This window comes from Ambystoma mexicanum, chromosome 6q (assembly GCF_040938575.1).
Source record: "Ambystoma mexicanum isolate Mex_15411 chromosome 6q, UKY_AmexF1_1, whole genome shotgun sequence".
Classification (NCBI taxonomy): Eukaryota; Metazoa; Chordata; class Amphibia; order Caudata; family Ambystomatidae; genus Ambystoma; species Ambystoma mexicanum.
In genome coordinates, this window is record NC_090937.1 from 1,599,939,865 (window position 1) to 1,600,959,468 (window position 1,019,604).

A 1,019,604-nucleotide genomic window follows, 5' to 3' on the forward strand; every position below is an offset into this window, starting at 1 on the left:
GAGTCACTATACACTGTCACTTCCTCTCCTTTTGATTTTTTAAGCACGATAATAAGTGCTACCAATTCTGCACCCTGTGCTGAAAAATGAGATGGCAGACTTATGCTTGCCACAATTTCAAATTCTCCATTTTCTCCATACGTCACTACAGCTGAACCAGTCAATTTTTCCCCATTACTTCGATACATTTTTTGAAGAACCATCAATAAAGAGGGTCTCTCCTACAGGTAGCGCATTTTCTTTTACACACGGTACGTCTTCATATGTCACTTCATAACTAGTGCAGTCATGCACATGCTCACCTTCTGCCATGGGTCCAGCTACAAATGTGACAGGGTTCACTATTCAGCACCTGACTATTTTGATGGCAGAATTTGATATAACCACCTCATAAGCAGATGCTCTTTGATATGTCAGCGTACCCTTAGGTTTCTAACGTACCCTTAGGTTTCTCCAAAACAGCAAACAATGCATGCTCAACAAACAATACCATAGAACACCCCATCACTATACTTGCAGAATTCTCAATGGAAAATGCGTCTGCTGCCAGTGGTTGTTCACAAGGGAAGTGACCCCTCATTACTAGGTCCAAAATCCCACTGTAAAATGCTAAGGGTTTGTACCCCAATGTGGTACTCTGTGAGAGTACTGCTGTCATAACTTTGCCATTTGTATGCAAAAATAAAAATAACTCCTCAGAATAATTGGGAATCCCTAAAACCGGAGCTGTACAAATTGCTTTCTTCAGCTCATCAAACCCCTCCTCCATCTCCTTAGTCCATTCCATCTTTTCCTTATTTCCCTGTGCCTTTTTCAGAGCCTGCAATAAGCGTCTTGTGTATGAGCTGTAATCAAATGCCCATGCTCTTACATAATTACACAGTCCCAGAAATTGTTGCATATGCTCTATCCTGTGCGGTTTTCAGTTGTAACCTTATTTCCTTCATGTGAAATTAACTGTCCTATGTATACTACTTCCTGACAGTACTGTCATTTCTCTTTATCCACTTTATATCCTTTGAATCCTAGGACAATCATTAACTTAATTGAGTCTCATCTGCACTCCTCCTCTGTCATGCTGCAAACTAAAATGTTATCTACGTACTGTAACACAACACTTGGCAAATCAATATTCCTCAGATCCAAAGATCGATGGAGACTCACAATACCCCTGAGGCAAACGTGTGCTTTTCAGTTTAGTCTGTCTGAACGTGAATGACATAAGATCTTGGGACTCTTTATGCAACAGGATAGATAAAAACTCATTTTTCAAATCAATAACTATAAAATATCATGCTTCTGGGGGAATACTACACAGAATCGTGGCCTGATTCGGAACTAGAGGAAACTCTGCCTCTACGATCTGATTTATTGGCCTCATGTCTTGAATTAAACGCCATGAGCCCCCCCTTTGATTTCTTGATAGGTTCCATGTGGTATTGCATGGTTACTCTGATGTCACTAAAATGCTCTGTTCCATCATAGCTGATATAGTCTTAAAAATCCCCTCGTCTGCCTCTCGAGACATGGGATACTGTCTTGCTCAAGTTAAAATTGCTCCTGGCTTCAGCTTAATCTTTACTTCTCCCACCCTCTGCAACAGGCCCACGTCATAAGAGCCCATAGTCCATAAGGATATAGGTATTTTATCCATGTCTTCATCAAAAAATGTAGGGTGCTGCCACACTAGCACCATTCGCTGTTGAACCTCATTTTCTGTCCTGATCCAATAAGTGATACACATTTCAAACACTGCTTCATCATCTGACGGGTCGTCTCTAAACATATCCTTGTCAGAGACATCAGTCAATCTATATCCCTCCCCAATAGCAATCACTGTTCTCCATGGCTTACCTTCATCATCAAATTCTTCGAGCATGGTCAACTCCCCTTGCTCTATGGCTGCCTGTAATCCCAACAAAAATGTCTGTCCCCCCTCTTCATCCATAGGTATCTGTGGCCTAAATAAAAGTTCATCAGGTATTCTCATAGTTTTACCCACTAACCCAGGTAGCCACGTTAACAAAATGCATACCCCATAATAGGAAGCCTCAGGCTCCAGCTGCATCCCTCGCAAAGCTATTTGCCCTGTAAATGCCATGATAAAATCACTTACATTTAAAAAAATGTATTCCTGGTGTAGAACACACTGGGCCTCATCACGAGTTGGGCGGTAACGCCGGCGCTAATAGCGCAAGCTATCTGCCCTACCGCCAAACCCCCAGTGCTATTAGTGCCGGATCATGGGTTTGGCGGTAATGGAATTCCCCATTCCCCACTGAGCCCATTCGGGAATGCCCCATTTCCCATTGGGCTCAATGGGGAAATTTTCGTGCTCATACCGCCGGTGGATTTCCCGCTGGTGGTATGAGCGTGAATTTTCGGCGGATTTCCCCCCAGCTCAGAGCTGGGGAGAAATCCACCGAAGCCCTGATTTGGTGGACCCTTAAATCTGGCGGTAATAGCGCGACCGCCGGATTTAAGGGTTACCGTCAAACTCGTGATGAGGCCCACTATGCCTACATCAGTGAAAGAAATAGTCATATTTAACTTTGCCATTAATTCTCGATCCAGTATATTAACTGGCGTCTGTCTCAAATATAATAATGGAACAGACATATCACATTCTCATATAGAGACTGGCAATTTCTTGCTAAAAGGAACTCTTCTTGTAGCTCCAGAGAACCCTTGAGCATTCATGGTATTTCCCGACAATGGGCTGCCCCAGTGTCTTCTAAAAAAGAAAAGGACTTGCCTCCTATCGTGATGTCAACCCGTGATTCCTCTTGAGGATTTGGCTTTACAGACAGTACTGAACACATCAAGTCACCCTGTGAGCTGTCCTATTGTGGGTACATACTTATTCCCGTACCTGTGAACGGATTCCCACCCTCGATGGTGACACCGCCTGTTCTGGGAGTCAATAACTGCCCTGTGTTTGCACTCTGCTGTATTTGCATGGGTGTGAGCTGTGACTGCCCTTGCAGCGGAATCTATGGTGCTTGCTGTAATTGCAAAACATGTTGTGTTTGCAGTACTTGTGTCTGATACACTGTCTCATCTTGGGTGAACCCATCCCTACTTTGTCGGCTATATGCTGGAGGATAAGATGCCCCCCTTCTTGAGAACTGCCCATTCTGTACATACCCTTGGATCCCACATGTTTGTGCTATATGTCCTGTCATTCCACATGTCCAACATACAGGAGGGCGTCTCCTAACCTGCATGCTCTGATTATCATTCTGTACATTTTGAAAGCCTCCTTGATTATTCTGGAAGCCTCACTGATTATTCTGGAAGCCTCCCCTTCCTCTGAAACCTGTTCCCCTGCCTCTTGGCATGAACCTGTGTCCTCCTTGATCTGACTTCCGTTGGTTATTCACCTGTGGCATAACTGCTGTCTGTTGTGATCCTGGCCCTTCTCTGCCGGTTAACATTGCCCCTTCTATAGCATATTTGAACAACTTGTTCTGCACTTAGCTTTCTCGATCTTCCTAGTGTCCTCTTTCTTCCAAGCTCCTGGAGAAACTGGCCATCTCCCAGCTCAATCTCCACACTGAATCTGTTGGTTGTCTTCATGACCATCAGTCTGGCTTCAGAGCTGCCAGAAGCACGGAAACAGCGTTCCTGAACATCCGTGAAGACCTGCTCTCCAACCTTGCCTCCAACACCCTGTGTGTCCGCATCTTGCTTGATCTCTCTTCTGCCTATGATACTGTCAACCATGCCATCCTGCTCAACCATCTCCATGAGAACCTGGGTATCACAGGTCAGGCTCTGGTGTGGCTGACCTCTTTCCTCTCCGACCGACCCTCCCAGGTCCAATTTGGGTCCTTCCTCAATGATATCTTCTCTGATATCTTTTTCTCTACCTATGGTGTCCCCCCAGGGATCTAACCTCTCTCTCTGGCTGTTCAACCAATACCTGGCACTCCTTGCCCACTGCATCACTGCTCTTGCCCCAATTTTTGGTGCTATGCGGATGATACCCAGTTCATTTTCAGGCTACACTCGGCCTCCTCCTCACCTTCCCTCATCTCTGACTGTCTGTCTGCTATCCAGGAGTGGTGTGCCACCAATGAACTCTTTCTTAATGCCAGTAAGACTGAGAATTTACTCACTGGCACCTTCCGTGCAGCTCTCTGGTTGGCCTCTCTTGGCCTTCTTCCTGCTCCCGCCTGCAAGGCTAAAAACTTCGGGGTCATCTTCGACTCCACACTCTCCTTCTCTCCTCACATCTCTGACGTCTCTAAGAAGTTACACTACCAGCTACACCTCCTCAGAGGTATTCTTCCTTTCCTCCCCTTCCCTCAGAGGCTCACCGTCTCCAGAGACCTAGTTTTCTCTAGGCTGGACTATTGTAACTGCCTCTATCTAAATCTACCTGCCTCTACGCTCCGCCCTCTTCAACTTATCCAGAATAGGACTGCAAGACTTGCCCTTGGCCTCAAGCCCAGGGATCGTATCTCTCCAGGACTGAAATCTCTGCACTGGCTCCCAGTGGCTGCAAGGATTAAGTTCAAAACCCTCTGCATTGTCCACAAGGCCTTCTGGGGCCTGGGGCCGCAATACCTTCAACTCTCTCTTCACAAATATCTTCCTTCTCAAGCTCTTTGCTCATCCTTCTCCAACTCCCTCAGGGTCAGTCGCTTCTCCAAGCAATGAGTTGCTGGTAGATCTCTCTGTTCGGCAGGGGCCTCCCTCTGGAACAGCCTTCCTGCCTCCCTGAAACATGAGGAGAACCATCTCCGGTTTCGGAAGCACCTCAAAACCGTCCTCTTTGCTTCTGCCTTCTCTCCCCTGTTGAATTCCTGGCTGAAACTGCACTGGTTACCTGGCCACCCTTTCTGATCTTGGTCCCAGGCTCCACCAACTGCACACCTGCACTGCCTCCCTGGCAACCCCCGCACCTGGGGACAGTTATTCTGTATCCCTACAGTCCTCCTACCAGTACTTATGTCTGCTCTTACCTTGCACTTTCCACCATCAAGCCGTTTTATTATCTTATTATTCTACTATCCCATGTACTGCACTTTCCACCCTCTATTCCCCCACACACTATTCCCTTTCCCCCTTCCCATTCACTTGCGCAATCTGAATGACACCTGGCCTATTAAGATTGTTGTCTGTCTTCCCCCTGTTTCCCCCCCTTGCCTCGTCGTGCCTCGAAACACTCGTGTATAGGCGCATTATAAATGCCATATCATATCATATCTAATCAATTCTTCTCTTGCAATAATTGGCAATGGTGTGCAATGTTCATTTGTATTTTTGGCCATGGTTTTGGCTCCATACCCAACAGATTTTTAAGTTGTCTCTGTAACTGTTCTGGCAATCTCTGACATAGAATATGGTAGAATACTGGTATAGATTTCCCCCACAGTTCTCACGTTTCCAATGACTACTACTCTTGAAAATTCTGAATGTAAAGAAGCAGATTCTTGCCATCCTGAATTCTACATGACATAATTGCTCACATGTCTGACGTGTCCGGATACTAGCCTCTAAGCACTTTCCAGACTGCCGCTCTACAATTATTAAATAGTGTGCCATCATGCTCTGTGTTGTATGCAGTAACGCCAGCATATCCTGCTCTCGCCCAAATATCATCAGCCCTTTCCCCAAGAATAGCAGCTAGAATACCCTTAATGTTTCCGATAACTAGAGTATTCCCTCCAGGCATCTTCTCTAGCTCATATATCCATTTTATCCACACCTGATATTAAGATTGGCAATTTACATCTTAAATTGTCCTTATCCATTTGGGGCCATGGTATATACTGCAGCCTGGCCCCTTCTTTCTCTAACAAGAGGAATCTTGAAATCCCCAAATCACAATCGCCTCCCATCGTCTGCCTAGCCATAGTAGGGACAATGGTTCCTGATCGCCTTCTTCCTGGCAATGACATTAGTCTTCTTATGTATGGCAGTGATTCTCCCCTCTCATTATGAGATCGCCCTTTAGGTCACTTTGAGCACGTCATAGGCTCTGGTGTTCTTTCTTTAGATAGGCCTAAATCTGACCACCTAACTTCCTTGTCTTTCTGAAAACATCACTCTGACCCACACGCACTAGTTCCTTCCTCCCCACGGAAGGTTTCTCTGTCTTTGTCTGACATATCCTGTCCCCAACTTGTATGCCTGCCCTCTTTCTTAACCCTGTTTAGAGTCAGCCTGTCCAAAGACAAAGCTCGGTGTTCGAGACTAAACAGACTTCCCGCCCTATCTCGTGACTGGGAAATGCCAAACTGATCATCTTTCCCTTTGTTTTTCAATTCACTTTTTGTTCTCATCTCGCGATATGCTTTTGTGATTCTGTCTCCTATAGTTCCTAACTCAAAATCTTCTTCTATGTTTACCCTAGAAGGTCCTGGCATTGGTTCTTGCGGTGGGAAGAACTCTTCTATGTCCTCCCATGCTACTACTGGATTTGGGTCCATTAACTTTTTCTCAATGCAATCAATGTCGCATGCTTTCTGTCTTCTCTCTTGTTCCATTGCCTCATCAATAGCCCTTCGGTTTTTTGCTTCTTCTCTAACCCTTTCTTCTTCTTGTCTCTTCACTTCTCTTCTCTCATTTTCTCTATGCACTTCTTTATCTATGCGTCTTTGCATTCGATTCCCTCTCAATTTCTGTTCTTCCTCTTCTTCTCTTTTCTTTTCTAGTCTGTCTCGTTCTTCGATCGCTCTCTGCGTATTGTCATAGTTTCTTTGCTCAACTGCTCTTTCTTCCTTTCTTAACTGCTTTTCCTGATACATTTGTTCTCGTCTTTGTCTATTCTTTCGTTTACACTCATCCTCTTTCAATCATTTCTCTCGTTCCCTGTCTTTTTTGTCTTATGGTCTTGATCTTCCCTTTGTCGCAATGCCTCAATGCTCTTTCTATCAAGTTTGATGAGCGCTATCTCATCAGTTTTGTGTCTCTCTCATTTCTGTCTTTTAATTTCTCATTTTATGTCCAGGGTCACACCTGTTTGTTTGCTTTTCTCTTTATCCTGAGGCTCTCTCCATGCTTTCGTCACTGCTATAAGCAGGCGGTTCATATGTCGGATTACTATATCCTGCCTCTGCTTTTAGCTCTCTGAGTGGATACACGCCATCATCTTTTGTACTATCGCTGTTTACTTCAGGCACGGTAGGGGGAGCAGAAGGCTCCAGACCCCCCTCTTTACACTGGTTAAGCATCCAGTCTTCAGGTCTTTCTTTTCGTCCTGATACATTTTCCAGAGCTCTAAGCTAGCTAACCATTTTCCAACTTCTTCCCTGTGTACGCAGCGTGCAAGTGTGTGTTCATAAGTTGCAGAACTGCTTTTGACTCTGATCCCCATTGTTGCCATGGCATGAAAATGTTATCTGCCGTACCCTTAACCCACTTTGCACTATATTGTTTCAGCTTGGGTGCATGTTTTGGCAACTGTTTGCAAAAGTGTATGAGCAGAGTAACTTCCTCCATTGTGACAACTCTCAATCAACGGTCGATACTTAACCATGCCTTACACAGATAAACATTTCAGTAAAACAATACAATATGAGCGTGCACCAATCGTCGCAGCTCCAAGACTCTATGTCTCACTTTTCTTCAATCTACCTATTAAGTCAATACTCTCAATGACTAAAAAAAAACAAAAATCATTTTTTCTCTCGTCTTCTAAACACAATCTGCTACTTGTTGCTCTCTGATATTTCACTTTTTCCTTCACACATAAAATACATAACACACAATACACATAGGGTCTCATTACACGGATGGCGCTAGGGATTTACCGGTACCGGTAAGATACCGGTACCGGTAAATCCCTACCGCCTTACTACGAGGTCCCTTTGTGTGTTAGGGGATTTAACGCCTGCTTTTTGCAGGCGTTAAAATCCAACCCGCTAAGGGACCTCTGAGCTAATTACGGCACCGCAAAATTGCAGTGCCGTAATTAGCGCCTTCCCCATTCCCTTAGAGCCCTATGGCGCAGAAATGGGAATGGGGAAGGGCAATGGCGGAAAGGGGATTAACTGCCCCTCCAACCTTGGAATGGGGCGGTAAATCCCCTTTCCGCCAAGGCGGTGACGGTATTTTACCGGCATGAGCCATGGCGCTAATAACGCCATGGCTCACGCCTACCGGGTAATGAGGCCCATAGACAAACCTGCCAGCCCACATATATCTTTCTGACAATGCTCCTCGTGGCCACTTGCCCCTAAAAAGACTCCTGATAGGGAATTTGAGTTGCTTTCTTTAACAGATCTATCTGTTCGTAACTTGTACATCCTCTTGGATTCTAAAACAATTCCTTCTGACGTTCCTGAATGCAGGACTTTGGGCTCTCATATGGATCGGTCCTCGTCCATTTACTTCACTTTGTCGCTTGTCGTCATTAACTTAATACCCAACCAACCCGCCTTAACTTTCCCCATGCAAGGTTTTCTTTTGCCACATTCTTCAATCTATTCATCATCTGTTTTTCAGCTCCTGAACCTCGGGACTGTCTCCTCCTTAACCGTCCACTATAGCCTTTGGTCCGCTCAGCTGCCTGTAGACACTTGGAGGGGATTCCGTTAAAAAGGGACCCGACCCACCTATCTTTAGTGACTTGCAAGGTTTCTACTAATGACCGCTATCCACAGTGAGCCTTGTGGCCCTCCAGCTAAAGGAAGGAGGACACTTGATAATCAGAGACCCTTAAAAGCTTACTGGGCTGAGGGGGCCTTTAACCATCCTCTCTCTGCTACCACGTGAACTCAGAGACCTGAGTCCTTTAAGCCAACGTAGTAATATTTAGAGGTGGACGGGGAGGCAGAAGTTACTCAAACATCAATAATGAAACGACTCAGGAAATAGGCAAAACTTGGTTCTGTTTTAATATCAATTATCTAAAACAGGGAGTACAACGGACATCATCCGACGTCACACAGCATGATCTCAATACATTTGAGAAAAACCATAACTTTTATATCAACAATTTGTCGTCACTGACATCACACTACGTGGCAAACTACAAAAACCTACGAGTAACGGTGGTTGGCTTTTCGAGGAACATCTAAGTATGCGTTCTATATAGCCGTGGGTTGTGATTGGGTATCTAAGGTCAGGTGGACAACTAAGCCCATCCCAAGTGAGTGGTCATCTTCATAATCACAAAATACATGTTGATTAATTGGTTAAATAAACTATAGGTCTCTTTACTACGTGGCCCTCTACAATTGGTTGGCCCACTTGTACCATTCTGGAATATTCACCACGGTAACAGCACGCAGGTTAACATCCCAGGTGCATGGGGGTTGACATGGTCTTGCCTCCCCACCAATTAGCCCAACATCTATCATCACTCCTTCAGTCTGACAGTCAATTAAGGCTTTGAACATGTCCTTGCCAAAGCTGTCTGTGCCTGCGAATTAAAGGGAGTGTGGCATCTTCTTGTCTTCAGGTTTCGGTGTAGCTTGACCCAAGCTATTTCTATCTTGATCATCTGACTGGAGACCACTCTTTCGAGCCTTTTGCTACATTTAATTCCATTAAATGTGAACTTTTTGACACCTTCAGTGTTTTTTCATACTGCTTGAAACAGAAGTTTGTTCTTTTCTCACGTTTGTTGTAGCCTTTTTGACAGGCGCCCAACTCACGGTAGCCTCAACTTCTTGGTGCTAGGCCAGCCAAGCCTTTCTCGAATTTCTCCTTCAGCATCAGTTTTATTCCATCTGTGCCATACTGAAATCCTTTCTAACCATGGGGTTTCAAGCCTTGCTAAAGTGCATTGTGGTATAGCCAGATTCTATACGTTCCTATGTATATACATTGGCGCATCGCCGATATCTGTTCACTACATAGCCAGCCTTATGAATTAATTTCCCTACTTGCGTTTTAGCATCTGTATAGGTGTAAAATGACTTTGCATTTTATTCGGTGCTTCTTTGCACGAGCCTCTTCAATTCGATTGCGAAATGTTGCTTCAACTTCCGTGCTCTATCTTCAATTTCTATAGAATGTCTATGGGCCTAATTACACGGTAGGAGGTAACCATGCCGCTATTAGCAGCATGGCTACCCCCTTACCGCATTCCGGGTCTGGATAGGCGGTATGGGGACTTACCGGGTCATTCCGACCCTGGAGGACCCGGTAAATCCCCATGCCAAATACCATTCCCCATTCCCATTTGAGCCCCCATAGGGCTCAATGGGAAGGGGGAAAGAGCTAATAACGGTACCTCAATTTGCGGTACCGTTATTAGCTCTGAAGTCCCTCAACCGGTCCCGTCCTTAGCGCCTGGTAAAACCAGGCGTTAAGGACGGGACCCACTGAGCGACCTTGTAGTAGGGCGCTAAGGGATTACTGTGTAATGAGGCCCTATATCTTCTTATCATGTGTGTCTTTTCATGGAGCGTCAGTTATGATTTGTTTGATGTCACCAGTCTACTTTCTCGTTCATATGCACGCATCTTCTGGAATCACATCCAAAAGAACACTTTGTGCATGTGTATAGGGTTTTCTCAATGGGAACCTTGTCTCAAGGATTCTTTGTGTTAAAGGAATCCTTACTGGTACTGCACATGTCGTTACTTCTGATTCCCAGCATATAGACAATAGGGGGCAGAGATTTTGGTGAGGGTACTTGGCTCCTGCACTACACCTGTGTAAAGTCTTACCATTTCTTCAAGCTCACTTTCGTCCCGTAGTGACGGCTTCCTTGGATATTAGCCGGCTAGCCTATTGTAACTCTCTATTTCTTACTCAGCCCCTATACCTAGTTCACTGACTACAGGTACTTCAGTACATTGCTGCCCGGTACTCCATATGGTTCTTTATTTCACCAGCCCTCTACTCACTTCAATGGCTACCTGTACTGCAACGGGTACAGCTTAAGTGACTCTCCATGGTTCATCTGTCCTCTCATGACCTAGGAGGAGAATATGTGCAGAAAAAATCCACCCCTACCAACTGTCCTGTGTGCTTTGCTCCAAGTTTGCTTGCCTCCTCCCGGTGCCTCGTTATCATTTTGAGCGGGTAGGTGGTCGATCCTTCTCAGCGGCAGCAGCCAAATTATGGAATCCAATCCCATTCACCCTTCATGCCACAAGTAATCATCTTGCCTTTTGGCGCTCTCGAAAAACCTACTTGTTATAAATATCACAATATTGGGCTCAAAATCCTGTTTTGCCCCTTATACTGCCAAGACGCTCAAGCATATGCATGCTTCATAAATAAAGATAACATAACATAACATCTAGTTAGCTTAAGAAAAGACATAGGACCACAGCCACATCCCACAGACGTGAATACTTTGTCCTCAGTGGGAAAATGGAATTCACTCTTCTGAGGAATTTCTCCCTTTTTTACTCTCCCTTTTCTCTCAGTTCCTATTTTTATCCTCCCTAATACCAACCCGCAATCTCTGTCATATGAATATTATGTTTGTGAATTATTGCATGGTATATGTTATACCAACTACTTTTGATTTTGTCTAAAATGCTTTTGTTACACAATAAATGTGCTGAACATCATATGTCATTTTTTGATTAATAATGTTTACTGTGATTACAACTGTATGAGAGAAAGATTTAGCCCTGATTTGAAAAAAGCTTCAGTATAGCCGAAACACATGTCATCAATAGGGGCATGATAAGAAAATACTCATGTATAGCTAATATCTATCAAATTATTGGCGCAAAACTCCTGGAGTCTTCTTCTTTACAAAGCCAACATTAAGTTGGAGGCCATACTCACCTCATCTATTAGGAGCATGTTCATTTGTTTCAAAACTCTGTGTAGCTCCATAGCAGCTTCTGCTGAAAGTTTGTAGTAGTCTAATTTGTTTTGGTGTTCTATTGGAGAGAGTACCAATCAGTGTAATGTTACACCACCTATGTTGTAGGTAGCTAAACCTGTGGGGGCAGAACAGCTGAAAGCTTGTTTGTCAATTGTTGGAGGGACTTGCAGATGATTTTTATTAAGAATGTTTTGCCTGAACCAGCTTCACCACTTACATACAGGAGTACATGTTTATAGTTTTGACAGTTACAAGTTTTAGTTTTGTCCTGCACACCATGTTCAATTTCTTGAGTTACTTCTAGGAAAATGCTACTCTGTTCATCATTCAGTTGTGATTTCAGTAGAGCAAAGTATTCTTCAGTTTCCTCATACTGACACATGGGGCCTCATTATAACTATGGCGGTACCGCCATAGTACAAGTAGTGCTTGCGGGAGCCTGATAGCCCGCCAGGTCTGACCTGGCGTGCTGTGCGGCACCTGCAAGTACAACTCATCAGATGCACCGGCACCATCATTGACGGTGCCGGTGCATCCGAGATTCCCATTCCCATTGAGCTCTGTAGGGCTCAAATGAGAATGGGGATCTACCAGGACCGACACCCACGAAAGGGCAATTACCGGGTCCACCAGACTCACCATGACCCGGTAATTGCCCATTCATGGGTACCGAGTCCCGATGCCACTTGGTTTTACAGGCACGGCTACCGCCGGGGCTGTAATGAGTCCTGTGGTGTTTTCTACTTCAGTCATGGCTAATTCTGCCTCATTTACTAAGAGTGGCTCACAAAGTGGTTCTTGGCTTCCTGTAAGAGAAGGTTGACTGCTCTCTGGAGTGTCTACATTTTGTTGTGCTTGAAGGTTTTCTTCTTGTTGGTGTTCATTGTCCAACATGTTTTTGTACTGTTTTAAGTTTATATCTGTTATAGTGCTTTCACTTGCATTGAAAGCATCTTCATAGGAGGAATGGGTGTCCAATAAATCTTCTTCTTTTCTCCATCGTTTAAAAAGTTCTCTATGTTGAGGCATGTTTAATGATAGCTTCATATGATTAATCAGGCTGCATTTGGTACGTTTAACCAGGCTACTCCCACAACTTTTCACTATGTATTTACCTTTTTTCTCATCTGGTTTAATATTATTTTTTTTATAGGAAGTTTTGGGCTATGTGGTATAGACACATGGTTTCCAAAGCAGTACTTCTTTTGGGTAGTATGTGTCCAATAACTTGTTTTTCAAAATGTCCTGCCTGTTGGGTTCATTTTTGGCTATTCTTTCTATCTCTTGGTACTTTTTTTGTGGATGCTGCAGGACCAAGGGCCTCATTAGGAGTGCGGCGGTAAGGGTTAACTGTGCCGGTAAGGATGCTGGTGCCGTTAACCCCTTACCGCTGCATTCCGAGGTCCCTTAGTGAGTCCAACTAAGGATGGCTGGTAAAACCAGCCATCCTTAGCGGGAACCGCTAAGGGACCAGGGAGCTAATAATAACAGGCCCGCTATTTACAGGCCCGTTATTAGCTCCCTCTCCATTCCCATTGAGCCCTATGTGGGCTCGAATGGGAATGGGTATTTTGAATGGTGACTTACCGGGTCCTCCAAGGTTGGAATGACCCAGTAAGTCCCCATTCAGAGAACCCGGACACTACTTTGGAGGCAGCCATGGTGCTAATAGCACCATGGCTACCTCCAAACTCGTAATGACCCCCCAAGTCTTAATCAGACTATGGGCCTCATTACGACCCTGGCACTCCCGTAATGAAGGGTGCCGGTATGGGATCAGCACTGTTTGTTACGGATGCCCTATTACGAGGTCCCTTTGCGGCACCCACTCAGGACGTCTTGCCAGACCAGACGTCGTTAGCGGGTCCTGTGAGGGGACCAGGGAGCTAATAAAGGGCCCGTTATTAACGGGCCCTTTATTAGCTCCCTCCCCATTCCCATTGAGCCCTATGGGGGCTCAAATGGGGATGGGTTTTTTCAGTGATGAATTACCGGGTCCTTCAATGTTGGAATGACCCGGTTATTCCTCATTCAAGGAACCCGGAGCTGGAACCCGGTATGGAGGCAGCCATGCCCTTATTAAGGGCATGGCTGCCTCCATACTCGTAATGAGTGACTATGTTTTTCGATTTCCCATAGAAGGCTGTGCCGGTTAAACGGTCTGATGCATCATAGCAGCCACATTCTCTATGGGAGAGTATTTTTATGCAAAAGCTGTATCATTTTTGTGACCGTATTTTGTCAGATGATATGTCATCCCAGAGGTCTTTTAGCTCTGTTTTCTAAGCTTTGGTTAAGTAGGCTGTGACATATCATGCAACTGCAGTGGAATTGTCTGCAATGTACTGCACATCTATGTTTGCATTCCACAGGAGGGCAATGATTGCATTGTAATCATTGATGTACTTTGATGCATCCGTTCTTTTAATGCAATATGGGCCTCATTATGCCCCTGCGGTACGGTGACAACGGTGCCGGTAAGCTTACTGGCACAGTTGTCACCATACCGCCATACTATAAGTTCTGCTTGCGAGTCTCGCTCTGCCTGCCTGGTCGGACCTGCGACACCCGCGAGCTCAACTCATGGATGCACCGGCACCATTATGAACGGTGCATCCATGCTCCCTATTCCCATTCAGCCCTATGGGGCAGAATGGGGAGCCCCTTATTACTGACAACCGTGAATGGGGAATTACCTGGTCCGCGGAACTAGGCATGACTGGTAATTGCCAATTCATGGGTGACGGTAAAATCACAGGTGTTACAGGCACGGCTACCGCCAAACTTGTAATGAGGTCCTATGTGCTCTTAGGCGATTTGCCTTTCACACTGTGGGCCTCATCACGAGTTGGACGGTAACGCCGGCGCTAAAAGCGCCAGCGCTAATAGCCCTTCCGCCAAACCTCCAGGCGCTATTAGCGCCGGATCACGGGTTTGGCGGAACGGTTATTGAGCCTATTCGGGAATTCCTCATTCCCCATTGGGCCCAATAGGGAAAATGTGTGCTATTACCGCTGGCGGATTTCCCGCCGGCAGTAAATGCGCCGAAAATCTGCAAATTTGCCACAGATTTCCCCCCAGCTCAGAGCTGGGGGGAAATCCGCCAAGATCATGGACTGGCGGACCCTTAAATGCAGCGGTAATAGTGCTACCACCGCATTTAAGGGTTACCGCAAAACTCGTGATAAGGCCCTGTGTCTAACAGAAGACATGAAGCTGTTTACTTGTCCTTTTGCTGAAACTGGTCGAAGGAAACCAAAGCAGCATTTGGTGTAGTATTTGCCTTTGTTTTTATATCTGTGCCAATACTTGCCATATTTGTGTCTTTGAAACTGCAAAATGTGTGCATGTAGGTCACTATGTGCACTTTCTGAAGAGATTTTGCAAGTGACATATTTGTGAATGAACTGCAAAACAGTGGCATTACTGTCCTGACCAAATTTAGGAGCATCTTTAATCCACAAAAGCATGTGGATGTGTGGTGCTCCACTGGATTGATATTCTTTTCTCCAAAAGAAGTGTTTCACTTCTCCCAGGTGAGGAATTATTTTATTACAGATGAAATGCAGCATGGCAATAAAGCGGTTATGGAAGTACCTTGACACATATACGGTCAAGAGAGCAGAGTTCTCATGGTACTTTCATGTCTATCCCTGCTTTGATTTTGTTTGCTATACGTAGGAAATTGTGCAAGTCTTCTCATGCATACTCTGCACAACTTAAAGTGACAAACCATGTGGATAGGGCAAGGTTGCGCAGCATACACGATACATCTGCCGGACGCCGGAACCAGTATTCTTTCGTACCACGCATGTTTGCCAAGAGGTTTGTAATACTTGACCATAAAACCTCATCTTTGTGATGCACCTTTTGAAGGAGCTGTGTAGCAGACATGTTTAAAAAACTGGAATCTGGTTTCAATGTGTGTAACTCAGTAACATAGAGTTGCTAATTCACTTTCAAAGAGGAGGTGAAATATATATTCATCGTTTTGTCTTCAGAATACATGCCACCTCATACCCATGCATTAAGCAACATCATAACACATCTCCTCCCTTTCCGATGACAATCCAAACAAGAGATGTCCAACACAGGCAACATCATAACATATCTCCTCCCTTTCTGATGGCAATCCAAACATAAAATATCCAACAGAGGCAACATCATAACACATCTCCTCCCTTTCCGATGACAACCAAACAAGAGATGTCAGCCACACTCGCACCCCTCCTTAACACAGGCAACCCCACCAAGGAAAAGTGCTGAAATGGAGAGCCAACTGAACACTTCCAACATGTGCATACCTCTCCTTGCCTGACATCGCCAAGAAAGCAACACCCATACCAAGGCAAACTCGCAAGGAGAATTTCACTCCAGAGAAATATGCCAGGCATCTTTTAGAGATGATGCAACTCAAAAACAAAATCTAGGGCGACATCACTGACCACAATAGTGAAATTCACCCACAAAACTCATCAACACACTAGGAGTTGCTACCTCCTTACACTTTGTGGCACTCACCCACACACTAGGAGTCGCTACCTCCGTACACCTTGTGGCACTCACCCATACTCTCGGAGTTGCTGCCTCCCTACACTTTGTGGCACTCACCCACAATACAAGGGGTCGCTATCTCCTTACACTTTGTGGCACTCACCCACACACTAGGAGTCGCTACCTCCTTACACTTTGTGGAACTCACCCACAACACACGGAGACGCTTCCTCCTTACACTTTGTGGCACTCACTAGGGGTGTCACGGTATTAATTTTATGACGGTACAATAACCTTCTTGCCAAATGACGGTATATCATGGTTTTCGCGGTATAGCAGGTGGAGTTAACTAATTTTAACAAATATTTTCTAAAAGGTCATAAATTGTCAGATTTATCATCACAAACAATACCAGGCACCCAGGGCCAGATTTGGGCTTTTCAACATGCTTTCCACTGAAATGCCACCCCTTGCTTCCACCAAACACAAACACACGTGTGGAGAGGAGGAGGTGGGGGGAGCCCTGCTGCCACTGGCAAAGCAAACTGAATAGCTTTTCTTAAGTGGTCATTTAGGGCCTCATTACACGGTAGGAGGTAGGGATTTACCGGTACCGGTAAAATACCGGTACCGGTAAATCCCTGCCGCCTTACTACGAGGTCCCTTAGCGGGTTGGAGTTTTAACGCCTGCTTTTTGCAGGCGTTAAATACCAACCCGCTAAGGGACCTCGGAGCTAATTACGGCACCGCTAAATTGCGGTGCCGTAATTAGCGCCTTCCCCATTCCCATTGAGCCCTATGGGGCAGAAATGGGAATGGGGAAGGGCAATGGCGGAAGGGGGATTTACCGCCCCTCCAACCTTGGGATGGGGCGGTAAATCCCCTTTCCGCCAAGGCGGTGCCGGTATTTTACCGGCATGAGCCATGGCGCTAATAGCGCCATGGCTCACCGCCTACCGTGTAATGAGGCCCTTAGGCTTTTAGCTCCCCCACTGGCTACTGGTGAAGATGAACATGTTGCCATCTTGATAACCTGCATGCCACAGATCAATGGAGTCTGATGGTAGTATACGCTTGTGCGCATACACACACACATGCACACGCACTCTCTCCTTACGTTACAGCCCTTAGTTTACTTCCGGGCCAAAAGGTGTTCAGTAATCACGGACATGTTACCCTTTGGTATGGCAGCAGGGAATACCCACAGAGATGAGTAAATTTCGCAGTGTGACTTATTATATGTAAATTCAATGATAGAACCAGGGAAATCCCCCATTGTCATATGTTTAGAAAACCTTATCCATTATAAATATATAAACACCAAAGTCTTGGGAGGATAGCTCAGCGGCAACGTGCGTGCATTGTAAGCAAGATGACACGAAGCAACACAGGTTTGATCACCGGGTCCGCGCTTAGAAACCTCTGGGTGTTTAAGCACGTTATAAATACGCAACTAAGACAAAAACAATTACGCAACTAAATAAACAAAAACAATTTCTTTAACAGCGCCTCGATGCCCGCGGGCTGGGTGAGCGCTTTAAAAAAAAATGTAAACAACAAAAAAAAGCAAACCCTTTTCCTTCTTGGCACCGTATTTATTCTTCCTATTGCTAACATACTGATTTTGTGTCAGGCACGTGTGGTTTATGGAATGGCATTAAAAACTGCTCAAACTGAAACTACTTGGCAGACGGCACATCCAACAGTGCAAGACCAAGACTGTGCAGCACTTGCTTACTGCAGCCTTTCCAAATCAGATTGAAAAGCACACTTAACGGTATGAACGGTATACCGGTATAAACAATGTGACGGTTATTATTGTTCGATTAATTGGTTCACGGTATCTTTAACGGTATACCGTAATACCGTTACATCCCTAGCACTCACCCACACATTAGGAGTTGCAACCTCCTTACACCTTGTGGTACTCACCCACACACTCGGAGGCGCTACCTCCCTACACCTGTGTGGCGCTCACCCACAAACATTCCACATCAGATGGTACTTAGTTGACCATGCACCCTTTAACCTTAATCACAACACAGGAAGTTTATCCTAAGAGTCCATGTTGCTATTAGCAACGTACCCTAAAATGCCTCAAGAAGGTTAACTCTAGCCACTCTCACACCCTACACTTTCACAAAATGTGCATATTCAGGAAGTCCAAATGAGTCAATGTTTAACCTAAAATGCCTCAAGGATGTTAAACCTAATACATTTCAGCTCTCCAATCTCGCATCCAGTGCACTTCTATCCACACCTGCCTCTTGTACACCTTGCATGCACAGCAATCCTTAAACTGTTAAATTGTTCGCTTTAAACTGCAAACTAGATTCATAAACAGTAAAGGGTACACCAGACTGCCTGGATCAAATTTCCTCCTGATCTTGAATGACCACCGTTATCTCCAGTGAGCACATCGTTATTCCCAACAGACCGGAAATCACTCCGCAGCCATAACTCTCGTAGGGCGACCTATTGTTTACTTTACAACTGCCGAGTGAAAATCAATCCACCAAACTTCACAATGAGCTAATGTCCTTTAATTCTTCCAAACTACTGACGAGCACAGTTGCGAGCCACACTTCCACTTCCGTCATCCGTACACCGCCCATTTCTTCCGGGTCACGGCGTCTGTGGGCACACGGAAATGAGGGTCCTTTCCCAGAGTGCTTTGCCAACTCTACATGTAGAAAATGTGTCGAATAATCATAAAAAGCCCTTAAGGTTCATGAAAAAGGATAGATTTTAAGTGTTGGAGAACGTTGTTTGTTTAGAACTGTTTGATATTTCTTAGTTTTGAAAGACTCTATCTTTCCAAGGCTTATAAAGTCATAAAATGATGTGCTAGACAGAACTCTCAAATGCGAATGTGCTTAGACCAATAAGCCGGCATGTCCCTGCACTTCGGGTGGTAGTGACCGCAGGCTTTAAACACAATTTTTGGAAGCCTCTTCTTAGTGGAAGAGGCCGAAAGAAGTTTATAATAAGAATAAGAGCATTTATGGCTTGCAGAAGTCAAAGGAAGTGTGTCTGTGTGACGTGTTTAACAACGCAACATTCTCTGATGTCTTCTACTAACTGCCCCGAGACACAGGTTAATGTCAGTGTTTATATAACGTGAGAATAGATATTGGTTTCATTCGAGGGTAAACTGAAATGAGTTTCAATAAATTACACCGCATTAAATGCACTCCTGTAACGAGGCTTTAAATGTCACGTCTGTAGGTCACATGATAAGGCGAGATGACAGGTGAGTACAGAGTCTCTATGTTGTATTCAAGGCCTGTGGTCACTTGCTTCAATGTAAAGGCACCATAGACTCCACTCCTTCTCCACCGTCACTCCCGCACACTCCTCCTCTCGCGCCGTAGACTCCACTCCTTCTCCACCACCACTCTCCCACACTCCTCTCGCGCTGTAGACTCCACTCCTTCTCCACTATCACTCTTGGACACTTCTTCTCTCGCGCCGCAGACTCCACTCCTTCTCCACCGGCACTCCCGCACACTCCTCCTCTCGCGTTCCCTCAGGGTGGTGCTGCATTCTGCAAACAGCATCGTTCCCAAGGCGCTACATGACACAGCAAGAGACCTGAGGCCACAAGACTAGTACAGCAGAAGTGTAATAAAAACCTTTAGCACCCAGAGGCAGCCAAGCAGAAGGCTGGGAATGTGTTCTGAGAAGCGTGATTTCTGCACTCCCTGCACATCACTGACATTTCCTTGCTTGCTGTCTACACACATTTTAGATTCCGAGCACCTACCAATGTCTGAGTGTTGCGCTTCCTGCACACCACTGCCATTTCCTTGCTTTCTGTCTACACACACTTTAGCTTCTGAGTACATACCAGTGTCTGAGTGCTGCACTCACTGCGCATTTCTGCAATTTCCTTGATTGCTGTCTACACACACTTTAGCTTCCGTGCACCTACCAATGTCTGAGTGCGGCGCCCTGTGCACATCACTGTCATTTCCTTGCTTGCTGTCTACACACACTTTAGCTTCTGAGTGCATACAAGTGTCTGAATGCTGCACTCCCTGCACATTGCCGCCATTTCCTTGCTTGCTGTCTACACAAACTTCATCTTCCGAGTATCTACCAGTGTCTAAGTGCTGCGCTCCATGCACATCATTCTTGCGTGCGGTCTATATACACTTTAGCTTCTTAGTGCATACCATTGTCGGAGTGCTGCGCTCCCTGCACATCGGTAGCATTTACTTGCTTGCTGTCTGCACACACTTTAGCTTCCGAGTACCCACCAGTGTCTGAGTGCTGCACTCCCTGCACATCACTGACATTTCCTTGCTCGCTGTCTACACACACTTAGCTTCTGAGTACGATGCTCATTGTTGTGTGTTGCCAATCCCTCGCTTGCCACCCACACACTATTTAGCACCAATTACACGCCTGCATTTCAAAGAGCCCGAGATTTGCACTCTCTGCTTTTCACCTGTTTTCCATTTGCACCCCTTTTATCACCGGTGATGAGCACGCGCTGGTAGAGGCGCTGCTTGCTGCCTGTGTTAAGGGAACCACGCTTTACTCAGGTCATGAGTTTAGGTGGCAGGATATTTGCCGAGTACCTTGAACCACAGGGGCAGGAGTGTCCTTTTGCCCCTGTGGAGATTCTGCAAGTATTTGCATGGGGTGATGAACACACACACACACACACACACACATATATATATATATATATATATATATATACATACATATATATATATGATTGAGTGCCATGCACTTGTAAATTAGGTACAGTGTTAGTCAGGTGTCTTGCAAAATTAGCCAGTGCTGCTCTCTTCAAAGATGGAAGAGCACCTCATCTATGGTCCCCCAGAACCTTGAATGAAGGGTTTGAGATGGCAGGCTAAAGCTGTTTTGTGAGAGAGGGTGGGAATTTAGAGAGAAATAGTGGATTCTAAATCAGAATGCTGCAAAGACAGCTCAGCAGGTTAGGCGACTAATGCTGAGATATTATATCAGTATACCTCAATCCTACGGGCATATACCCAGAACTTTTGTTGACATAGATGATGAAATATAATAGCACATCTCATTAATTGGGCCCCAAAAAAAGGAGCAGCTCAATTCTAACAAAGAACAGGATATGCGCATTTCTGGAAATCATGGGCAGTTTCTGCACCTTTGAAAGCCACATCCACAAACAGAATGCGCTTTTAAAATCACAGAAAAGAGACACAGTCCCCTTTGCATGTTGAGAACTGGAGCAGGGTGATGCACAAAACATGACATCATTTCTGACACGCATTTTCTTGAATTGTGACAGCCACAGCTTAAACCACAACTGTCCCACTTGCATTTCCAGCCCCCAAACAGGGGTGGAAATGCTATTTGTTTTGTTTGTATTTCACAATGATGGGCACTTTATGGACCCATCACATGGCTGAGAAATGGGCTTTCAGCAGTGACGTGTGTGATGGGGTTGTCATGTATGTGAGGTGGCTGGCCAGTGCTTCTTTCACCTTTGAGAATACAGTGACCTGCGCATTTCTAAAACGAACGTAATGGAAACAAGCATTGGCAATGCCAATAGTTGTGGCATTTATTGTTGTTTATTGCATTGTATATTTAGCATAGAAGAAGGAATGAAGAATAACAGCACTGGGAGGAAGAAATTGTAGCATGGGAGGGAATGCGGGGTAACACCGGGGCGGGGATGAGGGAGGGCACGGGGGGGTGGAGGAATAAGGAATACATGACAACATGAGGAGGGAAACAAAAATACAATAGATTAAAATCAGGCCAGCAACAGTACATACCACAGTGCACAACATTTGAAGGAAGGAATGGCAGCGCAAAGAGGTAGGAATGACAGTGCAAGGAGCAGGAATGACAGCACAATGGGGAAGGAATGAATGGGACACAAATGACGAGGGTATAACAGGTCAAGGGGTGTAGGGAATGACAGAGCAAGGGGGAAGGGTTGGCATTGTAAGGGGTGAGGAGTGACAGCACTGGGGGATGGAATGACGGGACAAGGGGAGAAATAAGAGTGCAAGGGGAAGGATTGAGGAAGCAAGGTGTTAAGGAATGACAGACAAGGGGAGGAAAGAATGACAGTGCAAAGGGGAAGACATGTCGCTGCAAGGGGGAGGTGTGACAGTGCAAGGCGCAGGAATGATAGCACAATAGGGAAGGAATGTAGTGCAATGGGACACGACTGATAGCCCAATTGGTGAACGTATAACAGGGTATGGAATGACAGAGCAATGGGGAAGGAATGCCTGTTCAAGGGCAAAGGTGTGACAGCCCAAGGGGAGGAAGGATTGACAGTGCAAAGGGTGAAGGGATGACAGAGCAAGGGGGAAGGATTGACAGTGTAAGGGGTAAGAAATGGAGGTGCAAGGGGGAAGGTGTGACAGCCCAAGGGGAGGAAGGAATGACAGTGCAAAGGGCGAAGGGATGACAGTGCATGGGAGGAGTGTATAGAAGGAAGAATGCAAACAGAACCCTGAATACCATTCAGTTTTATTTCAGCGACTGAAATTGAAAATAAAATATTGGACCGTCGACTTATAGAGCAAAAGTAAAAGAATATAGGCAACAAATTGGTTGTTGTCCTAATTTGTACTGTTGATCTCAATGTCATTTCTTATTAGACAACTGAAGGTTGTCAATAGTCCTGCACCTCTTCAACGAAATTCATTGTTAGGACATCTTTTGGTTGTATGTAGAATGGCAGTCTTTGGTCATTGTGTTAAATTGCAGTGTTGATATGAATCTGATTTCTCATGAGGACATCTATATGTTCCATTGATACTGTACATCTCCGAATTAAATAGGCTGCTTCATGGACATCTGTTGTTTGTAGAATTGCAGGCTTTGACCATTGTCCTGTATTATTGTTTCGATCTCAACGTGATGTGTTATAAGGACATCTGTATGTTGTCAGTGGTACTGCACCTCTCCAACAACCTACAGATGTCCTCACCACGTATTTCATTGAAGAGATGCAGTACCCCCGACAACCTACAGATGTCCTTATAACAAATCATGTTGAGATCAACACTATAATCTAGGACCTGAACAAAGGCTGCAATTATACACACAACCTACAGATGCCTTCACAATGTGTGAATGATTACAGCCTTTGTTGCGGAAAGGAGCTCTACCTCTGTGTGCAGTGAACAAGCAACTGGAGGCACACAGTGGAAGCTGAGCACATACCAAATGCAGATCACTGTGCCCAGCCGAAGGAGCAAAAATGTTATATGTAACCCTCATGCCCATTGGCAAAATTCAAGTAAAACTCACAATAATTGGCTTAAATAATGGAAGGCCATGTAAAGTAACAAATTGTTTTTTAAATAATTTTCATTTTTCAGAGTAGACTTTGCACACCAACGTATATTTCCATAAATTCCACAACAGTTGTATACCAGAATATATTACAGGGCCTGCGGTAGCTGCTCTGTAGTTAGGTTAAGTTGCTCAACCCATAGGAAGAGCAATTTTTAGGAGGCTTGTAACTTTTCCACCCTCGCCCCCAGACTAGTTCTCAGGAAACTTTACAAAAAAAGTATATGCCCCTGTCAGAATGAGTCTGCAGGGCTTAGTGAGGTTTCCTCCAGGGGGGGCAAAGTTATTGGGTGGGTCCCAAAATGTGTGCTTTTTCCCATAGACGCAATGGAAAAAATGTTTTGATCATGTCTGCAGCCAAAACCGCGAGACCGATTTTCACCAGATGTGTGGCAGCAGACGGCAGTGTGTAACTTGTGTGTACCACCATAGACTATAAGAGTGCCCATTCATCTTATGCAACTCTTGTCTCTCGATGTAACACCTTTGTTGCAAGCCTTTGTCTGGCAGCGTGAGACTGCTTTTCTTTCACAGCTGCTATTTTTCGGTTCCTCATTTGCTCGGCCGAGTCACGTGTTCAGAGACTGTGTTTTGGGCTTCTGCAGCTCTGAATTATTCTGAATTAAGGAGATTTATTTGCATTTATTTCTGCTGGTGTTTCTGTCGTTTAGGGAATGGAATGTCACTTGAACCTTATTGGCCTTGGCAGCAGGTCTTGTCCCACATGTTTGCTTCTCTGCACAGCCTGAATTTGCTCAGCGCAGCTCCTGCCGAGGGTCTGTGGCCTGCTGTATTTTCCCTAAGCCATGGCATGGCTTCTACCTGGTTGTACTATTCTATATCCTCCATATGTTAATCGTGCATGGCTCTGTCAGGTCCCATAGGTGCTGCTGCAGCTCCATAAGGTTAATTGCTTATAAGCATCTGCAAGCTTATTCAGGATCTCTTGCTTCTTGTGGTTTCTGCATGCTGCGTTTAGGCTAATGACAAAATAATAAATGCAAAGACAGTATATATATATATGTGTCTTTTCTATAGCTTACTGAACTGTTACGCATGTGTTCTTCATGTATTCAGGTGTGTGTTTGTGTTCCGATGTGCGGAAGGCACGCGTGCTTCCTGTATAATGCATCTATGTTGTGGTGTCTCTAATGACGTCAATGACTTTGGCTTCTTGACGTTTTAATCAACACTGTCAATTGAAGGTTCCTTAGTTGCTCCATGCAGCTCTTCATCCACTCTGGGTGATGTTTGCACTGCTCCTGGGCTGTATGGCTTGCTGAGTGGGTACCTTTCGACATACTTGTCAATCATGGGAGCACTGAGAATTGGTCAGAAATGGTATGGCCGATCGCGGTATCTCCTGTTCTCCTTCCATGCCATGTACCTTATAGGAGAGGTAGCAGGGGGAGGATTTGTCCATCCCTCTTCAATTGGATTGTGAAGTGGCACAGGTCAAAGAGAAGTGTGTACAGGGAGTACACATGCAGGGCACAGTAGGAAACATGGGGACAGAGGGAGTTGAAGGGTGGCAGTAAGCACACATCATCACTGTTGGTTATGCAGATGCACAGTGAATGCATGGAATCAATCAGTACATACATTCAGACTGAATGAAACACTGCCAATGGGTAAAGTGTGTGTAGCACGGTCCATTCACTTCCAATCATGGTGTCACTTATCTAAGTGGAGATAAAGGAGGAACCCCGAGTATGCACTCATAAAAAAAATGACTGAGTGCTGTCTCTATCTGATCCCGGGAGGGGATAACTATGAAAAAAAGATGAGATTGAGTCCGGTCTGATATATTGGCAAACTGAAAGGAAAGGTTTCTTTCAGTGATTTAAAAACAGTTTAATAATCACAAACAATCAGGTTATACACAAATAATAAAGACATGAATTTCTAAAAATACATGACTATAAAAATTAAAAAAAAATCAGGAATTATTCACTGGTTCTGCACAAATACAGGTTGCCACAAAAGTGGCCTGGGCGCCATAACATTTATTGCGTTATGGATTGACTTTTGTACACTGTTCTCTTCTGGTTAAACACGGTAAGGACAGAACCAGAACTCATACATGAAACTCATTGTTCAGTTGTTACAATTTTAACACTGTATAATAATTTCACAGTATAGATTTTCAACATGTTTCAGTTCAATATTACAAAAATGTGGAACATTTGTCAGGAGTAGTAGGCCAGATGTTGGAAGTGTATTAATGTGCTATGGTGCTTGAAATGGTTTCTACCTGGATTTTCTAAATGTCCTTCACCTGTCAGACAAAACAAACATACAATAGAGTAAGCTAATGTTCTTAAACTCGCTAGACTGGCTCAATATATGAGTTAAATGCCTAAGTAGGTTGCTAATTACCTGCCAAAGCGCTCTTGAGGGTGAGACCATTGGAACTAATGGTAATCGGGACTAAGGTACCTTCTTCGTGGCGCCTAGTTAATAGAAAAACATAGAATCTGCTTATAATCGCTACAAACAAGCCACAGGGGGAAAGAACCCAGTTGCTAAAACAGACACTCAAACATATAAGTTGGTGGAGAGCTAAGAGTCACCCACCTTTCATGGAACTAGTGTGTTTTACACTCTGGTATGTTGTTCAGTGGGGCCCTGCAGATTTACAGTGGCTAGTTACTGTCTCCAGGTGCCTTCTTACTTTAGCCTTCCTCAATGGCTCTCAGGTTTTAGTAAAATGCCTAAAAACAGCTGGAACGGGGTAAACATGTAACTTACAGATTAAGTGCCTCATACGTAATAAGTGCGGACATACTCTATTCAGCGCGGATGCAATTACCTTACTATTAGGTCTGTATGCATATCGGACAGTCAGTGCTAGTATCAGTTCTGCTGCCATCTGTGCGTTCACGTGGCGGCTGAAATAGCAAAGATCTGAAACCAGCGTTAACCTAAATGTGGCATTGCTCTGACTGCACTCACTGTAAGTGAAAGTCAGCATGAGGGTAGTGCTGAGTGATCGCTCACCTGGAATTTAGTAGAGCATCCATAAGGGTCAGGAAACAGTGCCTCATTACGGGTCCGGCAGTAACCGTGTCTGAAATTCCGGCAGGTTACCGCCAGACTCGTATTACCATTCCGCCTCTGTGATTCCCGGAATTACCGGGGCATTATGACCCCAGCGACCCAGGAATTCCAGAGGCGGAATTCGGTAAATCCCCATTGATTCCCATAGGACTCAATGGGAATGGGGAAGTGGAAACACTGGCACCATCTTGTGATGGTGCTGGTGTTTCCACGTCCGCCTGCAGGCCAGACCAGGTGGGAATGACACCTCCGCCTGCAGGACTCGAGATCACCCGTGATGGAAACAACGGTGGCGGCGGGTTTACCGCCACCGTTATTGCCATACCCGGTGATTCCTAATGAGGCCCAGTGTTTACTGCGGCAGTAGCTGCATCCTGTGAGGCAGGTTCCTTCACGAAAGGCAATGGTTGCTGGGGCATCAGGAGTCTGCTTAGCCCTAATAAAACCTACTTCTATGTCATTAGCAGTGCTCCCATTCTGGGCACCATATTGGAACGGCTCACGTCCTTAATCATGTACCTACGCAATTAGATACTGACTGTATACAAGGTGCCATATGGGAAATGAATAGTACACATTACCATCCATAAAATACCATGACTAATGTTAATTTACAAAACGGGCAGGTTCCGCAAGGGATAATCCCATAGAGGATGATGGTCACTCAGTAGGGCGAGGCCTAAAGTGCTAGATCGGTACGTGCCCATAGGGCTCTGAAAACTCCTTGGCAGATAGTGAGGAGGCTCAAGAAGGGTCTAAACAGGTGCATTGTCCATCAATTCAGTGTACAAACCAGATATACATGAAGGTGTGTGTTCACCTTGGGATGGTGCAGGAGGTGCAGAGTGGTGGAGGTAGTCACTGCTATATTAGGTGGGAAAAAACGGGGGGGCAGGGATGTCTAGGTTCTATATATGGATCTGGTGTTCTCAGTCTTTAATCTTATGCCATTCAATGGCATCGTTCAGTCCCTGTATTTCACTGCCCATGATATAAATTGTTTCTTGTTCCCTTTTTAGAAGTAAATTCTCCATATGGGCAGCATTGTCTCCCTTGAGAACTTGAAGGACCGTCCAGGTGAAATCTTCAAACCCGTGATTCTTCTCCGTGAAGTGGTTGACCATGGGGGCCTTGTCTACTTTATTCTTGAGGCAACTCCGTTGTTTAATTATTCTGGTCTTAATTTTCGTTTAGTTTTACCCACGTATGGGAGTCCGCAATGGCATCTTATCAAGTAGATTACCTTATTTATTCAGAAAGACTTCTTCCACTGTGTCGATGGTGGCCTGTTGTGGAATATTGGTATACAGTGCCAAAATAACAAGTCCTACAGGCAGAGACAGTCCTATCTCCTAATGGATCAGTATCATTGTGGCTGAGAGTTCTTCATTGATGACAGTTCTCATGGCCTTCATCTCACGCCTCAGGGCCTCTTTGTGTGCCTGAGCGTCTGCATGCAGGGACTCCTGCATAAACCTCAGTCAGTCCTTGATGTTTGCCTCCATGCACAGTCTGTGGGAGCGACATGAGGACCGCATGACATGCAGCTGTTGCTCTACCCAGGCCGCTGGTGGGGTCATGGACTTGGCCATCTTATCCATCCCCTCTGATAACCTGTCCAACACATTCCCATGTCGGAGGGCTGCAAGCAATATCTGCTGCTCCCACTCTGTCTCCCCAGCCTGCACACATCCCCCGCCTGCCGGAGCCCATGGCAGCCTGATGCAAGGGACCATGCCTGTTGCTGTGCTGGCGCTGTCATTAGCTGCAGGTCTGCAACCCTCCCTTTGACTTCAGCCCCAGGAACTGAAGCCAAATCATGAGCAGCTGGCCTTGTAGCCGTAGCCACCACAGACTGAGGGCAAACCACTGACTGGCTTTGTGAAGACAGCTGGCCCACAGCAGACCGAGAGGCCCCATATGATCCACCCATTGTGCCCCTCCCCTTTGCTCTCTCTGAGGGATGCACATCAAGTTCAGCATCAAAGCCAGCTCAGTCGGAAGAGTTAGAAGAGTCTGCATCACGACTCAGGATGGTCTGGAGTACCAGAGCGTTCTCACGGCCTACCACGCCCCCCACTGGTTGTCTGACGCACCCTTAACTCTTCCTCCTCCTCCACCTCCTATGCATCTGGTGCATCCTCACCTGCACATGGACAGAGAAAGACATATTGATAAATGTTCAAAGAGACAACAATGAACATATGCTTCGGGGTGCAGTCTAACAACAAATGGCAGGACACTCCCCATCAGATATAGTGCATTTGCTGACTTTGTTCAGTAAGCAACAGATGCATCGCATATTTTGACCCGTGACACCCCACTACCCATCATGTCCATGCCAGCAGTGGACACATTTACATTCAACAGTGGCATAAACGCACAATGTGGGCCATTCAACAGTCAATTTGCCACACATAGCAGGGGAAACGTAATGCGCATGTGACATTTGAATGTTCTATGACATCACATGGCAACAGCCAGAAATCCACATCCACAGACAACACCTCGATCAACACATGACACACTAATCAAGTCTGGGACAGGGAACTGGATTCAATGAGGACCTGCCGAAAGGTGTGGAAAGGGAGAAAGCCCATGAGTAGGTACAGCCGAAAGTGTGCCTTTTAGTCAAGGTCCGTGAAGGGCAGAGAGACGGAGAGTGGATTGGGCTATGTAACAAGATCCACTGAGCCACAAGAGGATGATGGGAGTGGCCCCATGGAGTGGGCCCAGAGTGTGGGAGTGTAAGAGGGAGCAGGCATCACAATGAGTAGGCTTTCTGTGTCACAGAAATTGAGTCACTGTGGAGGCTGTCTGTGGCCACTTATGCAACTTCACTCTGCGAACACCACCAGGTGATATGATATGATATGATATTTTATTTACATTGCGCTCATACACAGGTGTTTCAGAGCGCGACCAGGCAAAGGGATGGAACAGTGGAGAAAACAAACACAGCGATCTTACTAGGCCCAGTGACATTGAGAACACGCAAGTGCACGGGGAAGGGAAAAGGGGGAAAGTGCATGGGAGGGGGGAGAAATTGGAACGTGCAGAGCATAAGAGAGGACAAGATAAATAATAAGTAAATAAATAAATACATACAGTGATCAGAAATACTGGTAGTGCAGCCTGTGCGGGCCAAGTGCAAGGTTGGTCAGATAGGGAGTATCTGATCAGTGCAGACAAAGAGTGGGGGGGCTGTATGGGTACAGATACAGGCCCCAGTGCAAGGGGCGGTAGGGGGCAGTGCAGAAGGGCGACAGGATGAGCAGGTACCAGAGCCCGAAGGGCAGACGGTGGCCAGGTGCAGCATTGCTGAGAGAGAAAGCAGAACAGCATGTGAGAAGAGGGGGAAAGGCAGAGGCGAAGAGGAAGGTCTTGAGGAGCTTCCGGAACCGTAGGTGGTTCTCCTCAAGTTTCAAGGTGGCAGGTAGGCAGTTCCAGAGGGAGGCCCCCACAGAAGACAAAGATCTACCACCAGCTCGTTTCTTTGAAAAACGACTGACCCTGAGGGAGTTGGAGGTAGAGGAGCAAAGGGCTCTAGAGGGGAGGTATTTACAGAGGGATAGTTGAAGGTAATTTGGACCCAGACCTCAGAAAGCCTTGTGGACAATGCAAAGGGTTTTAAAGTTTAATCCTTGCAACCGCAGGGAGCCAATGAAGGGATTTCAGAGCTGGAGAGATACGATCCCAGGGCTTGAGGCCAAGGACAAGTCTTGCAGTCCTGTTCTGGATTAGTTGTAAAGGGAGAAGAGTGGAGGCAGGTAGATTTAGAAAGAGGCTGTTACAGTAGTCCAACCTAGAGATGATCAGAGCTTGGGAGAAAAGGAGCTTCTGAGGGAAGGAGAGGAAAGGAGGAGTGCCTTTAAAGAGGTGCAGTAAGAAGTTAGACTTTTTGGAGACATCAGAGATGTGTGCGGAGAAGGAAAGTGTGGAGTACTTGAATTTCTCTTTTACTCAATTACCACTTTTTAAACATAAAAGTATTAAGGGAAAAGGATACACTAATAATTTTAAATGAACATTAAAACTGCATTTTTCAGCCCGTTGCATTTATATTTTAATGCCAATCACGTTAAGTTTAATCTATATTTGTAATTGTGTGTTGTAGTGTAAATGATGATCCACAGATCACGCCAATTAACATGTTGTAAAGAGTGTGTCAAATAGTACCCTGCTTAATTTGCATGTTCAGTTGGATCAATGATTGAATTGTTTTAATATTTGTTGGGGATGTTTCTAGTGCCATTATGTCTCATGTAGTCACAAGGCAACAAGATCCTTTATAGATGACAAACGAAAGGTCAAGTCCTGCCTGACCCTGTCTTGACCTGCCCTGACACACCCCGCCTCTCCTGGGATGTGCTGGGACCTGCCCTGACACTCCTCACCGTTCCCTGAGTGTGCTAGGACCCTGACACTCCCCGCCTCTCCCTGGAGTGTGCTGCGACCCGCCTGTGATGTCACGTGTCACGGGAGACCGGGTCACGTGCTGGGGGTGGCGTCAGAAATAAAGGTATCACCGGAACTGGGCATTGCGCGCCAGACCGGGTTTATGCACTCAACAAGCTGGTTGTGTATTAATTGTGCGCGCTACTCTCTGTGGCCCAAGCGGGCCTGTGTTCACCCAGCGAGTCTCCCCCTCACCAGAGGCTCATAGCACAACACTGGCGACGAGGATGGTGCTCTGTACCCCACGCACCCATAATTTTTATCAACGCTTACTATCCGACTGCAACAACGCGATCCGGTGGGATGTCGCAGCAAATCCACAAAGCCAACAACCCGTGTGAGGATCGGACATCCATGCGTGGTACAAGCACATGCCGACACTGATACTACGTACTTTTGTTCACCTCGCGCTTGCTGCGTGAACGTTCCAACATCTGCGTATGCTCGCGAGCAACGTCCAGGAGCCCCTGCAACGTTCCACAGGCTTCACCATCTCGCGAACACCCACAGACAACGTCTGGGTGCTCAGACAACATTCTACAAGCTCCACAGATATTTGTTCACCTCGCGCACACCTGCGAGAAGTGTAACGAGGCACAACTACACGCTGGGCCCAGTATCACGTCTGCCCAGACCACTGAACACGTGGGAGATACAATCTGCAGAGGTCATCCGTCCGGTTTTGCCAAGGAATACCAGGTGAGAGGGGCCCACGACTCACAGACCCCCATAGACATAAACAAAAAATGGGCACTTTCTCACCACCTGTAAGGCAGCCAAACAGCATGTGCTCCCACATGCGCTGGAAGGCCAGACAACAATCTTTCCCGTGCTCAGCTAGCCGCTCACCAAGCTCCCCCGTACAGTCAAGTCCCGCACAAATGCAAGCCCATCGAGGGCAGGAAGAATCCCCTCTGACAGGAGGAGCATCAACCCCAACCAAGACCGCCCAGACCCAGCTCCTTCGACCCATTTGCCCCGAGTGCTGCCATCCGATGGGGCATCTGGCTACAACAATTCGAGTTGCATCTCGAAGCCAGGGAGATCGTCACTGAGAGAAGAAAAAGTACTTTCCTCCGACTTAACATCGGGGCAGCGACGTTACGCCTTTTCAACACTCTCCCCAACATTGGTGGTGCGGATGACTATGACACCTCCAAAGCGGCGCTGACATACAAATTCAAGCCTGACCTTAGCCCCGACTATTAGAGGTTCCACTTCTGCATGGCCAGACAACGCAAGAGTGAGACAGTAGATAACATCCATTCAGGTCTATGAGAGAAGGTGGTAGGTTGCGAATTTCCTAACAAAGAATTTGCAATTCAGCTCGAAATCATAAATGGAATCTCGTCCAAGTAGCTGAAGAGGGCCATTTTGTCAGAAAAGAACATCCCGAATCCTGGAAATTGGACGTCTTCGCGAACGCACCGACAACCAAGTGGCAGTGATCGAGGCCGCAATCCAACGTCTAGACGACCCTAAAAAAGAAGAGGAAATTGCTGCCATCAAGAGACGCCAGAGCAACTGAGAATAAGGGGGAAGAGGCCAAAACCCATCCAGGCCCGACCTACCCCAAGGACGATAAAGCTCCTGCAAATGGTGTGGTGGCCCATGGCACCGAGGAGAGCCATGCCCCACATGGGGTTCAACATGCCAAAAGTGCAACCGCCTCAACCATTTCGCAGCCGTCTGCCTACACCCACCATACAGAAGAGACCGAGAACAAACACCACAACAAACACAGGAACACCGAAGAAAGTTCACCCCGCAGGAAACCACCCGCCAGCCGAGCAGAAAAGGGAGAGCGAGAGCCGTGGACCATGCGCAAAGATCACCAGACAGCAGTGAGAGCGATGAGAGCGTCTCACCTGACAGGCGCGACAAAGAGAGGCAAAAGTGAACAGGAAAGAGAAGGTACACCGCGTGCATCTCATCTCCGCAGTAGAACCACGGAGGTCTAAACAATGGAAGAGACCCTCTTGCACCATTATCTGTGACAGAAAACCGATAAAAGTGGTTATCGACACGGGAGCAACCGTCAACGTAATGCCAACAGTGACGTTCAACAAACTCAGCCCGAGGCCAACGCTCCGAGACAGGAAAGTACGGCTATTCGCCTATGGTTGCAAGAAACCGCTGCTGATGCAAGGATCATTCCGGTCTGACCTCTCCCACAACAATACTGCTTGCAGAACTAGGATTTAAGTTGTCGATGCCGGCTGCAAGACTTGCCTAAGCTGCAGAACAGCTGTAAAAACACGAAATCCAGAAGGTTCTGAACATCCTAGAGGGGACGACAAACATCAGTGATGACATAATTGTATATGGAAACAGCAGCAGAGAACATCATGAAAGCCGGCCGGCGGTATTGCAACGACTCGAAGATGCAGGACTCACACTGAGCGTGGAAAAATGTGAGTTTGGCAAAGAAGAACTCTGTTTCTTCGGCTACATCTTTAACTCCAAAGGGGTGTCACCTGATCCAGCGAAGGTAAATGACATCAAAAACACAGAAACCCCACAAACTGCCACTGAAGTTCGAAGCTTTATGGTCATGGCAATATATTGCGCTAGCTTTAACCCAGACCTTGCTACCCTAGTGAGCCGTCTCAGCGAACTCACAAAGGAAGACCAGAAGTGAGAATGGTCACCTCTACACCAGCAAGCATTCCAAAAAATCAAGGACTCGCTGTCCACCTCCACAACATTGGCTTTCTTTGACATTGAAAGGGACACTGAACTCCTTGACGACGCAAGCCCCGTGGGCCTAGGGGGTGTCTTAACTCAAACGGATAAGGAAGTCAACATATACCCTATCGCTTTGCCAGCTGTGCATTGACCAAAACCGAACAGAACTATGCGCATATTGAGAAGGAGGTGCTTGCGATACTCTGAGGATGCCGACACTTCAAAGTTTACTTGCTGGGCAAACAGGTGAAGGTGTACTCAGACTACAAAACCCTCATTCGCATCTTCAAGGGCTCTGCCCCAGACCCTCCCAGCACGAATCGAGAATTGGATGTTACAACTACAGCCTTACAACATTGAGGCGGAGTATCGGTCTGGGGCAGACAACCCTGCTGACTATCTACCCGCCACCCGCGGCCCCTTACTGAACAAGAGAGGAAACACGCTGCAGAGATGGATGAACACGCATGTCACGTCGTTGCGTACACCCGACCATGGGTCCTCACATTACAAGAAGTAGCATACGAGACCAAGGCAGAAACCATCTTGGCCCGTACCACACAAACCATCCAGATGGGGAACTGGAAGAACTTCCTGACCACGACAACCCAGAGCGCAAAGTCCCCCCAGGATAAGCTACAAGCCATATTCGGGATCTGCCACGAGCTCACCGTAGCCCTTGAAGGAGTAATACTAAAAGGACATTGAATTGTACTACCAACAGTGCTAGAAGAACGAGCACTCAAACTAGTCCACAGTGGGCACCAAGGGATTGTAAAGACTACCTCATACCTTAAGTCCAGAATGGGGATGCCCCGCATGCAACAACGGGTCATGGACCTTGTTGAATCTTGTGCAGCCTGCCAATCTACTAGAAGAACTGAAACTCCAGAGCCAATCATCAGAGCCCAAAGGAGCAACTGCACCATCACGGGAGAAGGATACCTGCTGGTCCTAGTGGATGAATTCAGTCGTTACCCGGAGGTCGAACATGTAGCATCCACTAACGCAGAGACGATGATCCTGGCATTCGAAAAGATATTTGCGTCACACAGAATCGTGACTAAATTCAAGAGTGACAACGGCCCTTCGTTCACTAGCCAAGAACTGCATCAATTGTTTCAAGATAAAACTGCTGAAAATGGTGGCTTTTATACTTTCCAAAATAAATACCAAATCAAAGAGGACTATATACAAATAAAACTACTAAAATGGATGACATATTTTCCCCACAAACTATCACAATTAGCTACACACAAAGAAACAATAAAAACTTCAAATCAAATAAGTGACAAACTAAGTACATAAAATAACGCACACAATTCAAATTCTGTACTGTATCATCCATATAAAAATATGTCATGATGCCTACCCCCGGGCATCCGGATCAAGCCCATCAGCCCCGGGAGCAGGCATCCAGACATTTACAAAAACCCCAGCAGTCCCAGCTAGGGGCTGTCTGGGTTCAGTCCTGGCACCGTAGGCACCAGGCTCATAATAAAAATCAGTCCTGGCGCCATAGGCGCCAGGCTCATAGACATTACTTACCTCAAGCAGACCATGCTGCAAATAAATCCAAGCCAACGTGAGGCCTGGATGGGACTATTTTACTACAGGGACTATTTTTTACTCGGGTGTGGTCCTGGGGAACTTCTTTCCTGGGACTACTTTGGAGGCTATTTAAACCACGCCCGAACAGCAGCACATGCTTCGTGTTATTCTGCATCCAGCAGCGTGACTCTCACCGTGCCTGCAGCCAGCATCCAGTCTTCTGACACGCCCGCATGCCTGCAGCCAGCAACCAGTCTTCTGCCACGCCCGCCTCGAATCCGGAGCTCCTAGAATAAAGAGGAAGAAAAGGACAAGGTTAGAAAACGAACCTATTTCAAATTCCTCACCTGATTCCGGATCCATTTCATCTCCCGACCTGGAAAGTACATCAGTCCTGCACGTGTCGCTTTGCCAGCTCCAGCACGGCGCCATACTCACCAGTTCTCACAGCATCTTTTGATTCGGCATTGTCTCCATCATTTCTTCGCCGTACTCCGGCACCTAGGGGCACAAGAATAACAAGGTGAGCCAAGGGAATCAACAAATACATCTTACCACCATAGACTTACCTGATTTGCCACCGGCGGTATTATTCTCCATATCTTCATATGCCACATCTGTAAAGAGGGACAAAAACAACACGTTAACGCATGCAATAGTTACCGGACAGCGTTGGGTAACACAGACTCTTACCTGAACGCCAGCAGCAGCTACAAGACCTTCTTCTCACAAACTCAGTTGCAACTTAAGGAAGGAAGGGGACAAGAGTGAACATCGGGCACATTGAACTCTTTGAACTTGATACTTAGCAATCCCGCCTAGGACTTCAGAGTCAATGCTTACCAGAACTCTCCCAATGCCTTCAAACCAGTGAAGTAACTGGTATCTACGCGCCCCTGCAAGACATGCAGGATGCAGAGCTCATCTTTTACAAACATAAGGTGAGGTTACTAAGGGGATATCGGAGGTGATTAGTGGGGGAGAGCGAGAACAGTTGGGAGGCCATCACTAAAACCCACAGGCAGCTAATCCCTGTCTCCACTTGCAGGAAAATACTTCTTCGGATCCAGCAGACAAGACTAGGCGGGCCAGTCCAGACAGTCATCTCTGCACTACGCATCACGTTGACGGAGACCGCAGCTGTCCGGGTCTGATCGACACCCCTGTGGGGTCCAGGTAAGCGTAACAAAATATGATTATTGCACTGAACATTTATATTTATAGACGTGACTTTAAATGCAACTGTGGTTCCAGCCACAACAAATAAAACGCAGAATAATATTGATGCACCTACGCATGTGCGTTTCATAGATGCGGTTATACAAAAAGCCCCTTCTGGACATTTGCTGATAAATCCGGCTAATCACAAAAAATACAGTTCAAAATTGCAATTCCACTCAACCAAACTCCAAAAACTGTCCCCAACATACCCACCGACCCCCCCTAAAACCCTCATAGTCCTCTTCCACTCCCCTAGTCTCTTACAATCCCCCACTCAATTCATATAAAATGCCTCTCCACCCAAAATGTCAGATAGCCGCAACTACCACACACCCAGAAACACACGACATGTCATTTGCCCAAATATAGCCACGGCTGCAGGGGGGAGTGTGGTGGGGTGTGGGTATCTACCTACTAATTGCAATGCTGTGCACTGGGTGGCTGCTGTATAGTCGCGAATAATATCAAAAGCACCATAAACCAACTAGAAACTACAACACACACATCAAACATACCCTGCTCATACAAACTACTAGAAATACAAACTAGGACTCATTTTCCTGGAAACAGAGAAATACTACAGATATCATAGCTGGTGTGACAACTGTGTGGCTGATTGGAGACAGTTGTCTGTTTTGGTTGCTGGCTTTTTGTGATAAACTAACTATTAACATGGACCTAGGTTTGAGAGATTTTAAAATTAAATGGTTTGGATTGCGGGGAATGTGTTAGTGCCAAGTCTTTCCAAAATTGTTAAGTCTGAGAATTAGCAGACACATAGATGCCATACTAATTCACTGAGGAGGCAATGATTTGGGGAATGTACGAGGGTTGTCCTTTACTTCAATATTAAAACAAGACATGGGAAAAATAATCAAACTATTTCCTCACACCATCTTTATCTTTTCCAATCTCACTCAAAGGCAAAAGGGCGACGGACCACCAGATTTAATGGTAAAATTGAGAAATCCCGGAGAAATGTTAAAAAAGCAGTTTCAGCAATCATGATAGAGCACAACCAATTATGGATTTGAACAACATACAGTTCAACATGGCCAATTTCAATAGACATGACAGAGTACACCTAACTGATGAAGGAAAAGCAGTGTTCCTGCATAACATCAAAACAGTACTCCTGATAGGCTAAAGTTCTACACTCAGTGTACCACAAAACAGTCTTAAGGACTACACATCGTACATGAATACACAAATACAATAAAACATGTTTTATTATACCCGCAGCTACAGTTCATTAACAGTTACCAAAACCGCAGTTACAAAAGTCACTTAAAAGGGACACTGACTTCAAGTTTTATACTACAATCCAGCTTAAATGATCAATACAGTACAACACTACTCATGTACTTATGTAAGGTAACTGAAAAATAATAAAGCATACAAAAATACATAATAATAAAATAGATAGTTAACCATTTCACAGCCACACAATATAATACGATAATTAAGAATACACAACCTAAAATACATTGTATGGCACATTTAAAACTAGACTCCAATTGTTCTTTTACATATTAATTTTGTTAAACTATTTTCTTCTATTTTCTCCAAAGTCTCACATGCTCAATGCAAAATAAAATAGACTCTCTAATACATACCAGGTCACTGACCATGGCCTTTAGCCATGGCAAGGGACTTTTCACCACCAGCGTCACTATACCTATACAAATAACTTTTGAAAAATGAATGAAACACAGAGACCCCCAAAAAATATAGCTGCAAATACAGAACTATTCTTACCTGCAAGTACCTATAGTCCTTCGTAGCCTCGGAAATAACCGTGAATATCTGCAAAATGACCAAAAAAAGAATGCTTCTCTGTCACCAGGCAATCACCAAGAGCCCCCATCATCTGTGCCAGTTCCCTTCGTTCCCCAGCCAGCCTCCTTACCTCCCCTGCCCTCTCCCTTTGACCCCAAAACACACGCTGCTTCTATGATGCAGTTTGCTTTCAGATGTCGGCTATTCGCGGCTATAGCCAAGGCTACTGCAAGGTTTGTGTTGCAAACTCGGTCACTCGACCCCCTCCAACTTCCAATTCCAATTTCCAACCAGTGCCCTTTAGCCACCCCCCCACATCTGCCATTTGTTTGTTTTTGACCTGTCTATAGCTTCTCACGGCGTTTCATTTTCCCATAATCTCAGTGACAGTCCCGAATATCTCTCGCATCAAGTGAAAAACAAGATGACAATCGTTTAATGTCTGAAAACATTGATCCTGCAATGCACCATGGGAGATATCTCTATTTCTTCGGGAAACAGTGGCACCCTCTTCTCCGTCCAATATTTTAATAAATGCTGCACAGAATAACCCCAAACCATGCATGGCGTGCGAGTCAACACTTTGTGCCCAAATTGTTTCGGACCCGGTCCAAATCCATCCAGCGGTTTAGGCTATGGACTTTTGCAAAAATTGACCTTTTCTGTCTATGGGAAAATGAATATGAAGTAGGCCGTACTTTTGGAGAAAAAAGAAACTATTGACACTTAATAATGTTCTTCTTTTTTAAGGAATCTTTACAAAACTTTGCAATCTGGGGGATGGCGCTGACTTTTAATCACATTCGAAATTTTGGCCAAATCTGTTACTCGAATCCAAGGTTATTAACAATAGAATTTTGAGGGGTTCCTATGTGTCTCAGACTCACCTTACCTATTGCTGTCCTGTAATTTCTGGCATAGAACTGATGTATAATTTATTAAAAATATATGTTGGTGTTCAAAGTCTATTTGAAACTGAAACATGAAAAGAATTAAAAAAAACAATTGGTTACTTTACCTGGCCTTCCATTATTTAAGCCAATTATTGTGGGTTTTACTTGCATTTTGCCAGTGGGGATGAAGGTTGCATATCACGTTTTTGCCCCTTCAGCTGTGCAGTGATCTGCCTTTGGTATGTGCTCAGCTTCCACTGTGTGCCTCCAGTTGCTTGTTCACTGCACACTGAGCAGAGCTCCTTCCAGCAACAAAGGCTGTAATTAAACACACATTGTGAGGACATCTGCAGGTTGTATGTATAATTGCAGATGTGTTCCACATCCTATATTATAGTGTTGATCTCAACATGATTTGTTATGAGGACATCTGTATGTTGTAGGTGGTGCTGCACCTCTTCAATTAAATACTTGGCAAAGCAACTGTAGGTGGGTGGGGAGGTGCAGTACCACCGACAACATACAGATGTCCTTATCAAGTTGATCTCGAAACAACAATACAGGACAATAGTCAAAGGCTGCAATTCTACAAACAACAGATGTCCTTAAAGCCTGTTTAATTGGATATGTAAAGTTTCAATGGACCATACAGATGTCCTCATAAGAAATTAGATTCATATCAACACTGCAATTTAACACAATGACCAAAGACTGTCATTCTACATACAATCAAACAATGTCCTAACAATGAATTTCATTGCAGAGGTGCAGAACTATTGACAACCTACAGTTGTCTAATAAGAAATGACATTGCGATCAACAGTACAAAATAGGACAACATCTAATTTGCCGCCTATATTCTTTATTTCTGTTCTATAAATCGACAGTCCAGTGTTTTATTTTCCATTTCAGTCATTCCAAATTGCGGGAATAAATAGTATTCAGTTCTCTGTTTGCATTCTTCCTTCTATATACTCCTCCCCTGCACTGTCATTCCTTCACCCTTTGCACTGTCATTCCTTCACCCTTTGCACTGTCATTCCTTCACTCTTTGCACTGGCATTCCTTCCTCCAGTTGGCCTGTCACACCTTTGCCCTTGTACTGCCATTCCTTCCCCCTTACACTGCCAAACCTCCCCCCTTGCTCTGTCATTCCATACACCTTGTGCCTTGTTATGTCTTCTCCCCTTGGGCTATCTATCATTCGTGTCCCATTGCACATTCATTCATCCCCTATTGGGCTGTCATTCCTGCTCCTTGCACTGTCACACCTCCCCCTTACCCCTACATGTCTTCCCCTTGCACTGTCATTCTTTCCCCCCTTGCGCTATCATTCCTTCCCACCTTGCTTCCTCATTACTTTCCCCTTGCACTTTTATTTCTCCCCTTGTGCAATCATTCCATCCCCCAGTGCTGTTATTCCTTACCCCTTGCACTGTCAATCCTTGCCCCCTGCTCTGTCATTCCCTACACTCCTTGCCCTGTTATACCTTTTCCCATTGAGCGATCATTTGTGTCCCATTGCGCATTCATTCCTTCATATGTTGTACAATGTTGTTATGTACTGCTGCTGGCCTGGTTTTAATCTATTGGATTTTTGTATGCCTCCTCATGTTACCATGTATTCCTTATTCCTCCATCCTCTGTGCCCTCCCTCACCCGCCCCTGGTGTTTCCCTGCATTCCCTCCCACGCTATCATTTCTTCCTCCCTGTGCTGTCCTTCTTCATTCCTTCTTCTATGCTGAATCTACAATGCAATAAACAACTGTAAATGCCACAACTATTGGCATGGCCAGTGCTTGTTTCCATTACGTTTGTTTTAGAAGAAATGCGCAGGTCACCTTATTCTCAAAGGTGAAAGAAGCACTGCCCAGCCACCTCACATACATGATAACTCATCATACACGTCAGTGCTGAAAGCCGATTTCTCAGCCCTGTGATGGGTCCATAAATCATTGTGAAATGCAAACAAAACAAATAGCATTTCCACGCCTGTTTGGGGGATGGAAACGCAAGTGGGACAGTCATGGTTTAAGTTGTGGCTGCCACAAATCAAGAAAAATGTGTGGCAGAGTCCGAAATGGGGAGCTGCTCCTTTTTTTTGGCGCAATTATTGAGATGAGCAATTATATTTCATCATGTATGTCAAAAAAAATTCTAGAAATATGTCCGTAGGATTGAGTTATAATCATATAATATAATATATCAGCAATAGTCACCTAACCGGCTGAGCTGTCTTTGCAGCATTCTGCTTTAGAATCCACTATTTCTCTCCAAATTCCCACCGTCTCCCCCAAAACATCTTTAGCCTGCCATCTCAAATTCTTCATTCAAGGCTCTGGGGCACCATTGATGAGGTGCTCTTCCTTCTTTTAAGAGAGCAGCTCTTGCTAATTTTGCAAGACGTGTGCTAACACTTCACCAGAAGCCTTGCAGGGTCCAGTGAGTTACAAGAGCATGGCACTCATGCAAATACTTTTAGAATCCCCTCAGGGGCAACTAGGCTGCCACCTAAGCTCATGACCAGAGCAAAGCGAGTTTCCCCTAACATAGACAGCAAGCAGTGCTTCTATCGGTGTGTGCTCATCACTGGAGATAAAAGGGGTGCGAGTGGCAAACAAGTGAAAAGCAGGGAGTGCAAATCTCAGGCTCCTTGAAATGCATGTTTGCAATGGTTGCTAAATAGTGTCTGGGTAGCAAGCGAGGGATTGGCAACACACGACAATGAGCACAGTACTCAGAAGCTAAAGTGTGCGTAGAAAGCAAGCAAGGAAATGTCAGCGATGTGCAGGGAGTGCCGCACTCAGGCACTGATAGGTACTTGGAAGCTAAAGTGTGTGTAAACAGCAAGCAAGGAAATGGCACCGATGTGCAGGGAGCGCAGCACTCAGACACTGATAGGTACTTGGAAGCTAAAGTGTGTGTAAACAGCAAGCAAGGAAATGGCACCGATGTGCAGGGAGCGCAGAACTCACTGGTAGGTACTTGGAAGCTAAAGTGTGTGTAGACAGCAAGCAAGGAAATGGCAGCAATGTGCAGGGAGAGCAGCACTCAGACACTGGTATGTACTCAGAAGCTAAAGTGTGTGGAGACAGCAAGCAAGGAAATGGCAACAATGTGCAGGGAGGGCAGCACTCATATAATGGTAGGTACTCGGAAGCTGAAGTTTGTGTAGACAGCAAGCAGGACAATGTCAGCGATGTGCAGGGAGCAGCACTCAGACACTGGGCATCATCACGACTTCGGCGGTAACCCTTAAATCCGGTGGTAGAGCTATTACCGCCGGATTTAAGGGTCTGCCGAATCAGGGCTTTGGTGGATTTCGCCCCAGCTCTGAGCTGGGGGGAAATCCGCCGAAACTTCGCGCTATTACCGCCGGCGGGAAATCCGCCGGCGGTATTAGCGCGAAGATTCCCCATTGAGCCCAATGGGGAATGGGGCATTCCCGAATGGGCTCAGTGGGGAATGGGGACTTACATTACCGCCAAACTCGTGATCCGGCGCTATTATCGCCGGGGAGTTCGGCGGTAGGGCTAATACCGCCTGCGCTAATAGCGTTACCGTTACCGCCCAAGTCGTGATGAGGCCCACTGATAGGTACTCAGAAGCTAAAGTGTGTGTAGACAGCAAGCAAGGGAATGGCAGTGATGTGCAGGGGGAGCAGCACTCACATAATGGTAAGTACTCGGAAGCTAAAGTGTGTGTAGACAGCGAGCAAGGAAATGTCAGTGATGTGCAGGGAGTGCAGCACTCAGACACTGGTAGATACTCAGAAGCTAAAGTGTGTGTAGACCACAAGAAGGACAATGTCAGTGATATGCAGAGTGCATCAATCCATCTTCTCTGAACACAGCCTTCTGAGAAGATCATACAGCATCCGCGATGCTAAACTCTTTACACACCACAATGAAACACTCTTGTGACTTCCGAGTACAAAAACTGCTCTATCTCACTTTATAATTCTTCTGATGCCTCTTCTACTAACCAAAAATTAAGTTTAAAGCCAGCAGTCACTGCCACACAAAATGCAGGCACACATTTTATTTTTTAAAAAATATCTTTATTAAGTGCTTAAAGATGATACAAGGGTAATAAATTCAATTCAATAAGGACTTTTGTGGCAATTACATTCCCCCCTCAAAGCAGAAGGGGTAGTTTCAATTTTACTTTGGGCGGGTACATATATATTTTCTTTTCAGAGACTGTGGTTTACAAAATGTTCGTGTCAAAGTGCCAAACCAGCTGCAAACTGAACATGGCAATAAGCGCATGCTTCTATTCCGTTATGTACCCTGGAAAGATAGTGTGCTTTACAACTAACGAAAATCAAATAGTTATAAGCAACATACGTTCTTTCCAGTACCATTTTTTTCTTCATGAACATAATGTGTTAAATAAGATTATGCAACACATTTTTTGTACATGTCTAATTGGCACAGCATTCTGGGTAAAAGGATATCCGCTACATCGGTGGTGATTGCACATGATTTATTATTGATCCAAATCTTCTGCTGAGACTGGAGTCAATATTTCCAGTACTTAGTCCAATGTCAACATTTTTGGAGTTTATAGAGGAATTTATCAGTCACTTACCGTCGGGAACTTGACATAATATACCCAGGTAGACACACTTTGCCTGTGTCATCGGAACAAAATGATGCATTATTCAATAGCAATAGGTTGAACTTAATCTGTCATCTTTATTTTAGCATTATTCTTACAATTGTTTACTCCGATCGAAATTATTGTCTTTTAATTGCTGCCAGCGATTTTGGATATTTTAAAAAAAATAAACATAACCACATGTAATCATCTTGTGTATATGGCACCAGGAAACACTTGTGTGTAGGCCTTTACAAATGTCCAGTAAATAAATATGGTAACTATCTGTGAAAATCTAAATCTGTTTCGTGTACTGACATAACTTTGCCAGCACACTCACGGGAGAGGTCCCAGCACACTCAGGGGAGAGGTGGGGAGTGTCGGGAGGGTCCCAGCACACTCAGGGGAGAGGTGAGGAGCTCCGGACGGGTCCCAGCACACTCAAGGAAGAGGTAGGGAGTGTCGGGAGGGTCCCAGCACACTCAGGGGAGAGGGGGAGAGTGGCGGGGGGGGCGGTCTCAGCACATCCAGGGGAGAGGTGGGGACTGTCAGGGTGGGTCCCAGCACACTCCAGGGAGAGATGGGGAGTGTAAGGGTGGGAGTGTCAGGAGGGGTCCCAGCATACTCGTGAGAGGTGAGGAATGTCAGGGTATGTCCGATGGGTCCCAGCACACTCGGGGAGAGGTAAGGAGTGTTAGGGCAGGTCCCAGCACACTCCTGGGAGATGTGGGGAGTGGCAGGGCGGTTCCCAGCACACTTGGAGGTGGGGAGTGTCAGGGCGGGTGCCAGCGCACTCCTGGGAGAGGCAGGGAGGGTCAGTCAGAACTTGACCGATTGTTTGACATCTACAACAGCTCTTGCTGGTTTTTATGAGACATAATGCCACTAGAAACGTCCCCAACAAATATCAAAACAATTCAATCATTGATCCAACTGCGCATGTAAATGAAGCAGGGTACTATTTGACACCCATCTCTTTACAACATGTGATCTGTGGTTCATCATTAACACTACAACCCACAATTACAAATATAGTTTAAAGATATTATGATTGGCATTACAATATAAATGCAATGGGCTCTAATCAGAGTCAGGAGGGAGAAGTGCAGTTTTAGGGCCTCATTACATGGAAGGCGGTAAGGGTTAACGATCACCGGTAAGGGTACCAGTGACCGTTAACCCTTACTGCCTTACTACGAGGTCCCTTTGCGGGATCCGACTTTAACGGCTGGTGTAGACCAGCCGTTAAAGTTGGGACCCGCAAAGGGACATTGAAGCTAATTACGGTACCGCAACTTGCGGTACCGTAATTACCGCCTTCCCCATTCCCATTATGCCCTATGGGGCAAAAATGGGAATGGGGAAGAGCCATGGAGAAAAGGGGAATTACCTCCCCATTCCAAGGTTGCCGGGGCGGTAATTCCCCTTTTCTCCATGGTGGTACCGGTATGGTACCAGCGTCAACCATGGTTTACCGCCTTCCGTGTAATGAGGCCCTTAATGTTCATTTAAAATTATTAGTGTACCCTTTTCTCTTAATACTTTTATGATGACAAAGTGGTAATTGAGTAAAAGAGAAATTCAAGTACTTCAGGAAAGCACCTACCCCTACTTTAAACTCAATACACTTTGCAGTTGCCAGTAATCATATGGCTGCTGTCTCATCAATTGAGTACAAGGATTAGCAAAGAAAGCAGTTTTGGATTTTGTACAGGAAGTTGCCTTCAGTAACAATAGTGTCTTAAAAGGCCCGATTGATGGAATTTTGTGCACGATTCAAAGTGAATTTTCACTGCTGAAAAGTGACCTTGCACTGCGACGCGTGTCGGCCATGCAAAAAATTCCATGAATCCTGTTTACTTGCAAAATCTACAAACGGCACAGGAAAGCAACATGACAACATGGAGATCCTTAAATCAACATTTTAAACAAAAATAATATCATTGTATCTTAATTTTCCACATCCTTTATTGAAAGCTAGAAGTCCCAGAATGCACAGTAATGCAACCTGAAATATCAATTTAGCCACTGTATTATCTGCACTTTAAGATACACAATAAAAGGAGTGTAGTAAACTCAGAGCTGGAGAATCGTTGGCCCCTATTCATGGAACAGAGCACATTAATCCTGCAAGGACCGCGTGCCAAGAACAACACTGCACGAGTTTGCAGACATAAATAAATCTGCCCGCACAGCTTATTCATGGATCCAAACATGCATTTCTAGCAGACAAGCAAAGGGAAACAAGCTGCGCGAAGAACGCCCACAGCACGCCCCCACGCAAACCTAAAACATATCTGAAGACCAACCTTTCCGCAAAGCACTGTGTCCACCTCTGACACAAAATCCAGCACCCCAGCTACTCTGTGCGAGGTCCCACGTATGTAATGGCTGCACCTCAGCTAATCTGTGTGAGGTAACACGTAAGTAATGGCTGCACCCCAGCTACTCTACGCAACGTTCCATGTAAGTAATGGCTGCACCCCAGCTAATCTACGCAACGTTCCATGTAAGTAATGGCTGCACCCCAGCTAATCTACGCAACGTTCCATGTAAGTAATGGCTGCACCCCAGCTACTCTACGCAACGTTCCATGTAAGTAATGGCTGTACCCCAGCTAATCTGGGCGAGGTCCCCTGTATGATATGATATGATTGGTTGTTTATAACGCGCTCAATACCCAGAGGTTTCTAAGCATGAACCAGGAGCTCGAACCTGTGTTGCTCTGTGTCGTCTTGCTTCCAAGGCAAGCACGCCTCCTGAACGGCTACACCCCAGCTACTCTACATGAGATCCCATGTAAGTAGAGGTTGCACCCCAGCTACTCTGCGCGAGGTCCCATGCAACGGTTGCACCCCACCTACTCTGTGCGAGATCCCACATAAGAAGTGGCTGCACCTCAGCTACGTTGCGCGAGTTCCCACTGAATTTAGCAGCAGCTACACAGTGAAACCACCATGTACATGTCACACAGTAAATCAATGTGTTGCAATGTGACCTATCATTGTGCCCATATGTCATTGTAATTGCCTAAAAACTGATATAGGTGAATGACTTAGGAGGGCACTAGCCCAAGACATCACTGACCAGACAGAGTCACATGTGATGTCAGTGCATAGTAGCAAACAACATGCAATGAATCCAGGGACTGAGGTCAGAAAGCACAGCATGCTAAGCCCCTGCAACTAACATAATTTGAACAGGTATGTTTTGGGATGATGTAATGGAATTCTGAAAGTATGTGAGCCAAGCAGATGTATGATGTGTACAACCACATATAACCAAAGTCACATGTGATGAAGAAGCAATACAGTGGAAGAGGTGTTGCATGACATGAGACCACACACTGGGGGTAATTATAAGTAGTGCTACCGGCGCTGTTGTTGCCTCACCGCAACATTGTGAGTTCTGCTCGCGGGTGCCGCTCTGGACGCCTGGTCAGACCAGCCAGAGCGGCACCCGCTAGCAGAACAGGATGGTAACAACGGTCCCGTTATAAACGGGACCGTTGATACCATCCTCCCCATTCCCATTGAGCCATATAGGGGCTCAAATGGGAATGGGGACGTACCGGGTCCCGCAAATGGGAATTATGGCCCGCGAATGGCCTGCAAATGTCCGAATGGCGCGCTAATTCCCATTTTGTGGGACCCGGACCCGAGTTTGGAGGTAGCCATGCTGCCAATAACGGCATGGCTACCTCCAAACTCGTAATGAGGCCCACTGTTTATTAGCTGATGTGTGTTGGTTGGTGTCCATGCATTGTGAGGCCCTCCCACACCACCCTCATAAACAATTGTTGAGTGTACGCTACCCCTCCACAGTTTTCCCCAAACTAATTAATTCCCCTTTTGGCAGAACACCAGAGGATGAATTTTGTTAAAATTAAAAATCAAAAAAGCTCACTTCTCAGTGTGTGCTGAAAACTATAGCCTATAATTGAATTCAGTAATCCTTGTTGACCAGCTGACCCTGACTTCTATAATGAAGGGGGGTGTCTTTGTTCTTAAATCAGTCCAACCTTTTATCCAGTTTCCCCAACACAGGCCTTTCAGTAAGGGGGGAGGAGTCTGAAATCCAAAATTCCCCAAAGCATTCACATTTTCTGTCCGACTTCCAAACAACAAAGCAAGGGGGGGTCTGAAAAACAAAGCGATATATCACCCTGTGTTTATGTTAAAACAAATGTTTGGGGTGAAATGATATTATTGATCAGGGTAATTATTTTGTGAATTGAAATTTACAGAAGGGGAAGAATTTTGTCTGTGTTCTTTTTTACTCACTTTTGTGATTTATTTATGCAGAGAAACGTTGATTGTGTTGTGCCACGGGTGAAGTGGTGTTTTTGATATTTTCGTGCTAATTGCTAATACTTTTAATTTAAATAAATACCAATATATTTCCCGTACACCGGCCTGGTTCTTGGGTCATTATTATTAGCTCAGGGGAGAGGGATCCATGGGGCATGATATGTGTCTGAGATAGGGCTAAAAAAAAGAATCTGTTAAATAGTATGTTGAATAACCATTTGGGTGGGGAGGGAATGGACTCCCTGTGTTGAGGGTGGCTTCTCAATAAACCATTACAAAGGTGAGAGTCACATAAGAAATGCACACCAAAATAAAACAAAACACAAGAACAAAGAGGCAACAACTTTGTGATGAACAACGAGAAAATGTATTAACAATATGTACACTATCAAAAATCTCTACTTCAATAGGGGGAAATGTCCAAGGGAAAAAATTAACCAAATCATTAAACCACACAGTCAACTAATTACATAGGCAGCAGACTCAATATTGTGTCATTATGTCCTCTGGGGCAGAGTCACATTCTTCATCCTCCACTTGTAGGCGGGCCACTCTCTGGTCCTGGATGGCTTGCAGGCATTCCCTCATCCTCCTCTCCTCCTCCCCCGCATCTCTGCAAGCCTCCTCCAGAATCTCAACTCACCTGAGTGTCCACAACCTCTGCCCTGGCCACCCATGCCACCCTAGCCCGCTACCTCTCCACCATCAGCTGCATTCTCAAATCCATCCTGACGCACACCATATGTTTGAAGCGGTGGTGCTCCTCCTGCCAGTTGTCCGAACCTTGCTGTGTAGCTTGCCTTCCCTGAAGTTGTTGGGCCCTGTGTTACTTACCCCTGGACCCTCCTATAGTACTGATGCCTGGTCAAGCGTACCCTGCGCATGCACCCCCACCATCTGGATATCATACGGTGGGGGGGGTAACGTACCAGCACTGACCTGATGTGCAAGCTGTCGCACTGATGCCTTTTTCTGTCCATGTGCCTGTGCAGGCACAACGACCACCTCCTCTGTACTTTTCTGGACTTTGACCTTAGGCAGGGATGTGCTGACCCCCAGACTGGGTGGTGTGGGTAGGTCAGGAGGAGAGAGGGCCGTGATGGGAAGTGGCAAGGAAGGCCCCCAAGAGGACGACTGGGACACATAGGAGGCAGTGGAGGAGGGGCAGCTTAATATGCCAGCGCACAGAGACCACCCAAGACCAGCGCATGTGACAGCTGGGACATCGAGACACACATCATTTGGTGATGATGTGAGAGGAGCTCACAAATCCCTCTCACATTATCCAAATCGCACCTGGACCACTTGCTATCCCAGCCAGCAGGGCATGCGACATCTCAGGACTAATCAACGTGGCCCCAAAGGTGGGTCCGGACTGGGTGGAGGCATCCACGACAGTGGTCACGGCTACATCAGATGGAGCAGGGACAGGAGGCTGGTCAGCTCCCTCCACGGTGCACTGCACATCCTCCTGTCCCTGGCACAGGGGTGCAGCCTGAACACCCTCCTGGATATCCCCACCCGACTGTAAGCTGGTCTTCATCTTCCTCCTTCACCACTACCACCTCCATTTCACTAGATGACTCCAAAGAGCCTTCCTCCCTGGATGGCCCCTCAGTCCCTGCACCCTGGGCCACAGCCACTGCACATTCCCCCTGCACAACATCCTCCTGGGACATTCCGCCAGAAGCTCATCATTTATATATTGGGCCATCTGGCTGCATTTGTATGATACCCCTGGGTAAAGCATCTCTGGTGATGTACAGACTTTACTTTACTTTATTACATTTGCATAGCGCCCGCCACTGACCCGGAGGCTTAAGGGCGCTAACGGTCAAACAGTACAAACACATAAGCAGAGGGGACAACCAGCTGGGAGAGAGAACACACAGCTTAAAGAACCTGGACTTGAACAGAGCAACTCATTAAAAAGGAAGGTCTTAAATCGCTTCCTGAACAAGGTGATTGAGGATTCCTCCCTCAGTGTCAGCAGCAGACTATTCCAAGACACTGGTGCTGCTGCATAGAAAGCTCCTTTAGTAACTTGAGCAACTTTACATGCAGGAATTTTCAGTTGGGTTGTGTTGTTGGACCTCAGGTTATGGCTATTTGACTTGATGACCAGTTTGTCCTTCAGATACACCGGCGCTGTGCTTCTCAGACACTGAAACAAGATTAGCATCGGCAACAGATTCTCTCCTTGACCGGGATTCTTCTCGCCTCCGATATGTTTTCCCTTTTATTCAGGTCCATAACCACACTAACTGCATTATTTTGCAGTACCTGAAGTCTATTGACTTCAGTTTTAGGTATCCCAACAAGGAGGCTGCAACAGTAGTTGATTCATGCACCAATCAAGGCTCTTGCCGATGTTTCACCACTATCTTTTTAAATAAAAGGACTTGTGTGAGTTAGCAACTTAATGTAGTAAGAGGCAGACGACACCAAGCTACTCATTTGAGCCTTCATGTTTGAATAACAATCTTGTTCTTGAATTTTATTGTACAGCCTTCATTCTGGAACTGAGTATATTCTTGCAGGTTTTTGCCTCCGTCCCAATGAGCAGCAACTCACTTTTTCCTATATTGAGAAAAAAGTCATTGAGACACATCCATCTATAGATTAGGCCATACATCCTATTAATGTTCCACACATCTTCTTCAAAAATGCCTGTTAAAGGGATGACACGTTGTATGTCGTCGTCGTAGTTGGCAAATTCGATGTTATTCTTTTCTAGTAAGTCCAGGAAAGGGGCTGTTAATATGTTATAAAACATAGGCGAGAAACATGCCCCCTGTTGCCCTCCTTGATACAACCTATTGGGTTCAGCATCTGCCAGAGTGCTACTCACTCTCCATTGGCGGTCACTAATCAATGATTTGACCCATTGGGCTGCTGATGTAGCAAAACCTGCCACCTTCCCCAACCTGGCGCTGAACAATGTAAATGCACTTCTGGTGTAATAAAAATGTCTTTACCTTGTTTACCTTCAGGCACTCCATTTATAAGCACTATACATATCCTTCATTTAAGTCCTCCTATAAAAAGAATTGGCAAAGCCAACAGTCGCCAGTTAATACCACTACAGTAAAAGTGCCTTTCCAATGCCTATTCAAAAGCCCAAACTGTTGGCATTGTGAATGCTTGTTTTCTCCTGAATCAAATATACACTCAGATGGGCTTGGTGGATCAAGCACTGGCCATTTCCCAGCCACCCAGGTATCTTCCACGGATCTGCAGCCAACACCTTAACCAACTTGCCAACACGTTTCAGTTGTTATCAGGAGCAGAGGCTTTCTTATGCATGTTGGAACAATCCCATACTGAAGACCCCTCAAAGCACTTGTCACAGTTAAAGCCAGCAATACTAGAAAGCTACCTTTGAAAGATTTGTTTATATCCCTCACGCAAAAAATAAAGTTTGTTGTTATGTGGATAGTCGAATGTTCTTAAAATCATGCAGAACAATGAGCTAAACGTTTGTGACAAAAGGCCAGATTCATGGAATTATTTGCGTGGAAAGTAGGGTACCTGCGCTCCAGGTACAGCACCTGGTGTAGACATGCGTAATCCTGTTCATCAATTCATGGAATCAAATGCACTGGACTCTCATGAGACTTGTGTGAAGGCCGCGCAGGCCCAGCACGTCTATGCGAGTCGACGAGTGTCTTGCGTGAGATTCCACACAGAGTGTGGGCCAAGCCTGCACATTGACCAAATGGGGAAGAACGCGTGAAAATGTGGGTTTGTTGAGGAACATACATGGCCAAGGAATCGTAAGCCTATCACCACGCAAATACAACCATATTCATGGATCCGAACTGGGAACGTGGGGTTGCGAAAAAGTACACTCAAATCCCGAAAGCCATATGCCACATGATAGCAGGTGTAAACGTCAATGTGCATTCAACTTGCATAGGAACAAATGAGTATAAAGCACTCAATACACAACAAACAAATGTCTACAGCCACGATTAATCCAACAGTATTCAGAGCTATCGTGCACAGACACTGCAGGGGGAGGAGGATGCCCAGGGCCCAGATCTTCACTACACGCACTACAAGTTTTGGGATGTCAGATGATCAGGACTACGGCAGGTGAAGGTCCCCCCGCCCCATATAATCCTAGACCTTGTTAGAGAGTGGTAAGATTCACTAACATCACCCACCTTCTGCTCCCAGGCACTTTTCCTGCTAGAAAAAGTGCTGACTGTAGTCCATTTCCTTGCCACTGTGTCCTTCCAGCGGACCACTGCAGTAGTTGGTGGGATATCACAGGCACCCAGTCACGCTGTCTACACCAGGTGCTGTCCTCCATAACAGCACATGCATGTGTGCACAGGCACATATATATGCCCTGAGCACTGGCAGAAAGGCAGGCAGTCATGCATGATTTCTATGCGGTTGCATGCTTTTCCTGTGTACTAGATGCAATAGACTGGACAAATGTTGCGCTACGGCCACCTCAATTGACAGAGCACATCTACCGGAACAGAAAGCACTGGCACTCCATTAATGTGCAGGTAGTGTTTGATGCCAAGGGAATAATAATGGAGGTCTATGCTAATTAACCGGGAAGCTCACATGACAGCTACATCTTCCACATGTCACCTCTGCACCGGGCCCTGGTATCTGGAAAATATGGCAACGCATGGCACATTGGTGAGTATGAACGCTCATGCACATGTATGCATGTCACACACTGAACAATAAACCCTGCAAACAGTTGATAATGACTACCATGTACACAATTATAGGGGACAGTGCCTACCTACTGACTACCTTTATGAGGACACCCACCCGGTACCCCACAACACCAGCTCAGGTGAGGTTCAATACTGCCCATGTAGCCACTAGGAGCATAGTGGAGTGCACATTCAGAGTACTAAAGTCACACTCCCATGATCACTCTGGTGTGGTGTTGCTATATGCACCACCAGTAGTCTGCAGAAACATTGTGGCTGCATGTGTCCTGCACAATGTAGCCACACAGAGTAGTGTACCAGTGCACATTCATGTGGCACACCGAACGCACCCACAGGCACCACCCTTGCCCATGTCTTGCCAAAGGACACGTGGAGAGGCTGCACGCACACAGCTGGTACAATCATACTTCACAAAAATACCAGCCCCTGTGGAGTACCCACAGTGAAGCCACCTCCCGGGTGGCATTCATTGATGAATTGGGGCCTATCCTCTGTGCCCACAACAACACCATGAGAATGTACAACTGGGAGTGCAAAAATGTGTGTGTCCATTAGACATAAAACAACATCACAAGTAGAGGCCACAGAAAACACTTGTAAGTGGTAGTATGTTACTACCACTTTGTGAAGTGTTGAGTGAAATCATGCTCGAGGCTCAGCAACTGTACACATGCCAAAAATATAAGAACAATTAAAAATATGTTGATGTTGAAAAATGCATGAACTAGACAACAATCAAATATTAGCACCCAAATATTCATGGCTACCAAAACAAATATTCTACCAAATAAGCAAAAAACAATATTTCTGAAGACCTGTGAGACCATGTGCACTACAGGTACAATCATATCAATGTAGCAGTGAGTGTGAAAGCAGGGGTGCAAGACTGCATATGTGACATTCATTTCACCCCATATCAAAACAACCACTGAATAAGACACAATTGACCATATAGTGGTTTTCACACCTCAAGGGCCACATTTACAGAAGCGTCAAATAATGGTGCAATTACACATGACAACAGTCTGTGACTCATGGCCCAATATGTATGGCAAAGATGAAATTAACACAGGCATAGCAGCTTGCACCAACAGCGCCCATGTAGTACACCCAAAGGGGCACACCACAAGCATCAAAGTCCTTGACAACTGTCACGTGGACAACAACAACTGTAATGCATGTAGACACCAAAACACATACATCATACCACAAGTAGGACATCATAGTACAATATAAATGCTAAAAAGGTCAGGTGATAACAGCCCTGGAACCACAATGCATGTTGCCCAACAATGAACACGTTCATTCGCCAACTCATTCCCTGACATTCACTATGCTCACAATACACAGTCACATCAAAGCATTCATGTTGAATCTTCAAAAGAAAAGTGCACTGGAAAATAAATGCACATCTTACCTCATTCCATATGTTACTCTCAACTGGTCTCTGCGGGGACGTTGGGGCACAGTTGCAGCCCTCCCTGCAATGGCTTCTCTTTGTCAGGTTTCTTCCCCTGCTCGTGTGTTATGGACCGAGCTGGTTGTTGGTACAGCCCCTGCGAGGATACGAAAGTTTGTGAGAATGCTATGGATCAACTGCGATGTCCCTCAAACACTTCTTCCCAGAATGTGGTGTTATGCGCCGACCAAATAGTCTCACCTGTGCAATGATGATGGCGCGCTCTCTGTCCTGCTTCTCACTGCAGCGGCGCTTTAGATGAACTGAGTTTCTTCACTGGTCCATGTGCGTGGCAGCCCAGACCGGCTGTGGCTGAACCACTCCAAAGTTAATATTCTTTCAATAGAATCTTTCCGAGATTATTGTCCTTTTTCCTTTTATAATGTCTTTCCTTTACTTTCTCCCAAAAGGTGATATGAGGCCCAGTGGTTGTGGTGATGCAGAAGTGAGCCCCAATGGACGAGAAGGAATTCACGACATTCCAATAAATGGTAAGGCTGGTTTTAAGGTCAAGCGTGAGGATTTGTCTGAGCGCGACCTTAACGTAATGTCTTTAGCGATTTTCTAACCTTGTTTTGTCTTTTTCTCTTGCAGGTGGGGTTTGCTGATGTCGGACCGAAGTACTGCTACCCGGGGATGGAACTGCCGGCCTATCGAGACTGGAGCTGGAATCTGGTAAGGATGCGCTCCGAAAGCGGTTACTGCTGGGGTCAGGTTAGGATGAGCTTCGACTGTGCTTGCTGCTGGGATCAGGTAAGGATACGCTCTGACTGCTGTTGCTGCTGGGATCAAGTAAGGATGCGCTCCGACTGCAGTTGCTGCTGGGATCAGGTAAGATTACGCTCCGACTGCGGATGCTGCTGGGATCAGGTAAGGATGCGCTCCTACTGCGGTTGATGCAGGGATCAGGTAAGGATGCACTCCGACTGCGGTTGCTGCTGGAATCAGGTAAGGATGCGCTCCGACTGCAGTTGCTGCTGGTATCAGGTAAGGGTGTGCTTCAGGCGGCGGTGAGCGTTATGCTGCTGAGAGCAGATAAAGCGGAGGAGGCAGGGGACTTAGACAGACGAATAAACCCGTTGGCCAGGTACTGATCCAAGTAAGACTTTAGATGTTGGTTTTCCTGCTCAGTTAGAACGTAAATTCGACTGCAGGGAATTTGGGCTCTGGGCACTAGATTGATTTGGCAATCGTAAGGCCTGTGTGGAGGCAGGGTGTTGGCTTGTTCCTTCTGGAAAACATCCTGGTAATCCAAATATTCAGGTGGTAGGGAACCAGAGAGTCCCATAATAGGTTTGGTCTTGGGTTTCAGGTTACTCACTTTTGTGTTGTAGCAGGTGTCAGCACATTCTTGACAGAAGGTCAGAGCTCGTTTTCTCCAGTCGATCCTAGGGTTGTGGGTCTCCAGCAAGGTATCCCTAAAATCATATGGAACTGAGGAGCACCAATTAGATCGAAGGTGATGTCTTCCCGATGACCATCCTGGCATATCAGCATGACTTTCTCTGTATACTGCTTTACTGGGCCGGATGACAACTGAGAGCCATCCACTGCTATGACGTTTCCGATTTCAGCTTTTGTCGGAGAGGAAGGTCAATTCGTGCAGCTAGATCTTGATCTATATATATTTCCCAACACTCCACTGTCAATGTATGCCTCCAAGGTATGTACCTTTGACAGTTGTTGGTGGATGACCAAAGGTACCGGGATGACCAGATGTGAGGTATGTACAGAATCCTTCTTCTCGCTCGACAAGTGGATCCCTACGCTTGTCGGGTGTTGGAGTTTTCCGGAATTCGTTCCTTTTCGTCATTGCTGCTGTCCGTTGTGCCAACTAATTTCTTGGGTGGTTTTATCAGGCATTCTCTGAGGAAATGTCCTGCTCCTCCGCAATATAAACAGAGCTGTTGTTGTCTTCTTTTCTCTCTTTCACCCTTGGTGATAGGACTCCGTACTCCACCAATCTGCATTGGTTCAGTTTGTTCGTGGGTTTTAGTTTGGTTGTCCCGGGGTCGTATATAGACCGGCCTCCCTTCAGTTCTTGTGCGCTCCATTTTTCGATTCAGCAATCTTTGGTCGAGCTGCACAGTCAGGTTGATATATTCTGCACAATCCTCCGGGGAATTGACCACTTGGGCTAGAACATTATTTAGTTCCCCACACAACCCTCGATGAAAGAGTGTGGTCTCCTTTTCTTCTGGCCAAATTCGTCTGTGCTACAAGACTATTAAACATGGCGATGTAGGTCAACAGGTCTTGTTTCCCCTGCCTGAGAGACAATAATTCATTGTCGAAAGCTTGTCCTTGATTATTCCCAGCGAACAATTTCTCCATCTCCTGCTGAAATTTCCCAAAGTTTTGCAGTAGGGGATCATCCCGGTTAACTAATGGTATCGACCAGTCCGCTGCACTACCTCCTAATTATGAAAGTACAAAGGTGACTCTGGCTTGATCGTTAGGAAAGCCCCAGGCCGGCACAAAAAATGGAGGCGACATTGGTTAATGAATATAGCGTACTTATTGGGGTCGCCGGTAAAACGTTCGGGGGAGGCCAATGGCACTGTACCTGGGAGAACCACTTGAACTGGCGGTGAGGGCTGCGGCATGGGAGGTGGGGCAGGCCCAGGCAATGGAACCTGACCCGTGTGGGTATGAAGCATTTGTCTTGCCAAGTCGTCAGTTCGTTCTCGGGCTACTACAAGGTCCCTCCTTAAGGCATTGACTTATTGTCTGGAGGCATGGACTTCAGCCCGTAATTCCCCCAGTAACTGGGCCAACTGATTGGTTTCTGAGGTTTTCATAATGCCAGGCAGAGATTCATGGAGGCTTTGCTTTCTGTTACGCTCACCTGGTCTCTGCAGGGACGTTGGGGCATGATTGCATCCCTCCCTGGAATGGCTTCTCTTTGTCAGGCTTCTTCCCCTGCTCATGTGTTATGGACTGCGCTGGTTGTTGGTACAGCCCCTGCGAGGATACGAAAGCATGTGAGAATGCTATGGATCAACTGCGATGTCCCTCGAACCCTTCTTCCCAGAATGTGGTGGTATGCGCCAATCAAATAGTCTCACCTGTGCAATGATGATGGCGCGCTCTCTGTCCTGCTACTCACTGCAGGGGCGCTGTAGATGAACCGAGTCTCTTCACTTGTCCATGAGTGTGGCAGCCCAGACCGGCTGTGGCTGAACCACTCCAAAGGTAATGTTCTTTCAATAGAGTCTTTCCGAGATTATTGTCCATTTTCCTTTTATAATGCCTTTCCTTTGCTTTCTCCCAATAGGTGATATGAGGCCCAGCGGTAGTGGTGATGCAGAAGTGAGCCCCAATGGACGAGAAGGAATTCACGACGATCCAATAGATGGTAAGGCTGGTCAAGCGCAAGGATTTGTGTGAGCATGACCTTAACGTAATGTCTTTAGTGATTTTATAACCTTGTTTTGTCTTTTTCTCTTGCAGGCGGTGTTTGCCGATGACGGACCGAAGTACTGCTACCTGGGGATGGAACTGCCGGCGTATCGAGACTGGAGCCGGAATCTGGTAAGGATGTGCTCTGACTGCGGTTACTGCTGGGGTCAGGTTAGGATGCGCTCCGACTGTGGTTGCTGCTGGGATCAGGTAAGGATACGCTCTGACTGCGGTTGCTGCTGGGATCAGGTAAGGATGCGCTCTGACTGCGGTTGCTGCGGGGATCAGGTAAGGATGCGCACCATCTGCGGCTGCTGCGGGGATCAGGTAAGGATGCGCTCCGACTGCGGTTGCTGCTGGGATCAGGTAAGGATACGCTCTGACTGCGGTTGATGCGGGGATCAGTTAAGGATGCGCTCTGACTGCGGTTGCTGCTGAAATCAGGTAAGGGTGCGCTTCAGGTTGCGGTGAGCGTTACGCTGCTGAGTGCAGATAAACATAAAGCGCTGGCCTGCGGGCGGGGCAGGCTTAAATAGCCTGAATCCAGCCATGCCCCTCAGTTCTGACTCATGGCCCCACCCTGCCACACCTAACAGATGCTGTACGTGCGGCCCAGCTCCTTCTCAAGGCCACACCCAAACTGGATGCACGTGGAGTGGAGGCAAGCACCTTGCACAAAATAAAAGTGTGCAGCGCACACTTATTCATGAGCCTGGTGCCAAAGGCGCCAGGACTGGGTCCAACTGGACCCTTTAGGTTGTGGGGTCCGTGGTCCCTGGCCAGTGACCATGAAACCATGTCAGCCAGCAGCAGCTGGACTGTAGAGTCCTCCAAAATCCCCCTCTCTCGACCTGTTAACGAACAAACTTGTCTGCAGTGTCCTGTGTACGCATCCAGCATGAACTTCCTCCACAATTGCTGGATCCATCATTCTATGGAAAATTCATCTGTATAGAAATACAAATCAATGTGAGAGCAGGCAACACATCCTTGCACCTGATTGACCTGCAACAAATGCATACAATAACTCACCAGCCGATCATCACCATGCTCAGCTGTCAAAAACTCCTCTGACATCTGCCGCCTCCTGGAGGAACTTGACCTAGATGTCCTCGGTCTCACCGAGACTTGGTTCACGGCCAGCTCTGTCACGAGCTTTGACACTTTCTTCCCTGGCGGCTACAAGATCCTCTCTGCGCCCAGGTCCAACGGCTCCAGAGGGGGTGTATCCTTGATCTTCCCAGAGTGGATTCCTGCCTCTGTCATTCCTACGCAGGCCTACTTCTCTTTCGAATGCCTCATCGGCAGGCTCTCTCTCTCTCCTAGCCATTCCCTTACTGTGGCTACAATCTATCGGCCGCCTGGTCAGATCTCCTCTTTCCTCTCAGAGTGGGCTGACCTCTCCTCTTTCCTCCTGGTCTCAACCACTCAACTCCTCCTTCTGGGAGACTTTAACATCCACCTGGATGCTTCCTGTCCTTCCTCTGCACTCTTTAGTGACCTCTGTGACTCTCTCTCACTCTCTATTCTCCCCCCTGGCCTGACCCACTCTGCAGGTCACACTTGTTATGCTCACCTGGTTCCCACAGGGGTGTCGAGCGGAACCGGTCAGCCACGGTCTCCACCAATGTGATGCGTAGTGTAGAGATGACCGACTGTACTGGCCCACCTAGCTTCGTCTGCTTGACTCGTAGAAGTAGTTTCCTAAGGTGAAGAAAGGGAATTAACCACCTGTGGGTTTGAGTAATGGCCCCTCACTGCGTTCCCATTTATCACCTCTGCTATTCCCGTTCACAAAGCTCACCTTATAGTTGTGAATGATGAGCTCTCCATCCTGCGAGGTACGCAGGGGCGCGTTGATGGGCAGTTACTTCACTGGCTTGAGGATATTGGAAGAGTTCTAGACAAGTCTTGGCTCCAAACCTCCTGGCGAAGGACCGTAGGTATATAGTTCTAAAGAGTTCAAAAATGTCTCACAATCACTCTTGTCCAATCCCTTTGTTTATCTTGTAGCTCAGGCCCAAAAGAAGATCGTCTTGTGGCAGCAGAAAGCGTTCAGGTAAGAGTTTGTGATATGCCACAATGTCCGTTTAAATGATGCCAAGGTTTAACTTGCTGCTTTCTCTTTCCTTACAGGTGCGGCGTAAGAAGATTTGGCGTACTGGTGAATAATACCTCCAGCGGTAAAATCAGGTAAGCATATGGTGGCAAGGGATTGTCCTTGTTTGTTATGTCGGCTCACCTTGTTGTTCTCTTGTCCCCCTTAGGGGCTGGAATGCGGCAACACAAAGATGGAGACAGCGCCGGCCCGTAGAGATGCTGCGAGGAACGGTGAGTATAGCGTAGTGCTGCTGCTGGCAATGCGGCGTGTTTAAAATAAAATCTGTTTCTGGCTCGAAGGTGCGATGAATCCAGAATCAGGTAAGAAACCCAATAATGTTCTGGTTCTAACCTTTCTTCTTCTCTCCCTTCTTTCTAGGCGCTCAGGACTAGAGGCGGGCGTGACACAAGGCTGGATGCTGACTGCAGGCACGGTAAGCGTTACGCTGCATGATGCAGAATAACGCGAAGCGTGTGCTGCTCTTCGGGCGTGGTTTAAATAGCCTCCAAAGTAGTCCCAGGTAAGTATTCCTCCACAACCACACCCAAGTAACAAAATAGTCCCTAGGTAAAGTAGTCCCTCCCAAGCCTCACATGGGCTTGGATCTCTTGCAGCATGGTCTGCATCAGGTAAGTTTTAACATATGAGCCTGGCGCCAGGACTGATGTCCCATATGACCCTGGCGCCATAGACACCAGGACTGTACCCATGTAGCCCCCAACAGGGGTTGCTGGGCTTTCTCCGGGTGACATGATGCCTGCTTCCGGGTTTGATGGACTTGGTCTGGATGCCCAGGGGTAGACATCATGACAACACTCTGTATGTTCTGATCTCCTCAGACCATCCCCTTTCTATCCCTCTCACCACTCCTCTCTCCTGGAGTGATCACTTTCTCCTTTCCTCCCAGCTCAGCCTCTCTACCCCCCAGGCTAAGCCAATGCCAGCACTGCCACCCACCTTCATGGTTATCCGACCCATGAAGCGTGTGTCAGTTGAGGCGTTTGCCGCCACTTTCTCAACCTCCCTCCCCACTTGGCTGACTCACACCCTGACACACACTTTTCATGCTCCATTCTGCTATATCGGACACTCTCGATGTTCTTGGCCCTGTCATGAGGATCCGCTTGAAGCCCAAATCCAAGTGCAATTCCTGGTACGACTCAGACCTCATCACCCTCAAACGCAAGTGCTGGGTGGCTGAGCGAAAATGGCGTCCTTCTGGTTCATCCTCTGACAAACTGGCCTGCCGCCTGCTCCAAAGGCAATACCGGCTCTCTGTCCGCACCAAGAAGAGAGCTCACATCCAAGCCCGCATCTCTGAAGCATCTAACAACTCGGCCAAACTCTTTAAAATCTGCAATAAACTGGCCAATCATGCTGCAGTCTCTACCTCTCCTGTCCCTTCGTAGGCCCTCTTCATGGCTCTGGCTTCTCATTTCATCTCCAAAACTCAGGATATCCTGTCCTCTCTCTCTTCAACTACCCCTCCCACCTCTACTCCCTGCTCTTCTGCTGGACCTTCTTTGGCCACCACTCCTCCCTCCTTCTCTGCCTTTCCTTTGTTGTCCCCAGACGATGTTTCTGGACAAGTCTGATCTATGAAAGCCTAATCAAAACAGGTTAATCCCTATTCCTCCAAAACCATCAAGGACCACATTGACACCCCAGCTTCTGCTCTGGCCGATTTCTGCAACCACTCCTTTGCCACTGGAGTCTTCCCATCCCTCCTGAGTGCACCCTCCCTTGTGCACCCTCTTCTTAAGAATCCCTCTGCTGACCCATCCTGCCTGGCTAATTATCGCCCAATCTCCATCACTCCCTTCCTGGGCAAATTCCTGGAAAAGCTAGCAATCTCCCAGCGTAATCTTCACACTGAATCTATTGGTTGCCTACATGACCATCAGTCTGGCTTCAGAGCTGCCAGAAGCACGGAAACTGCTCTCCCGAACAACCGTGAAGACCCGCCAGGAGAGAAGAAGGGACAGGAGAAAATAATTTCAAAGAGGAGACTGTAGCGGCAATGAGGACATACATGTCTGACATCATAGTGGGTGATGTCATAGATAAGGCTACCTCGGGATAAAGATGGAGACATGAACACCTCTGGAAGGAGCATCCTTGTTTGAGAGCACAGAATGTACAGAGCTAGAATAGAACAACATGTAGTGGTACATGAAGGACAAATGAAGGTGAAGCAGAAGTTCAGACTGGCAAATAATGTGGACATGTGAAAGGTCAATCACCAGCTCTACATCAGCAACAACACAGGAAACACCCAGCATAGCATGCACATCACAAAAGACCCATGTACGCCAAATCCCTGCAGAGAAGGCACTCCAAACATATACCCATACCATCCAACAACAAAAATAGACCCCTGTGCACAACACTGCAAATGGACCTCCAGACAACATGCAGATTCACCTCCAACACAACACACACCCTGATTGAGACTGTCCCAGTAAGGGAAAATGGATTGCAGGGTGCACTTGCAACTCACACGGGGAGAACAGATGAAGACAAGCTGTGGGGAGTGGACAATCTCACACATGCATGGGTCCTCAATGTGAGCATACAATGTTCACTCACTGAATGAAGAAGGAATCCAAACCAATGAACATGGAACACACCCTGGGGCAGATAACCAACATAATTAAACACTGTAACAAAAGTCTCATCATTGTGTAATTTAGAAGCAGTCACGGGGACACATGCACATATTTGGGCAAACCGACATGCATCAAATGTGACAAGCATGTCCTGTAGAGTCAATGTACACAAAAGGCCAGAATGATTCTCCATAGGCTACGTCATGCAGGGCTGTAGCGGTGGATGAAGATGCATGAGAATCAATGTGTGTGTGTGGCACATGTAAAGCAGTGGCATGTCTGGGCAGGTCATGAAAGTGGAGAAGGAGTTGGATTGTGAAGTGGCACAGGTCGAAGAGAAGTGTGCACAGAGAGTACACATGCATGGCACTGTAGGAAACATGGGGACAGAGGGATTTGAAGGCTGGCAGTAAGGACACATCATCACTGTTGGTTATGCAAATTCACAGTGAATGCATGGCATCAATCAGTACGTACATTCAGACAAAGTGTGTGTAGTGCTGTCCATTCACTTCCAATCATGGTGTCACTTATCTATCTTTCATGAAAGGTACCAACAAGATGGAAACCAAAGTGCCCCACAGCACTTAACAAGGTCTCGCACAACTAATGCCAGGCAGCGGAGGTCCGTAGCTCCTGCGTATTGGGCTCTTGGAACACAAGAGGCTTTACCCATTTGTTCAACAACCCATGGGCAACTAATCTTCACCTCTTGTGTCTACAAGAAACATGGCTAAGAGAAAGTCTGCTCTTAGAAGGATTTGAAATTGCATTCAACCCGGCGATTATACAACCAAAGGGAAGACCCATGGCAGGTCTGTTGATGGCAGTAAGAAAAGTCTCAGGTTTCAGGATTATTGACTCACGAAACATATCGCCCTACATTCAGGTGTCTACAATCAGTGTTTTTCAGCCAGAAAACACTAAGGGCGTCTGTTTATACATTATTAATGTATACTGGAATCACTGTGCGAAAGATGCGACTTCATTCCTTGACAAGTAACAGCTGCAATGAATGAATTATTAGAAAAGGAATGCAAGTTGAATCTGATCGTGTGTGGCGACCTAAATATCGCTTGCACCAAGAATACAGACTCCCATGGTAGTATGAAAAGCCAATTGGAAAAAAAGTGTCCGAATGGTGCCAAGAAATGGACTTACGTGGACTGCTCATGCTAAACGGACACTGTGGGCGATATTCCAGCTCAGCCCACATGGAGAAGGCAGGACCAAACATCGGTCCTTGACTATATATTTGTTTCTGAAGAAATCCACAAGCGAGTGTTGCAACTCGATGTCCTAAAAATGACTTACAGCGACCACGACATGATGAAACTTACAATTAGGAACCAGAATCTTCCCACTCACGAGAGCTGGCCTTAATTGGTGAGCACAGGCTCCAGCAGGATCCGCTTAAATCTTCTCGCCACCGAAGTAGCGGCCATAACATCCAACTTTATGGAAACCACAGAAGGCCTGGAATACCAGCATATCCTGGCCCACTTTGTAGAACGTAAACACAGCTTGAAACATGGCGAACTACATTCAAAACACAAATTTGATGTGACCGTGCTTCAATGCAAAAGACTAAATAGACAAAAAATAAGGAAGATAAAAAGGCCTCACAATGAGCTTACGAGACAGAACATAAGGGGGATCAAGCAAAGTTACAAGAACTGGCGTAAATCACACGCGGCCATTATGATGCAAAACGACTCAGAGAAAATGCTGGTAAAAATGGAAGGGAAAAACTCAGCCGAATATTGGAAACTGATAAAAAGCTGCCTGGTACCTCAATGTGCCCTACAGGCCAACGCAGTTCCTGAAAAAGTTTGGGTAAAGTTCTATTCAGCCCTATTCTGTAAGGACGCAACAACTGTAGTGAATGACTTGTCGACCTCAAAAAAATGGGACCTGGAGTTCGAGAAAGAGGACATCTTACTCGTAATTAAAAGGGTATGAGATTCTAGAGCTCCAGGCCCCGATGGGTTAACGAACCACACGATTAAACACAACCCGAGCCAATGGGCAGATTTTTGTGTTACTTTATTTGAGCGTATTGTTGCGAGTTGCTCAACCGCCAAGTCATGGAAGAGCGCTGTGGTGGTCCCAATCATTAAAAAGGGGGACCGAACCAACCCTGTAAACTACAGACCCATAGTGCTCCTCGATGTCTTGAGGAAGATCTATGCAACTCTCCTGCAACTAAAACTCTTGAGGTGGGCCAACGCCACTAACCATGTAGACCCGAGACAAGCAGGGTTCGTAAGGGGGGCTGGTTGCAGCCTAAACCTGCTTCTACTGAACATTCTAAAGATGGAAGTAATGAGAACAAACACAAAGATCTATCTGGCAATGATAGACCTTGCGCATGCGTTTGATAGCATGAACAGAGATTTGTTGTGGAACAAACTAGCTAAGTGGACCTGCCCTTCAAGTCTACTGGGTGCAATTCGGGAATTGCACACGGACAACTCCATCAAGATCCGGCTTGACATACAGGGCACGTTGTCTACCAAAATTGATACATACAAGGGCGTAAAACAGGGCTGCCCCTTGGCAGCAACCATCTTTAATCTGTTAATATCTGATGTAAATGAGATTCTAAGTGGCATGAACACGTTCCCCCCGAAAATACACGGTACTCCCATTGACTATTTAGTATACGCTGATGACCTTGTACTGATAGATCAGACTCCAATAGGTCTGCAGCGTAAAATGAATCTCATAGACATCTATACAACATCCAATGGGCTGTCCATTAACAAACAAAAATGTGAAATCCTGATCTTAGAGAAACTATCAGGTTCGCGGGGAAGAGGGACAAAGTTCAAGTGGCATATTGCCAAGGAGCAAATCCACAATGTAAAGCACACCACATACCTAGGCATGAGGATTAGTGCGAGTAGAAATGACGCACCTTGGGCAGCAATGGCTAAAAGCAAGTGCAGACAGTTGGCGTGCCAAACATCCCTGATTAACAGCAAATCTGGAAAATTTTCGCTAAAACCTACCATTGCATTTTTTCAACAAAAAGTTATCCCTATATTAATTTATGGAGGAGAGAACGCATTTGGGTGCGCGTGGGACCTATGGAACACACTAGAAAACATTTTTTGGACAAAAGTGTTACACCTACCGAAGGGTACCTCAACCGTTTGTATACGGTACGAACTAGGTCTCATCTCTATCCACGCAAGAGTCTTGTGGAATCTTTTGAGTCTATACCGAAAAACGATGATGAAGGTCCCGGCACCCCAAATTAGCATCTTGCATAAGCCTGATTTAGATAAAGAGTACACAATCCTTTCTAAATGGAATAGTCCCTGCCAAGACGCACTGAATGAGTACGACATCACTCTGTCAACGCTAATGGACAACCCGGAGTCGGCCAAGAGGAAGATCTGGAGAGCTGATTGGATCAACACCTGTGAATTACGTTCAAAATCTAAAACGATGGAAGAAGCACCAGGAAAGGCAAAGGCCTATGACTATCGCCTTACTTATTTAACATGCTTGCCAAATCAGCACACAAGAGCTCTTTGTATGCATTTTAGATTACATGCTTTTCCAATGAAAGACCGCTTGGGTATGTGGTTGAAGTGCTCAAAAGTTAACCCTATGTGCTGATTCTGCAATAACGACAACAAAACTCTAAAACATCTTATCATGACATGTTCGGAATTTGACCAACAAAGAGGTCGTACCTTTGGCCCAGTGATTAACACCCATCATACAAGGAGCACTGAAGAGTGGTGGAAGGTACTCTTTGAGGGGCTCAATAGAGCAGCACTGTTTGCCCTGATAACCTTTCTTCAGGTGCTAAAAACTCGGTTGGACGAATCCGAAAAAAATCTGAGTGACTGATGTAAAAACAGTCTAGTCGATTCAGTGAGTAACACGATCTGAACTGGACTAGTTGAAGTACAAGGAAGGGAGGGTAGGAAGGGTAAACGGTAATGCTGTCACTTGTCATTTGTTATGTACTGTTTTGTATTTTTAAAAGTTGTACAAACCAATAAAAATAAAAAAAAAATAACAAAAACGTATCTAAGTGCATCCACCCAAACAATGCACACGCATCGAAGTGTAACTGCACATACTCACACATGCATGTCTACAGACACACATCTGCCCAGACATTCCCAGGGACACAAGGTTAACCCACCAGTATGTAAAGATGTGTACTGCATGCAAATACCATGGTGACCAATAAACTGACACAACATGCGAGACAGTGCACATGCTTACCTGCTCACTGAGCTGGCATGATGTGATTCCCTCATCACATCCACCAGGAACTGTGCCTCCAAATGCGTGAGAGGAGGGCCACTGCCTGGCAGAGGGCATGGGGACCAGGGATGTGAAAGTGTGCATGGTGGACCTCCCATGGAGTGCCGTCACTGCATGATTCTGTAGCACTGAAAAAACAAGGGACAATCCATTACAACAGCGGAAATTCACAATCATATATACAGCACACATGTGTAAAGATTCCCTCAACCCAATGTTACCTGCACATGCCCTCCTGCTGAGCACGATGCAAACATGCCAGTTAACATCACTGTGCTTGGCTGCTTGTACACAGCGGTATTCATTATACCCGTGAGAGTGCAATTGCACATCGCATGGTCCAATAAAAGCTATTCCACCTTTGAAAGTGCAAAACAAAAACATATGCCAACATCTGGGCCAGGGGAATACCAAAAAGAAGGTGTACATGGAGAAACAGGGGGTACCAAAAAGAAAAAATAAGAACACTGCCCATGGACAAAATTTTTATTTTTTCTTTTTTAAATAGTCCATCATGAACGTGGGGGATCCACCCAGGACGGGTGAGGGGTAGGGTGCATGTCAAACTCCACATGAGTGGACACCAAAATAAGAGGAAAAATAAATATCCCCTCCATGGGTTCATGGACCTTGCCCCAATGGTGGACAAGGATGCTGGTATGTGCTGGGTGCTGGACCCCCCATCCTGTGTTTGATCTGCAGGTGGCACGGTCAAATGCACCAGCACAGTGGGTTGGTGATGTCTCCATGCATTTCCTCATGGATGGCGGAAGAGTCTATATGCACGCACATCCATGATGCAGTGAGTTGTTCAGAGAGTGGCAGCCTGAAGTCCTCTATCTCCTCATGGATCAGTGTCCTTGTGGCTGAGAGTTCTTCATGGAAGGCAATTCTCATGGCCTTCATCTCACGCCTCTGGGCCTGTCTGTGTGCCCGAGCATCTGCATGCAGGGACTCCTGCAGACACCTCACCTTTGCCCTCTTTGAGGGATGCAGATCAAGTTCAGCATCAAAGCCAGCTGCGTCGGAAGAGGCAGAGAGTCTACGGCATTACTCAGGATTGTCTGGAGCACCAGTGGGTTCTCACGGCCTACCACACCACGTACCCCACTGGTTGTCTGATGCTCTAATTAACCCTTCATCCCCCTCCTTCTCCTCTGCATCTGGTGCATCCTCACCTGCACATGGACCGGGAAAGACATTTTGAGACATGTTCAAAGTGACAACAATGAACATATGCTTCAAGGTGCACTCTAACAACAAATGGCAGGACACGCGCCCCTCAGATATTGCGCATTTGCTGACTTTGTTCAGTAAGCAATAGATGCACTGCATTTGCTGACAAGTGACACACCCCCTACACATCATGTCCATGCCAGCAGTGGACACATTGACATTCAACAGTGGCGTAAATGCACACTGAGGGGCCATTCAACTGTCAATTCGCCACACTTAGCAGGGGAAAAGTAATGCACATGTGACATTTGAATGTTCTATGACATCACTTGGCAACAGCCAGACATCCATATCCACAGAAAACACCACGGTCAACACATGACACACTAATCAAGCCTGGGAAAGGGAACCGGATACAATGGGGACCTGCAGGAAGGTGTGGAAAGGGAGAAAGCCCATGAGTAGGTACAGCCGTATGTGTGCCGTATAGTCAAGGGGCCTCATTACGACCCTGGCGGTAAGGGGTTTACGCCAGCGTTAGCTGCGCCGACCCCTTACCGCCAATTACGAGGTCCCCTAGCGCCATGGTGCTTTTAACACCTGCTTTTAGCAGGTGTTAAAATCCATGGCGCTAAGGGACCATGGAGTTAATTACGCCACCGTAATTTACGGTGGCGTAATTAACGCCTTCCCCACTCCCATTATGCCCTATGGGGCAAAAATGGGAATGGGGAAGGGTAAATGGGGATTGGGGACTTACCGCCCCGCCAACCTCGGAATGGGGCGGTAAGTCCGCCAACCACCATGGCGTAAACGTAGTTTACGCCATGGTGGTAAAGTCACGGCCCAGGCGGTAATTTACCGCCTGGGTCGTAATGAGGCCCAAGGTCTGTGAAGTGCAGAGAGACAGAGAGTGGATTGGGCGATGTAAACAAGATCCACTGAGCCACAAGAGGGTGAGGGGAGTGGCCCCATGGAGTGGGCCCAGAGTGTGGGAGTGTAAGAGGGAGCAGGCATCACAATGAGTAGGCATTCTGCGTTACAGTAATGTTGTCACTGTGCAGGCTGTCTGTGGCCACTTATGCAGCTTCACTCTGCGAACACCACAAGGTGTGTTGACAGACAGATGTGATTGCATTGTTATTGTTATTGTTATTTTGCACTTATATAGCGCCTTATATACCATTGGTATGGTCTGAAGGCTCTGGTAGGTTGAACGCCCTTGGGAACCGAAGTTCATATCAGTAGAGAGAGTCGAGAGAGTTAAAAAGGTGCGTGTGAGCACCGGGTATGTGTACAGCTCGTGCAGTATCGGTGTAATAGCTGTTTTCTAGCGGTAGGTGTGGTGGTTGAGAGGTCAGGGGTATGTGTTCGTTCTGGCAGGATTTATCCAGATCGGATGTGGCTGCGTTAGGCCTGAGGAGAACGCCTCGCTGGGGGGTGCGTAACCAGCAGTGATTACTTAGAGTGATGTGGGGTGAGCGGCAAATGTTGATATGAGAACAGTTATACCGAATGGTGTCATAGTATCTCTGTGTTCTATTTGAGTGGTGATGTAAGGAGAGAGTAAGCGTGTTGGTGAGATATGATGGGTTACATGGGGTACACTTCTATATTCAACTTTCCACGGGAGGCTCTTGGGCGTACTTCTTGATTCACAGAGAGGCTACAGGGCACACTTCTAAATTCAGCGGGTTGTTGGGCACATTTCTAGAATCACAGAGAGGCTATTGGGCACACATCTAAATTCAACTTTCTAAGTGTAGTTCTAAATTAAACTTTCCACAGACAGGCTATTGGGCACACTTTTAAATGCAATTCTATATTCAACTTATCACAGAGTGGGTACACTTCTAAATTCAACTTTTCACAGAGAGGCTGTTGGGTACACTTCTAAATTCACTTTCACAGAGAGGATATTCGGTATGCTTCTAAATTCACTTTCACAGAGAGGCTGTTGGGTACACTTCTAAATGCTGCTTCTAAATGCACTTTCAATGCAATTTTCTAAATGTACTTCTAAATGCAACTTTCCACATAGAGGCTATTGGGCACACTTCTAAATGCAACTTCTAAATGCAATTCTAAATTAACTTTCACAGAGAGGCTGTTGGGTACACTTCTAATTCCCTTTTCACAGAGAGGCTGTTGGGTACACTTCTAAATTCACTTTCACAGAGAGGATATTCGGTATGCTTCTAAATTCACTTTCACAGAGAGGCTGTTGGGTACACTTCTAATTCCCTTTTTTACAGAGAGGCGATTGGGTATACTTCTAAATTTACTATTGACAGTTCTATCCAAGTGTGGGCATGCTAACTTTCAAAATTCCATCTAAGGGTGGACATGCTAATATTCACAATTCCATCTAAGGGTGGACATGCTAATATTCACAATTCCATCTAAGAGTGGACATGCTAACTTTCATAATTCCATCTAAGCGTGGACATGCTAACTTTCACAATTCCATCTAAGAGTGGACATGCTAACTTTCACAATTCCATCTAAGAGTGGACATGCTAACTTTCACAATTCCATCTAAGAGTGGACATGCTAACTTTCACAGTTCTAACCAAGTGTGGGCATGCGAATATTCAAAATTCCATCTAAGAGTGGACATGCTAACTTTCACAGTTCTAACCAAGTGTGGGCATGCGAATATTCACAGTTCTAACCAAGTGTGGGCATGCGAATATTCACAATTCCATCTAAGAGTGGACATGATAACTTTCAGAATTCCATCTAAGTGTGGACATGCAAACATTATGGCAGTCTATGTTATTTGGATGTAAGATAGAGTGGCATGGGCTTTCAGGAGTGGAGTGATTGCTCTACTCCCCACCCACACCACACTCACGGTTTTTTGGTGGTGTCTGTTAGTTGCTGGCTTCATTGGCTTCCCCTGCGGACACCTGCAGACACATCTTGGAGCCGCCTCTGTTGGAGCCGCCCTTGGCCTTGGGGCCCTTAGCCGCTGGGGGCTGCCGGGCAGAGGGCTGCCCTGGGAGGACCTGTGATGAAGGGCTCACGGCCCAATCAGAGCGGGGGTGGGCGGGTTGGGGGGCGGGAGGGGAGCGGGAAACAGGAAGAGGGTGCGGGGTGGGAGAGGGACGCTCCAAGGGCCTGGGGGCCTAGTAGGCTCCATAAACGGAGGCATGCCCGGAGGGCTTCCTTACCTCGCGACGGCCGCCTGCACAGAAATGCAGGGGCCGCCGCGAGGAGGGTCGCTAGACCCTTCCAGCTCGGGCTCACGGCCCAATCAGAGCGGGGGTGGGCGGGTTGGGGGGCGGGAGGGGAGCGGGAAACAGGAAGAGGGTGCGGGGTGGGAGAGGGACGCTCCAAGGGCCTGGGGGCCTAGTAGGCTCCATAAACGGAGGCATGCCCGGAGGGCTTCCTTACCTCGCGACGGCCGCCTGCACAGAAATGCAGGGGCCGCCGCGAGGAGGGTCGCTAGACCCTTCCAGCTCAGGCTCACGGCCCAATCAGAGCGGGGGTGGGCGGGTTGGGGGGCGGGAGGGGAGCGGGAAACAGGAAGAGGGTGCGGGGTGGGAGAGGGACGCTCCAAGGGCCTGGGGGCCTAGTAGGCTCCATAAACGGAGGCATGCCCGGAGGGCTTCCTTACCTCGCGACGGCCGCCTGCACAGAAATGCAGGGGCCGCCGCGAGGAGGGTCGCTAGACCCTTCCAGCTCGGGCTCACGGCCCAATCAGAGCGGGGGTGGGCGGGTTGGGGGGCGGGAGGGGAGCGGGAAACAGGAAGAGGGTGCGGGGTGGGAGAGGGACGCTCCAAGGGCCTGGGGGCCTAGTAGGCTCCATAAACGGAGGCATGCCCGGAGGGCTTCCTTACCTCGCGACGGCCGCCTGCACAGAAATGCAGGGGCCGCCGCGAGGAGGGTCGCTAGACCCTTCCAGCTCGGGCTCACGGCCCAATCAGAGCGGGGGTGGGCGGGTTGGGGGGCGGGAGGGGAGCGGGAAACAGGAAGAGGGTGCGGGGTGGGAGAGGGACGCTCCAAGGGCCTGGGGGCCTAGTAGGCTCCATAAACGGAGGCATGCCCGGAGGGCTTCCTTACCTCGCGACGGCCGCCTGCACAGAAATGCAGGGGCCGCCGCGAGGAGGGTCGCTAGACCCTTCCAGCTCGGGCTCACGGCCCAATCAGAGCGGGGGTGGGCGGGTTGGGGGGCGGGAGGAGAGCGGGAAACAGGAAGAGGGTGCGGGGTGGGAGAGGGACGCTCCAAGGGCCTGGGGGCCTAGTAGGCTCCATAAACGGAGGCATGCCCGGAGGGCTTCCTTACCTCGCGACGGCCGCCTGCACAGAAAGTAAACCCATAGGAGCAGGTGACAACTGGAACATGCAACTCTGCAAGCACCTATCTAGCAGTGCAGGGTGAAAAGCAACAAGAATGTAGCACAGAACGGTACATGTAGGTGTCACTTGGTGCACATGTACCAGGGGAGTACCCTGTGGGGGATGTGTCCTGCCACTCAGACATGTCCCACAAATGGCAGCCACATGGCATACTCCCAGTATGATGGCATTTGACATGAGTCTACATCACTGAACATGCTTTACCCAGGGATGTCATACAAATGCAGCCAGCTGTCCCAATATACAAATGAAGTGGGTGATGCATGACTGGCGAAACATAGGAGGCGCAATGACGGACACTCACGTGATGTGTCCTCATATTTTTTTGAATATTTTTATTTATCAGATATTACGACTTTTTTTGTAAGTCTTTAACCTTTACACAAACCACGTTAGATTTCCCCCAAGAAAAAAAATACATTAAAAGAAATTATCCAATTTTGTCACCATTCGTTGTCATCACGTGTTTGGAACACCTCAAAGAAAGTTCCCAGCATGACAGCTCTAAGGTCCTTCAATGCCTTAGAAAACATAACTAGATGTTTGAGAGTTTCTGTTTCGTTCATTGATTTACACAATCTGCATTCAGTGTTCGTTTTGCCATTTTCGTTCCTTATGGACAAAATGTCCAAATTGGGATACAGATTTTATCAAAATGTCATGAATTTAGTTCTGAGCAAACTATTTGGGCACTTTGTCAAGTATTTAGGTAGAACGTGATAGGGCCTACACACAGCAATTTCTTGGTGGCAGAATGTCACCGAGGTAGCTTTTTCTTTCAACCCTGCCTCCGCAGTTTGACCTTTATGGAGACTGGGTTGGGCCTTAGCTGCTCTTCAGTTGTGGATACATATCTTAATTCTTCATGACAAGCTCCTCTCTGGTCTTGGAGATCTTTATCTACATCTCCCACAATACCTTCCTTTAACACACCAAAGCCTCGAACTGGGCCCTCCAGGATACAATTACGGAACAAGCTCAGCTTCTTACAGGTGATCTGCGCATGCATTGAGATCAGACCCAACTCCTGGCTGATCACAGAGGCAGGTACACAATTTTGTATTTTCAGTACTTTTTTCCAGGACAGGGCTTCCTAAGTGTTCCATAATTTTCCTGGAATTTCGGTGAACGTTCCACCCCAAAGACCTTCCTTGATTAGCCAATGTCTATGTTTTAGATCTGAGTATATTTACTTGAGGGGTCTCTCTCTTTGTCTCGATTTCCGGCCTCTTGCCCTTGATCCATTCACATTCACATTCAACCTATTATCCTGTAAATACAAGTTATGGGAATTTAATTGGTGTTGCAAACACACCAGGGTTTGATTTAGTAAAACCAAATCGTGAGAGTACATAAGATGGTGAATAGGGGTCCCATTTATATTCATAAGGAATCGCCTTATCTCTTTCAATGAGGCAGAAAGGTCAGATAGGAAACAGTTAAACAAAGAGGGGGCCAGAGGACAACCTTGTTTTAGGCCTCTTGATGTTTTTATTGAGCTCAACAGGTTGCCTTTTTGGTAAATCTTAATCTGCAGCTCGGTGTCAGTGTGCGGATACCACCATTCGGCTAATTCATACCACAGCCTTGGCCGATTTATCGTGTCTAAGGCTTTTGATGGATCGATAAAGGCCACATAGGTCTTCATTTCACATGGAATTGAACCTCTTTTTCAAGAGGTTAATTAGAAATACGTTTAATGCAGTGTTCATTCCCTTTACAAATCCTGACTGGCAATTATTCAACCCTCCTGATGCAATGGTCTAAGAGTCCACACCCACCAAAACTAATTTGGCAAACATCTTTCTATCACATCCAACAATGCAATAGGGTGATATCTGGTAGGGTTTGTCCTATTGCATTTCTTAAATATAGGCACCACTATAGCTTTTTTACAAGTGGCAGATACTTGCTTTAATTTCTCTGCACGCTCAAATAGGTTGTCCGTGAACTTTGCCCACAATTCCGGTTCCTCTTTGAGGATGGCCTTCGTCAGTCCATCTAGCCCAGGTGCTCCAGAGCAACTGGCCTTTGTAGATCGTAGATTGTAGTGCATAGATCTCTTCTTCCTTAGTGGAGAATGACCACCGCAGCCCTTCATTCAGGGCATCGTTAATCGCTGTGTCTTCTGCCTCTTTAAATACTTTTTCAAAGTGGTTTATCCATTCCACTTCCGCAACTGCGATAGATTGTAAGGCGACTATCAGAGTATCTATTGAATTCAGCAGCGACCAGATTTGTCCCATATTTTTCCTTGAGATTTATTCCAGCTTTTGTTCGATCCTCCTGGATCATTTTGCATTTGTATGATTTTACCCAGTTTTATAGAGTGATTTTCTGATTTTAATCAACTCACAAACTTTCGAGCCCTACCACAGCTTGCACCTGCTCAAGGAGGGTGAATTGGTTTGTGGCCTCCTCATGCTGTGTCAGCTGCTTCTCCTCTGCTGGACCCCTCTGGTTGCCAGTGCAGAGGACAGGTTGACACTCAACTTGTGCTTGGTGCGCCTGGTGAGATAATTCCAGCGCTTCTAAACTTGTTCAACAGTGTTCATCTCCACCCCTAAGGCATTTATCTGGTCCGTGACACGCTGCCAATGCACCAAACATTGTGCGGCTGTATGTGTGCTCCCCGCATACAGGCACATGTCACAATGGTGATCGGTCACTTAGTCAATAAGGACCTGTAGCTCCTCATCAGTGAAGATCTCCTTCCTCTACAACCCAGTGGCCTGTGCGTGTCTTGGTGTTGAGCCTGTTCATGCTGTGCAGGGCATCCCTTCCTGACATGAGTGGCATGGGGTGTTGGTGCTGCCCCTGTCTGGGGGGACCCATGTTGGCATTCAGGTGCCCGGCCACCTGTGGCCTGGAGCCTGCCATGTCCTCCTGCAGCTGGGTAGATGTCTCCACACCGGGTCTCCAACCCCTGGAGCTCAGGCAGATGTCTCCACACCATGTCCATGACCCACTTGGGCAGGTGCATCCACACCATGTCCCTGACCCCATAGGGCTGGGCAGATGGTTCCTCACCACATCCCTAAACCATCTGTCCCTTCTCCATCTGGGGGCCTTTCCACTCATGTCACACTCATGTAACAGGTGTAAGAGATGAATGAGAGATGAATGGAAGGCACACCAAGTAATTGTCCTGGGCAATATGAGTTAGGGAACAGTCTACATGATGTATGACGTAGATGTTTGGTCAAACAAGGCTCAAATGTACCCCAAACGGAAAAGAAACAGTACACTATATGCAGAGGCACCCTGAAAAACACAAATTCTGTATGTGATATGCAGAAAGCTTCCACAAAATGAGGAAGCGGTACGCGATACGCAGTGGCACCCCCAAACACACAAAATTGCATACGCAATACCTGGAAAGCGTCAGAAAAATGAAAACGCGGTACGTGTTACGTAGTGACACCACCAACCACAAAGATTATGCACACAACACACAGTACACAAAAACATGTGTGTATGCACATAGGCAAGCACCCCCCCAAAGAAAATGGGTACGCGGTACGACTTCGTAACTCCTCCGGATCGTAACCTTCACGCACACAACTAGTGATGCACGCCGCTTGACTTATGTTACGGCATCATTGCTGTGAGCCGTGTAAGCGTGTCACGTAGGTGTGCAGCGTCACTGCACGCAAGCTTTAACTTATGCGTTAAGTGCTGCTACTCTGCTGTCAGATGCTGCGGATGGGAGACCCACACCACTGTTCCTCCTGCCCAAACTGCTGTTTTTGCCTCCTCTGGCCCTGCTTTGTCTCATTCAGCCCTATAGTGCTGCTGCCTGCTAGAGTGTAAGTGCCTAACTGCAACCTGTGCTGTATTGGTGTGCCAGCTGCCCCACTTTTGCCTGGACTCGTGTGGTGGCCCCGCGACCGTCTCCTCAGTAGTTTCCAGGACTTCCACCTCTGCCAACACCATCATAGCTCCACAACACCTACCCATGATCCAGGAAGACCATACCTGCCTCGGGTGTGCCATTTCTGCCGCATCCACATCATCTGGAGATGGCAGCACCACCACATTGAGTAAGAGGGCGGGTAACTTCAACAGCACCAAAGTTGGCATCCTTGTGGATCGGGTCCTAGGTGCCTATGAGGCCCTCTTCAATCTAGCTACACAGCTGGGCATCAGTGCAATGCTAAAGATATGGGACGACATCACAGCTGCCATCAATGTGGAGGGGGTAGCAGTCCGGCTCAGGAAGATGGGACGGAAATGCTGGGACGACCTCAAGACCCATAGCCATACTAAGGTGTTTGCAGCACTCTCCACGGAGCCCACCATGGAGGTGGACCGTGCCGGCTGCCACTGGTTCACCCAGGTACAGCTGCAAGTACTTGAGAGGTTCTATCCGGACCTTCACTCCTGCTCTTGGCCTGGAATACTCATCTGGATGCCTCTGGTGAGTACTTATCTGGGACAATGCTCTAGGGCATATGTGTGGCATGCATGTTTGCAGATGCCACATCCTGTTTGTGGCTTGTGCATATTGTCAGATGCAGCTGATTGCTAACTCATGCCAATGCAAGCCATTTTTGGCATCAGACAATGGTATGCTGCCATTTACATGAGGATTGGCAGATTGTGCATACATGGCTTGTTTTTGTGCATGTGCCGTGTGTGAGCATGTGCAAGTGCATGGACATGAGAGATGTGGACATGCTATGTTGTGGTCCTGTGAGTGACGTGCATGATGTAAGAGTCAATGGGCCTCATTATGAGATTCGCGGTAATGGAAAAACGATGCCGGTCCGGGAATACTGGCACTGCATACCGCTCCGGCCCATTACGAGTAGACATCCGGGTAATAGCACCACCCCTAAGACCGTGATCCTCCGTACCGGCATGTGCGTGGTCATGTACCCCTTCGGGCTGGCAATACCGGGATGCCGCTAACATGAGGACATCACAAGTCACGCGGACATGCACCTACTGGCATCTCGAAGGCGGTAATTAGGGATACCACGATGCCGGCATTACCGGCATCGCGGATCACCCGCTAACAGCAATGTGCTTTGTTCCCAACTGCCACAGGTGCACACAATCAGCACAGGTGGAGGCAATGGAGTCTGGCCCAGCACAAAAGGAGCACACCCACACACCACACCCCTTCCGACACCAAAATATTCCCACTTGCAGTTGCAATATTGGGACTGGAAGACATGCTTGCATTGCTACTCCATGAGCAACAACTACAACAGGCACCACAGAGGAGACGCAGGAGGAGAAGGAGGGTGAGACAGGCCCAGCAAGTCCCACCAGTGCAGCCAGTGGTACCATGCAGGCAGCCACCAATCCCTCGCATAGAGCCAGTCCTTTCAACCTAACTCCTGTGCAGATCCACACCCTGTATCGCCTGGACCGGGACACCATTACCACCATTGTGGACATGATACACAACGGCATTGTCAGCCTGATTGAAATCTGCACCGCCATCCCCCCGCTACTGAAGGTAGTGTCTGTGCTCCACTTCCTGGCCACAGGCACCTACCAGCACACAGTGGGGCAGATGCATGGCATATCACAGCCTTTTCTTTCACGCATGCTGAACCAAGTGCTGGATGCCCTCCTGAAGCATACAAGCGACTACATATCCCTACCATGAACTGCCCAGGAGATCTCTGACACTAAAATTGGCTTCCATGCACTGGCAGGCATGCCAAATACATGCCATGGAGGTGGTATACCGCAATCGTAAGCTATACCACTCCGTCAATGTGCAGATGGTATGTGACTCCAGCAAGTTCATCACACACAATGGCTAATAGATATTATGAATAAAATGAAACCCTCGTCATGTGCAGAGAATGTTATCCCTGCGAATATAATACTAGAACATAAGGCACAGTTTGCACCGGTCCTAGTGAAAATCATAAATGCCTCTTTTGAGGAGGGTTCTATACCTAATAAACTAAAATATTTTACTACCACCCCTCTGATTAAGAAAGTAGGTCGGGATCCCAAAGATCCAGCTAATCTTCGTCCCATCACGAATGCTAATTTCTTGTTGAAACTAATGGACAAAATAGCTACCATCCAATTACAGGAATATGCCAAACAAAATGAGGTACTCCACCCACAAAAGTCAGGCTTCAGGGCAGCTCACAGTACTGAGACTGCTATGTTGGACCTACAAAATCACATGCTGGGGTTATTGGACAAAGGAAGAACAGGGGTCTTAATGTTGTTGGACTTGAGCGCAGCCTTTGATTTGGTTGACCATGAGCTGCTAGCCAAGGCCTTAAGGGATAATGTGGGCTGCTCTAGTACGACACTAAGGTGGTTAATTTCCTTTCTCACTGACTGTCAAGCAAAAGTACATTGGGGTAACAATTTTTCTGACCCTCTGGCTATAATATTTGGCGTACCACAAGGTGCGAGTCTATCTCCAATGCTGTTTAATATCTACATGCGCAGTTTATGCGACCTTTTGATGAAAGCAGGCGTTTTCTTCACAAATTATGCGGATGATACGGAGCTGGTCATTGAAATAAATGGGTCTTACGAGGAGGACAGTAAAAGAATAACATTCGTCTATAGTTTAATAAACAAATGGATGCAAAACAACTGGATGTGCCTTAATGACACAAAAACTGAACTCATGCTTTTTGGACATAAAAGCGCATTGGAGAAATTGGGAAAGGAATATGGGAATTTTAGGATTAATGAAGCTACAATCCAGGTATCGGACCAAGTAAAAACACTAGGAATGATGGTCAATTCCACATTGAACGCAGATGCTCAGGTTAATTAGGTCAAGAATACGGCCTACTACCTACGCCTTATGAAGGCCATTCGACCCTATCTGGAGGAAAGCAAAATAGAAATAATAGGAAGGGCAATCGTATTATCCAGACTGGATTATGGTAATGCCCCCTTGGTGGGAATAACCGCTAAGGATTTAGGGAAATGTCAAGTCCTAGAAAATAATACTGTAAGGATCGTCAAAAACCTAAGAAGGCACGATCATATTACTCTAGCTAGACAATCCTTACACTGGCTCAGAGTAGAAGAACGCATTAAGTTTAAGACCTTGACGCTCGTGCACAGGTGTCTTTTTGGTAAAGCACCCATTTACCTCAAAAATCGACTGATGCCGTGTGCTCTGCAGAGAAGCCTAAGATCAGAGGGCAAAGGACTGTTAGTAGTTCCTGAACACAGGCTTAAACGAGGACTAGGCAGGTCATTTGTGGCACGTGCTCCACAGTTGTGGAACAGCCTTCCACAAACTCTAAGACTTGAAGAAAGCCACCTCACTTTTAGGAAGAGGTTGAAAACTCTTCTATTTAAGTGAACCAGATCACCAGCATATTGATCACCAGCATATTTCCTGCATTATCCCTTTGATGGCTCGACACCGAGCAGAGTAGGGCTTCATGTATTTGTTCGTTAGTCTGTGTTCGTGTTAAGCGCCCTGATGCCCAAGGGATGCCGGTGCTATAGAAACAAACACATAACACATAACATAACATAACACAACACATTGTTGTGCCCGATATCCCAGATCAACTCATGATTCAATGGTCCTGTGGAACTCCACGATACCAAGCTACATGGAGCGACATGCAGGACGACGTGCCTGGTTGCTTGGTAAGTTGCATGACAGGCACATGGCAGTGTAATTGGGGGGGGGGGTGATGCACATACCACCTGGGTGAGATTGGGGTGGTGACTGGACAATGCCCATACTGCAAAACACTGTGCCCAAAAACATCCCAACCTGAACATGAAACCTAAACGTCATAGAAATGACGGATGCTGCACACCAATGCCAATATGCCAGACTTGCAAGCAGCCCACATCCCTCGACATGTCCACTGCACATTATCAGACTGTACCCTCTGTAACACAATGCAACAACATGCTGAGAGTATGCACAATGTACATGACCGCAGCAAAGCACAACACAGGACATGCATCCATGAGTGCGCACATATCAATCCCACCAAGGGAATACACTGATTGTGACTGGCCCAACACCTCAGTAGCACTGCATGTCACCATGGGAATAATAACCGATGAATGATAAATCATGATGTAACTTGTGCCAATGCAGCTAGTGAAAATACACACGAATCATTCCACATCACCAATATGATTGCAAATGCAGCGGTAGGCATCCACAGTACATGAGCACCAGCATGGAAGTGGACACCCTGCATCATCTGGATGACGCAACCCACACCTGTAGACCATGGAACAGCACACATTGTGGCCAATATCTGCAGGCATGAGAGTGATAAGTACAGGTGCCATGGTAGAAATTGACTCACATACCTCATTTTGCTCCCATGCAGGTGATGCTGGCTATCCCTTGAAGCCGTGGCTCCTCACCCCTGTTCGGAACCCACAGAAAAGGCACGAAGAGGACTACAATCGGGCCCATACCCGTACCCGTTTGGTGATCAAGCACCCCTTTGGCCTGTTGAAGGCACGGTTTCGCTTCCTCAGCAGGTCAGGTGGGGCACTCCTGTACGGGCATGAGAAGGTGGGCAAGATCATCATGGTATGTGCCATGCTGCACAACATGTGCATCCGATGGAACGTGCCTCTGCCGCCTGAAATTGACCCGCAACCACCAGGTTAGGATAAAGATGATGAAGAAGAAGAGGTTGCACATTAGCCAGGTGGCGATGCACATGAGGGACGTGCTGTGTGCCAGTCTGTGATAGGCCAATATTTCTAAAACACATGGATGCAGAGGGTGCCATGGATGTGGGACTCTGGCCACTGGGTGTGGGGGTACATGGACACTGTGCACTGTAAACCAATAAAGCACACATACACAATAAGCAACTGGTGTATTGAACAGGTGATACATACTAAGTGCATTGACCCTCAACCTCACACACCCCCCTGACCCCCTTCCCTCCCCCCACAATCCACCACAACTCCCACCCCCTTCCCCCACAACTCCCCCACACACCCCCTCCCCTTCCCCCCACACCTCCCCACACACCCCCTGCCCCCACAACTAACTTCCTCCCATATCTCCTTTTTTTTAGCTGAGCAGGTCACCTGAGATCTGCTGGGAAGACCACATCACCATTCTGGGCCAGGGTGTCTGCCAACATATTTAGTTCATCCTCTGAAAAGCGCACCTTGCGCTGACGGGAGGAACCTTTCTTGATGGCCTTAGGCATTGTGCTGGTGATGTAAGTGGTGGTTTGTGGATCCAGGTCCTGTGTGTGGAGGATTGCAATGGATTGTCTTTTTCAAGATGGCTGCCGTTGCATTTATCGTTCCGGCGCAATAACGTTACTTCCTGTTCTGGTATTACTGGGCCCGGTATTGCCAGGCCCGGTATTGCCGGACCCGTTATTGCCAGTGCCGTTCTTTAGGGGTGGGCGAAGGCAGAGGAGGTATCAGCGCTTTGCATGATGCCGCTAATGGGGGTTTTAGGGTTGTTACCGGCATGGCGGTATGGCCGTTATCGGCATGGCGGTAAGTGCATGCACACACTCTCGTAATCAGCCACTATTTGTGGCATCAAGGCTACTCTGACACGTTATTACCGCCATGCCAGTAATGACGGATTTTTACCACGAATCTCGTAATGAGGACCTATGTGTGGCACAACTGATATTTTATCCATGCAGGCATATCTAATGATAGTGACACATGTGCTTTGATGCCTGCGTGTGTGGGGTTCATGCACTGACGCCTCCGGGGCTGGGATGTGACATATTCCACTGGATTTGTAAGACAAGTGTATGTGTGTACATGCAATATTAATATGGTTGGCCAACTGACATGTGCAGCAATTTGATGAAATACATGGCTGGCGGTACATGTTGCTTACTTGCAGGTCATGCTGTGGCAGGTGGACAATGGTGACTGTGTTTGTGTGGGCAGGTGCCCTGGTGCTGTCTCCATGACTATTGCTGCAGGTAATTCTTGTGTTAGTTGCTCATTGATATGGTGGCGTTACCTGTTGTAGGGGATGTGTTGTTGGGCACTGTACAATATGTTTTGTTCACATGTACATGGGTCATGACTATGATTGAGCCTTCACACTCCAATCATGCCACATTTTCAATGAAGTTTGCCAGGGCACACACATGTGTGAGTGTGCATTGTGTGTGTGTCAGTTCATGGTTGTGACATGATGCATGGTTTCTCTTGTTAATTCTGTGTATGTTTAGTGGTTTCAATGTTTTTTTTAAATGTTCTACAGTTACTGCAGCTCATGAAGAGGGCATAGGCATTGTTGTGGAGCTGAAGGGAGGGACAAAGCCACCAGGCAAAAGTGCACACCCTTGGCCAGCCCTACTGGAGTCTACATCATCAAAGGGTAAATTGACTGGGGAGTGCTAGTTCCATCGGGTGGGGCTGCTGGGGGTATGTCCCAGGAGATTGCTGTGGAGGGGGACTACTCAGTGGATGTTGGCTGTGGTGCAGGGATGGAGGGTCCATCCAGGAAGGAAGGATCTCTGGAGTTATCCAGGGAGATAGAGGTGCTGGTGGAGGAGGAAGATGAAAGCCAGCACACAGTGTGCAGGCTGCACCCCTGGGCCAGAGACAGGAGGATGTGCAGTGCACCTTGGAGGGAGCTGACCAACCTCCTGTCCCTTCTCGCTCTGATGCAACCGTGACCACCATCGTGGAGGCCTCCACCCAGTCCGGGCCCACTTTGGGGCCACAGAGATCACCCCTGGGATGTTGCATGCCCTGCTGGCTGGGATAGCAAGGTGTACCATTGTGATTCATGATGATGTGAGAGGAATTTGTGAGCTCCTGTCACATCATCACCAAACGATGTGTGTCTCGATGTCCCAGCTGTCACAGGCGCTGCTCTTGGGTGGTCTCTGTGCGCTGGACCTTTCACCTGCTCCCTCCTCAACTGCCTCCTCAGTACCCCAGTCGTCCTCCAGGGGGCCTTCCTTGCCACTTCCCATCATGACCCCCCCTCCTCCTGACCTACCAACACCACCCAGTCTGGGGGTCAGCACATCCCTGCCTAAGGTGGAAGTCCAGGAAAGTACAGCGGAGGTGGTCGCTGTGCGCGTCCGGGCACATGGACAGGAACAGGCATCGATGGGGCAGCTGGCACAACAGGACAGTTCTGGCACTGTACCCCCCATCGTGCAATATCCAGATGGTAGGGATGCATGCTCAGGGTATGCTTGACAAGGCAGCAGCTCTATAGGAGTGTCCAGGGGTAAGTAACACAGGGTCCAACAACTTCAGGGAAGGCAAGCTACACAGCAAGTTTTGGACAACTGGCAGGAGGAGCGCAGCCGCTTCAGGCATATGGTGTGCGTCAGGATGGATTTGAGAACTCAGCTGATGGTAGAGAGGCAGCGGGCTAGGGTGGCATGGGTTGCCAGGGCAGAGGTGGTGTAAAGAAGGACACTGAGGTCGGGTGGAGACTGTGGAGGAGGCTTGCAGGGATGCGAGGGAGTAGGAGAGGAGGATAAGGGAATGCCTGCAAGCTATCCAGAACCGGAGTGTGGCCCGACTGCAAGTGGAGGATGAAGAATGTGACTCTGCCCTGGAAGACATAATGGCACAGTATTGAGCCCGCTGCCCATGTAAATAGTTGACTATGCGGTTTATTGTTTTGTTTCATTTTTTCCCTTGGACATTTCCCCCTTTAAACATAGAGATTTTTGATAGTGTATATATTGTTAGTACAGTTTCCTGTTGTTCATCACACACTTGTTGTTATCTCTTTGCTCATGTGTTTTCTTTTATTTTACTATGCATTTGTTATGTAACTATCATGTGAGTTTGGGGTAAAACTGTGGAGGGGTGGCATATGCTCAACAATTATGTTTGGGGGTGGTGTGTGAGGGTCACACAATGCACGGACACCCACCAACACATAGCAGCTAACAAACAGTGTGTGGTCTCATGTCAAGCAGTACCTCTCCCACTGTATTGCTTCTTCATCACATGTGAGTTTGGTTATATGTGGCTGTACATATCATACATCTGCTTGGCTAACACACTCTCAGAATTCCATTGCATCACCCCAAAACATGCCTGTTCAAATGATGTTAGTTGCAGCTGGGGGGCAGTGCTTTCCAACCTCAGTCCCTGGATTCATTGCATGCTGTTTGCTACGATGCACTGACATCACATGTGACTCTGTCCGGTCAGTGATGTCTTGGACTATTGTCCTCTTAGGTCATTCACCTACAGCAGTTTTTAGACAATTGCAATAACACATGTGCAATAACACATGTGCACAATAATACATCACATTGCAACATATTGATTTACTGTGTGACATGTATATGGTGGTTTCACTGTGTAGCTGCTGCTAAATTCAGCCATTAGTTATGTGGGACATCTCCCAGAGTAGCTGGGGTGCAACTGTTACGTGGTACCTCGCGCAGAGTAGCTGGGGGGCAGTTGTTACTTATGTGTAACCTTGCACAGATTAGCTGGGGTGCAACCGTTACTTATGTGGGACCTCGCACAGAGTAGCTAGGTTGCAACCGTTACATACGTGGGACCTCGCGCAGAGTAGCTGGGGTGCTGGATGTTGTGTCGGAGGTGGACACAGTGCTTTGCGGAAAGGTTGGTCTTCGGCGATGGTTTTGGTTTGTGTGGGGTCATGTCATGGGCATTCCTCGCGCTGTTCAATTCCCTTTGCATGTCTGATAGATATGCACATTTGGATCCATAAATAGGCAGAGCGCGCAGATTTACTTATGACCGGAGGCTCGTGCAGTGTTGTTCTCGGCGCGCGGCCCTTGCAGGATTAATGCGCTCTATTCCATGAATCGGGTCCAATGAATCTCCAGCTCTGAGTTTACTACACTCCTTTTATTTTGTGTCTTAAAGTGCAGAGCATACAGTGGCTAAATAGATATTTCAGGTTGCATTACTGTGCATTCTGGGGCTTCTAGATTTCCATAAAGGATGTGTTATTTTGGCTTAACATGTTGATATAGGATTTGCATGTTGTCATGTTGCTTTGCTGTTCCGTGTGTATATTTTGAAAGTAAACTCGATTTGTGGAATATTTTGCAGGGCTGACACATGTGTTGCAGTGCAAAGTCACTTTTCAGCAATAAGAACTCACTTTGAATCGTGCAAAAAATTCCAAGAATCAGGCCTTTTAAGACACTATTGTTACTGTAGGCATCTGCCTATCCCATGTCTAAACAAAAGCCAAAACTGCTGTCTTTGCTAATTCTTGTATTCAATTGACGAGACTGCAGCCATATGATTACTGGCAACTGCAAACTGTATTGAGTTTAAAGTAGGGGTGGGGGCTTGCCTGAAGTACTTGAATTTCTCTTTTACTCAATTACCAATTTTTAAACATAAAAGTATTAAGAGAAAAGGATACGCTAATAATTTTAAATGAACATTAAAACTGCATTTGTCCCTCCTGCACAGTTGGATAACAGACTGAATTGTTTTGAAATGTGTTGGGGACGTTTCTAACGCCATCATGTCCAAAGTAGTCACAAAGCAACAGTAACTTTTGTAGAGGACTAACGGAGGTCCTGCCTGTCCCTGTTTGACCCACCCTGACACTCCCACCCTGACATTCCTCAGAGTGTGCTGGAACCCGGCCCCTGACACTCCCACCCTGACATTCCTCAGAGTGTGCTGGAACCCGGCCTGACACTCCTCACCTCTCCCCGAGTATGCTGGGACCCTCCTGACACTCCCACCCTGACACACCCCACCTCTTGTGCTGGGACCCGCCCGACACTCCCCACCTCTCCCCTGAGTGTGCTGGGACCTGACAGACACTCCGCACCTCTCTCCTGAGTGTGCTGGCACCCGCCTCACACTCCCCACCTCGCCCCGAGTGTGCTGGGAACCGCCCTGCCACTCCCCACATCTCCCTGAGTGAGCTGGGACCCGTTGGACATGCCCTGACACTCCCCACCTCTCTGTGGTGTGCGCTGGGACCCACCCAACACTCCCCACCTCTCCCCTGAATGTGCTGGGACCTGCCCTGACACTCCTCACCTCTCCCCAAGTGTGCTGGGACCGTTGGACATGCCCTGACACTCCTCACCTGTCACCTGAGTGTGTTGGGACCCGCCTGACACTCCCCACCTCACCCCTGAGTGTGCTGGGGCCTGCCTGACACTCCCCACCTCACCCCAGAGTGTGCTGGGACCTGCCTAACAATCCTCATCTCTCCCGAGTGTGCTGGGAAAGTTGTCAGCACACGAGGCACATTTTTATTTTCAGAAAGAGCAGTTACCATATGTATTTATTGGACATTTGTAAAGGCCAATACACAAGCGTTTACTGGAGCCATATAGGCAAGAAGATTACGTATGGTAAACATGTAATGCATGAAATCACTGCCAGCGATTAAAAGACAGAATCATTTTAATTGGAGAAAGCAATTGGAATAAGAAAAAAATAAGACTGACAACCCTGAAAATAAGGTCCATTTGGAACCTTTTGTACTTTGGTATTGAACGTAGGATGTTATGCCGATGACACAGGTAAAGTGTGTCTACCTGTGTATATTATGGTAAGTGCCCGAGTGTAAGTGATGGATAAATTCCTTTATAAAATCCAAAACTATTGGCATTGGACTAAGCAAAGTGCTGGAAATATTGACTCCTATCTCAGCTGAGAAGATTCAGATTGATGAGAAATACCGGATATCCGAATACCCAAAATGCTTTGCCGGCTCTACTTGAGAAAATGCGTCGCACAATCATAATAAACCCTTTATTTTCATGAAGAAAGTAGATTGTATCATAAAGAACGGATGTTGGTTAGAACTGTTTGATTTTCCTTGGTCTCAGAGTACTCTATTTTTCTAAGGTAACCCATTTTGACACACAGTTCTAGAAACTTTTCTTACCCAGTGTGTTCCTGCACCTCGTGTGGCAGTGACCGTTGGCTTTAAACTTAATTTTTGGAAGCCTCTTTTTAGTAAAAGAGGCGTCAGAAGAAGTGTGCAGTAAATTTTAGAACAGTTATTGCACGTGGAAGTTACGGAGTGTTTCTTCGTGATGGCGCTAATCCAGGGAGAAGGGGGTGCGCTTCTGCGTGATGTGTGATTGGGCTAATCCAGGGAGAAGGGGGTGCGCTTCTGCGTGATGTGTGATTGGGCTAATCCAGGGAGAAGGGGGTGCGTTTCTGCGTGATGCAGTGATGGCGCTAATCCAGGGAGAAAGTGGTGCGTGATGCAGTGATGGCGCTAATCCAGGGAGGAGGGGTGAGTTTCAGTGTAATAATAATAATAATACGTTTCAGTGTGATGCAGTGATGGCGCTAATCCAGGGACGGGGGGCGTCAATTCGCCCAGGGAGCTGCTGTTGGCTAAGGCTGGCCCTGGCTGAGGCACAGGAGCTGCTGCCTGCCAAGGCTGGCCCTGGCTGAGGCACAGGAGCTGCTGCCTACTAAGGCTGGCCCTGGCTGAGGCACAGGAGCTGCTGCCTGCCAAGGCTGGCCCTGGCTGGGAGGCACAGGAGCTGCTGCCTGCTAAGGCTGGCCCTGGCTGAGGCACAGGAGCTGCTGCCTGCCAAGGCTGGACCTGACTGAGGCACAGGAGCTGCTACCTGCCAAGGCTGGCCCTGGCTGAGGCACCGGAGCTGCTGCCTGCCAAGGCTGGCCCTGGCTGGGAGGCACATGAGCTGCTGCCTGCCAAGGCTGGCCCTGGCTGAGGCACAGGAGCTGCTGCCTGCCAAGGCTGGCCCTGGCTGAGGCACAGGAGCTGCTGCCTGCTAAGGCTGGCCTTGGCTGAGGCACCGGAGCTGCTGCCTGCCAAGGCTGGCCCTGGCTGAGGCACAGGAGCTGCTGCCTGCTAAGGCTGGCCTTGGCTGAGGCACAGGAGCTGCTGCCTGCCAAGGCTGGCCCTGGCTGAGGCACAGGAGCTGCTGCCTGCTAAGGCTGGCCTTGGCTGAGGCACAGGAGCTGCTGCCTGCCAAGGCTGGCCCTGGCTGAGGCACAGGAGCTGCTGGCTGCTAAGGCTGGCCCTGGCTGGGAAGCACAGGAGCTGCTGCCTGCTAAGGCTGGCCCTGGCTGAGGCACAGGAGCTGCTGCCTGCTAAGGCTGGCCCTGGCTGAGGCACCGGAGCTGCTGCCTGCCAAGGCTGGCCCTGGCTGAGGCACAGGAGCTGCTGCTGGCCCTGGCTGAGGCACAGGAGCTGCTGCCTGCCCTGAGGCACAGGAGCTGCTGCTAGGGAGCTGCTGCCTGCTAACGCTGGTCCTGGCTGAGGCACAGGAGATGCTGCCTGCTAAGGCTGGCCCTGGCTGAGGCACAGGAGCTGCTGCCTGCTAAGGCTGGCCCTGGCTGAGGCACAGGAGCTGCTGCCTGCCAAGGCTGGCCCTGGCTGAGGCACAGGAGCTGCTGCCTGCCAAGGCTGGCCCTGGCTGGGAAGCACAGGAGCAGCTCCTGCTAAGGCTGGCCCTGGCTGAGGCACAGGAGCTGCTGCTAGGCAGCTGCTGCCTGCTAAGGCTGGCCCTGGCTGGGAGGCACATTCTTATTTTCACAAAGAGCAGTTACAGTATTTATTTACTGGACATTTGTAAAGGCCTACACACAAGGGTTTCCTGGTGTCATATACAGAAGAAGATTAAGCGTGGATCTGTTGTGCTTAGGAATTGAAAGTAATATGTTATGCCGATGACAAGGGCAAAGTGTGACTACCTGGGTATATTATGGTAAGTGCCCGGGCGTAAGTGTCTGATAAATTCCTCTATAAAATCTAAAACTATTGGCATTCAACTAAGCAAAGTATTGGAAATATTTACTCTTGCGTCATCAGAAAAAAATCTAATTAATAACAAATTATATGCCATCTCTTCTGTACCTGTACCGGATATCCTTGTACCCAGAGTGCTTTGCCAACTCTACATGAAGAAAATGTGTTGCACAATCATAAGAAACCGTTTACTTTCATGCACAAAATCAGATTTTACTTGAGGGCCGTATATTGCTGAGACCCCGGGCCTCTGCTGCACGTTTAAACCCCGCTTGAAACCCTGCGGGGGCCGCGAGCGAGGCGGGGGCGAAGGTGAAAGCCCAGGCAGAGAAGCAAGGCAACCCCTGACCTGGTGCAATCAGGGGGAGCTGAGCTTGGTAACCTGGGCTGAGCTGGAACCCCCTCACCTTACTCCAAAAGCCCCTCACGGGAGAAAATGTAACTGGGTGTAATAAAGAGGCACACTAATATGGAAGTGGGTAAGAGCTTTATTCGAGGCCACCGGGTAGTCACAGTGGAAGCACCAACTGGCGAGGCACACTAATATGGAATATACATAGGTTCTAAAGAGACTCGTGCATGTATTACCATAACACTGGGCAAGTTGGAATCAGACGTGGGGAGGAAAAAAAAAAAAAAACAACAGCAGCTGCTTGTTAGTGGAAAAGGCATGAAGAAGTATAAATACGATTCGGAGCGCTTGTTGTTGTGAAACGGGTTTAGATTGTGACGCTGTATGATCTTCTCTGAGGTCTTCTAATGACTGTCCCGAGACACCAGTTAATTTCCATTTTTCTATAACGTGAGAGTGGACATTGGATTCATTCGAGGGAAAACTGAAATGATTTCCAATGAATTACACCCCATTAAATGCACTCCTGTAACGAGGCTTAAAATGTCACGTCTGTAGGTCAGATGATAAGGCAGGTGGCAGGTGAGTACAGAGTCTCTATGTTGCATTCAAGGCCTGTGGTCACTCGCTTCAATGTAAAGGCACCATACACTCCACTCCTTCTCCACCGTCACTCCCGCACACTCCTCCTCTCGTGCCGTAGACTCCACTCCTTCTACACTGTCACTCCCGCACACTCCTTGTCTTGCGCCGTAGACTCCACTCCTTCTCCACCATAACTCCCCCACACTTCTTCTCTCGCGCCGCAGACTCCACTCCTTCTCCACCGGCACTCCCGCACACTCCTCCTCTCGCGTTCCCTCAGGGCGGTGCTGCATTCTGCAAACAGCATCGTTCCCAAGGCGCTACATGCCACAGCAAGAGACCTGAGGCCACAAGACTAGTACAGCAGAAGTGTAATAAAAACCTTTAGCACCCAGAGGCAGCCAAGCAGAAGGCTGGGAATGTGTTCAGAGAAGCTTGTTTGCCGTGCTCCCTGCACATCACTGACATTTCCTTGCTCACTGACTACACACACTTCATCTTCCGAGTACCTACCAGTGTCTGAGTGCTGCGCTCCCTGCACATCACTGACATTTCCTTGCTCACTGACTACACACACTTCATCTTCCGAGTACCTACCAGTGTCTGAGTGCTGCGCTCCCTGCACATCACTGACATTTCCTTGCTCACTGACTACACACACTTCATCTTCCGAGTACCTACCAGTGTCTGAGTGCTGCGCTCCCTGCACATCACTGACATTTCCTTGCTCACTGACTACACACACTTCATCTTCCGAGTACCTACCAGTGTCTGAGTGCTGCGCTCCCTGCACATCACTGACATTTCCTTGCTCACTGACTACACACACTTCATCTTCCGAGTACCTACCAGTGTCTGAGTGCTGCGCTCCCTGCACATCACTGACATTTCCTTGCTCACTGACTACACACACTTCATCTTCCGAGTACCTACCAGTGTCTGAGTGCTGCGCTCCCTGCACATCACTGACATTTCCTTGCTCACTGACTACACACACTTCATCTTCCGAGTACCTACCAGTGTCTGAGTGCTGCGCTCCCTGCACATCACTGACATTTCCTTGCTCACTGACTACACACACTTCATCTTCCGAGTACCTACCAGTGTCTGAGTGCTGCGCTCCCTGCACATCCGTGACATTTTCTTGCTTGCTGTGTACACACACTTTAGCTTCCGAGTGCATACCAGTGTCTGAGTGATGCATTCCCTGCACATCACTGACATTTCCTTGCTTGCTGTCTACGCACACTTAGCTTCCGAATACATACCAGTGTCTGAGTGATGCACTCCCTGCACATCACTGACATTGACTTGCTTGCTGTCTACACACACTTTAGCTTCCGAGTACGGTGCTCATTGTTGTGTGTTGCCAATCCCTCGCTTGCCACCCACACACTATTTAGCACCCATTACAAGCCTGCATTTCAAGGAGCCTGAGATTTGCACTCCCTGCTTTTCACCTGTTTTCCACTAGCACCCCTTTTATCACCGGTGATGAGCACGCGCTGGTAGAGGCACTGCTTGCTGTCTGTGTTAGGGGAACCTCGCTTTACTCAGGTCATGAGCTTAGGTGGCAGCATAGTTGCCGAGTACCTTGAACCACAGGGGCAGTAGTGTCTTTTTGCCCCTGTGGAGACTTTGCAAGTATTTGCATGGTAGTGATGAACATATATATATATATATATATATATATATATATATATATATATATGATTGAGTGCCGGGGTCTTGTAAATCCCTGGACCCTGCAGGGCTTCTGGCACCTCTCCTGGTGGGCTCAGGTGAAGTGTTAGCACACGTCTTGCAAAATTAGCCAGTGCTGCTCTCTTCAAAGACGGAAGAGCACCTCACCAATGGTGCCCCAGAGCCTTGAATGAAGGGTTCGAGATGGCAGGCTACAGCTGTTTCGTGAGAGAAGGTGGGAATTTAGTGATAAATAGTGCATTCTAAAGCAGAATGCTGCAAAGACAGCTCAGCAGGTTAGGCGACTATTGCTGAGATATTATATGAGTATACCTCAATCCTACGGACATATACTCAGAACTTTTGTTGACATAGATGATGAAATATAATAGCACATCTCATTAATTGGGCCTCAAAAAAAGGAGCAGCTCAATTCTAGCAGGATGTGCACATTTCTGGAAATCATGGGCAGTTTCTGCACATATGAAAGCACATCCACAAACAGGAAGCGCTTTTAAATTCACAGAAATGACACACAGTCCCCTTTGCATGTTGAGAACAGGCGCAGGGTGATGCACAAAACATGACGTCATTTCTGACTCTGACACGCATTTTCTTGAATTGTGACAGCCACAGCTTAAACCACGACTGTCCCACTTGCATTTTCATCCCCCAAACAGGGGTGGAAATGTTATTTGTTTTGTTTGCATTTCACATGGTGGTGTGAGGGAGGGCACAGGGGGTGGAGGAATAAGGAATACATGGCAACATGAGGAGGGATAAAAAAAATCCAATAGATTAAAGCCATGCCATCAACAGTACATACCAACAGTGTACAACATTTGAAGGAAGGAATGACAGTGCAAGGAGCAGGAATGACAGCACAATGGGGAAGGAATTAATGTGCAATGGGGCACGAAGGATAGCCCAATGGACAAAGGTATAACAGGACAAGGGGTGTAGGGAATGACAGAGCAAGGGTGAAGTATTGGCAGTGTAAGAGGTAAGGAATGGCAGTAGTGGGGGTTGGAATGACGGCACAAGGGGGAGAAATAAGAGTGCACGGGGAAGGAATGAAGAAGCAAGGTGGGAAGGAATGACAGCACAAGGGGAGGAAAGAAGGACAGTGCAAGGGGGAAAACATGTAGGCGGAGTGTTTGGGAGTGTTCTATGTGGCTGACCCTCTGCTGGATTGTGCTGCAGTAACTCTACTACCTCTATCTGTGGAAGGAGGAGCTCTGTGATAAAAACATCACTTTCACGCGGAGCGTCGCGGAGCGTCGGGGAGCGTCGGGGAGCGTCGGGGAGCGTCGGGGAGCGTCGGGGAGCGTCTGGGAGCATCTGGGAGCGTCTGGGAGCGTTTGGGAGCGTTCGGGAGAGTTCGGTGAGAGTCCGGTGTACCCCCGGATCTTCGCAGAAATGGACCTGAAACACACACCCTGCATTAATCTGCAGACCCCCGTTTCCAGAGCACGGCTACGGAGGCTTCATTCTGCCCCCGCTCAATCAGACTGCCACATATTCAGTCATGCAACATTATCTGTAGCAACGGATCTGCTCGACGAAGTGATAGATTCCAGAGACTCCATCGACCAAACGGTACGTGAATATGCTGAAGGAGGGGATGGGGAAGCTCCTATTTGTGAAAACTTGATTAACACTAACATTCAAAATGCCCGCGGATGTGATAGCGATCCGATATCCCAACGGCAAGCTGGCTCCTCGAAGTGGCAAGATGACATTAAGTTTGGATCTGGTAGAGGATGTCACTTGTCCGTTTTGCACTCTCCTATTGCTAATAATAAAGTACCCCTACCCTCCCCCCTTTTCTCACCGTACCCTTGTCCGTGTCCCCTGTACGAGTTGTAGTCTCCGAGCCAGCCGGTCCTGCGCTTGCTCTGCCCGCTGCTACGGCTTCAGTACCATTGTCGGCGAGCTGTCGTGGGCAGTCCTGGGGAAAACTTGTTGATCCCGGCAAGTGCCGATGTGCCTGTGCACTTGAGGATCTACGAAACAGCTTGACGCTGTCGTCTGTCGGGAAAGCTGAGGGTGCGGAGAGCCTAACGCAACACCCTGGTAAGGCCCTGAACTCCCTGACCGACAATTTAGACGACACCCACTACGAGCACGTATGGAACGTAAATACTGCAATCACTGCGCAAACGACTTTGTGTACATATCTCGCTCCATCTGTCGAACTGGACCGGGCGATTGCCAGTAATGATATTAATGACTTATACAAGCTGCTATCCAAGCCACTCACAGCTCCCCCCCCTTCACTTAGAGTGCTAGCCTGGAGAGTCATCCAGAAAGGCAACGAAGCCCAGAAAATAAATAATCCAGAAATAAACAAAAAGGCTAACCTATCACTGCGAGATAATAGCCCAAGTCCAGCGAACCCAAATCAAGCTACTGGTGTTTCTGATCCTTGTTCCAAAAACGATGGCTTAATGGGCTCACAGAGGATCTCTCAAACTGAGAACCCTACACCCAATAGCTGGAATCCTGCGCTTGATTTTCTTACAGCGGAACCCTATCATCCGTCCCAAGAGTTTGTGGATCCAGATCAAAATCCTCAAGGTGAAACTCGACAAGAAAGGCGAAATTCACTATTCCTGGCAGACAAGCTACTCAAAGACCTCAAAACTCTAAACGCGAAGATGACTTCTTCATCATCTATGAGGATTGAAAAACAAATAAATGATCACACCGAAAAAATAAAAAACTACGTATGTCAGAAAGACAGTGGCATTGTAAGCTGTGATAATCTAGAAGACATAAGCGCAGTGCCCCGAAGCTTGCAACAAAATATCTATCGCCCCAATAAAAGGCGAAGAGTAACGTCAAGCGCAGCACCCATTCCCTGCTCTCAGAAGCGATTAAAAGTAGGTGATTGCACACAAAGGAAACAATGCTCCACACATAGTAGAGTCATGGAGCACAGAACCCAAGGAAACTTGAAATCGATTTCCACACCATCTGACTCAATTGACTCAAGTGATGATTCCTCTTCCGACTCAGAGTATAAAAGCCCAACAAAAGGCCCTTACAAACGGCGCTTTCCAAATCATAATAAAAATAGACCAAAGAGCCCAAACGCAAGAAGTAATCTTCAAACTGATTGCTTTGATTTGGTCGAACAAGTAATAAATCAGTTGAGACCTAATATCATCTCTGCACTAACAATCACAGTTGCTCCATTAATAAAACTCTATGAGCATCTGAGTGAAAGTCTGAAAGATCAAATCTCGCTCCTGGGATCTGTAAATGTAAAATTAATAAACATGGATTTGGAGCAGAAACTAATGAAAAACCAAATACTAAATAACACCAGTAACAACGTTGCCTTTGTTGAGCAAATAAAAGAGCAATTAAAAAATAGTGCTGATGACAAACGCCTCTTAGCTGAATTAGCAAGGGAAGCAATATTGATTCTAAAAAATCAACAAACGACAAATAAAGAAAATTGTGTGCTGCGGCTTGCGGATGGAGTCACTTTATGTAACGTGGAAAAAAGAAATACTATCCTGCGCCCACGAAATCATGAAACACAAATGAATTCAAGAGTGGAAATAGCCCACGAAATTGATTCAATCCTACCAACAACAGTTAATACTGAGTCTTTATGTGTCAAGGCTGCAAGCAACACGGATAATATTCTCGTAAATCCAATAGCGGTGACATCAGAGTTGAACGCTATTGATCTTGAAGCGATCGAGGAACCGATGGACATGATTGGGTTTGGCGCCGTCGTAAGTCCCGAGCCTCAAATAGGAACGACTGCCCCTGATGTTAACAGCAATCAACAACAAACACAAGAACACACCGAGAAAAATGAAACTTTTGCTATTTTTGATAAAACTAGAAGAGTAAGCTCACTTAACGAAGGTGCACTCAAAATAACTACTACAAAGCAGACCAAGAAATCAAATAACAAAAATGTGAACAATTTCCTAAGAAATATTAAATCTTTGAATGTGACAATTCAAACTGATTCAAATAAATTACCATCAATGAATAAGATCCCGGAGCAGAGAACTCAGCCAACTCAACCAAGAGGAGCGGAGAAGATCGAGGAAAGACAAGTTTTGGCACTCAAATGTGACGATGAGGAGGTCAAACGAATGACAGAAGAACTTGTCAACCTATCAACCTATGAATCAACTGATGATGACCTGATACTTAATCAAGAAAGTGCAAGTGATGAGAATCTGTTGATAGGGTCACCTATCAGTGAAAAAGATCAAAGTAGTCCTCCGGATAAAATAAAATCAGCACGAATATGCATAATAGAAGAGTCACCAGAAAAAAGAGAAAAATGCGCATTTCAGTTTCAGACTTCCGATGACATAACATACATAACAAAAAGACGTATGACCTTAGACGAAAGATGGGCCCCAGGAAACCTAGATCTCAATGAGAATTTGGTCCATGTTCAGAACAAACAACAAAACATAAAAACAATTATGAGAGAATTATGCCCTGAAAAAGAAGTGAGTATAAAATCGATACTATCAAGGAAGGAACGGGATCATACCCGTCACGAAGAGCTACATGACTCCTGGAGACATGATAAAAGAGTATCGTTCAATAAACAAAAACCGTTGATGAAAAAAAAGCAAGATATAACATCTAATTTCTGCATACTCTTGGAGAGAAAGTTCTCATCGAATGATGGCCTGATTCTAAACAGACATAATGTGCTTCAACTCTTGAATCATCTTCCTCGACTTCGTGTAGTGACATCTAATGACATCAAAACGGTCGAATTCATTCACGAAGACATTACTGACCGTGTACTATTGCACTTTATTCTCGTGCAATTAGAGATGTAATCGTTGAACACTCATTGGACCTTGATGATCTGGGCTTTGCGATACTAGAGCCGTGGGGGGAGTTTCCTTCTTCTGAAGCTAAAATCACCAAATCGGAAACCATTAAAAAATCTGTAGAACTGAAAGACCAAAGACTCACCAAATCTCCTCAAATCTTGAAAAAATACTTAAACGCAAGGGAACTCGAAGAAAAACTAAACGTGTCCCGAGAGGACGGGATCCCTAATCAATCTAAAAAAATTAAAATCACATTTGATTGTTCTGAGAATGAAAATTACTTACAAAGTTCGAATGTCAACAAACCCGAGCGTAACGTGGATGAAGCTTGTTGGAACTGGGTAGCCAAGTCCTTAAATTCCAAAGAGCACCAATAACGCCAGCAAGAAATCACACCTTCGTCCTTACAGGTTGGCGTATGGAACACAAGAGGTTTCACGCACCTGTTTAACAACAGTTTGGGGTGTCTCAAACCCCTACATATTATCTGCCTGCAAGAAACATGGCTTCTGAATGAACCAGCTGTGGGAGGTTATGAAATCGCCTGGAATCCAGCAATTAGACAGCCAAAAGGAAGACCTATGGCAGGGCTCTTAACACTTGTAAAACAGAATTTAGGTCTCCGTATACTGACGAGCTTAAATGTGACCCCTTATATTCAACATGTGAACGTTACTACAAACTGGAACCTTACGACCAACGAATCTTTTCACATAATAAACCTATATTGGCAACACGAAGCCTCTGATGAATGGGAGTATCTTGATGCAATAGGGGACCTGGTAGATTCTATTATGTCAAAGGAAGTTAATGCTAGAATTATACTCTGTGGTGATCTCAACATAGAACTTCTCAAAATTCCGAAATCGCAAAGACAAACAACTATGCCATTGATGAGACCTCAACAAAAAAAAATCAGTCTAATCCAAGCATGGGAAGAGGAGATGGAAGTAAGAGGTATGATAATGCTAAACGGCTGCACGAAAGACGACATACCTCCTAAGGCGACATGGAGAAATGCCAATTCGGAATCAATCCTCGATTACTTCTATGTCTCAAAAAATCTAATCACTGACACTGAATCATTGAAGGTAATCAATATGCAAAATAGTGACCACGACCTGGTAAGAATTACACTTCGATGCATCAAAAAGAATGCACAAGAAACATGGTGTCAAGATGTCACTAGTACTCCAGGCAGAAATCGGCTAAAAATAAAAGAACATCAGATTACCTCAATGACAAGAACATTAACAAGGGATCCAACAACAAATCTGGATCAAATTGAATATGTAACCTTACTACAGGCCTTCATTGAAACTCCTGGTAACGGTAGAATAAATAACTTTAAGAGGCTACATGTTTATGATCAAGAGGTAGTGGCAAAAAAACGTGAATTGAGGCAAAAAATTAGGAGGCTGCAAATATATCGTGACGCGAACTATCTCCACGATAAAAAAGAGTTGCATAAAACATATAAAAATTGGCTACGAACACATAAGAACACGATGCTACAGAATGACGCAGAAAAAATGCTCCTAATACTGGGTAGTAAAAATGGACGGACGTTCTGGGATGTGATAAACAACCTGGCCACTCCTCAACAAGCTATTCAGACCAATATGGTGAACGAAGCGACATGGTTTGAACACTTTACAAACCTATTCACCAAGAATACGGATAGCCGCTATGCAGATCCAAAGCAATCGGAAGCATGGACACTCACAATTGAGAAGGAAGACATTCTCGATAACATCAAACGGCTAAGTTCATCCAGAGCCCCTGGCCCAGATGGCCTCACAAATTATTCGTTGAAATTATATCCTGATGCATGGGCTGAGTTCTGTTTTATATTATTTAAAAACATTATTGAAGAAAAAAGAATTCCTACATCGTGGAAACGAGCCATTATTGTTCCCATTTTCAAGAAGGGATCGCGAACAGATCCAAAAAATTATAGACCTATCGCCCTTATGGACGTTGTTGGAAAGATCTTTGCAACCCAACTACTAGCAAAATTGACCCAGTGGACAAAGGTTGCAGATCTAGCCGACCCTCGCCAAACTGGCTTCTCTAAAGGAGTTGGCTGCGGGTTGAATATTATGATCATCAACTTATTAAAAATGGAGGCGATTCGAACAAAATCAAAAGTGTATATGGCCTTTGTGGACCTAGCACATGCCTTTGACGGAATTGATCGAGAGCTATTATGGTCCAAACTTAGCAAATGGGGTTGTCCTTGGAGCTTGCTTGCGGCGATCAAACAACTATATACTGACACCACTATTACAGTTAGGCTAGATGCACAAGGATCACTAACTGATCAAATTAAAACATCGCGAGGAGTAAAACAGGGCTGTCCTCTTGGTGCAACCCTGTTCAACGCCTTTATCTCAGATATTGGAAAGGCATTCGAAACAACTAGATCCTTTGCACCAAAATTGAATAATATAAAAATTGATTACATTCTATACGCTGATGACATTGTGCTTATGGACCTTACTCCGATTGGATTACAGAGGAAATTACTAGCTCTTAAAGAATATACTGATGCAAATGGTCTTGTGATAAATCCAACTAAATCCGAGGTACTGATATTGCAAAATTCAGTTGGAGCAACCAACAAAAGAATTTTCAACTGGAAATTGGAGACTCAACCGATATTACTTGTAAAGGAAATCCAATATCTCGGTGTAACCATAAATTCCAGCATACAAGATACAAATATGATCAAGAAAATTCGGCGGAAATGTAACTCATTAACAGCTCAAGGAGTCGTACTTAATAAAAAGTACGGGAAATTCACCTTGAAGCCGGTCATCGCATTTTACAACTTAAAGGTCATTCCGGCCTTGATCTTTGGTGTTGAAGCTATGTTTGGATGTCCAGCTGAGACTTGGTCCTGGTGTGAGAATTTCTTCTGGGGAAAGGTACTATCATTGCCAAGGGGGACTCCAACAGCTTGCATTCGTTACGAAGTTGGATTAACCTCAATCAATGCAAAGGTAACGTGGAACATGCTGTCAATCTATAGGAAGGTCCTGGGAGCAGATGACCTACCACAATATAGAATCCTCCGAAGTGACGATGGTTCATCTAAAGCATCCGTTCTCCAAATGTGGAAACAATCTGGCAAGAACACTTCTAAAGAACCCAGATGCCGTTAAAAAAAAACTGTGGGAGCAAGATTGGTGTGAAAATCAGGATAAAAGAGCAACACACAGATGCATGAATGAAAATGCAACGGAAGAAAGGGCTTATAACACCTTGCCAAAATACCTCCAACTATTTCCATGCCGTAAAAGACGATCCTACTATCTTAAATTTCGGATGAACTTGTACAAAACTAAATCAATTTTAAAGATACAAAGTGAAATTAAAGACGCTGCCGAGGATTGCAGATTCTGTAAAAAAAAGAAAGAAACGCTGAAACATCTAGTCCTCTTTTGTGAAGATCTAAGAGGTCTAAGAACGGCTTTTCTGGGTTCTGAAATTCACAAGAGGCCGACCTTAGATGGTGAAGATTGGTGGAATGTGCTCTCCATAGGCTCGGACTTTAAACTTGTCATTCCTCTAACATTATTTCTAGAGAAATTGGAACTGCAGATGCTACAGTCACCTGTCACGTAGCACATATAGATACTAAAACAACTAGAAAGAATACAGTCTATCTATCTCTCTAGAGACACTTGAATAATTGAGTCACCAACTTAATATTAATATTAGACGTACAGGACATAATATGGTCAATAGATTTACCCCACATGTGTGTTGTTTAAAGCTGTTTCTGCCCATCCTCTGTTATGGTTTTTAACGTTGTTATGGTTCTCCTCTGCTTTGCTCTGTAGTTTTATCTTTCTTTTCGTTTCCTTTCTTTCTCCTTTTCTCGTATTTTTTTCGTCTTTTTTCTTTTATTATTGTCAATCTAAGTTGAAGGTATGAGTTTGAAACATTTTCTAAAAAATTTATTTATTTTTAAAAGTTCGTAACGAACTAAATAAAAAAAGGAAAAAAAAAAAAAAAAAAAAAAGAAAACATGTAGGTTTAAGGGGGAGTGTGACAGTGCAAGGAGCAGGAATGACAGCACAATAGGGAAGGAATGAATAAGCAATGGGACAGAATGATAGCCCAAGGGGAGAAGGTATAACGGGGCACGCGGTGTATGGAATTACAGAGCAAGGGGGAAGGATTGACAGTGTAAGGGGGAAGGAATGGCTGTGCATGGGCAAAGGTGTGACAGCACAAGGGGAGGAAGGAATGACAGTGCAAAGGGTGAAGCAATGACAGCGCATGGGAGTAGTGTATAGAAGGAAAAATGCACACAGAAAACTGAATACTGTTCAGTTTTATTTCTGCAATTTGGAATGACTGAAATTGAAAATAAAATACTGGACTGTCGACTTATTGAACAAAAAGAAAGAATATTAGATGTCCTATTTTGTACTGTTGATCTCAATGTCATGTCTTATTAGACAACTGAAGGTGTCAATAGTCCTGCACCTCTTCAACGGAATTCCTTGTTAGGACATCTTTTGGTTGTATGTAGAATGGCAGTCTTTGGTCATTGTGTTAAATTGCAGTGTTGATATGAATCTGATTTCTTATGTGGACATCTGTTTCTTCCATATTGGTACTGTACATCTCCGAATTAAATAGGCTGCTGTAGGGACATCTGTTGTTTGTAGAATTGCAGCCTTTGACCATTGTCCTGTATTGCTGTTTCCATCTCAACGTGATTTGTTTTAGGGACATCTGTATGTAGTCGCTGGTACTGCACCTCTTCAACAACCTACAGATGTCCTCGCCACGTATTTCATTGAAGAGGTGCAGTACCGCCGACAACCTACAGATGACCCTATAACAAATCACGTTGAGATCAACACTATAAAATAGGACGTGGAGCAAAGGCTGCAATTATACACACACCCTACAGATGCCTTCACAATGTGTGTATAATTACAGCCTTTGTTGCTGGAAGGAGCTCTGCTTCAGTGTGCAGTGAACAAGCAACTGGAGGCACACAGTGGAAGCTGAGCACATACCAAATGCAGATCACTGTGCCCAGCCGAAGGAGCAAAAACGTGATATGTAACCCTCATGCCATAGCTCTCAACTCACACGCTTTTGGCGGGTGTCACCCGCCTTGTAAAGGGCTGACTCACCCGCCAAACCTCCTGCACGCCCATTCATTCTAATGGGCGTCTCACCCGCCAAAAACAAAATTGGGTGATTTCACCCGCCTTTGCAACACAAATGGTTGAGAGCTATGTCATGCCCATTGGCAAAATTCAAGTAAAACCCACAATAATGGGCTTTAATAATGGAAGGCCATGCAAAGGAACAAATTGGGCCCCATTACAACCCCAGCGGCAGCCGTGTTTTAAATTCTTTTCATGTTTTAGAGTAGACTTTGCACACCAACGTATATTTTCCATAAATTCCACAACAGTTGTATACCAGAATATATTACAGGGCCTGTGGTAGCGTCCCTGTAGTTAAGCTTAAATTGCCCAACCCATAGGAAGAGCACAGAGAAACTGTGGTTTATTACTTCCAAAACTAACAGGGATCAGTACACGGATCTAAGGGTGTCCAGGGACTTCCCAATGATTCCTGGCTCACAGTCCAGTTTTATTCTACTATGACGTCAGAATGATGCTACAATTTGGGCTCTTTTCCAGCAAACCTATCACAACCTGGGATTGGGCACCGAATGATAGTGGACCCAATCAATACATGTTGGTTTACTGGCTCTCGCATGTCAGGTGTCTGACCTGGACCATCCCCAAAAAATACTACTTCTATAATGATGCGGTGTAAGGGTCTTACTATTGGTTCTTGCCCATTACTACCCTCCCCTAGGGTACTAAACTGTGATTGGCTAAAGCTGATGTCCGCCAGGCCTGGCATCCAAAGTGATTCTCAGCTTGTGGTGTAAGTTCTGAAGGTAATAAGAACAATTATGTGTCTGCATTATAACTTGTGTGTGCCACCATAGATTATAAGAGTGCCCGTTTATCTTATGCAACTCTTGTCTCTCGATGTAACACCTTTGTTGCAAGCCTTTGCCTCACAGCCTGAGACTGCGGTTCTTCATCGGCTCGACCGGGTCACGTGTTTGGGCTTCTGCAGCTCTGAATTATTCTGAATAAAGGAGATTTGTTTGCATTTATTTCTGCTGGTGTTTCTGTCATTTAGGGAATGGAATGTCACTTGTATCTAAGTGGCCTTGGCAGCGGGTCTTCACCAATACGTTTGCTTCTCTGCACAGCCTGAATTTGCTCAGCGCAGCTTACGCTGAGGGTCTGTGGCCTGCTGTAATTTCCCTAAGCCATGCATGGCTTCTACCTGGTTGTACTATTCTATATCCTCCATATGTTAATCGTGCAAGGCTCTGTCAGGTCCCATAGGTGCTCCTGCAGCTCCATAAGGTTTATTGTGTATAAGCCTCTGCAAGCTTATTCAGGATCTCTTGCTTTTGTGGTTTCTGCTTATGCTGCGTTTAGGCTAATGACAAAATAATAAATGCAAAGACAGTGGGCCTCATTACGAGTATGGCGTTCCGGATACAACGGCACCGATAAGCTTAATGGTGCCATTGCATCCGGACCACCATACTATGAGTTGTGCTCGCGGGTACCCTTCTGCACGCCAGGTTGGACCTGGCGGGCAGAGCGGCACCCGCGAGCACAGCATGTCGGATGCACCGGCACCATTATGGACAGTGCCAGTGCATCCGACCTCTCCATTTCCATTGAGCCCTATGGGGCTCAAATGGGAATGGGGAGTTCCACATTACCAGCACCCGGCAATGGGGACAGACCGAGTTCGCCAAGGTCGGAATACCCACGTCCGTCCCCATTGCCGGGTGACAGTAAAATCACGAGTTTGGCGGCAGCCGTGCCGTTTTTAATGGCACGGCTACCACCAAACTCATAATGAGGCCCAGTATATATTTGTGTCTGTCCTCTAGCTTATAGAACTTTTACGCATGTGTTCTTCATGTATTCGGGTGTGTGTTTGTGACCCAATGTGCGGCTGGCACGTGTGCTTCCTGTCTAACGCATCTATGTTGTGGTGTCTCTAATGTCGTCAATGACTTTGGCTTCTTTACATTTTAATCAACACTGTCAATTGAAGGTTTCTTAGTCGCTTCCTGCAGCTCTTCATCCACTCTGGGTGATGTTTGCACTGCTCCTGGGCTGTATGGCTTCCTGAGTGGATACCTTTCGACATACTTGTCATTCATGGGAGCACTGGGATTTGGTCCGAAATGGTATGGGCGATCGCGGTATCTCCTGTTCTACCTCCGTGCCATGTACCTTATAGGAGGGGTAGAATGGGGCGGATTTGTCCATCCCTCTTCAATTGGATTGTGAAGTGGGACAGGTCAAAGAGAAGTGTGCACAGGGAGTACACATGCAGGGCACAGTAGGAAACATGGGGACAGGGGGAGTTGCAGGGTGGCAGTAAGCACACATCATCACTGTTATTTATGCAGATGCACAGTGAATGCATGGCATCAATCAGTACATACATTCAGACTGAATGAAACACTGCCAATGTGTAATGTGTATGTAGTGCTGTCCATTCACTTCCAATCATGGTGTCACTTATCTAAGTCGAGATAAAGGAGGAACCCCGAGTATGCACTCATAAAACAAATGACTGAGTGCTGTCTCTATCTGATCCTGGGAGGGGGTAACTATGAACAAAAGATGAGATAGAGACGGGTCTGATAGATTGGCAAACTGAAAGGAAAGGATTCTTTCAGTGATTTAAAATCAGTTTAATTATCACAAACAATCAGGTTATACACAAATAATAAAGACATGAATTTCTAAAAATACATGATTATAAAAAAATAAAAAAAAGGAAATATTCACTGGTTCTGCACAAATACAGTTTGCCACAAAAGTGGCCTGGGCACCATAACATTCAATGCAATATGGATTAACTTTTGTACACTTCTTCTTCTGGTTAAACACGTTAAGGACAGAACAAGAACTCATACATGAACCTCAGTGTTCTGTTGAAACAATTTAAACACTGTATAATAATTTCACAGTATAGATTCACAACATGTTTCAGTTGAATATTACAAAAATGTCGAACAATCATCAGGAGTAGTAGCTCAGATGTTGGAAGTGTATTAATGTGCTATGGTGCTTGAAAAGGTTTCTACATGGATTATCTAAATGTCCTTCACCTGTCAGATAAAACAAACATACAATAGAGTAAGCTAATGTTCCTAAACTCTCTAGACTGGCTCAATGCATGAGTAAATTGCCTAAGGAGGTTGATAATTACCTGCCAAAGCGTTCTTGAGGGCGAGACCATTGGAACTAATGGTAATCGGGACTAAGGTACATTCCTTGTGGTGCCTAGTTAATGGAAAAACATAGAATCTGCTTTATATTATAATCACTACAAACAAGCCACAGGGGTAAGAACACAGTTGCTAAAACAGACACTCAAACAGATAAATTAGTGGCGAGCTAAGAGTGACCCACCTTTCATGGAACTAGTGTGTTGTACACTCCGGTAAGTTGTTCAGGGGGGTCCTGTGGATTTACGGTGGCTAGTCACTTTCTCCAGATGTCTTCTTACTTTAGCCTTCCTCAGTGGCTCTCAGGTTTTAGTAAAATGCCTAACAACAGCAGGGATGGGATCAACGTGTAACTTACAGATGAAGTGCCTCATGCGCAAGAAGTGCGGGCATACTATTCAGCTGTGATGCAATTATCTTATTATTAGGTCTGTATGGATATCGGACATGCATTGCGAGTATCAGTTCTGCTGGCATCAGCACATTCACGTGGCGGCTGAAATAGCAAAGATCCAAACTCAGCGTTAACCTAAATGCGGCATACCTCTGACTGCACTCACTGTATGTGAAATTAAGCATGAGGCTAGTGCTGAGCGATCGCTCACCTGGAATTTAGTAGTGCATCCATACGGGTAAGGAAACAGTGTCTACTGCGGCAGTAGCTGCGTCCTTTACGAAAGGCAACAGTTGCTGGGGCAACGGGAGTGTGTTTAGCCCTAAAAAGACCTACCTCCATGTCGTTGGCAGTGCTACCATTCTGGGCGCCATATTGGAACTGCTCACGTCCGTAATCGTGTACCTACGCAATTAGGTACTGACTGTATAGAAGGTGCCATATGGGCAATGTATATTACACATTACCATACATAAAATACACTAGTGTACCATGACTAATGTTAATTTACAAAACGGGCAGGTTCCGCGAGGGATAAACCCATAGAGGATGGTGGTCACCAAGTAGGGGCAGGCCTAAAGTGCTAGATTGGTACGTGCCCTTACGAAAGTCCATAGGGCTCTGAAAACCTCTTGGCAGATAGTGAGCGGGCTCAAGTAAGATCTAAACATGTGCATTGTCTGTCAATTCAGTGTAGATACCAGAGATACATGAGGATGTGTGTTCACCTTGGGATGGTGCAGGAGGTGCAGAGTGGTGGAGGTAGTCACTGCTATATTAGGTGGGAAAAACAGACGAGGGATGTCTAGGTTCTAGATATGGTTCTGGTTTTCTCAGTCTTTAATCTTATGCCATTCAATGGCCTCGTTCAGTCCCTGTATATTACTGCCCATGATGTAAATCATTTTGTGTTCCCTTTTTAGAAGTAAATTCTCCAGACCGGCAGCATTGTCTCCCTTGAGAACTTGAAGGACTGTCCAGGTGAAATCTTGAAACCCGTGATTCTTCTCCATGATGTGCTTGACCATAGGGGCCTTGTCTACTTTATTCTTGAGGCAACTCCGGTGTTCAATTATTCTGTTCTTAAATTTTCGATTGGTTTTACCCACCTAAGGGAGTCCGCAAGGATCCCTCTCCCCTGAGCTAACAATGAGCCAAGAACCAGGCCTGTGTACTGGAAATATATTGGTATTTATTTAAATGAAATGTAATGGAAATTAGCACGAAAATATCAAAAGCACCACTTTATCTGTGGCACAACACAGTCAACTTTTCACAGCATAAATAAATCACAAAAGTGAGTTAAAGAAGAACATAGACAAAATTCTCCCCTTCTGTAAATTTCACTTCACAAATAATTACCCTGATCAATAATGTCATTTCACCCCAAAATGTTGGTTTAACATGAACACAGGGTGATTTATCGCTTTGTTTTTCCGACCCCCCCTTGCTTTGGTCAATATTGGGAAGTCAGACAGAAAATGTGAATGCTTTGGGGAATATTGGAGTTTGGACGCCCTCTTTACAGAAAGGCCTGTGTTGGGGAAGCTGGATAAAAAGTTGGACTGATTTAAGAACAAAGACATCCCTCTATCTTATAAAAGTCGGGGTCAGCTGGACAACAAGAATTACCCAAAGTGCCAGGCTATTATTAAAGTCTATGTAAAAAGGACGAGTATACTCGTCCTTGGCATTTAAAGGGTTAAATTATAGGCTATCGTATTCAGCGCACACTGGGAAGTGAGCTTTGTTAATTTTGAATTTGAACAAAATTTACCCCATGGTGTTTTGCCAAATGGGGAATTAATTAGTTTGGGCAAAACTGTGGAGGGGTGGCATACGCTCAACTATTATATATGGGGGTGGTGTGGGAGGGCCACACAATACATGGACACCCACCAACACACAGCAGCTAACAAACAGTGTGTGGTCTCATGTCATGCAGCGCCTCTTCCACTGTATTGCTTCTTCATCACATATGAGTTATGTGGTTACCAGTCATTTGGTCGAAAACCAAATGATCGAATGCCATTTGGTCGAATGCCAAATGGCCGAAAAAATGGTCGATTTTTTTTTTTTATGGGGGGGGTTCCCCCCTAACCCCCCTTTTTCTTTATATATTTTTTTTTTACCAACCGAAACGAAAAAAATATATAAATAAATAAATAAAACAATTCGACCTTTCTTTTTTCTTTTGATCTTTTATTTTCGACGAAATGACTGGACACCGAGTTATGTTATATGTGGCTCTACACATCATACATCTGCTTGGTTCACACACACTCAGAGTTCCATTGCATCACCCCAAAACTTGCCTGTTCAAATTATGTTAGATGCAGGGGCTTAGAATGCTGTGCTTTCTGACCTCAGTCCCTGGATTCATTGCATGTTGTTTGCTACTATGCACTGACATCACATGTGACTCTGTCCTGTCAGTGATGTTTTGGGCTAGTGCCCTCCTATGACATTCACCTATAGCAGTTTTAGGCAATTGCAATGACACATGTGCACAATGTGTTACGCTCACCGGGTATCCACGGGTATGCCACCCAGCCCTGGTTGGATGATTTGCACTCTCGAACCCTCCCCCGGTCCCTTGGTAAGGCCTCTGGTTAATGATGGGTCTTAATATTGTAGAAGGTGGATGCTCCGTCCTGCTCCTTGTGGCAGTGGCACGTAGATGTGGGGGGCGAGCAGCGACCAAGTTACTTCACTGGTGCAAGCCCCCCCTGTGGGAATCCAGGCCTGCTGCGACTCAATGGGCCTCATTACGACCCAGGCGGTAAGTTACCGCCTGGGCCGTGACTTTACCACCATGGCGTAAACTACGTTTACGCCATGGTGGTTGGCGGACTTACCGCCCCATTCCGACCTTGGCGGGGCGGTAAGTCCCCAATCCCCATTTACCCTTCCCCATTCCCATTTTTGCCCCATAGGGTATAATGGGAGTGGGGAAGGCGTTAATTACGCCACCGTAAATTACGGTGGCGTAATTAACTCCATGGTCCCTTAGCGCCATGGATTTTAACACCTGCTAAAAGCAGGTGTTAAAAGCGCCATGGCGCTAAGGGACCTCGTACTCAGGCGGTAAGGGTCGGCGCTGTTAACGCTGCCGTTAACCCCTTACCGCCTGGGTCGTAATGAGGCCCAATAGGTTTGCTGCTTTACAGTCTTTATATGCAGTTCTTATGTTCCTCTTAGTTTGAATAATAATGTCTTACTTCTTTTCTTTTAGGTATGGAAAGGTATTTTGGAGTTGTCATGCAGTTTGAAGATGAGCATGGGCCGGTAGGCGAAATCGCAGTGTGCGCGATGCTGTCTGGTGAGTAATGCACGATGCGCGGCGCTGTTTCGCCTTTTATATTGCTAACCTGTGTCTTTTCTCTCCTTGCAGGTTGCGATGTTCCTCGCTGAGCGCCGTAATGTTCCAGCAATGATACTGACCAGGAGATGACTACCCAGGTAAGAATTGTGTGGCTTTCTTCATTCGGAAGGAATCGTGAGTAAACACTTACTAATGCTGTCTTTCCTTCTCCTCTTTCCAGGTTATGGTATTCCAGGATGCATGCAGTGCCGGATGATGGAGTTCGTACCTTCAGGTAAGTGGAACTGAAGTCGGCGATGAATTGAAGACAGGATACTGTTCCAGGTAAGTTTCGTAGTGTTCTTTCTCTCTCTGCAGGTCCTTGGTTTCAGGTAAGCTGGCATCAAAGAACTAGACACGGTGAGCGTTACGCTGCCCACAGCAGAATAACACAAAGCATGTTCTGCTGTTTGGGTTTGGTTTAAATAATCTCAGGTAAAGTAGTCCAGGTAAAATAGTCCCAGGCCAGCCACACCCAAAGTAGTCCAGGTAAGGTAGTCCCAGGCCTGCAACACCCAAAAGACTAGACCGCATAGCTCAGTTCCTTGTAACTGAGCTATGTGTGTGCCTCCATGTTGGCTGAACCACCCCCCTAAGTTAAATAGTCCCAAGTAAATAGTGCCATTCTAATGTTGGTCTTCATGATGGTCATGAGCCTTGCGCCAAAGGCGCCAGGACTGACTCCAAGGGAGTCTTGGATGAGGTTTTAAGGCCTTTGACCTGGCCCTAACTGGAAGGCTGACTTGCCAGTGAGGGCCAGGGGCAAGGGTCATGACACAGTGATAGGTCACATTGCAACACATTGATTGTGTAACATGTACATGGTGATTTCACTGTGTAGCTGCTGCTAAATTCAGCCATTACTTATGTGGGAACTCGCACAGAGTAGCTGGTGTGCTGGATGTTGTGTCAGAGGTGGACACGGTGCTTTGCGGAAAGGTTGATCTTCAACTAGGTTTCTGGTTTGCATGGGGGCGGGATGTGGTCATTCCTTGCGCAGCTCTCTTCCCTTTGCGGGTCTGCTAGAAATGCATGTTTGGATCCATGATTATGCGGTACGTGCAGATTTACTTATGTGCGCAGGCTCGTGCAGTGTTGTTCTCAGCGGGCGGCCCTTGCGAGATTAATGCCTCTTTTCCATGAATCGGGCCCAATGAATCTCCAGCTCTGAGTTTACTACACTCCTTTTATTGTGTGTCTTAAAGTGCAGAACATACAGTGGCTAGATATTTCAGTTGCATTACTGTGCACTCTGGGACAAAGGATGTGGAAAATTAAGATAAAATAATATTGTTTTGGTTTAAAATATTGATTTAACAATTTGTATGTTGTCATGTTGCTTTCCTGTGCCGTTTGTATATTTTGCAAGTAAAGCCGATTCATGGAATTTTTTGCATGGCCGTCACATGTGACGCAGTGCAAAGTCACATTCAGCAGTGAAAATTCACTCTGAATCGTGCAAACAAATCCATAAACCAAGCCTTTTAAGACACTATTGTTACTCTAGGCAACTGCCTATACAAAAGCCAAAACTGCTGACTTTGCTAATCCTTGTACTCAATTGATGAGACAGCAGCCATATTATTACTGGCAACTGCAAAGTGTATTGAGTTTAAAGTATCAGGGCACTGTACAATGGTATGATACACACATGACAGTTGCACATGAGTGTTCCAGGACCCTCATCTGGTTGTCGGTAAGCGGACCCGGCACCCCTCTGCATCCGCTGCTTCCAAGAGGCGCGTGGTCTTCCTGAGGGTCCTGGACCTGAAGTCCTCCAAGCGCTTACGGATGTGTGGTAGGTCCCAGGTTGCCACCCCTCCGTGTTGACGGCAACCAGGATGTCCACCCAGATCCTTCTCTGTCCATCCTTGTCGGCGCATGGTCTTCCGAAGAGGGCATCATAATGCACCAGGACTTGCTCCACCAGGATGCCAACCTCTCCTGCTGAAAAGCTGGTAGCCCTCTGCCTCTCTTGCTGGGGGTTGCCAGTGGTCTCTGATGGTCCTTCCACCGACATGGCAACCCCCGAGGCAGGTGTGGGTGTTGAACTGGGTCCTGGTGCTGGGCTGTGGACTGATGGCACATCAGTCGGAGTCTTCTGTTCCAGCAGGGGTGGTCGCACAAACTGGACCCCTGCAATGGCTGACGTGCAGGCACCAAATAGCAGGGCACGTGGCCAGCAGGCAGGGAGGCAGCAGCAGATGGCTGGTGGGAGCCGACTTGGGGCAGGAAAATGTCCTTCTAGGCAGGAGCATGGTCTTCCGTGTGTTGTCACGTGGCCAGCTTGAAACGAAGTGATTCAGCACGTGAAAAAATGGCACATCCGCGTGTTAATGCATGTAATTCGTGGAAAGAGCCTAAGCGCGTAAGTGGCGTGACGCGCGCAGGTGTTTCCCTCGTCACGGGTTAAAGGTGAGCGGGGCCAGCAGTTCACTGTACGTGCCTTTCCTGGAGACCGACGCTTGTGTTGCTACTTCTGGTTGTTTCACGCGCCATCACTACTTTACAGCGGGTCAAGGAGGTATCTCTTCTTTTGGTGGGGGTATTGGCTACGTGTGTTTTTCATTACCACGCTAGTCAGACTGTGAGTCGCGCACACTATTTTCCCCACTGCGGGCCCCCCTGTGTATCACGTACTGTTTTCGAGGTCATAGTAGCCTGCATGTCCCACGCGTATGTGTTTTTCGTGTCCGTGGGTGCCACCACGTACTGCAGGAGGTTAATTCCACACACGTGGGCTATCGGGGGTTGCATGCACGGTTTTACTGCAGTTTTGGGGTGCCTGAGCATTGCGTGACCTGTCACTTTATCACCGGGGTCACATACAGCCTGGCAGGTGCACATGGGTGCTGTTAACATCTTGTATCCAACCCCCTTCACCCCAATTGCCCAGGACAATTGTCGTGTACACCTCCCATTGGCACTACTACATCTATGCCGGCACTACTACATCTGTGCCATGGTTGGGAGGCCACGAAAGGTGAGGGGTGCCTCAGCTGAGCGTACTCCACGTGGGCAACGTGGTCAGGGAAGTGGCCGGGGTGACCAGGGTGTAGGGGTACTCCAGGGTGCCCAGGGTGGCTAAAGAGGGGGAAGAGGCAAGGATGCACCACTTCAGCACGATGTTGTGCCACGTGTTGGTGCAGTCATGCCACCACCCCCTGCGGCTCCGGGAGATGCAGCTCTTGCATCTGGCACTGGCGCCCATGTGACCCGGCAGTCGGTTTCATCGACTGCCGCAGGCCCAAGGGTAGTGGTAGCTGCAGGTGCAGCTGTGGCAACCACCACCCAAGCTCAGGGTCGGCCAGCGCATGCTGCGTTGGCACCTGAAGAGTCCCAGGATGATTTTCAGGAGGTCAGGAGGCACACCGTAAGTGCACACAGGGCTGCCCTGACTGAGGCATGTATTCCTGTGGCAGTGTTGTCATCTGCTGCCCTGAGCAGCCGGGTGTTGGCAAGTGCATGTGCAGATGCAGCTGACACCACCCCGGCTGTGAGTCTACCATCCAGGACAATCCCGGTCAATGACAGGGCACCCAGCAGCCACTGACGCAAGTCAGGGCTTCCGTCTTTGTTCCACCTACCACTCCCTCGGTTCAATCCACCAGCGCCACTGCCCATACTGATCAGGGTGGCATTTGCCAGCCAGGGTCCGGACCACCGCCCAAGAGGAGGAAGGTTGCATCTGCAGCAGAGGCTGGGACCCCAGACACAGCTCCGGCCTCCGGCACGTCGAGGAAGAAGCCTTTCTGCAAGTAGGAACTGGACTTCCTTGTGGACTACGTGTCGGGACACGACCGTGATATGCTAGTGGGCCAGAATTGTCACAGTACGGCTGCCCAGCGTTTGACCTACTGGAAGCATGCTGCGGAGGGTGTCAGTGCAATCGGACATGAGGTGCGCACAGCTCAGGAGTGAAAAAAGCATTGGGATGACCTCCGACGCTCTGCTAAGCAAAAGCATGCCTCTAATTATAACATGACTCTTGTGACAGGCAGTGGGCCTCCACCTGAGGAGGAAGATCTCACTTCGCACGAGTCAGTCGCTGCAGAGTTCATACCAGCAGAATTGTGCGAAGGAGTGGGAGAGATGCTGGACTTTGATGTCCCGTCCAGTGAGTGTTGTCGCGTGTTTGTCCAGAGCATGTGTGGTTTGCTTGTGTGATGTGTTGTGCTTGACTGCCTTTACATGCTATGTGTACATGGTTCTCATGTGCGAGTCATACAATGCTTCGCTGATGCGTGCCTGCTGTGCAGGATGCTGGACATGTAGAGCAGACGGGGACTGTCCTCATCACCACACCTACACCCTGCTCACATGCTAGTCACCTGGCTGCCCCTCCGGTCCAGGTTCCAGCTCACTGGCCCTTCTGCATGTAGCCTGGGGTGTCTTTCCACTCAGCAGTGGGACTATCATCACATGACTGACGTGCATGTGTGTTCTGCCTGCATGCATGTACTCCACGTAGGCATGCTCCCTTGCCCCTCCATCCCCCTGCATCCCAATATCACCATGGCACTGGTGGGTATCATGTTGGAGTACTGCAATGGCCTGTTCAAGGCTCCTGTGTACATGCAAACTTCAACCAGCCAACCTGCCAGACACATCCAGTGGGTTACATCCTTTGTCCTTGATGCAGGGTGTCTCACTCGGACTGTGCAGATGGCAGATGCTCCGCAGGGACATAGTGCCCATTCATGCTCCATCTGCATTCCATGCGTCCCCCTATGTGTCCTTGCCCGGATGATCATTGTAGTACTTGTCCAGGATGACATACATTTAATGGCATTTGATCATCCATTCCATGCTGTCCTGCATCACGCACATGTTTAGGGTGTCACAGTCTGTGTAGGGCACAGGCCTCCCCCTGTTTTAGGCCCCCTGACTCTGTCCAACTGGTGTAGTGTCTTCTGCACACGTGGGTGTACTACTGAGGGTTCATTAAGCGTCCTGCTTACTGTCCCATTATCATCTGCTGTGTTATTTGACTCAGATGATGCAATTGATGCTAGTCAACACTGTCTGCCAATACACAGGTCTCTGGTCACCCTTTCGCTGCCATGCAATGCCTCCCTGCATTTTCAGTAAGGGGGGGTTTGCCTGCAGCCATGGAACCCATTGCATGCACATTGCACGTGATGCCTGAACTTGCCCTTACACTGCCTTCATGTTTATTGATTGATATCATAATGTACTTGTTCATGTGAATAGTGGGTAACATACACGTGTTCTGCACTGCATCAACCCACTTCTGAGACGTGTTACACCGTTCTACGTGCCTACTCAGTGCAGCAATGTCAAAGTAACCTGGCATGTGTGGTCAGATTTTCAACCCCTTCACTGTCATGATGCCACGGGCACAGGTGCATCCTGTGACACATGTACTCAGTATTGGAACACCCTAGTGGGTGTTTAGCAAAGTTGATTGGTCAATGTGCGGCCTATACGAATTGGTATAGGCCGCAGATTGATTATAGGCTGCCAATCGGGTTGTTATTACCGTGGAGCTGCCTGCAAGTGTGTATGTGTACACTTTCACAAACATCAAAGCAAGCAGCGTTGTAGCTGCTTGCTTTGCTGTATTGGATGCTGTTCATGTTCACAATACAGGTGTATAGGGAAAGGGGTGTTTTTGACCCCTTTCACATGTACATATGCAAGTAGCTTCAACGTTGTGTAGTGCAACATTACGGCTACTCACTTATGTGTGTGTGAAAGTGTTCATTTACACATGTGTCTTCCGCAGCTTTTTTTGTAGTACCGTAGGATGGCGGAAGAGGTAGTCCGCAGGGTTCAGGTAGCCCCCGGACCTGTGGGCAATGTCATAGTCATACACCTGCCACTCCTGCAACCTCATGCCCCACCGCTCTATCCTCGGGGGCATCTTGGTGAGTGGGTTGCCAAACAGAGATAGGAGCACTTGATGATCAGTGATCAAGGTGAACTTCTTGCCAATGATAAAATTGTGGAAATGCTCGCAAGCCCAGACGGCGGCCAGACTCTCCTTCGCGGCCTGCGAGTAGGCGGACTCCAGGGCAGACTGGGCTCTACCGGCATAGGCCATGATGTGTCTGGGGTTAATGTCGGCCCCGCTCGTCTGGGCCAGGATGGCTCCCAGGCTGTTAGGCAGAATCCTGTGCAGTTCCCTAAGGGAGCACTACAGAAGATTAAGAATACAGGTATGAGTAATAAATCCCCTTTGGTATCAGTCTGTACCACAAAGATTTAGTTGGTAGCTGTGGTTAAGCAGTCAGACTTATCTCAAGAGGAAGATGAGCAGTATTCAGGGTTTACACAATAGGACTACAGTACTATGGCACAAGGAAACACTGACCAAAGCTTTGTATTAAAAAGAATATATATATTTATTTTACACACTTCTAGTTCAACACATTAATCACAGTTAATAAAGTAAGTTAAAATCAGTCAAGAAAAGTATAGACAACTCCCTAGTTAAATTGTAGACAAGTTTGAGCAAGAGTGAAAACTGAGCAAAACGGCAAAGTGAAAACCAAACACAAATGGCACTCTATCAATTTCTCACAAGGAAGGGAAAGCACAAGTTATACAGGAATATCTTCTTACACACCATAGCAACACTTCCCATAAGTTTGTGAACAAGTTTAGACAAGGCAATACTTTAGTATGTATAGTACTTAAATGAAAACCGAGCAAAATGGCACTTCACAAGTTTTAAAAGTGGGAAGAAAAAGGTAGGTGCACCAACACAGTTCTAGTTGAGAATCAATCCAGAGAAGGCAGTTCTAACAAATTTAGCCAGAGTCAATAGGCCTGTGCCAGAGTCAGTGGTACAGGGCAAAGGGCCCAGGAGCAAAATGTTCTTGTAGTTGCAGTCAAGTCTTTGGTTAACGATTCGAAAAGGTGGATGCAGAAGATGAAAGACAATGTTTAGAAGATAGGGGCGGCCAACCCAACAGGTAGGTAAAGTATTTAAAACACCTTTAGCACTATCACACGAAAAGGGCGGACTGGCGGAACAATGTACCTTGAAATGTAGAAGAGGCTCCTGCGGTGGCTGGTGTTCCTGGCAGTTCCTGCAGTTCGGGTGATCCAGCAGAGGAAGAGGGACACTCGTCGTGGAAGAAGGTTCGAGTTACTGCACTGCCCAGGGATGAAACCAGCCGCGGTGCTGCCCAACGAATAAAAGGTACGTTCCTTTAAATCGCGGTCCAGGTGGACGGGTGCCTGGCTATCCAGTCTCCGAGTACAGGGTACTGGCGATTCGACCAAGGCAGGTCCAGGAAGGCGATTGGCAAACTGGATGGCCCCACCAGCTCAAGGGAAGAAGGCTCTTGCAGATGAAGATCTTCTCTCGTCGTGTGGAGAAAAGTGGTGAGACGCTGCAGCAGGGCTTCACCGGTGATTCAGTCATTGCAGATGTCTTTGGCTTCTCTCCTCTTCGGCTTTTTAGTTCCAGTAGCGAAGTCTTGGTCTTCCAGTCCTCAGGACCCTGCTTTTATGCAAAAAGATCCCCATTCATACAGCCTAGCTGTCACTCACACAGTGGAGTGGTCATCTTGGCGGGAGTCTATCAGGGCAGAGTGCGACATGGGTTGCTGAGGCAACCCTGTCCAGGGGTCCTACTCCCCCTCCCACACAATGGATCCTCCCCAGATTCAGTGGCGCCGAAAGGAGGGCTTCTTGGCAGAAGCCCGCCAAAAGGACGAACAAAGGATCCCCGACCTGGGTTAGGAGTTTAGAGAAAGACACAAGAAAGAATTTATATTAAAGTTCTGGCAAATAAAACCTACCAGAGTAAAGTTAATAATAAAATGAACCGGCGGTATGTTAGAGGCTGTCAGTAAAAGCGGTAGCTTCGAACAATGGGAAAATCCCATAGGGAAATATTTGCGGTCGAATATTTTTGTTAGTAACCACTGCCACCAGCCAGCAACTTTTGAGAGAGGGACTGTACGGTACACTCTCGAAAATGAACACCAGGGAAAAACTATTAACCCTTCCCTGTACCTCCATAGTAAGATGGGTTGTACTGGTTTAGTTCATAAAAATTGACTAGTAAAGTCAATGTGGACTTTACATGCCCTTGGAGACATTAGTCAGACCCAGGGTATGGAGTCTATGTTTTGGGGTCACTATGACACCCCTGTGTCACTGCACCGAGGGTGCTGTGTAACACATTTGTATAAAGATGGTTCCTATGAGGGTGAGATAAAACCCATAGACATTAAACACAAAGAAATAGCCTAGAAAACACATAGCAAATATGCCTCAGAGTGGTAAAAAGAGTCACACGTTTAGCAGGACTCTATAGGTAAGGGAAATTAGCCATAAGATGAGAATTCTCCCTAACACAGGCCATCCGGGCTGGCATCAACAGTAATTTCAGTGTGCCAGGCCGGGTCGAAATGTGTTAGGCATCAAACACCTGTTGACATGCAGGGGTCCATTCAAACACACCTTCTTTTTGTAACAGCTTCCTGAGTGGATCGGTAATCGATGCATAATGAGGAATGTACCTTGCGCAGTACCCAGCCATTCCCAAGAAGGATCGGATATCGGCCACTTGCTGTGGTTCCTTCAGTCTCGTTATTGTGTCGACCTTTTCAGGGTCGAGTGTCATGCCATTGCTGGAAAAGATGTGTCCAAATAATTTTAACTTGGATTTGCTAAAACGACATTATTAACATTGAGTGTGCGTCCAGCGGCCTGGACCGCTGTACAGGTAGCAAGGAGGCGGCATCATGTTCCTCCTTGGATACACCAAAGATGAGAATGTCATCACTATAATTCAGCGCTCCGGGGTTCGGCCTTATGATCTGTCGTACAGCCTCCTGAAAAATCTTCGCCGCCGAGGAGATTCCAAAGTTCAGCCACCGATATCGGAATAGACCATTATGGGTGGCGAATGTTGTTATGACTCTTGAGTTAGGGTGCAACTCTAGCTGATGATATCCCTGTATCAGGTCAAGCTTAGAGAACATGCAGGCATTGTTGAGTTGCACAATTATGTCCTCTATGCACGGTCCCGGGTGTCTCTCCCTCTGGATGGCGATATTGGTCACCCTCATGTCGACACAGAGGCGCAATCTCTTGCCATCCTTTGGCACGATGACTAGAGTGAGACCCACAGAGTGGGGCCGGTGGCAGTCTCAATGATGATGTCCGATAGCAGCTGGTCCAGCTCCCTTAAAACCGCCTCTTGGAGGTAGAAACCAACTCGCCTGGGGTGTTGTGGGACGGGTCTCACGGATGGATCGATGTGCAGCTTGATCAGCGGCCTCTTTAGCCTTCCTCGGACTGTACACAGCAGTGGAAATGTTTCCATGATGTCAGATTTGGTGATCAGACCCCGAGGGTCATCAGTCGCGACAGCTCTCACCTTGTTTTCCGGCCTCTGGTTGACTGCCGCTGAAGTGATCACTTCATCAGCCCCAACATATATGTCGATGAGCCCAAGGCATGAGGCAGTGTAGTAACTGAGGAGGCATCGTCCTTTCGTGGGGCATCGGATGACGTGAATGGTTGTATCAATTTGTTGTCCTCTGAAGAGGAGGCAGCGTTTGAAGTGGCCGATGGCATGTTGAGGTCTAGCTGCGCCCCACTGGAAGATTCTGCTCCAGTGAGTGTTTGTCAGGGATTTGAGGGTACTCTTGCTCCCCCATGATGTTCACTGTTGCTCCAGAGTCTATTAAGAAATGAAAGAGGCAGTTGCCCATCTTGACTGGAATTTGTGGGGCCTCTCTGGCCTCCTCGCTGTCCTGGATGGGATTAACATATTCATCCTGTGTTGAATGGCCGTAGTAGAGGGCGTTTGGGTTGTGCATGGTGGTGTATTGGCCATCTTCTTCCAGGTACCCTTCCGGGGGCTCATCGTATTCATCTGTCAGTTGTTGTGGCTGTTTGTGGTATCTGTATGCTTGTGGGTAGTCTGGTTATTGATATTCATCCACTGCTCGTACGTACCGCTGTTGATTGGGCTGGTAGAACCTCTGCTGAAAGTATTGAGGCTGCAGCGGTTGGTATGGCATCCTGGGAGGCATCTGTGGCCTCGAGGTTGGAAACGGCCTCCCCTCGCAGCAAACGGATTGGAAATGGCCCTCTCGCCCACAGTTGGCACATCTCTGCAACAGGGTCGGACAGGAGCCTGAATGCAGAAACGCCATGCCACATCAGTAGCATTGCCTCTGTTGTCTGGGCCCTGGTTGGCTGGGTGGCCTGTATATGTTGGCACCCCTCTCACCTTGCCGGGGGGCTGCCTGTTGAACTGTTGCAATGAGTTTGGTACCATCGTTCTTCGGTATCGGTGTGCCAGCCATCGAGGCAGCCTGGGTATCTACCCTCTTGAATATTCTTACGAGTTCGCTCACTTCTGGGATCATGAGGGTTTTTTTAGTAGTTGTTTCTTAAGCAACGGTGATAGGCAGCCTTCGATTAATGTATCAAACTGGCAGGGGGCCCCTTTGACTCTCAAGCGTGTTATATACTCATCTACCGTCTCGTGTGGCTTCTGCGTGCATTGGTTGAATACATTTCTCTCATAGTCTCTGTTGTGTTCAATAATGAGTAGCCTATCCAATGCAGCGATCAGGGAGGCGAAGTCAGGTTGATCGGCCGTCGGGATAGTCTTAACAATTGTCTTCACCTCTCCTCCTACTAAATTGAGGAAGACGACTCGTAGGTGAGGGGAGTCACCTTCTCCGGAACCCCTGACAAAGTGGTGGAAGTCTTCCATCCATTCGGTTCACCGAGGACCTTTGTTGGCTTATGGTGTCATGGAGAAGGGGAGAGGTATGCGCAGCTGCACAGATTTCATGCTGCGGGTGGGGGGTGGTGAGTTTGGTACACTCATGCTGGCAGGTGTGCCTTTACTCTGCGATAGAGAGCTCAACAGCCGGCGCCCTGGTCTGCAGCCAGCTGTAGGTTCGGCAGGGGTATCTTGTCTGTGGTCCCTTAAGTGCTATGGCTTACAGGGAAAGTGCAGCTTGGGCGTCACTTGTAGATCTTTAGTCGATGCGGGCACATGTGGCACGTTATGCGATGTTCATGGACCTGGCGTGCCCACTAGGTCTTCAGTCTCTGTTGTGTTTGTTTTTAAAGGCTTGTGGAGGTGCTGAGTATGAGGAGCCCACTCATTTCTGGGCCGGATACCTTCTCGGCAAATATCCTGAAGCGTGAGCCTCACTGAGCTCACGTGGCACAGGGCAGTGCAGTGCGGGAGGATCTGCCCGTGTGCAACTGCTCCTTGATGTTGCAGCTGGCCTTCGGGCAGTGTACGCTGGGAAGACAGCCAACAATGTCAAAGCTGGAGAATGGGGCAAGGTCCGCCTACATGCGTCGCCTGTGTGCTCCTGTGCTGTAGGTGCAGGCTATCGCTGTGTAGGGCCTTCGCGTGTGTTCCAGCACCGCGGGCACAGGCCGCTGCTGTTTAGAGCAGCAGGATGCGCACCTGCGCTTCAAGCACCCGCCTGTTGGGCTGCACAGGATGCTGTGCGGGCTGGGCGCCTGTGATCAGGAAGGGTGACACGGCAGGATTGCCTGTCACTGTGTGCAGAGGGCGGCATTTCGTGGAGTGAAGGAGTGGACCCGGTGGGATCACTGGTCGCAGGAAAGGATGGAAGCAGGGTGGGATCACCCACAGGAGGAGGACTCCAGCTCACAAACAGAGAGATCCTCGTCACCAGTTGTAGCAAGGACTGGCCTGGCATGCATTCAATAAAAGGTCAGAGCCGGAGGGACATGGAAACTCAACTTTCTTTATTCAAATTCTAACAGGAACTGATGTGCCCACAGCAAACCTCTTCCCTCCCCTCTTGCATCACAACACACGCCCCTAACATGGCAGGGCCTGTGCCTTAAAGGCACAGAGCAGTAACAACTCCCCCCAGACAGCAAAGTTTTGTTAAGATTATTTAAAAAATAAAAAAGTTATTGTCAAAGGTTTCTTTTTTCTCCAAAAGTATGGCCTACTTCCCATTCATTTTACCATGGACAAAAAAGTTCAATTTTTGCCAAAGTGCATAGCCTAAACAGCTGGATGGATTTGAACCAGGTCCGAAACAATTTGGGCACGAAGTGTGACTCGCACGTCATGCATCGCTTGGGGTTATTCTGTGTAGTATTTATTAAAATATTTGACGGAGAAGGGGGTGTCCCCATCCCCCGAAAAAATAGAGATATCTCCCATGGTGCATTGCAGGAACATGGTTTTCAGAAATTAAACGACTGTCATCTTGTTTTTCGCTTGATGCAAGAAATATTTGGGGCATCACCAAGGTTATGGGAAAATTAAATGCAGTAAGAAGCTATAGGCAGGTCAAAAATAAGCAAATGACAGATGTGTGGGGGGTGGCTAGAGGGCACTGAGTGAAATTTGAGAGTTGGAGTGGGTCCAGGGACCAAATTTGCTGCCTGAAGCTTGCTGTAGCCTCGGCTATACCCGCGAATGGCCAACATCTGAAAGCAAAATGCATCACAGAAGCTGCGTGTGTTGTGGGGTGAAAGGGAGAGGGCAGGGAAGGTGAGGAGGCCGTTTGGGGAGTGGGTGGAGCTGGCAAAGATGACAGGGGCACTTGGTGATGGCCTGGTGGCAGGAGGGCATTCTTTTTTACAGTCGTTTTGCAGATATTCACGGCTATATCCGAGGCTACGACGGACGATAGATACTCGCGGGTAAGATTAGTTCTGTGTTTGCAGCTATATTTTTTGGGAGTGTCTGTGTTTCATTAATTTTTTTAAGTTATTTGTATAGGTATAGTGACGTTAGGGGTGAAAAATCACTTTCCATGGCCAAAGGCCATGTCAGTGACCTGGTAGCTAATAGAGAGTCTTTTTTATTTTGCATGTGTGTTGTCAGACTTTTGAGCATGTGAGACTTTGAAGAAAAATAGACCAAATAGTTTAACAAAATAAATATGTAAATGAGCAATTGTAGTCTAGTTTTAGATGCGCCATACAATGTATTTTAGGTTGTTTATTCTCAATTATGGTATTATATTGTGTGCCTGTGAAATGTTTAGCTATCTATTTTATTGTTATGTATTTTTCTATGGTTTCTTATTTTTCAGTTACTTTACATAAGTACATGAGTAATGTTGTACTGTATTGACCATTTAAGTTGGATTGTAATATAACACTTGAAGTCAGTCCCCCTTTTAACTGACATTTGTAACTGAGGTTATGGTAAAAATTAATGAACTATAGCCACGGGTATAATAAAACATGTCTTATTTTATGTGTGTATTTATGTATGATAAATAGTCCTTAAAATGACTGTTTTGGGGTACACTGAGTCTAGAACTTTAGTACATCAGGAGTACTGTTTTAATGTTATGCAGGAACGCTGCATTTCCTTCATCGGTTCGGTGTACTCTCTCATGTCTATAGAAATTGGCCATGTTGAACTGTATGTTGCTATTCGAAATCCATAATTGGTTGTGCTCTATCATGAATGCTGAAACAGCTTCATTAACATTTCTCCAGGATTTCTCAATTTTACCATTAAATCTGGAGGTCCATCTCCATGTTTGCCTTTGAGTGAGATTGGAAAAGATAAAGATGGTGTCAGGAAATAGTTCGATTAGTTTTCCCACATCTTGTTTTATCATTAAAGTAAAGGACACTCCTTGTACATTCCCCATATCATTGCCTCCACAGTGAAATAGTATGAAGTCTGTGTGTCGCTTTTGGAAAGAATTGGATCCAACACATTCCCCGCAATCCAAACCATTTAATTGTAAAATCTCTCAAACCTAGGTCCATGTTAATAGTTTCTCACAAAAAGCCAGAAACCAAAACAGCCAACTGTCTCCAATCAGCCACACAGTTTTCAAACCAGCTACGATATCTGTAGTATTTCTTAGTTTCCAGGACAATGAGTCCTAGTTTGAATTTCTAGTAGTTTGTAAGAGCAGGGTATGTTTGATGTGTGTGTTGTAGTTTCTAGTTGGTTGATGGTGCTTGTGATATTATTCACGACTATAGAGCAGCCGCTCAGCGCACAGCATTGCTATTTGTAGTATACCCACACTCCTCCCCTGCAGCCATGGCTATATTTGGGCAAATGACCAAATGACACGTTGTGTATTTTTGGATGTGTGGTAGCCGCAGCTATCTGACATTTTGGGTGGGGTGGCATCTTATATGAATTGATTGGGGGATTGTAGGAGACTAGGGGAGTGGAAGAGAACTATGAGGAGTGGAGGGGGGCTGGTATGCATGTTGGGGACAGTTTTTTGAGTTTGCTAGAGTGGAAATGCAATTTTGTATCCGTATTTTTTGCGATTAGCTGCGGTTATCAGCAAACGTCCAGAAGGGGCTTTTTGTATAAAGGCATCTATGAAAAGCACATGCGTAGGCGCATCAATATTACCCTGTATTTTATTTGTTGTGGCTGGAACCACTAGTGTATTTAAAGTCGCGTCTATAAATATACATTTTCAGTGCAATAATCATATTTTTAGGTGGAGGATACAGTACAGAATGTTCTTTGTGTGTGTTATTTTATGTACTTAGTTGTTCGCTTATTTGATTTGAAGGCTTTATTGTTACTTTTCTTTGTGTGTAGCTGACTGTGATGGGTTGTGGGGAAAATATGTCATCCATTTTAGTCGTTTTATTGGTATATAGTCCTCTTTTTTACTATTTATTTTGGAAAGTATAAAAGCCACCATTTTCCGCAGTTTTATACTTTTGATTGCAGAATTCTCCCTGTGTACATGACAGGAGTGTGTGTGATGTGAAAGTATGTTTTAAGGTTTATTTGCAGTGTTGTGTGTGTTAGTTATAGTAGTTACTGCTAGTAGATGGTATTTATTATCATTTGTTTCATTGTCTCTGATTGTGAGTCAAGTATTTTTTAATGTATTTTTTAACTTTCACTAACATGGATCTACAAAATTAGATTTGTCAATCAGTGGCATTTATATGTAGGCATTCCTTTTTTTCATGTTAGTGAGGTTGAAGGTTTACTTGATTGTATTTGTTGTAATGTTAATGCAGTTTCAGCTATGCAGTACTCAGCTGTTTTGAGTTTTCTGTGAGGTAGTACAATTGATGGTGTTTTGTAAATTCATTTTTTCATTTCTTTTTTTTGTTTGTTATAGCTGTATCATTCTCATCATCCCAGTGGATTTCCACCGATGTTGGACAGTTAACTTCTGTGAAAGGTCAACCTATATTCAAAATATAGTGCTAATGCTGTAGATAGGTGCAGCACATTTGTAGACAGTTTTAACCTGTTTAGCACTTCTGATGATTGTTGAAATGCAGTGCTGTAGGTGTTTCAAGTCTCTGGTTTGATTCCAGAATTCTCACTGTGGAGATGGCAGGCGTGTGGCTGATGTGCTGCTTTGTCTGCCTCTAATGCTTGAGCCCCATGCATTTCTATTTTGTGGTGCTTGTGTGATTTTTTGATAGGTATCATGCACATCATTCTAGTGGATTTGTAGCAGATGGTTTGACATTTCTCAAACGTGGTTACTCTCTTGACTACCCATTCGTGGCATCGTCTATGCATGACTTGGATCATGGAAAGATCGGGAGTCAGTGAAAGAGGAGTGCATGTAGTTGACATTGTTGTTGAAGTTGTTGAGGCATCATTTGTAATTGGTGATGTTGTTGCCCTCATGGCTGGAGGTTTTATGTAGAGGTGATAGATTTGTAAATTTTCATGCGCACAGGAACATAACGATGAAACAGAAACATTGGGCCTCATTACGAGTTTGGAGGTAGCCATGCCGTTTTTAAGCGGCATGGCTACCCCCAAACTCGGGTTCGGGTTCCACAAAAGGGGACTTACCGTGCGCCGTGTCTGTTGGCCGGGGTACTGGTGTCTAGTGGGTTGGGTGTTGTGGCCATGCCACAGGGGCTGTGTGGCATGTAGAATTTGATTGTGAAATGGATGTGTTTCACTTGGGGACATTGCTGCGTTGAAGATGACTCTGCAGGAAGGGACATGGTGGGTGTGACAAGTGTGCAACTGGTGTCATTGATGTGTGCATCTTGACATGAGGTGGATTTGGCCATGTGGTGGTACGGCGGTGACGCCAGTTGGACAGTGATGTGTGTCTGTGTGCATGCAGATGGTACTTGTGTAGGAAATACAGGGGACATGTGGGGTGTGTCAGTGGGGTTTGTTTCTTGTCTTCCTGCCAGGTATTGTACTTGTGCGGAAGGAGGTTGTCGGTGGGTGGAATGGCAGCAGGGATCTTGTGCCACTTACTTGACATTTGGACTTGACCAATGGCATTGGGGATACAAAGTGTGTGATGGGATTATGGTTACTGACACTCACCGGCATCATCGGAAGTCGCTGCTCCCATCTCTGCATTTTCAACTCCCTCTATGCTCGCCATGTGGAGGACGGTGCTGCAGGTCTACTCCCACGCCTGCAATTTGATGTGGGATGGCGCGCCACTTCCTGTGGCCAGCCTACGGCTAACATAGGATGTTAGTGCCAATTGCAGGAGGCCAGGCAAAACGCAGAGGCAGGCTAGATTGCTAGCAAACAGGGCGTCCATCTTCAAGAAATACCCATGAGCATCGGCGCATGCAGGAAAAAATATTATGTGCGCATAGAACCAACAGAGACCGCATTAACCACACTGTGGGATGAGTGCTTTGCTTGGGGAATGAGTATTGATGAAATCAGGCAATGAGGCGCGTGCTGCGTGCGTGGCAGCAAAACTGCAAAAAATACAGTTTCTTGTAGAGCAGATGAAAAGAATTTCCCTAGATGGGCTTACCTTCTTAAATGGTGGTCATTGAGGCGGGATGCAGTGGGTGCCTGGAGGTAGCACTTGCAACAGCAGGTCAATGACTGAGTGACTTCCACACTGGCAGAGAAGTGGGCCTTTGTGTGGGGGCCGTCTTCCGCCTCCTGGTGTTGTAGATTGGCTAACATATAATGTTAGTAGCCAATTGCAGGAGGGCAGGCAAAACTCAGAGGCAGGCTAGATTGCTGGCAAACCGGGCAGCCATCTTCAAGAAATTCCCACTGTTGGGGGGTGTGTAGCGACCCCCGGCGCATGACCGCAAGCCCCCAAACCACAAGACCGAGCCGGACACGTCCTGCTGGGTTCGGGCTTCCCGGTCGCTCTGCGCAGCCGGGAAACGCCACGTTTATTTATGTTGCACGCGGCGGCGTGCAACGTCACGCCGCCGCGTGCGCGTCCGTCATCGGGCAGCGCCACACTCCTCCTTTTTCCGGGAGGACAAACAGAACATAACTAAACACTGCAAACCAAAACACAAGTTACCTCAATAACATTTTGAAAATGCCCGATCCGGAGGACACCCCTTTATCGACAACCACCCGCGTCCCCTTACTCCACTAGTTATCTCCATCACCGTGATTAGCAAGATGTCCAAGTACGTAATCGGTGAGGCTAGCAGGTTTCCCTCGCCCAGCCCTCTGGGGGTACCTCCTGCTCACCTCCGGCACGGGTGATTTGTTCAAAGGTATGGGCCGGGGAACCAGGCAGACCGGGTGTTTCATCATTGTCCTCAGGGACCTCTCCAGGATCCGGCTCGGGAGGCGGATCAGTTCTTGGATCCCACAGCTTCTTGAAGAAGCTCATGTTGCGCGTGACCGCAGACCGGCCGTCCGAGGCAGTGACCATGGGCCTCTAGACTGCGACCACGTCCTGCGGCTCAGGTTCGTATGGCAGGGAGAGCTTTCCATGTGGATGTCTATTGCGAATGAGGACCTCGTCACCCGGCTCCAGCTGCTGCGGGCGAATCCCTCGCCGAACATTTTCTTGCTTGATTTGTGCTCGCCGGTCCAGTTCGACTTGTTGGTCATCGATCACCCCCGGTTCTTTCTCCCCCACTTCCGGCAGCAGCCCCCGAGGGCACCGCTTGAACAACGCCTCTGCCGGGGCTACTCCGGGGGATGCATGGGGCGTGGTGCGGTACACCCGCAGACACTGGTACAGGGCTCTCTGCGCAATTCTAAAAGTCTTGTTTAGAGTCCTCATGAGCCTTTCCGCTTCACCATTGGCCCTTGGCAAGAGGGGCGTGATCTTCCTGTGCACCACCCCACAGCTCTCCATCAGCTCCGAGAAGCGTTCGCTCTGGAATGGCGCCCCATTATCCAAGCACAGCATGTGTGGGAAACTATGGGCCGCAAACACCTTCTCTATGGCGACCACGACATGCTCAAAGGCCACCGACTCCACGAACTCCACCTCGGGGTATCTCGAGTACTCATCGACCAGTACCAAGAAGTGGGTGCCCATCGTGGTGGAACCAAAGTCCGCGTGGACGACCTCCCATGGTCGCGTCCCCCGAGGCATGGCCTCAATGACCGGCTCACGCTGTAGGGGAGAGGCAGCCTGACACCACACGCAGGCTGCCACAAAGTCATCCACTTTCCGCTAAAGTTCCGTAAACCATACCTTCAGCCTTAGGCGGGCCTTGGTCTTGGCAGCGCCTTGGTGACAACGATGTGCCAGTGCAATTACATCATCCACCTTTGATTGGGGCACCACGATCCGATCTCCCCGGAGCAGTAGGCCAGATGTTGAAAACCATAGTTGATCGCGGACCTTCCACAACTGCTCAAGTCCGGTCCTGGCCTCTTGCGTGTGCCCTGCCAGAGCCTCCAGCACCGACTTCCAGGACCCCTGCTGCATGGAGTGCCTCAAAATCTTGAAACACTCGTCATTTGCCGCCGCCGTCTCCAGCTCTTGAAGAGGCATGGCATTCGGCATGGCCGCCTCCACCACCACCCGGACATGCTCGTCAGCCTCCTCCGCACAGGTGTCAGGTTCCTCTCCTCCAGGTGCACCTGGGTGTCTGGAGAGGTAGTCCACCGCATTGATCGCCCCTGGCCGGTATACCAGAGTAACTCCATACTCCAGAAGGGCGAGCATCCATCGGTCAATGCGAGCCAGAGGTTTAGATGACGACCCTGCCAAGATGGGAAGCAGCGGCTTGAGATCTGTCACCACCGTCACCAGGCGTCCGAGGACGTAGAGACGGAAATGCCGGCATCCCCAGAGCACCACCAGTGCCTCGTGCTCGATCTGCGAGTATCGATGTTCCGTCTCCGACAGCGCTTTGCTGGCATAAGCCACCGGACAGACACCCCCATCACGGCCAACCTGCGTGAGTACGGCGCCAAGGCCAAACGGGCTGGCGTCAACGATGATCTCTGATGGCAACGCAGGGTCAAAGAATGACATGGTGTCCTCCGCTGCCAGGGCCCCTCTGATGTCATCAAATGCTGCCTGTTCCAGCGGGCCCCAGTTCCAGATGGTGTCTTTCCTAGTCAGTGCCCTGAGCGGTTCTGACCTGGAGGCCAGATTCTTTAAAAACCTCCCACAGTACGTGACCATGCCCAGGAAGCTCCTCACCACGGACACAGACTCCGGAGGCTGGGCCTTCTTTATGTCCTGCACCTTCTTGGGGTCGGGAGACACCCCCCTTCAATAAAAACAAAGCCGAAGAATTCTATGGATGGCCGCAGGAATTCACACTTCTCTTTGTGGAGGGTGAGGCCCAAGGACTGCAGTCTCTCGAATGTCTTCCCCAATCGCCTTAGATGGTCCACCTCCGTTCTGGCGAACACCAGGATATCATCGCTTATATTCAGAACGCCCTCTAGATCTTCTAGGGCGCCCCCAATGATGTTTTGGAACACTTCCGCCGCCGAGGACACACCAAAACTCAGCCTCTTATAGCGATAAAGCCCTCGATGTGTGGTGAATGTGGTTATATATCTCGACTCGGGGTGAAGTACGACCTGGTGATAGCCTGCCCGGAGATCAAGCTTTGAAAAGAACCGAGCACCCTGTACTTCCGCGATGATGTCATCTATCGTCAGGGTAAGGTGTCTTTCTCTTCTGATGGCCTTGTGGGGAGCATCATGTCTACGCAGATTCTGACAGCATCCGGTTGTTTGGGCTTCCGGGCCACCACTATTGGGGACACCCAGGGAGTTGGCCCCTCCACCTTCTCTATAAAGTCAAGATCGACCAGGTTATCCAACTCCTTGTCAATGTGTTCGCGAAGGTGAAAGGGTACCCTTCGATGCTTTAGGGCGATGGGTTGCACCTACTCATCAATATGCAGCCGCACGGGGTCCCCGGCCACATGCCCAATCCCCTTGAACAGAGCAGCATACTTCTCCAGCAAGTCATTGATGTCTTCCAAATAAACGGAGTATGCAAAGCTAACAATGCTGGGGGCCTCCGCTGCAGCACAACTCAACAAGGTATTGGTGCTCACCGGTGTCACGTAGAATCATGCCGTGATATGGGAGCCATCGTGTTCCACCTTTGCTACAAACACACCGTTCAGAGGGATAGGGTCCAGACCGCCAAAAGCAGAAATGCGGGCCTTAGGGGCAGCCAGCTTGGGGGGCTGATCCATGGCATCATAGTGTCCACATGCCATCACATTGACAGACGCCCCGGTGTCCACAAGGACGGGAACTGGAGATCGATTTACCTCAACTACGCACCTTGGCTGTCTCCTGTTCTTGCTTTTTAGGACCCCCACACTTGAAACAAAAAAGATGTTCTCTTCTTCTTCCTCGTCCAGTTCCTCCGCCTGGGCCTCCATTTCGCCCTGATCCACTTGAGCGACATTGGGTGGCCGACTCTGGCGAAAGAAGCTTGACCTTCCCGGGCCCCTCGGCACTAATACAGGCATAGCCGCCTTGCATACTCTTGAGAAGTAGTCTGGTAACCCGCACCGTCCACAAGTCTTTCCTACCGCAGGGCACTCTGCTGGGTGAGGCAGGTCGTACCCACATTTTTGGCATATCTCTCGGGGACCGCCGCCCGGTCTTCTGGCGCCTCTGCACATACTTCCTCGGTCTTGACGGAGCGTGACCCCGCCTCCATTCTGGCTGCTCTCGCCTCCGACACCTCATGGTATCTCCCCAGTTCCAGGATGCACTGGAGCGTGATGCCTGGTTCCCTCAGTACTTGGTGCCTGAGCTTGCCTGATGAACACGCCTGGATGAGCATCGTCCTAATCATGTCCTCTGCATCGCCCCAGGCACAGGCTAGCGAGAGGCGCCTCAGGCACCCATAGAAAGTGTCCAGAGTCTCGTCGTCTTTCTGCTTGGCCGACAGCATCACAAAGCGATCATAGTCCGCATTGGCGAGAGGCAAAAAGTAGGCCTGCAGAGCAGCTTTCGCCTGACCATACGATTCATCCCCTGGTGGCAGCGACTCAGAGATCTCCTGAACAGAGGGCCCCGCCAAATACAGCATGGTCGCCAGCCTCGTGTCATCATCTACCACCTGGGCAGCTCTGAAATACATATCCAGGCGGTCCACCCACCTCCTCCATCTGGGCCCCAAGCTGGAAGGTGGGCCCGACACATCAAATTCCGGGATGGGCTGAAGTGCCGCCTGAACACGTACCTGAGCCATGGCAGGAGGGATCTGTTGAATAGCGGGTACTGCCACTGGCTGCACGGGAGGCAGGGGACATGGAAGACCCGCCTAACTGACAGGAAGCAGCTGCACCGGCTGCACTGGAGGTGGTGCGCGCGGGGGCACCGGCGGCGCACGTGGAGGCCGCTGCACCGCCGTTGCTACTGCCTGTGCACGTCTTGGTTCTCGGTGTCACTCATGGGTTCGACCGCATAGGCACCCCTAGCATGGAGGCCAGGGGCCGCAACTCAAACTGGCAGTAGAGTCCAGGTAATCATGAGCAGTCTCTGTCCAGCATTCACCACAGAAGAAACAGGCACCGCAACACACCTCTGTGATGGTGAAGAGGATGAAGATCAGTGGGGCCACCAGTCTGATGATGAAGATACACCAGTCTGATGATGAAGATGATGAAGAGGAACTTCTCAGCCTTCAAGTGTTCCAAAAATTAGAAGAAGAAAATGTGTGGGCTATGCAGGCCCAGCCATTGCAGCCCTCCTTCTTGCTTTCACTCGACGTAGAAGACCCACAGGATCAAAAATAACCAAAAAAGACATGTACACGTGCTTGCCATACTGCCTGCAAGCAGAATATCCAAAAAGTAGGCTTGGACGCTCTCCACGGGCCAAACCGGAGCTCTGTGAAGTGTTGCAGCCTGATTAGCAAAATGCCCACCAGCCGCGTGGGTAGTGCACGGCCTGCGGCTCGGACCGAAGTCTCAGGATGACTTCGTTACAATAATTAAAAAATTGTCGGATCGCTCACTGCCGGGCCCAGGCAACATCTCCCATCCTCGTCGCCACTGTTGGGGGTGTGTAGCGACCCCCGGCGCATGACCGCAAGCCCCCAAACCACAAGACCGAGCCGGACACGTTCTGCTGGGTTCGGGCTTCCCGGTCGCTCTGCGCGGCCGGGAAACGCCCCGTTTATTTATGTTGCAGGCGGCGGCATGCAACGTTACGCCGCCACGTGCGTGCCCGTCATCGGGCAGCGCCACACCCACAAGCATTGGTGCATGATGGAAAAAAGATTATATTCACATGGAGCCCATTGTGGGATGAGTGCTTTAGCAATAAGACGGTTTTCTTTTTTTACAGCAGATATTAAATGGTGGTCATTGAGGTAGGATGTGTCTACCTGTGTAGATAAGTGTCTGGGAGTAAGTGACTGGTAAGTGACTGATAAATCCTCTGTTAAATCCAAAAATATTGGCGTTGGACTAAGCAAAGTACTGAAAATATTGACTCCCGTCTCAGCAGAGACGATTCGAATAATAAATGATATACATGTAAAATGTATCACATAATATTTATAAAACCTTTCAAGAAAAAAATAATTAGTAGTATGAAGAACGTATGTTGTTTAGAACTGTTTGATTTTTGTTAGTTGTTAATGGCTTTATTTTTGCAAGGTACATAAAGTAATAAAATAATGTGTTAAAATCACGCTTTGAATGAGATCGTCATGTTTAGTTTGCTAGTCGTTGTGTTCCTGCACTCCGAGTGGCAGTGACGTCAGGCTTTAAACCCAATTGTTTTGAAGCCTTTTGTTAGTACAAGAGGCATCAGCAGAAGTATAAAGTAAGATAAGTAACGAGTGATTCAGTGTTTAGTGGGTACAGCAATGCTGATGCTGTATGAGCTTCTCAGAAGGCTGTGTTCTGAGGAGTGTGATTGCTCCACTCCCTGCATATCACTGACATTTTCCTGCTTGTTGTCTACTCACACTTCAGCTTCCGGGTACCTAGCAGTGTCTGAGTGCTGTGCTCGCTACACATCACTGCCATGCTGTGTACACACACTTTATCTTATGAGTACCTGCCAGTACTCTGAGTGCTGCGCTCCCTGAACATTGCTGACATTTCCTTGCTTACTGTCTACACAATTTAGCTTCCGAGTACATACCAGTGGCTGAGTGCTGCGCTCGCTACACATCACTGCCATGTGTGTTGCCAATCCCTCGCTTACCACCCACACACTATTTAGCACCCATTACAAGCCTGCATTTCAAGGAGCCTGAGATTTGCACTCCCTGCTTTTCACCTGTTTTCCACTCGCACCCCTTTTATCCACAGTGATGAGCACACGCTGGTAGAGCCACTGCTTGCTGTCTGTGTTAGGGGAACCTCTCTTTGCTCAGATCATGAGCTTAAGTGGTAGCATAGTTGCCTGGTCACTTGAACAACAGGGGCAAGTAGTGTCCTTTGATTCTTTTGATTCTGCAAGTATTTGCATGGGGTGATGAAAAATGAAACACGTGTTTGAGTGCCATGTTCTTGTAAATCACTGGACCCTGCAGGGCTTCTGGCACCTCTCCTGTTGGGTCCAAGTGTAGTGTTAGCACACGTCTTGCAAAATTAGCAAGTGCTGCTCTCTTCAAAGACGGAAGAGCACCTCATCAGTGGTGCCCCAGAGCCTTGTATGAAGGGTTCAAGGTGGCAGGCTAAAGCTGTATTGGGGAGACGGTGGGAATTTGGAGATAAATACTGGATTCTAAAGCAGAATGTTTATTTTTTTTAAAGTGTATAAAGGTAATTACACAACACAGTGATATAACATTGGTGTCTGGGCAATGGGCCTGGCGGTCAGCAAGGAGAAATGTGTACTGCATGGCTGAAGTGGTAGGTTTGAATGGGAAAAAATATTTTGCTTGCGGTTACAGCCTGAAGTGGTGGACTAGATTATAGCAAACTAGCGCCACAAGCATCAGCATGGACCAGAAAGCATATTTTTGGAAATATGTGCTGTGTTTTATTTTTCCAAAGTGTAAGAATTTAAGTAGAAAAACAAGTGATATACATTTGGTGTCTGGGTAGTGGGCCTGGCCGTCAGCAAATGAAAATGTGTACTCTGATTTGCTTATTGAGGAAAGCGGCATGGCCAAAACCCATGCCCAATGGATTTGAAGACTGGCCATGGCTGCAAGCTATGAGCACTGGCCATTGGTTACATTATTAGGGTATAGTTGACACTGAGCTAGGATACAGGGTAGGTGCAGTGAATAATAGGGGTGGTTTGGTGGGACTGGGGTCATGGTGGAGCCTTATGTCATAGGCAATTGAACAATGATTTGCATCCCCAGCATGCGCTGCTGATAACGACAGACATAAGTATGTGTTGCTAAAAATATGTTTCTTATAGGAGGTTTATAGTTCTTTGATATAGAAGAAAAGAGAAATTATTAATAACTTATATACAGTGATGTAAGATGATGAAACATGTTTACTTATAAAAAGCTATTAAATTGACATAAAAAAACGTTGTTAAAGGGACGTTGTGGTTAAGGTGCATGCCACCCTTGGCACCAGTAGTTACCGAGTGGCATCCCACCTTGGCATCCCTTGGCCTTTCCCTCCGGGGTTCTCATGAGCACTTTACCATCCGTACTGCCCCTTCTATTTATGCACTTCTCTCACTGCACAACACATATGTGCATTTATAGCTTCAATGAGTAAATATTATTTTGTATAAGTAAAGGAAATGCAGCTGCAAAAGATTTATTGAAGATTATTAAGTGGCAGTCGGTGTGTGGAAGCTTAATCTGTTAATAGGGTTATATGACCAGTTTTTGGAAGTGATTGGTGGATGGATGTGTGACTGTTTGAAAGCAGGCATTGAGGGAGTGTTACAAATGTAAAATTTAAAAGAGTAGAAGGGCAGCCCTGTGCGATGGTCTGCACATGCCATCCGGGTCTTTCAATGATCCATGGTCTGGAAGGGGGACTTTGGAGACCGTGGATAGTTATAAAGGTCCATCGATTATGTTCTTTATTATATGCTAAAGAAAAGTATGTTTGACAGAAAATTGTTCATTCCACTTAGCATAATACATCATGCTAATGGAAATGTTGGAGAATCTTATTGAGTCTAACTACATTACTGAGAAATGTTAAGTAGATGTAGTCTAGAAGATGATTTTTTTTTCTCAATTTTTTAACTGTGAAAGCAGGTTCCTAAATGAACCTTTTTTTGTGTTTTTTTTTATTGCTGGAACGGTCAGAAATAAAAGTGGGGAGGGAAATGAGGGAAGAGGCACCAACCACAAATATGGTGGGGCAGGAGGACAGGGGAAGATGTTGCGTGTGTGTTACATTTAAAGTAGGGGTTAGTGTTTCTCATGCTCCTTGGTTACAGCTTCAAAAGCACTTCAAAATCATTCCCCCCTGCAGAGTCATGTGTCTTCACAAGATAGGAGTCAACAGCTTCTTTTATCGCTTGCAAGGTAGCTGGTGAGGCTTTTTGTCCCACAGAAGTAGGCTGTGTGGTTACAGTATTGGCTGAGGAAGATGAGGTACAGGAAGACAGCCTACTACCTGCTAAGAAAGGAACAACCTTTCTGAGAGCATTGTGGTGATTGGATTTGGGGTGGTGGTGCATGGAGGTGGTCCGTAAGAGTACTGCCCAGTTAGTCCATGTTAGGATATCAATGTTACATAGATGGAAACAAGTTGCCCAGAGTTATTGCATATTATAATGTTAGTATGTTGCTGTGTGTCCGTGCGCTCGGAATGTGGATCCCTAACCTCAGGGGTTCTGGGTTCCGAGTGCGAGAGAGAGACAGGGATAAGACAAGGCTGTGGACGTTGGTGGAGTCCCTCCCGGGGGTCGTCACCGGATATAAATAAAAGACCTTATTTATAAAACTACTGAATCCCTGGTGATCATTGAACATAACAACTGGCGACGAGGATAAAGGATTTTTCAGACGACCCCCGGTACGATCAGCTAGAAAGGCTACGGATCGTAAAAGAAGAGTGAGCGGCCACGCATCGACATACGCTTGGGAGAACTGTTTGGATTACAGGCACCCGAACTGGAATACAGGTACCGGCGATAATTAATTATCACAGAAAATTACAGTATGAAAGACTGGTAGAAAAGAAGTCAACACGCGAAGTGTTTACATTTAAAGCCGAAACACTTGCGTGCGCATTCTAATCCGGATCCGCTATACGCACCGGTAGCGTTCCACAGCAGGACCCAACGACGCACTGAGTCAGCTGAAAAGAGGACCCTACGGCGTGACGAACGCCGTGATCGACGTCTACACGCAAAAAAAAAAAGAGAACGCACATACGGAGTGGCAGCCAAAGTAAACAACGAAGAACAAATCAGCACAGCGGAACGCTTATCGACGCATCGCTAGACGATTAACAGAGAGAGGAAACCAGCTGGACGCCGGGCGAATTTATGCTCACGAACGTTGCAAGACTGGCAGAACGAGCGGACAGGCCCACATACTATAACCTAGCTGGTGAGTTACAAATTTCACAGTATTTACAAGAGTGAAAGAGGGAAAGTTGGCAAAAGATTAAACCAATAGTACCACAGCATAGTAACTACAGTCACCGGCATCATTAAATAATGGCAAATGTTCCAGCTCCGGTGTTTTTCTTATCTTCACCTGGAGAACCCAGAGTACGATGGATAGATTGGAAAGAAGGTTTCCACAAATATGCGTTAGCAGTGTTTGGGCCTAATTATTCTAATGAAAGGAAAGAAGCCTTGTTATTTCATTGTCTTGGGACAGCAGGTCAGGAAGTTCTAAGAAAATTACCAGAACCTATAGATATACCAGACACAGGCCCATATGAGAAGGCATTAGCCAAGCTGGACAAACATTATAAAATAGAGGAAAACATCATTTTAGAGAGGTACAAATTTGCCACCAGGGGGCAAAAGAATGGAGAGAACATAGAAGATTTTATTACAGCTCTGAGGGGATTAGCGGTGAAATGTAGATTTAATCAAATAATGTTCAAATGCAACAACGACAATATTAGAAAAGAACTATGGAAGGAGAAAGATCCCACATTGGATAGAGCTATAGATATTGCAAAGATGGTGGAACACACTGATAAATGTATAAAGTTACTCCAAGCAGACAATCATTCAAACATTGAGAAACCCAAGTTGGAGGAAAATGAGGGAGCAGTTCAGAAAGTATCAAAAGTTAATCCGAGGATGAGCTCAAGTTTTCCAAGGAAACAGTTCCAGGCTGGAAAAAAAGGTGAAGATCGACAAGAGAGTAGACCTCCAGTGGGGAAAAGTTGGAATCGTCAAGGGTTAGTCAAAGACAACAAGAATTTTTCCAGAGAGTCTAATTTCTCCAGAGGTTTTAGAGAGACAATGACAAACAGAGATTCCACAACAAGAAGGTGTTTCCGGTGTGGGAGTTTCTCACATGTAGCATCGGACAAGGAGTGTTTTGCAGTGCACATTATATGCAACAATTGTGGCATACGTGGACACATTGCCAGATGTTGTAAAAACTTTAATTCCAATTCAGGTCAAGTCTTTGATGTTAGTGTAAATAATGAGGAAGATGATTATATAGAAGGTGGTAGAGAAGTGGTGTTTATGGTGAACGCCATTGATGGGAAAGTGAAGAGGAAAAAGCCTTATGCCATAGTATTGGTTAATGGGATACAAATATCGATGCTGATGGATAGTGGGGCAGACTACACATTAATAGGAGTGCAGGTATGGAAAGAGAGATTTAATTGCTGTACATTACGAGAAAACAAAATTAAGGCGAATGCATATGGTGACAAACCGATAGAGATAATAGGATATTTTGACGCTAAACTACAGTTTAAAGATAGGAAAGTCACCACTACTATTTATGTTGCCAACAAAGGGGGAGAGTTACTCTCGTGGAGTGATCAAGCTGAGCTAAAAATCAGACTTGAAGCAGGTCATCCCGAACAGGTCTTAACAGTGAGTGGTGAGAGACTGATTGAAAAGGAACAAAAGCTTGGATGCATGAAAGGATTTGTTCATAAGATACGACTAAAAAAGGGGGCGGTTCCTAAGATTGCGAGATTGCGCACCATTCCCCTGGCACTCAAGGAGGGTGTAGAAGATGAATTAAAGAGAATGGAGAATGAAGGGGTTATTGAGAGAATAGATTCTTCAGAATGGGTGAGTCCCATTGTGGTAGTCAGAAAATCCTCTGGATCTTTGAGGATATGTATTGACTTAAGACATCTGAACAGTATGGTGGTGGCAGATAGATTTCCATTACCCAGGATAGATGACCTACTTGTGGGTGTCTCTGGATCCAAAATATTTTCAATTTTAGACCTGAAGTCTGCTTATCACCAGATAGAATTGCATCCAGATTCCAGAGATTTAACAGCATTCATCACTCCCAATGGATTATTTAGATGTGTACGTATGCCGTTTGGCTTGGTGTCAGCTGCGAGTGTATTTCAGAGTATAATGTACAGGTTATTAAGTGGAGAAAAAGGGGTAATGTACTACCAAGATGATGTTTTAGTATGTGGCAGTGATGAGGTGGAACATGATAGACGGTTAAAAAGGGTGCTAGACATATTAGGAGAAGCTGGTCTAACAATAGCATCAGAGAAGTGTACATTCAAAGCAAGTAAAGTGGTTTATTTAGGTCACGAGATTACTGCTGAGGGAGTTAAACCCAAAGAGGATGCTATTGAAGCAATAAGGAAAATGGAAGATCCCAAATCTAAAGCAGAAGTGTTGTCGTTTTTGGGGTTAGTTGAATTCTATGGCAAATTCATCAAGAATTTGTCAGGCATGTCAAGACACATGAGAAGACTTACTCGCAAAGGCGTGATATTTAAATGGAGTGAAGAATGTAAGCTGGAGTTTGAAATGATAAAAAAGTCCATAACCAATGCTCCCATTCTAAAGACATTTGAAGAAGGGAAACCCACAGTACTATTTGTAGATGCCAGTGAGTATGGCATAGGTGCAGTTCTGATGCAAGAAGATTCTGAAGGTCTGCACACTATAGCATTTGCCTCAAGGTCACTTAAAGATCCTGAAATTAGATATTCAGTAGTCGAGAAAGAAGCGCTGGCTTGCATCTGGGGAGTTGAAAAATTCAAAAGGTTTCTGTGGGGAAGGAAATTTAAGATTTGCACTGATCACAAACCACTAGTTAGTATTTTTACAAAAGGTGGGCTGGAAGGAGTATCGAGACGCATTATGAAGTGGGTCACGGCTCTTCAAGGTTTGCAATTTACCATGATTCACATTAGTGGGGAAGTCAATGTAGTGGCAGATGCCTTGTCAAGATCTGTTCACGGAGAAGGCCATAGCAGTATAGACCAATCAGATCAGGAAGAAACATTTGAGATTTTCCAGGTACATGATTCCCTAAAAAAGGACGAGTGGGATAAAGCTAGTAGTGAAGATTTAATGTACCAGAACATACTAACATTGATTAAAGAAAACAGAATAATGAACTATAAAGGTGACATGGGTGGATTTGCCAGAGTTAAAGGAGATTTATGGATCAATGGCAAATATCTACATAGAGGACATCAAATGATAGTTCCTCAAGGTATGAGAAAACAGGCATTAGAAATAGCCCATGAGGGACATTTAGGTCTAGCTAGGACTAAAGGTATAATAAGATCTGAGTTCTGGTGGCCTGGAATTGATAAAGATATTGAAGAGCAAGTTAAGGAGTGTTCAGAGTGCTTGGAGGGAAACAAGGGTTTAAGCGTACAAAAAGTACCCATGGTTATCAGGGAAAGTCCGCGGGTACCATGGGATGAGATAGCTATAGATCTTTTAGGACCATTTAACATAGGAGGGACCAGAGACAGTTATCTGCTGGTGGTCATAGATTTACTGTCCAAATGGCCGGAAATATGTCTACTTAGAGACATATCCAGCAGCAGTGTTACAAAATTCTTAGAACAATTATTTTGGAGAGAGGGTTTTCCTAGGAAATGTTTGTCGGATAATGGATCCCAATTAGTATCCAAGGAATTTAGAGAATTTTTGGAAAAGAATGGAATTGAACAGGCAAACACCTCTCTCTATCATCCCCAAAGTAATGGTTGCGTTGAACGCTTCAATAGGACACTGATGGAAGCCATAAGGATAGCGGTAGCTACCGGTGGGGATTGGTTTAGGACAGCGATGGAAAGGACATTCCAGTATAGAATAACACCTCATAGCGTCACAGGGCTAACGCCATTTGAGATTTTGAGAGGTAGGAAACCTAATTCACATTTATGTCCTGGATGGATGGGAAAATCCAAGATGGTTGGTGTGGAGGTGGAAAAAGTGAGGAGCAGAATGTATGAAGCGGGAGTTAAATCTAAGGAAAGATATGATCAAAAAAATTGTTGTAAGGAATTTAGGATTAATGAAGGTGAGTGGATCAAAATCAAATTACCAACCAAAGTTCGCAAAGGAGCATCTTTATACTCTGAGCCTAAACAAGTGGTAAAGGATTTAGGCTCATCAGTACTGGTCAGAGGTGGTGGCATTTGGAACAAGGAGAGAGTAGCAATTGTCAAGTTCAGCAATGGAAGGGAGTGATGGACTTGCATATGGTGTCACCAAATCCATTATCTCCTACAGACATAATATTACCAGTACAATGTAAGATATTTTCACTTAGTCAGAGGTTTACCTTATCTTAAGTTTATAGCACATATGTTTCAGTTATATGTTTAGACATTGTTTTTTAATCATTAGTTCAAGGAAAGGAAGGAGGTGTTAGGATATCAATGTTACATAGATGGAAACAAGTTGCCCAGAGTTATTGCATATTATAATGTTAGTATGTTGCTGTGTGTCCGTGCGCTCGGAATGTGGATCCCTAACCTCAGGGGTTCTGGGTTCCGAGTGCGAGAGAGAGACAGGGATAAGACAAGGCTGTGGACGTTGGTGGAGTCCCTCCCGGGGGTCGTCACCGGATATAAATAAAAGACCTTATTTATAAAACTACTGAATCCCTGGTGATCATTGAACATAACAGTCCACTACTGGGTACAACGTTGCACTCAGTGCATATCACTTTTGTTAGCTTTCGCCTTTGATACATTTCCAACAGTGGTAAAGAACTGCCACACCCATGATTCTATTTGGGTGCTAGAGGCAGGCACTTCCTCTACTTCATCTTCTTGGTCCTCTTCATTGTCTTTTGAAGTACTGCGCTTCTTTCGTTGTGTAGGTATATATATATATATATATTCAGTGAAAAAAACTTTGTTAAAGGGACGTTATGGTTAGGTTGCGCTGCTAAAAACCTATGAAATTCAGTGAAAAAACTTTGTTAAAGGGACGTTATGGTTCCAAGTAAAACCGAAAAACCCTTGAAATTCGCCAGTTATGGTAAGCTAAGCAACCATAACTCACGCCACCACCGTGCACTGCTATGACTAACACCCAGGACATCAAAGATGACATCACAAATGTCATTGATGACATCACTGATGACATCACATGTGTATGTACTTCTCATGAAATATGTGTAGAATGGATTCTTATTATGTTGCGAAAAAAGTGTCAAGAATCATTGCAAGAAATATACCCTAATAAGTGCATTGAACGATGCATTGATATAAATAGCATCCTATTATGGGGTTCTATCTAGTATACTAAGCTACTCATACAGAAACATAACATTGTGTGCAGCGTACAAGATGAAGGTATGATATTCGTAATGTTAATATGTTGAATAATGAAATGATAATTGTTTTCTTAATAGATTTTTGTGTACTGTGAAATATGTAATAAGTAGCTAATAAAGCCCATGTATTACATAATTGCCTTACTATAGACAAAACACAAAGACACAAGAACACATACCAATATGGGTATATACAGGGAAAGTGAAGTTAGCAAAAAAGCAAAAGTAGTAGCAGAAACAATTCATAACTTAACTGATTAGTTTCATGCAAATAAATGATTGCTCTGTTTCAAAGCTGCTATTTACCCTATGTATATGTATCACTTGATGTGATTGGACCCTAAGGAAAGTAGTGTGAGTACAATGTATACAAATATGACCATATACAGGGAAAGTACAGCCATAAAAAAAAAAACAGAACTATCAGAAAGTGCTCATAAGTCTAGTGATTATCTTTATGCACAAAAAGGATTGCTGTCTTTCAAGCTTGTGTTTTCCCATATGTATATGTTTCATATGATGTGACTGTACTCTAAGGGAATTACTGTAAGAACCTACTAGAAGGATATGTCTACAAATAAAATAAAATTCTTAGTTTCTGACTGTTACTGAAGAAAACCATGTGGCCTAGATATGTCAGCAAAAGAAAAAATAGTGATCCAGACATGTGATGTCATCAGTGATGTCATCAATGACATTTGTGATGTCATCTTTGATGTCCTGGGTGTTAGTCTTAGCAGTGCACGGTGGTGGCGCGAGTTATGGTTGCTTTGCTTACCACAACTGGCAAATTTCAAGGGTTTTTCGGTTTTACTTGGAACCAAAACGTCCCTTTAACAAAGTTTTTCCACTGAATATATATATCAATGCCAAATTGTGAATCCATTCCATTTCAGCAACTTGTACAAAATGCAAACCATGGTAGATTATGCTCTACCTGCAATTCAGATAATCGCTCCACGTTAGTAATACAAACACATAGTAAATACGTAATACTAATGCTTCTACGTTACAATGCAGATGGTACCAAAAACAACTGCAAGCTGACTGGATTCACACATAGTCAAATATCACTTGGTAAGAAAACCTTCACAACAATAGGTATAATCTACCACGAAGGAGCCACAACCAATTCAGGGCACTACACGGCATATATAAAAAAGAAATGTGGATGGTTTGAATGTAATGATAGTACCATTACTCTAAAGCAGAGATTACCAGCAAATCTTCCAAACGCTTATTTGATGTTCTTAAAACCAAAATTTGATAAATAAACTGTATTTAAAACTTTAAGTAAATTTGTGTTAAAAAAATATAAACTGTTAGAATACTCCAAAAGCTATCTAACTGCTCAAAGATTCTACAACAACTAATCAGATAAATTAATACCACTAAATTAGACCAAAAAATACACAGTTAGAATACGCCAATTGGTATCTAACTGTCCCAAAATTATAAATGTGTGTTAAAATAATATAAACTGTTAGAATACTCCAAAAGCTATCTACCAGCTCAAAGATTCTACAACAACTAATCAGATAAATGAATATCACTAAATTAGGCCAAGAAATACACAGTTAGAATATGCCAATTGGTATCTAACTGTCCCAAAATTTAACAATATCCAAATAGATAAATCAAAACCACTAAAATATATTAAAAAAATAGACAGTTAGAATACGCCAATTGGTATCTAACTGCTCCAAAATTTTATAATATCAAAACAAATGAAGAATCTGTTACTGCTCCAAAAAAATACAACAAAGCAAAGTATAAAGCATTCGCCAGAAACAACAAGTGAGCACTGAAAACAAACAAATAAACTGTAGCATAACAGAAAAAGGTTTTTTTTTAATCCAACATGGATTTTTTTTTCTCCCACAGACCCAATGATTTTAGCAACAAATACAGAAACTGAGCAAATTGCACAGTACTCTGATTTGTACTCTACTAAATATGAGGGTCGAAAAAAAAAAAAAAGTATATTGCTTATACAATGTAATAAGTCATTACAAACTACTAATACTAACATGCTATTTTCTTTTATCACAGAAATGAAGAAGAAAACATGGACTCCCATTACTAGACCAAACAGTAAGTATACAATAATAAGGACAACCATAGCAGCATATCACATCCATAGTATCTAATACCTTTGTTCCTTATACATTTGTTTTTCACCCAAAGTTATAAGCAAATATGAATGTGATATGCTGCGGTGCTTGTTGCCATGGCCAAATGGCCATGCACCCAAGACTCTATGCCCTGGCAACAACCACCGCAGCATATCACATCCATAGAGTCAAACATTTCAACTATGATGACTTTGAACTTGCCAGCGAACATTACGGACACCGTTTTCAGGACACCCCCTACGAACATTTCAGAACAACGCAATAGTTCTTAGAACACTTTCAACTTAACAATGAACAATACGGACAGCGTCCTAAGGACACCCCCTACGAACATTCCAGGACACCGGGAGTGTTCTCAAAAACGTCTTCAGAACACCACCATTTTGTTTATTTGCGAACATTTCAGGACACCGCGGGTGTTCTTAGAACACATTCAACTTGACAGAGAACAATACGGACAGCGTCCTCAGGACACCCCCTATGAACACTCCCCGGACACCGCAAGTGTTCTTAGAAGCATCTTCAGAACACCACCATCTTGTTTATTTGCAAACATTTCAGAACACCCCGAGTGTTCTTAGGATACATTCAACTTGACAGAGAACAATACGGACAGCGTCCTCAGGACACCCCCTACGAACATTCCAGGACACCGGGAGTGTTCTTAGAAGCTTCTTCAGAACACCACCATCTTGTTTATTTGCGAACATTTCTGGACACTGCGAGTGTTCTTAGGACACATTCAACTTGACAGAGAACAATACGGACAGCGTCCTCAGGACACCCCCTACGAACACTCCCCGGACACCGCGAGTGTTCTTAGAAGCGTCTTCAGAACACCACCATCTTGTTTATTTGCGAACATTTCAGTACACCGCGAGTGTTCTTAGGACACATTCAACTTGACAGAGAACCATACATTTGTTTTTCACCCAAAGTTATAAGCAAAAATGAATGTGATATGCTGCGGTGGTTGTTGCCAGGGCATACAGTCTTGGGTGCATGGTCAGATGGCCATGCACCCAAGACTCTATGCCCTGGCAACAACCACCGCAGCATATCACATCCATAGAGTCAAACATTTCAACTATGATCTATGGGAAACTTTTAATGTCCGCGAACAATGTGAGTGTTCTTAGAACACTTTGAACTTGCCAGCGAACAATACGGACACCGTTTTCAGGACACCCCCTACAAACATTTTGTCATGATGCCTACCCCCAGAGCACCAGGCCAGGCCCAGCACCCCCGGAAGCAGGCATCATGCCCTCGGGTAAAAGCCCAGCGGCCCCTTATAGGGGCTCTTTGGACTCAGTCCTGGCACCTTTGGCGCCAGGCTCATGTTGGACATCAGTCCTGGCGCCATAGGCGCCAGGCTCATAAAGGGAGGTGTTTTGTGCACTTAACTGATGCAGACCATGCTGCACGCTTCAAGCCTACCTGAGACCTGAAAGGGACTATTTTTTCATAGGGACTATTTTTTCACTCGGGCGTGGCCAGGGAAGGACACATACCTAGTTGAGGAAGGATACATACCTGGGACTTCTTTGGAAGCTATTTAAGCCACGCCCAGACAGCAGCTCTTGCTTCGCGTTGTTCTGCTTCCTGCAGCTTAACGCTCACCGTGTCTGCTCCTGCTCCTGGACTCCACCCACGCCTGCCTCGAACCTGGAAGACCTGCAAGGAAGGAAGAGAAGAGAAAGGTGAAAACCAAGGACTATTTCAAACTTCTTACCTGCATCCGGAATCTTCTCGCCAGCATACCTGAAGAAAGACTTCCATTTAAAAGCATTGCGTTGCTCGCTGCAGCGCCACGCTTCACTCACCTGTCCTCGAGACATCTCCCGGCTCCATCACGGCTGTCAGCATCGGACGCCACATCTCTGCACCTAGGGGAGAGAGGAAGAAACAAAAGGTGAGCAGAAGGAACACAGAAGGAAAGCCTGATTAACAGCCATAATACTTACCGGCTTTTCTTCCACATTTCGGGTCGGCGCCGCCCCGTTGGCAGGTACCGTACCCCGGCCCCTATGGGGAAAGGACAAGAGACATTTCTGGGGAATGATAAGGACATTTAGAGGGATCCCCCTCATCACTACTCGCCTCGGCAGTTTAACCCCTCGATGCATCGCCTTCATTCTGCACCTGAAATAAAGGACAGATCACAGGTTAGAAAGACAACATAAAGGGGGCCTCACTTGAACTTTGAACTTTCATACTTACGGCACATCGCTCAGGAAAGTCAAGTGGATTTTGCCAGCGCCATTCTGAAAACCAGTGAAGTAACTGGACGAACACGTGCCCCTGCACCAGAAGCAGGATGGAGAGTTCATCCTTCCAAACCATAAGGTGAGCTTAAACCGGGGTTTGGAGGAAGTTAGAGAGGAACGAAGGGGGAAGGGGGAAAGTGAGGAGCTAGCACACTATTCTACAGACTGTTAATCCCCTTTCTTATCTGCAGAAGGATATTCCTACGGGCCAGGCAAGCACGATTTGGAGGTCCTGTCCAATCAGTGTTCCGGGTCCTGCGCATCACGCTAGAAGAGGCCACAGCAATCCAGACTAGACCAGCGCCCCCGTGGGAACCAGGTGAGCGTTACACATTTCAGAACAACGCAATAGTTTTTAGAACACTTTCAACTTAACAACGAACAATACGGACAGCGTCCTAAGGACACCAAAAAGTAGGTAAAAAAAATTAGTGATATCTGTGTTCAGTTCGCGGACACACTTCTCTGTTCACTCCGCGGACAGTGTCCTGATTGGCCAATCGTCTTGCGTGATGTTCGCGGACATGCAACGTGTTCGCTGATTGGACGGCGTGGAGCGTGAAGCGCGTCAGATTTTTCGGTAGCGCCCGCCATCTTGGATTCGCGGACGTCCGCGGACAGCACGGTGAAACTTTGTTCAAAATGTGTATTTAGTAGAGTGTGTAGGAGTGTTTGGGGAGGGTGGGAGCGTATGAGATAGGATGAAAGTTGTGTTTTTTATGTGTTAGACGTTCTTTTTGTGTTCGATTTGTTTGCGGACATCACGGGTGTACTGAAATGTTCTAAATAAACTGACTGGGGGGTGTTCTAAGGACTCAATATGTGCCCGTTTTGTTTGCAAGCAGGTGTCCGGGGAGTGTTCGTAGGGGGTGTCCTGAGGACAATGTCCGTATTGTTCTCTGTCAAGTTGAATGTGTTCTAAGAACACCCGCGGTGTCCTGAAATGTTTGCAAATAAACAGAATGGGGGTGTTCTGAAGACGCTTTTAAGAACACTCGCGGTGTCCGGGGAGTGTTCGTAGGGGGTGTCCTGAGGACGCTGTCTGTATTGTTCGTTGTTAAGTTGAAAGTGTTCTAAGAACACTCACATTGTTCGCAGACATTAAAAGTTTTCCATAGATCATAGTTGAAATGTTTGACTCTATGGATGTGATATGCTGCAGTGGTTGTTGCCAGGGCATAGAGTCTTGGGTGCATGGCCATTTGGCCATGCACCCAAGACTCTATGCCCTGGCAACAACCACCACAGCATATCACATTCATATTTGCTTATAACTTTGGGTGAAAAACAAATGTATGGTTCTCTGTCAAGTTGAATGTGTCCTAAGAACACTCGCGGTGTCCTGAAATGTTCGCAAATAAACAAGATGGTGGTGTTCTGAAGACGCTTCTAAGAACCCTCGCGGTGTCCGGGGAGTGTTCGTAGGGGGTGTCCTGAGGACGCTGTCCGTATTGTTCTCTGTCAAGTTGAATATGTCCTAAGAACACTTGCGGTGTCCTGAAATATTCGCAAATAAACAAGATGGTGGTGTTCTGAAGAAGCTTCTAAGAACACTCGCGGTGTCCGGGGAGTGTTCGTAGGGGGTGTTCTGAGGACGCTGTCCGTATTGTTCTCTGTCAAGTTGAATGTGTTCTAAGAACACCCGTGGTGTCCTGAAATGTTCGCAAATAAACAAAATGGGGGTGTTCTGAAGACGTTTTTGAGAACACTCCCGGTGTCCTGGAATGTTCGTAGGGGTTGTCTTTAGGACGCTGTCCGTATTGTTCGTTGTTAAGTTGAAAGTGTTCTAAGAACACTCACATTGTTCGCAGACATTAAAAGTTTCCCATAGATCATAGTTGAAATGTTTGACTCTATGGATGTGATATGCTGCAGTGGTTGTTGCCAGGGCATAGAGTCTTGGGTGCATGGCCATGCACCCAAGACTCTATACCCTGGCAACAACCACCACAGCATATCACATTCATATTTGCTTATAACTTGGGGTGAAAAAAAAATGTATGGTTCTCTGTCAAGTTGAATGTGTCCTAAGAACACTCGCGGTGTCCTGAAATGTTCGCAAATAAACAAGATGGTGGTGTTCTGAAGACGCTTCTAAGAACACTTGCGGTGTCCGGGGAGTGTTCGTAGGGGGTGTCCTGAGGACGCTGTCCGTATTGTTCTCTGTCAAGTTGAATGTGTCCTATGAACACTCGCAGTGTCCTGAAATGTTCGCAAATAAACAAGATAGTGGTGTTCTGAAGAAGCTTCTAAGAACACTCCCGGTGTCCTGGAATGTTCGTAGGGGGTGTCCCGAGGACGCTGTGTGTATTGTTCTCTGTCAAGTTGAATGTGTCCTAAGAACACTCGCGGTGTCCTGAAATGTTCGCAAATAAACAAGATGGTGGTGTTCTGAAGACGCTTCTAAGAACACTCGCGGTGTCCGGGGAGTGTTCGTTGGGGGTGTCCTGAGGACGCTGTCCGTATTGTTCTCTGTCAAGTTGAATGTGTTCTAAGAACACCCGCGGTGTCCTGAAATGTTCGCAAATAAACAAAATGGGGGTGTTCTGAAGACGTTTTTGAGAACACTCCCGGTGTCCTGGAATGTTCGTAGGGGGTGTCCTTCGGACGCTGTCCGTATTGTTCGTTGTTAAGTTGAAAGTGTTCTAAGAACTATCGCGTTGTTCTGAAATGTTTTTAGGGGGTGTCCTGAAAACGGTGTCCGTATTGTTCGCTGGCAAGTTCAAAGTGTTGTTAGAACACTCACATTGTTCGCGGACATTAAAAGTTTCCCATAGATCATAGTTGAAATGTTTGACTCTATGGATGTGATATGCTGCGTGGTTGTTGCCAGGGCATAGAGTCTTGGGTGCATGGCCATTTGGCCATGCACCCAAGACTCTATACCCTGGCAACAACTACCACAGCATATCACATTCATATTTGCTTATAACTTTGGGTGAAAAACAAATGTATGGTTCTCTGTTAAGTTGAATGTGTCCTAAGAACACTCGCGGTGTCCTGAAATGTTCGCAAATAAACAAGATGGTGGTGTTCTGAAGACGCTTCTAAGAACACTCGCGGTGTCCGGGGAGTGTTCGTAGGGGGTGTCCTGAGAACGCTGTCCGTATTGTTCTCTGTCAAGTTGAATGTGTCCTATGAACACTCGCAGTGTCCTGAAATGTTCGCAAATAAACAAGATAGTGGTGTTCTGAAGAAGCTTCTAAGAACACTCCCGGTGTCCTGGAATGTTCGTAGGGGGTGTCCCGAGGACGCTGTGCGTATTGTTCTCTGTCAAGTTGAATGTGTCCTAAGAACACTCGCGGAGTCCTGAAATGTTCGCAAATAAACAAGATGGTGGTGTACTGAAGACGCTTCTAAGAACACTCGCGGTGTCCGGGGAGTGTTCGTTGGGGGTGTCCTGAGGACGCTGTCCGTATTGTTCTCTGTCAAGTTGAATGTGTTCTAAGAACACCCGCGGTGTCCTGAAATGTTCGCAAATAAACAAAATGGGGGTGTTCTGAAGACGTTTTTGAGAACACTCCCGGTGTCCTGGAATGTTCGTAGGGGGTGTCCTTAGGACGCTGTCCGTATTGTTCGTTGTTAAGTTGAAAGTGTTCTAAGAACTATCGCGTTGTTCTGAAATGTTTTTAGGGGGTGTCCTGAAAACGGTGTCCGTATTGTTCGCTGGCAAGTTCAAAGTGTTGTTAGAACACTCACATTGTTCGCGGACATTAAAAGTTTCCCATAGATCATAGTTGAAATGTTTGACTCTATGGATGTGATATGCTGCGGTGGTTGTTGCCAGGGCATAGAGTCTTGGGTGCATGGCCATTTGGCCATTTGGCCATGCACCCAAGACTGTATGCCCTGCCAACAACCACCGCAGCATATCACATTCATATGTGCTTATAACTTTGGGTGAAAAACAAATGTATAAGGAACAAAGGTATTAGATACTATGGATGTGATATGCTGCTATGGTTGTCCTTGTTATTGTATACTTACTGTTTGGTCTAGTAATGGGAGTCCAAGTTTTTCTTCTTCATTTCTGTGATAAAAGAAAATAGCATGTTAGTATTAGTATTTTGTAATGACTTATTACATTGTATAAGCAATATACTTTTTTTTTCGACCCTCATATTTAGTAGAGTACAAATCAGAGTACTGTGCAATTTGCTCAGTTTCTGTATGTTGGATTAAAAAAAAAAACCTTTTTCTGTTATGCTGCAGTTTATTTGTTTGTTTGTTTTCAGTGTTCACTTGTTGTTTCTGGCTAATGCTTTATACTTTGCTTTGTTGTATTTTTTTGGAGCAGTATCAGATTCTTTATTTGTTTTGATATTATAAAATTTTGGAGCAGTTAGATACCAATTGGCGTATTCTAACTGTCTATTTTTTTTATATATATTTTAGTGGTTTTGATTTATCTATTTGGATATTGTTAAATTTTGGGACAGTTAGATACCAATTGGCGTATTCTAACTGTGGGCCTCATTACAACCTTGGTGCTAAGTGCACCAACTTTACCACCATGGTGTAAACTTTGTTTACACCATGGTGGATGGCGGATTTACCGCCCCATTCCAAGGTGAGTGGGGCGGTAAATCCCCATTTCCCATTTTCCCTTCCCCATTCCCATCGTAAATTACGGCGGCGTAATTAGCACCATGGCAGGTTAGCGCCATGGATTTTAATGCCTGCTAAAAGCAGGCGTTAAAATCAGAATCAGGCGTTAAGGGTTAACGGTGGCGTTATAATGAGGCCCAGTGTATTTTTTGGTCTAATTTAGTGGTATTCATTTATCTGATTAGTTGTTGTAGAATCTTTGAGCAGTTAGATAGCTTTTGGAGTATTCTAACAGTTTATATTTTTTTAACACAAATTTACTTAAAGGTTTAAATACAGTTTATTTATCAAATTTTGGTTTTAAGAACATCAAATACGCGTTTGTAAGATTTGCTGGTAATCTCTGCTTTAGAGTAATGGTACTATCATTACATTCAAACCATCCACATTTCTTTTTTATATATGCCGTGTAGTGCCCTGAATTGGTTGTGGCTCCTGCGTGGTAGATTATACCTATTGTTGTGAAGGTTTTCTTACCAAGTTATATTTGACTATGTGTGAATCCAGTCAGCTTGCAGTTGTTTTTTGTACCATCTGCATTGTAACGTAAAAGCATTAGTATTACGTATTTACTATGTGTTTGTATTACTAACGTGGAGCGATTATCTGAATTGCAGGTAGAGCATAATCTACCATGGTTTGCATTTTGTACAAATTGCTGAAATGGGATGGATTCACAATTCGGTATTGATATATATATTCAGTGAAAAAACTTTGTTAAAGGGACGTTATGGTTAAGTTGCGCTACTAAAAACCTATGAAATTCAGTGAAAAAACGTTGTTAAAGGGACGTTATGGTTCCAAGTAAAACCGAAAAACCCTTGAAATTCGCCAGTTATGGTAAGCTAAGCAACCATAACTGGCGCCACCACCGTGCACTGCTAAGACTAACACCCAGGACATCAAAGATGACATCACAAATGTCATTGATGACATCACTGATGACATCACATGTCTGGCTCACTATTTTTTCTTTTGCTGACATATCTAGGCCACATGGTTTTCTTCAGTAACAGTCAGAAACTAAGAATTTTATGTTATTTGTAGACATATCCTTCTAGTAGGTTCTTACAGTAATTCCCTTAGGGTACAGTCACATCATATGAAACATATACATATGGGAAAACACAAGCTTGAAAGACAGCAATCCTTTTTGTGCATAAAGATAATTACTAGACTTATGAGCACTTTCTGATAGTTCTGTTGTTTTTTTTATGGCTGTACTTTCCCTGTATATGGTCATATTTGTATACATTGTACTCACACTACTTTCCTTAGGGTCCAATCACATCAAGTGATACATATACATAGGGTAAATAGCAGCTTTGAAACAGAGCAAAAATTTATTTGCATGAAACTAATCAATTAAGTTATGAATTGTTTCTGCTACTACTTGTGCTTTTTTGCTAACTTCACTTTCCCTGTATATACCCATATTGGTATGTGTTCTTGTGTCTTTGTGTTTTGTCTATAGTAATGCAATTATGTAATACATGGGTTTTATTAGCTACTTATTACATATTTCACAGTACACAAAAATCTATTAAGAAAACAATTATCATTTCATTATTCAACATATTAACATTACGAATATCATACGTACGCTGCACACAATGTTATGTTTCTGTATGAGTAGCTTAGTATACTAGATAGAACCCCATAATAGGATGCTATTTATATCAATGCATCGTTCAATGCACTTGTTAGGGTATATTTCCTGCAAGGATTCTTGACACTTTTTTCGCAACATAATAAGAATCCCTTCTACACATATTTCATGAGAAGTACATACACATGTGATGTCATCAGTGATGTCATCAATGGCATTTGTGATGTCATCTTTGATGTCCTGGGTGTTAGTCTTAGCAGTGCACGGTGGTGGTGCGAGTTATGGTTGCTTAGCTTACCATAACTAGCGAATTTCAAGGGTTTTTCGGTTTTACTTGGAACCATAACGTCCCTTTAACAAAGTTTTTTCACTGAATTTCATAGGTTTTTAGTAGCTCAACTTAACCATAACGTCCCTTTAACAAAGTTTTAATCACTGAATATATATATATAACATTTGTGGCTGTGTAGTTTTGGTTAAATTGCTAATCCCATAGGAAGAGCAGTTTTTGGGTGGCTTATAACTTCACTCCCCCTGGACGAATCCACACCATACTTCGCAATATGGCCCGCTCTGAATTTTTTTGCAAAGTTTGGTGAGGTTTGGTCCAGAGGGGGAAAAGTTATAGGGGGGGGGGTCCCAAAATGTCTTTTTTTCCCATAGACTGAATGGGGAAAAACTTTGCGCACGCCTACAGCCCAAACCGCTGGATGGATTTTCACCAAATGTGCAGCAGGAGCTTGGTCCCGAAAGCGTGCTTTTGTAAATTTGGTCACAACCCGTCCAGTAGTTTTCTTTAAAACGACCAAAAAGTAGGTCAAGTTAGTGATATCTTTGTCCGCTCCGCGGTCAGACTTCCCTGTTCGCTCCGCGGACCAGATAACGATTGGGTTATCGGCTGCGTCATGTCAGCGGACATGCGAGGCGTTCACTAATTGGACGGTGAAGAGCGTGAAGTGCATCAGATTGTTCCGATGCACCCGCCATCTTACATCCATGTTTTGGTGTCTGCGGACATCATGCTAAAACATATAAAAAAACTAAACATTGCAATTGTTAACCTTCGCAAATACTGTCTCGGAAGGTGAGGGTTGATGAGGCGGGGATGGGATGTGGCAGTAGGAAGAAAAAAAATGGTGTTTTTTTTGTCACGAAAGGCATACAGTACATTTCAAGTCGTGGCAGAATATAATGTCCGTAAAGTACAGGCAAAGTATTACTGTGTCTGTGTTACAATGCATTTAAAATAACATTGCAGTCAAACTGGCGCTCTAGAGTTTGAAATCTGAGGCAGACATCTGCAGTGTTTGATGGAAATAGCGGATCTGCAAGTGTATGGGAGTAGCAGTTCTCATGAATGCGTTGACCCATGTTGTTGCAAAGTGAGAACGTATTTGGATTATGCGTGAAGGTCACTAGCTTTGCATTTTTGTTTGCGAGCTCAGGAGTTTTGTTTGAGAGTTCCACGCCTGGGACTGAACCCATAAGGGTCAATTGTTTTTTTACCTTGAGCGAATGGAAATATTCAGAGAATGCAGGGAGTGGAAGTTTGCAATAAGGACAATTTGATAAGGTTATGCATACTAAACGTTTGTAAGACACATGTAATATCAGTTCATGAAGATTCTTTGGTGCAAGCACATTGCTGTCACAGTTTCACAAAGAGAATGGAGACATTCAATAACGTGTACGTTTGCTTTTGACGACTCTACACCGGAACAAGATTTAATTTTTTATTACCAGAACATTAATTTTGGCAATGTAACTGAAGTACTATTTGTTTGTGTAGTTGTCATTTTTTTGTAGTTATGGGGAGTGCACAATCTCGCTGTTTGCAGACTATCACTAGATTCACCCATGTTCAATGCTAATATGCCTTTAAAATGTCATGTATGACCACATCGATGTGTGTATCAGTTTCCATGTTGTTTTTGTCCTTTTTTGAAATTATTTACTGTGTGTAGTAATCGTTAGTTTAAACTGTATGCCAAATTAAGTAACCAATAGATGTATTGTAATAAAGGGTGGGTATTGACAGGTATTTTCTGTTATCTCTTCCAAACAGTTACTTGCTGCCTTACTGCGATTGCCATGGATTCCAGATGCCAAGTGATGGCTTTTATGGACGGCAGATGCACGTACTCGTGAACGCCTGCATCACTGTGACTATTTTGTGGGACAAACGCGCAGGCCCCTTGTATCCGTATGCTGCACTGGCACTTAGGAGTAACATAACTTCTTTTATGGTGGTCTAGGCCCAAGTCCATGTCGACGCCCTGGAATTCACTGTGCGCCCGAAGCAGTTCCTTTCTTGAAAATGAATACTTTGTGTATGGGAAAAGAACAATGTTTGCCTCATGATTAACATTTTTGATCACGCGCCCAAACACAATTTTGCATTTTGCTTGCATATGGGAATAGTCTGATGGTCTCTGACACTTTATTGTGAAATAAAAGTACTTTACAAATTGTAAAGTGTTACTGTTTTCTTTAAAAAAAATGATTTATTATTTCAAATTGTGATGTGCTATGTTGTACGTCAATGTGTGATCATTTTCAGGTTCTGCGTCACGGCACGTAGGTGCTTATGGGCGCATTTGGCTATGCTGGAGAGGAACGTTATCGAGAAAGGTGTTGAATATCACTAGGGTTGGTTATGTGGGGGTTAGGGGCGGGCCATATGATTTAGTGACGTCAGGGTGATTTATCTTAGCCAGATGCAGCAATGGACAAGATTAGCACAAGATGGACGCGCTCTGCTGTCCGATTTCGTATTTTTCTAAAGAGGAAAAATTGGGTTAGGTACACTGAAAATGTTTGCGATACATCAACGTTTGTAGAAAAATAGATGGTCGAACCCTCGGGATAACAATGGGCCTCATTACAAGTACTCCGGTCCGGAATTAACACTGCCGGTAAAACCATACCGGCACCGTTTCCATGTCCGCGCAATCATGACCCGCGGCCCCGGTAATAGCACCACCCTAAACCGCCACCGCGGAAATAGGGTTCCCGTTAAGTCCGTCTGCACGGAAACCCCTCCGTTACCGTCAACACGAAACACCGTGAGCATCACAACTAGCACGGACACGGAAATACCGGCAAAAAAATGGCGTAAATACCGTGATCACGGTGGCGAAACCGCCGCCACCGCGAACATGGCGTTATACACTGCCTGCTGAACTGAATCAGGGCACAGGTGCACCAAATCAGCCCAGCTGGACCTAGCAGGCCACTGGGAGCCTGCAAAAGGGCCACACCCAGCCCAACACAACACAGAACCATGCAGGCAGCAGGTCTAGTAGCACTGGGACTGGGCCTACTCAACCAACAGGCAGCACTGCACATGGTGGCAGTAATGGCGCAGAGGAGGAGGCGTAGGCGGAGGAGGCGCAGGCGGCAACCAGCCAACCCTGCAGCTATGGCAAACCCCATTGCCCAGCCAGCCCGACCCCGCCTCCAGCCACCAATACCACGCATCAGGGCCTCACCCTGGAACCTCACCCCAGGACAGATCCACACCCTATACCGACTGGACCGTGCAACAATCCTGCACATCACCGCCATGATTGTGGACAACATCAGCAGCCTAATTGACACCCCCACTGCCATCCCCCCCCTCTTGAAGGTTGTCTCAGTTCTGCATTTCCTTGGCACTGGCACCTATCAACACACGGTTGGTGAGCTGCACGGCATATCACAACCGTATTTCTCAAAAATCCTGGTACAGGTACTGGATGCCCTGTTGCGCCATGTGTCGGAACACATAGCCCTACCCCGCACCCTCCCCGAGGTCATTACCACCAAGTTGGGGCTTCCATGCCATAGCAGGCATGCCAAATTGCATAGGCGCAGTTGACTACACCCACGTCGAGCTGACAGTACCACATGCAATTGAGGCGGTGTTCCGCAATAGGAAACAGTATCACTCTTTGAATGTCCAGATGGTTTGTGATGCCATGCAACTGATTACACACTGCTGCGCACGTTTCCCAGGCTCATCACATGACTCAATGGTACTGCGGAATTCCACGTTGCCACGGTACATGGAACGCTATGCCGGACAAAGCACATGGCTATTGGGTGAGTACAGCTGACGATGCTACAACCCTGTCGGAGTGGTGTGTGTGTGTCCAGGCCAATGAGCATTGTGAGTGTGCCGCTGTGACCGCACATGCATCACCCCCCTTCCATCTACCAAATACACAGCGGATGCCAAACATCATGAAGGAAGACATGACAGGGCACCACAATGTGCCCGTGCACACGCTGCCACAGCCAATCCCCTCACTGTCCCATGAACCCTGTGCCACTGCAGACACCCACCCTCAATTGAAACACTGCCCCAAAAAGCATGAGAGGCGTGTAAATGAGACGACGTGTATTTACTACTTCCGTACAGTGGAGTCACTCTGCCATGTGTGGACAGCACTGCACCATGACATGCACACAATCAAATGTCACCCGCAGGGCACAGTAAACATGCAAGTTAATGTGTAGGCCCATATGCAGTCAGCGACATACCTCGTGATGCCCAAGACATACCTCCATACACTGCATGGTACATATGCATGAATGAATGATGATACACGAATGCACAGCAGCAGATGAGGACATGATGCCACAAACACTGACATGTTCCCCCATCTACATCCCATGTAGGTGATGCGGGATATGCACTCACGCCATGGATGATGACACCTGTACGGAGACCAAGGAACAGGCATGAAGAGGCATACAATAGGGCACATATCCGCACACGTGGAATGATTGAGAGGACATTTGGACTGCTGAAGGCCCGTTTCCGCTGTCTGAGCAGATCTGGCGGATCACTGCTGTACAGCCCAGTGAAGACGCTCGTATGTGCCATGCTGCACAATATATGCCTGCGCAGGAACATCCCAATGCCACCAGACGCAGATGAGGAAGATGGGGATGGGGATGGGGATGGAGATGGGGATGGGATGGCACCGCCTCCCCCTGGGGGTCCACATGATGGCCAGAGAGCACGGGATGCCCAGATTCGCATTTACTTTTGAGTCACAGCACATTCACAGAAATGCACAAACATGGTGACGACAATGAATTAATAGTTGCACTGCAAAATAAATGATCAATGTCCACACATGTATGTCTTGATTTGAAATGGTGATGTATTGATGTGATAACAACAGGGAAGAAGGTGCATTGGTTAGGGAAGCTGTACACCCGGGGCCACCCACCACCCAAACATGCCCACCCCCACCCAGAGCCCATTGTCCAAACCCCCAAAACTACCTACCCCACCACCCAAACGTGCCCACCCCTCTCACACCCTTGTAGTCCACATGTGTCCTGCACTGCCCCACACACATGCCATCACTTCCGCGTGCGCTTCTGTGCCTGTGCAACCTTGCCCGAAGGACCCGTTAGCCTACTTGAGCGCCTCCTTGGACTGGCAGTAGTGGAGCTGGATGGGGTGGTAGTGTTTGATGGGCCAGAATCTGGGATTGAGGGCATCCGTGCCAGATTTGCCTGTTGGCCAACCAACATGGCCTCTACAAGCCTGGAGGTGTGGTCGTTGCCCTCCCGCACATGGCGTGCAAGGGTCACTATGGTGCTCGCAAAGCGTCCAATGGACCTCGACAGGCGACGCACTGAGGCGCTGTAGCTCTCCCTCTGCAGCCTGGATTCCTCTAGCTGCCTCTCCACCAGCTGGGTGAGGGTAGCCTGCTGGTCCTCCATCCGCTGCATGCGGGCATTCAGTTCGGCCATGGATGGGGTGGGCGACCTCATGGGACTCCCCAGTGAAGTGGGGCTGAACCCCAGCTCATGGAAGGAGCTCAGGTCTTCCAATGTGGGCATCTCCCCCTGTGGCCCCGTTTCCGAGTGCTCTTGCGGGGCACTGTTATCACTGCAGGCCGCCCCCTCTGCAGTGCTGCTGCCTTCGGTGTTGTGTTGGGTGGCCATGATAGGTTCCCGTGGCACCTGTCTAGACTCAGCCAGTGTGGAGACGGTGGGGATGTCGGTGGTGGTGGTGTGCCGCACATCTGTAGTGGCTGGTAATGTGGCCAGAGGTGCAGAACTGCCGGCAGCATCCTCCTGTGTGGTGGCGGTGGCTAGTGTACTTGCCGATGCAGATTGGCTGGCCTGTTGTGCAGTATCACTGTCACTTGAAACGGCTGTGGGGACACAAAGGGCATGCAATTAGTGTTGTTGTGGTGGCAGATGGGTGCATCACATGCGTCATTAAGATTGTACATTGAATAGTGTTAGTCACTTGCATATGATTGCTGGTGTCTGCATTCAGTGATATTGGTTGCCATACGGATCATGATGGGTCCTTTGGCCCACACATGCACTGCCTGGGGGGGGGGTTTAATGGGTCCTTTGGCCCACACATGCACTGCCTGGAGGGGGGGGGTTGTTAATGGATCTTTTGGCCCACACATGCACTGCCTGGGGGGGGTTGTTAATGGGTCCTTTGGCCCACACACGCACTGCCTGGTGGGGGGTTGTTAATGGGTCCTTTGGCCAGTACTCACAACTACATATTTACATGTGGCATTCATGTTTGGGCACTTACCGGCATCTGCAGGTGGGCTCACTCCTGCCTCAGCCTGCCCGATCCCATGGATTCCCTCTAGGTGGAGGACGCTGCTGCAACGCTCCTCCCATGCTTGCAGCCTCAGTGGGGAAGGAGGTCCTCCGCCTGTCCCACTGCTGCGTTGGCGGTGCGTGGAAATGAGGTTGCGTACCCTCAGCCTCAGGTCGTCCCAACGCTTGTGGCAGTCCTTCACGCTCCTCACTGCCACGCCCACGCCGGTGCACTTGCGTGCAGCTTCGGCCCACACCTCCTTCCTCCGCTGCTGTGTGGCACGCCGTTGGTCGGCGCTGAACAGCATCTCAGCATTGTCCACAATGTGCTCCACCAAGACGGTTAGCTCCGCCTCGCTGAAGCGCTGTTTGCGCTGCCTCTGAGCAGGAATCCTGGCAGACATGCTGGTGGTCCCTTTTGGCTTCTCAGAGTTAGGATTGTGCTTGTGCTGGCTCTGGATGGCAATGGATTGTGCTTTTATATGATGGCCGCCTCTCTGTTTCCTGTTTTGGCGATCATGGTATTTCCGGTTCCGTGTCCGTGGTGGCGGAGGCGGAAACGGGTTTTGCGCCACTTGTGGCTTCGTTATTTCTATTTCCGTGGGGTTTTCCGTGACGGCGGTAACAACGTTTCCGAGTCCGTGTGGTGCGCGCGACCGACAGCGTGTAATCGGACGGTTTTTCCACAACCTTGCGGACATGGAAACGTTTTTACTGCCGTCACGGATTTTGCACGGTCCCGGACTGGCAGGTTGTAATGAGGCCCAATATCTTCTGAGCGTTCCACTTGTGCAACTTATGAAATAATGTGTGGGAAGGTGAGGGTTAATGCTGATGGTTGGAATACTTCTGACGTGATTGCGAATTAGTTCACAAAGTTTGTTGGTATTTTGTGTACACATAATATGACGATTCATTTGTGTATTCTTTTGACAGTTTTGAAAAAACAACTGGGTGGATTTACAGTAAATGTGCGTAAGGCTGATAGGCAACGACCGAAAATCATGGTGTTAGAGATGTGGCAGTGTTTTTGTATTTGACAAGTGTCGTAATGTACTTTAAAAAAATAGCGGTACAGCTTCTGTGACTGAGGGGTAGGCTGTTGCCATGGGCAGTGGGCAGAATGTCGGGGTTATGGTATAAGGTCATGATCCGGACAATGTGGCTATTGGCGATTACCAGAAGGGACAAAACATAGGATTAAAGTTGCCATCTCCACCTGGGACTGGATTTGTGGTACAGTTGTTGCACATTGGGATAAATTTGCAAAGGGAATAGAAATGTGCTCATGGCAATATGGTCACAGGGTTTAATTTTTGCTTTTTGCAGGCTGCAATGGAAAGCGAAGAAGGGCCCTGTATGGAATACTCGCCTTCCCTTTCTATGGTGGCCATCTTGGAAAAGGATTTTCTTTCCTAACCCGGGACGCCAGAGGCGTCCAGGTTTAGGACAAAAAATTATGCATGGGTTACTGCTTTAGAAATCTAGATTGTTAATGGCATTCATCCTCCATTTTAGGGGCGGAAGGGGGTAATGATCCAGAGACCTCGTTATGCACTCTCACTTCGATTGGGCTGATAACTTGGCCTGCTGGCCCTTTATCCACCATTCCAGTCCCTGGAACGGAGGATGAACTCTACAATATTCCCATTAGCATAACACAAACTGCAAATGGAAATGTTGGAAAATCTTATTGCGTCTATGTACTTTACTGCGAAATATAAAGTAGTTGGAGTCTATGCATTTTTTTTTAGTTCCATTTTTAACTGTGAAAGGTGGATCATAAAGGAACATTCATTTTGTTTATGGATGGCTTTTGTTTGGGAGGATAGCTAAAAATGAAAGTTGCGGATGGAACTGAGGAAAGAGGCACCAAACAGTGATATAGAGGGGTAGGTGGATGGGGGAAAATGTTGTGCGTGTGTTATTTGTAAGGTAGGGGCCAGTGTTTCTCATGCTCTTTCATTACAGCAGTGGTGGTGGCTCTTGGGGAGGAGGGATGGCATTAGCTGATGCCATTTTAAGATAAATAGCAGTTTTGCTAAAAGTATGTATTGTGTACTAGATTGTTAATGGCTGCGTACGAATAGGTGTTGGAGTTGTGCAAGGGAAATGTTGATGTTGCAAGTTCCTACAGCAGTACAAAATGTACTTCCACACTGTCCACGAGGCACAGACCTTATTGTGAAGTGTGTATGGGTTTTCTGACAGATCACCATGCTGTGCGCCAGTACATGGTCATGTGGCATTCTTCGGAAGGTGTGCAATGCAGTCAAATGTTCATTTACATTTTGGTTATGTGCCACTACTGGAAACATATCAAATTCAGTAAAACAAAAAATTATCGGGACGTTATGGTTAAGTTGCGCTAGTAAAAACCTATCAAATTCAATAAAAAAAACTTTGTCAAAGGGACGTTATGGTTAAGTTGTGCTACTAAAAACCTATAAAATTCACAAAAAAAAAATCTTGTTAACGGGACGTTATGGTTACAAGTTTAACTGAAATACCCTTCAAATTCGCTAGTTATGGTAAGCTAAGCAACCATAACTCGCGCCGCCATCGTGCACTGCTAAGACTAACACCCAGGACATCAAAGATGACATCAAAAATGTGAAGGAGTTGGTTGTTGTACCTTTAGCGGTATTGTTGAGAGATCTCTTATAGATTCTGTTATTATTAGTTGTCTTTTTAAAGGTTTCTTTTTTTGAGGTACAGGGTACATATCTAGATGGGGAGGTGTATTGTGCCCATGGCCTGTTGTATTCTAGAATGCAAGGAATGCCAGCGTTGACTTTGTTTGCATCAAAGTTAACTAGGAATAGACCATTGGGTTTGCGCAGACATGAAAGTGCTACGTGACTCATACCTTCTTTAAAGACAGCGCTGCCAATGTCAATCAATGCTTGATCTAGGGTTAGACCTTGTGATTTGTGAATAGTGACAGCATATGCAAGAGTAAATTGCTCTCTGCGTATGTACATATCTTTGAAAATAAGAAAATGTGCTATTGTCTGGCCAATTTTATTTTTCCTTCTGCAAGTTTGTCAAAGTGGATTATGTCAAACTGAATGTTGTTGTCGTGTGGATATGTTTGTAAGCAAACAACTGTATCAATTGCTCCATTGACTAAACCTTGTTCTACGTCAAGGTTACGTTTTAGAATTACTCTGCAGTTTAGACACAAAGTCAATATTTTTTCCAATCCAGCTGTGTTAGAGATACATTGTTCTAAGCGATTTAGTTGTGCCGTTGCTTGTTGACACATAGTAAGTGTCATGCTGTGCACTTCTAGTTTGTCCGTGGAGTTGATATGCAGTATGGGTTGCATTTTTTTTTTCAACACTGTCTCATTAAATTGACTACAGCTTGCAAGGGTTGGCTTTAAGGACATGCATTTAAGATTTTGTTGAGTTAATTGTTCCATGACATCAGGAGCAGATGTGGTTCGTCCATATAGCTCATGGATTCATCTACTATTTAAGATGGAATTTGCATCTTTAATAAACAGACCAGTTCTAACGCTTTTTAGAATGTTAGCATACGTGAGGTCTGCAGACTAACGCATGTTTTGAGTTAGTTCTCTGTGGTGAAAATGTTGCCAGAGATTTACATTTACATTACTGCCAAGGGTATTGTGGCAGGGTATTTCTCTCCTTGCAAACCCTTCTTGGTTTTCCTTCTTTCTCCCCTCGTTCAGCTGCCGACTCGAAACTGCTGTTCCTTCGTGTGCTTTGCCTCACTCAGAGTGTACTCTTATGCTTCGCCTTTTATCTGTGTGGGGAAGTTTATTGGTAGTCAGGTGTAATTGATTGTCAGTAATTGCTTGACTTTTCCTGACCATAATAGCAGGACATGTCAGGACATGCTCGGGTGTGAGTGTTTTTTCTCCCAGAGTGGGATGTGTCTGTGTGAAAGTGTTGGAGAAGGGAAAGGGGGGTTAAAGATTCCACATATCGTACCTGGTAGGATGGGGTAAATGGGTTACAGGGGGAGGGATACCACATCTCACCATCCGGTGTCCCCTCCCCGAACAACTCTCACCCAGGTGATCTTCCAGCACTGGTCCACCCCTAGGAACTGGATCCAAAAGCGATGGCCGTATCCTGGCCACCTAGATGACAAATCCCTGAGGACTAGCAGATGAGACACCTTCTGGTTTCTCACAGTATGTACCAGCATTTCTCCAGATTTCTCCAGCCACTATGTTGTTCCTCGAGACTCTGGCAGCTTTCGTATGAATGGTGGGGTCTGCATTGGTTCTGCAGGTGTCTCTCTCTGCCCAGCTGCACAACCTGCCTTGCAAGTGGTTCACCAGAGCCTGTATCACCCTGAGGTATGTATCGGCAGCAGCCCAAATTGTCCTTCTAGCTTGGACTGTGTTTGGGTTCTTCTTCTCCTCGCTTCATGTCTTCTTCCCCTTTGGCTTCTCTGTGGCTGCCCATTGCAGGGTTCCTGCAGTTCCTCCTTGTAGGATCTCTCACTCTCTCGCTCTGTTTCCCAGTTGAGTTCCTTTTGAACTCCTGCGCTGGCCTGCTGTATTCGTTTGGGCCAATGATATCTCGTGAGAAGCTAGACTGTTCACTCTGCTTCTCCCGAGTAATCCTTGGACTCTCGATGATCTTCTTCTTAACAGCACTCACTTTCAACCCTGATACAAGATACTTAGTATTCTCTTGTGTTTTAAGTATGTCAAGCAAATTAAAGTGACTGACCTGGCAACAGAGCACATTTGCTCTACCTAGAGAGGGGGAAGGAGGATTATGTATTGGAGAGAGGGTTGGATGTATTAAGGAGGCAAACATGTTCCATGAGACTAGTCATCCCCAATCGCATAGGGGCTTACCTCCCCATATGCTCCTCCCTCAGAGGACTATTGTATGGTGAACACACCACCTTCCCCCTAGGGGAGAACGGATGACATCCTCATATTCGTCACATACCTTTCCCTTATGCTGCTAGTTTCCTCATCTCCAAGTGCAAAACGTGACACAAAGTCTACATTGCCATGCTGTTTACCTCTCCTGTGTTCGGCATGAAAGCAATATGGTTGAAGATCAAGAAACCAGCACATAACTCTAGGGTTTGTGTCTTTATGGAGGCTCATTCACAGAAGGGGTGAAAACCACAGACCCAGTACAAACCATCTTACATGGAGTACTGGAAAGGGTTAATACTTATCCCTTTTTGTCTGTTTCTCTTGGAGCATTGTTTTGCTCCCTTTTCATTAAGACTTGGCTGGTGGCAGTGGTAACTACCCCATTTTCCTACCACGGTTATCTTAAATAACCTTGGTATTGTTTTAAGCTATCTTGGTAGCCTCGAACTTAAACCCGCTAGACCATATATGTTTTATTACGGTTCCGGCTGGGTTTATTCTCCATTTCTTTTTGTAAAAGTCTTTCTTGTGTCTTACGATGCGCGCCAAACCAGGTTTTATTCCTTTGTTCACCGTCTTTTCGCAGGCTTCTACGCAGAAGCCCTCCTTTGGCGCCTGTAGGTCTGGGGGGGCAGGATGTGAGGGAGGGGTTTAGGACTCCCTGCACAGGGTTTCCTTGGAGACCCATGTCACACTCTGAACTGATTGGCTGTGGTGACTGTCCCAGCGGGACAGCCACCCTGCTGTGTGATTGACAGCCAGGCTGTGTGAATGGGGGAAAACTGCATAAAAAGCAGGTCTCTGGGTCTGGATCTGGAAAGGCAGAGTCGCCACTGGAATGAAAGAACTGACGAGGAGCTGACGGAAGAGGACCCCTACCATGACTGAACCGCCCGGTGAAGCCCTGCCGCAGGTTCGAATCCTCGAACTCCAACGACAGAGAAGATCCTCCAGGAATCTTCTTCTCCTGAGCTGGTGGGACCAACGAGTTTGCCCAAACTGCAAGCCAGGACTCACTCCTCTGGTCGAATTTGCTGTACAGAGCTACAGTGTGCCGGATAGCCAGGAAGGTCGGACCCTGCTTGGGTTTTAAGGAGCGTATCTTTTATTCATTGCTTTGCTCTGCTGCTGGTTTCTTCCCTGGGTAGTGCAGGACCCTCCAGTCTTCCTACTTCGTGTCAGTCCGACAGTCACTTCAGGAAACGTGAGCCTGTAGGAACTACCAGGAACGTCCACCTCAGCTACAGCTTCTTCTCCATTGAAAGGTACTGTTCAAATCCGGTTGTTCATTTCGTTCAGCCGTGGTGCAAATGTGTGAAATCCTTCTCCAATCTGAGGGCTTGTCCTTCTCTACTCTTTAAACTAACTTTTCTACCGACCAACTTCGTCCGGAACTATTGACAAAGACTTAACCGCGAACTACCGTGAACTGTGTGATCTTGAGCAAAAGACTTCTGTCCTATTGACTTTGGCCCTAAGCCTTTTTGATTTTATTTCCATCAATATAGTTCCTCTTTCTAGATTGCCCTGCTTACTTACCTGTTGGTGCTATTCAATTTCTGCCTAACTTTGTCTTTCCATCCCTTCTATATTTGTGGAGTGCCATTTTGCTCCCACTTCATTTTACGAGCTTAACTTGTCTGGAACCTATTGGGAGTGGTGTGGTGTATTAAGAGTGTGATTTCTAGACTGCTTTACTTTAGTGAGATGTTATATAACTGATGTGTAAATAAATGTATATTCCTTTACTCAGAAAGCATGAGTCAGTGTGTGTTTGAATCATAGTAATTGCAGTCCTTTGTGTAACTATTGATACTGCTCGCTTGGTCTTGAGATAAGTCTGGCTGCTCAGCCATCGCTACAACTTTTGCTGTGTAGTACAGGCTTGTACCAAAGGTGAATTTGTACTGTCACTTGTAGTCTTAATTGTGTGTGGTGTTCCCAAAGGGTACTGCATATAATTCTGCCTAACACTGGTGTACAGTGGTGAGGGTCAAGTATAGTAATTACACTTAGAGTGCTGCTATTACCTTGGATCAACTAACCACAAGGCTAGCATCACTAAAAAGCAATATTAATCATGTCTGATATGGAAAGCTACACTGTGGATTATTTAAAAAATCTGTGTAGAGAAAGGAACCTCTCTTACCAAATGAAAAAAGTCTGAATTGATTGAAAAGTTGTTAAAGAACCGAAGTCTGGGGAGTGGGTCTGAAATACCTGACTCTCCAGCAAATGTGGAAAATAATGAGGATGATAATGTGTCTATTATTGATGAGTTAGAGGAAGTAAATGCGTCTCCTAATGTAGGCCTCACTGCTCTCTTGTCTGCTCAGCATCCTCAACCTTTGTCCACTGGGACCCCATCAGGACCTACACTCAGTCCTGAATTCATTGCTCTAGAAAAGATGAGGCTTGAATTGAAATTCAAACGTTTAAATGCTCAAACTCAACAAAAACACCAAGAACTGAAGCTCAGAGAAATGGGGTTGAATCATGAACTAGAAATGAAAATGTTATCTCTTTAAAATGCTTCTCTCCCAGAGTCTTACAGGTCTTCCAGTCCTAAGAGACCCGGTATGCCTAAAGAAACTGTGGGTATGTATGTGGTTAAGCTTGATATTTTGGATTGGTTGTAAATGTTTGAATATAACCAAGGGATTCAAGGTCTTACAGGGAATCAGTTGCTTCCTTGGCTCTTCTCTAGGCTACCCACTGTTGCATCTGATGTTGTAATGGAGTTGGGGGAGGAGGATAGGATGGATTATGAGTTTGTGAAGCTAGCTTTAATTGCTAGATTTGGGAAGACCCCTTCCCAGTACCTTAAGAGGTTTAAGACCCCCAAAATGCATGATGGTACCACTTGGGCTACTTGGTTATGTGAATGTTAGAAAAACTTAGATGGTTGGGTTAAGGGTTGCAGTGTAAACACTTATGAAGGTATGCAAAATCTTGTTATGTAGGAGTCAATTTATGATGCCTGCTCTCCTGAGCTCAAGCAGCACTTGGCTGATTCTAAGGAGATAGATCCCAAGAAGCTAGATAAAGCTGCTGACTTGAGGGTTGCCAACAGGGCTAGTCACAAGGATTCTGGAGCAACTCAGAAGAAGGATGAGGGAAAGCAGCCAAAGAAAGATAACAAGGAGAATTCTAATACCTCCAATCCAAAAGAGGGCAACAAACTGCAACATAAGGGTAAACCACAAGGGAAACCAAATCAGGCTAGTGTACCATCTGGACCCAAACCCGATGAAGGTCAGAACAAACCCCCATTCATCAAGACATTTGGGAAATGTTATGTTTGTGCGTCAACTGACCATGTGAAAGGGGATCCCAGATGTAAGGGGAAACCTTCAGGGATCCACACTGTCCCCTTAGCCTTCTCCCCAGAGGAAGAAGTAAAGTACCTATGACAAGTGGAAACTTTCACCTACTGGCTGATGAACCCATGAGAGTCTCAGCTAGTGTTTCTTTAGTGTCCCTGGGCTTGTGGGAACAACAGAATTTAAATGTCTATAATTCCATCCCAAATAATACTAAAGAGTATTATAAAGATAGTGTTCTTGTGAATGGCAAGGAGACTCCTGCCATAAGAGACACTGGAGCCAGCATAACTGTGGCGGTCAAATCATTTTTCAAGGTGGAGGATGTTGCTAAGGCACCCAAACGCCTCACCAAGTTAGCTGGAGGCCCTGTGCAAATGCTTCCCCAGTTACCAGCTCTCATCCAGTGTAATGATATGACTGTCAAAATACATGTTAGTGTGCAGAGTGAAGTGCCTGGGAGAGACCTGTTGGATAATGACCTGAAAACTCTTGGAGTGGTGTCAAGCACCCCCAGGCGTCCCAGTAAGAGGAGACAGGAACTAACTAGGCCTGCAAGAGAGAGGACCTTGAGAGGCTCTCCAGAGGAGTTGATAGAGCAAACAATTACTCCCACTCCACAGGAGTTGCTCACTGCTATTTCTAGAAAGAATGAGGCAAAGGGGAAACCCAAGACCTCAAGGAAAAAGTCCGACAGCACCCCTGTGCTACCAACAAGGTCATCCCCAAGATTGTCCAAGATCACACCTGTGATCCCTCCACCTGCTGAGGCAGAGTGTGAGGTGCAACCTTGTGTGGTTGAGCCAGTTTCTGAAGAATCAGATCTGGAAGAAGACACTGTTTTAGTTGGAGATCTTGACCCTGTTGACCATCCTGAGCTGCAGTCTTTACTGGCAGAAGGTGGACCCAACAGGGCAGATTTCAGCAGAGGACAGAGAGAGTGTCCTACTCTTGAAGGTCTTCGACAACAGGCTGCTAACCAACTTGATGGCCAAGAAGTTGGAAAGCACAGGTTAAGCTGGGAAGATGGCGTCTTCTACAGTGAACCAACAGTGTCTATCCCTGGGAACTGCAAAAGAATTGTAGTACCCCTTACCAACAGACTCAAGCTCCTACAGTTGGCCCATGAGATACCTTTGGCTGGTCACTTGAGTTTCAAAAAGAACAAGGAAAGGCTCTCCTTAAACCTCTACTGGCCTAAGATGGGTTCAGAAGTTGAAAAATTCTGTAGGAGCTGTCACACTTGCCAAACATCTGGCAAGAGTGGAGCCAAGATTGTGGCACCCCTGGTGCCTCTCCCAGTGGTGGGAGTTCATTTTGAGAGGGTGGGCATCGACATTGTTGGTCCCCTTGACCCTCCCACATCTTCAGGGAACAGGTTAATCTTGGTTGTAGTAGACCATGCTACAAGATACCCAGAAGTTATGAAGTCAAACTCGGCAAAGAATAGTGCCCAACGGAGTTGCCTAGAGGATTGAGCTTTTGCGGTTTTCAAATATTGCAGGTTTCGGTGATCTGTAATCACAGTAACGGTGTGTCGGGCCCCTAGAAGATAATGCCGCCAAGCTTTAAAGGCGGACTTGATAGCTAGAAGTTCCTTATCAGTAATAGTGTAATTGATTTCAGGAGGCGAGAATTTGTGGGACCAAAATGCCACGGGATGCAACTGATTGGTTACTGGGTCCTTTTGTGATAGAACTGCCCCCATGGCAAGGCTCGAAGCATCAGTTTCAACGATGTAGGGGAGTTCTGGGCGAGGATGTTTTAAGATCAGGGCAGAGATAAATCTAGTCTTCAAATTCTGGAAAGCTTGTTCCGCCTCGGTAGACCATTCAAAACGTTTGTTTTTCTTTAACAAGGCGGTGATGGGCTGGACTATTAGAGAGAATTCGGGGATAAACCTGCGGTAAAAGTTAGCGAAGCCTAACATGCTTTGAACACCTTTTACGGAGGATGGCGATGGCCATTTGAGAATTGCATCGACCTTCTTTGAATCCATACGCACTCCGCTAGGTGATAATATGAATCCCAAGAATTCAACTTCAGTCACGTTGAAAACACATTTTTCCAACTTAGCGAAAAGTTTGTGTTGACGCAATCTCTCGAGGACCATTTTCACGTGTTTCCGATGTTCAGTTTCCGATGAAGAATAAACGAGGATGTCGTCAATGTAAACAACAACACACACATCTATGAGCTCTCTGAGGACATCGTTCATAAAATATTGAAAGGCGGCCGGGGCATTGCAAAGTCCGAAGGGCATGACTTGATATTCAAATAGCCCATACTTGGTGCGGAAGGCCGTCTTCCATTCATCGCCCTCTTTTACTCGTACCAAGTGGTAGGCTCCTCTAAGATCCAGCTTTGTATATATGCATGCTTTTCTGACTTGGTCCAGGAGTTCAGGGATCAAAGGTAACGGTGATCTGGTTCAGGGCGCGATAATCTATACAAGTTCTAAGGTCCCCTTCTTTTTTTGGAACTAAGAACAAAGCTGAGGAAGCAGGGGACTTGGAAGGACGAATAAACCCATTCGCTAGGTATTGATCCAGGTATTGTCGGAGGTGAAGATTCTCAGACTCGGTGAGGGCATACATTCTACTACAAGGAGGAGTAGATCCAGGTATCAGGTCTATCTGGCAGTCATAAGACCTATGAGGAGGTAGAGAGTTAGCCTGATCCTTCCGGAAAACATCTTGGAATTCTAGGTATTCAGGAGGTAACTGGGGAGCCTCCGAGGAAATTGCTGCCAGTGCAACACCAGGTCGAGGGTGACAAGTAGAGACACATTCTGGAAACTGAACCGTTCTTGCTCGCCAATCGATCTGAGGATTGTGCTTCTCTAACCAAGGAATTCCTAGAATAATCTGGAACTGAGGGGCCTTGATCACATCGAACACGATCTTCTCATGGTGTCCATCTTGACTTACTAGCGTCACTTCTTGAATGGTATGCGTTACTGGTCCGGAGGCTATCTCCGTACCATCCACCGTAGTAATGACGTCCTTTACAGCCTTTGGACAAAGAGTCAGATTCATCCTCAAAACCATTTCATGATCCACATGATCCACATAATTGCCGATGGCACCGCTGTCGACGTAAGCTTCAATCGCATGTAATCGATCCGGATGTTCAGGGCTAATGAGGACCATAGGTATCACGAAATGCGAGGTCACTGAACTGGTTTTAACGCTCGGCAAGAGGACCTCTATTCTTGTCGGGCGAGGTCGTTTCCCTGCTCAGAGTTTGTGACCCTGGTAACTGCAGCTCCTACTGCCTTCTTGGCTGGTTTCACCGGACAGTCTCGAAGAAAGTGCCCCGAGTTAGGGGCATAATTGCAGCTGTTTTCTCCTTTCCCGCTCCTTTTGTGTTAGTGGTCCTTCCAGGCCCCCTATTTGCATGGGTTCCCCGGAGTCTACTCCTTTGGTAGGAGTTGGTGGTTTGGAAAATACTCGAGCATCAAACTTGGAACGATCGGCCTTCCTGTTCTGCAGTCTGTGGTCAATTTGAACGACTAAGTCAATATAGTCCGAACAGTCCTGCGGGGGATTCACTACTTGGGCTAACACATCTTTGAGCTCTCCACGTAGACCTCTATAAAACAGCGTAATCCTTTTGTCCTCAGGCCATCGAGTTTCCACTATCAGTCTGTTGAAAGACGCAATATAAGCCAAAAGGTCTTGACTACCCTGTCGCAATGAAAGGAGCTCATTGTCCAAGGCCTGCCCCTGTGAATGTCTTGCAAACAGTTTTTCCATACTGAGCTGAAAAGCTTGAAAATCATGGAGAACCGGATCATCTTGATTAACTAGAGGGATCGACCAGTCTGCCGCATTGCCACTAAGGTACGAAAGCACGAAAGCTACCTTAGCTTGATCAGTTGGAAAGGCTGCTGGCCGGCATAAGAAGTGCAACCGGCACTGATTAATAAATACTGCAAACCTCTTTGGGTCACCAGAAAATCGTTCGGGCGGAGCCAGAGGTACATTCTCAGGTAGGTTGATCTGCACTGGGTTCGTAGAGGATGTTGAAGGAAGATTTGCCCCTGATGCGGGTAACGGAGTTTGTCCAGCTTGTGACTGTAGCAATTGTCTAGCGAGATCGTCTGTTCGCTCCTTGGAAATAATCAGTTCCCTTCTTAGATCATTTGTTTCCTGACGGGCTGCATGCACTTCTGCTCTTAGTTCCCCAAGTAACTGGGCTAGCTGGTCGGTATCCGAGGTTTCCATAGCGCCTGGGTGGGAGTTTTGCGGTAGTCTTTGTGTTCTGTAACGCTCACCTGATTCCCGCAGAGGCGCCGGTCTTGACTGGGTGAATGCCGTATCTTCAAAGGTGATGTGTAACACACGGTTGGCTCTTTGGGCTGGACCTCTGTGCACTGTATGTCTGACTCAAAGAGTAAGATGTCTTAGGTAAGTGAACGCCGAGCTCTCCATCTGCCTCGGGGCAGGGTGCCGTAACCAGTTTCTTCACTGGATAAGGGTGCAGGCCTCTTGACCTCAGAGGACTGCTGTCCGTCGTTAACTGCACGAACGGTAGGTTCTGGGCACTTCAAATGTCTTAAAAGTCTTTTGTAATGATATCGCTTGTTTTGCAGGGTTCTGGCGATGGCGGATGGTGGGCTGATGAGAGTTGAGGATCGAACCCACGTGAGGAATAGAAGCGCCTGGAAGCACGTAAGTAAGCGCTTGTAGCCTGCTTCACGATGCAACTAACTGTCCCTTTTATCTTGCAGGTACAAGTTCGGAGCTTTAGAGAAGCTGAAAGGTGCTGGAATACCCACTGGATTCGGCGTGGGAAGGAGTAAGGGCACGTGAGTAATAAAGTTGCCCAATGTCTTTAAACGCACCTTCTTTTGTCTTTCAGCTGCGGGATGCAGCGCCGAAGGCCTCCGGAGCGTGCGAAGAGCTGGTAAGCTTTTGTCTTTCAGATGCCGGAATGCAGTGCGAAGACCTCCGGAGCATGCGAAGAGTAGGTAAGCCTTTGTCTTTCAGATGCCGGAATGCAGCGCGAGGCGTTGGTGACAGCCGATGGACCAGGTAAGAGATGCGCTGCCACTGAAGACCGTAGTGCTAACCTGTTCTTTCTTTGTCTTTACAGGTGCTGCTGAAGACTGGATTCCAGGATGGTAAGCCTTTGTTCCCTTAGGCCCAGGATCAGAAGCAGAAGACACGATGAGCGTTCTGCTGCAGAGAATGCAGAATAACACAAAGCAAGATTCATCCATCGGGTGTGGTTTAAATAGCCTCCTGTAGTGCTTAGGTGTCTCCTTCCACAGCCACGCCTAGGTAAGAAAAGAGTTCCTGCTTTCCAGAAGAGTTCCAGTGTTCTGAACCTAGGGAATGGCTCCTGCCCACCCAACAGGAAAAGTAGTCCCAAACAGAAGAGGATCAGGGGTTCAACTGGCAAGTAAGTAAGCAGCATGGTCTGCTGCAGGTAAGTCCACCCAAGCATTATGAGCCCGGCGCTTCCAGCGCTGGGACTGGGCATCTTTATGAGCCTGGTGCCACTGGCGCCAGGACAGGGTCCAAAAGGTCCCAATTGGGACTGGCTGGCACTCGGAACCGGGGTTATGGGTCTGCTTCCAAGGGAGTCGGGCAAGTCCTGATCTTTTGGAAGCAGAGATCATGACAATTACCCTGTCATTTTAGGACTACCTTGGCTACGAATGCATAATCCCTACATAAATTGGGCGGCAGGTTCACTCTTTCTGGGATCAGAGTTTTGCCTCAATAATTGTTTGGGGAAAACTAGCAGGGTTTTTCATCCAAGACAAGAGGAGAACAGACAAGTCACTATTGTTGGGTCTGTCATCGGCCTGCCTTCTGAGTACCGTGATTTTGCTGAGGTTTTTTCCTCCTCGGAATACTCACTGCTTCCCCCTCATTGCAGAGATGATTGTGTTATCGATCTTATTCCTGACCAGCCGTTACCCTTCGGAAGGATGTACATCCTCTCTTCATCTGAGAAGGTCGCCCTAAGGGAATACCGAGATCTCAATCTAAGGAATGGACTTATTACCGAATCTACATCTCCAGCGGCAGCCTCACTATTCTTCGTGCCCAAGAAGAATTCTTCGGAACTTCGACCCTGCATAGACATCAGAGGGTTGAACAAGATCACCATTCCAGACCGATACCCGATGCCTTTGATTCCAGATATTTTAGAGGCCGTCAAAGGAGCCCTCATTTATACAAAGCTGGACTTAAAGGGTGCTTACCAACTTATCAGGATCAGAAAGGGAGATGAATGGAAAACGGCCTTCCGCACACCGTTTGGCCATTTTCAATACCAAGTCATGCCATTTGGGTTGTCCAATGCCCCGGCCATTTTCCAGCGATTCATGGATCATCTATTTTCGGATTTACTATTAAATTCTGTTATCGTTTATCTAGATGATATTCTGATCTTTTCAAAGGACATTTCTGAACATCAATCCCAGGTCAGAGAGGTATTACATAGACTGCAGAACAATCATTTATTTTGCAATCTGGAGAAATGTTTATTTCATCAGCCCCAGGTGACCTACCTGGGTTATATTCTTTCGGCACAAGGTATCGGAATGGATTCAGACAAGGTTATGGCGGTACAGAACTGGGCTAACCCTCGATCAATCAAAGAAATTCAACGTTTTGTTGGGTTCTCTAATTTTTATCGTTGGTTTATCCCCGACTTCTCGGCTCTTACTCAGCCTTTAACCAACCTTTTAAAAAAAGGAGTTCCATATGTCTGGAATGAGGAGACGCAAAAAGCTTTCGATACCTTGAAGAAGAGGTTCACTTCAGCGCCCATTCTCATGACTCCAGATCAATCTCGCTGTTTCATTCTCGAAAAAGATGCCTCCCAATATGCCTCGGGTGCTGTTCTCCTTCAAGAGGATGATCAATGTTTGGAACGCCCCATTGCATATTTATCCAAGACTCTCTCTCCGGCAGAATTAAACTACACCGTTCTTGAGAAAGAGCTATTGGCGATCAAGAGGGCTTTCGAGGAGTGGAGACACTTGCTATTGGGAGCTCAGTTTCCAGTGGAGGTCCGTACTGACCATCAAAACTTAAGGATCCTTGAATACGCTCAGACATGCAACAGCCGACAGGCTAGATGGGCTCATTTTTTCTCCCCTTTCAGGATCATATTTTCATTCATACCTGGGCGATGTAATTTACAAGCTGATGCCTTATCGCGTAAAGAGATCACTCATCAATTATCGGTCAAACCAGAACTGATTTTTCCCCGTTGTGTTCTGAACATCAAAAGGAATTACAAATCTACGGATTTTCTCAAACGTCTGGAACAAAGCTCTGTGCCCTCCATTTTGAAGAGGTTAACTAGGAAAGAGTTGAGCCTCTTGTCCAAAAAGGAAGGGTGTTATTTCCGTGGTAAACAGGTTTTTGTACCCACTAAATCCTTACAAATGGAAGTTCTAAATATGTGCCACAACTCTAAATCTGCAGGACATAGAGGTAATGTCAATACCCGTGAATTGGCCTCCCGATATTTTTGGTGGCCTTTAATGCGAAATTACATTTTAACATATGTCAAGTCTTGCCCTGTCTGCCTGCAAAATAAGAGTCCTAGACATTCTCCCTTCGGAACTCTGGTCAGAATGCCAATACCCACTCGACCTTGGGAGATTATTTCGACAGACTTTATTGTGGATCTTCCAATTTCCGAAGGATGTTCGACTATTATGGTTGTAATTGATTCATTTACCAAACTGGCTCACTTTCTCCCCTTCTCTGGTCTCCCTTCGGCGGCTCAAATGGCACGAACTTTCATTTCCCTAATTTTTTCTCTTCATGGTCTACCTGAGACTATCATCTCCGATAGAGGCTCTCAATACACATCAAAATATTGGAAACAGGTCTGTCAAATTTTGGGTATCACCCGGGCTTTGAGCTCCGGGTATCACCCACAAACCAACGGTCAGACTGAAAGATTGAATCAGACCCTGGAAGGATACCTATGGAGCTACATCTCAGCAGCTCAAGATTACTGGCTAAGTTTACTACCAATCGCTGAATACGCTTATAACAATGTGTATCATTCCGCGATTAAGACCTCTCCTTTTTTTTGTTCCTATGGATTCCATCCTGCTTCTTTCCCTGACAACAGATCTTTGGATGACAAATGTCCAGACGTGAAGTCTCTCCTGGAAAAGATACATCGGGGTCAACACGCAGCCTCTCAGGCTCTGAAACCTACTCAGGAAAGAACAAAGAAGATGGCAGATCACCTCTGATCTAAAGCTCCCGTAATACGACCTGGAGATCTGGTTTGGTTATCTTCCCGATTCCTACCTAGACACCTTAGGCCTTCCAAATTTTCTCCTAAATTCATGGGCCCTTTTTGGATGATTTCGGCCATAGGGGCAGCAGCCTTCAAGCTGAAGTTACCCAAGACATGGGCCTGGATACATCCGGTTTTTCATGTTTCTCAGCTGAAACAAGACATTCGAAGTACTTTCCATCCTATGGTTTCTTCTCACCCACCACCTGTTCTGCACCATACTGATGCGGAGTACGAAGTCTCAGAGTTATGTGACTCACGTATTCACCGTGGAAGACTTCAGTATTTGGTGGACTGGAAGGGCTAAGCCCCTTCTGATCGGACTTGGGAATCAGAATCCAGTATCTATGCTCCGCAGCTAATTAAAAGGTTTCACAAGAGACACCCCGGTAAACCAGGGGGTAACGACTTTAAGAGGGGGCATACTGTTACAACTGTCCTGTGGAATCGCACTGCTGCACACTTCCAGGAATCGATATCCGTGACACCCACGGTTCAACCCGGAATCGGAACTCTCAATGTGGAGGATCCAGAGACTGTAAGCCGCGCTCTAGTTGTTCCCGCTCCCCGGACCGCAGGATTAGCTCCGCCCCCAAATTCCGGAATGGTATTTCCGGTAACAGGAACTTCAGCACTACTCGTTGCTTCTCTATTCAGAGTCGCGCTGCGCATCGTAAGTTCGCTACCTTCTTATCTGAAGTAATTCTTCTGCTGCTTTTCAGTGGATCGTTCCTTGTAGCTTCAATCCCTTTTCTCCTTACTTTTCCGTTTCCTGAAACTTAGAGATCTCAAATTCCTTCCGAGCCCAGTGGATCAACAGGAAGTCACCTCCCGGTGCTCCCAACTGTTCTCTCTGGTAGTGTTTTGTTCTGTCTAGCTATTTGTGTTTCTGTGTCTCTCACGGGGTTTCTCCCTCTAATCTTGCTTATCTTTATGTCAACACTAGATTTCAACTTCAGACCTCCTATTCAGTCTTCAGTCCCCTCGAGCTCAAGCCCTCTATCCTGCTCATTACAATTCCTCCCTTGGGCTATCACCTGTAGGTAAGACTCCAATTCCTACAACATTCTTTGCATCTTCGTGTCTTTAGTTTTGGACATATCCTAACCTCTTTAATATCATATAGGCGCATTGCCAAACTTTTCACATCCGATTGAAAAAGAAAAGCTTAGAAGGGAATAGGCTTGTCAGGGTAAGCTGCCTTTCTTATCCCTATCACTCTACTATTAGAGATTTGATATCTTTACTTATCTGAAATTCTATTCTGTTTCTATCAGAATCCTCCCTGACAAGATTCCGGTTCACAACCCAACCAGTGTGACCCTCCACCAGCCACTGCAGGAATCCACGCTCTCCAGCAGCACCTCACGGGGTTTTTTCCCTTTGGGGTTTCCTCTGGAGACTTCACTTCAATCTAGCCTTTGGCTGGGTTTGAGAGGGGTTTTCAGGTAATTCCCTCCTGCTTCTATTTCAAAGAGAGCTGACCATCACGGAGGTAGGTGTCATTCTCATTTGCCGAGAGATAAAGTGCTTTGTTAGTATAAAGTTATAACAGGATTCCATTCAAAACTGTCATGGCCACTGGGAAAGAACCATCGACTCCACAGCTTAACGGGTCCAGTTGGACCCAGTCCTGGCGCCTTTGGTGCCAAGCTCACGAGTAAGTGTGCCCTCCATACATTTATTCTGGTGCAAGTGCTGGTTTTCCCCTGCAGGGCCTCCACATGCCTTCAGGTTGGGTGTTGCCATAGGAGTGAGTTGGGCTGCATGTGCAGCATCCTCAAGAAGTGGCAGGGTGGGGCCATGAGTCAGAACTAATGGGCGTGGCTAGAGCCAGGCTATTTAAGCCTGCCCACCCGCATGTAAACGCTTCGTGTTAATCTTCTTATGGCAGCGTAACGCTCACTGCCGCCTGCAGTGCATCCTTGCCTGATTCCAGCAGCAACCGCAGTCGGAGCGCATCCTTTCCTGATTCCAGCAGCAACCACAGTCGGAGCGCATCCTTACCTGATTCCAGCAGCAACCACATTCTGAGCGCATCCTTACCTGATTCCAGCAGCAACCGCAGTTTGAGCGCATCCTTACCTGATTCCGGCAGCAACTGCTGTCAGAGTGTATCCTTACCTGATTCCTGGAGCAAAAACAGTCGGAGTGCATCCTTACCTGATTCCAGCTGCAACCGCAGTCGGAGCTCATCCATACCGGATTCCGGCTACCAGCCACAACACTTACCCAGGAATCCACTTTCAGTCAGCATCACTGCGAATCCAGGCATCCATCATTCTCCGGCAGATCTCCGGATAGCAGCACTGCAGTCCGACATCGGCAAACAATTCCTGCAAGAGAAAAAGACAAACAAGGTTAGAAAATCACTAAAGACATTACGCTAAGACAAATCCTCGCTCTTGACATTAAAACCAACTTTACCATCTATTGGAACATCGTCAACTACTGCTGGGCCGCATATCACTTATTGGGAGAAAGCAAAGGAAAGACATTATAAAAGGATTGAAAGGACACTTACCTTGGAGTGCTTCAGCCACAGCCGGGCTTGTCTCCCACGCACTTTGACCAGTGACGAAACTCGGTCCATCTAAAGCGCCCCTGCAGTGAGAATCAGCACGGAGAGCTCCCCATTATCATTAAACAGGGGCAGTGCCAGCAATCAGCACAGTCCACTACACACAAGCAGGGGAAGAAGCCTGACAAAGGGAAGCCATTTCCCGGGAGGGCTGCAACTGTGCCCCAATGTCCCCGCAGGGACCAGGTGAGCTTAACAGAATGCAAAGCCTCTCTGAATCTCTGCCTGGGCATTATGGAAACAGACCAGTTGGCCCAGCTACTGGGGGAATTACGGGCAGAAGTCCATGCCTCCAGATAGGAAACCAATGCCTTAAGAAGGGACCTTATCGTAGCTCAGGAACGAACGGACGACTTGGCAAGGCAAATGCTTCAGCCCCATGCAGGTCAGGTTCCCATCTTCCCATTCCAGAGCCATCACCACTAGTTTAAGTGGTTCTTCCAGGTGTAGTGCCACTGGCCCCGCCCAAACACTTTACCGGCGACCCCTGTAAGTATGCTATATTCATGAACCAATGTCGCTTCAATTTTTTTGTGCCGGCCTGGGGCTTTTGCTAACGATAGCACAAGGGTCGCCTTTGTTCTCTCATATTTATGAGGCAGTGCAGCGGACTGGTTGATACCATTAGTAAACCAGGATGACCCTCTACTCCGAGACTTTGGGGAATTTCAGCGGGAAGTGGAAAAATTGTTTGCTAGGCATACTCGAGGACAAGCTCTGGACAATGAACTATTGTCACTCAGGCAGGGAAATCAAGACCTGCTGACCTACATCGATACCTTTAATCGTCTCATAGCACAGACAAACTGGCCAGAAGAAAAGAGGACCACACTCTTTTATCGGGGGTTGCGTGGGGAACTTAAGGATATTCTAGCCCAAGTGGGCAATCCCCCTGAGGGTTGTGCGGAAATCATCAACCTGACTGTGCAGCTGGACCATAGGTTGCAGAATCAAAAAATGGATCGCAGAAGAACTGAAGAGAGGTCAGTCTATATGCAACCCCGGGACTACCAAACCAAAACCCACGAACAAACTGCACCAATGCAGATTGAGGGGTTACGGAGCCCTATATTCAAGGCAGAGAGAGAGAAAAGAAGACAACAACAGCTCTGTTTATACTGTGGGAGAGCAGGACATTTTCTCCAGGACTGCCTGGTAAAAACCCCAAGAAGATAGTGCAACGGACCATGGCAACAATGAAAAGGAACAAAATCCGGAAAACTCCAACGCCCGACAAGTGTAGGGGTCCACGTGTCGAGCGAAAAGAAGGAATCTGCACAGACCTCACATTTGGTCATCCCAGTACATTTGGTCAACCATCAACAACCGTCAAAGGTACATGCCTTGGAGGCATATATTGATAGCGGAGCGGTGCGAAATGATATTGATCAAGAACTGGCTGCACAAATGGGCCTTCCTCTCCGGAAAAAACTAAAATCGGAAAACGTCACAGCAGTGGATGGTTCTCAGTTGTCATCCAGCCCAGTGATGCAACATACTGAAAAAGTCATGCTGATGTGTCAGGATGGTCATCAAGAAGACATCTCCTTTGATCTCATTAGAGCTCCCCAGTTCCAGATGATATTAGGAATGCCTTGGCTGGAAACCCACAACCCTAGGATCGACTGGCGAAAACGAGTGCTGACCTTCCCTCAGAATGTGCTAACATCTGCTACAACAAAAATTTGAAGAGCCGGAAACTCAAGGCGAAACCTATTCTGTAGCTCTCTGGTTCTCAACCCCCTGAATATCTGGATTACCAGGATGTCTTCCAGAAGGAGCAAGCGAACACCCTGCCTCCACATAGGCCTTACGACTGCCAAACCGATCTGGTGCCCGTAGCCCAAATTCCCTGCCGTCGAATTTGCGCTCTAATGGAGCAAGAAAACCAGCATCTAAAATCTTGGATCAGTACCTATCTAAGGGCTTCATCCGCCCGTCTGAGTCCCCTGCCTCCTCGTCTCTCATTTCGTACGAAAGAAAGAGGGCGACCTAAGAACTTGTATAGATTATAGAGCACTTAACCAAATCACAGTTAAAAACAGATACCCCCTGTCACTGATCCCGCAGTGTCTAGGTCAGGTGAAGAATGCTCAAATTTACACAAAACTGGACCTACGAGGAGCCCATCACCTTGTGAGAGTTAAAAAGGGAGACGAGTGGAAGACAGCATTCCGAACCAAATATGGGCTTTTCGAGTACCCGGTCATGCCTTTTGGGTTATGCAATGCCCCGGCTGCATTTCAATTCTTTATGAATGATGTGCTACATGAATTATTGGACGTTTGCGCTCTTGTCTACATAGATGACATTCTTATTTACTTGGCTTCCAAGGAAGACCACGTCGGCCATGTAAGAGCAGTTTTGGAAAAACTTCGACTGCATCGGCTGTTTGCCAGATTAGAAAAGTGTTTCTTCCATGTTACAGAAGTTGAATTCTTGGGGTTCATGTTCACACCACGAGGGGTACACATGAACACACACAATTTGGAGGCTATCCTTCAATGGCCATCACCAATATCCACAAAAGGAGTACAAAGTGTGATCGGATTCGCCAATTTTTATCGTCGGTTTATTCCAAGGTTTTCGCAGATAGTTCATCCAATTACCTCTTCACTGAGGAAAAATAAGAAATTATTCTGGTCTCCCGAAGCAGAGAACGCCTTCCAGCAGCTGAAACTTGCTTTCACCACGGCAGCAGTTCTTCGACACCCTCGACCAGACATGTCATACGTGGTCAAAACAGATACGTCCAATGGAGCGGTATTATCGCGAAAGGACCTTGACACAGGACAATTGCATCCCATAGCATTTTTGTCCCATAAGTTCTCTGCACCAGAATTAAACTATGCAATCACATTCCAAGATGGTGCCCGTTGTGAGAGGATGCGTCTGATTGCCTCTCCTCCTTGGGCTCCAAAATCTAGCCCATTAATGAAGAAACACGGACGATCCTGCACCCGCTAGCTTACAAGCGGGACGCAACGGAAGGCTGCCCCCCCCGAGAGGATGACCGCATGGGATTCACGGTGCTCCGCACCTGGAGGAGGGCCCCCCATACAGATATGCTGTGCCGTGCCTGAGCCTTGCCGGCGGGAGAACCTGCGGCTCTCAGTGACTAAGCCTGCCCGCCGTCGGATCAGCCGGTCCGCAGGCGGAGAGTCTGTGGTGCGGGGGGCCATGGCCAGAGAAAGCAGGAGCGGAGACAGGGAGCACCTGCGCAGGAAGCGAGCGGCCTCGGGCCTGCCGGGGCGCATCAGATTCCCTCTTCGGAGGCCAGGGATGCTGCTGGGGAGAACCGGCGCTTGCACCGACCCCCCCGTGGGACATACCGTGTGCTGTACAGGAGCGGGCATGTGTCGGAAGGATCCGGCCCGCTGCTAGAGAAACGTGGGGACTGGAACCCAAGCGGCGGCGCTCTGAAAAAGGGGGAGCGTAGACTGACACCAGCGCACCCCATCAGGCGAGCAGCAACCCCCAGGCACAGTGAGGGGGAGGCCGAGCGAAGGCCAGAGGAGATGAGAGCAGCCCTGGGTAAGCGCCACGCCCCCAGCGGTGAGAAAAGTTCCACACTCAGCATTGTGGAAGGGCCCGAAGGCACCCCTAGTAGGACCATCTACGGACTGAGTGTGGCCTATACGCCAGGTTTTGGATGCCCCCTTTCTACATGCACGGCGAGGGGCCACACACGCTAGCAACATAAGGTAGGGAAGGCCCATGAAAAGACACCCCGCTGGGCTCTTCTCAAGGAAAAAATAATAATAACAAATTTATAAATAAATAAGAGTACCGAGGGCCCAGGGACATATCTCTGGTGAATCATGACACGGCCGCAATCCCCACCAGCTACCTACAACCTCAGCCCTGATGGTCAAAGGCAATTAGAAATAACGTGAGACAACCCCTCAGTCGTCTGGGTTTGGGCCCCGCCTCGGAATCGACTGCCCCACGAGCCCCCTCAGGAGTCAAAGCACGGAAGAGCCCCCGGGGACGGCAGGAACAAGCCCTGCAAGGCTCACCATAATCAGCCCCAGTACGGAGCATAAATGTCCAAGACGCGGCGGGATCCTCCATGCGGTCCCCCCGCTGAGAAGCCAGACCTGCGCCCGTGTCGGAATACTTCCCCCCATTGGGCCCCGCCTCGACCCGCGGAACGATGGAGGAAACCATAATGAATAAAGCAGACATGCAAGCGTGTTTCAAAGACCTGCAATCGCAGTTACTAACGTCCGTCCAAGAGCAATTCAAGCCCCTGAGGGGAGAGATGGTACAATCCATCCAGGAAATCAGACAGGATGTTATCAAATTGGGGGAGAGAACTGACACACTGGAAAGAAAACGTCAGCAAGTAGAGGACGACACCCACAAATCAGAGACATTAGACAGGATAGCCCAGACCACCATGTACCTCGAACAGCAATGCGAGGATCTCGAAAACAGATCGAGACGGTCCAATATCAGGATTAAAAATCTACCTGAAACCAAGGAGATCCGGACCTGAAGTCTACAGTCACGCAGCTGTTCACAGGGATCCTAGCTGAAGAAATCGACCCAGAGGTAGGGATCAACCGTATCCACAGAGTGGGTCCTAAAAGAGGGGCTGAACCGGGAATTTGACCCAAGGATGTGCTGGTGGCCATGACATCATACACCCAGAGGGAGCAGATACTGAGGAAGGCCAGGAAATCCCCGCCGACGAGGGTAAACGGTCAGGAAGTACAACTATACCAAGACTTGGCCCAATCCACCCTGCTTAAAAGACGGTCAAATATAGATGGACATTTCCATTCGGCCTCCTATTCACATGGGAGGGAGTCCAACACAGGATCACATCCAGTGAAGAAGGAGAAAGGTTACTGGGTATACCAAGCGGTATGGTGGGGCACACCAGGATCCCCAGGGGAGTCTCAGGGGGCCAAACCAACAAGAGGGATGGGAAACAGCGCATAAGAAAGGAAGAGTAAGGAAGGCCAGGCCGGGGGACATGCCAGGGAATATCTACACCAAGCATGAACTATGTCCCGCCGAAGCACCTTCAACGGGAGAAGAGGAATGCGGTTGATGCGTCCGTAAGTTAAAAAGCGAGCAGGAGAGAACCAGGAAACACTCGATGGAACTGTTAGTGGGGTTTAGGACTCCCCACGATGTGTTAATGAGGGAAAGCATGAGCCGGGAGCACTGGACACCTCGTCCCAGGGCACGTAGTAACCCGACCCTGACCTCAAGGGTAATTTTGGGGGGGAGGGGAAAGGGGTGAGTTTCCTAGTTAAAGGCTTTGAGGCGACACTTGGGCAGGACACTATCTACGGCTGACAAAAGAGGCGACCCTGACTACTTCATCCACTAATCTCACAATGACTACGCCACATAAGGTCCCGGTGATAGTGCTATCGCAGAATGTACGGGGTATGAACACCCCCATAAAAAGAGCCAAATTGGACAGACAGGCCTGGAAGCAGAAAGCGAACATTCTACTGTATCAGGAAACGCATATTAAGAAAAGTGATAAAACCTGCCTCAAGATAAAGGGGGCGAGACATGTCTTCCAGTCAAACACGGAGGGGAAGAGAGCGGGAGTCCTGGTGGCCATAAAGGATACCCTGAAAGTCCAGATACACGATCATAGATCCAACGGGGAGGGAAGAAATGTCTTCCTGAATATTATGGTGGAGGGGCGAAGAATCACTCTGGCGTCGGTCTATCCCCACAATGTGGGCCAAGAGACTTTCCTCAAGGACATGATGGGTTCTCTAGAGCAATTTGCGACGGGTGATATGGTTCTGGGAGGGGATCTGAATCTGGCCTGGGACCCCTCTCAGGACAGGTCGAACAGAACTAGCGAAAGCATAAAGGCACCCTCGGAGGCACTAAAGAGGCCATTTGAATCCCTCTCCCTAGCCGATGCCTGGCGAGCACAGCATGGGGACCAGCGGGGCTTCACACACTACTCCCACGTCCACAACTCTCTATCAAGGATAGACTACATATGGGTCTCTACGGCCCTCCTGGGCGCAATTAGAGATGTGGAGACGGGCCCTATCATCATATCTGATCACGCCCCAATAACTATATCCTTGGCACTCAAGACCAGGGAGTCAAGGGTGTGGGCCTGGCGCTTCCCCTCGGAGCTTTTGCAGGATCCAGTACTGACAGAAGGCATCCAAGGCAAGGTTGACACATACTTCATTGAAAATGCCACTGGGGAGACCCCTCAAGATACAGTGTGGGATGCCTTCAAGCCAGTCTTGAGAGGTGAACTAATAGCACTGAAATCCAAGAGAGAGAAACAACTAGGGCAATGGGAGAGAGATCTGGAATCCCAACTGCTTGAAGCCCAGAAGGAGGCAGCGGTGCACCCTAGCAGGGCCAAAAGGTGGCCCATGCAACACATCCAAGGTCAATTAGAGCTTCTACACACCCAAAAGGTGGGCCATGCGCTCATGAAAACAAAACAAAGATTCTACATCCTTGCCAACAAGGCAGATACCCTACTTGCTCGACAACTCAGGGAGGTGACCAGGGAGAGATCCATCTGGCGTTAGTGGACCCCTCGGGCGCCCGGAAAACGACCAACGACGAAATTGGTGAGATTATGAGATCCTTTTTTCAGGGCCTATACACGACCAGGGCCGCATCAGAGGAGGACCAAGAACGTTACCTTCAAGGGGTTTCCCTCCCGCGTCTATCTGAAGAAGCCCGGGAGGTGTTGGACCTGGATATCTCTCAGGAGGAGGTCCTGCAAGCCATCAAACAACTCCCCAAGAACAAAGCACCAGGCCCGGATGGGTACACTGAAGCCTTCTACAAGAAATTCCGACATGCCTTAGCTCCCAGACTCACAAACCTCTTTAACACATTCAAATCAAGGGGTAATATTACAGCGTCAATGAATGAGGCAAAATGAGTGCTCTTTTTGAAGCCGGGAAAGGATCCCACCCTCCCAGGATCGTATAGACCTATAGCTCTCATTAATCTTGATGCAAAGCTTTTCACGAAAATCCTGGCCAACAGATTAACGGAGCACTTGTCCTCTTTGGTGGATGCAGATCAGTCGGGCTTTGTCCCTACAAGGCAAGCAGCGGACAATACCAGTAGAGTATGTCACATAACTGAAAAGGCCGAATGCACAGACATGAAAGCTATTCTAGTTGCTCTAGACGCTGAAAAAGCGTTCGACGGGGTCGAGTGGTCACAGCTCTTCCGAACAATGACACACATGGGCTTTGGGGACTCATATATGGGGATGTTGAAAGCAAACTATAGAAGTCCATCCCTAAGAATAGCAGTCAACGGCTTCCTGTCCAAAGCGGTTGCACAGACGAGAGGCACAAAGCAGGGATGCCTGCTTTCCCCTCTCTTGTACGCTCTGTTTCTAGAGCCCCTCTTAGCAAGGATTCGACAACAGCGCCTCATTAAGGGAGTGCAGATGAGCGGCGTAGAGCACAAGACAATGGCTTTCGCCGATGACATGCTACTGGCATTGACCGACCCTATCAGATCCCTCCCCACACTGATGAGTGAGCTGGAGGCATTTGGCACCATCTAAGGCCTCAAAATCAACAAAAATAAATCAGAGATACTGAATCAAGATCACCTACCTCGGAGTGAAACTCACCCCCAAGACGAATCAACTACATGCTGCTAACTATCCGGACCTACTCACCCACCTCCCGAAGCTGCTGACGAGATGGACGCCGATGTCCACATCGTGGTGGGGGCGCATCTCAGCGGTGAAGATGACGATCCTTCCTAAAGTCCTGTATTACTTCCAGGCCCTTCCAATCAGGCTCCCCAAGTCGTTCTTTCGCTCTTTAAATAAAATGGCATCCGCATACGTATGGCAACGCAGAAGACCGAGGGTGGCGGTGACCACAATGACAGCAGCGGTTCAGGAGGGAGGCCTGGCCTTTCCACACTTCAAGCGCTACTACGAAGCGGCCCAGCTGCGTGTTGTTAAGGAGTGGGTGGCAGATGTCCCACAGACCGAGTGGGCAATGCAGGACATGGCGGTGGCCGGGGGCCCACTCTCGAACCTCTTTGGTCACACAAGAGGTACAGACATACAAACACGCAAATACGTGAAATCCTGGGCGCCCCTCTCAACGCATGGGACGCGGCAGTAAGGAGAGGAAATCTGACGACTCACCCCTCGCCGTTTACGGCAATATTCCACAATCAGATTTTCCGCCGGGAATGGACCCGAAGGCCTTTACATCATGGAAACAGGTGGGCTGCATAAGAATTGGAAACATGTACAAAGGCATGACAATCAGGTTGTTTGAAGAAGGTGTACAAGTGCTGGGAGTAGCGAGATCAGAGAAATATCGATATGTCCAATTGTGCCACTGGCTGTCTTCCCGGACCAAAGAAGAAGCAGGAACGAGATACCTGACGCAATTCGAGACCTACCTGATAACAGACCCAGAAACGTGCGGGTTGATATCGAATCTCTATGCACCCCTGAACTCGCAAGGGGAGGCAGTACGCTGGCTGTACATGAAGAGGTGGGAGGGGACTCTGGGTATGGATATTCCACGCCCTCACTGGGAGGGAACCTGGCGAAATGTAGCCACCCTGACAAACTCCATCCACCTGAGGAAAATGTGGCAAAAGGTATTGTTCCAGTGGCACATCACCCCGAAGAGGCTGAAGGATGTGTATCCGGATATGGATGGTCTATGCTTGTGTGGTTGCTGTCAAGTAGGAGACTGGAAGCATACGAGGTCAAGGCGCAAGTGGGGAAAATGGTCCAGTGGGCCCAAGCTCTAGGAGACAGCATCAGGCTGGCAGGCATTTGGAACCCCACACAGAAAACACCCCCCAAGTGCCAGCAGAAGGTGGTTATGGTGTTGGTCGTCGCGGCCTGGCTGGTCATAGCCCAAGGCTGGAAGCAGCAGACGCCACCGACACAGCTCCAATGGCTAAGAAAGGTATGGCACTTTATAACTATGGAGTGGGTAACATGTAAACTGCAGGGAACCACCGAGAACTTTCAGACGAACTGGGGTCCAATTCTACAATATCTCCAGAGTGACTATATGCTCCAATGGTGCCCTCATAACATTCGCATTCTTAATTTGTTTTGAAGCCTAAATTTAGTGTCCTTCTCACAAGACTGGTTGTTAAGTCAAGTCATCCCGAGCCTAAGGGGGTGGGGGAGGGTACGGGAGAGGGATGTTATTACAGTTGATCCTTGTTGTTATTGAAAAATCAATAAATAAAAGAAAATACATTTTTAAAAAACTATGCAATCACTGACAAGGAACTGTTAGCGATTAAGGGAGCCTTCAAAACATGGAGACATTGGGACTCATTACGAGTCTGCCGGTAACCGCGGCGGTAAAACCGCCTGGTTACCGCCGGACTCGTCTTACCATTCCGCCTCCGTGATTCCCGGAATTACCGGGGCATTACAACCACGGTTTTCCGGGAATCACGGAGGCGGAATGGTGTTAATCCCCATTCCCATTGAGTCCTATGGGACACGATGGGAATGGGGATCATGGAAACACCGGCAGCATCTCGTAATGCTGCCGGTGTTTCCTCGTCCGCCTGCAGGCGGGCGGTGTTAAACCCGCCAGGTCGGACCTGGCGGGAACATCAACTCCTGCATGCAGGAGTCGGGATAAGGCGGTCCGGAAACAACGGTGGCGGCGGGTTTACCGCCACCGTTATTTCCAGACCACCTGATTTATAATGAGGCCCATTATCTTTTTGGGGCAAGACACATGGTCACAGTCATCACAAACCACCGTAATCTACAATACTTGAAGACTGCCAAGGCCCAATCCTCACGCCAGCTTCGCTGGGCTCTCTTCTGTGCAGAATATGATTTTATCATTACTTACAGACCAGGAGTACGCTATGGGAAAGCAGACGCTCTGTCGCGCATGAGTGAGGACAAAGAAGCTTTCACCACATCTGAGCCTGTGGCCATCATTCCCAAAGAATAAATCCAAAACCAAATCACTGCAACCACCTGTTTGGATGACTTGAAAACCGATCTCCAATCTCGGATGAACCAAGCAGCACAACAGGAGTGGCTAGCTAGAGGAGACCAATACACCATCAAAAATGATCTACCTTATTTTCAAAGGAGACTACATATTCAGGACAAGAAAGTACAAGACCAGAAAATAGAAAACTATCATGATTCATTAGCAGAAGGACACCCAGGGATTGCCAAGACTCGAGCTAAAATACAAAAGGGCTACTGGTGTCCAACCTGGAGAAAAGACATTGCCGAAGTCATTGCGACCTGTGGTGTCTGCACGCAACACAAATCTCAGAAGATAAGTCCAGCAGGGTTACTATGTCCTTTGACTGTACCACCAGCACCATGGCATACGCTGTCTATGGACTTTATCACTGATCTTCCTCCCTGTAATGGATTTAACACTATCCTGGTTATCGTGGACTTATTCTCTAAGATGGCCCATTTTATTCCATTGAAGGGACTTCCCACTGCTTCCGCCCCTGCTACTGTGTTTTTGTACCAGATTGTCAAGCTACACGGATTCCCATCGGAATTGATCTCAGATCGCGGAACACAATTTGCTTCAGCACTTTGGAGGAGCTGCTGCAAAATAGCCAAAATTAACCTCTGGTTATCCACTAGTCATCATCCCCAATCCGATGGTCAAACCGAATGGACCACCCAGACCTTGGAGCAATACCTGAGGTGTATGTTACAACAAACTGAGGAGTCCTAGAAAACAGTCCTTTGGTTGACCGAATTCGCCTACAATAACTCCATCCATGCTGGCACCGGACAGACACCATTCTACACAGTGCATGTTCGACATCCTTGAACGTCCACTTTTGATTCACTTGACGAATTAGAAATGCCAGCAGTTACAACCTTGCACAAAACTATCACTCGAATCCTTAAAGAAGCAACTGAAATTCTGACCTGAGCCAAAGAACAACAGAAAAAATGTGCTGATCGACATCGAAGAGAGGCTCACCATTATCAGGTCGGAGATGAAGTTTGGTTGTCATCCAAGAACATTCCTTTGAAAGGACCACAAGCCTTCCGTCCCAGGTACCTAAGACCTTATCCCATCAAGGCCATAATTAACCCTGCTGCCACGAAATTGGATTTACCCTCTAATATGCGGATCCATCTGGTGTTCCATGTCTCTCTCTTGAAACCAATGAAACCACGTACTCTGATTGAGGCACCACCCGAGTCTGACATCATAGAAGGAGAACCGGAATACGAGGTCAAGACTATTCTGGATTCCAAGATAGTGCAATCTAAATTGTACTACCTTTTAGACTGGAAAGGTTATGGATCTGAAGACCGTACATGGGAACCTACTGAGTTCGTCCATGCCCTACGGCTAATCAGACCATCGCAAAAACCCCGCCAAGCCAGGACCAGGAGGAAGAGCACCCGTGAGAGGGTCCTTGAGTGGGAGTGCTGTCATGGCCACTGGGCAAAAACCACCGACTCCACAACTTAAAGGGTCAAATTGGACTTAGTCCTGGCACCAGGCTCATGAGTAAGTGTGCCCTGCACACTTTTATTCTGGTGCAAGTGCTGGTGTTCCCCTGCAGGGCCTCCACGTGCCTTCAGGTCGGGCGTGGCCATAGAAGTGAGTTGGGCTGCACGTGCAGCATTCTCAAGGAGTGGCAGGGTGGGGCCATGAGTCAGAACTAATGTGCGTGTCTGGAGCCAGGCTATTTAAGCCTGCCCCACCCGCATGTAAATGCTTTGCGTTAATCTGCTTATGGCAGTGTAATGCTCACCGTTGCCTGCAGCGCATCCTTACCTGATTCCAGCAGCAACCGCAGTCAGAGTGCATCCTTACCTGATTCCAGCAGCGACCGCAGTCATAGCACATCCTTACCTGATTCCCGCAGTAACCGCAGTCAGAGCGCATCCTTACCTGATTCCAGCAGCAACCACAGTTGGAGCGCATCCTTACCTGATTCCAGCAGCAACCGCAGTCGGAGCACATTCTTACCTGATTCCAGCAGCAACTGCAGTCGGAGCGCATCCTTACCTGATTCCGGCTACCAGCCACAACACCTACCCGGAAGTCCGCTTTCAGTCAGCATTACCACAGATCCAGGCAGCCATCATTCACCGGCAGATATCCGGATAGCAGCACAGCAGTCCGACATCGGCAAACAATTCCTGCAAGAGAAAAAGACAAATATGGTTAGAAAATCACTAAAGACATTACGCTAAGGTCACACTCAGACAAATCCTCGCGCTTGACCTTAAAACCAACCTTACCATCTACTGGAACATCGTGAACCCTCTTCCCTTCCATTGGGGCTCACTTCTTGCATCGCAACTACCGCTGGGCCGCATATCACCTATGGGGAGAAAGCAAAGGAAAGACTTTATAAAATGATACAGAAAATAATCTAGGAAAGACACTATTGAAAGGACACTTACCTTCGGAGTGGTTCAGCCACAGTCGGTCTGGGCTGCCACGCTATGGACCAGTGAGGAAACTCGGTCCATCTAAAGCACCCCTACAGTGAGAAGCAGGACGGAGAGCTCACCATCATCATTAAACGTGGGCAGTGCCAACAACCAGCGCAGCCCACAACACACGAGCAGGGGAAGAAACCTGACAAAAGGAAGCCATTTCCAGGGAGGGCTGCAACCGTGCCCCAATGTCCCCGCAGACACCAGGTGAGCGTAACAAATACGCTCTGCATTGTCCACAGGGCTTTCTGGCGTCTGGGTCCAAAATACCTTCAGCTATCCCTATGCAAATACCTCCCCTCTGGAGCGCTTCGCTCCTCTACCTTTAACTCCCTCTGCGTCAGTTGTTTTTCAAAGAAATGTCCTGGGGCTAGATTTGTCTTCAGCTGGGGCCTCCCCCTGGAACAACCTTCTTGCCACTCTAAAACGTGAGGAGATCATTTTCCGGTTCCGGAAGCACCTCAAGACCTTCCTCTTTTCTTCTGCTTTCGCCCTCTCCCCTGCTGATCTGTTCTCTCACTGTGCACCTAGCCACCCTCTGTTCTCCGGGCCCAAGTACTCGTCACCCTGCCCCACCCCGCACTGCCTTCTGGCCACCCTTTGCACTGGGGTCTGTATCTGTACCCATACAGTTCCCCATTTTTCTTCCTGCACTTATCAGACCTACCCTGTCTGCTTCCTTAAACCTAGCACTTTCAAATTGCTTGCTGCACTACCACTGTTTGTTGCCTTTATTATTTATTTATTATTATTTATCTGTTTCTCCTTTGCTTCGCACTTTCCACTTCTCCCCCTTTCCATGCACTTTTCCCCTCCCCCTCCCCCATGCACTTGCACATTCTCAATGCCACTGGGCCTAGTAAGATCGCTGTTTTGTTCACCCCTGTTTCCCTCCTTTGCCTTGTTGCGCTCTGAAACACTTGTGTTCGAGCGCGATAGAAATAAAATCTCAATATCAATATCAATAATTAAGGCAGAGATCATTGGTGACACACCATTCCTGAATTGCGGCCAGACAGTCTAGTATGAGAGAAGAAGCAGAGTGAGACACCATTCCTGAATTGCGACCAGACAGTCTGGTATGAGGGAATAAGCAGAGGTGGCTCAGGGGAGCCTGAAAGAGAGCTGAGTGTTATCCGCATAACATTGAGAATTGGAGCAGAAAGTAGTGATGCAGTGGGCAAGAGGTGCAGGTAGTGGTTGAAGAGCCAGTGAGAGAGGTTAGACCCCTGGGAACACTACACGTAAAAAGAGAGATGGAAGTGAGTAAAGACCCCAGTTGGACCTGAGAGGGTCAGTCTGTGAGAAAGGTAGTCTACCAGGCCAGGGCCTGACGAGTAATACAAAGTAATACCCTGCACTGAAAGATTCACCTGCTCCATCTCAACTTTACATGTTATTTGTGACGGAAGCTTGCACTGCTGCTGGTCCACTTCTGCGTCTGTGAGGAGCCTGGGTTGTTGAGGCCCATGCTTGCCTGTTCTATGAAGGTTGATCTGTTGGACCTGCAACATTACTTGTTATTTGTGAATGAACCTTGGATTGCTGTCGATGTGTGCTACATATGTGAGAGGTCTGGTTAGCTGCGGCTCATGTAGTGCCTATTCAATACCCTGCACTGGAAGAGTTACCTGCTCCACCTGAAACTGTTTCTGCCATTTGTGAAGGAAGCTTGCACAGCTGCTGGTCCAGTTCTACGTCAGTGAGAAGTCTGGTTAGCTGAGGCTCATGCGGTACCTATTCAATACTCCGCACTGGAAGAGTCATCTGTTCCACCTGCAACTGTTTCTGTCATTTGTGCAAGAAGCTTGCTCCGCTTCCCATACCACAATGGACCCTTACTGTGCTAACCGGTTCTCTACAAGGGAGCTTGCATTTATGTCCTGCCCCTTCCAAGGCCCTCTGCACGGCATTGGCTTATCACTTGAGCTCCAAAATGTAGGACATCCTGTCCTCACTCTCCTCTTCTCCCCTCCCTCCATCTCTCCCTGCTCTTCCTCTGGCCTCCTTTTCTGCCTTTCCCCTGTTCTCCGCAGATGAGGTTTCTAGACAAGCCCGATCTATGAAAGTCTTGTCAAGACAGATTCACCCCTGTTCATCCAAAACCATCAAGGACCACATTGACTCCCTTGCTCCTGCCTTGGCCGACTTCTGCAACTACTCCTTCGCCACTGGATTCTTCCCATCCCCCCTGAAGCACTCCCTTGTGCACCCTCTTTTTAAACCCTCTGCCACCCCCCCCCTCCACCTGCGCGGCTAACTATCGCCCAATCTCCCACTCCCTTCCTGGTCAAGCTTCTAGAAAAGCTGGCCATCTCCCAGCTTAATATCCACACTGAATCTGTTGGTTGTCTTCATGACCATCAGTCTGGATTCGGAGCTGCCAGAAGCATGGAAACTGCTCTCCTGTACATCCGTGAAGACCTGCTCTCCAACCTTGATTTCTAACATGGCCTGTGTCCTCATCTTGCTTGATCTCTCCTCTGCCTTTGACATGGTCATCCTGCTCAAATATCCCTGTGATAACCTGGGTATCACCGGGCAGGCCCTGGCTTGGCTGACCTCTTTCCTCTCTGACCGACCTTCCCAGGTCCAACTTGTGTCCTTCCTCTCTGCTACCTTTTTCTCTACCTGTGGTGTCCCCCAGGGGTCTAATCTCTCTCCCTGGCTGTTCAACCAATCCTTGGCACTTCTTGCCCACTGCATTGCTGCTCTCTGCCCCAACTTTCAGTGCTATGCGGACGACACTCAGCTCATTTTCAGGCTACCTTCAGCCATCTCTTCTCCGTCCCTCATTACTGACTGTCTGTCTTCTATCCAGGAGTGGTGTGCCACAAATGACCTCTGTCTTAATGCCAGCAAGACTGAGATTCTCCTCATCGGCACACCAGCTGACTCCTTTCCTGTCACTCTCCGGACGGCCTCTCTTGGCTCTCTTCATGCTTCCACCTGCGTGGCTAAAAAACTTGGGGTCATCTTCGACTCCACACTCTCCTTTTCTCCTCACATCGCTAACGTCTCTAAGAAGTCACACTACCAGCTGCACCTCCTCAGAGGTATTCTTCCTTTCCTGTTCTTCCCCCAGAAGCTCACTGTCTCCAGAGCTCTGGTTCTCTCTAGGCTGGACTATTGCAACATCCTCTTTCTAAATCTGCCTACCTCTACTCTCCGCCCTCTGCAACTCATCCAGAACAGGACTGCAAGACTTGTCCTTGGCCTCAAGCCCAGGGATCGTATCTCTCCAGGACTGAAATCTCTGCACTGGCTCCCAGTGGCTGCGAGGATTACGTTTAAAACCCTTTGCATGGTCCACAAGGCCTTCTGGGGACTGGGGACTGGTGCCTCAATACCTTCAACTCTCTCGTCCTAAATATCTTCCTTCACAAGCTCTTCGCTCATCCGCCTCGAACTCCCTCAGGGTCTGTCACTTCTCCAAGCAACGTGTTGGTGGTGGATCTCTTTCTTCGGCTTGGGCCTCCTTCTGGAACAGCCTCCCTGCCTCCCTGAAACTTGAGGAGAACCATCTCCAGTTCTGGAAGGACCTCAAAACTCTCTCTTTGCTTCTGCTTTTTCTCCTCCTCTCCCCTGGTGACCTGGCTGAATCTAAACTGCACTGGTTACCTGGCCACCCACTGATCTTGGGCCCAGGTCCCTCCCCCGCCAGTCGCACACACCTGCACTGCCTGCCTGGCAATCCCCCGTACTCAGAGACTGTTTCTGTATCCCTACAGTCCCACTACCAGCACTTGACATCTGATGTCTGCACTTACCTTGCACTTGCCACCTGCTGGCCGTTACTTTACTTATTGTTATTCTATTGCCATGTACTGCACTGTCCCTTCACCCTCCCCACCCGCACTTTCCCTTCCCCCATCCCATGCACTTGCGCAATCTGAATGCCACCTGGCATAGTAGGATCGTTGTCTGTCCTCACTTTGTTCCCTCTCCCTTGCCTCGTTGTGCCCTGATATACGTGTGTATTGGTGCGTTATAAATGCCATATCATATCATTAATAACCAATGCCATTTTGGCAAATATTTACAGAATTATACTATAAAATCAATCATTATGCCCATATTTTAAATTTTATCATGGATCTGAATCCCCTCAAAGAAGTGAGTCTCGCTGGCACACTTCACTCGATCATGCAATTTACACATACATCTTTTTTCAGGTTCAGTAGTTGACATTTCCTTTACAATGATAAAAATGGTTATCCTTTCATCAAATACCCACAAGTTTTCATGCTAAAACGTTTTCAACATCCTCCTGACCTCTTGCAAGTAGGTCCATATAAAGAATCAGTGTCCAACGAAGAACAATTTTGAGCCATGGCACTTAATATTTTACAAATTGGGTACTCGCCACAAGGGTCAGTTCAACAGTGCAGATGCTAGAGATGGGATGGACAGTTCAGTTTGCGTGGCTCAATATGGTGTCTGATGGACAGGGCTCTATGATCCATCAGGGTCAGTTTGACTAGCGATGGAGGTCAGCAGCCAAGATGCTGCCGGGGTGAGTGGTACTTCAAAGTCGGCAGATGCAACCACATGCTTGTAGTTGTACTAGTAGTTCAAGCCAAGGCAACAAGGTGCTCAGATAGTGTGGTGTGGCAGTGAACAGGTTTGAATGCACCGTTCGAGTTTGAAGATCTTGGTGAATACCAAAGGCAGCTACACAGGGTAATTATGATTCAATGTGGGTGAACGGGCTAGAAACACAGCATGCAGTGATTCGATGGCAGGAATGCTGGAATCCTGGCTGTTTCGGCTCTCAGGTGCTGTCAGTCCCATCAGGGGTTTTAGTGTAATCCTTGTTCCTGTGATCCCAAACAAAGAAAGGCTGTTTCACACTTTCATTGGTCCTTTCTCCATGATGAGGTCCTGAGCAGGATTGTGAATCGCAGAAATGCTGCTTTTGTTTCAGCAACAGGTTTACCTCCAATGTGCCAGAACTCGCCTCTGCCTTGGTGACTCTGTCGACACTTCACTGGTGGAGTGTTTGGAAAGTTAACTCTCCCAACAGAGGTCCAACGAAATTCTACCTTACTCTTTTGTTCAACGTGAATCTGAGAAGGATTGGTTAAACCCTCAATTCTAAAGACAAAAGTCTATATGTGACTGGACTAAAAGCAAACCTACTTTAAGGGTTCAATCCCAGTCCTTGGAGCCGGTACACTTTGTCTTCTGGCATCCCACTTGGAGTGCTTTGCACTACAGTAAGTGGAGTGGACAGGTAGGGTAGAGGCAGAAAGAAACAAGATGGTGGTACCTTCATCCAGCTGTAAGGGGCTCTCTCTACCTACACTAACCTGGACCTTCCATTCTCAGTAGAATCAAAGGCCCTTTTGGTAGGCAGCACCCTGGTGCGAGGCTAATCCTTTTGTGAATGAGTGTGCCCTTTGATTCTTGTTCCCAGGACAGCTTCCTATGGAATTGCTGTCTTTCTTGGGAGGGTGTTAACTGCCCCCACTCCAAAGGAAGAAAGAGAGGCAACTCCCAAGGCTACAGTCTTGCTGACACATAACCCCTGCACAACTGAGATCAGCTCACAGGGCTGACACTTATGTGATATCAAATTGATGTGGCTTTGTTAAGCTTGAGAGAGGATGGCCACCATACCCGGAAACCAGGTTTGGCTTATATTTAGGTTAACGTATCACCAGGACAACATTCTCATAGTTATGTAATGTTTGAGAAAAGGAGTGCATATCTTGAATGCGGCCCCCGCAGAGATGTGACTGCTACTACAGCTGTCAAACGGGCACCTGTGTCCTCTGAGCCTGCTCTGTGCCACTGGTAGAGCGGGCGCTGCATGTCAAGCTACTCATCCAGCATGGCACAGGTGTGTACTAAGCCTTTAGCATGGAGCTTATGAAAGGGTTAACTGATTAGCTGATTACCCTTTCTGAGATGGACTTACTGTCATCATTGTATTCATTTAATGAAAATCAAAATGGGTTTCTACACCTTGCCAGGTGGCAATCCTTTGCAGTTAGTTTACAGCCTGGCTGGGTGAAAGGCGAAGGGCAGAATTCTTGCCACTCTACGTACTTTTTACTGTGGTCTGATGTTTGTTGTTTTTCTCAATGGAAATTTCAATTAGAAAGTATTGGAAAAAATACTTTGCCTTTTTCAGCCCTCTCCACCGTTCACATCACGTTTCCACACACAAAACTGAAAGACCTTGATGAGAGAGCCCTTCTGTAAATATGCCTTTTCTACTCTCTCGTTTTATTTAATTTAATTGTTTTTTTTATAATACGCCTAATATAGTACCAAAGTTTGGTTTCTACGTGCAGATCTGGTATTCGAACCTCTGTTGCTCTGCATGGTCTTGTTTCTAAGACCAGCCGTTGCCCCTGTGCTATCCTCCTCATGTAGCAAGTCCTCTATCACCTGTGTTTGAGAGGCCTGTTTTTGTTCCTTTCTATGAATGCAGAGTTTGCTAATGTGTTCTAACTGATACCCTGTATTGCTGCATAGTTTTTCCATTTCTGTAAAAGATGACCTAGTGAAAATGTATTTCGGATGTGTGTTTGTGTTTCCATTTGTACATGAACACTGCAAAAAAGAATATTTTCAGAACACCCAGGCTCGGATTGTGATCATTTTACATTTCACATAATTGCTATGTATTGGACAGTGTTTGTAAAGCCAGGACTTGTTTAGCGTGGATGCTTGGCTGCCATATCAAGATGCTTTAGTAACAAGTTTGGGGTCAAGGATTAGAAAAACTTATGAATATCACTTCCTGGTTTCATTCTGCTTGACTTACGGCTGTCTGCGCCCCCTCCTGGGGGTTGGGCGGACTCTTTACCAAGGGAGGGGAAGAGAGCTCGTTTAGGCATGACATCCCAAGAAATAGACATGCCACTTCCAAGGTGGTGCTTCCTGGCCACAGAGGAAGATGAGTGGGACGTATGAGACAATCAAGGAGGGGGACATTCTGCTCAGTCATGAAAATGGGTTTAGGGAAAAAATAGGGGTGGAATTTATACAGAAAGGGGGGGCATCAGTCAAAAAGGATGGAGGTTTTTTAGCCGGACTTTGGTAATGAACGGTATGAAAATAATAAGGAACTGGATGGTCTTTGGTTGCTGTATAGGATGAAGGAACAAGACTGAGCGGGTTTGGGCAGAAAGCAAGGAGTTTGGCTTATAGATGAAGCAGTGTGTCATGGACAGTAGGTGTGGGGTTTGGGAGGGAAGACTCTTGGCCCATAAGGGTATTGGATATGGGCAGGACTTGAACAGTAAGAAGAGCGGCATCAGCAGTACGTGGACTATGATAAGGCACGGGAATAGCAGAAAACGCGCCAGACCAGATCACTTGCCACGGAAATTGGCAAAGGTTAACCATTGCTTCCACTCCTTTGAAACCATCAGAAATATCAATTATTTTCAGTGCTTACAGTTGAGAGCTTTCGGTGCAAGATTAGAATTTCAAGAAACTCTGTGACGAAACCATCCTGAACGTACCTCCACATTCCCTTCACTGCTGCAAAGCTCTCGCAATACATATTGGGCCTCATTACACGGACGGCGGTTACCATGGCGCTAATAGCGCCATGTTTGCCCCCGATATTTTACCGATTCCGCTTTGGTGAAATGGGGAATTACCGCCCCATTCCAAGGTTGGCGGGGCGGTAATTCCCCATTCACCAAGGCCCTTCCCCATTCCCATTTGAGCCCCCATATAGCTCAATGGGAATGGGGAAGGCAGCAATTACGGTACCGCAAATTGTGGTACCGTAATTGCCCCCAAGGTTCCTTTGTGGGCCCGTTCCTTAACGGCTGGTAAAACCAGCCGTTGAGGTCGGGTCCGGCAAAGGGACCTCGTAGTAAGGCGGTAAGGGTTTACCGGTACCGGTACCCTTACCGGTAACGGTAAACCCTTACCGCATTCCGTGTAATGAGTAGAGTTATCATTTGTGATTGCAGCACTATTTCTATGACGTTAAAGTGCCTATCCTAAAAATCCAAATTTAAACTAACAATATTGGATTCATTTTATATGAATTTGTAATCAGCGCTGGACCAGAAAACAGAATAGTCAAGGTAAATGACAAAGGCCTGTTTTATTAACAATCAATATCAATCAATATCAAACAGGGACAGCTACACACACAACATCTTCAGCTTGACAGTGGAATAAATGTACACAATGCATCATAACCAACATCATATCACACTTCTTGTTGCGAAAAACCTACCGGATGGTGTGATTGGGTTAGGGGAATCATCTAGGTATAGAATACAAAAGGGTTAGTAGGTTGATTGGCTAGACCCTATCTGATGGCTCCACCGAGACCCTAAATTGATAACGGTGAATGCATGTAATCTCTACACTAATGGGTAGGCTGGTGCAACAGTTGCAAAATGGCGTTATTAGAGGACGGGGATTGGTTGGCAGTGATCTTACCAACCTTGACAACTTGGCAGGTCACACATGAGCAACAATTTATGGTGGGGGAGCGGCATCCAGCTGCTGTCTTTGTAGATTACAAGATACCATCTCTGGTTGCCTTGGCCACATGCCAGAGCCTCCAGCTTTGAAGTAAGCTCGATCTTGTATCTTTATTCTGAGAATTTAAAGTGAAGGAAGGTCCTGGTCAGCTTGTGTCTGGAGTTAAACTAAAGCCTCTGTTCTCCAACTATTAAACACGTGTGAGTGGACCACGTTTGGAATTGTTCTGCTCGACATTTAGGATTTTAGCCTGTTTTAATGTGGGTGTCTTTGCCCTTTCTGTGCACTGGAGACTTGTACACGCTTTCTTACTTTCAATATTAGTGCGAAATAATGAACACCTGGTCTTCATGGGTTATTTCCTTATTTACTCTAAGAGAAATATGCCTTGCTCTTGGGAATTGTTATCTTCCGTTCTCCTCTGTGCTAGTCCAGGCCTCCCTTTTCTGTCGTAACCTTGGCATGAGTTTGTGCAGCCACTTGTCTGACTCACTCAGATTTATATTTTCAGTTGGTTCAACGAGTCTGATTTCTCTGCAGCCTAAAGGCTTCTCCTTGTCTCTCATTCACTCCAGTTTGGCTGAGCCGTCCATTTTGTCCAAAATGTCTGCCTGTTGTCTACATTTGTGCGTCTGGCAGAGAGGTCACTTGCTTTCGTCATCTTCGGTTGCATCATGTTTATTTCTTCTTGAGCTAGCAAATGTATCTCCTCTTCAATGGATCTGGTGTATGGCCGGTAGGGTTGCCTCAGTGAGTAGCGTCTCTTGTGCTTGCTGTCTGGCGGAGGGCAGGAGACGGACGCCATGAGTGATTCGAGCCTCTTTTCTCTTTGGTATAGGGCCGGGGGCTGACTCTCTGAATGACACATTAATCTTACTCTCAACAGCCTTACAAGGTTCAAAAGGTGGGAAGTGAAAAAGAAGTTACAAGCTGTTGACTGGATTGTATTGGAATATTGGGATAGGCAAAGGTAGCAGCAGAGGTGGAGGGGCAGGAGTCCGTGTGGAGAAACAGGTACGTTTTGATGCTCTTTTGGAATGTGGTGGAGGATGTAGTGAGGATGTGAAGTGGTAGGGTGTTCTTTGCTTTGAGTGCCTGTAGGGTAAATGCTTGTTTTTGTGTACATGTTAGTTTGCAGGGTAGAATATGTAGGAGATGATGGCTTGCTTGTTTGGTGTGTGTGATGTGTGAAAGATTGTCATGTAGATAAGATGGGGCCTTGTTGCGAATGGCTCTAAATACATTTCAATGTATTTTGAAGGCAATTCTGTGGAGTACAGGGACCAGTGGTGCTGGGCAAGAGTTGGAATGATGTGTGAATGTTTGGGTAGGTGGAGGAGGAGTCTTGCTGCTTGATTTTATATGACGTGCAGAAGGAAAGGCTGCAGTCAGGTAGTCTAGCGAGGAGGCCATTATTGTAATCCAGCTTGGGCAGGATCAGTGTTTTGACTGCAGTGTGGAAGTCGTCAGGGGGAAGGATGTATCTGTTTTTGTGTAGCAGGTGTCATTGTAAATTGCAGGTTTTGGTGGAATCAGATATGTGGGCCATGAAGGAATGGGGTGAGTGGATGGTGATGCCAAGGGATTTGATAACTGTGGAGAGGGATATTTTTGGGTTGTCTGTGGCGGGTTCTGTGATGCAGGGGTTGAGGTTGGGTTTGTGCCCGGGGGAGGTATCCCATTTTCGGAGGAGTGAGCTGGACGAAGTGCTTGGTCATTATCAGTGATGCTGGTGAAGAGAGACAGCTTTTGTGGGTGTGCAGTTGTGAAGGGGAAGAGATGTGGGAGTAATTCTGTGCATCATCTGCTTATTGGTGAAAATTAATGTTGTTTGGTGAGGGTCTATTTAAGAGATTCAACATATTGGTTGAAGAGGAGTGGATACAGGGAGGTTTCTTGCAGGAACCCGTTCTTGACTGTGGTGAGGTTGGAACAATAAGGGGGCATGCCGACAAAGTGTGTTCTAACAGTAAGAAAGCAGGTGAACAAGTCGAGGAGTGTGCCTGAGAGTATCAATTATCCTGTGGGATAGGATGTGTGTCTCGGGAGGATAGCTTAGGGGCAATGTGCATGGAAGCATGATTACATGGAGCAACACTGGTTCGATCCCCAGGTCCACGCTTAGAAACCTCTGGGTATTAAGTGTGTTATAAATAACCTATCATATCACATCATATCAAAGGCTGCAGACAGATGGAGCAATATGAGTTGTGCTGTGTGTCAGTGATGTTGTGGAGGCCATCGTGGATATGAAGTGTAGCAGTCTTGGGATATTTCCAGGTCAAAAGCCAGATTGGAAGGGACTGTTTGTGGTGATGTGTTGTTGAAGATGGGTTGTCATGAAATGTTGCTTGATTATGGTAGGTATGGTAGGATGGTAAGGCTCAGCAGTTTTCGGCCAGTTTTTGACTAGTGCAGTGTCTAGGGATGCTTTTTTGAGGAGGGGAGATTTCTGCAGTTTTGAGTTCAGAGTGGATGTTACCATGTGAGAGACAGGAACTGGTGATGATGAACCAATGCGGGCAAGGGTAGTGATTCTATGGATGTGGCTTGAGGTGGGCATGCAATTAGGAAGGGAGCAGGTTTTGTTTGTGTAGTGAGGGTGATCAGGACATCTTTGTCGATGGCAGGAATGTGTCCCATGTGTTAGAAGGCTGGGGGGTCGGAGTGGGAGAGCAAAGCGCAGGGCTTGCATGATGTGTATTTTAGATTTGAAGTAGCCCATTGGGGAGTTGCATACAGAAGTTGATAGGGGTGTGGAAGGTGTGGATGAAGGATTGAAGAATGTCCTGATGAGGTTGAATAGTCTCTGTATGATTGGTGGCAGATTGGTGTTCTTGGTGGTAGTGGGTGGCTTTGCCATGGACTATGGCTGTTTCGTATTTGTTGCAGCAGAGTTTGAGAGGTGTCCTGACGTCAGGGTATGGGTTACTTAGCCAGGTTATTTCTAGGAGTCTGGTGTCCTGCTTGATACAGAGAAGGTAACTGTTGAACCATGGTGTTTGCTGGTAGTTGCTGGGTTTTTGTGTTTGAGGGGTACAATCTTGCTTTCCATTTCTGAGCTTTCCTTCATTGTCCTTCCTCTCCCATTCTTTTTTATTCCTTTGTCTCCTGCTCCACAGTGAATGTCCCAAAGACATAACTGCACACCTGCATCTACCCAAGGCGTAGCAAACAAATAGCTCTGTGCAAAATCTGAAACAAAGACTTAGAAGAAGTCAAGGAAGGTGACACGTTCCTGCTAGTCCCTGCAGAGCAGAGTGCGGCCTTCTGCATATTAGGCCAGAAGATCCTGCAGAGTCACCTTTGGGTAATACCCCACGTCTACAGTGCACTTAATGTTTCAAATATAGTCTCTTCCTGTCAGATTAACAGCAGAACTCCTGTGACGTTCCTCCAGAATTGATATATCCTTAATGGCTTCTATGTGGAAATTACCTTGTGGCTTTTAAATTTCTATTCTTTTAATGGCGGTACACACAATACCCTAAATGCTTAACTCTTACCCAATCTCTCTCTCCTTCCCTCCTCCTCCTATATCTCCTAACCCTCAAAAGATACATACATGTGTTCATGCCACAAGGTGATTCCAGTGAAGCAAACTACCACAATGTAATTGACTTTGATGAAAATACAATGAATGCTTAAACTCCCTGTCAGATCTATATCTGCATCCTTTGACATTACCACAGGCCTTTTGTTGTGCGTTCTGCAGCCAGGAGGCTACTGTATGAATGGCATTCAATCACTAACTTTGAAATAACTACACTGGTTTCCCATCAATTTCAAGAGCCTTTTCTGACTTGCTTACAAAAACATCCATAGATTTGACCACTAGCACTCAAGCAATAAGCCATCAAACACACCAGCATCTTTCAATGCTATCAACATTAATGCAAACACTACTTGCTGCAGAACCCCCTCCCTGACCCACAGTAGTTGAAAAGGAAGCAGAGGCATGCAAGTCCATAAACGTGAGATACACATTACCTTCAGAAAACCATCACCCTGAGTTATGGGACAGATAACATGTATGTCTTCAATAGTAAATCATAACAATCATATAAATCGCCTTATTGCTAGGTTTACTGACCCCTCTGGAGGGAATAAACCACTACAGCATCTCAAAATGATTTCCACTCATTAGACAATGCAGTGCAGGAACTCCACAAAGTCAGTGTTAAAGTCTGCATCACATGTTCCCACATTCTCAACCTATTCTTGCATAATGTCCAGAAGGGTCATTCATGACTCTTCTGTGCATTTTCTCAGTAGAACAGCAGTGGTTTAAACTGTAGTCGACTCATACAGACTTCCATCCACCAATCAGGGATGAACATGCAATTTAAAAAAGACATGTAATAGCTTATTTACAAATATTGTACCAAGTATTTCTGAAGGACCACACATCTGACATAATGGCAGCAAGCCATAATCCAGGTTCACCCCACAAAATCTTGCATACCGTACTTACTGCGTGCAGCAGACCTATAGGGAATACTGCAAGACTCAGAATGTGTACATTTGGACTACTTGGGACTTCCAGAGGATCATAACTGTGCTTCCCTATATATTGGCACCTTCATGGTAAGGCCTGCTGCTATAAAACACGTCCTCACACTCCTTGAGTTTAATCATTTGCATTCTCGTTTTGCATTTCTCCATCTTTGGGCCGAATCAATAGAATTATTAGTGCTGTAATTATGGAAGATGCGCGCCAAACTGCGTGCAAAATCCCATTTGTCGATTCATGGAATCGAATTTGCTTGGCACTGTTTTGTACTTTGGCCAGACTTTGCGTAGGTTCGGCACGTCTTTGCGAGCGGCCGAGTGCCTTGTGCGAGATGCCACGCAGAGCATGGGTGTGGCTTGTGCAGGGAGCAGGGAAGAGGGCAGACCTTGTAAAATGAGGAACAACAAGGGAAAATAGCGACATTACAACAGACGGGCCACAGGCAGTCCATTGCACGTTCCCTATTGCATGGAACCATATGTATTCAAGAATCAAACCGCGCAACATCTCGACAGGGAAATGGCCACTCAAAGACCTCATTCTCTCTGCCACCCGAAGGCAGGCATACAGACACTTGTGCATAGGATTCACCACGCATAGGTAAGATTGGGTGTCGGATTTAGGTGTGTGTGTGTACGCAGCAGGGGTTCTAATCTAATTAGGGGTGCGCGTGCGCAGTGTAGCGGGAGGCAGGTATGGTTTACAGGAGTTTGCATGCAGATTTTCCAAGTTTTACCCGAGATACGATAAACCATATGCATGTTGTCGGGGTGCCTGTAACAGTTGCAGGGGATCCCATGCAGGGTCCCGAGATGCAGGCCCGCTTATGGGGAACCCCACGCACTGTTTTAAGGGTGCATGTATTTGCACCCGGGGAGCATGCTGTTTCTGGCTGTTTATGCTTGGTGTGGGGCTGTGTCAGGGGCAGCCGCGACTTGCAAATGCAGTTACTTTGTGCAAACAATTCCATTAATACTGGCATTGAAAAGCAGGCTGGATGCATATCTGAGGTGGGTGCTTAACTCACTGAGCTATTTGTGAATGTTTCCTAAATGGAAATGGTTCAAGTGTTCAGTCAACCTTCCTGAATCCTAAATGTGTAATAAATGAAACATAAAAGCGGCTCTTATACTGTGTAATACAGATACTGTTTATTTGAAAAATCACAGAGGGACAGCTATTACGAATGACATTGAAATAATAACACCTCATTTATTTGAGAACAAGAAGGCATGTTTTAAAAACCACACTTCTGTGAAGGTCTTAAATATTTGAACATTTGAGCTATCATTAAGCTATGTTCCCTCTTGTAAGTCAATCCCTGTCACAAGAACTCAGAGAAAGGTAAAAAGTGTCCACAATTTGCATCATGGCTGGAATTCTCTGATCCAGGAAACGTAAAGATCTGGTGTACGCGGGTGCTGTGCAAGCCACGCAGTCGGAAGCTTGCTTTCTACTGGAAGTTCCTTGTGTGGATGGCGGGTTTCCTTGCCTCCTCAAACTACGGTGTACATCCTACTTGATCAGTGTATGCCCAATGTGGTGTCTCGCAGGGGACTACCATGTTTAGTGTTAAGTGTTAGATGTGCATCATTGCCCCAGGCTGCCCCACACAGCATGCATGCACGCAGCACAAAGATACATTGACACATCTGCTCGGTATGGGGTCCCGGCGGCGAATGTCGTGTCTGGTCCTCCTTTATTCAAACTCGCATGCGTGAGCTGGATCAAGGCTTGTGCATGCGCACAACAGTATTACGCTCCGTAACATCCCTCCTTTTCTCTCAACAAGAAAGACAACAACATATTAAAGGAGAGTTCCGGGACTTTTTTTTTATTGTCCCTACGGTTCGGCCATGTGTTTTTAAGCATAACTCGGTAGATCGTGGAAAACTTTCCTAAGGACCTTACCCGACTTTTCGTCCATTAACGCACTCGAAATCAGCCGCCATTTTATGATAATCCTATCACTTGCCGCATCGCCCTGGCTCACCTGCTTTTGCGGCACTAAATCAAATCCCCCGCCCCTGAAACAGACTTGATCAAAACATTCATATTCCCCGCCTCTATCCGTGACGTGACTGAGCTGCGTAGGCAAACGCGCCCAGGCGTCTTCTACGCGACTCCACACAGAACCAGGAAATCAACACAGATGAGCTCAAACAACACAGCGCGCCACAATTGGGAATATGAAACTGTACTTTTAAATTAAACCGCAAGATTGTAAATTTGGTAAAGTAAATTTATTTGACATCAAATGTTTTGAGAATATTCAGCGATTAGCATTTTTATTTGCACATGTTCCAAAAAGTTCCGTTTCGAGGCACACGATGTTCCTTTGCTGTACACAGGGTCTTAGATCATCTCACAATACAGCGCCACAATTCGGAATATGAAACAGTGGTTTAAAAGCAAACGGCAAGATTGTACATTTGGCAAAGTACATTTATTTGACATCAAATGTTTTGAGAATATTCAGCGATTTGCATTTTTATTTGTTCACGTTCCGAAAAGTTCGTTTCGAGGCACACGATGTTCCTTTGCTGTACACAGGGTCTTAGATAAATGAATTTTTATTTGCTCTCGATCCAAAATATTTCGTCTTGAGGCAAGCGATGTTCGTGTGCAGTAGACATGGTGTTGGTTTACGATAAAATAAGCTCTTCGGTCGCACTGATAATCGCATGGCTGTTCCAACAACGAGGCACTAGGCCACCACAACGGTCTGTATGTTGCATCTAGCCGTTAGTACCGCGTAAGGGCATACTTGTACTTGGCGATCGTCCCATAAAATGGTCAGGGTGGTAACGTTGTTCACGCGGAGAAGCAACTGGCGGTTAAAGAAGCCGTCCGCCGGTGTCTGGTACTCGTGACACATGCAGTAATGCATGATGTACCTGTTTGAAAAACATAAACAATGAAATTAGTCTCACCATCAGATCTTTATTAAAATTATTCATTTTATATATTCGGTCGGTAAATTATTTCATAGCTAGGACAGTGCAACTGGGTTTTAAACGTCAAGGGGGGGCTGTAGGATACTGAGACAGTCCCTCAGTGCAGGGGTTGACAGGGAGTGCAGGTGGAGAGTGGAAGGGCCCAGGACCGAGATCGCAGACAGTGGACCAGTTGTTGCAGGGGAGAGGGAGAGAGAAAGCAGAAGCAAAGGTTTTGAGGTGCTTCCGTAAAAGTAGATGGTTCTCCCCAAGATAGTGTGCGGTACAAAACAACATGCCACATAGAACGAACAAGTACAACTTAACCCGTCTTTAAAGCAACTGTATAGTAATTAAATTGCGGTATAAACTCATCTAAAGAGTTACTTACATTATATTTGCATTTTCCATTGCGTCTGTGCGTAGGGCAGCCCCGAAATACCACTCCTTCTATGCCGACGTTATTTCTTCTAATGAACGAACATGAAATGGCTTTCGTTTCTGAAATTATATTCATTATCGTTTCTTACGTGGTCCAGGCCTGTCAAGGTCAAAATACAATAGAACCTTATTCTGAGTCGTGGGCCATTCTGGCACCCGAGAAAAAATCAAAGCAGCTGACCTTCACTTCGAACGAGCACACATTCCAAGTTAGCTACATTCAGTGTAAGGCATTCTCACAGGACTTGAAATTTACACTCCATCTTTGCATTTTGTCTGCGTGCTTTGCAGCCACACAGAACCATAAATACGGAGAGATTCTATATTTATTGAAAAATGATTTATATTACTGTTTGGTTTAATTTAATGCGCAAATGAACAAGGGTGGAGAGACACATTGCATGTACACTGAGCAATCACTTTTATTTAGACAATACATAGATACACATATTCAATGGGCCTGCGACATGAGGAGACTTGAGAGAACAGACAATCAAATTACAATCATTTAAACCGTGATGTGTATTTCTCAATGAGTTCTTCTTTAGGTGGACATGGAACAGATGCAATGTTGGGTGGCAATGCAGTTGTCCCCTGCACAGGTTCGTTCACAACTCCATTTATGTGCCTATCTAGGACGTCAACAATAAGTTTCTCAATAAACTCATATTGCATATCCTCAAACACTGGTTTGATCACCCATTGTTTACTTCTTTTAGTGAAGGCCTTATTGTAGCGAAGCATCCCTAAAGTTCCGGTCGTCCTACTTTGTTGACGGCCAACATTATGGTTATGTGCCAAGACCGCTAAAAGAGTCCGATTTATCATGCCCTCCATGCCAAAATGCAATCGTTTTGGCCTGTACTTTAGGCACATATTGTGGAACACCTCCAAATCTCCTGTGTGGCAGAATTCCGTGAGTCCACTCAAAGCTTTTGTTATAGTTTTATCAAATACAATCTTTTCAATGGCTTTGTGAGTGGGTGATGAAGGAATCAACCACTTCTTCTTCCGTGCCTCCTCTGTGGACAAATGGCCATGTTCACAATTGTGGAAATGTTGGTTCGTGTTCCATCGGTGAACATTTGTACAGTGTGGCATTACTGACCGCCATTTTTCCAGTAGAATTTCCAACGACCCTCCACATGTTTTTGAGCTCCACCAAAGATGGTTGCTGATTGACTTGGACCACTGTGAAATACCTTGCAATTCTTTTTTTTTACCTGCAGCCGACAATTTTTTATTGATTGATTTTGCAAGATGCCAAACGTCAAATTGGTGATTTATATTTTTGTACTGTTCTCTCATTGTCTTGGCAATTGAAACGTGTCTGTCCGTGGCTATCAGGTCGATCACCATTCCCCGCGATTGTAGTTCTTGCAATGATGCTACAAAGCCAACTTTCTCCATGGCCACTGAGGATGTACTTTGTGACACCTGCACGACCACCGAACTCACAATTTTCTTACTTTCCATGTCCTGAAAGTGGTAGGTGCAGTACTTGGCTGAAAATCCTGGGCTGTCGCACTGTCCATCACCGGCTAGCCTGAACCGTTTGCCCGCGAATGTACTATCAATAGACATTTTTTCCATTCTCCAAGCTTCGCTAATGGCTGGAAATAGATAATCGGTTTGGTATTTGTAGAACTGAGTTTTCGCAATGAAATGGATTCCCACAAACTGAAAGAAAGACTCTAATTTTTTAAAACTTGAACCACTAAAAAGTGCAGCCGCTGCACAAAGTAGATTGCCTGCTGGCAGTTGTCCCAGCATAGGTTGTGCAGACCATGTGAAAGGATGATATTTTGTACAGGTGGCATGTATTTTAAGGTTAGTGCCTCGAATTGCACGAGTCACATTAATCAATGGCTCCCCACATACTTCCCCACCTACCAAATGCCCACATTTAATCCGAATAATAATATCAATCAAACAACTATCGAATACAATGAATTTGGCCTCTTTCCTTATACTGTCACTCTGCATCCCAGCTGGTTCGGCCTGTAACGTTGAGGACATGTCACTCACATGAAAGGTAGAATCTCTGATATCGTCTTCCGCTATGTTCAGTGATATTGATGGTGTTTCATTGTCGTCTACTTCATTCTCTTCCATTGCAACATCTGTTCCTTCTCCGGCGATGGGTGAATAAAACAATTTCTTCAACTTTCTCACCGTCTTAGTTTTTGCGGGTGTGGATTCTGTGAATTGATCTCCGACTGCATCCGAACTACCAGGAGGACATTCACTATCAATGGCTGGTGGTGGTATAGCTCCGTTGTCAATCACTTCATATTCTTCCCATTGGCACGATGCTTCTCCAGTCTCAAGTCCCTGCCAAAAGGTTTGACAAGCAACATCTCTCGTTCGCTTCACTGTCTGTGTAGATCTAGTTCGTACACCCACTCGCAACTAGAGGACAGATTGGAAAAGGGGTGTTCAGTTTAAACACAACTTACAGTATTGAACTATTAACAGTGAAAAACAACATAATATAGTGACCAGGACACTAACCTTCTTTTGCTTTCTTTTCTTTGAAACTTTCTTGCCTCGAACTTCAACATCAGGACGCTGTTGCTCCGACTCGTGTGTGCATGTCTCCACTTCCTCTTGCGCTGCAACGACTATGTTTTCCTGATAAGCACATCCATCACGCACTGACGCTCCATGGACTCCCTGAAACATAGAACTTTCATTAGTATGTATAATAATATCGAAAACACAAAATGTACTTGGGGACCAATACCCACGTACATCTCAATAGCAAAACACGAATGAACGCTTTGTGTAGAACATTCAAACGACAATTATTCACGCATTGTTGATCTAGTTAGATGGAACTGTCAAGATCCATACCTCGGGCTCCTCATAGACTTCCATTGATGATATTATTGAAGATGATGCTTCAGTGACTCCCTGAAACACAGTAATTGCATTAGTATGGTTTTCTATTTTGATAAAAAGAACAGAAAGTTTGTGCAGGCGTGAACGGCTCATCTAAATAGACCTGCACAAATGATCAGTTGTCTAAAATAAATAATGGATATCTAAATATGATTCGATTTGCTCGATCGTTGGAAGTGTCACCACCCAGAAATCTGCATCAACTACTAGGGGTGATGTTCTTGTAGAAGAAGCTCCGTCATCTCCCTGAAACATAGTACTTGCGTTAATAAAGAAGGAAGTATAGCGGATGTAATCACGTCATATGATCTCGCTTGATCGAGCTGTCAGTATCCATACCTCGAAATGCATAAGAACATCAAGGGACGATGTAACTGCGGTGCACACTTCTGCAAGCTGTTGCGCCGACCCGTAACTGCACGCTCCCCCTTCTTCTTGGACTAATGCTCCATCGACTCCCTGAAACATAGGACTTTCATTAGTAATGAACACAATATTGAAAAAAGAAGACACATAGGAGGGCGACTACAGAAGGACATATCAATGGCTAAAAACGAAAGAAACATTGTGTGTAACAATCACGCTACAAGAATGCAAGATCTGATGATCTCCTTCGATGGAACTGTCCTGAAACGTACCTCGAGCATCTGAGTGACATCAACGGTAGTCGTCAATACGTTGGACTCCTCAGCATCTCCCTGAAAGACAGTACTTGAATTATTTTGGATAACAATAATTATAACTGAAAACAAAGACTAGAGGACGAGTACAAGGGTGTACCATTAGGTAAAATAATTACACGATAAATTAAAACTATTGATTTACATGCCTAAAACAAGTCAGTGGCAGAATAGCCAAGTAATATTACCCGATAGGCGCTTGAAGTGGCTGATGACTGCAATAACGACACGGATGGAGAATCTTCCGCCTTCATATTGAGTGGATACATAAATGGGGAAATTATTGTTAGCTAATGCTACACACTACCGCAAGGCCGAGAGATAAATACGTAAACTTGACTCACCAGTGGAGGGATGTGGACGAATAGAGTGGGAATAGCGGTTGAGAGCAATTTTCGCCTCGCTCGCGGTGTGTTCTTCTTTATTAGCAATGATGTGGAGTACATGTCAGAGGTAAAGTGCCTGCTGCAGATGCGGTATCGATCACCCCTCTTGTCCGCAAAGACTTCTAGGACTCTACTTTCAAGCTCAGAGGGTGGATATCCGCAATATCGGACCCATTCTCTTATCTGATCTATTGTCTTAGGGAAAACATGCATTATAGTACCTTCAGATTTATTATGGGTCTTCGAAGGACAACCGCCAATGGAACAGGCAGGCATTGTGGAAAGTTCTGAAAAGTAAAGATCAACAATTCTCTATGAATACCAATGTGTTAAAAAATTAAATACATAAAAGGTTCAATGCAAGGTATGTTTTGGTTTTTGGAACTATACACGGTATTCACATGCGGATAAGTATTTGAATAACTTTAAAAAAATACAAAAATAATTTGACTAAACTCAGAACATGTGACTAGTTCCTTGCATGTACTGTCTTGAACGAAAAGAAATTGGACGCAAAATGAGTATGGTACATGGCCTTACCTTGACGAGCAAACAGTTAGATGCAGGGATCAGAGTAGTTTCTTGTCGTAGAACAGGGAGCAGTTCACAGGTTGCAAACTGATGAGTTTGCTCAAAGTGGTCACGGAAGTTCACAGAGACGAAGAGCAGACAACCAGCACCTTCACGGGTTGACTAGCAAAGCGCAAAGAAGTTCTCATTAGAAATATGAAGTGGGTTATAAAGAATTCGAAACAGGGGTGTGTTTGTGAATGAATGACGTGTGGGGAGATGCTTGGCAGGAGACACGGGGTCTGGCGGTAGACATGGGAACAACAACCCATGCTCTATAGACCACTTTGAAGTGTACATGGTCTTTGGCACCTCTTGGCCTTTATCGCTCCCTGACAGCTCCACTTGCCAGCGCAAGTACCCCGGTGCGAACTGCCTTTGATAGGGCGTGGGGTGGATTGGGGCGGTGGTCGTGCAGACAAGACACAGGAAGACTCGTGAATGGAGACACACTTATGTGGATTGCAGGGGGCCGTCCAGCGTGAGGGGAGATGCTTGGCAGGAGACACGGGGTCTGGCGGTAGACATGGGAACAACAACCCATGCTCTATAGACCACTTTGAAGTGTACATGGTCTTTGGCACCTCTTGGCCTTTATCGCTCCCTGACAGCTCCACTTGCCAGCGCAAGTACCCCGGTGCGAACTGCCTTTGATAGGGCGGGGGGTGGATTGGGGCGGTGGTCGTGCAGACAAGACACAGGAAGACTCGTGAATGGAGACACACTTATGTGGATTGCAGGGGGCCGTCCAGCGTGAGGGGAGATGCTTGGCAGGAGACACGGGGTCTGGCGGTAGACATGGGAACAACAACCCATGCTCTATAGACCACTTTGAAGTGTACATGGTCTTTGGCACCTCTTGGCCTTTATCGCTCCCTGACAGCTCCACTTGCCAGCGCAAGTACCCCGGTGCGAACTGCCTTTGATAGGGCGGGGGGTGGATTGGGGCGGTGGTCGTGCAGACAAGACACAGGAAGACTCGTGAATGGAGACACACTTATGTGGATTGCAGGGGGCCGTCCAGCGTGAGGGGAGATGCTTGGCAGGAGACACGGGGTCTGGCGGTAGACATGGGAACAACAACCCATGCTCTATAGACCACTTTGAAGTGTACATGGTCTTTGGCACCTCTTGGCCTTTATCGCTCCCTGACAGCTCCACTTGCCAGCGCAAGTACCCCGGTGCGGGCGGTGGTCGTGCAGACAAGACTCGTTTGCCGTAGGGCCTCACCAAGGAGAGGCCATCTAACTGCATGTAAGAGGCAGGCTGCAGGATCTAGTACATGGAAGGCAGGGGGGTGAGTTTATAAATACCTCAGCCTCCCAGGAGAATATATGGGTGCAGTTCACCCTGGAGACCCTGAACAAAGTGGTGTGGTAAGTATTTTTGGGGGAGGAGGCAAGGCCGGGAGGCTTGATGCCAACCCGCAAAATAACATATGTATGTCTGCTGCATATGGGTTCAACGGTTATGTGGATTGAAGGTGGGCGGCCAGCGTGAGGGAGGATGCTGGCCGGAGACATGTGGTGTGACAAGACAAGGCACAGGAAGACTATTCAATGGAGACACACTAGATTCATTTAAAAAATCAAAACAACCATTGTTAAAATATATGTTGGGTTTTATTTTAGATCTTAATTTCAATTGAACATAAATAATAAACATTACACATTGTAAAGTTGCGGTTGCAGCACATCCCGGGAAAAGCCACGGTATTGTTCACTGTCGCTGGGGAAATGTTGTCTAATGGCAAGTACCGCACAGGCAGGTATTACTCTCCGAACGCGGTGTCCGAGCCTCCCGTGAAGCCACCAAGTGAAGCAACGATAGGCCACCAGCCTGTACCACCTGTGAAAATGAAAGATGCAAACTGTATTAAAATGACAACTTTCTTATCACTGTCGATTCAGGTACAAAAATGTCATTCTGCTTTGAAAAAAATTCTATCTAGAAAATGCACAACATGGAACCAATTTACATGCATTCGAATGATATGTAGATGTAGTTTTATATGTGGGAGACGACCATGAAATAGTAGTGGCATCACTGACATCACAACCAGAGTATACTTACTCGTTACTCGGATTACGCGGACGAACAGTGCCGCAAAGTTCGTGCATAAGCACCATCATCATCCTCAACACTGTCCGTGAGAGGCAGGCTTCCCTGAACTCTGGCAGCTCGGTGATGCATTGCGGACTTGGCTCGCCTTCCGAAATGTAGGCCAAGCACCCGGAATTTTCACGGCAGCAGCAGTTCTCCTCCTCAGTTGGCATTAGCTCGCAACGATTGCACGTGCACCAGGTGGAGACGCCGTCCATGTGACATGGTCCAGGCTCTTCATCCGTTGACTGGTCCTCCCAACTGCCGTCCGAATCCCCATCGTTTTCGCGTGCTTGCCTTTCCAGTAGTTCTTCCTCGGTGTACTCGGGCTCGTACATATACGGCATTATTGTAGCCATTGTGTGGTAAAGAAAGTAAAATAATTTATAGCGGTGGTACTGGTATCTGTTCACACGGGCTACAATCAACGAAGGTAGCTGACCAGAGCACAGAAACGAGTCACAGAATACTCAAAGTAACACAGCGAGAGTAATGGAATCGAAAATCTGCTGCTGTGTGTTGTGAAACGGTGTGTTTATACTTATTGAGGAAAGAGGCGTCCTGCCGTTTCCATGGCGACACTTCATTAGCTGAGGCGCAGCGATTGTTGACACGAAACGTGCTTTGGCGTTGGGAAATGGGCGGTACGCGTCTGCTGATGTCAGCCTCGGGGGCGGGGGATTTGATTTAGTGCCGCAAAAGCAGGTGAACCAGGGCGATGCGGCAAGTGATAGGATTATCAGAAAATGGCGGCTGATTTCGAGTGCGTTAATGGACGAAAAGTCGGGTAAGGTCCATAGGAAAGTTTTCCACGATCTACCGAGTTATGCTTAAAAACACATGGCCGAACCGTAGGGACAATAAAAAAAAAGTCCCGGAACTCTCCTTTAACAATACAACAACTCAACATGAGTTAACTCGTGCCGCGCCGGACCACTCTAGGCTTCTGGCTCCACGACATAGTCTCGGAATTGAGCAGGACGCTGCTGCCCTTCTCTGCTCGGGTATCTCCGGCAGCACTCTGTGGTCGGTAGTGGCACTTCTCCTGGTGCAAGGCCCCCCCCTCCGTCTGGTATCTCTGTTAACGGGAGGGTCTCTAGATCTGCCGGCTTGGGCATCTCTTGCGTAACCTACGGTGGGTTGACTTCGATTTTCTTGATTTCTTGATGTTACCGTCCCTTGCCCGTTGGCTGCAGTTACCATGGACCCCTTCACATGGGTCACCCGTAGGTGTTGCGGTTCGAATGTGAGGGACATCTTTCCTTATCAGCACAGTGTCCCCTACAGTGATGTTCTTTTCACTGAGGTTCCTCCGCTCGCTCTCTTTCTCGCTCTTGGCCTGCCGCTCCTGCCGGACACGCTCATCGTCAATTACCCCGGGTGTTCTTCCTTCCAACTCGGGTATCAGCCCTCTCGGGCAGCGTTTAAACAATGCCTCTGCCGGTGCAACCCCTGTGGACTGGTGCAAGGTCGTTCTGCATTCTCTCAGGAACTCAAAGAAGTTCTGGCGTAACTCCCCTCCCCCATTTAGTGAAGCGCAGAAGATTTTATTTAGGGTCCGCATGAACCTTTCCGCTTCTCCGGTAGCTCTTGGCCAGAGCGGGGTCACTCTTCGTTGTCTGATACATCTGTCTTCCAGGAATTTAGAAAATTGTTGCCCCTGAAACGGCGGGCCATTGTCTGAGCAAAGTTCCAGTGGGAACCCGTGTGTGGCAAAGATCTTCTCAATTGGCAAAATGGTGTGGTCACAAGCTGTTGACTCACCCCACTCGATCTCCAGGTATCTGGACCACTGGTCCACCACAGCTAGAAATTACATGCCCCTTCCCGTGGACTCAAAGTCTGCATTTACAGTTCCCCATGGCTGCTCGCTTCTCTCCATGGACCGTATTGGGGGACCCCTCTCCGCTGGGCTGGCTGCTTGGCAGGGAACACATAAGCGCACAAATTTGTCCATGCGACTCTCCAGATCGGTGAACCATACCTTGTGTCTCAGGCGTGCTTTTGTTTTCCACGCCCCTTGATGCCCATTGTGTGATAGTTCTAGCACCCTGGCAACCAGGGTCTGTGGAATGACAATCTGCCGTCCTCCTAATATGAGTCCATCCTCCGGCACAGAGAGCTCATTATGGGCTTTCTCATCACCTGCATGTCTTTCTGGGCCCCCGCCTCTCGTCTGGAGTTGTTGGTTAACACATCCTTCCATTCCCTGCTGCCTATGGCTGATCGGATGACCTGAAGCACCTATTCGCTAACGGACGCCTCTACTATCTCTTGACATGCTAATGCCACAGCATGGCGGCCTCCAAAATGCTGCAGACCATTTCATTGCTCTCCACCACTTCCACATTGTCTTGATAGCGGCTGTCCCCAGGATGCCGAGACAAGTAGTCCGGCGTGTTAGTGGTGCCAGGCCGGTGTTGCAGTTTTACCCCGTATTCGATCAGAGACAACATCCACTGTTCAATTCGTGGGGGCGGTTTTGATGAAGCCCCTGCCATGATTGGTATTAGTGGTTTGTGGTCTGTGATGACCACCACCGGTTTGCCCAGGATGTACAGTCGGAAGTGTTTACACTCCCACAATATTGCCAGCAGCTCCCTTTCAATTTGCGAATACCTCCTTTCCGTATCTGAGAGAGCCTTGCTGCCGTATGCGATTGGGGGCATTTGACCTTGGGCATCAGCTTGCAACAGTACCGCACCCAGTCCTACCGGACTAGTGTCCCCCACAATCTCACATTCCCTTTCAGGGTTGAAGTATGCCATTGTTTCATGGCCCGACAGCGCTGTCTTGATGTCTGTAAATGCTTTCTGTTCTTTGGCAGACCATGTCCGGGCCACGTCGTTTTTGTCAGCGCCCTCAGCGGCTCCGATAGAGACGCCAAGTCTCGAATGAATCTGCAGCAATAGTTCACCATGCCCAGAAAGCTTCTAATTTCAGAAGGTGACTCTGGTGGTGCTGCCTCACGAATGCCCCGCACCTTTTCTGGGTCTGGGGATATACCCCCAGCATGGAAGACAAAACCAAACAACTCAATGCGGTCCCTGAAAAACTCACACTTCTTCTTGTGTAGAGTGAGGCCCAGGCTTCTGTCCAGTGCTCGTTCCAGCCTTTTCATATGTTCAGCTTCCGAGGAGGCAAATACAAGGTTGTCATCGCTCATGTTAATTACTCCCTTCAGTCCGGCCAGGCCGCCGTGAATGACATTTTGGAACACCTCAGCCGCTGACGAGACTCCAAAGCTCAACCTTTTGAACTGGTACAGCCCTTAATGTGTGGTGAAGGTCGTAATGTAGCAGGATTCCGGGTGTAATTCCAACTGATGGTATCCCGACCGTAGGTCTATTTTGGAGAACACCTTAGCTCCTTGTAGCTCACCAATGATGTCATTCAAAGTCGGCGTAAGGTGTCTGTTACGCTCACCTGGCTCCCACAGGGGCGTTGATCGGAACCGGACAGCTGCGGTCTCCACCAACGTAATGCGTAGTGCAGAGATGACAGACTGGACTGGCCCGCCTAATTTCGTCTGCTTGACCCATAGAAGTATTCTCCTGAAAATGGAGAAAGGGAATTCTAATCTAATGATAACACCTCACTGTTCTCCCCAGTAATCACCTCCGATATTCCCTGTCGATAGTCTCACTTTATGTTTTTAAATGATGAGCTCTCCATCCTGCGTGGCATGCAGGGGCGCGTAGATGCCAGTTACTTCACTGGTTCGAAGGAATTGGGAGATTTCCAGATGAATATTGACTCCGAGCTTCCTGGCGAGGACTCGTAAGTATAAAGTTCAAAAGAGTTCAATATGTCCGATATTCACTCATGTCCCATTCCATTCTTGTAATGCAGCTTAATCCAAAAGAAGATTGTCTTGTGGCAGCTGATGACGTTCAGGTAAGAGTCTGTATTACCCAACACTGTCCGGTAAAAGATGCATGCATTTAACTTGTTGCTTTCTCTCTCCTTACAGGTGCGGCATAAGAAGATGTGGCGTGTTAAAGAATAATGCCTCCGGTGGTAAAATCAGGTAAGTCTATGGCGGTAAAAGAGATTGTCTTTGTTGGTTCTCTCGGCTCACCTTGTTATTCCTTTATTCCCCAGATGCCGGAGTTCGGCGAAGAAGTGATGAAGGCTGCGCCGGATCAAAAGATGCTGTGAAGACTGGTGAGTATAGCGCGGCGCTGCAGCTGGCGATGCGACCATGAAGAAATAATGTTCTTTTTCCTGTTCGAGGACGTGATGGATCCGGAATCAGGTGAGGAATTAAAGTAATGTTCGTATTCTAACCTTTCCTTCTTCTTTCCTCTTTTTCTAGGAGCTCAGGATTCGAGCCGGGCGTGGCAGAAGGCTAGATTCTGACTCGCAGGCACAGTGAGCGTTACGCTGCAGGATGCAGAATAACACGAAGCGTGTGCTGCTGTTCGGGCGTGGTTTAAATAGCCTTCAAAGTAGTCCCAGGTAAGACGTTCCCCCAAAACCACACCCGAGTAAAAAATATTCCCTGAAGTAAAGTAGTTCCATTCAGGCCTCACGTTGGCTTGTATTCATTGCAGCATGGTCTGCATGAGGTAAGTAAAGCATATGAGCTTGGCGCCTATGGCACCAGGACTGATTTATTTTATGAACCTGGTGCCTATGGCGCCAGGACTGTACCCAGATAGCCCCTAGCCGGGGATGCTGGGCTTTTAATAAGTACCTTGATGCCTGCTCCCGTGGCTGATGGGCTTGGTCCTGATGCCCAGGGGTAGGCACCATGACAGTGTCTTTCTTTTTTGATGGCGGCATTCGGTAAACGCATGTCAACACAAATGCATACGGCCCTGGGCTGTTTAGGTTTCGGCGCCACCATAATTGGGGCTACTCACGGGGTAGGGCCTTCCACCCTCTCTATAATGTCCATATCAATTAAAGACAGCAGTTCTTTCTCTACCTGGGCCCTCAGATGAAATGGTATTCTCCTGTGCTTCAGGGCTGTAGGGCTCACCGACTCATCGATATGTAGTCTGATCGGGTTGCCCTTCAGCTTGCCCACCCCTCGGAAGAGGTCTTCATATCATTCTACAAGGCGATTGACGTCGGTTTAGTACACCAACATAGTGAAATGGACAATGTCCAAAGCCTCAGAGGCTGCGCAGCTCAGTAGGGAAGGAGGGCTCACATCTGTAATGAAGAACCTAGCCTTGATCGTGTTTTGTCCATGGGTGACGGGCGCTATGAAGAAACCTTGTATGGGCAGAAGTGTGTTCCCCCCAAAGGTGTAGATCCTTGCTTTGGATGTTTCTAGTTCCGGCGGGCCAGGGAGGGCCTCACAAAGTTCTGCCGCCAGAACACAGACTGAATCCCCTGTGTCAATCAAAAGCGTCATTGGGGTGGTACCAATGTTGACCATGCATGTGGGCTGCCTCCTTTTCTTTGCCCCTGTGGCAATGTTGGAGATGGAAAATACTTCCTCTTCATCTTCTTCTTCTTCTGCTATCTCCAGCTCGTGTACACCCTGTTCAATTGCGGTGACATTCCTGAATATTCTGGAGTTACCACCGCTCACTCTTGCAGGTCCCCTACATCTGCCGCATACTCTCGTTTTAGCTGGGCGTTCGCCTCCATGAGGCAGATCATATCCACAGTATTGGCATGATTGAGGGCTATTGGAGTTGGGAGGGCCATCAGCCCTTTTCTGGCCCCATCGTGTCTTCGTAGGAGGTGGCCTACCCGCTGCGAAAGCATCTTCACCTCTTACCGGGCAGACAGCAGCATCCATCTTGGCACCCTTGCTCTCGGCTAGCTCATAGGCATGCCCAGTGTCCAGAATTTGCGCTAGCGTCAGGCCGGGCTCTCGGAGGACCTGTCTCCTCAACTTTCCGGAGTGTCATGATGCCTACTCCCGGGAAGCCAGTTCAGGCCCAGCGTCCCCGAAAGCAGACATCATGTCCCCAGGGAGGGACCCAGCAACCCCTTATAGGGGCTCTTTGGACATTGTCCTGGCGCCTATGGCGCCAGGCTCATAGAAGGCATCAGTCCTTGCACCATAGGCGCCAGGCTCATTATGGGAGTGCTTGGATGGACTTACCTGATGCAGACCATGCTGCTGGATCCAGACCTCCTTGAGGTCTGAAAGGGACTATTTTACCTATGGGACTATTTTACCACTCGGGCGTGGCTGAGGAAGAATACTTACCTGGAACTACTTTGGGGGCTATTTAAACCACGCCCAGACAGCAGCTCACGCTTCGCGTTTTTCTGCATCTAGCAGCTGGACGCTCACCGTGTCTGCTCCTGCATCCTGGCTCCAGCCACACCCGCCTGCAACCTGGAACACCGGAAAAGGAAGGAAAGGAGAGAAAGGTGAATAATTGAACTTTACCTACCTCCATCCGGAGCCCGGAACCATCACTCCGACGATCCTGAGAAAATACATTATTTTTAGAAGCGCATTGCATCGCTCGCTGCAGCGCCGCGTTCCACTCACCTTCACGAGGCGCCCTCGGGCTCTTCAGCGACCATTGGCACCATCCGCTGCCTTTCAGCGCCTAAGGAGAAAAAGAGACAAAACAAAGGTGAGCGAAGGAACAGATTGAGGAAGGCCTGATTCTTCCACCTTACGACTTACCTGATTATAGTTGGGACAATCTTTCCTCACCTCGGGTCGCCGCCACTTCTTTGGCACTTCCGTACCCTGGCCGCTAAGGGGAAAAAGACACACACATTAGTGGGTGAAAGCAAGATCACTAAGGGAACATCCATCAAAAAGACTCACCAGAGTTTACCTTCGGCGAATCCATTCCTCTACGCGGATTCTTCATTCTGCATCTGAAATAGAGAAAAGGACAACGGACAATTAAGGCTTGAACTTTTGCAACTGAATACTTACGGCCTCATATCGGAAAAGTGAAGCGGAGTTGAATACTCACCAAACCCGAGATCCAGTGAAGTAACTGGAAATCAATGCGCCCCTGCATCGGAAGCAGGATGGAGAGCTCGTCCTTTCAGACTCTAAGGTGAGACTCTACGGGGAATCGCGGAGGGGGTTCGAGGAGTGTGAGAGGGCGAAGGGGGGGAATCCGACACATTATCCAGCAGACAGTTAATCCCCTTTTCCATCTACAGAAGGATTCTTCTACGGGCCAGACAGGCGAGGTTTGGGGGTCCGGTCCAGTCCGTCTTCCGAGTCCTGCGCATCACCTTAGAAGAGGTCATAGCAGTCCAGAACAGGTCAGCACCTCCATGGGAATCAGGTGAGTGTTACACGGAGCTACACCCTTGAATGAGTTGGTTCCGCACCATGCCTTCCTCATTCTCCCACCTGCAGGTGCTGGCCAAATGTCTCAATCTTCCACAGAACTGGTCTAGTTACTCATCACCCAGCTGCTTCTCTGCACACATAATGAACCTATCGTAGTCCACGTTTGCCATGCGTAAGAAATGACCTTGTAGGGCTAGCTTGACAGCTGCGTAGGTGGTCACTTGCAAATTTAATGACTTGAATATTCGGTGTACTTCCGTCCCTCCTGAGTATAACAATGTTGACACTTTTGCATCGTCCTCTGTCTCACCGGTGGCTCTAAAGAACATTTCAAGCTTTTTAACCCATAGTAACCACTTGGGTCCAGGTTTGGAAGGGGGCATTTAAATGTCAAACTCTGGCATGGGTGCCAAAGTGCCTTGTTGTCGGCGTGGCACTTGCACCGGGGCAATGGCCGCACCATCTTGTTCACCCATTCCTGCAGACCGCACGAGCGCCCCATGTTACTGTGTGAGGCCGCAAGTCTGTCTCCTCCTGGATGTGATAGAGATTCCCCACTCACTTGGTATGATAGCTTGACCAGTCCTCCTCTCAGCATTGGTCTCACCAGCAGGGTTGGCTTCCCAGTTATTCTTTGAAACCCCAGTCGCAGGAGAAACACACTGACCTTTGTAGCCTCTATTCTGAGGCAAGAATCCTAGTGTCCATGCCACCAGCTGCCCAGCCTAGCAAAGATGTCTCTTGGGGGACTCTCTCCCTGCAATGAAGAATCCTGGCTTTGTGGAGTGGGCTGTGCCGTTGGGGTGCTAAAAACACCTTCAAAGTGCAAGAAACACGGCCACCGGGTGACCGACAGCCGTGAAAGTTCCAAACATTATAGTTATGAAGTACACGAACAGCGCACAAACACCCTTTCGGGCAGCAACCGTCGTGTATACAGAGCTAAAATGGCTGCCAACTGGCCATGTATGATTCGGAGCTGCGGAGTGTGTCGGAACTCCTCATCCGACGTGTAAATGCCTTTTGAGGATCTCGCACACGCACACGCAACATTTCCTCTTCGCCAATGTTAAATGCACATCATTGCCCCAGGCCGCCCCACACAGCATGCACGCACGCACTCAGCACAAATATACACTGACATGGCTGCTCGCTGTGGGGTACTGGCGGCAAATGCCGTGTCAGGTCCTTCTTTATTCAAACCCGGAACAAGGCTCGCACATGCGCACAACAGTATTACGCTCCGTAACATTCAGCATGCATCGAACTGCCATCTACATCGGTGCTGGGATGCTCTCTGAAATAGCAGACTGTCTGTCTGTGTATATCAATCGTGAAGGCGGAGTGCCTTCTGGAACGGTAGACTGCTGATGGAAATCAATTGTGGTGGCTGAATGCCCGCTGGAATGGCGGACTGCCGGTAAGCGTTATTTGCAGTGGAGGAATTCCTTCAGGAACCTCTGGGTGCTGGCAAACGTGGGCCTCATCTCCTCTGTGTCACCAGTTCTTTTATTGTCACCCACACCTCGGATGCACACGTTCTTGCATTCACTCAGAGAGAAACCCGGAGCCCAGCCAGGGTGTGACCTTCTCTTTATTCCTCCTTTACCTACTGCCCCTTTTCCTTCTCTTCTCTCACCCCTCCTCACCCTCCTTTTCCTTTCCTCCCTCGAGTCTCTCCTTTTTTAAGGTCATCCCCGCTTTAAGGTGGATGCTTTGGATTACTCCATGTTAAGGAGAATTCTCAGAAATGTGCTAATGCCTCTCTATCTTAAGAGACCCCCAGCCCTTTTGCTGGACTTTTTAATTTTGAACCTGGAAAGAGTGAGACCTTTTTCCCACTCTCTCATGTTTTTTCAATCTGATTTTTAACTCTGTGGGGGTCATTACGACCCAGGCGTTAACCATGGCGCTGTTAGCGCCATGGTTGACGCCGGTATTTTAACGATTGCGCCATGGTGGATGGTGGAATTACCGCCCCATTCCAAGGTTGGTGGGGTGGTAATTCCCCATTCACCATTGGCCCTTCCCCATTCCCATTTTTGCCCGCTTTGGGCTCAATAGGACTGGGGAAGGCGCTAAGTACGGTGCCGCAAATTGCGGCACCGTACTTAGCACCAAGGTCCCTTTGCGACACCCTACTTTAACGGCTGGTCTTCACCAGCCGTTAAGGTTGGGTCCCGCAAAGGGACCTCGTAATCAGGCGCTAAGTGTTTAATGGCGCCGTAGCCTTTTACGGCGCCGTTAAACACTTAGCGCCGGGGTTGTAATGACCCCCAGTGTGTTTTTGGAGTCTGACAAACTCCCGAGGCATCTTTTTGCATTGTGTCACACGGCAGCTTCAGTGCAGTGACACAAGGATGTCTTTTAGATTTCCCAAAGTTTAAATATCTTTCTCTTGGATAACTACTGTTTCCAAGAGCAGTGAAGTGAAATTGACTTTACTTACCATTGTAACTTTCGAGACCCAGCACACACTATCTTACAATAGCGTGCTGGAGGTGATACTTAGTAGCCCCTTTGTCTAGCTTCTCAAGTAACCTTTTTTATGTTATCCTTTATGCAATTAATGGCTCATGGCAGTGCTTACATTTTACTACTGTGTTGTGTTTTTACCGCGGGCTGCGTTCGCATCCACAGTAAAGCAACCATGGGTTCCATTTTTGTCAAAATGGCCCTGATATTCTTTTTTCGCCATTTCGTGTTGTTTTGGTCCTTCTTGAGATTTACTCTGTGCACCAAACCATATTTGGTCCCTTTGTTCATTTTGTCTTTGGCGGGTTTCATGAGTGAAACCCGCCTCTGGCTCCAGTATGTCTGGTGCGGGCAGGAAGTGAGGGAGGAGCCCAAACTCCGTATGCTTAGTCACCTAGGAGACCCAAATTCACTCTCTAGTGATTGGCCAGCTGACTGTCTGGCAAGGATAGCCACCCTGCTGGATGACTGACAGCTGGGCAGGAATGAATGGGCGAAACCTGCATTAAAGGCGAGGCTTTTTGGCTTGGATGGCAGAGTTGACTACTGGATGAAGGAATCCGAAGAAGAGCTTGATGAGGACGCCTGCTTCATATCCTGGACCGTTGGTTTGCCCGGTGAAGCCCTGCTGCTGTGCTGAAACTCCAAGTTCGCCTCGACAGAGAAGCTTGCGAAGACGACTTCTCCCCTTGAGTTGGTGAGACCAATCAACTCCAAAGTAAGCCACCTGGACATCCTTCTCGAAGCTGGTGGAATTTCCATTGCAGTCGTTGCTGGAACCAAATAGCCAGGGAGAGGAACACCAGCTTGTGTGCGTTGCTTTTAAGCTGTTCAAGAGCTCCAGGAATATCCTCCGGACTCCCAGGAAGCAGGACTGACTGAGCCCCCTCATCAGAGTGCGCAACCCCAGATGCAAGAAAGTTCCATCTCGACAGCCTGAAACCACGGTGGTGCTGTTTGCGGTGGACACGAGGAGCTGAAACACTGAAGTGCTACTTGTGCGAAGTTTGACGGTTGCGGTCAGTGACCGTCCTGTTGCGGTGCAGGTGTCTCCAGAAGTCCTCCCTCTTGTCCCCACGATTGAGGCCCAGGAACAACAGGAGCAGCAGAGCTGCACAGGAACAGAGGTCACCAGCTGCTTCTTTTTCTTCAAACGAAATGTACTGTAAAGTCTGAGAGAACTTACCTCGCACTGTAGATTTGCTTGCTCTTCTACTTCACAAGTCTCCCGGCTTGTGGCCCTACATTTGATTCTTCTTTTTCACCAAAGACTTCTAAAAACATTGTGCAAAGACTTTTACTCACCTTCAAGAAGTGCTTCAGCTACATAGACGTTTGCCCATTGACATTGGCTTAGCCTGGTTCCCTGAATGACTCTTCTCTCCTCTGTTATACATTGGGGGGGGGTCCAAAAGTATTTGCCTGCTTAAAGAAATATTTGTGATCTCTTGCTTATTCTAATAATTCTTTTCTTTGACACTGCTTAGTCTGAATGCAAAAGTAATATATTTATGTCCACAGTGCCTAGTTATTTTTGTCATCTGAGGGTGTAGGAATTGTCTGTGTGCCATCCCCAATGGTTCATTACTGATTCTGAGAAACCCGAAGAGTGTGTATTTCTGAAGTGTATTTGATTGTTGCTTTTATATTGCTCCCTTCTGAAGAAGGCTGTTTACATGACCGGTAAATACATTAATAATTGTTTTATCAAGAAACCTTGAGTATCAGTGTTTGTTTGAATACTTGTCACTGTGAATCTCTGTGTAACTCCACTACTACTCACATTGATCCCTCTCCAGATAAGCCTGGCTGCTAGGCAATGCTACCAACCTGTGTACTTCAGACTTATATCAAAGGTTGGGTCCCTAATGCCAGGAAGCTGAAGTTGTTGTAGTACACCCAAAGGGTACTACCCGAAATTTCTATCTAACACTCCACAAAACACATCAGCCCAAAGATATTATAACGCATACAAATACAAATCAAAAACATGGATAACAAGCTGCGGAAGTGTCTATCTTTTCTACACATATAAAAAGACAGCGAGACAAGTTAAGAGCTTTAATTCACGGCTGTTTGATGTGTTGATGTACCTCTTTCAAATAAAAGGGCTGAAGTCACACTTGTCTCTGAAGTTTTTATTCAATCAAAAGCTGAAAAACAAATACAATTAACACATTTGTTATCAAATAGATACATTTGCAGAATGGAAATGATTGTTCTAAATTACCTTAATACACAAAAATAGCTAACGTCATTGATAACATTGGTGCATTTAACCTATCACCTGGCATCAAGCTGTTTTTGCAGGTGGGGATGGCTTTTTGATCAACCTGATTACCTGCCACACACTTACAGGTGATAATTTGAATTTCTCTAATTTCCACAGGTGTTTTTCCGTTTTTGTGTTTGTTAACAATTAGATTGTTTTTTATTTTTACACGTGTGTTTTGAATTTCCATTTCAATTGTGCCTTTGGTTCTTGTACCTAATTGAGTGCCTCCCAGCTGCACAGCCTCTTCCATCCTTAGCATCTGCATAGCCTCTACGGTTAAAGTGTTTCAAACATCAACAATGACTTAATTTCTTCCTTAATAGTGATTATGCGATATATGAACTATTGCATTGAAACGTTTTATCACAGGTCACAAGTTATCAATGAAGCAGGAACTCACCACACACTTATCATTACCTCAATAATTTGTACTTTTGTGTTTGCCCCAAACAGTCATTGCAGTAATTGCTGACTTCATATGCTTCTTATATAAACTGCTGAATCCTATTTGTACAATTCTAATCTCTTCATGATTTTGGACATAAAACCCATCAAACTCATTTAACAGGAAAACACACGTCATGTGTTACAAACACAACATATAAAACACTAGGACATTTTTAAAAAGTAGCAGGATTTTCTGCTCTTAAGTGCCAGGCTATTATGCAAGTCTATGCAAAAAGGACGAGCATACTCGTCCTTGGTACTTACGGGATAAAAAATGTCTGCTATTGTTTGACCATCATTTGTTGAGCCTCACTATGTAGTACAACGAGTTGTTTATTTGTGTTCCTGTTCAGGGCATGTTAACCTTTGCATTGGTGCACAATGTTTTCATTGAAAATTCAAAAAAATATATTTAAAAAAAGAAATGTACTATTTGGGGCCAAGGACCGAACATGTATCTGAATAGACATAGATTATGAATTTCTTTTGTTTATCTTTGTCGGATTCCTTTGCAAAATAAACTTTCTTCTCTATTATTGTATGTTGTCATGGTTGTAGCTTGTTTGTGTATTTATAATTTACTTCTCCATATTGGAATAAAAAATGTACAATTTCAATAATGATTCCCTGCAAGGGTATGAGTGGTTGAATGTTATTTTGTGTGGTATTAAATATGTTGTATAGCAGAGCCTCGGGTATATTTATTAGCCACTCGTTCACCAGACTGTGTCTAAATTCTGCCGTAACAGTGGGTCTCACTAATGAGAGATACATCAATGGGATAAGCCAGGAAAGCAATCTCTTTGTCAATGTATAACTGGTCATAAAATTTGATCTTCCAAATAAAATGCCCTTCAAATGTCTTCTGCGGCAGAGTTATCTACTTCCATCGCCTGAATCCCAAAGCAAAGTGAATTACTTGATATGTTGTATGATTCACCGGATCTACCCAGCTGTGGAGCACAGGTGTTTTGCCTGTCCTGCTATGAGATGATTTGGGAACAATATTGCTTCTACATTAGGGCAATCCTGAACGCTGAACAAGTTTTGAAGAGAGGCTTGGATTTGATGGTTTCTTGAAAACCAAAGCTATGGTTATTGCCAGACGGCTAATAGATCACTACTGGAAGAATCCTGAAACCCCCTAAGCAACCCAGACTAAATGTACACAGACTTTTATTTTTATGAACAGGTTCAAATTACACTTGGCATGAAATGCTTCCTTTTCTCTATCACTGTACGCACCTTAATAATTGTGTAACTGTATTTATTCATTACATCTGTTTACTTTTTAATATTACATGGATATATTTGACAGAGCTTCTCAAACGAAATTGCTGTTTAGGGCTTACTGGACGCCGGAGAAACTGTTCAGGAGGCAGCTGTTGGATAACAATCTGTGCTGGAAGTGTAAGTGCTCCAGGGGATCTCTCGGTCATTTAATTTGGTCCTGTCCAAAAACAAAGGAGTTCTGGGAAAAGATTTGTGAGAGGTTAAGTTTGGTCTTAAGCATCGCGATTCCCATGAATGCTTCGCTACTGATTTTAGGTGATGACTCTTTGCTGGATGAAATTGACTTTGGTAAGAAGGTTTGGTTGCTGCGCGCATGTATGGTTGCTAAAAAAATTCATTTTGAGGTCCTGGAAGTCAAGTAATTGCTTTAATATTGATGATTGGGTGGAGGAGCTTCTTACTGTGTCATCGTATGAAAAAGCTATTTACAAAAATGCAGATGAATTTGGGAAATTTTGGGACATTTGGAGCTGTTTTCTTGATGTCTATGGATGAATAAGATTTTTAATTCTGAAGCGATCCATCCTTAACTTTGTATATTGCTTTTGTGGTTACTTATCTGTACTTTTATGAGATGATCTAGTAATTACATTCCATCTATTGCATTGTTTACTGCATATGTCATTTCCGGTCTTTGGCTTCATTGTTTTCTTTCTTTTTCCTTTCTTCCTTTTCTTCTTCTTCTCTCCATTTCATGCACCTCTTTTTTCTCTCTTAAATTTGACATTTAGACTGACTTGGTTTATGATGAACTGTTTAATGTGTTTTGCTATGGTTGACTATGCTTGTGGTTAATTAATGAGGAAATGTTTTGTTCTTATTTGTTGTGGTGAAATAAAAATTTTGATTAAAAAAAACAAAACATTTGATCTAGAAGGTATTTTATCGCAATGTTGGCAGATGTCTGCAGTGTCGGTGTGGGTAATGCCAGACTTGCTCCTACCACTTTTAATTCTTGTGATTACTTCTAAATGAGAGGATATTCATGGCAGGTATTAGGCTTCGGAAATAAGAGCATGTAATGTTCCACCTTCATCATGTTGGGTGATCACTGACCCTCCTTAAGTGGTGCACTCCTTTTTATGAAGTGCAGGATAAAGTGTATGTAGGTCAATGTGTAATATTCTTTGCACATATTGTTTTGTGCTCTTCATTGCAATTAACATCATTATTTAACAAATATCTTCCTAGACTAGCAGCGGTCTGCAATTTTTGGCCCCCCAGATATTTTGGACTACGACTCCCAGTGTCATTATACAGCAAAGTCAATGATGAGGGATCATAGAAGTCGTAGTCCAACATTTCTGGAGAGCCTCAGGTTGAAAACCCCTGGAGGATTCATACAGCTTCAAAGAAATGTCATTATTATAAAATGTAATGGTACTCAACCTACCAACCTCTGGCTGGATGAGTAACTGTGTCAGCACTCCCGGGAATTCAATGATGTGTCCTGCCTGCAGGTCACAGAAGTCTACAATAGTCTGAGCTTTCTCACCAATTTACCAACAGTTGATAGGAAAGGAGAGATGGCATTGGAAAACCTACCTTCAGTGCAGGGCTGGTGATATCTGACTGCTGTGCTGGAATAAGATCAACCACTGATTGTATTGGTAAGAATGTGCATATCTATGTAAAGAAAGGTTGCAGCATCTTACGATATAAAAGTTTATGGTGGGTCCCCGGAACATTTTAAAGACCTTTAATTGACTTTTTATGTTCATTTTGAGATGCAATTTTGTAAGGATTTCAATGTTATTCCATTATTTTCTCTGTTAGTTTCAGATGGGGGGTCATGCTATTTGGAGCTCATGGGTTTTGATTAATCTTTGGTTCATGCATCAGTGTGGTTAGGATGGCGTTTAATTCTGATGAGTTCATTTGCATTGCTGTAATTAAGTTAAGCTCAGTCTACTTTGCATGCACGTTAGCCACAGGACAGGGTGGAGAGGTTAGAGGTGATTGGAGAAAGCAGAGTAATTTGGGCGTTTTAGTATAGTTTGCAAAATAGGTATTATGGGTAACCTGTTATACCTGCAGAAGCCTATCCAAATCACAAAGAAGTTAGGTCAGGAGTAGGTCAACGTTGCCCATAGTAACAGCTTTGTGAATTGAATGTCACTCTCCAAGAGTAAGCCAAAAGTAAGTCTGTTATTCTTAGTAGCTTCTATGTAAATTGAATATTCATTGCCAGCGTAAGTAAAGGTAAGTCAGAGTTACTTATAGTAACGTCTTTGTGAATGGAATAGCCAAGACTATGTCAAAGTTACTCATTGTAGCTTCTTGAGGAATCAGCCCCTTTGTTTTTGGTTGGACATGTTGACTGAATATCTGTGCACAGATATGACGTTCTTGATTTCATTAAAATAATTGTAAGCAGCGTTTTTAATCATTCCTGCAAAATAATATGCTCTTAATGTCAAACATGGCGTCCTTTCTACAACCTCTGAACACTTTCTATCCTTTATAGATCAACTTGTTTAACTTTCTTATCAAAGATGCTGGCTCCCTTCCAAGTGCCATAGATGGTTTCCTCATTGCCGAAGACTGTTAGAACTGTTGCTTCATAGGGAATGTCCATGGTTGCCTTCTTAGCCACTGCCTTCCAAAGCACAGCCTTTCCAGGTGGCACCTCAACCTCGGATGTCCTTTTGAAACGAGTCTGAAATAGAAAAGAAATAATTTGCTAACTCATTATAAAATGTACTACTACATTCTTGTTTTGCAATTTGTGTCGATTCCTCGTATGACATCATTGTTTAGTGGCACTAGACAAGATTTCGGCTGTGTTGTAAGAATTAGGTCAACATGAGTGCATGGCTTGCTAAATTCCCTATTGTTAAAACAGTTTGGTGAACTGCTAAGCAACATACAAAGGTCCATTACATTCTCAAAAATTCCAGCGCTTCAACATTTTACATAGACAAATGAGATTTTGATAATGGAAAACATATTTTGTTGCTCTGACATTAAAGATATGAGGTCATTTACTCAAGGAGACTCATTAGCAGAGCACTTCACTCATTCCCAGTTACATTGTTCAAGCTGGAAATCAGAGCACATCAAATCAGTCATGAATGTCAGTTTCCTGTGGATTATGTAGTACTTGTCATCAGCATTTACTTGGACAGAGAACTGGATATGATCAGTCGCATGATGCTAACAGGACATTATCTTTGTAGCCTTCCACTCTGCTTGCTCAAACTAAGAATGCAACTTGCTGATCCTGGCCACAGTTATTCACAGTCTATGCAAATTGTTTACTCTGTTTTACCATTCCATGACTATATATGTATTAAATTAAAACTATAATTATAGTTTAAGTATTGCTGGATTCTAACTGGACTTTCTTTAAAAAGTTGCTCCTAATTTTGAAAGAATCTGCATTGTGTACAAATGTTAGGAAGCACAAATGCACTAATGTGTTGTTTAATATGTAACTGCGCTCTGCTCTCTCTCACAAATTGTTTCTTTTCATTTTTGAATGACTTCAAGAAATGCAGGATCATAATTTAGAAATGGCGGGCTTCATAGGTTTTCTTTTCATTGCTCCATGCTTAGCATGTAGATATGAAGCATCTTGACTAAATGTATTTGATATCTGCAGTTATATGCGCATTCAAGAGCATGGATTTATCTTTTTGAGTTTGCTCACTGACACATGCATTTCCACAAAGAAAAGAGAGTGATGTGGAAACGATGCTCATGCGTACAGTCATGAATGCCATGGCAAGTTCGATCACTAAGGGCATGTACGACTGTTCCAGCTCACGAGTTCTCTTCTTTTGAGAATGTTCCATTGTTTCTGCTAGCATCTTCCAAGCTATCACCATGTCATCCGCTGCCAGTATATCTTCAGATACAAATATGGTCTTTATCAAATTGAATACATGTTTATTTCAGAATTAGATTCCATAAAAACAAGCCGCACAATAAAGCATCATTAAAAAACATGATAAAATACAATAAAATCAATAAGAAAAAGCCATCACGGTACCCACCATTTGGGATTCATATAAATAACTACACTTGAGCTGTATAAGCGTTGTTAGATTAAGTTATAAGAATAAGAGTACTATAATTACATATCATGCAGGGTGAAAAGATGTCTACATACACAAAACATTAAATAGCCATTAGAAATGTCCCTCTGGGGGGCGCTCGCGAGCTGGTGACCAAGATGGACGCTGCTCATTGAGCTTCATGATGGGACTCTGAGAGGGGGTGGTTGCTCACTATCTGCACCGGCAGAGGTGATAATCTGCTGACGACGTTAATGTCCTGAAGACCCTGTGCACCTGTGGGGTGCTTTCTATGCCGATAGGGGACCCCGAAGTGCGGCTGCTGGAGGGGTGGGTCGCGGCCCGGCACAGCAGCCTGCATGCCTGATAGGGAGGGAGAATCTGGCTGAGAAGTAGCACAGTGGTGCAAAGAAACCTTTTTGGGCTGTCAGGTGGCAGCCTGCAGCTGCACGGAAGCAGAAAGTGAGACGGTGCAGTGGGCAAAGGACCAGTGAGTGGCCGCTGCTGGAGTGTGGGCCGGCTTGCCGGCCTTGACCTGGCGGGGACCGCCTTGGTAGAGAGGGCCATGTGCATCCGAGGCCTCTCCTTCTGCTGAGTGCCGCTTGCCCTTTGACTTCTTTGCCACCTGGCCTGGAAATGAGGGCCATGTGTGAAGGTGATCGCGGGCGGGAAGGCGGTCCTGATCCCTTTGCTGGTCTCCTGCTGAGGAGGCCATGATGTTGCGGGCAGAGCGGTCTTTTGGTTGCCGGGCAGCTCTCCAGACTGTTCGGAGCAGAGTTGCCTCCGGTGAGGATCTGCTGGCTTTTTGTGGGGATAGACACCGCCATCTGGCTTCAGTGAGCTGTGTACGATGTTGAGGACCGGGGAGCAAGTTCCCATCTAAAGGTTGTGGGTACCAGCTGCCGAGGCAGCACTGGACTGAAACGTTTATCTGGCATCAGTTATAAAGAGCTGTGGAATATTTTCTGTTTTGGGATGAACGATAACAGCTGGCCTGCTATATTGAGCTATGTGGTTCTTGGACACGGGGTGCTGGGAGGTGGAGGGGGTGCTGTCTGGCTCAGAGGACTATTCCGAAAGGGGAGTGTGCAAGCTTTGCAGTAACCTAGGGTGCTAAACTGGTGTGTGCTGACTCACTTGGCCTCCTCACATTGCATGGAGACATGACCAGGGGCTGGTCAGATGGGTGGTTGTGCTAGACCATTGTTTCTGACCCAATAATTCCAGAAAACTGTCTGCTCTGTCACACGGCCCACGGCTCCACTAGGCTGCAACGCATGCTTTTAACATGGCTAAGAGTAACAAAAAGCAGTTGCCTTTACAGTTTGCGCATAAGGAGGGTCTGGCTCCAAGTAAGGAGACGATGACCTTGTCCCGGGCGGCTACTGGAATGAAGGAGCAGGTGATCTCATGTGGCGCTGGTTTGTGTGCTGGTGTGACCTAGCCAGCTAGACCGTATGGCCTATAAGGCCGACCGTATGCAGGAGCGCATAGAGAAGGAGAGTGGCTATATTTCTGAAGCGGAGCACAGAGTTGGAGTGCTTGAGGCCACTGGAGCTGAGGTGACGCAAGTGATGGGTATGCTGCATCGGGAAGTCAAGACAATTAGAGAGAAGAACGAGGACCTCAAAGCAAGGTCTCGTAGGAATAACATACAGGTGGTGGGAATTCCTGAGTCAGTACCGCAGCAAAATATGGAGGTCTTTATGGAGGTATTAATTAAGGAGGTGCTCAATGGTCCCTCACTTCTGTCCCAGTTCCTTATGGTGAGGGCCCACTGGGTGTCGTTTCAGGTAGCCCAGACTGGGCCAGAACCCATGTCCTGTTATATAATGTCCATTGAACTATGGAGACCGAGATGTGATCCTGTGCAGGCCTGCGACCTGGGATATCTCCAATACAAGAATGCTAAAATGTAATAGTTCACCCCGGTGGTCCAGAGGGTTTGCCTCTCCTTTTTCGCTGTGAAGGCCTCTCAGAGCGTGGCCTGCAATATGTCATGCTGTTCCCATCTAGGCTGAGGATGGTTCACAACAAAACTGACTACTTCACAGAGCCTGCGGAGGTACAGGACCTTTGGAAGCCTGCTCCAATCTGTGATTCGGGTATGCTGGGACCCTGCTGGGGTGATTCTCTTCCCCTGAATTCTAGACTGCACAGTTGGTGCCGCTTGCCAGGGGACCTATCTGTTATAATGGATCTATGGGCATGCTCTGGGTGCTGTTGTTTTTTTTGTCTATGTCTACAATCTTCTGAATGTTTGGCTTCCCCATTGCGGAGTACGGCTAGGGGTTGGGCGTTGTGGTTGTGGAATACAATGCCCCTCGGGTAGTTACCCCTGTTATTTAATGGTGGTTACACATGGAATGGTGGGGGAAATGTCACTGCGCGTTGAGGCTGGGCAGTGTGGGCGGGCGGGACATTGGGGCTGCGGGTTGGGGGTGAGCAGCATGTGAGGGGTGGTGAGTGAGGGTGTGGGGCTGTGGGAGTTTATATTATACAAATGGTTTGCATCTTCAGCGGGTACACCTGGAACAAAGCTGGCTGTACGAATGGGCAGTCAGAGTTGATGGGCGATGTAGGAGGAGCTGTGATTGTTTCTTTTCTATTGCATATATCTATGGCGGCCTGTAGTATCATAAGATGGAATGTTCGCAGGCTTAACAACCTGTGTAAATTGTGCAAAGTTATTCACTATTGTGAAGGGCATGGAGTCAAAGTGATCCTGTTGCAGGAGACACATGTAATGGCGGAAAATGGGGACGTGGCTCGAGCCTGGTGAACCAACCGGTATTTTATATCTTTTTCCACTTATTCCGGTGGGATCGTGGCATTAATCCACAGTTGCTGGGGTTTCGTTTGGTGGGCCACGTAATAGGCCCGAAGGGCAAGGTTCTTGATTGTGTCAGGTACTTTGGCCCACATCCCTATTACAATTGTCAATGTAATGTACGGAATATCATTTTGGATGGGTCCAAGGATTGATCTGGGGGAAGTAATCGCCCACGGCCCCTCATGTGCAGCACTTGAGGTATGAAAGGGTATGAATGACCTGCGTCTATTTGATGTGTGGCGGCCGATGCACCCGGAGGATGGGGAATACTCCTTCTATTCATTGGTCCATGATATGGCATCCCGCAATGATATGATATGATATGATAGTTTATTTATATAGCGCCTATAGACAATGTGTTTCAAAGCGCTTCAAGGCAAGGGAGGGAACAAGGGAAAAAACAATGACATTCTTACAGGCCATGAACAGTAAGGATGTGAAATTAACTATCGTACTAGGTCTGACGACATTTCAGATAGTGCAAGAGCTAAAACATAGGTAAGGAAGGGAGGGGGAGAGTGGGAAGGAAATGGAAACAGACAGACGACTACCATACTAGGCCTGACGACATTTCTGGTAGAGCCAGAGAAAAACAAAAGGTGAGGGAGAGGGGTGCAGAAAGGGAGGGGAGGGACAAAACAAGCGACTATCATACTAGGCCTGATGACAATGACTATGTCCTATGACTGGGGAATGTAATCTTCTCCCAAGGACATGGTCATGCCTCTCCCTCATCCATTGGAGGATAGACCTAGGCCGGGAGGGGGTGCCTAGACCCTATTGGCATTTTAAGGCTTTGGCACTAACGGATATAGTGTTCCGTAGTGAGGTATTAGAAACGATTTCGATTCATATTAAAGTAAAAAAAGTCGGACTCTTTGGGAATAGGGATCAACATTTTACCGGTGCCTGACTTACTGGACCACCAGGGTTGTAATGCCCCAGTGTTTCCAGCAAGTCAGGCGCTGGTAAATCATTACAGGTCTGGCGACTACCTGCCGGTTTTACAGACACGGTTACTGCCCGACCCGTAATGAGGGCCATTGACATTGTTAAAAGGGGCGTTGGACGAGTTTTACACTGAAGCAGTCCTAGAAGTTAAATAGCTGACCCAGCCAGTAATGGCTAGGAAATATGGGAGGAAGGGAGGCCCGGTTACCATCTGGCAGCAATGATAAGACAGGAGGGGGGGGCATACGGATATTGCTGCGGGGCCTGCTGAGTATGGGTGGGTGATTGCTGACTCAAAAAAAATTCTGGATACTTTTTGTATTTATTTTGGGCGCCTGTATGCATCATGGGGAGGAGTGGACGCGGATTCGCTTGGGAGGTTTCTTAGTGAAGCTTCCTTGACGACTCTGAATCAAGAATTACATACACAAGGTTGTCCCAACCAGCAATTGCTTTATCGCCAGAAATAAATCTGTTTACTCTTTGTGGCAGTGTGATATTTTAAGTTTTGAATTACTTATCATATCTATAATAGGATCCAAGTTCCTAGAAATACATTATCTAAACCATACTTTTTTCGTTTTTCTTTTTTCTTTATCAAATGTAATATTCAATAATAACTGACCAAAAAAACATTCAATTGATAAAATCAAAACATTCCTAAATCCATAATACATTTACATACAAAAATTCACAAGCTAAAAGAGAGCAGTATAAGAGGTAACAATTTGAAATATAGAGACTACAAATGCCTCTCTATCCAGCTAATCATCATTCATTTGCAAAAATTCAACAATAAGTCATATCCACCAGTCGAATGTTTGGAGTCAGAGGTCTACGTTGGTCCCAAATTATAAATATGTGAGATCTACAACCCTACTAATGACACTCAATAAGTTGCAGAGCCTACAGAGGAACGGAGTACAAAGCTGTAGACCATTTTGGGCTGCCATTTGGCCTATGAATCCAGTAATCCCAACAGACTGATGACGGATGTAGTTAGGGTCATGATGACCAAGTCACTGACTATACACAACCTTGTTTTACGAGAATTACACATCTGGGTGCTTTGTCTCCACTGCTGTATACCTTAAATGTAGGTGCATTTACCCACTACTGTGTACTTTGAACCTAGGTGCATTTCCCCACTGCTTTGTACTTTGAATCTGGGTGCATTTTCTCCAATGCTGTGCGCTTTGGAACCAGGTGCATTTCCCCACTTTTGTTTACTTTGTATCGAGGTGCATTTTCCCACTCCTGTGTGTGTGTTGAATATGGGTGCATTTTTCTCCACAGCTGTGTTCCTTGAGTCTGGGTGCATTTCCTCCACTGCTGTGTATCTTGAATATGGGTGCATTTTTTCCAGAGTGTTGCTATTTGAATTCTAGGAGCATTTTTCCCATGTATGTGTATCTTGAATATAGGTACATTTTCTCTGCTGTGGTGTGCTTTGAATCTAGGTGCATTTCCCCACTGCTGTGTAGCTAGAACCTGGGGGCATTTTGCCACTGCTCTGAGTCTCAAATCCCAAGTACTTCTCATACTGCTGCAAGCTTTGCTTTTAGATATCTTTCCCAGCTCTAGACACCATGCCTCACACATCCAGATCAGAGCGGCATGTTGGCAGTCCAGAAGCCTAACCAACCTCTCCCCTCTTCATCAAACAGCCTGGCCCTATTCCCCCCGCAACCACACACGCAGCCCACTCTATTCCCTTCTCCATACCCAGGTAAACACTCTACTACCTCCCAAAACCATTCTCACCCAACGCCCACCCACCCACCTAACTACAATGCAGACATCGCCCTCCCAACTCAGAGTTTCACGCCGGTGAGCCCGAAATCAAAACATAGACCCCTCCACCCTCCCTAGCCCTTCACACCCTACCAGCCCCTCACACAGCCCAGCCCTGTCTCCCACCTCTCCCTCCTCTCACTTCTCCCCCTCAGCCTCCCGCCCTCCCACTTACTTACACTTTCCATCGCTAAGTGCTGCAAGGGCTACCCTAGCCAACACACTAATCTCGACAGCCCCCCCATTGTCACCCATGCCCCTCTGGTGGCACGAACACCACAAACGGGCTATGGTCTCACCAGCCTCAGGACCCCTTACCTCGCTGCTGCTCATCCTAGTTCCCAACCCCTGGCACTTCTCTACACCATCCAAATCTCCCCTCCTGACGGTAACCCGGTGCTACTTCTTTTTCCCACAACCCCAAAACCACCAAGCCTGATCTGTCTTCCTTTCGCTCCCACGCCACTCTCTGTACACCCCATCCTGTGCTCTTACATCTCCTCACCCCACTGTCCCTTGACCCCAGCTCATTCAGGCCCTCCCTCTCAGCTTTATTTTCCAACACCCCACATCCAGACTCCAAACAAAACCCGCAATACCTCCTGTCCCGGCTATCTTGCCCATCTCTCGTGCATTTTCACAACACAAGGTCAGTCTCCAAAAACAAATTTAACATCTTTGACATTTTCTCATTGCCTTCATGACAGAGACATGGTTCGCAGACGATTGTGAACCTATTGTGCATGAGGCCTTCCCCCTTGGGTACAACTTGATCATTCAGAGCAGACCCAGAAGAGGAGGAGGACGGCCATCATATATAAACACCAGAGCCCAGTCCTACTTAAAGACTCCCTCGCCCGCAGTGCTGATTGTGAATCATTGCTTGTAAGATTCCAACTCTCCCCATCCACCTCCTACAGCTTTCTACTCTTATACAGATCCCTTGGCTATAACAGGAACATTGAAGACTCCCTGAGTGATGCACTCCATTAAATCAGCATCCTTCGCACACCATACTGGGAGAATTCACCATCTGTTTTGACACCCCCTCAATCCACATGTCCTGCTCACTTATGGATAACCTGGAAGCCCTGAATGTGAAACACCTCATATCTGTTCCTGCTCACACCACAGGCCACACCCTAGTTGCGATATCCTGCGCCGCAAACCTTATTTCCATGCCCCTGTCCCCTTATCTGGACAGATCACTCTGCAATCTTCTTCTTCCAAACCCAAACCCCCATATCCCAGCCATCCGGGTTGTCACCTCCAACGACTCCCTTCCACACTTCCCTCTGCAATAAAGTCACTATTAACTGGGACCTAGCCAACTCCCTACTCAACTCACTCCCAGCACTCTCAATCCAGAAAGGAAATCCCCCCATTGAACTCATTGATCGCTGCCTTTCCGGCACCCTCTCCTGCCTCACGCCAACAAAACGTACATCCCAGAGACCGGGCACCAGCTTCAAATGGTACACATCCCACCTCAAATCAATCAAGACTCTCAAGCACTGACTGGAGAGGACTTTGAGAGCCAACCCCACTCCTCAAAACAAGACTGACAAGGCCTATCAATGAGAAATCTGGAAAGACAAAAAATCTTCTATAGTAACCAAATCCACAACCCCTGCAACCCGAAGCAAAGAACTGCAGAGAATCATCTCAGAATTCCAGCTGAGGAACTGCCAAAGAATCAAAAATTCTACTGCCCCTCTCCTCATTGGCCTCTCACTAAGAGAACATATCAGCACCACACAGAGTGCTACACTGGCTGCCTATCGGTCGACAAACTACCTTTAAAGCCATGTGCATCACTCACCATCCTCCACAACTCCAGACCCACATTCCTCCAGAATAAACTCTTATGCTATCTGCCCACATGAAACCTCAGATCCGGCTCTGCCCTTCTCCTTGTTATCCCCAATTACTACTCCACCAGATTGGAAGCTTCCTCTTTCTCCATCAAAGCCCCTGTCATCTGGAACTCGCTCCCTCTCCTTATCCGCAGCATTGAAAACCACCTCGCCTTCAGAAAGGCCCTCAAAACATGGCTATTCCCTACTATAACCTGAATCCCTTTTCCCCATCTCATTGCCATCTCCATAGACTTTTTACATGCCCCAGCCTCATTGTCTATCCAAAACACCACCTAGTGGATGCTGGCTGTTGTTGCGGTGGCCCGCTTTCCTGACTTCAACCACTGAAACCTTTCATACACAAACCTATGGCAGATGCCAGCTATCCCACCCTACACACATCACTTTAAACAGAAGCCATTGGAAACCTCTCAAATACACGGCCCGCCCTGCTAACTAAACCCGACTCCACGCTTTAGACATGATCAAACATCTGGGCAAGAACATTTAGGCCTCATTAAATTTAGCAGTCTTGATGCTCCAAGAGTTAGGCTGGTAACCCTTCATGGCACTTATAATCTACTTAGGTTAACCGTTGTAATGCACAGCTATCAAGACAGGAATGTCTCCTATCACACTTAGCATACCCTTGGGTTTACATATGGAGAACCTGGAAGAAGTGTAGGAAGTGAATAAAGATAACCAATCTATTGCACTTAGAGAATCCAATTACCCTAGTTTCTGGTCGCCTATCTTCCCCTCCTTAAGATGTTTTAGGACATCCAGTCAATTGCACTTGCTTTGAGCAGCCTCAAAGATGAGCTCCACCTGAGCTCAAGGTATGTATAAATAGACCACTTCAGTCTATTACAATACAATACATACACATTTCAGAACACAGATACTGAGGCCAATCCAAACTCCAATCAGTGAGCTAGAACTTCTGGAGGAGCAAGCATTCTCTAATTCCCCTAGGAATCTCAGGACGCCTCCCAGGGATATCTCTAGCTCCTCTACATTCATTCTAAATCCTATCAATTTACCTGAGATGGAGAGAATACTCTCCAACACGAAACCCACCTCCTGTGCTGAAGATTGTCTGCTACTGAAAACTATCTTAGAGCACAGCACCCTCCGCACCCCTTTCGTGACATGGTTCACCAATTCATCGGTTTGGGATAAGTGCATCCGTACTGCCATCAAGGTAGTTACGGTTCACCCCTCCCTAAAAAGATTGGACATGACCCTAGAATCCCAGCAAACCTCAGGCCCATAACAAACTGCCATTTTCTCCTAAAGATCCTAGACAAAATCGTCACATCCCAGTTACAAACCCACGTCGAGACTAACAACATTTTACATGGGGGGGCAGTTCAGTTTTAGGTCGGCCCACAGTACCGAAACTGCCCCTATAGACCTTTCCTTACACATGCTAGGGATTACGGAGAATGGCAAAGTAGGCTATCTGGTCCTTTAGGTCCTCTCGCCGGCCTTTGACTTGCTCGACCATCAGGGCCTTCTACTCACCCTAGAATCCACGGGAAATTTCTCTACGGGTGCTACCAAATGGCTCAAATCTTTCTTGTCCCACTGGGTTAACGTCCTTTCCCCACTCTCAACCATTCCCTGTAGGGTCCCACAGAGGGCCAGCCCGTTGTCCGTATTATCTAATATATACATTCAGCAAACACTGTGCCCTACTGGAGAGCATGGACACGTACTTTACCAACTAGGCGGACAACACGCAGTTGGTCATGGAACTCAGTGGAGACTATCCCAAGGACTCAGCCAGACTCCTCTCAATTTTTAATCAGGTTGAGTTATGGATGACTGAGGACTGGATGTGCATCAATGGGGAAAACCGAGCTACTCATCATTGGCTCCCACCAAGGCAGGAGTAAGCTCAGTACCAGCTACGGTGCTTTACCCATTAATCAATCCTGCATACCCACCCAGACAAAGGTTAAAACCCGGGGAGTTACCCTGGAAGCCTCCCTAAATTCAGAAGAACACACAAAAATGGTTAGCAGAAATTGAAACTAGAATCTTTGCCTTCTTAGGATTATTAGACCTTTCCTCACTGAAGAAAACGCGGCCACAATAGCCCGGGCCATCATTTTACCTATGCTGGACTAGTGCAATGCACTGCTTCTCGGGGCTAGCATGTCTAGCCAAAAAAGATGCCAGCACATCCAAAATGATGCATATCAGTAAAAGGGTCCCCTGGAAGGAGCACATATCCAAACACCGGAAAAGACCTTCACCGGCTGTCCACAGTGGACCGCATCAGTTTCAAAACGTGCACCATTGTCCATCACTGCCTCTATAGCAACGCCCCCTCCTACTTGAAAACCGCACTAACTCACTACGCCGCTGGCAGATGCGAACGCTCAACAGACTAGGCCCTGGCCTCCTGTCCTGTTTTTAAACACACACGAGGCATGGGTAGATCTTTACAAGTCTGTGCAGCACAGCTGTGGAACTCCCTTCCCGGGAAGCTGAGAGAGGAAATTAATCTCCTATGGTTGAGGAAGAACTTAAAGACTGCACTATTTAGCTAATCCCCCACATACAGCCACTTCTTGGCCTCTTTTGTCCCTTCCTCATGTGTTCGTATGTGCCCTGATGCCTGCGGACTATCCAGTGCATTATAAATAAATAAATAAATAAGCAATCTCTGAAACAGTGCATGGCAGCAAAATCCCAGCTTGCATTCTGTGCACAAATGCTCAACATAGCAAACACCCTTTCTTCCCTGTCTTTGCAACAGCTAGTCTAAGATCCGGAATTGTCAGTGGGGTAGATCCCTGGCGCCAGTTTGCCTTGTTCTCTCCCAACTTGCCTCTGTCAAAATTATTATGGCACCTGTATTCATATATATATTCGCCAGTGTGGATCCACATAGCCTGTCTTCTCTGTGTGATTATTTTCATTCCGTTTCAAGAATTGCATCCTGCCATCTTTGCTAAAGAACTCTCTTCAGGTATGTACTTATTGCTTGGCTGGTGGAGGCTACACCATGCAGAGGACTGGGAGCAACATACACAGTGCCCCCCTAAGGAATCAACAAAAACGAAGTTGCACGCTGGCACTAGCCTGCCCTGTTACTATGGGACTGAGAGCTGTGATAATCCCACATACAAGAACTCCCATCTGCCAGAGAGCTATTGTAGGATGAGCCAGCCACATCTCAGCCCAGCCAGCTATATCATCAACACCAGCCATAGCTACAGTTGCTGAATGCTAGACTAGTCATAATGCTGACAGAATGCATTCTGCTGCGTGCCTTTGTTAAATATCGAAAGTTATAGTAAGCTGGAATTCAGTTTTTGCCCATCAATAGTGGGCGATAGGGAGCCGGTCCCCCAGCCATTAAGGTGGAGCCAGCCTTGCCAACCCAGTGTAAAACACCTGCCGTGTCCTTAACTACTTGCTGATGCCGAGGCTGCGCCCCCTGGGCTACCAGTGACAGTACTAGTGTATCTGCATACATGGCCAATGGCTCAAGCAAGGTCAGGGGCGTGTTGCTTCTCTGTCCTTACATGTGTCATTTGGGGGGATGCAAGCCAGGGTACTGCACACCACGGTGTTTAGGGAGCATTCTGCATCTCCATGTACATTTAGAGGGTTGGGCTCAGTGAGGTGGAAGGGCTACAATTTCATTGTGCATGTCTAGAACCAGGAAGAACTCTCTGCTTCATGGTACCTGTTTGTGTGCTATGTGGGAGTACGAGTGCCTTTTTTGGCAGGCAGTGTCTAGAGTTTGGACCAAGGTTGCTGTAGGATTTGGGGTGGTAAGTTTACAGATGAATGAAAACGTGCATGTATGTTATTGTGGTGCCCAGGTAAATGAGAGAATGTATGTTGTATGGGTGCATATAGAAATGCCAGACTCTATGGATGTATGCATGTTTGCTGAGCTGCAGAGAAAGCCTCTAATTGGGGAGTAGAGGAAGCTATATTGGTCCAGCTGGCAAGCACATGTGTTCTTACTGTGCAGTTGCATTATGTACTGTCATGAAGGGCAAACGCAACATGATGAATGTTCTGAAATTGGGGGTATATTTGTGCAGCCACCAAGGTCATGCCTTCTTATTGTAGTACTATATTTTTAGCTGGTCGTACTGGAGATCAGCGACACTGATGTCGACCTACCCTCAACCAAATTGGGAATTAATAGCCAGTTTGTGACTCAAGAAGGTTATCATTGAGAAATCCCATTGAACAGGAAAAGAAGCAATGCCATATGTTCCTAAAAAGTGTCTTTGTCCTGTGTTCTGCATTGAAGCAATTATTCTCTTTGTTTGTTGATTAATTGATTTGCATGTATGTCTGTATTTGTTTTTCAACTTGTGTGTCATTAGCCAGCTATATGCGGCTTTATAGAATAATTAGAAATGTTATACATTCTCATTATTCACAGTCACCCTCTTTTCTCATTTTTGTTATATTTTCTACTGACATTACAGGTAAAGCAACATGGTGAGTGTTCTGATGTGACATACGGGCCTAGTTGCTACAGACAACATTCACATGTATTCTTACTATTACATGTCATTTTTTACTGGCATTATGTGCAAAGTCAATTGGAGTATGTTCTTACATGAAGGCACTGGCACCTATTTGCACAGCCAGCATAAACATGTTTTCTTGCTGTATTTTTACTTCCAATAAATACAAAACAAACGAGAGTACGTTCTCATTTGGGAATAATGGCATATTGGTGCAGCCAGCATAGACATGTATGTGCACAGCCAGCATGGACAGCAAGCCACCATTGAAATAATTGCTTTCATGCAAGTCAATACATAAGTTGAATGATGAAATATATCCTGTAGCGAGAAAGATAATGAACAGCTCAATGGGATCAACAATGAAAGTCAAATGTGCAACTGATATGTGGATGACTGCCTAAAGCACTGACTATAATGGCGCATTGGGTCACCTGTACCGTCACCTCTAGTGTCAACAATGGCAAACAAGAGGGGTCATCACAGCAACAGCATGCCATCCACCAGCAATCCACAAAAGCATGAAAGTCTTTAATACAAGAGCAGACCATTTCTGTCATCTGGGATACAGCGAAACAGGTCATTGCAGCATTGCTAAGTCCCCGGCAGCTATCATTGGACTTTGTGACTTCAATGTAATTTCTGTCCAAAAGTATGACGCTTGCAATGACCTGTTTTGCGAACAATTGCTCACCTGTACGTGACACAAACTATGCTCTCATTCAGTCGTTCATTCAACATCAGAAATACTTTTGAAGTACTGATGTTGCAGCACAAATCCCACACCACCATCTGTGTGATCAACCAGTGCTGTAATTGATTACAGATACATTCATAGTTGAGCATTGGGTGGAGCCTTCTTCACACCCATTCCGTGGCAGCTCATGCACAATGGCTGCTGTGCACTCTGACCCTACAGCGTCAGCCATAGTTCCTTGTTCCTTAGTAGGGAGCACTCTACTTCAGCAGATCAATGTATCAATAGAAAAATCGACTATAAACATATATATATAAACAGACGTAAGTGGTAACATTTTTCTTTCTTTGTATTATCTAACAAATTACATCTATTGATGAGATTTAGAACATTCAAGACCTTTACCACTTTGACTGTCGAGAACAGTTCATTTCCTGATGACATTCTTTCCCGAAACGTGGAAGTATCCACAAGCTCAGCATTATGAACAAATCTTTTTAAGCTAAGGGTCCTCAAGTCCCAGGTCCCTGGGCAGATCCTGAGTAGATGTTGGGTAGTATGCTTAGCATTCAGCTCACACTCCTGATAGATGTCACTAGGACTGGCTCCCTTATTTCTAATATGTAAGATTTTAAGGTGGGTAGAATGTTTAGTCTAAATCTGAGGAAGTCAGCCCTAGTTCTTGGGTCCAGAGATTTCCTTAGATAAGTCGGCAAAAAGGATTGTGGTTTATCGTATATTGTCAGTGAAGATGATAATTTAGCTGCTCTCATCTTATCGATCATTCTGATCCAATCCCATCTCTTCATACGTTCTTTTGTTTTTAATGGATTTTGAATCAGGATTCCCAGGCCTGAATCTGCTTGCGCTAGGATCTCATTACCTCTATCCCTGAATTTGTTCAGAAATCTATTATCTCCCTTCTGCAACAGTATAGCCACATTTTAGTAGAGTGACGAAAGAGGACGAAAATGTATCTGTAAAGTGAGATCCATTTCCATTCAAGACAGGCCAAGAGTGATGTCAAACCCAATTCATACCGTATAGAGACCATGCCGCGGAAATCGGGAGATTTAAAGTTATTTTCCAAAGGTTTGCCTCTATTTTGTCCCACTCAATTTCAACAGAGTTGGAACTAGCTTCCCTATGTAGTATTTTATTAATGGTAGAATGGAAAATCTACAACCTTTATTATGAATTTCTATAATTTAATAGCCCAAATTCACATTTTTGAGATTTAAGGTAGATAGGAGGTCCATTTTGGGCAGAAAATCTCTAATTTTTTAGCCCAGATATATGATCTCATTTGCAATGGGGCAGCTTGCTTGTCGATCTGCGAGGTAAAGGGTTTCATCGTTACCTGAGGACATTTGAAAATCACTATTCTAGATTTTTTGGGTTGATTGTCAAATGGTTTAATTTTGCATACTTGGGTAATGCACTAAGGAGCCGTTGTAGGCCAGGTTGTGTATAATCCAGAATAGCGATATCATTGGCGTATGCCAGCCAGGATATCCTAGTTGTTCCAATTTTAGGGCTTGTCAGAATTAATTTTTGTAACCACTTAAACAAGTCTGCAAGGTACAAATTGAAGAGAAATGATGCGACCAAGCAACCTTGATGGACCCCTCTCTCTATGTCAATAGCTTGCGATAGATCACCTGATCTTGAAAGTTTAACCCGTAAAATTGAGTTCTGTTGTAATTCAATCAAGATTGCGAGCAAATTATCGGGCAAGCCTCAGCTCTTCAGTTTGCCCCAAAGACGGTTTCTATTGATAGTCACGAAGGCCTGGTATAAATCCACCCAGGCTCCGAACGTATGTCTACCGCCATTCACAAAGCACCCTGAACTAGCATAGCTAAGAACCGGACCATTCAGCGAGGTCGATAGTCCTCGCCTGAAACCAGTTTGAAATTTTGAAATGATCCCCTTGCCGGTGGCCCAACATTCTAGATCCCTCTGGATCAGGTCAAACCTTTCAAATAAGTAGCATTTTGTAACGTCATTACAGAAGGAACTATAACCCCTCATATTCCAGGAAAGAGTTCTGATTGCAGTGATGACTAGAGTTTCTGCTCAGGATTCCCCAGCTTCTGGGGAATTTTGGAGACGATCTCTGGTACCATCTCCCAGACATTCATTGATGGAGTTTAAGATTTGGTTGTTGACTGGAATTTGGTCCGTAGTTCTTTATTTGACACTTTCCCAGGGATTAGGTCCATTAGATCTGACCGGTGTCTTTTTATCAAGAGTCGCCTATGAGTCCAATCTGACTTGGGCCGCTAATAGAGCCTCCAACCCCAATCTGGATTTCATCCCTAATTCTCGGTGGTAGGGCAATGAGGAAAACTGACACGTTCATTGTCAGCTGTTGTAAAGTATTTTAGACAGGGGATGGAATTCATCTCAGAGTATAGCGGAATGATTCAGAGGTGGCTTACATTTATTGTTCAAGGTGACTGTCGAGAGAAACACATTTAAACCATGAGGAACATCCCGAGTTTTGCTCACTTTATGATTCGATGTGTGATCATTGGATCTAGGGCACTGTGTCCGATTCACTTGTTTTTCGTCCCCATTTGCCATCTTCTTATCAATGAATAGCTTTGTTTTTACTGTGCTAGAGCTTTGTGCCACTCCTAATTGAGAGCTCGATCATTTTTGCCACTTAGAGCTTTTTAGCACCCAATAGCACAGGACCCAATCGCGCTTTTCAATCCTTCTTTTAGTTTAGATTTTATAAAGATAGTTCCTATCTTTAGGGGGGGTTTGATTGGCTGAGTTTGAATCGCCAAAGTGATCTTAACAATTTCTTGCTCAGGACTTGGCCTCTCACTCGGGTGACAGTTTACCTGGCCCTTTTTGTTTGTTCTCCCACCCTCCCCCCCTCCTGAGAGGTTCCTTTCCTTTTCTTTTTAGGGCAATCCTCCGCCTGAAAACCTTTGAGATTGTGAATGAAACAATCCGTGGCACCGGTTTGATTGTTCTTTTTTGATTTTTTACCACCATTATCAATATCATCCGATGCTTCAATACAATCCGACTCTTTATGGGATATAGTATGCTTGTTTCTCCATTTTATTTTTGTCTTCCCATTGGTCTTTTTTTTATTGATTGTTGTTGGACTTTCAGAGGACTGGACGCCTGTCCAAGAGGCTCCCCGGCCACCTTTCTAGGGGGCTGAGCAACATCTTCTGGTACCTCCATTTATGCCAATCCAATAAATTATTCCATTGTTGAAGCAGATAATGGGGTGTCATCCAAGCCCAATTTCAGGAGAGTTGCGGGGGATGCTTGCAAGCATCCTGGGCATCTTCCTTGGATAATAACATTTGAAACTTCTGCTGGTTTTGAATTTAACATGACCAGTTCCTCTTTGGCTCCCTCCCATTGGACCGTCAGTAGGTCTATTTTGTGAGCTTGTGTCTTGATTATCAAGTGGAATTGCGCAAGGGTTTCTCGTCATTCATGGCAGACCTAAGAGCCACCAACAATGTTTCATTTATTTCGAGATCCTTAATAATTTCCAACAGAGAACCCGTCTGCTGATGTATTTCAGATTTAAAGTTCTCGAAGACCTTAACTAAGGAGCTCAGAACAAAATTGAGTGCCACAATCGTTGGGGGATTATGCTCCAGATTCGGGGGACCTTCACCCCTAGCTTCCTCCGTTAATGCTCTGGTGTCATTCTGCATAGATTTTTCCTGGAAGTCCTTCGCCACTCCAGAGACTTCCAATAATGCTGATATCTCATTAAGTTCAAAGGAGGAGTCCAAATTGGGGAGGATGTTGACGACCTCCCTATCCTCCTCGGTTAGATCAATATTCAAACCTTCAGAATCTCTAGTCTGAACCTGATTGTTAGATAGATCAAAGTCCATCCCTCGTACCTCTTTCCTTAATTCATTCACTTTGGACTTAACTTTTAAAGGGATTTGTCCAAGATTGTGTTTTTCATGGAAGTGGCCGTAAGAGTGTAGTCAAATTAGGTGTCACGTGGTCTCTCAAGGATGGCGGAATTGGCATTGATTCCACCAGATCCTTAAATTCTGAGTTCACTGTCAAAATTAAGTCAGAGCGTCTGGCCTGTTAAAAGTCATTAGGGAAAATACTTTGTTTGGGGTACAATCTCCCACTGCCCCTGCGGGGTATGCCTTGAATATTAAGCTTCTACTCTCGCAGAGGCACTCACAAGATTATATGATTTTGCCATGGTGGTCTTATAGATTTTGCTAGATGGCCCAAATGTGGAACACCAGCAAAAAGCAACTGCGATTCCTTCTCTAATTCCTTCCATACTACTCTCCTCTCCACTAAACAAAGGGGAGTGTCAGCACTAAGCAAAGCTTCTGTACGGGTCAAAGGCGCCACGCATGCTGTCCCCGACAGGGCTTTGAACATATGTACTGGGAGGGAGTTTGATTCTGTTGCGCTGGACCACTCTTAAACTAAGAGGTCAAAAGACGGCACACCCACAGTCCCCACCCGATAGACACATCTGACCTACCAGATAGAAATAAAGGAACTGTGGAGAGCTCAAATTTACGTATGCAGACACTTTGCTGGAGCTCTATTGATATGATATGATATGATATGGCATTTATAACGCGCCTATACACAGGTGTTTCAAGGCGCGACGAGGCAAGGGGGGCAACAATGGGAGGACAAACAACAATCCTACTAGGCCAGTTGTCATTCAGATCGCGCAAGTGCATGGGAAGGGGGGAAAAGAAAAGTGCGTAGGGGGAAGGGAGAGGGGAAGTGCTGTACATGGGAAGTGGAATAAATATGACACATAAACAGCCAGCTAGTGGCAAGTGCAAGGAAGTGCAGACGTAAGTGCTAGTAAGGGGACGGAAAGGATACAGAAAAACGGTCCCCAAGTGCAGGGGTCGCCAGGGAGGCAGTGCAGGTGGGTAATTGACGGGGCCTGGGCCAGAGATCAAAAATGGTAGCCAGGTAACCAGGGCAATTACGGTCAGGAATTCAGCAAGGGAGGGGAGGAGAGAAAGCAGAAGCAAAGAGGAAGGTTTTGAGGTGTTTCCGGAACTGGAGATGGTTCTCCTCAAGTTTCAGGGAGGCAGGCAGGCTGTTCCAGAGAGAGGCCCCTGCTGAAGAGAGTGATCTGCCACCAACTCGTTGCTTGGAGAAGCGGCGGACCCTAAGGGAGTTGGAGGCAGATGAGCGAAGCGCTCAAGAAGGAAGATATTTAGGTAGAGAGAGTTGAAGGTATTTCGGTCCCTGGTCCCAGAAGGCCTTGTGTACAATGCAGAGGGTTTTGAACTTAATCCTTGCAGCCACTGGGAGCCAGTGCAGAGATTTCTGTCCTGGAGAGATACGATCCCTGGGCTTGAGGCCGAGGACAAGTCTCGCAGTCCTGTTCTGGGTAAGTTGCAGAGGGTGGAGAGTAGAGGTAGGCAGATTTAGATAGTGGCTGTTACAGTAGTCCAGCTTGGAGAGGACCAGGGCTCTGGAGACTGTGAGCTTCTGGGGAAGGAGAGGAAAGGAAGAATACCTCTAAGTAGGTGCAGCTAGTAGTGTGACTTCTTGGAGACATCGGAGATGTGAGGGGAGAAGGAGAGTGCAGAGTCGAAGATGACCCCGAGGTTTTTAGACTTGCAGGTGGGAGTGGGAGGAGGGCCAAGAGAGGCCGGCCAGAGAGCTGCAGGGAAGGAGGGAGTGGGTGTGCCGATGAGTAGAATCTCAGTCTTGCTGGCATTAAGGCAGAGGTCGTTGGAGGCACACATTCCTGAATGTCAGACAGGCAGTCAGAGATGAGGGAAGGAGATGAGGAGGCTGAGGGTAGCCTGAAAATTAGCTGGGTATCATTAGCATAGCACTGAAAGTTGGGACAGAGAGCGGCAATGCGGTAGGCAAGGAGTGACAGGTATTGGTTGAACAGCCAGGGAGAGAGGTTTGATGCCTGGGGGACACCACAGGTAGAGAAAAAGATGTCGGAAAGGAAGGACCCAAGTTGGACCTGGGAGGGTAGGTCGGAGAGGAAAGAAGTCAGCCACGCCAGGTCCTGACCAGTGATACCCAGGTTATCACGGAGACGGTTGAGCAGGATGGATTGGTTGACCGTGTCAAAGGCAGAAGAGAGATCAAGCAAGATGAGAACGCAAGGGGTGAGCAGGTCTTCACGGATGGTCAGGAGAGCACTTTCCGTGCTTCTGGCATCTCTGAAGCCAGATTGATGGTCATGAAGACAACCAACAGATTCAGTGTGGAGATTGAGCTGGGAGATGGCCAATTTCTCCAGGAGCTTGCCCAGGAAGGGAGCGATGGAGATTGGGCGATAGTGAGCCGGGCAGGAGGGGTCGGCAGAGGGTTTCTTAAGAAGAGGGTGCACAAGGGAGTGCTTCAGGGGGAAGGGAAGACTCCAGTGGCAAAGGAGTGATTGCAGAAATCTGCCAGGGCAGGCGCCAGGGAGTCGATGTGATCCTTGATAGTTTTGGAGGAACAGGGGTGAACCTGTTTTGACGAGACTTTCATAGATCGGACTTGTCTAGAAACCTTGACTGGAGAGAAAAGGGGAAAGGCAGAGAAGGAGGGAGGAGGGGTGGCTGCAGAAGGGCCAGAGGAAGAGCAGGGAATAGTGGGAGGGGGGTAAGAGAGGGAGAGTGAGGACAGGATGTCCTGAGTTTTTGAAATGAAGTGAGAAGCTGGTGCCGTGCAGAGGGCCTGGGAAGGGACAGGAGAGGTAGAGACTGCGGCAGGATTGGCCAGTTCCTTGCAGATTTTAAAGAGTTCAGCCGAGTTGTTAGATGCCGCAGAGACACGGGCTTGGATATGGGCTCTTTTCTTGGTGAGGACGGAGAGCCGTATTGCCTTTGCAGCAGGCGGCATGCCAGTTTGTCAGAGGATGAGCCTGAAACACGCTATTTGCTCTCGGCAACCCCACACTTGTGTTTAAGGGTGACGAGGTCTGAGTCATACCAGGAGTTACACTTTGCTTTGGGCTTCAGGCGGATTCTCATGACAGGGGCAAGGATATCAAGAGTATCAGATATAGCAGAGTGGAGCGTGGAGAGGGCTGTGTCAGGGTGAGAGTCAGCCAAGGGGGGTTAGAATAACACCATGACCTCTCCAGTCCAGAATGTACTGAGTTTCGTAATTCATGTAATTCGTGTTTTCTGCCCCTCTGGTAATCACAGTACTGTTCAAATACCCAAAGCAAAATTGGTGTAAAGAGGAAGAGGGATTGTTTTTCTTCCAGAAGCAGCTAATAAGCTAAATATAGCTTTCAAGTACCTTCTCCTTCCTCTAAGTTCACGCGTCCTGTGGCATCTGCAAGCCTGTGGAGAGCTGCAGAGCCATCGTTCCGAGAGAAAAGGCAGAAAAGGCAGCCGCAGATAAGGAGGCACTGGAGGTTCTAGGACACTGGAGCCCGACTGAGCATGACAGCACAGCCCAACAGCACAGGCTTAGCTCAGCTCCAACGGATCCGCGAGCACCCACGAGCACTCGATTCGTGTTGCCCACACGGCAATCTTCTGTTTCCGGAAAAGGACCTCAAGCGGTCAAACGTCCAGATCGTCCAGTTCGCCAAGCCGCACTGGTGTATAGCGTATGCTACAATAGACGAGCCACTTCCGACAATCTTTACAATTCTTTATATCAATGTTTTTAATGCGCCTTGCATAAAAAGTTTGGAAGATTGCGCATTGAATATCGCTCGGAATCGTGCCTTGACCCACCCCACTTTAAGGTGAAAGAACCTGAACTTGAAATTTTGGAGAGTAGTATGACACATCTAGTAGTAAAAACTACACATGAACGGTGTTTACATGAACCTTTGCATACATACATAGCTAGGAAGGGCAGCAAACAGCTGACCATCCCTTACAGTCAGGAGATCTGTCATTGGACAGTCTCCTGTGCAACTCTCACACATACACACCCTAGTTGGTCCCTGTGCCTGCATAAATAGTTGTTTGGAGACCTGACTCTACAGCATGAAGAAACTCAACAAATCTTGTGTCCGGACCATTATTTTTTTTTTTTACTATTAAATGTCTATCTCGTTCAGCAATCAGATCAAAGGCACATTTTAGTTCTTTATGCTGTAAAAAACATGGGGTCTCATTACAACACTGTCGGTAGCCATGCCGGTCAAACCGGCACAGCTGCCGCTTGGACCTTTATTTTTCTGGTGCCCTGGTATTGGCAATTACCGGGATATTACAACCCTGGCGGACCCGGTAATTGCCCATTCCAGGGCGATGAAAGAATTCTACCCCATTGGGCTCAATAGGAATGGGGAATTCGTGACTGGTGCTGGTGCATCCGACATGGTCTTGTCGCGGGTGCCGGTACGGTCGCCAGGTCAGACCTGGCAGCCGCAAAGACATCTGAGAGCAGACCTTGTAGTTTTCCAGTCCGGTAACTATGGTACCGGCAAGCTTACCGTTACCGTAGTTACTGGACCGGCAAACTTGTAATGAGGCCCATGGTCTGATCTCACCACAAGCAATGGAAGAGCAAATAAATGTAAATATTAACCTGCCTGATAGCCTTTATCATCATTCCCTAACATATGTGAAAAGCTCTCCCCTCCTACTCTTTAACCGCAGCAAGTAAAATATATCATTTCCTTGGATGTTCCCAAAGCTAAGCGACATCGAACAGACTCATCTTAAGGCAGAAAGGACCTGCAAGAACTCTACCTCTAGACTTGAGAACTGTAAAAAAGCAATGCAAGAAGCAAACATTTTTTTATATGAGGAGATCAACAAGGTTGATAATATCTCTAGGAAACTATTACAGAATATCAATCCCTAATAAATCCAATGGATGCTCTTGCAACAACCTTTATATCCTATGACCAATGCCTGACTTTAGACAATTGTTTAACTTGCAAAATCCATGATTTCATGACGTGAAAATCAACTAAGAATGGACATTATACGTATTAACACCATCATTCTAAAGATGCTTCCTACCAACGCATTTGACGAAGGCCACCTGGTAAGACAATTGCAGATTCCATCACAGACTTTATTGCACTTTTAGTGAATACATATGTATACATGAGGATTGTCTCAGCTCAACCTAAAACTGTTATCATCTCCCCTTATCTGACAAAAGCATCATTCGATCCCATCTTACTAAATAATTATCAACAAGTAGCAGGACTAACCTGGTGACCCAAATAAAGCCTTGTAGATACTTTGCAACTCCAAGATTACATAGAAAACAACTGACTCCTGAAGCAAAAAAGGATCTGGTTTCTGCCCTGGGTATAGCATCGTTCCATAAGATTTGAACATAAATGTACGACGAAACTACTCTTATATTGACAAAGGTCAAATTATCCTGGTAGTCGGCTCATTGATCAATTCAAGGACTGATTAATAGAACTAATTCTAACTGAGTAGACTAAGCTATCAAATTCAGCAAGTTCAAAATGCATGAATCTGCCTCATGTTCCATATCACTCTCACAGACCCGACAATGGTCTTCCGTCAATTCCTCCATTGGCTTCCAGGTAGATAGTGTATGGTGTTCTGCCTTATATTCCAAATCACTCTCACAGACCCGACAATGGTCTTCCGTCAATTCCTCTTTTGGCTTCCAGGTAGATAGTGTATGGTGTTGTGCCTAATGTTCCATATCACTCTCACAGACCCGACAATGGTCTTCGGTCAATTCCTTCATTGACTTCCAGGTAGAAAGTGTATGGTGTTCTGCCTTATATTCCAAATCACTCTCACAGACCCGACAATGGTCTTACGTCAATTCCTCCATTGACTTCCAGGTAGATAGTGTATGGTGTGCAAGTTGCTTTGCTTGGTCTTTAAGTGCCTTTGGGTAACTTCCCCCATTTTAAAATCCAAAACAAAATCCAACTCTATATATAGAGCACCTCCCTTATTAGGGTCAGTCGATCAAAATGTATTGGTTATTCCTTAATCCACATTTATATACAGGGGGGACCGCAGATTCTCTGTAGCTGTACTGTGACCTTGGAACTCCTCACCTCCGACTATTCGATCAGCTCAAAGCTTTGTACAGTTTCATACACCTTTAAGGGCCTATCCATTTTTTTAAATATGTCTGTTGTTTAACTGCCTTAACCGCAAGGGCTATTGGGCATATATGCACGTCGCCTTGATGCAGTTTGGTCTGTAAGTGCGTTTCACAAATCCCAAATTCTGCATTCATCAATATAACTGGGCCTGCTGGGGAACACACTGTAGGAGCAGGTCCACTTCTGAGCAGGAGGTCGATGCATATTTGAGCAGTGAATTCCCACTCAGAAAGACTGATGACCCCTGCAATGTTGGTTCTTCAAAAGGTGTTTTTTGTGGGCAGCTCTTGTCCATACTAGAATTGACTTCCTAAGCGCTCCCCCAGCCAATGTGCAATTGAAATGTGTTTCACTGATTCTAATGTAATTTTCGATGTAATTGTCACGTCGAACAACTGACATTCAGCAATTTGATTGGGCACCATGGGCTGGCAGACTATATAATAAGCCCAGTCATAGTATCCTCAAAGTTAACAGCCAATCATAGCCGAGTAAGAGAAAGATCACAGTCCCAGTGGAAGGCAGGTCAGGCGGCAGGGGTGGTGGCTACAGATCACCGTCCCAGTGGAAGGCAGGTCAGGCGGCAGGGGTCGTGGCTACAGATCAACGTCCCAGTGGAAGGCAGGTCAGGCGGCAGGGGTGGTGGCTACAGATCACTGTCCCAGAGGAATGTAGTTCAGGCGGCTCGGGTGGTGGCTACAGATCACAGTCCCAGTGGAAGGCAGGTCAGGCGGCAGGGGTGGTGGCTACAGTTCACAGTCCCAGTGGAAGGCAGGTCAGGCGGCAGGGGTGGTGGCTACAGATCACAGTCCCAGTGGAAGGCAGGTCAGGCGGCAGGGGTGGTGGCTACAGATCACAGTCCCAGTGGAAGGCAGGTCAGGCGGCAGGGGTAGTGGCTGCAGATCACTGTCCCTGTGGAAGGCAGGTCAGGCGGCAGGGGTGATGGCTGCAGATCACAGTTCAGTGGAAGGCAGGTCAGGCAGCAGGGGTGGTGGCTACAGATCACAGTCCCAGTGGAAGGCAGGTCAGGCGGCAGGGATGGTGGCTACAGATCACTGTCCCTGTGGAAGGCAGGTCAGGCGGCAGGGGTTGTGGCTACAGATCACAGTTCCAGTGAAGGCAGGTCAGGCGGCAGGGGTGGTGGCTACAGATCACTGTCCCTGCGGAAGGCAGATCAGGCGGCAGGGGTGGTGGCTACAGATCACAGTCCCAGTGGAAGGGAGGTCAGGCGGCATGGCTGGTGGCTACAGATCAGAGTCCCAGTGGAAGTCAGGTCAGGTGGCAGGGGAGGTGGCAACAGATCACAGTCCCAGTGGAAGGCAGGTCAGGCGGCAGGGTTGGTGGCTACAGATCACAGTCCCAGTGGAAGGCAGGTCAGGCGGCAGGGGTGGCGGCTACAGATCACCGTCCCAGTGGAAGGCAGGTCAGGCGGCAGGGGTCGTGGCTACAGATCAACGTCCCAGTGGAAGGCAGGTCAGGCGGCAGGGGTGGTGGCTACAGATCACTGTCCCAGAGGAATGTAGTTCAGGCGGCTCGGGTGGTGGCTACAGATCACAGTCCCAGTGGAAGGCAGGTCAGGCGGCAGGGGTGGTGGCTACAGTTCACAGTCCCAGTGGAAGGCAGGTCAGGCGGCAGGGGTGGTGGCTACAGATCACAGTCCCAGTGGAAGGCAGGTCAGGCGTCAGGTGGCAGGGGCGGTGGCTACAGATCACTGTCCCAGTGGAAGGCAGGTCAGGCGGCAAGGGTGGTGGCTACAGATCACAGTCCCAGTGGAAGGCAGGTCAGGCGGCAAGGGTGGTGGCTACAGATCACAGTCCTAGTGGAAGGCAGATCAGGCGGCAGGGGTGATGGCTACAGATCACAGTCCCAGTGGAAGGCAGGTCAAGCGGCAGGGGTGGTGGCTACAGATCACTGTCCCTGTGGAATGCAGGTCAGCCGGCAGGAGTGGTGGCTACAGATCACAGTCCCAGTGGAAGGCACGTCAGACGGCAGGGGTGGTGGCTACAGATCACAGTCCCAGTGGAAGGCAGGTAAGGCGGCAGGGGTAGTGGCTACAGATCACAGTCCCAGTGGAAGGCAGGTCAGGCGGCATGGCTGGTGGCTACAGATCAGAGTCCCAGTGGAAGTCAGGTCAGGTGGCAGGGGAGGTGGCAACAGATCACAGTCCCAGTGGAAGGCAGGTCAGGCGGCAGGGTTGGTGGCTACAGATCACAGTCCCAGTGGAAGGCAGGTCAGGCGGCAGGGGTGGCGGCTACAGATCACAGTCCCAGGGGAGGGCAGGTCAGGCAGCAGGGGTGGCGGCTACAGATCACAGTCCCAGTGGAAGGCAGGTCAGGCGGCAGGGGTGGTGGCTACTGTACTGATGGATTCTACTGGCCCAGATTCTTAAGATTACATGTTACTGGTGATGACAGTGATTTAAGGAACTATGACGAGGTGGAACCCCTGTTCTGTTGATTACCTAGCGTGGTTAGTAACACGCCTGTTATATTTTATGTGGCTATGATTAGAATGTAGAACTGGGGCTTGGGAGAAATGTCCCTGCTTGGACATATCACGATACTGAGTGAACTAACTGATTCACTCAAACAGCAGCTAGTAGTGGTTTTCTGGTGGCGGACTGGGCAGGGAATGGCATAAAGTGATCCACTGGGGTGGGTATTAGAGGTTCTCAGGTGGTTTGTGGTGGTTTTCTGGACAGATGGCATATGCATTTCGTAGAATGATACGGGAGCTGATTGCAGGTGGAAAAGGGACTGAACGCTTCCCTAGCCAGAGGTATTTCATCTATAGAGGGATGTCTATGATAAACCACTCTCTTATGGTCTGTTTTGGGGGCGGAGGGGAGGAAGGTACACTCTAATGTTGGCTAAAATGCACCCCAGTGCTGATTTGTACTGGGTCCTGGGAGTTATGCTGGATTATTTAAGTGGTTTGTTGTGTCCATGGAGCCAATGGCTGGTCTCCAGTCCTCCCCAAGCCTGGCACTGGCTGAGGGAAGTGGTTTCTACAATATGAGCTGTCATAGTCCAGGCCTGCTTTCTCTGTCGTTCACACAATAAAAGGCCTGTCTCTTATGAAAGTGGTCACTAATCATTTGTGTTTGTTGGTGGAATGTGTGTGTTTCCAGAGAGCTCCTATGTGGGGTTTAAGGGGACGTTCAAAGATATATTTGCACTGGAGTCCCCGGAAAATGTTGGGTGCTTTCTATGCCTTGGCTTACTTGAGAAAATGTTGGCCTCTGTTGTGGGGTGCGCCAGGCACACCAGCCTCTCTTCCTTTAGTTAATATGTGTAGTACTGGCGCTTTGTACTGAGATCTCCGGATGTACAGATGTAGACAGTGGCACAAACCTGACCCTTCAAATCTTAGATCATATTAAGGTTGTGCTCAAATTGAGGGTCAATAAATCTAATTCCACTAATGGGTCCTAAGGAGTGTAGGGTTCAAGGGCAACAGGCGATTTCTTTATAGCTGTGTCGTGAAATGTTAGTTTGTATGTGGTTCAGGTGGAGTCGAGAGAGAGAGAGAAGGTCCGGGAGAAAGAGGGCTGCTTCTTCAAGATAGGGCTCTCTCTACCGTGTGTGTGTCTGTGTGTGCAAGTGGGTGTGTTCAACATAGTAGTAATGTGCCACCTAAAACTCTCTGTTAAGGTGATTTCAATGCCATATCGATGATGGCTAGGCCAATTTAGCAAACAGAAATCCCGTGCATTCCCACTAGCAGGACTCAGAGGAGTAAAAGAAGCGGACCTGCCCGTGGTAGGAGTCAAGTGGCAGCCAGAAATGTTCCGATACTTGGGGGTCAACATTAAACATACACCAGAGCTTACACACGACTGCAACACGGAAGCAGTGATGAAAGGGCTACGCAACTCAATGAAATTCTGGTCCAAATTACCGCTATCCAAGATGAGCAGAGCCTCCATCACGAAGATGATAATACTCCCAAGATTCTTATACTATTTCATAAACGTATACTACTACATCAAACCGCCCTTCTTTACAAAACTGGAAGCTCTGTTGAAAGAATTCCTATGGGGCACGACCCGCCATAAATTACCCCTACACATACTGACATTGATGCATAAAGAAGGAGGGATACAACTACCTGATCTCCAAAAATACTACCTGGTGGCCCAGCTCAGCCATGTCATGAAGTGGATGTCAGACGACCCATCAGCTGAAACATGGCTTCTGCAACACCAGATAGCCCCGTTTCGCAAGGAAGCATTGTGGATCGCTTTGATAGACCCACTAAACACCCCCATGATAGTGAGACTCGGCAAACAAGTGTGGAACAAGACCAGCTCATCGCTCAAACTACAGCACCCATATTTTCCAGAAACCCCCATAATGGTGGATGTATGCACAAACCTCAACGACCTACAGGCAATGAGACATTGGGAAAGGATGGGACTGTATACCTGGGGGGGCATGCTTGAAGATGGAATCTTTAGAGACTTCGAATCCCTCCCTACACAGGAAGGACTGGCAAAAGGCCAGTTCCTGTGGTACCAGAAAGTCAAACACATCACAAAAAAGAAATGGAACACATGGCCCGAGGAACCACCACCGAACCCCCTACTGCAAGTAATGAATTAATTAAATGAGGGCTGGAAACCCATATCCAGAATATACAATCAAATAGCAGACAGACCCAACCCCCGGAGCATGTCACTGAAAGAAAGATGGGAGAAAGACCTGGGCACCACCATGACCGAAAACGAATGGGAGAGAGCCCTAATATACCAGAAAGAGGTGTCAAGGAATGCCAGATTCAGGCTCATACAGATGAATATCCTCTACAGGACCTACATGACCCTGCACAGAGTAGCTGGCTTCAACAAACAAGCCCGATCGCACTGCCCTTGGTGCAGCAATGAAGGCGCAGATATGATCCATATGTGCTGGACCTGTCACAGGGTGCTGAGCTTTTGGGCCAAAGTTGAGCAGACATGCGCAGAGGCCGGCGTAAGCAGATTTGGATGGACCCCGAATGAATGCCTCTTTGGAACATTCCCCAGACCAAGCAAATAAAAACACATCATAAAGCTAATGGACAAGGCGTGCATCCTTGCGAAGAGAAAGATAGCGATACCATGGAAATCGCCCAAAGGGCCGAGATATGAAGCTTGGATCAAGGAGATGGAGAGATGGACAGAGGCAGAAACCAGTGCCTGGAACGCAGGAATCACCAGAGCGGAAGGCGACACGAACGACATTCTCGAATCATGGAAAGCCCTAATAAGAGACATAGGGGGTCATTCCGAGGTTGGAGGTAGTGTAAAAACCATGACGCTAATGATTTACCGGCATCGTTTACTGCTACAGACTATTCTGACCTCTCAGACCGCTAATTACGGCACCGTAAGCTATGATGACGTAATTATCAGTTTTGGGTCGTGCGCGCGGCCCACTATGCCGAAATTAGCGGCATGGCGTAAACCGGAGCTGATACAAGTAAGGAGCACACGTAAATTACGGCCTCCTCAAGCCCGTAAAGTACCTTACCGGCATGGAGTACATACAGGCATCTCAGAGAAGGAGTAAAGAACCCTGAGCAGTGGTTCCCAGAGCCACAGGTGCACACAATCAGCACAGGTGCAGGCAAAGGAGTCTGTCAGAGCACAAAAGGAACACACCTACACACCACACCCCCTCCCACACCAAGATGAGACCAATAGTGCCAGCAAGGGCACAACCACCATAACTACAACAACAACACCAGGCCCCCCACCCCCACTGAGGAGACTCAGGGGGAGATGGAGGGGGAGACAGGCCCAGCATGCAGCACCAGTGAAGCCTCCGTCACCACCCCAGCAGCCCCCATTCCCACGCAGCAGGTTCGGTCCCTCAAGGAAACCCCTGAGCAGATACACGCCCCCTACCAGCTTTACTGTGACACCAACACCACCATATGTGGCCCGAGAAATAACGAGATAAGCGAGCAGCATACAAATAAACACTGCTATCCTGGCACAACTGAAGGTGTTGCCTGTGCCCCACACCAATGCCACAGGCACCTACCAGCACACAGTGGGGCCCATGCATGGCATGTCACAACCGTCCATTACACGGACACATAAACAAGTGCTGGTTCACCTCCCCAAGCATACAAGGGCCTACCAATCCCTAACATGGACCCCCAGGAGATATACAACACTAAAGTTAGCCCCCATGCATTGGCAGGCATGCCAAATGACATGGGTGCCCCTGACAGCACCCACGTGTCCTAGGTGGACCAGCATGGCATGCAGGTGGCGGATAGCAACTGCAAGCAATACCACTCCCCCTACGTGCAGATGGAATGAAACGCAACCAAGAACATCACACATGGGTGGGCCCAACATCAAGGAACAACTCATGACTCAATGGGCCAGCTGATCACCACGCTACCGTGCTGCATGGGGTGACATGCAGGATGACGTGCCTGGCTGCCTGGTGAGTCGTCTGACTGTGTCATGCCAGTGCATTGGTGCCATGAGGTGGGTGCCTGCATGAACAAACTGGGTCGAAATGATGAAGCCAGTGCACGATGTTCACCCCACCAACCACCCCGCCCCAGAACCAGTGCAACGGCACATGAGTACAGATTCTCACATTGATGGAGTAAGGCACACACAAAAGAGAACATTTCCAACATCTGACAAGGCCAAATCCCACAACACATGCACCACTCATTGGCGGCCACCACAACCGTAAGGGCATATAGGAAGACACACTGCATATGCACAATGTGGCTGCCCCCAGCATGGCACCACAACGGAGACACATCCCTGGGAGTGGATTGAACTGAGGGCAGCAGTGATACCATACCACGTCACCATTTTGGCACACCCATAGGAGTGTTGGAATTCACCATAGTATGGATCACAGCAGTATGAAGATTACGAGCCACTGACTACATCCAACACACCCAACTACGGATTCACACAGTACACAGCACTAGATGGATGTAACAGCAGGACTGCTGCATGCATCAACGAAGCATGTACCACGAGATGTCCGTGCCATTGTACATGGACCATCTTGTAGACGCACCCCCACTACAGCATTCCATTGTACTGGACAGATAATGTGGCCATGATTGGGCGAAAGGCATCCATGGACATGTGCAAATGGCCCTCAGTAACACGCTGCCATGTCAGCCAAGGTCAGTTCACCACCGTGACAGTTCAAACACTTACCTTAATTGGCTAGACATGCAGGTGTTGGTGGCTGTCCCTTGACACCATGGTACATGACCCCTGTCAGTAACCCACAGAACAGGCCCAGGGAACACCAAAACACTGGCCATACCCGTGCATGCGTGGAGATCAAGCAGTCACCTGGCTTGCGTAAGGCACATATGAGTTTGCGGAGCTGGACTGGTGGGGTAACCATCTACTGCTATGTGGTGTCCAAGATCCCCATGTCATGTGTAATGCTGAACAAATTGGGCATCCCTTGGATTGCGTCTCTGTCCCCTGACATGGGACTGCTAGCAGCACATGAAGATGGAGTGAAGGAGGAGGAGGAAGTGGCAAGATGGCATCATGGAGGCGGTGCACTTGAGGGACATGTCATGCGCCAAACAATGATTGGACAGAATGACCAGAACACAAGTCAGCAGAGGGTGGCATTACATGGGCACACAGGGCACTGGGTGTGTGTATACTTGTAGACCATGCACTGTCAGACGTCATAATACACATGCTCAACGGTTAAACTTTGCAACACCAATAGTGTATTGAAAAAAATGGATGATTGTGAACATTCCCTCCAGCCACCCCCCCTCCCCCCCAACTCCACAACAAACCCTCACCCCCACCCCCCTCCCCCCCAACTCCACAACAGTAGTCCCATGTAGCACGTGAAGACCACATGTGGCAGCATTGACCATTAATTCATGCTCCTGGGGCCCGGGGGAGGCATGTCCCTGCACCGCATGGAACGCAGAGTGCGTCTTGGTGGGCTTTCTGGTGTGGCCCCACTGGATGAGGGTGTTTGCTCCTGCTGATGCTGGGGATTTGATTGGGCAGCCTCAAGGGCATTGGCTATGCACTCTAGGACGTGACACAGACGGTTTGTGCTGTCAGTGACTGTCTCACACAACCTGTTGGTGCTGTCAGTGAGTGTCTGGCGCATGTCCCTGAGTTCATTTTGCCATTCTACCTTGGCCTGGCGGTTGTCCTGCATGAACTCATTGATTAGATCAGCAAGCTGATTTGCACGGCGTGTGCTAAATTATGGGAATCCATCGCTCAATCTACTTGGCCCTGCGTGCTCTGGCGAGGACTGTACTGGTGGACTTGGCCCACGATCTTCGTACCCCTGCGTGTCGGTAGGAGGACTACGGGCAGGTGTTTGTGGATCTCCAGAGTCACTTCAGGAGGCCAGCGGGACATTGCAGGGCTCCGGGGTGTGGACTGTCGGATAGTACTCATCCCCGGACGCCCACAGATGGATGGAGGGCTGTCCACATTCTCCATGGGGCCTGTAGCTGCAACCTTCCCTGAAATGCTGGACTGTGCCGAGGTTGGGGTGGGCTTTGTGGCAGGCGCCGATGCTGGGAGGGATTGGGGTGGTGCAGTCTCCACTGGCCTTTCCGGAGCCGGGGTAGGTGTTCTCTTCGGTGCAGGAATGCGCCGGACCCTGCCACTGCCCATGGAGGTGGTTGGGCGGCTTGACAGTGGCTCACCGCTGTCATGATCAGTGCCTGTGGGGGTAGAAGAGAGGGCCAACATGAGTGATTGTATGATGTCCTAATTGCATACATGGCTGCATTCACATTTCTATCAATTTGGCTTTGTGGGCTTTTGGGTGTAGCAACAGCAGTGGTACATGTTTCGGAGTGACTCATAATGGCCTGTTAATGTGCAGTCTGGCTGGCATACTGCCAAACCGGCTGCACAGTGTGCATGATGGGACGTGCAGGTTAATGCACTATGGTTGATGTGCGTTATGTACTTGCACTTGGCCCTTGATTGCGTGGCAGTTGGCTCTGCATTAGTTGGATGGGGGGAAGAGTTGGATGGGGGGAAGGCAACATGAGAAGGTGCCTTTTATGGCCCGTGGGGGAGTTTTAATCATGCAATGGCCATTGGCAGTGTAGACTTTGGACACTCACCTCCTTCGGAAGACGATGTTGCCCCACACTCCATCTCGCCGACGCCCTCAATTGATTCTGTATCAATCAATGCGGCACATGTCTCCTCCCAAGGCTCAAGTCTGACAGGGGAACTTGGGCCCCCTCCGGTCTGCATAGCCTGACTCCGGTTTGTGGAGAGGAGACCCCCACCCGCACCTGCAAGTCATCCCACCGCTTACGACAGTCCCTGGAGGTGCGGGGGGTGGTGCCTACAGCGCTCACCCTCTGGCCGATTTGAGCCCCGATGGTTTTTTTCCGGATGATGGATTCTCTCCACATGTCAGGGCTGAACACAACGTCAGCATGCTCTGCCAGGTAGTCCAGCATGCCCTGCAGTTCTTCAGGGCTGAATTTCTTCTTGCAGAGCCGGTCCGCAGTCTTCTTTGGGGCTTTTGGCATTCTTCCTTGTAGTGTGATCCTTTTCCCCACTTCAGTTTGCTCCCAAGGGTGCTGGCTGATGAGGATTGCAATGGATTGTGTTTTTAAAGATGGCTGCCGCGCTCCTTCCCACTCCTGTGCGATGGCGAAATTTCCGGTTCCGTTTTTTTGCGGTGACCGTAATTTACGGGATCCGTAAATTACGGTCACCGTTATTTACAGACGCTGCTGCTTCCATGGCGGTGTTGTTATTTACGTGTCGGGGCATGCCGGTAGGGGGTTTTGCGGGTCGTTTAGTGGCATGCTGCTCTGTACTTTTCCGGCATGGCGGAAAGCGCGTGTCCATGAGGTCGGAATGGGCCGAAAATAGCGGTCTGACGCCATGGCAGTGTCATACTTTCCGCTATGCCGGAATTTACCGGTACTTACCTCCTAGCTCGGAATGAGGGCCATAAACTTCTTGGCAGATCACAAAATCCCCATTAACTCACTAATAAGGCAAAACACAACCACACCACGAACCGGGCTAAACATCCTAAGAGCCCCCTTCCAAACCGGAACTCCCAAACCCTGCAACACAACACAACCTTAAAGAAAAGCAGCAAGAGATGAATAAGGAACTGACATCAACACAAAGTAGCCAGAAGAGAGTTATTGTTAATTGTTGTTTAATGTTTATATACCGTTAACCAAAGAACAGAATATCGCACCGTAGTCATGCATTATTATAACACAAGCGATTCTGTAAAACTGTTTAAAAATGGCAATAAAATACTTTTTTTTAAATATCGATGAGGGCTAGGTCTACTGGCTGTCGCAATTAGTGACTCCCTGACAGGTGTCTCATGCCCACTTTCAATTGATGCCTCCCATCAGTGTACTGCAGTTTACCAACATGTCAGAATCCTCAGTCCTGAAACAAGGACACAGGCTACCCCTCCTTGCGGACACTGGCCTGGTAGGGACCAGCACTCTATTGATAGATCACTACAAGTTATCTGTCTTAAGAGAACACCCCAACACAAATACACATTTTATTCATAAAACACAGAAATTGCTTGTATTAGCATGACTTAGCTAGTTTACTTGCCTTTTAGGACTTTCAAGTCAAATTTAAACATTAATTTATACATTCAGTTATGTTTCAGTGTGGGTTAGTACATATTGGTGACTGAGAATGTGGTCTAAGTGACCCAACATCTATCTCTTACTCCGTTATAGCAAAAAGAATCCTCAGTCCTGCAGCACAGACGGGTGCACTTTAAAATAACTTACACGAGAATATCAGAGATGCACACTGCGAGGCCGATATGTTATAAAAAGACGCCTATTCTTTTTAACATATGTCCCCGCTTTTGATGATATGTAAGCGGGGGATATCCCTGCACAAGGCCCCCCCTCTTGCTCCGCCCCCGCGCTCTCCCGTGCGGAATTATTGGATTCAGTATTTGTTACAATCCCGAATGCGGTATAAACGTGCATAGGTTTATTTGTCCGCTCATTTGTGGTAAACCCACCACAGACGGCAGGAAACAGCAGCCACTCCCCATGTAAGAGATCGGGAGGGGGGAACAGAGACTGAGCAGAGAAAAGGGAAAGTAGGGAAGGAAGAAGAGGAAAGGAGAGAAGGAAGGACGAGGAAGTAAAGGAAGAAGAGAAAAGGGGATCATGACGAAGGAAAAAGAGGAAACGTGAAGGGTGCTGGGGAAAGAGAGAAGACGAGTGGAGTTGGTTAAAATTTAGGCTACGGATTCCGGGGTGGGGGGGACGAAGTAAAGAAAGGAACAGAATGGCAAAATAAGGTAGAGTGGGAGTTCCCGCATTCCTGTGCATTCCGGTCTGTCCAAAATATCCCATTGCAGCCAGCTAGAGAGTGGGTGCCTCCCACAGAATGATTCAACGGCCGGGGGGAAGACTCTAGATGAGCTACAGAAAGATAGCTCTGCAACTTAATGCACTTCTGGCTGAGATATGTGTGCAGGTATACCCTCGGCCAAGTCCAGTACTTCACCCCTCCTCTTCTAAATGTTCTAGAGGTTAGCGAGAGGCTAAGTCAAAGCGTGGCTGACTGCATAATGCATAGTACACTTAAAGGAATAGTGTGCTCAAAAATGTTATTGTCCATGAGCGTTCAGGCATGTGGTTTAAAGCAATCTGTGATCGATCGTAAACACATTTCCTATGCACCTTACCTTAGTTTTCTGTACTTTTACAAAATGCGAAATCAGGTAGCGAAGCGCTGACATCTGATGCTAATCTTATCCGTTGATCCATCGCCCAAAGTTCAAATGCCCCTGCGGCACTAAATCATATCCCCCCGCCCCTGAAGCTGGCATCACTAGATGCGAACGGTCCATTTCACAATGCAAATGCACGTCTCATGTCAACGTTCTCTGTGCGTCAGCTAATGACGTGTCTCCATGGAAATGACAGAACACCTCTTCCCTCAATAAGTATAAACAGACCGCTTCTCATCAGACAACATCAGAGTTGATTTTTCAATTATTTCACTGTCTTTTTTTGGATCGCCTGTGACTCGTTTCTGCTCTGTTCGTCTATCTTTGTTTCTCGTAGCCTGTGCAAATAGATACTAGTACTAGCATTACTATTGATTTTAATTCTGTGGTCTAATGGCAACAATATAGCCATACCAGTACGAGCCAGAGTATTCTGAGGCAGAATTATTTGAAAAAGAAAGATGCGGAAACGATGGGGGATCGGACGACAGTTGGGAGGACGAATCAACGGATCCTGAGCCAGAGCCTAGTCGCATGGACGACGTCTCTACCTGGTGTAGAGGAGAACTGATGCTGCAAAGAAAACTCTGGATGCTTGGCCTACATAGCTGAAGACGAGACACGGCCGCAATGCGCTACCGAGCTGCATGGCTTCAGGGCAGCCTGCCTCACAAGGTCCGTGTTGAGGATTATGATGCTGCTTATGCACGAACTTCGCGCAGCAGTTCGTTGTTAGGGAGAATTCTCAGAAATGTGCTAATTCCCTCTACCTTAGAGACCCCCAGCAACTTTGCTGGATTTTGAGGACTTGATGTTTCTTTAACCTGGAGAGAGTCAGACCCTTTTTTCCCCACTCTCTCATGTATTCTTTCTGTGATTTTTACTTTTGGTTGTGGAGTATGACGAACTCCATAGGCATCATTTTTTACATTGTGTCACAGAACATCTTCAGTGCAGTGACACAGGGAATCCTCTTAGATTTCCCCAAGGTTTAAATACCTTCTCTGGGATAAACTATTTGTTTCCATGAGCAGTAAAGTGAAATTTACTTTACTTACCTTTTGTAACTTTCTAGACCCAGCACACACTATCTTACAATAGGGTGCTCAAGGGGTTACTTAGTATCCCCTTTGTCTAGCTTCTCATGTAACAATTTTATGTAACACTTTTCCTCACTGAATGGCTGGTGGCAGTGGTTTACTTTTTACTACCATTATGGATTTTACAGCAAGCTGCTTTCGCATCCACAGTAAAGCACCCATGGGTGCCATTTCTGTCAAAATGCCCCCTTCTTCTTTTTTCACCAATGGTTTATGGAATGGTCCTTCTTGCGATTTACTCTTGCGTGCCAAACCAGGTTTGGTCCCTTTGTTCATTTTGTCTTTGGCGGGATTCACAAGTGAAGCCTGGCTCTGGCTGCAGGGTATCTAGGATAGGCAGGAAGTGAGGGAGGTGCCCGAAACTCCCTGTACTTAGTCTCCTAGGAGACCCAAATACACTCTGTGATGATTGGCCGGCTGACTGTCCGGCAAGGACAGCCACACTGCTGGGTGACTGACAGCTAGGCTGGAATGAAAGGGAGAGAACTGTATAAAAGGTGAGTCTTTTGGCTTGGAAGGCAGAGTTGGCCACTGGGTGAAGGAACCGAAGAAGAACTTGAAGAGGACGGCTGCTGCAACTCCTGAAGCGTTAGTTTTCCCGGTGAAGCCCTACTGCAGTACTGAAATGCCACATTTGCATCGACAAAGAAGCCCCTGCAAGGACGACTTCTCCCCTTGAGTTGATGGGACCAATCAACTCCAAAATAAACCACCTCGACATCCTTCTTGGAGCTGGTTGAATTTACACAGAGTTGCTGCTGGAAACTGTAGAGCCAGGGAGAGGAACACCAGTGTGTGTGCGTTGCTTTTAAGTTGGTCGAGAGCTCCAGGAAGATCCTCTGGACTCCCAGGAAGCAGGACTGACCGAGCCTGAGCTCCCTCAACAGAGTAAGGGACCCCAGAAGCAAGGAAAGTCCATCTCGACAACCAGGACCCGCGGTGGTGCTATTAGCGGTAGACGCGAGAAGCTGAAGCACCGAACAGCCACTGAAAGTGAAGTTTCCCAATTACAAGTTTTGACCATCCCAGTGCAGTGCAGGAGTCCCCCAACGTTGTCCCTCTTGTCCCCACGAATGAGGCCCAGGAACAGTGAGATCTGCAGAGCTGCACAGAAACAGGAGTCATCTACTGCATCTTTTCTTCATTTCAAAGGTACTGTACAAAGCCTAGGAGAATTTACCTCTTGCTGTAGAGTTTCCTAGCATCTTCTACTCTCACAAGGCTAATCAGCTTGTGGGCCTACATTGATTCATCTTTTTCACTAAAGATGTCTGAAACATTGTGCAAAGACTTTTCTACTTAGCTACAAGGAAGAGCTTCAGCCCATATGGACTCTTGCCTACTGAGTTTGGCTTAGCCTATTCTAACTGAATGACGCTTATTGGGGGATCTGAGAATATTTGCTTGCTTTAGAATATTTGTGGTACCTTGTTTGCTCTAACAATCTTTTCACTTTTTTTTCCCCAACAAATATTTTATTAGGTGTTTCAATAGCATCTTATTGTTACATCAGCATAACATTTTATAGTACCACATACTGAACGTCAAGCAAATAAACACCTTTCCACCGATACAGGGGATTAGTAGGAGACGAGACCCATAAGTCACTTTTTACCATAGGAGATCGCGGATGTTACACCCATCATAGATTGTTCGTACTCTAATTCAACCCCCCCGGAGCCAGCACATTAGCGGGGGTCGTCTAGTAAGTCCTGGGTACTTTTCGGAGTAGTCCATGAAGGGTGGGAATCAACATTGTTGGTCCCTTGGACCCTCCCACATCTTCAGGCAACCGATTTATATTGGTTGTGCTAGACCATACTACCAGGTATCCTGAAGCTATACTTATGAAGACTGTTACTGCCCAGGCGGTGACTAAGGCCCTACTTGGTATTTTTACCAGAGTAGGTTTTCCTAAGGAGGTGATCTCGGACAAAGGGATCAATTTTATGTCCCACTACATGCAAGCCATGTGGAATAACTGTGGAGTAACCTACAAGTTCTCAACCGCATACCATCCCCAAACCAATGGATTTGTAGAAAGGTTTAACAGAACTATGAAGAGCATGATAGGTGCTTTAGAAGAACCCCTTAGAAGAAAGTGGGACCCTCTACTGCCATGATTTCTCTTTACTTATAGAGAAGTCCCTCAAGAAGGGGTTGGCTTCAGCCCCTTTGAGCTTCTCTATGGTCCTCCGGTGAGAGGTTCATTGACCCTAATCACGGACGGGTTGGAGAGTGCTCCTTTCCACAAGCCAGTGAGAGTCACTGACTATGTGTTAGGTCTCCTAAGGAGAATGACACACATGATGACAGAAGCTTCAGACAACTTGAAAGCAGGTCAGGCTCTGGTGAAGCATTAGCATGACCAGAAGGCCAACATGGTTGAGTTTACTCAAGACCAGCTATTTCTTGTGATGGTACCCACAAGGCAGAGGGCCTTACAGGACAAATGGATTGGACCCTTCAAGGTTGTGGGAGAACTTGGAGAGCTAAATTATTTGGTGGACTTAGGCAACCCTAAGGAGGCCCCCAGAGTCTTTTAAACCAACCGCCTAAAGGCTTATGTCTCTAGACCAGAACTGAGAGCCTTGCTCTTAGCATCTGCTCTGGAGAGGAGGCGAGTGAACTTCTACCTGGGTGGGATATACCACCTCTCCTCCAACATGTGTTAGTGCACGGGAAGTTCAGTAAAGATGGAAGGGCACTTGGATTTCTGACTTGTCTGTATCTCACGTTATCCGCAGAGCACATTCCTCTGCGAAAGAAGGGCTCACGCAGATGTGACAATGTGGAGAATACTAACTGCGTGTTGTCATAAAATAACTAAATCACTATCAATATAGAAGAGTAAAAAAGTATTCACGATAGCGCGGCATTGGTGGATGCCAGCAAACAATTTCTTTGTTTTTCGAACATATTTCAAATGCCACGTTGGTTGGCAGGGCTAATCATTTGAGGGCTGTTCACATGGACTCATCCAGTACATTGCGCCTCATTACGACCCTGGCGGTAGAGTGATAACAGTGCCGATAGTGCTGCCGGCGCCGTTATCACTCTACCGCCACATTACGAGTTCTGCTCGTGGGGCCGCTCTGTATGCCTGGACAGACCAGACATGCAGAGCGGCATCCACTAGCAGAACAGGATGGTAGCAATGGTCCCGTTATAAAGGGGACCGTTGCTACCATCCTCCCCATTCCCATTGAGTCCGCAAAAGTCGGAATGGCCTGGTTATTCCCATTTTGCGGGACCTGGACCCCAGTTTGGTGGTAGCCATGCCGGTAAAAATGGCATAGCTACCTCCAAACTCTTAATTAGGCACAGTATATTTTTGATTTGTGCCTTTCCTTCACCATAAGGAAACTTAGCTTACGCGCTCCTAAGAAGGTTCGATTGTTTTTTGTCCTTGGGAAAAAGGGAGAATTCCCTATGGAATGAATGACGGGAGGTGTGTAATTCCCACAAGTATGATCAAGTTCACCATTTCAAAACTGGACAAAGGAACATGTAATTTCATTTTATGAAAACCGTTGATCTCAGCGGACACTCTGCTTTACGCCAAGAGAATGGAAATTCCAAATATAATGTAAGTTTTACTGTAGACGAGTTTATAGACGAACAAGTCAGGTTTAATTTTCTGACCAGTATTGCTGGCTTACATTATAATGGGTTGTTGTTTGTGGCATATTGTGTATGTATTTGTCATGTCCCAGGCACATGGGCAGTCCAGCACCGAAATGCATGGACTCCACTTCTGGGTTCCACCAACGCCAAATTCGTTGCTAATATTCCGTTATAATGCGTCTATGTGTTGTTTGAATTCTTCCATCAACATCCGCATCCCATTGCGTTCTAAACATACTCCATAGGACTAACCTCTCAAGCACATTGTAGACTCCAACTTTCCACAATGTTTTCTGTGTTTCCATTGTTTCACATTTGTGTTCATTATTAGGTTTCACCCGGTGCAGATTTAAAGGGTAAATGGATAAATTAGAATAAAGAACGGCTACTGAGATATATTTCTGTTATGTTTTCTACACAGCTACTTCCTCCCTTTCTGCAAATGTCATAGTTCCCAGATACCCAGTGACAGGATCTTCAGCAGGCAGTGGCACATACACCTAAATGGCTGTCTTTCAATTACGCTGATGTGGAACGACCGCCTGGGACCTATACGCCCTTTCGCAATACCAGTGACAAGGAGCAACCAGACATCGTTTACGGTGGTCTATCAACAAGTTGATGCCAAAGCGTTGTGATTCAACGTGCGTCCAATGAGCTTCTTCTACCGAAAGGAACACTGTGTGTATCATGATAAAGAAGTGTTGTTCGAAATCTACCAAATAAAAAATTTGGCTGAATATGGAAATGTGCTCGGAGCATTTATTGTGAAATAAAATGCATTATAAATTGCAGAGTATTGCTGTTTCCTTTAAAAATAGTGTTTTCTATTCCGATTTAGGACACACTGTGCTGTGAGAGGATGTGTGTTGACGTTTCGGGTTCTGCGTCAACTGACGTTAAGACGTAGGTGATGAATATTCTACGCTGCACACTAATGTCATGGATATAGGTGGAGAATATCGCTACGAATGGTGATGTCAGCTTCAGGGGCAGGGATATGACTGAGTGCCGCAGTGGCGCTTGATCTTAGGGCGACGGATCAATGGATAAGATTAGCACAAAATGGCTGCGCTCCGCTGCCTCATTTCGCATGTGTAAAAGTGCGGAAAACGAAGGTAAGGTGCATAGGAAATGTTTTTACGATTGATCACAGATTGCTTTAAATCAAATGCCCGAACGATCGGGACAATAACATTTTTGAGCGCACTATTCCATTAATATATAGTGGGTGACTAATCCATTAAGCAACAATGTTGCAGCAACAGCCTCACAGAGGATGCAGTGCCGTTTGGGGCCTTTTTTTGCAATGGGTAACTTTTTGAGTGAGGCAAGCATGTGGGGCTTTATTCAAAACACTTTGCCTGACTCCCTCAAAAATCTACCTATGGAAAAGGAAAACCCCATTTAACTTGTTTATTGGGAATTAGCGGATTGTTGTGGAATCGAGAAAATCCTACCGCAGGGATTGAGAAGTGGATTGGCATGCCTCCAAAACGCTGGCAGGACTGGAAGAGTCTGCCACGTGCCAGGTCTGAGTCTGAATGAAGCTGATGCAGTCCTACCACCGTTTCAAAGTCACTAGTATCCCATCAGGAGTGTTCCCAACTTACACACATGCCAGTCAGATTGTGTAACCTTAATGAGGTAATTGAGCTCCCAAAGATGTATAGATTTAAATGGCAGATTAGTATTCAGGGAATGGCATGCCAAATTTTCATTGGATGTTCTTTGGGCTCTGTATCCTAATAAAGCCCTCAGTTTCAGCCAAGCCACTGTCCTTTTACCCGGGCCTACATGTTTGAGGTCACTGCCATTCCTGTTCTGCCTGCCATTTTCCGCTACCCGCCTCGCTTTTCCTTACCTCTCCATTCCATTAACAAGTCGGCCCCATCCAATGGAAGCACTGCTCCCAGTGTCCTCCTTTTACTGGCTGAAGGCCTGCCTTAAAATATATTAGTACCCACTGTTATGGGCTGAAAAGACACGGGCCCTTTAAGAAAGGGAACAAGGAACTGTGGGAGGGACAGGAAGGGGAGGAGGGCGAGGGTAGGGAAGCGGGGGGAAGAAGTTCAGTTGGTGTAAGGAAATAAAAGAAGTATGACGTATGGCCACGTCTCTGTTTTTCTTGAAGTTTAGGCCTGGCAGGCAGAATGTAAAACCCACAATGCTGCTACAGCATACGCAGCCTGTATGGAGTGGTGTGAGGAATTACTGTACGTGGCAGGTGTGAGGGAATAAAGATACATTGTGATAGACAGTACAGGCGTGTGGAGAAACTGGATGACCCCATGCTACATGGATAAGTGTGTATGAGCGAGCAAGTGCAGAGACCCCTTGAAGTGGAAAGTGAAGAACCAGGTGGGAGGAGAGATGGAGAGAGACTGCAGGCACCGGTTTTCAGAGGGAAGTTGCAGGTTTAGGGATGTATGTGGTGACTGAGAGACTAACAAGTAATGCAGCGAGGAGAGAGTAGGGCTGTAGCGAACTGTGAGAGATGAGACAATCTGCCTAAAGTGGCATGAGAAGAGCAAGAAAATGTGTGAGAAGTGAGGATCATCCTAGGGCAATGAGGAGGAGCGAGAGAGAGGCCTCACAGTGGCAGACATGAGTGTAAAATGAGAATGCAAGGCATGTACGGAAAGAGGGAGGCTTTAGGAAACAGTGTGAGCGTTGGGTTCACAGACTTCCAGTAGAAACATGGGACTTGACACAATGATACATTTCATACAAGAATGGATCATCAAATGTAGCCTTATTATGTCATCATGCAGTGATATCCTAACCAGGGACGATCCTATATGACATCACGTGCTGTGATGGCACATGGGCAGGGTTAAATGATATCAGTTCCTGTGATGTCACTTGGGGGCAGGGGTCAAATAACATCACTTCCTGTGATGTCATCTGAAAGCCAAGGGTTGTCTGCTGTTACTTCCGCTACCTCTGGCAATTTGGTGAAATGACACCCCTGTCACACACTCAACTTTGACTACACTCCTTCACCGAAGGAGTTACACAACTATTTCCTACCTCTCCTACAGGGAAGGGTGTGATCAGATTATTTTTGGCACATTCTGACAGGGAAGGCAGTGAACATCTCATGTTTTCTACACGCCCAAATGTTAGAAGGCCCACACCTTTTTAGCTGCATTCCTGGTGGAAGGGGCTAATGCCAATGTCTTGCCACAGTCTATCATGAAAGTGGGTGCACATAGAGTGTCTGTCACAATTCAGCAGGGAAGGTGAGCGCAAATCTTTCCCTCGCACTTTTACAGGTATATTGTAGTAAAGTTGCTCTGTGATTCTGTGCCGCACTAGGCCTCTCTCCTACTTCTAGGTCTTCTAAAGTGTACTACTGATCTGTGAACTGGTTCCCTTTGACTCTCTATAGCACCCTGTCATCTGTTGTTCTGTTGTACTGTTGTGATATGATATGATATGACATTTATAATGCACCTATATACAAGTGTTTCAAGGCACGACGAGGCAAGGGAGGGGGAACAGAGGGAAGACCGAGACAACGATCTTACTAGGCCAGGTCACATTGAGAGCGGGCAAGTGTAGGGTTACTGTTGTGCTCTTGTGTGTCACCTATTTCCCCCCTGTTGTGATCCCTTGTGTTTGCCCACCCCCCCTTGTGCCTCCTGCAATGTGGCTTGGGGTCGTGCATCTCTCCTTTCTTTTCTCACTTCCACCTGCTCCTCGTGGTCTACTCACGCCCTCTATGGTGCTTTTGGTCTCTCCCATCTTCTCTAACTGCTACTCTATACCCTATCCCTCTCAATAAGTCTGGAAGGAAGAGGCTCAAGAGGGACATTATAGTCTTCAACCCATACCACCCTATCGCTGATACCTACATCAGCACTTCCACCAGACAGACTCTCACTGACATCCTCTTTGCCGTTCCTTCACCAGACCTATGGACCCTTCATATGGTCTCTGATCTCTCTATCTCTTCCTCTCCCATTAATGGTGGCACTCAGTGGAAGGACCTTTTGGCCTCCTTACACTCTTCCAAGGCCATCATTAATGTCTACCTAAATGGCACTGTCTTGGTCCATGGCCCTCAGCCCATTCTACTCCTGTTTGAGAGGCAGCTACCGCATCTTATCAACTTTCTTCCTTCTCCTGCTACTCCTACTAGCACCTCTCTAGCTCCTCTGCCACCCCTTGCCTCCATCTCTGCCCTCTCTTGGGCCTCTCTTCCACTTCTGCTGGGTGCACCGCTAACCTGCACTCCACCCTAGAAGACTTTCAAATGTGGCAACCAGCTCCACGTCAATCCTCTTAACTCTCGCTTTGCTGTCAAACACTCTTCTGACATCTGTCATCTCCTTAAAGAATGTGACCTTGATGTCCTTGCTCTCACCGAGACTTGGTTCACGGCCAGCTCTGTCACAAGTTTTGACACTCTGCTCCCTGATGGCTACAAGATCCTCTCTGAGCTCAGAACCAAGCGACCCCAAGTTGGAGTAGCTGTGATCTTTCCTGAGTGGGTCCCTGCTTCTGTCATTCCTACACAGGACTACTCCTCATTTGAATGCCTGGTCTGCAGGCTCTCCATTTCTCCTGGCCTCTCTCGACCTGTGGGCATTGTCTACAGGCCACTTGGCCAGGTTGTTCTATTCCTCTCTGAGTGGGCTGACCGCTCCTCCTCCCTCCTCGCCTCTGCTTCTCAACCTCTCCCCCTCTGAGATCTCAACATCCACCTGGATGATTTTAATCCTTCCTCTGGGCTTTCCTGCCGCCTCTGTAACACTCTTTCTCTCTCCATTCTGCCCTCTGGTCCGACACACTCTGCTGGACATACTTTGGATATTCTCATCTCTTCTGACATCCCCCTCTCTTACCCACTCACCACTCCTCTCTCTCTCCCACTGACCACTTTCTACTCTCCTCTCACCTGAAACTCTCTATAGCTCAGGCAAAGCCCACTCTAGCAAAGCCACCTACGTTCACAGTCATTCGACCCAAGAAGCGTTTGCCAGTGGATGCCTTTGCCGTCACTTTCTCTGCTCCTCCTACCCCTGAGACGGACACACGCCCTGACACAGCCCATTCTAATCTGCATCTTTCTATCTCCAACACTCTGGATATCCTTGCCTCTGTCATGAGAATTCCGCTGAAGCCAACCTCCAAGTGCAACTCTTGGTAGGACTCCTACCTCGTCATCCTAACCCACAAGTGCAGGGTGGCTGAGAGGAAGTGGAGGGCTTCAGGTGCATCCTCTGACAAACCTTCCTGCAGCCTGTGCCAAAGGCAATACAGACTCTCTGTCCTGTGCAAGAAGATGTCTCGGGAGGATAGCTCAGGGGCAACATGCTCACCTTGGAAGCAAGATGATGCAGAGCAGCACAGGTTCGATCCCTGGGGCCATGCTTCGAAACTTCTGGGTATTAAGTGCGTTATAAATAACCAATTATAATTATAATTATAAGAGAGCCCACAGTCAAGCCTGCATCTCTGCGGCCTCTAACAACATGGCCAAACTCTTTAAAATGTGCAAGGAACTGGACAACACTGCTGCAGTCTCTACTTCTCCTGTTCCCTCCCAGGCCCTTTGTACGGCACTGGCCTCTCACTTCACCACTAAAACTCAGGACATCCTTGTGATGACTGGCAGTCTTACTGCTCCGTCCTTAAGTCTCCTTATTCTCATGGGAGGCGTTTTGCTTACAGGACAACAAAGCCATTCTATTCTAAGTGGGGACTATTTGGTGTTTTACCAGGAAAACAGCGTTTACACTATTCACGTTGTTAGAATCACGTGACTAGACTTCCTCACGTGATTACTCAGTTATGTTTATTAGCAGCGCGTGAGGCAGCGCTCGCTGCTTCTGATCGTGTTTCTGTGAGTCTGAAGCGCCTGTTATCTGCGTCCTCACATACTTTTGCATTTCTTCGTTGTTGCCTAATTGTGTATTCCACCCGCATGATTCCTTCCTGCTGCCTTCATTCAGGGAACCTACCGGCTGCAGGAATCTCATCAGGATTCGCGTGCAACAGCGGGTGACCTGGCAGTCATTTGTAGCCACGCGTGTGTCTTTCATACGCGGCGGCTTGCCTGGACTGCATTTGTAGCTGCACGTCTGTCTCTCATTCGCGGCGGCTTTCCTGGACTTCAATTTTAGCCACAAGTGTTTATACGCAGCAGCTTTCCTGGACTTCAATTGTAGCCGCAAGTGCTTATTTCCTATGAAGCGGTTTTCCTGGACTTCAATTGTAGCCGCACGTGTCTTCATTATGCGTCAGCTTTTCTGGACTTGTTTGGAGTTACGTGTGGTTTTCAGCTGGACTTCGTTGAGAAATGTATGGAGGTTGTAGCATAAACCGCGCATACATTTAGTTGAATATTGAACACCAAGTTAGTTTAACCGGACACCCGTCCATTCTTTATTATTGAAAGTCTTTGGTCCAGTTATATAAGTTATCTTATGTGTTTTTCCCTTGTGCACCCCCTGGCCTCCTGCACACAGGAGTCTGTCCTGATAAATTCTGGTTTCACCATCACCGTCTTGTGTCCAGTGCTGGATTTGACCTCTATGGACTTCATTGATTCACAGTGTATCACCCTATCTCAACTCATGCTGGACTTCCTTTGCATCTTGTACTCATGGTGGCCCTGAATCATGCTGTTCCCATCTTCATCTTGTATCCTGGCTTGCAACATTATGTGTTACTACTGACTTCTGCAATTGTATTCGCTCTCCCCTCTTGCTTCTCCACTCTTTTTTGACTGCTTACTCTCCTCCTCCCCCTTTCCCTATCTCCTTCCTTCCTCCCCTCACTTTCTTCTATGCACTTACTCTATCAGAATTGTCCCTGTACCTGCTGTAATAGCAACCTCGTCTGTCGCTCCCCTATCCCCTTACTGTTGCCCCCTTCCCTCCAGCACTATCTGAAACGTTGTCAGGCCTAGTATGATAGTCGCTTGTTTTGTTCCTCCCCTCCCTTTCTGCACCCCTCTCCCTCACCTTTTGTTTTTCTCCAGCTCTACCAGAAATGTCGTCAGGCCTAGTACGGTAGTCGCCTGTCTGTTTCCATTTCCTTCCCACTCTCTCCCTCCCTTCCTTATCTATGTCTTAGCTCTTGCACTATCTGAAATGTCGTCAGGCCGAGTATGGTAGTTAATTCCGCATCCTTACTGTTCATGGCCTGTAAGAATGTCATTGTATTTTACCTTGTTCCCTTCCTTGCCTTGAAGCGCTTTGAAACACAATGTGTATAGGCGCTATATAAATAAACTATCATATCATATCATATCATGCTTATAGTTTTATAAACCAGCCTATTCTCGAGATTATTTATCTTCTGGATGTCTGTTCTTCAGTGCGACTCCTAAAATCAAGGGCAAGGATATTCTTCCGTCAAACTCCACATTTGTTGTCTCCAAAATATAACAAGTGCACAAGACTGGTGGACGCTATCCGGGGGTGCACCAACCCGATATCTAGTGTGACCCTCGTGCCGTTCGGGATTAAATCCCATACTAACCATCCTTCCTTGTCGTTGTTATTTCCTGGATTGTTTGGAGTTTCTCTCATCAAGCACTCCCTTGTGTACCTCCTCCTCAAAAAGCCCTCTGCCAATCCTACCTGCCCGGCAAACTATTGCCTGAATTCTATCACCCCTTTCCTGGGCAAACTCCTGGAAATGCTGGCCATCTCCCAGTTTACTCTCCACACTGAATCTGTGGGTTGCTTCCATGACCATCAGCCTGGCTTCAGAGTGACCAGAGGCATGGAAACTGCTCTCCAGAACACCCATGAAGACCTGCTCTCCAACCTTGATTCCAGCATTCCTCCTGTCCTCATCCTCCTTGACCTCTCCTCTGCTTTCAACATCATCAACCACACCATCCTGATCTATCGACTCCATCAGAAGCTGCTCATCACAGGTCAGGCCCTGGAGTGGTGGACCTCCTTGCTCTTGGACTGCTGCTCCCAGGTCCAACTTTGTTCTTTTCTCTCCGCCACCTCTCTCTCCAGCTGTGGCGTTCCCCAGGGTCCTATCCTCTCACCCTTGTTTCTCAACCTCTACTTGGCCCCTTTGGCCCACCTGATCTCTACCTTCTCCTCTAACTTTCAGTGTTATGCGTATGACACTCGGCTCTCCCTCAGGCTCCCTTAGCCTTCTCTCCTTCCTCGCTCATTCCTGACTGTCTTTCCAGGATTCAAGATTGGTGCACCTCCAACGATCTGTACCTTAATGTCAGTAAGACAGAGATTCTTCTCATTGGGACCCCTGTTCCCACTTTCCCTCTCTCTCTCTCTGGCCACCCTTCTTGGACCCTCTTCCTTAGTCTTCCTGTGACATAAAAAACCTTGGTGTCATCTTCGACTCCACTCTCTCCTCTCCTCACATCTCGGACGTCACCAAGAAGTCCCACTGCCAGCATCACCTCTTCAAAGGTGCTCTTCCCTTTCTCACCTTCCTCCAGATGCTCATTGTTTCCAGAGCCCTGGTTCTCTCTAGGCTGAACTACTGAACAGCCTCTTTCTCAATCTGCCTTCCTCTACTCTCCGGCCTCTGAAACTAATCCAGAACAAGACTGCACGACTTTTCCTTGGCCTCAAGCCCAGGAACTGTCTAACTCTCCAGCCCTGAAATCTCTCCACTGGCTCCCAGTGGCTGCAAGGATCAAGTTGAACGCCCTTTTCATTGTCCACAATGCTTTCTCGAACCGGGTCCGAACTACATCCAACGCTCTCATATTAAAAAACTTTCCTTCTCGAGCCCTTCGCTCAGCTACCTCCAACTCTCTAAGGGTCAGACGCTTCTCCAGATAGAGAGTGGGTGGTAGATATCTCTCCTCTGCAAGTGCCTCCCCCTGGAATGTTCTCCCTGCCCCTCTCCAACTTGAGACGGATCACCTGAAGTTCCCCGAAGCAGCCCAAAACGTTCATATCATATCAAAGGGGTGCACACACATTGTAGTCATTTATCTTCAGGGAAGGGGGGCGTACAAACAATATGGCCACACACCCATAGGGAATGAACAGCACACGCCTATTTCTTTCCATACTCCGGCAGGGAAAGGTTCGTGTACCTACGTTTTACCACACTTCCACATGTAAATAAAAACACAATATATATCCCTCTGCTTAATGAACGGGAGCGCCACCTCACTGTACAGATTATCATTGCCACACTTCTCCAGGGAAGGCAAAACACTTAATGTATGATGCACTGCTGCAGGAATGTGTGTATTATTTGTCCTCATTCATCTAGGGCAAGGGATACACACTTAACTTTTGCCAGCCTCCTGCAGGGGAATCCCTCCGACATTTTCTGACAATTCCTAAGAGAAAGGGCACACATAATGTTTGCTGCACTCCCACAGGAAAGGGTTAACACTCAAACAATGTGTACATCTCTCAGGAAACATATCCTAGCTGGAAAACAAGGTTTCATGATGTAAGCACTCTCAAGCCTGAGCTGAGTTCCATTACATGGCCTGGCTTGATGCAAAACCCAAAAATAGAATATTACAATGGATATCCAGTTATAATGTCGCTGTGAAAATGGCCGTAGGATGGCGACATTTCCTTAAAAATGCACGCTCCAGACAATCAAACACTTTCCCGAAATATTCTGGTGACCTTTTTGACAGCGAGATTATCACATGGAACCATTACAATGTTGCCAGAGTTTATAGTCAGCGGCTCTTGTGTCTCCTCGAGGATAATCATTGCCATTGTTGTCCCTGTCCTTTCGCTCTGCAACAGTGACACTGGTATCCATCTCCCCAGGTCTGGCATGCGGCGGTGGCCGAGAAGTAAAGGGGGCGTACAGTTCCCTCATCATTGCACCACGTGGAGGCCAACCTGTGCCATCCTTTCCCTTATCGTTCCAGGTGCCACCAATAAAAGCCTCATCAGTGGTGGGCTGTGTCATGTTCCAGGAGCAGGGTCCTGGGCATCATTTATCTCACCCCTCAGTTGCCTTCATACATTTCCAGACCCATCCATGTGAGGGAGATGCGGTATGAAAGCATGTATACAGTGCTGTGATGCTGTGCACCAGCCTGGCAGCTGCATAAGACCAGACCCATCCATGTGAGGGAGATGCGGTATGAAAGCATGTATACAGTGCTGTGATGCTGTGCACCAGCATGGCAGCTGCATAAGACCAGACCCATCCATGTGAGGGAGATGCGGTATGAAAGCATGTATACAGTGCTGTGATGCTGTGCACCAGCAGGGCAGCTGCATAAGACCAGACCCATCCATGTGAGGGAGATGCGGTATGAAAGCATGTATACGGTGTTGTGATGCTGTGCACCAGCATGGCAGCTGCATAAGACCAGACCCCTCCATGTGAGGGAGATGCGGTATGAAAACATGCATACGGTGCTGGGCTCCTGTGCACCAGCATGGCAGGTACATAAGACCAGACCCATCCATGTGAGGGAGATGCGGTATGAAAACATGCATACGGTGCTGGGCTGCTGTGCACCAGCATGGCAGGTGCATAAGACCAGACCCATCCATGTGAGGGAGATGCGGTATGAAAGCATGCATACGGTGCTGTGATGCTGTGCACCAGCATGGCAGCTGCATAAGACCAGACCCATCCATGTGAGGGAGATGCAGTATGAAAGCATTCATACGGTGCTGCCCTGCTGTGCCCCAGCATGGCAGCTGCATAAGACCAGACCCATCCATGTGAGGGAGATGCGGTATGAAAGCATTCACACGGTGCTGCGCTGCTGTGCACCAGCCTGGCAGGTGCATAAGACCAGACCCATCCATGTGAGGGAGATGTGGTATGAAAACATGTATATGGTGCTGTGCTGCTGTGCACCAGCATGGCAGCTGCATACGACCACACCCATCCATGTGAGGGAGAGACGGTATGAAAGCATGCATATGGTGCTGTGCACCAGCCTGGCAGCGGCATAAGACCAGACCCATCCATGTGAGGAAGATGTGGTATGAAAGCATGTATACAGTGCTGAGATGCTGTGCACCAGCATGGCAGATGCATAAGACCAGACCCATCCATGTGAGGGAGATGCGGTATGAAAGCATGCATACAGTGCTGTGCTGCTGTGCCCCAGCATGGCAGCTGCATAAGACCAGACCCATCCATGTGAGGGAGATGCGGTATGAAAGCATGCATACGGTGCTGCGCTGCTGTGCACCAGCCTGGGAGCTGCATAAGAGCAGACCCATTCATGTGAGGGAGCTGCAGTATGAAAGCATGCATATGGTGCTGCGCTGCTGTGCACCAGCCTGGCAGCTGCATAAGACCAGACCCATCCATGTGAGGAAGATGCGGTATGAAAGCATGTATACGGTGCTGCACTGCTGTGCACCAGCATGGCAGCTGCATAAGACCAGACCCATCCATGTGAGGGAGATGCAGTATGAAAACATGCATACAGTGCTGGGCTGCTGTGCACCAGCATGGCAGGTGCATAAAACCAGACCCATCCATGTGAGGAAGATGTGGTATGAAAGCATGTATACAGTGCTGTGCTGCTGTGCACCAGCATGGCAGCTGCATAAGAGCAGACCCATCCATGTGAGGGAGATGCGGTATGAACACATGTATACAGTGCTGGGCTGCTGTGCACCAGCATGGCAGGGGCATAAGACCAGACCCATCCATGTGAGGGAGATGCGGTATGAAAACATGCATACAGTGCTGGGCTGCTGTGCACCAGCATGGCAGGTGCATAACACCAGATCCATCCATGTGAGGGAGATACGGTATGAAAGAATGTATACGGTGCTGTGCTGCTGTGCACCCGCATGGCAGCTGCATAAGACCAGACGCATCCATGTGAGGGAGATGCGGTATGAAAGCATTCACACAGTGCTGTGTTGCTGTGCACCTGCATGGCGGGTGCATAAGACCAGACCCATCCATGTGAGGGAGATATGGTATGAAAACATGTATACGGTGCTGTGCTGCTGTGCACCAGCACGGCAGCTGCATAAGACCACACCCATCCATGAGAGGGAGAGACGGTATGAAATCATGCATACGGTGCTGTCCACCAGCTTGGCAGCTGCATAAGACCAGACCCATCCATGTGAGGAAGATGTGGTATGAAAGCATGTATACAGTGCTGTGATGCTGTACACCAGCATGGCAGATGCATAGGACCAGACCCATCCATGTGAGGGAGATGCGGTATGAAAGCATGCATACAGTGCTGTGCTGCTGTGCCCCAGCATGGCAGCTGCATAAGACCAGATCCATCTATGTGAGGGAGATGCGGTATGAAAGAATGTATACGGTGCTGTGCTGCTTTGCACCCGCATGGCAGGCTCATAAGACCAGACCCATCCATGTGAGGGAGATGTGGTATGAAAACATGTATACGGTGCGTTGCTGCTGTGCACCAGCACGGCAGCTGCATAAGACCACACCCATCCATGTGAGGGAGAGACGGTATGAAAGCATGCATATGGTGCTGTGCACCAGCCTGGCAGCTGCATAAGACCAGACCCATCCATGTGAGGAAGATGTGGTATGAAAGCATGTATACAGTGCTGTGATGCTGTGCACCAGCATGGCAGCTGCATAAGACAAGACCCATCCATGTGAGAAAGATGCAGTATGAAAGCATGCATACGGTGCTGTGCTGCTGTGCCCCAGCATGGCAGCTGCATAAGACCAGATCCATCCATGTGAGGGAGATGCAGTATGAAAGCATGCATACGGTGCTGTGCTGCTGTGCCCCAGCATGGCAGCTGCATAAGACCAGATCCATCCATGTGAGGGAGATGCGGTATGAAAGCATTTATACGGTGCTGTGCTGCTGTGCACCCGCATGGCAGCTGCATAAACCAGACCCATCCATGTGAGGGAGATGCGGTATGAAAGCATTCACACGGTGCTGTGCTGCTGTGCACCTGCATGGCAGGTGCATAAGACCAAACCCATCCAAGTGAGGGAGATGCGGTATGAAAACATGTATAGAGTGCTGTGCTGTGCTGCTGTGCACCAGCACAGCAGCTGCATAAGACCACACCCATCCATGTGAGGGAGATGTGGTATAAAAGCATGTATAAAGAGCTGTACTGCTGTGCACCAGCATGGCAGGTGTATAAAACCAGACCCATCCATGTGAGGAAGATGCGGTATGAAAGCATGAATTCGGTGCTGTGCTGCTGTGCACCAGCATGGCAGGTACATGAGACCAGACCCATCCATGTAGGGAATGTGGTATGAAAGCATGCATATGCACCAGCATGGAAGGTGCATAAGACCAGACCCATCCATGTGAGGGAGAGACGGTATGAAAGCATGCATATGGTGCTGTGCACCAGCCTGGCAGCTGCATAAGACCAGACCCATCCATGTGAGGAAGATGTGGTATGAAAGCATGTATACAGTGCTGAGATGCTGTGCACCAGCATGGCAGATGCATAAGACCAGACCCATCCATGTGAGGGAGATGCGGTATGAAAGCATGTATACAGTGCTGAGATGCTGCGCACCAGCCTGGTAGCTGCATAAGAGCAGACCCATTCATGTGAGGGATCTGCAGTATGAAAGCATGCATACGGTGCTGCGCTGCTGTGCACCAGCCTGGCAGCTGCATAAGACCAGACCCATCCATGTGAGGAAGATGCGGTATGAAAGCATGTATACGGTGCTGCACTGCTGTGCACCAGCATGGCAGCTGCATAAGACCAGATGCATCCATCTGAGGGAGATGTCGTATGAAAGCATTTATACGGTGCTGCGCTGCTGTGCACCTGCATGGCAGTTGCATAAGACCAGACCCATCCATGTGAGGGAGATGCAGTATGAAATCTTTCACACGGTGCTGTGCTGCTGTGCACCAGCACGGCAGCTGCATAAAACAAGACCCATCCATGTGAGGGAGATGCGGTATGAAAGCATGCATACAGTGCTGCGCTCCTGTGCACCAGCACGGCAGGAGCATAGGACCAGACCCATCCATGTGAGGGAGATGCGGTATGAAAGCATGCATATGGTGATGTGATGCTGTGCACCAGCCTGGTAGCTGCATAAGACCAGACCCATCCATGTGAGGGAGCTGCAGTATGAAAGCATGTATACGGTGCTGCGCTGCTGTGCACCAGCATGGCAGCTGCATAAGACCAGATGCATCCATGTGAGGGAGATGTGGTATGAAAGCATTTATACGGTGCTGCGCTGCTGTGCACCTGCATGGCAGTTGCATAAGACCAGACCCATCCATGTGAGGGAGATGCAGTATGAAAGCATTCACACAGTGCTGTGCTGCTGTGCACCCGCACAGCACGTGCATCAGACTAGACCCATCCATGTGAGGGAGATGTGGTATGAAAGAATGTGTACGGTGCTATGCTGCTGTGCATCAGCACGGCAGCTGCATAAGACAAGACCCATCCATGTGAGGGAGATGCGGTATGAAAGCATGCATACAGTGCTGCGCTCCTGTTCACCAGCACGGCAGGAGCATAGGACCAGACCCATCCATATGAGGGAGATGCGGTATGAAACCCTGCATACGGTGCTGCGCTGCTGTGCACCAGCCTGGCAGCTGCATAAGACCAGACCCATCCATGTGAGGGAGATGTGGTATGAAAGCATGCATACGCACCAGCATGGAAGGTGCATAAGACCAGACCCATCCATGTGAGGGAGATGCGGTATGAAAGCATGTATACAGTGCTGTGATGCTGTGCACCAGCATGGCAGCTGCATAAGACAAGACCCATCCATGTGAGAAAGATGCAGTATGAAAGCATGCATACGGTGCTGTGCTGCTGTGCCCCAGCATGGCAGCTGCATAAGACCAGACCCATCCATGTGAGGAAGATGTGGTATGAAAGCATGTATACAGTGCTGTGATGCTGTGCACCAGCATGGCAGCTGCATAAGACAAGACCCATCCATGTGAGAAAGATGCAGTATGAAAGCATGCATACGGTGCTGTGCTGCTGTGCCCCAGCATGGCAGCTGCATAAGACCAGATCCATCCATGTGAGGGAGATGCAGTATGAAAGCATGCATACGGTGCTGTGCTGCTGTGCCCCAGCATGGCAGCTGCATAAGACCAGATCCATCCATGTGAGGGAGATGCGGTATGAAAGCATTTATACGGTGCTGTGCTGCTGTGCACCCGCATGGCAGCTGCATAAACCAGACCCATCCATGTGAGGGAGATGCGGTATGAAAGCATTCACACGGTGCTGTGCTGCTGTGCACCTGCATGGCAGGTGCATAAGACCAAACCCATCCAAGTGAGGGAGATGCGGTATGAAAACATGTATAGAGTGCTGTGCTGTGCTGCTGTGCACCAGCACAGCAGCTGCATAAGACCACACCCATCCATGTGAGGGAGATGTGGTATAAAAGCATGTATAAAGAGCTGTACTGCTGTGCACCAGCATGGCAGGTGTATAAAACCAGACCCATCCATGTGAGGAAGATGCGGTATGAAAGCATGAATTCGGTGCTGTGCTGCTGTGCACCAGCATGGCAGGTACATGAGACCAGACCCATCCATGTAGGGAATGTGGTATGAAAGCATGCATATGCACCAGCATGGAAGGTGCATAAGACCAGACCCATCCATGTGAGGGAGAGACGGTATGAAAGCATGCATATGGTGCTGTGCACCAACCTGGCAGCTGCATAAGACCAGACCCATCCATGTGAGGAAGATGTGGTATGAAAGCATGTATACAGTGCTGAGATGCTGTGCACCAGCATGGCAGATGCATAAGACCAGACCCATCCATGTGAGGGAGCTGCAGTATGAAAGCATGCATACGGTGCTGCGCTGCTGTGCACCAGCCTGGCAGCTGCATAAGACCAGACCCATCCATGTGAGGAAGATGCGGTATGAAAGCATGTATACGGTGCTGCACTGCTGTGCACCAGCATGGCAGCTGCATAAGACCAGATGCATCCATCTGAGGGAGATGTCGTATGAAAGCATTTATACGGTGCTGCACTGCTGTGCACCTGCATGGCAGTTGCATAAGACCAGACCCATCCATGTGAGGGAGATGCAGTATGAAATCTTTCACACGGTGCTGTGCTGCTGTGCACCAGCACGGCAGCTGCATAAAACAAGACCCATCCATGTGAGGGAGATGCGGTATGAAAGCATGCATACAGTGCTGCGCTCCTGTGCACCAGCACGGCAGGAGCATAGGACCAGACCCATCCATGTGAGGGAGATGCGGTATGAAAGCATGCATATGGTGCTGCGCACCAGCCTGGTAGCTGCATAAGACCAGACCCATCCATGTGAGGGAGCTGCAGTATGAAAGCATGCACACGGTGCTGCGCTGCTGTGCACCAGCCTGGCAGTTGCATAAGACCAGACCCATCCATGTGAGGGAGATGCGGTATGAAAGAATGTATACGGTGCTGCGCTGCTGTGCACCAGCATGGCAGCTGCATAAGACCAGATGCATCCATGTGAGGGAGATGTGGTATGAAAGCATTTATACGGTGCTGCGCTGCTGTGCACCTGCATGGCAGTTGCATAAGACCAGACCCATCCATGTGAGGGAGATGCAGTATGAAAGCATTCACACAGTGCTGTGCTGCTGTGCACCCGCACAGCACGTGCATCAGACTAGACCCATCCATGTGAGGGAGATGTGGTATGAAAGAATGTGTACGGTGCTATGCTGCTGTGCATCAGCACGGCAGCTGCATAAGACAAGACCCATCCATGTGAGGGAGATGCGGTATGAAAGCATGCATACAGTGCTGCGCTCCTGTTCACCAGCACGGCAGGAGCATAGGACCAGACCCATCCATATGAGGGAGATGCGGTATGAAACCCTGCATACGGTGCTGCGCTGCTGTGCACCAGCCTGGCAGCTGCATAAGACCAGACCCATCCATGTGAGGGAGATGTGGTATGAAAGCATGCATACGCACCAGCATGGAAGGTGCATAAGACCAGACCCATCCATGTGAGGGAGATGCGGTATGAAAGCATGTATACAGTGCTGTACTGCTGTGCACCAGCATGGCAGGTGTATAAGACCAGACCCATCCATGTGAGGGAATGTGGTATGAAAGCATGCATACGGACCAGCATGGCAGGTGCATAAGACCAGGCCCATCCATGTGAGGGAGATGCGGTATGAAAGCATGTATACAGTGCTGTACTGCTGTGCACCAGCATGGCAGGTGTATAAGACCAGACCCATCCATGTGAGGGAATGTGGTATGAAAGCATGCATACGGATCAGCATGGCAGGTGCATAAGACCAGGCCCATCCATGTGAGGGAGATGCGGTATAAAAGCATGTATACAGTGCTGTACTGCTGTGCACCAGCATGGCAGGTACATGAGACCAGACCCATCCATATGAGGGAATGTGGTATGAAAGCATGCATACGGACCAGCATGGCAGGTGCATAAGACCAGGCCCATCCATGTGAGGGAGATGCGGTATGAAAGCATGTATACAGTGCTGAGATGCTGTGCACCAGCATGGCAGATGCATAAGACCAGACCCATCCATATGAGGGAGATGCGGTATGAAAGCATGCATACGCACCAGCATGGAAGGTGCATAAGACCAGACCCATCCATGTGAGGGAGATGCGGTATGAAAGCCTGCATACGGTGCTGCGCTGCTGTGCACCAGCCTGGCAGCTGCATAAGACCAGACCATCCATATGAGGGAATGTGGTATGAAAGCATGCATACGCACCAACACAGCAGGAGCATAAGACCGGCCTAGTGGATCGTTGGCAGATCTTGGAACCTCTTTACTGTCTTCTGCAATTGTTTGCATTGGGCTTCCGTAGCAGGACCCAAGGGTGTACTGCATTAGTATTCTTGTGTTGGGTGGGATTACTGTCCCTCCTTGCTGAATGAAGTGACAGCTATCTTAAAAATGATAGGACTATGAAACGCCTCTGTGAATGACTAATGTCTACACAAGAGCTGGCCTGCTTCCTGGCGTATAACAGCTGTTCTGCAACTATCTACCCTTGCTTATATCTTTGCTCTTCAACGCTCAAAATATTAGAGCAATACTGCCAATCCAACTGCACTGTCAGCAATTTTAAATGCAGTGTGGGTGTTGCTTTGAAAGATGGTAAAGCCCACTAGCCAATCCTGCCTGCTCCGACAATGTTCCCCGGCTAACACTGTGCCCTCATGCTAGCAAGCATGCTCCGAGCTGGACACACCCTGGGATGCTGCCGGCAGTGGGCCCTGGGCCTTATTGTGTGGCTACTGCACCATTGCTGTGGTAGGAGGACACATCCTTTGGAGGTACACAGTTTTGCTTAAGGTGGTGATGTTATTTATCAGTGTCCTGGGAGTGGCCTTTGTTCTCCTCCCAACTTGTTTGTGTCTAGGGTATGACATTATTATCACTTCCCTGTACAAGAACTGCAGGTGGTTCTGGGGGAGCGGTTGCACCCCATGATTTACAACTTGAGATATGAACTCTTTTGCCTAATGCCTGTTGGAGGGCACACTTGATCGCTTAAGGAGATGCTGGTCAGTCTTAGACATCTTAAAATATTTCCAGGCCCTAGAGGATGATGGAGAAAAGGAGGCTTTCCTCCAGGCCTGGAAGCACCTTTGAATGAAATTATGGGCATTCCGTGTGGACTTAGATGGAATCCACCACCTGACCTCGGTGATAGTGGATGAGCCAAGCTCAAAGCTACCACGCTCTCTCCCTCCTTTTTCTCCTCCGTCACACTTTAAAATGTGCGCTTCTCTGCCTTCCCTTCCTCTACCATACATGTATGTAACTGGTCGCTACTACTAGTGCTTTCCTGCTACGAGTCCCTTTCCACCTCCGCCACACTAATGTGATAATGAACGAAAGTTCAAGCTGAGAAACATTCAGTAAACCACCAATGATCACGCAGTCGCCATGAAGGGGAGAATAGGTTGTGTGTAGGGCAAAAAGTAGTTCACATTTAAAGGAGGTTGCAGATGTAGCATAGAGCTGGGCAGGTAGAGAAAGGTTACAGCTTACCCAGATAGGGATGCACACGTAGCATAGAGATGGGCAGGCAGAGAGGGGTTGCAGAATTCCCAGATAGGGGTGCACACGTAGTTTAGAGATGGGCAGGTAGAGATAGGTTGCAGAATACCCAGATAGGGGTGCACACGTAGCATAGAGATGGGCAGGCAGAGAGAGGTTGCAGAATACACAGATAGGGGTGCACGTGTAGCATAGAGATGGGCAGGCAGAGAGAGGTTGCAGAACAAGTAGCATAGAGATGGGCGGGCAGAGAGAGGTTGCAGAATACCCAGATAGGGGTGCACACGTAACATAGAGCTGGGCAGGTAGAGAGAAGTTGCAGAATACCCAGATAGAGGTGCACAGGTAGAATAGAGCTGGGCAGGAAGAGAGAAGTTGCAGAATACCCAGATAGGGGAGCACACGTAGCATAGAGATGGGCAGAGAGAGGGGTTGCAGAATACCCAGATAGGGGTGCACGCGTAGCATAGAGATGGGCAGGAGGAGAGAGCTTGCAGAATACCCCGATAGGGGTGCACGCGTAGCATAGAGATGGGCAGGCGGAGAGAGGATGCAGAATACCCAGATAGGGGTGCACGCGTAGCATAGAGATGGGCAGGCGGAGAGAGGTTGCAGAATACCCAGATAGGGGTGCACGCGTAGCATAGAGATGGGCAGGCGGAGAGAGGTTGCAGAATACCCAGATAGGGGTGCACGCGTAGCATAGAGATGGGCAGGCGGATAGAGGTTGCAGAATACCCAGATAGGGGTGCACGCGTAGCATAGAGATGGGCAGGCGGAGAGAGGTTGCAGAATACCCAGATAGGGGTGCACGCGTAGCATAGAGATGGGCAGGCGGAGAGAGGTTGCAGAATACCCAGATAGGGGTGCACGCGTAGCATAGAGATGGGCAGGCGGAGAGAGGTTGCAGAATACCCAGATAGGGGTGCACGCGTAGCATAGAGATGGGCAGGCGGAGAGAGGTTGCAGAATACCCATATAGGGGTGCACGCGTAGCATAGAGATGGGCAGGCGGAGAGGGGTTGCAGAATACCCAGATAGGGGTGCACGCGTAGCATAGAGATGGGCAGGCAGAGAGGGGTTGCAGAATACCCAGATAGGGGTGCACGCGTAGCATAGAGATGGGCAGGCGGAGAGGGGTTGCAGAATACCCAGACAGGGGTGCACGCGTAGCATAGATATGGGCAGGCAGAGAGGGGTTGCAGAATACCCAGACAGGGGTGCACGCGTAGCATAGAGATGGGCAGGCGGAGAGAGGTTGCAGAATACCAAGACAGGGGTGCACGCGTAGCATAGAGATGGGCAGGCGGAGAGAGGTTGCAGAATACCCAGATAGGGGTGCACACGTAGCAAAGAGATGGGCAGGCGGAGAGAGGGTGCAGAATACCCAGATAGGGGTGCACACGTAGCAAAGAGATGGGCAGGCGGAGAGAGGGTGCAGAATACCCAGATAGGGGTGCACACGTAGCAAAGAGATGGGCAGGCGGAGAGAGGTTGTAGAATACCCAGATAGGGGTGCACACATAGCAAAGAGATACCCACATAGGGATGCACACGTAGCATAGAGATGGGCAGGCAGAGAGAGGTTGCAGAATACCCAGATAGGGATGCACACGTAGCATAGAGATGGGCAGGCAGAGAGGGGTTGCAGAATTCCCAGATAGGGGTGCACACGTAGTTTAGAGATGGGCAGGTAGAGATAGGTTGCAGAATACCCAGATAGGGGTGCACACGTAGCATAGAGATGGGCAGGCAGAGAGAGGTTGCAGAATACACAGATAGGGGTGCACGTGTAGCATAGAGATGGGCAGGCAGAGAGAGGTTGCAGAACAAGTAGCATAGAGATGGGCGGGCAGAGAGAGGTTGCAGAATACCCAGATAGGGGTGCACACGTAACATAGAGCTGGGCAGGTAGAGAGAAGTTGCAGAATACCCAGATAGAGGTGCACAGGTAGAATAGAGCTGGGCAGGAAGAGAGAAGTTGCAGAATACCCAGATAGGGGAGCACACGTAGCATAGAGATGGGCAGAGAGAGGGGTTGCAGAATACCCAGATAGGGGTGCACGCGTAGCATAGAGATGGGCAGGAGGAGAGAGCTTGCAGAATACCCCGATAGGGGTGCACGCGTAGCATAGAGATGGGCAGGCGGAGAGAGGATGCAGAATACCCAGATAGGGGTGCACGCGTAGCATAGAGATGGGCAGGCGGAGAGAGGTTGCAGAATACCCAGATAGGGGTGCACGCGTAGCATAGAGATGGGCAGGCGGAGAGAGGTTGCAGAATACCCAGATAGGGGTGCACGCGTAGCATAGAGATGGGCAGGCGGATAGAGGTTGCAGAATACCCAGATAGGGGTGCACGCGTAGCATAGAGATGGGCAGGCGGAGAGAGGTTGCAGAATACCCAGATAGGGGTGCACGCGTAGCATAGAGATGGGCAGGCGGAGAGAGGTTGCAGAATACCCAGATAGGGGTGCACGCGTAGCATAGAGATGGGCAGGCGGAGAGAGGTTGCAGAATACCCAGATAGGGGTGCACGCGTAGCATAGAGATGGGCAGGCGGAGAGAGGTTGCAGAATACCCATATAGGGGTGCACGCGTAGCATAGAGATGGGCAGGCGGAGAGGGGTTGCAGAATACCCAGATAGGGGTGCACGCGTAGCATAGAGATGGGCAGGCAGAGAGGGGTTGCAGAATACCCAGATAGGGGTGCACGCGTAGCATAGAGATGGGCAGGCGGAGAGGGGTTGCAGAATACCCAGACAGGGGTGCACGCGTAGCATAGATATGGGCAGGCAGAGAGGGGTTGCAGAATACCCAGACAGGGGTGCACGCGTAGCATAGAGATGGGCAGGCGGAGAGAGGTTGCAGAATACCAAGACAGGGCTGCACGCGTAGCATAGAGATGGGCAGGCGGAGAGAGGTTGCAGAATACCCAGATAGGGGTGCACACGTAGCAAAGAGATGGGCAGGCGGAGAGAGGGTGCAGAATACCCAGATAGGGGTGCACACGTAGCAAAGAGATGGGCAGGCGGAGAGAGGGTGCAGAATACCCAGATAGGGGTGCACACGTAGCAAAGAGATGGGCAGGCGGAGAGAGGTTGCAGAATACCCAGATAGGGGTGCACACATAGCAAAGAGATACCCACATAGGGATGCACACGTAGCATAGAGATGGGCAGGCAGAGAGAGGTTGCAGAATACCCAGATAGGGGTGCACACGTAGCATAGAGATGGGCGGGCAGAGAGAGGTTGCAGAATACCCAGATAGGGATGCACACATAGCATAGAGATGGGCAGGCAGAGAGAGGTTGCCGAATACCCAGATAGGGATGCACACGAAGCATAGAGATGAGCAGGCGGAGAGAGGTTGCAGAATACCCAGAGGGGGATGCACACGTAGCATGGAGATGGGCAGGTAGAGAGAGGTTGCAGAATACCCAGATAGTGGTGCACGCGTAGCATAGAGATGGGCAGGCGGAGAGAGGTTGCAGAACACCCAGATAGGGGTGCACATGTAGCATAGAGATGGGCAGGCAGAGAGGGGTTGCAGAATACCCAGATAGGGGTGCACACGTAGCATAGAGATGGGCCGGCAGAGAGAGGTTGCAGAACACCCAGATAGGGATGCACACATAGCATAGAGATGGGCAGGCAGAGAGAGGTTGCCGAATACCCAGATAGGGATGCACACGAAGCATAGAGATGAGCAGGCGGAGAGAGGTTCCAGAATACCCAGAGGGGGATGCACACGTAGCATGGAGATGGGCAGGTAGAGAGAGGTTGCAGAATACCCAGATAGTGGTGCACACGTAGCATAGAGATGGGCAGGCGCAGAGAGGTTGCAGAATACCCAGATCGCGGTGCACGCGTAGCATAGAGATGGGCAGGTAGAGAGAGGTTGCAGAATACCCAGAGGGGGATGCACACGTAGCATAGAGATGGGCAGGTAGAGAGATGTTGCAGAATACCCAGATAGTGGTGCACATGTAGCATAGAGATGGGCAGGCGGAGAGAGGTTGCAGAATACCCAGATAGGGGTGCACGCGTAGCATAGAGATGGGCAGGCAGAGAGAGGTTGCAGAATACCCATATAGGGGTGCACACGTAGCATAGAGATGGGCAGGCGGAGAGAGGTTGCAGAATACCCAGATAGGGGTGCACACGTAGACTAGAGATGGGCAGGCGGAGAAATGTTGCAGAATACCCAGTTAGGGGTGCACGCGTAGCATAGAGATGGGCAGGCAGAGAGAGGTTGCAGAATACCCAGATAGGGGTGCACACGTAGCATAGAGATGGGCAGGCAGAGAGAGGTTGCAGAATACCCAGATAGGGGTGCACACGTAGCATAGAGATGGGCAGGCAGAGAGAGGTTGCAGAATACCCAGATAGGGGTGCACACGTAGCATAGAGATGGGCAGGCAGAGAGAGGTTGCAGAATACCCAGATAGGGGTGCACACGTAGCATAGAGATGGGCAGGTAGAGAGAGGTTGCAGAATACCCAGATAGGCGTGCACGCATAGCATAGAGATGGGCAGGTAGAGAGAGGTTGCAGAATACCCAGATAGGGGTGCACGCGTAGCATAGAGATGGGCAGGTAGAGAGAGGTTGCAGAATACCCAGATAGGGGTGCACACGTAGCATAGAGATGGGCAGGTAGAGAGAGGTTTCAGAATACCCAGATAGGGGTGCACACGTAGCATAGAGATGGGCAGGTAGAGAGAGGGTGCAGAATACCCAGATAGGGGTGCACGCGTAGCATAGAGATGGGCAGGCGGAGAGAGGTTGCAGAATACCCAGATAGGGGTGCACGCGTAGCTTAGAGATGGGCAGGCAGAGAGAAGTTGCAGAATACCCAGATAGGGGGGCACGCGTAGCATAGAGATGGGCAGGTAGAGAGAGGTTGCAGAATACCCAGATAGGGGTGCACATGTAGCAAAGAGATGGGCAGGTAGAGAGAGGTTGCAGAATACCCAGATAGGGGTGCACACGTAGCATAGAGATGGGCGGGCAGAGAGAGGTTGCAGAACACCCAGATAGGGATACACACGTAGCATAGAGATGGGCAGGCAAAGAGAGGTTGCAGAATACAATCGTAGCATAGAGATGGGCAGGCAGAGAGAGGTTGCAGAATACCCAGATAGGCATGCACGCATAGCATAGAGATGGGCAGGTAGAGAGAGGTTGCAGAATACCCAGATAGGGGTGCACGCGTAGCATAGAGATGGGCAGGTAGAGAGAGGTTGCAGAATACCCAGATAGGGGTGCACACGTAGCATAGAGATGGGCAGGTAGAGAGAGGTTGCAGAATACCCAGATAGGGGTGCACACGTGGCATAGAGATGGGCAGGTAGAGAGAGGGTGCAGAATACACAGATAGGGGTGCACGTGTAGCATAGAGATGGGCAGGTAGAGAGAGGTTGCAGAATACCCAGATAGGGGTGCACGTGTAGCAAAGAGATGGGCAGGTAGAGAGAGGTTGCAGAATACCCAGATAGGGGTGCACACGTAGCATAGAGATGGGCGGGCAGAGAGAGGTTGCAGAACACCCAGATAGGGATACACACGTAGCATAGAGATGGGCGGGCAGAGAGAGGTTGCAGAATACCCAGATAGGGGTGCACACGTGGCATAGAGATGGGCAGGTAGAGAGAGGGTGCAGAATACACAGATAGGGGTGCACGTGTAGCATAGAGATGGGCGGGCAGAGAGAGTTTGCAGAACCCCCAGATAGGGGTGCACACGTAGCATAGAGATGGGCAGGCGGAGAGAGGTTGCAGAATACCCAGATAGGGGTGCACACGTAGCATAGAGATGGGCAGGCGGAGAGAGTTCGCAGAATACCCAGATAGGGGTGCACACGTAGCATAGAGATGGGCGGGCAGAGAGAGGTTGCAGAATACCCAGATAGGGATGCACACGTAGCATAGAGATGTGCAGGTAGAGAGAGGTTGCAGAATACCCAGAGAGGGGTGCATGCGTAGCATAGAGATGGGCAGGTAGAGAGGGGTTGCAGAATACCCCGAGAGGGATGCACACGTAGCATAGAGATGGGCAGGTAGAGAGGGGTTGCAGAATACCCAGATAGGGGTGCACACGTAGCATAGAGATGGGCAGGTAGAGAGGGGTTGCAGAATACCCAGATAGGGGTGCACACGTGGCATAGAGATGGGCAGGTAGAGAGAGTTTGCAGAACCCCCAGATAGGGGTGCACACGTAGCATAGAGATGGGCAGGCGGAGAGAGGTTGCAGAATACCCAGATAGGGGTGCACACGTAGCATAGAGATGGGCAGGCGGAGAGAGTTCGCAGAATACCCAGATAGGGGTGCACACGTAGCATAGAGATGGGCGGGCAGAGAGAGGTTGCAGAATACCCAGATAGGGATGCACACGTAGCATAGAGATGTGCAGGTAGAGAGAGGTTGCAGAATACCCAGATAGGGGTGCACGTGTAGCAAAGAGATGGGCAGGTAGAGAGAGGTTGCAGAATACCCCGAGAGGGATGCACACGTAGCATAGAGATGGGCAGGTAGAGAGGGGTTGCAGAATACCCAGATAGGGGTGCACACGTAGCATAGAGATGGGCAGGTAGAGAGAGGTTGCAGAATACCCAGATAGGGGTGCACACGTGGCATAGAGATGGGCAGGTAGAGAGAGGGTGCAGAATACACAGATAGGGGTGCACGTGTAGCATAGAGATGGGCGGGCAGAGAGAGTTTGCAGAACCCCCAGATAGGGGTGCACACGTAGCATAGAGATGGGCAGGCGGAGAGAGGTTGCAGAATACCCAGATAGGGGTGCACACGTAGCATAGAGATGGGCAGGCGGAGAGAGTTCGCAGAATACCCAGATAGGGGTGCACACGTAGCATAGAGATGGGCGGGCAGAGAGAGGTTGCAGAATACCCAGATAGGGATGCACACGTAGCATAGAGATGTGCAGGTAGAGAGAGGTTGCAGAATACCCAGAGAGGGGTGCATGCGTAGCATAGAGATGGGCAGGTAGAGAGGGGTTGCAGAATACCCCGAGAGGGATGCACACGTAGCATAGAGATGGGCAGGTAGAGAGGGGTTGCAGAATACCCAGATAGGGGTGCACACGTAGCATAGAGATGGGCAGGTAGAGAGGGGTTGCAGAATACCCAGATAGGGGTGCACACGTAACATAGAGATGGGCAGCTAGAGAGAGGTTGCAGAATACCCAGATAGGGATGTACACGTACCATAGAGATGGGCAGGCGGAGAGAGGTTGCAGAATACCCAGATAGGGATGTACACATAACATAGAGATGGGCAGGCAGAGAGAGGTTGCAGAATACCCAGATAGGGATGTACACGTAACATAGAGATGGGCAGGCGGAGTGAGGTTGCAGAATACCCAGATAGGGATGTACACGTAACATAGAGATGGGCAGGCGGAGAGAGGGTGCAGAATACCCAGATAGGGGTGCACACATAGCATAGAGATGGGCAAGCGGAGAGAGGTTGCAGAATACCCAGATAGGGGTGCACACGTAGCATAGAGATGGGCAGGCGAAGAGAGGTTGCAGAATACCCAGATAGGGGTGCACGCGTAGCATAGAGATAGGCAGGCGGAGAGAGGTTGCAGAATACCCAGATAGGGGTGCACGCGTAGCATAGAGATGGGCAGGCGGAGAGAGGTTGCAGAATACCCAGATAGGGGTGCACACGTAGCATAGAGATGGGCAGGCAGAGAGAGGTTGCAGAATACACAGATAGGGGTGCACACGTAGCATAGAGATGGGCAGGCGGAGAGAGGTTGCAGAATACCCAGATAGGGGTGCACACGTAGCATAGAGATGGGCAGGCGGAGAGAGGTTGCCGCATACCCAGATAGGGGTGCACACGTAGCATAGAGATGGGCAGGTACAGAGAGGTTGACGCATACTCATATAGGGATGCACACGTAGCATAGAGATGGGCAGGCGGAGAGAGTTTGCAGAATACCCAGAGAGGGGTTCACACGTAGCATAGAGATGGGCAGGTGGAGAGAGTTTGCAGAATACCCAGATAGGGGTGCACACGTAGCATAGAGATGGGCAGGCGGAGAGAGTTTGCAGAATACCCAGAGAGGGGTGCACACGTAGCATAGAGATGGGCAGGCGGAGAGAGGTTGCAGAATACCCAGATAGGGGTGCACGCGTAGCATAGAGAATGGCAGGTAGAGAGAGGTTGCAGAATACCCAGCTAGGGGTGCACGCGTAGCATAGAGATGGGCAGGTGGAGAGAGGTTGCAGAATACCCCAGATAGGGGTGCGCGTGTAGCATAGAGATGGGCAGGCGGAGAGAGGTTGCAGAATACCCAGATAGGGGTGCACGCGTAGCATAGAGATGGGCAGGCGGAGAGAGGTTGCAGAATACCCAGACCCAGATAGGGGTTCACATGTAGCATAGAGATGGCCAGGCGGAGAGAGGTTGCAGAACACCCAGTAAGGGATGCACACGTAGCATAGAGATGGGCAGGTGGAGAGAGGTTGCAGAATACCCAGATGAGGAGGCACACGTAGCATAAAGATGGGCAGGTAGAGAGAGGTTGCAGAATACCCAGATAGGGATGCACACGTAGCATAGATATGGGCAGGCAGAGAGAGGTTACAGCAAACCCAGATAGGGATGCACACGTAGCATAGAGATGGGCAGGCGGAGAGAGGTTGCAGAATACCCAGATAGGGATGCACACGTAGCATAGAGATGGGCAGACGGAAAGAGGTTGCAGAACACCCAGATAGGGATGCACACGTATCATAGAGATGGGCAGGCGGAAAGAGGTTGCAGAATACCCAGATATGGGTGCACACATAGCATAGAAATGGGCAGGCGGAGAGAGGTTGCAGAATACCCAGATAGGGGTGCACACGTAGCATAGAGATGGGCAGGTAGAGAGAGGTTGCAGACTACCCAGATACAGGTGCACACGTAGCATAGAAATGGGCAGGCGGAGAGAGGTTGCAGAATACCCACATAGGGGTGCACATGTAGCATAGAGATGGGCAGGCAGAGAGAGGTTGCCGAATACCCAGATAGGGGTGTACAGGTAGTATAGAGATGGGCAGGTAGAGAGAGGTTGCAGAATACCCAGATAGGGGTGCACATGTAGCATAGAGATGGGCAGGCAGAGAGAGGTTGCCGAATACCCAGATAGGGGTGTACAGGTAGTATAGAGATGGGCAGGTAGAGAGAGGTTGCAGAATACCCAGATAGGGGTGCACATGTAGCATAGAGATGGGCAGGCAGAGAGACGTTCCAGAATACATGGACAGGGAATAATTAAAAGGCGACATGCAAAAGACACAAAGAACACCAAAATGGCAGAGAATGAGCACAAGTAACAACATTATTCATACCAAACCCTGCAAGGCCTCAATTCCCAAATACTCCAGCCTGACATAAAATTGCTTGATACAAAGTGTCAGGTCTCACAAAGGGTCAGACAACAGCCCAAGCCCCAAGGTCAGTGCGCTGAGGGGAGTTCTGCTTAGATGCTGAAACCGCACTAGATAACATTTCCCAGAGCACACAGCATTGCAGTTATTAAAGTTAAATAGTTTCTATTGGTAGCATTGAGAAATAAATATGTCCTTGAATGCCCTGGTACAAGTAGCTACCATGCCTATTTATCCCAAAATGAATGAATACATTGCACCCCAAATGGCGGCTTCAAGAAAGTACACACACGTTAAGGCAGCAGAAAATTCAATAAATAGACGAAAATCAGTTCTGAACAGTGGTCCTTCACCACGTGATCGAAACAATGGTCCTTTATCCCAGACTCAATTAGACAGTGCACCTGCCACTTCCTTAACACATTCAGGCACAGAGACGACATGTCAGGACAACAAACAGACTGGCAGATAAGACCTCCAGCCTGCGAATGAGATGGGAGTAACTTCTTTACACGAGATCATAAAGGTTCGCCCCTCTCTCCTTCCCCACTACCTACTTTGGTACTGCACAAAAGGGCCTGAGGAAAGATGAGCAATTAGATTTAAATCCTGTTATTTGTATTGACTGGTGTAGAAGAGTGCCAACCTATGGCATATTAGATTGAAAAGTCTTATTTTTAGAAGGATATTTCTAGGAGGATTTATTAGTTGTGAAAAGAAGCAATAGTAAAAGATGTGCCTATAGTTAACTAAAGGTTCCATATTCCACTAACCAATTGAGTGAGAGAGCAGAAGTTTTTATGATGGTTACTCACTATGACATCAGCTACTATGTTTTCTTTGCTTGCAAGCATGTTGTTCCTAACTCCATTTTGATATTGTCTTTTGTACGCTCTCCTAGTGGCAGTTTGTATCGGTATGAAGCTGGATTTTCTAATGCACTTGGAGTTACTCGATTATTGAGTTTGTCTCTTTATTGGCTTATCTGGGCCTATCGTAACACTAACACCTGTGTGTTCCACTTCTTGCCATCTCTTTTCATATTGCCCCCACATCATCAGTATCAGCATCATCATTCCCAGAATCACTCCTACTGCCATCATCAAGACCAGTGACTCCACCATTGCCATCATCAAGACCAGTGACTCCACCATTGCCATCATCAAGACCAGTGACTCCACCATTGCCATCATCAAGACCGGCGACTCCACCATTGCTATCACCAAGACCAGTGACTCCACCATTGCTATCACCAAGACCAGTGACTCCACCATTGCCATCATCAAGCCCAGCGACTCCACCATTGCTATCACCAAGACCAGTGACTCCACCATTGCTATCATCAAGACCAGTGACTCCACCACTGCCATCATCAAGACCAGTGACTCCACCACTGCCATCACCAAGACCAGTGACTCCACCACTGCTATCATCAAGACCAGTGACTCCACCATTGCTATCACCAAGACCAGTGACTCCACCATTGCCATCATCAAGACCAGTGACTCCACCATTGCCATCACCAAGACCAGTGACTCCACCATTGCTATCACCAAGACCAGTGACTCCACCATTGCCATCATCAAGACCAGTGACTCCACCATTGCCATCACCAAGACCAGTGACTCCACCATTGCCATAATCAAGCCCAATGACTCCACAATTGCTACCACCAAGCCCAGTGACTCCACCATTGCCATCACCAAGACCAGTGACTCCACCATTGCCATCATCAAGACCAGTGACTCCACCATTGCTATCACCTAGACCAGTGACTCCACCATTGCTATCACCTAGACCAGTGACTCCACCATTGCCATAATGAAGCCCAGAAGCAGTAGGATCTGTTGAAGAAGGAGACACATTATTGTGTGCTGCATCATTCAAATGTTGCCCGTGACATCCCTTCAAGCGTACTGTACTCACTCATGGACACCACCGCATTTCATTCTCAAAACAAACTGCCATTCAAAACTAATCTACCCTTACTAAACAAAGGAGCTTCCCAAATGAAGAAAGAAAATAAGGAGTTCCTATAAAAATAGCAAAAGTTTCACATAACACAAACACATAACACAAACACACACGCAACTCACAATCTCCTCCAGTGCAAGAACCAATTGCTGTATATATATATCTTCCAAAAACTCTCCATCTCCACTGATTATGCTGTTTGGATCAGCGATGACTCATATTTCTTCATTCTTCATCCAAACTCAGTGCACAAAGGAAAAAGGAAGCAGATTTTGTGTTGTGGATTTTAGTAACACGTGGTGATTGAGGCAGCAAGGTGTCTGCTTTGAAAAAAAAAGAATTATCTCAAATTTTCTGGGGTTTTGTTGAAGGTATGTGGCAATGCACCACCTCCCTTGCTATTGATTATTAAATGAGGTTGTTATGACAGCCTCATTCTATGGCAGCTTTTAATGTATGTTTCATTATAAACAGCACAGACCTTCATTGGCTCTATATAAAATGTCAGTAGGTCTGACGCCATTGGGAATTTTTGGCAGTCCCTAAGGAAATTGGGGCGCACATGGAGAGGTGGTGTCGGTGATTCGTGTACACCTTGAGGTGGTGCTCTCGGAATATGGAACTTGGATCACTGGGTAGTGAAAAACTAGTCTGTACTCTTGTGGCAGGATGGTCACTAGGCTCATAATATGATTCCCAATATTGGCAACTCGTATAGCAGGATGATAGACATTTATGGTCTTTTTATGTCTATATCCACAGTTCAGCTCCTGAAGAAGTGGAGAAGGTCCCCGAAACGCATAGAGCAACTGATTGAATCTGTGTTGTAATATATCGCCTGCTTTAATAGTTTGTTATTTTGTTAAGGTATATGTTAATTCAGTTGAACAATTGTGATCTGTTTATTCAGCCTTCTGTTGTGCAGGGGACGAGTCTGTCCATAGACTGGGCACCATTGTGATATATTAATTATCAGCTTTGTGTCCGGGTTGTAATTCCTCCCCTGCACCCAAACTTATATTATATTTTGTAACTTTTTTTTACAATTTGTATATTTAGGTGTGCATTGTCTACTACACTTTTTTCTTGTTTAGACGTTGTGTCAGGCTCTTTGTGTTTGACTTCTGTACAACATGTGACCGGTTATTTGTGATGACTCAAAGAATACCGTCAAATATAGAAATAAACTTGGCATTCTCAATAAAGAAATAAGATGTATGAGGGTGTGCCAGGATTTGGTCAGTCCACTCTGGACACCTACCTGTTTCTCTTCGTTTGTTGCTCTCTCTTGTTCTAGATTTGTCTTGTGATCAGCATATAGGGGAAGACCCTCAAAAATGACCGCAAATAAAAAATGAGGAAACCAACTTATCCACAAAGGTGACCGGTGCATTACGAGGGTGCAGGGCTGCAGTGCAAGTAGCCCGCCCTTTTGCACACATCAGTGTCTGGAGTGTGTTCCAGACACTGATGTATTCCTGACTCCTTGCACCCACGTGGAGGTTGATAGCTCATTTCACAGTGACCGGCCATTAACATGCTGGTGATCTTGAAAGAAAAACGAGAATTTCTATCACTGTTTGGGTGATAGAAATACAAGAGTGACATAACATGATAGCTTTTTTTTTTTTTTAACTTTTTTTTAAACTTTTTTTTATTTATTCAGCTCGGTAACACAGGTACAGGTGAGTAACAATAAGGCATACAAAATCAAAACAGATCATTCGAAACGAATACACATAGTTTGTATAAGCAAGGCACGTACAGGAGAAAAGGAATCCGCATATACACGTGTGGGGACACATGGGAGGTCAGACCATCAGCAGATGAAGAAAAAACAAAGAAAAGAAATTCACGGTCCGCAGAGGGATGAGCTAGGTGAAGGGGCTGGGGATACAGGATCCGAGTCGGAGTCAGTAGGAGACATAAATGAGCGAAACTTCAGCCAGATATCTCTAGGTCTGGAGTGGGCGGGCTGCTGTATCGCCCAGGACTCTTCTGTGTCAGAGGCCCACGTCACTGCCCTGAGCCACTGTGCATGAGTAGGGGTGATAGGCCTAAGCCAGCAGAGCAGAATTGTGCGCACAGCAAGTAGCATACAGAGGCCAGCAAGTTTTCTGGAGTCGCGGTGAAGCTGGGGGAAATCATGGAACAGGCATGTCATTGGGGATAGGGGAATGGGGGATTCAAGGATCGACGACATAGTAGAGCATACTGTAGTACAGAATTGAGCAAGTCGGGGGCAAGACCATATCATGTGGATATAATCAGCATCATCACATCCACACCTAGGGCACCTAGGGGAGGAGTCGTCTGAGATGCGATGTAGCCTGGTCGGAGTGTAGTGGTACCTGTGGAGCACCTTAAATTGAATTAGTTTGAATCGGGAGTTGAAGGAGACACCCTGGGTATGTGAACACATATGGGCCCAGCGCTCATCGGTCACCTCGAGTCCAAGGTCAATCTCCCAGGAGCGACGTAGTTTGGGGAATGCAGGGGGCGATCTAGTTTGAAGCAGAGTGTATAATCTGGAGATCTTGCCCCTCAAGGGGGTGGGCGAGGTTAGTTCGGTGATTGCAGGTTCATCGGGGGGTAGTGCTGGAAAGCATGCGTACTTGTGCTTGAGTACTCTTCGGAGGGACGAATATTGGAGCCAAACGGAGGGTCCCCGTCTGAGGGAAACCGGGAGGTCATGCCACTCGATGAAATTACCCTGTTCGAATATGTCACGTAGCAATTCGTAACCCGCCTCAGCCCAGGAGCGAACTATAGAGGGTGGGACTCGTGGGACTTCCGGGAGGAAATTCCAAATTGGGAGGTTACCGTGGAAAGTATAGGTGGTGCCCAGTATTTGCCATGATTTGGATAAGGCTAGGGATGTGCATGCCGCTGGGTCCAGTGAGTCCAATATGGCTGGCATAGGTGAGATCACAAGAGATCGTATGTCACGGTCACTCAATGATAGTCTCTCTAGCCTGACGTGGGGAGGGGGGTCCAAAGTATTGAACCAGTGTGCAGTGTGTTGGAGTTGTGCCGCCAGCCAGTACCTAAGGAAGTCTGGAGCCCCAAAGCCACCAGCTTCGATGGGGGCGGAAAGGGTCTTGAATTTAAGGCGGACGGCGCCAGAGTGCCAGAGGAAAGTGTTTAGGGTGCGCGTCAGCGCCTGGAAGTAGTCAGCCCCCGGCCATTGCGGAATATTGGCAAATCTGTGCAGTAGTTGAGGAAGTACCACCATCTTCAGTACCCCTATCCTGCCCGCCAGTGAGATCGGAAGTTTTTTCCAGCCCTGTATTTTTATCGTAAGGTTTGCAAGGTATGACTGATAGTTTTCCTCCAGAACCCGCCCGGTGTGTCTGGACACGACTACGCCTAAGTAAGTAAATTTAGATTGGGCCCATGCGAAGCCCATGGTATCGGGAGGTGGGAGTGTACTGGGAGTTAGCGGAAAGAGGGTTGATTTGGAACAGTTCACCGTGAGACCAGAGATACGACCGAATAGAGCAATATCCTCCAGTATTGGGGCCAGGTTAACCTCAGGTGAACGAATATAGAGGAGAGCATCGTCGGCATATAAAGAGACTATATCTGAGGAGCCAGCTGTACGCAGACCCCTGTGCGAGTGGTTCTGGCGAAGCATGTCAGCAAACGGCTCCATTGCCACCGCGAAGATTAGGGGTGAGAAGGGGCAACCCTGTCTGGTGCCCCAGGCAATGTGAAAAAGGGGGAACAACGGCCCTCGGTACGAACCCTGGCCATGGGGTTGGAGTACAGTAGCCTAACACAGGAGACAAAAGTGGGGCCAAATTTGCATTTGTCAAGTACCCGCCAGAGATAGCTCCACGAGACCGAATCAAAGGCCTTTTGCATATCAAGGGTTGCGGCCACCGCATGTACACCTGGGGCCACTCTACTTATAACGTTGAAGATGCGTCTCAGATTCAAGGAGGTGGAGCGGCTCGGGATGAATCCCGACTGGTCTGGATGAATGATGTGTGGCATGAAGGGGATAAGCCGTAGAGCGAGTGACTTGGCATAAATCTTGACATCACAGTTGATCAATGAAAGCGGCCGGTAAGAGCTGCATTGGGTAGAGGATTTATTAGGTTTTAGCAGGACTGTAATGGTGGCTTCGCGGAGTGAGGGGGGGAACTGACCCGCCTTCACCGACTCCTCCCAGAGTGCTGCCAGACGTGGGAGTAAGAGTGATTTGAAGTGTTTATAAAACTCGATCGGTATACCGTCCGAGCCTGGGGATTTGCCCGAGGATAAGGAGTCTATGGCCTCTGAGAACTCCTCAATGGTGAGTGGGCTCTCAAGAGACCCGATGGTATCAGGAGAGAGGGCCGAGAGGGGGAGTCTATCAAGGTAAGCATCTATCTCCGCCGTAGTAGCATTGTCTGAGTGTGCATATAGGGATTGGTAGAAGGAAAGGAATTCGGTATTGACATCTCCAGGGGAGGTGGCCAGGGTCCCATCAGGTCTCTCAATTCCGGGGATAGGTGGGGCACTGAACTCACGACGGAGGAGTCTAGCCAGGAGTCGGTTAGGACGCTCACCCTCGCCATATCTCCTCGCTCGGCTGGGGTTATCAAGAAACCTCAGCTCGCGGTCTGCGAGCGAGCTAAAGGTGTCGAGCTCCGTGCCAATTAACGCAAGGGTTTCCGGGGTTGGGTCTAGGGCGTACTGGGCCTCCAGTCCAGATAGTGCGGCCTCGCTTCCAGCGATTTCCCTACGGATAGTTTTAAGGATACCATTTTCCTTGGACAGGGCAATGCCTCTAATATAGACCTTAAAGGACTCCCATAGGGTGGCCTGTGAAGACACGGAGTTGGTGTTGATCTCGAAGAACTCCTCGATCGCCGATCCCATCTCCGAGCTAAAGACCGGGTCAAGGAGAGAGAGTGGTTTCATTCTCCAGTGTCTGGTTTGGTCCCGGTCTAGGCCCCAACATAGAGGGACTGTCACTGGGGAGTGATCCGATAGAGTCCTAGGAAGGATTGCCATACCCGCCATGGTCTTCATCAGATCGTCGGATAGCAACCATCTATCAATCCGGGAAAAGGAGTCGTGAACCGAGGAGTAAAAGGAATAAGAGCGGGAGTCGGGGTAGAGGAACCTCCAGGCATCAAACAGGGCCAGACGCGGAAGGGAGGAAAGTGTGGTATATGCAGCTCTGGAGAGTTAACGGGGTCTGGAGCCAGATCTATCCAGATCCACATCGAATATCGTATTGAAGTCGCCTCCCCAGAGAATCGGTATCAGAGGAAAGCCATCCAGGAGAGTTATCAGATGTGTGTAAAAGTCAGGGTCGTCAATATTGGGACCATATATATTAAGAAGGATAACTTCCCTATTTTGTAGGGTGCCATGGAGAAGCACGTACCTGCCTTGGGGATCGATTAACGTAGCAGTGGGGACAAACCTATGGCTCCTGTGGATAAGGGTCATGACCCCGCGGCTCTGGGTAGAGTAGGTGGTGAAGTACCTTTGTGGGCCCCATGTTTTAGCAAATTTGTTACAATACTCTGTGCATGCATGCGTTTCCTGAAGGAACAGGATTTTAGTCCTGTGACGCTCAGCCTGGAGTTGTAGTAGCCTCATTTTCTTATAGTTACCCAGCCCCCGCACATTCCAGCTCATAAATGTCAAAGTTTCCTCACTCAACCCTCCGAGTGTGGCCATCGGGGAATACGGGTGGATGGAAATGTGCCCCCCATGGTCGGCGCCCAGTGCGGGCGAATCTGTATCGTCGATGGGATCGTAGTGCTTCGGACTCAACCTTCTCTGTGAACACCAAGCTTTTTTTAACATATAACCCCATTCCCCCCTCCCCCTCCCACATTCCTCCCCCAAACGGAGGGATGATCACACTATAGCCCAACAACCGAAACCAGAACAGTGGCATCAACGCCTGGGGGGCCTGCGAGGTGGCCTGGCGGCGATGCTCCGAACCGTGAGGCAATATTAGGATAACCATAATGCCCGATACTAATACCGATTCCCGTCCAAGGGAGGTCCCATGGGGGAAGGGGCAGGTACGGTAAACACATAATGAACCAATTTAACTGGGTTAACCCGGTTACGTAGCATTAGGACAATGAGCAGGAGGCAATAACAGTGGTGAAAAATATCAAAAATAACAGTGTTCGTTACAGGTACAAACAGGTGTTCTCGTGGGAACCACATTAGGTAAAGTCAGAATGCCAGAGGACCAGGTAAATACTGAGGGAGGATATACGGATAACCGGTGAGCAAGTGTCTTAAGCAGTGGGTCAGTAGTGGCGTCTGCTGCAAGAGCATTTCAGCCGGGAAAGCGTTCATCTATGAACCTGGAGGCCTCCTCGGGCAGCGTGAAAAAGTAGACGCGGTTTGCCTGTTCGATGCGCAGTTTAGCGGGGTACAACATGGAATATTTCACCTGAAGGTCGCGTAGTCTCCTCTTCACCGCCAGGAAGGTCTTACGTTCCCGCTGAACAGCCACCGAAAAGTCCGGATATAGATGGATCCTGGCCGCGCCTAAGAGAAGGTCTCCCTTGGCCCTCGCCGCCCTGAGGAGAGCATCACGGTCTCGAAAGTTTAAGACCCTGGCTATAATCGGGCGTGGGGGTGCACCGGGTTTGGGCTTCGCCGTGAGTGAACGGTGGGCTCTCTCGATCGCAAACTGCGGAGAGAGTTTTGGGGAGTCGAGGAGCTGAAGCAACATACCCTCCACATAATCCTCCATGGGTTCCTGCATACCGTCCTCTGGCACCCCAACAATGCGAAGGTTGTTGCGCCTCGAGCGAGATTCAAGATCCTCGTTCTTCTTCTCCACCTCGGCGACACGTGTGGATAGTGTGGGAACCCAGGCCGTCTTCGGCCGTGCTAACACGCTCCTCGATCTCGGTCACACAGCCATCAGTTCTCTCCATATGCGCTTTAATGGAGGATATCGTGCCATTCATGTCGTCCAGTTTGCTATGAATTGTGGTGAACCCCTCACGGATAAACTCCATCATCTTCTGGGAGTCGGGTGGTTCCGGCGCGGGTGAGAGGGAAGAGTCCTGCATAGATGCCTCCGCCCGAGCCCCGCCGAGGGTTTAGCGAAAATATTGATGGAGGATTGCTTCTTGCCGGTTCGTGTCGACATGTCGCCGGGGGGGGGGTTAAACTTAAGCCTCCGGAGACCAAACAGGGGAGTGGGTCTGGCGGCTAGAGCAGGCCACGGGATCCAACAGGCAGCGACCGAGTGGAGGCCGAGTCGAGCGTCCGGACAAAGGAAGTGTGGCGTCTCCACCTGAGGCACGCCGGGGTAGGCAGACCACACAGGAGTGAGTTAACCGGGGGAGGGCCCAGGAAGTTTTCAAGAAATGTCGCCGGGGATCCGGACCCAAAGAACAATGAGCAGCCGAAAGAATACAAGGATCCGGTGCCGCAGGTATAGGGGAGCAACCCTGTATGAGGCGGCAGGACGGATGGCGCTCGGTGCAGATCGTTGAAAGCAGGCAGAGAGGGTTAGGGCCCCGGATCAGTCGCAGTAGTAGGCCCAACAGCCGGGCAAATCGGTCGTCTCCGTGACCGTAGCGGAGGTGGTCAGTTCCCAGATGGCTGAAGGAGGGAATGTCCGGGAGGAAGAGGGCAGGGTCCGCTGCTGTGTAGTGGGCACCGAGGATATCGGGCCAGAGCCACTCACCACCCTGGGTAGGATCGATGCTCACTCGGGTCCCAGTCAGCACATCGCCCAGGACGGGGCAGCGGAGCGGGTCGCTCTGGAATCCAGTGTGGTAAAGAGGAAGAGGCCGCTGTGCGGCACGGGCCAAGCCAGAGCGAGCTGCGCAAGGCGAGTGAGGCGCCCCTCCCCCACACAGTAGGCCGCAGGCCGCGGAGCTCGGGCAGGAACTCCTGGAGCCGAGAACGGAGGACAGAGGGCACCCGCCTCCGCCCCGCTCGCGGCGGGCTGAAACTCCGCAGCAGAGGCGGCTCGACGGACGAAACTCGCGTGCTAGTCTCCCAGTCCGGTCCGCGACCCACGCCGGGGGTCGGCTATACGCTGCATCGGGGCAAACAGGAGATTTTACAAATAAAAAGTGCCGCACGGGTCAGAGCAGCGCATCAGGCGGCCATCTTCATCGAGCGCAACAGCGCCCCCCATGATACCTTTTTTAAAATTTGTTTTTTAATCTCTACAGATTTTATAACAAAGAAAAGACAAGTTCCATTACGTAGACAGAAAAAAACCAAAGAAAAACTGTGTTTTAAAAGAAGAAGAAGTTAGAAGTTAAATCTCTGGTGTGATTGCAACCATGTTATTTCAATTCTGTGCAGGGAGCATCACTTTAAGTATATGTTGCATGATGTTCACTGTAGCTAACAACCATTTCTGTTTGTCGCCTGCAATCAATTTAACCCAACAGTTTTCCTCGTCTTGGAGGGTGAAGTTAGATATTGTGTCTTTCAAGTATGTAGAGCGAATATCTCGCGTCGCTGGACAATTCAATAGGAGGTGGCGGATAGTTTCCATTTTTGTGGTAGATTTGCAAATACGACAACAATTAGTTGGAGATAAATGTCTGATTGCCAAAACTTTGTTTGTTTCCAATTGATTGAACTGGATTTTCAGAAAATAGTTCCGTGCCATCCTACTTGGGAAGAGATTAGATGTGTTTTTAAAATGTTCCATTTCTTAAAGAACGGAGGAAGGTGGCTGGCAAGTTTGTATTTGTTCGCTATTTAGATGGTCTTTATCCAGTCAAGCTCTCTGATCTTTTTGATAACTTTGACTGGGTTAGTCAGGAGCTCGTCCTTGTTGCTTTCTACAGAATGTAGGCGGTTCAAGTTCTTAGGTTCCCATCTCAGCAACATTTTACACGATCCCAACCGGATTTCTTCATTTATCAGGCGATAAGCGTATGGCAAGTCTTTCTGGGTACATTTCCTGTATAGTAGAACGCTGTTACAATCAACTGTTGTTTTCAAAGATGAAAGACTGAGTTCCCGTCTGATCAATGTGATAGGGGTTGATTTTGGAAGACCGAAAATTGTTCTCCAGAAGATCGCTTCTAATTTAGGCCATAGATCTACTGGAAGGTTCGGCATGGCATGGGCGCCATAAGTTAAGGATGGTATGACCTTCTTTATATAGAAGTCTCTGACTGGGATCGTTGAGTATCGTCCAAATTTGATGTCAATGGCTTTCCCTTGAGTTGATAGTTTTTTCATTTTTTTATGAAGTACCTCTTGCATTGCCATATCCTTTGACGAGCTGTCTAGGGTAACACCAAAGTACTTGAAGTTGGTGACTCTTTCAATTGAGGTCGGGCCCAAGCGAAGTGAGATCTTATCCTTTGTTTAAACTGCTTTTTCAATGATCATCATTTTGATTTTTGCTTCGTTAATTTCCAAATTGTTTTCCGCCATGTATTGCTATAAATTGTTGAGTTGGTGTTGTAGGCCTATGGGAGTGTGATCTAGAAGAATCAGGTTGTCCACATAGAGCAGGTGGCAGATCTGATCGCCTCCGAGTTTCGGTGGAAATGCTCGGACTGATTTTTCGGATTCCTGAAAGTCTCCGAGGTATGTCCAAAACAGGGTCGGAGCCAAGGGGCAGTCCTATTTAACTCCTCTAGCCGTATTTATCTCCCCAGAAAGAGTCCCTTGTTGGTTCAGACGGACTCACGTGGACGTGTTTGAGTATAGGGCTTTAATTGGACCGAGAAGTTCATGTGGGCATTTCCACAGGGTAAGTTTCTGCCATAGTAGTGTACGGTCAACTTTATCGAACGCCTGAGTAAGGTTGACAAAAGTAATGAATAGACGAGGACGGCCTTCCAGGATTTTGCTTTTGAGAGAGCTCAAGATGAGTATGTTGGCGTTCGTACCCAGGTTTTTTTTTTAAATCTGTTTGTAGGTTGTCCTGGCAGGGGGCTTTGTTGGCCCAGGAGGTAAAATGTTGTAGGAGGAGTGACCCAAAAAGTTTTCCTATAGGGTCTAGAAGTGCAATAGGGCGGTAGTTGGCTGGGTCCGCCCTATTCCCTTTCTTATAGATGGTCACTATATTCGCGCATGTCCATGATGGTGGGATGGATTTGGTGGCGGTGCAGCGATTAAAGATTAAGCTCAAAAGTGATGACCAAGCTGCTGGATGCTTTTTCAAATCAGAGTTGGTGATTCCGTCCGGGCCGGGGGCACGGGACGGTTTTAATTTAATTATCAGGTCTTGTATATCCTCAATGTTATCCAGTCGGATCCAAGGGACGTTGCAGGTTTCCATGGGCAGATGAGCGGATTTGGGGCTTTGAAGGAGAGATTCGAAGTAGGCCTCCCAAGCTGATTGTCCAATTCCATTAAGTTGACACGGTCAAGTACCAGGTGCTGTTGAATGGAGAAGGGGCCAATAGTCTCTAGCGTGATTGCCATTTATGGCCTCAAGTATATTTTCAGCGTCTTGTTGGTATAGTTTGTGTCGATGGACTCTCAAGCCATAATGTGTAGTTTTTTTACGGCTGTGCTAATGATGTTTGATGACTGCTGGTGATCCAAATTTCGTGCTTGCCTTTTTACTCTTCTTAAATCACTCTTTTTTTCAGTAATCAATTTGTCGTAGGTGTGCTTTTGTTGGGTCTTTGTTAGCTTTTTTTCCCCTTCTGGGACTCTAAAAGTAGTCAACAGTGTGGTATAATCCACCTCCGTCGGGTGTTCTCGGTTGCTTAGGTTTCTATAGGTCGACGTTAGGGAATTTATTGCCCTCTCTGTCATTCGAAGTCTAGTACCTTGAGGTGTTACGTCTATGTTTGGTGTCATTGATTGGTTGTTTGGTGGGCTAGAAGTCCAAGTGGTTTCTAAAAGATTGTGATCACTTTCTGGTGTTCTTACCACTTTAAATATAGTTGTTAAAGGTAATAGTGGTCGTGACACAAAGATGTGGTCGATCGTTGATTTGGAATTTGCTTTTTCCCAAGTTGGGAGTCTATTAGGGTCCAGAAAAACTTGATCAAAATTGGAAAATGATCTAGATTTCATCAGATTCTGCCATTTGCGTGGTCTCTGGTCTGTTGGCGATCTTTTTGGTTTGTTGGCGGTAACGTTGGTGAAAGTTTCACAATCGATATTAAGGTCCTCACATAGGACTATATGGTCTGCTTTATGGTTTACTTGGATCCAGTCAATTTCCAGTTTGATCATGATTATAAATTTTGAACAGTCTATGGTAGCCAGGTTCCAGTAAATGGTGATGACGATCAGCATCTTGGACCTGGTTAAATTCATTTTCACATCAATTGTTAGCCAGTTTAACTTCACCATCAGCATATACTGGTTCTCTTTCAGTTTTTGGATTTCTGTTAAGCCATGTCCGCTTCAGATTGCAATCAGTAGCCCCGCTGTTGGTCGTCCTGTGGAGCCTTTTTTTGCTAAGACTGTATTTGTCTCTTAGCCGTCCAGGATAGGAGGTTGGAGTAACCACGTCTCTTGGAGGCATATGATATCATAGTCACTCAGGTTTATGGAACCAGGGGTTGTTAGGTGGGAAAAACCTTGTGTGTTCCAGGAGCACATCTTTATTTGATCATGATCGTTAGTTGTCCCGTAGTCACTGGTGTTGCTGTCGATCTTGTACTTGAGTGGCTATTTTTGGTGGTGAATCTTCAAGGCTTTTGGGAGCCATGACCACATAGACTGTAGTGTAGAATTTGGGAGTGGTTTAGTCGCATTAATGCAAATCTCGTTTTGGACCTTCCTTTGGATTTTCCTTCCTTTGGACTTTTGTTGTTGGTTCCTCAGGTGCAAATCTAAGGCTTCTGAAGGGTCCTGATGATTTGGGTTATGATGGACCAAATTTTGAGACTTGGCTGTTCGTTTTGAAGAAATTGTTATTAATTTTTTTCGGTGGTCCTTGCTAGGGCTTTCCCCTGCCCCTCTCTTAACACTTGTTCTCTTTGGGGAACTATGATGTTTTTGGTGCGGTGATTTGGGTCTGACGTTTTTTTTTGTAAATTCAGTGCTCTCTTTGAATTTTAGATTGCTGCATATTTTTATTTTCCTTGTGGATTCAGTTAAGTCGCAGCCCATAATTAGCAGTTCTTCGACTGCTGTTCTTAGAAGGTTGTTTATGGTCAATGATGCTATGTACAGGTGTGAAATTGCCTTAGAGCGATTATGGCTTGGATCTACTATCTGGAGGTCTGCGGATTTCACAGAGCGTAGTTTCGGAATATGACTGAAAAGGTCAATGACTGCTCTTCTGTTTAATGTGACTTCATCGTAATTTCCCGGGATCTGCTCCAGTTTTAGAATCTATCGGATCTGAGGTTTCGTTTGATACTTGTCTGTTCTGGATTTGTAGACTATCTTTGGTGTTTGCTTTGTGTACGCTATGGCTGAGATTTTCTCTAGCTGGTCATATGGACGGCACTCTCGAGATCTTCTACGTATGTTAGTTTCATGGTGCGACCTCGGCCGATCTGTATGATTATTTTGCTTGCTTTCCTTGTGTCTTTGAAGATTTGGTCTGGAATGGGAGACAGGAGTAAGCTGAGGAGGTGTGAACTTTTGAAAATCTTTATGGTTCTTGATTGCTCGCTGTCTTCTATTTTCAAGAGTGAGGAATGGAGTTTCAGGGTTCTCTGGTTCTTAATTGAGATTTGGTTGTGGATTAAGCTGCATTTTGACAGATTCGGGTTTGTCTTGCGTCTCCGAATATAAGCTTGTTATTTGATCCGTAAGGTGTTGAGTAATGTTCATCATGTCTTCATTGTTTAGAAAAGCTTCAACCCCTCTTGGGGATTGGTTGGTTGACTCAATTTCTTCATTATGAAGCAGTAATGCTTCTTTTGCTATGGGCTTTGATTTTAAGTGGTCCGCTGGATGTTTTATAGAGAGAATCACTTTACTTTTTACTAGCTCTTGTTGTTGGAAGATTGGTTCAAGTAGCAAGTTTCCTCTATGATTAAGGTTGACTTCTATGATTTCTTTTGAGGACTTGGACTTTGCAGTCGGAGAGGACGTTGATGCTGTTAAGTCAATAAATGGTACAATTTGTGTACCTTCAGATTTCGAGGATGGTTGTGTTCGGACCGATGGTCTTGTGTTCGTAGAAGTTTCTTGAGCCACGAGAGAACGGGATAAGACTTGAATCAGTGTGGCATCGGAAGAATTTTCTTTGCTTCTAAGGCAGTGATGTATCCTTCAAGGTAAGTCAGTTTAGTTTGCATTGAGGCTTGGATTGACGTATGATCGTTCAGACTCCAATAGTTTCATATAGTTTGGTGAATGGAGTAAGAGCTATCGTCAAGGCTGACATCAGGGTACTCAAATCGGGTTTTTTAGATGGTAAGTCTTTTATAGTAGTAGAACTTTGAAAGGATGGTCTGCTCCTAGTTGGAGATAGTGGACGCTTTGTTGGTATGCTTACAGAGGACGGCATTCTAATTGGTTGATCCAGGGAATGTCTTCTTTGATTATTATAGTTATCTAGGTTTGAATAGAAAGAGTCTACAGTTTTCTCGAATTGAAGTCTGTTTTTGGATTTCAGTGGATATTTGTTTTCGTGCATCATTTCCGGGGTTTGTATACTGTCTCTGCAGGGTTCTTCTAAGGCCACTGGTGGTGGGGTTATCACCTGGTCTTTGTTGTTTTCACATGCCCCTGAGCCAGGCTTTGGGTCCCGGTTTAGTGACAGGACTTGTTGCAGCAACTGGTTTGGCCTAGTTGTGGGTGTCCCCCCAAGAAGCGGTGGGTTCAGGCTTTTTGTTGGAGTTAGGGACCTCACGACCGGGTTTCCCTCTTCGGATAAGTTCCGAGTTTGCTGTTCTGGTTCAAGTCCATTGTTGCTGGGAGTTAGTACTTCTTCTTGGGCAAGCTCAGGGGACTTTGATCCTATTGATTGATGCGTTTGACGTTGGCAGTACTGGAGAGGGCGTTTTGGGAGAGTTTAGGTCTAGGTCATGCTCAATGGACGGTAGGGCTTATTTTGCTTGTGTTCTTACAGGTAAAGAGTTTTCAGTGAATTGCCAGTTGGCCCAGTTTATTTTTTGAGCAAGGTAGACGTCACCTTTCAGGGAGGGAAGAGAAGATTTTCGTTGGGCTGTTACCAACCTACGATGCTTGCGAGGTGGTGTAGTTTCATCAGCCACCTCAAGTATTTCAGCGTCTGTTAGTTCTTTGCATGTGTCTTGGATAGATTTAGAATGTCTGCAAAAGAAATCCGATAGCAATTTTAAAGGGCGTTGGGGTTTCTTTATACCCTTTTTTTATACCCTTTGAGAACTGTCCGGCCTGTTTTATTTGACTTGCCCTGTTTTTCAATAGCCCTTTGCTTCGCTAAGGGATTTGGTTGTTTATTTGATTTTGCTTGATCGAGGTTGTCTTCAATGAAGTCTACCGTTGTCCGAATTCTTTTTTTCTGGTTTTCTAGTATTGTGTCTTCCCCCTTTTCTTGGGGCATTTTTTGCGATGTGGGGTCCACATTGATGTCTTCTGGTCCTTTCGCATCAAGAGGTGTTGTTACGGTGTGTTTTGTATGAATCTGTGCTATTACCTTTACTACGGTAATAGGTGGGGCTATGGCCGTGTTGGTTTCACTTTCCCTGTCGGGAGCCGTACACATGGCTCTGAGCGTCTGTGGATGCATGAGAGCCGTTTCGGCTGGCAGGCTCTCTCTGGCCCTGCAAGCCCTCAGTCTACCCCCTTCCTCACAGGGGCCTCGGAAGAATCGCTCCCTTGAGGGGCGGCCGAAGCGGCCTGAAAAGACTCTGTCCCTCTTCCTCCCGGCAAAGCACCATCCTGCCCTGCCTCTCGCGTATCCGGAGGACTCGATGAGGGCCCCCCCACTGGGGGCTGCGGAGCTCCAGACGAGGCAGAGACTGCCACCGGGAGTCCCAGCAAAGCGTCAGCCGGCAGAGCCAAGGAGCTCAATGCGGCCCCCCCCACTGAGGGACTGCGGAGCTCCGGCGAAATCCGAGCTAGCGCATGAAGGGATGAAGATCGCGGGGGAGACTTGAGCCATATTGCAAGCGTCTTCCACGGTAAGGTTTGTTTCGTGGAGAAAAGTGGCAGCTTCCTTTTGAGATAGGGAGCCGCAAGTTGTAAGAGTACTATGTTTGCCACTATGTTTGTCGCTGACGGTTTTTGATGGTGTGTAGTCAGGGCCTCCGTTTATTAGCTGATTTACTTTGCTCACAGCAGTTGGAGTAGAGGAAGGTTGTTTATGGTCTTGCAACAAGATGGTTGTGTTTTTATTTGGTGACATTTTGCGAGAACTCCTTAGGCAGCGCCCTGTGTCATCCTCTAGGTCAATAGGAGGGGTCCGGGGGGGCAGTCTTTGCTGCTTTTGGCATCCTGCCTGGCATGACTTCAGGACTGCCACTCACCGCCACTCCGCGTCCGCTCCGTGGAGCAAAGGAGGTTTTGTAGAGTTAGAGGAAACAGGAAACACGACTCCAAAACACGCCTCCAAAGTTGCAGTAGACAGGAAAAAGATACTGGAATGGGAGTAGCAGACTGCAGGACTGCCACTCACTGCCACTCCGCGTCCGCTCCACGGAGAAAATGAGGTTTTGTAGAGTTAGAGGAAACAGGAAACACGCCTCCAAAACATGCCTCCAAGTTGCAGTAGACAGGAAAAAGATACTGGAATGGAAGTAGCAGACTGCAGGACTGCCACTAACCGCCACTGCGCGTCCGCTCCGCGGAGCAAATGAGGTTTTGCAGAGTTAGAGGAAACATGAAACACGCCTCCAAAACATGCCTCCAAAGTTGAAGTAGACAGGAAAAAGATACTGGAATGGGAGTAGCAGACTGCAGGACTGCCACTCACCGCCACTCCGTGTCATAACATGACACTTCAAACAAAATGTATGACAGGGTAAGGAATGAAACTGTCATGTATTGTGCATGTAACAAGCTGGTACAGGCGAAAGTGATTGTTTACTGCACATTGTAAAGCACATATCATTTTTGGAGTAGGGGCTGCATCACAATGTGAAGTCATGCCCGGTTATTTGCCCAAATGCTCAAAGGGAATGAACAATGGCATTTGAATGTGCAGTTCTAAGATGCCCACATTCAAATGCCCCATTTTGGATTGGCCTGACATTTGAGCGCATCTCTCACTTTTACCAAATTTGAGAATTATCCCCACGGTCCCTTACAAGTCTGGCCTGTTTGCTTTGTGATGCTTATTTGTATTTTGTGTTTGTATTTGTGTTTTATTTAGTGCAAATCATCTGATGGCTGTATGTAGCATTGGAATTAAAACTCATGGTCTTGTCCTTTCAAATCTTTTCCTCTCCCTGATCTAACACGATGCAAGCATCTTTCTTGCTTCCGGACTGGAGGCTTGGACTCGATTTTCCAGAATCTAGACGTTTATATGTGTACTCTCCTTTCTCTTCTGCAGTCTTCTCTTCACTTGCGTGCTCTGCTGGTCTTGAGCTAGGTCCGGGCTTTAAGCAATAAAATAATATAAACAAAATTATGGGTGGGTCAAAAAATGCATGGATCAGTGCCAACTATACCGGGTGATGTGAATAGAGAACCCATATTAAGAGAAGAAGATGGCCCTGACAAGTGAGCTTGTGCTCACTGACAAAACCACTCTGTGACACACCCAAAGACCAGATAAACCTAATGAAGCAAGCCACATTCACTTCAGAAAGAGGCCCACAACTAAGCCACCTACACAAAATGAAGGGGACTGAGCAGACAACATAAAGGGGTGTTGGTGTAATTTCTTGAAAACTCCACCCACAAAATAATTCCAGACCATTGCTAAAGAAATAACAATGGCAAGAACTTATAAAGGCTTTTGTTTGGAGGACTTGTGATTCTACCGTATGCAGTCAGTCATGTTAGTGCTCTATGACTTTCACAGTTCTAAAATGGTGCTGTTTGATTTACTTTATTGACTGAATACAGTAAGTACCTGGCATAACAAATTGGAAGCACATACCTCAACCCTATTGGTTTCAGTGAAATTCCATGTGTGGGAATTGGTGGCTTTTGCAGACAGGTGGACCATTCCTTTCATGGCCAATGGAATACCAGTTTCAAATGTTGTTTCAGCCTTTGCACTAAATTCAAATCCATGCTCCTGACCGAACGTGCTCTCCGAAACCAATACCCTATTTACTCTGAAATGAGCAGAAACAAAATGACAGTCAGACCAAGAATATAAACACATGTATTGCAGGTTACACTCCTAGTATTTGATGAGGTGTAGAAAAAGACATCAACCATAACCCTCCCTGCCTCCAACAATGCCTGCCCCAAACAACATTTTATTTTGCAAATTTACATTATTTGAAATGCTAATAAGTGAGCCCATGTAGTGAACTGGATAGTATGGTTTGCTAATGTTTATCGGTAAAGCGCCTATACACAAGGCAAGGGTTTAAAAGCGCTCAAGGAGGGAGGGGACCTGGGGAAAACAACAGTCATTCAGAGCTCTTGAATTTCTGAATGACACAAGTCTGCACAGGCAGAGTAAGTGCATATAACACAATTAACAGTGTAGTTGACAGCAAATAGGGCTGACAACGATTCTGCAGTTTTTCCAAGAGCATTGAGGCGCCACCATGCAAGGAGGGGAGCCAGGGAAGATAGCTAGACGATCTTGAAAAGGCATGGTACGTTCAGATCATGCAAGTGCAAGACAGTACAGGACAGGAGAGGGGGGGAATCCAAGTGACCCAGTTAGTGTGAAACTGGGTAGGTGCTGAGAGAATGCCATTCTCAGGGGTCTTTGACCAAGTGCAGTAGCAATGAGGACAAGTGCAGGCCTGGAGGCAAGTGTGAGAGGACTAGCAAAGGTGCCTGGGACCTGTGGGACTGTGAGGTACACCAGGCGGCCAGTTGGTAAACTGTGTGGAAACGGAGGGAGAGAGGGAGTACAGCGGAGAGAGGGGTTAGCAGGGTAGAGGTAGAGAGAAGGAAGAGGAGAAGAGGAATGTCTTAAGGAGTTGTCAGAACCTAAGGAGATCAGGCTCAAGATCGAGGCCTGCAGGGAGGCTATTCCAGAGGGAGGCCCCTGCTGAGGATAAAGATCTCCCTCCAAATCTCTGCTTCGAGACCCGGCTCACTCGGATGAAAGGTTGGAGGTAGCTGAGCGGAGGGCTCAGGAGGGACAGTATTTAGGTAGGTATTGTTGCAGATAGTTAGGTCCCAGGCCCTAGAAAGCCTTGTGGACAATACAGAGGATCTTGAACTTGATCCTTGCAGCCAAGGGGAGCAAGTGGAGGGATTTTAGTGCCGTAGGGATTCTGTCCCTGGGCTTGAGGCCAAGGATAAGTCTTGCGGTTCAATTCTGGATGAGTTGCAGAGGGGGCAAAGCTGAGGCAGGGAGGCTGAGAAAGAGGCTGTTGAAGTAGTCCAGCCTAGAGAGAACCAGGTTTCCGGAGAAAGTGAGCCACTGGGGGAAGGAGAGAAAAGGAAGAGTACCACTGAGGAGGTGCAGCTGGTAATTGGACTTTTTAGAGAGGTTTGAAATGTGAGTGGAGAAGGAGAGAGTGGAGTCGAAGATGACCCCAAGGTTTTTTCCTCACAGGTGGGTGCAGGTGCAGGGTCTAGGGAGGCCAGTCAGAGTGAGAGTGGAAAAGCGGGAGCAGGAGTCTCAATGCGAATGATCTCAGTCTTACTGGTGTTGAGGCAGAGGTCATTTGTAGCAGACCATGAATGAATTGCGGACAGTCAGAGTTGAGCGAGGTAGAGGAGGTGGTTGAGGGTAGCCTGAAGGAGAGTTGTGTGTCATCCGCATAACACTGGAAGTTAGAAATGAAAGTGGCAATCATGTGCCAGGGTAGCCTTGTAGATATTGAAGAACCAGGGGATAGGTCAGAACCCTGGGGAACGCCGAAGGTTGAAAGAGTGATAGTAGAGCTATGGGGCAGTCGGAAAGGAAGAAGTTGAAAAGAAAGACTTCCTGAACATGAATACAGAGCAAGGCCTTGGATAAATGTGTACACATCTTAATGGGAAGGATGGTTAAAGCGATAAAAGACACAGCTGCTGCAAGTACTAACTTCCGACAGCGGAGGGCACCGCATGGCTGATTGGTCCTCATATGGGCACCCACTCACTAAGCCCCTGGGGTGCAAAATTCCAGTTGCAATGGGTGCTTTGCATTCTGCACCCAAGCAGGCCATCTTACAAGTCCATTGTTTACAAAAGGACACTCGTGAAGTGGTCATGCATATTCAAATGTCATATGTGGAACCCACAATTGAGCGTGACTTCAAATGCAGATCCGTCTATTTGAGGCAAACCAGTCATATCAGGCATCTGAAAAGACTCCTTATTACCGCAACAAACCATGTGTCCTGGGATCAGCCAGATATAGAGCAGACCAAGCAAAGTGGGGAGAGCTGCAGACCAAGCAAAGTGGGGAGAGCTGCAGACCAAGCAAAGTGGGGAGAGCTGCAGACCTGCTGCAGAGAAAACTGCCAAACTGCACGCTGCTGTGAGTGAGGATGCATCGAGCCACTCTGTATCCTGATAATGCGATGACCCACAAACGTGCATCTGTTTGTGCAAGCAAAGCATTTTACACAGAAACATTCACATTTGTGACCTCGGGCCAGACACAGATGGTGAGGGCTGACAATAATTTAGTGCGTTATAAAACACACAACATCATTACACTACAGCAATGCATCACTGACAACACTGTAAAGGTTTTGGCAGCACATTCATTCGGTCATAAGTGAAATAATTGTTTTTAATGTATTAAACATTTTAAAAGTCCGCTTTAGAAACGGCGCAATGAGACCGGTCAGAGTGGTGTTTATAAAGCGAGCTGTCACACCCCTGACTGCACAGGAGGGCGCGTAGGCGCTGACAGGCAGGCGTGGCCGGAAGACAGAAGTTGCAGGCGTCTCAGGTAAGTTTTAAATGTGTGTGCGTATGTGTGGGTGTGTGGGTTGAGGGGGTTGAGGGGGAATGTGTGGGGACTCAGGGGGAGAAGTTAAGTGTAAGTGTGTTTGTGTGGGTGGAGGAGGGGTACTTGTGTTGAAAGGAGGGGGTTTGGTGGAAGAGTAACTATGTGTGATTCTATGGCAAGACAGGAGGCTCATATTATGCATTACAATCTTTACTGAGAACCACAGCAGCAAAGAATGAAAAACTTTGTAAAACGAAATTTTTGTAACATAACATTATAATAAAGCAATGGGAAACATCCCAGTCCAACATGGAGGGCAGGTCCTGCCCTGGGGGTAGCCAATAGGGATCCAGCCAGTTCCATATAGGTCCATTCCTCTATCCACTCCCCCTCTTTCTTTGCTGCTGACCCACAGCTAAGTCACACCTATGGTTTTTCCTTAGTCTGTGTAGAAAAAAGTTGTGGAACGTTAGTTCAGGATTTAGCGTTCGAGAGAACGCGTTCATTTATATTGTTACATTGTGTTAATGTATTGGTCCCTCAGGCGGCAGCGTGCGTTTGTTTATTTAGCCGCCGCGTGCCCCTGAGGGGATTAGTTTAATCACTGAAGCGTGTAGAAAGCCCGCTCAGTGTTGCAATTGTATCGCGTGCAGCCGAGAGCTGCACAGTTTGTTTGTTTGTTCTAACTTCATTTGACCTTTCAGGTGTGAACGCGCTTGCGTTCCTTTTTCCACTTGGGCCTGAGAGAAGGCCGGTTTTGTGTTTCTTCTGTATTGCTGTTTCTGTGTAACTCACTGGCACTAGCTTTAGGTGTGCTGTTTGCCAGAGGCAAGGTTGCGGGTTTGAGCCTGCTCTCCGCCTCTTATTCTGTTTTTTTCCATATTGTGCTTTTATTTTTCATTTTGGTCATATTGCCAAGGTGTACTGTTTAACAGAGTTGCAATTTGTTTTTTCATTGCCCTCACACGCTGCTCGCGTGTTTGTCTGTGGGATACAGACTTTGTACATACTCTGCCTGGGTGGCCCTTCCAAGGGTTTGTGGCACCCCGGTTTTGAAGTGAAAGTTTCAGCCTGCTTAGCTTCTGTTGGTTCAGCAGAGACCCTGCTGTTTTGTTATACCACTTTCATATATATATATATTTGAATTTGTACCGAGTAAGATTGGTGCTGTCATGGATAAAGGAGTGCTCCCCTCCTCTGCTGATGCCAGCACACAAGTGCGCGCTGCCAAAAAAAGTGATAAAGTGGTTGATAATTTGGGGGATCAAGCCTGTCATGCCCAGCCTTTGGTGGCTCAAGCTATTCAGTCCTCTCTGGACTCGGCTTTATCTGATTTAAATAATACCTTGGCGTCCGCCTTTGACAGGTTGATTACCCGTATTGCGGATTTTCATCCGTCCCAGGATGCTGCCCTATCTACGGCAACCCAAGCCCCCAAGAAATGTAAGGCCAAGACTAAGCATGCCCAGGGACAACTCAGTCCCATAGTAGCCATATCCCCTAAGAATAATTTAAAGCGAGGATGGGTTGAATCCGGTCAGCCTATATCTTCTACCCCCTGGCCAGCCCCCGCGCCTTGTGCGCCGGTGGAGCTCCCCATTGATGTCTCCTCCTCTGACAGTTCAAATAACTCTGATTCGCCCCCTAAGAGGCAGAAAAGGAAGGGGTCTTCAGTAGCCCCTCTGGAGGGCCCCCTGCTAGATGGTAGTGGGGTTCCTTTCTTTGATCCTGCCCTGATACAACACCCCAGGTCAGCCGAGTGGCAACCCTCTGAGGAGGTTTCAGCGTTCCTCAAGTTCTGGATCAGACGTCCTATGGCCAAGGAGGATCGTAATAAATTACGGTCGGAATGTCCCAGACCTTTGATCGCCGACAAGGTGGCTCTGGCGCCAGAAATAGACCAGTCTATGGCGGCTTTTCTTTCCCAGAAGGGGAAAGACCCCAAGAAGGGGGTCGATAAAGCGTGGCGTAGTTGTCAAGACAGACTGTTGGACATATTGGGTCCAGTCACGCAGATTTCTGAAATGGCAGAAGAGGCGGCGTCCTCTAATACCCCGATAGATGTTGACGCATTAAGGGGTTGGATCCAACGTACGGTATGCCTGCTCGGCAATGCTAATGCCTCCATATGTAGGGAACGGAGGAAATCATTATTAATGCGGTTGGATTCCAAATTGGCAGACATGTCTGAGAGGGAAGGTGGCCCCTCAGCTCAGGGCAATCTGTTTGGGGATTCCTTTCTGAAAGATTTGTCAGCATATGTGCACACATTTACGGCGCTGGATAAAGCGCAGGTTAATATAAACAAGGTTTTTGCCCCTAAGGTTTTTAACAAGGCTCAGTTCGCGCCTCGAGGCGCATACCATACCTCCTCTGCTCGAGGAGCACATAACCAATTCTACCAACAACAAAACTCAGGTTGGAGAGGATGTGGCGGCAGAGGTGCCGGAAGATCAAGAGGGCAAGCAGGTACTTTCTCAGGTTCTAAGTGTTTTTTCCCCCAGAAGTCTAGGTGGCAGACTAAACAGGTTTCTTCCACAGTGGGAGGTCCTCACTTCGGATCCTTGGGTGTTACAAACGGTGCAAGGTTATCAGATAGAATTCTATGCCCCTCCTTGTCAGTTATCCATTCCCCTTCCTTTGGTGTTCGACGAAGTCAAACAATCCCTCATAGATGTGGAGGTAAGGGATCTCATCTCCAAGGGGGCGGTAGTCCCGGCCTCTTACAGGGCCACTCAGTTTCTGAGTTCCATTTTTCTAGTCCCAAAACCAGACCAGGGGTTTCGCCCAGTAATCAACCTGAAGGCCCTAAACTCTTTTGTTGTTTATCACCATTTCAAAATGGAGGGAATTCACTTGCTCAGGGACACCCTTCTCCCGGCAGATTGGATGGTCAAGTTGGACCTCAAGGACGCTTACTTGGTAGTCCCCGTCTTTCCCCCGCATCAGGAGTTTCTTCAGTTCCAATGGGGGGGTCGGGTGTGGCAGTTTGCATCCCTTCCTTTTGGTCTGTCCTCAGCCCCGTGGTGTTTCACCAAGCTCATGCGGCCGGTGATGGCTCTCCTCAGATCCAGGGGGATTCGGATCATAATTTATCTGGACGACATGTTGCTCCTAGCCCAGAATTATCAAACCCTATGTTCCCATCTGGAATTCACTGTGACCCTTTTACAGGATTTAGGTTTTGTGATAAATGTAAGAAAGTCCATATTGACGCCTACACAATGCATCCAATTTCTGGGCTTCAATATAGATTCAAAGCTTTGCATCCTCCTTCTCCCAGACAGCAGGCTTTCAAAAATAAGGAAGGAAATTCGTCTCCTCCTCAGGAAGGGGAGGATCTCCCTCAGGCAATTAGCCAGAGTAGTGGGGATGCTGTCGGCATCCATTCAAGCTATCTTCCCTGCTCCCCTTCATTACAGAGCTCTGCAACGTTTGAAAGCCAAACATTTACGCAAGTCTCTCTCTTACTCCCAAATGGTGGATTTGCCGCCGGACGCCAGGTTGGAACTCATGTGGTGGCTCAGGCACATGGAGGCCTGGAATGGCAAGGCAATTTTTGGCCCATCTCCGGATGTAGTTCTGGAATCCGATGCGAGCAGATCGGGTTGGGGAGCCAGGTTGGGCGAGGTTTCCACAGGTGGGAAATGGTCGGAGTCGGAGAAACAGCTCCATATCAATTGCCTAGAATTATTAGCAGGGTCCTTCGCAGTTCGGAGTCTCCTCAAGGATCAGGGGAATTGTTGTGTTCTCCTCCGCATGGACAACATATCTGCGGTGAGATACATCAATCACCTGGGGGGTACCAGGTCCAAAGTCCTGGCGGATTTGGCAAGAGAATTTTGGCATTTTTGCCTCGACAGGGATATTCTGTTGAAGGCGGAATACCTTCCGGGTGTCAGCAATGAGGTTGCGGATTGGAACTCCAGGCACCTGCAGGACAGGAGCGATTGGATGTTGAACAGGTCTCTTTTCACCCGCATAGCGTCCCTCTGGGGTCCCCTGACCATAGACTTGTTTGCCTCAAGGCTAAATTGTCAAGTTCCCAGGTTTTACAGCTGGAGACCAGATCCGTTGGCTCTGGCCACCGACGCTTTCCTCCAGGATTGGTCGGGTCCGTTGGGGTATGCCTTCCCCCCCTTTGCAATGATAGCTCGGGTTCTGGTCCAGGTTCGCTCACAGATGGTGCCTCTGGTTCTGGTTACCCCCTTTTGGCCCTCTCAGGTTTGGTTCCCGGCCCTTATGGAATTAGCGGTAGATATTCCCTGTCTCCTCCCTCCCGATCCCCTGTTGCTGGTGGATCCGGAGGGTCTCCCTCACGAGTTGGTCTTGCAGGGACACCTGGCCCTTATGGCTTGGAAGATTTCAGCTCTTCCTGGTGCTTCAGAGGACTTTCGCAAGACTCTATGGCAATCATCAGGGACTCCTGGGCGCCCTCCACGAAGGTGGGATATTCCGCAGCGTGGAACAGATGGGTTGGCTGGTGTGTGGCTAGGCACCTCAATCCCATTTCTGCCCCTCCCGTAGAAGTGGTCAATTTTCTGGTAGAGTTGTTTAAAGAAGGGAAAGCCTACAGAACTGTTAATGGGTTTCGTTCTGCTATCTCAGCCGGTCACCTTTTGGTTAAAGGAGAGCCAGTGGGTAGGCACTTTTTGGTGCGGAGAGCCCTTAAATCTATTCGTATTAAGGTTCCACCACAACCGAAGTATTCGGTTCTCTGGGATGTTAATATGGTATTACAGCTCTTTAGGTCCTGGCCTCTTAATGAAGAGCTGTCCCTGCAGCAGTTGTTTGCCAAACCTGCTATGTTACTATGTCTGGTGTCTAATAAACGGGTCTCTGATATCAGAGCTCTGGATGTGGATAATAAGATGTTTACCCCTCAGGGGGTTACTTTCTTTATCTCACGAAGAACTAAGTGCATGACTTCCTCTATATCATATCCAGCTTTTCCTGAGGATTGTAAATTATGTGTGGTCCAATGTTTGAAATGTTTTGAGCTTAAAACTGAAGGTTTTAGACCTCCCAATACCTCTCAGCTGCTGATTTCCTACAGGAAACCCCATAAACCAGTCTCCCCTGCTACTTTGGCCAGATGGATCAAATGGATCATGCGGGAGGCGGGGGTTGACACATCCTTTTTTGGTCCCCACTCAGTCCGAGGCGCTATGGCCTCAAAAGCAGCCTTTCTGGGGGGTAGTTTGGAACAGATTTTAAAAGCAGCTGACTGGTCTAGGGAATCCACTTTTAAGACGTTTTACCATAAGCGTATTGCTCATGTAGCGGTGAACGTAATGCAAGGGCTTTGAACTTGCATAATATGAGCCTCCTGTCTTGCCATAGAATATCTAATCCCCCACACTAGCGTGGGATGGGGGTTTAGATTCTATAAAAGACAAGGAGGCGAGTATTATCCCACCCACCCACCCTTACTGGTGTTTGATTGTTGTTTCAGCTTCCAGTTGATGGCTTCGATGCGGGAAGAAGTAAGCGATTTCGACCCAACTTTCGGAGGGTTCAGCGCACAAGTCTCCTTGGGAGTTTGCTCTTCGCCCTAATGGAAGAATGTTTCGGTGGTCGTGTGGAATTGATCAGCTTCAGAAAGAGGGGGAGTGGATAGAGGAATGGACCTATATGGAACTGGCTGGATCCCTATTGGCTACCCCCAGGGCAGGACCTGCCCTCCATGTTGGACTGGGATGTTTCCCATTGCTTTATTATAATGTTATGTTACAAAAATTTCGTTTTACAAAGTTTTTCATTCTTTGCTGCTGTGGTTCTCAGTAAAGATTGTAATGCATAATACTCGCCTCCTTGTCTTTTATAGAATCTAAACCCCCATCCCACGCTAGTGTGGGGGATTAGATATTCTGTTTGTTTTGGCGTGTGTATATTTGAGGGGTGGGGATTTGGGAAGGAATGTTCATTGGCGGGGAGCGGGCAGAGGAGTAAAGCGGGTTTATGGGGAAAAGTCCCACATTTAAAGGGTGCCTGGGAGATCGGTTTCTGTGAAAAATATTTGTCAGTAATGAAGGCTGCGCCAAATCAGCTGAAAACAATCAGTGTTTTTTACATGCAGCCTTCAATATTCGAAAAAGCACTTAATTCTCAGCAGCCTGACAGGTAAAAGAAGCTACATATACTAGCCATGTGATGTTAAAAATGTGGGTGCAGCTCAAACCTGCCTACCCGCTGGGTTTATCTCGGAGACTCCAGGATGTTACGCTCTGTGCTTTGTACCCTCAAAACACCCACCCCAAACCCCCACCCTCAAGACATCCTCCACAAACACCCACCCTCAAGACATCCTCCACAAACACCCACCCTCAAGACACCCCGGCAGTGCCCAAATGTCACTTTCTGTGCCTCCTGAGCTTGGGCTCCTTGCCAGTGAGGAGCCGCTGTGAGTGGCACCCTGGGGTACCAAGTAGGGAGCCTTCTGTGCGTGTCACAGAGTTGGATGCCCCTGATTCCTGGGCCCTTATGGGATGCAGGGTAAGCTGCATACATTGGTGCAGGGTTTCGGTGGTGGAAGGGGTAGCCTCTGTGTGCACCCGCACCCTCTGTCCAATTGCAGCCATGGCAGCGGTGGCTTGATCGAGTGACCGGGCATTGCAGTGGCTGCAACCCTGCATGAACTCACACATGGCCTACATCTCCTGCAGCTGCTGGCCCGCCAGATCCTCAATAGATGCCTGCAGCTCCTCAATCGTACACAGCTGGGCAGCCATTGCCGACGCAATGGGCACCAGCAGAGGTGGTGAGCTGTGTAGAAAGACAGGATTAAAGCAAATGCTCCTGCCATCCCATGCTCTACCTCATCCCCCTCATCTGTGGTGTCCACGTGGACCCGGCCACGATGGGCTAGAGTTTACACCGCCAGTGATGGCGGGGGTGGCGTGTTAGAACCCCAGCGTCTTCTGGACACAAGAGGGACGGCAGCACTTTGTCCCATAACAGGTGCTGTCTGTGGCATAGCATTGGTGGCTTTAGTGATTGCTGTGTCCCCTGTCTTGCTGGTGGAGGGGCAACAGAGAGCTGCCATGGGGATTGTGTCATCCACACGACTTGCCGGTGTGTCCACGGTGGTGTTAGGTGGTAGTGGAGGTGGCAGTGGTGGAGATGGTGGTGGTGGTGCTGGTGGGCCGGCAGCTTATCCCTGCTGTCTGCTCCTGCTGACAAGGGGTGTGGCCTGTGTAGGAGTGGCTGCAGATGATGTGCCTGCAGTGGAGGGTCCGTCCATCCTTGTCACTGTCAATGGACTGTGTTCCTGCTAGGAATAGCATCACATGCTTTTGGTCATCTAGCAGACATGTCTACAGGCTTGCATTACAGTCACGTGACATTGTGTGTGTCCCAGAGATGCACATTTCCTGTGTTTGGCTTGTGTGGTATAGCTCCAATGAGTGCTGCTACTACAAGGTGGTGGTGGTGCCTGCTGATGGTGTACACTGTGCATGCAACTGCACATTGCCTGTTTGCCTGCCAAGGTGGTTTGTTGTTGTGGGTGCACTGGGGTTTCACTTTCTGACATGTAGTGTCTTGGCATACATGGATGCTTCTCATGTGTCCATGTATTAACATGCACATTTCGACTGCCGTGCATGTTCATTTTTAGGTTTACCTGCCCCCCCCGCACATGTGTGTGCTCATTGGCCATTTGCTGTGATTGTCATGTGTTGCACCATTGCCATGCTTTTGGATACTAGATTCACATGTAAATGGTGCCAGATGTACATACTAGAGTCGCCATGTGTCCCTGCTCCAGCCTCTGCGCTCCCTGTCCCCTCGATGCCCTCCATGTGGAGGATGGAGGTGGCCGTTTCCTCCGAGGTCATGAGATGGAGGGGTTCCACCGTGCCTCTTCCTGTACCAGTGCTCCTCAGTCTGTGTCTGGCTATGAGGCTGTGGGCCCTTGCTTTAGGTTGTCCCAGCGCTTCTGACAATCCCAAGCGCTACAGAGTACAGTTCCCACTACCATCATCCTTACTTGCATGTTGGCCATTAAAAGATCTGCATCAGAATCAGACGGTAGTGTTACAGACAAACAGTACTACAGCTCTATTCTACATTAACCATCAGAGTGGTGCAAGGTCCAGCTCTCTTGGGAAATTTATATCCTAGCAACAGCCAATTCAAATCAGGTGTGTGGAAAATACAAAGACAGGCAAACTCAGTAGGGTATTACCAGCAAGAGGGGACACACCCGCCAATGGTCCATATTTTTGGGAATTTGCAGAATATTCAGGAATCCTTGGAGAGACGTGATTGTGTATCCCTAGAATATGAAAATCATCAGGTTTTGCTCCAGATTTCAGACACAGGGGGCATGAGGACTGGATACCCTGTTAATTGGTTGGCCCGAGACCCTGGTTTATGCCTTCCCTCTGAGTTCCAGGATACTGTAAGTTCTCAGGAAAATCAGTGAGAGCCAAGTCATGTTCATAATTGCGGTGCCTTTCTGGCCCAGGAGGGGCTGGTTCGAAGTACTGCACAGGCTGTATTAGATACCCCTATGGCTATGACCCAGGTGATCATGCCCCCTACAGGAATGGAAAATGTGGTTACCAGTCTTACAATTCAATGGATTGTCTGTAAGTTGAAAGGAGGTAATTTTAGAAATGTGGACGGTCCTATCCCGCAGCAGAGGTGCTCCAGAGGACTTGTAGGTCCTCTAGGCAAACTGCGTGGCCGGTGTGGCAGAAAGAATCTTTCGGCACTGCGCTGTGGGACCCTGATCATTCTGCTGTTCCTACATGAAGGGACTCTGAAGGGCCTTGAGGATGATGAACATGCTACTTTCATCATATTTATTTCCCCGGACAGGCTTCTTTCAATGAACTGAGCATTTGGTGATTGAACAGGAAGCATCGGCGGGCCGGCCAGACTGCTAAAGAAGGGGGTTGGGGAACAGAGAATGCATATGTGACAGTGCCTGTATATTTGTGTGTGGGTGAGTGCGTGTGTGGGTGTGTGCATGAATGTTTTAGAGTTGGGGTCAGTAGAGAATGGGGGTGGCAGGGGTTCCCCTACCGAGCAAGCAAACTCCTCTGGGAGGAGTAGGGCGAGGGAGAGAACGAGGGTTGAGGGGTGTCCCCTGCATTGGAAGCAGCGAGAAAAGGGGTGAACCAAGAGAATGATGTTACCCAGCTGCTCTGCATCCAGGTTCAGGTAACCAGGATTCAGTGAAAACAGACCGCAGGGAAACATCATAGACAATGGGTGGGAAACCCTGCCAGGGTGTGAGGAGCAAGTATCAAGACTCCTTAGGAGTATATCGCCTGACATTCTGTGGGATTTACCTCTTGCTTCGATAAATATTTCAGAAGCCTCCCTCTGATCCTATAGGGTTCATTGATCTGAAATGTATAAACTTGAAGTCCACATTTCTAGTCCCTGCAACATCAGTCAGGAGATTCTGTTAAATTGCGGCACCTGTGTGCAGTCCGCCATTTTCGCGTACCAGCGATGAGGCTCTGATTTTGAGAAACAACCATTTCTTTGGTCTCAAGGTTTCCTCGAAGATTCATAGACCTCGGGAGATTGTGTTAGTGGCCTTCTTTCAAGAGCTTCTCTCTTGAGCAGAAGTCCTAGCATTGTCTTGATGTCAAGAGAGCAGTTTGGGAGAATCATGTCTGCACTAATATCATCACAAAAACAGAGAATTTACTGGTTACCTTTGGGGATGAGGAAGTGTTCAGAAGGCATCCACCAACACCACTAGTAGGTGGATTTGAAGGCTTATAATGATGGATGTTGAGTGGGCAGAAAAACATGCCAGGGGTCCGATTCAGGACAGATCCACTAGGATGGTGGCCGCCTCTTGGGAAATTGTGTAGGGTGTATCCCTGCAAGACATCTGTGCTACATAGGACCCACCCAACACATCTATTATGTGTTGTTAATTGAATGTGGATGCTCACAGGTCTACATCCTTTGGTGTGGGGGTATTGCACTCTTGGCTTGATGCTTCTGTCCTTTCAATACAGTTTGTCAGCAAAATAAATCTGGTAATGGGCTGATTGAGGATTCTACTCTGCAGTGTTGTCTTACGGTCACTGGCCACACTCCATGGCATTGGCTTTGGTACATTTCACAGATAAATACTGGAACAAGTAAGAGGGACGTGTAGGTAAGGTTTGGATTACTCACTGGTAATCTTCATTACTCCTGGTCCTACTCTTCCTCGTCCCAGCATGGAGGTCCCCCTTCGCCCTCCCTGCAGGGTCGAAGGGTCCCATGACGGAGCCTTAAGAAAGAAAACGGGTGCTTCTTAGTATTCCCAATAATAATTCTTAGGCAGAATCAGAGTCGCGTCCATTCAGTAAATAAGTGAGGGTACTACTTTCGTTTTTATAAAATTGGATGGATGGGAGAAATGAAATTCTGCCAAATCTATTATCAATAGATCTAGTTTGAGCTGTAAACTGCTTTACTTTTTCCCATAGCATTATCTGCATCATGGTTTCTCGATCTGGTCCATCTATTATCACTCCTAGATATTTGAAGTGAAACACAACTTCAATTTTTGTTTTGTCAAGGAACCCATTTTGGTTCTTATTTACCTTGTTCTTTGTATTATCCAAGACTAGAATTTTCGTTTTAGTTTTGTTAATTTGCAGATTGTTTTGTTCAATATACCTTCACAGATTGGTTAATTTCCGTTGTAGACCGATTTGGGTTTGATCTATTAAAATCACATCATTGGCATATAATAATCTTGAGATGGATGTTTTTCCTATTTTTGGGGGGAATGCCCATCTCTTGATAATCTCCTAGAAAGGTGATAAAAAGAGCCGGGGCTAAAGGGCAGCCTTGTTTGACTCCTCGATTTGCTGGTATTTCCTCTGACAGCGTAACTTGTCTGTTCAATCTTTCACGCATCTTTATTTTTGCATGGAAAGCAATTATCGGGTCCAGGATAGATTTTGGACACTCCCAATCTTCCAATTTTTACCATAGTTTTTTCCGGCCGACTTTGTCAAAGGCTTTAGATAGGTACACAAAAGCCAGGTAAACTTTCGGAGCTCCTGCCTTGAATTTTAACTTTAGGATGTTTAACAGCATTCCATTTTTCTAGAAGCCCATTTGAAAGTTGTCTGTGCATGGTGCGTTTTTGGCCCATTTCCGGAATAATGCCAAAAAGAGTGTTGTGTAGATTTTACCAATAATATCTAGGAGAGCAATTTGTCTGTAGCTCTCCAGATCTTCTCTGCACCCTTTTTTGTAGATCGGGACAATTACTGCTTTCAACCAAGTTTCGCGGATCATTTTTGTTCTTCCGCAATGTTCAAAAATGTTACTGATAATGGCTGACCATTTCCTTGGGGACTGCTTCAAATCGAGGTTCGTCAGGCCGACCTGGCCAGTGGCTCTGGAAGTTTTTAATTTGACTGTCGCCTTTTCAATCTCCTCTGGATCTGTCATGTCAGCCCATGTTGTTGCAGATTCCTGATCACTGGTACAACAACTGGCTTGTGGGAAGTCAAAGAGGGCTGAGAAGTGGGTTATCCATTTCAATTCCAACACTGAGTTTGAAATATCGTTTATAGGCTGTGTATTCATCTTTTAATTAATGAGCAGAAGTCACGTGATCTTTTTGTACTTAATTTTCTCAACATTTCTTCTGACTCATGTTGGTATAAAGTGAGTCTGTGATGTTTTAGCCATCTGGTATAAGCCTTTGATTCACTTTGCCAGCTCAACCATGCTTCTGCTTTGTTTGTTTCTGTTGCTATTCTTTTCAGTTTCCGTAAACCTTTTCTTTCCTCAACCACACTCTTATCATAAGCATGTTTTGGTTGCTCACCATTGTTCTTATGTTCTGCCGATTTTTACTCTATAGTCTAGAAGAAGTGGAAGATAGTTTGGTCTCTCTTCAGGTTGCGACTGTGACTCCTTTGTTCCAAGAGGATTGTCTCTTGCATTTATCGCCCTCACATCTGCTGCTGTCAAGCGGAGGCATGTCTGTTGGTTATTTATTAACACATTGTAGTTATAAGTCTGTTTTGCCAGACGATTTCCCTGCCATGAACAGTGTAGCAGATTATGATCGCTGTGGTTGGTTCTTTGTACCTGGAAAGTACATACGTTCGGGAGTAGTCCCTGATTTAAAAAAATATAGTCAAGTGTCGCTTTGGAATTTTGGCGTTCCCATGTCGGTATCGTTTTTTGATGCGGAAACAGCGTTTCAACATTGTGGAGATGTCTAGGGCTAGTAAGATTCATCCATGCCTTTCTTCTTTCTTCCGTTGATCCCTGTGGCATCTGCCCTTTTGTGTACTCCAAGTGTTCGTCGCATTTTGCATTGAGATCGCCACATATGATAATGTCGATGTTTTCATATTCTGCATAAATGTTGTCGATCATTTCCACAGTTTTCGTACAGAACTCTTTGGTTGTTGTTGGTTGAGGACTCCAATACAAATTTATGATCGCTAACTGTGTGGTAAGTTCTCGGTCAGGTCCTGATGATTTATGGGCCCAAGATGTAATAATGGACTGCATTTCATATGATTCCTCCAATTTTTCTTTTGCCGTGATTCACGAACCTATTCAGATCGTTTTTTTAGCAGAGTGCTCAACTTCTTGGAAGACTTGCACACTTCTTGTATTGGGCGATGCTCTGCCTTTTCCCTTTCTCCCTTATCTAGAGAGTCACTTAGGTCACCTTGCTTGTTTTCGATGATGAGGGGAGTTTGGTTCTTGAGACGCAGCAGACCTAGCATTTTCCTTATTTCCTGATCCCCTGCTGTTTTTCCTTGAGGTCTCATGAGACTGGTGCTTGGGATCTGGACTCATTCTTTTCTTTTCCGCCTCCGATGTGGGAACTACCCTTTCGATTTCTCTTGCTTCGGTTTCCCAATGTGGGATCTTGTCAAGTCTACCACCTTATGGTGCCTCTGTGGGTCCTCAATAGCTTCCGCATCTTTTGATGACATTTTTGGGCCTGCCGCCTTTACTTGTGAGTCATCCTTCCCATGAGTGGTTGTGATTTTTTTCTACCACCCCTTGATTTGCTAGTTTCAATGTAATACATTGGTTTTTCGTTGTTGCTTGCTTCTGTGATTTTTCAGTTTCTCGTGATGTTTCAGTTAAAGTTGCCAGTAGTGTTTTTTCTTTTGATATTGTTAGGTCTGCCGGGATAGCAGATGCTTCAGTGTCAGAACTTTGTGTTTGTGTTTTTTTTTTCCGCGGTCTTAATTTGTTTCTGGTCTCGGCTTGGAGGGACTCTAATGCTTTTTCTAGAACTGCCACTTTTGTTTCCCATGTCTTCTGTTGATTATTATTTCTTACCTCCATTGCCGTTATGTAGCCTTCTATATAAATCAATTTGGTATTCATGTTGGTAAGTACAGATGGGGAGTGTAAGGAGTCCTTAATCGATTCATATAGTTTACAGAACGGTGCTAATGCGATGGTAATTGCCGATATAATCGTTAGCAATTTGGGGCCATTTCAATAGCATCTCCATTGTGATATTTGCAGACCGCATATAGACTTTTATTCTTTGAGACCATTCTTTCAAGAGGTTGTCCTGATTTGTTTTTCCATGGAGAACGAAGATTTTATATGCAGGTTCCACATTATTGAGTCCCATCTTTCTTAGCAAAGCCATGGATTTCCAAATTACTTTGCCGTACAGAGGCTCCACTGCTAGTTCATGTTTATTGTCATTGATAGATATTTTGGCAGTTGTAGCACACGTCACCAAAAAATTCCTTCAAGTTTTGTCCAGAGTTTTGTCCAGATTTTTAGGTCAATATTCCAGCCTGCCTCTGCACCGAATGTAATTGCTGGAATAACTTTTTGAAGGTGGAATGAACGGACTGGAACAAGCGTAAATTTCCCATATAACGTGTGGTTTCTTGCTCCTTGTAGTGCAAGGGTTTGTGTGTGCTTGTCAAGCTCGTTCACCCAGCTCCGTTCTCTGATTGAGGTATTTATTGAGATTCCTAAATAACGGATCACGTTAACTTCGTCGATCGGAACTTTGTTGATGTACCACTTGAAGTTCTTATATCTTGCTCCATCTGTGTGACCAAACTTGATGATTTTCGTCTCTTTTTACATTGATCTTAATATCATTGGCTTCCATGTACCCTTCCAAGGTGCTTAGAAGTCGCTGTAGGCCGATTGGTGTTCTATCGGCCAGCACCAGGTCGTCGGCATAAATCAAGCAACGTATATGGTGTCCATTTACTTTTGGGGCAAATGAATGTGTACTAGCCAAGGCTTTCGAGACATCAGCAATGTACAGTTTGAATAAGACTGCAGCCAAGGGGCAACCTTGCTTCACTCCTTTATTTGTTGCGATCGATTCTGAAAGATCACCATTTTCATTTAGCCTTATTCTTATTGTGTTGGATTCATGTAAGGCTTGAATTGGATTTAACAGATAGAGAGGGAATTTCTATTTCTTTAATTTTTCCCAGAGCTTCTCTCGGTTTATGGTGTCAAACACTTGTTGCATATCAATAAAGTCGAAGTACAAGTTTTCCCTCTTCCGAATGGCTTCAAGCTTCAAAATGTTTACTATAGCGAGGTTGTTTTCCGTGCCCACTCCTTTCGTGAAGCCGGTTTGTCTTTCATCGTCAATTTCGGATCTCCGAGCTGAGGCTGTTATTTTTTGTTGTAAGAACGTTGCAAATACCTTCCCAATGGTGTCCAATAAAGCAACTGGCCGATAATTTACAGTTTCTTCTCTGTCGCCCTTCTTGTGTATTGGTACAATAATTGCTTCGGACCAGGATGATGGAATTTTCCTGGTTTTTGCAATCTTCCTAAACAGCTCTGAAATGAAAACTGACCATTCTTGTTCGTGTTGTTTTAACATCACATTTGTGATGCCATCATGGCCGGCTGCTCTCAAATTTTTTAACTTTGATATTGCACTTGCTATATCCTCTTTAGACTCAGTTGTGTCCCAGGCAATTAAAGATGGCTCATTTGCTACTTCCAACTTGCTCGGTTGTGACGTGAATAATTGTTCGAAATGCCTCACCCAATTGGCTTCAGATACACCGTTTGCCATTGTGCTTGCATGCTTTATATTGCCTTGCTTCAAGATGTTCCAGATGTCTCTGGTGTTATTTGTTTTAATTAGAGCTAGCATTGCCTCACCACGTTCTTGATCACGCTGAAAGTTGAACGCCTTTAACCAGTTATGATAGACTTGTTTTCGATGTTTTATCGTGGTAGCTGCATTTATGTTACTTCCAGATCTCAGCTCTCGTAGGTCTTTTCTTAATTTCAGTTTTTCGTTTCTCAAGATGTTACTCCATGTGTGCAAATGATCATGTTCTTGATAGTATTGCCTTTTATTTGGCAGGTTTGTGTACGGCAGTAATGCGGTGTAGTTTGATGGCTCCAGTCTGTCATTGGTTTTTAATTGAAAAGCATACGTGAATTTCAGGATCTGATTTGCTTTTATCCTGAGTCTGTTACGCCCAGCGTTCACCTCCAGCTGTGTACATGCCGAGCCCGCCAATGTCTTGCATCTTGGTTGCCAGGACATGATCAAAAGAGAGTGATCACTGTTGTTTGATGGAATTATCGCCAGGTTGTGGATTAGCTTTGTCACATTATTAGACGTCCAGATGTAGGCTTAAGTTTTTTCATGCCCCATGTTTCACCAGGTGACTTGTGGCGGGATGTCTCCCTTCACGTTTCCGTTAACCATTATGCAGTCTCATGCCTCCATAGCATCGTTCCATCTTGTTCGTCTAGAACCCGCCTTGCGTTCTTCTAGTCGGGATACTTCAATTAATTGTGTTTCCCCATTGAACCATGCTAGAGTTAAATCTCTGCATACGATGATCCACAGATTTTGATGAGACGACTGGTTCTTGTCTATTAACGTGGCTATCTAGGTAATGAATTTGCTGCCAGAGATCTTTATTGGATTCCAATAGACATTCAGCAGCAATAACATTTGGACTTTGTCTTTTTCTCCGCTCTTTCTTTCAAGTAGAGTCGCTTGTACGTACCGGTTTGGATTCATTGTTTCAGTCACTTCCCAATTTGTTCCTATTTTTATCAACGTTAAAAGACCAGAAAAGGGACGTCCTGTTATGTTTTTATCGGCAGGGTTTATCAATATATGATAACCGTCCTTTAGTGGTGGTTGCCGCATCCAAGTTTCCTGCAAGCAGATTGCAAAGTTGTTCGTTAGGTCCACTGGGAAGTTGTTGTATAAATGACTGAATCCCCTGGTGTTCCAGGAAATAAGGGTGGCGTTGACGTCCTTTCCGGGTATGGCTAGTTAATGTCTTCTTTTGGCTTGCATTTGATGCCTTTCGTTTGTCGCAGATGATGAATTGGTACTCAGGTAGGTTCGTATTTGTGCTCGCCGTTGAGTCAAAGTTTTTTTTGACTCATTTCTTTCTTCGCGAGCTTCAGCCAACAGTGTTGACATCTCCAGTTGTTCTGAAATCTCGAATCCAAGACATAACAATTCCTCTTTCGCAGTCAATATTGTCTTTCTGACCGCTTGAGAGTAGATGTGTAGAAGAACACAATCAACTCGTTCTTCAGACATGTATTCGACAATTCGTATATCTTCAGACTTGAGTATCCTTGGTGTCGGCACTGAGTGAAATAATCGCATTACATTGCCTCGGTTCAAGTTTACCTCTGAATCGTCATCAAGCACGTTCATTATTTTTATTTTACTAGGGGCACATGTACGTTGTCCTTGCAGGGATTTTGACATTTCTTTTCTTGTTAGATTTTGTGCTGACGTGTGTTTTCGATTTAGTGCTGTTTCCAGTTTCTCTTTTGTGAGGCGGTTTATAATCGACTGCCTGTCAGCCATTTTTGTGGCTGCTGCCTGTGGCAATGAGATTTTCTTATCTCCCATTTGTTTTGTGACAGCTCTCGAGTACTTCTTACTGCCTTTCTGCCTGCCCAGATGCTCCCGGGAGGGAGCTTACAAAATGCTCAAACTCTCGGATGAAGAAATGTAAGTTTCATCTTGAGTTTCATCCTCTCCAGTATCATTGGAGTATGTGGAAAGGTTGCGCAATTCCTCAATGCCCTCAGAGAGTGAAGCACTGCTTGTGTCTGAGTCGATTCTTATATGGTTTTTTGGGGTTTTTTTGCCAATTTTTCGTAACTTTCGACAGAGTGAGCTTTAGGACATATTTCAGTGTTGTTTTTCTTTTCCTTTTCCAATGTATCCACATTTACTGCTTCAGAGCCATTTAGAATCGAAGTTTTGTTGGTCATTTTCCCCACTGCGTTTTCTTGAACAAATAACTTTGGTTTCAGGGGAGTTGTTAAGTTTCTGATAATTTTCCTTGAGTTTGATGTTTGGTTCTTGACTGTCAATTGTTTTTTCTTTTCTTTTCATTTTTTTGTAATGACTGATGCAGGAGCGCCATGTCCTATAGGCTGCTTTGTTTCAGGGGTTTTTCCTGATTGGATGTTTTTTGCCTGTCCATGGAAGATCCCAAATGAAGCCTCGGCGGTTGAACAACTCGGAACAGCCGGCAAAGGTTCCGAAACTTGCATCTTCAAAGTCCCTTTACTTTTCTCTTGTGCGTCGTTGAGACGCTTTTCCATTGCCCTTACAGAAGAAGATGGAGCACTTGCCTCCCGGCAGCTAGGTGCGATTTGAATACTTACATTTGAGTCTACCGGGTGAGAAATTGGGGCTGTTAAAGCTCTTCGTGTAAATATATCCTCTCCTTTTGGCTCTAAACCGGTAGAAATGGCGATTTCATTGAGTCCATCGACTGTGTTGGCCAAGATTGAGTTTGCCAAGCTTAGATTCAAAAAGGACCTTTTCATAAAATCTAGGAGGTCGTCCATTTGTTTTCTTCCTTCATTTGTCTGTTTTTCGATTAACTCATATATCTTACTGAAGCCATCTTCTATCTCAATGTGTTGGTTATGTTTTTGGTGTTGTTGTATTTGAACTAAAGTTTCCATTTTTGAAACTTTTTCCACCAGATTGCCCAAGCTAACTACATTGTTTTGTGTGGCTTCATTTAAGTTGTCATACAGTTTTAAGAAAGGAATTAGTGTCAGGGAAGTTCCGGCTAGTACATTGTTGTGAATCTGGATTGCCGCTGCCACCGATAGATTTGATTTTATTTCATTGTCTTTATCTGATGCACTTGATGATTTTTCCCTGTCTGGTAGTTTTGAATCCATGCAGTCACAAACAAGATGTGTCTGTTGAAGCTTTTGCGAGGGCTCCGCAGTTACATTTACACCTTGGTTAGTTGGGGTAGAACAGTTTGGTACTCTTCTATCCATTTTGTTCTGCATTTTTTTCCCATGGCCAAGTAATTCACTAAGGGAGCTTGCAGGTCTATCACCAAATTCAAATGTCTGTAGGTGACCATGCACCGACCTCTCGCCACTCAACCGGGTTAACACTGTGCATTCTTTGCTCGACTGACAGTGCACTTTACAATGGAAGTTTGCAAGACCTGGATCTGTGTTGGTTACTGACTCTATAGTTACCGGATTTCGGCAACTAATTTTATCATCTTTCTTTTTACTCAAGTAGCTGTCTGAAAGCTTTGCTTTGATATTTTCGAAGTCAGCTTGTAATCTCTGAGTAAGTCTTGCCTCCCGACCTGCTAAATCAATGCCACTGTGATTCGGACTCTCCTTCGCACTTAGTTGTGATACAACTTTTCTCTCACTCTCCCTTTTTTTTTCTTTCAGGCTCACCTGCTGTTTCAGTACCATATTTGAATGGCAACTGTCTTCAATAGGCAGTGTGAGTCTCAGCGGCTGTGTTGAGCTCGTTAGGCGTGCGATTTCTTCGCGATTGCTGCAACTTGGTTCATGTTGGTGAATATGGAAATTAAATATTTTGGGATTTGGTAAAGTTTGTGATGTTTCCATACATAGCATTTCAGCATCCGTCACGTCGAATGGGGAATAGAACAGGTCTTCGCCTGCTTCATTTCTTCCATCTTCTGATTGTAATGGTTGAGCTGCAGGTATTTTTGTGTTGCTAACTGTTAAGCATTCCCCAAGTTCGTTTTTCCCATCTTTGTTCACATAGGGCGCAAACAGCGATTTTGAATCCGTTTTGCCAGAGGAGTCCGTCTTTTGGGCCAAGACCAACGAACCATGCGCCTGTGAGAAACTCGTTTCACTGACGTTCTTTATATACCCGTTTCCTTCATTTTTGCTGAACTTATTTTCTTTCTTTTTCGCACCGTGCAGCGTCTGGTTTGATGTTGCAATTGACTCTGTGCAGATGACTACTTTGAGCACGGTGTTGGTTTCCTCAAAGGCTGCCTGTGGCACGGTCGTCCGAGGACAAGGTCGTACGTCCATTGACCTTTCTCCTGTTTGTGTAGTTAAAAGTTCAGAGAGACAACGGGCAGCCAGATGAGCGAGCGCTGCTGGACCGTTGATACTTTCAAGGGACGTATGTGGTTGAAGAGGCGTATGGAGGGTAGGGGGAGGCAGAGGGGACTGATCAAGTTCGAGCGCGCGAGTGAAGTGGGCTGGGGGAACCACAGACTCACCGTGTGATCACTCACTCTCCCTCCCCGCCTCTCGCTCGCATGTTTTGTTTGGTGCCAATGAAACATCACATAAAGGACTTCCACGCACTCCAATGACTTTCTGATTTTTCATTTTAGCACTAGTACCACACACGGTTAACGCCTGTTTTGCTTTTAGACGGGTTTGAGGACCCGTATCCATAAATTAATGGAGTCTTAACTTCCTCTTGACGTCCTGCCGCAGACTGCAGCAGACTGAAAGTCTGCACGAAACTCTGCGTGCGCTCCGTGCTCGCACAGAGTTTTTAAAGGAAGGTTGGGCTTACTTTCCTTAAAGACACAGTTCCAGTCCCACAGGGATCAAGACAAAAAAACAGGCAATCTGTGTGTAGCAGCAGCTCCTCTCTCCTCAAGCACTGCAGCAGATTGAAACTCTGCACGAAACTCTGCGCGCGCTCTGCGCTCGCACAGAGTTTTTAAAGGAAGGTTGGGCTTACTTTCCTTAAAGACACAGTTCCAGTCCCATGGGGATCAACACAAAAAAACAGGCAATTCCGTGTGTAGCAGCAGCTCCTCTCTCCTCAAGCACTGCAGCAGACTGAAACTCTGCACGAAACTCCATGTAATTCACATGCACCCTGAGGAGTGGAGAGCTCAGTTTCTGTTCATACCTACACGGCAGGAAACTAATGGCCCGTCACTGTGTGACACTAACTGATTACAGCAGAGTAATTTAGGGGTCAGTGAGAAGCAGAAGTGGCCTCTGGCCCCCAGAGTCCCACTTGTGATTCCCACACCTGCTTCTGTCAGATTAAAAGTACCTGTAGGATTTTGTATCCATTATCTGTGTTTCATCAGAGCCAAAGGCTACAGGATTCTCCTTTGAGCTCAGCTGATGAGGCTATCTAGTATTCCACCAATGCGTAGAAATATAACATGCTGAAGCATTGTGAATTCAATTTTCATAACAAAGCATTAGGAATAGGTGTGTTGTCCTTCTGTTTGGCATAGGTTCAGCTATATTCTTATATTTAGTACAGCTACATATTTGTTCAAATTTACTGAGTAGAGGGAGAGGCAGAAGTTAGATTCTATGGCCAAGCATCACCACCCCTGGTGGCTGGGAGGAGATGAAGAGGCAGAAGATATATTCTATGGCCAAACATCACCATCACAGCTTGCTGGGAGTAGAGGGAGAGGCAGAAGTTAGATTCTATGGCCAAACATTACCACCATGGGTGGCTGGAAGTAGAGGGAGAGCAAAAAGATAGAATCTATGGATAAGCATCATCACCACTGGTGGCTGGGAGTAGATGAAGAGGAAGAAGATAGATTCTATGGACAAACATCACCACCACAAGTGTCGGGAGTAGAGGAGGAGACAGAAGTTAGATTCTATGGACAAGCAATACCACCAGAGGTGGCTGGGAGTAGAGAAATAGGCAGATATTACATTCTATGGCCAAGCATCACCATAACAGCTTGCTGGGAGTAGAGGAAGACACAGAAGTTAGATTCTATGGCCAAACATTACCAACATGGGTGGCTGGAAGTAGAGGAAGAACAAAAAGATAGAATCTATGGCAAAGCATCACCACCACAGCAAGTGTCTAGGAGTAGAGGAAGAGACAGAAGTTAGAATTTTTGGCCAAGCATCATCACCACATGTGAATGGGAGTTGAGGACAAGACTGTAGATAGTTTCTATGGCCAATAATCACCGCCACAGGTAGCTGGGAGTAGAGGAGGAGGCTGTAGATAGATTTTATGGCCAAGCATCACCATCACAGCTTGCTGGGATTAGAGGAAGATGCAGAAGTTAGATTTTATGGCCAAGCATTACCACCACGGGTAGCTGGAAGTAGAGTAAGAGCAATACGATAGTTTCTATGTCCAAGTATCACCACCAAAGGGGGCCGGAAGTAGAGGAAGAGAAAGAAGATAGATTCTATGGCTAAGCATCAACACCAAAGGTGACTGGGACTAGAGGAAGAGGCAGAAGTTATATTCTATGGTCAAGCATTACCATGACGTGTGGCTGGGAGTAGAGGAAGAGGCAGAAGTTAGATTATATGGCCAAACATCACCACTAGAAGTGGCTGGGAGTAGAGGAAGAAGTAGAAGTTAGATTCTAAGGGTAAGCATCACCATCACAGCATGCTGGGAGTAGAGGAAGAAGCAGAAGTTAGATTGTATGGCCAAGCATCACCACCACAAGTGGCTGGGAGTAGAATAAGAGACATATGTTAGATTGTATGGCCAAGTATCATAAACACAGGTGGCTGGGATTAGAGGGAGAGGCAGAAGTTAGAGTCTACGACCAAGAATCACCACCACAGGTGGCTGGGTGTAGAGGAAGAGGCAGAAGGTAGATTGTATGGCCAAGCATCACCACTAGAGGTGGCTGGGAGTAGAGGAAGAGCACAAATATAGATTCTATGGCCACACATCACCACCAGAAGTGGCTGGGAGTAGAGTAAGAGGTAGAAGTTAGATTCTACGGCCAAGCATCACCATCACAGCTTGCTGGGAGTAGAGGAAACAGCAGAATTTAGATTCTATGGCCAAGTATTAGCACCACAGGTGGTCGAAAGTAGAGGAAGAGCAAGAAGATAGATTCTACGGCTAAGCATCACCACCTGAGGTGGCTTGGAGTAGAGGAAGATGCTGCAGTTAGATTCTTTGGCCAAGGACCATCACCACATGTGAATGGGAGTAGAGGAAAAGGCATATGAAATATTATATGGCCAAGCTTCATCACCCCAGGTTGCTGGGAGTAGGGGAAGAGGCTGCAGAAAGGTTCTATTGCCAAGGATACCATCACAGGTGGCTGGGAGTAGAGGAAGAGGCAGAAAATACAATCTATGACCAAGCATCACCACCACAGGTGGCTGGGACTAGGGGAATAGTTAGAATTTAGATTCTATGGCCAAGCATCACCATCACTGCTTGCTCGGAGTAGAGGAAGATGCAGACGTTAGATTCTATGGCCAAGCATTACCACCACAGGTGGCTGGAAGTAGAGGAAGAGCAATACGCTAGATTCTATGGTCAAACATCACCACCAGAAGTGGCTGGGAGTAGAGGATTAGCAAGAACCCAGATTCTATGGCTAAGCATCACCACCAAACGTGGCTGGGTGTAGAGGAAGAGGTAGAAGTTAGATTCTACGGCCAATCATCACCATTACAGCTTGCTGGGAGTGGAGGGAGAGGCAGAAGTCAGATTCTATGGCCAAACATTACCACCACGGGTGGCTGGAAGTAGAGGAAGAGCAAAAATATAGATTATATGGCCACACTTCACCACCAGAAGTGGCTGGGAGTAGAGGAAGAGGTAGACGTTAGATTCTACGGCCAAGCATCACCATCACAGCTTGCTGGGAGTAGAGGAAACAGCAGAATTTAGATTCTATGGCCAATCATTACCACCACAGGTTGCTGGAAGTAGAGGATTAACAAGAAGATAGATTCTATGGCTAGGCATCACCACTACTGGTGGCTGGGAGTAGAGGAAGAGCAAGAACATAGATTCTGTGGCTAAGCATCACCACCACAGCTGGCTGGGAGTACAGGAAGAGGCAGAGGAAATATTCTATGGCATCAGCACTAGGGGTCACTAGGAATAGAGGAGGAGTCTGTAGATAATTACTATGGCCAAGCATCACCGCCACAGGTAGCTGGGAGTAGAGGAGGAGACTGTAGATAGATTACATGGCCAAGCATCACCATCACACGTGGCTAGGAGATGAGGAATAGGCAGTGGTTACATTCTATGGCCAAGCATTACCACTACAGGTGGCCGGAAGTAGAGGAAGAGCAAGAAGATAAATTCTATGGCTAATCACCACCACAGGTGCATGGGAGTAGAGGACGATTCAGAAGTTAGATTCCATGGCCAAGCATCATCACCACAGGTGAATGAGCATAGAGGAAGAGGCATTAGAAAGATTATATGGCTAATCATCAGCACCACAGGTCTTTCCGAATAGAGGACGACGCTGCAGATATTTTCTATGGCCAAACATCACCACCACAGGTAGCTCAGAGTAGAGGAGGAGGCTGTAGATAGATTCTATGGACAAACATCACCAACAGAAGGGGCTGGGAGTAGAGGAAGAGGTAGAAGATACATTCTATGTCCAATCATTACAACCACAGGGTGCTGGAAGTAGAGGATTAGCAAAATGATAGAATCTGTGGATAAGCATCAACACCAAAGGTGACTGGGACTAGAGGAAGAGGCAGAAGTTATATTCTATGGCCAAGCATTACCATGACGTGTGGCTGGGAGTAGAGGAAGAGGCAGAAGTTAGATTATATGGCCAAACATCACCACTAGAAGTGGCTGGGAGTAGAGGAAGAAGTAGAAGTTAGATTCTAAGGGTAAGCATCACCATCACAGCATGCTGGGAGTAGAGGAAGAAGCAGAAGTTAGATTGTATGGCCAAGCATCACCACCACAAGTGGCTGGGAGTAGAATAAGAGACATATGTTAGATTGTATGGCCAAGTATCACAAACACAGGTGGCTGGGATTAGAGGGAGAGGCAGAAGTTAGAGTCTACGACCAAGAATCACCACCACAGGTGGCTGGGTGTAGAGGAAGAGGCAGAAGGTAGATTGTATGGCCAAGCATCACCACTAGAGGTGGCTGGGAGTAGAGGAAGAGCACAAATATAGATTCTATGGCCACACATCACCACCAGAAGTGGCTGGGAGTAGAGGAAGAGGTAGAAGTTAGATTCTACGGCCAAGCATCACCATCACAGCTTGCTGGGAGTAGAGGAAACAGCAGAATTTAGATTCTATGGCCAAGTATAAGCACCACAGGTGGTCGCAAGTAGAGGAAGAGCAAGAAGATAGATTCTACGGCTAAGCATCACCACCTGAGGTGGCTTGGAGTAGAGGAAGATGCTGCAGTTAGATTCTTTGGCCAAGGACCATCACCACATGTGAATGGGAGTAGAGGAAAAGGCATATGAAATATTATATGGCCAAGCTTCATCACCCCAGGTTGCTGGGAGTAGAGGAAGAGGCTGCAGAAAGGTTCTATTGCCAAGGATACCATCACAGGTGGCTGGGAGTAGAGGAAGAGGCAGAAAATACAATCTATGACCAAGCATCACCACCACAGGTGGCTGGGAGTAGGGGAATAGTTAGAATTTAGATTCTATGGCCAAGCATCACCATCACTGCTTGCTCGGAGTAGAGGAAGATGCAGACGTTAGATTCTATGGCCAAGCATTACCACCACAGGTGGCTGGAAGTAGAGGAAGAGCAAGACGCTAGATTCTATGGTCAAACATCACCACCAGAAGTGGCTGGGAGTAGAGGATTAGCAAGAACCCAGATTCTATGGCTAAGCATCACCACCAAACGTGGCTGGGTGTAGAGGAAGAGGTAGAAGTTAGATTCTACGGCCAATCATCACCATTACAGCTTGCTGGGAGTGGAGGGAGAGGCAGAAGTCAGATTCTATGGCCAAACATTACCACCACGGGTGGCTGGAAGTAGAGGAAGAGCAAAAATATAGATTATATGGCCACACTTCACCACCAGAAGTGGCTGGGAGTAGAGGAAGAGGTAGAAGTTAGATTCTATGGCCAAGCATCACCATCACAGCTTGCTGGGAGTAGAGGAAACAGCAGAATTTAGATTCTATGGCCAATCATTACCACCACAGGTTGCTGGAAGTAGAGGATTAACAAGAAGATAGATTCTATGGCTAGGCATCACCACTACTGGTGGCTGGGAGTAGAGGAAGAGCAAGAACATAGATTCTGTGGCTAAGCATCACCACCACAGCTGGCTGGGAGTAGAGGAAGATGCAGAAGTTAGATTCTATTGCCAAGCATCATCACCACACGTGAATTTGCTTGGAAGAAGGGATATAAGAAAGATTATATGGTCAAGCATCAGCACCATAGGTAGCTGGGTGTAGAGGAAGAAGCTGTAGAAAGGTTCTATGGCCAAGCATCACCATCACAGGTGGCTGGGAGTAGAGGAAGAGGCAGAAGGTATATTTTAGGGGCGGCAGGCATCACTACCACAGGTGGCTGGGAGTAGAGGAAGAGGCAGAATTTAGATTCTATGGCCAAGCATCACCACCTCAGCTTGCTGGGAGTAGAGGAAGATGCAGAAGTTAGATTCTATGGTCAAGCATTACCACCACAGGTGGCTGGAAGTAGAGGAAGAGCAAGATGATAGATTCTATGGCCAAGAATCGCCACCAAAGGTGGCTGGGAGTAGAGGCGGAGGCAGAAGTTAGATTCTATTGCCAAACATCACCACCAGAAGTGAGTGGGAGTAGAGGATTAGCAAGAATGTAGATTCTATGGCTAAGCATCACCACTAAAGGTGGCTGTGTGCTGGGAGTAGAGGAAGCGGTAGAAGTTAGATTCTATGGCCAATCATCACCGTCAAAGCTTGCTGGGAGTAAAGGAAGAGGCAGAAGTTAGAAGAGTCTATGGACAATCATTACCACCACAGGTTACTGGAAGTAGAAGATTAGCAAGAACATAGATTCTATGGCTAATCATCACCACCAAATGGGGCTGGGAGTAGAGGAAGAACCAGAAGTTAGATTCTATGGTCAAGCATTTCCACCACAGGTGGCAGGAAGTAGAAGATTAGCAAGAACATAGATTCTATGGCTAAGCATCACCACCAAATGTGGCTAAGAGGCAGAAGTTAGATTCTGTGGTCAAGCATCTCCACCACAGTTTGCTGGGAGCAGAGGAAGAGGCGGAAATTAGATTCTATGGTCATGCATCACCACCAGAGGAGGCTGGGAGTAGAGGAAGAGCAAGAAAATAGAGTCTATAATTAAGGATCGCTGTCACAGGTGGCTGGGAGTTCTATGGCCAATCATTACCAATATGGGTGGCTGGAAATAGAGGAAGAGCAAAAAGATAGATTCTATGGCCACACATCACCACCAGAAGTGGCTGGGAGTAGAGGAAGTGGTAGAAGTTAGATTCTACTACCAAGCATCACCATCACAGCTTGCTGGGAGTAGAGGAAAAGGCAGACGTTAGATTCTATGGCCAAGCATAAGCACCACAGGTGGTCGCAAGTAGAGGAAGAGCAAGAAGATAGATTCTATGGCTAAGCATCACCACCAGAGGTGGCTTGGAGTAGAGGAAGATGCTGCAGTTAGATTCTTTGGCAAAGGACCATCACCACATGTGAATGGGAGTAGAGGAAAAGGCATAAGAAATATTATATGGCCAAGCTTCATCACCACAGGTCGCTGGGAGTAGAGGAAGAGGCTGCAGAAAGGTTCTATTGCCAAGGATACCATCACAGGTGGCTGGGAGTAGAGGAAGAGGCAGAAAATACAATCTATGGCCAAGCATCACCACCACAGGTGGCTGGGAGTAGGGGAATAGTTAGAATTTAGATTCTATGGCCAAGCATCACCATCACTGCTTGCTCGGAGTAGAGGAAGATGCAGACGTTAGATTCTATGGCCAAGCATTACCACCACAGGTGGCTGGAAGTAGAGGAAGAGCAAGACGCTAGATTCTATGGTCAAACATCACCACCAGAAGTGGCTGGGAGTAGAGGATTAGCAAGAACCCAGATTCTATGGCTAAGCATCACCACCAAACGTGGCTGGGTGTAGAGGAAGAGGTACAAGTTAGATTCTACGGCCAATCATCACCATTACAGCTTGCTGGGAGTGGAGGGAGAGGCAGAAGTCAGATTCTATGGCCAAACATTACCACCACGGGTGGCTGGAAGTAGAGGAAGAGCAAAAATATAGATTATATGGCCACACATCACCACCAGAAGTGGCTGGGAGTAGAGGAAGAGGTAGACGTTAGATTCTACGGCCAAGCATCACCATCACAGCTTGCTGGGAGTAGATAACAGCAGAATTTAGATTCTATGGCCAATCATTACCACCACAGGTTGCTGGAAGTAGAGGAAGAGCAAGAACATAGATTCTGTGGCTAAGCATCACCACCACAGCTGGCTAGAAGTAGAGGAAGATGCAGAAGTTAGATTATATTGCCAAGCATCATCACCACACGTGAATTTGCTTGGAAGAAGGGATATAAGAAAGATTATATGGTCAAGCATCAGCACCATAGGTACCTGGGTGTAGAGGAAGAAGCTGTAGAAAGGTTCTATGGCCACGCATCACCATCACAGGTGGCTGGGAGTAGAGGAAGAGGCAGAAGGTATATTTTACGGCCAGGCATCACTACCACAGGTGGCTGGGAGTAGAGGAAGAGGCAGAATTTAGATTCTATGGCCAAGCATCACCACCTCAGCTTGCTGGGAGTAGAGGAAGATGCAGAAGTTAGATTCTATGGTCAAGCATTACCACCACAGGTAGCTGGAAGTAGGGGAAGAGCAAGATGATAGATTCTATGGCCAAGAATCACCACCAAAGGTGGCTGGGAGTAGAGGCAGAGGCAGAAGTTAGATTCTATTGCCAAACATCACCACCAGAAGTGAGTGGGAGTAGAGGATTAGCAAGAATGTAGATTATATGGCTAAGCATCACCACTAAAGGTGGCTGTGTGGCTGGGAGTAGAGGAAGCGGTAGAAGTTAGATTCTATGGCCAATCATCACCGTCAAAGCTTGCTGGGAGTAAAGGAAGAGGCAGAAGTTAGAAGAGTCTATGGACAATCATTACCACCACAGGTTACTGGAAGTAGAAGATTAGCAAGAACATAGATTCTATGGCTAATCATCACCACCAAATGGGGCTGGGAGTAGACTAAGAACCAGAAGTTAGATTCTATGGTCAAGCATTTCCACCACAGGTGCCAGGAAGTAGAAGATTAGCAAGAACATAGATTCTATGGCAAAGCATCACCACCAAATGTGGCTAGGAGGCAGAAGTTAGATTCTGTGGTCAAGCATCTCCACCACAGTTTGCTGGGAGCAGAGGAAGAGGCGGAAATTAGATTCTATGGCCATGCATCACCACCAGAGGAGGCTGGGAGTAGAGGAAGAGCAAGAAAATAGAGTCTATAATTAAGGATCGCTGTCACAGGTGGCTGGGAGTTCTATGGCCAATCATTACCACCATGGGTGGCTGGAAATAGAGGAAGAGCAAAAAGATAGATTCTATGGCCACACATCATCACCAGAAGTGGCTGGGAGTAGAGGAAGTGGTAGAAGTTAGATTCTACGACCAAGCATCACCATCACAGCTTGCTGGGAGTAGAGGAAAAGGCAGAAGTTAGATTCTATGGCCAAGCATAAGCACCACAGGTGGTTGCAAGTAGAGGAAGAGCAAGAAGATAGATTCTATGGCTAAGCATCACCACCACAGGTGGCTTGGAGTAGAGGAAGATGCTGCAGTTAGATTCTTTGGCAAAGGACCATCACCACATGTGAATGGGAGTAGAGGAAAAGGCATAAGAAATAGTATATGGCCAAGCTTCATCACCACAGGTCGCTGGGAGTAGAGAAGAGGCTGCAGAAAGGTTCTAAGGCCAAGGATCACATCACAGGTGGCTGGGAGTAGAGGAAGAGGCAGACGTTACAATCTATGGCCAAGCATCACCACCACAGGTGGCTGGAAGTAGGGGAAGAGTTAGAATTTAGATTCTATGGCCAGGAATCACCATCACTGCTTGCTCGAGTAGAGGAAGTTGCAGGCGTTAGATTCTATGGCCAAGCATTACCACCACGGGATGGCTGGAAGTAGAGGAAGAGCAAGATGATAGATTCTATGGCAAAGAATCACCACCAAAGGTGGCTGGGAGTAGAGGCAGAGGCAGAAGTTAGATTATATTGCCAAACATCACCACCAGAAGTGAGTGGGAGTAGAGGATTAGCAAGAATGTAGATTCTATGGCTAAGCATCACCACTAAAGGTGGCTGGGAGTAGAGGAAGCGGTAGAAGTTAGATTCTATGGCCAATCATCACCGTCAAAGGTTGCTGGGAATAAAGGAAGAGGCAGAAGGTAGAAGATTCTATGGACAATCATTACCACCACAGGTTACTGGAAGTAGAAGATTAGCAAGAACATAGATTCTATGGCTAATCATCACCACCAAATGGGGCTGGGAGTAGAGGAAGAACCAGAAGTTAGATTCTATGGTCAAGCATTGCCACCACAGGTGGCAGGAAGTAGAAGATTAGCAAGAACATAGATTCTATGGCTAAGCATCACCACCAAATGTGGCTAGGAGGCAGAAGTTAGATTCTGTGGTCAAGCATCTCCACCACAGGTTGTTGGGAGTAGAGGAAGAGGTGGAAATTAGATTCTATGGTCATGCATCACCACCAGAGGAGGCTGGGAGTAGAGGAAGAGCAAGAAAATAGAGTCTATAATTAAGGATTGCTGTCACAGGTGGCTGGGAGTTCTATGGCCAATCATTACCACCATGGGTGGCTGGAAATAGAGGAAGAGCAAAAAGATAGATTCTATGGCCACACATCACCACCAGAAGTGGCTGGGAGTAGAGGAAGTGGTAGAAGTTAGATTCTACGGCCAAGCATCACCATCACAGCTTGCTGGGAGTAGAGGAAAAGGCAGAAGTTAGATTCTATAGCCAAGCATAAGCACCACAGGTGGTCGCAAGTAGAGGAAGAGCAAGAAGGTGGATTCTATGGCTAAGCATCACCACCACAGGTGGCTTGGAGTAGAGGAAGATGCTGCAGTTAGATTCTTTGGCAAAGGACCATCACCACATGTGAATGGGAGTAGAGGAAAAGGCATAAGAAATATTATATGGCCAAGCTTCATCACCACAGGTCGCTGGGAGTAGAGGAAGAGGCTGCAGAAAGGTTCTAAGGCCAAGGATCACCATCACAGGTGGCTGGGAGTAGAGGAAGAGGCAGAAGTTACAATCTATGGCCAAGCATCACCACCACAGATGGCTGGGAGTAGGGGAAGAGTTAGAATTGAGATTCTATGGCCAGGCATCACCATCACTGCTTTCTCGGAGTAGAGGAAGATGCAGACGTTAGATTCTATGGCCAAGCATTACCACCATGGGTGGCTGGAAGTAGAGAAAGAGCAAGACGATATATTCTATGGCCAAACATCACCACCAGAAGTGGCTGCGAGTAGAGGATTAGCAAGAACCCAGATTCTATGGCTAAGCATCACCACCAAACGTGGCTGGGTGTAGAGGGAGAGGTAAAAGTTAGATTCTGAGGCCAATCATCACCGTTACAGCTTGCTGGGAGTAGATGGAGGGGCAGAAGTCAGATTCTATGGCCAAACACTACCACCACGGGTGGCTGGAAGTAGAGGAAGAGCAACAATATAGATTCTATGGCCACACATCACCACCAGAAGTGGCTGTGAGTACAGGAAGAGGTTGAAGTTAGATTCTACGTCCAAGCATCACCATCACAGCTTGCTGGGAGTAGAGGAAACAGCAGAATTTAGATTCTACGGCTAAGCGTCACCACCACAGGTGGCTTGGAGGATAGGAAGATGCTGCAGTTAGATTCTTTGGCCAAGGACCATCACCACATGTGAATGGGAGTAGAGGAAAAGGTGTAAGAAATATTATATGGCCAAGCTTCATCACCACAGGTCGCTGGGAGTAGAGGAAGAGGCTGCAGAAAGGTTCTATGGCCAAGGATCACCATCACAGGTGGCTGGGAATAGAGGAAGAGGCAGAAGTTACAATCTATGGATCACCACCACAGGTGGCTGGGAGTAGGGGAAGAGTTAGAATGTAGATTTCTATGGCCAAACATCACCATCACTGCTTGCTCGGACTAGAGGAATATGCAGACGTTAGATTCTATGGCCAAGCATTACCACCATCGGTGGCTGGAAGTAGAGGAAGAGCAAGACGATAGATTCTATGGCCAAACATCACCACCAGAAGTGGCTGGGAGTAGAGGATTAGCAAGAACCCAGATTCTATGGCTAAGCATCACCACCAAACGTGGCTGGGTGTAGAGGAAGAGGTAGAAGTTAGATTCTACGGCCAAGCATCACCATTACAGCTTGCTGGGAGTAGAGGAAACAGCAGAATTTAGATTCTATGGCTAAGCATCACCACGACTGGTGGCTGGGAGTAGAGGAAGAGCAAGAAGATAGATTCTGTGGCTAAGCATCACCACCACAGCTGGCTGGGAGTAGACGAAGATGCAGAATTTAGATTCTATTGCCAAGCATTATCACCACACGTGAATTGGCTTGGAAGAAGGGGCATAAGAAAGATTATATGGCCAAGCATCAGCACCATAGGTAGCTGGGAATAGAGGATGAGGTTGCAGATAGATTCTATGGCCAAGCATCACCACCACAGGTAGTTGGGTGTAGAGGAAGAAGCTGTAGAAAGGTTCTATGGGCAAGCATCTCGGTCACAGGTGGCTGGGAGTAGAGGAAGAGGCAGAAGGTATATTCTACGGGCAGGCATCACTACCACAGGTGGCTGGGAGTAGAGGAAGAGGCAGAATTTAGATTCTATGGCCAAGCATCACCACCTCAGTTTGCTGGGAGTAGAGGAAGATGCAGAAGTTAGATTATATGGTCAAGCATTAGCACCACGGGTGGCTGGAAGTAGAGGAAGAGCAAGATGATAGATTCTATGGCCAAACATCACCACCAGAAGTGGGTGGGAGTAGAGGATTAGCAAGAATGTAGATTCTATGGCTAAGCATGACCACTAACAGTGGATGGGAGTAGAGGAAGCGGTAGAAGTTAGATTCTATGGCCAATTATCACCGCCAAAGCTTGCTGGGAGTAAAGGAAGAGGCAGAAGTTAGAAGAGTCTATGGACAATCATTACCACCACAGGTTACTGGAAGTAGAAGATTAGCAAGAACATAGATTCTATGGCTAAGCATCACCACCAAATGTGGCTGGGAGTAGAGGCAGAGGCAGAAGTAAGATTCTATGGCCAAACATCACCACCAGAAGTGGGTGGGAGTAGAAGATTAGCAAGAATGTAGATTATATGGCTAAGCATCACCACTAAAGGTGGATGGGAGTAGAGGAAGTGGTAGAAGTTAGATTATATGGCCAATCATCACCATCAATGCGTGCTGGGAGTAAAGGAAGAGGCAGAAGTTAGAAGAGTCTATGGACAATCATTACCACCACAGGTTTCTGGAAGGAGAGGATTAGCAAAAACATAGATTCTATGGATAAGATTCACCACCACAGTGGCTGGGAGTAGAAGAAGATGCAGAAATTAGATTCTATGGCCAAGAAATAAAACACCACTGGTGGCTGGGAGTAGAGAAAGAGGCAGAGGTTATAATCTATAGCAAAGTATCACCATCACAGGTGGCTGAGAGTAGAAGAAGAGGAAGAAGTTACATTCTATGGCCAAGCATCACCACCACAGGTGTCTGGGAGTAGAGGAAAAGCAAGATGATAGATTCTATGGCTAAGCCTCACCACCAAAGGTGGCTGTGAGTAGCGGCAGAGGCAGAAGTTACATTCTATGGCCAAGCATCACCACCACAGGTGGCTGTGAGTAGAGGAAGAGGTAGAATTTAGATTATATGGCCAAACTTCACCATCACAGGTGGCTGGGAGGAGAGGAAGATGCAGAAGTTAGATTTTATGTCCAAGCATTACCACCGCGGGTGGCTGTAAGAAGAGGAAGAGCAAGACGATAGGTTCTATGGCCAAGAATCACGATCAAAGGTGACTGGGAGTAGAGGCAGAGGCAGAAGTTAGATTCTATGGCAAAACATCACCACCATAAGTGGCTGGGAGTAGAGGAAGAAGTAGAAGTTAGATTCTATGGCCAATCATCACCATCGCAGCATGCTGGGAGTAGTGGAAGAGGCAGAAGTTAAAATCTATGTCCAAGAATTACCACCACAGGTAGCTGGGAGTAGAGGAAGAGGCTATAGAATGGTCCTATGGCCAAGCATCACCATTACAGGTGGCTGGGAGTAGAGGAAGAGGCAGAAGTTACATTCTATGGCCAAGCATCACCACCACAGGTGGCTGTGAGTAGAGGAAGATGCAGATGTTAGATTGTATGGCCAATCATTACCACCACAGGTTACTGGAAGTAGAAGATTAGCAAGAACATAGATTCTATGGCTAAGCATCACCACTAAATGTAGCTGGGAGTAGAGGAAGAACCAGAAGTTAGATTCTATGGTCAAGCATTACCACCACAGGTGGGGGAAGTAGAGGATTAGCAAGAACATAGATTCTATGGCTATGCATAACCACCAAATGTGGATGGGAGTACAGGAAGAACCAGAAGTTAAATTCTATGGTCAAGCATTACCACCAGAAGTGGCTGGGAGTAAAGGATTAGCAAGAACATAGATTCTATGGCTAAGCATCACCACCAAATGTGGCTGGGAGTAGAGGAAGAACCAGAAGTTAGATTCTGTGGTCAAACATTAGCACCACAGGTGGCGGGAAGTAGAGGAAGAGCAAGAAGATAGATTCTTGGGCTAAGCATCACCCTCACAGGTAGCTGGGAGTAGAGGAAGAGGCAGAGGAAATATTCTATGGCCAAGCATCAGCACAGCAGGTCACTGAGAGTAGTGGAAGAGTCTGTAGATAGTGTCTATGGCTAAGCATCACCATCACTGGTGGCTGGGAGTAGAGGAAGAGGCAGAGGTCACATTCTATGCCCAAGCATTACCACCACAGGTCAATGGGAGTAGAGGAAGAGGTAGAAGTTAGATTCTATGGCCAATCATCACCATCACAGATTTCTGGGAGTAGAGGAAGAGGCAGAAGTTATATTCTATGGCCACTCATTACCACCACGGGTGGATAGAAGTAGAGAAAGAGCAAGACGATAGATTATTTGGCCAAGCATCACCATCACAGCTTGCTGGGAGTAGAGGAAGATGCAGAAGTTAGCTTATATGGGCAAATATTACCACCATGGGTGGCTGGAAGTAGAGCAACAGCAAGACAATAGCTTCTATGTCCAAGTATCACCACCAAAGATGGCTGGGAGTAGAGGCAGAGGCAGAAGTTAGATTCTATGGCCAAGCATCTCCATCACAGCTTCATGGGAGTAGAGGAAGATGCAGAAGTTAGATTCTATGGCCAAGCATTACCACTCCGGGTGGCTGGGTGTAGAGGAAAAGGAAGAAGAAAGATTCTATGTCCAAACATCACCACCACAAGTTGCTGGGTGTAGAGTCAGAGGGAGAAGTTAGATTGTATGGCCAAGTATCACCACCACAGGTTGCTTAGAGAAGAGAAAGAGGCTGTAGATAGTTTCTGTGGTCAAGCATCACCATCACAGGTTGCTGGGAGTAGAGGAAGAGGTAGAAGTTAGATTCTAGGGCCAATCATCACCATCACAGTTTTCTGGGAGTAGAGGAAGAGGCAGATGTTAGATTCTATGGCCAATCATTACCACCACAGGTTGCTTGAAGTAGAGGAAGAGTAAGCTCATAGATTCTATGGCCAAACATCACCACCAGAAGTGGCTGGGAGTAGAGGCAGAGGCAGAAGTTAGATTCTATGGCCACACATCACCACCAGAAGTGGCTGGGAGTAGAGGAAGAGGTAGAAGTTAGATTCTACAAACTATCATCACCATCACAGCTTGCTGGGAGTAGAGGAAGAGGCAGACGTTAGATTCTATGGCCAATCATTACCACCACGGGTGGCTGGAAGTAGAGGAAGATCAAGACGATAGATTATAAGGCCAAGCATCACCATCACAGCTTGCTGGGAGTAGAGGAAGATGCAGAAGTTAGATTATATAGGCAAACATTACCATCGTGGGTGGCTGGAAGTAGAGGAACAGCAAGACGATAGATTATATGGCCAAGTATCACCACCAAAGGTGGCTGGGAGTAGAGGCAGAGGCAGAACTTAGATTCTATGGCCAAACATCACCACCAGAAGTTGCTGGTAGTATAGGAAGAGGTAGAAGTTAGATTCTAGGGCTTATCATTACCATCACAGCTTGCTGGGAGTAGAGGAAGAAGCAGATGTTAGATTCTATGGCCAATCATTACCACTATGGGATGCTGGAAGTAGAGGAAGAATGAGCTGATAGATTCTATGCAAAACATCACCACCAGAGGTGGCTTGGAGTACAGGAAGAGGTCGAAGTTAGATTCCACGGACTATCATCACCATCACAGTGCTATGGGAGTAGAGGAAGAGGCAGAAGTTAAATTCTATGGCCAATCATTACTACCACTGGTGGCTGGAAGTCGAGGAAGAGCAAGACAGATTCTATGGCCAAGTATCACCACCAGAAGTGGCTGGGAGTATAGGCAGAGGCAGAAGCTAGATTCTATGGCCACACATCATCACCAGAAGTGGCTGGGAGTAGAGGAAGAGGTAGAAGTAAGATTCTACAGACTATCATCACCATCACAGCTTGCTGGGAGTAGAGGAAGAGGCAGAAGTTAGATTCTATGGGCAATCATTACCACCACGGTTGGCTGGAAGTAGAGGAAGAGCAAGACGATAGATTATAAGGCCAAGCATCACCATCACAGCTTGCTGGGAGTAGAGGAAGATGCAGAAGTTAGATTATACAGGCAAACATTACCATCATGGGTGGCTGGAAGTAGAGGAACAGCAAGACGATAGATTCTATGGCCAAGTATCACCACCAAAGGTGGCTGGGAGTAGAGGCAGAGGCAGAAGTTAGATTCTATGCCAAAGAATCACCACCACAGGTACCTGGGAGTAGAGGAAGAGGCTGTAGATAGATTATATATCTAAGCATCACCATCACAGGTGGTTGGGAGTAGAGGCAGAGGCAGAAGTTAGATTCTATGGCCAAACATCACCACCAGAAGTTGCTGGTAGTATAGGAAGAGGTAGAAGTTTGATTCTGGGGCTTATAATTATCATCACAGTTTTCTGGGAGTAGAGGAAGAGGCAGATGTTAGATTCTATGGCCAATCATTACCACCACAGGTTGCTTGAAGTAGAGGAAGAGTAAGCTCATAGATTCTATGGCCAAACATCACCACCAGAAGTGGCTGGGAGTAGAGGCAGAGGCAGAAGTTAGATTCTATGGCCACACATCACCACCAGAAGTGGCTGGGAGTAGAGGAAGAGGTAGAAGTTAGATTCTACAGACTATCATCACCATCACAGCTTGCTGGGAGTAGAGGAAGAGGCAGAAGTTAGATTCTATGGCCAATCATTACCACCACGGGTGGCTGGAAGTAGAGGAAGATCAAGACGATAGATTATAAGGCCAAGCATCACCATCACAGCTTGCTGGGAGTAGAGGAAGATGCAGAAGTTAGATTATATAGGCAAACATTACCATCGTGGGTGGCTGGAAGTAGAGGAACAGCAAGACGATAGATTACATGGCCAAGTATCACCACCAAAGGTGGCTGGGAGTAGAGGCAGAGGCAGAAGTTAGATTCTATGGCCAAGCATAACCACCATAGGTACCTGGGAGTAGAGGAAGAGGCTGTAGATAGATTATATATCTAAGCATCACCATCACAGGTGGCTGGAAGTAGAGGCAGAGGCAGAACTTAGATTCTATGGCCAAACATCACCACCAGAAGTTGCTGGTAGTATAGGAAGAGGTAGAAGTTAGATTCTAGGGCTTATCATTACCATCACAGCTTGCTGGGAGTAGAGGAAGAAGCAGATGTTAGATTCTATGGCCAATCATTACCACTATGGGATGCTGGAAGTAGAGGAAGAATGAGCTGATAGATTCTATGCAAAACATCACCACCAGAGGTGGCTTGGAGTACAGGAAGAGGTAGAAGTTAGATTCCACGGACTATCATCACCATCACAGTGCTATGGGAGTAGAGGAAGAGGCAGAAGTTAAATTCTATGGCCAATCATTACTACCACTGGTGGCTGGAAGTCGATGAAGAGCAAGACAGATTCTATGGCCAAGTATCACCACCAGAAGTGGCTGGGAGTATAGGCAGAGGCAGAAGCTAGATTCTATGGCCACACATCATCACCAGAAGTGGCTGGGAGTAGAGGAAGAGGTAGAAGTAAGATTCTACAGACTATCATCACCATCACAGCTTGCTGGGAGTAGAGGAAGAGGCAGAAGTTATATTCTATGGGCAATCATTACCACCACGGTTGGCTGGAAGTAGAGGAAGAGCAAGACGATAGATTATAAGGCCAAGCATCACCATCACAGCTTGCTGGGAATAGAGGAAGATGCAGAAGTTAGATTATACAGGCAAACATTACCATCATGGGTGGCTGGAAGTAGAGGAACAGCAAGACGATAGATTCTATGGCCAAGTATCACCACCAAAGGTGGCTGGGAGTAGAGGCAGAGGCAGAAGTTAGATTCTATGGCCAAGAATCACCACCACAGGTACCTGGGAGTAGAGGAAGAGGCTGTAGATAGATTAGATATCTAAGCATCACCATCACAGGTGGTTGGGAGTAGAGGCAGAGGCAGAAGTTAGATTCTATGGCCAAACATCACCACCAGAAGTTGCTGGTAGTATAGGAAGAGGTAGAAGTTTGATTCTGGGGCTTATAATTATCATCACAACTTGCTGGGAGTAGAGGAAGAAGCAGATGTTAGATTCTATGGCCAATCATTACCACTATGGGATGCTGGAAGTAGAGGAAGAGCGAGCTGATAGATTCTATGGCAAAACATTACAACCAGAAGTGGCTGGGAGTAGAGGCAGAGGCAGAAGTTAGATTCTATGGCCAAACATCACCACCAGAAGTGGCTGGGAATAGAGGAAGAGGTAGAAGTTGGATTCTACGGACTATCATCACCATCACAGCGCTCTGGGAGTAGAGGAAGAGGCAGAAGTTAAATTCTATGGCCAATCATTACTACCACTGGTGGCTGGAAGTCGAGGAAGAGCAAGACAGATTCTATGGCCAAATATCACCACCAAAGGTGGCTGGGAGTAGAGGCAGAGGCAGAAGTTAGATACTATGGCCAAACATCACCACCAGAAGTGGCTGGGAGTAGAGGAAGAGGTAGAAGTTAAATTCTACGGCCAATCATCACCCTCACAGTTTGCTGGGAGTAGAGGAAGAGGCAGAAGTTAGATTCTATTGCCAATCATTACCACCACAGGTTGCTGGAAGTAGAGGATTAACAAGAAGATAGATTCTATGGCTAAGCATCACCAACAGAGGTGGCTGGGAGTAGAGGAAGTGGCAGAAGTTAGATTCTATGGCCAAACATCACCACCAGAATTGGCTCGGAGTAGAGGAAGAGGTCGAAGTGAGAATCTCCGGCTAAGCATCACCATCACAGCTTGCTGGGAGTAGACGAAGGGGCAAAAGTTAGATTCTATGGCCAAGCATTACCACCATAGGTTTCTGGAAGTAGAGGATTAGCAAGAAGATAGATTCTTTGGCTAAGCATCACCACCAAAGGTGGCTGGGAGTAGAGGGAGAGGCAGAAGTTATATTCTATGGCCAAGCATTACCACCACAGGCGGCCAGAAATAGAGGAAGAGCAGGATGATAGATTCTATTGCCATGCATCATCACCAGAGGTGGCTGGGAGTAGAGGAAGAGGCAGAGGAAATATTCTATGGCCAAGCATCAACACTACTGGTCACTGGGAGTAGAGGAAGAGTCTTTAGATAGTGTCTATGGCCAAGCATCACCACCACAGGTACCTGGGAGTAGAGGAAGAGGCTGTAGATAGATTATATGGCCAAGCATCACCATCACAGGTGGATGGGAGTATAGGAAGAGGCAGAGGTTACATTCTATGGCCAAGCATTAGCACCAAAGGTGGCCGGAACTAGAGGAAGAGCAAGAAGATAGATTCTATGGCTAAGCATCATCACCACAGGTGAATGGGAGTAGAGGAAGAGGCACAAGAAAGATTATGTGTCCTATCATCAGCACCACAGGTATCTGGGAGTAGAGGAGGAGGCTGCAAATATTTTATATGGCCAAGCATCTACATCGCTGGTGGCTGGGAGTAGAAGCAGAGGCAGAAGTTACATTCTATGGCCAAACATCACCACCACAGGTCGCTGGGAGTAGAGGAAAATCAAGATGATAGATTCTATGGCTAAGCATTACCACCAAAGGTGGCTGGGAGTAGAGGCAGAGGCAGCAGTTAGATTCTATGACCAACCAACACCACCAGAATTGGTAGGGATACGAGGAAGAAGTAGAAGTTAGATTCTACAGCCAATCATCACCATCACAGCTTGCTGGGAGTAGAGGAAGAGGCAGAAGTTTAATTTTATGGCCAATCATTACCATCACAGGTTGCTAGAAGTAGAGGAATAGGCAGAAGTTAGATTGTATGGCCAAGCATCACCACCACAAGTGGCTGGGAGTAGAAGAAGAGACGGCCATTAGATTGTATGGCCCAGCATCACCACCACAGGTGGCTGGGAGTAGAGGAAGAGGCAGTAGATAGTTTCTATGAACAAGCATCACCACCACAGGTGGCTCGGAGTAGAGGAAGAGGCAGAAGTTAGATTATATGGCCAAGCAACCCCACCACAAGTGTCTGGCAGTAGAGGAAGAGGAGGAAGTTAGATGCTATGACCATGCATCATCACCACATGTGAATGGGAGTATATGAAGAGGCATAAAAAAGATTATATGGCTAATTATCAGCACCACAGGTCGCTGGGAATAGAGGACGAGGATGCAGATATTTTCTATGGCCAAGCATCACCACCACAGGTAGCTGGGAGGAGAGGAGGAGGCTGTAGATAGATTCTATGGCCAAGCTTCACCATCACAGGTGGCTGGGAGTAGAGGTAGAGGCAGAAGTTAGATTCTACGGTCAATCATCACCATCGCAGCATGCTGGGAGTAGAGGAAGAGGCAGAAGTTAAATTCTATGTCCAATCATTACAACCACAGGGTGCTGGAAGTAGATGATTAGTAAAAAGATAGATTCTATGGATAAGCATCACCACCAAAGGTGGCTGGGATTAGAGGAAGAGGCAGAGTTTAGAATCTATAGCCAAGCATCACCATCACAGGTGTATGGGATTAGAGGAAGATGCAGAAGTTAGATTATATGACCAATCATTACCACCACGGGTGGCTGGAAGTAGAGGAAGAGCAAGACGATAGATTATACGGCCAAGCATCACCATCACAGCTTGCTGGGAGTAGAGGAAGATCCAGAATTTAGATTATATGGTCAAACATTACCACCATGGGTGGCTCGAAGTAGAGGAACAACAAGACGATAAATTCTATGGCCAAGTATCACCACCAAAGGTGGCTGGGAGTAGAGGCAGAGGCAGAAGTAAGATTCTATGGCCAAACATCACCACCACAGGTACTTGGGAGTAGAGGAAGAGGCTGTAGATGGATTATATAGCTAAGCATCACCATCACAGGTAGTTGGGAGTAGAGGCAGAGGCAGAAGTTAGATTCTAGGGCCTATCATCACCATCACAGCTTGCTGGGAGTAGAGGAAGAGGTAGATGTTAGATTCTAGGCCAATCATTACCACCACAGGTTGCTGGAAGTAGAGGAAGATCAAGCTGATAGATTCTATGGCCAAACATCACCACCAGAAGTTGCTGGGAGTAGAGGCAGAGGCAGAAGTTAGATTCTATGGCCAAACATCACCACCAGAAGTGGCTGGGAGTAGAGGAAGAGGTAGAAGTTAGATTCTATGGACTGTCATCACCATCACAGCTTGCTGGGAGTAGAGGAAGAGGCAGAAGTTAGATTCTTTGGCCAATCATTACCACCACGGGGGGCTGGAAGTAGAGGAAGAGCAAAACGATAGATTCTATGGCCAAGTATCACCGCCAAATGTGGCTGGGAGTAGAGGCAGAGGCAGAAGTTAGATTCTATGGCCAAACATCACTACCAGAAGTAGCTGGGAGTAGAGGCAGAGGTAGAAGTTAGATTCTACGGCCAATCATCACCATCACAGCTTGCTGGGAGTAGAGGAAGAGGCAGAAGTTGGATTCTATGGCCAATCATTATCACCACAGGTTGCTGGAAGTAGAGGACTAAAAAGAAAATAGATTCTATGGCTAAGCATCACCAACAGGGGAGGCTGGGAGTAGAGAAAGTGGCAGAAGTTAGATTCTGTCACCAAACATCACCACCAGATTTAGCTGAGAGCAGAGGAAGAGGTAGAAGTTCGATTCTATGGCCAATCATCACCATCGCAGCTTGCTGGGAGTAGAGGAAGAGGCAGAAGTTAGAATGTATGGCCAAGCATCACCACCACAAGTGGCTGGGTGTAGAAGAAGAGACAGGCATTAGATTGTATGGCCCAGAATCACCACCACAGGTGGCTGGGAGTAGAGGAAGAGGCAGTAGATAGATTCTATGAACAAGCATCACCACCACAGGAGGCTGGAAGTAGAGGAAGATGGAGAAGTTATATTATATGGCCAAGGATCACCACCACAGATGTCTGGGAGTAGAGGAAGAGGCAGACGTTAGATTATATGACCAAGCATCACCAACACAGGTGTCTGGGAGTAGAGGAAGAGGCAGAAGTTAGATATTATGGCCAAGCATCATCACCACAGGTGAATATGAGTACAGGAAGAGGCACAAGAAAGATTATATGGCTCATCATCAGCACTACAGGTCGCTGGAAATAGAGGACGAGGCTGCAGATATTTTCTATGGCCAAGCATCACCACCACAGGTAGCTGGGAGTAGAGGAGGAGGCTGCAGATATTTTCTATGGCCAAGCATCACCACCACAGTTAGCTGGGAGTAGAGGAGGAGGCTGTAGATAGATTCTATGGCCAAGCATCCCCATCACAGGTGCCTGTGACGAGAAGAAGAGGCAGAAGTTACATTCTATGGGGAAAAATAACCACCACAGGTGGCTGGGCGTGGAGGAAAAGCAAGATGATAGATTGTATGGCTAAGCATCACCCTAAAAATTGGCTGGGAGTAGAGGCAGAAGTTAGATTCTATGGCCAAACAACACCATCAGAAGTGGTGTGGAGTAGAGGAAGAAGTAGAAGTTAGATTCTACAGCCAATCATCACCATCACAGCTTGCTGGGAGTAGAGGAAGAGGCAGAAGTTAAATTCTATGGCCAATCATTACCGCCACAGGTTGCTAGAAGTAGAGGATGAGCCAGAAGATTCTATGGCTATGCATCACCGCCAGATTTAGCTAGGAGTAGAGGAAGAGGTAGAAGTTCGATTCTATGGCCAATCATCACCATCGCAGCTTGCTGGGAGTAGAGGAAGAGGCAGAAGTTAGAATGTATGGCCAAGCATCACCACCACAAGTGGCTGGGTGTAGAAGAAGAGACAGGCATTAGATTGTATGGCCCAGAATCACCACCACAGGTGGCTGGGAGTAGAGGAAGAGGCAGTAGATAGATTCTATGAACAAGCATCACCACCACAGGAGGCTGGGAGTAGAGGAAGATGGAGAAGTTATATTATATGGCCAAGGATCACCACCACAGATGTCTGGGAGTAGAGGAAGAGGCAGAAGTTAGATTATATGACCAAGCATCACCAACACAGGTGTCTGGGAGTAGAGGAAGAGGCAGAAGTTAGATATTATGGCCAAGCATCATCACCACAGGTGAATATGAGTACAGGAAGAGGCACAAGAAAGATTATATGGCTCATCATCAGCACTACAGGTCGCTGGAAATAGAGGACGAGGCTGCAGATATTTTCTATGGCCAAGCATCACCACCACAGGTAGCTGGGAGTAGAGGAGGAGGCTGCAGATATTTTCTATGGCCAAGCATCACCACCACAGTTAGCTGGGAGTAGAGGAGGAGGCTGTAGATAGATTCTATGGCCAAGCATCCCCATCACAGGTGGCTGTGACTAGAAGAAGAGGCAGAAGTTACATTCTATGGGGAAAAATAACCACCACAGGTGGCTGGGCGTGGAGGAAAAGCAAGATGATAGATTGTATGGCTAAGCATCACCCTAAAAATTGGCTGGGAGTAGAGGCAGAAGTTAGATTCTATGGCCAAACAACACCATCAGAAGTGGTGTGGAGTAGAGGAAGAAGTAGAAGTTAGATTCTACAGCCAATCATCACCATCACAGCTTGCTGGGAGTAGAGGAAGAGGCAGAAGTTAAATTCTATGGCCAATCATTACCGCCACAGGTTGCTAGAAGTAGAGGATGAGCCAGAAGATTCTATGGCTATGCATCACCGCCAGATTTAGCTAGGAGTAGAGGAAGAGGCAGAAGTTAGATCCTATGCCCAAGCATTACCACCACGGATGGCTGGGAGTAGACGAAGAGGCAGACGTTATATTCTATGGCCAAACATCACCACTAGAAGTGGCTGGGAATGTAGGAAGAGGTAGTAGTCAGGTGGTGTGGCCAAGCATCACCGCCACAGGTGGATGGAAGATGAGGAAGAGGCAGAAGTTAGATTCTATGGCCATGCATCACCATCACTGCTTACTGGGAGTAGAAAAAGAGACAGAAGTTAGATTATATGGACAAGAATTACCACCACAGGTGGCTGGGGGTAGATGAAGAGGCAGACGTTAGATTGTATGATCAAGCATCACCACCACAGGTGGCTGGGAGTAGAGGAAGAGACAGTAGATATATTCTATGTCCAAGCATCAACATTACAGGTGGCTGCCAGTAGAGGAGGAGGCTGTATATAGATTCTATGGCCAAGCATCCCAATCCCAGGTGGCTGTGACTAGAAGAAGAGGCAGAAGTTACATTCTATAGCCAAACATCACCACCACAGGTGGCTGGGCGTCGAGGAAAAGCAAGATGATAGATTGTATGGCTAAGCATCACCCTCAAAATTGGCTGGAAGTAGAGGCAGAAGTTAGATTCTATGGCCAAACAACACCATCAGAAGTGGTGTGGAGTAGAGGAAGAAGTAGAAGTTAGATTCTAGGGCTTATCATTACCATCACAGCTTGCTGGGAGTAGAGGAAGAAGCAGATGTTAGATTCTATAGCCAATCATTACCACTATGGGATGCTGGAAGTAGAGGAAGAGCGAGCTGATAGATTCTATGGCAAAACATCACCACCAGAAGTGGCTGGGAGTAGAGGCAGAGGCAGAAGTTAGTTTCTCTGGCCAAACATCACCAGCAGAAGTGGCTGGGAATAGAGAGAGAGGTAGAAGTTAGATTCTACGGACTATCATCACCATCACAGCGCTCTGGGAGTAGAGGAAGAGGCAGAAGTTAAATTCTATGGCCAATCATTACTACCACTGGTGGCTGGAAGTCGAGGAAGAGCAAGACAGATTCTATGGCCAAGTATCACCACCAGAAGTGGCTGGGAGTAGAGGCAGAGGCAGAAGTTAGATTCTATGGCCACACATCACCACCAGAAGTGGCTGGGAGTAGAGGAAGAGGTAGAAGTTAGATTCTACAGACTATCATCACCATCACAGCTTGATGGGAGTAGAGGAAGAGGCAGAAGTTAGATTCTTTGGCCAATCATTACCACCACGGTTGGCTGGAAGTAGAGGAAGAGCAAGACGATAGATTATAAGGCCAAGCATCACCATCACAGCTTGCTGGGAGTAGAGGAAGATGCAGAAGTTAGATTATACAGGCAAACATTACCATCATGGGTGGCTGGAAGTAGAGGAACAGCAAGACGATAGATTCTATGGCCAAGTATCACCACCAAAGGTGGCTGGGAGTAGAGGCAGAGGCAGAAGTTAGATTCTATGGCCAAGCATCACCACCACAGGTACCTGCGAGTAGAGGAAGAGGCTGCAGATAGATTATATATCTAAGCATCACCATCACAGGTGGTTGGGAGTAGAGGCAGAGGCAGAAGTTAGATTCTATGGCCAAACATCACCACCAGAGGTTGCTGGTAGTATAGGAAGAGGTAGAAGTTAGATTCTAGGGCTTATAATTATCATCACAGCTTGCTGGGAGTAGTGGAAGAATTAGATGTTAGATTCTATGGCCAATCGTTACCACTATGGGATGCTGGAAGTAGAGGAAGAGCGAGCTGATAGATTCTATGGCAAAACATTACAACCAGAAGTGGCTGGGAGTAGGGGCAGAGGCAGAAGTTAGATTCTATGGCCAAACATCACCACCAGAAGTGGCTGGGAATAGAGGAAGAGGTAGAAGTTGGATTCTACGGACTATCATCACCATCACAGTGCTCTGGGAGTAGAGGAAGAGGCAGAAGTTAAATTCTATGGCAATCATTACTACCACTGGTGGCTGGAAGTCGAGGAAGAGCAAGACAGATTGTATGGCCAAGTATCACCACCAAAGGTGGCTGGGAGTAGAGGCAGAGGCAGAAGTTCGATTCTATGGCCAAACATCACCACCAGAAGTGGCTGGGGGTAGAGGAAGAGGTAGAAGTTAAATTCTAGGGCCAATCATCACCATCACAGCTTGCTGGGAGTAGATGAAGAGGCAGAAGTTAGATTCTATTGCCAATCATTACCACCACAGGTTGCTGGAAGTAGAGGATTAACAAGAAGATAGATTCTATGGCTAAGCATCACCAACAGAGGTGGCTGGGTGTAGAGGAAGTGGCAGAAGTTAGATTATGTGGCCAAACATCACCACCAGAATTGGCTCGGAGTAGAGGAAGAGGTCGAAGTGAGAATCTCCGGCTAAGCATCACCATCACAGCTTGCTGGGAGTAGACAAAGGGGCAAAAGTTAGATTCTATGGCCAAGCATTACCACCATAGGTTTCTGGAAGTAGGGGATTAGCAAGAAGATAGATACTTTGGCTAAGCATCACCACCAAAGGTGGCTGGGAGTAGAGGGAGAGGCAGAAGTTATATTCTATGGCCAAGCATCACCATCACAGGTGGATGGGAGTATAGGAAGAGGCAGAGGTTACATTCTATGGCCAAGCATTAGCACCAAAGGTGGCCGGAAGTAGAGGAAGAGCAAGAAGATAGATTCTATGGCTAAGCATCACCACCACAGGTGGCTTGCAGTAAAGGATTTATGGTAGTTAGATTCTATGGCAAAGCATCATCACCACAGGTATCTGGGAGTAGAGGAGGAGGCTGCAAATATTTTATATGGCCAAGCATCTCCATCACTGGTGGCTGGGAGTAGAAGCAGAGGCAGAAGTTACATTCTATGGCCAAACATCAACACCACAGGTCGCTGGGAGTAGAGGAAAATCAAGATGATAGATTCTATGGCTAAGCATTACCACCAAAGGTGGCTGGGAGTAGAGGCAGAGGCAGAAGTTAGATTCTATGACCAACCAACACCACCAGAAGTGGTAGGGATAAGAGGAAGAAGTAGAAGTTAGATTCTACAGCCAATCATCACCATCACAGCTTGCTGGGAGTAGAGGAAGAGGCAGAAGTTTAATTTTATGGCCAATCATTACCATCACAGGTTGCTAGAAGTAGAGGAATAGGCAGAAGTTAGATTGTATGGCCAAGCATCACCACCACAAGTGGCTGGGAGTAGAAGAAGAGACGTCCATTAGATTGTATGGCCCAGCATCACCACCACAGGTGGCTGGGAGTAGAGGAAGAGGCAGTAGATAGTTTCTATGAACAAGCATCACCACCACAGGTGGCTCGGAGTAGAGGAAGAGGCAGAAGTTAGATTATATGGCCAAGCAACACCACCACAAGTGTCTGGCAGTAGAGGAAGAGGAGGAAGTTAGATGCTATGACCATGCATCATCACCACATGTGAATGGGAGTATATGAAGAGGCATAAAAAAGATTATATGGCTAATTATCAGCACCACAGGTCGCTGGGAATAGAGGACGAGGATGCAGATATTTTCTATGGCCAAGCAACACCACCACAGGTAGCTGGGAGGAGAGGATGAGGCTGTAGATAGATTCTATGGCCAAGCTTCACCATCACAGGTGGCTGAGAGTAGAAGAAGACGACGCAGAAGTTACATTTTATGGCCAAGCATCACCATCAAAGGTGGCTGGGAGTAGAGGTAGAGGCAGAAGTTAGATTCTATGGCCAAACATCACCACTAGAAGGGGCTGGGAGTAGAAGAAGAGGTAGAAGTTAGATTCTACGGTCAATCATCACCATCGCAGCATGCTGGGAGTAGAGGAAAAGGCAGAAGTTAAATTCTATGTCCAATCATTACAACCACAGGGTGCTGGAAGTAGATGATTAGTAAAAAGATAGATTCTATGGATAAGCATCACCACCAAAGGTGGCTGGGATTAGAGGAAGAGGCAGAGTTTTGAATCTATAGCCAAGCATCACCATCCCAGGTGGATGGGATTAGAGGAAGATGCAGAAGTTAGATTCTATGACCAATCATTACCACCACGGGTGGCTGGAAGTAGAGGAAGAGCAAGACGATAGATTATACGGCCAAGCATCACCATCACAGCTTGCTGGGAGTAGAGGAAGATCCAGAAGTTAGATTATATGGTCAAACATTACCACCATGGGTGGCTCGAAGTAGAGGAACAACAAGACGATAAATTCTAAGGCCAAGTATCACCACGAAAGGTGGCTGGGAGTAGAGGCAGAGGCAGAAGTAAGATTCTATGGCCAAACATCACCACTACAGGTACTTGGGAGTAGAGGAAGAGGCTATAGATGGATTATATAGCTAACCATCACCATCACAGGTAGTTGGGAGTAGAGGCAGAGGCAGAAGTTAGATTCTAGGGCCTATCATCACCATCACAGCTTGCTGGGAGTAGAGGAAGAGGTAGATGTTAGATTCTAGGCCAATCATTACCACCACGGGTTGCTGGAAGTAGAGGAAGATCAAGCTGATAGATTCTATGGCCAAACATCACCACCAGAAGTTGCTGGGAGTAGAGGCAGAGGCAGAAGTTAGATTCTATGGCCAAACATCACCACCAGAAGTGGCTGGGAGTAGAGGAAGAAGTAGAAGTTAGAGTCTATGGACTGTCATCACCATCACAGCTTGCTGGGAGTAGAGGAAGAATCAGAAGTTAGATTCTTTGGCCAATCATTACCACCACGGGGGGCTGGAAGTAGAGGAAGAGCAAAATGATAGATTCTATGGCCAAGTATCACCACCAAATGTGGCTGGGAGTAGAGGCAGAGGCAGAAGTTAGATTCTATGGCCAAACATCACTACCAAAAGTAGCTGGGAGTAGAGGCAGAGGTAGAAGTTAGATTCTACGGCCAATCATCACCATCACAGCTTGCTGGGAGTAGAGGAAGAGGCAGAAGTTGGATTCTATGGCCAATCATTATCACCACAGGTTGCTGGAAGTAGAGGACTAAAAAGAAAATAGATTCTATGGATAAGCATCACCAACAGGGGAGGCTGGGAGTAGAGAAAGTGGCAGAAGTTAGATTCTGTCACCAAACATCACCACCAGAATTGGCTGAGAGTAGAGGAAGAGGTAGAAGTTCGATTCTATGGCCAATCATCACCATCGCAGTTTGCTGGGAGTAGAGGAAGAGGCAGAAGTTAGAATGTATGGCCAAGCATCACCACCACAAGTGGCTGGGTGTAGAAGAAGAGACAGGCATTAGATTGTATGGCCCAGAATCACCACCACAGGTGGCTGGGAGTAGAGGAAGAGGCAGTAGATAGATTCTATGAACAAGCATCACCACCACAGGAGGCTGGGAGTAGAGGAAGATGCAGAAGTTATATCATATGGCCAAGGATCACCACCACAGATGTCTGGGAGTAGAGGAAGAGGCAGAAGTTAGATTATATGACCAAGCATCACCAACACAGGTGTCTGGGAGTAGAGGAAGAGGCAGAAGTTAGATTATATGGCCAAGCATCATCACCACAGGTTAATATGAGTAGAGGAAGAGGCACAAGAAAGATTATATGGCTCATCATCAGCACTACAGGTCGCTGGAAATAGAGGACGAGGCTGCAGATATTTTCTATGGCCAAGCATCACCACCACAGGTAGCTGGGAGTAGAGGAGGAGGCTGCAGATATTTTCTATGGCCAAGCATCACCACCACAGTTAGCTGGGAGTAGAGGAGGAGGCTGTAGATAGATTCTATGGCCAAGCATCCCCATCACAGGTGGCTGTGACTAGAAGAAGAGGCAGAAGTTACATTCTATGGGGAAACATCACCACCACAGGTGGCTGGGCGTGGAGGAAAAGCAAGATGATAGATTGTATGGCTAAGCATCACCCTCAAAATGGGCTGGGAGTAGAGGCAGAAGTTAGATTCTATGGCCAAACAACACCATCAGAAGTGGTGTGGAGTAGAGGAAGAAGTAGAAGTTAGATTCTACAGCCAATCATCACCATCACAGCTTGCTGGGAGTAGAGGAAGAGGCAGAAGTTAAATTCTATGGCCAATCATTACCGACACAGGTTGCTAGAAGTAGAGGATGAGCCAGAAGATTCTATGGCTATGCATCACCGCCAGATTTAGCTAGGAGTAGAGGAAGAGGCAGAAGTTAGATCCTATGGCCAAGCATTACCACCACGGATGGCTGGGAGTAGACGAAGAGGCAGACGTTATATTCTATGGCCAAACATCACCACTAGAAGTGGCTGGGAATGTAGGAAGAGGTAGTAGTTAGGTAGTGTGGGCAAGCATCACCGCCACAGGTGGATGGAAGATGAGGAAGAGGCAGAAGTTAGATTCTATGGCCAAGCATCACCATCACTGCTTACTGGGAGTAGAAAAAGAGACAGAAGTTAGATTATATGGACAAGAATTACCATCACAGGTGGCTGGGGGTAGATGAAGAGGCAGACGTTAGATTGTATGATCAAGCATCACCACCACAGGTGGCTGGGATTAGAGGAAGAGACAGTAGATATATTCTATGTCCAAGCATCAACATTACAGGTGGCTGGGAGTAGAGGAGGAGGCTGTAGATAGATTCTATGGCCAAGCATCCCCATCCCAGGTGGCTGTGACTAGAAGAAGAGGCAGAAGTTACATTCTATGGCCAAACAAAACATCACCACCACAGGTGGCTGGGCGTCGAGGAAAAGCAAGATGATAGATTGTATGGCTAAGCATCACCCTCAAAATTGGCTGGGAGTAGAGGCAGAAGTTAGATTCTATGGCCAAACAACACCCCACCATCAGAAGTGGTGTGGAGTAGAGGAAGAAGTAGAAGTTAGATTCTAGGGCTTATCATTACCATCACAGCTTGCTGGGAGTAGAGGAAGAAGCAGATGTTAGATTCTATGGCCAATCATTACCAGTATGGGATGCTGGAAGTAGAGGAAGAGCGAGCTGATAGATTCTATGGCAAAACATCACCACCAGAAGTGGCTGGGAGTAGAGGCAGAGGCAGAAGTTAGTTTCTCTGGCCAAACATCACCAGCAGAAGTGGCTGGGAATAGAGGAAGAGGTAGAAGTTAGATTCTATGGACTATCATCACCATCACAGCGCTCTGGGAGTAGAGGAAGAGGCAGAAGTTAAAATCTATGGCCAATCATTACTACCACTGTTGGCTGGAAGTCGAGGAAGAGCAAGACAGATTCTATGGCCAAGTATCACCACCAGAAGTGGCTGGGAGTAGAGGCAGAGGCAGAAGTTAAATTCTATGGCCACACATCACCACCAGAAGTGGCTGGGAGTAGAGGAAGAGGTAGAAGTTAGATTCTACAGACTATCATCACCATCACAGCTTGATGGGAGTAGAGGAAGAGGCAGAAGTTAGATTCTATTGCCAATCATTACCACCATGGTTGGCTGGAAGTAGAGGAAGAGCAAGACGATAGATTATAAGGCCAAGCATCACCATCACAGCTTGCTGGGAGTAGAGGAAGATGCAGAAGTTTGATTATACAGGCAAACATTACCATCATGGGTGGCTGGAAGTAGAGGAACAGCAAGACGATAGATTCTATGGCCAAGCATCACCACCACAGGTACCTGGGAGTAGAGGAAGAGGCTGCAGATAGATTATATATCTAAGCATCACCATCACAGGTGGTTGGGAGTAGAGGCAGAGGCAGAAATTAGATTCTATGGCCAAACATCACCACCAGAAGTTGCTGCTAGTATAGGAAGAGGTAGAAGTTAGATTCTAGGGCTTATAATTATCATCACAGCTTGATTCTATGGCCAATCATTACCACTATGGGATGCTGGAAGTAGAGGAAGAGCGAGCTGATAGATTCTATGGCAAAACATTACAACCAGAAGTAGCTGGGAGTAGAGGCAGAGGCAGAAGTTAGATTCTATGGCCAAACATCACCACCAGAAGTGGCTGGGAGTAGAGGAAGAGGTAGAAGTTAAATTCTACGGCCAATCATCACCATCACAGCTTGCTGGGAATAGATGAAGAGGCAGAAGTTAGATTCTATTGCCAATCATTACCACCACAGGTTGCTGGAAGTAGAGGATTAACAAGAAGATAGATTCTATGGCTAAGCATCACCAACAGAGGTGGCTGGGAGTAGAGGAAGTGGCAGAAGTTAGATTCTGTGGTCAAACATCACCACCAGAATTGGCTCGGAGTAGAGGAAGAGGTCGAAGTGAGAACCTCCGGCTAAGCATCACCATCACAGCTTGCTGGGAGTAGACGAAGGGGCAAAAGTTAGATTCTATGGCCAAGCATTACCACCATAGGTTTCTGGAAGTAGAGGATTAGCAAGAAGATAGATTCCTTGGCTAAGCATCACCAACAAAGGTGGCTGGGAGTAGAGGGAGAGGCAGAAGTTATAATCTATGGCCAAGCATTACCACCACAGGTGGCCAGAAATAGAGGAAGAGCAAGATGATGGATTATATGGCCAAGCATCACCATCACAGGTGGATGGGAGTATAGGAAGAGGCAGAGGTTACATTCTATGGCCAAGCATTAGCACCAAAGGTGGCCGGAAGTAGAGGAAGAGCAAGAAGATAGATTCTATGGCTAAGCATCACCACCACAGGTGGCTGGCAGTAAAGGATTTATGGTAGTTAGATTCTATGGCCAAGCATCATCACCACAGGTGACTGGGAGTAGAGGAAGAGGCACAAGAAAGATTATGTGTACTATCATCAGCACCACAGGTATCTGGGAGTAGAGGAGGAGGCTGCAAATATTTTATTTGGCCAAGCATCTACATCACTGGTGGCTGGGAGTAGAAGCAGAGGCAGAAGTTACATTCTATGGCCAAACATCACCACCACAGGTCGCTGGGAGAAAATCAAGATGATAGATTCTATGGATAAGCATTACCACCAAAGGTGGCTGGGAGTAGAGGCAGAGGCAGAAGTTAGATTCTATGACCAACCAACACCACCAGAAGTGGTAGGGATAAGAGGAAGAAGTAGAAGTTAGATTCTACAGCCAATCATCACCATCACAGCTTGCTGGGAGTAGAGGAATAGGCAGAAGTTTAATTTTATGGCCAATCATTACCATCACAGGTTGCTAGAAGTAGAGGAATAGGCAGAAGTTAGATTGTATGGCCAAGCATCACCACCAAAAGTGGCTGGGAGTAGAAGAAGAGACGGCCATTAGATTGTATGACCCAGCATCACCACCACAGGTGGCTGGGAGTAGAGGAAGAGGCAGTAGATAGTTTCTATGAACAAGCATCACCACCACAGGTGGCTCGGAGTAGAGGAAGAGGCAGAAGTTAGATTATATGGCCAAGCAACACCACCACAAGTGTCTGGCAGTAGAGGAAGAGGAGGAAGTTAGATGCTATGACCATGCATCATCACCACATGTGAATGGGAGTATATGAAGAGGCATAAAAAAGATTATATGGCTAATTATCAGCACCACAGGTCGCTGGGAATAGAGGACGAGGATGCAGATATTTTCTATGGCCAAGCATCACCACCACAGGTAGCTGGGAGGAGAGGAGGAGGCTGTAGATAGATTCTATGGCCAAGCTTCACCATCACAGGTGGCTGAGAGTAGAAGAAGACGCAGAAGTTACATTTTATGGCCAAGCATCACCATCAAAGGTGGCTGGGAGTAGAGGTAGAGGCAGTAGTTAGATTCTATGGCCAAACATCACCACTAGAAGGGGCTGGGAGTAGAGGAAGAGGTAGAAGTTAGATTCTATGGTCAATCATCACCATCGCAGCATGCTGGGAGTAGAGGAAGAGGCAGAAGTTAAATTCTATGTCCAATCATTACAACCACAGGGTGCTGGAAGTAGATGATTAGTAAAAAGATAGATTCTATGGATAAGCATCACCACCAAAGGTGGCTGGGATTAGAGGAAGAGGCAGAGTTTAGAATCTATAGCCAAGCATCACCATCACAGGTGGATGGGATTAGAGGAAGATGCAGAAGTTAGATTCTATGACCAATCATTACCACCACGGGTGGCTGGAAGTAGAGGAAGAGCAAGACGATAGATTATACGGCCAAGCATCACCATCACAGCTTGCTGGGAGTAGAGGAAGATCCAGAAGTTAGATTATATGGTCAAACATTACCACCATGGGTGGCTCGAAGTAGAGGAACAACAAGACGATAAATTCTATGGCCAAGTATCACCACGAAAGGTGGCTGGGAGTAGAGGCAGAGGCAGAAGTAAGAGTCTATGGCCAAACATCACCACCACAGGTACTTGGGAGTAGAGGAAGAGGCTGTAGATGGATTATATAGCTAAGCATCACCATCACAGGTAGTTGGGAGTAGAGGCAGAGGCAGAAGTTAGATTCTAGGGCCTATCATCACCATCACAGCTTGCTGGGAGTAGAGGAAGAGGTAGATGTTAGATTCTAGGCCAATCATTACCACCACGGGTTGCTGGAAGTAGAGGAAGATCAAGCTGATAGATTCTATGGCCAAACATCACCACCAGAAGTTGCTGGGAGTAGAGGCAGAGGCAGAAGTTAGATTCTATGGCCAAACATTACCACCAGAAGTGGCTGGGAGTAGAGGAAGAAGTAGAAGTTAGATTCTATGGACTGTCATCACCATCACAGCTTGCTGGGAGTAGAGGAAGAGTCAGAAGTTTGATTCTTTGGCCAATCATTACCACCACGGGGGCTGGATGTAGAGGAAGAGCAAAACGATAGATTCTATGGCCAAGTATCACCACCAAATGTGGCTGGGAGTAGAGGCAGAGGCAGAAGTTAGATTCTATGGCCCAACATCACTACCAGAAGTAGCTGGGAGTAGAGGGAGAGGTAGAAGTTAGATTCTACGGCCAATCATCACCATCACAGCTTGCTGGGAGTAGAGGAAGAGGCAGAAGTTGGATTCTATGGCCAATCATTATCACCACAGGTTGCTGGAAGTAGAGGACTAAAAAGAAAATAGATTCTATGGCTAAGCATCACCAACAGGGGAGGCTGGGAGTAGAGAAAGTGGCAGAAGTTAGATTCTGTCACCAAACATCACCACCAGATTTAGCTGAGAGCAGAGGAAGAGGTAGAAGTTCGATTCTATGGCCAATCATCACCATCGCAGCTTGCTGGGAGTAGAGGAAGAGGCAGAAGTTAGAATGTATGGCCAAGCATCACCACCACAAGTGGCTGGGTGTAGAAGAAGAGACAGGCATTAGATTGTATGGCCCAGAATCACCACCACAGGTGGCTGGGAGTAGAGGAAGAGGCAGTAGATAGATTCTATGAACAAGCATCACCACCACAGGAGGCTGGGAGTAGAGGAAGATGGAGAAGTTATATTATATGGCCAAGGATCACCACCACAGATGTCTGGGAGTAGAGGAAGAGGCAGAAGTTAGAGTATATGACCAAGCATCACCAACACAGGTGTCTGGGAGTAGAGGAAGAGGCAGAAGTTAGATATTATGGCCAAGCATCATCACCACAGGTGAATATGAGTACAGGAAGAGGCACAAGAAAGATTATATGGCTCATCATCAGCACTACAGGTCGCTGGAAATAGAGGACGAGGCTGCAGATATTTTCTATGGCCAAGCATCACCACCACAGGTAGCTGGGAGTAGAGGAGGAGGCTGCAGATATTTTCTATGGCCAAGCATCACCACCACAGTTAGCTGGGAGTAGAGGAGGAGGCTGTAGATAGATTCTATGGCCAAGCATCCCCATCACAGGTGGCTGTGACTAGAAGAAGAGGCAGAAGTTACATTCTATGGGGAAAAATCACCACCACAGGTGGCTGGGCGTGGAGGAAAAGCAAGATGATAGATTGTATGGCTAAGCATCACCCTAAAAATTGGCTGGGAGTAGAGGCAGAAGTTAGATTCTATGGCCAAACAACACCACCAGAAGTGGTGTGGAGTAGAGGAAGAAGTAGAAGTTAGATTCTACAGCCAATCATCACCATCAGAGCTTGCTGGGAGTAGAGGAAGAGGCAGAAGTTAAATTCTATGGCCAATCATTACCGCCACAGGTTGCTAGAAGTAGAGGATGAGCCAGAAGATTCTATGGCTATGCATCACCGCCAGATTTAGCTAGGAGTAGAGGAAGAGGCAGAAGTTAGATCCTATGGCCAAGCATTACCACCACGGATGGCTGGGAGTAGACGAAGAGGCAGACGTTATATTCTATGGCCAAACATCACCACTAGAAGTGGCTGGGAATGTAGGAAGAGGTAGTAGTCAGGTGGTGTGGCCAAGCATCACCCCCACAGGTGGATGGAAGATGAGGAAGAGGCAGAAGTTAGATTCTATGGCCAAGCATCACCATCACTGCTTACTGGGAGTAGAAAAAGAGACAGAAGTTAGATTATATGGACAAGAATTACCACCACAGGTGGCTGGGGGTAGATGAAGAGGCAGACGTTAGAATGTATGATCAAGCATCACCACCACAGGTGGCTGGGAGTAGAGGAAGAGACAGTAGATATATTCTATGTCCAAGCATCAACATTACAGGTGGCTGCCAGTAGAGGAGGAGGCTGTAGATAGATTCTATGGCCAAGCATCCCAATCCCAGGTGGCTGTGACTAGAAGAAGAGGCAGAAGTTACATTCTATAGCCAAACATCACCACCACAGGTGGCTGGGCGTCGAGGAAAAGCAAGATGATAGATTGTATGGCTAAGCATCACCCTCAAAATTGGCTGGAAGTAGAGGCAGAAGTTAGATTCTATGGCCAAACAACACCATCAGAAGTGGTGTGGAGTAGAGGAAGAAGTAGAAGTTAGATTCTAGGGCTTATCATTACCATCACAGCTTGCTGGGAGTAGAGGAAGAAGCAGATGTTAGATTCTATGGCCAATCATTACCACTATGGGATGCTGGAAGTAGAGGAAGAGCGAGCTGATAGATTCTATGGCAAAACATCACCACCAGAAGTGGCTGGGAGTAGAGGCAGAGGCAGAAGTTAGTTTCTCTGGCCAAACATCACCAGCAGAAGTGGCTGGGAATAGAGGGAGAGGTAGAAGTTAGATTCTACGGACTATCATCACCATCACAGCGCTCTGGGAGTAGAGGAAGAGGCAGAAGTTAAATTCTATGGCCAATCATTACTACCACTGGTGGCTGGAAGTCGAGGAAGAGCAAGACAGATTCTATGGCCAAGTATCACCACCAGAAGTGGCTGGGAGTAGAGGAAGAGGTAGAAGTTAGATTCTACAGACTATCATCACCATCACAGCTTGATGGGAGTAGAGGAAGAGGCAGAAGTTAGATTCTATGGCCAATCATTACCACCACGGTTGGCTGGAAGTAGAGGAAGAGCAAGACGATAGATTATAAGGCCAAGCATCACCATCACAGCTTGCTGGGAGTAGAGGAAGATGCAGAAGTTAGATTATACAGGCAAACATTACCATCATGGGTGGCTGGAAGTAGAGGAACAGCAAGACGATAGATTCTATGGCCAAGTATCACCACCAAAGGTGGCTGGGAGTAGAGGCAGAGGCAGAAGTTAGATTCTATGGCCAAGCATCACCACCACAGGTACCTGGGAGTAGAGGAAGAGGCTGCAGATAGATTATATATCTAAGCATCACCATCACAGGTGGTTGGGAGTAGAGGCAGAGGCAGAAGTTAGATTCTATGGCCAAACATCACCACCAGAAGTTGCTGGTGGTATAGGAAGAGGTAGAAGTTAGATTCTAGGGCTTATAATTATCATCACAGCTTGCTGGGAGTAGAGGAAGAATTAGATGTTAGATTCTATGGCCAAATATTACCACTATGGGATGCTGGAAGTAGAGGAAGAGCGAGCTGATAGATTCTATGGCAAAACATTACAACCAGAAGTGGCTGGGAGTAGAGGCAGAGGCAGAAGTTAGATTCTATGGCCAAACATCACCACCAGAAGTGGCTGGGAATAGAGGAAGAGGTAGAAGTTGGATTCTACGGACTATCATCACCATCACAGCGCTCTGGGAGTAGAGGAAGAGGCAGAAGTTAAATTCTATGGCAATCATTACTACCACTGGTGGCTGGAAGTCGAGGAAGAGCAAGACAGATTGTATGGCCAAGTATCACCACCAAAGGTGGCTGGGAGTAGAGGCAGAGGCAGAAGTTAGATTCTATGGCCAAACATCACCACCAGAAGTGGCTGGGGGTAGAGGAAGAGGTAGAAGTTAAATTCTAGGGCCAATCATCACCATCACAGCTTGCTGGGAGTAGATGAAGAGGCAGAAGTTAGATTCTATTGCCAATCATTACCACCACAGGTTGCTGGAAGTAGAGGATTAACAAGAAGATAGATTCTATGGCTAAGCATCACCAACAGAGGTGGCTGGGTGTAGAGGAAGTGGCAGAAGTTAGATTCTGTGGCCAAACATCACCACCAGAATTGGCTCGGAGTAGAGGAAGAGGTCGAAGTGAGAATCTCCGGCTAAGCATCACCATCACAGCTTGCTGGGAGTAGACGAAGGGGCAAAAGTTAGATTCTGTGGCCAAGCATTACCACCATTGGTTTCTGGAAGTAGGGGATTAGCAAGAAGATAGATACTTTGGCTAAGCATCACCACCAAAGGTGGCTGGGAGTAGAGGGAGAGGCAGAAGTTATATTCTATTGCCAAGCATCACCATCACAGGTGGATGGGAGTATAGGAAGAGGCAGAGGTTACATTCTATGGCCAAGCATTAGCACCAAAGGTGGCCGGAAGTAGAGGAAGAGCAAGAAGATAGATTCGTTGGCTAAGCATCACCACCACAGGTGGCTGGCAGTAAAGGATTTATGGTAGTTAGATTCTATGGCCAAGCATCATCACCACAGGTGAATGGGAGTAGAGGAAGAGGCACAAGAAAGATTATGTGTCCTATCATCAGCACCACAGGTATCTGGGAGTAGAGGAGGAGGCTGCAAATATTTTATATGGCCAAGCATCTCCATCACTGGTGGCTGGGAGTAGAAGCAGAGGCAGAAGTTACATTCTATGGCCAAACATCACCACCACAGGTCTCTGGGAGTAGAGGAAAATCAAGATGATAGATTCTATGGCTAAGCATTACCACCAAAGGTGGCTGGGAGTAGAGGCAGAGGCAGAAGTTAGATTCTATGACCAACCAACACCACCAGAAGTGGTAGGGATAAGAGGAAGAAGTAGAAGTTAGATTCTACAGCCAATCATCACCATCACAGCTTGCTGGGAGTAGAGGAAGAGGCAGAAGTTTAATTTTATGGCCAATCATTACCATCACAGGTTGCTAGAAGTAGAGGAATAGGCAGAAGTTAGATTGTATGGCCAAGCATCACCACCACAAGTGGCTGGGAGTAGAAGAAGAGACGGCCATTAGATTGTATGGCCCAGCATCACCACCACAGGTGGCTGGGAGTAGAGGAAGAGGCAGTAGATAGTTTCTATGAACAAGCATCACCACCACAGGTGGCTCGGAGTAGAGGAAGAGGCAGAAGTTAGATTATATGGCCAAGCAACACCACCACAAGTGTCTGGCAGTAGAGGAAGAGGAGGAAGTTAGATGCTATGACCATGCATCATCACCACATGTGAATGGGAGTATATGAAGAGGCATAAAAAAGATTATATGGCTAATTATCAGCACCACAGGTCGCTGGGAATAGAGGACGAGGATGCAGATATTTTCTATGGCCAAGCATCACCACCACAGGTAGCTGGGAGGAGAGGATGAGGCTGTAGATAGATTCTATGGCCAGGCTTCACCATCACAGGTGGCTGAGAGTAGAAGAAGACGCAGAAGTTACATTTTATGGCCAAGCATCACCATCAAAGGTGGCTGGGAGTAGAGGTAGAGGCAGAAGTTAGATTCTATGGCCAAACATCACCACTAGAAGGGGCTGGGAGTAGAGGAAGAGGTAGAAGTTAGATTCTACGGTCAATCATCACCATCGCAGCATGCTGGGAGTAGAGGAAGAGGCAGAAGTTAAATTCTATGTCCAATCATTACAACCACAGGGTGCTGGAAGTAGATGATTAGTAAAAAGATAGATTCTATGGATAAGCATCACCACCAAAGGTGGCTGGGATTAGAGGAAAAGGCAGAGTTTTGAATCTATAGCCAAGCATCACCATCACAGGTGGATGGGATTAGAGGAAGATGCAGAAGTTAGATTCTATGACCAATCATTACCACCACGGGTGGCTGGAAGTAGAGGAAGAGCAAGACGATAGATTATACGGCCAAGCATCACCATCACAGCTTGCTGGGAGTAGAGGAAGATCCAGAAGTTAGATTATATGGTCAAACATTACCACCATGGGTGGCTCGAAGTAGAGGAACAACAAGACGATAAATTCTAAGGCCAAGTATCACCACGAAAGGTGGCTGGGAGTAGAGGCAGAGGCAGAAGTAAGATTCTATGGCCAAACATCACCACCACAGGTACTTGGGAGTAGAGGAAGAGGCTGTAGATGGATTATATAGCTAAGCATCACCATCACAGGTAGTTGGGAGTAGAGGCAGAAGTTAGATTCTAGGGCCTATCATCACCATCACAGCTTGCTGGGAGTAGAGGAAGAGGTAGATGTTAGATTCTAGGCCAATCATTACCACCACGGGTTGCTGGAAGTAGAGGAAGATCAAGCTGATAGATTCTATGGCCAAACATCACCACCAGAAGTGGCTGGGAATAGAGGAAGAGGTAGAAGTTGGATTCTACGGACTATCATCACCATCACAGCGCTCTGGGAGTAGAGGAAGAGGCAGAAGTTAGATTCTATGGCCCAACATCACTACCAGAAGTGGCTGGGAGTAGAGGAAGAAGTAGAAGTTAGATTCTATGGACTGTCATCACCATCACAGCTTGCTGGGAGTAGAGGAAGAGTCAGAAGTTTGATTCTTTGGCCAATCATTACCACCACGGGGGCTGGATGTAGAGGAAGAGCAAAACAATAGATTCTATGGCCAAGTATCACCACCAAATGTGGCTGGGAGTAGAGGCAGAGGCAGAAGTTAGATTCTATGGCCCAACATCACTACCAGAAGTAGCTGGGAGTAGAGGGAGAGGTAGAAGTTAGATTCTACGACCAATCATCACCATCACAGCTTGCTGGGAGTAGAGGAAGAGGCAGAAGTTGGATTCTATGGCCAATCATTATCACCACAGGTTGCTGGAAGTAGAGGACTAAAAAGAAAATAGATTCTATGGCTAAGCATCACCAACAGGGGAGGCTGGGAGTAGAGAAAGTGGCAGAAGTTAGATTCTGTCACCAAACATCACCACCAGAATTGGCTGAGAGTAGAGGAAGAGGTAGAAGTTCGATTCTATAGCCAATCATCACCATCGCAGTTTGCTGGGAGTAGAGGAAGAGGCAGAAGTTAGAATGTATGGCCAAGCATCACCACCACAAGTGCCTGGGTGTAGAAGAAGAGACAGGCATTAGATTGTATGGCCCAAAATCACCACCACAGGTGGCTGGGAGTAGAGGAAGAGGCAGTAGATAGATACTATGAACAAGCATCACCAACACAGGTGTCTGGGAGTAGAGGAAGAGGCAGAAGTTAGATTATATGGCCAAGCATCATCACCACAGGTGAATATGAGTAGAGGAAGAGGCACAAGAAAGATTATATTGCTCATTATCAGCACTACAGGTCGCTGGAAATAGAGGACGAGGCTGCAGATATTTTCTATGGCCAAGCATCACCACCACGGGTAGCTGGGAGTAGAGGAGGAGGCTGCAGATATTTTCTATGGCCAAGCATCACCACCACAGTTAGCTGGGAGTAGAGGAGGAGGCTGTAGATAGATTCTATGGCCAAGAATCCCCATCACAGGTGGCTGTGACTAGAAGAAGAGGCAGAAGTTACATTCTATGGGGAAACATCACCACCACAGGTGGCTGGGCGTGGAGGAAAAGCAAGATGATAGATTGTATGGCTAAGCATCACCCTCAAAATGGGCTGGGAGTAGAGGCAGAAGTTAGATTCTATGGCCAAACAACACCATCAGAAGTGGTGTGGAGTAGAGGAAGAAGTAGAAGTTAGATTCTACAGCCAATCATCACCATCACAGCTTGCTGGGAGTAGAGGAAGAGGCAGAAGTTAAATTCTATGGCCAATCATTACCGCCACAGGTTGCTAGAAGTAGAGGATGAGCCAGAAGATTCTATGGCTATGCATCACCACCAGATTTAGCTAGGAGTAGAGGAAGAGGCAGAAGTTAGATCCTATGGCCAAGCATTACCACCACGGATGGCTGGGAGTAGACGAAGAGGCAGACATTATATTCTATGGCCAAACATCACCACTAGAAGTGGCTGGGAATATAGGAAGAGGTAGTAGTTAGGTGGTGTGGCCAAGCATCACCGCCACAGGTGGATGGAAGATGAGGAAGAGGCAGAAGTTAGATTCTATGGCCAAGCATCACCATCACTGCTTACTGGGAGTAGAGGAAGAGACAGAAGTTAGATTATATGGACAAGAATTACCACCACAGGTGGCTGGGGGTATATGAAGAGGCAGACGTTAGATTGTATGATCAAGCATCACCACCAGAGGTGGCTGGGAGTAGAGGAAGAGACAGTAGATATATTCTATGTCCAAGCATCACCATTACAGGTGGCTGGGAGTAGAGGAGGAGGCTGTAGATAGATTCTATGGCCAAGCATCCCCATCCCAGGTGGCTGTGACTAGAAGAAGAGGCAGAAGTTACATTCTATGGCCAAACATCACCACCACAGGTGGCTGGGCGTCGAGGAAAAGCAAGATGATAGATTGTATGGCTAAGCATCACCCTCAAAATTGGCTGGGAGTAGAGGCAGAAGTTAGATTCTATGGCCAAACAACACCATCAGAAGTGGTGTGGAGTAGAGGAAGAAGTAGAAGTTAGATTCTACAGCCAAACATCACCATCACAGCTTGCTGGGAGTAGAGGAAGAGGCAGAAGTTAAATTCTATGGCCAATCATTACCGCCACAGGTTGCTAGAAGTAGAGGATGAGCCAGGAGATTCTATGGCTAAGCATCACCACCAGATTTAGCTAGGAGTAGAGGAAGAGGCAGAAGTTATATCCTATGGCCAAGCATTACCACCACGGATGGCTGGGAGTAGACGAAGAGGCAGACGTTATATTCTATGGCCTAACATCACTAATAGAAATGGCTGGGAATATAGGAAGAGGTAGTAGTTAGGTGGTGTGGCCAAGCATCACCACCACAGGTGGATGGAAGATGAGGAAGAGGCAGAAGTTAGATTCTATGTCCAAGCATCACCGCCAGAGGTAGCTGGGAGAAGAGGAAGAGGCAGAAGATATATTCTATGGCCAGAAATCAGCATCACTGCTTACTGGAGTAGAGGAAGAGACAGAAGTTAGATTATATGGACAAGAATTACCACCACAGATGGCTGGGGGTAGATGAAGCGGCAGACGTTAGATTGTATGGTCAAGCATCACCAACACAGGTGGCTGGGAGTAGAGGAAGCGACAGTAGATATATTCTATGTCCAAGCATCACCATCACAGGTGGCTGGGAGTAGAGGAAGAGGCAGTGGATAGACTGTATGGCAAAGCATCACCATCACAGCTTGCAGGGAGTAGAAGAAGGGGCAGAAGTTAAATTATATGGCCAAGCATTACCTCCACAGGTAGATGAAGAGGCAGAAGTTAGATTGTATAGCCAAGCATCATCACGACAGGTGGTTGGGAGTAGAGGAAGAGGCAGTAGATAGATTCTATGAACAAGCATCACCACCACAGGTGGCTGGGAGTAGAGGAAGAGGCAGAATTTAGATTATATAGCCACACATCACCACCACAGGTGGCTGTGAGTACAGGAAGTGGCAGAAGTTAGATTCTATGGTTAAGCATCGCCACCACATGTGCTGGGAGCAGAGGAAGAGGATGAAGTTAGATTCTATGAACAAGCATCACCACCAGAGATGGTTGGGAGTACAGGAATAGCAAGAAGATACATTCTATGGCTAAAATTCACCACCACTTGTGGCTGGGAGGAGGCAGAAGTTAAATTCTTTGGACAACATCACCAACATAGCTGGCCGCAGGTAGAGGAAGAGCAAGGAGATAGATTCTATGGCTAAGCATCACCACCACAGGTGGCTGGGAGTAGAGGAAGAGGCAGAGGTTATATTCTATGGCCAAACATCACCACCACAGGTGGCTGAGAGTGGAGGAAAAGCAAGATGATAGATTGTATGGCTAAGCATCACCCTCAAAATTGGCTGGGAGTAGAGGCAGAAGTTAGATTCTATGGCCAAACAACACCATTAGAAGTGGTGTGGAGTATAGGAAGAAGTAGAAGTTAGATTCTACAGCCAAACATCACCATCACAGCTTGCTGGGAGTAAAGGAAGAGGCAGAAGTTACATTCTATGGCCAATCATTGCCGCCACAGGTGGCTAGAAGTAGAGGATAAGCCAGAAGATTCTATGGCTAAGCATCACCGCCAGATTTAGCTAGGAGTAGAGGAAGAGGCAGAAGTTAGATCCTATGGCCAAGCATTACCACCACGGATGGCTGGGAGTAGACAAAGAGGCAGACGTTATATTCTATGGCCAAACATCACCACTTGAAGTGGCGTTGGGAATATAGGAAGTGGTAAAGCTTCACACCACAGTTGGATGGAAGATGAGGAAGAGGCAGAAGTTAGATTCTATGGCCAAGCATCACCGCCAGAGGTAGCTGGGAGTAGAGGAAGAGGCAGAAGTTAGATTCTGTGGACAATCATCACTATCACAGGTGGCTGGGAGTAGAGGAAGAGGCAGAGGTTACAATCTATAGCCAAGCATCACCATTACAGGTGGATGGGAGTAGATGAAGAGATAGAAGTTAGATTCTATGGACAAACATAACTACCACAAGTGGCTGGATGTAGAGGAAGAGGCAGGAGTTAGATTCTATGGCCAAGCATTACCACCGCAGGTGGCTGGAAGTAGAGCAAGAAGGTAGATTCTATGGCTAAGCATCACCCGCAAAGGTGGCTGGGAGTAGAGGAAGATGGAGAGTTAGATTATATGGCCAAGCATCATCACCACAGGTTGCTAGCAGTATAGGAAGAGGCAGAGTTCAGAATCTATAGCCAAGCATCACCATCACAGGTGGCTTGGATTAGAGGAAGATGCAGAGAGAATATTCTATGGCCAAGCATCATCACCAGAGGTGAATGGGAGTAGAGGAAGAGGCATAAGAAAGATTATATGGCTAATCATCAGCACCACATGTTGCTGGGAATAGAGGACGAGGCTGCAGATATTTTCTATGGCCAAGCATCACCACCACAGGTAGCTGGGAGTAGAGGAGGAGGCTGTAGATAGATTCTATGGCCAAGCCGCACAATCACAGGTGGCTGAGAGTAGAAGAAGAGGCAGACGTTACATTGTATGGCCAAGCATCACCACCACAGGTGGCTTAGAGTAGACGAAAAGCAAGACGATAGATTCTATGGCTAAGCCTCACCACCAAAGGTGGCTGGGAGTGGAGACAGAGGCAGAAGTTAGAGTCTATGGCCAAACATCACCGCCAGAAGGAGCTGGGAGTAGAGGAAGAAGTAGAAGTTAGATTCTATGGCCAATCATCACCATCACAGCTTAATGGGAGTAGAGGAAGAGGCAGCAGAAGTTAAATTCTATGTCCAATCATTACCATCACAGTTTGCTGAACGTAGAGGATTAGCAAGAGGATAGATTCTATGGCTAAGCATCACCACCAAAGGTGGCTGGGAGTAGAGGAAGAGGCAGAAGATAGATTCTATGTCCAAGCATTACCACCACTGGTGGCTGGGATAAGAGGAAGAAGTTAATTTCTACAGTAAATCATCACCATCACAGCTTGCTGGGAGTAGAGGAAGAGACAGAAGTTACATTCTATGGACAATCATTACCACCACAGGTTTCTGGAAGTAGAGGATTAGCAAGAGGATAGATTCTATGGCTAAGCATCACCACCAAAGGTGGCTGGGAATAGAGGAAGAGGCAGAAGTTAGATTGTATGGCCAAGCCTTACCACAACGTGTGGCTGGGAGTAGAGGAAGAGGCAGAAGTTTGAATTTATAGCCAAACATCACCACTAGAAGTGGCTGGGAGTAGAGGAAGAGGTAGAAGTTAGATTCTATGGTTAAGCATCACCATCACAGCTTGCTGGGAGTAGAAGAAGAGACAGACATTAGATTGTATGGCGAATTATTACCACCACAGGTGGCTGGGAGTAAAGGGAGAGGCAGAGGTTAGATTCTATGACCAATAATCACTTCCACAGGTGGCTGGGAGTAGAGGAAGAAGCAGAAGTTAGATTGTATGGCCAAGTATCACCACCAGAGGTGACTGGGAATAGAGGATGAGGAAGTATATAGATTCTATAAACAAGCATCACCAACACAGGTGGCTCGGAGTAGAGGAAGAGGCAGAAGTTAGATTATATGGCCAAGCATCACCCCCACAGGTGGCTGGGAGTATAGGAAGAGGAGGAAGTTAGATTCTATGATCACGCATCACCACCACAGGTTGCTGGGAGCAGAGGAAGAGGCAGAAGTTAGATTCAATGGTCAAGCATCACCACCAGAGGTGGCAGGGAGTAGATGGAGAGCAAGAAGATAGATTCTATGATAAATGATTGCCATCACAGGTAGCTGGGAGTTGAGGAAGAGGCAGAAGTTAGATTCTATGACCAAGCATTACCACCATGCGTGGCTGGAAGTAGAGGAATGGTAAGAAGATATTTTCTATGGCTAAGCATTACCGCCAAAGGTGGCTGGGAGTAGAGGAAGAGGCAGAAGTTAGATTCTATGGCCAAATATTACCACCCCGGGTGGCTAAAAGTAGAGGAAGAGCAAGACAATAGATTCTATGGACAAGCATTATCACCACAGGTCGCTGGGAATAGAGGACTAGGATGCAGACATTTTCTATGGCCAAGAATCACCACCACAGGTAGCTGGGAGTAGAGGAGGAGGCTGTAGATAGATTCTATGGCCAAACATCACCATCACAGGTGGCTGAGAGTAGAAGAAGAGGCAGAAGTTACATTCAATGGCAAAGCATCACCACCACAGGTGGCTGAGAGTAGAGGAGAAGCAAGATGATAGATTCTATGGCTAAGCAATATCATCAAAGGTGGCTGGGAGTAGAGGCAGAGGCAGAAGTTAGATTTAATGTCCAAGCATTACCACCACGGGTGGCTAAAAGTAGAGGAAGAGCAAGACAATAGATTCTATGGACAAGCATCATCACCACAGGTCGCTGGGAATAGAGAAAGAGGCAGAGGTTAGAATCTATAGCCAAGAATCACCATCACAGGTGGCTGGGAGTAGAGGAATGGTAAGAAGATATTTTCTATGGCTAAGCATTACCGCCAAAGGTGGCTGGGAGTAGAGGAAGAGGCAGAAGTTTGATTATATGGACAAACATCACAATCACTGCTTGCTGGGAGTAGAGGAAGATGCAGAAGTTAGAGTCTATGGCCAAATATTACCACCCCGGGTGGCTAAAAGTAGAGGAAGAGCAAGACAATAGATTCTATGGCCAAGCATCACCACCACAGGTAGCTGGGAGTAGAGGAGGAGGCTGTAGATAGATTCTATGGCCAAGCATCACCATCACAGGTGGCTGAGAGTAGAAGAAGAGGCAGATGTTACATTCTATGGCAAAGCATCACCACCACAGGTGGCTGAGAGTAGAGGAGAAGCAAGACAATAGATTCTATGGCAGTAAAAGCAGAGGCAGAAGTTACATTCTATGTCCAAGCATTACCACCATGAGCGGCTGGGAGTAAAGGAAGAGGCAGAATTTAAATTCTATGGACAATCCTCACCATCACAGCTTGCTGAGATTTTATGGCCAAGCATTACCACCATGTGTGGCTGGAAGTAGAGGAAGGGCAAGTAGATAGATTCTATGGATAAGCATCACCACCAAAGTTGGCTGGGAGTAGAGGAAGATGCAGATGTTAGATGCTATGGCCAAGCATTACCACCATGGGTGGCTAGGAGTAGAGGAAGAGGCAGAAGTTAGATTCTATGTCCAAATATCACCACCAGAAGTGGCTGGGAGTAGAGGAAGAGGTAGAAGTTAGATTCAGGGGCTAAGCATCACCATCACAGCTTGCTGGGAGTAGACACAAAGGCAAACATTAGATTTTGTGGCCAAGCATTACCATCACAGTTGGCAGGAAGTAGAGAAAGAGCAAGAAAATAGATTCAATGGCTAAGCATCACCACCACAGGTGGCTGGGAGTAGAGGAAGATGCAGAAGTTAGATTCTATGGCAAAGGATCATCACCACAGGTGGCTGGGAGTAGAGGAAGAGGCAGAGGTTACATTCTATGGCAAAGCATCACCACCACAGGTGGCTGGGATTAGAGGAAGAGGCAGAGGTTACATTCTGTGGCCAAGCATCACCACCACAGGTGGCTAGGCGTAGAGGAATAGGCATATGTTACATTCTATGGCCAAGCATCACCAGCACAGGTGGCTGGGAGTAGAGGCAGAATTTAGAGTCTATGGCCAAGCATTACCACCCCAGGTGGCCGGAAGTAGAGGAAGAGCAAGAAGATAGATTCTATGGCTAAGCATCACCCGCACAGGTGGCTTTGAGTAGAGGAAGATGCAGAAGTAAGATTCTATGGTCAATCATCATCACCACAGGTGGTTGGGAGTAGAGAAAGAGGCAGAGGTTAGAATCTATAGCCAAGAATCACCATCACAGGTGGCTGGGAGTAGAGGAAGAGGCAGAGGAAAAATTCTATGGCCAAGCATCCTCACTACAGGTCACCAGGAACTGTGGAAGAGTCTGTAGATAGTGTATATGGCCAAGCGTCACCACCACAGGTAGCTGGGAGTAGAGGAAGAGACTGTAGATAGATTAATATGGCCAAGCATCACCATCACAGGTGGCTGGGAGTAGAGAAAGAGTCATAGGTTAGAATCCATAGCCAAGCATCACCATCACAGGTGGCTGGGAGTAGAGGAAGAGGCAGAGGAAATATTCTATGGCCAAGCATTACCACCACAGGTGGCTGGGAGTAGAGGAAGAGACTGTAGATAGATTATATGGCCAAGCATCACCATCACAGGTGGCTGGGAGTAGAGGAAGAGGCAGAGGTTACATTCTATTGCCAAGCATCAACACCACATGTGAATGGGAGTAGAGGAAGAGGCATAGGGAAGTTTACATGGCAAAGCATCAGCACCACAGGTCGCTGGGAACAGAGGACGACGCTGCAGATCGATTCTATGGCCAAGCATCACCACCACAGGTAGCTGGGAGTAGAGGAAGAGGCTGTAGAAAGGATCTATGGCCAAGTATCACCACTACAGGTGGCTGGGAGTAGAGGAAGAGGCAGAATTTAGATTATATGGCCAAGCATTACCATCACAGCTTGCTGGGAGTAGACGAGGATGCAGAAGTTACATTTTATGGCCAAGCATTAACTCCAAAGGTGGCTGGGAGTAGAGGAAGAGGCAGAAGTTAGATTCTGTGGCAAAACATCACCACCAGAAGTGGCTGGAAGTAAGGGATCCGCAAGAACAAGGATTATATGGCTAAGCATCACCACCAAAGGTGGCTGGGAGTAGAGGAAGAGGTAGAAGTTAGATTCTACAGCCAATCATCACCATCACAGCTTGCTGGGAGTAGTGGAAGAGGCAGAAGTAAGATTCCATGGCCAATCATTACCACCACAGGTTGCTGGAAGTAGAGGATTAGCAAGAACATAGATTCAATGGCTAAGCATCACCACCAAAGGTGGCCGGGAGTAGAGGAAGAGCCAGAAGTTAGAGTCTATGGCCAAACATCATCACCGTAGGTAGCTTGGAGAAGAGGAAGAGGCTGTAGAAAGGTTCTATGGCCAAGCATCACCATCACAGGTGGCTGGGAGTAGAGGAAGAGGAAGCCATTACATTTTTTGGCCAAGCATCACAACCACAGGTGGCTGGGAGTAAAGGAAGATGCAGAATTTAAATTCTATGGCCAAGCATCACCATCACAGGTTTGCTGGAAGTAGAGGATTAGCAAGAACATAGATTCTATGGCTATGCATCACCACTAAAGGTGACTGAGAGTAGAGGAAGAGGCTGAAGTCAGATTCTGTGGCCAATAATCACCATCACAGGTGGCCGGAAGTACAGGAAGAGCAAGAAGATTGATTCTATGGCTAAGCAACACCACCACAGGTGCTGGGAGTAGAGGAAGATGCATAATTAAGATTCTTTGGCCAGGCATCATCACCACTGGTGGTTGGGAGTAGATGAAGAGGCAGAAGTTAGATTCTATGGACAAGCATAACCACTACAAGTGGCTGGGTGTAGAGGAAGAGGCAGAAGTTAGATTATATGTGTTAAATGTTAAATGTTAAAGGTATTTGTACCGTGCACCGTCACCAACGGAGTTGGTCCCCAGGCTATTGCCAAGCATTACCACCACAGGTGGCTGGAAGTAGAGGAAGAGCAATAAGATAGATTATATGGCGAAACATCACCTGCACAGGTGGCTGGGAGTAGAGAAAGATGCAGTAGTAAGATTCTATGGCCAAGCATCATCACCACTGGTTGCTGGGATTAGAGGAAGAGGCAGAGTTTAGAATCTATAGCCAAGCATCACCATCACAGGTGGCTGGGAGTAGAGGAAGAGGCAGAGGAAATATTCTGTGTCCAAGCATCAGAACTACAGGCCACTGGGAATAGAGGAAAAGTATGTACATAGTGTCTATGGCCAAGCATCAGCACCACAGGTAGCTGGGAGTAGAGGAAGAGGCTGTAGATAGATTATAAGGCCAAAAATCACCATCACAGGTGGCTGGGAGTAGAAGAAGTGGTAGAGGTTACCTTCTATAGGCAAGCATCACCATCACACATGGCTGGGTGTAGACGAAGAGGCAAGAAGTTAGATTCTATGGCCAAACATCACCACCGCAGTTGGCTGGAAGTAGAGCAAGAGCAAGAAGATAGATTCTACGGCTAAGCATCACCATCACAGGTGGCTTGGATTAGAGGAAGATGCAGAGAGAATATTCTATGGCCAAGCATCATCACCTCAGGTGAATGGGAGTAGAGGAAGAGGCATAAGAAAGATTATATGGCTAATCATCAGCACCACAAGGTTGCTGGGAATAGAGGACGAGGCTGCAGATATTTTCTATGGCCAAGCATCACCACCACAGGTGGCTTGGAGTAGACGAAAAGCGAGACAATAGATTCTATGGCTAAGCATCACCACCAAAGGTGGCTGGGAGTAGAGGCAGAGGCAGAAGTTAGATTCTATGGCCAAACATCACCACCAGAAGGGGCTGGAAGTAGAGGAAGAAGTAGACGTTAGATTCTATGGCCAATCATCACCATCACAGGATGCTGGAAGTAGAGGATTAGCAAGAGGATATATTCTATGGCTAAACATCACCACCACTGGTGGCTGGGAGTAGAGGAAGAGGCAGAAGTTAGATTCTATGTCCAAGCATTACCACCACGGGTGGCTGGTATTAGAGGAAAAGGAAGAAGTTAATTTCTACGGTAAATCATCACCATCACAGCTTGCTGGGAGTAGAGGAAGAGGCAGAAGTTACATTCTATGGACAATCATTACCACCACAGGTTTCTGGAAGTAGAGGATTAGCAAGAGGATAGATTCTATGGCTAAGCATCACCACCAGAGGTTGCTGGGAATAGAGGAAGAGGCAGAAGTTAGATATTATGGCCAAGCCTTACCACGACGTGCGGCTGGGAGTAGAGGAAGAGGCAGAAGTTAGAATTTATGGCCAAACATCACCACCAGAAGGGGCTGGAAGTAGAGGAAGAAGTAGACATTAGATTCTATGGCCAATCATCACCATCACAGGATGCTGGGAGTAGAGGAAGAGGCAGAAGTTAAATTCTATGTCCAATCATTACCACCACAGGTTGCTGGAAGTAGAGGATTAGCAAGAGGATAGATTCTATGGCTAAACATCACCACCACTGGTGGCTGGGAGTAGAGGAAGAGGCAGAAGTTAGATTCTATGTCCAAGCATTACCACCACGGGTGGCTGGTATTAGAGGAAAAGGAAGAAGTTAATTTCTATGGTAAATCATCACCATCACAGCTTGCTGGGAGGAGAGGAAGAGGCAGAAGTTACATTCTATGGACAATCATTACCACCACAGGTTTCTGGAAGTAGAGGATTAGCAAGAGGATAGATTCTATGGCTAAGCATCACCACCAAAGGTTGCTGGGAATAGAGGAAGAGGCAGAAGTTAGATATTATGGCCATGCCTTACCACGACGTGCGGCTGGGAGTAGAGGAAGAGGCAGAAGTTAGAATTTATGGCCAAACATCACAACTAAAAGTGGCTGGGAGTAGAGGAAGAGGTAGAAGTTAGATTCTATGGTTAAGCATCACCATCACAGCTTGCTGTGAGTAGAAGAAGAGACAGACATTAGATTGTATGGCCAATCATTACCACCACAGGTGGCTGGGAGTAAAGGAAGAGACAGAAGTTAGATTCTATGACCAAGAATCACTACCACAGGTGGCTGGGAGTAGAGGAAGAGGCAGAAATACAAATACAAATACAAATACAAGAAGTTAGAAGGTATGGCCAAGTATCACCACCAGAGGTGACTGGGAGTAGAGGATGAGGAAGTATATAGATTCTATGAACAAGCATCACCACCACAGGTGGCTGGGAGTAGAGGAAAAGGCATAAGTTAGATTATATGGCAAAGCATCACCCCACAGGTGGCTGGGAGTATAGGAAGAGGAGGAAGTTAGGTTCTATGATCACGCATCACCACCACAGGTTGCTGGGAGCAGAGGAAGAGGCAGAAGTTAGATTCTATGGTCAAGCATCACCACCAGAGGTGGCTGGGAGTAGAGGAAGAGGCAGAAATACAAATACAAATAAAAATACAAATACAAGAAGTTAGAATGTATGGCCAAGTATCACCACCGAGGTGACTGGGAGTAGAGGATGAGGAAGTATATAGATTCTATGAACAAGCATCACCACCACAGGTGGCTGGGAGTAGAGGAAGATGCAGAAGTTAGATTCTATGGCCAAGCATCATCACCACTGGTGGCTGGGAGTAGATGAAGAGGCAGAATTAGATTCTATGGACAAACATAACCACCACAAGTGGCTGGGTGTAGAGGAAGAGACAGAAGTTAGATTCTATGACCAAGAATCATCACCACTGGTGGCTGGGAGTAGAGGAAGATGCAGAAGTTAGATTATATGGCAAAGCATCACCCCACAGGTGGCTGGGAGTATAGGAAGAGGAGGAAGTTAGGTTCTATGATCACGCATCACCACCACAGGTTGCTGGGAGCAGAGGAAGAGGCAGAAGTTAGATTCTATGGTCAAGCATCACCACCAGAGGTGCCTGGGAGTAGAGGAAGAGCAAGACAATATATTCTATGGCAAAGCATTACCGCCAAAGGTGGCTGGGAGTAGAGGAAGAGGCAGAAGTTCGATTATATGGCCAAACATCACCATCACTGCTTGCTGGGAGTAGAGGAAGCTGCAGAAGTTAGATTCTATGGCGAAATATTACCACCACGGGTGGCTAAAAGTAGAGGAAGAGCAAGACAATAGATTCTATGGACAAGCATCATCACCACAGGTGAATGGGAGAAGAGGAAGAGGCATAAGAAAGATTAAATGGCTAATCATCCGCACCAAATGTCGCTGGGAATAGAGGCCTAGGCTGCAGACATTTTCTATGGCCAAGCATCACCACCACAGGTAGCTGGGAGTAGAGGAGGAGGCTGCAGATAGATTCTATGGCCAAGCATCACCATCACAGGTGGCTGAGAGTACAAGAAGAGGCAGAAGTTACATTCTATGGCCAAGCATCACCACCACAGGTGGCTGAGAGTAGAGGAGAAGCAAGATGATAGATTCTATCGCTAAGCAATATCACCAAAGGTGGCTGGGAGTAGAGGCAGAGGCAGAAGTTAGATTCTATGTCCAAGCATTACCACCATGGGGGCAGGGAGTGGAGGAAGAGGCCGAATTTAAATTCTACGGACAATCCTCACCATCACAGCTTGCTGGGAGTAGAGGAAGAGGCAGAAGTTAGATTTTATGGCCAAGCATTACCACCATGTGTGGCTGGAAGTAGAGGAAGGGCAAGTAGATAGATTCTATGGATAAGCATCACCACCAAAGCTGGCTGGGAGTAGAGGAAGAGGCAGAAGTAAGATTCTATGGCCAAGCATCACCATCACAGCTTGCTGGGAGTAGAGGAAAATGCAGATGTTAGATGCTATGGCCAAGCATTACCACAATGGGTGGCTGGGAGTAGAGGAAGAGGCAGAAGTTAGATTATATGGCCAAACATCACCACCAGAAGTGGCTGGGAGTAGAGGAAGAGGTAGAAGTTAAATTCAGGGGCTAAGCATCACCGTCACAGCTTGCTGGGAGTAGACACAAAGGCAAAAAATAGATTCAATGGCTAAGCATCACCACCACAGGTGGGTGGGAGTAGAGGAAGACACAGAAGTTAGATTGTATGGCCAAGTATCACCACCAGAGGTGACTGGGAGTGGAGGATGAGGCAGTAGATAGATTCTATGAACAAGCATCACCACCACAGGTGGCTGCGAGTAGATGAAGATGCAGAAGTTAGATTCTATGGCCAAACATTATCACCACGGGTGGCTTAAAGTAGAGGAAGAGCAAGAAAATATATTCTATGGACAAGCATCATCACCACAGATGAATGGGAGTAGAGGAAGAGGCATAAGAAAGATTATATGGCTAATCATCAGCACCACAGGTCGCTGGGAATAGAGGACGAGGCTGCAGATATTTTCTATACCCAAGCATCACCACCACAGGTAGCTGGGAGTAGAGGAGGAGGCTGTAGATAGATTATATGGCCAAGCATCACCATCACGGGTGGCTGAGAGTAGAAGAAGAGGCAGAAGTTACATTCTATGGCCAAGCATCACCACCACAGGTGTCTGGGAGTAGAGGGAAAGCAAGACAATAGATTCTATGGCTAAGCATCACCACCACAGGTGTCTGGGAGTAGAAGAGGCAGAAGTTAGATTCTATGTCCAGCCATTACCACCATGGGGGGCTTAGAGCAGAGGAAGAGGCACAAGTTAAATTCTACAGACAATCATCACCATCATAGCTTGCTGGGAGTAGAGAAAGAGGCAGAGGTTAGATTTTATGGGCAAGCATTACCAACACGTGTGGCTGGAAGTAGAGGAAGGGCAAGTAGATAGATTGTATGGCTAAGCATCATCACCAAAGCTGGCTGGGAGTAGAGGAAGCGGCAGAAGTAAGTCTCTATGGCTAAGCATCACCATCACAGCTTGCTGGGAGTAGAGGAAGATGCGGAAGTTAGATTATATGGCCAAGCATTACCACCATGGGTTGCTGGAAGTAGAGGAAGCAGCAGAAGTTAGATTCTATGGCCAAACCTCATCACCAAAAGTGGCTGGGAGTAGAGGAAGAGGTAGAAGTTAGATTCAGGGGCTAAGAATCACCATCACAGTTGGCAGGAAGTAGAGAAAGAGCAAGAAAATAGATTCAATGAATACGCATCACCACCACAGGTGGCCGGGAGTAGAGGAAGATGCAGAAGTTAGATTCTATGGCCAAGCATCATCACCAAAGGTGGCTGGGAGTAGAGGAAGAGGCAGAGGTTACATTCTATGGCCAAGCATCACCACCACAGGTGGCTGGGAGAAGAAGACGAGGCAGAGATTACATTCTATGGCCAAGCATAACCACCACAGGTGGCTGGGAGAAGAGGAAGAGGCAGAGGTTACATTCTGTGGCCAAGCATCACCACCACAGATGGCTAGGAGTGGAGGAATAGGCATAGGTTACTTTATATGGCCAAGCATCACCACTACAGGTGGCAGGGAGTAGAGGCAGAATTTAGATTCTATGGCCTGGCATCACCACCACAGGTGAGTGGGAGCAGAGGAAGATGCAGAAATTAGTTTCTATGGCCAAGCATCATCACCACTGGTGGCTGGGAGTAGATGAAGAGGCAGAAGTTAGATTCTATGGACAAACATAACCACCACAAGTGCTGGGTGTAGAGGAAGAGGCAGAAGTTAGATTATATGGCCAAGCATTACCACCACAAGTGGCTGGGTGTAGAGGAAGAGGCAGAAGTTAGATTTTATGGACAAACATAACCAGCACAAGTGGCTGGGTGTAGAGGAAGAGGCAGAAGTTAGATTTTATATGTTAAATGTTAAATGTTAAATGTTAAAGGAATTTGTACCGTGCACCGTCACAAATGCAGTTGGTCCCCAGGCTATGGCCAAGCATTACCACCACAGGTGGATGGAAGTAGAGGAAGAGCAAGAAGATAGATGCTATAGCCAAGCATCACCACCACATGTGGCTGGGAGTGTAGGAAGATACAGAAGTTAGATTCTATGGACAAGCATCATCACCACAGGTGAATGGGAGTAGAGGAAGAGACATAAGAAAGATTATATGGCTAATCATCAGCAGCACAGGTCACTGGGAATAGAGGGCGGGGCTGCAGATATTTTCTATGGCCAGGCATCACCAGCACAGGTAACTGGGAGTAGAGGAGGAGGCTGTAGATAGATTCTATGGCCAAGCATCACCATCACACGTGGCTGAGAGTAGAAGAAGAGGCAGAAGTTACATTCTATGGCCAAGCATCACCACCAAAGGTAGCTGGGAGTAGAGGAGGAGGTTGTAGATAGATTGTATGGCCAGGCATCACCATCACACGTGGCTGGGAGTAGAAGACTAGGCTTTAGATAGATTCTATGGCCAAGTATCACCACCAAAGGTGGCTGGAAGTAGAGGCAGAGGCAGAAGTTAGATTCTATGTCCAAGCATTACCACCATGGGGTGCTGGGAGTAGGGGAAGAGGCAGAAGTTTTCTACGGACAATCATCACCATCACAGCTTGCTGGGAGTAGAGGAAGAGGCAGAAGTTAGATTTTATGGCAAGCATTACCACCACATGTGGCTGGAAGTAGAGGAAGGGCAAGTAGATAGATTCAATGGCTAAGCATCACCACCAAAGCTGGATGGGAGTAGAGGAAGAGGCAGAAGTAAGATTCTATGGCCAAGCACCACCATCACAGCTTGCCGGGAGTAGAGGAAGATGCAGAAGTTAGATGCCATGGCCAAGCATTACCACCATGGGTGTCTGGGAGTAGAGGAAGAGGCAGAAGTTAGATTCTATGGCCAAACATCACCACCAGAAGTGGCTGGGAGTAGAGGAAGAGGTAGAAGTTAGATTCTGGGGCTAAGCATCACCATCACAGCTTGCTGCGAGTAGACACAAAGGCAAAAATTAGATTCTGTGGCCAAGCATTACCATCACAGTTGGCAGGAAGTAGAGAAAGCGCAATCAAATAGATTCCATGGCTAAGCATTACCACCACAGGTGGCTGGGAGTAGAGGAAGTTGCAGAAGTAAGATTCTATGGCCAAGCATCACCACCACAGGTGGCTAGGATTAGAGGAGGAGGCTGTAGATAGATTCTATGGCCAGGCATCACCATCACACGTGGCTGGGAGTAGAAGACTAGGCTTTAGATAGATTCTATGGCCAAGTATTACCACCAAAGGTGGCTGGTAGTAGAGGTAGAGGCAGAAGTTAGATTCTATGTCCAAGCATTACCACCACGGGGTGCTGGGAGTAGAGGAAGAGGCAGAAGTTTTCTACGGACAATCATCACCATCACAGCTTGCTGGGAGTAGAGGAAGAGGCAGAAGTTAGATTTTATGGCCAATCATTACCACCACATGTGGCTGGAAGTAGAGGAAGGGCAAGTAGATAGATTCAATGGCTAAGCATCACCACCAAAGCTGGATGGGAGTAGAGGAAGAGGCAGAAGTAAGATTCTATGGCCAAGCACCACCATCACAGCTTGCCGGGAGTAGAAGAAGATGTAGAAGTTAGATGCCATGGCCAAGCATTACCACCACATGTGGCTGGGAGTAGAGGAAGAGGTAGAAGTTAGATTCTGGGGCTAAGCATCACCATCACAGCTTGCTGCAAGTAGACACAAAGGCAAAAATTAGATTCTGTGGCCAAGCATTACCATCACAGTTGGCAGGAAGTAGAGAAAGTGCAATCAAATAGATTCCATGGCTAAGCATTACCACCACAGGTGGCTGGGAGTAGAGGAAGTTGCAGAAGTTAGATTCTATGGCCAAGCATCACCACCACAGGTGGCTAGGAGTAGAGGAATGGGCATAGGTTACATTCTATGGCCAAGCATCACCACCACAGGAGGCTGGGAGTAGAGGCAGAATTTAGATTCTTTGGCCTGGCATCACCACCACAGGTGAGGGGGAGTACAGGAAGATGCAGAAGTTAGATTCTATGGCCAAGCATCATCACCACATGTGGCTGGGAGTAGAGGAATAGGTATAGGTCACATTCTAGGGCCACGCATCACCACCACAGGTGGCTGAGAGTAGAGGCCGAATTTAGATTCTATGGCCTAGCATTACCATCACAGGTGGCTGGGAGTAGAGGAAGAAGCATAGGTTACATTCTATGGCCAAGCATCACCATCACAGCTTGCTGGGAGTAGAGGAAGATGCAGATGTTAGATTCTATGGCCAAGCATTACCACCACGGGTGGCTAGAAGTAGAGGAAAAGCGAGACAATAGATTCTATGGCTAAGCATCACCACCAAAGTTGGCTGGTATTAGAGGCAGAACTTAGATTGTATGGCCAAGCATCACCACCGCTGGTGGCTGGGAGTAGAGGAAGAGGCAGTAGACAATTTCTTCGGCCAAGCATCACCATCATAGGTGTCTGGAAGTAGAGGAAGAGGCAGAAGTTAGATTGTATGGCAAAAATCACTACCACAAGTGGCTGGGAGTAGAGGCAGAGGTAGACGTTAGATTGTATGGCCAAGCATCACCACCACAGGTGGCTGGGAGTAGAGGAAGAGGCAGTAGATAATTTCTTTGGCCAAGCATCACCATCACAGGTGGCTGTTAGAAGAGGAAGAGGCAGAAGATAGATACTATGACCATGCATCACCACCACAGGTGGCTGGGATGAAGATGAAGAGGCAGAATATAGATTCTATGGCTAAGCATCACCAACAAAGCTGGATGGGATTAGAGGAAGAAGCAGAAGTAAGATTCTATGGCCAAGCACCACCATCACAGCTTGCCGGGAGTAGGGGAAGATGCAGAAGTTAGATGCTATGGCCAAACATCACCACCAGAAGTGGCTGGGAGTAGAGAAAGAGGTAGAAGTTAGATTCTGGGGCTAAGCATCACCATCACAGCTTGCTGGGAGTAGACACAAAGGCAAAAATTAGATTCTGTGGCCAAGCATTACCATCACAGTTGGCAGGAAGTAGAGAAAGCGCAATCAAATAGATTCCATGGCTAAGCATTACCACCACAGGTGGCTGGGAGTAGAGGAAGTTGCAGAAGTTAGATTCTATGGCCAAGCATCATCACCACAGGTGGCTGGGAGTAGAGGAAGAGGCAGAGGTTACATTCTATGGCCAAGCATCACCACCACAGGTGGCTAGGAGTAGAGGAATGGGCATAGGTTACATTCTATGGCCAAGCATCACCACCACAGGTGGCTGGGAGTAGAGGCAGAATTTAGATTCTTTGGCCTGGCATCACCACCACAGGTGAGGGGGAGTACAGGAAGATGCAGAAGTTAGATTCTATGGCCAAGCATCATCACCACATCTGGCTGGGAGTAGAGGAATAGGCATAGGTCACATTCTGCTGCCAAGCATCACCACCACAGGTGGCTGAGAGTAGAGGCCGAATTTAGATTCTATGGCCTAGCATTACCATCACAGGTGGCTGGGAGTAGAGGAAGAAGCATAGGTTACATCCTATGGCCAAGCATCACCATCACAGCTTGCTGGGAGTAGAGGAAGATGCAGATGTTAGATTCTATGGCCAAGCATTACCACCACGGGTGGCTAGAAGTAGAGGAAAAGCGAGACAATAGATTCTATGGCTAAGCATCACCACCAAAGTTGGCTGGTAGTAGAGGCAGAGGCAGAAGTTAGATTGTATGGCAAAAATCACCACCACAAGTGGCTGGGAGTAGAGGCAGAGGTAGAAGGTAGATTGTATGGCCAAGCATCACCACCAGAGGTGGCTGGGAGTAGAGGTAGAGGCAGTAGATAATTTATTTGGCCAAGCATCACCATCACAGGTGGCTGTTAGAAGAGGAAGAGGCAGAAGATAGATACTATGACCATGCATCACCACCACAAGTGGCTGGGAGAAGATGAAGAGGCAGAATATAGATTCTATGGCTAAGCATCACCACTGCAAGTAGCTGGAAGTAGAAGAAGATGCAGAAGTTGGATTCTATAGCTAAGCATCACCATCACAAGTGGCTGGGAGTGGAGGAAGAGGTAGTAGATACATTCTTTGGTCAAGCATCACCATCACAGCTTGCTGGGAGTAGATTTAGAGGCAGAAGATAGATACTATGACCATGCATCACCACCACAGGCAGCTGGGAGTAGAGGAAGAGGCAGAAGATAGATTCTATGTCCAAGCATCACCACCACAGGTGGCTGGGTTGGGAAAGGTAGCAGAGTGCAACAGGTGTGGAAAGGATTAGAATGAACATAAAGCAGATTTTTAAAATCAGACTCAAAATAAAACTGGACACTTACTCAAATAATTCTTTCATTGGAGTGGTGCTGTCCTTGTTGTTATATGTCTGCTCTTGCACAAGCATCGGCTCTATGGAAAGGACTTTTCCTGTGTCCGTCAGGAATTCGATGTGTAGAACTCTCTTGATAGTTGTATCCCTTATCATGGACATATATCCATAGCTAAGATAGCCTGTGCCAACCGTTCTGGCAGTACTTTTCCAGTCCTCGTTCGGGTCTGTTGGGGGTGGTGCTGTCAACAGATCTCCACTGTGGGAAATGCACCACAGATTGCCATCATAGCTAAACCTAACGTTAGACAGTCGGTCCCAACCACTTGCTCCCACTACAATGCTATTTTGAAGCCAGTCCTTGTCCACATTGTATAATGGAGGACTTCTGCGAAGTTGCTCACCAACAATGCCATACAGAGTGCCGTCTGGGTCAAAGAAAAGACCACCTATAGAATGTTGTGACAAGTTGTCTATCTTTTTGGCTCTGCTATAGAGCCAGGGCACATGCTCATTATCAGGTTCCGGGCCTTTATACAATATGCCCTCTCTGGTCAAAGCATAGAGGTCACCTGCAGGACTGAAACAAAGGATATGAAAACTATCCCAGACACTTCTCCCAACACATTTTGCCTGTTCAAACCAGTTCTCCCACGGTGTTGAGGGTGTTGGACCTTTATACAGCTCCTTTCCACGTGTAACAAACATCTGGCCTTTTGGATTGAAGGTAATATGGTGAATCGGCTCCAGCTTGCCTAATTTGATGGCTCGCTCGTGATAAAGGTCCTCGGTAGCTACTGGAGGCAAACCGATCCTGCAGGTATTTTTGCAGTCATGGGTAAAGAGAACACTGTCTGTAAAGAAAAACATAAACATGCTATTACTCCAGCTCTCTGCCCCCTGTCCCGAAAATGCCAAGCAAATCTGTTCACATTGGGGCACTGAGTCACTTGGATTCACATAATCTCTATTGCCCAGATAGCCACTTCTCCGGAGCACTCTAAAGCAAAATCACCTTTAGAAAATTTGTAATTTTACAATAAATTCCCTTTTAATATGTATATTTGATGACTTTCATACACTACAGTAGGGGTTGCAACAGTTGGCTCTCCAGATGTCAATCAATCTTTTCAGCTCTATTCGGCAAAGCCATAAAAGCAAGAACATTGCACATCCAAAACAACATATTACAATCATTAACACTTCTAGGAATTAGAAACATACATCACCCATCACATAAAATCATGTCTATATCTTCAAGCCCAATTTCACCTTGAGTAGACAGTTCATGCAAATAAACTAAGAAATAATACACTGACAATTAATGTAAATCACGGCGCATTACCATGCAAAATGCATGCTCCGATCCCTAAATCATCCATCTGTCTATCTATCCTGGGTTGTACATAAATCAGAATACAAGCGCTATTCAGTAATCTCGGGTCGATCCTTCTAAAAATAAGACATTATATTTGCAATATATCCTAGACGAATGCTGTGAGACAAGGCAGACAAGACAAGAGAGGAAATATGAGAAGAAAGGTTTGGCCCAATCATTTCGGTCAAACTAATCTCCAAGCACTATACGGGTAGTGAGGCACAGAATGGCCCACTAGACTGTCACACAGCATAGAGCATTAGGTGTAGTGCTTGTTATGTTATGTTATGGTAATTTCTGTAGGCGCACGTACACCCGAAGGCATCTTGGCCAGCCATCCTTACGGGCCAGCTTATACCGAGTTATGGCCACCCGCCGGGTGGTTTCAGAACGTAGGGTACGAGTGGGTTAGTAGGGAGTGAATTTTCTTTGAAGATATTCTGCTCCGGTTCCATGAAAGGCCCGGTGTACTATACACATGCGCTGAGCAACAGGGAGCCAGTGTAGTTGTCTCAATAGGGGAGTCATGTGGGCTCCAAAAGGCGGACGGGTGATAGAACGAGCTGCAGCATTTTGAAGTAGCTGCAGACGCCCAATCAGGTAAGCAGGTTGGGCCAGGTAGAGTGAGTTGCAGTAGTCCAAGACACTGAGAACCAGGGCTCCCACCACTGGAGCCTAACTAGCAGTGTGAATGAAAGGAAGGACTTTCCGGAGAACCATAAGTTTAAAATGACCCAATTTGCAAACCGCTCTGACCTGCTCATCCATGGTCAGAGTGGCAGAGAAGCGTACTCCCAGGTTCCTAGCTGATAGGACGGGTATAGGGAGAGGGTCTAGTGCTGGGGGCCAAAAATCGGCCGTCCAGAACAGATGAGGGGTAGAAGTACTCACAACCAAGACTTCAGTTTTAGTGCCGTTAAGCTTTAGCCAGTTCAGCGTCATCCATAATCCCAGTTCCTCCAGGCAGTTTTTTAGCCTGTTAGCTGTTTCAGGTTTTGTTAGGTCCAGACGGACCAGTATCTGGGTATCAGCAGCATATGAGTAAAAGCGGAACCCATGAGATTCAATAAGAAACAGTAGATATTTTATGTAGATATTAAACAGAATAGGGGAGAGTGCCGAGCCCTGAGGGACACCACTAGAGAGAGAAAGGCAGGGGCAGAGCAAAAAGGAGGAAGCGAGACTGACTGAGAGCGACTAGTGAGAAAACCTATGAACCAATTGAGGACTTGGCCAGAGATTCCGGCTTGAGAGAGCCAGGAGATTAGAAGAGAGTGATCGATGGTGTTGAACGCCGCCGACAGATCTAAAAGCAAGACTGGTCCGATACCGCCCTGATCAACAAGACGCATAAGGTCATTCATCACCGAGTTAAGAACAGATTCGGTACCTCTACCAGGCCGAAAGCCAGATTGAAATGAGTCAAGGAACTGTGTGGATTCCAGAAATGTGGATAGTAGTGGAGATACTAATGCCTCCACATCCTTCATCACTAATAGCAGGAGTGAAATAGGACGATAATTGGCCATCACTTCAGGGTCCAAAGAGAGCTTCTTGAGCAGAGGGATCACTAAGGTATGTTTAAGTGAGTCCGGGATCATTCCCGTAGTGAAGGAGTTGTTAACTGCTGAGGTGATGTAATTAATCAGGTCTGCAGACGTCTCCTGCAGGGGAGCGAGTGGTATGGCATCTGTAGGGGATGCAGATTTAAGATTTTGGATTATAGATAGAACTTCAGTATTAGAGAAAAGGGGGAAAGATGACCAACTTCCATCCATAGAGGGGGTTATCGGGAAAACTGGGGCGTCAGTGATTGCTGCAGCCTCAGTCTTGATATTATATCGAATGGTGGTTATTTTAGAGAGATAGAAAGTGGAGATGGAGTCACAGAGCTCTTGGGAAGGAGGAACTGCATCTTGTGCTAATTTTGGCATAGAGAGGGATTGCACCAGGTCAAATAAGGCCTTAGGTTTGTTGATAGCCTCCTCTATAGTTTGAGCAAAGAAGGCTTTTTTAGCATTCACCACTTCACTGTGGTAGGCAGCCAGTGTGTTTCTGTAAAGAGTTTTTGAATTTGGAGAGTAGCTACGATGCCATTTTTTTTCTGTCTGCCTACACCGAAGTTCACTGTCTTTGAACTTTGGCGAGAACCAGTGCTCTGATGGTCGTCGATGCTGTTTAAATAGTTTATAAGGTGCCAGCACATCCGCGGTAGCAGTAAAGGCAGCCTGTAGTGTGGCAAGGAAGCAAATATCCGCAGAGTTGAGTAGGATTGTATCAGTTTGATGATTTTGGATTTCGGGACAGCTTTCCAGCTGCGCCTATGATCCACAGGCTTCACTGCAGCAACAGCAGGAGCCTTTAACAGAATGGAAAAGGGTACCAAAAAGTGGTCCGACCAAGTAAGAGGAATAGGAGTGACAATGTCAACATAGGAGGAAGGAGCAAAGATTTGGTCCAAAATACTACCACCCTTGTGGGTGATAATGTGGACCCCTTGTTGGAGGCCTAGGTCAGCCATCAACAGGGTAAAATTGTCAACCAGTTTTGCACTAGTGGGATTGATGGGCAGATTGAAGTCTCCCATAGTGATCAAATCAGGATATTTGGTTTGAAGTTTCATCACAAATGCAGGGAATTCAGTATAGAATATAGTATTAGCCCCAGGGGGTCGTTAGACCAGCAAAACTGTAAGAGTACATGTAGATGAAATTGAGATACTGGTCAGAATCCATTCCATTTTAAGGAAGTGCTTAGGGACCGTACTGATGACTTTATACTGGGTCTTCTAGATCAAAGCAACCCCGCCCCCAGGATGGAGGGAAGCGCGATCCTCGTGGGCTAGAGAGTAATTTTCTGGGAGAGATTGAACAATCATCAGGCCAGTTGTCTCTCTAAGCCAGGTTTCCAGAAGGAAAAGGAGATCAAGGCCTTTACTGGATAGGAGATCATAACAGTCCATATGGTGAGCAACTGGTGAAGGCGTTGAGTAGCGTGCACTGTAATGCAGCTGAAGGTACTACTTGCCTGATGATTGGGGCTTTCACGAAGCCTATGGGCCATTTCGTGTTTGCCGGACCATGGGATAGCAAAGTACTGCGTTGTGTCCAGCCCGCTATATCGAGTAGTCCCAAAAAGTGCAGTCCCTCTTGCTCCCCCCGCGCACGGACGGGCACAGACGGGCACAGATGGGCACAGACGGGCTTGCCTTAAGTGCACCTTCGGCGCGCTGACGGCGTGCCCGCTGCGCTGACAGTGTGGCACATATATGCCGGAACGAGGCGGGAAGGGAGGCTAAGCCCGACCCCTCGATGGTCAGAGAAAGAGGGCTGTGCAACAGAGCCGCGTCCCAGAACAAATAAACTGAGTCAAGTTGCAATAAAACTCAACGTTCCGTAATGCACAGTAAATTGTTCAGGAGTATGTGTCAGAACAGCAGTATTATAAAATTAAAACAGTTAGGGAACAGATTTTTAAAATAGAACAAGGAGTGGCTTTATAACAGCATGCTCAAGGTAGTAGCCTCACCTCTCCTGCGAGCAAGCACTGCATGACACTAAATGCTGGAATGAGGAGGGAAGGGAGGCTAAGTCCGTCCCTGCTTGTAATGTAGTTCTCATGTTTCTAGCTAAAAACAAAGGCTCCAAATAGCTTTTTCTAATATCCAGGTATAAGAGGAAAAGATGTTTTGGACTACTACTCCCCTCAGCCCTAGCCAGGATAATAAATGGTGAGGGATCATGGGATTTGTAGTCCAAATAATCTGGAGAGACGCAGGTTGCAGACCCTTGCACTAGACTCTATTATGTCAGTGTGTCTCTTTTGCTTTTCCACGAATCAGGGTGCAAGTCCTTCTTTACATATAAATATTGATAGGAAGAAGGTGTTATTGATATAGGGCAGGACCCACTAATAACACTTGCTGGGTCTCACACCAGGGGCCTAGGAGTTGCATATAATTGGCTGTTTGCTTGATTTTCTTTGTGAGCACACTGCAAAGAATTAAACCACCTTGAGGAGCATCATACCATATACCATTGGTCCAGAATACATGAGGACTCTAATGCTATCATAGCGGGGGCAGCCAATCTGTTCCAGACAGCAGGACTTGAAACTCTAAATCCGTAAAATAGGATTGTGTTTCTGCGTTCCATAGATCATGCAGACTGCTTAATTTTGCCCCAGTTGCTCCCACTGGATCGTTTTTTCTGGGATCCCTGCCAGGAAGCCATAGTCGGTCGATCAGGAAATAATAGTTTATTTCCCGGCAAAGCCCATGAAATCACAAATCCCAAATAAAATGCTGAATGTTGGTTTGGTCTCATCCAACACGTCAATGTCAAAGTGCCTACTGTACTAAAAAATACATACAATTTGAATTTCTCAGTAAAAATATGCATCAAAAATATAAATATTTCAGATTTTTTTTTTTTAAATCAACAGAGGAGCGCACAGTACTCTAGGACTTTCCAGATGGTGACCTAAAGTGCCCGTCCATTCCATTGGAGCTTGTTAGTCCTCCACCACGGCTGCACTGCCTGCACGCCGTCTGCTATTGACTCTAAAACCTCTAGCTGTACGTTGGCACCTTCCATTGGGTGTCACCACCTTAGGAGTAGCAGCCGCATCAAAAATCAATGATCCTAGTACATTCCTAGTTTGTGCTTAAATCACGGCGTTCTCGAGATAAGTAATACAATCGTATAGAGCCTGTACTGTTAGCAAGCCCTTGGTGGAGTGGGAGAGGAAGAGAAGATGAATATGTATTGTCCATTTCCATGGGCTCCCATGCTCAGACCCTATGATCCTTGCAGGTCACTCCATGCATCCACAGGCATTTACACAGATCCCTGTCACCCCTTCCAAATCAGCCAATTGCCATTCTGCAGGACTATAGCAAGATTCTGGATGGATGCCCTATTATACAATAACAATAATTTGTAGAAGGCAATCAAATGTTTACAAATTGTCTGGTTGCAAACCAGAGGTAGAGATTCAAGAATCCCACAGTTGGCCCTTGCCCCCACTAGTCAGTGTCGTTGTCCATGTCCTGGTTGAAGTGATTAACCCCGTCCCACATTTATACAGCGAGTACATGGATTCACTTCCACCTGGGAAAAGGGCAGATTGTTAGGATTATGATCTGGCTGCCTGCCATGCAAAGTATATTTAATTGTGTACGGTACTGTACTTTATAACATTACATAAATGTAAAGCCTTTTGTGATATTTATTTTTATTTAATTATGTGTAACGCACCAGCAGCCTGCAGGCAACAGGACGCACATTTACGCTCGTTAGGCAAACATATAGAACGGGACAGTCAAGAAGACTAATTGGCGGTCATTTTAATTGAAGAGATAGGTTTTTAATGCTCTGCGGAAGACCCTTGTATTCTCTTCATCTCTTAATTTTAAATGGAAGAGCATTCCAGATTTTGCGGCGCAGGCTGGGAATGATCTTCCTAGGCCATTGGAACATTTAAATCCAGGGCAATGGCACCTGGTTGAAGGAGCGTAAAGATCTGGTCGGGGTGTAGCTGGAGATAAAGGACCTTAAGTAATGAGGAACAGACGCAAAGAGGCAGCGATGTACAAGAGAACCTGCTTTAAAATTGATGCAATCCCGCACTGGCAGCCAATGGAGATCTCTCCTGTGATTGGAGATATGTTCTCTCCTCTGGACTTTCTTAATGATACGTACCGCATCATTCTGAATGACCTAGCATTTCTGCAGACAGGTGTTTTTGCCCCAATCAGCAGGACATTGAAATAATCTAACCTTGACAATACTGTTGCATATGCAATGGTGGCGCAGTTCTTTTCGGTGAGAAAGGGATGGTTGTTTTTTTAGCAGGTGGCGGTAGTAATTGCAAATCCTGCTGATTTGATTGACATAGACATCGACACTCAAATTCAAAGATAGTGATTTTACTTAGCTCTGCACTGGGATTGTACTGTTCTTGATTTTAAAACGTTTATAGTCAGGGTTCAGTTTGGATTGCGCCTGCGAGGAGCCAAAATATCAGAAACTTGGTTTTGCCTCCATTGAGGCACAACCAATTACTGGACATACAAGATTCGATCGATTAGGCTATAAGTACCGCGGAGGTTGGAGGTGTCCCTTGCATAGTCTCTGCTGATTTCTAGGACTGTGTGTCGTCCACGTAGTTTGTGAAAAATACACCTGGATCTTCCAGAAGCGTGCAGAGAGGTCTTATATGCAAGTTAAACAACACTTCATACATGTAGGCTCCCTGTGGCACGCCACACTGAATGGGGGCTGGAGATGAAAAAGGATCACCTAAGTGAAATTTGGACACCCGGTGGGACAGGAAGGACTGAATCCTTTTGAAAACTTCCTTAGAGCAGTTACTCAGGTGGCCAAGTGTGTTGAGGAGGCGATTGTGGTCGAGCAATTCGAAAGCTGTCGACAGGTCAAGTAAGACTAGGAAACAAGCCCTTCCATTTTCTATGATACTTAGCCTGTGTGTTTGGAGGTCGACTAAAGCTGTCTCTGTGCTGTGTGCTGGTCTGAAGCCGGATTGCCTATTATTTCCAGGTTTCTTAAGAAGGGTGATTAACGTTACTGCCTTCATTAAGCCCAGGACATGGTTTTCCCGAAAAGAAGAGTTAACCAAGCGGGTAAGGAAATGGGCAAATCATTCTTCATGCTCCAGAATCATTTTAGGCGGGAGGATGTTTTCTGGACATGAGGTAGGTCTCATGATAAAAAGCATATTCCCATACCCATGGTAGAAGCCAGGGACAGCGTGTATTCAAGTTGAGACGAAGCTGTAGAGGCCGGACAGTTTCCAGTCAGGAGCCAGATCCATTTTAATGTTATCCCTGGCTTTTGTTATTTTGGCTTGAAAGACCACTTGAGCCTCTTCACAGACCTGCGCTGTTGGTATGATATGGATTGCGCTTTGTGTTTCTCCAATGATTTCAAAATCTCAAAGAGTTTCCCAGGGCTGTTTGCAGCCTCATTGATCTGGGTATTAAGAAAAGATTTTCTTCTGTTCCCACTATTTTGAGTTTGTATAGTGTCCCCCCCAAAGAAATACTTGTATCCTAAGGATTTACAGAATAACACGCTCAGTTGCTGGTTTACAATGGCCACCTCAGATTCTTGAGAAGTTGGTTACATTACAGCTCCAGGAACATGTGGAAAAGTCGGATGTGTTGGTACATATTTCAATCAGGATTCCGGCCGCTCCATGCTACCGAGACTGCCTTTATGGCAGAAAGGGACATCCTTCTCCAAATAGCCAATGGAGGAGATATTACCCTAATGGTTTCTGCACATGCACTGAATGGTTTTGATCTTTCCTGTCCAACCGCTATCAAGATATCAGATTAGCTAATTTTCTTTCAGATTCCATTTTAATAGATTGTGTTGTCCCGCATGGCTCAGCATTGTCTCTACTATTATTCAATGTGCAGCCCTCGATGGTTATTTTCAGAAAATATGAACTGGGATACCCCTCATACGCAGATGATACCCAGATATATGTGAGTGTGAGCAAGGCTCCTGAACCTCTGCACAACTGTGTGCAATGTCTTGAAAAGTTGGGACGATGGATGGCAATGAATAGGCTTCAACTGAATCCGTACAAAGTGAAGCGTATGTTCCTCGGTCCTAAGCGTCTCTTCGGAGATTCCTCTTGTAGCCCACCCCTCCCTGTATTTTTGGCATGGCACTCACTTTTGCTCCTAAGGTCAAAAGCAGAGGATACCTATGGCAATCAAACATAGGTTGTGTCCAATAAGTAGGCGCTGAAATACAATCAATTTTTAACTCTTTACAGCTTCTTCATCATGCCCTCCATTTATAGCTCAGAAGGATCATGCAATCGTAGTAGGTGTATGGGAATGGTAATATAGCTGGCATTCTGTTTAGGCAAATCAGTCATCTGCAGAGGGTTCGCCTTGTATTTAGGGCAGCTAAAACAGCTTCCACTTGGCATTAGAGAGCTTTGAACTGGCTGCCAGTCAAGCAGAGGATTGACTTTAATATCCTCTGCTTGATATTTAAATGTCTAAAGAACCTGGCACCCACCTACTAGTCTGGCGGAATGGTCCTCGATCAGTCTACTCGCCTCCTTCGTTCTGCTGACAAGCATTTACTGGTCGCACCGTCCTCTCAGTTTGTCCATGGGTTAATACGCGTTTTTCAGTCTATGGACCTAGGTTAAGGAATTCATGGCCGTTGAAAATTTGGAGTCTGACTTCACTTGTCCCTTTCGGAAGTCCTTAAAACTAACCTGTTCTGTTAAATAAGTATTTGCTCCTCTTCTCTTCCTCATTTTGGTAAAGTTCAATGACTCCTTGTTGTTCGCAGAAATAACATCTAAACACAAGGGCTTCCATGCAGTTCATTCTGCTTGGTTCGTTATAAAAATACAATAAAAAATAAAAAAATAAAAAATCAAATCCAGGTGCAGATTGCCACAAACGATATTAATACAGATAAGCCTTTCTTTGATATTTAGGGAAGCACAACATTGGTCAAAATTGACATGTTCTCATTGGATGGCATGAATCTCACTATACCAGAAATAAAAGTAGGCCCAAACTAGGGGTACGCGCGCAGCTAATGCGGAAATCTGATGCTGAACAGTGCACTGGGGAAATTGCAGAAACGAATGCCTTGGTAGGCACAGTGAACGTTCCCTATGTAAATATTAAAAAAATAAGATAACAAGCTGATAGGTCTAATAATGTGCCAGTGTTGTGTCATTTCAGATAGTGGCATAAGTCGGCTAGCACCCCTTTGAGAACATGGATAAAGTACCAATTAAAGGAATGTTGATCGATCTTGGAAGGCTTAGAAGAAATCTCATACTCTGTTCAGCGAAGTGTTATGGTTACTGTAAATATGTGCATACAAAAAATAAATTCACAAAGCTGAATGCAACTATATAGTGTTTTCAGTGTTAAAATACTGGCAGAAAAGAGACAATAACTTCTATGGGCAGAATAAGCAACTGAAGATCCAAACACAAGATGATACTGAATAGCGTGCACTCAGTAGTGAACAGTGAGTCTAGCTGCGATGGCAATGAGTTTTACTTTTCTATCCCTATAACTGTATAGAGAACATGGAAGGCCTAAAATATGTTTGGGTGCAATTGCTCCCCTTCTAATGTACTAAACATCGAGAGTCAGCTTATCCTTAGCCTTGGTACCAGGCACAGAGAGGTTTGTTGCGATGGAGGTAATACTTTGTTAGGTTTAAATGGCATATCACTTTGTTTATATGTGTTACAGACCTTTGGAGTAGTTATTATGCTGTGTTCCATTCATGCATACACATTCCAAGAATTCCTGCATCCTAGGATTCTCTCGAAATGTGTATGTACTGCATGCTTTGAACTGGCAGACAGTTTGCCTTGAGGACCTTAAGCTGAAGGTGGGTCTGCTGCCTGTGCATAGTTTAACTTAAACAAAACCATTTGTTAAGCTCCTTACGGCGTTGGTCCTATCTCAACACTCAGCTGTTCCCCGCCTCCAGCTGAGAATGAAAGAAAAGGAAGGATAAAGCCAGCAGCACTTCCCTACTGAAGACTGCAGCACCCCGCTGTGCCCTACGAGTGCCGCTCCTCCCTGCATGGGAGTTCAGAGCGGCGCACTCACAGCATTTTGAGCCGGAGCACCAGGCAGCAGGCGCTGCCCCACATTCCAGGTCAGAGGGGGGTGCCCAAAATAGGTGGTGGAGCCCACATCAGCATTGGAAAAGACTCCATACTCACGTTCATGACGAAGTGTGTGTGTTTTCTCGTATGAGAACCACAGAAGAGGTTTTATATATTTTGGGAAATGATAAGGAAATCTCAAGGCCTCTAGGGGAAGTTTCCACCTGAAACAATTTCAAAGACTGCAAGTGGTTGCCCAGCAACTGGCACAGCCTTCTGTCCAGGACAGAGTTTTGACATTCCATTTAGTTATTGTGATGCAACAAATGGTCTTTTGCTGAGCACCCTGTTCAGTGCCCTAAGACAGGCCATACCCTGCGCTGATGTCCATTGTGATGTCATAATTGACTGTGCTCATCACATCAAGTTCTTGGATTTTGTCAGGCTTTCCAGCTCATCCTATTCTGCCATTATTCAGTGTTACACTGCAAGACCAAGAGCTCACCTCTGACTTTGACACACTGGCAACAGCAATTCCTCCGCCTGCAACATTCCTCTCTGAACCTGGGAGGCCCCCAGTCAGATGGGACAGATGGGTCAAGATGTTAGAAAATTACATTGTTGCTATTGGAGGCGATAGGTATAGTTCTGCCAGGAAGAAGGCACTTCTTGTACACAATTTGGGTCCGGAAGGGCACATTGTCTTCGATGGCCTCATACGTGTGGTGGAGGATGGATCTGGAGACGCTGATGAGTATGTAATTGCTTTGAAAAAGATGGAATATCATTTTGAACCCAAGAAGAATGTGACATTTGAAAGACACAAGTTCTTTCAACGGGCACAGGACAGTGCAGAAAATGTGTAGTCTTATGTGGCTTCATTGAGGACATTGAGCCACACGTGTGACTTTGGGGACCTCACAGACTCCCTCATAAGGGACCAACTAGTGCGCTGCACCAACAGTCTCATGGTACAAGAAAAGTTGCTTGCCAAGGACGTGTCGTTAGAGCAGGCGGTGGAGTTGACACGCTGCATTGAGCAAACCTCTCAATACATGACGGCAATGAAAATTGACAAGCAATCATCACACAGCGTTGCACAAGGGTTATGTGCAGTCATTCCAAAGAGGAAAGGGAATACCAGGAGGGAGTGGTGGAATCAGAGGTGCTCTAGATGTGGAAGTACCAGGCATTCATCAAATTTTCCATCCTGTGCCGCAAGAGTTGCAGAATGCTACAAGTGCAAGCGCAACGGTAATTTTGCGAATATGTGTAAAGATGCTTCGGTGAATTGTCTTGAACAATGAGACACAGAATATCAATCTTCCACACAGCCCTTGCAAAGAATGCCAGATGAGCCGCCTGCCCAGGAGAGAAATGATAAGCATGTGTTCCAGATTGATGCTGTATTAGGTGATGCCAAGGGACCAGTTGACCATTTCATGATAGATCGGTGTCACATCAAGATGAAGGTGGATTTGTGTTCGCCTTGGACCATAATTTCAGAAGATACCTTCAAGAATATTCTAGGCAAGACTCCTGATCTTCTTCTTCCTGCTGAAATACAACCCTGTGGTTATGGAGACTCAGACATTGCTCTCACTGGCGAGTTTCATGGCACAGTATCTTACAAAGGGAGAGAATGTTCGGCAAAAATTCTGGTTGCAAAGAAAGGAGCATCATTACTGGGTTGGGAAGAGCAAAGGGTATTGGGTGTCCGTATACAAGCGAGTACATCAGAACCTGTAACTATTGCAGACATTGAGGACAGGTGGTCCAAAGAGTTTCCTGAGGATTTCACGTCCATCCTGGGAAGGTTGAATGACTTTGAGCACAACATAAAGCTCAAGCCTAAAACACAGCCGGTGGTGCATAAAGTGAGGCCTGTTCCACTTAAACTTCGGAGTTTGATTCAAAAAGGTGTGATTGAGCGCATCAATGGAACGGAATGGCTCTCTCCTGTGGTCCTAGTAACGAAAAACAATGGTAGCCTGAGACTATGTGTCGACCTCAGGGACCTTAACAAGAACATTTTCATTCAAAGGCACTCTCTACCCATAATTTCCGAGACTCTGGCTACACTTGGTGAACCTAGTTGGTTCTCAGTAATAGATCTCTCTGCAGCATATCACCAGGTGCCGCTATCGGACAAATGTCAACATGTAACTGCTTTTGTCACTCTGGAGGGCACGTTCAAATATTTGCGCATGCCTTTCGGACTAGATTCAACTGCTCCCGTGTTTCAACGAGTCATGGAGGAAGTACTTAAAGGTCTGAAGAATGTTACTGTGTTTCAAGACGACATTTTGTTTTTTGCTAATTCAGAGGGTGAACATGATGTAGCATTGAGGAATGTTCTTCAACGGTTGAAATCTTCAGGGCTGACGGTACACAGAGGAAAATGTCGCATTGGTCTCAGGGAGCTTGAGTGCATGGGACACACAGTGTCAGGTCGTGGTATATCGCCTAAAAATAATCTTGTGAAGAATATATGTGAAGTACCTCCACCTACTGATAAAGATCAACTCAGATCATTTATGGGTATGGTCGAGTTGTATCATAAGTTTGTGAAAAAATGTGCCACTATCTCAGCACCCCTAGGGAACTTATTGAAAAAAAGAGTGAGTTTCAAATGGACTCCTGCGTGTCAGGAAGTGTTTGCTGCTATAAAGGAAGGGATATCAAGAGCACCATCTCTTGGTGGTTTTGTAAGCAGTAGGAAAACTGTGCTCATGGTCGATGCTAGTCTGATTGGGTTAGGAGCCTCATTGTACCAAGTGGACTCGGGGAAAGAATGTCAGGTGATTGCTTTTGCTTCCAGGCCTCTGAGGGGGGCTGAATGTAATTATTCAGTAATAGAAAGAGAAGCATTAGCGGTGTACTGGGGCATTTTTTTTTGTGGGGGCAAGAATTTTTAGTGAAGTCTGACCATAAACCGCTGGTTCAACTGTTAAGTAGCTGTGATTGGGCGAAAGGCTCTCCCAGGATTGCTAGATGGATTGTGGGATTGCAAGGATACAATTTTAAGATTGTTCACATTCCAGGTAAAGAAAATGTGATGGTTGATTGCCTGTCTAGAATGCCAGTGAAACATACTGAGGGCACATCAGAAATAGTCATGGAAGAAGATATAACTCTTTCAGACATGTCAAAAGTTGCAGTGGGGAAAGATGAATGGCTAGAAGCAGATGTATGTGACACATCTATCGCCAGGGTGAAAGAGTGCACAATTAATGGGTGGCAAAGCAGGGATGCCCTAGATAGGAATTTCGATCGTATGTGTGAGGTGAATCAAGAGATAAATCGGGCTGAAGATGGAATCAAACTCAGGGGAGGGTCCAAGATTATCCCTCCCCCAGGTATTAGGGCCCGCTTAGTAGATCTATCTCATCAAGGTCATCTGGGAATAAACGGTACCAAAAGATTGTTAAGACAATCGTATTGGTGGCCAGGCATGGACAACATGGTGGAAAAAAAGGTGAGGGGTTGTCATGAATGTGAAAAAGCGGATAAAGGAAAAGTAGTCAGAGAAGTGCCGCTTAACCCTGTTCAAGTTCCATGTGAGCCATGGAAAAAATTAGCTGTTGATATAATTAGCCCGATACAAGGTTTGGGCGATGGCTTTAGGTTTATGGTAGTACTTGTAGACTATCACACCAAGTGGGTTGAGTGGAAGGCTCTAAGAGAGGCCACTACGAATGAAATGGTCTCATTCTTTGAAGAGGTGTTCCACAGAGAGGGCTTTCCCACAGAGATCATAACAGACAACGGGATGCAGTTCTGTTCTCAGAGAATGAAGGAATTCTTGGTCAGGTATGGTATCACACATTTGAGAACTGCATTATACCACCCTAGAGCGAATGGTTTGTTGGAGAGGGCTAATAGATTCATTAAAGGGGTATTCAGCTAGCTCTCAACTCAGGTCTTGAATGGTCAGAAGTGTTGAAAGAATTGGTGTGGAATTATCGTATTACTCCACATTCAGTCACCAAGGTGTCACCTTTAGTCTCATTGAAAGGTAGGCGGCCAGCTACCAGGTTATGTCCTGGATGGCTAGAGGCATCAGCATGTGTGAATGTAGATAGACAGACAGTAATAAATTTGATTCATGATGCGCAGAATGAGTACAAACAAAGATTCGACTCTAATTTCAATGTAAAAGAGATGATGTTGTCGGTGGGAGATTATGTGTTAATCAAAAACCCACGTTTTGGTGCAAAGTGTACAGAAAGCAAATTCCTAGGTCCCAAGAGAGTTGAAACTATTAGAGGTAGCGTGGTCATTCTTGAAGGGGGTGAGTGTTGGTCGAAGTCCAAATTAGTCAAATGTGCACCAAATGTGAACAGAGAAAATATAATGAGAGACAATGTCAATGATGAGAGTCAAGAGGAACCAGGAGGTGAAGGAGTTACATATCAATCACCTACAAACATTAGGGAGCAAGTGGAGGATGAATCCAATGCTGGAGACAACTGCAAAAGAACAAAGAGACTGCCTGATCGTTTTAAAGACTATTACCTTGAATAGTTTAGCTAAAGTTCTTCCACATTAAGGGAGGGAGATGTGTTAGGTTTAAATGGCATATCATTTTGTTTATATGTGTTACAGACCTTTGGAGTAGTTATTATGCTGTGTTCCATTCATGCATACACATTCCGAGAATTCCTGCATCCTAGGATTCTCTCGGAATGTGTATGTACTACATGCTTTGAACTGGCAGACAGTTTGCCTTGAGGACCTTAAGCTGAAGGTGTATCTGCTTAAATAAAGCCTTTTGTTTAACTCCTTATGGCGTTGGTCCTATCTCAACATAATTCCACCTGGTGATGATTAATTATGCACTCTCTATTAAAATATCCATAATTATAATTATCGGTCAGTGTTGATAAAGAGGTCAATTTATAAAATAAATGATAGATATTTTGTGTCTACTTTGTTTCCAGGGTGTGATAGTAAAAACAGAATTGGAATGAAAAATGGAATTATGAACATATATTTAATGAGAATGGTTGGAAACTGTCCCCTGATGAATGCGGATGAACAGGGAGCAACGCATGAACAGAAACATATTTGGATTATGGATGCCTCTACATTGAAATTGTGTCGGTTTGAACTATTTTGTTGCTTTTTGGAAACATAGCTTTGATGGAGAAACACAATATTTACCCTCATGATAACCAAAGGCTGGTGATTAAACTGCAATGGAAGTGAGTATGTTTAGGGCATTGATTGTATGATATTTGCCACAGATGGCTGCATAGATGGAGTGCTTTGGAATATGATGAAAGAATGTCTCATGCAGGAAGGTGTTGATTGTGAACAAAAGGAAGATCTAAGAAAATCTATAATCGGATATGAGATAAGAAATCATTGCGAAAAATTGTGAATACAAATGTGTTCACCAAATTCATTATAATAAACATATTTTTGTAACTTTTGCAAGAATAGTGACTTAAGGAAGCAAACACTTTGGTACCTCACTATGAATTACTGATGTAGTTGTCTTAATATCTATTAATAACTTACACCATATTATGTATGTTCAATAAATTGGACTTTGGAGGAGTGTGTGAATTGTGTTCTCTGCCAGTATAACTGCACATCTTCAGAATATGCAACTACATGTGGAGTACATTTACCAGGTCTTGCTGGTTATGCTATAGTACTGTTTTATTGCCGCACCAGTCATTTAGTAAATTCATTTTCATGACAATTGTCATTGTGACTAAAAATGTATAACGCACATGTTTTCAAAATGCTATTTCCAAAGCGTTTTAATTGCTAGAATACATTTAGAATGAAACAAAACCCAAATAACCCGATTTGTGGACATTTATCTTTGCTAAGTACTTAGGCAGAATGTACGCAACATAAATACACAATACGTCTGAGGTTCGGCCTGGCCACTCCTGCTCTCACACTCTCTTGGCCACTCCTGCTCATATTTAAGATGCCCATTAGAAGAGCATTATGTTTAGTGAGATGGAGTTGGCTTTCCTCATACGTAGTGTAGATGGGTACTCACCCAGAATCCTGATGGGAAACGGGAGGAAGTACTCTCTCCAAGTTGAGAAAGCGATGTGGGAGAAGGTGTTCACAAAAAGGGAAGTGAGGGGAGGTGTTCACTGCTCTCCAAAATGTCCGCCCATTACTGAGGTGATGTGTTATGGCTTAAGCCAGACCTGCTGAAGAGTCTGAGCTTCCAGGATCTGAAGGTTGTGAACCCATAACCTGAAAGGTTCCCTGCACAGGCAAGTTACTGGTGCATTTACATCTTCATGATGACCTTCACAAAGTGCCGATCTATTAGTGGGAATGAATACCCCAGTGGAAGGGCAGCAGTGGGTGAAGGTGGAAGGCCAAGGGGATAAGAGGCGTAGGTAGCAGGAGCAGACAACTAACCATGGCGACGGGCGTAGCCACACAAGGTACGTCATAAAGGAAGGGGAGGGAGGAAGGTGGTGGAGAAAAGTGGGAATGTGTCAGGTGGGGAGTGGAAACAATGGCCAATGTAATGGGGTGGAAATGGTTCGCCATTCCTAGCTCCATGAGGTAGTGAGTAAATTGGCTTTTGGGAGGAGGCAGATAAAATTAAGCCGGGGTGTTGTGACCCGGTGGAAGATCAGCCTTGCCAATGGCAATGCTTCGATGCAGATGCGGCATAACAAAGAGGGCTGGGGTGGAACACAGTGTGGAAAAGTCATGGAACCCTCTATTTAACACTTATATCTCTTTTTAAAAGGTCAACTGCTTTAATGGATTATGACAAAACTTCATCAAAACTCTTTCACTTTTATTAACTTAGTTTATGTTTTTTTTTAAATATCTAAGTTGCTGTGCAGTTAGTAACAGAGAGGATTAAGAGAACGAGACACGTCTACGGTCAGCTGCCACAGCCTACATGCCTAAACTCATAGTGGAAGTGAAGACAATGAGTACCAGGAGTGTTAGAACACGACATTTCAGCGAGCTTGCTTGTGTCTCCTTCTGGCACTGCTTCCCTAGTGCTTAGTACTGGGTGGGTTCAAGGTACTATATTTTTTTTAATTATATATTTTATTGAAATTCATAAGGCACTGGCCAAATATTTTAAAACTTGGTGCCAAAGAAATTCAGAAAAGATGAAAATAAATATTACACGGAAAGAAGATGAATTTTTAAGCAAGTACACAAGATTTTCTGAGAATGGTCCAGTATTAAAGGGTGGTCCGGTATTTAGGGTCCAGGAGTGACAACGAAAGGACATGGGAGGATTCACTAGGGGGTTTAAGGATCCAGAGAAGGAAAAGAAAGTAAGAACAGACAGTGCTAGAGGGGGGGGGGGAGGAGAGCAAGAAAGAAGGGCAGAGAGAGGCGAGACCATAGAGACATGTATAAACAAAACAAAGGAAGTGGAGGGAAAACAGGAATCAAAGTGGAGGATTGAGACAAACAGAAGGGAGGATGAGCTAGAAGAGCAGGTGGGAGAATGAAAGGAGATGAAGATGAGAGAGAGGATATTCAAAATGGAGGGCCCAGCAGTAGTGAAGACGAGAACGATAAAGGAGGATGTGAGAAGCTTAGTGGCAGGAAAAGAAAGAAACGGATTGGTTGAGGAAATGTATTATTTGTATTATTTATGTGTTTAGTTCAACCTGTGGACTTTTCACATCAAAAAGACAAAAAGTAAAAATACAAACTGAAGTGCAATATTTTGTCAAAATCATTGAAAAAGAAATTCAATGTTACATTTAGATAAAATTCGTAAGCATACATTTTGTATACAAGTTGTGAGATAAACAATACCAAATCTAAAATGTCTTACTTTAAATACTAGAAACATTATCCGAAAAAAGCACCTTTGAAAATGTAATTAAATGAGTTTCCATGATATCTGGAGACCCTCTAACAGGAAAACTAAAGAAAAGTATAGAGGTAGGATCGAGAGGTATGGGTGAAGAAGGTACAGGAAACAGATGGGTCAAGTAGAATACTGAGATTATGAGCTGGAGGGGGGAATGGGAGAACGGAGGGGCATAGGAGGTTAGTACGAGGGGGGATCAGGAGGGAGAAGCAGAAGGAAAGAACATAATTTCTGTTGCAGAGGGGTTAATGTGAAGAAAGAGGACACCCTTCCAGCATTGGATGGCTGCAAGACAACAGGGAACAGTTAAGCCAAGGCTGTAGAAAGAAGAAAGAAAATGTGTGATTTATGAGCGTTTGAATGCCACAAGAGATTAAAAGAGTCAATCAAGAAAGAGAGGAAGAGCATAGAGGGGAAAGAGAAAGTGCGTGAGTACTGAGCCATGGGAGTCCCAAAAGAGTAACTGACGTGTAGAAGAAAAATGGCCGACCAAGGAAACAGAGTAGGAACAGTCTGAAAGGTAGGAACAAACCCACTGGAGAATGGAATCAGGGAAAACCCTAGAGGCTAGAAAAAATAGGAGAGCAGGGGGGTCAACAGTGTCATATGCGACTGTAAGTTTGCGATGTATGGGTATGAAAGACAATTTACATTGTCTAGCAGACCGAAGGAAATTGTTTTTGAAGCGCACGATGGATGGAAACCAAATTCCTATCGGAAAAGCATAGATAGAGTCTAGATTGTGAAAAAGGAGACATTGCTGTTGACAACACTTTCAAAGAGTTTGAGCAAAAAGGTGGAAAAGAGAAGCAGGTGTGAAATTAGAGGGAGGTATAGATTGAGTACCGGTTTTGGGATGGGACGATTATGGTTGCTTGTTTGAATGAAGCTGAAAAGGTAGAAAAGGTAGGTTGTCCCAGGAGTATAGCTCAGCAACAAGCAACACGAAGCACCACAGGTTCGATCTCCGGGTCCACGCTTAGAAACCTCCGGGTATTTAAGCGCATTATAAATTCACAATTACGCAACTAAAAAACACAATATTCCTGTAACAGCGCCTCGATGCCCATGGGCTGTCTGAGCGCTTTAAAAATGCAAAAAATAAAAATAGATAAAAATAGAGGAAGAGAGAGAGGGATTGAATAGAGAGGTAAGAAGTATCCAGTGAAAATGTTGCATGGGAAATTCCACAAATTTGCACTCCTAAGAAAATCTAGCACTTTCCTCAAATATTCTATGACTGGAGTAATCCAGGTGACATTGGTATAGTAGCAGAAATGTATAGACAGAAGGTACTGAGAGAGGGAAGACGGTCAAGGAGCTATACAGTTGGATGAGCCAGGTATAGGAGGGAAGCAGTGTCAGAATCAGAGGGAGGAGTGAGGAAGAGAGGACAGGAGAGTGTTGGGAATGTAAGGGAGCTCGGGATGGAAGAGAAGCCAACGTGGAGAGACTTTAGTAGTAAAGTTTTCAGTCAAGTCAGTCAGTAAATGATAGAGGTGAGGAAAGGGTTGGGTCAGGTGGATGGGACCTGAGGATGTTATTCAAAGGTTTAATAAAATGATGATCAGGAGAAAGGACTAGTGTAAGGTCAGAGAAGTAGCGTTTCTAGCATTGAGGAAGAGGGAAACGTCAGAAGAGTAAAGAGCAGAGAGGGCAGGGAGTTTGTTTGTGGGATTTCTTCCAGCAGAGGTATCCCTTATGTAGAGAGGGCCTAAGGGAGCATAGAGATGGAGAATGAGAGGGTGGGGGGCGGGTTAATGTAGTAGGAAGGGAGGAAGTGTTGGGATGAAGGGTGAGAGTCAAAGATAGCTGATATATTATATATATATATATATATATAATATAAGTATACATTTTGACATTTACTGTTCCATTGAAGGATAACTAATTGACTGACCGATGGGTTCATCTGTTAGGGCTGTACCATTTTGCCCATCTTGCCCACACCCTGAATAGTGATGTGCTCATTTGTAGTGATGGTTGGACTTGTGTGGTTGTTTAGCTGAAGTAAATTATTTGTGGTGATTTACTTCAACAAATTCCATTGATGAGGGAACATTAAATGTTTTTTAAGGATTGAGGTTTAGCTAGGTTGGAATGTTGGAGGGTGGGGTGGTAGTGGGGGGGAAGTAATGTATGGGGGAATCCCCCTATATAAAAATAAAAAAGCAAATTAAATCAAAGTAATATTGTAATTCATTTACTGCAAACTAATTTACTTCGCCAAACCAACCTAGAACTCTGCTCGGGTAATGAATAATAGTGAGACCCTGGAGAAGGGTGGAGCTTCGAAACTGAAGCTGAAACTGAACTGAAGCTGATGCTGAAAACTAAACTGTCTACGCCTCCTTGATGATTCTTATATACCAATGAATAACAAGGGTGTTTTTTTAATACTCTACTGAATGCCCACATCCTTCTAAAACAAATACAAGCAGACATTAGACATTTAATAAATTAATGTTCTCAAACTGAGGTCTTTACTAAAACAAAAACAAATATTTATGTTTAAACTTGCCATATATGCTGTAACTTTAGCTTGTTTTAAAACTACAAGGAGGATCTCAATGTGCACTCTCCAGATCTCATATCATAAGAAACGTCCTGAACAATCTCAGCAGAACAAAGTGACAGAGCATTCAATTAGAGAGGGCACAGTTGCCAGCCTTTGGGATAGCAAGAAATAGCTTGGATTCAATGCTTGCAGAGTACATGTTTCTTTATTCAAAATAGTAATAAGAGGACGGCGTCTTACACTGCCGGGCTGGCCCCTGCACAGTAGCTATCTATCTGGGCCTCCAGAGCGGGCCATAACATACCGCCGCCCTCTACCGCTGCTCCCGTCCGGACCGAGCCGCACAACAGCTCAACCACTGGAGCGGGCACTGGAAACTTACGGCCTCACCGCCTCATCACACCTTTACCACCCCTAAACCAGTGAAGCGCCTGTGGTCCAGTTGATATGTCCACCAAAGGGGCAAGGGCCAAGCAACGCCAGACCACCATTGATACCTTCACAGCAGCGGGGCCCACAGCGCCTGAGAGCATGAACGGGGAACATGCCGCAGATCTACTCGACCCCTCGGGGCCAACAACTGATCCAAGCAACACACAGATCCTCGAAGCCATCAAACAATCTCAAACGGCCGTGGAACATAAAATTGACGCAGTCGCCATAGACCTGAGCCTCCTACGCCAAGACGTACGCTCTTTGGCCAGCAGGACAGATACGCTGGAAGCCCAGGTCCGCGAAAGCATCAAAGCCAAAACTGTGCTCCTCAAAGATGTAGATGCACTCCAACAGAAAGTGAAAAACCTGGAAGACAGGGCCGAGGAGGCACAAGGGCACGCACGCCGTAACAACATTCGCCTTCTGGGCCTCCCTGAGGGCATCGAGGAATCGGACCCCACGAACTCCGTCGAAAGCCTTCTATTACAGGAGATAGTGTAACGCTCACCTGATTCTCGCAGAGGCGCCGGTCTTGACTGGGCGACTACCGTATCTTCAAAGGTGATGTGTAGCACCCGGTTGGCTCTTTGGACTGGACCTCTGTGCACTGTATGCCTGACGTGTAGAGTAAGATGTCTGCAGATAGAAAATATGGGGTTAATGAACTGGGGTTATTGGGGTGTCCCTATCTCTTTCCTCTTCTCCTCTCCTGTAGACCCCCAAAGGTTAACGCTCTCACCTTAGGTAAGTGAATGCCGAGCTCTCCATCTGCCTCGGGGCAGGGTGCTGTAACCAGTTTCTTCACTGGATAGGTAGCGCAGGCCTCTTGACTTCAGAGGACTGCTGTCCGTTGTTTACTGCACGAACGGTAAGTTTCGAGTCATTCAAATGTCTTTAAAGTCTTTAGTAATGATGTCTCTTGTTTTGCAGGGTTCCGGCGATGGCGGATGACGGGCTGAAGTGAGTTGAAGATGGAGCCCGTGTGATGAATAGAAGCGCCTGGAAGCACGTAAGTAAGCGCTTGTTGCCTGCTTCACTATGCGCTCTAACTGTCTTTTTATTTTGCAGGTACGAGTTTGGAGCGGCTGCAGGGTGCCGGAATACCCACTGGATTAGATGTGGAAAGGAGTAATGGCACGTGAGTATTAAAGTTCCCCAATGTCTTTAAACGCACCTTGTTTTGTCTTTCAGATGCGGGATGCAGCGCCGAAGACCTCCGGAGCGCACGAAGAGTAGGTAAGCCTTTGCCTTTCAGATGCCGGAATGCTAACCTGTTCTTTCTTGTCTATATAGGTGTTGCTGAAGACTGGATTCAGGATGGTAAGCCTTTGCCTTTCAGATGCCGGAATGCTAACCTGTTCTTTCTTGTCTTTATAGGTGTTGCTGAAGACTGGATTCAGGATGGTAAGCCTTTTTCCTTAGGCCCAGGACCGGATGCAGAAGACACGATGAGCGTTCTGCTGCAGAGGTTGCAGAATAACGCAAAGCAAGATTCATCCACCGGGTGTGGTTTAAATAGCCTCCTGTAGTGCTTAGGTGTCTCCTTCCACAGCCACGCCTAAGTAAGAAAAGAGTTCCTGGTAAGAAAAGAGTTCCTGCCTTCCAGAAGAGTTCCAGTGTTCTGAATCTAGGGAGTGGCTCCAGCCCCACCCAACAGGAAAAGTTGTTCCAAACAGAAGAGGATCAGAGGCTCAACTGGCAGGCAAGTAAGCAGCATGGTCTGCTGAAGGTAAGTCCACCCAAGCATTATGAGCCCGGCGCTTCCAGCGCTGGGACTGGGCATATTTATGAGCCTGGTGCCACTGGCGCCAGGACTGGGTCCAAAAGGTCCCAATTGGGACTGGTTGGCACTCGGAACCTGGGTTATGGATCTGCTTCCAAGGGAGTTGGGAAAACCCTGACCTTTTGGAAGCAGAGATCATGACAGTACCCCCCCTCAAGGCCCCTCCCAAACCGGGCTTCTCCGGGGGTTTTGGCTTGTCAGGAAATGTTCGGTGAAATCTTTTGATTAGGCGAGGAGCGTGGACATATTCAGCAGGTTCCCAGGATCTCTCTTGGGGGCCGTAGCCTTTCCAGTCAATTAGGTAGAATAGTTTAGATTTGGAGATCTTGGAGTCCAGAATGCTTTTGACTTCAAACTCGAGTTCTCCATCCACTAGGATAGGTTTTGGAGATTTGGTTAGTCGGGTTTGAGGTTGCACAGGTTTTAATAGAGAGACGTGGAAGACCGGATGTATCTTCATGTGCGGGGGCAAGTCCAACTTGACCGCTACTGGGTTTACTATGGTGTGATGGAATAGGGACCAAGGTATCTTGGGTTGAATGTGCGTGGCCCTTTTAGAGATAGATATTTGGTGGATAACCAGACTTGATCCCCTACTTGATAGTGAGGGGCTTCCTTCCGATGTTGATCTGCTCCTTTCTTGTATTGTTCTTTAGCCCTTTGAAGGTGAGAAACAGCTTCCTTAAAGGCTTGGGTGATTGTAGAATGCAGGTAGTCTACTGCTGGTGTTTCAAGATCTTGGAGGGGATCCAACTCCGAGGTTCGAGGGTGACTGCCGTACAAAAGAAAAAACGGGGTTTTCCCAGTTCCCGAATGGACAGAGTTATTGTAGGCATACTCGGCTATCCAAAGGATATCTTTCCAAGTTTTTTCAGTTTGTTGCAGCATGCACCGTAAATACTGTTCCAGAGTTTGATTGGTCCTCTCGGTTTGTCCGTCGGTCTGAGGGTGGTGACTGGTCGATAGTCTCACATCAATTTGAGCCGACCGACAGCAACTTCGCCAAAAATGAGAAATAAATTGACTACCTCGATCCGAAATTAGAACCGAAGGAAAACCGTGCAGTCGGACGATGTTTTCGAGAAATTCTCGGGCCAGAGTTGCTGCTGTTGGCAAGCCTTTGAGCGGAATGAAATGCGCCATCTTGGAGAATAAGTCCACGATTACTAGAATCGTATTGTATCCGGAGCATGGAGGTAGATCGGTGATGAAGTCCATAGAAAGCGTATGCCAAGGGCGAGGTGGGATGTCAATAGGGCGTAAGAGGCCTGCTGGTCTTTCCTTTTGACTCTTGTTTTGGGCGCATACTCCACAGGACATTATAAAGTCTCTGATATCTTTTTTCCAAGACGGCCACCAGAAGTAGCGCTTGATCTTTTCTGAGGTCTTGGCAATACCGGGATGGCCTTCCATTAAAGAGTCGTGATAACAAGAGATTACTTTTTTCTGTAAATCTGTGCTGGGTAGGTATAATCGTTCTTGGAAATACAATAAGTTGTCCTTTACTGCAAAGTCCTTTCCCTGCAGATGCCAATTCTGTATGTCTGCTGGAGTTACAAGTTGCCTGGCCTTATCCTTAACTTCCTCTATGGATTCTGTGGCGATTACACCCAGAATTCTTTGTTCGGGAATGATTGGTACAGGTTTAGGGTTGACCAAGTGTTCTTCCACTCCCATCCGAGAAAGAGCATCGGCTTTACCGTTCTTTGTACCAGGTCGATAGGTAATTATGAAGTCAAACTCGGCAAAGAATAATGCCCAACGGAGTTGTCTAGAGGATTGGGCTTTTGCGGTCTTCAAATATTGCAGGTTTCGGTGATCCGTAATCACAGTAACGGTGTGTCGGGCCCCCAGCAGATAATGCCGCCAAGCCTTAAAGGCAGACTTGATAGCCAGAAGTTCCTTGTCAGTAATCGTGTAATTGATTTCAGGAGGCGAGAATTTGCGGGACCAAAATGCCACGGGATGCAACTGATTGGTTACCGGGTCCTTTTGTGATAGAACTGCCCCCATGGCAAGGCTTGAAGCATCAGTTTCCACGATGTAGGGGAGTTCGGGGCGAGGGTGTTTTAAGATTGGTGCAGAGATAAATTTAGTCTTCAAATCCTGGAAAGCTTGTTCCGCCTCGGTAGACCATTCAAAACGTTTGTTTTTCTTTAACAAGGCAGTGATGGGCTGGACTATTCGAGAGAATTCGGGGATAAACCTGCGGTAAAAGTTAGCAAAGCCTAACATGCTTTGCACACCTTTTACGGAGGATGGTGATGGCCATTTGAGAACTGCATCGACCTTCTTTGAATCCATACGCACTCCGCCAGGTGATAATATGAATCCCAAGAATTCAACTTCAGTCACGTTGAAAACACATTTTTCCAAGTTTGTGTTGACGCAATCTTTCGAGGACCATTTTCACGTGTTTCCGATGTTCAGATTCCGATGAAGAATAAACGAGGATGTCGTCAATGTAAACAACAACACATACATCTATGAGCTCTCTGAGGGCATCGTTCATAAAATATTGAAAGGCGGCCGGGGCATTGCAAAGTCCGAAGGGCATGACCTGATATTCAAATAGCCCATACTTGGTGCGGAAGGCCGTCTTCCATTCATCGCCCTCTTTTACTCGTACCAAGTGGTAAGCTCCTCTAAGATCCAGCTTTGTATATATGCATGCTTTTCTGACTTGGTCCAGGAGTTCAGGGATCAAAGGTAACGGATATCTATTCTTAACGGTGATCTGGTTCAGGGAGCGATAATCGATACAAGTTCTAAGGTCTCCTTCCTTTTTTGGAACGAAGAACAAAGCTGAAGAAGCAGGGGACTTGGAAGGACGAATAAACCCATTTGCCAGGTATTGATCCAGGTATTGTCGAAGGTGAAGGTTCTCAGGCTCGGTGAGGGCATAAATTCTACTACAAGGAGGAGTAGATCCAGGTATCAGGTCTATCTGGCAGTCATAAGACCTATGAGGAGGTAGAGAGTTAGCCTGATCCTTCCGGAAAACATCTTGGTATTCTAGGTATTCGGGAGGTAACTGGTGAGTCTCTGAAGAAATTGCGGCCAGTGCAACACCAGGTGGAGGGTGACAAGTAGAGACACATTCTGGAAACTGGACCGTTCTTGCTCGCCAATCGATCAGAGGATTGTGTTTCTCTAACCAAGGTATTCCTAGAATAATCTGAAACTGAGGGGCCTTGATCACATCGAACACGATCTTCTCATGGTGTCCATCTTGACTTACTAGCGTCACCTCTTGAGTGGTATGCGTTACTGGCCCGGAGGCTATCTCCGTACCATCCACCGTAGTAATGACGTCCTTTACAGCCTTGGGACAAAGAGTTAGATTCATCCTCAAAACCATTTCATGATCCACATAATTGCCGATGGCACCGCTGTCGACGTAAGCTTCAATTGCATGTAATCGATCCGGATTATCAGGGCTAATGAGGACCATAGGTATCACGAAATGCGAGGTCACGGAACTGGTTTTCACGCTCGGCAAGAGGACCTCTATTCTTGTCGGGCGAGGTCGTTTCCCTGCTCAGAGTTTGTAACTTTGGTAACTGCAGCTCCTACTGCCTTCTTGGCAGGTTTCACCGGACAGTCTCGAAGAAAGTGCCCTGAGTTTCCGCAATATAGGCATAATTGCAACTGTTTCCTCCTTTCCCGCTCCCTTTGTGTTAGAGGACCTTTCAGACCCCCTATTTGCATGGGTTCCCCGGAGTCTACTCCTTTGGAAGGAGTTGGCGGTTTGGAAAATACTCGAGCATCAAACTTGGAACGATCGGCCTTCCTGTTCTGCAGCCTGTGATCTATTTGAACGACCAAGTCTATATAATCCGAACAGTCTTGTGGGGGATTCACTACTTGGGCTAAAACGTCTTTGAGCTCTCCACGTAGACCTCTATAAAACAGCGTAATCCTTTTGTCCTCAGGCCATTGAGTTTCCACTATTAGTCTATTGAAAGATGCAATATAAGCCAAAAGGTCTTGATTACCCTGTCGCAACGAAAGAAGCTCATTGTCCAAGGCCTGCCCCTGTGAATGTCTTGCGAACAGTTTTTCCATACTTAGCTGAAAGGCTTGAAAATCATGGAGAACCGGATCATCTTGATTAACTAGAGGGATCGACCAGTCTGCCGCATTGCCACTAAGGTACGAAAGTACAAAAGCTACTTTTGCTTGATCAGTTGGAAAGGCTGCTGGCCGGCATAAGAAGTGCAACCGGCACTGATTGATAAATACTGCAAACCTCTTTGGGTCTCCAGAAAATCGTTCGGGCGGAGCCAGAGGTACATTCCCAGGTAGGTTGATCTGCACTGGATTCATAGAGGATGTTGAAGGAAGATTTGCCCCTGATGCGGGTAACGGGGTCTGTCCGGCTTGTGACTGTAGCACTTGTCTAGCAAGATTGTCTGTTCTCTCCTTGGAAATAATTAGTTCCCTTCTTAGAGCATTCGTTTCCTGACGAGCTGCATGCACTTCTGCCCTTAGTTCCCCAAGTAACCGGGCTAGGGGGTCAGTATCCGAGGTTTCCATAGCGCCTGGGCGAGAGTTTTGCGGTAGGCTTTGCGTTCTGTAACGCTCACCTGATTCTCGCAGAGGCGCCGGTCTTGACTGGGCGACTACCGTATCTTCAAAGGTGATGTGTAGCACCCGGTTGGCTCTTTGGGCTGGACCTCTGTGCACTGTATGCCTGACGTGTAGAGTAAGATGTCTGCAGATAGAAAATATGGGGTTAATGAACTGGGGTTATTGGGGTGTCCCTATCTCTTTCCTCTTCTCCTCTCCTGTAGACCCCCAAAGGTTAACGCTCTCACCTTAGGTAAGTGAATGCCGAGCTCTCCATCTGCCTCGGGGCAGGGTGCTGTAACCAGTTTCTTCACTGGATAGGTAGCGCAGGCCTCTTGACTTCAGAGGACTGCTGTCCGTCGTTTACTGCACGAACGGTAAGTTTCGAGTCATTCAAATGTCTTTAAAGTCTTTAGTAATGATGTCTCTTGTTTTGCAGGGTTCCGGCGATGGCGGATGACGGGCTGAAGTGAGTTGAAGATGGAGCCCGTGTGATGAATAGAAGCGCCTGGAAGCACGTAAGTAAGCGCTTGTTGCCTGCTTCACTATGCGCTCTAACTGTCTTTTTATTTTGCAGGTACGAGTTCGGAGCGGCTGCAGGGTGCCGGAATACCCACTGGATTAGATGTGGAAAGGAGTAATGGCACGTGAGTATTAAAGTTCCCCAATGTCTTTAAACGCACCTTGTTTTGTCTTTCAGATGCGGGATGCAGCGCCGAAGACCTCCGGAGTGCACGAAGAGTAGGTAAGCCTTTGCCTTTCAGATGCCGGAATGCTAACCTGTTCTTTCTTGTCTTTATAGGTGTTGCTGAAGACTGGATTCAGGATGGTAAGCCTTTGCCTTTCAGATGCCGGAATGCTAACCTGTTCTTTCTTGTCTTTATAGGTGTTGCTGAAGACTGGATTCAGGATGGTAAGCCTTTTTCCTTAGGCCCAGGACCGGATGCAGAAGACACGATGAGCGTTCTGCTGCAGAGGTTGCAGAATAACGCAAAGCAAGATTCATCCACCGGGTGTGGTTTAAATAGCCTCCTGTAGTGCTTAGGTGTCTCCTTCCACAGCCACGCCTAAGTAAGAAAAGAGTTCCTGGTAAGAAAAGAGTTCCTGCCTTCCAGAAGAGTTCCAGTGTTCTGAATCTAGGGAGTGGCTCCAGCCCCACCCAACAGGAAAAGTAGTTCCAAACAGAAGAGTATCAGAGGCTCAACTGGCAGGCAAGTAAGCAGCATGGACTGCTGAAGGTAAGTCCACCCAAGCATTATGAGCCCGGCGCTTCCAGCGCTGGGACTGGGCATATTTATGAGCCTGGTGCCACTGGCGCCAGGACTGGGTCCAAAAGGTCCCAATTGGGACTGGTTGGCACTCGGAACCTGGGTTATGGATCTGCTTCCAAGGGAGTTGGGAAAACCCTGACCTTTTGGAAGCAGAGATCATGACAGATAGGTGCAGAGAAACTCTCCCAGGGTTTCACAATCGAAAGGGCTCATCGATCCCTCACCTCGAAACCCCCCCCTGGCAACCCACCCAGACCAGTGATTGCAAAGGTACTTAATTACAGGGACCGTGAAACCATTCTCGCCTTCTCGCGATCAGGCAGCCAGATCTGCAGGGGCTCAGCCAAAATATCCATTTATCCGGACTATACTTTTCAGGTCCAAATGAAGAGGGCACTGTTTATACACACCAAATCTAGACTGAAGTCTGCCGGTCTACGCTACATGCTCCTATACCCCTCCAGATTGAAGGTGATACGCAACAACAAATCCTACCTCTTCGATACCCCTGACGATGCTCGGGACTGGATGGACAGTGAGCAGATCCCAGACATCGAAGTTAAGAAGCGATAACCACGCTGAGCCTCGTCCCTCAATGGCTATACCTTGCCCCAATGTCTCTCAGGGGCCCCACCAAGGAACGACTACACACACCGCAGCTGACTTGATTCCTCGAAACAAGACGCCCGGACAAACACTCTCCTACCCCCGGAAGCTCTTTCTTGTTAACGGTACTTAGATACCCGCCCGTAGGGCACCATGCGACCGATGCTCGGTCTAAAGGAGCGGAAACGGGACTGTCATAGTGAGGGAGACCTTGCTCGACCTGGTTTATGTTTGGGAGGTTCAAAGTTATGGGGGGAGGGAAAAAGGGAGTCGGCACAGAAGTTAGGTGCCGGAATCGGGAAAAACCAAGACCACCAACAACCATCGTAGACAGCACGGATGAAGCACTTTCCCTATGCTGGATGGGATTGCAGTTATCGGAGCAGAAGTCAAAAGACGCAGGCACCCCAGTTGGGACCCACATCCATAAACCACCTAGACCTCAAACGAGCCCCACGCGCCTCTCGCCACATGCAATGCCTCCAGGTAAGCCTGAAATAGATACTGGAACCCCTGATTCCCATGGCTGACTCGATAAAAATCATGATGTGGAATGTCAGAGGCATGAATAGTGTCATGAAGCAACGTTGCATACTCGCCTACATCAAAAGAAGTAAAACCAGAATAGCCCTACTTCATGAAACGCACCTAATGTCAGACAAACTGAAGGCATTGGCCAAAGCATGGCGCGGAACTCTGATAGGATCCTCCTACTCCTCTTATGCCAGAGGTGTCCTAATTTGGGTAAACCCCTCTATCCCCTTCAGATTAGTAAGCTCCAAAGTAGATGACGAGGGTAGAATTGCACTAGCATGCGGCACAATCGAAGGCAGGGAGATATGCCTAGTTAGCACCTATGCACCCAACCACGACGCGACAGCCTTCTTTCATTCCCTATATTCACGCCTCAGCCCTTACAGGGACCAAACCATGATATGGGGAGGCGACCACAACTGCACCCTAGACCCCCAGAAAGACAGGTCAGATGATAAGCATACACGCCCTTCTCCGCCTGCCAAAATACTGTCCAGGCTGTTACAGCAGTTACAACTCCGAGACTTGTGGAGAGAACAACACCCAGACCTGCGAGAGTTCTCCTTTTACTCCCCTCCACACGCGGTCCACACTAGGCTAGACTATCTTCTCGTAAGCCTAGAACAACAGGCAATGTTTGGCGGGGCTCAGTTCCTGCCCAGGGTGCTGTCCGATCATTCCCCACTACTGGCCGCCTGGGAGGTCTACCCGCCTAGACCCCCTGTCCCCACCTGGAGACTTAGGGCTGAGGCCCTCCATGACACAGCCCTCCGCGAACACATTGCGGACAGGACGGAGTACTATTGGGAAAGAAACCTCAACAGTGTCAAATACATAGGCACCGCCTGGGAGGCATACAAAGTGGTCATGAGGGGTGAGATGATTGCAGCCATGGGTGGAGCACTAAGGTCTATTACTTCCTCCCAGAACACTCAGAGAGGGAGCTGGGAGAACTGGAAGGTAGATTAGACCCATCCCCAGAACACTTACAGAAAGTAATTGACCTAAAACAAACCTGCCTTACGCACTGGGAGTCCCTGGGAAGGCTGAGCTACGGCAAACACATTGAACGAACCCATGCCCTAGGTGATAAACCCGGTAAACTCCTGGCTTGGCTATACAAGAGGGAGACCCCCAGAACACCCATTTGCCAAGTACTCAAACCAGACGGCTCCTTAGTGCACACCCAGATAGAAATTAACTCTGTGTTCTCCGACTTTTACGGCAAACTATACGTCAAACCCCTGCCCATGGCCGACTCCGGCATTGAGGATGTCCTGGACGACATCGACCTTCCCTGGCTCGATCCTCAAATGACGGACATCCTAGACGAGCCCATCACCCCAGATGAGGTCAAGGTAATCATTAGATCGCTCCCGGCTGGAAAATCCCCTGGCACTGATGGCCTCCCCGGGGAATTTTATATATTATATGAAGAGACCCTGGCCCCACTGTTGGCGCAGGTGTTTAACGAAGCTTACGAGCGTGGTGCCCTCCCTGACTCCATTAGGGAAGCTGTAATTATCCCCCTCCTGAAACCCGGTAAAGATGGATCGCACTGCGGTTCCTACAGGCCCCTCTCCATGTTAAACGTTGATTGCAAGATCCTAACCTCCCTGCTAGCGAATAGACTACAAAGGGTGATCCCCCACCTGATCCATCAGGACCAAACGGGTTATGTGCCCGGACGCTCCATAACAGAGAACCTGCGCAGGTTGCATCACATCATGTACAGCACGGAACAGAGGCCTCAGAGATACGCGTTGCGTCACTTGACGCCACCAAGGCCTTCGATTCAGTGCGTTGGGAAGGGCTATATGCCACTATGACTAGAATGGGAATCGGACCCGCCTTCCTGAAATGGACCCAGCTAGTCTACACCAACCCCACCGCTAGGGTGCGCACAAACAGGACCTTCTCAGACAAATGGTCCCTACACAGGGGCACCCGTCAGGGCTGCCCACTCTCCCCGATGTTATACATCATTGCCACCGAACCCGTAGCCGCATACCTCAGACAAGAATACGGAGATGGGGGCATCGTAATAGACGGAGTGACCCACCTCGTCTCTATGTACGCGGATGATACACTATTGTACCTACACAACCCCGAGCACCTCCTGCCCTACATTCTAGAGACCCTGGACGGATTTAGCAAATACACGGGAATCCAAATTAACAAGGACAAGTCCTGCCTCTACCCTCTAGATGCACTGTATAAGGAAGACCTATGGTCCCCCCCCCTTGACCTAAAATGGCAAGTGACCTCCTTTAGGTACCTGGGAATCACTATACACTGGGACCCATACACGGAACATATACTCAACACGGTGAGAGCTAAAGACACGCTTGAAAAATCTATGGAATTCTGGGGCAAGCTCCCGCTCTCGATGGCCGGAAGGGCAGGTCTCCTCAAAATGGTTGCACTCCCCCGCTTACTATACAATTTTACAAATGTTCCCTACAACATTCCCCCCTCCTTTTTCAGAAACATTAATAAACTATGTAGACGGTTTCTCTGGCAGGGAGGCAAACATAGGGTGGCGCTGGACACAGTCCAAAGACCCTACGAGAGAGGGGGAATTAAAGTCCCCAACTTCGAATTGTACTATCTTGCAAGCCAACTAAGGCATGTGATGCGATGGATGGCCGACGAGATCTCCACAGACACCAGGCTCCTCCAACCAGCATTGCCCAATCTGCTCCTAAGGGATCTACTCTGGGTCCAGAACAGACTCCCACAGCCCTTCCCATACCTAATCAAACTTGGAATAAAGCTCTGGAACAGAGCATGCAGAACAGTGGGGTCAGCTGATCCTTACTCCCCACAAATCCCCATCGCAGAAATTATGGCCAACCAGCCGTGGGGCTCTCTTGAATCGCGCGCCCAGTGGGAACCCTACGGAGTGGCTACCCTAGGAGACCTAACACGAGACCAAGAGATCATACCCTTCCCCGATCTCACTGAGACCACGGGATTACCTGCTGGTCAATTCTTGCTCCATAGGGCAGTGATACAAGCCATAATGGTTAGATGGCCAGAGGCTACTACCCCAAAGACGGAAAACAAGGTCATAGAAACATTGTGAAATACAGCCGAAGGTGGCCATGAAACCTCGCGACTTTACGAAACCCTACTTCAGGGCACGACAAGGAACGAGCTCAAAAGCAAAGTAAAGTGGGAAACCGAACTAGGCCAGGACTTTGCGGATGAAGAATGGGAGAAAATAACCCACTACCACAAGAAAGTTTCTAGGAATGCCCGTTTGCTGCTCATTCAATTATACATCACCAACAGATCCTACCTAACACCTGAGGCCATATCTAAATTCAAGGGGGCTGAGGCCCAAGTATGCCCCAAATGTAAGGAGCCCAGGGCGGGAATGACGCATATGTTTTGGGGCTGCCCAGAGATACGCAATTTCTGGACACAGGTACAGGAGAGGGTGGCGGACGCAGATATTGAGCTAGAAGTGAATAATCCCGCAGCCTGCATCTTGGGCTGATGCAAACGTAACCACAATAATAAGCCTCTAAACAAACTCAAAGATCTGATATACATAACTGCGAAGAGACGCATAGCCTTGGGATGGAAGAGCCCAAGGGCCCCGATCGAGGCACAGTGGTGGGGGGACCTTACGAAATGGATAACGGCTGAGACTGGCGCATGGGAAACGGCAATCCTCGAACAGAGGCTGGACTCCAGTGGGGAACTGCATCGCTGGGTGGCGTTAACAGTGCCACTACTTCATCCTAACAATACGGACGATACCTCGGATGGTTCGGACTGTCCTAGCCATCAATCCGGTCCAATAAGAATGGACGATAATGTTGACTGTGGTCTTGAGTTGGGGGTGGGGGGACGCGTAATTCTGTTGATTTGCGTTAAATATTACAAGTGATGCCGACTATGTTTGTTATACTGTTAAAACCAATAAAGAAATTTTAAAAAAAAGAGGACGGCGTCTTGTAAACCCAGTAAATCTGGTCTTGCCCCCCATTAGCTATCATAGAGAGCCCAGATTGGTTTCAGCTGCCGAATAAGGCCCGACATGATGAGCAATCCTACTATGGGACTTGAATAAGAAACATAACAAGAGATTCTAGCAGATGAAGTTCGAAAGGAAAATTATCGTCCCAACACAAGACTGAGAGAGCCAAGCCAGAAGAACAGTCTGTACCCCATCAACATATCTCAAGGCTTCAAGCCAACACATGCAAACGCTCCCTATCCCCCAAGGGGGCGCTGTTTGCCCTGATTACTCAAGCTGCAAATAGCACTGATACTATAGCGGGGTACCAGGACAAAGCTACAGAGGAGGAGGAGTGAGGACTCAGCCTCCTTAAAAGAATATGAGCGGGGAGCAATGAAAGGCGCGAAATCAACAGCAGAAGATCAACCCCCAAAAGGAGAAGCTAGAAGCAAACATACAAGCAAACATTCTGTAGGAACATGTTCATCAATGAAAGACCAGGGCTTGGTTTTACCGGTAGACAAAGAGTTCACCTTTGGGATTAGGACAAGCAATGGGTTTTGAAAACGTCTGGGACACTGGAGATCTCTGTAATATTTGGCAGAATATAGGCACAAGCCGATGTATCCTGCAGTGGGGACAGAAAACATACATCTATAAAATATGAAGCAGGTAAGAAAAAGGAGACCATGTGTGGACATGAGAAACAGTTCCGGGTTTTTCAACATCACCATGAAATCATTATAAACCTGGCCCAGAGAGGAAACATTTCTGTTGTAATAATTCTTGACCACTATGCTCTCCTATACAAAATATACAAAATATTACAAAACAATGTTTATTTTATTAAGGCTGTGCATTTTGACAAACATTTTACAAGTTAAGGCAATATTGGCGGGAACTCTTAATGCTGGATGGACTATTGAAATGCAACTAATAGGTCTCAGTTAAAAGAGGAAATGGAGACAGACATACTGGGCCTTTGGAACCTTGGTTCAGTGATAGCCTCACCATCTCCCTAGACACTATGCATGCAAATCATTTTAAAATTACAAACATGATAACTGATCATGAGGGTGTGTGGCTGTATTCTGTTCAGAAAAGCTCTTGACACCAATGGCTTCCATATTCTATCCAGAAAAACCTCTTGTAATCAATTTCTTTCATCAGCCCAAACACCACTTCAAAATATTTTACCTTTAAATGCATTAACAGTCAAAATACGCCAGTTGCTTTTTTGTGGATTATAGACCCCCAGGTTACAACCAATTGTTTATGGAAAACTCTGGTCACCTCATCAGAATCTCACCTCAACAGAATCTCACCTCATCAGAATCTCACCTCATCAGAACCAACTAGTTGCATCTAACACAGTGTTGATTCTAGGAGACGTACATTGTGGACAAAGTGGTCTTCTCCTACTGGGTTAATAACCCACCAACGAAACGACATTGCCTCTATTGTCCTTACCACTGCAACTTCATCTCCCAAAGCAGGGGTGTGCAACCTGTGGCTCTCCAGATGTTTTGGACAACGATTCCCATGATCCATCAACATTGACTTTGCTGGAAATGGCTGATGGAAGTTGTAGTCTAAAACACCCAGAAAGCCAAAGGTTGCAGAACCCTGTCCCAAAACAAACTCAGGAACAGCAGTCTTTAATAGACACCTACTCTGTATCCCAATCAGTTTTTTTGCAGATTTCTTCAAAACAGACGCCATGATTCACACCACAGCGAACTGACAAGTGTTAAGAGGGATTTCTGAACTCAGAGCTGGAGGGGCAGTGGTTCAGAAGGCCAACCTAGTTTCTTGGAACAGGGTAACCTCTGGACAAGCCAGACCAATCAGGGTAGCTATGGCAGGCGGTGAAGACTAAGGGCCTCATCACGATTTTGGCGGTAACCCTTAAATGAGGCAATAGTGCTATTACCGCCGCATTTAAGGGTCCGCCAAATCACGGCTTCGGCTGATTCCCCCCAGCTCTCAGCTGGGGGGAAATCTGCTGAAATTTCGCGCGCTTACCGCCGGCGGGAAATCCATTCTGGACAACCCATCAGGATTGCTATGTTGGACACCTGGGCTATGCTCAATAGTGAAGTCAAAGCCTTGAAGACTTATGGACCACCTAAGCAACTTTGGATTCTCTCCCTTCATGTTCATTAGCCACTTTAAGGGCTCATGGTCAGTTTGCACAGTGAAGTGAGTGCCATATAGGTAGGGCCTCAGCTTTCTAAGAGCCTACACGCAGAGAAACATTCTTTCTCTACCGTAGACCATCTGAGATCTCGGTCCTTAAACTGGCGACTAATGAAGCCAATAGGGTGTTCCTTACCCTTCTCATCTCCTTGTGATAGTACAGCTCCTATCCCAGTGTCAGAGGCATCTGTCTGCACAATAAAAGGTCTTTGGTAATCAGGGGCCCTGAGAACAGGGGCCTGGCACAAGGAGTCTTTTAAGCCATTGAAGGCCTTCTCACACTCTTCAGTCCAAGTTACCGTCTTGGGTTTCTTTGGAGTAGTGAGAGCAGTCAGAGGGGCAGCTATGGTACCATAGTCTGCCATTAAATTTCTGTAGTACCCAGTGAGTCCTAAGAAGGCTCTCACTTGGGTCTGTGTAGTGGGGGTAGGCCAGTCTTGTACTGCTTGTACTTTACTGGGTAGAGGCTGTATCCTCCCTCCACCTACTTGTCCAATCTGGCACTTACTGGCCTTTATGGTCAAGTGGGCCTTCTGAAGAGCCTGTAACACAATCCCTAGGTTTTTCACATGGTCTTCCCAGGTGGCACTGAAAACTGCTATATCATCCAGATATGCAAGACAGAATTCATCCAACCCATTCAACACATGATTCACAAGGCTCTGGAAAGTGGCAGGTGCATTCTTCAATCCAAAACGTATTACCCTGAACTGGTAAAGGCCCTCTGGATTTAAGAAAGCTGTCTTCTCCTTGGCATGTTCTGCACGGGATATTTGCCAATAGCCTGCATTGAGGTCAAACGTGCTGAGGTACTTGGAGGCACCCAAGGTATCCACCAGCTCATCTGTTCTAGGCAAGGGGTGTGCATCTGTCTTGGTGACAGCATTCAGAGCCCTGTAATCCACGCAGAACCTCAGTTCAGAAGTACCTGCTTTTGGAACCAAAACCACAGGGCTGGACCAAGGACTACTGGAGGGTTCAATCACCCGAAGATCCAACATTTTGTTGACCTCTGTCTTAATGTAAGACCTTACTTTGTCTGACATTCTGTATCCCCTACATTTGGTAGGCACTGTCTCCTGTGTCTATGTTATGTTTGCACCAAGGTGTCAAACTAGGGGACAGTGAAAACAGGGGGGGGAATTTCCTAAGCAAACTTTTTACCTCAGCCTGCTGATCAGAAGTCAGGTGAGGGGCCACTCGGACACCCTCAATGGAGCTATCTGAAGGACTGCTTTAGAATAGGTCAGGAAGAGGTTCAGACTTCTCTTCCTCAACATCTGAATCCAATAGCAGTGCTGCGATTTCAACTCTTGGGATGAAAGTCTTCAGCCTATTTACATGGAATACTTTTGGAGCCTCTCCAGGCCTTCCAAGGTCCGCTAAATAGTTGACCTCACCCAGTGAATTCACCACTGTGTGAGGGCCTGAACATTTGTCCTGTAAAGCCCTAGGCCTTATGGGATTCATGATCGGGACTTTCTGACCAGGTGTGAAGTTGATGAGGGTAGCTTTCTGGTCATACCAATGTTTCACCAAAGCTTGTGCTGCCTGCCTTCAACTTGTCACTAGCCAGGCCCATCAGGAGAACTATCCTTTTTCTGAGCCCTAGCGCATAGTCTACTATGTTGATAGTAATGGGGGGAGTGGGCATCTCCCATCCCTCCTTGACTATGGCTAAGGGTCCCCTTACAGGGTGAGCAAACAGAAGTTCAAAGGGGCTGAAGCAAACACCCTCCTGTGGTACCTCTCTGTAGGCAAACAGCAAGCATGGTAAAAGAAGATCCAATGTTCTTCTTTGAGGTTCTTCCAGAGCCCCAATCATACTTTTCAAGGTCCTGTTCAACCTTTCCACCAAACCATTGGTCTGGGGGTCGTATGCAGAAGAAAACTTATAGGTGACCCCACATTCCTTCCACATAGCCTGCATAAACTCTTTCACATAAAGTTGCTGCCTCTGTCAGACACAACTTCTTTAGGGAAGCCAACCCTAGTAAAGATGCCAAGTAAAGCTTTTGCAACTGACTTGGCAGTCACAGTTTTTAATGGGATGGCCTCAGGATACCTGGTGGCATGGTTGACCAGTACCAGGATAAACCTATTCCCTGAGGATGTTTTGGGGTCAAGGGGACCAACAATGTTGATCCCTACCCTCTGAAATGGTACCTCCACAACGGAGAGTGGTACCAATGGAGCTTGGATTGTTGAGTCACTCTTACCAGATAACTGGCAGGAGGCACAACTCCTGCAGTGACTTTCTACTTGCACCCCCATCTTGGGCCAGTAGAAGTGCATGGATAACCTTTGCTTGGTCCTCTTAATACCAAGGTGACCAGCAAGGGGCACTTCATGCGCCATAATGGCACTGCAGCCAGAATGGGTCAGTCTGCTAAGTAACCAGGCAATTTTATCAGCATTGTCAACTTGTTGAACTTCACATGCATACTCGAATGTATTCAGCCAGGCCATAATGTTATTCTTTTCCTCATGAACACTGAGCAGATCTTTTGGAAACCTTGGATGAGAGAAGGCCCTAGACCCAAGTCCAGGACCCTTGGATCCATTGGCAACTTGAAGCTTGGCCAGTTCCAACTGAGGATCCCTGTCATTTTGTTTCTCTGCCTGCTCTATCTTTAGGTTGGTCATATTGAACTCAAGCTTCTTCTGCCTAAACAGCAGTTCCTGTTTCTTGAATTCAAGTATGGCCTCCCCATCAGCACTGGCAGAGGAAACATTAGACAGTACATCCTCCATGTCCTCATGGTTGCTGTGGATCAGTGCAGCGGCAGAACCATCAGTTCTACCAGTGAGAGCAGCCCCACCTCCTTCTGCACTGTCCTCAGAAGCTATAGCTCTAAGCTGAGCTTCTTTCCAGTCCATGATTCTTTGGATCAATTCTACTTTCGTGCCTTGAGAGGGGACTCCTCTCTCAGCACACATCTTTCTCAATATTTCGAACCTAGAAGCATTTAAAGTTAACAAGGTACTTGTTTCCATACTGTTAAATAGGACTATGGCCTTTAAAAAGTTATTCTACAACAATTCACTATGTGTCCTGGTAGAAATACTCGAAATGCCTTCACTAGTGTGCAACACTGGATACCTTCAGTCCTATCCCACCGCTGTACACCAATTTGTTAAGAGGGATTTCTGAACTCAGACTTGGAGGGGCAGAGGTTCAGAAGGCCAACCTTGTTTCTTGGAACAGGGTAACCTCTGGACAAGCCAGACCAATCAGGGTAGCTATGGCAGGCGGTCAAGACTAAGACTCAAGAGGGGTGAGGGTGACTGAAAGACCTCAATGAGCACACAAAGCAAGGACATTTACAAATTACTCCAGACAGGTGTTATATTAAAAATATAGACAAATTTATTACAAGGCCTTTGTAACATAGACCATAGCAAAGAATCACAGTAACACTAAAGTAAACCAATACATCACAATCAACACAATATATATACAAGATCAATGGCGTCTAAGGGGTTAAAAGCATGAAATACGTAGACCACCTAGATAGGGAGGCAAACAGGCAGTGCAAGTAATCTTTAGACCCGGTTCCACATTCAAAATACTCCTTACTAAGAGCCAGTCCAAGCCCTATGAAGAGAGGAGCCTTATGCTCAATAGCACATGCACGCTCTGGTGCCAATGGACAAAATAGGGTCTCTTCAATGGTCTCTCGCAGCTCAGGAAGGTGGATAAGTCAATGAAGAACAAGTTTCCACTATTCAAGCAAGACCTCCAATTGAGGGCAGAGATCATTTGAGAGCGCGGGATGGAGTCGTTATTTCACAATAGCTGTGGAAAGGAAAGGGGCCCTCAGCGGCCACTTCGTGCATAAAAATGCGCTCCTGCCCTAGGGGCCATCGGTTGAGGTAAGAACTACTCACTGACGCAGGCAGACCCAAACTTCACCAGTACAGTCCACTTCGCTGGCTGGTTCGAATGTGACAATCAGGACGTCTCGGCACCATGTCGTTCCCGAGATGCAGCGAGGATTCCCAAATGGGACAGTGGCGAGTTCTCTGCTCCGGGTGGAGGAATCAGCCCAATTCCACTGCAGCAGGCTTCAGGGGCAAGGGGATCACAAATGCAGCAAACTTGCACAGGTTGTTGCCACAGCAGGGCAACACTGTAACCACGTTTACTCCGGTCTGGGCGCACTCGTCTCACTTCAGACCTAGGAACGCCAAGTGTACGAAATTCCCTGTGAGGGTGCCGTGGACACAGAGCTAGCAGTATACAAAGTTTCGAGGGTCTCCTCGAAAAGGTGGCGGTGACAGAGCAAACGTCCCGTGTAAGCTCGTCAGCCCACTGGTTGGCCCAGGGACACTTCTGAAGAGGCTTACTTGCAGGGTTTGGTGAAGGTGCCAAGAATAGTTGATCCCACTATTCCAATGGGTCGAAGCATCTTCGCAGACCTTCTAGGAGGATCAGATGCAGAGGGGTGCCATGGGACGACAGCAGGCTCAGGGTGCCAAACCTTCCAGCGGGTCACCAGCGGTTCCTTGACTCGGCTTCTTGTTGCAGAATAGTTGGCTCCTTATCCTTTATTCGTGTGAACTCAGGAGATCGACATGGTAGTGGTGTTTTCAGTCTCCTCTTATCCAAAGTTCCCTTTGCACCAAAACGGAGAGGACCCAATGGGAGATCTGCTCACACACACTCACTCCATATGTGGACCAATCATGGACCACGGTGGTCCCTGGCATTCAGGACACTCCAGACTCTCTGGCACCCAGGTTGTGTATTCGGAACAGATATCCCAGCCCACATCCTGGAGGCACACACACAAGACATGCAGAAGCCCGTGATAGCATTCGGTTTTGCAGGAAAGTGCATGCCCAAATAAGGACTGACCCGGGTCGACTCGACCTGGGGACGGTGAAGGGGCAAGATGGCCAAAGGACAGGACAAAGAACCTCGTGGCATGCCCATTTTGGAGCTAGGCCACCTATTTGCGCCAAGCGCGTTAAACGCGGTTAACATGGCAAGAAAGGGTTAAACATATAAGAACACGATAGCTGCCACCAGTCCTGTCCATGACACATCTGCACAGTTCATAAAAAGTCCAGCGATAGTTTCTAAGGCCTTTGGAAATGACTAGAGACCCAAGTGTGCTGTAAGGTAAGTTACAGTGCACACTGTTACATGTTGCACAAAAAGCTGCAACATGAGGAAAGGACTAAGGGAAACAAAAACTCCCAGTACTGACTGTCTTAAGGGCATGTCAGTTTCCCGGAAAAAGTGAGCGAAAGCCCAGAGGAGTGCAGCTGAGGGCTGTGCTTCTCTGGCAAAGTCAGTCATTAGTGTTTAAACAGCAGCAAAAAGTTTGGGGGTTGACACATGGAGGGAAAATTACATTACAATTATGAAATCTTTCCTAACAACAAGACATCCAAATTGCAAGACATACGTCCTAGCGAGAGTTCTCTGGAAACTTGGAACACAGAAAGGGTAAACTATCTGGTAGAAATAATGTCAGAGGACATTGAGAGTTCTAGAAAGAAAAAGGGTCTTTTCTGCTTTCACATGAATGCAGCTTTAATATCCTCTGACATTAATTCAACAAAATAGTTTATCCTTTCTGTGTTCAACTCAGCACCGTTCATTCCAGGCCGCCACATTACGAGGTTGTTAGGAAAGATTTCTTATATGTGGGTAATTTTCCTTCCATGTGACAACCCCTAAACTTTTTGCTGTTGTTTTGCACCGTGTTTTAGACTTTGCCATTTGTGTTCTAAGCTCCTGAAGGGGTCTCTAGGGTTTTCATTGTACCCCTGAGGTCTTTAAAGTCTGCACGGAATCTAAATAAACCAAAACTACCCACCCTACCGCCAATCCTAAGACCCCAAGAGAGCAGTGATCAAACTCGCCATCCTGCCACGGTTATGAGCAAAGTGAAAGGGACACAGGTAACAGGGATACAATGCCTCCAGTGCCTTCTGACTGTCATAAACATCAAACACACCGCGTAGGTAATAGCCTCTGCCTTACTTTTTAATTCCTAATTTAAGACAACCGAAATTACTAAAACCTTTGACTAAGTGAATGTTATCCTCTTCTAAAAGCTAGCCTGCATCTAGCAAATAACCTATTGCTGCTTCAGTTGCATCTTGTTCATTGCAAATATACAAAGACAATGGGCCTCATTACAACATAGGCGGCCGCGGAATGAACAGTGCCGTTAAGGGACCGGCACCGTTCATTCCAGGCCGCCACATTACGAGGTTGTTAGGAAAGATTTCTTATATGTGGGTAATTTTCCTTCCATGTGACAACCCCTAAACTTTTTGCTGTTGTTTTGCACCGTGTTGTAGACTTTGCCAGAGAAGCGCAGCCTTCTGCCGCGCTCCTCTGGGCTTTTCGCTCACTTCTGCCGGGAAACTCTGTTTTCCGTAGTTCTTTTTCTCATGTTGCAGCTTTCGCGCAACATGACATGAGAGGGCACTGTAAGCTAAGTTACAGTTCTCTCGGGTCTCTAGTCATTCTACAGGCCCTAGACACTCTCCTTGAATTGTAACGAACGGTGCAAGTGAATCACGGAGGGGACTGGTGGCAGCGATCGTTTCTTTGTATTTTGAGCTTCTTTTGGCTGTTTAAGCGCGTTTCTTGCGCTTAGCCCAAAACGGTGGCCTGGCTTCCAAAATGGCCAGACCACGAGGTTCTTTGTCCTGCCCGCTGACCTTCTTGCTCCCTTCACCTTCCCCAGGTCGAGCCGACCCGGGGCATTCCTTATTTGGGCATGTACTTTCCCGCGAAACACAGATGCTTTTCGCGGGCTTCTACAGACCTGGTGTGAGCCTCCAGGATGTGGGCTGGGATGTCTGTTCCCAATACACATCCTGGGTGCCAGAGAGTCTAGTGTGTCTTGAATGCTTGAGACCCAGTGGTCCGTGATAGGTCCACGTATGGTGTGAGTGTTTTGTGAGCATATCTCCTATTGGATCCCCTCCTTTTTGGCGCAAAGGGAAATCTGGATAAGAGGAGGCTGGAAACACCACTACCATGTTGATCTCCTGAGTTCTCACGAACATAGGATAAAGGAGCCAAGTATCCTGAAACTACGAGGCTGAACCGAGGAATCGCTTGTGACCCGCTGAAGGACTGATCCTCTGCACTGCTGTCGCTCTGTGAGACCATTCTGCCTCTGATCGAACGAGAAGGCCTGTACTGGTACTTCGAATCATTGGAGTAGTGGGAACAACTATTCTCGGCATCTTCACCATCTCCTGCAAGTAAGCCTTTGGAAGCGTCCCTGGGGCATCCAGCGGACTGACCAGCCTACACAGGAGTCTTGCTCTGTTACCGCTGTCAGGTTGTGTTGTACACTTGGCATTCCCAGGTCTGAAGTGAGGAGTGTGCATCGGACTGAAATACACACAGCCGCAACGTTGCCCTTGCTGTGGTAACAACCTGTGCGGGTTCACTGCGTTTGGGACATCTTTAACTCAACTTCTGCTGCCGCGGAATCTAGACGACGCCGAGAGTCCCCTGCTCGTTTCTGAACCTGCCAGTTCTGAAACTGACGCGGAGAAGCCTGGGTCTGCCTGCATCGGGGACCGGTGAGTAGCAATGCTAGGAACCGGTCGCCGTCCTGCAGTAGCCTGTAGCTTTCTCCTCGCTGTGTTAAACAGCACACCTTTTCGCACTCGCGCTCTGCTTCTGCCTGCAAGTGGAGGCTGCGCTTGAGTCGCGGATATCTGTTCGCCCTCGTTTGTTCACCTATCTGAACAGCCTGTTTTCCTGGAAGAGCTCCTCCTTGGCCCTTTGGCACCAGCGTGTGCAGGTACTTTTGAGCACAAGGCTCCACTCTTCGTAGGGCTCGGACTTCCTTCTAGTTAGGTGGCCTGTACTAGCGAACTGAGTCTAACGGTTATTTGCACTGCCTGTTTTCCTCCCCATCTAGGTGGTTTACACATTTCGTGCGTCTAACACTTTAGGCTCTTTGGTACTGTATATATATTGTATTGTGTGTGATGTGTTGGTTTACTTGAGTTTTATTGTGATTCTTCGCTATGGTCAATGTTACAGAGGCCTTGTAATACATGTGTCTATATTTTTAATATAACACCTGTTTGGAGTCATTTGTAGGTGTACTTGTTGTGTGTGCTCATTTCGGGCTTTCAGTCACCCTCACCCCTCTTGAGACCTAGTCTTGACCGCGGCGATCGCTACCTAGAATGGTCTGGCTTGTCCAGAGGTTACCCTGTTCCAAGAAACTAGGCTGGCCTTCTGAACCTCTGCGCCCTCGGGACAGAGTTCAGAAATCTGTCTTAACAGAGGTCTGCAGCGGGTCCGGCTCTGGACACCTGGCCAGACCAGACGTGCAGAGTGGGACCCGCTAGGAGACCAGGATGCTAACAACGGGTCCGTCATTAATAGGGCCATTGTTAGCATCCTCCCCATTCTCATTGAGCCCTATGGGGGCTCAAATGGGAATGGGGATGGCCCGGGTCCCACGAAAAGGAATTACCGGGCCCTCCAAGGTCGTAATGGCCCAGTAAGTCCCCTTTTGTGGGACCAGGACCCGGTATTCGGTTTGGGGGTAGCCATGCCGCTAAAAACGGCATGGCTACCTCCAAACTCGTAATGAGGCCCAATGTCTACTATACATCCCATTGATCAAGGTCCTCCTTTTATTTGCTGCATGACATGACACCCAGTCAGGGCTGAAATCTTGTACAAGTACTGAGATCAAGCGCACTTTCATTAGGAAGGGCATCTTAAAAACCTTAGAATCCAACAAATCATCCATCCTGCCCTTCTGGCCCCCACAGCTGCCACTATCCTGAAGACCACGCCACTCTGTTAGCCAGATGGTCTCAAGCCCCAACCTGAAGTTGCCAACTGATTTTATTTTAGGGTACTCAACCCACAGTGAGCTGGGAGAGCTCAGGATCAGCCCTACTCCATCCACATAATGCTTGTCCATCCTCTCCATATTATTTATTGTATATATTAAACCCCTTGCCGCCCTTTGAATTAATTCTTCCCTGAGATGCACCTCTAAACATATGATGCAAAGATTTCATTCAACTTGGACAAGGCCATCTAATACTATTGCTCACTGCACGAGTCCAATACACAAATTGGCATCCTCTGTCTCAACACCTCAAAAACTGTGGTCCTCATTAACAGCATTCCCAGACCCGCCACTATCCTTTTTTCCAGGACTGACATACCAGAACCTGCAGCATAATCCTTTACAAGAACCTAACCCTTACGACACAAATTGACGGTACTGTAAATGACAAATTAAAATGCCATCACCTGCACAAGGTCATGCCCAATAATGTGCACACTAGGCTCGTGGAACTGAATCGACCTGGGTCAGGCTCAATACCAAACCAAGCAGCTAAACCAGATCCAGCATCATACAGCCAGATAAATAAGGCTGGGCCAATGACACCATATCTTTCCATCTCTCAAGGCACTTCACTGGCTGCCTTAAAGTTCCCTACCTAACTCACAGGTGCGTGTGCAACAAATGTCCTCATTAAGTAAGTAGTAGAGCCATTCCTGGGGGCATTACTGGGTAAGTTAATGGCCCAGCGTGGACCTGTGAAATGACCAGACCCGGTAATGTCGGACCATTAAGGCTTTTATTGTTATTAGAAGCAATGCCTGCTTTCCAGAGTGTTGAGGTTTTTAAAGTTGTGAAATTGGGAGTTTGCTCGCCAAGATGGCAGGCGGATGTAGCACCGTGCCCAGTAGGTAAGGTGGGGGGCTCCCGCTGCTCAGTGGCATCAGCACACGGGCAACGGCGTGAGCTAAAGCCCACATTCAGAGCTCCCTGAGCAATGGCCCCTGCAGGCATTGTCGTAGTCTGGCGGTCCGGAAAGGTTGCCAGTACGTTGCTACTGGCACCCTTATTTCTGGACCACGAGACTTGGAATGAGACCCAATGTCTGGCGACCTATCGCCCCGGCTAGGGATCCCTAATGAAAGGAGTGGTTGTCGATTGTGTGACCAAAGTAAAGGGCAGGAGTCTATCAGGCATTTCCTGCTGGAATACCCTGGACTACTCCTGCTTAATCATCATTACCCTAGTTATTTTGTGTATTCTATTGCCATTAGTAACACAAACAGGTTTGGGGATGGTTGCCTAAAACGTTCAGAGCTATCGCTGGTCACTGCATTGGCAAAGATGTGGGGCAGCACTGAAAACCACCTGTAGCAGGTGGGTCCTAATACGTCGCCGCTGTGTTATTACGTACATTGGTGTCTTGCTTACATTATCTCAATATACCTGGTGTACCTTTTACTAAGTTCATGCATATTGAGTTCATGTATAATGAGGTACAATTTGCTTTGTTTCAAAATAAAAGTATAGTATTGGTTTTCTTTTGTATATCACAAAATTGTAAATTATAATTGTATGTTATTATATCTCATGTAATGATGATACAGTGTGAAATGTTTAATGTTAAACTGTTAGAAAAAAACAAAGATGTGATGGCTGGAAGGTTTAGAATGAATCTTAACCTCTGGCAATGCTCTGGGCAACCCTCCAGACGATCGTCTTCACCTGGCAAGCCATTACAGAAGGGGAAAGACCATTTGAAAATCATCTTGGTCCAACCCCAAAAGGGGCAGTCCAGCCCGAACTGGTAGGTCTCATCCCTTTTGCATGAGACCAGAGGCATCCCCACATGTTTTAGCCTTGTTGGGCCTCATCTGTGAGGAGTAGCTTGGGTCTCTAGGCTGGTGCAGAGGGGACCTGGCCTAGCAGTTTGGGCTGGGCAGCTACCATTGGTGGCAGTACCTGACTGATTTGCATATGGCTGGACACCATTTTCAATGGCGCAACAGGATAAAATACAGTGGTGTGGAAGGTTGCCAAGAGCAATTGCCAGTGGTACAGATTCATTCAAAACCTTCCAGCCATCACTTTTGTGGTTATAGTTTGTTTCGCTTTGTGAGAGAGGTAATTCCCAGACGTGGGTCCCTTGCTCGCTGTGCCATAGGGAACAATGCTGCATCTCACTGAGGAGGTCCAACAAGGCAAAAACTTGTCTGGGGTTGGTCGTGTTTCTTTGCAGAGGGCACCTGGCCTAGCAGTACACGCTGGGCTGCTACCCTTGGTGGCAGTACCTGACAGATTTGAATATGGCTGGACCCCTTTTGCAATGGCACAGAAGGGCAAAAAAACAGTGGTGCAGAATGTTGCCCAGAGCAATGCAGTGGTTCAGATTCATTCTAAACCTTCCACCCATCACTTTTGTGGTTATAGTTTATTTCACTTGTGAGAGAGGGTATGCCCAGACGTGGGTCCCTTGCTCGCTGAGCCATAGGGAACCAAGATGCACCTCACTGAGGAGGCCCAAACAGGCCGAAACATGTCTGCAGTTGCTTGTGTTTTCGTGCAGAGGGGATCTGGCATAGCAGCTCGGGCTCGGCGGCCACCATTGGTGGTGGTACCTGACTAATTTGTACATGGCTGGACCCCTTTTGCAAAGGCAAAGACGGGCTAAAAAACGGTGGTGCGGAAGGTTGCCCAAAGCAATACCAGTGGTTCAGATTCATTCAAAATCTTCCAGCCTTCACTTCTGTGGTTATAATGTTAAACTGTTAACACACTGAATAAAAACAATCTTTATTTGTTATGCCGTTGTTCATAATCATTGGTACTACTTTAACATAGTAATTTTAAAGTTTAAAATGTAAATGGACGTTGGATTGCATTTTTTTAAAATGATTAACTGGAAGAACTTTGCGTATTTTACTTCAAAATACTTTCACTTCATGTGTTGTCTTTTCCTGTGCTGTCCCTTTGGTCTATTTAAAGTTTACATTTCTGCCTTCGTTTAAGTACATTTGAGGGTCTTTAGTCATGGGCATCATTACAAATTGGGTGGTATTCTGGTGGTAAATTTGCCAGAATACCACCCAACTGAATTACCATTACTGACACTTGGTCTGGTGAAATTACCACCAGATTAACAAGCTGCAGCAGCGGAGTAACCTCACATTTATTTCAGATTCCATAGGGGGCTTTTTCGGCAGAATTACTGCATGATGCTGGAGGTAAATCCCCCACTCCAGGTCCATACTCACAGTATGGCGGTGCAGTAAAAGTGGCGGTAATTCCGTTACTACAAATCTTTTGTGGCACTGCCATACTTGTAATGAGCCCCAAAGTCTTTGCAAATGAAGAGCCGCATATCATGACTTCAGATTGTAAAGACATTTGTTAAAAGCCACTCATCTGCCAGTTGAACATTTCTGCACAGGCATTCACAAAGCTGCCCACAAACAATTCAACTTGAGGCATGCAGGGTTCGAAGCTGAGGGGAGGGTCGAAGCCTAGAAAAGTCTGGTTAGTTTGATACCAACTGCTACCAGGAGCTACATTTGGCTCCCTGCCCAACCGATGCTGAGCAGACCCATCTGTGTGAGTTTATCTCTGTGTTTGGTGGAATCTAGTAATAAACATTAGGACACATCTATACAACCTCTAGGGCATAACGGGTTATAAATAATGGACACAATTACATGTTTGCATCTTAAGTGGAAGTTTGATTGGGGGAATGATATGTACTAGTTCCCCAGCGGTAGCACCTGGTCACTGGTTATCACTGGAAATCCAGGAGAGGTTTTTAGCTTCTTCGTACCGATTTTTGTTTTCTTTTTTCTGGTTTTGTTCACGGATCGTAGCCAGTTGACAACCAACACATTTTCTGATTTTAGAAACAAAATGCTTTAGCAATAATTATCTCACTTGTTTTGCTTAATATTAAATTTGAGAATATATAGAAGGTGCTGGGCGATTCATGGCCCACTCCCATCATATAATGAATACTAGATAGACAGACCCTGTACAGTCAACACTGAAATACACAACTTGTACTTCTGGGAAGACTAATAGGGACTCATAAGGTTTAAAACAAATGTATCTTTGTTTGTTTTTACCTATGAATAAGTTAGGAATAAAATCGCCCTGAAGAATCCCTGAAGATGCCTTGTTGGCAAATAGGTCTTTGTTCTGTCTAAGATACTGAAAACATTTTTAAATAACGAAAAATACATTTGAAATAATGAAGACAGATATTTTTGTCCCCAAAATATTAGGAAATGATCAAAGTAAACCATTAGTATCCCATTGTGGGATGAATCCTCAATCCTCTCTGCGTGTACCCTGAAGGCACCAGGCCTTGCCTGGTGTGTCAGTGAGCCTCATTACGGGGTTACCGGCAAAACCCGCCGGTAGGCAGTGGGTTACCAGCAACCCCGTAACATCCTTACCACCGATTGATAGAACTCCATGGAAATGAGGTCACTGAAGCGTCGGCACCGTTTCTAACGCCAATGCCGGTAGGGGCCTGAGAGCCTGGCATGTCAGGCCTGCCGGGTTGTCCGTGACCCCTAGCGGCATTCTCCTAGTATGGCGGTCCGGAAAGGGTGCCTGTACATTGTTACCTGCACCCTTATTTCCGGACCGCCGTACTCGGAATGAGGCATACTGTCTGGGTTACCGCACAGTATCCACTGAAGCTGTCGAACTGATGTGGAGTCACGTATTAACATCCACCATAGCATCTGGTCATTGCGGTGTTGTGCCCTCTGACCTTTAATCTTTGTCAAAAGAGTGAATCCGGACCTTTTCAATTGCCTCTTTCTGCCTACCCAGTTTACAAGGCGTGCTTGAGTCTGATTGTTAGAGTACCCTGCCTAGCGTGTGGCTGTTCATCTAGAGCAGCTTGTAAAAGACTTACATGCATTGTGTGGCAGTCATTGTGTGTGGGAGATGCCACATCCAGCACGATAATTGTGTTCATGATGTGGTCCTCCTCGGGCCAACGCCACTTTGCAGCAGTATTATTGTGCTTTGGTGCAAACTGAATAGAGAAATAGCGCACGTTGAGTAGAAAAGATATAGAACTACCACATTTTTCCATGCTCATTTATTTCACTCATGTACAACCCTCTGCAATGCCACTTACTGTCCTCATTCGGTAATCAGATTCCTGCTGGAATATGCTCTGTAAAAACACGATTACCTGAATGTACAGCAAGGTGCAAATGTTAATGTTAAAGGTATTTGTACTGCGCACCGTCACCACTGCTGCGGTCCTCAGGCGTTCTGTTGGATCTGAAAAGGACAGTGTAAAGAAGGGGGCAGAGGGAGTAGGGGTTTAGTAGGGTGTAGTGGGAATGGGAAGGTGAGAGTTGTGATGTCCTGTTGGCCACTTCAATTCGGTTTGCACTGATCGCTGAGCTTAAGTGCGGTTTTCGATCAGTGCAGGAATTCCCATGTGCTGTTGTGGCGGGTTATGTGTTGTTAGTTTGTTGTTGCAATGTGGTGAAGAATGTGCGGATTGCTGTGCAGAGAGGTGGTTGTGTGAGTTTCTGTATGTTGAGTATGCGGAAAGTTGAAATTCTAAGGTACGGTTATAATATTTTTCAAGTATTTGTCGATTTCTTACCACTTTCTCCTTGTGTTTCTGCGCTCAACCTCTATGGTTATTATCCCTGTGTTTTTAGTATTCTACTATGACCGTCTAGTTGGCAGGCAAACTGCGTAGTGGGAGCTCTCTTTTCTGGGGCCGGGGTGGTTTGTGTGTTTTGCTCATACCCGCTATTCCCCCTGCCCTGCGGCAGGTGTAGTTTTGGTCACAGCAGATTTCCGAACTCTAAATTACCCCTTGTGTTGCATATGATTACTGGTAGTTTATTCCATGTCGATGTTGCCCGGTGAATGAAAGATGATCCTCTGAGTAAAAGACACAAGACACAATGGTCAGAGCAGCAAATGGCAGAAGGGTTTATTTTTTCTTCTGGTCTTTGAAGACCAGTGACATGCCTTACTCACCATCCAGCCAGCCCATATAATATAAGGTGTCCGGTCAAAGTTTCGAAAAAATAGTTTCGACAGGTAAAAGTTTCGACACAAAAGTGCCAAAAACAAAAGTTTCAATTTTTTTTTATAGTAAAGGGTTTATTATAATTGGGTATAGTTAAATAGGTGTTTAAAAAAAAACAGGGGTTGGGGGTCAAAACAGTCACTATAAACCTTCATTATGGTGCATTATAGTGCAGTATAAGCCACAGATGCACTGCATGAAACACTACTCCAGGTGTTGCCCCTTCATACCACAGCTGTGCCTTGCCCTTCTATCTGGGTTCTGGAGATGTACCAGCAATGAGGTTACCTGTGTAACTTGCTATGGAACAAACCTAAGTTATGTTTGCTTTTCAAGCACAAGGCCCTGTGTCCCACTATCTATTTAAACTCATTCTGAGCGTTATCCCTATTCTGGAACTGTGACCAGCGAGTTTGTACAGAAGACAGAAAAATACTGTTTCCCCTTACTGCATATTCATTTTCGGGTGAGGGAAGATTTGTTAGGGGGTGGGAGGGTTAGGACTCTGACTGCAGCATACTATGCCCAATCTGTTAGATGTGTACACACTTTCACGAGAGGTGGGGGGGGAGTGAAAGTTATTATTCTGCAGGTGGAACTTTGCAATTTGCTGGGTGAGGTTGAACGTTGGGTTGCTGACTCTTAAGGTGATTGTTGGACCTTTATATGTATCATTCTTGTGCTCCATCAAATGGATCTCATGGAATACTGGGACTTCAGTTCTTTTTTTCAGATCTTTTTTATACCACCCACCCTTATACCACCCGCCTTTATACAACCCATTTGCTCTTTCCAACCGTACCTCTAGTGATATTTTCATTTTACAGGAAACCTGGGTATGCAACGATTTTCAAATGGATGGCTACAATGTCATCCTTCGTCCTGCCCTTTCTAAAGAAAGGGACGCCCTAATGTGGCCTTGCTATTGGGCACAAAGACCACCTAAAATGGAGTGAATTTGTGTTTGTGGTCCCATCCGCCGAAGTATTGTGTGTGGCATTTGCAAGTCTCTCTTCTCCTATTGATAGGTGCTTGATTACCAATCTTTACATTCCCCCACTTGGTAGTTTCACAGCCGCAATCCAAACATCGAGGGACTATTACTTAAATGGTCTGCAAAGAATCCTTGCAGAAATGTAAAATTGCCTTAGTGCTAAAAAGCCAAATTTTTGATGCATTTTTGCACCAGGGCAAAGATTCGATAGTCTAATACCATTCCATATTAGCACGAAGGCAAACTTTGCCCTGGTGCAAGAATGTAGTAAAAATGCATCTTGTCGAGGTGCAATGGTTTTTTTAACGTGTCCCAGTGTTTTTATAAATAGGGAAAACTTCGCCCGAGTGCTAATACCGTGAAAACCTTGCACTTGCACAGGTGAAAAATTTCTGTAATCTGGCCCCTGGTCAGAATTGTGAGTCGAAGGAGGGGGCACTTGGGAACCCCCTCCCTTATTTCTACGCTTCCTGCGTAGGCCCAGCCATGGCTTCTTGGGGTCCAGGGCCAGGGCCCCGGCCACAGGGCAATCATGCGGGAACACCTTTAGGAATCGTGAACCCTTTCGTACAGGAATATCACTGGGTGCTGCGATACTCTCGCGCACACCCTTGTATAGCAAAACCAGGGGTGATTAAGACTCCATTTTGAAAATCACAGACTTCATTTTGCAATAGTAAATGTCTATTAAGGTTTCACTCCAGCATGCAGCCCTCCCCGTCTAGCGCACACAGCAAGCAAGATCCTCCCCTACCTCCTCCCCTCTGCCGTCCACACAACTGCTTGGTTCCCATCAGAAGGCTGGCTGCGAGAATGCAACAAAATCCCCACTGTATGTATCACTTGCCTTCCAACTCCCTTCACTGACTCAGATACAACCCGGAGCAAGGGCCAGAGCAAGGGTCATCTGTCTCTGTAAACTTGCCCTGCACCCCACAGACCCTGGCCATAGAAACATAATCCCTGTGCACTCTAGGGCAAAGTCAACAGTTGGAAAAGACCCCCAAACCCGGGAGCCTTCCTCTCCCACAATCAAAGCAAACTCATACAAACCTGATGGTGGAATGAAGAGGCCTATGAGTAAACAATGTAAATGCAATGTAGATACATGTACGTGTGTAACTGGAAGCTCTTATGATAACCTGTTATGTGAAAGCACAGTTTACGTCTACCTATGATTTTGAAATGCTCGTAACAAATAATTGCAACATCACAATGTTTAACCAAATATAAATCTGTACGTACTGGCACACGTTAGCTCATTTTTTGACAAAGCTGAATGTCAATGCATGTATAATGTCGTATAAGTATAATGCAGAAATTAGTCGCTCCTCGCTGGCACTCTCATAGATCTTTAGCCGCAACCTGCACGTCTATGAATAAGTGAATCTCGAGTCAAAGAAATGTTTTAATAGTTGTTTATTCATCGAGAATTTCTCTGTCTCTCTTTGTAGTAAAAATTTGTAGTCATCCCCGCGAGGGGAAGAGGGAGCTAATAACGGGCCATTTGTAATGTGCCCGTTATTACCTCCCTCCCCAATACCATTGAGCCTTGTAGGGGCTCAATGGGAATGGGGAATGGTTCCTGCAAGAAGGAATTACCGGGTCCTCCAATGTCGGAATGACCTGGTAATTCCTCATTGCAGGAACCCAGTATTGGAGCCCGGTATGGAGGCAGCCACAGTGCTAATAGCACCATGGCTACCTCCATACTCGTAATGAGGCCCCAGGTCTTTTAAAGGTCCGTACATAAACAATTTATTTTGAGTTGTCACTTAAAACATTTATTTGCATAACTAAAACTACTAATCATTAAATATCTGAATTACAGAATATATCCTCCTGATGAGCTATACGGTAGTGGTGAAACTACCTTATAGCTCATCATAGCTCAAACATACTACTACTAAGTGGGCTAATTACCAGATGCTATTTTTGGTCAAGCACAATGGTACTCAACTAATCAGGCACAATACAAACACTATGCTGCATGATGATCTGTGTCTATAAATGTGTCTATGAGCACTAATATTAGTTGATCTACATGAATAAGATTCCTGCTTTTCGAATGCGTTGGACAATAAACATGTCTTCTTAAACATTTATTTTGCACAACCGTTCACCAAATATTCTTTTTTTCTACAATACTCTTGAAGAATGGAAGACTGCATTTAACATCTCCAGGGCTGAGCGATTCTGATACTGTCAATGGGTGGCAAACATTGTGAAAACCTGGGAATGGAACATGCCCGCCTACCGCACCTGAACTCACTATGAGGGTGGGTTGTTTCAAGAAGTAGATCACCAAGCTGTACACATTAGTGAATAGATCAGAACCGACCATGAGGGGTTCTTATATGTCACATTGGGAAAGGGACTTGGAACAATCTGTTACTGAGGAGGCATGGGGAGGATTTGGGAGCGATCCGCCACTGCATCAGGCTGAGTGATGACTAAAGAGAATCCATATACAATCTTGTTCAGATGGTACATGTACCAGACTCATCTTAATAAGATTAGCCAGTCTATTTCCTCTCAATGTTGGAGAGATTGTGGGCACAGAGACTTATTTTTTACCTCAATGGTGGACTTGTGGGAAGGACCGAACACTTTGGAAGGAGCTTCTGGATTCAATAAAAGAGATTATTAGTTCACAGATACCAATGGATCCATTAGTGGTTCTGTTGGGTGAGATGGTTGAGTCTGTCTATCTCTTGAAAAGATCCATAGCAATGTTGATCAGCCATCTACTGTTGGCCACTTGGATTACACAGGGTATTTGCTGCAAAACAATGGAAATCCCGCAAATCAATATTTGGTGGTACAAGATTTGGAAGAGAGCCTTGGCGGAAAAGATTTGTGCCACCCCCATCGGACGCTTCCACAGCCATATTAAAGTGCATGTCCCCATCTCCATTAGTTCTGTGAAAGAAACCCACTCTGATCTGTCAAGCCACAGATGCATACATTTTTCTCATAGATTTAACCTCCAAACAATACAGTTTGTTATCCCCAGGCCTTACAACTGGAAATGGCTATTGGTCTGCATTGACATTGGGAGGGGTTGGATTGGTGACGAGGATAGGAACTCTGTGTTTGTAATAACTGGACGACCTGCACATGTTCCAATGTCAGATTTGCTTATATAAGATTACACTTTGCTGTGACATTCTAATTGTATTTTTTATAATTCACACTAACTTCTGTTTCTGGTTTGCCATTGTTATATTCACACTAGGTTATTCTTGAAAATGATAAATTATCAAAGAAATAAAGTGTTGTATTGTTCGTGGATTCACCTGCCTTCCACCAATAGTGCTATATACCTAACGACAAATCACACAAGTCAACAGATCACAACATGCAGTTGGACTGCCATGCACATGCAGTGGGACAAAACAAAATATGAAGTATACTGCAAAATAGAGATCACAAATACTATTAAAACACAAAACGATCTACTGAACCAAGGACCAATCCTTTAATAGAACTTCCATACAATTTACACAATACACCAATAAAAAATACAAAATCAGTCTGAAAAAAACATTTAAAAAAATGGATATTACTATCTGTAAAAGTTGAACTTCATAAATATCGGGAATGACAACCTTTATGTTTAACATATTATAAGATATTACATTTAACATTAACTAAAACATTAACACTAATCATAATATAAAAAGATAAAAATCACTTCTACTAAACATGAATATATGTTTGTATACAAATGATATGTTTCACCTATTATTTTAATGCCTTTATTTTTATTGATCGTGACCACTACTTGAATTAATTTTTAATTCATACTTATGTTTTGTATTCATTGTCATCATTTGTGTGTTTTTTTATTTAACCTTGTTCATTAATTTATCATTAACAATTTAAAACATAGGAATTCAAAATACAATTAAATATTACTATTTTTCGTAATCTTGATTATCAATTTTGATTATCAGTTTGATTTGGTTGTAGCTGTACCCGGCTTTCATATCCTGATTCAACATACTTTCTCTCCCTCTATTTCCCTCTTTGTGCTCTCTTTCTCTACCTGTATGCCTCTATGTTTCTCCTTCTCTGTAGATGAGAGTCGCATTGTTATGCTAATTTTTGGTACTGAAGTAGAACTAGGAAACACAACTAACAAAGTAGCAACCAACAATTTTTACTCCAGAATCTGGGAAGCAAGGTACCCGTTGAGAAAACCGTACCTGCATACAAGACAATATGATGGCCATGTGAATGAGATTCCTGAAGAAGCAGAGTAGATACATGGCAGCGATGAATGGTGACGTCACACATGGAGAGATGAGGCACACAGAAGAGATGTAGAGATCAGAGGATGCAGATATTTTATAAGGCATCCATAAAGTACCAAGGATAAGTGACATCTTGGGATCAAGGTGAAGAAGCTTATGCCACAGAAACAGATGAAGATAGTTGATACATGTACAGATGCTACAGAAACGCAAGCAGAAAAAGCGCCAACATATATAGATGCATATGGATGAGTAAAAGACGGATGTTTCCACTACGCATTATAAAGCAGTGCTGAACATTAGCAAACAGGCCTCCCTTCTGTGTGTCGCAGTTAAAAAGCAAATTAAATTACAAATGAATCTCAGCAGAAGGAGTTGGATGTGCTAAGAAGCCAAGGTCTTATCAAAACTGGAATTGGCTGACATTGGATACAAATTGTGTGAAAGAACTGAAACTCCTTTTCAGAAGGCTTGAGCAAAACAAAAGACATTTGAGGACTATTACAAAATAATATTAAATACACGAAAAGGCTCAGTTTCATGGTGTCCAGTCACGTGGAAGGAAGAAGTTGGATGATCGAGGTGGTCACACCAACGCACAAAGGCAGGCTCTGCCAACATTCCTTAAAAATTCTCAGAGCACAGTACAAACTCAAGGCCAATCTTCAAAGCACTAATTAACACTGGACCATTGAGGTGATGATGGATTGATACATTAATTGGTGGGAAGCTAGTGTTAAAACGAGCTTACCAGCACCTGGATGTTCAGTCTGCATGCTGCTAGATGTAGGTGGAAAAGTACTGACGGGGGTTAGAAGCCAACCAATTATAGAGGACCACCTAATTAAGGGTCCTATATTTTGTGTAGCCAATAGGACATCGTGTATTTAGTGACGTTCATAGTGGGCATTTTGAGGGGAGGGCTTAGTTGCCCCACCTGATGTTAAGTACCCTATCACTTTTCTTCACGGTTCTATACTGATATGGAACTTATACTTAGATATTCACTAAGAGCCTATCATTTTCCTCGAAAGGTTTTGTAGTTTGCCACGTAGGATGACGTTAGTAGTGACGCAGGTCAACACGTCAGTGATGACGATTTTATATGATAAAACCTCAGTTTCTACTAAAATAAGTCAAGTAAAAAGTTCGAGCAAAAGCTGATGTTTTTTGTACTCCCTGTTTTAGATATTTGACGTTAAACCAGTCTCCCTTTTGCCAAACTACCAGAGTCATTTTGATTATTGATGTATGAATAAAATCTGCATCCCCATCCATCTCCAGGGTACTGCTACTCATCTTAAAGGGCTGGGCAACCCAGTTCACTCTTGTATCTCTCAGGCCGCTGCAATAGATCAAGAGGTGCTTTATGGTTTCAGTCTCGTTTGTAGATGAGCAAAAACGACATGTACTACATGCTGATTTGCTGTGGATTGCATTTATCTCGTTAGTTTTTATCAAGTTTAGCCTCATTCTCATGAAGATTGTTTTATACGATCTATCTGGAAACTTTAATAAGTAGCCTTGAAGTCGGTTCACCTGCTGGAAAGTCTCTTGAGAGTTTGCTGGCTGCTGCGCCGGCCTGCGTGTTCATCAGTCCTTCTCGAGGAGCTTCCTGTTTACTCTTGTGGGGTTCAGGATCAGATCTTCTTCAGAGCATCCTATCTCCTCCAATTTCTCTTTTCTGTCATTTACCCATTTGGTTAACATAGTGTTAGAATTGCTCAATAGTTCTTCATACAGTATCCTGAAGATTGGTGAGTTTGATGATGATAGGATCTTATGGAACAGGGCCAGACTGTTCCATTCAACGATTGCAGAAAGAGATGAGATAATCAGTTCTCTGTGGATTGATACAGTTGCGGTTGAGTTTGGGAGGTTAAGGGTTTTTCGCCAGAATATTCCTTCCATCTTGAGCAATAGTTTTGTGGGGATATATGGCATTGCCTCGGCTCCATAAGTTAGAGCTGGAATGACCTTTCCTCTATAGAAATGAATGACTGCGACCATAGAGAAACCCCCAAACTTCCTGTCCATTAGTCTCGCCTAGGTAGCCAGTGTTTTCACTTTTGTTACTAAAGCTTCTTGTACTGGCATCTCAATAAGGCTGTTGTTATAGTTGACACCTAGGTATTTGTGTCACAAGCTTCTCTCTTTCTCACCTGTTTTTCCTTGCTTGTGGTATTCTTGGATGCGACTTCCTTCTTCCTCACTGTCGGAGACTTGTACAGGTTGGAGCGCGAGTCTTCGGGTTCCAGGGTGGTAGCCGGCTACCTAAGCCGGATAGCGTTCAGTATCCAGGAATATAGCCACGAATCCAGTAAGGAGGAGGAGCAATGACCTACGCTCAGGTTAGAACCCTCGGTACGAGCGTAAGACGGGATCCGGGATGAGGAAAAAGGCTAGCGGGTAAGGTAAGAATCTGGAGAGGGGTTCCAGGAAGCGAGAAAATAGGATATGAACTGGTGATAGCACAGTGAACGGACTCGAAACATACGTCTAGCAACTCCAAGCAGTTGCGTTGAGACGCGCAGAGCCGTGGGCGTGCCTGTTTTCTAGGAAGCAGAGTGTTGCGCGCAAAGGCTAGAGCGCATTGTTTCTGGGGCCGTCGGCCATCTTGAGGAATCACTGAGCTTATGCCGCGATGCATCATGGACCACGAAGTCGAATTCGGTGGTTCATGACAGTATGCCTCCTCCTGAACCCAGAACCACCAGTTTTGCCCAGGTCGACTTGATGAAACCTTTGTATTAGACGGGGGCATTCATGTTTGAGACAGGTTCCCAAGTGCACTCGCTGGGGGGTATCCCTTCCATTCTACCAAATATTGGAGCTTACCCCGTCTGTATGTGGAATCACATATCCTGGAGACCTCGAACTCAATCTGGTCATTGATGAGCACAGAAGAGTAGTTCTGGTGGATTGTACATATGGTTTCAATAAGGAGGTGTGGAAGACCGGATCTATTCTCTTCCAGGATTCTGGGAGCTGAAGCCGAAAGGCCACTGAATTAATGATTTCCTTAATGGAGAAAGGTCCATAATACCTGGGAGCCAGTTTATTAGGCCGCAGATGTCGAAGAAGAAGTTTTGAGGATAGCCAAACTTTATCCCCGACTGCATACGAAGGGCTAGGTCTCCCCTTGGTATCTGCATATCGTTTGACTTTTATCCTGGCCGTTTCCAGGTGTTCTTTAGCGTCTCTATGTACGTTTACCAGTGTTTCCATCCAGGAGTCAACTGCAGCGACCAAGGTAGGATGTGGAAGAACCAAAGGATGAAATCCTTGACTGCAAAAGAATGGATTTGTCTTGATGGCCAAATGATCGGAATTGTTGTAAGCAAATTCAGCCACGGGAATCAAAAGCGACCATCCTGGACCGGGGTGGAAAAACAGCGGAGATACTGTTCTAGGGTCTGGTTTACTCGTTCTGTGACCCCATTAGTTTGAGAATGATATCCCGAAGATAAGGCACGCTGAATGCCTAATATTTGGCCTAGTTGTTTCCAGAACTGGGATATATATTGAGGTCATCTGTTGGAGATTATCTTAGAAGGTAAACCATGGAGCCTAAATATGTGCTTTATGAATATTCTAGACAATTCAAACGAGGATGGCAGTTTGAACAACGGTGTGAAGTGAGCCATATGGGTAAACAAATCGATGGTAACCATTATGGTTGTATATGATTGATTGACTGATTGATTGATATTTTATTTCTATCGTGCTCGTACACAAGTGTTTCAGAGCGCAACAAGGCGCGGGAGGGGAACAGGGGAGAACAAAACAGCAATCTTACTAGGCCCAGTGATATTGAGAACGCGCAAGTGCATGGGGGAGGGGAAATGTGCATGGAGGGGCAGAGAAGTGGAAAGTGTGAAGCAGAGGAGAAACAGATAAATAACAATAAATAAATAATAAAGGCAACAAACAGTGGTAATGCAGCCAGCAATTTGCAAGTGCTAAGTTTAAGGCAGCAGACAGGGTAGGTCTGATAAGTGCAGGAAGAAAAAGAGGGGGGCTGTATGGGTACAGATAAAGACCCCAGTGCAAGGGGTGACCTTCTGGATGGGGGTAATTCTGGATGGAGGTAATTCCACGATAAAGTCTGTGGCAATGATTTCCCAAGGATGTGTTGGTAATGCGGGTTGATGTAGAGTACCAGCAGGGTTTCTGTTGTCATGTTTGTTCTGATTGCACACTGCACAAGATTGGATGTAGGTTCTTAGGTCCGCAATAATTTTCAGCCACCAAAATTGTCTCTCTTTGAGATGGAGAGTGGTAGTGATGCCTCGATGTCCCGAATCGAAGGTGTCATGACAGAGATTCATGATTTTGTCTCTTAGCCTTTCTGTGGGTATGGCCAGCCATTTGCCCTTGAAGCGATAACCATCTTTTGTTATTAAGTTCCATTGATTGTTCCTGGTGTATTCCTTATAGAGATAGGAAGAAGGTGTTCTTGCACGGATGTCTTCCAGGAGGGAAATTGCTTGTGCCACAAACATGGAATTAGGGGACATCTTCAGAAAGGTCCGGGCTTCGACAGACTTGTAGTCAGGACGCCTAGATAAGGCATCTGCGACAATGTTGTTAGTTCCAGGAAAGTGTTGAATTTGGAATTGGTACTGGGCAAAACAAAAAGCCCAACGGGCTTGACGACTGTTTCTGCATTCCAGTGACTGTAGTACTTGCAAGTTTCGATGATCTGTTCGTACTTGCACTGGATGTTTAGCACCCAAGAGTAGATGGCGCCAGTTGGAAAAGGCTTGTCGGATGGCCAATAACTCCTTTTCCAGGACGGAATAATGGCTTTCACTGGGAGTCAAGGTGCGGGATAGGTAGGCGATAGGATGTTCCATCTTGTCTTCAAATTCTTGTTTTATGACTGCCCCGATGGCATAGTCAGAGGCGTCTGTTTCCACCAAAAAGGGCCGATCTATGTCGGGTTGAGCTAGGATGGGACCTTCAGTGAATCTTCGTTTTAGTTGTTGAAAGGGCTTCTCTTGAGCAGTAGACCATTTAAATGGTGTATCCTTCTTTAGGAGTGACACTATGGGATGCACTATGTCAGAAAATGTGGGAATGAACTTTCTGTAGAAATTTGCAAGTCCCAGGAAGGATTGAATCTGTTTCACAGTGGTGGGTGCTGGCCAAGACAGTATGGAGTCTATCTTGCCCGAATCCATTCCTATTCCTTTGGGGCTGAGCACGAATCCAAGATAATGAACGGTTTGGGCATGAAAGAGACATTTTTCGGGTTTGGTCAGGAGTTTGTTTTCACGTAAACGTTGTAAGGCTGCTTTTATATGCTCTTGATGAATCTGGGGGTCCTTGGAGTAAATCAGTATATCCCCCAGGTAGACAATGACAAAAAGGAACAGTATATCAGAGAAAACTCTATCCATGAATCGTTGAAAGACTGCGGGGGCATTGGCGAGACCGAAAGGCATTACCAGATATTCATAGTGGCCAAAAGGAGTTCTGAAAGCCGTCTTCCATTCATCACCTTCCTTAATTCGAATGAGATGGTAAGCACCCCTAAGGTCGAGTTTAGTGAAGATGACAGCACCACAAACTGCCTCCAGGATGTCAGAAATTAGTGGTAGCGGATAGCGGTCTTTGAGGGTACATTGATTGAGACCACGGTAATCCAGACAGGGCCGAAGTTCTTTAGTGTCTTTCTTGGGAACAAAGAATAGGGATGCACCGGCTGGAGATTTTGAAGGCCGGATAGTCCCATTTGCCAGGTTGGTATCCAGGTATTCTCGTAGAGCCCTTTTTTCGGGTTCGGATAATATGAACATTCTCCCAAATGGAATCACTGCTGAGGCATCTGTGTCAATGGCTCAATCCTCAGGTCTGTGGGGTGGAAGTGCTTGAACTATGGCTGTTGAAAACACATCTGAGTACGTTTGATAGATTTCAGGAACCTGGATAATGTTGGACACACTTAAGGATGATTGCTTGGGGTTCTGGGAGTTCACTGAAAGGTTTTGCAATGTTTCCTGAGACAAGCAGTGGGACATACAAAATTCAGAACCTACAAATAAGAAACCGGCTGCCCAATTAATATAAGGATTATGCTTCTGAAGCCAGGGCATGCCAAGACCATGGGGTAATGGGCTGCCTTTATGATGTCGAATCGCAGCCTTTCTTGATGATTGTTTATTGAGAGTAGTAATTCTTTGGTTTGGTGAGTAATGGGTCCGGAAGACAATGGTCTGCCGTCAATTCCTTCAACGGGTTGTATTACCTCTTTGGGCTCTCGAGGGATGTTATGAGTGACAGCCCAGTCGTGGTCTATGAAAATACCCATGGCACCTTAGTCCACTAGAGCCACGATGGGAAAAGATATTTTCTCAGTAGATGTCAAGAATGTCTGGAGAATCACTAATGTGTTCTGTCCTGGAGTTTTCAAGGAAGGAATGGATGCGGAGCAGGCATCTTTCTCCCAAAGCTGTGCTCCGCTTAGGATTGGGAGCTGGCGTTTCCCGAATGCCGGGGTGGTGCTATAGGGCACTCTCTCACAAGATGTTTATTAGAGGCACAGTACATGCAAAGTCCAGTATTGATCCTACGGATCCTTTCTTGCGGAGAAATTGGTGCACGGAAGGCACCCAATTGCATAGGTTCTGGATCTGAGGCACGTGGAGTGGGTGTTTCCTTAGTGTAACGCTCACCTGATTCTTGCAGAGGCGCCGGTCTTGACTGGGCGACTACCGTATCTTCAAAGGTGATGTGTAGCACCCGGTTGGCTCTTTGGGCTGGACCTCTGTGCACTGTATGCCTGACGTGTAGAGTAAGATGTCTTAGGTAAGTGAATGCCGAGCTCTCCATCTGCCTCAGGGCAGGATGCTGTAACCAGTTTCTTCACTGGATAGGTAGCGCAGGCCTCTTGACTTCAGAGGACTGCTGTCCGTCGTTTACTGCACGAACGGTAAGTTTCGAGTCATTCAAATGTCTTTAAAGTCTTTAGTAATGATGTCTCTTGTTTTGCAAGGTTCCGGCGATTGCGGATGACGGGCTGAAGTGAGTTGAAGATGGAGCCCGTGTGATGAATAGAAGCGCCTGGAAGCACGTAAGTAAGCGCTTGTTGCCTGCTTCACTATGCGCTCTAACTGTCTTTTTATTTTGCAGGTACGAGTTCGGAGCGGCTGCAGGGTGCGGGAATACCCACTGGATTAGATGTGGAAAGGAGTAATGGCACGTGAGTATTAAAGTTCCCCAATGTCTTTAAACGCACCTTGTTTTGTCTTTCAGATGCGGGATGCAGCGCCGAAGGCCTCCGGAGCGTGCAAAGAGTTGGTAAACTTTTGTCTTTCAGATGCCGGAATGCAGTGTGAAGACCTCCGGAGCGCACGAAGAGTAGGTAAGCCTTTGCCTTTCAGATGCCGGAATGCTAACCTGCTCTTTCTTGTCTTTATAGGTGTTGCTGAAGACTGGATTCAGGATGGTAAGCCTTTGCCTTTCAGATGCCGGAATGCTAAACTGTTCTTTCTTGTCTTTATAGGTGTTGCTGAAGACTGGATTCAGGATGGTAAGCCTTTTTCCTTAGGCCCAGGACCGGATGCAGAAGACACGATGAGCGTTCTGCTGCAGAGGTTGCAGAATAACGCAAAGCAAGATTCATCCACCGGGTGTGGTTTAAATAGCCTCCTGTAGTGCCTAGGTGTCTCCTTCCACAGCCACGCCCAAGTAAGAAAAGAGTTCCTGGTAAGAAAAGAGTTCCTGCCTTCCAGAAGAGTTCCAGTGTTCTGAATCTAGGGAGTGGCTCCAGCCCCACCCAACAGGAAAAGTAGTTCCAAACAGAAGAGGATCAGAGGCTCAACTGGCAGGCAAGTAAGCAGCATGGTCTGCTGAAGGTAAGTCCACCCAAGCATTATGAGCCCGGCGCTTCCAGCGACTGGGGACTGGGCATATTTATGAGCCTGGTGCCACTGGCGCCAGGACTGGGTCCAAAAGGTCCCAATTGGGACTGGTTGGCACTCGGAACCTGACCTTTTGGAAGCAGAGATCATGACAGTACCTCCCCTCAAGGCCCCTCCCAAACCGGGCTTCTCCGGGGGTTTTGGCTTGTCAGGAAATGTTCGGTGAAATCTTTTGATTAGGCGAGGAGCGTGGACATATTCAGCAGGTTCCCAGGATCTCTCTTGGGGGCCGTAGCCTTTCCAGTCAACTAGGTAGAATAGTTTAGATTTGGAGATCTTGGAGTCCAGAATGCTTTTGACTTCAAACTCGAGTTCTCCATCCACTAGGATAGGTTTTGGAGATTTGGTTAGTCGGGTTTGAGGTTGCACGGGTTTTAATAGAGAGACGTGGAAGACCGGATGTATCTTCATGTGCGGGGGCAAGTCCAACTTGACCGCTACTGGGTTTACTATGGTAGTGATGGAATAGGGACCAAGGTATCTTGGGTTGAATGTGCGTGGCCCTTTTAGAGATAGATATTTGGTGGATAACCAGACTTGATCCCCTACTTGATAGTGAGGGGCTTCCTTCCGATGTTGATCTGCTCCTTTCTTGTATTGTTCTTTAGCCCTTTGAAGGTGAGAAACAGCTTCCTTAAAGGCTTGGGTGATTGTAGAATGCAGGTAGTCTACTGCTGGTGTTTCAAGATCTTGGAGGGGATCCAACTCCGAGGTTCGAGGGTGACTTCCGTACAAAAGAAAAAACGGGGTTTTCCCAGTTCCCGAATGGACAGAGTTATTGTAGGCATACTCGGCTATCCAAAGGATATCTTTCCAAGTTTTTTCAGTTTGTTGCAGCATGCAGCGTAAATACTGTTCCAGAGTTTGATTGGTCCTCTCGGTTTGTCCGTCGGTCTGAGGGTGGTGACTGGTCGATAGTCTCACATCAATTTGAGCCGACCGACAGCAACTTCGCCAAAAATGAGAAATAAATTGACTACCTCGATCCGAAATTAGAACCGAAGGAAAACCGTGCAGTCGGACGATGTTTTCGAGAAATTCTCGGGCCAGAGTTGCTGCTGTTGGCAAGCCTTTGAGCGGAATGAAATGCGCCATCTTGGAGAATAAGTCCATGATTACTAGAATCATATTGTATCCGGAGCATGGAGGTAGATCGGTGATGAAGTCCATAGAAAGCGTATGCCAAGGGCGAGGTGGGATGTCAATAGGGCGTAAGAGGCCTGCTGGTCTTTCCTTTTGACTCTTGTTTTGGGCGCATACTCCACAGGACATTATAAAGTCTCTGATATCTTTTTTCCAAGACGGCCACCAGAAGTAGCGCTTGATCTTTTCTGAGGTCTTGGCTATACCGGGATGACCTTCCATTAAAGAGTCGTGATAACAAGAGATTACTTTTTTCTGTAAATCTGTGCTGGGTAGGTATAATCGTTCTTGGAAATACAATAAGTTGTCCTTTACTGCAAAGTCCTTTCCCTGCAGATGCCAATTCTGTATGTCTGCTGGAGTTACAAGTTGCCTGGCTTTATCCCTAACTTCCTCTATGGATTCTGTGGCGATTACACCCAGAATTCTTTGTTCGGGAATGATTGGTACAGGTTTAGGGTTGACCAAGTGTTCTTCCACTCCCATCCGAGAAAGGGCATCGGCTTTACCGTTCTTTGTACCAGGTCGATAGGTAATTATGAAGTCAAACTCGGCAAAGAATAATGCCCAACGGAGTTGTCTAGAGGATTGGGCTTTTGCGGTCTTCAAATATTGCAGGTTTCGGTGATCCGTAATCACAGTAACGGTGTGTCGGGCCCCCAGCAGATAATGCCGCCAAGCCTTAAAGGCAGACTTGATAGCCAGAAGTTCCTTGTCAGTAATCGTGTAATTGATTTCAGGAGGCGAGAATTTGCGGGACCAAAATGCCACGGGATGCAACTGATTGGTTACCGGGTCCTTTTGTGATAGAACTGCCCCCATGGCAAGGCTTGAAGCATCAGTTTCCACGATGTAGGGGAGTTCGGGGCGAGGGTGTTTTAAGATTGGTGCAGAGATAAATTTAGTCTTCAAATCCTGGAAAGCTTGTTCCGCCTCGGTAGACCATTCAAAACGTTTGTTTTTCTTTAACAAGGCAGTGATGGGCTGGACTATTCGAGAGAATTCGGGGATAAACCTGCGGTAAAAGTTAGCGAAGCCTAACATGCTTTGCACACCTTTTACGGAGGATGGTGATGGCCATTTGAGAACTGCATCGACCTTCTTTGAATCCATACGCACTCCGCCAGGTGATAATATGAATCCCAAGAATTCAACTTCAGTCACGTTGAAAACACATTTTTCCAACTTAGCGAAACGTTTGTGTTGACGCAATCTTTCGAGGACCATTTTCACGTGTTTCCGATGTTCAGATTCCGATGAAGAATAAACGAGGATGTCGTCAATGTAAACAACAACACATACATCTATGAGCTCTCTGAGGACATCGTTCATAAAATTTTGAAAGGCGGCTGGGGCATTGCAAAGTCCGAAGGGCATGACCTGATATTCAAATAGCCCATACTTGGTGCGGAAGGCCGTCTTCCATTCATCGCCCTCTTTTACTCGTACCAAGTGGTAAGCTCCTCTAAGATCCAGCTTTGTATATATGCATGCTTTTCTGACTTGGTCCAGGAGTTCAGGGATCAAAGGTAACGGATATCTATTCTTAACGGTGATCTGGTTCAGGGAGCGATAATCGATACAAGTTCTAAGGTCTCCTTCCTTTTTTGGAACGAAGAACAAAGCTGAAGAAGCAGGGGACTTGGAAGGACGAATAAACCCATTTGCCAGGTATTGATCCAGGTATTGTCGAAGGTGAAGGTTCTCAGGCTCGGTGAGGGCATAAATTCTACTACAAGGAGGAGTAGATCCAGGTATCAGGTCTATCTGGCAGTCATAAGACCTATGAGGAGGTAGAGAGTTAGCCTGATCCTTCCGGAAAACATCTTGGTATTCTAGGTATTCGGGAGGTAACTGGGGAGTCTCTGAAGAAATTGCGGCCAGTGCAACACCAGGTGGAGGGTGACAAGTAGAGACACATTCTGGAAACTGGACCGTTCTTGCTCGCCAATCGATCAGAGGATTGTGTTTCTCTAACCAAGGTATTCCTAGAATAATCTGAAACTGAGGGGCCTTGATCACATCGAACACGATCTTCTCATGGTGTCCATCTTGACTTACTAGCGTCACCTCTTGAGTGGTATACGTTACTGGCCCGGAGGCTATCTCCGTACCATCCACCGTAGTAATGACGTCCTTTACAGCCTTGGGACAAAGAGTTAGATTCATCCTCAAAACCATTTCATGATCCACATAATTGCCGATGGCACCGCTGTCGACGTAAGCTTCAATTGCATGTAATCGATCCGGATTATCAGGGCTAATGAGGACCATAGGTATCACGAAATGCGAGGTCACGGAACTGGTTTTCACGCTCGGCAAGAGGACCTCTATTCTTGTCGGGCGAGGTCGTTTCCCTGCTCAGAGTTTGTAACTTTGGTAACTGCAGCTCCTACTGCCTTCTTGGCAGGTTTCACCGGACAGTCTCGAAGAAAGTGCCCTGAGTTTCCGCAATATAGGCATAATTGCAACTGTTTCCTCCTTTCCCGCTCCCTTTGTGTTAGTGGACCTTTCAGACCCCCTATTTGCATGGGTTCCCCGGAGTCTACTCCTTTGGAAGGAGTTGGCGGTTTGGAAAATACTCGAGCATCAAACTTGGAACGATCGGCCTTCCTGTTCTGCAGCCTGTGATCTATTTGAACGACCAAGTCTATATAATCCGAACAGTCTTGTGGGGGATTCACTACTTGGGCTAAAACGTCTTTGAGCTCTCCACGTAGACCTCTATAAAACAGCGTAATCCTTTTGTCCTCAGGCCATTGAGTTTCCACTATTAGTCTATTGAAAGATGCAATATAAGCCAAAAGGTCTTGATTACCCTGTCGCAACGAAAGAAGCTCATTGTCCAAGGCCTGCCCCTGTGAATGTCTTGCGAACAGTTTTTTCATACTAAGCTGAAAGGCTTGAAAATCATGGAGAACCGGATCATCTTGATTAACTAGAGGGATCGACCAGTCTGCCGCATTGCCACTAAGGTACGAAAGTACAAAAGCTACTTTTGCTTGATCAGTTGGAAAGGCTGCTGGCCGGCATAAGAAGTGCAACCGGCACTGATTGATAAATACTGCAAACCTCTTTGGGTCACCAGAAAATCGTTCGGGCGGAGCCAGAGGTACATTCCCAGGTAGGTTGATCTGCACTGGATTCATAGAGGATGTTGAAGGAAGATTTGCCCTTGATGCGGGTAACGGGGTCTGTCCGGCTTGTGACTGTAGCACTTGTCTAGCAAGATTGTCTGTTCTCTCCTTGAAAATAATTAGTTCCCTTCTTAGAGCATTCGTTTCCTGACGAGCTGCATGCACTTCTGCCCTTAGTTCCCCAAGTAACCGGGCTAGGGGGTCAGTATCCGAGGTTTCCATAGCGCCTGGGCGAGAGTTTTGCGGTAGGCTTTGCGTTCTGTAACGCTCACCTGATTCTCGCAGAGGCGCCGGTCTTGACTGGGCGACTACCGTATCTTCAAAGGTGATGTGTAGCACCCGGTTGGCTCTTTGGGCTGGACCTCTGTGCACTGTATGCCTGACGTGTAGAGTAAGATGTCTTAGGTAAGTGAATGCCGAGCTCTCCATCTGCCTCAGGGCAGGGTGCTGTAACCAGTTTCTTCACTGGATAGGTAGCGCAGGCCTCTTGACTTCAGAGGACTGCTGTCCGTCGTTTACTGCACGAACGGTAAGTTTCGAGTCATTCAAATGTCTTTAAAGTCTTTAGTAATGATGTCTCTTGTTTTGCAAGGTTCCGGCGATGGCGGATGACGGGCTGAAGTGAGTTGAAGATGGAGCCCGTGTGATGAATAGAAGCGCCTGGAAGCACGTAAGTAAGCGCTTGTTGCCTGCTTCACTATGCGCTCTAACTGTCTTTTTATTTTGCAGGTACGAGTTCGGAGCGGCTGCAGGGTGCCGGAATACCCACTGGATTAGATGTGGAAAGGAGTAATGGCACGTGAGTATTAAAGTTCCCCAATGTCTTTAAACGCACCTTGTTTTGTCTTTCAGATGCGGGATGCAGCGCCGAAGGCCTCCGGAGCGTGCGAAGAGTTGGTAAACTTTTGTCTTTCAGATGCCGGAATGCAGTGTGAAGACCTCCGGAGCGCACGAAGAGTAGGTAAGCCTTTGCCTTTCAGATGCCGGAATGCTAACCTGCTCTTTCTTGTCTTTATAGGTGTTGCTGAAGACTGGATTCAGGATGGTAAGCCTTTGCCTTTCAGATGCCGGAATGCTAACCTGTTCTTTCTTGTCTTTATAGGTGTTGCTGAAGACTGGATTCAGGATGGTAAGCCTTTTTCCTTAGGCCCAGGACCGGATGCAGAAGACACGATGAGCGTTCTGCTGCAGAGGTTGCAGAATAACGCAAAGCAAGATTCATCCACCGGGTGTGGTTTAAATAGCCTCCTGTAGTGCTTAGGTGTCTCCTTCCACAGCCACGCCCAAGTAAGAAAAGAGTTCCTGGTAAGAAAAGAGTTCCTGCCTTCCAGAAGAGTTCCAGTGTTCTGAATCTAGGGAGTGGCTCCAGCCCCACCCAACAGGAAAAGTAGTACCAAACAGAAGAGGATCAGAGGCTCAACTGGCAGGCAAGTAAGCAGCATGGTCTGCTGAAGGTAAGTCCACCCAAGCATTATGAGCCCGGCGCTTCCAGCGCTGGGACTGGGCATATTTATGAGCCTGGTGCCACTGGCGCCAGGACTGGGTCCAAAAGGTCCCAATTGGGACTGGTTGGCACTCGGAACCTGGGTTATGGATCTGCTTCCAAGGGAGTTGGGAAAACCCTGACCTTTTGGAAGCAGAGATCATGACACTTAGAACAAGAGTATTCTGCGTGTGTCCTTGGGGTTGTTGTCTTAGTCTTCTTTTTCTCTGCCTTTCACTCCGGGATCCTGAAGTCTATCTGTAGGGAAAGGTCCATGAGGGCCTGGAAGGAACTCGGACGGGCTACTCTGGCTAGCTCGTCTTTTACCTCATCATTCAAACCCCTTCGGAATAGAGTGAAACTGGCTTCTTGAGACCAATCGGCTTCCTTAGCTAACTGCTTGAAGCGAGTCACGTAAGTGAGCATATCCTGAGTCCCTTGCTGGAATTCAAGAAGTCTTTTTTGTGCACTGTAGACAAGTTCTGGTCGATCAAACATGGCCTTAAGGGCTTCTACAAAACTATCATAATTATCCAAGAGCGGATCTCCCGAATTAATAAAGGGAGTCGCCCATGTTAAGGCATTGCCCGTGAGGTGAGATATCATGAATCCGACCTTATCTTGTGGCGTGGAAAAATAGTAGGGTTTGAAAGTGAAGTGCACTATGCAGGAATCAAGGAAGTAACGTAAGGACTTGGAGGATCCATCATATTTGTCCACTACACCCCCTACCAGGGCGCTTTCTTTGACCGCGGAATCCCGAGACAGGTCAAGCTGTTTTAAAGCTGCATTTTCGGCCTTGAGGTTTTGGACCTCTGTGGTTAATTCTTGCATGCCTCTCATGAGGTCTTGAACTGCAGCCTCCATGTCTGCTTCTGTATCAGGTTTTAGGCGTCTCAATCTGTCACAAGCTTCTCTCTTTCTCACCTGTTTTTCTTTGCTTGTGGTCTTCTTGGATGCGACTTCCTTCTTCCTCACTGTCCGAGACTTGTACAGGTTGCAGCGCGAGTCTTCGGGTTCCAGCGTGGTAGCCGGCAACCTAAGCCGGATAGCGTTCAGTATCCAGGAATATAGCCACGAATCCAGTAAGGAGGAGGAGCAATGACTTACGCTCATGTTAGAACCCTCGGTACGAGCGTAAGACGGGATCCGGGATGAGGAATAAGGCTAGCGGGCAAGGTAAGAATCTGGAGGGGGGGTTCCAAGAAGGGAGAAAAAAAGATAAGAAAAGAACTGGCGATAGCACAGTGAACGGACTCGAAAAATACGTCTAGCAACTCCAAGCAGTTGCATTAAGACGCACAGAGCCGCGGGGGCCTGCCTGTTTTCTAGGAAGCAGAGTGTTGCGCGCAACGGCCATCTTGAGGAATCACTGAGTTTATGCCGCGATGCATCATGGACCACGAAGTCCAGAAGGGCCGAATTCGGTGGTTTATGACAATTTGAATGTTTCCACCTCTTCAATCTTAGTAGGACCCAGGTGCCATGTGAGTACGTTTTATGTTTTTTTTCCTTTGTGAAGTTGCATGATTTTTGTCTTCTTGCGATTTATCTCCGTGTAGTTTAGATCTACATATCTCTGGAGACTGTCCAACTGGCGCTGGAGGCCGATTACCGTCTGGTCGAGCAATATAATATCGTCAGCGTAGAGTAGTCTTGTCACCTTCAATTTGACAATTGTTGGGGGAAAAGATCTGATGAGTGGTTCAAATTCAGGGTTGTCTGAGATGTAAAAGTTATATATGGCAGGGGCTAAAGCACATCCCTGCTTTACCCGTCTCAAGGTTGGTATTGCTGATGTTAATAGACATGCCTGGTTTAGGCGCATTCTTATTGTGGTCTCACAATGTAGTGCGACTAAGGGCTACATTATGTCCTGCTGACAATCCCTGTCAGAACGTTTTTGCCACAGTAGCTCTCTGTTGAACCGGTCAAAAGCCTGGACCAGGTCACCAAATGCTATATATATCTTTCTTCAGTGTTGATTAGTTTGAGCTTTGAGGATGCCTAATAGCTTAATGTTCGCTGATGTTCCTACTTTTTTGATGAATCCTGTCTGGAATGGATCCAACCAGGCATTTTCGGTTATCCTATTCAAGAATCTTGTCAACAGGAAAGTGCCAAAGATTTTCCCTATCACGTCTAACAGCATGATAGGTCGATAATTTCTAGGGTCTTCCTTATTTCCTTTCTTAAATATCGGCACTATCATGGCTGTCTTCCATGATGCTGGTATTAAGTGTTGTTGGGATACTTTTCATAGTACTGTATAGATAAAGAGAGCCCAGTCGAGCATTTGATAAGTCAGGCCGTCAGGACCTGGAGCTCTTGAGGAGTTCTGTATTTGGTTTAGAATGTTTTTGATCCCATGTTTGAGTTTCCTTACCCTTATTGCTTTTGATGTTGTGGTGCTGTCGTTTGGACCCTGGAAAAGCATTGAAAAGGGTTCCTTCCATGTTTCGTCGTTGACATAATTTTTCTTAGTACCCTAAGCATTTCTTCTGAGTCCTGCTGTAGCAATGTTGTTCTTTGGCTGGCTACCCAAGCTTTATAGATTTTACTAACATCCTGTGCTTGTTGCTTCGTGTCTCACAATTTGACTTGGCTGCTGCTCTTTTGATTCGTCTAAGCTCTCTTCATTTGTCGACCAAAGGTTTGTCATAAGTATGTCAACCTTGTTGATGTGTTTTGTCACCGCCTATTTCTTTCACACTAAAGTGGTCCAAGAGTGACCTGTAGTCCACGTCTAAGTTCTCTGTGTTTTGGCCTTTCGGATCCGTCTTGACGGCCGTAATCTTCAGTTAAGATCTTGATGTCTTTACTCTTAGTTCAAAGGTGGTTAGTGCTGTTTTCTTCAACCTCCACTCTCATTACTTGGGTTGCTGGTTTGAGGCTGGTCATCAGTACAGCCATTAGCAGGTTGTGGTCCCCATTGTGAGTTTTGATGATCTCAAATCTTTTGATGTACTGACAGAGCTCCCTGGATACATATATGTAGTCAGGATTTGCTGATTGATCCCCTCTTTCCCAAGTTGGTATTATTGATTTTACATCGGGGTTCGTCAGTTCCAGGGCAAACATGTCTCTGGAGTACATCAAGGCCGAGGTTTCCTCTTGTTTCTTGTGTAGTATTTGGTCAATGGTTTCTCGATTTTGATGATTTGTTTAGACAAGTAGCATTCAGATCTCCACAGGTTAGCATATAGTCCACATCGGTGGTTGCAAGTGCTTCATCGATTATGCTTGTGGCAATCTCGATGAAACTGGCATTAGTGATCGCCTGTGGGTGCAGTTGTCCAGTTACCCAAAAGGGCAAGTAATAGTAAATCTGGGAAGAGGACTTTCAGAACCGACATTCCCGATCCTGCTCCAAAGGCGAGCAACAATCCTGAAGTGGGGCAGACTTTAGGGCCTCATGAGGCCGGCGCTGCCGTCAGATCGTATCCATCTTGGTATGGTTTTCTTGTCAACCATGTCTCCTGGAGAGAAATTATGTCAAAGGATCCTAGGTTAACGTCACTGGGTGGAGTCAGGTGACTTAAACCCCTGGTGTTCCATGAGGCAATAGTTAAGTTTGTCTCCTTACGGCTTGAGAAAGCCACATGTGGCCCTGTCACGTTTTCTTGGTAGTGTAGTGTTGATGGCTATGCTGTCTGTGATTTTGCTAGGGCCTTTGTGACCCTTTTCCAATTTTTTGGGGACTCCTTCTCAGGGTCTGGAACTAGGCCGATGTCAGTAGCTGTATTTTGGTTTTCTTCTCTGTTTGATTTAAAGGTCACCGTTAGGGCAATCCCTGGTCCATTAGGGATCCTACCCACTTTGTTAGCTTTTCCTCACTTGCACTTAGTTTTTGTGCCCTTTGTATGTTAGCTGCTTCTTTGGCGATTACTTCACGTTCATTGACGGGACCGATGTTCTTCTTTTGAAGTGGGCAAGCAGGATTAAGCAGGGTTATTGAGGTCAAGTCGAAGCATAGGATACGCAGGCTGTCTGTTGCCTCTGATAACATTCCTTTTACTACAGAAGACGTGATGTGTAAGTATACACTGTCGTTTGTGTGTTTCTCTCTGAATTCTATGATTTGTATTACTTCTGTAATGATTTGACGTAAATTCGGTACACAGTGCAATCACTGAAGAACTTTTTTTCTGTCAAGGATCAATTTCTCCTTTTTACCTAGAATTCTTTCCAGTTCAAAGGTTCTATGGATTTGTTCAGTTAGTTTGGGCTCTTGTGACCCCTTACTCTCCATTACGTTTTTCGAGTTGTTTGAATAGTTCTCAGTTCTTGGGGCCCTGCTGTCCCTCTCTTCGTCTGTGTGATGAGTGGGTTTGTCCCTTTGATTTGTGGGAAATACCTTGTCTCTTCTCCTGTTCCTAATTTGGTTTTCAGGGCTCCATGGTCGGTTTTTGATGGATTTAGATATGTATTTGCAATCTTTGAATGGGTGATCTCTCTGTCACTCGTACCGCCAAGTATTCTTTTGTGCTGAAGGCACATGTTTTTTTTGGTGCATTCTTTCTCTTTTTTCAGAGAGAGTTAGGAATACTGGGGACTTCTGATCGTCTTTCTGTTTTGGGGATTGTTCTGTCATCTCCGAGTAGATAAGTGTATGTTGATCTTGTTTTCTTGCTGCCAGCTGTGGGAGGTCTGATTCGCAGTTCTCAATGGAGTATTGGGATAAATCCATCAGATCCACTGAAATATTCTCTTCCTCTGGAGTTGACAGTAATATAATTCTAGCTGGCTCAGGTTTCTCAGGTCCTACAAGTAAGGGAGCCCCTGGCTTCTTCATTCCTGTTTTAAAAGTTCTTGGTAAAGGTTGTAGGGTTTTTAAGCTCTCCAGGTTGTTTTTTGTTCTGTCTTTCCCCGCCTCAATTTTTCTGGTTTTTTGGTCAGTGATCTTTATGGGTACTTCCCCTCAGTTGTCCTTTTTAGGTTTTTCAAAAATTGAATACTCTTTGTCCGACATGTCTTGTCTTGTTACCAATTTTGATTTATTAGTAGGCTGAGTGATTGGTGACTTTTCTATTAGGAAACTCTCTTTGCTTGGAGTCGACACAGCCATTGGGCCTTTTATTTGCCCTTTCTTTGTCCTGGTTTGGGATTGATGTTAATTCATCTATTTTGCCGTTTGGAATCATGTTTTCACTCACTGATGTCTCGCCGTAGTTTCTTTGTGATGGTTTTACACTTGAAAACTTTGATAACTCCAATGTTTGATCAGTTTGGTCTGTTGGATTTACACGGATGACCACACATGAGGCTTTGTCCATTGGAGTTCTTTCAAGTTCTGTCGTCTGGGTTCCCTGGTCTTCTTTGTTTCCTTTTTGAGGGTCTTGTGTCTTAGTTACGTATCCTTCCAGGAACACCAATTTGGTATGCATCATAGCAATGATAGTTGTCTGGTCCTTCAAGGTCTCATTGATGGATTCGTTGAGTTTTGAAAACGGTTCTAGGGGGATTGTTACTGTGGTCATAATTGATAAAAGGTCTGATTTACTTGTAGAGTAATAGTTTTTTTGGTCTATTGGTTTTTTTGAGGTTCTCTTTTTTCTTGCTGAAGCTCTGCACAGTGTCTCATTGGTATCAAAGGCCTGTTCCATCCATGGTCTCCCAGAAGACTCTGTGGTATCCAAATGGTTGTCTCCCCCTACCCTAATTGGGTCATCTTGGCTCCTATTGGAATCAGGTTGCTCAAGAGGTTCTGGCGATACTAGCATAGTAGTCCGACTTGTGTTAAGGCTCCCACCGCTCAGGGCTGGATTCGGTCCTGGAATATGGAGCTATTTTTCTTTGTTTACAGTCACAGCTGATGTTTCAGATAGGCTCCTTCCTGGGTTCACTTCTTTTATGTGAATCGGGGTGTCTAAGCTGTACCTAGGGTCAATTTCAACAGTGGGTCCATGTTGTGGCCTCACTAGTTTGTCTTGAGCCCAGAAGTCTTGAGGCCTTGGGCGAGATCATTCGCTAAGAGGTGAGTTCTCGAGGCCATTCTTATCTCTCTCTACAGGCTTATTGCTGTGTTTGTTCACCATCTCATATTGTACTATTATTTCTTGGGTCGTTAAACCCATTTTTGAGGTTGCTGGGGGTGCCACTTTGGCTGTTAGCCCCTTGTTATGACCGTTCGATGAGGTAAGTTGACCTATGGAATTTGAGTCACTCTGTTTGTCATTAGAGAAAGTTTGTCCCAGGGAGCTTACGCAGCGGTCCATATGGTCTGTGACACCTTCAAGAAGCTCTGTATCTGATATTTTGACCGCAGCGTTGGTTTGCTGCACTTGGTGAACCTCCTTACTCCACTCCTCTTCCTTGTTTCAGTGTTGAATGGGGTCGGGGGGTGGGGGGGCGCACATGAGTCTCAGTACTGACTGTCTCAGCATTATATAAGGGAGAGGAACAGGTATGTGATTGGGGGTCAACAATTAGTGGAGATTCTGTATCCACATTATAATAGGCCATATAAGAAAGGGGAAAATGTAAATGGGTACTACCGGAGAAATATGGGTAAAGACTTGTTTTGATCCCCTGGTTTCACTTCGCTTCCCCAAGGGTTGTCGTCCCCCAAACCATACTCCCACAGATAGTCACCCCCAAGGTCATAGTCAGGCAGCTTCTGCCATTCCCTGGCCACATGAGATTGGATTTTCCTTGGAGAACCAGTGACAAGTTTGTTACATTTGTCACAGTAAACACAGTAGAGAGACTAATTATAAATTGAAGTAGAACTTGGGCAAAGGACACCGATAGTTAATAGTAAGACATCATTATCAAATTCAGAAAGACTAAATTAAACTATTTTTTTTCTATAGATTTGGATTTGTTCTAATGACCCATTGATTAGAAATACGTTAATACAACAACAGTGCCACACACACACACATATTATAAAAACATAGTACATAGAAAGTACTACTTATAACAGTCAAAAAATGTTAATGTATGTGTATTTTCCATATCATATTCTACTACCAATTATATTTGCATTATTTGTGATGTGTAATACATTTTAAGGCAAGCACTGACATGTGCCCTATCACTGCTATTATTTCTTACTCCATCTCCTCCAAGTAGTGGTTCTCGAGATGGTTGTGGTGCATGAAAGAGAAACAACCATCACTCACTGCTGCCATAACAGTAGTTGCTCCTCAATTTTCTTTGCCCTCTTTAGGTTTCAGATTGGGTTTGTAAATGCACAAGAGACATTTTTGGGATCCCTGGATGCCCTGTCCATGGTCCCTTCCCTTTCTGCAAATGTTAGAGGCTTGACAAAGGCATGTAAAGTTTAACAAAGTGGAGAGAAGGACTGGAACTGGAGGTAGCACTTGCACAAAGGACACAGGTTTAATGCTAAATTCATGATCAGTCACCTTTATAGCTCCTATTATCAAAACATGTACTGAGACTGAAAGTTAAATATGGGTTTTTTTCAGATTTGTTTCCCATGACCAATGATTAGAAGTATGTTAACATAAAGAATGTTGTACAAAACATGGTATACTCAATGTACTACATACAAGGGTCACAGCATTCTTATCATGTTCTACTACTTATTCTATTTTAATTTCTTTTCAACAAAACATGATATGACCTGTCCACAATTATCAGCCCAAAACAACTTACAGACATGCCCATTCTCCACAATCCCTGAGGAACGCTATTCAGCCATTTTGCAAACCCCACTAACCATCTCAAAGTACACATTACCCATGCAGCAGGTCACCCCAGTGCCATCTTTAACCCCATACACGTACTATATTCAAAATACACTATTTGTTCACATAAACTCTTGCAACAAGCCAGGTCCACTGCCAACCTCAATCCCATATATCAGCCCTCATGGCCGTGGCCAGTGTCCAGATTGTTCTGGGCATGGCTATATCCCAAACACCACAGAATTTGGGCAATCTGTATTGTGTACATATTCAGTTTATAAAAAACCTTCTGTAGCCAAGTCCGGGGGCCCAGTCAGATTCACAGATATATATATATATAATACATTAAAAAAAATCTAAATTCATAGGTTTCTCAGCTTTTGCATTTTAATAAGCAGAATTCTACAGCAGTAGTCAATGACTGGGGTACCTGGTGCTTACCTCGATCCCTAGATCGCTGGGTGGGAGGATAACTCAGGAGCAACGCGTTTGTCTTGGAACCAAACAAGACAGAGCAACACAGATCCAGGTCCCAGACTGAAGAGGCTAGCCTCCGAAAATCAAGCGTGCCAACTCAGTCATCCAATTTGAATTGGGGGGGAGGACCATGGCTGACGATACTGGCGCTGAAGACAATCTTAGCTGGTGCGGTATAGATATGATGTGCAGGCTCCAGGAAAATTCGATATCAGGAAGATTGTTTTGCAGTGAAAAGGAAGATTGTCCTGGCTCCACAGCCTCTGCTGCCCAGTATTAGAGGAACGCTGCATGCTACCCTGCCACCCTGCACCAGTACCGAGTGCCTTTTGGCGGGGGAGAGTAACACTGGGTGGTTCTTGTGCATTGAGCAATACTGAGCAATTTTGACTGGACTGAGAGGAAAGGTGCTGGCTACTATTGATCTGAGGTGAGATCTTGGCGTTGCAGTCCCGACTCGGGATGCAAGGCAGCAAGTGCAAACCACACTCTGCCATGGTGGCCTGGCATGGGGCAGTCTCTGCTGGTACCTGAAAAAATCTGGACGCTCATGTGTGTGCCGGCTCTATTTTGCTAATGCATATATATACACTTGGAGTGGGGAGATTAGTGGTCTTCTGTGGTCCTTGGTGGAACTTGGAAGAAGAGAAGACTCCACAAAACTGGTTTCCTGTCCACAAAAGACAAGTGAGCTCTGTGTTCCTTCCCTTTGTCTCACCCCCCCACTCAGTCACCGTAATGTATGCTCTTCACAGCTTATCAAAACATCGCAGTCAAACTGTACATGAGCCAATGCTCAAAATGGCCCAAAATACACCCCTACCTTATTCACCCATTTTTGAACCATTGCGGGAGGAAATAAACCCTGTCCCGAAGCCCAATGACTTGTCAACTGACAAGCGGGCAAAAATTCCAAGTGCTTTGTACGACCCGACACTAATTAAAAGTCGGGTCTTTGAGGAAAAGGTTGTGAAGGGAGCCGTCCTATAGATTCAGCAAGCAGGAGGACTGGGAGTTCAAGAGTCCCCGTCGGAATCCAAACTTGCAGTTTGAGACAAGCCCTGCTACCCAAGGCTAGCGTTCTCCCCCTCTTTCTATACTGGTGAAGAGAGGGAGGACTCAGAAGATTCAATCACTTCCTATGAAACAACACCAATGTCAAGATCTAGGTCCATGCAGTCTCCCACTTCTATTGACATCAGTACAGTTTTGAATGATACTGCACAAACCACCCTACTTTCCCTAAATCAGGTGATCACCAACTTTTCTTCCCTCTACAAGGATACTGAAATTGAGGTCAGTATGCACACTTTAACATTGACCTCTATTCAAAACAAGTTGGACACTTTGATAAAAAAAAATTGGATCAAAAGGAATTTATATATAACAGCTCACAAGATGGAAACGCTGACTTGACACAGGCCATATTGATGCTGCAAAATGCTGCCCGCAGCCAATGATGCCTGTGGAACTCACGGTGTAGGTGGGAGGTCAAGAAACTAGGTCGCAATCCAGCTTGAGAACAACAAACAATAATGGGGATCCTGAAATAACTAGTGCTCCCACATTGTCCAAATAAACTGGGAAAAAGTCCTGTGTAAAACAAAAAACTGAGAAAAACTCTACCTAAAAATCAAAGAACATGACAAGAAAAGCTAAATCTGGTCTATCCTGACAAATGTTTTTAAAAAATCTCACTATTTTGTAAAGCTAGCAAAAAATAAGATGTCCACAACAAAGTGGCCCCTCGGGGTCTTAACTCCAAACACACTGTGATCATTGATAACTTCTCTGAGGAGGAAGAGGTTTTCCAAGTTGCTTCCCAGGACATAGTTGTCAAAAGGATGAAACATCATGGAACAGTCGTAGCAACCACATGCTACAATCCACTCCATGCAGTTATCAAAGTCAACTGAATGTATCAAGCAATCAAAGTCTCATTCTGTTTGCATGCAATACGAAACGCCTAAAGTGACCATAGAGGTAACAAAAGTCACATCACGTGCAATGACACCTAATGTAGCTTTAAAAGTAAAAATGTCTAAATCCACTGGGAATCAGATCTGGAAGATCAGAGGAAATGGTCCATCAACTTAGGTTTGATAACACCACTGGTTATAAGTATCCTTGGAGACCGTAGAAATTAGGCCTTCATTCCAATCTGCCCAGTCTAGCAGTTAGCCATGGGTAACTGGCAGCGATGGAGGCAACGTAGGTATTATTCCAACATCCCCACTACATGACACTTTGCCCGCAACCCAGAGTGAAACATCCAGTGGTAAGCGCACTTCTACCAACATTGAACCAAGCGTTTTGAACCTGGTTAAGACTGTTTATCAATCAATGGGTTTGGATTCAGGACAATTAGTACATTCAACAACCAACCCAACCCTTTGCCCAATATTACCAATTCAGCAAGCAGCCTGGGTGAATCGCATGCAGGTCCAAGTGCTTTTTGTACAGGTTCAGGGGTCACCCAAAGTAGGCTGACATCGAGCCTCCCCTGTATTGAACCTGGAAATCCGCATATACATTCAATCGATATGAATGCCTTTGACTATCTGTACCAAAAACTGTACCCCGAGGGAACAGAATCACGGGTACGCTCCCATTATAAGTCCCCACCAAGATAAGATCTATATTGAGAAGAGCAAAGGGCCCAGATAATTAAATGATTTCTTGGGGTAGCAAAGACAAAGTAGGACCTAGATTCTTCCAAACCACGTTAGCCACTGCTACTGATAATTATTTGCATTAGAAAACAAGTCATCGTGTAACAAATTTCCATAACACACTAATCATTATAGGGAATATAAATCTTACTCCACGGCAAGGGTGTCTAGGGGAACTGAGTCTAAATACAATCTCCATAGGTGGTTGGACGACACAAAATCTAGTAACCGTGGGAAAGTCTATAGTGAGCAGAATTCACCTTTGGAGTACCCTGATTTTAACATCCTGATTGAATGTATTTTTTTCAGAATGGGTAGAACCCTGCTCTTAAATAGATCTGGGGGCTCACACTGTTCTCAGGAATATTCAATCTTAAAGCAATCTCAAGAAAGGACATTACTAGGGTGTCCTTCGCAGAGTGTGGAAGAACTGACAGGGTGACCATTTCCTTTACATCAAAGGCACTCTTTAAAACAGTAATGAGGGAGGCTGTCATTCTGGGGAATGCAGGATTCACTTTAACACCATGCAAAGCGCCAGCCTCATTTTATAAAGATTCGGGTAAGATCAACTGAACACCAATACATAAGAAGAGAGAAGTACACAACTCATGTGCAGGTGCACAACGACCAAATCCAACATATAGACCTGATCCACTAAAAGCAAATGATCCCGCAGGTACTTACTTATTGGTCATTGTTAGCTGGTATGCTTAATAAACCAAGCATCACCAGGGAGGTCAATCACTGTCTCTAGCTATAGATACACTGAAATTTCTGTCTTGTAATTCTGGAATTGATGTCAATGTTGCGAGCTTATGACGTAGCGTGCCTTCAAGAAATTTGGCTTATCAAAAAACCTGCATCGCATGGGTACAGTGTGTGTTGTCATCCAGCCAAAAAACATTGGTTTGGTGGACCCATGACAGGCCTCATTGTACTGCTAAAACATCACTGTAATGTTAAAGCCACTACTGTTTGAGAAGGCCTATTGATTGCAGAGTTTTCTTGCAGGGTTGGCCGTATTGAGCAAGACTTCTTATTCTTTAATGTATATTGGCATGCAGGAGTTTCTGACTTGGATATCTTTTTGAATGATGTGTCTGACTATGTACTAGTGTGGAGGGGAAGTCACATAGCCGGTTGCATAATTGTCCAGCGAGATTTGAATTCAGACTGCTTAAATACATGAAATCTAGTTGTTCAGTCGAATTCAAATAATGCAGATATTCCTAGCGAACACAGTAAAAAATAAATTAATATCTCTAATGGGGTAAAATGTGTGAAAGCGCTTGGGAACATCAGACTAAGTAAATTGAATGGACCAGTCCACGGTGATCTGGAGGGTGGTATAACCAGGCATAATGCATTTTCCTCCTCCACTCTAGATTAAGTCTTTGTGGATAGGGCTTTCTGGTAACGAGTCCTTCGAAATAAACTTGTCAAAAAAGATTTCTTGGGAGAAAAGGCTGATAAAAATATCGCACAAATGCTATATATAAAGACAAGATATTGTACATTCTCTTGTCTTCCTTTAATAAGGTATTACTTGGGGAAAGCGGCCCCGAAACTCGTATATGCAGTAGAACTACTGGGAGAATGGGCATTGGAATTCTTGGAACAACTTGAGAGTCATATTTGGCATAGAGTGTTGGTAATCCCAAACGCAGTCTCGATGGTAGCTATTCAATTTTAACTAGGTATCACATCTTTGAAAGCTAAGGGTGCCTGGCGGGTTCTTGCTTTTTACCGTAGATTTTTGATACCCATTGAAACCAAATGAAGAAAGTGAAGTTATTGGTGTTTTACAAACAAAGTTGTTAGTCAATTCTTAAATTTTGTGGCCTTACACAATCTGTATTAGGGGATAGTCCTGAACTTGTTAAAAAAAACCTTTAATGAAGATGATTGGTGCAATACAACCAGCTCAATTCATAAACTATCTAGTATTAAACAACTTTCTGATGAACACAAGTTGCTGGGTTCAGTATCTGGGCATTTAAAGATTTTCCCTTGTCTGAAAATAAGAAAGGACTTCCAAAGATTCCGATGGAATTTGTATCCCACTAGAGAGACCTTGCATTGATGGAAGACGCAAGCAAATTGTTTAAAATGTATATTTTGCAAAGGGGAAAGAACTGCGGAAACCCTTGAACATCTTGTGGTGGATTGTCCTAGCCTGCGAAGCACCAGAGCTATTCATTTTAAAAAACGACTCTCACAATATGAAAACTTGGAGTGTGATAACTTTTGATCCGCTTGTTTGCAAGGGTGCCCTATTTTAATTGCAATTGCTGTGGTTAATTTGTTGGATACTTTGGACCTCGGAGGAATCAAATCTGCAGTGTGATGTTAAAATACATTTTTAATAACTTACTTATAGGAATGGATGTGTCTAATGAATGAAATATTTTTTTAACCATGTTCTTATTTCATGTCTTTTATATGTGTTTTATCCGTCTTGTTTTATTAAGGTTCAATGTTCTTTTTTTAACCAATAAACAAGCAAACAAAAAATAGATAGTATGTGTGGCATGCATTTAAAACATGTGTATACATTTTGAGTTATGTTCCCAATTGCAGCACTTACATGTACCTTGGCTTGCTGCAGCCCCTGCTGATTCGGACCCCGGAGCTGTCTGATCCTCAGAACCTGTGAAGAAGAAACAGGAATACGAATTCAAAAGTGGGCAAAGTGTTTTCTTATACAGCACATCCAAAACAGTGTGTGGAGACCCTCGTGAACATGATGGCGGAACTGAATTAGTCCAGGTTACTAACTAGCCTGTAACCTGCATTGGCCATTCTGCATTTATCCTATGCGTTGGTTGGAAACTGCGCCTTAGCAGGGGGCCTTAATGGAAATTAAGCAATTGCTTCTGCCACATAAACCTATAGGTTGGTGGGCTGCAAACTGCATCAACGGGAAATGGAAATATTGGGATTGCATCAGCCACATGAACCAAATCGTAAATCAGATTCATCTTCTGTGCTGAAGATACACCGGGAATCCTATCTTCAGGGAATTCATCTACTGAGCTGAATATACACAGGGAATCCTCTCTTCAGGGAATTCATCTTCTGTGCTGAATATACACAGGGAATCCTCTCTTCAGGGAATTCATCTTCTGTGCTGAATATACACAGGAAATCCTATCTTCAGGGAATTCATCTTCTGTGCTGAATATACACAGGGAATCCTATCAGGGAATTAATCTTCTGTGCTGAATATACACCGGGAATCCTCTCTTCAGGGAATTCATATTCTGTGCTGAATATACACAGGGAATCCTATCTTCAGGGAATTCATCTTCTGTGCTGAATATACACAGGGAATCCTCTCTTCAGGGAATTCATCTTCTGTGCTGAATATACACAGGGAATCCTATCTTCAGGGAATTCATCTTCTGTGCTAATATACACAGGGAATCCTCTCGTCAGGGAATTCATCTTCTGTGCTGAATATACACAGGGAATCCTCTTTTCGGGGAATTCATCTTCTGTGCTGAATATACACAGTAAATCCTATCTTCAGGGAATTCATCTTCTGTGCTGAATATACTCAGGGAATCCTATCTTCAAGGAATTCATCTTCTGTGCTGAATATACACAGGGAATCCTCTGGTCAGGGAATTAATCTTTTGTGCTGAATATACACAGGGAATTCCCACGTTCAGGGAATTCATCTTCTGTGCTGAATATTCACAGGGAATCCTCTCGTCAGGGAATTCATCTTCTATGCTGAATATACACAGGGAATCCTCTCTTCGGGGAATTCATCTTCTGTGCTGAATATACACAGTAAATCCTATCTTTAGAGAACTCATTTTATGAGCTAAAATACACAGAGAATCTTAAGGCCTACAGAACACTTTTACAGTAACTGAACTGCCACCTACACACTGGAAGTCTTGTAGCCAGACTCCATACACTGTCACTTTCCAAGATAAAACCACAGCCTGAAAGGAAGATTAGGGCAGGGTCTTGTGTTAGGCGGAAACCTGTGCAGTTCCCTCTGGGACCACTGCAAAAGATTTAGGACTACAGGTGTTTGGCAGTAAACCCACTTGGTAGCAGTCTGTACCACACAGATTCACTTGGAAGCTGGGGCTGAGCAGTCAGACTTCCCTCAAGAAGAGTTAAGCAGCATGTGGAGTATACAATATAGGGCAATTCTTCACAGTAAGACAAGCAAACACGCAACAAGGCTTCAGTGTAAAGATATACAGGTATTTATTTATAACGGAACATCTATAGAAAACACTCTGGCACTATCACGGCAAACAATTCAATTACAATTACTCTACGAAGCAGAAGATCAATCCCCCTAACAATAGTTCGACAAGTCTAGGTTTTACCATGTGGGATGTTTTTACCCATGCATCCGAGCCCTACCTCAAAAACTGTGCAGTACTGGCATTAAAAACATCATGATGGCCAGAGCTTCCCAGAAAATGCCCAGGGAAAGGCATGAAGAATAGGCTGCCACCCATTTTTGCCGATGTTATGGGCACAGAAGGACACTGCCTAAAACCACCATTGGACTACCCACACCGTAGTCTGAAACCATTGGGAATGGCAATGCTGATTGCCAAAAGCAACCTAGAATTGTGGGGAATTCATTTTCTTAAATCCCAAAAATGGGTGCATTACCAGTACTCACCACTATCAGAAAGCCGGCTTTTTAAAACAACACCAGACTTTTTTTTGTGTAAAACTGAATAAATGAACCCAAAGCATGCCAAAGAAAGACTTACTGAGGGGTGGATACAATGTAAAGTTATATTCTGAAGTGACTTGAAGGTTTATAACAAGAATGGCTGAGCTGTGGATTTCAGCAGTTTAAATAAATTTGGACTGAAAGACACTAAAAAATCTAAATGTTTAAAATAAATGAGTGACCTACTTTTGAGTGTCACATAGGTTGCAATTGTTTAAATGTCATAGTTTTAAACTTATAATCAGCATTTTAGCTGCATATGTAAAAAATTGTTAGTTTATTTGAATGCAGAAAACTGGTTAACTAAAAGTGACATTAGCTGGGGCCTGGCTTAAGGAACTGAATTCTGCCCACCAGCTACCCCCGACAGGAGATGAGACTTGCACAACAGCTGTGTTCCCAGGCCTGGCTGCCTTTTGCTACTCCCACCAAAAGGGATATGACACTTCTCTGATTGAATTACCTGGGCTCTGCAGGAAATTGAACAAAGCCCTGTCCTGACTCAGGCAAATGTTTTATTATGAGGGCCGTAAAAGTGGCTTCCTCCTGGAAGGAAAGGGGAGGAGCACTGCCTGTGAGAGCAAGCTGGCTTGGCAGAACTGGAAAACCCAGAAATTCAACCTTGTGCTGGGGGGAAACCACACCCCTTTGGGGCCAGAACATAACTCTAAAAAGATGGATCATTCATAGAGCGGACTTGTGAAAATTATTTAAATGATACCATAATTCTTGTGATTTTTCTGCCCACATTTTAAGAGGTTTTTAGAACCGGTGGTATGATCTGGGGGCAAGCTAGCAGTTAAGAGGGTATTACTTAAAAGGTATGCATGTTAAAAGTCTGACACTTCATCAAGTAATGCCATACTCCTTGCGCACATGTGTATAAATTTGGGGTAATGTCCGATATTACGAAACCAGTTAAAAAGTGCAAATGTTGCCTTTCTGAATGCAAGCTCCCAGGAAGAGCAGATTTGGACAGGGTATACCTCCTGTGATATCTGATGGGTGCATGTAATTTTAAACAAATGTGTACCTGTGCAAATATGTCTTTTGGGTCAAAATATAGATTGTGTGTAATTTGACAGGGGTGGGTTCTCTGTATCATATACAGACCTCATCATGATGACACTTCATTTCATTCCCCCAATCAAGGGAAAGAGGAGGAAGTGGCCAATGACAAGTGGAGAGGGGTAGAGCCTAGTGATGCTGCACACACACCCATTTTCAAAACACATAAAAGCAGACAGTCAGGACAGATAGGGACCTTCAAATCCATTTGCTGCGGGACGCTCTGCCGGGAAAATCCATACTTTACCTCCCTCAACCTTCAGAGAGCCAACATAGAGACTTCAATCTATCCACCTTCGGAGACCAAGACTTTACTTCAGAATTTGTAGCAGAGAGGTCAACTACAAGCTAAATCCCTCTTTAGCAGGCCTCAAATCATTGCCACTATTCACAGCCAGGCGAGTTGTTTGAATTCTTTGCAAGAACCCTTGCCATTTGCCAGAGAGCAGTGTTGTATCCAGAGAGAGACCAGCTGAACCGGAGACCGCTGTATCCGGACCCACAGACCTGATCAGAACCAGAGACCCAGACCAGACCAGCAGAGTAGAGCTGACCCAGACGCTGTGCTCAGAGACCGTCCGTGGCGAGTGAAGAAAACCTGACCAGATCCGTGGCGAGGCCCATTCTATTTCTAAATATATTGTGAGTACCTAGCAGAACTGCGCAGAACCAATCTCTTAGTTAAAATAATATAATTCAATCTATTTTAATCTAACCAGAACTGTCTCCTAGAAGTTGTACCTTGTCATTTTGCAAAACTGTCACTTGTCACTTTGAATTTTAACATTCCAAATCCGAAAAGCTACCTTTATTTAATCGCTCATATTTCCGTGACCGTTGCTGGGAATCTTGGCTTTTCAACGAACCTAGAACCGCATTCCTACCCCCGATACTTTTGCCGCAATCGCGAAAAACGCACGCGCGAATTTTACCGCGATTTTAAAATTCCTCCACGTGTGAAAACAGCAGCTTCTTGCTAGAACTGTTAGAAAGTCGTTTGCAACCTGTCAATCATTCCTAGAACATTGCTAAAGTAAGCCTGAACTACTTTAAACCAACTTATCCTCAACCTGAACCTCTAGAGGGAATTAAAAGCATTTTAGCATATTTTTCACTTCATTGCCAGCACATATAAAAGCATTTTGGGCCTGTGTTTCAAACTTCTGTAGTCTAAGCTTGCTGGGGTGAACTGAATTACATTTGATTGCATTTCTGAGAACTGTGTGCTTTCCTTCCATTTCCTTGCATTGCATAAAGGGAGGAGGGGATTGCCAGAGAAAAGTGATTACATTGTTTTGTTGAAATCATATTGAGTATTTTCTGTATTGCATTTTTCATTCAACGTTACATCCATCTGAACTTATTTAAAGTATTCTCTACCACCTTATTCTTCTGTTCCTATTCACAAGTGTGCTAGTGCCAGACTATCCATTATTGATTACTGATCAGATTAAGTGTGATATCCAATTATTCATTTATTATAAGGTGTGATATATATCTATATTGTTTAAATTCTCAAATAAACCTTTTAACTTGCAAAACAGAAGTACTTCTTGGCTCAGTGGGGTCAGGGGGATTCCAAGAGAGGGGTGTTATATAGGGGTAGTCATCCAGAATGCATGAACTGGACATAAAGATATATCAATAAGGGTTTCCATTCAGTATCCCAGACTAGGCATTGACTTAGCTCTAGTGTTGAATTGAATCCTCTTACAAATTGGGGGCTCGAGCGGGATGTTTGGGTTAGATCTATCACTTGTGCAGATTAATACAGTGTGCCAGCTGACCAGATACACATATCCGGTCGGATCACCACGCTGTGTTACGCTGTAAAGCGCTCCTCAAAGGAACGCTCTAAGGAAAAGGTCTGTTTTGCAAAAATAAAATACAAACTTCTGTAAGTCAGGAAGGAACTCAAATTCCAGAATGACGACCTTGGTAGATATGAAAATAGCCAGAGAGCACTTCTTACATAAGCTATTTGTGAGAGGTGAGTGTACTCATCAGGACCAGACGGTCTGGTTGCAAGCAATCGCACCCCAGATCACGGAAACAGGGTCAGATATATGGAGAGACCAGGGTCCCTTACATGTGGCCCTGAGTGAACTATATATGTCCTCTAAGGCCAAGGATGAGCACAACAAGATTGCCAGGGTAGCGGCATATTTATATTTACATATGGGAGCCATGCAGGACAAATGTGCTGAAGGCCAAGATCTGGCGAGTAGGCAACTGCTGGCATTACAGAAGGCCCAATCTGATCTGGACTCTTCTGAGCAGAGGCTGCAGAGGAGCCAGGAGTCAGAAAATGATAGTAGGCAGTATATCATTAAAATAAAGGAGGATATGGATGTGCTGCAACAGGAAAAGGCGGACCAGGATACCAGGTTTCTGGCCTTGCAGAAGAAGTACCAAGAAGGTTTGGACTCCCTACTGCAGAGCCAGAAAAAGCTGGAGCAACAGTTAGACTTCAATAGGGCATGTGCTGAGCAGGTAGTCACCCTGCAAAGCCACCTGGATAGGGAGAAGGCAGAGAGCAATAAACTGATTCTGAAAGACCTGGATACCCAGGCAGAGTTTGATCAGGAGTGCCAGAAATCTGGTGCGTTCCAAAGGCAAAGGGACGACCTGACGGTACAGATGCAGACTCTTAGTCAGGAAAGGGACACCTTAGGCCAGGAAGTCTGCCACTTAAAAAGAAAAATGGAAGAAAATCACCTGGCCCACCAGGGACTGGGTGACCTCCAAAAAGAACACCAGAACTTGTTAGAGCACACCAGGAGGGTGGAGGATGCTCTAGCAAGAAAGGAGCAGGCCAATAGGGAGACAGCTCAGGAGGTAACCCTCCTGCAGCAAAGACTGGCCCAGTGCTCCAGGACCAATCAGGAGGCACGGAGAGAGAATGAGGCTCTCTGCCAGCACAATGATAGACTCCAACAACAGGTAGCGATGCAGGAGAGACTGATAGATTCTAGTAAGGCCTTAACTGAGGAACTGAAGGCGCAGGCTCTTGCATTGCAACAGGGAGCAGGGGCGGATAGAGATGAGGTTTGCTGGGAAAGAGAAACTCCTGAGCATAACCCCAGGAGCCCTAGTACCAGAGGCCTTTATCTCTCTCAGTCCCTGGACTCTGCCACCCCCATGGCCCCTGGTGCACATGAGCACAGGGCCACAGGGATGGCAGATTACTATCCAGACAGAAGCATGGGGCTCATAGGCCAGTACCACCCAGGAATGGAGGGGCGGGCATCCGGGTATGGGCACCCAAGCACAGTGCAATTTGATGGGGAACCCCAGGAGAGTAGGCTCATTAAGGGCATCCTGAAAACCTCTGCCCAGTTAGGTCAGTGGGGGGGGGGGTACCCATCAAATCCTGGCAGCAAGGAGGGATCTGAAGACTCCTCTGAGCGGTACAGGACACAGGAGACCAGGTCCCCACATTCTGCCAACCATTCCCAGGCTCGCAGAATCCGGGAAAACCTGGAAGAACAGACGGGAACCTCTGGGAGCAGTGCCTCTGAGTAAGAAGATGAATGGACAAGGATTACCCAGACCAAAAGGACCAATAATACAAAAAGGGCCTTGCTTAAGGACCCCTTAAAGCAGATTAAGGCAATCAGGAGCGTCATCACGCCTTATCATAAGAACGCCAAGTACTCTGTTTGGGAACACTTGGAGCTCTATGAGCAAATGATGGAGACTTTTCATTTGAAGGATAGCCAAAGCTGTATCCAATATGTAAAGTGGACATTCTCCCCAGAGTACTCCAGTTTCTTTGCAGGGCTGGAGGACCAAAATCATTCCAGGTGGTCCACCTATAGGGCGGCCATATTAAAACATTTTTCTGTTCACAGAAATCCCCAAGAGGCTCGCAAGGCAGCCTACAATTTGCAATGTGGGTAGGATCAGGCCCCACAAGAATTTGTGCAGGAGTTAAAGCGTGCTTTTGCACAGATCACAAGAAGGGTGCGCATGGATAGCAGAGAATTTATTAATACGTTTTTTCATGCCTTGCCCAAATACATAATGACCCAGCTCGTGAGGGATTTTCACGAGAAAAGATCTTTAGACTGGGTCATTGAACCGGCGACCCGGATCTATGAGGTGCAGAAGCCAATAGAAAATAAAAATAATGCGCAAAAAAACCCCAAAGCCAACAACACCCCTGCTGCTGCAAAGGTGGCAGAGGTAAAGGTCACCCCCGTTTTAGAGTTGGAGATGGGGGGGGCCTAAAAACCTACCTGTACCTAATAATGCTAGGCCCAGAAGGTCCTCAGCCAGTCACAGACAGGGAGCCAGGGAGGCAGCCCCACAAATGGGGTCCCTTGCTCTCCTGATTATGTAAGTCCCCGTTACAAGGGAAATCGACCCATCCTGGGTTATGTGTGGACTCCTCCAGCCCAAGAGGGGGGATCCAGCCAAGCACCTAACCCAGGGAACTTCCCTCCTAACCTCCCACTGGAGGGCAGAAATTCTCCAAATCCTGGGCAGAACTTTTTCCCCAGGTATCCACCCAACTTCCAACCCCAAAATCCTCCACCCTTCTTTCCCCAATTCCCTGAGCCCAGACAACCGAATCCGGGAGAGGGGAGGCCAAGGGTGGAGGGGTATCTAAATCTTCCCAACCAGGGGTACTACCAAAGAAGGGATAGCTACCCTTCCCGGGATCAGCCCAGGGGAGAAAACAGGGCCCCGTATCAGCCTGAGCGGGTTTCCCAGTTAGAGCGCCAGGTTCAAAACATGGCGCGGGATCTGGGTCACATACTGAGGGCTCAGCAGAACCCTCAGATCGGCATGCCGGCGCAGAACGCACCCAACTCTGGACCTGGTGCTCCAGAACAATGACGGGGGCAGCACCCCGATACCTCACCGGTTCCCAGGGAGGAGGCACAAAGGGAAGGGGGGTGTGAAGCCTTGGAGGAAGCTTCCTTCCTCACTTGTAAACAGCCCCTGGAAACCCAGGAACCGGAAACAAAATCTCTTGCCCCTGAAAGTCTGCCTCCTAAGGAGCAGAGGGGGGGTAGGAGAAACAAAAGACCCAAACAGACTCAGTTTGAGGAGGAGGTACAGATCTTCCAATTTGAGGGAGAGGGATCCTCAGAGGATCCTGGGAAAAGGATCTTCTCCTTCAGAGAGGGGGGAACTCCTCCCAAAGAAAAATGGGTCCCTAGGGATGCAAATCCAGACTGGGGAGATGTGGAGACTGAGCTACCGCCGCCCACCATCTCATCCCAGAACCAACAGCAAGAAAATCCCCTGGTTCAAAACCATCCTGGTGACTGCCTCCAAAAAGGGGGGGGGCGGCCCGGAACCGGAGCCAGGGGAACCCACAATGGCTCTGATCTCCAGTTGCCAATTTTTTCTTTCAGATTCCCAAGGCTCTCCACAGAATTCTGCCCAAATCTCTTCACTAGCGATGTCCAAAACCAGAAAGTTAGCCCACCAGTTGTCCAAAAATGTGCATTATCTGTGCCCCCTTGAGGAGAAGGAGGGAAGATACTATGCCCCGGTACAAGTACAGGGGCAGGGTACAATTTTGGCACTGGTGGACACTGGATCTCTAGCTACCCTTCTGTCCAGAAGGGCCTTTGACAAACTGAATGCAGGAAGGGGAGAGAATTACCAAATTCCTCTCACCTCTCTTCCTGGACAACTGCAGAACTTTGACGGGAAGGAAATTCCCGTTGAGGGGACTGCAGACTTGGACATTAAGATCGGGCGACACAAGGTGAAACACCCGGTCATAGTAGTGACTCCAGAGGGCACCCCTTGTTTACTGGTGAATGACCTCCTGAGGAGGTTGTCACCCTTAATAGATTGCGTAAACAAGGTCCTCTGGACCCAGACTAGCCGACCAATAAAATTAAAACAGAGTGTCAACCATGTTAGTTTAAACGGCACCTGCCACATGGTTGAACAAAAATCTGACCAAGTAGAATTTCACTTCAGAACAACCAAATTCCAGATGTGACAGTAATAGCAGTAGGACAACAGACTGGTGATGGGGGGTCCTCTCTATTTCTGAAAATCAACCTTCCTTCCAGTTTAAGGTGGTATTCCACACTGGAAGGAAACACCCTGAAATTCTTTACTAATCCACAATCAGAAACTCCCACTCCTATAGTCCAGAAAGATGTGAAATCAGCTCAGAGCCTGGCTGATATTCAGCAAATTGGAGAGCAGTTGTTCATCCCTGTTCAGTTAAATGATGGGAAGGACTCTGTTCTCGCTCGAGTGTGCGTGAACAATGGTAAGAGCTTCATCAGCGAAGCCATGTTTCGCCAACTCCCAAAAGATCCAGCCATTCCCACCTTCAAACTGATAGACAAATGGGAAATGGACCTGGAAGCACCTAATTCCAAACATCTCCTGCCAAGCAGGTGTATGCTCAAAATCTCCATTGGCAACAAGAGCTTAGTCCATAATTGTTGGGTCGTGCGAGACGTCACTGCTGCCTTTTACTTAGGCAGTGACATTCTCAATCGCTTTGCCATTAGTTTGGACCTAATAAACTTCAAAGCTTGGTCCCGATTAGCGGATAATCCCATGGGCTTTGATGATCCAGAAAAAGCATTTAGGTCAGCTCAATTGCTACCTTATGCAGTTGAAATTCAGATCAAAGAGGAAGTCACCATCCCAGAAAGGACCCGACAATTCTCCCTGGAAGTGAAAGTTAAAAGAGGACAATATCGGCAAAACCCTGATGCTTACATACATCTAAACGCTTCTCTCCAACAGCAAGGGTTGGGGGTAAACCCAACTCCATTAGTCAACATAGAACATGACACCATTCCAATAGAGGTGGATAACAGCGACTTAAAGAGTATTACTCTAGCCGCAGGCACCATTATTGGAATGGCGGTTGATGACCGACATTTTTCCATAGATTTAGGTAATGAACTCTTAGGGCCAATCCCCAAGGACTGCTTTGACAGTGACAGTGATGACAATACGACACCAGACAGGATTTTTACCCGGCATGGGGGGAACTTCCTGGTGTACACTTCTTGCCCTTATGGTAAGGAAGATGTGACTTGTGACTTCAGGAGGGATGAGGTGATTTTCCAGGTCCATGAGGGCTGCCTTTCCCACCTGAAGCCTCCAGTCCAAATCAGCACTCTGACCAGGGACTTCTCCACCCAGCTGGAGGAGGCCGCTGAAATAGCCAAACCAGAATCTTTCCAGGCTTCAGGCAGATGGTGGAAGAGAGAGTCAACCTAGCTGATGCCTGTGTGACTCTGGAACAAAAGCAAAAGTTGAAACAAGTTTTCTTGGATTTCCAAGATCTCTTTGCAGTAGACTCATATGACTGTGGTCGCACTGACATCCACACAACAACAATCCCCACGGACCCTGGCATGACTCCTGTGTTTGTGAAGCAATATCGCCTGCCTCTCGCATCAATGGAGTCCCTTACTGAAATAATTAAGACCCTTGAGTCCCGGGGAATAATACGTCCAGTCCACAGCACCTTCAATAATCCGGTGCTGGGAATATTGAAGCCAAACGGCCAGTGGAGACTCTGCGCTGACCTTAGGGAGCTTAACAAACGGGTCCATACTTCCCGATGGCCTCTGCCCTACATTGACCAAGGGCTGGCCCAGATCCAGGGGTCACAGGTATTCACTGCAATAGACCTGACCAATGGATACTGGACCGTGCCTGTCAGCAGGGAGGACCAATACAAACTGGCTTTTACCTTTGGGGGCCAGCAGTACACATGGACCCGGACTCCCTTCGGATACCTTAACTCCGGTAATGAGTTCAACATTTTCCTACATAAGGCCATGCCCGACCTGGGTGCGAGGGGTAACATGGCTTATGTAGATGATGTCCTCATCAAAAGTTCATCTGTGGAGGAACACATAGTGGAGATCCGTTATGTTCTGACCCAGTTGAGGGCCGCCGGAGCAAAACTTTCCTTTCAGAAAGCACAGTGGTGTCGAACCCGTGTTAATTTCTTGGGGCATGAGATTACTCCTCAGGGTCTCTGTCCCCAGGAAAAGAAAGTGGAAGCCCTCCAAAAATTGAAATACCCCACAACTCTGAGGGAACTAAGGAGCCTCCTTGGACTCACTAACTACAGCAGAAAGTTCATTGAGGGCTACGCAGAGATCACCAGACCCCTGATTCATCTCTTGAAGGGGGGGGTCAAGTGGGAATGGGGTCCAGAACAAGCCGAGGCAGTAAAACAACTCAAAAGAAGCCTCTCACAAGCGCCCTGCCTAGCTTACCCTGTCAGAAACAAGGAGTTCTTCCTGGAGACGGGGTTCTCTAATACGTGCTTGACGGCAGTATTATACCAAAAGCATGACAAGGTCAATAAAGTAATCTCCTATGCGAGCAAAACTTTATCCTCTGTGGAGGAAAAATTCAACGATTGTGAGAAGGCACTCCTGCCAAGGGTGTGGGCATTGAAGAATTACCGCCCGTTTATCCAGGGGGAACACATCATAGTGGAGACTCCACACCAGCCTCTGCAATATCTCCAAAGTGACAGAATCCGGGCCGGAAATGTGAGTAATTCCCGAATTACTTCCTGGATTCTATCAATGCAAGGCTTTCCTGTGGAGGTCAGATATGGCCAAAACAAGAAGAGTCCCCTCGCGCAAGGTCTGGCTGACTTGCATGATTGTGCCAGAGAAAACTGTCTCGAGGACGAAAGTCTAAAAATAAAGGACAACATGGAGGCATACCTTAATTCCCCCCACAAAGTCTTTGAAGAAGACAAGTGTGAGGGAATGCCCACTGTCTATGTGGAGGGATGCTCTTACCATGTTGACAACGACGGGGAGAAAGAACTGGTGGCTGGCGTAGGGAATGCATGGTTGAAGAAGTTTCCAGAACCCTCCGCTGGATACAAAATTGGTCCCCGAAGTAGTCAGGTGGCAGAATTGATGGCTGTGCATCAGGCCATCCTCACTGCTGTCCAGCATCAACTCCACGAACTGGTCATAATCACAGATTCGGATTATGTACAGAACGGGTTCGTGGAGCACCTGGTTAATTGGAAAACCAGAGGCATGTTATGTGCTAATAACAAACCCTTGAAACATGGGAAGTTGATCCAAAACATTGACGATCTGGTCACCTCGATTGAGATGACCATCCACTGGAAAAAGATCAAGGGTCATTCCAAAGTAGAGGGACCAGACAAAACTGGAAATGACTTAGCTGATCAGCTGGCCAAAACCGGGGCCATCCAAGGGGATCTAATTGAGATTGAGTCCCTGTTGGGGGAAATCCAGGTCACTGCTATCACTAGGTCCCAGACAAATGCTCACAACGACCTTTCAATTGCACAATGGAGTAAGGAGACCCCTGATGCTGATTTGATTACCGCTCAGAAGGGGGATCCAATAATTGGTAAATTTTACCAGCACCTTGAGGACCCTGAGAACTTTCCCCTGACGGATACCGATTACACTGGGAAATAGGACCTAAGAGTGTTGATGAAATGTCCAAAAATGTTCCGGATCCAAGACGGTTTGTTGGTAAGGAAATCCAAAGCTGGCCACGATCAGTGGGTGGTTCCTACCTCATTCCGAAGCCTGATGTTAAGTCACGCCCATGATGCGGCCACCGCCGGTCATAGGGGGTTTCACACAACATTGGAAATCTTAAGAGAGGTTGCATACTGGCCACACATGGGCAGGACCTCGACCAATACTTGAAGGGGTGTCTTGTGTGTGCACAATTTCAGCTATCATCCCTCACGCACCGTGCGCCTCTCCAAAAGAGGGGGATGACACTGCCATGGTCAGATTTACAAATCGACTTTGTAGGCCCCGTGATTCGCTCTGCTAGGGGGAATAAGTACATGTTGACTGTGACATGCTTGTTTACCAAGTGGGTGGAATGTCTCCCAGCCCCAAATTGCAAGGCAGAAACTGCAGCTGCCCTGATGATTAACCACATCTTTTCCCGTTTTGGTCTACCTCAAAGGATTGAGTCAGACATTGGTAGCCACTTCACCAGTGAAGTAATGACAAAGATAAGGGAGATATTGGGGGTCAAAAGGAAGTTGCATATTGCTTACCGGCCAGCTTCTTCTGGGGCAGTAGAGAGATATAACCGAACCATTGTGAGCATATTAAAGAAGTTTGTGGCAGATTCTGGGCCAAGTTGGGATATCCGATTACCTCTGGTCCTAATGGCCATCAGATCTACCCCTTCATCTGCAACCAAAATGTCACCATTTGAGTTGATGACTGGGCGCAAGATAGTGCTTCCGCAGCATTTGCTCTACAGGACCCAAGAGCAGACACTAATAAATGCCTCCACAACTCATGAGTATGTGGAGAATTTAAGGAAACACCTTCAACATGCTTTTGCTTATGCTCAGCGGAATCTAGAAAGATCAGCTGATAGCATGAAGACCCACTATGACCTGAAGACTTCCAGGAAGGAATATCAGGAGGGGGACCGGGTCTATCTATACAATTTCCAAAGGAACCAGGCCAAACAGTGAAAATTTTTGCTTACATGGAAGGGACCCTTTGAGATTATAGACCAAATCTCCCCTGTGGCCTACAAGATCCACATCCCCAAAGGCGGTTTGGCAGAGGGGGAAGACAAGTGGGTCCACATTAACCAGTTGAAGTGTTGCCATCCCAGGCACACTCTGCAACAACTGGAGGAATCCTCTGGAATCCTAGAGGGTACTGTCTCAGATTAATTCAGTTCTAACTTAAAATATCCTACATATCACCTATCAAATTCTGAGTTTCTCAATGTGGGTGTTTTGGTTTTTTAATGCAAAAAGAAATGTGCATGTTCATATGTTTTGACTATAAATTTATATGCCACCCCACTATATCAATGGTGGGGGAAAAATGTCTATGAATAGGTATTGCCGCTCTTCCTTTGTCGTCCTAGGAGAAAGAAAACCTTTAGACTGGCCAAGGAGGATGATCCGGAGACTGGGAGGACGATCCGAGGGGCCCAGGGTACCGCCCAATATTCCCATCAGGACCGGCGAGGAGAACCGATCGATTAGTCCCGGATGGAGGAAAAGATGCTGAACTGTGCCATCTATTGGAAGAAGATGAGGAAACATCCCAGATCTTGCGAGTTCCATTAGTGAAACCGAATGGCCATCGCAAGAGGGGGGCTTGTGGGATGTTTTTACCCATGCATACGAGCCCTAACTCAAAAACTGTGCAGTACTGGCATTAAAAACATCATGATGGCCAGAGCTTCCCAGAAAATGCCCAGGGAAAGGCATGAAGAATAGGCTGCCACCCATTTTTGCCGATGTTATGGGCACAGAAGGACACTGCCTAAAACCACCATTGGACTACCCACACCATAGTCAGAAACCATTGGGAATGGCAATGCTGATTGCCAAAAGCAACCGAGAATTGTGGGGAATTCATTTTCTTAAATCCCAAAAATGGGTGCATTACCAGTACTCACCACTATCAAAAAGCCGGCGTTTTAAAACAACACCAGACTTTTTTTTTTTTGTGTGTAAAACTGAATAAATGAACCCAAAGCATGCCAAAGAAAGACTTACTGAGGGGTGGATACAATGTAAAGTTATATTCTGAAGTGACTTGAAGTTTTATAACAAGACTGGCTGAGCTGTGGATTTCAGCAGTTTAAATAAATTTGGACTGAAAGACACTAAAAAATCTAAATGTTTAAAATAAATGACTGACCTACTTTTGAGTGTCACATAGGTTGCAATTGTTTAAATGTCATAGTTTTAAACTTAGAATCTGCATTTTAGCTGCATATGTAAAAAATGGTTAGTTTATTTGAATGCAGAAAACTGGGTAACTAAAAGTGACATTAGCTGGGGCCTGGCTTAAGGAACTGAATTCTGCCCACCAGCTACCCCCGACAGGAGATGAGACTTGCACAACAGCTGTGTTCCCAGGCCTGGCTGCCTTTTGCTACTCCCACCAAAAGGGATATGACACTTCTCTGATTGAATTACCTGGGCTCTGAAGGAAATTGAACAAAGCCCTGTCCTGACTCAGGCAAATGTTTTATTATGGGGGCCGTAAAAGTGGCTTCCTCCTGGAAGGAAAGGGGAGGAGCACTGCCTGTGAGAGCAAGCTGGCTTGGCAGAACTGGAAAAACCAGAAATTCAACCTTGTGCTGGGGGGAACCATACCCCTTTGGGGCCAGAACATAACTCTAAAAAGATGGATCATTCATAGAGCGGACTTGTGAAAATTATTTAAATGATACCATAATTCTTGTGATTTTTCTGCCCACATTTTAAGAGGTTTTTAGAACCGGTGGTATGATCTGGGGGCAAGCTAGCAGTTAAGAGGGTATTACTTAAAAGGTATGCATGTTAAAAATCTGACACTTCATCAAGTAATGTCCATACTCCTTGCGCACATGTCTATAAATTTGGGGTAATGTCCGATATTACGAAACCAGTTAAAAAGTGCAAATGTTGCCATTTCTGAATGCAAGCTCCCAGGAAGAGCAGATTTGGACAAGGTATACCTCCTGTGATATGTGATGGGTGCATGTAATTTTAAACAAATGTGTACACGTGCAAATATGTCTTTTGGGTCAAAATATAGATTGTGTGTAATTTGACAGGGGTGGGTTCTCTGTATCATAAACAGACCTCATCATGATAACACTTCATTTCATTCCCCCAATCAAGGGGAAGAGGAGGAAGTGGCCAATGACAAGTGGAGAGGGGTAGAGCCTAGTGATGCTGCACACACACCCATTTTCAAAACACATAAAAGCAGACAGTCAGGACAGATAGGGACCTTCAAATCCATTTGCTGCGGGACGCTCTGCCGGGAAAATCCATACTTTACCTCCCTCAACCTTCAGAGAGCCAACATAGAGACTTCAATCTATCCACCTTCAGAGACCAAGACTTTACTTCAGAATTTGTAGCAGAGAGGTCAACTACAAGCTAAATCCCTCTTTAGCAGGCCTCAAATCATTGCCACTATTCACAGCCAGGCGAGTTGTTTGAATTCTTTGCAAGAACCCTTGCCATTTGCCAGAGAGCAGTGTTGTATCCAGAGAGAGACCAGCTGAACCGGAGACCGCTGTATCCGGACCCACAGACCTGATCAGAACCAGAGACCCAGACCAGACCAGCAGAGTAGAGCTGACCCAGACGCTGTGCGCAGAGACCGTCTGTGGCGAGTGAAGAAAACCTGACCAGATCCGTGGCAAGGCCCATTCTATTTCTAAATATATTGTGAGTACCTAGCAGAACTGTGCAGAACCAATCTCTTAGTTAAAATAATATAATTCAATCTATTTTAATCTAACCAGAACTGTCTCCTAGAAGTTGTACCTTGTCATTTTGCAAAACTGTCACTTGTCACTTTGAATTTTAACATTCCAAATCCGAAAAACTACCTTTATTTAATCGCTCATATCTCCGTGACCGTTTGTCCTAGAGACTTGCAGTAACTTTCCTCTGAAAGCTGGGAATCTTGGCTGTTCAACGAACCTAGAACCGCATTCCCCCGACACTTTTGCCGCAATCGTGAAAAACGCATGTGCGAATTTTACCGCGATTTGAAAATTCCTCCACGTGTGAAAACAGCAGCTTCTTGCTAGAACTGTTAGAAAGTCGTTTGCAACCTGCCAATCATTCCTAGAACATTGCTAAAGTAAGCCTGAACTAATTTAAACCAACTTATCCTCAACCTGAACCTCTAGAGGGAATTAAAAGCATTTTAGCATATTTTTCACTACATTGCCAGCACATATAGAAGCATTTTGGGCCTGTGTTTCAAACTTCTGTAGTCTTAGCTTGCTGGGGTGAACTGAATTACATTTGATTGCATTTCTGAGAACTGTGTGCTTTCCTTCCATTTCCTTGCATTGCATAAAGGGGGGGAGGAGATTGCCAGAGAAAAGTGATTACATTGTTTTGTTGAAATCATATTGAGTATTTTCTGTATTGCATTTTTCATTTAACATTACATCCATCTGAACTTATATAAAGTATTCTCTACCACCTTATTCTTCTGTTCCTATTCACAAGTGTACTAGTGCCAGACTATCCATTATTGATTACTGATCAGATTAAGTGTGATATCCAATTATTAATTTATTATAAGGTGTGATATATATCTATATTGTTTAAATTCTCAAATAAACCTTTTAACTTGCAAAACAGAACTACTTCTTGGCTCAGTGGGGTCAGGGGGATTCCAAGAGAGGGGTGTTATATAGGGGTAGTCATCCAGAACGCATGAACTGGACATAAAGATATATCAATAAGGGTTTCCATTCAGTATCCCAGACTAGGCATTGACTTAGCTGTAGTGTTGAATTGAATCCTCTTACAAATAGCATCACTTATTTGCAGACAGAGGTGTATGCTGCCACCTAGATGGCACTCTAGTATTCGTTAGGATGGGAGAGAAAAATAGTAGGTTACGAAATCAACACAGTTCAATACTTCACGAGAAAAATGCAAGGCAAGAAGACAAGAACCACAATAGATCATAAAGTTCAGAGGCCAGTCCCACTCGGAGAGAGGCAAGGCGATATGTCCCAAAAAGTCTCTTTGTGGAAATGCGTTCGAGTCTGTGTAGCAAATTGTTATTGGAAGATTGAACCAGTTCAGAACAATACGCTAGAGAAAGCTTGTAGGCGACCCTATGGAGAGGCGAGGATTAAGACACCTCACTCTATCCGGCAACAAAGGAAGCCAGGCGGACACAGTACCTTGATTGTGGAGAGACAGCTCCGGCGGGGGCAGTTGTTCCTGGTGGTGGATGCACGTCGGGTCTTTGCCAAGAGTAGAGATGATCTTGTCGTCGAAGAAAAGTGAAGTCCGGTGCACCACCAGGGAAGAGACCAGCCGCGGAGTGCTCCATCACAAGGCACCACCTTTTGGTCGCGGTACAGGGGTAGTGGCTATCCAGTTGCTGAGGTGCTCTGCACGGGCAATTTGACCACTGCGTCCTAAGCGAAGAAAAATCAAAGGGGACTGGTTGTTCCCACCAGTCAGGGGAAGAGACTCTCCGGCAGGGAGATCTCCTCTGTCGTTGGGAAGTGGTGAGTCGGTTCAGCAGGGCTCCACCGGAGGTGTCGTCGTTGCAGGTCAGCTCAGTTTTACCCTCGTCAGTTTCTTAGGTCCTGTGGCGACTTCTGAAGATCCAGTCCCAAAAGCCCTGCTTTTATGCAGAAAACCCCCATTCATTCAGCCTAGCTGTCAATCAACACACGCTAAGTGGTGGGCGAGGAGGCTCACCACTTGGGCCAATCACACCAGAGTGCGACCGGAGTTGGCAAGGCAACTCGGTCCAGGGTGCCTAAACCCCCTCCCACACCTCTGTGGTAACCCAGACAGAATGGCACCACTTTGGAGGGTCTCTGTACAGAGGCCCGCCAAAAGTGGAACAAAGGACTCAACCTTTGGTTTAGGAGTCACAGAGACGAACACAGACGCCATTTTAAAAACCGAGTTCTGGCAGAAAATGCCATCCGATAGACTTATTTAAGATAAGTAGACCGGTGGTATGTTAGAGACTAACGAGAAAAAGTATCAATCTCCAACAATGGGAAGAATCCCATAGAGTTATATTCACGGTCGAACATAACAAGTAGTTTACACTGCCACCAGCCAAAACTCGACGAAGGGGGACGGGACAGTGCCCCCTCGAATAACAGACCCAGGAGTAATCAAATTACCCCCACTAGTATGTCCACAATAGGATGGTTTGTACTAGTTCTGTTAGTAAATTTAGGTCTAGTAAAGCCAATGGTGACTTTACATGCCCGGGGAGACAGTAGTCAGTCTTCGGGTATGGAGTCTATGACGGAGGTCCGCTAGGACGCCCCAGTGTTACGGCACGTAGGGTGCGGTGTAACACACATAGAAAAACATATGAGACCCTATGGAGTAAAAGACCCCATAGCCCATAGAACACATTGACAGTCAAAGGAATTACACACATTCATGTCCAAGAGTGGGAGAAAAAGAGTCTCACTCTTGGCAGGATGGAAAAAAAGAAACTCCAGAAATCCAGCAAAGCTGCTGGGGGACTCACTAGGTTAGGAAATTCAGCCTAAACAGAGAATTCTCCATAACATCTTGGAACAGACCAGCGCACTCATATTGTCATATTGTCCACCTGTGAAGGATTGCTCTCTCACCATTGATTTTTGCATACAAAAATCCCTCCCAAACCCTTCATGGACTCATTAGGAATACCCAAGGCCACATGGCGGTGAAAGGTAGGGGTGTCCATGGTAGTAATGTCATCAAAGCAGCACATATCTCTGTAAGTTGTTACAGAATTAAAAACCCTCAGTGAAGATCTTTCCTGGGTAAAATGGGCACACATGAGTTTACAGCTGATTACAGCCACACCGACCAGAGATAGCAGCCTTATGCTGAGATGGGGGTGGTTTTACAGCCCTTCAGTTATTTCTGAATAGTCAAAATTAATGCTGTACAAGCTCAGTGGTCCCCTCTTTCAAGTCAAATAAGTGTGAGTGTTCAACTCAAGTGTAGAAGGGAGCCGAAGGTGGTGATGTGGGCTCAGCCCCTGTGCCAATTCCAGTATTGATCACTCCCCCAATACCTGTACCCCTGGCCACTGTGCAGATATGATATTAGCAAACCTAATAAAATCTCTATATATAAATGTGAAAATGTCAGATTTCAACAAAAGTGAACATTTGTGAGTTTGCAGTAAAGCATATTTACACAATTCCTATACAATCCCACACTGTTTCACCAACCTACACCAAATTTTGCACAGCCACTTGTTAGGAACCTCTGGACATTACTGGCTACAAGACATCTGTACACCCCACCCCTTACCCCGGATTTCAGAAAAAGTGAAAATGTGGGTGTGGGTTTGTGGCTTTGTGCATGTTCCCAATACAATTCCACATCGTTTCACCAATTGGCACCAAATGTTGCACAAGCACCTGTTAGGACCCTCTGGACATTACTGGCTACATGGCATCTGGACACACCATCCCTTTCCCCAGATTTCAACAAAAGTGAAAATGTGTGGGTTTGTGGCAAAGCATATGTTACCTATACAATTCCACACCGTTTGACCATTCTGCAACAGATTTTGCACAGTCGCCTGTTATGAAGTACTCTCTGGACATTACTGGCTACATGACATCTGGACACCCCACTCCTTACCCTGGATTTCAGTAAAAGTGAAAATGTGGGTGTGGGTTTGTTGGTTTGTGTATGTTCTCAATACAATCCCAAACTGTTGCACCAATTTGCACAATATTGTGCACAGTCACTTTTTAGGACCCTCTGAAGATTACTGGCTACATGACATCTGGACAATCCATGCCTTACCCCAGATTTAAGCAAATGTGAAAAATTGGGTGTGGGTTTGTGGTTTTGTGGCTTTGCGTATGTTCCCTATACGATTCTACACGTTTCAATATTCAGCACCAAATTTTGCACAGTCACATGTTAGGACCCTACAGACATTACTGGCTACATGACATCTGGACACCACACTGCTTTCCCTGGATTTCAGCAAAAAGTGAAAATGTGGATGTGGGTTTGTGGTTTTGTGTATGTTCCCTATACAATTCCACACTGTTTCACCAAACTGCACCAAATTGTGCATAGGCTCCTGTTAGGACCCTCCAGACATTACTGGCTACATGACATTTGGACGCCCCATCCATTTCCTCGGATTTCAGCAAAGGTCTCTGGGTTTCGTAAGACCAAAAACTGGTAACTGCAAATAAGATAAGACAAGACCATCAGTCATGGGTAAAATATAAAGAACAGTTTATTTGCTTCAAGCGGACCCAGGTTAATCTACAACTAAGTACAGTCATAGTGAAGTGGGCAATTTGCAACAAGATCTCTTTGCCTTTTATACATATTGGGCCTCATATCAGCTAGTATTCTATATTTATAAACCAGCACCAGCATCATTTTATGTATCAATGTCAGTCCTTCCACATAGATAACTCACAAGTTGCCTTTAATCTCTCCTATTTGGGATGACATCCCACTCATTTGTCAGTACCTCTTCTCGAATGTCAGGACCCAGTATTTTTTAACTATGCATTCGTTAAAAGGCCATTTGAAAATTCTGTTACCCTCAAGCTACATTCCCAGTCATAATGGGTATCCATCAGGGTAACTAGGAATTGACAGCATGTCTTGAAATGTATAACATGCTCATTGCCAAGTAACCTGTGTGACAAATCCCAGGGTATCGTTACTGCTTCTATGGGAAAAGCACCTTCACATGAAGCCCAGGAGATGAGGCCGCTACCTGATATTCTTCCTAGGGGTGGAATTGAGCGGATGGAACTCGGCTAGTGGATCTCATGGGGAGGGATAGCCTTCATGGGACTGGTCATGAGAGCCCTGGGAGAACAAGTATACATTCAACCGTTTGGCATGCCCACTTACTTCATCCCCCACTCAGGTCCCTCTGGACGCTCACACCACTATATGCTACGGTAAAGTAGAGGGTATCCCTAACAAGACTGGAACAAGGAGGAGAGAGACTTATCTAAGCTTAAGGCAAAAGAATACTGAGATGAAAAAGACTGATCGAGGAGGCACAGGACCCCTGCAGAACCAATACATGCTGTGCAGTAGACAAGAGGCAGCTCCCCTAATAGAAACACAAGAAGGACTCAGCAGTCCATGGAACCAGCCCTGGAGAAGCAACGAAAAAGACGCTGGCCCTGCACTAGGGGACCCGATGGCTGAGATCCTGGACACAGAAGTGTGTAGCAACGGCCAAGGGAGGTGGACCGACTTGGCGGCTGGCAGGAGACAGCCAGACCGGCAGAAGCAGAGCAAGCAGGAATATGCAGGCAGCTGGTGACAGTTGAGAGAATCCAGGGTTGCGGAACCAATAGGAGAGGAAGAACGCTGAGCACAGCAGCAACAAGAAAGCTCTGCTCCACCCCCTGAAGACGACAGAGACCACCCGAAGCTTCCCAAAGGTAAGGAATGGGCTTGTCCAGTGGCTAGGGTACTGAGGGAGCTAGTTGAGCTGAAAACCCATACAAACACTTCTCAAAGAGCACAATGAGGATACAAGAGGCATAATTGATAACATCTTTGTACATTCTTCAAACACATCCCAAAGAGCACAAGGGGATATTTATAATTGATACCAACTGAGTAAACCATGCAAATATATCACAAAGAGCACAAGGGACTGCAAGAGGCATCACAGGAATCAATGCAAACTTTATAAACTACGCAACTACATCCCGGAGAGTATAAGGGGATGAAACCAGCATTTCACAGAGTGACAAGAGCATTACAAAACAGCAATGCAGATAAGCAGATCCCAATTTTTACAAAGGGATAACAGAGAGAGTACCAATATTAGGAACATAACTATGCGGAATAGGGCCTGGCAAGAGAGTATACCAGGTCTGTCCAAGTGGACACTAGGTAAAGCAGGGAAAGGGATCCTGCAGAAGCAAAGCAACAGGGCCTGGGACCCTCATGAAGCAGGGAAGACCCCACCAATGTGCAGCAGGTTCTGGAACCCAAAAGGAATCAGGCAAAGCCTGTTAACGAGGTATCTATGGGTGAAAGGCCCTCCACAGTACAGAATTAGCTATAACCATTGGGCTGGAGCCCAGAGGCAGTCAGGGAGAAACCCCACAATGTAAAAGGAACGATAAAAACCAGCGGCATTGGGACAAAAAGCATGTCAAGTCTGGCAGGTTAGTAAACCTGACTTGTCATTCCATTGAGAACGTCTACAGTCAGGTTTGGCAGGTTAGTGAACCAGAACTGATGAAAGACTAGAAAGTTTTGTTTGTGTTTAAATAGACAGAGGGAGGAAACTGTATTTCGTGCATTCAAGAGGAAGGTTCCTTCCAGGAATTCGAGGAAGAGTGTTTTTTTGTTGTTGATCTGAACCTCACAGTGAGAAGTCAAGAGCAGAGGAGCATTCTCTTGACCCATGTGGAACTTTGGAACTTTGTGTTTAGAACTCTAAGAAGAAGGTCCTGCGGAGCAGACAACACCTTTACACTTTTTATTTAGTTATTAGTGTGAGGGCGAGAGTTAGGGTTCTACATTGGTGGACTTATCTTTATTTTGACATCCTGATAGAGACCTCTAAGATGTCTGTTGAGGCAGGGAAACCATTTTTGGTGTTAGGACGAGCGAGACATTTTCCCCAACCCCATTTCTCCTTTAATAAAAATCTTCACCAGCCAATATATCACCTCGTACTTCTACACTTTCAAACCTGGCATAAATTAAAGAGAATATCCCTCTTAAATGTGGGTTGTGAAGTGAATTAAAAGATGTAGTGGTACGTCACGTGTGCCGAATGTATGGATTTGGTTGTTTAAATTGGCCGCAGGTTGTCTGAATGGAAGGCGTGAACCGAACCAGAAATTCATAACCCAAATCGTTGTTTGGGCTAAAACAGAGCCAGTGAGTCCATGGCCTATTGGACATGATTGCACCCATGCAGATAGGATTGCTGTGGGACCGCTCAGTAAGTAGGAAAACTAAAGACAGTGGATTTACCAGATATTCCTTTACTTTGGGCAGTCAAGTGATTTCCAAACTGTTTCCGGTTAAATACAATGAAGGAAAAAAGACAGAGGGTGTAACTGACAAGGTTCTTGAGCCACACAATCCATAGGGAAAGGAAGAGGCGTCTTAGGGGTTTTTCATTTGAACTCTGGACATAACTTGTGTCAGCATAATGAATCATGTGAGCAGCTGACAGGGGCCCCTTCCCAACTTTTCAAATTAATAAAATATGGGTGGCCAACAGGTCCCTTTGTTTGATTTTCATTTTGCTCCAAGATACATATTTTCGATGGGTGGCTAATGTCAAATTTCAAACTTTAAGTGCATTAGCTTCCTTTGAAGTCTCAGTTCCAAAACCAAGGACTGCCTACCATGTGACTACTCAAGATTTGTATCCACTCGTACGACACCATATATTTTTGCCACTGGAATGCACAAGATACATACATATGGGATTTTCTAACCTTGATCCTTTTGTTTTACTGCACTCAATGGAGGCCTTTGATTGCTGGAAAAGAGGATATGACCTTCCAGTTTTTTAATGTATAATCCCATGGTCGTTGAGCCTTTCCCCATAATGAATGCGTTCTCATATAGGTTTTGCTTGCTTTAGACTCAGTCGAGAGCCATCAAAAACATGTATTGGCAAAGCCAAAATTAGAACTGCTTTTTTGTCATACAGAGTCAACAGTAATGAATTGCTGTATACATTTTAGTAGTTTAACATGTATTTATGGTAATTTCATACATTTAAAATATGCTTCTCCATTTATAGTCTTTGAATGATAGTACACTCACATTTTGGAAAATAAGTTCTTCTGGCCACTCCCTTACTGTGGCTACCATCTATCGGCCACCTGGTCAGATCTCCTCCTTCCTTTCTGAGAGAGCGGACCTCTCTTCCCTCCTGGTCTCGACCACTCAACTCCTCCTTCTTGGAGACTTTTACATTGAAATGGTCCACTCCCAAAACCCAGATCCCAAACTGGGAATAAGTGGACACACCGCAGTAGGGAATGAGACTAGGAGATAGATTGCAAGTTGGACAAGTTTTATAACAAGTAAAAGATACATGCAGAGAACTCTGCTGCCCTGAGAGTGCTCTGCCCAAACAATACACTGGCAGCACATTATAAGATTGAAACGCGTCACTGCTGACGTGTGATATAGGTAGAAAATACTAAAACATAATAGGCTAGATGTGCGGTTACATATAGATACATAAGGCACAGTTACACCAGATTGGCTGGATGCTTCAGTGTTCGCAAGACAGCACGTGGGTCAGCTGGTTCATCGCCGTGGGGTGAAGGTCAGGCAACAAGATGAGACGTAACTAATCTATCTTAGCAAAAACAGGAACTAAAGGCATGCAACAAATAATCATAAGAAATGATTGACAGTTATGGGGGTGTTGTAGAGTTCATACTGTTGGGCATCTGGTCGGTTTTGCCCTTTATACCCCAGGGTCTATAAAGCCCGGCCTCTGGGTTCAGGTGCCCACATTGGAGGGTTTTGATCCTGCCTGATGCCTCATGATATAAGCTGACAAGAATATATAACAGTAAAAGATTAGAGCGGTGGTGGGTGATTGGTTTGCTCGTAAAGCAGGGGTTAGATGTTTATCTGCATCAAGGAGGGATCAGGGAGCTGTGACTCTTCAGGGTGGGGGTCGAGGGATTTTGGACAGATTTGTGGAGGCTAATGGGCACACAGGCGGTGTTTCTGCTCTGTTTACACACAGAGCAGTGAGCTCAGAGAGAGAAAGAATACTGTGTTTCTTTACAACAATACGCGACTGGGCTTCCATGAAGAAAGGGCTTGTGCGGCGCAGACAGGGGAGGAGGTGGTGGGGGTAGCAGGGCTGGCGTCGCGCTGCGCTGGACAAGGGAAGTGATGGCCTTCAGGAATCATTGGCCTAGTACAAGATGGAGTTTGGGGTAGCATAAAATGGAGTCTGTATGTATCATACAATGGCTTCTTTCCTCTGTCGTCAGAGGGCAGACTAGGGGACGTCTCCCCGCAATGGGATAAGCAATAGATCCATTCCACACAGAATGTACAGGGGGGCTAAAATACCCTTCCTCCCTTACAACATCCACCTGGATTCTTCCTGTCCTTCATCTGGACTCTTTTGTGATCTCTATGACTCTCTTTCACTCTCTATTCTCCCCTCGTGCCCTACTCACTCTGCAGGGCACACTCTGGATGCTGTGATCTCTTTAGACCTTTCCCTTTCGATCCCTCCCAGCTCAGCCTCTCTACCCCTCCGGCCAAGCCAACTCCGGCACTGCCACCCACCTTCTCGGTTATCCGACCAATGAGGCGTGTGTCAGTTGAGGCATTTGCCGCCACTTTCTCAACCCCTTCCCCCCACCCCCTTGGCTGACTCACAATCTGACACAGCCCTTTCCATGCTTCACTCTGCTGCATCTTATACTCTCGATGTTCTTGCCCCTTTCATAAGGGTCCGCTTGAAGCCCAAAGACAAGTGCAATTCTTGGTACGTCTAAGACCTTGTCACCCTTAAACGCAAGTGCAGGGTGACTGCGAGGAAATGGCACACTTCTGATACACCCTCTGACAAACTGGCCTGCCACCTACTCCAAAGGCAATACCGGCTCTCTGTCGCACCAAGTAGAAAGTCCACATCCAAGCCTGCCTCTCTGCTGCATCTGACAACTCAGACAAACTCTTTAAAATCTGCAAGGAGCTGGCCAATCCTACTGCAGTCTCTACCTCTCCTGTCCCCTCTCAGGCCCTCAGCACGGCCCTGGCTTCTCATTTCATCTTTGAAACTCAGGACATCCTGTCCTCTCTCTTTTCCTCTCCTCCTCCTCCCTCTAGTCCCCGCTCTTCCTCTGGCCCTTCCTCGCCCACCTCTGCTCCTGCCTTCTCTGCCTTTCCCCTGTTCTCCCCAGATGTGGTTTCTAGACAAGTCTTATCTATGAAAGTCTAGTCAAAACAGATTCACCCCTGTTCCTCCAAAACCATCAAGGACATCATTGACACCCTGGCTCCTGCTATGGCTAGCTTCTGCAACCACTGCTTTGCCACTGGAGTCTTCCCTTCCCCCCTGACGCACTCCCTTATGCACCCTCTTCTTAAGAAACCCTCTGCTGACCCAGTATAGTATGTATATAGTAGGACATAGTATGCTGGGTAATCAGGGAACTATGGTTTGGTGATGAGATAATTGGTGTACAGTTTGCATCTATCTCCTTTATAAAATAATATATGTTTCCCCCTGCTGGTGGATTTAGATGTTTATTTAGGTAGGGGTGTTGTTATATAAACCTATTTAAAACACAATTTCTTGACAGGCACCTGCTGCAGAGAAGTTACATTTCAATGGCTTGAGGCCGTGAGATCAACGTGCAGCCACAAACGTGCAATGTTGGCAAGTCCCAAATAAAAGGGGGTTGGGTACAGAGACCCAGAACCTCCGGGTAAAACCCGGAGGTTAGGGAGGTATGGGTTTCACCCATAATGGGACACAGACAGACATGAATCCTTTCTTTGGGGAAGGATGTCTTTGAAGGGCCTTGTAATAAGTATGTTTCATTGGCACTGGCGTAACAGGGGCCTCCGCAGCCCCCGCGGTGCGGGGGGCCCCGCCAGCACATGTCCTGGGAGGGGCCCCCACTTGTAGAAAAAAAATATTTAAAAAAAAAAAATACTTTTTTCTTTTTGAATTCCCCCTGCATTTATAAAGAAATTATTTCTGTAACAGAAATAATTTCTTTATGAAGTCAGAGTGACTTCAAAAAGAAAAGATGGGTTTGGCGGCAACCGTGCCATTGCTACCAGCAGGTTGCCGCCAGACCCGTAATGATTTACCGGCGCCCGACTTCCCGGTAACACCGGGGGATTACAACCCCGGCGGTCTGGGAAGTCAGGCGCCGGCAAATGGTAAGTCCCCATTTCCATAAAGTCCTGTCGGACTTTATGGTCCTGGGGACCATAGAAGCACCGGATCCGTTAATAACGGTGCCAGTGCTTCTGTGAAAACTATGCGGGTGGGTGCCGTTCTGCCCGGCAGGTTTCACCTGCCGGGCAGGACGGCAACCGCCCGCAGAGCTGTAATATGCCGGCCCGGAAACAACAGTGCCGGTGAGCTTACCAGCACCGTTGTTTACAGTCCGGCATAGTTGTAATGAGGCCCAATTTCTTTTTTAAGTGTTAGGGCTCCCCTCAACCCCATGATGTGTGTGTGTGTGAGTGTATGTTGAAAGGGTTTACACTTCAATGTATAGGAAGCTGCCTGTGCGAGTGTATGGTGAAAGGTGCACACTTTAATACACGGGTGGCTGCCTGGGTGTGCCTGTATGGTGAAAGGGTGCACACTTAAATGTACAGGTGGCTGCCTGTGTGAGTGTATGGTGAAAGGGTGCACACTAAAAATTTGGCATTTGAATGCAGGTACTAATAGTGAATTGCTTTATGTTAGTAATTGGTGGGTTCTTGTTAACAGAGAAACCCAGGTGCCGTTTAACATCTGTGTCCTTTTCTGTCTGGCACTGATCTGAAGGTCAGCCAGGTCTGGTCAACATGGCCCAACATTTCAGGGGGGGAGTGTTGAATCCCAGTCAACTCAATGGTGTTGCACCAATACTTGTGTTTAATGCCTGGATTACTTATTGGTAATCTTCATTACTCCTAGCCCTATTCTTCATCGTCCCAGTGTGTATGAGACAGTACTTGTGTAAAAGGCACTCTGCCTCGTACACAGGTACTGGGATGAGGTAGAGGTACATGGAAGTAATGCTTGATTTAGCTACCTGTAATCTTCATTACTCCTAGTACCACTCTTCTTCATCCCAGTACTTACCTATGAGGCAAGGAGCCTCAACCGGAAGCTCTGGGGTAAGAAAGAGGGAAGTGGAGGTAATTCTGGGCCAAGGAGCTGATTTTGGAGGTTGGGGTGGGAGGGAGAGGGGATGTGTGGGGGGGGCAGGATTATACGACAAATTATAATGGCTGTCCACGTCCAGGCTAAGCATGCATGATATGTGGTATTAGTGGTTAGAGAGGCATTTTGGTGCAGCCAGTCTAGTCATTCCTCAGTTTGGTATGACTTTTTTTTAATGGGGCATTTATGATAAAGCAGTCCTGCTAAGTGAATTACCTGGCTAGACTGCCATTTGGGTGCTGCCAGTCAGCCGTTTCTTACTGCAGCATTGTATATTTTTCTGGGCATCTGTGATCAAATGATATGATATGTCATTTATAACGCACCTGCACACAAGTGTTTCTAGACGCGACGCGACAAGGGATGGAAGATAGAGGGAGGACAAGACAAACGATCTTACTAGGCCTTGTGTCATTCAGATCGTGCAAGTGCGATAACTAGAAGTGCAAGGGGAAAGGGACGGGGAAGTGCAAGGGAGAGGGGAGGGGAAAAACAGGGCAGTAATGCTCTGAGTAAGTGCTTCAGGGCAGCACAGCTCTGGGTTGTGCAAGGAGAAGAAGGGATTGTAGGGTTACAGTTACAGCCCCTAAGTGCCTGGTTGGACCAGAGGCAGTGCAAGGGTGACTGATCACGAAAGAGTCTCGACTCGGTGAGACTCTGAGGGTAGCCAAGCAACCAGTCGGTACAACAGACAGGTCGGTCAGGTAGGCCAGCAGGGGAGGGAGAGAGAGAAAGCAGAGGAGAAGAGGAAAGTTTTGAGCTGCTTCCAGAACTTCAGGTGGTCTGCTAAAGCTTGAGAGGGGCAGGGAGGCTATTACAGAGGGAGGAGTAGAGAGAGATCTACCCCCCACTCTCTTCCTGGAGAAGCGTCTAACCCTTAGAGTGTTGTAGGTAGCTGAGCGATGGGCTTGAGAAGGAAGATATTTAGGAAGAGAGCGTTGGATGTAGTGCGGGGCCCAGGGCCCAGAAAGCCTTGTGGACAATGCAAAGGGTCTTGAACTTGATACTTGCAGCAACGGGGAGCCAGTGGAGAGATTTCAGGGCTGGAGAGATACGATCCCTGTGCTTGAGGCCAAGGATAAGTCTTGCAATCCTTTTCTGGATTAGTTGCAGTGGCTGGATAGTAGAGAAAGGCACATTGAGAAAGAGCTGTTGCAGTAGGCCAGCCTAGAGAGAACCAGGGCTCTGCAGACAGTGAGCTTCTGGGGGAAAGTGAAAAAGGGAAGAGTCCCTTGGAGGAGGAGCAGCTGGTAGTGGGACTTCTTGGCAACGTCTGAGATGTGATGAGAGAAAGAGAGTGAGTCAAAGATGACACCAGTGTTGTTTGCCCCACAGGAAGGCGAAGGAAGAGGGCCCAAGGCGGGCGGCCAGAGTGAGAGAGGGAAAGCAGGGGCAGGAGTCCAAATGAGAAGGATCCCCATCTTACTGACATTAAGGCATAGATAGTTGAAGGCACACCAATCCTGAATCGCGGATAGACAGTCGGGAATGAGCGAGAGATGAGAGGAGTCTGAGGGGAGCCTGAAGGAAAGTGGAGTGTGTTAGGCAGAAACCTGTGCAGTTCCCTTAGGGACCACTGCAGAAGGCTTAAGACTACAGGTGTTGGCAGTAAACCCAATTGGTAGCAGTCTGTACCACCCAGATTTACCTGGTAGCTGTGGCTGAGCAGCCAGACTTCTCTCAAGAAGGGTTAGACAGTATATAGAGTATACAAGATAGGTACCAAAATACAGTAGCACAAGCAAACACAGACCAGAGCTTTGGTATCAAAGTATATATAATTATTTATTTAAAGACACACTTAGAAACACTCCAGCACTATTATGTTAGAAAGTTCAAAAACACAGTCAGTCACTATTAATATATATATACATCCCTTATTTTTTATTAGACAAGTCTTAGTTAACACCACTTATTTCCAGCCAAGGTGAGTGCTTAACTAAAGATGGCACTCCAATAAGTTAAAAAAAAGGGAGGGAAAAGGCAGAAATTAGGAAAAGCACATGACAAAATACTTTAGAAGCACCCAGCAAAGTAGGAAAGTCAAAGTCTACTTGTGAGCAAAGAGTTCAGAGGCCAGGCTCCCTCTTAGAGAGCACAGAGCACCAATGCGCCCAAGATCACACAGTTTAAAAGTCTTGAAAAGTCTTTAAAAGTCTTGCAGGGAGTTCTGAAAAGAATTAGTTCAGCTCAGAAAAGTTCAGTTAGCCGGCCTAGGGCCAACCGAAGTGGTAAGTGGAGGCTTTAAGAGTCACCCCACATAGACCGTCGCGAGGGAGGCCAGGCGGACACAGTACCTTGAAAGTGGAGAGGATCCTCCAGCGGGGGCAGTTGTTCCTGGCAACGGGTGCAAGTCACGGCGTCGTCCAGAAGAAGAGATGGTCTCCACGTGGAGACATGCTGAAGGTCATTGCACTGCCAGGGAAGAAACCAGCCGCGGAGTTCTCCGGTTAAAAGGTACTACCCTTTTATTCGCGGTAGTGGTAAAACGTGGTATCCCGGTTGCCGGGGTGCTTGGCACAGGCGGCCACGAGATGATCCGGGAAGGCGAAAAGGTGGGCAAACTGGTTATCCCCACCAGTCAAAGGAAGAAGACTCTCCGGGATGGAGATCTCCTCTGTCGTCGGGAAGTGGTGAGACGGTTCAGCAGGGCTCCATCGGTGGTGTCGTCATTGCAGGTCGGCTCAGCTTCTCCCTCTTTGGATTCTTTGGTCCTGTGGCGACTTCTGAAGTTCCAGTCCCCAAAGCCCTGCTTTTATGCAGCAAACCCCGATTCATCAGTCCTAGCTGTCACTCAAACATGCTAAGTGGTGAGCCGGGCGGCTCACCACTGGACCAATCACACAAGAGTGCGACTTGAGTTGCTGAGGCACCTCAGTCCAGGGTGCCTAAACCCCCCTCCCACACATCCTGTAGACCCAGACAGAGTGGCACCACTTTTGGAGGCTTCTGTGGAGAAGCCCGCCAAAAAAGTGGAACAAAGGGCTCGACTTGGGTTGGAGTTACAGAGGCGAACACAAACGCCATTTTAAAACCGAGTCCTGGCAAAAAGACCCAACCGGGGAATAAATATTAAATAAATAACCCGGCGGTACCTTTAACATTGCACCAAAAAGTGGTGCGTTTAAAATGAATGGGAAAATCCCATAGCAAATATTCTTAAGGAATATTTCATGTGGTAACCACTGCCAGCAGCCAGAAACTCGACGAGGGGGGACTGCACAGTGCCCCCTCGAAAAACAGACCTAGGGGCAATCTAATTACCCCTAACAGTACTTCCACAATATGATGGTTTGTACTGGTTCTGTTCCCAATTTAAGACTAGTAAAGTCAATGGTGACTTTACATGCCCTGGGAGACAGTAGTCAGTCCCAGGGTATGGAGTCTATGTTTGGGGGTCACTATGACACCCCTGTGTTACTGCACTAAGGGTGCTGTGTAACACACTTACCAAAAACCACATTAAACCCTATGAAGTAAAAGACCCCATAGCCGATAAAACACTTACAAAGTCAAAGGATATCTCAAATCATGCCTAAGAGTGGGAGAAAAAGAGTCTCACTCTTAGTAGGAGAAAAAAATAAACCCCAAAAATCCAGCAAAGCTGCTGGGAGACTCACTAGGTTTGGGAAATTAGCCTTTACAGAGAATTCCCCCTAACAGAGTGTCATCCGCAAAACACTGAAAGTTAGAGGAGAATGTAGAGATCAGGTGGGTCAAAGGGGCCAATTAGAGGTTGAAAAACCAGAGTGAGAGGATGGAGCGGGGAGAAAGGGACTGTAACGCTCACCTGATTCCCGTAGAGGCGCCGGTCTTGACTGGGTGTATACCGTATCTTCAAAGGTGATGTGTAACACACGGCTGGCTCTTTGGGCTGGACCTCTGTGCACTGTATGTTTGACTCGAAGGGTAAGATGTCTGCAGATAGAAAATATGGGATTAAGGAACTGGGTTATTGAATGTCTCTCTCTTCTTCCCTTTCTCTTCTCCTGTAGAACCCCAAAGGTTAAAGCTCTCACCTTAGGTAAGTGAACGCCGTGCTCTCCATCTGCCTCGGGGCAGGGTGCTGTAACCAGTTTCTTTACTGGATAAGGGGAGCAGGCCTCTTGACTTCAGAGGACTGCTGTCCGTCGTTTACTGCACGAACGGTAAGTTTCGAGTAATTCTAATGTCTTTAAAGTCTTTAGTAATGATGTTTCTTGTTTTGCAGGGTTCCGGCGATGGCGGATGACGGGCTGAAGTGAGTTGAAGATGGAGCCCGTGTGATGAATATAAGCGCCTGGAAACACGTAAGTAAGCGCTAGTTGCCTGCTTCACGATGCGCTCTAACTGTCTTTTTATTTTGCAGGTACAAGTTCGGAGCAGCTGCAGGGTGCCGGAATACCCACTGGGTTAGATGTGGAAAGGAGTAATGGCACGTGAGTATTAAAGTTCCCCAATGTCCTTAAATGCACCTTGTTTTGTCTTTCAGATGCAGGAATGCAGTGTGAAGACCTCCGGAGCGCACAAAGAGTAGGTAAGCCTTTGTCTTTCAGATGCCGGAATGCAGCGCGAGGCGTTGGTGACAGCCGATGGACCAGGTAAGTGAAGAGCTGTCACTGAAGACCGTAATGCTAACCTGTTCTTTCTTGTCTTTATAGGTGTTGCTGAAGACTGGATTCAGGATGGTAAGCCTTTTTCCTTAGGCCCAGGATCAGATGCAGAAGACACGATGAGCGTTCTGCTGCAGAGGATGCAGAATAACGCAAAGCAAGATTCATCCATCGGGTGTGGTTTAAATAGCCTCCTGTAGTGCTTAGGTTTCTCCTTCCACAGACACGCCTAGGTAAGAAAAGAGTTCCTGCTTTCCAGAAGAGTTCCAGTGTTCTGAATCTAGGGAGTGGCTCCTGCCCCACCCAACAGGAAAAGTAGTTCCAAACAGAAGAGGATCAGAGGCTCAACTGGCAGGCAAGTAAGCAGCATGGTCTGCTGCAGGTAAGTCCACCCAAGCATTATGAGCCCGGCGCTTCCAGCGCTGGGACTGGGCATATTTATGAGCCCGGTGCCACTGGCGCCAGGACTGGGTCCAAAAGGTCCCAATTGGGGCTGGTTGGCACTCGGAACCTGGGTTATGGATCTGCTTCCAAGGGAGTTGGGAAAACCCTGACCTTTTGGAAGCAGAGATCATGACAGTACCCCACCTCAAGGCCCCTCCCAAACCGGGCTTCTCCGGGGGTTTTGGCTTGTCAGGAAATGTCCGGTGAAATATTTTGATTAGGCGAGGAGCGTGGACATATTCAGCAGGTTCCCAGGATCTCTCTTGGGGGCCGTAGCCTTTCCAGTCAATTAGGTAAAATAGTTTAGATTTGGAGATCTTGGAGTCCAGAATGCTTTTGACTTCAAACTCGAGTTCTCCATCAACTAGGATAGGTTTTGGAGATTTAGTTAGTCGGGTTTGAGGTTGCACGGGTTTTAATAGAGAGACGTGGAAGACCGGATGTATCTTCATGTGCGGGGGCAAGTCCATCTTGACCGCTACTGGGTTTACTATGGTAGTGATGGAATAGGGACCAAGGTATCTTGGGTTGAATGTGCGTGGCCCTTTTAGAGGTAGATATTTGGTGGATAACCAGACTTCATCCCCTACTTGATATTGAGGGGCTTCCTTCCGATGTTGATCTGCTCCATTCTTGTATTGTTCTTTAGCCCTTTGAAAGTGAGAAACAGCTTCCTTAAAGGCTTGGATGATTGTAGAATGCAGGTAGTCTACTGCTGGTGTTTCAAGATCTTGGAGGGGATCCAACTCCGAGGTTCGAGGGTGACTGCCGTACAAAAGAAAAAATGGGGTTTTCCCAGTTCCCGAATGGACAAAGTTATTGTAGGCATATTCGGCTATCCAAAGGATGTCTTTCCAAGTTTTTTCAGTTTGTTGCAGCATGCAGCGTAAATACTGTTCCAGAGTTTGATTGGTCCTTTCGGTTTGTCCGTTGGTCTGAGGGTGGTGACTGGTCGATAGTCTCACATCAATTTGAGCCGACCGACAGCAACTTCGCCAAAAATGAGAAATAAATTGACTACCTCGATCCGAAATTAGAACCGAAGGAAAACCGTGCAGTCGGACGATGTTTTCGAGAAATTCTCGGGCCAGAGTTGCTGCTGTTGGCAATCCTTTGAGCGGAATGAAATGCGCCATCTTGGAGAATAAGTCCACGATTACTAGAATCGTATTGTATCCGGAGCATGGAGGTAGATCGGTGATGAAGTCCATAGAAAGCGTATGCCAAGGGCAAGGTGGGATGTCAATAGGGCGTAAGAGGCCTGCTGGTCTTTCCTTTTGACTCTTGTTTTGGGCGCATACTCCACAGGACATTATAAAGTCTCTGATATCTTTTTTCCAAGACGGCCACCAGAAGTAGCGCTTGATCTTTTCTGAGGTCTTGGCCATACCGGGATGTCCTTCCATTAAAGAATCGTGATAACAAGAGATTACTTTTTTCTGTAAATCTGTGCTGGGTAGGTATAATCGTTCTTGGAAATACAATAAGTTGTCCTTTACTGCAAAGTCCTTTCCCTGCAGATGCCAATTCTGTATGTCTGCTGGAGTTACAAGTTGCCTGGCTTTATCCTTAACTTCCTCTATGGATTCTGTGGCGATTACACCCAGAATTCTTTGTTCGGGAATGATTGGTACAGGTGTAGGGTTGATCAAGTGTTCTTCCACTCCCATCCGAGAAAGGGCATCAGCTTTACCGTTCTTTGTACCAGGTCGATAGGTAATTATGAAGTCAAACTCGGCAAAGAATAATGCCCAACGGAGTTGTCTAGAGGATTGGGCTTTTGCGGTTTTCAAATATTGCAGGTTTCGGTGATCCGTAATCACAGTAACGGTGTGTCGGGCCCCCAGCAGATAATGCCGCCAAGCCTTGAAGGCAGACTTGATAGCCAGAAGTTCCTTGTCAGTAATCGTGTAATTGATTTCAGGAGGCGAGAATTTGCGGGACCAAAATGCCACGGGATGCAACTGATTGGTTACCGGGTCCTTTTGTGATAGAACTGCCCCCATGGCAAGGCTTGAAGCATCAGTTTCCACGATGTAGGGGAGTTCGGGGCGAGGGTGTTTTAAGATTGGTGCAGAGATAAATTTAGTCTTCAAATCCTGGAAAGCTTGTTCCGCCTCGGTAGACCATTCAAAACGTTTGTTTTTCTTTAACAAGGCAGTGATGGGGTGGACTATTCGAGAGAATTCGGCGATAAACCTGCGGTAAAAGTTAGCGAAGCCTAACATGCTTTGCACACCTTTTACGGAGGATGGTGATGGCCATTTGAGAACTGCATCGACCTTCTTTGAATCCATAGGCACTCCGCCAGGTGATAATATGAATCCCAAGAATTCAACTTCAGTCACGTTGAAAACACATTTTTCCAACTTAGCGAAAAGTTTGTGTTGACGCAATCTTTCGAGGACCATTTTCACGTGTTTCCGATGTTCAGATTCCGATGAAGAATAAACGAGGATGTCGTCAATGTAAACAACAACACACACATCTATGAGCTCTCTGAGGACATCGTTCATAAAATATTGAAAGGCGGCCGGGGCATTGCAAAGTCCGAAGGGCATGACCTGATATTCAAATAGCCCATACTTGGTGCGGAAGGCCGTCTTCCATTCATCGCCCTCTTTTACTTGTACCAAGTGGTAAGCTCCTCTAAGATCCAGCTTTGTATATATGCATGCTTTTCTGACTTGGTCCAGGAGTTCAGGGATCAAATGTAACGGATATCTATTCTTAACGGTGATCTGGTTCAGGGAGCGATAATCTATACAAGTTCTAAGGTCTCCTTCCTTTTTTGGAACGAAGAACAAAGCTGAAGAAGCAGGGGACTTGGAAGGATGAATAAACCCATTTGCCAGGTATTGATCCAGGTATTGTCGAAGGTGAAGGTTCTCAGGCTCGGTGAGGGCATAAATTCTACTACAAGGAGGAGTAGATCCAGGTATCAGGTCTATCTGGCAGTCATAAGACCTATGAGGAGGTAGAGAGTTAGCCTGATCCTTCCGGAAAACATCTTGGTATTCTAGGTATTCGGGAGGTAACTGGGGAGTCTCTGAAGAAATTGCTGCCAGTGCAACACCAGGTGGAGGGTGACAAGTAGAGACACATTCTGGAAACTGGACCGTTCTTGCTCGCCAATCGATCAGAGGATTGTGTTTCTCTAACCAAGGTATTCCTAGAATAATCTGAAACTGAGGGGCCTTGATCACATCGAACACGATCTTCTCATGGTGTCCATCTTGACTTACTAGCGTCACCTCTTGAGTGGTATGCGTTACTGGCCCGGAGGCTATCTCCGTACCATCCACCGTAGTAATGACGTCCTTTACAGCCTTGGGACAAAGAGTTAGATTCATCCTCAAAACCATTTCATGATCCACATAATTGCCGATGGCACCGCTGTCGACGTAAGCTTCAATTGCATGTAATCGATCCGGATTATCAGGGCTAATGAGGACCATAGGTATCACGAAATGCGATGTCACGGAACTGGTTTTCACGCTCGGCAAGAGGACCTCTATTCTTGTCGGGCGAGGTCGTTTCCCTGCTCGGAGTTTGTAACTTTGGTAACTGCAGCTCCTACTGCCTTCTTGGCAGGTTTCACCGGACAGTCTCGAAGAAAGTGCCCTGAGTTTCCGCAATAGAGGCATAATTGCAACTGTTTTCTCCTTTCCCGCTCCTTTTGTGTTAGAGGACCTTTCAGACCCCCTATTTGCATGGGTTCCCCAGAGTCTACTCCTTTGGAAGGAGTTGGCGGTTTGGAAAATACTCGAGCATCAAACTTGGAACGATCGGCCTTCCTGTTCTGCAGTCTGTGATCTATTTGAACGACTAAGTCTATATAGTCCGAACAATCTTGTGGGGGATTCACTACTTGGGCTAACACATCTTTGAGCTCTCCACGTAGACCTCTATAAAACAGCGTAATCCTTTTGTCCTCAGGCCATTGAGTTTCCACTATCAGTCTGTTGAAAGACGCAATATAAGCCAAAAGGTCTTGATTACCTTGTCGCAACGAAAGAAGCTCATTGTCCAAGGCCTGCCCCTGTGAATGTCTTGCGAACAGTTTTTCCATACTGAGCTGAAAAGCTTGAAAATCATGGAGGACCGGATCATCTTGATTTACTAGAGGGATCGACCAGTCTGCCGCATTGCCACTAAGGTACGAAAGCACGAAAGCTACTTTAGCTTGATCAGTTGGAAAGGCTGCTGGCCGGCATAAGAAATGCAACCGGCACTGTTTGATAAATACTGCAAACCTCTTTGGGTCACCAGAAAATCGTTCGGGCGGAGTCAGAGGTACATTCCCAGGTAGGTTGATCTGCACTGGATTCATAGAGGATGTAGAAGGAAGATTTCCCCCAGATGCGGGTAACGGGGTCTGTCCGGCTTGTGACTGTAGCAATTGTCTAGCGAGATCATCTGTTCGCTCCTTGGAAATAATCAGCTCCCTTCTTAGAGCGTTCGTTTCCTGACGGGCTGCATGCACTTCTGCCCCTAGTTCCCCAAGTAACTGGGCTAGCTGGTCGGTATCCGAGGTTTCCATAGCGCCTGGACGGGAGTTTTGTGGTAGGCTTTGCGTTCTGTAACGCTCACCTGATTCCCGTAGAGGCGCCGGTCTTGACTGGGTGTATACCGTATCTTCAAAGGTGATGTGTAACACACGGCTGGCTCTTTGGGCTGGACCTCTGTGCACTGTATGTTTGACTCGAAGGGTAAGATGTCTGCAGATAGAAAATATGGGATTAAGGAACTGGGTTATTGAATGTCTCTCTCTTCTTCCCTTTCTCTTCTCCTGTAGATCCCCAAAGGTTAACGCTCTCACCTTAGGTAAGTGAGCGCCGTGCTCTCCATCTGCCTCGGGGCAGGGTGCTGTAACCAGTTTCTTCACTGGATAAGGGGAGCAGGCCTCTTGACTTCAGAGGACTGCTGTCCGTCGTTTACTGCACGAACGGTAAGTTTCGAGTAATTCTAATGTCTTTAAAGTCTTTAGTAATGATGTTTCTTGTTTTGCAGGGTTCCGGCGATGGCGGATGACGGGCTGAAGTGAGTTGAAGATGGAGCCCGTGTGATGAATAGCAGCGCCTGGAAGCACGTAAGTAAGCGCTAGTTGCCTGCTTCACGATGCGCTCTAACTGTCTTTTTATTTTGCAGGTACAAGTTCGGAGCGGCTGCAGGGTGCCGGAATACCCACTGGGTTAGATGTGGAAAGGAGTAATGGCACGTGAGTATTAAAGTTCCCCAATGTCTTTAAATGCACCTTGTTTTGTCTTTCAGATGTGGGATGCAGCGCCGAAGGCCTCCGGAGCGTGCGAAGAGTTGGTAAACTTTTGTCTTTCAGATGCCGGAATGCAGTGTGAAGACCTCCGGAGCGCACGAAGAGTAGGTAAGCCTTTGTCTTTCAGATGCCGGAATGCAGCGCGAGGCGTTGGTGACAGCCGATGGACCAGGTAAGTGAAGAGCTGTCACTGAAGACCGTAATGCTAACCTGTTCTTTCTTGTCTTTATAGGTGTTGCTGAAGACTGGATTCAGGATGGTAAGCCTTTTTCCTTAGGCCCAGGATCAGATGCAGAAGACACGATGAGCGTTCTGCTGCAGAGGATGCAGAATAACGCAAAGCAAGATTCATCCATCGGGTGTGGTTTAAATAGCCTCCTGTAGTGCTTAGGTGTCTCCTTCCACAGACACGCCTAGGTAAGAAAAGAGTTCCTGCTTTCCAGAAGAGTTCCAGTGTTCTGAATCTAGAGAGTGGCTCCTGCCCCACCCAACAGGAAAAGTAGTTCCAAACAGAAGAGGATCAGAGGCTCAACTGGCAGGCAAGTAAGCAGCATGGTCTGCTGCAGGTAAGTCCACCCAAGCATTATGAGCCCGGCGCTTCCAGCGCTGGGACTGGGCATATTTATGAGCCTGGTGCCACTGGCGCCAGGACTGGGTCCAAAAGGTCCCAATTGGGATTGGTTGGCACTCGGAACCTGGGTTATGGATCTGCTTCCAAGGGAGTTGGGAAAATCCTGACCTTTTGGAAGCAGAGATCATGACAGGGACCAAGTTGGACCTGGGAGGGGCAGTCCAAGAGGAAGGAGGTCAGCCACTCAAGGGCCTGATCCGTGATGCCCAGTTCCTCATGGAGTCGATTGATCAGGATTGATCAAGATGGCATGGTTGACCGTGTCGAAAGCACAGGAAAGATCAAGGAGGATGAGGACAGAAGGAATGCTGGAATCAAGGTTAGAGAGCACAACTACACAGGTGTTCAGGACAGCAGTTTTCGTGTCTCTGGCACTGAAGCCAGACTGATGGTCATGGAGACAACCAACAGATTCCCTGTGGAGAGTAAGCTGGGAGATGGACAGCTTTTCAACGGTTTGCCCAGGAAAGGTGGGATGGAGATTGGGCGATAGTTTGCCGGGCAGGCAGGATCGGCAGAAAGCTTCTTGAGGAGTGGGTGCATAAGGGAGTGCTTAACGGGAGAGGGGAAAGAGTGATTACAGAAATCGGTCAAGGCTGGAGCGAGGGTGTCAATATGGTTCTTGATGGTTCTGGTGTAGCAGGAGAGCACCTGTTTGGATGACACTTTCATAGATCGGACTTGTCTAGAAACCTTGTCAGGTGTTTTCAGAGAGAAAGAGTAGAAAGGAGGAAGGGAGGTAGAGATGGCCAAAGGGCGGCCGAGAGAGGAAGAGGGAGAGGAAGAGGAGATGGACGACAGGATGTCCTGAGTTTTAGCGTAGAAGTGAGATGACAGAGCCATACAGAGGGCCTGGGAGGGAACAGGAGATGTAAAGACCTCAACAGGATTGACCAGTTCTTTTCAGATTTTAAAGAGTTTGGCCGTGTTGTTAGTGGCCACAGAGACACAGGCTTGAATGTGTTTTCTATTCTTGATGAGTATTATTGCTTCGACTTCCATTTTGGTGCAACCAGTCTAAATATGTCTAAATGTGGCCTGGCAAGCTTTCCTATATTGTTATTACATGTCGACACTGGTCTACCTTGTGCAGCCAGTTGGACATGTTTTCATTGTGGCATGGCATTTTTAATAGCAAAGCTTTAATGTTCCTGTGCTCTGTTGGTGACTTGCATCTATTGGATTGGTGTTACCCTACAAAACAATTGCAAACACCCTGGCTTTTTAGCCAATTTTTCTCAGACAGTGTGCTGTATGTTATATTAAAACACATATGTATATCTTTCTCCTAGTGCAGTGTGCGGCATATCCGCTCAGCAGCACGTTTGTGCGTATTGCGCAAGTGTGATAATCTAGGCTGGCCCAGAGTGTGGCGCGACCCTTGATTTGTTGCTGAGTTGGGGGCCCCCCTCAGCATGGCTCGCAGGGGGGCCCCCATATCTTGTGTTATGCCACTGTTCATTGGCCAATACAAATGAAACGCAATAACCACTGAACAACACTTTTAGACCAGGACACCGACAAAGGTAGCCATCAAAGTATACCAGATCCTTTGAAGAAGCGTGCAGAAGTGGTCTTCACTTTTGAAACAAATTAATTGCACCTACATACAGTATTACACGTTAAGCCAATGCACTGCCAGTGGTAACGATCGTTATAGAGTAGGTAATTACTGTAGCTAAGCGAAGAATACGACGCTGTTCATGCAAAACCCACCAACTCGTTATTGGGCACGTCTGTGCCCTGTTACTGCACAGTGATTTCTAATTCTGCAGACTTTTCCATATGGTCAAAGCCATGCATCTTCATCCCAAAACACGCGTATGTGAAAGCAGACCCAGGAACTCACTGGACTTGACCCGTGTAACCCTCCCCCATGCAACGGCTGGGTAGTACGGCTGCTCCGCAGCCATTTCCCCGAAAAATAAATCAATAAAAACACTCCTCTTTGCCGATCAAGCAGACCTCCATGGCTGTGCTCATATTTGCAGGCTGGACACTGTCCCGTAGAGCTTGATATCCAGAAATCCAGTAGCACTGCAGATTCAGCTCACAAAGCTCCTACGTGCAGAACTAATGGTTCATACTGCAGTGCCATCTACTGGAGGAAAGAGGACTTGTTTAATAAAGAAGTACAGTGGCAATCCCGTGTAAACGGTACGCATTTAAAAAGTGAAATGTGGTGTATTGGTAAGAATTAAAACTTTACCAAAAGTGCAGCAAAATTAATGGGACAGAGAGACAAAAGTTCTGTTTCCAATAAATATTTGTGAATATATTTGGGGTGGCAACACAGCCTCCCTGCACCTGCCAAGTTCACCCCAATGCCTACATTTGTCCCTCAATGACTTCCTATGGCCTCTTTCTTGCCCTCCAACTTGGAAGGCCTCAGTAGGGCAATGGGGCATGTTGTATGGCCCTTTGGGGGGTGGCAGCAGCCTGGCCTCCCTTGACCTGTTGCAATGGGCCTCATTACGAGACTGGCAGTAGCCGTGCCTGTAGCACAGGCACGGCTGCTGCCGGTAATCATTTTTTTTCCAGCACCTAGAAATGGGCAATTAGCGGATCATTATGGCCTGGCCGGACACAGTAATTGCCCCGGAAAAAAGATGCTCTCCATTCCCCTTTGGCCCCATAGGGCTGAATGGGAATGGGGAGGTTGGATGCACCGGCACTGTTAATGACGGTGCCGGTGCATCCAATATGCTGTTCCCGCGGATGGTGGGACCTAGCAGGCAGACAGGCACCCCCAGAGCTCATAGTATGGCGGCACTGTAGCAACGGTTGTTACCGTACCGCCATGATTATAATGAGACCCAATGTATATCCTTGTGTGAGCTTGAACTTCCACAGTCAAATCGCTGACAAAGTTTTAGACGAATGTAGGAACAAAAACACCCAAAATAGAGGTGATTTTCTGAATCACATGTTCGCCCAGGAAAACTCTAGAGCAGGGGTCTCCAAACAGTCGATCGCGAGCTACCAGTAGCTCGCCAGAGCCTCTGAAGTAGCTCGCGTTCGACTTTCAGAAAGAAAAAAAAAAAGATTCAAGGAAGTGCTCTGACCAATCACAGGCCTGCAAATCTGTAAAGCATATGCAATGCGTCCTGTGATTGGCCAGAGCAAGTTCCTTTGTGCTGTGTGAGAAATCCCGGGGTTTCTCTTTTAAAAGCACCGTGGCGCAGGTATTTTTTTTTTCTATTTTGGAGCTCTCCTGGCGTTTGGAAGTGTGGACTGGGGTAACATGGCTGCCTGAAGTGTATTTTGAGGTGAGGTGAGGTCAGGTGGGTCGGGGGAGGTGAATTGAGATGTTTTTATTTTATTTACTTTGTGTCTGTGCACGCCGAACTGCGGCCCCTCCTCTCATGTGTGCACATGTTTGTGCTGTCGGAGGAGGGGTGGGCAGCTTGGCAGAAAGGAGCCCCGGGTGAAACAGAGTATTCAGCTATTTTGATTACTGTCTCCGTCCGCCCTGGGCTCCTTTCCAGTCATGTAAGTGATTTTTAGATGGCAGGGCTCTGGCGAGCAAGCCCCCCTCGGGACTAACTCACCAGAGCCCTGCGTTTCTAAACGTAACTCATATGACTGACAAAAGAGCCCAGGGCGAAATGGAGACTTTCAGCATGCTAGCTGCATCTCCCCGCTCGCCCTGTGCTCCTTTCTAGTCATGTAAGTGATTTTTAGATGGCAGGGCTCTGGCGAGCAAGCCCCCTCGGGATTTCCTCGCCAGAGCCCTGCCGTTTTTAATAGTACCTCGCATAACTGGCAGTCAGCCCAGGGCGAGCGGAGACATGCAGCATGATAGCTGCATGCCTCAGTTTCGACCCTGGGCTCATCCTTTCAGCTATTTTTCGAAGGCAGGGCCATGAGTGGACTGGCCTATAGGGAACTCTGGAGATTTACCGGTGGGCCTTTCCAACCTGGGCCTCTTTTGTGTGACATTTCCTAATTTTCGCGTAGATAAAGCATTGTGCTTGCTGAAAATGTGTCATGTGGCGCCACTTTGAAAATAATTTCCAGGGCCTCTTTTGGTCCCAAGTAAGTATTTCCAGGGCCTCTTTTAGTTCCCAGTCCACCCCTGGCACTCTTTTCAGCTATTTTTCGAAGGCAGGGCCATGAGTGGACTGGCCTATAGGGAACTCTGGAGATTTAGCTGGGCTTCTGCACCCTGGGCCTCTTGTGTGGCATTTCCTAATTTTCGCATAGGAAAAGCATTGTGCTTGCTGAAAATGTGTCATGTGGCGCCACTTTGAAATTACTTCCAGGGCCTCTTTTGGTCCCAAGTAAGTATTTCCAGGGCCTCTATTAGTTCCAAGTCCACCCCTGGCACTCTTTTCAGATATTTTTCGAAGGCAGGGCCATGGGTGGACTGGCCTATAGGGAACTCTGGAGATTTCCCGGTGGGCCTCTGCACCCTGGGCCTCTTTTGTGTGGCATTTCCTAATGTTTACATAGGAAAAGCATTGGGTTTGCTGAAAATGTGTCATATGGGGCCACTTTGACAATTATTTCCAGGGCCTCTTTTGGTCCCCAGTAATTATTTCCAGGGCCTCTTTTAGTTCCCAGTCCACCCCTGAGCAGGTCTCTGGCGAGCAAGCCTCCTCGGGACCAATGTGCTTATGGGTTTACCACATTGGACTCACTGTAAATGACGCACATTTAGTACATCCAATCATTGATATCAAAACTTATAAGCTTCTTAGCGAGAAGTGAGGGCTAATACGCAGGAAAAGACGTCTATCGTTCCAATGTGGCAGTAATGTGGTAGTGACAACTTTTTTTTTCTCCAGTTGCGCATCGGCTGGTGTAATATTGGGGTAACATTAGTGCCCTGTTTCAACTTACAGGATTAGCGAAGATAGAAGTGCCAGATATTACTGTCAACTAAGGGCTATTGTTCATAAATGTGATGCTAGGTGGTTTGAACTTCACAAGACTATTGCTGAGAGCACAGCCAACACTGTAGGGATGGTGGCTGGCCCTAACTCTTTCCCTATGCAGCATGGATTTTCGGTATGCATTCCTGTTTAATGGTTACCACTAGTGCAGCTGGTGCATGCTTGTACATGCTGGGCTCATTTTTGTTTCACCCCTGTGCTCATTTTCAGTCTTTTGAAGGCAGGGCTCTGGCGGGCAAGCCCCCTCGGGACTTCCTTGCCAGAGCCCTGCGTTTCTAATAGTAACTCGCATAACTGGAAGTCAGTCAAGGGCAGTGGGTTACATTTTGAGTAGATAATTGCATGTATCATCTGCTTCTGGAGTTCCAGAAACTTTACTAGATCTTCAAGTTGTGAGACAGTGATGGGATAAGTCCATTTATGTGTGCTTAGAGCCCTGCCGTTTTGATTAATAGCTGCAGCCTTGTTGATCCCAGGCAAAATAGAAGTTTTAAAATGGGGCAACCTTTCATGCTGCTTCTTTCCAAACTCCACACTGCATCAGTTCCACTTTAAATCACTTCCCTGGCTGGGGTGCACCCAAAAAACAGTTGGTAATATAGTCATTTTGTGTACATTAAGGGATCAATACACACTCTACAGTAGAAGGTTACCAGGGTAGCTCAGCAGGTTGAGAGACTGTTGCCGAGATGTTAAATATAAAAAAAAAACTGCTTGTTATCGTATGACTTTTGCAATTCCTATAAAATGTTTGGCCAAGGCATGGGTTGGGCTGGTCGCTTGCTTATATTCAGGGGAGAGGGAGGGTGGGGTATTCTGCCCCTGTAGTGAAAATCAAAAGTTGGCACCATGAACCCACAGTTTTTATTTTCCTAATAACTGCTGTCAGCACAACAGAAGCATTTATATGTGATTAAGCAGTTTGTCACGCGTATACCATCTTTATAAATGTAACCTGTGATAAAACCCAAAGGAAGGGGCACAAAAATGACGTGGTATTTGTGTGGTAGTCTGACAAAAAAAGAAACCGTGAATGCAAGTTTAAGCAGCATTTTTGAGTTTAGAAATTATTTTCTTTCCTATGAAAGTGTTAGATGCAGATTTGGAAAACAATAGTGTGGCAACAAGCATTTTTCACCCAACCTGCAAAGAAAGCAAATGCTGCAACAGAGGCATCCTTCAAAGTTGCACATTATTTGGCAAAACACAAATGCACTTTTACAGATGGTGCAGTTGTGAAAGGTGCGATGGCTCTCGTGGCTGAGTCAGTTTTAAAAGATTTAAATAAATGCCCTGACATTATGTCTGCCATTTCAGATGTGCAGTTAGGTGCAAACACAATGGCAAGGAGGGTATCTGCACTATCTGCCAATGTGATGGGGCAATTAGAAAAAGATTTGGGCATATGCACTTTTATTTCTCCATTCAGTGTGATGAATCAGTTGATGCGAGTGGTACTGCCCAGCTGGCACTGTTTGCTCGAATGGTGTTTGAAGACTTCACCAACAAAGAGGAATTCTTGACCTTGCTGCCTCTGAAATCCACAACCAGAGGTGTTCCTCTCTACAATGAGGTGAAGAATTATTTTGTCAAAACAAAAATTCCATTGAACAAGTTGGTAGCAGTAACTACTGATGGTGCACCAGCAATGACCGGCGTCATTCTGGTTTTGTTGCGTGCTGAAAAGCAGACCCTGATTTTCCTCCATTACTGCACTACCACTGCATCATCCACCAGCAGGCAATTTGTGCCAAAGTGATGGGGTTTGATCACGTAATGGCACCTGTTGTGTGAATTATTAATTCAATTTGTGCAAAGGCCAAACAGCACCGAATGTTCAAAATATTCCTGGAAGAACTATCTGCCGCACATAGTGATCTGTTGCTACACAGGAAATCCGATGGCTTAGCAGGGGAAAATACTACGTCGCTTTCACTTTTGCCAGAAATCAAAGACTTCATGAGGTCAAGAAATGAAGACATCAGCCAATTATGCAGCATTTCTTGGCTACTTGATTTGGCATTTCTGGCAGATGTTACCGAGATATTAAATACTCTGAACCATGAACTACAAGGAAAGGGTAAAACCATTGCTGACATGATAAGCGCACTAAAGACATTTAAGTCAAAACGTAACCTTTTCACTGAACAAGTGGTGAAAAGGAAAATGCATCATTTCCCTTCTGTAATGCAAATGCTGACAGAGCATTCAGCTAGTCCTGAACTCCTGAACATAGACAAATACAGCAGTCTCCTGAGCAGGCTTAAGGAAGAGTTCAGTGACCGGTTCAGGGATTTCGAAAGGATTGAACCGTGTGTGATGTTCATCGCAAACCCCTTCATATAAGTCAATGTTTGTGAACTTACAGAACAAATGGGTGAGCTGTTTAACCTGAACAGTTGTGCTATGGAAATGGAGATTGTCAGCCTGAAAGGGGACATTCTGTTGAAAAGCAGACAATCTCACACCAATTTCTGGAGCCTTGTTGATCACAAGGAGTACAGTAACATTTGCACAGCAGCATTAAAAGTGACTTCTCTGTTTGGTTCCACCTATCTCTGAGAATCTGCATTTTCAGATATGAACTTCATCAAATCGAAATTTCGAACCCGCCTGACCGATGAGCATCTTAGTGACTCCATCCGAGTTGCTGTATCAAGTTATACCCCCGACTACAGAGCGCTGGTGGATGACATGCAGTGTCAACCTTCACACTGAATGTCTCATTTTTCTACATTGTGAAAGTCTTTTTATGAGAACTTCTAATAAAAAAGAATGCAATAAATAGATTTTTGAACTTAACATAAACATGAAGGGATATGTTATTCCCTATATTTATGAAGGGAAAATTACAGCTAAAAAAAAAAAGTTCCAATGTTTATGAACAACCCCGACCGCTGATATCGCCCGCAAGTAGCTCTCGCTGTTGGCCCCCAACTGAAAGTAGCTCACGCCAACATAAAGGTTGGAGACCCCTGCTCTAGAGACTACAAAACAGAGCAGCCGAAAGGTACCGTAGTTTCGAGGATTGCATCATGCAAAAGACTCCTGAGGCAAGGGGCACTCCCCCCTACCTGGCAACCTAGGTCTGGATACTCAGCCATGTTTAGCCAATATGTGGATGTACAGAGAAAGAGAGGAAAGACCCTGAAGAATTGTGCAGAATTCCCTTCAGGAACCACACATGCGCTAGTTACTATTACCACACGTAGGATTCCGAGAAGTCTACATGTGCATTTTGACATTACTGCTGGGGAAGTGGTGAAATCGTGACAACATGACAACATCCTTGCTTGTGGGATACAACTGTTATTAGTGCAGCAACGGTTTACACTGCGGTTTTTCCCCCGAGACAAAATGCTCATAGAAGTGACCCCACCATGCAGTGTGGCTCTCCGTGCACAAAGAGGGAATGCCTGTGAGCATTGAAGGGGCTCAATGTCTCACCCCCTTCTGTCCCCCTCTGTCCTTTTGTAGCCTGAAGTTGAAGCTTCCATTGGGCCATCCCAACACCCAATCCCTCAAGTAATGCCTTCTTGCTCCCGGATGGAGTGAGCGCACAACGACTGGCAGGTGTGGGACGTAACAAGTCCCGCCCACTTGGCTGCAAGGAAAGATCACATGCTCAGTGTAGTGCATGTTTTACTCCGAGTCACAAGGTGTAAGAGACATCTAAAAACATATTTAAACATTTTAATTCTGACAATGAAGCCAGGCCTGATTTCAGCAAAGTAATCCTTTGGAAGACATAGGAGGGAATTTTATGATGCGTTAGAAAAGTCAGATCACGTGAAACTCTTAGAAATAAAGTTCCATGGAGAGCACAACTGGGGATCATGAGTTTGGAGGTAATCAGGCAGTACATTGTGGAATTGCCGCTAAACTCAGCTATCACTACTACCACTTAGTCCTGTGGCATTACCACATGATTACCACGCGCGGTAAGGCAGTGTAAATCCCCATGTGTGGAGTCACTAATACTCCAGGGAGGTGGGGGGGATCTTCCATGGATTTACCATGAGCAGGATTACCAAGTGGTGCATTCACTGAGTTTTGGAGGTAACTTGAAGGATTTACCGCCAGCAAAAAAGCAAGAGTACAGTAATGCAGGAGTGATAAGGATGTGGTATTCATGTAACACTTTCGCTAAAGCCCTTTACAAAGAACCTAACTACATACAATATCAACCAACCGAAGTTGGCATTTATTTATGGACCTCGGAAGAATGAAAGGCTGAGTTGGCCTTGGCGGGATTCGAACCTGCGACCTACAGATCACACAGATTGCAGCAGGGAGCGCTCAATCTGTAGGTTATATGCACAATACATTTCTTTTTAAAATAAGTGCTGTTGAATTGGATCTCTAGCCTGCAAGTCCCTGTCAGCAAGCACTATATAGAAGCTAAGATAACATTATCTCTGGAATCCGGTTCTGGGGCTCACTGATCTGATGGTGAAAATGGGTTGCACCCCATTTCATCTTCATATACATTAAACAAAAGACATCTGCAATCCAGCTGTAGAAATCCATGGAATTGACAATCACAAGAATTACAAATCGAACTCTCAGGTAAGTGTTAAGGTATTCTGTGTTTATCATCATCCCCTGTACAATAGCACAGTTGAAGAGAGAAACTAAAAATACACGCCTCCCCTTAAATATAATGTTCTCTGTGACTTGGGCCTTGAAAGGGATTAATGTGCAAACACACTGAAGTTTTCAACAAGATGTTGATGCAGAACAGCACTGATTAGACAGGAAGATAACAGTGCGAATTTGACTGTACCTGCTTTAACCATGGTGGTGGCTGGCGGCTCTCAGTCTATTCACTGCAAAGAGGGGCAGGCTGGTGCAAGCAGCTGCAGGCACGAGACAGGCGCAGGCAGGCTCGGAACGGAGGAGGCAGGTTCTGCAGTGGCACTGCTAAGGGGACCTGCCACCTATTTATCTCAGAGTTTATGCGCGCAATCGAAATCATGAATGTTAAGTAGCATCTCTGGAGCAGAGATCTATGAGTCAAATCCATATCCTCGGGCAGCATCTTTATTCTGGCACCTTGCAGTAGGTAAACAGCAGCTGCGTCTACCATTAATCAAAGTCAGACTATTCGTCCTCATTGACCACTTTCTAAATCCAGAAACCCGGCTCATGTAGTCATTTTTACATGCTACAAAACTCTAACACACTGCTTTCAAGTAATGGCCACCCACCTCTCCTGGCCTGCATAGTGGTGCATATATGATATGAAACAAGTCATTTATAACGTGCCTGTTCACAAGTGTTTCTAGGCGCGGCAAGACAGGGGAGGGAAGACAGAGAGAGGACAATACAAACGGTCCTACGATGCCTTGTGACATTCAGATTGTCCAGAGGGAAGAGAGAGGGGGGAAGTACCAGGGAGAGGGAAAGAGGGAAGTGCAATCAGCACAGTATTGCTCTAAGTACATGCAGCCAGGGCAGAGCGGCTCTGGGTAAGTGCAAGGAGGCAGGGGACTGTAGGGTTACAGTTACAGCCCCTAATTGCACGGTTGGCCCGGAGGCAGTGCAGGGAAGATTTACCATGGAGGAACCTGGCACCCATTATGCTGAGAGGGTAGCCAGGCAACCAGTCAGTGCGGCAGAAAGGTAGGTCAGCAGGGGTGGGAGGGAGAGTGAGAAAGCAGAGGAGAATAGGAAAGTCGTGAGCTTCTTCCGGAACTTCAGGTGTTCTGGCTCAGGTTTGAGAGGGGCAGGGTGTCCTTTCCAGAGGGAAGCACCTGCAGAAGAGAGAGATCTGCCCCACTCTCTGCCTAGCAAAGCGTCTGACACTCAGAGAGTTGGAGGTAGTTGAGCGACGGCCTCGAGAAGGAAGGTATATTGGAAGAGAGAGTTGGATGCAGTGCAGGCCTGGCCCCAGCAAGCCTTGTGGATGATGCAGAGGGTCTTGAACTTGATCCTGCAAAAAACAAAGGGGGTCCTGGGAGTCCCTCTGCTGGACATTAGTCCCGTTATGAGAGACTTACCCAGAGTCTTTAACTCACTATCTTTCACAGAGAAGAAATATCTAAAACACATCAGTCTTTGTCCTGCCATAGGGCAGTCCAGCACCTAAATGCTAAGCACTTCTTCTCTGAACAAGATTAGCAACAGCAACCCCAGACACTGTGTTTTGGTCTGGTTGGACCTCATCAGTAGGGTGGACCTGTGCCTCTCTAAGAATAGTGAGCCTCATCAGTAGGGTGGACCTATGCCTCTCTAAGAATAGTGAGCAAGGGGTCCACGTCTGGATTCCCCTAGTAGCTTAGGGTGAGACCCAATGTTACTTAAATATGCAAAAAACCAGGGGGGTCCTGGGAGTACCTCTGCGCACATTAGTCCTGGTTACGAGAGACTTCCCCAGAGCCTTCAGCTCACTATCTTTCACAGAGGAGAAATATCTAAAACATATCAGTCTTTGTCCTGCCCTAGGGCAGTCCAGCACCGAAATGCTAAGCAATTCTCTTCTGAACTGCCCTAGGGAGGTCCAGCACCGAAATGCTAAGAAATTCTCCTCTGAACGCAAGTACCAAAAGCAGCCCCAGAAACGTGTTTTGGTCTGGTTGGACCGCATCAGTAGGGTGGAGCTGTGCCTCTCTAAGAATATTGAGCAAGGGGTCCAAGTCTGGATTCCCCTAGTAACTTGATCCTTGCAACCACAAGGAGCCAGTGGAGAGATTTCAGCGCCGGATAGATACGGTCCCTGGGCTTGATGCCTAGGATACGTCTTGGAGTCCTGTTCTGGATAAGTTGCGGAGGACGGAGAGTAGAGGAAGGCAGATTGACAAAGAGGCTTTTGCAGTTGTCCAGCCTAGAGGGAACCAGGGCTCTGGAGACAGTGAGCTTCTGGGGGAAAGTGAGAAAAGGAAGAATAGCTCTGAGGAGGTGCAGATGGTATTCTTAGCAAGGTCAGAAATGTGAGGAGAGAAGAAGAGAGTGACGTCGAAGATGACACCAAGGATTTCTCCTCACAGGAAGGCGAAGGAAGAGGGCCCAAGGAGGGTAGCCAGAGAAAAAGGGGAAAAGCGGGAGCAAGGGTCCCAATGAGAAGTATCCTCATCTTATTGGCATTAAGGCAGAGATCATTGGAGGCGCACCAATCCTGAATCACGGATAGACATTCAGGAATGAATGAGAGAGAAGAGGAGGCTGAGGGGATCCTGAAAGAGAGCAGAGAGTAGAGACCAGATGGGCCAAAAGGGCCAAGTAGACATTAAAGAGCCAGGGAGAGAGGTCAGAGCCCTGGGGGACACCACATGTGGAGAGGGAGGTGGTGGATAGAAAAGACCCAAGTTGGACCTGGGAGGGCCAGTCAGAGAGGAAGGAGGTCAACCACTCCAAGGCATGATCCGTGATGTCCGGATTATTCATTTAAAAATATGATCTCAGGTCCTACATTTCTAGATTGTTTGTGTGTGTGATTAGGCGACTGACACTGCAAACACTCGACAGCAGAGAATTAATATTTTATTTTCAGATTCCTCCATTAAGCTTAATTCAGTAAACACTGTTATTAGTGGCAATCAAAGATTTAGAAAAAAGCCAGAGAAAACCAAAGATAGCCTTAACTCAGAACTCTTATCAAAAGAGTTAAAAGGTTTGTCAGAATTCATTAGCTGCAATGGGAAGCAACATGGGGCGGGAAAACGTAATAATCTAGTTTTAGCATAGGCATTCCTCCTGAGGGAGTCCGGCTTCCATATCATAATTGGGCACATGCCCCAGCTAGCCACTACCCCTGGGGTACATTCACCCGTCTTGGTCATCATCCTTTCACCATTAGATTGGTCCTAGATGGGTGATGACTCACTCTCACAAGAGCAACCTAGTTTCATTTTAGAACCCTAATGACCTAGGATCCTTTTTTGTCTAGAAGATTCTAATTGAAAACACAGAATACAAAATCAACATTCAGCCCTTAACAGCCAAGTATCAGAAATGTCCAGCATCTGCCTGAACCCAATAACAGTACATTCCTCCTCTACACAGTTTGCTAACTGGTTTTACAAGCCCTGATTTGCTACCGCAACACACATTAGCAGCATCCATATTCCCTCGGTTGCATTCATTGCCAGCCTCCCTGATAACATCCTCTACATACCCCAGTAAGCTGCATAGCCAGCCTTAACGTGCCTCCAATGTTCAGTCTCTAAATGCACTAATTACAGCTCTTACTAACCTTCACATGCCTATAATGGCTATAGACACACATCCGGGAATGATCAACAAGAGGCAAACCCCAGAACCCATAGCTCAACCAGGGTCTATTAGGGATATTTACAAAGACTGAGCATCAAAAAGAAAATGCAAAGTAAACCTTCAGTAACAACAAGAGAACGACTCCTCCTTGTGTCATGTATTTGGCTATTTCTTGGGTAAACATAAGCTTTGAAACATCAACATCCAGCATGTGGTCTATAAGCAGGGGTATATATGGAGAACTGGGGTTAGACTTGTGTACAGCATACATGTGACACTTGCTATGCATACTTTCATGTATGAGTTGGCAAGTGCCAGTTGAGTTTATAAAGATTGAAATGGACTAGCGCCAACACAAGGCCTCAAGTAGGTATGCATTCACCAAATACATTTAGCATTACTAGCAGTGAGACAGAAGCTCTGCAGGAAGTGGACAGTGCTGTGCACCTGATAGACGCTCGTGTGACCTCCTTGTTCATATTCCTCATATCTCATCGGCTTTTGACACTATCAGGCATCAGTCCTAGTTAATAAGCCACCCACTCTCATGCTTCTGCAGAAGTCATACTGGAATGGTTCCCATCTTTCCTCAGTGGTCACGGTCAAGCCTACCTCAGGATGACCTCTATCGCTGATGTGCCATACCAGCGAGGGTCTTGCAGTGCAATTGAGAGTTGGACACTTAGTTATACGTGAAAGTTGTGTCCTTCTGAAATGGGGCTCCTTTTGGTAAGTTCTTCTGCTCACCCCTTCTTTGATGGGCCTCATTACAAGTATTCCGGTGCAGAAATACATTTACTGCCACATTTCCACACCGGCAAGTTTGATGGTGGGGTTGTTGGAATTACCTCCAGCTCGCAGTTGGAGGTAATTCCGGCATCCCACCATAAACAACGACCGGTATTACTGACACCAGTATTACCGGAGCAGGTAATACCAGCAAATCCCCCGTGGAACTTACATTTCTACACTTAGCTTTATTCCAGTCAGGCTATGATCCATCAAGATGACAAGTAAGAACCACAGTAGAAAGGTAAGTTCCTTGGACACCTTTGTCAGGTTCCATGAGTTAGATTTATTCCATGTTACAGAAAGTTCCTTTAAGATGGCAAGTATGAACCACTGGCTCTCATCACCCAGGTTGGGCCTCCCCAATTGACTTGCAGTGGAACATTCACTACTGGCATTCCCACACTCACAGCTGAACATTCTCTCAGGCACACCAACATTCTCTTATGCATTCCCAATCACCTGTAATCACACCAAGCACATTGCAGCACATCCCCTTTATCACACACACAAATGCACTGGAGGAAAACATACAGGGAACTCTCATACGGGACACCTCCTTTGTGAGAAGCGCAACTCAAGAATAAGGTGGAGGGCGTTCCTCCTTTTAGGTTGCTGGCTGCGACATGGACTTTACAGTGTTAAATGTAGATATCCTAATGAAAGGAAGGTGAATTGGTAAAATGTTTGGTGTTATGGTAAATGCAAGGGACAAATGCATTTTTGGAAATTTACAGGTTTAGAGCTGATAACAGGTATTGGGGGTCATTATGAGTTGGGCGGTAAGGGATACCGGGCACCGGTAAGGAGACTGGTGCCGGTAATCCCTTACCGCCCAATTCTGAGCTCCCTTAGCGGGAACCGCAAAGGACGTGTGGTCGGACATGCTATTCGCGGGCCCGTAATTAGCCCCTTCCCCATTCCCATTGAGCCCTATGGGGGCTCAAATGGGAATTTGGAATGGTTGGTTAAATTGGGACTTACCGGGTCCGCCCAGGTCGAAATGCCCCGGTCAGTCCCCATTCAACCACACCGGACCCGGTTTCGGAGGCAGCCATGGCGCTAACAGCGCCATGCCTACCTCCAAACTCGTAATGAGGCCCATGGACTTTTAGGCCTTAAAAATTTGGCAATGTCAAAAGTTTGTAAGTTGATGTGACCTGTGTGAATAGAAATGATGTATGTACTAGACATAAGAATTTTTTAGGAAATGCAGCTATAGAATTGTTACACAACTATGGACTCTTAGCAATGCAATATAAAAAGTAAGTGTCATGATGTAGAGAGCTTAATGTGTAACATGGATGGAAGATTGTGTCATGATGCCTACCCCCGAGGATCCAGACCAAGTCCAGCAACCCCAGAGGCAGGCATCAAGTTATTCCAAGCAAGCCCAACAACCCCTGCTAGGGGCTATTTGGGTGCAGTCCTGGCGCCTATGGCGCCAGGATCATATGGAGAGTCAGTCCTGGCACCATAGGCGCCAGGCTCATAGAGTAAAACTTACCTGCTGCAGACCATGCTGCAAGAGCTCCAAGCCAAAGGAGGCTTGGAAGGGACTACTTTACCTAGGGACTATTTTTTTTACTCGGGTGGGGCTGGGGAGGAATACTTACCTGGGACTACTTTGGAGGCTATTTAATCCACGCCCGAAGAGCAGCACACGTTTCGTGTTATTCTGCATTCAGCAGCGTAACGCTCACCGTGCCTGCAAGTCTGCATCCAGTCTTCTGCCATGCCATCCTCGAGTCTGGAGCTCCTAGGAAAAGGGGAAAAGAAGGAGAAAAGGTTAGCACAAGAGCAAGAGCTTTGATCATTACCTGAGTTCCTGATCCACCGCGCCTTCGAGCTGAAAGAAAGAAGTTACTTTATGCGCGCCGCCTCATCTGCTGCAGCGCCGCGCTGAACTCACCGGTCTTCGCAGCATCTTCACTATCCACGGCATCCTTCATGTTCCCGCCACACTCCGGCACCTAAGGGGAACACAAGAACAGCAAGGTGAGCCAAGGGTATAAACAGAGGCAATATTAGTTACCCCCCATAGACTTACCTGATTTTACCGCCGGGGGTACTATTCCTCTTCACGGGTCGGCTCAACCGCCATTTCATCTTTGCCGGCCCCTAAGGGGAAACAAAAGGACAGCAAGGTGAAACCAAGGGACAAACAAAGGGAATCCTTCCCACCGCAACAGACTTACCTCATTTTACCGCCGGAGGCATCATTCCCCAAGGCTTCCTAATTTCACTCCGCACCTGAATAAGGGTGAAAACAACAGTTTACTTTCTGACATTATTTCATTGAACTGTGTTGGATAATACAAATCCTTACCTTAATGATACCGGCTGCCACGAGGAACTCTTCGCTAGGGTCAAGCTGCAACCTGCAAGGAATCGGACAAGAGTGAAAGTCAGACATTTGAACTCTTACGAACTATATACTTACGGCGTCTCGCCGGAAATCTCAGAGTCAATGTTGTTCTGGAACTCACCAATTCCTTCGAACCAGTGAAGCAACTGGTTATTACGCGGCCCTGCGCTCAATGCAGGATGGAGAGCTCATCTTTCCAAACCGTCAGGTGAGACTATAAGAGGGGACATTAAAGGAGGTTAGTGGGGAGAACAGCGGGGTGGGGGTTAACACTCAACTCCACGGGTGGTTATCTCCCTTTCTCCATTTGCAGACAAATACTCCTACGGGCCAAGCAAAAGAAAGTTAGGTGGGCCAGTCCAGTCTGTCACCTCGGCACTACGCGTCACATTGGTGGAGACCGCAGCTGTCCAGTTCAGATCGACGCCCCCGTGGGAGCCAGGTGAGCGTATCAATTGTTAGATGTGTCATGCTTCCGTGTCTAGTATAGTGTAAGCCTTCCGCCGTGTGAGTGTGGTTGCGAGTTGTCTTCCAACCAGAATAGATAGAGAGGCTGTATGCTTTACGTACAAAGTGAGAGGTTGGCATTGTCGCAACAACCTTAGTAGATAGGGGTGTTTGTTTGCAATCCGTCAAAAGTGTGTGGTAGTGGCGTGGTGTACCCCATGCAGTAGCAGAAGGGGGTCCACTCTCCACCATTTAAGAGTTGCTGTTATGTAATTTCAGCAAGACTAGAAAGAGGGGGATGCCTTCCATGTTACTGATTCAGAGTTGTGCCTCTCGTAACTGAACTATTTACCTCTCTCCGCTGAACTCTTCCCTGCCACCATAAAACTGTCTTACCCATATTGACGAAACACTCTGCTGACCCAAACGTCCCAGCATACTGTCGACTAGTTTCTCTCCTTCCCTATGTTTCAAACACCCTTGAGTGTGTGGTCTTCAACCAGATCACCAAGTACCTTGAGGACAATGGACTAGTGATCCACTTCAATCTGTCTTCCAGTGTAAACTCTCCACTGAGACTCATGCATGTCTTTAACTTTCTCTCTAATGCTCATCACTCCAACCTGCCTTCTATTCTCATCCTTTTGAACCTTTCTGATGTCCTTGACACTGTCGGCCTGTCCTCTCTCCTCACTCTCCAGTACCATGGATTTTGCAGATCTAGTCTTGCCTGGATCACCTCCTACCTCAAACATTGATCCTTTAAAATGTCTTGGAACTCACAAACCTCTACAACCCCCCCTCTCAGCCAGCGAGCCAGGAGGATCAGACCTTGAACCTGTACTCCTCACCCTCTCTTCATCTGCCCTAGGAAAATGTATCTCATCCTTTGGCTTTCACGGTCACCTTTTTGCTGATGACACTCAAATATATTTATAATTTCCCAGTCTCACCACAACCATCTGAGAACAGATGACAAACTCTCTCCCCACAATTTGTCATTGGACGGCTCTCTGCATGATTCATGCTGGACTCCCATTTTTTCCGGCTTCCAATGCCATCCCTATCCTCCACTCTCCTATCTCGTTCCCCCTCACCTTCTTGATCCCTCCCCTGATGCTCACAATCTAGGGGTCCTCATTGGTAGCACTATACGACTGCAACAATTCATCACTACCACAGCCTCTACTGATCATATTAACTCCTCGAATTTGGAAAAATATGCCCTTTTCTTACTAACCACTCAAAAACTCTAATGGCCACCCTTGTGTCTTCTCAAGCCTAGGCCTTCCTCTCCACTCCTTTCTCTCCCACCAGTGTGAGGCTCTTTATTGCCTAGATTCACTATTCAACCACAACATGCTCTCTAGCACATGTACGTTTGAGCATATCACTCCTTTTGTCATTTCGTTTTTTCCGTCCTATCCACTTTCCGATCTTCTTAATGATTTTCTGTATTACTTTTAAAAGCCCTTGCCCAAAAAAAGCATAAATATCTGCCTAAGCTGCAGCTATTGTTTGCAGCATATACATGTCTGATCCACCTTTTAAATTAATAAGATGGGTTCTTACTCCTCGCCCCCCTGCTGAAAAGAAAACCTTGATCGCTCTTTCATGTGAGCCTTGACTTCCACCATTTCACATCAGTTTTCATGAAGGTTTTAAAGCCTACCTTTGGAGTGAACTTTTTTAAAATGTCTGTTTTAATGTTTATATATCGTTTTATCGTTTGAATATTGTTTAATTTGATACTTTTAGGGTTTCCTATTTTCTTTAAATTGGCTAAGGTTTATCTTCATTTCATACTGTGCTCTTTGATGTACTTTTAGGGGACTTTGCTAGTGGGTGGCACAGTCCCAAAGCGCTGTGAAAATAATTGAATCACCCCTTTCCTCTCAGGTCAATTTCATTGCATTCCATTTCACTGCAAAGGAGAGCGTGCAGAGTCTCCCTCTGCATTTATTTGCTTTACAATACGATGAAATGGTATTTTATTAAACCCCCACGGGATAATCACATAGACCCAAAATAACGCGCTTTGCTAGAGTTCCGAACATGCTCTACATGCATGGGCTCACTCACTCAGACTGTTTTGGCAAACAGGAGTGTTAACCGATCCTGCTCCTAATTGAGGTACATATCCCATGTTATTCAGATATCTGTGCTGGGGAGGAGTAAACAGGTTCTACAAGCCAAGTTTTAACACAAAGTAGGACTCTCTTTACCCCGAGCTCTTACAATGCACCCTGTCATGCGTGAGTCCTAGTTTCTCCTCATCTTTCTCAGGCTCGAGAATTTATAATGCTCAAAACAAAAATCTAAATTCCTTATTGCAATGAAACATCCACGCAGGATATACACAGATACCAGGTGCAAACTCTGCAAACACGCTTCTCACAACACCACAAGGAATGTAGTCTATATTTTAAGTAAAGAGTGGTTAATCTAATAACGTATTCTAAACTGCCTCATGGCTAAATTATTTCTGCAGTATGTATTTCATGTACAGCAAATGGAAATGTTTTGCCTGGGCTGTGGTGTGAGCTTCTCTGCCTATAACCAAAAACTCTTGGCAGTGGATCACTCGGCTCGCGTGTTAATGAAGAACACAACTAGTGAGAATTACGGTGAATTGCAGGACGCATTGAAAATCATGACTTTGAACACACCTTGAGGCCACAGAGTCCGCCTGGGGATATGCCTGTCTGAGGGGCGCAAAACAAATAAATAAATCATGGGTGGAAGGTTTTGAATAAATATGAACCACTGAGACTTCTATGGGGAACCTTCCACAACACTATTTTTTAGCCGTCTGCACCATTGCAGAAAGGGTCAAACCATATGCAAATCAGTCAGGCCCTGCCACCAATGGAAGTAGCCCAGCACAAACAGCTAGGCCAGCTAGGCCAGGTCCCCTCAGCACTGAACCACAAGCAATGCCAGACATGTTTCAGCCTTGAGGGGCATCATCAGTGAGGTGCAGCTTAGTTCCCTATGGCGCCGTGACTAATAGCCATAAAAGTGATGGGTGTAAGCTTTCTCTGACCCCAAAGTGAGCCAGTTCTGTGTTGATCGGTTTGTGTGAGAGTGTCAGGAATGGCACTCTGTCAAGAGTGGCACAGGGTACCCAGGTAGGGTTTGGGTGGCTGTGCTGAAGTAAGGTAGCAGATAAGCACACACAGCAGGAAGTTCAACAAGAAAGAAGAGTAGGAAACTGTAGCTGTGAGCCAAAAGGGGCAAAAGATACAAAGGTACAAACCAACTGGATTCCCTCTTGGGGTGTATGCTGAAATGGGAAAGAGTGTTCCACGAACCTTAGGAAACTCCAGCCTTCTGCACAGATTGCTATAACAGAGGCCCACGCTGTATGCTCATGGCTGGGAACAACAGCAGTGGGTGTCTGTAACACTGAAAACACGACAAGGGAAGGGGCATAGGTTGCCTTCCGGAAACAAACAGGCAAGCTCTGTACAAAGGGATTACATAAGACAAGAACAGATATATCCAGCGAAAAGGAAGTCAATGAGCAATCTAGCAGAAGGAAATGAAGGAAAGGCAGTTAGGCTGAAGTAGATAACCTAAAGGTGGAGTACAGAGGACTCAAGGAAGCGAACAAGGGAGCAGCAGTCAGGAAAACAGAAGGGCTGCAAAGTAGGAAGCAGGTCTGCAGTCAAGAGTGGCACTAGGTGCAGGCAAACTGTAGTGGACTGCGGAGGACTGTAGTAGGCTGCAAGGCAGGGAGTCCAGAAGAACAGGACAGAGAGAGATTAGTAGTAGGCGACAGACAGAGAGCCCAAAAGAATAGGGCTGTGAGGTAGGGAGCCCAGAGGAGCAGGGCTGTAGACAACTAAGTGCAAAACAGGCTGTAAGGCAGAGGAGTGTAGCATGCCGCAAGGCAGGGAGCCAAGAGGACAAGGGCTGTAGGCAGCGAAGAGGTGCAGGATGCAGGGCAGGGAGCCCAGAGGACAAGGGCTGTAGGCAGCCGGAGTGAGGCAGGCTGCAAGGCAAGGAGCCTAGAAGAGCAGGGCAGCAGGGAGTGAGCCCAGAGGAGCAGGGCCGCTGACTGCAGAGGGCTGCAGAGGACTGTAGTAGGCTGCAAGGCAGGAAGCCCAGAGGACAAGGGCTGTAGGTAGAAGGCAGCAGAGCGTGATTGGCTGCAAGGCAGGGAGCCCAGAAGAGCAGGGCAGCAGGGAGTGAGCCCAGAGGAGCAGGGCCGCTGACTGCAGAGGGCTGCAGAGGACTGTAGTAGGCTGCAAGGCAGGAAGCCCAGAGGACAAGGGCTGTAGGTAGAAGGCAGCAGAGCGTGATTGGCTGCAAGGCAGGGAGCGCAGAAGAGCAGGGCAGCAGGGAGTGAACCCAGAGGAGCAGGGCCACTGACTGTAGAGGGCTGCAGAGGACTGTAGTAGGCTGCAAGGCAGGAAGCCCAGAGGACAAGGGCTGTAGGTAGAAGGCAGCGGAGCGTGATCGGCTGCAAGGCAGGGAGCCCAGAAGAGCAGGGCAGCAGGGAGTGAACCCAGAGGAGCAGGGCCACTGACTGTAGAGGGCTGCAGAGGACTTTAGTAGGCTGCAAGGCAGGAAGCCCGGAAAGCGCACTGGATCAAAACAGGATAATGCAGCTACAGGAACAGCATACAAAGTAGAGGGTCAAGGCAAAAAGGAGCGGGGAGATCTCAAGATGCAACACAATGTGCTCCTGCAGGCAGCTGCTTATATACAGACCTGCCCTGTTCTGAGGCAGGCTAATTGACAGCACCTGGAGCAGCACACCTGAAGACAATCTGCCTCCTACCTCTCTGGTCCTGAGCAGGTGGAAGCAGCACTGGCCGCTAGGGCTTCTGGGGATTGTGGTCCCAATAACGATGAATGAGAATAGCCAGGAATTGAGGACTGTAGCAAGGTGCCTTGTGGTAAATGTAGTTAGTTGAATAAAATAAGAAAGAACCAAAGTTGAGCAAATGGAAATAAAAGACCAAGGCGTGAATAGGAGTTGTTCAAAGAGTATTAGAAGGATCAATGAGTACCAAGTAGTCCATGATGGTTGCCAATGCGTGCGCCAGCGGCTAGGGCATGACAGTATGCCCCTCTCCAGGCCCCCTGAAGACTGACCAACAAGAAGAGCACGTCCAAGGCCTGTCACACCGCGAGAGAGTATTATACCAAAAGGCACATCATGAAGCACCAAAAACTGTTTAATGCTGCAAGGTGAGAGTCTTGAAGGGAGGAGACATTACCAATGTTTCGAACCTTTGAGGTATAATTCAGAAAAGACAACTTCTTAGGGACCCAAAACCCAACAGTGCGTTCATGAACTGAGGAACTGTGGAGATGTGCTGCAGGCTCCATGGCATATATTGCTTTGAAAGAAGTGGTCTTCCTTAGGACTGGCAATGGTACAGTGCTGAAAGGTGGAACCAGAGATTCAGCTGAATTGGTTGCTCTAGGACGGTCGTCCAAATAGTCAGAAGCAGCAATGGCAACATGAAGATTTGCGACAGAGACTTCAGGAGTAACAAATGTTGCAAGAACTCCATAAATTGCAGAGAGATTAGGAATGGCAGTAGGAAGTTCAGATGATGTAACAGCTGGAAGTATAGGTGTCACAGGAGCACCAGCGGACAGAGACGCAACTGAGACTGATGGCGTCGGGACTGGTAGTTTAGGTGCAGCGGTGGCACCAACAGGATCTACCGGAGCTGTAGCCTTAATAGGAGAACTTTTAACTGGCTTTGCAACAGGTACTGTCCTTGCAGACAGAGAGGAAGGGGGTGCTTCGACTGCAGTAGGAATGATTTGAGATCAGTAGCAGATTCAGGAGTACTAGCAGGGGAACAGCAGAGATTGGGCTTGCAGATTTTGTAACAAGTAGCATGGTGGATGTAGGACCAGGAAAGGGTAAGCTTTGGCCTGCAAAGTCTTGTGTGCCCAAGTTGATACATGGATCTGGGGTATTGACAGTAGGCAAAGTTGGATTCCAGACAGGTACTGGGTATGTTTCAGGATCTGACCCATGGTCAGGAGTACCAATGTTCATAGAAGCAGAGTACATCTCAGATCTGGTCACTTCAGTAGAGGCTGTAAGTGGGAGTAAAGGACCGACATCAAGGGCAAGAATGGAACAATCCTTTGACTCAGCGGAATCTCCAGTCAGATGATTACACTTGATCTTTGATGTAATGGCCGTGTGAGCGATCTGGCCCACTGGAGGAGTCCATTCTTCACTATCTGAATGACAGCCTGTGTTACTGTGGCTAGTAAGTGAATGAGCGGTGTCAAGCTTTAGCTAGTATGTATATGCCAAGTTCAGGTCTTCCAACTGCTCTGTATAGGTCTGTATCCTCTTCTGTGTTACCAGTACAGGCCTTAATCTGTTAAACTCTAAAGACAGAATGTTGGTTGTTGGGCATAGTGTCAGATGGTCTGGTAAATTGTGTCCCTTTGCTAGATTCTTATAATGCAGATAGACAAATTCATCATAGAGGTCTTGGGTTTGTCTTTTAAGGCGCAAGAGCTGTTCTTGAAACTGGTATGTTCCATTAGCCAGTTCTACAACTTCGGAATCTGGTGTAGCAGAAAAGCCAGGTGTTACCAGCTGAAGACTGACCTTAGAGTTATCGTGGTTAGTAGTTACAGGGGAAGCATTAGGACAGCCGATGGTCAGTATTGGGCTTTTGTACCCAGGACTAGCTGCTCTAACTTCGGGATACTGAATGTCTTGTCCTGTTAAATGAGTGGTATCGGTAGTCTGGGGAGGTTGTGTAGCTTGCCAAGCTGATCTTGAGGATGTCACTTTGGCAATAACGTACTCTGGTTGAGAGTTTGCCACAATGAGTGCAACATCTTTGGTTGAAGCAGTGTCAAAAGAAATGCCAGAAAGCGCATGAGTGTTTTCCACTGGTTGGGCTAACAAAATCTGCAAGAATTTGTTATCTTGCTGTAGTTCTTCTACAGATAGAGACTGTGGATCATAGTTGCAAATGTCATAGTAGTTATACATAGAAGCGTCAGAGAGCCAGTGAGTGTAGTACTGTGCTTGTAAACCTTTGTTTACTAGGGCAAGTCTGTCTTTTAAACTAGGGTTTTTGTTTGCTGTCCTTAGGAAAACTTTAGATCTTTATAGAGGTTTCTTGAACCAAAAAGAAGGCATCTTTGGTCTGTGTGTGCTTTTTTCTGCCTATGGAACAAGAATCTTTTAGGTCTTGCATTCTGTCAGGAATGGCACTCTGTCAAGAGTGGCACAGGGTACCCAGGTAGGTTTTGGGTGGCTGTGCTGAAGTAAGGTAGCAGATAAGCACACACAGCAGGAAGTTCAACAAGAAAGAAGAGTAGGAAACTGTAGCTGTGAGCCAAAAGGGGCAAAAGATACAAAGGTACAAACCAACTGGATTCCCTCTTGGGGTGTATGCTGAAATGGGAAAGAGTGTTCCACGAACCTTAGGAAACTCCAGCCTTCTGCACAGATTGCTATAACAGAGGCCCACGCTGTATGCTCATGGCTGGGAACAACAGCAGTGGGTGTCTGTAACACTGAAAACACGACAAGGGAAGGGGCATAGGTTGCCTTCCGGAAACAAACAGGCAAGCTCTGTACAAAGGGATTACATAAGACAAGAACAGATATATCCAGCGAAAAGGAAGTCAATGAGCAATCTAGCAGAAGGAAATGAAGGAAAGGCAGTTAGACTGAAGTAGATAACCTAAAGGTGGAGTACAGAGGACTCAAGGAAGCGAACAAGGGAGCAGCAGTCAGGAAAACAGAAGGGCTGCAAAGTAGGAAGCAGGTCTGCAGTCAAGAGTGGCACTAGGTGCAGGCAAACTGTAGTGGACTGTGGAGGACTGTAGTAGGCTGCAAGGCAGGGAGTCCAGAAGAACAGGACAGAGAGAGATTAGTACTAGGCGACAGACAGAGAGCCCAAAAGAATAGGGCTGCGAGGTAGGGAGCCCAGAGGAGCAGGGCTGTAGGCAGCTAAGTGTAAAACAGGCTGTAAGGCAGAGGAGTGTAGCAAGCCGCAAGGCAGGGAGCCCAGAGGACAAGGGCTGTAGGCAGCCGGAGTGAGGCAGGCTGCAAGGCAAGGAGCCCAGAAGAGCAGGGCAGCAGGGAGTGAGCTCAGAGGAGCAGGGCCGCTGACTGTAGAGGGCTGCAGAGGACTGTAGTAGGCTGCAAGGCAGGAAGCCCAGAGGACAAAGGCTGTAGGTAGAGGGCAGCGGAGCGTGATCTGCTTGCTGCAAGGCAGGGAGCCCAGAAGAGCAGGGCAGCAGGGAGTGAGCCCAGAGGAGCAGGGCCGCTGACTGTAGAGGGCTGCAGAGGACTGTAGTAGGCTGCAAGGCAGGAAGCCCAGAGGACAAGGGCTGTAGGTAGAAGGCAGCGGAGCGTGATCTGCTGCAAGGCAGGGAGCCCAGAAGAGCAGGGCAGCAGGGAGTGAACCCAGAGGAGCAGGGCCACTGACTGTAGAGGGCTGCAGAGGACTGTAGTAGGCTGCAAGGCAGGAAGCCCAGTGGACAAGGGCTGTAGGTAGAAGGCAGCAGAGCGTGATCGGCTGCAAGGCAGGGAGCCCAGAAGAGCAGGGCAGCAGGGAGTGAACCCAGAGGAGCAGGGCCACTGACTGTAGAGGGCTGCAGAGGACTGTAGTAGGCTGCAAGGCAGGAAGCCCGGAAAGGGCACTGGATCAAAACAGGATAATGCAGGTACAGGAACAGCATACAAAGTAGAGGGTCAAGGCCAACAGGAGCGGGGAGATCTCAAGATGCAAGACACTGTGCTCCTGCAGGCAGCTGCTTATATACAGCCCTGCTTGTTCTGAGGCAGGCTAATTGACAGCACCTGGAGCAGCACACCTGAAGACAATCTGCCTCCTACCTCTCTGGTCCTGAGCAGGTGGAAGCAGCACTGGCCGCTAGGGCTTCTGGGGATTGTGGTCCCAATAACGATGAATGAGAATAGCCAGGAATTGAGGACTGTAGCAAGGTGCATTGTGGTAAATGTAGTTAGTTGAATAAAATAAGAAAGAACCAAAGTTGAGCAAATGGAAATAAAAGACCAAGGCGTGAATAGGAGTTGTTCAAAGAGTATTAGAAGGATCAATGAGCACCAAGTAGTCCATGATGATTGCCAATGCGTGCGCCAGCGGCGCGGGCATGACAGAGAGGGACACAGACAGCCAGATGCAGCAAAGGGCAAACACAATGGAGAGTCACTTTTATTTCACCTAGAAACAGAGCTTTTCTTGGGATGCAACAAGACTCTGGAATGACAGCTAGTCTCATAAGATTGGATCCATCTCTCCAGCACTTCAGGGAGGATCTGAAGACCACCCTCACCAGAGAGCTCCTTGTCGCTCATTGGTCGGTTTAAAGCTCATCCCCCTCCCATCCATCCTTTCCTCCTGTGCTCTCCTCTCTGTACTATCACTCATTTTCTGTACAGAGCTCTGTTGTTTTAAATTAGGCTTTCACCATTTACATCCCATATAGATAAACACATATAAACACACATGAACAAAATCATGGAATCTAATTATTATACACATGACAAAATGAGCTATGCAAATGAAATACTTTTTTGTACAAAGGCTAGGACTCAAACCCGCTTCTCCTGCAAGGAGATCCTCCCTACTAAGTGGACGACCAAACCTCCTATTAGGACTGAATGATGAGTGGCTCTGAATGAATCGTGTCGAGTATTGGCTGTCTGCCGGCACGGGATGCAAAACCGCACACCTCATGAAAAGTACTACATAGGGTAAATACACCCCGATTATACCATGCAAGGACCACCTGCAATTAGCCAGTATTTAAAAAATAGGAGGATAAAAAACACCATGGGCCTCATTACGACCCTGGCAGAACGGGTTAACGGGTGCCGCAAAAGGATGCGGACCCGTTAAACCCGTTCCGCCACATTACGAGGTCCCCTCGCGGGACACAGTAAGCACGCCTGGTAAAACCAGGCGTGCTTACCGGGTCCCGCGAGGGGAAGAGGGAGCAAACAACGGGCCGACTCGTAATCGGCCCATTGTTTGCTCCCTCTCCCATTCCCATTCAGCCCTATGGGGGCTGAAATGGGAATGGGGAAGGACCGGGTCCGGGTCCTCGGAGGGAGGAATTACCGGGCCCTCCGAACTTGGAATGGCCCGGTAATTCCTCATTCTGGGAACCCGGACCCGGAGACGATTTCGGCGACAGCCATGCCGCCAATAGCTGCATGGCTACCGCCTAGGTCGTAATCAGGCCCCATATGTTTTTAGCAATACTGCAATGCTCATAAAAGAGGTTGTAAATGTCATGTCTGTCAACACCCCCCATGAAGAGTTGAAATACCGGACAACCGCTAGACTTCAATAGCATGTCTTCCTTAATGCATTGTCCACAAAATGTACAAAAGGGGATCCCCTTTGGCTAATACCCTCAACACTTGCATGCCTCAGACCCAGAACAGAAATCAGGCTGCCTCACTGATACGTATGGACACCATGCATCATGCTAATCAAAGTAAGTAGGACAAGAGGAGATGTGGATCCATGTAAAAAGCGAACACGGGATTGATGGGTGTTACCATTTGGCCAATCTATCTCCCACTTATCACTCAAGACTCATTTTACTGGTGTTCCTCTAAGAAGTGGCGCTGTTTGAGGAAGAGACCTTGTGTGTTGGCGGGCATAGTTCGAATGTTAGATCTACAAAACTTAGGGGTAGCTATCAAAGCTTGGGTTCACGAACGTTTAGAGTTTGTGTAATCCAATGACAGGCATTACAAGTTCTGCCCCCACATACGTGTTGGATACTGGTGTATTAATTACATATTGACACACAAACACATGGTTATGGAACTTAAAGGGGAACCTATGTAGGAGTACAGTTATAGGCAATGGGCAGGGGAGCAGGAAATTGACTAATTATCTACTGAAAGATCCTATGCATCTGGACTCAAATAGAATACATGTAAGGCATGACTCCGGCTACATGCTGGGACGCAATGAAGGCTATGGTGTGAGGGGGAATGATACATGTATCCTCAGGTTCTCAAAGAATGAGCTTTCTCCAGTGAGCTAACATGGAGTAGGGATTTTAATACCTAGAAACAGCTCATTCGACAGCGGGTTCTGCCAGGGCTACTGTAAAATGGTGAGAGTGAAATATGGGCTCGATCGCGCCGATTATGTTTTGTTGAAACTCAAGCAAAGTTTTTACAAAAATAAATTGTAGCACGAACAAAAGTCACACAAAAGCCTTGCTGCCAGGCAGCACATGGGGAGACAAAGAGGCAGTGGTAGTAGGTGGGAAGTGTAAAATACTGTCATTGATATGATATGTTATTTATAAAACGCTTAATACCCAGAGGTTTCTAAGCGCGGACCCGATGACCGAACCTGTGTTGCTCTGTGTCGTCTTGCTTCCAAGGGAAGCGCGTTGCCCCTGAGCTATCCTCCCGAGACGAGGGCATTGCTGGAGGGGATGGCCACGTGTGGCATGACAGACCGGTCTTATAGGATGGCTAGTGAAAGAGGGTTAGGCCCATTTAATTGACGAAAATAGAGGGTCCCCAAAATGCAGAGACAGCAAAGTCATTAACAGCATTAAAATACATAAATCCACCAGTCAAACTAGACACACTGTTCCCCAAACCCTCATTCGAGAATGTCAACTCATCAGTAGCTGTAACACTTATTCCCAAATGGATACAAAAATGGACAAATGTCTGGCAAATATAATGGCACATATAGGTGGCAGGCCCGATCAACCACCTACTTCAAAGTTTATTGACCTGTTATGAATATGTTACTGATAGGCAAACCCTTGGCCCCACTGCTTGGTGTAGAAAAGGTCCTTAAGAGTAATGCAGAAGTGCTGCAAATGCACATGCGTGCACAGAAACGGTATGGACAACTGAGCATTCTCTTAAAAGCACTTAAGGCCCTGGGATTTGGTCGAGTTTTTAGGTGATGGTCCATATGATTAATCAGCATCCGAAGACTACACTGGGCATCAGCGACCAATATATGTCTGCAAAGACACCCATTCCTGTCCCTGCCCTCTGAACACCCAGGAATATAGTTCCTTAGTATAGGACAGAGGCGAGCCTGGATAGGAGCATCCCAGTGTCCAGTTATCAGCGGATACCGGAACTCATGGAACAGCTGGACAGCTCTGCTGAATCATCAGAATTTATTATATAGCAAATTTGAGTTTTGGGGCAAAACATTCAGAGGGATCACATGTAATAGACGAGTCGTTCAGGAGAGCCAAGGGAGCTGGGGGAGAACATACCAAGTGCATGTATGGGAGCGTGTATTATCCTGACCTTGTGAAAGCATAGACCCTGATCTGGGGCACTGGAGAGCTACTGCTATTGTGGATTTGAAGGGCTAGTACCACCATGGAGAATGCCCCTCCTCACCTGCTACGCTACCGTCTGGTGCATGGGGTCTCCGATCATCGGCAGAGCCCAGATCACTTACTTGCACGTGCTCTAGCACACCCCACGCTTTATAAAAACAATTGCAAATACAGATAAATATGAATTTACTGGGAATATGTTGGTGAATTAATGCCATGAATCAACGATTTTGCCCATTCTGGATGACCTGGTCGCTCCGGCACCGTATTACGGCTCCAATTTTCACCTTCATCATGGCCGACGCTGTGGGGGAATCTGCAGTCTAGCATTCTGGTACTACCTGCAATTTCCTTGAAAAGCGCCATGCCTCAGCGGCTCGGCGCGTCTCAACGCTCGGCTTGTCCGTGCTCAGCGCTTTGGTAGAGTTGTTCCAGGATATTTTCTATCCTCGCGCTGCCTTTCTGTTAACTTCCTGGCTCCGCGTGCTAGCGAGGCCTCTACTTCTTCCTTGTATTCCTTCCTGGTGAGTTGGCCTCGCGCCGCTCCTTTCATCTTCCACTTGCTAGCGGTCTTCTGCGCGAGCCATTTCTGAACTTCCTCCGGGCTTCTAATATCCCTTCCTGACGTACTCATCCATTCATCCTTACTGGAATCCTCCCTGGAATTCCGACCGAACCCTGGACTCAACGTCTCGACCCTGGGCAGGTGCCCTGGGTACTGCACGCCTGGCACCTACCTGCAGGGTGGCGTTGTAGTAAACTTGCCCATTCCTTCATGAGACCCGCACCTCCAGGAAGAAGGAGAAACCTGTGACCACAAAGAAAAAGACATCCAAGACCAAACAGGTGAGGCAAGATTCAGAGGAATCAGAATCTGACAATTAAGGACACTCACAAAAAATGGGGAACTCCAATATCCTAACCTGTAGAAATACTAATGGCAGACTCAAAATATGGAAAGTGGGAGAATGTAATAAGAGAAACATTGGCTGTTTATGCACTGGGTGAGGCCCGACGTGCACTCCGAGCTATGATGGGGAATAGGAATAGTTTTTCTTGACTACAAAAAGATGGATGTCAGCCCAGGACTGTATAGGGTTAAAAAGAAATTGATCTGCACCAATATAGATTTATTTTAATAAGGCAGAGGGCCATCAAGAATATTTTCCCAATAAAATGGACTCAGCTATGGATACAACACTTGGGGGATGAACGTGTCACGGGAGGAGCCACTAGACTGCTGACTGCAGTTAAAAGGGAGCTGCAGCCCAAGATAGAAACTAACATACTCTTCTCAAGAGTGTAGCGTCCCTTTGGAAATATGAACATGCACTACAAAGGAAGCAAAGGCACACAACCAGGCCACGTACATTTGCAAGGATAGGAAAACCCTCAATATATTTCCAGAACTGAGGTGTGAGGGTAATGTACAGGCCATAATATCTGACAGTATAGACATGACATATTCCAGAGAAGATATGGCCTGGTAGGGGATCTCCCAACACTCTGTATGACCATGTCTACAAGTGGCGATGAACTTGAGTATCAAGAATACTGGGGAATTACTTTGGATATCCCTGAGGATTCTTTGTAGGTCCTCTTGATTGCAGCAGATGCTTTGGGGTCAGTGCCCCGGTCATCAAAATGGACAGCAGTGATTCTATGCTGACAATGGCTTCCACTCTGGAGTGATAATGCAAAGTGGGCCTGGCTAGCGCATGATGCATGCTGGGGATGGAGAAGAAATGCACCCCTTCCTGCGCCATTAAGAATGACATAACCTGGAACTGAACCCTTTGTCGTGAAAGGAGAGCCTATGCCATTCTTTCGTGATGTCTTTTTGTTTTGATACATTTGGTCCAGTGGTGGCGAGATGTTTTTGGGCCACTGGAACCTAACGCTGCAATAATAAGGTGCCCAAACAGAGGTGGGCATGATGGGGAAGGATGAGAACACTGACTGGGGAAGAGGAGAAGTCTCAGGACCGAGCACAGGTAAAACAAGGATGGAAAGTTAAGGCGTTTGCTCATCCCTAGCAAGGCCTGCCTTTTCTGATAGTGTCTCACGGGGAGAGCAAGCAGACGCTGCTGTAGTTGCAGTGTTACACTGCATCCCTGTCAGCCAAGCTGTGCAAAGTGTACATCCAGCGGTAGGAGTGTACCAAAAGAAGTAGTCGAACTGTAACCCCATCGGAGGGCAGAGCAGGCAGGAAGGGATCAACGTGCACCACTTTTTTCCAGTGTGGCAGCCTTGCTGCTTGACAGCCAATTGAGATTAAAAAAATGCCAGTTAAGCTGTAACTGCAATCGGGTGGTAAAGAGGACAAGAGTGCTTTAACTTCACAAAACAGTTCCAGAATGGTGAAAATGGTTGCAACTTGCAAGTACTGGGACCAGGAACAGTAAAAAAAACAAAATAGCGGAATACCGCTCCCAACCGTTCACGTTCACTTCGACCACTGTAACACATTTTCGTTCTCATAGAGGGGCGCCCATGATTCATTTTTGATTTTTTCAAGGGCCCTAGGTCTAGTCACCCTAAGTTTCGGGGGGTCATCCAGACACTGAAACACGTGTATGGGGTTGCTGTTGGCACTCTTGTTCAGAAGGGAATTGCCATAGCATTTGGGTGCTGGACTGCCCATGTGGGTGGGACAAAGACTGATATGCAAATGGGTATGTCCCATCTGTGAAAGGTACAGTGAGCTAAAGTGCGGCTGTGGACTCTTGAGTTAGCCGTGTCCGTTCTCATAGAGGGGCGCCCATGACTCATTTTTGGTTTTTGACTGTGTGTATCATGGTTGTTATGCAAGGTGGCTCGGCTATACTGAATCAGCCTTTACTTTTACAGCCTTAGTCACATGCACTGTGACTCTGGAACAGTTCCAGCGTCTGTTTGCTCCTTGGCCTGGATGCGTATGCGCGCACCACAAGCAGTCTGGGAAACTAAGAAGCGGCGTAAGTTTACACATTTTAACTCAGAACTTCAACACATTTTCCACTTTTATATAAAATATATTTCCTAAAATGTAACCATTGCAAATATACTATAAAGCTACATACATGATATCTATGTCCCTAAAAATGTGCCCTTTCATCTTAATTGTATGATGTGCTAAAGATGACTACAGCGCACAGGCTCTGAAGTTATTAAAGCGCTTGCGTTCTTAATAACATGAGCAGGTCATGGAAGAAACTGAACCATTAGTGAAAAATGTCCTGGAAAAAATACAGAGCTGTTTTTTATACTTAGACGATTTCAGCTCCACCATTAGGGCAGCCTCGAACACGATCAAAGCCTTTATTTATTTATTATTTATTTATTATTTATTTTTGCATTCATTGCAGCGCACAAAACCCTCGAATATCTAGGCGCTAGTCACATTAAGAAAAAAAAAAGTGATGGAACCGCGCACTAGACCCAGAGGTATCAGAATCCTGGGAGACGTCTAGGTCAATCAACAGATTAACATGATTAGGCACTACATCAAAGCCTCTAAATCCTCAGAACCCCCCCACACTCCTACATCCTTCCTTGAGCTGAAACCTGGCATCTTCGCGTCTCCTCTCTTACCTGAGGACTTCTCAGACATGCTCACATACTTAAAACCGACCTTGTGCATCAACAACATCCTCGTGGTTCAGAAAATATACATGTCCTGTCTTAAATATTCTTTTTAGGATAGTCAATTCCTCCCGCAGAGAGGGCATATTGAAAGATGTCCTAAAACAGGGCTAAAAGTCCCACTCCCTAAATAAATACCTTGACCCGGGAGACCTAGTAAACCACTGGCAGAACACGAGCCTCCTGTTTGTCAGCAATGTCATCGACAATGTAGTTGTTAAGCAACCACTTAGAAATATCAAGGAACTTGGTCTGTTCACAGAACACAGATCTGGATTCCTCCCCAAATGAAGCACTGAGACAGTCACCGTCCAGGAGGTTGACAACACCCTTCAGATTATTGACCAATGGCACTCATTCCTTCTAGTCATCCAGGACCGTTGGGCTTCATTGAACACTGTAGACCATCACGCACTACTCACCCGCCTTGCACAGTGGATTGGCTTCTATGGGCCTCATTACGACTGTGCCGGTCCGGAAACACCGGTGCTGGTAATCCTACCGGCACAGGTGTTTCCAGACCGGCACAGTACGACTCCGCGAGCGGGTGCCATACCTCCTGCCAGGCTCAGACCCGGCGGGCTGAACGGCACCCACCCGCACAGTTTTATGGAAGCACTGGCACCATTGTCAAGGGTGCCGGTGCTTGAGTGGTTCCTGTTCCCATGGAGTCCTATGGGGTCGAAATATCCTGGTGTTACCGGGAAGTTGAGCGCTGATAATTCATTACGGGTCCAGCGGCAATCTTCCGGCTTTACCGTCACGGTTACTGCCAGACTCATAATGATGCCCTATGTCTTTGTCCTAAATTGGTTCAGATCCAATGATCTGGCAGACACCTACACCATGCCGTCCCGATGGGCTCCATCATGTTGGAACACTGATCTGTCACCTGTGGAGTCTTTCTTGGTTCCATTCTCTTCTGGCCATTTACCCTCTATATGGAACCACTGGGATCACTACTAGATGACCCCGAACATCACAATACAAGCGAACGCACTTGATACGCAGTTGCACCTGTCACAGGTCAAGGCTACACAAAACATTGCTGTAATCTGTAATGCCTTGCAACAATTCAAACATGGATGACAAGTGCCCACTTCAAGCTTAACACAGACTAAAATCGATTACCCCATGGCAACCCATTTAAGCATGAAGGCATTCAACGCTGGGCAAAGAAAATGTGCTTGGACGGGTTCAATCCTCTCCTCATGCACTCAGCCTACTCAGCCCTAGACTTCATTGTGAATAGCAATCTATCCTTCCAACAACACATAGAAAAAAAGCTCACATGAGTTGCTCTCAGATGCCTGCAATATGCAAGATCAAGCCTCCATCCCTACGACCGATTGGTGATGCAGGTCCTAGTGATCTTGTACATTTACTAGGGAAACATCCTCTTTGCAGGGCTGAAGGGTATTCAACTGACCCCCCTTTAAGTGGCCAGAAACACAGAGGCTCAACTCATTCACAGTTATTTTGTATTTTTATTTATTTAAGAACAAGGAGCTCAATTTTGATTAGAAATTACTTACAATAACACATTTACAAATAGCGGAAGCATTCCCACAAAGGTTGTCTGTAATAGCTGTCACAGGGAGGCCCGCCACAAAAATCCATGCTGACACTGATAGCTAGTCCAAGGGTGTTTATTAAAATCCTTTACAGTTGGGATAGCCGTATCTCTTGTGGCAAAGGTGTCTGGCCCAGCAGAGCTTGGAATGTTTGGTGCTAGGGCCGGCCCTCTCTCTCTGGTGTTCCCCCGGCTTTGTCCCTGCATTCTTATCCCAGATGTCCCCATCTGGGATGTTAGTAGCACTAGGATCAGAAACCCCTATTTGTCTTTCACTACCTGGGCTGCACATGTTTTCCCTAAGTCACTGGCTAGCTGACTCCCTAGGGTTCTTCTAAATTGCCCTCTCCTATCCCTGCTTAACAGTCTCAGGGAGTAATGAATGGTGCCTTCTTTCTCTTAGCATCACGCTCACTCCTTTCACACCCTCTTGTACCTGTTCCTTCGCTCTACTGGTCTCTTAGGTTGTTCTCCTCCCACCATGTCACTGTCCCTCCAATCTCTCACTCCACCTTTCCACCTCCACCCTTCAATCTTACCTATTTATCTACTCTTGTTCTTGCTATTGCTGTGGTTATAATCTCTGGTTCACTCTATGCCAATAGCTACTCAAAGTCACCAAATCACTGTCACACTTCCCATTCTCCATCTACTACTGATCCCAATCTGCTACTACCACCATCCCTTTACTGCCTTTACTTCTCCAAGACACTCAGGGATCTAGTGCCCTCCTCATCCCTTTGCTAGCCCCTATTCAGATCCTCAGGGATATGGTGCCAAGCTCACCCCTACACTACTGACTAACACTCTACTACTTATTTCATTCACTCTCTACTCTGTTACTCCCACTGCCTACTATGTTTATTCCCATCTACGACCACCTCCGCCACTACTACTACTCCGCTCTGCTACTGCAACTCTACCTCTACTACTCACACTGTCTCACACACACACTCCACTGACCCCCTCCTTAACAATAGCCTCCACTCTCCAATCGCTGTTACCTCCTATGGACTCTTAGATATCCTCCACCGCCTCCTGTCCTCACCCAACTAACCCACACTTGCAAACTCATAAACACTTCCTTAAATACCCTACCTCCTCCCCTGATTGGATACTCCCCCTGTCCAATAACTTACCTGGCTCCAGGGTGTTACAGGGGAAGGCCATGGGAGGGCTTAAAAGGGATAGTTAGCCCCACCCCTTTCCAACATGGACCCTGATGCGGTTCAGGGACTTGGTATTGCTGCAGGCCTGCAGAGGCCTTTTAAAATAATAATTACATCCCTGTTGGTGTAGAGGCTTTTAATTAAAAAATATTTCCCTGGTGGTTTAGTGGAGGCCTGCCCTGTGTGTTTGTTTTGCTCGCTTTTTTAAGTGAGCTTTTGCATAATTGGTAAATTTGGAATTCTGACATACAAACCTTCCCAAATGCGCTGTGAGGGTCTTCAGGAAGATACAAGAGGACACAACCCTGTCATAACTGCCAGCATTGCAGTAGCATTCTACCAGGAAACACAATTTCACACCCACACACAGGCAAACCCATCATGCTTATACACTCGTGTACTTGTGACTCCACAAATGTTGTCTATGCTCTCAAATGTCCATGTGGTTTTTATTATGTGGGGATCACTATGAGAAAGGCTAAATTGCGTTGGACTGAGCATAAGTCCAATATTCGGACAAAAAGCCTCAGATCACCTGTGCCAATGCATGTTTTGGAAGCAAGGCATTCTGTTGCCCAACTGAAATGCATGATTTTGGAGCAAATGAGATTGAGTCCAAGAGGGGGGGATGTTCACAAAAAACTACTACAGAGGGAGATTGTTTGGATCGATCTACTAGATTGTCTTAGCCCAAGAGGTATGAACTGCAAATTCGATCTTATGTGTTTCTTGTAGTGTCTTTTTTAGTGGTGTTTTTTAGTGGTGCTTGTTTACTGTGTTTGCAAAAGCATAACTGTTGGTAACCGGTACTGTATAGTTGGCTTATCGGAGCATGATTCATCGTGAATATTGAGTTGAACATGTATTTGCGACTGTTTGTTTTAAGTCAATTTCCTTGTAAATGACTTAACTATTAAATTTGTCTGTGATCCTCCATAATGTGAACGGCATAGGCACCGGGAGACTGAATAGTCTGCTTGAATCAGTCCTTTCGGAAGGTGGATAGATCCACCATCTTAATTTATAAATTGATTTAGAATGTGAACGGCCCCCTGGCCGGGAATTTAGTAGAGCCTTTGGTCTGCAGCCTCAGCGAATTTCATATACACTGAAGGTTTGTAAGACACGGACGGGCTTTAACTTTCAACACTCTCATGTATCTTATCATCGCTTGAGTGATCGGGCAGAGGGGGCGCTGGCAGATAGCTCAGCTTTGATCCCCTGCTGATACCCGTTTTTCATCCATAACATTGCGGGTGGCAGTGGCGCTACGCGGTACTTTGCTGCGTTGTGTGCCCCTCCTCCCGCTCTAAACCATAGCAGGAGGTAAGGGTGCAGCGCAGCACTTTGCTGCGTTTGGTGCCTCCCCTAAATTACTGCTTAATTATTCACCAAGACTCGTGGCACTATACACTGTCACTGGGCATTTTAATCACACCTCTACCATAGTGTTGGTTTCCGACAGGAGCCAGTGTATTGAAGGGAATATAGGCATAAGCTAAGAACATGTCGCGGTGGGATACTCACATTCATGTCTTGTAAACTGTTGCAACCCAAGCCTGACCGCAATTCTGTGTGCATCCTTGGAAACCAAGGTTGCGACGCGCATGTGCTTCGCGGCCACAGTAACCACTTGATGAACACGCGTTGCGGGAGTATGGCACAATCTGCCATTCTGTATATACGGGTCCCAAGTTAGGACATAGAGCTGTCCCTTTATGGGCTTAATAAAATTATGGACAATGTCAGGTGTCTTGACCCACGTTCAAGTTATTATGCTGCAACATTTGGTGCTGTGGGCTTAGAAAATCTAAGATGGCCGAAAAGCCCACATTTGCGCCAGAATCCAGGAAAACCCTGCAGTTTTTGCGCACACCAAAATGGTCGCCTAACCTGCCACCCACCAGTGCCAGCGGGATGGGCCGGAAGCGCCATGAGTGAAATGTGGTGCCAAAGAAAAAACATCAGTGCCTGTTAGCTCAAAAAGCGCTTTGAAATCACCTTTGTTTCTCTGAATGCAAGCTCAAAATGCCTATTGCAAACATCGCAAGATATTCAAAAATCTTACTGAACACCAGCAGACATCTGGCAGAATGAAGTCTTGTGTGCATACAAAATCTGGAAAGAGAAAGAGCCTAAAATAATGTTCATAACAAAACTGGCTGGGCTGTGGATGTCAGCAGCTTAAGTGAAATTGGACTTAAAGCCACTAAAATCGAAATGTTTAAAATAAATGAGTGACCTACTGTTGAGTGTCACATAGTTTGCAACTGTTAAATGTCATAGTTTTGAACTTAGAATCAGCGTTCTAGCTGCATGTGTAAAAATCGTAAGTTTGATTTGAATGAAGAAAAACTGGGAACAAAAGTGACATTTAGCTGAAGCCTGACATAAAGAGATGGAATTCTGCCCGACAACTACCCCCGACAGGAGTTGAAACTTGCCCAGCAACTGTTCCCAGGCCTGGCCTGCATTCTCCTGCCCCCACCAAAGGGAGATAACACCTCTCTGATTGAATTAGGGGAGGGGCACCTGGGACTGGAAGGAAACAGAACAATGAACTTTCCTTGGCTCAGGCAAATGTTAAATTAGGGGGGTCGTAAAATGGCTTCTTCTTGGAAGAAACTGGGAGGAGCAGTGTCTCTGTGAGCAAGCTGAGTTGGAGGAAGTGGACCAACCAGAAATTCCACCATGTGCTTTGGGAAACCACACTCCTCTGGGCCAGAGCATAATTTTAAAAAGATGGATAATTCATAGTACGAAATTGTCAAAATTATATAATAATATCATTTATTCTTGTGATTTTTCTGTGCACATTTTAAGAGGTGTTAGGACTCTGTGGTATGTTCTGGGGGGTAGTAGTGGAAAATAAGGTATTACTCCAAATGTCTGTATGTTAAAAATCTGACACTTCATCATTTGATGCCCATATTCTTTGCGCACATTTGTGTAAATTCTGGAAAAGTTTAGAGGTTGTACTCTGGATGAAAAGGGCAGAATTCTGTCAGAAGTGGACACGACATCTTACAAAGACAGGGATCGGATGATTTGGTGCTACAGAAAATATGTTAACTGGACATATAATATTAGAAAAATTGTACATAGTTAAATATGTATTTGGATCAACAATAGATTTGTGTGCAAATTGACCAGGGGAGGATCCTCTGACCCATAAACCTACCTCATCACGATGACACTCCATTTCCTTCCCCCAATCAAGGGAGAGAGGAGAACTTGGCCAATGATAAGTTATGAGGGGCAGGCTTAGTTATGCCCACGCACACACCCACTTTCTTACGACATAAAAGGAGTCATTGAAACCCAGGTAGAGAGATTCACTTTCCACTTTCTTGCGAAGCATTTTGCCGGACGACTTCAAAATCCAGACAATCTCCAGAGATCCAGAACTCAACTCCAGATAGATCCAGAACCAAGCCAGAACTTAAAGCAGAGAGGCCTGAACCACCAGCTGAATTCTTTTTCAGAGGCCTCAGAATCCAGCAACCTAACCAAACTATTCAACAGCCGGGTGAGCTGTTTGATTCTGGCTAGAACCCTGTGCCAGAAACACCCAGAAAGCAGAGCTGTATCCAGAACCAGAGACCAGACCGCTGTGCAGTGCCAAGAACTTTTGTCAGAACCAGAGACCAGACCGCTGTGCAGTGCCAAGAACTTTTGCCAGAACCAGTGCCAGAAACCGTCCTGTGGCAAGAGAACCGCAGCTAAACCTGTTGACCAGATCTGTGACGAAGCACATTCCTTCCAAAATTAGGAGTGAGTATCCTGAGACCTGTGCATAGTCACCTGTTAGTCTAAAATAATCTAATTCAAACCATTTCCACTTATTTAGAACTGCACCATAGAAATCGTGTGTCCATTCTGTAATTTTAAACCTGTAAAAGTGTCATTTTGTCATTCTGAAGTTTACTTTAATTACGAGAAACTACCTCCACAAAAACGTCCATATCTTTTGATCCGTATCTGCTAGGAACGAGATTTAAAGCTAAGAATCTAAGCTTTCCAACAAGCCTAAAACCGACCTTCTACTCCTTATAGTTTTTCCGTAATCACGCTCGACGCATTCGGAAAAAGTGCTGCGAATTACAACCAGCTGAATTTCACCACTTGTAAAAAAATAGCTGCTTCTTGCTGTCCATTGCTGAAATTCGTTTTCAACCTGATAATCCCTCATGAATCCTTGTTAGTGTTGACCTGAACTAATCCAAAGTAACTGTCACCTACCTTGAATCTCCTATGGGGAATTAAAATCATTTTTAGCATATTTCACTCCCTTGCAAATCACATTAAAGTATTTTTGCCTGTGTTTTAAAATCACCCCTGTTGCTCTAAGCTTGCTAGGGGGGGAACTGAAATTCGTATTGTATGTGATTGTATTCCTGAAAACTGTGTCCTCTCCTTCCATCTCTTTATATTGCATAGGGGGGGAGTAAATTGCCACAAGGGGAAAAGTGATTATAGTATCTCTTGTTGAAACCATATCAGTTATCCCTGTGCTGCATTCTTTTTCATCATTGTATTTCCTTGAAACCATAAAGTATTCTCAGTTACCTTATCCTCTCTATACCAACTCCTAAGTCATTAAATAAGTGTGCTAGTGTGGGATTATCCATTGTTGATCAACATTATACTTATAAGAGTGCTATCAAATATTAATTTATTTATAAAAGTGTGATACATATCTTGTTGAATTTTTCAATAAATCTTTTAAATTGCAAAACAAACCTACTTCTTGGCTCAGTGAGGTCAGGGGGGTCCAGATTATAACTTGTCATAAAAATATATAAATAAGGGCTTCTCTTGGCCATATCAGACTAGGCATTGATTTAGTTGGAGTGCTGAATTGAAGTCCCTTAACAACAATAACTTGGCGTATGCCCCACAATTGGAGAGGGGGTTTTGGACGCCCTGTCCCACACAAAGATGGCGCCGGGAGCAGGGACGTGTGATGCGCACCGCTCCCATGGCAACCCTTTTAGTCCGGAGACAGACGACCAGCGCGTCCTGGTGACAGGCTGCTCCTCGCACGGATCGAATGCGGCTTTTTCGAGGTATGATCAGTGACACAGGTACCTCGCTTCTCTACTGCCATAGACAGCATAGTTTGTCCCCTAAAGGCCTTTTGCCCGACTCATGATGATTGAATGCAATTACCTAGCTGCCACCACGGTATACGCCATGGACACATAGTGTTACCGGGGGGCACATTGCTGATTCCCCATATATTCAGTCTAGTAGTCGCCACTGAGCTAGATTGTGACTACATCCGTTTTTAGCCATAGACTTTATGCATGTATTAAATCAATGAGACATAGAGTTTAGACATTACAGCATTATCCCTTATCTCTCCATGCTCTCAGCCGCCCACTCTGAGCCTCACAGCCCGACACGGTCACAGTAACCGGCGAGACAAATTGGTCTTCTGTCCGGGTGAGTCATCCTGAGCAATACATGTATCATTGCATTATAAGACCCTTGCCTAAGAATGGTCATTTACTATGTGTGTTTTGTTGTACTTACCACATAGGTGATAACGAATTTTCTCTGCTTGTCGAAAGAGCAAGGTTAGTGTATTTTTACTTACATATTTTCATTTACATATTCGTTACTAGCGAAGTTTCCCAAACTCTAAAGAGATCTAATTAGTGTACCTCTTACTTTACCTTTACCTCTTACCTTATTGAACACTGTTGAAACTAAAACAAGTCCTGCCCTGAAGATGGATTATATCTAATCCGAAACGCCTTGGCACTTATTACTCTTGTGGAGTGTCTTTAGTAAATTCTGAGCAGAACAAATTAGACTGCCCAGATCTTGAGAAACAGAAATGTGGTTATTTACATACACATCAATGCCCGCATTTGGACTGATGTATTATACTCTACACATGTGTTTGTATAAATTATGGTTTGTTTGAGTACTCCTTCAGCTCAAATTGAATTACTGTTGTTGTTTTTGCTTTTGAATTGTACGCATATGTGTTTAAGTTGAATCAGTTTCCCACCCTGGAAGACAACAGTGTGGTGTAAATTTAATTTGGTTATGACACCTATATAAAAAAATATTTGATCTGTTCCAAACCTGTTTTTTTCTCAGCTGTGTGGTTCTTGACTGTAGACACACAGAGTGACAGATCCTCATGCATATGGTTTACTAACTGAACACTAGTCAAGTATTGAAAAATTTACCACTTAGAGACATTAGTTAATTTAAACAAACCCTCAAAGACCAAACACTCCCATTTGGTTATCGTTTGAGCCCTTGAGGTTGGAATAGAGTTGGGACTAGTTCCTGTTACGAGTGCAGCATAGGGCTACCGGCTGGCAATGGTCGGTGTTTGTCTTTTGTTTTTGCTTTCCGAATCTCAAGTAGCCTCGAGATTCTCCCTGCTGCACCTGATGCTTTATGTACTAAACTTACACATACTTCTAAAGTCTTTTTGGCCAAATCACCCTGAGTAAATCTTATGAATCTTACGAGTTTATTTTTAGTGCCTCCCCACCCCATTCTTCGGTCCTCAGGAAGTAAGCAGAAGGGCAACGCCGACTGTGCTTTCCTGGTATGACTTCAAAATGCTTTGGATCACCATGACACAGGAAGGTTCACAAGCTTGACGACTGCTGACATAGACAGGCTTTTCGTCAAGCGTATAAAAACAAAATAAAAAAATCCACATGATAGCCATGACATAAATGAGGAATCCAGTATGAGGCGGCTGAGAACCATCCAGTGACGCATTACAGTGAGACAGTAATCTGGCTGGGATGAAGGAGTGAAAGGACAACGATATTTGAGTGTCAACTACTAAAGTGTGATAGTGAAAGATAAAGAATGATCTACGTCTCATTGGGGAAGAGGTTTAAAGGGGAAGAGCAGAGGTCAAGGGCTGATCCTTGGGGAGATTGGTGGGGTTCATGGTTCGTAAATTCCAAGTGATTTTAAAGGATCGTCCTTTCAGGTAGAAAATGATACAGACAAAAGCATATTTGTGAAACCCAAGCCTAAGAAAGGTCCAAAATGATGAAAGAGAGTTTGGAGTGGAGAGCATTAAAGTGAACGATGGAGGCATGCACGAGTGAAGTCTTGGTGGAGCCAGATTGAAGCCAGATTTAAGAGGACCTCTAAGGCCATTCTCCTCCAGCTATTGTATGATCCGGTCAAGACCACTCGCTCAAGGACTTTTGAATAATGGGGAAGGAGAGAATGCGGGTGATAGTTTGCTTGGACGTTGTTTTCTTCAATTGGTTAAGACAGTTGCAGATTTGAAGGAGGCAGGAAAGAGTCTGTCGGAGGAGGAGAGGTTAAAGATCTCAAAAATATTTGAGTAAGTTATTGAGGCTATGTCTTTGAACATTTGGGAGCAAAAGGATCAATAAGAGTGCAATATGGATTGGCACTTCGAAAGATGGGTGCCAGTTCAATAAAGGAGCTATGGAAAGAGGTGTTTGACTGACAGAAGGAAGCTTGGGGAGGGAGAGGAAGGAGGGCTGTGAGAGTGTCATACATTTTAGAGATTTTAGAAGAAAAATAGGGAGCAACATCATTTTTTTTTTTTTTTTTTTTTATTATTACTTGCATATAATCAAAGAGGAAGATTTTTACAAGACTGTCAAAGAGGTCGGAGCATGTCGTGTACAGTGTTAGTCTCAACAACCTAGGTTGCCGCATTGATTTTGTTGAAAGCAGCCTCCAATATTTTGGCTGTCGCAACAGCCCAGCGGGGTTTTTCGCCAGATATCAAGCGATACCACCATGTTTGTTCATCAATCAGTATCGAGTCCAGCCATAGGGGAGATAGGAACGCTGTGCGGATTTGAGTTAAAGCAGAGCAGTTTAAGAGCAGGTGGCGCACGGTCTCAGTAGAGTCCGGAAGTTTGCACAGTCTGCATGTAGTCTCGGACGCCAACCTTCTCATTGCTAGGATTTCCCGCGTATGAAGCAGGTTTAAGCGCGCTCTTAGAAATATAGTGGAGCAACATCATTGGCAGAAAGGAAGGATGTGATGGATATTGGCTTAGGAGGTGTGAGCAAAGGTTGGAGGGCAGATGGAACATTGCATAGGTGATTGTGAAGGGCAGAGATTAGTTTTGTGAAGAAGGAGGATTTGTTCAACTCTCCCTACCGTTGTTTTGCTCTATGACCTATGACACGCTCGGTTGCTCGTGAGCTATGCTGGCGCTCTAAGAATTTACAATAGAGATAATAATAATTATGATACAAATAATCATAGCAAGATTGTTCCCGGGAATATCACTCAACATTGCAATAGTGCGTCTTGTAGCGCTTTGTAAAATACATCTTGGTCTAGTGGAACAAAGAGAATTTGCTGATCTTAGGTACTTGTCAGGGGAATGTGTACCCATGTATGAATCACAGGTCTCATGCAGTTAGTGGCATTAGATAAGTGCACGTATATATTAGAGTGGCAATTTTAAATTCAATACAGGCCTTTGGGGGCAGCCAGTGTAATTTGCTCATAATCGGGTAAATGTGAGCCTATCAAGGGGAGCTTGATCTAGGAAAAATTAAACGTGCATTATTTGATGCTTCATGCTGGAAACAAAATGGCCATTTCGATGGTCCATCTTGGAGTATATGTTGGCTCAGGCAACAGTATTAAGGTGACTTTCCAACAGAAACCGGTTAATTATTTAAAATAATTCCACAGAGTAAAAAGAAGCAGCAACGACAGAAAAAATTATGATAACATACAAGGACAATATGGAAAAGGGCACCTAGACAGCACGTGAAGCTAATAGTCAATATTAGACAGATATAAACACTGGTTTGGTTCAATTAAATGTAGTAGCAACAGCTTTAAGTTCTGTTTTTTTTTCATTCCAACTAAGCTAATTATTGTCCATCTAATGTGTGATAGTTTGAAAACTATTTTCTTGTCTGGTGTACTCAGCCATGGAATCTCATGTAAGCTTAGACTAAAGTTGCACATTGACTGTTTAGAAATTGGAGCTAAACTCCATGGTATGTAGAGGATTGTTCAAAGGTTGCATGTAAATGATAAATACTATAGAGGATAAGGATATAGGGGTACCTGTGGTGCCTTGCGGACAGCGATTTGAGGATAACTGGACTGCTTTCTGTGATGCAGGAATATCCTGGTCATTATATTACATAGGAATCAACCTAATGCTGTTTTATTTAACCTTGCTACCAAAGACAGTACTTCAGAGGTAATCTGGTGATTCAGGGTGCCAGAAGATGCAGACAGGCCCTGCCTTACCAATAAAGAGTTCTGGCGATCCTCTTGTCTCCATAGGAGGGTTTCATGTGAATCCAAAAGAGCTACATTCATCTTTAAAGAGGTTGGAATCTAGAATGTCTGGTATCCAATAAATGATGGTTTTCAACACATTTCTGGAGCTGGAGGCTAACCACCGTATCCAATACTTTGGCCAGAAAAGAGACCTTCCTTGACGATTGCATGATAGTTGTCTGGATAAAAATAAGCTTCTTTAGGAGATGTGACCCAAGAAAGTTTAAGAGTATCTAGAACAATACTTTGTGAGAGTTGGGCTTCAATGAATGCAACTAAACAAGGGAGGCTTTGCTCAAATTCGTAGGTCAATATTTAAGCAATGTGACCCGAGCGACAGGGGAATTACCGAGTCAGGTAATGCCACGGGCCCGAGTTATAGGCCCAAAGCGTGTGAAGCGAGGGCCTTAACGAAGGTCCTGGGGCATTACCTGAGTCGGTAATGCCCCCACCGTGAAGGTCATATTGCTTTTAGTACCCCGGCCCGCAAGCAAGAAAATGGCCGCTGGGAAAGGGAAAACAGAGTCTGTTTTCCCTTTCCATGGCGGCCATTGGGAGCAGACGCGCTGGAAACAGAAGTGTTCTCAGCGCGGTTCGCTCCCGATAAAAAGGAGAAGACGGTAAGTGTGGTTGGGAGGGAGAGAGGGACGTGAAAAAGGAAGAAAAAAAACATACCTGCGTCCCCGGTGGGGGACGATGGAAGCCTCCAGCCGCGTGGAGGCATGGAGTGGGGATGGCCCCGCTCCGTGCCGCCACACAGCTGGAGGCTGCCATCACTCCCCACTGGGAACAAAGGAGCAAGAAGGTAAGTGGGGTGGGGATGGCAGAGAGGAGGGAGGAAAGTGAAAAAAAAAAGCCTTAACCGAGTCCCAGGTGGGGGGCGAAGGCAGCCTCTCAGCCGTGGGGAGGCTCGGAGCAGGGATGGGCCCACTTCGAGCCTCCTCATTGGCTGAGGGGGTGCCACATACCCCTCCAGGTACAATGGCCTTGGAATCCCAGCCAATGGATTCCCGGCCGGGTAATGGCTCAGCGAGGGCCAATCAGAATGGTTGTTTCATTCTGATTGCGCCCTTGCCGGGTACTAATGTTATTTCTTTTCTTGCTTAAAGCGTGGACTAGCTCGAGAGCAGCGGAGCGTTGTACAGAGTGTGGGTAGCCAGCACCTGGGCTGCCATTTTTTAACAGTAGTGCAGTACTGTGAGGTCTGTGCATCACTATGTGCGTCCATTGGAATTCGTCCTTGGTCAGGTCAATGATTTGTAGAACGGGAGGACACCATCGTTGAGTTTATAATCCTACTATAGAAATCTGTCAAAAATCGAAATCAGGAACTGTAACATAAGTGGCCCTCTCTTAGGAGGTGGGTCCTACACCAGGTGACACTTTACTGTTGTCTATAATCTGAAAGTTAACAGCTGGGAACCCATCTTGCGTGTAATAAGAGTTGTGGAATGGAGGATGCATTTATTTTCTAACTCTTTCAAAAATGTGAAATAGTGAAACGCTTTTTTTTGCCTTCATGATGAGCATCTTATACACTCTTCTGAACGTTGTTACGAACATTTGATTTATTACTGATTCAGAGTTGACGTAGGCTTGCTGAGCTTTGCACAGGAACGTCATTTCACCAAAATGCCAGGGGTAGCGGAAGTGACATCACACGGTCCTTGACCCCTGATGGCATCACAGAAAGTGATGTCATTTGACCACACCCTAAAGTTATATCCCGGGTAACGATGGAACATGACATTTCACCCGTTGACAAAACAGGAAGTGGCATCACATAACATTGTGACACTACGAAAAATATAGTTACGATATCACTATGTGATGTACATTTCATACAAGAATGGATCGCCATATGTATCGTTAAGATCAGTGTGTATAGGCCCATATTACCAAATTACTGTGAACTCAAGCTGACGTCCATGACCAAATGATAATGATGTGTTATTATGTAGCACTTACGCTTAAGCGCTTTATATAGAAAAAATATTCATCCAATATCACCCAACCTGTGTTGGTACTCAATTATCGACCTCATAGGATGAAAGGCTGAGTTTAAGCACAGACTAAATCAGTGAACTCACCCCCTGAAGTGTGCCTGAAATAAACCTTTTATGAGTTTAGCAATTATTGTACAGAATTCCAGAAAGACACATTAATTGGTATTCCTATTTTTTCTTATTTAGGGTCAGTGCTGAAAGTGTTAGACTTGTGGCACTTCTGTTCTTATTTTTCTTCTTTTTTTAAGGGGCCTGAACAAGAAAGCCAGACACTCCAGAAGTAAAGGGCCACAGCCCAGGAGCTTGCATTACAAAAAAATAAAAAAGGAATGTTTTTTTTTTGTTTAGAGGTCGCAAGGCATTTGCGACCTCTGGTGACCCCTAAATGACGTCCCTGGCTTTGCAACGTTTCAGTTAGGTTTAATTAGGGTGATCCGCAGACTTGCATGCTTTTTATGGATCTTTTGGTGATTTAGGTAACTGAAATTTAGTTTTAGGGAGCACTGAATCAGTAGTATCCTGCAGAGATGAGTTGCAATACGCCAATAACTCCTGGATTGGGCAGGACAATCCTTATAATAAGGCATTAAACATATTCAGCTATAAACAAAAGGCTCTAAAAAAAAACTCAGCTGTGGCTATTCATGAATTGTGCAATAAAGAGAACAATTGCAACAGAAAGAGAATCAACCATTGCAAAAACCATTAGATAGAGCTTTTATTCAATAGTGAATACCGTGTATGTGTGTATTATGAACATCTAGTGCATATTTTGTTTCATAGAAATGTGTGAAAAAATACTGGAGTAGGCTGAGAGGCTGAGGACTGAATGGCCATGCAGCCCAAATTATTTGTACCCCCTCCTGAGCAAACCTTATACAGACTGGTGGAAATTGGTTTTCTGCTGCTAGTATATTTTCTTCAGGGATTAATGGTAATTAATGCCACTGACACCCAGAACATTTCCAACGCCTAATGCCACTGACCCTACTGTGATCATACAGGCCTCTCAAAAATATTCTGTATGTTAGATTATGTTGTTATGTTGTGGTTTTGGGATTTCTACTGCACACTACTCAAGGAGCCCTCTTATCTGTAAGAGCAAAAGGGGTGTGGGAGTGGTTAGGGGGCTTAACAGTAATACAACTGAGATACCACCAAACGATATTACTGTTACTGCCATTCGGCCTGGCGGTATGACCACTGGAGGTGTTACCTTCAGTTTACAGGTGGCGGGTTGACAGTGTAAAACCCCATTTCATGGAGTCCTTGGACTCCAATGGCGATTTCTGGCTGTATTACCTCTGGCAGAATTACTAGGTGGTAATACTGCTGATTTTTTAAACTGGAGGTAACTCCTCCACTTCACTTTAAAAAATCAGCAGTTTTTCCATCTGGTAATTCTGCTGGAGTGAATACTGGTGTGGGAAAAATTGGAGGTAAACGGAATCACCTTTTTTCCTGCACCGCTAAACTCTTACTGAGCCCAAAGTGCATTGTGTTTGGATTTTAATCGGTAATTGGAGAGATTTGGGGACATTTTTTGCGCCGTAAAACAGGGATTTGTGCACCATTCTGCCCGCAAATCCCCATTTGTTAGACAGGGATTGGCAGGCAGAATGGCGCACAAATCCCCGTTTTTCGGTGCCCGAATTCCATGAATCAGCCCCTTAGAGTTTTCCTGTGTGATGGGCGGAGGTATTTGAACTGGCCGTCTTTTGTGTTGCCAGGTTGGTGTGCGTGTGTGGAGTGAGGTGTTTGAGAAGCGATGCTGTAAATAGGTTCAATTCTTTGGACAGGTCTGCCAAACTAGGATTTGTTGCTGTGTTGGATGTTTTCTAATACACATGTTTCTGTCCAGAGTAGATGAGGCCATGAGGGGAGCTAATAAAATGCCCATCCTTCTAGCTCTGAACTGAAGCCCTAATATTACCCCAAGTAAGATGCAATTATAGTCCACCATGGGAGCCCAGCATCTCACCATGCATGGAGAACCTCATCTCCAAAAAGACCCTGAAAAGCTGGCCACCACGAGATACAGCAACATCCACTGCCTTGCCTCAGGAACGACTCAGCAAGTTGGTTGGCCAACATATCCTCGAATGGCGAGTGCCCCCGAAACCGGATGGTGGAGCTGGCTGATTCCAAAGGCCAAGGCACAAGGCCACATCAGTTCTCTGCAGCTCGTCGCTGCAATCCGCAAGGTCCGCGAGACACATGCTGCGGAGCTAGCCACGACATTGCCTGCAGACATGAAGGTAAGCCGACTCTACTCACTAATGTAGTTGGCACCCATGCTTCTGTAACCCATAGCTCTATTCACTTGTCAATATACCTCTCCGACCTCCTTCCCTTTTCCTTCCGCCTGCCTGTATCCCAGCAGCGCAAGCTGCTCCTCTTGTCACTGCCCCATTAGTCCTACCGTGCCGTCCATACACTGCAACCATCGAGACTTGGGACATTGCCCCTGTCTAACTAGGTCACAGCCAGCCGCCTACAACTTCCCCGCAGCCAGTCACCTACAACTCCCCCCAGCCACGCACACAGCACTTGCACCATCATCCTCCGGGATGCCTAGAGTGACATGCCCCCTGACCACCAGCTTGTCTTCTCCTCTGTCCACTTCTCGGCCTAGAGCACTGCACAGGAACGGCCCGAGAGTGCCTGCACCATTGACTTCTTCAGCACATAGAGCACCTGGAACGGAAACCATTAAAGCACCCAGAGTCCCTTACACACTGACCCATTCCACGTATCTCTTATCTCATCTCCCTAAGTGTGCCCCCACGTATGAGGAAGCATCACCACTTACCGCCTGCTCACCCTGTCATCCCCTACGACATTCCCCCACAGCCAGTCAGATCGAAACTACTCGAGCGGCAGCGCCTAATTGCAGCAATTCTTCAGCCACCAATCCACACCATCAACCCAGGCCATAATGCGCATTGCATGCTCATTGGGGCACCACGACACATGCAGCCCGGCAGTGTGCTTCTGTTGCTCGCTATCTCCTCTTAGCTACTAGCACTGACCAAAGGAACAGCAGGCTCCGAGCCAGAGCCAGTCTATCTCAGCCCTTTCCACATCCGCTATCATGTCAGGCTAGGAATAGCCGACTTGGAGAACGCTCCCACACCAACATGTCCCTTAGACCCAATATGAACTTCTCTCACCCAAAATCCCGGTTATCACAGACTCATAACACTACAGGGAATGCCTCCTCTTGACCTTGCACTGTCACACCACCAGCTCTTAACATCCTAAGTCAAACGACACCACATGCCCAATAATATTGAACCCTCCACCCATGCACTTTTTAGGGACCCTGAGTAACGCCAGGTCTATACCTATACATGCCCTTGACATAAATGACCTCATCAGCACTCACAATCTAGGCTTCCTGGCCATATCAGAAACTTAGCTTCACCCTGCATCTGGCCCAGCTCTATTCCTCGCCATCCCACTTGGCTATGTCATCTTCAGAACCGATAGACCATCTGCGCGTGGTGGAGGGGTAGCCCTGATCGCCAAAGAATCCATCCCTATCAGACAAACCATACCACCAATAGCTGGTAACTCCGAACTACTCGTAGCCAAGTTGTCCATCTCACACACTGACTCCATGACCATCCTTGAAGTCTACTGACCTCCTGGCCCTATACTAACCTTTGAAAAGGACCTCTTGCAGGTTGTAGGGTGTCAATATCAAGCCCACCTCAAGAATAATCTTCCTAGGGGACATGAACTTCAGCCTCAATGACCCATCTGACCTACACGCATCTTCTCAAGCCAGTCCCCTCAATAGCTTAGGCTTCTGACACTGCATCCAGAATCCTACCCTCATCAATGGCCGCATACTAGATTGGGAGGATGATCTCAACGGAGAGGTAACCATTCTTGCCAACACTCCCTGCCCTAGGTCTGATCACCATCTCACCCTTGGAGCCTACTACTCTTCTGCTCCCTTGCTTGCCCCCAGCATGGATACATAGCTCTCGCAACCTCACAAGGGACAGCATTGCGCCACTACTACATGCTCTCCAACCACAACTCCTACATTCCAATGATCCCTCTGCACTTTCTGACCTTTACACCTGCACCCTCACAGCGGCAGTGGATGCTGTCGCATAACTAGCACCTAGAAAATCCAAAACAGCCAAACATACCAACTCTTGGTTCGCCCTTGAACTGACTGAGCTCCATAAAACCAAATGCCTGCCCAAAGCCAATTGGAAGAAAACCCCCACATCCCCCAGAAAATGAAATTTGTAGCAGCAGCTCAACAGCACAGACAAGCAATCTTAGCAGCCAAATCCACTAACTACAATCAGAGAATCACCAACGCCAAATCCAATACCAGAGAGATGTTCACAATCTTGAGGGAACGGGAAAACCCTGCCCCTCCACCTTCACCCATCATTGTCAATGATGAGGCCTCAAAGATACAAAGAGCTATGCTGTAGAAGATTGGGGCCCTATAGAAAAAAAAATCCACCATAAACTATCGTCAATCAAAACCCCTACTTCACCTTTGCCCCCCCACCACCATGTTAACACACCTGAGACCAAGCTACACGCACTGTTTTACTTTAGTACCATCTCTGAGTTCGAAGTAGCCTCCATATTAAAGATCCTGAAACCCTCTAGATGCAGAGAGGAAATATGCCCTTTATCTATTATCAAGGAATTCTCAAAAGAGTTGACCCCTTTCATTACAAAATTCATCAGTGCCTCATTCTCTTCTAGCCAAGTTGCAGCCAACCTCAAAGAAGCATGGGTACTCCGACTGATAAAAAAAACTCACTTGATCCAGCTCTTCCCAACAACTATCGTCCCATCACCACTGACCCATTCCTCTTGGAAATCTTGGACATAGCCGCATATATACGCATCCAACAATTCCTGGAAGCCCATCACATCCTAGATGTATGATAGTCAGGCTTCAGACCAGTCGACACTGTTGAGGAACCTTTTTAGGGGTACTATATAGTGGACCTCAGCGCCCTATTTTAATTCTGGAGATTACACTTTTTCAGGTTCGCATGAGTATGGGTAACAACGGAGTCTCTGGCTCCTCAACTTCGTTTGAGTAGAGAATAGCGTTGGTAGTTACACTGACAAGTTGCTCATGCACCCACACTTTTCCGAAAAAGAAGACAAATTACCTCTTTCTCAGTATTTCAGTAGTTTTTTTATATATGTTGACAATGCCCTCTGTGATAACACGTGTTTCGACAGCACTCCTGTCTTTTACAAATCAGGGCTATTTATAAGTGACAATTTAAAGGTGACAATTTGCCATTTTTTAGACACAAGACAATATAATAACGCCATTTTTATGTAATATGAGTACATTTAAATTCAAAAATAAATTAAAAAACAATTTTGTAAATCGGTCTTGTTCGTGCGTTTCATAATTATAGCATTCATTACAAAACCCCAACTGTAAAACAAAATTTGTAATTTATGTTACATCTGTCACTGTGAAGAGATCTCCATAGGGAGCACTATTCGAGAGTTGTGAATTAGAATACGAGAGCACCTATCACCCATAGTCAGCCAAGACATTAATTTACCATTAGCTCAACACTGGCAAAAGAACCATCAGTGGAGCGGCAAGAGACTGCTGAGATTTGTTGGCCTCCAAAAAGTGATACTCGGACCTAGAGGGTGAGACCAGGAATCGAAACTAAGACAAATAGAAGCCAAACTGATCTCTAAATTTCGCTCAGTCGAGAGGGGTCTGAATTCAGACAATGAGATGGCTTCTTTTTTGTAACCAATGAATATTTTTCTTTTATAATGTATACAAAGTGGTAAACGTATTCTCGTGAAATGATGGTAATGTATGAGATTCTGTGAAGTTGATCCGTGCATGCCAACAATAAACTGTGTCTTTATTAGAAATGGTGAGCATAATAAGGAGGAGAGTGCTCTTAGCACTAAACCCAATGACCATGAAGAAAAAGACGGGAGTGCCATCGAAAACACGTGTTATTACAGAGGGCATTGTCAACATATATAAAAAAACTACTGAAATACTGAGAAAGAGGTCATTTGTCTTCTTTTTCGGAAAAGTGTCGGCGCATGAGCAACTTGTCAGTGTAACTACCAACGCTAGGCTTCAGACCAGGCCACGGTATGGAATCTGCCTTGCTCAAACTCAAACTCCAGCTAGATATGATCAGAGATCAGGGGAAATCCGCTCTCCTCCTTCTACTGGATTTGTCAGCTGCATTTCATCTCATTGACCCCCAGATCTCGTTGACCAACAGATCCACCAGATCCTCTGCCAACACCTCACTGTCACTGTCACAGCTCACTTCTCGCCAGAGGCTACCGCTTAGGGGACCTCCTTCCACGAAGGAAGATCCATTAGGGAGTTTTCAGAGAGCCAAAAAGCCCCCCACCCCCATACATTGTGGAGTTCTACAAGGATCCTGTTTGTCACCGACACTTTACAACACTTCCATTGGCATAATCTTCACAAATTATGCTGATGACACACAAAACCTTTTACCCCTGTCCGGCGACTACCTTGAAGATACCCGCTCATTATACATTGTCCATGCCACAATACAGGCCTGGATGGCCAATCACCACCTCTGTCTTAATGATGATAACGGAGAACTACTCCTAGTCGGGTTACCGTCTGTAATCAAGAATCTGAATCACGCTAAACCTCATTCTGCATCGATGGCATCCCAATTCCTGTTTCATCTACAGTGAAAACTTTAGGCGTGTACCTGGACACCACACTCTCGCTCTCCTGCCAGGTGAATGCTATTGCCTCAACATCTGCACACACTGCGTAACTGATAAATGCTGCCAGAGCCTTTCACTCCAGGAATAGTTGCCTCACAATTATTTGGGTTATCACAGGATCAAAATTAGCCTACTGTAATGCCTTATTTGCTGGCACTTCCTGTCAGAAAATTGCTAAGCAACAGGTGATCCAGGACAATGCCCTGCGAGCAGCGCTCAACAGACCAAGACGATAATACATTTCCACTTCCAGGAAAAATGTTCACTGGCTACTCATCAGAGAGCGCATCATCTTTATGTCACTATCCATCACGCACAGATGCCTTTCCAACACGCCCCCGCTTACCTGACCCAGAAATTAATCAGAGGGCAATCCAACAAACCTTGCAGAGCAGCCCAGAACAACAAATTACTGCAACCAAAACACAAACAAGCTAAAGTTGGTGGAACCAGCTTTCACACCTTTGCAGCAAACCAGTGGAACTTGAGCCCCCGTTCATACTGGCCCTCAGGAAAGCTGTAAAGACTTGGTTGTTAGCATAACCACAGAGGGTGACCTCATAACTGCTCCTCGCTCTTCTGTTTCTGTTGATCATCTTTTTTCTTTCTTTCTCCCTTTTTCTCTCCAATGGTTGTAACTGGTTTGTAACAGCGCCTTAATACCCTTAGGTTTAGCGCGCTTTAAAAGTCAACAAAATAAATAAAATAAATACAAATAAATAAATATTAATGTTATGGTACAACTACAAGATTTTTTGGAGGACCGGGGGATTTTGGATTCACATCAATCAAGTTTTGGACCAGGTCATGGGACTGAGACGGCACTCTTCTGAGTGTGGGATAATATTCTGAAGGCGGCCGATGAGGGTGAAACCAACATGCTAGTCATGCTGGACCTCTCGGCTGCCTCTGATACAGTAGATTTTGAGATTCTTATCTCAAGACTCTGTGCAGTGGCCCATGTCACTAACGCATCATTACAGTGGTTTACCTCTCTACTAAATAATCGATCTCAGTAAGTCAAATTGGGTACTTTTATTTCTAATTCTTTATCAGTTAAATATGGAGTCGCTCAGGGTTCGTCATTGTCGCTGTTGCTTTTTAATATCTACATTCAACCTCTGCTAGATATTTTTTGGGAATTTGTATAACTTTATAATTCATATGCCAATGACACACAGATTTACGTGCGGCTAAATGAACCTATGGAAGCTACACAAAGAATGCTAGCATGTGCCATCAAAATTAAGAGCTCCAGCTCAATCCAAATAAAACAGAAGTCATTCTGTTCCGTCCTAAGAACAAACTGGCTAACAATCTAACATTTTTGCTCTGTACAGAGCTATTTTAGGTTTCTACATCATTTGCTACAAAAGTAAAGAAAATTAAGCTGCAATCTGCAAGTCAACGATATAGTAAAATCTGTATATTATGAATTTAGATTGGTAAAACGCTTGTTACTGCAGATTTAATTCCAAGATTGTCCCTTGGTTTTCGGTACCCTGGTTAGTTCCAGGCTCGACTATTGTAATGCTATTTTAATAGGAATCGCAATGAAGCAAATCCAGCCTCTGCAGGTGGTGCAGAATGCAGCCATTAGGCTGATTTTCTGACTACCACGTCGTTAACACATTTCTCAGTTTTGGAGGAACTTCCGTTGGTTGCCCATAAAACAGAGGGTGTTGTTTAAGACCCTTAGTCTGATTTTCTAGTGCATCCAAGGGGCTGCCCTGCGTTACCTTATGTAAAAAATCACGGTTTATCAGCCAGAACGCTGTCCTTGGCCATCACGACAACAGCTATTGGTAGCTCCTTCCTCAAGTACTGTGACATGGGGCGACAGACGTTTCTCTTGTGCAGGGCCAAGAGCCTGGAATGCTCTATATTGTGATCTCTAGAAAACTGAGTGCCTATTGAAATTTAGATAAAAACTAAAAACGTATCTCTTTAACTAATACTGTAGACAATTCTGGCCTTTTGGTGCTCCGCTGTTATTCCACCTGCGCCCAGATGCAATTTCATTGCCCGGTTTCTTTGTGGATGTGCGCTCTATAAATGCAAAAAACATACATACATACATACATACATACACAAAATATGTGTGCAAATCCTAAAGCACATGGATGTAGAGAGCTAGAAGGGTCAGCATCCACAGACGAGAAGACTCACATGTGAATATAATTAGAGAAAGATGGGCACTTGATCCCTAAATTGACAGAATAGGTTCATTGCAAGCTTCACAAAGATACTAAGGCAAGGTACAACACAAAAATCGACACACACAACACACAACAAGGGCTCCACTTACTAGAGGCCCTCATGTAAAATCCACCACTGAGGCTGGGCCAGGATTTGCTCCTATGGAGGCTTGATTCAGATGTAGCTTTATGCATCTGAATCAAATACTCTGGTTGTCTGGATTAAGAGCTGAAACCACAAGGCGTACAAATGCCCGCAGAGAAGTCATGGAAGTTTCAGTACGGTGGATCTCATTGACCAGTTTATTTTTTTTATTGGGCATTTATATCGCACTTCATGCAAAACTCATCCAGCTTCTATGCACGGACCAGAGATTGAATTCACGGTGCAACAGCATTGTCTTATCCCCAAGGTGAATATGTTGCTCCCTGAGCTATGCTCTAGGCCACAATGTGCTGTGTTGCTCCAAAATCTTTGAATGGATGCAGCCCCATGATTGGGACCTACATTGTTATGATATGATATTTGTTATGATATGATATGTCATTTATAATGGGCCTATGTTGAACCTTTGATCCCAAATAGGCAAGCAGGCAAGTCTCAATAATATGGAGGGTGGGCAACTGTTACTTGTAGGCTTTTACCCACAGATCACAGATTGAAGAAGATGATATTGACCCAAAGACCAGATGTGAGGAACCCATTATGCAAATCGAAACTTTCAGGCTTCCATCACCCCTCCAAGTGACACATCTCTCCTCCACCTACTGGGGAGACCGGATGTACACCTACCAGACAGAATGCATGGAGCTCACATCTCCTGACTTGCAGGAACTACTTTGGTCAGAAAAGTCTTATCAGTGTCCCTGGTTAAGCTACCATTGTGGTTCCTGAGAAGAAAGAGGGCACCAGAACCAAGATGCCCTGTTGCTGTCACCTGGAGCTTCTATGTACAAGACATGAACATATGAAGGAATAAGAAGGAATAACACATAAAAAGCCTGCAAGCAGGGGTGTGCATTGTCATCTCTGTGCCATCACTGCAGTCTTCCTGAAAGCTCCTGCTACCGAAGCTGAGCATCCATAGAATTGGACCAGTCTGCCCCGTCCCTCAGTCCAAGTGCTCTATCTCCAAAGCCGTCCTTCTGCTTCTCTGTTAGGAGATTCCATTTGCAGTGGATCCCAAACATTGCTGGATCATCAGGACACCCACTGCAACTCTGCACCGCTGCCCCGGCACCGGAGCGTGTCACCGCTCCCATTCAAAACACGGGGTGCCTGAAGTGGGTTCAGGCGCAAGTCACCCCCAATTCCAACAGCAGAGCACAAGGTCCCTCCCCTTGCCTGTTTATGTTTGTGTACAACTTACTTTCCATTGAAATCCATCAGACCCATCAAGAAGGATCTGGCAAGCTTTTCACATCAGACCATACAGGCCAAATGACAGGGCCCTGAACACAGACAAACTACAGAAGAAGAATAGATATAAGGAGTCTTCGTATCAGAATGTTCCTTATTACAGACCATGCAGTTACTTGACTAAGGCCTGCTCAATTGAGCTGAAACACTTCACACTATATCTAAGATTAAACCTTCTTCCCACGAAAGAATAGTGGGGACATGGCAGGCCCCCATCTCCAACTGATTCTTATTGGAGACTGTGTCACAAAGAAGTCAAGACCTGTGGCCACATATTAACAGCTTGTCCTCAACTGGCCGATTCCTATGCGAAAGGGTATATCGTGATATGTAAAAAATCTGAACAGCATCCTTGAAGATCAATTTTGGTCATCGATATATGGAACTCAATCTATAGTTATAACCACTGCTGCCCTTGAAGTATGGAAAGAAATGTGGCAAAAAGCAGAGTTTTTGGGAAAACGACCCCATAGGAATGTTGTTTAAAAAAATTATTATTTTTTACTTTTAATGTTCATGATGGTCATGGAAAGTTGTTATGTATGTTTGACTATTTTTTTTCCTTTTATACTTATATGTGTTTAAAGATTTGTATTTGTATGTGTTTAAAGTTTTTGTAAATTAAACTAAAGGTACAATACAAAAATAAAAAATAACATTATCAAATTCAGCTCACAAATGATTTCCCCTTCTCAACATATATGATATTTGATATGATATGATATGGCATTTATTACGCGCCTATACACAAGTGTTTCATAATCATATCTTTATAATTAACAGCAGCCTGCAATACTGATAGACAAGCCTGTAAATGATGACCCTATTACAGGCTAGTTGTGGCATTACTACTGACCCGTACTTAGAACATGACATGACTACAGCTCTGTAGTTAGTTATTACAGTTGGGATGTGACGTCTCAATGCCAGCTGCTTAAGCGGGCATAGCGCCAAATTCGAAATGTCACCGCAGCACCTAATGAACTCCATGAAAAGCTTTCACATTACTTTCATGCAATATAGCTTTCTGTGAGACTTTACAGCCATACATGGTATTGAACAATGAATGCATATTGTGTGCACTGCTGAGTTTAACACAAGAGGAAGAAACAATAACATGCTTTGCGTTGTTCTGCTGTGGGCAGCGTAACGCTCACCGTGTCCAGTTCTTTGATGCCAGTTTACCTAAAACCAAGGACCTGCACAGAGAGAAAGAACACTATGAAACTTACCTGGAACAGTATCCTGTCTTCAATCCATCGCCGACTTCAGTTCCACTCACCTGAAGGTACGAACTCCATCATCCGGCACCGCATGGATCCTGGAATACCATAACCTGGAAAGAGAAGAAAGAAAGACAGCATTAGTAAGCGTTTACTCACGTTTACTCCCGAATGAAGAAAGCCACACAATTCTTACCTGGGTAGTCATCTCCTGGTCAGTATCATTGCTGGAACAGTATGGCGCTTGGCGAGGAACATCGCAACCTGCAAGGAGAGAAAAGACACAGGTTAGCAATATAAAAAGCGAAACAGCGCCGCGCATCACGCATTACTCACTGGACAGCATCACGCACACCGCGCATTAGTCTACCGGCCCATGCTCATCTTCAAACTGCATGACAACACCAAAATACCTTTCCATACCTAAAAGAAAGGAGCAAGACATTATTATTCGAACTGAGAGGAACATAAGAACTGCATATAAAGACTGTAAAGCAGCAAACCTACAGAGTCGCAAGCAGGCCTGGATTTCCACAGGGGGGCTTGCACCAGTGAAGTAACTTGGTCGCTGCTCGCCCCCACATCTACACACCCCTGCCACGAGGAGCAGGATGGAGAATCCACCTTTTACAATATTAAGGTGAGGAGAGGTCCCAAGGGGGAGAAAGAAGTTGAGGCCAAGGGCGGTGGGAAAACATAAAGACAATCTGGTATTGAATCCAGCTCTCCTATATTGCAGACCCATCTTTAACCAGAGGCCTTACCAAGGGACCGGGAGAGGGTTCGAGAGTGCAAATCATCCAACCAGGGCTGGGTGGCGTCCCTGTGGATGCCAGATGAGCGTAACAATTAAGGGCAGGTTTGGCCCACCTTTTTATTTTACATGTGCATAAATTACAATCAATTAATGACGATTGAGGGTGTGCATTATATAGGAGTATCCGACTATGAGGCAAGGCAATGGAAATCTTTGGCCAATCAAATAGTGTGACATAAATGTGGGGATAGTGCACATTTTGAAAAGCCGTAACACACAGGAAATGGGACTTTGACTCTGCAATTAAAAGGAACAGGAAAGGAAAACACCTGCAACACAGAGATACGTTTTGATGACTACGCCTTGGCCATGAGGGAGTCTGAACCAATCTAAACCAGTGGAAGACTGGCTTTACTGCAAAAGGAGAAACGGAACAGAAGAAGTCTGCTAGCTGAGAATTCCATAGGCACTGGTGATGATCTCTTCTGGTTTCTTGACTTAAATAATTATTCAAAGGGAGCATGAAAACTCCCCAAATGTAATTATACAATCTCCCTATAATTATTTCCCTGCTAAATTCCTCTCCTCAGGTGTGAGGAAATTGGGGAGGACATTTTCACCAGGGACTCTTATTGCAAATAGAACATCTTGGTATTTTTGCACAAAATGCAACAGTGCTTCTCTTTATATTTAATGCCCAATGATATTTGACTGCATGTAGATACTTTTGCACTTTCTGCACACAGAGCACGGTAGCTTACCTTTTATTATTCAGAGAAAAAGTATTGGATATTTTAGTTGACTAGTTTTAATTACATACTGTTTTCATTGTACTAAAGATAAGGAGGATTATATTTAAACAAATACAAAAGTGTGTTCTCTATGCTATGAGTAATACATGGAACATTTCCCAGATCTGACAGTGCAACCCATGACAAATGATAGCTGTAATAAGAAGCATTGTTGTGTTTTTGACAGATATGATATGATATGATCATTTATTTATATAGCGCCTATACACAATGTGTTTCAAAGCGCTTCAAGGCAAGGGAGGGAACAAGGGAAAATACAACCACATTCTTACAGGCCATGAACAGTAAGGATGTGAAATTAACTATCGTACTCGGCCTGACGACATTTCAGATAGTGCAAGAGCTAAGACATAGATAAGGAAGGGAGGGGGAGAGTGGGAAGGAAATGGAAACAGACAGGCGACTACCGTACTAGGCCTGACGACATTTCTGGTAGAGCCGGAGAAAAACAAAAGGTGAGGGACAGGGGTGCAGAAAGGGAGGGGAGGAACAAAACAAGCGACTATCATACTAGGCCTGACGGCATTTCAGATAGTGATGGAGGGATGGTGGGGAGGAAAAAAACAGTAATGGGAGGGTGGAGGAAACAGACGAGGTTGCTATCATATTAGGTCCAGGGACAATTCTGATAGAGTAAGTGCATAGAAGAAAGTAAGGGGAGGAGATAGGAAAAGGGAGAAGGGAAAGGAGGAGAGAAAAGAGAGTAAGCAGTCAAAAAGAGTGCAGAAGCAAGAGTGGAGAGCGAATACAATAGCAGAAGTCAGTAGTAACATATGGAGTCAGCACTGGGTTGTGGTTCAAGGATTCCCTGCACCATGGCTGAATGAAGCCTTGCTTGATAGCATGTAATAATGTGAAGGCCATAGATAGTTCAAATTAATATAGGTATTCAATGGTAGTGTAAGAATCCTAAATCCATTGCAATGGAAATAAGTCCAATATGAAAACACCCTCTCCTCTCTCTTGAAGTTGCACAGTAGGGACGGGCTCTGCATCAGTTGGATCCGGTTTGCAAAAGTGCAGTGGGAGTGGTACTCATCCTTGCATTAGAAAATCACAAAATAATGTATATTCCTATCATGGGTGGGCGGACTGATATCCTGAGCATTCTAAATTGGTAGCATTGTTTTTCTAGCTTAAACCTGAAAAATTAGATGAAAATCAGTATAGCATACATTTAAACTGAAAGCAAATGCTGGAAATCCACAAACTCAGATTCATCCGGCGAGAGGGGGGTTAAGAAGGTGCTAATGTAGGTTTGTGCACATAAATATGATTTTTCTATGTGATTTTTCTCTGGTATCAATGCGTGTTTTTAATAACAGAGAACACCTATTTTTTACGGGCTTGCTATATGTTAATTTTGTGTAATGGGTTGAATTGAAGAGAATACTTTAATACACTTGCCCATAAGTGGCAATGTTACCCTTGAAGATTAATACGTAGACATATTAAATTTGAAAGCAAGCCTACTATAATTGCATATATTTCTAGTACTCAGACATTTGATTGTGGTGACTACCCCTGCGTAAAGTAAGTTGATCACTTTTGGGTTTTATTCATTTTTGTTTGACTACATTTGTGTTTTAACCATGAAACACAGCCTCATTTCTGTTCAGGAATTGTGAGTTGGGACTGTACATCAAGGACCAATCAGTGGTGCCCACTTATTGAAAAGACCAGTACATCAACAAATACCTTCAAAACTCCAGTAGAGACATCATTCCGAGTTTTCAGGCTCAATCAAAAGGGTCAGTATCTGCCAGTATCGGCGTTAGAGGAAGGGATGCTCTCTGTGTCCTTAAGGAGCTCTGTCTTATTGTGACTACCGACTGCAAGTGCATCTTGAAGCTCGAGGTCAGCCACTGGAAACTTTTCCTGCAGGTCCTGGGTGACTGCTCCCTGGCAGGCACACTTGCAACAGGTCCTCTTTCAGCCGTCTTGATGTTGGAGGGCATCCTTAGCAGGTAGTTCCTCTTGGGCACATGGTGTGGTGACTGCAGCTATCCTGGTGGGACTGGGGTGGCACCATGCCCACATCTATCAGATTACTGAAACTGGAATGAAGTCCTTGTCACGGAATGCTATGACCAGATACTCATCTAAAAAGCTTTGGGAATCAGACAATGGACCCTACAAACGCCAGAGTTTGTAGAGGCGTATGGATTGACCCACATAGGTATGAGCTAAAATTGACTCAAAGTGTACAGCATATTGAGGAGAAGGAGATTTGTTTAAAACACTATGGCACAATTAGTCTTGTATAGTGTGTAAAAAGAAATGAAATCCAGACATACTAGAAGTGGTTGAACCCAAGGAGATGAGATACGATCCAGAGCAGGACCAGTGAACCAGTGAGTGCTTTTTGAAGCCTTGTTCCCTAACTGCAGAGGGACACAGCACCCTGGAGTCCCAGAAAATCTAAGGTGATTTCAAGCTTGGTGAACACACCGGAGGTAGTTTCAGTGTGTACTTAGTGGATCAAGTCAACAATGGAAGATGAGTGGAGAGCATCAACCAGCATCTTCTAAATATCATACCAGGATTTACAGAGGAGCAGTGCGAGGCCTTGGTGATATGACCGCAAACAGGAAGACAGACCGAAGCCTGTATTTAGGTGTCATGAGATGGACACTACCCATGCATTGGTCCTCATCATGTGTTCGGCCAAATGTCGAACAAGAGTAAATAGCGTTACCGCTAGGTCGTGCAGCGGTGTTAGTACTGCATCACAACCTGGCATGAACGTGTGCCCCACTCTGGTGGTAATGCTATTACCTCTTAGCGGAAACAGCACTGAAGTAAGGGGTTAACAAGAGTAAATCGCGTTACCACTAGGTCGTGCAGCAGTGTTAGCACTGCATCACAACCTGGCGTGAACGTGTGCCCCATTCTGGTGGTAATGCTATTACCTCTTAGCGGAAACAGCGCTGAAATAAGGGGTTAAGCAAGAAAATCGGTGCTAATCGTGCTAACACAGCCGTCCGTGGTGCTATTAGTGCTGGCGAAAATTGGATCACCGTCGGAACGGGAAGCATGACGATGGCCATCTTGAAAAACTCAATCCATCCAGAATCCCGCACTTCCTGCAGGCATCCAGACCTGGTAAAAAAGCCAAAATGTCACAGCAAAGGACCACAGACAAGGTGCCTGAAAATTGCTTAGGAAAACCCAAGGTTGGTGGTTCTCATTGATGAAGTCATGGGCCAGTGTGAGGAGCTATATGACAGTAGACTGCGAAAGCCAAGCGCAGGACAGCCATCTGGCATGCCATCAGGCAGACTGCTATGACCAGCATACCCCATTACGGGGTTGACTGTAGGAAATGTTGGAACAACCTCAGGGTCAGGGTGCATGGACTCCTGTCCCAATACCGACTGGAGGTGGCACCATATAGCCATTGGTCCTCACTGCCTTGGAGAAATGCAGCATGGTCCTGGACATCGAGGGCATTGAGGGAGTTGTAGGTGCAGAGGCGGGGACCAGCAGCTAGTAGGCAGGAGGTGAGTCAACACCCCAGCACAAGTCCATGCACAAATGTCATCCTAGCACAAGACACCCCAGTGGACAGTAACACATGTCAGCAGACCCAGCAGCTGGGCAGGCCAATCAGACTGTGGTGGCAGGGTGCCACATCATCCACCCTCCACAGCAGCCATGGGGCAGGACACCAAGGGCACCCCTGAGCATGACACCAGTGGGAAGGGTTGGCAAGTGACCCATACAAGTATTATGCACACCACACCCCTGTTGGTGCACTCCGTGCCAGCAGGATTGTGGTGCGTGTGCAACCACAACACCGTGCAGCAGTCTCACCAATATTTTGGGGGCCAAGTTAGTCTGCCCCATGGTGGTATGGCAGACGAGCCACATAAAAGTACATGTCCCCCTACACCGACATGGGTGCAGCTAGCCAATCACTTTACACCACAGCGCAACACTGCTGACTGCACAGCATAGTGCCATGGCAGTGCTATAGAGGAAGCCATCACATCCACTCCCACAAGGTTTATGCCACCCTGGGACCACAAGGTTTATGCCACCCTGGGAGGGGATGAGGTCTTGAAGGACCACAAGCATGCAAGCTACACATCAGCAAATGGTCTTATGTCCCCTACAAGCACTCACGCATCACTAGAGGCATTGGAGGAGGACGAGGGGGCAGGCCCATCTGGAAGTGGCATCTCCAGTCCCTCAAGTTCAGCCACTACCACCATGACCCCACAAAGGAGCACCCAGTCAATGCCTAAGCAGATGGACTGCCGTGACACACTATGACCCAGCAGGCCAAGCCTGCAGGTGGTATCGCTGGCCCTACGGCAACACAGAGGCCACCAAGAGCATGCCTAAGCTGCTGCACACACACCTGCGAGACCATCCGAGAGAGAGGCCACAACTCCTGGCAGAGCGACCATAGAGTCACAGGGGGACATCAGCGCAATGCGTCTGTAGTAAGGCCACAAACCCCTAAAAGCCCTCACCCCCACCAGCAGGTCAGACACTTGAGCAGGACATGGACATGCCATCCCATGGCTCCCCTGCCTACAGCCCAGGGCAAATGCACAGCCCATGTCCCATTCAGTAGCACCACCAAGCAATATTGTGCATCAGATGCTAGAGGAGATGGAGAGGAGACAGAGGGAGATTGAGGCAATTGGGCACACCCATTCGAACACCTGCAGGCAATCGTTGTCTGCCTGCAAGCGATAGCCCACAGGATTGTGTGGGCCATGTCAAGGAACCGGCAGAGTGAGCTTTCAGTACAGCCGACCCCTGACTGTTTATCGTGTCTCGGCCCTGGCCGAGGCCATCCATCAGAGCATGGAGGGCACCCTTGAGACTTGATAGCTTCAACTTCTACGGCACCCACTGAGGCGTTGCAACAGTGCACACCCAGGTGCCGGCATTCCTGACTGTGTCCTTATCATATGTATTTACAATAGTGAGTGTCACACAGTGGTGCATGGCTTGTGCCAAGTGAATGAGTGAAAAGAAATTGTCAATCAGGCCCTGGCGAATCAGTCTGCCATCCGACACGTCATCTCTGACAATGTGTGCTTACTCATGTTCCTCTTTGAGTAGTGCAAGCCAGGGGCAGGCTATACTCTTCAGAAGGCCTGTGACCTACCATAGAGGCACTGAAACCAAAAGGTTCCACTAAGGTTCTGTACAATGCAGCTGTCTTTAAGCAAACTAAAATACACACAACTAATAAAAACACAAACAACCTACTTAAGATAAAGAGTATGCCGATTTCTAGAATAAAGGGGCACTCTTGGTCATGGCTGTCACAAGGTGTGGTGAGGCCCAGGGCAAAACATTTGGTGAGGCCCCCTTATTATTTTTTGCACCGGTCCCAGTGGCGGCATTGCCGCAAACAGGAGACGGGAGAAATCTCCTCTTGAGTTTGCTTGCGTAGCAGCCCAAACATGGTTTATTGCTACAACTGCAAATCAACTACAGCAAAGATAGATGTCTCTACTGACGAAAGGTTTATGCCAGACAAACCTTTGTATTGTATACATAAATATATATAGGATGGCATGATGGCATGTGGTGCGTGAGGCCAGCATTAAGAAGCGCTCTGACCGTGTGTGCGCATTAAAAAAATCTCATACTACACAGTGACAGATGAGGTATAGTGAAGGATGGTGAATCTTTTTACTGAAGAGGCTTAAATGTTTGTGCTAATTATACAGGATCGACAGAGCACAGTGGGGGAGCCCCGTCCAAACAAAGGCTGCTTGAGAGGGTTTCCCGCTCCCAAGAAAACGTTTGAAATATTGGTTTAAAATGGTGCCTTTGCAGCACTTCCTTTGAAAAATTGGGTAAAAGCCACACACCGTTTGAAATTGGTGTTGTATGGTAGCACATGGAAATACCGCAAGTCGAAAAGCACCAACCGTGCCCAGGAACATTTCCAATGCATTTCATGCTGCCTTTGCCCACGACATATGCCAGTATAAAAATATATTCATGCTGGCTGGTCCCATGTATGTCCAAGCAGGCTGCACCAACAAATGCCATTATTACCATATAAGGACTCCCAGCCAGTAAAACTGTCGTGCCACAGAAAGCATAAGCAGGCTGGCAGTGCACCACAAGTGTTGTTACTGGCTACACTGGCCTACGTTCATTCTGGTCCCGTTTAGCCACTTAATAACATTTATGTTTGCTTTACACTTGATGCATCGTCCTGTGCACCCTTGATGCATAGTCCTGTGCATCAAGGGTAAAGCAAAACAAGCAGTAGTAATGCTAACAGTTTGTGCGTTTGTGTGGGCATGGGCAAGGCACTGCTGTATTGGTATTAACTGGCTGTTGATGGTAGCAAGTGCAAACTGGTTTGAGTACTTGTGCCTTTAATAGTGCTTGGCAAATGCCTAATCCTTATGCACAAGCCAAAACTGCTGGCTTTGCCAATGCATGTTTTTAGCAGGACTTCAGTGAAGGACAGACATAGTGCTTTTGAAAATAGTGGCTCAAGGCAGGCCTGGTGAACACATTTAAATTACACCAGTGGTGTGTTTACAACTCCAAAGAAGTCATTACCTCTTAGAGGCCTCCTTTGAGAAAAAACTTGCAGACACTTTGAGTGCAAAGTTTGATGGTAAGGCTTGATTACAGCTAGTTGAAAGAGTTTCCATGAGGAGGTATTTTGGGTGGTGGGGTTGGAATTGCCATAGGGATTTGCACGGCCATGGGTGGGCAAATAACCAAACCACACCACAAGGTTTCTGTCCCACCTCATATGCCTTTTCTCCCTATCTGTATGTACTCAGTGCTGGGATCTGGCAGAAAACATCTCCCAAGATCTCAGATCTGACTCTACAATCCTGGTAAAGCTATGTGCACTATACATTTATTTTAGAATGCTGTGGTGCATTCGTATTTTAAACTATTTCGCAAAGGGATATGAACCGTGGTCTCTAGGGTCAGAAGTGAGACATTGTGCCACAAGACCACTTGATGGTCTGAGCAGGATCCCAGTGAAATCCCTTGTCAATGTTGCACTGTACTGGTAATATTGATGTGTATTTTAAGGGGTGCAAATTTTGTACTTTGCTGACATTATAAGAAATGGGGCTATTTTCCAGGTGTCCATGATAAATATGAGGTGGGGCTAAAAGGCAAATGTTTATGGGGGTGCCTAGAAGTACCTGCCCTACGCCATACCAATCAGGGATGGCATCAGGGCCTTTCAATCATTTCAAATGAAAGGGGCCTCATACCTACCCCATATTGCTTTTTGGTCCCCAAGACCACGGAGCAAGAAAGGATTTCCTGTGTCAGTGTATCCTGTAGGGCCCAATTTCGAGTCGGTGAAGACGTCTTGGCTGAAGGGGTCCTGTGAGTCCAGTGAGTCGGTGAAATAACGAAGCAAAGGTGGCCATATGTGGGGGCAACAAAAGGAAAAGGGGGGCCCACAGTTCTAAGACAGCTGTCCTGGGCACCAAATGGTAAATGTACTTGCGCTTAGGAGTTAATAGTATGTTTAAGCCATTATTGATTGCCAGAACACATTGTAATTGCATTGTGCCTTATGGTCGCTAAAGACCATTCCTGCCATTATTGATTGCGCCCTGGTCGCTCCTAGACCACCTTGTAATTGCATTGTGCCTTATGGTCGCTAAAGACCACTCCTGCCATTATTGATTGCGCCCTGGTCGCTCCTAGACCACATTGTAATTGCATTGTGCCTTATGGTCGCTAAAGACCACTCCTGCCATTATTGATTGCGCCCTGGTCGCTCCTAGACCACATTGCAATTGCATTGTGCCTTATGGTCGCTAAAGACCACTCCTGCCATTAATGATTGCGCCCTGGTCGCTCCTAGACCACATTGCAATTGCATTGTGCCTTATGGTCGCTAAAGACCACTCCTGCCATTATTGATTGCGCCCTGGTCGCTCCTAGACCACATTGTAATTGCATTGTGCCTTATGGTCGCTAAAGACCACTCCTGCCATTATTGATTGCGCCCTGGTCGCTCCTAGACCACATTGCAATTGCATTGTGCCTTATGGTCGCTAAAGAACACTCCTGCCATTATTGATTGCGCCCTGGTCGCTCCTAGACCACATTGTAAAATACATTGCACCTATCTCTGCCCACTCAGCCCCCACCAATATAATGCTGGCTCTCCTTACCATTATCATGTTCCCTTTTTGTATAGTCCCTAATGCTACACCATGCACAAAAGAACATTTCATCAAGGTTGGCGAAGGACTAGCCAGACTAGGTTGTCAACGCCACTTCCATATCCCCTGCCCCACCCCCTTCCTCCCCACACACCCCCCTTTCCCCATACCATCTCCCCAATCCCACATTACACCTACCACCACCAAGAATGCAGCAACCTCAGACTTCCCGTGCCTCAGTCCCAACCCGTCCACATACAAACACACCAAACCTATTAGCATTAATGATAGGACTACACCCATTCTGGGTATTGAAAGACTCAATAGACTCATGTCTAGAACTAAAATGTCCCTACTAGCTACCTCACTCACCACCACACCCAATACACTGACCAAACTAAACACCACACCCATCAATTTCCAACACAAAAGCCTCCACAACGCACCACTCAAACACCAAACCAAGAACAAAGCCACTGATTTTCCCCCCATTTTAGGTAGCACACCACCCCCTGCCCCCACCTCCACCCTCAAAAGTGCACTCATCAATGCCCGTTCACTAGGGGCCCATGCAATAGATATCCATGACCTCATTGAGGACCAACATCTTGATATGCTGGTGGTCACTGAAACCTGGCTTCACCCAGCAGCAGGACCACTTCTAGCCCTTGCCATTCCCCCGGGATTCAGCATCCTTAGAACCGACAGGACAAACACCCAAGGAGGTGGAGTTGCCATAATAGCCAAAACCACTCTGGAAATCAGAGCTTGCCCAATAGAACAGATACAAGGTTATGAACTCCTACTAGTTAAGTATACTTCCAACCCTAAAACCACTACCAACTTTCTAGTGGTGTACAGATCACCCAACAAAAATACACACCCCGACTTGGACATCCCGCTACTCCTAACTCCCCTCATCAAGCCTAAAACTAAATGCATAGTCCTCAGTGACTTTAACCTAGGATACAATGACCCTCTGGACTCGGATGCATCTACATTCTATACAGCCATGTCAGAAATGAATTTCGTACAGCTGATAGATAAACCCACCCACTCAAAAGGAAGAACCTTGGACTGGCTTCTCACTCTTAACTCTCTAGTCACCATTGACTCCATCCTCCCAGTCAATTGGTCAGATCACTATGTAATTAACTTAACTATAGACAACGCTAGTACAGATCACATCACCCCTTAAAAACCAGAAACTTTCGAAACTAGAAATATCAAAAAGCTCTCTTCCGACAAACTCACTCCAGCCCTGAGTGCTGCCCTTGCCCATACGGTTCTAGGCACCAATAACCCTTCCTACCTAGCAGAACAATACCAACAATGGGCCTCATTACAACCTTGGCGGAGGACCATGGTGCTGTTAGCACCATGGTCCATGCCGCTAAGGTTGCAATTCCGCCATGGTGGATGGTGGAATTACCGTCCCATTCCAAGGTGAGTGGGGCGGTAATTCCCCATTCACCAATGGCCCCTTCCCCATACCCATTTTTGCCCCATAGGGCATAATGGGAATGGGGAAAGGCGATAATTACGGCACCGTAAAGTACGGTGCCGTAATTATCGCCAAGGTCCCTTTGCGGCATGGCTTTTAACGCCTGCAAAAAGCAGGCGTTAAACAGCCATCCCGCAAAGGGAACCTTGTAATCAGGCGTTAAGGGTCGGCGCCGTTTACGGCGCCGTAAACCCCTTAACGCCTGTGTCAGAATGAGGCCCAATGCCTTACCCAAACTATTGACCTACTTGCGCCCATCACCACTAAAACTAGCAGACCGGACAAACGTTCCTGTTTTTGGTTTAATGAGGAACTTGTAGCCTTAAGACGCACAAAAAGATCACTTGAACACCTCCATAAGAAAAACAATACCCCAGAATCGGCATTAGCCTTCGCTGACGCCAACAAAACATATAAATCAGCAATAATCACCCAAAAAGCCAATGACTTCAACATTCGCATTACTAATGCTTCCTCAGACAGCAAAGAACTGTTTACCATCCTTAGAGAGCTTGAAAACCCGTGTCAAACCTCAGCACCCTCCAACGCTAGTAAAGACTGGTGCACCACTATACAAAACGCCCTCTCATCTAAAATCCTCCTACTGCAAAATAAAATCGATAGTAAAAAAACGCTCCTAGCTGACAAAACTCCACCCACCATATCAATGACCACATCAAATGCCACTACTGGCCCCCCATTTCAATTCACACCAGTGTCTAACAAAGAAGTATTTGACACCATAATGAAACTCAAAGCCTCCAACTGTAAAGAAGACCAATTCCCCTCCCACCTAGTGAACCTCTGTGCCCCCACCCTTACACCCATCATCACTGAATTCATCAATGCCTCTTTCCTCACAAACACAGTCCCTACCAGTATCAAAAAAGCTTGGGTGACACCACATCTAAAAAAACCATCCCTGGACCCGTCAACACCCACCAACTACCGACCTATTACAATGGTCCCATTCCTCTTAAAAATAATTGACAAAATAGCCTACTGCCAAATTCAGAACCACTTGGAACAACATCACCTACTAGGAGACCGTCAGTCAGGATTCCGTCCCAACCATAGCACAGAGACAGCCCTCCTTGATCTGAAGATCCAAATGGATGCCACTAGAGAAGCAGGTAAACTCTGTCTACTGATGCTCCTGGACCTCTCAGCGGCCTTTGATTTGGTTGACCACGATAAACTCTGTAACACTCTAGCAAACAATTTCAACCTAGCTCAGAACGCCACCAACTGGATCAAATCATTCTTGGCCGATAGGACTTCCAGAGTATCCATTGGCAAAGAATCAGCAGACCCAGTGCCTGTCCCGGCAGGTGTTCCGCAAGGCTCCTGCTTATCCCCCACTCTGTATAATGCCTATACCAAGCTATTATTCGCAGCATTGGATGCCATGGGTGTCATCTATACTAACTTCACCAATGACACCCAAATCCTCATTCCTCTCTCAGGCAATCACGAACAAGACTCCCTCCTGGTTAACCAAATATACTCACTCATTCAAAACTGGATGGCTAATAATAGCCTTTGTCTCAACGACGACAAAACCAAGCTCCTCATACTAGGCTCCTCCAGCAAAATCAATAGCCTTGAGCCCGCTTTCAAATCATTCACCATCGATGGAACCATAATCCCTGTTCTTAAACAAGCCAAGACCCTTGGCATCTACTTAGATGCAACACTATCCATGTCTAAACAAGTTAACACATTAGCCTCATCCACTTCCTAACCTCCAAACTCATCTCCCTCAGCCGTAAATTCCTCTCAGCTAATAACTGTGTTACTCTAGCCAGAGCACTCATACTGTCTAAGCTAGACTATTGTAATATCCTCTTCCTTGGCACCTCCAAAGCCAACAGAACAAAGCCCTCAGAGCAGCCTTAGGCATCAAAAAATCTGAACATATCTCTAACACCAGAAGAGACCACCACTGGCTCCCCATCCAAGCTAGAATTCTATTTAAAACCCTGAGCATCACTCACAAATGCAGGGCTAACAAAGCACCCAAATACCTCAACAACACAGTCATGATGAAGCCCCAGACCAGACTCCTCAGGTCCAATAAAAACGCATACCTTGAAACCCCTAGATACAAAAGAGAGAAAGCAGGGGGTGGCAGCTTCAAAACACTGGCCCCTAGACATTGGAACGCTCTACCCACCCACATCATGAACGAAACTTCCTTCCCTAAATTTAAAAGTTTCTTGAAGACTTGGCTCTTCAATAAGTACTCACTGAACCAGAGCACTAATCCGCTCCAATTAACTGTACATATCTGACTGCTTTGTATATTGTTGTATATTATTGACTGCTACTCCTGTGTACCTCTGTGTTCATTCTAAGATTGCATTCTCCCATTGTCTGTAACTATGCTGTGATACCCCCGGGTCTGGGCGTATAACAAATGTAATAAAATAAAATAAATTGCCAGTCAGTAGTGTCTAGCACAGCAATATATTCCCTTTTCTGGTTTCGTTCTGGGGCTTAAAATGTGCTGCATTTCCTGGAGCCCTTCGAGCTGTCGCGTTCTATGCGATTCACAGAAGTGTTATCACCTCATTGCCTCCTAACACTGGATACTACACATCAGCCACTTGCTGACAAAGAAGGGTTTACAGCTCTCCATTGAGCATTAAGTGTTTAAGCTCCTTGCTGGATGGCTTTCGTGATAATCACGGACTATTAACCTTATCTTTGTCGCAATTGTAATCTATGTACTCCAGGGGTGCCTCAGGTTGTTTTTGCTCTAAGCATTGGGCCCCCCCCAACCATCATGGTGAAAGGATGCCAAAGGAAACTTCGGACGGGCCTGCACCCAATCCTCCCCTTCTGGGCCCACCGCCATCCACTGTGCTGCCACATGAGAAAAAAAGTAAATTTCTACCACTGTCTGTACTCCAATGCAAGAGTTTTGTCTCATTGGTGGTACTAAAGTGAATGCAATGCCCCCACCCCTAAATTTAGTGGTCAGCAGGGCTGCTTAATATAGGTGTGGGGGCTGGCACACACACTCACTCGCATACAACACGTTCACCCCTTTATTCAACCAGCAGTCACGCTACGGGCCACTAAATTTAGGTGTGTAGGCTGGCACACACACTCTCATGCAACGCATTTACCCATGCATTCATCCACCAGTGACACAACTCATACATAAAACCAAACACAGCACTGATACAAACATAAACCGCTTCATATATGTGCACATTCCTACACATATGCATATCCATTTAATGTATACACACAAATATACATATTTTTAAAAAAAACACTTACAATACCTCCATGCACCCTTTAAATGTGCCTGATAAGCCACGGGAAGACTGGGTGCCGTAGCCCCCCCTTCACTCCAAGCCATTGAAACGCTGCCAGAGAGATGAGGAACCCTCCTGTCAGTCAGTGTGTCCACGTTGCGTGTTTCTGCAGTGTGAACACGCAGGCTGATAGTAGAGGAGTCCTCTCTTGCCACTCAGCGTGTCTATGCTGTCTGCTCAATAATGCGAGGAGTGGAGCTCACTTATGAGCCCTGCTGTTTCCCATTCCCAAGCGGCTCTGCAACAAACATCAACACCACTGCAGGGGCTGAGAGCAGGCAGGACAGTCCCCCAGGTGAATAAGGAATATGGCAGGACTGTTCTGCTTTCTACTTAGGGGAGTGCGCCGCAAGGCCCCTCTCAAGCACGACGCGTGGGGCAGTTTGCCCCTCGTGCACCCCCTCGTGACGGCCCTGCTCTTGGTCTGAAGACAAGGAGAAACAGGCAATATTGCAACACTGTTCAGGTTTAATGAAGAAAGTATTTAAAAAGTTCATGAGTAGGGTCTTAAATGCCAATGGGGCCCTTTAAAGCACGCAATTGGTACTCAACAGTGTAGAAAGGGTTCTAGGCGATTTTCAACAGTTGGAGACAGCGTCCAGACGGGTTGAGTGGGTCTCCCCATTGGGTCATGTTGACATTCGAGACAATTAGCTTCCAGTTAATCAGTCTGATGTTTGGCGTGGGTTGAGATGATTACATCCAGTGGGCCAAGTCAGCATGTGAGACGTATCATGATGATGGCTTTTATTGGATATAGTCCGCGTTCAAGGCAGGTCAAATCTGTGGCTTCCAATGGGCCGAGATAGCGTTCAAAATAATTACCTCTATTATGTCGAGTAAGTATCGGGGCTTCCCAATGGGTCAAGTTGGCGGTTGAGAAAATGGCATTCAATGAATCAAATCGATGTTCAAGACGGGTCAAGATGATTGTACCCTGTGGGTCGAGTCATGGTGTGAGACAGATAAGGACGGTGGTTACCACTGGATCTAGTCAGCATTCAAAACAGGTGAAGTCTGGTGCTTCCAATTGCGTTAGGTTGGTGTTGAGACAGCTTGAAAAGCAGGTAAAGCCATTTTAATTGTGTAGAGTGACAAAGGCATCTCCGGGGGTACTGCAGTAAAATGAGTCGAGCATGTTCGAGCCATCTTGAAATGCCCTGTCTGTTTATTTCCTTCTTGGTTGATGGTGGGCTCTGTTCAAGGTCTCCAGGGATAAGGGGAATCCCTGTTTTGCCCTTCCCAGCCAGGACGATTTCAGGGAGCACTTTTTAGGGGCTGACGCCTCGAGCCTGGAGGATCCTGGATACCAGTATTCTCTGTGCAGGCAGGCTTTGCCGAACAGAAGTTCACCCTAAAGGGCCCTTTGGCCAGAGTGAGGGGAAGGTCCTTGGCGGTCTCTATCACTTCTATGGCAGAGGCCTTTGTGAGGCGTGAACCCTAATTATATTCAAGATGAAATACCTCTTCTTCTATTGTCAACAGATGATTCATCAAAATGGGTAGGCTTACACCTTTAAATAATCCATCTGCAACAGCATATTGGCTCCGTTTTAGCCTTTTGTAAGTCTCCAATACTAGGCGCTGAGATCACTGTATTTGCCCCCATTATGTTAATCCCAGGATGCCTGCTCTGCAGACAGTGGGCAGTGGGCACAGGACATGTGAATGATCTAAGAAAACCCAAAATGGTGGAACCCTTCCTTGTGCTGTTTCCCTTTACTTGGCTACTCTGACTCCTCTTCCTCCCGGGCTGTTCTGCATCAAAAGAGCTTGTGTAATTACTGCCATGGCGTGATTTACTCAAGTCTGGCGGGGGTCCATCCTTTCTGCAAACACCCATCCACTTTTAACAACAGATCTAGTGTGCTTTAAAATGCAGCAGATGCCAGAGCCATTTCTACAACAATGTTCTTTTGCAGAGAACCACTTGTTAAACATTTCACCGTCTAGACGACCTTAAAAAGCACACGAGCCTTCACTTTCTTCTCTTTTTTTGTTTCACTTTTAGAGTAAGCATGCGCCTTACCCAGACAGTTTTTTTTTTCATGGAAAATTACTACATATATAGCACAAGGAGTAACATTTTCAAGAACTATACCCCCAAATAAACAAAAGAGCCAAATCCCGTTCAAGTAGAGTTGTAAAATACGGTTCTACGACTTGTCTTTTGGAAGTGCAACTACTTTAATGCTGTAACATTGGGCCTCATTACAAGTCCGGCGCTAGCCGTGCCGGTAAATCTATGAGGCTGCCGCCAGACTTGTGCATTTTTCCGGCGCCTGGTTTCACTGAAACACTGGGGGATTACGACCCCAGTGTTACTGGAAGTCAGGCGCCAGAAAATCGTTAATCCCCATTCCGATTTGAGTCCCGTAGCACTCAATGGGAATGGGGATGATGGAAGCACCCGCACCATTTATAGCAGTGCCAGTGCTTTCGTGAAGGTCTGGGGCAGGTGCCGTACTGCCCGCCAGGTCTGACTTGGCGGGCGGGACGGCAACCGCCCGCAGACTTAGAGTGTGCCGGTCCGGTAACAGCAGTGCCAGTAGGCTTATGAGGCCCATTGTCTTTAAAATATTTGTAATTTTGGTTACTGCAGAAGGGTTAGAATGGAGAGTCTGGACTCTATGAATGGCACAGAGGTGAATATTCTCCACCTCGTAGCTTTTGAAAAAAGGTGTGAACATCAGCTGAAGTAGCTGGGAAGTTGGGCGATTAGGTGAGATCCAAAATCATCAGTCAGAAACGGACCCCAGCATTTCTTTTAGGTGAAAAAAATACGCCCTGTGCAGTTTCCCATTGTCCAGATCAGTGGAGAAAGCGCTGGTCCGCCACCCATTTCTGAGTCCCTAGCACTATTTCTGTGTTGACCCTGATGTGATACTGGAGACAACAATTCAAAACTTGACCACCAGGTCTTTGAGATACTTTGACCCTGCACTCTCCTGCTTGTTGACAGAGATTAATGTGGTCCGTTAAAAGGCCCAACACAGTGCATTGAGAATATAGCTCTACATAACTGCAGGGTAAAAAGTACTCTGACAAAATCTCAAAATATGTTGTTCAAAAAGACTACTGTCAGTGATGGCCGTTCAGAAATTAACCACACTGTACCCCCAACCTCATTGATCTGGTGATACTTGCGCTATTCGCCCTGAACTTATCTTGTTTGCCTTTCAAGCGTCTTTCAAGCGCACCTCATCTATCTTTCTGCTATTATTCTCGCATTGAGGCTTGTGTTGTTAATTTTCCACTTCTTGAAATCTATTTGCTTCAGGATTTGGGATTGAATGGCCCTTATAGTGAACCAAACTTGGAGTACGATTAGGCTTCATGTCAGAGCTGGCAGGGTGTGGTTCAATGGGGACATACCGGGTCATTCCGACCCTGGAGGACCTGGTAAGTCCCCATTGAACCAACCATTCCTCATTCCCATTTGAGCCCCGATAGGGCTCAATGGGAATGGGGAAGGTGCTAATAACGGCCCCCGGAATAGCAGGCCCGTTATTAGCGACCTGCTCCCTTAGCGGGACCCGTAAAGGACGTGTGGTCAGACCATACGTTCTTTAAAGCTCCCGCTAAGGGACCTTAGAATTGGGCGGTAAGGGATTACCGGCACCGGTTTCCTTACCGGTGCCCGGTATCCCTTACCGCCCAAGTCGGAATGACCCCCAATGTTGCAGCATCACACACATTGGCCCTCATTACAACCTTGGCGGAGGATCATGGTGCTGTTAGCACCAGGGTCCATGCCGCTAAGGTTGCAATTCCGCAATGGTGGATGGTGGAATTACCGCCCCATTCCAAGGTGAGTGGGGCGGTAATTCCCCATTCACCAATGGCCCCTTCCCCATTCCCATTTTTGCCCCATAGGGCATAATGGGAATGGGGAAAGGCGATAATTATGGCACCGTAAATTACGGTGCCGTAATTATCGCCAAGGTCCCTTTGCGGCATGGCTTTTAACGCCTGCAAAAAGCAGGCGTTAAACAGCCATCCCGCAAAGGGAACCTTGTAATTACGCTATAAGTGTCGGCGCCGTTTACGGCGCCGTAAACCCCTTAACGCCTGAGTCGGAATGAGGCCCATTGAAATGTAGCAGTCTTGATGAGAAGCACTGGTAGTGCACAGAGTTTCCCCAGTATTACTGCTAAGAAGGTTTAACAGGGAAATTAGACTGTGTGGCATCAGGTTCAAACCCAACAAGCAAGGCATGCCAGTATGGCCATGACTTCATCGTTTGGGCCACACCAAAGCTTTTCACTGTAATATACAGGCGCTGGCTATTGAATTGGCTGGATCACTTGTTCTCTGCATTGCACAATGTGTACTTTTGCAATTTTGAATAAGCACATTTTAGCAAGGCTTTGTTTATAAATTAGATATATTTTAGTGTAGTGAGTGAAAGTATGCAAACCCAAGCGGCTTCTTATTTACCCACACACCATGTGGGACGCATACACATTCAGGACAAAAAGTACACAGACGCTTACGCTCTTCAGAGTCACAATGTTTGCATGCCACCGAGGCTGTATAAAGTGTCAATCATGTTTATAATGACTCGGGACAGCGAAGGCCTGGCCCTGGATGGCCTTGCTAGGTATTGAAACTTTCATTACCTTAAATCTTGATCTCACTGCGTTTGTAAACCTGGAGTCCATTTTGTAGTGGATAAGGGACGGCTACAACTCCCATCAGCCCAAGAAAGCATAGTGGATCGTGAGGTATCATGAGAGTTGAAGCACAAAACATCTGGAGAGCAAGAGGTTGCAGACTTGGGGAGCTTTGGTGTGTGCCTCCTCCTTTTTTGTTTAAATCATTTACACAAACACTCTAATCCAAATTATGCTCATAGCTTTGTATGGCCCGGACCTTTGTCCATGCAGTTTGCTCTACTAGTCCTTAACTTCGCACTCGCCAGATGTTTGGAACCACAACGCCCATCACCGCCAATCAGAACATTCATTGGTGAGGAATCAGGGAAGATGCAGTCACAAGCATCTGTCCAGCCAGATATCACAGATGCCTGCCCGAACTAGCAATCTCGCCTCCCTAGTTTGACCACTAGTATTGTAGGCTTCAGGTCCACTGGCACACCAGCATCTCACAACCACTGGTCAAATTGCATCAACACAAAAAGTATTTGCTGAAGAATGAGCTTAAAAAATTGAAAAGGAATGCTGTATAACGTAATTGCTCTCTATCATTATGGAATTTAATGGTATTTATTGAACACAGACCTAGCTTCAAGAGTGCTTTATACACCAATCCAGATATATAACGGAGAGCTTTACAGAGGCGTACAACATTACAGATACATAACAGAGCGCCTTTTAGTGGTACCAATCAAGATACAGGACAATGATATACACCAGGGGCTAGGATACAGAGGAGGGGTGCCACTGTATCGCTTGGCAGGGAGGAGAAGGTCAAAGTGATGGGCTAGTTGTTGTGGAGGAGAGACTCTTTGAAGAGTCGGGTCTTGAGTTCTTTTCTGAATTGTAGGAGCGCAAGGCAAGTCTGATGCTGGCGGGGAGGAGGTTCCATAGTCTTGAGGCGTAGGCAGAGAAAGCTTGTTTTCGGATTTTTTCCTTTGTGCTGTGGCAGATTTGAAGTCTGCACGTGTCCTGGTTTCTGTTGGTGCGCTGTCCGCTGGAGATGCTGAGTTACTCCACGAGATAGCTAGGTGACTGGGGGGCGACTTCCTCATAGATCATGCAGCAAGACTTGAAGATGGTCCATGCGTGCAGTGGGTGCCAGTGAAGGTCGACGAGGGCCAGGAGATGTGGTTGTGTCTGCCTAGACCTTTGATGAGGCTTGCAGCCGCATGTGGGACACTTCTCAGTGGCACAACGGAGGATGGTGGAAGGCCTTCGAGGAGTGCATTTCCCTCATCCAGGTGGGATAAAACCAGTGCTTGAATGGTGGATCTAAAGCTGTCCAGAGGTAGGAAGGGCTTGACTTTTCACAGGAGGGAGAGCTGAGTTTTCTTTTCTATGTGTGTCTTGAAGGAGAGGTGTCTGTCAATGTGGAACCCGAGGGACTTAGTGCAGGAGGCGAGCTCGGGTGTGGAGCCCTCAGAGTTTATGGTTTATAGCCAGGTCTGTATGTCTAGGTGTTTGTTGTTGTTGGTGAGGAGTAGGATTTCTTTCTTGGAGGGGTTGAGCTTTAAGTATGCACTGGACATCCAAGATCGGATCAGTGAGAGGCAGCTTTTTAGCATGTGGATGTCCCTGATGGAGTCGATCTTGAAGCATAGCTGTGTTTCATCGGCTTATTGGTGGATGTTGATGTTGTGTGGGGCTAGAAGGGCTCTCAGCGACTCCATGTATAGATTGAAGCTCATTCGGGAGAGGATGGCACCCTGCAGGACTCCACAGGTGACAGATAGCATTGGAGATTCAGAGGAGACCAGCTGAACATACCATTTGCGATTGGTGAGGCAGGACCACCTGTATGGTTGCTGTCTCCCTGCTGCATCTGGGTCTGAATCTGGATTGGTAGGTTTGGAGGAGGTTGTTGCTGTTGATGAGTTGCTGAAGTTGTGGGGCTACCGCTTTCTTGATGATCTTCCCTACAAAGGGGATATAAGTGATGGGCTGATAGTTACCTAGGTTGTCAGGATCCAGAGTGGGTTTCTTTAGTAGAGGGAGGATTTGTCCTGTTTTTAGGGACGATGGGAAGGTGCCCTGAGTAAGGGAGCTGTTGATGATCTCAGTTAGGGAAGGAGAGATTCTGTTGGGAGGTTCTTGATGGCAGCAAGGGTCCCTACCAGGTCCTCTGTCGAGAGTTTCTTGAATGTTTTCCAGGGTGTGGAGATATTGTAACGAGGGACATGAGGTGGGACTGTGGATGCATAGCTGACGTCAATGTAGTGAACAAGGTGTTGATGGCAGTGGATTTTTTGGAGTGTGATATGGCAGGGTTGGGTAGTGGGTTGACACAGTGCTTGACCACTTTGAAGAGGGATCTGCTTTTGCTGTCAGCTTCTCCTATGGTATTCTGATAGTAGTACACCTTAGCTGTGTGTGATTAGTTGTTAATGGGTTGCTCAGAGTTCCTCGAGGAGTGCCAGGTCGAATGCCACCCTAGAGCATCAGGTTTTCCCTTGTTTCCTGCTGACTCTTGATGAGGTTTAGTTTTTGCATGTACCAGGGTGCTGATGGTTTTGTTTTGCAGGTACGTTGTTTCAGAGGCGTGTGTTGGTCGATGGAGGCTGAGAGGGTGGAGTTGAGTGCTTCCAGTATACAGTCGCAGTTCATTTGGAGGTGTCCGGGCCTTGTAAGATGTAGGTTGGCAAGGTCTTCTGTGAGGGCTTCCACTTGGAAATTCTTGAAGGACCTGAAGGTTTATCTGCTCGGTTACTGCTGGGAGTGCTTGACTAGACTGGTGTGCAGGATGTTGGAAGGCACAACTAGGTGGTCAGACCAGTAAAGGGGGAGAGGAGGGTTTTAGTGGAGGGAAGACAGCGCAGTGATGATTAGGTAGAGGATGTTACCTTTGTTGTGCTTTTGGATCTTTTGTTTGCTGTGTGAGGCTGAGAATGTCGAGAAGGCTAAGGAGAGCTTCTTTCATTGGTTTGGTGGCCTTGATGTCTGGGAAGTTGAAGTTGCATTTGAAGAAGTTGTTGGTGTGCGTGAGACACATGATGTTGACCAGGACGGTGAAGTCTCTGATGAGGGTGGTGTTGGGTTTAGATGGTCTGTAGATGTGATGGAAGATGACTGTGTCCATCAGATCGTCAGGAAGTGGCAGGAGAGGACTTTGAAGGAGCCAATGTTGTCTATGTCAAGTCTGGTGCAGGTCCACAAGTTCTTGTGTATGACTGCAAGGCCTCCGCCTGTCTTGTTCGGTCGGTCCCTTTGTTGGATGCTGTAGCAGTCGGGGACAAGGACATCTAGGATGTGGGTGGGAGTGATTGTCAGCCAGGGTGTCGGTGATGAAGATGGTGTCAAGGTCATGTGTAGTGATAAGGCTTGCGATGTCTGCTGCATTGGTGATAGCTGAGCAGATGTTCGCGAGCATTAACTTCTGTGCTGTGGATGGTGAGGGGGTGTTGTTGGCTTGAGACTGATGTGGTTGAGGTTGATGCATTGTGGAGTCAATGCCTTAGGGGAGGAGTGATGTCATTGACATAGCCTGGTGATGGTGGGGATGGCCTGTGGGGACAGAAGGAGAAAACACCCAGTCAGAGCAGGTCCAAACAAGAACTGCATTTCACTTCAGACGCCCTTGTGAGAGATTCCCTTGATCTAAGAATTAAGAGCAGAATGGAAGAGGCAGGGCTAATAAGGTTGGTTTGGCTTGTGCCAGCTAACCTAAATCCACTTGCACCTCATCACAAATTCCAAAGGAAAGTGGCTGGAGGGCTGCTTCTGCAGGGAAAAGGGTGGGACACAGTAAAATGCCAACAGTTTAAGGTGATTGGCAGGTGAGCGGGACTTAGGCCAGGTGACCTAGATCCACTTGCACCTGCTCACCAACTGCAATCATTCTAACCGCGGTTATCTTCTCCATGCATAATGCACCATGCTCTTATTACCCACAAACTGCAATATCTTACTACTTCTGTACTGCAGAGGGAGGCTGTTATGGTGGATTTCTGTACTCTGACCTGGTGGGCAGAGGTTCAGGAGGCTAGCCTAGTTTCTTGGAACAGGTTAACCTTCTGGACAAGTCAGATCAATTAAGGTTGCTTGGCAGCGGTCAAGACTAAGTCTCAGGAGGGGTGAGGGTGACTGAAAGACCTCAATGAGCACACAGAGTAAAGGACACTTACAAATCACTCCCAGTCAGGTGTACATATATTAAACATACATATACATTTATCTCAAGGCCTTTGAGTTTCAACACACAAATCAAATCACAGTAATACTTTAAGCCAACACAATCCTATATAAATACATATATACAAGACCATTGGGGTCTAAAGGGTTAATGCACGAAATGGGTCCACAACCTAAAAGGGGAAGGAAACAGGCAGTGCAAGTTTTCTTTAATCCCTTCTGCATCCAACACACTGCTAACTAAGAGCCAGTCCAATCCCTAAGAAGAGTGGAGCCTAATGCTCAAATTTACATGCAATGCCAGCGCATGCGGTAGTTCAAATGTGCAAAACAGGTTCTCTTCCAGGGTCTGTAGAAACTCAGGAAGGTGGGTCAGGTGATGAAGAATAGGTTCCCACTATTCGAGGAAGGACTCCACTTGAGGGCAGAGTCTATTCCAAGAGTTGGAAATAGTTCGCTAGTTCGCACTAGTAGTGGAAAGGAGAGGGACCCCCAGGGGCCACTTGTGCATAAAAATTAATGGAGGCGCTAGAGGGCCACCAGTTAGGGTTGCGTTTACTCACCGACCCCCGGCGCACTCCGGAACAAACTTCGGCAGTCACTTCCACTTTGGTTGCAGGTTCAAGTGTGGCAATTTGGCGGCTCTGCGGCTTTCAGCATCGAAGATACAGTGAATATTCCCAAACGGGACAGTGATGATTTCTCCCTTCCTGGTGGATGGATCAGGCCAGTTTCACTGCAGCAGGCTTCAGGGGCAAGAGGGCCCCAAATGCAGCGCCCCTGCAAAGTTCATCACCACAGCTGTGCGACACGGTAACCGCATATACTCTGGTTCTGGCGCACTCGTCTCACTTCAGACCTGGGAACGCCAAGTGTACAAAATGGGGTGTGAGGGTGCCTTGAACACAGAGCTAGCGATATACCAAGTTTCGTGTGCCTGCTCGAAACAGCAGCAGTATCAGCGCAAAGACTCTGCGTACGCTGGTCAGTGCACTGGTTGGCCCAGGGACACTTCTGAGAAGGCTTGCTTGCAGGTTTTGATGAAGGTGCCGAGAATAGTTGGTCCCACTATTCCAATGGGTCGAAGCATCTTCGCAGACCTTCTCGGATGACTAGATGCAGAGGGGCCTGATGGGATGACAGCGGGCTCAGGGTGCCAAACCTTCCAGCGGGTCACCAGCGGTTCCTCATGATTAATGCCCAGTAGTGCTGTTATTTCTTTAAACAGCTCATTAAAGAAGTACATGCCATTATCTGATTTTAAAGTGTTGCACCCGTTTGAGGAAATACTTCTCTCACCAAGAACTTGGCAGCCGATTTAGCATCTAGATGTATAAAAGGACCAGCCTCGACTCAACAGGAAAAGGGTCATACCAGAATGCACCATGGTGGTAACGTACGCTGAATCAGAGTAGATGGACACTCTACACCCCTGAGATGCTTCAAGTGCTTCTTTAAGTGCTATCAGTTCTGCTGCCTTTGCAGAGTAATGCATGAGTAACCTTTTCTGTACTAGACTTTTATACTCTCCATCTACTAAGGGGACAACAGCCATGCTGTGTGTCTGTGGCCTGTCTCTTGATCAATAGTAGCAGACCTGTCAGCAAAAAACACCTCTTCTTCATCTAAAGCATAGTCAAATGTTTTGGGAGTGTCATCTTCAGGCCCCTCATAGGTGGCATAGTAATGAATGTCATCATCGTCAGAGATGGGTTCAGTTAAAAAGAATGCAGGCCTCACTGTTTGCATCGTATGATATGGATGTTGGGCTTGACAATATAATCAGACATGCAGATGCTCACTGTGTAGTGAGCATTGATTTAGACCTTTCCAAAATAGCAAAAAGTGAGCATACTACATAAAGAGCTACTGAGCATCCCATGGTAATGGTTGCAGGTTTCTCTATTGCAAATGTAGCAGCAGCAAGCATTTGCTAACATGGGAATTGGCTGTGGATGACAGAGTCGAGCATACCGCTGTAATAATCCAGGGGCTTGTGGCCCATTGTGCTCTTCGGTGTCAGTACAGCTGTCAACATTTCATCATCAGAGTGTGAAAAAAGATAAAAGTGCTGGGTGTAGTCAGGGGTAGCTAACACTGGTGCTGTGGTGATCACTTCCTTTAACTCTTAAAAGCTAGTATTTCCTTGGTCCATTCTATACTCATTTTTGTCCTCTGGTCCTCTATGAGATCTTGCACCAATGGCCCTGTGTATGCAGTGTGTATGCAGTGTAATAAAAATTCCAGGCTCTGCAGTAGTTAGATAATACCAAAAATGTCTGCATTTCTTTTACTGTGGTTGGCTGTGGTGTGCTGCACACAACTGCATCACTGTCAGGTGTTATTCTTTTTACGTGGACGCAGATGAGCTGACATAAGTACATAGTACACCACTTCTTGCTGACAATACTGCAACTTTGCTTTGTCTACCAAGCATTCTCAGCTACCTTATCCTTTCTATACCAACTCCAAACTGATTTAAAAAGTGTGTTAGTGTAACATTATCCATTGTTGATCACTGTCATATTCTTAAGTGTGCTATCAAATATTAATTTATTTATAAATGTGTGATATATATATATTGTTTAACTCTTCCAATAAACCTTTTAATTTGCAACACAAACCTACTTCTTGGCTCAGTGAGGTCAGGGGGATTCAAAGAGAGGGGCGTTAGATAAGGGTTTCTCATCCAGATTATAACTTGTCATAAAATATATAAATAATGGCTTCCCTTGGGCATCCCAGACCAGGCATTGACTTAGTTGGAGTGCTGAATTGAAGTCACTTAACAGAGTGGGGGCTCGTCCGGGATGTCTGGATTAGATCTACCACTTGTGCAGCTTAATACAGTGTGCTAACTGACAGGATACATAAATCCTGTTGGATCACCACGCTGGTTACACTGTAAAAGCACCCCTCAAAAGAAGGACGCTCTAAGGAGACGGTCTGTTTTGCAAAATAAAATACAAACTTCTGTAAGTCAGGAAGGAAATCAATTTCCAGAATGACGACACTAGTAGACATCAAGATAGCCAGAGAGCACCTCTTACATAAATTATTTGTGAGAGGCGAATGGACAGAACAGGACCAGACGGTGTGGTTGCAGGCAATCGCGCAACAGGTCACTGTAACTGGGTCAGATATATGGAGAGATCAGGTTCCTTTACATGTGGCCCTGAGTGAACTATATATGGCCCCTAAGGCCAAGAATGAGCACAACAAGATTGCCAGGTTATCGGCATAGTTATATTTATACATGGGAGCCATACAGGATAAATGTGCTGAAGGCCAAGATCTGGCAAATAGGCAACTGATGGCATTAGAGAAGGCCCAATCTGACCTGGTCTCTTCTGAGCAGAGGCTGCAGAGGAGCCAGGAGTCAGAAAATGATAGTAGGCAGTATATCATTAAAATAAAAGAGGATATGGGTATCCTGCAACAGAAAAAGTCAGACTAGGATACCAGATTTCTGGCCTTGCAGAAGGAGTACCAAGAAGGTTTGGACTCCCTACTGCAGAGCCAGAAAAAGCTGAAGCAACAACTAGATTTCGATAGGGCATGCGCAGAGCAGGTAGTCACCCTGCAAAGCCACCTAGATAGGGAGAAGGCAGAGAGCAACAAACTGATTCTGAAAGACCTGGATACCCAGACAGAATTTGCGGAAGAGAGCCAGAAAGCTGGTGCCTTTCAAAGGCAGAGGGACGACCTGGCGGCACAGATGCAGGCTCTTAGTCAGGAAAGGGACACCTTAGGCCAGGAAGTCTGCCAATTAAAAGGAGAAATTGAAGAAAATCACTTGGCCTTCCAGAGACTGGGTGACCTCCAAAAAGAGCATCAGAACTTGTTAGAGCACACCAGGAGGGTGGAAGATGCTCTGGCAAGAAAGGAGCGGGCCAGTAGGGATGGGACTCAGGCGGTAACCCTACTGCAGCAAAGACTGGGCCAGTACTCCAGGACCAACCAGGAGACACAGAGAGGAAATGAGGCTCTCTGCCAGCACAATGATAGGCTCCAGCAACAGGTAGCCATGCAGGAGAGACTGATAGAGTCTAGTAAGGCCTTAACTGAGGAACTGAAAGCACAGGCTCTTGCATGGCAACAGGGAGCAGGGGCTGATAGAGATGAGGTTCGCTGGGAAAGGGAAACACCTGAGCATAACCTCAGGAGCCCTAGTACCAGAGGCCTTCATCTCTCCCAGTCCCTGGACTCTGCCACCCCCATGTCCCCTGGTGCACATGAGCACAGGGCCAAAGGGATGGCAGATTACTATCCAGCCAAAAGCATGGGGTTCATAGGCCAGTACCACCCAGGAATGGATGGGCGGGCATCCGGGTATGGGCACCCAAGTACAGTACAATGTAGTGGGGAACCCCAGGAGAGTAGGCCCAGTAAGGGCATCCTGAAAACCTCTGCCCAGTTAGGTCAGTGGGGGGGTACCCATCAAATCCTGGCAGCAAGGAGGAACCTGAAGACTCCTCTGAACGTCGCAGGACACAGGAGACCAGGTCTGCCAGCCATTCCCAGGCTCGCAGAATCCGGGAAAACCTGGAAGATCAGACGGGCACCTCTGGGAGCAGTGCTTCTGAGTCAGAGGATGAATGGACCAGGGTTACCCGAACCTATTAGGCCAATAAGACAAAAAGGGCCTTGCTTAAGGACCCCTTAAAACAGATTAAGGCAATAAGGAGTGTCATCACCCCTTATCACAAGAACGCCAAGTATTCTGTTTGGGAACCCTTGGAGCTTTACGAGCAAATGATGGAGACTTTCCATTTGAAAGACTGCAGTAGCTGCATTCAGTATGTAAAATGGACATTCTCCCCAGAATACTCCAGTTTCTTTGCGGGGCTGGAGGACCAAAACCATTCAAGATGGTCCACATATAGGGCGGCCATCTTGAAACATTTTTCTGTGCACAGAAATCCCCAAGAGGCTCGCAAGGCAGCCTACAATTTGCAATGTGGGGAGGATCAGGCCCCACAAGAATTTGTGCAGGAATTGGAGCGTGCCTTTGCACAGACTACCAAAAGGGTGCGCACGGACAGCAACGAATTTGTTAATACGTTTTTCCATGCCTTACCCAAATACATAATGACCCAGCTAGTGAGAGATTTTCATGAGAAAAGGTCACTAGACTGGGTCATTGAACAGGTCACCCAGATCTATGAGGTGCAGAAGCCCATAGAAAATAAAAGTAATGCGCAGAAAAGCCCCAAACCGACCAGCACACCTGCTCCGGCCAAGGTGGCAGAGGTAAAGGTTGGCCCCATTTTAGATTTGGAGATGGGGGGGGCCTAAAAACTTGCCTGCGCAGAATAATTCTAAGCCCAGAAGGCCCTCGGGCCAGTCACAGACAGGGAGTCAAGGAGGTAGTCCCACAAATGGGGTCCCTAACTCCCCTGACTATGTAAGTGCTCGCGACAAGGGAATCCAACCCATCCTGGGTTATGTGTGGACTCCTCCAGCCCATGGGGGGGGATCCAGCCAAGTACCTAACCCAGGGAACTTTCCTCCCAACTTCCCCCAGGAGGGCAGAAATTCACCGAATCCTGGCCAAAACTTTTTCCCCAGGTATCCACCCAGCTTCCAGCCCCAAAATCATCCGTCCTTCTTGCCCCAATTCCCTGAGCCCAGACCACTTAATCTGGGAGAGGGGAGGCCAAGGGTGGAGGGGTACCCAAATCTTCCCAACCCAGGGTACTACCAGAGAAGGGATAGCTACCCTTTCCGGGATCAGCCCAGAGGCGAAAACAGAACCCCGTATCAGCCTGAGCGGGTTTCACAGTTAGAGCGCCAGGTCCAAAATATGGCACGGGATCTGGGTCACATGCTGAGGTCTCAGCAGAACCCCCAGATGAGCATGCCGGCGCAGAATGCCCCACACTCTGGGCCTGGTGCTCCAGAACAATGACGGGGGCAGCACCCGATAACCCACCGGTTCCCAGGGAGGAGGCACAAGGGGAAGGGGGTGTAAAGCCTTGGAGGAAGTTTCCTTCACCACTTGTAAACAGCCCCTGGAAACCCAGAAACCAGAAACAAAATCTCCTACCCCTGAAAGTCTGCCACCCAAGGAGCAGAGAGGAGTTATGGAGAAACAAAGGACCCAAACAGACCCAGTTTGTGGAGGAGGTACAGATCTTCCAATTTGAGGGAGAGGGATCCTCAGATGATCCTGGGAGAAGGATCTTCCCCTTCAGAGATGGGGGAACGCCTCCCAAAGAAAAAGGCGTCCCAAGGGATTCCCATCCTGACTAGGTAGATGTGGGGACTGAGCTAGCGCCGCCCATCATCTCATCCCAGAACCAACAGCAAGAAAATCCGCTGGTTCAAACCCATTCTGGTGACTGCTTCCAAAAAGGGGGGGAGGCCCAGAACCGGAACCAGGGGAACCCATAACATCTCCCATAGATAGCTGCCATCTGTCCTTCACAGATTCCCATGACTCTCCACAGAATTCTGCCCAAATCTTTTCTCTTGCAATGTCCAAAACTAAAAGACTAGCCCACCAGTTGTCCAAAAATGTGCACTATCTGTGCCCCCTTGCGGAGAAGGAGGGAAGATACTATGCCCCGGTTCAAGTGCAGGGGCAGAGTACAATTTTGGCACTGGTGGACACTGGATCCCAAGCTACCCTTCTATCCAGACGGGCCTTTGATGAACTAAATGCAGGAAGGGGGGAGAATTACCGAATTCATCTCACCTCTCTTCCTGGGCAACTTTGGAACTTTGACGGGAAGGAAATTCCCATCGAGGGGACTGCAGATTTGGACATTAAAATTGGGCGACACAAGGTGAAACACCCGGTCATAGTAGTGACTCCAGAGGGCACCGCTTGTTTACTAGGGAATGACCTGCTGAGAAGGTTGTCACCCCTAATAGATTGAGTAAACAAGGTCCTCTGGACCTAGACTAGGCGACCAATAAAATTAAAACAGAGTGTCAACCATGTTAGTTTAAACGGCACATGCCACATGGTTGAACAAAAATCTGAACAAGTAGAATTTCACTTCCAGAACAACCAAATTCCCGACGTGACAGTAATAGCAGTAGGACAACAGACTGGTGACGGGGGGTCCTCTCTATTTCTGAAAATCAACCTTCCATCCAGTTTAAGGTGTTATTCCACACTGGAAGGAAACACTCTGAAATTCTTTACTAATCCCCAATCAGACATTCCCCCTCTAATAGTCCAGAAAGATGTGAAATCAGCTCAGAGCCTGGCTGATATTCAGCAAATTGGAGAGCAGTTGTTCATCCCTGTTCAGTTAAATGATGGGAAGGACTCAGTTCTCGCGAGAGTGTGTGTCAACAATGGTAAGAGCTTCATCAGCGAAGCCATGTTCCGCTAACTCCCAAAAGATCTAGCCTTTCCCACATTCAAACTGATAGACAAATGGGAAATGGATCTGGAAACACCAAATTCCAAACATCTCCTGCCAAGCAGGTGTATGCTCAAAATCTCCATAGGCAACAAGAGCATAGTCCATAATTGTTGGGTCGTGCGAGACGTCACTGCTGCCTTTTACTTGGGCAGTGACATTCTCAATCGCTTTGCCATTAGTTTGGAGCTAATAAACTTCAAAGCTTGGTCCCGATTAGCGGATAATCTCATGGGCTTTGATGATCCAGAAAAAGCATTTAGGTCAGCTCAATTGCTACCTTATGCAGTTGAAATTCAGATTAAAGAGGAAGTCACGATCCCAGAAAGGACCCGACAATTCTCCCTGGAAGTGAAAGTTAATAGAGGACAAAAATTGAAAAACCCTGATGCTTATATTCATCTAAATGTTTCTCTCCAACAGCAAGGGTTAGGGGTAAACCCAACACCATTAGTCAACATAGAACATGACACCATTCCAATAGAGGTGGATAACAGCGACTTAAAGAGTATTACTCTAGCCGCAGGCACCATTATTGGAATGGCGGTTGATGACATTTCTCCATTGATTTAGGAAATGAACTGTTAGGACCAATCCCCAAGGACTGTTTTGACAGTGACAGTGATGACAATACAACACCAGACAGGATATTTACCCGGCATGGGGGGACCTTCCTGGTGTACACTTCCTACCCTTATGGTAAGGAAGATGTGACTTGTGACTTTAGGAGGGATGAGGTGATTTTCCAGGTCCATGAGGGCTGCCTTTCCCACCTGAAGCCTCCAGTCCAAATCAGCACCCTGACCAGGGACTTCTCCACCCAGCTGGAGGAGGCCGCTGAGATAGCAAAACCAGAAGTCTTTCCAGGCTTTAGGCAGATGGTGGAAGAGAGTCAACCTAGCTGATGCCTGTGTGACTCTGGAACAGAAGCAAAAGTTGAAACAAGTTTTCTTGGATTTTCAAGATCTCTTTGCGGTAGACTCATATGACTGTGGTCGCACCGACATCCACAGAACAACAATTCCCACGGACCCTGGCATGACTCCAGTGTTTGTGAAGCAATATCGCTTGCCTCTCGCATCCATGGAGTCCCTTACTGAAATAATTAAGAACCTTGAGTCCCAGGGAATAATCCGTCCAGTACACAGCACCTTCAATAATCCGGTGCTGGGAATATTGAAGTCAAACGGCCAGTGGAGACTCTGCGCATACCTTAGGGAGCTCAACAAATGGGTCCATACTTCCCGATGGCCTCTTCCCTACATTAACCAAGGGCTGGCCCAGATCCAGGGGTCACAGGTATTCACTGCAATAGACCTGACCAATGGATACTGGACTGTGCCTGTCAGTAGGGAGGACCAATACAAACTGGCTTTTACCTTTGGGGGCCAGCAGTACACATGGACCCGGACTTCCTTCGGATACCTCAACTCCGGCAATGAATTCAACATTTTCCTACACAATGCCATGCCAGACCTGGGTGTGAGGGGTAACCTGGCTTATGTAAATGATGTCCTCATAAAAAGTTCATCTGTGGAGGAACACATAGCGGAGATCCGTTATGTTCTGACACAGTTGAGGGCCGCCGGAGCAAAACTTTCCTTTCAGAAAGCACAGTGGTGTAGAACCCGTGTTAATTTCTTGGGGCATGAGATTACTCCTTAGGGTCTCTATCCCCAGGAAATAAAAGTGGAAGCACTTCAGAAACTGAAAGACCCCACAACTCTGCGGGAATTAAGGTGCCTTCTTGGACTGACTAATTACAGAAGAAAGTTCATTGAGGGCTACGCAGAGATCACCAGACCCCTCATTTATCTCTTGACGGAGGGCGGTCAAGTGGGAATGGGGTCCAGAACAATCTGAGGCAGTAAGACAGCTCAAAAGAAGCCTCTCACAAGCGCCCTGCCTAGCTTACCCTGTCAGAAACAAGGAGTTTTTCTTGAAGACAGGGTTCTCTAATACATGCTTGACTGCAGTATTATATCAAAAGCATGACAAGGTCAATAAAGTAATCTCCTATGCAAGCAAAACTTTATCCTCTGTGGAGGAAAAATTCAATGATTGTGAGAAGGCACTCCTGGCAACGGTGTGGGCATTGAAGAATTACCGCCTGTTTATCCAGGGGGAACACATCATAGTGGAGACTCCACACCAGCCTCTGCAATATCTCCAAAGTGACAGAATCCGGGCCGGAAATGTGAGTAATTCCCGAATTACTTCCTGGATTCTGTCAATGCAAGGCTTTCCTGTGGAGGTCAGATATGGCCAAAACTAGAAGAGTCCCCACGTGCAAGGTCTGGCTGACTTGCATGATTGTGCCAGAGAAAACTGTCTCGAGGACGAAAGTCTAAAAATCAAGGACAACATGGAGGCATACCTTAATTCCCCACACAAAGTCTTTGAAGAAGACAAGTGTGAGGGAATGTCCACTGCCTATGTGGATGAATGCTCTTACCATGTTGACAACAACGGGGAAAAAGAATGCATGGGTGAATGAGTCCCCAGAACCCTCCGCTGGTTACAAAATTGGTCCCCGAAGTAGTCAGGTGGCAGAGTTGATGGCTGTGCATCAAGCCATCCTCACTGCTGTCCAACATCAACTCCACAAACTGGTCATATTCACAGACTCAGGTTATGTACACAACGGGTTCGTGGCGCACCTGGTTAATTGGAAAACCAGAGGCATGCTATGTGCTAATAACAAACCCTTGAAACATGGGAAGTTAATCCAAAATATTGATGATCTGGTCACCGTGAATGGGATGACCATCTACTGGAAGAAAATCAAGGGTCATTCCAAAGTAGAGGGACCAGACAAAACTGGAAATGACTTAGCTGATCAGCTGGCCAAAACCGGCGCCATCCAAGGGAATCTAATAGAGATTGAGTCTCTTTTGGGGGAAATCCAGGTCACTGCTATCACTAGGTCCCAGACAAATACTCACAATGATCTTTCAACTGCACAATGGAGTAAGGAGACCCCAGATGCTGATTTGATTACGGCTCAGAAGGGGGATCCAATAATTGGTAAGTTTTACCAACACATTGAAGACCCTGAGAACTTTCCCCTAACTGATACCGATTACATTGGGAAAGAGGACCTTAGAGTGTTGATGACATGTCCAAAAATGTTCAGAATCCAAGACGCTTTGTTGGTAAGGAAATCCCGAGCTGGCCATGATCAGTGGGTGGTTCCTACCTCATTCCGAAGCCTGATGTTAAGTCACGCCCATGATGTGGCCACCGCCGGTCATAGGGGGTTTCACAAAACACTTGAAATCTTAAGAGAGGTTGCATACTAGCCACACATGCGGCAGGACCTCGACCAATACTTGAAGGGGTGTCTTGTGTGTGCACAATTTCAGCCAACATCCCTCACACACCGTGCGCCTCTCCAAAAGAGGGGGATGACACTCCCATGGTCAGATTTACAAGTCGACTACATAGGGCCCATGATTCGCTCCTCTAGGGGGAATAAGTACATGTTGACGGTGACATGCTTATTTACTAAATGGTGGAATGTCTCCCGGCCCCAAACTGCAAGGCAGAACCAGCAGCTGCCCTGATGATCAACCACATCTTTTTACGTTTTGGTCTACCCCAAAGGATTGAGTCAGACAGAGGTAGCCATTTCACCAGCGAAGTAATGACAAAGATGTGGGAGATACTGGGGGTTAAAAGGAAGCTAAATATTGCTTACCGGCCAGCTTCTTCTGGTGCAGTAGAACGTTACAACCGAACCATTGTGAGCATCTTAAAAAAGTTTGTGGCATATTCTGGGCCAAGTTGGGATATCCGATTACCTCTTGTCCTAATGGCCATCAGATCTACCCCTTCATCGGCAACTAAAATGTCACCGTTTGAGCTGATGACTGGACGCAAGATGGTGCTTCCCCAGCATTTGCTGTACAGGACCCAAGAGCAAACATTGATCAACGCCTCCACAACTCATGAGTATGTTGAAAATTTAAGGAAACACCTTCAACATGCTTTTGCCTATGCTCAGCGAAACCTAGAAATATCAGCCGATAGTATGAAGACTCATTATGATTTGAAGACTACTAGGAAAGAATACAATTTGGGAGACCGGGTCTATCTATACAATTTCCAGGAACCAGGCCAAACAGGGGAAATTTCTGCCTACATGGAAGGGACCTTTTGAAATTGTAGACAAGATCTCCCCCGTCGCCTACAAGATCTGCATCCCCAAGGGTAGTTTGGCGGAAGGGGAAGACAAGTGGGTCCATATAAATCAGCTAAAGTGTTGCCATCCCAGGCACACTCTGCAGCAACTGTAGGAGTCCTCTGCATTCCCAGAGGGGGCCGCTCCAGATCAATAAACTTCCAACTCTAAAATATTCCACATATAGCCTATGCAAATGTCTCTTGATGTATAAAATGTACATGTTCGCCCCACCATTAATAGTGGTGGAGAAATGTCTACGAATATGTTTCTGCCGCTTTTGCTTTGTCATCCTAGGAGAGATGAAACCATGGAGACTGACCAAGCAGGACGACCCAGGGACCGGGAGCAAAGATCCGAGGGGCCCGAGGTACCGCCCGAAACTCCCATCAGGACCGGCGAGGAGAACCGATCGATCCACCCTGATGGAGGAAAAGATGCTGAACTTTGCCATCTGCGGAATCGGAAGAAGATGATGCGGACATCCCAGCGCATGGATCAAAACATCCTTTGCACCCGACTCCCCCTCGACTCGAAATCAAAGTGCAGTTGGGCGGAGCGGCTTGTCAGGTGTCTTGACCCACTTTTGAATTATTATGCTACAACATTTGGTGCTGTGGGCTTAGAAAATCCAAGATGGCCGAAAAGCCCACATTTGCACCAGAATCCAGGAAAACTGCATAGTTTTTGCGCACACCAAAATGGTCTCCTGACCTGCCACCCACCAGTGCGAGCGTGATGGGCCAGAAGCGCCATGATTGAAATGTGGTGCCAAAGGAAAAACAGCAGTGCCTGTTAGCTCAAAAAGCGCTTTGAAATCACCTTTGTTTCTCTGAATGCAAGCTCGAAATGCCTATGTCAAACATCGCAAGATATTTAAAAATCTTACTCAACACCAGTAGACATCTGGCAGAATGAAGTCTTATGTGCATACAAAATTTGGAAAGATGAAGAGCCTAAAATAATGTTCATAACAAAACTGGCTGGGCTGTAGATGTCAGCAACTTAAGTGAAATGGGATTTAAAGCCACTAAAATCTAAATGTTTAAAATAAATGAGTGACCTACTTTTGAGTGTCACCTAGGTTGCAACTGCTTGAATGTCATAGTTTTGAACTTAGAATCAGCGTTCTAGCTGCATGTGTAAAAATTGTACGTTTGATTTGAATGAAGAAAAATGGGAACAAAAGTGACATTTGGCTGAGGCCTGGCTTGAAGAGATTGAATTCTGCCTGGCAACTACCCCCAACAGGAGTTGAAGCCTGTCCAGCAACTGCAGTCACAGGCCTGGCTGCATTATGCTGCCCCCACCAAAAGGATATCACACCTCTCTGACTGCAGGGAAACAGAACAATGACTTCCCTTTTCTCCAAGCAATTGCTAAATCAGGGGGTCGTAAATGGCTTCCTCTTGGAAGACACTGGGAGGGGCACTGCCTCTGTGAGCCAGCTGAGCTTGGAGGCAGGGACAGACAGAAATTTCACCATGTGCTTTGGAACCTAAACCACACCCATCTGGGCCAGAGCATAATTTTAAAAAGATGGATAATTCATAGTACGAAATTGTCAAAATTATATAATAATATCATTATTCCTGTAATTTTTCCGTGCACATTGTAAGAGGTGCTAGGATTCTGTAGTATGTTCTGGGGGGTAGTAGCGGAAAATAGGGTATTACTCCAAATGTCTGTATGTTAAAAATCTGACACTTCATCATCTGATGCCCACATTCCTTGCGCACATTTGTGTAAATTCTGGAAAAGTTTAGAGGTTTTGTTCTGGATGAAAAGGGCAGAATTCTGTCAGAAGTGGACACGACATCTTACAAAGACAGGGATCGGATGTTTTGGTGCTACAGAAAATATGTTAGCTGGACATATAATATTAGAAAAATTGTACATAGATAAATATGCATTTGGATCAAAAATAGATTTGTGTGCAAAGTGACAAGGGGAGTGTTCTTTCTGTATGCCATAAAAATGAGGCCTGATGACTCACAATTCAGTTATCCAGTGAGAGCACAGAAAATCCTTTAACCTATCAGGATCCTCAGAGGGTTGGGCATATAAAGTCAGCCTTCCCACCCACTTTCAAAAGACATAAAAAGAGCCACTGAGACCCAGGTAGGGACATTCACTTTTCCACTTCAAACTGATTTCTTGCAAAGCGCTTTGTCGGGAGACTCCAGACTTCAAATCCAGACAGTACCAGAGACCAGAACTTAGAATTCAGACTCCAGAACTTGAATCAGAGAGGCCAATCCACAAGCTGAATCATTTTCAGCAGGCCTCAAAGTCTTTTGCAACCTGAATCTCAACAGTCGGGCGAGCTGTTTGATTCTGGCTAGAACCCTGTGCCACAATCCAGAAAGCAGTGCTGTATCCGGAGAGACCAGACCCAGACCAGACCACTGTGCAGTGCCGCTAGCAGACCAGACCAGACCGCTGTGCAGTGCCGAGACCAGAACCAGAGATCCAGACCAGCGGAGCAGAGCTGACCCAGATAGCTGTGACTTCAGAACCACCCGCCAGGAGTCCAGTCCAAACTTGACCAGACCTTGTCGGCCTATTTCAAATGTATAGTGTGAGTACTCAGCCAGAACTGTGCAAAACCAATCTCTTAGTCTAAAATAATCTAATTCCAACCATTTCCACCTATTTAGAACTGTATCATAGAAATCGTGTGTTCATTCTGTGATTTCCAAACTGTGAAAGTGTAATTTTCCATTCTGAGCTTTACTTTAATTTGAGAATCTACCTCCACTAAATTGTCCGTATCTTGTAAAGCTAAAATCCCAGGCTTTCCAACGAACCCAAAACGACATCCCAACTCCTTATAGTTTTTCCGTAATCGCACTCGACGCACTCGGAAAAAGTGCCGCGAATTGCAATTTGACTCAATCCCACCACACGTTAAAAGAATTGCTGTCTTTTGCTTGCCACAGCTGAATTCCGTTTTCAACCTGATCATCATTCCTGAATAATTGCTAGTGTTGACCTGAACTAATTCAAAGTAGCTATCACCTACCCTGAATCTCCTAGAGGGAATTCAAATCATTTTTAGCATATTTTCACTTCATTGCAAATCTCATTTAAAAGTATTGTTGACTGTTTAAAAGCATACCGGTTGCTCTAAGCTTGCTAGAGGGAACTGTAATTTGGTGGTGCATTGTGATTGTAATACTGAAAACTGTGTGCTCTTCTTCCATCTCCTTATATTGCATAGGGGGGGAGTGAATTGTCAAAAAAAAAAGTGATCATATTATCTCTTGTTGAAACCACATCAGTTTATTTCTGTACTGCATTCTTTTCCATCATTGCATTTCCTTGAAACCATAAAAGCATTCTCGGCTACCTTATCCTTTCTATACCAACTCCGAACTGATTAAAAAAAGTGTGCTAGTGTAACATTATCCATTGTTGATCACTGTCATATTCTTAAATGTGCTATCAAATCTTAATTTATTTATAAAAGTGTGATATATATATTGTTTAACTTTTCCAATAAACCTTTTCATTTGCAAAACAAGCCTACTTCTTGGCTCAGTGAGGGCAGGGGGATTCAAAGAGAGGGGCGCTATATAAGGGTTTATCATCCAGATTATAACTTGTCATAAAAACATATAAATAAGGGCTTCCGTTGGGCATCCCAGACCAGGCATTGACTTAGTTGGAGTGCTGAATTGAAGTCACTTAACACCATTAACAGCTATTAATTTCAGAAGAGCGATAGAATCTGCTCTGCATTGCTGTACACTCGTACTGCACACTAGCAAATCATCGAGATACTGAATAATAGTGATGGGGACCTGTATGTTGCGTACATCTGCATGCAACACTCTGTTGAACAAGCTAGGTGACTCACAACATCCTTGGGGCAGGCTTGTATGTTGGAATCTCCTCCTGCCATGGGTAAATGTGGTAAGATATTGAGAATCAGGGTCCAGAGGCACAGAGAAAAAGACGTATTTGAGATCAATAACAGTAAAGTGGGTAGCCATCATGGGTATGTTACATAATATTGTGGCAGGGTTCGGGACAACTGGAAATTCTGCCTGTACTTTGTCGCTCAGCGGGTGTAAATCCTGACTCATCCTCCACCTAGATCCTTTTGATTTTTTATGTAAGAGTGATGCAATGGTGTCATTTATCCCTTCATCTGCCTTCTTCGAGAATAGATACTGCTTGACCCGGGGTAATACTGCACCTGGTTTAATGCTGATATGTATCTGGACACATTTCACAAAAGGCCTACATCATGTGGATTAGTTGACAATAACATACTCGGGACCTGTGCTAGATCCTCTTGACCAAATGTAGGGAAGCTTTCTGACGCAAATATGGGACATGGTACCTGCCGATATTCAATCATAATTTTGCAGGAAACGCTTAGTGCCATTAGTCATCTATGTCTTCAAAAAGCTCAGCGTCAGTTCTTTCAGTGGCTTGGTTGGGTCAATACACAATACTGTGCGCCACTGTGTTCCATCAGGGTCTACTGCTATTAAAACAATTTTAGTCTTTGACACTAACACTCCTTCAACCTGGGCTTGGAGTATAGCGGGTTGAAAGATAAAGTCGCATAGTATTCTCCACCACCCTTTCCCTATTTTTGGGATTGTGTGCATCAACATTGTCACACTGTAAACAAACAAGTCCGGGTGCATTGGTACTCCTCAAGCTTCCAGCTCACTTCCTAAAGCATTCATAATCACTGTTGCTCTTATATTGCATATCCCATGGGTAGAACACAGTACTCCTCTTTCATACTGAGCACATCACGTCCCAATAGATTGACTGGGGAGGTTTCTGAAAACAGCAGAGGAGCTCTCACTTTCTTGCCCTCCACTTTGATAGCCAATTCTTCCGTAAAAGTAACGGATTCCACTGTCCCAGAGACGCCCTGTGCGTCATGATTTTGCCTGATAAAGGAAACCATCCCTCGTTGATAAATGATTTGGTGGTCTACCATAAAAATGAATGGATTTTTCTACGCCCGCCGAGGCGTCCACATCTGGGTCAGCAGAGAGGGACAGGACTGGGCATGCAAGCACTGTCTGTGGGCTGTCCTAATCTGGATAGGTGTTTGTCCCTGGGAAAATGAAATGGCTGCCCCATAGCACACTCGCTCCCTGTTAATGCATGACTGTACCATTGGGGGCCACATTGCTGTCTGGTTTCGGAGGTATCTGCGGAGACACATATGCCGCTTGACTGTTGGTGCCAGAGGCATGCATTTGTGAGAAGGATTGGGCAGGGCAGCATCAGCAGGAGGTTGCTGTGCTCCATACTGAACCATTGCGGGACAATGGGCATATGGCATTCGATGATACAAACCGCTCTCTTACCTCTTACTATGCAGATTTTGCTGAATGAATTAGAAGAAGCCAGTCAAATTATGAACACTAGATAAGTTATTGCTCCTGAAAAAGGGAACACGATTTCCAAAATGCCTAGAGCTCATTGTTAAATAGGTGGGATATCAAATGTATAGACATACATGCAATAGACAATATGAATTGATATTGTGGAAAAAATTTGCCTGAAATTTGAATCTTTTGCTCTCAGGCTTGATCATTGAAATCTAATGTATATATCTGTGATCATGACATTTTATTAATATAATTTAGAATGATACATTGACAAAACCACTATATATTAATTACTTGAGTACAAATGTTACAAGTGGAGAGTTCACTTGCCAAAACTGTCCTTTGAACAAGAGCCCATAGTAATTGGAGTCTAACTATTGTTTGTCGTTTGACGAAACCTAGAGTGTGCCGAGGATGCGAGTGTTCCACAGCCCGTGGACACCGTTTTTCTTTGTTTTCTGACTAATGCAACCTAGTGTCAGGGTTGCTTTACACTCCCCTGCACCTCACTATCATCCCTAAACCAACTATATACACATACAAACTACTAGGTGTGCACCTGTGTTGCTTTCTTTTGCTTGCCATAATCCAAATTTGCCATTCTCTGTCTTCCACTTCCATTATGCTCCCTTTCCAAATGTACGTCATTAACAGCCGTGCTATCGATCCTAGACAAAAAGTCTCCCGCTCTCCACTCGTCCACCCCTCATAATGTTTTCTGCCCCTCCTTTTTCTCTATTCTCAATCAAGCCAGCTCTTCTGGCGCCACTTTCAAAGCATCTTCTAACTCTTTCTCTGGCTGCATGTCGATGACCCCTCCACCCCCTCGTTTTGCTTTAATGCATTTGAGGGCATTGTGTTAGGGATGGTTTGTGTTATGATGTGACCCGGATACCTTCGGGCCTGGCGTGCGCTATAAATAGATAAACAAACAAACTTTCAGAGGGAGATGGAAAATGGAATGTGGGAGATGGAGTGTATACAGAAGAGTGTGCCTCAAGATTCTTATTAGTTCAGTTGAAGAGATGTGATGGAGAAAAGAGGCTGTGCTGGGGGTTGTTACCAGAATACTTGAATAAACTCATTTTAAAGCACATTACATGCCTGGTTTGTGCTTTATATCAATGGCGACGAGCTGAAAACAGCATACAACCCCCAGCATGAAGAAGGAACCTGGCTATGCTTTCCCTTGATGCCTGCCGCCCATCCTCAGTGAGCCACTCGTGTGACCGGTGGTGAACAGAGCATGCAGGCCAGATCAGGTGGGAAGGATGGACCCGGGTGCCCTCAGCGTCGTGAAAGCAAATGAAACGGCTGGAGCTGATCGATGAGGGAGGCGTTCCATACATTGTTCGATCCGGAGCAGCATCTGGCTGAAGAGGTGGGTAGTGCGATTACCATGGTGTGCTCCACATTTCATTGCTGCACTGTGCCCTAGCGAAAGTCTTAAAGGCCCTAGAGAAAACCTCAAGGGCGATTGTTCAGTAATTGGGGTCTCTGCACGGGAGGAAGTTTTGCCGCAAGACTGTGCGTGCACACTCCATGCCACGTCACAAGGGAAGGAGCAAGTCGGTGTGTGTGAAGAAATAAGAACCCTGCCACTTCATTCTGTGTGCGACCATCATATTTGTTAGTGCTGCTTGGCATGGCAATGCGATTGATGCAGCCTGCTGAACGGAGAAGTAACGGTTCACGCTTTACCCCTCAAAGTCACAAACCGAGAGCACCGACAACACTGCATAGTGGATACATAACATTGCCAGTAAGAATTTCCCATTTACCGTTTTAAACCGCTACCTGTAAAAACTATAATTTAGATTTCCTGCACTGTGATAGCTCTATTACTTACTGCTCCATAGCATGTTACTGTTGGCCTACCCAAGTTCAAACTGACATAAGTGTGCAAGGCCCAGACAGTGTCGCCTGTCTGGGCCTGTCTGGGCCTGTCTGGGTCGATCATGGCCGTAGGGTGTTCCATACTGCCACAGCAACCGTTCGTGTCTGTGTCTGCATGCCCAAACCAATGGGTAAGTGAGTGACCTTTCCATCGCTAACACAGACACTAAAAAGTGACCTATTGGTTCTCCTAGTACCAGCCCCCATATACCATATGACTCATTAATTTCGTTTTATGAAATTTGACCACTGCTGCGACCAAACAGTTACGTATCCTCTTCAGGAGGCCACTAACGTTCAACTCCAGTGGTACATCTCAACGGGAAGGGATACCTACCAATGACAGTTATTATGGCCTCATGTATCACTCCTATACTATGTACCAGCACCTCATAATTTGCCGAGCTTGATCTAGGTTGCTCAAATTAGCCTGCTAGTACCTGCGGCATTCCATGCGTACTCAGTATTTGCCCACGTCATTGTCCTAGGCCTAGTTATCCTGATAGTACCTACTGCATTTCAGGTGCATTTCAAGTGGGCATCTGCCTACGTTGTTGCCCTACTCCTGGTTTGCCTGATGGTTGTTGACTCATACCTAGATAGCCTGCCAATACTGTCTGCACGCCACACACTTTTAGCATTTGCCTATGTTGGTCAGTGCTTAATTTGTAAAAAAATAAGTGCCAGGGCCCAAACATTCTTGGCCCAATAATGCCGGCCCCGGGGCTGCGGGCGCCACGGCCCAGGCCAGTTCAGTGCTAGACGGTTATAGGTCAAAGGATCGAATCAAAAGGATCTATGTATGTATGTATGTATGTATATATTTTTATAAAGCGCCGGTAGCCCGAGGGCATCAGGGCGCTTGAACATTACAACATAGAAGAGAAGAAAGCAGGCATAAAGAGACGCAAAACAGTTGGCATGGAAGACCTGACAGCCACTAGCGTTAGAGATCTTATCTGAAGAGGAGTGTCTTCATCCGTTTCCTAAATACAAGGTGGTTTGCTTCTGACCTCAGTGAATCGGGAAGGCTGTTCCACAATTTAGGTGCCAGTACCAGAAAAGATCTACCCAACCCCGATTTCTAAATACAATAGGGTCGAATCAAAAGGACCTAAAACAAAAGGGTTGATTTTTTTTGGGGGGGGGGGTCCCTTTTGGAGGGGGGGGGGTAAACCCCAAAAATCCGTATTTGGTTTAAAAATCACTTTTTTTTCCTATACGGAAACCCAAAAAAAAAAATTAAAAAAAACAAAATTCGACCCTTTTGTTTTAGGTGCTATTGACTCGACCCTATTGCATTCGAACCTTTTGCATTCAAACCTTTGACCGGACACCGTGCTAGACCTAGATCGACTCATCACCAGCCCATCACACTGCTGCTGCTCCATGTCACATGTCTGGTGCTGCAGCAACTACTGGTACAGGCTAGTAGTGGGATGGATGGGGAAAGCATCGGCTGAGGCACAGGATGCAGACCCCTGCACTAGAGTGGCCTTCAGTCTGAGTACATGATACATTCCAGAATATCATGGACAGCCGTGTGATACGGGAAGGTGGAGATCATTCTCAGGTCCATGAAGGCCAAAGGACTCAGTCACAAGGCCAATCGTCCAGCTGTAAAGGGAGTTTTGGCAGCCAATGAGTATTAAGCAGCAACGTTTTGCGATATGCATGTAACACACACAGCACTTGCATAGTTGTACTTCAATAACCCATACCACCTTGCAGCATGGCCTAGATAAACACTTGTTGCATGCATTCGATCACTGTTAAAAGAAGTGACACCTGTTCATGACACACCCTTATGCACGGTTATGCTATGATTCATTGCTATACTTCGTTCTGTTATTTTATGAAATGTATTATGGTATGTTCATTAGCCTTGTGCTGTACTATGTAAGTATGCTGTGCTATGGTACTCTACGCTATGCTTCTTTTATTACACTATGGCATGCTGTGCTGGTTCATGTTATGTTTCGCTATGCTATGCTAATGCTAGGTGATGTTATGGAATGTTTGCTATGGTGTGAACAATACACTTGTGAGCAATCTACTGAATTATTTTCTTAACTTCAAAGAGATGCACTAGCTTGTCAGATAGCACAGCAAGTTGAGTGCTCATTCTGACATCTGTGCACAGCTTGCTGATACGGGTTCAAATCCTGTCAGGGCCAACTCAGTCCTTTATCCTTTGGAGATCGAAGAATTGAGTACCACGGAGTGGGATAATAATATCAACTTAGATACCTGAGGGTTTGTAGCGCTATATAAAACTATATGTTATTAGATAATATTATTACAAGGCGCCTGCCGCCCTGACACTGAACTCTGTGTCCCAACCTGCTGCCATGGGGACACCAAGAATCTGGCCGCACCACACGTATGTGCATTTTTGGTTCTTTAGCCCGAGGGTGCGCTGACAAATGTTAATAAATTGCAATGGGTGTTATGTACGTGTGCGCTGCAATACAGGCATGCCAAGCAACAATCACGTCAAGATGGCTTACCATTTTATTTATTTATTGTTTGCTTGTTAGGCGAACAATACGTAAATCAATAAAATGGCCTGCCCTATGCTGGCTCGCCGCTCAGGAACATCTGCAGGCCCTACGTCATGATTTCTCGAACTGCCTGCTCATGCCCAGTGTCAGCCTTGTACGTATGTTTTACTCCGTGGGGAACATTATGAGTATGGTGGTAATGGTTAAAAAAAAAGTGATATTGTAAATACCACATGTTTTTTTAAATAAGACCTAAATTATGAGTTGCGGTCAAGAGTGATATTTCCTGCCTGTGGTACATAGAAAAGTACTGCATGGGGCTAAAATAACTCATATTACCCCATACAGTACTTTCAATGACCCCCTTGCCTGCAGGAAATACTCCATACAATCCCAACTCATAATTAGGCAGTATTTAAAACGTACTGGAAATGACACAGTGTATTACAGGTAACACCAGACTCTGACTCATGAGGTCCTGTGTGATTATCAAGATTACGGGCCTGGTCCTTCTAATTGACCCGGTGCACCCCAGCATTGTATTACTTCTGAGGGTTGCAAATGGTTGGGAGGGAAATCCATCACCTTCGGAGAAGCTCTATGCAGCATATGCGGTCGTTGCTGTGCAGGGCCCAAGTTCCCACAGAGAATACATTGAAATTCACTCTCTTTGTATTGTGGCCACAACCCAATGATAATATAGTACAGCTCCCAGTACTACTGCTAATGTTCTTACAGTGCAGCTCAAAAACAAGGAATGATAACAAACAACATATTGCAGCTCACGCAACCAACCAATGGTCACATAGTTGCCAACATGTTCCATTCCAATCTGGTGCTTATCCAGTCCAGGTCTTTTCTTTGCATTCTGGGACTTCTAGTTCTGCTTATCTCTTTATAAAACTCAGACTACAAGTCCCCACATTTAAAGAAAAAACACGGACTGCAATCGCCCACAGAGACAGAGTGGAATGGATCATGTTGGCAAATGTGTGTTCAGAGCATTGCGGTCTCCAGCAAGTACAAATTAGTTCCATCCCCAACACATACCAACCAATGTTTGCAGTGCTGATCACCCGAAACAACCAACATCCAACCTCATTGTGGGTCCAAAATGTGGTAATCGTTTTTTGAAACACATACAGCTGGACTCCAAATCCATGCCGCCTGAATTCCCTGGGACACAGATGGAAGGAAAACCGAAGACAACGTAATGAGCCCCCTACGTAGCTGCGAGGGACCCTTTGGTTACATATAATGGGACTACATGACGGGTGACGCAGCGCCATCCCAATCCTTGGACCCGTACTACAAAGACTAGCAAAGACTAAAGAATACATGGTACGCACGTCGGAGCAAAGATTGGAGCGCCTCACACCAACACCAAAGGCAGCGCATTAAAAGCTCATGCGAGCATTGTATTCACGATGATAAAGGGTCGGGAAACACCTGCGAAGGCAGAGCGCCCCCTAACAGCCTGATAAACACGAGTTCCACGGCACCCTATCATAATATAGTCCGAAAACATCTGGGGTACTCACTTTGATGACAGAAAAACATTTCGGAACTGGAAGACCCTGTGCTGTGCACAGTAAAAATCAACATAACAGCACTGAAAACAGCACTCCTGGAGGGCACAATACTGGCCTCATACCTACGCCATCCTGAATTCCCAAGTGGGAAACTGCGCATTGGGGGACAAGAGCCACATAGTACTGGAAGCAAACACCTGGTAAAAAATCCATGGATGAAGAAATGTACAAAGTCACTTCAGGGTTCAACACTGAGGCAAATGAAAATCACTAGTAAACACCAAACGCCACTGCCTTCAAAGGAGTAGGAGTGCCAAATTACAACAAAACGGAACATCCACAGAAATAGCCACTGATGAGAACCGTGACGCACATGACTAGAACGATGACAAAGATGCTGGTCCCTCTTTGACACCTCTTGAATGAAACAATCTCAAACAGACAGTCCTCTGCTTACGTTGTGTCCAACTAACCACCAAGACCAAATCTAGAGATTCGTGGCGCACTCGCTCTCCCTCTCGAAAGGGCTTCCAGACAGACTTCTGCCTTTGTATGTGGTGGGGGGCTACCTCCGTGACTAGAAGCATGAACACAAGACAACCAGGCCCGGGCGGCGGCATGGTCTCCTGGTGTCCTCCTGGCTCAGTGACTCCTGAGTCCTGGCTCTGGGTCCTCGGTCCTGGCAAGGGCCCAGGCCCAGCCAGGCCCCAGGAGGTGTGTGGACACTACCAGTGGACGGCGCCGCCGTTCCAGGCCAGCCAGGCCGGACCAGACCTTGGAATCTTCACACTGCTTAAGTTTCACGGTCAGAGAGTGTCCACTTACTTGATTGTGAAGTCGGCTGCTGGTGGGCACTCTCTGTCTCCTGTCGGAGCCTGGGGGGGGCAGTGGCAGACAGGCAGGCACTATTGTGAGTGAAAAAGCAGGGCCCAGTCCCCAGAAACTAGGCTGCATGAAAGCAGTGCGGCAGGCTCTCTCGAAGACCAAAGCCATGCCTAGACACCTTCAGTTCACAGTAACTCGTGAACAAAGGTGGCGCTGCGCTGCCTCCTGTGGCAATAACAACACGTCACCATGTCAGTCAGAACAGCCAATGAAAACTGCACATTCTGGTTACTATACAGAATTTATCAAAATACTCCATAGTAATTACAGAATGGTAGTTTTCATTGCTGTTTGCAACAGTTTGTTGTTGCATTGCAATTGCTGTCCTCGGGGCTCTCACAAGGGTTGGTACAGGGTGGAGGCACTGCTGCAAACAGGAGATGCAAGAAACCTCCCCTTGAGTTTGTGTGGAGGAAACAAATATGCTTTATTACTACAACTGCAAATCAACTACAGCAAAGTTAGATTTCTCTACTGAAGAGAGGTTTATGCCAGACTAACTTTTGTTTCATATGCATAAATATATGTAGGATGACATGACAGCGTGTGGTGCATGAGGAGAACCCTGCCCCTGTGTGCGCATTAAAACACTCATCATACACAGACAGATAGATGAGGTACAGTAGAGGCTGGTGAATTTCTGAACTGAAGAGCCTTAAATGTTTGCACCAATTATGCAGGATCGACAGAGCACAGTAAGGCAAAACAAACCAACAAAGGGGCGCTTGAGGGGGTTTCTCACTCCCACGAAAATGTTTGAAACATTGGGTTAAAATGATGCATTTTACAGCACTTTCTTTGCAAATTGGGTAGAAAGCCATACAGTTTGCAATTGGTTTTGTATGGTAGAACATGGAACAACCTAACAGTTGCAAGTCACCAACCTTTGCCCACAACATATGCCAGTATAAAAATATATTCATGCTGGTTGTTCCAATGTATGTGCATCCAGGCTGCACCAATATATGCCAGTATTACCATGCAAGGACTCCCAGCCAGTTAAAATGCCATGCCCCAGAAAGCATGTCCAGGCTGGCTGTGCACCATAAGTGTTATTACTGGCTAGACTTGCCAACATTCAATGTGGTCCAGTTTAGCCCCGTAGCAACACTTATGTTTGCTTTGGTCATGTCTTAACTTCTGGGCTCAGCTTTTAGATGGCCCACGCCTCCAGTGATTAGCATAGCATTATGAAATTAAATAGCCACTGAATTGGGGTGGTATGACTAATGGCCAAAGGGAATACGAAACTGATATTCAGTTTCCTTAAAGGGCTCATGGAATTGGGAAGGAAGTGGGAGCAGGACTAGACGAAGATGCGTCAGTGGTGGTGGGGGCCCATTTCATCTTGATGTTGGCGGGGCATCCCTTGCCTTACCGTTTGGGAAAATAGGCAAAGGCGCCTATGGAGTGCTTAAATCAATAATGAAATCAAAAGGATGCAGAAAGGTGGTTAAAAGCTGCAGACTATCAGTGGGCCTCATTACGATCGTGGCGGTCCGGAAATAACGGTGGCGGTAAACCCGCCGCCACCGTTGTTTCCGGACCGCCTGATCCCGACCCCTGCAGGCGGGAGGTGATGTTCCCGCCAGGTCTGACCTGGCGGGTTTAACACCGCCCGCCTGCAGGCGGACGAGGAAACACCGGCAGCATTACAAGATGCTGCCGGTGTTTCCATGATCCCGATTCCCATTGAGTCCCATAGGACTCAATGGGAATGGGGATTTACACCATTCCGCCTCCGTGATTCCCGGAAAACCGGGGTTGTGATGCCCCGGTAATTCCGGGAGTCACGGAGGCGGAATGGTAATACGAGTCCGGCGTTAACCAGGCGGTTTTACCGCCTCGGTTAACGCCGGACTCGTAATGAGGCCCAGTATGTTTCTGTGTCATAAGACTGCCAATATGGGGCAGCTTCTTGAGGGACCCTTTCAACTGTAAAAGCTGAAAGGCCCAGACACCATCCCTCAGTGGAGAGTCCAAAAGCGTAATTATTTTATTGACCCCACTCGTTAGCCGCTTTCAAAACTGTCATCTAGCCCCAAAAATGGTGAGGCTGGCTGCGCCCCTGGCTAGCTGACGTACAGAGCCATAGCGGATGGAACAGGACACAGACGTTAAATGGTGCCTGGGCTTTGCTGTTAATAAAGGTCTTTCAATAAATAAAACATTTCACTTTTAGCACCTGCATTCATATGCATACATTTGTACGCAATTGAAATCATGATGTGGGGTTAGCACTTGCATGCACGGGGATTGATAAGAAGGCAAGTGGGGACATGGGACATAAGACAGCTCATTCTCACACCAGTCCATAAGTGTGACATTTCAGAAATGAAGGAGAGGGTTAACTGCTTGTAACATTGAAGCATCGCCAGAATAATCTCATTTGAATGCACAATTTAGTTAGATGCTCCCACACAAGTAAGTTAGCCTCTGCCTAATAGCTTTTGAAGTTAGCGCCTCTCCAAAATTTAGGTCTTAGCTCCTCCACCTGAAATTGTATCTTAGGTGCAACCCTGATGCCATGCACGCACTCCTAAATTTAGTGGCCTGTTGGCCGATAAATGTAGGAGTTGGGGCTGGCACACACATACATTTTTACCTATGCATTCATCCACCAGTCATACAACTCCTTGCATGCACGCATACATAAAACCAAACAGCATTGACACAAACAAACACCAACATACAGGGTCGGACTGGAACAAAAAATCTCCCCGGGCACCAAAAATAAAAGTGTTCCACATTTCCCAAGTGGTCCAGAGGCCCTCAAGAAGACATGCTAATAAAGTACTGAGGATAAAGTTTCCGGAAAGTTTCAACAGGTCACCACTTTCCAGTCCTGGGCTTCCTTTTTTGCAAATCACATGAATCGTTTAGTTATGTCTAATTGAAGTTAAAAAACTACAGCTCCCAGAATACATTGTTATTTCATGAAAGCACAGGACTGGGAAATGGTGTGCATAGACTTTGGAGTCATTTTATACCACCAAACTGATGGATGGATTGCCACAGTCTGAACCCTACAAGTGCACTTCAAAATGAAAAGTTGATCAACTGAAAACCCATTTTGATAGGTTATTATCACCCACTTTACTGGCTAAATATTATTTCCATAACTAAGGTTTATGTTACATCTGATTATCACAGGGCATAGAAGTGAGAAGAATAAACAAACAAAAAGGCTAATCTGTCAAGCAATCCTGGGATGTGAAAATACATGTTTAAAAATGGAATCCATTTCTCTTTAACACTTCACAATACTGCTGAATGCAAGGGACTTAACCGCATGAGAGTACTGTAAAATAATGTCTCATTTTTAGAAGGCTCAACCGGAGAAACGCGGTCCCCTGCTGAGAGCCCTATGAACACCGTTCTTCCTACACATAGAACGCAGGACGACCTTCACGGGACGCTTACAGAGCTGAGAGACATACCACGCCAGGCAGACTCACGCGGCAAGAACAGTGAGTAAGTTTGCAGCGGACTGCCCCTGCCCCGGCCACAGACGTACTAAGGCATAGCATTTGCCTAAAAAGAAAATCCCTTCCCGGGCAGGGTGGGAGCCGATCCTCCCCCACCCCCGGAAGCAGAGACCCGACCACACCAGCTCATTTTATGCGCACCCACACCTGCGGAAGCAGCGCGTATGACAACACGTGTACTACGATCCGCAGGTCCACACTAAAGCAGATTGAAAGCCGTTCAGCGCTGTGATAAAACACGGCAGGATTGAAGGAAATAGAGGAGGGTGAATCAATCAAGAAAGAAAACAGCACAGAAACCCATACACATAGATATAAGCCAAACAGCAGGCCTCAATCCTGGAATCATACTGAAGGCACCCAGACCAGCAGAGGGTAGAACTCAGCTCGGTACACTACGCCAGAGAGGTGCTGAAGAGATCAGTGATTATCAGGATCACCTAGTAACTTGTTGTGAGTGGCACTAGCGGGCAACCCTAATTGAAGGAGGTTGCTTTTCTCCCTGCATGGATGAGGCCTAGCTTAACTGAGATGCAGGAAGAAACCCAATGGCGACCTTGGGGATCATGGGATAGGTGGAGCCACCAGACTCATACTAAATACACAGTCAGGTCAAGTGGTCACCGACACAGCTTCAATGAGCATTACAGGACCTCAGCGGTGGACTGCACCACCGATCCCACCAGATACACTCTCCTGTAGGTCACGAGGGGAGATTGATGAGGGGAGGTTGTGCCACCACCCAGTAAAGATAGTTCACAAACTCAACCATTGAAGACCCTTTGCAGTGATCATCAGTGGAACCTTTATGAAGCAAATCTAGAGGGTTCACGATCTCGAAATTCAGAGGGTCGTTCTGGTGAGAGACCAAAGAAATTGCCCCCTGCCCCCTTGAAAGGGGAACCCCCGGAACTTAAAATCCCCCCTCACTACTTATGAGCAGAGAGGAAGTAAGTGAAAGGTAAAGACCCCATCCTCGACCAATGAGTAGGAGTCAAGAAATCTGCAAGCTGAAGAAATACGCAAGCTGAAGAAAACCTGACGACTTAACACCCTCTACGCAACGGCAACTGGCCGATAGATCTATGGACATAAAACAAAAACTTGCAGTGTTTCGCTTTCTCCCACACCAAGCTGACCTCAGTCAGTCTCAACACAACAAAAAGGCAACACCAGAGACGGAGGCAGCCGCAACCAAAGGGGATGTAGCAACTCTACTGAACGAAATTAAAAGCATGAGGGCAGATATTGGTGGGAAGGTCGATAGAATCACATAAAGAATCGACAAGATGGAAGAAAGGTTAGAGGAATCCCAAATAGATGTACGAATCTCTGAGATAGAAGCACGGGAGGAAAAATATAATTTGAAGATGGACGATTTTGAAAATCGGGAAAGGCGAAACAACATACGCATCTTTGATATCCCATACAAGGAGGGAGAAACAGAACGAGACCTCAAAAACAACCTCCACACGATCATGAAGGTCCTGTTCATAGATGACTCCATCAATGAACCCAAAATCGACCGCATACATAGAGCTGGAGGGGCGGCAGGAGGCCCGAAGACTGTGTTAGTACAATTCCACAACTATGCAGATAAGGCGAGGGTCCTTGAGAAAGCCATCCGCACCCCACAGATCCTCCTTGGCACAATGAGAGTATCGATATTCCAAGATTTATCGTCATTGACACTCGCTATGAGAATAATGTGCATGCCGCTCACCAAATGGCTGACAGAGAAAGGAATTTGATACAGGTGGGGCTACCCATTCTCACTCACCTTTGAGTGGGAAGGGACGACAATGAGACTGCGAACGAAGAAGAACATTCAGACCTGCACGGCCGATCTGCTGGGGCATCAAGAAGGTAAGGAGACCGAAGGTGGAACACAGAAGAGGACAGACAATGGCGCACACAGGAACAAAGACGCGGGCAAATGCAGGGATCCAGGAAAGTCAGAAGGATGAATGATTCCCCCACCGCTGAGCATTAACAATATTGACACTGCACCAGAAGATTGTCAGGAAGGAATGTGTGAACTATAAGTTGCCCCGGGGTATCCAACGGGAAATCAAACACTGGATGGCAGACGATTGAGGTGACAAAAGGAACCATGGATCTTCCAGCTGGAGGAAGAATTGGTGTGAAGATGCATTGACACCTCAAACAAGGTACCATGGGGGTGGCAGAGACATATACCGTTCCCAATCAATGAGAAGGGGAGGCGGGTAAGAAGGGGCTCAGAGGTTAATTGAATGTTTATTGATAGGACCAAGGGGTGTTTCCGGTCCTCACTGGTGGTCCGACTCCAGCTAAGAGAAGCAGAACAGGCTGGTTCAGACGCCACGCAAGAAAGGGGGAGGGGATTTGGGGTGTGGGAGTGTCGGGTACAAGGTGTCTCGCGAATACATGAAGTTCGATCTTTTGGTTACCATGAGGAAATGGGGTGTGTTGAGGTCCGTTTTGGGCTCCCGAAACATACTGTATAGGTAATGGCGACGACGAGCAAATCCACGATAGGGACACTTTCCAGGATCTGTACGCTCAATGTTAAGGGGCTCAATTCTCCCACAAAGAGATCCCTGGTCAGCAGAGAATTTCGGAGGTACGGAATGAATGTGCTATTCCTCCAAGAGACCAAGTATGCACGAGGTAAGGAATACAGAATCTTACAACCCAGAGTGGGAAAAGAATATTGGGGATCAGGACCCCTCAAAAAAGCAGGGCTGGGGATATTGGTCAAGGTAAGCCTCAATCTAGAAGTTACCAAGGTATGGATGGATGTTGAGGGAAGAGTGTTAATGGTGGTGGGCACCATGAACGGTTTAACAATCACTTTAGCAACCCTTTACGCCCCTAACATGAAACAAGCCGGGTTTTTCACAATGCACCATATCTAAGATTATGTTGGAAGCCACAGGTCATGTGATAATAGGAGGTGACTTCAACTGGTGGGCGGATATTAAAATGGACTGGCAAACACCTACCCCAGATCCCAATGAACCTGCTGACGCAGGACAAATAGCGGTGGCGGAAATGATGCAGAAATATGGGCTGCAACATATATGGCGAGAATTACACCCAGACACCACAGGTTACACTTTTTACTCTACACCTAATCGTACATACACCAGAATTGACTACATATACGTCTCTGGAGAACTGGCCGAGGTGACTAACAACTCAGAGATTGAGCCAGTCACTTAATAAGATCACGATATGGTCACAGTAGCGCTAGACATGGGAACACTACCGCGCAGACAAAAGAAGTGGAGATGTGATGAGACTCTCTGGAAAGGCCCGGTTTTTCCAGCAGAGATGGAAAGTGAAATAGAAGAATATTTTAAGGTTTATGACAAAGGTGGGGTATCTAAAAGAACAGTGTGGGAAGCGGGGAAAGCCACGTGGCGAGGGAAGTTGATCAGTGAAGGCGCTAGCAAGAGAAGGTAAAAGGCCCTATTCGAGAACAAATTGAGGAAGGAGATAGCACATTTAGACTGGGAGGTACAAACCGCTGCTGGTGACAGAGAGGAAAAAATGAGCTTAGCTAGACAGAAACGGGTCGAGCTCCGCCTCTTTGAAGGAGCCCAGATAGTCTGGAAGCTACAGCTGCTTAAACAGAAACACTATGAGAAGAGAGACAAAGCAGCCACACTATTGGCTGCGAGGTTGAGGGATCAAAGAGTGAATATGGCCAGAAATCCAAGGGAACGAACATACCAGAAGCATTCACAGCGTTCTATGAAAAACTATATGAATCCGAGGTGATGCAGGGTAATTCAGAAATAGAGGAATATTTGAATGCGGTGGGAATGCCAGTTCTCACCTGTGAGGAGACAGATGCCTTAGGTGCCCGGATTATAGCCGATGAAGTAGAAAAAGCGGTAAAGAGGCTGTCTCTAGGGAAGGCCCTGGGAAATTATGGTTACTCGGTGGGTTTTTACAAAACCTTCTTGGCCCCAATCCTCCCCTTCCTAGTGAGCTTATTTAATGACATATTAGAAACAGGGACAGCACCTGACTCCTTCTCCGAGGCTCTGATCTCCGTCATGTCCAAGGAGGGGAGAGACCCTAAACGATGTGGATCATACCACCCAATCTCATTACTCAATGTAGATGCCAAAATATAGACAAGAATCCTAGAATCCCGATTAGAGACATATATGCCCTGGCTCATAAACCCTGATCAAGTCGGTTTCATCCTAGGGAGACAGGGATCGGCACCATGCGTAAAAACCTACATTTAATACATGAAGCGAAGAGGATGGCGGGAGACCCGGCCCTCCTATCTGATGCTGAGAAAGCTTTCGACAGAGTTGAGTGGGGATTTCTTGAGACAGTTCTCAAGATTGTATGACTGGGCGAAAGGTTTAGGAGAGGAGTAAAGGTGGTCTACATGTCTCCAAAAGCACCGGTATCGGTCAATTCTGAATACTCACGATGGTTTGCCCTAGGGCGGGGCACTAGACAAGGCTGTCCTCTGTCCACATTATTATTTTCCCTATCGCTCGAACCTCCGGCGCGCAAAATTAGGTCAGATCGCTCAGTTGCAGGAATGCAGATACAGGTGATGGAATATAAGGTGGCATTATATGCCGATGATTTGCTGTTGCATGTTACAAACCCACTAACCTCCATTCCAAGAGACATCCAATTAATAGAACACTATGGGCTCCTCTCCGGATTCAAAATTAATAAAGCAAAGTATATCTTATTCCCCCTGAAAGAACTCACCCAACAAGATATCAACAGGTACTCAGTAGTGGGTCTCACAATAACAAACACCACTTTATGATACCTGGGGATTAATTTAGTGAGAGATTTGAACACATTATACGCGGCCGACTTCCCCCACTCCTGAATAAATTCCAATCAGACTTGAGTAGATGGCAAAAACTTACGATTTCATGGATGGGTAGATTAAATGCTATTAAGATGGTATGTCTCCCTAGGTTCCTATACCCCTTCCAGATGCTTCCGATAAAGATGCCCAATTCATTTTTTGAAATCCCATACTAAGATTCCTGTGGGAAGGGAAGAAACCGAGAGTTGCTTACGGTGTTCTAACGCTACCCAAGGAGAGGGGAGGGGTTGGACTACCTGACCTCGAAAGATACTACAGGGCGACACAGTTACGGATCTTAATACCCCACCTAAGAAATCTAAAGCATCTGCAATGGGTGAACCTTGACAACCACAGCTTCACTCCTGTCACTCAGGCAGAGTGGCTTTGGGTACCGAGGAACAAGTTGACACGTAGGATCCGACAGCATCCAATTTATGGGAACTATTTGGGAAATACGGAGAGAGGGACTGAGCATGAGATGCATAACTACTTGGCCATCCCCACTGAGGCACATCTGGGCACCAGGAATTTGAGAGGAGATCCCATAGCAGGTTTCAAAAGTGGTTTGAAGCGGGTCTTGAAAGGGTCTTGAAAGGGTGGGACAACTCTGGAGGGTTGGGGGCGAATTCATCACGATTGCTGAACTTGACAACGCATTGAATATAGGAAGAATATCAGTCTTCCACTTCCTTCAACTTAAAGGTGCATTGTCAAAGGGGGCATGGAAAGAGAAAATACAAAGGGACCTCACCCCCCTTGAGTCACTCCTGGACTCCATCACTCAAACCAAGGGGCTGATCACAATGATGTTCAAAGCTCTGATAGATGCTGGAATGGGATCCACGAACAAGCTCAAAGAAAAGTGGGAGTCAGATATGAACCTGGAAATTGACTCAAAGTTATGATCTAAGATGTGCAAGGGAACTTCCACGGTATCGATCACCACCCAATACAAACTACATGCACCCAAACTCCTACACAGATGTCAATACGATCCCTACAGAATGTCAAAAATGTTTCAAACAGTGAGCCCACTATGCTGGCGGGAGTGTGGGGAGCGAGAAAACTATTGGCACATGTGGTGGAAATGCTACCGAATAAGAATATTCTGGAGGAGGGTCTAGGGTGGATCAAGACTATGAAGGGAATCTAACGGGAATGGGAGCCTTTATTTGTCTCGATTGGATTGGAAAGGGAAGAGAATGGATTCAGGAGGACAAAGGGTCTGACTGCCCCCCTGTTGTTGGCGGCCCGCGCATGTGTAGTTATCAAATGGAAAGCAACCATAGCTACGAGCAAGAATGAGTGGGTGAAAGGTGCCACAGGAATATGTTTGATGGAAAAGATCACTGCGGCTTTGCACAGGAAGGCTGTACAATACGAAGCCTTGTGGCAAGACTTTGTAGAAAAATATATCACTAGTCCCCAGACAAATACAATCGCCCCGACCCCAACCCGAGAGAACAAAGGGTATGCAGTGAAAAACAGGTATAGAAATGATATGTGGACCAGGGAATACCCAGTATATGTGGAATTTGCGTCATGGGAGCCCCTCAGTTGATCGCCCATTAACCAAAAATGAGAGATGAGACTCACACCGAGAAGTAGAGAGTGCTATACAGATGAACGATCTATTGTATCAGCTTACTTGAGGAGAACAATGTACCCGTGGGGGAGGTGGGAGGGTAGGGGAGAAATGTTTATTGAAATAAAGTTCCAATGTTTACAGAACAGGGCATAGCAATGGACCTATATCGGGTTTGAAGCAATGTAGTGAACTGTAATGGTAAAATGTTTGCTTTGTTTTGTTTGAAAACCTAATAAAATCAATTTGGTAAAAAAAAAAGGAAATGTATTGTAAAATTGCAAATTTTCAAAAGGACATTTTGCGTTAGCGTGCTTCGGAGAAGTGGTTATCAGGGCAATACAGAATATGTGAATCCAAGTGACGTGGCACTTAGTGCCCCAATGTGAATAGATATGCTTAGATTTTTGGGGGGACAGAGATCTGGAGTAATAGCCTTTTTTTTTTCTTTACAGAGAGGGTTCTCTTTACCTGTGACCGTGAAAATACCTACAGGATCGGTTTGCCTCCAGTTGCAACCTTTATCACGAGTGAGCCATCAAATTAGGCAACCTGCCGGCGATTCACCATTTAATCTTCAATCCAAAAGGCCAGATGTTTGTTACACGTGGAAAGGAGCTGTGTAAAGGTACAACACCCTCAGCACCATGGGAGAACTGGTTTGAACAGGCAAAATGTGTTGGGAGAAGTGTCTGGGATAAGTTTGCTATCCTTTGTTTCAGTCCTGCAGGTGACCTCTATGCTATGACCAGACCGGGCGTATTGTATAAAGGCCCAGAAACTGATAATGAGCATGTGCCCTGGCTCTATAGCAGAGCCAAAAAGATAGACAATTTGCCACAACGTTCTATGTTTGGTCTTTTCTTTGACCCAGGCGGCACTCTGTATCATGTTTTTGGTGAGAGACTTCACAGAAGTCCCCCTCCTTTATTCAAAGTAGACCAGGGCTGGCTTCAAAATAGCATTATAGTAGGAGCAAGTGAATGGAACCGACTGTATAGCGCTGGGTTTAGCTATGATGGTAATCTGTGGGGCATTGCCAACTTTGGAGATCTGTTGACAGCACCACCCCCGACACACCCAAATGAGGACTGGCAAAGGACAGCCAGAAAGGTTGGCACAGGCTATCTTAGGTATGGATATATGTCCTTCATAAGGGATAAAACTATCAAGAAAGTTCTACACATCAATTCCTGACCGACACTGGAAAAGTCTTTTCCACAGAGCCGGTGCATGTGCAGGAGCAGTCATATAACAACAAGGACAGCACCACTCCAATGAAAGAAATATTTGAGTTAGTGTCCATTTTTATTTTGAGTCTGATTTTAAACATCTGCTTTATATTCATTCTAATCCTTTCCACACCTGTTGCACTCCACTACCTTTCCCCACCCAGCCACCTTTGGTGGTGATGCTTGGCCATAGAATCTATCTTCTGCCTCTTTCTCTACTCCCAGCCACCTGTGATGGTGATGCTTGGCCAACAAGCCTATCTACTACCTCTTCCTCTACCCCCAGCCAACTATGATGGTGATGCTTGACCATAGAATATAACTTCTGCCTCTTCCTCTACTCCCATCCATCTGTGATGGTGATGCTTTGCCAGAGAACATATCTACTGCCTCTTCCCCTACTGTCAGACACCTGTGATGGTGATGCTTGGCCATACAATATATCTACTGCCTCTGTCTCTACACCTAGCCACCTGTGGTGGTGATGCTTGGCCATACAATCTAACTTCTGCCTCTTCCTCTACTCACAGACACCTGTGATGGTGATGCTTGGCCATAGAATCTATCTACAGCCTCTTTCGCTACTCTCAGCCACTTGTGGTGGTGATGCTCTGCCATAGGATCTATCTACTGCCTCCTTTTCTACTCTCATCCACCTGTGGTGGTGATGATTGGTCAAACATCTGCCTTTCCCTCTACTCCCAGCCACATAGGGTGGTTATGCTTGGCCATAGATTCTAACCTCTGCCTCCTCCTCTACTCCCAGCCACCTGAGGTGGTAATGCTTGGCCATAGAATATAACTTCTGCCTCTTCCTCTACTCCCAGCAATATGAGATGGTGATGCTTGACCACAGAAACTGTTTGCGATTGTTGTCTGCACTTACGTGTCCAAAGCACCTGGCGATAGTGAAATGTGAAGCGCATAAAAAAGTGAAATGCAAGGTGGGGGAGCGAAAGCATTTGCAGACAGAATTGCAAAACAAACTGCCACTGATTTGAATACGAAAATGTTAACAGTACAGTCGGAGGAAGTGCCCTGCATGATAGAGAATAGAATTGTAACCGTCAAAGAGATGCAGGCGGAAGCCGCTGTTGATGAAATCCAAGGGTGTGCTGAGGGCTCAGCAGAATTAGATCTGGAGGGTTGTTGGGTGGACAAGAAGAGCGGGAATTGGATGCTGTCCAATGCCTATTAAATGCAATGGTCCCAATGGCTCACAGCCCCACTCATATTTGTGCAAAGAAAATAATTCAACATCTAGCCACAGTTTGGGAAAATCCACTCATAAAAAAGAATGCCGAGAGGCTGGTGCAGAATTGCATCACGTGCCTACAACACAATGTGGGGAAGGGAACGGTGACTCCAACAGGCAGTTTTGGCCCTCCCTCTATGCCATTTGAGGTGATCCATTTTGATTTCTTAGAAATAGAGAGATGCCAAAACTTATAGTATGTCCTGGTGGTTATATGTGCTTTCAGTAAATGGGTAGAAGCGTATCCCTTGAAGGACTGTACTGCCATAAATACCGCAATATAAATACCGTAATATTGAAGGAATACGTTTCCCGTTTTGGTCTGCCCCGTGTCATATGGTCAGATAACGGCCCGCATTTTGTGGGTGCACTAATATTACAGATTTGTGCATGTCTCCAAATCGATAAGCGATTCCATTGCTCCAGACACCCAATGAGTGCCGGTCTTATTGAACGTCACAACGGCATACTCAAATCCAAAATAAGTAAGATCTGTGCAGGCAGCAAGCTAAGTTGGGTAGATGCATTACCAATAGCGTTACTGTGTATGCGTACGTCAGTGCAGGCAAGAACTGGGCTCTCCCCGTATGAGATTGTCATCGGGAGGCCGGCGAATGTTTGGTGTGCACCTCAGCCGAAAAGGCTAAGGGAAGTGGAATACCCTGTACTTAGCATTTATTGTAATCTGTTAATGCAGAAATTGCGTTTGATTCATCAGCAGGTGCAGTTGGTGTTGTGTTAGGAGGTGTTTAGACTTACATCATTGTGTTCATACTTACATCATTTCAGCTGCTGCCATGTAACCTAGTTACCAAAGAATCCTTGTTGTTATGATTAAGCAAGGGTTCCATATTCGAGCAGCAAGGAGAGGATTGAGAGCAGGAGGACAGCCCACAGCTGGGGGCCTTTCTCTTGGATGAACTAACTAAATAAATCCTCACTAAAGACAAGGATTGCAGTGAAGTGTGGTTATTTACTTATTAACATTGGCGACGAGGACTGGGCCAAGGAGAAAAGGCCCCCAGCAGCAGCAATATTGATTACAGTTTGGATGCAACCGGACGGAGCGGCACACTACATGTGTAATAGCAGGCGAGAAACACGGCCATTCTCCTGGAGCGGAGTAAACCAGTAAGGTATATCCCGGAGTACGAATTCTGAGGAAGAAGTCAGTGCCTGGGAGTGAAGTGAACCACGAAGGAATCCTGGAGCAGAGCACGAATACTGAGGAGGTTGATTTGTGGTTTGTGATTTGCAACTACGAGAGACTGCGCTGACAACACCAGCAGAGGTCCCACCTGAGGTCACTCACAATTTGGATTGCCATTGCCTTGATTACTCACTGTCTTGCCGTTACACACACGGCTGCGGCTTGCAGTTGTTTATCTTTGAATGGAACCCGGCTGTCAGGTGAACGAATAGTCGACCAAGCGAGCGAGGAATTCTTGGAATGTTGCAGCCTGGGGTCACGTCAGCACGCAAGTAGACCAAGGGACGTGGAAACGTGGCGGCCATTTTTACGTCGTGTCGATAATACGTTTCGAACTAACGAGACTGTCGAGTACTTTGACACACAGCAACTGGTTGTGCAGTTGGACGCCAGACCTGGAACGGTGGATCACACAGGAATCTACCTGGTGGGTGCACACCTTGTAAAATTAAGTACAGCTGAGTGACATTGTGGCTGTGCAGGGTTTGTTGTCTGGGGGTGACATTCTTTAATTCACAGCATGGCAAATGTCCCAGCCCCAGTTTTCTTCCTTCCTACACCAGGTGAGCCTAGAGTGCGTTGGATAGACTGGAAGGAGGGATTTCAAAAATATGCACTGGCAGCATTTGGACCCAACTTCTCCAATGAGCGCAAAGAGGCGCTCCTATTTCACTGTTTAGGCGCTGCAGGGCAGGAAGTGGTCAAAAAACTACCAGAACCTCCAGACATTCCTGATGGGGGGCCATATGAGAAAACATTAGCAAAATTAGACAAACACTACTGTGTTGAAGAGAATATAATTCTTGAAAGGTACAAATTTGCTACGAGAGCTCAGAAAACTGGAGAGAGTATTGAGGAATTTGTAACTGCTCTCAGAGGTTTAGCCATCAAATGTAGATTTGACCATTGTCGAGATGAGCATGTCAGGGATCAACTCATGATTAAGTGTTCTAACGATAACATCAGGAAGGAGTTATGGAAGGAAAGAAATCCTTCTCTTGATAGAGCAATTGAGATAGCGAAAATGATAGAACACACAGACAAATTTATACAAATGCTTCAGTTGGATAATACATCTCAAGATAAGCCCAAAACAGATGACAATGAAGCTGCCATACACAAGGTTTCGAGAGTGATGCAGAGAGGTGCGGCAACTTCGCGCCGCCCTTGGCAAATGGGTAGGAGACCTGAGGGTCGCCAAGCTCCCTCTACCAGAGCATGGGGACAAGGATCATCTACCAGAGGGTCGCCCAGTGAGAATGTTACATTCAGGGGTGGCAGGGACTCTGGTTATCCTAGAGGTGCATCAACTAGGAGGTGTTTCAGATGTGGGAGTCTATCTCACAAAGCATCTGACAAAGAATGTTATGCAACACAAATTGTATGTAATGAATGTGGGGTCAGGGGACACATGGCTAGATGCTGTAGGAATTTTTATACTGCCTCGGGTCAAATACATGAAGTTAATGCAGATCAAGAATTTATATCAATTGATGATGCTGGTAGGGAAGTTATTTTTTCTGTCAATGCCATCGATGGGAAGGTCAGGAAAAAGAAACCATATGCAACTGTGTTAGTTGGAGGGGTGCCAGTATCAATGCTCATGGACAGTGGAGCAGATTATACTCTGATAAGTGTGCAAGTGTGGAAGGAGAAATTTGGATGTTGTACATTGTGGGAGAATGTAGTCAGAGCAAATGCTTATGGAGATGTGTCCATAGAAATTTTAGGGTGCTTTAAAGCCGAGCTCCAATTCAAAGACAGGAAGGCGATAGGGACTATCCATGTAGCCAACAGAGGTGGAGAGCTGTTGTCCTGGAGTGATCAGGCAGAGCTCAAGATAAGACTTGAAGCAAGCCACCCAGAACAGGTGTTGGCTGTGGAAGGTGAAAAATCTGGTGGAAAATCGGTCTCGAGCACTGTTATGGAAGGGGCCAGAGGGCAAATGAGTGTCACTAAGTTAGGGTGCTTGAAGGGATTTGTGCACAAAATTCGTTTGAAAAGAGATGCTATTCCCAAAGTTGCCAAATTGCGGACCATTCCCTTGGCCCTGAGAAAAGATGTAGAGAGTGAATTGAGAAAAATGGAAAGTGAAGGAGTGATAGAGAGAATTGATTCCTCAGAGTGGGTTAGTCCTATTGTAATAGTGAGAAAGGGCAATGGATCTCTGCGTATATGCATAGACCTTAGACACCTGAATAAAAATATAGTGGCTGACAAATTTCCTTTACCCAGAATAGATGATTTATTGGCAGGTGTGTCTGGTTCCAAAGTATTTTCCCTTATTGACCTCAAATCTGCATATCACCAAGTAGAATTACACCCTGATTCTAGAGATCTCACAGCGTTCATTACCCCTATTGGCCTTTTCAGATGTATAAGAATGCCATTTGGATTGATTTCAGCAGCTAGTGTATTTCAGAACGTCATGTACAGATTACTGGGAGGAGAGAGAGGTGTCATGTGCTACCAGGATGATGTGCTAGTATGTGGGAAAAATGAAGCAGAACATGATAAAAGGTTAGAGAGAGTGTTGAACATATTCAAAGAGGCTGGCCTTACAGTATCGTTAGAGAAATGCATATTTAAAACGGACAAAGTTGAATATCTAGGTCATGAAATTACAGGTGAAGGGATCAAACCCAAAGAAAAGGCCATAGAAGCCATTCGCAAGATGGAAGCACCAAAATCCAAAGCAGACATACTGTCTTTTCTAGGTTTGGTTGAATTTTATGACAAGTTCGTTAGAGGGTTGTCAAATTTGTCAAGGAATATGAGGATGTTGACTCGTAAAGGTGTTACGTTCAAGTGGAATGAATCATGTGAGGAAGAGTTTGGTAAGATTAAAGATGCCATAGTTAATGCACCCATTTTGAAAACGTTTGAAGAAATTAGACATTCATTGCTATTTGTGGATGCTAGTGACTATGGTATTGGGGCAGTCCTAATGCAGGAAGATCAGGAGGGATTACACACCATAGCATTTGCATCTAGATCTCTCAAAGGACCTGAGAACAGATACTCAGTGGTAGAAAAGGAAGCATTGGCTTGTGTCTGGGGAGTGGAAAAATTCAAGAGATATCTGTGGGGCAGAGAATTCACAGTATGTACTGACCATAAACCCCTTATAGGAATATTTACCAAAGGTGGTCTGGAGGGAGTCTCCAGACGCATCATGAAGTGGGTGACGTCCCTACAAGGCCTGCAATATGACATGCTTCACGTTAGTGGTGAAACCAACGTAGTTGCTGATGCCCTATCTAGATCAGTAGTGAGAGAAATTGTGTCTGAGGAGTCTTTCCTGACTCGTGAGAAAGGTGTTGAAATATTTCAAGTTCATGAGTCAGTAAAGAAAGAGGAGTGGGACAATGCATGTTCTGAGGATGAATTGTACCAGAGAGTTTTAACGTTGGTGACGCAGAACAGAATAAGAAATTATTTTGGTGATTTAGGTGGGTTTGCCAAAGTTAAGGAAGAACTCTGGATTGACAAAGGATATTTACATAGGGGACATCAGATGGTTGTACCTATCAAAATGAGAAAATTAATAATTGAGCTAGCTCATGTTGGGCATTTGGGAATGCCTAGAACCAAAGGCTTAGTTAGAGCAGAATTTTGGTGGCCCAATCTTGACAAAGACATTGAAGAAGTGGTCAACAATTGCGGCGATTGCATTGAAGGTAATAAGGGTCTCAGAATTCAGAAAGTACCCATGACTGTTAGGAAGCCATCCACGGTTCCCTGGGATGAGGTTGCTTTAGACTTACTAGGTCCTTTCAATATCAGCGGTGGGAGAGACACCTATGTATTGGTCGTCATAGATTTATTATCCAAGTGGCCTGAAATATTTACACTAAGAGATATATCCAGCAGGAGCATCATTAAATGTTTGGAGCCATTATTTTGGAGAGAGGGTTTCCCCAGGAAGTGTTTATCAGATAATGGCACTCAATTGGTTTCCAAGGAATTTAGAGAGTTTTTGAGTAACCATGGCATAGAACAAGTAACTACCTCATTATATCATCCCCAGACCAATGGGTGCGTAGAACGCTTCAACCTTACACTCATGGATGCCATTAGAATTGCGGTAGCCACAGGAGGTGACTGGGTCAGGACCATAATGGAGAGAACATTCCAAAATAGACTAGCACCGCACAGTGTTACGGGTGTATCTCCATTTGAATTATTAAGAGGGAGGAAACCTAACTCACACATGTGTCCAGGCTGGATGGGAAGGTCAAAATTTGTAGGAATAGATCTGGAGGGAGTGAGAGAGAAGATATTTGAATCAGGGGTAAGATCCAAGGAGCAATATGACAGGAAAAATGCTTGTAGAGAATTCAGTCTTGAGGAAGGTGATTGGATCAATATCAAACTTCCCACCAAGGTGCGCAAAGGCGCATCCATATTTTCCCAGCCCAAACAAGTTGTTAAAGATTTGGGATCTTCTGTTCTTGTTAAAGGAGGTGGGGTCTGGAACAAGGAGAGGATAGCAATTTGCAAAAAGGTAAACAACACCTTGTAACTGCACTGCACGGTATTTACTGCATTTTACTTATTCCTCCACATAGCGTTGTATCAGATACTATGTAAATAATGAACTGTTTGATTTTCAATGAAATTGTTTATCTACTTTAGGCAAACACTTATATTTTGGTAAAAGGAAGGGAGGTGTTAGGAGGTGTTTAGACTTACATCATTGTGTTTATACTTACATCATTTCAGCTGCTGCCATGTAACCTAGTTACCAAAGAATCCTTGTTGTTATGATTAAGCAAGGGTTCCATATTCGAGCAGCAAGGAGAGGATTGAGAGCAGGAGGACAGCCCACAGCTGGGGGCCTTTCTCTTGGATGAACTAACTAAATAAATCCTCACTAAAGACAAGGATTGCAGTGAAGTGTGGTCATTTACTTATTAACATGTTGCCCATAAGATACACCGGCCCGGATCACACACTGGAGCCAGGAAACTGGGTGCTAATAAAAAACTTTGAGCGAAAGAAATCATTAGCACCCAGGTGGTGTGGGCCCTACCAGATCCTCCTGACTATGCAGACGGCGATTCGGGTGGATGGGAGAAGGGCATGGATATACGCCACACATGCCAAGAAAGTCCCGTCACCATTTGACACTTTGACTGATTGGGACGACCAGAAAGAGACAGCAGTTCCAGAAACAAAAGAAACAATTGCCAATTCTTTGCCACAAAACTGCCTGATCCTGAAATAAAGTGTGGCGAGATTGCCATGAAAGAGGAAGGGCAAAGAATGCCCCAACATTGTCCAGCAGATCCTGCATCACTGCTGACCGACACCAAGCGTATACATTTGTGGCGCCCACCATCTTATGTTGCGCCACAACCTGGATCATTGCCGTCTAGGCACCCATCATCATCTGCCATTGTGCCTCAGGCTGACTCCAAGCTTGAGTCCGGAAGTGCGCCCACACTATTCATTGATCACACGATACCGGGAGAAAATCGGTCTAATTTGCGGACCAGAAAGAAGGAGTGATAACATCTTCATCTTTTTATGATTTTGTTGCCTCTGTTTCCTATTCTCGGATGAAGTAGGAACTGGAGGCCTATCGGAAAGCGACGTGAGGGTTGTGCAAAACAGACAGCCCAATAAACGTGACTCCTCGGTGCTAATATAAAATCCATGTGTCCTGAACACATGCAGACAAGCGGGGTTCACAATGGTACAAAAGGCAATCATTAGCTGCTCTGGGGCTTTGGAGCGATGAGCAGATGCACAGAGATCTTGCCTAATGTAAAAAAACAATCCAGGCTACTAAGAGCTGGCATAAATAAAATGCAGACATTTATCGAACTTACTGACAGCCCAGCGAGCGCATCAACAAGAGACATTCACGACAAACACAGCGGAAGAAGAAGAACGACGAGGAAAGATTCCCGAACCAGGTTACGCCCCCTCCTGCACCACTGCTGATAATGAGTTAAACATGGTATATAGAAAGTCGCAAAAAGAGAATGGTCGGAAAAGCTGCATGCTGTGCTTAACAGTAATAATGTGTATAATGAGTGTACCGGACCCAATCATGACAATGTCGGTATTGTGGTACCTGGAAGAGATACATTCACTGGTAGTACTCTTGCCTGTTATAAACATTTCTGCGACAGAGGGCCCAGTTCATGTGATTTCCTATACCCTATCCCTAATGGAAGAAAGACATAGGGAAGGGTATGGGAACAACACATTATTACTAATAATGAACATGACACACTCAATATTGAGGAGAACCGATTATTGGGTGTGGGCCCACTTGCCACAGCATGGTGGGAAGGGAATTGGATGGTATGTACAGCCCCTGCCATTGACCTCCACATGCTATGCCTCTCTGAGTGCCTTATATTATGGGAAATGGAACAAAAGTGAAACTGGTCAATTAGATGGAACAAATATGAATGAATTTGAGGAAATGATCATGAAGCCAGTCGTTTGCTCCATATTTCGCAAAGCGCGATTAGTTACACCAGTGATAATGCCACAGGATAGATAGTTTGTGCCTTATAAATCATCTGTAATCACATTCCAAATGAAACACAAAGGAAATAAAGACACGGTGCCCCCATCCTATCCAGTGGAATACAGCCCACTTCAGTGCCCTTTTGCCTGAAAAAGAGGGGTTCCTATTCAGTAGGGACATCCACTAGATGCATGAACATAGCATTCCTGGAGAAAGAGGTAGAGCCAGTTTATGTTGGGGATCCCGTTTACTTTATATGTGGAACAAAAGCATATCCCTGGCTGCCGAGAAATTGGGGAGGTACTTGTTATCTAGGATTATTGTTCCCTGGGGTATTGCTTTCAAGAACAGCAGATGTGGCCAAATTGGTCAGGTCAAGACCGCGGGGAAATGAAGAGGGTTTGTTAGTGAAAGACATGGCAAAATCATTCGTGCCATTCGTGAGCCAAGCCGTAAACTCCTATAATATAAGACAATTGTCAAATATATTAGAGAAAACAATAAATGTGACAACCGACATATTACACAATATGACATTAGAGGAAAAGGGAATTAGATTAATGTCACTTCAGAATAGAATGGCTCTCGATGTAATCTTAGTTGATCGCGGCAGTGTTTGCAAAATCTTGGGATCAGCGTGTTGTGTATTTGCAGGCGACTCCTCCCCCACGATTTTCGAAGTGATAAGAAAATTGCATGTGTTGAGCTCTGATCTTCACCCCCCTGAAGGAGGTTGGGAACTGAACATAAGCTCCTGGTTTTGGGAAGTGTTACGATCCTGGGGATGAAAACTATTTGCAATATTAGTAGCAATACTAGGAATATTCATGACATGTTGTTATTGCATACATTATCTCCCTATAGTATGCACTGAGATTAGTGAAGAATGTGTACAAATGGTAGAAAGAAAAAACACTACTAGAACAAACACTCACAGTAGTGATAAATCCAAAACTATTAAAGAATTCATGGCAATCGATATGACAATGAGGAGGAGATGACGAGTGTACAGGATTCAGAATCAGAATCAGACACTTGGTCGGAGGAGGATGCAATGTATGGATGAGGCGTTTGGCATACGGCCAAGAGGAGGTCTGTCGGTCTAGAAAAATTAGACACCTCTCGAATGTAAGGCATTGTAGGATAATTGGTTGGCTGAAGACCAACCGCCTCATTTTAGTGTTAGGAATATATAGCCATGAGCTTAACTAAAGGGAGGCCATTTTAAGATGACCAAAATCGCCATTTTGTTTTCTCTCTGTTTTCTCTAACGTTGCCTTTTTGCCTCATGTAAAACTGCTTTGCTGAAATATCATTCTGCTTCTATGATCCAAGGTTACTAAAGACATGTTGAAACATAACGCTGAAAGCCAGACAGAAATGCCCGGTCCCCTCCCTCACATATCCTTGGAGGCAAGGAGCAAGGCATTCTAATCAGTACACAGATGCCAGCGAGTCTCCCTAAAGGAATAGCAATGTACGAAACTAATATAAAAAGGTTTTAATTATGCTCTTCTTTGCTGCCCCCCTTCTTGAGCACTGAAAGGCCCAGAGAGCAAGCTGACCTCCAGAGCGTGAATAGAAACTAGTAGATAGCAAGGCCTAGAATGTGCCATTCCCCTACGCACAGCTTGTCCACGAAAACAGAAGCGTTGTGTTCTTTAAAACAAAGACTTGTGTCTGTAGGTCCAAGCTTGAAAACTTTTGCTAAACATAATGGTCCAAGGTGTCATACTCGTCACCATGGTCAATCATCACATCCAATTCAAAGGGAATGAATTAGGGGCGGTATCGAATGTGTCATTACTGATTGTAAGATGCTTACTTTGTATATATGTAACTGATGTACGATCCTCGCTCTCTTGCGTCACCCGAGGTCTGTTAGACACACGTCGCGGGGCGTGGGACCACTTGGCCAACTGAAACTATTTGCTTTGCAATAAACCCTAGATTTTGGGAATACAACCTCGTGTCTGGCGTATCAGTTCATGTGTGGTGATTGTGCCTTGTTTCCACATCCGAGGGTCCCTCAGGGGTCCCTTCAGCTTGGCCAAAGACTCTATCTACCGCCTCTTCCTCTACTCCCAGCCATGTGTGGTGGGGATGTTTGGGCATACAAACTAATTTCTGCCTCTTACTCCCAGCAAGATGTGATGGTGATTTTTGCCCATAGAATCGATCTACTGTCTCTTTCTCTCTATTCCCAGCCACCTGTGGTAGTCATGCATGGCCATAGAATTTAAACTCTGCCTCTACTCCCAGCCACCTGTGCAGGTGATGCTTAGTGATAGAATCTAACTTCTTCCTCTTCCTCTACTCCCAGCCACCTGTGATGGTGATGCTTGGCCATAGACACTGTCTACAGCCTCTTCCTCTACTCCAAGCGACCTGTGGTGCTGATTCGTGGCCATAGAATATTTCCTTTGCCTCTTCCTCTACACCCAGCCACCTGTGATGGTGATGCTTTGCTATACAATCTAGCTTCTGCCTCTTCCTCTACTCCCAGCGACCCCTGGTGATGATGCTTGACCATAGAATCTAACTTCTGCGTCTTTCTCTACTCCCATCCACAAGTGGTGTTGATGCTTAGCCATAGAATCTAACTTTTGTGTCTTCTTCTACTCCCAGCAAGATGTGATGGTGATGCTTGGAAATATAATCTAACTTCTGCCTCTTCCTCTACTCCCAGAAACCTGTGATAGTGATGTTTGGCCATAGAATCTAACTTCTACCTCTTCCTGTACTCACAGCCACTTCTGGTGGTGATGTTTGGCCATAGTATCTAACTTCTGCCTCTTCCTCTATTCCCAGCCACCTTTGGTGGTGATGTCCTACCATAGAATGTACGTTCTTGTTCTTCCTCTACTCCCAACCACTGGTGGTGGTGATGTTTTTCCATGGAATCTAACTTCTGCCTCTGTCTCTACTCCAAGTTAACAGTGGTGTTGATGCTTAGCCATAGAATCTATCTTCTTGCTTATCCTCTACTTCCAGCAACCTGTGGTGGTAATGCTTGGCAGTAGAATCTAACTTCTACCTCTTCCTCTACTGCCAGCCACTTCTGGTAGTGATGCTTGGCCATAGACACTGTCTACAGCCTCTTTCTCTACTCCAAGCGAACTGTGGTGCTGATTCGTGGCCATAGAATATTTCCTCTGCCTCTTCCTCTACTCCCAGCCACCTGTGATGGTGATGCTTTGCTATACAATCTAGCTTCTGCCTCTTCCTCTACTCCCAGCGACCCCTGGTGATGATGCTTGACCATAGAATCTAACTTCTGCGTCTTTCTCTACTCCCATCCACAAGTGGTGGTGATGCTTAGCCATAGAATCTATCTTCTTTCTCTTCCTCTACTTCCAGCCACCCATCGTGGTAATGCTTGCCCATATAATCTAACTTCTGCCTCTTCCACTACTCCTCGCCACCTTTGGTGGTGATGCTTAGCCACAGAATCTATCTTCTGTATCTTCCTCTACTTCTAGCAACCTGTGGTGGTAATGCTTGGCCACAGATCTAACGTCTGCATCTTCCTCTACTCCAAGCAAGCTATGATGGTGATGCTTAGCCATAGAATCTAAATTCTGCCTCTTCCTCTACTCCCAGCCACATGTGGTGATGATACATGGCCATCGAATGTAACTTCTGCCTCTTCCTCTACTCCCAGCCACCTGTCCTGGTGATGCTTGGCCATAGACACTATCTACAGCCTCTTCCTCTACTCCAAGTGACTTGTGGTGCTGATTCTTGGCCATAGACTTTTTCCTCGGCCTCTTCCTCTACTCCCAGCAACCTGTGATGGTGATTCTTTGCTATAGAATCTAACTTCTGCCTCTTCCTCTACTACCTGCAAGATGTGATGTTGATGCTTGGCTATATAATCTAACTTCTGCCTCTTCCTCTACTCCCAGTAAGCTGTGACGGTGATGTTTAGCCATAGAATCTAACTTCTGCCTCTGCCTCTATACCCAGCCACCCGTGGTGGTAATGCTTGGCCATAGAATCTAACTTCTGCCTCTTTCTCTACTCCAAGCCACCTTTGGTGGTGATGCCCAGCCATAGAATCTACCTTCCTGTTCTTCATCTAATCCCAACCACTGGTGGTGGTGATGTTTGTCCATGGAATCTAACTTCTGCCTCTGCCTCTACTCCCAGCCAACAGTGGTGTTGATGCTTAGCCATGGAATCTATCTGCTTGCTTATCCTCTAATTCCAGCAACCTGTGGTGGTAATGCTTGGCCATAGAATCTAACTTCTGCCACTTCCTCTACACCCAGCAAGCTTTGATGGTGATGCTTGGCTGTAGAATCTAACTTCTACCTCTTCCTCTACTCCCAGCCACTTCTGGTGGTGATGTTTGGCCATAGAATCTAACTTCTGCCTCTTCCTCTACTCCTAGCCACCTTTGGTGGTGATGCTTAGACGTAGAATCTATCTTTTTTCTCTTCCTCTACTTCCAACCACCCGTGGTGGTAATGCTTGGCCATAGAATCTAACGTCTGCTTCTTCCTCTACTCCTAGCCACCTTTGGTGGTGATGCTTAGCCATAGAATCTATCTTCTTTCTCTTCCTCTACTTCCGGCAACCTGTGGTGGTAATGCTTGGCCATAGAATCTAACTTCTGCATCTTCCTCTACTCCAAGCAAGCTATGATGGTGATGCTTAGCCATAGAATCTAAATTCTGCCTCTTGCTCTACTCCCAGCCACATGTGGTGATGATGCATGGCCATTGAATGTAACTTCTGCCTATTCCTCTACTCTCAGCTACCTGTGGTGGTGATGCTTGGCCATAGAAACTATCTACAGCCTTGTCCTCTATTCCCAGCGACCTGTGGTGCTGATGCTTGGCCATATAATCTTTCTTCTGCCTCTTCATCTACTCAAAGCCACCTGTGGTGGTGATGCCTGGCCATAGAATGTAACTTATGCCTCTTCCTCTACTCCAGCCACCTGTGATGGGGATGCTTGGCCATAGACACTATCTACAGCCTCTTCCTCTACTCCCAGCGACCTGTGGTTGTAATGCTTGGCCATAGAATCTAACTTCTGACTCTTCCTCTACTCCCAGGAAGCTGTGATGGCCATAGAATCTAACTTCTGACTCTTCCTCTACTCCCAGCCACCTTTGGTGATGATGCCCAGCCATAGAATCTACCTTCTTGTTCTTCATCTAATCCCAACCACTGGTGGTGGTAATGCTTGGCCATAGAATCTAACTTCTGCATCTTCCTCTATTCCAAGCAAGCTATGATGGTGATGATGCACGGCCATTGAATGTAACTTCTGCCTCTTCCTCTACTCCCAGCTACCTGTGGTGGTGATGGATGGCCATACACACTATCCACAGCCTTGTGCTCAATTCCAAGCGACCTGTGGTGCTGATGTTTGGGAATACAATTTCAATTCTGCTTCTTCCTCTACTCCCAGCCACTTGTGATGGTGATATTTGGCCATAGAATCTATCTACTCTCTCTTTCTTTCTATTCCTAGCCACCTATGGTGGTCATGCTTGGCCATAGAATTTAAATTCTGCCTCTACTCCCAGCCACCTGTGGTGGTGATGCTTGGCTATAGATTCTAACTTCTGCCTGTTCCTCTACTCCCAGCGACACCTGGTGATGATGCTTGGCCATAGAATCTAACTTCTGCATCTTTCTCTACTCCCATCTACAAGAGGTGTTGATGCTTAGCCATAGAATCTAACTTCTGCATCTTCCTCTACTCCCATCAAGCTGTGATGGTGATGCTTGGCCATAGAATCTAACTTCTGCCTCTTCCTCTTCTTCTACACCCAGCAAGCTGTGATGGTGATGTTTGGCTGTAGAATCTAACTTCTGCCTCTTTCTCTACTCCCATCCACAAGTGGCGTTAATGCTTAGCTATAGAATCTATCTTCTTGCTTCTCCTCTACTCCCAGGAAGCTGTGATGGTGATGCTTTGCCATAGAATCTAACTTCTGCCTCTTCCTCTACTCCCAGCAAGCTTTGATTGTGATGCTTGGCTGTAGAATCTAAATTCTGCATCTTCCTCTACTCCCAGCAATCTATGATAGCGATGCTTGGCCATAGAATTTAAATTCTGCCTCTTCCTCAACTCCCAGCCACCTGTTGTGATGATGCTTGGCCACAGATGTAACTTCTGCCTCATCTTCTACTCCCAGCTACCTGTGGGGGTGATGCTTGGCCAGAGAAACTATCTACAGTCTTGTCCTCTATTCCCAGAGACCTGTGGTGCTGATGCTTGGCCATATAATCTTTCTTCTGCCTCTTTGTCTACTCCCAGCCACCTGTGGTGGTGGTGATGCTTGGCCATAGAATCTAACTTCTGCATCTTCCTCTACTCCCAGCCACCTGTGGTGGTGATGCTTAACCACTGAATCTATCTTCTTGGTCTTCCTCTACTTCCGACCACCTGTGGTGGCAATACTTGGCCATAGAATGTAACTTCTGCCTCTTCCTCTCTACTCCCAGCCACCTGTGGTAGTCATGCTTGGCCATAGAATTTAAATTCTGCCTCTACTCCCAACCACCTGTGGTGGTGATGCTTGGCCATAGACTGTAACTTATGCCTCTTCCTCTACTCCCAGCCACCTGAGATGGTGATGCTTGGCCATAGAATCTATCTACAACCTATTCCTCTACTCCCAGCTACCTGAGGGGGTGATGCTTGGCCATAGAATATTTCCTCTGCCTCTCTTCCTCTACTCCCAGCCACCTCTGATGGTGATACTTGGCTGTAGAATCTAACTTCTGCCTCTTCCTCTACTCCCACCAATCTGTGGTGATGATGCTTGGCCATACAATCTAACTTCTGCCTCTTCCTCTAGACCCAGCCACCTGTGATGGTAATACTTGGCCGCAGAATCTCACTTCTGCCTCTTCCTCTTCTCCCAGCCAACTGTGGTAGTGATGCTTGGCCATAGAATCTATCTACTGTCTCCTTCGCTAATCTCAGCCACCTGTGGTGGTGATGCTGCACCATTGAATCTATCTACTGCCTCCTTCTCTATTCTCAGCCACCTGGGTGGTGATGATTGGCCAAACATCTGCCTCTTCCTCTACTCGAGCCTCATGTGGTGGTGATGGTTGGCCATAGATACTAACCTCTGCCTCCTCGTCTAATCCCAGCCACGTGTGGTGGCGATGCTTGGCCATAGAATATATCTTCTTGCTTCTCCTCTACACCCAGCCACCTGTGATGGTGATGCTTGACCACAGAAACTATCTACAGCCTCTTCCTCTACTCCGAGCTAACTGTGGTGGTGATGGATGGCCATACAGATTATCCACAGCCTTGTGCTCTATTCCAAGCGACCTGTGGTGCTGATGTTTGGGAATACAATTTCAATTCAGCCTCTTCCTCTACTCCCAGCCACTTGTGATGGTGATTTTTGGCCATAGAATCTATCTACTGTCTCTTTCTTTCTATTCCTAGCCACCTATGGTGGTCATGCTTGGCCATAGAATTTAAATTCTGCCTCTACTCCCAGCCACCTGTGGTGGTGATGCTTGGCTATAGAATCTTACTTCTGCCTGTTCCTCTACTCCCAGCGACCCCTGGTGATGATACTTGGCCATAGAATCTAACTTCTGCATCTTTCTCTACTCCCATCTACAAGAGGTGTTGATGCTTAGCCATAGAATCGAACTTCTGCATCTTCCTCTACTCCCAGCAAGCTGTGATGGTGATGTTTGGCTGTAGAATCTAACTTCTGCCTCTTTCTCTACTCCCAGCGACACCTTTTGATGATGCTTGGCCATAAAATCTAACTTCTTCGTCTTTCTCTACTGCAACCCACAAATGGTGTTAATGCTTAGCCATAGAATCTATATTCTTGCTTCTCCTCTACTCCAAGGAAGCTGTGATGGTGATGCTTGGCCATAGAATCTAACTTCTGCCTCTTCCTCTACTCCCAGCAAGCTTTGATTGTGATGCTTGGCCGTAGAATCTAACTTCCTCTTCCTCTACTCCCAGCCTCCTTTGGTGGTGATGCTCAGTCATAGAATCTACCTTCTTGTTCTTCCTCTACTCCCAACCACTGGTGGTGGTGATGTTTGTCCATGGAATCTAACTTCTGCCTCTTCATCTACTCCCAGCCAACAGTGGTGTTGATGCTTAGCCATGGAATCTATCTGCTTGCTTATCCTCTAATTCCAGCAACCTGTGGTGGTAATGCTTGGCCATAGAATCTAACTTCTGCCACTTCCTCTACACCCAGCAAGCTTTGATGGTGATGCTTGGCTGTAGAATCTAACTTCTACCTCTTCCTCTACTCCCAGCCACTTCTGGTGGTGATGTTTGGCCATAGAATCTAACTTCTGCCTCTTCCTCTACTCCTAGCCACCTTTGGTGGTGATGCTTAGACGTAGAATCTATCTTTTTTCTCTTCCTCTACTTCCAACCACCCGTGGTGGTAATGCTTGGCCATAGAATCTAACGTCTGCTTCTTCCTCTACTCCTAGCCACCTTTGGTGGTGATGCTTAGCCATAGAATCTATCTTCTTTCTCTTCCTCTACTTCCGGCAACCTGTGGTGGTAATGCTTGGCCATAGAATCTAACTTCTGCATCTTCCTCTACTCCAAGCAAGCTATGATGGTGATGCTTAGCCATAGAATCTAAATTCTGCCTCTTGCTCTACTCCCAGCCACATGTGGTGATGATGCATGGCCATTGAATGTAACTTCCGCCTATTCCTCTACTCTCAGCTACCTGTGGTGGTGATGCTTGGCCATAGAAACTATCTACAGCCTTGTCCTCTATTCCCAGCGACCTGTGGTGCTGATGCTTGGCCATATAATCTTTCTTCTGCCTCTTCATCTACTCCCAGCCACCTGTGGTGGTGATGCCTGGCCATAGAATGTAACTTATGCCTCTTCCTCTACTCCAGCCACCTGTGATGGGGATGCTTGGCCATAGACACTATCTACAGCCTCTTCCTCTACTCCCAGCGACCTGTGGTTGTAATGCTTGGCCATAGAATCTAACTTCTGACTCTTCCTCTACTCCCAGGAAGCTGTGATGGCCATAGAATCTAACTTCTGACTCTTCCTCTACTCCCAGCCACCTTTGGTGATGATGCCCAGCCATAGAATCTACCTTCTTGTTCTTCATCTAATCCCAACCACTGGTGGTGGTAATGCTTGGCCATAGAATCTAACTTCTGCATCTTCCTCTATTCCAAGCAAGCTATGATGGTGATGATGCACGGCCATTGAATGTAACTTCTGCCTCTTCCTCTACTCCCAGCTACCTGTGGTGGTGATGGATGGCCATACACACTATCCACAGCCTTGTGCTCAATTCCAAGCGACCTGTGGTGCTGATGTTTGGGAATACAATTTCAATTCTGCTTCTTCCTCTACTCCCAGCCACTTGTGATGGTGATATTTGGCCATAGAATCTATCTACTCTCTCTTTCTTTCTATTCCTAGCCACCTATGGTGGTCATGCTTGGCCATAGAATTTAAATTCTGCCTCTACTCCCAGCCACCTGTGGTGGTGATGCTTGGCTATAGATTCTAACTTCTGCCTGTTCCTCTACTCCCAGCGACACCTGGTGATGATGCTTGGCCATAGAATCTAACTTCTGCATCTTTCTCTACTCCCATCTACAAGAGGTGTTGATGCTTAGCCATAGAATCTAACTTCTGCATCTTCCTCTACTCCCATCAAGCTGTGATGGTGATGCTTGGCCATAGAATCTAACTTCTGCCTCTTCCTCTTCTTCTACACCCAGCAAGCTGTGATGGTGATGTTTGGCTGTAGAATCTAACTTCTGCCTCTTTCTCTACTCCCATCCACAAGTGGCGTTAATGCTTAGCTATAGAATCTATCTTCTTGCTTCTCCTCTACTCCCAGGAAGCTGTGATGGTGATGCTTTGCCATAGAATCTAACTTCTGCCTCTTCCTCTACTCCCAGCAAGCTTTGATTGTGATGCTTGGCTGTAGAATCTAAATTCTGCATCTTCCTCTACTCCCAGCAATCTATGATAGCGATGCTTGGCCATAGAATTTAAATTCTGCCTCTTCCTCAACTCCCAGCCACCTGTTGTGATGATGCTTGGCCACAGATGTAACTTCTGCCTCTTCTTCTACTCCCAGCTACCTGTGGGGGTGATGCTTGGCCAGAGAAACTATCTACAGTCTTGTCCTCTATTCCCAGAGACCTGTGGTGCTGATGCTTGGCCATATAATCTTTCTTCTGCCTCTTTGTCTACTCCCAGCCACCTGTGGTGGTGGTGATGCTTGGCCATAGAATCTAACTTCTGCATCTTCCTCTACTCCCAGCCACCTGTGGTGGTGATGCTTAACCACTGAATCTATCTTCTTGGTCTTCCTCTACTTCCGACCACCTGTGGTGGCAATACTTGGCCATAGAATGTAACTTCTGCCTCTTCCTCTCTACTCCCAGCCACCTGTGGTAGTCATGCTTGGCCATAGAATTTAAATTCTGCCTCTACTCCCAACCACCTGTGGTGGTGATGCTTGGCCATAGACTGTAACTTATGCCTCTTCCTCTACTCCCAGCCACCTGAGATGGTGATGCTTGGCCATAGAATCTATCTACAACCTATTCCTCTACTCCCAGCTACCTGAGGGGGTGATGCTTGGCCATAGAATATTTCCTCTGCCTCTCTTCCTCTACTCCCAGCCACCTCTGATGGTGATACTTGGCTGTAGAATCTAACTTCTGCCTCTTCCTCTACTCCCACCAATCTGTGGTGATGATGCTTGGCTATACAATCTAACTTCTGCCTCTTCCTCTAGACCCAGCCACCTGTGATGGTAATACTTGGCCGCAGAATCTCACTTCTGCCTCTTCCTCTTCTCCCAGCCAACTGTGGTAGTGATGCTTGGCCATAGAATCTATCTACTGTCTCCTTCGCTAATCTCAGCCACCTGTGGTGGTGATGCTGCACCATTGAATCTATCTACTGCCTCCTTCTCTATTCTCAGCCACCTGGGTGGTGATGATTGGCCAAACATCTGCCTCTTCCTCTACTCGAGCCTCATGTGGTGGTGATGGTTGGCCATAGATACTAACCTCTGCCTCCTCGTCTAATCCCAGCCACGTGTGGTGGCGATGCTTGGCCATAGAATATATCTTCTTGCTTCTCCTCTACACCCAGCCACCTGTGGTGGTAATGCTTGGCCATAGAATATCACTCCTGCCTCTTCCTCTACTCCCAGCAACCTGTGATGGTGATGCTTGACCACAGAAACTATCTACAGCCTCTTCCTCTACTCCGAGCTAACTGTGGTGGTGATGGATGGCCATACAGATTATCCACAGCCTTGTGCTCTATTCCAAGCGACCTGTGGTGCTGATGTTTGGGAATACAATTTCAATTCAGCCTCTTCCTCTACTCCCAGCCACTTGTGATGGTGATTTTTGGCCATAGAATCTATCTACTGTCTCTTTCTTTCTATTCCTAGCCACCTATGGTGGTCATGCTTGGCCATAGAATTTAAATTCTGCCTCTACTCCCAGCCACCTGTGGTGGTGATGCTTGGCTATAGAATCTTACTTCTGCCTGTTCCTCTACTCCCAGCGACCCCTGGTGATGATACTTGGCCATAGAATCTAACTTCTGCATCTTTCTCTACTCCCATCTACAAGAGGTGTTGATGCTTAGCCATAGAATCGAACTTCTGCATCTTCCTCTACTCCCAGCAAGCTGTGATGGTGATGTTTGGCTGTAGAATCTAACTTCTGCCTCTTTCTCTTCTCCCAGCGACACCTTTTGATGATGCTTGGCCATAAAATCTAACTTCTTCGTCTTTCTCTACTGCAACCCACAAATGGTGTTAATGCTTAGCCATAGAATCTATATTCTTGCTTCTCCTCTACTCCAAGGAAGCTGTGATGGTGATGCTTGGCCATAGAATCTAACTTCTGCCTCTTCCTCTACTCCCAGCAAGCTTTGATTGTGATGCTTGGCCGTAGAATCTAACTTCCTCTTCCTCTACTCCCAGCCTCCTTTGATGGTGATGCTCAGTCATAGAATCTACCTTCTTGTTCTTCCTCTACTCCCAACCACTGGTGGTGGTGATGTTTGTCCATGGAATCTAACTTCTGCCTCTTCATCTACTCCCAGCCACCTGTGGTGATGATGCTTAGACATATAATCTATCTTCTTTCTCTTCCTCTACTTCCAGCCACCCGTGGTGGTAATGCTTGGCCATAGAATCTAACTTCTGCATCTTCCTCTACTCCTAGCAATCTATGATAGCGATGCTTGGCCATAAAATCTAAATTCTGCCTCTTCCTCAACTCCCAGCCACCTGTTGTGATGATGCTTGGCCATAGATGTAACTTCTGCCTCTTCCTCTACTCCCAGCTACCTGTGCGGGTGATGCTTGGCCAGAGAAACTATCTACAGTCTTGTCCTCTATTCCCAGAGACATGTGGTGCTGATGCTTGGCCATATGATCTTTCTTCTGCCTCTTTGTCTACTCCCAGCCACCTATGGTGGTGGTGATGCTTAACCATTGAATCTATCTTCTTGGTCTTCCTCTACTTCCGACCACCTGTGGTGGCAATGCTTGGCCATAGAATGTAACTTCTGCCTCTTCTCCCAGCCACCTGTGGTGGTGATGCTTGGCCATAGACTGTAACTTATGCCTCTTCCTCTACTCCCAGCCACCTGTGATGGTGATGCTTGGCCATAGAATTTAAATTCTGCCTCTTCTCCCAGCCACCTGTGGTGGTGATGCTTGGCCATAGACTATAACTTATGCCTCTTCCTCTACTCCCAGCCACCTGTGATGGCGATGCTTGGCCATAGAATCTATCTACACCCTCTTCCTCTACTCCCAACTACCTGTGGGGTGATGCTTGGACATAGAATATTTCCTCTGCCTCTCTTCCTCTACTCCCAGCCACCTGTGATGGTGATGCTTGGCCGCAGAATCTCACTTCTGCCTCTTCCTCTTCTCCCAGCCAACTGTGGTAGTGATGCTTGGCCATAGAATCTATCTACTGTCTCCTTCGCTAATCTCAGCCACCTGGGTGGTCATGATTGGCCAAACATCTGCCTCTTTCTCTACTCGAGCCTCATGTGGTGGTGATGGTTGGCCATAGATACTAACCTCTGCCTCCTCGGCTAATCCCAGCCACGTGTGGTGGCGATGCTTGGCCATAGAATATATCTTCTTGCTTCTCCTCTTCACCCAGCCACCTGTGGCGGTAATGCTTGGCCATAGAATATCACTCCTGCCTCTTCCTCTACTCCCAGCAACCTGTGATGGTGATGCTTGACCACAGAAACTATCTTCAGCCTCTTCTTCTACTCTGAGCTAACTGTGGTGGTGATGCTTGGCCATAGAAACTATCTACTACCTCTTTCTTTACTTCCTCTTCTCCCAGCCACATGTGGTGGTGATACTTGACCATGCAATCTAACTTCTGCCTCTTTCTCTACTCCCAGCTACTTGTGGTGGTAATGTTTGGGCATAGAGGCTTTCTTCTTCCTCTTCCTCTACTGCCAGCCACCCGTGGTGGTAATGCTTGGCCATAGAATCTAACTTCTGCATCTTCCTCTACTCCCAGGAAGCTGTGATGGTGATGCTTGGCTACAGAATTTAACTTCTGCCTCTTCCTCTACTCCCAGCCACCTTTGGTGTTGATGCTCAGTCATAGAATCTACCTTCTTGTTCTTCCTCTACTCCCAGCCACTTGTGATGGTGATGGCTGTCCATAGAATCTAACTTCTGCCTCTGCCTCCACTCCCAGCCATCAGTGGTGTTTATGCTTAGCCATAGAATCTATCTTCTTGATTATCCTCTACTTCCAGCAACCTGTGGTGTTTATGCTTAGCCATAGAATCTATCTTCTTGATTATCCTCTACTTCCAGCAACCTGTGGTGGTAATGCTTGGCCATAGAATCTAACTTCTGCCACTTCCTCTACTCCCAGCAAACTTTGGAGGTGATGCTTAGCCATATAATCTATCTTCTTTCTCTTCCTCTACTTCCAGCCACCGGTGGTGGTAATTCTTGGCCATATAATGTAACTTCTGCATCTTCCTCTACTCTGACCAAGCTATGATCGTGATGCTTGGCCATAGAATCTAAATTCTGCCTCTGAGTGTAACTTCTGCCTCTTACTCTATTCCCAGCTACCTGTGGTGGTGTGCTTGGCCATAGAAACTATCTACAGCTTCGTCCTCTATTCCCAGCAACATGTGGTGCTGATGCTTTGCTATATAATCTTTCTTCTGCCTCTTTGTCTACTCCCAGCCACCTGTGGTGATGATGATTGGCCAAAAATCTGCCTCTTCCTCTACTCCCAGCCTCATGTAATGGTGATGGTTGGCCATAGATTCTAACCACTGCCACCTCGTCTACTCCCAGCCACGTGTGGTGGCGATGCTTGCCGATAGAATATATCTTCCTGATCTTCCTCTACTCCCAGCCGCCTGTGGTGGTAATGCTTGGCCATAGAATATCACTTCTGCCTCTTCCTCTACTCCCAGCAACCTGTGATGGTGATACTTGGCCATACAATCTAACTTCTGCCTCTGACTCTACTCCCAGCAACTTGTGGTGGTGATGTTCGGGCATAGAATCTTTCTTCTTCCTCTTCCTCTACACCCAGCCACCCGTGGTGGTAATGCTTGGCCATAGAATTTAACTTCTGCATCTTCCTCTACTCCCAGGAAGCTGTGATGGTGATGCTTGGCCATAGAATCTAACTTCCTCTTCCTCTACCCCCAGCCTCCTTTGGTGGTGATGCTCAGTCATAGAATCTACCTTCTTGTTCTTCCTCTACTCCCAACCACTGGTGGTGGTGATGTTTGTCCATGGAATCTAACTTCTGCCTCTGTCTCTACTCCAAGCCAACAGTGGTGTTGATGCTTAGCCATAGCATCTATCCTCTTGCTTATCCTCTACTTCCAGCAACCTTTGGTGGTAATGTGCGGCCAAAGAATCTAACTTCAGCCACTTCCTCTACTCCCAGCAAGCTTTGATGGTGATGTTTGGCTGTAGAATCTCACTTCTACCTCTTCCTCTTCGCCCAGCCACTTCTAGTTGTGATGTTTGGCCATAGAATCTAACTTCTGCCTTTTCCTCTACTCCCAGCCACCATTGGTGGTGATGCTTAGCCATAGAATCTATCTTCTTTCGCTTCATCTACTTCCACCCACCCATGGTGGTAATGCTTGGCCATAGAATCTAACTTCTGCCTACTCTTCTACTCCTAGCCACCTTTGGTGGTGATGATTAGCCATATAATCTATCTTCTTTCTCTTCCTCTACTCCCAGCCACTTGTGGTGGTGCTGCTTGGCCATATAGTGTAACCTCTGCCTCTTACTCTATTCCCAGCTACCTGTGGTGGTGGTGCTTGTCCATAGAAACTATCTACAGCCTTGTCCTCTACTCCCAACGACATGTGGTGCTGATTCTTGCCCATATAATCTTTGTTCTGCCTCTTTGTCTACTCCCAGCCACCTGTGGTGATGATGCTTGGCCATATAATCTAACGTCTGCATCTTCCTCTACTCCCAGGAAGCTGCGATGGTGATGCTTGGCCATAGAATCTAACTTCTGCCTCTTCCTCCACTCCCAGCCACCTTTGGTGGTGATGCTCAGTCATAGAATCTACCTTCTTGTTCTACCTCTACTCCCAGCCACTTGTGGTGGTGATGTTTGTCCATAGAATCTAACTTCTGCCTCTGCCTCTACTCCCAGCCACCTGTGATGGTGATGCTTGACCACAGAAACTATCTACAGCCTCTTCCTCTACTCCGATCTAACTGTGGTGGTTATGCTTGGCCATAGAAACTATCTACTGTCTCTTTCTCTACTTCCTCTTCTCCAAGCCATCTGTGGTGGTGATACTTGGCCATGCAATCTAACTACTGCCTCTGTCTCTACTCCCAGCAACTTGTGTTGGTGATGTTTGGGCATAGAATCTTTCTTCTTCCTCTTCCTCTACACCCAGCCACCCGTGGTGGTAATGCTTGGCCATAGAATCTAACTTCTGCCTATTCCTCTACTCCTAGCCATCTTTACTGGTCATGCTTAGCCATGGAATGTATCTTCTTTCTCTTTCTCTACTTCCTCTTCTCCAAGCCATCTGTGGTGGTGATACTTGGCCATGCAATCTAACTTCTGCCTCTGTCTCTACTCCCAGCAACTTGTGGTGGTGATGTTCGGGCGTAGAATCTTTCTTATTCCTCTTCCTCTACACCCAGCCACCCGTGGTGGTAATGCTTGGACATAGACTGTAACTTATGCCTCTTCCTCTACTCCCAGCCACCTGTGATGGCGATGCTTGGCCATAGAATTTAAATTCTGCCTCTTCTCCCAGCCACCTGTGGTGGTGATGCTTGGCCATAGACTATAACTTATGCCTCTTCCTCTACTCCCAGCCACCTGTGATGGCGATGCTTGGCCATAGAATCTATCTACACCCTCTTCCTCTACTCCCAACTACCTGTGGGGTGATGCTTGGCCATAGAATATTTCCTCTGCCTCTCTTCCTCTACTCCCAGCCACCTCTGATGGTGATACTTGTCTATAGAATCAAACTTCTGCCTCTTCCTCTACTCCCACCAATCTGTGGTGATGATGCTTGGCCATACAATTTAACTTCTGCCTCTTCATCTAGACCCAGCCACCTGTGATGGTGATGCTTGGCCATAGAATCTATCTACCGTCTCCTTCGCTAATCTCAGCCACCTGTGGTGGTGATGCTGCACCATAGAATCTATCTACTGCCTCCTTCTCTATTCTCAGCCACCTGGGTGGTCATGATTGGCCAAACATCTGCCTGTTTCTCTACTCGAGCCTCATGTGGTGGTGATGGTTGGCCATAGATACTAACTTCTGCCTCCTCGTCTAATCCCAGCCACGTGTGGTGGCGATGCTTGGTCATAGAATATATCTTCTTGCTTCTCCTCTTCACCCAGCCACCTGTGGTGGTAATGCTTGGCCATAGAATATCACTCCTGCCTCTTCCTCTACTCCCAGCAACCTGTGATGGTGATGCTTGACCACAGAAACTATGTTCAGCCTCTTCTTCTACTCCGAGCTAACTGTGGTGGTGATGCTTGGCCATAGAAACTAACTACTGCCTCTTTCTTTACTTCCTCTTCTCCCAGCCACATGTGGTGGTGATACTTGGCCATGCAATCTAACTTCTGCCTCTTTCTCTACTCCCAGCTACTTGTGGTGGTAATGTTTGGGCATAGAAGCTTTCTTCTTCCTCTTCCTCTACTGCCAGCCACCCGTGGTGGTAATGCTTGGCCATAGAATCTAACTTCTGCATCTTCCTCTACTCCCAGGAAGCTGTGATGGTGATGCTTGGCTACAGAATTTAACTTCTGCCTCTTCCTCTACTCCCAGCCACCTTTGGTGTTGATGCTCAGTCATAGAATCTACATTCTTGTTCTTCCTCTACTCCCAGCCACTTGTGATGGTGGAGGCTGTCCATAGAATCTAACTTCTGCCTCTGCCTCCACTCCCAGCCATCAGTGGTGTTGATGCTTAGCCATAGAATCTATCTTCTTGATTATCCTCTACTTCCAGCAACCTGTAGTGGTAATACGTGGCCAAAGAATCTAACTTGTGTAATTTCCTCTACTCCCAGCAAGCTTTGATGGTGATGCTTGGCTGTAGAATCTCACTTCTACCTCTTCCTCTACTCCCAGCCACTTCTAGTTGTGATGTTTGGCCATAGAATCTAACTTCTGCATTTTCCTCTACTCCTAGCCACCATTGGTGGTGATGCTTAGCCATAGAATCTATCTTCTTTCTCTTCCTCTACTCCCAGCCACTTGTGCTGGTGCTGCTTGGCCATAGAAACTATCTACAGCCTTGTCCTCTACTCCCAACGACATGTGGTGCTGATTCTTGCCCATAAAATCTTTGTTCTGCCTCTTTGTCTACTCCCAGCCACCTGTGGTGATGATGCTTGGCCATATAATCTAACGTCTGCATCTTCCTCTACTCCCAGCCACCTTTGGTGGTGATGCTCAGTCATAGAATCTACCTTCTTGTTCTTCCTCTACTTCCAGCTACCTGTGGTGGTAATGCTTGGCCATAGAGTCTAACTTCTGCCACTTCCTCTACTCCCACCCACTTCTGGTGGTGATATTTGGCCATAGAATCTAACTTCTGCCTCTGCCTCTACTCCCAGCCACCTGTGATGGTGATGCTTGACCACAGAAACTATCTACAGCCTCTTCCTCTACTCCGATCTAACTGTGGTGGTTATGCTTGGCCATAGAATCTATCTTCTTTCGCTTCCTCTACTTCCACCCACCCATGGTGGTAATGCTTGGCCATATAATCTAACTTCTGCCTACTCTTCTACTCCTAGCCACCTTTGGTGGTGATGATTAGCCATATAATCTATCTTCTTTCTCTTCCTCTACTCCCAGCCACTTGTGGTGGTGCTGCTTGGCCATAGAGTGTAACCTCTGCCTCTTACTCTATTCCCAGCTACCTGTGGTGGTAATGCTTGGCCATAGAGTCTAACTTCTGCCACTTCCTCTACTCCCAGCAAGCTTTGATGGTGATGCTTGGCTGTAGAATCTAATGTCTACCTCTTCCTCTACTCCCACCCACTTCTGGTGGTGATATTTGGCCATAGAATCTAACTTCTGCCTCTTCTTCTACTCCCAGTAACCTGTGATGGTGATGCTTGACCACAGAAACTATCTACAGCCTCTTCCTCTACTCCGATCTAACTGTGGTGGTTATGCTTGGCCATAGAATCTATCTTCTTTCGCTTCCTCTACTTCCAGCCACCCATGGTGGTAATGCTTGGCCATAGAATCTAACTTCTGCCTACTCTTCTACTCCTAGCCACCTTTGGTGGTGATGATTAGCCATATAATCTATCTTCTTTCTCTTCCTCTACTCCCAGCCACTTGTGGTGGTGCTGCTTGGCCATAGAGTGTAACCTCTGCCTCTTACTCTATTCCCAGCTACCTGTGGTGGTGGTGCTTGTCCATAGAAACTATCTACAGCCTTGTCCTCTACTCCCAACGACATGTGGTGCTGATTCTTGCCCATATAATCTTTGTTCTGCCTCTTTGTCTACTCCCAGCCACCTGTGGTGATGATGCTTGGTTATATAATCTAACGTCTGCATCTTCCTCTACTCCCAGGAAGCTGCGATGGTGATGCTTGGCCATAGAATCTAACTTCTGCCTCTTCCTCCACTCCCAGTCACCTTTGGTGGTGATGCTCAGTCATAGAATCTACCTTCTTGTTCTACCTCTACTCCCAGCCACTTGTGGTGGTGATGTTTGTCCATAGAATCTAACTTCTGCCTCTGCCTCTACTCCCAGCCATAAGTGGTGTTTATGCTTAGCCATAGAATCTATCTTCTTGCTTATCCTCTACTTCCAGCTACCTGTGGTGGTAATGCTTGGCTGTAGAATCTAACGTCTACCTCTTCCTCTACTCCCACCCACTTCTGGTGGTGATATTTGGCCATAGAATCTAACTTCTGCCTCTTCCTCTACTTCCAGTAAACTGTGATGGCGATGCTTGACCACAGAAACTATCTACAGCCTCTTCCTCTACTCCGATCTAACTGTGGTGGTTATGCTTGGCCATAGAAACTATCTACTGTCTCTTTCTCTACTTCCTCTTCTCCAAGCCATCTGTGGTGGTGATACTTGGCCATGCAATCTAACTTCTGCCTCTGTCTCTACTCCCAGCAACTTGTGTTGGTGATGTTTGGGCATAGAATATTTCTTCTTCCTCTTCCTCTACACCCAGCCACCCGTGGTGGTAATGCTTGGCCATAGAATCTAACTTCTGCCTATTCCTCTACTCCTAGCCATCTTTAGTGGTGATGCTTAGCCATAGAATCTATCTTCTTTCTCTTCCTCTACTCCCAGCCACCTGTGGTGGTGCTGCTTGGCCATGGAGGGTAACCTCTGCCTCTTACTCTATTCCCAGCTACCTGTGGTGGTGGTGCTTGTCCATAGAAACTATCTACAGCCTTGTCCTCTATTCCCAGCAACATGTGGGGCTGATGCTTTGCCATATAATATTTCTTCTCCCTCTTCGTCTACTCCCAGCGACATGTGGTGCTGATGCTTGCCCATATATAACTTTGTTCTGCCTCTTTGTCTACTCCCAGCCACCTGTGGTGATGATTCTTGGCCATATAATCTATCTTCTTTCTCCTCCTCTACTCCCAACCACCTGTGGTGATGATGATTGGCCAGACATCTGCCTCTTCCTCTACTCCCAGCCTCATGTGGTGGTGATGGTTGGCCATAGATTCTAACTTCTGCCTCCTCGTCTACTCCCAGCCACCTGTGGTGGTAATGCTTGGCCATAGAATATTACTTCTGCCTCTGTCTCTACTCCCAGCAACTTGTGGTGGTGATATTTGGGCATAGAATCATTCTTCTTCCTCTACACCCAGCCACCTGTGGTGGTGATGCTTGGCCATAGAATCTAACTTCTGCATCTTCCTCTACTCCCAGGAAGCTGTGATGGTGATGCTTGGTCATAGAATCTGATGTCTGCCTCTCCCTCTGCACCCAGCCACCTTTGGTGTGATGCTCAGTTATAGAATCTACCTTCTTGTTCTTCCTCTACTCCCAACCACTTGTGGTGGTGATGTTTGTCCATAGAATATAACTTCTGCCTCGTCCTCTACTCCCAGCCACCTTTAGTGGTGATGCTTAGCCATAGAATCTATGTTCTTGCTAATCCTCTACTTCCAGCAACCTGTGGTGGTAATGCTTGGCCATAGAATCTAACTTCTACCTTTTCCTCTACTCCCACCCACTACTGGTGGTGATATTTGGCCATACTATCTAACTTCTGCCTCTTCCTCTACTCCCATCAAACTTTGGTGGCAATGCTTGGCCATAGAATCTAAATTCTGACTCTCACTCTACTCCCAGCCACCTGTGGTGGTGATGCTTGGCCATCAAATGTAACTTCTGCCTCTTAATCTATTCCCAGCTACCTGTGGTGGTGATGCTTGGCCATAGAAACTATCTACAGCCTCCTCCTCTATTCCCAGCGACCTGTGGTGCTGATGCTTGGCCATATAATCTTCTGTCTCCTTCGCTAATCTCAGCCACCTGTGGTGGTGATGCTGCACCATAGAATCTTTCTACTGTCTCCTTCTCTACTCTTAGCCACTAGAGGTGATGATGATTGGCCAAACATCTGCCCCTTCCTCTACTCCCAGCCTCATGTGGTGCTGATGTTTGGGCATAGAATCTTTCTTCTTCCTCTTCCTCTACTCCCTGCCACCTGTGGTGGTAAGGCTTGGACATAGAATCTAACTTCTGCCTCTTCCTCTACTCCCAGCCACCTTTGGTGGTGATGCTAAGTCATAGAATCTACCTTCTTGTTCCTCTCTACTTCCAGCCACATGTGGTGGTGATGTTTGTCCATAGAATCTATCTACACCCTCTTCCTCTACTCTCATCTACCTCTTCCTCTACTCCCAGTGACCCCTGGTGACGATGATTGGCCATAGAATCTAACTTCTGCGTCTGTCTCTACTCCAATCTACAAGTGGTGGTGATGCTTAGCCATAAAATCTAACTTCTGCCTCTTCCTCTACTCCCAGCCACATTTGGTGGTGATGCTAAGTCATAGAATCTACCTTCTTGTTCTTCCTCTACTCCCAACCACATGTGATGGTGATGTTTGTCCATAGAATCTAACTTCTGCCTCTTCCTCTACTCCCAGCCATCAGTGGTGTTCATGCCTAGCCCAGCCGTCAGTGGTGTTTCTTGCTTATCCTCTCCTTCCAGCAACCTGTGGTGGTAATTATTGGCCAGAGAATCTAACTTCTGTGTCTTTCTCTACTCCCATCTACAAGTGGTGCTGATTCTTAGCCATAGAATCTAACTTCTGCGTCTTCCTCTACTCCCAGCCACCTGTGGTAGTCATGCTTGGCCATAAAATATAATTTATACCTCTTCCTCTACTCCCAGCCACCTGTGATGGTGATGCTTGGCCATAGAATCTATCTACACCCTCTTCCTCTACTCCCAGCTACCTCTTCCTCTACTCCTAGTGACATGTGGTGCTGATTCTTGGCCATAGAATATTTCCTCTGCCTCTACTCAAAGCCACCTCTGATGGTGATGCGTGGCTATATAATCTAACTTCTGCTTCTTCCTCTACTCCCAGCCACTTTTGGTGGTGATGCTTGGCCATAGAATCTATCTACCGCCTCTTGCTCTACTCCCAGCCATCTATGACGGTGATTTTTGGCCATAGAATCTATCTACTGTCTCTTTCTCTCTATTCTCAGCCACCTGTGGTAGTCATGCTTGGCCATAGAATTTAAATTCTTTTTCTACTCCCAGCTACCTGTGGTGGTGATGCTTGGCCATAGAATGTAACTTATGCCTCTTCCTCTACTCCCAGCCACCTGTGATGGTGATGCTTGGCTATAGACACTAACTACAGCCTCTTCCTCTACTCCCAGCAACCTGTGGTGCTTATTCTTGGCCATAGAATATTTCCTCTGCCTCTACTCCCAACCACCTGTGATGGTGATGCTTGGCCATAGCTGTAGAATCTCACTTCTACCTCTTCCTCTACTCCCAGCCACTTCTAGTTGTGATGTTTGGCCATAGAATCTAACTTCTGCATTTTCCTCTACTCCTAGCCACCATTGGTGGTGATGCTTAGCCATAGAATCTATCTTCTTTCTCTTCCTCTACTCCCAGCCACTTGTGCTGGTGCTGCTTGGCCATAGAAACTATCTACAGCCTTGTCCTCTACTCCCAACGACATGTGGTGCTGATTCTTGCCCATAAAATCTTTGTTCTGCCTCTTTGTCTACTCCCAGCCACCTGTGGTGATGATGCTTGGCCATATAATCTAACGTCTGCATCTTCCTCTACTCCCAGCCACCTTTGGTGGTGATGCTCAGTCATAGAATCTACCTTCTTGTTCTTCCTCTACTTCCAGCTACCTGTGGTGGTAATGCTTGGCCATAGAGTCTAACTTCTGCCACTTCCTCTACTCCCACCCACTTCTGGTGGTGATATTTGGCCATAGAATCTAACTTCTGCCTCTGCCTCTACTCCCAGCCACCTGTGATGGTGATGCTTGACCACAGAAACTATCTACAGCCTCTTCCTCTACTCCGATCTAACTGTGGTGGTTATGCTTGGCCATAGAATCTATCTTCTTTCGCTTCCTCTACTTCCACCCACCCATGGTGGTAATGCTTGGCCATATAATCTAACTTCTGCCTACTCTTCTACTCCTAGCCACCTTTGGTGGTGATGATTAGCCATATAATCTATCTTCTTTCTCTTCCTCTACTGCCAGCCACTTGTGGTGGTGCTGCTTGGCCATAGAGTGTAACCTCTGCCTCTTACTCTATTCCCAGCTACCTGTGGTGGTAATGCTTGGCCATAGAGTCTAACTTCTGCCACTTCCTCTACTCCCAGCAAGCTTTGATGGTGATGCTTGGCTGTAGAATCTAACGTCTACCTCTTCCTCTACTCCCACCCACTTCTGGTGGTGATATTTGGCCATAGAATCTAACTTCTGCCTCTTCTTCTACTCCCAGTAACCTGTGATGGTGATGCTTGACCACAGAAACTATCTACAGCCTCTTCCTCTACTCCGATCTAACTGTGGTGGTTATGCTTGGCCATAGAATCTATCTTCTTTCGCTTCCTCTACTTCCAGCCACCCATGGTGGTAATGCTTGGCCATAGAATCTAACTTCTGCCTACTCTTCTACTCCTAGCCACCTTTGGTGGTGATGATTAGCCATATAATCTATCTTCTTTCTCTTCCTCTACTCCCAGCCACTTGTGGTGGTGCTGCTTGGCCATAGAGTGTAACCTCTGCCTCTTACTCTATTCCCAGCTACCTGTGGTGGTGGTGCTTGTCCATAGAAACTATCTACAGCCTTGTCCTCTACTCCCAACGACATGTGGTGCTGATTCTTGCCCATATAATCTTTGTTCTGCCTCTTTGTCTACTCCCAGCCACCTGTGGTGATGATGCTTGGCCATATAATCTAACGTCTGCATCTTCCTCTACTCCCAGGAAGCTGCGATGGTGATGCTTGGCCATAGAATCTAACTTCTGCCTCTTCCTCCACTCCCAGTCACCTTTGGTGGTGATGCTCAGTCATAGAATCTACCTTCTTGTTCTACCTCTACTCCCAGCCACTTGTGGTGGTGATGTTTGTCCATAGAATCTAACTTCTGCCTCTGCCTCTACTCCCAGCCATAAGTGGTGTTTATGCTTAGCCATAGAATCTATCTTCTTGCTTATCCTCTACTTCCAGCTACCTGTGGTGGTAATGCTTGGCTGTAGAATCTAACGTCTACCTCTTCCTCTACTCCCACCCACTTCTGGTGGTGATATTTGGCCATAGAATCTAACTTCTGCCTCTTCCTCTACTTCCAGTAAACTGTGATGGCGATGCTTGACCACAGAAACTATCTACAGCCTCTTCCTCTACTCCGATCTAACTGTGGTGGTTATGCTTGGCCATAGAAACTATCTACTGTCTCTTTCTCTACTTCCTCTTCTCCAAGCCATCTGTGGTGGTGATACTTGGCCATGCAATCTAACTTCTGCCTCTGTCTCTACTCCCAGCAACTTGTGTTGGTGATGTTTGGGCATAGAATATTTCTTCTTCCTCTTCCTCTACACCCAGCCACCCGTGGTGGTAATGCTTGGCCATAGAATCTAACTTCTGCCTATTCCTCTACTCCTAGCCATCTTTAGTGGTGATGCTTAGCCATAGAATCTATCTTCTTTCTCTTCCTCTACTCCCAGCCACCTGTGGTGGTGCTGCTTGGCCATGGAGGGTAACCTCTGCCTCTTACTCTATTCCCAGCTACCTGTGGTGGTGGTGCTTGTCCATAGAAACTATCTACAGCCTTGTCCTCTATTCCCAGCAACATGTGGGGCTGATGCTTTGCCATATAATATTTCTTCTCCCTCTTCGTCTACTCCCAGCGACATGTGGTGCTGATGCTTGCCCATATATAACTTTGTTCTGCCTCTTTGTCTACTCCCAGCCACCTGTGGTGATGATTCTTGGCCATATAATCTATCTTCTTTCTCCTCCTCTACTCCCAACCACCTGTGGTGATGATGATTGGCCAGACATCTGCCTCTTCCTCTACTCCCAGCCTCATGTGGTGGTGATGGTTGGCCATAGATTCTAACTTCTGCCTCCTCGTCTACTCCCAGCCACCTGTGGTGGTAATGCTTGGCCATAGAATATTACTTCTGCCTCTGTCTCTACTCCCAGCAACTTGTGGTGGTGATATTTGGGCATAGAATCATTCTTCTTCCTCTACACCCAGCCACCAGTGGTGGTGATGCTTGGCCATAGAATCTAACTTCTGCATCTTCCTCTACTCCCAGGAAGCTGTGATGGTGATGCTTGGTCATAGAATCTGATGTCTGCCTCTCCCTCTGCACCCAGCCACCTTTGGTGTGATGCTCAGTTATAGAATCTACCTTCTTGTTCTTCCTCTACTCCCAACCACTTGTGGTGGTGATGTTTGTCCATAGAATATAACTTCTGCCTCGTCCTCTACTCCCAGCCACCTTTAGTGGTGATGCTTAGCCATAGAATCTATGTTCTTGCTAATCCTCTACTTCCAGCAACCTGTGGTGGTAATGCTTGGCCATAGAATCTAACTTCTACCTTTTCCTCTACTCCCACCCACTACTGGTGGTGATATTTGGCCATACTATCTAACTTCTGCCTCTTCCTCTACTCCCATCAAACTTTGGTGGCAATGCTTGGCCATAGAATCTAAATTCTGACTCTCACTCTACTCCCAGCCACCTGTGGTGGTGATGCTTGGCCATCAAATGTAACTTCTGCCTCTTAATCTATTCCCAGCTACCTGTGGTGGTGATGCTTGGCCATAGAAACTATCTACAGCCTCCTCCTCTATTCCCAGCGACCTGTGGTGCTGATGCTTGGCCATATAATCTTCTGTCTCCTTCGCTAATCTCAGCCACCTGTGGTGGTGATGCTGCACCATAGAATCTTTCTACTGTCTCCTTCTCTACTCTTAGCCACTAGAGGTGATGATGATTGGCCAAACATCTGCCCCTTCCTCTACTCCCAGCCTCATGTGGTGCTGATGTTTGGGCATAGAATCTTTCTTCTTCCTCTTCCTCTACTCCCTGCCACCTGTGGTGGTAAGGCTTGGACATAGAATCTAACTTCTGCCTCTTCCTCTACTCCCAGCCACCTTTGGTGGTGATGCTAAGTCATAGAATCTACCTTCTTGTTCCTCTCTACTTCCAGCCACATGTGGTGGTGATGTTTGTCCATAGAATCTATCTACACCCTCTTCCTCTACTCTCATCTACCTCTTCCTCTACTCCCAGTGACCCCTGGTGACGATGATTGGCCATAGAATCTAACTTCTGCGTCTGTCTCTACTCCAATCTACAAGTGGTGGTGATGCTTAGCCATAAAATCTAACTTCTGCCTCTTCCTCTACTCCCAGCCACATTTGGTGGTGATGCTAAGTCATAGAATCTACCTTCTTGTTCTTCCTCTACTCCCAACCACATGTGATGGTGATGTTTGTCCATAGAATCTAACTTCTGCCTCTTCCTCTACTCCCAGCCATCAGTGGTGTTCATGCCTAGCCCAGCCGTCAGTGGTGTTTCTTGCTTATCCTCTCCTTCCAGCAACCTGTGGTGGTAATTATTGGCCAGAGAATCTAACTTCTGTGTCTTTCTCTACTCCCATCTACAAGTGGTGCTGATTCTTAGCCATAGAATCTAACTTCTGCGTCTTCCTCTACTCCCAGCCACCTGTGGTAGTCATGCTTGGCCATAAAATATAATTTATACCTCTTCCTCTACTCCCAGCCACCTGTGATGGTGATGCTTGGCCATAGAATCTATCTACACCCTCTTCCTCTACTCCCAGCTACCTCTTCCTCTACTCCTAGTGACATGTGGTGCTGATTCTTGGCCATAGAATATTTCCTCTGCCTCTACTCAAAGCCACCTCTGATGGTGATGCGTGGCTATATAATCTAACTTCTGCTTCTTCCTCTACTCCCAGCCACTTTTGGTGGTGATGCTTGGCCATAGAATCTATCTACCGCCTCTTGCTCTACTCCCAGCCATCTATGACGGTGATTTTTGGCCATAGAATCTATCTACTGTCTCTTTCTCTCTATTCTCAGCCACCTGTGGTAGTCATGCTTGGCCATAGAATTTAAATTCTTTTTCTACTCCCAGCTACCTGTGGTGGTGATGCTTGGCCATAGAATGTAACTTATGCCTCTTCCTCTACTCCCAGCCACCTGTGATGGTGATGCTTGGCTATAGACACTAACTACAGCCTCTTCCTCTACTCCCAGCAACCTGTGGTGCTTATTCTTGGCCATAGAATATTTCCTCTGCCTCTACTCCCAGCCACCTGTGATGGTGATGCTTGGCCATAGAATCTAACTTCTAGTCTTTCTCTAATCCCATCCACAAGTGGTGGTGATGCTTAGCCATAGAATCTAACTTTTGTGTATTCCTCTACTCCCAGCAAGATGTGATGGCGAAGTTTGGCCATAGAGTCTAACTCCTACCTCTTCCTCTACTCCCACCCACTTTTGGTGGTGATGTCTGGCCATAGTATCTAACTTCTGCGTCTTCCTCGACTCCCAGGAAGCTGTGATGGTGACGTTTTGCCATAGAATCTAATTTCTGCCTCTTCCTCTACTCCCAGCTACCTTTGGTGGTGATGTCCAGCCATAGCATCTACCTTCTTGTTCTTCCTCTAATCCCAACCACTGGTGGTGGTGATGTTTGTCCGTGGAATCTAACATCTGCCTCTGCCTCGACTCCCAGCCAACAGTGGTGTTGATGCTTAGCCATAGAATCTATCTTCTTGCTTATCCTCTACTTCCAGCCACCCATGGTGGTAATGCTTGGCCATAGAATATAACTGCTGCCTCTTCCTCTACTCCTAGCCACCTTTGGTGGTGATGCTTAGCCATATATTCTATCTTCTTTCTCTTCCTCTACTTCCAGCAACCTGTGGTGGTATTGCTTGGCCATATAACCTAACTTCTGCATCTTCCTCTACTCCCAGCCACCTGTGATGGTGATGCTTGGCCAGAGAATGTATCTACACCCTCTTCCTCTACTCCCAGCTACCTGCGGTGGTGATGGTTGACCACAGAATATTTCCTCTGCCTCTTGCTCAACTCCCAGCCACCTGTGATGATGATACTTGGCTATAGAATCTAACTTCTGCCTGTTCCTCTACTCCCTAGCGACCCCTGGTGATGATGCTTGGCCATAGAATCGAACTTCTGCATCTTTCTCTACTCCCATCTACAAGTGGTGTTGGTGCTTAGCCATAGAATCTAACTTCTGTGACTTCCTCTACTCCCAGCAAGCTGTGATGGTGATGCTTGGCCATAGAATCTAACTTCTGCCTCTTCCTCTTCTTCTACACCCAGCAAGCTGTGATGGTGATGTTTGGCTGTAGAATCTAACTTTTGCCTTTTTCTCTACTCCCAGCGACGTCTTTTGATGATGCTTGGCCATAGAATCTAACTTCTGCATGTTTCTCTACTCCGATCCACAAGTGGTGGACATTTTTGGCCATAGAATCTAACTTCTGTTTCTTCCTCTACTCCCAGGCAACAGGGGTGTTGATGCTTAGCCATAGAATCTATCTTCTTGCTTATCCTTTACTTCCAGCTACCTGTGGTGGTAATGCTTGGCCATAGAATCTAACTTCTGCTACTTCCTCTACTCCCACCCACTTCTGGTGGTGATATTTGGCCATATAATCTAACTTCTGCCACTTCCTCTACTCCCAGCAGACTTTGGTGGTGATGCTTAGCCATATAATCCATCTTCTTTCTCTTCCTCTACTTCCAGCCACCGGTGGTGGTAATGCTTGGCCATAGAATCTAACTTCTGCATCTTCCTCTACTCCCACCAAGCTATGATGGCGATGCAGGGCCATAGAATATATCTTCTTGCTCTTCCTCTACTCCCAGCCACCTGTGGCCATAGAGAGAAACTTCTGCCTTTTATTCTATTCCCAGCTACCTGTGGTGGTGATACTTGGCCATAGAAAGTATCTACAGCCTTGTCCTCTATTCCCAGCGGCCTGTGGTACTGGTGCTTGGCCATATAATCTTTCTTCTGCCTCTTTGTCTACTCCCAGCCACCTGTGGTGATGATGATTGGCCAAACATCTGCCTCTTCCTCTACTCCCAGCCTGATGTGGTGGTGATGGTTGGTCATAGATTCTAACCTCTGCTTCCTCGTCTACTCCCAGCCACGTGTGGTGGCGATGCTTGGCCATAGAATATATCTTCTTGCTCTTCCTCTACTCCCAGCCACCTGTGGTGGTAATGCTTCACCATTGAGTATCACTTCTGCCTCTTCCTCTACTCCCAGCCACCTGTGATGGTGATGCTTGGTCATAGAATCTATCTACACCATCTTCCTGTACTCCCAGCTACCTCTTCTTCTACTCCCAGTGACCTGTGGTGCTGATTCTTGGCCATAGAATATTTCCTCTGCCTCTTCCTCTACTCCCAGCTACTTCTGGTGGTGATGCTTGGCCATAGAATCTATCTACCGCCTCTTCCTCTACTCCCAGCCACCTGTGATGGTGATACTTGGCTATAGTATCTAATTTCTGCCTGTTCCTCTACTCCCTAGCGACCCCTGGTGATGATGCTTGGCCATAGAATCGAACTTCTGCATCTTTCTCTACTCCCATCTACAAGTGGTGTTGGTGCTTAGCCATAGAATCTAACTTCTGTGACTTCCTCTACTCCCAGCAAGCTGTGATGGTGATGCTTGGCCATAGAATCTAACTTCTGCCTCTTCCTCTTCTTCTACACCCAGCAAGCTGTGATGGTGATGTTTGGCTGTAGAATCTAACTTTTGCCTTTTTCTCTACTCCCAGCGACGTCTTTTGATGATGCTTGGCCATAGAATCTAACTTCTGCATGTTTCTCTACTCCGATCCACAAGTGGTGGACATTTTTGGCCATAGAATCTAACTTCTGTTTCTTCCTCTACTCCCAGGCAACAGGGGTGTTGATGCTTAGCCATAGAATCTATCTTCTTGCTTATCCTTTACTTCCAGCTACCTGTGGTGGTAATGCTTGGCCATAGAATCTAACTTCTGCCACTTCCTCTACTCCAAGCAAGCTTTGATGGTGATGCTTGGCTGTAGAATCTAACTTCTACCTCTTCCTCTACTCCCACCCACTTCTGGTGGTGATATTTGGCCATATAATCTAACTTCTGCCACTTCCTCTACTCCCAGCAGACTTTGGTGGTGATGCTTAGCCATATAATCCATCTTCTTTCTCTTCCTCTACTTCCAGCCACCGGTGGTGGTAATGCTTGGCCATAGAATCTAACTTCTGCATCTTCCTCTACTCCCACCAAGCTATGATGGCGATGCAGGGCCATAGAATATATCTTCTTGCTCTTCCTCTACTCCCAGCCACCTGTGGTGGTGATGCTTGGCCATAGAGAGAAACTTCTGCCTTTTATTCTATTCCCAGCTACCTGTGGTGGTGATACTTGGCCATAGAAAGTATCTACAGCCTTGTCCTCTATTCCCAGCGGCCTGTGGTACTGGTGCTTGGCCATATAATCTTTCTTCTGCCTCTTTGTCTACTCCCAGCCACCTGTGGTGATGATGATTGGCCAAACATCTGCCTCTTCCTCTACTCCCAGCCTGATGTGGTGGTGATGGTTGGTCATAGATTCTAACCTCTGCTTCCTCGTCTACTCCCAGCCACGTGTGGTGGCGATGCTTGGCCATAGAATATATCTTCTTGCTCTTCCTCTACTCCCAGCCACCTGTGGTGGTAATGCTTCACCATTGAGTATCACTTCTGCCTCTTCCTCTACTCCCAGCCACCTGTGATGGTGATGCTTGGTCATAGAATCTATCTACACCATCTTCCTGTACTCCCAGCTACCTCTTCTTCTACTCCCAGTGACCTGTGGTGCTGATTCTTGGCCATAGAATATTTCCTCTGCCTCTTCCTCTACTCCCAGCTACTTCTGGTGGTGATGCTTGGCCATAGAATCTATCTACCGCCTCTTCCTCTACTCCCAGCCACCTGTGATGGTGATACTTGGCTATAGTATCTAATTTCTGCCTCTTCCTTTACTCCCAGCCACCTATGATGGTGATTTTTGGCCACTCCCACCCACCTGTTGTATTCATGCTTGGCCATAGAATTTAAATTCTGCCTCTACTCCCGGCCACCTGTGCTGGTGATGCTTGGTCATAGAATGTAACTTATGCCTCTTCTTCTACTCCCAGACATCTGTGATGGTGATGCTTGGCCATAGACACTATCTACACCCTCTTCCACTACTCCCAACTACCTCTTTCTTCCTCTACTTCCAGTGACCTGTGGTGCTGATTCTTGGCCATGGAATATTTCCTCTGGCTCTTCCTCTACTCCCAGGAACCTGTGATGGAGATGCTTGGCTATAGAATCTAACTTCTGCCTCTTCCTCTACTCACAGTGACCCCTGGTGATGATGCTTGGCCATAGAATCTAACTTCTGTGTCTGTCTCTACGCCAATCTTCAAGTGGTGGTGATGCTTAGCCATAGAATCTAACTTCTGCCTCTTCCTCTACTTCCAGCAAGCTGCGATGATAATGCTTGGCCATAGAATATAACGTATGCCTCTTCCTCTACTCGCAGCCAACTGCGATGGTGATGCTTGGCCATAGAATGTATCTACACTCTCTTCCTCTACTTCCAGCTACCTGTGGTGGTGATGCTTGGCCATAGACACTATCTACAGCCTCTTCTTCTACTCCCAGCGACCTGTGGTGCTGATTCTTGGCCATAGAATATTTCCTCTGCCTCTTCCTCTACTCCCAGCCACCTGTGATGGTGATGTTTGGCTATAGAATCAAACTTCTGCCTCTGCCTCTACTCCCAGCGACTCCTGGTGATTATACTTGGCCATAGAATGTAACTCGTGTGTCTTTCGCTTCTCCCATCCACAAGTGTTGGTGATGCTTAGCCATAGAATCTAATTTCTGCATCTTCCTCTACTCCCAGCAAGCTGTGATGGTGTTGCTTGGCCATAGAATCTAACTTCTGCCTCTACCTCTACTCCCAGCAAGTTGTGATGGTGATGTTTGTCTGTAAAATCTAACGTTTACCTCTTCCTCTACTCCCAGCCACCTGTGATGGTGATACTTGGCTATAGTATCTAATTTCTGCCTCTTCCTCTACTCGCAGCCACATATGATGGTGATTTTTGGCCATAGAATCTATCTACTGTCTCTTTCTCTCTACTCCCAGCCACCTGTTGTATTCATGCTTGGCCATAGAATTTAAATTCTGCCTCTACTCCCAGCCACCTGTGGTGGTGATGCTTGGTCATAGAATGTAACTTATGCCTCTTCCTAGACTCCCAGCCACCTGTGATGGTGATGCTTGGCCATAGAATCTTTCTTCTTCCTCTTCCTCTACTCCCTGCCACCTGTGGTGGTAATGCTTGGCCATTGAATCTAACTTCTGCATCTTCCTCTACTCACAGGAAGCTGTGATGGTGATGCTTGGACATAGAATCTAACTTCTGCCTCTTCCTCTACTCCCAGCCACCTTTGGTGGTGATGCTAAGTCACAGAATCTACCTTCTTGTTCTTCTCTACTTCCAGCCACATGTGGTGGTGATGTTTGTCCATAGAATCTATCTACACCCTCTTCCTCTACTCCCATCTACCTCTTCCTCTACTCCCAGTGACCCCTGGTGACGATGATTGGCCATAGAATCTAACTTCTGTGTCTGTCTCTACTCCAATCTACAAGTGGTGGTGATGCTTAGCCATAGAATCTAACTTCTGCCTCTTCCTCTACTCCCAGCCACCTTTGGTGGTGATGCTAAGTCATAGAATCTACCTTCTTGTTCTTCCTCTACTCCCAACCACATGTGAGGGTGATGTTTGTCCATAGAATCTAACTTCTGCCTCTTCCTCTACTCCCAGCCATCAGTGGTGTTTATGCCTAGCCCAGCCATCAGTGGTGTTTCTTGCTTATCCTCTCCTTCCATCAACCTGTGGTGGTAATTATTGGCCAGAGAATCTAACTTCTGTGTCTTTCTCTACTCCCATCTACAAGTGGTGCTGATTCTTAGCCATAGAATCTAACTTCTGTGTCTTCCTCTACTCCCAGCAAGCTGTTATGGTGATGTTTGGCCGTACAATCTAACTTCTGCCTCTTCCTCTACTCCCAGCCACCTGTGGTAGTCATGCTTGGCCATAAAATATAATTTATGCCTCTTCCTCTACTCCCAGCCACCTGTGATGGTGAGATGCTTGGCCATAGAATCTATCTACACCCTCTTCCTCTACTCCCAGCTACCGCTTCCTCTACTCCTAGTGACATGTGGTGCTGATTCTTGGCCATAGAATATTTCCTCTGCCTCTTCCTCTACTCCAAGCCACCTCTGATGGTGATGCGTGGCTATATAATCTAACTTCTGCTTCTTCCTCTACTCCCAGCCACTTCTGGTGGTGATGCTTGGCCATAGAATCTATCTACCGCCTCTTGCTCTACTCCCAGCCAACTATGATGGTGATTTTTGGCCATAGAATCTATCTACTGTCTCTTTCTCTCTATTCTCAGCCACCTGTGATAGTCATGCTTGGCCATAAAATTTAAATTCTGTCTCTACTCCCAGCTACCTGTGGTGGTGATGCTTGGCCATAGAATGTAACTTATGCCTCTTCCTCTACTCCCAGCCACCTGTGAAGGTGATGCTTGGCTATAGACACTATCTACAGCCTCTTCCTCTACTCCCAGCCACCTGTGGTGCTTATTCTTGGCCATAGAATATTTCCTCTGCCTCTTCCTCTACTCCCAGCCACCTGTGATGGTGATGCTTGGCCATAGAATCTAACTTCTAGTCTTTCTCTAATCCCATCCACAAGTGGTGGTGATGCTTAGCCATAGAATCTAACTTCTGTGTCTTCCTCTACTCCCAGCAAGATGTGATGGCGATGTTTGGCCATAGAGTCTAACTCCTACCTCTTCCTCTACTCCCACCCACTTTTGGTGGTGATGTCTGGCCATAGTATCTAACTTCTGCCTCTTCCTCTACACCCAGCCACCCGTGGTGGTAATGCTTGGCCTTACAATCTAACTTCTGCGTCTTCCTCGACTCCCAGGAAGCTGTGATGGTGACGTTTTGCCATAGAATCTAATTTCTGCCTCTTCCTCTACTCCCAGCCACCTTTGGTGGTGATGTCCAGCCATAGCATCTACCTTCTTGTTCTTCCTCTAATCCCAACCACTGGTGGTGGTGATGTTTGTCCGTGGAATCTAACTTATGCCTCTTCCTAGACTCCCAGCCACCTGTGATGGTGATGCTTGGCCATAGACTCTATCTACAGCCTCTTCTTCTACTCCCAGCGACCTGTGGTGCTGATTCTTGGCCATAGAATATTTCCTCTGCCTCTTCCTCTACTCCCAGCCACCTGTGATGGTGATGTTTGGCAATAGAATCAAACTTCTGCCTCTGCCTCTACTCCCAGCGACTCCTGGTGATTATAGTTGGCCATAGAATGTAACTCGTGTGTCTTTCTCTTCTCCCATCCACAAGTGTTGGTGATGCTTAGCCATAGAATCTAATTTCTGCATCTTCCTCTACTCCCAGCAAGCTGTGATAGTGTTGCTTGGCCATAGAATCTAACTTCTGCCTCTACGTCTACTCCCAGCAAGTTGTGATGGTGATGTTTGTCTGTAGAATCTAACGTTTACCTCTTCCTCTACTCCCAGCCACTTCTGGTGGTGATGGTTGGCTATAGTATCTAATTTCTGCCTCTTCCTCTACTCCCAGCAAGCTGTGATGGTGATACTTGGCCATAGAATCTAATTGATGCCTCTTCCTCTACTCGCAGCCACCTATGATGGTGATTTTTGGCCATACAATCTATCTACTGTCTCTTTCTCTCTACTCCCAGCCACCTGTTGTATTCATGCTTGGCCATAGAATTTAAATTCTGCCTCTACTCCCAGCCACCTGTGGTGGTGATGCTTGGTCATAGACTGTAATTTATGCCTCTTCGTCTACTCCCAGACACCTGTGATGGTGATGCTTGGCCATAGACACTATCTACACCCTTTTCCACTACTCCCAACTACTTCTTTCTTCCTTTACTCCCAGCGACCTGTGGTGCTGATTCTTGGCCATAGAATATTTCCTCTGCCTCTACCTCTACTCCCAGGAACCTGTGATGGTGATGCTTGGCTATAGAATCTAACTTCTGCCTCTTCCTCTACTCACAGTGACTCCTGGTGATGATGCTTGGCCATAGAATCTAACTTCTGTGTCTGTCTCTAAGCCAATCTTCAAGTGGTGGTGATGCTTAGCCATAGAATCTAACTTCTGCCTCTTCCTCTACTCCCAGCAAGCTGTGATGGTGATGTTTGGCTGTAGAATCTAACTTCTACCTCTTCCTCTACTCCCACCCACCCTTGGTGATAATGCTTGGCCATAGAATATAACGTATGCCTCTTCCTCTACTCGCAGCCAACTGCGATGGTGATGCTTGGCCATAGAATGTATCTACACCCTCTTCCTCTACTTCCAGCTACCTGTGGTGGTGATGCTTGGCCATAGACACTATCTACATCCTCTTCCTCTACTCCCAGCCACCTGTGATGGTGATGTTTGGCTATAGAATCAAACTTCTGCCTCTTCCTCTACTCCCAGCGACTCCTGGTGATTATACTTGGCCATAGAATGTAACTCGTGTGTCTTTCTCTTCTCCCATCCACAAGTGTTGGTGATGCTTAGCCATAGAATCTAATTTCTGCATCTTCCTCTACTCCCAGCAAGCTGTGATGGTGATGCTTGGCCATAGAATCTAACTTCTGCCTCTACCTCTATTCCCAGCAAGCTGTGATGGTGATGTTTGTCTGTAGAATCTAACGTTTACCTCTTCCTCTACTCCCAGCCACTTCTGGTGGTGATGCTTGGCCATATAATCTATCTACCGCCTCTTCCTCTACTCCCAGCCACCTGTGATGGTGATACTTGGCTATAGTATCTAATTTCTGCCTCTTCCTCTACTCGCAGCCACCTATGATGATGATTTTTGGCCATAGAATCTATCTACTGTCTCTTTCTCTCTACTCCCAGCCACCTGTTGTATTCATGCTTGGCCATAGAATTTAAATTCTGCCTCTACTCCCAGCCACCTGTGGTGGTGATGCTTGGTCATAGAATTTAACTTATGCCTCTTCGTATACTCCCAGCCACCTGTGATGATGATGCTTGGCCATATACTCTATCCTCAACCTCTTCCTCTACTCCCAACTATCTCTTTCTTCCCCTACTCCCAGTGACCTGTGGTGCTGATTCTTGGCCATAGAATATTTCCTCTGCCTCTTCCTCTACTCCCAGGAACCTGTGATGGTGATGCTTGGCTATAGAATCTAACTTCTGCCTCTTCCTCTACTCACAGTGACCCCTGGTGATGATGTTTGGCCATAGAATCTAACTTCTGTGTCTGTCTCTTCGCCAATCTTCAAGTGGTGGTGATGCTTAGCCAGAGAATCTAACTTCTGCCTCTTGCTCTACTCCCAGCAAGCTGCGATGGGGATGTTTGGGTGTAGAATCTAACTTCTACCTCTTCCTCTAATCCCAGCCACCGTTGGTGATAATTCTTGGCCATAGAATATAACGTATGCCTCTTCCTCTACTCGCAGCCAACTGCGATGGTGATGCTTGAACATAGAATGTATCTACACCCTCTTCCTCTACTTCCAGCTACCTGTGGTGGTGATGCTTGGCCATAGACACTATCTACTGCCTCTTCTTCTACTCCCAGCGACCTGTGGTGCTGATTCTTGGCCATAGAATATCTCCTCTGCCTCTTCCTCTACTCCCAGCCACCTGTGATGGTGATGCTTGGCTATAGAATCAAACTTCTGCCTCTTCCTCTACTCCCAGCGACTCCTGGTGATTATACTTGGCCATAGAATGTAACTCGTGTGTCTTTCTCTTCTCCCATCCATAAGTGTTGGTGATGCTTAGCCATAGAATCTAATTTCTGCATCTTCCTCTACTCCCAGCAAGCTGTGATGTTGATGCTTGGCCATAGAATCTAACTTCTGCCTCTACCTCTACTCCAAACTACCTCTTTCTTCCTCTACTCCCAGTGACCTGTGGTGCTGATTCTTGGCCATAGAATATTTCCTCTACCTCTTCCTCTACTCGAAGGAACCTGTGGCGGTGATGCTTGGCTATAGAATCTAACTTCTGCCTCTTCCTCTACTCACGGTGACCCCTGGTGATGATGCTTGGCCATAGAATCTAACTTCTGTGTCTGTCTCTACGCCAATCTTCAAGTGGTGGTGATGCTTAGCCATAGAATCTAACTTCTGCCTCTTCCTCTACTCCCAGCAAGCTGTGATGGTGATGTTTGGCTGTAGAATGTATCTACACCCTCTACCTCTACTTCCAGCTACCTGTGGTGGTGATGCTTGGCCATAGACACTATCTACATCCTCTTCCTCTACTCCCAGCCACCTGTGATGGTGATGTTTGGCTATAGAATCAAACTTCTGCCTCTTCCTCTACTCCCAGCGACTCCTGGTGATTATACTTGGCCATAGAATGTAACTCGTGTGTCTTTCTCTTCTCCCATCCACAAGTGTTGGTGATGCTTAGCCATAGAATCTAATTTCTGCATCTTCCTCTACTCCCAGCAAGCTGTGATGGTGATGCTTGGCCATAGAATCTAACTTCTGCCTCTACCTCTATTCCCAGCAAGCTGTGATGGTGATGTTTGTCTGTAGAATCTAACGTTTACCTCTTCCTCTACTCCCAGCCACTTCTGGTGGTGATGCTTGGCCATATAATCTATCTACCGCCTCTTCCTCTACTCCCAGCCACCTGTGATGGTGATACTTGGCTATAGTATCTAATTTCTGCCTCTTCCTCTACTCGCAGCCACCTATGATGGTGATTTTTGGCCATAGAATCTATCTACTGTCTCTTTCTCTCTACTCCCAGCCACCTGTTGTATTCATGCTTGGCCATAGAATTTAAATTCTGCCTCTACTCCCAGCCACCTGTGGTGGTGATGCTTGGTCATAGAATTTAACTTATGCCTCTTCGTATACTCCCAGCCACCTGTGATGATGATGCTTGGCCATATACTCTATCCTCAACCTCTTCCTCTACTCCCAACTATCTCTTTCTTCCCCTACTCCCAGTGACCTGTGGTGCTGATTCTTGGCCATAGAATATTTCCTCTGCCTCTTCCTCTACTCCCAGGAACCTGTGATGGTGATGCTTGGCTATAGAATCTAACTTCTGCCTCTTCCTCTACTCACAGTGACCCCTGGTGATGATGTTTGGCCATAGAATCTAACTTCTGTGTCTGTCTCTTCGCCAATCTTCAAGTGGTGGTGATGCTTAGCCAGAGAATCTAACTTCTGCCTCTTGCTCTACTCCCAGCAAGCTGCGATGGGGATGTTTGGGTGTAGAATCTAACTTCTACCTCTTCCTCTAATCCCAGCCACCGTTGGTGATAATTCTTGGCCATAGAATATAACGTATGCCTCTTCCTCTACTCGCAGCCAACTGCGATGGTGATGCTTGAACATAGAATGTATCTACACCCTCTTCCTCTACTTCCAGCTACCTGTGGTGGTGATGCTTGGCCATAGACACTATCTACTGCCTCTTCTTCTACTCCCAGCGACCTGTGGTGCTGATTCTTGGCCATAGAATATCTCCTCTGCCTCTTCCTCTACTCCCAGCCACCTGTGATGGTGATGCTTGGCTATAGAATCAAACTTCTGCCTCTTCCTCTACTCCCAGCGACTCCTGGTGATTATACTTGGCCATAGAATGTAACTCGTGTGTCTTTCTCTTCTCCCATCCATAAGTGTTGGTGATGCTTAGCCATAGAATCTAATTTCTGCATCTTCCTCTACTCCCAGCAAGCTGTGATGTTGATGCTTGGCCATAGAATCTAACTTCTGCCTCTACCTCTACTCCCAACTACCTCTTTCTTCCTCTACTCCCAGTGACCTGTGGTGCTGATTCTTGGCCATAGAATATTTCCTCTACCTCTTCCTCTACTCCAAGGAACCTGTGACGGTGATGCTTGGCTATAGAATCTAACTTCTGCCTCTTCCTCTACTCACGGTGACCCCTGGTGATGATGCTTGGCCATAGAATCTAACTTCTGTGTCTGTCTCTACGCCAATCTTCAAGTGGTGGTGATGCTTAGCCATAGAATCTAACTTCTGCCTCTTCTTCTACTCCCAGCAAGCTGTGATGGTGATGTTTGGCTGTAGAATGTATCTACACCCTCTACCTCTACTTCCAGCTACCTGTGGTGGTGATGCTTGGCCATAGACACTATCTACAGCCTCTTCCTCTACTCCCAGCCACCTGTGATGGTGATGTTTGGCTATAGAATCAAACTTCTGCCTCTTCCTCTACTCCCAGCGACTCCTGGTGATTATACTTGGCCATAGAATGTAACTCGTGTGTCTTTCTCTTCTCCCATCCACAAGTGTTGGTGATGCTTAGCCATAGAATCTAATTTCTGCATCTTCCTCTACTCCCAGCAAGCTGTGATGGTGATGCTTGGCCATAGAATCTAACTTCTGCCTCTACCTCTATTCCCAGCAAGCTGTGATGGTGATGTTTGTCTGTAGAATCTAACGTTTACCTCTTCCTCTACTCCCAGCCACTTCTGGTGGTGATGCTTGGCCATATAATCTATCTACCGCCTCTTCCTCTACTCCCAGCCACCTGTGATGGTGATACTTGGCTATAGTATCTAATTTCTGCCTCTTCCTCTACTCGCAGCCACCTATGATGATGATTTTTGGCCATAGAATCTATCTACTGTCTCTTTCTCTCTACTCCCAGCCACCTGTTGTATTCATGCTTGGCCATAGAATTTAAATTCTGCCTCTACTCCCAGCCACCTGTGGTGGTGATGCTTGGTCATAGAATTTAACTTATGCCTCTTCGTATACTCCCAGCCACCTGTGATGATGATGCTTGGCCATATACTCTATCCTCAACCTCTTCCTCTACTCCCAACTATCTCTTTCTTCCCCTACTCCCAGTGACCTGTGGTGCTGATTCTTGGCCATAGAATATTTCCTCTGCCTCTTCCTCTACTCCCAGGAACCTGTGATGGTGATGCTTGGCTATAGAATCTAACTTCTGCCTCTTCCTCTACTCACAGTGACCCCTGGTGATGATGTTTGGCCATAGAATCTAACTTCTGTGTCTGTCTCTTCGCCAATCTTCAAGTGGTGGTGATGCTTAGCCAGAGAATCTAACTTCTGCCTCTTGCTCTACTCCCAGCAAGCTGCGATGGGGATGTTTGGGTGTAGAATCTAACTTCTACCTCTTCCTCTAATCCCAGCCACCGTTGGTGATAATTCTTGGCCATAGAATATAACGTATGCCTCTTCCTCTACTCGCAGCCAACTGCGATGGTGATGCTTGAACATAGAATGTATCTACACCCTCTTCCTCTACTTCCAGCTACCTGTGGTGGTGATGCTTGGCCATAGACACTATCTACTGCCTCTTCTTCTACTCCCAGCGACCTGTGGTGCTGATTCTTGGCCATAGAATATCTCCTCTGCCTCTTCCTCTACTCCCAGCCACCTGTGATGGTGATGCTTGGCTATAGAATCAAACTTCTGCCTCTTCCTCTACTCCCAGCGACTCCTGGTGATTATACTTGGCCATAGAATGTAACTCGTGTGTCTTTCTCTTCTCCCATCCATAAGTGTTGGTGATGCTTAGCCATAGAATCTAATTTCTGCATCTTCCTCTACTCCCAGCAAGCTGTGATGTTGATGCTTGGCCATAGAATCTAACTTCTGCCTCTACCTCTACTCCAAACTACCTCTTTCTTCCTCTACTCCCAGTGACCTGTGGTGCTGATTCTTGGCCATAGAATATTTCCTCTACCTCTTCCTCTACTCGAAGGAACCTGTGGCGGTGATGCTTGGCTATAGAATCTAACTTCTGCCTCTTCCTCTACTCACGGTGACCCCTGGTGATGATGCTTGGCCATAGAATCTAACTTCTGTGTCTGTCTCTACGCCAATCTTCAAGTGGTGGTGATGCTTAGCCATAGAATCTAACTTCTGCCTCTTCCTCTACTCCCAGCAAGCTGTGATGGTGATGTTTGGCTGTAGAATGTATCTACACCCTCTACCTCTACTTCCAGCTACCTGTGGTGGTGATGCTTGGCCATAGACACTATCTACATCCTCTTCCTCTACTCCCAGCCACCTGTGATGGTGATGTTTGGCTATAGAATAAAACTTCTGCCTCTTCCTCTACTCCCAGCGACTCCTGGTGATTATACTTGGCCATAGAATGTAACTCGTGTGTCTTTCTCTTCTCCCATCCACAAGTGTTGGTGATGCTTAGCCATAGAATCTAATTTCTGCATCTTCCTCTACTCCCAGCAAGCTGTGATGGTGATGCTTGGCCATAGAATCTAACTTCTGCCTCTACCTCTATTCCCAGCAAGCTGTGATGGTGATGTTTGTCTGTAGAATCTAACGTTTACCTCTTCCTCTACTCCCAGCCACTTCTGGTGGTGATGCTTGGCCATATAATCTATCTACCGCCTCTTCCTCTACTCCCAGCCACCTGTGATGGTGATACTTGGCTATAGTATCTAATTTCTGCCTCTTCCTCTACTCGCAGCCACCTATGATGGTGATTTTTGGCCATAGAATCTATCTACTGTCTCTTTCTCTCTACTCCCAGCCACCTGTTGTATTCATGCTTGGCCATAGAATTTAAATTCTGCCTCTACTCCCAGCCACCTGTGGTGGTGATGCTTGGTCATAGAATTTAACTTATGCCTCTTCGTATACTCCCAGCCACCTGTGATGATGATGCTTGGCCATATACTCTATCCTCAACCTCTTCCTCTACTCCCAACTATCTCTTTCTTCCCCTACTCCCAGTGACCTGTGGTGCTGATTCTTGGCCATAGAATATTTCCTCTGCCTCTTCCTCTACTCCCAGGAACCTGTGATGGTGATGCTTGGCTATAGAATCTAACTTCTGCCTCTTCCTCTACTCACAGTGACCCCTGGTGATGATGTTTGGCCATAGAATCTAACTTCTGTGTCTGTCTCTTCGCCAATCTTCAAGTGGTGGTGATGCTTAGCCAGAGAATCTAACTTCTGCCTCTTGCTCTACTCCCAGCAAGCTGCGATGGGGATGTTTGGGTGTAGAATCTAACTTCTACCTCTTCCTCTAATCCCAGCCACCGTTGGTGATAATTCTTGGCCATAGAATATAACGTATGCCTCTTCCTCTACTCGCAGCCAACTGCGATGGTGATGCTTGAACATAGAATGTATCTACACCCTCTTCCTCTACTTCCAGCTACCTGTGGTGGTGATGCTTGGCCATAGACACTATCTACTGCCTCTTCTTCTACTCCCAGCGACCTGTGGTGCTGATTCTTGGCCATAGAATATCTCCTCTGCCTCTTCCTCTACTCCCAGCCACCTGTGATGGTGATGCTTGGCTATAGAATCAAACTTCTGCCTCTTCCTCTACTCCCAGCGACTCCTGGTGATTATACTTGGCCATAGAATGTAACTCGTGTGTCTTTCTCTTCTCCCATCCATAAGTGTTGGTGATGCTTAGCCATAGAATCTAATTTCTGCATCTTCCTCTACTCCCAGCAAGCTGTGATGTTGATGCTTGGCCATAGAATCTAACTTCTGCCTCTACCTCTACTCCCAACTACCTCTTTCTTCCTCTACTCCCAGTGACCTGTGGTGCTGATTCTTGGCCATAGAATATTTCCTCTACCTCTTCCTCTACTCCAAGGAACCTGTGACGGTGATGCTTGGCTATAGAATCTAACTTCTGCCTCTTCCTCTACTCACGGTGACCCCTGGTGATGATGCTTGGCCATAGAATCTAACTTCTGTGTCTGTCTCTACGCCAATCTTCAAGTGGTGGTGATGCTTAGCCATAGAATCTAACTTCTGCCTCTTCTTCTACTCCCAGCAAGCTGTGATGGTGATGTTTGGCTGTAGAATGTATCTACACCCTCTACCTCTACTTCCAGCTACCTGTGGTGGTGATGCTTGGCCATAGACACTATCTACAGCCTCTTCCTCTACTCCCAGCCACCTGTGATGGTGATGTTTGGCTATAGAATCAAACTTCTGCCTCTTCCTCTACTCCCAGCGACTCCTGGTGATTATACTTGGCCATAGAATGTAACTCGTGTGTCTTTCTCTTCTCCCATCCACAAGTGTTGGTGATGCTTAGCCATAGAATCTAATTTCTGCATCTTCCTCTACTCCCAGCAAGCTGTGATGGTGATGCTTGGCCATAGAATCTAACTTCTGCCTCTACCTCTATTCCCAGCAAGCTGTGATGGTGATGTTTGTCTGTAGAATCTAACGTTTACCTCTTCCTCTACTCCCAGCCACTTCTGGTGGTGATGCTTGGCCATAGAATCTATCTACTGCCTCTTCCTCTACTCCCAGCCACCTGTGATGGTGATACTTGGCTATAGTATCTAATTTCTGCCTCTTCCTCTACTCGCAGCCACCTATGATGGTGATTTTTGGCCATAGAATCTATCTACTGTCTCTTTCTCTCTACTCCCAGCCACCTGTTGTATTCTTGCTTGGCCATAGAATTTAAATTCTGCCTCTACTCCCAGCCACCTGTGGTGGTGATGCTTGGTCATAGAATTTAACTTATGCCTCTTCGTATACTCCCAGCCACCTGTGATGATGATGCTTGGCCATATACTCTATCCTCAACCTCTTCCTCTACTCCCAACTATCTCTTTCTTCCCGTACTCCCAGTGACCTGTGGTGCTGATTCTTGGCCATAGAATATTTCCTCTGCCTCTTCCTCTACTCCCAGGAACCTGTGATGGTGATGCTTGGCTATAGAATCTAACTTCTGCCTCTTCCTCTACTCACAGTGACCCCTGGTGATGATGTTTGGCCATAGAATCTAACTTCTGTGTCTGTCTCTACGCCAATCTTCAAGTGGTGGTGATGCTTAGCCATAGAATCTAACTTCTGCCTCTTGCTCTACTCCCAGCAAGCTGCGATGGTGATGTTTGGGTGTAGAATCTAACTTCTACCTCTTCCTCTAATCCCAGCCACCGTTGGTGATAATTCTTGGCCATAGAATATAACGTATGCCTCTTCCTCTACTCGCAGCCAACTGCGATGGTGATGCTTGAACATAGAATGTATCTACACCCTCTTCCTCTACTTCCAGCTACCTGTGGTGGTGATGCTTGGCCATAGACACTATCTACAGCCTCTTCTTCTACTCCCAGCGACCTGTGGTGCTGATTCTTGGCCATAGAATATCTCCTCTGCCTCTTCGTCTACTCCCAGCCACCTGTGATGGTGATGCTTGGCTATAGAATCAAACTTCTGCCTCTTCCTCTACTCCCAGCGACTCCTGGTGATTATACTTGGCCATAGAATGTAACTCGTGTGTCTTTCTCTTCTCCCATCCATAAGTGTTGGTGATGCTTAGCCATAGAATCTAATTTCTGCATCTTCCTCTACTCCCAGCAAGCTGTGATGTTGATGCTTGGCCATAGAATCTAACTTCTGCCTCTACCTCTACTCCCAACTACCTCTTTCTTCCTCTACTCCCAGTGACCTGTGGTGCTGATTCTTGGCCATAGAATATTTCCTCTACCTCTTCCTCTACTCCCAGGAACCTGTGACGGTGATGCTTGGCTATAGAATCAAACTTCTGCCTCTTCCTCTACTCACGGTGACCCCTGGTGATGATGCTGGGCCATAGAATCTAACTTCTGTGTCTGTCTCTACGCCAATCTTCAAGTGGTGGTGATGCTTAGCCATAGAATCTAACTTCTGCCTCTTCCTCTACTCCCAGCAAGCTGTGATGGTGATGTTTGGCTGTAGAATCTAACTTCTACCTTTTCCTCTACTCCCAGCCACCCTTGGTGATAATGCTTGGCCATAGAATATAACGTATGCCTCTTCCTCTACTCACAGCCAACTGCGATTGTGATGCTTGGCCATAGAATGTATCTACACCCTCTTCCTCTACTTCCAGCTACCTGTGCTGGTGATGCTTGGCCATAGACACTATCTACAGCCTCTTCTTCTACTCCCAGCGACCTGTGGTGCTGATTCTTGGCCATAGAATATTTCCTCTGCCTCTTCCTCTACTCCCAGCCACCTGTGATGGTGATGTTTGGCTATATATTCAAACTTCTGCCTCTGCCTCTACTCCCAGCGACTCCTGGTGATTATACTTGGCCATAGAATGTAACTCCTGTGTCTTTCTCTTCTCCCAACCACAAGTGTTGGTGATGCTTAGCCATAGAATCTAATTTCTGCATCTTCCTCTACTCCCAGCAAGCTGTGATGCTGATGCTTGGCCATAGAATCTAACTTCTGCCTCTACCTCTACTCCCAGCAAGCTGTGATGGTGATGTTTGTCTGTAGAATCTAACGTTTACCTCTTCCTCTACTCCCAGCCACCTGTGATGGTGATACCTGGCTATAGTATCTAATTTCCACCTCTTCCTCTACTTGCAGCCACCTATGATGGTGATTTTTGGCCATAGAATCTATCTACTGTCTATTTCTCTCTACTCCCAGCCACCTGTTGTATTCATGCTTGGCCATAGAATTTAAATTCTGCCTCTACTCCCAGCCACCTGTGGTGGTGATGCTTGGTCATAGAATGTAACTTATGCCTCTTTGTATACTCCCAGCCACCTGTGTTGGTGATGCTTGGCCATAGACTCTATCTACACCCTCTTCCTCTACTCCCAACTACCTCTTTCTTCCTCTACTCCCAGTGACCTGTGGTGCTGATTCTTGGCCATAGAATATTTCCTCTACCTCTTCCTCTACTCCCAGCAACCTGTGATGGTGATGCTTGGCTATAGAATCTAACTTCTGCCTCTTCCTCAACTCACAGTGACCCCTGGTGATGATGCTTGGCCATAGAATCTAACGTCTGTGTCTGTCTCTATGCCAATCTTCAAGTGGTGGTGATGCTTAGCCATAGAATCTAACTTCTGCCTCTTCCTCTACTCCCAGCAAGCTGTGATGGTGATATTTGGCTGTAGAATCTAACTTCTACCTCTTCCTCTACTCCCAGCCACCCGTGGTGATAATGGTTGGCCATAGAATGTAACGTATGCCTCTTCCTCTACTCGCAGCCAACTGCGATGGTGATGCTTGGTCATAGAATGTATCTACACCCTCTTCCTCTACTTCCAGCTACCTGTGGTGGTGATGTTTGGCCCTAGACACTATCTACAGCCTCTTCTTCTACTCCCAGCGACCTGTGGTGCTGATTCTTGGCCATAGAATATCTCCTCTGCCTCTTCCTCTACTCCCAGCCACCTGTGATGGTGATGCTTGGCTATAGAATCAAACTTCTGCTTCTTCCTCTACTCCCAGCGACTCCTGGTGATTATACTTGGCCATAGAATGTAACTCGTGTGTCTTTCTCTTCTCCCATCCACAAGTGTTGGTGATGCTTAGCCATAGAATCTAATTTCTGCATCTTCCTCTACTCCCAGCAAGCTGTGATGGTGATGCTTGGCCATAGAATCTAACTTCTGCCTCTACCTCTACTCCCAACTACCTCTTTCTTCCTCTACTCCCAGTGACCTGTGGTGCTGATTCTTGGCCATAGAATATTTCCTCTACCTCTTCCTCTACTCCCAGGAACCTGTGATGGTGATGCTTGGCTATAGAATCTAACTTCTGCCTCTTCCTCTACTCACAGTGACCCCTGGTGATGATGCTTGGCCATAGAATCTAACTTCTGTGTCTGTCTCACGCCAATCTTCAAGTGGTGGTGATGCTTAGCCATAGAATCTAACTTCTGCCTCTTCCTCTACTCCCAGCAAGCTGTGATGGTGATGTTTGGCTGTAGAATCTAACTTCTACCTCTCCCTCTACTCCCAGCCACCCGTGGTGATAATGCTTGGCCATAGAATGTAACGTATGCCTCTTCCTCTAATCGCAGCCAACTGCGATGGTGATGCTTGGTCATAGAATGTATCTACACCCTCTTCCCCTACTTCCAGCTACCTGTGGTGGTGATGCTTGGCCATAGACACTATCTACAGTCTATTCTTCTACTCCCAGCAACCTGTGGTGCTGATTCTTGGCCATAGAATATCTCCTCTGCCTCTTCCTCTACTCCCAGCCACCTGTGATGGTGATGCTTGGCTATAGAATCAAACTTCTGCCTCTTCCTCTACTCCCAGCGACTCCTGGTGATTATACTTGGCCATAGAATGTAACTTGTGTTTCTTTCTCTTCTCCCATCCACAAGTGTTGGTGATGCTTAGCCATATAATCTAATTTCTGCATGTTCCTCTACTCCCAGCAAGCTGTGATGGTGATGCTTGGCCATAGAAACTAACTTCTGCCTCTACCTCTACTCCCAGCAAGCTGTGATGGTGATGTTTGGCTGTAGAATCTAACGTTTACCTCTTCCTCTACTCCAAGCCACCCTTGGTGATAATGCTTGGCCATAGAATATAACGTATGCCTCTTCCTCTACTCCCAGCCATGTGTGGTGGGGATGTTTGGGCATACAAACTAATTTCTGCCTCTTCCTCTACTCCCAGCCACCTGTGATGGTGATGCTTGGCCATAGACACTATCTACAGCCTCTTCCTCTACTCCCAGAGAACTGTGGTGCTTTTTCTTGGCCATAGAATGTTTCTTCTGCCTCTTCCTCTACTCCCAGACACCTGTGATGGTGATGCTTAGCCATAGAATCTAACTTCTGCATCTTCCTCTACTCCCAGCCTCTTCTGGTGGTGATGTCTGGCCATAGAATGTAACTTATGCCTCTTCGTCTACTCCCAGACACCTGTGATGGTGATGCTTGGCTATAGAATCAAACTTCTGCTTCTTCCTCTACTCCCAGCGACTCCTGGTGATTATACTTGGCCATAGAATGTAACTCGTGTGTCTTTCTCTTCTCCCATCCACAAGTGTTGGTGATGCTTAGCCATAGAATCTAATTTCTGCATCTTCCTCTACTCCCAGCAAGCTGTGATGGTGATGCTTGGCCATATAATCTAACTTCTGCCTCTACCTCTACTCCCAACTACCTCTTTCTTCCTCTACTCCCAGTGACCTGTGGTGCTGATTCTTGGCCATAGAATATTTCCTCTACCTCTTCCTCTACTCCCAGGAACCTGTGATGGTGATGCTTGGCTATAGAATCTAACTTCTGCCTCTTCCTCTACTCACAGTGACCCCTGGTGATGATGCTTGGCCATAGAATCTAACTTCTGTGTCTGTCTCTACGCCAATCTTCAAGTGGTGGTGATGCTTAGCCATAGAATCTAACTTCTGCCTCTTCCTCTACTCCCAGCAAGCTGTGATGGTGATGTTTGGCTGTAGAATCTAACTTCTACCTCTCCCTCTACTCCCAGCCACCCGTGGTGATAATGCTTGGCCATAGAATGTAACGTATGCCGCTTCCTCTAATCGCAGCCAACTGCGATGGTGATGCTTGGTCATAGAATGTATCTACACCCTCTTCCCCTACTTCCAGCTACCTGTGGTGGTGATGCTTGGCCATAGACACTATCTACAGCCTATTCTTCTACTCCCAGCAACCTGTGGTGCTGATTCTTGGCCATAGAATATCTCCTCTGCCTCTTCCTCTACTCCCAGCCACCTGTGATGGTGATGCTTGGCTATAGAATCAAACTTCTGCCTCTTCCTCTACTCCCAGCGACTCCTGGTGATTATACTTGGCCATAGAATGTAACTTGTGTTTCTTTCTCTTCTCCCATCCACAAGTGTTGGGGATGCTTAGCCATATAATCTAATTTCTGCATGTTCCTCTACTCCCAGCAAGCTGTGATGGTGATGCTTGGCCATAGAATCTAACTTCTGCCTCTACCTCTACTCCCAGGAAGCTGTGATGGTGATGTTTGGCTGTAGAATCTAACGTATGCCTCTTCCTCTACTCCCAGCCATGTGTGGTGGGGATGTTTGGGCATACAAACTAATTTCTGCCTCTTCCTCTACTCCCAGCCACCTGTGATGGTGATGCTTAGCCATAGAATCTAACTTCTGCATCTTCCTATACTCCCAGCAAGCTGTGATGGTGATGTTTGGCCATAGAATCTAACTTCTACCTCTTCCTCTACTCCCAGCCTCTTCTGGTGGTGATGTCTGGCCATAGAATGTAACTTATGCCTCTTCGTCTACTCCCAGACACCTGTGATGGTGATGCTTGGCCATAGACACTATCTACACCCTCTTCCACTACTCCCAACTACCTCTTTCTTCCTCTACTCCCAGTGACCTGTGGTGCTGATTCTTGGCCATAGAATATTTCCTCTGCCTCTTCCTCTACTCCCAGGAACCTGTGATGGTGATGCTTGGCTATAGAATCTAACTTCTGCCTCTTCCTCTACTCACAGTGACTCCTGGTGATGATGCTTGGCCATAGAATCTAACTTCTGTGTCTGTCTCTAAGCCAATCTTCTTGTGGTGGTGATGCTTAGCCATAGAATCTAACTTCTGCCTCTTCCTCTACTCCCAGCAAGCTGTGATGGTGAAGTTTGGCTGCAGAATCTAACTTCTACTTCTTCCTCTACTCCCACCCACCCTTGGTGATAATGCTTGGCCATAGAATATAACGTATGCCTCTTCCTCTACTCGCAGCCAACTGCGATGGTGATGCTTGGCCATAGAATGTATCTACACCCTCTTCCTCTACTTCCAGCTACCTGTGGTGGTGATGCTTGGCCATAGACACTATCTACAGCCTCTTCCTCTACTCCCAACCAACTGTGATGGTGATGTTTGGCTATAGAATCAAACTTCTGCCTCTTCCTCCCAGCGACTCCTGGTGATTATACTTGGCCATAGAATGTAACTCGTGTGTCTTTCTCTTCTCCCATCCACAAGTGTTGGTGATGCTTAGCCATAGAGTCTAATTTCTGCATCTTCCTCTACTCCCAGCAAGCTGTGATGGTGATGCTTGGCCATAGAATCTAACTTCTGCCTCTACCTCTACTCCCAGCAAGCTGTGATGGTGATGTTTGTCTGTAGAATCTAACGTTTACCTCTTCCTATACTCCCAGCCACTTCTGGTGGTGATGCTTGGCCATAGAATCTATCTACCGCCTCTTCCTCTACTCCCAGCCAACTGTGATGGTGATACTTGGCTATAGTATCTAATTTCGGCCTCTTCCTCTACTCGCAGCCACCTATGATGGTGATTTTTGGCCGTAGAATCTATCTACTGTCTCTTTCTCTCTACTCCCAGCCACCTGTTGTATTCATGCTTGGCCATGGAATTTAAATTCTGCCTCTACTCCCAGCCTCCTGTGGTGGTGATGCTTGGTCATAGAATTTAACTTATGCCTCTTCGTATACTCCCAGCCACCTGTGATGGTGAAGCTTGCCCATATACTCTATCCTCACCCTCTTCCTCTACTCCAAACTATCTCTTTCTTCCCTTACTCCCAGTGACCTGTGGTGCTGATTCTTGGCCATAGAATATTTCTTCTGCCTCTTCCTCTACTCCCAGGAACCTGTGATGGTGATGCTTGGCTATAGAATCTAACTTCTGCCTCTTCCTCTACTCACAGTGACCCCTGGTGATGATGCTTGGCTATAGAATCTAACTTCTGTGTCTGTCTCTACGCCAATCTTCAAGTGGTGGTGATGCTTAGCCATAGAATCTAACTTCTGCCTCTTCCTCTACTCCCAGCAAGCTGTGATGGTGATGTTTGGCTGTAGAATCTAACTTCTACCTCTTCCTCTACTCCCAGCCACCCTTGGTGATAATGCTTGGCCATAGAATATAACGTATGCCTCTTCCTCTACTCGCAGCCAACTGCGATGGTGATGCTTGGCCATAGAATGTATCTACACCCTCTTCCTCTACTTCCAGCTACCTGTGGTGGTGATGCTTGGCCATAGACACTATCTACAGCCTCTTCTTCTACTCCCAGCGACCTGTGGTGCTGATTCTTGGCCATAGAATATTTCCTCTGCCTCTTCCTCTACTCCCAGCCACCTGTGATGGTGATGTTTGGCTATAGAATCAAACTTCTGCCTCTGCCTCTACTCCCAGCGACTACTGGTGATTATACTTGGCCATAGAATGTAACTCCTGTGTCTTTCTCTTCTCCCATCCACAAGTGTTGGTGATGCTTAGCCATATAATGTAATTTCTGCATCTTCCTCTACTCCCAGCAAGCTGTGATGGTGATGCTTGGCCATAGAATCTAACTTCTGCCTCTACCTCTACTCCCAGCAAGTTGTGATGGTGATGTTTGTCTGTAGAATCTAACGTTTACCTCTTCCTCTACTCCCAGCCACTTCTGGTGGTGATGGTTGGCCATAGAATCTATCTACTGCCTCTTCCTCTACTCCCAGCCACCTGTTGTATTCATGCTTGGCCATAGAATTTAAATTCTGCCTCTACTCCCAGCCACCTGTGTTGGTGATGCTTGGTCATAGAATGTAACTTATGCCTCTTCGTATACTCCCAGCCACCTGTGATGGTGATGCTTGGCCATAGTCTCTATCTACACCCTCTTCCTCTACTCCCAACTACCTCTTTCTTCCTCTACTCCCAGTGACCTGTGGTGCTGATTCTTGGCCATAAAATATTTCCTCTGCCTCTTCCTCTACTCCCAGGAACCTGTGATGGTGATGCTTGGCTATAGAATCTAACTTCTGGTCTTTTCCTCTACTCACAGTGACCCCTGGTGATGATGCTAGGCCATAGAATCTAACTTCTGTGTCTGTCTCTACGCCAATCTTCAAGTGGTGGTGATGCTTAGCCATAGAATCTAACTTCTGCCTCTTCCTCTACTCCCAGCAAGCTGTGATGGTGATGTTTGGCTGTAGAATCTAACTTCTACCTCTTCCTCTACTCCCAGCCACCCGTGGTGATAATGCTTGGCCATAGAATGTAACGCATGCCTCTTCCTCTACTCGCAGCCAACTGCGATGGTGATGCTTGGTCATAGAATGTATCTACACCCTCTTCCTCTACTTCCAGCTACCTGTGGTGGTGATGCTTGGCCATAGACACTATCTACATCCTCTTCCTCTACTCCCAGCCACCTGTGAGGGTGATGTTTGGCTATAGAATCAAACTTCTGCCTCTTCCTCTACTCCCAGCGACTCCTGGTGATTATACTTGGCCATAGAATGTAACTCGTGTGTCTTTCTCTTCTCCCATCCACAAGTGTTGGTGATGCTTAGCCATAGAATCTAATTTCTGCATCTTCCTCTACTCCCAGCAAGCTGTGATGGTGATGCTTGGCCATAGAATCTAACTTCTGCCTCTACCTCTATTCCCAGCAAGCTGTGATGGTGATGTTTGTCTGTAGAATCTAACGTTTACCTCTTCCTCTACTCCCAGCCACTTCTGGTGGTGATGCTTGGCCATATAATCTATCTACCGCCTCTTCCTCTACTCCCAGCCACCTGTGATGGTGATACTTGGCTATAGTATCTAATTTCTGCCTCTTCCTCTACTCGCAGCCACCTATGATGGTGATTTTTGGCCATAGAATCTATCTACTGTCTCTTTCTCTCTACTCCCAGCCACCTGTTGTATTCATGCTTGGCCATAGAATTTAAATTCTGCCTCTACTCCCAGCCACCTGTGGTGGTGATGCTTGGTCATAGAATTTAACTTATGCCTCTTCGTATACTCCCAGCCACCTGTGATGATGATGCTTGGCCATATACTCTATCCTCAACCTCTTCCTCTACTCCCAACTATCTCTTTCTTCCCCTACTCCCAGTGACCTGTGGTGCTGATTCTTGGCCATAGAATATTTCCTCTGCCTCTTCCTCTACTGCCAGGAACCTGTGATGGTGATGCTTGGCTATAGAATCTAACTTCTGCCTCTTCCTCTACTCACAGTGACCCCTGGTGATGATGTTTGGCCATAGAATCTAACTTCTGTGTCTGTCTCTTCGCCAATCTTCAAGTGGTGGTGATGCTTAGCCAGAGAATCTAACTTCTGCCTCTTGCTCTACTCCCAGCAAGCTGCGATGGGGATGTTTGGGTGTAGAATCTAACTTCTACCTCTTCCTCTAATCCCAGCCACCGTTGGTGATAATTCTTGGCCATAGAATATAACGTATGCCTCTTCCTCTACTCGCAGCCAACTGCGATGGTGATGCTTGAACATAGAATGTATCTACACCCTCTTCCTCTACTTCCAGCTACCTGTGGTGGTGATGCTTGGCCATAGACACTATCTACTGCCTCTTCTTCTACTCCCAGCGACCTGTGGTGCTGATTCTTGGCCATAGAATATCTCCTCTGCCTCTTCCTCTACTCCCAGCCACCTGTGATGGTGATGCTTGGCTATAGAATCAAACTTCTGCCTCTTCCTCTACTCCCAGCGACTCCTGGTGATTATACTTGGCCATAGAATGTAACTCGTGTGTCTTTCTCTTCTCCCATCCATAAGTGTTGGTGATGCTTAGCCATAGAATCTAATTTCTGCATCTTCCTCTACTCCCAGCAAGCTGTGATGTTGATGCTTGGCCATAGAATCTAACTTCTGCCTCTACCTCTACTCCCAACTACCTCTTTCTTCCTCTACTCCCAGTGACCTGTGGTGCTGATTCTTGGCCATAGAATATTTCCTCTACCTCTTCCTCTACTCCAAGGAACCTGTGACGGTGATGCTTGGCTATAGAATCTAACTTCTGCCTCTTCCTCTACTCACGGTGACCCCTGGTGATGATGCTTGGCCATAGAATCTAACTTCTGTGTCTGTCTCTACGCCAATCTTCAAGTGGTGGTGATGCTTAGCCATAGAATCTAACTTCTGCCTCTTCCTCTACTCCCAGCAAGCTGTGATGGTGATGTTTGGCTGTAGAATGTATCTACACCCTCTACCTCTACTTCCAGCTACCTGTGGTGGTGATGCTTGGCCATAGACACTATCTACAGCCTCTTCCTCTACTCCCAGCCACCTGTGATGGTGATGTTTGGCTATAGAATCAAACTTCTGCCTCTTCCTCTACTCCCAGCGACTCCTGGTGATTATACTTGGCCATAGAATGTAACTCGTGTGTCTTTCTCTTCTCCCATCCACAAGTGTTGGTGATGCTTAGCCATAGAATCTAATTTCTGCATCTTCCTCTACTCCCAGCAAGCTGTGATGGTGATGCTTGGCCATAGAATCTAACTTCTGCCTCTACCTCTATTCCCAGCAAGCTGTGATGGTGATGTTTGTCTGTAGAATCTAACGTTTACCTCTTCCTCTACTCCCAGCCACTTCTGGTGGTGATGCTTGGCCATAGAATCTATCTACCGCCTCTTCCTCTACTCCCAGCCACCTGTGATGGTGATACTTGGCTATAGTATCTAATTTCTGCCTCTTCCTCTACTCGCAGCCACCTATGATGGTGATTTTTGGCCATAGAATCTATCTACTGTCTCTTTCTCTCTACTCCCAGCCACCTGTTGTATTCTTGCTTGGCCATAGAATTTAAATTCTGCCTCTACTCCCAGCCACCTGTGGTGGTGATGCTTGGTCATAGAATTTAACTTATGCCTCTTCGTATACTCCCAGCCACCTGTGATGATGATGCTTGGCCATATACTCTATCCTCAACCTCTTCCTCTACTCCCAACTATCTCTTTCTTCCCCTACTCCCAGTAACCTGTGGTGCTGATTCTTGGCCATAGAATATTTCCTCTGCCTCTTCCTCTACTCCCAGGAACCTGTGATGGTGATGCTTGGCTATAGAATCTAACTTCTGCCTCTTCCTCTACTCACAGTGACCCCTGGTGATGATGTTTGGCCATAGAATCTAACTTCTGTGTCTGTCTCTACGCCAATCTTCAAGTGGTGGTGATGCTTAGCCATAGAATCTAACTTCTGCCTCTTGCTCTACTCCCAGCAAGCTGCGATGGTGATGTTTGGGTGTAGAATCTAACTTCTACCTCTTCCTCTAATCCCAGCCACCGTTGGTGATAATGCTTGGCCATAGAATATAACGTATGCCTCTTCCTCTACTCACAGCCAACTGCGATTGTGATGCTTGGCCATAGAATGTATCTACACCCTCTTCCTCTACTTCCAGCTACCTGTGCTGGTGATGCTTGGCCATAGACACTATCTACAGCCTCTTCTTCTACTCCCAGCGACCTGTGGTGCTGATTCTTGGCCATAGAATATTTCCTCTGCCTCTTCGTCTACTCCCAGCCACCTGTGATGGTGATGTTTGGCTATATATTCAAACTTCTGCCTCTGCCTCTACTCCCAGCGACTCCTGGTGATTATACTTGGCCATAGAATGTAACTCCTGTGTCTTTCTCTTCTCCCAACCACAAGTGTTGCTGATGCTTAGCCATAGAATCTAATTTCTGCATCTTCCTCTACTCCCAGCAAGCTGTGATGCTGATGCTTGGCCATAGAATCTAACTTCTGCCTCTACCTCTACTCCCAGCAAGCTGTGATGGTGATGTTTGTCTGTAGAATCTAACGTTTACCTCTTCCTCTACTCCCAGCCACTTCTGGTGGTGATGCTTGGCCATAGAATCTATCTACTGCCTCTTCCTCTACTCCCAGCCACCTGTGATGGTGATACCTGGCTATAGTATCTAATTTCCGCCTCTTCCTCTACTCGCAGCCACCTATGATGGTGATTTTTTGCCATAGAATCTATCTACTGTCTATTTCTCTCTACTCCCTGCCACCTCTTGTATTCATGCTTGGCCATAGAATTTAAATTCTGCCTCTACTCCCAGCCACCTGTGGTGGTGATGCTTGGTCATAGAATGTAACTTATGCCTCTTTGTATACTCCCAGCCACCTGTGATGGTGATGCTTGGCCATAGACTCTATCTACACCCTCTTCCTCTACTCCCATTTACCTCTTTCTTCCTCTACTCCCAGTGACCTGTGGTGCTGATTCTTGGCCATAGAATATTTCCTCAACTCACAGTGACCCCTGGTGATGATGCTTGGCCATAGAATCTAACGTCTGTGTCTGTCTCTATGCCAATCTTCAAGTGGTGGTGATGCTTAGCCATAGAATCTAACTTCTGCCTCTTCCTCTACTCCCAGCAAGCTGTGATGGTGATATTTGGCTGTAGAATCTAACTTCTACCTCTTCCTCTACTCCCAGCCACCCGTGGTGATAATGGTTGGCCATAGAATGTAACGTATGCCTCTTCCTCTACTCGCAGCCAACTGCGATGGTGATGCTTGGTCATAGAATGTATCTACACCCTCTTCCTCTACTTCCAGCTACCTGTGGTGGTGATGTTTGGCCCTAGACACTATCTACAGCCTCTTCTTCTACTCCCAGCGACCTGTGGTGCTGATTCTTGGCCATAGAATATCTCCTCTGCCTCTTCCTCTACTCCCAGCCACCTGTGATGGTGATGCTTGGCTATAGAATCAAACTTCTGCTTCTTCCTCTACTCCCAGCGACTCCTGGTGATTATACTTGGCCATAGAATGTAACTTGTGTGTCTTTCTCTTCTCCCATCCACAAGTGTTGGTGATGCTTAGCCATAGAATCTAATTTCTGCATCTTCCTCTACTCCCAGCAAGCTGTGATGGTGATGCTTGGCCATAGAATCTAACTTCTGCCTCTACCTCTACTCCCAACTACCTCTTTCTTCCTCTACTCCCAGTGACCTGTGGTGCTGATTCTTGGCCATAGAATATTTCCTCTACCTCTTCCTCTACTCCCAGGAACCTGTGATGGTGATGCTTGGCTATAGAATCTAACTTCTGCCTCTTCCTCTACTCACAGTGACCCCTGGTGATGATGCTTGGCCATAGAATCTAACTTCTGTGTCTGTCTCACGCCAATCTTCAAGTGGTGGTGATGCTTAGCCATAGAATCTAACTTCTGCCTCTTCCTCTACTCCCAGCAAGCTGTGATGGTGATGTTTGGCTGTAGAATCTAACTTCTACCTCTCCCTCTACTCCCAGCCACCCGTGGTGATAATGCTTGGCCATAGAATGTAACGTATGCCTCTTCCTCTAATCGCAGCCAACTGCGATGGTGATGCTTGGTCATAGAATGTATCTACACCCTCTTCCCCTACTTCCAGCTACCTGTGGTGGTGATGCTTGGCCATAGACACTATCTACAGCCTATTCTTCTACTCCCAGCAACCTGTGGTGCTGATTCTTGGCCATAGAATATCTCCTCTGCCTCTTCCTCTACTCCCAGCCACCTGTGATGGTGATGCTTGGCTATAGAATCAAACTTCTGCCTCTTCCTCTACTCCCAGCGACTCCTGGTGATTATACTTGGCCATAGAATGTAACTTGTGTTTCTTTCTCTTCTCCCATCCACAAGTGTTGGTGATGCTTAGCCATATAATCTAATTTCTGCATGTTCCTCTACTCCCAGCAAGCTGTGATGGTGATGCTTGGCCATAGAATCTAACTTCTGCCTCTACCTCTACTCCCAGCAAGCTGTGATGGTGATGTTTGGCTGTAGAATCTAACGTTTACCTCTTCCTCTACTCCAAGCCACCCTTGGTGATAATGCTTGGCCATAGAATATAACGTATGCCTCTTCCTCTACTCCCAGCCATGTGTGGTGGGGATGTTTGGGCATACAAACTAATTTCTGCCTCTTCCTCTACTCCCAGCCACCTGTGATGGTGATGCTTGGCCATAGACACTATCTACAGCCTCTTCCTCTACTCCCAGAGAACTGTGGTGCTTTTTCTTGGCCATAGAATGTTTCTTCTGCCTCTTCCTCTACTCCCAGACACCTGTGATGGTGATGCTTAGCCATAGAATCTAACTTCTGCATCTTCCTCTACTCCCAGCCTCTTCGTGTGGTGATGTCTGGCCATAGAATGTAACTTATGCCTCTTTGTCTACTCACAGACACCTGTGATGGTGATGCTTGGCTATAGAATCAAACTTCTGCTTCTTCCTCTACTCCCAGCGACTCCTGGTGATTATACTTGGCCATAGAATGTAACTCGTGTGTCTTTCTGATCTCCCATCCACAAGTGTTGGTGATGCTTAGCCATAGAATCTAATTTCTGCATCTTCCTCTACTCCCAGCAAGCTGTGATGGTGATGCTTGGCCATAGAATCTAACTTCTGCCTCTACCTCTACTCCCAACTACCTCTTTCTTCCTCTACTCCCAGTGACCTGTGGTGCTGATTCTTGGCCATAGAATATTTCCTCTACCTCTTCCTCTACTCCCAGGAACCTGTGATGGTGATGCTTGGCTATAGAATCTAACTTCTGCCTCTTCCTCTACTCACAGTGACCCCTGGTGATGATCCTTGGCCATAGAATCTAACTTCTGTGTCTGTCTCTACGCCAATCTTCAAGTGGTGGTGATGCTTAGCCATAGAATCTAACTTCTGCCTCTTCCTCTACTCCCAGCAAGCTGTGATGGTGATGTTTGGCTGTAGAATCTAACTTCTACCTCTCCCTCTACTCCCAGCCACCCGTGGTGATAATGCTTGGCCATAGAATGTAACGTATGCCGCTTCCTCTAATCGCAGCCAACTGCGATGGTGATGCTTGGTCATAGAATGTATCTACACCCTCTTCCCCTACTTCCAGCTACCTGTGGTGGTGATGCTTGGCCATAGACACTATCTACAGCCTATTCTTCTACTCCCAGCAACCTGTTGTGCTGATTCTTGGCCATAGAATATCTCCTCTGCCTCTTCCTCTACTCCCAGCCACCTGTGATGGTGATGCTTGGCTATAGAATCAAACTTCTGCCTCTTCCTCTACTCCCAGCGACTCCTGGTGATTATACTTGGCCATAGAATGTAACTTGTGTTTCTTTCTCTTCTCCCATCCACAAGTGTTGGGGATGCTTAGCCATATAATCTAATTTCTGCATGTTCCTCTACTCCCAGCAAGCTGTGATGGTGATGCTTGGCCATAGAATCTAACTTCTGCCTCTACCTCTACTCCCAGGAAGCTGTGATGGTGATGTTTGGCTGTAGAATCTAACGTATGCCTCTTCCTCTACTCCCAGCCATGTGTGGTAGGGATGTTTGGGCATACAAACTAATTTCTGCCTCTTCCTCTACTCCCAGCCACCTGTGATGGTGATGCTTAGCCATAGAATCTAACTTCTGCATCTTCCTATACTCCCAGCAAGCTGTGATGGTGATGTTTGGCCATAGAATCTAACTTCTACCTCTTCCTCTACTCCCAGCCTCTTCTGGTGGTGATGTCTGGCCATAGAATGTAACTTATGCCTCTTCGTCTACTCCCAGACACCTGTGATGGTGATGCTTGGCCATAGACACTATCTACACCCTCTTCCACTACTCCCAACTACCTCTTTCTTCCTCTACTCCCAGTGACCTGTGGTGCTGATTCTTGGCCATAGAATATTTCCTCTACCTCTTCCTCTACTCCCAGGAACCTGTGATGGTGATGCTTGGCTATAGAATCTAACTTCTGCCTCTTCCTCTACTCACAGTGACTCCTGGTGATGATGCTTGGCCATAGAATCTAACTTCTGTGTCTGTCTCTAAGCCAATCTTCAAGTGGTGGTGATGCTTAGCCATAGAATCTAACTTCTGCCTCTTCCTCTACTCCCAGCAAGCTGTGATGGTGAAGTTTGGCTGCAGAATCTAACTTCTACCTCTTCCTCTACTCCCACCCACCCTTGGTGATAATGCTTGGCCATAGAATATAACGTATGCCTCTTCCTCTACTCGCAGCCAACTGCGATGGTGATGCTTGGCCATAGAATGTATCTACACCCTCTTCCTCTACTTCCAGCTACCTGTGGTGGTGATGCTTGGCCATAGACACTATCTACAGCCTCTTCCTCTACTCCCAACCAACTGTGATGGTGATGTTTGGCTATAGAATCAAACTTCTGCCTCTTCCTCCCAGCGACTCCTGGTGATTATACTTGGCCATAGAATGTAACTCGTGTGTCTTTCTCTTCTCCCATCCACAAGTGTTGGTGATGCTTAGGCATAGAGTCTAATTTATGCATCTTCCTCTACTCCCAGCAAGCTGTGATGGTGATGCTTGGCCATAGAATCTAACTTCTGCCTCTACCTCTACTCCCAGCAAGCTGTGATGGTGATGTTTGTCTGTAGAATCTAACGTTTACCTCTTCCTATACTCCCAGCCACTTCTGGTGGTGATGCTTGGCCATAGAATCTATCTACCGCCTCTTCCTCTACTCCCAGCCAACTGTGATGGTGATACTTGGCTATAGTATCTAATTTCGGCCTCTTCCTCTACTCGCAGCCACCTATGATGGTGATTTTTGGCCGTAGAATCTATCTACTGTCTCTTTCTCTCTACTCCCAGCCACCTGTTGTATTCATGCTTGGCCATGGAATTTAAATTCTGCCTCTACTCCCAGCCTCCTGTGGTGGTGATGCTTGGTCATAGAATTTAACTTATGCCTCTTCGTATACTCCCAGCCACCTGTGATGGTGAAGCTTGCCCATATACTCTATCCTCACCCTCTTCCTCTACTCCAAACTATCTCTTTCTTCCCCTACTCCCAGTGACCTGTGGTGCTGATTCTTGGCCATAGAATATTTCTTCTGCCTCTTCCTCTACTCCCAGGAACCTGTGATGGTGATGCTTGGCTATAGAATCTAACTTCTGCCTCTTCCTCTACTCACAGTGACCCCTGGTGATGATGCTTGGCCATAGAATCTAACTTCTGTGTCTGTCTCTACGCCAATCTTCAAGTGGTGGTGATGCTTAGCCATAGAATCTAACTTCTGCCTCTTCCTCTACTCCCAGCAAGCTGTGATGGTGATGTTTGGCTGTAGAATCTAACTTCTACCTCTTCCTCTACTCCCAGCCACCCTTGGTGATAATGCTTGGCCATAGAATATAACGTATGCCTCTTCCTCTACTCGCAGCCAACTGCGATGGTGATGCTTGGCCATAGAATGTATCTACACCCTCTTCCTCTACTTCCAGCTACCTGTGGTGGTGATGCTTGGCCATAGACACTATCTACAGCCTCTTCTTCTACTCCCAGCGACCTGTGGTGCTGATTCTTGGCCATAGAATATTTCCTCTGCCTCTTCCTCTACTCCCAGCCACCTGTGATGGTGATGTTTGGCTATAGAATCAAACTTCTGCCTCTGCCTCTACTCCCAGCGACTACTGGTGATTATACTTGGCCATAGAATGTAACTCCTGTGTCTTTCTCTTCTCCCATCCACAAGTGTTGGTGATGCTTAGCCATATAATGTAATTTCTGCATCTTCCTCTACTCCCAGCAAGCTGTGATGGTGATGCTTGGCCATATAATCTAACTTCTGCCTCTACCTCTACTCCCAGCAAGTTGTGATGGTGATGTTTGTCTGTAGAATCTAACGTTTACCTCTTCCTCTACTCCCAGCCACTTCTGGTGGTGATGGTTGGCCATAGAATCTATCTACTGCCTCTTCCTCTACTCCCAGCCACCTGTTGTATTCATGCTTGGCCATAGAATTTAAATTCTGCCTCTACTCCCAGCCACCTGTGTTGGTGATGCTTGGTCATAGAATGTAACTTATGCCTCTTCGTATACTCCCAGCCACCTGTGATGGTGATGCTTGGCCATAGTCTCTATCTACACCCTCTTCCTCTACTCCCAACTACCTCTTTCTTCCTCTACTCCCAGTGACCTGTGGTGCTGATTCTTGGCCATAAAATATTTCCTCTGCCTCTTCCTCTACTCCCAGGAACCTGTGATGGTGATGCTTGGCTATAGAATCTAACTTCTGGTCTTTTCCTCTACTCACAGTGACCCCTGGTGATGATGCTAGGCCATAGAATCTAACTTCTGTGTCTGTCTCTACGCCAATCTTCAAGTGGTGGTGATGCTTAGCCATAGAATCTAACTTCTGCCTCTTCCTCTACTCCCAGCAAGCTGTGATGGTGATGTTTGGCTGTAGAATCTAACTTCTGCCTCTTCCTCTACTCCCAGCCACCTGTGATGGTGATGCTTGGCTATAGAATCAAACTGCTGCCTCTTCCTCTACTCCCAGAGACTCCTGGTGATTATACTTGGCCATAGAATGTAACTCCTGTTTCTTTCTCTTCTCCCATCCACAAGTGTTGGTGATGCTTAGCCATAGAATCTAATTTCTGCATCTTCCTCTACTCCTAGCAAGCTGTGATGGTGATGCTTTGCCATAGAATCTAACTTCTGCCTCTACCTCTACTCCCAGCAAGCTGTGATGGTGATGTTTGGCTGTAGAATCTAACGATTACCTCTTCCTCTACTCCCAGCCACCTCTGGTGGTGATGCTTGGCGAAAGATTCTATCTACCGCCTCTTCCTCTACTCCCAGCCATGTGTGGTGGGGATGTTTGGGCATACAAACTAATTTCTGCCTCTTCCTCTACTCCCAGCCACATTTGATGGTGATGCTTGGCCATAGACACTATCTACAGCCTCTTCCTATACTCCCAGCAAGCTGTGATGGTGATGTTTGGCCATAGAATCTAACTTCTACCTCTTCCTCTACTCCCAGCCTCTTCTGGTGGTGATGTTTGGCCAGAGAATCTAACTTCTGCCTCTTCCTCTACACCCAGCCACCCGTGGTGGTTATGCTTGGCCATACAATCTAACTTCTACGTCTTCCTCTACTCCCAGGAAGCTGTGATGGTGATGTTTGGCCATAGAATCTAACTTCTGCCTCTTCCTCTACCCCCATCCACCTTTGGTGGTGATGCCCAGCCATAGCATCTACCTTCTTGTTCTTCCTCTAATCCCAACCACTGGTGGTGGTGATGTTTGTCCATGGAATCTAACTTCTGCCTCTGCCTCTACTCCCAGCCAACAGTGGTGTTGATGCTTAGCAATAGAATCTATCTTCTTGCTTACCCTCTACTTCCAGCAACCTGTGGTGGTAATGCTTGGCCATAGAATCTAACTTCTGCCACTCCCTCTATTCCAAGCAACCTGTGGTGGTAATGCTTGGCTGTAGAACCTAACTTCTACCTTTTCCTCTACTCCCAGCCACTTATGGTGGTGATGTTTGGCCATAGAATCTAACCTCTGCCTCTTGCTCTACTCCTAGGCACCTTTGGTGGTGATGCTTAGCCATAGAATCTATCTTCTTTCTCTTCCTCTAATTCCAGCCACCCATGGAGATGCTTAGCCATAGAATCTATCTTCTTTCTCTTCCTCTACTTCCAGCAACCTGTGGTGGTAATGCTTGGACATAGAATCTAACTTCTGCATCTTCCTCTACCCTCAGCCACATGTGGTGATGTTGCACGGCCATTGAATGTAACTTATGCCTCTTCCTCTACTCCCAGGCACCTGTGGTGGTGATATTCGGCCATAGAAACTACGTACAGTTTTGTCCTCTATTCCAAGCGACTTGTGGTGCTGATGCTTGGACATAGAATCTAACATATGCATCTTCCTCTACTCCCAGCAAGCTGTGATGGTCATGCTTGGCTATAGAATCTAACTCCTGCCTCTTCCTCTCTACTCCCAGCTACCTGTGGTGGTGATGCTTGACCATACAATCTAACTTCTGCCTCTGTCTCTACTCCCAGCCACCTGTGATGGTGATGCTTGGCCGTAGAATCTATCTACCCCCTCTTCCTCTACTCCCAACCACGTGTGGTGCTGATGTTTGGGCATACAATTAATTTCTGCCTATTCCTCTACTCCCAGGCAATTGTGATGCTGATTTCTGCCCATATAAACTATCTACTCTCTCTTTCTTTCTACTCCTAGCCACCTATGGTAGTCATGCTTGACAATAGAATTTAAATTCTGCCTCTACTCCCAGCCACCTGTGGTGGTGATGCTTGCCCATATAATGTAACTTATGCCTCTTCCTCTACTCCCAGCCATCTCTGATGGTGATGCCTGGCCATAAAAACTATCAACACCCTCTTCCTCTACTCCCAGCTACCTGTGGTGGTGATGGTTGACCATAGACTATTTCCTCTCACTCTTGCTCTACTCCCAGCCACCTGTGATGATGATGCTTTGCTATAGAATCTAACTTCTGCCTCTTCTTCTACTCCCAGCGACCCTTGGTGATGATGCTTGGCCATAGAATCTAACTTCTGCGTCTTCCTCTTCCTCTACTGCCAGTAACTGTGATGGTGATGTTTGGCTGTAGAATCTAACTTCTGCGTCTTTCTCTACTCCCATCCACAAGTGGTGGAAATGCTTGGCCATAGAATCTAACTTCTGCATCTTCCTCTACTCCCAGGAAGCTGGGATGGTGATGCTTGGCCATGGAATCTAACTTCTGCCACTTCCTCTACTCCCAGCAAGCTTTGATGGTGATGCTTGGCTGTAGAATCGAAATTCTTCCTCTTCCTTTACTTCCAGCCACCCGTGATGGTAATGCTTGGCCATAGAATCTAACTTCTGTATCTTCCTTTACTCCGAGCAATTTATGATAGCGATGCTTGGCCATAGAATCTAAATTCTGCCTCTTCCTCTACTCCCAGCCACCTGTGGTGATGATGATTGGCCATAGATGTAACTTCTGCCACTTCCTCTACTCCCAGCTACCTGTGGTGGTGATTCTTGGCCATAGAAACTATCTACAGTCGTGCCTTGTATGTCCATCGACAAGTGGTGCTGATGCTTGGCAATATACTCTTTCTTCTGCCTCTTTGTCTACTCCCAGCCACCTGTGGTGATGATGCTTGGCCATAGAATCTAACTTCTGCATCTTCATCTACTTCCAGCCACCTGTGGTGGTGATGCTTAGCCATAACATCTATCTTCTTGCTCTTCCTCTACTTCCGACCACCTGTGGTGGTAATGCTTGGCCATGGAATCTAACTTCTGCCTCTTCCTCTCTACTCCCAGCCACCTGTGGTAGTCATGCTTGGCCATAGAATTTAAATTCTGCCTCTACTCACAGCCACCTGTGGTGGTGATGCTTGGCCACAGAATTTAACTTATGCATCTTCCTCTACTCCCAGCCACCTCTGATGGTGATGCTTGGCCATAGAATCTAACGTCTGCCTCTTCCTCTACTCCTAGCCACCTTTGGTGGTGATGCTTAGCCATAGAATCTATATTCTTTATCTTCCTCTAATCCCAGCCACCAGTGGTGGTGCTGCTTGGCCATAGAGATTAACTCTGCCTCTTACTCTATTCCCAGCTACCTGTGGTGGCGATGCTTGTCCATAGAAACTATCTGCAGCCTTGTCCTCTATTCCCAGCGACATGTGGTGCTGATGCTTGGCTATATAATCTTTCTTCTCCCTCTTCGTCTACTCCCAGCGACATGTGGTGCTGATGCTTGGCCATATAATCTTTCTTCTGCCTCTTTGTCTACTCCCATCCACCTGTGGTGGTAATGCTTGGCCATAGAATCTAACTTCTGCCTCCTCCTCTACTCCCAGCCACCTTTTGGGTGATACTCAGTTATAGAATCTACCTTTGTGTTCTTCCTCTACTCCCAGACACTTGTGGTGGTGATGTTTGTCCATAAAATCTAACTTCTGCCTCTGCCTCTACTCTCAGCCATAAGTGGTGTTTATGCTTAGCCATAGAACCGATCTTCTTTCTCTTCCTCTACTTCCAGCAGCCTGTGGTGGTAATGCTTGGCCATAGAATCTAACTTCTACATCTTTCTCTACTCCAAGCACACTATGATGGTGATGCTTAGCCATAGAATCTAAATTCTGCATCTTCCTCTACTCTTAGCCACCTGTGGTGATGATGCACGGCCATTCAATGTAACTTCTGCCTCTTCCTCTACTCCCAGCTACCTGTGGTGGTGATGCTTGGCCATAGAAACTATGTACAGCCTTGTCCTCTATTCCAAGTGACCTGTGGTGCTGATGCTTGGCCATAGAATCTCACTTCTGCATCTTCCTCTACTCCCAGAAAGCTGTGATGCTGATGCTTGGCGTTCGAATCTAACTCCTGCCTCTTCTTCTACTCCCAGTCAGCTGTGATGATAGTGTTTGGCCATAGATTCTAACGCTGCCTCTTCCTCTCTACTCCCAGCTACCTGTGGTGGTGATGCCTGACCACAGAAACTATCTACAGCCTCTTCCTCTACTCTCAGTCACCTGTGGTTGTGATACTTGGCCATACAAACTAACTTCTGCCTCTGTCTCTACTCCCAGCCACTTGTGATGGTGATGTTTGGCCATAGAATCTTTCTTCTGCCTCTTCCTCTGCTCCCAGCCACCTTTGATGGTGATGCTTGGCCATGGAACATATCTACTGCCTCTTCCTCTACTCCCAGACACATGTGATGGTGATGTTTGGCCATAGAATATATCTACTGCCTCTTCCTCTTCTCCCAGCCAACTGTGGTAGTGATGTTTGGCCATACAATCTATCTACTGCCTCTGTCTCTACTCCTATCCACCTGCGGTGGTGATGCTTGGCCATACAATCTAACTTCTGCCTATTCCTCTACTCCCAGCCACATGTGAAGGTGATGCTTGGCCTTATAATCTATCTACGCGCCTCAGCAAGTTGCCTCTCAAGTGGCCTGTTTCGCCTGGGATCTCTACTCAACTCTCTGCACGATTGTTTCTTCGTTTTCAGCAGCTACGTGCAGGAAGATAGAATACTACGTTTGTGCTACGTTTGTGCAATCACGTGACAAGAACTTGGCCACGCTCACAGAAGGGGAGGACACCATAAAAATACGAGGCCGCGCGCCATCAGCACGCGCGCCTCAGCAAGTGGCCTGTTTCGCCTGGGATCTCTACTCAACTCTCTGCACGATTGTTTCTTCGTTTTCAGCAGCTACGTGCAGGAAGATAGAATACTACGTTTGTGCTACGTTTGTGCAATCACGTGACAAGAACTTGGTCATTATATATTAAGAAAACCTTTTCTATGTATATAAAGAATATATTTATAATAATAACATAGATACTTATCTGTTAATATAGGCCACGCCCACAGAAGGGGAGGACACCATAAAAATATGAGGCCGCGCGCCATCAGCGCGCGCGCCTCAGCAAGTGGCCTCTCAAGTGGCCTGTTTCGCCTGTTTAGCCTGTGGGGCTGTGAGTTAGGTAAGAAACCTTAGAGTTTTGAATGCTAGTTCTCTATTTAAGTACAAACATAGTGATAGCCACTGCCTAACTGAATGTAAGAAGTGGCTTAAGAAGTGGTGTTGAGACAAAAATGAGTGTAAAAAAAGCTGTGATAAGTAAGCAACATTTAACAATAGCGCCGCCTACAAAGCAAATGACCACTAGGATGAGTGTAGCCCGTGCTGCTGCTGCAAGTCACTTAGGTTCACCGTACTTAACTGAGGATCTTATTGAATGCGCAATTCAGTGTTCTTTAGAGCAAAGAATGGATAGACCAGCCCAAGAGCTGGGAACTAACACTGAACTAATTGAAAGTTCGCAATCATTGTTTGTAGAAGATGGTGATACAAATAGCTTCCAACAGAACGTTGACCCGGGAAATAATATTGAAAAAGTGGCTAATGGAAATAGGGAGTATGCTGATACAACCCAAGTTTTTCATACAATTGATAGTTCCTTGTTGGAGTTGTCACAACACATAGATAAAAATATGTTGGATGAATTAGAGAAAGCGAACCATACTGACACAATACAGACCACAAGTAACGAAACGCAAATATTAATACTAGCTGAATTAAAATACCAAACAAATCTTTTAAAAGAAATGGTAATGGCATTTATAGCATTACCGGACTTCATCAACGAATTAATGAACAAGGCACGACGTGAAGTAACAGATAAAACACAAAATTTGATGTCTATCAATAAAGAAGTATATATTGGAATTGACGGCATAGACAGAGAACTCAATAATGGTAATGAAACAAATAGTAAGGTGACAAAATCTAATGTATCGACTATTAAGATACCCTTGCAAAATGAAGACAATGGCAAGACATCAGAGCCCAACACGGAGGTAATTGTGATAGAAACCAGCGAATCGATAGAAGCGGTTAGTAACAATCCTACCACTGTGACTTAAATAAGCGATGATGACAACTCTATGTTTGTAGAAAAACTTCCAAAAGGAAAGAAAAAAAGCAAAGGAAAAAACAGGCCAAAATTGCGAAAGCAAACAACACATCCTCAAGAAAATTCTTGAGAAATGTGGACATACGTAAGGCATGGCCTGATTGTCAGGCAACAGACAAAAGTAAGAAAGATCAGGAAAAAAATACACCCAGTGACAAAACAAAGAATAAGATAGTCAAAGAAATAGAGAATGACAGCAACACTGGAAATGATGGTATTGTTGAATCTAGTTACAGTGAAGGATCTTCCTTGCTCTCAGAGGTTCTGAAAAATAAAGTAACATCGGAAAGGATTGATAGTAATCTTAGAGCCGTAGAGAGAGGACTCCAAGATATCTTCGACATATTTAAAAACCCAGATGCTCCATCGAGGCCTAATACACCTGTGTTAATGAATAATCCTGAATTGTTAGCCAGCAAGCCATTGTTGAACCCCAATACACTGCAAGAATCGAAAGAGATTTTAGCCTCATTAGCTCACCCGAAGGAGTCACAAGAAATTAAACAACTAAAGGTACCTTTAGATGACCCCAAGGAGTATACGTTGAAAGATACGCAACTAAGCAGCGATGCAATAAGTTTGATAGAAAACTTATTGAAACAAAAATGTCAAGATCCAAATAGCTCGCTGCATGTCTCAAACATTTTGACAAAGGGAAATGCTCAAAAATGGAATGGAAGTAATTTACCCCCCGAAGATGGAGCAATAGGTGAGATTAATTTGATCACTCAAGAACAAGCGAGATTAATAAAATTACAGAAAAAGATAGACACTGATTCAGCGAAGGTTACCCTTGATACAAATAAAGCCATCCAATTAAATAAAACAGACTTAAGTACATTGGTGGAGGAATTAATACATTAAAAACTTAATGAATCTAATCGTCAATTACCAAAAACTGATGATCTAATGCAAGATAAAGATCCACAGCTTAATAACATGAATCATCAGTATTTAGACTATAAAAAGGAGGGGTTGTTATCAGGTGCCACACATGACTCGAATCATTGGAATAAAGAGTATAAGATATCATCCATACCACATTTAAAAAGACCGGCTTTTTCAAATGAACCAAGTATAGTAATTTACTATGTGTTTGACGAGGGTGGCCCACGATCTCTCAATAGATCTTACCTGCTATCTTTATTTGGGGAGATACCAGAATTAAGTCAGATAACAACTTCAGATATCCAGCTTGTGGATTTCATACACAACGAAAGGTATGATTATGTCAGATTAATCATAACATCTCCACTAGTGAGAGCTCTAATACTGAAGGAGGCGGGTGCTCTACAGAAAAGGGGTTTTGATGTACAAAAGTATCAAGAATGTACACAAGGGGATGATGGTTTAAGAAAACAAGAGTTTAGCATACAATAAGCTGCTGGATACGGCACCGACAGACTGGGAATACAATCACTATCGACAAAGATGCAAGATAGCATAGTAACAGACATTGCTAGGTCTCAGTTGATTGACATGCAGGAATGGAGGTCACTTGCCATATCGCTGCGAGACTCCATAGAGAATCTGAAATCAGCAAAAATATCACTTTGACAAAAAGACCCCATTTAGTTTAGTTTCCTGGAACACAAGGGGATACTCACATATTGTGGCAAATAAAAATATTGTGAGCCAACTGGAAGAATTTGACTTTGTGTTATTACAGGAAACATGGGCAGCTAACAACTTGCTGTGGGATGGGTACGGAATTATCAACTGTAAAGCGATCAAAGGAACAATAGGTCGACCTAGTGGGGGATTGATCTTGGCATACAAATCGGATACTAATATTACTATGATAACTAATCAACAAATATCAGAAAGCATAATAATTGGCACATTTAAAATACGAGCAATTCAAATGGAAATAGATATCTTGGTAGTAAACATATATTGGAATGTAGCCAGCCACTCAAATGATCAGCTGATTGAGGTCTTGGAGTTGTTAAATGATATAATCACGGCCTGGTTAGAGCTCTACCCTATGGGTGCGCTTGTACTGGCAGGTGATTTCAATGCAGATTGTGACTTAGGACATTCAGATACCACATGGACACTTACATCTATAAACCACAACTCGGTAGCAGCCCTCAGTAAAAGATATAGAGGCAGTCTCTGGATTGATTTTGCATCGAGATGGGGCTTGCAACTGATACATAATGCGCAGCCAACCTGGAAAGCCAGAGGACTGAGCTCGATTTTAGATTACATAATAGCCAGTAATCACTTTTTTGTAAATAACTGTGATATGAAAGTGCAAAGCTGTAAGGAAAGTGATCATGCAATGATATCAATACAGATGCCTTGGAATGAAAAAAAAATGTGAATGGAGAAGATTGGGATATGCATATAGAAATAAATACAGCAGGTAACAGAGTAAAATGGACACCAAATAACCTTGAAAAGGTAAACTTTTTGTTAATACAGGATTATATGTCTTTCCCGATGGAATGGAAAATGTTTACTTACTCTGGTGGGGTTTTTAAAGATTATATACAAGAAACACTGGAGAAATGTAATGTAAAGAAAACATATGACCAAATACCTGTAACCAAAAATGCTCATGTCTTTGATATTGATATCAAAAAAAGAAAGGCGCAATTGCCTAAAGAGATGCGTAGCCTAAAAAAATTAAAGTGTAACACAGATGAAATCACCCAAAAAATTAAGCAATGCAAACAGATATACAAAAATTGGATAATATCACATCGCTCACACATGGCACAAAAAGACGGCAAAGCCATGTTGGCAGCAATGAAGGATTGCAATACAAGGGAAACTTGGTCATTGATTAATGGCACTGAAACGACGCAAATGCAACTTTCTTTAAACCCGATTGCAGAAGATGTATGGGTAACCTATTTTGAAGACTTATATATGAGCTCAGAGGTTCAAATGATGGATAACTATAATTGTAACCAGACCTGGTATTTAGATATCTCTGCAAAGAAGATTGCGATGTATATAAAAAAAGTTAAATCCTCAACCACTCCGGGCCAAATTAATTTATCCAATATCACCTTAAAATATAATATTGATTTATGGGCTAACATTCTACATTGCTTGTTTAAAGAGATTATAGAAACCAAACAAATCCAAAACTCCTGGAAGATGGCATATGTAATCTTAATTTTTAAAAAGGGAAATCGTTTAAGCCCTCTAAACTATCGACCTATAATGATATCAGATGTGGAATCAAAAATGTTCACAGCTATGGTATTGGAAGAAATCAATATCTGGATCGAGAATAACAATATACTAGATCCGAGACAAATAGGTTTTAGACAAGCCATGGGAACTGAAATAGGAGGCTTGATAGTAGCCAGTCTACAAGCTAAGGCCAAAGTAAAATATAAACGTGCACTGTACATAGCATCAATGGACCTCTCCATGATGTTTGATAAAGTAGATAGAGGAATGTTATGGAGAACCCTGGATAGCCTGGGAATGGAAAAAGGTCTACTAGAACTAATACTTATGCTATATTCTGATACGGTACTGAAAGTGCACTTAAATAATAGAGGCAAATTATCAGAACAAATAAAAGCAAAGAATGGCTTAAGACAGGGTTGTAGACTATCAGCGACTTTATTCAATCTCTATGTCTCTCAGATAGGAAAAATTATGGATGTGAGTGGCCTGGTCTCACCAAAGATAGAAAAGCTCACCATAAAATGGATAGCATATGCAGACGACTTTTTGTTATTTGATGGCACGAAAGTAGGTCTAAAGAGGATGATGAACACATTTGTAAATTTTATACAAGAAAGGAAACTGATGGTAAATCCAAACAAAACTGTGATTTTTCATACTGGTGTGAAATCTTTAAAACAAGATTTTTTGGTAATGTTTTGTGATGGTGTAAAAATAAAAAACCAAGCTGTCCTCAGATATCTAGGATATACCTACACAAGTAAATACACACTTAGCTATATGATAAAGGAGCTTAAAAGGAAGGCTGTGGGTATTGCTAATCAAATGATGGTAATTGAAAAGAAATATGGCAAGTTCACATTAAGCGCATGTATTCTTTTTTATCGCACTAAAGCCATTCCAAGACTGACTTATGGTCTTGAACTTTGTTCAAATAATCTGATACCACATTTGAAAATAGTTGAAGCTTGTATATGGCGTAAAGTTTTAAGACATCTACCAAAATGTCTACCAATAGAAGCAATAAGATATGAATTGGGCCTAACGTCACTGAAAAGTATTGTATATCGGAAAAAGTTGTTATTATTGCATAAATGTATCTTTGGTAAAAATAATACAATGTATCAATGTTTAGGAAATGATCTAGAGGGTGTTTTCATGAAAGAACTAAAAGAAATATGTGAATCGAAACTACGGGATCTAGACCTTACAAACGAGATCCTACTGAAAAATCCCCAGAAGGTAAAAGAATTAATAAAAGCTTATGACTGGCTAGAGAACAATGTGGTGATATTAAACTCTACACTATCTCATCAAGTGATATCCTTTTGGAAATGGTATGCAGTTCCGGAAAAATATTTAATGAAATATCCCTCTAGATCTTTCCGCAATTTCACGATGAGATTTAGATTCAATGTCCTGAATACATACGAAATACAGAGTATCAGAACGAATAATGATATGACTTTTAAAACCTGTAGATACTGTAAAATATCAGGAACGAAAGAAACGCTAATACATCTGTTACTGATATGCCCTAGTTTATTGAAACCACGAATAGAATACTTTTCCAAGTTTGTAAATAATACTTTGAATGTTAATAGGGAAAATCTATGGTATGAGATGATGCATGGAAACTCAACGATACTGAAAATACGCATCAGTGAATTTCTGAGAATAGTATGCAATGTTTCCTGAAACCTGAGTTCAATCTAGATTATCGTAATAATTTCATAAATAGCTGAGTACACCTAGATATCATGACAAATGTTGCCATCTAAAAAGGTTTTCAAAGTATAAAAAGAAAAAATGAAAGGATTAGATGTTTAAGGTTTTAAATGTGGTATAGTTTCTAGTATACTATTATGTCCTAAAAGTAGATTTAAGGTTGGTATTGTATTGATTTGAAAGTTGTGTTTTAGTAACATGTAAATGATTGCTTTTAAGGAGATGTATATTTAATGTTGGTTTTGTATTGATTTGAAAAATGTGTTTTAGTAACTTGTAAATGATTGATTCTTAAGGAAAAATGTATTTAATGTTGGTATTGAATTGATTGGAAAATTGTGTTTTAGAAAATCGAAAACGACCAACTCTTAAGAAAAAAGTGTATTTTATACTAGTATTGAATTGATTGAAAATGTGTGTTTTACAAACTTGTAAATGATTGATTCTTATGAAAAAGAAAAAAGTTTTTGTAAAGGTTGGTAAAAAAAAAAAAAAACGATAAAGATAATAATAATAATAATAATAATCTATCTACTGTCTCCGTCGCTAATCTCAGCCACATGTGGTGGTAATGCTTGGCCATACAATCTAACTTCTGCATCTTCCTCTACTCCCAGGAAGCTGTGATGGTGATGCTTGGCCATAGAATCCAACTTCTGCCTCTTCCTCTACTCCCAGCCACCTTTGGTTGTGATGCTCAGTCATAGAATGTACCTTCTTGTTCTTCCTCTACTCCCAGCCATAAGTGGTGTTGATGCTTAGCCATATAATCTATCTTCTTGCTTATCCTCTACTTCCAGCTACCTGTGGTGGTAATGCTTGGCCATAGAATATAACTTCTGCCACTTGCTCTACTCCCAGCAAGCTTTGATGGTGATGCTTGGCTGTAGAATCTAACTTCTACCTCTTCCTCTACTCCCACCCACTTCTGGTGGTGATATTTGGCCATATAATCTTTCTTCTGCCTCTTTGTCTACTCCCAGCCACCTGTGATGGTGATGCTTGGCCATAGAACCTAACTTCTGCCTCTTCCTCTTCTTCTACACCCAGCAAGCTGTGATGGTGATGTTTGGCTGTAGAATCTAACTTCTGCGTCTTTCTTTATTCCCATCCACAAGTGGTGGACATTTTTGGCCATAGAATCTAACTTCTGTGTCTTCCTCTACTCCCAGGAAGCTGTGATGGTGATGCTTAGCCATAGAATCTAACTTCTGCCACTTTCTCTACTCCCAGCAAGCTTTGGTGGTGATGCTTTGCTGTAGAATCTAAATTGTGCCTCTTCACCTACTCCCAGCCACCTGTGGTGATGATGCTTGGCCATATAATCTATCTTCTTTCTCTTCCTCTACTTCCAGCCATCCGTGGTGGTAATGCTTGGCCATAGAATCTAACTTCTGTATCTTCATCTACTCCCAGCAATCTATGATAGCGAAGCTTGGCCATAAAATCTAAATTCTGCCTCTTCCTCAACTCCCAGCCACCTGTGGTGATGATGCTTGGCTTTAGATGTAACTTCTGCCTCTTCCTCTACTCCCAGCTAACTGTGGTGGTGATGCTTGGCCCCAAAAACTATCTACAGTCTTGTCCTCTACTCCCAGCCACCTGTGGGGGTGATGATGCTTGGCCATAGAATCTAACTTCTGCATCTGCCTCTACTCCCATCCACCTGTGGTGGTGATGCTTAGCCATTGAATCTATCTTCTTGGTCTATCTCTACTTCCGACCACCTGTGGTTGCAATGCATGTAAATAGAATGTAACTCCTGTCTCTTCCTCTCTACCCCCAGCCACCTGTGGTAGTCATGCTTGGCCATAGAATTTAAATTCTGCCTCTACTCCAAGCCACCTGTGGTGGCAATGCTTGGCCATAGAATGTAATGTATGCCTCTTCCTCTACTCCCAGCCACCTGTGATGGTGATGCTTGGCCATAGAATCTATCTACACCCTCTTCCTCTACTCCCAGCTACCTGTGGTGGTGATGCTTGGCCATAGAATATTTCCTCTGCCTCTCTTCCTCTACTCCCAGCCACCTCTGATGGTGATACTTGGCTATAGAATCTAACTTCTGCCTCTTCCTCTACTCCCACCGATCTGTGGTGATGATGCTTGGCCATAGAATCTAACTTCTGCCTCTTCCTCTAGCCCCAGCCACCTTTGATGGTGATGCTTGGCCACATAATCTCACTTCTGCCTCTTCCTCTACTCCCATCCACCTGTGATGGTGATGCTTGGCCATGGAACATATCTACTGCCTCTTCCTCTACTCCCAGCCAACTGTGGTAGTGATGTTTGGCCATACAATCTAACTTCTGCCTCTGTCTCTACTCCTAGCCACCTGCGGTGGTGATGCTTAGCCATAGAATCTATCTTCTGCCTCTGTCTCTACTCCCAGCCACCTTTGATGGTGATGCTTGGCCATGGAACATATCTACTGCCTCTTCCTCTACTCCCAGACACATGTGATGGTGATGTTTGGCCATAGAATATATCTACTGCCTCTTCCTCTTCTCCCAGCCAACTGCGGTGGTGATGCTTGGCCATACAATCTAACTTCTGCCTATTCCTCTACTCCCAGCCACATGTGAAGGTGATGCTTGGCCATATAATCTATCTACTGTCTCCTTCGCTAATCTCAGCCACCTGTGGTGGTGATGCTGCACCATAGAATCTATCTACTGCCTCCTTCTCTACTCTCAGCCACCTGTGTTGGTGATGCTGCACCATAGAATCTATCTACTGCCTCCTTCTCTACTCCCAGCCACCTTTGGTGGTGATGCTCAGTGATAGAATCTACCTTCTTGTTCTTCCTCTACTCCCAGCCACTTGTGGTGGTGATGTTTGTCCATAGAATCTAACTTCTGCCTCTGCCTCTACTCCCTGCCATAAGTGGTGTTTATGCTTAGCCATAGAATCTATCTTCTTGATTATCCTCTACTTCCCGCTACCTCTGGTGGTAATGCTTGGCCATAGAATCTAACTTCTGCCACTTCCTCTACTCCCAGCAAGCTTTGATGGTGATGCTTGGCTGTACAATCTAACTTCTACTTCTTTCTGTACTCCCACCCACTTCAGGTGGTGATATTTGGCCATAGAATCTAACTTCTGCCTCTTCCTCTACTCCCAGCCTCATGTGGTGGTGATGGTTGGCCATAGATTCTAACCTCTGCCTCCTTGTCTACTCCCAGCCACGTGTGGTGGCAATGCTTGGCCATATAATATATCTTCTTGCTATTCCTTTACTCCCAGCCACCTGTGCTGGTAATGATTGGCCATAGAACATCACTTCTGCCTCTTCCTCTACCCCCAGCAACCTGTGATGGTGATGCTTAGCCATAGAATCTAACTTCTGCATCTTCCTCTACTCCCAGCCACCTGTGGTGGTGATGCTTAGCCATAGAATCTAACTTCTGCAACTTCCGCTACTCCCAGCAAGCTGTGATGGTGATGCTTGGCTATAGAACCTAACTTCTGCCTCTTCATCTTCTTCTACATCCAGCAAGCTGTGATGGTGATGTTTGGCTGTAGAATCTAACTTCTGCATCTTTCTCTATTCCCATCCACAAGTGGTGTACATTTTTGGCCATAAAATCTAACTTCTGCATCTTCCTCCACTCCCACCGATCTGTGGTGATGATGCTTGGCCATAGAATCTAACTTCTGCCTCTTCCTCTAGCCCCAGCCACCTGTGATGGTGATGCTTGGCCATGGAACATATCTACTGCCTCTTCCTCTACTCCCAGCCAACTGTGGTAGTGATGTTTGGCTATACAAACTAACTTCTGCCTCTGTCTCTACTCCTAGCCACCTGCGGTGGTGATGCTTAGCCATAGAATCTATCTTCTGCCTCTGTCTCTACTCCCAGCCACCTTTGATGGTGATGCTTGGCCATGGAACATATCTACTGCCTCTTCCTCTACTCCCAGACACATGTGATGGTGATGTTTGGCCATAGAATATATCTACTGCCTCTTCCTCTTCTCCCAGCCAACTGCGGTGGTGATGCTTGGCCATACAATCTAACTTCTGCCTATTCCTCTACTCCCAGCCACATGTGAAGGTGATGCTTGGCCATATAATCTATCTACTGTCTCCTTCGATAATCTCAGCCACCTGTGGTGGTGATGCTGCACCATAGAATCTATCTACTGCCTCCTTCTCTACTCTCAGCCACCTGTGTTGGTGATGCTGCACCATAGAATCTATCTACTGCCTCCTTCTCTACTCCCAGCCACCTTTGGTGGTGATGCTCAGTGATAGAATCTACCTTCTTGTTCTTCCTCTACTCCCAGCCACTTGTGGTGGTGATGTTTGTCCATAGAATCTAACTTCTGCCTCTGCCTCTACTCCCTGCCATAAGTGGTGTTTATGCTTAGCCATAGAATCTATCTTCTTGATTATCCTCTACTTCCCGCTACCTCTGGTGGTAATGCTTGGCCATAGAATCTAACTTCTGCCACTTCCTCTACTCCCAGCAAGCTTTGATGGTGATGCTTGGCTGTACAATCTAACTTCTACTTCTTTCTGTACTCCCACCCACTTCAGGTGGTGATATTTGGCCATAGAATCTAACTTCTGCCTCTTCCTCTACTCCCAGCCTCATGTGGTGGTGATGGTTGGCCATAGAATATATCTTCTTGCTATTCCTTTACTCCCAGCCACCTGTGGTGGTAATGATTGGCCATAGAACATTACTTCTGCCTCTTCCTCTACCCCCAGCAACCTGTGATGGTGATGCTTGACCACAGAAACTATCTACAGCCTCTTCCTCTACTCTGAATAACTGTGGTGATGATGCTTGGCCATATAATCTAACTTCTGCATCTTCCTCTACTCCCAGCCACCTGTGGTGGTGATGCTTAGCCATAGAATCTAACTTCTGCAACTTCCGCTACTCCCAGCAAGCTTTGGTGGTGATGCTTTGCTGTGGAATTTAAATTCTGCCTCTTCATCTACTCCCATCCACCTGTGGTGATGATGCTTGGCCATATAATCTATCTTCTTTCTCTTCCTCTACTTTCAGCCACCCGTGGTGGTAATGCTTGGCCATAGAATCTAACTTCTGCATCTTCATCTACTCCCAGCAATCTATGATAGCGATGCTTGGCCATTGAATCTAAATTCTGCCTCTTCCTCAACTCCCAGCCACCTGTGGTTGTGATGCTTAGCCATTGAATCTATCTTCTTGGTCTATCTCTACTTCCGACCACCTGTGGTGGCAATGCTTGTCAATAGAATGTAACTCCTGCCTCTTTCTCTACTCTCAGCCACCTGTGGTAGTGATGCTTGGCCATAGAATATCAATTCTGCTGCTTCCTCTACTCCGAGCAAACTGTGGTGGTTATGCTTGGCCATGGAAACTATATACTGCCTTTTTCTCTACTTCCTCTTCTCCCAGCCACCTGTGGTGGTGATATTTGGCCATAGAATCTTTCTTCTTCCTCTTCCTCTACTCCCAGCCACCCTTGGTGGTAATGCTTGGCCATAGAATCTAACTTCTACATCTTCCTCTACTCCCAGGAAGCTGTGATGATTATGCTTGGCCATAGAATCCAACTTCTGCCTCTTCCTCTACTCCCAGCCACCTTTGGTGGTGATGCTCAGTCATAGAATCTACCTTCTTGTTCTTCCTCTACTCCCAGCCACTTGTGGTGGTGATGTTTGTCCATAGAATCTAACTTCTGCCTCTGCCTCTACTCCCTGCCATAAGTGGTGTTTATGCTTAGCCATAGAATCTATCTCCTTGATTATCCTCTACTTCCCGCTACCTGTGGTGGTAATGCTTGGCCATAGAATCTAACTTCCACCTCTTTCTTTACTCCCACCCACTTCAAGTGGTGATATTTGGCCATAGAATCTAACTTCTGCCTCTTCCTCTACTCCCAGTCTCATGTGGTGGTGATGGTTGGCCATAGATTCTAACCTCTGCCTCCTCGTCTACTCCCAGCCACGTGTGGTGGCAATGCTTGGCCATAGAATATATCTTCTTGCTCTTCCTCTACTCCCAGCCACCTGTGGTGGTAATGCTTGGCCATAGAACATCACTTCTGCCTCTTCCTCTATTCCCAGCAACCTGTGACGGTGATGCTTGACCACAGAAACTATCTACAGCCTCTTCCTCTAGTCCGAGTTAACTGTGGTGGTTATGCTTGGCCATAGAAACTATCTGCTGCCTCTTTCTCTACTTCCTCTTCTCCCAGCCACCTGTGGTGGTGATACCTGGTCATAGAATCTAACTTCTGCCTCTTCCTCTACTCTCAGCCACCTTTGGTGGTGATGCTCAGTCATAGAATCTACCTTTTTGTTCTTCCTCTATCCCAGCCATAAGTGGTGTTTATGCTTAGCCATATAATCTATCTTCTTGCTTATCCTCTACTTCCAGCAACCTGTGGTGGTAATGCCTGGCCATAGAATCTAACTTCCGCCACTTCCTCTACTCCCAGCAAGCTTTGATGGTGATGCTTGGCTGTAGAATCTAACTTCTACCTCTTCCTCTACTCCCACCCACTTCTTGTGGTGATATTTGGCCATAGAATCCAACTTCTGCCTCTTCCTCTACTTCCAGCAAACTTTGGTGGTGATGCTTAGCCATATAATCTATCTTCTTTCTCTTCCTCTACTTCCAGCCACCGGTGGTGGTAATGCTTGGCCATAGAATCTAACTTCTGCATCTTCCTCTACTCCCACCAAGCTATGATGGCGATGCTTGGCCATAGAATCAAAATTCTGACTCTTACACTACTCCCAGCCACCTGTGGTGGTGATGCTTGGCCATAGAGTAACTTCTGCCTCTTACTCTATTCCAATCTAACTGTGGTGGTGATGCTTGGCCATAGAAACTATCTGCTGCCTCTTTCTCTACTTCGTCTTCTCACAGCCACCTGTGGTGGTGATAATTGGTCATAGAATCTAACTTCTGCCTCTTCCTCTACTCCCAGCCACCTTTGGTGGTGATGCTCAGTCATAGAATCTACCTTCTTGTTCTTCCTCTACTCCCAGCCATAAGTGGTGTTTATGCTTAGCCATATAATCTATCTTCTTGCGTATTCTCTACTTCCAGCTACTTGTGGTGGTAATGCTTGGCCATAGAATCTAACCTCTGCCACTTCCTCTACTCCCAGCAAGCTTTGATGGTGATGCTTGGCTGTAGAATCTAACTTCTAAGTCTTCCTTTACACCCACCCACTTCTGGTGGTGATATTTGGCCATAGAATCTAACTTCTGCCTCTTCCTCTACTTCCAGCAAACTTTGGTGGTGATTCTTAGCCATATAATCTATCTTCTTTCTCTTCCTCTACTTTCAGCCACCCGTGGTTGTAATGCTTGGCCATAGAATCTAACTTCTGCATCTTCATCTACTCCCAGCAATCTATGATAGCGATGCTTGGCCATTGAATCTAAATTCTGCCTCTTCCTCAACTCCCAGCCACCTGTGGTTGTGATGCTTAGCCATTGAATCTATCTTCTTGGTCTATCTCTACTTCCGACCACCTGTGGTGGCAATGCTTGTCAATAGAATGTAACTCCTGTCTCTTCCTCTCTACTCCCAGCCACCTGTGGTAGTCATCCTTGGCCATAGAATTTAAATTCTGCCTCTACTCCCAGCCACCTGTGGTGGTAATGCTTGGCCATACAATGTAACGTATGCCTCTTCCTCTACTCCCAGCCACTGTGATGGTGATGCTTGGCCATAGAATCTATTTACACCCTCTTCCTCTACTCCCACCGATCTGTGGTGATGATGCTTGGCCATAGAATTTAACTTCTGCCTCTTCTTCTAGCCCCAGCCACCTTTGATGGTGATGCTTTGCCATGGAACATATCTACTGCCTCTTCCTCTACTCCCAGACACATGTGATGGTGATGTTTGGCCATAGAATATATCTACTTCCTCTTCCTCTTCTCCCAGCCAACTGTGGTAGTGATGTTTGGCCATACAATCTATCTACTGCCCCTGTCTCTACTCCTAGCCACCTGTGGTAGTGATGTTTGGCCATACAATATATCTACTGCCTCTGTCTCTACTCCTAGCCACCTGTGGTGGTGATGCTTGGCCATACAATCTAACTTCTGCCCATTCCTCTACTCCCAGCCACATGTGAAGGTGATGCTTGGCCATATAATCTATCTACTGTCTCCTTCGCTAATCTCAGCCACCTGTGGCGGTGATGCTGCACCATAGAATCTATCTACTGCCTCTTTCTCTACTCTAAGCCACCTGTGGTGGTGATGCTTGGCCATAGAAATGATCTACAGCCTCGTCCTCTATTCCCGGCGACATGTGGTGCTGTTGCTTGGCCATATAATCTTTCTTCTGCCTCTTTGTCTACTCCCAGCCACCTGTGGTGATGATGATTGGCCAAACATCTGCCTCTTCCTCCACTCCCAGCCTCATGTGGTGGTGATGGTTGGCCATAGATTCTAACCTCTGCCTCCTCGTCTACTCCCAGCCACGTGTGGTGGCGATGCTTGGCAATAGAATATATCTTCTTCCTCTTCCTCTACTCCCAGCCACCTGTGGTGGTAATGGTTGGCCATAGAATATCAATTCTGCTGCTTCCTCTACTCCGAGCAAACTGTGGTGGTTATGCTTGGCCATGGAAACTATATACTGCCTTTTTCTCTACTTCCTCTTCTCCCAGCCACCTGTGGTGGTGATATTTGGCCATAGAATCTTTCTTCTTCCTCTTCCTCTACTCCCAGCCACCCTTGGTGGTAATGCTTGGCCATAGAATCTAACTTCTACATCTTCCTCTACTCCCAGGAAGCTGTGATGATTATGCTTGGCCATAGAATCCAACTTCTGCCTCTTCCTCTACTCCCAGCCACCTTTGGTGGTGATGCTCAGTCATAGAATCTACCTTCTTGTTCTTCCTCTACTCCCAGCCACTTGTGGTGGTGATGTTTGTCCATGCTGCACTGATCCTGCAATTGGACCACTCTAAACGGCCTCGGTCCTGGGCCCTGCCACTCTCCACTTGCACTGATGCCCTGGAACCCCTTTGCACTGCGGGTCTGTCTCTGTATCCCTACAGCCCCCCCTCCCCCAGCACCTGTTCTGCACTTACCTCACACTTGCCACCAGCTGGCCCTATTTAGTTATTTATTACGTACGCCTCTTACCTTGTACTGCACTTCCCCCCCTCCCCTTCCCCATGCACTTTTCCCCTCCCCTACCCCTGCACTTGCGCGATCTGAATGACACCTGGCCTAGTAGGATCGTTTTCTGTCTCCCCTTGTACCCCCCCTCCCTGCCTCGTCGCGCCTTGAAACACTTGTGTATAGGCGCGTTACAAATACCATATCATATCATATCATATCATATCATATCATATCATATCATAGAATCTAACTTCTGCCTCTGCCTCTACTCCCTGCCATAAGTGGTGTTTATGCTTAGCCATAGAATCTATCTCCTTGATTATCCTCTACTTCCCGCTACCTGTGGTGGTAATGCTTGGCCATAGAATCTAACTTCTACCTCTTTCTTTACTCCCACCCACTTCAGGTGGTGATATTTGGCCATAGAATCTAACTTCTGCCTCTTCCTCTACTCCCAGTCTCATGTGGTGGTGATGGTTGGCCATAGATTCTAACCTCTGCCTCCTCGTCTACTCCCAGCCACGTGTGGTGGCAATGCTTGGCCATAGAATATATCTTCTTGCTCTTCCTCTACTCCCAGCCACCTGTGGTGGTAATGCTTGGCCATAGAAAATCACTTCTGCCTCTTCCTCTATTCCCAGCAACCTGTGACGGTGATGCTTGACCACAGAAACTATCTACAGCCTCTTACTCTAGTCCGAGCTAAGTGTGGTGGTTATGTTTGGCCATAGAAACTATCTGCTGCCTCTTTCTCTACTTCCTCTTCTCCCAGCCACTTGTGGTGGTGATACCTGGTCATAGAATCTAACTTCTTCCTCTTCCTCTACTCTCAGCCACCTTTGGTGGTGATGCTCAGTCATAGAATCTACCTTTTTGTTCTTCCTCTATCCCAGCCATAAGTGGTGTTTATGCTTAGCCATATAATCTATCTTCTTGCTTATCCTCTACTTCCAGCAACCTGTGGTGGTAATGCCTGGCCATAGAATCTAACTTCTGCCACTTCCTCTACTCCCAGCAAGCTTTGATGGTGATGCTTGGCTGTAGAATCTAACTTCTACCTCTTCCTCTACTCCCACCCACTTCTGGTGGTGATATTTGGCCATAGAATCTAACTTCTGCCTCTTCCTCTACTTCCAGCAAACTTTGGTGGTGATGCTTAGCCATATAATCTATCTTCTTTCTCTTCCTCTACTTCCAGCCACCGGTGGTGGTAATGCTTGGCCATAGAATCTAACTTCTGCATCTTCCTCTACTCCCACCAAGCTATGATGGCGATGCTTGGCCATAGAATTAAAATTCTGACTCTTACACTACTCCCAGCCACCTGTGGTGGTGATGCTTGGCCATAGAGTAACTTCTGCCTCTTACTCTATTCCAATCTAACTGTGGTGGTGATGCTTGGCCATAGAAACTATCTGCTGCCTCTTTCTCTACTTCGTCTTCTCACAGCCACCTGTGGTGGTGATAATTGGTCATAGAATCTAACTTCTGCCTCTTCCTCTACTCCCAGCCACCTTTGGTGGTGATGCTCAGTCATAGAATCTACCTTCTTGTTCTTCCTCTACTCCCAGCCATAAGTGGTGTTTATGCTTAGCCATATAATCTATCTTCTTGCTTATTCTCTACTTCCAGCTACTTGTGGTGGTAATGCTTGGCCATAGAATCTAACTTCTGCCACTTCCTCTACTCCCAGCAAGCTTTGATGGTGATGCTTGGCTGTAGAATCTAACTTCTAAGTCTTCCTTTACTCCCACCCACTTCTGGTGGTGATATTTGGCCATAGAATCTAACTTCTGCCTCTTCCTCTACTTCCAGCAAACTTTGGTGGTGATTCTTAGCCATATAATCTATCTTCTTTCTCTTCCTCTACTTCCAGCCACCGGTGGTGGTAATGCTTGGCCATATAATCTAACTTCTGCATCTTCCTCTACTCCCACCAAGCTATGATGGCGAAGCTTGGCCATAGAATCTAAATTCTGACTCTTACACTACTCCCAGCCACCTGTGGTGGTGATGCTTGGCCATAGAGTAACTTCTGCCTCTTACTCTATTCCCATCTAACTGTGGTGGTGATGCTTGGCCATAGAAACTATCTACAGCCTTGTCCTCTATTCCCAGCGTCTTGTGGTGCTGATGCTTGGCCATATAATCTTTCTTCTGCCTCTTTGTCTACTCCCAGCAACCTGTGGTGATGATGATTGGACAAACATCTGCCTCTTCCTCTACTCCCAACCTCATGTGGTGGTGATGGATGGCCATAGATTCTAACCTCTGCCTCCTCGTCTTCTCCCAGCCACGTGTGGTGGTGATGCTTGGCCATAGAATATATCTGCTTGCTCTTCCTCTACTCCCAGCCACCTGTGGTGGTAATGCTTGGCCATAGAATATCACTTCTGCCTCTTCCTCTACTCCCAGCCACCTGTGATGGTGATGCTTGGTCATAGAATCTATCTACACCCTCTTCCTCTACTGCCAGCTACCTCTTCCTCTACTCCCAGTGACCTGTGGTGCTGATTCTTGGCCATAGAATATTTCCTCTGCCTCTTACCCTACTCCCATCCACCTGTGATGGTGTTACTTGGCTATAGAATCTAACTTCTGCCCCTTCCTCTACTCCCAGTGACCCCTGGTGATGATGCTTGGCCATAGAATCTAACTTCTGCCTCTTCCTCCACTCCCAGCCAACTGTGATGGTGATGCTTGGCCATAGGATCTAACTTCTGTGTCTGTCTCTACGCCAATCTTCAAGTGGTGGTGATGCTTAGCCATAGAATCTAACTTCTGCCTCTTCCTCTACTCCCAGCAAGCTGTGATGGTGATGTTTGGCTGTAGAATCTAACTTCTACCTCTTCCTCTACTCCCAGCCATCCGTGGTGATAATGCTTGGCCATAGAATGTAACGTATGCCTCTTCCTCTACTCGCAGCCAACTGCGATGCTGATGCTTGGTCATAGAATGTATCTACACCCTCTTCCTCTACTTCCAGCTACCTGTGGTGGTGATGCTTGGCCATAGACACGATGTACAGCCTCTTCTTCTACTCCCAGCGACCTGTGGTGGTGATGCTTGACCATAGACTATTTTCTCTCACTCTTGCTCTACTCCCAGCCACCTGTGATGATGATGCTTGGCAATAGAATCTAACTTCTACCTCTTCCTCTACTCCCAGCGACCCCTGGTGATGATGCTTGGTCATAGAATCTAACTTCTGCGTCTTTCTCAACTCCCATCTACAAGTGGTGTTGACGCAGAGCCATAGCATCTAACTTCTGCGTCTTCCTCTACTCCCAGCAAGCTGTGATGGTGATGCTTGGCCATAGAATCTAACTTCTGCCTCTTCCTCTTCCTCTACTGCCAGCAAGCTGTGATGGTGATGTTTGGCTGTAGAATCTAACTTCTGCCTATTTCTCTACTCCCAGCGACGCCTTTTGATGATGCTTGGCCATAGAATCTAACTTCTGCGTCTTCCTCTACTCCCAGGAAGCTGTAATGGTGATGCTTGGCCACGGAATCTAACTTCTGCTACTTCCTCCACTCCCAGCAAGCTTTGATGGTGATGCTTGGCTGTAGAATCTAAATGCTGCCTCTTCCTCTACTTTCAGCCACCCATGGTGGTAATTCTTGGCCATAGAATCTAACTTCTGCATCTTCCTTTACTCCGAGCAATCTATGATAGCGATGCTTGGCCATAGAACCTAAATTCTGCCTCTTCCTCTACTCCCAGCCACCTGTTGTGATGATGCTTGGCCATAGATGTAACTTCTGCCACTTCCAATACTCCCAGCTACCTGTGGTGGTGATTCTTGGCCATAGAAACTATCTACAGTCTTGTCCTGTATGTCCATCGACAAGTGGTGCTGATGCTTGGCCATATAATCTTTCTTCTGCCTCTTTTTCTACTCCCAGCCACCTGTGGTGATGATGATTGGCCAAACATCTGCCTCTTCCTCTACTCCCAGCCTCATGTGGTGGTGATGGTTGGCCATAGATTCTAACCCCTGCCTCCTCGTCTACTCCCAGCCACGTGTGGTGGCGATGCTTGGCCATAGAATATATCTTCTTCCTCTTCCTCTACTCCCAGCCACCTGTGATGGTAATGCTTGACCACAGAAACTATCTACAGCCTCTTCCTCTACTCCGAGCCAACTGTGGTGGTTATGCTTGGCCATGGAAACTATCTACTGCCTTTCTCTCTACTTCCTCTTCTCCCAGCCACCCGTGGTGGTAATGCTTGGCCTTAGAATCTAACTTCTGCATCTTCCTCTACTCCCAGGAAGCTGTGATGGTGATGTTTGGCCATAGAATCTAACTTCTGCCTCTTCCTCTACTCCCAGCCACCTTTGGTGGTGATGCTCAGTCATAAAATCTACTTTCTTGTACTTCCTCTACTCCCAGCCACTTGTGGTGGTGATGTTTGTCCATAGAATCTAACTTCTGCCTCTGCCTCTACTCCCAGCCATAAGTGGTGTTTATGCTTAGCCATAGAATCTATCTTCTTGATTATCCTCTACTTCCAGCTACCTGTGGTGGTGATATTTGGCCATAGAATCTAACTTCTGCCTCTTCCTCTACTCCCAGCCTCATGTGGTGGTGATGGTTGGCTATAGATTCTAACCTCTGCCTCCTCGTCTACTCCCAGCCTCTTCCTCTACTCCGAGCTAACTGTGGTGGTTATGCTTGGCCATGGAAACTATCTACTGCCTTTTTCTCTACTTCCTCTTCTCCCAGCCACCTGTGGTGGTGATACTTGGCCATAGAATCTTTCTTCTTCCTCTTCCTCTACTCCCAGCCACCCGTGGTGGTAATGCTTGGCCATAGAATCTAACGTCTGCATCTTCCTCTACTCCCACCAACCTATGATGGCGATGCTTGGCCATAGAATCTAAATTCTGACTCTTCATCTACTCCCAGCGACCTGTGGTGGTGATGTTTGGCTATAGAGAGAAACTTCTGTCTCTTACTCTATTCCCAGCTACCTGTGGTGGTGATGCTTGGCCATAGAAACTATCTACAGCCTTGTCCTCTATTCTCAGCGACCTGTGGTGCTGATGCTTGGCCATATAATCTTTCTTCTGCCTCTTTGTCTACTCCCAGACACCTGTGGTGATGATGATTGGCCAAATATCTGCCTCTTCCTCTACTCCCAGCCTCATGTGGTGGTGATGATTGGCCATAGATTCTAACCCCTGCCTCCTCGTCTACTCCCAGCCACGTGTGGTGGTGATGCTTGGCCATAGAATATATCTTCTTGCTCTTCCTCTACTCCCAGCCACCTGTGGTGGTAATGCTTGGCCATAGAATATCACTTCTGCCTCTTCTTCTACTCCCAGCCACCTGTGATGGTGATGCTTGGCCACAGAATCTATCTACTGTCAGGTGTATCGACCCACGTTCAAGTTATAGGCTACAACATTTGGTGCTGTGGGCTTAGAAAGCCCAATATGGCCGAAAAGCCCACATTTGCACCAGAATCCAGGAAAACCATGCAGTTTTTGCACACACCAAAATGGTCGCCTAACCTGCCACCCACCAGTGCGAGCATGATGGGCCAGGAGTGCCATGAGTGAAATGTGGTCCCAAAGGAAAAACAGCGGTGCCAGTTAGCTCAAAAAAGCACTTTGAAATCACCTTTGTTTTTCTGAATGCAAGCTCCAAATGCCTATTTCAAACATTGCAAGATATAAAAAAATCTCGCTGAACACCAGCAGACATTTGGCAGAAGGTAGACTTGTGTGCATACAAAATCTGGGAAGAGAAAGAGCCTAAAATAATGGTCATAATGAAACTGGCTGAGCTGTGGATGTCAGCAGCCTAAGTTAAATTGGACTGAAAGACACTAAAATCTAAATGTTTAAAATAAATGAGTGACCTACTGTTGAGTGTCACATAGTTTGCAACTGTTAAATGTCATAGTTTTGAACTTAGAATCAGCGTTCTAGCTGCATGTGTAAAAATTGTAAGTTTGATTTGGATGAAGAAAAACTGGGAACAAACGTGACATTTAGCTGAAGCCTGGCTTAAAGAGATTGAATTCTGCCTGGCAACTACCCCCGACAGGCGTTGAAACTTGCCCAACAAATGCATTCCCAGGCCTGGCTGCATTCTGCTGCCCCCACCAAAGGGAGATGACACCTCTCTGATTGAATTAGGGGAGGAGCAGCTGGGGACTGCAGGAAACTGAACAATGAGCCATCCTTGGCTCAGGCAAATGTTATATTAGGGGGGGTCGTAAAATAGCTTCCTCTTGGAAGAAACTGGGAGGGGCAGTGCCTCTGTGAGCAAGCTGAGCTGGAGGAAGTGGACAAACCAGAAATTCCACCATGTGCTTTGGGAAACCACACCCCTCTGGGCCAGACCATAATTTTAAAAAGATGGATAATTCATAGTGCAGACTTGTCAAAATTATATAAATAATATCATCATTCTTGTGATTTTTCTGTGCACATTTTAAGAGGTGTTAGGACTCTGTGGTATGTTCTGGGGCGTAGTAGTGGAAAATAGGTTGTTACTCAAAATGTATGTATGTTAAAAATCTGACACTTTATCATCTGAAACCCATATCCCTTGTGCACATTTGTGTAAAATCTGGAAAAGTTTAGAGGTCGTTATCTGGATGAAAAGGGCAGAATTCTTTCAGAAGTGGACACGACATCTTACAAAGACAGGGATCGGATGGTTTGGTGCTACAGAAAATATGTTAACTGGACATATAATATTAGAAAAATTATACATAGATAAATATGTATTTGGATCAAGAATATATTTGTGTGCAAAGTAACCATGGGTGGACCCTCTGACTCATGAACTACCTCCTCACGATGACACTCCATTTCCTTCCCCCAATCAAGGGGAAGAGGAAAACTTGGCCAATGATAAATTGGGGCAGGCTTAGTTATGCCACGCACACACCCATTTTCTAAAGACATAAAAGGAACAGCAAAACCCAGGTAGAGACATTCACTTTCCATTCTCTTGCGAAGCATTTTGCCTGACGACTCCAGACTTCAAACCCATCAATCTCCAGAGACCAGAACTTTGAATCCAGACTTCAGAAATGGTAGCAGAGAGGCCTGAACCAACAGCTAAATCCTTTTTCAGCAGGCCTCAAAATATTTTGCAAATTATTCAAACAGCTGGGCTAAGATGTTTGATTCTGGCCTAGAACCCTGTGCCAGAAACACCCAGAAAGCAGAACCCTGTATCCAGAACCTCAGACCAGACCCAGACCAGATCGCTGTGAGCAGAACCAGAGATCCAGACCAGACCAGCAGAGCAGAGCTGACCCAGATAGCTGTGACTTCAGAACCAACCGCCCGGAGTCCAGTCCAAACCTGACCAGACCCCGACGGCCTATTTCACATTTATAGTGTGAGTAACCAGCCAGAACTTTGCAAAACCAATCTCTTAGTTTAAAATAATCTAATTCAAATTATTTTAACCTATCTAGAATTGCATAGGAATTGTGTGTCCATTCTGTTGATTCAAACCTTCCAAAGCGCATCTGTCATTCTGAAACTGTAATTTAATTTCTGAAAATCTACCTTCACTAAATCATCCGTATCTCTTGAACCGTTTGTGCTAGAAGCACGTTTTAACTTTCATTTTAAAGCTAAGATTCTAGGCTTTTCAACGTACCCAGAACCTTTCTATTCATTATACTTTTTCCATAATCGCGCTCGACACACTTGGAAAAAGTGCCACGATTTGCAATTTGGCTCAAATTTCTTCACTTGTCAAAATAGCAGCTTCTTGCTTTCCTTTGCTGAAATTCGTTTGCAACCTGATAATCATTCATAGAGCATTGCTAAAGTGATCCTGAACTAATACAAAGTAGCTGTCACCCACCCTCAATCTCTTATAGGGAATTAAAATCATTTTTAGCATATTTTTCCCTTCTTTGCATACCACATTTAAAGTACTTTTGCCTGTGTTTAAAATCATCCCTGTTTCTCTAAGCTTGCTGGGGGGAACGGAACTGAATTGCATTTGATTGTATTCCTGAAAACTGTGTGCTTCACTTCCATCTCCTTAGATTGCATGGGGAGGAGTGGCTTGCCAAAAGTGGAAAAGTGAACATATTAGCTCTTGTTGAACCCATATCAGTTTACTCCTGTTCTGCATTTATTTCCATCACTGCATTCCTTGAAATCATAAAAATATTCTCAGCTACCTTGTTCTTTCCATACCAACACCTAAGTAATAAAATAAGTGTGCTAGTATAAGATTATCCATTGTTGATCAACATCATATTCTTAAGTGTGATATCAAATATTAATTTATTATAAAAGTGTGATATATATATTGTTTAATTTTCAATAAATCTTTTAATTGCAAAACAAACCTACTTCTTGGCTGAGTGAGGTCAGGGGGCTTCAAAGAGAGGGGCGTTATATAAGGGTTTATCATCCAGATTATAACTTGTCATAAAAATATGTAAATAAGGGCTTCCTTTGGTCATCACAGACAAAGGCACTGACTTAGTGGGAGTGTTGAATTGAAGTCACTTAACACTACTCCCTCTTCCTCTACTCCCAGCTACCTCTTCCTCTACTCCCAGTGACATGTGGTGCTGGTTCTTGGCCATAGAATATTTCCTCTGCCTCTTCCTCTACTCCCAGCCACCTGTGATGGTGATACTTGGCTATAGAATCTAACTTCTGCCTCTTTCTCTACTCCCAGCGACTCCTGGTGATTATACTTGGCCATAGAATCTAACTCGCGTGTCTTTCTCTTCTCCCATCCACAAGTGGTGGTGATGCTTAGCCATATGATATAATTTCGGCATCTTCCTCTACTCCCAGCAAGCTGTCGTGGTGATGCTTGGCCATAGAATCTAACTTCTGCCTCTGTCTCTACTCACAGCCACTTCTGGTGGTGATGTTTGGCCATAGAATCTAACTTTTGCCTCTTCCTCTGCTCCCAGCCACTTCTCGTGGTGATGCTTGGCCAAACATTCTATCTACTGCCACTTCCTCTACTCCCATCCATGTGTGGTGGGGATGTTTGGGCCTACAAACTAATTTCTACCTCTTCCTCTACTCCCAGCTACCTTTGGTGGTGATGTCCAGCCATAGAATCTACCTTCTTGTTCTTCCTCTACTCCCAACCACTGGTGGTGGTGATGTTTGTCCATGGAATCTAACTTCTGCCCCTGTCTCTACTCCAAGCCAACAGTGGTGTTGATGCTTAGCCATAGAATCTATCTTCTTGCTTATCCTCTACTTCCAGCCACCCGTGGTGGTAATGCTTGGCCATAGAATCTAACTTCTGCCACTTCCTCTACTCCAGCAAGATTTGATGGTGATGCTTGGGTGTAGAATCTAACTTCTACCTCTTCCTCTACTCCCAGCCACTTCTAGTGGTTATGTTTGGCCATAGAATCTAACTTCTGACTCTTCCTCTACCCCCAGCAAACGTTGGTGGTGATGCTTAGCCATAGAATCTATCTTCTTTCTCTTCCTCTACTTCCAGCCACCTGTGATGGTGATGTTTGGCCATAGAATCTATTTACTGTCTCTTTCTCTCTATTCCCAGCCACCTGTGGTGGTGATGCTTGGCCAAAGAATGTAACGTATGGCTCTTCCTCTATCCCCAGCCACCTGTGATGGTGATGCTTGGCCATAGACACTATCTATGGCCTCGTCCTCTACTCCCACAGACCTGTGGTGGTGATTCTTGGTCATAGAATATTTCCTCTGCCTCTTCCTCTTCTCCCAGTGACCCCTGGTGATGATGCTTCAACATAGAATCTAACTTCTGTGTCTTTCTCTATTCCCAACCACAAGTGGTGGTGATGCTAAGCCATAGAATCTAAATACTGCATCTTTCTCTACTCCCAGCAAGCTGTGGTGGTGATGTTTGGCCATAGCATCTAACTTCTGCCTCTTCCTCTACACCCAGCCACCCATGGTGGTAATGCTTGGCCATACAATCTAAATACTGCATCTTTCTCTACTCCCAGCAAGCTGTGATGGTGATGTTTGGCCATAGAATCTAACTTCTGCCATTTCCTCTACTCCCAGCAGGCTTTTAGGGTGATGCTTGGCTGTAGAATGTAACTTCTACATCTTCCTCTACTCCAAGCCACTTCTGGTGGTGATGTTTGGCCATAGAATCTAACTTCTGCCTCTTCCTCTACTACTAGCCACCATTGATGGTGATGCTTAGCCATAGAATCTATCTTCTTTCTCTTCCTCTACTCCTAGCCACCTGTGGTGGTGCTGCTTGGCCATAGAGTGCAACTTCTGCCTTGTCCTCTATTCCCAGCTACCTGTGGTGGCGATGCTTGTCCATAGAAACTATCTACAGCCTTGTCCTCTATTCCCAGCAACATGTGGTGCTGATGCTTGGCCATATAATCTTTCTTCTGCCTCTTTGTCTACTCCTAGCCACCTGTGATGGTGATGCTTGGCCATAGAAACTAACTTCTGCCTCTTCCTCTACTCCCAGACACCTTTGGTGTGATGCTCAGTTATAGAATCTACCTTCATGTTCTTCCTCTACTCCCAGCCATAAGTGGTGTTGATGCTTAGCCATAGAATCTAACTTCTGCCTCTTCCTCTACTCCCAGCAAACTTTGGTGGTGAGGTTTAGCCATATAATCTATCTACTGTCTCTTTCTCTCTACTCCCAGCCACCTGTTGTATTCATGCTTGGCCATAGAATTTAAACTCTGCCTCTACTCCCAGCCACCTGTGGTGGTGATGCTTGGTCATAGAATATAACTTATGCCTCTTCGTCTACTCCCAGCCACCTGTGATGGTGATGCTTGGCCTAGACTCTATCTACACCCTCTTCCTCTACTCCCAACTACCTTTTTCTTCCTCTACTCCCAGTGACCTGTTGTGCTGATTCTTGGCCATAGAATCTAACTTATGTGTCTGTCTCTACGCCAGTCTTCAAGTGGTGGTGATGCTTAGCCATAGAATCTAACTTCTGCCTCTTCCTCTACTCCCAGCAAGCTGTGATGGTGATGTTTGGCTGTAGAATCTAACTTCTACCTCTTCCTCTACTCCCAGCCACCCGTGGTGATAATGCTTGACCATAGAATGTAACGTATGCCTCTTCCTCTACTCCCAGCCAACTATGATGGTGATGCTTGGCCATAGAATGTATCCACACCCTCTTACTCTACTTCCAGCTACCTGTGGTGGTGATGCTTGGCCATAGACACAATGTACAGCCTCTTCTTCTACTCCCAGCGACCGTGGTGCTGATTCTTGGCCATAGAATATTTCCTCTGCCTCTTCCTCTACTCCCAGCCACCTGTGATGGTGATGCTTGGCTATAGAATTAAACTTTGCCTCTTCCTCTACTCCCAGCGACTCCTGGTGATTATACTTGGCCATAGAATCTAACTCGTGTGTCTTTCTCTTCTCCCATCCACAAGTCGTGGTGATGCTTAGCCATAGAATCTAATTTTGGCATCTTTCTCTACTCCCAGCAAGCTGTGGTGTTGATGCTTGGCCATAGAATCTAACTTCTGCCTCTGTCTCTACTCCCAGCCACTTCTGGTGGTGATGTTTGGCCATAGAATCTAACTTTTGCCTCTTCCTCTACTCCCAGCCACTTCTCGTGGTGATGCCTGGCCAAACATTCTATCTACTGCCTCTTCCTCTACTCCCAGCCATGTGTGGTGGGGATGTTTGGGCCTACAAACTAATTTCTGCCACTTCCTCTACTCCCAGCTACCTTTGGTGGTGATGTCCAGCCATAGAATCTACCTTCTTGTTCTTCCTCTACTCCCAGCCACTGGTGGTGGTGATGTTTGTCCATGGAATCTAACTTCTGCCTCTGTCTCTACTCCAAGCCAACAGTGGTGTTGATGCTTAGCCATAGAATCTATTTTCTTGCATATCCTCTACTTCCAGCAACCTGTAGTGGTAATACGTGGCCAAAGAATCTAACTTGTGTAACTTCCTCTACTTCTAGCAAGCTTTGATGGTGATGCTTGGCTGTAGAATCTAACTTCTGCATCTTCCTCTACTCCCAGCAAACTTTGGTGGTGATGCTTAGCCATATAATCTATCTTCTTTCTCTTCCTCTACTTCCAGCCACCTGTGATGGTGATGTTTGGCCATAGAATCTATTTACTGTCTCTTTCTCTCTATTCCCAGCCACCTGTGGTGGTGATGCTTGGCCATACAATGTAACTTATGCCTCTTCCTCTACCCCCAGCCACCTGTGATGGTGATGCTTGGCCATAGACACTATCTACGGCCTCGTCCTCTACTCCCAGAGACCTGTGGTGCTGATTCTTGGTCATAGAATATTTCCTCTGCCTCTTCCTCTTCTCCCAGTGACCCCTGGTGATGATGCTTGAACATAGAATCTAACTTCTGTCTCTTTCTCTATTCCCATCCACAAGTGGTGGTGATGCTAAGCCATAGAATCTAAATACTGCATCTTCCTCTACTCCCAGCAAGCTGTGGTGGTGATGTTTGGCCATAGAATCTAACTTCTACCTCTTCCTCTACCCCCAGCCACTTCTGGTGGTGATGTTTGGCCATAGCATCTAACTTCGCCTCTTCCTCTACACCCAGCCACCCGTGGTGGTAATGCTTGGCCATACAATCTAAATTCTGCATCCTCCTCTGCTCCCAGGAAGCTGTGATGGTGATGTTTGGCCATAGAATCGATCTACTGTCTCTTTCTCTCTACTCCCAGCCACCTGTTGTATACATGCTTGGCCATAGAATTTAAACTCTGCCTCTACTCCCAGCCACCTGTGGTGGTGATGCTTGGTCATAGAATATAATTTATGCCTCTTTGTCTACTCCCAGCCCCCTGTGATGGTGATGCTTGGGCATAGACTCTATCTACACCCTCTTCCTCTACTCCCAACTGCCTCTTTCTTCCTCTACTCCCAGTGACCTGTTGTGCTGATTCTTGGCCATGGAATCTAACTTCTGTGTCTGTCTCTACGCCAGTCTTCAAGTGGTGGTGATGCTTAGCCATAGAATCTAACTTCTGCCTCTTCCTCTACTCCCAGGAAGCTGTGATGGTGCTGTTTGGCTGTAGAATCTAACTTCTACCTCTTCCTCTACTCCCAGCCACCCGTGGTGATAATGCTTGGCCATAGAATGTATCTACACCCTCTTCCTCTACTTCCAGCTACCTGTGGTGGTGATGCTTAGCCATAGACACTATGTACAGCCTCTTCTTCTACTCCCAGCGACCTGTGGTGCTGATTCTTGGCCATAGAATATTTCCTCTGCCTCTTCCTCTACTCCCAGCCACCTGTGATGGTGATGTTTGGCCATAGAATCTATTTACTGTCTCTTTCTCTCTATTCCCAGCCACCTGTGGTGGTGATGCTTGGCCATAGAATGTAACGCATGCCTCTTCCTCTACCCCCAGCCACCTGTGATGGTGATGCTTGGCCATAGACACTATCTACGGCCTTGTCCTCTACTCCCAGAGATCTGTGGTGCTGATTCTTGGTCATAGAATATTTCCTCTGCCTCTTCCTCTTCTCCCAGTGACCCCTGGTGATGATGCTTGAACATAGAATCTAACTTCTGTGTCTTTCTCTATTCCCATCCACAAGTGGTGGTGATGCTAAGCCATAGAATCTAAATACTGCATCTTCTTCTACTCCCAGCAAGCTGTGGTGGTGATGCTTGGCTGTAGAATCTAACTTCTACCTCTTCTTCTACTCCCAGCCACTTCTAGTGGTGATGTTTGGTCATTTAATCTAACTTCTGCCTCTTCCTCTACTCCTAGCCACCTTTGGTGGTGATGCTTAGCCATAGAATCTATCTTCTTTCTCTTCCTCTACTCCCAGCCACCTGTGGTGGTGCTGCTTGGCCATAGAGTGCAACTTCTGCCCTGGCCTCTATTCCCAGCTACCTGTGGTGGTGATGCTTGTCCATAGAAACTATCTACAGCCTTGTCCTCTATTCCCAGCGACATGTGGTGCTGATGCTTGGCTATATAATCTTTCTTCTTCCTCTTCGTCTACTCCCAGCGACATGTGGTGCAGATGCTTGGCCATATAATCTTTCTTCTGCCTCTTTGTCTACTCCCAGCCACCTGTGGTGATGGTGCTTGGCCATATAATCTATCTTCTTTCTCTTCCTCTACTCCCAGCCACCTGTGGTGATGATGATTGGCCAAACATCTGCATCTTCCTCTAGTCCCAGGAAGCTGTGATGGTGATGCTTGGCCATAGAATCTAACTTCTGCCTCTTCCTCTACTCCCAGACACCTTTGGTGTGATGCTCAGTTATAGAATCTACCTTCTTGTTCTTCCTCTACTCCCAGACACTTGTGGTGGTGATGTTTGTCCATAGAATCTAACTTCTGCCTTTTCCTCTACTCCCAGACACCTTTGGTGTAATGCTCAGTTATAGAATCTACCTTCTTGTTCTTCCTCTACTCCCAGACACTTGTGGTGGTCATTTTCGGCCATACAATCTAACTTCTGCATCTTCCTCTACTCCCACCAAGCTATGATGGTGATGCTTGGCCATAGAATCTAAATTCTGACTCTTACTCTATTCACAGCTACCTGTGATGGTGATGCTTGGCCATAGCATCTATCTATTGTCTTCTTCGCTAATCTCAGCCATCTGTGGTGATGATGATTGGCCAAACATCTGCCTCTTCCTCTACTCCCAGCCTCATGTGGTGGTGATGGTTGACCATAGATTCTAACCTCTGCCTCCTCGTCTACTCCGAGCCACCTGTGGTGGCGATGCTTGGCCATAGAATATATCTACACCCTCTTCCTCTACTCTCAGCTACATCTTCCTCTACTCCCAGTGACCTATGGTGCTGATTCTTGGCCATAGAATATTTCCTCTGCCTCCTCCTCTACTCCCAGCCACCTGTGATGGTGATGCTTGGCTATAGAATCTAACTTCTGCCTCTTCCTCTACTCCCAGTGATCCCTGGTGATGGTGCTTGGCCATAGAATCTAACTTCTGTGTCTGTCTCTACTCCAATATACAAGTGGTGGTGATGCTTAGGCATAGAATCTAACGTCGGCCTCTTCCTCTACTCCCAGCAAGCTGTGATGGTGATGTTTGGCTGTAGAATCTAACTTCTACCTGTTCCTCTACTCCCAGCCACCCGTGGTGATAATGCTTGTCCATAGGATGTAACGTATGGCTCTTCCTCTACTCCCAGCCAACTGTGATGGTGATGCTTGGCAATAGAATGTATCTACACCCTCTTCCTCTACTTCCAGCTACCTGTGGTGGTGATGCTTGGCCGTAGACACTATCTACAGCTTCTTCATCTACTCCCAGCCACCTGTGGTACTGATTCTTGGCCATAGAATATCTCCTCTGCCCCTTCCTCTACTCCCAGCCACCTGTGATGGTGATGCTTGGCTATAGAATCAAACTTCTGCCTCTTCCTCTACTCCCAGCGACTCCCAGTGATTATACTTGGCCATAGAATCTTACTCGTGCGTCTTTCTCTTCTCCCATCCACAAGTGGTGGTGATGGTTAGCCATAGAATCTAATTTCTGCATCTTCCTCTACTCCCAGCAAGCTGTGATGGTGATGCTTGGCCATAGAATCTAACTTCTGCCTCTACCTCTACTCCCAGCAAGCTGTGGTGGTAATGTTTGGGCGTAGAATCTAACGTTTACCTCTTCCTCTACTCCCAGCCACTTCTGGTGGTGATGCTTGGCCAAATATTCTATCTACCGCCGCTTCCTCTACTCCCAGCCACGTGTGGTGGGGATAGGGGATGTTTGGGCATACAAACTAATTTCTGCCTCTTCCTTTACTCCCAGACACCTGTGATGGTGATTTTTGGCCATAAAATCTATCTACTGTCTCGTTCACTCTATTCCCAGCCACCTGTGGTAGTCATGCTTGGCCATAGAATTTAAATTCTGGCTCTACTCCCAGCCACCTGTGGTGCTGATTCTTGGCCATAGAATATTTCCATTACCTCTTCCTCTACTCCAAGCCACCTGTGATGGTGATGCTTTGCTATAGAATCTAACTTCCGACTCTTCCTCTACTCCCAGCGACCCCTGGTGATGATGCTTGGCCATAGAATCTAACTTCTGCGTCTTTCTTTACTCCCATCCACAAGTGGTGGTGATGCTTAGCCATAGAATCTAACTTCTGGGTCTTCCTCTACTCCCAGCAAGATGAGATGGTGATGCTTGGCCATAGAATCTAACTCCTATCTCTTCCTCTACTCCCAGTCACTTCTGGTGGTGATGTTTGGCCATAGTATCTAACTTCTGCCTCTTCCTCTACACCCAGCCAGCCGTGGTGGTAATGCTTGGCCATACAATCTAACTTCTGCATCTTCCTCTTCTCCCAGGAAGCTGTGATGGTGATGTTTGGCCATAGTATCTAACTTCTGCCTCTTCCTCTACACCCAGCCAGCCATGGTGGTAATGCTTGGCCATACAATCTAACTTCTGCATCTTCCTCTTCTCCCAGGAAGCTGTGATGGTGATGTTTGGCCATAGTATCTAACGTCTGACTCTTCCTCTACTCCCAGCCACCTTTGGTGGTGATGTCCAACCATAGCAACTACCTTCTTGTTCTTCCTCTAATCCCAACCGCTGGTGGTGGTGGTGCTTGGCCATAGAATCTAACTTCTGCCACTTCCTCTACTCCAAGCAAGCTATGATGATGATGCTTAGCCATAGAATCTAAATTCTGCCTCTTCCTCTACTCCCAGCAAGCTTTGATGGTGATGCTTAGCCATAGAATCCAAATTCTGCCTCTTCCTCTGCTCCCAGCCACATTTGGTGATGATGCATGGCCATCAAATGTAAATTCTGCCTCTTCCTCTGCTCCCAGCTACCTGTGGTGCTGATGCTTGGCCATATAATCTTTCGTCTGCCTCTTTCTCTACTCCCAGCCACCTGTGATGGTGATGCTTTGCTATAGAATCTAACTTCTGCTTCTTCCTCTACTCCCAGCGCCCCCTGGTGATGATGCTTGGCCATAGAATCTAACTTCTGCGTCTTTCTCTACTCACATCCACAAGTGGTGGTGATGCTTAGCCATAGAATGTAACTTCTGCATCTTCCTCTACTCCCAGCAAGATGTGGTGGTGATGCTTGGCCATATAATCTAACTTCTACCTCTTCCTCTACTCCCAGCCACTTCTGGTGGTGATGTTTGGCCATAGAATCTAACTTCTGCCTCTTCCTCTACACCCAGCCACCCGTGCTGGTTATGCTTGGCCATACAATCTAACTTCTGCGTCTTCCTCTACTCCCAGGAAACTGTGATGGTGATGTTTGGCCATAGAATCTAACTGTTACGCTCACCTGGTATCCACAGGGACACCACCCAGCTGGGTTACTCGCTGGTATGCTTCAGCTTTGCCCTGATGTGGTCTGCGGGGAAGTTTCTGCCTTGTGGTAGAATTAGGCGTGCTCTCCGTCCTGCCTTCTTTGCAGGGGTGCGTTGTCTTTCATGGGCGAATGCGGTCCAGTTACTTCACTGACGCCGGCCCGTTTGATATTGTTCAGGTAGGTCTTATTGCTGTTCTTTAGTTTTGTTGCTATATTGCATGCCTTTCTTTATTTAAAATGTGTCTTTTTTCTCCCTCAGGTATGCAGAGCTTCAGCGCTGCGAACTGGCTTGGTTGAGTCCTGCTCATAAATGATGACGCATTAAGACATTATGATGCAGTAAATAATCGCTATGTGCAGCGCAGCGAAGTCTTGCCTTTGCTAACCTGTGTTTTTTCCTTCCTTGTAGGTTGCAGTGTTCTTCAGCACGAGTGGAATGTCCGGAGTGGTGCCAGCCGAGAGGCGACCAGCCAGGTAAGCCTTTTGAGCAGTTCGTAATTTGTAAATGTCTCTACAGCTTTCTGTAAGCCTGGATGGCAGACAACGGTCTATGCCTCAACTCTGACAAGACGGAACTCCTCCTGGTAGGCTCTCCCGACACCCTAAAGAATCTAGATGCCCAATTCAGTCACTTCACCATTGACTCCATTAAAATTCCAGTCTCCGACTCTGTCAAAACCCTGGGAGTTTATCTGGATTCTAGCCTATCCATGGACAGACAAATCAATGCAATTGCCTCTGCAGCGGCATATCATGCCAAACTTATCAATGCAGTCAGACCCTGTCTCTCCAAAGAGAACTGCACTAACATAGCCAGAGCCATCACCGGCTCTAGGCTAGACTACTGTAACGTACTCTTTCTAGGAACCTCTAAAAAAAACCTTGAGAGACTACAAGTAATACAGAACAACGCGCTCCGGGCAGCCCAAGGTATTGCAAAAAGAGAACACATCTCTGAGGCCAGAAAACTAGCCCACTGGCTCCCAATAAAAGAAAGGATATTATTCAAAGCCCTGACATTGTCCCACAAGTGCATCCACCTCACTGCGCCTGCATACCTCTCACAAAGGATACACCCTGTCTCCACCACCAGGCCAACGAGATCACCCTACACCAACATGCTCTCAGTGCCTCTAGTAAAAAAAGTAAAAGCGGGCGGATCCAGCTTCCCTTACCTTGCGCCCTCGCACTGGAATGCCCTACCACACACTATCCGTGGAGAGGCCTCCCTCACCACCTTCCGCAAAACGCTGAAGACTACCCTGTTCACATAAGGCTAGACATACTAGCACGATTACCCCATGTATATTGTATCATATGATCAAAAGCAATATCTGTAACAACAGTATGTCATCCTGCAACATTTACAATGTGTCAACAACCGCTATCTTACCTGTACCATGTAACTAAGTCATTGCAAGTAACAGCGCCTCAATGCCCCTGGGCTGCTTGTGCGCTATATAAATGTAAATAAATAAATAAATAAATAAATTTAATGTTGCCTCTATCTTCCTCTTTCAGGTCGTTCTGTCCGGGAGGCGTGCAGATTCGAGGAAGCTGTTCTCAGTAGCTGCAAGTGTTTAAAGATGAAGACTGCAGGTAAGATGCTGCTGCTAATGATGTTCCTTTTGTCTCCTTGCAGGTTCTGCTTCTACGAGGTTCTAGGGAATAGCTGGACACAGTGAGCGTCACGTTGCAAGCTGCAAAGTAACACGAAGCATGTTTTGCAGTCAGGGTGTGGTTTATATAGCCCAGGTAAAGTAGTACCAGGGAAAGTAGTTCCAGGCCTGCCACACTCAAAACACTAGACAGCATAGCTTGGTTCTTAGGAACCAAGCTATGTGGATGCCTCCATGTTGGCTGACAATACAATAAAGTAGTTCCCAAGCACATTGCTGTTCATGGTGTATGAGCCTGGCGCCATAGGCACCAGGACTGGCCCAATGAGGGCTTTTGAAGAGGATGCCAGGCTCTAGAGGCCCAGGTCCTGACTCCACCTGGCCAATGGGTTTGCCAGAGGGGGTTTTGGGCGAGGGTCGTTACGCTAACCTCTGCCTCTTCCTCTACTCCCAGCCACCTTTGGTGGTTATGCCCAGCCATAGCATCTACCTTCTTGTTCTTCCTCTAATCTCAATCACTGGTGGTGGTGATGTTGGTCCATGGAATATAACTTCTGCCTCTGCCTCTACTCCCAGCCAACAGTGGTGTTGATGCTTAGCCATAGAATCTATCTTCTTGCTTATCCTCTACTTCCAGCAACCTGTGGTGGTAATGCTTGGCCATAGAATCTAACTTCTGCCACTTCCTCTACTCCCAGCAGGCTTTTAGGGTGATGCTTGGCTGTAGAATGTAACTTCTACCTCTTCCTCTACTCCCAGCCACTTCTGGTGGTGATGTTTGGCCATAGAATCTAACTTTTGCCTCTTCCTCTACTCCTAGCCACCTTTGGTGGTGATGCTTAGTCATAGAATCTATCTTCTTTCTCTTCCTCTACTCCCAGCCACATGTGGGCATGATGCACGGCCATATAATCTAACTTCTACCTCTTCCTCCACTCCCAGCTACCTGTGGTGGTGGTGCTTGGCCATAGAATCTAACTTCTGCCTCTTCCTCTACTCCCAGCAAGCTGTGATGGTGATGCTTGGCTATAGAATCTAATTCCTACCTCTTCTTCTACTCCCAGTCAGCTGTGATGATAATGTTTGGCCGTAGATTCTAACTCTGCCTCTTCCTCTACTCTCAGCCATCTGTGGTGGTGATACTTGGCCATACAATCTAACTTCTGCCTCTGTCTCTACTCCCAGTCACTTGTGGTGGTGATGTTTGGCCATAGAATCTTTCTTCTGCCTCTTCCTCTGCTCCCAGCCACCAGTGATGGTGATGCTTGGCCATAGAATATATCTACCTCCTCTTCCTCTACTCCCAACCGCATGTGGTGCTGATGTTTGTGCATGCAATTTAATTTCTGCCTCTTCCTCTACTCCCAGCCACTTGTGATGGTGATTTTAGCCATAGAATCTACTCTCTCTTTCTTTCTACTCCTAGCCACCTATGGTAGTCATGCTTGGCCATAGAATTTAAATTCTGCCTCTACTCCCAGCCACCTGTGGTACTGATACTTGGCCACAGAATGAAACTTATGCCTCTTCCTCTACTCCCAGCCACCTCTGATGGTGATGCCTCGCCATAAAATCTATCTACACCCTCTTCCTCTACTCCCAGCTACCTGTGGTGGTGATGGTTGACCATAGACTATTTCCTCTCACTCTTGCTCTACTCCCAGCCACCTGTGATGATGATGCTTGGCTATAGAATCTAACTTCTGCCTCTTCCTCTACTCCCAGCGACTCCTGGTGATGATGCTTGGCTATAGAATCTAACTTCTGCCTCTTCCTCTACTCCGATCTACAAGTGGTGTTGATGCTTAGCCATAGAATCTAACTTCTGGGTCTTCCTCTACTCCCTGCAAGCTGTGATGGTGATGCTTGGTCATATAATCTAACTTCTGCCTCTTCCTCTTCCTCTACTGCCAGCAAGCTGTGATGGTGATGTTTGGCTGTAGAATCTAACTTCTGCCTCTTTCTCTACTCCCAGCGACGCCTTTTGATAATGCTTGGCCATAGAATCTACCTTCTGCGTCTTTCTTTACTCCCATCCACAAGTGGTGGAAATGTATGGCCATAGAATCTAACTTCTGCATCTTCCTCTACTCCCAGGAAGCTTTGATGGTGATGCTTGGCTGTAGAATCTAAATGCTGCCTCTTCCTCTACTCCCAGCCACCTGTGGTGATGATGCTTGGCCATAGAATCTATCTTCTTTTCCCGCCTCTACTTCCAGCCACCCGTGATGGTAATTCTTGGCCATATAATCTAACTTCTGCATCTTCCTCTTCTCCCAGCAATCTATGATAGCGATGCTTGGCCATAGAATCTAAATTCTGCCTCTTCCTCTACTCGCAGCCACCTCACCTGTGGTGATAATGCTTGGCCATAGATGTAACTTCTGCCTCTTCCTCTACTCCCAGTTACCTGTGGTGGTGTTGCTTGACCATAGAAACTATCTACAGTCGTGTCCTGTATTCCCAGCAACCTGTGGTGCTGATGCTTGGCCATATAATCTAACTTCTGCATCTCCCTCTACTCCCAGCCACCTGTGGTGGTGATGCTTAGCCATATAATCTATCTTCTTGATCTTCCTCTACTTCCAACCACCTGTGGTGGTAATGCTTGGTCATGGAATCTAACTTCTGCCTCTTCCTCTCTACTCCCGGCAACCTGTGGTAGTCATACTTGGCCATAGAATTTACATTCTGCCTCTACTCCCAGCCACCTGTGGTGGTGATGCTTAGCCATAGAATCTATCTTCTTGCTCTTCCTCTACTTCCGACCACCTATGGTGGTAATGCTTGGCCATATAATATAACTTCTTCTGCTACCTGACTACTCCTAGCCCCAATTCTCATCCCTATATTGGGAATGCCTTCACATTTCAACCAGACATTTCCTATTCCTGATACCAATTGTTTATTACTGTCATTTTCAATGTGAAAGGCACAACCATCAACATATAGAGTTTGCAAATCCTTGCATGTCTTTTCATCAAAAGCTTTGTGTGGTGATTGTTCGAACTCCTGCAAGCTAGATTCTACCTCTACTTCGTTTGATACAGGTTCAGCTGCACAGTCATATAGATCTGCCAATCCTTGAGCAACTGGGTTCTTTTTATATTGGCCATACCTCACTTCTATAAGAAAGCCTTGCAATGCCAATGTCCATGAAGTAATTCTGGACTGTGCTAGGTTGCCTGTCCTAATCCCTTTACTCTCTAAAAACTGCAATGGTTGATGATTTGTTTAAATTATTACCTTTTCCCCTTGAACAATGGGACGGAAATGCTGTAACACCCACACAGTGGTCAAAAGGGGCCTTTTCACATTCACTGAATTTAATTTCAACTTGACAAATTGTCTTACTTGCATAAGCAATGGTTTTGTGATTCAACTCATGTTTTTGAGATAACACTGCTGACATACAATGTTCAGAGAAACCTATTTCTATGAAGAAATCCCTGTTTTTTATGGGGTATGCTAAAGATGGTGCCTTTATGAGACATTCCTTTAATTTAGCAACTGCCACAGATTGCTCTTTGTCCCATTTTCAGGGTGTATTCAGCTTCAGTAGTTTAGTCAATGGTTGAGTAATTTCAGCATAATGTTCAATACATTTCCTGTTACATCCCGTCATTCCTAATAAACGTTTTAAACCTTTCACATTTATAGGGTCTTAATTTCTGTATGGCCTCTACCTTTTTCTTTTGTGTGTTTATTCCATGTTCAGTCACTTATGGCCTAGACAATTCACCTTTTTCTCACACCATTGTGCTTTCTGTTAAGATACTTTGGCACCCGCCTTTTGCAATTGGCCAAGAACATGTCTAATTTCATCAAAATGGCTTTTTAAGCTTTCAATTTTTATCATGACATCATCCACATAAACTATAGTTCCTCTTTCCACTGCATCAGGCATACCCTTTCTCAAAAATATGCCAAATTCACTCCCACTATTGACGTACCCGAATGGTGTTCTAGCCCATGCGTATTGCATCTTATCAAATGAAAATGAAAACAAATTCTGAATATCATCTGCCAGTGGCACACACCAATATCCAGATGTGAGATGTAATATAGTAAACACCTTTGAGCCATGCACCTGAGCATGGCCTTGATCAATGAATGGCAGTGGCCATCTTGACACTGGAACTCTTTTATTTAACTCTCTCAAGTCTGCACACAGACGCCATTGACGATTTGGCTTTAACACACCCAAAATAGGAGTGTTGGATGTACTATGAATGGGCCTTATAATTCCCAGAGACTCCAAGTTTTTAATTATTTCTGCCAATGACTCTAAACATGCCAGTGGTAATCTATATTGGCGCACAAACACCGGATTTCTACCACACCCCTCTGGTAATGTGGCAACATGTAAATTAGTTAGGCAGCAATCATATGCATCTATAGCAAAAACATCTTTAAATTCCATAAATATTTTCCTCAATTCATTCTTATCCTCGTCGCAATCACATGCATCTGCTAACAAAATATGCTCCTCTACCATTTTTGAGAATTCTGGGAAATCCTCCAGTGGAGGAATCTCTGTGCTTTCTTCCAACTGCGTGGCTGTGTCTCTCTGTAAAGCTGCTACTTTTAAATATTTTGGCATATCAGCCTCCATTTGAATGTGCTGATTTTTTATTTCATTTTCATTTAAGTCAAATACTATACAATTCTCTTGGTGACAGCACACTGTCTCATTTGAATCATAAGGGTACACAGATTGAATTTTAAAGATCCCTTTGGGCTGAGAATCCAGATATTCAGGCAACACACCCTGTGTATCTGCATATCTCTCAGGAATATTTCCAATTACCATGTTATTAAAATCTGCAGTGTAATGGGATTTCTGTATGGCCATTCCGAATGAAGAATTTTCCTCTAAATGAATATCCTGATTTCCTATATTATTCACCATAATTTTGACATATCCTTCTCCAACATATGTCAATGCGGTATACTCATAATCCAGGCCTTGTTGCTTCACAGACTCATTTAAACACACAAATGCATCAGAATCTTTCATTTGCTGTCCATTCTTAGACGTTAGCGTTATTGCAACCTGCTTGGTGAATGCAGGAATAGTAGTATCCTTCCTCACCTGTAATTCAATTGCATATGGGACCAGTTGTGCGCAATGTTAAGCCTTTCTTTTATCTTCAAATTCAGGTGCAGGCCCACCTAGCCGTGACCATATTTTTTGATTAAGGAAAGCTAACACCATACACATTCTGTGCATGATATCATTGCTCATGTAAAAATCATTTTGTGTTCCACTCACTATCCACACATTATGGTAAATTGTTTTCTGCCCAATATTAATCTTCAGCATGCATCTCCCTGCAATTCGGTTTTCAAAGTCTGGATTGTCCAAACCAGAGACATATTGGTTTTTAATTCTAAATTTTGGACCTCCTCCATCTCTGTTATTTTCTGCAGTAATTTCTCATTAATAAAGCTCCTTTCCTGTTCAAGCGCTAAGGTAGCTTTTATCACTTTAGAATGGTCATTTATACCAATGAGAACCCATGGTTGCCCATCTTCCATGTGTATTTCAGCAAGAGTAGTAATGTGTTTTTCTGTGTCTGTTTTAGGAGTAGGATTCTGTTTGCATTTCTTCTCTTTTAAATAGAAGCACGATGTATGCACATCTATTTCAGTTTGCCATTTCTTCCTAGGATCCAAGTAAATCTGCACAGATTGTTTTTCTTTTTCACTTTGCATTTTATCTTGAGACATCAAAATGGCAGTAACGCTAGGTACACAGCTATTCTGGAGGTATACCTCCACTGCATCATTCATTTTGGCAACGGTGGGCATTCATTTATATTGCTGTTTTGTGATTTTATTTTCTTAGGTCTCAATGGTTTTTTGGTTAAAGACCACAGTACTCCATTCACCCCATCTATGAGAGGAGACAATGTTTTCAAGCAATCTGTTCCCATCAGAAATGGAATTTCACAAATAGATGTGATCAATACTTCCTGTTTCATTCTGTGTTTTCCTATCTTTATGTCAACTTCGGTAATACCTATAATAGGCACCTCCTCACCATTAAAATTATGCACTGGACCTTCACTCTGCCGCATTGCGATCTGATTCTGTGGAGATCTCACTATGTTGATACTTTTTACCAATTCTTTGGACATAATTGTGGCTTGTGCGCCGGTGTCAATCATCACAAATGGATTGCATTTCTCTTCCACAGTGATGGGAGCATAATACCTGTTTTCAAGTTCCTTTAATAAACACAAAAAGTGCAAATTCTTACTGATTTCAGGACTCATCTTTCTCAGACCTTTTTCACTTTTGGCTAAGCACATTGGTAAATGGAAAGCCATTTTTCCCTCCTTTTTGTCCATTTTTGTTTGAGAAACCTTACTCATCTCCACATATTCAGAGGTCCTTTGGAGTGTGGCTACTGTTCTCCCTTCCACACAGCGAGCATCAGAGTTCACGCTACAATCCTCCAACTGAATATGCATAGAAATATTACTTGGTGATTTGTCATTTTCTAATTCTGGGCATGTGTGTATATTTGGCATGATACCAATCTTTTGAACTTCCTCAAAAATCTGTGGCTCAAAGAACTCTTCAGGTGATTGATCTGTACCCTCCTTTTGAGCATTAATTTTTTCTGCCTGTGTTTGGTTAGTGTTTTGATTGTCCAGGTAAAGTGTTCTAGCATCCCCACTTACTCCCTGTTTAATTGTATTACCCATGAAAGAGTTATTTTTCTTAAATCTGTCCCTTTGTTCTTTTGGAATTTCAGGTTTCCTTTTTCATTTGTGTAAATCTCCAACGTTTGATTTAACTCTAGGTTAAACCGAAATTCTTTTTTAGATGTATATGCAATTTCTGTCACATGTTCATTTGTCGGTATTTTCCTTTTTAAATCATTAAGCAGAATCATTATGCAAAACCAAATCAGGACAATCTGTTTCCTCTGCATTGCAGGTATCATTAATATTTAGTCACTTATCAGAAACCACCCGGTCATTGCCTTCTGCCCCTCCTTTGATGACTGTTTTTGTGCTGTACAGAGCTTTCCTATTTGCTCTGCCAACATTTTCACTTGGGCCTCAAGACATTGGAATCTTTCCATCTCCCTAGAATCTTCTCTCTGTGGCCTAGGTTGATATTGGTTGTTTTCCCCCTGATTTAATCTATTCTGATATCTCTCAGGAGAATGATTTCTATTGGGATTGCTTCTGAACTCTTGATTCATATGTGGAGGAGAGCGGGGTGCACCCATTCCTTTGGTTGTAGTCCCCTGGTTGTGGTGATTCATTGTATTGATGTGGGGCATAATTCATATTCTGCCTCATGTCCTGTCTCTCATTTTGGGAGTATTGTACCCTATGCTGATTCCCATTTTCAGTAAATCGATCAACATATCGGGGTCTATCCTGATTACCATATATCATGGTGTTAGGATCAAATCTGCTCTGTGTCCCCAATGTCTGGTAAGGGCCATAATTTCTTTGATCCTGACTTTATCTCTGATTATTATTCATACCTGACATATCAGGCCAATGTCCTGCTCGGGGTCTGTCTCCTAAGTACCTAGGCCTAATGTAGCTCTCCATATTACTAGGATCATGTGATTGAAACATTGGTGCAGGGAGTGACAATCTCTGTTGATTACCCCTTTGTTCAGGTGTCAAATTATTTTTACCTGGACTTTGAGCAGACTCAAGGGACATTTTGGCTGACTTGATCTCCATCACTGTTGGTGAGGGTTCTTTAGAGTTTGGTCTAGTGTCTTTCATTTTATCATTCTCTCTACCCTGACAATAGAGTACTTCATATAATTTTGTACTTTGGTGTACAATCCATTCAAGGGACTTGTCACGGTCAAATTCATGGACTAACTGTGATATGATGTCTTTCTGTAGCCCATAGAGGCAGGCAGTTTTAAACTCATTGGAATTGGGGTCAAAAGATGCATTAAAGCGAGAAAAAGCTCTTTTTTAAGTCTTGCAAAAAATTGTAAAGGGGACGTATTTGGCCCAGCCGTAATCGTGTATGCAACCTTTTTCGCCTCTTGTAATTATTGGAAAGGAGAAAAATGACGTCTAATCTCTTTTACAAACTCTGCCCATGTCATGTTCTGCTGTACATTTAACCCTCTAATGATACTGGCTGTGGGAGCATCCAGAGTTAAGTGAAAGTATTGCCTGTATTGTTCCTCAGGTACCTGGAGGGCTTTAAATATATCATGCACCACTTTTAAGTGGTCCTCTATACAGCACTCCCCTCCTTTTTTAAATGGTTTGATCAGAGCCTTGATTGATTTCATTATTTTTATGGGGCTACTCCTTGTTATGCATGGGATTGCACTACTTTGTGATTCAACCCTGGTTTCAGGTGTATGGGATTGGTGGTGGCCCCCAATGGGTATATCAAATCCCCCAAGGGCGCTGAAAGCTAGTTCAGTCACCGGCTCAAACACTGGGGCACTAGTTCTCGGTGTAGAAATAGAATTCACCTCAACTCCATTGAATGTGGTGCCCTGTCGTCTGTCCTGGGACCTGGAAATGCATATTTGCTGTTCGTTATCCTTGCACTTTTTAAGGTGCCTATCTGCCTCCTTACGCAAATAGTTGTTTTCATAACTCATCTTATTAATTACCTCTTGCATATTGCCCATTTGCATTTGGCATTCATTGAGTTCTTTGTTTCTCTTCTCTCTTTCTTGAAACATTTTAACCATTTCCTGTTCGGCATTTTGGAGATCACTTTCTTTATCAAAATGTTCTTTTTGCAACACCTGCATTTCCAAAACAACCTCATCTTTATCTTGTCTAATATGATCTACTAACGCTTTCAAGTGTTTAAATTCTTGTTCACTATCCTCAAACTGCTTCTTGCTTTGAGACAATTGAGTGTCGAGATCTCTATATTTTGACTGCATGTCCTTTTGTCATACCTCCAATTCTGCTCTTAACTTTTTCTCTTTTTCACTTACTCCATCCAGATCAGCTCTTAACCTGCTAATCAGCTTGGTATCATTTTCTTGCATTTGCAGGGAACTATTTAGTATAAACCATGTCTTGGCACATAGCCGTATCAGACAATCTTTCTCTGCATGTTTATCAACTGCATTTAATAGTCTCAAAAGGCAGACCTGAATTATGCTGCCTTCTGCAAAAATGCTGTCTAATGGTTCTTTTTGTACTTCCCCAGAGATGCGGTCATGCCATTCTGTGGCATTATTTGATGACCATGTCCCATGTGCATATAGCTTTGCCTCCAGATATTGCATTAGCTCTGGGAATGTGGCCTCCATTTGAGACATTCTGAAATTCACTTCCAGTGTCACACTGCACTCATAAAATGGGTTCGCTCTAATGCACATATGGTAGTGTGAGACACACTTTCCACGCCCAGTAGCTACTCTACAGCCACTTTCCCGGCCAACGCACCATATATGTAGGATATTTTGTGTAAATTTGGGGTTGGGCGGTACTTTTCTTACTGCCAAACTATGAGCAGTAGTTTGGTGGTAAACTATCCTTGCATTTAGGTTGGGTTTGGCCTCATATCATTCTAGGGACCATACCATGTTATATTATATTGGAGAATCTAGTAATATATATTAATTGTGGTATTTTGCAGTAGTATGTTGCTTGCGGTATTTAGTGGTGAGCATAGTTTCCTTCCCTGCATCATAACCCCATTATAAACAAAACTTTCCTTTCTATTAGAATACCTCCTAGTGATCTATAGAGAACCTTGGACCTATACACACAAGAAAACCCAACACTTTTATATAGAGCGCCACCTACAGTCTATGGCTGGTATCACTGACTTATCTACACCAGTGATCTATGCGCCCGTAAGCATTACTGGCTCATAGACCTCCAGTAATCTATATGTTATATTAGATTCCCTCCAAACAACATGCAAGGAGGCCACACACACATTTTATCACTGCTTATTCTGGTTGTTATTCTATCTGCCTGGGCAAATTGACAAATGTATTACCAAAGAGAATGAATCTCCACTGTGTCCACATATAAAGTCCCAAATGCAATAATGACTCTAAACAATTTGTTTTTATATTCTGATTATATTATATGCAAGTACAATTCACAATTCAGTGCTTACCATGAACATTTCACCATCATCTGTAACAAAAGAAAAAGAAACAGAAACAGAGCAAACAAGCCTTTTTACCATTCTAAACATGACGAAGTAAAATGCAAAGGATTTCCTTTGCTATCCTGCTTACATGACATTTTAATTCAGTCATCCATCCGACCGCACGCAGTGACCTCACTTAACTATCTGCTTACCAGAAGTATCTGTTTGAAGCTCCACCACACGATCGTGCTTTGCTCGCCTCAGTATAACAGGCCCAGTCAACAAACTTCTCCTGTAATCTTGGGTGCTTAGAATGCGCAGCGAAAAATTCTCCAGCCAGGCTCAGTGATACTAGGCACATCTGTCTTCAGAGCCCAGTCATCCCGAACTAACTTTCTTTTTTCTCCCTTGTCATCAAGAGACTTTTTTCCAGCCCCTTTTTACGTAGTTTCATCTGCCGACACTTTCCTCCAATCATATTAAAAAGGATTTTTTCAACAACACTCTTTACTTTTCTAACAAAGGAATCCATGCTCACCGAGCAACTGTATCCATTATTATTCCCTGCTATGCATACTTTCTGCTTTCTGCAAACTGAACACAGAAGAGAGAAAATAAAATGCCAATGCACTTTTAAAAACGAATTATCTTTTCACATCATTTTTTACATGAGACTACATTATAATGTTAAGGAAGTTAGAATTAGTGGTTTAGTAAATGTTAATTAAAGTTAGTTAGTTATAGATAAATAATATAGTCTTCTATGTATGAGGTATTCAAGAGAAGAAAAAAAATGGTGCACTTTACTCTCTGCAGTTTCAGATTGGGCTTTTTCTGTGCTATGAATTCTGTACCTTGCATGCCATCAGCTATATATTCACATGTTATACTGGCACATAAAATAACTATGTGTGTGCCACATTATTGCTGGCAACAAAAAAATGTGCCATCACATTTAGTGAAGCGCTATATATTCTAAAGCGCTATAAATATTATAAAGCGCTATATATATTACTACAGGCCATAGACACTATCTACAGCCTCTTCCTTTAATCACAGCAACATGTGGTGCTGATTCTTGGCCATAGAATATTTCCTCTGCCTCTTCCTCTACTCCCAGCCACCTGTGATGATGATGCTTGGCTATAGAATCTAACTCCTGCCTCTTCCTCTACTCCCAGTGGCCCCTGGTGATGATTCTTGGCTATAGAATCTAACTTCAGTGTCTTCCTCTACTCAAAGCAAGCTGTGATGGTGATGCTTGGCCATAGAATCTAACTTCTACCTCTTCCTCTATCCCCACCCACTTCTGGTGGTGATGGTCAGCCAAAGAATCTAACCTCTGCCTCTTTCTCTAGTCCAAGCCACCTTTGGTGGTGATGCTTAGCCATAGAATCTTCCTTCTTTCAAGAGAAGACCTCTACTTCCAGCCACCCGTGGTGGTAATGCTTGGCCATAGAATCTAACTTCTGCATCTTCCTCTACTCCCATTAAGCTATGATGGCAATGCTTGGCCATAGAATCTAAATTCTGCCTCTTCCTCTACTACTCTACTCCCAGCCACCTGTGGTGATGAAGCTTTGCCATAGAATCTAACTTCTGCATCTTCCTCTACTCCCAGCCACCTGTGGTGGTGAGTGCTTTGCACTTCCTCTACTTAAGGACACCTGTGGTGGTAATGCTTGGCCATAGAATGTAACTTCTGCCTCTTCCTCTACTCTCAGACACATGTGGTGGTGAAGTTTTTCCATAGAAACTAACTTCTACCTCTACGTCTACTCCCAGACACTTCTGATGGTGATGTGTGGCCATAGAATCTAACTTCTGCTTCTTCCTCTACTCCCAGCCACCTTTGGTGGTGATGCTTAACCATAGAATCTATCTTCTTGCTCATCCTCTACGTCCAGCCATCCGTGGTGGTAATGCTTGGCCATAGAATCTAACTTCTGTGTCTTCCTCTAATCCCAGACACTTGTGGTGGTGATATTTGTCCATAGAATCTATCTTTTTGCTTATCCTCTACGTCTAGCAACCTGTGGTGGTAATGCTTGGCCATAGAATCTAACTTCTGCTTCTTCTTCCAATCCCAGCAAGCTGTGATGTTGATGCTTGGCCATAGAATCTGGCTTCTACCTCTTCCTCTACCCCTAGTCACTTCTGGTGGTGATGTTTGGCCAAAGAATCTATCCTCTGCCTCTTCCTCTAGTCCCAGCCACCTTTGGTGGTGATGCTTAGCCATAGAATCTGTCTTCCTGCTCTTCCTCTACTTCCCGCCATCTGTGGCGGTAATGCTTGGCCATAGAATGCAACTTCTGCCTCTTCCTCTACTCCCAGCCACATGTGGTGGTGAAGTTTATCCATAGAATCTAACTTCTACCTCTACGTCTACTCCCAGACACTTCTGGTGGTGATGTGCGGCCATAGCATCTAACTTCTGCCTCTTCCCCTGCTCCCAGCCATCCGTGGTGGTAATGCTTGGGCATAGAATCTAACTTCTGTTTCTTCCTCTACTCCCAGCAAGCTGTGGTGGTAATGCTTGGCCATAGAATGTAACTTATGCCTCTTCCTCTACTCCCAGCCACTCTTGATGGTGATGATTGGCCATACAAGCTAACCTCCGCCTCTTACTCTACTCCCAGTCACCTGTGGTGGTGATGCTTGGCCATAGAATCTATCTTCTTGCTCTTCCTCTACTTCCAGCCACTTGTGGTGATAATTCTTGGACATAGAATCTAACATCTGCTTCTTCCTCTACTCCTAGCAAGCTGTGATGGTGATGCTTGGCCATAGAATCTAACTTCAGCTTCTTCATTTACTTCCAGCCACCTGTGGTGATGAAGCTTTGCCATAGAATCTAACTTCTGCATCTTCCTCTACTCCCAGCCACCTGTGGTGGTGATGCTTAGCCATACAATGGGCCTCATTACGACCCAGGCGGTAAGTTACCGCCTGGGCCGTGACTTTACCACCATGGCGTAAACTACGTTTACGCCATGGTGGTTGGCGGACTTACCGCCCCATTCCGACCTTGGCGGGGCGGTAAGTCCCCAATCCCCATTTACCCTTCCCCATTCCCATTTTTGCCCCATAGGGCATAATGGGAGTGGGGAAGGCGTTAAGTACGCCACCGTAAATTACGGTGGCGTAATTAACTCCATGGTCCCTTAGCGCCATGGATTTTAACACCCGTCAAAGGCGGGTGTTAAAACCTCCATGGCGCTAAGGGACCTCGTAATTGGCGGTAAGGGGTCGGCGCAGCTAACGCTGGCGTAAACCCCTTACCGCCAGGGTCATAATGAGGCCCAATCTGTCTTCTTGCTCTTCCTCTACTTCGGGCCACCTGTGGCGGTAATGCTTGGCCATAGAATGCAACTTCTGTCTCTTCCTCTACTACCAGCCACATTTGGTGGTGAAGTTTGTCCGTAGAATCTAACTTCTACCTCCACGTCTACTCCCAGACACTTCTGGTAGTGATGTGTGGCCATAGCATCTAACTTCTGCCTCTTCCCCTACTCACAGCCATCCGTGGTGGTAATGCTTGGGCATAGAATCTAACTTCTGTTTCTTCCTCTACTCCCAGCAAGCTGTGATGGTGATGCTTTGTCATATAATCTAACTTCTGCCTCTTCCCCTACTCCCAGCCACCTGTGGTGGTAATGCTTGGCCATAGAATGCAACTTCTGTCTCTTCCTCTACTACCAGCCACATTTGGTGGTGAAGTTTGTCCGTAGAATCTAACTTCTACCTCCACGTCTACTCCCAGACACTTCTGGTAGTGATGTGTGGCCATAGCATCTAACTTCTGCCTCTTCCCCTACTCACAGCCATCCGTGGTGGTAATGCTTGGGCATAGAATCTAACTTCTGTTTCTTCCTCTACTCCCACCAAGCTGTGATGGTGATGCTTGGCCGTAGAATCTATATTCTGCCTCTTCCTCTACTCTCAGTCACCTGTGGTTGTGATGCTTGGCCATAGAATGTATCTACTGCCTCTTCCTCTACTCCCAGCTACGTGTGGTGGTGATGCTTGGCCATACAATCTAACCTCTTCCTCTTACTCTACTCCCAGTCACCTGTGATGGTGATGTTTGGCCATAGAATATAACGTCTGCCTCTTCCTCTACTGCAGCCACCTGTGGTGTTAATGCTTGGCCATAGAATCTAACTTCTGTGTCTTCCTCTACTCCAGCAAGCTCTGATGCTGATGCTTAGCCATAGAATGTAACTTCTGCCTCTTCCTCTACTCCCAGCCACCTTTGGTGGTGATGCTTAGCCATAGAATATATTGTCTTGCCCTTCCTCTTCTTAAAGCCATGCGTGGGGGTAATGCTTGGCCCTAGAACCTAACTTCCTCCTCTTCCTCTACTCCCAGACACTTGTGGTGGTGATGTTTGTCCATAGAATCTATCTTTTTGCTTAACCTCTACGTCTAGCAACCTGTGGTGGTAATGCTTGGCCATAGAATCCAACTTCTGCTTCTTCCTCTACTCCCAGCAAGCTGTGATGTTGATGCTTGGCCGTAGAATCTGACTTCTACCTCTTCCTCTACCCCAGTCACTTCTGGTGCTGATGGTTGGCCAAATAATCTATCCTCTGCCTCTTCCTCTAGTCCCAGCCACCTTTGGTGGTGATGCTTAGCCATAGAATCTTTCTTCTTTCTCTTCCTCTACTTCCAGCCACCTGTGGTGGTAATGCTTGCCCATAATCTAACTTCTGCATCTTCATCTACTTCCATTAAGCTATGATGGCGATGTCATGGTCTCTGCTTCCAAAAGGTCAGGGTTTTCCCAACTCCCTTGGAAGCAGATCCATAACCCAGGTTCCGAGTGCCAACCAGTCCCAATTGGGACCTTTTGGACCCAGTCCTGGCGCCAGTGGCACCAGGCTCATAAATATGCCCAGTCCCAGCGCTGGAAGCGCCGGGCTCATAATGCTTGGGTGGACTTACCTGCAGCAGACCATGCTGCTTACTTGCCTGCCAGTTGAGTCTCTGATCCTCTTCTGTTTGGAACTACTTTCCTGTTGGGTGGGGCTGGAGCCACTCCCTAGATTCAGAACACTGGAACTCTTCTGGAAGGCAGGAACTCTTTTCTTACCGGGAACTCTTTTCTCACTTAGGCGTGGCTGTGGAAGGAGACACCTAAGCACTACAGGAGGCTATTTAAACCACACCCGGTGGATGAATCTTGCTTTGCGTTATTCTGCAACCTCTGCAGCAGAACGCTCATCGTGTCTTCTGCATCCGGTCCTGGGCCTAAGGAAAAAGGCTTACCATCCTGAATCCATTCTTCAGCAACACCTATAAAGACAAGAAAGAACAGGTTAGCATTCCGGCATCTGAAAGGCAAAGGCTTACCTACTCTTTGTGCGCTCCGGAGGTCTTCACACTGCATTCCGGCATCTGAAAGACAAAAGCTTACCATCTCTTCGCACGCTCTGGAGGCCTTTGGCGCTGCATCCCGCATCTGAAAGACAAAACAAGGTGCGTTTAAAGACATTGGGGAACTTTAATACTCACGTGCCATTACTCCTTTCCACCTCTAATCCAGTGGGTATTCCGGCACCCTGCAGCCGCTCCGAACTCGTACCTGCAAAATAAAAAGACAGTTAGAGCGCATCGTGAAGCAGGCAACAAGCGCTTACTTAGGTGCTTCCAGGCGCTTCTATTCATCACACGGGCTCCATCTTCAACTCACTTCAGCCCGTCATCCGCCATCGCCGGAACCCTGCAAAACAAGAGACATCATTACTAAAGACTTTAAAGACATTTGAATGACTCGAAACTTACCGTTCGTGCAGTAAACGACAGACAGCAGTCCTCTGAAGTCAAGAGGCCTGCGCTACCTATCCAGTGAAGAAACTGGTTACAGCACCCTGCCCCGAGGCAGATGGAGAGCTCGGCATTCACTTACCTAAGGTGAGAGCGTTAACCTTTGGGGGTCTACAGGAGAGGAGAAGAGGAAAGAGATAGGGACACCCCAATAACCCCAGTTCATTAACCCCATATTTTCTATCTGCAGACATCTTACTGTACACGTCAGGCATACAGTGCACGGAGGTCCAGCCCAAAGAGCCAACCGGGTGCTACACATCACCTTTGAAGATACGGTAGTTGCCCAGTCAACCGGCGCCTCTGCGAGAATCAGGTGAGCGTTACAGAACGCAAAGCCTACCGCAAAACTCTCGCCCAGGCGCTATGGAAACCTCGGATACTGACCCCCTAGCCCGGTTACTTGGGGAACTGAGGGCAGAAGTGCATGCAGCTCGTCAGGAAACGAATGCTCTAAGAAGGGAACTAATTATTTCCAAGGAGAGAACAGACAATCTTGCTAGACAAGTGCTACAGTCACAAGCCGGACAGACCCCGTTACCCGCATCAGGGGCAAATCTTCCTTCAACAGCCTCTATGAATCCAGTGCAGATCAACCTACCTGGGAATGTACCTCTGGCTCCGCCAGAACGATTTTCTGGTGACCCAAAGAGGTTTGCAGCATTTATCAATCAGTGCCGGTTGCACTTCTTATGCCGGCCAGCAGCCTTTCCAACTGATCAAGCTAAAGTAGCTTTTGTACTTTCGTACCTTAGTGGCAATGCGGCAGACTGGTCGATCCCTCTAGTTAATCAAGATGATCCGGTTCTCCATGATTTTCAAGCCTTTCAGCTTAGTATGGAAAAACTGTTCGCAAGACATTCACAGGGGCAGGCCTTGGACAATGAGCTTCTTTCGTTGCGACAGGGTAATGAAGACCTTTTGGCTTATATTGCATCTTTCAATAGACTAATAGTGGAAACTCAATGGCCTGAGGACAAAAGGATTACGCTGTTTTATAGAGGTCTACGTGGAGAGCTCAAAGACGTTTTAGCCCAAGTAGTGAATCCCCCACAAGACTATTCGGATTATATAGACTTGGTCGTTCAAATAGATCACAGGCTGCAGAACAGGAAGGCCGATCGTTCCAAGTTTGATGCTCGAGTACTTTCCAAACCGCCAACTCCTTCAAAAGGAGTAGACTCCGGGGAACCCATGCAAATAGGGGGTCTGAAAGGTCCTCTAACACAAAGGGAGCGGGAAAGGAGGAAACAGTTGCAATTATGCCTATATTGCGGAAACTCAGGGCACTTTCTTCGAGACTGTCCGGTGAAACCTGCCAAGAAGGCAGTAAGAGCTGCAGTTACCAAAGTTACAAACTCTGAGCAGGGAAACGACCTCGCCCGACAAGAATAGAGGTCCTCTTGCCGAGCGTGAAAACCAGTTCCGTGACCTTGCATTTGGTGATACCTATGGTCCTCATTAGCCCTGATAGTCCGGATCGATTACATGCAATTGAAGCTTACATCGACAGCGGTGCCATCGGCAATTATGTGGATCATGAAATGGTTTTGAGGATGAATCTAACTCTTTGTCCCAAGGCTGTAAAGGACGTCATTACTACGGTGGATGGTACGGAGATAGCCTCCGGGCCAGTAACGCATACCACTCAAGAGGTGACGCTAGTAAGTCAAGATGGACACCATGAGAAGATCGTGTTCGATGTGATCAAGTCCCCTCAGTTTCAGATTATTCTAGGAATACCTTGGTTAGAGAAACACAATCCTCTGATCAATTGGCGAGCAAGAACGGTCCAGTTTCCAGAATGTGTCTCTACTTGTCACCCTCCACCTGGTGTTGCACTGGCAGCAATTTCTTCAGAGACTCCCCAGTTACCTCCCGAATACCTAGAATACCAAGATGTTTTCCGGAAGGAGCAGGCTAACTCTCTACCTCCTCATAGGTCTTATGACTGCCAGATAGACCTGATACCTGGATCTACTCCTCCTTGTAGTAGAATGTATGCCCTCACCGAGCCTGAGAACCTTCACCTTCGACAATACCTGGATCAATACCTGGCAAATGGGTTTATTCGTCCTTCCAAGTCCCCTGCCTCTTCAGCTTTGTTCTTCGTTCCAAAAAAGGAAGGAGACCTTAGAACTTGTATCGATTATCGCTCCCTGAACCAGATCACCGTTAAGAATAGATATCCGTTACCTTTGATCCCTGAAATCCTGGACCAAGTCAGAAAAGCATGCATATATACAAAGCTGGATCTTAGAGGAGCTTACCACTTGGTACGAGTAAAAGAGGGCGATGAATGGAAGACGGCCTTCCGCACCAAGTATGGGCTATTTAAATATCAGGTCATGCCCTTCGGACTTTGCAATGCCCCAGCCGCCTTTCAATATTTTATGAACGATGTCCTCAGAGAGCTCATAGATGTGTGTGTTGTTGTTTACATCGACGACATTCTCGTTTATTCTTCATCGGAATCTGAACATCGGAAACACGTGAAAATGGTCCTCGAAAGATTGCGTCAACACAAACTTTTCGCTAAGTTGGAAAAATGTGTTTTCAACGTGACTGAAGTTGAATTCTTGGGATTCATATTATCACCTGGCGGAGTGCGTATGGATTCAAAGAAGGTCGATGCAGTTCTCAAATGGCCATCACCATCCTCCAGAAAAGGTGTGCAAAGCATGTTAGGCTTCGCTAACTTTTACCGCAGGTTTATCCCCGAGTTCTCTCGAATAGTCCAGCCCATCACTGCCTTGTTAAAGAAAAACAAACGTTTTGAATGGTCTACCGAGGCGGAACAAGCTTTCCAGGATTTGAAGACTAAATTTATCTCTGCACCAATCTTAAAACACCCTCGCCCCAAACTCCCCTACATCGTGGAAACTGATGCTTCAAGCCTTGCCATGGGGGCAGATCTATCACAAAAGGACCCGGTAACCAATCAGTTGCATCCCGTGGCATTTTGGTCCCGCAAATTCTCGCCTCCTGAAGTCAATTACACGATTACTGACAAGGAACTTCTGGCTATCAAGTCTGCCTTTAAGGCTTGGCGGCATTATCTGCTGGGGGCCCGACACACCGTTACTGTGATTACGGATCACCGAAACTTGCAATATTTGAAAACCGCAAAAGCCCAATCCTCTAGACAACTCCGTTGGGCATTATTCTTTGCCGAGTTTGACTTCATAATTACCTATCGACCTGGTACAAGGAACGGTAAAGCCGATGCCCTTTCTCGGATGGGAGTGGAAGAACACTTGATCAACCCTAAACCTGTACCAATCATTCCCGAACAAAGAATTCTGGGTGTAATCGCCACAGAATCCATAGAGGAAGTTAAGGATAAAGCCAGGCAACTGGTAACTCCAGCAGACATACAGAATTGGCATCTGCAGGGAAAGGACTTTGCAGTAAAGGACAACTTATTGTATTTCCAAGAACGATTATGCCTACCCAGCACAGATTTACAGAAAAAAGTAATCTCTTGTTATCACGACTCTTTAATGGAAGGTCATCCCGGTATAGCCAAGACCTCAGAAAAGATCAAGCGCTACTTCTCGTGGCCGTCTTGGAAAAAAGATATCAGAGACTTTATAATGTCCTGTGGAGTATGTGCCCAAAGCAAGAGTCAAAAGGAAAGACCAGCAGGCCTCTTACGCCCTATTGACATCCCACCTCGCCCTTGGCATACGCTTTCTATGGACTTCATCACCGATCTACCTCCATGCTCCGGATACAATACGATTCTAGTAATCGTGGACTTATTCTCCAAGATGGCGCATTTCATTCCGCTCAAAGGCTTGCCAACAGCAGCAACTCTGGCCCGAGAATTTCTCGAAAACATTGTCCGACTGCACGGTTTTCCTTCGGTTCTAATTTCGGATCGAGGTAGTCAATTTATTTCTCATTTTTGGCGAAGTTGCTGTCGGTCGGCTCAAATTGATGTGAGACTATCGACCAGTCACCACCCTCAGACCGACGGACAAACCGAGAGGACCAATCAAACTCTGGAACAGTATTTACGCTGCATGCTGCAACAAACTGAAAAAACTTGGAAAGATATCCTTTGAATAGCCGAGTATGCCTACAATAACTCTGTCCATTCGGGAACTGGGAAAACCCCGTTTTTTCTTTTGTACGGCAGTCACCCTCGAACCTCGGAGTTGGATCCCCTCCAAGATCTTGAAACACCAGCAGTAGACTACCTGCATTCTACAATCACCCAAGCCTTTAAGGAAGCTGTTTCTCACCTTCAAAGGGCTAAAGAACAATACAAGAAAGGAGCAGATCAACATCGGAAGGAAGCCCCTCACTACCAAGTAGGGGATCAAGTCTGGTTATCCACCAAATATCTATCTCTAAAAGGGCCACGCACATTCAACCCAAGATACCTTGGTCCCTATTCCATCACTACCATAGTAAACCCAGTAGCGGTCAAGTTGGACTTGCCACCGCACATGAAGATACATCCGGTCTTCCACGTCTCTCTATTAAAACCTGTGCAACCTCAAACCCGACTAACCAAATCTCCAAAACCTATCCTAGTTGATGGAGAACTCGAGTTTGAAGTCAAAAGCATTCTGGACTCCAAGATCTCCAAATCTAAACTATTCTACCTAATTGACTGGAAAGGCTACGGCCCCCAAGAGAGATCCTGGGAACCTGCTGAATAGGTCCATGCTCCTCGCCTAATCAAAAGATTTCACCGAACATTTCCTGACAAGCCAAAACCCCCGGAGAAGCCCGGTTTGGGAGGGGCCTTGAGGGGGGGTACTGTCATGGTCTCTGCTTCCAAAAGGTCAGGGTTTTCCCAACTCCCTTGGAAGCAGATCCATAACCCAGGTTCCGAGTGCCAACCAGTCCCAATTGGGACCTTTTGGACCCAGTCCTGGCGCCAGTGGCACCAGGCTCATAAATATGCCCAGTCCCAGCGCTGGAAGCGCCGGGCTCATAATGCTTGGGTGGACTTACCTGCAGCAGACCATGCTGCTTACTTGCCTGCCAGTTGAGTCTCTGATCCTCTTCTGTTTGGAACTACTTTCCTGTTGGGTGGGGCTGGAGCCACTCCCTAGATTCAGAACACTGGAACTCTTCTGGAAGGCAGGAACTCTTTTCTTACCAGGAACTCTTTTCTTACTTAGGCGTGGCTGTGGAAGGAGACACCTAAGCACTACAGGAGGCTATTTAAACCACACCCGGTGGATGAATCTTGCTTTGCGTTATTCTGCAACCTCTGCAGCAGAACGCTCATCGTGTCTTCTGCATCCGGTCCTGGGCCTAAGGAAAAAGGCTTACCATCCTGAATCCATTCTTCAGCAACACCTATAAAGACAAGAAAGAACAGGTTAGCATTCCGGCATCTGAAAGGCAAAGGCTTACCTACTCTTCGTGCGCTCCGAAGGTCTTCACACTGCATTCCGGCATCTGAAAGACAAAAGCTTACCATCTCTTCGCACGCTCCGGAGGCCTTTGGCGCTGCATCCCGCATCTGAAAGACAAAACAAGGTGCGTTTAAAGACATTGGGGAACTTTAATACTCATGTGCCATTACTCCTTTCCACCTCTAATCCAGTGGGTATTCCGGCACCCTGCAGCCGCTCCGAACTCGTACCTGCAAAATAAAAAGACAGTTAGAGCGCATCGTGAAGCAGGCAACAAGCGCTTACTTAGGTGCTTCCAGGCGCTTCTATTCATCACACGGGCTCCATCTTCAACTCACTTCAGCCCGTCATCCGCCATCGCCGGAACCCTGCAAAACAAGAGACATCATTACTAAAGACTTTAAAGACATTTGAATGACTCGAAACTTACCGTTCGTGCAGTAAACGACAGACAGCAGTCCTCTGAAGTCAAGAGGCCTGCGCTACCTATCCAGTGAAGAAACTGGTTACAGCACCCTGCCCCGAGGCAGATGGAGAGCTCGGCATTCACTTACCTAAGGTGAGAGCGTTAACCTTTGGGGGTCTACAGGAGAGGAGAAGAGGAAAGAGATAGGGACACCCCAATAACCCCAGTTCATTAACCCCATATTTTCTATCTGCAGACATCTTACTCTACACGTCAGGCATACAGTGCACAGAGGTCCAGCCCAAAGAGCCAACCGGGTGCTACACATCACCTTTGAAGATACGGTAGTCGCCCAGTCAACCGGCGCCTCTGCGAGAATCAGGTGAGCGTTACAGGCGATGCTTGGCCATAGAATCTAAATTCTGCGTCTTCCTCTACTCCTCTACTCTCAGCCACTTGTGGTGATGATGCTTTGCCATAGAATCTAACTTTTGCATCTTCCTCTACTCCCAGCCCAGTGGTGGTGATGCTTAGCCATAGAATCTGTCTTCTTGCTCTTCCTCTACTTCCAGCCACCTGTGGTGGTAATGCTTGGCCATAGAATGTAACTTCTGCCTCTTCCTCTACTCCCAGCCACATGTGGTGGTGAAGTTTGTCCATAGAATCTAACTTCTACCTCTACGTCTACTCCCAGACACTTCTGGTGGTGATGTATGGCCATAGAATCTAACGTCTGCCTCTTCCCCTACTCCCAGCCACTTTTGTTGGTGATGCTTACCATAGAATTTATCTTCTTGCTCTTCCTCTACTTCCAGCCATCCGTGGTGGTAATGCTTGGGCATAGAATCTAACTTCTGTGTCTTCCTCCACTCCTAGCAAGCTGTGGTGGTAATGCTTGGCCATAGGATCTAACTTCTGCCTCTTCCTCTACTTCCAGCATGCTGTGATGTTGATGCTTGGCCATAGAATCTAACTTCTACCTCTTCCTCTACCCCTAGCCACTTCTGGTGGTGATGTTTGGCCAAAGAATCTATCCTCTGCCTCTTCCTCTACTTCCAGCCACCTGTGGTTGGTGGTGATGCTTGGCCATAGAATCTAAATTCTGCCTCTTCCTCTACTCCTCTACTCCCAGCCACCTCTGGTGATGATGCTTTGCCATAGAATCTAATTTCTGCATCTTCCTCTACTCCCAGCCACCTGTGGTGGTGATGCTTAGCCATTGAATATATGTGTTCTTGCTCTTCCTCTACTTCCAGCCACCTGTGTTGGTAATGCTTGGCCATAGAATGCAACTTCTGCCTCTTCCTCTACTCCCAGCCACATGTGGTGGTCAACGTTGTCTATAGAATCTATCTTCTACCTCCACATCTACTCCCAGACACTTCTGGTGGTGATGTGTGTCCATAGAATCTAACTTCTGCCTCTTCCTCTACTCCCAGCCACCTTCGGTGGTGATGCTTGGGCATAGAATCTAACTTATGTGTCTTCCTCTACTCCCAGCAAGCTGTGATGATGATGCTTGGCCATAGAATCTATATTCTGCCTCTGTCTCTACTCCCAGCCACTTGTGGTGGTGATGTTTGGCCATAGAATGTATCTACTGCCTCTTCCTCCACTCCCAGCTACCTGTGGTGGTGATGCTTGGTCATACAATCTAACCTCTGCCGCTTAACAATCTAACCTATGCCTCTTACTCTACTCCCAGTAACCTGTGGTGGTGATGTTTGGCCATAGAATCTATTGCCTGTCACTTCCTCTACTCACAGCCACCTGTGATGGTGATGCTTGGCCATAGAATGTAACTTCTGTCTCTTCCTGTACTCCCAGCTACCTGTGCTGGTGATGCTTGGCCATAGAGTCTATCTTGTTGGTCTTCCTCTACTTCCAGCCACTTGTGGTGATAATTCTTGGCCATAGAATATAACTTCTGCTTCTTCATCTACTTCCAGCCACTTGTGGTGGTAATGCTTGGCCATACAATCCAATTTCTTCCCCTTCCTGTACGGCAGTCCACTTGTGATGGTTATGTTTGGCCATATAATCTAACTTCTGCCTCTTCCTCTACTCCCAGGCACCTTTGATGGTGATGCTTAGCCATAGAATCTATCTTCTTTCACTTCCTCTATTCCAGCCACCCGTGGTGGCAATGCTTGGCCATAGAATCTAACTTCTGCCTCTTTCTCTACTCCCAGCAAGCTGTGATGGTGATGCGTGTCCATAGAATCTAACTTCTTCCTCTTCCTCTACTCCATGCCACCTTTGGTGGTGAGGCTTAGCCATAGAATATATCGTCTTGCCCTTCCTCTACTCACAGCCATGTGTGGTGGTAATGTGTAGCCATAGAACCTAACTTCCACCTCTTCCTCTAATCCCAGACACGTGTGGTGGTGATGTTTGTCCATAAAATCTATCTTCTTGCTTATCCTCTACATCCAGAAACCTGTTGTGGTGATGCTTGGCCATAGAATCTAGCTTCTGCCTCTTCCTCTTCCCCCAGCCACTTCTGGTGGTGATGTTTGGCCAAAGAATTTAACCTCTGGCTCTTCCTCTAGTCCCAGCCACCTTTGGTGGTGATGCTTAGCCATAGAATATATCTTCTTTCTCTTCCTCTACTTCCAGCCACCCGTGGTGGTAATGCTTGCCCATAGAATCTAACATCTGCATCTTCCTCTAGTCCTCTACTCCCATCCACCTGTGGTGATGATGCTTGGCCCTAGAATATAACTTCTGCATCTTCCTCTACTTCCAGCCACTTGTGGTAGTGATGCTTAGCCATAGAATCTATCTTCTTGCTCTTACTCTACTCCCAGCCACACGTGGTGGTGAAGTTTGTCCACAGAATCTATTTTCTACCTCCTCGTCTACTCCCAGACACTTCTGCTGGTGATGTGTGGCCATAGAATCTAACTTCTACCTCTTCTTCTACGTACAGCCACTTGTGGTGGTGATGTTTATCCATAGAATCTAACTTCTGCCTCTTCCACTACTCTCAGATACTTGTGGTGGTGATGTTTGTCCATAGAATCTGTCTTCTGCCTCTTCATCTACTCCCAGCCCCAGTGGTGATGATGCTTAGCCATAGATTCTATTTTTTTGTTCTTCCTCTGCTTCCAGCCACCCATGATGGTAATGTTTGGCCATAGAATATATCTTCTGCCTCTTCCTCTACTCCCAGCCACCTGTGGTGATGATGCCTAGCCATAGAATCTATCTTTTGCCTCTCCCTCCACTCAGTGAATTTGAACAAATATGTATCTGTACTAAATACAAGAATATAGCTGAACCTATGCCAAACAGCAAGGACAACACGCCTATTCCTGACTGCTTTATTATGAAATGATTGAATTCACTATGCTTCAGCATGTTATATTTCTAGGTATTGGTGGAATACTAGAAAGCCTCATCAGCTGAGCTCAAAAGAGAATCACGTAGCCTTTGGCTCTGATCAAACGCAGATAGTGGATATACAATCCTGCAGGGACTTTTAATCTGACAGAAGCAGGTGGGGGAATCACAAGTGGGACTGTAGGGGTTAGAAGCCACTTCTGCTTCTCACTGACCCCTAACTTACTCTGCTGTAATCAGTTAGTGTCACACAATGACGGGCCATCAGTTCCTTACCGTTTCCTGCCGGGTAGTTATGAACACAAACTGAGCTCTCCACTCCTCAGGGTGCATGTGAATCGCATCAAAAACACATTGGTCGCAGTAGACAAGCCAGTGACCTCTTTATGACGTCATGCTTTTTTCCATGAACATCATTGCGTATAGAAATATTACCAGCAAATGCTTCATAGAATATTGCCTATTGCCATAATGGCCACCATTATTCTGATCTGCCCTCACACCAACCCGCCATTGACCATCCCTACAGCAAAACAGTGCACCTTCCCGACTAGGCTTGCACTATCTCATACACACACATACATGTTAGTGGTCCATCAAGGACCATTTTCATTCCTGTATTTACTTTTTTCACTATTGGTTGTATTGCAAACACTGAATGGAAGCTTTGTAACCCCATATTATTGGTTTTTCGCTGTTATTGGCTGTTTTTTGTTGTTGGTGAAATTCAATGCTTGCTCTATATTCATCGCTGGTGGCGCTGCCTAAAAAGTCTGCCTGTCCTCTCACGCCTGAACACTTTCAATAGCCTCTAACTGGGTCTAAAGAGCAAATCCAGCAGATAGGTTAGATTTTTCTAGCAACACTCTAAACACACCCCTTGTAGGATTGTTACAGAGTAGTGATGATATATGTGAGGTCATCAGTGATGTTGTGGGTGTTTGTCTTAGCAGTGCATATAAGACTGCCGCAGTAAAGTGGGTTGCTGTCCCTGCTGTCCTGCCTGCCTGCACCTGAGGATTTGGCCTGTTACTTCTGGAGGCCACGCCACCTTTTCACCATACGGCCACTCCTCCTTTTTCGCTGCAAAGAAAGATGAAGTGGAGGGTTTAAAACCCGTGGATAGTGACCCTTGCGGCAAAGGCTGGCACGGTAAAGGGTGCCGCTGTCCCTGCTGTCTGTGCTGCCTGGAGCTGTTTAGAGCTTGCGGCTGGTGAAGAGCTGGCCTACATACTGATGTCCATACCGACTCCGCTCCCATATTTCTGAGGGAGTTGAAGTCCTGATTCTCCGGGTCGCCACAGGGATCCTGTTGCCTGCCTTATTGAAGGTAACTTAGAAAACCCCATTACCCCCACTGACTCTTGCACTAAGGATAAACCCTGGTGCACAGGGATCCAGAATGCCCTAGCTAACAAAATCTCAGGGCTCCAAACTAAAATCAACAACAAACGACAACAACTCACTCTCGATCCCACCTCCTTCCCCACGCCCCCTCCACCTACTGCCACTAATTCAGGCTTCACCTTCAAAAAGGTATCCATATTGGAGGTTCAGAAAATTATAGCATCCCTTAAACCATCGAATTGCAAGGGGGACAGCTGCCCCGCACAGATCATAAAAGATGCAGCTAGGGATCTCTCCCCATTTATCACCAAATTAATAAACCTGTCCTTCGCCAACAACATGGTCCCCAGCAATCTGAAACAGTCCTGGGTCCTACCGCTACTAAAAAAAACTACTCTCAACCCTGACATCCCCACGAATTACAGACCCATTACCACCGTCCCATTCCTACTAAAAATCTTGGATAGAGTGGCTTATTTACAAATCCAGGACTACCTTGAGGCCAATCACCTACTAGGAACTCGCCAATCTGGCTTTCGACCACAACACGGGACAGAAACGGCCCTTGTTGATCTCAAATGCCAGATAGACGAACTCAAAGACAAAAACAAGGCTGCCATCCTTCTACTCCTTGACCTCTCCGCTGCCTTTGACCTGGTCGACCATAAAATCCTGTGCAACCATTTATCTCTGGCAGCACACTTCTCCCACTCTGCAGTCACATGGATCCAATCTTTCCTGGACAACAGAACCATGCGGGTCTTCTCCCCCCTAGCAGCGGCTGACCCCATCCCCATCACCTGCGGTGTCCCACAAGGATCCTGTGTCTCACCTACCCTTTACAATATTTTCACTAAGCCCTTATTCGACAAGCTGGACAATCTGGGTGTCACCTATACTAACTACGCAGATGACACCCAGATACTCCTCACCTTATCAGGCAACTACAACAAGGACGCCAAATGGATCAATGAAGTCTTTTCCATCATTCAGGCATGGATGGCCACACATGGCCTATGCCTGAATGATGACAAGACTGAATTGCTTCTTGTCGGCTCACCGAACACTATCAGTAAACTCTGTCCCGGCTACACTAGCTTCACTATTGACGGTAATACCACACCCATTGCCAAGAGCGTAAAAACCCTCGGTTTCTACCTAGACACGAACATCAACCTAGCTAAACAAATCAACATGACCGCCTCAGCCACTGCCTACACTGGTAAACTTATCAGGGCCTGCAGACCACTGATCTCCCCTAGCAACTGTCTCATCCTAGCCAGAGCACTCATTCAATCTAAACTGGATTACTGTAATAGCCTCTATGTAGGTGCCAACAAAACAGTAATCAATAAATTGCAAGTTTTACAAAATAACGCACTCCGTGCCGCCCTCAATATTCCTAGAAGGGAACACATCTCCGCCACCAGAACTGCCTGCAAATGGTTGTCCATCCAACAGAAAATTGATTTGAAAACCATATGCCTTACTTACAAAGCCCTCAATCATCTTGCCCCACCCTACCTCTCGAACAAATTTACACTAAGACAGAACACTAGAACCACCAGATCGTCCAACTCATTACAACTAACAGTTCCCAAATACTCCCTCAAAAGAGCTGGAGGATCCAGCTTCCCAACCTTGGCATCACAACTCTGGAATTCCATCCCACTGGATATTAAATCCACACCTACTTTCCAACCCTTCAGAACCAAGGTCATTTCCTGGTTAACCAACAAATAACTGTCCTACCACATATGTATGCACTCCGAATGTCCAATTTTATGTATATTGTTTGAATACTATTATCTATGCCCTATCAATACTGTACTATTGTCTTTTACCTGTAACCTGATGTTCAAAGCGCATATATACCCCCGGGTCAAGAGCGCTATATAAATAAATAAACAAACAAACAAACAAACTATTGGGCACTAAGACAACTAAGAGCTAGCTGTAACGTAGGATCAAACAAGCCTGACTTTTCTTTTAGCCACTGTTCATTCGTAAAGACCCCTATAGACTGGTAGGCAGACATTTTCTTGATGCCTGCTTGTGATACTGGTGCTCGTGAGCAAGACTGTAAAAGGACCCACGATAGAATATTCTGCTCGAGCTTGGTCTTACTGCTTACATCCCGCCCTCATGGTTTTATTTCAAGCCTACTCCTATCTAGAGGGTGGCCCGAGCTTTGGGGGTGGAGATTCTGCGGCCACATTGCGCCCACGTTGGAAATGACCTGTCATAAGGGTCTATGGTTCTTGTGAATTATTTTGTTATCCTGCCTGTCCTTGTTCTGAGGACTTGTTTTGAGGACTGTTAGAGGTTGTAGCGGTCCGTGGCTTTTACGATAATGTGCTAGATATGTTTTATATTTTTATTGTGTTTATTGTTTTATCTCCTGCTGCTGTTCTAATTTAGGCTAACCTTTGATCCACTAACTACCAATTTGTTTTTTAATTATTAACTGTCATTCAGAAAAGGAAGGCAGAGAACCCAGTTGGGGGGCAGGGAGCAGAGCAAGATCTCTTTCAACCAATCAATGAGGTTAATCAATTGATTCTGAAATAAAGGGTTTTTTATATGATATTGATGACCCAGCTAAAAAATGTGGCTGCAACCAACATATTGGTGGGTTCCCTTTGGGATGAGGCTATTGGCCCAGTAATGTTTCTTCTGGTACCATATCTAATAGTGTGTCAGCTGTGAGTGATGATTTGACATCTTTATGTGGTACCTCCCCTCCAAAAAAGGGGCTGTCTGGGGTCACCCTGCCCCATATAACCAAAGCAGACCACCTGAACCCATACCAAATTGCCTCCAAGCAAACTCAAGATGGGGCAAGATATTTATACTGCACACAAATAAGTCCTCCACTGGTACAAATATTGTTGAGACCTTGTTAGGCAGAATCATATGCAGTACCCTTTGGGAACACTACACACAATTAAGACTACAAGTGTAAGTACAATTTCACCTTTGGTACAAGCCCGTACTACACAGTAATGTGGTAGCAGTGGCTGAGCAGGCAGACTTATCTCAAGAGTAAAGTGAACAGTACAATAGGTTAAACACAGTACTAGTAATCTCAGTGATTCAAACAAACACTCAAGATTTCTTGGTAAAAGAATATACATTTATTTACACAGTCATTTGGAAAACATTCTACTAGCAAGAGCAGCTCAATATCACAATCTAATACACTACAATACACAACCAATCAGTTTCTGAACAAGTTCAGCTCTGCTGAAGTGAGAGCAAAATGGCACTTCAGTTACTTTAAAAAGGGGTAAAAAGACAAGATTAAAACAAAGATAGCACAAATACTTTGCAGAGGAAGGGAAAATAGTTTCAGTTCACTACATCCAGCAATTTAATTCAATAAACCTGGGCCAAAGTCAATGGTTCAGAGTGTTGTATGGGATAGCTTAGTTCTGGCAGTAAACGGTTAAGTCTTTGACACGGTTCTTAGAACACTTTGGTCAGGCGAAAAGTTCTACGTTGGTTTAGGGAAGGACAAGCCTTCAAAGTCGGGAAAGTTTCACAAACTTTTGCCGCGACAGAACAGAGTTCTGCACCGCACTTGCACAGTACCTTGTAAGTGAAGAAAAGCTGTAGCTGAGGCAGTTGTTCCTGGCAGTTCCTGCAGATCTCGCTGTTCCTGAGCTTCAGTCGGGGGGACAAGAAGGAGGACGTCGGGAGGTTTGTGCACTGTCCAGGGAAGAGGCCACAAGCTTGGCAAAATGTCAGTTTGGGTGCCTTAAAGACCACAAACTGATATCCTTCCCACTGGCTATCTGGATTTTAACAGCACTCTGGAGAAAATTCGGCCAGTCTGGGGATGGTGTCCAGACGGCGTACGAGTTGGTTGTTCCCACCAAACTCAAGGGAAGAAGTTAACTTTGAATGGCTTCTCTGTCGATGGAGTTTCATGCAATCCGGACCTGCAGCAGGGCTTCACCGGTGGACCAGGGGTTGCAGCAGTCGTCTCCCTTCAGCTCGTCTTCGGTTCTTTCGTTCCAGTCGTCGACTCTGCTGGCCAAGTCCCAGAGACCTGCTTTTATACAGTTTTCTCCCATTCATTCCAGCCTGGCTGTCACTCACACAGCAGGGTGGCTGTCCTTGCTGGACAGCCAGCCGGCCAATCACGCCAGAGTGCATTCAGGTCTCCTAGGAGACTAAGCACAGGGAGTTTCAGGCACCTCCCTCACATCCTGTCCACCCCAGACACTTAGGTGCCAGAGGAGAACTTCAGCACTGAAGCCCGCCAAAGGACAACAAACAAAGAGACCAAACCTGGTTTGGTTCGCAGAGACAAACACAAGAAGGACCTTTCCAAAAAGAAATGGTGAAAAAAGTTGACCGGATAGGTCTTGCCCACCGTATTGGAAAACATGGCTGTCGCGATTTTTAGCTACCGGTGCTCGCGGTCGGGACAAATCATGGTAGTTTGTTTAAAACTACTGCCACCAGCCATTTCAAGTGGGAAAGGGTAACATTTGACTGTTACATGAGTGTTTAGACTCGGGATGCTAGGCAACCCCTCCAGTACTCTATAGGAAGATAGTGTGTGCTGGGTCTGTAAATTTAAAGAGACTAGTAAAGTCAATTTAACTTTATATGCTCTGAGAGACAGTAGTCAGTCCCAGAGAAGGTATTTAAACCTTGGGGAGTCTGAAAGACACCCCTGTGCCACTGCACTGAGGGTGCTGTGTGACACACAGAAAAAGGTGGTGCCTATGGAGTTGTTTTAAAACTCCATATCCAAGCAACACAAAAGTAAAACACACATCAAAATACATGAACGAGTGGGAAAAAAGGCTCACACTCTTTCCAGGTAGAAATTAAAATCCTAGAAATCAAGCAAAGTTGCTGGGCGTCTGAAAAGGTAAGGGAAATAAGCACATTCTTGAGAATTCTCCCCAACAGACCTATACCCCACCTCTTAGTATAGAGCGGGGAGAAAAGGCTGATATTCGTTCCCCATTAGCTTGGGAAGACAAATATCTTAATTCAATGGGTTGGATGTCCCCGCTGGACCTCCAGAACCAGTTTGGTCCTCTGGGTCCAAAGGGGACCGCCTGTGCTAAACACCCTGTTAACTTGTTAGAGGGGTCCAGAATTATCGAGAACCCTTCGAAGACCGTAACTCATGGGAAGAAAAACAGATTTATAAAACATAGACAAAGAGCTGTTACGCCACAGATGACCGGAAGGGGCGGGTCCTTTGCTATCCCTCAAGAAATGGGCACCCAAAGAGTATTGGTTATTTCAAGAAAGAAATAGATGCAGTAGTGGAAGGCTGCATGGGCCCCCCTTTCGGACAATTGAAGGAGCTTAAGGGTCTGATTGATACAGTTAGAAAATCTAGAGTGCCCCACTTAATGGGTGCTAGGCCGGGGGAATTGGAACAGTTGTCTTGTACTAAACCACCCCAGGAGAAGATCAACCAGGACCCTATCCCCTCCCAGGTGGTAAGGAGGGGCATTGAGGTGGGTATGTGAGTCGGTCTCCCAGCAGTTGATGGTGATCCTAGGGCTAGTGAAATGATTGCCCATGGAAGCAGGGTTGTAGACAACCTTACCCAGGGAGGGCAGAGATCCACTTGGCGTTCCCAGGTGCACAAGCCGCAAAATCAAAATCATGCCCTTGGCTTAAGAAAGGTTCCACCCCAGGGTGGGGGGTGAATGGGGGGGTAATCCCTTGACTGGCTCAAACCTACAGCCCCTGAAAGACAAAAGGGTTGTCCATAGCTCGCATACTGGTGGAGTTGGGGATGGGTTCTGAACCGCTGTTACTATTCCTGACCAAAGTCCCATAACTGGTAAAGGGATTCTATGAGGACGGGGAGGGGTTGAAAAATAAAGTTTGCCATTGGTTTAGGGGGGCCGAGGGGGTGCTTAGCAGTTATTAGATCTGACTTGCCCATTGTACCCATGGCCTCCTGCCACATTCAAATTTGAACTATATTAAGATCCAACTGACTTTGTGGCCCATGCTGGAGAGTATCTTAAGTCTAGATTTGCGGACTGTCCCCCATAACGGGGTAAGGATTATGGTCCGTTCACAACAATTATTTAAACAGAATTATGCCCATTGCCTTTCAACAGTGAATATTTCAAATCCTGGGGTCCTTATGGTTCCTAGGACAAGAGTTAGGAGCTGTGACTGTAACAAGGAGGTTGCTGGGGAAGACTCACCCCCATCGTTGGAACTGGTGGATTAACTGCCTGGCTCAACTAAGTGGGTTGCCAGTGGGCAATTCAAGATTTTGTCCTGGAATATCACTAGACTTAAGCGTCAGATTGTGGATACAGCCTGGAGTGAGTTTGCAAGAACCCACCAGGTAATGTCAGGAAACTTGGACCCTTGATCCGATTGCTTTTCAGGGGTATGTATGCGGGGGGTCTGGCGATTTTCGGTAGCTATTAATCTGGCTTGGGAGTTGAAATGATTGCTACAGGGAACCCCGATTTACAGGTCTTGGGGGTAGTTATTTCATCAGACATTAGTTTCTTGCTGGCTAAGCTATACAATAGACTCAACGTGGGGGCAGGTTTGGATTCATTGTTGAACCTGCACAAACTGTGTGGGTCTGATCATCCATCTATTGTGGTGAGCCAATTCCTATAGTTATCTGGTGATCTTAATCTCCAGATGGAACCCTTAACTGTGTTGGAAGACATCTTGGAAGACCAGAACTCGGCCTGTTCTATCCCTCCTTTGACTAGTCCCATTAGAAGAGTAGTTAAGGCGGCAATTCCTATTGTCATCTGGTGATCTTAATCTCCAGATGAAACCCTTAACCATGTTGGAAGACATCTGGGAAGACAAGGACTCGGCCTGGTCTATCCCTACTTTGACTAGTCTCATTAGGAAAGTACATAAGTCGGCCACGAGACAGCTTTTATTATTGCAAGTTTGCAATTAAGGACCTGTAATTGTAGACTTTTAGGTGATCTCCCTGCGCAACCCACTTTTAGGGGACCCCAGGGCCAGTCCCATATCGATTACTTTTTTATTACAGCGATTAATTGGGCTGGGGGTTCATGAATTGGTCATAATTGACCGATGTGACAGTGATCATAGGCGCCTTTCACTCACTTGTGAAGTTCAGGTCTGGAGGGGGGTCTCTTGATATCCATTCTTACCCTATTTTGGTGGAGGGCCATTCAAGAAAGTCTGTGAAATGAGAAACCTGGGTGGAGAGACGTTCGTAACAGCAACTGCATGCAGCTATCAGGGCCAATATGTGTGTTATTGCCGATAGGTGCATCTCAGAAGGGCTGGTGTTTGCGGAATTTGTAAGGATGAGCAATATTCTAAAGCCCTTATTAACCACCCTGTGGAGTAGGATTAAGAAACACTTGCTCAGAAACCACCTGTGGTATGACACAGAATGCACCCAAGCTAAGAAGGACGTAGGGTGTTATGGCAAATTCAGTTTCATGGGGTAAAATGTGGCAGATTTTGGAAAAAAGAATGTTCCTTGGCCCCTATTGGATGCTATTAAGATTCTTTATGCTAATTCTACCACAACAGTCAAGTATGGGACGGGAGGCGAAAACACAAATCCATTTATCGTTAAAAGAGGAGTTTGCCAAGCCTGCGTCCTGTTGCCCCTTCTTTTTCTATGATTTAGTCAAGAAATTGTTGATGCACTAGAAGTAGGTGCAGTGGACCCCCCTGGTTAGTATTGGTGGAAGACGATGGTCATGTCTATTCTTCACAGATGATGCTGCAATCCTTGTCACTACCCCAAAGGGTCTTGCAGCAGCACTGGATATATTTGTGAAGAATTGTGATACCCTTGGCTTGGCGGCGAGGAGCAGATGCATGCCTCTGCAGGTAATACTGAACCCCTACCTCCTGTATGTTGTATACCTGAGATTGTGCCATGCTTGACACCCGCAGTTGTGATCATACCATGGCGAATATTCGAAAGCAGGTACCCACTAAGAAATCCTTATCAAATGTATTCCCAAAGAGATGACAATCTGAGGGAGGAATTCCCTGAAGAAATATGAAAATGTATGAAAGAGGAGCTGCTGACATCATGAGAGACGAATGTGACACACTGAGAAGATTGACTGAAGATAATTTATGGACCATATAGAAACTGACGACGAAGTAAAAAATCAAGTAAACTTTCATATGCAAAAAGAAGATTGCATGTGTGTGATGCACTGAAGAAAATGTAAGCTGTTCAATAACTGTACAGATGCAGCAACGGAAGTAGACCAATGGCTTTTAGAAGCTGGCAATACGCATTGAATAGATTGCAGGCGGAGCCGCCATTGTATAGAAACTGGACATCAGTCTCATGAATTTAGTAAGCTCGGACCCATGGAGAAGGAAAGCCGAGATATGTGTCACAGCAAGAATTAGCTGAGACTGTGGATACTAATGGCAAGACTGTCTGGCCTGGTGTCAAGGCTAAAGGCAGCCATGACTGGTTATCTATTCTTGAAGGCAGCGAATGTGAGAAGATGAATCATCCCTTGTTAAGGTGCAAAGAAATAACACCAGGCGTGCCAAGTTCTATTCATTTAAGACATTTAAATGCTGCAAAATGGTCCAAATCATGGTCTCCTGTCAAGTGGGCCAAGGATGGAAATAGAGTTGGGAATGGAATTCTAGAAACAAGCGATAGTGCATGTTGGCACTCCCTTATATTCCCACAGACAAGAATACACTGTAAGGCCAACTTCAAAGACAATCTTCATGGCAGAAGGCATGGGTGGTGAGAGATGTTGGGCTAATTGGGTGGGGAGGTAAAGTCAAGTCCACCTGATGGCACCTGCGTATGAGCTTAAGTGCTGCCAAGTGACCTGAATGTTCCAGACATGGCACGAGCATGCCAACCAATTGTAGAGGGCCATATAACGATGAATCTTATAGTTTGAGAGCCAATGATATATTGTGTACTTAGTAGTGTTGAAGATGACTTGCATTGGAGGTGGGCATAAGTTGCCCACCTCACAGTAGACATCCAATTATAATCCCACCCCTTATAGAAAGTATACTTAGATGTTCCACTTAAGCCTATCACAACTCTTCGTAGGTTTTTATTTGCCAGGTAGTATGACTTCACGTATGATGAATTTTGAGTGTATAAATGTGTTTTTATGTGAAATGAGCCGAGAAGTTCGAGTTCACGTCTGTTAATGTCCATTGTAACTGTCTGTTTTAGACAATTGATAATTAAACAGCAAACTTTGCCATCTTCCTGAGTTGGTTCGATTATGTGGTGTGAATTATGGTTTATAGTCATATAATCGAATGTCATTTTTTCGAAAGTCATAATCTCGAAAAAAAAAGTCGAAAACAAAAATTTCGCATTTTTTTTTAATTGCTTTTTATTCGAAATGGGGGGTTTCCTCCCAACCCCCCTCTTTTTTTTTTGTTTTCCCCATTTTTTTTATTCCCGGAAATCAAAATAAATATACAATTTTAAAAAAGGCATTCGACATTTTTTTCGACCTTTTTTTTCGAGATTATGACTTTCAACAAAATGTTTTCAATTTTTTGACTGCACACCGTCAATTATTCTACATCCCATCCATTTCATGTATGCTACAGAAAGGGCTCTAAGCTCAGCCCTATACCAAGTCACACAATTTGAGGGTATTGGTTAACGGGCAAGCCCTAGAACAGGTAAAAAAAATGGGACTACTTGTGGATAAGGTTTAATGAGATATCAAATTGGACAGACTACGTGGGAAAAGCCAGGGCAACCTTATCTAAATACGGGGGCAGAATTTCCTCTTCCTTTCAGAGTAGGGGAAGCAGGGCAATTTCCCCGGCTATAGAACTGTATAGGAGCCAGGCTCTTCCTGCCACGATGTATGGCACAGAGGTTTGGGGGTATGCTGTTACCAAGGGGCTGTCTGTGAGTGATAACATGTTTTTCAAGAACTTATTGTTGTTACCAAAGAATGCCCCAACCTCCTTGCTTCTTTTGGATTTGCAAGCCTGGCCCATGGCCGATTGTTAGGCAGAATCCTGTGTAGTTCCCTTAGAGAACACTGCAAAAAGATTAAGATTACAAGAGTAAGCAGTAAACCCAATTAGTAGCAACCTGCACTACGAAGATTTACCTGGTAGCTGTGGCTGAGCAGTCTGACTTCTCTCAAGAAGAGTAGGGCAGTATGTAGAGTATACACAATAGGGCAAAACAGAGTAGAGCAAACAAACACTGACCAGAGCTTTGTATAAAAAGTATATCATTATTTATTTAAAACACACTTTAAGGCATATACTAGCACTCTCAATGAAAAGCAAGTCAAAACACAGTCAGGTAAAGTATACACACCGACCCTTGATAACTATCAGACAAGTTAGGGTTAAAGCACAACTATTTGTTAAGACAGAAGTGAGCGCTTAACCTAGATGGCACTCCAATAGTTTAGGTTAAAAATGGAGAGAAAAGGCAAAGCATAAAATAAAACAGTTCCCAACACTTTTTAAGAGTTCAGAGCAAAGGGAAGAAAGGCAGGTTAAACTGTAGAGCCAATGTTCATAGGCCAGGCCCACTTTAAGTGGAGCAAGCACAATGTGCCCATGATCACACGGTTTTAAAGTGCACTAAAAGTCTTTGCAGAGGATCAAAAAGAGGTTGGTATAGTTCAAGAAACAAAGTTAGAAGGCCTGGAGCCAACCCAGTATAGAAGCCAAGGATTTAAGGGTCACCTTGAGCAATCTGTAGAAAGGGAGGCCAGGCAGGACACAATACCTTAAACGGAAAGGAAGCTCCAGCGGGGGCAGTTGTTCCTGGCAGTGGTTGCAGTTCATAGTCCCAGCCAGAGGAAGAGAGGCTCTCGTCATGGAGGAAGTTTGGAGTCGTTGCACTGCACACGGATGAAACCAGCCGCGGAGTTCCCGATTAAAAGGTATGGTCCTTTTATTTGCGGTCAAAAGTGGTGAGCTTGGCTATCCGGCCGCCGGAGTGCTTGGCACGGGCGATTCGAGCAAGTAACATCTTTGGAAGCGAAAAAGGGCGAACTGGTTGGTCCTACCAGCTCAAAGGGAGAAGACTCTCCAGCAGAAGATCTTCTCTGACTTTGGAAAAGTGGTGAGTTCGTTGCAGCAGGGCTTCACCGGTGGTGTCGTCGGGTTGCAGGTGGCTCAGCTTCTCTCCTCGTCGGATTCTTAGGTCCTGTGGCGAGTTCTGAAGTTCCAATCCTGCTTTTATGCAGAAAAAAACCCCTTCATCAGCCTAGCTGTCAATCACACATACTAAGTGGTGAGCCGGGCGGCTCACCACTGGGCCAATCAGAGTAGAGTGCGACTTGGGTTGCCGAGGCAACGCAGTCCAGGGTGCCAATTCCCCCCTCCACCCTTCCTGTGGAACCCAGACAGGGTGGCACCATTTGGAGGGCTTCTGTGGAGAAGCCCACCAAAATAGTGGAACAAAGGGCTCGACCTTGGTCAGAGTTACAGAGACGGACACAAACGCCATTTTGGAAAAGAGTTCTGGCAAAAAGACCCAAACGTGGATTTACTATTAAATAAATAAAGCGGCGTTATCTTTAACATTGCACCAAAAAGTGGTGCGTTTAAAATCAATGGGAAAATCCCATAGAGAAAATTCCAAAGGAATATTTTGCGTGGTAACCACTGCCACCAGCCAGAAACTCGACAAGGGGGGGGACGGGACAGTGCCCCCTCGGAAACAGACCCAGGGGCAATCGAATTACCCCTTACCAGTACTCCTACAATATGATGGTTTGTACTGGTTCTGTTCACAATTTTGGACTAGTAAAGCAAATGGTGACTTTACATGCCCTGGGAGACAGTAGTCAGTCCCAGGGTATGGAGTCTATGTTCGGGGGTCACTATGACACCCCTGTGTTACTGCACTGAGGGTGCTGTGTAACACACATAGCAAAAACAGATGATACCCTATGGAGTAAAAAGAAACCCCATATCCCATAAGCACATAACAAGTCAAAGACATACCTCAAATCATGCCTAAGAGTGGGAATAAAAGCGTCTCACTCTTATCAGGAGAAAAAAACAATCCCCAAAAAGTCTAGCAAAGCTGCTGAGGGACTCACTAGGTTAGGGAAATTAGCCTTATAAGAGAATTCTTCCTAACATCGATCAAATATCTTGAAAACCAGCTATATATTGGCTTCTGCTGTGGGTATCTCCAGATGTGTTGCCCTATAGGGAGGCAGTAGCGGAATTCTTGAAATTAAATGGGGCTGTGAACTATGGTTGGCTGCGGCATGTTAGATCCATCTTGTCGATAATGAATGCTAGCCGAATGTGGTCTTCTCCAAGGGATTATTGTGCATCCTCGAAACATGGTTTGAAACTACAGGCCAGGGTTGCTTCCAAAGAAAAGCTGGAGTCCTTGGCAATTGCATTAAAGAATGGGCTGGATATTTACATTTGCCACATCAATTTGCTGGGTAATTGCTGTAATGTCTTCGATATGATCCACCCCGCCGCCCCACATACGAAGGCTCTCTCTACGTACCGTTAGACTTGGCTTTTTGCCTGTTGCAAGCTATACACGTTCCTGGTCTCATCTTAACTCTGGGGTTTGTCCACTTTGCGATTTAACTGACAAATCCTATTGCAGCTGCGGAAATGATATTTGCGGCATCTCCTTTTACAGAGCATATAAGAACCACTAATGAGTCAATGAAAGTTTTTTTCTGCTCAGTGGAGTTGAAGGTGGTGTATTCCATAGCTAAGTATGTCACTGTACGTGGCTCCTGCGCTTGAGATTGCTGATTGCTGAGTAGTGGGAGTCCCAGTAATAGTGCTCTGTGAGGGGCTGCGAGTATCCCCCCCCTCCCCTGCAAGTACACTCTTCCCTTCTCCCCTTGAATCTTCCGTGATTGTTTTAAGTGATTTAGGATCTCTGGGATTACATGCATTTGATGGCTTTTAAGCATTGTATTGCTTTTTATGGCAACCACTAATCGTTCCTTTTGTCTTAAGTTGTATTTATTTTGGTGATTTTTTCAGGTACTCTAATGTGCTGTATTGGTGATTTGTGTGTTAATGGTCTATCTGAACAAAGCACTTTAAAATTAAAATTGCAGTACATAGTGCTGGCACAAGTTATGGTTGCATAGCTTACCATAACTAGTGAATTTCTTTAGTTTTTTACATCCACAACATTCTTTTAGCACAGCTTTTTCACTGAATTTCACAGGTTTTTATTAGAGCAATTTAAACATAATGTCCCTTTGACATAGGTTTTTCATTAAATGCATATATATAATACACACACACATATATATATATATATATTTTTTTCAATGAGAAAGCATTCTTAAAGGTACGTTATTGATACAAGCAAAACAAAAAAAAACAGAATTTGCCAGTTATGGCAATCTAAGCAACCAAAACTCACGCCACCACTGTGCACTGATAAGACTAGCACCCAGGACATCAAAGATGACATCACAAATGTCATTGATCACATTACTGACTTGTCACTGCAATCACAAGTTGCTCACTAGGTTCAAAGAGAAGAGTCGACCATAAATGTTCATAAGTAAAAAAAAGGGCCTATTTCTGAAATAGGATTCAAATATTGCTTTACGATGGTCACAAAGGGCAGTGCATTCAATAATTACATGTTTTAAAGTTTCATCCCATAACATGCAGTACAGACAAGATCGATCTACTTTAGACAAGCTGTTACGGGTCCCCAAAACATCCTTCGTCAAGAGAAGATTTAATTTCAAGCGTAACCAAAAATCCCTGAATTTCTTTGCAGGATGTCTAATCAAACATTTCTGTGGTTATAAGGTGTAATGTCCAACACAAAATGGTCAAATGTTGTAAAAGATTCTCTGCAATATCTGTTCGTAATCCGGTCATTTTCATACATTTTCTTTTTAACCTTCTTAGAAGTGTACTCCAGGTCACACAATGATAAGTCATTAATATCGAGACCCGTTGAGCCATTGAGTCGGAATGAGTAATCCATTAATCATGAGTAACAGAAGTATTAGGCTGTTCAAATAAAGTCACGGGGGGGGGGAGATACAATACTTCTTACTAGCTGTAATCTTTGCCAAGAGAGCATGGCCTCCAATGAAACTCAGCCCAAAATATGTCTGATATCGGCCAAGGGAATACTCAGGGGGAAGGATATAACACTTCCAAATTATTGCTTCCACTTTCGACCACGGTAATACCTCCTCCCAGTCTTCTGCCCCATAGATCAATCTGGGGAGCAATATTTGATTTCACATTTTAATCACTGGTGCAAGAGAAAAATCAGCCATTTTTTTCACCAAGCACTCGAAGTTGGTTTACAGCCGAGATGGGTTTTAGTTCAAGGATATGATTTGCCAAGACCAGTTATTGCTTGGCTTTAAAGACAACCCCCAAATATTCCTCAAACACTCCTCCATTCTTTGGCCGTCAATGTACCAATGTACCAACAGAAATATGTTGAAATGTGTTCTCCCAGTCAAAGGCTTACACCGATTCATAATCAGGACCTTCAATTAGGGAACATTAATGTACAAACCAAGTGTTAGGCAGAATCCTGTGCAGTTCCCTTAGGGAAAACTGCAAGAAGATTAAGAATACAGGAGTAAGCAGTAAACCCAATTGGTAGCAGTCTGCACCACCCAGATTTACCTGGTAGATGTGGCTGAGCAGTCAGACCTCTCTCAAGAAGAGTAAGGCAGTATATAGAGTGTACACAATAGGGCTAAAAACACAGTAGAGCAAACAAACACTGACCAAAGCTTGATATCAAAAGTATATAGTTATTTATTTAAAACACACTTTAGGCAATACACTAACACTCTTAATCAAAAGCAAGTTAAAACACAGTCAGGTAAAGTATAAACACCTCCCTTGATAACTATCTGACAAGTCAGGGTTAAAGCACCACTATTTGTTAAGACAGAAGTGAGCGCTTAGCCTAGAAGGAACTCTAATAGTTAAGTTTAAATGGAGAGAAAATGCAGAGCATAAAATAAAACAGTTCCCTACACTTTTAGAAGTTTTAGAGCAAGGGAATAACGCAGTTCATATTGTAGAGCAAAAGTCCATAGGCCAGGCCCACTTTAAAAGGAGCAAGGCAAAATGTGCCCAAGATCAAAAAGTTTAAGTTGCACTAAAAGTCTTTGCAGAATGTTCAAAAAGAGGTTGGGGTGATTCAAAAGGTATAGTTAGAAGGTTTGGAGCCAACCCAGTATAGAAGCCAAGGATTTAAGGGTCACCTTGAGCAATCTGTAGAAAGGGAGGCCGGGCAGGACACAGTACCTTAAGGAGAGAGGAAGCACCAGCAGGGGCGGTTGTTCCTGGCAGTGGTTGAAGTTCATGGTACCGACCAGGGGAAGAGAGATCTCGTCAAGGAGGAAACTTGGAGCCGATGCACTGCACAGGGATGAAACCATCCGCAGAGTTCCCGATTAAAAGGTACAGTCCTTTTATTTGCGGTCAAAGTGGTGAAGGTTTCCAATCCGGCCGCCGGGGTGCTTGGCACAGGCGATTCGACCAAGAGACATCTTTGGAAGGCGAAAAGGACGAACTGGTTGATCCTACCAGCTCAAAGGAAGAAGACTCTCCAGCAGAAGATCTTCCCTTGTCGTTGGAAAAGTGGTGAGTTTGTTGCAGCAGGGCTCCACCGGTGGTGTTGTCAGTTGCAGGTGGCTCAGCTTCTTCCTTCTTCGGATTCTCAGGTCCTGTGCAACTTCTGAAGTTCCAGTCCCAAAGGCCCTGCTTTTATGCAGAAGAAACCCTATTCATCAGCCTAGCTGTCAATCACACATGCTAAGTGGTGAGCCGGGCGGCTCACCACTGGGCCATTCAGAGTAGAGTGCGACTTGGATTGCCAAGGCAATGCAGTCCAGGGTGCCTATTCCCTCCGCCACCCCTCTTGTGGAACCCACACAGCGTGGCACCAGTTGGAGGGCTTCTGTGGAGAAGCCCGCCAAAATAGTGGAACAAAGGGCTCGACCTTGGTCAGAGTTACAGAGACGGACACAAACGCCATTTTGGAACCGAGTTCTGGCAAAAAGACCCAACCGGGGAATTAATATTAAATAAACAAACCGGCAGTATCTTTAACATTGCACCAAAGAGTGGTGCGTTTAAAATCAATGGGAAAATCCCATAGAGAATATTCTGGTGGAATATTTTGTGTGGTAACCACTGCCACCAGCCAGAAACTCGACAAGCGGGGACTGGACAGTGCCCCCTTGAAAACAGACCCAGGGGCAATTATATTGACCCCTTCCAGTACCTCCACAATATGATGTTTTGTACTGGTTCTGTTCACAATTTAGGACTAGTAAAGTCAATGGTGACTTTACATGCCCTGGGAGACAGTAGTCAGTCCCAGGGTATGGAGTCTATGTTTGGGGGTCACTATGACACCCCTGTGTTACTGCACTGAGGGTGCTGTGTAATACACATAGGAAAAACAGATGATACCCTATGGAGTAAAAAGGCTACCTCATAGCCCATAAGCACATAACAAGTCAAAGACATACCTCAAATCATGCCTAAGAGTGGGAGGAAAAGAGTCTCACTCTTAGCATGAGAAAAAAACAAACCCCAAAAATCCAGCAAAGCTGCTGGGGTACTCACTAGGTTTGGGAAATTAGCCTTATAAGAGAATTCTCACTAACACTCGCCCCCCCCCCCAGACTAAGGGACAGGAGGATTGAATCCACTCCTGGATGAATCTCATACCTTTAGTCGGTTATAAACATCCTAGAGAGACCATCAGCATTTTGGTGGTGACACCCTTATCTGTGCTCAATGGTGAAATCAAACCCCTGAAGGCAGATTGACCATCTCAATAGTTTTGGGTTTTCCCCCTTCATTTGCATTAACCATCTCAAGGGTTGGTGGTCAGTCTGAATAACAAAAGTATAACCATACAAGTATGCCCTAAACTTCTTCAGAGCCCACACAATAGCAAAGCACTCTCTTTCAATGGTTGCCCACCTTGTTTCAGGATCCTTCAGTTTTCTACTGATGAAGCAAATGGGGTGTTCCCTACCCCTCCCATCCAGTTGACTAAGGACTGCCCCTGTACCTGCATTAGAAGCATCTGTCTGTACAATGAAAGTTTGGTGATAGTCAGGAGCTTGACAAAGGGCTTCATAATCAGGACCTTCGATTAGGGAACATTAATGTATAAACCAAGGTCCTTAAAATATTCACCGAACACAGTCAAGGAACTTTGCAAACCCACTGTGGTAAAGTCTAGTAAGACAACGTCATTTGCATATAAAAGGTACTGCAATTTAATGGGCCCCAGTTTCGATGGACTAGCGACAATAGTACCAAAAGCAGCTCCTATTGCCAGAATGTACGAGTTACATAAAAAAGGCGCTAACACACAGCTCTGCCGAGCACCACGTGCCACATAAATCCATTTAGTGTAATTACTCCTTTTGTCCAGTTGGACCTTCAAATGGATATCTGTATGTAGCTGCTCCAGGATACTGACTAGATATACAGGGAAACCCCAGTCCCGTACCATCTTCCAAACCCACAAGTGTTCTACACAGTCAAAAGCCTTTGTCATATCTAAAAAGCCACATACACACTATGCTTTGGCTGAAGTCCTTATTTGGACAGCAGACGGATTAGCAAACAATTAAGGGATGTACTAACCCCCTTTCTAAAGCATGGTTGATTGGTATCCACTTTACCAGAGTACTCCGCCCAGTGCTCCATATCCCATAGTAGAAATCTCAAAAAGATCTTATATGAAGAATCCAAAAGAGAGATAGGGTGGTAATTTGCAGGATCGACTCCAGCTCCCTTTTTGAAGATCACTACGACTATTGCCTCCTTCCAAGTCGGTGGAAACCGCTGAATCACCAAAACATTACAGAACAATTGCAATAGCACCTGCGCCCATATCAGCGGAGCAGATTTTAGAGTAAGATTTGTAAGCCCGTCAGGGCCTGGGGTATTAGACTTGTTTGCCCTCTTAATTGCCAACAAAATCCTCTCAGTATCTATTTCCAAATCCTCCAATGCGATGCAGGAAGCCAAATCGGGGTCATTCACCACGTCCACGGAGCCGTACAAGTTCATAAAATAGGCTTCCCATACAGGTGCCGAAAGCTGGTTAGTCATAATGTAGAATGCAATAATGTCGAAAGTCAAAATGTCGAACATTTTTTTTAGAAAACAATAATGTCGAAAACCAATAAAGTTGAATTTGTTCTACATTTTTTCGAATTTTTCGAAAAAAATAAATAAATATATATATAATTAAAATGTGTTGAGTATGAGGGGTGAGAGGGTGGTTTTGGCCGGGGGGTGTTGGGTGAGGGGGGTTGGGGGGAACCCCCCCTAGTAAATGATACTCTTCTTGTTTATGTATTTATTGATAGTGCTAATTGACTTTTTTTTGACATTTTTTTTTCTAAAAGTTGACTCTTTTCATTATATGTATAGGTTTTCGACATTATTGTTTTGTACATTTTTTTTGGACATTTTTGTAAGTCGACATTTTTTTTTCTACATTATGACTATAAACCGTGCCAAAATTGGCTGTGCTTGTTAAAATATTTGAGCGACGTGTCCTCAAATTATTCTCCAAAGCATCGACAAGTCTCTTGAGCTTTAGGCATAAAACTTGCACTCCGGGTCCTTTTGAAAAAGTAAATATCTATGGCTTTTTAGCCAATTTGTATAAGTTTGAGTTTGTTTCCTTATTAATGTAGATGCTACAGGCACTGACTGTTTGACTTTTCGGATGTTCTGTCTTCATTTTCTTTTTCTTAGACTCACAGCTATATTGTATTTGTGCATAAAATCGGGACATTTTGACTTTTGGTTTAACATTGTAGGGGGTATTATGGACCAAACATGTCAGGGGGCATATAAACAAATTGATATTAAAGCGATCAGCAATTTTGGGGCAACACAAGACCTTCTGATCTCCAGGTCTAACCTCAATAAGGGCCAAAGGCTTTCTCATGGGCCCCACACTATTAATCCCTGCCCATGACGTCAGCAACTCGAGCGGTCACTCCCCTGACTGTGGGTCACCTTCAAAACATGAAAGCTGGGTAACATATACTCCCAGGTAAACTCGTAGTCCAGGGTTGAACGATGGGTACTGATAGATTAGGTATATTTTGCCAGAGAAACCGTCTTCTATAACTCAATTCTGCCATTTAATGGTTTTAAATCACATTTGTCAAACAAAATTGCATACAAATCTCCCCTAACTCTGGCATTGTGCGAGCATTGCCAAGCAATTCGTTGATTATATCAGGAGGCATCCAGACATTCTGCATTAATATCACCCATGATTACAATTCCCACTTTTTTAGAGCCACAATAGGGTTCAATATACTTGATAATTGCTGACAAGAAGTCAACCAAACAAGTTGAGGCAAGATTGTAATGAAATTTTAACACAATCAGCCACTTCCAGACAAACTCTACACTGTCCCACCAAATTATCTTCATGCCCAAGACGTCACTACGCCACACAAGACAATTCCATCCTCGAACCCGGAGACACTCGCCAGGCACTAAGTAAATCACCCGAAGCGCTTCCTTTTTGCTCTTTTTGCGCCGGCTCATTTAAAACAACAAAGCCATCCACAACCGGACTATCTGACATAAAACTTTCTTGCAAACAGATCACATCGGCCCGTCCCAACACTCACCATTGCAAAAGAGATGGTGGAACCCATGCATGTTCCAAGAGAGCAATCGAATGCCCAAATTTCAATTAGAACCCTTTAGCCCCAGTTTATGCTCTTCAAGTGAGTTGATCACGTGTGCCCAGTCATCATTACAACACAGGCATGGTACATTGCGATACATATATGGCGTGACAGTTTACAAACCCCACAGCTTTCTCATGTTGGTACGCCAGTTTATTCGAGGCCGGATGATAAGGGCGTACTCTCAGCATCACTCTGCGATCCCCTGAGATATCTACGTAAAGGTGCCCCACTGTCTTTTGGTCTACATACAGCTGCAACTCCTTTGACAAACCCTTCTTCACTGTCGGGTGTATTGACCCATGTTTGAGCTATTATGCTGCAACATTTGGTGCTGTAGGCTTAGAAAATCCAAGATGGCCGAAAAGCCCACATTGCGCCAGAATCCAGGGAAACCACACAGTTTTTGCACACACCAAAATGGTCGCCTAACCTGCCACCCACCAGTGCGAGCGTGATGGGCCGGAAGCACCAGGAGTGAAATGTGGTGCCAAAGGAAAAAAACAGCAGTGCCGGTTGGCTCAAAAAAGTGCTTTGAAATCACCTTTGTTTCTCTGAATGCAAGCTCAAAATGCCTATTTCAAACATTGCAATATAATGAAAAATCTCACTGAATACCAGTAGACATTTGGCAGAATTAAGTCTTGTGTGCATACAAAATCTGGGAAGAGAAAGACCCTAAAATAATGTTCATAATGAAACTGGCTGAGCTGTGGATGTCAGCAGCCTAAGTTAAATTGGATTGAAAGACACTAAAATCTAAATGTTTAAAATAAATGAGTGACCTACTGTTGAGTGTCACATAGTTTGCAACTGTTAAATGTCATAGTTTTGAACTTAGAATCAGCGTTCTAGCTGCATGCGTAAAAATTGTAAGTTTGATTTGGATGATGAAAAACTGAGAACAAACGTGACATTTAGCTGAAGCCTGGCTTAAAGAGATTGAATTCTGCCTGGCAACTACCCCCGACAGGAGTTGAAACTTGCCCAACAAATGCATTCCCAGGCCTGGCTGCATTCTGCTGTCCCCACCTAAGGGAGATGACACCTCTCTGATTGAATTAGGGGACGAGCAGCTGGGGACTGCAGGAAACTGAACAATGCACTTTCCTGGGCTCAGGCAAATGTTATATTAGGGGGGGTCGTAAAATAGCTTCCTCTTGGAAGAAACTGGGAGGGGCAGTGCCTCTGTGAGCAAGCTGAGCTGGAGGAAGTGGACAAATCAGAAATTCCACCATGTGCTTTGGGAAACCACACCCCTCTGGGCCAGAACATAACTTTAAAAAGATGGATAATTCATAGTGCGGACTTGTCAAAATTATATAAATAATATCATAATTCTTGTGATTTTTCTGTGCACATTTTAAGAGGTGTTAGGACTCTGTGGTATGTTATGGGGGGGGGTAGTAGTGGAAAATAGGTTGTTACTCCAAATGTGTGTATGTTAAAAATCTGACACTTTATCATCTGAAACCCATATCCCTTGTGCACATTTGTGTAAAATCTGGAAAGTTTAGAGGTCGTTATCTGGATGAAAAGGGCAGAATTCTGTTAAAAGTGGACACAACATCTTACAAAGAGAGGGATCGATGGTTTGGTGCTACAGAAAATATGTTAACTGGTCATATAATATTAGAAAAATTGTACATAGATAAATATATATTTGGATCAAGAATAGATGTGTGTGCAAAGTGACCAGGGATGGACCCTCTGACTCATAAACTACCTCCTCACGATGACACTCCATTTCCTTCCCCCAATCAAGGGGGAGAGGAAAATTTGGCCAATGATAAGTTGTGAGGGGCAGGCTTAGTTATGCCACGCACACACCCATTTTCTAAAGACATAAAAGGAACACCAAAACCCAGGTAGAGACATTCACTTTCCATTCTCTTGCGAAGCATTTTGCCCGACGACTCCAGACTTCAAATCCATCAATCTCCAGAGACCAGAACTTTGAATCCAGACTTCAGAACTGGTAGCAGAGAGGCCTGAACCAACAGCTAAATCCTTTTTCAGCAGGCCTCAAAATCTTTTGCAAATTATTCAAACAGCCGGGCTGAGCTGTCTGATTCTGGCCTAGAACCCTGTGCCAGAAACACCTAGAGAGCAGAACCCTGTATCCAGAACCGTAGAACAGACTCAGACCAGATCGCTGTGAGCAGAACCAGAGATCCAGACCAGCAGAGCAGAGCTGACCCAGATAGCTGTGACTTCAGAACCAACCGCCCGGAGTCCAGTGCAAACCTGACCAGACCCTGACGGCTTATTTCAAATTTATAGTGTGAGTACCCAGCCAGAACTGTGCAAAACCAATCTCTTAATTTAAAATAATCTAATTCAAACTATTTTAACCTATCTATAATTGCATAGGAATCGTGTGTCCATTCTGTTGATTCAAACCTTCCAACGCGCATCTGTCATTCTGAAACTGTAATTTCATTTCTGAAAATCTACCTTCACTAAATAGTCCGTACCTCTTGGACCATTTGAGCTAGAAGTGAGTATTAACTTTCATTTTAAAGCTGAGATCCTAGGCTTTCCAACGAACCCAGAACCGACTTTCTATTCATTATAATTTTTCCGTAATCGCGCTCGATGCACTCGGAAAAAGTGCAGCGATTTGCGATTTGGCTCAAATTTCTTCACTTGTCAAAATAGCAGCTTCTTGCTTTCCTTTGCTGAAATTCGTTTGCAACCTGATAATCATTCATAGAGCATTGCTAAAGTGATCCTGAACTAATACAAAGTAGCTGTCACCCACCCTGAATCTCTTATAGGGAATTAAAATCATTTTTAGCATATTTTCCCTTCTTTGCAAACCACATTTAAAGTACTTTTGCCTGTGTTTAAAATCATCCCTTTTTCTCTAAGCTTGCTGGGGGAACGGGAACTGAATTGCATTTGATTGTATTCCTGAAAACGGTGTGCTTCATTTCCATCTCCTTAGATTGCATAGGGAGGGGGGGTGAATTGCCACAAGGGGAAAAGTGAACATATTAGCTCTTGTTGAACCCATATCAGTTTATTCCTGCGCTGCATTTTTTTCCATCACTGCATTCCTTGAAATCATAAAAGTATTCTCAGCTACCTTGTCCTTTCCATATCAACTCCTAAGTAATTTAAATCAGCTTCCAATTGTAATATTATCCATTGTTGATCACTGTCATATTTATAAGTGTGCTATCTAATATTAATTTATTATAAAAGTGTGATATATATACATTGTTTAATTTTCCAATAAACCTTTTAAAATTGCAAAACAAACCTACTTCTTTGCTCAGTGAGGTCAGGGGGATTCAAAGAGAGGGGTGTTATATAAGGGTTTATCATCCATATTATAACTTGTCCTAAAAATATATAAATAAGGGCTTCCTTTGGGCATCCCAGACAAAAAGGTATTGACTTAGTGAGAGTGTTGAATTGAAGTCACTTAACAGAGTGGGGGCTCGAGCCGGGGCATCTGGAGTAGGACTACCACTTGTGCAGCTTAATACAGTGTGATAACTGACAGGATACATAATCTGGTTCGATCACCATGCTTTTTTACACTGTAAAAGCACTCCTCAAAGGAATACCTCAGGAAACGGTCTGTTTTGCAAAATAAAATAACAAACTTCTGTAAGTCAGGAAGGAAATCAATTTCCAGAATGACAACCTTGGTAGATATCAAAATAGCCAGAGAACACCTCTTACATAAGCTATTTGTGAGAGGTGAGTGGGCTCATCTGGACCAGGCGGTCTAGTTGCAGGCAATCCCACCCCAGATCACTGAAACAGGGTCAGACATATGGAGAGATCAAGGTCCATTACATTTGGCCCTGAGTGAACTATATATGGCCCCTAAGGCCAAAGATGAGCACGAAAAGATTGCCAGGATAGCAGCATATTTATATTTATATATGGGAGCCATACAGGATAAATGTGCTGAAGGCCAAGATCTGGCAAATAGGCAACAGATGGCATTAGAGAAGGCCCAATCTGACCTGGTCTCTTCTGAGCAGAGGCTGCACAGGAGCCATGAGTCAGAAAATGATAGTAGGTAGTATATCATTAAAATAAAAGAGGATATGGGTATCCTGCAACGGGAAAAGTCTGACCAGGATACCAGATTTCTGGCCTTGCAGAAGGAGTACCAAGAAGGTTTGGACTCCCTACTGCAGAGCCAGAAAAAGCTGGAGCACCAATTGGACTTTAATAGGGTATGTGCTGAGCAGGTAGTCACCCTGAAAGCCACCTAGATAGGGAGAAGGCAGAGAGCAACAAACTGATTCTGAAAGACCTGGACACCCAGGCAGAGTTTGATCAAGAACGCCAGAAAGCTGGTGTCTTTCAAAGGCAGAGGGACGACCTGGCGGCACAAATGCAGGCTCTTGGTCAGGAAAGGGACACCTTAGGCCAGGAAGTCTGCCACTTAAAAAGAAAAATTGAAGAAAATCACTTGGCCCTCCAGGGACTGGGTGACCTCCAAAAAGAACATCAGAACTTGTTAGAGCACACCAGGAGGGTGGAAGATGCTCTGGCAAGAAAGGAGCAGGCCAGTAGGGATGGGACCCAGGAGGTAACCCTCCTGCAGCAAAGACTGTCCCAGTACTCCAGGATCAATCAGGAGGCGCAGAGAGAAAATGAGGCTCTCTGTCAGCACACTGATAGGCTCCAGCAACAGGTAGCCATGCAGGAGTGACTGATAGAGTCTAGTAAGGCCTTAACTGAGGAACTGAAAGCGCAGACTCTTGCATTGCAACAGGGAGCATGGGCTGATAGAGATGAGGTTCGCTGGGAAAGGGAAACACCTGAGCATAACCTCAGGAGCCCTAGTACCAGAGGCCTTCATCCCTCCCAGTCCCTGGACTCTGCCACCCCCATGTCCCCTGGCGCACATGAGCCCAGGGCCATGGGGATGGCAGACTACTATCCAACCAAAAGTATGGGGCTCATAGGCCAGTACCACCCAGGAATGGATGGACGGGCGTCCGTATACGGGCACCTAAGTACAGTGCAATTCAGTGGTGATCCCCAGGAGAGTAGGCCCACTAAGGGCATCCTGAAAACCTCTGCCCAGTTAGGTCAGTGGGGGGGTAATCATCAAATCCTAGCAGCAAGGAGGAATCTGAAGACTCCTCTGAGCGTCACAGGGCACAGGAGACCAGGTCCCCACATTCTGCCAGCCATTCCCAGGCTCGCAGAATCCGGGAAAACCTGGAAGATCAGACGGGCACCTCTGGGAGCAGTGCTTCTGAGTCAGAGGATGAATGGACCAGGGTTGCCCGAACCAATAAGGCAAAAAGGGCCTTGCTTAAGGATCCCTTAAAACAGATTAAGGCAATCAGAAGTGTCATCACGCCTTATCACAAGAATGCCAAGTATTCTGTTTGGGAACACTTGGAGCTCTTTGAGCAAATGATGGAGACTTTCCATTTGAAGGACAGCAGAAGCTGCATTCAGTATGTCAAATGGATATTCTCCCCAGAATACTCCAGTTTCATTGCGGGGCTGGAGGACCAAAACCATTCGAGATGGTCCACATATAGGGTGGCCATCTTGAAACATTTTTCTGTTCATAGAAATCCCCAAGAGGCTCGCAAAGCAGCCTACAATTTGCAATGTGGGGAGGATCCGGCCCCACAAGAATTTGTGCAGGAGTTAAAGCGTGCCTTTGCGCAGACTACCAGAAGGGTGCGCACGGACAGTAAAGAATTTGTTAATACGTTTTTCCATGCCTTTCCCAAATACATAATGACCCAGCTCATGAGAGATTTTCACGAGAAAAGATCTTTAGACTAGGTCATTGAGCAAGCCACCCGCATCTATGAGGTGCAGAAACTGGTGGAAAATAAGAATCAGCCCAAACACCCCAAAACCAACAGCACCCCTGCTGCTGCCAAGGTGGCAGAGGTAAAGGTTGCCCCGTTTTAGATTTGGAGATGGGGGGCCTAAAAACCTGCCTGCACCGAACAATTCTAAGCCCAGAAGGTCCTCGGGCCAGTCACTGACAGGGAGTCAAGGAGGTAGTCACACAAATGGGGTCCCTAACTCCCCTGACTATGTAAGTCCCCGCTACAAGGGAAACAGTCCAATCCTGGGTTATGTGTGGACTCCTCCATCCCAAGGGGGGGGATCCAGCCAAGTACCTAACCCAGGGAATTTCCTTCCTAACATCCCCCAGGAGGGCAGAAATTCACCAAACCCTGGGTGGAACATTTTTCCCAGGTGTCCACCCAACTTCCAACCCGAAAATCATCCATCTCTCAGTCCCCAATTCCCTGAGCCCAGACAACCTAATCCGGGAAAGGGGAGGCCAAGGGTGGAGGGGTACCCAAATCTTCCCAACCGGGGGTACTACCAGAGAAGGGATAGCTACCCTTCCCGGGATCAGCCCAGGGGAGAAAACAGAACCCTGTATCAGCCTGGGCGGGTTTCCCAATTTGAGCGCCAGGTCCAAAATATGGCACAGGAGCTGGGGCGCGTGCTAAGGGCTCAACAGAATCCTCAGATGAGCATGCCGGTGCAGAATGCCCCAAACTCTGGGCCTGGTGCTCCAGAAAAATGACGGGGACAGCACCCCGATAACCCACCGGTTCCCAGGGAAGGGGCACAAGGGGAAGGGTGGTGTAAAGCCTTGGAGGAAGCTTCCTTCCCGACTTGTAACCAGCCCCTGGAAACCCAGGAACCGGAAACACAATCTCCTACCCCTGAAAATCTGCCACCCAAGGAGCAGAGAGGAGATAGGAGAAACAAAGGACCCAAACAGACCCACTTTGTGGAGGAGGTACAGGTCTTCCAATTTGAGGGAGAAGGATCCTCAGAGGATCCTGGGGAAAGGATCTTCTCCTTCAGAGATGGGGAACTCCTCCCAAAGAAAAATGGGTCCCAAGGGATTCCAATCCAGACTGGGTAGATGTGGGGATTGAGCTGTCGCCGCCCATCATTCTATCCCAGAACCAACAATACCGAAAACCCCTGGTTCTAACCCATCCGGGTGACTGCCTCCAAAAAGGGGGGGCGGCCCAGAACCGGAACCAGGGGAACGCAAAACCGCATCAATAGACTGGGTAGATGTGGGGATTGAGCTGTCGCCGCCCATCATCCTATCCCAGAACCAACAGCATCAAAATCCCCGGGTTCAAACCCATTCTGGTGACTGCCTCCAAAAAGGGAGGGGGGGGGCCCAGGACCGGAACCAGGGAACTCGAATATCCTCTTTCAAGTTGCCAACATTTTCTTGCAGATTCCCATGACTCTCCACAGAATTATGCCCAAATCCCTTCTCAATGTCCAAAACCAGAAAATTAGCCCACCAGTTGTCCAAAACTTTGCATTATCTGTGCCCCCTTGAGGAGAAGGAGGGAAGTTACTATGCCCCAGTACAAGTCCAGGGGCAGGGTACAATGTTGGCACTACTGGACACTGGATCCCAAGTTACCCTTCTGTCCAAAAAGGCCTTTGATGAACTAAATGCAGGAGGGGGGGGGAGAATTACTGAATTCCTCTCACCTCTCTTCCTGGACAACTTCAGAACTTTGACGGGAAGGAAATTCCCATCGAGGGGACTGCAGATTTGGACCTTAAATTTGGCGACACAAGGTGAAACACCCGGTCATAGTAGTGACTCCAGAGGGCTCCCCTTGTTTACTAGGGAATGACCTCCTGAGAAGATTGTCACCCCCTAATAGATTGTGTAAACAAGGTCCTCTGGAACCAGACTAGCCGACCAATACAATTAAAACAGAGTGTCAACCATGTTAGTGTTTAAACGGCACATGACACATGGTTGAACAAAAATCTGATCAAGTAGAATTTCACTTCCAGAACAACCAAATTCCAGACGTGACAGTAATAGCAGTGGGACAACAGACTGGTGATGGGGGGGTCCTCTCTATTTCTGAAAATCAACCTTCCCTCCAGTTTAAGGTGGTATTCCACACTGGAAGGAAACACTCTGAAATTCTTTAACAATCCACAATCAGAAACTCCCACCCCAATAGTTCAGAAAGATGTGAAATCAGCTCAGAGCCTGGCTGATATTCAGCAAATTGGAGGGCAGTTGTTCATCCCTGTTCAGTTAAATGATGGGAAGGACTCTGTTCTCGCCCGAGTGTGTGTGAACAATGGTAAGAGCTTCATCAGGGAAGCCATGTTCCGCCAACGCCCAAAAGATCCAGCCATCCCCACATTCAAACTGATGGACAAATGGGAAATGGATTTGGAAGCACCCAATTCCAAAAATCTCCTGCCAAGAAGGTGTATGCTCAAAATCTCCATTGGCAACAATTGTTGAGTCGTACAAGACGTTACTGCTGCCTTTTACTTAGGCAGTGACATTCTCAATCGCTTTGCCATTAGTTTGGACCTAATAAACTTCAAAGCTTGGTCCCGATTAGCGGATAATCCCATGGGCTTTGATGATCCAGAAAAAGCATTTAGGTCAGCTCAATTGCTACCTTATGCAGTTGAAATTCAGATTAAAGAGGAAGTCACCATCCCAGAAAGGACCCGACAATTCTCCCTGGAAGTGAAAGTTAAAAGAGGACAAAAATTGAAAAACCCTGATGCTTATATCCATCTAAATGCTTCTCTCCAACAGCAAGGGTTGGGGGTAAACCCAACACCATTAGTCAACATAGAACATGACACCATTTCAATAGAGGTGGATAACAGCGACTTAAAGAGTATTACTCTAGCCGCAGGCACCATTATTGGAATGGCGGTTGATGACCGACATTTCTCCATTGATTTGGGAAATTAACTGTTAGGACCAATCCCCAAGGACTGTTTTGACAGTGACAGTGATGACAATAAAACACCAGACAGGATCTTTACCCGGCATGGGGGGAACTTCCTGGTGTACACTTCCTGCCCTTATGGTAAGGAAGATGTGACTTGTGACTTCAGAAGGGATGAGGTGATTTTCCAGGTCCATGAGGGCTGCCTTTCCCACCTGAAGCCTCTAGTCCAAATCAGCACTCTGACCAGGGACTTCTCCACCCAGCTGGAGGAGGCCGCTGAGATAGCAAAACCAGAAGTCTTTCCAGGCTTCAGGCAGATGGTGGAAGAGAGAGTCAATCTAGCTGATGCCTGTGTGACTCTGGAACAGAAGCAAAAGTAGAAACAAGTTTTCTTGGATTTCCAAGATCTTTTTGCGGTAGACTCATATGACTGTGGTCGCACCGACATCCACACAACAACAATTCCCACAGACCCTGGCATGACTCCAGTGTTTGTGAAGCAATATCGTTTGCCTCTCGCATCCATGGAGTCCCTTACTGAAATAATTAAGAACCTTGAGTCCCGGGGAATAATTCATCCAGTACACAGCACCTTCAATAATCCGGTGCTGGGAATATTGAAGCCAAACGGCCAGTGGAGACTCTGCTCTGACCTTAGGGAGCTCAACAAACGGGTCCATACATCCCGATGGCCTCTGCCCTACATTGACCAAGGGCTGGCCCAGATCCAGGGGTCACAGGTATTCACTGAAATAGACCTGACCAATGGGTACTGGACTGTGCCTGTCAGTAGGGAGGACCAATACAAGCTGGCTTTTACCTTTGGGGGCCAGCAATGGACACATGGACCCGGACTCCCTTCGGATACATCAACTCCGGCAATGAAGTCAACATTTTCCTACACAAGGCCATGCCCGACCTGGGTGCGAGGGGTAACCTGACTTAAGTAGATGATGTCCTCATCAAAGTTCATCTGTGGAGGAACACATAACGGAGATCCGTTATGTTCTGACCCAGTTGACGGCCGCCGGAGCAAAACTTTCCTTTCAGAAAGCACAGTGGTGTAGAACCTGTGTTAATTTCTTGGGACATGAAAAGAAAGTGGAAGCACTCCAGAAACTCCACAACTGTGCGGGAACTAAGGAGCCTCCTTGGACTGACTAATTACAGCAGGAAGTTCATTGAGGGCTACGCAGAGATCGCCAGACCCCTGATTCATCTCTTGAAGGGGGATTCAGGTGGGAATGGGGTCCAGAACAATCCGAGGCAGTAAGACAGCTGAAAAGAAGCCTCTCACAAGCGCCTTGCCTAGCTTACCCTGTCAGAGACAGGGTTCTCTAATACGTGCTTGATGGCAGTATTATACCAAAAGCATGACAAGGTCAATAAAGTAATCTCCTATGCGAGCAAAACTTTATCCTCTGTGGAGAAAAAATTCAACGATTGTGAGAAGGCACTCCTGGCAACGGTGTGGGCTCTGAAGAATTAACGCCTGTTTATCCAGAGCGAACACATCATAGTGGATACTCCACACCAAAGTGACAGAATCCGGGCCGGAAATGTGATTAATTCCCGAATTACTTCCTGGATTCTGTCAATGTAAGGCATTCCTGTGGAGGTCAGATATGGCCAAAACAAGAAGAGTCCCTTCGCGCAAGGTCTGGCTGACTTGCATGATTGTGCCAGAGAAAACTGTCTCGAGGACGAAAGTCTAAAAATCAAGGACAACATGGAGGCATATCTTAATTCCCCAGACAAAGCATTTGAAGAAGACAAGTGTGAGGGAATGCCCACTATCTATGTGGATGGATGCTCTTACCATGTTGACAACAACAGGGAAATAGAACTGGTGGCCGGCGTAGGGAATGCATGGGTGAATGAGTCCCCAGAACCCTTCACTGGATACAAAATTGGTCCCCGAAGTAGTCAGGTGGCAGAGTTGATAGCTGTACAACACCAACTCCACGAATTGGTCATAATCACAGATTTGGATTATGTACGGAACGGGTTCGTGGAGCACCTGGTTAATTGGAAAACCAGAGGCATGTTATGTGCTAATAACAAACCCTTGAAACATGGGAAGTTAATCCAAAATATTGATGATCTGGTCACATCGAATGGGATAACCATCTACTGGAAAATGTTCAAGGGTCATTCCAAAGTAGAGGGACCAGACAAAACTGGAAATGACTTAGCTGATCAGCTGGCCAAAACCGGGGCTATCCAAGGGATTCTAATAGAGATTGAGTCCCTGTTGGGGGAAATCCAGGTCACTGCTATCACCAGGTACCAGACAAATGCTCACAATGATCTTTCAATTGCACAATGGAGTAAGGAGACCCCAGACGCTGATTTAATTACAGCTCATAAAGGGGATCCAATAATTGGCAAGTTTTACCAACACATTGAGGACCCTGAGAACATTCCCATGACGGATACCGATTACATTGGGAAAGAGGACCTAAGAGTGTTGATGAAATGTCCAAAAATGTTCTGAATCCAAGACGGTTTGTTGGTAAGGAAATCCCAAGCTGGCCATGATCAGTGGGTGGTTCCTACCTCATTCCGAAGCCTGATGTTAAGTCACGCCACTTGTGTATAGGCGCGTTACAAATGCCATATCATATCATATCATGCGGCCACCGCCGGTCATAGGAGGTTTCATACAACACTTGAAATCTTAAGAGAGGTTGCATACTGGCCACACATGGGGCAGGACCTCGACCAATACTTGAAGGGGTGTCTTGTGTGTGCACAATTTCAGCCAACATCCCTCACACACCGTGCGCCTCTCCAAAAGAGGGGGATGACACTCCCATGGTCAGATTTACAAGACAACTACATAGGGCCCGTGATTCGCTCCTCAAGGGGGAATAAGTACATGTTGACAGTGACATGCTTGTTTACCAAGTAGATGGAATGTCTCCAAGCCCCAAACTGCAAGGCAGAAACAACAGCTGCCCTGATGATTAACCACATCTTTTACCATTTTGGTCTACTTCAAAGGATTGAGTCAGACAGAGGTAGCCACTTCACCAGTGAAGTAATGACAAAGATGTCGGAGATACTGGGGGTCAAAAGGAAGCTACATATTGCTTACCGGCCAGCTTCTTCTGGAGCAGAAGAGAGATACAACCGAACCATTGTGAGCATATTAAAAAAGTTTGTGGCAGATTCTGGGCCAAGTTGGGATATCCGATTACCTCTGGTCCTAATGGCCATCAGATCTACCCCTTCATCTGCAACTAAAATGTCACCATTTGAGCTGATGACTGGACGCAAGATGGTGCTTCCCCAGCATTTGCTCTACAGGACCCAAGAGCAGACATTGATAAATGCCTCCACAACTCATGAGTATGTGGAGAATTTAAGGAAACACCTCCAACATGCTTTTGCCTATGCTCAGCGGAATCTAGAAAGATCAGCTGATAGTATGAAGACCCATTACGATTTGAAAATGACCAGGAAGGAATATAATGTGGGAGACCGGGTCTATCTATACAATTTCCAAAGGAACTAGGCCAAACAGCAAACATTTTTGCCTACATGGAAGGGACCTTTTGAAATTGTAGACAAAATCTCTGCCTCCCCAAAGGGAGTTTGGCAGAGGGGGAAGACAAGTGGGTCCATATTAATCAGCTAAAGTGTTGCCATCCAAGGCACACTCTGCAGCAACTGAAGGAGTCCTCTGCAATACCAGAGGGGGCCGCTCCAGAGTAATTCAGTTCCAACCCTAAAATATCCCACATATAGGGCCTCATTCCGACCCTGGCGTTAACCAAGGCGCTATTAGCGCCTTGGTTGACGCCGTTATCATTCCGACTCCGCCATGGTGAATGGCGGAATTACCGCCCAATTCCAAGGTTGGCGGGGTCGGTAATTCCCCATTCACAATGTGCCCTTCCCCATTCCCATTTCTGCCCCATAGGGCTCAATGGGAATGGGGAAGGTGCTAATTACGGCACCGTAAATTACGGTGCCGTAATTAGCTCCAAGGTCCCTTTGCGGGTTGGTTTTTTAACGCCTGCAAAAAGCAGGTGTTAAGTTCCAACCCGCAAAGGGAACTCGGAATAGGGCGGTAAGGGTTTAACGGCACCGGTCTCGTTACCGGTGGCCGTTAACCCTTACCGCCCGACTCGGAATGAGGCCCATAGTCTCTAAAATATTATGATTCTTGAATGCAAATTGCCTCCTAAAAAAAAAGTATTTGTTTTTGTTTCCTGATTTTAAAAAAATGTATATGTCCATGTCTTTTGATTTATAAAATGTATATGCCGCCCCACTATATCAATAGTGAGGGAGAAATGTCTACGAATAGGTATTGCCACTTTGCTTTGTCATCCTAGGAGAGATGAAACCATGGAGACTGACCAAGGAGGACGACCCGGGGACCGGGAGCAAAGATCCGAGGGGCCCGGGGTACCACCCAATACTCCCATCAGGGCCGGCGAGGAGAACCGATCGATCCACCCTGATGGAGGAAAAGATGCTGAACTTTGCCAGTTGCAGAATCGGAAGAAGATGATGTGGACATCCCAGCGCGTGGATCAAAACATCTTTTGCACCCGACTCCCCCTCGACTCGAAATCAAAGTGCAGTCGGGCGGGGTTGCTTTGTCGGGTGTATTGACCCACGTTCAAGCTATTATGCTGCAACATTTGGTGCTGTGGGTTTAGAAAATCCAAGATGGCCGAAAAGCCCACATTGCGCCAGAATCCAGGGAAACCGTGCAGTTTTTGCGCACACAAAAATGGTCGCCTATCCTGCCACCCACCAGTGCGAGCGTGACGGGCCGGAAGCACCATGAGTGAAATGTGGTGCCAAAGGAAAAAATCAGCAGTGCCGGTTGGCTCAAAAAGCGCTTTGAAATCCCCTTTGTTTCTCTGAATGCAAGCTCAAAATGCCTATTTCCAACATTGCAAGATATTCAAAAATGTCACTGAACACCAGCAGACATTTGGCAGAATGAAGTCTTGTGTGCATACAAAATTTGGGAAGAGAAAGAGCCTAAAATAATGTTCATAATGAAACTGGCTGAGCTGTGGATGTCAGCAGCCTAAGTTAAATTGGACTGAAAGACACTAAAATCTAAATGTTTAAAATAAATGAGTGACCTACTGTTGAGTGTCACATAGTTTGCAACTGTTAAATGTCATAGTTTTGAACTTAGAATCAGCGTTCTAGCTGCATGTGTAAAAATTGTAAGTTTCATTTGGAAGAAGAAAAACTGGGAACAAACGTGACATTTAGCTGAAGCCTAGCTTAAAGAGAGTGAATTCTGCCTGGCAACTACCCCCGACAGGAGTTGAAACTTGCCCAACAAATGCATTCCCAGGCCTGGCTGCATTCTGCTGCCCCCACCAAAGGGAGATGACACCTCTCTGATTGAATTAGGGGAGGAGCAGCTGGGGACTGCAGGAAACTGAACAATGCACTTTCCTGGGCTCAGGCAAATGTTATATTAGGGAGGGTCGTAAAATAGCTTCCTCTTGGAAAAAACTGGGAGGGACAGTGCCTCTGTGAGCAAGCTGAGCTGGAGGAAGTGGACAAACCAGAAATTCCACCATGTGCTTTGGGAAACCACACCCCTCTGGGCCAGAACATAATTTTTAAAAGATGGTTATTTCATAGTGCAGACTTGTAAAAATTATATAAATAATACCATCTTTCTTGTGATTTTTCTGTGCACATTTTACGATGTGTTAGGACTCTGTGGTATGTTCTGGTGGGGGGTAGTAGTGGAAAGTAGGTTGTTACTCCAAATGTATGTATGTTAAAAATCTGACACTTTATCATCTGAAACCCATATCCCTTGTGCACATTTGTGTAAAATCTGGAAAAGTTTAGAGGTCGTTATCTGGATGAAAAGGGCAGAATTCTGTCAGAAGTGGACACGACATCTTACAAAGACAGGGATTGGATGGTTTGGTGCTACAGAAAATATGTTAACTGGACATATAATATTAGAAAAATTGTACATAGATAAATATGTATTTGGATCAAGAATAGATTTGTGTGCAAAGTGACCAGGGGTGGACCCTCTGACTCATAAACTACCTCCTCACAATGACACTCCATTTCCTTCCCCCAATCAAGGGGGAGAGGAAAATTTGGCCAATGATAAGTTGTGAGGGGCAGGCTTAGTTATGCCACGCACACACCCATTTTCTAAAGACATAAAAGGAACACCAAAACCCAGGTAGAGACATTCACTTTCCATTCTCTTGCGAAGCATTTTGCCCGACGACTCCAGACTTCAAATCCATCAATCTCCAGAGACCAGAACTTTGAATCCAGACTTCAGAACTGGTAGCAGAGAGGCCTGAACCAACAGCTAAATCCTTTTTCAGCAGGCCTCAAAATCTTTTGCAAATTATTCAAACAGCCGGGCTGAGCTGTCTGATTCTGGTCTAGAACCCTGTGCCAGAAACACCCAGAAAGCAGAACCCTGTATCCAGAACCGCAGACCAGACCCAGACCTAATCGCTGTGAGCAGAACCAGAGATCCAGACCAGCAGAGCAGATCTGACCCAGGTAGGTGTGACCTCAAAACCAACCGCCCGGAGTCCAGTCCAAACCTGACCAGACCCTGACGGCCTATTTCAAATGTATAGTGTGAGTACCCAGCCAGAACTGTCCAAAACCAATCTCTTAGTATAAAATAATCTTATTCAAATTATTTTAACCTATCGAGAATTGCATAGGAATCGTGTGTCCATTCTGTTGATTCAAACCTTCCAAAGCGCATCTGTCATTCTGAAACTGTAATTTCATTTCTGAAAATCTACCTTCACTAAATCGTCCGTATCTCTTGAACCGTTTGTGCTAGAAGCGAGTTTTAATTATACTTTTTCCGTAATCAAGCTCGACGCACTTGGAAAAAGTGCCGCGATTTACGATTTGGCTCAAATTTCTTCACTTGTCAAAATAGCAGCTTCTTGGTTTCCTTTGCTGAAATTCGTTTGCAACCTGATAATCATTCATAGAGCATTGCTAAAGTGATCCTGAACTAATACAAAGTATCTGTCACCCACCCTGAATCTCTTATAGGGAATTAAAATCATTTTTAGCATATTTTTCCCTTCTTTGCATACCACATTTAAAGTACTTTTGCTTGTGTTTAAAATCATCCCTGTTTCTCTAAGCTTGCTGGGGGAACGGGAACTGAATTACATTTGATTGTATTCCTGAAAACTGTGTGCTTAATTTCCATCTCCTTAGATTGCAAGTGGGGGGAGGGGTGAATTGCCACAAGGGGGAAAGTGAACATATTAGCTCTTGTTGAACCCATATCAGTTTATTCCTGCGCTGCATTTTTTTCCATCACTGCATTCCTTGAAATCATAAAAGTATTCTCAGCTACCTTGTCCTTTCCATACCAACTCCTAAGTAATTAAATCAGCGTCCAATTGTAATATTATCCATTGTTGATCACTGTCATATTCATAAGTGTGCTATCTAATATTAATTTATTATAAAAGTGTGATATATATATATTGTTTAATTTTCCAATAAACCTTTAAAAATTGCAAAACAAACCTACTTCTTGGCTCAGTGAGGTCAGGGGGATTCAAAGAGAGCGGTGTTATATAAGGGTTTATCATCCATATTATAACTTGTCATAAAAATATATAAATAAGGGCTTCCTTTGGGCATCCCAGACAAAAAGGTATTGACTTAGTGGGAGTGTTGAATTGAAGTCACTTAACATCACATTCTTGCACTGAAATTAGGTCTCTGAGCCATGCTTGAATGGACGGGGTTTGTTTCGATTTCCAACACATTAGGATGTTCGGTTTGGTGACTGCCCCTGCCACCAAGAAGAACCTTTGAACTTTTATTGAAACCTTTCCAATGTTTCATAAAAGATACTTCAATGGAGTAGCCGGAATTGGGATTTCCAGCACGTCACTAAGTGTTTTGGACACATCTTCCGAAAATGTCCTTAACAGGGGGCATGACCAGTACATGTGCAGCGAGTCTGCTTGCGGGGAGCTGCATTTGGGACATAGAGCTTGTTTGGTTGGGTCGAATTTGTTGATCTTACTGGGTGTGATGTGTAGCTGATTTAGCACCTTGATTTGTATTAGCCTGAAATTGGCACAGAGAGATATGTCCTTGGTAAAGCTGCTGTATTTAGACCATTTCGTATCATCGATGATGACGTGCGGGTCTTTTTCCCATTTAATTCTCATATTGTCTATAGATGGGTTGTGTCTTTGCACCGCCTTATATAGTGAGGAGATGCTACCCTTGAATCCCTTTGGTGAAAAGTGCTAACCAGAAACGGGAGTGGGACAGTGGCTGCTGGGAACGAGGGCCACCTGTTCTTGCATGCGTTCCTAAGGCAGTGGTATTGCATTGTAGTGATTATGCCTCACCCACTTTATCCCGGACCTCCTCCAATTGGACAAAACGCCCCTCTGGGAAAAGATCCCCCACACACCTCTTTGTTTGGGTCCCAGCTCTTCTGGAATGTGGAGTCAAACGTGGGTGTCATACCTTGGAAGTGCCAAAGCAAGCTACGTGGGCAATATAATTCCTCACACCTGACCGCGAAAGAGGGCCGCCCATGCTCGAGCTGCGCAAGCTACGGGATCTACTTCTGTCGCATCCCTCCCTGACTTTGCAAAGACCATTGAGTGCAAGGACGTAGGCGAGGTTGCAACTTTTTCAGCCTGAATGTGTGCATATGGTTCTGGGCTATGCGACCAGTACTTCGCAAAATGTGCCTGTGCGGTCAGACAGTAAAGCTGAAAGTCTGGGCCTGCTAGACCAACGGAGTCAAACGGCTCGCATAACTTGGGCCAACTGATTCTCGCTATGCCCCCTCCCCAGACGAAGCCTGATGCAAGTTTTTGTAGTTTATCGAAGAATTGATGCCCCGGCCAAAATAGGATGTTTCTGAACAAGTATAGTAACTTGGGTACGGTCACCATTTTCAGAAGTGCCACTCTGCCATACATGGATATAGGTAGCTTGCATACTCACTTTAAAGTTAATTAACAGGGGTTTATGTGGAATAAACTCAGGACCCACGCTGCATAATTTGCTTTGTGTATCATGAAACACATATATCTTCACAGTCTTGAGGTAGCAGGTAACCCCTGCTACCATGTTACACAAACACTCTGACTCAGCCATCACCAATTTCTTAATAGGTGGGAGTCAAAGCGCACTTTTACCACATCCACCCGTCTGAAGTCCACAAAAAATATTCTAGCCGTATCGTTTGTTTTCAATGAATGTAATGCTGCAAATTCTTCAAACAGTGCCAGAATATATTGGTGATTCTGCAGGTATGACCCGTTACAGTCTATGGCAGTCCTTGTGAGAGCAGAGAGCCTTTAACAAAAACAGAGGGCGTGTGCATTCAAATCGCTGGTGGCGCGTACTCCCGGCGCGAGGGGCCAGCAAATGACAGTCTACAGTAGTCTACTGTAAGAAGCGGGCATTGGCGTTGATTCCTTGCTCATCGTCCGCTTGTTCCTCGCATGAGACTTTGCTGCAGTTTGTTGTAGCTTGTTTACGGCAGGGAAAGAAGGTCTACATTTAATTTTCAGAGACCTTGAGATTGTTGTGAGGGGGTGGAAACCAGATCCTCAGAAATATTCCCTGCAAAACGGTCTGTAACATCTTGATAACTTAGCTGCTACATACCGCACTGGGCCATCCCCGGTCCTGTATTTTGGTACCTGTGACGTGAAGCGACCTTACTACTTCGGCCGCCCCCCAATCCATTCCCTCTCCTCTACCCTCCACCAACCCCCCACCTGAAATAACACACTGACACACTTGTGGATGTATAGGCCGCAGTTGCTTTATTAAGCAGGAGGTAGCTTACAGGTGCTCCGTTACTTGAATTCAGTAGTACTGCTTCAGGATATTCTACTCTGAGCAGCACACCTTTACATTCCCTAATTGTTGCCGAGCAGCAACCATAGAGGTGAACAGACGCTGTTACTTTTCACTTTATTTTAGCATGAACTGTATGTAACATCTTGATTGCTTTCTTCCCAAACTCAGTGGAGATCGCTCTCCCGTAAGGCACGTGTGTGACGATTGTTGAAATGATTTCAAAACTAAGGAGCGTCAAGCTGACAATAACGGAAAAGGGAAGGGCAGTACTGAAAGTCCATGAGGAATGTGGAGGGAGGAAGGAGGACGCTCTGGATCCTCTGTATTATACTGACCCCTTGGAAAAGTAGGTCTCCTGGGGTACTTCGAAATACATCAGACACTACAAAGAGTTGACATGCAAATTAACTGTCCCCTGGAGAAAACACTGAAACCAGGGCAAACCGAGAGAGAGGTACCTCCTGCACGCACTCCCTTGTGGTATTCAGAGATAGTGGGCGGTCCTAATACCTAGCAAATGAGGGACCTGTCAAGTTTGTCTACTAAAGTAGGCAAAGCTCACGTAACCTTTTCAAGCCCACAATTAACATCGGATACCCACAGAAAGGGAACTGTGTCTTATTGTACTGACATTGTGGAAGATTCCGGTGAGATACGGCGGGTCGCTGAACTAAACACAAAAGAAAGTCAACAGCAAAAACGTGTGCTGGACCAATCTTTTGAAAGATTGTGTAATGATGTGGAGGGGATTTTCGGACGCCCATACTGTGTAACAAACAAACAAACAAGGGAACATACTTGTACATACACTTCAATGGCCCATGAGTGATCTAGAGCTTCAGTTAAGCCCTTTAAACAGCTCAATGCAAAATCATGACATGGCACGTTTGTCTTTACCTGAGATACAAAGATACAAAATAAACCACAACTATTCTACACCCAAAAACATCACCATGAGAAGGGAATCCAACATCATGCAGCAAATTGATACATTGGGTCCAGCTTCTATCTCAACTCTGCACCTGGTGCTAGAATCATTACAGCGCCTATATGACGACAATAAAGAGGTTGTCCAGGGAAATGCACTCAAACTTAACATGGAGCAGGGCCTGGATAAGCTGCTCACACACAAGATAGACTTGACACCCAACAAGGCACCCCAATGCAAAAAGGGGAAATGGGAGATAAGGAGGTGGGAAGAAGATCAGGCAAAACTTCTGGAACCAGAAGCACCTCACACGCAGGCACAGGGTGGTGTGAACCGAACTGGAGGATCAAGATCTTACATAAACCCTGGACCCGCCGACTCTCCTTTGCCACTCGCCGACCTATGTGATCAGTTAAATGCTGCCAGGACGGAGGTGCTGCTGGAATCCACAACACACTTGCCAATGGAAATATCAAATCAAAATTTGGAAAAAGAAGGGTGGGTGAAAGTCAGCAGACAAAAGAGGAAATCTAAAGCCCAAAACTAAAAAAAACAATAAGCAAAACAATTCAAGACAGTTTCTGGATGCCCTTACCTTGGGGGAATGTGAAACAAAAAAGCCTCCCAAAAAAGTGCCGAAAACCTACGTAGGTGCCAAAGGAAACGAGCCAAAAGTGTTACCCAAGAAAAAGCAATCAAAAATGACTAACTTGCTTGGAAATCAAGAAGCTCCTACGATGGAGGCACAACCTATTGGAAACGTGGTAAACGAGTCTTCTGTGGAGGCGATACCCCTAGAAGAAATCTCTCAAGTGGAGCAAGGGGCCATGGAAGCTTGTGAACGCCAACCGCCACCTGTCTCGAGCATGGAGGGAGGAAGAAATAATGCACCGAACAATTGCCTTCCATTGCAAATAGGCGCAGAGATTCCAAATATGACCAAGACTCGGATATGGCTCCACCCCCTTATAAAATGGATAAAAACATCTTCCAAGGAATGGAAGTGGGCTGGAAAGCTGAATCCACTGAAAGTGAAAACCCACACATGAACAGGCAGAAAATAATCAAAGGTTATCAGGCTGCCCCCACCTCAGAGCGTTACATTCAGACGAAATCCTAAGAGTGGCCTTTCCGAAGAAGTGTGCTGAAAGGTCGGTCTGTTTTTATCCCTCAAATTTTATTGCCTGAATGGCTTGGAATAATCAAAAGGCCCTAAAGACCTTGGGCTTCCATTTGTTATGTTATGTTATTTGGCATTTATATAGCACTCTATATATCATTGGTATGACCTCAAAGCGCTTTTGGGTTCAGCAACCTCAGTGACGGTAGCCCAGGTCAGTCAAGAGAGTAGTGTATTACAGGGTGCTTGGGTGACCTCAATATGTGAGCAGCTGATGCAATTGTCTGATGCACCCTAACATTAGGTGTTGTAGTATTGAGAGATCAGTTGAATGTGTGCAGTCTGGTGGTTGGACTCCGAGATTGCATTCTGGCGGTATTAGATCTGTGTAGGATGCTTATGTGAGCAGCAGGGCTGCTTTTCTGTGGGGTATAGCTACGTTCTAGCAGTGTGTTGAGGTGATCATGGGGTAATGTTCGTATGTGAGCAGTTAGGTCAAATTGATCGAGGGATGTAGCTGCGCTCTGTTGTGTGTTTGTGTAGAGAGTGAGCATTGTGCTAGGAGAGGTGAGTGTATGGAGTGGATGTTTTATTCTTACCAGCCCATTGTTCCGGATTACATTCATGAGTTTTGTGATGGTTGCACTCAGAGGGAGATAGTGCAGGGGGTAGTTAGACATATGTAGTAGACTCACAATGACATTGAAGACTTGAGGCATGGCAGTGAAGGGTTTCAGCTGCCCTAGTTTTAAGGAAAAAGCCAGATTTTTAGAGCTTTGTGGGTGGCCATGTAGTCTTGGGTGTGTCTAATGTGTGGTGGGAATGAGTTCCACAGAGTAGGAGCCAAGGTTGAGAAGGAGGAACCACCAATTGTGGCTGAATTGGAGGTTGGAATCGCAAGTAAGAGGACAGTACTTAAGAAATTTGCGGCAAGGGGCTTGTTGCTATTAGAGCCCCTGCCAGCAAGACCAGGGTACTAAAAGCATGTTTTCTGTTCTGACACGCTGTGGCGTGTCAGAAGAGAAAAAAAAGGTTAAAGAAAATGGCCGCCGAGGAAGGGAAAACTGAGTCTGTTTTCCCTTTCCATGGCAGCCATCGGGAGCGGACACGCTGGAACTGAACTGGTCCCAGCGCGTTCGTTGCCGAAAAAGGAAAAAGCAGAAAAAGGAAAAATAAAAAGGTAAGTGGGGTTGGGAGAGCAGGGAGGGGATTGTTTGGAGGGGAGGGGTAGGAAAAAAATTATAATATTTACCTGAATCCCTGGGGGGGATGATGGCAGCCTCCAGCCATGTGGGGGCTCGGAATGTTTCGAGCCTCACATTGGCTAAGGGGCTGCCACACCCACCGCTGCGAACAATGGCAAGGAATCCCAACTGAGGGATTCCCAGTCCAGTAAAGCCCTGGGGATTGCCAATCAGAATGTTTGCTACATTCTGGTTGACCCTTGCTGGGTCCTAATTGAACTTAGGGTGCGTGATAAGAGGTAGGGTTTAATCTTCTCTTGGAGGTAAGTTGGGCCTATCTTGTGAACTGCTCAGTGGGTAATGCATATGGTTTTGAAGGTGGTCCTTTGTCCTACGGGAGCCAGTGTAGCATGAGTAGAGCGGGGGAGATGTGGTCTCTGTGTCCCAGGGCGAGAAGAAGTTTGGCAGTAGCGTTTTGGGTTTGTGGGGTTTGTTAAGTTGGTCTGCCGGTGCACCCAGGTATAAGGAGTTGGCATGGTCGAGGCATGACATAATAATGGACATGACAGCGGCAAGTCTGTTCGGATAAGCGAGGAAAGGGAAAATGCATCTAAGGAGTTTGAGGTGGTAGTGACAGGATTTTGATTCATTATTGATCTGGTGGGAAAGGGTTAAGTCTGAGTCCATATTGCAGCCAAGGTTTTTTACTATTTTGGAGGGAGAAGGGGATTTGCCAAGGGAGGTGGGCCATGGGAGTGGTTGCGGGAGAAGGGCCGTATTGCCACACACCATGATTTCAGTTTTATCTGGGTTCAGAAGGATGTGGTTTCTTGTCATCCATTGGTCAATGTCACTAAGGCAAGCACCAAGGTCGGGGTATGGGTTGGTAATTGTTTTAGGAATAGTTACGATAATTTGGGTATCGCCGGGGTAGTTGTAACAAGAGAGGTTGTGTGCGTGGATGATTCCTGGTAAAGTGGTCAGATAGAGGTTGAAAAGGTGAGCAGAGAGGCAGGCACCTTGGGGTACCCCAGTGTTCACAGTGTGAGCAGTTGAGACAAACGGGGAGAGGAGAGCAATTTTGTTTCCTGTTGCTGAGGAAGGAGGTAATCCATTTGAGTGTCGAGCCATGGATTCCGAGGGGAGACGTTTGAGGAGGATAGAATGGTTAGCGGTGTCAAAGGATGATGACAGATCAAGGAGTATTAGTGCTGTGCAACCCTCAGGGTCTGCTTTGACCTTGAGATCATCCTAATTCAAGATCAGAGTGGTTTCAGTTCCATGGTACAGCCTGAAGCCAGATTGCATGGGGTCAAGTAGATTGTTGGATTCTACAAAGCAGTTGATCTGGAAGTATGCAGCCAGGTCAATGAGTTTCGCGAGAAATCTGGTGTTGGAGTTCGGCCTGTAATTTTTAGGGTCGAGGGATGCCTTTTTTAGAAATGGTTTGACATGCACTATTTTAAAGTCCTCTGGAAAGGTGCCAGTGGTGAGGGAGTTGTTTAGGATGGACCTTGCATGTTCTCCTGCGCAGGTAGAGCAGAATATTTCTTCAGAAGAGAGGCGGGACAGGGGCCCTGGGGGGATCCAGAAGGTGTGCTGCCAGATAGTAGATCTAGGAATTTGTTTCTTGAAAGGGGTTGGAAGGAGTCGTAGGCCGGTTTTGGAAGAATTACCATCTCATGAGGAAATTGAGACCTTTCTAAATCCTATCCAACTAATGGAACCAACATCACAATGAAAACAGGAAACGGCAGGAAGAAAAAGGGATGGAAATAGTACCAGTGGCAGATGGGCTCGGCTAGAAGAAGCCATTAAAATGTTCAAAAGAGCGAAATCCAACCAGCAGCACCTTTGAGAGATCGTACATAAGAGCAACGTCATGGAATATGTGTGTATTTCATACGCTAACAAGAAATACCACTGCTCTTAGACTGTCAAACGTGATAGTATTACAGGAAATCATGGCTGTTCACAAATTTTATTTGCGAGGCTTCTCATCTTACTGCAAACCAGCAACTTGTGGGGATAATGGTCGACCCAAAGGAGGGCTGGCAATAGCAGTGGACTTAATTTGGGAATGTACACATCAGGAGGTAGAAGGGACCTCCGACAATTTGATGGCTCTAAACATCTTTATCCCTCGGATCCAAGTAAACCTGCTGATAGCAAATGGCTATGGCAATCAAGAAAAATCTCAAATGATGGCCCTACAGTGTGTTTTGGATACTCTGTAAAAGACAAGCTGGGGAGACACGGAAACTCAAACACAATTGTGGCAGGAGATTTTAACTCAGCCTGTGTAAGAACTCAGCCAGAACAAAGACATGCCCAAAGGGGCAATACAAGATCCAGGAGTGAACAATCTGGCCTGCTTTGAAACAACTTTTCCCGTGCACCCCGGCCAATGAAAACATAGAGGTGTTCCGCACTTGGAAGAGAGGAGAGAAAGCCTTTACTATTGTAGCATGGGAAGGTGGCTATAGGCTGAAATACGAAGGCATGGAGATCTTTTATGACCATATGGGGGAAAGAGCTAGAAGTCATATCAGAATAAGGGAAAGCATTAAATGTTTGTAACTATAACAGCAAGCTGCAAATATGCATGAAGTTACTTTCAGTCAGGGGACAAGTTCAGGGGAGGTTTTCCCATACCACCGGTTATGAAACAAGAGTCCAGAAAGCCAAAGCCAGTAAGAGAGCTGGTATTAGAGCATGCCACAGAATGGCTGCCTCCCAAACAGAGTTTCTTGAAGGAAAGAGTAAAATCATAGCAGACTGTAAATGGGCAGTCATGTTATTGAGACAGGAAATGCTAATTACGAGAAATCAGGAGATGGTTGGTTCATTAATTGGAAAAGATGCAGTAAATTTGTATTCCTTGTTGGGTGGCGCCACGTAAAGATACCTCCCAATAGCAAGGGACTGCCGGATTAAGGCGCAGGCCTGGGAACAATATCTACAGGAAAAATATTCTTTACCCGGAAATGATGTCGTATACGACTTAGAGGGAAGGGTCTTGAAAATAGACAAACATGCCCCTTGGATGTGGAGGATGTCCTATGGGCAATTAGCAAAGCTAAACTCTCAAGAGCTCCAGGCCCGGAAAAATATTCCGCCAATAATCATCAAAAACAACCTGGAGATTTGGGCTCCCCCACTCTGGGACCTATTTAAACATGTGTGTCTTACCAATAGGATCCCAGATACATGGAAACAATCTGTTGTTGTCCCCATATATAAGAAGGGGGACAAATTAAACCCCAGACATTTTACACCAATTGCACTCTGGGATTTATCGAGTAAAAGATCTGGAACCCTATTGCAAAAAGACCTAAATACTCGGGTTACCATATGTAAACTTCTGTCTGATTACCAAATTGGTTTCTGCGCTGGGATGGGTACTCCGCTAAACAACTTTATGTTGGCCCATTTGAGGGCAGCACTAAAAAAAGAAAGCAGTGGGTACTCTATCTACATAGCATTGATGGATATGTCAAATGCATTCGACACAGTCAGTAGAGGACGGCTGCAGCTTAAGCTTTTGGTGGTAGGTGTTCCGGCCAATGTGGTGCTGTTGTTGGCACTGCTGCATACGGATACAACGGTGAGAGTGAGATTGGACAGGGAGGGGGTCATCACTGCTCCCATTAAGACTTTTGTTAGGCTGAGGCAGGGCTGCCTGGTGGCCCCTACCTTATACAACCTTTACACCGCGGACATAGGGAAAATATGGGAGGGTGGTCTTACAAATCCAGTCATGTTGGGCTCAGTATCACTTGACTGGATAGCGTTTGCGGACGATATAGTCCACTTTGATCTCTCTCCAGTTGGACTTCAGCAGAAACTTAAGTTGTTTTATACATATTCAGCAGAAAATAGCCTACAAATAAATGGTCAAAAATCAAAACTTCTTATTTTCTCGATAAAAAGAAGCCCAAGAACTCTGATATGGTCGTTGAAGGATGATGCACTTGAGTGGTTAACCGCCTTGACTTACTTGGGCTATGAGGTGTCAAATATCATCTCAAACCAAAGGGGGATACAGCACATAAATGCAAAATACAGCCTCCAACTAACAAAAATAAAATGGGTGCATGCACAGCTGTGCTTTTTCTCCTTGAAACCTCTCATCCAATTCTACTTGATGAAAGTGGAACCAACAATACTTTATGGACTAGACATCAACCTCAATGATTTGGGTGATAACTTGAACATGATTCAGGGCGTGCTCTGAACAATTACATTAAGGCTAGCAAACTCTGTACCAAACTCAGTGATAAGACACAAGTTTGGTCTTGTTTCCCTGGCTACCAGAGCTATATAGAGGAAGATGATGGAATACGCGAAGGTGATAAATCTGTCACTTCACTCATCATATGAAAAATGGGGCAAAGATCAAAAGCACACTTCAGGTTCAATAATCACTCATCTAAAGGAGCAAATTAATGTTTTGTAGATAGAGGTAGGCTCCTCTAGAGGGGAGCATGTCATAAATCCTTCAAGGGTGAAAAAACAACTTTTTCAACACGCCTGGAAAAAAAACACTGATGGGCTGGCTAAGTACACTCTTTATAAGGAATATGCCAAGCTCATCTATAAACGGGAGCAGGTGTTCTAATACATACTCATCTTTCCGTGTCCAAAAAATCAGATTTTGTATCTCCGCTTTTGACTAAACCAGCTACCGACATTGGAAAGAGTGAGTAGGTGGAACAACGCAGAGGTGAATATGAGCTGCAGGCTGTGTGGAATGGTAAGGAGAGAAACCATAAAACATCTGGTGATAGGCTGTACGACTCTGGAGGAAGACGGGGGGAAACACCTAGACATCACTATAGGAAATGAAGCCTGGTGGTGTGGTTTGATGGGTGGTCAATCGCAGGAGTTGATGAAAAGGAAACAAAACTCAAATAGAGCAAATTGGATCTTCAATTATGTGTTGTGATCAAATTAATGAATTTTATTATGTAACTTCCTTCTTTTTCTCTTTTATTTACTTCTCTTTTGTGTATATTTTATCTTATATTTTCTCAATTGTATTTTTATACTTGTGAAAGGTTCTTACTTGTCTTATGTGTAGGAAACAAAACACACAAAAAATAAGCGAAGGTCCTCCCCCGGGTTTGTGCTGGGCCCCACATGGCTTGAGTGTAAGATTCCCTCGTCAGCTTCCCCTTTTACTGGATGCTTAAAGGATAACAGGCTCCTTGTGAGTTTGATTTAATGGGCTAGATGGAACAACCTGCTCCGTAGATATAAGCCTCCATTCCTCCAGTGTACTGAAGACGGTAGAATCACCTAAATCAACATGGGACATGTGATTTGCTACCACAAAACTTAGGGCAGTTGTTTTTAACAACACAAGGGCATAAACCCTTCCAGGTGTGGAGGGATGAATAGCCCTCTCACAGCTTCCACCTGAACCTTCACTCAGAACCGCAGGTTCATGTACCGCACCTGAGATCAGATCACATTCACAATCTACAGAATCCATTGAGTAGGTGGAGAGCATTGAGAGATTAACCATGTTTTGAGCATTGGTTTTATCTTTAGGTTTTAAATAGGCTGTAATTAAATCATTGGGCTTGTTATCGGGTTCAAACATTCTGGACCTTTTTGCATGACTCCTGTGGTAAGAGGCTGCATCTATTTCCCTCTTTCGTACGGACACAAACTTTAGTTGCCGAGAGGAGATAGGCACTTTTAGGCTTTCATCCCGCAAGCCCACAGAAGCATGCTTCTCCAGAAACACTTCAATCTGCGCCTTAGCAGACCGCAAGAACTTCAGCGAACCTTTGTTGTTAAGTCCTAGCATAGCACCTGACTTTCTAGCATTTTTGGCTTTCTTTTTTTTCTTTTTGGTGCCATCGATCTGCGGGGGCAGAGATTCCCTTGCCGGTTCATGCTCGGCCATGGCCATGGCCTCAGTCACCCCAGAGGCAGCACCCGTACAAGCCAATGTCCATGGTAGGACATTTTACCCCCGACCCCCAGGCTGCAACAGTGGTTCTACACCCAATTGCGGTGAGCTACAGACGTCTGCTGACCCTGCAGCTCGACAGACGCCCTCTAACCACCACTGGCTCTAAGGGCGCCATCTGAGAGGCTGTAGGCAAATAGTCAGTAATACAATATGCCTCCCCATGACGCTTTGCACCATTCACATTATAAATTCCAGATGCCATAATACAACCCTCAATAAAATTCATGTTAGCCGAATGGTCTTTTAAAATTGAACGTCCTTCAAGCAGTTCCTGCAAACTCTGATCATGACCTCTGTCCACAGTGTCCAGGATCCTGGAAAGCACTGGGAAGGAAAAAGCGTCAATTATGGGCTCCTCCTGACACGAGGATTGGTCATAGGGTTGCTTTAATGGCAGAAACAGCTCTTTGTGGGTCTGCAACGTGCCAACACTCTTTAAAGAAAATTAACATTGTGAAGATCAGGCTCTGGTTGATTAAAAAACAATTTGGCTTCCACTTGATTGGGGAATGCCCCGAGTCTTCCCCATGAAAAGGAGGCATGAACGTTACCTTCCCTGTAGATTTGTGAAGAACCACCTCCTCCATGACTGCCTGAGGTGTCCCCAGACAGATAGCCAGCGAAAACAGCTGTACACGACCCAAAAGACAAGCAAATCCGCTATTATAGTTCCAATGAAACCACCAGAGCCAGCATTCATGTGTCAGTGACAAAATTTGAGTCACAGTCCAACAGGTCCTCCGGGACCACGTGACTCGGAGAGCACGAGTTCTCAGCGTGTGCTTCTATAGTATTACAGTGTGCAAGCACCGTTTTGAGGCCAGACACTCCCCCTGTTTTTAATAGCAGTGCTGGGCTTTTCCTCAGAGTTAACAACCCTGGCGTGGACCCCGTGATTGCACTCTCTGATGTCAAAATAGGATTAGCCATTTCAAAGCATGAGTCAGAACCTGCAGCACCGTCTTCTATCAACTCCACCTCCTGCTCTACAAAGTGTTTGCTATTGTGTGGCCCACGCACAATAGGGGAACTGAAGAGAGACACGCCAAACACAAATAGGCAGGAAAGGCAGAAGGACAAGCAACGGTACCTTTAAGTGAAACCTCAACCGCTCACACCGTGGGTAAACCTGCAGGGCCGTCCACCAAACAAGATCTGCTGGCCTGGCCGCACTGTCTCACAGGAACATGGAAATACACAGCGGACACCGTGCGCTCTGGTTGCAAAAGCCTTTTTAAAGGCTGCTTCCTGGCATGAAACTAGAAAGAGGACTGGATCTGCTTGACGCCCTTAATAAAGATTTCAGCGAAAACACACAGGGCACTGTTTGCTGCAATCTTGTCCAGCACTTCGGGCTGTAGCCACAAACAGAATTATTTTTCCCATTCAAACATATTGGGCCTCATTACGAGGTGGGCGGTAAGGGATAACCGGGGGTTTTACCAGGCATTAATGACGGGACCCGCAAAGGGACTTTGGTGCTTATAACGGTACCGCAATTTGTGGTACCGTTATTAGCGCCTTCCCCATTCCCATTGAGCCCTATTGGGGCTCAAATGGGAATGGGGAAGGGCCCTGGTGAATGGGGAATTACCGCCCCGCCAACCTTGGAATGGGGCGGTAACAGCTCCATTCACCAGGGCGGAGTCGGTGGGGATTTGGAGGCAGCCATGGCGCTAATAGCGCCATGGTTACCTCCAAACTCCTAATGGGGCCCATTCTGATTTTGAAAGACTTTACCACATAGCCGGTCCCTGGTGCCCATGCCTACTTTAACCCCATTGCCGGTGTCTCGTGGTCATGGCCAGTAGCCAGATTGTCCGGGTCACGACCCGGACAATCTGGCCACTGTCCATGGCTACAGGCTATACCTCAATCACCAAAGGTATATCCCTATTTTTTGTACCTAACATTATGACACTTTTCAAAATATAATACGCAGTCACATTTGCAAAACAATGCTTTTGGGTCCTTCCTTGCACAGGTTTGTTGCAAATCCATTCATATTTAATTTTTTGAAAATTGTCAAAATGTACAAACAAAAAATAATCATATAACTTTGCTCCCACTTGACAAAATCAATTCAGACATTGCCAAACATTTAAAGTTGGGTCTATTATCTTTCTGAAAACCTTTGTGCAGATTCGTCAAACTGCAACAGAGTTATAAGCCATTTAAAAATGTAGATACCACCATCTAATTGTACTCCCTCTTGTAAAAATCTCACCAAACTTTGCAAAACCATTTAAATCTGGGCCTAAATTCTTTTTGCAAATTATAGTGCAGATTCGTCAAATGGCACTAAATTTAAAAGTCTTTCATATATTTTGGGACCCGTCCTCTAATTTTCCCCCCTTTTAGCAAAACAACACCAAACTTTGCAAAACCATTCCCGGCCAGATGTAAAATTTTAATGCAAAATTCCATGAAGTTTCATGGAATGGTGCTGAGGTTATAAGTCATCCAAAAACTGATTTTCACCAACCCTGTAATGCAGAAATATGCATGGATATCCCCAAACATCTCAAATGTTCGCGATCATCACAGGAAGGTCCTCGAACATCTGAGCTCTTTGTAAACATTGGAGAAGAACCCAGCCCCCATTTTTGGCTTTTTAAGGCCACATCTCATCTCATCCTCTTCACCCCTCACCTCCCCAAAGATAGTTTAATTAGTTTAACAAGTGCAATGTTGTGTTTTCTAATATGTCTTTACCGCAATGTCTATGGATGATGGGTGCTGTTTCTGAATCGAACATGCCGTCCGTTTCATAAGTTTTGACGTACCTCACATTTTTAATTGACCAATTATTGAGCACCTATGATGTCCCGAACATCACGCTTCTCTGTGATTAGTCCAGACGTGTTTCTGGACACCAAATCAGGATGTGAGTCCACGGAGTGGACTCATCGATCACAAATTGTTTTTTACATACTTTTTGACCGTTTAAAAAAAATAAACTACTGGATGGATTACACCATATTTACAAAAGCACGCTTTCGGAACCATGCTGCACATTTGGCAAAAATCCATCCAGCGATTTGGACTGTAGGTGTGAGCAACATTATTTATCCATTGCGTCTATGAGGATTTACACAAATGTTGGGACCCACTATAACCTTGCCCCCCCCTCAAACGAAATCACACCAAACTTCCCAAAATCATTGTGAGCTGGCAATACACATTTCTTGCAAGATTTGGTGAGGATTCATCCGGGGGGCCAAAGTTATAAGCAGCCCAAAAAGAGCACTTTATATGAGTTAAGCAACTTAACCATAACTACTGGGACGCTACCGTAGGCCCTATTATATATTCATATGATATGGTATGTTATTTATAACGTGCTAAATACCCAGAGGTTTCTAACCACGTACCTGGGGATCTAACCTGTGTTGCACCGTGTCATCTTGCCCCTAAGCTATCCTCCCGAGATATATATATGAAAATGTATCTTATATGGGAGATGTAAGGTCATGGCTGGTGTGCCCTGAAGAATATTGCTGGTGCAGCAAGTATTGGGCATGACTAAAGGCCATGGCTAGTGGTTCCTGAAGAAACTGTAGTATAACAAACCATTGAAATTTAGGAGAGAGTTAACTTTGACGCAACAAAACCATTCAAATATGGCGGATATAGGAAATGATGGCCATCTTAACGTAGATGTCCACATGATGTCATTTTGCATGTCATTGTAAATCTCTTCTGTTATATTATCTATGCACTCATGGGACTTTGCAACAGGGGGGCTAGTGGTCAAAACAAAAGAGGAAATGCTTGATCAATTTAATGTTGCGCAACTGAAGAACACATATTGATAGCATAACTGATGTCATATAATTCGTTATAAGTGAAAAAGTCTGATGTAATTAGTGATGCAATCAGTGAGCTTAGGGACAGCACAATGGGGGCCTCATAGTTAAGGTGGCTTTGCTTGCAACACCTCCCAAATGAATTACTAATGGTGTATTGTGACAAGGAAGACAGAGTTGGTGTAATGCAAAGGATTACTTTTGGGGTACCGCAGTGAGGAAGAGAGTTGTGTGGCCAATTCAACAGATTACTAATGTATTATCCGGACTGTGATGAGGAAGAGTAACATGGAGTACTGGTGGTCTGCACCGAGGAAGAGTGAGGTGGAAGTGGTGTGGAACATTGTTGAGGATGAGATAGATGGGATAGCGGTGGACTGTGACGAGGAGTAGTTGGGTTTAGTGGTGGACTGTGATGAGGGAGAGTAACATGTAGTAGTGCTGGTCTGCACCGAGGAAGAGTGAGGTGGAAGTGGTGTGGAACATTGTTGAGGATGAGATAGATGGGGTAGCGGTGGACTGTGACGAGGAGTAGTTGGGTTTAGTGGTGGACTGTGATGAGGGAGAGTAACATGTAGTAGTGCTGGTCTGCACCGAGGAAGAGTGAGGTGGAAGTGGTGTGGAACATTGTTGAGGATGAGATAGATGGGGTAGCGATGGACTGTGACGAGGAGTAGTTGGGTTTAGTGGTGGGCTGTGATGAGGGAGAGTATGATGGAGTAGTGGTGGTCTGCACCGAGGAAGAGTAAGGTGGAAGTGGTGTGGAACATTATTGAGGATGAGATAGATGGGGTAGCGGTGGACTGTGACGAGGAGTAGTTGGGTTTAGTGGTGGACTGTGATGAGGGAGAGTAACATGTAGTAGTGCTGGTCTGCACCGAGGAAGAGTGAGGTGGACGTGGCGGGGAACATTGTTGAGGATGAGATAGATGGGATAGCGGTGGACTGTGACGAGGAGTGGTTGGGTTTAGTGGTGGACTGTGATGAGGGAGAGTAACATGGAGTAGTGCTGGTCTGCACCGAGGAAGAGTGAGGTGGACGTGGCGGGGAACATTGTTGAGGATGAGATAGATGGGGTAGCAGTGGACTGTGGCGAGGAGTTGTTGGGTTTAGTGGTGGAGTGTGACAATAGTGATGTGAGGGTAGTGGAGGACTGATGAGGATGAGTGAGGAGAAGTAGTGGGGATTGTGATGAGCAAGAGTGTGCTACGAGTATTGGGGACTGGAACGAGGAAGAGAGAGGTTAGGTAGTGTGCGACTGTGACAATTAAAAGTGGGGTGGGTGGTGGGGGCATGTGACAGGGAAGAGTGAGATGTGGGTTGAGGAGGACAGTGATGAGGAAGAGTGAGGAGAAGTAATGTGGACTTTGATGAGCAAGAGTGTGCTGTGAGATGTGGGCAATGTGATGAGGAAGAGAGAGGTGGGGTAGAGGAGGAATTTGATGAAGAAGAGCATGGTTGGGGGAGAGTGGGACTGATGAGGAAGAGTGAGGTGGGTGGTAGGGAACTGTGACAAGGAAGAGTGAGGTGCGGCTAGAGGAGGAGTGTGATGAGGAAGAGCATGGTGGGAGTAGTGGGAGTAGTGAGGGACTCTGATGAGGAAGCGTGATGTGGGGGAAATTGGAGAATGTGAAGAGGAAGAGTGAGGTGGGGGTAGTGGTGGACTGTGATGAGGAAGAGTGAGGTGTGGATATTGGGGACATTACCTCAAAGGTAAGATTATTGGGTACTGCAGCAAAGAAGAGAGTAAAGGTAGGATTATTATTTGGAATACTAAGAAGTACTGGTTTATGCTGGGACGAGGAAGAGTAGGACAAGGAGTAGAAGATTACCAGTGAGTAATCGAAACATTACCTACATGTCCCTCTTACTCGTCCCAGTACTTATCTGTGAAATGTACCAACGCCAATGCCACGGGGTGTGGCCAATGATTGTAACAAAACACTGCAGAGTAGAATTCTCCATCAGCCCATTACCAAGTTTATTTTGCTGACAAACCATATTGAAAGGACAGAATCATCAAGCCCCAGAGTGTAATACCCCCCACCCCAAAGGATGTAGACCTGTGAGCTTCCACATTCAATTAACAACACATAATAGATGTGTTGGGTGGGTCCTATGTAGCACAGATGTCTTGCAGGGATCCATACACAATGTCCGAAGAGGCGGCCACCATCCTAGTGGATCTGTCCTGAATCGGACCCCTGGCATGTTTTTCTGCCCACTCAACATCCATCATTATAAGCCTTCTAATCCACCTACTAGTGGTGTTGGTGGATGCCTTCTGAACACTTCCTCATCCCCAAAGGTAACCAGTAAATTCTCTGTTTTTGTGATGATATTAGTGCAGACATGATTCTCCCAAACTGCTCTCTGGACATCCAGACAGTGCTAGCCCTTCTGCTCAGGAGAGAGAAGCTCTTGAAAGAAGGCCACTAACACAATCTCCCGAGGCCTATGAATCTCCGAGGAAACCTTGGGACCAAAGAAATTGTTGTTTCTCAAAATGAGAGCTTCATTGCTGATAGGCAAAAATGGCGGACTGCACACAGGTGCCGCAATTTACCAGAATCTCCTGGCTGATAATAGAGGGACTAGAAATGTGGCCTTCAAGTTTATACATTTCAGATCAATGAACCCTATAGGATCAAAGGGAGGCTTCTGGAATATTATCGAAGCAAGAGGTAAATCCCAGAGAATGTCACCTGATATACTCTTAAGGAGTCTTGATACTAGCTCCTCACTCCCTGACAGGGATTCCCACCCATTGTCTATGATGTTTCCCTGCGGTCTGTTTTCACTGAAGCCCGGTTACCTGAACCCGGAGGCGGAGCAGCTGGGTAACATCATTCCCTTGGTTCACCCATTTCCTCACTGCTTCCAATGCAGGGGACACCCCTCAGCCCTCGTTCTCTCCCTCGTCCTACTCCTCCCACAGGCTTTTGCTTGTTCGGCAGGGGAAACCCCCGCCACCCCCATTCTTTACTGACCCCAACTCTGAAACATTCATGCACACACGCACGCACCCAACACACATATATACAGACAATGGGCCTCGTTACGAATGTGGCGGCCACGGAATAAACAGTGGCACCGTTCATTCCGGGCCGCCACATTACGAGTCCTGCAGCGGGTCCCGCTCTGTACGCCTGTCCAGACCAGATGTGCAGAGCGGGACTCACTAGCAGACCAGGATGCTAACAACAGGCCCGTAGGTAATGGGCCCATTGTTAGCATCCTCCCCATTCCCATTGAGCCGGGTCCGGGTCCCATGAAAGGGAATTACCGGGCCCTCCAATGTCGGAATGGCATGGTAAGTCCCCTTTTGCGGGACACGGACCCGGACCCGGGTTTGGAGGTAGCCACGTACCGATGCTTCCTGATCATTCACCACATGCGCTGTTCAGTGAAAGGAGCTTGTCTGCGGAAATAAATATGATGAAAGTAGCATGTTCATCATCCTCAAGGCCCTCCAGAGCCCCTTCATGTAGGAACAGCAGAATGAGCAGGGTCCCACAGCGCAGGGCCGGAATATTCTTTCTGCCACACCGACCACGCAGTTTGCCTAGAGGTCCTCCAAGTCCTCTGGAGCACCTCTACTGCCGGAAAGGACCGTCCACATTTCTGACATTGGCCCTCATTACGACCCTGGCGGAAAGTAACTGACATGACCGCCATAGCGTAAATAGCGTTTCCGCCATTGCACGATGGAGCAAAGTGCGGCTAATTCTGACCCATCGGGCACGAGCATTACGCCATGGCGGAAGTGCAAAGTCCGCGATGGCGGAAATGACCCCAAAACGCCCCTTACCGCCGTCGTACGCCGCCCCAGGTGCAATTCCGCCACCCATCTTAGCGGTCACCGTAATGAGCGGTCAGCGCAAATTACGGTCACCGTAAATATACGGAAACGGAAGTAAAAACATGGGGCCGGAACGGGAAACAGCACGCCGTACACCTATAAAATCAGAATCCCAACACAACCATGAAAAATCCGACCCTGAGACACATCCCAACCCGTTAGCCACCCCAGTTAAAAAAATAAATATGGGAAAAGTTGCTAAAAAAGCGTGCGATCGCAAGCGGCAGGTCCACTTCTCCCATGAGGAACTCACTGTGCTCACAGAGACCCTCCAGGAGAATGCTGCCGTCGTCTACTCGACGCAAATGACCAGGACGGCACTTGCGAACAAGAAGGCCATATGGGCCCTGGTGGCACAGCGGGTAAGTGCGGTGGGGACCGCACCCCGCAACCCACAGCAATGCAGAAAGCGATGGGACGACTTGCGGATACGCGTCCGGAGCATACTTTCTGCCAACCGAAACATTGCCACAGCTACTAGGGGAGGATCGGAATCACCCATCAAGTTGACCCCATGGGAAGAAATCTGTGCCTCCACCATTGGAATGGAGAGCATAGAGGGAGTCGGAGGGATGGAGAAAGGAGTGCAGACATCCGAAGAATCAGGTAGGTGGCCCAAATAAAACAATGCTAAATCCACAATGTCCAACCATGTGAAGTACCATGTGTCCCCATAGTGCAATAGAAACACATGTGCAGGAGAACGTCCACATACATTGCCATGATAGCGCCCTTTAAAAGTCAGATCAAATACATAAATAAGTAAAAATCCCAAAAACACCCTCAACAAGTGCAGCATGCACACCCTAACTGCAGGCTGCAAAATAACTGCATCCTCAATCCACACAAAAATGAGACCACCTCCAAGGCCCTGACCCAAATCACCCTCAGGTACCACCCCAATGCATGTGATACATTGCCATTCCAATTTCCACAGACCTATAAATAACGCTCGCCCTCCTTTACTCCACCCCAGGGTCTGATTCAAATGACGAGCTTCAGTACACCACTACCAGCACACCTGCAAAGAGGGCCAAGACCAACGGCCAAAGACCCTCCACCTCAGCTGCACGGATCAAGACACGGCAGCAGCACAAATCAAGTGGCAGCACACTGGAGGGGACTTCAACAGGCACCCCAGCAGCCAGCATGTCCACAACAGCAGCACCACAGGTCCCCCCAATGGATGACACAGAAGGCACTGCTTCTGGTGGCAGCAGCACCATAGGTGACACTGCTTTCATGCCAGCATGCTCCGACACAGAAAACGGTGCTGTCGATGTAGGACCCATCCATGACCTGTCTCAATCCCCCTGTTTGTTTCATCCCGTACACCATGAGGAAACCACGCAGGGGCACCCACAAGACGACGACTGGCCAACCCCCACAAGGCCTGTGGCAAGGCAACATGAGGTGATCAGCCCCTCTGTGCCACCACTGCAAATGGGCATGGCCCAGCAGAGGCAACAGTCCCTTGAGCAGATGATTGTGCAACAGCAGCAACTGGCCACGCTCCTTAAGGAGCATGCTGATGAATGTGGGGGTTCCAAGGCAGCCATTGAAACATCTACTGAGACACTTAGGGCAGAAATGGGGCGAAGTACAGAGACACTAAGGGCACAAATGGAGGGAAGCACCGAGAGCCTGAGGGGACAAATGGAGAGAAGCACCGAGAGCCTGAGGGGGGAACTGCATGCGACGTCCAAAGACGTATGTGGTGAACTTGCCGCTGTGCGCCGTGTGCTCACTGAGCTCTCACAAACCCTTAGGGACATGCATGGACGTGAGCAGGCAGAGACATCATCCGTTGCAAGTTCCGTCCAGGGCAGCCCCCAACGTAGATCTGGGAGGAACCTGCGCTCCACAGGCAGGGGTGCCCCTGATACCCGGAGAGGGGGCTTGCAATAGCGTCTGCCCAATGACAATGAGCATCTTTGGACACTGGTGTTCGGGGGGGAGGTAGGAGGGTGGAGGGGGCGTGTTGGGCTTTTTTGGGTGGCGGGTCGATTGGGTGTGTAATATCATTTCACATTTGCTATACATTTCTTCATATTCATCCAATGAGATGTGTGGACATTGATCATTGTGTACGAGGCCTTTCTTTGCGTACAGTCCACATTGTGCATGTTCCAGACACACACAGTGCCACAAGTCCCGTGTCCATGTAACAGCCACCAGGCGTGAGTGCTAGAAGCATGCATCAATGAGATTCTGACGAATTTCACGGGCCTCCTGTGCCTCGCGGACTCCTTGAGGTGCTGCCACATCCCCACCCTCATCATGACCATCTTCAGGTGCTTGCAGTTCTGCGTCAGGGGGCATGGCCACATTTCTACGTACGCACATGTTGTGTAGCATTACACATGCCATGACCATCTTTGCAACCTTCTCATGGCGGTACAGGAGTGCCCCGCCAGACCTGCTGAGGCAGCGGAAACGAGCCTTCAGTAGGCCGAATGCCTGTTCTATGACTACACGGGTACGTGAGTGGGCATGGTTGTAGTCCTCCTCATGCTGGTTATGTGGGTTCCGGATTGGTGTAAGGAGCCATCTCTTCAGTGGATACCCGGCATCACCTGTATGTGGACAATGAAGGATGTTTGTGGAATGACATTGCTACGTACGCATCCTCCCCCCCCCCTTCCTGCCAGGTCATTGACGCATCACCTACCCCACATACTGCATTAAATTAGACTCACCGAGTAGCCAGGATCGGTGCCCTGCGTGTCGCTCCATGTAGCGTGGTATTGTAGAGTTCCTCAAGACCATAGAATCATGGGTTGATCCTGGATATCGGGCACAACAATGTGTAAAGATCCTGTTGGAGTCACACACCATTTGTACATTGATAGAATGATATTGTTTCCGGTTGCGGTACTGGACCTCCATGGCATGTGGGACAACCAATTCCACATGGGTGCAGTCGATGGCACCAATGCAACCCGGTATGCAGCCAAGTGCATGGAATCCCACTTTTGTGTTTGTAAGCTCCTGCACCGAGCGTGGTAAAGAGATGTAGTCGTCTGTGTGCTTCAGGAGGGCATCGAGCACTTGGAATAGTGTCCGTGACAATAGTGGCTGTGAAATGCCATGCAACTGTCCGACTGTGTGCTGGTAGGTGCCTGTGGCCAGGAAGTGGAGTACAGACACCACCTTCAGTAGGGGTGGGATGGCGGTAGGGTTATCTATCATGCTGACAAGGTCAGCGTGTGTCATGTTGACAATGGCGGTTATGGTGTCCCGGTCCAAACGGTAGAGGGTGTGGATCTGCTCAGCAGTGAGGTTGAACGGATTAGCTCGGAGGCGTGGGATTGCGGGCTGCCTGCGTCGTGGTAGTGGCTGTGCTGGTGGGCCTTGCTGCCCCTGCCTTGCCCTCCTCCTCCTCCTCCTGCGTCTCCTCTGTGCGGCCGGTTGTTGTAGTAGTTGGTGTTCGTCCTCTTCTTGGAGTTGGAGTACTTGCAGTGCTATCAGGTCCCCCAGGCCCAACATCGCTAGTCCTGTCGGTAGCATTTCGGAGTGGGTGTGGTTGTGGGAGGGGTTTGGGTGTGCAATTTATGTGTTTTCAGGCTGCAATAACTTTTGGGCGAGCACGTCCCGCACACAACGCTGCAATTCGACGCATGGCATCTTGCAATTACAATCATGTATTTAATCCCGATGGCATTGGAATATTGGTTTATATGTTAATTCTGCTATGGTCCCATTGTTTCACATACTATATTTGCAGTCACGAACAAACTTGTGAAGGGTCAGTGGAATGTAGTACTCGATCAACGGTGGACCCTCATGCAGCACTGTACCGACGTTCACCGACGGCCGGGGAGTCCCATTAGTGATTGAAGCCAGTTACCATTTTCACACACAGCCGCACTACATAGATGTATTTGTGAATTCAAGCGTTCACAGATGGCTTTTCGACGTGATGTTGCAAATGAGGAATTCGAAGGACAGCGCTTTTGGTTTTCAACTAGCGGTGAGGAGACGCCCACAGGTCTGACTGGAAATGTAACGTTCTATTGTTGAATGTCCTTGGGACAGGGCCCATGACGAGAATGCAATGATTGATATGAATTGAATGGGATGCGCAATAGCGTAGTGGCCGATAAGGCAGGACGTTCCCAAATACATGTTACTTCACTACACTATAAATCCGGCCAGGAGCACAGTGGATTTTGCAGACTGCATTACGCACAGGCTCAATGGAAATATCAAATGTTATGTGAGTAAATATTCAGGCGTTTTTATACCGGGATGAGGGAATGATGAATGGATGCATGGACAGATGATTTAATTGAGAGTTTGGCATGTACATGGCTTTTTGGAATCTATCCCCTTCCCCTGCGCTATGTGATGCAAAGCTGCCATAGTGGGACCATCGTCTATCTGCCCTTGTTGAACCCTCCCTGTCTCGACGCGCATTCAAACACTTGTGTCTATGCACGTTACTAATCCCATCTAATGGATTCTGTTTTAACAGACGCATGCACACAAACACTCGTTTGTAATAGTGTATTCACCTCGATTTATATCGTTATGAATCGCAAGTGATTTTTGGGTGAAATTAATCCTTTTGAGTGGGCTAGCATGCATATGGTTGTAGATTTAGTGTGTTGAATGAAGTGAGTAATACATATGAAGTTCGGATGCCCATACTATTATTTTTTTTTCATTTGGGTGACAGGTATCTCCTCCCCTTTTGCCGCTGCCATCTGTACGCCACTCCTGCAGATGGCTTTTACAGTCGACACCTGCAGCTTCGAGTTAATCAGTGGAGCACCATTACGATCTTATGGGACGATCGCCAATGGGCCACATGCCCTTACGCAGTACTAGTGGCTAGGAGCAACATATCAAACTTTCAGCTGGACTAGTGCCTACTTCATGGGACGGCCCTGCGGTTCTAGGCGCTTCCATGTTGCCTTTTTGAACGTAAATGTAGCCCCTGTGTACCATGAAGGAACAGGGCGTCACACAAGAAGAAGCTGGTCATTTATTGCGGATGCAGCCCACAGTGATGAAAATTATTTGGGAGTTTATGGGCAAATAGCTGTATGGGCTTGGTGATTTTGATGTGCATTAAATTTATATTCAGATATTAACCGTGTAGCGTTATTCTTTGCTAGTAATGTAGCATATTCCGATTTGTGGCGCGATGTATTGTGAGATGGTCTGCATTGGGTTCCGGCTTCTGAGTAGAGTTGTGTGGTACTGTACTGGCCGCGTTTGCCTACGAAGCCTAGTAAGGTCAGGGATAGGGGCTGCCATTATGACTGTTTTTATGATGTCATGCTCAGGGGCGGGGGATTAGCTTTTGTGCTACAGATGCCGGTCAGCCAGGTGGATTGGTGGAATGATGGGATTATCAGAAAATGCCTGGTCACAGGTGCCTGTGGTTGCGTGCGTTTCTTGGAGGGAGACTGAGGTCAGGTCCATTGGAATTGCTTCTGTATTCGTGCCATCTGTGCCCTACAGCTCCCATTGGCCCCTCTTGAGATGAGCCTGGCGGCTCAGTCACTCCGCCAACTTGTGTGGTACATGCTTATGCTGATGGTTGGTTTGTCTACTGGCAAGAGTACAGGGCTGGTGCAGTCTCCCTCAGGATACTGCTTTGAATGTTGATTTACACTGGTGGCAAGCGGTGGGGGTCTATTGTTGTTTTGTCTCATGGAATATTTCTGTTCATTTTGGTGTACTTGAACCTTCACATGCCTGTGCTGCATCAGTACGGCAATGGTGACATGCCAAATATGGATGGCCACTCACAAGGCACTTGGAGCGCCTGCATGCATTTGTTCGTTGGAATGCATGGGTGACTTGTACATTTCACTGGTTGCATAGTGTGACTACATTGCGCCTACGAGGAGTTGTGCAATCTGGGCAGGGAGTGGAGTACAGGCACTCAGTAGGGCCATTTACGGTTGGTTTGCGATGCCGTAATTCTCACCATGGCGGAATGGTACTTTCCGCCATGCTTGATGACGTTAAGTAAATGTCCGCTAGGGTCAGAATTCGCGTACCGTTGCGCCATGGCGGAAATTACGGTTTTGCAAGGCGCGCGTGCGCGTACTTGGTGCAGTTGGCGTTGGCGTTCACTACGGTGTCGCTAATGGCATCGTACTTTACGGTGACGGGTCATAATCGCAACGAGCGGTATTCGATGGCGGTATTTCATTTCCGCCATCGTTTTTCGAATTCTGCAAGGGTCGTAATGAGGGCCATTCTCTCCTTTCAACTTCCAGACAATCCATTGAATCGTAAGGCCGGTAACCACATTTTCCATTCCTGTAGGGGGCATGGTCACCTGGGTCATAGCCATGGGGGTATCAAATACAGCCTGTGCAGTACTTCGAACCAGCCCCTCCTGGGCCAGAAAGGCACCGCAATTATGAACATGACTTGGCTCTCACTGATTTTCCTGAGAACTTACAGTATCCTGGAACTCAGAGGGAAGGCATAAACCAGGGTCTCGGGCCAATCAATCAACAGGGTATCCAGTCCTCATGCCCCCTGTGTCTGAAATCTGGAGCAAAACCTGATGATTTTCATATTCTAGGGATACACAATCACGTCTCTCCAAGGATTCCTGAATATTCTGCAAATTCCCAAAAATATGGACCATTGGCGGGTGTGTCCCCTCTTGCTGGGAATACCCTACTGAGTTTGTCTGTCTTTGTATTTTCCACACCCCTGATTTGAATTGGCTGTTGCTAGGATATAAATTTCCCAAGAGAGCTGGACCTTGCACCATTCTGATGGTTTATGTAGGATAGAGCTGTAGTACTGTTTGTCTGTAACACTACCGTCTGATTCTGATGCAGATCTTTTAATGGCGAACATGCAAGTAAGGATGATGGTAGTGGGGACTGTACTCTGTAGCGCTTGGGATTGTCAGAAGCGCTGGGACAACCTAAAGCAAGGGTCCACAGCCTCATAGCCAGACACAGACTGAGGAGCGCTGGTACAGGAGGAGGCACGGGGCAACCCCTCCATCTCATGCCCTGGGAGGAGACGGCCACCTCCATCCTCCTCATGGAGGGCATCGAGGGGACAGGGAGCGCAGAGGCTGGAGCAGGGACACATGGCGACAGTGGTAAGTACATCTGGCACCATGTACATGTGAATGTAGTGTCCAAAAGCATGCGTCCCCCAGCAGAGATGCACAGAATGGGCACAGGAATGGTGCAACACATGGTAGTCACAGCAAATGGCCAGTGAGTACACATATGTGCCGAGGGGAGGGGGGGGCGGGTAAACATAGCAATGATCATGCACGGTAGTCGATATGTGCATGCCAATACATGGACACATGAGAAGCATCCAAGATACTACATGTCAGAAAGTGAAACCCCTGTGCACCCACAACAACAAGCCAGGCAGGCAAACAGGCAATGCATGCACAGTGTACACCCTGAGCAGGCACCATCACCACCTTGTAGTAGCAGCACTCATTGGAGCGATACCACACAAGCCAAACACAGGAAATGTGCACCTCTGGGACACACACAATGTCGCCTGACTGTAATGCAAGCCTGTAGACATGTCTGCTAGATGACCAACAGCATGTGATGCTATTCCTAGCAGGAATACAGTCCATGAACAGTGACAAGGCCGGACCCTCCACTGCAGGCACATCATCTGCACCCACTCCTACACAGGCCACACCCCTTGTCAGCAGGAGCAGACAGCAGGGAAAAGCTGCCGGCCCACCAGCACCACCACCAGCACCACCACCTCCACCACTGCCACCTCCTAACACCAACATGGACACACCGGCAAGTCATGTGGATGAAACAATCCCCACGGCAGCTCTCAGTTGCCCCTCCACCGGCAAGGCAGGGGACACAGCAGTCACTAAAGCCACCAATGCTATGCCACAGACAGCACCTGTTATGGGACAAAGTGCTGCCGTCCCTCGCCACCCTCGCCATCACCGGCAGTGCATCCTCTAGCCCATGGTGGCCGGGCCCACGTGGACACCACAGATGAGGGGGATGAGGTAGAGCATGGGATGGCAGGAGCATTTGCTTTAATCCTGTCTTTCTACACAGCTGACCACCTCTGCTGGTGCCCATTGCGTCGGCCATGGCTGCCCAGCTGTGTACGATTGAGGAGCTGCAGGCATCTATTGAGGATCTGGCGGGCCAGCAGCTGCAGGAGATGTAGGCCATGTGTGAGTGCATGCAGGGTTGCAGCCACTGCAATGCCGGGTCACTCGATCAAGCCACCGCTGCCATGGCTGCAATTGGACAGAGGGTGCGGGTGCACACAGAGGCTACCTCCTCCTCCACCGAGACCCTGCACCAATGTATGCAGCTTACCCTGCATCCCATAAGGGCCCAGGAATCAGGGGCATCCAACTCTGTGACACGCACAGAAGGCTCCCTACTTGGTACCACAGGGTGCCACTCACAGCGGCTCCTCACTGGCAAGGAGCCCAAGCTCAGGAGGCACAGAAAGTGACATTTGGGCACTGCCGGGGTGTCTTCAGGGTGGGTGTTTGTGGAGGATGTCTTGAGGCTGGGTGTTTGGGGTGAGTGTTTTGAGGGTACAAAGCACAGAGCGTAACATCCTGGAGTCTCCGAGATAAACCCAGCGGGTAGGCAGGTTTGAGCTGCACCCACATTTTTAACATCACATGGCTAGTATATGTAGCTTCTTTAACCTGTCAGGCTGCTGAGAATTAAGTGGTTCTCAGAGATTTTTTCGAATATTGAAGGCTGCATGTAAAAAACACTGATTGTTTTCAGCTGATTTGGGCCAGCCTTCAATACTGCCAAATATTTTTCACAGAAACTGATCCCACACTCACCCTTTAAATGTGGGACTTTTCCCCATAAACCCGCTTTACTCCTCTGCCCGTTCCCCGCCAATGAGCATTCCTTCCCAAATCCCCACCCCTCAAATATACACACGCCAAAACAAACAGAATCACACATAGTTACTCTTCCACCAAACCCCCTCCTTTCCACACAAGTACCCCTCCTCCACCCACACAAACACACTTACACTTAACTTCTCCCCCTGAGTCCCCACACATTCCCCCTCGACCCTCTCAACCCACACACCCACACATACGCACACACATTTAACACTTACCTGAGACGCCTGCAACTTCTGTCTTCCGGCCACGCCTGCCTGTCAGCGCCTACGCGCCCGCCTGTGCAGTCAGGGGTGTGACAGCTCGCTTTATAAACACCACTCTGAGCGGTCTCATTGCACCGTTTCTAAAGCGAACTTTTAAAATGTTTAATACATTAAAAACAATTATTTCACTTATGACCGAATGAATGTGCTGCCAAAACCTTTACAGTGTTGTCAGTGATGCATTGCTGTAGTGTAATGATGTTGTGTGTTTTATAACGCACTAAATGATTGTCAGCCTTCACCATCTGTGTCTGGCCCGAGGTCACAAATGTGAATGTTTCTGTGTAAAATGCTTTGCTTGCTCAAACAGATGCACGTTTGTGGGTCATCGCATTATCAGGATACAGAGTGGCTCGATGTATCTGCACTCACAGCGGCGTGCAGTTTGGCAGTTTTCTCTGCAGCAGGTCTGCAGCTCTCCCCACTTTGCTTGGTCTGCACTATATCTGGCTGATCCCAGGACACATGGTTTGTTGCCGTAATAAGGAGTCTTTTCAGACGCCTGATACGACTGATTTGCCTAAAAAAGACGGATCTACATTTGAGGTCACGCGCAACTGTTGGTAACACATATGACATTTGAATATGCATGACCACTTCACGAGTGTCCTTTTGTAAATCATGGACTTGCAAGATGGCCTCCTTGGGTGCAGAATGCAAAGCACCCATTGCATCTGGCATTTTGCACCACAGGGACTTAGTGAGTGGGTGCCCGTGTGAGGACCAATCAGCTACGCGGTGCCCTCCATCTTTGGCTCATCGGTACGATGGGCTGCCGGAAGGTAGTACTTGCAGCAGCCGTTTCTTTTATCGCTTTCACCATCTTTCCCATTAAGATGTAAACACATGTACCCAAGGCCTTGCTCTGTATTCATGTTCAGGCAGTCTTTCTTTTCACCTTTTTCCTTTCCAACCCCCCATCCCAGGTGTATGTTGGGTCCTTCTCTCTACTATCACTCTTTCAACCTTCGGCGTTCCCCAGGGTTCTGACCTATCCCCTGGTTCTTCAATATCTACAAGGCTACCCTGGCACATGATTGCCACTTTCATCTCTAACTTCCAGTGTTAAGCGGATGACACACAACTCTCCTTCAGGTTACCCTCAACCACCTCCTCTACCTCGCTCATCTCTGAATGGCCGCAATTCATTCATGGTCTGCTACAAATATCCTCTGCCTCAACACCAGAAAGACTGAGATCGTTTGCATTGGGACTCCTGCTCCCGCTTTTCCACTCTCACTCTGACCGGCCTCCCTTGGCTCTGCACCCGCACCCACCTGTGAGGCAAAAAACCTTGGGGTCATCTTCGACTCCACTCTCTTCTTCTCCACTCACATTTCAAACCTCTCTAAAAAGTCCAATTACCAGCTGCACCTCCTCAGTGGTACTCTTACTTTTCTCTTCTTCCCCAGTGGCTCACTGTCTCCAGAGCACTGGTTCTCTCTAGGCTGGACTACTGCAACAGCCTCTTTCTCAGCCTCCCTGCCTCAGCTTTGCCCCCTCTGCAACTCATCCAGAATTGAACTGCAAGACTTATGCTTGGCCTCAAGCCCAGGGACAGAATCCCTCCGGCACTAAAATCCCTCCACTGGCTCCCCGTGGCTGCAAGGGTCAAGTTCAAGATCCTCTGCATTGTCCACAAGGCTTTCTAGGGCCTGGGACCTAACTATCTGCAACAATACCTACCTAAATACTGTCCCTCCTGAGCCCTCCGCTCAGCTACCTCCAACCTTTCATCCGAGTGAGCCGGGTCTCCAAGCAGAGATTTGGAGGGAGATCTTTATCCTCAGCAGGGGCCTCCCTCTGGAATAGTCTCCCTGACACCCTTCATCTTCAGCCTGATCTCCCTAAGTTCTGGAAACTCCCTAAGACCTTCCTCTTCTCCTCTTCCTTCTATCCACCTCTACCCTGCTAACCCCTCTCTCCGCTGTACTCCCTCTCTCCCTCCGTTTCCACACAGTTTACCAACTGGCCGCCTGGTGTACCTCACAGTCCCACAGGTCCCAGGCACCTTTGCCAGTCCTCTCACACTTGCCTCCAGGCCTGCACTTCTCCTCATTGCTACTGCACTTCGTCAAAGACCCCTGAGAATGGCATTCTCTCAGCACTTACCCAGTTTCACACTAACTGGGTCACTTGGATTCCCCCCCTCTTATCCTGTACTGTCTTGCACTTGCACGATCTGAACGTACCATGCCTTTTCAAGATCGTCTAGCTATCTTCCCTGGCTCCCCTCCTTGCATGGTGGCGCCTCAATGCTCTTGGAAAAACTGCAGAATCGTTGTCAGCCCTATTTGCTGTCAACTACACTGTTAATTGTGTTATATGCACTTACTCTGCCTGTGCAGACTTCTATCATTCAGAAATTCAAGAGCTCTGAATGACTGTTGTTTTTCCCAAGGTCCTCTCCCTCCTTGAGCGCTTTGAAACACTTTCCTTGTGTATAGGTGCTTTACAGATAAACATTAGCATACCATACTATCCAGTTCACTACATGGGCTCACTTATTAGCATTTCAAATAATGTAAATTTGCAAAATAAAATGTTGTTTGGGGCAGGCATTGTTGGAGGCAGGGAGGGTTATGGTTGATGCCTTTTTCTACACCTCATCAAATACTAGGAGTGTAACCTGCAAAACATGTGTTTACATTCTTGGTCTGACTGTCATTTTGTTTCTGCTCATTTCAGAGTAAATAGGGTATTGGTTTCGGAGAGCACGTTCGGTCAGGAGCATGGATTTGAATTTAGTGCAAAGGCTGAAACAACATTTGAAACTGGTCTTCCATTGGCCATGAAAGGAATGGTCCGCCTGTCACCAATGGAAATTCGCTGAAACCAACAGGGTTGAGGTATGTGCTTCCAATTTGTTATGCCAGGTACTTACTGTATTCAGTCAATAAAGTAAATCAAACGGCACCATTTTAGAACTGTGAAAGTCATAGAGCACTAACATGACTGACTGCATACGGTAGAATCAAAAGTCCTCCAAACAAAAGCCTTTATACGTTCTTGCCATTGTTATTTCTTTAGCAATGGTCTGGAATTAATTGTGGGTGGAGTTTTCAAGAGATTACGTCAATACCCCTTCATGTTGGCTGCTCAGTCCACTTCATGTTCTGTACTGGCTTCGTTTTGGGCCTCTTTCTAAAGTGAATGTGGCTTGTTCATTAGGTCTAGCTGGTCTTTGGGTGTGTCACAGAGGGGTTTTGTCACTTGTCAGGGCCATCATCTTCTCTTAATATGGGTTCTCTGTTCACATCACCTGGTATAGCTGGCACTGGTCTATGCATTTTTCGACCCACCCATAATTTTGTTTATATTATTTTATTGCTTAAAGCCCGACCTAACTCAAGAGCAGCAGAGCACGCTAGTGAAGAGAAGACTCCAGAGGAGAAAGGAGAGTACACATATAAACGTCTAGATTCTGGAACATCAAGTCCAAGCCTCCATTCGGGAAACAAGAAAGTGATCTGCGCTTTACAACATGCAGTAAACAATCACTTTCGCCTGCACCTGCTTGTTACATGCACAATACATGTCAGTTTCATTCCTTACCCTGTCATACATTTTGTTTGAAGTGGCATGTTTTGTCACTCGTGTATTTCTATCACCTAGACAGTGATAGAAATTCTCGTTTTTCTTTCAAGATCACTAGCATGTTAATGGCCGGTCACTGTGAAATGACCTATCAACCTCCACGTGGGTGCAACGAGTCAGGAATACATCAGTGTCTGGAACGTACTGCAGACACTAATGTGTGCAAAAGGGCGGGCTACTGCATCACTTGCACTGCAGCCCTGCACCCTCGTAATGCACCGGTCACCTTTGTGGATAAGTTGGTTTCCTAATTTTTCATTTGTGGTCAATTTTGAGCGTTGTCCCCTATATGCTGATCACAAGACTAACCTAGAGCAAGAGAGAGCAACAAACAAAGAGAAACAGGTAGGTGCCCAGAGTGGACTGACCAAATCCTTACACACCCTCATACATCTTATTTCTTTATTGAGAATGAAAAGTTTATTTCTATATTTGAGGGTGTTTTTTGAGTCATCACAAATAACCGGTCACATGTTGTACAGAAGTCAAATACAAAGAGCCTGACACAACATCTAAACAAGAAATAAGAGTAGTAAACAATGCACACCTAAATATACAAATTGTAAAAAAACTTTCAAAATATAACACAGTTTGGGTGCAGGGGAGGAATCACAACCCGGACACAAAGCTGATAATCAATACATCACAATGGTGCCCAGTCTATGGACAGTCCCGTTCCTTGCACACCACAGGGCTGAATAAACAGCTCTCAAATTTTCAATTGAATTAAAATACCCTTTAACAAAATAATAAACTATTAAAGCAGGTGATACATTGCAATAAAGATTTTCTTTATTTCTGTGAGTTCAATCAGTTGCTCTATGTGTTTCGGGGGCCTTTTACACTTCTTCAGGAGATGAACTCTGGATATAGACATAAAAAGACCAAAAATGTCTATCATCCTGCTATACGTGTTGCCAATATTAGAAATCATATTATGACCCTAGTGATCACTTTGCCACAAGATTACAGACTCGTTTTTCACTACCTAGTGATCCAAGTTCCAAATTCCGAGAGCACCCCCCCAAGGTGTACATGAATCACTGACACCACCTCTCCATTGTGCGCCCCGATTTCCTTAGGGACTGCCAACAATTCCCAATGGCGTCAGATCTACTGACATTATATAGAGCCAATGAAGGTCTGTGCTGTGAATAATGAAACATACATTAAAAGCTGCCATAGAATGAGGCTGTCATAACAACCTCATTTAATAATCAATAGCAAGGGAGGTGTGGCATTGCCACATACCTTCAACAAAACCCCAGAAAATTAGGGATAATTCTTCTTTTTCTTCGAAGCAGACACCTTGCTGCCTCAATCACCACGCGTTACTAAAAACCACAACACAAAATCTGCAATGAGCCAGAGACGCCCTCATTATACAGGGAACTTTTGTAATGTGGCAATAGAACTATTACGTATATTAACGTAGGGGGGCAGAGCTCCGTCTCACCTGTCAACTAGAGTGACAACTTCAATCCCCGTGTGTCACTGAAAAACAAAACGATAAATCTGCAGGAAGCCAAGGTCACTCTCATTACATTAGGAACTATTCTATAGTGGTTATCTAACTATTAAATATATATGTCCAAGGGAGCTGAGCTCCACCTCACCTGAGAGTAACCTTCGTGTCCTTCCTTCGTCTCCGGTCTATCCATTAGACCGACGGAGTCCCTGATAATGTTACTTCCATCTAAACATACAGAGGAAAGGAGAAGGAATGGATGAAGGAATAATCAAGGAAAGGTCACTGAGGGACACACAACTGACACCTCAAGTGTGCAGGACCAGCAAAGACTCTGGCGTTGATGTACACAGCACCTATGATGACCTCATACCCCAAGAGAAGGCGCATCTACAGAGATATCCGTAGCAAGGGGTTACTGTGGCTGAACTGGACTAGCCCTAAATGTTCTTATTGATGCTGGAGCCATTATAATGATGAAGATTAGGGGTGGTAGTTCCAACCATCCTCTTCAATTTTGCAAATGATATAGTCCAATTGGTGTAGGAACAGAATTATTATTTGAAGTTGGAAGAGGTTGATGCTTGAGAGGCGACACAACACGAAAAAGTTGTTTGGATCTATCCAATACAGAAATCTATACATCTGTACTGTCCTTCCGACAGAACACCCTAATGTGCTCCAGTCAATTGACCTCCATTACCATGTGGTATGCTTCCATAATTGGGAATGTGTATAGGGGCTTGGGGAGGAGTGTGCATTATCAATGCACTAGTAAAAGGAGGCAGAGCAATGTCCTGCCGTGTTGCCAAGAGGATCTGATACTCCGCTGATGAAAATGGGAAGGGTGGAACAAGTGTATGGGACCTTTCAAAATTTGAGAGGGCATGAGCCTCTTGATTGCCCAGGGATTCTACATATTTCCACTGAGTCGGCCTCCCCCAACTAAAGGCCACAGCCAAATTGGGATGGCCAAGCTGCCTGCAGTACTGGTCCGATGTCACTGAACGTCTGCAATGGTACCACAGTATTAACACCTTTTTAATGTGTCTTTCCCCAGTGCAAGTTATTATCAGTGATATGAGTTTGCCTTAAGCCACATTAGGGCAAACAATGTTCTAGTGCAAACATGCATTGTAATAATATGTGTTTACACTACAGCAATGTTTGCCTTACTGCTTATTAAGCTGTGGCTATTCTTCCAAAACCCATTTGAAAAAGCCCGCAGTCTCAAGAGCTGAATAGGAGTGCCCCCCAGCTGAGATCGAGCTTCCACAAGGACTTGGATGAGTTCGCCGTGGTCACATGCAGTTAGGGTACTTGTGTGAGGATTCAGGGTTGTTCTTAGGTAGGAAATGATGTTGACAGCGTCTGCTTCCTGTTTCCTTTGTCCACTAAGTTTGGATGAAGAAATGTGAGTCTTCGCTGCTCCAAACCACATATTCAGAGAAGCTGGAGAGTTTTTGGAGGATATATCTGCAGCAAATGGTTCTTGCACTGGAGGAGATTGTGAGTTGCGTGTGTGTTTGTGTTATGTGTTGTCTGTTATGTGAAACCTTTGCTATTAGTATAGGAACACCTTATTTTCTTTCTTCATTTGGGAAGCTACTTTGTTTAGTAAAGGTAGATTAATTTTGAATGGCAGTTTGTTTTGAGAATGAGATGCAGTGGTGTTCATGAGTGAGTACAGTACGCTTGAAGGGATGGCACGGGTGCCCCTACCTCAAATCGGCACGGGTATCAATCAACATTTGAATGATGCAGCACACAACAATGTGTCTCCTTCTTCAACAGATCCTACTGCTGCTGGGCTTCATTATGGCAATGGTGGAGTCGCTGGGCTTGATGATGGCAATGGTGGAGTCACTGGTCTTGGTGATAGCAATGGTGGAGTCGCTGGGCTTGATGATGGCAATGGTGGAGTCACTGGTCTTGGTGATGGCAATGGTGGAGGCGCTGGGCTTGATGATGGCAATGGTGGAGTCACTGGTCTTGGTGATGGCTATGGTGGAATCATTGGGCTTGATTATGGCAATGGTGGAGTCACTGGTCTTGGTGATAGCAATGGTGGAGTCACTGGTCTTGGTGATAGCAATGGTGGAGTCGCTGGGCTTGATGATGGCAATGGTGGAGTCACTGGTCTTGGTGATAGCAATGGTGGAGTCACTGGTCTTGGTGATAGCAATGGTGGAGTCACTGGACTTGATGATGGCAATGGTGGAGTCACTGGTCTTGGTGATAGCAATGGTGGAGTCACTGGTCTTGGTGATAGCAATGGTGGAGTCGCTGGGCTTGATGATGGCAATGGTGGAGTCACTGGTCTTGGTGATGGCAATGGTGGAGTCGCTGGGCTTGATGATGGCAATGGTGGAGTCACTGGTCTTGGTGATGGCTATGGTGGAGTCATTGGGCTTGATTATGGCAATGGTGGAGTCACTGGTCTTGGTGATAGCAATGGTGGAGTCACTGGTCTTGCTGATAGCCATGGTGGAGTCGCTGGGCTTGATGATGGCAATGGTGGAGTCACTGGTCTTGGTGATAGAAATGGTGGAGTCACTGGTCTTGGTGATAGCAATGGTGGAGACGCTGGGCTTGATGATGGCAATGGTGGAGTCATTGGTCTTGGTGATGGCGATGGTGGAGTCATTGGGCTTGATTATGGCAATGGTGGAGTCACTGGTCTTGGTGATAGCAATGGTGGAGTCGCTGGGCTTGATGATGGCAATGGTGGAGTCACTGGGCTTGATGATGGCAATGGTGGAGTCACTGGTCTTGGTGATAGCAATGGTGGAGTCACTGGTCTTGATGATGGCAGTGGTAGAGTCACTGGTCTTGATGGCAGTAGGAGTGATTCTGGGAATGATGATGCTGATACTGATGATGTGGGGGCAATATGAAAAGGGATGGCAAGAAGTGGAACACGCAGCTGTTAGTGTTACCATAAGCCCAGATAAGCCAATAAAGAGAAAAAACTCAATAATAGAGTAAATCCAAGTGCACGAGAAAACCCTGCTTCATACCGATACAAACTGCCACTGGGAGAGCGTACAAAAGACAATATCAAAATGGAGTTAGGAACAACATGCTTTCAAGCAAAGAAAACATCATAGCTGATGTCATAGTTAGTAACCATCATAAAAACTTCTGCTCTCTCACTCAATTGGTTAATGGAATATAGAATATTTAGTTAACTATATGCACATCTTTTACTATTGGTTCTTTTCACAACTAATAACTCCTCCCAGATACATCCTTCGAAAAATAATATATTTCAATCTAATACGGCATAGGTTGGCACTCTTCTACACAAGTCGATACAAATAACAGGACTTAATTTGTCAGCTAAATCCAATTGCTCATCTCTCCTCCGCCACTTTTATGCAGTGCCAAAGTAGGTAGTGGGGAAAGAGAGATGGACAAACCGCTTTGATCGCGTGTTAAGAAGTTACTGCCTTCTCATTCCCAGGCCTGAGGTCTTATCTGCTAGTCTGTTTGTGGTCTTGGCATGTCGTCTCTGTGCCTGAATGTGTTAAGGAAGTGGCAGGTGCACTTTCTAATTGAGTCTAGGATAAAGGACCATTGTTTCGATCACGTGGTGAAGGACCACTGTTTAGAACTCATTTTCATCTATTTATGGAATTTTCTGCTAACTTAACGTGTGTGTGCTTGCTTGAGGCCGTCATTTGGGGGACAATGTATTCCTTCGTTTTGGGATCAATAGGCACGATAGCTACTTGCACCCGGCATTCAAAGATTTATTTATTTCTCACTGCTACCAATCTAAACTATTTAACTTTAATAACTGCAATGCTGTGTGCTCTGGCAAATGTTATCTAATGAGGTTTCTGCTTCTATACAGAACTCCCCTTGGCGCACTGACCTTGGGGCTTGGGCTATTGTCTGAGCCTTTGTGAGGCCTGACACTTTGCATTAAGCAATTTTATGTCAGGATGCAGTATTTAGGAATTGAGGCCTTGCAGAGTTTGGTATGAATAATGTTGTTACTTGTGTTCATTCTCTGCTGTGTTGGTGTTCTTTGTGTCTTTCGCATGCCGCCTTTTCATTATTCCCTGCCCGTGTATGCTGCAATCTCTCTCTACCTGCCCATCTCTATGCTGCGTGTGCATCCATATCTGGGTATTCTGCAACCTCTCTCTGCTTGCCCATCTCTATGCTACGTGTGCACCCCTATCTGGGTATTCTGCAACCTCTCTCCGCCTGCCCATCTCTATGCTGCGTGTGCACCCCTATCTGGGTATTCTGCAACCTCTCTCCGCCTGCCCATCTCTATGCTGCGTGTGCATCCCTATCTGGGTATTCTGCAACCTCTCTCCGCCTGCCCATCTCTATGCTGCATGTGCATCCCTATCTGGGTATTCTGCAACCTATCTCCGCCTGCCCATCTCTATGCTGCATGTGCATCCCTATATGGGTATTCTGCAACCTCTCTCCGCCAGCCCATCTCTATGCTGCGTGTGCATCCCTATCTGGGTATTCTGCAACCTCTATCCGCCTGCCCATCTCTATGCTGCATGTGCATCCCTATCTGGGTATTCTGCAACCTCTCTCCGCCTGCCCATCTCTATGCTGCGTGTGCATCCCTATCTGGGTATTCTGCAACCTCTCTCCGCCTGCCCATCTCTATGCTGCATGTGCATCCCTATCTGGGTATTCTGCAACCTCTCTCCGCCTGCCCATCTCTATGCTACGCGTGCACCCCTATCTGGGTATTCTGCAATCTCTCTCCGCCTGCTCATCTCTATGCTACGTGTGCACCCCCCTATCTGGGGTATTCTGCAACCCCTCTCTCTGTCTGCCCATCTCTATGCTACGTGTGCACCCCTATCTGGGTATTCTGCAACCTCTCTCCGCCTGCTCATCTCTATGCTACGTGTGCATCCCCCTATCTGGGGTATTCTGCAACCCCTCTCTCTGCCAGCCCATCTCTATGCTACGTGTGCACCCCTATCTGGGTATTCTGCAACCTCTCTCTTCCTGCTCATCTCTATGCTACGTGTGCACCCCTATCTGGGTATTCTGTAACCTCTCTCTACCTGCCCATCTCTATGCTACGTGTGCACCTCTATCTGGGTATTCTGCAACCCCTCTCTGCCTGCCCATCTCTATGCTACGTGTGCACCCCTATCTGGGTATTCTGCTACCTCTCTCTACCTGCCCATCTCTATGCTATGTGTGCACCCCTCTCTGGGTATTCTGCTACCTCTCTCCACCTGCCCATCTTTATGCTACGTGTGCACCCCTATCTGGGTATTCTGCAACCTCTCTCTCTGCCCATCTCTATGCTACGTGTGCATCCCTATCTGGGTATTCTGCAACCTCTCTCCGCCTGCCCATCTCTATGCTACGCGTGCACCCCTATCTGGGTATTATGCAACCTCTCTCCACCTGCCCATCTCTATGCTACATGTACACCTCTATCTGGGTATTCTGCAACCTCTCTCTGACTGCCCATCTCTATGCTACGTGTGCATCCCTATCTGGGTATTCTGCAACCCCTCTCTGCCTGCCCATCTCTATGCTACATGTGCACCCCTATCTGGGTATTATGCAACCTCTCTCCGCCTGCCCATCTCTATGCTACATGTGCACCCCTATCTGGGTATTCTGCAACCTCTCTCTGCCTGCCCATCTCAATGCTACGTGTGCATCCCTACCTGGGTATTCTGCAACCTCTCTCCACCTGCCCATCTCTATGCTACGCGTGCACCCCTATCTGGGTATTCTGCAACCTCTCTCTACATGCCCATCTCTATGCTATGTGTGCACCCCTCTCTGGGTATTCTGCTACCTCTCTCCACCTGCCCATCTTTATGCTACGTGTGCACCCCTATCTGGGTATTCTGCAACCTCTCTCTCTGCCCATCTCTATGCTACGTGTGCATCCCTATCTGGGTATTCTGCAACCTCTCTCCGCCTGCCCATCTCAATGCTACGTGTGCATCCCTATCTGGGTATTCTGCAACCTCTCTCCACCTGCCCATCTCTATGCTCCGCGTGCACCCCTATCTGGGTACTCTGCAACCTCTCTCCACCTGCCCATCTCTATGCTACGCGTGCACCCTTATCTGGGTATTCTGCAACCTCTCTCCACCTGCCCATCTCTATGCTACGTGTGCACCCCTATCTGGGTATTCTGCAACCTTTCTCCGCCTGCCCATCTCTATGCTACGTGTGCACCCCTATCTGGGTATTCTGCAACCTCTCTCCGCCTGCCCATCTCTATGCCCAGACGTGGGTCCCGTGCCTGCTGGGCCTAGAGACCCAAGCTACTCCTCACTGATGAGCCCCAACAAGGGCGAAACATGCTTGGGGATGCTTGTGGTCTCGTGCAGAAGGGAGGTGGCCTAGCAGTTCGGGCTGGACTGCCCCTTTTGGGGTGGGGCCAATCCTGATTTGCATATGGTCTTTCCCCTTCTGTAATGGCTTGGCAGGCAAAGAACGGTGGTCTGGAGGGTTGCCCAGAGCATTGCCAGTGGTTAAGATTCATTCTAAACCTTCCCGCCATCACCTCTTTGTTTTTGCTTTGTCACCCCGAGTGGGACGGGTATGCCCAGACGTGGATCCCGTGCCTGCTGGGCCTAGAGACCCAAGCTACTCCTCACTGATTAGCCCCAACAAGGGCGAAACATGTTTGGGGATGTTTGTGGTCTCGTGCAGAAGGGAGGTGGCCTAGCAGTTCGGGCTGGACTGCCCCTTTTGGGGTGGGGCCAATCCTGATTTGCATATGGTCTTTCCCCTTCTGTAATGGCTTGGCAGGCAAAGAACGGTGGTCTGGAGGGTTGCCCAGAGCATTGCCAGTGGTTAAGATTCATTCTAAACCTTCCCGCCATCACCTCTTTGTTTTTGCTTTGTCACCCCGAGTGGGACGGGTATGCCCAGACGTGGGTCCCGTGCCTGCTGGGCCTAGAGACCCAAGCTACTCCTCACTGATGAGCCCCAACAAGGGCGAAACATGTTTGGGGATGCTTGTGGTCTCGTGCAGAAGGGAGGTGGCCTAGCAGTTCGGGCTGGACTGCCCCTTTTGGGGTGGGGCCAATCCTGATTTGCATATGGTCTTTCCCCTTCTGTAATGGCTTGGCAGGCAAAGAACGGTGGTCTGGAGGGTTGCCCAGAGCATTGCCAGTGGTTAAGATTCATTCTAAACCTTCCCGCCATCACCTCTTTGTTTTTGCTTTGTCACCCCGAGTGGGACGGGTATGCCCAGACGTGGGTCCCGTGCCTGCTGGGCCTAGAGACCCAAGCTACTCCTCACTGATGAGCCCCAACAAGGGCGAAACATGTTTGGGGATGCTTGTGGTCTCGTGCAGAAGGGAGGTGGCCTAGCAGTTCGGGCTGGACTGCCCCTTTTGGGGTGGGGCCAATCCTGATTTGCATATGGTCTTTCCCCTTCTGTAATGGCTTGGCAGGCAAAGAATGGTGGTCTGGAGGGTTGCCCAGAGCATTGCCAGTGGTTAAGATTCATTCTAAACCTTCCCGCCATCACCTCTTTGTTTTTGCTTTGTCACCCCGAGTGGGACGGGTATGCCCAGACGTGGGTCCCGTGCCTGCTGGGCCTAGAGACCCAAGCTACTCCTCACTGATGAGCCCCAACAAGGGCGAAACATGTTTGGGGATGCTTGTGGTCTCGTGCAGAAGGGAGGTGGCCTAGCAGTTCGGGCTGGACTGCCCCTTTTGGGGTGGGGCCAATCCTGATTTGCATATGGTCTTTCCCCTTCTGTAATGGCTTGGCAGGCAAAGAACGGTGGTCTGGAGGGTTGCCCAGAGCATTGCCAGTGGTTAAGATTCATTCTAAACCTTCCCGCCATCACCTCTTTGTTTTTGCTTTGTCACCCCGAGTGGGACGGGTATGCCCAGACGTGGGTCCCGTGCCTGCTGGGCCTAGAGACCCAAGCTACTCCTCACTGATGAGCCCCAACAAGGGCGAAACATGTTTGGGGATGCTTGTGGTCTCGTGCAGAAGGGAGGTGGCCTAGCAGTTCGGGCTGGACTGCCCCTTTTGGGGTGGGGCCAATCTTGATTTGCATATGGTCTTTCCCCTTCTGTAATGGCTTGGCAGGCAAAGAACGGTGGTCTGGAGGGTTGCCCAGAGCATTGCCAGTGGTTAAGATTCATTCTAAACCTTCCTGCCATCACCTCTTTGTTTTTGCATCTCTATGCTACATGTGCACCCCTATCTGGGTATTCTGCAACCTCTCTCCACCTGCCCATCTCTATGCTACGTGTGCACCCCTGTCTGGGTATTCTGCAACCTCTCTCCGCCTGCCCAGCTCTATGCTGCGTGTGCACCCATATCAGGGTATTCTGCAACCTCTCTCCGCCTGCCCATCTCTATGCTATGTGTGCACCCCCATATCTGGGGTATTCTGCAACCCCTCTCTCCGCCTGCCCATCTCTATGCTACGTGTGAACCCCTATCTGGGTATTCTGCAACCTCTCTCTGCCTGCTCATCTCTATGCTACGTGTGCACCACTATCTGGGTGTTCTGCAACCTCTCTCTACCTGCCCATCTCTATGCTACGTGTGCACCCCTATCTGGGTATTCTGCAACCCCTCTCTGCCTGCCCATCTCTATGCTACGTGTGCACCCCTATCTGAGTATTCTGCAACCTATCTCTACCTGCCCATCTCTATGCTACGTGTGCACCCCTATCTGGGTATTCTGCAACCTCTCTCCGCCTGCCCATCTCTATGCTACGTGTGCACCCCTATCTGGGTATTCTGCAACCCCTCTCCGCCTACCCATCTCTATGGTACATGTGCACCCCTATCTGGGTATTCTGCAACCTCTCTCCGCCTGCCCATCTCTATGCTACGTGTGCACCCCTATCTGGATTTTCTGCAACCTCTCTCCGCCTGGCCATCTCTATGCTACGTGTGCACCCCTATCTGGGTATTCTGCAACCCCTCTCTGCCTGCCCATCTCTATGCTACGTGTGCACCCCTATCTGGGTATTCTGCAACCCCTCTCTGCCTGCCCATCTCTATGCTACGTGTGCACCCTATCTGGGTATTGTGCAACCCCTCTCTCTGCCCATCTCTATGCTACGTGTGCACCCCTATCTGGGAATTCTGCAACCCCTCTCTCTGCCCATCTCTATGCTTTGTGTGCACACCTATCTGGTATTCTGCAACCTCTCTCCGCCTGCCCATCTTTATGCTACGTGTGCACCCCTATCTGGGTATTCTGCAACCTGTCTCCACCTGACCATCGTTATGCTACGTGTGCACCCCTATCTGGGTATTCTGCAACCTCTCTCCTGGCCCATCTCTATGCTATGTGTGCACCCCTATCTGGATATTCTGCAACCTCTCTCCGTCTGCCCATCTCTATGCTATGTGTGCTCCCCTATCTGGGTATTCTGCAACCCCTCTCTCTGCCCATCTCTATGCTACGTGTGCACCCCTATCTGGGTATTCTGCAACCTCTCTTCGCCTGCCCATCTCTTTGCTACATGTGCACCCCTATCTGGGTATTCTGCAACCTCTCCCTACCTGCTCATCTCTATGCTACGTGTGCACCCCCCTATCTGGGGTATTCTGCAACCCCTCTCTCCGCCTGCCCATCTCTATGCTATGCGTGCACCCCTATCTGGGTATTCTGCAACCTCTCTGTGTCTGCTCATCTCTATGCTACGTGTGCACCACTATCTTGGTATTCTGCAACCTCTCTCTACCTGCCCATCTCTATGCTATGTGTGCACCCCTATCTGGGTATTCTGCAACCCCTCTCTGCCTGCCCATCTCTATGCTACGTGTGCACCCCTATCTGGGTATTCTGCAAACTCTCTCTACCTGCCCATCCCTATGCTACGTGTGCACCCCTATCTGGGTATTCTGCAACCTCTCTCTGCCTGCCCATCTCTCTGCTATGTGTGCACCCCTATCTGGGTATTCTGCAACCTCTCTCCACCTGGCCATCTCTATGCTATACGTGCACCCGGGTTTATAGTGAAAAGACTGAAAAAAAAATATGGAAAAAAAAGGTTGAACCAAAAAATCTCGAAAAAAAAAATATTACATTTTTTTCAATACGTTTTTTTTTCGAAATGGGGGGGTTCCCCCCAAACCCCCCTTTTTTCATATTTGTTATTTTACCTCTTTTTTTACTTACCCCCCAAACCGCTCTTTTTTCATTTTTTTTTTATTTTACCCCTTTTTTTTACTTACCTGACCCCAAAAATACATATAAATAAATAAATAAAAAAATCGAGGGTTTTTTTTCGATATTTTTTTTTCGAGATTTTTGTCATTCGATATTTTTTTTTCGGCCTTTTGACTGACCACCGTGCACCCCTATCTGGGTATTCTGCAACCTCTCTCCGCCTGCCCATCTTTATGCTACGTGTGCACCCCTATCTGGGTATTCTGCAACCCCTCTCTCTGCCCATCTCTATGCTACGTGTGCACCCCTATCTGGGAATTCTGCAACCCCTCTCTCTGCCCATCTCTATGCTATGTGTGCACCCCTATCTGGGTATTCTGCAACCTCTCTCCGCCTGCCCATCTTTATGCTACGTGTGCACCCCTATCTGGATATTCTGCAACCTCTCTCCGCCTGACCATCTTTATGCTACGTGTGCACCCCTATCTGGGTATTCTGCAACCTCTCTCCTGCCCATCTCTATGCTACGTGTGCACCCCTATCTGGGTATTCTGCAACCTCTCTCAGCCTTCCCATCTCTATGCTACGTGTGCTCCCCTATATGGGTATTCTGCAACCCCTCTCTCTGCCCATCTCTATGCTATATGTGCACCCCTATCTGGGTATTCTGCAACCTCTCTCTGCCTGCCCATCTCTTTGCTACATGTGCACCCCTATCTGGGTATTCTGCAACCTCTCTCTGCCTGCTCATCTCTATGCTACGTGTGCACCACTATCTGGGTGTTCTGCAACCTCTCTCTACCTGCCCATCTCTATGCTACGTGTGCACCCCTATCTGGGTATTCTGCAACCCCTCTCTGCCTGCCCATCTCTATGCTACGTGTGCACCCCTATCTGAGTATTCTGCAACCTATCTCTACCTGCCCATCTCTATGCTACGTGTGCACCCCTATCTGGGTATTCTGCAACCTCTCTCCGCCTGCCCATCTCTATGCTACGTGTGCACCCCTATCTGGGTATTCTGCAACCTCTATCCAACTGCCCATCTCTATGCTGCATGTGCATCCCTATCTGGGTATTCTGCAACCTCTCTCCGCCTGCCCATCTCTATGCTGCGTGTGCATCCCTATCTGGGTATTCTGCAACCTCTCTCCGCCTGCCCATCTCTATGCTGCATGTGCATCCCTATCTGGGTATTCTGCAACCTCTCTCCGCCTGCCCATCTCTATGCTACGCGTGCACCCCTATCTGGGTATTCTGCAATCTCTCTCCGCCTGCTCATCTCTATGCTACGTGTGCACCCCCCTATCTGGGGTATTCTGCAACCCCTCTCTCTGTCTGCCCATCTCTATGCTACGTGTGCACCCCTATCTGGGTATTCTGCAACCTCTCTCCGCCTGCTCATCTCTATGCTACGTGTGCATCCCCCTATCTGGGGTATTCTGCAACCCCTCTCTCTGCCAGCCCATCTCTATGCTACGTGTGCACCCCTATCTGGGTATTCTGCAACCTCTCTCTTCCTGCTCATCTCTATGCTACGTGTGCACCCCTATCTGGGTATTCTGTAACCTCTCTCTACCTGCCCATCTCTATGCTACGTGTGCACCTCTATCTGGGTATTCTGCAACCCCTCTCTGCCTGTCCATCTCTATGCTACGTGTGCACCCCTATCTGGGTATTCTGCTACCTCTCTCTACCTGCCCATCTCTATGCTATGTGTGCTCCCCTCTCTGGGTATTCTGCTACCTCTCTCCACCTGCCCATCTTTATGCTACGTGTGCACCCCTATCTGGGTATTCTGCAACCTCTCTCTCTGCCCATCTCTATGCTACGTGTGCATCCCTATCTGGGTATTCTGCAACCTCTCTCCGCCTGCCCATCTCTATGCTACGCGTGCACCCCTATCTGGGTATTATGCAACCTCTCTCCACCTGCCCATCTCTATGCTACATGTACACCTCTATCTGGGTATTCTGCAACCTCTCTCTGACTGCCCATCTCTATGCTACGTGTGCATCCCTATCTGGGTATTCTGCAACCCCTCTCTGCCTGCCCATCTCTATGCTACATGTGCACCCCTATCTGGGTATTATGCAACCTCTCTCCGCCTGCCCATCTCTATGCTACATGTGCACCCCTATCTGGGTATTCTGCAACCTCTCTCTGCCTGCCCATCTCAATGCTACGTGTGCATCCCTATCTGGGTATTCTGCAACCTCTCTCCACCTGCCCATCTCTATGCTACGCGTGCACCCCTATCTGGGTATTCTGCAACCTCTCTCTACATGCCCATCTCTATGCTATGTGTGCACCCCTCTCTGGGTATTCTGCTACCTCTCTCCACCTGCCCATCTTTATGCTACGTGTGCACCCCTATCTGGGTATTCTGCAACCTCTCTCTCTGCCCATCTCTATGCTACGTGTGCATCCCTATCTGGGTATTCTGCAACCTCTCTCCGCCTGCCCATCTCAATGCTACGTGTGCATCCCTATCTGGGTATTCTGCAACCTCTCTCCACCTGCCCATCTCTATGATCCGCGTGCACCCCTATCTGGGTACTCTGCAACCTCTCTCCACCTGCCCATCTCTATGCTACGCGTGCACCCTTATCTGGGTATTCTGCAACCTCTCTCCACCTGCCCATCTCTATGCTACGTGTGCACCCCTATCTGGGTATTCTGCAACCTTTCTCCGCCTGCCCATCTCTATGCTACGTGTGCACCCCTATCTGGGTATTCTGCAACCTCTCTCCGCCTGCCCATCTCTATGCCCAGACGTGGGTCCCGTGCCTGCTGGGCCTAGAGACCCAAGCTACTCCTCACTGATGAGCCCCAACAAGGGCGAAACATGCTTGGGGATGCTTGTGGTCTCGTGCAGAAGGGAGGTGGCCTAGCAGTTCGGGCTGGACTGCCCCTTTTGGGGTGGGGCCAATCCTGATTTGCATATGGTCTTTCCCCTTCTGTAATGGCTTGGCAGGCAAAGAACGGTGGTCTGGAGGGTTGCCCAGAGCATTGCCAGTGGTTAAGATTCATTCTAAACCTTCCCGCCATCACCTCTTTGTTTTTGCTTTGTCACCCCGAGTGGGACGGGTATGCCCAGACGTGGATCCCGTGCCTGCTGGGCCTAGAGACCCAAGCTACTCCTCACTGATGAGCCCCAACAAGGGCGAAACATGTTTGGGGATGTTTGTGGTCTCGTGCAGAAGGGAGGTGGCCTAGCAGTTCGGGCTGGACTGCCCCTTTTGGGGTGGGGCCAATCCTGATTTGCATATGGTCTTTCCCCTTCTGTAATGGCTTGGCAGGCAAAGAACGGTGGTCTGGAGGGTTGCCCAGAGCATTGCCAGTGGTTAAGATTCATTCTAAACCTTCCCGCCATCACCTCTTTGTTTTTGCTTTGTCACCCCGAGTGGGACGGGTATGCCCAGACGTGGGTCCCGTGCCTGCTGGGCCTAGAGACCCAAGCTACTCCTCACTGATGAGCCCCAACAAGGGCGAAACATGTTTGGGGATGCTTGTGGTCTCGTGCAGAAGGGAGGTGGCCTAGCAGTTCGGGCTGGACTGCCCCTTTTGGGGTGGGGCCAATCCTGATTTGCATATGGTCTTTCCCCTTCTGTAATGGCTTGGCAGGCAAAGAACGGTGGTCTGGAGGGTTGCCCAGAGCATTGCCAGTGGTTAAGATTCATTCTAAACCTTCCCGCCATCACCTCTTTGTTTTTGCTTTGTCACCCCGAGTGGGACGGGTATGCCCAGACGTGGGTCCCGTGCCTGCTGGGCCTAGAGACCCAAGCTACTCCTCACTGATGAGCCCCAACAAGGGCGAAACATGTTTGGGGATGCTTGTGGTCTCGTGCAGAAGGGAGGTGGCCTAGCAGTTCGGCCTGGACTGCCCCTTTTGGGGTGGGGCCAATCCTGATTTGCATATGGTCTTTCCCCTTCTGTAATGGCTTGGCAGGCAAAGAATGGTGGTCTGGAGGGTTGCCCAGAGCATTGCCAGTGGTTAAGATTCATTCTAAACCTTCCCGCCATCACCTCTTTGTTTTTGCTTTGTCACCCCGAGTGGGACGGGTATGCCCAGACGTGGGTCCCGTGCCTGCTGGGCCTAGAGACCCAAGCTACTCCTCACTGATGAGCCCCAACAAGGGCGAAACATGTTTGGGGATGCTTGTGGTCTCGTGCAGAAGGGAGGTGGCCTAGCAGTTCGGGCTGGACTGCCCCTTTTGGGGTGGGGCCAATCCTGATTTGCATATGGTCTTTCCCCTTCTGTAATGGCTTGGCAGGCAAAGAACGGTGGTCTGGAGGGTTGCCCAGAGCATTGCCAGTGGTTAAGATTCATTCTAAACCTTCCCGCCATCACCTCTTTGTTTTTGCTTTGTCACCCCGAGTGGGACGGGTATGCCCAGACGTGGGTCCCGTGCCTGCTGGGCCTAGAGACCCAAGCTACTCCTCACTGATGAGCCCCAACAAGGGCGAAACATGTTTGGGGATGCTTGTGGTCTCGTGCAGAAGGGAGGTGGCCTAGCAGTTCGGGCTGGACTGCCCCTTTTGGGGTGGGGCCAATCTTGATTTGCATATGGTCTTTCCCCTTCTGTAATGGCTTGGCAGGCAAAGAACGGTGGTCTGGAGGGTTGCCCAGAGCATTGCCAGTGGTTAAGATTCATTCTAAACCTTCCTGCCATCACCTCTTTGTTTTTGCATCTCTATGCTACATGTGCACCCCTATCTGGGTATTCTGCAACCTCTCTCCACCTGCCCATCTCTATGCTATGTGTGCACCCCTGTCTGGGTATTCTGCAACCTCTCTCCGCCTGCCCAGCTCTATGCTGCGTGTGCACCCATATCAGGGTATTCTGCAACCTCTCTCCGCCTGCCCATCTCTATGCTATGTGTGCACCCCCATATCTGGGGTATTCTGCAACCCCTCTCTCCGCCTGCCCATCTCTATGCTACGTGTGAACCCCTATCTGGGTATTCTGCAACCTCTCTCTGCCTGCTCATCTCTATGCTACGTGTGCACCACTATCTGGGTGTTCTGCAACCTCTCTCTACCTGCCCATCTCTATGCTACGTGTGCACCCCTATCTGGGTATTCTGCAACCCCTCTCTGCCTGCCCATCTCTATGCTACGTGTGCACCCCTATCTGAGTATTCTGCAACCTATCTCTACCTGCCCATCTCTATGCTACGTGTGCACCCCTATCTGGGTATTCTGCAACCTCTCTCCGCCTGCCCATCTCTATGCTACGTGTGCACCCCTATCTGGGTATTCTGCAACCCCTCTCCGCCTACCCATCTCTATGGTACATGTGCACCCCTATCTGGGTATTCTGCAACCTCTCTCCGCCTGCCCATCTCTATGCTACGTGTGCACCCCTATCTGGATTTTCTGCAACCTCTCTCCGCCTGGCCATCTCTATGCTACGTGTGCACCCCTATCTGGGTATTCTGCAACCCCTCTCTGCCTGCCCATCTCTATGCTACGTGTGCACCCCTATCTGGGTATTCTGCAACCCCTCTCTGCCTGCCCATCTCTATGCTACGTGTGCACCCTATCTGGGTATTGTGCAACCCCTCTCTCTGCCTATCTCTATGCTACGTGTGCACCCCTATCTGGGAATTCTGCAACCCCTCTCTCTGCCCATCTCTATGCTTTGTGTGCACACCTATCTGGTATTCTGCAACCTCTCTCCGCCTGCCCATCTTTATGCTACGTGTGCACCCCTATCTGGGTATTCTGCAACCTGTCTCCACCTGACCATCGTTATGCTACGTGTGCACCCCTATCTGGGTATTCTGCAACCTCTCTCCTGGCCCATCTCTATGCTATGTGTGCACCCCTATCTGGATATTCTGCAACCTCTCTCCGTCTGCCCATCTCTATGCTATGTGTGCTCCCCTATCTGGGTATTCTGCAACCCCTCTCTCTGCCCATCTCTATGCTACGTGTGCACCCCTATCTGGGTATTCTGCAACCTCTCTTCGCCTGCCCATCTCTTTGCTACATGTGCACCCCTATCTGGGTATTCTGCAACCTCTCCCTACCTGCTCATCTCTATGCTACGTGTGCACCCCCCTATCTGGGGTATTCTGCAACCCCTCTCTCCGCCTGCCCATCTCTATGCTATGCGTGCACCCCTATCTGGGTATTCTGCAACCTCTCTGTGTCTGCTCATCTCTATGCTACGTGTGCACCACTATCTTGGTATTCTGCAACCTCTCTCTACCTGCCCATCTCTATGCTATGTGTGCACCCCTATCTGGGTATTCTGCAACCCCTCTCTGCCTGCCCATCTCTATGCTACGTGTGCACCCCTATCTGGGTATTCTGCAAACTCTCTCTACCTGCCCATCCCTATGCTACGTGTGCACCCCTATCTGGGTATTCTGCAACCTCTCTCTGCCTGCCCATCTCTCTGCTATGTGTGCACCCCTATCTGGGTATTCTGCAACCTCTCTCCACCTGGCCATCTCTATGCTATACGTGCACCCCGGTTTATAGTGAAAAGACTGAAAAAAAAATATGGAAAAAAAAGGTTGAACCAAAAAATCTCGAAAAAAAAAATATTACATTTTTTTCAATACGTTTTTTTTTCGAAATGGGGGGGTTCCCCCCAAACCCCCCTTTTTTCATATTTGTTATTTTACCCCTTTTTTTACTTACCCCCCAAACCGCTCTTTTTTCATTTTTTTTTTATTTTACCCCTTTTTTTTACTTACCTGACCCCAAAAATACATATAAATAAATAAATAAAAAAATCGAGGGTTTTTTTTCGATATTTTTTTTTCGAGATTTTTGTCATTCGATATTTTTTTTTCGGCCTTTTGACTGACCACCGTGCACCCCTATCTGGGTATTCTGCAACCTCTCACCGCCTGCCCATCTTTATGCTACGTGTGCACCCCTATCTGGGTATACTGCAACCCCTCTCTCTGCCCATCTCTATGCTACGTGTGCACCCCTATCTGGGAATTCTGCAACCCCTCTCTCTGCCCATCTCTATGCTATGTGTGCACCCCTATCTGGGTATTCTGCAACCTCTCTCCGCCTGCCCATCTTTATGCTACGTGTGCACCCCTATCTGGATATTCTGCAACCTCTCTCCGCCTGACCATCTTTATGCTACGTGTGCACCCCTATCTGGGTATTCTGCAACCTCTCTCCTGCCCATCTCTATGCTACGTGTGCACCCCTATCTGGGTATTCTGCAACCTCTCTCAGCCTGCCCATCTCTATGCTACGTGTGCTCCCCTATCTGGGTATTCTGCAACCCCTCTCTCTGCCCATCTCTATGCTATATGTGCACCCCTATCTGGGTATTCTGCAACCTCTCTCTGCCTGCCCATCTCTTTGCTACGTGTGCACCGCTATCTGGGTATTCTGCAACCTCTCTCTACCTGCCCATCTCTATGCTCTGTGTGCACCCCTATCTGGGTATTCTGCAACCTCTCTCCGCCAGCCCATCTCTATGCTATGTGTGCACCCCTATCTGGGTATTCTGCAACCTCTCTCCGCCAGCTCATCTCTATGCTACGTGTGCACCCCTATCTGGGTATTTCGCAACCTCTCTCCACCTGCCCATCTCTATGCTACGTGTGCACCCCTATCTGGCTATTCTGCAACCGCTCTCCGCCAGCCCATCTCTATGCTACGTGTGCACCCCTATCTGGGTATTCTGAAACCTCTCTCTGCCTGCCCATCTCTATGCTACGTGTGCATCCCTATCTGGGTATTCTGCAACCCCTCTCTGCCTGCCCATCTCTATGCTACATGTGCACCCCTATCTGGGTATTATGCAACCTCTCTCCACCTGCCCATCTCTATGCTACATGCGCACCCCTATCTGGGTATTCTGCAACCTCTCTCTGCCTGCCCATCTCTATGCTACGTGTGCATCCCTATCTGGGTATTCTGCAACCTCTCTCCACCTGCCCATCTCTATGCTACGCGTGCACCCCTATCTGGGTATTATGCAACCTCTCTCCATGCAACCTCTCTCCACCTGCCCATCTCTATGTTGCATGTGCACCCCTATCTGGGTATTCTGCAACCTCTCTCCGCCTGCCCATCTCTATGCTACGTGTACATCCCTATCTGGGTATTCTGCAACCCCTCTCTGCCTGCCCATCTCTATGCTACGTGTGCACCCCTATCTGGGTATTTCGCAACCTCTCTCCACCTGCCCATCTCTATGCTACGTGTGCACCCCTATCTGGCTATTCTGCAACCGCTCTCCGCCAGCCCATCTCTATGCTACGTGTGCACCCCTATCTGGGTATTCTGAAACCTCTCTCTGCCTGCCCATCTCTATGCTACGTGTGCATCCCTATCTGGGTATTCTGCAACCCCTCTCTGCCTGCCCATCTCTATGCTACATGTGCACCCCTATCTGGGTATTATGCAACCTCTCTCCACCTGCCCATCTCTATGCTACATGCGCACCCCTATCTGGGTATTCTGCAACCTCTCTCTGCCTGCCCATCTCTATGCTACGTGTGCATCCCTATCTGGGTATTCTGCAACCTCTCTCCACCTGCCCATCTCTATGCTACGCGTGCACCCCTATCTGGGTATTATGCAACCTCTCTCCATGCAACCTCTCTCCACCTGCACATCTCTATGTTGCATGTGCACCCCTATCTGGGTATTCTGCAACCTCTCTCCGCCTGCCCATCTCTATGCTACGTGTGCATCCCTATCTGGGTATTCTGCAACCCCTCTCTGCCTGCCCATCTCTACGCTACGTGTGCACCCCTATCTGGGTATTCTGCAAGCTCTCTCTGCCTGCCCATCTCTATGCTACATGTGCACCCCTTTCTGGGTATTATGCAAGCTCTCTCTGCCTGCCCATCTCTGAGCTACATGTGCACCCCTATCTGGGTATTCTGCAACCTCTCTCCGCCTGCCCATCTCTATGTTGCATGTGCACCCCTATCTGGGTATTCTGCAACCTCTCTCCGCCTGCCCATCTCTATGCTACGTGTGCACCCCTATCTGGGTATTCTGCAACCTCTCTCTGCCTGCCCATCTCTATGCTACGTGTGCACCCCTATCTGGGTATTCTGCAACCTCTCTCCACCTGCCCATCTCTATGCTACGCGTGCACCCCTATCTGGGTATTCTGCAACCTCTCTCCGCCTGCCCATCTCTATGCTACGCATGCACCCCTATCTGGGTATTCTGCAACCTCTCTCCGCCTGCCCATCTCTATGCTACGTGTGCTCCCCTATCTGGGTATTCTGCAACCTCTCTCCGCTTGCCCATCTCTATGCTACGTGTGCACCCTTATCTGGGTATTCTGCAACCTCTCTCTGCCTGCCCATCTCTTTGCTACGTGTGCACCCCTATCTGGGTATTCGGCAACTTCTCTCTACCTGCCCATCTCTATGCTCTGTGTGCACCCCTATCTGGGTATTCTGCAACCTCTCTCCGCCAGCCCATCTCTATGCTACGTGTGCACCCCTATCTGGGTATTCTGCAACCTCTCTCCGCCAGCCGATCTCTATGCTACGTGTGCACCCCTATCTGGGTATTTCGCAACCTCTCTCCATCTGCCCATCTCTATGCTACGTGTGCACCCCTATCTGGGTATTCTGCAACCGCTCTCCGCCAGCCCATCTCTATGCCACGTGTGCACCCCTATCTGGGTATTCTGCAACCTCTCTCTGCCTGCCCAGCTCTATGCTGCGTGTGCATCCCTATCTGGGTAGTCTGCAACCTCTCTCCGCCTGCCCATCTCTATGCTACGTGTGCACCCCTATCTGGGTATTCTGCAACCTCTCTCCGCCTGCCCAGCTCTATGCTGCGTGTGCATCCCTATCTGGGTAGTCTGCAACCTCTCTCCGCCTGCCCATCTCTATGCTACGTGTGCACCCCCCTATCTGGGGTATTCTGCAACCCCTCTCTCTGCCTGCCCATCTCTATGCTACGTGTGAACCCCTATCTGGGTATTCTGCAACCTCTCTCTGCCTGCTCATCTCTATGCTACGTGTGCACCACTATCTGGGTATTCTGCAACCTCTCTCTACCTGCCCATCTCTATGCTACGCGTGCACCCCTATCTGGGTATTCTGCAACCTCTCTCCGCCTGCCCATCTCTATGCTACGCGTGCACCCCTATCTGGGTATTCTGCAACCTCTCTCCGCCTGCCCATCTCTATGCTACGTGTGCTCCCCTATCTGGGTATTCTGCAACCGCTCTCCGCCAGCCCATCTCTATGCTACGTGTGCACCCCTATCTGGGTATTCTGCAACCTCTCTCTGCCTGCCCATCTCTATGCTACGTATGCATCCCTATCTGGGTATTCTGCAACCCCTCTCTGCCTGCCCATCTCTATGCTACATGTGCACCCCTATCTGGGTATTATGCAACCTCTCTCCACCTGCCCATCTCTATGCTACATGTGCACCCCTATCTGGGTACTCTGCAACCTCTCTCCACCTGCCCATCTCTATGCTACGCGTGCACCCCTAACTGGGTATTATGCAACCTCTCTCCATGCAACCTCTCTCCACCTGCCCATCTCTATGTTGCATTTGCACCCCTATCTGGTTATTCTGCAACCTCTCTCCGCCTGCCCATCTCTATGCTACGTGTGCACCCCTATCTGGGTATTCTGCAACCTCTCTCTGCCTGCCCATCTCTATGCTACATGTGCACCCCTATCTGGGTATTATGCAACCTCTCTCTGCCTGCCCATCTCTGAGCTACATGTGCACCCCTATCTGGGTATTCTGCAACCTCTCTCCGCCTGCCCATCTCTATGTTGCATGTGCACACCTATCTGGGTATTCTGCAATCTCTCTCTGCCTGCCCATCTCTATGCTACGTGTGCACCCCTATCTGGGTATTCTGCAACCTCTCTCCGCCTTCCCATCTCTATGCTACGTGTGCACCCCTATCTGGGTATTCTGCAACCTCTCTCCACCTGCCCATCTCTATGCTACGCGTGCACCCCTATCTGGGTATTCTGCAACCTCTCTCCGCCTGCCCATCTCTATGCTACGCGTATACCCCTATCTGGGTATTCTGCAACCTCTCTCCACCTGCCCATCTCTATGCTACGTGTGCACCCCTGTCTGGGTATTCTGCAACTTCTCTCCGCCTGCCCAGCTCTATGCTGCGTGTGCATCCCTATCTGGGTAGTCTGCAACCTCTCTCCGCCTGCCCATCTCTATGCTACGTGTGCACCCCCCTATCTGGGGTATTCTGCAACCCCTCTCTCTGCCTGCCCATCTCTATGCTACGTGTGAACCCCTATCTGGGTATTCTGCAACCTCTCTCTGCCTGCTCATCTCTATGCTACGTGTGCACCACTATCTGGGTATTCTGCAACCTCTCTCTACCTGCCCATCTCTATGCTACGTGTGCACCCCTATCTTGGTATTCTGCAACCCCTCTCTGCCTGCCCATCTCTATGCTACGTGTGCACCCCTATCTGAGTATTCTGCAACCTCTCTCTGCCTGCCCATCTCTATGCTACGTGTGCATCCCTATCTGGGTATTCTGCAACCTCTCTCCACCTGCCCATCTCTATGCTACGCGTGCACCCCTATCTGGGTATTATGCAACCTCTCTCCATGCAACCTCTCTCCACCTGCCCATCTCTATGTTGCATGTGCACCCCTATCTGGGTATTCTGCAACCTCTCTCCGCCTGCCCATCTCTATGCTACGTGTGCATCCCTATCTGGGTATTCTGCAACCCCTCTCTGCCTGCCCATCTCTACGCTACGTGTGCACCCCTATCTGGGTATTCTGCAAGCTCTCTCTGCCTGCCCATCTCTATGCTACATGTGCACCCCTTTCTGGGTATTATGCAAGCTCTCTCTGCCTGCCCATCTCTGAGCTACATGTGCACCCCTATCTGGGTATTCTGCAACCTCTCTCCGCCTGCCCATCTCTATGTTGCATGTGCACCCCTATCTGGGTATTCTGCAACCTCTCTCCGCCTGCCCATCTCTATGCTACGTGTGCACCCCTATCTGGGTATTCTGCAACCTCTCTCCGCCTGCCCATCTCTATGCTACGTGTGCACCCCTATCTGGGTATTCTGCAACCTCTCTCCACCTGCCCATCTCTATGCTACGCGTGCACCCCTATCTGGGTATTCTGCAACCTCTCTCCGCCTGCCCATCTCTATGCTACGCGTGCACCCCTATCTGGGTATTCTGCAACCTCTCTCCGCCTGCCCATCTCTATGCTACGTGTGCTCCCCTATCTGGGTATTCTGCAACCTCTCTCTGCCTGCCCATCTCTTTGCTACGTGTGCACCCCTATCTGGGTATTCTGCAACCTCTCTCTACCTGCCCATCTCTATGCTCTGTGTGCACCCCTATCTGGGTATTCTGCAACCTCTCTCCGCCAGCCGATCTCTATGCTACGTGTGCACCCCTATCTGGGTATTTCGCAACCTCTCTCCACCTGCCCATCTCTATGCTACGTGTGCACCCCTATCTGGGTATTCTGCAACCGCTCTCCGCCAGCCCATATCTATGCTACGTGTGCACCCCTATCTGGGTATTCTGCAACCTCTCTCTGCCTGCCCATCTCTATGCTACGTATGCATCCCTATCTGGGTATTCTGCAACCCCTCTCTGCCTGCCCATCTCTATGCTACATGTGCACCCCTATCTGGGTATTATGCAACCTCCCTCCACCTGCCCAGCTCTATGCTACATGTGCACCCCTATCTGGGTATTCTGCAACCTCTCTCCACCTGCCCATCTCTATGCTACGCGTGCACCCCTAACTGGGTATTATGCAACCTCTCTCCATGCAACCTCTCTCCACCTGCCCATCTCTATGTTGCATTTGCACCCCTATCTGGTTATTCTGCAACCTCTCTCCGCCTGCCCATCTCTATGCTACGTGTGCACCCCTATCTGGGTATTCTGCAACCTCTCTCTGCCTGCCCATCTCTATGCTACATGTGCACCCCTATCTGGGTATTATGCAACCTCTCTCTGCCTGCCCATCTCTGAGCTACATGTGCACCCCTATCTGGGTATTCTGCAACCTCTCTCCGCCTGCCCATCTCTATGTTGCATGTGCACACCTATCTGGGTATTCTGCAATCTCTCTCTGCCTGCCCATCTCTATGCTACGTGTGCACCCCTATCTGGGTATTCTGCAACCTCTCTCCGCCTGCCCATCTCTATGTTACGTGTGCACCCCTATCTGGGTATTCTGCAACCTCTCTCCACCTGCCCATCTCTATGCTACGCGTGCACCCCTATCTGGGTATTCTGCAACCTCTCTCCGCCTGCCCATCTCTATGCTACGCGTATACCCCTATCTGGGTATTCTGCAACCTCTCTCCACCTGCCCATCTCTATGCTACGTGTGCACCCCTGTCTGGGTATTCTGCAACCTCTCTCCGCCTGCCCAGCTCTATGCTGCGTGTGCATCCCTATCTGGGTAGTCTGCAACCTCTCTCCGCCTGAACATCTCTATGCTACGTGTGCACCCCCCTATCTGGGGTATTCTGCAACCCCTCTCTCTGCCTGCCCATCTCTATGCTACGTGTGAACCCCTATCTGGGTATTCTGCAACCTCTCTCTGCCTGCTCATCTCTATGCTACGTGTGCACCACTATCTGGGTATTCTGCAACCTCTCTATACCTGCCCATCTCTATGCTACGTGTGCACCCCTATCTGGGTATTCTGCAACCCCTCTCTGCCTGCCCATCTCTATGCTACGTGTGCACCCCTATCTGAGTATTCTGCAACCTATCTCTACCTGCCCATCTCTATGCTACATGTGCACCCCTATCTGGGTATTCTGCAACCTCTCTCCGCCTGCCCATCTCTATGCTACGTGTGCACCCCTATCTGGGTATTCTGCAACCCCTCTCCGCCTACCCATCTCTATGCTACACGTGCACCCCTATCTGGGTATTCTGCAACCTCTCTCTGCCTGCCCATCTCTATGCTACGTGTGCACCCCTATCTGGATTTTCTCCAACCTCTCTCCGCCTGGCCATCTCTATGCTACGTGTGCACCCCTATCTGGGTATTCTGCAACCCCTCTCTGCCTGCCCATCTCTATGCTACGTGTGCACCCCTATCTGGGTATTCTGCAACCCCTCTCTGCCTGCCCATCTCTATGCTACGTGTGCACCCCTATCTGGGTATTCTGCAACCCCTCTCTCTGCCCATCTCTATGCTACGTGTGCACCCCTATCTGGGAATTCTGCAACCCCTCTCTCTGCCCATCTCTATGCTTTGTGTGCACCCCTATCTGGTATTCTGCAACCCCTCTCCTCCTGCCCATCTTTATGCTACGTGTGCACCCCTATCTGGGTATTCTGCAACCTGTCTCCACCTGACCATCTTTATGCTACGTGTGCACCCCTATCTGGGTATTCTGCAACCTCTCTCCTGGCCCATCTCTATGCTATGTGTGCACCCCTATCTGGGTATTCTGCAACCTCTCTCCGTCTGCCCATCTCTATGCTATGTGTGCTCCCCTATCTGGGTATTCTGCAACCCCTCTCTCTGCCCATCTCTATGCTACGTGTGCACCCCTATCTGGGTATTCTGCAACCTCTCTCCGCCTGCCCATCTCTTTGCTACATGTGCACCCCTATCTGGGTATTCTGCAACCTCTCCCTACCTGCTCATCTGTATGCTACGTGTGCACCCCCCTATCTGGGGTATTCTGCAACCCCTCTCTCCGCCTGCCCATCTCTATGCTACGTGTGCACCCCTATCTGGGTATTGTGCAACCACTCTCTGCCTGCTCATCTCTATGCTACGTGTGCACCAATATCTTGGTATTCTGCAACCTCTCTCTACCTGCCGATCTCTATGCTATGTGTTCACCCCTATCTGGGTATTCTGCAACCCCTCTCTGCCTGCCCATCTCTATGCTACGTGTGCACCCCTATCTGAGTATTCTGCAACCTCTCTCTACCTGCCCATCTCTATGCTACATGTGCACCCCTTTCTGGGTATTCTGCAACCTCTCTCCGCCTGCCCATCTCTATGCTACGTGTGCACCTCTATCTGGGTATTCTGCAACCTCTCTCTGCCTGCCCATCTCTATGCTACGTGTGCACCCCTCTCTGAGTATTCTGCAACCTCTCTCTACCTGCCCATCTCTATGCTACATGTGCACCCCTATCTGGGTATTCTGCAACCTCTCTCTGCCTGCCCATCTCTATGCTACGTGTGCACCCCTATCTGAATATTCTGCAACCTCTCTCTACCTGCCCATCTCTATGCTACATGTGCACCCCTATCTGGGTATTCTGCAACCTCTCTCTGCCTGCCCATCTCTATGCTACATGTGCACCCCTATCTGGGTATTCTGCAACCTCTCTCTGCCTGCCCATCTCTATGCTACCTGTGCTCCCCTATCTGGGTATTCTGCAACCCCTCTCTCTGCCCATCTCTATGCTACGTGTGCACCCCTATCTGGGTATTCTGCAACCTCTCTCCGCCTGCCCATCTCTATGCTACGTGTTACCCCTATCTGGGTATTCTGCAACCTCTCTCCGCCTGCCCATCTCTATGCTACGTGTGACAGCTATCTGGGTATTCTGCAACCTCTCTCCGCCTGCCCATCTCTATGCTACCTGTGACCCCTATCTGGGTATTCTGCAACCTCTCTCCGCCTGCCCATCTCTATGCTACATGTGCACCCCTATCTGGGTATTCTGCAACCCCTCTCTGCCTGCCCATCTCTATCCTACGTGTGCACCGCTATCTGGGTATTCTGCAACCTCTCTGCACCAGCCATTCTTTATGCTATGTGTGCACCCCTATCTGGGTATTCTGCAACCTCTCTCTGCCTGCCCATCTCTATGCTACATGTGCACCCCTATCTGGGTATTCTGCGACCTCTCTCCACCTGCCCATCTCTATGCTACGCGTGTATCCCTATCTGGGTATTCTGCAACCTCTCTCTGCCTGCCCATCTCTATGCTATGGTGCACCCCTATCTGGGTATTCTGCAACCTCTCTCCGCCTGCCCATCTCTATGCTACGTGTGCACCCCTATCTGGGTATTCGGCAACCTCTCTTCGCCTGCCCATCTCTATGCTACGTGTGCACCCCTATCTGGGGTATTCTGCAACCTCCCTTTGCCTGCCCATCTCTATGCTACGTGTGCACCCCTAACTGGGGTATTCTGCAACCTCTCTCCGCCTGCCCATCTCTATGCTACGTGTGCATCCCTATCTGGGTATTCTGCAACCTCTCTCCGCCTGCCCATCACTTTTCTACGTGTGCATCCCTATCTGGGTATGCTACGTGTGAACCCCTATCTGGGTATTCTGCAACCTCTCTCCACCTGCCCATCTCTATGCTATGTGTGCACCCCTATCTGGGTATTGTGCAACCTCTCTCCGCCTGCCCATCTCTATGCTATGTGTGTGCATCCCTATCTGGGTATTATGCCACCTCTCTCTGCCTGCCCATCTTTATGATACGTGTGCATCCCTATCTGGGTATTCTGCAACCTCTCTCCGTCTGCCCATCTCTATGCTACTGTACACCCCCCTTTCTGGGGTATTCTGCAACCTCTCTCCGCCTGCCCATCTCTATGTTGCGTGTGCATCCCTATCTGGGTATTCTACAACCTCTCTCCGCCTGCCTATCTCTATGCTACGTGTGCACCCCTATTTGGGTTTGCTGTAACCTCTATCCTCCTGCCCATCTCTATGCTATGTGTGCACCCCTATCTGGGTATTCTGCAACCTCTCTCTGCCTGCCCATCTCTATGCTACGTGTGCACCCCTATCTGGGTATTCTGCAACCTCTCTTTGCCTGCCCATCTCTATGCTACGTGTGCACCCCCATCTGGGTATTCTGCAACCTCTCTTCGCCTGCCCATCTCTATGCTACGTGTGCACCCCTATCTGGGGTATTCTGCAACCTCCCTTTGCCTGCCCATCTCTATGCTACGTGTGCACCCCTATCTGGGGTATTCTGCAACCTCTCTCCGCCTGCCCATCTCTATGCTACGTGTGCATCCCTATCTGGGTATTGTGCACCCTCTCTCTACCTGCCTATCTCTATGCTATGTGTGCACCCCTATCTGGGTATTCTGCAACCTCTCTCCACCTGCCCATCTCTATGCTACGTGTGCACTCCTGTCTGGGTATTCTGCAACCTCTCTCCGCCTGCCCATCTCTATGCTACGTGTGCACCCCTATCTGGGTATTCTGCAACCCCTCTCTCTGCCCATCTCTATGCTACGTGTGCACCCCTATCTGGGTATTCTGCAACCTCTCTCCGCCTGCCCCTTCCCATCTCTTTGCAACGTGTGCATCCCTATCTGTGTATGCTGCAACCTCTCTCCGCCTGCCCATCTCTATGCTACGTGCGCATCCCTATCTGGGTATTCTGCAACCCCTCTCTGCCTGCCCATCTCTATGCTATGTGTACACCCCTATCTGGACATTCTGCACCCTCTCTCTGCCTGCCCATCTCTATGCTACGTGTGCACCCCTGTCTGGGTGTTCTGCAACCTCTCTCCGCCTTCCCATCTCTATGCTACGTGTGCACCCCAATCTGGGTATTCTGCAACCTCTCTCCGCCTGCCCATCTCTATGCTACCTGTGCACCCCTATCTGGGTATTCTGCAAACTCTCTCTACCTGCCCATGTCTATGCTACGTGTGCACCCCTATCTGGATATTCTGCAACCTCTCTCTGCCTGCCCATCTCTATGCTACGTGTGCACCCCTATCTGGGTATTCTGCAACCTCTCTCTGCCTGCCCATCTCTCTGCTATGTGTGCACCCCTATCTGGGTATTCTGCAACCTCTCTCCACCTGGCCATCTCTATGCTATGCGTGCACGCCGGTTTATAGTGAAAAGACTGAAAAAAAAATATCGAAAAAAAAGGTCGAACCAAAAAATCTCGAAAAAAAAAATATTACATTTTTTTTTCAATACGTTTTTTTTCTCGAAATGGGGGGGTTCCCCTCAAACCCCCCTTTTTTCATATTTTTTATTTTACCCCTTTTTTTTACTTATCCCCCAAACCGCTCTTTTTTCATTTTTTTTTATTTTACCCCTTTTTTTTACTTACCTGACCCCAAAAATACATATAAATAAATTAATAAAAAAATCGAGGGGTTTTTTTTCGATATTTTATTTTCGAGATTTTTGTCATTCGATATTTTTTTATCGGCCTTTTGACTGACCACCGTGCACCCCTATCTGGGTATTCTGCAACCTCTCTCCGCCTGCCCATCTTTATGCTACGTGTGCACCCCTATCTGGGTATTCTGCAACCCCTCTCTCTGCCCATCTCTATGCTACGTGTGCACCCCTATCTGGGAATTCTGCAACCCCTCTCTCTGCCCATCTCTATGCTATGTGTGCACCCCTATCTCGGTATTCTGCAACCTCTCTCCGCCTGCCCATCTTTATGCTACGTGTGCACCCCTATCTGGGTATTCTGCAACCTCTCTCCCTGCCCATCTCTATGCTACGTGTGCACCCCTATCTGGGTATTCTGCAACCTCTCTCCGCCTGCCCATCTCTATGCTACGTGTGCTCCCCTATCTGGGTATTCTGCAACCCCTCTCTCTGCCCATCTCTATGCTACGTGTGCATCCCTATCTGGGTATTCTGCAACCTCTCTCTGCCTGCCCATCTCTTTGCTACGTGTGCACCCCTATCTGGGTATTCTGCAACCTCTCTCTACCTGCCCATCTCTATGCTACGTGTGCCCCCCTATCTGGGTATTCTGCAACCTCTCTCCGCCAGCCCATCTCTATGCTACGTGTGCACCCCTATCTGGGTATTCTGCAACCTCTCTCCGCCTGCCCATCTCTATGCTACGTGTGCACCCCTATCTGGGTGTTCTGCAACCTCTCTCCACCTGCCCATCTCTATGCTACGTGTGCACCCCTATCTGGGTATTCTGCAACCGCTCTCCGCCAGCCCATCTCTATGCTACGTGTCCACCCCTATCTGGGTATTCTGCTACCCCTCTCTGCCTGCCCATCTCTATGCTACATGTGCACCCCTATCTGGGAATACTGCAACCCCTCTCCATCTGCACATCTCTATGCTACGTGTGCACCCCTATCTGGGTATCTGGAACCTCTCTCCGCCTGCAAATCTCTATGCTACGTGTGCACCCCTATCTGGGTATTCTGCAACCTCTCTCCACCTGCCCATCTCTATGCTACGTGTGCACCCCTATCTGGGTATTGTGCAACCTCTCTCTACCTGCCTATCTCTATGCTACGTGTGCACCCCTATCTGGGTATTCTGCAACCTCTCTCCACCTGCCCATCTCTATGCTACGTGTGCACACCTGTCTGGGTATTCTGCAACCTCTCTCCGCCTGCCCATCTCTATGCTACGTGTGCACCCCTATCTGGGTATTCTGCAACCTCTCTCTGCCTGCCCTTCTCTATGCTATGTGTGCACCCCTATCTGGGTATTCTGCAACCCCTCTCTCTGCCCATCTCTATGCTATGTGTGCACCCCTATCTGGGTATTCTGCAACCTCTCTCTGCCTGCCCCTGCCCATCTCTTTGCAACGTGTGCATCCCTATCTGGGTATGCTGCAACCTCTCTCCGCCTGCCCATCTCTATGCTACGTGTACATCCCTATCTGGGTATTCTGCAACCCCTCTCTGCCTGCCCATCTCTATGCTACGTGTGCACCCCTATCTAGGCATTCTGCACCCTCTCTCCGCCTGCCCATCTCTATGCTACGTGTGCACCCCTGTCTCGGTGTTCTGCAACCTCTCTCGGCCTTCCCATCTCTATGCTACGTGTGCACCCCTATCTGGGTATTCTGCAACCTCTCTCCGCCTGCCCATCTCTATGCTACGTGTGCACCCCTATCTGGGTATTCTGCAAACTCTCTCTACCTGCCTATCTCTATGCTACGTTTGCACCCCTATCTGGGTATTCTGCAACCTCTCTCCGCCTGCCCATCTCTATGCTACATGTGCACCCCTATCTGGGTATTCTGCAACCTCTCTCTGCCTGCCCATCTCTCTGCTATGTGTGCACCCCTATCTGGGTATTCTGCAACCTCTCTCCACCTGGCCATCTCTATGCTATGCGTGCACCCCGGTTTATAGTGAAAAGACTGAAAAAAAAATATCGAAAAAAAAGGTTGAACCAAAAAATCTCGAAAAAAAAAAAATTACATTTTTTTTCAATACGTTTTTTTTTTTCGAAATGGGGGGGTTTTCCCCAAACCCCCCTTTTTTCATATTTTTTATTTTACCCCTTTTTTTTACTTACCCCCAAACCGCTCTTTTTTCATTTTTTTTTTTTATTTTACCCCTTTTTTTACTTACCTGACCCCAAAAATACATATAAATAAATAAATGAAAAAATCGAGGGTTTTTTTTCGATTTTTTTTTTCGAGATTTTTGTCATTCGATATTTTTTTTTCGGCCTTTTGGCTGACCACCGTGCACCCCTATCTGGGTATTCTGCAACTTCTCTTTGCCTGCCCATCTTTATGCTACGTGTGCACCCCTATCTGGGTATTCTGCAACCCCTCTCTCTGCCCATCTCTATGCTACGTGTGTACCCCTATCTGGGAATACTGCAACTCCACTCTCTGCCCATCTTTATGCTACGTGTGCACCCCTATCTGGGTATTCTGCAACCTCTCTCTGCCTGACCATCTTTATGCTACGTGTGCACCCCTATCTGGGTATTCTGCAACCTCTCTCCCTGCCCATCTCTATGCTACGTGTGCACCCCTATCTGGGTATTCTGCAACCCCTCTCCGCCTGCCCATCTCTATGCTACGTGTGCTCACCTATCTGTGTATTCTGCAACCTCTCTCTACCTGCCCATCTCTATGCTACGTGTGCACCCCTATCCGGGTATTCTGCAACCTCTCTCTACCTGCCCATCTTTATGCTACGTGTGCACCCCTATCTGGGTATTCTGCAACCTCTCTCTGCCTGCCCATCTCTATGCTACATGTGCACCCCTATCTGGGTACTCTGCAACCTCTCTCTGCCTGCCCATCTCTATGCTGCGTGTGCACCCCTATCTGGGTAGTCTGTATCCTAACTCTGCCTGCCTATCTCTATGCTACATGTGCACCCCTATCTGGGTATTCTGCAACCTCTCTCTACCTGCCCATCTCTATGCTACGTGTGCACCCCTATCTGGGTAGTCTGTATCCTAACTCTGCCTGCCTATCTCTATGCTATGTGTGCACCCCTATCTGGGTATTCTGCAACCTCTCTCCGCCTGCCCATCTCTATGCTGCTTGTGCATCCCTATCTGGGTATTCTGCAACCTCTCTCCGCCTGCCCATCTCTATGCTACGCGTGCACCCCTATCTGGGTATCCTGCAACCTCTCTCCGCCTGCCCATCTCTATGCAATGTGTGCACCCCTATCTGGGTATTCTGCAACCTCTCTCTGCCTGCCCATCTCTATGCTACGCGTGCACCCCTATCTGGGTATTCTGGAACCTCTCTCCGCCTGCCCATCTCTATGCTACGTGTGCACCCCTATCTGGGTATTCTGCAACCCCTCTCTGCCTGCCCATCTCTATGCTATGTGTGCACCCCTATCTGGGTATTCTGGAATCCCTCTCTGCCTGCCCATCTCTATGCTACATGTGCACCCCTATCTGGGTATTCTGCAACCTCTCTCTGCCTGCCCATCTCTATGCTACGTGTGCATCCCTATCTGGGTATTCTGCAACCCCTCTCTCTGCCCATCTCTATGCTAAGTGTGCATCCCTATCTGGGTATTCTGCAACCTCTCTCCGCCTGCCCATCTCTATGCTACTTGTGCACCCCTATCTGGGTATTCTGCAACCCCTCTCCGGCTGCCCATCTCTGTGCTACATGTGCAACCCTATCAGGGTATTCTGCTACCCCTCTCTGCCTGCCCATCTCTATGCTACGTGTGCACCCCTATCTGGGTATTCTGCAACCCCTCTCTCTGCCCATCTCTATGCTACGTGTGCACCCCTATCTGGGTATTCTGGAACCTCTCTCCGCCTGCCCATCTCTATGCTACGTGTGCACCCCTATCTGGGTATTCTGCAACCCCTCTCCGCCTGCCCATCTCTATGCTATGTGTGCACCCCTATCTGGGTATTCTGGAATCCCTCTCTGCCTGCCCATCTCTATGCTACATGTGCACCCCTATCTGGGTATTCTGCAACCTCTCTCTGCCTGCCCATCTCTATGCTACGTGTGCATCCCTATCTGGGTATTCTGCAACCCCTCTCTCTGCCCATCTCTATGCTAAGTGTGCATCCCTATCTGGGTATTCTGCAACCTCTCTCCGCCTGCCCATCTCTATGCTACTTGTGCACCCCTATCTGGGTATTCTGCAACCCCTCTCCGGCTGCCCATCTCTGTGCTACATGTGCAACCCTATCAGGGTATTCTGCTACCCCTCTCTGCCTGCCCATCTCTATGCTACGTGTGCACCCCTATCTGGGTATTCTGCAACCCCTCTCTCTGCCCATCTCTATGCTACGTGTGCACCCCTATCTGGGTATTCTGCAACCCCTCTCTGCCTGCCCATCTCTATGCTACGTGTGCACCCCTATCAGGGCATTCTGGAACCCCTCTCTGCCTGCCCATCTCTATGCTACATGTGTACCCCTATCTGGGTATTCTGCAACCCCTCTCTGCCTGCCCATCTCTATGCTACATGTGCACCCATATCTGGGTATTCTGCAACCCCTCTCTGCCTGCCCATCTCTATGCTGCGTGTGCATCCCTATCTGGGTATTCTGCAACCTCTCTCTACCTGCCCATCTCTATGCTACGTGTGCATCCCTATCTGGCTATTCTGCAACCCCTCTCCTCCTGCCCATCTCTATGCTGCGTGTGCACCCCTATCTGGGTATTCTGCAACCTCTCTCTCTGCCCATCTCTATGCTACGTGTGCACCCCTATCTGGGTATTCTGCAACCTCTCTCCGCCTGCCCATCTCTATGCTACGTGTGCTCCCCTATCTGGGTATTCTGCAACCCCTCTCTCTGCCCATCTCTATGCTGCGTGTGCACCCCTATCTGAGTATTCTGCAACCTCTCTCCGCCTGTCCATCTCTATGCTATGTGTGCACCCCCATCTGGGTATTCTGCAACCTCTCTCCGCCTGCCCATCTCTATGCTACGTGTGCACCCCTATCTGGGTATTCTGCAACCCCTCTCTCTGCCCATCTCTATGCTACGTGTGCACCCCTATCTGGGTATTCTGCAGCCTCTCTCCGCCTGCCCATCTGTATGCTACGTGTGCACCCCTATCTGGGTATTCTGCAACCCCTCTCCGCCTGCCCATCTCTATGCTACCTGTGAACCCCTATCTGGGTGTTCTGCAACCCCTCTCCGCCTGCCCAACTCTATGCTATGTGTGCACCCCTATCTGGGTATTCTGCAACCTCTATCCGCCTGCCCATCTCTATGCTACGTGTGCACCCCTATCTGGCTATTCTGCTACCTCTCTCCGCCTGCCCATCTCTATGCTACGTGTGCACCCCTATCTGGATTTTCTGCAACCTCTCTCTGCCTGCCCATCTCTATGCTGCGTGTGCACCCCTATCTGGATTTTCTGCAACCTCTCTCCGCCTGCCCATCTCTATGCTGCATGTGCACCCTTATCTGGGTATTCTGCAACCTCTCTCCGCCTGCCCATCTCTATGCTGCGTGTGCACCCCTATCTGGGTATTCTGCAACCCCTCTCTCTGCCCATCTCTATGCTACGTGTGCACCCCTATCTGGGTATTCTGCAGCCTCTCTCCGCCTGCCCATCTGTATGCTACGTATGCACCCCTATCTGGGTATTCTGTAACCCCTCTCCGCCTGCCCATCTCTATGCTACGTGTGAACCCCTATCTGGGTATTCTGCAACCCCTCTCCGCCTGCCCAACTCTATGCTACATGTGCGCCCCTATCTGGGTATTCTGCAACCTCTATCCGCCTGCCCATCTCTATGCTACGTGTGCACCCCTATCTGGGTATTCTGCTACCTCTCTCCGCCTGCCCATCTCTATGCTACGTGTGCACCCCTATCTGGATTTTCTGCAACCTCTCTCCGCCTGCCCATCTCTATGCTGCGTGTGCACCCCTATCTGGATTTTCTGCAACCTCTCTCCGCCTGCCCATCTCTATGCTGCGTGTGCACCCCTACCTGCAACCTCTCTCCACCTGCCCATCTCTATGCTACTTGTGCACCCCTATCTGGGTATTCTGCAACCTCTCTCCGCCTGCCCATCTCTATGCTACGTGTGCACCCCTATCTGGGTATTCTGCAACCTCTCTCCGCCTGCCCATCTCTATGCTACACGTGCACCCCTATCTGGGTATTCTGCAACCTCTCTCTGCCTGCCCATCTCTATGCTACGTGTCCACCCCTATCTGGGTATTCTGCAACCTCTCTCCGCCTGCCCATCTCTATGCTACGTGTGCTCTCCTATCTGGGTATTCTGCAACCTCTCTCTACCTACCCATCTCTATGCTACGTGTGCACCCCTATCTGGGTAGTCTGTATCCTAACTCCGCCTGCCTATCTCTATGCTACGTGTGCACCCCTATCTGGGTATTCTGCAACCTCTCTCTACCTGCCCATCTCTATGCTACGTGTGCACCCCTATCTGGGTAGTCTGTATCCTAACTCCGCCTGCCTATCTCTATGCTACGTGTGCACCCCTATCTGGGTAGTCTGTATCCTAACTCCGCCTGCCTATCTCTATGCTACGTGTGCACCCCTATCTGGGTATTCTGCAACCTCTCTCTGCCTGCCCATCTCTATGCTACGTGTGCACCCCTATCTGGATATTCTGCAACCTCTCTCCGCCTGCCCATCTCTATGCTACGTGTACTCCCCTATCTGTGTATTCTGCAACCTCTCTCTACCTGCCCATCTCTATGCTACGTGTGCACCCCTATCTGGGTAGTCTTTAGCCTAACTCTGCCTGCCTATCTCTATGCTACATGTGCACCCCTATCTGGGTATTCTGCAACCTCTCTCTACCTGCCCATCTCTATGCTCCGTGTGCACCGCTATCTGGGTAGTCTGTATCCTAACTCCGCCTGCCTATCTCTATGCAATGTGTGCACCCCTATCTGGGTATTCTGCAACCTCTCTCCGCCTGCCCATCTCTATGCTGCTTGTGCACCCCTATCTGGGTATTCTGTTACCCCTCTCTGCCTGCCCATCTCTATGCTACGCGTGCACCCCTATCTGGGTATTCTGCACCCCTCTCTCTGCCCATCTCTATGCTACGTGTGCACCCCTATCTGGGTATTCTGCAACCCCTCTCTGCCTGCCCATCTCTATGCTACGTGTGCACCCCTATCTGGGTATTCTGGAACCCCTCTCTGCCTGCCCATCTCTATGCTACATGTGCACCCCTATCTGGGTATTCTGCAACCTCTCTCCGCCTGCCCATCTCTATGCTGCTTGTGCACCCCTATCTGGGTATTCTGCAACCTCTCTCCGCCTGCCCATCTCTATGCTACGTGTGCACCCCTATCTGGGTATTCTGCAACTTCTCTCCGCCTGCCCATCTCTATGCTACGCGTGCACCCCTATCTGGGTATTCTGCACCCCTCTCTCTGCCCATCTCTATGCTATGTGTGCACCCCTATCTGGGTATTCTGCAACCTCTCTCCGCCTGCCCATCTCTATGCTACACGTGCACCCCTATCTGGGTATTCTGCAACCTCTCTCCGCCTGCCCATCTCTATGCTACGTGTGCACCCCTATCTGGTTATTCTGCAACCTCTCTCCACCTGCCCATCTCTATGCTACGTGTTCTCCCCTATCTGGGTATTCTGCAACCTCTCTCTACCTACCCATCTCTATGCTACGTGTGCACCCCTATCTGGGTAGTCTGTATCCTAACTCCACCTGCCTATCTGTATGCTACGTGTGCACCCCTATCTGGGTATTCTGCAACCTCTCTCTACCTGCCCATCTCTATGCTACGTGTGCAAACCTATCTGGGTAGTCTGTATTCTAACTCCGCCTGCCTATCTCTATGCTACGTGTGCACCCCTATCTGGGTATTCTGCAACCTCTCTCTACCTGCCCATCTCTATGCTACATGTGCACCCCTATCTGGGTAGTCTGTATCCTAACTCCCCCTGCCTATCTCTATGCTACGTGTGCACCCCTATCTGGGTATTCTGCAACCTCTCTCTGCCTGCCCATCTCTATGCTACGTGTGCACCCCTATATGGGTATTCTGCAACCTCTCTCCGCCTGCCCATCTCTATGCTATGTGTGCTCCCCTATCTATGTATTCTGCAACCTCTCTCTACCTGCCCATCTCTATGCTACATGTGCACCCCTATCTGGGTAGTCTGTATCCTAACTCTGCCTGCCTATCTCTATGCTACATGTGCTCCCCTATCTGGGTATTCTGCAACCTCTCTCTACCTGCCCATCTCTATGCTCCGGTTGCACCGCTATCTGGGTAGTCTGTATCCTAACTCCGCCTGCCTATCTCTATGCAATGTGTGCACCCCTATCTGGGTATTCTGCAACCTCTCTCCGCCTGCCCATCTCTATGCTGCTTGTGCACCCCTATCTGGGTATTCTGTTACCCCTCTCTGCCTGCCCATCTCTATGCTACGCGTGCACCCCTATCTGGATATTCTGCAACCCCTCTCTCTGCCCATCTCTATGCTACGTGTGCACCCCTATCTGGGTATTCTGCAACCCCTCTCTGCCTGCCCATCTCTATGCTTCGTGTGCACCCCTATCTGGGTATTCTGGAACCCCTCTCTGCCTGCCCATCTCTATGCTACATGTGCACCCCTATCTGGGTATTCTGCAACCTCTCTCCGCCTGCCCATCTCTATGCTGCTTGTGCACCCCTATCTGGGTATTCTGCAACCTCTCTCCGCCTGCCCCTCTCTATGCTACGTGTGCACCCCTATCTGGGTATTCTGCAACTTCTCTCCGCCTGCCCATCTCTATGCTACGTGTGCACCCCTATCTGGGTATTCTGCAACCTCTCTCCGCCTGCCCATCTCTATGCTATGTGTGCACCCCTATCTGGGTATTCTGCAACCTCTCTCCGCCTGCCCATCTCTATGCTACACGTGCACCCCTATCTGGGTATTCTGCAACCTCTCTCCGCCTGCCCATCTCTATGCTACGTGTTCTCCCCTATCTGGGTATTCTGCAACCTCTCTCTACCTACCCATCTCTATGCTACGTGTGCACCCCTATCTGGGTAGTCTGTATCCTAACTCCACCTGCCTATCTGTATGCTACGTGTGCACCCCTATCTGGGTATTCTGCAACCTCTCTCTACCTGCCCATCTCTATGCTACGTGTGCAAACCTATCTGGGTAGTCTTTATTCTAACTCCGCCTGCCTATCTCTATGCTACCTGTGCACCCCTATCTGGGTATTCTGCAACCTCTCTCTACCTGCCCATCTCTATGCTACATGTGCACCCCTATCTGGGTAGTCTGTATCCTAACTCCGCCTGCCTATCTCTATGCTACGTGTGCACCCCTATCTGGGTATTCTGCAACCTCTCTCTGCCTGCCCATCTCTATGCTACGTGTGCACCCCTATATGGGTATTCTGCAACCTCTCTCCGCCTGCCCATCTCTATGCTATGTGTGCTCCCCTATCTGTGTATTCTGCAACCTCTCTCTACCTGCCCATCTCTATGCTACGTGTGCACCCCTATCTGGGTAGTCTGTATCCTAACTCTGCCTGCCTATCTCTATGCTATGTGTGCACCCCTATCTGGGTATTCTGCAACCTCTCTCCGCCTGCCCATCTCTATGCTATTTGTGCATCCCTATCTGGGTATTCTACAACCTCTCTCCGCTTGCCCATCTCTATGCTACGCGTGCACCCCTATCTGGGTATTCTGCAACCTCTTGTCAGGCTGAGATCCTGGTGTCTGCAGAAGCTGCTGAGCCCCCGACAATCCACCCAAAATGTGGCACTCTGAGCTGATACAATAAACTGCTCAGTTTACCTCACTTCCAGGGGAAAGGGGGAAGGGACAAATTAACAAACACCAGGCTGGAAGCTAAGACTAGCTGGTTCTTCACCTGTGGTAAAACATAAACATATAATACACCTTGTTATTCATGAGGCACTTTACTAACCTTAAGTATCAATATCCTTTACCAAATAAAGTAAAAACCATACCTGGAACTTCTCTACAATATGCCCAGAGAAGTGATAAGCTGACTAGACTTCCTTACTAGTTGACTTGAATCTCAACGATCATTCAGCCTTCTTAGTAGGTCCATGAATGTGAAATTAACTTTGCAGGTAATCTTCTTTAAACTCAAGAAGCTTGAACAAAGTCTTAAGTTCATTAAAAGTAAATGGAAGTTCTAGTGTTTCTGGAAAGTATTTATATTTCTTCTTATAAATTTCTTTTTAGAGTGTTTTTACTTAAATTAACAGTTCTTGAAACTTGCGTCAAAAATCTCACGTGGAAATCTCTTGAACTCGCATAGGGATCCAAACTGAGTGAAGATCGTTGAAGCGCTGTAGATTAAACCGCAGGAAAAAAGCCACACGCGCTAATTCGAAACCACAGAAAAAATCCACACGCGATTAAACGAAAGCACGCACACGCGCTGAAGTTCAACCGCGGGTAAAAATCCACACGCGCTTAGTCCAGGATGCGAACACACGCGCTGACGACAAACCGCGGGTAAAAATCCACACGCGCTTAGTCCAAGATGCGAGCACACGCGCTGACGACAAACCGCGGGTAAAAATCCACACGCGCTTAGTCCAATATGCGAGCACACGCGCTGACAACAAACCGCGGGTAAAAATCCACACGCGCTTAGTCCAAGATGCGATCACACGCACACGCGCTAAAGTCGGAAAAACGGGAAAAATCCACACGCGCTTAAAACAAGATGCACATGCGCTGAAGTTCAACCGCGGGTAAAAAAAACACACGCACAAGAGTATCACGCGACACCAAAGAGCTCGCGCTAGATACTCAAGCGAAGTCTCTCACGCGCAGGCTTCTGTTAACGGAAAAACCACGCGCTTAATAGAAAACGTAGCGAAGCAAAGCCAAACATGCGACAGCAAATAAGTTCTTAGTAAATATTTTTCATATGAACTTGAAAATCTGATTAAATCTTCTACAATGACATTATAGAAAGAGTCTTGAGTTTTAAAAGGACTTATCTTGTGAAGAGTCTTTGAAACCTTTCTTTTTTCTTGGATAACTCGAAATATTCTTACTCCTGTTCAGTGCCAAAATGAATCTCCGCAAGATTCCTGTTTGCTTTTCCAAATAAGCCGCTCGACCGCTTGAAACTTGAAACCCCTGAACAAGTTAAGCAGGAGCAGCTTAATATGCAACCTCTCAGCTGGGCAAAGACGATGAAAGGCAGTTTAGAATGTTCATTGTCTTCCCTATAAACAATCACCAGCCAATCAGAACTTAGACTGAGGACCTCCATCTTGGCTTGGGGCATTCTCCATAGACTGCAATGAATGTTAAGGGCAAAATTGGCTGTTTTAAAATTAAACTCATAATAACTTCCAAAAACCTTTCTATACTAATTTTCCCCAGACCTAATGTCTCAGATTATGTCACTGTATCCTAACAGTACCTGACAGTACCCCCCTTCTAACGCCCAGTCCCTGGGCCTTTTTTCAATGGAAATTTCTTATGGAATTTTTTAACCAAATGAGGAGCATGTACATCACTTGCTTTCTCCCAAGTGCGTTCTTCAGGACCAAAACCCTCCCAATCAAGGAGATACTGTAGCTTTCCTCTCACTATTCTAGAGTCCAGAATTTTCTTAACTACAAATTCTTCTGAATCATCTTCCTCAAATACAACTGGTGAAGGAGTAGGTGTCAATCTAGTTCCTTTAACCACTGGTTTCAACAAGCTAACATGAAAAGTTGGATGAGTTTTCATATGTCTTGGTAATCTAAGGCGAACAGCCACTGGATTTATCACCCTTTCAACCACAAACGGCCCTACAAAACGAGGGCAAAACTTATTTCTTCCCTTAATTCTCAAAAATTTGGTTGATAACCATACCAAATCTCCCTCCCTATACTGGGGACTAGTCTTTCTTTTAAGGTCCGCAAATCTTTTATATTTTTGTTTACTCTCCACCAACACCCCTTTTGCCTTCTCCAAATTTCTTTTCATGATCTCTAGTCTCTTTTCCACTTCCGGGTTTTCAGCATCATAATCGATCTCTATACTAAGAAAACGAGGATGAAAACCTCGTCCCAAATAAAATGGAGACATTGAGGTGGCATCCTTACTACAGTTGTTATATGCAAATTCTGCCACCCACAACATATCTACCCACTCTTCCCCTGTCTGTAGATAACATCTCAAATATTTCTCCAACCTCTGATTTATCCTTTCCACTTGCCCATTGGTTTCGGGATGGTAACCGGATGATAGGCATACTTCAACTCCCAATCTCTTACAGAAAGCTCTCCAAAATTTAGAAATAAATTGAGACCCTCTGTCTGAGATGACCTGACTGGGAATTCCATGCAGTTTAACTACTTCTTGTAAGAAACTGTGAGCTAAACTATCAGCGGTAACCTCTCCCTTCATTGGAATGACATGTGCTTCTTTAGTGAGTAAATCCACTACAACCAATACTGATGTACACCCCTTATCTAGTGGTAGATCCGTGATGAAATCTAAAGACACTGAATACCAAGGCCGCGGTGGGACTGGCAACGGTTTCAATAACCCAGAAGGCTTTCCGATGAGGTTCTTAGATCTAGCACAAACTTCACAGGTCTTAACAAAATTAAGAGTATCTTGTCGAATTTTCTCCCACCAAAAATGTCTTCTGACCAACTCAAGTGTTTTTCGATATCCTGGATGTCCTGCCAGAACTGAATCGTGACATTCCTTCAAAATCTTTTCTCTAAGTTCAATAGATGGTAAATAGAGTCTGTCGTCCAGATAAGGTAAACCATCTTTAATCTTGCGAGCTGGATCCAAACGAACCCAATGTTCAAGTTGTCTCTCAGATATGGATTCTCGTACTTGTTTAAAGATTTCGTTTTCTTTCTCAATTCCAGCAAGAACAAAACGTTCTGGAGCGATCAGAGGAAGTGACTCACAAACCGACTTAACTTCACTTTCTGGAAATTGTCGTGACAGAGCATCTGCTTTTTTATTTTGATTTCCTGGCTTAAAAGTAACTATAAAATCATAATCTGCAAAAAATAAAGACCACCTTAGTTGTCGAGGTGTCAGAGTTCTTGCTGTCTTCAAAAAGAGTAAGTTTCGGTGATCGGTTAATACTGTCACAGTGTGACGTGCTCCTTTTAAAAAATGTCGCCATTCTTCAAATGCTGCTTTGATAGCAAGAAGCTCGCGATCTGAAATGGTATAATTTTCTTCCGCTGGTGACAACCTCTGTGAAAAGTAGGCCACAGGATGCAATTGTCCAGTAACATTATGCCTCTGCGACAACACTGCTCCCATTGCCACATTGGAAGCATCAGCCTCTACAAAAAATGGCTTGGAAGTATCAGGATGAATTAAGATAGGAGTAGTTATGAATTTCTCCTCCAATACTTTAAAAGCCTCATTAGCCTTAACGTCCCAAACAAAAGGAACTCCTTTCTTCAAAAGTCGAGTAATTGGAGTCACCAAACTGGAGAAGCCTTCAATGAATCTTCGGTAAAAGTTGGCAAATCCCAAAAAACTCTGGATCTCCTTCACCTTCGTTGGAATAGGCCAATCACGAACCGCTTCCACCTTTTTCGGATTCATTTCCAGACCACTAGGAGTGATCACAAAACCTAAAAATTCCACCGAATTCGTATGGAACTGACTCTTCTCCAATTTAGCGTAAAGATTATTCTCTCTCAATTTTCTCAAGACCTGTCGAACGTGAATTTTGTGTTTCTCCAAACTTTGGGAAAAAATCAAAATATCGTCAATATAAACAATAACAAAAATATCAAGAAATTCCCGAAGAACCTCATCGATAAAAAATTGAAAAGCCGCTGGGGCATTGCAAAGACCGAATGGCATCACTTGGTACTCGTACAGGCCAAATCTGGTCTTAAATGCCGTCTTCCACTCATCCCCCTCTTGAACTCGTACCAGATGATAAGCCCCCCTTAAATCCAATTTAGAAAAAATGGTGGCACCTTGAATTTGATTTAACATCTCAGAGATGAGAGGGAGCGGATACCTATTTTTTACTGTCATTCTATTTACCGCCCTATAATCTATACAAGTTCTGAGGGAACCGTCAGATTTTGGCACAAAAAACAATGGTGAGGCAGCCGGCGATTGAGAGTGCCGAATAAAACCCTTAGCCAAATTTTCCTTTAAGTATTCTTTCAAATAGTCATTCTCTTTTTCTGTCAGGGCATAAACCCTACTGCTAGGTAAAATAGCTCCAGGCTCCAAATCTATCCTGCAGTCAAACAGTCTATGAGGAGGCAACTCTCCAGCTTCCTTTTCATCAAATACATCCCAAAAATCTTGATAACAAGTAGGAAGTTCACCCACTACTGCTCCAACATCAAAACCTATTGCCCCTCTTTCTGCAAGTGAAAACGAAACAGAATTCACAAATCTTTCTTCCTCTCCATGACTTTTCCCTAAGAAACAATGTTCCTTACAAAAAGTTGATTCTAGGGATACAATTCTTGCACTCCAATCAATTCTAGTATTATGCAGAGTAAGCCAGGGCATACCCAAGATTATTTTCAAGATTGGAGCATCAATTAATTCAAAAGAGATAGTTTCCTTATGACCTCCAGTTAACTCCATCTCAAGTACCTCTGTATTATGAGTGATTGGAACTGAAGAAAGAGATGTACCATCAACTGCCCTTACCTGCTCAACTTCTTTCTTAGCCACTAAAGGAACACCTAAACTCTTTGCCAATCCTCTGTCCATAAAATTTCCTGTAGCCCCTGAATCAATAATAATTGGCCCAGAACCTAAGATTTTATTTTCAAACATTAAGGATACGTTCACAGTTATATGAGGAACAGCTGTCTGTATCGTGTTAGCAACTTGTTGTACTCTGCCTGAAGAATTGAAGATCTTCTTGGAGGTAAAAGGACAGTTTTCAAGGAAATGACCACTCCTACCGCAGTATAGGCACAAATTATTCTCCCTTCTTCTTGTCTTCTCTTCCTTTGACAACGGACCTCTCACCCGACTCTGCAGCTCATTTCCCTTTGACTTAACTTCCCTGTTCACCACCTCAACCTTAGATCTCTCTACTCTTCCTGGAAACCTAACTTCCCCCTGAGAACGTCTACGCTCTAAACGTCTTTCGGTTAAACGAAAATCTAACCGAACCACCAAATCAATTAGAGCATCTAAAGTAGTTGGTCGTTCCAAAACACCAGCCAAAGCATCTTTCAATTCATCTTTTAAGCCCCGATAAAATAAGGAAGCCCTCTTCTCCTCTGGCCATCTATTCTCTAAAATTAAAGTTCTAAATTGAGTGATATAAGAAATCAACTCCTTTCCTCCCTGACGCAACTCCAGTAGTTCTCCATCGACCTCTTGAGATACCTGTCTCTTATCAAACATCTTTTTAAATTCGGCCTGGAACAGGGAATAATTATTCAAAGCCAAACTCTTTTGACTCACCAAGAGACTTCCCCACGCAGATGCTTCTCCTGATAAATAAGATAATGTAAATGTGACCTTGGAAGCATCCGTTGAAAATAACTCGGGACGACTTAAGAAATGTAATTCGCACTGAGTCTGAAAAATTTGAAACTTTCTCGGATCTCCCAAAAAACGCTCAGGAGCAGCCAAAGGAACAGGCATAACTAAAGTTCCTAAACCACCCACCACTTCTCTTGAAAGTCTATGTTCTTGTTCTTCCCCTACTCTCACCAGCTCAGGTGGGTTTCCTGCACCTTCCGAAACTTCCTTTTCTTGTATTTGTGTTACCTTTAAATTTAACTCATCTATTCTTTTATTAATATTTGAGTATTCCAGATGAGCCACCCGTAACTCTTCTCTAATTTCCCTAAACATTTCTCCCAACGCCTCCATGGCTGGCTCGTCGAGGTTCATACAGCTTGGGCAGACTTTTTCTTTTTTATTGGCCTTTCATTCTGTCAGGCTGAGATCCTGGTGTCTGCAGAAGCTGCTGAGCCCCCGACAATCCACCCAAAATGTGGCACTCTGAGCTGATACTATAAACTGCTCAGTTTACCTCACTTCCAGGGGAAAGGGGGAAGGGACAAATTAACAAACACCAGGCTGGAAGCTAAGACTAGCTGGTTCTTCACCTGTGGTAAAACATAAACATATAATACACCTTGTTATTCATGAGGCACTTTACTAACCTTAAGTATCAATATCCTTTACCAAATAAAGTAAAAACCATACCTGGAACTTCTCTACAATATGCCCAGAGAAGTGATAAGCTGACTAGACTTCCTTACTAGTTGACTTGAATCTCAACGATCATTCAGCCTTCTTAGTAGGTCCATGAATGTGAAATTAACTTTGCAGGTAATCTTCTTTAAACTCAAGAAGCTTGAACAAAGTCTTAAGTTCATTAAAAGTAAATGGAAGTTCTAGTGTTTCTGGAAAGTATTTATATTTCTTCTTATAAATTTCTTTTTAGAGTGTTTTTACTTAAATTAACAGTTCTTGAAACTTGCGTCAAAAATCTCACGTGGAAATCTCTTGAACTCGCATAGGGATCCAAACTGAGTGAAGATCGTTGAAGCGCTGTAGATTAAACCGCAGGAAAAAAACCACACGCGCTAAATCGAAACCACAGAAAAAATCCACACGCGATTAAACGAAAGCACGCACACACGCTGAAGTTCAACCGCGGGTAAAAATCCACACGCGCTTAGTCCAGGATGCGAACACACGCGCTGACGACAAACCGCGGGTAAAAATCCACACGCGCTTAGTCCAAGATGCGAGCACACGCGCTGACGACAAACCGCGGGTAAAAATCCACACGCGCTTAGTCCAATATGCGAGCACACGCGCTGACAACAAACCGCGGGTAAAAATCCACACGCGCTTAGTCCAAGATGCGATCACACGCACACGCGCTAAAGTCGGAAAAACGGGAAAAATCCACACGCGCTTAAAACAAGATGCACATGCGCTGAAGTTCAACCGCGGGTAAAAAAAACACACGCACAAGAGTATCACGCGACACCAAAGAGCTTGCGCTAGATACTCAAGCGAAGTCTCTCACGCGCAGGCTTCTGTTAACGGAAAAACCACGCGCTTAATAGAAAACGTAGCGAAGCAAAGCCAAACATGCGACAGCAAATAAGTTCTTAGTAAATATTTTTCATATGAACTTGAAAATCTGATTAAATCTTCTACAATGACATTATAGAAAGAGTCTTGAGTTTTAAAAGGACTTATCTTGTGAAGAGTCTTTGAAACCTTTCTTTTTTCTTGGATAACTCGAAATATTCTTACTCCTGTTCAGTGCCAAAATGAATCTCCGCAAGATTCCTGTTTGCTTTTCCAAATAAGCCGCTCGACCGCTTGAAACTTGAAACCCCTGAACAAGTTAAGCAGGAGCAGCTTAATATGCGACCTCTCAGCTGGGCAAATACGATGAAAGGCAGTTTAGAATGTTCATTGTCTTCCCTATAAACAATCACCAGCCAATCAGAACTTAGACTGAGGACCTCCATCTTGGCTTGGGGCATTCTCCATAGACTGCAATGAATGTTAAGGGCAAAATTGGCTGTTTTAAAATTAAACTCATAATAACTTCCAAAAACCTTTCTATACTAATTTTCCCCAGACCTAATGTCTCAGATTATGTCACTGTATCCTAACAGTACCTGACACCTCTCTCCGCCTGCCCATCTCTATGCTACGTGTGCACCCCTATCTGGGTATTCTGCAACCCCTCTCTCTGCCCATCTCTATGCTAAGTGTGCACCCCTATCTGGGTATTCTGCAACCCCTCTCTGCCTGCCCATCTCTATGCTACATGTGCACCCATATCTGGGTATTCTGCAACCCCTCTCTGCCTGCCCATCTATATGCTGTGTGTGCATCCCTATCTGGGTATTCTGCAACCTCTCTCTACCTGCCCATCTCTATGCTACGTGTGCATCCCTATCTGGCTATTCTGCAACCCCTCTCCGCCTGCCCATCTCTATGCTGCGTGTGCACCTCTATCTGGGTATTCTGCAACCTCTCCCTCTGCCCATCTCTATTCTACGTGTGCACCCCTATCTGGGTATTCTGCAACCTCTCTCCACCTGCCCATCTCTATGCTACGTGTGCTCCCCTATCTGGGTATTCTGCAACCCCTCTCTCTGCCCATCTCTATGCTACGTGTGCACCCCTATCTGAGTATTCTGCAACCTCTCTCTGCCTGTCCATCTCTATGCTACGTGGGCGCCCCTATCTGGGTATTCTGCAACCTCTCTCCGCCTGCCCATCTCTATGCTACGTGTGCACCCCTATCTGGGTATTCTGCAACCCCTCGCTCTGCCCATCTCTATGCTACGTGTGCACCCCTATCTGGGTATTCTGCAGCCTCTCTCCGCCTGCCCATCTGTATGCTACGGGTGCACCCCTATCTGGGTATTCTGCAACCCCTCTCCGCCTGCCCATCTCTATGCTATGTGTGAACCCCTATCTGGGTATTCTGCAACCCCTCTCCGCCTGCCCAACTCTATGCTACGTGTGCACCCCTATCGTGGTATTCTGCAACCTCTATCCGCCTGCCCATCTCTATGCTACGTGTGCACCCCTATCTGGGTATTCTGCTACCTCTCTCCGTCTGCCCATCTCTATGCTACGTGTGCACCCCTATCTGGATTTTCTGCAACCTCTCTCCGCCTGCCCATCTCTATGCTGTGTGTGCACCCCTATCTGGATTTTCTGCAACCTCTCTCCGCCTGCCCATCTCTATGCTGCGTGTGCACCCCTATCTGGGTATTCTGCAACCTCTCTCCGCCTGCCCATCTCTATGCTGCGTGTGCACCCCTATCTGGGTATTCTGCAACCTCTCTCCGCCTGCCCATCTCTATGCTACGTGTGCACCCCTATCTGGGTATTCTGCAACCTCTATCCGCCTGCCCATCTCTATGCTACGTGTGCACCCCTATCTGGGTATTCTGCAACCTCTCTCCGCCTGCCCATCTCTATGCTACGTGTGCACCCCTATCTGGGTATTCTGCAACCTCTCTCCGCCTGCCCATCTCTATGCTACACGTGCTCCCCTATCTGGGTATTCTGCAACCTCTCTCTGCCTGCCCATCTCTATGCTACGTGTGCACCCCTATCTGGATATTCTGCAACCTCTCTCCGCCTGCCCATCTCTATGCTATGTGTGCTCCCCTATCTGGGTATTCTGCAACCTCTCTCTACCTGCCCATCTCTATGCCACGTGTGCACCCCTATCTGGGTAGTCTGTATCCTAACTCCGCCTGCCTATCTCTATGCTACGTGTGCACCCCTATCTGGGTATTCTGCAACCTCTCTCTACCTGCCCATCTCTATGCTACGTGTGCACCCCTATCTGGGTAGTCTGTATCCTAACTCCGCCTGCCTATCTCTATGCTACGTGTGCACCCCTATCTGGGTATTCTGCAACCTCTCTCTACCTGCCCATCTCTATGCTACATGTGCACCCCTATCTGGGTAGTCTGTATCCTAACTCCGCCTGCCTATCTCTATGCTACGTGTGCACCCCTATCTGGGCATTCTGCAACCTCTCTCTGCCTGCCCATCTCTATGCTACGTGTGCACCCCTATCTGGGTATTCTGCAACCTCTCTCCGCCTGCCCATTTCTATGCTACGTGTGCTCCCCTATCTGTGTATTCTGCAACCTCTCTCTACCTGCCCATCTCTATGCTACGTGTGCACCCCTATCTGGGTAGTCTGTATCTTAACTCTGCCTGCCTATCTCTATGCTATGTGTGCACCCCTATCTGGGTATTCTGCAACCTCTCTCCGCCAGTCCATCTCTATGCTGCTTGTGCATCCCTATCTGGGTATTCTGCAACCTCTCTCCGCCTGCCCATCTCTATGCTACGCCTGCACCCCTATCTGGGTATTCTGCAACCTCTCTCCGCCTGCCCATCTCTATGCTACGCGTGCACCCCTATCTGGGTGTTCTGCAACCTCTCTCCGCCTGCCCATCTCTATGCTACGCGTGCACCCCTATCTGGGTATTCTGCAACCTCTCTCTACCTGCCCATCTCTATGCTACGTGTGCACCCCTATCTGGGTAGTCTGTATCCTAACTCTGCCTGCCTATCTCTATGCTATGTGTGCACCCCTATCTGGGTATTCTGCAACCTCTCTCTGCCAGCCCATCTCTATGCTGCTTGTGCATCCCTATCTGGGTATTCTGCAACCTCTCTCCGCCTGCCCATCTCTATGCTACGCGTGCACCCCTATCTGGGTATTCTGCAACCTCTCTCCGCCAGCCCATCTCTATGCTGCTTGTGCATCCCTATCTGGGTATTCTGCAACCTCTCTCCGCCTGCCCATCTCTGTGCTACGCGTGCACCCCTATCTGGGTATTCTGAAACCTCTCTCCGCCTGCCCATCTCTATGCTACGCGTGCATCCCTATCTGGGTATTCTGCAACCCCTCTCGCCCTGCCCATCTCTGTGCTACGTGTGCACCCCTATCTGGGTATTCTGCTACCCCTCTCCGCCTGCCCATCTCTATGCTACGTGTGCACCCCTATCTGGGTATTCTGCAACCCCTCTCTCTGCCCATCTCTATGCTACGTGTGCACCCCTATCTGTGTATTCTGCAACCCCTCTCTGCCTGCCCATCTCTATGATACGTGTGCACCCCTATCTGGGTATTCTGGAACCCCTCTCTGCCTGCCCATCTCTATGCTACGTGTGCACCCCTATCTGGGTATTCTGCAACCCCTCTCTGCCTGCCCATCTCTATGCTACGTGTGCACCCCTATCTGGGTATTCTGCAACCCCTCTCTCTGCCCATCTCTATGCTAAGTGTGCACCCCTATCTGAGTATTCTGCAACCCCTCTCTGCCTGTCCATCTCTATGCTACGTGTGCTCCCCTATCTGGGTATTCTGCAACCCCTCTCTCTGCCCATCTCTATGCTACGTGTGCACCCCTATCTGAGTATTCCGCAACCTCTCTCCGCCTGTCCATCTCTATGCTACGTGTGCACCCCTATCTGGGTATTCTGCAACCTCTCTCCGCCTGCCCATCTCTATGCTACGTGTGCACCCCTATCTGGGTATTTTGCAACCCTCCTCTCTGCCCATCTTTATGCTACATGTGCACCCCTATCTGGGTATTCTGCAGCCTCTCTCCGCCTGCCCATCTGTATGCTACGTGTGCACCCCTATCTGGGTATTCTGCAACCCCTCTCCGCCTGCCCATCTCTATGCTACGTGTGAACCCCTATCTGGGTATTCTGCAACCCCTCTCCGCCTGCCCAACTCTATGCTACGTGTGCACCCCTATCTGGGTATTCTGCAACCTCTATCCGCCTGCCCATCTCTATGCTGCGTGTGCACCCCTATCTGGGTATTCTGCTACCTCTCTCCGCCTGCCCATCTCTATGCTGCGTGTGCACCCCTATCTGGATTTTCTGCAACTGCTCTCCGCCTGCCCATCTCTATGCTGCGTGTGCACCCCTATCTGGATTTTCTGCAACCTATCTCCGCCTGCCCATCTCTATGCTGCGTGTGCACCCCTATCTGGGTATTCTGCAACCTCTCTCCGCCTGCCCATCTCTATGCTGCATGTGCACCCCTATCTGGGTATTCTGCAACCTCGCTCCGCCTGCCCATCTCTATGCTACGTGTGCACCCTCCTTTAAATGTGAACTACTTTTTGTCCTACTTGAGTCACACAGCCTATTCTCCCCTTCATGGCGACTGCGTGATCATTGGTGGTTTACTGAATGTTTCTCAGCTTGAACTTTCGTTCATTATCACATTAGTTTGGTGGAGGTGGAAAGGGACTCGTAGCAGGAAAGCACAAGTAGTAGCCACCAGTTGCATACATGTATGGTAGAGGAAGGGAAGGCAGAGAAGCGCACATTTTAAAGTGTGCCGGAGGAGAAAAAGGAGGAAGCGAGCGTGGTAGCGTTGAGCTTGGCTCATCCACTATCACCGAGGTCAGGTGGTGGATTCCATCTAAGTCCACACGGAATGCCCATAATTTCATTCAAAGGTGCTTCCAGGCCTGGAGGAAAGCCTCCTTTTCTCCATCATCCTCTAGAGTCTTGAAATATTTTAAGATGTCTAAGACTGACCAGCATCTCCTTAAGCGATCAAGTGTGCCTTCGTGCTCAGATCTCAAGTTACAATTCATGGGGTACAACCACCCCCCCAAAACCACTTGCAGTTCTTGTACAGGAAAGTGATAATACTGTCATACCCTAGACACAAACAAGTTGGGAGGAGAAAAAAGACCACTCCCAGGACACTGACAAATAACATCACCACCTTAAGCAAAACTGTGTACCTCCAAAGGATGTGTCCTCCTACCACAGCAATGGTGCAGTACCCACACAATAAGGTCCAGGGCCTACTGCCGGCAGCATCCCAGGGTGTGCCCAGCTCGGAGCATGCTTGCTAGCATGAGGGCACAGTGTTAGCCGGGGAACATTGTTGGAGCAGGCGGCATTGGCTAGTGGGCTTCAGCATCTTTCGAAGCAACACTCACACTGCATTTAAAATTGCTGACACTGCAGTTGGATTGGCAGTATGGGGAATTGCTTCCTAAACAAATAAGTTAAACATTAAGAAACTGCAAAAATAAACCAATTAAAACAATGTTAAATCGTGTTTAATGCAGATTGCTCTAATATTTTTAGTGTTGAAGAGCAAAGATTTAAGCAAGGGTAGATAGTTGCAGAACAGCTGTTATAAGCCAGGAACTAGGCTGGCTCTTGTGTAGACATTATTCATTCAAAGATGCGTTTGATAGTTATGTCATATCTAAGATAGGTGTCACGTCATTCACATTTCTATGGAGTGATTCTGCAAAGAGGGACAGTAATCCCATCAAACACAAGAATACTAATGTAGTACACACTTGGCTCGTGCTACGGAAGCCCAATGCAGACAATTGCGGAAGACAGTATAGATGTTCCAACCTATCTGCCAACCATCCACTTGGCCGGTCTTATGCACCGGCCATGCTGGTGCAGAGCACCACAGCACTGTATACATGCTTTCATACTGCATCTCCTCACATGGATATGTCTGGTCTTATGCACCTGCTGTGCTGATGCACAGCACCACAGCACTGTATACATGCGTTCATACCGCATCTCCCTCACATGGATGTGTCTGGTTTTATGCAGCTGCCGTGCTGGTGCTCAGCAGCACAGCACTGTATACATGCGTTCATACCGCATCTCCCTCACATGGATGTGTCTGGTCTTATGCACCTGCCGTGCTGGTGCAGAGCACCACAGCACTGTATACATGCTTTCATACTGCATCTCCCTCACATGGATGTGTCTTGTCTTATGCACCTGCTGTGCTGATGCACACCAGCGCAGCACTGTATACATGCGTTCATACCGCATCTCCCTCACATGGATGGGTCTGGTCTTATGCACCTGCCGGGCTGGTGCTCAGCAGCACAGCACTGTATACATGCGTTCATACCGCATCTCCCTCACATGGATGTGTCTGGTCTTATGCACCTGCCGTGCTGGTGCTCAGCAGCACAGCACTGTATACATGCGTTCATACTGCATCTCCCTCACATGGATGGGTCTGGTCTTATGCACCTGCCGTGCTGGTGCACAGTAGCACAGCACTGTATGAATGCTTTCATACCGCATCTCCTTCACATGGATGGGTCTGGTCTTATGCACCTGCCAGGCTGGTGTACAGCAGCACAGCACTATATACATGCTTTCATACTGCATCTCCCTCACATGGCTGTGTCTGGTCTTATGCACCTGCTGTGCTGATGCACAGCAGCACAGCACTGTATACATGCGTTCATACCGCATCTCCCTCACATGGATGGGTCTGGTCTTATGCACCTGCCGTGCTGGTGCTCAGTAGCACAGCACCGTATAAATGCTTTCATACCGCATCTCCTTCACATGGATGTGTCTGGTCTTATGCAGCTGCCAGGCTGGTGCACAGCAGCACAGCACTGTATGAATGCTTTCATACCGCTTCTTCCTCACATGGATGTGTCTGTTCTTATGCACCTGCCATGCTGGTGCACAGCAGCACAGCACCGTATGAATGCTTTCATACCGTATCTCCCTCACAAGGATGGGCCTGGTCTTATGCACCTGCCATGCCGGTGCACAGCAGCGCAGCACCGTATAAATGCTTTCATACCGCATCTCCCTCACATGGATGGGTCTGGTCTTATGCACCTGCCAGGCTGGTGCATAGCAGCACAGCACCGTATACATGCTTTCATACCGCAGCTCCCTCACACGGATGGGTCTGTTCTTATGCACCTGCCATGCTGGTGCACAGCAGCACAGCACCGTATGAATGCTTTCATACCGCTTCTCCCTCACACGGATGGGTCTGTTCTTATGCACTTGCCATGCTGGTGCACAGCAGCACAGCACTGTATACATGCTTTCATACCGCATCTCCCTCACACGGATGGGTCTGTTCTTATGCACCTGCCATGCTGGTGCACAGCAGCACAGCACCGTATAAATGCTTTCATACTGCATCTCCCTCACATGGATGGGTCTGGTCTTATGCACCTGCCAGGCTAGTGCATAGCAGCACAGCACTGTATACATGCTTTCATACCGCAGCTCCCTCACACGGATGGGTCTGTTCTTATGTCCCTGCCATGCTGGTGCACAGCAGCACAGCACTGTATGAATGCTTTCATACCGCTTCTCCCTCACACGGATGGGTCTGTTCTTATGCACTTGCCATGCTGGTGCACAGCAGCACAGCACTGTATACATGCTTTCATACCGCATCTCCCTCACATGGATGGGCCTGGTCTTATGCACCTGCCGGGCTGTTGCACAGCAGCACAGCACCGTATAAATGCTTTCATACTGCATCTCCCTCACATGGATGGGTCTGGTCTTATGCACCTGCCAGGTTGGTGCACAGCAGCACAACACTGTATACATGCTTTCATACCGCATCTCCCTCACACGTATGGGTCTGTTCTTATGCACCTGCCATGCTGGTGCACAGCAGCACAGCACCGTATAAATGCTTTCATACCACATCTCCCTCACATGGATGGGTCTGGTCTTATGCACCTGCCAGGCTGTTGCACAGCACTGTATAAATGCTTTCATACTACATCTCCCTCACATGGATGGGTCGGGTCTTAGGCACCTGCCAGGCTGCTGTACAGCAGCACAGCACTGTAGACATGCTTTTAAGCCGCATCTCCCTCACATGCATGGGTCTGGTTTATGCACGTTCCAGGCTGGTGCACAGCACCATATACGTGCTTTCATACCGCATCTCCCTCACATGGATGGGTCTGGTTTTATGCAGCTGCCGTGCTGGTGCACAGCAGCACAGCACTGTATGCATGCTTTCATACCACATCTCCCTCACATGTTTGGATCTGGTCTTATGCACCTGCCATGCTGGTGCACAGCAGCACAGCACTGTATGCATGCTTTCATACCGCATCTCCCTCACATGGATGGGTCTGGTCTTAGGCAACTGCCAGGCTGGTGCACAGCAGCACAGCACTGTATACATGCTTTCATACCGCATCTCCCTCACATGGATGGGTCTGGTCTTATGCACCTGCCAGGCTGGTGCACAGCAGCACAGCACTCTATACATGCTTTCATACCGCTTCTCCCTCACATGGATGAGTCTGGTCTTATGCAGCTGCCAGCACTGTATACAAGCTTTCATACCACATCTCCCTCACATGGATGGACCTGGTCTTATGCACGTGCCGGGCTGGTGCACAGCAGCGCAGCACCGTATAAATGCTTTCATACCGCATCTCCCTCACATGGATGAGTCTGGTCTTATGCACCTGCCAGGCTGGTGCACAGCAGCACAGCACTGTATACATGCTTTAATACCACATCTCCCTCACGTGGATGGGCCTGGTCTTATGCACATGCCAGGCTGGTGCACAGCAGCACAGCACCGTATAAATGCTTTCATACCGCATCTCCCTCACATGGATGGGTCTGGTCTTATGCACCTGCCAGGCTGGTGCATAGCAGCACAGCACCGTATACATGCTTTCATACCGCAGCTCCCTCACACGGATGGGTCTGTTCTTATGCACCTGCCATGCTGGTGCACAGCAGCACAGCACCGTATGAATGCTTTCATACCGCTTCTCCCTCACACGGATGGGTCTGTTCTTATGCACTTGCCATGCTGGTGCACAGCAGCACAGCACTGTATACATGCTTTCATACCGCATCTCCCTCACATGGATGGGCCTGGTCTTATGCACCTGCCGGGCTGTTGCACAGCAGCACAGCACCGTATAAATGCTTTCATACTGCATCTCCCTCACATGTATGGGTCTGGTCTTATGCACCTGCCAGATTGGTGCACAGCAGCACAGCACTGTATACATGCTTTCATAGTGCATCTCCCTCACACGGATGGGTCTGTTCTTATGCACCTGCCATGCTGCTGCACAGCAGCACAGCACCGTATAAATGCTTTCATACTGCATCTCCCTCACATGGATGGGTCTGGTCTTATGCACCTGCCAGGCTAGTGCATAGCAGCACAGCACTGTATACATGCTTTCATACCGCAGCTCCCTCACAGGGATGGGTCTGTTCTTATGTCCCTGCCATGCTGGTGCACAGCAGCACAGCACTGTATGAATGCTTTCATACCGCTTCTCCCTCACACGGATGGGTCTGTTCTTATGCACTTGCCATGCTGGTGCACAGCAGCACAGCACTGTATACATGCTTTCATACCGCATCTCCCTCACACGGATGGGCCTGGTCTTATGCACCTGCCGGGCTGTTGCACAGCAGCACAGCACCGTATAAATGCTTTCATACCGCATCTCCCTCACATGGATGGGTCTGGTCTTATGCACCTGCCAGGTTGGTGCACAGCAGCACAACACTGTATACATGCTTTCATACCGCATCTCCCTCACACGGATGGGTCTGTTCTTATGCACCTGCCATGCTGGTGCACAGCAGCACAGCACCGTATAAATGCTTTCATACCACATCTCCCTCACATGGATGGGTCTGCTCTTATGCACCTGCCAGGCTGTTGCACAGCACTGTATAAATGCTTTCATACTACATCTCCCTCACATGGATGGGTCGGGTCTTAGGCACCTGCCAGGCTGCTGTACAGCAGCACAGCACTGTATACATGCTTTCATACCGCATCTCCCTCACATGCATGGGTCTGGTTTATGCACGTTCCAGGCTGGTGCACAGCACCATATACGTGCTTTCATACCGCATCTCCCTCACATGGATGGGTCTGGTTTTATGCAGCTGCCGTGCTGGTGCACAGCAGCACAGCACTGTATGCATGCTTTCATACCGCATCTCCCTCACATGTTTGGATCTGGTCTTATACACCTGCCATGCTGGTGCACAGCAGCACAGCACTGTATGCATGCTTTCATACCGCATCTCCCTCACATGGATGGGTCTGGTCTTAGGCAACTGCCAGGCTGGTGCACAGCAGCACAGCACTGTATACATGCTTTCATACCGCATCTCCCTCACATGGATGGGTCTGGTCTTATGCACCTGCCAGGCTGGTGCACAGCAGCACAGCACTCTATACATGCTTTCATACCGCTTCTCCCTCACATGGATGAGTCTGGTCTTATGCAGCTGCCAGCACTGTATACAAGCTTTCATACCACATCTCCCTCACATGGATGGACCTGGTCTTATGCACGTGCCGGGCTGGTGCACAGCAGCGCAGCACCGTATAAATGCTTTCATACCGCATCTCCCTCACATGGATGAGTCTGGTCTTATGCACCTGCCAGGCTGGTGCACAGCAGCACAGCACTGTATACATGCTTTAATACCACATCTCCCTCACGTGGATGGGCCTGGTTTTATGCACATGCCAGGCTGGTGCACAGCAGCACAGCACCGTATACATGCTTTCATACCACATCTCCCTCACATGGATGGGCCTGGTTTTATGCACCTGCCAGGCTGGTGCACAGCAGCACAGCACTGTATACATGCTTTCATACCACATCTCCCTCACATGGACGGGCCTGGTCTTATGCACCTGCCAGGCTGGTGCACAGCAGCACAGCACTGTATACATGCTTTCATACCGCACATTGATGGGTCTGGAAACATATGAAGGCACATAAGGTGGCCCGGCAAACGTGGATTGTCGACAACTGATGGGTGAGATACATGATGCCCAGGACCCTGCTCCTGGAACATGGCACAGCCCACCACTGATGAGGCTTTTATTGGGGGCTTCTGGAAGGATAATGGAAATGATGGCATAAGCTGGGCTGCACGTGGTGCAATGATGAGGGAACGGTTTGCACTCTTTACTTCTCGTCCACTGCTGCATGCCAGACCTGGGGAGATGGATACCAGTGTCACTGTTGCAGAGAGAAAGGACAGGGACAACAATGGCAATGATTATCCTCGAGGAGACACAAGAGCCGCTGACTATTAACTCTAGCAACATTGTAATGGTTCCATGTGATAATCTCGCTGTGAAAAAGGTCGCCAGAATATTTTGGAAAGTGTTTGAGTGATTGGAGCGTGCATTTCTAAGGAAATGTCGCCACCTGGCGGCCATTTTCAAAGCGACATTATCACTGGATATCCATTGTAATATTCTATGTTTGGGTTTTGCATCAAGCCTGGCCATGTAATGGAACTCAGCTCAGGCTTGACAGTGCTTACATCATGAAACCTTGTTTTCCAGTTAGGATCATGTTTCTTGAGAGATGTACACATTGTTTGAGTGTTAACCCTTTCTCGTTGGAGTGCAGCAAACATTCTGTGTGCCCTTTCTCTTAGGGAGTGTCAGAAAATGTCGCTGGGATTCCCCTACAGGAGGCTGGCAACAGTTAGGTGTGTGGCCCTTGCTCTGGATGAATGAGGACAATTAATACCACCTTCCTGAAGCAGTGCATCATACATTAAGTGTGTTTGGCCTTCCCTGGAGACGTGTGGCAATGATAATCTGTACAGTGAGGTGTGCGCCCCCTTTCCTGATGCAGAGGGATAGATATTGTGTTTTTATTTGCATGTGGAAGTGTGGTAAAACGTAGGTACATGAACCTTTCCCTGCAGGAGTATGGAAATAAATAGGTGTGTGCTGTTCATTCCCCGTGGGTGTGTGGCCATATTGTTTGTACGCCCCCCTTCCCTGAGCTGAGGAAACACGACTACAATGTGTGTGCTTCCCCTACCCTGTGAAAGTGAGTTGGGATGATTTGTGCTCACCTTCCCTGATGAATTGTGACAAAAACTAAACGTGCGCCCACTTTCCTGACAGACTGAGGCCAGACATAGGCTTCGGCCCCTTCCAGCAGGAATGCAGCAACAAAGGCGGGGGCAAACGTTTTTCCTTCCCCTTGTCCAGGCACTGAGAGCTTACCCGAGAGAGGTGAGCTCTTTACCTGGTTTGTACCGCCTCTCCTTTCCTGGCTTACTTATACCCCCCAGACCTTTTGTTCCTTCCTGGGGGCCGGGTTTTCCCCCGGCCCCCTGCTGTTATATGTCGCACCTTTCCCAGGTGCTGTTTCCTGCCCTTTCCTGGGCTTTTGTTTCTCGTGGCGCCATTCAGATGCCCCTCCCTGCTGCTTTTGCGCCGTTTCCCCCCACCCCGCGCCTAAACTCCCAGGCCCTCTATCGGCCCGCATTTCATGCGGCCCGGGGCCTGGGGCATAGGCTGAGGTGTGTGGGCTTGCTTTGCACTTATTACCAGATCCCTACCTAAATAATAACATCACAGACCAATTATGTTTATGGAAAAATTGTAGGCCGTAGACATTTTATTTTCGTACAGAAAATACATAACAACAAAAATCAATACACTGTCATATGCTTTTGGGCACCTTGTGTCCAGTTCCGAAGATGCCCAAGGCTCCTCCCGAGTCCTTGTTACCCTTGGGCCTTCATTCCTGGGCATGTGCCGCCACACCTGAGCGGGTGCGGTTCGCACCCGTTCAGGTCCCCCCCAAAAGCACCCTACCTACAACCCTGTTCCTGGAGTGCCCTAAAAATGTTGTCGGAAAAAACTCCCATCCCCTTGCTTGATAGGTGCACCCCATCCTGGTGAAACATTTCCGGATTGTTCTGGTGCAGGCCATGTTTTATGACGTGTAGCCCTGTGCTCTTGCAGTACCTTTCCACTGATTTATTTAATTTCTTTCTGGCTATCTCGATTGCGTGCCTCCATTGTGCCCCATACCAGACCCTTCTTGGTATTATCTCGGACATGAAGATTTTGGTTTTCCACCAACTGTGGGCTATGCAAATATTTCTCTGTAACTTTCCCCTATTTGTGCTCACCAGGTCGTTCCCCCCGAGGTGTATAACCAGATACTCGGGGGGATCCCTGAAACCTATTAGTTCTGATAGCCTGTCGTGAATGTCCTCCCAGTTCATCCCCGGAAGGCCCCACCAAGATGTAATTGTGTTTTTGAAATGTAGTCCTTGCTTCACTTCCTCCAGCCACCTGCCTGCCCGGGTCACGAAGGAGTGCAGCCTCTATGGAAATGGGGGAGATAAACGTTTATATCAGTTCCTCCCTTATGTATTTCTTAAGACATTGCGACTTCCACCCCCCAATCCTTTTTACTCCTTTTGCTACCAGGCCCCCCACCCATGCAGAGGTTGCCGCCCCTATCCTGAATGAGTGTGTTCCAAATTCGGCTGGATCCCATCCGGCTTTGGCCACCACCTGTTTTAACACCACCTGAAACTGGTACCGGCTGAGTGTGCTGCCATCCCTATGTATTAATAGCTGCCTGTCGACCTCTGGTCGGAGATCTAGGAATTCTTGGGTGATGCATCTGGGACAGTGGCCCTTCTCTTTGATGCAATTGAGGTCTATTGCTCTCCCCCTCCCCGTTTGGTCTGTTTTAGATTTCCTTAACATTATAGACATCCCCTTGCTTCCCATACTAATATACCTCCTTGCCAGGTCGTCTCCTGCCACCGTATTACTGGCCACCAGCTCCCTTACCCTGAAAACCCCACAATATGCCAGAGCGAATGCTGCCCTGAACAGCGCAGTTTCGTACATGCTGCTGCATGTGTCTCGCAACACTTTTAACACAATTATTAGTTTCCCAAAGTTCAGTGGCCTTCTGCTGTCTGGTTTCTTCCCTCTAATTTGGCCCATCCTCTCATAGCATATTTTATTCTAGTGCTGTCGGATGGATCTGGTATGCCCACCACTTTTGTGGTATATGCCACCGCCGCTAGGTGTGCTGCCGCCCAGCTTTTCTTTCTCCCTTTGGCAAATGCTCTTTCCAAAAATTCACACATTTTTTCGGTTGAAAATTCCCCCACATCTTGCACTCCTGCTTCAACCAACACATCTTTTACATGCCTTTTGTACTGCTTAACTGTTTTGTACGTTAGGGCGTTCCTGGTCAGTTTGTCAATGACCCGTTCCGTTCTCTGTGTTTCGCCCACTTCTTTAGAGTCGACCTTGTAGCCAACCGTTCTTTTCTTTCCAGTGTTTTCAACGGGACCCATGCCTTCTGCGGCGTGGGCGTTCTTTCCCTGTCAGCATCCGGTCTCAGCTCCCTGAATCTTTCCCACTGAAAACGAGATATTGCATCAGCCACCACATTTGCTTCTCAAGCGATGTGCCTCGCCATTATGCATGTATTCATTTTTAGGCTTTCCAGGGTGATTGCTCGCATCAATTCCAACACTATTGGGCATGACGCACTTCTTTTATTTAACACGTGACCACCGCCATGTTATCCGACCATACTGCCAACTCCTTGTTTCCTAGCTCTTCCCCCGATGCACACAATGCTACCCAGATTGGGAAGAGTTCCAGCAGCGTTATGTTTTTTGTCCATTCCGCCACCTGCCATGTTTTTGGCCATTTGTCTGCACACCACTGTCTCCCCAATATTGCGCCAAAACCAAGACCACCTGCTGCATCGGTGACCAACACCCTTTTCTCTTCCTCGTTGATGGGTGAGCGCCATATCACTGACCCATTGAAATACCTCAGGAATTCTGCCCACACTTCCAGGTCCCTCTTGATTCCTCCCCCTATCCTGACTCTGTGGTGCCCCATTGTGGCCCCTCTTGTTCTCAGCTCAATGCTTCTCTGGAACACCTTCCCTGTGGTATGAGTCTCCCTGCAAAGTTTCGCTTTCCTGCCAGTGTTTGTAATTCTCTCACTGTCACTTTGTTTCTTCCCCGGAGCTCCTTTATTGTCTTCAGTAGATCTGTTACCTTGTCCTCCGGGATCCGGCACACCCCCAGGCTTGAGTCAATTTCTATCCCTAGGAATTGGATAATCTGTGTTGGGCCCATTGTTTTCTCCCCCGCCAGCGGAAAACCCCACTCGCTTGTTCTCTACACGAATTTATCCAGGGTTGCCTTGCATATCTTTGAACCTTTGGGCCCTACAAATAAAAAGTCATCCAAGTAATGTACTATCCTGGCCTCCCTCATCTCTTCTGTGACTGCCCATTGCAAAAATGAACTTACCCTCTCATAATATGCACATGAGATGGCGCACCCCATAGGGAGACATTTGTCGATGAAGTATTCCCCCTCCCACTGCATACACAACCACCTCTGAGATCTGCTGTTGACTGGCAACAGCCGGAATGCTGATGTAATGTCTGCTTTTGCCATCCATGCCCCTTTTCCTGCCTTCCTGACTAGTTCTACCGCCTCCTCGAAATCTGAGTATGATTGCATCGCTCTGTGCAATGCCGTCATTCACGGAGGCCCCCGGGGGGGTATGATAGGTGGTGGATCAGCCTGTATTCCCCTTCTTCCTTTTTTGGCACTAACCCCAGTGGGGAGCATATAAATTCTTCAAATGGTAAGGCTGTAAAAGGTCCCTCAACCCTACCCAGTTCTAGCTCTTTTTGGGTTTTATTGGTCACTATTTCCCTGTTCTCAGTAGTAGACTTCAGGTTTTTGGGAATATCCTGCGCTCCTTGCACGGTAAACGGGATCTGCGGCTTTTTGGTGCGGGTATTTCTGGAGCCACCCTTCCATCCTCTCAATTTTTACTGGTGTGGCTCCCTTCTCGTCCCAGCTCCTAGTTTCGCTTCTCATCGCTTCTGCCGCTTGGGGCTGTGGCCCTTGTGCACTTGGAGCTGCTCTGGTCACCCTTGCATCTCTCGCACTTGTGGCTGAACTTGCACTTCCATCCCTAGCTACAGGGTACTCCCTTTTCAAAATTCCGACATTGTCCTGGTTCTGCCCGTGTTGTCCCCGTGCTCCCTCCCCCCTGCGTGGTTGGAGGCAGGCTGCTCTGCCACCCTTTCTTTGAACCATAGTTCCTGCTCCGAAAATTTTGGTCTCTATTTCTGTCATAGCTGTGTCCATATCTCCTGTTATTGTATCTATAATCAGCTTTGTACTTATTCTGCCAATACTGCTTCCTCTGCTGTCCTCCTGTGCTTCGCTCCTTGGATTCCCTTTTCTCCTTCAGTACATTAAATATGTAGAGATAAAAAGTCTCCTCATCCCATCCCATATCCGGAAAGCAGTCCATCTCCTTTCTGAACTCGTGATCATACTCCTGCCATGCGTCCCCCCTGAATGCTGTGTGTATTTTCAGCACCCTCTGCTGATACGCAACTAATGCTACCCCGTCTTCTGGGAATTTCTGTAATATAATTGTAGACATTATATTAAAGGTTGCCATCCAGTTGTCAAAATTCCTTACTACTGGCCCCTTTTTTAGTAGGCTTTTGTCATCCTCCTTTATGTCCTCCAGTGCCACATTCAACCCTCTCTTTTGACAATCTAGCGATGTGTAAATATCAATTAATTCATTTCTCCATATTTTCTCTTTTACTTTGTCATTTATGTACCAAGCCATTGCCTTCATTGACCTGCCCTGTGCATCTTTGCCCATGGTTGGTCTGCCATACTTCGTCATGATTGGTCCCCAAACCTCTGTTGCTGCCACTGGTGGTACAGCCCCCTGCGGCGGGTCCCCCACCACTGGTGCCGCTGGTGTCCCTATTGGAGCCACCGGTTTTGGGTTGGGCCCTTGCGGTACCCCTCCTGTGTTTGGCTCTACTTGTGCCCCCTGTGGTGCCGGGACTGGGGTTTCTCTGGGTTCTGCCCTACCCCTCTTCCCCTCTCTGCTTCTCCCTACTCACCACCCCTCTCCATTTTACCCAAGCCCTCAAGTGATCCCTTTCTTCATTATCACTGCTTTCTCCCTCAGTTGAAGAATTCCCCTGCTGTTCCTCCCTGGGTCCCTTATTACTTCTGCCCTTCTTGCCATTGGTTCTGGGCTACTTACCCGAAACCGTGACGCAATTTTTTAACATTTTTACAATTGTATTCCCCACATCAATATTCACAGTACCTTTGTTTTTTCTCTTTTCTTTTCTTCTTCTTGGTAAGTGCCTCTGGCTGTTCCTCCGATCTCCTTGGCTCCTCTCTCCTCCTCTTCTGTCCTTGCGGCACCTCGTCTTCTTCGCTGCTGCTAGGCTCCATGAACAGCAAGGGTGACATTGCCTTTGCCCTTTCTTCCTTCTGCATTCTCTCCAGCACCCATTGTGCCCCATATTCCTTCTTTGCCCATTCGGCGAATTCTTGGGCCCTTTTTGCTCTTCCCTGCACCATCCTTCTCATCTGAATTCCTTCTTTCCGCAGGGTTGACCCTGGCTGCTCCTCCAACCGTTTCTTCGTTCTCCGCCAGCAATCTGTCAGCCACGTCTTCCTGCTCCTGCACGCCGTGTGTCCTCTGCTTCTCCTGATCTTCTTTTACCGATCTTTTTCCCGATTCTTGTCTCGTCTGCACCGAACGACAGAGCTTTGTTCAGTTGTGTCCTCGCGGTGCGGCGTACTGCCACGTCTCCTTTTCTGCACACCGGCTGGTACTTCCACGCTGCTTCCAATTTGCTTTCCGTGCTCCTGCCCGCTCCTCCTCTGTACTCGGCGGTCCTCTTCGCGCTGCTCCGACACGGGTAGACATACTCGTAGCCGTTTCACTTTAGCGAAAGTATGCAAAAAACATGAGCCCACAAGAGCAACCGTTTTTGCAAGAGATAGCATGGAAAAGTCGTGAGCCCGCAAGAGAAAACGTTTTTCCTTCCCCTTGTCCAGGCACTAAGAGCTTACCCGAGAGAGGTGAGCTCTTTACCTGGTTTGTACCGCCTCTCCTTTCCTGGCTTACTTATACCGCCCGGACCTTTTGTTCGTTCCTGGGGGCCGGGTTTTCCCCCGGCCCCCTGCTGTTATATTTCGCACCTTTCCCAGGTGCTGTTTCCTGCCCTTTCCTGGACTTTTGTTTCTCGTGGCGCAATTCGGACGCTCCTCCCTACTGCTTTCGCGCCGTTTCTCCCCATCCCGCACCTAAACTCCCAGGCCCTCTATCGGCCCGCATTTCATGCGGCCCGGGGCCTGGGGCAAAGGCGTGGGCCTTCATCTGATCACCTGCTTCCCTACAGCAGTGGCAGTTAACAGGTGTGTACCTCCTACCCTGCGGGGGTGCAGTAAAGGTTGAGTGGGTGAATGGATCAGTGAGGTCACTCAGCATCGTGATATGTCCAAGCAGGGGCATTTCTCCCAAGCCCCACCCCTGCCGCCTGACCTGCCTTCCACTGAGACTGATCTGTAGCCACCACCCCTGCCGCCTGACCTGCCTTCCACTGGGACTGTGATCTGTAGCAAAATGGCACTCCAGCAATTTAAAAGGGAGGGAAAGGGGAAAGCTATCAAAAATCAACAACACCAACAAGTGATAGACAGGGCAATCTAGAAAAGGCTTACTACAACTAGGATTCAAATCAATAGGCCTGGGTCAATGTTAATGGTTCAGAGTCTTTGCAGAGGATCACACAGTTCAGAGTAGTTTGCGGTTAAGTCTTTGCCAAGACTTCAAAACGAAGTTGGTCGGAGGAAAAGTTATTCAAAAGAGAAGAGAAGGACAAGCCATCGTAGAGGCGAAAGATTTCAAACACTTTCACCGCGGTCGGACGGAACGAACAACCAGATTTGAACAGTACCTTAGATGAAGAAGAATGCTGTAGCTGAGGCGGTGGTTCCTGGCAGTTCCTGCAGGATCACAGTTCCTGCAGTGACTGTCAGACTGACAAGAAGGAGGAAGACTGGAGGGTCCTGCACTGCCCAGGGAAGAAGCCAGCAGCAGAGCAAAGCATTGAATAAAAGGTGCACTCCTTAAAACCCAAGCAGGTTACTGATCTTCCTGGCTATCCGGTTCACTGCAGCGAGGCACAGCAAATTCGACCAAGGGAGGGAGGCCTTGCTTGGTGTTTGGCATGCTGGTTGGCCCCACCAAGCTCAAGGGAAGATGATTCCTTGCAGATCTTCTCTGTCATCGGAGTTTCGGGTGATTGGGACCTGCAGCAGGGCTTCACCGGGATGTCCAGTAGTTGCAGCAGTCCCCTTCCTTCAGCTCCTCCTTGGTTCTCTCGTTCCATTTGTGACTCTGCCTTCCAAGTCCCAGAGTAGATCTGCTTTTTATGCCTTTTTCTGCCCCCATTCACAGAGCCTGGCTGTCAATCACACAGCAGGGTTGCTGTCCTGGCAGGACAGTCACCTAGCCAATCAAACAAGAGTGCAACTTGGGTCTCCAAGGAGACCCTGTGCAGGGGGCCTAAAACCCCTCCCTCACATCCTGTCTATCCAGACACTCAGGTGCCTAAGGAGGGCTTTTGTGCAGAAGCCCGCCAAAGAACGGCGAACAAAGGAACCAAACCTGGTTTGGCGCACAAAACACGAGAAAGACCTTTACAAAAAGAAATGGCGAATAAACCTGACAGGAACCAAATAAAATTAAATGGGGCCCAGCGGGTTAGAGTTTGAGGCTACCACCATAGCCTCTAACAATACCGAGGCTATTTTCATAGCTCACAGGAGAATAAAAATGGTAGATACCACTGCCACCAGCCAAATCTTAGAGAAAGGGGAACAAAATAATGTTCCATGAGAAACAGAAAAAAAGTTATAACTATTAACCCTTCCAGTACTCTATGGAAGATAGTTTTTACTGGGTCTGTACATTTAAAAAGACTAGTAAAATCAATGGCAACTTTACATGTTCTTGGAGACAGTAGTCAGTCCCAGAATATGGAGTTTTAGAGTGGGAAGTCTAGAAAGACAACCCTGTGTCACTGCACTAAAGGTGCTGTGTGACACACAGTAACAAGATGATGCCTATGGAGTAGGCGAGACTCCTTAGCCCATGAGCACAAAATGTACAACACACAACAAAAACACATTTAAGAGTGGGAAAAAAGGCTCACAATCTTACCAGGTAAAACAAATAAATCATAGAAATCCAGCAAAGCTGCTGATGGTCTCAACAGGTAAGGGAAATTAGCCATTCTGGATAATTCACCCTAACACTCTGCATCATTTTTGATGCACTGGCATCTTTTTTGGCAGGGCATTGCAGTAGTCCAGCATAGGAAAGATGATGGCCCGGGCTATTGTGGCTGCGTTTTCTTCGGTGAGGAAAGGTCGAATATTCCTAAGAAGGTGACGATTGTAGTTTTAATTTCTGCTAACCATTTTTGTGTGTTCTTCTGAATTTAGGGAGGCTTCCAGGGTAAGTCCCGGGGTTTTAACCTTTGTCTGGGTGGGTATGCTGGTTTGATTAATGGGGAAAGCACCGTAGCTGGTACTGAGCTTACTCCTGCCTTGGTGGGAGCCAATGATGAGTAGCTTGGTTTTCCCCCATTGATGCACATCCAATTCTCAGTCATCCATAACTCAACCTGATTAAAAATCGAGAGGAGTTTGGCTCTGTCCTTGGGGTAGTCTCCACTGAGTTCCATGACCAAAGTACGTTCCCATGCTCTCCAATAGGGCTCAGAGAGGCTGAATGTACATATTAAACAATAGGACAACAGGCTGGCCCCCTGTGGGACCCCACAAGGAATGGTTGAGGGTGGGGAAAGGACGTCGCCCCATGGAACGCTTTAGACACGGTGGGACAAGAAAGAATTGAACCATTTGGTAGCACCCTTAGAGACATTTCACATGGATTCTAGGGTGAGTAGAAGGTTCTGATGGTTGTGCAAGTCAAAGGCTGCCGAGAGGTCCAAAAGGACCAGAAGGCCGACTTTGCCCTTCTCCATCATCCCTAGCATGTGTGATTAAAGATCTATAAGGGCTGTTTCGGTAATGCGGGCTGGCCTAAAACCAGACTGCCCCCCATGTAAAGTGTTGTTATTCTCGACGTGGGTTTGTAACTTGGATGCGGCGACTTTGTCTAGGATCTTTAGGAGAACGTGGCAGTTTCTTATGGGCCTAGGTTTACCGGGATGCTAAGGTCATGGCCAGGGATGCACTTATCCCGAAAGGATGAATTGATGAACCATGTCAACAAAGGGGTCGAAGAGGGTGCTGTGCTCTAAGATAATTTTCAGTAGCAGCAAATCTTCAGCACAGGAGGCGGGTTTCGTGTTGGAGATATTCTCTCCATCTCAGGTAACTTAATAGGACTTAGAATGAATTTAGGGGAATTTAGGGGAGCTAGAGATAACCCTGGGAGGCGCCCTGAGATTCCTAGGGGAATTAGAGAATGCTTGCTCCTCCAGAAGTTCTAGCTCACTGACTGGAGTTTGGATTGGCCTCAGTATCTGTGTTCTGAAATATGTATGTATTGTATTGTATTGTATCGTATTGTAGTAGACTGAAGTGGTGAATGTATACATACCTTGAGCTCAGATGGAGCTTATCTTTGAGGCTGCTCAAACCAAGTGCAATCGACTGGATGTCCTAAAACATCTTAAGGAGGGGCAGAAAGGCGACCAGAAACTAGGGTAATTGGATTCTCTAAGTGCAATAGATTGGTTATCTTTATTCACTTCCTACACTTCTTCCAGGTTCTCCATATGTAAACCCAAGGGTATGCTAAGTGTGATAGGAGGAATTCCTGTCTTGATAGCTGTGCATTACAACGGTTAACCTAAGTAGATTATAAATGCCATGGAGGGTTACCAGCCTCACTCTTGGAGCATCAAGACAGGCTAAATTTAATGAGGCGTAAATGTGTGTAAAGTGATGTGTGTAGGGTGGGATAGCTGGCATCTGCCATAGGTTTGTGAATGAGAGGTTTCAGTGGTTGATGTCAGGAAAGTGGCCCACCGCACCAACAGCCAGCATCCACTAGGTGGTGTTTTGGATAGGCAATGAGGCTGGTGCATGTGAAAAGTCTATGCTGATGGCAATGGGATGGGGAAAAGGGATTCAGGTTATAGTAGGGAATAGCCAAGTTTTGAGGGCCTTTCTGAAGTCGAGGTGGTTATCAATGCTGCGGATATGGAGAGGGAGCGAGTTCCAGATGCTAGGAGCCTGGATGGAGAAAGAGGATCCTTCCAATCTGGTGGAGTTGTAATGGGGGATAACAAGGAGAAAGGAAGAGCCAGATCTGAGGTTTTGTGTGGCAAGATAGCGTAAGAGTTTTTTCTGGAGGAAGTCGGGTCTGGAGTTGTGGAGGGCATAGTGAGTGATGCACGTAGCTTTGAAGGTAGTTTGTTGAACGATAGGCAGCCTGTGTAGCACTCTGTGTGGTGCTGATATGTTCTCTTAGTGAGAGGCCAATGAGGAGAGGTGCAGCAGAATTTTGGATTCTTTGGTGGTTCCTCAGCTGGAATGCCGGACCGCCTAGATAGAGGCAGTTTGCATAGTCTAAGCATGAGATGATGATGGCCAGGATGCCAGCAATTCGGTGTGGGTAGGTGAGGTGCAGGGAGATTCACCTGAGGATGCCTAGGTGGAAGAAAGAGATTCTGGACACAGAGTTGATCTGTTGAGAGAGGGATATGTTTGAGTGCAGCGTGCATCTTAGGTCTTTTACTGAGGTGGATGTTGCAGGGGGTGTCCTAGAGTGTGTAACCAAGGGGTCGGTTGGGGAAGGAGAGCGGATTTGCTACAAACATCTATTTCTGTTTTGCCAGGTTTGAGGACGAGGTGGCTGGTTTTCATCCAGTGTTCAATATCAGAAAGGCAGGAGGAGAGGTCAGGGCGGGTGGAAACTGGCAATTTTCAGATCTTCAGGATGATCTGGGTGTCTTCGGCGTAGTTGTAACAGATGAGGTTATGAGAGTGGATGTCTGCAGGGAGTGGGCTGAGGTAGATATTGAAGAGGAGGTAGGGAGGCTCCTTTAGGAACCCCTTTCAGGACTGGGCCGAGAGAAGGAGGAGAATGGTGGGAGGAGCATGTTTTGTGTGCAATTTGAGATGAAGGAGGAGATCCATGTTAGGGCAGAGTCCTTAATTCCGAGGGAGAATAGTCTGTCAGTGAGTATGGTGTGGTCAAAGATATCGAAGGCGGCAGGTAGGTCAAGAAGGATGAGTGATGCACATCGTTCCACATCTGCTGTTCTATTTGAGTCCTCCCAAACTGACCCAATGGAAGACTCAGTTCCTCAGAGTGGTCTGAAGGCAGTTTGGGCTGGGTCAAGAAGATTGTTGGATTCTGTGAAGAGGTGGAGCTGTTTATACGCTGTGCAGTCCAGGAGTTTGGCAATGAAGCGAGTGTTGGAGATAATCAAGTAGTTTTGGGGACTTGAGTGAGCACATCAAGGTTTTTCTTTAGGAGAGGTTTGGTGTAGGAGCCTTTGATGGGTTTTGTGAAAATTCATGACAAGAGGGACTGGTTAAGGATTGACCGTGCAAAGCTGCCTATGCAGGCTGCAGTTGCGATGTTCTTGAGGACGGTGCTGGGGCATGGATTTCCACGGGATCCAGATGGCTGATATTGCATTATCAGTGTGAGGAAGTCGAGGTGAGAGATGGGTGTAAACGAGGAGAAGACTGGTATATGGAGAGAGGTGGGTCTGGTGTCGGGTGGAGAGCAGGGAGCGGAAGCGGGGATCAGTGGTATTCTAGAACTGCCGATATTATGAAAGTGATCGGACAGGGCCTCACATGGGAATTGGGAACTTGTGGGGTGAGGATGAGGAGCTTGGCATCTTTAATTCTGAGATGATTCTCTGCAGTTCTTTGATTCTGGTTGCAGGGGTTGTGGATTCGGTTACTGTAGTAGATTTTTTGTCTTTCCAGATGTCTGATTGATAGGCCCTTGTCAGTCTTGCAAGAAACAATTTGTTTTGAGGAGTGGGATTGGCTCTCAAAGTCCTCTCCAGTCAGTGCTTGAGAGTTTTGATAGATTTTAGGTGGGACGTGTACCATTTGAGGCTGGTGCCCAGTCTCTGGGATGTATGTTTTGTTGGAGTGAGGCAGAAGAGGGTGCCGGAAAGGCAGCAATCAATGGGCCTCATTACGACCCTGGCGCTAAGTGAAAAACGATGGCGGTAAATGGTTACCGCCATCGTTTTCCGCTAGGTCCGATCATGACCCGTGACCGTTAACTACGATGCCATTAGCGGCATCGTAGTTAACGCTGCCGCTAACTCCGCCAAGGGCGCGCGCACGTGACCTCCCACACCGTACTTAGCGCCATGGCGGAAAGGTACGCGAATGCCGACCCAAGCGGACATGCACCTAACGCCATCACCCAGCCCGTTAAGTACCTTACCGCCATAGTGCTAATTACGCCATCGCGAACCAACCGTAAATGGCCATGAAAAGTGAATGCAGCTGCCACAGGTGCACAGAAACAGCACAGGTGAAGGCAAAACAGACTCAGGAAGTACAAAAAGAGCACACCCTACCCCTTCCCACACCCAGTCACACTCCACAATGATACCAATACGACTAGCAATGTTGGGGCTGGAGGACCTGATAGCAATGCAAGTGCTACAACAGCAACAAAAACAACAGGCAGCACAGAGGAGACGCAGGAGGAGAAGGAGGGCAAGGCAGGCCCAGCAAGCCCCACCAGCACAGCCAGTGCCACCACACAAGCAGCCCCCAATCCCACGCATCAGAGCCAATCTCACTGCTGAGCACATCCACACCCTGTACCGTTTGGACCGGGACACCATCACCACCATCGTAGACATGACACACAACGACACCGTCAGCATGATAGAAACTCCAACCGCCATCCCACCCCGACTGAGGGTAGTGTCTGTACTCCACTTCCTGGCCACAGGCACCTACCAGCACACAGTGGGGCACTTGCATGGCATCTCACAACCATTATTCTCACGAACACTCATCCAAGTGCTCCATGCCCTCCTCAAGCACACAGACGACCACATCTCATTACCACTGACTGCCCAGGAGATTGCAAACACCAAAGTGGGTTTCCATGCACTAGCCGGCATACCTGGTTGCATTGGTGCCATCGACTGCACCCATGTGGAATTGGTGGTTCCACGTGCCATGGAGGTACCGTACGGCAAACGGTAACAGTTCCACTCAATCAACGTACAAATGGTCTGTGACTCCAACAAGATCATCACACATTGTTGTGCCCGATTCCCCGGATCAACCCATGATTCTATGGTCCTGAGGAACTCCACAATACCACGCTACATGGAGCGACATGCAGGCCCAAGATCCTGGCTACTCGGTGAGTCCAATGTCATGACCATGGAAATGTGAAGTGGGTAGGTGAATGACGTACCGATGCATACTCCACCTGGATGAAAGGGGGGGGGAATGATGCATACTCCACCTGGCTGAAAGGGGGGGGGATGATGCATACTCCACCTGGCTGAAAGGGGGTGGGGAATGATGCATACTCCAATTGGCTGTGAGTAGCAGAGAGAACGGAGACAGATGATACCCTAAAGCAACCCAAACTCTACCCAACACCAGTGAAGCCAATACCCAATGTATGCAGCCCTACCATGTGAATGAGGTTGTGTCCCAACCATGACACAACCATCTGCAAGTGCATTCTACCAATTCAGACCACATTGTCAACAATGAAAAGCACCTACATGCACCTCACCAAACACAATCAACCGATAGGCCTGCCCCCCATAACTGCCCACGAAGGAGGCACATGACGGACAGAAACATCAACACACCATTACACAGACAGCAGGGCCCCCAAAATGTCCCTGTCTACATCAGCATTGCTCACTGGGGTCATGATGAGGCCCACAGCAATGTTGCAATGATGTGCGCATTGCCATCACAGGACATGTGCCAGGCCAACTAACCAAACGGCATGAACGGACACAGTGGATGGGCACTCACATTGCACTCCACCCCTCTGCATACATTGGGTGATGGCATGCAAAATAGGCCATGGGAGCCATGAGCATATACTGGTTGCATTGTGTGAATCAATTAGTGCATGTAGAAGTGAGCCGAAGTAACAGTTGGATGCAAGCCATGGTGGCACATCATGTTCTTGATCAGACGTCATGACTGACACATACATTCTCGCCTACATACAGGTGATGCAGGCTATCCCCTGAAGAGGTGGCTCCTTACACCAGTCCGGAACCCGCAGAACCAGCACGAGGAGGACTTCAACCGTGCACATACACGTACCCGTGTGGTCATAGAGCAGACATTCGGCCTATTGAAGGCACGGTTCCGATGCCTCAGCAGGTCTGGTGGGGCACTCCTGTACCGCCATGAGAAGGTGGCAAAGATCGTCATGGCATGTGTCATGCTACACAATATGTGCATCAGGAGAAATGTGCCCCTGCCCCCTGACGCAGAACTGCAACCACCTGACGATGAGGATGATGGGGGTGGGGATGGGGCAGCACCTCAAGGAGGCAGCGATGCACAGGAGGGGCGTGTAATGCGTCAGAATCTCATTGACCGATGCTTCTAGCACACACGGCGCGTGCGTGTAACATGGACACGGCACTTGGGGCACTGTGTGTGTGCGGGACATGCACACTGTGGACTGTACAACAATGAAGCACATATACGCAATAAAAATGTCCACACATTTGATTAGTGGCAAAAAGAAAATGTGTGTTTCAATAGTGTATTCTTGTGACACACCCCCACCCCCTTCCCCTCCCCCCTGAACACCCCAACACACCCCCTCCCCCCTGAACACCCCAACACACCCCTCCCTCCTGCCCCCTCCCCCCTGAACACCCCAACACACCCCCCCCTCCTCCCTGGAATCCCTACAAAGGTGCGGTAATGTCTGTGCAGCAGGGTGTGCAGTAGTCCTGCTCAACTGTCAAGCCACTAATGTGAATCCCCTCCCCTGGCCCCCGCGGCACCCCTGCCCGTGCTGCGTAGATTGCGCCCTGATCTGCAGATGGGGCTGCTCTGTGCCGATCTGGTTGATGAGGAGGGTCCGGCCTGCACATCTGGACGCATGTCCCTGATGGTCTGAACAAGTTCTGTGAGGACATTGCGCACAGCCGCGAGTTCCGTGCATATGTCCTTTGTGGAGGTCTCAATGGCAGCTGTGACTCGGTCTGCCGACCTCTCCATGGCATCCCTTGCCCCCCCACACTGTGCAACATGTTCGTTGAGGAGGGCGGATAGCTGCTGCTGGCGGGTAACTATATCTTCAAGGGTCTGCTGGTTCTGCTGGGCCATGCCCAGTGGCATTTGCATGTCCATTGGGCTACTCACCTCAGGCTGGGGGGATGGGGTGGCTGGCCAATCCTCGGCCTCTGACTGCCCCTGTGTGGCATCCGCCTGCAGGGGGCTTAGGGATGTGCAGGGGGAATGTGGCTGGGCAGTGGGCCTTTCCTCATCGATGACCTCGATGCTGCCTGCCTCACTGTCGGAGGTTGCCGCTATGGCAGCGATTTCACCCAGGGTTCTGCTTGCAGCAGAGCCTGTCCCTTCAGTGGGCACGACTAGTGATATGTGCGGTGCTGCTGCTGGGTCTGTGTTTGCTGTTGTGGGGGCTGGCACTTGCCTGTCCTCTTCCCCAGGCAGGGTTTGTGGCTGCTGGTGTGTTTCCTTTAGGACGGCTGAGGTGGATGCCTGTGGCCTGGCCCTCTTGGTGGATCGGGATGCCGTGTTGTCCTCTTCCTGGAGGTCTGTGTCAGAACCTGTGGTGGAGCAAAGGAGGGATAGTGTTATTGATGGGTCCGCGGACATTGGCCATGCATTGTGAGGGATGACATCTATACAGTGGGTACATGCAGCACATTTCTGGCAGGGGCATACAGGTTTTGTGCCTTTTGTGTGGAGGTAGCATGGTGGTATGGGTGTGCCAGCAGTTAGGGTGTGCATGCTGCATGTGTACAGGGTGGAGTCTGGATGTGTCTGTGGACATTCACCTGCCGATGTGTTGCATATGCACTATGGGGCTACATGGTACTTCACATGATAGGGCTTTGTTGAGTTTAGCATGGCTTGCTCTGGCCACCTACCTGCATCTCCTGAGGTCGGCACTCCTCTCTCCATCCCTCCGACACCTTGGATGCTCTCCATCCCGATGGTGGATGCACATATTTCCTCCCATGCTTGCAGCTTTATGGGCGATTCGGATCCACCCCCAGTTGACATGCCTAGGTTCCGGTTAGCTGAGATTATGCTTCGGACACGGAGCCTCAAGTCGTCCCAGCGCTTTCTGCACTGCTGGGCAGTGCGGGGTACGGCCCCCACTGCACTCACACACTGTGCCACTAGGGCCCATATGGCCTTCTTCTTCGCTATTGCCGTCCTTGTCATCTGCGTTGAGAATACAGCTGCAGCATTTTCTTGCAGGGTCTCTGCGAGCATGGTTAGTTCCTCCTTTGAGAAACGGTCTTGGCGCTGCCGGTCACATGCTTTTTTTACGGCTTTGGGCATTTTTGCTTGGGTAATTGGGTGGGGTATGGGTGTGGATAGGTGTCAGGGTTGGATCAGGTATGGTTGTGGAGGATGGCAATAGATTGTGTTTTTAAAGATGGCCGCTGTGCAGTTTCCCGTTCCGCCGCGATGACGCTATTTCCAGTTCCGCCTATTTACGGTGACCGCTAATTGCGGTCGCCGCTATGGTGTGTGTGGCGGTAGTGCTCCTTGCGCGGCGTGCGATGGCGGTAAGGGCCGTTTTTGGGCCATTTACGCCATGCCGTACTTTACATTAACGCCATGGCGTAATGCACATGCCCGATGGGTCGGAATATGCCGCACTTTACGCCATCGAACCACGGCGTAAACGTTAATTACGCCATGGCGGTAATGTTCGGTACTTACCACCAGGGTCGTAATGAGGCCCAATGAGTTCAATGGGGGGGATTTCCTTTCTGGATTGAGAGTGCTGGGAGTAAGTTGAGTAGGGAGTTGGCTAGGGCCCGGTTAATAGTGACTTTATTCCAGAGGGAAGTGTGGGAGGGAGTCATTGGAGGTGACAACCCGGATGGCTGGGATATGGGGGTTTGGGAGAAGAACATTGCAGAGTGGTCTGTCCAGATAAGGGTGCAGGGGGTGGGTATAAGGTTTGTGACACAGGATATCTCATCTAGGGTGTGGCCTGTGGTGTGAATGGGGATGGATATGAGGTGTTTCACATTCAGGGCTTCCAGGTTATCCGTGTGTGAGCGGGACATGTGGTTTGAAGGGGTGTCAAAACAGATGGTGAATTCTCCCAGTATGGTGTGCGAAGGATGCTGATTTAATGGAGTGCGTCACTCAGGGAGTCTTCAATGTTCCTGTTATAGCCAAGGGGTCTGTCTAAGAGTAGAAAGCTGTAGGAGGTGGATGGGGAGAGTTGGAATTTTACAAGCAATGATTCACAATCAGCACTGCGGGCGAGGGAGTCTTTAAGTAGGACTGGGCTCTGGTGTTTATATATGATGGCCAGTCCTCCTCCTCTTCTGGGTCTGCTCTGAATGATCAAGTTGTACCCAAGGGGGAAGGCCTCATGCACAATAGGTTCACAATCGTCTGCGAACCATGTCTCTGTCATGAAGGTGATGAGAAAATGTCAAAGATGTTACATTTGTTTTCGGGGACTGACCTTGTGTTGTGAGAATGCACGAGAGATGGGCAGGATGGCCGGGACAGGAGGTATTGAGGGTAATGTTTTAAGTCTGGATGTGGGGTGTTGGAAAATAAAGCTGAGAGGGAGGGCCTAAACGGGCTGGGGTCAAGGGACAGTGGGGTGAGGAGGTGTAAGAGCACAGGATGGGGTCTACAGAGAGTGGCGTGGGAGCGAAAGGAAGACAGGTCAGGCTTGGTGGTTTTGGGGTTGTGGGAAATAGAAGTAGCACCGGGTTACGGTCAGGAGGGGAGATTTGGATGGAGTAGAGAAGTGCCAGGGGTTGGGAACTAGGATGAGCAGCAGCGAGGTAAGGGGTCCTGAGGCTGCTGAGACCATAGCCCTTTTGTGGTGTTCGTGCCACCAGAGGGGCGTGGGTGACAATGGGGAGGCTGTCGAGATTAGTGTGTTGGCCAGGGTAGCCCTTGCAACACTTAGCGATGGAAAGTGTAAGTTAGTGGGAGGGTGGGAGGCTGAGGGGGAGAAGTGAGAGGAGGGACAGGTGGGAGACAGGGCTGGGCTGTGTGAGGGGCTGGTAGGGTGTGAGGGGCTAGGGAGGCTGGAGGGGTCTATGTTTTCATTTCTGGCTCGCCAGCGTGCAGTTCTGAGTTGGGAGGGCGATGTCTGCATTGAAGTTAGGTGGGTGGGTGGTGGGTGAGGATGGTTTTTGGAGATAGTAGAGTGTTTACCTGGTTGTGGAGAAGGGGATAGAGTGGGCTGCCTGTGTGGTTGCGGGGGAATAGGGCCAGGCTGTTTTATGAAGAGGTGAGAGGTTGGTTAGGTTTCTGGACTGCCAACGTGCCTCTCTGATATCGATGTGTGAGGTGTCTAGAGCTGGGAAAGATACCGAAAATCAAAGCTTGCAGCAGTGTGAGAAGTACTTGGGATTTGAGACTCAGAGCAGTGGCGAAATTCCCCCAGGTTCTAGCTACACAGCAGTGGGGAAATGCACCTAGATTCAAAGCACACCACAGCAGAGAACATGTACCTAGATTCAAGATACACAGACATAGCAAAAATGCTCCTAGAATTCAAATAGCAACACTCTGGAGAAAGTGCACCCATATTCAAGATACACAGAAGTGGAGGAAATGCACCCAGACTCACGGAACACAGCTGTGGAGAAAAATGCACCCACATTCAAGACACACACAGTAGTGGGAAAATGCACCTGGATACAAAGTAAACAAAAGTGGGGAAATGCACCTGGTTCCAAAGTACACAGCATTGGGAAAAATGCAACTAGATACAAAGTACACAGCAGTGGGGAAATGCACCTAGGTTCATAGTACACAGTAGTGGAGAGATGCACCTACATTTAAAGTATACATCAGTGGAGATAAAGCACCCAGTTTTGTAATTCGCATAAGACAAGGTTGTTCATAGTCAGTGACTTCGTCATCATGACCCCAGCTACATCCATCAACAGTCTGTTGGGATTACTGGATTCATAGGCCAAATAGCAGCCCAATATGTGTTGGCTTCACACTCACTTCATTCACTCCTGCATGCTACGGCTTACGGATGACAGGAGCCATTTGTAATTACAACCTTCCTTTATTCTTCACAACTCGTAGCAGTCTAACGTTCCCTTTTGTCCCTCCCCTTCCGCCCTCTTCCAGCACTGGCGTGCTCTCGTCCATTAAAGGAGTCGCCTCCCTTTATTCACTCGTAACAACATGGTCTACAGCTTTACCCTCCCCTCCTCTGTAGGCCCTGCATTGGCCCCAGCTTGCACTTGCCTGGCAATTTCAGGCCTAGAGAGAGAGAGAGGCTGATTCTAGCCACACAGACCAGTTCTGCTTAAAGTTCAGGCTGCAACGAGCTTCTCCTTTGTACTGCACATCTTCTGCTTAAATGTCTGTGCCATGCTGGTTCAGTATGAGATAGAAGCAGAGCAATTTAACATTGCTTTTGTGATCACAAAGGGCACACACAGGAGCTGCACGGTCCAGGAACAAGTGTGGGGTACCCGCGCTGTCGTCTCAGCCATTTTCCTCTGATATCTAAGAGGCAAAGTACATCAAAGAAGCATGTACAAGTGCTCTTAAACAGTAGCCCAGTCATTTAGAATATGTCTGATCCTATTTACACTGCCACTGTTTGCTCAATGCCCAGGGTGTTACATGTTTCTTTGTACTACACATCCCTTGCTTACAGGTCTCAACTGGGTTAACAGGGGACGGGGCAGGGCAATGTGGCATTGGTTCTGGGGCCACAGAGGACGCACACAACAGCTGCACAGTTTATGGGTGATTGTGACGTTCCTGTGCTGACTTCTCTGACATTTTCCTCAGACATTTTACCAACTTGAGTTAAAGTTGCAAATGCAAGACCACAATTCAGTTCACACACTCCTTACTTCAGAAAGACAGCCTTTCTCCACCTTCCTCTCTTCTGTAGCGTATATAGCTGCCTGTGGGTGAGGTAGTACCTTCCCAGGCTCCAGGAGACCCCGTCCTCTCTTCTGTAGTGTATAAACTGCCTATGGGTGAGGTAGTACATTCCCAGGCTCCAGGAGACGCTCCTTCCTCTCTTCTGTAGTGTAAATAGTTGCCAGTGGATGGGTAGTACCTTCCCAGACCCCAGGAGACCCCCGCCCTTTGGGCAACATCTCCTCAATTCCATATATGCTCATCTGTGCCAGTCCCACCATGCGCTTGGAAGGACAGCCCTTAACATCTGGATGAATAGTCGATGGTTGCTTTGCTTTGGCTCCATCAATTGGGAGGTTTTATTACTTAGCAAATCCCCCTGGGACCTCTACCTAGCAAAGGGACCCGAGAGATTGCAAACTCGAGATTGCATTGCTATTGGAAACTACATTATATCCCCCACCCAAAAAACCTTTGTGGCATTCTCAACATACTGCACTGTGCCACCCTGCAGTCTCCCGAATTGTCGGCTCCCACGTTTTCATTGTGCAAATCCCATGCAGTGTTGCTGCCTCACTCTGATACCGAGGTCATTGTGTTCTGTAAAAACCTGGCGAGTTATTGCCCTTGAGGGTGGGGGAATTTTAATTTTCAAATTATTTGAGGAAGGTTTGTGTGAGAGACCTATGAGTTAAACTACATGGGAGTTTAACTCATTGCTCCGACCAATGCCTGACGAATGCCTTCTCTTTGTCAAGAGGCCCTGCCCTCAGTGTGGAAATGTGCCCTCAGGCCATTGATCACAGAACCTGAGCTTGTTGGAGTGTGGTTTGCGGCATCTCTCCGTTTGCCAGATAACATATTGAGGCAGGTGCAATGTGTGGCTGTGGTCCTCCTCTGAACCAAAGGTTCTTAGTTCCCACAAACCACAGCAGGTAGCCCGTGGTAGTGTCTGGAGACTCCAGACGGCCCCTTTACCTTATCTGACAACTCACAGATTCTTGCATTTGTTCCTCGTGGATTACAATGTATCTGTTTGAGGCAGCAACACAGACGCAGAGAGCGAGAAAGGGTATTGACGGGTGGCATTGTGAGCTAGAGAAATGGGACCTGCCTGCAAATGGCGAGGGGTAGGAGTGATGGGATAGAGGATGTTTGGCTCGTAAGGCTTACTCATCGCTTCCCCTGACAAACTGTGTCACAGATAAAATCTTCAAGCACATTATCCTATACACACAACCCCTGCACAGACGGCCGCCACAAGCCTAGCAATTATCACATCAACGCTAATCGGAACCATGGCAAAGCTCTCATTACTGGCCCTATCACACTCTCCCACATCTGAGGCCAACCAGACCCAAAGCGCTGTAGTCCATCAGATCTTTGGCACACAGGAATGGTGTACGTTCGAACTGCACACATCAACACCACAGGTTTCACATATTCTTCTCACACTGTCCTACTAATGACTCCCACCACACCCCCCATTAGCCTCATGCAGAAGGGTGCTATGCAAGACCACCTGCTTTGACTTACACTACAACTGAGTGTAAGAAGATGCATGGATGCACCAGACTGAGAGATAGTCGGCATTGCCGCCATGAGTGATTGACCCTGGCCAATGGTGAAGCTAGGAGGTTGGCACAACTGGTTAGCTTCAGTGATAGGTTAGATACTGTCTCCGACGGTTATGTTAACACACATTTTGAGGAGCTGACTGGTTGAGGAGATCCAACGACACATGGATCCAAACAACTGTGAACCAAAAAAGTGGGTGGAAACCACGCAGTTAGCCAGTCGCTCACACACTGTTCCCCTTGCGGAGTTACCATAGCATTATGAAAAGGTAAATAGAGGAGATATCATTTCTGAATGCTTCTTCAGAGCATGTACTCAAATTATAAATCAGGTTTCAACCAAAAGGTCTTGAGATTTCTTAAGTGCGAAAAATGAAAATGTCATATCCAACAGTGGAGGAGGCCAGCTGTTGCCACATCGGAGGCAGAGCTCTAAAGCCAATGCATTTCGGACTGAATCCTCCTTCATCAGGGCTGAGCCCTACACAATGTAACAATAAGCAAATTCAACAGATAACACAAATTCAACACAATTAGCACATAGCCATATGTGTATAAGATGGTGACAACACAGACAAAAAAATGAAACAAAAAATAACATACATACCGCGTTGTATGCATGGAGAGATGTGAAAAAAATCAACACAGGAAACATTACACAAAATGATATCAGATTACAATGCTGAAGGTCAAAGGCGTGTGGTGGTACCAAAGAAAAACGGAATGAAACGGTACCGTCGTAATATGACCAGACGGTCTAGTCCAATAATCTCGCAAGTGAGAGAAAAATGTGTAGTGTATACTCGATTCCATGCCCTAGGATCAAACAAAAGTGAAATTAGAACATTAGTGTGTGTGGAATGCACCCCTCGGTGTGCTAAAAAAAAGCAGTGGGTTTACAATAAAAAGTACACACAGCCGCTTACCTGCTGTTTTCAGAATACAGTTACTTTGTGGAAAACGCGCACGAGCGCGCGCCTCCAGTGGTTTTAAGCTTTTGTCATGGAGACTGTGAGGCAAGGCTCACCCACGACGCCCTGATCCCTCCAGGGATCCCTCCATATGCCCACCTACATGCACCTATACTGCACCTATACTGCACAATTTCCACGTAGCTTCGTCCAACGGAAACAAAACATGGACCAGTTAATGCAAAACCCTGAAAATCTCCCAAACTCTTCAACCTTGTGTGTAAAGGGCCTCAAATAATCAATATTTTATTTATTTCTTTTTTATTTGGTTTGATTACTCTCTGGATCCTTGAAATACAAAATTGCACTGTCTGCATACAGAGAGACTAGCTCTCTCAGGCCGCCAAAAGCCAAGCCCCTCTCCCGATGCAATTTCCAAAGCCGGGCAGCCAGTGGCTCAATCGCTATGGCAAAAACGAGGGGTGACAGCAGGCAGCCCTGTCGGGTCCCCAACCCCAATATGAATGATGCTGAGCGCTTACCAAAGAGGCCTATCCAGGCATTAGCCCCATCATAATGGAGGCACACTGATGCTAAAAAGTACTCCAGTGTGCTCCCCTGCCTCAGCACTGTAAGCAAATAATCCCACTGAATTGAGTCGAACGCTTTCTCTGCGTCTAATAGGGAGGGCACTGCCTGTGTCTTGGGTTACTCTGCAAAAGGATTGCAAGCAGATGGCGTAGGTTCCGCGACGTCAACCTCCCGCGGACAAACCCAGATTGTCAGGATGGATTATGGTCATTTATGGGATTATGGGAGTAGTCTGTCCGCTAATACTTTTGCAAATATTTTTGTATTCAAATTAAGTCGCGATATCGGCCTGTAAGAGGCACGGTAGGCGGTAACCATGGCGCTGTTAGCGCCATGGTTGCCGCCGATATTTTACCATGTCCGCATTGGTGGATGGCGGAATTACCGCCATACTCCAAGGTGAGCGAGGCGGTAATTCCACATTCACCAAGGCCCTTCCCCATTCCTATTTTTGCCCCCATAGGGCATAATGGGAATGGGAAAGGTGCTAATTATGGTACTGCAAATTGCGGTACCGTAATTAACACCAAGGTCCTTTGCGGCACCCTACTTTGACGGCTGGTAAAACCAGCCGTTAAAGTCGGGTCCCGCAAAGGGAACTCGTAGTAAGGCGGTAAGGGTTAAGGGTCACCGGTAGCATTACCGGTGACCGTTAACCCTTACTGCCTTCCGTGTAATGAGGCCCATAGTTTTGGGGGTCCTTGCCAGACTTCTGTATCCGCTGCCTCGTGGAGCGTAGGTGACAGAAAGCCAGAACCCATTGCCTCCTGCCACGTGCGCAACATATAACCAGCAACCTCAGAGCCGAACTCTGAGCCGTAGGCAGCGGTTTTCTAGTTGCCAATATATCGGCTGTCGTAAATGGCGCATCAAGCGCCACCAGAGCTTCTGAATTCAGAGCCGGCAAGGAAGCTTCACTAAGAAACCCCTCAAGCCAATCCACATCCACTCCCCCCTGTGATGCATACAGGCGCTCATAATAAATGCAAAAAGTGTCCAGAGTCGTCAACCACCCACCCATACTCAGCAGGCACCGCAGCGATATCCTTATTGCCCCTCCTGTTTTATCATTGCCGCCATTTGGCAACCGGACCTCCCTTCCTCCCATATTTCCTAGCCATTACTGGCTGGGTCAGCTATTTAACTTCTGAGTCTGCTTCAGTGCGGAACCGCTCCGACGCCCCTCTTAACAGTGGCAATGTATCATCACGATAAGCCTCCCCAAGTCGAAGCTCCAGATCTTTTATCCCCAGTTCTAACCCCGACAATGACCATCTGCTAGCCCTCAGCACCCTAAATTCTAGTGACATGCATCTGCAGCACAAAAGCACCTTACATGCCCCCCGTGTAATAGCCATAGAAGCAACTGATCTTAGATTGGCTTTAAAATGAATCGAAATCGTTTCTAATACCGCACTACAGAACACTATATCTGTCAGAGCCAAAGCCTCAAAATGCCAATAGGGTCTAGGCACCCCCTCCCAGCCTAGGACTATCGTTCAATGGATGGGGAAGAGGTCTGACCATGCCTCATTACACGGTAGGCGGTAAGGGTTTACCGGTACCGGTATTTTACCGGTACCTGTAAATCCTTACCGCCTTACTACGAGGTCCCTTTGCGGGTTGGGGTATTTAACGCCTGCTTTTTGCAGGTGTTAAAAACCAACCCGCAAAGGGACCAGTGGAGCTAATTACGGTACCGCAATTTGCGGTGCCGTAATTAGCGCCTTCCCCATTCCCATTATGCCCTATGGGGCAAAAATGGGAATGGGGAAGGGCAATAGGGGAAGGGGGGATTTACCGCCCCGCCAACCTTGGAATAGGGCGGTAATTCCACTTTCCTCCAAGGCGGTACCGGTAAATTACCAGCATGAACCATGGCGCTAATAGAGCCATGGTTTACCGCCTACCGTGTAATGAGGCCCCATGTCCTAGGGAGAAGATTACATTCCCTAATTATAGGACATATTGGGCCTCATTACGACTCAGGCGGTAAGGGGTTTACGGCGGCATAAACAGCGCCGACCCTTACCGCCTGATTCCGAGGTCCCTTAGCGCCATGGAGGTTTTAACACCTAAATCCATGGCGCTAAGGGACCTTGATGTTAATTACGCCACCGTAATTTACGGTGGCGTAATTAACGCCTTCCCCACTCCCATTATGCCCTATGGGGCAAAAATGGGAATGGGGAAGGGTAAATGGGTTAATAGGGACTTACCGCCCCGCCAACCTCGGAATGGGGCGGTAAGTCCGCCAACCACCATGGCGTAAACATAGTTTACGCCATGGTGGTAAAGGTACGACCCAGGCGGTAACTTACCGCCTGGGTCGTAATGAGGCCCTATTATAGTGCCTCATTAGGACTCCGGCGATAAACCATGGTGCTATTAGCACCATGGTCCATGCCGGAGTCTGCCATGGCGGAATGGGGAATTACCACCCCATTCCGAGGTTGGTGGGGTGGTAATTCCCCATGCCGCCATGGCCCTTCCCCATTCCCATTTTTGCCCCATAGGGCTCAATGGGAATGGGGAAGGTGCTAATTACGGTACCGCAAATTGCGGTACCGTAATTAGCACCAAGGCCCCTTTGCGGGTCCCTACTTTAACGGCTGGTAAAACCAGCCGTTAAGGTCGGGTCCCGCAAAGGGACCTCGTAATTAGGCGCTAGGTGTTTAACCGCGCCGCAGCCTTTTACGGCGCCGTTAAACACTTTGCGCCAGGGTCATAATGAGGCCCATAGTCAAGGCGGGATGCAATATCATGGGCCCTCATTACGACCCTGGCGGAGGACCATGGTGCAATTTGCACCATGGTCCATGGCGCAGAGCTGCCAACTCCGCCATGGGGGTTGGCGGACTTACCGCCCCATTCCGACCTTGGCGGGGCGGTAAGTCCCCAATCCCCATTTACCCTTCCCCATTCCCATTTTTGCCCCATAGGGTATAATGGGAGTGGGGAAGGCGTTAATTACGCCACCGTAAATTACGGTGGCGTAATTAACAACAGGTCCCGTAGCGCCATGGATTTTTCCGCCCGGAAAAACCAGGCGAAAAAACCACCATGGCGCTACAGGAAATAGTAGTAAGGCGGAAAGGTACGCCATGCATTACGCTGGCGTAAAACCCTTTCCGCCAGGGTCGTAATGAGGGCCATGGACTGACGAATAGACTGAGTATTCCGGATCCTGCGGGTGCATCGACTGCCACACATCAAATAGACTGGGGTCATTCATACCCTTTCATACCTCAAGTGCTGCCCATGGGGGGGGGGTTATTACCCCCCCCACCAGATCTATCCTGGGACCCATGCAAAATTATATTGAGGACACTGACCCACACAATGTTAGTGTTCATGTACATGTTACATTTATGGAGAAGCATCTCGAAGAACTCAGGGTCATCCACATTAGTGCCGTACACATTGACAATTGTAATAGGGATGTGGGCCAAAGTACCTGACACCATCACAAACCTTCCCCTTTGGGTATATTACGTGGCCCACCAAATGAAACCCCAGCAACTGTGGATTAATGCCACGATCCCACCGGAATAAGTGGAAAAAGATATAAAATACCTGTTGGTTCACCAGGACCGAGCCATGTCCCCATTCGCCGCCATTACATGTGTCTCCTGCAGCAGGATCCCTTTGACTCCATGCCCTTCACAGTGGTTAATAACTTTGCACATTTTGCACAGGTTGTTAAGCCTGCGAACATTCCAGCTTACGATACTACAGGCCGCCATAGTTATATGCAATAGAAAAGAAACAATCACAGCTCCCCCTACATCGCCCATTCGTACAGCCAGCTTTGTTCCAGGTGTACCCACTGAAGATGCAAACCATTTGTATAATATTAACCCCCACAGCCCCACACCCTCACTCACCACCCCTCACATGCTGCTCACCCCCAACCCGCAGCCCCAATGTCCCGCCCGCCCACACTGCCCAGCCTCAACGCGCAGTGACATTTCCCCCACCATTCCATGTGTAACCACCATTAAATAACAGGGGTAACTACCCGAGGGGCATTGTATTACACAATCACAACACCCAACCCCTAGCCGTACTTCGCAATGGGGAAGCCAAACATTCAGAAGATGGCAGCAGTTAGACTTTACTGTTATATAGACAAAAAAAGCAACAGCACCCAGAGCATGCCAATGGTTTCATTATAACAGATAGGTCCCCTTGCAAGTGGAGCCAACTGGGCAAGCTTTGAGACAGGGGAAGATTATCACCTAATGACCAGAGCCCCAGCAGGGTCCCAGCATACCCGAATCACAGATTGGAGAAGGCTTCCAAAAGTCCTGTACCTCTGCAGGATCTGTGAAGTAGTGAGGTTTGTTGTGAACCACCCTCAGACTAGATGGGAGCAGCATGACATATTGCAGGCTACGCTCTGAGAGCCCTTCACAGCTAAAAAGGAGAAACAAACCCTATGGACCACCGGGGTGAACTATTACATTTTAACATCCTTGTATTGGAGATATTCCTGGTCGCAGGCCTGTACAGGATCACATCTCAGACTCTATAGTTCAATAGACATGCTATAACAGGACATGGGTTCTGGCCTGGTCTGGGCACCTGCAGCGACACACAGTGGGTCCTCGCCACAAGAAACTGGGACGGAAGCGAGGGACAACTGAGCACCTCCTTAATTAATACCTCTGTAAAGACTTCCATATTTTGCTGCGGTACTGACTCGGGAATTCCCACCACCTGTATGTTATTCCTACGAGACCTCGCTTTTAGGTCCTCGTTCTTCTCTCTAATTTACTTGACGTCCCGCTTCAGCGTACGCATCACTTGCGTCACCTCAGGTCCACTGACCTCAAGCACTCCGACTCTGTGCTCCGCTTCAGAAATATAGCCACTCTCCTTTTCTATGCGCTCCTGGATACGGTCGACCTTATAGGCCATACTGTCTAGCTGGCTAGCCCACACCAGCAAACAAACCAGCGCCACATGAGATCACCTGCTCCTTCATTCAAGTAGCCACCTGGGACAAGGTCATTGGGGGTCATCACGAGGTAGGGGGTAACCATGCCGCTACTAGCGGCATGGCTACCCCCTCACTGGGTCCCGGGTCCGGGTTCCCTGAATGGACAATTACCGGGCCATTCCGACCTTGGAGGGCCCAGTATTTCCCCATTCAGGGAAGCTGACCCCAGTACATCTGTATTCGAGCCCCAATATGGCACAATGGGAATGGGGAGGGTGCTAACAACGGGTCCGTTAATAACGGGCCCTTTAATAACGGGCCAATTGTTAGCACCCTGGTCTGCTCGTGGGTTCCGGCGAGCAGACTCGTAATGAGGCGGTAAGGGGTTGACGGCTCCGGCACCTTTACTAGCACCGTTAACCCCTTACCGCCTCACTCGGAATGACCCCCCCTTGTCTCCTTACTTGAAGCCAGACTCTCCTTATGTGCAAACTGTAAACGCAACTGCTTTTTGTTACTCTTAGCCATGTTAAAAGCATGCGTTGCAGCCTAGTGGAGCCCTGGGGCGTGTGACAGAAGAGACAGTTGTCCAGAATCAGAGGGTCAGAAACAATGGTCTAGTACAACCACCCATCGGAACAGCCCCATGTCATGTCTCCATGCAATGTGAGGAGTCGAGGCGAGTCAGCACACACACAAAAGATTAACACCCTAGGTTACTGCAAAGCTTGCACACTCCCCTCTCGGAATAGTCCTCTGCAAAGCATTCCACTGGGCCAGACAGCACCCCCTCCACCTCCCAGCACCACGTGTCCAAGAACCACATAGCTCAATATAGCAGGCCAGCTGTTATTGTTCATCCCAAAACAGAATAACCATCAATACAGCCATGGCGCCGCCGGCACACAAGGGTAAGCTCTGAATAGATCCATACATCACGCAGCATTGTAAATCAGAAATGTTACAATGAAAAGCATTGCAGTGGAGCAGCTCCAAGGAAAGGGGTACAGCACATCATGCCAGTCGTGGAACCCTCCTGGCACTGCAGCTATGTTCCCCAGCTATTTAAAACTGCAGATATCAAATACATTTAGTCAAGATGCTTCATATCTACATGCTAAGCATGGAGCAATGAAAAGAAAACCTATGAAGCCCGCCATTTCTAAATTATGATCCTGCATTTCTTGAAGTCATTCAAAAATGAAAAGAAAAAATTTTTGGTGAATGAGAGCAGAGTGCAGTTGCATATCAAACAACACAGTGGGCCTCGTTACGAATTGGGCACAGAGGGATACTGGGGACCAGTAATCCCTTTGCGCCTTATTCCAAGTACCTTTTGCGGGTCCCTCCCTTAACGCCTGGTTTCACCAGGCGTTAGGGACGGGACCCGCAAAGGGTTACCAGGGTCAATAACGGTACCGCAAATTGTGGTACCGTTATTGACACCTTCCCCCTTCCCATTGAACCCTATGGGGGCTCAAATGGGAATGGGGAATGGCATTTTGAATGGGGATTTACCGGTCCCGCAAAGGTCAGAATGAGGGCGGACACGGTCCCGTTATTGGCGGTGGTCATGTCGCAAATAGCGCCATGACTACCGCCAATCTCGTAATGAGTCCCAGTATTCACATTTGTGCTTGATAACATTTGTACACAATGCAGATTCTTTCAAAATTGGTGGCTTCTTTTTAAATAAAGTCCAGTTAGAATCCAGCAATACTTGAACTATAATTATAGTTTTAATTTAATACATATATAGTCATGGAATGGTAAAAAAGAGTAAGCAATTTGCATAGACTGTGAATAACTGTGGCCAGGATCAGCAAGGTGCATTCTTAGTTTGAGCAAGCAGAGTGGAAGGCTACAAAGATAATGGGGGTCATTACGACCCAGGCGGTAAGTACACCAACTTTACCACCGTGGTGTAAACTACGTTTACACCATGGTGGATGGCGGATTTACCGCCCCATTCCAAGGTGAGTGGGGCGGTAAATCCCCATTTCCCATTTTACCCTTCCCCATTCCCATTTACCCCATAGAGCATAATGGGAGTGGGGAAGGCACTAATTACGCCGCCGTAAATTACGGTGGCGTAATTAGCACCAAGGCGGTTTAGCGCCATGGATTTTAACGGCTGCTAAAAGCAGCCGTTAAAATCGGAATCAGGCGTTAAGGGTTAACGGCGGCGTTAACCCTTAACGCCTGAGTTGTAATGAGACCCAATGTCCTGTTAGCATCATGCGACTGATCATATCCAGTTCTCTGTCCAAGTAAATGCTGATGACAAGTACTACATAATCCACAGGAAACTGACATGCATGACTGATTTGATGTGCTCTGATTTCCAGCTTGAACAATGTAACTGGGAATGAGTGAAGTGCTCTGCAAATGAGTCCTCTTGAGTTAATGACATCATATCTTGAATGCCAGAAGAACAAAATGTTTTGCATTATCAAACATCTCATTTGTCTATGTAAAATGTTGATGCGCTGGAGTTTTTGAGAATGTAATGGACCTTTGTATGCTGCTTAGCAGTTCACCAAACCGTTTTACCTATAGGGAATTTAGCAAGCCATGCACCCATGTTGACCTAATTCTTACAGCACAACCAAAATCTTGTCTAGTGTCACTAAACAATGATGTCATACGAGGAATCGACACAAATTGCAAAACAAGAATGTAGAAGTACATTTTATAATGAGTTAGCAAATTATTTATTTTCCATTTCAGACTCATTTCAAAAGGACATCCGAGGTTGAGGTGCCACCTGGAAAGGCTGTGCTTTGGAAGGCAGTGGCTAAGAAGGCAACCATGGATATTCCCTATGAAGCAAGAGTTCTAACAGTCTTCGGCAATGAGGAAACCATCTATGGCACTTGGAAGGGAGCCAGCATCTTTGATAAGAAAGTTAAACAAGTTGATCTATAAAGGATAGAAAGTGTTCAGAGGTTGTAGAAAGGACGCCATGTTTGACATTAAGAGCATATTATTTTGCAGGAATGATTAAAAACGCTGCTTACAATTATTTTAATGAAATCAATAACATCATATCTGTGCACAGAAATTCAGTCAATAGATCCAACCAAAAACAATGGGGCTGATTCCTCAAGAGGGGCCGATTCCTCAAGAAGCTACAATGAGTAACTTTGACATAGTCTTGGCTATTCCATTCACAAAGACGCTACTATAAGTAACTCTGACTTACCTTTACTTACACTGGCAAGGGATATTCAATTTACAAAGAAGTTACTATGAATAACTGATTTACCTTTGGCTTACTCGTGGAGAGGGCTATTCGATTTCCAAAGATGCTACTATAAGTAACTCTGACTTACCTTTACTTACGCTGGCAAGGGATATTCAATTTACAAAGAAGTTACTATGAATTACAGACTCACTTTTAGCTAAGTCTTGGAGAGTGACATTCAATTCACAAAGCTGTTACTATGGGCAACTCCTGACCTAACTTCTTTGTGATTTGGATAGGCTTCTGGGTATTTCATCGCTGGATTTTTCATCGTGGGACTTTTCATCGCCGATTTTTTCATCGCCAAAAACCCTTTTTTAAAAATTATATTTTTGGGGGGGTGTTTTTATGGGGTTGGGGTATGATTATTCAAGTAAAGGGGGTCTGGGGGGAAACCCCCTTAAATAAATAAAAATTAAAAAAAGGGGTTTTGACGATGAAAAAATCGGCGATGAAATAACATAGAACAGACTTCTGCAGGTATAACAGAGGTTACTCATAATACCTATTTTGCAAACTATACCAAAACACCCAAATTACTCTGCCTTCGCCAATCACCTCTAAACTCTCCACCCTGTCCTGTGGCTAACGTGCACGCAAAGTAGACTGAGCTTAACTTAATTACAGCAATGCAAATGAACTCATCAAAATTAAACGCCATCCTAGCCACACTGATGCATGAACCAAAGATTAATCAAAACCCATGAGCTCCAAATAGCATGACCCACCATCTGAACATACAGAGAAATAAATGGAATAACATTGAAATCCTTTCAAAATTGCATCTCAAAATGAACATAAAATCAATGAAAGGTCTTTAAAATGTTCCGGGGACCCACCTTACACTTTTATATCGTAAGATGCAGCAACCTTTCTTTACATAAACATACACATTCTTACCAATACAATCAGTGGTTGATCTTATTCCAGCACAGCAATCAGATATCATTAGCCCTGCACTGAAGGTAGGTTTTTCCAATGCCATCTCTCCTTTCCTATCAACTGTTGTTAAGTTGTCTGGTAAGCTCAGACTATTGTAGACTTCTGTGACCTGCATGCAGGATCCATCATTGAATTCCCAGGAGTGCTGACACAGTTACTCATCCATCCAGAGGTTGGTAGGTTAAGTACCATTACATTTTATAGTCATCACATTTCTTTGAAGATGGATGAATCCTCCAGGGGTTTGCTACCTGAGGCTCTCCAGAAATGTTTTACTACGCCTCCCATGATTCTTCATCATTGACTTTGCTGAATAATGACACTGGGAGTCGTAGTCCAAAACATCTGGAGAGCCAAAAATGGCTGACTCCTGCTAGTCTAGGAACATATTTATTAAATAATGATGTTGTTACTTGCAATGAAGAGCACAAAACAATATGTGCAAAGAATATTACACATTGACCTACATACACTTTATCCTGCACTTCATAAAAAGGAGTGCACCACTTAAGTGCACCAGAGGGCTAAAATCTGCCATGGACACTGACTTATGATTGCAGTCGCTCACCTCCTAGTGATTCCAAATATAAAGCCTAGTCTTTAACCATCTGTGCTATACTTACTAGTGAGAGCCTTTGCTGCATCTGAACCTGAATCCCGCTAAGCCAATAAGAAGCCGATTCACCTCTCTATCCTATGCTATGAGAGAATACCAAGCACTTATGCAGATGGACACATAATAACAACTCAATGGGGCAACCTCTATAAACACTTTATTCCAAGACCTGAGTGGTCGTGTTATCATCACTATCTGCCAATTTAAAAACTAAAGAGCATCACCCTCTAGGACTAGTTGCCAATGATCTTTGCATGTGTGTAGAACATCCTCACATTCTATCTGTAAGAGAATATTCCACAGAATACTGCCCCAGGAATATGTCTTGAAATATCACCGGTTTTCTAAGAGAGGCTGAATCCGAGAAATAATAGAACAGAGGTTCTGCTAAGCTAATGTAGAGCTGTTCATTGTGACCTTCTGTGTCCATGGCCTCAGCATCGTCAGATGATCCTGTATCATTTTCAAATCAGCTATGTATTGAGTTTAATAACCAAATGACTAGATTTATTTTGAGCACACATCACATAGATATCAAAATAAGCTTGCTAGGTATACATGAACTGGAGAATTGAGACAGTGTCAAAGGAAATTAATATGAGTTATAATGTGATATGGCATTTATAGCACGCCTATACACAAGTCTTTCAAGGCGTGACGAGGCTAGGGAAGGAGAACAGAGGGAAGACAGAGACAACGATCTTACTAGGCCAGGTGACATTGAGATTGCGCAAGTGCAGGGGAGGGGGGGAGTGCGAGGGGGAAGTGCTAGGGGGAAGTGCTGTACATTACATGTATGAAATATATAAGGAAACAATTATTATAATGGAATAGGCGGAATCCACAAAATCATTCATAACCATATTCCCTAGGGAGGTAAACACCACCAGAAGACGCAATTACAAAACAACTGGGAATCTACAACATGACGGTTTACACACTACAAACAAAATAACAATATGCCAATATCGTCAAATACATCCACGTAATATTAAAATGTAAGTAGACTTTCACAATTAATAAGGTACGTACAGTGATAGAGAAAAGGAAGCATTTAGCCAGGTGTAATTTGAACCTGTTCAAAAAAATAAAGGTCTGTGTAAATTTAGTCTGGGATGCTTAGGGGGTTGCAGGATTCTTCCAGTAATGATCTATTAGCCATCTGGCAATAACCACAGCTTTGGTTTTCAAGAAATCATCAGAGACCTCTCTTCCCCCTCTTCAAAACATGTTCAGCGTTCAGGATTGCCCTAATGTAGAAGCAATATTGTTCCCAAATCATCTCATAACATGACAGGCAAAACACCTGTGCTCCACAGCTGGGTAGATCCAGTGAATCGTCAATATTATTCCAAAAGCATCTCATAACAGGACCGGCAAAACACCTGTGCTCCACAGCTGGGTAGATCCGGTGAATCATACAACATATCAAGTAATTCACTTTGTTTTGGGATGCAGGCGATGGAAGTAGATAACTCTGTCGCAGAAGACATTTGAAGGGCATTTTATTTGGAAGATCAAATTTTATGACCAGATATACGTTGACGAAGAGATTGCTTTCCTGACTTATCCCATTGATGTATCTCTCATTAGTGAGACCCACTGTTACGACAGAATTTAGACACAGTCTGGTGAACGAGTGGCTAATAAATATACCCGAGGCTCTGCTATACAACATATTCAATACCACACATAATAACATTAAACCACTCATACCCTTGCAGGGAATCAGTATTGAAATTGTACATTTGTAAATCCAATATGGAGAAGGAAAATATAAATACACAAACAAGCTACAACCATGACAACATAATCAATAATAGAGAAAGAAGTTGATTTTGCAAAGGAATCCAACAAAGATAAACAAAGCAAATTCATAATCTATGTCTATTCAGTTACATGTTCAGTCCTTGGCCCCAAATAATACATTTCCTTTTTTAAATATATTTTTTAGAATTTTCAATGAGAATATTTTCCACAAATGCAAAGGTTAACAGGCCCTGAACAGGAACACAAATAAACAACTTGTTGTACTACATAGTGAGGCTCAACAAATGATGGTCAAACAATAGCAGACATTTTTTATCCCGTAAGTACCAAGGACGAGTATGCTCGTCCTTTTTGCATAGACTTGCATAATAGCCTGGCACTTAAGAGCAGAAAATCCTGCTACTTTTTAAAAATGTCCTAGTGTTTTATATGTTGTGTTTGTAACACATGACGTGTGTTTTCCTGTTAAATGAGTTTGATGGGTTTTATGTCCAAAATCATGAAGAGATTAGAATTGTACAAATAGGATTCAGCAGTTTACATAAGAAGCATATGAAGTCAGCAATTACTGCAATGACTGTTTGGGGCAAACACAAAAGTACAAATTATTGAGGTAATGATAAGTGTGTGGTCAGTTCCTGCTTGAGTGACAACTTGTGACCTGTGATTAAAAGTTTCAATGCAATAGTTCATATATCGCATAATCACTATTAAGGAAGAAATTAAGTCATTGTTGATGTTTAAAGAACTTTAACCGTACAGCTGTGCAGATGCTAAGGATGGAAGAGGCTGTGCAGCTGGGAGGCACTCAGTTAGGTACAAGAACCAAAGGCACAATTGAAATGGGAATTCAAAATACACGTGTAAAAATAAAAAACAATCTGATTGTTAACAAACACAAAAACGGAAAAACACCTGTGGAAATTAGAGAAATTCAAATTATCACCTGTAAGTGTGTGGCAGGTAATCAGGTTGATCAAAAAGCCATCCCCACCTGCAAAAACAGCTTGATGCCAGGTGATAGGTTAAATGCACCAATGTTATCAATGACGTTAGCTATTTTTGTGTATTAAGGTAATTTAGAACAATCATTTCCATCCTGCAAATGCATCTATTTGATAACAAATGTGTTAATTGTATTTGTTTTTCGGCTTTTGATTAAATAAAAACTTCAGAAACAAGTGTGACTTCAGCCCTTTTATTTGAAAGAGGTACATCAACACATCAAACAGCCGTGAATTAAAGCTCTTAACTTTTTCTCGCTGTCTTTTTATACGTATAGAAAAGATAGACACTATCCGCAGCTTGTTTTCCATGTTTTTGCTTTGTATTTGTATGTGTTATAATATCTTTGGGGTGATGTGTGTTGTGGAGTGTTAGGTAGAAATTTGGGGTAGTATCATTTGGGTGTACTACAACAACGTCACCCTCCTGGCAATAGGGACCCAAACTTTGGTATAAGTCTGAACTACACAGGTTGGTAGTGTGGCCTAGCAGCCAGGCTTATCTTGAGAGGGGTCAATGTGAGCAGTAGTGGAGTTACTCAGAGATTCACAGTGACAAGTATTCAAACACCACTGATATTCAAGGTTTCTTGATAAAACAATTATTAATTTATTTACTGGTCATTTAAACAGCCTTCTTCAGAAGGGAGCAATATAAAAGCAACAATCAAATACACTTCAGAAATATACACTCTTAGGTTTCTCAGAATCAGTAAAGACCCATTGGGGATGGATGGCACACAGACAATTCCTACACCCTGAGATGACATAAATAACTGGGCCCTGTGGACATTAATATATTACTGTTGCATTCAGAGTAGGCAGTGGGAGAGTCAAAGAAAAGAATTATTAGAATAAAAAAGAGATCACAAATATTTCTTTAAACAGGCAAATACTTTTGGAGCCGCCCTCCCAATGTATAACAGAGGAGAGAAGAGTCATTCAGGGAACCAGGCTAAGCCAATGTCAATGGGCAAAAGTCTATGTAGCTGAAGCACTTCTTGAAGGTGACTAAAAGTCTTTGCACAATGTTTTTAGAAGTCTTTGGTGAAAAATAAGAATCAAATGTAGGGCCACAAGCCGGGAGACTTGTGAAGTAGAAGAGCAAGAAAATCTACAGTGCGAGGTAAGTTCTCTCAGACTTTACAGTACCTTTCGTTTGAAGAAAAAGAAGCAGCTGGTGACCTCTGTTCCTGTGCAGCTCTGCTGCTCCTGTTGTTCCTGGGCCTCAATCGTGGGGAGAAGAGGGAGGACTTCTGGAGACACCTGCACCGCAACAGGACGGTCACTGACCGCAACCGTCAAACTTCGCACAAGTGGCACTTCAGTGTTTCAGTTCCTCATGTCTAACGTAAACAGCACCACCGCAGTTTCAGGCTGTCGAGATGGACCTTTCTTCTGGGGTCCCGCTCTCTGTTGAGGGAGCTCAGACTCAGTCAGTCCTGCTTCCTGGGAATCCGGAGGATCTTCCTTGAGCTCTTGAACAACTTAAAAGCAACGCACACAAGCTGATGTTCCTCTGCCTGGCTATTCGGTTCCAGCAGTGACTGCAATGGAAATTGAACCAGCTTCGAGAAGGATATCCAGGTGGCTTACTTTGGATTGGTCCCACCAACTCAAGGGGAGAAGTCGTCTTTGCAAGCTTCTCTGTCGAGGAGAACTTGGAGTTTCAGCACAGCAGCAAGGCTTCACCAGGCAAACCAACGGTCCCGGATTTGCAGCAGGCATCCTCTTCCAGTTCTTCTTCGGATTCCTTTGTCCAGTGGTCGACTCTGCCTTCCAAGCCAAAAAACCCTGCCTTTTATGCAGGTTTCTCCCTATTCATTCAACCCTAGCTGTCAGTCATCCAGCAAGGTGGCTGTCCTTGCCAGACAGTCAGCTGGCCAATCACTAGAGAGTGAATTTGGGTCTCCTAGGAGACTAAGCACAGGGAGTTTGGGCACCTCCCTCACTTCCTGCCCACACCTGACATACTGGAGCCAGAAGCGGGTTTCACTCGTGAAGCCCGCCAAAGACAAAATGAACAAAGGGACCAAATCTGGTTTGGCACACAGAGTAAATCTCAAGAAGGACCAAAACAACAAGAAATGGCCAAAATAGAAGACCAGGGCCATTTTGACAAAAATGGCACCCATGGTTGCTTTACATTGGCTGCGAACGCAGCCCACAGTAAAAACACAACACAGTAGTAAAAAGTGGCCACCAGCCATTAATTGCATAAAGGGTGACATAAAACATGTCGCATGAGAAGCTAGACAAAGGAGCTACTAGGTTTGTTTGTTCATTTTATTTATATGGGTGCTTAGGGTGAAGATAGTGGTTACAAGATACAGTTATATATACAGATTACAGATAGTAAATACAAGTAATAAACAGTTTATACATACATATTGCAGGTGATAGATTCAATGTAACAAAGGGATAGTAGTACGACGTGGTGTTAGGTGTAAAGACAAGTGTTTGGTGTGAGATAGGTATCGTTACTTTTTGTTCAGTAACCATGTGACTTCTGAATTTTTCGAACATTGGGCTAGTTTTAATGTCCTGTGGAAATATATTCCATAGTTGGGAGGCTCTAGAACCGGGAAGCTGGTTCCGCCAGCTCTTTTTAGATTGTACCTAGGCACCACCAGGCAGTAGGTGTTAGTGGATCTTGTGAGCTCCTAAGTATAGGCCATTGCAGTAGTCCAATGTGGACTGAATAATTGCTCTGGCCAGTGTGAGGCAGCTATTGGAGGACAGTAGAGGTCTGCAGGCCCTGATCAACTTGCCCATGTAGGCGGTGGCAGAAGCAGTCATGTTGTTTTGTTTGGTTAGATTGGTATTGGTAGCGAGGTAGAACCCAAGAGTTTTTAGATTTTTGGCCATGGGAAAGTTATTCCCATCAATGATGATGCTACTGTAGTTGGGACTCAATTTCGACAGGTTGTTAGGTGAACCCACTAGGAGTAGCTCAGTCTTATCATCATTCAGGCAGAGGCCATGTATGGCTATCCATGCCTGAATGATAGCGCATACTTTGTTAATCCGACAAACATCTTGGCCATATGAGCCTGATAATGTTAGGAGTATCTGGGTGTCGTCTGCATAGTTTGTGTAGGTGACACCCAGACTGTCCAGTTTATCAAATAGGGGCTTTGGAAAGATGTTGTACAAAGTTGGTGATACGCAAGAGACAATCCCTCCAGCATCCTATTGTAAGATAGTGTGAGCTGGGTCTAGAAAGTTACAAGGTAAGTAAAGTCAATTTCACTTTACTGCTCTTGGAAACGGTAGTTAATCCAAGAGTTAGGTATTTAAACCCTGGGAAATCTAAAAGACTTCCCTGTGTCACTGCACCGAAGGTGCTGTGTGACACAATGCAAAAAGATGCCTATGGAGTTTGTCAGATCCCAAAAACACACAGAGTTAAACATCACATTACAAATACATGAGAGAGTGGACAAAATGTCTCACTCTCTCCAGGTTCAAAATTAAAAAGTCCTAGAGTCCAGTAAAAGGTCTGGGGTCTTTTAAGGTAGAGGGGAATTAGCACATTTCTGAGAATTCTCCCCAACATGGAGTAATCCAAAGCGTCCACCTTAAAGTGGGGAAGACCTTAAAGAAGAAGACACTGGAGGGAGGAAAGGAAAAGGAGGGTGAGGAGGGGTGAGAGAAGAGAAGGAAAAGGGGCAGTAGGTAAAGGAGAAATAAAGAGAAGGTCGCACCCTGGCTGGGCTCCGTGTTTCTCTCTGAGTGAGTTGTGGGTGACAATGAAACAACTGGTGATGCAGAGGAGACTAGGCCCACGTTTTCCGGCACCCAGAGGTTCCTGAAGGTATTCCTCCACTGCAAATAACGCTTATCAACAGTCCACCATTCCAGAGGGCATTCAGCCACCAAGAGTGATTTCCATCGGCAGTCCACCATTCCAGAGGGCACTCCGCCTCCACGATTGATTTCCATCAGCATTTTGCCGTTCCAGAGGGCACTCCGCCTCCACGATTGATATACACAGGCAGTCTGCTATTTCAGAGAGCATCCCGCCACCGATGTAGACGGCAGTCCAAAGCATGCTGAATATGGCAGTCCCCTGCGAAACACCACCTTGGGCATCCACTGATCCAGCAGGCTGTACACCGTGGTTTGAGGAGGCAAGGAATCCCGTCACCCACACTAGGAACTTCCAGTAGAAGGCAAGCTTGTGACTGTGTGGCTGGCACAACACCCGCATACAGCAGATCTTTACGTTTCCTGTATCAGAGAATTCCAGCTATGATGCAAATTGTGGACACGTTTTACCTTTCTCTTAGATCTTGTGACAGCGATTGACTTACAAAAGGGAACATAGCTTAATGAAAGCTTAAATGTAAGGTTGTATGAGTATTTAAGACCTTGACAGAAGTGTGGTTTTTAAAACATGACTTCTTGTTCTCAAATAAGTGAGGTGTTATTTGTTTGTTTGTTTGTTTTATTATTTGTACAGCGCACCAGACCCGGGGGTATTCGGGCGCGAAGGCAAAAAGAGGGTTGTTCAACTTAGGTTACAGGTTACATATTAAACATGGAGGTACAGCTGTGGATACAAGGCTGTAGACATGTGTAGTCAGAGATTCGCAGATGTATATTCAGTAAATTGACACATGAATAAAGCAAAGCAGATATACAAGATAAACATAAAGTCCCAGGTGTCAGTGGGGGAGGTTAGGTATCATGTTCTTTTAGCCATTGAATCAGATTGGATCTGAATTGCCGGTAGTTGATACCTTCCTTTAGAGCAGGGGGCAGAGCGTTCCAATATTGTGCTGCTTTAACAGCAAAGCTGCTCCCACCAGATTTAGTGAGTTTGAATCTGGGTACTAACAGGAGGTTGAAGTTGGCTTTCCTTAAGGGGCAAGAGGCTGTTTGTCTGGTGAATCTGTCTATAAGATATTGCGGAGCTGCGTGGTTGAGACATTTGTGTGTAGGAGATGCTGTTTTAAGGAGGATTTTGTCTTTTGTGGAGAGCCAGTTGGTAGATCTCCGAAGGTCTGATATTTGGGCACTTTTAGGGAAGTTTAGGGCCGCTCTCAGGGCATTATTTTGAAGTGTCTGTATTTTGGCAATGATGTGTTTGTTACTGCCTATGTAGAGGGCGTTGCAGTAGTCTAATTTCGACAGGATTAGTGCCCTTGCTACGGTGATGCAATTATTAGGTGAGAGAAAGGGCTTGGCTGCTCTAATTAACTTGCAGGTGTAGGAGGTGGCTGAGGCCATGACACTCACTTGTTTGCCAAAGGTGAAAGTGGAGTCTAAATAGAAACCGAGTGTTTTAACTACTTTAGCCACAATCATGTTATTATTGTCAATTATGAAGGAGTTATAGTTGGGGCCTAGTTTTTTGATGTTAGAGGAGGTGCCTAGAATGAGGAGTTCGGTTTTGTCATCATTCAGGCATAGTCCGTGGGAGGCCATCCATGCATGGATGATGAGGTAGATTCTGTTCACAAAAGCCAAATCCTTTTCATAATCTCCCGTCAACGGGATGAGAATCTGTGTATCATCTGCATAGTTTGTGTAGGTGATACCTATACCGTCTAGATCATCGAAAAGGGGCTTTGTGAAAATATTGTAAAGGGTAGGCGATACACATGATCCTTGGGGTACACCGCAAGAAATAGGTGCGGGGTCTGCAGCTGCTAGGGGTGAGAAGACTTGCATTGTCCTGTTGTTTAGGAAGGACTGGATCCATGCGACTGATTCATGGGAGAAGCAGGTTGCCGCGACCAGGTGTTTGCAGAGTATTGCATGGTCTACCAGCTCAAATGCGGAAGAGAGGTCAAGGAGTAGTAGGAGTGAAGTCGTGCCTTTATCTCTTAGTGTGTCTATTTGTGCCTTAAGGTCTAGGAGTGCAGTCTCGGTACCATGCTGTGGTCTGAAGCCGGACTGTCGAACTCCTAGGAGGTGGTTTAGTTCCAGGTGGTGCTAAATTTGTCGGTAGACTACTTTATCTAAGATTTTCAGTAGGAACGGCACAGTGGTTATGGGGCGGTAATTGGTAGGGATGGAGGGATCCAGAGTTTGTTTTTTGAGGAGAGGGAGGACCCAGGACTGTTTCCGGTTGTTAGGTATAGTACCTGATGTGAAAGAGGCGTTTATAAGTTTAGTGGTGAAGGGTGAGAGTTCACGGGCGGCATGTTTTATGATTTGGACTCTACATGGGTCGCCCTGGCAGTTGGAGGGTTTGAGAGTGAGGATGACTTTCTCGACTTCTTTAATGGAGATTTTACCAAAGTAGAAGGGAGGGATGTCCACTGTGGGTGGAGAAGGGGTGGATTTCAGAGTTGGTGATGAATTAGTAGTTAGCTTGGATGGGGTGCCTATGTTGACAATATTTGGGCCAGTTATGGTAGCTTTTTTGTTACTGATTTTTGTCTGAAGCATTGTTATCTTGTTGGCAAGGGCATTTTGTATGCCTGTGCACCAGTTCTTATCCTTGAGGCAGGAATCAGGGGTTTGGATGGGGGATTCTACTTCCTTTAGGATGGCGAACAGTTCTTTGGTGTTGGATTTGGCTTGAGTGATACGGGTATTGGAGGATGTTTCTTTCGCAAGGATGATTTCTTTTTTGTAGAGGGTTGCTAGTTTCTTCAAGTTGTTTTTGTTGGTGTCTGAGGGGTCTCATCTCCAAGTTTTTTCACTAAGGCGTTTCTTTTGTCTAAGGTCTTTCAGTAGGGGTGTGAACCAGGTATTTAGGTGTTGGTGGGATTTGCTCTTCCTAATTTTCAATGGTGCGATAGCGTCTAGAGAGGCGAGCATCACTTCATTGTACTTTTCTACCATGGTGACAGGGTCAGACTGATCTGAGATGGAATTTAAGGTGGGGAGGATGAGGGGGATGAGATTTCCAGGGGTAATATATTTTTGTTTCTGGTAGGTGCGGTGGGCGCTAGGATGCTATTGTTTATGGGTGTGGAGGCTATTATTTCAATGTCATCCGTAATAGCTGTCACTCTGTGCTTTATCAAATAAACATTATCTGTAATACACAGTATAAGAGCCGCTTTTATGTTTCATTTATTACACATTTAGGAGTCAGGAAGGTTGACTGAACACTTGAACCATTTACATTTAGGAAACATTCCCAAATAGCTCAGTGAGTTAAGCACCCACCTCAGGTTTGCATCCAGCCTGCTTTTCAATGCCAGTATTCATGGAATTGTTTGCACAAAGTAACTGCATATACAAGTCACGGCTGCGCCTGACACGGCCCCACACCAAGCAAAGACAACCAAAAACAGCGACCTTTGCATGCTCCCCGGGTGCAAATACATGCACCCTTAAAACAGTGTGTGGGGTCCCCTGCAAGCAGGCCATAATCTCGGGGACCCTGCATCGGATCCCCTGCAACTGTTACCAGCACCCTGACAACATGCATATGATTTATCGTATCTCGGGTAAAACTTGGAAAATCTGCATGCAAACTCCTGTAAACCATACCTGCCTCCCGCAACACTCCGTACGCGTACCCCTGATTAGAATAGAACCCCCACTGCATACACACACACACCTAAATTCGACACCCGATCTTACCTCTGCGTGGTGAATCCTATGCACAAGTGTCTGTATGCCTGCCTTCGGTTGGCAGAGAGAAGGAGGTCTTTGAGTGGCCATTTCCCTGTCGGGAGTTTGCGTGGTTTGATTCATGAATACATATGGTTCCATGCAATAGTGAACATGTAATGGACTGTCTGCGGCCAGCCCCTCGTAATGCCGCCATTTTCCCTTGTTCTTCCTCATTTTACAAGCTCTTCCCCCTTCCCTGCTCCCTGCACAAGCCACACCCATGCTCTGCGTGGCATCTCGCACAAGGCACTCGGCCGCTCGCAAAGACGTGCCGAACCGATGCAAAGTCTGGGCAAAGTTCAAAACAGTGCCAAGCAAAGTCGATTCCATGAATCGACAAACGGGTTTCACATGCAGTTTGGAGCGCATATTCCATAATTACTGAACAAATAATTCTATTGATTCGGCCCAAAGATGATGAAATGCAAAACCAAAATGCAAATAATTAAACTCAAGGAGTGTGAGGACGTGTTTTATAGCAGTCCGTCTTACCAGGAAGTTGACAATTTCAGGGAAGCATAGTCACGATCCTCTGGAAGTCCCAAGTAGTCCAAATGCACAGTGTGGGACATCCTACAAAGGAAGAAACAAAACTTCTAAGCCCACAATCAGGCAACATTTTAAGTTTGGTTAAGGGAACTGAGTTGAGCAATTCGTTTAGATAAAGTAGCTCATGAATTAAGAAAGCTTTTGTATAGTGTTTATCAGTGAACTGAAAGATCACACATTCTTGCAGTATTCCCTATAGGTCTGCTGCACGCAATAACTACAGTAAGCAGGATTTGAGGGGTCAACCTGGATTATGGCTTGCTGCCATTGGCACTGTAAAGTTATGTCAGATGTGGGGTCTTTCAGAAATACCAGAAATACCGTGTTCAATAATTGTAAAGAAGCCATTACATTTCTTTGTTTAAATTGCATTTTCATCCCTGATTGGTGGATGGAAGTCCGTGCGAGTCGACAACAGTTTAAACCACTGCTGTTCTACTGAGAAAATGCACAGAAGAGTCATGAATGACCCTTCTGGACATTATGCAAGAATAGGTTGAGAATGTGGGAACATGTGATGCAGACTTTAACACTGACTTTGTGGAGTTCCTGCACTGCATTGTCTAATGAGTGGAAATCATTTTGAGATGCTGTAGTGGTTTATTCCCTCCAGAGGGGTCAGTAAACCTAGCCATAAGGCGATGTATATGATTGTTATGATTTACTATTGAAGACATACATGTTATCTGTCCCATAACTCAGGGTGATGGTTTTCTGAAGGTAATGAGTAGCTCATGTTTATGAACCTGCATGCCTCTGCTTCCTTTTGAACTACTGTGGGTCAGGGAGGGGGTATTGCAGCAAGTAGTGTTTGCATTAATGTTGACAGCATAAAAAGATGCTGGTGTGTTTGATTGCTTATTGCTTGAGTGCTAGTGGTCAAATCTATGGATGTTTTTGTAGCTCTTGAAATTGATGGGAAGCCAGTGTAGTCATTTCAAAGTTAGTGATTGAATGCCATTGATACAGTAGCCTCCTGGCTGCAGAACGCAGGACAAAAGGCCTGTGATCATGTCAAAGGATGCAGAGCTAGACATGAATGGGAGGTTAAGCATACATTGTTGTTTCACCAAAGTCAATTACATTGTGGTAGTTTACTTCACCGGAATTACCTTGTGGCATTAAAAAATGTATGTATCTTTTGAGGGGTAGGAGATATATGATGCGGGAGGGAAGGTGAGAGGTTGGGTAAGAGTGTAAGTATTTGGGGTATTGTGTGTCCTGCCATGAAAAGAATAAAAATTTAAAAAGCCAGAAGGTAATTTCCGCATAGAAACCATTAAGGATATTGCAATTCTGGAGGGACTTTATTTAAGAGATTGGGCCTCATTACGAGGTTGGCGGTCCGTCAATAACGGAGCCGGTAATGCAATACCGGCCTCCAATACCGGTCCTTAGTATTACGACCCTAGACTCTGGTCCCCCCGACATCGACAAGGACCCGCTGTGGCCGTGCACCACCGTACCGGCATGCGGGTGTGCACGCAGGTGGCGTGCTCGTAATACCGACATCCCGCCAATGAAGAGGATACCACAAGTTACACGGACATGTAAATACCGGCATCTAGATGCCAGTAAGAAGGGCCACCATGATGCCGGCAATACCGGCATCGCGGACCACCCGTTAACAGCAAACTGCTGTGTAACCAAGTGCCACAGGTGCACACAATCAGCACAGGTGGAGGCAATGGAGTCAGGGCCAGCACAAAAGGAGCACACCCACACACCACACCCATTTCCAAACCAAAATGCTACCACTTGCACTTGCCATGCTGGGGCTGGAGGACATGCCTGCACTGCTACTCCTTGAGCAGGCTGTACAACAGGCAACACAGAGGAGACGCAGGAGGAGAAGGAGGGTGAGACTGGCCCAGCAAATCCCACCAGTGCTGGTAGTTGTGCCCCGCAGACAGCCATCAATTCCACGTATAAGGGCCAATCCATTTCACTTAACCCCAGCACAGATCCACACTCTGTACCAGCTGGACAGGGACACCATCACCAACGTAGTGGAATTAATACAGGAAGACCTGGTTGGCCTGATTAACATCCGCACAGCCATCCTCCCCTCTGCTGAAGCTGGCATCTGTGCTCCACTTCCTGGCCACAGGCACTTACCAACACACAGTGGGCCAAATGCATGGCTGTCGCAATCATGCTTCTCTGTTGTGTTAAACCAAGTGCTGGATGCACTACTGAAGCACGCAAGTGCGTACATATCCCTACCACGGACACCACAGGAGGCAAATGCCACCAAAATAGCATTCCATGCACTGGCAGGCATGCCCAATGTAATTGGTGCCCTCGACTGCACCCACGTAGAGTTGGTAGTCCCACATGCTGTCGAGGTGGTGTACCCCAATCGGAAGCTATACCAGTCCATCAATGTGCAGATGGTGTGTGATGCCAGTCAGATAATAACACATTGCTGTGCCAGATACCCAAGATCCACGCATGATGCCATGGTGCTGCGGAACTCCTCACTACCCCGCTACATGGAAGGAGACGTCGTACAAAGTTGATGGCTGTTGGGTGAGTCTGCCCCCTGGGCCATGGGAGGAGGGGGTTGGTGGGGGTACATGCATATGCAAGGGGAATGCCCCCTGGGCCATGGGAGGAAGGGGTTGGGGGGTACATGCATATGCAAGGGGAATGCCCTCTGGGCCATGGGAGGAGAGGGATTAACGTATCTTGAGTAATCCGCTGCCACACAGCCCTCACATGTGCGTACATAATGGCCATAGTCAAAATGCATCGGGGCCATGGTGTTTGAAATGTCTAGGACCCTAGGTCATGTATGTAATCCAAGGCTCGCACCATGGATTGGCATGCACTGTACAGGGCTGATAGTCATGTGGATGTGGCTGCCATTGACAGGATAGTGCATATGAATTTGAAAGATGTACAGGCTGAGCACACATGGCAACTGAGCATTATCATTACACATACCTCCTTCTGCTCTCATGTAGGTGATGCTGGATACCCTCTGAAGGCATGGCTACTCACCACTGTCAGGAATCCACGGAACAGGCACGAGGAGGACTTCAATCGTGCACATACAGGCACCCGTGTGCTCATTGAGCAGACGTTTGGCCTTTTGAAGGCACGGTTCCGCTGCATCAGCAGGTCGGAAGGGGCACTCCTATACGGACCTGAGAAGGTGGGAGAGATCATCATGGTATGTGCAATGCTGCATGACATCTGCATCCGGCGGAACATACCCCTGCCACCTGACATGGAGCTGCCACCACCTGGTGAAGTAGAAGGAGAAGAAGGAGTAGATGTAGGACATAGGCCAGGACGCGATACACTTGAGGGTCGCGCAGTGCGGCAATTGGTCATAGACCAATCATTCTGATGTACATGGATGCAGAGGGTGCCATGTATTGGGAACTGTGGGCACTGGGTGTGTTGGTATATGGGCACGGTTCACTATGAACCAATAAATTGACAAACAACAAATGAGCAATGTCCACTCATGTGATGTTTTGTACACAACAGGTGTATTAGTGAGTTTTTTCAACAACATGATTTAACAATCCCCAGCCCCAACACCCCTCCCCCCCACATACCCCCATGCTACCCACACACCCCCAAAACCCCCAGTACTACACCCACCACCACCCTCCACCCTCCCCCTAACACCCAAAGTCAACAATGGCACAACATGTGTCTTCATGTATTCGTAAAGAAAATCTGCAGGGTGGCCCTGCTACTGTGGAGCCCCTTTCGGAGGTGAGGGTTGGATATCTGAGCGCCGTGCACTTTGCAGGGACCTGCGCACGGAGCTGGTCTGCCTCGAACTCGCTGGCGTGGTCAATGTGGATGAGCCATATGGTTGTGAAGCCGGCATTTGCCGCTGCTCCGTGCTGTCAGCATCCTGGTGAGGATCTGTCCCAAGGCCTTGAAGCCATCGCGCACTTGCTGTGCACTAGAGTTGATGGCCTGGATTACGGCCGCAATGCAGTCATGGATGACACGGCGTGTTTTCTCCCCTTCAGCAAGGTACTGCTTGACATAGCCCTGCATCTCCTCCTGCCGGCCCTCCATCCTGGACAGACGTCCCTCGAGGTCCCGTATGGCAGTGTGGGTGGTGGTTGGTGGGTTATATGGTGGTACTGCATGCAATATGGGGCTGTGCAATGGCGGCGACCACTCACCAAGGCTTCCCTGTTCGGATGAATCCCGGCGAGGTGTGTCCTGTGGGGTGACCTGCGGGCTTGGTGTTCAACCTACAGGCTCTGAGTGGACGAGTCCTGCATTGCCGTCATTGTCAGGGTCAGCTTCCTCGTCAACACTATGCTGTGCCGATGCAGCAATCTCCCCAATTGTGCTTGCAGCAGCAAACTGTGTGCCATCGTCCATGCCAGATGTGTCCTCGGCCTGTGTTGATTGTGTGTCCACGGGTGCAGGGGCAGGTGTCTGCTCATCCTGTGTGGCTTGCAGTGTGGCTGGTAGGGCACTGGTTGCTGTCCCGCGTGCCGCCTGGCCCATCCTTGGTCCACTTGATGTGCCATCACCTTGCCTCCTTGCTGTTTTGGCTGGTGTTGTGCATTGTGCACTTCCTTGTGCACTTCTCTGTGCTTCATCGCTGTCTGCATCCGTACCTGTGGGGGACAGAGAGTGGCAGGGCATCAGTGATGGTGGTGCTTGCATCATGCATGCGTTTGTCTTTGTGCAGGTGGCGCCATGTGATCAGTTGCATGCCTGGCTTTTCAGCGGACTGGGTACATGCAAGGTTGGGGGGTGTTGTTTGGAATCGTGCAGGTGTTCACATGTACACCATGGTGGCTGCTGTTGGGCCTTGATGTGTGTTGGGAGTGACGTGCTGTGTGACACGTATAGGTCATTTGTGTGTTGGTGTGTATTTGTGTATGGGTGCAGCATGCATTGGGATGTGGTAGTGGTGGGCCCAGCATGTGTATATGGATATGTGTAGGTGTGCATGATGGGCCATGTATTGGCTGGTGTTGCTGTCACATTTGGAGGTCAATGCTGATGTCTAGTTGTTGTGTGTTTGTAGGGACACTCACCTTCATCTGCCGATGTTGGCATGCCACACTCAGCTCCACACTCCTTCTATACACTCCACATCTATGACTGAGCTGCAGGTCTCCTCCCATCTGGCCAATTTCACTGGTGAGTGAGGTCCTCCACCTGTTGCCAGCCCCTGGCTCTGATTGACCGACAAGATGTTCCGTACTCTCAGCCTGAGGTCATCCCATCTTTTTTTGCAATCGCGCACTGTGCGTGAGGTGGTGCCGACTGCACTTACTTTCCGGGCAACTTCTTCCCAGATGGCCTTCTTCTTCAGCTGGGCTGGACGCCTGAGGTCGCTGCAGAACACATCATCAGCATTCGCCACTAGGGTGTCAGCTAACATGTTCAGCTCCTCATCCTTTACCGTGGTTTAGCAGGCGGACAGTGCCTTTCTGGGTAGACTTCGACATTTTGTCCGTGGTGTACTAGGAGTTCTAGTGGTGAAGGTCCTGTATGTGGAGGATGGCAATGGATTGTGTTTTTAAAGATAGCCGCCTCAGCATTTCCCGTTCTGGCGCGATGACGTTACTTCCGGGTCTGGTAATATCGGGCCCGTTCTTAGCACTGTGTTAATATCGGTACCACTATTTGGGGGTTGCCGAGGCCGGAGCCGTTATGTGCGTATTCATTGATGCTGCTATATGGGGGTTTGAGGGTCGTTACCGGTATGCCAGTACGGCCATTACCGGCATGCAGGGGTGCGCGTGCTCGCGCACTCTTAATCACCCACTGTTGGCGGGTTTGGGACAAGATGGACATGTTATTAACGGCATGCCGTTAATGGCTGCTTTTTAGCGCCAATCTCCTAATGAGGCCCATTATGTGCACTGTAGATGTGGGGTATTGGCCAAAGGTGAATCTACAGGATCTTCTGGCCTAATATGCTGCAGTCCACGGTCTGCTCTACAGGTACTAGCAGGAACGTGATGCCTTTGTTGACTTCTTCTAAGTCTTTGTTTTAGATTTTGCATCGAGCCATTTCTTTGCTACGCCTTGGGTAGATGCAGGTGTACAGTTATGGCTTCGGGACATTCACTGTGGAGCAGGAGACAAAGGAATAAGAAAGAATGGGAGATTCCATAAGGACAATGAAGGAAAGCTCAGAAATGGAAAGCAAGATTGTACCCCTCAAACACAAAAACCCAGCAACTACCAGCAAACACCATGGTTCAACAGTTACCTTCTCTGTATCAAGCAGGACACCAGACTCCTAGAAATAACCTGGCTAAGTAACCCATACCCTGACGTCAGGACACCTCTCAAACCCTGCTGCAACAAATACGAAACAGCCCTAGGCCAATGCAAAGACACCCACTACCACCAAGAACACCAATCTGCCACCAATCCTACACATAGACTATTCAACCTCATCAAGACATTATTCAATCCTTCATCCACACCTTCCACACCCCTATCAACTTCTGTATGCAACTCCCTAATGGGGTACGAGCTATTCAATCTATGTAGAGTATTCAACTCTAAAATACACATCATGCAAGCCCTCCGATTTGCTCTCCCGCTCCGACCCCCAAGCATTCTAACACATGGGACACATCCCTGCCATTGACAAAGATGTCCTGATCGCCCTCACTACGCAAACAAAACCTGCTCACTTTCTAAATGCATGCCCACCTCAGCCACATTCCATAGAATCACCACCTTTGCCCGCATTGGCTCATCATCACCGGTTCCTGTCTCTCACATGGTACTATCCCCTCTGTACTCAAAACTGCAGAAATCTCCCCTCCTCAAAAAAGCATCCCTAGACCCCACACTCCCCAAAAACTGCTGCCCCTTACAATTCTACCATACCTCACCATAATCAAACAAAATGTCATCACAACCCAACTTCAACAACACATCACCACATACAACCCATTCCAATTATTTATAACATGCTTAATATCCAGAGGTTAAAAAGCACTGACCCGAGAATCAAACCTGTGTTGCTCCATGTTGTCTTGCTTCCAAGGCAAGCACGTTGCCCCTAAACTATTCTCCTGAGACATACATCCTATCCCACAGGATAATTGATACTCTCAGGCACACTCCTCGACTTGTTAACCTGCGTTGTTACTGCCAGAACACACTTTGTCTGCATGCCCCCTTATTGTTCCAACCTCACCCCAGTCAAGAACGGGGTCCTGCAGGGACCCTCTCTGTATCCATTCCTCTTCAACCTATATGTTGAGCCTCTTAAATAGACACAAACACAACATTAATTTTCAACTAAAAGCAGACACACAAAATTACTCCCACATCTCTTCCCCTTCACAACTATACACCCACAAAATCTGTCTCTCTCCACCGTCAACACTGATAATGACCAATCACTTCATCAAGCTCACTCTTCCGAATTTGGGATACCTCCCCCTGGGAACAAACCCAAGCTCAACCCCTGGATCACAGAACCTGCCACAGAAACCCCAAAAATATCCCTCTCCACATCTATGAAATCACTTGGCATCACCATCCACTCACCCCATTCCTTCATGGCCCACATAGCTGATTCCACCAAAACCTGCAATTTACAATGACACCTGCTACACAAAAACAGATACATCCTTCCCCCTGACGACTTCCACACTGCAGTCAAAACACTGATCCTGCCCAAGCTGGATTACAGTAATGGCCTCCTCGCTAGACTACCTGACTGCAGCCTTTCCTTCTGCACGCCATATAAAATCAAGCAGCAAGACTCCTCCTCCACCTACCTAAACATTCACACATCATTCCAACTCTTGCCCATCTCCACTGGCTCCCTGTACTCCACAGATTTGCCTTCAAAAGACGTTGCAATGTATTCAGAGCCGTACGCATTAAATCCCCATCTTATCTACATGACAATCTTTCACACATCACACACACCAAACAAGCAAGCCATCATCTCCTACATATTCTACCCTGCAAACTAACATGCACACAAAAACAAGCATTTACCCTGTGGGCACACAGAGTATGGAACACCCTGCCACTTGACATCCTCACTGCATCTTCCATCACATTCCAAAAGTGCATCAAAACATACCTGTTTCTCCACACGGACTCCTGCCCTTCCACCTCTGCTGCTACCTATTGCCTATCCCAATATTCCAATACAGTCCAGTCAACAGCATGTAACTTCTTTTTCACTTCCCACCTTTCGAAGCTTGTAAGGCTGCCAAGAGGAAGATTAATGTGTCATTCATAGCGTCAGCCCCCGACCCTATACCAAAGAGATAAGAGGATTACATCACTCATGGCGTCCATCTCCTCTCCTTCACCATACAGCAAGCACAAGAGACGCTACTCACTGAGACAACCCTACCGGTCATACTCCAGAACCATTGAAGAGGAGATACATTTGCAAGCGCAAGAATAAATAAACATGATGCAACCGAAGATGATGAAAGCAAGTGACCTCTCTGCCAGACGGACACATGTAGACGCATGAGAAATGAGGCAGACAGGCACTCACCATGAAGTTACACGGACAGAAGATCAAACCTAGATTTAGACACAAAGAATAAACTTGCATTCACTGAAAATACTAGAAACATATCATAATCAAAGCATATGCTGAAACACAAGATGCCTAAGAATACATATAAAGCAAGCTAGACGCAGAAACGCAACAGGAACAAGCAGACATTTTGGACAAAATGGACGGCGCATCCATGCTGGATTGAAGGAGAAGCCTTAAGGCTGCAGAGATATCAGACTCGCTGAACTAGCAAAAAATATAAATCTGAGCGAGTCAGACAAGTAGCTGCACAAACTCATGCCAAGGTTACGACAGAAAAGGGAGGCCTGGACTAGCACAGAGGAGAACGGAAGATAACAATTCCCAAGAGCAAGGCATATTTCTCTTAGACTAAATAAGGAAACAAACAACCCATGAAGACCAGGTCTTCATTAATTAGGGCTAATTTTGAACAAAATAAAGCTTGAACTAGTCTCCAGTGGACAGAAAGGGAAAAGACACCCATATTAAAACAGGCTAAAATCCTAAATGTCGAGCAGAATAATTCAAAACGTGGTCCCCTCACACGTTATTCATAGTTAGAGAAACTGGTCTATTCATTACCTCCAGACACAGACAGACCAAGCCTTCACACCCTTTAAATTCTCAGAATAAAGATACAAGACCAAGCTTACTTCAAAGCTGGAGGCCCTGCCCCGTGGCCTAGGGAATCACTGATGGCATGTTATAATTGGGAAAGGAAGCACCTCAATGCCGATCCCCCGCCATAAATTGTTGCTCATGTGCTGGTGACCTGCCAAGCAGTCAAGGGTGGTAAGACCACTGCCAACCAATCTCCATCATCCAATAATGCCATTTTACAACTGTTGCACCAGTCTCCCGAGTAGTGTAGAGATGACATGTATTCACTGTTATCAATTTAAAGTCTTAGGTGGAGCCATCAGATAGGGTCTAGCCAATAAGCATACTAACCCCTATGTATTCTATACCTAGATGATTCCCCTAACCCCTATGTATTCTATACCTAGATGATTCCCCTAACCCGATCAAAACTTCCCAGAGGTTTTGGCAACAAGAAGTGCAATCTGATGTTGGTTATGATGTGTTGAATACTTTTAAGCTACTGTCAAGCTCAGGTTGTGTTAGTTGATGTCCCTGTTTATAGTGATTGTTAAGAAAGCAGGCCTTTTACATTTACCTTCACTCATCCATTTTCTGGGCCCTGTATTTCCCGGCCTATCTGTTCTGCTCAGCGCTGGGACTTTCCATCCCAACATAACATATGGTAGCAGAGCAGGATGGTTAACCAGGTCCCGAGAAGTAAGACTCTGTCCTGCCGCGAGCCTGAGGACTGAGGAGCAGTTCATGTTGAGAGCCCAGAGAATCATGCGTGAACCATAAGAAGGTCGTCAGGAGCCCCATTGCAAGATGAGTGGCCGGTTAAGGGAGCAGCGATGCCGGAGGCCTCGGCCGATCCACAGATGTACGCATAAGAGCAACGAATTGACAAACGAAGGTGGGAGGGAGGTGTTTGTATAGAGTTGGGAATTGTGATAAAGTGTTTAATTATGAGAAGATTACCTAGGACAAGGTCATGGAAGGTGACGTATTAAACCTTGGAATGAGGTATTGAAGTTATGATTGATAAAAGATATCCTTAGGGTTTAGGAAGAATACGTTTCAAATATCCCTTTGGAGTGTAAGTAAGAGAACGTTCCCTTGCACTGTGACTAGAAGATGGCTGTTGGGTTTTGGGGTTTTGATTGTAGGATTTTGAAGGTGCTCCTATATGTGTAAATGATTGCTGGCCAGCACTAGGTTGCAAGGAGATTGAGGAGGTGATGGATGGGTTGTCCGCTCGCATTAGCTGGTGAAGAGATTTTGGGAAGCAAGCGGGAGAGTGACAAGTTGTTTAAGGTTGTTTAAGGTTGTGAAAACAAGGGTTTGCTAATATTGGTTTATACTGCATAGCATATGAAGTATTGAGCAACTGCGGCATTTGTGGTTCACCCCCAAACATTTGTTGGTGAAGCCGAGGGGCTTGGGATGAGATGCAAGAAGTGTTGGAAATTGGAGAGATTGTGGAAAGGGAGTAGACTGTTTTTTAAATTCGGTAAGTATTGCATACATGCCAACATTCTGTGACCAAAAATCTGTAGGAATGTTAAAGTTTCAAAAATAGTCAGGCGAGGAGGTAAAGATAGGAATAGGACATGTGAGCAGCCCATTGTCATTGATTGAGCCCGCCGCTGTGGGTGCATTCAATGACAATGAGGCACCTGCCACGCCTTCTGCCACCATGCCAGCTCAGGGGGGCCCTTGAAAGGCTCCCCCGAGTTGGCATGGTGGGGGGCTAATGGCGCCTTTTGTGAAAGGCACCCGCGGCGGAGGGGCGCCCTTAGCCCACCACCGTGGGTGCCTTTGACATCAAAAGCCTGCATGCCCCGTCTTGTCCCGCTATGCCAGCTCGGGGGAGCCCTTCAAAGACTCCCCCGAGCTGGCGTGGGCAACAAAAAAAAATGTAAAAAAACAAATCGGTATTTGGTGCCAATAAATCGGTAGGCGGTAGGACTGCTTAAAAAGCGGTATCCTACCGCCCACATCGGTAGGGTTGGCAAGTATGGTATTGGCAGTCAAGAGTGATGGTAGGAGACACTCACATTATGCAGCTGTGTAAATCCCTGCCAAGGTACAAGGATAAGATCCAAAAGGACCACGCACAGTGGGTTTGGGCCACAGCAGATGAGATTATTTTACCTTAGCCCCAAGAGGGAACACATTCCAAATTAGTGCTGCAACACATTATGACATATTTTCATGCTGCATATAAAGGTAACAAGCTACAGAAGAGACTGGCTATCTTAGAGTTATGGACGATGTTTGGGGACGAGGTGGAAGATCTACCTCCGAAGGAGTGGATGCTTAATCAGCTTCAAGGGTGAAAGCACATCGGCCTCGGCTCCTCCTCCTCCTCTCCAGAGCATCGATCCGCCAGACAGAAAACAGGGAGTTTACCCGTTAAAAAAATTAAAAGCAGCAGCAGGGTTTACTGAACCACTATACGCGCCACGCGCCGATAGCCACAAAGATGCTATGAATGGAGTTACACTGTAAACTCCAGGCAAAGCTAACAGAGCTTGAAGGGGAGATGCAAGGACAAAAAACGAGGCTGAATGACAGGGAAGAGACAGTAATTACTTCAAATGAGTTGTGGGAGGGCAGATACTACTTAAATTGGACAGACAAAATACTGACAAACCCAAAGACAAAGAAGGGGAAGCTAGAAAGAGATCGGAAGAAGAGGAAGTAGAGGCACTGCAGAGAAGGTTGTTAGAAGAGGAAGAAGGAGAAAGGGAGAGCATAATGAAGGAAGTAGAAGAAAGGGAAAGAAAACATACAGCAAACAAAGAAAAGGAGAAGAAATGACAGTAAGAAACGAAGGAACTAGAAAGAAAGGAAAAGGAGAAAGAGAGAGAAGACAGGGAAAGAGCAAGAAAGCAAAAGTAGAAGAAAAGAGAGTGAAGGAAATAGAAGAAGAAAGAAAAAGAGAGGTAGAACAGAGCCAAGAGAGGATGAGAAAGAAAGTTGAGAGAATTCTCCAAGAACAGATATTCTGAGGGAAGGACGAAAGTGATAAACATTAGCTGGAAAGAAAAAAGGAGTTTAGAAAGATGTTTTAAGAAGATGGAAGAAATAATAAAATAATTATACTCTTCCAGATGAAGATGAGAGAGCAGTAATACGAAGATGGGTTGGTGAGATATTTAGAAGTAGAAGAAATGAGAGTGCTATTCAGAATGTGTAAAGGACCATAGTAGGCTCTCCACAGGGAGAACTGACTTTATTAGAAAAGGCACTGAGGAAATATAGGAGGCAAGTCCCCTAAAATGCTAAGATTTAGAAGACAGGGAAGACGAAGGAAGTGATGAAGTGATGATAATTGCTGGACAATGTGTTAAGATGAGGAAAGGCATGAAAGTGAAGAAGAAGCAGACGGGGGGTCGCAAAAGGCCCCTCCACAAACATAAACCAGGAGGAAGAGGGATAGTCATCCAATTTGGGAGAACAAGAAGGAGATAAGCCAGAACCTCTGCCATACTCCAAGCACCAAAAAGTATGCTCAGCGAGTGTAGAGGAAATGACCCCATACACAAATAGGTTAAGAACATTACCAGGAAAGAAAGTGAGCATGACAGGTGCCTTCACAAAAACTAAGGGCACAACTGAACCTGGATACAATTCAGAATGTACACAATTTCAATTGCTATAAAAAAGAGAGGGCAACCACACTATACAACATGGCCACAAATGGACAAAGACAATTTGAGGTGTAAGTTGGCAACTTTGATTTCAGGGGCAGGAAAGTGGATTCATGAACTAGGACAACTAACAACAGGCATGACGCTAGTGATAGGTGACATAAAAAGCTTGCTTTCTTTTACCATTGGAGAGAGGGCTGACAACATTTGGAGAAGAGCAGGGACCCTCGGGTGACTGCACAGAACACAGCCCATGACAGAGCACCCTTTAATAATTGCATGGCAGATGTATGGAGGGCACTCAGCGTGCAATATCCCAATATGTCAGACATGAGTGCAATCATGATGTGCTAGATGCGTGATGACAAAAACCCCATTGCCTACATTCAGGAGATTCAAGATGATCCCTCGACCAACTCCACACTCTTTCCTTCTGACTTTGCCAATTTTTTCTACTCCAAAATCCTCACACTCCGGCAAAAAATTAACTCCCTCTCTTACTCCCCCTCACCTCCTCCCCGTCTCCTCCCTCTTCTACTATGTCCATCTTCTCACCAGTTTCCCCTTCTAAAGTCTCCTCCCTACTATCCAAAGCCCACCCCACGTCTGCCCCCTCTGATCCTCTGCCCTCCGTTCTCATCCCTTACCTTACCACCTTCTTCAACTCCTGCCTCTCCTCATCAACCTTTCCATCTAAGTTCAAACATGCAACGATTATTCCTATTCTAAAGAAACCCTCCGCCGATCCACTTCTCACTGCTAATTACAGACCTATCTCTCTTCTACCTTTCCATTCTAAGCTTCTTGAGCGCATTGCCTACTCTCAACTCTCATCCTTTGTTACTTCTTCCTCTCTCCTTCCTCCCTTCCAATCTGGCTTCCGTCCCAAAAATTCCACTGAAACTGCTCTCACCTTTATCCTTAACTCACTTCTCTCTGCTCGTCATGCTAAGCAATCCTCTATCCTTATTCTACTTGATCTTTCTGCAGCTTTTGACACTGTCGATCATCCACTCCTACGCCATACCCTTTCCTCCTTCGGATTTAAAGGCCCTGTTCTAAAATGGCTATCCTCCTACCTCTCCTCACGTTCCTTTGCTGTTTCGTGGGGAGGCCAGTCCTCTCCTTCCTTTCCTCTTATCTACGGTGTTCCTTAAGGCTCTGTACTTGGTCCTTTCCTTTTCTCTCTTTACACCTCTCTCATTGCCCCTGTCATCTCCTCGTTTGGCATTTCCCATCACTTCTATGCTGACGATACTCAACTCTTTCTTTCTTTCTTTCTCCTTCTTCACACCTAACCTCCACCTTAAACTCTCCTCCTGCCTCACTGCTATCAAGAACTGGATGTCCTCCTGCTTTCTCTCTCTTAACACCGATAAAACCGAAGTCCTTTTCTTCCCCTCTAATTCTCTTCCCCCTCCCTCCCCTCCTCCTTTCATTCACTTTCCTCCCTCTAATCTCCCCATCTCCCCCCAATCTCGTAATCTAGGTGTTCTTTTTGATTCCTCTCTCACCTTCTCACAACACATTTCAATCACCTCCCGCACCAGCCGATACCACCTCTACAATATACGCAAAATCCGTTCCTCCCTCACATTCCACGCCACCAAACTCCTAATTTCCTCTCTCATCTTCTCCCGCCTCTTCTACTGCTCTTCTCTAATCTTTGGACTTCCCGCATCTCAACTTGCCCGTCTTAAATCCATTTACCACTCTGCTGTTCGTACCCTCTGTCTCCTTACCTCTCGTGACTCCATCTCTTCCTCACTCTCTTATCTTGGCTGGCTACCTTTCCACTCACAGCTTAAATTCCACTTTCTCTGCCTTGTCTTCAAATCCCTCTATGGTCTAGCTCATCCTTCTCTCTCCTCCCTTCTCTCCTTCTACTCCCCATCCCGCCCCCTTCGCTCCGCTGAAAATTTCCTCCTCACTGTTCCTCCTTCCCCCTGCGCTTCCTCCCGTTTCCGCTCATTCCAACTCCTTGCACCTCTGCACTGGAACTCACTCCCTCTTACAATCCGCTCTACTACGACCTTCGCCTCATTTCGCACTTCCCTTAAATCCCTCCTCCTCCATTCTCCACCTTAAAAACTTCCCCTCTCACCTGATTCCTCTCTTCCCTTTCCTACTCCTCTCTCTTCCTCTTCCATTTTCCCTCGCCCTGTCCAACTCCCACTCCTCCCCACCTCTTCCCTCTCCCCTTTCTACCCCCCTCAGTTAATTGCACTGTTTTGTTGAATGATTCAAGATGTAAATTTTGCTCCCATTGTTAAGTGTTGTTGGTTTATTGTATTCTGTTGTTCCATTGTACAGCGCCTTGGTGTAAAGCGCTCTATAAATAAATAAATCAAATCAAAATCAAATCAAATCATTGACATCTGTATACTTGGAAGCCAGGGGACAAAACTGTATCTATTTTCTATCACATATTGTGTCTGGAGCTACCCGAGCCAATGCAGAGGCAAATTAAAAAACTAGTGGGAATGTAAGCGAAGCCATGGCCAGAAATTCAATTGACTATACTTCACCAATGTCGATAATTGCAAGAAGAGATCAGGAAGAGCGCAGAGGAAAAAAGATAGAAGAAGCAAAGCTAGTGCAGAAAAAACGATAAAAGTTTTCAATGGAAAGAGAAATGTTGAAAAGCATAGGGGGTGTGGACGGACAACAAGGGCACGCAATTATGGGAGGGAATTTCACAGGAGGAGGAGTATAATTATTGGCCATGAGAGAGAGGGGGTGAACTTCAGGCTCCACAAAGAGGAGGGTTTAATGGGGGACAGTCCAGACCTATGGTCCCACCACAGCCGTGTTGGACATGTGGGAAGATGGGACACATCACCTGAGTATGCAGAAGTGAAGGAGGGATATAACAAAACTGCTAGCGTTTAAGAGGGTGGACAGCATATCCTGCGCCATGCAGTGCAGGGTCACCCGACTATAATGCCCAAGACCACACACATAAGCACCAGTACAACAAAACACATGAAGACTTGGAACCCAAATGCAGAAGTACAAGCACCCACATCCAGAGTAGGGAGTGTGACAGTAGTGGGAGGGAATCCTGTCACTGGGACAGGGATGAACCTATATCCACAATAGGACAGCCCACAGACTGACTTGATGTGTTCAATCCTATCTGTTACCCCTGACCCAAAAAAGGAACCAGGGTTGGAGTGACCATAGGTGACAAAACATGTTCCTTCCTTGTAGATATGTGGTCACCCGGTCTGTTAGGGAGGGGAGATGCCTAATGTCAGGCATTGCCATGAATGCACAAGGTTTTTTTGGGGCTACACAATTGGCTCTATCTACTAACAATTTGCCTTCACTATAGGAGACCATGACGTATCCATGCCACTATTATACTCTCACCAAACACCAGTGAACATAATGGGAAGGGACTTGATGAGAAAACTCAACATGATCATCTCATTTACTGGCCATGGATTAGTGTGCTCCACTCCAGGGATTCATTACATTAATGCATGAGAATTCATATTTGCATTTTCAGGGCAAATAGCACAGAGGGGTGTACCCATGGATCCTGAAGTATTTCAATATGGAGTGAACCTCTTGTTAGCATGGCTCCCTGGGATAAGGGTATAACTATTATGGCAACAAGCAGAATTTCTATTCCAACCAGAAATTACCATGGATGAGGAGGAAGGACATGTGTTTTCCTTAGAGCTAAAAGCAGTAATAGTGAGAGAGGAAAGGGTGATTATTCACAGGACAGATGATGAAGGGAAAGCGTGGAGAGCTGTAATTGCTTTGGACGAGGGACACAGACTAACTGACCTGACAGATGAGGAATTGTTCAAAGATGAAAACTCAGATGATGAAGTGGTATTCTTTATAACTGGGCATTCAAAGGTTTCCAGTCTTAAATCAACCATTGGTGAGTCCTAGGTGTCTGATTAGATTGGTATAGCCCAGTTGTCTGCAAAATGGGATATCCAATATTGAGACTTCCCAATACTGGAGGAAAGCTTTATATTGAAAATTGGATGATCCAAATTACGCCAAGAAAATAGAGTTATAAAATTGTGGTTATGTTCAAAGTATTGAGTTTTAATTAGCCAATCAAGAATGACTTTGGATGAAAAGATGCTGTGGATTTACGCTGAAATCTATAATTGACTTCTACAGGATGAAAGCCCTCCCCATCCTTACGTACGGTGCAGAAATGGTGTTCTCATTTCGCTCAAAGAACTGGTCCGTCAATGAAGGGACCTTTTGGAAAAGAGTTTTGAGAGTTGCATTGGGACACCAATCAAGCCTTGCGAATGGAATTGGGCTTGACAGCAATGAAGGCCATCATCACTTGGAAGTTGCTAGCAATCTATAGAAAATGTCTGGCAGTACCAGCGAATGGAGGGTTTGCAGTATTAAAAGATGCAATCATTCGAAATAACCAAGAGATCTTGTGCAAATGGAGATCGATCTGTCAATCTATTATCATTGAGTTGGGAGAAACCGACCAAACCTTAATAGAGAATCCAGTTAAAATCAAAAGGGAACTCTATATTAAAGACTGGATTGCAACCCAGGAAGAGAGACAGAGCCTAAAAATGTTTGGTAAACCGTTTTTAGAAGTAAGAAGCTAAATACGCTTCCCCAATATAATGAGTCCTTCCCAAATTGGTAAATCAGGGAATATTATTTTAGATTCAGATTGAATTTACTACCGACAGGGGAGATACTTAGCATTAGATCAAACCATCCAACCTGCCGACTATGCCAATGTTGAATTTTTAAAACATCTGATACTATTTTGTCCGACATTAGAGGAGAAGCAATCTCAATTTATGGCAATAATCACAAAGAAATATGTCAGAAGGACAGCAGAAGACTGGTGGTTGGAACTATCAAGGGGCAACCATATATCACTCACCTTAGCATTGGTGAAATTGTTGATTGTCATTTTTTCAATGCTAAAGTCTCGTGAAATTCAAGGAGGTCTGGACAATTGTTGGTATTGATTAGAAAAAAATCTTAATCTGTAATTTTAGGCAAAATGTTTTTCTTTATTGTAGCACCAGAAAAAGCCTACATATGGGGCGGGGATTTACTTTCCTGTGCTGACGAAGCCGCCGAAACAGAGGCCAAAAAAGCGACATCATTTCTTGACATATCTGAATTTGATACATCACATAATTTGCATAGGCGAGAGCATAGTCTGGTTCTGAACTTTAATTCTTTACCCATAACACAGATAACGGAATTACCACCCAAAGAGCAGGAGCTATGGAAAAGGAGGGAGTGCTCATTGTTCCCCACCAATGCAATGTTGCGACAAGATGGCACTGGTAAACCGGTCAAGCCATTTGCATTATTTAAAGTAGCATTAGACCAGCTTCACTATCCCGCACACACAACATGAGAGTGTCTTGCAACCCTAAACTCGGAGGAGAAGTCAACATCTAATCTTGCTGAGCATGTTGTGGCTTTTATTATTAACTGTGCAGTGTGTCATAAGTTCACAGCAGGTACATGCTGTGAGTAGTGAGAGGAGCAATACCCCGTCCTACCGGACTTTTCCAGTATTTGCATATTGATTATGTAGATATGCTCCAAAATTGTAATGGCTGCAGATGCATGTTGGTAGTTGTATGCCCTTTCTCCTGATGGATTGGGGTCTATGCACACACCCCGACACCACATGTGCTACAAACTTCCTCATACGAGAGATATTACCGAGATGGAAAGTGTGCAAAGTCCTCTGGTCTGAATATGGACCAAATTTTGCAAATGAATTGTTCAAGCATATCACTATCCTGCTGGGTATTAAGCATACATTTTCTTCCATTTACCACCTGCACGCAAACGGGATTTGTGAGTGCCTCAACTGCCTTCTCATAGAGAGGTTAGCCAAGTTCAAAATGACCCTGTAAAAAGGGTGGCTCCATTGCCTACCGTTAGCTCTGTTTGCATTACATGATCTGCCCGGCTCAGAACATCACCTAACTCCTCATGAGCTGGTGACAGAATGCTGTATGCATACACCTCTTGCTCCTCCCACTAGAGGGCAACTGGAGGCCCATAGTGCCACTGTTGTTCTTGGAACTGAAATACTTGACTAAATGACTTCTATGACCGTGAGTGTCTCTTCTCTGTCTCAACAGCTTCAGACCCGTCAGGTGAGGTCAAAGAACAATGAGGAAGACAGCAAACAGCTTGATCGGCAGACTTTACACCAACACCCACTCCTTATATATTGGTGAACTGGTTTACATAAAAAACTTTGTGAGAACCTGCCACAGGCCAAGGTTCAAGGAACCATTCACAGTGAAAGAAGTCACTCACACTGCTTTTAAGGTCTGAGAAAGGCACGCCTGGTTGCACCTGCACAACATTAAACCCTACAAAGGAAAGACCCACCTGGCACTAGCAGTGCCAGATTAACCCCTGTAGAGGCCCTACTGTTGCTGTGGAGCCTGGGGGACTCCAGGGTACCCAGGACCGACAAGTGCAGCTAGCAGGGTTTCTCAGGAGCCAGTTACAGAGCCACGCTCCCTGCAGGGGACCAGCATACCATCACAGCCCAGTGTACAAGCAAGGCACTACAGGGAGCTTGCCTCAAGGGGGGCAGGATCCAAGCACATGCCAGTCTTGTCGGCAGCATACCACAGGACCCAAGATCATTGACTACAGCACCTTGTGAGAGCCACGGGCCCATCACCAGTTCTACTGCATGGGGGCATCTAGAGCATCAATGCTAAATGGTGCTCCATGCACGGGAGCCCCCAGAATGAGACTGGTCACCCTGTCTCCATTTAAGGGCACACTGAAGCCCCGTCAATGATGCCGGAACACTGCCAGGCAGGGTTCATGGATGGCTTTCCTCATGTGGGCACCAAGACCACAGAACTGACTTTTTTCAGACCGTGTGAGACACCAAGACTACAAGGTCCTGTGGGCAACTACAGGTTTTAGCTGGAGGGGACAACAGATTTATTTCCCTCTTGGTCTTCAGCTACTAAGCATATGTATTGATATACCTTCTAGTAATGCACTGTTTCTGCTGTGTTGTCTCCTCTGCAGCCTTTTCACCCAGTTGGGCCTCCTTTTCTCACCTCACATTTGCTTGTCCTCTGTGGGCCTCTGATGACCTGACTTGCTGGTGGTGTATCAGTCTAACTGAGTCTGCAATTGGGCCCTGGCTGGCACGCATGGGCACGCAAATAGAAAGTGAAACTGAAAAAAAACTGAAAATGCAGTCTTATCAGGGAGGGCCCACATGTGGACGCGGGGAGACAGAGACCAGTGATTTTCACACACAAAAATGCCAACCATGTGAAGGCTTCAAATTAAATACAAAATCCAATTTAAATCCAAATGAAATACTAAATCCAATTAAGCACTTGCAGATGCAGGGCCCCAAAAAGGAGTATGGCCCATAGGCCGGTGCCTACTTGGCCTAATGGATAATCCAGCACTGGCCTCCAGTCCCAGACATTGAACCAGATGAAGAAGTGACAAGAGTCCTGACGAGGTCAACAACAAGAAGCAGACACTGACCTGTGAATGTGAGCCAATTATACCCCGTCTTTTCTTGCACAAACAATCAAATGGCTCAAATGAATCTCCTCCCCAAGAACAGTTTACCTGTATAATGCAAATATTGCTTGTATCTTTAAATGTTTCTATGGGTTAAAAAAGTTCAAACTAGATGGTGACTCTAAGAGTACTGCTGGACACAATTCTTACCTTTATAATTGATTGCTACTGTGCTTTCAAGACAACCAAGGTATCACTTATCATTAGATCCTAAGACTAGATTTATTTTTGAAAGGATGCTTCAGTCGATCATGATACAGTTTCTCTTGTAGCTTCTAGCAATTGGACGTTAATTTGAGGGTATCCAGTTGGAAGAATATCCCAAATAAAAAAAGCTAAATGATTAAACTTTTAAATTCTGTTAAATAAAGGCTTCTGGCACACAGACTACTTAACGGCCGTGCCTCCTTACAGCATGTGAACACACTAGCAATGATATTTGTAGCTGCCTTTTTTATATTCTGTTGTCTCTATTTCTTCATGTTTCTGGGATTACGAGAAGCGATTCTATATAATATGCCCAAACCAGTGTGTACTAACATGACACACATTCTGGTGTTAGATGACGCAATAACACAACCTTTCTCTACCAAACAGATAAACATAATGAAACAGGAAGCTTGCACTAACCTCCAACACATACATTCCTATATGACCAATTCTGCCCGGGTGACCAACAATATGTGGTACCAGCACATGAGTAAGGTGGGAGGGAGACCTCAGATGAGAGCTGCTTTGTGTGTTTGCTCATTCCCTACTCCTACTCCTACTCCCGAACATTTATCTTGCAACATGTATGACAAGAGGCCTGTTTCAAGGTAAGTAGGGTTCAATGCTGTGGGTAACAAAGGAGAAATCTCTATGGGTGGACAATTTTATAAAGACAGTATCCACCAATCCACCCAACAACGTAATACGATATAGGTTATCAGGCCCGAGAAGACTGTAAATATGAAAAGGGAAAAGAGATCCATGCATGTTGGCAAGGATCTATGTGATCACTGCGATGGCCGAAAATGCCGACTTTTTCTTTTTTTAACCCTTTGCACCACATATATGCAGGGTGAGACCCCCCCGCAACCCGCCCGTATTAATATTTTACTCTAACCCCCCCCCCATATATATATGGTGTAAGGGAGGGGTTAAAAAGAAAAAAGAATTTTCAGCCGTCGCAGTTTCCAGGTCGACATTTTTGTACGATTCCATTGGGAAAGAGGTCAACTCCACATAAAAGACTATGGGCCTCATTACGACCCTGGAGGAGTGGGTTTACGCCAGCGGTATTCGCGGCGGACCCGTCCGCCCTACTACGAGTTCCTGTAGCGCCATGGAGCGTTTTCCGCCTGGTTTTTCCGGGCGGAGAAATCCATGGCGCTACGGGACCTTGTTGTTAATTACGCCACCGTATTTTACGGTGGCGTAATTAACGCCTTCCCCACTCCCATTATACCCTATGGGGCAAAAATGGGAATGGGGAAGGGTAAAATGGGGAATGGGGATTTACCGCCCCGCCAAGGTCGGAATGGGGCGGAAAATCCGCCAAGCCCCATGGCGCTATCGGCAGCTTTCCGCCGTGCTCCATGGTGCATTTTGCACCACGATTTCCGCCAGGGTCGTAATGAGGTATATATTAACCCAAGAAGGATGGATCAACGGATTGATCAGTTGTAAGGCAGAAGAGCTCACAGAACAACCAAAAGTGGTTGTAAATAAAATAAAGGATGAATGACATAAGGATTGGGATACATTTATCAGAATGCGGACGTTGGCAGAGGATGAAGCAGGCACGTTACACATACTCCTAGCAAATAATGCATCACTGTGTACAAGGAATATGGGACCAGCAAAAGAAGGACAAAACAAGGGGTGTAAGAAAATATACAAATTCCCTGGGATGAAAGTAGGAACAGCTGAACCAATGGACCACCATAGGGCCTGTGGATCAAAAGCCTATATGAAGTTGCCCCCTAGTTAGGGAGGACTTTGTTCCTTAGTAACATTAGGTACACTCGCTCTTGTAGTACCCAAAATCGATATACAAATTATGGGCTATGCTAAGATGGATGCAAATCTGAGGAAGAAAAGGTCCCTGTGGGGTTCATTTGCCAGCCCCTGCGAAACCCTGCTACAAAAGAAACTACATTTCCCCTTTTCACCCAAAAGCGGCTGTTCTTTCTTTCCCTAGCACAGGGGTGGCAAGCTTTAAACAGTGCCACTAAAAAAATGGCTGCATTTGTTTCTTTGATCTAAATCCAGCAGAAAATGACCTATGCACAGAATGGCATCAACTTTTTCTGTTCTGTCATGCTGAATACTATAACTGCGCACATGACACCCAAGCCGGCTTTGCAATTTCCTCTTGATTTCATTTTCCACAAAGTTGTGCTTTTCAAGGAAACTTCTCCTGGCATGTTTCATTTCTTCTGAGTAGCAAGAGGTGAGGCAAAAACTTTCCCAGAGCAGATGATGTAATGGGAAACCACTTGAAAGGTAAAAAATTCAGATTTCTACTGAAACATGGCTTGAATTTACTTTTGGAAACAAATTAACACATGCAAAGTACTTCAAAAGAAGCTCTCTCTCTCACTTGCTATATGTCAGTTTCAAAGAACCCATTTGACAAACATATCCCTGTGTAGAGAAACTGACCAGAGCTATAAAAAGCTTTTAGAAAGTAAATGCGAGGAAAACCGCATTTGTGAAATGAACATGAGAAAAGAAATTAACCAGTGAAAATCTGCTTTTGTAAAGCAGTACAATGACATTTTTGAAACTCAATGGGAAATAATACTGTAAAACGCACAGAAATACAAATGGACATTTGTGAAGAGGGGCTGCAAAGATCTATGTATATTGCGTTCTGTATTTTCCCCCCAAAAAGAACTTCAACAGCCTGACTGAGGCTAAGGCAATTCCTGTCAGTCCATTTTGGATTAAGGGCATATGTCGCACCTCCCTGTGAACTGATACTGCAAAGGCAGGGGCCCTATTCTATGGGCATGACAAGTGTGATAATTACAGGCTGCCTGGCTGAAATGCTCACAAGGACAAAGTAAGCAGCCTAGTGTTTGCCTCAGAAGTGTGAGTTCCTTTGCATTCAAACTGGAGGACTTCAAAGGGGAGGTTTTGGCAACCCCTGTGCAAGCTGAACAAGGGAAAACATTTGGCTAGGGGGATGGAAAGACCGCCCAGGTTCAGGAATCTGAAGAAGCAGTAATGTGAAATTATGACCGTTTTTATGTAATTTTGGTACAAGTAAAATAAGACTATGTGTGTCTTCCTGACATTTGGTGGACGTGAGCGGAAGTAAAAATGCATTTCTGGGGTAAGCGTACATGACACATATATGAAATTTGATGAAAACATGGCAGACACTATTAGGCTTGTGTGTAGCCATTTTTAGAATTTTAGATAAAATGTTTCCCATGAAAAATTGCAAAATGGCACCAAAAGGGCAAAGCAGTATCGCACAGACGTGGCGTTTGAACCACCATATTCCTTGTAAAATATGGGATCTGCCTATCTGATTTTTATGAGGGTGACATTTGTAAATATAAGGTTTTTGTTCCATAACCCATTTTTGTAAAAGTAACTGTGGTGAAACAAAGCCAGTCATAAAATACCCACATTCAAACTGATGTCTCTTTCCCGGAACCAATCCAGCCCTCAGGGAGGAGGGGACACCCAGAGCTTAACCTATCCCCTCCAAGGTTTGTGTTCAGAATACTTCAGCCCACATTGTAAAAATTCTAGGATTTTATCCTGCCTATATAAGAAGGCGACATAGGGAGATTCAGGACATTCAAAAATCAAGACATTCAAATTTCAGGCTGCAAGACTAGACCAAGAGGTAGCTGATCCAGATCCAGGCAGAAAAATCCATCTAGATCCAGGCAGACCCAATAATCCAGGGAGAAAAGAGGAGAGGCCGCTGATCCCCTTTGGGAGAATCCAGAGACCAGACCCCCTTTCCCCAGCGGTTCCCATAAGGAGAGCCCCGTTGCTGCCCAGTGACCATACCCTTGCCTCGCTGTCCAGAGACCAGGCTATGCTGTCCCAATTACCAAACTCAAGTGCATTTTGTGAGTATCACCCTCCCCGTACAAAAAAGCTGCATACACCGTTTTGTTACCTTGTATTCTGCCCAAATCCTATAAAAATCCTATAAGAAACCCTAGTAATTCTCCAAATTGTCAGCGTCCTCTGTTTATCCTGTCCTAGGAAGAATCTGTGTTATTCTCTATGTGTTAGCATCATTATTTTAATATCATTTCAGCTATCTGTGTAATTCCTCAGTACCAATTTTAAGATAAATTAATTAATTCCCCTGTTAAGAGGAGCGCGGCGTGATTTGTTTAAACTTGCAAATTAACCTCCTTGTGTGCAGTGTCTTTCTTTAATGATCTAGTCACTAAAATACAGTCTCATTTTGAACAAATAATTTTGTTAACCCACCCAATTTTTGCCCGTGTGATTGTTTTAATTAAAAATCCGATTTTCCTTTCCTATAAATAAACCCATACTGTCACCCCATAAAAAGTAATCCTTTCACTTCAGTATCCTACCTATTATGTGCCTGTATACTTCATTAGAAAAAACCATATCCGATTTTACTGTTTAGTTCATTTCCTTAGTTGTTTGCCTGTTTGAATCCAGTAAAAAAAAAAGAAATTGCAATTCTGTCACGTTTGATTTTTGCTGGCTTGATTTCCTTCCCAAAGTCGATATTCTTACCTGTATTCATGTTGTTGTAGTTCCCTGCCTTGTAGCTTGTATGATTTCTTGCCTTTTAGTACAGCCATACGAATTCCCACCCCATTCATTCAACCGCACATGTAAACTGACCTTTAATTATCCAGTGATTCCCGAGTGTCATTTTGCTAATTTCTCAAGGGTTTTTCCTTTATTTTATGGTCTCCCATTCTGGGGTGGTAGGTCGAATTTAAAATCCCTTTTTTCCTCTAATTTCTAGCTCCTTGCCACTTCTTTTCACCACACAAAACTTAGTCAGCAGGTGTTTGGGGGATTGTTGCAGGGGGAGTACCTAAAACAAGTGCGATCCATGAGTATAACCAAAAAGGGACTTTGCTTCCATATCCATTTAAACTTATGTGTCAAATGTCAGAAAGTTAAATTAAGTGTATTATTGTTACGCTCACCTGGTATCCACGGGGACGCCACTCACTTGCGGGGACTCTGGTACCCTTCTCAGCCGCTCCCTGGTATTATCAGCGGGGAAGTTCTACCTGGAAAACAGGTGGACAATGTTCAATACTGGGCAACTGGGGTGAGAGCCTCCCAACACCCGGTATGCCCGCAGCCCCCTCCCCAGACCTTTCCTCACCTTGTTATCTGTTTTGGCGTGCTCTCCGTCCTGCCTTCTTGGCAGGGGTGCGTTGTCCCTGTGGGGGTGAGCGATCTAGTTACTTCACTGATGCTCCCCTTAAAGTCTTTCAGGTAGGTCTTATTACTGGTATACTGTAAGCCTTTCTTGCACTAATGTCTTTTCTCTCTCCTTAGATGCGCGAAAGTTCGCGGTGGGCTGTGGGCTGAGTTTGGAATCGCCGGCAGGTGATGAGGGTGTTTGCGAGCGCCTTGATGCAGTAAGTAGGCACTTGTGCGCGGCGCTAAGATGCCTTGCCTTTGCTAATAATGTCTTTTCTCTCTCCTCAGCTGCACGGGAGTTCGTGGTGGGACGTTTGTTGAAGTTAGGATCACCGACGGGTGATTATGGAGAGAGCGTCTTGAGGCGGTAGGTAAGCCCTAATGCGCAGCGCTCATATGCCTTGCCTTTGCTAACCTGTTTGTCCTTTGTTCCCGTAGGTTGCGGCGCTCACCAGAGCAAGAAGTTCCAAGGCGGTGCTGGGCGATGGGCAACTCGAGAGGTAAGCCGCGGGTGCAATTGTAAAAGTCTAATGTCTTGTTTTTATTCCTTTTGCTGGTCCGACGATTCGGGAGGCTCGCTGTTCCTTGGATGATGTTTGCAGGAGCAGAGGGCAGCTAGCGGTGGAATCACAGGTAAGCTGCGGCGAATAACAATGTTCCTTTGTCTTTCAGGTGCGATTCTTTCCTGGTTCGCAGATGCTGCTAGACACGATGAGCGTCACGCTGCAGGACTGCAGAGTAACACGAAGCGTGTTCTCTAAATCGGGCGTGGTTTAATTAGCCTCAGTAAAAGTAGTCCTGGTAAAGTAGTCCCTAGGCTACCACACCCAAAACACTATAATGCATAGCTTGGTTCCAAGGAACCAAGCTACGTGGATGCCTCCATTTTGACTGGCATCAAGTATGGTAGTTCCCAAGCACAGTCCTCATTAAGTATGAGCCTGGCACCAAAGGCGCCAGTACTGGCCCCAAGAGGGCCGGGGCAAAGGATGCTTCAGCTTGGTGGGGGCCCGAGTCGGGACCCCTCCTGGTTTGTGGGCCTGCCTGGGGGGTTTTAAGAGGTGGGTTGTGACAGTACTCCCCCCCAAGGTCCCTCTCAAGGCATTCCTTCTGTCTGGCCCTGGTTTAGTTGGAAAGTTGCGATGATATGTTCTAATCAGACGTGGTCCATGGATGTTTTCACAGGGCTCCCAGGATCTATCTTGGGGTCCAAACCGTTTCAAATCGACTAGGTAATATAATCGTGCCCTCGAATACTTGGAATCCAAGATGCTTCTGACTTCGAATTCTGGTTCTCCGTCAATGAGTATGGGTTTTGGTGGTGTTCCAACCCGTGTACCAGGTTGCATTGGTTTTAATAGGGACACGTGAAATACTGGATGAATCTGTAGATTAGGTGGTAAGTCCAGTTTGACGGCTGATGGATTGATGATTGCTTTGACGGTGTAAGGCCCTAAGTACCTGGGTTGGAAAGTCCGGGTTCCTTTGATGGATACAAATTTGGCAGCCAGCCAAACCTTGTCTCCCACCTGATAGTCTGGTGCCTTTTTCCAGTGTTCGTTGGCGAATTGCTTTTGTTTTTCTTTGGCGAAAAGAAGATGTTCTTTGGCCTTTTTGAAAGCCTGGCTGATGTAGGTGTGAAGAGTTTCAACTGCTGGCATCTCCAAATTGGTTGGGATATCTAGTTCTGAGGTTCGTGGGTGTCTACCATAGATGGTGTAAAAGGGGGTTTGTCCGGTACTGGAATGCAGGGAATTGTTATATGCGTATTCGGCTATCCATAACAAATCTTTCCAGTCTCTCAGTTCATGGTGTAACATGCACCGTAGGTATTGTTCGAGGAACTGGTTGGTCCTCTCGGTCTGACCGTCAGTTTGGGGATGATGGCTTGTGGATAGCCTGATGCCAATTTGCGCCATTGCACAACATTTTTTCCAGAAGTTGGAGATGAATTGACTACCTCGATCGGAGATCAGGACTGATGGGAAGCCATGTAGTTTTACAATACCATCCAAGAACACTTTGGCCAGAGTGGGTGCGTCAGGGAGGCCTTTGAGTGGAAAAAGTGTGCCATTTTTGAGAACAAGTCCACGACTACCAGGATGGTGTTAAATCCATGACTGGGAGGTAGGTCAGTGATAAAATCGAGGGAGAGAGTGTGCCAGGGAGTGGGAGGAATGTCTAAAGGTTGCAGAAGACCGGATGGCTTTTGTTTTTGCGACTTGTTTTGCGCACAAACTCCGCAGGACTGAACATACTGGATGACATCTTGACGCCAGGCTGGCCACCAGAAGTTTTGTTTTACTTTGGCTAAAGTCTTGGTGATTCCAGGGTGCCCCTTGATCAGAGAATCATGATAACTAGCAACAATTTGTTGTTGTAAATCTTTGGTGGGGACATACAATTGATCCTTAAAAAAGGGTAAATGATCTTTAATAGAATATTGCTCCCCTCGAGTTTGCCATGCGAAGTAGGTATCTGGGTTCATGATTCGTTGAATCTTATCTCTCAGCTCGACTTGGGTTAAGGCCGTAGTGAGTCCCAAGAGTTTGTCTTCCGGTATGATGGGGACTGGGTCCGGGGGCGTATACGCCAAATCATCCGTGCCAGTACGAGAAAGTGCATCAGCTTTTCCATTCCTGACCCCTGGTTGAAAAGTGATGACATAATCGTATTCGGCGAAGAAAAGGGCCCACAGCAATTGGCGTGAAGACTGGGCTTTAACTGTCTTAAGGTATTGCAGGTTTCGATGGTCTGTAATAACCGTAATGGTATGCCTGGCCCCCAAGAGGTAGTGCCGCCAGGCCTTAAAGGCAGATTTGAATGCCAAGAGTTCTTTGTCTGTGATGGCATCATTCATTTCCGGGGGTGAGAATTTCTTTGACGAAAAGGCCACTGGATGTACCTGGCCCGTTACTGGATCTCTTTGCGAGAGGACAGCCCCCATTGCTGTGCTGGAAGCATGTTTCTACGATATAGGGAAGATCAGGGCGAGGATGTCGCAGGATTGGCGCGGAAGTGAACCTTCTCTTGAGTTCCTGAAAAGCCTCCTCTGCTTCTTCGGTCCAGGCAAATTTCTTATTATTTTTTCTTAGCAATACTGTGATCGGGTGTACGACCTGTGAGAAGTCTGGTATGAACCGGCGATAGAAGTTTGCAAAGCCCAGCATGCTCTGTACCCCTTTAACTGACGTTGGTGAGGGCCATTTCAAAATGGTGTCCACTTTCTGCAGATCCATTCTGATACCTCCTGGAGTAAGGATAAAACCCAAAAACTCAACTTCGGTGACGTGAAAAAAGCATTTTTCCAGCTTGGCATACAAACGATGTTCTCGGAGCTTGGAAAGGACCGAATGGACGTGCTTGATGTGCTCTTGCTTTGAAGTTGAGTACACTAAGATGTCATCTATGTACACAAGGGCGCAGACATCAATTAACTCTCTCAAAACATCATTCATAAAATACTGAAACACTGCAGGAGCGTTGCATAACCCAAAGGGCATGACTTGATATTCGAACAAACCATATTTGGTGCGGAAAGCAGTCTTCCATTCGTCTCCGCTTCTGACCCGCACCAGGTGGTACGCCTCTCGAAGGTCTAGTTTGGTGTAAATTTGTGCATCTTTGACCTGGTCCAGCATTTCTGGGATGAGCGGCAAGGGGTAACGGTTCTTTACAGTGATCTGGTTTAATGCGCGGTAGTCAATACAAGTTCTTAGGTCCCCTTCCTTTTTCGGTACGAAGAACAAGGGACTGGCTGCAGGGGACTTGGATGGGCAGATAAATCCATTTGCGAGGTACTGGTCTAAATAAGCCTTCAGATGAAGGTTTTCGGGTTCTGTGAGAGCATAGATTCTACCGCAAGGAACTTGCGCACCTGGAACAAGGTCAATTTGGCAATCATAGGGTCTGTGCGGGGGCAGCGTGTTTGCTTGATCCTTCTGGAATACATCCTGGAAGTCTTGGTATTCCTCAGGTAGGGTACTTGTCACTCCCAAAGTTACCACTTCTGGATTCGGAGAGACACTGAAAGCAAGTTTCTGTTCTTGGTAATAACAGGCTGGGGAGCAGTTGTCGGGAAAGGTTAATTTTCTTGCTTGCCAGTCAATCAAAGGGTTGTGAGCTACTAACCATGGCATCCATGGTATGAGCCGAAATTCAGGAGCCTTGATGAGATCGAACGAAATAAGTTCACGATGCCCGTCTTGGCACAGCAAGGTTATCTCGGCTGTGCGCCGGGTTATGGGTCCGGAAGTGATTTCTGTCCCATCCACCGTGGTTACCTTATCTGTAGTTGGCTTGGTACACAGGGGAAGCCCCATCTCTGCAGCTAAGTCCTGATCTATATAATTCCCAACTGCTCCGCTGGCGACGTATGCTTCAATGGCATGCATTCTTGACAATCGTTGGTAATTAACTAGGATCACTGGAATTGCAAAGTGTGAGGTCGGCAGCTCTTTTCCCTCACTCGACAAACTGACCTCTACATTTGCCGAGCTGGGCAGTTTCCCGACTGACCCTCCTTCTCTTCATCTTTTTCCGTGGCTCCAACGGTCTTCCTAGGAGGCTTCACTGGACAGTCCTTCAGGAAATGCCCTGACTTTCCACAGTACAGACATAGTTGTTGTTGTCTTCTTTTATCTCACTCTTGTTTTGTTAGTGGGGGCCGTACTCCTCCGATTTGCATGGGCTCCGTAGTAGTGTCTTGCACTCGGGTTACATTGTCTCTAGGTCGAACGTACACTGGCCGAGGGTCCATTTTAGAATGGTCTGCTTTTCGGTCTTGCAACCGGTGGTCCAGTTGCACAACCAAGTATATGAATTCAGAACAATCTCCGGGAGGATTAACCACTTGAGCTAGAATGTCTTTTAATTCACCGCGTAAGCCCCGGTGAAACAGCGTGGTTCTTTTGTTTTCAGGCCATCTGGCTTCAGCAACCAACCGGTCGAAAGTAGTGATGTAGGTTAACAAACCCTGATTCCCCTGTCGGAGGGAAAGGAGTTCATTGTCCACAGCGTGTTCTCGGGTATGGCGGGCAAAGAGTTTTTCCATTTCCCTCTGAAAGTCTCCAAAGTTATATAATAAAGGGTCATCATGGGACACTAATGGTACCAACCAATCTGCAGCGCTGCCACTTAGTTATGTTAAAACAAAGGCTACCCGGGCTTGGTCATTTGGGAATGCTCCCGGCCTGCAAAGAAAATGAAGGCCACACTGGTTCGTGAAAGCTGCGTATTTTTGTGGATCACCAGCAAACCTCTCCGATGCTGCCAACGGAACTGTACCTGGTAACACAGCTTGTACCGGGGTCAAGGCAGTAGAAGGCATGCTAGGGTTTTGCATCAGTGGGTTGTTCCCAGGTAGAGGTCAGTGTCTGACCCGCTTGTGATTGCAAGACTTGCCTACTGATATCTTCGGTACGCTCTTTAGTCACCAATAAGTCTCTCCGGAGAGCGTTAGTCTCCTGTCTGGCGGAGTGAAACTCGGCACGAAGCTCTCCCAACAATTGAAACAATTGGTCTAATTCTGATGATTCCATGGCGCCCAGGTGGATTGGTTTATGAGCCTTTGCGTTCTGTTACGCTCACCTGGTATCCACGGGGACGCCACTCACTTGCGGGGACTCTGGTACCCTTCTCAGCCGCTCCCTGGTATTATCAGCGGGGAAGTTCTGCCTGGAAAATAGGTGGGCAATGTTCAATACTAGGCAACTGGGGTGAGAGCCTCCCAACACCCGGTATGCCCGCAGCCCACCTCCCCGGACCTTTCCTCACCTTGTTATCTGTTTTGGCGTGCGCTCCGTCCTGCCTTCTTGGCAGGGGTGCGTTGTCCTTGTGGGGGTGAGTGATCTAGTTACTCCACTGATGCTCCCCTTAAAGTCTTTCAGGTGGGTCTTATTACTTGTATACTGTAAGCCTTTCTTGCACTAATGACTTTTCTCTCTCCTTAGATGAGCGAAAATTCACGGTGGGCCGTGGGCTGAGTTTGGAATCGCCAGCAGGTGATGATGGTGTTTGCGAGCGCCTTGATGCAGTAAGTAGGCGCTTGTGCGCGGCGCTAAGATGCCTTGCCTTTTCTAATAATGTCTTTTCTCTTTCCTCATATGCACGGGAGTTCGTGGTGGGACGTTTGTTGAAGTTGGGATCACCGACGGGTGATTATGGTGAGAGCGCCTTGAGGCGGCAGGTAAGCGCTATGCGCAGTGCTCAAATGCCTTGCCTTTGCTAACCTGTTTGTCCTTTGTTCCCGTAGGTTGCGGCACTCACCAGAGCAAGAAGTTCCAAGGCGGTGCTGGGCGATGGGCAACTCGAGAGGTAAGCCGCCGGTGCAATTGTAAAAGTCTAATGTCTTGTTTTTCCTCCTTTTGCAGGTCCGACGATTCGGGAGGCTCGCTGTTCCTTGGATCTTGTTTGCAGGAGCAGAAGGCAGCTAGCGGTGGAATCACAGGTAAGCTGCAGCGAATAATGATGTTCCTTTGTCTTTCAGGTGCGGTTCTTTCCTGGTTTGCAGATGCTGCTGGACAGGATGAGCGTCACGCTGCAGGACTACAGAGTAACGCGAAGCGTGTTCTCTAAATTGGGCGTGGTTTAAATAGCCTCAGTAAAAGTAGTCCAGGTAAAGTAGTCCCTAGGCTACCACACCCAAAACACTATACTGCATAGCTTGGTTCCAAGGAACCAAGCTACGTGGATGCCTCCATGTTGTCTGGCATCAAGTAAGATAGTTCCCAAGCACAGTCCTCATTAAGTATGAGCCTGGCGCAAGGCGCCAGGACTGGCCCCAAGAGGGCCGAGGCAAAGGGTTCTTCAGCTTGGTGAGGGCCCGAGTCGGGACCCCTCCTGGTTTATGGGCCTGCCCTGGGGGGTTTTAAGAGGTGGGTTGTGACAATTATAAACTTTTGCTGCATCTTATCACCCCATTGGTGATTGCTGCCCTAAATTTGATTTGTCTGATTTTACATTTGAATTAAAAATAAATAAATATTTCCTTATTCATGGTCCATTGCCACACGGGGTGTTTGTCAAGGGGGGTGTGAGACGAGTTGAGTGCCTTCTTAAAAAGCACAATCAGAAGACAAAAAAATTAAAAGCGTTTTTAATGTGCGCCACATCCCTCGCCAGTGGAAAGGTCTGGCGTGTGCGGTGTCCTTAGATTGCACTACATACCTCACTCTCGCGCATAAGAAAAGGGAATACTATTTCTCAGCAAAATCAGAGGATGCCTAGAACGACATACTAGATGAGCATACATTGTTTAGCAAAACATCAGTGGTTCTCTATGCCATCTTCCTCTCTTTATTACATTTTTATTTTATGTATTTATTTGTATGGCGTCAAAGGCAGCAGACATCAGGGTGCACAATTACATAAGTTTACAAACACAGAAAAACACGGGGGAAAGGATTTGGAGCAGAAAAACCCTGCCAGCGCTGTTAAACAGGAGTTTTACTTAAAGAGTATGGGTTTTAAGGACCGTTGGAACGCCATTGTGTTTACTTCCTCTCTTCAATTTAGGGGGCATGAGTTCCTGAGCTTAGCTGAGCACACAGGGAAAGATCTTCTGAGACAGTTGGTACGTTTAAAGCTAGGACAATGAACCTGTGCCAGGTTCGCTTAGCGCAAGGTTCTGGTAGGTTTGTAACAGGACACCAATGATTTCAAGTAAAGAGGGACAGACGCATGAAGGTATCGATGGACCAGGGTAGCCACGTTGAAGCGTATGCGCTCTTTTTCCATAGGACAATGCAGGTCTTTTCTATAATTGGAGATATGTTCTCTCCTGGGTATTACTTTAATGATTCAAGCAGCATTGTACTGAATAATTTGACATTTTGGAAATCATGTGTTGTTCGTACCAATCAGAAGGTCCAGCCTTGAAAGAATGATTGCTCTGGCTATGATCCCGCAATTCTTCTCTGAAAGAAAAGGCCTGATGTTTTTTAGTAGATGGAGGTAATACGTGCAATTCCTAGCGACCCGGTTTACATGAGCTTCTACACTCAGTAAGGGTTCAAGGTAGGTTCCCAATGTTTTCACTTTACTTAGTACTGGGATGCTGCTGTTCTGGATTTTAAAGCTCATGTAGTTGGCACTCAATTTGATCCTGGCCTGAGGAGAACCGAAGATCAGTAGTTTGATTTTACCTCCATTAAGGCACATCCAGTTATTGGTCATCCCTAACTCGATTAAACTGTATGTGTGTTGGAGGTTAGCCGCATCGAGATCGTAGTCTCCACCTATCTCTAAGATTAGCTGTGTGTCGTTGGCGTAGTTAGTAAAAAACTAAAAAAGTCCACAAAGCGGTCTGATATATTAGTTGAAGAGGACAGGATACAAAGAGCTCCCTGGTGAACGCCGCAATTGATAGAAGCCGGAGGGGATGAAGCATCCCCCCAGCAAATTCTAGAAATACGATGTGCCAGGTAGGACTGGACTCACTCATTTGTTTCCTTCGAGCAATTGCCTAAGTTTTACAAAGTGTGGAGAAGGTGCTCGTGGTTGAGAAGGTCAAACACTGCCGAGGAGTACCAGCCTTTTCTTTGTCAATGATCTCCAGCATGTGTGTTTGGAGGTCAATGAGTGCTGTCTCTGTGCTGTGAGATGTTCTGTTTCAAGCTGAGCCCCCAGTGAGTCCTGGTTACCTGTGGTGCAGCGGAGTCTGTGATCCAGGAGGCACAGTCCGCTGGTGTCCCTCTGGTCCTATGGGGTCTCAGCAAGGGCGGTGTAAGCTTGGTGTAGAATATGTGCAGGCTGGGTATCCACTCCTGGGACCAAGCTGGGATTTATAGCTAGCCTGGAACAGGGAGTGATGCTCCAGCACCACGGTTAGAAGACCTCCCTACAATTCGTGGTGCCGAGCAGTGCAAGCACTGTGAGTGAGAGGCCAAGTTGGTAATATCAGAGAAAAGGAGAATGGCAGAGGCAAGAAAGAAAAGAGGGGGGTGTCAGGCCAGCAAGGAAGGCAGTACAACAGGAAACTAGGACAGCTAGGTAGGCAGAACAACAAGGCAAGGCAAGCCAAGTCAAGATACTTAGGGAGAGAGCAAGAAAAGCTCAAACAGCGTTGCGTATCACCTCAAGGAAAAGGTTGTGAAGCTCCTATCTTGGTGAGTGCTGTGCTTTTATGAAGTGGCAAGGCCAATGGGAGAGGAATGCTGAGGCATTGGTTGTCCATAGCAATGGACCAAGCAGCATTCACTGCTCAATCGCAGAAGGCTGCGTCCGGTGCCGAGCGCATGTGCAACACATGCAACATGGCGACTTCCATTCGCGGAACGCGACCTACTCGCTGGTGTTGCAGCGAGATGGTACAGAGACATGGCAAACAGCTCCGGCAAGCACTGCATCAGTCTGAAACCAGATTGCCTATTGTGTAAAAGGCCTTTGGCTTTCTCAAAAGCTTGAAGCTTTCACGTGGCAACTTTATTCAAGATTTTCAGAAGAAAGTTGTTTTAAATTGTTGGCATCCTTAGGATCCAGACCGGGTTTCTTTACCAGAGGGGTGTCTGTAACAACCTTAATGGAATCTGGGACATGTTTGTCACGGAAAGAGGCATCAACAAATCGGGTAAAGAACAGGGCAAAAAAACCTCTTTATGATCCAAGATCATTTTTACTGGGAGAGCATTTTCTGGGCTGGACGTGGGATGCATGGTGGCAAGCTTTCTCTCCATGTTTCAGAGAGAAATGGGTGTGAGCTTAATTTCCAGCTGTTCTCTATCTGTTGCTGACTTATTCACTAGTTTTCCAAGGGGTATGGTGTTGGCCAGGACTTTTTTATCTTATTTAGAGGTTCAGCTGCTTTCGCTGCAAAAGCTATCTACAGTCCTGGATCATTGCTGAAAGCAAGACTGGTTGAGATTTAGGTTTCTCCATACAGTTTACTTGAACTATTATTGGCCTCATCAATCTGTTTCTTATAGAAGTTTTTCTTCGTTTCTATGATGGCCGATTTATAGGAATTTTCTGTGTGAGCTTATTTGCACCAGAGCGGTATTTTAGCCACTGGGATTCTGCTTTTCTTGTATCTTTCTTCAGGAGGTTAAGCTCTGGGATGAACCAGCTTTGATGTCCCACATTATCCTGTACTCATTTATTTCTGAGGGGGGCTTTTCTGTTTAACGTGTTTATCAGGGTGGAGTTATAGGATGTCACAAGGTGCTTGGCTGAGTCCAGATTGGATGTACTGGTCTTAAACTCGCTGAGGCAGCCTTGGAGCTCAGAAGGCTGAACTTTTTTGAAATAGCGATTAATAACTTTTTTTACAGGATTGTTGGCTTTCATGTCCATTTCATTTCATGTCATTTCCATGTCCTACAAATGGACATGGAAATCAATGAGATAGTGATCTGACCATATGCAGGGGGTGGTGCTGTCGACATGCATAACTAGGTTTCTTACCACTACTAAGTCCAGCATGTTATTTTTAGCTGTGGTGGGGTCATTGTTAAATACTTGATAGTTGATAGTTGATGTTATTGAGGACAAATTCCAGATCAATGGCCTCCTTGGCAGAGGTGTTACTACGCGATGACTTAAATCACCTAGAAATAAGGTTGAGCAGTTAGGTCCATTACATTTACCCAAGAGATATGCAATATCCTCATTGAAACCAGGCATCTCAGAGGGCGGACGATAGATCAAAATAAAGTTAATGCAGCTACCATGAGTTACAGTCATTTTTTGGTGAAGAATTTTGCAATATTGGCATTGGCACAGGGCTGAAAAAAATCTGACCTTGCTTTTTGCAATGACAGCAACACCTACCCCGAAACCCTGTTCCCGATTCTTACAGAAAATTTTATAGCCCTGCAGAGTAGCCAAGGCAATCATTGGCCCACGGACCTCTGTAATACATTTTTCTGTCAGGCAAAGTATATCTAGGTCCCTATCAATGAATTAATCATGGATGTCCTGAGCATGTTTGTTAAGGGATCTGGTGTTCAGAAAGGCCATTTTGAGGTTCCCATTTTCCTCAACTTGCGGTGGGTTTATACTGTTAGAATAATTTGTAGGCTTATGACCCGGGAGAGCTGATCCATTATTGAGGTATTTTGCCTGTAGGTGTATTCCATGGCTAGAGATAGAGGAAAATATAATACGGGCATCGTGGCCCATAGTGTCATGGACTTTGTTGAGTGCCAGTTCCTTATCCTGTTCTGAGGTGGTTGGTGCATTGGCGGGTAAGCTACTGGTTGCCATTTCAGCAGCTTGGAGATCTCTAGTACTAACACTCAGCATAGCTGGGCTTCCTTCTTTAGGCGAAGGGAATCGCACAAGCTGTTCCTCATGTTTGATAGTGGTCTAGGTATAGTTCGATTTGCCTAAATCAAGGGTCGAGGACGGCGAGTCACTTGATTTGAACTGTAGGTATGTATTAACTATTGCCAAGCGGTTTGGTTTTTGGGCTGCTCATAATAGGTTCAGGTTGTTTGTGTAGCCCATCATGTGGACAGGTGGTAAGCACAATATGAGGGCGAAATAGTATAGGAAGTGCAGAGACGGCTCCTTAGATATTTACTGTCCCAAACAAGACCATCTTTGTAGTGTTGAGAAAAAGAACATTTCCAGCTAACTGTGACCCGTCTCGAACCTCCACAATCTGACAAGAGACAGGGAATGGAAAATATCCTAGAGCATCAGAATAACATATAAGTAGGCATTAAAGTGTGGACCAACTTACTGGAGCTCTAAGTGTATGCAAAGAGAGTAACACCGAAATTTTAAAATGAAAAAACTCTGCTAATATATCTGCCTATTACAAAATGGAATCTAGGTGTATATGCCTACAATTCAGTTTTGTACGAGCACAATTGTCAGGAAATCGTGCAAAAACACAATTGTCAAAGAATGGAGCCTTGCTCTAGAGTGCAGCTCGCTGCCAAGAGGAAATGGCTCCAAATTATGAGATAGGAGCTTTTGCAAACAATCAATACAACAGTGAAAGGATTCAATGTTATAAGGGAGGAGTTAAGAGCCAGGAGACTAATGACCCTCCAGAGCAAGTATCTCCTTGATTTACTAACAGCCATGAAAGGTGGCGTGTGCGCACAAATTGGCCCTTCTTGGTGCACCTACCACCCTGCTTATGATGAAGAAAATGGGTACCGCACAGAGGCCATTACGATGTTAACAGATCTTCATACTAAAATGGTAGAGAAGGTGGAAAATATCCCAAGCAATGACTGTCTCTCTTCTATTTTGCTAGATCCCTCACTAGCTAGAAAATGCTTTCAAAATACTGATAGCCATAATAGTATCAGTGCTATTGGGATTCTACACTTTGAGGATAGCCATAAGCCAATGCAAAAAGACTGCTAAAAAGGCAGTAGGGATGAAGATAGTGATAAACATGGACACCAGTATGCATGAATGCACACAAACCAATGATCTACCTCACTTGGACTGAAAACAAAGTCATATCATCCTTCAGGTTCAGAATTTTGTTATCCCTGAGATCCTCTTAATTACATGGGACACTGGGTATTCTGCGAACCAGGTGGGGAATGCTGCTATATGACCTGGAGTGTGGATGAACATATAAAGAATTCAGATGACCTGACAAGGGCGACTAAGATATGGACTCCCAAGACACCTCACTGGTGAGAGGGGCCTCCAAGAAAGGTGGTCTAGTACTCAACCATAGGGGAGAATGTGAAGAGGGAGATGAATACGTAATTCATAGCATCAGCCCCTCCCTTGGCGCTATACCAAAGAGATGAGAGGAGCGCATCACACATGGCTTCCATCTCCTCTCCTCTGCCATACTGCAAGCACAAGTTACGCTATTCACTGAGTGAACCCTTCCGGCCATTCTCCAGAACCATAGAAGAATAGATGAATTTGCAAGCTTGAGAAGAAATAAACATGCTGTAACCTAAGATGATGAAAGCAAGTGACTTGTCTGCCAGACGGACACACATAGACGCATGGGACATGAAGCGGATATGCAGATATGCAGATATGCACTCGCCATGAAGTTACATGGACACTAGGTCAAACTTACTTTTAAACATAAAGAATATACTTGCATTCAATCTACACTAGAAGCATATAATAATAAGAATAATTTTGCATTTATAAAGCGCTACAAACCCTCAGGTACCTAAGCGCTGCTTATTATTACCCATGGTGTGTGGTGCTCATTTATCGACCTCAGAAGGATGAAAGGCTGAGTTTGGCCCTGCTGGGATTCAAACCTGCGTTAGCAAGTTCTGCACGGATGTCAAAGCGAGCACTCTACTCGCTGTGCCACTTGACCGGCTATATCATAATCAAAGCATATGCTGAAACACAAGATCCCTCAGAATACATATAAAGTTTGCTTAACGCAGAAATGCAACAGTAATGAGCAGACATTTTGGACAAAATGGACAGCACAGCCACGCTGGAGTGAATAAGAGACAAGGAGAAGCCTTAAAGCTGCAGAGAAATCAGACTCGTTGAACCAACTGAAAATATAAATCAGAGAGAGCCAGATAAGGAGCTGCACAAACTCATGCCATGGTTATGCCATGGTTATGAGAGAAAAGGGAGGCCTGGGCTAGCACACAGGAGAACGAAAGAAAACAATTCCCAAGAGAAAGACATATTTTTCTTAGATTGAATAAGGAAATAAACATTGCATGAAGACCAAGTGATCATTAATTAAGCCTAATATTGAAAGAAGGATTGCTTGGACAAGTCTCCAGTTGACAGAAAGGGCAAAGACATCCACATTAAATGGGATAAAATCCTGGTAAATGTCGTGGTCTCCACACACATGATTAATAGTTGGAGAACAGGGGCTTTTCATTAACTCCAGACACAGACAGACCAAAACCTTCACTCCTTTTAAATTCTCAGAATAAGGATGCAAGACCGACCTTAGTTCAAAGCTGAAGGCCGTAGCCCATGGCCTAGGGAATCAGAGATGGTATCTTTTAATATGCAAAGATAGCACCTCAATGCCTCTCCCTGCACCATAAATTGTTGCTCATGTGTGACCTGCCAAGTGCCCATGGTTGGTAAGATTAATGCCAGCCAATCCCTGTCCTCCAATAATGTCATTTTGCAACTGTTGCACCAGCCTACCCATTAGTGTAGAGATTACATGCATTCACCGTTATCAATTTAGGGTCTCAGGTGGAGCCATCATATATCAACGTAGTAACACCTTTGTATTCTATACCTAGATGATATGATGTCGGTTATGACCTATTGTGTACTTTTATTCCACTTTCAAGCCCAAGATGAGCGAGAGTGCTGAGACAAGTTGTGTGTGTAGCTGTCCCTCTTTTATATTGATTGTTGATAAAACAGGCCTTTGACATTTACCTTGACTCTTCTGTTTTCTGGGCCCAGGAGTAGGTCCAGTGCCGATTACAAATTCATATAAAATGAATGTGGAGGTACATTCAGGATGTATTAGTCATAGAGTTTCTTGAAATTCTAATCTTGCACCCAAAGATTTCAACTTTAAGCACTGAAAACAATTGATATTTCTAATGGTTTCAAAGGAGTCGAAGCAATGGTTAACCTTTGTCAATTTCTGTGGCAGGTGGTCGTGTCTGGTCTTGCGCGTTTTCTGCTATTCCATTGCCTTATCATATTTGACGTACTGCTGATGCCGCACTTCTTACTGTTCAAGTCCTGCCCCTTCCTGCCCAAACCCAATACCCTTATTGGCCAAGAGTCTTCCCACCCAAACCCCATGCCGACTGTCCATGTCACACTGCTTCATTTATAAGCCAAACCCCTTGCTCTCTGCCCAAACCACGCTCGGTCTTGTTCCTTCTTCCTATAGAGCACCCAAAGACGTACCCTTCATTGCTGACCGTCACAACTTCCGGCTGAAAACCCCATCCTTTTTGACTGATGCCATCCCTTCCTAATTTCTCCCTAAACCACTTACTTTTCTTGACTGAGCAGGACACCCCCATCCTTGGTTATCTCATACGCCCCACTCATCTTCCTCTGTGGCCAGGAAGCACCACCTTGGAAGTTGCATGTTCATTTCTTGGTATGTCATGCCTAAACGAGCTCTCTTCCCCTCCCTGGTAAAGCACCCCCCAGGAAGGGGCACAGACAGCCATAGGTCAAGCAGTATGAAACCAGGAAGTGGTATTTGTAAGTTCCTTGACCCCAAACTTGGTATTAAAGCATCTTGATATCGTTTGCATTCCTAAACAAGTCCTGGCTTGCCAAACACTGTTCAATACATAGCAATTATGTGAAATGTAAAATTATCACAATCAAGAGACTGGGTGACATAAAAATATTTTTTGTGTGTTGCAGTTTTCATTCAGAGATGGAAACACAAACACACATCCAAAATACATTTTCACTAGGTCATGTTTTACAGAAATGAACACATTAGCAAACTCTGCATTCAAAGAAAGGAACAAAAACAGGCCTCTTAAACACAGGTGATACAGGGGCAACACACTGTTCTTGGAAACAGGACCACACAGAGCAATATAGGTACGAATACCACGTTTTTTCAGTGAAATGTATAGGTTTTTATTAGTGCCACTTAACCATAATGTCCCATTAACAAAGATTTTTCAGTATATTTCATGGGCCTTTACCAGTTCATGGTATTTTCCTACAACTTACCAATATCATACTTCCTCAATATAACAATATTTGTGTCCAATTTACAAAGTGTCACCTTAAAACTCTGCCATCTCCCACCATCTGGAATAATTTTTAAAACTTCTATACACTTTTTGCAACTTTTTCAACTTGTTTTGCATCCGTCGATGTCTACGAACATCTGATTTCATGCGGACCTTCCGGACAGTGCCACATGACCATACGCATGATGATGTGCCCGAGAACCCGTCCACACTTCACGATAAGATCTGTGCTTCACTGACAGCTCGGAACTGGATTTTCTACTGATCTAGGAACTTTCAACTTCAAAATGTTCCTTGCACAGCTCCCACACCTATTCCTACTCATTATCCATTAAAAATCTAGTACACAGTACATACGTTTAGCAAAACTGCTATTTAACTTAAAATGGCATCAGCTAATGCCATCCCTCCTCCCCAAGAGCCACCACCACTGCTGTAATCAAGGAGCATGAGAAACACTGCCAGCTACCTTACAAATAACACACATGCAACATTTTACCCTGTCCATCTACCCTCCACATTAGTGTTTGGTGCCTCTTGCCTCATTTCCCTCCCCACCTTTCGTTCTAAGCTGTCCTGCCAAAAAAATAAATACATCCGTAAACAACAAAAGAAATGTCCCTTTAGGAACCACCTTTCACAGTTAAAAAATAGAACTAAATGAAAACGTATAAAAAAGTACTACATGTACTTTACATTTCTCAGTAAAGTACATCGGCTCAATAAGACTTTCCAACATTTCCATTTGCATTTTGTGTTATGCTAATGGGAATATTGTGGCGTGCATCCCCCTTTCCAGTAACTGGAACAGTGGATACCGGCCCGGCAGCCCAATTTATCAGCCCAAGTGAAGCGAGGGTGGATAACGAGGTCTCTGGACAATTATCCACCCATTCCAGCCCGTGTAATGGGGGATAAAGGCCATTAGCATCCTAGGTTCCCAAAGCGGAAACCCGGGGTGCTAAAAAAAGGATTTTTCTTCCTACACAGGGACGCCTGCGGTGTCCCGGTGCAGGAAGGAAAATCCTTTTCCAAGATGGCCACCATGGAAAGGGAAGGTGGATTTCCATACAGCGCCCCTCTTCGCTTTCCATTGTAGCCTGCAGAAGGCGAAAAGAGAACCCTGTGACCATATGACCACAAGCACATTTTTCTTCCCTTTCAAACCTATCCCAATTTCAAATAACTTTTTCACAAAGCCAGTCCCAGGTGGACATGGCAACTTTAACCCTATGGGTTGTCCATCGTGGTCATGGCTAGTAGTCAGATTGTCTGGATCATTACCTTATTCCATGACCCGGACAATCTGACCACTGCCCATGGCCAGAGGCTACACCTCAGTAACGTCAAAGGTATATCACAATTTTTTGTACCTACATTATGACGCTTGTCAAAAAATAAAACACGGGCACATTTGCAAAACCATGCTTTCAGGTCCTTGCCAATGCTCCTTAAACAAGTTTGCTGGACATCCACCCATGTTTTATTTTTTCAAAAGTGTCAAATGTATGCACATACAATAGTCATATAACTTAGCCCCCACTTGACAAAATACATTCAGACTTTACGAAAACATTTATATCTAAATCTATAATCTTTTTGCAAACCTTTGTGTAGATTTGTCAAGTGGCACCACATTTATAAGCCTTTACAGCATTTTGGGACCCCCCACTCTAATTGTGCCCCCTCTTGACAAAATACCACCAAACTTTGCAAAAACATTTATATCTAGATCTATTATCATTTTGCCAAATTCAGTGTAGATTCTTCAAATGGCACCTCATTTATAAGCCTTTACATTATTTAGGGACCCCCAGTCTAATTTTGCCCTCTCTTGACAGAATCCCACTAAACTTTGCAAACACATTCAGAATCAGGTCAGGAATATAATTGCATACTTTCATGCAGTTTCATTAAGTGGTGCCAAAGTTATAAGACATCCAAGAACTGCTTCTTGCAGCCATATCCATTCCCGTCCTCATCACTTCTCACCTCCCCAGAGATTATTTGATAAGTTTGACAAGTGCAATGTTGTGTTTTTTCATATGATTTTTCAGCAATGTCCGCGGACAGCAGATGAAGTCCATGAATCCAAGGTGGTGAGCGTTTCCAAAAATCTGACGCACTTCACACCTTTCACCATCCAATTAGTGGGCACGTCCGATGTCCGCCGACAGCACATTGCCTTCTAGGCCAATCAGAGTCCGGTCCACGGACCGAACAGAGAAATGAGTTTGCGGACCAGTCCCAGATATCACAAATTATTTTGGACCTACTCTTTGGTCGTTTAAAAAAATGTATTAGATAAATTTCCACAAAATTTACAAAAGCACACTTTCGGGACCAATCTGCTGCTCCTGTTGTAGATCTGGTGAAAATCCATCCAGCGGTTTGGGCTGTAGGTGTGAGCAAAGTTTTTCTCCATTCAGTCTAGGAAAAAAAAAATTGGGACCCCCTATAACTTTGCCCCCCGCCCCCTGGAAGAAACCTCAATAAACCTTGCAGAAAAATTCAGGGCGCTCCATAAACGTCCAGGGGGAGCGAAGTTATAACCACCCAAAAAGTGTTCTTCCTATGGGTTTAGCAACTTAACCATAACTACACGCCCGCTACCACGTGCCGTTTAATATGCATATATATTCAGTGAAAAAGCGTTGTAAAAGGGATGTTATGGTTAAGTTGCACTAGTAAAAACCTATGAAATTCAATGGAAACACGTTGTTTCAGGGACATTATGGTTACAGGCAAAACCAAAAAAGAACAGAAATTTGCCAGTTATGGTAAACTAAGGAACCATAACTCGCGCTACCACTGTGCACTGCATGGACTAACACCCATGCTTCTGGTCACGGTCATCGGGTGGCATCCAACCTGCTCAGAAAGGCAGAGGCTCTCATTCAGCAAACACCAGGAACATATACAAACAGCACCATGTACATGAATTGCAAGGGAAAATAGGGTAGGTCTGCAAACTGTGCACAAAGGCATAGAGAGTACACCATAACAGAATGCACCAACAAGAGAAGTGACGTCTGCCTTCAAAAATCTTACAGCACTTCTGCTTTAAATAGGAACAAAGAACAAATGGCAGAGTAAGGACTGGAAAGTACTAAGACCAGAACGTCACTACAACGTAGAAAGCACACTAAAGTTTGTCTGATAATTGCACTAGTGGTGAAGTATACAATAGTAGATTATCATAACGTTTCTTTTTTTACACAGCAATGGCAAGGACCTTAGAGTGCTGGAAGAGTATTTCCCTCATGAAGAAATAACGTACGATAGTAACACCATTGATACGCACCGCAGTCTGAAACATAAAATATTTCATGCCGAATTGTCTCATGTACACCTAACAGATTTCTTTTTCTGTAAAGTAACATACTGGAAAGGAAAGCAAGGCAGCACACGTGGCACCCCTTCCACAACAGTATACAGGCACAGGAAAGGAAAGAAACTCTGTAAATAGCAAACTGGACAGCCTGGAAGCCAAAATGGAACAATTGGTGAACAATTTTGCTGCCTTAAAAGATAATGTACAAGGACATATTATGCACAAAATAAAATACCACTGCCCAACCTGCACGTGTACCCCTTCCCCATTTCACAACCCGCCATCCCCTCAAAATCCATGTGATCAGAGACGTTACGATGATACCTCAATCCCTTCCTGCCCTCAGGACCAACTTGTACAAATCCCCAATTCCTCACAATATATGTCCACTTCTGCTACCCCTTCCCATTCCTAACAGTATATATGAATGTGTGGAAGTAAAGGTTGATATTTAAAGTGTTGCTGAGTGTATTTGTGGCTTTTCCTTTGTTTTTAAAATGCTGCTATGACTCAGTGGCGCAGAGTACTGGTGGGAATGACCGTAATTAAGCAAAAGGGAGGTGCTCTACAGACACCGCTCCTGCTGGGTCTATCCGCAATCACTATGGAGGCATCCGTACCATGCCAGTATGACCCGCATGTCCACATCTTGTGAACCATCTATAATTAGTTGTGGGAGCGGATGTTTGTCTGTTGCACAAGTACGCACATGTGAATCTCTTCCTCTGTCTCCTGGTGATACCGCCCCTGTCCAGCATATGCAAACTTGTGAAAAACCTTAATTAGTTTGAACCACCCACCCACGTCCTACAGGTAGCTGTACACATAAACATCCCACCTGCTATACCCTATAAATACCCAGATTGTCCCAAAATGTTCGGCGCACGTGTATCGCACTATTCATCAGTCCAGAGATGATAACGGTGTGCATAGGACACCTATGCACATGCGCACAAACTAGTCCACCCAAAACGCATCATGCGGACAAACCTCTCAATCGAGAACATTTGCGATGTCACCATGTGACCGCACCCACGCTGCGCGTGGGCTGTTGTTTTGCGGGCACAATCCGGACCCTCGAGCAGCAGAAAGATACAGTGTTCTGCAATCTACAGAGTGTTACTGGGAAAGTACATGCTTACAAACACCCCTTCCTGTGAACCACACCCTCAGTACCGATAATCCCCACTGTCCCATTCCCACGGGCAGCATGCTGGAAACGGTAGTATGTGGCATGTGCGTTTCCCCAAGTACTGCAATAAAGAAGAAACAGTCCTTCTTCTGTTTTCACTATCTTCTTTCCAGCACGCCCGTCTGCTGTTAAATAGTCACACACGAATCCACCACTCACATTGAAGAGCTCTCCATGTAACAGTATCAGTACTGTGCAATAGTCCTCTGAGTACACACCACATCCAGAAATGTTATTGTGCAATCACTTAGCCTCCACGGTCCCATTTCCATGCCTGCCCTCCTCAAAAGCCCCGGATGTGGCTTTTGTGCTGTGTGCAGGCATGGAGGAATAAATTGCAACCTGGGTACATGATGTCATCTTTAGTGGTGGCTCTGAGAAGAGCATTTTTTTAGGTGCTTCTAGAAAAACACCTTCTTTTATTTTTATAGCATTTTGTGTTTTCTTCTCCTCACATTCTTACAGTAAACTCTTCAATTCATCCTGTAGATGGGCAAACAAAACAGCATCACCAATAGGCACCAAGGAAATGCCATTTGCATGGAAAAACATTGAATTTCGACAACTAATGATGGCATTGTTACAGACGAACATCCCACGAGCAGACAAAAAAGTACACATGTTTCTGTTGATGAGACACCTTCCAACCTCTGGCTGGGAACAACATACATTAGCATTGTACCACACTCTTCATGGTGTTATGGCTGAGAAAAGCACCTGGGCAGTGGGAAAAAGCCTCTACACTGCATTCACCAACCTCTTCAGTTGATGGAACAAACGTGAACAAGCCACGTAATCCAAATGCATGCCGCCATAGTGCACAACGACAACATGAACAGTAGCAAAACTAGCCACTTTTCTGCAAAGGTCAAGCATAACGCCAAAACTGTGGACATGGACAGCGCACCACAATGCGTCCACTCCTTCCAAACCAAAATGGTTAAGTTGGTTATGTTGCACTAATAAAAACCTATGAAATTCAATGAAAAACCTTTGTTAAAGGGACGTTATGGTGACAAGTAAAACTGAAAAACACCAGAAATTCACCATTTATGGTAAGCTAAGCAACCATAACTCGCACCACCGCCATGCACTGCTAAGACTAACACCCAGGACATCAAAGATGACATCACAAATGTCATTGATGACATCACTGATGACATCACATATCTGGACCACTTGTTTTTGTTCACTGACATATATAGGCCAGGTGGTCTCTCCATGTCAGCCCGCATCACTATGCAGAGTAATGAAAAACAATCTTACCGCCCCTTCCTGTTAACCACACCCTCAGTACCTGATTGGATAATCCCCACTGCACCATTTCCATTGGCCAGCATGGTGACAAGGGCAGAATGTGGCACATGCGCTTCCCCAAGTACCGCAAGGGCTGTGCCCCAGTAAAGCAGGAGCAGTCCTTCTTCCCTTTCCACTATGTTTTGTCTAGCACTACCTCATTGGGTACTGTTAAATAGTCACACACGCATCCACGAATCACATCCAAGACGTCAGCATCTATCACTGTCAGTTCTGTACAAGACTTCATATGTACCTTTACACATTCAGACTGCAAGTGTTGTGTGATTCGAAAGCACGTCCAGTAGAAAGTTCAGTAAAACTATGCAAGATTTCTACATCCACATTCATCCGCATAGGCACTCATCACCACAAAGTAGAGGTATGATTAGTTTTCCTGCAGTATGTTTACAACTCTGTTATATGTGCCTCTGAGCATGGTATCTGCCACTGAACGTCCATTACATCCTTAAAATACATACTGTTTTTTCTCCCATCACCTACCATCAAGTACCACTGCAATGGTATATGCTTTCAATGTTTTCCTTTACCCAAATCAGCCATTGCACTAACCCATCTCCTACATAATTCGTACAACTATCACACAAAAGCAGCATTGAATGTATCTTATGCAACCTAAACCAAGTTCCCAGAACCTCACTGTCTCCACAGCTGTGAGTCTCTGTAGACTGGACTATTGCAACAGCCTCTTTCGAAATCTGCCTGCTTCTACTCTCCGCCTTCTGCAACTCATCCAGAACAGGATTGCGAGACTTGTCCTTGGCCTCAAGCCCAGGGATCATATCTCTCCAGGACTGAATTCTCTGCACTGGCTCCCAGTGTCTGCGAGGATTATGTTCAAAACCCTCTGCATTATCCACAAGGCCTTCTGGGCCCTGGATCCTCAATACCTTCAACTCTCACTTCCTAAATATCTTCCTTCTCCAGCTCTTCACTCATCCACCTCCAACTCCCACAGGGACAGTCCCTTCTCCAAGCAACAAGTTGGTGGTAGATCTCTTTCTTCAGCTGGGGCCTCCCTCTGCAACAGCCTCCCTGAAACTTGAGGAGAACCATCTCCGGTTTCGGAAGCACATCAAAACCTTTCTCTTTGCTGCTGCTTTATTTCCTCCTCTCCTCTGCTGACTTGCTGGCTGAAACTGATTCTGAACTAGTTACGTGGCCATCCTCTGATCTCAGACCCAAGCCCCTCCCTCCGCCAGTCGCACCCCTGCACTGCCTTTCTGGCAACACCCGCACTTCGGGACTGCTTTCAGTATCCCTAACAGTCCCACCACCACCTGATGTCTGCACTTATCCTTGCGCTCGCCACCAGAGGCCTTTATTTTTACTTGTTATTTATTCTTTTTCCCATGTACTGCTCTTTCCCCTCCCCTAACCATGCACTTGCGCAATCTCAGCGTCACCTGGCCTAGTAGGATTCTTGTCTCTGTCTCCCCTCTGTTGCCCCTCCCTTCCGTCGTCGCGCCTTGAAACACTTATATATAGTTATAAATGCCATATCATACCACATCCTCTGATAGCATATCATACACACATTGCATGCATAACAACAGGATGCATGCTACTTACCTTGCACACTTCAGAAAATTATTCTGCGCAGTAACCCATTTCCTACAAAATTCACAAAAATATCACACCAAAGCAGCACTGAATGTATCTCAGCAACTTAAAACAAGTACATACAGTGCATGCATACAAACAGGATGGTTGCCCTTTACCTTGCACAATTCAACCATAGCCTTCTGTATTTCTCTGTACAAATAGACTTTCTGCCACAGTTGTATCCATACCACAACCAGAAATGTTATTGAGCAATGCCTTACCCCTCACAGTCCCATTTCCATTCCTTATAATCAAGAAAATGGACCAGCAGGACAGGGAATAGCCAACTCAACACATTTATCTTTTTTTTAAAAATACTAATAAATGCTAAATCTTGGGTTCAGAAATTTTTTTTATTCTTATATCACAAAATATATATAAAACTTTGTTTAATTAAAAACATTCCAAACAAACAAATGCCTTCAAATTCAACTCAAACTGAATCACTCCTACCATTCACTCCAATTTCATTTCTCCAAATCAATAACACATATTCTTTGGTCTATTAATAATTAGCCTCAAATTCTCATTTCCATAGTGAAAAAAAGATCCTCCACCAAATAATCAGATGGTTCAGTCTGTATGCTCCTGGTCACACGACATACGTCTACACGTGTTTCGGTTGTCTTTCAGGGCGTCACCAATCGCCGCCCCTTTATTCTCGCAACCTTCGTCAAGACAGAATATGGGGAGTATTCTTATTCCCATTCAAACCAGTAGGGTGAGTTCCATCTCCTAAAATGTAATACACAATATCAAAATCTAAAAAGACTCATCACCAAGTCAAGAACCCATTTCAGGGCTATTCCCTTTCATTTTCATCACACTAAATGTGTATACATGATTCTCAATAGTAATCATTGCAACAATGTGAAAGAGTGAGGTTGCCTAGCACTCAGTCTTCATTGAGAGATTGGGTCAATCCTATTCCCATCTCTACATGAAGGCCAGATAACTCTGACCCCACCTAGGATGCAAACAAACGCATATTGTGCTCATTTTGGACTGTACTTACTCGAAAAATCCTCTTCTATAAATTTGGCTGAAACAGCTCCAATTTAGATGCATTCGGGGGAAATATTTCCATCTGCTAATGGCACTTCGGGAAATCAGACGGTTCAGATTCCTTCCTGTGGGATATAATTATTCTGTAAGGAAATCAGTAAATATATATATATATCCCGATATAATTTTATCCTTCACAATCCTATGTATTTACATCTCTCTGTTGTACTCTAGATTTTAAGTTTTCATTCCTTCTTTTCAACGTGTTAATTAAGATCCTTCTCTTTGAGAAATCTTATTCTGGTGGTAAAAAAATTCATACAGGATACTTAAGCGCAATGTGTTCTATCACATCTATATATAGAGATTATAGATTCTAGTTGTTTCTTCTTTATGCCCAATCGCATCCTAGTGTGGTCTAAAAATATCTCGTTGGACCCTTCAATCTCATAAGTATCTCATTTTGTAAAATCTATCTACTCATCCTCTAAGGGTCCTTCCCCAGAACGTCAGATGCTGCTACATTCACTAAAAATAACAATCACTAAAAACTTTTCTTGACTGCATCCCGCTTATCACTATCACCCAAACTTCCCAAGTACTACTGCCCGGCAAGTCTAAGTGTACGTCACCTCTGCCTCATTGAACATGTCCCAATACACTCACTTTTTTGAAATTTCTTTCTCCGTGCTCGAGCTCCTCTCGTTTCTCGTATTTCCGGCGCATTCACAGATGTAGCCATCGCGCGAATTACCTTTTAAACTCTTATCCATAGAGATCAAAAGGGGACTAGGATGCGATTGGGCATTAAGAAGAAACAACTAGAATCTATAATCTCTATATATAGATGTGATAGAACGCATTGCGCTAATGTATCCTGTATGAATTTTTTTACCACCAGAATAAGATTTCTCAAAGAGAAGGATCTTAATTAACAAGTTAATATATCAGGATATATATATTTATTTCCTGATTTCCTTACGGAATAATTATATCCCACAGGAAGGAATCTGAACAGTTATCTGTCCTTCATGTAGAGATGGGAATAGGATTGATCCAATCTCTCAATGAAGACTGAGTGCTAGGCAACCTCACTCTTTCACATTGTTGCAATGATTACTGTTGAGAATCATGTATACACATTTAGTGTGATGAAAATGAAAGGGAATAGCCCTGAAATGGGATCTTGACTTGGTGATGAGTCTTTTTAGATTTTGATATTGTGTATTATATTTTAGGAGATGGAACTCACCCTACTGGTTTGAATGGGAATAAGAATACTCCCCATATTCTGTCCTGACGAAGGTTGCGAGAATAAAGGGGCGGCGATTGGTGACGCCCTGAAAGACAACCGAAACACGTGTAGACGTATGTCCGTGTGACCAGGAGCATACAGATTGAACCATTGGATTATTTGGTGGAGGATCTCTTTTTCACTATGGAAATGAGAATTTGAGGCTAATTATTAATAGGCCAAAGAATATGTGTTATTGATTTGGAGAAATGAAATTGGAGTGAATGTTAGGAGTGATTCAGTTTGAGTTGAATTTGAAGGCATTTGTTTGTTTGGAATGTTTTTAATTAAACAAAGTTTTATATATCTTTTGTGATATAAGAATAAAAAAAATTCTGAACCCAAGATTTAGCATTTATTGGTATTTTTAAAAAAGATAAATGTGTTGAGTTGGCTATTCCCTGTCCTGCAATTTCCATTCCTGCCATCCTAAAAACACCGGGATGTGGTACATGTAATCCTGAAACTACTGCGCAATCCTCAGAGTTATCCTGCTAGGAACGGGAGGTGGGAAGAAATTTGAAACCAGGTAGGAGATTGGATCTTTAGTGATGGCTCTGAATAGTTGTTTTTTTAAAACTTTATTTCTTGGTTTTTTTTCATGTTCTTGCAAACAACCTTTCTCTTTATATATGAGTTTCTGTCTCCTTCTCCTCTTTACATTTTTAGAAAATTCTGGTCTGTCCTAGTTGGGCGACTGGAAGATTTTCTATTAATTCTCTCCATAAGATAGCGAGGTGCAGCATTGTTAAGACACTCGTGTGTTAGCGAGGCAGTTTTGAGCAAAATGTTGTCACTGGTAGAAAGCCAATGGTTAGGTGTTAAATAATTAGGCTATAATTTTTACTCAACTCGACTTGGTTTTATCAAGTATTTTCTTAGTGTAAGTAAGATGCTTTAATTTAAGCTACAGGTTGAATCCAAGTTCACCTTCCGGTAAACTTACCATGTTACGACTTTCCTCTTCTTTGTTTTATTAGGTTAGTTAATTACTTAAATATAGTCTTGAAGAGGGTGACGGGCGGTGTGTGCGCGCTCTATAGCCAAGTTTAAAAAGAACACTCTTATTTCTTTTTACTGCTAAATCCTCCTTCCAACTTTTTTTCATTTGGTTTTTCGTTTTTTCTTAAAGAAAATGTAGCCCATTTCTTCCCACCCCATGTGCTACACCTTGACCTGACGTTTTTATGTTTATCATTTTGCTTACTTGTTTTCCCTTAAAGGGTAAGCTGACGGCGGCGGTATATAGGCTGTTTTGCAATGGATGGTGAGGTTTATTGGGGATTATCAATTATAGAACAGGCTCCTCTAGGTGGGTGTAGAGCACCGCCAAGTCCTTTGAGTTTTAAGCTATTGCTCGTAGTACTCCGGCGGAAAGATCAAAGTGGATACAGTGCATATTTTGGACTTCATGATCTCATTGTGGATGGAGAACATTTCATCAGTGCACATAAATTCACATATGCTTCTGTTAATAAAACACCTTCCGAGCTCTGGCTCGGGGCAAATTACACAGGCATGGTCCCATACTCCTCTTGGTGGTATGCATGAGAAAACGACCTTGGCAGTCGGAAAATTCTGCATCACTGCATTCAGCAACTTCTTCAGGTGACGGAGCAAACTTCCACACAACATGTAACCCAAATGTACACTTCCATAATGCACCACGACAACATTAACAGTAGCGACAGAGGCCACGCATCTGCAAAGGTCGGCCATCACGCCGAAACCGCACTCATAGAGACTGCCCCACAAAGCCTCCACTCTTTCCAACCCAAAATTAGCAGCAACGCCTCTTTGCACAGCATACCTGTGCAGATCTTGCACAAAGGTATCACCTACGATCAGCACTGTGCATCTCTCCATCTCTACGAACCTCAGTACACACAATATTGGGAAAACATAGTACCGCCCCTTCCTGCGGACCACACCCTGAGCACCTGATTGGATAATCCCCACAGTTCCATTTTCATACCCACCATGCTCTGTATGGCAGGATGTGGCAGGTGCGTTTTCCCAGCTACAGTGAGAGACATTCCCCAGTAAAGCAGGAACAGTCCTTCTTCCCATTCCACTGTTCTTTTTTCAGCACTCCCTCATTGGGTACTGTGAAATATTCACACATGCATGCACCAATTACATCCAAGACATCTGCATCTAACTCTATTATTTCTGTACAGCACTCAATATGTACTGTTGAACACTCCTTGTGCGTGTCACGTGTGCTTCCAAAACACCTCCAGTAGATATTTCTGCAAAAGAATCCACGATTTCAGCATCCAAAATCATTGAGAGCAGCACCCATCACGACTTTGGCCATGCAAACAAGAATCTAGGCCTTGCCCACACCCAGCACAACATAATGGAGCCATACATGCTAGCATGTGGCCAGATACCACAATCCACAAACGTTACATAGCCAGCAGCACTTCTACCAAACCCTGCACCATAACACAGTGATGCATGGAAACATGTAACAGTTTGCAGAATCCACAAACATACCACTGCCTGTGGCACCCCTACCCACGTCCATTCACAAAGTATTGTGTCACTGCTAACCAAACCACAAAATCTTGACAACATTGGGCCCACTCCCAGCAATGTGCACAAAGCAGACTACCCAAGCACATAGAAGATCCAGTTCAACCCTACCCTCTTCTATACTGACAGTATTCCAACACTGTACCTAGTGGGCACACTGCAGGACTTGTCAGTGCACCATCTCCAGTCATACACCCAAAAATGTAGGATGTTCTAACAATCACCACACTCATGTAACCAACAATATACGCATTTCAGCTCACCAAGGTGCTCTATCAAGTCTAAAATGAGACCCACAACCATTCTTTAAAGGTCACCACCCTCTGAGAAATGCAGAGTCAAAACTGCATTGCTCCGGTGGGTGTGCTCAAGGCCTTGACTCTTGGGTGCATGGCCTGCGGCCTATGGCTTTTGGCCATGCAATCCAATAGTCTAGGCCTAGGTCACACCGACTGCTACGTAATGCAGCCATGCATGCGATTGGGAGTGTGTGAGGTCCTGCAGTCTGACAACACCTGACTTCGCCAATGAGATGTCCAAGCACATTACTACGTTGCTGGGCATTCAACATAAGTTCGCTTGTGCTTATCACCCGCAAGAAAATGGGGTGTGTGAACGCCTACATGGCCTTTTAAAGGAGATGACTGCAAAGACAAAACAGAGCAGAAAGAAAAACTGGCTCCATTGTCTACCCCTTGCACTCTTTGCATTGCACAACAAGCCCTGGTCTGACCACCATTTAACGCCACATGAGGTGGTGACAGGACAGTGCATGGAACTCCCACTGGCTACTCCCACTAGAGCTTTGAAGGATGCTGAGAATAATGCAGATGTGTTAGGCCAGGAAATGTATGAATACATCACTTCCTTGATTGCTAGTGTCTCTTTTAGGCCCAGAAGACAGCGGAGAGAGCAACAGTGACAACAAACTAAAATACCCTGGGATAAAAAGGCATGTTAGTGTTGGTGACACCGTGTTGCTGGGGAATTTTATCAGGAGGTGGGACCCACTGAGATTTACTGGTTCCTAGATAGTGGAGAGAGTGGCAGACCGAGCAGTGAAGCTTGAAGGAAAAATGGTCTGGAACCACATAGCAGACGTCAAGCCCTACCAATGCAGGGGCATCACCTGGCAACGAGAGCAACAGGGCCAATGATCAGCAGCAAGAGGAGCAAAATGATAATTCTGAACTTACACTGCTGAGTGGAGGGACACCCAATAGTTACTCGCTCAAGGGCAGCAGAGTTAGGGCAAGGGCGGTCATTAAGAGTCGGGCAGTAGGGGATATCGGGCACCGGTAAGGAGACCGGTGCCGGTAATCCCCTACCGCCCGATTTGAGGTCCCCTAACGGGAACCGAAAGGGACGTGTGGTCGGACCACACGTCCCTTACGGGTCCCGCTAAGGGACCAGGGCGCAAAAACGGGCTTGCCTTTCGCGAGCCCGTTATTTGCGCCCTCCCCATACCCATTGAGCCCTATGGGGGCTCAAATGGGAATGGAGAATGGTTTGTACAATGGGACTTACCAGTCCCGCCAGGGTCGGACTAGACCGGTAAGTCCCCATTGCACAACACCGGACACGGTCACGGTATGGGAGGCAGCCATGGAACCAATTGCTCCATGGCTACCGCCATACTCGCAATGAACCCCAAGGACTGCCGACAAATCCAGAGTGAGGACACACTGCCTGTTTGCTATTTTATTCTCTACATACATTCTTCGAGAAAGCCTGTAATATTTAGGGATTGTTTATGGTACCTGCTGATTTCCACCCTGATACCTTCTCGAACCAATTTGTCCACAATGTCAGAAGACCCAGCAGATTTCGAGCAAGTTTGCCTAGAGTATACTATCTTGCCTTTATAGCATATCTGGCTCAAGTGTACCCATAACTTGGACAGGGAAGCCCTTCTATTATCTCCATGCTGAGGGACTCTGGAATTAGAAATCTGTGGGAACAGCTATTTATCTTTTCAATAAATGATTATATGGTTTACGGGGTTTAAAGAATACCTGATACGAACACATTGGCCCTCATTACGAGGTTGGAGGTAACCATACCGCATTTAGCGGCGTGGTTGCCTCCTTACCGCATACAGGGGCCGGGTTCCTCAAATGAGGACTTACCGGGCTATCCCAACCTTGGCGGACTCGGTAATACCTCGTCCGACGATCCTGGACCCGGTACATCCCCATTCCCATTCGAGCCCCCAAAGGGGTGAATGGGAATTGGGAAGGAGCTAACGTTGTTAGCTCCCTGGTCTCCTCGCGGGACCCGGTAAGGACGCCTGGTTTTACCAGGTGCCCTTTGCGGGTCCCGCGAGGAGACCTCGTAATAGGAAGGAATGGGTTTACCGGCACCATTACCGGTGCCGGTAAACCCATTCTGCCAACCTCGTAATGAGGGCCATTAACGCTTATTTTTGCGCATTTCAGGCGGGCAACTATATCTTCAAGCTGCACAAGGATCCAGCAGCACAGGTAAAGATGGGTGAAATAATAAAAAAAGATGCTTATATTGTTGTGTCTCTTCATTCCAAGTGGAGTATTTGGATTCATATTCTGGAGAATTTCACTTGTGGCTATCAAATCCACTGTATCCTCTACTAACGTTACCCCGACGCCAGCAAGTGGAACGACAATGTCAGGTGGACAGGAGAGCACTGCAAGTACGGTAAGGAGAGGTAAATGCAGTGTTGACACAGGCATGAAAGGGGTTTCTCTATCTCACCAACTCTGCTTGAGTGTCTAATAACATGTGGTACAAGCACATGACCAAAGTAGGTAAAGAAACGCATGGGGAGAGCTGTTACGTCTGCTCATTAATCCCCTATCCCATGAGTACCTCCAGAACCTTTATAGCAACTGAAATTCCAGCAGCAAGAGCGCAGTGCCTGATGTCTATGGTGACAACTCAAGGAAGATTTAAGTGGAAAACTGCAACATTGAGATGGATTTCTCAAGCGATGTTCCCGTATGAAGACAGTTACATAATGACTCTTGACATGATGAACAATTATACGCAGTTAGAAGAAGCAATACAATATATAACTGACAGGCCGCAAAAAGGAGACACAAAGACTATAACGTTGAAAGAATTGCCCTGCCCATTGAAAAGAGTGAAAGAGATAGGAGAGCCTGGATTCTGGGAGAGACCACAGATGCTTGTGTCTGGTCAGGTGTACACCGAAGATGGATGAAGTGTGGAGTGGTGGGAGGCAAGGCACAAACTCTGGCACAATCACCAGTGGATAAGGTACAAGAAGAAAATGACAGGTGCCTGAAGGAATGGTATGCGAGTGCAAAGTTGCTCACTTGGGTGGAGAATGAAACTGGATCAATGTCTATAATACCCCTGAAAACGCCAGCACTTTGTTACCAGAATGCTGGTGAAGAGAAAGTTGGAGAGAATACAGGATGCTGCAGCATAGAAAAGCATGCATCGATGAAGATAGACACTGCAGTACTGATGGACCACTACTGGGCATGCGGATCCAAGGCATACGAGAAACTACCACCCAACTGGGGAGGAGTTTGCTCATTGGTGCATATCAATATGCCATCCTTGGTCGTGCCACGGAAGGAGATAAGGTTCAATGACTTCCAAAAGTTGACACTAACAAGAGAAAGAAAAATGTCTCTGGAAGGAGAACAAACCGGAAAAGAGAAAAGGTTGGCAGAAATGAGCAGAGTGAAAAGAAGCATTATTTCTCAGACGAGTCAGAAACAGCTCTAGACGAAGTACCACCAGAATATAGGTTATTCAGCAGAATGCAAATATTTTTCGCATAAGTAGTTCCAGCTGTACAGGCATATGCAAATGCAAAATGGCTGCAGATGGGAGCTAATGATAACAATAAACTCTACAGTGAATGGGTTCAACGCCATAAAAGAAGAGCTCCGAGCAGTAAGGTTGATGACTCTATAGAACAGATATGTTCTGGATCTGCTCACAGCAATGGAAGGAGGAGTTTGCCCAAAATTGGGAGTTCATGTTGCACATTCACACCTGCTAACGACAAAGACAATGGCACATTGATTGAAGTAGTAACCCAGCTATGCATGCCAAGATGGAGTCAGAAGCAAAGGGGACTGGAAAACACCAGAGCTGGATAGCATAACTGTGGTCATGGATGTCATCATGGATGTCAGACAGGTTGAAGGTATTATTAGGGGCACTGATATTGGCACTAGTGACACTATGCCTGGTGAAGATTTGTATCGCCCAGGGCCGAAAGACAGCAGAGAAAACCATTGGTATGAAGGTGCTGATGTATGTGAACATAGCTGGAACAAAGGAACAAATAGTGGAGTAAAGGGACAAGCTGAGAGACAGAATAGCAAACTGTTCATATTGAAGCATGATGGGTAGGATGGGTATGATGCAACTGAGAGGGAGTATGCACCTATATGGACTGGACATTTGACGATCATGTAAATTATTATGGACACTTCAGAGTGATAACAAAAATATGGTAACCAAGAGCAACAGGTGTGAAATATGAGGATGTGGTCAACAGGTCGACCAGAGCAGGGACTGAAGGGTGGGTCCCAAGGATGCTCTCATCACCCCCAGATTCATATCAAGACGAAGTGCCAGAAATGCTTGCAGCCACCCATCTTATTTCAGATGAATCCCAAGTGCCCCAATGATTGACAAGTACACAGAAAGGTATCATCTCAGCCAGCCATTCAGACCAAATCCTGTACACATCTTCATCGATATAGGAGAAGAAACGGAGATCATGGACGGAAATACTTTTATGGACAGTCTCGATTAAAGCACCAAGAAGCCACAGTGCTGACGTCATTAGTGGCACCACGACATAGCAGCGTTAGACAAGAAGCTTACCCACCGTCCTGCACCACATTACACACACATCCATTTGCACACATGAAGAACATGCTTACACAGGTCTATAGCTAGACAACAGATACATATACATACTGTCAATGCTTTTATTATTTTTGCACTAGCCAAATGCTGTAATGCAGAACCGCAAGGCACAAGTGATCCTAAGCAAGCTTGTAGATGCTTAACGTAAACAACCGTATGGGACTACAGGGATGTATATATGGAACCTGATCGGGCCATGTGTGACTAATGTACTTAGAATAACATGGACATGTAGAACTTATATTATATGTCTAAGGAAAACTATAGAAGGACCAAAAAGCCACGGAGGCTGAGACGAGGAGAGCTGATTCAGGTGGCACAGAGCACGAAGCAGGCTCACAGCCAAGGTCAGAGATACGCAGGCACGTTCCAGTGAACAAAGGGTTTAATATGATGGTGGAATGAGGCCCTTTATTGGTCACTTTCCAGCAGAGACAAAAAACAATCTTTTCATCAATGGGTAGCAAACATAGAAGTTTAATGAGGGTTTGCTAAAAAGGTGATTTAAGCATGTTGTTAGAACATCTATGGATGTTTAAATACAATGCGTGGACTTTACGGTACCCATTCTAATGTTCACAATATAAAGTTACGCCGTTGAACGATGGCGGCCACTAAATTTATGTGGCATGTGGACAGCCGCTAAATTATAGAGAGTTTGAAGCTAAAATAATGCGGAATTGGAATTCTCTATGTTTGTCACGTGGCATTGCAACCGACTCTATGCGCACACAAGGGACTTTTACACTCTTCCAAATAAGAGGCGTCGAGTGGATCTGAGCAGTCAAGAGACGGGGCAGGTGCTTGAAAGGCGGCCGGTACATGAACAGCAGGTACTATTTTTCCAGCAGGTGAATGTGGCGGTGAGTAATCCTAGCGGAGTATCATTGTTACATATAACGAGAAGGGATTGCGTAAGAGCTAATATACACCGGTTCCACACTTATGGGGAGATACAACACGAGAGGAATTCAGTGAGAGTTAGAAGTGTTTTTGAACAAAGCTTTTAGAGCAATCAGAGTAATTTAGTTTTTTTCATCCTTCTTTTCAGTCTGAAGGATCGGGCATTGCAAATGTAGCCTGAATGAGTGGGAGTGCAAGTGAACCACTTCAGTCAGATGAATTCATTCTACACGGAAGGAAGTGCAATAGGAGATTTTGAACTGATGTTGCTATTGACCCTTTGGAGAGTATGTTTCTAAAGAACCCTGCACATTGTTTGACAGGGCATCAGTTCGAAGACAGGAAAGTTGCCTGCAAGAGTTTACTGTGAATTTGTTTCATCCCCAATTCCCAATGACCTCTTGCAAAAGAGACATAATGGCCTGTCTTCAGCATGTGTTCATGTCTCCAGCCAGAGTCCAGCAGCACCAACGAGCTCCTCTCAACAGCAGGTTTGCTTCCTTGCGATATTGCAGTATTAAGGTAGTAGACCTCAACTGGGGCGGCCTAAGATCATGTGCAGTGTCCTAACCCCCTGGTGTCCCATGTAACTCGGCAAAGAAGGAGCAACTTTGTGATCTATATTTCCCCATGAGATGAGCTTTCCATAGACCCTTCACTAGGATGGCCAGCTTGTTCCTGTTTCTAGTTGTTGACATGAAAGCTACTTCTGTCCGGAATTAGGTATTTTCTTCACCATGGTGCCCTTCAGAGGGATGAAACCTTGAAAAGACACAATGGGGGTCATTCCGAGGTTGGAGGTAAGGAACTGTCCTTATCGGCATGGCGCAAGTAGTGTGTCCGTGTAGTCAAGAGCCTGCTAATAGAGGGCTATTATGACTTTGCGGGCACAAGCTTTGTGCCATGCCGGTAAGGGCATTACCGCCATGCCGTAAAAGGCCTGAAAAAGGCCCTTAGCGGCATCATGCATAGCGCAGATTGCACTACCGGCATGAACCAATGCGGCATTAGCGGCCACCGCTAATAACGGTCACCGTAAATAACCAGAACCGGAAGTAGCGTCATCGCACAGGAACGGGAAGGTGCACGGCGGTCATCTTTAAAAACACAATCCATTGCTATACTCAGCATGCAGGACCTGTGGGACATTGCTGTTCGTGGAACCTCATCCTCTAACACACCACAATGCCAAAGGCTGTTAAGAAGGGCGCCTCCCACCAGCGCAAGGAGTGCTTCAATGAAGATGAGCTGTCATGCTAGCTGAGACCCTGCAGGAACATGCTGACATCGTGTTCGCCCAGAGCATGAAGAGGGAGGCCATCATTCGCAAGAAAGAGATCTGGGCACTTTGGTGCAGAAAGTAAGTGCAGTCGGGAACACCCCACACACTAGAAAAGACTGCAGGAAGCTGTGGGACGACTTGCGGCTGCGAATACGGAACAAACTCTCTGCCAACAGGAGCCAGGCAATGGCAACAGGCGGAGGAGCCAGCTCCCCCATCAAGCTGTCCCGATGGGAGGACATCTGTGCTAGCCTGATTGGCATTGAGGGCATAGAAGGTGTCAGAGACATGGAGTGTGGTGCCACAACATCGGCGGATGGAGGTGAGTGTCCTAAGAAAACACTGTAATGCAGAGTCTGATGAAAGTCCACCAATATGTCTGTACAAAGAGGTAAGCCGTGGCCCAACACACACACCCTCCCAGCAAAGTTGTCGGACGCATCAGACACATGCAGTTTCCTGCAGCAAGGCTATGCCGTACCTGACAGATACCACACAAAGATGTAAATGGCATAAGTCACACTGCATGCAGGCCCCAACAAATATGCATGTCCCATACCATACGTCTTCCTCAACATACTCTCTGCCAACAGGAGCCAGGCAATGAGTGACCCCAACGTATGCCTGCATCACCCACCCATGTATCAAACAACGTGATCATCGAAACTCAAATGCCTATTACCCTCGATTGTGTGGATGATCAATTGTACAAATGTATGTTTGATGCCTATCAGCCTATCAAACCATCACTCATGCCGTCCCTCTCTTCGACCCCCACAGGCTCAGACCATTACAGCGATGCCCAGGACTCACACAAACCACACCCCAGAAGAGGGCCCAGGATAAGGCCAACCGGCCTTCCACCTCGAAGGGCCAACCCAAGGCCCGCCGTGCACCACCATTGAAAACACCTCAAGTTGCCAGGCCACCGGTGCTGCCGAGGGCCATTGAGGCGGAAGCGCCAACACCTGTCGCACAGCCACAGGAAACAGCTGAGGCTCCACACTTGGCTGAGTCCAGTTTGGCTGTGGAGGTGGCAGCAACAGCACCCCAGGCTGAGGAGGAGGCACAGGAAGAGGTATGGGTGCCCGTGGAGGATGATTCCTCCGAACTGCCCTGCACGCCCAGTCGACTGCCATCCCCCCAAATCACATCTCTTGAGTCAGACCACGGCACCCCCCCCCGATCACTCTGGGGGGGAGTTAATTCAAGGAGCCATTAGTCCCATAGTGGAGAGCAGTGAGGCCGAACATGAGAACCAGGCACCGGCCACGTCCACAGGTGCACCCTAAGGACCGCAGCGTTATGAGCAGCTGACTGCCCTTGTGCGGCAGTTCGTGGAGGACAACGTCCAGGCAAGGCAGGAGTGGCGGGAGAACATCGCCTCTCTAGGCAAGACAATCAGTGATAATACTGCCTCCATGGGCAAGATATTTGCAGAGAATATTAGCCGCCTGTGCGAGGAGGTATCCGCCCTGCGGCAGGTACTCAGCCGCATCACCGATGCCATGGAGTCAGAACGTCCGGCAACCCAGTCTGAGCAGGCGGCCACACCATCCTCATCAAGCTCTACCCAGACCAGCCCACTCCGTAGGTTGTCGCACACCCTGCGCCGGCCGGACATGCTGTCACCAGGTCCAGGGAGTGCAAAAAAATAGTCTGGCCAGCCTGATGAAGGCATTAGAGACTTGTTGGGACATGTGTGGGGGAGTTATGGGGTGAGGGAGTGAGGGTGTGTGGGGAATTGTTAGGGGGCAGGGGGAGGGGGTGGATGTGGGGGGGAGTTGAGGAGGGGGTTGAGGGTGTGTGGGGGAGTTATGGGCAGAGGCGGAGGGGGGTTGAGGGTATGTGGGGGAGTTGTGGGGGGAGGCGGAGGGGTGTGAGGGTGGTGGAGGGTTATTATTTCCATTGTTAATTTCAATACACCCGTGTCAAAAGCAAGACCTGACTGGACATTCATCATTGCACATGTGTCATTTATTCATATACAGTGCATAGTGTGCATGTACCCCCACACCCAGTGCCCTCTGTCAAACTATCATGTCACCCTCTGCAGCCATGTGTGTCAGTAATATTGTGCAATCACTGACTGACGCACAGCACGTCCCTCCTGTGCATTGGCACCGCAATGATGTGCAGCCACTTCTTCTTCATCCCCTTCATCATCACCAGGTGGTAGCAGTCCAATATCAGGGAGCAGGGGCACATTGCGTCGGATAGACATGCCATGTAGCATGACACATGCCATGATCATCTTGGCCACCTTCTCATGCCTCTAGAGGAGTGCCCCACCCGAGGGGCTAAGGCAGCGAAACCATGCACTCAACAGGCCGAAGATCTGCTCAATGACCACACGGGTACGGGCGTGGGATCGATAGTAGTCCTCCTCATGCCTGTTCTGTGGGTCATCAGGTAGGGGTCAGGAGCCACTTCATCAAGGGATAACCACTGTCACCTGCATGGGAGGCAAAAAAATGGTATATGTCAGTCGATTCATGATGGACAGCTGTACTAGTCACACATGCTGGCAGATTATCGTTGGCCACATGCACATGTCCCTGGTTGTATGCACGCCATTTGTATGCCCTCATTGTGTCCTGTGCCATGGATTTATGGTGTGGGTTGCATCGTAAAGATGATACACGGTGTGCTCTACTGTCTTGTTGCTCATGCATTGTATACGCATACAGCTGTGACCGTGTCCATTTTGTGATGAGTAGCGTTCTGTAGGATTTTCTGATGGGGAGCGTTGGCAGTAGGCTCTGCATTGTTAGGCATTCTGTGCTGATTTTTCCCATGGTTACATACAGCATTCCTGTGGTTGATCCGGGATATCGAGCACAACAATATGTGATGATCTTGCTGGCGTCGCATACCATCTGCACCTTGTTGGAGTGGTATTGCTTGCAATTGCGGTAAACCACCTCCATGGCATGGAGGCCACCAACTCCATGTGGGTGCAGTCAAGGGCACCTATACAATTTGGCATGCCTGCCAGTGCATGGAGGCCACCTTTTTTTCAAGAATCTCCTGGGGAGTCCGTGGTAGGGATATGTATTCCGTTGTGTGCTTGAGGAGAGCATCCAGCACTTGCTTCAGAATGCAAGTAAATAAGGGTGGTAATATGCCATACATGTGCCCCACTGTGTGCTGGTAGGTGCCTGTGGAAAGCAAGTGGGGCACTGACACTACCTTCAGTAGAGGGGGGATGACGGTGCGTATTTCAATGAGGCTGGCAATGTCCAGACGGTACAGGGTGTGGTTCTGCTCCAGGGTTGGGTTGAAAGGACTGGCTCTGATGTTTGGGATTGGGGGCTGCCTGCGTGGTTACGCTGGCTGCCCTGGTGGGGAATGCTGGGCCTGTTTCACCCCTCTTCTCCTGCTGGGTCTCCTCTGTGGTGCCTGCTGTTGCTGTTGCTGTTGTTGCTGGTGTTGCAATGCAAGCATGTTCTCCAGTTCAAGTGTTAATGCTACTATTGTATTAATCTTGGTGTGGAAAGGGGTGTGGTGTGTGGGTGTGCTCCTTTTGTACAGGGCCAGAATCCATTGCCTCTACCTGTGCTGATGGTGTGCACCTGTGGCAGTTGGAAGCACTGCACATAGCGTTTTACGGTTGGTCCGCGATGCTGGTATTTACGGCATGCCGGTATCCACTTTTAGCGCCTTCATGATGCCGGTATTTGCATGTCCGCCTGACTTGTGATGTCCTCCAGTTTACGGCATGCTGGTATTGCCGGCATGAAGGGTCGCGTGCCCCTGCGCCCATGCCGCTATTAGAAGCACCGACCTGAAGGTTCCAAGTGCCACACTTAGTATTATTTCTTACATTGCACAGTAATAGGTGACAACTTACTTGAGTTTTGTAAACTGCTGGAAGCCCATAGAGTCGTGTTTCTCAGAAGCGGGACAGCTTGACAGTGTGCTGTCATTGACATTGTTGAAATCTTCTCCAATGCCACTAAAGCAAAGATGCAACACGAAGGGTGGCTATAACCACCCGAAGGTTCCAAGTGCCACACTTAGTATTATTTCTTACATTGCACAGTAAGAGGTGACAACTTACTTGAGTTTGGTAATCTGTTTAGTAAACTGCCCACCTATGTTATCCTGACAGTTCCTAAAAGACCAAAAGAAGAATTCAAAAAAAGTTTGCAAATATAACCTTCTGGTTTTTTTCAGACACACTTCAAAACGTCACAAGAGTTTGAGGTCGAGGCAGGCAAGGCTGTCTGCCGCATGGCCGTGGCTAAGAAAGCAAACATCGAGGTGCCCTACGAAGGCAATGAAACCACCATCTGTGGTGTTTGGAAGGGAGGCACCCTCTTTGACCTGGAGGTCAGACAAGTTGATATGTAAAGAATGACACGTTTTCAGGTTTTAAAAGCAGGCCGCAGCATTGTAGCATTTAAAATATTAGGTGTTGTTGCTTAGCAGAAAAAAATAAAAGTAATTTTCCTGTAAATTTCAATGAATCATTGATACAATCAATAATGGCTTTCAGAGCATGTGTTCTTCTTTTTAGACTATCAGGACGTCTGCTTTGCTGTTATCATATCTTCCAGCACTCTAGCCGACTAGCTAAACTGTAATGAGACACTGGGGAGAAACATCCCCGGTGACTGCCCCAAAAAAGAAGCTAATCCATCAGAAGGGCATATGTACCTTGGAACATCCCCAGCTATTGACACAGGAGAGTTTTCTGGATACGTCTACCGATGATGCTAATTGCTGTTACGATATGATCCAGACTAACTTTGTCGAGAGTAAACACTTCCTGTATCAGAGAGATGTGACTTTGAGGGCATCATCAATGGGTCCCACAGCAAAAACACAGCCACAATTGCATATGGGTTTGTCTATATAACAGTGCTTTTGACGGACACACAATTAATACAGACAAGGCACAAGATCAAACATTAGCAATGGAATGTGTGGTGACACAACTTCTATTCCAAGATGAACTAACAGTTTCCTTTTGAGAAACTGACGTACAAGTCACGTATGGCGTGACGCACGTGATCGATGACTTATTGTATGAAAACACATCAATATGCAGCATTGCGTGAGAGCGAGAGATGTGCACCAGAGGAGAATGGGTGAAAATCGGCAGGTGTGGGGCAAACATCAAGCAGGTGAGAACTGCTGCCAATAGGTGGAGTGTAGCCAACTCCAGAAATTAGCCTGGATCGCAGGATTTCAATACCTTGACTGAGCATGACCGCCTACTCTCTTGTGCAGGCTCAAGGTGGCCTGTCTCAAGAGGACGATGCCCGGACAAGAGATTGGAAGCAACCCATCACGGCAACATGGAGTGAACAAAAATCAAGCAGTGTGGTGAGGGCAGGTAACCCTGCTTCCGCACATACATGTCCTATTCACATAATGACCTGTGTCAACAGTTGGGGAAATGGAATAGCAAGGACCAAAGATACAAGCAATGGATTTCCCTGATGTGTGTCCCTTCATTGGGCAAATACTGAACCAGTGGATGATAATGCAAAGGCGGTTTCTCGTGTTCGACCCCAGAAGAAATGATGCTCAGCTAGCTGGTCTTGGCCAAGGTGACACGACAGTGCATACGTCACTAAAACCGGTCGTCCACTACCACAGACTGTGAGAAATGGTTACTGCACGAAAGCATTTCTCTTTTTTGATTGATGGCTCGAATGTTAAGCACATTGTTTGAGATGCTTCATGGTACACCAGTTGCAATAAAGGAATATAAAATCCCTAACTAGGTCCAGTTCCAGACTTTAGGTCTAATTTTAATTGGTTTTGGTCACTTACTCCCACGAGGGGTCATTTAGGGAGAGGAGTATGTATATGTTCTAAAATAAAGTCCAAGAACACATGTTTTATGCCCTCTTTAGGGAGATGCCCCTTTGAACGTTTTAGTCACTAGCGAACATGGAAATTCCCTTTTCAGCAGAGGGTTACCGCCTGTGGAAAGGCGGCAGGCCAGCTTCTGCTGGGGGTATCTTCCATCCAAGGGGCGGGCTAGTTGTGCCTGGGGGAGAGCAGCAGTGTAGCCTAGGCGCACGAGAAGTGACGTGACCTGTCCACCCACGTGTGTGAATATTGTGATGTTGGTGGACGTTGTCCACACTTAGGGGATTAATAATAGTCCCTGTGTTGTAATTAACTGAATACCCCATACACACTCATTCTATCTCGCTACTCCAACCCACGTCACTCTTTGAATCATCCAAAATCACAAGATTCAAAGGGTCCATTAAGAAGAGTTGGACATTGTTTAGGGTGAAAAGTGCATGGGGTCCAACTCAGTATAATTCTTGGCCATCAGGTATAAAGTCATACAATATTGGTCAGGGTCTGGATTAGAAGTGTTTATTAACTGCTGTGTTAGGAAATAAATGCCTTTTATGTTTTACTGCACTTAAGGGGCAACATTTGCTAATTTAGCTCTTTTCTATCACTTCATCAAAACATTTTGCCAATTTTGTGGTCCCAATTGTTCTCTTACACACACCGGGTACAGCCTTGCTAGATATTGCCTATCATTTCAGCACCCGGTGTCACAGGGGGCGAAGCATACACCTGTGGTGGGAGGCAGGTGTGATATAAAAGCCATTTTAAGGACATTGGCATTGAAGCAGCCATCGTGCATGTCATGCTGCTAGGCCCATGGATGGGAGGTAAGGCTGAGAGGCCATCATTCATGTCATGCTGCTAGGCCCATGGAAGGGAGGTAAGACTGAGAGGCCATCATTCATGTCATGCTGCTAGGCCCATGGGTGGGAGGTAAGACTGAGAGGCCATCATTCATGTCATGCTGCTAGGCTCATGGATGGAAAGTAAGGCTGAGAGGCCATCATTCATGTCATGGCCCATGGATGGGGAGTAAGGCTTAGAGGCCATCATTCATGTCATGCTGCTAGGCCCATGGATGGGGAGTAAGGCTGAGAGGCCATCATTCATGTCATACTGCTAGGCCCATGGATGGGGAGTAAGGCTGAGAGGCCATCAATCATGTCATGCTGATAGGCCCATGAATGGGAAGTAAGGCTGAGAGGCCATCATTCATATCATGCTGCTAGGCCCATGGGTGGGAAGTTAGGCTGAGAGGCCATAAGGCTGAGAGGCCATCATTCATGTCATGATGCAAGGCACATGAATGGGAAGTAAGGCTGAGAGGCCATCATTCATGTCATGCTGCTAGGCCCATGGATGGGGAGTAAGGCTGAGAGGCCATCATTCATGTCATGCTAGGCCCATGGATGGGAAGTAAGGCTGAGAGGCCATCATTCATGTCATGCTGCTAGGCCCATGGATGGGAAGTAAGGCTGAGAGGCCATCATTCATGTAATGCTGCTAGGCCCATGGATGGGAAGTAAGGCTGAGAGGCCATCATTCATGTCATGCTGCTAGGCCCATGGATGGGGAGTAAGGCTGAGAGGCCATCATTCATGCCATGCTAGGCCCATGGATGGGAAGTAAGGCTGAGAGGCCATCATTCATGCCATGCTAGGCCCATAGATGGGAAGTAAGGCTGAGAGGCCATCATTCAAGCCATGCTGCTACGCCCATGGATGGGATGTAAGGCCGAGAAGCCACCAATCAATTCATGCTAGGCCCATGGATGGGGAGTAAGGCTGAGAGGCCATCAATCATGTCATGCTGATAGGCCCATGAATGGGAAGTAAGGCTGAGAGGCCATCATTCATATCATGCTGCTAGGCCCATGGGTGGGAAGTTAGGCTGAGAGGCCATAAGGCTGAGAGGCCATCATTCATGTCATGATGCTAGGCACATGAATGGGAAGTAAGGCTGAGAGGCCATCATTCATGTCATGCTGCTAGGCCCATGGATGGGGAGTAAGGCTGAGAGGCCATCATTCATGTCATGCTAGGCCCATGGATGGGAAGTAAGGCTGAGAGGCCATCATTCATGTCATGCTGCTAGGCCCATGGATGGGAAGTAAGGCTGAGAGGCCATCATTCATGTAATGCTGCTAGGCCCATGGATGGGAAGTAAGGCTGAGAGGCCATCATTCATGTCATGCTGCTAGGCCCATGGATGGGGAGTAAGGCTGAGAGGCCATCATTCATGCCATGCTAGGCCCATGGATGGGAAGTAAGGCTGAGAGGCCATCATTCATGCCATGCTAGGCCCATGGATGGGAAGTAAGGCTGAGGGGCCATCTTTCGTGTCATGCTGCTAGGCCCATGGATGGGAAGTAAGGCTGAGAGGCCATCATTCATGCCATGCTAGGCCCATGGATGGGAAGTAAGGCTGAGAGGCCATCATTCATGCCATGCTAGGCCCATGGATGGGGAGTAAGGCTGAGAGGCCATCATTCATGCCATGCTAGGCCCATGGATGGGAAGTAAGGCTGAGAGGCCATCATTCATGCCATGCTAGGCCCATGGATGGGAGATGGGAAGTAAGGCTAAGAGGCCATCATTCATGCCATGCTGCTAGGCCCATGGGTGACATGTAAGGCTGAGAGGCCATCATTCAGGTCATGCTGCTAGGCCCATGGATGGGGAGTAAGGCTGAGAGGCCATCATTCATGTCATGCTGCTAGGCCCATGGATGGGAAGTAAGGCTGAGAGGCCATCATTCATGCCATGCTGCTAGTCCCATGGATGGGAAGTAAGACTGAGAGGCCATCAATTCATTGGAAGCCATTTCTTTCAATTCAACTGCAGCCCTGTAAGCCTTGGCCCCACTATTATTTATTTCCATTTGTTCACACATTCATGTCACTTTTTGCATAGGTCGAAACACAGGGATCTATTCCAATGTCTGCCTATGCAGTAGGCATGTAGCCAAGTGTGCAAGTCTTGAGTGCCAACATTCCGTCCAGTACTCACCTGAACGCAGAATGTATCCAGCCTTCATCTTTGTAAATTCACCAATCTCTAAACTAAGACCAGCAAGTTCTACAACAAGAAGCAAAGGGTTAGCCGGGGAGCTGTCAGAAGTGCGTATGACTAGTCCAGATGGTAATAGTAGGTATTAGATGCTGTTGCCTCTTCTCCCCCTTTAATGCCACTCGGTAATCAACCCTGTATCTCTACTAGGCAAGCATTACAACCTCTTTGCTCAGATTTGGAGACCTGCAGAAGCATCCATTGGCCGACACACAGCCCAGGATGTCGCCACACTTTCTCATGCTGATAACGCAAATGAAAGAAATAACACAATTCAACACAAAGGGTAGTTCATATCTACATAGAGCAGCAGTATTTTTTAATGTAAACATTTACAAAGTTGTAAAAGTTGCTATAAATATATTAGTAGGATGCTGAAAGGTAATCTTTACAATATTTCCGACATACTGGCAGGTTTCCATTATTTCTGAATTCAGAAAAGCAGACCTCATTAGAGTCCTCAAAATGATGAATAAATAGTTGATCAGGATTTTTGGTAGATGTAGAGGTCAAATGCCTTGACCTCATGGGGATTACTTATGACATGAAACTGGTTTTGATAAATTTGTAGCTACCAGACTCAGACCATAGCTCATTGCAAGATGGAGTAATGATCTTAAGATGTAAATCTAGTTGCAATACGATATTGGTCAGGGGGACTTTAAGATGTTGCCAGATCTCTTTCCAAATATGAGTGGGAACTTGCAAATCATGGCCACAGTGACAGGGTCTGCCCAGTTCTATGCAGGACTCAGGACTATGTGACATTGCAAGGCTACAACAGCCAACCATGCACAAATACACATCCACCGCCCGTGAACACAACATGCACTCGACGTGGATTTAATTCTGACAAGACGGGCAGTGTGGTCAGGAGGCTGTCCACACGAAATAGTATGATATGATATGATGTGATATGATATGATATGGCATTTGTAACGCGCCTATACTAATAGTAGTTTCATTGATTCTGGCCATGCCTCAGTGGACATTTGGGTTACTTCACAAATTGAACAATCTTGGAGGACCTGTCCTGTGAACCTCTTATTGTGCAAGGTAGCTAGTTTAGGGTGGAGGGTCGGAGACTCTCAAAATCTGGGGGAGTCATGGGACAGTTGGGGGACTTTGCTGCAGACCCAATACAAACTGCTGAAAGGCCTAGTGCCCAAGCATTAAAACCCCTTTAAACATATGTGTTAATTAGAATTAATGTTGTATTTGTAGAACATGTTAATTTTGCGGTTTCTTGCCTTAAATATTGTAGTCCAGAGCGGGCGTATTGACATTCTCCTCAGTTCAGTTCTACAGAGCTATCTGATTCTCCCGGCCGTATTTGCAAATAAAATCTGTTTTTTCTTGCAATTTGCGCAATCTATTTTGGATTACTTTTCAATTATTTCTGGATTATTTTGGGGTACTTTACCTTTACAATAGAATGCCAGGCACAAGTTGTGGCTGCTGAGAAGGCTTGAGGAGAGTAACAAGACATTTTAAAAGGGGAAGAGGTCAAAGTTAATATATGTACCATTGCATTGGAGAAGATTTCAGTATTGTCTTAAGCATTAGATAAGCGACTTGCCCCACTCTCTGTAGGCGAAATGTTGTGGTGAACTGCTAATTCGCCAACACAAACAATTTTAAATACTAAGAATTGCTGCCCCAATTTTGCAAAGCGAGATAATAGCGGCATGGCTACCGCCGAGGTCGTAATGACGGCCTGTGTCTTCTAAAGTTCCAACGCTTTGAAGGCTGGCTAAATAAATAACAGACAGTCGTCACCCATAATAAATGGCAGGAATAAGCTGCAGTGGTTAGGGCTTTGTCTACTAATCTTTGTCCTTCAACTCAAGCCGAGAACAATAAGTAGTGTTTTTTTAATGTTTTAGGACACCCCATTCATTTGAACTCCACTTTGTTTGTACAAAAATATTGAGGGTGTATGTTTTCTGAGAGCATCATATGTGATGCTTGCGCCCTCCAAAGGATTTTGTTGATGATAGATGGAAAATCATAACATACTGGTACAAACTCTAAGATGATTCTGAGCAAAAAAAACAGTCTGGTGAAAAAAACATGTAAAGTTACTTTTAAACAAAACTCACCTTTTTTCCTTTTTTTCAGTGAAAGTAAAAGTTTGCAATAAATGTATACATTTGACGATTTTTACAAAAAAGGTCTTGTTTAAAAGCACTAGACCTGAGGCCAGAGAAACAATGATGCTCTCTGACAAAATCCACCTGTCAATATTTTTAAACCAAGTGAAGTTCAAATGAACGGGGATGTCGTTAAACAAAACACAACTTTCTTTCTGGACTTGAGTCAAAGGTCAGGATTTCTGGGAGTCACCTTTTGTTTTTGAGTGATGTTTGTGCATCACATGTGCCACTTTCCCATATGGGCAGACTCACATACGATCAGGCGCTTCTGATGTGCAGAGGCTTTATGAGAAATGCACAAAAAAGACTGTATTCAGGGGATTTAGAACAAGCTGCCTTGAAGTGCACAGGAAAGAAAAATCCACATTTTGTGACAAAGCGCTTTTTCGGTCCGAAGTCATGGAACTCTGCGTTGGGTAAAATTTTGAGTTCGTCCCCCTTGGAGCCTCAAAAATGTATTACATGTATGCTGAATTTCAATTAGATGGCTGCAATGCCATTGTACCAGTGAGCTCACAGATGAATTTTCAGTGATGACGCAAAGTGCGAAAATGATCAAAATGTTTATGAGAAATGCACAAAAAAGACTGTATTCAGGGGAATTAGAAAAAGCTGCATAGAGTGTATATTCACAAATGTTAAACATGTGCACAGGAAAAAAATTAAACTTTTTGTGTCGAAGGGCTTTTTCGGTCGGATGCTATGGAACTCTGTTTCAGGTAAACTCACAGATGAATTTTCAGCACTCTAAGTGTTTCCCTCACAGAGAAAAACATTTTTTCTCTCTGTGTCATCAGTGACGCTAAGTGTGAAAATGTTCAAACTTTTTGTGGGAAATGCACTAAATGCAACAAAAACGGTATTCAGTGTCTTTAGAACAAGCCACATTAAATGTATGTCTCCAAATTGTAAAAGAAAATGCATAGGAATACAGACAAATGTTTTTGATACACCTGTGTATCAGCTCATTTCGGGAAAGCGGTACATGTGTAACAGAGATGTCACAAGTGCAACCCAAACTACACATACGAACCGAAGGTCAACTCTGAACCAACCACTGGTGTTGATGGAGTTTCCCACATATGTATCTAACTGATAGATACAACTTTTTTGGGGGACAGAAAAACTTGAAAATTCCAGTCTGAGGACTTTTTGCTTGGTTCACTGTTGAGGACAGATTCTGACACTGAAATCTGTTGAACCAGTACACCTTAATTTGGCATATTTGCAGCTTCACTGAGCATGCTAGCCAATATATTTGGCACTTTGGGTCTTATGAAGATTTGTCAAGCTAGGCAGCTATTTAAAAAAAGTGACATCTTAGTCAAAGCGCCATATATAGCGCTCTGACCAAGATGTCACTAATTTTGATATCAAGACAAAATATTGTTTTTGTGTTTCTTATGGCATTAGTACAACTCAGGACCCACTACTGGTATTGATGGAGTGTCCCACAAATGTATCTAATATATGGACCTCATTGCGAGGTGGGCGGTAAGGGTTAACCGGCACTGGTAAGGAAACCGGTGCCGGTAAACCCTTACCGCCCTATACCGAGGTCCCTTTGCGGGTCCCGCTATGGGCGCCTGGTCTTACCAGGTGCCCCTAGTGGGAGCTGCTTAGGGACCAAGGAGCTAATAACGGGCCCGCTATTAGCTGCATCCCCATTCCCGTTGAGCTCTATGGGGGCTCGAATGGGAATCGGGAATGGTTTTCGGAATGGGGACTTACCGGATCCTCCAAGGTTGGAATGACCCGGTAAGTCCCTATTTCAAGAACCCGGACCCGAAATGAGGTAAGGGGGTAGCCATGGTGCTAATAGCACCATAGCTACCTCCTACATCGTAATGAGGCCCTATATATACATTTGTTTTTTATTTGGGCGGGAAAACTTGAAAATTCCAGTCTGAGGACTTATTGTTTGGTTGACTGTTGAGGACTGATTGTGAAACCGACATCTGTTGACACAAGTACTGCTTCTTTTTGCATATTTGCAGCTTAACTGTGCCTGCTAGCCAATATATGTAGCACTTGGGATCTTATGAA

The 1,019,604-nt window shown here is 46.6% G+C and overlaps 1 protein-coding gene and 1 long non-coding RNA gene across 3 annotated transcripts; one reads left to right on the forward strand and one right to left on the reverse strand.

Moving 5' to 3' along the window:
- Positions 1 to 223,796: 223,796 nt before the first annotated feature.
- On the reverse strand, positions 223,797 to 532,378 carry LOC138516885 (uncharacterized). Of its 2 annotated transcripts, none has more exons than XM_069632335.1 (5): positions 532,264 to 532,378; positions 483,052 to 483,108; positions 399,099 to 399,942; positions 316,127 to 316,307; positions 223,797 to 228,347 (listed from the first exon to the last, which is right to left on the reverse strand). In XM_069632335.1, exons 1-5 carry the CDS (start codon positions 532,274 to 532,276, stop codon positions 228,150 to 228,152), a joined length of 1,293 nt encoding a protein of 430 aa, XP_069488436.1. In that variant the 5' UTR covers positions 532,277 to 532,378; the 3' UTR covers positions 223,797 to 228,149. The 2 variants fall into 2 exon arrangements, with proteins under 2 accessions (XP_069488436.1, XP_069488435.1); XM_069632334.1 differs by having other exon boundaries at positions 483,046 to 483,108.
- On the forward strand, positions 525,713 to 937,847 carry LOC138516886 (uncharacterized). Its single transcript, XR_011282328.1, has 4 exons — positions 525,713 to 525,848; positions 638,350 to 638,522; positions 842,368 to 842,528; positions 932,822 to 937,847. It is a non-coding gene; the product is annotated as an uncharacterized lncRNA (long non-coding RNA).
- The last annotated feature ends 81,757 nt before the right edge of the window (positions 937,848 to 1,019,604 follow it).

Coding starts and splice junctions, on each gene's coding strand:
- LOC138516885 (XM_069632334.1), bottom strand. Junction 316,308..399,098: donor CCAATGAAAGAATTATTTGA/GTAAGTGTCCAG, acceptor TGCTCATTTCAG/AGTAAATAGGGTATTGGTTT. Junction 228,348..316,126: donor CTGAAACCAATAGGGTTGAG/GTATGTGCTTCC, acceptor TTTCTATTTCAG/ACTCGTTTCAAAAGGACATC.